This window comes from Homo sapiens, chromosome 20 (genome assembly GCF_000001405.40).
Source record: "Homo sapiens chromosome 20, GRCh38.p14 Primary Assembly".
NCBI classification, from domain to species: Eukaryota; Metazoa; Chordata; class Mammalia; order Primates; family Hominidae; genus Homo; species Homo sapiens.
In genome coordinates this window covers 52006085-52971989 of record NC_000020.11, presented here as the reverse complement: position 1 = coordinate 52971989, position 965905 = coordinate 52006085, and the positions used below count along the sequence as shown (strand labels likewise).

The 965905-nt window shown below is 41.0% G+C and overlaps 1 protein-coding gene, 10 long non-coding RNA genes and 4 pseudogenes across 30 annotated transcripts, besides 17 other annotated features; 9 read left to right on the top strand and 6 right to left on the bottom strand.

Annotated features, from left to right (window-relative positions):
- Positions 14751 to 17428, top strand: LOC124904932 (uncharacterized). The gene is made up of 2 exons (XR_007067655.1): positions 14751 to 14839; positions 15738 to 17428. It is a non-coding gene; the product is annotated as an uncharacterized LOC124904932 (long non-coding RNA).
- A 59135-nt stretch (positions 17429 to 76563) lies between these two features.
- LOC105372668 (uncharacterized) lies at positions 76564 to 131046 on the top strand. 2 transcript variants are annotated; one of them, XR_936864.3, is made up of 4 exons: positions 76564 to 76850; positions 126887 to 127119; positions 128185 to 128359; positions 129861 to 131046. It is a non-coding gene; the product is annotated as an uncharacterized LOC105372668 (long non-coding RNA). The 2 variants fall into 2 exon arrangements; XR_936865.3 differs by lacking the exon at positions 76564 to 76850 and adding an exon at positions 116153 to 117924.
- On the bottom strand, positions 81606 to 81833 carry RPL36P1 (ribosomal protein L36 pseudogene 1; annotated as a pseudogene).
- Positions 131047 to 277834: 146788 nt separating the features above from the next.
- LOC105372666 (uncharacterized) lies at positions 277835 to 761347 on the bottom strand. Of its 4 annotated transcripts, XR_007067652.1 has the most exons (17): positions 761250 to 761347; positions 737058 to 737221; positions 666999 to 667035; positions 631338 to 631500; positions 441042 to 441102; positions 432929 to 433238; positions 421863 to 421959; positions 302662 to 302842; positions 301849 to 301939; positions 297479 to 297605; positions 296680 to 296780; positions 294882 to 294970; positions 290440 to 290585; positions 286777 to 286915; positions 283825 to 284041; positions 281376 to 281468; positions 277835 to 278841 (listed from the first exon to the last, which is right to left on the bottom strand). It is a non-coding gene; the product is annotated as an uncharacterized LOC105372666 (long non-coding RNA). The 4 variants fall into 4 exon arrangements; XR_007067653.1 differs by lacking the exons at positions 432929 to 433238; positions 441042 to 441102; positions 631338 to 631500; ... (1 more) ...; positions 737058 to 737221; positions 761250 to 761347 and adding an exon at positions 431041 to 431199; XR_001754670.2 differs by lacking the exons at positions 277835 to 278841; positions 281376 to 281468; positions 283825 to 284041; ... (1 more) ...; positions 290440 to 290585; positions 666999 to 667035 and adding an exon at positions 290771 to 290802.
- LOC105376985 (uncharacterized) lies at positions 310198 to 311893 on the bottom strand. Its single transcript, XR_001754672.1, has 3 exons — positions 311780 to 311893; positions 310859 to 310956; positions 310198 to 310517 (listed from the first exon to the last, which is right to left on the bottom strand). It is a non-coding gene; the product is annotated as an uncharacterized LOC105376985 (long non-coding RNA).
- On the bottom strand, positions 321564 to 351152 carry LINC01524 (long intergenic non-protein coding RNA 1524). The gene is made up of 3 exons (NR_110038.1): positions 350844 to 351152; positions 349990 to 350128; positions 321564 to 325500 (listed from the first exon to the last, which is right to left on the bottom strand). It is a non-coding gene; the product is annotated as a long intergenic non-protein coding RNA 1524 (long non-coding RNA).
- LOC105372665 (uncharacterized) lies at positions 352822 to 361924 on the top strand. Of its 3 annotated transcripts, XR_936854.3 has the most exons (4): positions 355107 to 355250; positions 357192 to 357275; positions 360205 to 360280; positions 361514 to 361924. It is a non-coding gene; the product is annotated as an uncharacterized LOC105372665 (long non-coding RNA). The 3 variants fall into 3 exon arrangements; XR_936857.3 differs by lacking the exons at positions 355107 to 355250; positions 357192 to 357275 and adding an exon at positions 352822 to 352978; XR_936856.3 differs by lacking the exon at positions 357192 to 357275.
- On the top strand, positions 370114 to 370191 carry TRI-AAT12-1 (tRNA-Ile (anticodon AAT) 12-1; annotated as a pseudogene).
- Positions 419321 to 419885: an enhancer, noted in NCBI's record as "OCT4-NANOG hESC enhancer chr20:51168644-51169208 (GRCh37/hg19 assembly coordinates)". NCBI's record gives its function as "activates a minimal SCP1, AML or CMV promoter by ChIP-STARR-seq in primed H9 embryonic stem cells {active_cell/tissue: H9 hESC(primed)}" and the evidence as "EXISTENCE:reporter gene assay evidence [ECO:0000049][PMID:30033119]".
- MRPS33P4 (mitochondrial ribosomal protein S33 pseudogene 4) lies at positions 460440 to 460691 on the bottom strand (annotated as a pseudogene).
- LOC124904931 (uncharacterized) lies at positions 471399 to 483931 on the top strand. The gene is made up of 2 exons (XR_007067654.1): positions 471399 to 471630; positions 483728 to 483931. It is a non-coding gene; the product is annotated as an uncharacterized LOC124904931 (long non-coding RNA).
- LOC105372667 (uncharacterized) lies at positions 500331 to 502749 on the top strand. The gene is made up of 3 exons (XR_936859.3): positions 500331 to 500415; positions 501429 to 501515; positions 502686 to 502749. It is a non-coding gene; the product is annotated as an uncharacterized LOC105372667 (long non-coding RNA).
- Positions 527422 to 528628, top strand: LOC107985427 (uncharacterized). The gene is made up of 2 exons (XR_001754673.2): positions 527422 to 527739; positions 528416 to 528628. It is a non-coding gene; the product is annotated as an uncharacterized LOC107985427 (long non-coding RNA).
- Positions 761482 to 762016: an enhancer, noted in NCBI's record as "H3K4me1 hESC enhancer chr20:50826513-50827047 (GRCh37/hg19 assembly coordinates)". NCBI's record gives its function as "activates a minimal SCP1, AML or CMV promoter by ChIP-STARR-seq in primed H9 embryonic stem cells {active_cell/tissue: H9 hESC(primed)}" and the evidence as "EXISTENCE:reporter gene assay evidence [ECO:0000049][PMID:30033119]".
- Positions 762201 to 762831: an enhancer, noted in NCBI's record as "OCT4-NANOG hESC enhancer chr20:50825698-50826328 (GRCh37/hg19 assembly coordinates)". NCBI's record gives its function as "activates a minimal SCP1, AML or CMV promoter by ChIP-STARR-seq in primed H9 embryonic stem cells {active_cell/tissue: H9 hESC(primed)}" and the evidence as "EXISTENCE:reporter gene assay evidence [ECO:0000049][PMID:30033119]".
- Positions 768178 to 768371: a silencer, noted in NCBI's record as "fragment chr20:50820158-50820351 (GRCh37/hg19 assembly coordinates)". NCBI's record gives its function as "represses an EF-1alpha promoter that drives an FKBP-Casp9 reporter gene in an ReSE screen in K562 erythroleukemia cells {active_cell/tissue: K562}" and the evidence as "EXISTENCE:reporter gene assay evidence [ECO:0000049][PMID:32094911]".
- Positions 779330 to 779459: an enhancer, noted in NCBI's record as "active region_18118". NCBI's record gives its function as "activates an Ori minimal core promoter by ATAC-STARR-seq in GM12878 lymphoblastoid cells {active_cell/tissue: GM12878}" and the evidence as "EXISTENCE:reporter gene assay evidence [ECO:0000049][PMID:35858748]".
- Positions 779870 to 780139: a silencer, noted in NCBI's record as "silent region_13045". NCBI's record gives its function as "represses an Ori minimal core promoter by ATAC-STARR-seq in GM12878 lymphoblastoid cells {active_cell/tissue: GM12878}" and the evidence as "EXISTENCE:reporter gene assay evidence [ECO:0000049][PMID:35858748]".
- Positions 780211 to 887979, top strand: ZFP64 (ZFP64 zinc finger protein). 13 transcript variants are annotated; one of them, XM_017027945.3, is made up of 9 exons: positions 780211 to 780399; positions 784925 to 785158; positions 805965 to 806126; positions 807233 to 807295; positions 811616 to 811867; positions 873403 to 873552; positions 874555 to 874617; positions 883347 to 883598; positions 886724 to 887979. In XM_017027945.3, exons 1-9 carry the CDS (start codon positions 780354 to 780356, stop codon positions 887431 to 887433), a joined length of 1932 nt encoding a protein of 643 aa, XP_016883434.1. In that variant the 5' UTR covers positions 780211 to 780353; the 3' UTR covers positions 887434 to 887979. The 13 variants fall into 13 exon arrangements, with proteins under 13 accessions (XP_016883434.1, NP_955459.2, XP_047296241.1 ...); NM_199427.3 differs by having other exon boundaries at positions 784919 to 785158; XM_047440285.1 differs by lacking the exon at positions 805965 to 806126.
- Positions 780500 to 780739: a silencer, noted in NCBI's record as "silent region_13044". NCBI's record gives its function as "represses an Ori minimal core promoter by ATAC-STARR-seq in GM12878 lymphoblastoid cells {active_cell/tissue: GM12878}" and the evidence as "EXISTENCE:reporter gene assay evidence [ECO:0000049][PMID:35858748]".
- Positions 780500 to 781356: an enhancer, noted in NCBI's record as "H3K27ac hESC enhancer chr20:50807173-50808029 (GRCh37/hg19 assembly coordinates)". NCBI's record gives its function as "activates a minimal SCP1, AML or CMV promoter by ChIP-STARR-seq in primed H9 embryonic stem cells {active_cell/tissue: H9 hESC(primed)}" and the evidence as "EXISTENCE:reporter gene assay evidence [ECO:0000049][PMID:30033119]".
- Positions 784953 to 785454: an enhancer, noted in NCBI's record as "NANOG-H3K4me1 hESC enhancer chr20:50803075-50803576 (GRCh37/hg19 assembly coordinates)". NCBI's record gives its function as "activates a minimal SCP1, AML or CMV promoter by ChIP-STARR-seq in naive H9 embryonic stem cells {active_cell/tissue: H9 hESC(naive)}" and the evidence as "EXISTENCE:reporter gene assay evidence [ECO:0000049][PMID:30033119]".
- Positions 792046 to 792225: an enhancer, noted in NCBI's record as "active region_18117". NCBI's record gives its function as "activates an Ori minimal core promoter by ATAC-STARR-seq in GM12878 lymphoblastoid cells {active_cell/tissue: GM12878}" and the evidence as "EXISTENCE:reporter gene assay evidence [ECO:0000049][PMID:35858748]".
- Positions 792846 to 792895: a silencer, noted in NCBI's record as "silent region_13043". NCBI's record gives its function as "represses an Ori minimal core promoter by ATAC-STARR-seq in GM12878 lymphoblastoid cells {active_cell/tissue: GM12878}" and the evidence as "EXISTENCE:reporter gene assay evidence [ECO:0000049][PMID:35858748]".
- On the top strand, positions 860794 to 861843 carry ERP29P1 (endoplasmic reticulum lumenal protein 29 pseudogene 1; annotated as a pseudogene).
- Positions 865382 to 866348: an enhancer, noted in NCBI's record as "NANOG-H3K27ac-H3K4me1 hESC enhancer chr20:50722181-50723147 (GRCh37/hg19 assembly coordinates)". NCBI's record gives its function as "activates a minimal SCP1, AML or CMV promoter by ChIP-STARR-seq in naive H9 embryonic stem cells {active_cell/tissue: H9 hESC(naive)}" and the evidence as "EXISTENCE:reporter gene assay evidence [ECO:0000049][PMID:30033119]".
- Positions 866349 to 867317: an enhancer, noted in NCBI's record as "NANOG-H3K27ac-H3K4me1 hESC enhancer chr20:50721212-50722180 (GRCh37/hg19 assembly coordinates)". NCBI's record gives its function as "activates a minimal SCP1, AML or CMV promoter by ChIP-STARR-seq in naive and primed H9 embryonic stem cells {active_cell/tissue: H9 hESC(naive and primed)}" and the evidence as "EXISTENCE:reporter gene assay evidence [ECO:0000049][PMID:30033119]".
- LOC105372664 (uncharacterized) lies at positions 875509 to 895281 on the bottom strand. 2 transcript variants are annotated; one of them, XR_936849.3, is made up of 3 exons: positions 888855 to 895281; positions 888428 to 888519; positions 875509 to 875728 (listed from the first exon to the last, which is right to left on the bottom strand). It is a non-coding gene; the product is annotated as an uncharacterized LOC105372664 (long non-coding RNA). The 2 variants fall into 2 exon arrangements; XR_007067651.1 differs by having other exon boundaries at positions 893260 to 893342.
- Positions 922062 to 922579: an enhancer, noted in NCBI's record as "OCT4-NANOG-H3K27ac hESC enhancer chr20:50665950-50666467 (GRCh37/hg19 assembly coordinates)". NCBI's record gives its function as "activates a minimal SCP1, AML or CMV promoter by ChIP-STARR-seq in naive and primed H9 embryonic stem cells {active_cell/tissue: H9 hESC(naive and primed)}" and the evidence as "EXISTENCE:reporter gene assay evidence [ECO:0000049][PMID:30033119]".
- Positions 922580 to 923098: an enhancer, noted in NCBI's record as "OCT4-NANOG-H3K27ac hESC enhancer chr20:50665431-50665949 (GRCh37/hg19 assembly coordinates)". NCBI's record gives its function as "activates a minimal SCP1, AML or CMV promoter by ChIP-STARR-seq in primed H9 embryonic stem cells {active_cell/tissue: H9 hESC(primed)}" and the evidence as "EXISTENCE:reporter gene assay evidence [ECO:0000049][PMID:30033119]".
- Positions 923099 to 923616: an enhancer, noted in NCBI's record as "OCT4-NANOG-H3K27ac hESC enhancer chr20:50664913-50665430 (GRCh37/hg19 assembly coordinates)". NCBI's record gives its function as "activates a minimal SCP1, AML or CMV promoter by ChIP-STARR-seq in naive and primed H9 embryonic stem cells {active_cell/tissue: H9 hESC(naive and primed)}" and the evidence as "EXISTENCE:reporter gene assay evidence [ECO:0000049][PMID:30033119]".
- Positions 923617 to 924136: an enhancer, noted in NCBI's record as "OCT4-NANOG-H3K27ac hESC enhancer chr20:50664393-50664912 (GRCh37/hg19 assembly coordinates)". NCBI's record gives its function as "activates a minimal SCP1, AML or CMV promoter by ChIP-STARR-seq in naive H9 embryonic stem cells {active_cell/tissue: H9 hESC(naive)}" and the evidence as "EXISTENCE:reporter gene assay evidence [ECO:0000049][PMID:30033119]".

Genomic DNA, 965905 nt, shown 5'->3' with positions numbered 1-965905 from the left:
GCAGGGACCATGCACAATCTTAGGAGAGGGAGAACTTAGGTTTGCTCGGGGCTGGGAAGGGGGAGGGGACCTTATCCAGTGAGGATCTCCATCCTGTAAGTCTTAACCTGCCCCCACCAAAATGTGCTCCCCACGACCCCTTCAATTTAGTGCCCCTGTCCCTCCCACTTTCTCGCTAATCAATGGGTGGTCACAAAAACAAAAATCTCCCTTCTGTCTACTTTAAGGTCTAATCATATACTCCTCTTTTTGTTTCCTTTGAAGAATGTTTATTGAGCATCTACTATGTGCCTATTCTGGAGACACAGAGGCCACAGAGAAAGGGAAGGTGGTGGCCATGTTGGTATTTATATTCTAATGGGGGAGTGCAGACAAGTGCCCCCCAGCTATCCAATCTTTGCTTAAATGTCCCCTTTTCCCAAAGGTCTACCTCACCTAAAATACACACACACACACACACACACACTCCCTGCCCCATTTCTCCATTTTGTTATTCCCCAGTGAGCTGATCAGTGAGTGTCACACAGGTTATAGACAGTTTTCTATTCTGTTGATTGTACAAGTTCCCCTCTTGAATGTAAGCTCCAATGGAAGGAAGGATTTTTGCCTCTTTGTTCTCTTATATCCCCAAGTGCTGGCAAAGCACAAGACATATAATAAGTGCCCAGTAAAATATTTGTTGAATGAATGAAAAGTAAGCAAGCAAATAAACAGGATACTTTGAGTGATTCGCTCCATGAAGACGTTAAGCTGAGTGCTGTAATAGTGTCTAAAAGGGGGTGGGTGGCTCTAGATTCAATGTAGGATATGGCATTTGAGCACAGAGAGATTGAAACAAACATGTGATTATTGAGTTCTGCTATCGGCCAGGCACCTTTTGAGGTGTTGGGGGCAAGTCTGTGAACAAGGTGAACCTAGACCATGCCCTCAAGGAGTGCTCCTTCCAGTGAGAGGGCAAAGCAACTGAGGGCATTTGATGCAGGCTGGGACTAGAGGTGTTTTTTTTTGCTTTATTATTTTTTTTATTTCAATAGCTTTAGGGGTAAAAGTGGTTTTCGGTTACATGGATGAATTGCATAGTGGTGAAGTCTGGGATTTCAGTGCACCCGTCACCCGAGTAGTGTACATCGTACCCAATAGGTAGTTTTTCAGTCCTCACCCCCTTCCCATACTCCTCGCTTCTGAGTTGCCAATGTCCATGATATCTTTCCATATGCCTTTGCATACCCATGCATTAGCTCCCACTTATAACCAAGAACGTGTGGTATTTGGTTTTTGATCCTGAGTTACTTCACCTAGAATAACGGCCTCCAGCTCTATCCAAGTTGCTGTGAAAGACATTATTTTGTTCTTTACTATGGCTGAGTAGTATTCCACGGTGTATATATATGTGTGTATATACACACAAACACACATATATATACACAAATACACATATATAGATATATATACCACATTTTCTTTATACAATAATCAGTTGATGGGCACTTATGTTGATTTCATATCTTTGCAATTGTGCTGCAATGAATATACGCCTGCAGGTGTCTTTTTGACATAATGACTTTTTTTCCTTTGGGTAGATACCCAGTAGTGGGGTTGCTGGATCAAATGGTAGATCTACTTTTAATTCCTTGAGAAATCTCCATACTGTTCTCCATAGAGATTGTACTAATTTACATTCACACCAGCAGTGGGTATAAAAGTTCCCTTTTCCCCACATCCACACCAATATCTGTTGTTTTTTGACTTTTTAATAATGGCCATTCTGGCTAGGGTAAGGTGCTATCTCACTGCAGTTTTAATTTGCATTTACCCTGTGATTATTGATGTTCAGCATTTTTTCATTATGTTTGTTGGCCATTTGTCTGTCTCCTTTTGAGAAATGTCTATTCACGTCATTTGTCCACTTTTTAATGAGATTATTTTTTTTTTTTTCTTGCTGATTTGTTTGAGTTCCTTGTAGATTCTGGATATTAGTCCTTTGTCAGATGCATAGTTTGCAAATATTTTCACCCATTCTGTAGGTTGTCTGTTTGCTCTGATGATTGTTTCTTTTACTGGGTAGAATTTTTTTAGTTTAATTAGGCTCCATTTATTTATTTATTTTTGTTGCATTTGCTTTTGAGGGCTTAGTCAGAAATTCTTTGCCTAAGCCAATGTCCAGAAGAGTTTTTCTTAGGTTTTCTTCTAGAATATTTATGGTGTCAGGTCTTATGTTTAAAGTCTTTAATCCATCTTGAGTTAATTTTTATATATGGTCAGAGACAGGGATAGTTTCATTCTTCTACATGTGGCTATCCAATTTTCCCAGCACCATTTATTGAATAGGGCAGGGGTCCCGAACCCCTGAACCATGGACTAGCACCTGTCCATGGCCTGTAAGGAACTAGGTGGCACAGAAGGAGGTGAGCAGGTAGGGGTAAGCAAGCATTACCATTTGAGCTCTGTCACTTCAGCAGGGGCATTAGACTCTCATGGGAGCTCTAACTCTATTGTAAACTGTGAATGCAAGGGATCTAGGTTGCACACTCCTTATGAGAATCTAATGCCTAATGATCTGAGGTCAAACAGTTTTATCCCAAAACCATCCACCCTGCCCTGGTCCATGGAAAAATTGTCTTCCATGAAACCAGTCCCTGGTGAAAAAAAGGCTGGAGAACACTGGAATAGACCTTTTCCCAACTTATGTTTTTATATGCTTTGCCAAAGATCAGTTGGTTATAAGTATGTGGTGAAGGTGTTCTTAGGAGGAGTGATTACCCTGAACTTGGCGAAAGGAAGGATGGTTACCAGGCGGGGCTTCAAGGGAAGAGGTAAGTCAAAGCTGAGTCTTACATATAACAAACGGGTAGGCAAAAAGGGAACTCTGATACTGAAGCCCTTGTATCAAAAAGACACCGTGTAAGGCTTCTGCTTCCGCATTAAAATCTCCTGAGGCCCTTGTTAAGATGCACGTACCTGGTCCTTGCCCTAGAGCAAGATTTTCTAACCCAGGCCCTATTGACATTGAAGGTCTGATAATTCTTTGTTAGGAGGGGCTGTCCTGTTCAATGTAGGATGTTTAGGAACATCCCAGGCTTCCGTTGTGACAATGCAAACTGTCTCCAGATACTGCCCAATGTCCCCTGGTAGGCAAAATCGTCCTTGGCTTAGCATCACTACCCTAGATCTTCTGAATCAGAAAATTCCGGATGAAGGCTTAGAGATCTGTATTTTGAACATGTAACCCATCCATCCCTACAAGTGAAACTTCTGCTCACACCAGTTAGAGAACATCTGCCCCCAAATTGTTTGTTCTTTTGTAATCAGACATACTCAATGTTGTTAACTATAAAGCCAAGTCAGGCTTAGATATTAATGTAACTTAAGGGTTCAAGGGGTGATGTTGTAATGGTGGCCGTCGCGATGGGGTTTCACCTGTGCCCACTCCTCAATACTCCTCCTCCCACCATGATCACCCCCACCCCACCACCCCAGCAAGGCCTGCCCAGTCTGATCTGGGACACTTCCCACTACAACCCACCCACCTGCTTATGGGGAACTACCAGTTCTGACTAGTTCCATGAATATTTTTCTTAACAGTTCTTTGGGCTGTATGACACTCAACTTTCCCTATCCTACTTGTCAGCCACAAAGTGTTGTTGTGATTGTTTGCAAAGTGCTGTTTAATCATTTTTAACATCCTCACGCACTTCTCCATCTCACATGTGTGGTACAAGTTGTTAACTCACTTGCCCTAAATCACCCGAGAAGCCTCCACCCATGACCAACTCCACCCAGTCCCAGCCTAGTCCTTAGGCAACTGAGGCAGAAAAAGCCCGATTTCATAGTTGGCAATGTCAACAAAAAAGGTATTAATTCTAATTACCCAATACATTTTTACAGAGCACTGTGCAAGGGACCATAGCCTATTGAATAAAACCTCACAGCCTTGCAGCCAAGGAACCACCGTTGTGGGATTAGGGGATACTTGTTTATAGGATCAGGAGGCCTGAACAGAAGAGGAGTGAAGCTGCAGCAACCTCACCATGAAGCCGCCATGCTCTGTGCAAGCCCCATGCCTGCTGGTGTGGTGTTTGTGTTACATTCAGCCAGTTATTTCACAGACATCTACTGCGCCTGTTAGGTCTACCAGGCCTTGCCCCAAGCACAGCAGATTTTGGAATGCATAAGGTAGGATCATCACCTTCAAAAAGCTTTTGGATGTTATAATAACATCCCAAAGACTGGGAACTAAAAAAGAGGGAATTTGGAAGCTGGGTCCAGCCTTGGAGACAATCAGGAAGGAAATGGGCAGGAGAAGATGACTTTGGATGACAGAATTTCCCTGAGGTTCTATCCAATATCCTTCTCAGAATTTTACATCCGCTCTCTCCTTGTTCTCAATAGCTGGTTATATAATGTGGGGGACTTGTAACAATTCTGCAGTACCTACTTTCTGGCTGGCTATTAACACATTGTTGGATCTACATTTCTGAAATGTTCTTTTATTAATTTGTATTTTTTCATACCGTTACTAATAGTTAGCTTAGTTATCCACGAAAATGGTTTTGGCTTACACCAGCGGGATGTATAACACTATGTACCCAGTGCTGTAGACAAGATGTTAAATAATATTGAATCACATAGTAAGAAAGTTATTCCCTTTCAATTCTCTTTCAATCTGATAAAATAACCATTTTGTGCTCGTGTCTCTTTTATACCTAATGCTTGCTAACTTCTATTTTTCAACAAAGATACCACGGATCTTAGGCTCAGAAGCTTGGGAGGGACAAGAGTATCTAGCTAGACTTTTAAAAATGTTTTGTTTTCAAGCATATGAAAAAAGCCTCATCATCACTGATCATTAGAGAAATGCAAATCAAAACCACAATGAGATAACATCACATGCCAGAATGGTGATTATTAAAAAGTCAAGAAACAATAGATGCTGGCAAGGCTGTGAAGAAATAAGAAAGCTTTTACACTGTTGGTGGGAGTGTAAATTAGTTCAACCATTGTGGAAGATAGTGTGGTGGTTCCTGAAGGATCTAGAATCAGAAATACCATTTGACCCAGCAATCCCATTACTGGGTATATTCCCAAAGGATTATAAATCATTCTAAAATAAAGACACATGCACATGTAGGTTTATTGCAGCAATATTTACAATAGCAAAGACTTGGAATTAACCCAAATGCCCATCAATGATAGACTGGATAAAGAAAATGTGGCACATATACACCATGGAATACTATGCAGCCATAAAAAAGAATGAGATCATGTCCTTTTCCAGGACATGGATTAAGCTGGGAGCCATAATTCTCAGCAAACTAACACAGGAACAGAAAACCAAACACTATGTGTTCTCACTCATAAGACTCATAAGTGGGAACTGAACAATGTGAACACATGGACACAAGGAGAGGAACAACACACACCATGGCCTGTTGGGGTGGGGAGCAAGGGGAGGGAGAGCATTAGGACCAATACCTAATGCATGAGGGGCTTAAAAACCTAGATGACGGGTTGATAGGTGCAGCAAACCACCATGGTACGTGTATACCTTTGTAACAAACCTGCACATTCTGCACATGTATCCCGGAACTTAAAGTAAAAGAAAAAAAAGAATTAAAAAAATGTTTTGTTTTTAATGCTTTCGATTTAGAGTTACCTTCTGTTTTTAAAGATCCTGCTCTCCTTGCGTAAGAGCAATCTAATATTTAAACCCATTAAGTGGAATTTTAAAAATAAGTATATTAAAGGAACAATAGAGAGTAAAAAGTGATTCAGGTGGGATGTGGAAATGGCAAAATGTGAAAGAGATGGTGTGGGCATTGCTAGAATTGGAAAATACTGTGCTAAACCATAGACTCTGGCACTTGGGGAAACTTCTTATAAGAGCTGGTGTCTTGGGATGAGGCTATGTTTAAGTCTCCAGGGAACTTCGCTTCCTAGGATCCAGCACTCGAACTTTGGGATGTGTAAGGGCATGAACTGATTGGAATGACTCAACCCTACCTTCCAGAACAGTTGTTCACATGCTGGCTGAACATCAGAATCACCTGGGGATTTTTTGTTTTTCAAGATAAAGAACCCCAGGCCACATCCTAGACTTACTAAATTAGATTCCAGGGTGGTGTCAGAAAAATCTCAAAATCTTAAAGGTCCCAGGTGATTCTGGTAAGGCACTAGGCATAGGAAACTTTTCTGTACAAAAGTTGAATTTTATAACAAGTGAATAGAGTTTGCAGAGTTTCTTGCATGCAAGGAACAGAAAAGGCATTTGTTCTTGGATTCACTCAAGTCTTCTAATCACACTGTAGAAGCCTATCAATCCTCCCCCTCAAAGCACACAACATATCGAATTTGTTGTTAGTTCACCTGTTTTACCACTGATGCAATTAAACAAATATTTGCCAAGCACCTACCTTGTGCAGGGCAGTGCTCTAATTACTGGGCTTTGGGGTAGCCTTGTGATACCTGAGCACAGAGAGAATGTCTCAGTCACCATAGTGCCTCCTGTATAGGTTTCAGGACCTTTACTCTTATTCTTTCCTTCTACAAAGTTCCTCCTCCAGATCTATCTTTCCTCTTCACTCTAAACTCAAATGTACCTTTGTTGCCTACCCTATCTGTCCCACTCTTTCTCTGTATTTTCTTCATGTATTTTTGTGTTTTTCCTGTCTGTCTTCCCAAATTCACATTTATATCCTCAGGTTGAGCACCGTATTGGTGCTTATTAAAAATCTGTGGAAGGATTGAACATGAAGCTGAGGATACATGCAAGGAAGGTCTTTTAAAAATACCTTTGGCGCAATAGGGTTTTCTTTTCTTTTCTTTTGTGTTTAGAGACAAGATCTTGTTTGCTCCCAGGCTGGAGTGCCGTGACTCGATCATAGCTCACTGCAGCCTCAAGCTTCTGGGCTCAATCAATCCTCCCTCCTCAGCATCCCAAGTAGCATGGATATCAGGTTCGAGCCACCACACTCTATTAATTTTATTTTTGCAGACAGGGTCTCTCTGTGTTACCCAGGCTAGTCTCAAACTCCTTGGCTCAAGCAATCCTCCCGCCTCAGCTTCCCAAGGTGCTGGGATTACTGTATGAGTCACTGCTCCAATAGGGTTTTCATTAGATATGGAGATAACATTTTAGCTTATGTGTCTCATTCTCAATTGATGCTGTCTTCCCCTCACCAACTTCCCTCCCTTTTCCCCTTTCCTCTTGTCTATTGCCTCCTTCAGATCCTCTCTTAAATATCACCTCTTCCAAGAAGTCTTCCTGGGTGGATCTTTTGAAATGCATCCTTCTCTGGTCCGTATCTTTTCAAAACAAAGAGTCTCAAGGTAGACTATGATCCCAAATGTATTAGTACACAAGCAGAGAGAACAAATTTATGCTTGCCTATCATAGTGATGGTTACTTTGGAGGGTGGGTCTAAGGAGGCTTCTGAGAGGCTGGGATTGCTCTTAACCAGGGTGCTAGTTACTCCAGTGTGTTCAATAAGAGAACGTTAATTCAGCTGCACACTTAGAATTTGTGCCCTTCTGTATATGCGCATAATGCTTCAAGTATAAAAAGCAGTGCTCTCAAACATATTTCAGCCAGCTGGGGTGATTTAAAAAATTCCAGTGTCCAGGCCTTACCCCAGACCCATTACATCAGTCTGTGGGGGTGGGATTCAGTTGACAGTATTTTTTAAAGCTCCCAGGAGATTCCAATGTGCGGCCAAGTTTGAGAGCCAGTGTACCATACGATGTTGCCCTTGAGGATGTAAGTCATGCCTTCCTCTTATGTCATTTAACTCGTTCAAGATATCCCTCTTCCCAGCAAGTATTTTGTGAAAACTTATAGGTAGCAATCTCTCGTTATTTTCTACTTTCCCAGGAAATCCCCACCATCACGTTGGGGAGAGTAAAACAAGAGGAAGTCCCAGATCATGGAGAGTGACAGGAAGAAAATAAAGCAGGGTGTTGAGAGTGTTGAGATAGAGAGTACGGGGGTGGGGCAGAGCCCACGTTAGGGCTGGGGTCAGGGAAAGGCTCTGGGAGGAGGTGACATTTAAACTGAGATCTGGAAGCACCCAATCAGGATCCCAGCCCTGAAATTGGAAGAGATGTCTGAGCTTCAGGAATAGAAAGATGCAACTGTTAGAACTGAGATCGAGAGAAGCAGCCAGAGAGAGGGAAGCAGAAATGAGGCAGGAGAGATGGACTGGGAATAGACCACTGAGGAGGTCAGTCATCATACCAAGTTTGAACTTTATTCTTCCAGCTATTGATCAATGCAATTCATTTACTTACAACCAACCCAGGAGAAACTATGTCTGATTTAACTGGGTGCAAATTTGCTTTCTAAAAACAGGTGAGGTTGATGACAATAAAATTCGGGAATGCCCAAGCATTGGCAAGCTTGCTTCTAAGAATAAATCCTCCAAGAGTTACTAGGCACTCGTTTTTAGAACTATTTTGATTTGGTTAGGTGTAGAATTTTGCAACAGCAATTAAGCATTATGTATATTTTAAAGGGAATGATTGCTGACTGGGCCGATTGGGGCCATGGGAGCTGTTAGATTTAACATATATCACATTTCTCCCTTGGAGTTGGCTACTTACAGTCAGTGACAGTGTTTGCTGCTCCTGAAGAATCCAAACCAAGTCGCTGGCCCAGTAATCCATTGCTCAACTTCATTAACCACAGGAAGACATTAAATGAATGTAAGGACGGGAGCAGCCTGGAAACCATGTGATAAGCAGCCTTTAAGTTCTGGTATATTTTATGCCATCTCAACTGTGCATCAAGCTCTACTTCCTGGACTCATTAGAACTGTGTGCCCAAAGGTGCCCCTCAACTTTCAGAAGCAAATAGAGAAGGATATAATTCGCTCTGAGAACACCTTTCTGTCTTATCCAGAGCATGTCTTATCTATTATGATTAGGCATTAAGCATCCTATTGTCCTTAAAATTTCATGAGATTCTACCCCTGCTTGCTAGGATTATGTCAAAGCGTCTTGTCTTGAAGGCAACAATACAGCTTGTCTTTTTTCCTTAACCATTACTGGGCACTCCCAGGAGGCTAAGGAACCCATGGGCTTAACATGGTTGAATAGTCTAGGGCTGTTGCAAACTCTCTTTCTAGAAAGATTGCGTCTTGCTTTTGCTTCCCCAAGAAGCAGACTCTGAGATAAAGATTTGTGTGCAAGTAGTCTGTTTGGGAGTTGATTCTAGAAAACTCCAGAAGGGGAGTAGGAAAGTGAGTAAAGAAAGGGAAGGTGGCTGGTACAGGTGTGTTAACAAGCAAGTTATCACTGTGGGCCACTGGAGCTTAATCCTGCTAGGAATGCTGGGAGGTAGTGTAGATTCTGCACTTTCGAGATGTCTCTCCTAAAGGGTGAGAGAGCTGGGGTATTCATCCACCTACTCCTGCCAGCCATTGGGTGAGGGCCACTTCTGGCCTTCCCTGGAGGCAAAAGAGATGGGTGCTGGCAGTTCCTAGTAGAGTTGGTGTGTGAAGAAATGGGCAAGCAGGCAACTTCTGTTGGAGTAGAATACCCTAAACTGTGAGCTTTCTGAGGGGAAGGAACAAGACGGTCCTCTTCCTGCAGCACCTCTACTTTTTGGCATAATGCCAGGCACACAGTAGACCTTCAATAAATATCTACCAAGTGCACCAGTGAGTTCAAAATGTTAGTTCCATGCCTCTTTTGGTTGCTCTCTCCTGTCCAGTCCTATTGTTTATAATCTGTAGTTTGCACTTGCTTACAAGTCTTTTGTATTCCCTGATTTGGTCAATCTTCACTTTCCCCAAAAGTGAGCTCCTTCAGGAGCAGGGGCCTCTTTCCTTTTCCCCATTGTATCTCTAGTAGGGCCGCAGAGCTCTCATTATCATCACAGTTTGAGTTTTTAAACAAAATAAAAGACATGCGGTCTGACATTTATGAGTGTGTTAAGCATAAAATGGGGGCAGAAGGTTTCAAATTAGGATTGTCCCAGAAGTCTTAGGACATATGATCACTGTGTACAGATCAGGTAGACTTCATGACAAAAGGTAAGTTTGGGTTTGGAATCAAAGAAAGCAGCACTTTAAAAAAATTCACCATTTACTAAGACCTCAGGCAAATTGTTTAGCCTCTCTGGGCTTCCGTTTTCCCATCTGTGAAATGGGAATAATTATATCACTGACTATTACCAGTAGAGAGAGACTCACATGAGCAAATATAAAATACTGAGCATTATACTTGATACATAGAAAGTACTCCCCAATTTTTAGTTTTTTCATTATTTTATAAACATTTGTTGATTGTTGTTTACAGAGTGTTTTCAGATATATCAGAGGTCCAATCTAATCTGAGCCGAAGAATAACATTCACTTTGGCTCAATCCCCTACATTTGCAAGGGCGCCAATTTACAAAACCGATCAGGGAAGCTGGTGTCCTCATGCAGGAAGTACAGACAACAGAGTACAAGTTCAAGCCAATGGAGCAGAAAGTTCCTGCTGCAGAGGGTTCCTGCTAGCGTCCTCTTCCCTCCACAGGCCGACCCACTGTCTCCACTCATATTCATTAAGCACCTGCTCCGTGCCAGGTGCATGACTGGGTATTGGGGATGTGGCAGAAAAGAAAGCACCTGCGTGGCTCTTAGGGAACTTAAACATTGAGGGAAAGACAGGCAAATGATGGTCATGATCATAATAGCAACTGGCATTTCCAAAGCACTTGGTACCAAGCGCTGTTCTAAGCACTTTACAATATGAACTCCTTAATCCTTAAAACAGTTTTGTTGTTGTTGTTTGTTTTTTGAGATAGGGCTTCACTCCATCACTCAGGCTGGAGTGCAGTGGTGCAATCCCGGCTCACTGCAACTGCCAGCTCCTGGGTTCAAGCAATTCTCCTGCTTCAGCCTCCCAAGTAGCTGGGACCACAGGTGTGTGCCACCACACCTGGCTAATTTTTTTGTATTTTTTTGTAGAGACAGGGTTTCCCCATATTGGTCAAGCTGGTCTTGAACTCCTGACCTCAAGTGATCCATCCGCCTTGGCCTCTGAAAGGCTGGGATTACAGGTGTGAGCCACCGCACCCAGTCCTTAAACCAGTTTTTGATAAAGTGCTTTTGTTGTCCTCATTTTACATATGAGGAAACTGAGGCACAGGAAGGTTAGGTAACTTACCCAAGGTTATGGCGATAGCAAATTGGGAAGCCTGGATTCAAACCTGGCATGCCTCCAGTTGTTTTATTCTTAACAACCATGCATTACTCCCTCTTGACAGTGTTGCAGCCACAGTGAGTTTTATATCCCCCAAATCCAGGTATTTCTTGCATTGCTTTTCCCTGCTTACATTCAGCAACTGAGAATTTAAGAAGCCTCAGTTCTTAAACATTAGCACCCATATTATCTCCCAGGGCATTAAGACAGATTCATGCACCTCACCTCTAGAGCTCCTGGTTTAGCAAGTCTGGGGTGGGGTCTTAGAAGGTGTATTTCCAACAGGCTCGTAGATGACACAGCAGCTGCGAGTACACAGACCACACTTTTGAGTTGCCACAAGGGTGACTTTGCTCTCCCGGGTACACTTGACAAGTCTGGAGACATTTTTGGTTGTCACGACTCAGGGGTTGCTACTGGCATCTAGTGGGTGGAGACCAGGGATGTTGCCAAACATCCCACAGTGCCCAAGAAAGAGGCCTGCAAAGAAACAATGATCTGGCCCTAAATGCCAACAGTGTCAAGGTGAGAACCTCAATGTAGAGCACAACCTCACAAACCTTCATGTGTATAGGAAACACCTGAGGATGTTGTGGAAAATGTGGGTTCTGATAAAGTAGGACTTGAGTGGTGCCTCAGATGCTGCATTTTTTTTTTTTTGAGACAGAGTCTCACTCTGTTGCCCAGGCTGGAGTGCAGTGGCGCGATCTCAGCTCACTGCAACCTCTGCCTCTCAGGTTCAAGTGATTCTCCTGCCTCAGCCTCCCGAGTAGCTGGGATTGCAGGCGCCCACCACCACACCTGGCTAATTTTTGTATTTTTAGTAGAGACGGGGGTTTCACCGTGTTAGCCAGGATGGTCTCGATCTCCTGACCTCGTGATCCGCCCACCTCAGCCTCCCAAAGTGCTGGGATTACAGGCGTGAGCCACCGCGCCCGGCCAGATGCCGCATTTCTGACAGGCTCTAACAGGGGATGCGAATCCAGGGACCCCACTTTGAGTAGCAAAAGCTAGAAAATATCTGTCATAGGTGGAGGTCTTGAATCAATGCTTAGGGCACCATGGACTTCTAAGAAATAAAACCCACATATCATCTTTCATTAGTTCAGAACAAAAGTAACTCTGAATTTAAATAATCCTCTTTCAACTCTCCCTGTCGTAAGTTTTGCCCTTAGAAAAGTCCTGGAGAAGAGGGGCTTGGACGGACAGAATCCTCCATCCCTCTCCTCCAAGCCGTCAGGGGCCTATTTAAAATGAGGAAGGACAGAGCTTAGTCACAACTGCCTTGCTTCAATCCTGAAACATCAAGTCGAGTCTATTGTTGCCTGGAATCATGGCTTCTTTCCAAGAGCTGCACATTGACAGTGGGGTTTGCATCTGCCTGACATTTAGGTCTGCAAATGCGAGATGAAAAAGTGGCTGTTTTTAAAATGGTTGCTCTCTTGGGAAAGGGGTATGGGAGAAAATGGACTCTCTGCGTCCAGCTCTCCAGAGATGGCACCCCAGCCCCAGTGATAAATGGCAGCATTAACAAGGTTTGGTTGAGAGAGAACCTACAGATTTATGACTTCCTGTGTCCGCCAGCAGATGTCATTATGGCTGACAGAACAGAAGGCCTTTCAAGAGCGAGCTGGGTGGAGCTAAGAAGAGGGGGGAAAAATAAAATAAAAGGCAGTAGCCAAAACGAGTGTTTGCTTAGTGGTGCTATTGTTGATACTGTCATTTTAGGGACACAGCGAAGTTTTATGCTAAACTGAACATATTGTGATATCACGGAGGTCCTGCTTCTAAGATTTAGACAGAAACTCTCAAATGAAAGGCGAAGTTACTGGCTTCACTCAAATAAGAAAGCCTACAGGTTTTTTGTTCCTGGCCTATTTGTAACCTTACAAATTCTCTAGGATAAAATGGACACTTTGCACTGAATAAACATATACTTACCCTGCAATACCATTTTTGATGAGTTTTAAAATATATTCATTTTATAAATTCAGCAGCTTGTTCTGAAATTCCTTTGATGTACATATAATCTCATCCATGTTAATAAATTGCTTTATAGGATGTCACTGGTATTTTAGGTGTCAGAAAATTTTGTGGTATTGAAAAATGGTATAAATTTGGCATTCATCATGGGCCCCAAACCCATATTAACAAATACAACTGCTAACACATACTTAGCAATAATTATAGGTCACATGTTTATATTTCCTCCTTTTAATCTTTACTGAAGATTTACCTTCAGTATGTAAAGAAAGCATTTTTTTTTCCAGTTGACTCTCATCTAATGGACACTGGAATGTGTCCCTTGGTCTCAGTGATCAGTGCCCCAAACTGCAACCAGAAGGAACAGCTCTGGTTACAGATGCGGGACCGTCTTTAGATCTGTCATCAACAAATCATCCCCCTCGTGACTGCATAGCCAATGTGACTTGGCAGGAATTGAGTCATGGAGAACTCCTTGGAGGACTTGCAGAGGACGGCAGTAACAGACTCTTTTCTGCCCCTGGTTTCTCAAAAAAATAAATAAATACAATAAAATAAACCAACAAAAACTCATTTTAAGAAAAAACTTGATTGAGAGCCTTCTATCATTAATCAATAGCCATACAGTTAATATATGTGTTGTGGTGAATATCTGATTTCATAGAGATTTTCAAAATAGCATGGTGGGTAAAAAAATGGCTACCTCTGTCATGCCTTTTGCACACCTCTTCAGAGTGGTCGTGTGGTGATTTACTGACAGACCGGGCTCCAGAATCTCACTCTGAATTCTTTTCCTGGTTCTTCCACTCACGACTTGTATGATTCTGGCCAAGTTAACATAAGCTCTTCAAATCTATTTTCTCACCTGTAAAAGATGGACAATAATGGCACCATTTGCTTAGTGCTTTTTCTAATGAGGGTTGAACACTTGTTTGTGAGGTAGTGAACCAAGTGTCTGGCACAGAGAGGAGCTCAATACATTAGCTACTGTTATAATGATTAATGTTAAAATATATTCCCTCTTTATTATTTCACAGGTAGACACGCAAAGTTATAGACTGATTCATTGGCCACCCAGAAAAGAAATCCAATAATAATAGTAATAACTTTAATTGTAGCTGTCTTATATTGAACACATACTAAGTGCCGGACACTGTCCTGAATACTTGACATGTAAAATCTATTGAATTTAATCCTTACAGCAACTTTACGAGATCAAGTATTATTACTTCCATTTTACATAAGAGGAAACACAGTTTGGATGGTTTAAACCAGTGGTTTTCAAAACTGAGCAAGCATCAGAATCAACTGCAGGGCTTGTTAAAACACAGATTGCTGGCTCGCCTCCCCAGAGGCTCTGAATTTGTAAATCTGGTCTGGGGTCACAAGATGTTCACGTGAACAAGTTCCCAGGTGCTGCTGCTGCTGCTGCTGCTGCTGATCCAGGAACCCCATCTGAGAACCACTGATGTAAGTAACTTGTTCAATGCTACACAATGAGTAAGTGACAGAATGAGTTTTCAAATTAAAAAATTTGAATATGTTGAAAATATTTTTTATTTATTTTTCTTATTTATTTTGAGATGGAGTTTGATCTTGGCTCACTGTAACCTCTGCCTCCTGGGTTCAAGAGATTCTCCTGCCTCAGCCTCCCAAGTGGCTGCAATTACAGGTGCGCACCAACACGGCCGGCTAATTCTTGTATTTTTAGTAGAGACGGCGTTTCACCATGTTGCCCAGGCTGGTTTCAAACTCCTGACCTCAAGTGATCCACCCACCTCGGCCTCCCAAAGTGCTGGGATTACAGGCGTGAGCCACTGTGCCTGACCTGAATACATTTTTTAAAATGTAGTTTTAACAAATACCTATATTTCTTCAAATTTCCTAACATTCAACCTTTCAATTAATTGTTGATTGTTGAATTCACAAAGGGCAATGGTTTGGGTAGCTGCTTGTTTGCATGAAATGCCCTGTTCCATAATGTTCTTCATGGCCCAAAACAGTTTGGGATTTCCTAGAAGGGGAGAATTTTGGGATTTCAGAGCAGCATCAAATCCTTAAATCAACCCTACTTGACCACTCTTGAGGTCAGAAGTCCTACTGGGTTGTAAGAGAACACCAGGGCTGTGACCCACCCCAGCTGGAAAATTCATTAGGAGTTCCAAGGTGGAGCCCAGCTGAGCCAGCCACACCTGGGCACCATCTGTGCCTGAGAGGCCTGGCGTTTCCTTGGTCCCTAGCCAAGAAGGAGTCTCAAAACATAGCCCATCTGGACATCAGAAGTCTCTGGAGATGCCTCCGTTGACTGTCTAAGATCCAGATGCCTCCACTGCCCAGGTGAGCCACTTGCAACCAGTCAGCCCAGGGGACCATTGGTACAAAGTGCTGTCTGGAGTCAGACTGAGATGTGCTTTGACTCATATCAGAGAGTTTGGGAATGTAGGAGAGAGACCTCCAGAAGCCCTTGAAGAGAGATATGAATGGAGACAAAAGATGCAGGCATAGAGCCCGGGTAAAGCCCTTAGTGGATAAAGTAATCCAGCAAAGGTCATTGGTGTCTTCCTTTTCAGTTATAAATGAAAATAACCGGAATTCAAATATACAGCCAGGAAGAAGTGTGACTACTCAAGGACTCGAAGAAAACAGATAAACTGAAGAAAACAGGTGACGCCTTGGACAGAGAAGATGCTGGCTGGTGGAAGACGGGGAATTCCTATTGCTGTGATGGAAGATGGAGGAATGGGGACCACACTGGGTTTACCATCAGGAGCCTGGGTTTCCAGTGCAGTCTCTGTAGAGAGTGGGCCAGATGATTTTTGAGGCCTCTTCCTCTTCTGACATACATAGATGTTACTTATTTATACACTCATTCATTCATTCATTCAGCAAATATTAACTGAGCACATTGTTTGGGGCAGGTATTGTTATAGACACCAGGATAAAATCACAGAGCCCAATCTTTTCTCCCATGGAGCTTACTCTCCAGTGAGAAGAGGAAGATAATATATAAAATAAATTATCTAGTATATTAGGATGTGATAGGAGCCATGGAGAAAATGAAGGGGAGTAGACTTGGGTTGTAATGGCCTATATGGTGGTATGGTTGAGAAATGGCTGACTTCCATTCCCAGTGACAGCATTTATCACCATCAATAACTACCCTTTAGTTACAAAGGAGAGAAAATTAAGTCAAATTGGCCTAAGGACAAAAGGAAAAATTTGGCTGCATATAACCCAGAAGTCCAGCAGTTGATAGTTTTAATGGACACTGCTGTTTTTCCTCCCAGCATTCACGCCATCAATCCTTTCTGATATAACTCAGATTTTCCTGTGGGTATCTAATGCTTTCTCATTTGACTTCTGTACTTCCAGAGAAGGAGACCCCACCCCCAGCTCCAGGGCTTAAGCCAATCAGCGCATTCCCTTCCCTCACTGATCACAGTGATTGGTTCATATGTAAGAAAGGGCCCAATGGAGCAGAATCTCAGAAATGCGGCTTGGGAGCTTTTATTTACTGATCTAGGAGGGAAAAAATTGTTACTGGCAGCTATCTCATAACTATGAGGAGGCCTGGAAATAAAAACCTAGGATCTTGATGGCACCATTGATCCACTGAATAAACACACTCGAGTACATCTATCTTATGACTAGATGTATAAATGAGCCAAAAAACTTAGAACGCTTCAAGTTGGGCTTTCTGTTATTTATAATAGATAAAATATCAAGTTCAGGCACAGTTACATCTAGGTGCTCATCAATGACGTCATAGAGCTCCAGTTTCCTTCTGTGAGGGCTTCACTCTCAGCCTGGCTGCCCCCACAATGATCACCAGCAGCCTCATTCCTGGCAGCACTCGCCAAAGCTCTGCACTCCTCCTCCCTGGGTTACCTTGGTTCATGTGCCCATCTCTGAACGCAGCCCTGAGGTCAGGGGGATAGAATGGTGATGATTCAGGGACAGATGCTCTCTCCCGGGGCCAGGTCTGCCACCTGCTTCATTTGAATTACATCGTTGGAGAAAGTGGGTTGTTCAGATTAAAGAGATGCTACCAGAAAGGTGGTTCATGGATGCTGGAAAATCAGAAATCATAAAAATTCACTATAATACCTCACTTCCGACTTTGGGGTCTTACTTTCCTTATGTGTAAAATAAAAACGTTAAGATAAAGTGATGTTCCCCAATAATTTTGCTATCAAGGATCTCCTCTCTTGCCTTCCTTCGTTGCTCATTGTGGAAACCTAATTAAACTAAACTTGAAAGATTTTTGTCTATAATTCATCCATTCTTCCATGTACCACTCAACACACTGTTATGGATTGTCCACTACCTTCCAGTTTAGTTCTAGCTCTGTGATTACAGCAGTGAAAAAGGTTGGAAGTAATGTGATCCGTTCTGCTAAATGAAATATAATGGGAAGTCTGCTGGTGGTTTTCTTCCTAGGTTAAAATATCAGAGCTTTAGAAGAAAAAAGTTTCCTGTTCATGCCCCTTCTTCTCTGCTTGATATGTTGGTATGAGGATGTGATGCCTGGAGCTGGAACAAAAAATTTGCAACCATGAGGTGGACATGCATGAAGACAAAGAATTAGCATGAGCACTGAGGAGCAGGAGGGACAATCAAAGCCTGGGGCCATGATGGTTTGCACAATCCTTGGCCTTCTGTGTTGAATCTAGACTTATTCATCCAGGCTTTTTATAAGGTGAGATATGGCAAGTCTTCATTTTTTAAGGCTCAGTTAAAAGTATTTTGTTACTTGCTGTCAAAAGCATTCTTGATTGATACAGTTAGATTCAGTAGAAGTCCCCAAGCAACTTATAATCTGAAGATGTCCAGTGAATAGAGAATTGCAAATGTCGCGAGTGTCCTGAAGAGGAAGTACAGGAGCTTATATCATGGGCATCTAAACATTCAAATAAATTATATTTAAAAAGTAATAAATTTTTCTACTACTTTAGAGAATTAGATCAGAGATAGACAGAATTTTTCTTAAAGGACCACGTAGTAAATATTTTGCCATTGCAGGCCATACTGGCCTCTGTTGCAACTACTCAACTCTGCTGGTGTAGTATGAAAGAAGCCATAAGCAATATGTAAATTAATCAACATGACTGTATTCCAATAAAACTTTATTAACAAAATAGGCTTCTGGCTGGATTGGGCCATAAACCATAGTTTGCTGACTCCCGAATTAATTACATGCAACTGAGTATGCAATAAAAACAGACAATCAAGTTTAGCTTGTAATACTTAATAAAATATGGAAATACTTTAAAAATTTTGCTTTGCAAATTTCCCAGTGTCAGGTCTTTAAGCTCACACATTCTGTGAGTCAGTGATTCCTCTTTCATGCCTTCGCCTTCTCCCACAGATGTGGATTGAGAAGTGGGTTGGCTGGGCAGCTACCCAGGGTACCAATCTCTAATGAGCTTAGGAACACTAATGGAAGGAGTTGAGAAATCTATGTTGGTTCTTCTCTAATGAAAACATATACCACTGTAATATGAACCAGGCAAAGATACAAAAACATCACATTTATTAGCCCTGAAATGCTTCTGCTAAGATTTTGTAACTAACATACACTGCATTTACAATCGGCTCAAAGATGGCAGTTGTGGTCAGCAGAAATACCAGAACCATGTAATGAGTGGTGTGCTGTAACCTACAAAGGATGTGATTTATATTGTGAATATTAAACCTTTTAATATAACTCCCAAGAAGCTGCTTGGTTCAGAAAAACTAACAAAAGAATTCCAAAGAGAAACACAAACTGCAGAAATGTTGGAAATATTTTAATTTACTTTTTAAAAAAAGAATATTGACTCATTTTCAACCAATGGAAGTAAAATTGTAATTCTGATTCTGAAAAAAAATTTAAAGAAAATCATATTCCACCCTCAGTAGCTGATATGGTTTGGCTGTGTCCCCACCCAAATCTCATCTTGAATTATAGTTCCCATAATCCCCAAGTGTCATGGGAGGGACCCGGTGGGAAGTAACTAAATTATGGGGGCACTTACCCCCATGCTGCTGTTCTCATGATAGTGAGTAAGTTTTCACAGATCTGATGGTTTTATAAAGGGCTTTTCCCCTTTTTGCTCAGCACTTCTTGCTGCCGCCATATGAAGAATTAGCTGCCCCTTCCGCCATGATTGTAAGTTTCCTGAGGCCTCCAGAGCCATGTTGAACAATGAATCAATTAAGTCTCTTTCCTTTATAAATTACCCAGTCTTGGGTATGTCTTTATTAGCAGTGTGAGAATGGACTAAAACACTAATGGTATGTGGGACAAATGCTTGAAGGGTATTGGATTGAAGAGTCACCAGACTATTAGTCTAGGTGGCTCTGGTTAGATAAAAGCCCAGGAACTCAAGTCCATGTTGAGACTAAGAAGGTAACCACAAATGGAATGCATTGGATCCGAGGCAAGAGGGAAGGGTGAAGACTGAGGCCGACTTGAGATCATATGCCCTGCCCCATCTATTTTTCTCTCTCTCCCTCTCTGTCTCTCTGTCTTTCTCTCTCTTTCACACACACACACACGCATGCACGCACACACACACATACATGCATGCATGCACACACCAGCTCTCTCTTCTACACAAGAAACACACATTCCTTCCACCAGTGTAGTCGAGATGTGCTGGATAATGCTGAAGTCTAACTGTGTATCTTAATGGTTCAGGTTGCTTAATTCTTCCTTTCACTGACAAGATGAATTGTTGTAGAAGATGACACCCCTATCAGCATCTCACGCTCTGGATCTATTAGTATCTCTATCTGTGGAGAAGAGAGAAGAGAGTGATAATTTATACATACATTTGTTTTGTAAAAATTATACTCCTATCCTCTGATTGGTTCCAGTCCCCCAGAATATCACTCCTCTGTGATAGAGAATGTAACTAGAAGGGGAAATGTTAAATCGTTCAAGAATTTCCAATTTTTATATTGCCACTTGTAGCAAACTGTGTCATCCACTAAGCCATGCAGTTTTTCCTATGCCCAAAATGTCACAAAAAGAAAAGTAGATCACAGCAGTTTACACATGCCAAACACATTTGTCAAATAAACAACCCAGAAAGAATTGCAATTGAAATACCATCCCTGTAAAGAAACACAGTATTTAATCTGACTTTAATTGAAATGGTGCATGTTGATACCTTCATTTGTGCAAGATATGAAGCTGATATAAAGGAAAATAATGACAATAATTCCACTTGAGACATTATGAAAGTTGGGACTTCTGAAGCACTTTGATGGGAAAAAAAATGAAACATATACTCATGCCTGTGAAGAAACGTTGTTGCATTTGGTTTATAAAATGCTTCCATGTGGTAATGAATAAGGTAAAATTTCCAGTTTAGTAGAGTGCTAAATTGAGCTGTTATATGCTTCAGGAAGATATGTTTAGCCACTCAATAATTAAGCAAAAAATCCAGAATTGTTTGGTGCAGTGGACTCAAGTGTCCTTTGCTGCCTAACTTCTATTCATCTTCCCCTGTAAGAGAATACCACGTGGAGTTTGCTTTGGGGCAGTTAATTCTGTCCCGTGCTCAGCCATTCTTGTGGTATTGACCCTTTCCCCAGCTCTCAGGACTGGCTAAAGTCAATAATCTCATCTCATCTCACCCTTCTGGCAACCATAATTTGATCCATGATGGGCAGAAACTTAGAAGCAACGAAATCTGTAGAAAAGTTTGTTAAAGCTTCTTGGGGAAAGAGAGGGAACTTGCTCCTCCTTGACAGCCATAGGAGGAGAGCCATTCCTTCTGTGGTCTGTGTGGTGTGAACCTATGAAGACTTGAATGGCTTCTTTGCTACCAAATGGAAGACTTTGGAATTGGCAATGGGAACCTATCTGAGGCCTGAAGAATAGGCTGACTCTGTGGAAAATAGACAGAAAAAAATGGAAGGGAACAAAGCTCGTCCTGATGTCACCAGATCAAGCTGTACCTGAAGCTGGTCCTGCCCTTCACCTTTATAGTGATAGAAGTCCATATGTCCTCTTATTCTTCAAGCTTTCTTGAGTTGGATTTCCTATCCCTTTCAAAGGAAAGATTTGTAACTCATCATTTGGCTTTGGCAAATGGATATATTATTAATAATACTTTTTTGATGAGTTATGCCAGGAAAATTGGGCCATTCTGTGGGTTTCTGCTTTGTTGTTTTGTTTACTATATTGTTTTCAATTGGAATGAATACCTCATTAAGTCATTTTATTACTAGTCCCCTGTTTCATAATTTATAACACAGTTTAAGTACCACCTTCCCTATGAATTCATTATTAGATAAGATTATAAAGACTCTAGTTTTAGATCTGCTGAGCCTGCCCCATGTGGTTAAGAACATGTGTGTTAGGTTAGAAACACATGATTTTGAAGCCTGGGCTCCCTATTTACTAACTAAGTGACTTTGAACAGTTTACCTAAATTCTCTAAGATACTTCTCCCAACCTAGAAAAATACTGTAATAACAGCATCTTATCTCAGATGACTTTTGTGAAGACAAAATATTATAATGCATGTACAACACTCATCACAGCACTGGACACAGAGTAACTGCTCAATAAATGTTGATGCTGTTTATCTTATTGTTATCATACATATCTAAGAACTCATCATATACAAAGAGCCCAATAAATTCAAGCTGCAGTAATTAGCTCAATAAATATTTTCTATATGAATAATTTTAAAAATGATGAGCAGACAGTTGAATGAATATATGAGTAAATTAAAACGTGATTCATTGAAAAAATGAATGAATGAATGGGAGCTAGAAACTGAGAGTGATACCACAAATTGAGGGGCAAGGGTAAGGGATGAGAAGGAGGAGAAAAAGATTGAAAGGCACCCTGTGCTTTATGGGAATGCCCTTCTTGTGATCTGCGTCTCCATCAGGTGGAATGTTCTGCTATGCTGCTCTCTTCATACTCTCATTACTGCAGGTCATCTGACTGGAGCTTGTTGATGGGCAGCTTTATAGAGAGCTATAAAGCAGCACTTACGGCCAAAGTCATCATAGTTTGTTGAATTCTGTGCTTATGGTGCCCACATCATTTTCTCTCCTTTCTCTAGGTCATAGTCATTCAGTACACACATGGAGTTTAGCATAGATGGCTTAATTCCTCATACTGCCTCCCCATAGCCCCTGAAATAAAATTCAAGAGACCTCAAGACCCAAAAGATAAGTAAGAATAAGTAGGATAATGTGGACGTTTATTGAGTACTTATTTTAGTCCAGACCCAAAGAGTTAGCCAGGCCAAGATAGCTAGCTCACCATCTTGAATGAACCATCTCATCCAACCTTCACAACCATATGTGTCAGGTACACTCATTAGCTCAACTTTGCTGATGAGGATATAGATACACAAGGTTATGTTACTTGTTCAATGTCACAGGGCTAGGGAGTGGCACTGACAGGATTTGAACCTAGGCTTCTGTCCCTGGAGATTCTTCTCCAGGGGGCTTTAGCCTTCATCACTCTCTACCTTGCCTTAACCTCTAATGCACTTGAAGTTACAAACACAGCTGTCCATCCACTTCCTTTAGACTCTTCAAAATGAACTCAACAGAGTGAGTTTTCTGAAATAAAATTCTTTAAATATACACACATTAGAGACACTTTGAGATTATTTTAAAAATTCATATTTATAGATTTATTTGATTTTTTTTTACATATTTCCTACTCATATTCCATTGATCCATATTAGCCAGTAGACAGACACTTGGAATCATAGCCCAGGTACAGTGTTGTAGTCCAGGTACTTCAAATACCATTTCAAGGGACCATAGACCATTCTTAGTGTAGGTATCTGGACCACCAACCTTGCTCTCACAGCCAAGCTTGGACAGGATGGCATTAGCTAAAATTCTGTTTTAGACAACCTTTTATGCCTACCTATCCAAGAGCTATGGAATTTGTAGCATCCCAGCCTCCAGATTCACAGAACAGAGTATAGAAGAGGGATTGAGAGCTGAGAAGTCATTGCTTAATAACTATCACACTGGCAACTTACATAACTCTAGGAGTTATATGTTCTCTTAACTCTGAAAATGGGCTGCAATCCACAGGGATGGATCCTTGGTAGCCATGTTTGTATCATGTGACCTTGCTCACTTCCTCAAGTGGATTGAGCAAGAACACTTGCATAAATCACATTCTGTCTCCTGAGGACTGGGACTGATAGTTTGTGTCACTGAACCTGACTCATGTAAATCTGGGGTCACCATATTTCACCATATTCCACCAAACAGACTAAGCACGGAGGAAATCTGTCTATAGTGTGATCAAAGTCTAGAGTAAAGAAAGTAGAGTAGAAATGAAAAGGGAGGTGAGGGAGGGAGAGAAAGTGCCTCAGTGGTTTTCTAGTTTTTGAGTCCAGTCTCTTCCTAAAGGCTGGCTGTATCCCAGTCTTTTGTGTTCCTTGAGACATTCCTACCTTTATAAAACATAACAGCATTTTATATCAGTCAAGTAAGTTGGTTTCTGTTGCTTACATCCAAAAAGCACAGATTAATAAGACAACCCACTTTTTATTTTTTTCTTGTTCAGAGCACGCTCAAATACTTTGTGAGACAAGGTAGCTTACAAGTAACACATAAACATTTTATTGGCCAGAAAGATGGTTGGTCAACTACATTTAAAAAAGACAAGAAATGGGCAGAGCTATTTATTCAATATTTTTAGCAACAAGTGACAATAAAATTTCCAAGTTGTTCCTCAGCTTCTAATTTCTCTATAAGATTTTATAAATATCTAAGATTTAAATAATTTAAAAATAATTAAAAATTTCTAAATAATTCTTTTAAATTACTTTTTAAAATGGGTGGCTTGAAAGGAAAGTATTAACTGTTAGCTTTCAGAAAAATAGCAGTGGAGGTCAATAAAGTTGGAGAAGGATGAAGAAAGTTTGGAATCACCAGAAAAACTGTTTGTAATTCAAGAAGACAAATGACCATTTTGATGGCAGTCAGACACATTTCCAGAAAATAGCTTACCTTGTATTGGATAAAATAATGCTGCCTCCAATTAGAATATAACCCGGTAACTAAAATGAAGAGAAAAAGTGTGAAGTAGAAGGAGTTCTCTGGTTGCCAGGGAGCAACTAAACTCAGTAACTCAAGCGAGTTTAGTAAAACAGTGTTGTGTGTGTGTGTGCACGTGTGCGTGCGTGTGTGTGTGTGCTGCTTGAATCTGAGAGGAGCATGATTAGAGTAAGCTTTGGGCATAGCTGGATCCAGGTGTGCAAAGGACAACACCAGGAATCTGTCTCTTGCCACCTCTTGTCTCCAGTTTTCCATGTATGGGCTTCATGCCTAAGCAGGTTTATTGCACATACAGTTGCCAGATTTAGCTAATAAAAATACAAGATGCCCAGATACATTTGAATTTAGATAAACAATGATTTTTTTTAAGTTTCAGTATATCCCATGCAATATTTGGGACACATAATAAAATTATTCATTCTTTATTTGAAATTCATCTTAATGGGCCATCCTGTATTTGATCTGGCAACCCTATTCACATGAGGTGGCAAAGATGGCTGCCAACACCTCTAGACTTATATTCTATTAATGTGACAGCCTCTGTAAAAAACGGGGTTATTTGTTAAAATTTTAATATATATAAGATTCAACTTTAACACCTGTCTTTTGACTCCTCTCTGTCCAGGTCTCTTTCTGTGCATTCCATGGCCACCATCATTCCGATATTCACTGGAGAAATCAATTAGCACTTATGAGGGCTTCCCTTCTCTCTCTTCTCTGTATACAAAATGAACAGGTAAAAAGGAAATGCTTGTCAAAACAAATCTCTATTTGGTTTTCTCCATCTATGGGACAATCTCTGTAATGTGTCAATCACTTTGTTGCAAAATAGCCCCTCCAAGACACAATCCACATTTTCAGATGACACCCGCCTGTCAGTCACTCACTAATTCAAAGCCAAATTTCATGCCAAGCGAAGACCAGTTTGTCAATCACTTTGCCTGCCACACATCCACCAGAATCACCTGACAGCTACAACGTTCTACTCTCCAATAAAGTAGGTCTAGTTAAGGCTGTTTGTCTCCTCTAATTGAGTTCCTTTTAGGACTGGTAGCTTAGCAACTAATAAGTTATTTTCTGTGACAACTGGCCTAAATTTCATAGCTTTCTTGACCATTGCCACTTGTTAGAAAATTGTTTCCCCTCAAGTGGCTAAACAGCACATGTAAAGATATATTTAATACTGAATTGTTCTATTGTTTCTATTATAAGCACTCTTCCACTGCTTAAAAGTAAACACAGGATATGTTGTTAAATAGACATAATTTTGAATAATTATGAAATGACTTGAAATTTGTTCCAAAGACTCAAATTCTTCATTATAGGTCGCACTAAATGCTGGAAAAGGGGCCAACAGGATTAATTCCCAGCATTTATTAGGCTATAAATTACTTCATAAGTACCTACTGTGAGTGAGTCACCATGAAGTCATGCACAAAGTATTTTATAATACCTGTTCTTGGCCTGAAGAGACTTGGTTGGGGAGATAGCTGGCAACAAACTCTGTGTCTGTTTAGAGAATAAACAGTGCAAAGGTTAAAAAAGGCAATGATAATAATTTTCTAAAAGGATCACAATATAGTCATGATTGGTAGAGGGAACGATGATGGTTAATTTTACATGTCAACTTGACTGGGCTGAGGGATGTCCAGATAGCTGGTAAAACATTATTTCCATATATACCTGTGAGGATATCTCTGGAGGAGATTAACATTAGAATCATTAGACTGAGTAAAGATCACTCTTACCAGTGCAGGTGGGCATCAGCCAATCTGTCAAGAGCCTGAGCAGAATAAAGGAAGAAGAAGGGTGAATTTGCTCTCTCTGCTTGGGCAGGGACATCCATCTTCTACCCTTGGACATTGGTGTTCCTGGTTCTCAAGCCTTTGGACTAGGACTTACATCATTGGCTCTCCTGGTTTTTAGGCCTCAGGCTTGAACGGGAATGAAACCATCAGCTTTCCTGGGCCTCTAGCTTGCAGACAGAAGGTTGCTTTATTTCCTAGCCTCCATAGTCACGCGAGCCAATTTCTCATAATAAATCTCTATCTATCTATCTATCTATCTATCTATCTATCTATCTATCTATCTATCATCTGTCATCTATCTACCCTGTTGGCTCTGTTTCTCTGACAAAGACCTTGTCATTTCTTTGTCATTTGTATTTCTCTTTCCAGTGTTAGAGAAACTCTCATTGCATGTAGAGTAAGTGAGAGATTGTGCCTTTACCTTCCACTGTAAAAAGTTGAAAGACTGGACTTTACCATCCCTCTGGCAGCCACGAAATCAAAACTTGGCTAGTTGGATGTGCCTGCTCTGGACTTTTGAATCTATAGCTGTGAGAACATTTGAACTCACTCACAGTAGTTTCCCCAGTGTCCAGGAGCAGTGGCATCAGCAGCATACAGGACTGTGGTATTATTTTGCACCCAAAATAACTGGGTGATTGATTGTTCCTGCTAAAAGGAGAATGTTGTGATCCTTGTCTCCTGTCTACTCTTGAATTGCCATGGTTCTAACCTGGTTCTCCAATTGCTCATTAATTTGGGGAATCCCTCATATACTTCAAATATATGCAACTGACTGTTGAACAACACAAGTTTGAATTAGGGGGTCCATTTATACACAGATGTTTTTCCATCTTTCCCACTCCTGAGACAGCAAGACCAACCTTCCCTCTTCCTTCTCCTCCTCAGCCTAGTCCATCTGAAGACTATGAGGATAAAGAACTTTATGATGATCTACTTCCGCTTAATGAATAGTAAATATATTTTCTCTTCCTTATGTTTTTATTCATAATGTTTTCTTTTCTCTAATTTACTTTATTGTAAGAATACAGTATATAATACATATAACATAAGAAATATGTCTCAATCAACGGTTTATGCTATCAGTAAGGCTTCCAGTCAACAGTAGGCTATTAGTAGTTAAGTTTGGGGGGGAGTCAAAAATTATATGTGGATTTTCGACTCTGTTGGGGTAGTTGATGCCCCTAACCTCTGCATTGTTCAAGGGCCAACTGTACATATATGTGTGCGTGTGTGTATAGATATATACATAATTTTATATGAGATATATAATTAAATTCTTATATATAAGAACAATGAATGAATATATGTACATATATAATATATGTATGTATAATTTAAGACATTCAGAATCATTTTTTGTTGTACATAACCTATAACTCCTCAAATTTTTAATTGATTTAGAAAATGTGTGTGCGATAAGAAAGGTTCTCTCTTCACTCTGGGCTGCAATAATTTGGGAAGCTTCCATGGAGAATAAAGACTTTAAATACTCTTTGCATAGGCAAAGAACAAGGGAGCAGCTGTTCTGGATAGAATCACTGGTACAGAGAAGCAGAAAAAGTCTAGTACGTTGAGAACAAATTTGAGGCTTAATAAAGAAAAGATCTTGTTTATCTTCCCCATTATTTTATCTTTGTAAAAATAGCACAGTGACTAGCAAAAGATAAGCATTAATTAAAAATGTGCAACTATGCCAGGTGTGGTAGTTCACTCCTGTAATCTTAGCACTTTGGAAGGCTGAGGCAGGAGGATTTCTTGAGCCCAGGAGTTTGAGACTAGCCTGGGAAACATAGGAAGACCCCGTCTCTACCAAAAAAAAATAAATAAATTAGCTGGGTGTTGTGGCATATGCCTCTAGTCCCAACTACCTCAGGAGGCTGAGATGGGAGAATAGCTTTAGCCCAGGAGGTTGAGTCTGCAGTGATCCATGATTATACCACTGCACTCCAGCCTGGGCAAGAGAGCAAGACCCAGTGGTAAACAAACAAACAAACAAACAAACACCAGTGTGTAGAAAAATGAATGAATAAATGAATGACAACAAAAGAGAAAAAATACCCACATGAATCTGGTTAAACTAGAGACTCCTAGTGGGGAGGTAAAAAATGAGTCTCTAACATTAGTTGAGAAATTATGGTGAAGAAGCTAAAAATTGACAGCAATGATTTCTGCCTTTTAATATCAATTTTCATCATATTATAATGTACCATTTATCCTATAATGCATATAATGTTAAATTATAAGACTCCAGAGTTCTACAGAGACAGGGAACACATTGAGTACATCATCAGATGAGTCATGCTTGTGGTATTGCCCAATGGGAAACAATCTCAATCTGGAAATTTCCATACACTAAAAGGAGCTGGCTTCAAAACTCCATTTGGCCGCCTTAGAAGATGCAATTGAGCAGAGAGAGAAAATGTTCAGGGAGAGGAAACCATGATGGAATGGCTAACATAAAGAGACAGAAGCCATTCCTGTACAATAAAGAATTACTGGAAGGCAATTTGCAGAGCATGGCATGGGATGCCTACTTCTTTAGCTCCACAGCTGTTCTAGACTTTAGTTTAGGGCGTGTCCTTTGGGCAATTGCAGTCAGGGAATTCCCTGATATTAGTAAGCAGCCTTTTGATGTTTCAGTGAAGACTGCTCTGGCATGGAAGAATGAATAATGAAGAATTTAAGCCAAAGAACATAGATAATTCCATTAGATACATTTGGATAATGGCTTGACCCATTTCTTAGTGGGGAGGGATTGGAAGCTAAACTCAGAACCAACTCTATGTTGTTTGTGGAGGAGCCAACTTTTAATTTAGCATTTACTGTGCATTATGATTGGTTCTAAGAACTTTGCATGTATCACCTCATTAAATCCTTGCAACAGTTTGCAAATGTAGATGTTGAATGAGAGGTATCAGAGGAGAAAATCTATTGTTTTGGAGAAGGGGAAGGTATTAGGTCTTATCTGGAAAAGTGGAATGTGTGAGGTCACTCAGACCTTATGGAGAGAAAGACAAAACAAGGGACAAAAACTACAATATTTATACTCCAGTGATTACAAAATGGTTTGGGCCAAGCAAAAGGTGTGATGGAAAGGAGGCTGTAGTTCAATTAAAGCTGTGCTCCGTTGCTCTGTTTCCATGGCCATTGACACAGGGCTCTTTCCCTGTGTTAATGACATTACAATAATACTAAGAAGAAAAAAAGACATATACAAATGAAGAAAACAATAAGAAGAGAGAGAGTCACACGTGGGCTAGTTATTTCCTCAGTGGACAAAGGTACACCAGTGTTTGGCAAGGTTTTGTGCAAGAGAAAAAGGAATAATCTCACAAAGAAAATAACTTTACTGACAAAAACTTGGAGCCTGTGTGCTCAAGAAAGCTTCCCATAACAGAACAGTTGTTTTCCTCACTGACCTTGATTTAAGTCAGTGTCAGTAATAAAATCATGGTGTGGCCCATTCTCTTTTGATATCACTAATCAGAACTGAGAAATGGGCAGTGTTGAACACTCGGTGCCCTTGGATAACTTAGCCTGGATTTGGAACCATGGGTGGATTTGACTGTTCAGATTTCTCTCCCTAGTGAGGATGATTGGGATATAGGGAGACTTATAAAATGAGGAACTGAGAGGTTGTTATTATCATTCTCATTTTACCAATGAGGAACCTGAGGTTCAAAAAGGCTAAATGGTCCTTAATAATACATAACTGGTAAGGAGTGGAGCCAAAATTGATCAGTCTGACTCCATAGTTTAAAGTCTTTTCCATTATGATGTATGCAAAAGACTGCTAGTGTTTTCTCCTCTCTCTTATGTCTTTTATTACAACAATGTAACACTCATATTTTAGTGGAGCAGATGGTTGCCCAGCTTGAGACTACATTTCCCAACTTCCCTCATAGCTGGGTTGTGGCCATGTGAGTAAATTATGGTTAATGAGATATGAGCAGAAGTGGCGTGCGATGCTCCCCAGAAGAGCTGGGTGTGACTTCCCGTGCCTCTTTCCCAATTCCTAATGGTTACAGCTGGAGATGATTGACACCACCCTCTTGGACAAGCCAGAGATAGACACCATGTGTTGAGTATGGTTGGAGAGAGAGAGAAATACACTTCTATCATGTAAAACCACTATAATTTTTTTTTAAACAGCATCTTAGGCAATATCCTAACTTACACATGATATAACAGCTCTCCAAGGGTTTTACCATTTCTTTATGAGGAACTACAGGTTCTTATCACAGATTATGTAATACTTTTTAGTTTGATATAAATATACATGCATATATTAAATATAGTAACCTCTAAGTGAAAGAGTTTAGATATTTCTATATAATTTTGACTTTACTCTTGATTAATTCTTTATGTTGTTTTTATGAAGACTTGAATTAAAGAATCATTCAGAGGCCGGGCGCGGTGGCTCACGCCTGTAATCCCAGCACTTTGAGGGGCCCAGGTGAGCAGATCACGAGGTCAGGAGATCGAGACTATCCTGGCTTACACGGTGAAACCCCGTCTCTACTAAAAATAGAAAAATTAGCCGGGCGTGCTAGTGAGTGGCTGCAATCACAGCTACTCAGGAGGCTGAGGCAGGAGAATGGCGTGAACCCCGGAGGTGGAGCTTCCAGTGAGCAGAGATGGCGCCACTGCACTCCAACCTGGACGACAGAGCGAGACTCCGTCTCAAAAAAAAAAAAAAAAAGAAAAAGAAAAAAAAAAGAATCATTCAGAAATATTTACCTCTTTCTGGGTAGACCTAATATACCAGAGTTCAGCAAACTATACCTGCCAACAGGGGTCTAAAAGACCAGGAATCAGCAAACAAATCTGGCCTACAACCTGTTTTTATAAATAAAGTTTTATTGAAACACAACCATGCCTATTTGTTTACATATTGTCCATGGCTGCTTGTATGCTCCAAGGCAGAATTGAGTACTTGAGACAGAGAAGTCCAGGTAAGCAGTGCGTTTACAGAAAGATATTTTCCCATCTGGATGTGATGCACATTTCAACAGTACTTACTATATTCGTTGCTTAAATGCAAAAATCTATCAGGGTTTTTATAAGTGGGTTACCTCTCCTCATTTTTTTTTTAGGTAAAATATCTTTGGGAGGAAATTGTCATTTTTGACCTTGTGAGAATGAACAAAGGGGCAAAAGTGAGGTAAGCTATAACATCAAGTGCGGACAGTCTTCTCTCCCTCCCAGACATGACTCTGGCATTGGGATTTCAGATGGAAAAGCCAAGCGAGTTTTATGTAGCTGCCCTAGTCTTTGCTTCTTGCATCTGTAGCATAAAGAACGTCTTGTTCTTGTTGGGAGGAAAGGCATGATTGAATCAGATTCCGCAGAAGTTTGCAAGCGCCAAGGGTGTCCATGACTCCAAACTGCTTTCCCGATGCGCACAGACTGAAGCATCTGAGGGGACTTGGGTGTGGAATGGATGCTCTTCGCACTCCCAGGGGAGGAGCCCTCTGAAGCCTAAGGCTTCGGTCAGGGAGACCGAAGTGTGGGGGAAGCAGTCCCATTGCCTCAGCACCTGGACTGTGAGTCCATGAAGACCTCGGGGCAGAGGAAGCAAGAGGCAAAATACTGTAAATATTATTCAAATAAAGAAAGCACAAGGTCAGAAAGCAACAGAACGCTGGAAATGTTTTTCTTTTTTTCCCCTTCTTTGAGGCAGTGAAGGCGAAGGGGGTTGTTATTTTATAGGCCCGTGCTGGCAGTTGTGCTCAAGGCGCTACACTCTCTGTGTTTGAAAGGCCAGTTTATGAGGCAGCAAGGGATGATGCCACCGTCTTGGTGGCTACGACAAAGGTCAAGCTCCTGCTCCTGCTGTAAGATCTGTCATAGATCACCTGCAGCCCTGCTCCATGTTCCCTTCACTCGGGCACCCATGCTGATGGAGAAACAAAGGGAAAAAAGAGTCAGCTCTTAAACGATGTTGCCCAAGTGACAATTGTCATTTTTTGCTCATGTTTGATTGGCTGAGGCAAGTCACATGAAGCAAGCCTGATTGGTGTGTATAATCTTCCCCCGGTAAAGGACAATGCATATCTTGTCCACTGCATCCTCTCCACAAACCTGTAGGGTAATAATTATATAAGTCATTGTGTAGGAACAAAACTGGCACTCAGATAGATGTTGCCCATTCTGACACAAATACCAAGTTGGTGACCCGGGATTTGAAATCACATTGTACACCAATTCTCTCCTCACTATTTTTTTTAACTGCACCACCCTATCTTTTCAGTTACCTATGAAAAGTGGAATTAAAATGTTTACATACGTTATCACAAGAATAAAGATTATCTCTCTTCATTAAGCTAAGCTTGAATGGCGTTAGTTCTCTGCATCCCATACCCCAGCCTGTTTTCACGAGGCTTGATAATATACAAAAAGAGTTGACATTTTTGAATAGTAATTCTACATATGCCAGGCACTGGGCTCAGTGTTTTATATGCTTAATAACATATTCACAAAACTTTTCACACACACACACACACACACACACACCCCTTACAAGAAAGATATTGCTACCTCGAGTTTGTAGGTGGAAGCTGCAGCTCAGAGAGGTTACATAGCTTGCCAAATACTGCCTAGCCAATAAGACTGCCACGATGTAAGCCCATCTGCCTGTCTCTAAAGTTTATTCCCTTCTTTCTGCGTATTCTGGCAGAAATACCTGCTGGCTCCCGGTGTAAGGGAAAAGATGGGAAAATATAGAAGAGATTGTGAATGTCTAGAGTGTAACTCTTATTTTTTCTGTCAATTACTCCTGTCATATTTATAAGCACTGATGTGTCCTGCTGTAACATTGTGTGCCATAGCATTAAAAAATGCTAAGTAACCCAAACATAATTAGAAAGGTATATTTCCTGGGAGAGGTGAGTGGCAATACCATAGAAAGTACTCCCAAGCCTAAGATAAGCAAGTTTTGGTTTAAAAATAACTTTAGATGCTCTGTGCTGCTGCTCGTTTCAATTAGGAAACATAATAAAATAAAACTGCACACTCAACTATACGTACTATGTGAAGAATATAATTATATCTAAGTAGATAACCTATATGTAACCTACTTGAATTTATACAAATAGGCATCTAGATTTACCTGCCTGGAAAAGCAGGCTGGCATTTAAATCTCGTTAATCTATCTTTTGCTCAGGTGGTTGTAGCAGTTTTGTAGATAGGGCCATGCTGTCTTCCATGGCCTCAACTGGAAAACGGGCATAATTAAATCTATCACGTGGGTTGTCAGAAAATGTGAATCAGACACACTGCTGATGATTGTGAAGGTACTGCTTGTAAAGAACAAGTGCTGGTCACATCTTTTGATAAAGGTGTAACATGGAGAGGGCAGTTGAAAATGAAAACCCCTTCTCTGGATGTTTGTCCTCCAACCACCTACTCCTCCAAGCCAGAAATCTGATGGCTGTTTTGGAAATTCAGAGTCTCTTAACTGTACCACAGCTCTCCTCCCAGCCTTTACATCTACTGATCCCTGTCTCTTCCAGTCTCTCTTCATTCCTTTCACCCCTGTGTCCTGCTGTATCTTGTAACTATGTCACGTCATTAAAAGATAAAGGCGACAGCCACGGTGTAAGGGTTAAGCCCTTCAAGGTGGCCTTAGAACACAACAGACAAAGGCTGGTAGCTCAAGAGCCCCATAAATCCCTGCTTTTCTTGATTCTTCTCCTTGGTGTCTAGGTTCTTGGCGAGGCACACGACATGCTGACCCTTTCACCTGTTCACCCCCATCTCTCCTCCAGGTATTCTCTTTGGACAGAGTTTCACAGTTGTGGTACTATTGACTTACTGAGCCACATAACTCTCATTATCTTGTTGTGGGGGTTGTCCTGTGCATTGGATGTTTAGAAGCATCCCCAGCCTCTACCCGCTAGATGCCAGTAGCACTTCTCCTCCCAGTTGTGACAGCTAAAAAGCATTTCCAGACATTGCCAAATGTCCCCTAGTGGTGGTGATGGTGGTGGGAAAATTACTTCTGGCTGAAAACCACTGACTTAGTAGCCTCACCCTTGATTGTAAGTCGTGTTTCATTGGCTCCACCGTGACCTGTAAGCTCTCTGCATGTAGGGAACCTGCAGCTTTGCTCCCAGCTCCACCTCAGAAGTGGACACAGTGCCTAGAGTCCAGCAGGCTCTCAGATAGTGGTTGAGTGAGTAAGGGAATGAAGCATCTGGAAATTTCCTCTGGCTTGGAAAGTGAGGTTAACTTTGCTTTGCTGAATGACCTAGAAAAATTCCTTTATGCCCTTACTTTACATGAAATGCGATTCTCACAGTGCACATCCCTCTGATCGGATATGTGAAATCACCCGTTAAAGAATGCCAGCAATTCTGCTGTTAGGACTCTTGGGTTTTCCAGGAGGAAGCCATGAGTCTTGATTTTCTTTCCCCCTAAGGTTTGGCTTAACACTGAGGCGCTGGAGCGAGAGCAGCCGCAGTCCAAAGATTCATATCCCCCCTGTTTCACTGCATATGGCCTTAGAAAAATTATTTTTTGAAAAATGACCTAAAGCTTTCCTAAACTCCTCAGGAATGACACCTGAGGGGAACACCTGAAAGACTTCACATTCATTAGCTAAACCTTCTTGTTAGGTTATGTTCCCTGAAATGCATTTGACAGTTAATGAAGTAGAAAAGATGGCAGTCGAAGAAAAAATAAAATTCTGTCAGATTCTGGCGATAGAACAGGGAGGTTAAAAAAAAAAAAGCAGGAACCTGGGGAGGCATCGATAGATCAGCACCCCACACTGTGAGGATTTTATCGCTGGGCACATTGCCTCGGATCAGAGCCGGCGGCAAAGTTAAATTCATGCATGGCACTCTGCTCAGATCCTAAGACCATACAGAACTCAGGCAACCAAGATAAGGTGCCTGTCAGGGCAAAAGCAGCAGGAATACAGGGCTGACTGGCAGATATGTGAAACAGTGATCAGAGAAGAGAAAGAAAAAGGAAAGACATGTTCAAAAATATTTGGACTGCTTTAGACACCTTTCCCCATTTCAGTTGGATTACAATTTAGTCCAAACCTTGCTTGAATACTCAGAAGGTAAAACCAGCTTGCAGGCAGTCGAGTGAGCAGGCACAGACTTTCTCTGCAAACATTCAGTTTTAAATGACCTCGTGGGATGTGATTCATTTCCCGATCCCTTTTCATCTTCCGTGCCCTCTATTGAGGTTCAGAAAAGGGATCTGCGGGAAGAAGAGTGGCACACTGGTGTACACCTCTGCAGTTGCCAAAATTATTATTTGGTTAATTCAGCTCTGTCCAGTCTTCCTGAAGTTGGGCAAACCTGTTTTCTTCTCTATGATGTATCACTTAGAAACACCAACTGCAAGGATTTCTTATGTTCACAAAAAAGGAAGGAAACAGCTGGTAAATGTTTCACAGATGGCAAAGCTCTTGGCATCTCTCTCAAGAGAGGGCCACCCATGCAGATGGCTCATTATTTTAACATTTGGATTTCCATCTTATTAAAACATCTTTTTTTTCCTCCTGGTTTTATTTAGCATCATAAATTCTCTTACACTTCAGCTAGCGACTAAGCGATTTGAGGACGTGCGCTCTAAGGAACATCCTTTGGCTAAAACATAGATTGGTAACATCATTATTCCCAGCTTTGATCTCAACATGATGGGCTTCAACCTGATTAAAAATTCCAATGGATGGAAAAGCTCTGAATAGTGAATTTATCAAGCAAAAGTCCATGAAGTCCATATAGTAGCTGAATTATTCAGCAGAACGATAAACCGAGTGAAATTGGGGGAAATAGTTTTATTCAATGCATAAAATCTCTATTACTATGCAATATGCATATATAAAAATAGACAAATGCACAGTGGGTGTAGATTTATAAACACACCCTTTCTACATATGTAAAGGGGTTTCTGCACCATGAAATGCAACGACCAAAATTTAAACCAAGCAATGCCAACTCTTGGCAAGGTAGATAGGAAAGGGCCAAGATTTCAAAGGATAGTTCTCTGCCCACTCAGATGTCAACAGGACTGAACCTGCATCTTCTATCCGAATAGCTGTTTCTAGGTGCAGAAACAGGAAGGCTGTTGTGTGGCTGGATGGAAAGAAACAATGAACTCTTGCTGCCCTGACGTTGTTGCAAAAGCAGCCCTCGCCACTCTCCTTTCCAAATATTGCTCCCAAGGATTGGGGAAAGTTGTGGATACCTCAGCATTCCAAACTATTGTGCTGGGGTGTGGGGAATGTTGGAGATGCAAATGCAAGTGACAAAGCAATGTAATAAGAACAAACCAATCTCTTTAATGTGGTGTGAGATGCTGGCCTAAATACAGATCACTCGCTATGTTCTCACAAATAGGCCTCATGGAGCGGGGCCTGTGCACACCACGTTGTAAATGTTTATTAGCAATGGTACTCAATGCACGTTATGGGTCCGTGGAGCCCAGAGCTGGCTCACTTTGGGGGTCAAATGTAAATCCCTGAAATGCTGAGAAAATGTTAATAGTTGCCATCACCAAGAACATATCGGTTGAGAATGTACATAGGTATCATAAATGGAGGCTTTGTTCATCGACTTGAATCACCTCTGGAACATCTAGCCTAAAGCATTAGCTTGTGTAATGCATTCTGTGAGCTGCTGGCTTTTCTATCAGATGGAAAGCAAGACAGGAGTTTCAGAAAGTATAGTTTCACAAACAAGAGGTGGAAAGGGCAATGCTGATTAGACATGTCTAGGAAGCTATGAGTGGTAGAGATATGAAAGAAAAAAATTAAACCAACTTCTCACTAAGAAAATTTCTTCTGGGGGGTCTCATGTTGCTTCACGGGTTTTGGTATCTTAGCATAAATTGTAATCACGAAAGCACAGGTCCTGACAGTCCTCAGATAGTAGACTTTTATGGGTGGAGGATCTTCAAGCTTACCCTCTTTGATCACTCTAAGGTAGTGGTTCTTAAAGGTCCCCAGTCTAGTGGCATCAGCATCACGTGGGCCCCACCCCAGACCTACTGAGTCAGAAACTCTGCGGAAGGGGCCCAGCAATCTGTGTTTTAACAAGCCCTCCAGGTAATTCTGATGCATGCTCAAGTTTGAGAGTCACTGCTCTAAGGAGTAACGGTTTGTCACTCCACCAGTGCCCAAGAATCTTTTTGGTGACAGACATCAAATATGATTCCTGCAAAATCCTGGCAGCAGAATACATTTGTCTATTTAACTGCATGCAAAATGCTTGTCAAGAAGGATTCTGGGGGCTCTTTTTGCAAATGCTTACTCTCTCCTGCATGTGCTCCATCTATCTCTTTGGAGACTGCATATGTCTTCGATCCAAGCTCCAAAGTTGCAAGCCGTCTTAAAAGCACCCCTCACCCCCATCCTTTTCACCTCATATTGGCAAAGACAGAACACTGCACCTAGTTTTCTGTGTCTAGGTGGAAAAGACTGACAGATTTCATTACATTTGTCACAGGGTCTAAAACTCCATGTGGGAGAAAATAAGCCCATTTAGTAAAAACATCTCACTGTACCTTTGAGCCAGAATGGAGAAGCATAAAAAGTATTGTTCCTAAGAAAATTACAAGGCATTTGGTTGTGTTTTCAAAAGCGTGATGACTATTCACCAGACTGGTTTAGGTGGCTACAAAGCCCCCCACAAAACTATATAGGTACTAGAAATACATATGCCTCCAGCGAAATGGCATAAGAATCAAAGGATAAATGAATTTCCTGTGGTGCAGATGAGCTGCTTAAAATCACTCCCATCTGAGCACACCTCCTTTTCCTCATGTGCATTGAAAACCATTTGAATAATGCACGTTATTCAGTTGCATTGTGAGCTCTGAAAGCCATTTAATGAAGGTAGACAGGCTTCCAAGAAGGTGCATTCTTTGACTAATGTAGATACTCCTGGAAAAATCTTTCCCCAACATGGAATGCAAGATTTACTGAGTGAGTGGAAGAAGGAATGCTATTATAAAGTCTTGTTTCACTCAATCAAATCAAATGGAAGCAAACTTGGGTTAAATTTGATCTATTCTAGGTGAAGCTTACCCTATGCAATGTATATACTGAAAGGCTGTAAGTCAATCACATTTTAGCAAATCAAACCAACTTTCTATTGAGTTTTACTGTATTATCAAAGTTGCTTTGTCTCTTTATGATTGATCATCAATTAACAGTGGTTACCAATGCCAATCTTTCTGTTAAATAGTTAACGATCTATATACATTAATGCTTAAATGAATAAAACACACTCCTAAATAAAAATTTTATGAATATTTAAGAACGTTAGGGGCACTTATTTGTACCCCTAAATATAGTGTATACATACATACATATATTATGTATTGTTTTAATAAAGTGGAATAACTGTGTCCAAGAAGATTGACTCTTCATATGTAATTTATTTGGTTAATTGAGCCGAAATTACAGGAAAGGACATTTAGAGCAGGGGATATTTAAAATTTTATTCATCTTGGTACTTTGAATTAAAAGGTAGTATAGAGTCAGGTGCAGCAGTGTGGGCTTTGGAGTCACACCTAAACTCAGACCCGCTTGCCACTTCTTGGCTGTGGACTGGGCCTCCCTGACCCCCAGTTTCCTTCTCAGTAACACGAGTCTAGTAATTATTTCTACCCAACGGGGTTGCAATGAAGAGTAACACACTGCTTATTTTTAGCACAGTGCCAGGTACACAGTGAGCACCCGAATAAATGGCAGCTGGTTCTGTGCTTATTATGAACTGAAGGAGTCACAGGTATCATGTCCATGATAAACGGGGTATATATAAATGCCCATCTGGAAAAACCACCCAAACAGTTTGACACCATTGTGGTATTTTAAAAAAATTGCTTTGGCTATATGTCCAAAGAGAGGCTCAGCAGGGTGAGAACAGTTCTAACTAAGTGAAGCAATATGTGGATATTTTAGTATTTGGGGGGAGTCCCATTTTCAAACCCAACTCTTCAGTTTCTGAAATTATTATTAAATAATAATACAGATGATCATCATAATAATGGCACTAACATTTATATAGCACTCACTATGTGCTGGGAACTGCGGTAGATGCATGTATTAATCCATTTAAATATCACAACAATCCATTGAGAGAGATACTGTCATTATTCCTATTTCCCAGAAATAGAAATGAATATGCAGAGAGATTAAATGGCTTGCCCAATATCTCACAGCCAGGAAATGGTCGAGCAGGGGTTTGAACTGAAACATGGGGAGGATAAATTCTCTTGAAAAGGCAAGCGAGGGAAGGCACTGCAGGAATCATCCGATCTCATCCTCTAATTTTACAGATGGAGAAATTGAGGCCAGTACTTAGAACAGTGCTTATCATTTGTAGTAGATGCTCAATAAATAATATTGGAGTGATGAATGGCATCAACAAATGGGAAAATGACTTATGAGTTACTGGCATAGTCAGGAACTAAAAGTCTGGGTCTTTTACTTTGTGTTTTTTAAATTTTTTTTAAATTTTACTTTAAGTTCTGGGATACAAGTGCAGAACCTGTAGGTTTGTTACATAGGTATACATGTGCCATGGTGGTTTGCTGCACCTATCAACCCGTCATCTAGGTTTTAAGCCCCGCATGCATTAGGTATTTGTCCTCATGCTCTCCCTCCCCTCGCTTTTATTTTTTCATTCCAGCTTTTGCTGTCTGGTGAATAGCAACCATACAGCTGAGACACTCCCCCCAGAATACCTGTTGCCAATAATGAGCTTTATAGTCCTTGTAAAATTATTTGTATTTATCATTTCATATCTGACTGTCTGTATGTTTGCTGATATCTCTATTGCAGAATGTTCATCCCTAGAGAACAAGTATCTCAAAATGACCCTTGGGTAAGTAATCTCATTTCTTTTCTCCTTTAGTCTTTTTTTTCCTTTCTTTCAATTTTTGGTTTTATTTGGTTGGTGTTCACCCTTCAGCGGGTGTTCTCACTTTCCTGAACTAATCCATACAGTTGTGAGTAGACTTCAGTGGTCAAAAAATGCTTCTTGATTAACAAATCTTTATAGAAGGCACTCAGGTCAAATGAATAAAGAAGATAATAGACTCTGAATTAGATGGGAAATTCCAGGTTGCCAGTAACAGAAACACCAGCCTAAAAGATATGAACAATAACTAGCAAAAGGAATACAATCGGCCCTCTGTATCTGAAGGCCCCGCATCCCTGAATTCAACCAACTATGGTTTGAAAACATTTGAAAAAAAGAACAATACAGTAATAAAAAATAATGCAAGTCAATAGCATAACAACTATTTACATAGCATTTACATTGTATTAGGTATTATAAACCATCTAGAGATGGTTTAAACTAGGATATGGGGAGATGTGCATAGGACTTATGGAAATACCATGTGCCATTTTATATCAGGGACTTGAGTGTTTATGGATTTTGCTATCCATGGAGGGGAGAGAAGTTTCCTAAAACTGATTCCCAATAGATACCAAGGGACAACTATATATTCCTCATGTAACGAAAGCTCCAGGGGCCTCAGGACAAGCCTGGTCCAGAGCGCCAGTCTCTTTCTCTGAATTTATCAGCTCTGTCTCCTTTACATCTCTCCTGTCTTAGGTAGACCTTCCCTCACAGTGATGTCAGATGTGTCCATGGGTTCTGGAGCTTTAGGCTTTCTTATTTCCATCCAGCAAGGGTGAAAAGTCTACTTCAAGAAAAATTATCAAAATAAACAAAAATCCCTGGTTTGAATTTTGTTGCCTTTTTTTTTTTTTTTTTTTTTTTTTTGACAGGGTCTCACTCTGTCACCAGGCTGGAGTGCAGTGGCGCGATCTCGGCTCACTGCAACCTCCACCTCCCTGGTTCAAGCGACTCTCCTGCCTCAGCCTCCTGAGTAGCTGGGATTACAGTTGCCCGCCACCATGCCCAGCTAATTTTTGTATTTTTTTTTTTTAAGTAGAGATAGGGTTTCACCATGTTGGCCAGGATGGTCTCGATCACCTGACCTTGTGATCTGCCCACCTTGGCCTCCCAAAGTGCTGTGATTACAGGTATGAGCCACCATGCTCGGCCGAGTTTCGTTGCCTTTTACTAGCCTGATTTGATTCATGGATCTCTCTCTGAACCAGTTCTTATAGAGAGAAAAAATGCACCATTGGCTTAAAATTTAAGTCAGCCATCAGCAAACTTGTCTGTAAAAGACAAGACAGTAAGTCTTTTAGGCTTTATGGGCCATAGGGTCTCCATCACAGCTACTCAACATGGCCATTATAGGCTGAAAGCAGCCAAAGGCAATACAACGATGAATGAGTGTGCCCAGAATTGGCCTGTAGGCCACAGTTTGCCAATTCTGGCTTAAACAGTAAGGCCCTAACACTGGTCCAGGGGCCACACTTGAGAATCTTGTATTCTTTTTTTTTTTGAGACAGAGTCTCACTCTGTCACCAGGCTGGAGTACAGTGGCAAGATCTCAGCTCATTGCTATCTTTGCCTCCCAGGTTCAAGCGATTCTCCTGCCTCAACTTCCTGAGTAGCTGGGACTATAGGTGTGTGCCACCATGTCCAGCTGATTTTTGTATTTTTAGTAGAGATGGGGTTTCACCATGTTGGCCAGGATGGTCTTGATCTCCTGACCTTGTGATACACCCGCCTCAGCCTCCCAAAGTGCTGGGATTACAGGTATGAGCCACCATACCTGGCCAAACCTTGTATTCTTTAAGTACCTCTCTGCCAGTGGCATATCTAGTGTAACCCTAATAAATCTTGAGCCTCGAGACCATCCTGGCCAATATGGTGAAACCCTATCTCTACTAAAAAAAAAAAATACAAAAATTAGCTGGGCATGGTGGCAGGCACCTGTAATCCCAGCTACTTGGGAGGCTGAGTACCTTCACAGAAGTTCATTCAAAGAAACCCAAGCTAGCCATGAAGTAGTGATTTTTAAAATCCAAGTGTTGGTTGGGTGTGGTGGCTCACGCCAATAATCCCAACATTTTGGGAGGCCAAGGCGGACAGATCACCTGAGGTCAGGAGTTCAAGAGCAGCCTGGTCAACATGGTGAAACCCTATCTTTACTAAAAATACAAAAATTAGTGGACATGGTGGCACATGCCTGTAATCCCAGCTGCTTGGGAGGCTGAGGTGAGAGAATCACTTGAACGCAGGAGGCAGAGGCTGCAGTGAGCTGAGATCACACCACTGAACTCCAGCCTGGGTGACAGAGTGAGACTACACCTCAAAAAAGAAAAAAATCCAGTCTTTTTGCAGGTCTCTCAAAACACATGAAGCAATATTCAAGATACAAACCAGGACAACGTTCCCAAAACCTATTTCTCTTCTTTACAATTCTCTTACCTCAAAGTTCCCCATTTAACAAATCCCCTGACTGTAATCATCACTAGCTGTACATCTTTCCTCCATTTCTCTTCAGACTCCTTTCCTTCCCAGGCCTTCAATATGTAATCAACGTAGCTTTTCTCTCTCTCTCTTTCTCTCAGTCCTCCTCCATTTCCTCTAGGCCTGCAGCTTCCTTTGTCTACTCTTTTCTCAATTCTGAATCACAAAATATTTTAAACCTGGCTGTCAAAGATTGCCTAGTATTGAATAGTGGGAGAAGGGAGTAGAAAACACAACACGGATAGGTCAATGTAGCTTGTTTTTGTCAGACTTGCAAAACTGGAACCCATCATGTGTTACAAGTAGTAGTGGTGATTTCTTTGGAAGAATGGGATGGGAAAGAAATGGGAGGTGGAATTGCATTTGAACCTGGAAAATTCCATTTGTTTTCCAAAAACTAAAATAATACCTGAAGGAAACATGACAAAGTGATAGCATTCATACTATTTGAAAAGTGGGTACACATTGGTGTCTTATTTTCTGTACATTTGAAATATTTCACATTTTGAAATCTAAATAATTAAATAAGAACATGGGAGAAAATAATGTCTGTGAAAGTACTTGGTTAACTTAAAATCCACCAAAGCAAACATCCACTAGATCTCAAACATTACCAGCAGCCGCATTACGTGGAAGCTTTACTAAAACACAGATTGCTGGGCGTCACCCCAGAATTTCTCATTCAGTTGGTCTGGAGTGGGGCATAGGGATCTGCATTCCTAACAAGTTCCCAGGTCATGCGGATGCTGCTGGTCCAGGGACCACTCTTTGAAAAATCATTGTGGTAGACAGCAAGCTCCATGTGGTCAAAGACCATACATATTTACTGACTCCCAGCATCTCCCTTGATTCCTGACACTTGTAAACACTCAGTAAACATTTTTGTGTGGATCACAGCCATGGGCTATCATATATGGGGAAAGTGGATACTGCACACAGTTTAAGGTGTTCTTTCAATCCTTTGGGGAGTAGAAAGGGTCCTCTTTCTTATTATTACAACAGGACTAGTGGGTTTGATTGAGAAAAATGGGAGTCCTCAGGAAGTAAGATTAGGGGAAAGTCAAGGATCAGAGATGGCTTCCTTTTTAGGAGTGCAAGGAGACAAAAAGGGACTAAAAAGAGAGCTAATGAGTCTGTTCTAACATTCACTTGGCATCCAGAGAGACCCCCGCAATCCCAGCCGGCAGCTAACTGCTGGCTGCAATATTTATAAGTCTTGCTCTTCTGACTAGGCACGGCCCGCATCTCTGTGCTGCGGCCACCTGGGCTTGCTTTCAATCCTTCCCGGGTGAAAGGCACCCTATTCTCACAGGTCCTCCACACTTGCTGTTTTTTTTTTTTTTTTTTTTTTTTTTGCCTTTGCCTTGTTTGCTCCTTAAACTTCACACCTCTACTCAAAAGTTACTTCCTCCAGAAAGCCTTCTTTTGTCCACCTGAACTAAGTCAGAGACTTCAATCATACATTCATGTTAAACATGCTCATTTTTTCACAGTTCTTCATAGCTTGCAATCATACTTTCTTTTTTGGTAACTACTGTTCACCTCCCAGTTTGACTGGGAGCCCAAGAGAGCTAGGAGCTTATCTGCTTTGCTTGTGTCCCCTACACATAACCTAGTATCTGGCCTATAACTTGTATTTAATAAATATTTGTTGAATGAATTAGTAAGACATGAATATGGGCTCCTGCTATGGTCTGAATGCTTATGTTTCCCTAAAATTCATATGTTGAAACCTAATCTCCAATGTGTTGGTATTAAGAAGTGGAGACTTTTGGGATTTGATTAAGTCATGAGGGTGAAACCCTTATAAATGGGATTAGCGGCCTTATAACAGAGACCTAGCTAGCCCCTTTCACCATGGAGGATGCGGAAAGAAGGTGCCATGGATGAACCAAAAGTTGGGGCCCTTACCAGATACCCAATACACCAGCACCTTGATTTCAGACTTCTCAGCCTCCAGAACTGTGAGCAGTAAGTTTCTATTGCTTACCAGCCACCCACTAAGACAAGTCCCGTCCTCATCCATCCTGCTTTGTCATTACATGATTGAAGTCACCAAGTGCAGGCCCACATGTATGTCTCAATTCCCACAGTCCAGGTTCAATTCCAAAGTATGCTTTTATCATTTGAAGACCCCTCTCCTATTTTAGGTTTCTCTGATGCCTTACCTTTTCTGCCCCCAACTTCAGAGGCTGAGAATGAAAGATTAGACAAGAGTCAGCTTCCCACAGGGAAGGAGAGAAGTGAGCAGTGATAATAACACCAGCAACTTGGAAACAGGCAACTGGCACAAGGCCCTACTCGAATCTCCAGTACAAAGGGAGGAAGGCAGACCCGAGAGTATCAATAAGTCACAGAGGGGAGAACCTATGAATGAAAGAAACTTCTAAAAGTATTATTAAAATGTTGGTTTGGGCCAGGTGCGGTGGCTCACCCCAGCACTTTGGGAGGCCAAGGTGGATGATCACTTGAGGTCAGGAGTTCGAGACCAGCCTGGCCAACATGGTGAAACCCCATCTCTGCTAAAAATACAAAAATTAGCCCGGCTTGGTGGCAGGTGCCTGTAATCTCAGCTACTCGGGAGGCTGAGACAGGAGAATTGCTTGAACCCAGGAGGCAGAGGTTGCAGTGAGCCAAGATCACGCCACTGCACTCCAGCCTGGACGACAGAGTGAGACTCCGTCTCAAAAAATAAATAAATAAATAAAAATAAAGTAAAATGGTTTGCTCAGTTTTCTTTCTGAAGGGCAGTCTAACATCAGCTTGAAGAAGCACTTTTTTAGCACCAGTTAAGCCACAAAGGCTGTTGTGTAGAGCCAGGGGTTGGATGAAGGATTTGGACTGTCTGATCACAGCCTGTCACACCTTTAAGCCTGGTTTGTTTGTTTTTTTAATCATTGCCCAGTTTATGAATCATTGTTTCTACTTGCTTTAGAAATAGTCATTCTCTACTTTTTCATTTTTAGATTGAACTTGTGCTGGCTTTTTATATATCCCTTTGGTGTCTTACCTGCTTAATGAAAGAAATACACAGTGCTTTTAAACAACCATAAACACGTGGAATGGAAAATAAAAACATTTCTATTATTCATCTTTCAGGGATAACCAGTTTTTCCCTTAAATTCTTTTACAATGTCAACACAGACATGAATCTCTTAGTTTATGATTTTTTAAATAACAAATGTTGTAATGCCAAACACATTGTTCTGGAATTAACTCTTTTTATTTGCACACTCTTAATCACCATTCGTGCCAGTTCTTATGGGTAACCTTATTCTGGTAACAGATTTCTATTCTGTGTTATTTCACACAATATTGGATGCTTTTCCTAACAAAGGTATTGACATTGTTTCACTTTAATATGAAATGATGATGAACGTTTTTAAACATATAGCTTTGTTAACCTAACAAACCTATCCACTTTCTCGTCCTCCCTCTGGAAAGAAGCATGTCCGCTGAAGACTAGCCAAAGGAAATCCTTTACTTAATAATTACCACTGGCTCTTGGAAAACAGAAACCCAAGACCCATTCATTTCTTCATTCACTTTTGCGTCGAACATTTAGTATACTCCTAAGAAGTGCCAAGTATCATTCTAAACACTGGTGAAATACACAAAAGAAGGCTCTGCTTTTATGGGTGAATATTTATTAGGGAAACAGAAAATAATAAGTAAACAACAACAACAACAAAAGAGGATTTCAGAAATGGAAAGATTAAACCACCCATGGGAAATTAAGGGAAAGAGTTTTCCTAAAGAAGGAACAGCAAGTTAATGACTTTGGAGGGGTGTGAAGAAATAAACATGGTTCCCTGAAGGCGTGGACAGGTGCACAGGGCTGGAGCCCAGGATTTTGTGGAAATTAGTATGAGGTGGGGCCTAGGAAGGAGCAGAAGGGGCCATATAAGGTAGGACTGTATAGGTCATGGGAAGGACTTGGTATTTTATTAAGAATTATGGGAAGCCACAGGCTGGGTGTGGTGGCTCACGCCTGTAATCCCAGCACTTTGGGAGGCCAAGGTGGGAGGATCACTGGAGGTCAAGAGTTCGAGACCAGCCTGGCCAATATGGTGAAACCCTCTGTCTACTAAAAATACAAAAATGAACTGGGTGTGGTGACACGCACCTGCAGTCCCAGCTACTAGGGAGGCTGAGGCAGAGGAATCGCTTGAACCCAGGAGGCAGAGGTTGCAGTGAGCTGAGATCATGCCACTACACTCCAGCCTGGGTGACAGAGCAAGACTTTGTCTCAAAAAAAAATAAAAAAAGAATTATGAGGAAGCAGAGGAGTGATTAAAATCTAACATGTATTTTAGAAACCATCATCCTTTTGCTGGGTTGAAATTGCCTGGAGTGGAATGGATCGTCAGAGAGCAGGTTACTGCTGGTGTCCAGGAAACAGACAGTCGAGACAGTCTCCATCCAAGAACAGGGAATCCCAACAGCTGCACAAATCCAGGCAGTACAGCTCTGAGTCTCAGAAATGAACACCCGATGTACTCAAAAGATCAGTCGGCTGCAATCCCAGATAGACTAGCATGAGCCAGGTAAAAGAGAACTAGGAGATCAAGACAGACGACATTAAACACCCAAGAACCAACATCACTTCAGTCTGAGGAGCATGGGATCCCCAGGGAGCTGAGTCATTGAAGATCAGAGTATCAGAGAGCTATCACTGTGTAGGATATTGACTTAACCGAGGTCTTTGACCTTCACAGGCCTTTCATCTCCAGGCAGCAAAGACCCTTGAGGTCAGCACCACCCCTTCAACATATCTCTCTGGGCTTGATGAAACAAACCAGAGCTTCACGGTGATCTCTGACCTTTTTGAGGCAGGAAGTCATATTCATAAATTTGAAATATCTATGTTCTGGTCAGAGGGAAGATCATTGCTGGGGTTACCTCTTCAAAAGTCTTTCTGGGTCCACCCCCTTTGTATCCGGCATCTGTACCTCATTGGCTCAAATGACTTGTCATTCCCTCTATGAACCTAGCACCTGGAAATTTGAATGACTGAAGCAAGGAGAGCAGAATTTTAAGAACTGCCATGCCCTGAGGGAAAGTTTATGATTTAGCATTCTGCTTCCAGATAGCCCGCCTCCAGAAATAGTCACACATGTGCACAAGAATATCTGTGCATTGTTGTCCAAGGAATATTTTTGAGCATATTTTCCCAGTCTTGTAAACAACACAATATAAAATTATGGACGTCTGTCTAGCAGTGCCATTGTAGGTGTGTGCACTGGAAAGTTCTAGAAATACACATTTTTTGACAGCAGGAGGAAGAATTTCATACTTTCTATAATTTTGCATTAGGTTGAATCACGTGAAATTGCCACTTTTTGTAAATAGAAAATGACTCAAGATTGGCAATTTCATATGGTTAATTCTAAAAAGACTTAAATTGCGGAGAGGCAGGAGAGCGAGGTTGTTAAAGTAATGGGTTCTGGAGCAAGGCAAAATGACCTCCAGGGCTAACTCTGCTTCTTCCTACCTGTTTAACTTTGGGCAAGTGGTTTCACATCCCTGCCTCAGTTTTATCACTTGAAAGATGGGAATAATAATAGTACTTAGTTCAGAGTGCTGCTGTGTGAATTAAATGAGTAAAAGGGCTTTTAACTGTGCCAATGCAAGCCTTCAATCAGGGTAGCTATTCATTTATCAAAACATCTATTATTACTTTTGAATTTTTTTTTGAAAAAAAAAAAAAAAGAAAAGGATTTGCCTAGAATATGCTTGAAAAGTTCTTTCCTTGTGGTGATGAGAGAAAACTCCAGGTGGATTCCTTCATTATAATGTCCCGTTGTCTAGGAAATGTGCCTTGGACCCTTGGCAGTGCTTGGGGACAGCATGACACTCACAGCCAAGCAGCCTTATTGCTCGTAGTGAAGCCCCATATTTCCTGAATTTCCTCGGTCTTCTCTCGCTCAGCTCTTCCCTTCCCCCCATTACTATTTATTTACATGGCATCTTCCTGCCCTTTTAATTATATCACCAACATATTTGTAAACTCATTCATTTCCCATCCCCTTTCCATTCTCTGTGCACTGCTCTAAATATAACCACAGAAACAAAACAATGCAGTTCCACAAACAAAGGCGCCTCAGCAGGGCAAGCAGAACCCTCCAGTAGGTCTTGAGTCAACTGCTATTTCTCGTCTTCTTCTTTTATAAACCAGCCCCCAGCTCTCACAATAGAAAGGGTGGGAACCCTGATTAAATGGTATGCATTACTTAAGAGGGAATTAAAAGTGATGCAAAGGTTTTCATTAAACCGCATTAGGCAAGGGTACTCAAGAACAAAGTTGCCTGGGTGGTTTCCAGTGTGAATGCCTAGTTTCTGAATCTGCAATGACTCACTTGCTCAAGAAAGAATTGCTTGCCTGGCTAATTGCTTAATCAGCCAGCCACATGCCTTTCCCCCACCTTGCATGGAAAGCAGGACTATGTGTGAAGGATTGAGAATGGGGTGGCGTAGAAAGGTAATTACAGGTATTGAGAAATGAGCATCCAGGGAAAATGGAAATTTATAAAGATGTGTGAAACGCTAAAGTTTTGGCTGATTTTCTCTGGAATCACTGAAAATACTAACAATATTTATTTTACTTACAATGACTGAAAAGGGTAACAATAAAAATATTTACTGAGCACCTAGTAAGTGCCAAGCACTGTCTGAGGCATGAGTATACCATGTTAAAAAAGACAGCCAGAGCCCTGTCCTCATGGTCTTGTGTTTCAGTGGTGGGAGTAGGGAAAAAGCAAGTAAAGGAATAATTGCAATAATTTCAACTTCTGGAAACCCTGTAGGGGAAGTAATGGGGGGGTAGCAAAGGAGGTTAACTTGAGGTCAGAGATGTTCTCTCTGGGAGGTGGCATTTGGGTTGAGACCTGAAGGGTAAGCCACATGGGAGAAGTGGGAAAGAAGTGTCCAGGCAGAGGGTGACAAACGCCAAATTCCTGAGCTGTCAAAGGCTTGTAGCTGAGAAACAGGAAGGGTCAACTAGCTACTGCAGGTTGTTGCATAAATTATTAGAAGCACATCAAGTCTCAGAACCAGAATGGAATTTTTAAGAAAACCAAAACCAAAAAGGAAAAATTACTTACCTCGGATCACCCAACTCATGGGTAGTGAAGCCACAGTGAGAACTCAAACTATCTAAATTACAGGAGAAGGACTTTATCTATTGCAAAATGGAGCGTATTGAATACAAACAGTTTACATCAGCAGCCTGCTTCCAGTGTGTCTGTATAGTTTTTCCACTATGCTAACTTTGGGGTAATTTGGGGTTCAAGATTTGATGCTGGCTCTTACTAACCTCTAACCTTTTAGAGGTTTGAGGTAAGTTTGTCCCTTAACTTTCCTGAAGCTCATCTATAGAGTTTCATGCAGAGTTACATAAGGTGTATACCAGTACCTGGCACACAGCACATATGCAAAATGTAAACTATCATCGCTATTACTATTATTCTTTTGTCAATATTCTCTCTGTTCTATCTTTTTTTTTTTTTTTTTTTTTTTTTTGAGACGGAGTCTTGCTCTGTCGCCCAGACTAGAGTGCAGTGGCACGATCTCGGCTCACTGCAAGCTCTGCCTCCCGGGTTCACGCCATTCTCCTGCCTCAGCCTCCCAAGTAGCTGGGACTACAGGCGAGCACCACCACGCCTGGCTAATTTTTTTTTTTGTATTTTTAGTAGAAACAAGGTTTCACCATGTTAGCCAGGATGGTCTCGATCTTCTGACTTCGTGATCCGCCCGCCTCGGCCTCCCAAAGTGTTGGGATTACAGGCATGAGCCACCACGCCTGGCCCTCTCTGTTCTATCTTAATAGTCTCCATTATAGAAGACTGTATTATACATCATTTTACATTCCATCTCCCAATGTAGAATGGGCTATATAGCATAACAAACGGCTTTATAATCCAAACATTTGCTCATTTATCACAGCAGCAACTATATATCAAGTGCTGCGGGAGAAGTGAGGAAAACAAAAAATTTTACTGTGGCGATAAATCAATTGTGTCATACTTGGTGTCAGCTTCAGGGGATTGAGTCCTGGATCTGTGACTTATTAACTATGTGATACCAGGCAAGTTGCTTAACTTCTCAGAGTCTCAGGATTCACATCTGAACGATGGGGAGAGTAGCCCATATAGCATGGCTTTGACACGGAGTAAATGGCTTGATGCCTCGATCACTGACTCCGGGATTTGGAATATAATAATAGCTCCTAACGGCTAGTTCCAATTGGCCTCACCATTCAAGAAGCAAAAATTTGAGGGGGTAGAAACAAGAGGTGAGCAATTTGAAGAGGTTCATTACAAATTAAACATACTGGGGGTGCTTCTCCAGGAAGCAGAGATCTCATAAAGATTCTGGAGCTGATTCTGAAAGAACGGATAGGAATTTTCTCAAAAGATGGGGAAAGCACTTCAAATAGCAAAAACAGCGTGTGCAAAGGCACGGAAGCTTGAAACAAAACGGCTTATTGGGGAAATGCGAGGTCACCTGGGACGGCTGTTTAGTGCACTGGAGGATGGGAAATGGATATTGAGCAGTAAGGCAGAAAAGGTCGAAATTCCTTCCTAAAGAGTGTGTGCTCATTATGCTTATGGCCCCAGATTGTCCCGTAGAGGCATCTAGATCACAGTCCAAAAAGATTTTCAATCTTAAGCAAACTCCTTTTCTTTTCTTCCCAACAGCTGAGAATGAAACAAAACTGTTGCATCAAAAACTGAATATAGGGACAACCTTGTAGATATAAGATGCTAAATGCCAAAGTGCTACGTGAGATTTGCCATTCATACTCACCTAGGGAGTCCCAGCTTTGGCCAGACTCCCCATCCCCATTAGTAATGTGGTGACATTCAAGGGCATTAAGTAATGCTTGATGCCTGAAATGTTATTTTGAGAAAATCCCATGAAAATAAAACTACAGCCAAAGTAGAAGGCATAATCATGCCTTTGGAAAGTAAACTGGAGGAAGTTTATCCTCAGGTAGAGAAAGGAGAGTTCATCAGGGTTACCACAATTACCCAGGCATGTCAGAATAAAACAGGAGCAAAGAAGCTCCCCTGAATAGTTACCAGATGAGGACTAACATCCTCACCATGACACAGGCAGCCCTTACATTGACATGACCAGGATCCATATACAACACCCTTCTTGAATTTAATGATCTAATTTAAGGCCTGACAAACATACTGTTTTTTCAAGGGGCTAGGAATGGCCCTCCCTTTTCCTCGAGCAAAGTAATTATTCCCCCAACTTGAAGCAATAGTAGTGAAAGCACTTTTTGTTTCTCCAATCCTCTAGTTGAACCCCCAGGCTAAGATTTTTTTTTTTTTTTTTTTGTAAGGCATTGTTCATGCACAGTGACATAGAATTTCATTTGCCGGGTTTCAAGTATTAAGAGCACAACACAAAATCTAAGCAATTTTAGACATGTGTCAATCTCAAATAAAAAAAAGCTTTGTGCTGGCACAGAATGTCAATGCTTGAATTAAAGAGATGGAGAATTTCCCTGAGCGAGAGCTGTACATGCTGACATAATACATTGTTAAGGCTCTGTGTTACGATACAACCAATATGTTTTAATAATTTATTGGTATTTATTTAACACACAATACTGTCATACCAAATCTAAACCAAGAGGTCTAGGTTCCTCATTGATTCATGTGCATGGTTCTTATCAGCATCATTAGATGTTTCCTTAGAAAATTCTTTTGCTTGTGACAAGATTATAGAAGGGTGTCTCAGAAACCTCATGCAGGCTGTATTCTGGTATCACCTTCTGGGGACCCTCAGTGGGATATTGCTGAAAGGATTTAATGTGGTTTTGTATTTTTTCTTCTTTACTTATCAGACTTTATCTCCCGATGAAATCACTGCTCTAAGAGTTAATCTCATTCGAACACTTACTCAAAATCTAACCAGCTAAGAGAATGCCACAGGCTGATGCGGAAGCCTGCTGGATACAGAATCTAGGTTGAATTCTTCTGGACTGCCTTAATCATTAATTCATCAGCTTGAGGATTCATTCATCTTTATTTCACTATTACCTAATGAGGATAATGGAGGCTATCAAAATCTAAAGGCTAATCATTTTTTAAAGTGAGTATTTGATAATTATTAATTAATAATAATGTCAACAATAACCTTAATTTTCCAGGTATTCCCCCTAGAGATTTATATTTTAATTATACTTGCCATGAGGACAAATGAACTCTCCTAGAATTAAGCTTTGGTTTACAATTTTCAAATCACAGGAGCAGGGAGAAGCTATCTTCATGTAAAAATAATCAGACTTCTTCTTTTTGAAGAGCCTCAAATGGCAGTGATGAAGAGAGAATAAATACAGCTGATGAGATTTAGTGTGACATCAGTAATTCTCAAAGGGACTCCACACCATAGAGTTTGCTGGTATGGATGTTCATTGCTTTTATGGAGGTGACAGGCCTGACCTGTCAGCTACTAGTAACACCCAGGACAGACTAGAAATGTCACAAACTACTAACAGTTACTACGCAAGATATCAAAGGATGTGTCTAGAAAGGGGTGGCTCTTCAAAACTGGCTTAAACCTGTTTTAAAGTTCCTGTTTCTTTAATAAACCTATCCTTTTCTCTTATGGATCCTAGAATTTATTTATAAAAATTTTAAAATTTCTAAGTGGCTTAAGATTTTATTTTCGACTGGACTATTTTATTTCAATGTTATAGAAACCCAACTCTAACTAATGTCAGCTTTAAAAAAATGAGGGAGTTATTGGCTCCTGTACCTGAAAAGTTCAGGGATCAAATTAGGCATAGCTGGATCCAGGTGCTCAGATGATGACAGTGGGAACCTGTTTTGTTGTCTCTCAGTTCTCATTTCCTCTGAGTTGGCTTTATTCCCAGGGAGGGTATTTCTCCCCCATCTAGAATCCCCAGAAGCATCAGACTTATCTATTATCAACTTTAAATCCTGTGTAATGAGAACCTCTCTGTTATGGGTTACACTGTGGTTCTCCCCAGATTCCTGAGTCCTGACACCCAATACCCCAGAATGTGTTGTTATTTGAAAATGGAGTCATTGCAGTTGTGAGTGGTTAAGATGCAGTCATACTGGAGTATACTGGAGTATACTGGAGTATGCTGAGTCTATGATCCAACATGACTGATGTCCTTGTAAAAAGGATAAATTTGGACTCAGCCATGTCCGGGGGCCCTGGGAGAAAGCCATGTAAAGATAGAGTTATGCTGCCACAAGCCAATGAACTCCAACTAGCTAGGTGAGTGGCCTGGAATAGAGCCTTCTCCAGTGTCTTCAGGGAAACCATGGCCTGCCAACATCTTGATTTTGGACTTCTGGCCTCCAAAACAGTGAGATAATAATTTTTTGTTAAGTTGCTCTTAACAAAAAGAAGTGTTTGTGGTACTTCTTACAGCAGTCCTAGGAAACCAATAGTACTCTTCTTTCTAGAGGTTCCATACAGGGTCCTGAGATTCACTTTGACTGGTTCAATTTTGACCACACTCATCTCCACAGCCAGATGAATGGTTGCACAGATCCGACTTACATGCCCAATCAGGAGCTGGGAGTGGATTCAGTCCTACCCTATCTTTGTGTGCCAAGAGTGAGCAAAGAATAGCTATCCAAGGAAAGATCAAAGTGCTATCACTGGAGAAAAGGGGGCAGCAAAACCAAAAGGTGTCCACTAATTGAGTGCATCAGAGAAGAGAAAAAATGAGGTGATTTTAGCTTACTGTCCTCTGCCTGAATGATCACCATCTCCTGCTTCATAGGCTGGATAAGCTCCTACTCATCAGTCATGTATATGGGCATCTCCTCTGTGAAGCCTTTTTTGGGTCCCTCTGATAGAATTGAGAATCACCCTGCATAGACCCCCTCCCATAACTTGGTATACTGCAATACTAACAATAATAACCAACCTTTTTATTATGGTAATGATGTGCTAGCCACAACTCTAAGCTGTTCAATTAATTTAATCCTGACAATCACCCGAAGAATTAAACATTATGTTATTCCCATCTTATAGGTGAGGAAATTGAGGCTCAGAAAGGTTTCCTGAAGTTATGTAACTCATAAGTGCTAAGTGCCAGAACTAAAATTTGAATCAAATGGATTTAGCTTTAGGTTCCATGTTCTTTACCAGTTTATCATATTGCATCAAATAGCCATTCATTTTCCTACTTTCTCCTCACACCTACCTCCTTCTATGAGGCCAGTAAATGTGGCACATGCATCACTAGAGAAGTTCACAATGATTTTATTTTTTTTAAACACTTAATCTCAAAAAACTAGTTATAGTAGTTATATTTTTATATTGGTTTATATGAAAGTTTTCTCTTTGTGGCAAGGGGTAACTCCTTTTAATTTTCAGAGGTGCTATATACTTTCTTAAGTAAATTTAAATAAAAGCAGATGATTAAAGCTACAGTGAGAATACTGTAGTACATACAGTATATGAATATGCCAACAATGTTGAAAGTAGTATGGAAATTATTGAAGTTTAAGATCCATGTACTTAGACTGTAAGCTCCTTAAGGAAAGTGTTGCATCTGCTGTGTTCTTAATGCTAGTGCCTAGCACAGTGTCCAGCTTATGGTCAACACTCACTGAACACTTACTGCATCATTTTGTATTGACTTGATTACTGGCAATATAAAATACAGAACCCACACCACCTCAACTGAACACAGTACATTTTGTTATGTGAAATAGCAGGAATATTGATTCTCCCATCATTACTGAAATTCAGCCAAGCATGGTCACAATGGACAGTCATCTGCCAGCTGTTATTTGGATGAAGTAAAATAAAACTTGGGGTCTTAGTTTAATGCCAAGTCACTACACAACTTTATATCCCAGAAACACATTATGCCTATGATGTATGTGTTTTCCAAGAATGAGGAATATTATAGACTCTGTTTATTGTTTGTAATATACTTCTTTAAATGACTAGTTTCTCTTCCCCTCTCAGAATTACTTCAGATGAGATTTTTCAATGAATATGAGTTCATGTACAATAGCAGAAAACCTTTGCCATCTTTAAATGGCTCAAATTTTAGGCTGACAGGACTTAAAAAGCAAAGGGATTATTCTGAAACTTCTCTTACAAATATGTCTCTTTTAGAGCCATATTCAAACCCAATCTGGTAAAGTGTAATGGATAAGCAAGTGAACTTGAGGAAGTTAATTAACTCCCTTGTGCTTCCTTTACTTTTCTGTAAAATGTAGATTATAATAGACTTGTTGAAAGGATGAAATGAGTTAATGTATGTAAAGCACTTAGTTTACTATTGAGTAAGCACTTAGTAATAATAGGTGTTGTTATTTTTACCATTTTTAATGCTGTTGCTTGAAACTCATGTTTTCTTAGGTATATTATGAGATCAAACCCACATATCATAAGATCCTTTTTAATGTCTGGCACTTTAGGGACATCATTTCATTTAATCATGTTTCAGATAAGGTTCCCAAGGAAGCCAACTTTGTAACTGAGATTAGTATGAATATCTATTAGAGAGTGCTCTTGGTTTTAACATCTGTGGGGGAAGGGAAGGAATAGACAGACAGAGAATTGGAGTTGCTTGCAGTAACACTAATGGCCCCAGCTAATCCCATAAAAAGCTTTGAACTGAGATGACCTATTAGGATTGTCTTGAGTTGGGGCAAGAGGGGCTTCCTTTTTTATCCCCTCATCAAATAGCTATGGGATTCAGGGATTTCTGACTTTATCTCTTCCATTTCCAGAGAGAACTCACAGCCATAATACATCAAAACTTTTTTCACCTGGTGAAATTGGACCTTTAGTCCTAACTGGAGGTTCAGGGCAGTGCAACACAGCATCCACTACAGTCCACCCCTTTAGTTCAGATCCTCTTCTTTCTATAAGTTCTATATAGGCAGCTCTAGGTTTCTGAGAGGACTTTTTGTTTTGGAAAAACTTACAGGAAGAAGACAGTATAATGAACTAGTTGCCACTGTAGCTGTTTTTCAGGCGACAACTTGTCCTCATGGTCTTTTGTGTAATCTTAGATTTCCCTCACTCTCAGTAACTCTGCCATTCTGGGTCATTCCACCTTTCATGTTTAAGGGTCTAAGCTTATGATAATCATGACTTTTTCAACCAGGATGGTGACTGCTTTTCTTGCCTGTCATGCATTTGACCACAAGAAACTCTGAGTGTCCAAGTGGCAGTCTTAATTCAAGAGTCTCTTGCTGTGTCCTCTGGTGTGATCACGTATTAGTAGATCAAACACTATATAAGCACTCAGTCAGTGTGTCTGGCTGAGGGTCTGTGGGTAGGAAAGGCAAATTCATAACTGGAATATCTGCTGTGGCGACTCTGGAATTTATGCTTCCCTTAGAGTGGTAAAAAATATATCCTACCAATGTGTTAGTTCCAACTCTATGGTCACTGATAGTGTGTCAAACGCTATATTCTGGAGGAATGCTCCCATATTGATAAACTCTTTCCTACCTAACTGGATTTTCCACTTCCTTGATTAACAACATCCTCAGAGTCTAGTTTCATATGTACTCTCCCAACTCCTGCCAATTTTTTTGGCTAAGTCCTCTGGCATATTTATATAGTCCCTTTCCTCCCTTAGTGGGCCAAGTGCTTCTCTGAGCAGGACAGGGTGTAACTTAATCCTAATTTTTGGTGTGCTGTGGTGGCCAGGAAGGGAGGTAAGGACAGATGCTGGGGGAAGGAGAAGAGAATGAAGCAGGGTTATGCAGACAAAGAAATGAAGCTGCAATACAATCACAACAATGTCCTCAATCTACCCCACAGGGAGATTTTAAGCTGGGATGAACTTTCTTAGTTGTGTAAGATGGTGGGCAAAGAGTCTGCTTTTTTTTTTTTTTTTTTTTTGAGACAGAGTTTTGCTCTTGTTGTCCAGGCTGGAGTGCAATGGAGCTGATCTCAGCTCATCACAACACCCACCTCCTAGGTTCAAACCATTATCCTGCTTCAGCCTCCAGAGTAGCTGGGATTACAGGCATGCACCACCACGCCCAGCTAATTTTGTTTTTCTTTTTTTTGAGACGGAGTCTTGCTCTTTCGCCCAGGCTGGACTGCAGTGGCACTATGTCGGCTCACTGCAAGCTCTGCCTCCCGAGTTCACACCATTCTCCTGCCTCAGCCTCCCGAGTAGTTGGGATTACAGGCATGCACCACCATGCCCAGCTAATTTTGTATTTTTAGTAGAGACAGGGTTTCTCCATGTTTGCCAGGCTGGTCTCAAACTCCCGACCTCAGGTGATCTGCCTGCATAGGCCTCCCAAAGTGTTGGGATTACAGGCATGAGCCACTGCGCCTGACCAAGAGTCTGCTTTTTAATCTCATGTTTCCACATTAAACAGACATTAGTTTCAATTTGCCCTTGCAAAAGGAATGTGACCTTGGGCGAATTGACTTCTTGTGATGGACTGGTAAATGTTTAACAACTGTCAATCTGAAGGTGAAAAAAACTTATTTGTAATGTTTACTAATTTTCATGATGTAAAGAAACCATTGACAAGCCACAGACTGCTGGTCTACCACCTGATTTTGTAAATAAAGTTTCATTGGAAGTTAGCTACACCTATTTGTTCACATGTTATCCATGGTTGCTATAATGGTGGAGTTGAGTAATTGCAACAGATAATATTGCAAAGCCATAAATTTTTACTATCTGGCCCTTTCAGAAAAAAAATGCTGACTTTTTGCATAAATACTCCCACCATGGCTGATTTCTGGCTGCCAACTGAACACAGAATTGGAAACAGATGGCCACAATTGACCCCTACAAGACAATAGGAGCCAGTTGTAGCATAGTACATTGACTGAGGCCATTTCCCAGATTACATTGAGAGCTGAAGCTGTCAGCCAGTGGCACTTCCAGCAGAAATCAGGGTAACATACTGTCTTAGTCCATTTGTGCTGCTAAAACAGAATACCATAATAGACTGAGTAATTTATAATGAGCAGAAATTTATCTCTCACAGTTCTGGAGGCTGAGAAGTCAAAGACCAAGGTTCTAACATCTGGAGAGGGCCTTCTTGCTGTGTTATCCCATGGTGCAAAGGAAACTGAGAGAGAGAGAGAGAGAGAGAGAGAGAGAGAGAGAGGGAGAGGCTGAACTCAGATCAGAAACATGAGACTAAGAGCATTAAGTCCACTTTGTCCTAAGTTATAAAGTTATTAAATAGTGAAGCTAGAATTCAAATGCAGCTCTGTTATGCTCCAAAGACATTGTGTTTCTACTACCTTCTATTCAGCTAGCTGATTTGACGTTAGCATCCAATACCATTCATTCAACTACTATTGAGTGAGTCAGCTATGTGCTAGACATTGTGATACAATAAGAAGTAAGATACAAGGGATCCCTTCCCTTAGCCAATGACAGTGAATTTCTGGTATGCTTACTTATCTGAATGTCTAAATCTGTCATTATCTTAAAGCTTAGCTCAAAGTTCTGGACCACAATAGTTTTCACTAATTTCTTTTCTGATTGAGTCCCTATTGCACTAATGGTCAATATCAATATGATATGGCACTTCCTAGTCTCTTATTGTTTCATATTAAAGTCTGTTTTCCAGCCAGTTCATGGCCTATTGACAATGGTGCTGTTTAAGGGGGCCAATGAATCACATCCATCTCCCACCAAACTCACAACCAATTAAGAAACTGACAATAGATTCAGAGATATGAAGATTGAGGTAAGACAAAGTGAGTAGAAGAATTTGGCCTGGTCCTGAAACAACAGATAATTTATTCAGTTGATAAAATTTCTGAGCATCAGCTATTTGACATGCCTTGTTCTAGCTCTTGAAATTTTAGGGGTGATAACAACACAATTCCTGCCATCATGAAGCTTATGTTCTAAGGTAATCTGGATTCTCAATACCTCCCCAGTCCGTAGCTCAGAACCCACATAGAGTAGGAAAATGGGGCTCTTACCCAATAGTAAACTAAATGTTTTACTTATATTAGTTCATTTTATCCTTTCAACAAATCTATTACAATCTACATTTTACGGGGTCTTCAGGGTCACTCATCCAGCTATCTGAAAGAAAAGACTGCTTCACACTTGTTGAGTACCAATACTGGGGCAAGAGAGTTTCTAGATTGGACTTTTGCTGCCAAGGCCTAGGGCCCCACTCAAGAACAAAAACTACATTAAAACAAAAGAAAGAAGAGAATGTATCCACCATGTGAGCTGGATGGCCTAGAATAAAGAAGGGATTCTAGGCCAGGCTTATGAAGATGCAACACCTCTTTCATCAATTTAGGCATTGTTATCATTGAGGGCATAGAAAGAAGCCTTACTCTAATACTCTTTCAAGGAACAGAAACTCCCTTATGGAGACATGAGGAGGGGGAATAAGTTTTCTATTCTCTATCACATGGCAGAAACAGTGTCTAATATTTAAATCAATTGAATTACCTGGAACTGCCTAGAAACATAGTGGGTATTCACTGAAGTCTTATGGAATTGCTTAATTTAAATAATTACACTTACATTTTGGTAAATTTCAGGGCCAAAGGATCATCGTAAAGGTTGGGCAAGCATCCATCTATTCTGGATCAATCATAAGTCTCAGCCTATTTTTTTGATAATTATAGTATAAATAATATCAATAAATATTTTGAGGTGAATGCTTTGTACTTGGCTGGATAATACCCACTGTGTACCTTGTTAAAATTACATGGTTTCTTTCTGAATAGAAAGCACTCTGTTCATAAAATGTCCTATTATCACGCTTCATGATGAATGAGCTGTGTTTATTTGTTTCTTTCCTGGCTGTCTTTAGGAGATGATCTAAGGTTAATGGTGGAAATGCTACCAAAATAAATGGTTTCATGTAGTCAAATATTTCATCTGAGCACTTTGTTTCAGGAAACTTGAGAAGAAAATAAATGAATGTTTTCGGAGCATTTGAATTCATTCCTTAACTTTAGTGCTGCAAAGTTTTCTGAGATATGTTAAAAAATATATATTTTCCATGTTGCCCATGAAGTCTACGATGCTTCCACTAATATGTCAATTGGAATATTACACATATTTTCTCCTGGAAAATCCTCAAAAGGATGTAGAAGGTGATTTCAGATGCTTGCATAAAAGTGGGCATTTTCCACGTGAAATGATTCCATAGAATCATACTCTTTCATGAGACTGATATTCACCAGTGCTGGCTTAAAACATTTTCCTAAATTGACATCTTGTTCTGAAAATAAACAGATGTAACATTTGCCACCAATCATTACAAGTTAGTGTGCTTTTGAAAAAAAAAGGTATGGTCATATAGGTAATAGAATTTTCCTTTGCTGTCACAGATTCTGACTTAGCTTTATAGGTTTAGTTAACACTTGCTCTAGGCTTACATAGGAGTCTCTCACTTTTGGTCAAAGTTCTCAGATAAATTGCTGCTCCTAAGGGGCATGGCCAGGATGAAGTCATCATTTTTTACTTTTGGGCTTTGGAATTCTTTTAAGAGCCTCCTTTAGGTCCTCTTAAGTACAGATGACTATCAGCTATCTTCTTCCTGCAAGGACTTACACACTCAAAAATATTTGAAAATGCCAAAGTCATCCTTTGTCTTGCAGTCAATATTATTTTGGAGATGAACAGAGATTTAAATTTAAACAGGACTTAAAACTACAGCCTAATAGAGAAAGAGTTTATACTAGAAGACATTTCTTTAAGACCAATATTTTTTAGTTCTTTTCTTTTTTACAGTTAATATAGCCCAACCCTGGCAAGATAAAGAGAATAAATTTACCTTCCAAGTCCTTGGGACTTAAAACAACAGCTCAATAGAGAAGAAGTCTATACTAGAAGACATTTCTTTAAGACCAAGATGTTTTAGTTTTTTTTTTTTAAGTTAATATAACCCAACCCTGGCAAAACAAAAAGCCTGAGTTTACCTTCCAAGTCTTTCTGGTAAACTCCAGCATAAGAAATTATACATCTGACTCTTTTAAACTTAACTTTTTTGTCTTTTTCTAAACTAACAATAGCTTCAAGGAAAGGTGTCCAAAATTGACTCAAAAGGAAAAGAAAGACCCATTACCAATTGAGATGTCATTGGAAAAGTGGGCTATGAGAGGTTCTTACTGGCTCCTTGAAGGGTTATATTCTATTTTGGCTCCTTTATTTATTATTTATTTAAGATAAGAGAAATTGCTTTTCAAAATTACAAAATTAACTTTTGCTCTTTCGAGACCAGAAAAAAAGCAGACCATAAAACAAAAGAATAAGACATCTACAATTCTACCTGCCTGTGTATATTCACTATTAATAAAGGGTATGTGACCCTACAAATTTATTTGTTTATTTAATAAACTATTTATTGAGTTTCTATGGCAGGTGGTTTTTCAGGTACTGGGAATAGAGACATCTGTAACATGCACCTTCCTGGTGCTTACATTCTGGAGAGAAGACAAAGCGTAAACACATAAATAGATTTACATGTAAGATAAAGACAGGAATGGTAAGATGGTCATAAAGGAAAAAAATGGCTCATGGAATGGAAAATGATGGTGGCATGGTGGGCGGGTGATTTTAACCACTAAACGCCTCTCTCAGAAGGGGGCATTTGGAGAGAAACTAAGACAGAAGAAGCAGTTGGGCTTTTTAGAGCTAGGAAATGAGTCCCACCCCACCCCCAATCCCCTACAGAGGAACAGCCCCTGAAAGGCTGAAGGATAGAAATGACATTGGTGCTTCAAGGATCAGCAAGACAGCCAGTGTCGGGGTGGAGTGTAGGGCGAGATGACTGTAAGTGACAGGCAGAGGCCAGCATAGATAGAGCTTCGCAGACCACAGGAAATGGTTTGGATGTATCCTCCTCTGGTTTGTGTTTCTACAGGCTCAGTTTGGTTGTTGTGTGAAGACTTTTTTGCTAGAGGAGCAATCAAGAAAGAGGAGGAAGAGAGAGGGATGCTTCCACGTGGAGGTAAACGCATGATGGCCGTCGTGACACGTGGTCACTCGAGGGGTTGCTGAGGGGATGTGGCTGGCCACATGTCATGATGTTTTGGATGCGGGAAGTCGATGAACACCCCTTTTTCATTTCGTAGATTGTTGGCAATCCAGCAATAGGAATCTCCCCAACCTTCTTCATGGTCAGATGGTATTTAATAAATGATTGTTCTATTGTTTATTTCTCCAATGCCCAAATGAGCATAACTTAGATTGTTTTCAATTAGGATCACTGAAATGAACATTCCTTTTTTCTTTCTTTCTTTTTCTTTCTTTCTTTCTTTTTTTTTTTTTTTTTTTTGAGACAGGGTCTCTCTCTGTTGCCCAGGAAGGAGTGCAATGGTGTGATCATGGCTCTCCTCAGCTCCGTCAGCTCCCAGGCTCACCTCCAGCTCCCAGGCGACCTTCCCACCTCATCCTCCAGAGTAGCTGGGATCACAGGAGCACTCCACCATGCCTGGCTAATTAAGACAAAATTTTTAAGAGATGGAATCTCACTATGTTGCCCAGGCTGGTCTCAAACTTCTGGGCTCAAGCAATTCTCCCTCCTGTCTCCCAAAGTTCTGGGATTACAGGAGTGAGTCACCACACCCAGCTGACAGTCTTGTTCATGTAACTGTATACTTGTCTGATTATTTCCAAAAGGTATTTCTAAAAGTTGAATTGTTGGATCAAAGAGTTATTCGCTTTTAAAATTTGTTACATATCTTCCTTTTCACTCTATTCTTTAATTTAGGGCAATCGTGTGATGCTAGGACTTAGTTTTAGAATTTTTAGCGGCAGATTTGGGCTTGTTCGTTGTCTTAAGCAATGATAAAATGATGAATTTGTGGACAGCATGTAGCGTGGACAACATTTTCTGAGTGATTTTGAAGAGAAGATGATCTTTGGATTAGAAGATTTTATTGCTTAGATTGGGAGGCCAGGATTTTCCCACCAACTAATTTAGGGGCACCCTTGGTTGTCATGTTGCTGTTCACAGCCCTGGAGCAGGGCCAGTTTGTGCACTGGGTCTTTGAGGTAGCATGGTGTCTCCAGACTTAGCATCCGATCATTTTTTTAAAGGACAGGTAGGGTGTTTCTGGAGAAAAAAAAAAGGAGCCAAGTATCCTAAAAAAAAACACCTTTTAAGTGGTTCTCTGGAATAAATGACACAGCTAAGTAGAAATAATTGAAGCTTGCAGAAATGTGTGCATTCTGATCCAAGCACCACCCCTTATTACCTCTGTGTTCTCATCTAGGTTATTTCGCCATGCTAGGCCTCAGTTTCATCATCTATAAAGTGAGAATTTAATTCCTACTGTGTGTGGTTGTTTGAGGAATATATGACATAATTCTTGTAGAAGGTGTTTACTGAGCACTTGCTATGCGCTATGCTGTGCACCTAGCTTGGTGTCTATGGTCTCATTTATTCCTCCCAATAATGCCAAGGTGGGTAGTATTTTTATTTTGTATTTCAGTTGGGAAGAGTGAGGTTTGAGATATTGTGTGAATTGATGAAAGTCACAGAGCTAACAAGTGGCCAATCTGGAATTTGAACACAGGAATTCTGATTGTCTGACTGTAAAGGGCCAACCTATCTCTACACATACTCTGTGCTCCATCTCCATTTTATCCTTCATGGAACCTGGCAGAGGGTAGAGTGGAGACTTATCTTTCATCCAGAACTTGGCAGAAACAGAAAGAACAAATTGCCATTTTCCTTGAATTCACATATCTCTTTCCTACTCAGACGTTCCTGGCTCATGGAATTCAAGTTGAGCATCATCAAGTAGAGTTTATCAAACATCCATGGCAGAGATCCTGAATCTAGTGGGAGCTTTGAGATAATCCTCTGAGATGTTTCCTCTTCTTCAGCCTTCTCACCTTGATGCATGGGAAAGGAACTCTGGGCCTTGCAGAAAAGTCAAGAGGGAACTCCTGGCCTTTCCTCCATCCCATGTGCAAGGGGAGCCGCTTTGCTGTGATTAGGAGAAGTACTCACACACATGGCTCACACACCTTCTGCGTCAGTTTGGACCTTAACAGATGTTTTCTCTTTTATGTGGCCATGTTTTCTGTGTAGAATGCAAACCTGGGCTGGGCCAGGGCCAGACCTCAACGCTTGTCCACCTCTTTCGTGGTTCCTTGAACCCTTGCTCAGGTGGGCAAAGCACATATCAGAACTTGGAACTGACCCTGCCAGTCTTACATCAAAGCTCAGGGACCTCTTCACATATTGTTTAACTGGGGTATGTGTGGCAGAGAGTAAAAGCAGCCTGACGCCCTCCTTTTCATATTGATTAGGTCCCGTTGTGGAGCATGGTCAGCTCTGTCCACTCTCCTTCTTTTTATCATTAAGTTTTTTTTTCTTTTTCTTTTTTTTTTTTTTTTTTTTTTTTGGAGACAGAGCCTCCCTCTGTCACCCAGGCTGAAGTGCAGTGGCATGATCCCAGCTCACTGCAACCTCTGCCTCCCAGGCTCAAGTGATTCTCATGCCTCAGCCTCTCAGCCTCCTGAGCAGCTGGAAGTACAGGTGCACACCACCATGCCCACCTAATTTTTTTTGTAATTTTAATAGAGACAGGTTTCACCATTTTGGCCAGGCTGGTCATGATCTCCTGGCCTCAGGTGATCCACCTGCTTCAGCCTCCCAAAGTGCTGGGATTACAGGTGTGAACCACTTTGACTGGCCTTTTTATCATTAGCTTCTAGTTGGCCAGATGGGTCAGTTTTCTTTAGAAACAAGAGACAGAGACACAAGCCAACAGAGACATTCCAGAAAAGTATCTCTCCCAGGATCGTAGACCAAGATGCTTGATCAGAGATGCTTGATCAGAGATGCTTAGTCTTCGAGATCCAAGAGTGGGAATTAAATGATACTCATAGTATTTACAGGGACGTTTAAAGAATGTTCTGGAGCAGGGTTCAGCAAATGCTGGGCTGTGGGACAAATATGGTCTGCCATTTGTTTTTTTAAATAAAGCTGTATTGGAACACAATCATGCACATTCACTTAGGTATTGTCTATAGCTGCTTTGTCACAACAATGCCAGAGTTGAGTAGTTGCAACAGAGACTGTATGGCCCACAAAGCCCAAAACATTTACTGCTGGGCTCTTTGCAGAAACTTCTCTGACTCCTATTTCAAACATAAGTGTGCAAATGCATTACTTGGGGAGCTTGTTACTAGGTCTGGGGGTGGGGAACTAGAGACTGTGTTTCTGAACAAAACTGCACCTCATGCCAGTGTTGCTGGTCTTTGGACCACATTTCTAGAATCCAGGTTCTAGAGCAGTGCCATTCAGTAGGACTTTCTTTTCTGCAACACTGGATGTGGTCTGCAGCTGCACTGTTCAGTGTGGTAGCCCTGCACCACTTGTGGCTATTGAACACTTGCAAAGAAGCTAGTGCAACAGAGGAATCGAATACTGTATTTAATTTCAATTACATTAAATGTAAATAGTTACAATTGACCAGTGGCTACTGTATGTGACGGCATAGTTTAGAGCATAAATCCTAGATTGGATTGCTTGTTTCTAAGAAAAAAGTCAAACCATGCTGAGGTTTCCCTCCTATAAAAAATAAAATACAGTATGCACATATATGTGTGTGTGTGTATACAGTATATACATGTATATGTATACATATACGTGTATATAGTATATACATACATATGTGTGTGTATATATTATATATGTTTATAGTATTTTTAGTAGAGACAGGGTTTTGCCATGTTGTGAAGTGACAGAGGGAGACTCCATCTCAAAAAAAAAATAGGTATTAGCATTGCAGACAAGTTGGGAGGATATGAAGTCTTGGCTTGCTCACAGGGAGGGGGGCTCAGAGATACTGCAATCTGGCCTGAGTATAATAAACCCCTTTGTTACATTTAAATACCATCATACTATCTTATACACAGAAAAGCCTCAGGATGTTTTATAGTAACAATGCAATGGCATGAAAACCCCAGACAACTCTAAAAAGGCGCTAATTATTATTATTAGTGTTTTACGCTAACAATAAATGTCAAATGGAATCCTGAAAACAAATAACTACCTGTCACCAAGTGAATGAAAGGCAATTTTAGTAAAGTGAATTAAAACCCCAAACATCACCAAGCCCAACCAGCACGCAATGCCAAGGCAGCTTAGCGGATTCCTTGGCAAATGCATTCCTGGAGCAGCAGGCATAGGATGTCCTTGGGGGAAAGTCCTGAAGACTGTGCCTGCTCGTTAACATCCAGAGGACCTGGAGGGGGAGGTGGTCAGAGCTGAAGTGCAAGGGGCAAGTGCATCTTTGGGAAAGGCCCTCCATCACAGCAGATGGCAATTGGAGAACATTAAGGTGGAGCATCTTTATTTATCGGCTGGGCTGCAGCCTGCTCGAGTGTTATCAGTGAAAAATTAAAGTTGGACAGCAGAATGTGGATTTGTTTTCATGACACATTTCCCTTAGATTTTTCAAAGTGCATTCTGGGTGTCTCCCAAAGACTATTTTTTAAAAATAAATTGTACATTTTATTTTTTCAAACTTCATTTATCTTTGATATCTGATTGACATATTCAGGACAGTTCAATCCTTTCTGCTGAAGTGAGCTGTGACAGCTGCTGCTACATAAATCGACATCACAGAGCCCTCCCGAGGAACAGGGGCTGTGTCTTCAGACAGGCCAGGAAGGAGAGCCTGGTGAGTTTCTTTCTAGATGGCTAGGGATGTGGTGGGATCCATCTCTTGGGTCACCAGCTAGATGAGATTTAGAAGCATGCATCCAGCTCTTGCTAATTATTGCAGAATCATCAGAGAAACCAGGAGACTCACAAAAGGGGTGAGAGGCTGAGATTTGCCTCTCTGATTTTTCTACTTTGTTATAACTACTGAGGAAGAAAGGGAACATGAAGTGGCAGATGCTTAACCTCGTTACCATGAGCAACTTAGTTTGTTCTACCTGATTTAGGACTGACCTTTGGAGCATACTCCTTCTCTCTTTCTCTTCCCTTCCCCCTCTCGCTCTCTTCCTCCTTCCCTTTCTTTCTCTTCTGTCCCTCCTCCCTCTCCCAATGTTTGAATTCATAATAGAGTCACACAATTCTAAACTACAAATCATTAAAAATTATTGAGTAAAAAGCCTTCCTGCCACCTTGCCTCTTAGCTTCACCCCTTCTCTCAAATTTCGTATTAATCAGGTATTTTATGCTTACACAAATAAGTACATATATATTTAAGCACATGCACACACACACACCCCTTTTCTCCTTTTCTCCTTTTTTTTACACAAATGGTCATATATTATACACATAGCATAGTTTTCTTTTTGCCTTACTTTTTTGTAAAACCTAAAGTCTTTTATCTTAGAGATCATCCCACATACATTAATAAAGAGCATCGTCTTTTGAAAAAACTGTAATACACCCCAATATGTGGCTGTAGCATAAATTATTCATTCAGTGCCCTGAATCTAGGGGCATTTAGGGAGTTTCCAAAGTTTTGCTCTTACCAACAACCCTGCAGTCAATAACCTTGAATGCATGTCACGCCACACATGTGGGAGGGTCTCTGCAGAATAAATACCTAGAAGTGGACTAGCTGGGGCCAAGGGTAAGTGCATTTGTAAGTTTGATAAATATTGTCAAAGTGTCCTATGTAGAGGTTGTTGAATTTACATTCCCATCATTCATAAGCGAGAAGATCTGTTTTCCCATTCGATTACTCAGGGAGGGTATTATCAAACCATTTGATTTTTGCAATTTGGAAAAGAAAATGCGGTCTCCCAGTAGAATATTAATTCACATCTGTCTTGAGTCAGGTATTAAGCAGCTTGCCATATATGTATTTATGAAGTATATTCTTTTTTTGTCATTTGTCTATGATATGCCTCTATTCTGTTTCTTTTTCAATGATTTCTTGGAAGGTTTTGTATGTTGAGGAAATCAGTTCTTACTATTGTTTAATGAATAACACATACCTTCTTCTCAGTGTTTGATATGGCTTGGCTTTGTGTCCTCACCCAAATCTCATCTTGAATTGTAATTCCTGTAATCCCTATAATCTCCATCTGTCAAGGGAGGGACCAGGTGGAGGTAATTGGATCACGGGGGCAGTTCCCCTATGCTGTTCTCGTGATAGGGCATGAGTTCTCATGAGATCTGATGGTTTTATAAGGGGATCTTTCCCCTTTACTCAGCACTTCTCCTTCCTGCTGCCTTGTGAAGAAGTTACCTTGCTTCCTCTTTGCCTTCCCCATGATTGTAAGTTCCCTGAGTCCTCCCCAGCCATGCTGAACTGTCAATTAAACTGCTTTCCTTTATAAATTATCCAGTGCCAGACAGTTCTTCATAGCAGTATGAAAATGGACTAATACACTGTTAAAAATATGGGTTAGTGTTATGGATATAGGGTAATAATTCTTCAATGTTTAGCCATTCATTTAATTAACTAATTTATTTATTTTGAGACAGAGTATTGCTCTGTCTCCCAGGCTGGAGTGCAGTGGTGCCATCTCAGCTCACTGCAACCTCCGCCTCCCAGGTTCAAGCAATTCTCCTGCCTCAGCCTCCTGAGTAGCTGGGACTACAGGCACACACCATCATGCCTGGCTACTTTTTGTATTTTTAGTAGGGACAGGGTTTCACCATATTGGTCAGGCTGGTCTCGAACTTCTGACCTCAGATGATTTGCCTGCCTCAACCTCCCAAAATGCTGAGATTACAGGCGTGAGCCACCGCGCCCAACCTAACCATTCATTTATTAAAAACACATCACTGAGCACCAACTACCTGCCAGCCACTGCGTTGGGAACTGTGCTGTTCTGGTTGGGGAGACAGACAACTCAGCAGGTAAGAATAGCCATTTGGGGTGAAAGAAATGATGAGAAGTGTGCTGGGCACAGGGGAGTTCAAGAGAGGCAACTCTCCACCCTAGGCATGGAGAATGATCAGGGAAGGATTCCTGCTGGGTGTAATCTAGAAGCTGAAACCTAAAGAACAGCTAAGAGGTGGTCAGCCAAGAAGTGGGGGAGAGCAAATGGGGAGAATGAAAAGATGTTTTAGGTGAAGAAATGGATTGTGTGAAAAATAGAAGAAAAAGATATCTGTGTGTCAAGAAAATGACAAGAATTTAGTAGAATGAAGGGAGAGATAATAGTTGAGAGGGAGTAGGGGTCAGTCTTAATGAGGAACAAAATTGTGGGTAATTTGAGAGTCAAGACAAGTATTTATTCACACCAATGCTGTACAAGTGTTGGGACATTGATGAATGAGATAGACAAGACCTTTCCTTTGTGGAGCTTATATTACAATGGGGGTGGGCATAGACTGTAAACAAATCAATGGATTAAACAAAGAAATAATCTATATTTTTAGTGCTCTGAAAGACATACACTGGGCTGTTTTGGGAAATAGAGGCAAGGTCCCCTGCAGACAGGATGTTTGGGGAAACCATCCCTGGGGACGTAGTGTTCAAGCCGGACAAACTAAATGATCAGACACAGGGATGCAAGGAGCATGGCTGAAGAGCTTGGTCCATCTCTATACCCCCAACTCTGCCCAGTAGAGGTGAGGTGCTCACTGCCCACCTAAGAGATATTCACTTTAATGCTTTTACTTTTTAAAAGAAAGAATGAGCTTAAATTATGCTCAGAGAGAGCTTTATTTAGATACAGCAAGATCTGCCTCAAGTTTATGAAAGAGATTTGTGTATAGTCCCTGACTTACAATGGTTCAACTTTGGATTTTTTGACTTTGGGATGGTGCAAAAGTGATCCACATTCAATAGAAACTGTACTTTGAGCACCCATACAATCATTCAGTTTTTCAGTTTCAGTGCAGTATTCAATAAATTACATGAGATGTTCAACACTTTCTTAGAAAATAGGCTTTGAGTTAGATGATTTTGTCCACATATAAGCTAATGGAAGTAAAACAACACATTTAAGTCAGACTAGACTAAGCTATGATGTTCTATGGGTTAGATGGATTAAATGCATTTTTGATTTACCGTATTTTCAATTTAAGATGGGCTTATCAGGAAGCAGCCTCATCATAAGTCAAAGAGCATCTGTGCATTCCTAGAGAGAACACCACTTTGGGTTTTTCCATGTCCACAAACTGCCCAGTCCAGGGATATATGCAGAACAGCAAATAAGGACGACTATCTTAAATGGTAAGCTGTAATATTCGGTGCATGGCTGTGAACTGATGTCTTCAGGCATTGGACTGAGGATGGGTCATATGCCTTCTAGACTAGAGAGTCTTTTAACCCTAACTCTTGAGGCAAGTTGGCATCTTCAATGAGGCCAGCTACCTCCCATAATGCACCTGCTATAGCTTCCCCATTCTTTTGAGACCTGAAAGTAAATTATTCTAACATATCTTATCTATGAATAAGTAAGTGAAGAGGCACTTGAATCACAGAAGAGAAAAAGATAATGGTACATGGTTTTTCTTATTCCATTTAAGAAGTCTTCTCAAACTATAAATTTTATTTTGATAATATTGGCACCATCTGTTCTGGAACCAAAAATTATTCAAGGATAAGAAAGAATAACAGAATAAATTAAAATTCCAGGACTAAAGATATTTGAACAAATTTTAAGTTAAATTTCCAGAAGTGAAGAGCAAATAGTAACAACAGTTTTTTTGCCATGCACTAGGCTCTTATGGTAAACACTTTTTACTCCTCCCTTTACTTGATCCTGGTGATAATATTGGTTGTCAATAGTATGTATTATTCTTTCCTTTCTGCAGTTGAGGATGTTTTAGCAAAAGACTTTTAACAATGAGTCTAAGGTCCCACAGTTAGTAAGTCACTAACCTGGAATTTGAACCCAGGAGACCTGTTGACTATCACACTCTTAACTGCTGCTATGATGTTCTCCTGGGACAGCTCCTGGTCTCCAGTGAAAGCTAGAAACATTATTGTCACTAGCCCAGGAGTCCACACACTTTTTCTACAAAGGGATCAGATGGTAAATATTTCTTACCTTGTGAGCAATATAGACATTATCTGTCCTAGCTTCTCAACTCTGCTGTTGCAGGGTGAAAGCACCACAGACAATATGTAAAGAAATAGAGTGACTGTGTTTAAGTGAAACTTATTAAAATCTATATAATTGTGTGTATCACAACATATTACTCTTCTTTCGATTTTTTTCAACCATTTTAAAATAAAAACACTATTCTTAGCTTATGGGCCTAACAAAAATTGATGGTGGGTCTGATTGGCCCATGGGCCACAGTTTCCAATGCCTGCCCTCATCTGTAAGTTCCCTGAGCAAAATAACCTGCTTCAACAATAGCAGTTACTGACTAGTGAAGACAGAAAGAGGCAGGGAAGAGGAACAGGGAAAAAAAGAAATGAAGAAGAAAGAAGAAAGAAAGAAAGAAAGAAAGAAAGAAAGAAAGAAAGAAAGAAAGAAAGAAAGAAAGAAAGAAAAAGAAAGACAAAAGAAAGAAAGAAAGAAAAAAGCTAATTGCATCTTTTTAGCTTTGACTTTAGATAATTATTGGTACAACTTAACAAAATAATAATTTAGTAATATGTATACAAATTTCTCATCTTACTAAAAAACACCTTGAGAAATATATCAGAAGAAAGCAAGTACATAAAGGTATATGTGCAAAGATGTTCATGTTTTATTATTTGCAAACAGAAAAAAATTCAGAGTCCTAAACATTCAGTAATAGTGGATTGATTAACTAATATTACCATGGAAGATTAAGCCTCCGTTAAATGATTATGTAAATGTCTACTTTTTGACATAGAAAGAAGCTTGTGATATAAGAAACGAAAATTGCAGAACACAAAACATTAGGTATTATCTGAGCCCATTTTTGCAGGACATATAGTTCTATGTACATATACACGAGGGAAACTGGAAAACTGTGTAACAAGATATTCACATTGGTTACTCCTGGATCTAATGAGTATGAATTTTTATGCATTTTACTATATTTGCAAAAAATTGCATTATTAGAAGGTGTTGCTTTTAAGATCACAAAAATATAGGTTACAAAAATAGAATAAACAAAATTAATTTGGAGGATCTCGGCTTTGTGTCATGTATGAAATATTTCATCCAAAAATATCCAGAAAATACAACTCCCTTCAGATTCTTAGAGTGTCATGCTGCTTTCTTCCATTTTCTCCTGAACTACATATTAAATCTGTGCTTTCTTCTCATTGACGGTTGAATTCATAACCTCCTCCCCTCCTGCTTCGGTAACCTGCCATCTGTCTTCCTTCTGACCTGCTGGGGACTCACAGAAACATTTGTTCTCTCGAAAGCATGGCACTTGGGAACAATGTCGGGGGAGACATGGTATTTTTATTGCTTTTCTTCTGTTTTCCTTTCTCTGGGTCCTCCTTTTTCTCTCAAACTTTGCACCAGTGGGACCCATGCATGTGCTTGCCCCCACACTCTGTCAGCCTCCAGAGTCACATTCTCAACTGGACAGTGACAGCAGCCATCCTGGTTGTGATTTATCTTCACAAGTTGCCAAATCACTCTTGGTAGCATGTCTGTGCTTGGTGAATAATGAGAGAGACCTACCATCCATCTAAGGACAAAACAATGTGAGCAGTTACATTTAAATTTAGCTATTTTTCTCCCTCAGCTTATTTCTTATTTTCTGATTGAAAGGGGCCTATCTAAGGGCCTTTGTGGTAAATACCCAAATAATTGTGTCACATAGACAGAGGATCATTTTTCACCGGAGTCAGCGATCACTGTGGATCAGCCACCATCCTGAAGTTGCCAACACTGCTCAAACTCTGGTCTCTTAATAGCAATTTCCCTGGACCTTCAGAAAAGACTCATCTCAATGGCTTCCTATTAACTACTGAGGAGCAGGTTATTGAACCAGTCATGTGGGCTGAAAATTGCAAGAAGATGCAATCTCTATATAAGATAACATTTGGTATCTGAGTATGTCTCCCTGATAAGCAATAAAAGCAGGATGAAATACATAAATATAATATCCACCTGATGTGATGGCAGTGACGGGTGGGGAGAGGAGGCTTTGAGGACACACAGACCTGAGTTTGAATCCTTGCTTAGCCACTTGCCATCGAGTAATTTGACTTTGGAAAAATAAAGTATTCTCTGCACCTGCTCTCTCATCTATAAGATGGATTATTCACCTATTTGCAGAAGAGGATTGTTATGAAGATGTGGCAGATTATGTTTTCTAAAGATGGCAGTAAAAAGATCTCCTGGCCTATTCTTTTCTAGAACATATCCATTGCCTCCATCCAGAAGAAGAGTTTAATTTTTCTTTCCTTGAATTTGGACAGGCTTTTGACTTACTTATAACCAATGGGATGTAGTGGAGGTTATTCTGTATGCCTTTTGAATATAGAGCATAAAAATCCTACATCTTCTGCCTTGTTAGATGAGGTATTCACATTTGGAATCTGGTGCTACTATGTAAGAAGTTCAAGCACCCTGAGGCTGCCTTGTTAAGAGGAAGCTCAAGCAGCCTCATGGAGAAGCCACATGTGGGTGTTACTGCCAACAGACCCAACTGAGGTTCCTACTAATGGTCAGCATTAACTGTCAGCTACACGAAAGGAGACATTCCAGATAATTCCAGCTGTCAACCATCAAGTCACTTCCAGTATTCTAGTTTTCCTAGCAGAAACCCCAGACATTGTGACTAGCTAACCCTTTGTGCTCTTTTCAGTATCCTCACCCTCACAATCTGAGAATACATGAAAATGGTTGATTTAAGCCACTAATTTTTGGGGTGATCTTTTATTTTATGCAGCAATAGTAACAGGAAAATAATATTAGGAAAGTAAAATTCTTTAAAGCCAGCAGCATATAGAAAGATCTTCAATAAGTGGCAATTCTAATTATTTGCATGATTTTCTTCTCTGAACTAGATTTCAGATATGACAAAGAGGTGGTAAAACAGTAATTCAGGAGCCTCCACCTCTAAAGGATGGAGGGGAAAAGTATCCGTTCAGCTTTTGTTCATTCATCCATGCCTGTAAGTGATATTTATTGGACACGTACATAGGGTATTGTATTATATAAAAATTCAGTGTGCCTACAATGTATATTTGATATATAAAAGCAAACATGGATTGGGGAACTATTAGGTAATATTAACTCCTTGAATTTTTACAGAGGATTTTTTATATCAGCTAAAATATTGATTTGTCATTAAGCAATAATAAATGTATAAAATAATAAAATAAACTGTCATATAAAAATAAGACATTACAAATAAACTGAAGGTGCTTGTGGTACATTCCCCTACCACGCTCCTCCCCAGCTGTGGTACTGTATCAATTTGTTGACTTTTCTTCCAAACAATTTTCTAGTAAATTTTTTCTTAGCACACATCTGTAACAGCCAGAATTTCCTTTGTATTTTTATACATGTGTATGTACCTATAGAAAATACAAATATAGTTTTGTGTTTTCTGAACCTTTTGGTTGTTTAAAAAAAGCTTCATGTGGTACAAGATGTTTGTGCAACTTGTCTTTTTCTCTAAAAAATATGTGTTGAAGATTTGTTTATGTAGGTGATATGTCTTGGCTGGGTCCTCACCCAAATCTTATCTTGAATTGTAGCTCCCATAATTCCCACATGTGGTGGGAAGGACCTAGTGGGAGGTAATTGAATCATGGGAGCAGTTTTCTCCATACTATTCTCGTGGTAGTGAATAAGTTTCACAAGAGCTGATGGTTTTATAAGGGGTCTCCCTTTTGCTTGGTTCTCATTTCTCTCTTGTCTGCTGCCATGTAAGACGTGCCTTTTGCCATCCACCATGATTGTGAGCCCCCCCCCCAGCCACGTGGGACTGTGAGTCCATTAAACTTCTTTTTCTTTACAAATTACCCAGTCTTGGGTATGTCTTTATCAGCAGTGTGAAAACAGACTAATACAGTAGGTACATAGAGGTCTATTTTCTTCTTCTTCACCACCACATCCCGTTTCACTCTTGCACACTTACTTAGCAGTCCCCTTGCTGATGGACATGTAGGTTGCTTCCTGTTGTTCCACTTCCCCCAAAGAATGTGATGTACTTCCTTGCACGTGTCTCTGTGTCCATGTTTGAAGGTTTCTCTAGGGCACAAGCAGAGAACAAATGACGTGGCCCAGATCATGGGTACTTTCATTTTAAAGAGACATCATCATTCTATCCAGTGACATAAAACAGTATCCACTTCTCTGTACTTTGCCATCAATTAAACATGTGGTTAATGAAAACAATAAATGAATGGATGATGAATAAATGAATGATCAACACTCCAGAAAATCTAACACTTAGAATGTACATGACTCCTGGCATGGAATGCAGGTGACCCTTGTCAGAAGCGGGCTTGCCCCTTTTCTCTAATAACCTAGGAGACAGGATGGACATGTAGAATCCTTGCCTTGTGGATAGAAGTATTTCAGAGAGCCAGATGAACATTCAAAAAAAGTAAAAATATTGGTTTTCAGGCTGCTGTCCTGTGGTGCTAAGGACAGGGAGGGGGTTGGGGGAAAAGCATAAGGCAGAAAAACATGACACAGAAACAGAATTGTTTCCTAATAAAAAACCTCTCAAAGTTTTCCACGAGGCCCTGTCAGCAGCTCTTCAAGCAACACGGCTTATTTTAAATTTTATTTAAATCAACAAATTGTACACACTTGAATACGGAAACAGAATACAGGGAAAACACAAGCTGCCCTAACAGAGTAACGTCTAATAAACATTATGCTACTCGGAGATATTTGCTGCTTAATCACCCCATGAAAGGACGCATTCAGCCAAAAGATGTCAGATAACATCTTGCTAAAGGCAATGGTGCCAGTTTTCCTGGCTTCGAAGTTCATGCAGCTAGTTTTTTCCCCCTTCTTCTCCATTTGCTTTAAAAAAATTTTTTTTTCTTTAAAAGTATGAAGCTTTGAGACGCTGTGTCTCTTGGATTACTCAGGAGATAAGGCATTTGTGCTTTGAGTAATGACAGCAATAACTGTTTACTGAATAATTTTTGTGTCAAGACTGACTGTATACTTTGTGGAGCCCCATGCAAATGGGAATGTGGCGCCCACTATTCGACAATTATTGAGAATTTCAAGACGGCAGAGCATTACCCAAAGTACAGGTCCCTTCTCCGTGGAACTGTGCAGATGGCATGTCCATGAAGCTGGCTCCGACTGGGTTAATTCTTCACATCTGTGGCCATCTGAAGAAGATCTTATCTTCCCAGCAGCAAAAGCTTTCCTTCTTTTCCTGCTCCAAGAAAAGGCAAAGTGACTGGGTTGATGGGACTCCACGGGACTAACAATGGTTGGCCCCTGAACTGTTTTCTAAGGATGGAATCAGCGAAAACTGCCTGGCTTTTGTTTTGCTGGCCAGATCATGCAAGCTGTGAATTGAATTACTAGGGAAAGGAGAAAAATAGTTGAGAGGCAGTGTTGGGAATGTTAGGCTGAAGGAAAAACAAAGAGAACTAGAAGACGTCGGGGCCCATAGTGGAACTTTGAGAAATGAACAGATGCGTTTAAAAGGTAATTTTTTAAATGATGTTTTGGTGCATAGTGGGTGATATAAGTCCTCTTCCTCTCTCCCCTCAATATCTTCAGTAAAATCTACTTTCATCACTACAGCAATGAGGAAGAAGGTGATAATATGCTGTGTATATTCTAAATGTGGTTAAAAGGAAAGCTCAAAGGCTACCCATTAGATAATCATCATATTTGGGTTACACACAAATTATTTCTTTTAATTGTCTCAACAAAGCAATGAAAACATCATACAACTTCATGTATCCATTTTCTATTAAGTGGTTGGATTTTTTTAAAATACTGATTTACAGAAACTCATTACATATTAAGAAAACTAGTTCTTTCTTATATGAGTCGCAAAGATTTTTGCCATTTGTTCTTTTGTTTTGTGTAATTTTTCCCATGTAAATTCTTTTTTAAAATAATCATATTAGTTTCTTAAGGTTGTTGTGTTAAACTACCACCAATAGAGTGGCTGAAAACAACAGAAATGTATTATTTTACAGTTCTGAAAGCTAGAAGTCCAAAATCAAGGTGCTGGCAAGGCCATGTTCCTTCCAAAGGCTCTAGGGAAAATCTTTCCTTGCTTCCTCTAGCTTCTGCTGGTTTCTGGCAATCCCTGGCCTTCCTTGGTTTGCGGCAGCATCGCTCCAATCTCTACCTTTGTCTCCACGAGACCTTCTTTCCTGAGTAACTGCATACACAAATTCCCCCCATCTTTTAGGGACACTAGTCATTGGATTAGGATGCATCCCGATCCACCATTATCTCAACTTAACTTGATTATATCTGCCAAAACCCTCTGTCCAAATAGCTCACATTCATAAGTCCTGATGGCTGGGTTTTGAGCATGTCTTTTTTGAGGGACAACAAAGTTTATATAGTCCACAACAATATATAGTTAAATGTATTCATCTTTTCTTTCATGGCTACTTGGTGTAGTGTTGTTTTTGTAGAAGAGCCTTTTTGTCCTGTGATAATGATAAAAGTTCTTCCATTTCATTTTTTAGTAAATAATAGCTCATTTTAATGGTTTACATTTAAAGGCTTGAACATTTGGCATAAGTTTTAGTGTAATGAGCAGGGCAGGATTTCATTTTGTTTTTAATCAGGCAGCTATTCCGATACCTTAACGTCATATATTTAATAATCAGTATTTTCCAAACTGATTTTAAATGTCACTATTGTCACATAATACATTTCCATATTTATTTGTGCCATATTTCTAGACTCGATTCTATTCCATTGATCTGTTTTTTTCTGCTCTAGTACCACCACATTTTAATCATTTTACTTTTAGAATATGTTTCAGAATTTTCCTAACTGTTCCTATCGATATATTTTTAATTGAACTTTAGAATTAGATTTTCTAGTTCAAAAAAGTGATAGCATTTCTCCTGAAATAATATTAAATATATAGATTTACTTATCAAAAAGTGACGTCATGCAATTATTCTTTTTTCCCCAAGTCTTCTAAGTCCCTTAGCAGCGATTTAAAGTCTTCTTAAAAGTCTCTCTCATTGCTTTTTAAGCTTAATATTAGAAGAGATTATCTATCAAGAAAAGATATTGACTTTCATCAAAAGTCTTTCAGCGTTTATGATGACACTGTCATTTTTCTTTTGATCTATTGATATAGGTTTTTAAAATACTAAATTGTTCCTGGATATTTGGAAGTCATGATTTAAATTCTTATTCTCACACTTAATAGCTTTGTTTCCGTGTGAAAATTGCTTCATCTTACTGAGACAATTTCCTGTAAAATGGGAATAATTGTAGAGCTGTCATTTTTGCCTGCTTGGATCATTCTCCTTCATAGTGAAACACCATCCCCATTTGTCTCTGGAGGAGTAAGTCTTCCTCACTCTTGGTTCATGTGGTGTGAGAGGAGTTGACTCTTCCCCAGATCCAGGGGGACAATTAACACAGGGCTGCTGATCAGGGCACCTTACTTCTCCCACCACTGCAACAGTGATTTAAGAATAACACAAGCTGGGCCAGTTACTGGGGATCTTACTGCTTATGCGAAGCTTCTGGGACGTGAATGTAGAGTTTTGATTCATGGAATTGTCAACACTTAGGAAGGGTCTGCCTGAGAATGAAATTGCAGAGGAAATCAAAGCCGAGAACAAGAGAGAAACAGAGAGATTTGATGAAATGCTTTGAAAACTTGGAACCAGCACTCTCTGTTTACTGCCTGAGTATTTAGTCAAACAACAACAACAACAAACACAACAACAAAAATAATAGTAGTTACAATAACTAACTTTTTTGAATGTTTGCTATAGATCAGATACCATTCTGAGTACCTTTCATGCATGAGCCCTTTTAGTCTCCATAATAATACAATGAGGTGAGTGTTATTATTATTATCCCATTTTCAGATGAGAAAACCAAGGCCCAAGGGGTTTTAACAACTTTCTCAATATCACAGGGATGGTAAATGGCAGGGTCAGGACTCATGTCCAGGTCACCTTGCTCTAGCATCTAGGTAGTCTGCTTGTGCCAGTCAAGGAGCTTTCTGTCTACAGGCTACTGGAGAAGGGTTTCTGCCACCAGCAATAATGCAGTTTTAATCATAAAATCATAATACCTACCTTGTAAAGTCGATGAAAGACTTAAATGGTTTGTAGATGTGAATTCACTTAGTGCACTGTCTGCCACATAACAAGTGTACAGATGTTAGATGTTGCTGTCTCAATTGAATCATTGAGTCTTACTGTCCAAACTGCTCAGAGAAGCAGAGAGGAGTAGAGACAGTAGGCTTTTTGGAAGTACTTATATAGTTATTAGTCTTGCCTGAGTTCTGAGAAATGGACTTCATCTGGAATTACAACCTCACTTGCCTAAGGGGCCAAGAAGTTGGTGTAAATCACTATTTCTGAACTTTGGTACTGCTGGCATTTTGCAACCAAAAATTCTTGGCTGCGTGGGCTGTAGTGTGCACTTTAGGATGTTAGCAATATCCTCAGCATCTACCTGCTAGATGTGGGTAGCACCTCCTCACCCATCATGTGATGATCAAAAATGTCAAAAATCAAAAACTGAGACATTGCCAAATGCCCCTTGAAGGACAAAATTATCCTCAGTCGGGAACCACTGGTGTAAATGAATGAAGCCCATGCTTACATTGTGTGAGTCCCGGTGCTTGTGTCATTGTGAAGGATGGCCCTGTCTGTCTAGAGAGGCAGCCACTGCTTGGCTCCACCTGGCTGCTGCAGAAGGGGAAAATAGACCCATTATTGTCAGATCACCCAGATTTTCAAGAGAAATCCAGGGTCTAGTCATATATATATATATATATATATATATAGTCATATATATATTTATCTAGTCATATATATATATTTATGTACCCCATATATATATATGTACCCCATATATAGATATATATTTATGGGGTACATGAAATGTTTTGTTACAGGCATGCAATGCAAAATAAGCACATCATGGGGAATGGGGTATCTATCTCCTCAAGCACTTATCCTTTGAGTTACAAACAATCCAATTATATTCTTTAAGTTATTTTAAAATGTACAATTAAGTTATTATTGACTACAGTCACCCTATTATGCTATCAAATAGTAGGTCTTATTCATTCTTTTATTTCCTTTTGTACCATTAATCATCCCCACCTCCCCCCAACAACCCCCTACTAACCTTCCCAGCTTCTGGTAACCATCCTTCTATCTCTATATTCATGAGTTCAATTGTTTTTGATTTTTAGATCCCACAAATAAGTGAGAAGACGTGACATATGTCTTTCAGTGCCTGGCTTATTTCACTTAACATAATGATCTCTGGTTCCATGCAAATTGTTGCAAATGTCTAGATCTCATTCTTTTTTATGGCTGAATAGTACTCCATTGTATATATTACCACATTTTGTTTTTCCATTCATCTGTCGATGGACATTTAGGTTGCTTTCAAATCTTAGCTATTGTGAACAGTGCTGCAACAAACATGGGAGTGCAGATAGCTCTTTAATGCTCTGATTTCCTTTCTCTTGGATATACACCTAGCGATGGGATTGCTGGATCATATGGTAACTCAATTTTTAGTTTTTAGAGGAACCTCAAAACTGTTCTCCATCGTGGTTGTGCTAATTTACATTCCCACCAACAGTGTACAAGAGCTCTCATTTTTTAGGTTTTTAAACATTGGTCCCCATTTATTTAACTTGATGTAGGCCAAATGAAAGACAAGACCTCTGTGGCCATGTTTGTCCTCCTGGCTGCCCGTGTGCAAGATTTGGCCTGGAGGATTTCCCAAGTTGCTATTCCAGAGGTCTCTGTGATGCTGGACAGGGTTCCCTTTTCTTATGTACCATTGTCCCCAAGAATGCTGCCTTTCAAGACAGTTGGGTATTTAATTCTCTTAATTGGTTAGGTTTGTGTTGCTCCCTTAAACAGAAACATATTTTTAAGTTGTCCGTTGGTAACGTGAATTCTAGAGTGAGTAAAATGAAAAGGATTACTTAGAAGATGCTCTCTCTGCGGAGATTTCAACTGGAGACCTCTATCTTTTTACCTATCTCAATTTCTGGTGTCTGTGGATGTTTTCATCGCTTGTAAATGTTGGAACTTCAAGAACTCCTTTAAGTTAGTTCACCAATGTGGACAATTTATTATAAAGATATAGGGGAATTTCTTGGAACCTATACATGACATGTGTAATCAAACCTCAGAAGGGATCAGAAATGCATTTTTCTTTTTCTGTGAAGCTTTTATTTTGGGCAGACGGCAGGGCAGGGGGCTCAGTCCTCCTTGGCAGCTGCTTTCCTCCTGGCAGTCATGCTCAGCTCCTCCCACTTCCTCTTTGTGGAGATGTGCATCCTCACCCTTTTCTTGATGAACTTGAGGGCCCATTTGTCCTTGGAGACCTGGGCTAACTCCATGGCGTGCCACGCACATGGAGCAAAGCCATTCACCTCTCAGATCATGTCCTGCATGAACTTGGTATGTTTGGTCAGGTGCTGTCTTGTGTCAAGTGACATTATTCTCTTGTTTTCTTAGATGTATCTTTTATTCATTTTTCTTCCTCCAGAGAATAGCATTTTCTCTTTTCTTAAGCACATGGCTGCCCCCTTCCTGGAGTTATATACTGCTCAGGCTTCAATATGAATTTTCTATGAGAGAATGTGATTAAATCAGTTGGAGATAGGCCTCAACCCATGAGTCCATCATGCTATGACAGTATCACAAAGCCACATGATCCACTCTATGGTATGAGGTACTTGCTTTGCTTGTGCTGAATCTCCAAAACCTAGAATCATGCCTGGCATATAGGCACACTTATGGTCTCTTCTCTCTTCATACATCCTCCTTGTGTGACCTCATCCAGGCTCGAGACTTAAAATATCATCTACATTCTGCTGATGCTGAAACTGTCATCCCTTGAGTCAAATTGAACTCCCTTGACATCTTCACCCAGATTAAGGCATCTAACATTTAGGCATTTAGACTAAACTTGTCTAAAACCAAACTCTTTCTCCAAAATATGTGCTCTTCACCTCTAGGGATGAGTCTTTTTTCATCTCAGTAAATGATACCCCCATGCTGCTGCTGCTCAGACCTGCAGCTTTGCAGGCATCTTTGGCACCTGCCCTTCTGTGACTCTCCACTTCCAAGTTATCCTTAAATCCCATTGGCTACAGAACCTGGCCAGTTCTCACTGCATCACAACTATGATTCGGTCAGAGTCACAGTTATCTCTCAGCTGGATTGCATCAATAAATAGTCGGCTAACCAGTTTCACTGCCCCCTGGAATCTGGAATGTTGTTGTAAAAATATTAGTCAGATCATGTCATGCCTTGGCTTTCTTTTTATTTTTTATTTTTTTGAGACAGAGTTTCACTCTTGTTGCCCAGGCTGGAGTACAATGGCGTGATCTCGGCACACTACAACTTCCACCTCCTGGGTTCAAGCTATTCTCCTGCCTCAGCCTCCTGAGTAGCTGAGATTACAGGCACCCACCACCATGCCAAGCTGATTTTTGTATTTTTAGTACAGATGGGGTTTCACCATGTTGGCCAGGCTGGTCTCGAACTCCTGACCTGAGGTGATCCACCCTCCTCGGCATCCCAAAATTGCTGGTATTACAGGCAGGAGCCACCGTGCCCAGCTGGCTTTCAAAACCGTCTAATGGCTTCCAATATCCTTCAGAGTGAGAGCCTAAATATGCTAAGATGCCAGAAGGTCTGCGTCGTCTGCTCTCCTTCCTTCCCCTTTCTGTATTTCTGCTTTTCACTGTCTGTTTATTCACCTTTCTTCTCCAGCCACAGGGGCCTCCTTGCTATTTCTCAGATGAGGATGCTCCATCCCAGGGACTTTGCATCTCCTTCTCCCCATGTCTAGGGAGAACAGATATGGGCATAGTTTCCCTCTGCCTTTTTTCATATTACTTCTTCAGCATCTTGGTGAGGTCTTCCCCAGCTCCCTATATAAAGCAGCATGCCTATCACCCCCGGGACACTCCAGTCCCTTCCCTTTCCTCCCCGCCCTCAGAGTATTTGTCACTATCTTTTGGTTATTGTCAATTTCTCCCACTAAAATACAAGTTTATAAGATCATAGACAGTAACTGTTTTTTTTTAACTTTTATTTTAGGGTAATTTTAGCTTTATTAAATAGTTGCAGAGATAGTACAGAGAATTCCCATGTACCCCTCACCCAGTTTCCCCATTTGTTAACATCGTACATGACGGTAGAATGTTGTATTTGTTACCTTTGATGAATCAACATTGATGCATCACTGTGCATTCAAGTTTATAGTTTATTCAAATGTTCTTAGTTTTTACCTGATTTTTTTTCTGTTCCAGGCTCCCATCCTGGTTCCCACATTACACTGAGTCATCATGTCTCCATAGGCTCCTCCTGGCTGTGACTGTTTCTCAGATTTTTCTTGTTTTTGGTTGCCTTGAGAGTTGTCAGCGGTAATGGTCAGGTATTTCATAAAATATCCCTGAATTGGGTTTGACTGATGTTTTTTGTGATTAGACTGAAGTTATGGGTTTGGGGAAAAAGACCACAGAGGTAAAGTGTCATTTTCATCACATCATATCAAAGGCACATGCCATCAGCATGATTTATCACTGTGATACTGACCTTGAGCACCTGGCTGAAGTTGTGTTTTGTCAGGTTTCTTCACTGTTAAGTTACCATTCTAACCCCCTACCCTTCCTTTATACTGTGGTTTTTGGAGGGAAGTCACTATGCACAACTCATGCTTATGGAGGGGCAGTTATGCTCCACCTAAGTGAAAGCAAAATATCTATATAACTATTTGGAATTCTTCTGCACAGAAGATTGTCTTTTGTGCCCCATTTATTTATTTGTTCAGTCATTTATTTATATCAGTATGTATCATAGATATTGATTTTAGACTTTGTCTATAATCTAATACCACCTAACTTAGTTGCTCACATTGTTTCAGCCTGGCCTCCTGGGAGCTCTTTTGGTTTGCTTCTGTATCCTTCAGCATACTGTTATTATTGTGGGCTTCTTTTTAAAGCATTTTCTTACTTTTTGATAATGCAAGATGCTCCAGGATCATCTTGTATATTCCGGTCCCAGTCCTAGAATCAAACATTTCTCCACAGAGTCCTGGCTCCTTGTACTAGAAAATAGCATTTAGAAACCAAGATCTAGGTGCTAGGTGTGCTCATTGCTACTGAATGTTATTTCATTTAGATTCTATAGTTGACAGAGCAAGGAAATGTATGTGTGTGTATTAATGTGTTTATATACACATATCTATAAATATTTCTATGTGTAACCATCTATTTGTAACCATTTCTATAGTGTAACCAACTATATCAAGCTAAACATGAATTTATATTGACGTCTACAACTCTAATTAATTACTGAATGGATCATTCTCATCTTCTCCTCTTGCTTGTTTGTAACAGTGTCTTTTGTTTTTTTTTTTAGTGTCTATTTTACAGAATAGTGCCCAGACAGAGTAGGTAGTCAATCAATATTTGTTGAATGAATTTGTTGAGTAAATTTGAGAAGGAATGAATCAATGTAGTCTGCCCCTCCCTACTAAGCAGAGAAGACCTTAAAAGAGAGAGTGTGGAAAGTACTTTGACGTGGTGGTGCATGCCTGTAGTCCCAGCTACTCAGGAGACTGAGGCAAGAGAATTGCTTGAACCTGGGAGGCAGAGGTTGCAGTGAGCTAAGATTGCGCCACTGCACTCCAGCCTGGGTGATAGAGGGAGACTCCATCTCAAAATAAATAAATAAATAAAAGGTGCTCTAAGGATCAAAGGAATAAAAAGTATTTGCTTCTCTGTAATAATAGTGTCAGCAGTACTTTTTCAATTTCAGCCCTTATTGCTCTGACTATTGTCAGATGCTACACTGAGAGTATTTAGTAATGTAAAAACATTAATTTTTAAAAAGTTATTTCAGGCCAACTCCAATCTGACTATACAAAAATGAGAAAACTGGCCAATTTCTTCAGTTTTCTCAAAACATGCACCTCAAATTTCCACTCCTAGCCATGATGAAGGACCTAATATCAGATTGGTCTCCTTTCATGAACAACTAGAAAACTGAACAAAATATAGGAAGCAATTTATTTTCAGACATTAAGTGATGTGTAGCACAGGACTGTGATCTTTGAGAGGAAAAAAACAATCGAGATGAGCCACGTGATCACTCTGGACTTCTGCTCGCCATGTTCCGGACTACAGTTTAGGAGGGTCAACCCAAGCAGATTATAATGGTCTTGCTGAATTGAGGAAAAAAGCCTCAATATTTTGGGGAGGAAGAATGGATGGAATTTGTGGGGCAGAATCCTAAAAGAAAAGAGCTCCAGAAATCTGCAGAGCATCTTCTTGAAACTTGAACTAATATTAAGTTAGTTGTGCACTGACTGAAACTACACAAGGGTGAACAAAGAATGATTACCAAATAGAAAATAAATAAGCCAGAGTTCAGTGTTAGGAGATATTTGAGTTCCAACACAACAGAGAGGTGAGATCGAGTTGAATACACAGGGTCTGCACAACGACCCCCCAAAGTGTGTTACAATAGCAGTAGGGCTAAACTAGCCTGAAGGTAGAAAGTAATCAAGGCTAACCAATCCATTTTGGGCTGGGTAATTCTTGTGTGTGTGTAGCCGTTGTGTGCATTGTTTACTAGCATTCCTGACTTCTACCAACTTGATGCAGTAGTACCCTCCATGTAGCGGTGACAACCAAAAGGGCCTCCATATATTGCCAAATGTCCTATGGGGACAGAAGTGAAAAATTACCATCAGTTGAGAAGTACAGATTTAGACCAATCCGAATAAACTTAAAAACAAGCCTCCAAAGAATCAAACTGATATGCAAGCAATTTAACCAACTTCCAAACACTCTTTAAGGAAGACCACAAAATATAGTCACTCAACAATGTAAAATAATGTTCAGCATCAAGTAAAAGTCACTTGGGAAACAAAAAAGGCCAGAATAATATGGAGTCTCAGAAATAACCAAGGTGATGTAATTAGTAGACAAGGACTCTAAAAAAGCTATTATAATTATACTCAAGCATTTAAAAAACATGTATGAGAAAAGAAATTAAATATATTAAAAGTGGAAAACCAAATGGAATTTTGGCGGCTAGAAATATAATACTTGAAATTAAATATATGTAATTTTTCAATACTTAAAATTAAATATATACTACATATATATTACACATAAACAAAAGATTAGATGCTGAAGAAGAAAAGTATGTTGAATTTGGAGACATATCTATAGAAAATATCTAAATTAAATCACAGAGAACCCCCACAACAAAAGATGAGATTCTCAGTGTCATGTGGGACAATAGCAGGTGGTCTAATTTACGTATTATGGGGGTCCCAGGAAATGAAAGAAGAGAAAAGAAAATATATTTGAGAAAAATAATTGCCAAAAACTTTCCAAAATTACTGGAAATTATGAATCCTGACATTTAAATATCCCAATAAACCCAGAGCAAAGTAAACATGAGTAAAGCTACACAAAGTTATATCATAATCAAATTGCTAAAAACCAGTAATGAAAAGGAAATCTTAACAGTATATAGAGGGGAAAAAAAAGACACACAAAATAAACACTACAAAGATAAGCACACTTCTGATTTCTCATCATAAATACAAGCCACAAAACAATGAAGCAACCCCATTTACTGGTGAAAGAAAAAAAGAAAAGGTTAACCTAGAATTCTATAACCAGTGAAAATATTCTTCAAAAATAAAGAGAAAAAAGACACTTCATTCCAATTCAACCTGAGAGAATTTGTCCCCAGCAGACCCTCACCCCAAGAAATTTTTGTTTATTTTTTTCCTAGAAAAACTTTTTCAGGCTGATAGGAAATAATACCAGATGCAATTGAATCTCCAGTGCCAAAATTGAAAGACAGGTAGGTAAATACAAAAGGCATTCTTCTCATTTAAAACATTTCTTTTATATAGTTTCAATTACAAAATAACTGACTTTAAAGCAAATAATAGCATGTATTTTGAGTTTGTTACAAATGTGAAAGTTAAGTGTGTAACAACATTAGTACAGTAGACAGAGTGGAAGAAATGGAAGAATATACTATTTTAAGATTCTTATTTCATGTTAAGTAGTATATTATTATTTGAAGTTTGTGATAATTTAAAGGTACATATTATAAACCTAGAAATACCACTAAAAGGAAAACAAGTATAGGTAATAAGCCAATAGAGGATATATAAAATAGTTTAAAAATCCAATTAATCCAAAGGAGGTAGGAAAAGAGAAAAAAGGAAGGGAAGAAAGGTGGGGCCAATAGAAATATAAAGAGCAAGACGGTAGACTTAAACTCAGATCAATAATTTTATTAAATGTAAATGGTCTAAACACCCTGATACAATTTTAGAGATAAAAAGTAAAACTCTCTGTATCTATCTACAAGATTCGCTCTTAAAATCTGCAGATTCAGATAAGTTAAAAGAAAGGATAAATAAGGATCTGCCATGCAAATGGTAATAAGAAAATTGGAGTGAGTTCATTAATATCATTTGAAGTAGACTTTAAGGATAAAGAAGGGCCATTTTTAATGATAAAATGTTCGGTTCATTAAGAAGGCAAGACAATTCTAAATATGTATGCACCCAATAAGCAGAGTTGCAAAATACATTAAACAAAATTGCCAGAAGCAAAAGGAAAAACAAATCCACAACTAGTGTTGGAGACTTCAATACTTCTCCGTTTCTGTGAAAAGATTAAAAAAATTGAAACCTGTTGCTAGATTTATCAGGAAAAACAGAGAGCAGAACTGAATTACCAGTATTAGGATTTTAAAGAAAGGAATTCCTACAGATCCTTCAGACATTAAGTTGATAATAAGTGACTATGACGAACGACATTGTGACAATCAATTTGACAATTTAGAGTGAGTGGACGAATTCCTTGAAAGCCACAAATTATCTAAGAGACACAAAAAGAAATAGAAAAATCTGAATAACCCTGGTTATTGAAGAACTTGAATTTGTAATTTAAGACTTTATAAAGAGAACTTAAGGCCCAGATTATTTCACTCATAAATTCTATACAATATTTAGGAGATAAATACTACTAGTAGACACAATTAGAAAATAGAGGAGGGAACACATACCAATCCATTTTTTGAGAATATCAATACTATGATGCCAAGAGCAGACTAAGATATAAGACAAAAGAATAACCCCACAGATTAATATCTCATTAATATAAATATAAAAATTCTTAATAATATTTTAAAATGGAATTCATCATTATACATAAAAATGATAAATTATTTTAAAATGGAATCCATCATCATATATAAAAATATCATGACCAAGTAGGGTTTAATTTTAGAAATACAATGTTGGGTTTTTCATTTGAAAATTAATCAATGTAATTTACCATATAAAAGAATAAAGGAAAAAAATACCATCAGCCAAACAGAGGCAGAAAAAGCATTTGGCTAAAATCAATAATCATTTATGATAAAAACTCTCAGCAGAATTGAAATAGAAGAAATTTTCTCAACCTGAAAAGAGGGACCTAAGAAACATCTAAAATTTCCACTATTCATGCTTAATGGTGAAGAACTGAATAGTCTTCTTTTAAGATCAAGCATAGATCAATGATGTTTTATCTCACCATTTATATTCACATTGCCCTGGGGTTCTAGACACTGCAATAAGTCAAGGAAAGGTAATAAAAGCCATACAGACTAGAAAGAAAACATTTTCAACTGTCTTTATTTGTAGATGGTATTATCATGAACATAAAAAATTCTGAGAACTCTGTAAAAAGCTTCAAAAACTAATACATTTATTAAAGTCAAGGCAACAAAGTTAATATAAAAAATCAATTGCATTTTAATATACTATCAACAAACAATTGGTAAATTATATTTAAAAGTATGATTTACAATAGCACCAAAACCCATGATAAATGTAAGAATAAATTTAATATAATATGTTCAGGAACTGTACATTGCAAACCAAAATGCTGAAGAGAGAGAGTAAAAGAGATGTAAATAAATTGAAAGATATGCATGACTGTAGATTAGAAGACTTGATGTTAAGGTATCAGTTCTCCCTAAAATTGTCTATAGATTCAATGCAAACCCATTATACATCCCATCAGTCTTTTGTGGAAATTAACAAGCTGATTTATAATTTAGATGGAAATGCAAAGGATTTAGATAGCCCAAACAATCTTGAAAATAAAAAAACAAACTTGGGTGTCTTATGCTATCTGCTTTCAATACTTACTGTGAGTCTATTGTAATTAAAACAGTGTGACATTAACATAAAGTAGAAATACAGATCAATGGAATAAATAAGAAAGTCCAGAAGTAGGCCCACTCATATATGGTCAATTCATTTTTGACAAAAGTGCCAAGATAATTCAGTGGGGGAAACAATAGTCTTTTTAAAAATTTGTGCTGAAACAACTTGATAGTCACATGGAATATATGATAAATTTTGACCCCTACCTCACACCATAGACAAAATTAGCTTGCAATGGATCATATACTTACATGCAAATAAAAAACAGAATTATATACTACTGCGTCAACACTAGAATGGCTACAATTAAAGTGACTTACAGCATCAAGGGCTGATGGGAATGTAGAATAACTTGAACTTCAAACTTTAATGCTGGGAGCTTAAAATGGTACAACTTTGAAGAACTTTTTGACAATTTCTTATAAAGTTAAATATATACTTAGTATGTGATCTAGCAATTCCACTTTTAAGTATTTACTTAAGAAAACTGTCTTAGAGCTCTTTGAACTCCCTAAAATTATACTTAGAATTCTTTGGTATGTGCATTTTCTTTCAGAGAATAGTCTTTGTTTTCCTCAGATTCTCAAAGTACTCATGACCCCAAAAGAAATATGAAACACTGTGCCAGTTATAGCTGTCCTGCTATGACAATCATTACTCAGACTAACATAAGGGTCCCTAAAAACACTCAAAGTGTCATACATCATCAGCACTGGGAAACCACCAACAAAGAATTGCCCAAATATGAGGAGGATGCTACAACTACATACCACTAATAAAAATTGAAATTGATGAGGGCTTTGTACATACCTTAGAATTGTCAATGATATTTTAACTAACTTGTACTAAAAAATCATCAATATGTTGTAAAATATAGCCACAAGGATATTCATTATTGTGTCTTTTATAATAATGAAAACTGAAATAGCTTTAAAGTTCAACAACAATGAAGTAGTTAAGAAATTATGGTACATCAATGCAATGTCATACCATGCATGGTATCTTTAAAAATGGTGTTGGAAAATATTAATGACATGCAAAATATAACATCCTATCTCAGGAGACAGCAAACTATGGCTATGGGACAAACCCTGCCCATCACTTAGTTTTGTAAATGGTTTTGTTGGAACACAGCTACACCCATTCATTTCTTATTGTCTTTGGCTGGTTTTGTCCTACAGCTGCAGAGTTGAGTGGTTACAACAGAGACCTTATGGCCAGCAAAGCTGAAAATCTGCTCTATCTAGTACTTTACAGAAAAGGCTTGCCAATCTCTGTTCTATATCATTAAGTAATAATATAATATCTCATTTCTGCAAAATACACACACAAAGAGAGAGAGAGAGAGAGAATTCAAAGTAGATATACCAAAATGATAAGCAGTGGTTTATCTTGGGTGATAGAATAACAGGTAATTTTCATTTTTATCCTTTTGCTTTGTAGTATTTTCTGGAACTTATACAATAACTATGACTTTTACCATCACATATAAAACATTTTTAAAAATTTTATAATATCATTTAAAAGTCCCTTTCTATTTAGCCTTCAGCAGTTTCTCCAGGCTTCCAATCTCTTCTTGTGGTTACAGTGACAGCAGAAGAGTCTCCAGTTATTTTGTTGAGTGGCTGTGAAGCCACCAATTGCCCTGTAAGCAGGTTCTATTCAGTATTGTTCCTGGGAGGATATTAGCAACAGGAAAGGAAGAACAGGGCAACAGTGCTTGGAGGAAATTAAGATCTGCAGACGTGACATTTCCTAGAAATCATCCTGTCTTGGTTTCTCCCATAATTATTCACCATTTTGTTTACAAATGGGAAATAGCATACTACTGTTCAGTGTCTTCCAAGAGACTAAAGTTAATTTGAAATAATCCTCCAGCAAAAGCACCAATAAAAGCATCTGGAACACCCTGTTGCCATACCCTCTGGCTACTGACACGACATTATTGATACACAAATCAAAGTTGACTGCTGTGGTAACAATGAGTCCCCTGGCAGCAAGCGCTTTCAACAGAGAAGTTGTTTCTTTCTTAAGACAGGACCAACTTAATACAATATCTCATTGTAACAGGCTTAGTTAAGACATTAAAGGGATCCCAAACTGAAATTTATTTATTTTTCCTTTTTTCCCCCTTTGGATAGAATGGGCCAACAAAAACATAATAATAAATAAATAAAATATGAAGAAATTCAAGCTAAGCTTAAAAATAGACTCATGAGACATAAAGGAGGTTACAAATGTAATGTGATTTGAGGGCTGTCACACGATTTCACCTGTCAGAAACCTGTAACAGGAAACTTACGCCTGCCTGACGTTTTCACCATTAGAGTCATTCTTTTAAGACACAGTATTTCTTAAAAGGCTTCTCTCAGATATAGAATTATAGAACTTCTGGGTGTAAAGGACCCTTGGAGGTCATTAATCCATTTGTGAACTGATATGCAAATCCATTCTTTAGTATCTCTTCTAAAGCGTTGCCCAGCTTTGGTATAAATGTCTGCCACAATAGGGGACTTATTGCCTCAAAAAAAAAGCAACTTATTTCATGTTGAGTGGGCTCTAGTTATATAAAACGTGTCCTCCTGGTAAACTAAAATCTGTTGCCCTATAGTTTTCACTGTTTGATTGTAGTTTATTTCATTCATTCAAACAAGTGTTTATTATGCATCATTTTGGGCATTATCAACATAGTGACATTCCAGGTAAGCAAAGTTCTTGCTCTCATGGAGTTTACCTTCAGTGAGGAAGACAGCCAATACACAACTAAACTCATAAATAAGCAAGATTGCTTCGGATAAGGTGAAATGATCATGACCAGAGAGAGTGGGGTGGGGGTACTTTAGACATAGGGTGTTATGGGTTAAATTGTGCCCCACCCCAACAAAAATATATGTTGAAGCCTAAACCCCAGTACCTGTGAATGTGGCCTTATTTGTATATAAGGACTTTGTAGATGTAATGAAGATAAAATGATGTTATTAGGATAGATCCTAATCAAACATGACCAGTGTCTTTACAAGAAGAGACGGGCTGCGTGTGATGGCTCACGCCTGTAATTCCAACACTTCTGAGGCCTAGGCGGGCCAGTTGCTTGAGATCAGGTTTGAGACCAGCTTGGCCAGCAAGGTGAAACTCTGTCTCTACAAAAGATAATGGGAGGCCGAGGCAGGCAGATCACCTGAGGTCAGGAGTTTGAGAGCAGCTTGGCCAACATGGCAAAACTCCGTCTTTACTGAAAATACAAAAAAGAAAATTGCTGAGCATGGTGGCAGGCGCCTGTAATCCCAGCTACTCAGGAGGCTGAGGCAAGAGAATCACTTGAACCTGGGAGGCGGAGGTTGCAGTGAGCCGAGATTGTGTCACTGCACTCCAGCCTGGGCGACAAAGTGAGACTGTGGCTCAAAAAGGAAAAAAATAGCCAGGTGTGTTGGCAGATGCCTGTGGTCCCAGCTACTCAGGAGGCTGAGGTGAGAGGATCACCTGAGCTTGAGCTTGGAAGGTGGAGGTTGCAGTGAGCCAAGATCATACCACTGCACTCCAGCCTGGGTGACAAAGTGAGATCCTGTCTCAAAGAATGAGAGAGAGAGAGAAGAGACTATGCACAGAGGGAAGATAATATGAAGAGACACAGAGAAAATGCCATGTGGTGATAGAAGCAGAGATTGGAGTGAGTATCTCCAAGCCAAGGAAGGCCCAGGATTGCCGGCAACACTAGAAGCTAAAGGAAAGACATGAAGCAGGAACTCCTCTAGAGTCTTCAGAGGGAGCATGGCCCTGCCAGCACCTTGATTGTGGACTTCTAGACCCCAGAACAGGGAGACAAGAAATGTCTGTTGTCCTAAGCCATCCAGTGTGTGATACTTTGTTACAGCAGGCCTAGAAAACTAATCCAGAGGGTCAGGCATCTCCTGACCTAGAGATGACTCTTTGAGCTGACGCGCCAGCTTTAATCAGAAAGAAGACTATTCCAAGCACAGCAACCCAGAAGAGCCAAAGCCCTGGAGTTGGGATGTGCCTGGAATGTTACAGGGACAGAAAGGAGGCAAAGGAGGAAGACCTTTGGACAAAGAGGGAAGTGGTAGGAAATGAGCCTGGAGAAGTAAGCTGGAGTGAGATAATCTGGCAGCAGAGGCTCCCAATCTGCCCTATGCAACAAAATTCAGATGCCCAGGTCCCATCCCAGGGACTGGCACGTGAGGGTTCCAGCCACGGACATAATCACTCTTGGGGTGATTCTAATATTCAGCCAATTTCAAGAATCCCATATGTAGAATTTTATAGTTCTGATAAGGTAGTTTGGGATTGTATTCTTTAGACAACGGGAAGCCATCGAGTACTTTAGTTTGTTTGGAAGGTCTAACTTCTTTGCAGTCTGATGCCCTTCAAATATTTGAAAGCAGCCCCTGTATGTTGCTCCCATCCCCAGTGCCTCCCTCGCCCCTGTCTGCTCTTCTTCAAGTCAGGTTCTTGTATGCAGTTTGATTTAATAAATATTTATTGCAGACCTAGCAGGAAGCCATGAAAGTAGAGTACCTCAATGTGCTTTAACATGATAGCACACATTTGTCTGTTAATCAGCTAGTTCACTAGTTCCCAACCTTTTTTCTGCCCCAGGAAGCTGACCTCCTATTCCACCCTTCTTCCACGTGAGAGGCAAAGTTGAACACTGTCCCTTCCCATAGAAGAACTTTTGTTCTACTTTCCCACCAGTCAAAAATCATTGAGTTAACTAGTACCTCGAAAAGACCTAAAAGCTCAAGAAATTTTGAGGTGGCAAAGAAGAGAAAAGATTCCAGGATTCATCCAGGAAAATGCCTTTAGCTTGTCTTATGTGCTAGACCTCTTGTGGCAAGTTGTCCTTGTTCTCTAAGCAGGGCAAGGAGGCTCAAGCAGTGATACCATTTCCAGGGTGGTTACTGCTACGGTAAATGGATGTGGCAGTCATTGCAGACAGACTTCCCCATCTTCCTCAGGTTGAGAAGAGAATAGACCAGGTAGTGTCATTCATGCAGTGACGCTGAAATTTCTGCCCAGAGGACCCTTGCTTTTAGCTCTAAGGTATTGTTGGAAACCTCTTCTTAAAGCAAATGCAGAAGACAATATTCTCACTATGTGATTGTTTATGCTTTTTGTTCTCCAGAGATTGGCAAAAACCCCTGATGAACACAGAAGGTTGACAAGTCACCAGGCAACACATACCAAAAGAACAGAGCAACAAATTGCAAAGTTCTGGCTACCTATCTGCCTTTTTACCCATTATTACAGAGACCTCTGTATTCTAATCCTCTCTCATTGCCCAGGTCCATGAAAGAACTCATTTTAGAAGGGGTAATGGTATTGATATTTATTAAAGGAGCCCATACTATCTTTTTTTTGCAAATACCTTCCCCTTTTTTTTTAATTTATTATACTTTAAGTTTTAGGGTACATGTGCACAACATGCAGGTTAGTTACATATGTATACATGTGCCATGTTGGTGTGCTGCACCCATTAACTCGTCATTTAACATTAGGTATATCTCCTAACGCTATCCCTCCCCCCTCCCCCCACCCCATAACAGGCCCCGGTGTGTGATGTTCCCCTTCCTGTGTCCATATGTTCTCATTGTTCAATTCCCACCTATAAGTGAGAACATGTGGTGTTTGGTTTTTTGTCCTTGCAATAGTTTGCTGAGAATGATGGTTTCCAGCTTCACCCATGTCCCTACAAAGGACATGAACTCATCATTTTTTATGGCTGCATAGTATTGTGGAAGTCAATGTGGTGATTCCTCAGGGATCTAGAACTCGAAATACCATTTGACCCAGCCATCCTGTTACTGGGTATATACCCAAAGGATTATAAATCATGCTGCTATAAAGACACATGCACATGTATGTTTATTGCGACACTATTCACAATAGCAAAGACTTGGAACCAACCCAAATGTCCAACAATGATAGACTGGATTAAGAAAATGTGGCACATATACACCAAGGAGCCCATACTATCCTACTAGGGTATTCACTGGTATGGCTCAGCCACCTGTTTATAACCTGGATTGGTTCTGACTGACTGATGCCTGATGTTAAATATTTTGAATATTACTCCTTTATCTCAGGACTCATATGGAACCATAATACAGCCATAACATAGCAGCTCTAAGATGCATCTGTGAAGGATACTTATTATACTATCTCTGTTGTGCTTTCAATAGCAGCTGTCCTGGTTACAACCTTGCTCTGATCCACAAGAGTGGACACTTGGAAATTTCTTTATGCGATGACTTTGGCTCCATCCCTACTCCAACCACACTGATTTGTCAAGGGGTAAGAACTAGTCAGAGTCTCTCCTCCAGGAACTAGGATTAGGCCAAGGAGATAGTCAGTTTCACTGTTTATGCTTTTCCCTGTCACTGTCTGTCTCCATCTCTTATTCTCACTGTTTCTCTCTGTCTCTCTCTCTCTCTCTTTACAATGTAAAAACTTGGGGATCATCAGCAACCCTACTGTATGATTTAAAACTTGGGAAACTGAACAAGGCAACTTGCAGTAAGGAAACAAAAAATCAGAGACTGTTAAGTTACATATAATTTACTTCAAATTCCTTTGAACCAGGTGAAATCACCAATATTTGACCAGTTAAAAATTATGATTAATAAAATTGGCACAAATTCTATTTCTAGCTGTGCTATTTGGAATGTATGAAGTTACTGTCCTTTTCAATTTTCTCTGAGAATTGATTTGTTTTTATTATTGTTCATTTTTCTCACAAAAGTAAACAATTTCTGTGTGTTTCATCAAAGAATTGTGAATCCTTTTGATATGACTGTCTTCAGGGAGATGGAATACCTAAGGCAGGTAGAAACATCTGGGGAAGGGCATTTTTCGCTAAAGGACTGCTCTGTGTTCATTGAGAATTTTTGATCTGAGTATCTAAACCTCAAAAGTGGGCCTAGATGGAGTCTCATCCTCATTTTAAATTATCAATTAGAAGTCCTGGTAAAAGCTAACCCTCAGCAAACACAAGAATCTCTGCCAAGGCAGCCTCTCAGAACCTGTGTACAATAGAGGAGGTAAGACATTAGACGGTGGGTACCACACCAATGGATACGAGATCAAACACTGAGATGGCTGGAGCAACGCTTATTGCTTAAGCCTCAAAATAGCATAGACACATTTTTGGAGGAGATTATATAACCTGTGGGAAAAAAATGGATACTGGCTGACAATCAAAAGAGATTTGGACAATGGCTGGAAGTTGAGGGAGCTTCCAGGCATATTAGGAAGCCATTATTATTATCAAAGAATGTTCTCGTACCTTCATGGTGGTGTGCAGAAGGTATAATGCAACACTCCTTTTTAGAGCCATGTGCAAAAATAATAGCAGAATCATCTCATCACAAAATTGTTCCAGGCGTGACTTGTGAGAGGTTTTGTGACTACATGCTGCTTTGGTGGATTCTTGGTCACCTCACTGTCATTAGAAATACGCTGCTAAAGGAGAGGTCAGCAAACTATGGCCCCTGGGCCAATTCTAGCCCACCACCTTCTTTTTTGCACAGTTCACGAACTAAGAATTTTTTAATATTGATATAGTTTAAAAAATCAAAAGACGTATATTTTTGACATGTGAATATTCTATGAAATTCCAATTTCTGTCCAAATAATTTATCGAAAGAGATGAATATTGACAATGGCTGTGTTGGTGTTAAGACAGAGTTGAGTAGTTGTAACAGAGACCATATGGTCTGCAAAACCTAAGATATTTACTATCTGACTCTTTACCGAAAAAGTGTGCCACCTCCTGTGCTAGACTATCATTCCCTGGGCTTCCAGAAGACTCCTCATGCAAAATGTTGTTGAGGTAACTAAAAGGAGAGAGGTAGGTCTTTGTCAAACTTGAAAAAGGGACTATTCCTGTTTTGTGCCAGCTTGTTAATAAGTATCAAAATTTGGCCTGAGACTTGTTTTTTTTGAAACCTGGTTGTGAATTGTCGAAGCAGACAAATAATTGACCCCTTTCTCTAAACTGTTGGGAGTCAATGATATTGGCCAAAAAGAAACTTGTAGTTGTGTAAAGCCCAATTTGCGTAGGTCATTTTGCTGCAGATGCCCCAAGAGAGGTAGAAATTAGAGCTGGAACAAAAATCTCATTGGCACTTTAGTCCCTGGTTTCAGATTTCTTCTAAGACTCATTTGCTTTACTTCTCTTTGCATGCCCTAAAACACTGAATATCTTTAAAATAAATCCCTCTTGTTTTACTTAAGCCACATCCAGCAGATATTTATCACATGAAACCAAATAGAGTCCTTATTTATATACTCCTCATGATCAGCAGAAGGGGATATAGACAAAGGAGTTGCAGTTATTCATTTTATGGAGCCATAAGATCTTCTTGAATTATTTAGCTAACTGTCCACCAGCAGTCATAGCCTAGTACTTCTCACACTTAACCCAGAAATCTTAGTTATTAAGGTGACGCTTTATAATCTTTGCATTGGCCAACAACACAGCAAAAATATTGATACTTTTTAGGTAAGATAGGGAAGTGTGTAGTGTGTTGATCGGTAATAAGTAACCTGCACCAAAGTTCTTTTTAAGAGAGGACAAGACATCACAAACCTAAGACAGCCCAAGTGCCTAATCTATTATTCATAGATAGTTCCAAAGATTCAGCAGGTGATCAAACAGACATTCCAAAGACATAAATAGGGTCAGTGCAAATACCTTGTAAGAACCAGCGCTTCACTTTTTCTGCTGTGCTTCATTCTTTTTGTAGAATTTGCCTTCCTTACTGGGAGAAGCTATCCCCCAAAGTTGCCATCGCTGTCATTTCCCACCAGTCTCACTGCTAGGTGACAATACCAGCCACTGTTTGAAAGATGTGCAGGGAAGACAGCAAGAGTATGCTCTTTGCAATGACAGATCAATAAACACCTTCATGCAAGATCAATAAACACCTTCATGCAAGCATGTCCCAGTTAGTGGATAAATGGGCCCCTGTTTTAATTATTAAAAAAGAACTGGCAAGAGTCAATAGATAGGCACTTTATAAAACAAAAAGTGTTTCTAATACTAAATTGACTTGGTTGTAACTTTCTTCTGACTTAATCGTCTTCATCATAGCATTTATCAACAAATGAGAACTAAAAGCAGTCTGCTAACCAATAGACATATCAGCTTTTAGGGTCACTGCCATGGAAAGAACATTTGCAAATTTTCCATAAAGATGTCCTTTTGCTATTTTGTACTGACTTCCAACATTGTTCATCTTTTGACGAAGTCCATGGTTCTTCTTGGTAGGAGCACCTATGAGCCCGGGGAATTCTTTTTCCTGCCTTTTCTAGTGGTGAGAGCACATTGGTTTCAAAAGTCTGTGCTACATAGAGCACTCACTTTTCCTGTACTAATACTAATAAATCCAGGAAAGAGTGCTTCATGAAATGGATGGACCTACGCCTGCTTCAGTATAATGGGGCTTTTATGCTGACATGCTCCATTAGGGACCACCACACACAGCTTCCTCAATAAACAAGCTTACTGCTCTAGTAATAGAGTCATTTATGGAGAGAAGTCAGCCAAAAGACCAGAACTTACGAGAGGTTCTCAGAGAGGAATCACACGGAGTTAGGTTAAAAGATAATCCCATAGATTCAAATCGAAAGACCATCTTTCAGCTGAAAACCTGGTTCCTCTGGCTGGGAGCCCTGGTTCCTCTGGTCCAATTACCATACCTTTTCTTTGTGGTCCAGAGAGAACAGCTCATTCGTAATGTCCTAAATAAGGAAAGGAAATTTAGTGGCTCTAAAGCCAATTAAAGCTCTTTCTGAATATTAGAGTTTCTCTTTTGCCAAAACACAAGAATTTCTGATCAAACAAGAACTTTCCCACTTTTAATTAGCCCCTTGTGTTCCAAGAAGAAAAGCAAGGAAAAAAAGTCACCATTACAGGGATTTTAAATTATTTAGCTCTACTGATTATTAAAGGAAGATGTCACAAAGAAATGGGTGTTTCCTTTTCTCTGGTCTCATATCTTCTGTGGTGGGAGTAACTGTGTCTTATCTAGGACTAAACAAATCCAGGAGATTTAGGAAGCATGCTGGCAAGAGGTGGGTACAAGCTGAAAGCAAGAGCTTCTTGTAAGACATGATTGCCTGAGAAAGTCCCCAATGTGCTTGCTTTACAGCCACCCCCCAATGTATCAGGTGGCCTAATAGAACTCAACATATGCTATCATTGCTCTGTGTGTGTGTGTGTGTGTGTGCGCACACACATATATATAGGATGTGGGATGTAAGATATGTACATATGTGGATATAAGATATCTGTGTCTGTCTGTGTGAATATGTGTGTGTGTGTGTGTGTGTGTGTGTGTACATCTCTCTGTGTATTTAGATATCTAAAGGAGGGTTTAAAGGCCTCTTCCTTTGGCAATTTTATCTGTCCCTCTTTTATTAAGATATAACCAACGTATAGTAAACTGAACAGAACTTTAGGTGTATACCATAATGAATTTTTACATATGTTTATGCCTGGGTAACCACTATGCAGATTAAGATATAAAACACTCTTAAGAGCTTAGATTTGAAGACAAATTAGTCATTTCATAAAGTTTCTTTCTTCTGCACCCCCAAAAGAAGAGAGGGTAGTACTATAGCACCAACCAGCCTCCAACCACAGGGGATCTCTGTCCTTATGGATTACAAGGTTGATACTGTTATAAATAGTCCTAAAGAGGTGAAGCATTCCTGGTGAATGAATTCTGGAGGATGTTTCCCCGGCAGCCAATCCCAGCCTCATGATGGGAGGAGGCTCCTCCCACAGGGAGGAGTGGGAAGACACACTTTGTGCCCCTTCCCAGCCTCCTCTGCAGCTAGCCCATGTGACTGCACTTCAACCAATGGAAGCCGTGGGAGTACCAGCTGGGACCTTCTGGGAAAGACCATCCCTCCTGGGAGATGAGTGTGGAAGTTCCACTTCCTTTTAAGACAGGGGCATGTAGATGGGATTCTTGGAGCTGGGGCAGCTATCTATGAGGGAAGATGACGCCAGTAGCCCCAGGACAGCAGCAAGATGGAGGCTGAGTCCTGGAAGACAGGGTTGAATCTCCAAACTAGAGGCCAAAAAGCTTGTGTTGTGAGCAGCCACGTATTAAACATTTTAGGCTTTGTGGGCCGCCCATGGTCTCTATTGCTGCTGTTGCTTTAGCAATCTTTCTTAATTTGGGGGCTGTAGAAAAAAAAAGAGAGACACAGGCTGCAGTGTAGATTTGATCCACTGGCCATGGTTTGCTGAACCCTTCTCTAAACCAACCCAACAACACATATCTGCAGAGTTTTTGTTAAGGATGATGATTTAAAACAAAAACATAAACAACTGTCTTTTAAGCTACTCTAGGTCAAATATTCTGTTACTTGCAACTAAAATATTCCCCAATGATGTTGCAGTATGTCTGCCTTCTCAAATGTGTTTCACATCTTAAGGAAAATGGAATGATATTGAACTAAGTACTTGAGATGCCAAGGGGAAATATGCTACAAGTGTAGTAGGACATTTTCTCAAAATGTAGTGTTTTCTCCTGCCTTGGAGGGACAGGACTGGATGGAGGGACAAATGGCTGTGGAGAGCAAGGACCACGATCTGGAGGTGTAGAGCACTTTAAAATGCTAAGAGGAAAGCAAAAAGATTCTAAAATTTCTTAAAAGCAGGGTCCAACTAGCAGCATTTTCCACCTGAACAGTTTATATGGTTTACTGCCTGCATTTCTCCTTCCTTTCAATGCCATAATTGATGGTTAGTTTTATGTGTCAACTTGGCTAGGCTACAGTACCAGTTATTTGATCAAACGCTAGTGTTGCTGTGGAGGTATTTTGTAATGTGTTCAACATCTACAGTCAGTTGACTGTAAGTAGAAGAGTTTATCTTTGATAATGTGGATGGGCCTCCTCCAAGCAGTGGAAAGTTCCTGAGAACAAAACTGAGGTTTCCCCAAGGAAAGAGAAATTCTGCCCATCACTGTAGCGTGAGCTCCTGCCTGGGAGTGTTCAGCCTGCTGCCTTATGGATTTTGGACTTGCCAGCCTTTGCAATGCTGTATAGTCGATCCTCATTATTCACGGATTCCATATTTCTAATTCTACTTACTAAAAGTTATTTGTCACCCTGAAATCAATACTCAGAGAGCTTTCACAGTCATTTGCAAACGAGCACAGAGAGGCAAAAGATTTGAGTCACTTGATTCACATGTTCCAGGCTGAGACTGAAAAAAAAAAACAAAACAGAACACTGCTCTGCCTTCTTGTTTCAGTTCTCACACTGTTAACAGGAGTCCTTTTTGTGGTCTGTTCAGTGCCATGTTTTTCACATTTTTGTGCTTTTTGTTCATGATTTTGCTGTTTAAAATGGCCCCTAAGGGTAGTGCTAAAAAGTGCTGTCTAGTGCTTAGGTATTGTAAGCACAAGAAGGCTGTGATGTGCCTTGCAGGGGAAATAGGTATGCCAGGTAAGCTTGTTCCGGCATGAGTAATAGTGCTGTTGGTTGTAAGTTCAATGTTAATGAATCAAGAATATATACTGAAGAAGGTGTCTTTGAACATAAACACACATCGTACAAGATCATATATTCATCAGTTGGCAAAAATGTGACCAGAGGCTTATAGGAACCTAATTATGTAATTCCCCTAGGAACAATGTCACTGATTCAGTGTCTGTAGGGTGTGTGTGTGTGTGTGTGTGTGTGTGTGTGTGTATATATATGTCTGATTGATACACCAGCTCACCAAGTGTGAGGTTCTTAAGGGCAGGCCAATCAATTGTTCAATGACTCCTAGTACCCTCAAGATAAAGTCTGACTTGTTACCACAGCCCTCAATATTTGCTGTTCTCTGAGTCCTGCAACCTGTGCAACCTCACCTTTTCTCTCTCTGGCACAGCATTTGGCCTTTAACCAAACTTGACCATGTGCCGTCTCTGAATGCACTGCCTTATTTTCCTTTTCTATGCCTTATGCACCTGCTCTCTGTCTCTACACTGCCAGACCTCTGCCCACCACTCCAGCCTCATTTCACTGACCTGCATCAGCCCTCTCCCGGCATCCCTTAACTTTCAGCTCTGTCTCAGCATCCCTGGCTTCCTACAGCCTTGCCCCCTCAAGGCATATTTGCACATGTCGGGTCCCTCTTCTGGAATGTTCTTTCATGCTCCCTTTGTTAGTTAAAACTTACACCTCTCCCATAACCCAAGCCACATTCCCTTGCTTCCCTCACTATTGCCCATTGCATTGCATACTTCCCTTGTATGGCAATTGTCAAAATTGTAATTTTTATCAGTTTCAGTTACTTAATTAGTGCAGGGTTTCTTAATAATTTTGTTCCATGGCTCCCTATGGCAGTCCAGGAAGGCCAGAATAATGTTATCAAATGCGTAATATAAAATACATAGGATTACAAAGAAACTTAGATTTCAATATAATTGGTTATCAAAATATTTTTTAAAGAGTAGCACAGTAATAACTGTGCTTCTTTATTACCATATTAAATAACAAGATCTAGTGGAAAATCTAATAACTATTGTAATTTTGAAGTGGCGATGAGCACGAATGATATTTTAAGGCATTTTCAGCAATTGTATTGGGATATAAGAATCTAGAATTTATATTGGTGAGCAAAGTCACAGATATTTCTACTTCTACTGGATTTGTTGCCTAAATTCACAATGGGAGGAAATGCTAAATATTACTTAAAGATTTCTAAAAATAGGCCGGACGCGGTGGCTCACACCTGTAATCCCAGCACTTTGGGAGGCTGAGGCGGGCGGATCATGAGGTCAGGAGATTGAGACCATCCTGGCTAACATGATGAAACCCTGTTCCTACTAAAAATATGAAAAAATTAGCCAGGCATGGTGGCAGGTGCCTGTAGTCCCAGCTACTCGGGAGGTCGAGGCAGGAGAATGGTGTGAACCCAGGAGGCGGAACTTGCAGTGAGCCGAGATCGCGCCACTGCACTCGAGCCTGGGCGACAGAGCGAGACTCCTTCTCAAAATAAATAAATAAATTTAAAAAATAAAAATAAAAACATCATTGTTTTTTATCCAAGCTCACAGATTCCCTGTCCCTTGCTGAGTTCCTTGTACTCTAGATTACAGAGTTCACATTTATGTTTGAATTCCCCACTGTATCATAAGCTCCGAAGGGCAGAGCCATGTCTAATTTTGGTTACTATTATATTCCCAATACTTAGGACACAATAAATAATCAGTAAATAGCTGTGGAAGGACAAAATGGAAGGAACAAAGGGACTCCATTGTCTGCTTGGCCAAGTGGATTTTTACCCACGTGCTTTAAAACTTTGAAACTCAGGTCAGGTTTTATCTCCTTAAGATAGTCTTCCATGTTCATCGTCTATCACCCTTCTGGGTTGGCTGTCCCTCCTGTGAACACATTTTGTGAAATACTTCCTTCTGAAATAGTACTTTCTGAAATTATCAATTTAATTATTTGTCTTCTCACTCATATGTTTTTTATTGGAAGACTTTCTAGGGAAAGGGATATGTTTTATTTCTCTGTAACTCTCTGTATTTATCTCTCTATATTAGTGTTTGTTAATACAGGGAGCAGGACACAGTTTTGTGCTTAATGGAATTTTAAAAAATTGAGCTGAGTGTTATTTTCTCCTTTTTCACAGAGGTGCTATCTCTGCTGTGACTCTGATATCACGTGGGACCCCTGGCTCCTCTTTGACCTATTCTTTTTGCCTTTCATTCTCTTCCAGCCCCTTCTTGGTAGGCCTATGGGTCAGTGTTCATGCAATTGCCCATTCGTGGTTTGGCTCTAAGACAAACTCCATCAGCATGAATAATGACATGCATTTCATAAATCTTGAAATGTAGCTCTCTTTTGATCAGTCACGGAGAAACAAGGGACACACATGGCCTTTGGAATGTGAACAGTTTTTAAAAGAATCCAAAAGGCAGCACATCCACATACATTTATCCCATCTAACAACAAAGAGCACAGATTCAGCAGCCCTAAGAGGCTCTCAGCCTGAGTGCCTGGAATAAGAAACATCATGGGAGCCTCTAACCGCTTGTACCTCTTGTCTTTGTTGATTTTGCCAGAGGGATGGACAATGGATGACTGTGACTTTTGTTTCTTCTATATGTTTATGTATTTATTTGACATGTACCTTGTTGGAAGGTGGAGTGGGAGGAAGTGGGAAGTTCTTTGGAATACATATGGAATCAAAGCAGTTGCTTTGAATGAAGGGTTTCCCAATTGAAAACCACTCTTTTGTTACCACATCTGAGTATTAATTATTTAATTTATGACTTACGATTTTATTGTTAAAACAACCTCTTTACGTTATACATTAAAAATATTTTCTAATAGTCATTAAAACAAGAATTTTCATGAACCATCCCAAAGTGTTTTGTATACTGTCAGTACTAGCAAGTTTATGGACTATGGGTCAGGCTCTGTCTATGTTCCCCATTCTTTTAGCTAAGTCTGCTAATAATCTATTTTTAAAAATTACCACAAAATGTTTTATATGTACACTACGAAGTAGGGGTTTGTTTTGTCCATTTTAAACATTTTATGCACGGCATCACATCATTCATATCCATCTGCCCAACGTGCTTTGGGTGCTCAACTTTATGTCTTGGAGATTTAGCTGTATTGATAAATTCAAGCCTTGTTCACTCATTCTAACTGCTGTATGAATATACCACTATTTGCTTATCTATTTTCCTATGGATAAGCATTTAGGTTTTTCTGATCTCTCAGTATTAAAAGCAGAGCACATTCATTTTCACAGAGGTCTCCTTGGTTATACTTATGAGAATCTTACTAATGAATACACCCTAGAGTGGAACTTCTGGCTCCAGCAATGAGTACACACATCTTAAGTGGCATCAGATACATCTCTAACATGCTTGTACCTTTTACATTCCTGGTAGCAATGCAGATTTCCACGTCCTCTGACAATATTTGATATTATAAGACTTCTAAATTTTGTTAATTTTAGGGGTGTGAAATAGTAGACCATTGTCATTTTAAGTGGCATGTCTTTGATTGGCACCCTCTGTGAATTGTAGCTACCCTTAAGTGCTTTAGATGTGTTGAGGGCATTGTCGTGTTCAATCTGTCCAACAGTCTTGTAAGGTAAGTATGACTGCCATATTCCACAAATTTGCTCTCAACCACACAGCTAGAATTCAAACCTTCAAATGCTTCCACTTAACTACCCTGTATTACAGCCACTCCCCCTCTCCGTATCAACATGTAGGCAGCCATATATTGCTAAAGAGTGAAACTTAGTATTTGCAGACATCAATTGCTGCTTACAACTTTCCCTTATTATTCCATCTCATTAGCTAACTTGTAAACCTAAGAATGAGACCTCTCTTACCCCCAGTGCAAGGCACAGGTTTGTATGTGTGGTAGGTTTGTACATATTATGTGTTTTTTAATTAAAAAAGAGAATAATGGTAATAATAAAAACCTTATGGAGTTTCACATGGATTGTAAGGCTGTGTGACTTAAACACACACTCTCTCTTTACGGAATTATGCTCCAAGCATTCTCCTGCAGTCTCCTTTGCATCTTGGGACATTCTTTCTCTTTCTTTTCTTTTCCCACTCCCTGCCTCCCTTTTTCTCCCTCTCTCTCTTTCTCTCTCTCTCTCAATCTCTGTCTCTCTGAGAGAACTCTAGTTTTTTGCTGTTTTACTTTTTGTTCTCTTTTGTTTCACCTTCAGGGATAACTTTGCTTTGTACGTGGCTGGTGAGAGGATGGGAGGAGTGATTTGGGAGTGTTTCTGATAGAGTCAAAGCAATAACTAGATGGAGTTCCTTGGGGGTGGGTGATTTTTGTCAACAGCGTTGACTCATTTTTATTTTAAACTGGACACATCTGCTGAGGGAACTGGAGAGGGGGATGTCTCTTTATCATTCAGAACTACCCACAAGACTGTCTTGCATGGAGCGAGCTGGACTTGATTTAGAACTGTGTCCCAGTTGCCTGAATGAGGTCTAGGGAATCAGACTTTCCATAATACACCCCGGATTAGTCATTCGGTGAGCAGGTGAATATTTGCTTTTGCAATTGTGCCTCACTAAATAATCTCGATAGATATAAAAACAGTGAATTCAGCTGCTTGTGAATAGTATGGATATTTGAGCTTTTGTGCAGTACCAATCCCCAGCAATATTTTTTGTATTAAATACCATGAATCCACTTCACCTGTCAGCACTATTCAAAACACGAACTGCTGTATGAATAGAAAGGGTGTTCTGGGATCTTTCAGATGATTACTGTTGCTAGGAAAACCACTTCCTGATATCTTTGTGCTTGCTGTATGTGTCTCTCTTTGTGTACAGCTTACAGTGACAAGCAAATTCATAGCATGGTGTTGGGGAGAAATTGGGAAAGTTTAGAAATGTTTAAAGAACACTGCTTAAAGTTAAAAAGGGGATGTCATCTAAAATAATAGTTATGCCTGCTTTCATGTGGAGGATTATAGCTATCAGAAGGAGAGCAATGAGGCTGCATTTTTGTTATGGTGGTGCAGACTTCAGGGTCATTCCAGCCATCATTTTCTGGAACCTCAGAACTAGGTTATACTTTTTTGGTGCCTGAGGAAATGACCATTTTTGCTCCTTGTGAATGTCTTGCCAATTATTGTTTCTATAGTGTCAGGTCTGCTTAAAGTTGCAATTCTACAAGACTGATGGGAGGGGCTTGTGTGAACTCTCTTGAGGACATAGTTGGGAATGAAAGCAGAAACAGGTAAGACAGGCTCATGCATTCACTCAGAAGAAGGCATTCTTCCCAACTGTTGCTGCAGAGGTGAGACACGGATCTCTTATCCTGGAAACGTCCTGAAAGGATCAAAAGCCCGTGTGGCCTCAGTACCAGTGACTAGCACAGAGGCTTCCACCACCATCACTTCTGCATGATCTCATGCAAAAGTGATGGTACTAACATCGCAGCAAGCCCAGTGCTGTGCAGGAGCCACACATCATCTCCGTAGAATTTCTGCAACAGTTTTAGTTGCTGAGGAAACTGGGGCCAGTTATTTCACATCTCTGGACCTCTCTGTCCTCATCTGTAAGATGGGGATAATGTGTTTATCTACTTAATAAGGCTGATGTGAGGGCTTAATGGTGTAATGCATGCAAATAATTCATTATAGCACCTGGCACATATTAAGGATTTCAATGAGTGTTTCTTTAAAGACTCAGGAAAGAACTGGCCTGCCCTAACATCCAGATTCCTTCACGTCATCCTCACTTGTTCTTACGTTGTGCAGCTCACTGGTTCCTCACAGTATTATGTGCTAGATGTTGATTTGCCAATGTTTTCTTGAAATAGGTCAAAGAATCTTGCTGGCATGGATTGCTGTTTTGTTTTTGTGTTTGTTTCACCAAAGATGTAATAATAATAGCAATAATGAAAATGATAAAACTAAGACTTCTTTTTTACAAACTTTTATTTTAGGTTCGGGGTACATGTGAGGGTTCATTACTTAGATAAAATTGCATCATGGGGGTTTGGTGTACAGATTATTTCGTCACCAGATATTAAGCCCAATACCCAACAGTTATCTTTTCTGCTCCTCTTCCTTCTGTCACCCTCCAACCTCAAGTAGACTCCAGTGTCTGTTATTTCCTTCTTTGTGTTCATGAGTTCTCATAATTTAGCTCCCACTTAGAAGTGAGAACATGTGGTATTTGGTTTTCTATTCCCGTGTTAGTTTTCTGAGGATAATGGTCTCTAGCTCCATCCATGTTCCTGCAAAAGACACTATCTCATTCTTTTTTATGGCTGTATAGTATTTCATGGTGTATACGTACCACATTTTCTTTTTCCAATCTGCCATTGATGGATGCATTTAAGTTGATTCCATGTCTTTACTATTGTGAATAAGCTAACACTTCTTAATCAATTTATATTAACCAAGCTACTTTCAGATTGATTCTCTCATTTGAACCAACTCCCAGATACCATTGACCAAACAAGAGTAAGAAAGAGGAAACTGGGGCTCAAATAAATGTGAATGACTTGCTTAAAGCCACCAATGAAAATGGGATAGAGGTAGCACCTCCTTCTAGTTTTCTGACTTCCATTCTTTTACTTATTCCACTACATAATATTGTTAGAGAGGTCTCCAACTGGGAAATGGGGACAGACACAAGAATGGTCAAAGATTATTGCAATCATCAAGACCCTTATTCTTGTCTGAGAGTCTATCCTGAGTTTGTCACTAAGATTAATTTCATATCTTGACTCCAGGTAAGGTTTGGGATAAATTATGTCTAAAATTATAACAGGAAACTGGAGTATTAGCAAGAGGCTTCAATTCAGGGGCCTTTTAGTTTACATTTAAATCCCCCAGAGAATGTAGAGCACTCTCTTTCCAGGGCCACTGGGCACAGAGACAGATTGTGACATCATATAGAGTGTATGATTTTAGGATATCAAAAAATGTACTCTTTTTCTAAATATTGCTCCTCAGCCAGCCCCGCTACAGAGCCTGGTATTTCCTCTTTTAAGAAATTGAGAGCAAGTACCTTTTACCTGGGAAGGGGAAACTCATCAAATGCTATCTGCTCTTGGGACCCAATCCTGAGTTACTTTATCAGATTAACCTGATAGTCACCAGAACTCCATTCAAACAGAACACAGGACTGTTATATTTGGGTCAGTAAAGGACAAAGATCTGGTGTCTGGACTGCAGGTGCTGTGGTATCGTTGGAAGCAAAGATGGAAAACAAAGCAGGAGATGAAGGGTTCATAGAGATAAACTTCTTCCTATTTTGCCTGGGGTAAGAGTTGACTCTACTCCTTGCCTCCGAAATAATGGGGTATAAAGCACTTGAGAACAGCCTTGGATGGCACATGGGAGATGCCCTTACTTCATAAATGCTGCATTTGGAGTATTTGCCTGATGATTGCTGGGAAAATCAAGACAAATGTATTCCAAGCTTCTAGTCCTTCCCCACATACACAAATGTACAACCCAGGGCTTCTCATCCAGAGATTCTGCCCGTTGCTGCTGCCATCCTGGCACTGAAGATAAACTCTGCATGGCGCGTGATGGATGTGTCTGTTTGGGGGTGGGGATGGGTACACAGAGGCAGCGGCAGCTCCTGGACAGGGGTGGGGCTGTGATCGATGGGATCCAGTTTATCCCATGGCTTCTGTTGAGCCAGACTGTCTGGGTAAATCCTCCCCAAAAGTCAATCTGCAGTAAAGAGAAGAAGGGGTCCCATCACATTCTGACATGGTTTGTTTGTATTTAAAACTAACATTTTTTGAGGGCTTCCTCTATCCTAGGCACTATGCTAGGCATTTTCTGTACGTTATCTCTGATTTGGAAACTGATTTTTTTCACAAAGTTTATTAAGATTTAAATGCTTTAAGCAAGGGTTCATGGTTTATCATGCTACTCTGCCACATAAAGGTAGATATTTAATTTTTAAAATATTAAAATTACTAAAATAAAACTTTATAATTCTACTCCCTGGAACTTTTCCTGAGGGGATAATTAAACAATTGTAAAGTGATATAAGTACAGGATGAATTTTGCAGCAAAGGTTATAACATAGAAAATTTAAAAAAATCTATATGCTCATCAATTGGGAATGTGTGTATACTTGTATGTATATGCAGTATATGTGTCGGTGTGAGTAGGTGTCTGTGTATGTGTTTATATACACATATGCATATGTGCACACATATAAGCACATATGCATATATATACACACTTGTGTACATATAAATGCATATGTATATATTATATAGGAGGTATATCTAAGATGCTCAAGAGAAATTTTAAATGAAAAGAGTAGGCTTGTTAAAATGTTATTTCCATATCCTTATAGTACACATTAATAAAAAGGCTGAGAAGGATATGTATGAGTTGCTCAAAGTTATTTTTTCCAGAGAGGCTAAGGAAGGGAATTTACGGGTGAAGATGTTATCTTTCTACTTCATTCACTTCTGTATATTTTTAAAAATAATATGCATGTATTGATTTTGTAATCAACTCCCTCAGTAAAGCTCTTTACACTCGAAGGGGAAGGGGATTAAAAGGCATACTGTACACAAGTTGCACTGCCATAATATATCACCCATTTAATTACCACCAATAGTGGTGAAATTAGCCAGTTTCACAGATATCGTCACTTCTGGTCCTTAACTCATTTTACTTTCTTCGTTTGCCTGATTAACTACTTTCATTCAGGGCACTGAGCACATCAAAGTGGTTATTTAAAATATAAAAGAAGTCTTGGAAATAAAAGGGCAAGTAACTCAGGTAAAATTAAGCACTTTATGAGGTCAATATACTTATTTTTGGAGGCTAACAGTCTATAAAGAAGACAGCAGCCCTTGGGTAAATACATAATCCATTTTGATGAAAACAGGTGTCAATAAAGAGCCTCTTCCAAATGGAGATGTGCAGGGTATCATTACCCTTCTTGCAATCTTTCCTTCCTTTAAACATCCAAAGACCTGAATGGCATCAGGGACCAGAAAGCCTCAGAAATGCTTGTATGAGTACTCTGTGCAAAGCCCTCATTGAGCTAGCATGGCATAGTGGGAATATGTGGATTAGGGGGTTTCAGTGCTGAAACTGATCCCAAGTCCACTAAATTCAAATTTTAAAACACAAGGCAAATGCCTTCATCTCTCTCTACACCTCTGTTTCCTTATTTTCAGGATGAGAGCAGTACTCATCATTCTTGCAACTATGAACTACACCATGTTTCACATAATAGTCTGTGAATAGCGTTGAACACTTCAGTTGAATTCATATCAGTTCAATAAACATTTATTAAGTAGTTATGTTGTACTAGGGACCCTACCAGGCCGGGGGGATGGAAAAGTAATAAAAATCCACCTCAGGCCTCAAGACCTTACCACATGGAAAGCAGTTCTTTATTTTCTTTCTTTATTTATGGTTCTTTGTTTTTCTGAGACATTCTACCACATCACAATCAGTTATGAGATTTGTTGCAAATCATGTGTTAATGCAACTAAAGAACTAAATAAATGTGTATATGGTTTTCAAGTTTTCGAGATGTGAGGAGTTTAAAGGTTATGTCTATGGTACTGTCACTCTTCCTTTATCTTTAGCTCTGTCTTTTTCTTTTCTTCAGCTTTATTGAGGCAAATTTACATATAATACAATTAAACTGATATACTTTCTTCAGTGGTAGAAAAAGGCAAGGAGTTAGAGTTATCCCAGGGAAATGATCTAGAACCCAGAGTCTTCCTTACCCGAGCTATACCCTTACTTGTTATAATGCACTTTTATAAATACCGTGTTAAAAATTACCTTCTTTACTCAGCTGCAAATTATCTTTTTCTGTGGGTGTTGGGGGAATGAGCATCAAAATCAGAGTGTGTCATCGCAAATGTACATAATCCATCAGCAGTGTTGGGATAAGAAAAATGAGGATGCAATCCACTTATCTAATGGAGTGCTACACAGACAGAGTTTACGAATATACTTCTCTCTAGGAGTTTTCAAGATGGAGACAAATACGAAGATCTAATTTATTTGGTAGATAAGAGAATTAATTGCTATTATCTACCACAAACACTAACGGGATGGGAGGGAGGGCCAGGGTGGCTGGTGGATTGCAAAGGGCAATTGGCTGCTGTTGCTTTTCCTCTTTGCCTGGGGAGGTCTTCCTGGAAGAGGAGGGGCCTCAGGAACACTGTGACTGATTAAAGAGGGAAGGGCTTGCCAAGTCCCAGGTCATAGGGAATTCCAGGCCTGGGAGGGAGGAGGCTTTAGCCCTCCTGCTTTAATGTGCCCTGTTACAGAGAGACGGAGAGACAGAGAGATGGAAAGATGCACTTAGCGATGACAGCTAGTAAAGCAACGTTTTCTTTCTGTTCCATGAACCATTTTAATCAAACCATGGAGAACTCAGAAACATAAACACATGTGCATCTCCTTCTCTCTCTTTGCTACTTTATCCTTCTCCCTTTCCTGTAAGAGTGACTCATGGTGGACAAATACTCTTTGCCTCAGATCTGTCTAAGGGAGTGAGTCAATGTAAGAAAAATTAAAATGCAGAAAGAGGAGGATAACAATTAAATCAAAGAGCTGGAGCTTCTTTGGGCGTCTGGTGGTAGGTGTGAGCAAGTGGCTACATGCCAGTGCTTAGGGGCTAGTGGGGCCACATGTTACCGTGAGGCGTGACCCCTCTTTAACAACCAGTCGCTCAGCCTTACAAACAGATTTCCTGGCTAGTGTGAAAGTTACCAATAGAAGCCGGATGCAGAGGAATAAAGCCAGCAGTTTAATTCATTCGGGCTCTTGATCATTCTGAGAATAAAATAGGTCTCTATTTTAAGGCACTAGAGAGGATTCCCAAACCAAGTGTGAAAGAAATGTTATTTTCCAATAGAAATTAATTTTTATAGCAAGTTTTTATGCTGTTGGCTGGAAGAAACAATTCTCGTCAATTCATGCTTCTTCAGTCAATTCACAGTTATGTGTCTAAGTTCTGGGGCATTGGTAGAGCAAACTCATGGGGATGGGAAGGAATGTAGTCTAGACCTGTGCAGTCCAAGATGTTAGCCACTAGTTACACGTGGCCATTTAAATACGTCAAAATTCACTAAAATTAAAAATTCAATTCCTTAGTTGCACTAGCCACATTTCAAGTGCCCGATGGCCACATATGGTGAGTGGCTGTGAAGATACAGAATATTTCTACCATTAACAAAAGTTATATCTATCAGAGCTGGTCTACACTATCATCATCTAGCACCTTAAGAATTTCCTGACATGTTTTCATTCTCAGTTTTACAGCTAAGGAACCTGAAACCCAGGGAGCTTACATAACTTGTTGATTGTCATTCAGATTCCAGGTAGCAGAACTGGAGCTCAGACCTCTTTTGGGGGGATCCTAAGCAATACTTTTGCTGCTCCCTTCTGGTCCACATCACAAGTCTGGAGAATCTAAAACAAGCTGGGCAATGAGAAAATCTAACTCTTCATGTGTTATTCCCAATAAATCAGTTATGACATAAACTTTATGCTCTCTTGTTGAGGTTTTCAAATACGTGTCCAGAATTTTGAAACACAAAAATGCGTATTCTCCACATTTTTGCTATTTTGACTCTTCTCTAAGGAACAATGGACTCCTGGTTTAGTTTGAATGAAGATGAAAAGGCAAGTCCAAGAATACAACGCACATCAATTAATATAACCAAATATTATCCAGCCTCAATAGGTTTAGCTGAGGAGGTCTAGGTAGATGAACTTACGATCAGAGACAACCTAATTGCCTCCAATGAATTCAATCCTTCCAATATAGATAATGGGCCATCTCCAAGTCTCAGTGACTTTGTTTATAAAGTTTATGGTCACACAAAGTCCTCCGAAGGTCAGACAGCTCTGCAGAGCAACCCCATGCTATGACTGGGTGATCCAAGTTGCTCCATCCCTGTGACTAGCAGCTGAGCCCCTGGCCCTTATCCTTGGCTGTCAGAGAAAACGTGGACGATTACATGGGGCTCTGCATTCCTCAGTCCAGAAGTGACATATGTTACATCCCTCAAAGAGCCCTAGTCACATCACCAGCCTTACTGCAAACAAACTGGGAAAGGAGAGGAGGCTACAGACTATTGGCTGGGCATTCTCGTTTTTGCCACACTGGTAATTTAAAGTGATTGACAGTAGCAAAAATAGCAATATGTTATTGAGCACTCGACCCTGACTGAACTCTTTGTGTGCAATATCTCATTTAATCTTCACAACAGCCCCGTGTGGCAAGTACTACTATTATCTCTCTCTTAAAGCTTCACACAGTGGAACTTAGATGGGTTAAGAGATATAACTAAGGTCAAACAGAAAACAGAGAGCACAGCCAGTGCTTAAACTCGGGTCTGACATCAAAGCCCACAATCTTAACTTCTGTGCAGTAGTCCCTCCCTCCATCCCTCACTATATGTATTTGAGAAATTTTAGGGAAAGCTAAAGATGTCAGAAGCTTAGGGTTGGTTAAACATTATTGTTTTTTAAAAACTGAAAATAAAGTTGCACTGTAGAATAGTGCTGTTCAATAGAACTTTTTGTAAAGGTGGAGATGTTACTGTGTCTGTGTGGTCCAATCTGATAGCCACTGGCCACATGTGGATAATGAGTACTTGAAATGTGGCCAGTATGACTAGGTACTAATTTTTAAATTTTATTTAATTTTCATTAAATTTAAATGGCCACATGTGGCTAGCGGCTACCATATTGGACAGTGCCATTTTAGAGACTACATAGTAGTGACTGTAACTTTCATCCTGAATTAGTCTGTTCTCACGCTGCTAATAAAGACATATCCGAGACTGGGTAATTTATAAAGAAAAGGTTTAATGGACTCACAGTTCCACATGGCTAGGGAGGTCTTACAATCATGGCAGAAGATGAAGGAGGAGCAAAGGAACATCTTACATGGTGACAGGCAAGAGAGCGTGTGTAAGGGAACTCACCTTTATATAAACCATCAGCTCTCATGAGACTTATTCACTATCACAAGAACAGCATGGGAAAGACCCACTCCCATAATTCAATTACCTCCCACCGGGTCCCTCTCACAACATGTGGAAATTATGGGAGCTAGTCTTCAAGATGAGATTTGGGTGGGGACAGCCAAACCATATCACATCCCCAATTATATTACAGAAAACATAGGCAATGATGTTGACCAACTATACAAAAAAATTAGTGACCATTGGAAACCAACATAGGGTCAAGGAGAATACATTGTATCAAATTAACCCATTCTCTTGTTGGTAAGAGTGACCAGCCTGGTAGAGTAAGAAGCTGTTATGTTTCTAAATTTTCGATGTCCTCATAGCATTGTAAAGATTTTTTTTGTTTGTTTTTTGTTTTTTTGAGAAGAAGTCTCACTCTGTCACCCAGGCTGGAGTGCAATGGCATGATTTCACCTCACTGCAACCTCCGCCTCCTGGGTTCAAGCAATTCTCCTGCTTCAGCCTCCCGAGTAGCTGGAATTATAGGTGCCCACCACCATGCCCGGCTAATTTATATAGTTTTAGTAGAGACGAGGTTTCACCATATTGGCCAGGCTGGTCTCAAACTCCTGACCTCAGGTGATCCACCTGCCTCAGCCTCCAAAAGTGCTGGGATTACAGGCATGAGCCACCGCATCTGGCCAAGATTATAAGATTCTTATCAACAAAATTGAGAAATAAGAACTTTATTATAATACAGGTAATGTGTATTTATCAAGCTTCTTCTAAAGTTAGCACTGTTCTTCCCACCAGCCTCAATGTCTCTCTTAGTAACGTTGCCTCTTGCTTTGTTCTAGATAGACGTGGATCGTTGTAGCAAACCACAAGGACTCAAGGCATGTTTTGCCAAATTTGGAAGTAGCCTAATCTAGCCAATGCAGGTGGATAGTCAGAAGCCACACAGTTTGAAATAGAAAGTTACAATAAGGTCGAGTGTCAAATATCTCAGTATATTCCAACTTGAAAGCTTTCATTCAAACTATGAAGAAAAACAATGAGGAAGGTAAAATAATGAAGTGTTAATATTCAAAGTCAACTCGTGACTATTCAAAGCTCAAAATCTTATTTTTGTGAGAAGTGTTGGTGCACAGCTTGGAAACAACACACACTTTGGGAACAGAGATCTGGGTTTGAATCCCACCTCTACTGTATACTAGATATTTGACCTGATGGATGACACACTACTTTTCTAAACATCAATGTCCTCAACTGTGAAATGGATTTAGAACACTTTTCTCACAGAGTTGTATTTACTAAGCTAATGTCTATATAGCTTTCCCTCTACACATGCTACATAGGAAACATTTTGAACTAATAGCCATTTTTATTGGGATTCATACTATTTCCATGAATCAGTTCATATCATGCATTCTCTCATAAGCCTTTCTTGACTACCTTTAGCTCAACTCCCACAAACTTATCTTATCCAGGGAAGAAGCAACAGCTGAGGAAACAGGATCTCAAAATACAGAAAAGGTCTCAAAATATTAGTATCTGGAAAATTAGTCAAAATCTCTGGGGGAGGCCTTGGAAGTCCATTGGAATCAGAAGTTTTAAAACAATTTATGGGGCAAGAAAGGATTTCTCTCACATTTGCGTTAAAATTATTTCTTTAAAAAGCACTTTGATGTAAACATTTGCAAAATGGTTTTTGAAAAACCTGCTGCTTTTCAGAAATCCAGCTACTGAGTCAATCAAGTGAAAGTGCAGATACTAAATTTACTGACTTGTTATTAGGCACATCTGAGTTCGTGTCCCAGTTCTTCCGCTTATGAGCTGGAAGCTTGGATAATTTGCTTGACAGCTTCATCATTCAGTTTCCTCATCTGTAAAACTTGACTTTAAGAGAAAGAACTATCTCTAATGGGGAAAAAATATATATTTTAAGGACCAGCCGTCAAAGGTGGGCCTCAGGAGGCTTTGCAGATAGGCCATGACCAAAGTCAAAAAGGAGGCAATCTATGCTCCACCCAAGAGAGAAAAGGGAATTGGAGGCTGCCAGGATGATGGAGAAGGGAAGGAATGGAGAACCCCTTTGTATTTATGTTTTTATAAGGCCCTCACAGACTGGGTCTTGATCAGCCTCAGTTAAGTTGTTTCCCTCGCCAAGGCTGATATCATTTTTCCTGACTAGACCTTCACCCAACAGCAGCAGGTGACTGATAGCAAAGTTAGTTTACTAAGTTGGTTAGTAATTGCAAAATACATGTGCTACTTCTTGATTCAGGTGGCCTCACTGGATTATTCTTCAATCATGATTCCACCTTGATGTCAGCGAAGGACCTGGGAAACATACACATCTACAGAACATATTTCAGGTCCTCACCCGTTTCACCTCTTGGCTCGAATGGCTCCTTCTCTGAGAGGCCTTCACCAACCACAAAATAGAGGCCTCCACCTCACACCACTTCCTAGTCCTTTAGTCTGTTTTATCTTTATTCACAGCACTTAGCATTTCCTGATAGTTTATAATATATTTATTTGTTTATCCGTATGACCCTTTGCAATGTACGTTTCATAGGAACAGGGACTTTGTTTAGTTTTCAGTGTACCCAGTGGTGTGCTGGTACATTTAGCAACCAACTCTCTAGAAAAGAGAGAAAAAAAGCCATGACTGGTTTCCATGGTGTAAAGACTCCAACTATGCCCAATTTCAAGCCACGAATATGATGTCACAAAATGCAGGCTTGGAAAGAGATGCAGAAATTCACCCTTGCAAGATGGTGCAAGCCAGCTCTAGAAAACTTCCGGCTTCTAGGACAGTGCCTTCCTTACGGTAAGAACCCAGCAAATATTTATGAATGGCTGAATGTGGAGCAGTTCAGAAGCATGCAGCAGCTGAAAAGTGGATGCCAGCCTCAGGGAAATTGACATCTACCACTCAATGAGTAGAGTTTTATGTATTTTCTTGGTCACTCAGCAATGCTCCTAACCCCAAACTTGCCTGTGCAAGATCTCAAAATCAAACATTGAGTGGGAAGGCTTTAACTGTTTTACTCTGAAAGTTGTGTATGTGTATTTTAAGCAATTCATTTCTTTTGCTGAAAAAGGTAATTTAATTGCACTGAGATAGAACATTTAATTAATAATATTGTAATTTCACTATCTATGTGTAAATGCTCCTTCTTCAAAAATAGAGTGAAGTTCTTTGAGGTCAGAGACCATGATATACTCATTTTAAGAAATCTCTTTTAGCTTAGGCAGAGCACATTGCAGATAAAAGTTTCTCCGTAATATTTATAGATTATTATTTAATACTAATTCATTGCAGGGCTTTTTCTGGCTTATTAAGAATATGGATTTTCAGTGACCAACTCTACTTGCCTGGACAGGGTCAAAACGACTTTAAAATTCTATTTAAGCATCAGTTTCCCTGTTTTTTTCCATTCTACCTATAAGATTGAGATTCAGTAACAAGTCATGTTGTGTATTTTCAGAAGTTTCTTCCGAGGCTTTAAAAAAATTTACTTTTCTTTTTTCGTTTTCGTGGCAGCAGAGTGGAGGGGGAGGGGGTGTCAAGTCCCCTATTTTCCATACTGATTTTTTAAAAGGAAAATGAAGATCTAGTTTAAAGTGCTTTCACCAAACAGGAGCAGAATGAAATGGAGAAACTTAAAGGATCTCTTTCTGTGAATAAAATGACAGATAAAATATCTATTTTGCTCATATATTTTTCATTCACAGACAGTTCATTTCAGTAAATATCTTACCACCTGCACTTGTCTATTTTCCAAGGTTTTTGGGAAATTTCCAATAAGTTCAGTTGGACTCTATAGTTGGTATTTATGAGGCTGTGCTTAAAGGAAAATTGCATCAAGGATATCATCAGCTAAATTTTTTCTGTGTTTTTCTTGAACATGAAGTTGGCAAAAGCTCTCAAAAGCCTTATCAGGTCATAACTCAAAGATACATGTGGCCTCCACAGCTGGGTTAATATTTACAAAGCACTCTCCGCCCCCAGCCTTTTTCTAATGTGTCTGTCCCATGGTTCCTGCCTTTTTGGAGACTGTTAATACCGAAGATTAGAAGAAGCCAAATCTACACCAGCAGAAAATGCCTACTGTGGACTCCCTTCAGAAACATTCCTGCAAAATAGGCTCTGTTGGTCTCTTCGAGTGAGTTGGGAGATTTCTGAATGCCCTAAACCAGTGTTTCTCACCCTCAGCAATGTTACATTTTGGGCTAAATCATTCTTTGTGATGGGGCCATCCTGAGCATTGCAAGATAGTTAACAGCATGCCTGGCCTCCAGGCTCTGGATTCCAGCAGCAACCTCCACACAGTTATGACAACCACAAATGTCTTCAGACACTGCCAAATATTCCCTGGGGGTGAAGGAGCAAAATCACCCCCGTTAATGACCAGTGCCCTGGCTTCTCACCCTGATGCATGTAGTAAGTACATAGTGAAGGATTTTCACAAGGCAACTTTAAGAATTGCCTTATATTTTGGGGGTTCAGAAATACTGATTACGTATCCCTCCCCATCACACACGAAGAGCCAACAGTACCTGTGCATTCTTAAAGTCCACTTTTCCCTGGTGTGAAGTTTTTAATAACAAAGCATGGGGTTAAGATGGCCAGAAACGTTCTTGAACAAAATTACGAAGGAAGTATCATGACCTCAATGTCCCTGCATGATAGAGGAATCCATTATCACTTTAGAATTTTTCTGCAAACCATATTTTCTCTTTAGAGAAATAAGACTAGAAAGCACAATAGCAAGAGTGGGGCCCAAATGATGTGGGTAAAACACTGGATCCTCGGGCCGGGCACAGTGGCTCGCGCCTGTAATCCCAGCACTTTGGGAGGCCGAGGAGGGCAGATAACGAGGTCAGGAGATCGAGACCATCCTGGCTAACATGGTGAAACCCCGTCTCTACTAAAAATAAAAAAATAAAAAAAATTAGCCGGGTGCAGTGGCGGGCACCTGTAGTCCCAGCTGCTCAGGGGGCTGAGGCAGGAGAATGGCGTGAACCCGGGAGGCGGAGCTTGCAGTGAGCTGAGATCATGCCACTGCCCTCCAGCCTGGGCGACAGAGTGAGACTCCATCTCAAAAAATACAAAACAACAACAACAACAACAACAACAAAACCACTGGATCCTCTACTGATTTATTCCTTTGACAAATAGTTCATATACGTCGGCTGACTGAATGAGTGACAGCTATGTGCTGGGTTGTCTGCTAAAGTTGGAAAAATAATAATGAGCAAAAACATTTGGTCCCTGTCAGAGAAGGTACAATCTAATGGGAAGATTTTACACCAATGATCCTGAATCTACAAACAGATTATATGCTTCCAAGGTCCTAAGAGAGTGGCAATCAAGAAACATGACCCATCCCATTTCCTTCTTAGGATGACACAAGCCTTGAAAGATGAATTCAAGTCAAAGGAGAACTGTGGAGGGAGTATTTCAGACAAACGGGTCAGCAGGTACAAAAGCCTATAGGAGAGAGGGGATAAAACGAGTAAGAGAAATGAAAAAATTAGTAAAGGCAGTGGCTCTGGAACACAGGAAACATGGGGTGAGGTTGTGCACAGAAGGCCAAGTTGCTAAAGCTGACTTGCTGTATGCAGGTACCACGAAGCAAGCTGTTCTTTGCCCCATCAATGGATGTGCGTTGAAGGGCTTCAAGCGGTTGCAGTAAAGATCATATGTGAATCTTTCAGAGCTCTGTAATTGCAGTATGGAGGATGATCATGGGGGTGGAGGGGTGTTGGATGACATATAATGGAAAAGAGTAAGTTTTACTGGTTCTTCAGGTGAGACAGGAGGATTGCTTAGACTCAGAGAGTCCAATAAAAGAGAGAGGTAGAAGAATGAGTGTCATTTGGAAGGTAAACCAACAGGAGGTGGTGCGGGATTTGACCAAAGTCTCCAGTTGGCAAAGACTAGTTATTTACACCTGGGGCCCCTTCTGATGGGTTGAAGTCCTTGCTGGACTAGTCTTCATTATGCTTTCTATATTCCTGGAAAGATTGGAGATGAGGTTGTTCAGAGAAATAGATGATTCAGGATACTCTTAGTTTTTTTGATTATGCAATGGGATGGCTGGGGTGGTGTGTGTCCAGAAAGTAAACACTAGCTTGTGCTAGAAAATTGTGAGCTTTATAGTGAACATGGTGAATTTAAGGTATTACAGAAGGAGGAGATCTGGTTTCCAGTTCTGTGAGGGAGGAGCTTGGCAAGGATATGAAGAATTGGCTAGGGAGGCCATTTTGCAAAACTCCCTTTAGTAGAGTAAAATTTGAGCAAGTATTAAGCAGGGGCTGACCACTTTTAGCAAATAATAACAGAATTATAAAACAAACAAAAAATGCTGATTGTCAACCACAGTTTTCCCCTTCACCCCATCTCATGTAGGCCTTTAATATGAGAAAGAATCTTGTGCACAGCTTTCTGCATGAGTCCCTGGTAGGAAAGGACGTTTACAGTGTTAGGAATGTTCTGACCATTTCTGGAAGGGGATCATTCACTTATCATGTTGTGTCTTACCCAGGACATCTGTAGGAGAGATTCTCCTTTTCTTCACCTTGCATCTGCTCAGTATCTTAATCCCAAATTGTGGGAGTGAAACTCTGGCAACCTTTAAGGATATAATTTGCTTCCTATTACATTATTTCTTCCTGTACAAGGGAGACCAAGTGTTTGTCATTTACGAGTGTCATGTCATTACATTCCATATTGCAGTGTAATGATGTGAAATGATTAAATGACAAAATGCCAGCTCACTGCCAAAAATTTAAAGTGGCATACTTTTATTTGTAGATTGGAAAGCTATTATTAATTTTTATATTGACTTTGCCAGATGAAATAATGCAAGGAGACTGGTACATACAGAAACAGGGCAATATTAGGTGAGGTTCTGAGCCCCAATTTCAGCATAAATGGGAAGATTCTGGAGCCTTCCTCAGGCCACACATCCAGAGCTAAATGTATTAGTTTAGAACAGTCTTGTCACCTGATGAATGTGGAGTGACAGGCATCAAAATACAACCTGACTGAAGTTTTTATTGAGAAGAAAAATGGGAATTGAGAACAGGTGGCTAAGAAGCCAAAATGGTCTATACACCCTTTTTCCTCCTCTTTCACCAATTTTTTCCATTAGCACTTATTGGGAGGTTGAATTTTGTTATTTTTTTCTTTTAAGCAAACAATAGCATGCAAATGACCAGCATAAAAATCACATCATAAAATTACCAAAATCATTTACAATTGGCAAAGTTACAATTTCTCCTTCCCCTACCTCAGGCTATAAAATCTCATGTGCAGATCTTTGAAATCAGTTAAAAATTACATTCTCAGACATATGTATTTTTTAAGCTGTTAAAGTTCAAATATGCGTAACCTCAAGCATTTGAGGATTTGTGACAAAACCTCTTCTCATGTGACAGTTCTCACTTTTGCTTATGGCCCCCAATCATAGCAACAAATTCATTGCCCAGTTCCATTAAGAGCTGTCTTATAACCATATTCATGTGACTTTTTTCTGTTGTTTTTGTTTGTTTTCTCTCCTTTGAGCAATTTTTATTCTTTTCTTCGTGGGGATAAGAGAAACACGATATGTCTTGATCTTGTCACTTTTTTTTTTTTTTTTTTTTTTTTTGGGACAGAGTCTCACTCTTGTTGCCCAGGCTGGAGTGCAGTGGTGCAATCTTAGCTCACTGCAACTTCCACCTCCTGTGTTCAAGCGATTCTCCTGCCTCAGCCTCCCAAGTAGCTGGGATTTCAGGGGCCCGCCACCACACCTGGCTAATTTTTGTATTTTTAGTAGAGATGGGGTTTCATCATGTTGACCAGGCTGGTCTCCAACTCCTGACCTGCAGTGATCCACCCGCCTCAGCCTCCCAAAGTGCTGGGATTACAGGCATAAGCCACTGCACCCGGCTAATCTTGTCACTTTTACTGGGTCTCCCATCCAAGAATTACCCTTGCTTTTGGAATTCTCTGCCCTGGAACTCAAAAGCACATTACAGATGGTTTGTATTTTGTTTTATTTTCCTTTTCAACTTTTCCCTTTAATGTAAGCTAACACCTTATAGTCCTAGCTCAATTTTTATTACATACTATTGTTGCTTTTGTTGAGGACATTGTTTTGTCGTAAAGTGCTCTTGGGTGAAAGTTGATTGATTGCATAAACGGGTGTGGAAGAAGAAATCAAGGTACATGGTGTTGTTTTGTTCTTTTTGTTTGTTACGTATGGACGCTTGCATGGCCACTCACCTGTGGCTCAATGAAGGCACCAAATGCTAATAAGTTCGTAGATATAGACAATAGCTCTTTGTTTGCCAAGATGGCCGGTACTCTTGGCTTTTGCTGCCACACCGGAGGCATGTTGCCTTTTGCTTCTGGCACATTGGCAGGGATACAGAGTACATGTTCTTCATGGAAAGGGACTCATAAATGGACAATTGCTCAGGTAACAAAACTGTGAAGAGCTCATTTGGCTTGTTGAAAATGCTTAAAAGTTTCGTGATTAGAAAGACATCACTGTCAGAAAATCTACTCTGGATGAAATGACTTGCCATTTTATTTGAGTTTTCAATGAATCACAGCATCTTTGTTTGGCCCTTGCGTTGTCTTCACCAAAAAGAACAAAGTAGAGAAAAGCTTGTGCCTGCAGTGCTGCAATCAGGAAATGCTGCTCCATTCTAATCCTTTCTTCTATGACTCCTTTTGAGTCTTTGATTTCTACATCTCTTTGGCGCTAGCTCTTGTTTGGCAGGTAGTGAGAACTAAGGGTTCTCTTGGAAGACAATACACTGAAAAGTATTGGAGGATTTTTTTTTCTTTATATATAAATGGCTTTGTCATTCTATCTTAAATCATGAATACATAAACTAGCTGCCAAGAACAGCTCAAATGGCTGCATCAAGGACCCTGAAATAATAGGCTTGCTCCACCCACCTCTGCAAAGGACATTGTATTAAGCCTGTCCTGACCAGCACAGGCAGAGCAGTGAGTTAACCTAAGACCTTTGTCACATTGTTATGGCCAGTGGGTGTTATATGTGTTTTCATAAATAAATGCTGCTCTTCAAGAAGTCTCCACCTTTCCTGAAATCATCTAAAACCTTGGGCATCTCCTTGATGACAATTATTGGTTCATTTTCTCATGCATTCAACCCATGTTTAGGTGCTCATGTAAGTGCTTGAGGTGAATAATAATAGGTCAGACACAGTTCCAGCAGTCATCTAACTTAGATTCTAGTAGGAATGACAGAAAGAAGAAATAAAAAAACAAGAAAATTTCACATGGTGAAATGAAGAAATGAACCAAGGTGCTGTGATTGAGTGCAAGTTAGGGATGGTATAGTCACAGAGAGTGTCCCAGAGGAAGTGACACCTGAGCTGAGAATGTATGCTGGAGTGCCAGTCATGTTACAGTCATGGAAGCACATTTCAAGCGATGGGGATGGCAGGTATAAAGACTGTGTGACAAGAACAAGCTTGGGCAGGAAGCAGTCTGGTGTGAAAAAATGGCGTTAAACTACAGGAAAGATAAGAATTGAATCAGAGGAGTCAACAAGAACCAGCTCATGCAAAGGCTTTCGAACCTAAACTGCATCCCCAAACTTGCCTGGCCTTCCTTTGTTTCTCGTTTGTTTGTTTTGTTTTTGGAGTGAGTCACATATATCACTCCACTTTCAGGACAATAAGAAATACCACTGTGATATAAGCAGTGATGTTCTGGGGCATGAATGGATTGCTTAATGTTGACTGATGTGTAAAATTTACTGTTGCTACACCAAGGGACACATACACTTAGGTATATGTATCTGTCAGCTGCAACAAGGGAGTATAAAGGATGTCCACTGTAGTGTGCAGCAGAGTACAACTTACAGTGATAATAAGTAAGAGAGGCCCCTTCCCCGTTCTGCCTGCCTTGATTGAGGGTGTGCGGCCTGGAGCTGTGGCTAACATCTTATACTCAAACCTGGGAAGAGGAAGGCCATCTCAGAGACTCTAACTTCCATGCCAGATATCCTTGAGTCCATGAGCCATGGTTCATTAGCCACTTACCTCCAGACTTTTTGTTATGTGAGAGGTGAAAATCTGACTTGTTTAAAAATAATGTGATAAGTTAGAGGCTTAGAATAGAGTTAAGCTTGTGAAAAGAAGAGGGTCTACTGAAAATTCGAAAACTTTGTCTCATGAGTTTATAAGAGAACTCAGAGCAGCAAACAGTTCTACCCATGAGTGACACAGTGCCAAGGTGGCAAGGGAAATTGAATAACAGTAACAGAGAGAGGCATGGTGTACTGGAGTGATAATCAAGAGGTAATTATTAACTGTCTATTTTAGCATGGTCTTGAGTTTTTTATTCTTCTCAAGAATGCAATCACTTTTTCAGGAACCGAAAGAATTAAGAAACTTTTTTAAAAAGGTGAGAGACACTGATATATCCAGTAAACAAAGAGGAAAGACCCTTCTCAAGTAGCAAAATTTTCACCTGTGCCTGGCATCACAACACCTGTTATTGATCACCAAGATCCTGCCATTTGGAATCTCAGTCCAGACATGAAGGACAAGTTATTTAGCCTGCCCACTCCTAAATGGCATCAGTGTCTGATCCTGGTTCAGGTTCCCTGGCTACATTATCGGCATGTTCCTTCTAGTTTCCAAATCTTACTCTCTTTCTCTAGTTACCTCTCAGGTTTCAGATTTTTATTAAGTAACATAGAAAGGTTGGCCAAAGATTATGAGTTTCAAATAAGTTTGTGTGTGTAGGGGGTTGTATAAGTAGAAGCTGGCTTTCTTCAAGTTAAATTTTGTGTAGAAACCCACTAGGTAAAAGAGAGGAAAGTGGGAATGTCACAGTTGAAACAGGGGTGGCTCCAGTGCCACAGGCTCCATCTGCCTTGCTCTATGCACCGTTCCTGAAGACAGTGCATTTGGGATGCAGACAAACACCTGATCCAGAGGGCTTTAAATGGAGAAATAAAAATTCTCAGACAACACCCACAAGAGCAATGATGTGGAAACACACCTGGAAATGTGCAGGTGGGGAAGGTATCTGGTTCAACATGGATTAAGTGCTATTTATTAAGAGTCCAGGTCTTTAGTGTTCATTACCCTAACTTTACTCTCATTAGAGAATGGGGATTAAGAGATGGAGTTTGGTGCCAGAAGTCCTGTGTCTAGCTCCACACTTGCCAGGTATGCCACATTTGGCTACAGGACCCTCTTTGAGCATTAGTTCCATATCTGTAAGATGGGGATGATCCTCAAGGATATACAGAGAATTTAAATGATTTGTCCAACGTCATTCATGAGCATGGGCCTTGAGTTGCAAACCCTAAGCCTTCTGACTTATTAAGTCCAGTACTCTTTTTTTCTTGTTAATAAGAATACCTTGCTGGAGATTTACAAATAATTTGGAAAAAAAATGAAGAAAGGAAGAAAAGAAGGGAAAAGTACAGAAGGAAAGAAAGCAAAGAAGGAAAGAAGTGAGGCAGGAAGAAAGGAAGGGAGGGAGGGAGGAAGAAAGGAAGGAAGGGAGGGAAGGAGGAAGAAAGGAAAAGAGGGAGGAAGAAAGGAAGGGAGGGGGGAAGGAAGAAAAAAAGGCAGATTTTGCAACTATACATAACTTAACATTCATGCACCATGTAAAAATAATGTGGACTTTGTTCAAAATTTCTACCACTAGTCATTCACTGAATTAAAGCAGTCATTTCCTTCCTTTTCCTGATAAGATCATTTTTCTGATTTTGACAAACTTTTATGATTAACAACAGGTAGGTACTGAGAAATTGAGCAATTCACAATAGAATGGATATGGCAGCAGCTTCAAAATTTACAAAATAGTTGATTATGATCACATGCTACACCCTCGACTTGCTGATGGGGCAGCGTGGATTCAACCAGGAATGTCCTCCTTCCTGAATGGATGATGATGGGGCAAACACAGCGTTCCAGTCACTAGACATGTACCTCCTATGCAGGTGGGCACACAAGACAGCTGACTAAGGTAATGTTCACAAACTTTTGATGTCAATTAATTAATCATTAATTGTATCAGACAGGAAGGTCTGCAAAGGATATGGCAAAAGATTGATCAGGAATTGATGGGGGGGAGGTGGGGATATAAGGCAGGAAGGTCAAGGTATAGTTAAACCACAGAGGACCATGAGCCAGGAGTCTGGACTGTGTTTAAGGATGGAAGAAAACCTATGTTTTCCCCTTTCCTCTTGAAGAGAGAGATTGGTAGTCTACCCTTCCTCACATCCCTTACCCGATCTCAGCCACTCACATCTGAACTCTTGTCTGACACAAGCTATTAGTATCACCACAATAAATCAACTCATTTTCACCAGTTTTCATACATGGAAGAGCCTTAGTGAAATTGGGGGACCTTGCAATCCCTCCATCATAATGAAAGTAGCCAAGAAGCAGTCACTTAACAAAACACTTATCAAGGGAAGAAGTCAACACCAATGATCTTGCATCTTCTATTTTCATAGCATGGCTCACTTCACTTTTAAAAGTAATTTTAATGAATTATCTCCCAAAATACTAGGATCTTAGATTCCAAAATATATTTTGGAACAGATAGGCCTCCAACAAGTAATTCTTGAAATTATTAATATTTCTATATTCATATACATCTGATAACAGCAGAAGTACCTTTTTTATTGGAAGAAATGTTACATTAAAACTGGAACTCATATTTGACTGACTTCGGAGGGATGACCAAAAATAGAAGTTGGCTTACGTATCCTTCCATTTTTAGGGGAGTGAAGATATGCATTTAGACACTTGATTTTCTTAGCTTAGGGAGCACTGTAGGCTAAACTGCTTTGGCCCTGAGGGACTCTTTGCTATTGGCAGCCCTGGGCAGTGTAAGGTTTTAAAAATTCATTTCTGATATATAGTTGACATGGATTTTTTTAAGTGTTTAAAATTGTACTGGGTCGCTACCTTGGCCCTCAAAGAATTCTGCTCCTATTGGTTCCTGGTTCTTGCTCCTCCTTCTCATATTGCCCTAACTTCACATTGAGTTCCATTTCCAAGTTGGATATTTGTCTTTTTGCAGGGAAGAAATGCATGAGAAATTTGCAAAGAGGGAAAGCCAAGAGCACCTGTAGTGTTCTGGAGGTAGCTGCACACTGACATCCCTTCACACCCAGTGGCCTCTTGTGAAAGAGAAGGCAATGCAATGCCGTCGGAGACAAAGCCCAGCTGAAGAGAGGCAGTGCACTTGCTGATGGGTAATGTACAGGAGGGGGCGTGGTTGGGTAATGCAGTCAGCTGGGTTATACACAACTCTGCGGAGAATGAGGACGAGATGCAAGCCAAGGTTGTGTTTTCCATTTGCAACTTAATGTTGCTGCTGACATCCTTACAAAGGGAAGGATAATGAGCAGACTACATCTCCTCTCCCAACCCAGCCTTCTGAGCCCTAAATGAAGCAGGTAGGGCCAGCTATCCCCTAGAAACTAAAACGCTGCACACTGTTATGAAAAGGCACTTCAGGTTTCAGAAAGAATGTGTTCCTACGCTAGCAAATTTGCAATTAGGGTAATGATGGGAAAATAATGTGCCTTTTGCTCAAACAAAAAGTATCATGAAGGGTCTAGTGAAAAACTTGTTGGATGAGGAGCTCATAAAAGGTTGAGTTTCTCTTTCTGGCTTTGCAACTTAATAGCTGTGTGACCTTAAGCAAATCACTTGGCTCTTCTGAGTCTCTCTTACCGACGTGTAAAAGGGCAATTATGATTGTTGTTCTGCCTGCATTGCAGGGTTCTTATGAGGATCAAGTAAGTTTATACATAGGAAACTCATGTGAGTCAAAAAGCATTATACTAACACAAGATATTATCACCAGGCTGTACTTCATTTGTTTTTCACTGTTAAATTTGTAATTCCTCCAAAAGAACGAGAACAACGGCCTAAGAGCATGCATTTCCCTTGCAAAGGAAAGATGGGGGAACATTCATCCGCTAAGGCTTCTGTTCTATCACCTTCATCGTAAAACCACCCACCTCAATAGCAGGGCAATGATTTAGGTAACAGCTCAGTTTTAGAGGCCAATGAGTGTGAAAGCTGCTTAGCAAATGGGGATGCCATCACCCCTGAAGTGGTTGGCAGTTGGAGGCTTCGTGAACATCAAGCGCAAATCACTTAGGTACATGAGACATTTATGATATGGGGCAGTAAATAATGACCAGAGATTGCTAGTAAAATATAGGTGAGACCCTTACTAATTTCCATACACAGAAGAGAAATTCTCTGTGAGGATAGGAATGTAAGATGCAGAATTATGAAGAGTTAGTGTGTGTATGGATATACACATATACAGTCAGCCCTCTACATGCCTGGGATCTGCATCTGTGGATCCAACCAACCCCAAATAGAAAATATTCTAAAAAGAATTGTGTCTGTACTGAACATGAATCGACTTTTTAAAAACTGTCATTATTCCCTACACAATACATTATAACAACTATTTACACAGCATTTACATTGTATTTGTATTATAAGTAATGTGGGGATGATTTAAGGTATACGGGAGGATGTGCAGAGGTTATATGCAAATACTACACCATTTTATATTAAGGGCTTGAACATCCTCAGATTCTGATTTCTGAGGGAAGTCCTGGAACCAATCTTCCACAGATACCTAGGGATCTGTATATTGCATATTTGCAGATTGTATATATATATCTCTCTAACATATTACGTGTTTTGTTTTGTTTTTACATTTGCCAGATACTAAATGAAAAGCAGGCAGAAATCAGCAATGCATCCAGCTTCTGTTGAGGGAGATTCAGTGGAATGATTTTTATATTTTCATGAAGAAATTACAGTTGAATATTAAAACCTGGTATTTCAGTTTATCTGGTCTGACTCCCATCTAACTAACCAACATAGCCATGGATTTTGTAAAACTCACTTAGCAAATCATCTTAATTGGTACCAAAAAAGTGATGGCTATGGAAATATTGGCATTTCTATGTGCATAACTGATGTTTTTATGAGGATAAGAGGGAGAGAAGAATCACATTTCAAAGAAGCTTCTACTGAAATAAACTAACCAGAAGAACTAATTGTGGCATACTTAACAGCTTTGAGCTTTATGTGTACACTACCTATGTTTCCTGTTCAGCAAGTGAATGTCCCCAGGCCGGTAGGGGCAATGTGAAGATGAATCTTATATCTCCAATTTCTCGAAGAACATTTATTCATCTTCCTGGAATTCACTCATTGCCAGTTCTTTTAGAAATACTGACACAGTTAATAGTGTCTAATGTCGTGGATGACTGCCTTCCACCGATGTCGTGACTTCCCACCCAAGAACCAATGACTTCTTTCTCTGTGATTCAGCTCTCCACTGACCCTCATGGGCAAGAGTGGGGTTTCAGCAATTATTCTTTCAACCTCTATTGATTAATCACACGATATAAGCCAGACACAGTTCTGGGCAGCAGGATACAATAGTGAACAAGACAACCCCAAATCCCTGCTCTTGTGGAACTGACATTTTCTCATGGGGTGTGGGGGTTGGGGAAGAATGAGAGATGTTAAATGCAAAACCAAAATAAAAGAAATTTTAAGATCATGTGATAGGGAGTGGCTGGCTGGTCAGGGATAGCCTCTCCAGGACTGGGACATTCATGGGAGTTGACATGTGAATTATGAGAAGAAGCCGACAATGCCAAGATCACATGGCAACACGTTTCATGCAAAAGAAACAGCCAGCATGAAGCCTGTGAGCTGGGAACAAGACCGGCTCAGGTCAAGGGACAGACAAAAAGGCCAACAAGGCTGAAAAAGAATAAGGAAGAGGAGAGGGGTGTGAGGTTCAGCAGGAAAGATCTGAAGGACTGGGTCAGACAGGGTTCTTCAGGACATGGAAAAGAATTTGAATTTTTTAAATAAATGCAATGAGAAGACACTGGAGAATTTTAATCATGAGGGTAACATAGTCTGTTTTGCATTTGAAAACTAACATTGTGACTGTTAGGCAGCAAATGAAGTTGCCCTCCCCCAGTCCATCCCTGGCCGTGGTTGATCGAAACATAAGTGACCATCTTACCCGGTGTGTTTTTTGTCACTATGGAATTTGCATTTAGGAACAAAGGGTCTGTGTTTATTCAAGTGGTCTCTTCATGGGGCCGATACTGTAACATACATAGCTGGGGGTCTGAGGCAGCCACGTTGTGCCAAGGGCACTGAGGAGAAAATGGCGGCCTGCTGGATTCTTCTTTCTTCTGAGGCTCAGGTGACTGCTTGTCCTCATATCACTCCACCAGACTGTCAGGAGCTAAGCGGAGCTCGAGAGAGCTGAGCTGCCAGGTGTCAGGGTAGCTGATTAAGACAACAAGCCAAGATGAACAGTGAAGGCTTTAATCATTTACTGCAATAGTATGCACAAGAGACTAAACCAGAGAAAGTGCCGACTCCCCATCATTCCATTTTCCCCAGCGCACCAGCCCTCATTGAGGGTCTGGATCAGCACTGAAGCCAAGGGATTGTCTCACAGCTGAGGGACCCCTGAACAAGAGACTCCCGCCATCAAATGGATCTGGAGCTGGCGGGGGGTGGGGAGAAGGAAGGGCTATGAGTGTGAAAGTACTGAGCACTGAGTCAGAGTGGAGAAAAACATCTCCAAGCCTCCCCGCTTCTTCTCCTTGATAAGGTGACCCCTGCAGAGGTGTCTAAGATAAGCCTCTGCAGAAAGCCTGTGATAAAGAGGCCTCCAAAGAGAGGCACCTGGGCCAGGAATGTGGATGTGCATAAGAGCAAGGCTGGCTGGGGGGACTCAGTGCTTGACTGCAACTCCCCTCAGAGACTCAATGTGTCGGCTGTGCCCCAAGTCTGCAGTGGGGAGGGCAGTTTCTCCCCACGAGGTCTGACAGGTAAAGCCTGGTATTAATAATTGCTTATGGCCAGATGTGAAAGTTCACACATAGGTTTAGGGCTACGAACTGGTACTCCAAACAGACTATGCTAGGTGCTTACTATAAACCCATCTACAGTAGAGCTTGAGTAACTTCTGCTGCTTGAAACTGGCACTCTAACTAATGAAATTTAAAATGAACCCCAAAATGAGTTAGAGTCAAATAATGACAGGATGTGGGAAATGATCACAACATAGGTATAGACTCCAGAAAAATGGGCACCACTACCCATAAGAAGACGCCCAGAGATATCTTGCAGACTATTTAAATTGAGAGCAAGAGTTTGAGCCTGTACAGTATTTCTGGCAATCCAAAGAGGCAAACCCAGGGGCAGGAGCTAGAGAACTTGAAATATAACCAGAGTGGCCTATCTCTGAGCTTACCTGTTGGCTTACTCTTTGCCAGAAATTTCTGTTGTGCAACAAGAATGATAACAGTTGGGAAGAGAAGAAAGGTGCAAGAGAAGCCCTTGACTATCTCACCAAACCCATCCCCTCCCTCTGCTTCCTCCTTCACTCTGCTTTGGCCCCACTGGTCTGCTCCCTGTTGCCCGACAAGTTCACACCCCAGGTCCCTTGTATATGCTGTTCCCTTTGCCTGAATTGCTCTTCCCTTCAGCCCTTGCTAGACTCCTTCATTCAAGCCTCGGCTGAAACGTCACCATTTTCAAGAGTGACCTGGCCATTCCATCCCAAATGGCAGTTCTATCACTTTTTATCCCCTAACAGTGGTTTCTATTTTTCTTTATAATACTTATCACAACCTGATATTATGATTGATTGCTTTGTTAGTTCTTGTGTCTTCCTGTGCCCACACTAGAATGTAAGCTCCACGAAGTTGAGAGCTGTTTAGTTCATAAATCACTGCATCCTCAGAGCCTAGAATAGCACCCAGGAGTTATTAGTTACTCCATAAATATTAATTATATGAATGGATGAAGGAAGAAATGAAAGAAGGAAGAAAGAAGGAAGAAGGGAAGGCAAGGGAGGGGAAGGGAGGGGAGGAGAGGGAAGGCAAGGGAAGGGAAGGGGACAGGAGGGGAGGGGAGGGGAAGGGGAGGAGAGGGAAGGGAAGGGAAGGGGGAGGAAGGAAGGAAGGAAAGAAGGAAGGAAGGGAGAAAGAAAAAGATGAGAAAGGGGAAATAAAATATCTTAGATTCTAATTAGAGGAGCAAAAATGAATTATAAAAGCCAAACATGTAAAATAGAAAAATCTCTGAGTGTTTTACATTTAAAGTTAATCTTAGTTTGTTTTATTCATTCGTTTATTCCTCTAATAAATATTGTCTGAACATCACATTCTAGGGTTATCAGAGAAGGCTGGATCTTAAAGGTGAAGACCATAAAGAAAGGACAGTGAGATCAAAAAGAAAAGATCTGTGTAGAAACAGTAAAAAAAAAAAACCTCACACATCAGTGTGTCTGAGCAAAGCCAGGTTGAGAAATATTCTTGCTTAACTATCAAACCTAACAATATATTTTTCAGATGTGAGAGATGGAGTAAGAGAAAACCATACCACAATGGCTGCTGCCAGGCAGGAGTACGTCTTGGGCTGCTACTGTGGCTTCATCACGTCCCCATCCTGTGCTTAGAGGAGACCTCATGGTTACAAGGTGGCCTCCCTCACTTCTAGGAGGACATGATATCTAAAATATTTCACAAATGGTACAGATCTGGAGGCCCCTGCTCTTCCAGGAGTTTTTCCCTTTAGAATCACAGGGAGATCCAGGGGGCTTGGGCAAGGCACTAAGACAAAGAGGGACACTTGGGGAATTCAGGAAAGTTGCTATTTACCAACTGATGGGAAAGTCTTTCAGCATTTTCACAACTGCACCACCGTATCTGTGGTAGCAGCTGAATATCCGTCCCATTTCTAGAATTCAGGTGGAAGGAGGAGGGAAGAAGAAGGGTGTGGGTTTCTCTTTTAGCAGGGCATTGCATTTATTTCCTAAGAACATTCTCCCAAGAAACTAATACCCAAATCTCACTGGGCCAAAGTAGGCCACGCGACAACTACTAACTGCAAAGGGGCATGCATCTGTGTTTTCCAAGCCTCTGCAATCCAGAGAGGCAAGGAAAAGGGAGTTGTGACTGGCTTTTGGAAAGCCACTTCCCAGTTTCTGCTACACCTTATCATTATGGTTTGGGAAGGGCACGATTAAAGGCCAGCTCATCTATCCTAGAGGTGGGCAAATTGAGAACGAGGATCTCAGAAAGCAAAAAGCCCAACTTAAAGTAATGCATTATATTTTGAACACTGAATGTTTGACAATACATTTCACGGCTCATTTCCTGCTACTTGTGAATGCTAGTAAACACTCAGAGAGCGAATTCACATTTTTCATGTCAAATATCCTTATGGTTCTCCCCTCCCCCAGCTTGTCAACAGTTAAACAGGCCCCTGTGAGGACAGTCTGTTCACACTATAATCTTCTGCGACACTAAACCTTAATCTGTCTTAAAAATTTCTATTGTTTTTCACTAAAAGGTTATTCCAGAAATATTTTATAGAGCACATTCATTTTCTTGGCTGAGAATGAATTGCAAAATCAGAGACACTCTAACCAATACTGAATCTCCCTTCCCAGTCCAAATTTAAGAATTTCATGCGGATTACTCATTGCCATCTATCTAGCTAATTCAATGTCATTATTTTTCTCTGGTCCAGGCAGAATTTACCCTTCCCTGAAATGAGCTTATCCCATAAGATATTAGTGGAAGGAGAACAATGTTGGTGAAGTTAGAGTCCCTGAAGTCCACACATCCACTCTCAAGCCTGGAATTAAGGATCTGTCAAAGTCTTCCATTAGAAGAGAAATTTTTTTTTTTTTTTGAGACGGAGTCTCGCTCTGTTGCCCAGGCTGGAGTGCAGTGGCATGACCTTGGCTCACTGCAACCTCTGCCTCCCGAGTAGCTGGGACTACAGGCACCCGCCATCATGCCCTGCTAATTTTTGTATGTTTAGTAGAGTCAGAGTTTCACCATGTTGGCTAGGCTGCCCACCTCAGCTTCCCAAAATGGTGGGAGTACAGGCATGAGCTACCGCACCCAGCCTGTTTTTTTTTTTTTTTTAAATGATTGCAACTTGCAAATTAATAAAACAGAGAATCAGGAAAGAGTTTGACTTAGCAACTAGTGACCTTCCCTAAATACTTGGTTTTGCCTTTGATTTCATTCCCGCACTCCAACCTTACCCTGTTCTTAGCCTAAATCTCACTTACTATACAGATTACAATTTATCTGCCACTTCCTTTCATAGGCTTTCTCTGTCCCAAAGACTGAGTAAGGAACTTTGTCTGAACCTCCTCATCGTCTACTCTCATTTCTAACATCCTAGCAAGTCTACATCATGGTGCATATGCAGCACTGTCCAATGGAAATGGATGCAAGCCATATGTGTAATTTAAGAGTCTCTAGTAGCCATTTAAAAAAAGTAAAAATAAACAAGTAAAACTAATTTTAACATATTTTCTTTAATGGAATATGTCCAAAGTAATATCATTTTGATATCTAATCAATATGAAAAATACTAATGGCATATTTTACATCCCTTCAGTAGTTCCAGTGAATGCTTTATATTTACATATCCCTCAATTCATTTCCTTCTTCCCTTCCTTCCTTCCTTCTTCCCTTCCCTTCCCTTTCCCTTTCTTCCTTCCTTCCTTGCCTCCCTCCCTCCCCCTCCCTCCCTCCCTCCCTCCTTTCTTTCTTTCTTTCTTTCTTTCTTTCTTTCTTTCTTTCTTTCTTTCTTTCTTTCTTTCTTTCTTTCTTTCTTTCCTTCCTTCGGACAAAGTTTCATTCTTGTTGCCCAGGCTGGAGTGCAGTGGCACAATCTCGGCTCACTGAAACCTCCGCCTACCAGGTTCAAGTGATTCTCCTGCCTCAGCCTCCTGAGTAGCTGGGATTACAGGTGCCTGCCACCAACACCTGGCTAATTTTTTTGTGTTTTTAGTAGAGATGGGATTTCACCATGTTGGCCAGGCTGATCTCGAACTCCTGACCTCAGGTGATCCACCCGCTATGGACTCCCAAAGTGCTAGGATTACAGGTGTGAGCCACCTCGCCAGGCCTCATAGCTCTCGGTCCAAACCAGCCACATTTCAAGTGCTGGACAGCCACATGAGGCCATAGCTATGACACGTTTCTACACTATTTGGTTGTGCCTATGGGTTTCTTCCCCACTGCACTTAAGAGCAGGGATTATATTTATCTTTCACCACTATACCCCTAGCACCCAGCATATAGTGGAAGCTTAATAAATGTTTGATGAAAAAATAATTGAACAATCCCATCTCTGCCACTATTTAACCATGTGACTTTGGGTTAGTTGATTTCTCTGGAGCGCCCACCTTATTAAAAAAGAAGGTGTCATATTCCATGATTGCCAAGGTCCTCATAAATGTAAACATTCTAGGTCACTTATTTCAGTTCCCCCCTCCCTTTTGCACTCTCAGTTAAAGCATCTAAGAAGATGCCCTTGATTTTCATTAACGGTGCTGCAAGGCCAGGGTAAAAGAGAAAGACACACAAATTTACCATGCTCCACCTTGCCATATTTTCCCAATTGGTCTTTGGATCTCAGAGATATTAGGATTGTGACACCATTCCATTTTTAAATAGAGTTTATTGTTTTTGTTAGATATAAAAACATCTTCAGTATAGAAATTTGGACAATACAGCAGAATAGTCAGAAAATATTATTTATATAGCTACTACAACAGAGATAAATACAGCTAACATTTTTGTGTCTAACTTTCTGGTGTTCTTTCCTCTGTATTTACCAACAGCAGTATGTTCATAAATAGGCATTTGATGCTTCTTTTAGAAAAATGAGGGTCATAGTAGATGCTTTTTTTCACATCTTTTTTTTCATCTAACAATGTTTTGGGAACATACACCTCAGTCATAAAATGTTAGTTGAAAGCATAATTTGGCTGGGCGCAATATAGAGCTTTATACAAATACATGGAGGTGCCACGTTAAGGAGATGAAAGAATAAACCAAGTGGATACCTGTGGAGACAGTTTTCCAGATGGGGGGGAACAGCAAGTGCAAAGGCTTGGTGCTGGGAACAAACCCAGTGTGCTGGTGTGGCTCACGCAGGATAAGCAAGGCAGAAAGAGGAGGAAAGTGAGTTCAGAACAGCAACGGGAGGCCTGACAGTGCGGCGATTGTGGCCACTTACATAACTAGAGAACCTTCCTCTGAGAGATAAGAGGAGCTCCTATGGGGGTTTCAGCACCACGCTTGGTGAGGAGGTGGGTGCTACTGGCATCTAGTGGGTAGAGGCCAAGGATGCTGCTCAACGTCCTACAATGCCTAGGACAGTCTCTCACAACAAAGAATTATGTGTACCCAAATGTCAGTAATGCCAGAGTTGAGAAACCTTGCTCTATAGGAAAATGAGCAGCAAGCAGAAGACCAGTTAAGAAGTTGCCAAAAACAAACAAACAAACAAAATGTAGACTTGAGAAGGTGTTTTGGACTCAGTTGGGAGCGGTGGAGGGGAGAATCAGTAGTCAGATTCTGCACAGAGTTGAAGATGGAGAGTTTCATGGTTTGCTGATGGATTGGACATGGAGCGGGGGGCAAAGAATAGAATCAGTTGACTTTGAGGTTTGGGGTCTGAGCAGTGTAAAGGGTGAAATTGTTAATTAACCAAGGTAGAGCAGAGTTTAAAGGAAGTTCAGTGAAGAAGATTAGGAGTCTGGATGTCAGGGGTTTTAGAACTGGATTTGAGAGAGCTGAAGACTGGTTGACATTAAAAAGTAAAGAAGAAGGAACAGCAAGAATGACTTCAGGTATGTGGCCTGGGCAGCCGGTTAAGCTGGTTAAATAGCAGAGTCCAACCGAGACAGGAAGAGAGTCCAGTTTGTAACTGGAAGACAGCAGGTTTGACTTTGGACATACTGAGTTGGACTGCACCCAAAGGTAATGGTCACAGCTATTCTATCTCCTCCCCTGTCTCTGAGCATCAGCTAAGCTCATGAAGGAAAACTACCTTGTAAAGTTAAAGTCTCTTATATACAGAGTTAAAGTCTCTTATATACAGATGTTGTTTTCAAAGTCACATCACTTAATAGGGCTTTAAGTTTCTCTATCCAATTTCCTGGAAGACCATAATGTATGTCCTGACACATTCTGCCCTTCAAGAGTCTGATGAGAGTTGACTCTTTGCCCTCAGGGAAAATGCATATTTATTTAGGATGCTTGAAAATTAAGTTTATAGCAATTGAGTTTCCCTCTATTTGGCCTCGGAGCACATTAACGTTCTTTGAATTACACTGTTAAGAACATTTTAAGGGTTATTTTTACATCCGTGAAAGGCTTTCAAAGCTACAGAGCACATAGGATATATCATTCTCAAGGAAGACAGCTCTAGGTGATTCTGGAATAATTTTCTTATAAGTGGTAGATAGGGATTATTATTAATTTTTGTTAAGGGACATATTGATAACCCTGTACTAACAAGTCTCCGTATTCCTTATTCCATTTTCTTCCCACAGAATCCCATGAAGTATGTTCTGTTATTGTCCTGATTTTGCAGACAAATAAAGTGAGGCTTAGAGAAAGCAAGTAGTGCACTCAAGGACCAGTGAGGAGAAGAAATCACAAGATGGATAAAAGATGGATTGTGAAGGGATCTTAAAGACCATTCAGCCTGGGCCTGGTGGCTCACACCTGTAATCCCAGTACTCTGGGAGGCTGATGCTGGCAGATCACTTGAGCCCAGGAATTTGAGACCAGCCAGGGCAATGTAGTGAAATCCTGTTTCTACAAAAATTAGCCAGGCATGGTGATACGACAGTCTCAGCTACTTGGGAGACTGAGGTGGGAGGATTGATTGAGCCAGGGATGTCGAGGCTGCGGTGAGCAGTGATTGCAGCACTGCACTCCAGCCTCGGTGACAGAACAAGACCCTGTCTCAAAAACAAAAACAAACACCAAAAAATCATTCATTTGTTACACCCTGTACTTTACAAATAAGTCAGCTGAAGCCCCCGTGAGGCTAAGTGACTTAGCCAAGGTTATGTGGCTAGCAAGCAGAAAACACAGCCATGAGCAAGCATTAGAGGCAAAAGATAGATTTTTGCATCCACAAACAACTCAACAACAAAGGACACAGATAGAAGAAAGGGAAAGTCAGTCAAGTATTGAGGTTGGAGAGACTGATTCTAGATAAGTAAATCATATAAGGCCTGTGTTTGATGGCCTAGACTTTATCCTTTACTGAGCTGTTTCCCAGACCATATTCTGCAAACACTAGTTCCCTAGGAATTTACTAAGTATTCCATGAAAGTATTCAGTAGTCATGGAAGTTTGGAAAATGCAGGGAATCCCAGGCTGTGAAGTATGCTATGGACATTGTAACTCTCCAAGAGGGAGGTAGAATACACAGCAGTTCTTGAAATTTATTTGACCAGCGAATCCATGTCCCCGCATAGCTTATGTGAAAGTAGCATTCCTGAGACCACCTGCTTATAAAAAGCTGCTGTGCGGGACAGTTTCAAATGGAGATTAAAATGGGCAATGAGAAATGATGAGAGTCACTTCAAAAAAATACAATTTAGCATAAAAATCTGATTGTGTCAGCATTTCCCTCTTTTTTTTTTCTTTTTATTGCTGTACTGTTTCACACTTACTATTTGCAGTAGGTGTCTGGCGAGAGGTTGTGTGAAGTGATGGGGAAAAAGCAGAAAGGACTTACACAGTTTCAGAAATTCCTGGAAGGCTCCTTTGGAGTCTAATGTTTCTTTGTGTGTTTGCTTGCTTGTTTTCCCCACATAAAGAGATACCACATATGGATTTGAACTCCATTCTGCAATCCACCCACCTAGACCTAGACCCGCATTCTACATGAATTGCAAGACTGATCCTGTTGCTATGCAGGATCCTGGTGTGTGGGAGGATGTAAGGAGCCCATGTGTGGACCCACAGTGAAAGGAAGCATGTACATTTTATTTTATTTATGTATTTTTTTATTTTTATTTTTATTTATTTTTTTTTGAGACAGAGTCTCGCTCTGTCCCCAGGCTGGAATGCAGCGTTGTGGTCTCAGCTCACTGCAAGCTCTGCCTCCCGGGTTCACACCATTCTCCTGCCTCAGCCTCCTGAATAGCTGGGACTACAGGCATCCGCTACCACGCCCGGCTAATTTTTTGTATTTTTAGTAGAGACGGGGTTTCACCGTGTTAGCCAGGATGGTCTCGATCTCCTGACCTCATGATCCGCCCGCCTCGGCCTCCCAAAGTGCTAGGATTACAGGCGTGAGCCACCTCGCCCAGCCTTTAATAGTAATTTCTTGATAGACTTGTGGTGAAATTAAATGAGATACTTCAAGGAAAGTTCTGAGTGAGCATTCAGTAAATGTTAACTATTATTCTTAGCATTTTAATCATCATTTTGATACTTACTAAAAGAATTGAGAGAGACCAGGAGAGTTTCAAGAGGCAGTAGCTAAGGCTAACTGCCATTTTTGCCAAAATCTGACTATCATCCTAACACTCAAACGTCAAAGGCAATTTAAAAATGAAACTTGAGAAAGAGGCCAGGTGTGGTGGCTCACACCTGTAATCCCAGCAGTTTGGGAGACCAATGCAGGAGGATCACTTGAGCCCAAGAGTTCAAGACCAGCCTGGGCAACATGGCAAAACCCCATCTTTACAAAAAATACAAAAATTAGCCAGATATGGTGGCACATGCCTGTAGTCCCAGCTTGATTGGGAGGCTGAGGCAGCGGAAGGATCAACTGAGCCCAGGATATTGAGGCTGCAGTGAGCTGTGATCACACCACTGCACTCCAGTCTGGGCAACAGAGAGAGAAAAAAAGAGAGAAAGAGAAAGAAATTATTTCAAAACAATTTCTGTAAAATATGGATATGAATGAATATGGGAAGACTTACTTAAAGAATACTGTTGATACTTTTTGCAATTTATTTTTAAACTAGCATGAAGTACCTAGCTAAGCAAAAAAGGACTCTCAAAGTCAGATATTTGAATAGCGCCTGTGGCAAAGCGGCAATACACATGATATACAGTTGCTTTGTAGTCATGGGCTCTTTAATTCAGCAGACTGATGTGTTGCTCACATAATGGATGTGCGGAGTAGAATGAGTGCCAGACAGGATTATATCCCCCCCTCAAAGCAATGCATTTGAAGTGCAGATGAATACAAACCATTTAGGAAATAATTGGTCTGACCCAGTAGCAGAAGTGGCCATTTTGGCAGCAGGGAGAAAGGTGTTACTCAGGTGACAGGAGGCAATGAGGCTAAGATGTAGAATGCAAGATTTCTCGGGTTTTAAACCTGTCAGCATAAGAAATAAAGGAAAATTGCAAACACAGTTCCAACCTTTCTGATGCCAGTCTTTCAGACTTTGTTAAAAAAAAAAGGATTAAAAAAAATCTCTCTCTCTCTCTTTTTCTCTTTTATTACTTCTATATCAGGCGTTAGCAAAATTTGGCCCATGGGGCCAAACCAGCCCACTACCTGATTTTATAAGTAAAGTCTGTTTTTAAATATAGCTATGCTCATTCATTTACACATTGTTCATGGCTGCTTTTGTGCTACCGTGGCAGAGTTGAGTAGTTGTACAGAGACCTTATGAGCCACAAAGCTTAAAATATTTTTTATCTGGTCCTTCACAGAAAATATTTGTTGACTCTTGATCTACAGCTGTAGTTCAATCAAGGCCACTCCCATCTCTTTGCTTAAAATCCTTAAATGACATGCTGTTGTTCCCCTAAGTTTGAATTTTAAATGTGGTTTAAAAGATCTACAAGCTGGCCTCTCTCTACCATGCTGACTTCACCTCTCCACTATCTGCTCCACACCTTTACTCCAGATACACAAAAGGACATTTAGTTCCTCCGAGGATTCACACTCAGTCTTGTCCCTAGGTCTTTGCATGTACTGCTCCCTCTACCTAGAACATGCTTCCCCAGCTTTCCTTCCTCTCTTTACCAAGATTGTTTTGCATTTTTCTCATTGCCATTAAGCTCTTAAATTGCTCTATGCGCTCTGTTTCTTCAGGTGTAAGTTCTACTTCTCTTTGTTTTAGGGTTTTCACATTCCTCAAATGATGATTAGTGATTGTTCTCCATTTTTGTACTTGAGATTATCCATTTGCTTGTGCTACCTATTGAAGTAGGACCTGGAGTTGTGGCTTTAATTTTGATGAGAGCTGGGGAGCAGAGGCAATTCTGTACCTGCTCTGCTGAGTACTCCCCACCACTCTGAGTGAAACTCTGTGTCCTCTGCTCTAACCTGCAGGCAGATGCTTTCCAGCTATTGCCTGGTCTAAGAGGGAGAGTTGCAGGGGTCAGTCATCTTGACCTGGTCCTCCAATGAATTACCTTGTCATTTCACCATCGATTCTCTCTTTTTCTTTTTCCACCTCTGAGCATGAAACACCCTTGATGGAAATCCAGTTGTAAGAACAAACTATTTCTTACCTTCATGTGAGATGTAGGTAATATTTCATGTTCCTGTCTTTAAAAAATCATATTTTCTACCTTTCTGAGGACTTAATGCAGAAGAATTTAGCCTGTAGCATGCACTCCACCTGTCAACTTGAAAGAGAAGATATTGCTGATTATGTCTTTTATGCAAAACTGTAACCTCCACAATGGTGTGGATCACCACATCTGTCTTTTTCACAGTTGGGTAATTGCTACCTATGGCAAAATCTAAAACATGTCAAGTGCTCAATAAATATGCATTGAATGAAACAACAAATGGAGAGTGGTGGATTACTGGTAACTCATGTTTGCTACCAGGTGAACCAACATCCCCAAAGCACAATTTAGCCTAGACTCCAGTTTTAAAAAATGAAAACAGAGCAAAGAATCTTAGCCAAAATATCTTTATACTTTTTATTCTCATTTTTGTCCATCATTATTGTAACAGGAAGAAGCTCTCTGCTTCTTAGCAAGTGTTCTAGTACATAGTGTGCAATCAAAAGATGAGCTTTAGTCAAAATCATGAGAGATGTAAAGGTACAATTATGTCTCCGTTTTGGTCATTTCCCACAAATATGTAGTGGCATGGATTTCCTCATGTTGATCCCATTTCAGTCAGGGAAACGCCATCTCAGTTCTCTCCAAGATGTACAGTGAAGTCCCAATCAAGCATATTAATATCACAATGCCAATTTTTCCCCTATTATCCACTCCACTCATTACAACTTGTTTATCTTGTATTCATCCTCAGGGGACTCAGTTTTCAGCTAAATAACCTTTTAAACAGTTCTTGTGTTTTCCTAAATTTCGTATCATTGTTACAACATTGGATGATATTTAGATATAAATCTATGAATGTGATTACCTTAGGTGTATATTTATATACAAAGAAAATGCATGATCAACCATATAACAAGAGCATCAAGATTTTGAAGTGTGGTTTCACATTTAACAAGTATATTTAAGTATATTTAACTGATTCAGAGAAAACTTATGAAAACAAAGAACAAATTATTTAGGGATGACTAGTATCAATGTCATGTGGATGTCGAAAAAATTTGAAAATAGTTTTGAAAGAACTGAAGCCCAGGAAATACACTAATCAAGCTGTCATAATAAAACAAGTTCACCATTTAATGCCATATACTTCTCAATAGTTAAGTTTCTGAGAAACTTCCAGAGTCCATGCTTTATCCCAAATATAAGACTCTGTGCCATTCAATAGGCAGAGAAAATTCAGAGGAACAGTGTTTGCTCCTGTGCAGATGACATATTTGTTCCCACAACCACTTGATTGACCCAAAGCCAGTGTCTTTTCCCAAATGCCAGGCTAAGGTATAAATCACTGGGCTGCAAAAAGTCATTAAGTTGTATCAGCTAACTTCAGGTATATTTAAAACCCACCAACATGATTATGCATTTTCTTTTGAAAGAATTATGAGCATAGAGATACGGCACTATGCATATGACTTTTCAGTATGTGTTGAAGCACCACCATCTTTAGTGACATGACTTGGTGAAGGCACTTTATCCCTTGACAATGAGTGGAAGCTCATTCTGATGAACCACGCCCTCTTATACGAGCATGCTCATGTCTAATAAAGCCAAATACTTTTTTAAAAACACTCATCTTAACTTCCAGCTTCAGTGCTGATATCTAAATAACTTGAGAATTATCAACTCTACCCATACAACAAAAAACCTGGACAAACTAAAAATCAACAATTTTTTTTGGACCCATTGGAGCACCGATGTCACAGGCCAAACCACCACCGTGAAATCTGGAAAGACAGGCAATTGCAGTCAGAGCTGAGATTGGCTTACCCAGAGGCCAAAGCGGCAAGGGCCAAGTACTGGCAGGAGCAGTTAAATGCTAGTTTTTAGGAGTTGCTGGAGGCTGAGTGTGGACTAGTAAGAGGGTAAGAACTCCTGTGGACTCCGTCTTAGGAGAGAGCCCCCACACCATCATGGGTTTCATCTTTAAGAACCAGAACCACATCAGGTTCTCATGGTGAAGGTCTGACATAGATTTCCTTCTGGCTCTCCCTAGAGGGAGAGAATAGCAATCACTATGAAGTAAGCCCTACATGCTCTCCATTAAAACAACAACAACAACAACAACAGCTTACTCTCCAGGAAAAAGGGCTTTGCCAAGCTCTATTCCAGCTAGAAGAGGGGAAGTTCTCCCACTGTACTTCCCCCAAGCCCAATGGCCACAATTAGAACCATTTGAACACAAAATAAATAAAGTGGTATTGGATTACAACACAAAGGATAAAATAAATATATAAATAAGTCCATACTGATAAAAACAAATAATTGGATGTGTAACACACACACACAACACACACACACACACACACACGCATGCGCAGAATAATTGACTAATATTCCATGCAGAATACTTCTAGATAATTTATATAGATATTCAACCATCAAGGAGGAGGAGCCTCCTGCTTTGGCATGGGCTACACAGAGTGACTTCTTTCCAACGCATACAGCATGAAAAAGGGATGACAGGGAAGAGTAACTTTATAGTTGAGAAACCTGACAAACACAACCTTGACCAAGTGCACAAGGTTGATATCAATGGTGATGAGTCACAAACTATTGACTCTAGATAAAAGCATGTACCCCTGATATGTTCTGATGAAATTGGCACTTCATCTCTGTGATATTCCACCCCCAAACATACAACCCCAGTGTCATGATGAGAAAAACATTTTTAAAAATCCCAATTGCAGAATAGGCAGCAAAATATTTGACTAGTATTTCTCAAAACTCTCAAGATCATCAAAAACAAAGAAAGTCTGAGAAACTGTGAGAAATGGCCTGCTATGGTTTGAATGTTTGTACCCCTCCAGAATTCTTATTGAAACTTAATCACCAAGGTGATGGCATTAAGGGGTGGGGCATTTTAAGAAGTGATTAAATAATGAGGACTCTGCCCTCGTGAATGGGATTAATGCCCTTATCAAAGTGTGAGAAGGAAGTAGCTGGGCCCTTTTGCCTTTTATTGCCTTCTGCCATGTGAGGATGCAGCAAGGAGGCACCATCTTGGTTGCAGAGATATTTCATCAGACATTGAATCTGCCATTGCCTTGATTTTGGACTTCCCAGCCTCTAGAATGATAAGAAATAAATTCCTATTATTTATAAATTACACAGTCTCCTGGTTTTGTTTATTTGTCTGTTTGTTGTTTGTTTTTTATAACAGCACAACTGACTGGGACACTGTGACAGCCAAGAGGAACCTAAAGAGACATAATGACTATGTGTATTGCAGTATCCTGGGTTCTGGAACAGAAGAAGGATATTAGGTAAAAACAAAGGAACTCTGAATAGACCATTGACTCTAGTTAAAAATAATATATCAATATTGGTTCATTGGTTGTGCTAAATGTATTATACTCAGATGATAATAATAGGAGAAACTGGGTATGGGGTGAATGGGAAGGAACACTTTGTACTATAATGGCTTCAGTTTTCTATAAATCCAAAATTTGTTTATAAAATGAAGAGTTTATATAAAAATGGAAAAAATAAAAACAAAACTTAGTTCACCTTAGAATCAGCAGCCAATATCAAATAAGAGAAATTATCTGGCATTCATGTGCAGTTGGGTCTTTCAGAATATCCACCTTCATTCCTCCTTTTCTGATTCTTTCTGAAGACCTCAACTCCTGAACCTAGTTCCGTCTCTTGCTCGTACAAGGGAATACGTACTGAGCATATGATGTCAGATTTTGCTTCATGTATGTTTTTGATATATGGTCTGATATTTTCTTCTACCTCTCCATCAGAATTTAGCATTAATAAAGATATTTAAAATGATTACTAGCATAATAAGGTCCAGACTGTCAGACTTACCAAGGCTGCAAGTTCAAGAACTCTTCTCCCATGCAGGATTTCTCAGTAGAAGCTGGATTGGTGAGCATAGACATTACAGGGCTGACTCTACCAATCCTCTTAGGCATAATAGAGAAATTGTTGCAGGGGAGGAGGAGGAGGAGGAAAGACACTAGTTTCCTGTAAAACAAAGCTAGTAGTTTTCTATGATAGCATTCTGTGGTCATTTATTTTTGAGAAATTCTAGACCAGCTTAAAAACAAAAACCGAAACATGCTTCTTGAGGGTAGAACTGCTCAGTTCTCATGTGCTAATCTAAATGAATATCCCATACAGAGATATGGAAAGTAATAATTCCTCAACTTATTTAATTATGGACTTTTTTGGTGGTGATGGTAGTGATGGTGATGGCATGCCTATTACCACTGTGAGGCTTAATAAAAGAGAATTTCAAAAACACTATCTTAGAGGCATAAAAGACCCCGCGTACTGATTACAGTATTGTCAACAAATGTTTAAACATAAGTTATGTGTAAGACAACCTGTTTCTCACAAGCTTACACATGTGGACTCTCCTACTTTGTTCCAGTTCCTTCTATGAAGGGCTGGCAGTCTAAGGGTCAGGTCAGGCAAAGCGAAAGTGAAAATTACTTAGTTTATTTTCTTCATCACCGAAGTCAGCTGGAGGTACAAGAGGTGAAGTTAAACGCACAAAACACCTTCCTTTCCATTGTGTTATACAATTTTTCCTGTTGCTTTCTTGAACTTTGTTTGCCCAATGTGGAGCTAGTCTCCTCCAGTGGGTTGTGGCCCTTCTACTTATTATTCGCTTCATTTGCAAGTAGATATTCTAATTTGTATGTTTCTATTACTGAAGGGCCCCAGTGCCAGTGAAACCAGGAGTGGTTAAGTGCAATTCCACCTAGACTGAGACCTCTCCTCACTTTCTTAGTCAGAGGCCAGTGGTATGTGCGGCTCATGTCTTCCGCAGTCATAATGTGGCAAACATTCTGTGATATCAGTCTTCTTTTTTTTTTTTTTTTTGGAGATGGAGTTTCACTCTTGTCGCCCAGACTGGAGTGCAATGATGCGATCTTGGCTCACTGCAACCTCCGCCTCGCGGGCTCAAGTGATTCTCCTGCCTCAGCCTCCCAAGTAGCTGGGATTACAGGCATGCACTACTATCCCCGGCTAATTTTTGTATTATTGGTAGAGATGGGATTTCACCATATTGGCCAGGCTGTTCTCGAACTCCTGACCTCAGGTGATCTGCCGGCTTTGGCCTCCCAAAGTGCTGGGATTACAGATGTGAGCCACTGCACCTGGCCCAGTCTTCCTGTTTGGTTTATTTCTCACCCATTTCTTACCCCCAGTCAAGGTCTTTTCAAAGCTTCCATTTTACCTACATTTACTAATTTAACTCAATTTACATGTCTAAATGAATATTGGAAACTGTCTACCAAATGATTCCCTTTCATCAATACTGCATTCACAACACAATCTAGTTGGAGAGAGGATAGAAATATTTCTGTATATAAATACCATAGAAAAACCTAATGCAGAATCTAGAAATAAACTAGTAAATTACTATTTTATTGGAGTGCCTTTTTGTTATATTCTTTAAAACAAATTGGAGTTGAATCTCATTCTTTAGGACAATAACTATTAGTTTCCCCATTGTATGTGGGGGAAATTAGTCTACAAGAAGTCTACAGACTTGGCAATGTGACCAAGCTGTATAAGACATAGGTCATGGACACCTAAAGCAGCTTCGTCTCTATAAATGCTCATGTTTGCTTTGTTGGGGGATTCCAATAGACAGCATGCTTGGTAAAACATGGTCTTTCAAATTGGGTGGGGTCAATTAGTACCTGACAATGTCTAAAAAGGAATTCATAAATATGTAAACATTAACAACATAGCCATTATATTACTACATGATTTTCAATATCATTAAAGTATGTTGCTGCTTCTTAAGGTTGATTTATAAGTGACATGCAGATGACTAGTGCAAAATCCTGGTGCTTCCCTGTTTTACTAAAATACACTGAGAGGACTTCTGATGTTGGTTCTGTATGCACAGCAGATTGTGTGCTCCACCTCCACCTAAGGTTTTGGTCTGTGGCATGCTGTGGAATTACTCATAAGGCAGCATATTATGGAGTTGTGATTTCATTCAAATCGGTAAGATGTGGTAATGAAATCATTCCTTATAACATGTTTCAGGTCTATTAAACAAGCACATTGAGGAATTCCTGTTTTATCTGAAGTAAGCCTGTCACCATAACCTAATTGCAATGTCTATGCACCTGGAAGAACGTAGCATTCTTGGGATGATTTTAGGAATGAATTATTTAAGTTTCCTATTTCCACTTAATATTCTTCACAGATTAGTGCATTACACTTATCCCTTTATGATTTGCAAATTTGTCTAATTATGGTTCCTGGTACCTCCAAGCACAACATTCTTAAATGTGTTCATTCCAATCTATGGGAAGGATTGCTGAGCCAGGGCATCCGTAGGTAAGAAAAACTTTGTAGGGCCAATCTACTAATAAAACCTGGCATGATGCTTGCTGCAAAGATGCTGCCTGTCAAAGGCTTAATCAGGGAGAATAATCTTGCCCACTCTTGCATCCAGGAAAGTCACTGTTTATGACTTCAGGGATCAATGTCTTGTTAATTTAAGAGAGAAGCTGGGAGTGAACCCTTCTAGAAAAGCACATAAAGGGCTGGGGTGGAGGAAGCTTATTTAGGGTGCTTTTTACCCATTCCATATCAGTGAAGTTTAAAAGAATTACAAGAAATCTTCTAGCTTGTCATTTTTTGGGGGAGCTGGTTGATGATCTTCGGCCTCTGCATACCATCTACACATTGCCCTGATCAGTTAAAACTGTAATTTGCATTGGGATTTAGGTCAGTCGTAGAGAAGCTACTGCATAGATCCTCACTACTTAAAGTGTGGCTCCCTGATGGGTAGTATTAGCATCACCTGGGACCTTGTTAGAAAAGCAGACTCTTAACCCCCACCCCAGACCTATGGAATCAGAGTCCACGTTTTAACAAGCTCTCTGGGATAGTCATATGCACAGTCAAATTTGAGAAGCACTGATTTAGGGCATGCATCTCAAAAGTGGGGTGCATTTACCCCAAGGAGTGTCCAAGAAGATTCACCAGGGACCATAAGTCACAAAAATTTATTTACTTTCATATACTTGTATTATTTCTATCTTGTGAATTTTAATAACATATATAATATTGTAATATTGTACATGAACAAAACTTATCAACAAACACATATTGGTTGTGCATGCTAAAAAGTTTCCTAACAACAAAATATTTGCCTTGCACTAGTCTTCCTCCAAGTATGGGCTGCAAACTACCTTTATCAGGATTAAATGGAGAAGGCTGATTAACCATGTAGATCTCTGGGATCCAACCTGACCCAGTGAAACAATCTCTGGGAGTTGGCATTGGAAATCTGCATTCTGAACAAGTTTCAAGGGCAGTTTGAGAAAGACTGGGTTAGACCGCCTTCTGCCTGCTTTGTCTGAAGTGTGATAGTAGATGTTTGCTTGCTCCCCAACCCAACATCACTGTATCTTCTGTCTTACATTTGGCCCAACACCCAACCATGAAGATTTTCATTATATAGGTTGAGAATCCCTAATCCAAATCCAAAAATCCAAAATCCAAAGTCTGAAATGCTCCAAAATCTGCAATTTTTTGAGCCCCAACCTAAGGTAGTGACACATTTTCTTTCTGATGGTTCAGTATACACCAACTTTGTTTCATGCACAAAACTATGTAAAATACTGTATAAAATTAGTTTCAGGCTATATGTATAGGATGTTTATGAAAAATAAATGAATTTTGTGTTCACACTTGCCTACCATCCCTAAGATATCTCATTATGTATATGCAAATATTCCAAAATCCAAAAAATATCCAAAATGTGAAACACTTCTGGTCCCAAGGGATACTCAACCTATATTATTTTATGGCATTTACATCATTTGTATATCATTATATCATTTCATTATGTCATTTAATAAAAATATCACTATGATGATTTTGGAATATTTTTCAGGTTCTATAGATCTGTATCATGAACAAAGGAAACAGTAGCCTTCCCACATACCCTCCTTTCCTAGAGTCAGTTGATATCTGGGCTTGTGAACTCTCCTGCCAGCCTCCAAGACAGGGAGTTAATAGCCAAAACCAAATGGAGCTCAGAAACCCATAGTGGTCAGGAGGTGATTCATACAGGTATCATTTCTTAACATTCCTCTGCAATATAGGAAGAAACCAGGTATAGATTCTACAGAGGTCTTAAATTGGAAGGCAATTCAACCCATTTCTGACTTTCAGAGAGGCCCAAGTAACAATGTTGGCCAAGGTTAGGCATCCCTTTGCATGCTCTTGATTTTCCTATTTGTTTCCCACATGGTTCAAAAAGCATGTAGACAGTGGCCGGACACGGTGGCAACAGAGCGAGATGCCATCTCAAAAAAAAAAAAAGCATGTAGACAGTAAGCCAACTTTTCACATGTTTGCTTTGCTGGGGAGGAGGGGTTCCAACAGACAGCATGCTTGCTAAGACAGCATCTTTCAGGCTGGGCAGGGGCAATTAACACATGATAATATTTTTAAAGGAACTCATAATTATCTAAATATTAACAACATAGCCACTACATTTCTTTTTCTTTTCTTTCTTTCTTTTTTATTTTTCTTTTTACATGGAGTTTCACTGTTGTTGCCCAGGCTGGAGTGCAATGACGCAATCTCGGCTCACTGCAACCTCTGCTTCCCAAGTTCAAGCGATTCTCCTGCCTCAGCTTCCCAAGTAGCTGGGATTACAGGCACCCGCCGCCACGCCCACATAACCACTATATTTCTACATGATTTTCAATACCTTAAAGTATGTTGCTGCTTTTTAAATTGATTTATAAGTGACACTGTGTACAGTGGGGCATAGAGACAAATAAGATAGAGTCAATGTGCAGAACAGCTTGAAGTCCAATGTAAAAAAGTCACATGATCAATTAAATACAGAATAAAGTGCAAAATGAAAAACAATGGAATCCTGGGAAAAATCTCTGGAAATGTCCAATAAGAGAGCCATTCCATCTCCCTCGACAAGGTAGCAGGAGAGGTAAAGGAAGGCTACACAGCAAGGTTTCTCACCTGCTAGACCAAGCTTGAAGAATGAGTGAGATTTTACCAGGTAGAGAAAGGAGGGCAGATGCAGAGAACAAATTTATTATTTCTAGACCCCATTCCTGCTGTTTCTTCTGTCTTCCATTTTATATAGTTTTTATATAGTGCAATGTGGGATGGGCTCATTCTATCACCATCATCATCATCATCATCAACATCAACATCATTATCAACAATATTATTGGTTCCTTAGTATGTGCCTTGCACATGTGCTTTCATGTGTGTTTTTTAATTTAATTCTCAAAACCGCCCTGGGATCATGTTCTACCATTATTCCTGCCTTTCAAATGGGGAAGTAGAGGAACAGAAGCATAAGTAACTTGCCCAAGGTCACCCAGCTAGTGAGACGTGTGATAGGATTTAGACGCAGGTAATCAGACTCATGATGTCTGTCAAGATAACTTGTTCCTGGTTGGTCACTGGCCCCATTAACAAGACATACATCCATTAGTAGAGTCAAGGGTCATAGCCATGGCTTCAGTCACTGAATTAACTTTCCAGGTGAAGCTAAGTCCACAAGCTGTTGTCCCTGGTGACCAAACTAAAGCTCTCTTCAGAAATCCATCATGTGCCATATTATTTTTATTCCTGAACTAGGTGATTTGTTGCAATGCTGCCAATTGTCTGGCAATCACCTGCCACTTCTGGAAATAAACCCCACTATCGTTTAGAGAGCAATAAAGGGGAGCCCTTGATGTATGGGAGTTGGCAGGAAGATGTGGATCCCACCACCCTCTAAATCCAGTCTAGGCTAAGTTAAACACTGTTGACCTATCTGGGCTGCAGATTTGGTCCCCATCCAATGCACTCTTTGGATTGTGGATCGGTGTCTCTGAGACTGTGAATATGGTCCTTTTCCCCAGCACTAAATTTCTCCTAAAATTTACTTTCCAAAACATTATTTTTCATGTTAAACAACCTCAAAATGCATTTTTCATGTTTATTGCCAGTGCATAAAATTACAATGCTGTGAACATTTTTAGCAGCATAACAATATCATGATCCATAATTTAAAAGGTGACTTTAGTATGGCAATAAATTTCATGAGACACTGAAACCTCTGCAGAAAGTAGACAAATTAGGGGCCAGCCATTCAACCAACATTTGAGAGGATGTGGTTAATTACTATGTTTCCACCATTAGAGAGAACTGTGGGAACAACTGTTGTCTGCTCCACGGTAGAAGAGTGGTAGGAGAAATAATGGGAGACGGGGTTTGCAAACTGTCCTTTAGGAAGACGTTGATGACGTTTAGTCCATGTAGGGGGAGTGATGAAATCCAGGTAAGAGGAATATGACTTCACAGATTTCCCCCAATTAAAAAAAAGAAAAAAGGAAAAAAATCAGCAGACGCACCCACACCAAGGCTGTGTTGAGTCTACTAGAAGGTGAATGCTGTGTGTCGGGAGTGAGGCTATTAGCTCTCACTGGCTGAGTTTCACAGTTTGAAATTAATTTTTTTTTTTGTATTTTCGCCCTCCTGAGGTCCTGACCAATTGCCACTTTGTCGGTGAGCTTTTTTAATTTTCAAGGAAGGTAGGTAGTGTGTGAAACAAATCAATTGCTTCTTCAGAAACCATATCTGCATGGCTTCTCACTTTAGCTTCTGCCAAGCTGGCGGCAACCTCAATTTTTTTCTCCAAAAGGTACGAGGCCCAATTAGGAAGCCAAGTGAATATGGAAACAGTTACATCAGGCACAGAAACTGCACAAGGATCACTTTCTTGGCAGAAGGTGATGGCTGATGGAAGTGGGGTGAGATTCTGGACAACGTGCACGTGCCTTCAAGTGGATATGGGGGTTGCTGGTTCTCTCTGTGTGCTCACACGAAGGACCTGGTGACAGCAGGAAGATAATTACCAAGTGAAAAGCTCTAATGAAGCCATGGAAATTAGCACACCCCCAACAAGTTACAGGGCCGAAAGCACGAGCACGCACACACGCCCACGTGTGCACGCACAAGTCCCAAATGATGTGTTTAACATGACTCGCCCACCCTGGCATCGTTACTCTATTTAGGCTAATGATGCCGGGGACAATCAGAGCTATCACTGCTCTGAAAATGATCGGTACCATATAGAAAAGCCCCCTGGGGAAATTTGGCCTGTTAAGGCTTTTCAGGTCTGATGGATTTTTTTAATCTATCCGCCAGACTGCTTTGAAAGCTAAATAGATGCCCATCAACAGGCTGTCTGTCAATGATCAACAACTTCACATATTTTGCTTGTGTTGACATGTTAGTTTCAATCTAATGGGTTGTTTGCCAGATGGCTGCTGTCCTCATTAGGGACTCTGAGGACATCAAGTAAGTATTCTTTGGGCTGGTTTATGGACAAAACAGGATGGCCCTTTGTTTCTAACTATTTTCTAAAGTATTTTTGTTCTAACTATTTTAAAAGGTCTGAATTAACTGATGGATGGGCTTTAAGGAAGGTGTGTCTATGGCTGTCATGAACATGTATGTATGAACATATATAGTGGGCATTGGCAACACAATTCCTTCCTGTTTACTTAACTGAGAATAGAGGTTGTGCTACATCAGGACAAAAATATACATTTAGGAAAAGTGAACTTTGGTTAGGAAATGACTTAAGTGATAGCAACTGAAAGTTTGAACTCATTAAACATACCAGATCAAGTATTCTTTAACATCTTGACTTCTGAGGATTATCACATTTCTCTCTGTAGCATGACTCAAAAGCTTAATATGTTGTCCTGTCCCAGGGCAGGGTTATTAAGTTCTCTATGCTTTCCTAGCTGTATTCTTTCCTTAGTCAATCTCATTTAGCCCTATGGTTTAAACATCTTCTATGGCCAGTGACTTCCAAATTGTATCCAAGCTCTTATTTTTTTTCACAGGATCCTACTCCTGTGTCCAGCTACATATTCGATTTCTCATATGCATCTCAAATTAACAACATCTTGAAAAGAACTTTCTAAATATTTTTTGCCAAAATATCCCTCATCTGCTCACTTTTCTTCATTTCCACTCCCACAAACCAAAGCTCCTTACTTGGATTATTGCAATTGCCTTCCTAATTGGTCTGTTTACTTCTACTCTTGTTAGTAGACAATCCTCTTTTCACAGCAGCAAAGGGTGTCTTTAAAAGATATTCAACACAACACGTTAAATTTCCTACATAAAACCCACCAATGGCTTCATAATACATAGAGAATGTCTCCCAACTCCTTACCATGTAACTATGTAGGACCGGGCTACACCTACCTTTCAGTTTCTACCTCCTACTATTCCCCTGTCCAGATTACGCTCCAGAGATGTCCTACAGCATACTCGGCTTGTTCTTTCTAAGGGCTCTTGAATTCATTTTACCTCAGCCTGGAATGTTCTGTCCCTAATATTCTATTTTTTTCTTGTCCCTTAAGTTTCATCCCAGAAATTCCTAACTACTCTTTCCAGAATATTCCACCCCAGCCACTCCATCATGTCACCCAGTATTGATCTTTTCCCTTCACTTGCCACTATTGGCAATTGACTTGTTCATATATTGTCTTTCTGGTTTATGGCTTTCCAACCTAAAATCTAAGTTCCATGGACCCTGTGTTGCTCACTACTCTATCTGTGACACTTGGAACAGTAACTAGAAAATATAAATGCTTAATAAATATTTATTTGTTAAACAAATTGTTATGGATTGGGCGTTTTCTCCTTCACCCACCCAAATTTATTGGTTGAACTCTTAACCTTTATTGTGATGGTATTAGGAGTGGGACTTTGGAAGGTAGCTAGGTTATGAAGGTAGAACCCCATAAATTAGATTAGTGTCCTTATAAAAGACACAAGGGCTTGTTCTCACTCGGCTCACCACTATGTGGGGATACAATGGGAAGATGGCCATCTACAAATCAGGAACAGTGCCCTCACTGGACACCAGATCTCCTAGTGCCTTGATCTTGGACTCCCCAGCCTCTAAAACTGTGAGAAATAAATGCGTGTTGTTTAAGCCGCCCAGTCTATTTTAATTTTCTATAGAAGCCTAAGCTGCTTAGGACACAAAAGGATGTTTCAGTATAATAAAATTTAGCACAGAATTACATATATTCTTTTTCATTTTATAGAGTTTTGGGTCTTAATTTCTCAACTATATTAAAAACTCCTTAAAAGGAGGAACTCTGATAATCCCTCAGCACCATCATTGCAAGTACCAATAAACGATCATTGATAAATTTACATATAAACAAAGCTTTCTTTTTAGAATATTCTTTCTATTGGACAGCCATATTCCCTAGCTCTCTTCAGTTATATTCAACAAAAGGCAAAACAAAATAAAAATGAACCCTTTGTTTACGGAGGGAGTGGATGCATACTTCAAATTAAACCAAGGGATTAGTAGCAAAAGAAATAAAAACCAGGAAATTCAGGGAAAAACAATACAAATCGTGCAGTAGACATCAAAAATCTAGTTATGAAAATCATTTAAAAACCCCTGCAGTCAGTGTTTCTATTAATTAATTTATTCACTTATTTAGTAAATATACATAGAGCTCCAACTACATGATGGATTGTTGCTGTAGAACAGTAAACTTGAGACACTGTTTGCAACCTTTGAGGATGATTGACTAATGGAAGAGACAGACAATTGTTCAGATAATTGCAATACAGGGTAAATGGTAGTAAGAAATGAATAGTCACAGGAGTTGGAGAGACCCAGACAAAATTCTGACTTGGCCTAGAGGGTCCAGAGAGCATCCCAGAAGTGGTTGGCCACCTTGTGTTAATGCTGCGTTCATCACATTCTTAATGCACGTTAAGAATCACCTAGGAAACTTGTTAAAATGCAAATTCACAATCCCTTGCCTAGGATCCTGATGCAGGTGGTTTATAAATCACATTTTACAAAACTGTGCTTGGTAGGTAAGATGAGGTTCTTTGGAGTCAGACACTTCTGCTTGTGAGCCTCAGCACTGCTCTCATACATTTGCTATATGGTGAAGTTTCTTTCCCTCGCTGACCTCAGCTCCCTTGCTTGTACAAAGGGGATAATAATACCAACCTCATGTAGTTGTGGTGAAGACATAGATAATGATGGTGAGACATAAACACTACACCTGGCACATAGAAATACCCTGTAAACATAGCAAGGGTTATTGTCATCAATGTTATCATCAACCTAACAAAGCAAAGGGAAGTGTCTTAAGCAGAAGAAACAAAATATCCCAGCCGTGATATATAGTATAACAATGCAGTCTAGACCAAGGGTCAATAAATTTAACCTACTGCCTGTTTTGACTCTGGAGCCAGGCCACTAGGGCTTGAATCCCAGCTCTGACACTTGCTAGCCGTGAAAACTTGGGTAAGTGACTTCACCTTTATGTGCCTCAGTTTCTTCTAAGAAATAGAGATAATATGAGTACCTTCCTCATGGAGTTGTTGTGAAGACTTTAATAGATACAAAGTCTTTAGACGAGGGCCTGGCATAGAGTAAACATTCCATAAATATTAGATATTCTTATTATTAATATAGGATAGGTCTTTATTTGTTTACTGAATCTTAATGGTTTATGAAAACCAGCTGGAATGGGGTATCTATGGCTATGGCTTGAGGCCAAGAAGATGAAGGAAAAACAGATTTGCTCTAGATGAAGCAGAGTTCATCGACAACTCAATTTTATACCTAAGTTCATTTTTATATCTAAGACTCAAATCACTTAAAACTTTCTGTGCCCTTCTGAGCTTTTATTACTTCATATGGATGCATAGAAAAACAACCAGACTCTTCACAAAGGTCTAGCAACAAACAAGCAATCAACCACAAATATGACCAAATTCTATTTATGTGAAGATTCCGTTTGTGTGGTTTTCCTTTTTCACACATACAATTTTATTTTGTTGGCCTGGCCACCTCACTGTCTGTTGCCTCAGCTGTGATGGCATTCTCTTAATAAATACGGTGTAAACTCATTTTTCTACTTTGGTTTTTTTCAGTCCTCTCTTCTCTTGCAAATCTGTATCCTACCTCAGACAGCTCTATTGGAAGGTGTTGCAGACACACTTGCTATGTAAGTGGTGATTAATACAGACTGAAGTTAGACAGACCTGAATTTGAATTCCTACTCCGTTCCTTACTTGCAAGTTAACTAACTTCTATTAGCCTCAGTTTATCCACCATTAGAATGGGGATTATAATGACCCCCACTTCATAGGCTTGACAAGAGGAATAAGTGAGATAACACATATAAAGCATCTGCCACATAAGATATGACACATATCTTATGACACAAATTGCCCAATAACTATTGCTATTTTTATTAAGAAAATCTGACATGTAGAAATTTTGGCTTGGTATTTTTGAGTAACACTGCTATGAAATGCTTCATTCCAATTATTCTGCAAGTGAATAGATTCTGCCCTTCTAGAAACACCATATTTTTTCCTCAAGAACATTTAGGCACTTTCTGACTGTTATTAAATTAAAATGTTTATCCCTCAGGAGAGAAAACAATCAACTCCCACACCAATTCTATTTATGAAACAAAATGCTTTGGTTTTTCCCTGACTCAAATCCTCTTTTATGTACAATCTCTTTGAAATAGAAGGGTATTTAGAATGATACGCTGTGTGTGTGTGTGTGTGTGTGTGTGTGTGTGCGTGTGTATGCATGTTTATGTGTTTGTTTCTGGGCAAAACTGATATTTGGGGTTTGTCATGAGAGAAAACCTTCATCTGCTCCCAAATAGGAGCTAAGACCATGGTGGGGCTTCTTGGTAGCAGGGGAGCTTCTGAGCCCTTGTGGTGTAGGTGCTACAGCACTATGTGTGCTCTGTGAGTGGGGTTTGGTGGAAGTCTCAACAGCAGAGACAGATAGGACCAAAATTTGCAAAAACGTTTGCTCTCTTTCTTGGGGAAGATAAGACACAGTCAGACATCAACCAGTCTTTTAAAATTCAGATGAACACACACATTTCTATTAATTTGCATCCATGTCTCTGTGCATCTTCATTCTTATTTCATATTTTAAGTCGTCAGTCAAAAGGAGGCCATTGCTAGGGAGTACCAAGTGCCTTTCTGCATTTCTGTTTAAGTAACCCACATTTTATAGTTCAGCTTAACGGAAACACCATTTACTTGGAATCAGGAATCTTGAGCTTGATCTGATTTCTCCTTCAATGCTGACATCAGAGGTTACCTTCTCTGGGAATGTTCTCACGCCTAACCTCACAAACAACCCCCATCATTGGTAGCTCACTTTTCAATACGACTGCATAATACGGTGTAGCTATTGCATTAACAGTCTTCTACAGTCTTGTTATTGTCTAATTGTTTCTCCCTCTTTGGCCAAAGTGACTCAGTCTTTTGTCTATGAATTCCCAGGGTCCAGCCTAGTTCAGTGCTCTGTGCTCAGGAAAAGCCTGGTGAATGACTGGGGCATGAGGGTCAGAGAAAGGAGACAAGAGATCACCACGCAGAGTCTACGAGTACTGTCCAGATAGGTCAACCAACTCATCCTAGTGTGCCTATGACAATAAAAGTCCCAGACACACGGGGATGGTTGGTTACCCCATTTCTACGTGAGGAATCTTGTCCAAGTTGTCTCATCCCTTCGTGTCATACATCTTTGTATGCCTTCTTCTTTGCCAGGGGAATCATTGTCAGAATCTTCTTCAGCATCATCACTCTTCTTTCATCACAGATACTACCTCAGTGAATAGAGGTGATATCTGTGGATTGTGTCTGCCCAGTCCTCCATTTTACCCTTTTGGTAACAGCACCCCAGCTCTCCTCTAGGGGGCCTTTCCTTCTCCAGTGTTAGTCCAAGTGGTTGGCTCCACCCTGGACTTCAAGCTTGGGCACATAACCCAGGCCAGGCCAGTCAGAGAAATCTCTTTGGCTGTGTTGGTTAGTTTAGAGATGATCGTGTGACCCAAGCCAGGCCAATGAGACACACTTGAGGCCCTAGGTAGAAATGTGGAGGAAGATGTGCTCTTGTGTCACCAGGAGTTGTAGCAGATAGGCCGTGAGTCATGGTGTGGAGGACAGCCAATAAGAGAGTGGCCTGCTTCAGTGCAAAGTCAACCCAGAGGGAAGCAGCACTGAGAGATGGAGAGAAACACATCCTGACAATGTCACCGAGCTGTGGGGCCAAGCTCTGCCAGACTGGCCCTGGCCGTTTTTGTGAAATAAGTATATTTTTGTGCTTTGGTTTGTTTGATGTACAGCCAAATGTAGAGTCCCAACATAGTAAATTTACATCAATACAGGATGCTCAAGAGCAGATTTTGTATATTTTACTTCCAATCTTCCTTAAATCTCCAATATTAAAAAAAAAAATCCCTTTTCTACCCATGACTGTACTGCTTTGCATTTTTATACCTAACAGTTAAATGTAGTCTGTCTAAATGGTGGATAAGTAAAGTATGAACAACAGAAAGAGGAGTTCCCAACTCATTGGTGTCTGCTCCCTGCCCCTTCCCACTGAACACACTCTTGCTAGACACTATCACACAGCCCACTTATTTGATTAGGATCAAATAAGGTAATACATGTAATAAGAAGGTAGTACATGTGCCTAACTTGTATTGTGATCAATAAATTTTAGTTATCCTTACAATCATATAATTGATATTATTGATTTATATATTTTACAATAGATAGGCTCTTGGTGTTGTCAGATTCAAATGTGGCTTTGAAGATTTTTGATGTGCAGGAATGTGTATGTTTTTGAAGGCACCAACTGGTGTCTTCACTTTAGCGTGACTTTCTTGTTCCCTAATTTGATAAAGTGATGAAGCCTGTTTCTTTATAAAACAGGCTATAAGAAAAGTGACATCTCTAGAGGAACTGTAAAAGCCAGTTTGGAGTAAAGATACATTCAAGAAGCACATGGGTTTTGATGGAAGTCATTGTAGGAGAAAGGGAAGAACTTGAACAAGTATTTCCAACTTTGTGAATCAGTGTTAAGAGACCTCGTCTCTACAAAAAAATTTTTTTTTAGTTACCAGCGTGGGCAGCCTTGTCTCAAAAAACAAAACAAACAAACAAAAAAAGGAATCGCAGTTAATACTTGATTGTGTATCATCAATCAGCTTTTAAAAGGTCATGATGTAGTATATTTAGGAAAAGCAAGATCACCAATAAAAACAGGAAATGAAAAAAGAAAAAGCTAAGTGTGAAAAAAATCCTTCCCAACACCACTTTCTGAGTTTTCACATATTTATTGCCAATACTTAGCTCAATTGCAGATTTTCCCAAATTCCTTCTCACAGGCTTTTCAAGCCAAAACAAACCTTGTGCTAATTCAATTTCAGATGCCAAAATGTCAGGAGCAGAGTAGTGGATGAGGACGAGATTGATGGGATTCCAGGGTCCATGGGTGTCTTGTGTGAATTCAACATAGGACTTCTCCAGGCTCAGTCAGGAAATGAACAAGCTCTGCAAAGTCGGAAAGTACTTAGGGAATAAAGAACTGATTCCATAGTGTTGCAGTTCCTTCCCTCCCTCATCTCTCTTTGTCTGCATTTCCTTTTAACATGCCAGTGGTCAAAGTGAATAATGATATATTTTTGTTGTTGTTTAAGAGAAGCCCTTGAAAGCCATTCTGAGACTGGGGTCCAGAAATCTAATCTTTGTTTGATTCTATGTTTAGTGGGGATTCAAATCCCAACTTAATTTAATCTTTTGACTTATCCTGCAGGTACTGCCTGATTATATTCCATTGCCACCAGTAATAGGATTTCAGGGACAGAATCTTGCTATTAGCACTTTGAGAAACAAAAGTGGAACACAAACGGTCTCTGGCATTAGTCAATGAAATCCACCGTAAATGAATGACTGCTTTCCCCAACGTTTTCCCTACTGCCTCATTTTAATAAGCTATAGTGAGGATACATATAAAAAGTTGCAGATTCCAATGATCTCCAGAAAACCTTGAATTTCAACCAAATTGTGGAAATTGAGAGATATGCCCGCAGCCACCATAACAGACAGGTCCTGGTACAGATTTGTTAGTAATTTCAATGATTCATTTATATAGCCATTCTTCTTAGAGTTTTATAATAGTTGGTGATTTTTAATCAACATAGAAATCATGTATAGCCTAAATGAAAAGGGAAAAATGTCCATCTCTTTGAGTAGGCTGTTTGGGTTTCATTCCTGGCTCCACCTCTTGCTAGATGGGTAACTTTACATGAGTAAAAGTTTTACTTGAGTAAAACCTCTCTGTGGCTGTTTTCTCATCCGTGAAAAGGGGATAGCAATACTATCTGTCTCCTATGATTTTTGAAGGATTAAATAAAATAATACATGGAAAGCCTTTGGGAAATCCATTAGCACATAGTCAGTTTACATAAAATATTACTATGACACTATGAAGAAAACAAAAGAAAATGCAGAAAAGTGAAAGAAAGAAAATAAAATGACACTCCCTGCCAAAGAGCCATGATCTCCGATTTTGTATGTTCTTCCTCTGTTGAGACTTTATTTTTCTTTCTTTCTTTCTTTTTTTTAATTTTTTTTATTATACTTTAAGTTATAGGGTACATATGCACAACATGCAGGTTTGTTACATATGTATACATGTACCATGTTGGTGTGCTGCACCCATTAACTCGTCATTTACATTAGGTGTATCTCCTAATGCTATCCCTCCCTCCTTCCCTCACCCCACAACAGTCCCCAGTGTGTGATGTTCCCCTTCCTGTGTCCATATGAGTGAGAACATGCGGTGTTTGGTTTTTTGTCCTTGCGATAGTTTGCTGAGAATGATGATTCTTTAGATTCCTTCACTATGGAAAAAGTGGAGCATATGCTATAGGAAAGAAAAGTAGAATGTAAAATCCAGTTGATGAGCAAACATCTGAAAAGATTCTTAAGTTCAATAGTGATTATTAAAACAAAAAGCTATTAGATTTTCACCTAACATTTGGACTGAGGTAAAAACTATTTTAATACTCTGTGTCATTAAGGGATGATAAAATGATGTACATAAACATTAGGGGTCTTCACTGCAAGCAGCAGTGACATATTTGGGCTGATTTCAGCAAGAAAGGTAATTTATTATAATGTTATTGGGTCACTCACAGCATTCCTGGAAAAGCTGGAGAATTAAGTCCAGGACTAGCAGCCATGCACATGGCCTCAGGTGACATGCAAAATTGATCCAGCACTAGGTGCCACTGCATGGCTTGCTGATACCCCTTGGTGCGGACCTTGGCTGCTGCCTGAGCCCTCTGGCCAGTGCTCCTCCAGGAACTTGATCTGGAGCTCAGAACCCCACAGCTGCCAAGGAGATGGCTCTGCAGGTCCCTGCTTCCTCATTACGACTCCCATTCCAATTCTGGGCTGGCCTGGGCCCCTGTAATTGGAAGATCCCGGATGACAGTTCAGCTTCAAGGCTGCAGGGAGAAGTGAGCATAGGCAGCTTCAGCAGCTACTCGGGGAGGCAGCCTCGACCTTGAATCTAAAGGGATTCCTTATACATAGGTAGAGGCTTATGGTATATAGAAAAAAAAAATGACCAGAGCATATATGCACTACTGAAAGACATCATCTTATATGACCTGTGAGAGTATAAAGTGGTTTATTCTTTATCTGAAAGCAGTTTCACGATATGCTTCAAGAAGCTTAAAATCATTCATATCCTTTGACTTTATAATAATCTCACATCTGATAGTTTATCCAAAGGAATTTATCAGAGAAGCTAATCCATTTGTACAAAGATATTAAACAAAGCTTTACATATTGATCAAAAAATTGACAATTATCTAAATATTTTTACAATTAAGGGATGCTTCAACAATGTTAGATCTATTGTTTTCAACATTATTAGAACTATATTGTTAAGGAGAAAGTGGGAACTGTGAAAACTATCATTTATAATGTAATTGTGAGTGAGATGCTGTTTTAAAGGATTTGCATGAATGGTCTCACGAAATCATCACAACATTCCATAAACCATGGAAGGTAAGTGCCATTTCCAAAGGGAATTTAAGTAAATTGACTTAAGAGAAAGAGGAGGAGGAAGAGGGGTATTGAGAGTCTCTGGATGACAGCCCAGAATGTTTTTAGGTAGGTACATCTCTCTGTTGTATTTTAGAATCTTCCCGAAGTATACCTTTGTTTTAGCAACAGAAAGAGTGTTGCCATTTGCTGCAGTGACACGCTGACATTTCTGAGCTCCCTTTGGAGCTGGACTTTTCTTCCCATATGCTGAACAGAGACGGCTTATTTTAATCCTTAGCCTCACTCCTCATTCATCACCCTCTGTGAAAATTTATGATTGTTTGCTTTTTTAAAATGAAATGTTCACTTTAGGATAGTTTTAGATTTACAGAAAAATTGCAAAGTCAGTACAGAGACTCTCAATACACCTCATACTCAGTTTCCATAGTTATTAACATTTTACATTAGTAGGGTGCGTTTTCACAGTTAATGAACCAGTATTAAAACACCATTATCAACTAAAGTCTATACTTTATTCAGCTTCCCTTGGTCTTTCCCTAACATCCTCTTCCTGTCCCAGGATCCCACCCAAGTTACCATATTATCTTTAGTCATTGTGTCTCCTTAGCTTCCTCTTGGATGGGATGGTTTCTCAGATTTCCCTTATTTTTTATAACCTTGACTGTTTTGAGGAGTATTTTGTCAGGTATTTTGTAGAATGTTCCTCAATTGGGATTTGGCTAATGTTTTTCTCTTTATCAGACTGACATTATGAATTTTGGGGGAGAAGACTGAAGAGGTAAAGAGTGCCATTTTCAACACATCACATCCAGGGCAGACACTGTCAATATAACCTATCACTGTTAGTATTTACCCTCATCACCTGGCTGAGGTAGTCCTTGTCAGGTGTTTCCACTATAGGGTCACTCTTTTTTCTCATCTTTTCTACTGTACTCTGGAAGGAAGTTACTATGAACACTCCATACTTAAGGGGTGGGAAAATTTGCTCCACTTTCTGGAGGGTGGTGTGTCTACATAAATTATTTTGAGTTCTTCTTCATGGAATATTTGTCTACTCTCCCATATGTATGTGTTTATTCAATCATGTACTTATATCATTCGTGACTCACAGGTATTTATTTTATACTTTGAACCACTACTACTTATTGAATTTTGTTGCTCATTTTCTTTGCCTTTGAACATCAATGAAGACAGTTAATAAAACCATATCCAACCCTAACCCTGAGGCACCTGAAGCCAGTGAAGAGTCAACACCCAACAAATGTTTGCTGAGTACCTACTGTGCATACCACAACGAGATGGTGCTCTTTTGCAGGTAAGAAATGCAATCGGCATTCAATCTTTTTGTTTCTTATCTTTTGTCCATGACCAAGCATTTGATGACATCATGGAACCAGGTTGCCCAAGGATTTTCTTCCACAACTCTTCATATAAAGCATTCCCTGGTGGCGAGGTCAATAACACACATTCGTTCACTGGTTTGTTAGTGAGATCCAAAGTTTCTCCTCTAGTCTATTGTCCAGTGATTCAGGTCAGCTCCCTTTTTCATTCCTTAGCATGTTCATTTCTTATTTTCACATACTCCTCAGTGTCTATTCTTTCAGCATTGACCTTGTTCACCCAAATACCATGTAATTGGAAAGAAGAATCTAATGCATGGACTCCTTCATCTTCCATGTCCTTCATTTGCAACTTACATATATGTATTTCCACCACTACTCTCTTTCATTCGTCCTCCTGTAATCCAAAGCCAGCTTCCCCATCTCCGTTCTTGATACTCTTCCCATGATCCTAGAGACTAACTTCATTTAATTGTTCAGTTTCTCTTGTATGTTGACTCTTCTGTCATTTTCAACCCACAAACACATCCACATCACCACACCACCCTCACTGTTCTTACCAATAGCTAACATTTTCCAAAGACTTAACTATGTTTCAGGTGTTGTAATAAGCACTTCATACATATTTCATTTAATCCTCACATCAACCTTACAATGTAGGTGTTATCATTATCCCTATTTTTTTAAACAGAAAACAGGCTGCAAGACAGAAGGGAATTGATCAAGATCATGCTGCTAAAAACTGTTCAAACCAGGATGAACATTACAGCAACATGCTGCACAAAGTCTCAGATTTTCCCACTGACTTGAAGGACTGTTTTCCCTGCTTCTTGTTCACTTTGTTCTGAGCAAAATATGAAACACATTTGTTTCACTTAACTCTTCACCTCACCAGCCACAAACATACTAATCCATGCCTCGCCTTCAAAAAGTCAGTGTTCAAGTAAAATATTAAATAACCATGTTAAATCTTCAATTCCCTGCAGAGGGATGGTCAGGGAGCCAACAAAGTGAGCAAACACACCTTACAAACAAAACTGTGGATTGTCCACAGTCCCTAAACTGGATTATCTACAGTCCCTAAGCAGGAAGTTTTAAGCCAAGCTAGCTGGGAGCAAACAATACACTTAGTGCATGCATAACGGCATATATCTTAACAAATGTCTCAGGGTTAAAAGTATAAAAGGTCAGAGGAGGAGAGAAATATATCCTAGGCCCCCATATGACTGCAAAATTAAGAAAACAGGGCTTTGATTCTGGCCTCATGTGCTTTGGATTTCTCTTCTCTCTCTCTCTCTCTTTTAATGGACAAAAGAAGCCTTCTAACCAGCAAGGTAAATAGTTCATGGGTTATTTATTTTATCTCTATTCCTGGTTAAATTGAGTTCAAAATAATTAGATAACCCCAGAAAAGCTGTGACTGGTACTGCTAATTCCACCTAATGATTTTCCCTCGCAGTTGCCCAGTGAAAGGGGTTATCTGTTAAAACAAGCTTTAAACTATTAATAGAGTGAAATTACAGCTTCAGCAGCTAACCCCAGGTAAAGTGGTTCTGGTAAGGTATGAAGACTCAAGGTTGGGGCCCAGTTATGCACTTCCCCCAAGCGACCTTTCTTTCTCACTTCTAGTTGACTGTTTCATACCAGACGTAACAGTTAACTTGCTCTCGACACCTTACAGTATTTGTGGCCTTAATTGAGGGACCTAAACAAACAAATAAATCACCCTGGCCCATAAAAATGACAGAATTCATATGGTAGCATTCTTCATTCTCTCCAATTTGTTTTCCTGAAATCCCTGCAGCGATTTATTTGCTGAATATGCAAGATTTTCCCCCTTATGAAAATTACAAATTGTTGTCAAGGTTAACGAGTTAATATTCTCATTCAATATTTATTTTATGGGAAGACGGAGGAAGCACGAATGTTCCTGTACTTCTTTCCACTGCAAAGTCTGGTTTCTTAATCAAAATGACAAGGACACTGTCCTTTGGATGATACTCTGAATCATCAGGACTAAAAAATGAGCTTTATTAATCAACAGACCCTGATTAATTATTATAAAGTGCGGCTCCTACATTTCTGTACATTTTAATAATTCCTGCAGAAGGCTAACAATGTCCCCAGAGATGTGGAGGCTTTGGGGTTTGAATTTTTCTGAGCAATGTCACAATAAATCGTCAAGAGTAGCACTGTTCTTTCTCACTTCACTTCAAACCAGCAAGCCAGGGACAGTCTTCTCTTTCTTATTTCCCATCTATAATTTATCATTTGCATACAAAGTAAGGAGCCAAGAATCAGCGGTTTCATCAGTTTTCAAAATACCAAGGGACAATGACGGGGGATTTATCGCAGACCACGTGATCTAATTCACATAATCAGAATATTTCTGGGGAAAACAGCCTGACATGATTTCTGGATAAGAATGACCACGTCAAAGACTGATAGGAGGAAGGCCACAGTGTGAGAAACTCCTGTGAGCTGCAATATCCTGATCTCTTTTCCCAGACACACACAGCCCAAGTACCCACCCACAGTGGGACATTATCCAGTCTTCTCGGGCTGTCAGGGATACACGAATTTTCAAGCCCCCTGAACAACATCTTTAGTACATCACCTAGCAACTGATAGGGTAACAGAAACGTACTCTCTCTTGACTGGGGTTGTGGTCACAGAGTGCATATACAGTGATCAAAGTCATGGGATTATACCCTTAAAATCTGTGCATTTCACTGTATGTGAATTTGACCTCAATTTACATATATATATATTTTTAAATTTTATAGCAGGTAAGAAGATAATTCAAATAGCAAAGTATACATGCCTATAATGCAATAATAATGTAAAAATAATAAACATATAGATGCATGTATAAAAATAATAAAGTTATACATGCATATATAAAAATAATACAGATGTGCATGCACATATATATATACACATACACCTGCACACATATATCTGTATATCTATATTTATTATTTATACACATATCTATATTTGTATATAAATATACACAAGTAAATATAGATATACAGATATATGTGTGCGGGTGTATGTGTATATATGTGTATATGTAACGTCTATGACCAGCCGGCTGCTGCTTCTCATTCTCAGAATGGCTCTAAAGTGCACATGGAAGCAAATTTGCTTAAAAAAGGGACAGCAAATTTCCTGCCTGAGGATCTCTTGGAGCTTAAATAGTCCTAACCCTGTGAGTTTTACAAGGTGACTACGAAGCTAGCAGATCCTCATGGCCTATAACTTTTGGTGCATTAGGACAGGGGTTCTCTATTCCCTACATTAAATGATGATGAGGCAGCTCCAAGATCTGCAGGCTCCCAGAAGACCATCTTACTCCAGGAATTTCTAGCCATGGTGTATATACTCGTTGGCATGTCATGGTCTGTTATGAAGTCAGTTGCAAGCTAATCATTGCCAACAGTAAGGTACTAGAATTTATAATAAACTAAAATATAACAATGAATTAGAATTGATGCAAGCTTATATCTACCCAAATATGAATTAAGCCACCACATTCATGGCAGAGTCATGACCATATCCATGTGGTAAGTTTATGGGAATCTCTGTTTTTAACACCTAACATATGTGGAAGGAAAGGGTATCCTTGAATAGGGTCCAGGTAGATGGGCCTGAGACTCTTTTATGGATTTTACTTCAAACAAAAACATCTTGGGGAAAGTGGAAAGTTTCCTGGGCCACCAAGAGCAGATATGGCAGATAGAGATGAAAAAAGCCATCTGTGATCAGAACAAGGAGGATGCAGGTGAAATCTGCATGGGTGACAGCCTAGGGCCAGATTAAAGAAAGGACAAGACAGTGAATGCAGCATGAATCCATGACCCCAGACTCCACCTCACACCCACCTCTGCTTCCTATCCAAGCTCCTTGAACTTAAAGCCAACCCTGAGAAAGAGGGGAGTACCATGAACTGAAATATTTTATTTCTGTCATTTAACATCATAGAGATTTGCATCAGCTATGAATTTGGTTCAGAAGTATACAATAGAAAATTGAGACAACAATTACTTAATAGGATAAAAACTATTTCTCCCTCAAGTAAGCAAAGCCTGTTGATAGGCATTCTGGGGCTGCTATGATAGTGTCAACATCACTAGAAACTCAGGATTTTTTCTTTCCGTTCTTCCATTCTTAACACGAGGCTTCCAATTTCAAGATCTCTCTGTGAGTCTAACAACATGGCTGCTAGAGCACCAACCAGAAAAAAAAGGTAGAGGAAGTATGAAAAAAACAAAGAACAGTTAGATGTCCCACTTTAAACACCCATATACCAACTCATTTTCATCTCATTGGCCAAAATGTGTTACATGGCTAATGCTGACTTCAAGGGTGGCTATGAAATGTTGCCTGGCTCATTGTGATCCACAAAAAAAAAAAAAAAAAATGAAATATTTATCACACACAAAAAAAGGAAGAGTGTGTATTAGAAAATCAATCAATAGTGTATGCCACAAGACTTACAATAGAAATTAACTTAGATAACATCAGAGATGTTATGAGTCTTGTAGAAAACCGTGTGTATGGTCTCAGATCTGCATCAGCCTCATCTTTGATAATGACCTTCCTTGAGTAGGAGAGAAAAGGATGCAGTCACAGAGCACACAGATATTGGGATAACCCACAGCCCTTATTCTCCATGGTGGAGTTCCAGTAAGAAACTATTACAATGTCATTTGTAGTTATGTTGGCATGAATCAATTTCAAGCTTTACTTCTCAACAAAATTCTTTTGAGAGTTCATCAAAGTCTAAGTCACCACTGAAAGTTGTATAGGTGACTCAGTCGCCCAAACTGAAGGTCACCATGGAAAAAAAATATCCAGAACACCTGGCTTGCCCATCCCTAAAAAATACAAAAGAGGAAGCAATGTGATTCTATTCCACAATACTTTTGGGAGGCAGCCCCTCTGACTTTCTTGAGTGTTTCTTGGGTATTTCTATTAAACATACAGTTGAGTCCTTATAAAATATATGTCAGGTTTCTTCATGGGACCCAAATGCTGTGAGGTCAGGACACATGCAGGTGCCCACATCAGAGTTTTGTGTCTTTTCCTGTATATATCAATGGTGCTCTCACTTTTCCCGTTAAAGTTGGGTAGTAGCATCTCAGGGCTCTGGAACCCTGGGCTTCCCCACCATGCCTGCATTTTACCCTGTAGAAGTACAAGTCCTAATCACAGATAACAAGTAAATGAGATTATGATGTTAGCTTTCTCCAGAGATAACAGCAGTCCAGATCATAAAACTACCATATGGCAGATTTGGCAGTCTTTACCGAGCGCCATGGATTAATTATCACATAGACAGACTCCGGTCCCCATTTGCAAGTGCCTCGGGCCTCCTGTGGCAGGAATTGGCAACCCAGTGAAGGCAAAAGCCTGTATTATGTTTGGCAGGGACACGATGTGACCTTACTGTGGCCAGTTCTGTCATCTCTTAACATTTCGCTCATGATTAAGTTTATCATTTCAAATAAACACAAAATGTCAGGTCTCTGGGTCTACTTAACATGGAGAGCCAAAATAGACTTCTTTGATTTAAAAGGGTCCAGGCCAAGGGAACGATCTGATTAGCTCTCCCATCTGACTTTTATTAGAGCTATCGGATAATATAGTGAGAGTAAAATCCTTGTTCTGATTGGCTGGTTGCCACAAACCAAACCCTCAGGGCATTCGCCATGATCCCTTTGACATCTCCAGGTTACTAACTCAAAGCAGTGATTACTGGCTTGATCCTCCTGGAGTTCTGCCTTTCAGCCTGGCACCTACTAGCCCTGAGTCAATTCCTTTCCCATTGATCCTGGTTCTCCATTGGTTGAGGATGCCTGCATATCCCTGATTTTCCTTCTGTTCCAACTGCCACTGCTAAGAACTGGTCAGAGTGCTTTTCAAATATTCCCCATCTGGGGCTTGAGTCAATATTCCATTTTCAGCAGATGCCTGGCTATCCTTTGACTTTGGACACACGATGTTGGAACGGTTTACTTCTCAATGATTTCTTCACTCAACTGGAAACCACCAAGTAGAAGGGGTGAGGGAGAAATGCTTCTGTAACGGCTTGGTTCTAAAGGTGTCACTGTAGAAGAGGTGCTACTAGTTTGATTTGCATTTAAAGTTCAGGACACTTCCTTCAATGTTGCCTTAAGCCTTGTCTCTGGTTTGTTTTATGATTACACCATGCACAATTGCATGAGTCAATGTCACATAACTACAGACTCCAGGCAATGGTAGTTTTTAATCTAGAGCAGAAGTCAAAGTTTCAGGTTGCTCCAAGCTCATTTATTTATTCATTCATTCAACAAACATGAAAATGCCTGGTCTGGTCCCTGTCTATTCATCAATTCATCATGCAGATCACCCTCTCTCTTTCTTTGTCCCCCAGCCCAATGGATCTTCTCTAGTGATTTGAATAAGCTAAATTTCTTCCTTCCTCAGAATCTTCTGCCGTGTTCCCTAATTAAATGCTCCCCATTTCAACTCCATTTGACTATCGCTTACCTACTTAACTTTTACTTACTTCTCATCTCTGCTCAAGTGTCCCTTCCTCAGAAAATAAATAGGAACCCCCATGATATGTCTTCACAACCAGAAGGAGGAATATATGATAAAGAACAATGATCACAATTACATTTAATACATTAATTTTATTATGATTTATTGAATACTCACCTTCCTGGTTAGCTTGCAAGCTCCATCGAAATTACGACTATATTGATCAGTGCCCACCCTCAATGCCTAGTCCGGTGTCTTACACACAGTGGTGCTCAACAAATATTTGTTTATTGATAAATTGAGTGTTTAAGTTGTGTCACCAAGAGGGTTGCTCCTGAGATGATGAAAGAAATGCTCCCAGAGGAGCTCCCAGGTAAGGTGTGAAGGGTAAACAAAGGATGACAATGCAGTGGAATCAAGGTTAAATTACAGATCTTGCAGTGGGAGAAAACTGTAGATATTGAAATCTATAGGTTTCCAATGCTTTTTACCACATTTCTATAACCCCCATGAGGGGAAGTTAGATACAGAGTAGGACAAAAAATTTTTACAATTTATTGAACATGTAGAACAATTAATACCCTGAAAGCCAAAGTGCCTTTGATTTTCAAGAGCCAAGCTTTGTTGAGAGAGAAAAAAAAAGAGTTTTTGTGTTTGGTTGGTTGGTTGTCTCAATTTCAAGTATTAATGCTAGAGCTTGGAGGACTGGGGTACACCATGGATCATAAATAAACCAAAAAATAGGAGCACATATGTGAAGATGTGGTAGACTCATTCTCACCTGAAAATAAAATTAAAAATATGAGAACAGGTGAAAGAAGAGTTTTGAAACAGACTAAAGCCTTTTGTGGGTGTCCAAGAGGAAGTTCTTCTTTCCCTTTCTCTCTTCATGGGCGCAACCTTTGGTGGAAGATGTTGGGAATGAAATAAATGACCAGATAGGTCTAGGAAAGTCCTAGGCCAAGGAGAGTTGTAACTCACTTCTTCCTGTGTAGCCCATTCGGCCTGAAAGTCTCATAGAAAGGCCTGTTCTCCCTAAGCACAGTGCTGCATCAAAACAGCACCAGAGAAACGTGGCCCCCATACAGTCCATTAGCAGGGGCTGAGGGACATCTCTAGATACAGAGTCCTCATTGAGTCCTGATTGTGTCAAGGTGGTGTGAGGAAACCAGCCAACAGTTCCTGAGCTCCCAAGGAACAGTGGATATAGGCTCAGCTGCAGAGAACAGACAACAAATTCAGTGATACCAGATGTGACTAGGAAATTCTGGAATATGATTCCCAAACACCAGATGGAGTAACTTAGCTGCAGTGGAGGCCAGTGGAGCACGAAGATGGCATGAGCCCTGGAGATTTCTCTCCTAATGCCTGGATGGCTTTCCCATTATACCTCAATGCTCTGCAAATTATAGAACCAAGGAAGTGAGGGGTGTGTGAAGCAGGTTCACTAATAACCAGTCCCAAAGGAGGACCTCCACCGCATGGAGGACAGCAGAGATATCATCACTATACCATCCACCAGGAATCAGGATCCAAACCCTTCTGCCTATAGCATCCTGGGCTGCAGTGTTACCAATGCCTGGGTCTGATGAGACAGGGCACACACACATGAAACAAGTTACATGAAACAGGATTGTTATTCACAGATAGGCAGCAAGGGACAAAAGGAGCATAGGATCAATTGTGAACCAGTCCCCTAAGGCTCAACAAGGCTGGCCTGGGAGAATGGAGTCTTGACTACCCATGCCACATTTGCACTGCAGGTGAGAGACCCCAAAAGACAGCTTGCCCTGGGTTATATGCCTCAGGGGCCAAGAGACTCACTGGGAAAAGCTTTGAAGAACATTCTGCTTCGAAAGGAAGGAGAAACAAAACCCAGGCTGTCCCAGGCAGTTCCTCTCTAACTCAAGATCTTACATTCCCTAGGAGGGACAAGAACAAGCTCTACTTCAGGAAGTTTCTCTCTGTCTCAAGATATTGCATTCCCTGTACATTCTATAGTTATTCTTGAGAACTACAAGCAAGAAAAATGAGAGAACTGGGTCAAAGCAAAGCCACCTGCAGAACTGTCCTGAAGGAGCATGGATAGAGAACTTTGTATATTACTGAGCTGTAATCTGGAAGTGACTAAGGTGATGAGATTAAGAATTTTCAGCCATTAGTGGAAATAAGTGATCTTGGGTAAACATTTTATTTTAGTCATAAGAAAATGAATCTGCATTTCTGCAGTGCAGAGTCTGAGACTGTAAACATTTGAACCTGTTACAGTACAGTTGCCATGAGAACTAGGGAAAGGAGTAACTAGCTTTGTGTATGGGTGTGTGGAAAGAACATATTTGAGTTGAGTCATGGCACGTAAGTAAGAGAGGACCAAGTGAAGGTGGTGGGAAGTGAATTGTAGGTGGAAGGAACAGCCAATGTTCAGAAAAAGAGGAGTGAAAGAGCACTGCCTAATCAACAAAAGGAAAGATCCAAGTAGCAGGAGCATAAGGCTATCCAAAAACATGAAGCTGGAAAATTAGGGCAAATCTAAGCCACGGAGAATGGATTCAATCCTGTAGGCATTGAGGATGGACAATTCTAAGATGGGCAAGAAATTTTCAGAGTTTTGAGAGTTTTACCCATGAAGCAACATGGTAGAGGGTCTCAATCCATCCAAACATCACAATAATCTAGGGGGCTTTTGAAAAACATAATACTCAAAGCCCCTCTTCAGAGATTTTGATTCAATTGGCCTGTGGCAAGGCCTGGGCACTGATTTTATTAAAACCTTCCCAAGTGATTGATAATGTGGCCATAGATGAGAACCAATGGAACAGAAACAGGGAGAGCAGCAGGGAAGGTGTTACAGGAGATAACGAGGGCCTGAAGTTCATGATGATTGTATGTCTGTGTCAAAGGTGACACCAGAGTCAAGGGTGAGGGGCTTCCAAGAGGGCGTCCACGCATCCCTGGTTTGGTGTTCTTAATGGTCTTTCTCTCCCTATATTGAAAGTCAAATATACACTTTGTAAAACTTCTGTGAGTTAGCTGTAATCAGTCAGCACAGCTACCAGTCCAGCTTCTGCACCTGTACCTGCCATTTAAAATTTTTTTTTCTACCTTCCAGATATTGTATTGTCTCCATACCTGGATTCTTCCAGTTAGACTTTCCAGATTGACTTCTTTATACTTTAAGGACTACCATTCCATAAATCTCTAATCTCTTTTAAGCTCAAATGCACCTCCTTCCCACTCTTCATAGAGGAGGTCCTGACTGACCCTTCCTTCACTTTACCTTATGGCTTGTTTGCTTTTATGTGTGTGTGTTTTTTAAGAGATTGGGTCTCACTAGGTTGCCCAGGCTGGTCTTGAACTCCTGAGCTCAAGCGGCCCTCCCTCCTTGGCTTCCGAAAGTGTTTTGATTACAGGCATAAGCCACCACACTCAACCCTTGTTTGCTTTTTATATTGTCTGTCTTACTCAAGAGGTAACAAACTCCATGAAGACAGGAACAATGGCTGTTTGATTCACCATACTCACAACCTATTAAAATGCCTAGAACATTGTTGGTGCTCACTAAATACTTTTTAAAATAAATGAGTGAAGTATTCTAAGTTTCACAAGACCAATCCAAAGGTATTTCCTCAGGATGTCCTCACCTGGAACCTAACTTATTTATTCATGCATCTGTTTCATTATTTTTTTTCTTCCTTCCTTTTGTCTTTTCTTCTTTTGGTCTTTCATTTTTTCTCTTCTTTCCTCCCTCTCTTTATCTTTTCCTTTCTTTCTTCCCTCTTTGTTTCATCTTTCTTCCCTTCCTTCAGCAAATATTTATTAAGCTCCTATATAAACCAGGCAATATGTTATGAAATGGAGCTGGTGGTGAGAATACAAGTATGAATAAGATACTGTCAACCTTCACATAGTAGGTCACCTGTTAGAGGGGATAGCTGTGTAATCAAGCAATTACAGCACAACACAATAAAGAGAACATCCAATGAAACCTTTGACAGCCTAAAGGACAGAGCATCACCTGTTAGCAGGGAGCAGTTTACTAAAGGTATCATAGAGAGGGTTATAATTGAGTTGGATTCCAAACCAGGGTTTCTGAACCTCAGCACTATTGATGTTTTGAACTGGATAATTCTTTGTTGGGAGAGGAGATGTCATGTGCATCATTGGGTGTTTAGCTTTTACACTCTATGTGCCAGTAGCACCATCTCTGCCAATCAGCTGTGGCAACCAAAAATGTCTCCAGACATAGCCAAAGCTTCCTGGGAGACAAAATCATCCCCATTGAGTGCCACAAGTCTAAATAGTAACAGCTTAAGCTGTGGGGTAGAGGAGAAAAACATACTCCCTGCTAATGTTAGGGAGTGAGTACATGCATAGCAGTGTCAACACACATAGGGTGTTTCACAGTTCTCAATTCCTCTTGACACACACCGAGGAGAGAACCAGGCATGCCTTAATGATGTAATAAGGGGCATCTGGAATGGGGGGGAACCTGAACAGCTTCCCTCAAGGATGGGTTGGCTTTATCTCCCAAACTTTAAATGCAATGGTCTTAACCAAGCAATTCTTCTTGTAAGAATTTGAACCAAAAATACTTGCCCATGTGCACAAAGCTGTGTATACCTAAAGGTAGTCATTGCAATACTATTTAAAATAGGGAAAGAAAAATGTCTAAATGTCCATTTTAAGAGGCTCATTTGGTAAATGGTGAAATATTATACAGAGTCTAAAAGTAGTAACATTCATTGCTATTCCCTAATATTGAATCATCCTCAAGGTATAATTACATCCCAGCTTCATCCCTTTAAAAACTTGTGTCTTTGAGCAATTTATTTAACCTATCTCTCTGTTTTCTTACATGTAAGACAGGGATAAAGATATATCTATCTCATGGGGTTGTCAGGAGGATTAAATGAGGTAGTATATAAAGAACTTAAAGTAATACGTAACATATATTAAACATGTTATTTATTCATTATTGTTATCTATATTTAGAAAAACAACTTCTGGCTCAATAGGCATAGTGTCATCCCATTTGTGTTTAAAAAAATACACAAAACTTATTTTACTTACATATTTGTAATACCTTTCTTGTAAGACACAAGAAACTCTCAGTAGGAGATATGTCAGGGAGTTGGAATAGAGTCTGTGCACTGGCGGGGAAGTGGCCATTCTATCATTTTATTCCCTCTTGTATATTCTTTAATTTAAAACAAATAATGTGCTTGTATTATTTGCAAAATTACAAAAATGATAATGTTCAAAACACGTTTATTTGCTAAATCACTCTGAGGTTGATTTACATAAGAGGATTTCGAGAAATAAAATACTTAATGAAAAACTGTGGCTTGATATAATGTGAAGGTCATTATGATGCAGAGACAGGTTTGGAAATTCCCAAATTCAATCACAGCAACCATGGCCCTGTTTCCCATTCAGATTGCCACCAGTAAGGTGAAAAAAGTTTCCAATTCTTCAGAAACCCATGTTAAAAAAGGAAATATCATAATTTAAAAGACAAATAATAATAATCAAATTATTTAAAATTTTTTAATATTTATAAAATTTTAATTATAAAATACAATTTTATTTTACTACTTGTATTGAAAACAGTTGATTTAATTACTTTTTAATTTATTTAATTAATAAAACATTTGTAAAAATAAAACTATTATTTGTCACCATGATTTATGAGTATGGTAATCTTGGCAGGTTTTATAACTTCTTCAGCCTCTTTTTCTTCATTTGTAAATTCAGTGTATTAATAGTCCTTACATCAGGATAGCAATGAGCATTAAGTAAGATAATGCATACAAAGTACTTTGCACAGTGCCCAAGCATGTTGTAAGGGCTCAAAAGTACATAGTGATAATAATCATTTTATCATCATCATATTCTTTATAAGAATATTCTATTAACTACACTTAGGATTATTTTCCCCTACTATGACCATGCAGTGGAGGAACTGGCTCAAGGGAAAGCCTCTAGAAATTTGAACTTCTTTCTTACAGACACCATTCTCTACACCCATAGATAAACTTTTCTAGATAATTGGCAATGGAAATGACTGATTTTAAAAAGAAAACTGTAGTCCCCCCACTTATTTACGGCTTTGTTTTTGGTGGTTTCGGTTACCTACAGTCAACTGAGGTTTAAATAGAAATAAACAATTCATATGTTGAAACTGCACACTCTTTTGAGTAGCGTGATGAAATCTCACTCTGTCCTGCTCTCTCCCTCCTGGGACGTGAATGATCCCTACGTCCAGTGTGTCCACACTGTAGATACTACGCGCCCGTTAGTCACTTAATACGTGTCTTGATTATCAGATCGACAGATCAAGAGAAGAAAAAGGGTGAGTACAGTAAAATAAGAAATTTAGAAAGAGAGGGAGGGAGAAATCACATTCACATAACTTTTATTACAGTATAGTGTTATAATCGTTCTATTTTATTACAAGTTAGTATTGTTAATTTCTTACCATGCCTAATTTATAAATTAAACTTTATCATAGGTATGTATGTATAAGGAAAAACAGAATATATAGAGCTCAATAAGATCTGTGGTTTCAAGCATCCATTAGGGGTTCTGGAATGTATCCCCTTTGGATGAGGAGGGACTACTGTAGTCAAAAAAAAAAATCTTATATGTTGGGGGTATTTTGAAACCAGGAACCCTGGCAAAAAATATACCTATATAAAATTGCACCTCTACCTCCCAACAAAAACCAAACCAAAACTTATAATATTTCCTTTCTCTGCTTATTGAAAAAAAAGTCTATTGTCCCTGTATTTTGATGAGGTGATATCATCAAGAAGCCATCATTCAATGCCAATTTATGAGAATCAGCAATGCAAAGTAGAAAATTAAGTCATGGTGGGGATGCAGGACAGGGATATAATTAACACTGACGGGTGCTTGGATTTTTTAAAACCAACATCAGGAAAACCATATAAAACTACTGTGTAATGTAAAACATTCTCCCGAGCCAGCAGGGAAGTGGACTGTACGACCCACAGGGTCTCCGTTCCAACTCTAATTGCTATTATTCTCCGGGATGTGATATCTTAATCAGAAACAATAGCTTGTCTAATTGACTAAGGTTGGGGGGAGGCCTGCTACCTCTCGCAGATATCTGAACAGTGAGCACAGTAAATGAGTAATGCAGAGAAATTAAGAAAGGACAATTCAGACAGTGAGATCAATTAGATTGTGAAACAGTCATACAAGCGGAGGCCTGGAAGCTTCTTCACTTCAAGTATTTAAGATTAGAAAAGTGACATAGAGAACATCATCTGTGGAATTATCTTTTATTTGCAAGATTGGATGATCTATATTTTTTCAAATATAGTATCGAATAATTGCTCATATTTGTAACATGTCTTTCAGTCAAAGAGCTTAAAGAATATTCACATACATTATCTCCATGTCTCTGGTCACTGTCGCACACAGAGTTTATTGTAATCTCAAATTTTCAAATGTGCAATCTCAGAAAAAAAGAGATGTTATCTATAATCTACCAAGTATATTATAGCACATAATCTAAAATAGGATATAGAAAGGATTTTCCATGAGAAATAATAATGCTGGGAGGAAAACCCCTAATATCTTCAAACATATTTTAGGAATATTCTACACGAAGAATGTAGCAGGGTTGATTTTATTCAGGTCTTTTGCTGGTGTATACCCAGATGAAAGAGAGAAAATCTCTTCTCCGAAAGTCATTTTGTTAGAGAGTGTTTGTCTATAGAGTTTGAACATATTTTTTCAATAAGTTTGACTGCAAAGAATGAAGTTTGAAAGCAAAGAATACTGGACTGAATGTCTAGAGAACTGCTACTTCCTAGTTAGCCATTTGCTTTTCTGGACAGGTCACTAAATGTCCCTGGAGTGACATTTCCCTCTGTTTCCACTGCCAAGGACTCCCTTTCCCTTCCCCTTTGTCTCTCCTCCCAAGAGATCCATGCCTATCTGTCACACTCCATTTACTACATGATGGACCTCATGCCCCTCACCTCTTATTTTATTGCTATTTCTATTTGCTCATCAACTGCTAATCAGAACTTTCTGATTAGGAGAGAACCACTATTATTACACTCAAGCGAACCAACACTTGATTTGTTGATTTACCCTGGGTAAAACGCCCATTAGTGGACTGTAATGTTAAAATCAGCCCATGCATCTCTATTCCTTCCTATAAGGGCTTCTTACAGGTCCAGAGCCCAAGTTGGAGGCTGGTAGATGAGGTTCCTCAAATTCCAAAAAGCAGAGAAGACATGGGTAAGGATGAGGTGTCTCTGAGAGCCATCATCCTCTTTCAAGAGCTCAGAGCTAGGCCCTTCCACCACAGGGGCTGTATGAGTGCCAGGTCCAAGGCTGAGAGACCATCCAGCTTTTTGAAACTGGAAATATCAGTTTCTACATGAAATCTCATGATGTTTTAATGCTAGTCACCACTGTATCTCATCAAGTCTAAGATATCATTGCTTAAGATGCATCTTTATTTCTGAGAAGTTAAAATATAGACAGAAAAAGTATTTTTATGCAATCAATGAAGTATAGTAAGTTGATTTCTTTTTAAAATATTTTGATTTCTAATTTTTAAATTAAAAATTCTTTACAAAATTTAAATTTACACATGAAAGGATCGTAAGACTGAGTATGACCTATAGACCACAAGTTTTAAAAAATTTTCTTGCTGAGTCTATATTTTCTTTCACATTCCTTCTAGCTAGAGCTAGGCTATTTTATTCACTCAACAACATTGAGATGACAATTTACAGAGAGCTTTTTAAACATAACCTTCCAAGGGAAAACCAGTATGTGAAACAGATGAACTGAAAACTTTATAAGTGCCAGCATAACAGCAAACACATCCCACTTTTTAATTATATAGAACTAAGTAAGAGTAGGTTAAAGTTAGATTCGTTGACATATGATTATACTTCATATAAAATCAATTAGAGATTTGACTATTGTTGAGACTAATTTTATATTTTGAAATCATGACTTGAATTTTCAGAGCTCAAACATTTTCACAAAGCTTCTAGCACCCAAGCCTTTCTCAACTCATGTTGCCTTGAAGATGAAATGGCCTGGGCAAAGCACTAACCTGTTTCATGCTTCTCAGAAAGACCTACTATGTGCCAAGGGACTGTGCCAGATAATGTATGTATTATCTCATTTCATTCTCTCACAACACTCTGAGGTAGGTATTATGTAGCTTTATTTACTAAGAAGTAAACTCAGTCTGAGAGAGTCTCAGAGAAGTTGAACAACTTGTTCAGAGACATCTGGTGACTTTGGGTTTGTTCCATTTCCTCCTGTACTGTCTGCATGCTCTCTGTGTCCTGAGAGGGTAAGCAGTACAAACTCCCACAAAGATTATGTTCCTTTTTCTGAAGCTTCTGGTTGGGTTTGACCAACGGGGAATTCTGCCAGGAAATTAGAAGGAAGAAGGACTGTGTGATCTCAGCATGTTTTTCCCCCTTGATCCCACCCCAAGGGGTCATAACAAGCCAACTGGGACCCTCTTGTGACAGGGCAGCCCTCTCCACACAGCCCTTTGTCTCCTAAGTCCGGTCATCTCTCCTTCCCCTTGCCCCTTCAGTTGTAAAGGTAGTGAAAGAGCCCCTCTGTTACCACCCCTCAGGTGCTCCATTATTCCTGGCATATTCCCTAGATCCTGTCCACAGCTTTGTAGAGAGTCCCTTTATTCAACTCTCTTCAAAAATAAGCATTCTGTGGGTGCCAGGCCCAGAGAGCATCAGGGACCAGGGATTCAAATCCAGGTTTCAATGACCCAGAATCAAAAATACTTTTCACGCAACAATAGCGCTTCCCAAATATCTCCTTAGAAAAACTCTGAGCATGTAGTGTTACAGGAGTCTGTTTTAAAAGAGAAGGGGGAAACATTAAAAAAATAAACAATTGTTTCCTGTGGTATAACATCTTCCTCATTAATATCAAATACCATATATTTGAGAATCGTCTAGTACCTCTGCACTATTCAAAAGAACAATTGCTGTGTAAATCCAAGGTATTAATAGTATATCACTTTTGCCTGGCCATAAAATCCCCAGTAACACAAGGCTGCTATAGGATAAAATCATTTCAGCAGGAGGAAATCTTAAGGAAACAGATTCTACTACAAAGGAATTCACTCTGTATAAAAAGTATAGGTTTATGGAATTCAAAAAGGTGTTGGAGGATTTACTAATGCAAAAAGGAAGACAAGATTATCTGTACATAAAAAACGGAATGTTTTGTTTCCTGTAGCTTTGTCAATTGCCTCATTAATTACACAGGTGGTCACCTGGAATTGCTTTGAGTATACCTCAATATTTGGTTCCAAGATACATTATAAAATACAAAATATTTTAATGCCAGTAATATTCTTTTATTCTTTGTGTTCACATAGTGTCTATTTATATATTAAGTAGCTCACCAGGGAATTCTGGGTTTCAGTTCATTTTTCTGTAAAGGTAATAATAATAAAATAATAAGAAGAAAAAAACCAAGCACTTTTAATGAATACTTACTATCCAGGCCCATTCTAAGCCATTTATATGCATTTCTTCAATGTACATATCTTACTTAATGTAATATTTATAATAAGATATTGCTATACTAGTATACTTTTATTATTCTCAAGTTACAGGTGAGAGAACTGAGACCAAGTGTGTTTGTTTATCTTGGCCAAGGTCAGGCAGCTAAAAGATAATAGAACTGAGACTTGAATCTTACTGCAAAGCCAGTGCTCTCAACTTCTATCCAGAAGCACAAAATCAGATGCAAACTGAAACCAAATAGGTACACAGAATGAATGGATCCAGCTGGGGGCAATAAAGGGAGGGTTATAAAACCGGAAAGCGGATGCCCCATATAAAGGGATAGTCCCTGTTTGGCTCCAACTGATCAATCATTTCTAAAAAGAATGGGCACATCGCAGAGCCATGTCTTTGGTTTTCAAAGAGAGGCAGAAATCCTGCATTTTTACATACGAATTTCCTGATTTTTAAGTGCAAGCTATAAGTCCATCAAAACAGTTCTGGTTTTCAAGCCAACCTTGTAAGACCACAGGGCTATGGCCTGTGCTCTTCTCTAAGTCCTCTTGGTAAATCACAGAAGTGGCTCAGCCCGTTTGTAAAAGCCACTGAAGATCTTCCCATCTACTTCAGAGACTGACAACATGATACAAGCCCTCAAGTGAGTTACAGCGAAGGTGACCAACCCATCTTCAACTGCCTGGAACTTTCCTGATTTCAAAATGGTAAGTTTCATGCTCTGGGGATCTGCAGTCCCAGGCAAAGTGGGACAACTGGTCACCTCGTTATAGCAGGGAATTGACTTCTGGCATCTGTAAAGCTCTGGAAGGTCAACCAACCAGACCTTCAGAATGTGTCCTTTCAGGGGAATTTTGCCATCCTTAGAGGTGCTAATTTGCTAAAGCTTCTGTGTCTCCGCTTCAAAAATTAAACTGCCTCAGATGCCAGGGTGTAACGTTCCCTAGGACAGCCCCCAAAAGCAAGTTTCCTGGAAACTCTCTGCGATGGGGAGAGAGAGGCACCGGAGGAGGAGCGGACGTCCTGGAGAAAGCTGCTGGTGGTGATTCGTCAGAGAATCCTAATTCGAATCCAAATGGGAGCTCGCCATTATCGGGGGCTCACACAGCTCCAGGTAAACAGCTAATGAGCAGGCTGCCAGTTCCATTTTTATCAAGAGCCCTCCGAGACTCAACCGTGCCATTTCATAAAATATGCAGATGATAGTGCGGGAACAGAGCAAAGGCTTTGAAAATGATTCACACAACCTAAAAATGATGTTGAAAAGGGAGGAATTAAATATTCACAAAGTGAGAGAAATTAAGGCATATTAACTGTTCGAATGTGGAAATGAAATGACTAGCATGCATAGAGTTGATGAGAACTGCATGATTACAGATCTGTCAAAAGTTTCTAATTCTGACACTGCGCGATGTGGAGGTGCTTGTTGGCTGGTAAGGGCAAAAAATTAGGTATGGGACAAGCCACACGATGCTGACAGATCAGAGTCAAAGGGAGGGAGGCACAGCAGTGATTAACATTAGGCTCCGTTCTGTGCTGAGGGTGAACTCGGTGATCACAAAATGAATACTAATTATGAGCACAAAACAGACCTTACGGGGACTGGACGCTTGGAGCTGAATGTGGCTATTAAGTTCGTAATGAGGAAGGCAAGAGAAAGCCTAGAAGCTGCAGAGGCTAAATTCGGTGAGGTCATCCTACCCTCCACATTTAGGGAATGGAAAGCCAAATTGTGGCCCATCCAAACTAGAATTAGCAGTAATTATTATATAATATGTAATGATGGGATTTAAATGGCTAACACATTTTCTCTGCTGAGACCATTTAGACATGATTCACACAAATGATTAAATTAATAGATCTTCCTCTTTTCAGACTGCCAGGCAGCTTAAACTAGATTTTTCAACAGAGACTGATCCTAGTGAGATCGTATGAATAGAGAGATTTACGGAAATTGCAGAAGGAATTGGTTCAGTGTATAAGAGCACACTAGGGTTTAGAGAAATTTACAAATTTACCTTGAGGATGAGGACTCAGCTCTTGGTCCTTGCTTTAAAAAAAAAATCCATCTATGTTTTAAAAAACGGTTTTAGAAGGTGAATATATGAAATCAAACTCCTCAAAAATAAAGACACACAACATTGAAGCTTAAACAAATATTCCTAGAGATAGAGTTGCTTTCCTTACATCTGGGAGGCAGGTACGTTTTAAAGAAAACAATTGATACATGTAAAAATACATTTAAATATTAATGGGGAAATAATTCAGAGAAATTTAAAATTTGGTAAAAATGAAAAAAATTTGAAAGATGATAGTACAGATATTTGTGATTGCAATACAGCATCCAAAATATTCAGAAGTATATTAATAAATGGATAAGTAAATTGCAAACACAAAGAAAAGCCTGAAGTTATCTTTGATAAAACATTTCTCTACTAACGTTTCTCTTCTGCTTAAACCCCATCATTGTTGTTGGATTGGAGATTGTTCATTTTTTTTTTCCTTCCGCAGAAGTATAAAGCAGTTATTAGGGACATAAGGAACTGCCAGAGATCCACTGTGTGTTCTGAGTGGAGAGTTTTCTAGTCCCATCAGCTGCACAGCATATGAGCAAATTAACAGGCACTTGGGGAGGAAGCCCACAGTACGAGGCTCAGGCATGTAATAATTAACATAGCCTTGGTACCTCTGTGGCATCTTGGGATGAAAATATTAATCATTCACAGCTGTGATCGTCTCAAAATCTCCTATTTTATGGCTTTGACACATCCATGAATAATGCCATTTGCTATAATGTGCAGCATATCAGAAAGAATATTTTTACACTATGGCTGCTTCTCTAGAATACGTTGTAAAACTGATGAAAACGCTTGGTTCCCTGCGGCATCTAGAGAGAAAAAGAACACAAACAATCCTACTTCTATACTGCACTTTAGTAAGCACCTACTATGTGCCAGAATTTCCATGGACTCTTTATTCAAGCCTTACAGTGACGCTATGAGGGCAGTGCTGTTATCTCTATTCTGTAAATGAAGAAATGGGGGCAAATTCAGAGGTAAAGGTCAAGCTGCAAAATAACTACAGACAATACCCCATAAATACATACACCTACTATGTACCCACAAAAATTAAAAAGAAAAAAAAGAAAGAAAGGCAGGATATGAACCTCAGCCTCCTTTGCTCCAGAGCCCATACTTTTTCCAGAGCGTGAGCTTCAAGGGAAACTCTAAATATAACTGTGACATTGGTTTCCTCAGTGCCCTCTTCCTGCTTGGTCTCGGGGGCATCACCTTGGCAATTAATTCACAGGATCCATTCAGAATATTTTTGTCATCTGCTTCGTCACTTTCATCAGCCCTCTTCTGCACTTTTCCTACCCTTGACTTGGGCATTCAGCTCAGGTTCATGCCCTTCCCAATTCGTTCTCCATGCTGCAGTCAGAGTGAGAGTTCCCCAATGTAAATCAAGTTGGGAAACTCCTCTACCTAAAATCTTCACATATTTTTTCCCATTGCACTTAGGATAAAGGTAGACAATATATTGCCTACAAAGTCCCAGGTGATCGTGAACACCATCTTTCCCCAGCTTCATCTTCCGTATCCCACTTTCTAGATCTTTTCCTAATATCCATCAAAGCTGTGTTCCTCCAAGTTGCCAAGCCCATCCCATGTCCAGCCCTTCTACATGCTGAGATGCCTCTGCCTGTAACACTGCTTTTCCCTACTATATCACCACCACCCACACACCTTGGCAAGCTCCTTCTCATTCTTTGGGTCTTTCCTTCAATTTTACCTTCTCAGAGTTGACAGCCTTAACTCCCTAATCTAATTGGAGCTTTCTACATACTCTCATAACACTATAGATGTTCTCCTGGCAACTGTCACAATTATAAGCAAATTACTGTTTGTATGAGTGTTTGTACCATAACACCTGGCTGCCACAGTAGATTTTAATCTCCATGATGGCAGAGACTGAATTCTCAGTGTCAGGCACACAGTAGGTACTCAGTAAATATGTATTGAAAGGAAGGGATGAAGGAAAGACTGCATGAAGCATCTTCGTTTTGGGCAGAATCCAATCCTAGTACTTTCTTCATTGTTTAACTCAACACGGAAGACTTTCCTCATAAACGTTCCCACCACTTGGCAATGACCCGGGATGATTGCGTCATGAAGAGGGAAGGGCTGAGTGTATGCCCTGGAGAATCATTTGAGTGCAGGAGCATAGACTCCCCTAGGCAACAGGAAGAGTCCTCCTCCCCCTAGGCTCCCAAATCTTCTGCCACACCTGACCTCCTGCTATAATTGCTTGTTTGTGTGGCCAATTCCCTCATCGGGACCCCCAGGGAAAGGACTTACCTGGTTGGTATTTGCAAGCCTCCAGCTTCCATCCGTCACAGGACACAAGCCATTGGGTCCTCAGTAAATGACTCTGAAAAATGTTTTTATTAATTAGTGACCCAATGAGTAATTGAATGACTAGAGAAATCAGTAAATTAATAAACTAGTAATAAAGTAAGCAAAAGTAAGTGTGAAAACAATTACTCACACAAGTTTTTCCTAAAATGTAGCTCCCATCCCATTGATGGTATATGCCTAAGATAATTTAACTTTTAAATTTTGGTCTCTAAGGAATGAAGAACTAGATGTTGGAAAAAATTAAACTCACATATTAAATCCTTTTTATCCTTGATATGATTACTTACAGCAACTTGAGTTAGATAAAATAATAAGCAAATACTGTACTATTACAGAGGGTACTTGAATGTGGCAAAAATCATGAAATTGGTATGTCAGTGAGTGAGGCTTGGGAACATATGGTTCTAAAATAAATGAGGGAAACACCCTAAGATTTCATGAGCATCTGCTGTATTCCAGACACTGTTTTAAGCACTTGACCAGTTTTAACTCATGGCATCATTACAATAGCCATGTGAATAAAAACCATCCCATTTTACAGATATGGAGAGGTGAAACCTTTGTCCAAGGGTGTGTCACAAATAAGTGTTTGAGCCAGGATGCAAATCCAGAAGCCCACTTTCTTAACCACAGTGCTTTAAGGCAGTGAGTGCAAAGCAGAGTGAAGGAGCCAGGGTGTGAGTGAGCTGGTGAAGGAGAGAGCCAAGAAGCCAACAAAGGGCAGAGGCAGCCTCCCATGCAAGTGCCTGGCCTACACCTGACTCAGAACTGGGAAGGATGCTGGGAATGACCCTCGTCTTTGGCCTGCTTCTTGTATGTCTTGACCCAGAGTAGTGCAGTGGCCATCTGGACCCCCACTTGGAGGGAGATGTCTTCCTATGAATCTGTTTGCTGTTCATGACGAGGGAAAATACCCCGTTTTTCTCCACTACAGTTGAGGTGGGAAGCATCTCTCTGAGCCCACTTTTAAGACGAAAATAAGTGAATATGAGCTGAGCCCATTTAATTTTAGACAACTCAACTTGCTGTGGACTGTTCAGAGCACCTACCTAGGAGGTGATATGGTTTGGCAGTGTCCCCACCGGAATCTCATCTTGAATTGTAACTCCCGTAGTTCCCACGTGGTGTTGTTCTCATGGTGGTGAATAGGTCTCATGAGATCTGATGGTTTTATAAGGGGAAACCCCTTTCACTTGGCTTTCATTCTCTCTTGTCTGCCACCATGTAAGACGTGCCTTTTGCCTTCCATCATGATTGTGAGGCCTCCCCAGCCACATAGAATTTTGAGTCTATTAAACCTTTTTTCTTTATAAATTACCCAGCCTCGGGTATGTCTTTATCAGCAGCATGAAAACAGACTAATATGGGAGGAGATGGGAGCAAAGTGTTTGGCACAGCAGCCATTATGACCTAGGGGAATAAGAGAAGAGGGTGATCCCATATTAACTTAGAAAAGATGCGTGAGTCTCTTCTCACTTTTGGATTCTCTTAGAGTTTCCCTCCCTTTTCCATGCAACAGGCTCATGCTGCATATGACTGTTCAAGAATCAGTCAACCCTCTCTCTCATTCCAAATCTTTGTCTTTTTCTCATAATTCGTCATCCACTTGTGATGCTCCCCCTATGCAAATCCTAAGCCTGAATTCTGATTGGCGCCCCCTTGAGGTGGGCAGTCAGGTAACTTACTTTCTCTGAGCCTCCCTTTTGTCCATGTATCAAATGGGAATACTAACAGCCCCACCTCCTTGGGCTGGCATGAAGAGTAAGTGGAATAAGTGCATTAAAGCCTGACAAGCCCTGTGGCTGGCACCTGCAAGCACTCCTATTGGTGGCTTCTATTCAGTAGTAGATTTGATCTTAATCCAAATGCTTAGGGTGCAAAAAAGACACATTTACTTTTCTGTCTCCAAACTTAATTTCATTGTCATTTTTTAAATCAGGTGGCATAAAATTAATTTGGAGTCTCCCAAACTCCCTTTACTTGAGGTTGAGTCTTACATTCTAGAGATTGGGATTCTGGTCACTGGTCATCATTGCTTTCTGTACCAGTATCCAGTGATATGGCCTCATTTAGTCTTGATCGTGAAAGTTAAAGCTGCTCTCTCCTCACCACAAAATGCAAATCCCTATCAGTAATCCTGCCACTTTCTGATTCTCCGTGTTTGAATGGAATTAACTTTCTGATTCTCTTCACTTTGCAACATGGTAGGGGAATTTCCCTTGCAGCTGCTTTAAAACTATCAGCTCACCATCCTGCATCAGTAAGATTTGGATGCAGAGAATATTTAATGTACTGGGGCACCTAATCATTGCTGGAAGGCCTGAAAAATCACCTCTAGGAGTGAGTGGAAAAGTATGGCAGAAATGGCCCACTAGGAAACTCTGAGCTCTGCAAACATCAGAAATATGGTGAATCAGGAAGCTGCCACTGCGACACTATGGCCTCAAGAACACTTCCTGATTCAGGATTAAGAAGCTGCTTCTACAGTGAGCGACCCCAGAGCCACTTTGTGCCTGCAACATTTGTAACTGTCAAAAAGAAAGATGCTGTGTACTCTGCCTTTCACACCACAAACCAGAGTCTGGATACTGGGATCGCTTTTAACATGACCATGGGAACCCCAATTTTCCATGACTACTTTCCAGAAGAAAACACAGAAGCAGCAGGGGTGTGACTTCAGGCTCCCTCCTGTCTTCTATTTTTAGAAAAATGCAAAATGGGACAAGATGAAGAAGGATGGAGAACTTCCAGACAACTACCAAGTAATTCTCTCCCCATCTCTTCCAACTCAATTTCCTGACACCCAGGAAAGATGACCCTATGGTGGTCAATGCAGAAAGACTCATATGGATGGGTTAGCAAGTTCTCCCTTGATGTTGAGCAGCATTATTGGGGATAAGGTACCTGACACCTTCAGTATAGTCCAGAGCCTTTGTAGACTCTGCATAGAGTCTACATATTTGCATAAAAATGTCGTTATACAAGTCCTTTCTGGTGATTTATTCTTGTAGTGCTCTCTTCCCAATCACCCTGCTGGTGTTATTACCTCCCATTTTACACGTAAGAGAACAGAGGCCAATACAGATGAAGTGTTCAGTGTCACAGAGCTGCAGGGCAAGATTCAGCTTTTGTTGATTCTAAACCTTATTCAGTTTGGATTCTCCTTTAAAAAAGGAATCAAAATTATGGATACAAAATTAGATAAGAAAGTGAATATTTATTTGAAATGAGAAAATAAATCAAGACAAATCACAAATTTTAAAAAGCTAACAAACCACAAACATCACACAATCTAGAAAACTAACTTCATATTTTATTAACTGCCTGACATTCTAAAATATTTTTCTGACATTTTTTGTTTTATACTCTTTGATCACCTCTTCGTGACAAAGATTTTATAAAATATTTTTCTATAGAGAAAATAAAAAAAAAATTCTAGTCTTTTCCCCTAGCATGGTTGATCAAAACCTTTTCTATTATTGATAGTTTACAAATATTTATGTGAACTCTATAACACATTATTGGTAATGTCATAAACATTTTTAGAATTGTCAAATTTGGGAAAGCCTCTATCAAATTTCTTTCATACATGAGCTGCAGAATTTCAGGGAAGTTTCAAGCTTTTTTGTGTAGTGACTAATCTTAAACACGCTTTGAATTAAGGATCCCCAGTTACCAGTTTGTCACTTATACACTTACTTAATGGTGTATTATGAGTTTTATGTTATCTTCATCTATGTTAGTATTCTGTGTCAAATCAGCAAGAAATTTAAACAGTGGAATTATGATAATTTTTTAAATTTCCATCAAAAAAGAAAAATAATATGTGGTACATTTATAATTGTGCATTCTGCATTAATGAGTATACTCTAGAGAGGAGAGAACTTCCAATTTAGCTAAGTGTTGATGAGAATCAAATCCTCCACTTACAAGGGCACACATATCTGATCTTTAGAAGAATTGTCAGCAGGCTAGCTTTCTGCTCCTTTTATGCCAAACTCTTTTTCTACTCTACTTCCCATTGACAGTACAGACACCTTAGGATGTGTTTATATTGCTGTACTTCCACTGGCCCTGCACCTGCCCACTGCAGCATTGGCTTCATAGGCCTAGTGGGTGCATGAGAGTTCCTAGAAGTCATTCCTATACCAGGATACTAGCATTACCTTAACCATAAATGAAAGTGATGGACCACCACATGTATATATCCTGCTGCTCCCCATATAAACCTACCCTCAACTCACCTTTCCAGGAACTGGATCTTAAAATGCCAGTGGCCATTCTAATGCCATCTAATTCAAAGAGAAGTATTGTGGAGGGGAAGTAAGAGTGGGAAAATGTAGCATCTTAACCAGAATGGCCACTGGCATTTTAAGATCCAGTTCCTGGAAAGGTGAGTTGAGGATAGGTTTATGTGGGGAGCAGCAGGTTAAGCATAAAACATTATGCTTTACAGCTTTTAGAGATACATATAACCATGACAACACATTGGTAGCACCCTCCCAGGGCCTGAAATGGGAGAGTCTCGGAAGTTTAAGCTTGCTTGGCCTCAAGGTTTATCAGCACAACTGGAAACCAGATCTGGAAGTTCTGACTATCGCAGCGCCTCTTCCCACTATGCCTGAAGACATCCCCATTCCGAGAAGCATCTGCATAGTCTGGGGACATCTTCTTTCTCAATATTAGCCACAATTAATAATCAGAAGCAGAGACACAGCCACTTAACATATATCAACCACTCTTCTGGGAGTGAGCTGTCATCCTCCAGTTCGCTTTTCCCGAGATAGGGAAATTGATAGGTCACTAGTGTCTGTGAATAGCACTCAAAAGGTATCATATTTATTTTAGCTGCAGCTTCAAATCAGTGGCTATCTGCATTATGAAGAACATCATTCTGTAAAACACATTTGGTCTTCATTTTTCAAATGCTCCTGAAGGAAACATATGGTAATCTGTTTAACTCTGTATTCCATAGAGATACCTAAACTCCATCCACTAAACACTCATGCTATTTTTATTATAAAATTCATGTCCTTTTTCTACCTTACATATTCCCCCTTTCTGCTTATATGCTTAAAAATACCCGAGGCCACAAGCCTACCCTGCTTACCATCAAATTCATGAGTCAGGCCCAATGGTCATTAAATATAACAGAAATATTATTCACTAGGGGGTTGACAAGTACACATTGGTGAAGCCCATATTCTTCTGAATTTCAGACTTGAACTATTTTGAAGTTACTTGTTTTGTATCAAGACTCAAACTAACACACAGCCTTGATTTGATCTTCTGAATTATTTGTCTCCTCCTAGAAGCTAACCTCTGCAAGTTTCTTTTGACTGTCCAGTTTTGAGGCTCTGTCTTAGAATCTGATTAGTTTTCCAGATCTGAATTCGCTTCTCCTTGTTTCTATTCTCCCATCAATAGTGTCATTTAAAATACGGATTCTACTTTGTAAATACTCCTAAACTGACTGCCCTTCCCTTTTCCCAATGAGAGCTCCATGTGGAATGTGACAATGAGAACTCCAGGTCTCCATTCTAATGATACAATTATTATTGATGTTTAAACCATAAACCAGAGTTGGCATTTAATTGGAAGTTGCTTTCCAATGCAAGGAAGGAAGCATAGTTCCTAAAATTTGGTTTGTGGGATAAGTGGAGTTCCTCTTAAAATCATTACAGTTCTTTCTCCCAAAGCAGGCATAAACATGAAATATTAACCTATCTTTTGCTACACATAGCAGTATTTCCAAAAGATGGTCTATGACCAGATGATTCTCTATGGTCACATATATTTAGAAAACGTATCATTTTAAATCCTCCTCTTTAGTTTTCATAATGCTCATTAGCATACTTAAGGATCTAGGGGTCCTTCACTAAGTAAACAAACAAAATCTTTTTGCTTTTTTAAGTTTCCCAACTGCACTTGATCGTGGAATATTTTTTTCCTCTAACAGCCAGTGAAACTCATACTCCCAAACCACACTTTGGATAATGTTGCCATAACAAATTTTAATTTTTCATTTCTAATTTTTCAGTAACATAGTATGCTTTTAATCAGTAGATTTTGTGAAACAGAGAAACATCTTAATATGTTTAAAACTGTTTGATTAAACCTTTTTTTAAGATTGAGAAAAACAATCGAAGAAATGCTTGCGTAAAATAATGTAGAAATTTTATGTAAACCTCAGAATAAGAATCAGAGTTCAGAGTTTGAGTTCTGAAGACCTTGAGTTGCCTTTCTGCAGCATCCTCAGAGCATAATTAATGGGATTAGGCAACTGACTAACCATTTATTTACTCATTCGTTAGTCACTAGTTTATTCTTTGATTTATTGAGCAACTGCTATGTGCCAAGCACTTTTCTAGGCTCTAAAGATACCATAGATGACTTGCCCATAGGGGTTGTAGCCTTTTGAAAAAATAAACATTAAATAAATAATAGCACAAACACATATTTAATTTTAATTGCTGTCAGTTCTCTAGAGGAGAGGAAATTGGTGGAGTAATGACATGTAACAGGAGAAAATTGCCCAGTTTCGGGGAGGAGGATGTTGTTCCCTGAGGAAGTAACAATTAGACTGACATGGACAGAATGAATTGAAACAGATCAGGTTAAGGCAGGAAGAAAGAAGATGTTAGTCCCCCAAATAGAATATGCAGGAAGGAATTTTATTGGTTGGAGGAAATGGAGGGAGTCCCTGAGGCTTGAATCCGGAAAGAAAAAGAGAGAGGAGTGGGATGAAGCTAGAGGGGTGGACAGGGGCCAGACTGGCTAAGACCTGGCAAACCAGGAACATACATGTGCATGTGTTAATTCCAAGATCAGCGGGAAGCATCACTGATCCAATCTCCTACTTTCAAGGTCATATGAAAAAGAGTTCTTGATTTAGAGAACAAAGTGGATTCTATCCTGATCCACTTAAGCATCATTTAATGATAAAAGGTTGCATGCAAATAAAGGACGAGAATTAGGCAACGCAAAATAAGAGGCTTCAGTTATACAAAGTGAACAGAGCCGGTTTCAAATCCAAGAATTCCACAGCTATGAGATGAGAATGTGCTGCTGTGTAACTGGAGGTGGTATCCCACATGAAAGCAACCAAAAGACCTGTCACCTAACCGGGTGGTCCCAAATCCACTTTACTTATTATCTCTCTTTGATACATCTCAGATAAATTGGTTTTAATCACAGTTCATGAACAAAGACAGAAGGTGGGATTTCCCTCTCTTCAGCATAACAATTTTCTCAGAACAAGCCATCTTTATAAATAATTCCATATTATCCCAGTCATACTGTCTGGATATCCGGGACTTATTTAATGGAATGGTTAGCTTTAAATATTTCTGGAAGAAGGCTTTTAAAATTTAGAGTGTATGTCTTCATGACAAAAGGTTAGGGTGTGTGATCAAATATTATGTCTTTGGATTTAAAATATCAGAGTTGATGTGTGACTGGGAGAGGGTAAACCTCCCAGAATTTAGTAGATAATTCTTGGGAGGGAAATGCCTGCTTGACATTATTTATGATGGATAATAGCAGTAATATAATTGCCTTAATTCTCCAAGCTATTCCTTTTGTCTTCTTTATCTCTGCAATATGGCATTTCCAAGATTCTAGGCACCCACCAACATAATTAACATAATTTTTTCTCTTTCCTATGTCTTAATAGCCAGGTAGTCTTTAAGTCTTTTTGGATCTATCTCTCACATCTGCTTCCTGCCCCTTCTCAGGCCCAAGAAACCCAGATCAGTTTTCATTACCTCTTTTTAGAGTGGTAATTGTTTTGAAGGTCTCATAAAGGGATATTAGGTAAAGTGGATTTGGGGCCACAACTACTATCTTAGAGTAGTAAAAAGACCGTGAGCTCAAATTCAGGTTCAAATCTCAGAGAAGTCACTGCACTTCCTTAAGCCTTGTTTTCTCCATCTAGAAAATGGAGATAGAGCCAGGTTATGACTGCTGGCAACAGTGGCTACCAGAATGGATCCTGGAGCCCAATCTGCCTAGGTTCTATTCATTGGTCTCCCATGCGACTTTGGAAAAATCACGTAACCCCTATACACCTTAGTTTTCTCATGTAGAAAATGAGAATAAAAATGGTAGCTGCCTAAGGGGTTTGTTGTGAGAACACAGTGAGATGATATGTTCAAACATTTAGAGTGGTGTCTAGTGCCAAGTAAGCACTCAGTCATTATTAGATGATGCATATTCAGATTACACATGACCATGTTAGGGCTCGTCCAGATGGCACTTTAGGACTGGCACTTTCTCCTAAAGCCATGTGTCACTCACAAAGTCATAATCTGGCGCCTGTCTGCCATACATGCTGACACAAATGCACCAGTCCCTGTTCCACCTGGAAACCCCGGAATCATCCCCTTCTTTTGCATTTCCCTTCCCGCATCTCAAGGCAGCCTCACATTCACCCATCTCCTTGCTTAATAGCTCTGTAGGCCAGGGATGATGTCTTGTTTCACATTCATGTAATTGGCAATAAATACTTCTTGGCAATAAATATTTGATGCATTTGTTGCATGGCCCCATAAAGCTGTATTCTCAATGGATTCATTCCACACTGGAAGGTCGCCATTACAGTCCTGCAGAGTGTTGGGCTGGTCTCCCTGCTGCAGAAAGCAGCCCCATGCAGAAGGATGTCAACCCCCTCCAGATAGCTTGAAGACTAGCATACACAATTTCACCCTAGGCTTTTGTAGGTTCAGAATTTTAATTTCCCAAAATCAATCCAAAGGTGGAAATTTCACATTTTGAAAATTGACTGGTTTTGCTAGGTTATCTCTCTGATACACTAGGACAATGTCACCTTTTCAGGATAGTCAGGTTTTTGGTTTTTGGTTAAGGGATTTTAACTTTTTAACTTTTTTGGTGGGGGGCTATAGTAGAGACAGCATATTATAGTGTTTAAGAGCAAGAATTAGACTTTATGGGTTCTAATCCCAGACTTACTAGTAACCTTATGCAAGTTATTTATGAGTTCTTTTCTTATCTATAAAATGAATGATAATATTGACTCTTCATAAAATTGTTAATACTCAAAAATGGTTAGAACATTGCCTGGTGCATAATACTTTTCAATTCCTGTTAGATACTAGACTTAGTAGTTCCTTCAGTGATAGTTTTTAGTATCAAGTATAAAACTTGATCCTCTCCAGGACCAGTTAGGTCTCACTATTGAGAATGTTCTTGTAAGTTTCCTTTATAGCCTGCAAGTGTGACGGTTGTGGGTGATGGTGGGTTGGGGGGAATCCTGCTATGTGCCAAGGTTCCAAGAGGTGTAAAGACAAACAGGGTCTCTGCTTTTATTTAAAAAGAAAGATTGAACAAATATGTGAACACGTAGCTCATAATGCAGGATGTACATTACGGGACAATTTTTGATCCATTTTTCATAGGTGGTGAGGGAGGAGCTCTTCAAGAAGGTGACAGTTAAACTGAGATATGAATATAACAAAGGAATTATCATGCAGAAAGCCAGGGGATAGAATACCAGACAGATGGTTTGGAAAATATAATTAGTCAAGCATGTATCTGAATAAAGTCTGCCTCACTAATCTAGACCAGCGATCAGGAAGCTCCAACTCATGGGACATATCTAGCTAGTGACTTGTTTCTTATGAATAAAGTTTTATTAGAACACAGCCACACTCATTGGCTTACATATTACCTATGTCTGCTTTTGTGCTACAGTGGCAGAGCGGAGGAGTTGTTACTATGAGACTCTATGGTACACAAGTCTAAAATACTTACTATCTAGCCCTTTACAGAAAAAGCTTGTTGACCTGTGGTCTAAACCATAAGACCCACAAGGGTGAGGACCACATTTGTCTGCCTTTCTCATTGCTGTTTCCTTCAACCTGTGTTTGACAGTAGACTCCAGAAATAACTGGAGAAGCAGCCACTGTAAGGTATTAGGTGTTGGTGACAACTTTTTAAAATCTCTTCAAAGATGAATTCAGAACACATAGTTGTCCTTTGAGAGGACACCATTGGTTCCCACATACACCGAGAAGCAGAAATACAAAGTGTTGGCCCAGGTAGTAGCTACACATTGTAATCCACCATATGAATGCCCTGCAAGGTACTTAGATTAAGATTGTTTCCACCCTGAAAAGCAGCAGTGGTTCTGTAAGATGTCACCCAATTTGGCAAGGAGCGATGTACAAGGAAATCACCCCCTTTGCCAGCTTTGCAGGAAACCTCAGCATGTGTGATATGCTAATGCAAAGCAGCATTTCTTTAGCTTGGCACATACCACAGCTTCTCCATGATGGCACCATGAACATTTGGGGTCAGAGAAGTCTTCGTTGTGGGGACTGCCTTGTGCATTGTATGATTGATGGTTAGCAGCATCTCTGGTCACTACACAATAGACACCAGAGCACGTACTTCTCCAACCAAAACATATCTGACAAATGTAAGGGGCAGGGGACATGAGGATGAGCAAAATCACCCTCAGTAAAGAAGTACTGACGTAAACTGAAAATCTCCTCTTCCTTCTTTCTTTTCTTTTTTCTTTTTTTGAAGATAGTCTTGCTCTGTTGCCCAGGCTGCAGTGCAATGGTGCCATCACGGCTTGCTGCAGCCTCGAGCTCCTGGGCTCAAGTGATTCTTCCACCTCAGGCTGCCAAGTAGTTGGGACATAGGCATACGCCACCATGCTCAGCTAATTTTATTATTATTATTATTATTATTATTATTATTATTATTATTATTATGTGTAGAGACGGGGGGTCTCCCTATGTTGCCCAGGCTGGTCTTAAACTCCTGGGATCAAGTGATCCTTCTTCCACAGCCTCCCAAAGTGCTGGGATTACAGGCATGAGCCACCACCTCCTCTTCTTTCTATGGTAACTTTTAGGTGTTGGAAGGAGTTGCTCTCACAAATGAATGTGTAGCAATCTGTGATTTTAGTAGCCAACTTTTCAATTCAAATCACCCTGTGTATGTTTGCATCCATTGGGATATGGGTGCCAATCAAAGATGAGAGTATTATAATTCCTAGTAACATTATAGAGAGTAATTTTTTCTACTATGAGACAAGCTTTTTAAAGTTGTGAAATTTAATTTGAGGTTGAGAGTTCTGTGCCCTCTTTGGAGTTGAGGAGTTCTTGTTGTGATTTTTTTTTAACATTTTCAGGCACAAATGCAGTCTGAGTGCTATAATTCCCACATCATTCATAGATCAGATGTGATAAGAAACTTCTGAATTCTCTCTCTGCTCTTCATGATGGCTGAACTAAATCTGCCTTTTTGCCTATAGCTGGTACACAGCAAGATGCAGTACAAGAATCAGGTGCACACATGGGTGCCCTTCTTTGCCAAGAGGATCCAGGAGGGGAGAACAAAAAGGGAGAAATAGAAGAAGAGAATGCAGCAGGCAGGTGCATTCAGTCTTCTCAATGAAAAAGGGAACAGCAGGAATATGTCCTCTTGGGAATGAAAATTCAGAACAATGCCATCTTGGTCTAACTGGATCTTGAGACTAAACATTCATGGTTACTTTGCTTTATACTCCCAATATTATTATAATTTTTGATATAGTATATTTTATTGTTATATGTGAAATAAATTTCACAAAATTACAAAAATTTTAGTCTAGGTTGCAAACGAGACACCTACAAATATATATATATGTGTGTGCATACATATATAAAAAATATGTACACACGTGTGTATATATATAAAATATATATATAAAATACACACACGTGTGTATATATATTATATGTACACACATACATAAGTATATATGCACATACTTACATGCATACGCATATGGGTACATACATATATACATCTATAATAGATATGTATACATATATATTAGGTTCACATTTTGGTTTTAGCTTTGAATTGTGAATATTTAAAAATAGAGAAATTGGCTGGGTATGGTGGCTCATCTCTGTGATACCAGCACTTTGAGAAGCTAAGCCAGGAGGATCACTTGAGCCCAGGAGTTTGAGTCCAGCATGGGCAACATGGTGAGACCCTGTCTCCTAAAAAATTAAAGTAAAAACAGGCCAGGTGCGGTGCCTCATGCCTGTAATTCCAGCACTTCGGGAGGCCGAGGCAGGTGGATCATGAGGTCAGGAGTTCGAGACCAGCCTGGCCAAGATGGTGAAACCCCGTCTCTACTAAAAATACAAAAATTAGCTGGGCATGGTGGCAGGTGCCTGTAGTCCCAGCTACTCGGGAGGCTGAGGCAGGAGAATCACTTGAACCCAGAAGGCGGAGGTTGGAGTGAGCCAAGATCATGCCACTGCACTCCAGCCTGGGCAACGAGAGTGAAACTTCATCTTAAAAAAAAAAAAAATCAAAGTAAAAACAAAATAGTCTGGCATGGTGGTGAGTGCCTGTGGTCCCAGCTACTCAGGAAGCTAAGGTAGGAGGATTGCCTGAGACTGGGAGGTTAAGGCTACGGTGAGCTGTGATTTTGCCAGAGTGACAGCTAGGGTGGCAGAGCGAGACCCTGTGTCAAAAAAAAATAAATAAATACATACAAATTAAAAAATAAAAATAGAGAAATCTTTCATGGAAAAATTTGGATCTCTGTCTTCTCTTCAAAATCCAAAAGTTATGACACCTCCATCATGCGTGCCTTCTTAAATGATGACAGTCCAGTCGAGACAAGCAGCAGGGCATGTACTTAGAGTTTCCCACACTCCCCACCATTCCCCAATACCTTATCCTTGCCCATTTCACACATTTAGGTCAGCTGCCTGGGATGCGTTGCCATCTCTACTTGCAGCCTCTTGTATAGATTAATTTGATCTTTATCTTTGGCCTCTTTCTGGAGCCAAATCAAATCCTTGTAACTTTCAAATAATCTTGCCCCAAATGCATTGCTTCCATAAATGTTTGTCTGATAGATCTTACCAAGATTTCTTTCTCCCACAGTTTTCTCCACTCAAATATATCATACTTCATTTATGACAGCATTTCCCAAAATGTGCACTATGGAATAAATATATAATGTAGAAAATATAAGAATTCTATGATTGAGCAAATTAAGAATATTCCATAGTACACAAAGTTAAAAATGTCTTTTCAGTAGTAATTCCCAGAGCCTATAAAAATGCAAATGTGCTTTGTGACTCTCAAAGAATATGTGAGCATTTCTTAGTTTTCCATGGAACTTCAGAAGATTCATTCTGTCACGAGGCAAGATTTGCTTGCCTTTTAAAAAATGTATATTTGTAGTCTCCAATATTTTTGATAATTGTTTTCAACCATAGATATGTTGCAGAAAAGAGAGGCATAGACAATCATAGGGTCATCAACTTTTCATTTTGCAAAGATCATTAAAAAGCAAAATGTAACTACCATCCATAATAAATACCTTTACATAGAAAAGTCACTTAACAAAATAGAAAAAAAATAACATCTAGATAAAAGACCATCATTTAAACTAAATGTGTTTGCCTTGTAAAATGTGTGCTGTGTTTCCTTTATTTCAATGAATATTTGTATTAACAAAAACTTTGTCACAGACTGTCACCTGTATACAAAACTGAATTGGGGAAACATTGGTCTACATTGCATTAAATCTGGCAATGATGCACACTCAAAAACCACTGTAAAAAGAGTTCACACATGAGAGGAGAGACCACTGGTTTTCAAGGAAGGATTTTCTGTGAGGCTGTGGAAGTAAAGCTGAAGCAATGGGAAGAGAAGACAAAAATAAGATGAAACCAGGCTTTCCTTCTCAGTGTTTGCAGGTTTCTTTCCACCAAACGTGGTCTTACCTTGGAGTCACACTGGGGAGGTTTTGAAACCTTGCCTGAGCTGTAGGGACTGCCCATCATAGACTGACATTGTTGGGGACAGAGTGATGATCAAGATACAAAGTGAATGGCTTTAACAGTTTGGATTAGAACAGAGAGAAACAGAAGTGGTACTTTGAGAGTTAAGCCAATGCAGTCTAAGACCTTGAACATATGTTATTTATTTAAACCATTGTAAGATGGAAAAGGATGATGATACTTATGGTAGATTTTAAGGAGCTAGAAATGCAAGACATAAATATGTTCCAATTATCCATCGTATATATAGATCTTGCCTTCTGACTGGTGGGATGATATTTCTTGCTGAGCAAATTCCTTGAGTTATACTGGATAGGAATTCATGAAAGTCCTAATGTATTTTATAAAGATTTTTTTTTTGTTTTTGCCATTTGACCATTACCACTTGAGGAGGGTGATAAAATATAGAGCCTTCAAATGATCCATTTTTATTTTAAGAAGGATTTTTACTTATTTCTTGTTGTTTTACATATTGGTGTCCTCTTGAAAGATTAATAAATCTTTGAGGGCAAGAACTAAAAGTAGACATTTTAGGATCCTCACTGCCTGGTGCCCAGGAAGTCCTTGCTAAATACTTTTATGAATAAATGAATGTAAAAATAGTGAATGAAGAACAGAAGACAGCATGTTTATTTTTTTCCATTTTTCACTTTTTATGTTAAACTTTGTATTTTGAGATCATTGTAGACTCACATGCAGTTGTCAAACAATAACACAGAGCGATCCTTGACCCAGTGTCTCCTGGTGGTAGCATGTGGCCAAACTATAGGGCGATGCCACTACCAGGACAATGCCATTGATACAAACACAGAACATTTCCAACATCACAAGGATCCTTCATGCTGCCCTTTCATCATCACTTCCCTCCTGTCCCAAGTATAATAGAAGTCCAGGCTCCCTACTCAGCCTCTGATGACAGCAGAAAGGGGGGCTCTGGGATCCCTAACTAATGCTAGGTGGGGGTGGTTCTAGATTTCCCTTAGGCCGCGCCTGACACCTCCCTGGCTAGAAGGGATAGAAGCACCTTGTTATTGCTCCCTCATGGCCTGCACGGACACTCCAGGGGAGGGGATGGACTTGTTACTTTGGGACAATGGTGAAGTTTGAATGCTCCCCTGGCCTCTCTGACACCAGCCAAGTGGAGGCACTGGGGTGCCTCACTGCAAGTCTCATGAATGGGGAAATCTTGGCTTTCCAGTTGACCTTGGCTTGCATGATTAGGTTCGGGCCATATATTTTTTTTTCTATGTTGTTTGGCTAAAGTAGAATGTGTTTATTATTGAAAAGTTTTCTGTCTTACTAGGCTGCCCCTTTCCGGGCCCCTTGGTTAGAAATAACAGGTTTTTGTTACGGCTTTTTTTTTAACCTGTTGGTGTGTGGCTTCTTCAGCTCCAAGTCTGGCATGTATGCAGCACAGAGAAAACCCAGAGAACTCACCACCATGTAATTCTTTGAGTCTCAATAACCCTAGCCAATCTATCCTCTTCTCTCCACCTTTTAGTTTGAGAGATATATACATATACATATATATATATTACATATACATACATATATGTAAAACACATGCCCATATACATATACAATACATACACATGCATATATATAATACATACACATATGTAATACGTACACATACATATCTAATACATACACATGAATATATAATACATGCACATATAATATGTGCATATACATATGAAATACATAAATATGCATATATAATACATGCACATACATATATAATACATGCACATGCATATATAATACATGCACATACATATATAATACATGCACATGCATATATAATACATACACATACATGTTTAATACACATGCACATATAATACATACACACATGTGTATAATGCATGCACATATATAATATATACACATACATATATAATACACATATAATACATACACATACATAATACATACACATATGTATAAAAACATACACGTGCACATATATAATACATGCACATGCATATATATGTAATACACATATGTAATACATAAATATACATATATATAATACATACACATACACATATAAAATATGTGCACATACATATGTGTACATATTTATAATGTCCAGATTTTTAATAGTTAGTGGGAGAAATAGGAAAAATTATGTATACTCGATCTTTCTGGAAATGGAAATCCTCACTTTACATTTAAAAGGGGGAAGTTAAAAAGATCCCCTGAGTATAATACATTTCAATGTTCTCCTTGAAGAGTGTGTGTTTTTTATCTAAATGGACACCTACTCAAATATTATTTTAGTGTTCACCCATCTAAAAGCAGTACCAATCGAAATGTAACTGGAGAGTAGTAGGCACCCCATAGTCAATTTAATATATAATAGACCTTCTATTTCAAAAACAAATTCTCACTCATCCTGGCTTTCTTACTTGCATGCATAAAATGTAGATATTTACATTTTGATGTATTACTTTTCTGATATCGACTACCCCCTCATAAAGGCAAATGGTTTACTTTGAATTAACTTTTCTGAACATAAAAGAAACAAAAGGTCAAAAATCTGTAGTTAGAGGCATGCATCTTGATTTTACTTCCACTCTTTTTAGCTAAGGTTAACAGAAACAAACACGCCACAGAAAGTATTTTCTCTAATTTTTCCCATAAAAACACGTTTTTCCTTTTTTTAAAGGAAGTTCACAAATGTAAGAAATCACTGAAGCCCTTTCAAAATAGGGAAAGAAATTTCAAATCACAGATCCATTTCTGATATGTTCTCATTTAGGAAATCCTGTCATGTTAATGCATGGGGGTTTGAGCACATGTGATGCTGAAACTTGCCAGACTTTGGAGAAGGTTTCAAGAATAACAATGACGATGGGAAGACGCCTTATTCCTAAGATATTTCGACCTTCCCCACTTGCATGCATGCCAGGCCCTTGACTTAACTTGACCTTTCCTTCTGCCGTTGTGTGGGGCAGGCCTACTGGCAGTCTCAGAGGAAAACACACAATCCGAGATCTAAGAATCAGAAGTAATTAAGGAAGAGAAACTGACAGTACAGGCTTAGAACGTGGTGGAGATAAAGTGAGGCCCTAGGGTTATGACAGGAAATTTGGAGCTGAAAACCAAAAATGACTTTTAATTATAAAAATTCCAATTTGAAACCTCAATGACTGTAAACCTAGCTAACAGAGTCACTAGATTAACTAGGAGCAGCAGATTTCTTCCTGCCTTAAATACACACACATCTATATATACACACATTCATATACTCTATCCTTTAAAATTTCCAAGACACATCCTGGGTCAACAGGCATTCACAATTCATTAGTCTTCTCCTTATGGCTTATCACCTTCTCACCGTTAAATAAGAATACCCTTAGTGATGTGAGTCGTAGCCTTCATACAAGATCACATTATCTTCCACAAACTGTCTTTACTAAGGTTGGAAGGAAAAGCCTGTGCTTTTTGAAAAACAATTCAAACGAGTGGAATCAAATTGACAACTCCTTTCCAGGGAGCTTTCTCCAACTCTCCATCACTACATCTGGGGGAGACGTCCTACTGTGTGCCACCAGCATCCCTTGAACACATCTCTGTCACAGAATTTATCACTTCAGCTGCTTGATCAGGGCTAGCGTGAATGTCTTAGTTGATTTGATCTGATTTCCCCAATACCTGGCAAAGTGACTGACATATGGTGAGCGGGTCACAGTTGAGCGAATGAATGAGTCTTCTACCAACTGACCAACAAATAAACTAAAATAAAAACAACAGGGAACTCTAAGAGACAATACCCTGCTGCCATGTGACCAATGTGAAGCGTAGTAGACAAAGTAGGATTGTCATATTTTTCAAGACAGACGTGTACTGCAGCACCATTTATACCAAAAAGTTTGAAACAACCTATGCCCTCAACATGAGACTAGAGAAATTAATTGTAGGATATTTAGCTGTTTAAAAGGAATGAGCAAGATGAATATCAACAGGAGGGACCTTAGAAACACGGTTGAAGGGAAAAAGCAAATTGCAGAATGGTTGTGCATCATAATATTTTTATATAAAAGTAAAAAGAACAGGAAGCAACTCTACACATTTTGTGTAAAAATAACAAAACAACGATATACATTTTCTCAGGGAATAGAACATAGATGCAATTTAATTATTTGAATTAAATCACAGGCTATATTTCAAACCTCATAACTGGTTTCCTTAGGGGAAGGAAGGAGAACTAAAGTGAGGATGGTATCAAAGGGGCCTTTACTACTATTCATATTGTTCATTTCTTTTTAGAAGGAACGTACTTTAGTTACATCTATAACTTGCAATTTTCCTACACACTTAAAGCTGGTACGTTCCCAGACTTGAAACCTTTGCAAATAGTGACCCCAGTGCTCTAGAATATCTTATGAGGATTTGTGGGATTTTTTCCCCCTTTCTCCTTCTCTATCAAAAGCTGAGAAAAACATTTGTGAAGGATATTGTTTAGGCCAATCCTCCTCCTTTTGGAACGATCTCCTTGTTTGTCAACTGCCAGCTTTGACATTCTCTCTCACTTCCCACGGTCTGGCAGCCTAGCAGGGATCTGGAGCCAATTTGATTCTCCCCCTCTGAAGAAACAGCCTAGCAGTCTGTACTGTGTTTGGAGAGAACTAGTAAAATGTGCCTTTTTTTCCCTCTTTATTCCAAATGCCCCAGCGTGCATGTTAAGACGGGGGAAATCTGCCTCATGGCAGAAATGTGCTGTCAGCATCTTCCATAGTAATTAATTTTCTGATATGTCTGGGTGTTTGATGGAAGACTTGATAGTACAACAAAAAGCTTCCACACTCTACCCATGATTTCCAAAAGTTTGCAATTGAAAACAGACAATATGGGCGCAAATGTTTCATAATAATGACAAATGTTGATTGAGTACCATAGATCGCAACAACTCTCTGAACTAAGTCCCACTGCTAGCATACCCATTTTAAAGATGAGAAAACTGAGGTTAGGTGAGTTGCAGGAGGTCACATCCCTAACTTTTGGCAGAGGCACACTTCAAACTCTGGCCATCCGGCTCCAGGTTTCCATTCTGCCTCATGTCAGAATCTCTCCTATCCAGTTCTTAGCATACAGAAAACCCTCACTAAATACTTCTTGAATAAACTAATGAATATTTTACATCTAATAGACCCTTGATTAAACGACATTGTGCAAAACCAAGGGCATGGCTAACCTCTTTAGGAATGTTGACAATGAATGGCAGGACTTCTGGTAGAAATTTGAGTCAGAAACACATGGATACTCTCTTTGACTTCTACACTGACAAACCTGGGTAGTTTCTCAGTCTCAGGCAGGATTCTAAGACGCCCCCAAGACCCTCTCCCTCTGGCGTTCAACAGCGTGTGTAGTCTCCTCCTGTATAGTGTGGACGAAACCTGTGAATATGATGGGATGTCACTCTTATAATTGGGTTACTAATCAGTTGACTTGAAGTTATTCAAAAGAAAAATGATCTGGGTGGGCCTCTGACCTAATCAGAGAAGCCTTTAAAAGAAGATGGACCGGCTGGGCAAGGTGGCTCAGGCCTGTAATCCCAGCACTTTGGGAGGCCGAGGCGGGTGGATCACTTGAGGTCAGGAGTTGGAGATTAGACTGGCCAACTTGGTGAAACCCCGTCTCTACTAAAAAATACAAAAATTGGCCTGGTGTGGTGGTGCACGCCTATAATCCCAGCTACTCAGGAGGCTGAGGCAGGAGAATCGCTTGAACCCAGGAGGTAGAGGTTGCAGTGAGCAGAGATTGCACCACTGCTCCAGCCTGGGTGACAGAGCAAGAATCCGTCGCAAAAAAAAAAAAAAAAAAAAAAAAAAGGAGATGGAACATCAGAGGGATGAGCTCCTGCTGGCCTAGGGGAGAAAGCACACTGATGTGCTATGAGCTGCTTCTAGGGCCACATGACTAGAAACTGTATGTGACCTCTAGAAGGTAACAACAGTCTCTGGCTGACAGCTAGCATAAAAAAGGGTGTCAATCATACATCCACAAGCAAATGAACTATGTCAAACACCAGCGAGAGGCCAAGTATGGTGGCTTACACCTGTAATCCCAGCACTTTGGGAGGGCAAGGCAGGAGGATAGCTTGAGACCAGGTGTTCAAGAACAGCCTGGGAAACAGAGCAAGACCTGTCTCTACCAAAAAAAAAAAAAAAAAAAAAATGTAGCCAGGTGTGGTGGCAAATGCCTGTAGTCCTAGTTACTCAGGAGGCTGAGGTGGGGGGCATTGCTTGAGCCCAGGAGTCCAAGACTGCAATGAGCTGTGATCAAGCCACTGCACTCCAGCCAGGTGACAAAGTGAGACCCTGTCTCTAAAATAAGTAAATAACCAATGAGTGTGGAAGCAGACCAGAGATTCAGATGAGAATCATAGCCTCCACCAATACTTGTTTTCAGCCTCGGGAGGCCCCAAGCAGAGGACTAGCTAATCCATACCCTGACTCCTGACTCATGGGAATTGTGAGATAATGTTTGTGTTTTTTTAAGCTACTAAGCATGTGTTAGCTTTTATATAGCAATAGTAAACTAACCTAGATAGTGACACATCATATAGGGACATAACAATAAAATAAAATAATATAGGTGAATCATCTAGCACATGTGTTTTGGCAGTAAATTTTTTGGCCTCCTTCCTTCCTTTGAGATGTGAGGCTGCCACTTACTGCTCTGAGGGTGAATGTGATGGCTGGAGCCCCAACAACCATCTTGGCCAATGAGGACAAGAGCCACATTAGAGATGATGAGTGGAAAGTTGGAGGGAGCCTGGAGCCTTTGACCATCACAGAACAACCACACCAGCTAGGACTTATGTATGAAGCAATGGCTCTCATGATGAAGCTACACTTCTGGAGTTGCCCTGTTACTTCAGCCCAAATTAATTCTAACTAAATCAGTTATGTAAATTGGCACATAATTCAGCTTACTGACTCACCATCAAGCTCTCACCAACCAAAAAATTGACAATGGTGACTTTATGTCCAGAAGCAGGGTACTTTGGACTTTCTGGAACACAGAAACCCAAGTTATATGTATGTGTGTGTATGTATGTATACACACACATATATATGTATATATGTATAACTTGGTACATATATGTATATGTACATACATGTATAACTTGGGTTATACGTACATACTTGTATAACTTGGGTTATACATACATACTTGTATAACTTGGGTTATACATACATACTTGTATAACTTGGGTTATACATACATATATAAATATATATGTATTATGTATATACATACATATATAACTTCAGTTATACATACATACCTGTATAACTTGGATTATACATACATACATATAGATATATATGTACAAATATATGTATATATAAATATACATATATTTGTATATATGTATATATTTGTATGTATACATGTATATATAATACATGCATACATATGTAAATATATATAATATATATGTAGGGTTACTTCATTTTTGGTCAAGAATTCGGAAGAAGAGAGGTGAGATTTTGTCTTTGATTGTAGGAGGTAGGAGTAAATACTGAGATAGAGAGAGAAAGAGAACAAGGCCTCCAACCTATTTAAGACCCATTCTTCATCAGCTCCATCAGAGTAAGAAGAGGACCATCAGCAGAGGAGAATTTGATTCTCTCATGGACCCCATTTCAATGCTTAAACCGCAGGCCTCTCTTTTTCTGGAGAGAATTCCTATTTTATTAAAACTGCTGATTGTAACCCCACTTATATATGAATATTGCTCACACACACAGAAAAGGAGCTAATGAGATCAAACACAACACTAATATTAAATTACCATAACTCATTTACCCTGCCTGCACATGACTTTCTCCCCCCTCCCTTCACAAGAGCTTGTACATGCACACAAAATCTATAAACTCTTCCTGGGAATACAAAAGCATCCTCTATGATGTTGATAAGAAACAGGACAGTCACTCTCTCCTGACATATTTGTTCTTTAAAAACAAATCAATGGCACAGGCATTTGGCACCTGAATGCAGAACAACGGCTTGATGGGGCAAAGATTGTCTTCATTAAGGACATTAATATTCATAGGGAGTAGAAAATCTGACACAAGAGAGGACTCACTAACCTTTTCTCGTATTAGATTTTTACTTCTTAACACAATTACAGTCCGGCAATGACTTAATTAATGCTGCTTTTCGTCAGCCGCCTTTAAAGAGCTGTCAATTTGGTCCTGCAGAGGCTGTCAACGAAACAGAAAGACAGTCATCTCGGTGAAAAAGACACAGGAAGAAATTCAAACACTTAATAATATTCAAAGTGCTAAGCAAAGTCACATATCAACTGGGATTAAGGAGAATTTTTGTCTTTCTCTTCCATCTTGTTTAAGTGAGTCCTGCTGATGGCACGATTAGGACTTGACTATTGCTTGGGTTTCGAAGATGTAGAGAAACATAGAGTGAAAGATCTGGGGTGGAAGGAAAGGACCTCCCTATCATAAAAATGTGGCATGTCAACTACCTGGATGTTCTGCTTTTCCACAGTCATGGGGTGTGGAATTGGAAAAGACTTGAGAAAGCACATTGTCCAAGCACCTCTCTTTATAGATGAGGAAGTCGGTCAGTCCCCTGTGTCTTTGACCCAGATGTTGCAAATTTAATCTCTGCGGGCCAAAATTTCATCTGCAAATATTTTTTTCTTTTCTTAGCCTGCACAGTGTTAAAAGCGATTAAAATAAAGGATTTGCCAAGATGTAAAATTTCAAGATGCAAGTTTTCTTTAAGACTTAGAGTGTTTAGCAACTCTAAATAGACCTTTCTTCACAGTCATGACAGGCAGAACCTCAGAGCTGGTGACTCTCTTCAGTTTTAACACGATTTCTCTTGCACACACCTGGTTGCTTCACTCCTTTCTTTCACCACTTAGGGTTTCAAGGTCCATGCAATTGTCTCTCTTGCTTTGGGAAACTTAACTTCACCTCTCTTCAAAGACAACCTCAGGATTATCAGTTTGAAAAAAAATTGTACTTTTTCTGATAATATTTCCGTCTGGCTATTTCTTGGCTAAACAGCCTATTCTTGTCACATGGCTGGAATACTCCTCCCAGCTCTTAGCCTACATCAGAGTCTCCCAACTGTGGCACTATCGATATTTGGGCCTGGGTCATTTCTGTGGTGGAAGCTGTCCTCTATATTGTAGGATGTTTAACAGCATCCCTGGGCTGTACTCACTAGATGCCAGAGGCACCTCCCTTACCTTTCAGTGTGACAACGCAAAGTGTCTCCAGACATTGCCAAGGGTCCTGTAGTGGGTAAAATCACCCTCAGCTGAGAACCGCTGATCTAACTATCTCTTCACTATCTTCAACTTCAATGTCCCATCCTCAGTGAGGCCTGCCCTGATTACTCTAACCATTCTTCCCTTATGCCCTGCTGTGGCGCCCTGTGCATTTCATACACTGTGTGGTGCAGGGTTTGTTTTATTTGTTTTTCTACTCAGTATCTAGATTAAAAGCAGCATGGGAGTAGAGGCAACTATACATTTTATTTGAATAAATAGCATTTGAATAAATGCTTCAGCCTCTAACAATCCACTATAAGGGCAACTCTCAATTATGCCTCATCAGAAATGAGTTTCTTGGATCCAGTCTCATGAACAAATGGCTTTGGGGAAGAAAGGCACAAGGCCACTATTCCTTCCTGTTATGCTATCAGTGATGGGTCACATGGACTTGAAAAACACTCTTTCTTATGACTAAGCAGCTCTGATTTCAGTACTCAACGGTTTCAGAGATTAAGTCCCATTTGTCACACTCTGGACCTTGACTTTTGGTTTGGAAAATATGAATAGTCACATAAAAAAAGTGACAGCATGGGGATGCCTTTATTTTTCCTGCCTGAGAAGCTACTAGCAGTGACTCTGCCTATGAAGACACAGAGGAATATTTGTGGACTTTCTTCACCCTGGGAGGCTGCTAAACATCCTACAGTGTACAAGACAGCCCTCACCACAGAGAATTACCCAGACCCAAACGCCAGTAGTGCCACAGTTGAGAGGCCCCGATGTACGCTAAGAGCTGGGAGGAGTATTCCAGCCATGTGGCAAGGGTACACTGTTTTAGCCAAGAAATAACCAGAGGAAAATATCCTCAGAAACATCATAGTTTGTTCAAACTAATAATCCTGGGGTTGTGCACAGGCGATGGCATCTGGAAAGGTCTGGGATTGTGTTTGAGGAAGCTAGAGAGGCAACCACATGAGCTAGAGGGGGCTAGGTGGTAAACGAACTGCCGGGAGGAGCACTGTTTAGCCACACAAAAGAAGTCCAACAGGTACTCATTTGCCTCAAGAAGATATTGCAGGAGTTTGATCTGTAGTGGCCATCAGAGTTGGGCATTGCTCAAGAGATGGTCAATTTACATAGGGCACAGGGAGCCTGATGCAAAGAAATGGTTCCTGACTTATTTCCTTTTGAGGCTCATTATTATTAGACCATCTCTGACTGAGGTATTCCCATGTAAGTTCTCTTGACAGGCCCCAAAGAGCATTTCAGTAGGTGATCCAGAGTCAACATCAGTCCCTAAAGATCTGTTGGAGAGACCTGTCTAGGACATATCCCATGTGACTAGGGCTGGAGAGACTTTAGATCCTGCCATTCCAACACAGAATGGCATACTTTCCAGAAATTGTTGAGCACACAAGTAAAACCTAGTGGGGCTTAAACTATTGGATTTTACGTTTAAGCTACCACTCTGGTGGGAGCTAGGATTTAAGCAGCAAAAGGCATCCTTGATGGGGTGGGCAAAGCAGCAGAGGCTGCATGCGACCCGTTCTCAACAGTGACACTGGGTGGAAGCACCAGAAACAGCAGCAGCTGGGACCTGCAGTCAGTTTCCAGACCTCTCAACCCACCAATTCTCCCTCTGACCAGCTTTTGAAGCAAAGGTGACTCTACAAAATGAATGCAACCCCTGAGATTCAGGACCAATCCATGTGGGCATGAGAGCTGGGCATGAGGTCAGGGAAAAATGGCAAGAGAAATATATTAACATTTCCGCTTATGAGTGTTTATGGGAGCTCGAGTAATTAAGTGGAACTAATAAAAGAGGTGTGGCTGTTTTTATTCCTCAAGTTGTAGAATCACATTATACTAATCATGCCTTTCAGAGTTTGCAAATCAACCTGGTATTGATGTCAAAGAAAACAGAATCTGTTACAGGACTACCAATAAGGATAACCTAAATGTTAAAATCTCAAAACTTAATGTGAGATTTATTGCATTTGTTGTTAGTCTTTTTATCTATCTATTAACCCATTGATTGATGGAAGCACATTCATTCAGGCTGGCAAGTTTTAAGATACAGAAGCAAAGAACTAATCATACCTTCCTTCTGTACCTTCAGCCCTTAGTTACATGGGATTAAATATGTAGGCTTTAGCATGACACAGGTCCGGGTTCAAGCCCTGGCTCCGCCACTTATTAGCTGTGCAGCCTTAAACAAGTTACTTAACTTCCCCAAGCTTCAGTTTCTTCAAATGTAAAATTGTGATAATGATTTCATGACAAAGTTAGCATTTACAATATGGAGAATTTATTGTAAGCCAAGATACGTGGTTTCTTTTTCGGCATTGTTTTATATAATCTTTTCAAAATCTCTGTGAGGTGCAGACACTATTTTTTTACAAGCAAAAACCAAAGTTTAGAGATGTTAACAGATTTAACAGATTTTTGAGGCTGATGCAGCTAGTAAGTTGTAATGTCAGGATGCAAACTTAGGCTGCCTTAGAGCTTGTGCTCCAACCATTACGCTATGCTGTTTCTGTCATAGGGCCTTGTGATTATTAAACAAGATCAGGTATGTATAAGCACTTAGCACAGAATATAGCACATTGAAAGCGACCAATAAATGCTCTCTCTTATAATTTACACCCATTAGTATCCTACTCCTGAATATCACCTCCTCCTTACCCCTTTCAACTTATAGTGAAATCACTTTGTTCACTTATTTCACCTTGTCCTAATTCCACACATTTCTGTCTGATGTCAAAGTCTTCCTTCTAAGAACTTTTGTTCACCAAATTATTCCTGTCATTGCTTGAGCTCTTGTCTTCTTGCCCATTTACATGTATGCAGTAAGTGAAAATTTTCATACAATTCTAGCAAAAATGTCAAAGTGTCTAAATTGAAATTTGGGACCCATAATAGCATCCTTGCCCCTGATAAGACTTCCCTAAGTTGTAAGTGAGCTTTTCAGTATAACTGCATGTATTGAACTGAGTCTGCAAATAGATTGAGAGCTATAGTTGACTGTCAGTGGAAGTTGATTTGGCCTAGAAATCTCTCCAGGGGTTCAAGTCATATTTTATCATTATCAGATTCTGTAGATGAAACAATTTGCCTTTAAAATTATCATTGCAAGAAAGATGTCCTGATTTTCCCAATGCAGTACCACCTAATCCTTAGCAAGCCTGGGACATTGATATGGTGGGGTGGTGGAGTGGGCATGGAGGGCACTGATATTCTTCATTCTGCCAAACTTGGACTCAAGGAAATGTCACCCACAGGTGGTCCAGCAGATGCTCAGAGGGTGAAGCACATTTATCATTGAATGAACCTACTTATCTCTGAGGACTTTATGTCTTTCGGGAGTCACACCTGTCATGGGGAAGACTGAGAACACCTTTCAAAGAAAACCTAATTTACTTAAAGAAAAGTGTGTGTGCCCCTTCAACAATCGTTTTGTGTACCATTCCATGGACAGGATGATGGAACAGACAATTTCAAGCCAAGGCACTTTTCTAAGACACCTGTCTGCAGATAACTGATCATGAAATACAAGTGTCTCCAACGCCCAGGAAGAGGGATTACGGCTGCATCCACCGTGATAGGCTGGGGCAGAGATGGATGCTTGCACACCTGTTTTAAGTAAATCCTTCCCTTCTTAAGGAAATGAAGAAAGGTTGTCAAATATAACAAAGAGTCATCTTCATCCTGGACTCCACTTGCCTTCCCCATCATGGAGTCTGAATCATGTGACAGGGAAATGGAAAAGACCATTCTCATCCTATAAAATGGGTTCAAAGCAATGTGGGGAGAGAATTCATGATAAATAATGATAAGCAATCTACTTGTTTGGGAATCAGAATGCAGATATAACAGAATACACTTAAAATGCAGATCATACTACTATTTTCATAATCATCAACATTTGTTTGTGTTGATGTATATTTACATAAAGTCAATTGTAATAATAGACAAATTTATTGAATGTTTACTGTGTGCCAGGTAAAATTCCAGATTATTTACATAGCCTATTGTATTAGTCCATTCTCATGCTGCTATGAAGAAATACCAGAGACTGGGTAATTTATAAAGAAAAGAGGTTTAATTGACTCATAGTTCCACAGGGCTGGGGAGGCCTCAGGAAACTTATAATTGTGGTGGAAGGCACCTCTTCACAGGGTGGCAGGAGAGAGAATGAGTGCCAGCAGGAGAAATGCCAGACGCTTATAAAACCATCAGCTCTCATGAGAACTCACTCACTATCACGAGAACAGCATGGGGGAAACCACTCCCATGATTCAATTACCTCCCACTGGGTCCCACCCATGACACATGGGGATTATAGGAACTACAATTCAAGATGAGATATGGGTGGGGACATAGCCAAACCATATCACTTATCTAATTTATTCCTGACAACAATTCGATGTGGAAGTAATCACTATTTGCATTCTATGGGTGGGGAAACTGAGGCTTGTTGAGGATAAGTTCCTTGCACAATATGACAGAACTAGTAAGGAAAGGAGAATTTAAGTGAAGCTGGTTCTCTTTCACTTTGACATTATATTCTTAATATTCGGCAATATAATCTCATCTCACACAAACAATGTGTGTACAAATTTGTGTTTTTGTGCACACTCCCAGATTCTCATGTATGTTTGTAGATTGCATTCTGGGATGTCTCAGATAACGCATGAATGCAGAAATAGTGGGATTGAATAATTGTGCACAGCAATAATCTTCAGGGTGGCTGTCAACAAGCCTTAATTTAGAAATAAAAAAGTGAAACAAAACATGCAAATATGGTAGTAGCAGGATGCTGCATTTACCCCTTGTCTCTTTAATAAACAACTTGGAACGCTGAAACAGAGAAGGATTTAGTGTTTGGGTGTGTGGAATCTCATCTAAATGCCTAACACAACTTCTATATCAAAGGCACTCTGTGACAGGAGGTATTGCATTTAGCTGCACCCATTTTGGATACTTTTCAGAAGCAGTTATCAGAGGAAGAGATAAAAATAAAATTTTCAGTATAAACTTGTGCTAACTCTTACATTCACTTTTAATGAACAGGTCGTCTGTGGCTCTAAGTATGTCTGCAGTTTTCTTTAGACCTCATTTCTTCCCTTCGACTGTAATGAGAGGGGAAGAGAAAAGTGGAGAGCCACTACAAGTCTTGCAATAGTTCATAAATATCTCTTTAAATATGAAACTATCTAAACCCTCAGTGGCCATTACTTATTTATTAAGCTCCCTCTCCAAACTTCTCCCCATATCATGACCACTCTCTGAACTCACACGATGGTCTTTCAATATGTCAAACATTGAACCATTCTCTCTCAGATCCTCTCATTCTCTCTTACCCCTCTGCAATCACCTTTGCATTGGCCCAACTTCTCTTCTATGTTAAAATTCAGTGCAATGTGCAATATGCCATTGATTCTGTCATGTCCAATGCCCTGGGATCAGGGATGAAAGTTGGAAATCATCCTTAGAACATGCATTTGTTCTCCAACCAAAATTTTTATTCAAAAGGTAGAACCACAACCGTGTCACTTTGCATCTATCTAACAATGCAATTATTTTTATAAAAAAGAAGGCAAAATGTATAGGGTTCGTTAAAAACATTTTTAAAACACAGAAAACAATGGAGAAGAAAAAAAATTTAAAGCATGACAAATAGTGTCACCCCAAAATAACAATTTTAAATATTTTGGTGTGTTCCTAAATGGCCTTTGTGTGTGCACTTTTTGCACGGCTTTTAGATTGTACTATATGTAATATTGTGAATCCTGCTCTTAGTAGAATATAAGGTTCTCACATGCCAGTAAGAATGTCTTCTAGTCATCATGAAAGAAGCACAAAGGGAATGCAGTTCCTAAAACCCACAAACAAAATAGCATAAAAAGAGGGGGTAAAATTTTACTCCAAATATTTAGTTTTGAAATGCCAACTTGCTTAAAAGTCAAATAGCATTCTTCTTAGCCTGCAATACAGTATATCTGGTGTATTCTGGATGGTCTGTGTAGCAGAGTGTTGTCTTGCTTATTCACATTTATTCTACTAATTAATTGCCTTTATTAATATTTTACCTGATTCTAAATTCCATGAGACAAGGTACTGTATTTGTCTGATTTTCTCTGTAAATCCAGTTCCTAGCACAATGCCAGGCACATAGTAGAAACTTAGGAAGTGTATGTTGAATGAGCAAGTGATTTATCTCAGTTTTCTGTCTAATCCTCAGGTGAAAATTAAATGCCAATCAAATGGCATTGAGATTAGACGCAGAGAAAAGGAAAACAAGGACACTTCATTTTGGTAGTGAACATAACAAGAGGTAAAGAGACTCCTATCTAACGCAGCATTGTTGTTTTTTTAATTCTTCTGCCTGTTTAGAAAAATAAATAATTACAAATCCTTTTGTGAATTTTAATATGTTTAATCTCTGAAAGATTGGACCCAGCCAGGGAGCCCTTATAAACGTGTTAAGCTTTCTTAAATGCCTTTTGGGCAATGCTAAGACTTCTTCATGTTGGGTTGATGGTAATTAATACCATCCCAATAGTACACCTGAGTACTTTATTATTCCAAAAGGCAAAGACAGGAAGCAGTCTTATGAAAATAGCAAGCAGAATTAGGTGACATCATTACATATTGGGTACTTCATTGAATTCTGTGAGATGTTTTATAAGCCTCAGTGTATGAGAAAATTGTATGCATAAGTCTCCAGATGTAGATAGAATCATGGCTCTTTCCCAGGCTTATTTACCAATTGTACTTATTTCTCCTTTAGAAATAGGGATAAAAATAGTGTCTACCTCATAGAGTTATCATGGTAGTGATTAAATAAATGAATACCTTCAAGCATTGCCTGGCACAGAGTACGTACCCCAAACTGTCCATACTTCTGCCCCTTAATGGATAGTTTCCATACATATACATATACATATACATATACATATACATATACACACATATACATATATATACACATATACATATATATACACATATACATATATATACACATATATATCTTATTTCTCATTAGAAATGTTAAAATATTTTTTACTGTAGAAATTTTAAGAAAAAACAGAAAAGAGTGAAATAAATCACATTTTACTCTCCATCCAGAGACAAGCATTACTATTACAAATAAACATCTTTTTATTTCAGTAGTGCTGCTGGTTTTTAAGTGTTCACAAGTCCTTTAACATTCTTCAGTTAAAAGGTAGAGACTGATATGGTTTAGATCTGTGTCTCTACCCAATCTCATCTTGAAATGTAATCCCCATGTTGGAGGTGGGGCCTGGTGGGAGATGACTGGATCATAGGGATGGATTTCTCATGAATGGTTTAGCACCATTCCCTTGGTGCTGTTCTCATGACAGTGAGTGAATGAGTTATCACGAGACCTGCTTGTTTTAAAAGTGTGTAGCACCTCCCTCCATTCTCTCTTCCTCCTGCTCCAGCCATGTAAGATGTGCCTGCTTCCCCTTCACCTTCTGCCATCATTGTAAGTTTCCTGAGGCCTCCCCGGAAGCTGAGCAGAAGTCACTATGCTTCCCGTACAGCCTGCATAAACTGTGAGCCAATTAAACCTCTTTGCTTTACAAATTACCCAGTCTCAAGTATTACTTGGTAGCAGTGCGACAACAAATACAGAACCTAATTCTAATTGACTTGAATGGGGGCCTGGCTTAGTGATTTGATTCTAATGAATAAGTTGAGGAAGTGATGTTGTGTGACTTCTGAGGCTCAGTCATAAAAGGCATCACTTCTTCTGCCTTACTCATCTGGATTGTGCATTCTAAGAGAAGCAGGCCACCATACTGTGGGGGCATCAAGCAGCTTGAGGACAGGCCTGTGTGAGAAGGAACTTAGGCCTAAGCCTGTCTCAAACAACCAGAACCTTTCCAGCCATGCAAGTGAGTCATCTTGGAAGAAGAGCTTTCCAAGATGCAGCCCTGGCTCAGATCTTGACTATAACTTTATGTGAACTTGGGCTGGATTCTCTCAGCTAAGCTGCTTGCAAGTTCTTGGCCCAGAGAAACCACAAGATGATAAATGTTTGAATTTTTTAAGCCACTAAGTTTTGGGGTAATTTGTTACACAGCACTAAATAACTAAAACAATGACTTTACTTAGTCATGTATTATTGCTAGAATTTCTGTTAGGTTTTTTTTCTTTCAACTATATTCATTCTTTTTTCATAAACTTCCATTATAAAACATATATGTGGCTCCATCACTTTGGATATTTTACCATAGTGTGTTAAAGTCTCTTTTAGATTGTTTTATTAACTGTAGTTATTTAGGAAACAAATTCTGTCACTTTTTATAGGCTTTCTCTCTCATGGTTGTTTACTTCCTTGTGGGAATTGTAATTTCTGACTCTAAACTCACTTGGCAGTGAGTTCAGGGAATTCCTTTGATTAGGAACACCTCCTTGAGGGCTGATTTACATGTTCCTCTGCTGGAACCTAATGGCTTCTTCCAGTTCAGACCAGTTCTAGGTTAATTTGTGGTTTCCATGTTTCACATTCAATAAATAGTGTGACCAAGGACCCTACATCCATGCATGATGTGATGCAGGGTTGGGATTTTGAGTTCTCATTTTGGATTCTTTCACAGGGCAACTAATAAATAAGCTTCTTTAAAGCTTCTTTACCATGGCCCTGGAAGGCAGGAGAGTTTTTTGAGCTCTCCTTTCACTGATTGCTGGTTTCTGACTTTATGGAGGAAGCTTATTTCCAGCTCCCACCCACCATACAAACTTGAGGCTTTATTCTTCCATTCCCACAGAGACATTAACCTCCAGCATTGAATAAACACTTTGTTTGAGACTTCTAAGGATTTCCCCTTCAAGCTTAGCTATGTATTTAAATATATAATTTTCCAGGATTTCTATGTTGAAACAGGACCAGGAAATTTCATACATCAGCTGAATTTGCCCTATTAACCAGGAGTCCTCCAGAATCAGAATCTTCCCTACGTGTAACATTTTTGTGTAATTATATTCATGGTGGCTGTGCAATGTTTTATTTTGTTTTTTAATTTAATATTGTAATAAAATTATTAAAATTTCCAAAGATTATTAAAACTCTTCTAATAATGGTTGTAAAATATCCCATCAAATGAATATACACTGATTTACTTAATAATATTCCCTGTTTTTTGGATGTTGAGTTTTTCACTATTGATTAATAAGAACTCATTTTGTCTTTTGTATTCTTCAGAAAAGAAGGAGATATCTCAGTATTTTTTTTTAAGAACTGAGGGTGGGAAGAGATGAAATAGTTTGTTCATGGCCATACGGTCAGACAGAGACAGAAGGATGCATTCAGGTAGTTTGACTCCAAAGTGAGCACTCTTCCTAGGTACATTTTGGTATCACACTCTCTTAAGTAATAAGGGGAATGGAGAACTTTTCATTACAACTGCATTCTCTAGCAACCCAGGTCTGCTTACGGAAAGCACCAGGAGATGGCATCTCTCAGCACAGGTTTTGCTCATAGTGCTGGCAGGCAGAACCAGCCAGTCAATACGGATCTCCCAGAACTTGGGTTATTTATACTGATTGTTCCTAAAATGAAAACCAATATGGAGAACTGTATCTGGGAAGCTCTGTAGTTTGAGCTTCAGAATATTTCTAAAGACTCAAGGGCCCTGAACATACAAACACTTCTATTGTGTGCAATAAACATGAAATTTTATTGTGTGTTCTTTTAACAAACTCTTTCCAAAACTTCACCATAATTTCTTATTCTCTCTGGTGATGATCAGAGTACAACTAAAAAGTCTCCTCCCTTTTTTAGCTTTGTATTTGACAATATTATGCTCACTGAGATAACGGCATTAAAATCTATTCATTCAATACAGTTTATTTAGTCCAAATATAAACTATTTCCAAACATATGTGCTTACTTACAGAACCTCTCTACAAGGGCTATTTTTCCACAAATACTGTTTAACCCTATTATTTGTTGCTCCATAACCATTACTACCTATAACATAGCATTCTTCCTCTTTTTTAATACAAAGATACCAAAAATCATGTCAGATCCTTTTTAATATCACCCTGGATGCCCTGGGGGATAAGAGTCAGTGTCTTATATCATGAATAGTGGTTTACTATTCAATTCCGACTACAATAATCTACCTTATTGTCCAAGATATTTGTGGCAACACCATGTGGCCTTTTTTCTTCTTTTGATAAAATGGATGCCTTAGCCTAGTCCTGGACATCTCATAACATGCCAAATTCCTCTCCAAAGCACAGCTTAGAAACTGGCACACAACGTGCATTGGGTCTCAGAACACAGTGAGCACGGGAGCTCTATTTTCATTGAGAACAGCTGCTCATTTGCTGTGGCGAAGAGGCCTCAGGGTTAGAAGGGACCGAACTGCTCAGCCTTTAATGTTTTTGCAAAATTATCTTGTTGACAAGTGCAGCATTATAAATTTGAATCCATTAGCTAAAAGGATCCATAAATATTTGAATAATGGCCTTTTTAGATTTTCTCCAGTCTATCAAACTTGTCACATGTCCACTTCTTACATTTTTTTCTACTGCTGAAAAGAAAAGAACTGAACTAAATCTTATGGGTGGTTTCTAGACATGGGTATTTTGTCCTTGCTTTCAAAATGGAAATGCTTTGCTGAACAGAAGTTGATTAACCAAACCACACCAGTGTGTATTTGGCAGTAACGGCAGAAGGTGTACTATCCACTAACATTTTCCTTCCCAGTCTACGCAGTGGCATCTGGCCAGCAGGGCTCCGTTTCCTGGCCTTCCATGCAGGAACATCCCAGTGATGAGCTCTGGCCAATAAAACTTGAGCAGATATGACCTAAGTCACATGCAAGGAGAGGTTTTATGGAACCCATATGTCTGCTCTGCTGTCTCTTTTTCTCATTTTCTTGCTAGAAATGGAGAACTCTGGGGAAGTGAATGATGGAGCCATAAACTAGAAGTAACTTGGAATTTTGAAACACCTCCTGAAGTCAAGCGAGCCACATGCGAACCATGAACACCAACATTGATCGGTTGCATGCTTGAAAATGCGCTTCTACTGTGTTAAGCCTTGGAAATTTGAAACTGGTTTCAGCAGCTAGCCATAACCCAACAAATACATTGACCCATTACAAGTTAAAATGGTAGCAGAACTTGTTTTTTAGATTCTAGAATTTCAGGTTTATTTGTTTTCTGTTTGTTTTTCAGAAGAGATCAACTAAATTTTGAAGCGGTGACCCTTGAATGTTTCTAGAAGGTGAGATGCGACTTGGCTCTGTGTTGTTTGTATTACATGAGGAGTCTATCAAAGAGTGTCTGGACATCTTGGTGACCAGCATAAGTAGTATTTAATATGTCTTTCTACCACCTGCTTATCTTATTTCTAAAGAATGTGCTACAGCGCTCAACCAACAACTACAAATAACAGCACTCTGAACTCCTGGCTGAGGGTTCAGCCTCAAACTGTCCCTTTGGTGATACCCATGGAAGGTCATCGTATACATTCATCCACGTTTCTAGGCTTTTTTTTTTTTTTTTTTTTTTTTTTTTTGAGATGGAGTCTCGCTGTGTCGCCCAGGCAGGAGTGCAGTCGCACAATCTCGGCTCCCTGCAAGCTCCGCCTCCCGGGTTCATGCCATTCTCCTGCCTCAGCCTCCCAAGCAGTTGGGACTATAGGTGCTCGCCACCATGCCCAGCTAATTTTTTGTATTTTTAGTAGAGATAGGGTTTCACCGTGTTAGCCAGGATGGTCACGATCTCCTGACCTCGTGATCACCCCACCTCAGCCTCCCAAAGTGCTGGGATTACAGGCATGAGCCACCGTGCCTGGCCGCTAGGCTTTCTTAAGGCTATCAATAGATGAAACAGTTCACAATAGAACTTCACCCTTCAGCCCCTCTCAGACCACAACCATCTTCAGGGAATAACACTCTAGTGTTCTCTCTGCCTATGAAATTATTTTAATGGCTAACATTCACTGAGCTTTCCCTATGTGCCAAGTACTGTGCTAGATGTTCTATAAACGTGATTCCTGCTAATCTTTATAACAACCCTATAGGATTTACATAATTATCTCCAGGAAACTGAGACTTAGAACAGTTAACCAAGTTGCCAAAAGTTACACAGCCGCTAAGTGGTGGAGCATGAATTTAAACTTGGATCTGCCTTGTTCCGAAGCCATGTGCTGTGGGAATATCACCGAGGACATTATGAATATCCACATGAAAAATTTATTTTATAACCCAGGATTTCTCAGCCTTGGATTGTTGACATTTGGGGCCAGATAATTCTTTGTTGTGAAGATGCTTGTAGGATGTGTAGCAGCATCCCAGGCCCCTACTCATTAGATGCGAGCAGCACCTCCCCTCTCAGGGTTTTGACCACTAAAAATGCCTCAAGGCATTGCGAAATATTCCAGGGGAGGGGGTAATACTGCCCGCAGTTGAGAACCACCATTAATACCTCAATGTTAGGAGTAAACTTTCTTCCCCTAAGGAACTGATGTAGTCCTTGCTTTCTGATAAAGAAAATGATGTAAGTGATCATGTCTCCATTTTTGCTATGGCCACCAAGAAGCTCGAAGGCAAATTCAAGTTTCAACTATAGCCAAAAGGTATTCCCAATGTCCTGGGCAATTTTCATTGGTCGTTTTCTAATTCTTTATTTTCTCTGTCTTTTTGCCTCTCTTCCTTATTTCTCTACTTATGTTTTCCATTATAGATGTCTTCCTCTAAAGTCATTTGAAATGCTTCACAGAAGATAGCAAGGTACAGATATGAAAACATTTTTATACTGATTTTGAAATTGACTTGCTTAATTATTTGATCAAAGCTGAATCTTTCTAAGAATAATAAATATTTCTGTTTTTTTAAAAAAATCTTTTCAATAATTCTGTCTGATATTAAGCAAAATCAAAGTTGGATTAAAAAACTGAACTTTATTGAAATTTTCTGGCTCCCAGAATCTTATTTTAAAATGGGTTCAGGGGTATTAGAATACTAGAAAGAATAAAAAGGAAACCTAGAAGAGCTTTGGAAATAAGTACATTTTTTCAAGTTTTTCCATCACAAGTGTTGAAAAATATCATTCTATTAAAATATTTTTATTATTAAGATTCTATGGAGAAGACTGATGATAAAGTGGATACCTTTCTAAGATGCTTTTCTAAGATTTTGCTACTACTCATGCCCTGAATTGATGCACAGGGATCAGTTCAGCCAGTTGAGAGGCTCCACTTTTAGAAACCTACCACATGTTTTCACAAATGAATTTTCCAGTCTGTCAATTACTGAGGAGATAAAAATTGGGTCCAGAACAAAGGGTGACTCAGAGGCTCATTTGGAAATTTGGGATTTCTGGTTCTGCTTTGACAGATTTGGAAGAAGAGGCAAAACATTTCCTGTAAATACCATCGCTGGGATGAATTCTCACTCTCCTGTCCCTCCATCAAACAGAAATCTATATTGTGCCTTGAGTTGAGCTCCAGAGAAATTATCAATATTCACACATCTGGCACAAATCTGTTGGAAGAAAAAAAAACCATCATGCCATCTGTATTTCTTCAATCGTTTTATAGCACAGCTCCAGTCTCTGGCCATCATTTTGTCACTCGGTCTTGTAAATATAAAGTTATATTACTTTTTGGCTTGTTTGAGGACACCGTTCATCATAAGGGGAGGATGAAGAGATGATGTCACTGCCGGGAAAAAAAAAAACAAAACACAACAACTTCGCCTTTCTCAATCCCCCACCTTCCCCAGAGTGTGGAGGAGCCAAATTTCATCTAGTTTGGCACAGTTGTAGGAATTAACATGACTGAAATGTATGCCAGATTTCAAAACAATTTCTAACAGTTTCTGTGAGACCGTGTAAGCAACTGAAAATTGACATGTTGTGTTGTGCCCGAGTCAGCCAACTGCTGTCACTGCATAATTAGATTTTCCTGCATGAGAGGAAAAAGTGTTCCCTTAAAAAATTATGAAATAAAGCAGAAGCTAATATAAAATACAAGTGGGCCCGTTATTCACATAGAGGTAGCCTTCCGCCAAAGAATGACTTTGGACACACACACACGTGCACGCACACACACTCACACACACACAACTCCAGGAGAGGCTGATGGCCCTGGATTTCTGCGCTTTACATGCAAGAAATGCTCTTTGCAAAGGGAAGAGGATTTACGGCACAGGCCAGATGGAAGTAGGCCCACTTGGCTGCCCAAGGAATGGCTGAAACCCAGAAGCAAGAACAGATTTGGAGCTAATGAATGTGCGGTTCCTTCCTTCTGATATGGAATAATAGATGTGGCAGAGTATGCCAGGTGCCCCCAATACTTATTCTCCCCTTGTCCAACAGTAACAGTAGTTTTTGTTTGGCACAAAGGAGCCCAGCTAAAGGCTATATTCCCCAGGCTCCCCTGCACCTCGATATAACCATATAACTAAGTTCTGGCGAATGAGGTGTGAGAGGAAGTGGAAGTTTCCAGATTCCATGTCGTGTCCTTAACAGGAAAGGAGGGGTTCCCTCCGCTTTCTCCCCTCCCGTCTTCCTGAGGGTGGGAGCGCAGGCATCTTTGTCCAGGAGGATGAGATCTATACCATGTGGACAAGAGCTGCACCCTAGAGGCAGCAAAGTAGTAAGACAGAAAGCTCAATGTCCCTGGTAGTTTTAAGTCACCTTACCGACCTTGGATGATGTTCTGCACTGTTCCATCAGAGAAACGCCATTTACTGCTCATTTAAACCATTGTATTTTCATATAGCAGCAGCCTTTTCTGCATCCTAACTAATACTGCTCTCTTGGAAATGACCTTCAGAGTTCATCAGAGCTAGACCCTTGCAGACAGGAGTGTTTACACCCAAGGACATATGTATCTTTGTTTTCTAGTCATGTCTTTCAAGGTAAAGACCTTTCTTCAAATAACTGTATATGTTCAAAAGGCAAAATACGACTCAAAGTATCATTCATGTGTGATAAGGTGATTACAATTACTGTTACCATTTTACAAATGAAGAAACTAGTTTACAGAAATGAAAAAAAAACTTACCCCAAATTACATATTACATGGCTAAAAATTTTAGTTTTTTTTCATATCATGCTCAGGTGAAATGAGTTTGTAACATATGGACAGGCATTCAAAAAATATTGGCTATTTAACTGAATTAATGACTACATTCTTAAAATAAAGCAGTAGAGGTAAGACTAGAACTCAGGTCTACTGACTTTAAAGACAGTAATTTTTAACTCTGCACTCTCTTTGCTCCCTGACTATGTCTTAAATTAGGATACTTTGAGTTAAGTTTGTGAATAAAAGTTTCAGTGCATCTGTAAAAAGAAAATAATTAATTTAAACATTTTCAATTTGTTTAAATCTTATATCAAGTGTTTCGTTCCTCTGCGCCCTGTAGCCAATAACAGAAATCTTTAACTTAAACTGGCTTAATTATTAATGGGGCCTTGTTGACTGATGTCACTGAATCCCCAGAATATGATTCGTGCCATCCCTCAGCACAGCTCCTCTCCAAGTTGGCTCCCCTCCCAGGTTCATATGATATCAGCATGGCTGTCAGCCCCTCCAGGCCTACATCCCATCCTGTTTCATTCCAACAGAAAGGAGCCCTTCCTCCTTGGTCTGATTGCTTTATAAGCCTGTTTGTCAACTAAAAATATGTCCTAGGGCAGCAGTCCCCAATCTTTTTGGCACCAAAGACTGGTTTTTGTGGAAGACAGTTTTTTCCGCGGACTGAAGGTCGGGGGTTGGTTTTGGGATGATTCAAGTGCATTACATTTATTGTGCACTTTATTTCTATTATTACGTTGTAATATTTAATGAAATAATTATAAAACTCACCAAAATGTAGAATCAGTGGGACCCCTGAGCTTGTTTCCCTAAAACTAGATGGTCCTGTCTGGGGGTGATGGGAGACAGTGACAGATGACATCAGGCATTAGATTCTTATAAGGAGCATGCAACCTAGTTCCCTTGCATGCATGGTTCACAACAGGGTTCGCACTCCTATGATAATCTAATGCTGCTGCTGATCTGACAAGAGGCAGAGCTTAAGTGGTAACGCGAGCAGTGGGGAGCAGCTGTAAATACAGATGAAGCTTCACTCACTCACCCGCTGCTCACCTCCTGCTGTGAGACTCTGTTCCTAACAGGCCATGGACCAGTACCGGTCTGTGGCCCGAGGGCTGGGGAACCCTGTCCTAGAGTGTTCAGAGCTCTGATTGGTCAGGTCACTAGCTCTAAGAATGTAAGATATGTGGTTCCCAAGAGGTCAAACAGAGTGCTGTTCCCAAAACAATAGGAAAAAGATATTGGATAAGCAACAATAACAAATGCCCGCTGCAACACTCTTTATACATTCAAAGCTGCCCCATCATAGGAATCACTTATGTTTTGGTATGCCCTCCCCCAACTTTGGCCTAAACTATCATTATCTGGAGTCCTTGGCTGATTTCTAATCCTAGACACATACTCATAAACATGTATATAATGATCTATACACAATCAGTACACACATTCAGGTACACACACACTGCTCATTCCTCTGCCCAGTGCTGTTCTCATTTCCCTAAATATCACTCATCTTCTGGATGCAGCACTCTCCAGGGGCAATCCCACACCACAGTCCTGGGTTCCAACCACCAGTTGGTCTGTAAAAAATTGGTTGTGTAATCTTGAGCAAGTAACTTAACCTTTGTAAGCCTTGATATCCTCATCTGATAATGGGATCACAATCATCCCCATCTCATTGAGAGGATGAAACAAAGAATGCACATAATACTCTAAGCCCAAGGCCTAAACTCACAGTGTCTGCTAGCCGGTACAGGTGGTAGGTCATTGAGCCCCCTCTCCAATCCTCCTTCCTCTAGAGAGCCCTAATTTCTGCCGACAATCTGGCCTTAACAGTCCTTCTTTGAACTTCCATAACACTTAGAATTGATGCAATGTTTATTGGCTCTGAGGCATAAACTATCTGCATTAATTATTTGTCTTCCCAATAGATCAACCTCTGTACCAGAGGTTGGCCCCATTCCCACACTGCGATTTTAACCTCTTTTTGAAGGCTGGGCTTCATAGTAGATCCAGAGTAGGCTAGACCAGGGTCCAACACCCAGCTTTGCCATTCACTAATGAGATCATGAGCAAATTATTTAACTTATATAAACTTCAGTTTTCTCCTCTGTAAAATACAGTTGATGTCAAAAATAAAGAAGACAATGTATATAAAGTGCTTTAGTATGGTTCCAGACACATAGTAAGTACTTTAAATGACAGCCATTATTTTATATTCCATGTATTTTTAACCTGCTTCCATACTTCAATTTCCTACCTTAATCATCCTGAGAAATGGCCATAGAATGAGTTTAATTGAGCTAAAGTCCCACCTCTTCTGTGCATGATTGAATCCATCTCCTGACATGTTTTGCAAACATCATTTGTCTACGTGGTCACATCAGAGCAGATTTTTGACTAAGGAAATTTCACCAGCCAAGTTCAGAGCCAGAATAATGACAGGGAACTGAGAAGAACTGAGTTTCTATTATGAATTGAAAATGCACTGGAGACTACTTTTATTGTCTCATTGGGTCTTCCAATAATCCTGAATAATGAACCACCCATAATATGTAGTGGCTTAAAACAATAATAGTGTAACATTTTCACAATTCAGTGAGTTGGCTGCATAGTTTCTCTGGTGGTTTTATTTGGGCTCATTCATACAACTGCATTCAACTAGATGAGCAGGTGTGTGCTGTAATGTTCAAAGTGGCCTCACTCATAAGCCCGGAAGTTGCTGCTGCCTATTAGTTAGATCACCTTGATTCTACTGCAAGCCATCTCTCACATGAGCCAAACCATCTTCCTTGCAGCAACGGAATCTTTATGCAGAGTTCCAACAGGCAGGTTCCAACAGGGCAAGCACCAATGGGCTAGTGATTGTCAAGCCTCAGCTTGCATAGTTTATTCCAACAGAGAGTAATGTTCCACTGGTCAAAGTAAGTCACATAATCAAGCCTAAGGCTAATCTTGATAGGCACTTAGCCTCTACCTATGATTGAAGGGTGTAGCAAAGAATCTTTGGCCGTTTTTAATCTATTACAGAGAGTTTAAACAAGGTAGTATGTGGCAACCAAGTGACAAGAGTTTAGGATCAAATTCAGGTTTGAATGTTCCTGTATTTCTTTCACTACACTGATATATAGCATCAGAATAGACCAAGGATGGTAATTTGCACAATTACTTAGATTTGGGTTTTATTTCTTGTAACACATATTAGAGTCCCTACCATGTAATAGATATCATTCCTACCTCTGGGGTTGGAGCAGTGTACAAGACAACTAGAGACCCCGCCTTTCAAAGGATAAGAACATGTCATAATGTAAGATTAATGAGATGACAGTAACCAAAGAAGGGGAAGACTTTAGACTGATCGGTCAGGAAAGGCTTCTCTGGGGAAGCCTGAAACAAGAGTGGAGAAATGAAGGCAGCCACGGGAGAACTGTTTTTAAGCCAAGTGTCTAGCAATTGCAAAATCCCCAAGGCAAGAAAGCGTGGTGTCCGAGGGACACAAATAAACCAGCATGACTAGAAGACAGAGGGCAAGAGTTCCGAAAAGTAGAAAGAGACTAGAGCTTATGGGATCTTGCAGGCACAGAAAGGTGCTTGGATGTTATTCTAATTGAAATGTGAAGCAATGGGAGCATCCTGAGCAGGGGATTAATCTAGTTTACATTTGACCTGGGTAACACTTGATAATGCACGATAGCTCTAGTTGCTAGGTAGTATGTAGATTATGGGGCAGGAGAGGAGAAGCCGAACTCAGTTGGAAGGTTAAGTGCTGACCAGGGCAGTGGGCATAGAGAGAAGAGGATATTTTGTGGCACACTTTAGCATGAAGGTTTATGAGACTTCGTGATGGATTTCTTATGAGATGCTGGCCAGTAAGGATAGAATACCAGAAATAGAGTTAGGAATGTCAGCAAATGCCACAAATCATCAACAAAGGGTGAGCCTACCTAATTATAAAACTAAATGTCTTTGTTTTACCTTGTTTTCAAATAACATGAATAAGCGTCTTTTTAGATTCTTTTCAAATTCATACAGGTGCAATAGATGGAAAGGAAAAAATACTTTAGTGATGTGCAAAGGGAGAAACAGGAATTCAGAAATGCATACTTCCTGGTTTCTGAGAATGCTTTATATCCCAATCATCTTCTCTGATTAGAATGTGAGCATTCACCTGTAAACTAAAAGGCAGTCAAATCTAATCATGGGAAAAGAAGAGATAAACATCACCTGGGTTGCATCCCATTGTCCATACAGACATTTAGTCAATGATACATCCCAATACAGTGCAATAATCATGGCAAAAGTAATATTTATCAATAAAACTGAAGCACATTAGCCTCTCCCTGATATACTTCCCAATCCCCTTGGCTCCTCCAACCTCTACTCAGCCCTTTTCTAATTCACAAAATCTAAAATTGTCCTTGGCACATACATAAGTGGAGCAAACATCCAACTTTTACATCTACCTGTTAGCTTCAAAATACCTAAATCAACCCGTGTGATTCAGGAGGCAACTACACCGTGTCAAGGCAAAAGACCTAGATCCCTGTCTTGTTTAATCAATTACATCCTGAGACTTAGTTCTCTGTTGTCTGCATATTTTTCCTGCATAAATCTTCCCCAAACAATAAATCATCTTTCTGTCTTACCGATCATGTATGGGCTCATTACTTCACACATCATAATTATAATCAACGAACAAAACTCAAGAAAAAAATCTGAACAATGGAATGATACTTTTTTTCTTAACATCAGCGCAACTTTATATGATCAAAGCTTATAATAAGATAGATGGGTGCTTTGGATAATTTCAATGTAGGTCTTTTTACATTTTGCAGAAATCCTTAACAGGTCCAACTATCTAAGGAAAAAATAGCTCCTTTTGCCTTTAAGACTTCTAACTCTGATTTTTTTAAGTGCACAGATAACTTTAATACCTAAATTGAAAAATGAGAAGAATATCCGCAGGGAAAAAGGAGCTCATTGCTCCCTCCCTGAAGTTCATCAAATGTTGTCACATATTTCTCTAACATTTTTGACTTGGTTAAGTGCAAATTTAGGTGAACACACTCTTTTCCCAGGGTTCATGGCAACAGGAATATAATATGTATTTTCCGATTAATGAGTGCAGCTCTACAGTCTGAGTGATCTTAGGCAAAAGGAACGTCCTAGAGGCCGAGGGCAGAACCAAATGACCTCTCATTTCCATTATTTCATGACTTGGTTGTCACTAACTTTTTGAACACTCTCTTCAAACTCCTTCTTCGGTATATTTGTGGGATATAAAACCCCAAAATCCCCATTCTCAGAATTTAAATAATAAACAAGAGTACACATTAATTTCTCCCATAACTATGGAAAAAAACTTATGTTATTAATAGGTGAAAGGTTAAAAAAAAAGCTCACCTTTAGTCTCACCAATCAAGTTATTATATCACTTGGGAAATCAGTGAATTATAATTCATGCGATTAATGAACTACTGCCATACATAAAAGTCCAAATCTTTTTTTAATGCATGATTTTTTTTGCAGCAATGTATAATTCATTGATAATAGACAAGATTCTCTTGCCCATCTCACTTTTTATTTCATGGTTATTATTGATGCTGTTTCATATGGCTTGTGGTTATCAAGGACAAATTGGAATTGACTCCTAGGTCATGAGGAACCCAGTCTTGACTGGGAAGCTTATAAAACACTGACCCCACACAATAAGGCTGCCTCTGAGAAGATTGTATCCGCAAACCATGAACATCTCATTTTATGTTATAAATTATTTCTCTGAAGCTTTGTCACCTATTAGCTATGTGGCCGTGAGTGTAAAGCTTAACCACTCTGTGCCTCAGTTTTTCCATCTCTTGAATTTGGGGCTTTTAGTCAGGATTCAATGAGTTAACACTTGTAAAATGCTTAGGATGATATTTGGTAAGTGTTAGAGTATTTGTAGTGCTGTGGCTATTGTTATTATATTTCTTCATTTAGTAAACTTATATTTGTTCTTCCTGATTTAACTGTTTAAGCTCTTCTCTGAGAAGTCTTCTTGACCTTCGTAGGCAAAGTTATTCATCTCTTCTTCTCTAGTTCCATATTTCTTTGATTCCTAAGAAATGTGATTATAATGTTGGTTCTTACATCTGTCTCCCACACGAATCTCTGTCTGCCACTTTAATTGGTGTCTTTCCAGAGCAGAAACAGTGTCTTCGGTGTTTCCACCCCGGGTACCAGCGTATCTCCTTGCACATGTGAATGAAAAAATGAATCTGCTCCTGGTAAGTGTATTGGTAAGTAATTTAGGCTAGTTCTAGAAATAAATATAAACATAATAAATTATTTTGCTTAGTCTTCATGTTTTTAAAAGGTTCATTTGAATTAAATATCACCATTTTGCAAGAATAAAAGAATGAATCTAGTCAATGATCAATGACTGCTATGCCAGAAAAAATAGATACAACTGGACAGCATGTACCTCCTCATGGAGAAACCAACACTATCTTTAACATAGTCCTTCCTCTCCAGAAAAGAAGTGGTCCTGAATTAGATTAAGCCCTATTGATTAACTTACAGAAAATACAGGGGACAGAGGAACATGTCATCAGACATGATGATGATGAAATTAGTAAAATCCAGACTGTGACAAACTCTGCAGGGAAAACTGCAAAATAAATGATCAAACAAATTTCAGGTGAAAAAAAGAAAAAGAGAAAACTGTAAATTGAAAGGGACTTAAGAGACATGTCACCCAACTGCAATATGTGAATTGTACTTGGATCCTGATTTCAACAGGATCTGAATACTAAAATTCTAAAATAAATCAAATATTGCCTGAAGATTTGATAGTATTTTTGTTTGGTCTACATAGGGCTTAAAACGTCTTTGAATAAGTTGCCAATATTCAGAACTCATAAGATTTCATGTAAAAATCTATATTTCGGGCTTTCCTAAAAAGAAAAAAAATAGAAGATCTGGCAACACTGGGCCCATGTTTCTATAAAGTCATTAGAAACTGAAGTTCTGAAGCAGGAGAGAGATTTGCTGAAGGTAACATTTTAAGGAATAGCATAGAGACTGCACGTAAGGGAAAAAGTGCTAAAATCAGAAATGCTTTCAAAATCTGGTCTGATAATGAGGTCCTGGCCAACTTAGCGGCAGACAGAGTCAAAAGAAAGGAGGAACCACCCATGTACAGAAGTGTCAACAGGACTTGGGGACAGAATGGACTTGAGAAGTGAAGGGAGGACTGAAATATAATTGGCTCTAGGTCATATAAGCTGCAAGACTAGAAGAATGAGGATTTGGGAGAAGAACCTTTGCCACACTGGGATTCTTAGAAACCAGGAAGGAGGTTGAATTTGTATTGACATCTTCTGGGATATGGTGACGCAAGAGGTCAATATAGAAAATTACTTAAACTAAATAACAGTGTCATTTCCACATTGACATCTTGTAGACACCAAGAAATATAGAAACAAGATTTACGTAAGAGGCAGGAAATGTAGATATTAGAGAACTGGTAAGCCCTCTGATGACTGCTTCAAAAGATACAAGGCCAAAAGATAATCAGCCCTCCACTCAAGAATGGTAGTAAGATCAGAGAAAGGAATATGTATGAATAGTGGATGCACATGGCCAGTGCGCATCTGAAGAAGGCAAAGCAAAGGAATGTTTGCATGCTCCAGAGAAATTTCTTGAAGGAATCAGCTCCTCTTGAACCATCTCATGAAGGAACAGTAGACACAGCACAAGAATGTGGGATCAATATGACAAAGTTTGCACTGACTCAACCAATATTTAATGAGTGTCTACTAGGTGAACAACACATACAACATACTTCTCCACTTGCTGTATTTTTCCTCATAGCACTTATCAGTGGCAGATATCATATTCTGTATTATACATGCACTTACTTGCCTGATTCTCACCTGTCTCCCCCAGTAGAATGCAAGCTCCATGAGCACCAGGACTTCCTCTCTTAATCAGAGTATCCCCAAGGCTTAGAACAGTTCCTGAAACATAACTGAGTTCTCAAGTAATATTATTTGGAAGTGTCCATCCTCATGGAGTTCACAGTCAAGGTCAGAGTCAGAAAATTGAGCTGGCGACTACATAGAGTGTGAGCAGAGTGGAAAGTTCACGAGATTGGGAAAGCACTCAGGCTTCCCCGAAGCATCACTGGAAGAAAAGATGTGGTCAAATCAGGCCAACAGCCTACCTCATGGAAAAAGAAACCCAGAGAGTTCAATGCATATTTATTAAATAGCTGGTACTGAAAGACATACAGCCCAAAGCTAGAGGGATGACAAAAATCACACCAGTTATTGGCTTCTATATCCAGCTGAAACAGACCTTATACAAATTAAAAATTCTGGGTGTGATTTTCTCACCAAATTGGTTGGTTTCTGGTAGCACTTAAATGTGGGTGGGGAGACACAAGCTGGAGATGAGTGTGTCCGTGCCATTTCATGAGACACACAAAATCAGCTCAACTTTGGTGGAATTAATTTAACGCATTAGATGAGAGGGGTGTGCGTGTGTGTGTGTGTTGTGTGTGTGTTCCATTAGATGGCATTTTCAGCCTTGTGAGGGAAATCAGGGAACACTCATCATGCACTACCCAGGGGGCTAGGAGACCAATGCTTCCCCTCTCACATCGGCTAGCCAGTCTGAATATCAGGGTAAACACCACCTCCCATCTTATCGAAATGCTTCCGTTGCAAAGCAGCAAGAATTTGTCAGATACAGATGGTGATGCTGACTTCTCAATAGGGGAAAAAAAGGACCTAAATTAGACTTCTATAAAAAGAATATTGCATATTTATTTCCACAATAACACCCAGGAAAAACGTTAGTCAAGAAGCAAGCAATTGGGTGAATAAATAAGCTTGTCTTTGTTCTCATCAATTAAGTTATTACATCAGTTGGAAAACCAGTGAATTATAATACAGATGTTTAATGAAACACTGCTGAGCCTATAAGTCAAACTCCTATTTTGTGGTGTGATTTTGGCTGCATAGTTTTGTGTGTGTTAAACCGTATTTATTAGCTGATACCCATTATTATTTTGAGCAAGGTATAATTCAGTTGTCAGGCTCCATCGCAGGCAAGGAGATTTAATCAGTAAGAGGCGCTTTGCTACTGAGTATAAAACAATGTGGGTTTCATGAAGCAATCACGGCAGTGTGAAAAAATGGGATTAATTAGTATTGTACAAGAACAAGCAGCATGCTCATTAAAACCTTGTGAGGTGGCTCTTGATAAACTACCACTTGATAGGACCGCATTAATGTGACAAGGCAAAGACTTCATTTCCAAATCCTTTCTGATTGTATCTTGCTTTTAAGTTACCTGAAATGACCTGCGTTGGTGTTTGGAATACAGAGATCAAAATGACTGCCAGGGATCCCCGAGCCACCTGGACCCAGGAAGCCAAGCATAGATGGGGAAGCTTCAAAGACAACATTTTTTGAACTCACAGTCAAACATGAATCAATAACTGCAAATGAGGCAGCGCCGGGGGTGGTGGATTTGCATTTGCACTCGGCAGGTTGGGCAGAAACTAATTTGACAATTGGCACCCACCTTAACGAAGGCCACATACGAATCCTCTGTCTGTTTGTTTATCTAGAGCTGGTGATGGTTGGAAATGTACATGGCCCGAGGAAGCGATCAGGGGCTCCAGAGAGGTATGGGGGAACTCGGAGGGAACCAGGAAGCAGGAACTCAGAGGGCTGGCCCTTCACATACCTCTCTCTTAGTGCTGGTGATAATTACAGTCATGTGTTGTTTAATGATGAGGGTAGGTTCTGAGATGCATCGTTAGGCGATTTTATTGTTGTGTGAATATCACAGAGTGCACTGACATAAACCTAGATGGCATAGCCTGCTGCACACCTAGGCTATATGGGCTAGCCTCCTGCTCCTAGGCTACAAACTTGTGTAGTAGTGCATGACTGTACTGAGTACTGCAGGCAAATGTAACACAAGGGTTAGTAGTTGTGTATCTAAACATACCTAAATGCAGAAATATTGTATATGCAATCCCTGGTTAACCAAAAAGTCGTTATGCAGCTTATGACAGTATTCGGATTTCCAAAATGCCTCTCTCGCTTCCTGAAATGTAGAGTCATTAATTATTTTGTTTTGTTTCCACAGTAAAAGCATCTGCACGTGAAAAAAGCCCTGTGAGAACAATCTGCTTTGGGTAAGGAATATTTTTGATGTGCTTTGGACTCATTTTCCTCTTTGTTCATCCAGTTTTACTCTCTTTCAGACGTGGAACAGTATGGGTTGAATGTTCATGCTACAGTCATTTGGGGAGGGGTTGTGCTCTCAATTTAATGTCTGTGGAAATGCATTCTGAACAGTTCACCAAATCTATACGTTCCTCAAAGGATCTTCTCTTACCTGTATCCCTCCAGCTTCTCCCTTTCTTGGCGGCTTTAGTTAACACACCATGTAAGGCAATTGTACATAGCACAACTATTTGTTGAGGGTATTTCTAGGAATAGAAAATGCTGCTCAGAAACCTCAAAATCCCTGCACCCACCACCCCCCCGACAACCATTTTACTAAAAGAAATTAAGCTTGTTACATCTCACCAGTATATTAAATTAATGCTTTCTACCATGAAGCTCAAGTCCTCAGCTCACAATTATAGGTTGTTTGCAATTGAACTTGGGTAATTCTACTGCAATCTGCAGATTCAAGGCACTGGGCAGAAGTCAGGCTACCTGAGCAGGCTAGATGGGATTAAATACACTGCTTTAGCAAGTGATGTGTTGCAATATTATTAATTTAAACCCTAACGTCTCATTGTTGTGATTCGAGCTGCATGATGTAATGCAATATGACAGCCATTGAATTAATAGAAAATGGAATTCATCTCTCAAAATTTCACACAAAGTAAAGGCACAGAGACAGACAAAAATAAAGGGAGAAAGACAGACAGATAAATACCTTTAATAGGTTCTCTGTATTCAATTGAGTCTGTCTCTATCTGGTAGCATTTGAAGTATTTCATAGCATCAGCCCTTTTGCAGACAGACCCTTGCCATCTTATTTATTCCTCTGTAATGCAAAGAAGCGAAAATGTTCCTATTTTGTTTCTTTTATTTTAGCCAGTGAATTGCATAGAGGTAATATGCTGTAAGTGGAGGTTCAGGCATTACCATTTATGCATGACACAGTAATAGGAAATTTTCTGCCCCTCTTAGCTTGATAAGAACCTTCTGCAAAGACCCTACAACTCCTTCAGGTAGTAGCCACCTACTTGATTTATAATCTTGCAGTGGCGGAAGAGGTTAGCTGGGTAATTTAAATCACTAGATTTCACTAATGAACTAAGGCCAGGGAGAAAGCACTTTACGTTGTAAAGGCTCCATTTCACCTTCCTTATGCCCCACATACTTTATCTCCAAATTTTTACATTATTTATATAAAAAGGGAAATGGCTCTCTCATGGGAAAATGAGTGAGCAAAGCATCTCCGCTGATAGGGTATCTTCTACAATTCACTGCAAATCAGCTACCCTCTCCCAGGGCAATAAAAATAGAGTCACCAGATTTAGTGACTAAAAATAAAGGATGCCCAGTTAAATTTGAATATCAGAAAAACAGTAAATAATGCAATACTGGAGATATTTATATTAAAAGTTATTTGTTGCTTATGTAAAATTCAAATTTAACTGGGCTTCTTGCTTTTTATCTGGAGCCCTAAACTAAAAGGGTGGAAAGGAGCCCTACTTAACCCAGTGAGGACATTACATGACATCTCAGCAGCAAGTGCTCTGCAAAGCTTGGGAAAATTAACTGTCCAAAGAAGCCTTCTGGCATCTCTGCCTCTCAGTGGAGCATTTTTATTCAGCAGATTACTAAAGGATTCACTAAGCTTTGCAATAAACTACTGTTCACTTTTTTCCCCACATGGATAAGCAAGTTTTTGTTGTTGTTGTTGTTGTTTGGTTGGTTGGGTTTTTTTGAGATGGAGTCTCACTCTGTTGCCCAGGCTGGAGTGCAGCGGTGCTATCTCAGATCACTGCAACATCTGCCTCCCAGGTTCAAGCAATTCTCCTGCCTCAGCCTCCTGAGCAGCTGGGACTACAGGTTGCACCACCATGCCCAGCTAATTTTTGTATTTTTTAGTAGAGACAGGGTTTCACCATATTGGTCTGGCTGGTCTCGAATGCCTGACCTCATGATCCACCCGCCTGGGGCTCCCAAAGTGCTGGGATTACAGGCTTGAGCCATCTCACCTGGCTGAGACTTTTATACTGTTATATTTTGTATAAAGAAAATATACAGTGGCTTTCAAACCTGAGAAATCCTAGAGCCTTCCACCATTACCACCCAAACATCAAATATCTCTACCTACCTCCGTAGACTGCAGTTTCAAAAACATCAAGCTAATATGTACCCAAAAGAACTGAAACAGATATGCAAACAAATCCATGCAGGTGCATGTCTATAGAAGCACCATTCACAATAACCTAAAGGTTTGTAGAAGCAACCCAAAGGGCCATCCACTGATGAATGGATAAATGAATTGTGGTCTGGTCTATACCTACAGTGAAATACTATTCAGCCATAAAAAGAATGAAGTACTGATCTATGCTGCAATGTGGATGAGCCTAGAAAACTATGCTAAGTGGAAAAAGCCAGACATGAAAGGTCACATATTCTATGATTCGTTTTATATGAAACATACAGAATAGGTAAATCCATAGAAACATACAGCAGCTTAGGGGATTTCAGGAGCCTGGAAAGGTAGGGGGTGAGGAGTGGATGGGAGAGTGACTGCTAATGGATACAGGTGGTGTCCTTTTGTGGAGATGAAAATGTTTTGGAACTAAATAGAGGTGGTGGCTGCACGGCATTGTGCTAAATTTGCTAAATGCCACTGAATTGCTCACTTCAAAATGGTGAATTTTATGTCACATGAATGTCATCTCAATAAAAAGAATAAATAAATAAATAAGTCATCTATCTTAAGGAGAATTGAGATTTGCTAGTCTGCTTTTGGACTCATTTTGAATTCTTTACCAGCTGCTAAAAGACCTTCTCATTTTCCATAAAGCTTATCAACTAAAATCATTTCCATGTAAGGTATTAACTAATACGAATTGAGCACATATTAAAGAGTCACAGGTAGCTTTGCAGACCCTTCATGCAAATTATTAATAGAAAATGGTGCCCCCCTTGAGGCCACTTGATGAGCTGAGGCATTGAGGGCCATGTATAGTTTTTTGTTGTATATTCTTCTTTGCCTTTTTAAAGAATAACCTTCTAAAAATGTAAAAAAAACACTCTTCACTCATAGGCCACACAGAAAACATTCCACAGGGTCGAATTGGCTCACAGATAGCAATTTGCCAGCCTCTGCTCTGTATCTTGATTAGGTGCTGGTTGCATGGATATATATATATTTGTCAAAACTCACTGATCAATACACTTAAGACCTATGCTTTTTACTATATGTAGTCTCAATAAAATATAGAACAGTTCTTGACAGTTGAGTTAATGCTCAAATGAATGTTAATGTTATTTTAGCTTCATATAATGACATACTTTATTTTTAATTATAACAAAGTATTATTATTCTGCATTATAAAACAAATTCAAGCTATATATGTGTGTGTGTATATATATATATATATATAGAGAGAGAGAGAGAGAGAGATTGAGAGAGAGAGAGTCTCACTCTGTCACCCGCACCCAGGCTGGAGAGCAGTGTCATGATCTCAGCTTACTGCGACCTCTGCCTCCTAAGCAACTAGGACCACGGGTGCGCGCCACCAAGCCCAGCTAATTTTCTGTATTTTGGGTAGAGATGAGTTTCACCATGTTGCCCAGGCTGGTCTCAAACTCCTGAGCTCAAGCTATCCACACACCTCGGCCTCCCAAAGTGCTGGGATTACAGGTCTGAGTTACTGTACCCAGCTTCTAGCAATATCTTTTAAGATCTCCATTGTGATTCCCTCAACATCCTACTACTACCTGAACACATACTTCTGTTCCCTTCTCACAAAGAGAATTTGACTTATTGGGGAAGTGTCTTAAACCTGGGAGCACTCCAACCCACAGAAAATATTCTCAGACCTCAAGGGGTCCTTGAACCCTAGTCAGAGAATCAAGCATCTGTGATGGACCAATCTGTTCCTTCTACCTGGTGCCTGAGTAAGAACTAGCCATAAGACCACAAGGCCACCTTGCCTTTGATTAGCATGCTGCGCGTCTCCTTTCCCAGTTAGAGCTCTCACTAGTGTCAACATTGACAGGAAGAGGTTTTTGAAGAACGAGAATGTATTGCATTTAAGATCTACCCAGATAACCATTTGAAACATTTCCAAAGGCTAAGACACTATTTTTGAGAATATTTTCTGTGCATTAATATTTCCTTATGTACATATTGGCATCACTTTTCACACATGCTAAAGAATATTCCCTATGGAACTAGCAATTCAAAACTGTTGAGCAAAACCACATTAGATAGTGTCATGAAGAAAACTCCATGTGGAGTGAAAAAGTTCTCATCTGTTTCCAACAATGGAAGCCCTCGTATTGGTGGCAATAGGAAATGTGAAAGTATTTTGCTAATTGAAGCTTATGAGAACACTGAGGCATGGCTGCCACAAACGAAATGATTGAACTTTTTCTTAAAGTTCCCTCAGAACCTTGAAGTTGAGAGATTGCTGGGGGCATACCGTTCCTAGCTAGGGCTTCTGATACTTATGTTTCTTTCTTCTTTTTCGCTTTCTTTCTTTTTTCTTTCTCTCTCTCCCTTTTTCTCTTTCTTTTTCTTTTTCTTTCTTTCCTCTCTCTCTCTCTTTCTTTCTTTCCTCTCTCTCTCTCTTTCTTTCTTTCTTTTCTCCCTGTCTTTCTTATATATGCCATATAATTGGGATGGGGAACAAACTGCTTAATTAACAGAATAAATATAATTATATTGAACCTTTTTTATCACTTGTCATGTCTACATGTCTATGGTTGCCACATGCTATATGGAAAGCGGGGAAAGAATGAAGAGGTGCTGTCTGCTGTCCTTGGGGAGCCCACAGTCCTGTTGGGCAGCTAAGATGACATCCTCACACCCTCATTACAACAGGTATAATGCCTGGCCTTGAGCCTTAGGTACCCTGATGCATTTAATCATCATGATACCCATGGAAAATACATAGTATTTTTACATGCATTTCTCATATGCAACAACTGAGGCTTGTCAAGTAACCTGGCCAAGATTTGATCCCAACAATAAAAAACAGTTAGTAATGGAGCCAGCATTAACACACAGTTCCACCCAACTCTAAATTCTATGTTCTCAACCGTATCTCCTTACTGAGTTGTCGAACGTAAACTGAAAACATAAGTAGCTATGGGCCACATAGTGGCTAAAATTCCAGAAAAGCATCCAAGAAGACTAAGGACTAGAATGGAAACACAACAAATTAAGTAAGACTTTAGCTGCACCCAAAAACAGGAGTAATGTCTGAGTATGCAAAGCTAGGAGAGAATGGTATTTTATAAGGAGATCCCAACTTATCTGGGATGGATTCCTGGAACTGTCGATAAAAGAAATTAAATTCTCACAAGGGGACTTCAGTCCAATTAAAACAGCTTCAATTCATTTGCTGTCAAGCATTATCTTTTTACAGATACCTTGATTTGTTAAAATTGATCAGGACATGAATATTTCAAAAAATCACTCTTCTTCACGGTTGGAACAGTGAGAAGTCATAGAATTTTGGGCAACTACTCACATTAGAGTACATCAGGGAGCACTGCAATTTTGCCTGGTAAATGTAGATGGGTATCATGTCTCAAATACAAGTTGATGCATAGTTTATGTGCATAGAGGTTGATGAAGAGAGAAAGGGACCATAGGAATGAAGAATTGCTAAATAATTCCAAACCACTATCCAGTCTAGAAACATCTAAACTGTGTCGTTTCTCTCTTCTACAGCAGGTAATAGAGACTGAGTAACTTTCCTAAACTGTCAAAAGGGATATAGTTGGCAAACTAGCTAAGTGCCTGGGAAATGCCCTGAGGGCCCCACAGCTGGGAGGACCATTCTGTTGCCTCCCTTGGCCAGAGGGATTCTGGAGAGAAAGAGGAGGAGCTCTCATGGTAGCTTCTTGTGGTCTCTGTTACTATAGCAACCTTCTCCTTTGTTTCCCTGGATCTAGAGCTGCCGCCTCAATCAGCGACTGGCATTCAGGTGAGGCAGCCGTGTGATGGCATTAGGAAAATGAGGAAGTGGAAAAACAAGCCTGCTTGAGCAAACAGACACACACACACACACACACACACACACACATCCTGGCACTCAGAATTCATTGTTGGGATGAGTTTCCAGACCTCTTGCCATTTTCTCTTTAAGTCTCAGTATCGCAGGTTTGCAATTGCTGTTGAATAATATGCTTGGGGAATTTTTGCTTTATTCTGGCTGTCATGTGGATGGTTACCTTTTACATGCTGTTTCACTGCCTGCAATGCTTTGCTTTTCCTTACCCTATGGAGAGGTCATAGCCTCTAATAGGCTTTCCCTGACCACCACCTCCACCCTCTGCTCATATTCTCTCTTTCAGCATCCTGTCTGGTCCTTCCTATCAGTGAACACAATTTATGACTATTTTTTTGACTGTCTTGTGTTCATCAGCTTTTGCTTCAACTTCCCAACTAGATTCCAAGCCCCATGAGGGCAGGAACACCTACCATTTTTGGACAGTGATATCAAATGAAATATGTCATGCAAATGGCAAATGAATATGCATGCAATAAATAAATAATATGATAATTTTGAAAACATAAGCTAGGGAGCTGGGATACTGAGTGCTATTCCAGTTGCTTAGTCTCTCTCAATTCTCTTAAATGAATAAAATGAGAATGCATATCATTCTCATACGTATGCAAAAAACAACAGTATCAAACAAACAAAAAACGAATTTAAAAACCTAAACAGAAGCTAGTGTAAAAAGATCTGTTAATTCCACAGCAGTGGCATACTAGAAGGTAAATCTAGAGATAAACTTCATGGAAAGGCAAAGTATCCTTCCTTCCTATCTCTAAAAATAGTACTTGGAAGGGGGAGCCATGAGCTATCAGACTCTTGATAATTTGTCGGTGTTTATACTAATGACAAAAGCAAAATTAGTTTGAAGAGCTGAAGGGAGATCTACCTTTTCTGAAAATCTGAAAATTATCTCCAATAAGATTTTCTGCCTTATTGACTAATGCAATCAAGGGTCTACATTGTTCCTTCTTTGCAACATTTCAGGCTTAATGGTCTCAAATAGGTATGATTGGCCAAGCCTAAGTTTTGAGCTTATGTTACAAGCCTAGCTGCAAGGGAGCCAGGAAAATGAATATCTGGTCTTCAGGGCTTAGATGTGGTATATGGGCTCTACCTTTCACCAACACACATATTATGACATTATGGGAAATTCATTAAGTCTACAAAAGAAATTGAGATTATGGTCAACCAAAATTCAGTACAAATGTCCACTATATATCTGGAAATGCAATAGGCTATGCAAGAACTGATGAGTCTCTTGACTCAAAACTGTTTAAGGGGAAGTTGGGTGATCTGAGGCGTTGTAGGCAAACATTTTTCTATAAAAGCCCAATAATAAATATTTTATGTTTTGTGGTTTCTGTCACAACTACTCAGCTCTGCCATTCTAACATGCCAACAGACATAGAAAATGCATAAACAGGCTGGGTGTGGTGGCTCACACCTGTAATCCCAGCACTTTGGGAGGCCAAGGCAGGTGGATCACGAGGTCAGGAGTTCGAGACCTGCCTAACACGGTGAAACCCCATCTCTACTAAAAATACAAAAATTAGCCAAGCATGGCAGCATGAACCTGTAATCATAGCTACTCAGGAGGCTGAGGCAGGAGAATCGCTTGAATCCAGGAGGCAGAGGTTGCAGTGAGCCGAGATTGTGCCATTGCACTCCAGCCTGGGTGACAGAGCGAGACTCCATCTCAAAAAAAAGAAAAGAAGAACAAACGAAAGAAAACGCATAAAAAGATGAGTGTAGTTATGTTCTAATAAAACTATTTACAAGCACAGGCAGCAGGCTGGATTTCATCTGCAGGTGTAGTTTGCTGACCATGGTTTAGAGTATGTGTTCTGGGATGTGGCTGCCTGGGCCTGACCTTAGTCATGCTCACCACTAGCTATGTGATCTGAGGCAATTGCAATTAAATCTTCTCAGTGTTCTCATCTGTATTGTGTTGCTCTTAATAGTACCCACTTCAGAGTTATTGTGAAAATTACATAATATCTGTACAATTAATGAAACTGAGCCTGATACGTAAAAAGCACTCAAAAAAGTTCACGATATTCTGCTATTCTATAGGGAATTTAAGCATCATATAGGAGCACTGTACACATATTTACTTTGTCTCCTCATTATCCCTTCTTTGGAGGCAGCCCTCCTCTACTCAACAGATAGGTCCTGCAAAATTTATATGGAGGGTGAGGTGGGCCACATCATCTCTTTGATTCAAAGATGGGTGACCCCAGTCACATCAAATAGAGCTTCCTTCCTCTCTGGCCACAATGAATATCTTTTGGTCAGCACATGACCCAAGCTGAGTTATCCCTGAGACATTTCTTTTTTGAGACAGGGTCTCACTCTGTCACCCAGGCTGGAGTACAGTGGCATGATCTCTGCTCACTGCAACCTCTGCCTCCTGGGCCCAAGTGATCCTACCACCTCAGCCTCCTGAGTAGCTGGGACTACAGGTATGCACCACCAGGCCTGGCTAATTTTTTAATATTTTTTTGTAGAGACGGAGATTCACCATGTTGCCCAGGCTGGTCTTGAACTCTGGAGCTCAAGCAATCTGCCTGCTTCAGCCTCTCAAAGTGCTGGGATTACAGGCATGTACCACCATGCCTGGCCCCCCCACAGAGACGTTTGTCTGTCAAAAAACACTTTAATAAATATAATATGAAAGGTCCAAGATGAGGAATCAGTAAAAATACTATAAATATAAAATAAATGTCATAGTGAGAGATGGCAACGTGCTAGCAGCCCTCGCTTGCTCTCGGCGCCTCCTCAGCCTTGGCATCTGCTCTGGCCGTGCTCAAGGAGCCCTTCAGTCTGCCACTGCGCTGTGGGGGCCCCTCCCTGGAGCTGGCCAAGGCTGGAGCCGGCTCCCTCTGCTCCTGGGGAGGTGTGGAGGAAGAGGCGCTGGCAGGAGACCGGGCTGTGCACTGCGCTCGCGGGCCAGCATGGGTTCCTGGTAGGCACAGGCTCAGCGGGCCGGGATGAACTCTCTCTAGGCTGCTGGAGTGCCTGGGCTAGGTGCCACAAAGTCCCCTGTGAGTGCCACTGAGAGGTGAAACCGGCTGGGCTTCTGAGGATGTGGACTTGGAGATCTTTTGTGTCTAGCTAAAGGATTGTAAACGCACCAATCAGCACTCTGTGTCTAGCTTAAGGTTTGTAAACGCACCAATCAGCACTCTGTCAAAACAGACCAATCAGCTCTCTGTAAAATGGACAAATCAGCTCTCTGTAAAATGGGCCAATCAGCAGGATGTGGGTGGGGCCACATAAGGGAATAAAAGTAGGCCACCCGAACTAACATCTGTAACCCGCTAAGATTTCTTTGCGGTCTGTGGAAGCAGTGTTCTTTCGGTCTTTGCAATAAATGTTGCTGCTGCGGACTGAGTGCGCGTGGCTCTTATGAGCTGTAACACTTGCTGGGAAGGTCTGCAGTTTCACTCCTTAAGCCAGTGGCCAGTGATACCACGAGCCCACTGGGAGAGACAAACTCCTGACAGGAGGAAACAAGAACTCTGGTTGCGCCACCTTTATGAACTGTAACAGTCTCCACGAAGGTCTGCAGCTTCACTCTTGGAGCCGGTGAGACCACGAGCTCACTGGGAGGGACGAACTCCAGACAAGAGGAATGAACAACTCTGGACGCGCCACCTTTATGAACTGTAACACTCACCACGAAGGTCTGCAGCTTCACTCCTGAAGCCAGCAAGAACTACGAACTCACCAGAAGGAAAAAACTCCGGACACATCTGAAGAAAAAAAACTCTAGGCACACCATTTTTAAGAACTGTAACACTCACTGCCAGTGTCCGCGGCTTCATTTTTGAAGTCAGTGAGACCAAGAACCCACCAATTCCGGACCCAATAGAACCTGTAAAGCTGTGGTTCTCCAGCAAGCATACCTGGGATTTTTTGTTTCAAGAATGTACTTGGTCTACTGCAAACAAATCTAATCAGCATTTCAAGAGAAAGGGGTCCTGGTGTATCTCTCTAATGATAAAGCAGTTTTGTAGAGATACTAGGTTGCTGTTGGCAATTGATCTACAACTTACATTTTATTTGGATCCCCAAAAGAATAAGATTACAGGGAATTCATTGAACTGCAACTTAAAAGGTCTTTCTTACAGTAAAGAAAATTTATACCATAGAGTTATAGGACAGAGGTATATAGAGCTATGTGTGTAATGTAACAGATTAAAGTTGAGAATTATCAGAAATACATAGCCATATTAATCAAGATTCATTTGGTTGCAAGTGACAGAAAACCCAAATAAAATACTTCAATTTAAAAGGGGACCATTGACTGGCTCATACAGTTGAGAAGTCTAGGGGTAGGATCACCTTCAGGTAAGACTGCATCTGGAAGGTCGATATTATCCAGGCTGTCTGATTTCCTCTATTTTCAGTCCTGCTCAGCTTTTACCTTTGCTTGGATGTATTTTTCAATGTGATGGGAGAGATGACCCCACATACCCCACCCTCTGGGATCCACTGTTAAAGCTCACCAACTCCAGTGGAAAGATTTCTTCTCTTCAGTGTCTGTTAATCCTAGGGAAGACCCCAGAAAGATGAACTGTTAGTAGTTCATGCCAGACTAACAAGGTGACAAAAAAGATAATGGGTCCTATTAAGAGAGGCCCATTTGAAGTCGCAGTTCATAAAATGGAAGATCTTGATTAAAATCCTCACCAGAATACCTGGTATGAGGAAACAGAGGTCAACTCCTTCCACCCCAACTCTGCGAAGGAGTGATAGGGAGATAAAAGCTAACACATAACCACCACAAGTCATGCATAGGCTCCCAACCCTGCAAAGGGGTGACAGGGAGATAAAAGCTAACGTGTAACCACCACAATCATGCATAGGCTGAGTGCCACTGAAGACTTATCTTCATTCTTCGTTCTCTATGACCTGCCAGTGACTCCCAGATGGATTCAATACTTACCAACAATAGAGAAATCTTATTACTGCTCAAGTGCAAATCGATGTGTATGGCACTGGCCTGGAGGGCTGTCAAGGAGAGCTCAGGTCTGTAAGAGCCTTCCTCAGTTAGAAATGAGTCTTAGTGGACAGAAAAATCAGAGCATTTCAGATCACTGGGGCTTTGTATTATAGAACTTTTCTCTTCTAGTGAATGTAGTCGTCTTGGTGGTAAACTGAGTCCAAGAAAAGGGAGGTATCTGAGTAAATCTTCTGTGATTTTTGATAGAAGCTAATTCCTGAAGCCAGCGAGACCAGGAGCCCACCACTAACTGTTGAGAGCAGCTAGTTTAGGAATCCGGTAAACTTGCTGTGCTGTAAAACATGCCAAATATTGGTTTCTAAATCCGCTTCCAAATGGAAATAATACCATTAGTGCAAATAGCTGCCTTTCCATGAAGACTTTCGGCCAAAAAGTTTCAAAAACAAAATTTTACAAATTAATTGTTGGAATGATACCCCCTTCAAATCACCGTCACCCACCATCACCACCACACGTATACTGGAAGCCCAACTGGGAAAGCACACGATAAGAGTTCCAAATGCACCATGATTGGGAATAAAAGAATATCTGAAACTCTGGGAAGAATTTTAATACCTCAAAGTGTCAGGAAACAGGCCCACTCCATCAGATTGGCTCCATCAGGCCCCACAGTTGAAAGTGTGGACTGGCTAACGGGTTATGAAGACAATGAACGAAGCTATATAAAGTGACTACTTCCTTTGGGATTCATAACATTCTATAGTGCAGAGCAGCCTTTTATTGCACTGTGGATTAGAGATTCAGATGATAGAAAACTCAGTTCCAGGGCCCCTAATATTTGCGTTATATTTATCAAACAGGGGTATATTGTGAAGTGAAGGTTTTAAATCAGATTCAATCTAGCCTGAGTGAAATCTGGACTAGGGGTTTGAGCCAAACTGTAAGGAAAACCCCCAATTAACTCCAGGTTCTTTGACTCCAACATTTTTGCTTTACAAATAAACCAAAGATCTTTGTTTAAAAAATTATTCTCCAAAGTTTCCAAAGAAACTATAGATTTGCTTTGCAATTCGAAACAGTAGAATACAATAGCACAACCACCATTTCGGGGAGACTTTTTGGTTCATCTGTTTAGCCCATGTTTATGGAAGACCAAATATGCCTTTATGTATTTAGCATATAGTGGTAGTTGACATCCATAATCTGCAGTGGTAGGTTACTCAATAAATTACATTGCTGGCCTCATTCATCTCCAAATCTAATGGAGAAAGATGCATAAAAATCTGGAAAGTAAATACATGCACACAAAAATTTAGGGCACTACACTATCGTTCTCTTAAAGCAGGGGTTGGCAAACCATGTCCCCACAGCCTGTATATTTGCAAAAAGTTTTATTAGTTCACAGCCACTCTTGCTTGTTTACATAATGTCCGTGGCTACTTTTACGATACAGTGGACAGTTGAGCAATTGCGACAGAAACCATGTGGCCCACAAAATCTAAAACATTTGCTATCTAACCTTTTACAGAGAAAGTTTGTTGACCTCTGTAAAGAAACTAAAAGGTCAACGTGTTGAAGTGACTGCAGCGGGGAGTTGAGTAGAAGGTCTGGGAAGAGCTCACTAAGGCGGTGGGTGGCATTTGAGTTGAGACCTGTGCGATAAGGAGCCAGCCATGGGAAACCAAGTGCTTTGGACAAACAGAATGATATGATGATTTTGGTGGTTTGGTTTGTTTGTTTCTAGTAAAGCATTGCCTTAAAGGTGATGAACAAGTTGCCAGGCTGTCATATACATTAGGCAAGACTCAAGTGGTAAAATAAACACACACTCAACCTTCAGCTTGTTTCCTGTGTGAGGTGATAAAAGCATTTTCTAGTCATCTCTGTGTTCTCATTGAAAAAAGGGAGGGAGTTCCCCATAGTTCAATAAGCAACTCTACAAAAAAGGGATGCCTCGGCCCACCCCTAGAGGACAGCATTAATTTTTATGGTCAAGGGTTAGAGCAAAATTCTACTTTCTTTAGGAAATTTTTCTCCTTGCTTTGCCTGGGATGAACTCACTCTCGTCTTCAATTCTAACTCTTTCTCTTATCTTCATGCCTTTGTGCTGTTATAACACACCTGCTTGAACCTTGCTGGGGATATCTTTTCCCAGAAAAGGTATTCCAATATCATTTGGGGAGAAGCAGAAAAACCGAGACCAGGAAATCCAAATGAACAAGATAAGTCCAGACTCTTGCCCGTTTATTTGCACCCTAAGTGGCCTGTGTTGCTGGAGAAGGTGGACGCAGTACTGGCCAGAGACTGCTGTTCTTCTTCTATAATGCTCCATGTCTCCAGCTGGTGCACCTATCAGGAAAGGCTAAAAAACCCACCTCGCCTTTTGTGCAGTATCTCACACCAATGGCCCTTTAACTCTCAATTCTAAAACCACATTTGAAACTATTTCAGGTGGAAAGCCACACTTAGCAAGCATGTCTTTGCCTCTATGAAAAACCTCATGCTCCAATTTCAGATATTTTCACCATACTTGTGGTGGTCTTAATGGATAAATTAAATCTACTTCTCTCCTGATTGCCTTGCTGGCCCTCTTTGTAACTTCACTTTGTATTCCTTTCTGTTCAATACTTTTCAGAGTACTGAGAGTTTAAAGAGGTACAATAAATCCCAGATCAGTTTTTAATGACCACGGTAAGCCTGCTTGTAATATGTCAGTAAGCTGAACCTAAAAGCCAATGGGGAATAGGCCATTTCTGCCTTAGTAATTGCCTCCACAGAAAGATTTATAATGTCATTATCTGAATCTATAAGAAATAACTCATGGAGCTGAAATACCCTAAAAAAATATTACAATTCTCTTAAAATCTAGTCATTCATAAATGCTAAATCATAAAACTTTTTTCAAGATGTTTTATGTTAAAAGTAAAACCCAGTAAAAATATAAATGCTCATTTCTTAATGAGATTCCTCATTCTTTATGTATCTGTTTGTGGTTTTGCAGTTTTCTGGGATACATTTATAAACCTAACACCGGGCTGCCAGAATCTGCAACTACTACAGGAAGCTACGGAATCTGAAAAGGCATTTCTTCTTGCCTTTTTATCTCTGTGTGATACCAGGAAGTGAGGAGGAAGAGGGCTAGTTAGTATAGCAATAAAATTAATTTCAGCAATAAAAGTCACCCTTTTCCTTAATTTCTCCATGTAACACGTGCACACACACACACACACACACACACACACACACTTCCTGCCAAAGGCCCTACAGAGCTGTTTTAAGGTATTTCTGCAGCTTCCCTTCTCCCTTAACATTCCCAAATAAAAAAAGCAAAAGAAAAGGGGGAAAAAAAGATCAGTGACTTCTTTCAAATAGCGGAAAACATCCTCCCCAATTTGTCCAGAATTTAATAAAGTCTTGATATTGCCCTATCTTCTCACCTCCCTATAAAATAGAGCAACATTTATACTAATTTCTGCAGTTCTAAAATGTTGTTGGGGGTAGAGAATGTATTACAGTTTTTAAATGACACTCAAGATGTTTTTCATAATTTGGGAAGTCATATTTTCTCCCTTTAAATACGGTAACTTGCTGCAAGCTTGAACATTAAATAGGGTTCTTTTCAAAATTGCCCCCTTCCTTCATGCTCAAGGTTGGAAATTTTCTCTACATTTTCAATGTCTAGGATTGCAGCTAAGCCTTGTGGGGGATGAGGTGTCAACAGAGGGTTCTTTGAAAGCATTTGGGAAAGAAGGCAAACCTGTGTCTGTGTTCACCGTTTCTGTTGACACCTCACTGAGCCGGCCATCATCACTACATTCCTTGATTACTTTCCACTTTGACATGTCTATAAATGTTGACTTTCAAGTATCTTAAGGTATCTTTAGTCAACATATCCAAAACTGAACTAACCTTCCTTTTGGGAGCCTGCTTCCCTCCGTGAATAATACCACCTGCCCATCTGTTTCCTAAAAACCAGAAAGCTGGGGAGAAAGGCAAAAAAACACATTTTCTCCCTTTCTCCCACCACGTGCATCCAAAGAATCACCAAGAAAAATCCTACCTGCAAATGTCTTCCATGTATAAATATTTTTTCTGTCCCTACCCTATCTTAGTAATTTCTCACCCAGACTTGCAACTATCCCCCAACTGATTTCCATATGTATGTGTATATATACACATATACACTTCTTTAAATGTATATATATAGTGTGTTTGTTTCCACACTAGCAGTTCTGTCCTGTTTTATTTTAATCTATATAATTTCATATTTTTATATAAAATATATTTATATAAATATATAATTATATATAATATGATTATATATAATTATATATAAAAATTATATATTATATATAATTATATATAAAAATTATATATTATATATAATTATATACAAAAATTATATATTATATATAATTATATATAAAAATTATATATAACATAACATATATAAATTATAACATATATAATATAAAATTATATATAATATTATATATAAAAATATATAATTATATATAATTATGTTATATGTTATTTCCATATAAAGATAAATAATACATACATAATTTCTATATATAATATATCAATACATAGATATTTATAAGATATATATCTATATATGATATATAAGGAGAAGTGATATGTAAATAATTTCTCTCTATATATCATATATATGTTAGTGTGGAAGCAAAAAATGAAAAACTATATAAATAAAATAGTTTTAACAGTGATAAGAGCTATGAAGAAAATATACCAGAATCATATGACAGCAATCCAAGGAGGTGGAATGAGCTTAGACATGAATGCAGACATCAATGGATCATTGAAAAATGCAGAGGAAGAGTGATCCAAGTCAGAGGCCAAGCAAGTAGAGGGCTCCTTTGATAGAAACAGGAATCCCGTAATCAAGAAAGAAGACAGTGGAGCTGGGACATTGTGATTTGGGTGCAAAGATGCCTAAAATGAGGCTGAGACTGGATTGCAAAGGTTAATTTATGTGTCAACTTGACTGGGCTAAGGGATACCCATATAGCTGGTAAAACATTTCTGAGAATGGCTATGAAGGTGTTCCCAGAAGAGATTAACATTTGAATCTGTAGACTTAGTAAACAAAAATCAACCTCCCCAGTGTGGGCCGGCATCGTCCAATACATTGCGGGCCTGAATATAACAAAAAGGTAAAGAAAGGGCTGATTTTTCTCTTCCTGAGTTGGGACATCCGACTTCTCCTGCCCTCAGACATCAGAGCTCCTGGTTCTTGGGCCTGTGGACTCTGGGACTTACACCATCAGCTCCTCTGGTTCTCAAGCCTTGAACTTGCACTGAATTACACCACCAGCTTTCCTGGTTCTCCAGCTTGCAGATAGCAGATGGTGAGACTTCTCATCTTCTATAATTGTGTGAAGCAATTCTCAAGACAAATAAATCCATTTATATCTATACTTATACCTATACCTATATTTATCTATATCAATACCTATATTTATACCTACACCTATACCAATATCAATATACTATTGGTTCTATTTCCTTGGGGAATCCTGACTAATACAATATGTAAGCTGCACTGTGAGATGCAGGTTGTATTTAGGTGCCATAGAAAATCATCTGATGGTTTTAAGTGAGGGACCAACATGATCAGATTTTTTGTTTTAGAAGAATTGGTCTGCCTGACTTGGGGAGAGTACATTAGATGGGGACCATGAATGAAGGACAAGATCAGTTAGGAAGCTGTTTTAATTTGCATGCGTGCTTCTTCAGTGACTACCCATTGCCTGTGAAACAAGTTCAGGTTCCATCACACGACGTTTAAAGTTCTCTAAATCCTGGCCCCTGCTACACCATTAGGCTTACCTCCTAATACTCCATGATGGTCTCTCCACTACAGCTTGCCAACACAGCATCTTCAGCCCATTGTAAATGATTTCCCTCCAGCCTTTAACATATAGAGTTCTCACTTTTTCCAATTTCCCTGAGAATATATTCCCTCTTTCAAATTCCATCTGTTATGTGAAGACTTCTGAACAAACCAAGTCATAACAAACTTTATTCTTCCTAAACAATGGGTTGCACTTAAAAAAAAAAAGCAGATATATCTCCTGCCACCTCTTGGATGATTGCTTCATATTATCATTTACCTTTTGTTTAGTTATTTCATTTTCCATGTGTATACATATGTCCCATTTTCCCAACCACAATGTAAAACCCCTAAGGGCAAAGACCTTCCTTATGTTTCTGTGGATCTCCCGCAGTCCCTGGTACCATGCCATACCCACAACCTGGCACTGGGTATATGCTGATCTGCTGTGGAGGCAGCACTAAAACCCCTTCTCAGAACCGAGATAACCATCAAGTAATCTAATGACTAGGTAAGTAAAGCAGTTGAAATTTGGAGAGAGATTTTTGAAGTACTCTTTTTTTAATAGTTTCTTTCCTGAAAGCTTTCTTTCTATAAAAACCTCCATGCTTTGAGTAGAACTGGATAGGAAATGTAAAATTAAACTCGATGCACTGTTGAACATTAGCTCTATAATTCTAATCTGGATTGAGATTGAAGATTTAGAACTGAACCCCTCTGAAGGAGCAGTGCAGAGAAGCTTACTTAGGACAAGGTTGCATGCTCGAAGTGGCCCTGGATACATCCGCCATTCGTGCAATGTGAGGTTTAAAGGTAGACTAGATTATAGAATTGAGGCCAGAGAGAGGCAAGTTCAGGTGAAAAGAGAAAGATAACAACATAGTCTGGTGCGCTGTATGTGAGACCATCTACCTGTTACAACCATACATTTGGTTTGGGGAGAAGTGGACTCTGGTTTCACATTTCTTTGCAAGTGTCTCCATTTTTGTGGGCAGGGAATTCTATTGACAGGTTAAGATTTTCATTGAGTGAATCTCAGCAAAGGTATGTCTATTCTCTAAGCGCAGTTTTCTGTGTTCATCATGGGAAAGTCCATGAAAGGACCATGGGAACTCACACAGAGGAAGGGCAAGAGCTCTCTAGTCCCTTGCAAATAGAATGTGGAACTGGCGGCTATTGGAAAAATAACATTATTATCTAAGACTCTTTCTAAGAGGAAAAAAGAGGCCATTCAGGACAGATGGATGGATGGACTTACAAATTGCTTCCCTGGGATTTAGAAAGAAGCTAGAGGCCCCTGTAACATCTTCTAAATCTAAATATTTAGAAGTCTCTATTACTTGTGCAAGTTCTAGAACAGGATCCTTCAACCTTGGAACCATTGACATTTTGGGGCCAGGTGATTCTTGGTTGTGGGGCACTGTCCTATACATCATAGGATGTTTACTAGCATCCTTGAGTAGCCAATAGATCCCTGTAGCACTTACCTGACCCAGTTACAATCTAAAAAGTCTTCAGATATTGTTAAGGGTCCCCTGGGGTGGGGTAGGAAGAGGAGGTCAAAAATGACCTCCAGTTAAAAACCACTGGACTACAGTCAGGTGGATCTGAGTTTAATTTTCAGATACTCCATTTTCTCATCTGTAAAATGGAAATAAATATCAGCCACCTCAAGGAGTTTTGGGAACTCTTTAATAGATAAGGCATGTAAACCATAAGCACAGTCCTGGCATGAAGTAAGAACTCAATAAATGTTAGCCATCACTATTATTGTTATTATTATTTACTGACCATGGCCGGGGCAGATCATTCTACACTCTGAATATTAGTTTTAACTCTTTAAACAATTTAAAGAAAGTCATTTTTCTCCATGTGACATTATTTCTTATCCTTGCTAATGAGGAACAATGTATCTCTCACTGTATAATTTGTTGCAGATAAGCAGAAAGCACCTGAATTCTCTTTAGCTCATACTACAAATAACTTGGATGTGAGGGGAATCTTCTGATATTTGCCTCCTTTTTAAAAAAGAGAGGGAATTATCATTTTTTCTCATCTTTAAGTCATTTTTCAAATGAAACAGTAGACGAATGTCAGCTACACCAATTATCTAATTGTGAAACTGATCTTCACTTAAAGCGTCCGTGTTTTTGACATAAATAGCCATGAAGTGGTAAGTTTTCAGCATGATTGTTAGACTGATTGCTGAGTGCCAGATACCAGAGGCTAAAGGAGGAATGAGTTCAAGAGATCTATCGTACAGCATTGTGACTATAGTTAATGATGATCTATTGTTTTCTTGAAAAATGCTAACAGAGTGGATATTAAGTGTTCTCACCACAAAATGATAACTATATGAAGAAATGCATCTGCCATTAGCTAGATTTGGCCATTCCACAATGTATGTATACTTCAAAACTTTATGCTCTACATGATAAATACATATATTTTATATGTCAATTAAAGAATAAATACATAAATTTGAAAAATAAAGTGGTTTTAGCCTTGAAAATTACATTAGCATTTTTCGGCCAGGCATGGTGTCTCACGCCTGTAATCCAGCACTTTGGGAGGCCGAGGGGGGCCGATCATGAGGTCAGGAGATCAAGACCATCCTGGTTAACATGGTGAAACCCCGTTTCTACTAAAAAATACAAAAAAAATTAACTGGGCATGGTGGCGGGCGCCTGTAGTCCCAGCTACTCGGGAGGATGAGGCAGAAGAATGGCGTGAACCCGGGAGGCAGAGCTTGCAGTGAGCTGAGTTTGCGCCACTGCACTCCAGCCTGGGCGACACAGCGAGCCTCCGTCTCAAAAAAAAAAAGAAAAGAAAAGAAAAGAAAAAGAAAATTACATTAGCATTTTTCAGTTGAAGGAAAATCACTTTAAGTCAGTTAAGTAAATCATGTCTTCAGTGTTGGCCCAAGGTAGTCACTGACCTGTATGTTAGAATCGGTAGTCTTGTGACAGATCAGAAAAGGGTAGGGAAAGAAAAATCAATCATGTTTTAATTCTTCCATGGTTGATTTTGTTTTGTTTTGTTTTTAAATTGAGGACGAGATATAAATAAAAGAGAATGAATGGGTCTCTTACTTGTGAACAACCATTTTCTCTTGTATGTGAACTCTGCAGCTAAGCTTGCCAATAAATGGTAAATGTGTGAAGCTGAAAAGAGCACTTTCATGTAAAACAATTAGATGTGTGGAAATCCCAAAATGAACACCAAAAAATGCATCAAGGTTAAGGGTTGGCAAACTTTTTCTGCAAAGGGCCAGATAATATGTATTTTAGGCATGTGAGCTGTATAGTCTCTGTTGCAACAATTAGCTCTGCTGTTGCAGCACAAAAGCAGCCAAAACAGTAAGTTAAGAAGTAAGCATGACTGTGTTCCAATAAAACTGTATTTACAAAAAGAGCACCCAAAGGCCCACCTTACTGACCCCTGATTGAGATAACGCCCCAATAAAAGGCTTATCCTCAACATCACTGGTCTTTGTTATGTGTGTCTGTCCTTTCAATGTGTCTAAGACCCTTTCTGGGCAAATACTCTTAGGAAAATGATAAATACATAGAGGCCTTTTCGTGTTCTTACAACTCAACAGAGTGATCTCAAAGCATGCTCATTTTAACAAAATTATTCCAATGTCTTTGCAGACTAAATAAGCCTGGTATAAAACCGCACATTTAATTTAATTTTTCACCTCCAAAAATAAAAAGCAGTAGTATTAAGAAATTCCATCACTCAACGCTGAGAGGAAGCTCCTTCAAGTCTTCGTTGCTGTAGTAATTACTGGCAAAGAACCCCTGATGAGAGATCCTTGAAAAATGGAAAACGTACCCTAAGAACTAATAAAAACCCAGTCAATTGCTGTTAGATATCTCCAAATACGATGCAGGGAGGGGCAAGGAGAATTACAGGGTTGCAGCATGCACTCCTCTCAAAATAAAAGTCAGAGAGAAAGAGATCAAGAGGGTGATTACAGGCAAGAGGACTTGGAAATACAGAGGGGGATTTGAAATTTTTCCTGGGACATGGTTTGGAATGTAGTTCATAGTCCTATTATATAAAGGTTAACTCTACCGATCCGGACAGCAGGAAGACAAAAAATGAGAAAAAAAAATGCTCTAATCTTAGAATCAACAGTGCACATTGAAATAGCTTACAAATTAAAATTTTGCAAGGAAGGAAGGAAGAAAATATGAAAGCAGGCAGTTTGATCTGCTGGGGAGAATGACATCTTCCTTATTTACTGCTATGTCTCTAAGGTCTAGCACAATGCATGGCACATTATAGGTGCCCAGTAAATATTAGTCAAAGAAGGGAAGAAAGGAAGGGACAAGTAGCCAAGCAGCGCATGAAATCATATAATAAAGAATTCTATCCCATTAGTATGGAAGAATACTGGGAACTAGAGATGACTTTTCATGTAAGAAGTAGTAATTATGTGCTAGGCTAAATTAGTCCTCATATAGGAGACCTTGAAAGAAACTCTTTCTGTGGTAGAAGATGGTGCCCATGAGTCATGATCGGGGGCTGAAGCCTTCTGCCTCTGAAGAGAAAACCTCTGGGTGGCATCCTGGCCCAACTGACCATCGGAGAAGAGGGGAGATTCTCAAAAGCACCTCTGGGTGAATTTGTGAGTTTCCACATATAACAACCTTTATTCTGACTGGAGATAATAAAACTCCGAGACTATCAGTGTTCTCCAGAGAGTGGCTGTGACGGAGCTGTTATAGCTCACCAAACACCCATGTGAGCCCCACATTTCCCGGCCTCCTTTGCAGCTAGGTTGGGGCCATGTGACTGGAGAATTATCCAGGAAAGGATGTAACCTGGGCCAATGTCTGGCACTTAAAAATAAACCATTCCACCCTCTAATGTGTTTTGTCTTTGCCACAGCCCCCATTCCACCGTCTAATGTGTTTTGTCTTTGCCACAGCACCCGCAAAGGGTATGTGTTCCAGATGCGAAACTAAAAAGCGCTCAAATCTTGAGTCAATCTTGAGCCATGCAAGAGACTCGCTAACCCCCAATCAGCTGTGACATGAGTGAGGAATACACCTTTTTGTTGTTACACCATTGTATTTTCAGGGTTTATTTGTCACATCAGCATAGGCCAGTTTTGCCCTGACATATCTAATCATCCCACTCTTGCTATAACAATTAAAATAGTTGCAGATGCAAGTGATAGAAAGCCCAACTCAAACTGGCTTAAAAAAAAAGAAAAGAATCCAAGCAGACCTGGATCCAGAGTTTAAACAATGTCAGTTGGAATCACATTCTCTTCATCTCTTGGCTCTGCTTTGTGTTGGCTGCACTTTTAGGGTGCGCTGGGGACCTTCAGAAGCCTAGGCTCTGCCCAGGTAGTGACAAAATAGCTGTAGTACCCCCAGATCCTATCTTCCCATGAGAAAATCCAGAGGGGTTAAGAGTCTATTTTCTGTTTGCACCCACAAAGACCCCAGGATTTATTATGATTGGGCCAGCTCAGCTCACCCTGAACTCGAGCCCATCTTTGTGGCTAAAGGAAAACAGTGCCATGGTCAGCTTAGGCCTGGATCGTATGCTCTGTCCCTAGAGCTGAGGGAGAATCCTTATCCAGGATACACGGACTGAGACCGGGAAAGGAGAGAGTCTTCAGAAGGAAACGTGCCTGTTGCTGGAAGGAAAACAAAGGTGAGCTGGGGAGGTAAAGATGTTTTCTCTAATGACATACAATGGGAGCAGTCACTACTGTTGTATTCAGTTAGTGCCCAGAAGTGTCATTTATCTCTCTAAATTTGAGGAGTGAGGAGTTCCAATGATTAAATAATGTTCTTATTTCTAAGGTGCAATATGATTTACAACAGTGATATTAATTTATACTTCAACTCTCTTGTTTATCCAAACACATCAGTTAATCCTCACAATCCGGGAAACTAATAAACCCTATTCATTTATTTTGAGACAGCAAAGATGAGTTGAAAAACCCAGGCTGTGATGCAGAGAGAGTTTTCTTCATCTTAGTTCAATGTTTACCCATCTCCATCTTTGTGGCACTTTATCTACCCTCTTAGAATCACAGCTTCTTCTCTTTTGAAAGGGATAAAGATGCTTATTTTGCAAGGTTGCTATGAGAATTAAAGAATAATGTATGAAAAGAGCCCAACACAGTGACCAATACAGACAGAGGAGGCATTCAGTAAGAATTCTTCATTTTTTAGTATTATAATGATTCTATTTAGGTGGTGTCTGGTACATCATAAACTCTCAATAAATAATTGGCTATTATTATTGCAAGTAATATGAATGCTTGAAGAAGAGATAAAATAACTAGTGAATGAAAAGAAGAACATAGAAGGAAGACAGTCAAAGAAGGAGGAAAAGAAGGGAGTGGATTTCATTCATTTAATATATGTTATTGAAGGATTATTGTGTGCCAGTCATCATGAAGGGTACACATTGATAAAACAGATTTATCCCCTTTTCTTCTGAAGTTTACAACCTAGTGAGAAAGAGAGGTGATAAGCAATTATATGTAAAAATAAAAGTACATGTATCATGATAAATATCAAGGAAACTAAAGGAATGCAGTATTAGGTAACAACTAGTATAACTAAAAATAGGATAGTCAAGAAAATCTCTCTAAAGAGGTGACAATTAAGTCAATATTTAAAGGTTAAATTGTAGCAGTGATTATTACTAATACTAATATTATTATTTACTAAATCCAGGATAAAATTACAAGGACATCATTAAAACATATTTATAAAATTCAACTACAATAATAATTATTTTGCATAAAAATTAAACTCAGTAAAATGTATGCATTTGATATGTATTTACTGAGTACTCAACCAACTGTTGGCTTTGCATCTTTCAAAGAACATGAAAAATGTTTGATCCAACCAGGATGAAACAATTCTTACAAATGTCCACAGAAGGAGTATATATGCAAACAGTGCAAATCTCTTTTTATTTCTATCACACACCTTCTAATTTACTTCAGTCAAACTTCTTTGTCAACATTAAAATCATTACTGCCTATCAATAAATGATCATAGAATGGTGTCTTTATTTATTTTGTGTATTTTCTAATTCCCAACACTAGAATATAAGCTCTCAAAGGGCAATGCCATTTTCTGCATGTTTCCCCACTGTATCCTCAATGCTTAGAAGAGCACTTGACACATGCTAGGCACTCAATACATTGCTGTCGAATGAATGAATTAATGCAAGGCTAAATGTGTTTGCATTTCACCAAGTATATTTGCATTACAGACTTGTAATTTCACACTGGGTTTAGTCAATGTTTTTTAACACACTGACACTTATAATCAAGACTCAGGGTTTTGCTTACGCTAACAAATGCTGATTCTCCCTAATATAGAGCACTGCTTTTCCCAGCTCTGAATATTAGCTTCTCATTCAATCTTTATGACATATATTTCTGAATAAAGAAATGAAGTCCCATGTGTAGTAGTGTGTATTGTAAAATTGATCACTATCCTTTTATTTCATTAGGGGCTGGATACAGGATAAGAAGCCTTCTGGGAGATAAAGAAGCATGACAAGACCATGCAAATAATTATGAATGGAACCATACACTAACAAAGTGAATGGGTCTCCACATCGTTAAAGCCCCTGAAAGGGTCAAAAAAATGAGGAGGTCAAAAGTAGACAGCATCGTCAATACACTTGGCCAAGGGGTTTTTGCAATGGAAAATACCTTTGAAGGACTAATAGTTGAATTGGCATGTTTAAGTCATTTTGGCAACCAGAACTGCAACCCTGTCTCCTGAATAAGATACTGCTGCTCTCGCAGAACAAAAGAACCGTTAACAACACCAACTAACCCGTGTAATTCTCATTTATACATTTTTATTACCTTCCATATACTCTATGTGATACATTACCCATTCCATTAATTGTTAACATACACGCAAGTCAAGATCTTTTATTATGCGAGGTCATCAGTCAGTGATAACAGAGATATTGATGAATTAGTCTCCTCATCAGAAGTTGAGCAACATTTCCATTCAAGATGATACATGGACCTTTAAAACATACTCAATAATATTGAGTCTCAGTCTTCTGTTGCTTTTTTCTGAATGTGCATTTAGACCTTTACACATCTATTTAGTCATCCATTCATTAAACATTCAGCATTAATTTTCTACTCATAGCACCAGAACCGTGTTTGTCTTATTCACCATTGTACCCTTACTGCAAGGACCTAGAACATAGTAGGATCTCAATAAATTCTTAGGATTCAAAATAAATGAATGAGGATGTGGTAGGAAGAATTCTAACATGGCCCCCATGACATTCATCTCCTGATGTTACTCTGTTAATAATGTTACCTTACATGGAAAAGGGGTCTTGAAGATGTAACTAAGGCTAATAATTAGTCAACCTTAAGACAGGGAGATTATGTGGATTAATTTTGTGTATTAATCAATTTTACATAAAAATTTTAAAGTCAGAGAGATAAGCATGTAAACATCTCTAGATAAGAGCCCAGCTCAGCTGATGTCTTGATTTCAATCTTGTGAGACCTTAAGTGCAGAACCCAGTCGAGCCCACCTGGACTTCTGACTTACAGAGCAGTGATATAGCAAGTGTGTGTTCTTTTGCTAATAAATTTGTGACAATTTGTTACCCAGCAAGCCTAGGTAGCTAATACAGGGGGATTTGGGGAGGATGGTAGTAACGGTGACAGTGTAATATTTTAATCTTGCCTTACATTAAAAACAAACATAGCAACTAAATAGAAAAAAACAAAACTCATGGACAACATCGAATTAAAAAAAAGGCAGGTAACAAAGCATATCTACAAACCTCATATTTCAAGCCGGAGGGTAGGGATGAGAGCCCCAAGTCCCCACGGGTCAAACTCTGCCCAGAGGAAGCAGAGGTTAGAAATGGAGTGCCCAGATTTGAGAATAGGAGAAACCTTAAATAGCCAATAGGAACTTACTGGGAAACAGTGGACCAGCTGAGGTGGCAGGCAAAGATGGGGCTGCCATGACCACTCTAAAAGCTGGTGAGTGTAAGAGGCCAGTGTGAGTCCTGAAAGGGGCAGGAGCTGTCCAGGCCACAGGAGCCCTCAGTGACAACAGCCAAAGCCCCCTGCCAGGACCAGGCTCCATACTGAGAAGAAGCTCCTGGAAAGAGAATCCAAATTAAAGGTAGTAAATAAAAGTATAGAGTCGGGGGAGTTTGGAATAACAGCCAGAGAAATCTTAGAAATTAAGCCACCATTTGTGAATACTATATGAAAACAGATGAGGAAGCTCTATGTGATTAGAAAAAGAGATATACCTAATGTAAATGATGAGTTAATGGGTGCAGCACACTGACATGGCCCATGTATACATATGTAACAAACCTGCACGTTGTGCACATGCACCCTAGAACTTAAAGTATAATAAAAAAAAATTGCCCTGAACCACATTTCCTTTAAAAGTTCAGGACAACTAATTTCACATAGAAATGACAACAGAAAAGTATTGAGGTCAGATCCCTCGCAACATTACAAGACAAAAAAGAGAAGTAAAAACCAATAACATGCTTATAGAGATGAAAGCACGCCAGAAAGCTATGCCCACAAACAGATCAAAACTGTAGCATACTACATTATACAATAAAATTATACAAGATCTGAAAACACAACACAAATCAGAATTCGATTGCTTAGAAATGAGGTGAAAGAACATAAGAAATATTTAGAAATAAAAAAATCATTTAAAAAATGAAATCTAAGCTAGGAAAAACTACAAGATTAAAAATGTGATAAATACAAGAGAGAATTAACACAATATACAATGCCTGAACATAATGAAAATTTTTTAAATAAAAAATTTAAAAATTAAAAAGAAGCAAGAAAATAAAAAATTCAAGAGAAAGTGGAAATATTGAAGACAGGCAGAGAAGATTCAAAAATAGATGGTAAAATAAAAAACAATGCAAGGGAACAGAACAAATACTGAGATACATAATTTAAGAAACTTTCCTGAAATTGAAAAAATATATTTGAAACTGCATATGGAAAGAGCACACCAGGTACCTGAGAATAGTAACCTGGAAAGACAGTCTCCAAGAAATAAAATCTACGGGACTTTAAAGCTAATGAAATCTATCAGACTTTAAAGCAAAAGGAATATTAAATGGACATTTAGATAAAAAGAAAATATTATTTATTTAAAAATATTGGCATCAAACTTTCTGAAAGCAACACCGTATGCCAGTAGAAAATGGAGTACCATACTTATTCAAGGGAACAAATTGTGAGTTGAGGATTTTATAACTAGCAAAACTGACTTCCAATTATACAGGGCACAAAGCACAATCAGCATGCAAGAACTCAGGGCAAAAATGAGAACACCTATAAACCTCAAATTTCAAGTGAGAGGGTGGGGACAAGAGGCACAGGTCCTGGGTGGATAAGACTGTACAAAAGATGCAAAGCAAAAATATTTGCATTGCTATAATCTGAAGGTTTGTGTCCCTCCAAACAAAATTCATATATTAATATATATACATATATATATACACACACATATATATGTGTGTGTATATATATATATATACGTGTGTGTGTGTGTGTGTGTGTGTGTAACTTTTATTTTAGGTTCAGGGGTACATGTGCAAGTTTGTTATATAGGTAAATTACATGTTGTGGGGGTTTGGTGTACAGATTTTTTCATCACCCAGTAATAGCATAGCACCTGATGAGTAGTTTTTCTATCCCCTCCCTCCTCCCACTCTCCACCTTCAAGTAGGCCCCAGTGTCCATTGTTTCCTTCTTTGTGTCCATATGTACTTAATATTTAGCTCCCTCTTATAAGTGAGAACATGCAGTATTTGGTTTTCTGTTCCTGTGTCAGTCTGCTTAGGATAATACCCTCCAGCACCATCCATGTTGCTGCAGAGGACATGATCTTGTTCTTCTTTATGGCTGCGTAGTATTCTATTTGAAATACCATCTTAAAAGAGGGAAAGGAAGGCTTCCTCCAGATCTGGGACAGAAAAATATAGAAGATGAGTTTAGAACATCTTGTCATATCAAACAGCGAAAGACCTATCAGACTTCAGGGTCATCTCAGAAAGACTCAGGAGCCATATTGAAAAGGCTCTCAGTAGCAAAAGTGGGATAACTTGAGCTTTGATTAGGCTAATAAATGCTATGGACTGAAATTCCTTACATACTTTATTATGTTATATGAGGCAAATAATAATAACAACAATAGAGAATCAATGCAGTATCTCAAAAACTGATAAAGAAAAATAATGAAGCCTTCACCTGTTTTTCCTATATGAACTTCGAGGAACTCAAATGAAAGATGAGGCAACGTATTTCTTTCTAAAAGTATTGCAAGTTATATATAAAAAAGAATTGATTCAATCAGAATGTCAACATTCTGAAAATCATAATAAATGATCACATCTAGGCATCATCCCTTGGCAACTGTGGCATCTCAGAAAGAAAGATGAACAGAAATTCTATGCCTACTACTGAGTGAACACACAGTCAAGTCTTGCCAGAGGGACTGAACCCAAGTCTGATTAAGTCTCTGGGTTCAGTTGTCAATTTGCAGGAGATAACAGCAAACAGAAGAGCTTGCTAAGCTGCACCAAGAGGATGCAACCGCAAAATCTAGACAGTGGAAACTGTAGGTTCAATGGCCTGTGCCTTCCACGAATAAACTGCAAGGAAAATAAAGGGCTAGAAGGAGAACCTGTAGATTAAATGAGATTTAAAAGACATACAAAGAAAAGGCAAGACTAAACTATAGTGTTTAGGAATGAACACTTGAATAATAAAACTATTTTAAAACTCAAGGAAATTACCACTGTGAAAGTCAACAACAGGGGGTCAGCAAACTTTTTCTGTAGTAAATATTTTTTAAGCCTTTGAGGGCCAGGCAGTCTCTGTTACAGCCACTCAACTCTGCCATTGCAGTGTGAAAGCAGTCACAGACAAGTTAAGGAATGTCTGGGTGTCGCTGTGTGCCAATAAAACTTTATTTGTAAAAACAGCTGTCAAGCCAATTCCTAGTCAAGATCATGGTTACTTTGGGGAAAGGAATTGAACTGGGGTTGGGATGGAATACACAAAGGTGTTTCTTTGCCAGCAAAGCTCTCTTTTTTGAGCTGGGTGGCTGTTTTGGATATTCAGCTTATATTGTCCATTAAGCTATATAATTCTGTCATGTGACTTTCAGTATCTGTACTTTATTTTAAAATAAAAAGGTAAATTCAAGTGATTTGTGTAGGGGCAGAATAAAGATCTGCTATTCAGTGTTCTTATGAAGGATAAAAATTGCCTTCCCTACATGTAATGCTTTTTCTTCACAGAAGCTGTGTGAGTTATATAAATGGCGGCAAATGAGAGAGCCTGGGCTGTGGAGACACCAGAAGGATTTGATTCCCAGCTTCTCTAAATTACCAGCTGCATGGCACATTTAGGTGTTGACTTGACTGGGCCAAGTTATCCAGATATTTGGTCAATCAATCTAAATGTCACTATGAAGGCATTTTCTAGAACAGATAAACATTTGAATCAGTGGGCTTTGAGTAAAGCAGATGAACTTCTATAATGTACATGGGCCTCATCCAATCTGTTGAAGGCCTTAAGAGAAATAAGACTGAGGTTCTCTGAGGAACAGGGAAATCTGCCCCCAGACGCCCTTCAGACTCCAGTCGCAACATCAGTTCTTCCCTGGGAACTCCAGCCGGCCAGCCTGCCCTGCAAAGTTTGGACTTGCCAGCCCCACAATTGCATGGCCCAATTCCCTAAAATAAATCTCTCTCCCTCTCTCCCTCCACTACACATTATATTGGTTCTGTTTCTCTGGAACTTTCTTTCTCTTTCTCTATTATATATAAATATATAGATATATAGGTAGATAGATGATAGACATATATAGAGATATATGTATATACACACATATATGGATATAGATATACTCTCAGATAGATAGATTCTCTTTTCTCTATATATGTGTGTGTGTAGATAGATAGATAGGTGGATGGATGGATAGATAGATAGATAGATAGATAGATAGATAGATAGAACATTATATTGGTTCTGTTTCTCTGGAAAACCCTTACTAATATGCTAATTGCATAACCTTGGAAGAAGTTACCTACTCTGTGCCCCCAGGGACCCTTCAGATACCCCTCAGACTCCAGTGGCAACATCAAAATTCTTCCCTGGGACTCCAGCTGGTCAGCCTGCCCTGCAAAGTTTGGACTTGCCAGTCCCACAATTACATGGCCCAATTCCTTAAAATGCATCTCTTCCTGTCTCCCTCCCCTACACATTATCATTATATTTCTTCTGTTTTTCTAGAACTTTATCTCTCCATATATGCGCACACACACAAACACACACACACACGCGCGTGCACACACACACGGATATGGATATAGATGATATATATAGATTCTCTCTCTCTCTCTCCATATATTGCACTCTATTGGTTCTGTTGCCCCAGAAAACCCTACTAACACACTAATTGTTAACCTTGGAACAAGTTACTTGCTATCTCTGTGCTCCAGGTGCTTCATTGGTAAAGTGAGGCAATAATTGTAGAAATTATGAAAAGGTAATGTCCCAATATATTGGGAATGGCTTCCTGAGTAGAAGACACAGGCTTCCCGGAGAAGGCTGCCTAGCTTTTCCCCCTTGTTCTGACATGGTAAGAGCAGCAGCTACCTTGTGGCCTTAAAGACAAGAACTTCATGCTAAGGATTGTGACTGAGCAAAAGCGAAGAAGCCAGAGTCCCTGGGTGTGATCACTAAGCCATCTCACCTGGTCATGAGAGAAAACTGCTAAATGGAGCCAGAAAATTGCTGTGGTTCAACCTAGCAAATTTCACCCTGACCTTCACCTTTAGAGTCAAGCATAAGATTATAGACAGAATAATGAGCTAAAATTCTTTACTCGGAGCAGGACATAGAAAGTGCTCAGTAACTATTGTTATTATCATTATCGACCATTATCATTGTGTGCCATCCTTCCATGCTGATCTACCACGGCACAACGTGGCTGCAACACCAACCCCAAATCATGAGATCCTCAGCCTCAGATCCAGAGGAAGAAAATCCTGTTTCTCCCTCAGGCAGCCAATAAAACTTCTCGTCTTGGCTCTCAATGGCCGTGGAACTGCTGATCTAACGGGCCAGTGAGAGTCTAGGCCTTGGTGCTGAAGGCTGGGTTCAGGTTACCCAAGTCAGCGAATAAAACTACAAGATGCCCACTTATATGTGAATTTCAGATAAATGATGAATTGTGGGGTTTTTGTTTTTTTGAGATAGGGTCTCTTTCTGTTGCATAGGCTGGAGTGCAGTGGTGTGATCACCACTCACTGCAGCTTTGACCTCCTGGGCTCAAGTGTTCCTCCCACCTCAGCCTCTCAGCCCCGTAGCTGGGCCCACAGGTGCAAACCAAGATGCCCAGCTATTTTTTTTTCTGTAGAGACAGGGTTTCACTATGTTGCCCAGGTTGGTCTCAAATTTCTGAGCTCAAGTAATCCTCCTGCTTCAGCCTCTCAAAGTGCTGAGATTACAAGCATGAGCCACCACACCCAGCTGAATTATTTCTGATGTAATATGTCCCATGCAATATTTGGGATATAGTTGTACTATAAAAGTACCCCGTCTCTATTAAAAATACAAAAAAAATTATCCAGGCGTGGTAGTGCGCACCTGTAATCCCAGCTACTCAGGAGACTGAGGCAGGGGAATTGCTTGAACCAGGGAGGTGGAGTTCCAGTGAGCCTAGATCATGCCACTGCACTCCAGCCTGGGTGACAGAGCGAGACTCTGTCAAAAAAAAAAAAAGTATTGTTTATCTGATATTCAAATTTAACTGGGCATTCTATATTTTATGTGGCAACCCTATTTGGGGCCCATTAAAACCAAATTACCTTAGCTGAGAGGGTGGTGGGAGCTATGATTCATTAACCGAAATTTTGAGGCTGTCTTATCAAAATCAGGTGAATGAAATGCTTGGAGCAGGGAAAATACACACACACACACACACACACACACACACACACACACACGTACATAGACCTCTTCTCCAAACATCTCATTTTCCAAAACAAAACAATTCATAGACACTGCAAACTGAATATCTATGACAAATAGACATGAAGAGATGGTAGAGATCTAAAAAATGCAAAATTTAAAGTATGAAAAAACACCTACTTGTACATAAGGTAATTGTAATCCAAACTCACTGATGTTTATGACAGACAAAAAATTTCTATTTTTTTTCCCTCCAGTCATTCAATTGCTGGATGAAACCCCCAATAAGACATAAAGGAAATCACAGCAGAGTATAAAGACTCAGAAAGAATATAATTATATGATAGGTGTGTGTGTGTGCTGTAAGCTTGCACATATCTATCTCTTTCTTGAAAAAAGATTGCCTAAAGAAAATCTCTGATTTCATTGAAAACAATAATTATGTCAGTTATACCAAGAAAAGGATTATAATACTCAGAATTTGGAAGACTTGGTAGCTCACAGTCTAGTATTCTGCATATTTGTTGCAAACTAGAACATGCTGAAATGATACATGCTACTATGTGTCTCTGTGTGTATACAGATATACATATACACATATATGCATTTTTTTTTCATTTCTCCCTGGTCTTAGCCTGTGATCTACTTAGATATGGTAAAAAATCCACTGTGGAGGCATGATAGGAATTAACAACATTATGTGAATTTCGGTGGTCTTAAATTAGACAGCTCTTAGAATGCCAGGATCCAAGTCCTTTGATTTTATAGAACTGACAACTTCTTCACAGCACTTTCGTCAGGCAGACTCTACAACAATTAAATAAGAACAAAAGGCTTCTAGTACTGACATTACTGCAAATATATATATATATATATATATGTAGAGATATATATATATGTAGATATATATATATATATGATGAACAGTTAATTTTCTCCCTTTACAAATTCCACTAATAGTCTGAGCTGTAGCCTCAATTCTCTCATCCTTTGTACAAATTCAAACCTTGTGATAATGGAGGAGTTGGATTTATCTCTTTTTTTTTAAGTGATTTTCCCAAATGGACAAAGGAGTTTGACATATGAAAACAGAAGATTGTTTCGTTTTCAACAGAAACTAATAAGAAATCTGTTTTTTAAAGTCAACAGCATTGAATAAGAAACACTGCATTTATTCATTCATTTTTTCTTTTCTTTTTTTTTTTTTAATTTTTTGAGACGGAGTCTTGCTCTGTCACCCAGGCTGGAGTGCAGTAGCGCAACCTCGGCTGACAATAACCTCCACCTCCCAGGTTCAAGAGATTCTCCTACCTCAGCCTCCAGAGTAGCTGGGATTACAGGTGGGCACCACCATGCCTGGCTAACTTTTGTATTTTTAGTATAGATGAGGTTTCACCATGTTGGCCAGGCTGGTCTCGAATTCCTGACTTCAGGTGATCCGCCCACCTCGGCCTCCCAAAGTGCTGGGATAACAGGTGTGAGCCACTGCACCCGGCCTCATTCAGTTTTTCATTCATTCATCCAGGCACTAAAAATACACAGCAGGGAATGAGGCACATTGTCTACCCTCCTGGGAAGAGACTGTTTCACTCTGGAGCAACGGGATTGCTTTGTTGCAAGAGCCCACGAAGTGCTTCATGCGTTTGCGTCTCTTGTCCACTGGGAGAATGCAAAGAAGAATAAGAATCATTGGGATGAGCTGGAGATATTTTATACACCTGTTGTCCAAAGGGTGGTAAATGTATCCCTCTAGGAGACAACACTATTTTAGGTGGTATACAGATGTATACTTTCAAATTTTTATTATTTATTTATTTGTATCAATGCAGACCTTATATGTGGATTTTTCATTACTAATTACTATTTTCTTTTAACATGGATTCTTAAGTTGTTTAAAATAGAGTCTGTGAAAAATAATTAGTCAAAAAATAATATAGGTGGTTCATGGACCAGCAATATTTACTGGAAGTGACTCAAGTGGCAAACACTATTTTATGTCCTTTCAGGTACCCCAAGAAGACTCTTGCCTACCTGAATTCCTCCTGGCTTGTTGCTTTGGGGCTGAGATTTCTTTCATCACAGAATTCTTTGGCAGATGTTGCAGAATAAGATATAAGAGCAAATAGCCTTGGGGAAAAAAGTACATTGGTTCACGGTAATACAAAAGCGTAAGTCAACGACATGGGTCTTTCTGACATTTTGTTAGGGGACACCCATAGAGATGGGAAAAGTGTCTGTGAAGGGGTCAAAGGGTGAGGAGAGGTGGGGTGGGGGAAGGCTGTATAAAGCTTCATGGATTTGGGTGCATCGAGCCAGATATGTATCAGCACTGATTGCCAGGGTCCTCAAATCACATAGTGATGTTTAGAGCAGCAAAAAGAAACAAGGACATTCTCGGTTCTCTGTGGAGGACAAAGTGCTTAATGCATTTCATTCAGTCTTCCAAAGAAATAAAACCATGGGGTGGTATTGTCCCAATCCACATTGTACATTTGAGGACATAAATGCTCAGAGGTGTGAAGTAACTTGCCCAAAGCTATTATTCGGCCAAGCCAAACTGGGACCCAAATCTAAGTCCTCTAGTTACTCGTCCATTCTGTCCTCTTTTCTATTTATGTTCCGTTTTCCAGAAATACAGCAAGGAAAAGTATGAAAATAGAAACAGAATGTACCTCCTTCTAATTCCTTTCCTAGTGATCACTGCTGTTACCCTTTTAGTGTTATTTTTGTCAGGAGTTTTACCAGGCTAGCAAAATAAAGCTTGACAGACAAGTGGACAACCCAATTTCAGGACATCTTCTTTGTGTTTTCTTTTTCCTTTTTTCTTTTTAAACATAACTACATTTATATTCAGGATATCTTTCTACGCTCATACTTCAGTTGCACCTCATTTGGAGGTTGTAGCAACAGAATATTTCACTCTATGGGTGTGCCATTACACACAGAGCCAGTCCCATTGAAGGACATTTAGGCGTTTTCAGATTTTTTTCCATCCAAGCAATAATGCAATGACCTTCCTCATACATATCTCTCTCCACATTTACATAAGGGTTTAGGTAGAATTCATTTCAGTCCATGGATTTGCTAGATTGGAGTATACGAACACTTTTAATTTTTAGTTTTGATGCATATTGGCAAATTACAATAAAACCAGCATGAATTGCATGAACCAGCAACAACTCAAAAAGATATTTTTAAATGAAACAAAATACAGCAAATCAAATGCAAACAGGAAAAAATAATAGCAAGTAGCACTTATCCAACACTCCATAGTTTGCAAAATACTTCCAATACTTTCCAATGAATCTTTTCACTTGATCTTATTGTTGAAGGAATTCTTCCTGAACCCCAGCTCCCCAAGTGAGGTACGAGGCCACAGTGTTGAAATTTCTGTTGAATATCAGTCCTCTATCCCCTGCCCTGCCTATGGCAAAACTCTTATGTTTAACGACATGGTTATTTGTATCCTTCGGGGAAAATTATGAGGCCTCACATATACAGAAGAGCAGGCAGCTCTGACTGGCAACATTGTGTGTGTGTGTGTGTGTGTTTGTGTGTGTGGGTGTGTGGGTGTACGTGCACATGCGTGTTCCATATTCAGCACTTTAAAGGATCATGTATTTGAACTCCAATTGCTTTACCAAAAGCCAAGTTGTATTACAAAAATATGACAAAATTTGTATTATCGGCATCAATTACTCGGGAATGATAAATCATCAAACTGAAGCAATGTAGATAATTAGGCTGTTTATATTTGTGTGTATGGTGGTTTTTGTTTTTATTTATTCTTCTCCTTTTTTTCTATCCCCACTCTTCCCCCAGTCAGTCCATCCCTACCTTCTTTAAAGGAATTGGATACATACGATTTAATTTAGGGGCTACTGGATCTCTTTGCTATTCTAGAACAGTCCACAGATCAGCAGCATTGACATCCACCTGGAAGCTTGTTAGAAATGCGGAACCCCAGGCCCCATCCCCAGACCCACTAAATCAGAATCTGCATTTTAACAGGATCCCAGGTGATTCATGTGCGCATTAAAGTTTGAGAAGCCCTGCTGAAAACCTTTCCTCCATTCACCCAAGATAGAAAATTGATTTTTAAAATATAATAATAACAAAATAAAGAACCAAACCCCAGCTAGGACCTGTGCTAACCTGCGTTGACAAAGGCAGCGAAAAACGAAGGAAGGGAAAGAGAGAAGAACAAAAGGGCTAATTATTTCCTCATCGGAACACGTAGACCTTATTTCAAAGAACGCTGTGAAAATATTCTTTTCCTATTCCTGTTTTAAGCGCCCATGTTTTATATTTCTTAGGAAAAGGGGCTAAAAGCTAGAGCACCATATATTTTGTATAGGTAGGGTTTTAATACGCTTCAGAAACCCCAGTGCCTAATGAAAGCCTTTTAAGTAAATCTCACGAAGCTCTAATCTCGAAGAGCTTCCCATGTTCTTCTCTGCTGTTCTTAATTTTTAATAAGAACAATTCCACGCAGCTCGAAAGCACGGCTCAATTAAGAAATATTCCTACCAGGCATCTTTGAAATCTTACAGCATTCTCTTCCTTCTGTTTCCTGATGACCCTCAATTTGGTTGTGTCGAGAGGTTTGTGGAGAGGAGGGGAAAAACGAAGCTTATTTTTTAATTGCAAGTTCAATTTCACACTCTTCTTTATGAGATGGCAAGACCAGTTTTCAAAGATAGAAAGGGAACTCATGTAACTGCTGCCAGAAGGCTACAGTGGAATATCTTAGTATCCTATTTTGAAATTTCAAGTGGCATCTTTGATCTGATTCCTTAGGCATTAGATATCCTTGAAGTTATAGTGAGGTCATGAGAAATAATTTTGAAAGAAACAATTGTGTCTAAATCATAGAACCCCAACCACAAGTATTTTAAAGTAATCTAAACTTAACTCCCTAATAATGTTGTATGGTTTATAACAGGAGAATTATTAGTTCTTCCTAGTAAAATTTACTTTGCATTAATGTGTCCTTTCTAAAGAACAGTTTCTAGAGATTTAAATCTAGCCACAAATTTTCACTAGCTACTCCTATTTTTCAGCTGAGAATTCATGTTGACACCTATATCTGCATATCTAATATATCAAAACACATACACGCTTGCATATGTATGTGTGTATATGACAACCACCACCAATGGTGTTGCCCATGTTGGTTAATTTCGAAAGCAGAAAAATATAATTGCAAATGTACAAAATTATGCATTCTTGTGTGTGTGTGTGTGTTTTTTGTTTTTTTTTTTTTGAGACAGAGTCTCGCTCTGTCACCCAGGCTGGAGTGCAATGGCACGATCTCGGCTCACTGCAACCTCTGCCTCCCGGGTTCACGCCATTCTCCTGCTTCAGCCTCCTGAGTAGCTGGGACTACAGCTGCCCGCCACCACGCCCAGCTAATTTTTTTGTATTTTTTAGTAGAGACGGGGTTTCACCGTGTTAGCCAGGATGATCTCGATCTGACCTCGTGATCCACCCACCTCGGCCTCCCAAAGTGCTGGAATTACAGGTGTTAGCCACCGCACTCAGCTGCATTCATTATTTTTATTTGCAACCCACTCACTGCCTAAAATGTGAGGTAGTTCACTAAATTAAGCATAATACAAATGAGACAATTATATATAGAATCATGACAGAGAGAGAAAGAACAGCAAATAAGACATTATTATACATCAGAGCTACAGCAACACTGACCATTGAATGTAACTTTGCCTTTCCTAGTTGTCGAGACAAAAAGGAAAACCTATTGAACTACGTCTCTCCCTGTATCATAGGAGAAAATGTACAAATACACCAAAAGTAAAACTTTCATGGCCACGAAGAGATTTTCGCCTGAAGATCATATGGATCTAAGGATCAAGTTTATTTAATGCACAAAAAAGCTTTTCCATCTGAAAGGGAGATTCACAAATTCTAAAGGTGGGGCTCATATTTTGCTCAAGAAGGACACTGGATTTGTTCAAACGCTTGGATGAACAAGGAGTGTCCCAAGTTCTCAGTCTCCAGATCATGTAACCTGCAAGGGATGAATTAGAAACAAGTTTTTCCAAATCATAAAATTATTTTCTGCATGCGATGAGAATAATTTTCATGGAATGAGATCTAAGGGATCCCATTTTAGGGATCTCAAGAAACCTAACAGCCAATGTCTTCAAATATGGCTGTACAAAAGACAAAATACAGCAATATTGGTTTCTATTTGAACAATCTTGATGATAATAACTTAGAAAGGGGATTTCAACAGGTAGATGAGATAATGCTGCCCAAAGTAACAGAGTTCACTATAAGGATGGAAGTCAGAGATCTTGTTGGCTCAAAACGTTCAATGTCCCTCCCAACCATCAGACATCCCTAGCAAATTCATCAAGGTTATATCTCAGATTAGCCCAACTGCTAATATTCCATTTGACTTCTCTGGAGATTCAGTATCTTTAGAAACCAAATGTCTTAAACTAAAAATTAACATCCTACCATACAAATTTAGGAGCTTGCAAGTTTATTTAACTCAGTCATAAAGGATGTTTTTTAAAATAAATTTATTAGGATATAATGTACGCAACATAAAAATTTATTCATTTCAATGATATTTAGTAAATTTAAGAAGTTGTGCAACTATCACAATAATCCATTATAGAATATTTCATCACTCCAAAAAGATCATGCAGTTAATTTTTTCACCCTCAAATCTAGGCACTAATCTATTTTCTGTTTTTATGAATTTGGTTTTTTGCCATTTTATATAAATGGAATTATACAGAACGTGGTCTTTTGTGTCTGGCTCCTTTCACTTAGCATGATGTTTTGGATATTTATTCATGTTGGAGTATGTATCAGGACTTCAGTCCTTTTTATTGATAAATACTTTTCCATTGTGTGGGTATATCACATTTTATCTATCCATGCATCATTTCATAGACATTTGGGTTATTTCTAATTTTAGCCACAAAAACAGCTTTCCCATCTGAAGGGGAGATTCACAGATTCTAAAGGTGGGGCTCATATTTTGCTCAAAAAGGACACTGGATTTGTTCAAATGCTTGGATGAACAAGGAGCATCCCAAGTTCTCAGTCTCCAGATGATGTAACCTGCAAGGGATGAATTAGAAACAAGTTTTGAGAAATCATAAAACAGGTTTGTGCATGCCCCTGCTTTTTATCCTTCCTCCCCTTAGTGATTTTTTTTTTTTTTTTTTTTTTTTTGAGACAGCATCTCGCTCTGTTGCCAGGCTAGAGTGCAGTGGCACAATCTCGGCTCACTGCAACCTCTGCCTCCCTGGTTCAAGCGATTCTCCTGCCTCAGCCTCCCTAGTAGCTGGGCCTACACATGCGTGCCACAGCACTTAGCTAATTTTTTGTATTTTTAGTAGAGATGGGGTTTCATCATGTTGGCCAGGATGGTCTCGATCTCTTGACCTCATGATCTGCCTGCCTTAGCCTCCCAAAGTGCTGGGATTACAGGCGTGAGCCACTGTACCCGGCTGTGAATTTTTAATAATTACAAATCTAACACTTCTTGAAGGCTTATAATATTTGAGGCTTACAGCAAGTTTACACTATTATCCAATTTAATTTTCACACTAACCCTATGAAGTATTATTTTAATAAATAAGGTATCAAGCCTTTTGGCAATTAATTATTCAAGATCATCCATCTAGGAATAGGTAATAGGGGAACTCAAAAGCTCATTATCTCACCTATAATCGTAGCACTTTCGGAGACTGAGGCAGGAGGACTGCTTGAGGTCAGGAGTTCAAGACTAGCCTGGGCAACATAGTGAGACCCCCATCTCCACATAAAATTTTAAAAATTAAAAAAAAATTAGCCAGGTGTGGTGGTGCATGCCAGTGGTCACAGCTACTCAAGAGGCTGAGGCAGGAGGGTGGCTTGAGCCCAGGTGTTTGAGGCTGCAGTGAGATATGATCCCACCACCGCACTCCCACCTGGGTGACAGAGGGCCTGTCTCAAACAAACAAAAACTTCATAATCTTACCCCAGAACCTTAATAGCCACTGTCTCATACTGCCTCTTGACATCGTAATGCAGATCTCAGCTTCTCAGGAAAGTCCCTTCCTGATCTCTTGAGTAGCTTAGAGACTCCCAGTAAGTGTTGTTTAGACCTTTGTGCTTCTTCATGACACTCACTGCACTGGTAATTTCATATCCACATTTCCTTTCAGCCTGTCAGTTTTACAAGGACAGAGAACCGAACTTAGCTCCGTTTTCTTCTTGTTATACCCTACTCCCTGTCCCATCTTGGACTTATCTTAAGCCTTCAACAAACATGCATTAAATACATGGGTAACTTTTTAAAACTTTTATTTTAGGTTCATGGGTACACGTGCAGGTTTGTTATATAGGTAAATTTGTGTCATGGTGGTTTGTTGTGAAGATTCTTTTGTCATCCAGGTACTAAACCTAGTACCCAATCGTTACTTTTTCTGCTCTTCTCTCTCCTCCCATCCTCCATCCTCAAGTAAGCCCCAGTGTGAGTTGTTCCCCTCTTTGTGTCCGTGCATTCTCATCATTTAACTCCCACTTACAAATGAGGATATGCAATATTTGGTTTTCTGTTTCTGCATTAGTTTGCTAAGGATAATGGCCTCCAGCTCCATCCATGTTCCTGCAAAGGATGTGATTGCATTCTTTTTATGGCTGTATCGTATTCCACGGTGTGTGTGTACCACATTTTCTTTATCCAGTCTATCACTGATGGGCATTTAGGTTGATTCCATGTCTTTGCTATTGTGAATAGAACTATAATGAACATATGTGTGCATGTGTCTTTATAGTAGGAGGATTTATATTCCTTTGGGTATATATCCAGTAATGAGATGGCTCAGCCCAATGGTAGTTCTGTTTTTAGCTCTTTAAGGAATAGCCACACTGCTTTCCACAGTAGTTGAACTAATTTGCACTCCCACCAACAGTGCATAAGCATTCCCTTTTCTCCACAGTCTTGCCAGCATCTGATATTTTTTGACTTTTTAATCATAGCCACTCTGACTGTCATTGTGGTTTTGACTTGCATTTCTCCAATGATCACTGATATTGAGCTTTTTTTCATATGCTTGTTGGCCACATGTATGTCTTCTTCATATGAGTAATTTTGAAAATTAAGACAACTTCCTAGAGTTTATGCCAGGATAAGTTTGTTAGCTGCCAAGCACTTCCAAAAAGTGGCACAATATTTCCACTTTTGTTAGAACATTTAGTGTTGGCATTTAAATATTGGAGCACAGTTGCCAAATACAAAAAATTTAATTTCAGCTTATCTGATGATAAGCAGAGCCTTTGGAAATGAACTAACCAATGGGGTTGTTTTCTTCAGTGGGTTTGAGACAGTAAATTCATGTCATAAACCCAAGAGAAGATGCTGTCCTTTCTGGTTATTAGTTATGAATGTTTTTGTCTGCATGTCACAGAAACCTGTGTAATAGTGGCCATTTTTTTATAGGCTGAAAACCTTGGCATCCGGTAGTCCAGGCCAGTGCAGTGGCTGACAAGGTCATCAGAGGCCCAGATTCCTTCTAGCCTTTGCCTCTTCCATCAGCATGTTGGGTACCATGATGGTAAATGGCTCCTGTAACAACTTATAATGACTGAGACCAAAGTAGGATGAAACCAGAGGAGGATGGAATAGTCATGACAGCAAAAATTTTCCAAGGGTCATTGTATCTATCATTCATTCATTTAACACATACTTATTGAGAAACTACTATGTGCCAAGCACTAATCTAAGCTCCAGGGATAGGGCAGGGAAAAAAGCAACATCTCTCTGCTCTTCTGGAGGTTATGTTCTAGGCAGCCCTCAAGCAGCTCCCATACTCTGAGTGTTTATTAAGGTCTAGGCCAGGATTTCCCACTTTGTATTATTGACACTCGGGACCAGATTGTTCTTGGTTGTAGGGTCTGTCCTGTACATTGTAGAATGCTTAGCACCATCCCTGGCCTCCACTCACTAGGTGCCAGAAGCACCTGCTCCACTCCCACCCTAGCTGTGACAACCACAAGTGTCTCCAGACATTGCCAAATGTCTCCTGGGAGGCAGACTTGTCTCAGTTGAGAAGCACTGGTCAAGCATTTTTCTAAGTGTGTCACATGCGTTAGCTCATCTAACCTTTGCAACAACTCTGTGAGGTAAGTATTATTAACCCCATTTCAGAGATTTAAGAAAAGGAAAAAACAAAACAAAACAAAACAAAACCTTAGCTATTGAGACACTAAATAAATTCTCCAAGGTTGCAAAGCTGGAAGCAAAGCCCACTTCTTCTCCAGTCCACCTGCTGCATAGCCTCTTACTGGGCAGGGGAACATCATGGCCACACTTAGCTGCCTGGAATTCAGGGTTGGTGACAGCATGACTGGCTGATCCTAATCCCAATCCATGCCTTCATATGTCAAATACATAAAATGCATGTTTCTGGCTTAGAAGAGTGCCTAAAACATAGGAAAAAATACTCAAGTGATAGCTACTATGGTCATTTTATTTTATTTTATTATCATCATATTTTTTTTTTTTTGAGATGGAGTTTTGATCTTGTTGCCCAGGCTGGAGTGCCAAAGAGTGATCTTGGCTCACCACAACCTCTGCCTCCCAGGTTCAAGCAATTCTCCTGCCTTAGCCTCCTGAGTAGCTGGGATTACAGGTATGCACCACCACGCTCAGCTAATTTTGTATTTTTAGTAGAGACAGGGTTTCTCCATGTTGGTCAGACTGGTCTCAAACTCCTGACCTCAGGTGATCCACCCACCTCGGCCTCCCAAAGTGCTGGGATTACAGGCGTGAGCCACCGCACCCAGCCTACTATAGTCTTTATTATTACCTGGATCTGAGCACATTGCCACCCAAAACAAAAATGAGGTTTATTTGCAAGAGAGAAGCTTGGGCTGGATGTCATGACAAAAATGACAAATAATAGTACATTATATAATAGCATATAACAGTGTCAGCAACATCCTGTTTCCTAATGCTGGGGGATCAATTTCGCATAATAGCTCTACTAAGATATTGAAATATAAGTAAAATAGGAAGGAAAGTAAGACACAGTCCTCTCTTATATCATTTGAAACTGAAATTCATCCATCATAAGAACTTAACTGCTTACTGTGAGTTTAGAAGAGATAATATGTTACAGGATTTAAGAAGCATTAAAACCCTGTGTTTTGTTCAGAGATGATTCCATTTTATTCATCTATTGTTTCTGTCCATTAAGTCAAAAATGGATGAGAGAATTATGAAGCAGAGAGGAACAAATACCATCCATAACCACTCCCGCACAAAAGGAAGGACCCATAACTGAAAACCATGCCCAAGCCAGCTTGTTATCCATAAAGACATATAAGGATTTCTTCACTCATTTAACAAATATATATACAGATATATGAAAATCAAAAAAAATTTTGAGATTGTACTCTGAGTTAGAAACAGTTCAAAATACTGAGGATACAGCAGTAAGAAAATCAGACAAAATTCCTTCTTCTTCCAGAGTTTTCATTCTAGTACTGAGAGGCAGAAAATGAACAGATAAGGACAATACAGAGACCATATTTGCACTCAGGACAGTAAGACTCCATGACACTTTCCCCTCCTTTCTTAAAGGGCTTTGTTCTATGGAAACAAAGGCTTAGATGAGATTGGTGAAGGCTCACAAAATGTTTCAGGTAAGATTCAACCAAAGAATGTTGATGAACCCTTTACTTTACAGATAAGAAAATTGAGTCCTAGAGAAAGGAAGCATCTTGGTCAGCGTCACACTGTGTATTAATCAGGAGTCTTTCTGATGCCAAAACAAACAAACAAAAATACTCATTCAAACTCAATCCCCCAAAAAGGGTAAATTTGGGTCTTATAACTGGCATGTCTGATGGGTAAATCTTGTCTCCAGGTAAGGTTTGATCCAGGACTTCAGATCCCATTGCTGGAACACAGACTCTTTTGCATCTCTTAGTACTGCTTTCCTCTCTGCTTCATGCTCATTGAGGTTCACTCGGCAAACTTACAAAATGACTGCCGGCAGTTCCAGGCTTACATGCTACTAGGCAGTAAAACCTAGTCTCCAAGAGCTCAGCTCTGCAGCCAGATCGACAAGTTCAAATCCCAGATCCACCACTTGCAAGCTGTGTGGCTTCAGGCATATCTCTAACCTCTCTGTGCCTCAGTTTCCCCATCTGTGAAATGATGACAATAAAAGTACATACAAAACAGGATTGTTGTAAGGATTAAAGAGATAATTCATGTAAAAGCATGTTCTTAAAGCAGTGCCTGGTAGAGAGTAAACACTCAGTAAGTGTTAGATATCATTATTGCCAGTTTTCCAATTCCAAGGGAAAGGGCTCGCTTTTTCCAATAACTCAGGCTGGGCAAGAAAGGTAATCCATCCTGCCTGGGTAATGTGCTCATTCCTCAGCCAATCACTGGAGCTGGGGTGATAGAATACCCTGATCGGCCAACTTGGGCCTGGTTCCTACTGGAGCCATGGGTACAGGAAGGTGCAGTCTGGTTTGAATCCCATGAGCTGAATGTGGGGAGAGAATAAATCTTCAAAACAAAACAGGCTGATGCCAGAAGGAGAACAAATGGATGTTGGGCTGACAAAGGAGACAGCTGTCTATTCCAGAGAAGCTTTGAGGCATGTAAGGAGCTGGGGAGTGGAAAGAGAGAGGGGGAGATATGCTAAAAAACAAAGATGAAAATTACTAGTAGAGACACAGTGGGCAAAAAGGATGGAAGAGAATAGGGGAGCCACTGATCCATCACTGCATGTCAACTCAAGCAAGGACACCCTGAGAAATGAAATTGAGTCTAACTCTGTCATCCTTTTTTAGGCTAACATTTCTGGTGTGGGGACAGGGATGTTGACTTTGTTGTTAAATTGATTCTGAGATCTTGCTATTTCTTTGCCCATTTTCAGAGACCTCATATTACACCACAGATTTCTAGTGTCTCTTCTGACTAATCAAGACTTTGGGGCAAGGCATGGTGGCTCACACCTGTAATGCCAGCACTTCGGAAGTTGAGGTGGGCAGATTGCTTGAAGTCAGGAGTTCAAGACCAGCCTGGCCAACTTGGTGAAACCCCATGTCTACTAAAAATACAAAACTTAGCTGGGCGTGGTGGCGTGTACCTGTATTCCCAGCTACTCAGGAGGCTGAGGCACAAGAATTGCTTGAGCCTGGGACGCAAATGTTGCAGTAAGCCACTATCAAGCCTGGGTGACAGAGCAAGACTATGTCCCAAAAACAAAAACAAAAAAAAAAAAAACAAAAAAAGACATTGAGCACTCTGGGGACTGAATTCCCACATGGCAATGTATGAAGGTGAGTTGCTTTTTTGGACAAAGCTGCTACATTCTAGTTCCTTGACATGAAAAATGTGGCCCATGCACCAGCACAAGCATCATCTGGGAGCTTGTTAGAAAGGCAGAATCCCAAGCCCCATACCAGAACCTCTGAATGAGAATGAACAATATTCCCAGGGGATTCGAATGCATACTCAAATGCAAGACGCCCTGTGCCAGTTCATCACAGCCCCCACATGGGTCATGCCGACTTATCTCATTGAGGGTCAGGACCAGAACTAGGATATGGCAAGAGAATTATGGAGGGCATAAAATTCATGGAGGCCCTCATTCCCAGTGTCTTCCAAGTGGCTCCTTGTTAGGGTTGTGGAAATACAGAATGAAAATTTGGACAATCCTGAGAGCACACAGCTTCCTTTTTTTTTTTTTTTTTTTTGATGGAGTCTTGCTCTATCACCAGGCTGGAGTGTGCAGTGGCATGATCTCGGCTCACTGCAATCTCCACCTCCCGGGTTCAAGCAATTCTCCTGCCTCAGCCTCCTGAGTAGCTGGGACTATATTAGCACCACCACACCCAGCTAATTTTTGTATTTTTAGTAGAGACGTGGTTTCACCATGTTGGCCAGGATGGTCTCGATCTCTTGACCTCGTGATCCACCCGCCTCGGCCTCCCAAAGTGCTGGATTGCAGGTGCGAGCCACCCTGCCTGGCCGCGCACAGCTTCTTAAATGCTGTACCCTAGATGCAGCTCTTGCCTGACTCTAGTCCTGGTCCTGCTGAAGATGTTCAATTTACTGTCAATGTCCCATTTATATAGTATTAGGACTAGACAGGAGCACAGAAAAATCTAGTACAACTCCTTACTTTTGCAATTGGAAATGTAAACAAAAAAGAGAGTACAACTGGCCCAGAGTTGAGCTTCTGATTAGTAGCAGAACAAAGAAGAAAATTCAGTCTCCTATTGCTGGGGCCCAGGAAGCTTTCCCCACAAAATCACACCTGCCTCTCTTCCAACTTGACCGTAGGTCTTGGATAAGTTTATACTAAAGGGGTTGAGGTCTTGCAAGTAGATTAAGGATCATGGAAGGCAAGATTTTCTAATTCCTTTATTAACAAATCATTACAAATGATCACCTATTGATAAATAACTTGGTTGCCTAGGCAACGTGGATATACTTAAAGGAACTTGAAAGTACATTTTCTTTTACTTGATGAGAAAATCAATTTTTAAAATAATCAAAAGCAAAGATTTCTTAGATGTAACACCAAAAGCACAATCTATAAAGGAGAGAAAAGATAAATTGGACTTGATCAAAATTAAGAACGTTAGAGGAATGAAAAGACAAGTCATTGATAGGGATAAGATATTCAAAACTTAATTAGGCTGGGTGCAGGGGCTCACACCTGTAATCCCAGCACTGTGGGAGGCCGAAGCAGGTGGATTTCTTGACCCCAGGAGTTCAAAACCAGCTTGGACAACATGGTGAAATCCCATCCCTACAAAAAAAAAATTACAAAAATTAGCCAGGCATGGTGGTGTGTGTCTGTAGTCCCAGCTACTTGGGAGGCTGAGGCAGGAGAATCTCTTGAGCCTGGGAGGCAGAGATTGCAGTGAGCCAAGATCGCACCGTTGCACTACAGCCTGGACAATGGGAGTAAAACCCTGTCTCAATAAGGAGAAGGAGAGGGAGAAGGAGGAGGAGAAGGAGAAGGAGAAGGAGAAGAAAAAGGAGAAGGGGAAGGGGAAGGAGAAGGGGAAAGGGAAGGAGAAGGAGAGGAGAGGAAGAGGAAGAAGAAGAGGAAGGAAGAGGAAAAAAGAAGAAGAAGAAGAAGAAGAAGAAGAGAAGAAGAAGAAGAGAAGAAGAAGAAGGAGAAGAAGAAGAAGAGAAGAAGTAAAGAAGAGAAGAAGATGAAAAAGAAGAAGAAGGGGAGGAGGAGAAGAAGTAAAGAAGAGAAGAAGACGAAGAAGAAGAAGAAGAAGAAGAAGGGGAGGAGGAGGAGGAGGAGGAGGAGGAGGAAAAGGAGAAGAAGAAAAACAGTTACCCAAAAAGGGCAAAAGACTTGAACAGATATTTTACCACAGAAGACATATGAATGGCAAATAAGTCCATGAAAAATTGCCACATCGCTAACCATTAGGGTTTCTTAAACATAACAAAGTGTATATTTACTGCCTCAAGGACTTAGCATTAGCTGTTCCTTCTACCCGGAATGCTCTTCCCGATATACTAAAAAAGCTTGTTCTTCATATTTGTACGTCTGCATTCAAATATCACCCTCTCCACTTAATCCCTGCTTCCAGTGCCCCCTTCTCTCCTTCCCATCTTGATTTTGCTGGCTCACACTTATGACCTGACATGCTATATATCTCGCTCATTTACTTAGTTATCTGCTTGCGCCCTCCAAAATGTAAGCCCTCTTAGGGTAGGGAATTTTTAAATATTTTACTCACTGCAGTATTCCCAGCACCTGGAATAATGCTTAGCACATATTACAAGCTTAATAATATTTGCTGAATACGTGAATCCACTTAAGTCTTTGCTCTTCATGTGTTCATGGCACCTTACAGTAGCATTTTTGTGGTTATACTGCAGATATTTATCATTAGATTCAACAGTGGGAAAAAGAGCACTTTTCAAAATGCTTTTCTTTTTGAGTTATCAGTTCATATAACAGAATTGCTTGAAAACCAAAATTTAGTATGAGATAATGGATGTTATAGCACTTTATAAGCAGCAAAGCACCGCATTATTCTTAATAATCAGACTTATGAATACCCACAGGCTAATTTCCTGAGCCTGAGATAACTTAATTCTGAGAAAGTCACTTTGAACTGTCTACACCTCAGTTTCTCCACCCGTCAAATAAACAGTTGAAAAACCAATGACATCTAGCATCTTTTGGGAAGTTTAGTGTGGGGGCATAAGAATCTAGACTGTTATCAGAAAAACCTGGGCTCAAATCTTGGCTCTGCTCACACAACCCACAGGTCTTGGGCAGTAACTTAATCTCTTTAAGTCCTCAGTTTCTGCATCTGTAAAACGGGGGGGGGGGAATGTCCCTGCCTCTTTGAAATGCTTTAAGAGAAAAGTGAGATAACACCTGCAAACTCCCAAGCACATAGTACGTACTCTGAAAATGTTAATCTCTCCTTTCTTGAGTTTCTAATCCATTTGTAACTCATCATCAGTTTCATCTGATATTTTAGTTCCTTCTACCTTGTAGAGAGATTTGATGTTAGTTTTGATTCTAACATTTATAAATCTTCAAAGTGAAAGAATTAAAGCTGCTAGTCAGTAAAACTTAATTACTAAATGTTCCCAAGTAGAAGTTTCCCCCCAAAATTGAGTTCCACCCACCCATCTGGGCCTGGAGAGTCAGTAAGGGTAGCCACGTTACACATTGCTCTATTTTGAATGCCACAGTGAACAGCACAGGCTTAACTGCAATTAAATAGTCCCTGCTGACCACTGAATATACAGTACATCATGTCAGGAGAGGCAAAACTGTCAGATTAGTGGAAATTCATTTTGGGATTGCTGGGTAATTTTGAGAGCTGACAGCCAAAGAAAAATCCATGATCCCTTGTGTGTGGCAGCATAGATATAGATCACCCTTGAACAGGAGTTGTTTGGGAACTCAGAACGCAGAAGTGCTCCAGATTTGAAAGCTCACTTCTAGAGCAAAGTTGGGAAAGAAAATGTGAGTGACCAGATCATTGTTTTAAATTCTAAAAACTGGAAAGACATCTCTGTAGTATCAACCCTGGCTAGCAAGCAGGAGGTATGCTCATAAAGCTGGAATATGCTTTTGTAGTCAGTCACTTCTGAGCTAAGGATTGGGAGCTACTCACCGAGATAACAGCTGGACATTAGTTCAGGATGCTGAGAGGATCTTATGGTTTTGGACTCCTTTTGTCTGAATGGACATGTTTAAAATTGTTTTCTGGGGGTTGCTTGATCCTAGATGAGGGTCTTCAATCTCTCCACTCCAACCAGCAGCCAGTGCTTTCTATATGAACCTGCTTTCTCTATGAAAATGCTTTATAGAAAGCATTTCTATGAAAACTTCTTGATGGGAGGAAAAAAAACATTGCACTAAGTTGATCTGCTACGGAGGGCTCAAAAGCAATAACTAACATGAATTAAGCTGCTCAATGTGTACAGAAACTGTGCTTAGTGCTTTCCCTGTATTATCTCTTAGACTCTACTTGGATCTTATGAGGTTGGCATCCCTGTACCCATTACATGGATGAAGAAGCCTAGAGAGGTACAGCAATATGACTGAAGTCATACTGCTATGACAAGAAGTGACTAGGGTTTGATTCTAATCATCTCGGTCTACAGTAGCAGTTCTCAACCAGGAGATTTTGCCCCACAGAGGGCATTAGGCAATGTCTGGAGACATTTTTGGTTGTTGAAACTGCTACCAGTATCTAGTGAATAGAGGCCAGAGATGCTGCTAAACACCCTACAGTACCCTCCACAACGAGGAATTAGCCAGCCCTAAACATCAGCAGTACTGTAGCAGAGCAATGCTGCTCCAGGACTGTGATTCTGAAGTGCAGTCCCTGGACCAGGAGCATCAGCATCAGCTGGGGTCTTGTTAGAAATGCAAAATTTAGGCTGGGCACAGTGGCTCACGTCTGTAATCCCAGCGCTTTGGGAGGCTGAGGAGGGTGAATCACCTGAGGTCAGTAGTTCAAGACCAGCCTTGCCAACATGGCAAAACCCCGTCTCTACTAAAAGTACAAAAATTAGCTGGGCATGGTGGTGGACACCTGTAATCCCAGCTACTCGGGAGGCTGAGGCAGGAAAATGGCTTGAACCCAGGAGGCGGAGGTTGCAGTGAGCCAAGATCACACCACTAGACTCCAGCCTGGGCGACAGAGCGAGACTCAGTCTCAAAAAACAAAAAAAAGAAATGCAAAATATAGGACTTCACCCCAGACCCTCAGAGGGCATGGGGCCGGTAACCTGTGGTTTAACAATTCTCCAGGTGATCCTGATGCAGGCCAAAATTGGAGAACCACTGGTCTAGGGCCATCGGAACATGTGACTGATCTCTGCTGCCCACCCTAAATGTTCACAAATCCTCTAAGGCTGATATGGTTTGGCTGTGTCCCCACCCAAATCTCATCTTGAATTGTAGCTCCCATAATTCCCACGTGTTGTGGGAGGGACATGGTGGGAGATAATTGAATCATTGGGGAGGTTCCCCCATACTGTTCTCATGGTAGTGAATAAGTCTCATGAGATCTGATGGTTTTATAAGGGGAAACCCCTTTTGCTTGGCTTTCATTCTCTTGCCTGCTGCCATGTAAGATGTGCCTTTTGCCTTCCACCATGATTGCGAGGCCTCCCCAGCCACGTGGAACTGTGGGTCCATTAAACTTCCTTTTCATTATAATTTACCTTGTCTTGGGTATGTCTTTATCAGCAGTGTAAAAAAGGACTAATACAAAGACTAGAACAAAATTAGTATCAGGGCCTTTGGCTTGTAGAATTCTACCCCTGTCCGAATTCTAGACTATCAGACAGCTTTTATCATTTCTGAAGCTACAAAAGGATGTCATTGGCTTGTCCAGGTCCTCCCCTGGGATGTCCAGGAACCAGACAATGTGATGGTGAATTGTTCAGGAAGACTTAGAGTCCCCACCAATGTTTCTCAGAACATTGAGGTACTGTTATCTGCAATGGCACAAATGAATATATATTGACCACCCTGCCCCCCGCCTCCAGTTTATGTCAGATTCTGGGAGAGATACATGTACAGATGTCATCTCAATTACTACCATTAATAAGGATAATGATAATTACTGTTTCTGGAGGACTTTCCATGGGCTAGGCATGCCTGCTAAACATTTGACCTGCATGATCTCATTCTTCATCACTACCTTGTGAGTTGGGTTTCATTATCATGTCCATTTTAGAGATGAAGAAACTGAGGGTTATGTCTGTATGTTACAGACCTTCCATCTGATGCCGTAATGCTCTAACTGGCTGCCAAATTAAACAAGTTAACTTTGTGGGGAGTGGAAAAAGGGCACCAGGCTGGGGTTCATGAAAGTTTTGCCACTAAAGTCAATTTCTCCCCTTATAAAACAGAAGGTTTAAACTAACGCAGACCTAATTTTCTTCCACTTCTAACTGGCTATAATTATAGTGTGTAATAATGTTTCCATTTTATTTGGATCAGCACAATAAACACTATCGCTATTTGCATTGATGTTTACATTGATTTCATTACATTTCACTGATATTGCACTTTTAAGTTTTCCAAGTATTTTCCCATCCATAGTTTCATTTCAATTCCCAACTGTTCTGCGAGGTGCAAAGGGAAGATGTGTTGACTTCCTTTTATCTCTGAATACTGGAATGATCCTTGCTACATGCCTGGCAAGTGCTGAGTGCTTTATAATCCTTGTCTCTTGTGACCCTATGAGACAAGCATTATTATCCCTACTTTTCAGATGAGAAAACCAAGACTCAGGGAGAAGTCAAGGCCCAAGGGCACACACCGTAAGCGCTGAACCTGCATTCAAACTGATGACACCCAACTGACTCCCAAACCCCAAGCTCTTGGCCCCAGTATGCACAGGTCTTCTGAGAAACTGAGGTGCAGAAAGAGCTAGAACTTCCCTAATCACATTTATTGAACTGAAGCCTAGAATAATCGCCTCCTCTCCTGTGGTCCCGCTACTAGAACACAACTGGACTCGACCCTCTCCTTTTGGGGAGTGGGAGTGGGGCGGGCATAGAATCAATGCATGGTTCATCCTCACTGTGACTGAAATGAAGCTTACCTTCCCCCACTGCACTCTGCCATGGAGGGTGGGGTGGGGGCTGCTCTGCCTAGTGCCTGCTCCTTTAAACAGATGCACCAGCCTCTTGGGAGATGAAGCTCGTTGGTTCTGTCACTCGTGAGTAATGCACCATAGCTCCCTAGTGGGGAAAATGCCAGATTATACAATAGCATGCTTTGGTGTGCAACTGTCTTTAGAATAACAAATCTCCTCTTCTGCTTGTGAGCATTACGCTTTAATAAAAACAAAAATAGTGGCCACAAATCCCAGCTCTAGCTAAAGGGCATTTCTTCTAAATTCATGTTACACCCCTCACCGTACCCCACCCCCAACACACACCTTTCATCACTCACAGGGAGTGGGCTTTATTTACCTTTGTCTTTTGGTGGGAGCAGACAGAGGGAAAAGAGTTTCTCAGCCTCAGCACTGTTCACTACTGACCTCTTCAGTGGAATAATTCTTTGTTGGAGTGTTGGGGTGAGGAAGGGGGGCTGTCTTGTGCATTGCAGGATGGTTGGCAGCATCCCTGACCTCCACCCACAATCCACCACCCACAAATCTGGGCAGTGCCCCCATTCCAGTTGTGACAATAAAAATATCTCCACATATTGCCAAATGTCCCTTGGGGTCTGCATACTCTTGCATGGAAAGTGTTCGGTCCCAACAGTGGACAACGTAAATTAGATCTCAGCAGCATGGTCCTAGCTGCAGGTTGCCCATTCCTCCCCCACGGCCCTTTAGGGGAAAATGAGAGTGTTGCAAATACCATGCACAGCCGGGCCTGGAAGGCCGGGGGCGAGGGTGCTATGCAGAAAGCAGGCTTTCGGATGGAGACGCAGCCTGAGCTCCTGCCCGCCTGCTCTCAGCTGCACTGGCACCACCTTCACACGTTCCAAACTTAGAGGTGAGAGCTCACAAGTGAGAGAGGCGCAGGAACCCAGCAGAGCCACAGGTTGGAAATAGCACACTCTGGGAACGCAGAGGGGATGGGTTTCCTTCCTGCCTGCATTCGAGCAGCGCAGTATGATAGAAATACATTTAGGCATTCTTGTTGCAAATAGGCACGGAATTAATGTTGGCCTCCAAGTACTTCCTCTATTTCTGAGACTTGGTATGCCTCCCAAAGGGTATTGTTTGCCCCCACAGAGTTTTTGAAATTTGGAATCGTTGCCAGCATTGGAATAGTGCTTTGTAAAAATGCAGATGTCAGATGTGAGGCTCCTTAAGAAAAATCGGAAGTTCTGGATGGATGTTATTGGGTAATTGGCCTGCAAGCTCACACGGCAACCCCAGGCAGGGACTGGGCGGTGGCACCCCTGTAGATGAGGCAGGTGCTCTGGTGTTCCCCAGGGACCCACTCAGCCACTTCACCAGTTTACACTGCCTGCCTGGACTCCCTAGATACTTGAGTTGAATGCCCCTCCTCTATGTTTTTAAAATGTGTTGTATTAAGCAATGTTAGACACATTCAAAAATACATTTAACACATGTGTAAGTTGGAAAGCACACTAACAAAACTAGCATCCAGGAACCTACCATCTAACTTTAAAACTGTCACTTTATCTTGAATATCCTGTTATTTTCTCCTTCTCTCCCACTCAGGTATACGTTATTCTGAATTTTGTGTTTATCATTCTCATGTCTTTTTTTGTATTTAGTTTTATTCCATATGTATGCATCCTGAAATAATATGCTACTTGGTTTTGTTTGTTTGAGGTTGATAAAAATGGTATCATAGTGTATGTAGTCTTAGGTGATTTTTTTTTTCACTCAACTGTATGCTTCTGAGATGTAGCCACATGGTTGCATATAGCTGTGGCTCTTTCATCTTCACTGCTGTATAATATTCCAACATCCCAGAATTTCACCTGGCTCCCTCCTTCTCAGCTCCCTTCTTCTCAAGGATAAGCTTTCTAATGACACTGTCTCAAAAAGCTTTGGAAGCCATCAATTCAAACAAGATGCTTTCTCATTCTTTTCTCTTTAAGCATTCAGTTTGGTTTTTTTTCCAAAACGCTTGCCACAATTTGCAATTACTTGTTCTTTGTTTTTGTTTTTGTTTTGAGACAGGGTCTCACTTTGTTGCCCAGGCTGGAGTGCAGTGGCGTGAACAAGGCTCACTGTAGCCTCAACCTTCCGGGCTCAAGTGATCTTCCTTCCCCAACCTCCCATGTAGCTGGGACCACAGGCATGTGCCACCATGCCCAGCTAATTGTTTGAATTTTTTTTTTTTTTTAATTTTAGAGACAGGGTCTCACTATCTTGCCCAGGCTGGCCTGGAACTCCTGAGCTCAAGTGATCCTCCCAGCTCAGCCTCCCAAAGTGTGGAGATTACAGATGTGAGCAACCATGCCCCACCTGCAACTGCTTTTTCAGTTTGCTCACATATTTGTTCATTACTATTTTTCAGCAGACTGTATGTTCCCTGCAGGGAGGATCTGCCTACTGTCTTTGCTGTTACCCCAGCACTCAGGCAGAACTCAACAATGTTCTTCATGCACAACAATGAATATAGGAAACAATGAATATGTTTTTCTGAAAATTTGATAACTATTTATGGGCAAGGAAATGAGACTGTAGCCCCTGAAGAATGCTAATTGGCCTTTTAAACTGAAGGTAGAAATCTAATATGCTTTATTCACAGTGCTTGAGTCTGAAGTGCTTGGTAAATATTTGTAAGGGTTGTTAAGTGAGGTGATATGTGCAAACTCTGGGTCATGGCTTCTCAAGCACCTTGCCCACTCGTCTGCACTTACTTCTTCCCCCTAGCTGAAATGTGGGGATGGTAGTAAACCATTCTGAGTCAGACAAACAAGGAAGTTGTCAAAAAATGGAGAAGCAACAAGTAAGAAGGTGCTGGATGACTGATACTATGGTACTGCCATACTATAGCAGCCCTAGGCTTAGAGAGAGAAAGGGCTTCTCTTTTGGTTAAGCCAAACTCATCCTGGGTCCCTATGACAGCAGTCAACCTCTGTGCTAATGAATACGGTCTGTTGGTAGAACCCTGCTGGGAGTAGAGGGAATTAGTTGCCCCTAAGAAGATGTACTCGACCACTAAGCAATCCTCTGACATTACCCTCCTATCTACTGCCCCTATAAAGGTGGTGAGTGGGCCCCCAGGATCCAGGTACCCTCCCCCAAGCACCACTCCCTTCCCTTTCTCCAAGCTACCTCACTCTCTGATATGTCTTTCCTGATCAACAGCCCTTTAAAATTCCCTCTCTCTTTCTTTCACCATTTGGTTCCATCTCAAAAACACTGGTTACTGGACTTTGTTCTTGGAGTATTAGATGATCAGAGAGGGAGACAGCAACAACAACAACAACAAAAAAGCTTGGATGGGAGTCAGATAACCCAGTTCCAAAGCCAAAGCCAAAATTTCCAGATTTTACACAGAATCTTGTTCTGAATCTGCCCCAAGACACAGAATAGACGGTCAAGACCCAAGAGAATGTAACATTTCCCAAATAGCTATGGCCTGAAAATGTTTAAGGCAGGCCTAATCAGGTGTCCTCCTTAACCAAAATGAATTCTTCATAAACCACCTGTAGCTATGATAAAGTGACTTCCTGGAGAACCTGCCAAAACAAACCATTTGTGAAACGTACACCAAGGAAACTAAAGGAAGTGACTTTCTGCAAGGGATCATTATTTATATACCAGGAAAATGTTGAGGAACATTTGCCAAAAACAATAGTTTCAGAAGCGTTGGTCGGCTGCCGATCCATCTGACAATAATTAGCTAGCAAGAGCCACTGTCTGTCTCTTCAGGCCACGTCAGGTTGGATATCATCAAGCCAGACCATCTGAAAATAAAAGAAGGCATATTTTTCATTCCCTGGTATTATTGTCCGTCTTTAATGGCATCAGCTTATGGGTAAACAAGATCTAAACAACAAATGGCAACCTTTTTTTGAGTTCTTCCTAAATGCCAGGTAATAAAGTATTCTATCTCATTAAAATATTATTTAAAAAACTATGATGTACATACCATCCCCATTTCCATCTGAGGACAATCAAGGCCTGGAAAAGCAAAAGAATTTCCTGAAGTCCACCTTTCTAGCAAGGTGTAAATTTAGGATTAAAAACCAGTTCCATCTTCGTTCTTAGCAGGTGTGACAGTATTTCTTAAATTCCATCCATTTGTGTACTGCATCAAAAATGTTTGCCATATCTATGCAATAACTGTTATAAAGACATGAAATGCTTTACTTTCAATAGCTTTCCCTTCCTTTTTGGTTTCCTAGATTTATTTAAAAGGGAAATATTTTACAAAAACCATAAATGTAAAGCACAAGTGTCATTTGCCTTACATAGATGACCAACTTGAATATGTCACAATATAAACATTAAAATGCTATAAAATTCTATCTGGACTTGTTGCCTGTTGAAGGGTCTGAGCCTGAAGTCTCCTCTTCCTTTGTCAAAAAGGGAGATTAACAAGTGATAGTGTGGTGTTAAAGACTACGTTAGCACCAGCTGAGACTTTCTCCCCAACCAGACAGAAGGACTTAAAGAAAATCCAATGGGCAAATCTTTCCTACTAGGAGTGTCACTGTTATTTAATCATGAGTCAATGTACCCCCAAATCATTTTGTTGTGTTTTGTCTTGCTTTTATGAAATACCGTATTATGCTCTGCTGTCATTCAAAAGATGTGTATTGGAAACACAGATTTACCCGTTTGTATATATTTTCTTTCCTTTTAGTTTAATTGACACATAATAATTGTACATATTTATAGGGTACATAGTGATGTTTCAGTACATATAATGGACAGTAGAGATTTTTAAGATTCCACATCAATAATGTACATACCACATTAAGTTTGATCATCTTGAAACCCATCACTAATTCCTGCTCATGGATTAAAAATCTAAGAAAAGCAATAAAAGTAAAAATTTACCTACTCTTTCTCAAGATAGATTTATCCATTAATTCATTGATTCATTCATTTCAGAAATGCTCATTGAGAGCCCCAAGTGCTGAGAATAAAATGGCAAACAATACAGACATTGTTCTGCCCTCACATAGCTTATCAAATGAAATCATGTTGTGATTGTAGCTAAACTAGGTGGCAACACTCGTTGAATAGCAATAGCACAACTGAATAAAGCCTTCCTGCCCCTTAAGTAGAACATGGAACTGAGAAGTTAGACTGGCAGATAGATATGGAGAAGGAAGGATCATTATCTGGCCTCTCTCAGTCAGTTTTCTGAAGTGACAGCACTAAGCAACTGTTCTTGGTTTATTGATGGAGAGGAGCCAGCCTCCTGGATGTGTTGTCCAGCATCTGAGTTTCCACCATTTCTTTCACTTACTGCATTTCTTTCTCAAGTAGAGGAGTCCCAGTACCCTCTCTTATCACAAAAGAAGCAGTTATAATCAGCCAATCCATACCTGGAATCAAAAAGACCTCGCCTCAAGTCTTGGCTTCATCACTCTCTACCTGTATGGCCTGGATGTGTGACTTTCCTAAGTTCCTTCATCTATAGAATAGGATCATAATACAACCTGTCTTTGGAGTTACTGTGAGGACTGGGTGAGACAATGCACAGAACTGTGATCACCTAATAGCCAGCGATAGCATCCCTACAAGATCTTGTTGCAGACTGAAACCCCACCCATGCAGAAATGAATGTATTAAGACCCTAAGCTTCTATAGGCATAAAATATGAAAGGGCTTCAGAAAAAAAAAGCACTGGGATCCTCACTTTGGGGGCTTCTAACTCCCCTGTTCCTGAGGGAGACTCACAGTCACCACTGAGCATGTTCCAAGGAGCCTTGATGTGTAGGAATGTGTGGAGCTACCTGTATTGCTGCCAGGCCCCACTTGTCATTCACTAAACCAGTAGTTCTCAACTAGGGGTTATTTTGGCCTCAGGGGATATTTGACAATATCTGAAGACAGTTTTGTTTGTCACAACTGGAGACGCTACTGGCATCTCATGTGTAGAGACCAGGGATGCTGTTCAACAACTTACAATGCCCAGGATGGCCCCCACCATGGAGAATTGTCAGGTCCAAAATGCTAACAGTGCTCATGTTGTGGAATAAGGAGAACTTTACCAAACCAGTGCCTGGTGAGGAAATAAATCTCTAGAATGTCCAGGTCGGGATATCTGTGTCCTAATGGAACCAGCTGATACTAATGGGGATAACGAGGACATTTCTAAGGTAAAGAAGAGTCAGGCATGGGAATGTTTGGTGAGAGGGAAGAAGTAAGGGTTGGAGGAGGATTTCTGCTTAGTTGAATGTCTACTCCATGAATCTAAAGACAACAGAAAAAGGTGCAGCCAGAGGATTGCTGGCAATGGGTCATTGTTTTTTTGTTTGTTTGTTTGTTTGTTTTAGTGGAGTTTTACCTAAGGACCTAAAAAGGGAGGAGGGGGGAATTCAATAAAATCAGAAATGTTATGAGCAACTCTGAAGCGTGATCCAGCAAAATTTCATGCCCTTTAAGAACCTTGGAGGGCAAGGAGTTTGTGGACCAAATGTGGCTTGTGCCAATTTTTCTTTTTAACCTTTGAGTATGAGCCAATGCAACACAATGAGAAAAGTACAAGAGTAGAAGTTGGTACCAAGGTAGACAGGCAGCCCAGACTCAATTTTACTCCAACACCCATCCATCTAAAATTTGTCTCCAAGGTCACAGATAAAATGCAATTTGTTTCATAATAAGCCCCAGGAGTTTACATTAAAGACATGATTACCCAGAGGCAATGAGAGCTGTCTACAGTTTCTTCTGTTTCAAGAATATTTCTAACCTAAAGAAAGACAGGATAGCTCTGAAGTTTCACTGTAAATTTCAGCCTGTGATTTATACAAAATATAGAAATTTTGCATATTTGCAAATTTGCAAACCCTTTCTCTCCGACCCTCTGATCTTCTTTGGTGCCCCTAATAGCAAAGCCCAGCAGGAAGCTGGAGGCGGCCAGAGGCAGTTTGACTCAACTCCATCCAGGTGAATGGAAACATGATAAGGAACCTAGGCTGCAAAGCAAGTACTGCCGGCACCACTCAGCTGGAGAAGCCCCTTCATCTGGCTAAGCCTCAGTGTCTTCATCTGTAAGATGGAGATGCTAAAAGCATCCCCCTCATGGTGCTGATGGGAGGCCTGGGTCAGATAAGACGTGCAAAGTACCTGGTAAGGACACTGCTAATAGTAGCTATAATAATGGCTCGAGTATGCAATGCCCCAGCTTGGTTTTGAAACAGTCATTGATCCCAGCAATGAAACCACTGTAGAATAAAGGCTGTCAGCTTACAGCTTGGCCTAATGCTGATGTGACAGATAGTTGGGCTTTTGATGGAGCCTTATGCTCCATAGTTGAGCAACTCTAATTGGGGGAATGAGGTCCAATCCACGATCAATCACAGATATGCAAAATTTCTATTTCCTGTATAATTCACAAGCCAAAATTTCCAGTGAAACTTTGGTGCTGCCCTGTCTTTCTTTAGGATAGAAATATTCTTAAAACAAAAGAAATTGTAGACAGCTCTCATTGCCTTCTGGGTAATCATGTCTTTAAAGTAAACTCCTGGGACTTATTATGAAACAAGTTGCATTTTACTCGTGCCCTTGGAGAGGAGTTTTAGATGGATGGGTGTTGGAGTGAAAGCTTCTAGAAGCCGATCTTATTTCAAAGGAAAAGAATGTGCTTTCAATTTTTGATGGTATACAGTGGATTATTTTTATACCCATTCCTGAGTCTTTCATTGGAATACATACTAGCTATCTGCTGCCATAACAGTGAGGGAATTTTCCACTCTAACAACTGTGATCCTGTTTTATCTTTATGATGTGCAGAGGAAATGAGTGTTTGGCTGAAATTAGCAACTTTTATCCCATCTTCTCCTGGGAGCCCAAGATTCAACAACAGCATTTAGTCAACATTTATTGGACTCCTTCTATGTGTATGATACTGTGCCAGCATCTAGGGTTGTGATATTCTAGAAGACATAGTTATAACTGGGTGAACTCGAGGAAGGGGCAAGGACTAGAGTTGGAAGTGATTGTCAGAATCAGTGAGGCTCTCAGCATGATGGAATGCACATGTACACTGGGTAGTGGAAGGAACATTTAATACAGGGACACCTTACCTAGAGGGAGGCAGGCTTTAAGGAGAGCAGCAAGGTACAGAGCTGGACATCTGGAATAGTGAAAGCAGGAACCATTCACCAGCCCAGGCCTGAAGGACAAGAAGAAAAAGTGCCACCAGAGCCCAAGAGGTGACTGCAGGAAGAGGGACACCTGAGGAGACCTAGAGCCTTAGTTAGAGGGACACAATCAGCCGTGGGAATGTGGCGGGGAGGGAAGTAGGAGACGCATACATCAAACCCTTTCCCTCCCACCCTCTGACCTTCTTTTGTGTCCCTAGTGGCCAAGCCCAATAGGAAGCTGGAGGGCAAAATGTCTGTCAAGGCAGACCCCACGGTCAGGCTCCCAGCGCACTGTGGGAGTAAGTGACTGGTAAGTGTATCTAGAGAGACATGAAAGAGATCTGACGCGTGGCCCAGGAGGATGGCATTCTTTATCTGTGATGTTTGGATTTCATGCAAGGAAAATGCATTAAAATGAAGGAGAAGAAGGAGAAAGAGAAAGAGGAAAAGAAAGAAGCCAGAAAAGGCATAATAGGGAAGAAAGACAGATAAACAAGCAATTACATGCAGAGGAAGTGCGTTCCTGCAGCAAGCACTGGTTGCTATGGGAACGCCAAAGAGAAGTCCCTCCTTCAGGGTTGGGGAGTCAGGTGAGGCTTCCTGAAGAAGAAGCAACCATCTGAGTTGAAACCCGAAAGGCCAGCAGGAATCCGCCAGGTGAGAGGGCCAGGAATGACATTTACAAAGGCCCTGATGTGAACCGAGACATGACTGGTTCTTAGAGGTCAAAGGTAAGTTTGGGGAGAGGCAAGAAGGAAGATCAGCGAAGGAAGCAGAAAGAGGACCAGAAAGAACCTCATATGTGACAACAAAGAGCTCAGATTTCATTCTATAGAAAATGAGGAGACATAAAGTGACAAGAATAAACTGATACTTTTCATGTTTTCCTCCAACTTGACTCTCAGAAAGTACATTTGATGCTGTTACCCATTAGCAAACACATACCAGTTTGTCCCTGTACTTGACCAAAAAAAAAAAAAAGAAAAAAGAAAGTGTGTGGGGGAGATTGGTTTGTCTTTTGAATCCATGGCAAAGATCCAAATGGCAAAAAAAAAAAAAAAAAAAAGAAAGAAAAGTAAAAACTAAAAACACAGGTGGTTCCTTTGGTTGGGTGAATGTTTCCCTGACAAAGGAAAGTGCTGATGTACCTCTCTACTAACCACTGCATGCCTGAATAGAGATACCAGCATTTCAAAAGGCAACCTGACACACCTTTGGCATTTAAGAAATAGAAGTCTTAAGCTTCAGCACCATGAGCCGAGCCCAGATTAATGACCTTTCAGACTATAGGCTCAAGGAATTAGAAATAGGTCAGCCCTGCAAAGAATTTTAAGAAATCACTGAACCACTGCAAATCAGACAGCTTCTCATTGGTTCCACCCACTCCTAAGAAAGTGACCCTCCCCACTTCCTGATTGCCTCTATTTCATCAGCTCCCTTCATTTTGGGTGTTGGGGGAACAAATATAGACAAAATATTGCAAAATATTGCAAAAATATTGCGAAGTATTGCAAAAATATGACCTTTGGTGCAAAACAAAGGAAATATAAAAACAGACGTATGCCAATTCCTCATTGGGTTCCTCTTTCATAGGCCACCGGTTCGTGGAGGAGGGGTGATTTTCATACCTGAGTGTCCTTTGCATATTTGCCTTTTGCTGTAAGACATGGGTATGCAATAAATAAATTCTGCAATATGATCTGACTGACAAAATTCCCAGGTCATGGCTTGTTTTTACCTTTATCTTGATGAAATTTGTTCTGAAATTGTGAGTTTGGACATGGAGACTATCTTCTCATACCCTGGCACCGGAAAACCACTGGTGGGATCTCCAAAATCCTAACACATGAACATTATTCACTGGATTAGTCCCTGTGTCTCTCAGGATAACGAGGTTCTACTGATTTGACCTTACTTTCTCTGGTTTCCCAAATTTTGCTTTGGAGATATAAGCATCAGCACTCACCTGATGTCAGTTGCTAATAAACCAGATTTTCTCAAACTGAATCCTGTTTCCTGGATCTCATTGTTCTGCCTGCCCACATTCAGGTTTACATTTCTGCAAGGGCTATTTTAGAAGAACCATGGCTTTGCCACAAAGGTTCTATCCAGAATAGTTACTACTTTCTGGGGCAAATGGCTCCTACTCCACTATCCCATCTCACCATGGTGAGAGATGGTCATAGCACTCCTGCCCGCTTCCTGACCACATGAGTGGGCACAATCTGGGCCAATGGTCCTACCATTTCCCCTGGCCACAGTGATGGGTCCAGGGATAGCTCTGGGTCTGAAGTCAAGGCCAGTCAAACAGGGTAAGACTCTCACAGTGACTGTCAGACTGGGCTAAGGCCCTAGATCCATTTATGTATGAAACCAGCCTGCTCTATCCTTCCCATGGCTTGGTTAAATAAGGCAGTTAGTGTCCCTCTTTGGCTTCAGAAAAAAATAGTTTGATTTCTCTATAACCTGACAAAGTCCTGCTCTTCATGCTTTTAAGAAAAAGTTCTCAGTTCTTTCCACATATTAAATTTACTCACTCATAGAATAGTGACGGAATATCTCAGGTCCCTGGTACAGCTGTGAGGAGTGAACATAGTATCTCATCTCCTAATGTCTCTCCAACTGGTCACAACCACAGATGTGCACAAAGGCTTGGTTTTGTTGCTGGAAGGAGAGGAAAGACAAGATAGCAGAAGGAGTGTCAAGGCATCAGCGCCTCCATCCCTATAGACTAGATTCGATGATCTCTGGCTAGAGGACTAACGACTAGAAGCTGCAGGACTCATTTTCACAAGAAAGTATGTGAGGCCATGAGCTGCAGGCTCCTGCCTTCATGCCCAAGGGGCATAAGCTGTGACAGATTCAGACAGGCTGTGGTATTTCCCATCTCTGCAGAGAACCCATAGCCAATTCCCCAGGCATGCAACTGAAAGAGCACTTCACATGGAACCCCACACTTGATCAATGCTTTGCTGTTGCAGACTTTAAATAACATTTAAAGTTATTTAAATAAATTTTAAAGAAAAGGCCCCACATTTTTATTTTGCACTGGATCCTACAAATTATGTAGCCAGTCTTGATAGAACCAGCACTTGTTGGTGTCCCAGAGGTTGTGAGGTAATAGTTTATATATGAAGAGCATCATTAGGAAGGTGATGGCAAAACTCCTTCAACTGGTTTTGTAGCCAGTGGAAACCAGAGAGTGGTTGGAATAGAGTAGAACGTGGAGGATGGCGGCTGATGGACTTGACTGTGGCTCCATGAGAGAGTTATTTTTTGGAAGTTCCTAGAAAGTACCAGGGAGACTTGCTTGGGTTGAGTCGGGGGAATGGACTCTGATCCTACAATCAAGTTGGTGGGGGACTCAGAGCATTTAAATGGGGAAATAATATAAACACAACTCAAATATACAGAAAAAAAGTCATTAGGGGCAGTCTGGAATCAAGACTGCCTGGGGTCTCATTTCTGCTATTTCATAACTGTGCGACCTTGGTCAAATTACCTAACTTCTCCATACTTCATTTCCCTCATCTATAAAATAAAACTAACATTTGTACCTATCTCATCACATTTTATTAAAAATTATGTTAGATAATACATGCAAAGCAAAGAGCACAGTGTCTGGCACACACAAAGTAAATCTTTAATAAAAGTTAACTGTTATTAAAATTATACATACTTTGGGAACAAGTAATTCTAGGTGTGTGAATAATTAGCCAATAAAAGTGTTAAGGATTATATGCCTTTTACTATGAGCTAAGCAATGTTCTAAATCAGTGACACTCAAGACTTTTAGGGCTTAAGATGCCTTCACACTCTTAGAAATCATTGAGCTTCCCAGAGAGTTTTTGTTTATATGGCTTATCGCAATCAATATTTGCCATGGTAGAAATTAAAACTGTGAAAGTTTTAATATATTTATTTATAAATTCATGCTAAAAAATAATAAATTAATAATAAATGACTGAATCCATTACATGTTAATATAAACAACATATGCTTATAAAAGGATAACTATAGTTTCCAAAACAAAAAATATTTAGTAAGAAGTATATTTTTAATGCCTAGTTGTAGAAAAGAGCTACATTCTCATATCTTTCCCTGTGTTGTCTGTAATAATATGTTGTTCTGGTTAAGGCAAGCGTATGAGGAAAATCCAGTCCCGCACATGTGTGTACTTAGAATAGTACTATAAAAAGCTTTTCAGATAAGTAGGGATTTTCTTCTTTGATACTACACCAAAACTCAACAAGTAATAATTTTTTAAAGGTTACTACAATGTGGAATGTGAAATCATATTCAATAGACTTTTCATACTCTGCTACATTAAAATCCATTTGGTCTATCTTGCAATTTGAATAGACCTTTAATGCATGCATGATTTTGTAACATCACACATTGGTCATTTGGAAAATATTGACTTAGCAAGTTATGAAGATATTCCAGATACTGACATATTTCATATCACCACCATTCTTATCAGAAAGGAATTTAAGCATGGGGAAGCTGTCAAGCTCACAGTGGTGAGTTTAACTTTTACAAAATTCTCATTTTTGCTTGAAAAGAAGAATTTTATAATTGGCAACAAATACCACTTGCTGTTTTCCTTGCAGTGATACTTATTTTGCTCATTTTCAAAAAAAAAAAAAATCTGCCAGATTCTGAGGTCTGAATTACCATAATTTGTCAGTCATTCTTCCAAATAAAGATGTTTTATGAAAACCATGTCTACTTCAGCTCCCAACTCAATCATACAAGTGTTTTCCTAGAAACAACCATCATGCCTTATATAGCAGAAGTGCTTTATATACACTTCCCTTTTTATCACACAGAACATTAAAAATATCAAGATTTAATAAACTTAAGAAATGTTACTACTTCATCAAGTCTGCTCTTAAGTTTCATTTTTTTCCCCCGCAAGTATGCTGTGGTGCAGAATACCAAGACTTCTAGCATAGTTGGTGCCACCACTTAGTACCACTTGTGGTACTAAGGCACCACAGTCTACCCAGCATTGATCTTGCACCATTATTCCAAAAGTCAACTCATGAAAAGGCAAATTACTTATTAATATTTTTATGAACATACTTTTGATTTTGTGGATCCTAGGTCTCTGAGACTCTTAGAAATCATCAGAATAACTCTATAACATGGGTGTTATTATCCCCATTTTCTAGATAAGAAAATTGAAGCAAAATGGGCTTACTTAAGATCATACAGCCACCAAGAAGGACCAGGATTTACCTGGAGCGTGTGCTCCTAACCATTATGATGAAATAAAGGCGTGGTTGTTATCTGCATATTTTACAACCACAGTTTTTTGAGACATTTGCTATGGTGATGAGAAAAAAGAAAAAGGACCTAAAAGCAAGACAGACAAAGGAATAAAGAGAAAGATCAAAAAGAGGAAATTATCTCTGATGAAAGATTACCATTTATCCATGAGATTAAAATACCTCCCTGGACACAGTCAGAACACAGCACACTTAAAATCTCATTGATTTACAATGCAATTTAGATTTTTTTTTTGAAACCAGGTAATATAAGAACAAGTATAAACTAAAAGCCTTGGATGACAAACTTGGGTCAGCATCAGAGTTCAAGGAGAAGGTGGTGACGACTGAGCCAGGTTCTCAAAGAGCAGTACATTCCTTTCTCTTTAAAGGCAATTTATCAGGATTTATCCAAGCCTGTAAGAACAATCCCTTAAGACCATCCAATTTCCTTTCTTTCTAATTCCATACTTAGCAGAGCAACCTTCTGATAATTAATTTGGTTCCTCAGGTAAGTCAATACCAGGAAAGAGACTGACAGAGTTACTGTGCCAGCTACATCACCTGCTGTAAATGAATAAATTGGTTTGTGGATTTATCAATCTACCTCCAAGAGTTCAGTTTGCAAACACCACTTTTCCTAGGGTGCCCTGTCATTTGACTTGCAGACCTGCAATGCTAGGTGACCAAAGTGAGAAGGGCTCTTTTAAGACTTTCATAATCCTGGCCATTCTTGTCATAGGAGGTACCACCTTGTATTATGTCAAGAATATTAAAATGCACTCACTCCCTGGGCTGCCATGTTGACAAGCCCACTTTTGAGTGGAGCTCCCTGGAATTGTACAATATGTGACCCCGCTTCCATTGCATATTAACTGAAATGTATTTTGTGAAAAACAAGTGGAAAGACTGTTTATTAAGCTACTTATTTAGTTACGAGTTACTCATTTGCCCAAAAGTTCCCAGCAATCATTACGTATAGCGGAGAATGCTGCCCTGACCACCCTATTTAAAAGTACAACTCACACCTGCCCACACCACCATGGACCCTACTTACTTCTCCTCCCCTGCCTTATTTTCTTTATGGAACTTGTGAACATAGGATGCTGATGCAGGACAGGCAACCCCGGATTGGAGATTAGCCCATGAGGGTTCTTGGCTTCACCCAGGAAACAATTCAAGGGTGAGCCAGTGGTAGGGTAGAAGAAAACAGCTTTATTGAAGTGGCAGTGTTATAGCTCAGGCAGTATTACATCTCTGTGACTGCTCCTACAGAGTTGGGCTACCCCATGGGCAGTGTGCTGAGAGTAGCAGCTCAGGGCAGTTTTGCAGCCATATTTACACTTACTTTTAATGACTTGGAGATTAAGGGCCAGTTGATGCAGAAATTTCCAGAGGAAGGGTGGTAACTTTGGGATCCTTGGGTCGTTGCCATGGAAAGGGGTGGTAACTCCGGGTGTTGCCATGGCAGTGGTAAACCTGACATGGCAGACGGGTGAGGTGTCTTATGGAAAGCTGCTTCCGTCAGGTCCCTGTTTTAGCTAGTCTTCAATTTGGTCTGGTGTCATCGGAGCCCAGCCTCCAGAGTCAAGTCCCACCTCCCTCCTCAATACCATAGATCTAATTTATCTTACCATAGATCTAATTTATCTTGTTTATTGTCATTCCATTTTCACCATGAGGGCTGGTATTTTTGTGTTTTATCCACTACAGAAACCTCAGCACCTAGAACAGAATGGAACCTAGTAGATATCTAGCAAATATTGGTTGAATTAATAAATGCATTAATTTCAAGTGAATTTTTTATATGTTAAAATTATTATTATTATTATTTTTTTAGTTTTTAGATCTCAAATATTTTAGAGGTCCTTAAAATCTATATAGACTGTAGGTACTCTGCCTTGGGGTGGGGCTCCTCCCCCAGCTCCCACCTTGTAGGCACAGAGTACTCAATACTCCTTATTGGGGACAGCAGACTCGGCTGTTCTCCTCTCACACCACCTTGAATCCTTCTTACAGTCTCCTGTGGGTCCTATCCCCACTTCCCCCCCTTCTTTGGGCACTTTCCTATACTTGTGATTCTTTTTAAGGAGCTGCCGCAGGCTATGAGGGCTGCTCTGCTTACAGGGAAGATAACCAGAAGTGCCTGGGAGTTTATGCCTCTCCCAGTGGCTCTTAGGCAAGGACCAATTGTAGGGGGAGTATGAAACCCCACTTCTTTTTCTGCCAGTTGAGAAAAAAATCTGGGGGGAGATTTACACTCCTGAGCTCCCCATAGGATCAGGCTGAGGCTGAGATTTGCCTGAAGTCACATCTTGCCTGGCTGGCTCCTTTCCCTTCCCTGGGCTGCTTCTCCCATCACCCTACACAATTCTTCTGGGGGAACATTCTCAGTAAATCCTTGCCCATGAATTCTCATCTCAGGTTCTACCACTGGAGAATCTGACCTGGCACCCCCACAGCAGCCTCACGCAACGTGTGCTTAATTTCCTTAGGATGAAGTTCACTGTGGCTGCTGCTGCTGCTGCTGCCCGCATGCCCAAGAATCCAGGTAGGACCAGGTACCTCTGTCATGTTCTTCATGGAACGAATGGCCTTCTGGGTGCACAGCCAGCCCCAGACAAATACCTGAGAGGAGGGAGAAATGACGGGATGAAACAAGTTTTAAAAATGACCACATGATGCTCAGAAGCACAAAGGTTGGAAAATAGTGCCATAATATTGAGAAATGGGTTCAAGCTCAACTCACCTACAGATTTATTATGCGACCCTAGACAAGCCTCCATTTGATCAACTCCAGCTATTTTGCCCCTGAAGTTCAAGTCTGTGTTGAGCTTTTGATTCTCCCAAAGAAAATTATACCACTGCAATAGCTCTTGTTTCCAGCCTGCTTGTTTGAATTAAAGCTTTGCAGCATTTTAGTTTATGGTATCTCTGGGGAGGAGTGAATATGTCAGTGTAATTAACTCATCTGATGAGAGAGGTCTTGTTTATTTCCCCTACAAAATAACAGGTGGTGGTTGAGCTCCGATACATTATGGTGATATGAAACACATTTAGAATAAATCACATTAAATAAATAGGGAAACAAAATGATTTCGAGGTCTATTTTTTATTGTTTTAAATTAAGTTTTGAAAGTGAACAGCTGCATACCAAAAAGCCACACAACTGCTACTCACCTCCAATCTGCTTCTTTGAGAAAGGGTTAATGGCATTTTTAGGTTCAACCGATTAGGACTACTAGAAACTTGAGTATTCTCAAATTATTATCCAATCACTGGCTTTCTGAGCACCCTCTTTTTGCGTGGGATGTGGCAGTCTAATCAACTTGAGTGATCAGTTAAAATAACCATATGCATTTCATTACACAAAATCCACAATGACATGCATTTCAGAAACATGTAAGAGTAACACCATGTGCTGGGCATTAAGTAAATAAAAACAAATATGGAAGAGTCTTTCCTATGAGAGGTTCACAGTCTAAAGAAATATCGTAAATAAAAAGGCATTTCCAGGTATTAAAATTGTAAAGAATATTATTCCTTACTCCAAAAACTTTTTTTTTTTTGATATGGAGTCTCACTCTGTCGCCCAGGCTGGAGTGCAGTGGCATGATCTTGGCTTGCTGCAACCTCTGCCTCCTGGGTTCAAGTGATTCTCCTGCTTCAGCCTCCCAAGTGGCTGGGTCTACAGGCAGGCACCACCACCCCTGGCTAATTTTTGTAATTTTTGTAGAGAGGGGGTTTCACCATGTTGGCCGGGCTGGTCTGGAACTCCTGACATCAAGTGATCTGCCCACCTCGGCCTCCCAAAATGCTGGGATTATGGGTGTGAGCCACCGTGTCCAGCCAACCTGCAAAAACTTAATGTAACTTCAGAAATTGATTTTTCTTTTTTACAATTAAATGAATCAAGATCCTAGAAAGCAAGAACAAAAAATAAATTCAGCAAACCAGAAATGATGAAGAATTCCTGATGTGGTTCAAGGTGAGAATATTTGATTGGAGCTGTAGAGATATTAGGCAGAGAAAACCTGTGAGAAGGAGAATATGATGTAAGGGAAGTGGAAGAAGGATGGGAAAGGGGGAATGAGAAGGTGGAGGGGAGGCACCAAGGAGATGAGGAGGAGTAGAGGGGAAAAGAATGCAGAAAGGAAAGAAGGAAGGGAAAGAAGGTAAAAGTGAGGGGAAAGAAGAAGGTGGTGAAGGAAGGAGGAGAGAAAGGGGGAGTGGAAAAGAAAAAGGAAAAGAGGTAAGTGCTTGGAAAGATTGAATGGGTGGGAAAAGGAAGCAAAATGGCGGGGAAAAAGGAGAAAGGGTGGAGAACGTGAGAAAGCCGAGCAAAGCTGGATCAGATGGATGAGGACAACGTCATGACTTTTGGCGCATAATAACATTCCAGCCTCAGGGTCTACAATCAGAAGGAGCAAAAAGGGCCCTTATGAAACTGAATAAAGACCCTCAAAGATACTAGGTCTGGAACCTGTAAATATTACCTCAGGTGGAAAAAAAGGTCTTTGCAGATATGATTTAGTTAAGGATCTTGGGATGAGGAGATGATCTTGGCTCACGGTGATGCAAAAAAATAATTTTAAAGGCATAGAATATAGACCCAAAATTTCCACTATTTCTCAAGAACGAGTTCTAGAAGGAAAGAAGAAAATTATATAACAAATAATCATAATAAAAGAACATTTTCTAGAGCTGAAGAATAAAAAGTATCTTTAAATTGAATGGGGCCTTTGAACATTCAGCAACAGAAAAACTGATGGCAATAAAAGACCCATCCCTATAAACATTATGATAAAATGTTGGAACAAAAACTAAAGATAAAAACCTGAAAATATAAAAGCTAAAGTCATTTCCCTTTAAAGGCTAAAGTTCTGATTGTCATTAGCTATCATTGTGGGCTAGACAACATTGTAAGATAGAAGATAATGGATCTGATCAAACAGGCGCTTGACTATTTGCTAACACGTAAGAAATCAGAAACCTTACCATCCACAGAGTCTCTTTGAGTTCCTTGAAGATATGCCACAGGAAAATTACCAAAGAATCTATGGTAGAAGAAAATGACATACAAGAAAGGGTAGAAAACAAGAAACCAGTAAAACATAAGGTCAAATTGTGCAATCAAAAAAAAAATAGGTTGAATACATAGAAACAGAGAGTAGAACAGTGTTTACGGGAGCAGGGAGGAGAAGGAAATGAGACCTGATGAGTCAAAGTGTACAAACTTGCAAGTAGGTGGGAGCAATAAGTCTAGATATCTAATGTACAGCATGAGGACTATAGTTAATAATATTGTATACTAAAAATTGTCTAAGAGAGTAGATTTTAGGTGCTCTGACCACAAAAACGAGGCAAATAAGGAAGGGGATGGATACGTTAATCTACTTACCCATAGTAATCATTTCACTGTGTAATGTATATCAAAACATCATGTTGTACTCCTCAAATATATACAACAAAAATAAATAAGTGAAAATGTATAAAAACTTTACAAAGGAAAAAAAAGAAATAGAACTTTAAAAGATGGCAGAATTAATACAACCTCTTCATTCACACTTTGATAGGCTGGATAGAAGCATAGCCAAGCCAAATGCTTCTAAAGTGTGAATAGTTTTAATGTGATTCTGGAATTGAAATTTTGAAAGGTCACTGTATCATAGATAAGGAAGCGAGACTGGAGAAGAGTGAAACATACTAAGGTTTCTTTCCTGCTCAGAGGATACTGACTGACTCAGGATACACTGGATAGATACTTTTCTGTGTATGTGATTTAAAGTGTACATATAAGCGTCAAAACATAGACATAAAATATAAAACTGTGAAACTACTATATGAAACTACTATATAAACACAAAAATAAGTAAATCCAATCCACTAATAACAGTCAAGTTAAAAAATATATACCTAGTAAAGGAAAGATATCAATGCAATGGTATATAGATGTTCAATTAATAAATATAAATGAGTTAAATTTAGTTATAAAATGGTAGATAATTATTAAATGATAAACATTTTAATAGTACAAAATAATATTCAGTATGAGTAAGAAACAGGGCAATATGGGCAAACATAGGACCAAAAGAAGCATTTTTAAGATGGCAGAGATTTTGTTCAAGTTAAAATGCTGATGAGAGGAAATTGATAAAGGGGAATGAGATGAGGAGGAGATGATTTATACATTGATATCTCTGAAAGGTAGGATAGACTGGATCTAGAGCCAGATGGAGGGATTCACCTCAAAGAAAAAAAAAGAAGCTTCCAGGTTTTTCAGATTTTTCTATACGTCATTTACAAGCTGTCATTGAGAGTCAATAACCAAGGTTTCTCTATTATCACCATGATGGGAGGATTCTTTATAAAAACACATTCTCTCATTAAAATATTGTGAATATTTATTATTATGGAGTTAAAAAACAAAGATTATAAAGAAGATTTTTAAAACTTCCTAAAACACCATCTTCCAACTTCTTTCCACTTTTATTTTAGTTAAGAAATAAACAAGTTTTCATTGTTCTTTTTTATGACCAGTGTTGCCAAATACTACCTGGTTTTTTTTTTTTTTGCATTCTTTATGTATGATCTTTCCATTGAACAACTAGAAATACAGCTTTTGTGATGGAAAAGGAGCCATAATTTAATTTTAATTAATCTTAATTATGCTTGATTATTAAAAAGCATTTGTATGAAAAAGTACATTTCCAGTTTAGCCCACATGGTCTTCCCCAGTTTCTACAGACAATTCCCTGCTAACATGGTTCTCTTTCCAAGGAGCCCGACTACTTCTGGAATGGAGATGAGGGTGGGCTCAAAGAGGTACAAGGCTAGAGGCAAGTCCTCACACCCTGGAAGTCTCATAAATGAACAGCAATGGTAGATAGTGATTGAGAATATGGACCCTGGAGCCAAACCTTCTGGTTTTAAATCCAAGCTCTGCCATTTATGAGATCTGTGGTCTTAAATGACATAATTTTCTTCTCTATGCCTCAGTATTCTCATCTGCAAGATGAGGTGGGTGTGTAAAAATACCCTGTACATCATGGGGGTGTCTAGAGAATTTAGTGTATTGATGAATATTAAATGCTTGGTTACAAGAGTGTCTAACACAGACAGTAAGCATTATTTAAACATTAGCTTGCATCATAAAATTATTTCCTAACTGTTGGGTTTCCCTGACAGTACCCGGTCTTAATGAGTCTTTCTCATGTGTGAAATTTCATGTTTATACTAGCAAAGTTCTGAGTTTGTACTCTATGCTAAGTCCTGTACTAAGTGCTTTTATGAGCAGGGTCTTTATTTGATCATTCATGTAAGAACTATTAATATTTATTCAGTCCCTTCTTTGTATAAAGAAACATTATGTCCAGAAATATTACAGTGAAGAAAATTAGGGATTATCTCTAGTCCACTTACAATAGTCAAATAATTCCTCATTTCATTCTCACAACGGTCCCATCAGGAAGATACCATTTTACAAATGAAGAATTTGAGTATCACAAGGGCCCAAGGACCCAGGCCAGTTAATAGCTGAGTCTGGCTCCAGAGCTCACCCTCTTCATCATTTTGTTATACTGTTGGTGGTGACGGGCTCTCTGGGCTGGTTGCGGATGGCAGAGAATCACATTTGTCTCATGCCTGGTTGGTAGAGGGCCTTTCAGCTGCCTCCCTAAATGCCCTGTCCGCAGGATCACCTGGACCCTTATTGCCTATGGTATTGACCTGACTCTTCTTAGGAAACGGCCTGATTAACCAGAAGCCCATGTCAATGGCCAAATCCTCAGCAAGGGTTTGATCATATTCTCTCCTCAATCCTTCAGCATGGGAGAACCCCAACAACTGGACTATTTAGGAAATGCATCTCATGCATTTTTCTTTTGATTCCTCATGCCTTTTGAGAACCTCTTTCAACTGTTAGTCTACTTCCTGGTTGGGCTAACCTTCACCTGCTATATCCTGTTGTGGTCACTTCTGGTACCCAGATACCTGTCCCAGTACTCCAGAAAACAGGTTGAAGCTGGACACTCTCTGGAAAACCCAGCAACAAGAAAAGACCAGAAGCCTTAGGGCTGATACCAACAAAACACTTCCCTCTGTCATTTTCATTGAGGACACGGTATACTCAGTCTGCAGGTGGCATGCCCCCAAATTCTGCAGGATTTGAAGTTTTGAATAATCCCAGGCCTTGGTTGAATCCTGCCTCTACCATGTTCCCGCTCTGTGACCCTGGACCAGTTCCTTAGAGTTTCTTACCCTGCTTTTGTGTGTGTCGTTTATAAACTTGAGATCGGTGCAACAGTTCCCAACCCATATGGTTATCATGAACAACGAGATGTACTAAGTTAAACATTAAAAACATTAATACAGTGCTTAACAAAGAATATGTCCAATAAACATTATCATAATAAGAATATCTTTATAATTATTATTTATTTTGGCCATTTTGATCTGGGATCATGCAAAGTATGGTCTCAATGGTACTTTCATTCCTGGAAAAGCTATCCCTCCTTACACACACACAGAAAGTCTTTTTAACTCATAGTATAGCTAAAATGTAGTCACTTTTAAACAAAACAGAAAAATAAATATATTGAATAAAACATGACTTCTCATTTATTCTGAATGTTGATGTTTGAAGGAAAACATATAATTGAGGATGAAGAGAGAGAGGAAGAGAGAGATGAGATAGCAATTTTATAGAGCCTTGCTACTCAGTATGGTCCACAGATCAGCCTCATTAACATCACCAGGAGCTCCTAAGAAAAGCAGAAGTCCAGGTTCACCCTAGTCCTACTGAATCAGAATCTGCATCTCAAATGATCCCAGCTAATGCCTACCCACTTTAAGGTGTACATTTAGCAGCACTATCCAGGGCTGAAAGCTGGTGGTGCTGGCTCTTCATGAAGTCAATTTTTACTTTGGAAAGTCTAGGTGACCTTTTTCTAGATGTATGTTTCATTAGCACAACTTTTATACTTACCAGTAATAACTAAAGCATTTTTGAAAGTTCAAAAATTAAAATGGAGACAGTATTGGTGAGGAGAAAGAGAGGGACAGAGACAGAGACAAATAGATCAAGACAGATTTTCCTAAATGACTGCAGCACAAGTCTCAGAGGCTACGGTGCCTGGGCTCTGGTTGCCAAGCAGACTAGCTGTAGCACTGAGATTGGACAACATTGGTTTCAGTTCAGATCCTGGGTTTGTTCTAAATCCTACTGCGGCCATGAAAAGATGATCCAAAGAAGAAGTTTCCTTATAAACCAGTGGTGCTCCAAGCTTGACTCAAGTGGATACTTGCACTGGATTTTGAAGAAAAGAAGGACCAGGAAAGAAGGAAGGAACACAGAATTTGAAGTCAGGGTCTTGAGTTCAATTCTACTAACACCATCGACTCACTGGTGGGAAGTGTAGCACAGAACCAAGAGCCTAAGGGTCAGTTCAGGCCAGGATTCAATACTCAGTCCTCCAGGGGCCAGTGTCAGAACATGGGTATGTTAGATAACCACCCTGCTGTGGTCTGAATGTTTGTGACTCTCAACATTCATCTGTTGAAATGCTAACCTCCAGGGTGATGGTATTAGAAGGTGGGGTCTTTCAGGAGGTGATTTGGTCATGAGGGCAGAACCCTCAAAAATGGGATTCATGTCCTTATTAACAGGCCCAAGAGAGCTCATTTTCCCCTTCTGCCATGTGAGGACAAAGAAAGAAGGTGCCATCTGTGAACCAGATCCAGAGTCTGTTGATGGCTTGATCGTGGACTTTCCAGCCTCTAGAACTGTGAGAAACAAATTTCTATTGTTTATAAGCTACCTGGTCTATGGTATTTTGTTATAGCAGAAGGAAAAAGTATTTTGTTACTTTTCCTAAGTAAGATTCTTTACTGTCTGTTATAGCAAGCTTCAACTATACAGAGTCCCATATCGTTGTTCTCACTGAAAGTAGGTAAAAGAAGCATCATAAGTACAGAAAGTGCAAAGGTATCTTTGTGAATAAGGAGTTACAAACTAGACAACTTGAACTGGGTCCGGTTCAAAGGCCTATTTTGTTGCTCTAAACGTGAAAAAAAATTAAATATCAGAGTGTCCATAATAATCCAGATTTCTGGCTTCTTTTAAGGCAATTTGTTAATACTGAAACCACATTTAGGCAGGATAACAAGCAAATGGCACTGATCTTGGCTTATCCCTGTAGAGTTCAGTGAGACAGTACCCTCCAGTCCCTGTTTTCTTACATATGCCCGATTCACCCAGTTACATTGGCTGATGAATCTTGAGAAGTATTTCAATTTGCAACCCCTACCATAAATGAAAGACCTCTGTTAACCAATTTGGGGTGAGCTGGAGTGAGGTTCCTCCCACCACTGACCCAGTCTGGAACCCAGACTCAAGGGACCAACGTCCTCAGTTCATAATGAGCATGTTATATAATCACAATGCAGAAGAGTTATCATTTCATTTAAAAGTAGTGACTGCTGGAATTACATTTCCCATGTAAAACAACACAATTCCCAGTTGATCAGCAAATAAATAAGAGAAAACAGCTTTGTAATTATTTCGACAGTGGTCGGGCTCAAAGACACCCATCAAATCCCATTTCATGAGAGAGAGGGCTAAGCAGAATTGAGCAAACATTTTACCTGAGTCTAGTCCAACACATCCTGCTCCAAAGATGACTCCTATAATGAAAATCTGTCGTTCGCAAATGACTCATCATCTGAAAACTGTGCTGAAGATGCTGGAAATGCGGGTGATGCATGCAAAAATGAAATTAATCAATATGAAAATGAAGATCAGCAGTCTATCACAGCTGAGCTGTTTGATAATAATGAACCGGGGAAACAGACAGGGCTCAAGAAACTCATGAAAGTGTAGGAAATGTCAACAGGAATTATGAATTAGTAACTATTGCTAAAAATAAAGAAACAAGAGTAAGTGGACAAAAGAACCATATTGTGTTGGGAAATAGCCCCATGCATTTCTACCTCCCTTGTCTAAGCCACCAATGTTGCTCCTATGTATTATGACACTGGACTCCTCACTTGCCTGACCCACATCATGTTATCTTCACAGCAGCCAAAATAATCCTGTTGGAATGCAACTCACGTCAAGGCACCCTTCTACTAAGAATAGTCCACTGGCCTCTATGTCACTTGCCATTAAAGTCAACATCGCTGCAATGACCGATGAGACCTGCATCACCGGGATCCCACTTCCTCCCATTGCCCCTTCACTTACTCCAGGCGCACCAACCAGAAACACAATGTTCCCAAGACACCAGCCATGGATCCTTCTTGGAGCACTAACAGGTGCTCTTCCAAGAACTTGGAAGTTGCCTCTCTTAGTCAACCTCAGAACTTGTTCCCTCACTTCTTTACAATCTTCCCTTAAAAGACCTGTCTCAGCCCAGCCCTCCCTAGCCAACCTATCTAAAGTTACAACCCTCTTATCCTAGCCAGAGAAATTCCCTACTCGCCACCCTCCTTCATTTTGTTCTTTAACATATTATTATCTCAAATACACATATTTTAGCCAAACATCTGGTTTATTGTCTGCCTCACCTGTTAGACTACAAGCTCCAGGAGATCTGAAAGTTTTGCTTATTTTGTTCTCTGTTGCATCTGCAGTACACAGATATGTACCTGGAATGCAGTAGATGCTTAATAAATATTTGTCAAATACATAACTATCATTCAGAATGTACAGGAAAAGAATGATGATAACAACGTGTAAAAGAGATTTGTTAAATTTGCCAGAAATACGTCCAGGTAACAGCCCCCATCCCCTCCCGAGGATTTGTAAAGGTGGTGAGACAACACCAATCTTCTCCCAAGTGAACAGATAAAATGAAGGTTCTGGGACCACTAGAGGTGAACACTCTGCCTGCATTGGTGGTATTCTGGCCCTTTTTTCTCCTCTGGGGTAGTTATATGGTGAATCCCAGCCTGAAATCACCAGTCAGTCTCTTCCTCTCCCACTTCTTTATCAAGAATCAAAATGGACTGATTTGCAATTCAACAAACATTTATTTACTGAATTGAATTTGCAAGTACATTAAGGCTTCAATGTGACATAAAGGGAAAATTGTTAAGTTAGTCTTACAATGAGTTTTACTTCCACTTATTTATGAAGATTAATGATAAATATTTGGCATCAATCTGATTGCTTTTTATTTGCACTTGTCTTCTATAGGAACCATTGATGGTAATTCGGCAATATTTGATGCCTATCTGCAAAACTACAGCAAAGGGTATGAATTAGGAAATGATGCATTTGCAAGATGGCCATTCTCAAAATTTATTATCAGCATCTGAGTGGGTCCTCCTCCTCTATCTAGAAAACTGATCCTCTTATAAGGTACTTCACTTCTTCAAGATGATAGACCAATGGACCACAGAGGAGAGGCCACGTTCAGTAATATCCATACACCTAAGCTGGTATATATTTTACATGGAGTCTTGCTCTATTGCCCAGACTGGAGTGCAGTGGCGTGATCTCCGCTCACTGCAACCTCTGCCTCCTGGGTTCAAGCGATTCTCCTTCCTCAGCCTCCTGAGTAGCTGAAATTACAGGCACACGCCACCACACCCAGCTAAGTTTTGTATTTTTAGTAGAGACTGGGTTTCACCATGTTGGCCAGGCTGGTCTCAAACTCCTGATCTCAAGTGATCCACCTGCCTCGGCCTTTCAAAGTGCTAGGATTACAGGAGTGAGTCACCACACCCAGCCAGTAAGTATATTTTTCATTATCCTTTCTCCTTCCTTCAACTTAGAGGAGATATCTTAAAGGTCCAAGAAGCCCCAATGACAAATAATCATGTTTGTGTCTGAGTGCATTCTGTTTGTTTCCACAATATTCTAGAGAAGTGTTTCTCAACCTCAGCACTGTTGACTATTGGAGATGAAAATTTCTTTGTTGTGAGAGGCTGTCCTGGACATTGCAGGATGGTTAGCAGCATCTTCGGCCTCTACCCACTAGATGCCAGCAGTACCCTCCTCCCAATCAAAACATGTCTCCAGACATTGCCAAATGTTTTCTGGAGGGCAAAATTGTCCTCAGTTGAGACTACTGTTGTAGAATGAGTCTTTCCATAAATTGAATTATGTTTTCAGCACCCAGTTGAAAATAGTACATAATTAGGCCCTATAAATGTATCACCATGGTATGTTTCATAGTCATCCCCTCCTCTCTTCATGTATTATCTCACCATACTTCAGGGTCTTGAGAGTGTCCTAATCAGGGAGCAATTTGGTTGTTCAAAAAAAAAAAGTAGAAATACACTTAATTTAACCAAGTAAGGAATTATATATCCTAAGTGTGCACAAGAACTTCTCAGACCAGAGAAGACAGAGCGAAGACTTATAGGACTTATAAAGTAGACAAGTAGTCAACTCTTTCTTCTCTCTCCCTCCTCCTTTCTTTCACTCCTCTCTCATCATTTGTCCTTCACATAATAGCAAGAGTGAACCATTTAAAATATAAATCTGGGCTAGGCACTGTGGCTCATGCCTGCAATCCCAGCACATTGGGAGGCCGAGGAGAGCAGATCACTTGAGGCCAGGAGTTCGAGACCAGCCTGGTCATCATGGTGAAATCCCATCTCTACTAAAAAATACAAAAATTAGCTGGGCGTGGTGGCATGCACCTGTAATCTCAGCTACTCAGGAGGCTGAGGCAGAAGAATCGCTTGAACCTGGGAGGCGGAGGATGCAGCGAGCCAAGATTGCCCCACTGCACTCCAGCTGGGTGCACTCCAGCACTGCACTCCAGTCCCCTTGAGACTCTGTCACAAGAAAAACAAACAAACAAACAAAAATCACATCTATATAAATCTGGTCATGTTATTCCATGGTTTTCCATCATGCTTTAAATAAAATCACCATGATGACAGTGACCTGATCTGGCCACTGCTTATGTCTCAGACCTTATAACTCTCTCCCTCCCTCTCACTTCTATAGCCACATAAGCTTTCTTGCCCCACTATATATGCTCACATCTCATGGATCTTGCACCTGCATCCTCTGCCTGCAACGTCTTTTCCCCAGATAGTCCTGTGGCTTACTCTCTCATTTTATTCAAATTCCTACTCAAGTAGTACCTTCTAATAGATATCTTCTGCAGCTATTCTATCTAAAGTAGCAAGGTCCCCTGCCCCCAATTTCTACCTATTCTCTATCTCCTTATTCTCTTACCCTTTCTTCATTGCCTTTGACTCTGTAACATAATTTCAGATGGCGTTATTTATTTATTTTCTTCCTCTCACCTCAATTAAGCACATTCTGGGAAGTTAGGCCATGCTACTCTCATAATTTCAAAGCCTAAAACAGACGATGGCATTTTAGTAGGTTTTCAGTCAATATCTGTCAAGTGAATGAATACATATCTCATTCTTTATCCTTTGAAGAGGGGCTCATATGTTCAACACACTTACAGGTAACCCATCATAGATAGTCCAAAACAGCAGCCTTAAACCTTGAGTCTATGAAGTGAAGTTTGAGCTTCACTCCAGTTAATTAATCCAGTCTTGGCATCATTCTAAATTTGGAGGAAGAAACTGTCTTTTATAGTCAGTCTTGGCTGGGTGTCCATTCCTTGTTCAAGCAGCTGACATCAGAGATCAGGCTTCAAGGCTAATGCTCTTAAGCCATAAATAGGGCAGATTCGCTAAGAAAAAGGAATACAATGGGCTAAGATGCTCGAATCTTAGGTATTGGGTATTTTAACCTCATCCTCCCCTCCACTGTCAATATTCTAAGACTTTCCTGACTGCTAATTTTCAGGGAGCCAGGAAATAAAATCCCTTCACAGAGTGAAAACGCAAGAGTTACATTGTCAAGAAAAAATGGCTAAGGTAACACATAGGCCAGAAATCATGGCAAGTAGATGCTAACCCAAGCCTATAATTTGCTCATAACTAAGAGTTTTAATCTTGAGATCAAAGTAAAATGCCATGATCAAAGTCAAAGGAATGCGACTGAGGAGAAGAATGTAAAGTAATCTCAAAGACCACGAAGGCAAGAAGAAAGTATGCCCCAATTAGAAATCAGATGCAGTGCAGGTTGCAGTGTGGTTGGCTATACACATGGGAATGGCCACTGGGGGAGAGGAGGGAACATTGACACTGAAAGATTTAAGACAGGCAGGAAGAAATAAGCATGTGGGCTTCTATGGCTGGAATATGTCCCTCCACCAGGCACAGTGGCTCATGCCTGTAATCCCAGCACTTTGGGAGGCCAAGGTGGGCGGATCACTTGAGATCAGGAGTCCGGGACCAGCCTGGCCAACATGGTGAAACCCCGTCTCTACTAAAAAAGTACAAAAACTAGCTAGCATGGTGGCGTGTGCCTGTCGTCCCAGCTACTCAGGAGGCTGAGGCACAAGAATTGCTTGAACCCCGGAGGCAGAGGTTGCAGTGAGCTGAGATCACGTCACTGCACTCCATCCTGGGTGACAGAGGAAAACTCCATCTAAAAAATAAAAATAAAAAGAATATGTCCCTTAAAGTCCCTGTCTTGGAAATTTAATTCCTAATGTGAAAGTTTTGAGAGGTGGGGAGGTTTTAAGAGCGGATTAGGTCATGAGGGCTCTTCCTTCATGAAGGGATTAATGTTACTTTCATAGGAGTGGGTTTAGAATCACAAGAGTGAGCTCGTTATAAAAGGAAGTTTGACTCCCTTGTGCTCCCTCAAATGCTCTCTCTCGCCCTTGTGGATACTTTCCACCATGTTATGACGCTGCAAGAAGGCTCTCCTCATCAGATGCCAGCACCATGCTGTTGCACTTCAAAACCTCAACGACCATGAGCCACATCAATTTCTGTTCATTATAAATTATCTGGCTTGTGGTATTCTGTTATAGTAGCACAAAACAGACTAAGACATGGATTGAGCATGAGGAAATAGGTAAGAAATTGAATTCTTACCTATTATTTGATAAGAAAGTCTTTCACAAGAGGGTAGACAGAGCAGTACCCCTTAGAAGCAGATCAACTAGGATTGAGCTCTGATTGCTGGAAAGAATGTCTACATACTGCAATTATAGGCCTTTCTGGTTTGAGAAGATGCGTGCTCTGTCCCGAACAAAAGGCTGAGCTCAGCAGCAGGCAGTGATTGTAGTTGGGCGCTAGGCCCAGGAGATTTCTCATGGTCCTAATAACCAGCTTCCATCATGAGCCAATCCATCATGTACACTATTTCTATGTTAATGTTGTTCAAATGACATTAACAGCATGTCACTTCTTTGTTCAGAAGCCATCAGTGACTCATTGATGCCTAGTGGATGAAGTACAAATGTCTCAATCCTGCACTTACAACTTTCCATGATTTACACTGAAGAATTCATTGTACAAGAACCAAAGAATGCAGGACTGGGCATTTGTGTCCTCCAAAAAGAGATATGCTGAATTTCTAACCCCCAAAACCTTAGAATGTGACCCTATTTGGAAATAGGGTCCTCACAAATTCAACTAAGTTAAGATGAGGTTATTAGAATGGGTTCTAATCCAATACTACTGGTGTCCTCATACAAAGGGGGAAATTTGGACACAGCACAGAGATAAGATTATATGAAGACACACAGAGAGAAGATGGCTATGTGACAGTGGAGGCAAAGAGGGGAGTGATGCATCTACCAAGCCAAGGAATACCAAGAGTTGCTTGCCTTGGCATCAGAAGCTAGAAGACTCAAGGAAGGATTCTCTCCTAGAGCTGTCAGAGAGAACATGATGCTGCTGACACTTTTGACTTCGTACTTCTAGCTTCCAGAACTATGATAGAATTCATTGTTGTTGTTTTAAGCCATCTGGTTTATAATATTTTGTTAAAGCAGCCCTAGAAAACTAACATATTGAAAAAGGGGCATACCAGGATCTTCTATTTAATGTCACATGGGAAAAGTGACCAATATCTCAGTTTGCCTGGGTTTTCTCAGGGATTTTCAGTGATAAAACTGGGAAAGTTCCAAGTACACTGCGACAAGATGGTCACCTGGTGTGGCAGCCTCCTCCCTTAGTAGGCAGAGTTCCAGGGAGGAAGTAAAGCAGCTTTCACAAAGTTCCTCTTTCGAGGGTAAAGTTAGGGAAAACTGTTAGATAGGATATGGCAGCCTTAACCAATGCACAGGGACAAGGAAAGGTCAAGAGACTCTAAATATAAATTTAACATGAAGGTCCTAGAAATTATGATTGGTGAACTAGTCCCCACAGGAGCTAAATCAGGAGAGAGATAAAGCAAAGGGTAATTTCATCTCGGGGAGATGATGAGAAATAAAAATAGTCCATATTTGGCACTCCTGGAGTAGATTCACCAAATGTTCCCCAGCACTGGTATTTTTTAAAATCTGTATTTGTTTATAGAATAGGCAGAAAGATACCTTTTTAATATGAATTTATTTCTTGTTAGGGTCACGCACTTTCAAATATTTACTAGCCACTTGTATTTCCTCTTATGTGAATGGAGTATTTGCCCATGTTTCTCCCACAGGTTTTAGTTTTGAAAAATTGGTTCACATGAGTTCTTCAATAGTCAATATATTTACAATGCATGTGCCACATATGTTGCACCTATCTATCCATGTTTATAGTATGCTTTTTAATGCGGTCTATGTTGCTTTCAAAGTATAGAAAATTTATTTAAATTGTTGATGTTTCCTTTGTGATTTTTAACCATTTTTTAAAAATTTTGCTCTTAGGCAGTCCTTACCCACAATTTAAACTTGTTTTTAATTTTTGATAAGTAATGGTAATATTTTATCCTTGGAAAGAGAGGAGCATAAGGTTAAAACAGTCATCATTCCATTTTATTTTAAAAAGTCATGTCATCTTTACTTACTATACTAAATGGCTCTTGTTCTTCCTTCCTATGGCTGGCACAGCATAAGCCAGTGCCTGGACTAGGGTGAGGGGAATAAGGTGCCAAGGGCACCAAATGGAAGGATTAAATAGTAATTAACTAATTAGTATGTTTGAAAACATAAATACAACACTAAAAATCCAAAGAGTGACAGAGGGTAACAGGGGAAGCAATGTTAGAAAAATAAGTAGGAGAGTAAGAAGAGAATGAAACAACTTTAAAAATTGGTATCAGAAATAAAACAGAGAGGAAATTTCATTGAGGTGAGGTTGTGAGGATGAGTTGAAAATTATTATTTCCTTGTTAATGAATGCAGTAGATACTGGAGAACCATATTAATTATTGCTCATTTTTATGTTATTTTGTACTTATAGAACTTACCTGTTTAAGCCCTATTTCACAGTTTTGCTATGTGATATCTTTGGCTAGAAGAAGCGAAAGAATGGTGTCTTGAAAAAGTAAAAGTCAAGATTCTTAATGGAATACAGTCCATATTCTATTCCTTCCTTATCCACTTGAAGAATTATCATTCTCAGGTCTCCGATAGACTGCAACTGCTCTCTTTCCTTCTGCACCTAGCATCCCAAATGTCAACATGGACTTGAGGGAGCTGGCTGTGAGCTTGCCTTCCACTCTCTGCACTACTGGGGTACCATAGAAAGGCAGTTGGTCTTTGTCCTGGCTCCTGACACATATTTCTTAAGTTCCTTGTAATTTCCTGCATAATAAGGGTGACAGGAGCATCTTTTGCTCAAATGAGGTGACTCTTGGTGGGTCCCTAGATAGCTTCAGGATGGGGAATAGTTGCCAGAAAGACCAAGCCTTGATTAAAAGCATGGAACTTTTAGCTCCCAACCTCCCCCTCCAGGGAGGGGAAAGGGGCTAGAGATTGAGTCAATCATCAATGGCCAACGATTTAATCAATCATGTCTACATAACGAGACCTGCATTACAAACTCAAAATGACCAGGTTCAGAGAGCGTTCCAGTTCACAACCACATCCGTGTGCCAGGAGGGTGGGGCACCTCAACTCCATGAAGAGAGATGCTGCACTCGGGATTCATCTAAACTTTGCCCTATGTACCACTTTATCTGGCTGCTCATCTTTATCCTTTATAATAAACCAGCAGAAGTAAGTTAAGTGGTTTCCTGACTTCTGTGAGCCATCCTAGCAAACTGTCAAAACTGAGGAGAGAGTTGTGGGAACCCCCAGTCTATACAGCTGGTTGGTCAGAAGTATAGGTGACCTGGGATTTGCAATTGGCGTCTGAGCCCTTTAACTTGTTGAATCTGTTGCTAATTCCAGGTAGATGGTGTCAGAGATCAACTGAATTACTGGACACCTAGCTGGTGTTCAGAGAATTGGATAATTCGTTGATGTGAAAAGAAACCTCTGATTTGGTGTCAGAAGCATTGTTAAGTAAAAACAGTTCAACTGTATAACTTCCCCTTTCTAGGGAATTCCCTTGCATCATTTCTGCCTTTGATAGCAGAGCTTAGTGGCTCTTTTGATCTCATCATTCAGAAGTACAAAGTTCACCTTTTAAAGGAGAAGTAATTACATAAAATATTGCATTTTTTAATTATATATATAACTTCTCTGAAGTAAGATTTAACATGTATAGGGCAATATTAATCGATTTAATGTGGCTCATCTTTTGTTTTAAATTAAATTCCCCTAAAAATAATTTTTATGTATAAATTCCTGATAAGTTGTGTTTTCTTTTTATGTACTCCCAACATTTATCAAAGACTACATAATTCCCACTGACAGATGGTGTTTTTACTTTAAGTTGCACTTTCCTAAAATGTGATTTCAACATATAGGAAAAACCAAATCATTCCATATATTTTTTTCTATACACATAACCTTGATATGTATGGAATCTGGGTACTTGGAATTTAGGTTAACAAGATGGATGTGGCCTTTTACATCAGGAAGTTTAGTATGGAGAGTGTGTTAGGGAATGACTTCCCTCTTCTGGCCTAGAAGTTCTGCCTCTCTTTACTACAGCACTTAGTTGGTGGATGGGAATGGTCCACAGGCTCTTAGAAAATTTGTTGGTGTGCAGCAAACAAGCTCACCTCTATTGGTTCCTGGCAGGAAGGAGAGATGCAGCAGCAACTCTGCAATTGTGAGCAATAATTTCCAAGAGAGATGTAAGACTGTGCTAATATTGTCAACACCTTGTTGATTAACTTTCTCTGGAAGAGCATGTATAGCAACTAATCAATAACAAGTCCAAGTCTTCTCTTCTCCTACTACTCACTCTTTGGTTGATGGAGGTTAAAAAAAAACTTATGTTTATGTAATTTTTAACAACTACCAGAACAAATCCTGAGTCAATGTTTGACAATCTAAATCCCTTTAAAGTCCTCCTAGGGATTGCAAGTTGTTTATTGATCAAATCCTCGTGTTTAGAAAATGAATTCCTCTATGAAATTGGGGGAAGAAATTCCAGTCATATGAATGAGTTGGTCTTTTCTTCCAAGGCCAATAGTGAAATAATTTATAGAGAAGAATTGTAAGTGAATTAGCAATTGAGACACTGGGACTTATCTTCAGAGGAGAAAATCTAAATATTTGTCCGATTGAAAATAGTCACACTTCTGTCTGTTAAAGAAAAAAGTAAACAAGAGACACAGTATTTAAGTCCTAAGAAGAGTGGCTAGAAAATGAGGATTTAAAATTTTATCCAAGAAAAATGAAATAAGCACATTTTTACCCATTTCTCCTTTAAACTAGTTACATCTGTTGAAATTACACATTTATAGATATTAACAATTTGGATAGTTGAGCAATTCTTTATTGCATTTTGTTCCTTAACTATTACTTTTAGGCAGGAGTGATACTAAAATAATCAGCAACCTACATAGCACTCACATGGCACTAACCAATCAGAACAGACATTCCCGTGTGCAGGCTTTTTTCTTTAATCTTTACTCTTTATTCTTCATTCTATAGCTGCTTGATCAATAAGGAGTCTTAGTGTAGGACCTTAGGTGACCAGGATGAGGTAGGGGATCTTCAGAGGAAACTAGAGAAGGAGCAACATATAAACTAGTACGGCAATACCAATCATCCTTGCTGAATATCAACTCTTAAGTCCAAAGTCAAACTCCATTATAAAAGACATCACAATACCATCCCAGTTTTGTTGTTGTTGTTGTTGTTTTGTTTGGTTTTGTTTTTGCTGGGATACTATTTGTGTTATTAGCATAATACAAATTATACATTCTTGAGTTAAAGCTGAAAGAAAAAACCTGAGGTGTAGTCCTCAGGTTAAATATCAGCGAGGAAATGCAAGGTTCTTAACAAAATAGAAAGTTTTAATGTTATGTGCTTTTCATTCTAACCTCTTCTTTTTTCATGCTCCTAAATGTTTTGGTATGTTGCATTTAGTTTGGATGGTATATTAATCAGGGTACACCAGAGGGAAAAAAAGACCAATGAGATGGGGGGAGAGAGAAATAAGATTTTTTTTTTTAATTTGCTCATGCAATTGTGGGGGCTGGCAAGTCCAAAATCTGTAGGGCAGACAGGCAGACTGGAAATTCAAGTACGAGTTGATGTTGCAGTCTAGTGTCTGAATCTGCAGGTAGGCCAGCAGGTAGAAAACTCAGGCAGGGTTTCCATGTTCCAGTCTTGAGACATAATGGTGTCTTCGTTTGGAAACCTCAGTCTTTGCTCTTCAAGCCTTCAACGAATAGAATAGGTACCACCCATATTATGAAGAAAGCAATCTGCTTTACTTAAAGGCAATTGCTTTGAATGCTAATCACATTCACAAATATCTTCACAGTAACATCTAGACCACTGTTTGACCAAATAACTGGGCATCATAGCCTTGCCAAATTGACACATAAAATTAGCCATCACAGATAAGTATTTCTGAAACTTAATAATAGGAAGGATGATGGAACTGCTAAGGTATGGCAAAATAAAAAACCCATGACTAATTCAATACCTTTAAATATGTACTTTATGCTGGGCCCAGTGCCAAGTGCCTCTCTCTTCTACACCTTACAATAGCTTGAAGGGGTAAATATTGTTATTATTCCACTTTGTACATGACCAAACAATGGTTAGGAGAGATTGCATCACTTTGCTGTATTAATTTCCTATTGTCACTATAACAAATTAGCACACATGTTGTGGCTTTAAAACAACACAAATTCATAATCTTACAGTTCTGGAGGTCAACAGTCAAAACTGGGTCACATTGGGCTAAAATCAAGGTGTCAGCAGGGCTGTGTTCCTTCTGGAGGCTCTAGGTCTAGAGGAGAGTCCATTTTCTTACTTTTTCCAGCATTTAAAAGCTTCTTATATTCTTTGGCTTGTCATCTCTTCTTCTATTTTCAAAGTCAACATGCTAGCAGTTTCTAACCTCTCTGATTCTGACCTCCTTTTTGGGATGACATTTGTTCCACTCAGATGATTCAGGATAATCTCCCACCTCAAGGTTCTTAACATAATCGTATCTGCAAAGTCCCTTTTGCCAGGTAAGGCAACATATTCACAGGTTTCAAGGATTAAGACACTAGCATCCTCAGGGAGCCATTACTCTGCCTGTCACACTTGCTTAGTCTCACACAGCTGATAGTAGTGAAGTCAGGATTCAAACCCAGTCCCATCTAACCCCGGAGTCAACGATCTTGACCATGGTGGCTTTTCACCTCCCATAAATACCATGCAAAAGTAATTTAAGTCATTAGAGTGACTATGTATTTGAGCATGAGCATGAGCAGCGATCATCAAAAGCATTTGTCATAGAGAAGCAAGCAGATTCACAAAGCACTGCTTAGTAAATTATCCACAGGCACATGAAAAAGCTTTGTTACAAAGAATGCTTAAACATCTGGAATTTTACTTCCACGACCAACTGAAAAAGCGAATTATTCAGGCTTCCAACACTAAAATGATGCTTCTCTGATCACATAGATTAGCTACAAAGCCAAATTTGGAGAAGACTGAATTTTTAAAGAGTATCTTGGAAGAAGAAAGAAAGGAGACAAACAAGGACGCTTTAATGCCAAAATTAGGGCTACTGTCCTCACACAGAACACCCCAAAATCTCAAGGATCAGTTTGCAGACTTGACCAGCTCCAAGAAGCCACATGGATAAAATAGGGTTGGGAGGATTTGGAAAATAAAGCTTGGAATCCACCAGCTTGTGACAGAAGGAAGAAGGATGTATTTACTTGGATAAAGAGAGTTCAAAACAAAACTCCGAAAAAATTACAAATAAAATCGCCCAAGGAAAATGAAAAATAATAAGACAAACAATCCCGTGTGAACACACTGCCTATTCTCCTTTAACGGTCTTTTTGCTAATTCCTCAGTTCACCATGTTGCAAGACAACATTTTAAAAATGACCATGGAAACAGCCTGTTCGAAGGGCTGGCAGCAGAGCACAGTGGGCAAGGATGCCCTGTTTACAACGCAGGTGCACACACACACACACACACACACACACAAACTTAAGTTGATTTTTCAATAACTTGATTTCTACTTCCATTTTCTCTGCCCTGGGAGATATTTGGCTGTTGATTTAGAGATGCGATCAGCTCTGAAATACTACTTTTCTCCTTATTTTTATGAGAAGGAAGATTAAACAACAAGAAAAGAAATTTCCATCTGCCTTCTATAACACTTCCCTAGGAAAAACTGATTGCCTTATAATAGGCAGCAGTGGTTCTCAATTGGTGCTATTTGTGCCCCAGTGGGCATTTGGCAATGTCTGGAGACATTTTTGGTTGTCAGAACAGGAGGTGGGGAGGCAGGTACTATTGGCTTCTAGTGGTAGAGGGTATGCTGCCAAGCATCCTACAATGCACAGGACAGCCCCTATGACAAAGAATTATTCAGCACAGAATGGCAATAATAATAAAGGTTGAGAAAGCCTGACCCATAGCCTAGTGGATAAGAACAGGGCTCTGGAAGTAGATAGCCTGTATTCAAATCCTGGCTTCACTACAGACTAGCTGAACACTTTAATGTTTCCATACCTCCACTTCCTTATCTCTAAAAGAGACAGCAAATGCACCCACTTTAGAGGGTTCTTGTGGGCATCAAATAAGTTAGTCAAGGTAAATGCTTAGAGTACAGCCTGACAAATAATATGCATATCACAAACGATGCACATATTCTTAAATATATCTTCGTAGACTACTAACTTCACAGGCTCAAAATTGCTTACCTGTTTAGCTTCCTCAACTCCCTCACTGAAGTGTGAGCATCCTAAGGACAACACTGGATCTTAATTGTTTGCTTCACCTCAGCACCAAGCACAGAGGTTAAGGAGACTTAGAAGAAATGAGATGCCAAAGATCCAATCCACTGTTGGTAGCCATTGTCATTGGCCATCGCCCACATCCACTCAGCCCTGGGCACTCTGGGCCCCATGGCTTCATGTTCTCTATGACCGAAGGCTTTCTCTGACCTGAAGTGCCAGGGAATCAATACCGCCAGTAAGCAGCCCTCAATCAGTAACAGATGGAATTGGTGGATTAATATCCCAGTTCCCCCGGCCCTCACGAGCATCACTGTGAGGTACATGTTCCCCACTGTCTCAGGCTTCCCTAGCAGGTGTAAGCTCCAATTGCCCAGAACAGTGCCTTGCTTGATAACATGCCCTTTCCTGATTGCCTTCCCATCCTTGTCTCATTTTCCCCCTCTTCCGCCACTGTTTTGTGGATTTACCTCCCATGTAAGCGACTGTACTCTGACCCTGGTCTTCGAGGTGGCACCTGGAGGAACTACAACTAACACAGCACTCTAGGAGTAGGATGGGCCAATTTCTCCAGGAAGATGATCTCCCTGACTAAATATTCCTGCACATTTGTGGGAGATAAGAAATCACAGTACTTGGACTCAGGCTCCACTCCTGTCCATTTCTCATCTCTTGGGAAGCAAGTCCCTTTCCACAAGATGGCAGGTGCTGAAATGGGAAGTAGAAGGGAAAAAAAATCCATTTTCAGAGTGATGAACTAAATAATTTGCCTCCAGGTCTGAGATGGGTATTAAATGAAACTTGAAGTAATCTTCCCAGCAGAGCTTGGGGGCACCTGTGACTTTTAAATGGAGCTACTCTGTTTCTAGGGAAATACATACTTCTAAAAATTACGCTTGAGGATAAAAGCTTCCAACAATAAATCTCCCGGAGGCGCACTCCTCTAGGGACAAATATACTGGGAAATCTTCAAAGAGGGTGCTCGGTTTATCACTTCGTGTCTCTTTCCCACTGCAGAAGGAAATCCCTCTGTTTCCACTGAGAAATCAAGTCCACTGGGACCTCTTCGAAGGATCGAGAGTTCTTCAGCTCCTCCCATCCCCACCCCTTAAAGACCACAGATCATTTCATTCTGAAAATAATCCTTTGGGGGTTGAAAGCAGACAGCATATTAACAATCGATGCTGTTCCTCTTGACCTGAAGAAAAAAAAGAAAATCAAGCATACAAATAACAAAAAGTACTCATTCCTGCTGTGAAATAAAAATATAATCTCACATCTGTTCCTTTATCTTTCACGGAAAACCGGGTGATACTATTACTAAGAATTTGTTGAGCACTTACTATGTGTCTTAGTCTGTTTTCTATTGCCTATAACAGAATACATGAAACTGAGTAATTTTAAAGAAATTTATTTTTCACAGTTATGGAGGCTGAGAAGTCCAAGGTCAGCGGAGTGCAGCTAGTGACAGTCTTCTTGCTGATGGGGACTACAGAGTCCTGAAATGGCCCAGGGCACAGCATGGGAAGGGGGCTAAATGTGTTAGCTCAGGTCTCTCTTGCTCTTCTTATAAAACCACCAATCCCACTCCTATGTTAATTAATTATCCATTAATCTATGAATGGATTAATTCATTCATAAAGTCAGAGCCCTCATGACGCAATCACCTCTTAAAGGACCTACCTCTCAGTACTGCCACATTGGAGATTAAGTTCCAAGAACAGTTTCAGAGGTGACAAACATTCAAACTATAGCATTATATATAAGGCATTTAAATTTATCTCACTTAAAAATTCCACAAGATAAATAACAGTATGTCCATTTTACAGATGGAGAGTCTGAGAGGCAAAGCTTTAAAAAATTGATGAAGTTTATGCGATTAGCTCATAAATAGCAAAGCTGGGATTTTTTTTAACCCAGGAGAGCCTGACTTTAGAATTCTACACTCAGTGATTACCTTACATGAAACTTAAGTCAATTTAACTAATAAACATCATCTGAGGAAAGCTGATTAACTATTCCACTAGATATCAGGCAAGAAAACAGGGAGCGTATAAAAACTGACAGTCGTCAGAAGGAAAAGCCCAATGAATGGGGAATAATTGCTGCTGATGGCCAGTGAAGTCTTTCATCTAAGATTCCATAATCATCGTAAACTTTATTTCTCATATGTATATGAAACATGCGTATAACTACAACGCAGTTGTTGAAGAATCTAATTTGCAGGAAAATGAAATTAAATATAGGAGTAATAGAATTAATAGAAAAATGAGACTTGGAGATGAATCTACCCTCACTAAAGAAAATGAGGAAAAGAGACCCATGTTCTACTGCACCAAGACCAACACTGTGACTGAAAAACCTCTCAGTTTCCTGCAAAGTGAATGTGCTGAATTCTCTTCAAATTCCCCACCTGCCTCACACTCAGAGCTGTGTGTCAGACTGCCCTAGCCCAATTCTGAGCTCCAACACTCACTAGCTATAGGGGCTTGAGAAGTTCCCTCATCTTTTGTGAGCCTCTGCTTCTCACTAAAATGCAGCCAGGGCTAATAACTTCATCAAAGGATTGTTGTGAAGATGAAATGAGCAATGCATGCAAAGGCATGACTCCATGACCAGCAAGTAATAAGTACTCAGTAATTATTCCTGGGTCTCCTTCTGCCCTCACCTGAATCCTGAGAGTGCCAGGCAGTGCACACAGACACCACTGGCCCCAAGCTCTATCCAGTGGCCTTTGAGCTTGGCTTCCTTTGCAGACCAGAGTAAAGAAGGGAAACGGTTAGGTGAACTAGCCTCTGCATTGAGCTCCTGGCGGGGGGACTCTCACATTGGTGATTCAACCATTTATAGGACTCCAAGTTCAGGGGAGGGCCCTCTTTCATTCCCAGCCCCCTGGGATGAGATCTTACGGGGATGAGCCTAGAAGAAAATCCAGCTGTAAGTGCATGGATTCTCATGGCGCTTTAGGATGCACTGAACAGAAAGAAAATGCTTATAACCAGGGGGCGATACATAAACAGGTGGGTGTTAGGAAGACTGATGAGTGGCCCAGAACATGAACTCTTTCTTCAGAGGTTCATAAAAATAGCCCTTATTGACTGAAATTACTTTAAAGAAATTATTCCTAGTCCTCATCATAAATGAATAAAATTGTTCCTTTATCTCCAGTTTACAGGTTGGATTGATCTCAAAGTTCAAGTATCTTACCATAAAGCCCTAGTTGGGAAGAGGCTGATTTGGAATACAGACTCAGACATCCTGATTCTGCACCCTGTAATCTTTTCTCTCTCCCTTCTGTGTCCCTCTTGAGTGATTAGTGTTTCTACAGATACCTAGAAACAGTGGGTTGTAGACAGAGAGATGAGCTGCTCAGCTCAGACCTCCCTTCAGGAAAGGCCTTACCATCTAGCTGAGGGGTGTGGGTCAGCAGACTGTACCCCCTCCCCACTCCTTGCCATCTGTTCTTGAATGCAGGGGCTGCCACAGCTGCAAAGGGCCAGCTGCACCCAGGTCATGCTTTCAGAGCAGCCCCCATAGTGATACAGCAAGGTGGGGGCATAAAGGCCCAGTCATTTCTGTCCAAGGCAGGATGCTCTGATAGGCAATACCAGCCCCAGAGCTCCCCAAAGGGTTGGCAGGGGCTTTATCAGAGTTGCATGTCAGTTCAACGTCTGCCTGTGCCCGATCTTGCTTTCTCCCCTTCTTTTTATAGGTGTTAATCCCAATAAATACCTGAAACTCCCAATTCTGCCTCCAAAGAACCCAACCTGCAGTACAAAATGAAGTACAGAGTGTGGTCTACAGAGCCACTCTGATCCTAAAATCACAATCATTCCCATTCAGAGGGCCCAGGGAACTCAGGTCTTTTAAGCCGCAGAAAGATAGGCTCAGGTAGGGAAAAACAGACGTTGTGTTTTGGAGTCAAAAGACCTCTGTTGGACCCTTAGCTCATCCACTGTCTATCTCTGTGTTAAGCAATCCAGGTGACCTCACTCAACCTTATAGGAAAATTAGAACTAATATTACTTCATGGGATCAATCGAGAAAATGCAAATAAAAATCACAGCGCATTTTATAATGCTTATCACTGTCATCCTGACATATCCCCCTCATTCCATTATAGATGAATGGGCATAGTTATTTGTGGCATGGGAGAAATGCTTCTCTCTTTCCCAAACTCAATTCCCCTCTCACTAAAGGAGAGTAAATTCCATTCTTTTCCAAAACTCTCCAAAATCAGCAGGCCCAGCAGCAAGAAAGCGAGGAACATTGTTATTCTTGAACAGCAGAGCTGTAGCATATAATTAAATCATTAAGAGGCAAATTAACTCCTCTAGCAATACTCTTCTAAGTATTTGTGGGCAAACCCATTAGCATTGTGCCAGTAAACTCTGAAATTTCTTTGCATGCAGACTGAGTAACTACAGCCTCAAAGGAAAGGGGTGGGGTGGGTAGTGCAGTGCACGGTGATTTGACCTACCATGGAGATATACGGGAGTGTTAGGGTGGGGAATAGACAGGATGCTAATGATGTGTTGTGACTATATTTCATAAACCCTTGAAAATATAGCTGCCAGATTTCTTCTACATAGAGCCAACAATAAATCTATTTGTTTCCCAGGAAAACCATTCAAGAGTTTTTGGTTTCCCATTCACTTAGTCTTCATCAACTGCCCCCAGTTTTGCTGAATTCACTCAGCTTGGATTATTTGGTTCTGGAGAGGACATAGCTAGGCAGGGTTACTGAGTCAGTAGAATGGGCATCTTCCAGTGGGACACTTTGGAGCTGTTTATTTAGCAGGGTTTTCAGAATAATGAATATAAAGTGGGCTTTGACTCTGTAGCCAAATATATATTTATGCTATTGACTCAAATTCAAGGTGACCAATCTGGTTGGCTGTCTGTGGCCTTCAATTCTTCAAGGCTTGAGTGTTTTAGTCAATATGTTGATCATTTATATGATGACCCTGCTTAAACCATTTAATAAAATGTAAACAACATGAAAGTGTATTGGAAGTCAACATAGCTCATTATTGTTGCTTATACACTCATCGAAATCCTGAGCAGGGCATCTGACCTGATTGGAGGTTTCCTCCAGAGTCATACAATAATTTCAGCTGTGAAAAAAAAATTTTATGGCATGTAAGATTAGCCCACACTAATGCAAGGTCAAAAATAATAGAATCAATAGGCAAACTCAATACTGTTAACATTTTGAGAAAATTACTACCAGAAAACAATGTCAACAACAGATTGAAATGGGTCTCCAAAGTCGTCCCATTGATTTCCTTTAACTTTGGTGACAATCTAACTCTTTCTTTTATGCAATATGGAATGTTTTAGCCTTCTTTTCCCCCAGCTCTGCTTTAAACACAGAATATTTCTGTTGTACTCTTTTTGACTGATGTCAAACATTACGTGTGTCAGAAAAACGTATATGGTTGTCCATATCTAAGACAACTGAATATGAAAATTTATTCCATCATGTGGAGCCTTTCATGGGTCTTTAATTTAGGGCTCAGTTGATAAATTCAAGAGTTATTTTAATTATAGCAAGGCATCCAAATGCAAATGTAAACAGTGTCATTAATAAATGATCAACTAAGTAAAAACCAAATAATGGAAACACACGGACTTGAACATAGTTTTATATCAACTATATTGCAAGCATTGTCATCACCCTTGATGTTTGAAGGAGAGTTTACAGTTTGGCAGATCCAGGTTCTTTAGTACTGAGAAATCAGACAGTAGCCATGCATTAGCAATGGAGTTAGCAACCCCAACCCCACCCAAGACTTTTCTGCCCTAGTCTTCCCATTTTAGTCAAAGGCTCTATCACCCCCAACTCCAACCACTGATTTATTCAAACCAAAACCTTAGGAATTATCATTTCTCTCTTTCCCTCTTTCTCATAGCCAATCCATTAGCAAGCTGTGGCAATTTTAACTCCAAATTATATTCTGAATCCATTTACTGAACTCCGTCTCTGGTTATGCACTGCAGTAGCCTCTTTCCTGGTCTTCTTCTTCCTATTTTATATTGAATAGGGCATAACGATCACTTACAAACACAAATCAAGTCCTTAAAACTCTTTCATGGTGCCATTGCCCGTAGTATAAAACCCAGACCTCCATATCATTACCTACCAGGCCCTATATAACCTGGTCCTCGTCCACCTCTCCTTCCTCATCCTTGGTCACTCCATTCCTAACTTCCTGAGCTCCAGCCCCACTGTTCTTTCATGGCTCAGAACATGCGAAACTCAATAATATTTCAAGGCCTTTGCCTGGGCTGTTTCTTCTTCCTGGCACATTTTTCTCCCAACCTTATTCATCACTGGTTTCTTCTCTTTGGGTAGGTCTCAGTTCTCCTGGAAGAACCTCTGACATGTCATCAAAGGGTGCCCTTAACCTCACCCTCATACCTCTTAGTTACTGTCATGTCATCAAAGGGTGCCCTTAACCTCACTCTCATACTTCTTAGTTACTTTTATCATCTTCATCATTTCTAATTAATATGAGATTCCTTAAAGAACTAAAAGTAGAACTACCATTTTTTTAAATTATAGTTTAAGTTTTAGGGTACATGTGCACAACGTGCAGGTTAGTTACATATGTATACATGTGCCATGTTGGTGTGCTGCACCCATTAACTCATCATTTAACATTAGGTATATCTCCTAATGCTATCCCTCCCCCCTTCCGCCACCCCACAACAGGCCCCGGTGTGTGATGTTACCCTTCCTGTGTCCATGTGTTCTCATTGTAGAACTACCATTTGATCCAGCAATCCCACTAGTGGGTATCTACCCAGGGGAAAAGAAGTCATTACACGAAAAAGATACTTGCACATGCATGTTTATAGCAGCACAATTCACAATTGCAAAAACGTGGAACCAACTCAAATGCCCATCAATCAATGAGTGGATAAAGAAACTGTGGTATATATATATATGATGGAATACTACTCAGCCATAAAAAGGAATTAATTAATGGCATTCACGGAGACCTGGATGAGATTGGAGACTGTTAATCTAAGTGAAGTAACTCAGGAATGGAAAACCAAACATCATATGTTCTCACTCATAAGTGGGAGCTAAGCTATAAGGATGCAAAGGCAAAGACAATGGACTTTGGAACTCAGGGGGAAAGGGTGGGAAGGAGGTGAGGGATAAAAGACCACAAATTGGGTGCAGCATACACTGCTCAGGAGATGGGCGCACCAAAATCTCACAAATCACCACTAAAGGACTTATTCATATAACCAAACACCACCTGTTCCCCAATAACCTATGGAAATAAAAAAATTAATAACAAATAAATAGAATCATAAAATATGGGGTCTTTTGTGACTAACTTTTTTCACTTAGCACAATGTTTTCAGGTATCACCCACGTTATAACACATATCAATACTTCATTTAAAAAAAAAGGTTAATATTTATAACTGACTCCAATGTATAAAAGAAAAAGGAGGGGGAGAGCTGAATCATATTCTCTAACATATACCCCTTTGTTCTCAAGCTTGATTCACACAGACAACCAAACTCTATTCATTTATCCATTAAGGGCATTAGTACTCATCTTGCTAAATTTTCTTTGGAGTAATTTTTCAACCTTTCAGAGTTTCTCCCTAATTTCAGGGTTCTTGTCCCCTTCCCATAATGCACCTGGGCATCAGGGAAAGGTCAGTTCCTCATGGTGCCAGGAAGGCATTTCTGGCCTGTGAGCTCCCCTTTCATGACGGCTCCTTCTGTTCATGGTCTTCCGGCATTGCCCTTCACACTTACTGCAATTACTGTTGCAGAGGGTGGCCTCCCTGCTCAATGGGCATTCCAGGCTGGTGTCCACCAAGATGCAGTTGAGACCCACCAGTCCTTTGGGCTCTGTGTTGGCCTCTAGTGTTAATGACCCTGGATCTCACCATTGCTTCCGGGCATGAAGTCCCAGTCCCCTAAACTTCCTCTACCTGAACCCAGTCTTCTTCCAGGCAAAGAGTTCACACAACATTTCCATATCCCCATGAATACAAATGGCTGCTTGTTTCCCACCATGTTGGGGTATGTGCAGTCCTGTGATGCTGCCCAGGCCAGCCTGTGTTACTATCCTTTTTCCTGCCTCAGCCTCCCGAGTAGCTGGGACTACGGGCACATGCCACCACACCCGGCTAATTTTTTGTGTTTTTAGTAGAGACAGGGTTTCACTGTGTTAGCCAGGATGGTCTCAATCTCCTGACCTCGTGATCCACCCACCTCAGCCTCCCAAAGTGCTGGGATTACAGGCGTGAGCCACCGCGCCTGGCCGAGCAGTAATTTTTAAAAGTCTAAATACTATCAGTAGGCAAGGATGTAACAGAGGAAAATTCTTATGTAACACAGGAAAATTCTGATATACTGCTGGCAGGAGTATAAATTGGTAGAACTACTTTGGAGGTCAGCTTAGCACTATCTGGTAAAGCTGATGTGTATATCCACAACCATGTAATAAACCCATGCAACAAACCTGCACATGTACCCCTGCAAATGAATCTAAAATAAAAGTTAAAGGTTATATTTTTTTAAAAAATAGAAGCTGCCAGAGTTGCCCAGATGTGAACCATGTGGGCAGAGAAATGAACACACACAGAATATATTTGGAGATGGAGTCTACAGGACTGGCTTCTAAATGGCATACAGGGAATAAGGAGGGAAAGAGGCATATCAAGGGCGAATCCAAGATATATGCAAATTGTTTCACATGAGGAACAGAACAGCTCTCCAGCTATGGAGAGCTGATATTCTTAGAATCTCAGTTAATAATACTAAACATCGTTGGTAACAAGGACTGTAGACACACAATAGAATTTAATCGCTGGTACAACAGTCTCACAATGGGAAATTACAATGCCCTGAATTTAATAGGTTTCATTTTTCAAAGTGAATATTTCGCTTTTACAATCTCTCACTGCCAGCGATGCTCTTGGATTAGAACTGATTGGAGAGTTTTCTTTTATCTAGAAACAAGACCCTTGGCTATTCATACAGACTGATTAGCTTTGTCCAATGGAAACGAAGGCCACTTGCCTTCCTCTTCCTCCTTTATGTTCCAATGTTTTTGATTACCTCAGACAGGCCTTCAATTTTTTTTTTTCCATTTTAGCACAGCAGTGACAGTATAAGGAAAAATAAAAGGTGTCAGAAGACCTGAGTTCCAGTCCACCAACCCCAGCACTTGGATGGGTCACGCATCATCTGATCCCCAGGTTCCTCAACCGAGTTAATAATTACATTCTGCACATATTTATTGAGTAGCTAGTGCTTCAGGCTCTGTTACGTATTAGGGATATGGTGATAAAATCGTCCTCGCCCCTGACCTCAAAGAGTTTACAGGATTCCCCATCCCCACCCACAAACAAAATGTTTTGTAAAATTAATGGGACAGACAAATGTACACTTATTAGAATTTCTGTAATTTATTTAGTCTTTTAAATGGCTCCACCTACCTTCTAATATGATCAATTATGATTCAAATGCCTGTTTTGCACATTCTGAAGAAATGATCACATACAGTTGTGGAGGTCTATAATCCCCCATCTGGAATTTTCAGGCCAAATATATTTCAAAATTCAAGTTTTACTTAGATTTTAGGTTAATAGGTTCAGATATATTAAATCATAATCTCAAAGGAAACTGAGGCTGATCCCCGTAATCAAGCCCAATATTTCTGCAGTGCAACCTAGCCTCAAATGTCACTATACACACACACACACACACACACACACACATACATATATATAGTCCTTATTCATCTTGCTGTGTGGGGATATCCCTTAGTTCAATTTTGGCCATCAAGTGAATCATAAAACAAATTTAAAATAGCCAACTTTGGTCTTCAGGTGGTTTTTTTTTTTGGATTTCAGAATTGCATGTAAGAAATTACAAGCCTACAGCTCATAATTTTGAAATAAGCAGGACATGGGTTGAGCCTTAAAAACCAAATTTATCAAAGATATTCATTACAATTGCATTTGCTATAATGGTATTTGACCTATAGATGACCCAGCTTTATAAATAAACTTAAAGCACCTCCAGGTCCATTAATATTTCATTGATCCATAAAATACTTTCAAGTACTTATATTTATCTGCCTCATAGAAAGACCGTATCTGATGTAGAAACCACATGCACAAAGAAAAGCAGCCTCGCTCTGGTGTCCTGGATCATAATTCACATGAACATTAGGAGTCAGCTCTAATATAATTTTTAAGGCCCCAGGAGGGACTAATGAAAGTTGGCATGACAGAATTGGACCATGCCATATGGTGGGTCAGCTTTTCCCATGCTCAAGATAGCAACATTAGAGTGATCTCTTTAAAATGCACATTGGAGCCAATGTCTTCCGCTTAAAACCCTCCAGTGGCTTCCCACAGCACCTGGAAGAAAGGCCAAATTCCTTAACTTGGTATGGCACCATATGACCTCATCTTTCTCCATCTCTCCTGATGTTCCAACCACCTGGCCTTCTAATTTACAAAGTTCCCACCCACCTCAACACCTTTGCCCAGCTATTCCTCCTGCCTAAAAAGACTTGAACTGGCCCCATTCTTATTCCTAATGGCTTCTCTCCATCACTGAGGTTTCAGCTTAAAGGTCACCCACACAAAAAGATCCCTGACCACAATTTTATCTGAGGAAGGCACCCGGCACAGCCTTCATCAGGTTTTCTGCAGGAAAGCAGAGGCAGGACAGGTGAACAGCTTAGAGCTGTCTAGTTTAAATAATTCTAGTGGGCTCTGGGACTTAAAGCTGTTCCTAGTTGTCTGGTACCTGGCCCCAGGTTGATTTAGGGTAGGGGACATATTGGGCTGGTGTGTGAGAGTAAGCTACAGGAGAGGGCTCAGAGTATGAAATATGGATCACAGAATAAATGGAAACAACTTTGGTCATTAGTTTGGCCTTGTAATTAATGGATGTCAAATAGACAAATTCAGAAGCTATGGAAACACAGACCGGTGGCACACAACACTAAACCAAATATAAGACTGTTTTAAATAAGATAGAAGTTTATTTCTTTCATGCATAAAAGAAGTCCAAAAGTAACAAATCTAAGGCCAACATGGTCGCCCAATGGTGTCATCAGGGAACATATGTCCTTGTCTTTCCACTTCCCCAACCCAGCACAAGAGTCCCTTCTCAAGATCACTTTGTGCTCATTTCCCATTGCTGTTGTAACAAATGATCACTAATTTGGTGGCTTAAAGCGACATACATTTAGTATTGTACCATTCTGAAGGTCACAATCCAAAATGAGTCTTACAGTGCTAAGAAAAAGATGTCTAGGAGGACTGTGGTCCTTCTCAGGGCTCTAGGAGAAAATCAGTTCCTCGCCTTTTCCAGCTCCTATGGGCTGCCCACATTCCTTGACTCATGGCCTGTCCCTCCATCTTCAAAGCACATCACTCCAACCTCTGCTTCCAAAGTCTTTGACCCACTTGCTTCCTTCATCTAAGAACCTTTCTGATGACAGTGGGCCCACCTGGATAATCACCCCTCGCAAGATCCTTAACTTAATCACATCTGTAATGTTCCTTTTGCCATCTAAAGTAAGGTACTCACAGGTTTTGAGAATCAGGACATGCATATCTTTGGGGGGCCATTATTCTGTCACCATGCACCGAATTCTCCAGGGTGGCAGCTAGAGCTCCAGGCATCAAATACACATTCCAGGCAGCAGAAAGAGAAAGGAGTGGAAAGTGTCACTATCTCCACCTGCTTTAAGGAGCCTTCTCTGAAGTCCTCATAGCACTGTCTCTTATGTCTCTTTAGCTAGATTTAGTCATAATGCATATGTTCCAAAGAAATGCAAGAGAAGCAAGGAAATGCAGACTTTCATGCCAAGGGGTTATGTGCCCAGCTCAAAATGAAGGCTCGCTACTAAGGAAGAGGTGGAAATAAATATATGGAAGCCCCTAGCAGTCAATACTACAATCTCCAACAGCAATATAGCTGTCATGATTGCAGAAACCTTCTCTCTCTTCTGGCTGTTCTCTCTCACAGAGCTTGGACAGCCATCTGGGACCCAGCTGGTCCAGCCATAGACTGTGGAAATGTGACATGAAGCCATTCCTGCTGGAAAATCTGAGTCCTTTGAGGGCAGGGCCTTGTCTTTCATGCTCACTTATTATTCTCAGTGCCTAAAACAGTGCCTGGTGCCCAACGGGCTTGCAGTAGCTGTTGATTGTGGAATGAGTCTAATCTCTTTCATGTCTAGTATACAGGTTCTCAACTGGAGGTAATTGTGACTCCCAGGGGACATTTGCCAATGTGTGGAGACATTTTTGGTTGTCACACTGAGATGAGAGGGTGACTGGCATCTAGTGGGTAGAAGCCAGTGGTGCTGCTAAACACCCCATAATGCCCAGAACTGCCCTCAACAACAGATGATTACCTAGCCTCAAATGTCAATACTGCCAAGACTGAGAAACTCGGCTCTATGATAGGGTGTCAAAATTCTTAGACCCCAAAATTCTAAATTTGTTTTAAAATGCCCACCATGAACTGCCTGCTAGGACTCCGGGTGGAAATAGCCCCATTGCCCTCATGACAGAGCCCCATTGCCCTCCTGTTAAAATGTAAATTCCATGGGTGAAGGGTAAAGTGCCTTATGACTCCACCTACACTTGCCCATCCTGTGTCATGCCTTGGGGAACCTCCACAGCCATTCTTGCTGGAGAAACAGCCCCCTCCCTGCAGGTCACCAAACACGTTTCCATATCCACAAGCACCTTCGCTCAAGACACTCCTTTCTCCTTTTTCACCTGTTTAATTTTTGTATATCGTCCAAGTACTAGTGCAAGAGCCATTTTCCTTTGGAAAACTTTTTCTGAAGTCTTTTTCATCTTCCCATCAGGGTGAGTCATCTTCTTGCCCAAACTCCCATAATACCTTCATCATGGCAGATCACTTCTTATTGATGTGTTAATTTCCCAGGGCTACTATGGCAAAGTACCACAGACTGGGTGGCTTAAAACCACAAAAACGGTGGGGCATGGTAGCTCACGCCTGTAATCCCAGCACTTTGGGAGACCAAGGCGGGTGCATCACCTGAGGTTGGGAGTTTGAGACCAGCCTGGCCAACATAGTGAAACCCCATCTCTACTAAAAATACAAAAATTAGCCAGGTGTGGTAGCGGGCGCCTGTAATCCCAGCTACTCGGGAGGCTGAGGCAGGAGAATCACTTGAACCCAGGAGGCAGAGGTTGCAGTGAGCCGAGATAATGCCATTGTACTCCAGCCTGGGCAACAAGAGTGAAACTCTGTCTCAAAAAAGAAAAAACCACAGGAAACATTGCCTCACAGCTCTAGAGGCTAAAAGCCCCAAATCGAGTTGTCATGCAGGTAATGCCTCCTCCGAAGGCTCTAGGGGAGGATCCTTCCTTACCCATTCTAGTAGCTCCAGGGGTTCCTTGGCTTGTGGCAACATAACTCCAGTCTCTGCCTCTACTTCACATGGTCATCTTATCCCTGGGTCTCTCTTCTTATAAGGACACCAGTCATGTGGCATTAAGGGCCTACCTTAATTAGTTACCTCATCTTCACTAATTATATCTACAACAATCCTACTTCCAAATAAATTTACATTCTAAGTTATTGGGTGTTAGGACTTCAACACATCTTTTTGAGGGACAAAATTCAACCCGTAACAACTAGTATAATGATAAATAAATGTATTGGTCTTTGAAAAGAATATGAGAAAAATTCAACCAAGTAGGTTTAAGTTAAAGAGGAGAATGTTTTGGACATGCCAAGGAGGTAAATGTAGCTTCAGGCATAGTGGGATCCAGGAGCTCAAATACCAATCAAAGGGCTTGATATCTGTCAGTCTCTAAATTCCACTTTGCACTGTGCTCAGCTTCATGTTCAGCAAGATTTCTCTATGTGGTAACTCCCAGAAATTGTGGGTTTACATTACTCTTACACTTAGAATCCCTATCAAGTGCAACTACAGCAGATAAGAACTTTTCTTCTGGTTTTTGCCAAATATATAATTGAATATTACAGCAATACTTGGGGTCAGGTAGCTAGCTGAACCTATTGCTGTGCTAACTGGCTCAGCCTGGTCCCATGTCCACACCTGGGGTTGGGAGTAGATATAGGGTCAGCCCTTTCTACAACTCAAAGCCCAAGAACAAGGAAGAATGATACCAAGGAAAATCAGAAAGAGGAGTGGATATATGGCTGGAAAATCAGCAAATACTTAGCACAGATAGTTTTTTGTCCCCTTTTTTCCCAGGAGATGCCAAGCAAGCTAATGTCAAAAGTGACATCCATCTCGACTGATTCTGTGAGAAACACCACCAGACAGAGTATTTGGCACATAGTAATCGGTCAATAAATGTTTCTCAAATTGAACTGAGATTTTCTTTTATCTGGTGTCTTTCTGGCCCTCTCTGGGCATCTCTTCCTTTCTTTTGATCTAAGTGTCATGCATTTCTCCTCAAGTGCATCCCTCTTTTCTCATAAGTGAAAGTTGTAAACTATTCTAAACATAACTTGTCTTTTATTCTTCTCTCACAAAAGTATAATCTTACCATTGGTGGACAAAGACTTACTATGTAAAGCTACATGACTGTTATGATTGTGATGACAATGTGTTTGAATGCCACCTTTCTCCCCAGGTTCCCACCAAAGTCCTCAGATGTGTGATTTATAAGAAAGAATATTATGCACAGAAAAATCCCAACCATTCATTTTCTGCCATTCTCATGTCACCCAGTGAACAGATGTTGGTCAAAGAATAAGTCAACAGCAATTGGGTTCACCAGCTATCGCCAACGGATCATAAAAGAGTTCATGATTTTAATCAAAGTTTGTCATCCATCCAGAACTGAATAAATGAATTTCCACCAAAAGGAAGTTTAAGCTTCTGAAAGTTACCTAGCCCAAGAGCAACACAGTGAACTGTGGGTTCAGAAAGAAAATAAAAATCAATCATGACAATTATTTTACTAAATTATCTTGAACTGCAGTGTATCACAAAGGCTCAGGTAAATGTTGACTGTCACACCAACAAGCAGTGCTGTTCCCATCACTGACCTTTTTCTTGTTAAAATGCATGTCAATATGCAAAATAGAAGTGTTCCATATGAGAACTGAATGCACGATCCATTTCGAGAATTTCCCGAAATAATCTGCAGGAAATGGAATTCAAGGGACAATTCGGTTTATCTAAAGACATGTACAAACAACCTTTAAAAATTGTCTTGTCTGAAGATTCGCTCCTTCAGTTTGTCAGCTCCTGTTTCAATGGATTCAGATCTGAGCTTGCTTCAAAATAAGATGCAGTGGAGTGGGATGTCCTGATGGCAAAACTTCCTGAAATATCTCATTTACACACAGGTCACTTCTCTACCAACTTCCATCATCTAGAATATAACTGAAAACCCAGTGAAAAGCAAGAGAAATGGTCCTTTGAACAGCCCATATAGATGTAGTCAAACTCAAGCACTTTGCTAATTAGAGAGCTACAGTCAGAACCTATGGACTCCAAACTCTTCTTAAAAATCTAACGATCTCGGTGTAACAGTGAAGGGCCTATCAGAAATCAGATGGCTCATTTAGACTGGGATAATTCAAGGGCAGTTCAGTAAAGGCACTATTTACAAAGGGTTTGGTGTCGGAAATTTGAAGAAGCTGTTACCATCCTGGGGTCTGAAGGAAAAGAGGAGGGCATTGTTCCCAGAATCAGGAACGAGGAAGAGCTCTGTGAAAAAAGGCTACCTGAAGAGGAATGATGACCACAGAGGAAACGACCAGCCAAGGCAACCCCAGAAAAAGTGAGTCTAGGAAACAAATATCCCAGCCTCCTCTCTTCCCTCTTATTTCTTGCCAGCTTGCCTAGCTGAAAGGCAGTGAGTTAGGGAGCCAGTTGATGAAGCCCCTAAAGTTCAGCTTTGCAGCCAGAGAGCAGGGTACGACAGGGTGGCAAATGGCCCTGCCAGGGCAAATAGAGCATGACGTATACGCTTAGTTGATCACTGTGGGTTTTTCAGCCCACAGTACATGTGGGGAAACTAGAAGCAACTGGTGCTAAATGCAGTACATGGTCATGCCCAGAAGGGAACATCTAACAACGACAAAGAAGAAATCAATTTTTCCTGCAGATACTGATATTCTAATATGTGAACAGGAATTTTTGAAAATTTCATTCAAAGCTACAGATTCTCTCCCCAAATGAATTCAAATAGAAATCATACAGAATGGGACCATTTAGGACTGGGCCCCAATTCTCCATGGTGCCAGAGGACATCCCTGTAGTACTGATACCTTAGTAATTTAATAGCAAGTAGTCCAGAAAAGCTTTTAAAAATCCATAAACTTATCTTAAGCAGGTAGAGACATTTACGAATTTTTTATAGGGCTTTTGTCCCATAGTAGTTAAGATTTATTTGCTAATTTATGAAACACACAGTAATAATTACTAACATGTTGTTGAGCTCTTACTATGTACTAGGCACTTTACACACAAAGGTCATCTCATCCTCACCCCAGCCTTATGAGCAAGCATGATTATTTCATTCCTATTTTACACATGGCAGTTAAGTAAGTTGCCCAGGGTCCCACAGCTGGTAAGACACAGCGCCAGGTTTAAACCCAGGCAGTCTGGCTCCAGAGTCTGTCCTCCTAACTAGACACACAGCCTCTCTAGCTCACATTTACAGCACCTGCTAGGTGTAAGCACAATGCAAAGGAGATGAGAAAAAAAGAAAGAGAGAGAGAGAAGGAAAGAAAGAAAGAAAGAAAGAAAGAAAGAAAGAAAGAAAGAAAGAAAGAAAGAAAGAAAGGAAGGAAGGAAGGAAGGAAGGAAGGAAGGAAGGAAGGAAGGAAGAAAGAAAGGAAGAAAGAAAGAAAGAAAGACACCCATGGCACCTCAATGAGTCTATAGTGCAGAAAAAGTATATTAATAATAAGAAAATGGTATATTATTTTTCTATTGTCATGTAACAAATTACCACCAATTCAGCAGCTTAACATAATGAGCTCTTCCCATTCATGAGCTCTCAGTTCAGTTGATCAGAAGCCCAAGCGTGGCATGACTGGATTCTCTTCTCAGGATCTAACAAGACTGAAATCAAGGTGTTGGTTAAGCAGCATTCATATCTGGAGGGTCTGGGGAAGGATCCATTTCCAAGCTCATACAAGTTATCAACAGAATTCAGTTCCTTACAGTTGTAGGACTGAAGTCCCCATTTTCTTGCTGGCTCACAACTCATAGAGGCCACCCACACTCCTTGCCATGTGACCCCCTCCATCTTCACAGCCAGCATTGGAGAATCTCCCTCATGCCAAACCCCACTCATTCTTTGACTCTCTCTACAGGAAGAGCGTGAGCTCCTGCAAGGACTCACCTGATTAGGTCAGGCCCACCCAGAATAAACCCCTTATCCTAATGTCAACTAATTATGCATCATGATTACGATGATAAAATCCCTTTTTCCATGGGCATGGTATCTTGTCATAGTCACAGGTTCCTCCCACACTTAAGGGAAGGGGATTACACAAGGGTGAGGGTCAGTGAAAGTCATCTTAGAATTCTGTCACCAACACCTGGCAATGGTGACATGAGGCATTGATGTAAGATGGTCAAAAAGCAGTGTGGAGCTGGCCAAAATGACCTTCTAATAAATTATATATATAACATATTATAGTGATATGTAATTATAATTACATATTACATATAATATGACATTTATATTACAGTATATAAATAATATTCATATAGTTTATATAATATATAAAAATTTATATTTTATATGTATATATTATATATAATATATACTTATATATTGTATTAGTCCATTCCCATGCTGCTATAAGGACATACCCAAGACTGGGTAATTTATAAAGAAAAAGAGGTTTAATGGACTCCGTCTCACGTGGTTGGGGAGGCCTCGCAATCATGGCAAAAGGCGAAGGAGGCACAAAGTCACATCTTACATGGTGGCAGGCAAGACAGCCTGTGCAGAGGAACTGCCCTTTATAAAACCATGAGATCTCATGAGGCTTATTCAATATCACTAGAACAGCATGGGAAAAACCCACCCCCATGATTCAATTACTCCCCACTGGGTCCCTCCCACTACACACGGGGATTATGGGAGCTACAATTCAAGATGAGATTTGGGTGGGGACACAGCCAAACCATATCATATGTATAGAAACTTGAGTTGCAAGTTTTCCATAGTGGTTAAAATTTATTTGTCATAACTTATATATAAGTTTTATATATATTATATATAATGTAAATATCTATTATATATATCTATATAACATATAGAGATATATATTAGAGAGACAGAAAGTCATTAATTAACCTTGCAAACCTGGAGTCAGACTATGGGAATCCTCCTTGGGCTCAGACTCTATTGTTCAAATTGTTTAATTCCTCCAAACCTTGGAGAAGCTTCCTGCTCTGATGTCCAATAAGTGACAGTATATTTCTCATAAGGTTGCTGTGAGGAGTAACAATTAAATCCACGTGGCTTCCTAGCACAGCACCTGGCAAGTAGGCGCTGGGTACTCTTAGCTATTAGAATTAATATTAGCATTGCTGTTAATATCTTTATTGCTATTCATACTTGAGTGAAATAAGCCTAGACTGAGTTCACAGCACAGCTGAGAAAATTTCCATTGCTTGTGTGGTTTAACATGGATTCTGGGAGCAATAACCCTGGTCACTGATGCATCAACTCCGGAATAAATGCCAGTGGCCGCTGGCAAGAAAGGAACAAGAGCATCCCATATTCCAGCTCCATTTACAAGATGGCTTATTGCTTTTATAGATCCTTCAGACAATGGCACAAAGGCTTCCAGAGAGAAAAGCCTGAGATACTCTAATACGTATATGGACAGGAATATTTGTAAGATTCTTCAAAGCATATGGTCTCCAACCAAAGCAGACAAGCAACTGGAAACAGAAAAAGTTCTCCTTCTCTATCTATTTAAGCTGTAACAAGCTTCTCTTTTGCATTCACTTTAATTTAAACAATGTTGTATGTCAGGCTACTTCCTGCAAGTTGCAACTCATTTCAGCTCCTTTTGCATCATCACTCAAGAGAAGGCACTCACGGAGACAACTTGTGGGGGTTGTTTCATTATTGGGGACTGTGTCCTTTCCAGAAGCATCATCCTCTTTAACTGGTGAGGAGTGTTTTCTGATTTTTTTCTAGAGCAGTGTCCTCCAAAGTGGAAAATAAGCTAAAAAAGATATTAGACCTTCTATTTATACTTACTTCAAACTAAAAATAAGAAAGAAATTAAACTGTGTTATATTTTAATAAGCAGCTTGACACTTGCCTCACTCCCTCTGCGTCGGTTACATATGGTATTGCAGAAATTCTGAGAGAAGGTGGGAATTCTACAACTCAGAGGAATTGGGGATGGGGGAGGCAATGGCATTCTTTTTTTTTTAAATTATACTTTAAGTTCTGGGATACATGTGCAGAACACGCAGGTTGTTACATAGGTATACATGTGCCATGGTGGTTTGCTGCACCCATCAACTCATCATCTACATTACGTATTTCTCCTAATGCTATACTCCCCAAGCCCCCCACCGCCCCCGCAACAGGCCCTGGTGTGTGATGTTCCCCTCCTGTGTCCATGTGTTCTCATTGTTCAGCTCCCACTTATGAGTGAGAATGTGCAGTGTTTGGTTTTCTGTTCATGTGTTAGTTTGCTGAGAATGATGGTTTCTGGCTTCATCCATGTCCTTGCAAAGGACATGAACTCATCCTTTTTTATGGCTGCATAGTATTCCATGGTGTATATGTGCCACATTTTCTTTATCCAGTCTATCATTGATGGACATTTGGTTTGGTTCCAAGTCTTTGCTGTTGTGAATAGTGCTGCAATAAACATATATATGCATGTGTCTTTATAGTAGAATGCAAATCAATAAATGTAATCCAAACAGAACCAATGACAGAAACCACATGATCATCTCAATAGATGCAGAAAAGGCCTTCAATAAAATTCAACACCCCTTCATGCTAAAAATGCTCAATAAACTAGGTATTGATAGAACATATCTCAAAATAATGAGAGTTATTTATGACAAACCCATAGCCAATATCATACTGAATGGGCAAAAGCTGGAAGCATTCCCTGTGAAAACCAGTACAAGACAAGGATGCCCTCTCTCACCACTCCAATTCAACATAGTATTGGAAGTTCTGGCCAGAGCAATCAGGCAAGAGAAAGAAATAAAGGGTATTCAAATACGAAGAGAGGAAGTCAAATTGTCTCTGCAGATGACAATGGTGTTCTTACTGCCTCTAGCCTACAGCCTATTGAGGTTTCTTGCAATTTACACATGCCTAGTAATGTGGATTCATAGACAGCATTATCACCTCTTAACTATAGCAGCCCTCACAAAAAGGACTAGTGGCTTAAAGATTCCTACAAAGTAATGTGAATTGAAGGAAATTTTAACAATGCAAGCATCTGCATGCAAGGAGAAAATGGCTCTAACTTCTTCCACCATTAACAGGAGCTTTTTATCAGTTATATTGTGATGTAAAAAAAAAATGATGATGAGCAACTCGGAGTTGTCAAAACAAACAAACAAAAAAGGAAGTTATCCAGCAGATTATGTAACATATAGATTTACATTTAAAACCATGATCTGATATTTTCTGTACTAGAATATAGGCTCCAGAACAGCAGGGATCTTGTGTTTTTTCATGCTTTTTACTCATATTCTTAGCTTGGCACATAGCAGGCATTCCATAAATATCTATTAATAAATAACTTAATCGGTAATGATGAGGTTTACATTTTTCAGAGATAGCCTCAGTCATCTCTCCCATTCCATAGGCTGGCTTACAATGTGATCTTGCTATTCCCTCATCAAGAAGTATAGTCTAGGCCTGGTGCGGTGGCTCATGCCTGTAATCCCAGCACTTTGGGAGGCTGAGGTGGGCAGATCATGAGGTCCGGAGATCGAGACCATCCTGGCCAACATGGTGAAACTCCGTCTGTATTAAAAATACAAAAATTAGCTGGGCGTGGTGGCAGGTGCCTGTAGTCCCAGGTACTTGAGAGGCTGAGGCAGGAGAATTTCTTGAACCTGGGAGTCAGAGGTTGCAGTGAGCCGAGATCGCACCACTGCACTCCAGCCTGGCGACAGAGTGAGACTCCGTCTTAAAAAAAAAAAAAAAAAAAAGTATAGTCTAATTCCCAGCCCTTGAGCCAAGGCAGGCTTATGACAGCTTTGATGGATACATTATGACAGAGGGAATGCTACGTGACTTCCAAGGCTGTCAGGAAAAGCCATACAGCTTCCCTCTCTGGTTTCTCCTGAGATGCTTATTCTGGAGGGAGCAAGAGCTGCTATTCAAGAAGTCCAGCTACACTGAGACCATCGTGGTGAAAGGGTCACATGAATGCTCTGACCAACAGCCCCAGTTAAGGTCCCAAAGCTGCCAGCCATGGCAATGGCACAACTTGGACATCCTTCAAATGACTACAGCCTCAGCTTCACCCAATATCAGACTGTACTACACGAGGACCTCCAGGTGAGAACCAGTCAGCTGAGCCCTTTCCTAATTCCTGACCCAGAAATCATGAGCAAAACAAACTTGTGAGTTTAAATCACTAAATTTGGGGATCATTTGTTACATGTTACTAGATAATTAAACAATAAACCTCCTCCCAAATACATGTTATGGCTCAATATTTTTTATTTTTTATTTATTTTATTTTATTATTATTATTATTTTGAGACAGAGTCTCACTCTGTTGTCAGGCTGGAGTGCAGTGGCGCGATCTCAGGTCACTGTAACCTCCACCTCCCAGGTTCAAGTGATTCTCCTGCCTCAGCATCCGAGTAGCTGGGATTACAGGCGCATGCCACCATGCCCAGATAATTTTTGTATTTTTAGTACAGACGGGGTTTCACCACGTTGCTAGGATGGTCTTGATCTCTTGACCTCGTGATCCACCCACCTCAGCCTCCCAAAGTGCTGGGATTACAGGTGTGAGCCATCACGCCTGGCCTACTTTTTATTTTTTTGAGATGGAGTTTTGCTCTGTCTCCCAGGCTGGAGTGCAATGGCTCGATCTTGGCTCACTGCAACCTCCTCCTCCCAGGTTCAAGCAATTCTCATGCCTCAGCTTCCAAGCAGCTGGGATTACAGGCAGCCACTACCAACCCTGGCTAATTTTTTGTATTTTCAGTAGAGACAGGGTTTCACCATGTTGACCAGGCTGTTCTCAAACTCCCGACCTCAGGTGATCCGCCTGCCTCAGCCTCCCAAAGTGCTGGGATTACAGGTGTGAGCCACAGCGCCCAGCCATGGCTTAAGATATTTTTTAATAATACTATGAAGCCATTGCAAGTCATGAAACATGTAAAACTAATAAGCATGAGGTTCATTTCTAATAGTAATTTTATTTAGTGAGAGCAATGATATTTTGGTACTATTCACAAATAGAATAATTAGATTACAAGTAATTTCAGTTTTATCTTATCAATTTGTAATAGACCTAATGTTTGTGTCCACCCAAAATCCACATATTGAAATTCTAATCTGCAAAGTAATAATAGGTTGGTGCAAAAGTAATTGCGGCTTTTGCCATTACTTTTAATGGTAATGCCAATGGCACAACTAGGACATCCTTCAGATGACTGCAGCCTCAGCTACAGCCAATTCGTTTTAATGGCAAAACCACAATTACTTTTGCACCAAACTAATATTAGGAGGTGGGGCCTTTAGTGGGTAATTGGGTCATGAGAGTGGAATCCTCATGAATCCTATTCCCTCATCAAGAATTGTAGTCTGGCCAGGCATGGTGGCTCACGCCTGCAATCCCAGCACTTTGGGAGGCTGAGGTGGGCAGATCACCTGAGGTCAGGAATTCAAGACCAGCCTGACCAACATGATGAAACTCTGTCTCTACTAAAAATACAAAAAGTAGCCAGGCGTAGTGGCAGGCATCTGTAATCCCAGCTATTTGGGAGGCTGAGGTAGGAGAAACACTTGAACCTGGGAGGCGGAGGTTGCAGTGAGCCGAGATCATGCCACTGCACTCCAGCCTGGGCAACAAGAGCAAAATTCTGTCTCAAAAAAAAAAAAGTTTAGTCTAATTCCCCAGCCCTTAGGGCAAGGCAGGCTTGTAACTGCTTTGATGGACAGATCCTATTCATGAGGATTCCACTCTCATGACCCAATTACCCACTAAAGGCCCCTTTTGTCATGTCAGGATACAATAGAAAGTCAGTAACCTGCAGCCTGGAAAAGGACCCTCATCAGAACCTAACAATGCTGGCACCCTGATTTCCGACTGCCAGCCTCCAGAACCATGAAAAATAAATGTTTGTCGTTTAAACCATCCAGTCTATGGTATTTTTGTTACAATGGCTCAAACTGAGTCACCATTTAAAATTATAACTGCTTATGTATGCTTTCTAGTGGACATAAGATATCAATACTTCAGTGCAAGTATATAATTTATAAATAAGTAAACAAATATTGGGAACGCATGTTTAAAATATTTCAAACTGAAATGTAAGATTAAATTGCTAGCTTAGTAAATGAAGAAAATAAATCAAACCTCTCCCAGCATCCTGCACAACATTTCAGGAGGTTCTTGGACTTTTGTCATAGAGACCTGGCCTCACTTTAATGAATCCCATCTTGGGTATCCAGCAGGCAATGTGCACAGTGCTTGTGTGCCGTCTATGCTGCAGTTGACAGACCTCTCGGATTCATCCCTGTTCTGCTTCTCACTCCCTCTGCACATTTAGGCAAATTACTCTAACCTTCCCCTCCACCCTTTTTCTTGAGACAAGATGGAGTACAGTGGTGTGATCACAGCTCATTGCAGGCTCAACTTCCCAAGCTCCAGTGATTCTCCCACCTCAGCCTCACAAGTAGCTGAGACTACAGGTGTGCGCCATTGCACTCAGCTAATTTATTTTATCTTATTGTTGTTATTATTATTATTATTATTATTATTATTATTATTAGAGACAGGGGTCTCACTAGGTTTCCCAGGGTGGCCCCGAATTCCTGGGCTTAAGTGATCTTCCCACCTCAGCCCCCCAAAGTGCTGGGATTAGAGGTGTGAGCCACCACACCTATCCTCTAACTTTTTTCTGAGCCTCAGTTTCCTAATCTGTAAAAGCCGACTTATAAAACTAGATAGCTCGTAGGGTTATCGTGAATATCAAAGGAAAAACTTTCAGTAAAAAAACCTATTCAGCACTGTAAGTGCGTAGCAGACTCAGCACAGGTAGTCAACACTCAATAAACATCAGCTGCATCTTCATCCTCATTATTACGAGGGGCAACCTCCGAAAGAACACATGAAAGACAGGAAAGGCATGCACAATGGGGCCATAGAACAGATGTGATGGTCCTAAGGACTCGAATGGGGAAGATGCTAACTCTTATAAAGAGAAAAAAGAATAAAAATCATGAAACTACCACAGTACCAAGTGCAAAAAAATTCTGGGATAGCAGTGATTTGGAGAAATACATTGGTGAGAATATGAAGTTCTGTAAACTTTCTGGAAAGTAATCATCTGTGTTCATTTAAATAGAAGTATACATACCCTTTGACCCAGCAATCCTACCTTTGGAAATATATACAAAAGCAATAGTGTACAAGAATATGTTAAAAAAAAATGATGTGTGTATGTGTGTTTATGTATATAGGCATACATATATACATGCATATACATGCATGCATTTGTGTCTGGTTATAACACCATAGAAAAATGACTAGAAGGATATGCACTAAGCTGTTAAAATTAGTTACTTTAAGAAAGGTGAAGATGGAGAGGAATAGAGCAAAAAAAATTTCTTATGCACTAAATTGCTACCCTTGCTATAAATCACTGGTATTTATATATATTTTTTTTTAATAAAGAAACTAGAGAACTTGAACTTTCACTGTGTTATCTTAGATAAAGCCACAATAAATCACACCCTTCCTTCTCCTGAAGAGGAGTTTCTGGTCTTTAAAAGATGAAGTTCCAAATGGTGGATCCTCGTACCTTTGACCACTGGGGATGGATGGTGTAAGTGTGGGAGAAAAGGAGATGGGAGAGAGAGGAAAATCATTCAAAAAGTCAAAATCTTGGAATTTTGCATTTCACAGTCATGTAAAATAAACCAAACAGGCAAAAAGCAATGATGAGAACTTTTCTCACATAAAATATCTCCTATTATATTCCCCAAATTACAAACATATTTGAGATTTGCCAAGTACATATATTCTAGCACATAAAAAAAGAAAATACACCATTTAGATAGACTCAGGATATTTTTTAAGTACCTACCAACTGTCAGTCACCCTCCAGTTGCTTTCAAATATCAATTTCATCTCCAGAACATTCCAGTGGTTGAGTCAGCAAGCATTCCTAGTCATTGGCACTTTAGTTTGAAATACCATCATGAGCCACTCCAGTTTCTGAGGGAGATTGTTCTGGAGTACAGGGGAATTTATCCTAAAGGAAATGTTTTATTTGGGATTCTTTTGGCAGCAGATGTCAACATCTAATTTAATCTGATTTTAGCAAAAAAAGGGACTTTATTGTCTTACTTATCATGGAATTGTTTGCAATAAGCCTACCTCCCAGGACCAGATCCAGCCATTTCAAGATTTCATCAGAATTCTTTCTCTAATTTTCATCTCTGCTTACCTCAATGCTGGCTTTATTATCTGGGTGACTCTCCCTTCACAGTAACAGAGCATCCAACATGCATTCTATGCACTTTGTAGCCCTAGTGAGAAGATGTCTTCTTGTTCCCCATAAAGTCCATTGAAGTACATTGTCACATCTGGAACCAAGGAGGAAGAGTCAAATCTATTCAAACTCTTTGGACTGGGATGAGGGAGGCATGGTTCCTCAAAAGGAAATTCGAGATGTTACTATCAGAAGGTCTGGACTTGGGGTAAGCAAAGAAACATATGTCTGTTTCAGGGAATAACAAGAAGAAGTGGTTTGGGCCATGGTGTCCTGCAGACTCCCAGGGACCCTTCTGTAGCACAAAGCCTGCCATGTGGTGAGTATGGCTATGAGTGAGAAATCAGGGAGCCCCAGAAGGTCACACGAGGGTAATGGGAACAGCTGGCCTGCTGATTCAAAGTCTAGGTTTGGAATCCCCTGATGAATCCTACACTCTTTAGAGTTTGAGAAGCTTGGGTTCTGAGCTCTGTTAAAACAAACAAACAAACAAAAAAAAGGATACCCCTGCTATACCTGCCCACAAACCTATAGACTTGAGGACATAAAGGTAGGGCTTATGAACATGGGCTCTGACAACAAACCAGGGCCGTCTCCCTCCTATCCTACCTGCCACCCCTTAGCTTGTGATGTGTGGAAGTGATTTAACTTTCCTGCGTTTCATTTTCTCATCAGGAAAATGCAGCTGATTGCCAACTACATGGACTTCTGGCCAGCATTAGTGTTTTCTTCAAGAGTTGCATAGGGGAGCAGCTAAGAGGGTGGGGAACGGAACCCCATGTTTAGGAGGAGTTTGCTCTCCTGCTTACCAGTGAGGTGAACTTGCTCTGAAATTGTTTCCTCACCTGGGAAGAAGTAAAGTTAATGATAGCACCTGCCTTCTACAATTTTCTGTAGGATTAACATCACAGGTGTTCTGCACTGTGCCGGCAGATAGCAAGCACTCAACATATGGCAGGTGCTCGGGCTCTCACTCAGATGCAGCTCAAGGCTTTGTGTCTGTCTTAGCTGAGCTGTAACTTAGAACAGTGTCTGGCACATAATTGATGTCCAACAGATATTTGTCACAGAAAATGCTGAATGCTTGTCATAAATTCAGTACCACCTCAACTCAGCCTTCTCTTCTACAACTTCTCCTACTTCCCAAATTTTCTGATTCAGATTTTATATTCAATGCATAGTTATCAAGAACCTATTTTGTTGCAGGCACTCATCTACACTCTGGGAACGGAGCTGTGAATAAGACATGCAAAGAAGTTACTCCTGGGAGTTCATATTCTCCTTGAGAGAGGGAGGGGAGTTGTATATCCAGTGGGATAAGGTCTAAGAAAGAAACAAAGGGCATTGATGACAAGAAGTTGAGGGGTGGGAAGTCAAAAATGTGTGATCTGGGAAGCTTCCGGACAAGATGGCTTTTGAGCTCACTCCCAAAAGATAAAAGGAGCCAGCCATGAAAAGGGCTAGTAGAAGAGAATTCAAGGTGGAAGTCCTGAGGTGGCATTATGGATTGAATTGTGTCCCCGAAAAGATATGTTGAAGTGATAACTGCTAGTACCTGCAAATATGGCCCTATTTGGAAATAGAGCCTTGGCAAATATAGTCGAGTTCTACTCAATTTAGGTGGGCCCTAATCCAGTGACTGATGTCTTCATAAGAAGAGGAGAAGGGATGTAGAAACACACAGGGAGGCAGAGATGGGGACAAAGCACCCACAAGCCAAGGAATGCCAGGAATTGCCAACGTCAGGAACTCAGAGAAGGAAATGGAATAGACTCCCCTAGAGCCTTCAGAGGGGATACGGCCATGCAGACACCTTGACTTCAGACTCCAAGCCTCCAGAACTATGAGAGAATACATTTCTGTTGTTTTTCACCACCTGGTTTGTGGGTCTTTGTTATGGCAACTCCAGGAAACTAATGCAAGTGGAAATAAGCTTGGCATGTTCAAGGGACAGAAAGGAAGATTGTTGACAGTGGACTGTGGGGGAGAGAGTCAAGAAATAAGGGCAGAGAGTTAGGAAGAGGCAGACTCAGCAGGACCTGGTGGGCCATGGTGTAAACACCACCTGCTGCTCAGCCTGCAAGGGAAGTCAGGGGAGGAGCTGTCAGCGGGGGCAGGACATGATCTACGTTTTTCAGAATCACTTCGGCACCTATACTATGGGGGCACATAGCAAAACAGAGGGACAGTTTAGCCTGGAGATAGTCATTGCTAAGGGCATGGGGTGGCTTTTATTACCCTGGCAGTAGCATCCTTTAAATACTGGAAGAAAGGACCATTGACTGAGTTGAGTCTGGAAGCACCTTTCAACCCGGGAGTTGCTCAAGGAAGAAGGGTGGATGCTCATTTTTTGTGTGTGTGCCTCCAGATCTTTCCACCTCAAACCATAATCTGCCATCTTTCTCCCATTCTAAATTCACTAATAATGTTCCAGAAGTGAGGCACATATTTTCTGTGAAAGAGGATAGGTGCATACATCTGCACATAGGCATTTGCACATGGCTGTAAATGAATGGCTCATAGTTAAGGAAGAAGCAAGTATCAGTTCCTGCTATGTACGGTCAGCCTGTGTTTTCTCTTTCTTTCTCTAAGCATGAAAATGCTGCATTTTGTATTTTTCCCTCACTGTGATCGTTCTGTTTTTGTGACTGTGTATTAGTTACCCTGGCAACGTGGTAGACTTGAATTTGATTGGTCAGGTTGTCAGGTTCATTGTGAGAGCCAGGGGCCCATTTTTGAACGCTAGACCTGTGCATGTTTACCGCAGCTACACAGACAGGCTTGGTCAGGAAAACCTGATTGAGCAGAACTTCTGCATCTCCTCTGTCTGCCAGAGGGACCCTTCCAGCACCTGCTGTGTGAATGTCCCTTGCATTGCTTTTGAAAAGATGCAAGAGCTCATCTATATCTTTGAAATGTCTGTCAGAAAATGTGCTTAGCATTGGTATGTTCAGACCATGGTGCAGAATATATTTATTTGTAATGAGAAATTAATTTTCCAAGAAGCTTAGAGAGAATGGTCTAATTGCTGGACCATGGGATTAGAACCTGTTACACAGATTTAATTCAGACTTGCTGTGCAATCTCAAGTAAGTCACAAACTCAGCCAAATGCTTCGTTTTCTGTAAATCAATTCCATTCATAAAGAAAGAGCCTCATCTTAAGAATGAGGTTCTAAGAGCACTGAAGATTTAAACTGGGATAGTTGTAGTCTCATTCTTCCAACAATATTGAATCATTTATTTAATCAATTTATCAGATACCTTGTTTACTGATTAAAGTCTGGTTCTATTCATTTACCAATTACCTAGGAAAAAAACAAACTCCCATCTATGGCTGAAAATCTTTATTAGCCAATGAATAAATAAATCCAAAAAAGAGTAAAGTTAGATACAGACCAATGCCTAAAAAAGTTAATAACTGTGTTTTTCTTATTTGCACAAATTCCTAAGTAGCCATACCTGGCTCACTTCTTGCAATCCTTTTGTTTTTAAAGAAAGCATATCATCGATGCCTGGATCTATCACACTCTCTGTATTTGAACATGTTATATCTAACTGTGCTATATAACCAGCATAGTCTTAATATAGATGTAAAAGTCATTGGCAAGCAGTCATTTTTCACCTTGGTTAAGTGTTACAGTATGTTCAGCTCCAGTAAAGCTAACATTTAGGCTGTCCAATTCAAAGAAGAAGAAGAAAAAAAGTCTGAAGGGAAAAGAGACAAGAAGCACATTCCAAATATCCTTCCAAAAAAGGCGATTGCACAGTAATAATTAATTCCTCTGCTAAAGTTACTAGGAAAAAACGTGAACCATCTAAAACTCAGACCGCCCCCAATCCCCCCACTCAGGAAAAAAAATGCCTGGTCAATTGTGCACAGGGCGACAAGAGAATCAGAGCATAATAGGAAACTAACTCCTTCGTGGTTGAGCCGATAAACCAAATAATACTAGCTTTTGAACATCACATGCTTTCTAAAATACCTGGTGTGGTTGGACTTTGTTAGTGAAACTTGTTTGCAAGACTATCAGCAGTGCATTCAGATTAAGCGTTGTTTCTAAATCTGCTAATTTGCTTGCACATGCCACAATGAAATAGCCTTAGATTTGTGTAAGGAGTGTTAATTTGTTAAATACACCACAATTTTTAAAAATCTTTTTTTTTAGTCCGTCTTCATTGTCTAACACATCGGGAATCCCCCAAAATGGAAGTGGTAAGACTCTTGACCCTTGAGAGGCCTGCTTGCTCTCAGATTTCTGTGCAAGGAAGGTTCTTATGGAAATAACCCTCTTTTTTTTTTTTTTCTTGAGACGGAGTCTCACTCTGTCGCCCAGGCTGGAGTGCAGTGGCGTGATCTCAGCTCACTGCAAGCTCCGCCTCCTGGGTTCACGCCATTCTCCTGCCTCAGCCTCCCAAGTAGCTAGGACTACAGGCTCCTGCCACCACACCCGGCTAATTTTTTTGTATTTTTAGTAGAGATGGGGTTTCACCGTGTTAGCCACAATGGTCTCAATCTCCTGACCTCGTGATCCACCCGCCTCGGCCTTCCAAAGTGTGGGGATTACAGGCGTGAGCCCCCACGCCTGGCCCTGGAAATAACCTTCTTTTGACCAGAAGGCACTTGGTAAGAGGCTTCCTTGGTGAGTCCTGGCTTGGGGCTGCTTCTTCCTGCTGGTCTTGTGCCCTACTTGCTTGGAAGCCCCCCTCCCCGGCCTCTCCCTTCCTAGAACTCCGAGCCACAGACAAGTGCCCAGAACATTACCCTGAGATTTTCAAAGAAGACAGAGAAGAATAGGAAAATGAAAAAACGCAAATGTAAGTCTGTGGGGATGGAATTAATTAAAAGGAAAAAATAATACGAAGGCCAAGGAGGGGAGAGAGGGTGAGAAACAACAAAAACTCATTTACAGCCAACAGAGATCATCTGAGGGAAAACAAAGAATGGAACCCAAATGAAAGATTCCTGTGCAAGTCTAGGGAGAAGACTTGGGGATGTGCAGGGAGAGAAAAGGACGCAGTGATTAATAAAACAGAGGGGAAAATGAAAATGCAACACAAAGCCCTCGGGTTCTACATACAAGCCAAGGTACATATGCCAATAAAAGCAGGGAAATGGGGAACAAAGGATGTCATAGCAACCTCAAGGAGCCCTGTTGTGCTACCGACTGCAGAGCTCATGGACATCCATCAGGAAGCCTCCAATACCCAAACCAGGTACTCAAGAGGGGAGGGCTGTGGCCCCCAGCCAGGGAGATCTGAGCCCCTGCAAGACACTCTTGTCTCACTTTCTTCCTTTCTCCCTCCCAAAAAAATCCAAACCAGTTCTGCGCCAAGCCTCTCCCTTCTTTTTCCAGCAGCTGTTTTTCTGAAATGCAGGAAAACAAACCTGGACCAAGCATCCTGATGCTTTCACACCCCCCAAATTATGCTTCCCAAGTTGTTTCAACCCTGAGTAATGTGGTAGCATTCCCTTGTGCTCTCAAAAAACTCCCGGCTCCTTTAAAACAAAGACAATGATAATCACAAAAGAAAAACGCATAAATGTGTTTTGCTTGCTGTTGCAAAATCAGGCATCCCACCGTTCTAATTCATTTGGGGATGTGGACATCCAATGGGATATATAGCTCATTTGCCTGTGCCTAATTCAAAGAGAAATGCTCATTTCCTTCCACCTCTATCTTCTACTTAAATTATAGGTCTCTTCTTTATTAATAGACCATCACTTCTTTCTACTTTCTTGTGGTTTGAGTGGGGGAAATACTGTGACATTTGGAACAAAACAGGAAAGATGAATGTTTCACCATCAAGACTTGGAACGCAGTGGAAAATAAAAGAGAACTTTTACAGGAACCTAATGGAGATATTGACATGTGTGTCTGGAAATCTAAACTTAGTAAAGTGTAAGGCAAGAACAGGCTTTCTCACTTTATTTCTGTATCTGGAAAGTTTCAGCGGCTGGTACCATATGAATATTTATTAATTCATTGTGAATCAGAACCTGCGATTATTACTCAAACTATCTTTTTACCTTGCAAGCTTCAACTCAGAAGAATAAAAACACATCTGCTTTTGCTCTTCCCATATTTTATTCAATGTTTTAACAGCTTTGCTGTAAATATCTCATCCATTACGATTTAGTTGTGACTATATCTGCTTCACGTCTCCTGTTTTATTACTGTCATCACAATGAAACAACACACTGTTAATTCTGTTAACTAACAAGTTCATTGTTCGAGCTAGTAAGCTATCTCTCGTTTGTTGGGTCCACATGTTAAAAGAGAATTGGTTATAAATCAAAGAAGGGCCTGAGTGGGGCGTGTTCCCTTTGTTCAGATGAGTGGTCTTTATTTGAGATTGTCATTTAATATGCTGTCATGGAAGAAATGACTAAATCTGAAGATAGGGCCAAATCCAATTGTATTAGATGAAGAGGCTGCACAACCCTCCAAGAATTCAGCTCTAAAATATGCAAGTGGACATAGAGCTTCAGATTCTCTGCATGAAACCTGTACTTCCTTTATAGCTCCCATTCAATTTAGACCTTGTAAACCTATCTTCTAGATCTTTCCAGAGGAAACTTGCTAATATTTTTCACTCTCAGTGTGAAAACTGAGTCAGTCAGTGTGGTCTGATGGTTAAGAATGTGGGCTTTCAAATTCAGCATCCTGGTTTGCTTTCCACTCTGCCATTTCGGAGTTGTATGGACTTGAATGATTTAGTTAGCATCCTGATCTGTAAAATGGGACAGCAACAATACCTGCCATGTTAGGTAGTTGTGACAATTAAATGAGAAAATGTCTATAAACTTCTGTATCAGTCAGGACGCAGTATAGGAAATCAGAATCATTCCAGATATTTCAACCATATAATCGGTTATTCAGGTGTTAGGTGTGTACCAGTTACCTATTACCATGATAATGTTGAAAAACACTTGCCTGAACACCACGCACACACATACAGTGGCTAAAAACAACGAGCATGTATTTAAATCACAGATCTGCAGGTCAGAGATTTGGGCTGGGCTGGGCTAGGTAGTTCTTCTTGTGATGCTAGGTTCACTCTATGCCTCACTGGCTGTTGGCTGCTACACCTGAGCCAGATGTGTAATTCTCCATCAGGATAGCCTGGTTTTGTTTTGTTTTGTTTTTTTGACAGAGACAGAGGAGCAAAAGGACCTCTCCTTGTGTGATGCTGGCTAACATCCCACTGGCCAAAACAGGTTACATGTTAGGTGCAAAGGTTGGTATAGATAGAATGCCCACTTTTATGAAATAAACACGAAAAAAGAATGAGTTCTGAGGGCATTTGAAATGGGTACCATAGATCTTGGTCTATATTGGAAAGGGAAGAGAAGGGGAGGGGAGGGGAGGGGAGGGAAGGGGAGGGGAGGGAAGGGGAGGGGAGGGGAGGGGAGGGAAGGGAAGGGAAGGGAAGGGAAGAAAGGAAGAAACCTCATTTTAAGAAGGTCATTTGAGTCTACTAATTTCAAAACACAAATGAGCCGAATTTATTAGGAACAAATTCTGGTTCATTAGAACTAGTTTTTCTACGATACATTCCTTAAGGAAAACATACCTCAGTTGTGATTCTAAATCTGTCTCCTGAGAAATCTTGGATGCCTGCTGATCATTTTGAATTCCTTGCCACCCTCAACTTTCTGGCTGCATGTAAGAAATCATTTTAAATGAATTGAATAAAATTCACAAGTGTTATATGCCAGCAAATGATGAACTCACAGGAAATATGACTCAAATCCACTTTTTTCATTTTGTTTTTTTTTTCTCATAATAAATAGAAATGAACAAATGTGGCTTTAATGACATCTTGGAGTGAGAGCTTTTATTGATATATTATCAGTTGGAAATGTGTAACACTTTGGTAAATAAACTCCATTCTGCATATTTATAACCAGATTGAAAAAGGTGTATTTGTTATTTTGTGTGACATTTTCTAATGACAGTGAAGTTTTATATATGAAGATATACACATACCATCATAAAAATGAACAATATTTCAGCTTACAAAATGTTTCTTTGATTGAAGATGTTTTTGTACTTACTTAGTTTCCAATTACTTTTTTAACTTGTGCTCACACACTTAAAAATACCTTCTCCCCCTTCCTGTAAAGCTGTAAACAGATGCTCCAAATTGTGTCAGTTGAGACAAAATTTGGAACATCTGTTTTAGGGTGACAAGTCCTTCTTTGGACAGCTGAAGTTTTGATCATCAGCTAATTACAGTTTGTATCAGGTCAAAGTCTGGGTTACAAAAAAAAATGGAAACTGGCTTAAGAAAAAAAGGGAATCCAGTGATTCACATCCACTGGCTTCAGACACAGTGTGATGAAGGTATTTAAATGATGCCCTAGAACCTGGTATCTCCCTCTCTCTCAGCTATGCTTTCTGATTTGTGTTAGCTTTCTTTTAAGACAGGTTACCTCCACAAAGTCGCAAGATGACAACAGCTATAGAACAACTTCTTTGCTTCATAGATGGCAGAAAATAGTCTCTCTCTCTCTCTCTCTCTCCACGCCCGCCACCTCCTCTCTTGCTTTCTTTTTTCCTTCCCTCCCCTCTCCTTCTACCAGTTGAAAAGTCGAGGATCAGCCTACTTACCATTGGCTCAATTGCTCACATGCACATACCTGGACAAACTTTTGTAACTAGGAGTGTATCAGTTATCTATTGCTATGTAACAAATTACACTCCCCTCCTTCTTCTGCCAAACTTAGCAGCTTAAAATAACATGCACTTATTACCTCACAGTTTCTATGGGCCAGAGATCCAAATATGGCTTCACTAGGTCCTCCAGCTCAGAGTCTTTTGTAAGCTCCAATTGTGGTGTCAACCAGGACTCCAGTCATTTCAAGGTTCACCAGGATCCTCTCCCAAACCCACTCAGTGGTTACTGGCAGGATTCAATTCACTGTGGGCTGTTGGACTGAGAGCCTCAGGTCCTCAATGGCTGTTCGGCAGAGACCATGCTCAGCTTTTTGCCATGTGGCCTCTCTGTAGGGCAGTTCACAACAAGGCAGCTGGCTTCATGAGAGCAAGCAAACAAGAGAGATGAAAGTCACAGTCTCTAATAACCTAATCCTGGAAGGGATATCCCATCATTTCTGCCATATTTTAGTCATTATTAGTGTATTATTCCATTTTCATGCTGCTGATAAAGACATACCTGAGACCAAGCAATTTACAAAAGAAAGAGGTTTAATTGGACTTACAGTTCCATGTGGCTGGGGAAGCCTCAAAATCAAGGCAGAAGGCAAGGAAGAGCAATCCACGTCTTCCATGGATGGCAGCAGGCAAAGAGAGAGAGCTTGGGCAGGGGAATTTCTCTTTTAAAAATCATCAGATCTCATGAGACTTATTCACTATCATGAGAATAACATGGGAAAGACTTGCCCCATGATTCAATTACCTCCCACCAGGTCCCTCCCACAATATGTGGGAATTCAAGATGAGAATTGGGTGGGGACACAGCAAAACCATATCAATTAGCAAGTGATAAGTCCATCCACACTCAAAAAGCAGGGATTACACAACAGCATGAATACCAGGAGGTGGGGACCCCATGGGAGCTATTTCCAAAGCTGCTTACTACCATGGATAATGACATATGCTGGTTGGTTTAACCGAATCTCAGCCCACCACTAGAGCTGGGGGATAATCAACCACAACATTTTCTAAACTATGAGTGAAGGTGACCATCACAAATGGGAATTTGCATATGGTTAGAAAGTTTGCATGTGGTTTGAATATGGTTAAGCGGACGACATTTATGAGCATTACTCACAACAGACCAATGATATTTTATCATCATAAGTGTTGAGAATAATACATTAAGTCGCGTTCCTGATTTTGACACTGTTTCATGCATCACAAAGACAACATATTCAGAGACAGTAAGTTAAAACTACAGAAATGATGGTTGCATGATAAAACTGACCTTAACATACTTGAATGTAGATTTAAACAGAACAGACTCATGTCCCACTGACTCCATATTTTCTTCCGAGTGTCTGATGTTGAGATTTCTGAACATTTCAGACCTAAAACACTATTTTTCAGAACTTGAAAATAATAAGTGTTTATTTTCATTTGTGGGGAGGAGAAAGGAAAAAGAGTATTTCAAGCAACTGACTGCAGTCATTTTTCTATTCTAGGGGTAGTTGCCTAATCCATATCCATGTGGATAGCTCTTTACTTAGGAAACCTTGATGGCTTATTTGGATGACAAAGGTGAGTTCAGAGACTGATGTTGCAAAGATAGTTTAATGGGTCTGTATAAGAAAGAAGGAGATGGGCACCATGGCTCATTTCTGTAATCTCAGCATTTTGGGAGGCTGAGACAGGAGGGCTGCTTGAGCCCAGGAATTCAAGAGCAGCCTGGGCAACATAGGGGGACCCCCACCTCTACAAAAAAAAAAAGAAAAATTAGCCAGGTGTAGTGTTGTGCACCTGTAGTCCCAGCTACCCAGGAAGCTGAGTCAGGTGGAGCCCTTGAGCCTGGGAGGTTGAGGCTGCAATGAGCAGCGATCCCACCACTGCACTGCAGCCTGGGAGACAGAGTGAGACACTGTCTCAAAAAAGAAAGAAAAGAGAAGAGAAGCAAAGAAAAAAGTAAGAGGGAAAGAAAAAGAAGAGAGAAAGAAGGAAAGAGAGAGAAGGGAAGAGAAATAGAGGAATAAAGGGAGGGAGGGAGGGAAGAAGGAAAGAAGGAAGGAAGGAAGGAAAGAAGGAAGGAGGGAGGTAGGAAAGGAAAGAAGGAGGACGAGGAAGGAAGGAAGGAAGGGAGGAAGGAAGGAAAGAAGGAGGGAAAGGAAGGAAGGAAGGGAGGAAGGAAGGAAAGAAGGAGGGCAAGGAAGGAAGGAAGATGGAAGGAAGGAAAGAAGGAAGGGAGGGAGGGAAGGAGGGAAGGATGGAGGAGGATGAGGAAGGAAGGAAGGGAGGAAGGAAGGAAAGAAGGAAGGAGAGGAAGGAAGGATGGAAGGAAGAAAGATGGAAGGAAGGAAGGAAGACAAGGAAGGAAGGAGAGGAAGGAAGGAAAGAGAGGAAGGAAGGGTGGAAGGAAGAAGGAAGGAAGGAGAGGAAGGAAGGGTGGAAGGAAGAAGGAAGGAAGGAGAGGAAGGAAAGATGGAAGAAAGAAAGATGGAAGGAAGGGAGGGAGGAAGGAAGGAAGGAAGATGAGGAAGGAAGGAAGGAAAAGAAGGAAGTTTTCAGATTCTCAACATGGAGGGAGAAAAAGAACCCTTAGATTGAATGAGGGCCCAGAGAATACTATTACAGTTGAGCTTTAAAAGAAAAGGTAATCCCAGAATGCTGAATTTAGGGACCCCTGACATTGGAATTAAATGGCAGTGACCAATTCTGTCTATTACCTGTTTAATAACCATTCTCTTTTATCTCATATATAATAAACATGACTTTATTTTCAGAGTATAAAAACATTCAATGAAATATTTCCTTTCAAAGGTTCCCTTTTGGCGATACATAGCCATGCGAGACAACATAGCCATGAAACAAACCAAGTCCACCAGTGGCTTCCTAGGAACACATTTGCTTTCCTGATAAAAGAGGACAGATGCAGTTGCAGAAGTACCTGTGCCTCTTTTTCTTTTTCTTCTTCTTTTTCTTTTTTAATCTCTTAAATGCAGATATAAGAACTGGTACTGAAGCAGCCATCTTGTGACCATAAGGAAGAAGCCAAGAACATCAGAACCAGTGGCCTAGCCATTGCACAGTCATCTAAACACACCTCTGGACTTGTTATTATGTAAAAAAAAATAAACACCTGCTCTTGTTATTTGCAATTCAACATAATCGTAACTTACATAATATTTATCAAATTGATACAAATAAGAAATAAATTACTTGGGAATAAAATTTCCAGTAGTTTGTCAAGCATCTCCAATCTTCTGATTTCTTTATTTCCCATTGCATTTTTCCCCAATAAATATTCATCTTCAATACTCAAGAGTCTTCGTTATGTCAGAGGGAAGTTGCTCTGAAGCTAAAATCACAATAGAAAAATATATCCAGAGGTATAGGCCTGTATCCCCCAGCAGTTTCTTTCTTTGGTTATGTCATCTATTGTCAGGGCATATCAACAAAACACAACGAATGGTCGGATGTGGCTGTCCTTGGTCATGATCTCTTTCATTCTTGAATACCTACTCATCACTTACAGTTCTGCCTCAGTTTACTGTGCAGAAGCCACCTGTCATGTAACATCCAAATCTGGTCATTTAGGACTTAACTTCCCTCCATCTCTTCATACTGAGATGTAGTGATGGGAGATTTCCATTTCTTCTTTCAAATGTTGTTTATACACACATTTCAGGCATAAACTTTGTGGGAAACAAAAATGAATGAGGAATCAAGTTGCTCTCAACAGCGTCTTGTAGACATAAACTTTCATGAAAAAAAAAAAAAAAAGAAAACCTCAAAGGTCTTGTAGAAGAGGTAAGTCATCCACCCAACCACCTAAAATATAAAATGAAAAAGTAGCAACGGCCATACCGGAGGCAGAAATTAAGGCGATGGGCATTTATAAGGGAAAAAGTAGTATTTCTGCAGTATGAGAGAGAAGATCACATTTTAAATGGACCTTTAGAGAGGGGAACAATTAAATGGGTGAAGTCAGGGTGGGAGGAGCTAATGAATGGCTAATGAATGGAGAGAGCATTGCAGAGGCTGTAGGGGGCCAGCAAAGGTGGTGGAGCAGAGCAATGGTCATCTGCATGTAAGCTTCCAGAGTAATTTTAGAAAGAAAACTTTTTAAAATTTATAGTTGCTACTGTCCAGTGTGAAGATCAAACAAGATGCAAAACCACGAAACACCACACCTTTTGTAGATACTAAACTTCTCACTATGCAATGGTTCAGGGAAGAACCCACCTTTTGAAAAGGTGGAATAGAATAGCTTGAACCGAAGCACTTTTTAATGCTCCACGAACTCAGCACAGTTCATTATTACGGAAGTATTTCCCACACATCCATATACCAGTTTGTTGAGACATCTTAAATTCCTTTGAAAAAAAATGTGGACTATAAATCAAAATATAACACAGCAAATAAACTATGGTTCTTTTGTCTTTAAAAACCATTTGCTAATCACATTTAGTGAAAATCAAACTCTACTGCTCACAGAGGATGTGATTGCTGTCTCTCTAAAGGGGTGGTAGCTACACAGGTCCAGCTTCTTGCTGACATATGGAAACACCTGGTGTCAACAGATCTCCTGGTTTTTTTTCAAGGAAAATAGGAAATTCAGATTTGTATGTAAACTGTGCTAACTATGGGCTCCATTAATATATATATGTATATATAAACAAATATGCTGGCCAGGCCAAATTTGTCTGCAGGCTAGATTTATTCGATACATTGGCTGAGACTTTGGACCTAATGGCTGTACTTCTGAAATTGACCCTATGAAAAGAATGCAAAATAGCAAAGGAAAAACCGTAAACAAGTGAAAACCTGTAACAACTCAGTTTAATTCACTTAAAAAGTTAAATAAGCTATTATGTATCCACTCAATGGATTATTACGCAGATGAATTAATAAAACCTATATATTAACATCAAAAAATATATAAAAGAAAATAGCAAAACTATGAAGATAGTAAAAAGATCAGTGGTTACCAGTGGTTACTCAGTGAGACAGAGATTAATAAATTCAAAGACACAGAGGATTATTAGGGCAGTATGATTCTATGTGACATGATAATGGTGGATACACGTTATGATACATTTGTTAGAAGCCCATAGAATGTACGTCACTAAGAGTAAACCCTAAAGTAAACTATGGACTTTGGGTGATGATGTGCCAATGTAGGTTCATTGACTGTAACAAATGTATCACTCTGGTGCATGATGTTGCTGGTAGGGGAGTCTGTGCTTATGTGGGGATATGAGGTATAATGGGAGCTCTCTGTACTTACCACTCAATTTTGCTGTGAACTTAAAACTCCTCTAAAAAGTAAAGTCTGTTTTTAAAAAGGGAACAAAATTCTTTAAGCAGCATGATCACAAGTATGTAAAACCAACAGATGTAAAATTATACCAATCAAAATGACTATTGGAAAGATATACATTTTTATACTCACAAGTGCTTTTGGGATGGGGTTATATGTAATTTTTTTCTCTTGCTCTATTTTCCAAGTGTTCTTCAATGAGAAAATTATATCACTGTCCTCACTTTGCAGAGTAGTGTGGGACCATAAAAACGACTGTGCAGGCTACAACTGTGCAAAAACATCTGATTATTAATAATCAGTGGTAAAAATTGCAGTTGTTCTGTGACCTTTAAAAATGGTTGTCAAAACATTAAAAAGTCACTTATTCTCACTTATAAGTAGGGAAATATAAAAATAGTAAAACTAATACTTTAGTACACTACAATTTTAAAAATTAGAAACATTGAAAATTGAAGTTTTTTTCTTTATTAAAAACTTATCAAGAGTTGTTCGAACATTGTAGAACTTATGAGACAAAGCAAGCATCTTCTCCACACCTTCGTGAATCGTTATACTTAATTCTAACTTTAAATCAGTTTCCAAACCTTGAGTGTAAATCTTTCAATGTTGTCAGTTATCTCTGAGAATCCCTTTAATGTGCAGTTTTTGCCAGCATCCTTTCCTCTGGGACATCTTCATCCTTTTCGTCACAACCACTTTCCTTACTTATTTTGATAAGCTCGCTTCCTTGAAGTTCCTCCAGCTGCATGGTAGAGCCTCCAACCACAGCAGCATCAATATTCCTACGATCAGCTATTTCTTCAATAACTCCATTTAGGTTCAATGCAAGTTTCACTTCCAGCACTACCACTTTTTGTTTCTTTAATGCACTTTTATCTTTGTTGCTAATCCTATCTTAGGATTACTAACTTTTTTTAAATTTTTTTGTTTTTTGTTTTTTTGTTTTGTTTTGTTTTGTTTTTGAGACAGAGTCTTACTCTGTTGCCAGGCTGGAGTGCAGTGGCTCAATCTCCGCTCACTGCAACCTCCACCTCCCGAGTTCAAGCAATTCTCCTGCCTCAGCCTCCTGAGTAGCTGGGACTACAGGCATGTGCCACCACCATGCCCAGCTAATTTTTGTATTTTTAGTAGAGACGGGGTTTCACCATGTTGGCCAGGATGGTCTCAATCTCTTGACCTTGTGATCCGCCCACCTCAGCCTCCCAAAGTGCTGGGATTACAGGCATAAGCCATGCGCCCGACCAGTATTACTCACTTTTATAAAATGTCACATGGTTTAATCACTGGGAGACAAGGAGACGACACAACTTCATGCTTTGCTGTCTGTGTATGAACTGAGTACAGATGCGTACTGACCAGTCATTGCCTTCGAAGAAGTGACATGATCAGTCACAGATCATGATGTGCATGTGTTATTTACTTAGTGATTTATGAACTGAAGAGCTAGCAGGGAAATTTGTGCTTCATGCAATTACAGGTAATATATCAAGGTAACTAAAAATTGACCCACATTGTTGGGGAACTGGAGTTATTTAATTAAAACACAGTAACTGAAATTTGTGCCTACTGGAAGCAAGGACCTCTGGTATTTCAATATTGGAAAAATATTGGAAAAATAAACTTCATCATAAAATTTCCTCGTTTCTTTTATTGGTCATGGGCAGTCTCAAAGACTAAAGATACACTTCTGAAGAAGACATGCTGCTGGCTGAGTTCAGTTGATGTATGGCCCTGGAGACCTCATGGAACATTTCATAATGCTGTTTTGTTCTGACTCCCTGTGAATAGGTACATCTGGAGACATATATATTTATGGAAAATGCTAAATATTCTTTCTTCCCTACCTTATGTCTAAGTAGGTCATGTTAGCAATATTTTGAGTAGTCATTACATTGTAGCCCATGTATTTCCAAGAACATATTGAATGTAGCTGTAGGACGCCCATGGGTGGTGACAGTGAATGCCTCCTACTTCAAAGTCCCTTAAATATGATTGTTCTCTGGGAAACCACAGCATCATGTATAAAAGCAGAAAAATGCAAAGTCAACTTAGAAATAAAAAGTTAAAAGTCATCTGATGTCCTTGGTAGATGCAAAATGGATAAAATTTAATAATTTTAAATGATTTTTTACAATAATGGGGAATTAGCAACATAGCACTGGAAAGAAGAAATTTTAGTAGGAAAAGCCCCAATAACAAACATCATTTTAAGTGGTGATCTTAGTGTGTTCAGGCTGCTACAACGAACTATCATAGATTGGGTGACTGATAAACTACAAATGTTTATTTCTCACAGTTCTGGAGGCTGGGAAGTCCCAGATCAAGGTTCAGACAGATTTGGTGCCTGGTGAGGACTTGCATCTCTTTTGGAGATGATCATCTTCTCACATGTCCTCACATGGTGAAACGGGAAAGGAAGCTCTGGATTTTTTTTTTCTTTTTAGATGGAGTCTCCTCTGTTACCCCAAGCTGAAGTGCAGTGGTGCAACTTCAGCTCACTGCAGCCTCCACCTCCCGGGTTCAAGCAATTCTCCCACCTCAGCCTCTCTAGTAGCTGCGACCACAGGCACACACCACCACAAGTGGCTAATTTTTTTTTTTTTTTTTGGTAGAAATGGGGCTTCACCCTGTTAGCCAGGCTGGTCTCAAACTGCTGGGCTCAAGTGATCTGCCCACCTCAGCCTCCCAAAGTACTGGGATTACAGGCATGAGCCACCATGCCCAGCCTGGATCTCTTTTTTAAAGGCACTGTTCTCATTCAGGAAAGCTCTGCTCTCATGACCTAATCACCTACCAAGTCTCCACCTCCTAATACCATCACCTTGGGGGTTAGGATTTCAACATAGGAACTTTGGAGAGACATAAATATTCAGTTTGTAGCAATTGTGAAAATTTAGAAGATTTGCTGTCAAAGCTAACAATAAAACAAGCATGCACATCACTGTTACTTTACAACACTGTTCTGAAGGTCCCAGCCAATACATCAAAAAAAGAAAAGCTAATTAGAGGGCTAAGGATTTGAAAGGAAATAGATATATCATCATTTGCAGCTGAAAAGATTATCAATAAGGAAAATAGAGTCAACAAATGACTGCAACCAAAGGGAATGTTTACCAAAGTTGATACACATAAGATGGGTGTTAAAAAAATGTCCTAGATGCTAGATGTAATCAATTACGATATGTAAAGAAGCATCAATGTGATTCCTAAACCATCAAAGCTGGAGGTAACCAGATTGAAGGTATTAACACAGATAAGCAAATACGTAAATTTGTAGGGGACTAGGTGAGCCACGAATTCAGGGACAGTGAGAATCACAGAGGAAAATATCAGCAACACCCAGGCAAAGAGTCCTGTGACATGGATAGGTCAATACTGTGAAACCGTTAGTACCTGAAGCCATTATATTTCCTAATCTTATATAAATAGATCACCTAAGGTCACCCCATTTCTTAAGATTTTTATTAAATTTGCTTTGTGCCCTTTAACAGTCCTTGGAAATTCAAGGTTGCCAAATGATTTATCAAGTTTAATCAAGGATGGTCCATAGTCTGGTCAGAATTTTTGAGCCCACCTTTGCAGAAAGGCAGCCTAATCCAGGGCACAAAACTTCTCCTTTCCTGAAAGTCAAGAGCAAGCTGTTCATGGATTCCCAGTGTATTTCTGGTTGCAAATCTTTCTGAGATAATTTGACTGTTTGAACCACATCCCCCTTCCCAGAAAAAAAAAAAAATGCACATTGATGGAAATACTGCATTTATTTCCAGGGGGCTCAAAGACCTCCGGAATCCTATCCAAGAGACCTCAGTTAGAGGATCCTCGCTCTGCAGTATATGGCACATCTGTTTCTAGATGTATCAGTGCTCATCACAGCAGTTCAAAATAAAGAAGCCCTTCCCATTTGGCTGCCTGGGATTGGATCTCAGCTTAGTCCTTAATCAGCTGTGTGACCTTAGTTACATAATTTAACTTATTTGGGCCACAGTTTTATCATTTGCAAGGGGGATCATAATAGTTCCTACCTTATAGGGTAATCATGAGGATCAAATAAGGCAAAGAAGGGAAAACTGTTGGCACGGTGCCTGCTACATGACAAATGCCAAATACATTTGAGTTATTATTGTTTTATTATTAACTATCCTTATGCTTGCATTGTGTCTTAGTTCTATTTTAGCTTTTTAAGATAAATACACTTTCTAATCTATACCAGAGTTTTTCAACCTTAGCATTATTGGCATTTGAATATTCCTTTGTTGTGGGGCTGTACTGGGCTTTGGAGTATTGTTCCGCAGCATCCCTGGTCTCTCCCCACCAGAAGACAGAAGGACCCCCACCAGTTGTGACAACTATAAATGTCTCTTAGTGGGCAAAATCACCCCTCCCTGACTGAGAATCAGTGTTCTACACTGATCATATGGATGTTTTGGGAGATTTTTATGGCAGAGAGAAAAGTAATCATAATATTTAAAATATTAGCATTGCCGATGAAAGCTCCTTGAGGCCAAGAATGTTTACTCAACACGGAGAATGAAGGGCTCAGAGTGAGGAAGAGAAAGTGATCAGGAGTGCAGATGGAGAATCGCAAGGCTCAGGACACATATAAAGGTGATAGATGTGCAACACAGGGGTTGTGAAGGATACAGAGGGAAAAAGACATTTTGGCAGTGGAAGAAATAAATGGGAAACTCAGCGCGGGGAAATGACTTAGCCTACAGAATACATCACATGAGTAACACCTGGGAAGGGTCAACAGAGGTTGAATACGAAAAACAGGGAGAGGAAATGAGGGGAATGGTTCTGTGATTCCATGTGAGGTCAACACCGCTGATTCGGGGTAAGACTGCCGAAGAGAACGATTTGATGCGGAATTAAAGGGTAGAGCCAGGGGATAAGAAAGAGAGGCTTAGAAACCTTGGATTCAGATCAAGGCTGAGGTTAGGCTGAAACCAGAGTATCAACCTTTTAAGAGACTCACACAGTATACTCATTCCTGCAACAAATAAAATTGATACCCGATGTGTATTTAGTCGATATACTACAGTAAATTTGTTTTACATTCTGAGTAAATAGGCTTGTTGGGGCAGGCTTATAAAACACACACACACACACACACACACACACACACACACACACACACACACAGAGACAGAGACAGACAGAGAGAGAGAGAGAGAGAGAGAGAGAGAGAGAGAGAGAGAGAGAGAGAGACTCAGAGAAGTTAAAAAAGGCAGCCCTGGTCATAAAGTGCATGGTATGCAGATGAGACACATGACCTTCCCCTGAGCACTTTTGAACACTTCCCATATGTCTGGTTAAATTACTCACCGGTCTTATCTCACTTCATCTCACAAAATCTTCTGGGGTAGTAACGGTAACGATCCCCATTTTACAGATGAGAAAACCAAGGGTTTGAGAGGTTACATGCTTGCCCCAAGGCTGCACAGCTACAGAGTGAGGACTTAAAACCCAGTGGTCAGTCTTGAAGACTTGCTCTCTTGGATCCTCTGCTGCCTTCTCTCGAGGCTTCCCCTGCCTGGGAGGGTTGGAGTGCTGAATTCACCTCATCTCAGTGTGCTCAAGCCAGGACGAAACAGACTAAAAACTCTTGAGTAATGTGGCTCTCCTCTGCCTTGCATTTATTTTTATTGCATAAATATAACCACTTTGCAACTGAATGGTGCCTTAGCATGTTAGTTGTATCACTGAAGGTGACAGAAGGTGGAAAGAGAGGGGGTATAATCTAAGTGAGGGAGAAGTGTTGTGATTTTCTGCATCATCAGTTTACCTCGAAATGATTTAAACCAAACTATAAAAGAATATGTATTGAATAACTACTTTGTGCTGCATTATATGCTAGGTATTCCCACGTAAATTATTTTACTTACGCCGACATTTAAAAAAAAATCTTCCAAAATTGGCCTCATTATCCTCATTGTTCAAAGAGAAAACCAAGGAGAGGGAGCTGATACTCAAACCAAGCTAGATCTGACCCCAAATCTAAGGATTTTTTTTATCAGACCGAAACAAACATGTTAAAACCAAGGATCCTGTGTTCTGACATCTTTTCCTTCTCTCCAAAATTTTTGCCATGTGTGACCAATTAGCAAGCACAGTTGGCTAGAACATGGTGCTAATAAGGCCACGGTCAGGGGTTCAATTCCCTTATGGGCTGAAACTTGATACTTCCTTCCTACAGACACAGACCATCTAGACCACATCTGGGCCCCTCCCAAGAGCATCATATTGGTCATAAGTGCAGTTGAGAAAGTCTTGCTAAATCACAGTAACTCCATCTGCACTATTGGAACAATTCAAACATATGCCATACTGATGGTGTGACTATAGGCATAAATAAAAAACAACATTGTTATTAGTTAAATAAATTAGTAATTTTTTGCACTCCAGCCTGGGCAACAGAGCGAGACTCCATCTCAAAAAAATAAATAAATAAATTAGTAATTTTTGCTGACATTGTAAATTTTAAGTGTATTCTTTGTGGCCCAATAGAGCCATGACTTTATTTTTAAAAGCTCATGCATGTAGAGATACTAAAATTTCAAGATGTTGAATGACATGTGCAATAATACCTCAATTACTGAAACTCATCGGAAATGAGTTATTTTGTATATGCAAGTTATGTTCAGATAATGGAAGTGTCTGCTTAGCACCAAGGCATGTCCACATTAGAAATTTTGATGAAAATATTTCTAAATAAAATTCACATTATTACACCTCTCAAATAGGAGAAATGAAACATAATTTACCTTAGATATTTGTTATTCTGTTATTTACCAAAAAACACAATTTTAACAAACTAATTTTTTGCAAAAATTGGGAAATAAAGATATGGGCAAAGATATACAACACAGGAAATCAATGTTAACATCAAACAAGATAGAATTTAGAATTAAATAAAAGAATAAGGAGGAATATAATGTAATAGTAAAAGACATATTTTCCAAAGAAGACACTATAATCATAAACCTACCTGCACCAAATAATATAACATCATCATTGAACTGCAACTATTTTGGACTTCTTGATATTCCTTAAATAAGCCAAAATAGTTCCAGACTCAGGGCCTTTGTGGCTACAGTCTCCTCTGCCTGAAACTCACTTCCTCTAAGTTTGCTTTCTCATCTTATTTGGTTCTCCACCCAAACATCACTTCCCCAACCCCACTCACCGTAATGAAGACTGAACATTCTATCTGATTTGTCACCTATGATCCTAAAATTTGGAATTGTTCAATAACTGACTCTCTATATGCAGGAGATCTTATTGATATGGGAGACATTAAAGATACCCAGGGCCCTGAATCCACCTACCCTAAATTTTATTAGGTTCTCAAGTAGTGATTACCAGCATCAGAATTCTCTAAGCAAATGTACTCTTTATTCAAGAGTTTAGACCCAAAACCCCATAGGAAGATAAGTCCACAGCTTCTCTCAATCCCTTTCCTCAATAGCCAATCCTAATCTAGACCATTAATTTCTTACCATCGCAAGAGTGAGAAGAATCACAGAGAAATACATGCAATGAAAAAGATACGAATTCTTTCTGTATTTGTCGCCCGTGGCTGCTGTAACAATTTCCCACACACTTCGTGTCTTAAACTGAAATAAATTTATTCTCCCATAGTTCTGGAGGAAAAGGCTGACCTGAAGGTGTTGGCAGGGTCACACTCCCTCCAGAGGTCTCAAGTAAGCATATATTCCCTACCTGCTGCAGTTCCAGAGTTTGTGACCAGATAACAAATCTCTGCCTCCATCTTCACATTGCCTTCTCGTGTGTGTGTGTGTGTGTGTGTGTGTGTGTGTGTGTGAAATTCCCTCTATCACTCTCTCATAAAGACACTTGCGATGGCATTTAGGGCACACCTGGGTAATCCAGGGTTATCTCCCCATCTCATGATTCTTAATCACATCTGCAAAGACTCTTTTTCCAAATAAGATAACATCTATGGGTCCCATATATTAGGATCTGGTATCTTTGGGTCAACCTCCTTAGTCTTCTCAGGCAGCCATAAAAAAAAATAACCATCACTGTGAAGGTTACACAACAGAAATGTATTTTCTGAAGGCTGGAAAGCTGAAGATCAAGGCTCCAAAAGAAGTCTGTTTCGGGTGAGGGTTCCCTTCCAGATGGTCACCTTCTTGCTCTGTCTTCACAGGGTAGAGAGAGAGAGAGAGAGGGATCTTTGGTGTCTCTATCTCTGTCCCCAGGCTGGAGTGCAGTGGCGTGATCTCGACTCACTGCAAGCTCCGCCTCCCGGGTTCACGCCATTCTCCTGCCTCAGTCTCCCGAGTAGCTGGGACTACAGGCGCCCGCCACCACACCCGGCTAATTTTTTTTGTATTTTTAGTAGAGATGGGGTTTCACTGTGTTAGCCAGGATGGTCTCGATCTCCTGACTTCGTGATCTGCCCACCTCGGCCTCCCAAAGTACTGGGATTACAGGCGTGAGCCACCGCGCCCGGCCTCTATCTCTTCTTACATTGGCACCAGCCCTATCAGATTAGAGACCCACACTTACAACCTTTTTTAAACTTTATTATCTCCTGGATGAGGCAGGGGGAGTTTATGATAAGACTGACTTTGGACATACTGAGTTTGGAGATGTCTCTGAGGTATCCCAGAGCTGATGTCAAGGTGATTTAATATGAGTCTAACACTCAAAGGAGCTTGCAGGAAAGGTCTACTCTGGTGATCAAAGTGTGTGAGTCATCCAGAGGATACCCGTCTGCAGCTCCTGGAGCTTATACAATTTGGAACCTCTAATTAAGCACAATAACACAAGAATATAAAATTCAGTACAGAAGTGTACATGTATTTAGAGTTAAAATAAAATCTTAACAAATTGCAAGTACTAAAAACTGAAAATACCACTAGCATCACAAGATTCAAAAAAAAAAACACAACAGTTTGTATTAGTTAACTGCCTGATATAACTCCATAATAGATCTCTTTTCCACATTTTACGTCAGCTAAAATTTGATAATCTTTTCTTATGATACTTTTTGTATATTTTTCATAAGAAATAGTAAAGAAATTCAGACCTTCCTCTAACATGGTTAATTAAAATTGGTTTCATATTATTGATAATTGGTATACGTAGAACATGTAACTTCATAGACAGATGTACTTGCCTTCCCACTGCTGCCACAGGTTCATGCCCTACGATTCAGGAATTCTGGCACATTTTCTTCGGCTTATTTTTTAAAAAACAGAAAAATATGTGGTGCTTTCATAATTGTATACACTGTATTATCAACTGTATTTCAGACAGGAAAGAAATCTTTTTTTTTTACTTTTAAGTTCAGGGGTACATGTGCAGCTTTGTTATGTAGGTAAACTCATGTCACAGGGGTTTATTGTACAGATGATTTCATTACTCAGGCATTACGCCTCGTACCCATTAGTTATTTTTCCCGATCCTCTCCCTCCTCCCACTCTTCACGCTCTGGTAGGCCCCGGTGTCTGCTGTTCCCTTGCATGTGTCCATGTGTTCTCACAGGAAAGAAATTCTATTTTGCCATGGCATCAATGGGAAATCCATCCGTCACTTCAGTTTACACATTTGGTGAATGGAAAAACTTCCCGCAAACTAGCTTCTGGCTCCATATAGTTTATTTATTATTTATTTATTTATTTATTTTGAAACTGAGTCTCCCTCTGTTGCCCAGGCTGGAGTGCAGTGGCATGATCTCAGCTCACTGCAACCTCCCCCTTCTGGGTTCAAGCGATTCACCTGCACCAGCCTCCCGAGTAGCTTGGATTACAGGTGCCCACCACCACGCCCAGCTAATTTTTGTATGTAGAGATAGGGTTTCACCATATTGGCCAGGCTGGTCTCGAACTCCTGACCTCAGGTGATCCACCCACCTCAGTCTTCCCAAAGTGCTGGGATTACAGGTGTGAGCCACTGTGCCCAGCCTGGCTCCCTATATTTTTAACTTTGTGTCTCCTCCACTACCCACTTACATTGAGTGTTAAGTGCCTAGAAAACACACGTAGCCCTACAGAGCCTCTGGCCTTCACCTTTGTATCACCATCCGCTGGGAGAGATGGCAAAGTGAGCATTAAGAATATTCTGGAAGTCATTCCTACACCAGTAAAGTGAGCAGTAACTTTACTGTACGCAAAGTCACCTAAAACCCCATATGTGTGTTCCACATGAGACAAACCAAATAAATTCTAGGGCATCCCCTTAGACATGTCCAAAAGCTTCCTGTAGCCACCTACATTTGCAAATTGGGCAAAATCATATGGCCCCTCCCAGAGCTTTAGAAGGGCTGATGCCAGTGGGTGAGACCCTAATGTTTTATGAGTGTCACAGGAAATTCATCTCCCATTTTGGGTGTGTATTAGATACCTCTAAAGCAGGCTTTCTCTTTCGGCGCTATTGACATTTGGATTTGGGGTGGGATAATTCTTTGCATGAAGGACTGTCTTGTGTACTGTAGGATGTTTAGCAACATCCCTGGCCTCCACCCACTGGATGCCACCAGTACCCCACCCCCACCTCAGCCAAAGGTCTTCAGACATTGCCAGATATCCCCTGAGGACAACACCACCGCTGTTGAAAACCACTGCTCTAGAAACACAGTTCAGAGAGAGAACAACACATTTACTTAGTGAAGGTTTATCGAATGCCTACTATGTTTAAAGCCCTAAGGAAGGTCACTTTGCAAAAGGTCACAGTGCTGTTGGGAAAGCACACAATAAATACTAAATTTCGGTATAATGCAGTAGGTACCATAACAAAGCTATCCAAGACACTGTGGGAATCCAAGACACACCTCTTTCCTACTTCACAGGGCTATTGGGGGGATCAAAACGATGGAGACTGTAAAGCGTGAGATGACTGCATCTAGTCCACAAAGGTATTTCTTTATGTTGGCTCGTATAAGCTGACATGAGAAAACTGCAAGGAATACTCCAATTAGCCACAACAGTCACTATTTGCAAATGCTGGCCAAGAACGACTGAGAAAGTGTGTTAATCATGACAAGGTGGAAAATCCATCTCCTTTTCTCTTTATTCTGACAGCTATTTCCTTCTACCATAGTAGTCACACTTATATTTGAAATTCACAAATACACAGATTGACTCATTCCTAGGAAAGATGGACAATTTCATTCATAGAAGATTGGCCACAGGGGTTTATTCCAGCTAAATGGAACAGAGAAGAAAGAGGTTAAATCAGTGAGAATTTAGCTTGTGAATGGCACTGTATATAATTGGAAAAATAAAAAATAAAAATAAAAAACTACCCACCTAATTTGACACAAATCATTCCTCCAGAACTCTTGAGATAACCCTGGTATTTTTCTTACCCTATTGTGTTTTCCCCACAATCAATTATTAAACCTATTGACAACAAGATAAAAGAATTCAAGGGTATATTGAAAATCAGGGCCTATTTCATACAGGGTGCTGTCTCAAATATCAAATGTATTTGTTCACGGAAAGCCTTGGAACGGACAATGTGTTCCCTTTGCTGAGCTGTTTGCATTTCTGTAAAATTAGTAATTGGAGAGGGAATGCCACTAATTCCCATTTCTCCATTTGAAAGCTACTGCAGGGTCCTTTATCAAACTGAGCACTATGTAACTGCGCTCGGCAGAAATGAGTTAACCCATGAGTTCTCCTTCGATTGCATTTAATCACAGGAGCTCCTTAGAAGCATTTTCCTTTAATCCTTTTTCTTTATCAGCACTCTTTATTTTGCTGATCTTACCTTAATTTGGCCACTCAGAACTTCTTCTAGAGAGTACTTTGTGGCCCTCACGTGGATTAACTAATCAATTATTACAATAATTTCCACTTATATAGTGCTTGATCATTAAAAACCCATTTTGAAATAGGCGAGGGGTGGCTTAACATTGTGGTGTTAAAGCAGTGATTCCTCAAAATTTATTAGAAATATAAAGTATGCTAGGGTGCTGAACCCATGATTCCAGGCCGTTACTGTTGAGAGTAAGGTTAAATTTATTTAAATTTTTAAAAATCAGAAAAATAATAATGCAGGTATCTCATGGATATGCAAAAATCATTGAAGAGGGTGTGGAATAAGTGATAGTTCAGAGATCCTAGCTAAGAGGATGGGCTTTGGGGCTGAGACAGCCTAGACTGAGATATGTCTCTCTCACCTACCAGGGCTCATGTTATCTTTGACAAGTTACTGATCTTTAAACCACAGGTTATCATCTTTGAGTGGGGTTAATCCCACTTACAGTGTTGTAGTGAGATTAAGCCAGATCATCCATTTACAGTCAGTCCAACCTTATGCCTGATATATAAACATGCAGGACATTTCAGGATAAGGAAAAGAAGTGATTACTTTGCCATACACTATCACTGTGCACATGCACACATACACACACAGTCATGCACGCTTCATGCATAAACAAACTAAACAAAGAGGCCAACTTTATAAAATGTGGTTATTTTACTCATCAATTGACTAGTTATTAATTGGGAGAAAACTTGAGTCAATTCAGTCAAAAGAGATCCATATCATTAATTAGTTGGTTAGTTAACTGATGAGTTGTTTATGTAACTGGCTAATTAGTTACTTGGTGTAAGGCTTGTTTCTGTGAGTTCTCTGGTTCAGGATCTAAAAACTTCAACATGATTGATGTTTGGGGCCAGCTAACTCTCTGTCGTGGGCCTTCCCTGAGCACTGTAGGATGCTTAGCAGCAACGCTGACCTCAACCCACTAGTGCCAGTAGCACCCTCCTTCCCTAGTTTTGATGACCAAAAATGTGTCCAGACATTGCCATGTGTCCTCTGGGTTGAGAATCACTGCTTGGGTCCAACATGCTAAACATTTAGATTAACAGTCATATAATTTTCTCCCATCTGCTATTTATTTTTAATCTCGTTTTGCTCCAAGCCTGAACTTCATGACCAAACTGAGGATGAAATTTTGAGCCTGGCTAATAATTTTTTTAAAATAGAATTGCCAGTTGTTCCTCATTATAATTGTTATTTTAAAATTACTACCTCAATTTCAAAATATTTGGCCTGGGAGGGGTCCCAATTGGGCTGAAAATTGAAAAATTATAAATTAGTCTCTGCCATCAAATCTCTTATGCTTTAGTTTGGGAAATGATACATAAAACTGAAAAATTTTAAACGGGGGGTGATCAGTGGAGAATTAATTCTCCAGAATTCTGCATGTCTGTGTGAAGGAGGTTGTAGTGAATTCTAGCAGTGTCTACAAAAACATTCATAGTAGAAACTAGCCCACACCAGTTTAGGGTGCGCACGTAGTCAGGGGTAGGGTTTCCAGGGTTTAAAGAGTGTTAGGCCGGGGACAGAGTGGAAAACAGAGCAGCAGGATGGTGAGGGTAATGGGAGGTTCAGGGTGAGAGATAGCGACGTTTTAGGGAAAATGACTTTTAGGAATCTTTGGGTATGGCACACCGTGTCATTTTGGCTGCTAGATTAGCTCCCTCGGGGAAATCTGCAGTAAGGATTTTCATAATCCCTCATGGTTTGTAGTCACATTTATGCTCTGTTTTGTTTTGACTTAATCTGTGGATAGTGATCAGGGCTGCAGGACCTCCCTGTTATATCGAGGTTACAGCAGAATCTAGAATTCTAAGATCCGTAACAGTGGAAACCTGTAGTGGATTTACCACGAAGCTAATGAAGCTTATGTTTCAGAACCCCTCACTTGCAAGACCTCCTCCCTGGCCCTGAATCTAACTGTGTGTATGTAATTTAATGTTCTTTTCCTAAAGAGGACCCCCCAAATAAAGGTTTAAGTCGCCTTGAAGTTTGGCTTTTCCCTTAGTGAATACCAAGTCTCTTCAGTTCTCCTCTGTACCCTCAGAATCTCCCACAGTGCCTGGAATATAACAGACACACAATTATGTTTGCTGAGTGACTGGGTGACCAAATTAATGAACAAACAAAGGCAATAGTGATTTAAACACTTCAGGAAAGCATGGGAGGCCATAATGAACTAGAGGCCATGATTTATTACCTACTGATTTAGATAGACAGTAAAAGCCATTGAAGTTCGAAAGAGAGAGTGATCATTCCAGGTGTGATGAAATGGAAAGACATTTACAAGCCAATGGTAGACTCATCGAATTTAATGACAACACGATGAGCCACAGCAGCTGGCAAAATCGCTGACTCAGAGCTTGGATTCTGAGCTTGAACTCCAACTCCATTGCTTACCAGATGGAAACCACCCAGCTACTCTCTCCAAAATGAGGGCAGACATGGCACCGTCAGCACAGGACACTGCTGAGGATTAGAGAGATGCCACCTGCAGAGCATGCAATGTGGAGCCAAGCACATTGTAGGTACCAGTAAACGGTTAGCTAATATTATTACTGACTGGTATCCCTGTGCCACACACTGTGCTAAATGCTTTCCAAGCCTTAGAAAGAAAAGTGTCCATAAGTAATGGAGAAAAGTCAACATTTATTGAGCATCACTGTAATTCATCAGTGTTCAAGGTACTTCACTATGTTCCCCATTTAATAGTCACTGCAACTCAGTAAGTTTGGTGTTGTTATTATTTCAGTTTTCTAAGTGTAAACTCGAAATGAGAGAGTTACATGCAAAGATATTAAGTGAGTGAGCAGAGATGGATCACAGACTATCGGATGTCAACACCAATATTTCTATTGATTGGCTTGCTTTGATTCCATCTTGTTGGCTAAGAGCTCAGGTTTGGGGGTAGGTGTAAGAGTTCAAATCTTGAGTCAGCCCTTCTTTGACCTCTGCAATGTATTTGAGTTGCAGTTGCAGTATCTGCAGAACAACGAAGACAACAGTACTTATAGGGCCACAGAGAGAATTAAATTAGATGACACACGTGAACTACTTGACTCAGTGTCTATTACATGATACATGTTCAGTGCATCTTCAGGTTACTATTGGCCAAAATTACAAACAAGTAGAAAGTTCTATATTGACTCACCTCACCTTCAAACCCCAACTTAATGAGTGTGATGTCTTCAAGGAGTGCCCTATGAAAAATTTATATATTTCAAATTCAAATTATGCCCACCCAATTAACTGAAAATGTCTGCTTCCATCACACATTAGCATGATTTACTGAGAACATTCTCATGGAGAAATTGGGAAAAGTAAGAGAAGTGAATCTCAGGAGAGAAATGAATCTCACGGAGGTTGGAGGGAGATGCAATTCCTGTGCCACAGAGTCACGTGACCTTAGATCTTTGAGGAGAAAATTGTGGTTTTGGCATAGGCGGTTCAGGATCATGTAGAGGACAGAAAGCTCCCTGGAATAGCAACAGTGACCTCTAAGATGGCAGCCAAATCTTTAGTTTTAAAAGTTATTAATCTTTACATGAAATTCCTTGTCAGTGGCAGGAGGAATATTAGTATTATTTAATTTCATTCAAATTACACTACAAAAAAAAATTAAAGTGAATAATTATGAAAGTGAGGTCAACTCAATTTTCTATAATAATGTTTTTTTGTTCCCAGGCTCATTATTGCTAATTCCTTTCATAATCTTTGCCATCTAACCTCATTTGTTTCATTTATAAGTGGCAAGAAACGCACATCACAAAACAGCAATGAAATCAAGACAGCAGCATGTCACTTTGGTGATCTCTGGAGAAAGTAATTATTGTCTCTAGTTAACCTTTTAGGGAAAAACTTGTCTGCATATTCCCAATGTAGGTATTATATTTGTCAAAGTAAAATTTTCCTTTTTTGATTTTTTTTAGTCATGCAGCCTAGCTGGAGAGGGTAGAGGCTTCCCTAAACCTGAGGCTTTATTCTGATGTTCTGAATACTTATAAACTAAATGAAAAAGCACTCAAGTAGGTTTTAAATGGGCTTTTAGTGGAACACAAAACACATACACACACTCGTTTTTAAACTTTCAAAATCATCTTGCTTATGCAGCTTCAAAAAAAAAAAGGATTTTTCATGTTCATTACCAAGGCCCTCATATTTGAGATCCTCAGAATTTAATTTGATGCCATGCCTGCACTTTAAACCTGTACTGTTTGGGTTTATGAAGATTCTCGAAAATGTAACTAACAAAGGCATGCCCTGCTTTAAAAGCATTGTATCTTAGACACAGCAATTTTACTTCCAGAAACTTACCACAAAGCAGGATGGGTGAACTTTTGGATGATCGACAACCCTGCCCTTCAGGTGCTTAAATACTTTGATTATCACCTTTTTGCTGATCACTAAAGAAACACTCAAGAACACTCAAAGAAACACTCAAGAACATTCAAACATCGCTCTGTTCCCTGAGACCCTTCAAATAGGTACGTATTAATTTAGCAAATACACAAATACATAGTGGCTCATGCCTGTAATCCCAGCACTTTGGGAGGCTGAGGCAGAAGAATTGCTTGAGCCTGGGAGTCCCAGACCAGCCTGCACAACATAACGAGACCTTGTCTCTACAAAAAATATAAAAAATCAGCCAGGTATAGTGGGGTATACCTGTAGTCCTAGCTACTTGGGAGGCTGATGTGGGAGGATCACCTGAGCCCAGGAGGTTGAGGCTGCAGTGACCTATGATTGCACCATTGCACTCCAGCCTGGGGAACAGAGTGAGACCCTGTCTCAAAAAACAAACAAACAAAAACAGCAACAACAAAATAAATTTAAAAAAATACACAAACCAAGAAGGGTATGATTCACAATTGTAGTAAGTGCTTTCAAGGCCATGGACGGGATGAAGGAACAGAGATCAATGGAGGACTCCAGAGGACAGTCAGCTCCCCGCACATATTCCCTTGTCACACCCATGGCGCCCAAGTGGCACCCTGCTGGGCAGTTCCCTTGCGCTTCGAGAGCTTCCTACCCCTAGCACCTGCATCTCTCTGCCATAGAGCCTTCTGTAATGCAGCGAGATTCACGCTCAATCTGTACGAGCAGAGGCTGGAAGTGCCAAATAATGAGCCCCTCCAGGAGTGCCCCTCCACATGCAGAGGACGGGAATTGGTGGAAAACCATCACGGCTTCCCAGCCCCTTATAGCACAACTCGGAGGAGGTTTCACACTGTCTCCCAGAAACTCCCTGCAGAATTGAGTTCCAGTTGTCTGCAGTGATCAATTTCTCATCAATATCACCTTGACTTAACTCTCCTTCCTTCTCTATTCCTCTGATTCCCGGGATCACCTTCTAAATAAACTACTCAAGTCTGCCTCTGGGAAACGATGTGAGAAAGTCCAATTTAACCTGGTTCATAAATGAAGAGAAGGAGCCCACCCTTGAGCATCTGGGGAGAAGTATTTCATGGAAGAGGAAGTAATGTCAGGGCCAAAGGCCTTGAGGTGGGAAGCAGCTGTCGTTACACTGCGGAGTTGGAAAGGAGACCAACGTGGTGGAAGCCCAGGGTTCCAGGAAAGCCAGGAAGGCACTGGAGGCCTGAGACCAAGGTGGGACCAGATCGCGGGAACCTGGTAGGCCATGGTATGGACTTAAGGTTGTGTTCTAAATGTACCTCCACCTTACAAATGAAGAAACTGAAGAAGAGAGAGGCTATAAAACAATGGCAGGTGGCTAGCGGGTATGAGTGAGAATCTAAAAATGGTGTGTATTAGTCAGGGTTCTCTAAAAGGACAGGACTAATAGGACAGCTGTACATATAAAAGGGAGCATGTTAGGGAATATTGACTCACACAATCACAAGGTCAAGTCCCACAATAGGCTGCCTGCAAGCAGAGGAGCCAGGAAGCCAGTCCAAGTCCCAAAACCTCCAAAGTAGTGAAGCTGACAGTACAGCCTTCAATCTGTGGCCAAAGGCCTGAGAGTGCCTGGCAAACCACTGGTGTAGATCTGAGAGTCCAAAAGCTGAAGAACTTGGAGTCTGATGTCGAGGGCAGGAAGCATCCAGCATAAGAGGAAGATGGAGGTCAGAAGCCTCAGCCAGTCTAGTCCTTCCATGTTCCTCTGCCTGCTTTTATCCTAGCCATGCTGGCAGCTGATTAGATGGTGCCCACCCAGATTGAGGGTGGGTCTGCCTCTCCCAGTCCACTGACTCAAATGTTAATCTCCTTTGGCAACACCTTCACAGACACACCCAGGAACAATACTTTGCATCCTTCAACCCAATTAAGCTGACACTCAATATTAATCATCGCACAGGGCAATGTGAATACTGATCCCACCTTTTTAGTCACTCTTCTATTAAACCAGATCTAAAATAGCTTAAACCTGTATTTCCCCTCCTGATTTACACCAGGCTGGCTACTCATTCCCTTTTCACACCTTCCTGCCAAAGGTCTTGTTTCTGTCCTACTACCAATATGACAGATAATGAACTCCGTTCCTTACATCAGCTGGAAGAGCTGAGCACCGGCATTCCTAGCCAATCTCTGGCACATCCTTTTGCAAACATCAAGATATATGGCCTTCGTAAATTTTCTGAGACATATTAATGTTCACCTCCATAATGCCTTAATTGTACAGAAACCATTAGACAATAATGTTAAGGTGACAAAGGGACCCATGCAAATGGTAAAGAAAGAGAGCAAGATGCCTAAATTAAAAGGGGTGAAGGGTCCAGGACAGTCTTTCATGGGGGAAAAGATTCATGGAGATTTGCTGTCTTAACAAGAATGGACTACCTCATAAATTTTCTCAATATGATGCCAGTAAGTCAAGGGGAACTTTTGTAAAGTAGGAATTTACAAAAGGTTAAATTAAAATGAAGACTGAACAATTATTTTTGTCCTCCTGCCTAGCAGGGCTTCTGCTAATGTTTGTGTACAGAAGTAGTAACGGCGGGATACTTCAAAGCCTTTTCAGGGAAAATCATATCGTTGGTGAGAAAGGATTTGATTTTGTAAAAAGCTTACATTGTAAGTGATATTGAAAATAAAAAGACAAGATTGCATGAGCTAAGTGCTTTATTTTTATTAGTGTTCGTGGGGTTCCATGGATCCTCATTGTGCCCGTAATTGGGGTTTTAAAAATGGGAATAAAGGAGAATATATTTTCCTTTGTCTGTGAAGATGGCATTCCTGACCCACAAGTGCAGGGCCACACACTTTGAATTTTGTTTCTGGGGAAGAAGACATATTTGCTTCAAGGGCTCCTGATTCTCTTGGCAAGGCCAGAGCATTTGATCAGGGACCACTTTGAGAGCAACATATTGAGTTTGCCCTCATGTTTTCCTTGATCCAGTCCCCTTGGGTACTTTGTTAACTTCACAGAGAGAAAGAAGTAGAATAAAGTGGGAAAAAATAACAATTTCCAGCTGATTAAAATGGAAGCATCATATGAATAGAGGGCATACATCCTACGATTTCTTATCCTCAATGCCTGGCCCTGGACCTGTCATTTATAGGAAGTACATTTGTTACAAATAACCCAAAAGCCCAATGTAACTCAAAATATAGAAATAATTTTCTTATACAACTAGAAATCTAGAGGTAGGGTCATGTCTAGAGTCATTAATTTCCTCAGCAACATTATCCAAGAGCCCATGCTATTTCCACATTTATCTCATGTAGAGTAGGTCTACAAGTTAGCTCCCTTTGAGGACCCCTAACTGTATTTTTTTTAAGAGCAAGAATAGCCTTCCTAGAAGCTTTCTGGTGACTTCATATTTCATTGCCTCAAATTCTACTTACGTTTATGCCTTAAACAAATCAACAGCAACGGAAATGGCACTGAGAGGATTGGCTTAGATAGTCAAGACTTGCCCTTGGGTTTGGAAATGGAGCAGCCTTCTCTCAAACACAGCCACTTCAAGGGGGGATAGTTGAACAAAGTCAATGGTTCTGATAAAAAAAAAAAAAAAAGATAAAAAAAGGAATGGAAGGTGGGAGTAGATATTGGCAATCAACAACCTCCACTAAAATAACAAATTTTGGTAAATGTTTATTGAAGAAAACACTGAATGAAACAAACGAGTCTGTCTGGTGTCATTCATTATTTTCTTCCTCGGGGATGTTGATTTTGGTTTGTTTCTAGTGAGTGTCTGTTGTTTTTTGCCTTTCCAGCATTTATTCCTCCTTCTTCTCATAATAACATTCCTATTTCTCCTTAAAAACCCCAAAGACTCCATCATCAATCCATGTGGATTGATTGGTGCTAAACTCCTCCCAGATACATGAGACACATATTCAAAATCTGACCCATTAGTATCTCCCATTCCTCTTGCCACAGCAACTGATTCACCTGAAAGATTAATCTAATGAGAGTTAATTCAGAGGAGCTATGGGAAAGGTTGATATCTCTTCCCAATAGAATTAGAAGGTGTTTGGAGCTACAATACTGTAATCTTGGACAGTTTTTGTTTATACTGGGGAGAAAGGGAGAGCATGAAAATGAATCCAACATTGAGAAAGGAAAAACCAGGAAATGGAGCGAGACTAAATCTTGAAGATACTGTTTAGACTCTAGGTCCAAGCATGCCTGAATGAGCGAAGAATGTGCTTAATTCTGAACTTTTTTTTTCGAGACAGAGTCTCACTCTGTCACCCAGGCTGGAGTGCAGTAGCATGATTTTGGCTCACTGCAACCTCTGCCACCTGGGTTCAAGCAATTCTCCTGTCTCAGCCTCCTGAGTAGCTGGGATTACAGGCACCTGCCACCAAGCTGGGCTAATTTTTGTATTTTTAGCAGAGACGGGGGTTTCACCATCTTGGCCAGGCTGGTCTTGAACTCCTGACCTCATGATCACCTGCCTTGGCCTCCCAAAGTGCTGGGATTATAGGTTTGAGCTACTGTGCCCAGCCCAATTCTGAACCTTTAGACAAATAATTCAGTATATTCTTTGTTTTCCCTTAAGTCAGTTTAAATTGAGTTTCTATCACTTGCAACCAAAAGAGTCCTACCTAATTCATATTTTTTATCCCTACTGTGCTGTGAGTTTTCTAAAAATTGAGGGTCTGACATATTCATCTCACCATTTCCGTAGCCCCCAGTACCTAGCAAATTTTTTTCCACCTTTTTGTCATATGAGAATTTTTTAATATAAAAAATAGTAAGACTTTCTCACAATAGTGCTTATGCTTTTGAGTATCTGTTGAGTGAGAAAATGTATCACAGAGAGCTACTCTGAAACCAGGGGTACTTTTGTTCAATGAATTTCTATTTTATGACTCACAAAGGCCTCCACCTACATTTTAAAACAGTCATATATAATGTGCAAACACATTACCTATTTAGCCTAAACAAATTTTGATTTGCATGTTGATTTGTGGTTTCTGAATTTAATAACTGCACAAGGAGAGCCACAGACCACAGTCTGGAACACCAGAAGAAAGTGAGTGGTAAATGAATATTTGTAGAATGCTATAGAATAAATGAATCAATGGCTGACCCCTTGAAATACACTTTTCAAATGACTAGCTCATGTGAGAAGCATTATCCAAAGAGGATGTCAAAAGCTCAAGGTCCATAGATGATTGTTCTAGGAAATTTTGAAGTTGAATAATTGTAGGTAGGGTGGGTACTCTCAACTTCATCATAATTCCTACCAGTTTCTGGTGTCTCCAGTGGCATAAAGCACCCATTTAAATCTCCTGCCATCCTTGTAGGCATTTGGATTTGTGAGTCCCTGGTGTGGAAGATGTTTGTAGTTGCCTACTTATTATCCATTTTCACCTTCTCATCTAACTTAAAAGAGCAATGTGGGGTCCAGGAACAGTGGCTCATGCCTGTAATCCCAGCATTTTGGGAGGCTGAGGCAGGAGGATCACTTGAGCTCAGGAGTTTGAGACCAGCCTGGGCAACATAGTGAGACCTCGTCTCTACAAAACACCAAAAAATTAGCTGAGTGTGGTGGTGCATGCCTGTGGTCCCAGCTACTCTGGAGGCTGAGGTGAGAGGGTTCCTTGAGTCCAAGAGTTTGAGGCTACAGTGAGCCATGATCATGCCACTGTGCTTCAGCCTGGGCAACAGAGAAAGACCCGGTCTCAAAACAATAACAAAAACAAAAACAAAAACAAAACAATGAACAATGAACAAGAGAACAATGTGGAAATCCAAAAACATCAGTTCCCCAGGCTCCAGTATAGCTAGTTTCAGCCATGTGATATAGTTTTGCCCAACGAAATGTAATTGGAAATCTGCTGGGTGGGGATTTCTGGGAAGCCCTAAAAAAGTATTTTTTTATAAAAATGAGCCAAATCAGCTGACACATAACTTCTGCTCACTGTCCTTTCCCTATCTGCCTCCCTGGAATGTAGGCACAGTGTCTAGAGGTGGAGCCACCATGTTGCCAAAAGCCTGAAGACGGAAGCCATACACCAAGGATGGTGAAAAGAACCCAGGGTCCTTGATGGAATCAGGAAACCTTTGTACTATGCCTGGAATACACAACTCCAGGTTTCTTGTGATAAGAGAAACATATAAGCCCTAACTTGTGTTGCCAGGTTTCTGTTACCAAATTCTGCCATTGCAGCAATTGCAGCATGAAAGCATTCATACACAATACATCATGGATGGGTGTGGCTGTGTGCCAATAAAACTTTATTTACAAAAGCACAGTGGGCTGGATTTGGCCTGAGGGCCATAGTTTGCTGATCTGTGTTCTACATATTCTCATGGTGATAGCTGTAGAATTGTTGCTTATACTTCTTTTTTAGTTCTTCCAAATTACCTTACGCAGTGCTACTGGTCTGTAAGAAACTACTGGAGACGAGAAAAAGCAGAACCCCTCCGTGTGCTTTCCACTTCATAAAGGCACTAGGATGGGCATAGATAGAAGAAAATAAGGCTTATACCCTAAAAGATGTAAAATGATTCATGGCTCAATCATTCTGTCAAGGATATTGAATATGTCTTCTCAAGGATCCCTTTTGAGAAGGAAGGGAATAAGGGGATAATACAGGATTTTGGTTAAGAGCTAGAGGTTGCAGGACTGGCAGACTATCACTCAGGAGAATGTTAAGACTTGTTCATGGGAAGTTAATATAAGTAATAAGACCACAGGTGCTGAGGACAGGGCCTCTGTAAAATACCACTAAGGTGGTGTTTGACAATTCCTACCATTTGTTTTGAGAAAAATGCGCCTGATAACAGGTATTCCAGAGTAGCAAGATCTCCCACAGAGACATCAAGATAAGGGTGGAGCACATTCACTTTGTAAAAATTGCCCATCCACTCCCTCTTTTCTGTGTTATTCTTCAGAGTTTACTTACAGTGGATGTTCCCTCTCTTCCCCCTCCACTCTATGCCCCTTCCACTGCATAACACCTATGAAATCTGTACCCAAGTCACTTCCCTGATTGGTCCTAGCACCGTGGCACAGTGCTTGGCTCAACTTTGCTCCTATCAGAGTGAAGCTCAGGACCTTTGCTCAGAGAAGTGACTCTTTCTCCCTTCCTGGATGTGAATATGAAATATACAGTCTAGTTCCTAAGGCATCCTTGAAGGAACCCAGTCTCAGGATAAAGCCATCCTAGGAAGGAGGGCAGAACAAAGGTCATCTCAAAGAAATGAAACTGGAGTTCTGAATTAGCTCTGTTTGAAAACTGTTCACCTCTATTTTTTTAACTCTATAAGTCAGTAAATTCCCTTTCTGATTAAACCAAAGGTCAGCAAACTACAGCCTGTGGGTAAAATTCAGCCCACTGTATTTTTTATGGCCCTCAAGCTAACGGTGGTTTTTATAGGTGAATGTTCGCAATTGATTTGATGATAGAGAATACTAACTGAGCTTCAATTAAGAAAAATTATTTATCTCTCTCAAAATAAGAATTTTTTTTTTAGAGATGAGCTCTCATTATGTTGCTTGGGATGGAATGCAATGGCTATTCATAGGTGCAATTATAGCACACTACAGCCTCTAACTCCTGGCCTCAGTCAATCCTCCTGCCTCAGCCTCCTGAGTAGCTGGGATTACAGGACCTTGCCACTGTGCCTGGTTTTCTCAAAATTAAGAATTCTATTTTTTTTCTCGTTAGTAGACCTGTATTACAAAAACTTGAACTCGATTATTATATTTTGAATTTTGTCATTGAAAAATGTATGAAAATTTGTCTTCTTTCTTGTTGCATAAGTGCCCACTTAATATTCTCTATTTTCCCTCTTGGCTCTTGAGGCTTAAAATATGTATTCTCTGTCCCTTTACTGAAACAGTTTGTGCACAGCTATGTTAAGCTATTATATTTCACTTACCTGCAGTATGCCAATAAAATTGTGGTAAGTAGTACACTATTGTTGTAAGGGAAGAAATGAAAGTGACCACTTTTGCTTAAGTTTCTGCCACATGAAAACTCAACCATACTCATTGAATCAACTGCCTGAAAGGGCCTCCCCTCCAGCCATCACCACCCACTCCAGCTTTCCCTGTCCTTCAACAAGTAAATACTGTCCTCTTAGATGTGGTTTTTCTGTCCTTTGAATCTTTGATGGTATGCTTCCCTGTCATATCCTATAATCCTATTACAAAACAATAAAAATTTGGCCTGGAGTGGTGGCTCATGCCTGTAATCCCAGTACTTTGGGAGGCTGAGGCAGGCAGATCACCTGAGCTCAGGAGTTGGAGACAAGCCTGGGCAACATAACAAAACCCCATCTCTACCAAAAATACAAAAAAAATTTAGCCGGGTACGGTGGTGTGAGCCTGTAGTCCCAGCTACTTGGAAGGCTGAGGTGAGAGGATCGCTTGAGCCCAGGAGGTCAAGGCTGCAGTGAGCTGAGATTGTTCCACTGCACTCCAGCCTGGGTGACAGAGGAAGATCCTGTCTCAAAAACAAACAAACAAACAAACAAAAAAAAACATGGAATGATTTATGCCCTATAAAACAATTATTTTATGGTTCTTAGAGTTTTTACTTCTTTTCTATATCTAAGCGTATCCAGTAATAGTGAGGCATTTATGACTTATATTTTTGTTGAAATTAAATGGAACTAATATATTATTTTTTTCTCAGAAGATAGCACTTTTTTTTTTCTTCAAAGTACGAAGAGTCAGATGGTGTAGGTGACAATCTGAACAGTGTTGATTCTCCCTTTTCTGTAAAAAAACCCCAACATCTTCCCTCAATAATGACTGCCATCCAGTTTTACTCCTTGCGACTGGGTGCAGCCAACCAGAACACCAGCTTCCTGGGTGGTCTTTATGGCCCAAATCTGGCCATTTATACCTCACTGAGCACAGTGATTGGTTCAAAGGTAAGCACCTGATGCAGTCAGAGCCAATCAGATCCAATCTCAGGATTACCTGGAGTTTCCTGGAGGGAGATGCTTTCTTTTCCATTTGACTTGAATCGGGGATCATGTGAGCTGCTGGAAAGATAGTCTGCCTGAGAAGAACTCAACACAGAGGAAATCAGAGCAGAGAGGTGGAAAGAGAGAAATCAAGCACTGGTAACATCGTTTAAAGAAACAGATTCAATCATGCCTGAAGCTAGAGCTATTAGACTGGACTGTTCAATTACATGAACCAGTAAATTCTTTTTCTGCTGGAGCCAGCTTAAGCTGGGGTTTCTGTCACTTACAGTGGAAATATACAACCACTATGTGATGCTGTGGCTGTCTTAAGTTGGGTTCTCCCAAAAACAAGCCCTAAGACAAAGATCTGAGTGCAAGTCATTTATTTGGGAGCTGCTCCCAGGAAGTGCTGGTAGGGGGACAAGGAATTAAGACAGGGAGGGAAGGACACCCGAAAGGGTGCCTGATCAAGCATGCGGACACTGAGAACAGCTGAGGAGCTGAGAGACACAGGCTAGAGCACACGCCTCAGAAGTATTATTCTCCTTCTTTGCTCCAGGAGCAAGGAAGCTGGGGTATTTAACCTCCAATTCACATTCATCATTGGTCCAGAGACTGTTTCTAGGGGCCTTAATGGCTCAGCATTTCTAGCCTGCCCCTGGCATGAGAAGGCACACAGAAGGACAGATACATGGGGAGAGAATTCAGACGCATGTACTGCAAGGCAGACTGGGAAGTAAGCAAGGCACTCATGGAATCAAGCAATTGACTGAATATTTCTGAGCTTCACTTGCTTCACTTGTAAAATGGGGGGACATTCACATCTGTGATGCTTATTTTACAGAATCATTGCAAGAATCAACTGAGAATGAGTGTGTAAAAGGACTTCTATAATATGCAAAGTGCTTCTATAATATACAAGGATGCAGTATTATTATTGTATTGTGTTATTTTCTTTTACTTATCTAATGCAAAGAAGAAAGAATAGGCTCAGATGACATATACAAAGCCTAACTCGTATACATACAATGTGTCCTTTATGCATTAAAGATCCCCAGCAAAGTGGCCCAGGAGTCACAGAGACCCCCAACTTCTTGCTGTCACCACTTGGATTTCACACCTGTAGTGGCCATATGTTGTTCTGTCCTGTCGGGCATCGGTTGCTCCTCCTAGGACAGTACCTTGATTTCCCTTTGGAAACCACCCTCTTCCACTGCCATCCCTGTGAGCAAGGTGGGTTGACCCCAACTCCTGCCTCTGGAGGTGAAAGTATGACTCAAACCTGGCCAATGAGCAAGAGGCTGAGGCTGACAGGGACATGAGAGTAAAGCCACCACACGCTCTGTCCAGCACCTCATGAGCCAGCTCTCACCTTGGACATCTACTTCTCTGTCCCTATGTCCATAGTCATATCAGGTTAAGAAATAATGCTGGATTGAGGACAGAAGACCTGACACCAAGTCAATAAGTTGACCCTGATTCGCTGGGTCTTTAACTTCCTTTGGCCTCATTTTCCTCCAGGGTAGAAGCTAAATGGGTTGAACCAGAGCCAGTACTTCATGTCACCCACTGTTGCTGGGTCAGATACTCCAAGAGAGCCAGCATCTGGACACCTGCCTTGAGAGGCACAGGGGCCAGGCAGTGTTAGCAGAGATGCAATGTCCAGAGAGAAGACAAGCACGTTAAGCAAAAGATGCTTGTCTACATCCAACAAGCAGAGTATGAAAAGGGAAAAAGAGAAATGTTCCAGTGGAGAAACCTGCAAACACCACCTCAACCAAGAGATCAAGGCTAACATCCCAGTGATGTCACGTGGACATCATGTGGCCCAAGAGGATATGATGAGAAGGCACTTCACCTCTGCCGTTTTCCTCCCTAAAACCCAAAATCTCACTCTAATTGCACAAAAGAAGATAACCCCAAACTGGAGTGACGTTCTGCAAAATATCCAATTGGCACTCTTCAAAATTGCCAGGGTCATGAAAAAACAAGGAAAGACTGAAACTTATCACAGACCAGGGGAGATTAAAGAGACATGGTTATATGAAAAGTGGTATCTGGGCTAATTCCTGGAACAGAAGTGAGACATTAAAGAAAAACTGGAGAAACCCAAATACAGCCTGAAGTTTAGTTGACAGTAATGTACCAATGTTGGTTTCTTAATTTCGACAAATGTATCCTGTTAATGTGAGAAGAAAGCCTTACAGGAACTGGGTGAGGGTTATAGAAACTGTACCATTTTTGCAACTTTTCTGTAAATCTAAAATTATTTTTTAATAACAGTTTATTTTTTGAAAATTATCCCTTTTATTTTTAGCATTTCTTCCATAAAGCAATCTGAGCAAATGGAGCCAGATGAGAGGCACAAGCAGCTCATGGTAGGTTGGGTTCCTGAGAAACAGACTGAGACAGAGATGAGTATCTTGGGAAACAGCTATGGACTGACTAGTGTCCCCACCAAAACTTCCGTGTTTAAACCCTAATCACCAATATGGCAGTATTTGGAGACAGAGCCTTTAAGAAGGCAGTTAAGGTTAAATGACCTTAACTATGAGGCTGAGGCCCTGAGCCAATAACACTGGTGTCCTTGTAAGAAAAGGAAGAAACACAGAGCTCCCTCTCTCTTCTCCCCTGCATATAGGAAACCCATGTGTGACGGTTAATGTTGAGTGTCAACTCGATTGGATCGAAGGATGCAAAGTATTGTTCCTGGGTGTGTCTGTGAGAGTCTTGCCAAAGGAGATTAACATTTGAGTCAGTGGACTGGGAGAGGCAGATCCATCCTCAATCTGGGTGGGCACCATCTAATCAGCTGCCAGCACAGCTGGGAAAAAGCAGGCAGAGGAAAGCGGAAGGACAAGACTGGCCAAGTCTTCTGGCCACTGTCTTTCTCCCATGCTGGATGCTTCCTGCCCTCGAACATCGTACTTAAAGTTCTTCAGCTGTGGGACTCTTGGATGTTACACCAGTGGTGTAGGCCACAGAATGAAGGCTGCACTGTCAGCCTCCCTACTTTTGAGGCTTTGAGACTTGGACTGGCTTCGTTGCTCCTCATCTTGCAGATGGTCTATTATGGGACTTCACCTTGTGATCGTGTGAGTTAATAGTCCATAATAAATTCACTTTCATATACATGTCTATCCTATTAGTCTTGTCCCTCTAGAGAACCTTGACTACTACACCATGTAAGGACACAGCTGGAAGGCAGCCATCTGCAAACCAGGAAGGGAGTCCCCACCAAAAACCATGCTTACTGGCACCTTGATCTTGGACTTCTAGCCTCCAGCATTATCAGAAAATAAATTTCTGTTTTTTAAGCCACCCAGCCTGTGGCATTTTATTATAGCAGCTCAAGAAGACTAAGAGAGGAACCACGCCAGTGGAAGGGAAGTGAGGGAGTGAGAATGAGCAGAGGGAGAAGCTGAGCTATGATGCCGTGACAGTGCAAGCCTCAGCCAACTCTGCAGGGAGTTCTGAAGCTGGGGTGACCTTCAGAGCTATCCGGAATTGGGGTTAGAGGATCAATTGGTCAATGGATGCAGACCGTCCCAGGAAATAGGTGGAGTGTCTCTCTTCAGCTGCAGGACCCCTGAAAGTGGGATGACCACGGAGGAACATCTGCCTGCATCACTCTCAGCAAGTCCTTTGTCCAGAAGGGGATCTGGGAGGTGCCCTATAGCATCCGCCACACAACCTGTGGCCCACTCCACTCCAAGGGTTTAAGAGAGTGAGAGAAGTAAGTACATAGATCATAACTTGGTCCCCAGCTTAACATTTCTGTAGCCACAAGCCTGCCTGTCCATAACTGAAGGGAATGTTCACCGTGAACAAATGATTAAAATTTTAAACCAGATAGGATTTTAGCAGCTAAAAGGGAACGAAAAGTTATGCAATCTGTCCAAGACATCATGAAGGGATGTGCTACCCAAAGGGGAGAGAAGATTCACCTGAACATACGCAGGAGCAGTAATCAAAGAAAAACGGAATAACCTCATGGATGAACACCCCTAAGGGGAAATTTGGTTTGCTAAGCCAGCCACAGGAGTCTCATGTACAGTTGACCTTTGAACAACATTGATTTAAACTGTGTAGGTCCACTACATACAGATTTTTTTCAACCAAACAAGCAAAACCTGCTTCTACGGAGGGTCAACTTTTCCTATAAACAGGTTCCACACAGTGGACAGCAGGATTTGAGTATGTCTGGGAACCCCGTGTATACAGAGGGTTGACTGTACTAGGATTCTACAATAAAATGCTCTTAGAATAAATTTCAAAATCCTCCTTCTACAAAGCCCTGTATTATCTGGTCCCCTCACCAGCTGCTGCTTCATCTCAACACCAAATTTATTCCAACCTCAGTCAGGGCCTTTGCAGGTGCCAATCCCTCTACTTGGGATTCCTTTCCCCTCTCTCTTCACCCAACCAATTCCTGCTCACCCTTTGGGTCTTAGCTTGAAAGCCACTTGCTTGGGGAGACCTTCTTGATGTCTCAGAAGCCCCATTGCATATACTGCTCTGTGTCTCAACACACTCTATGTCTGCACCATGCCCCAGTGATTACAGGTTTATTTTTTGGAACTCTTTGTGTAGTGCGGGCGTTCTCCCCACCTCTATCATTTAACTATTGCCATAAACATGCTATGCAATGGCAAAACTCAGCGACTTAGAATGACAAGGATATATATTCTCTCTTAGGGTTCTGTGGGTTGGCTGGGGCAGCTATAATGCTGCAGGTCCTTGGAGCAGCTGGGGTGTGGGCAGCACATATGTGAATTCCAGGCTCAGGGTAAAGGGCATAAACACCCGGAGGAAGCACTCCTCACTGCCATGGCACAGGGCAAGCTCAACTGCTCAGGCACTTGGCAAAATCTAGCTTGCAGCATCTGCTAACACCTCATTGGCCAAAAGCAAGTCACACAGTCAACCCCACAGCCAAGGAAAGGGGAAGTACGGTCTATATACAAGAAAATGAAAGTCAGGGGGCTCAGGGCAGGGATGTCCAAAGAGGAGTGAAGAGCTGAGACCTGTAATTCAATGCACCACCTTCATCCCATTTAAACTCTCAAAAAACAAGGACCCTATTTGTTTTTTTTTTAATTGTTTTATCTACACAGCCAAGCGCAAGATAGTCACATAACAGGTGCTTTATAAGGATGTGCGAAACATTCTGAATATCAAAGAATATAGTTCAGATGAACTTTTGTAACCCAATCCATTTTGAAGTCAGCAACTGCTTGTAATGTGAGGACGCATGAAATATATCTCAAAAGAAAGGTAATGGCACGTGTGCTAGACTCTAAATCAGCCATCAACGAGCTACTATCATAGTATCTTCAATGGATTATACAAACGATGGCTTTGAAGAATGTCTTTGCCTTGCCAGAATTATGATTTGTTATTCATCTTGTGGATTTTTAAACAGAACCTTGTACTTAGTATTCAAATTAATGACTCCAATGTATTTGCCTGGATTTAAAAAAAAGAACCATTTTGCACAATACACATAATAGTTACATTTCTGTGATAAACTTACTTGGTAAAAGCTTTCTCGATTCTATCATTTAGACAAGTAGATTTCAGTAAATCAAATTTGAAAGCCACAATGGTAGAAGGAGCGAGAGGCTTGCAAGCGTGGTTATGAGGCGAGCCTTCAGTTCAATGAGGACGGTGGCAGGAAAAGCGAGGAAGGAAAAGCCTAAATGAATATAAAGGAGGCTAAGAATGTTTCAGGATAAGCCTCCAATCAGAATCTCATTCTGTATTTCCTGATCTGATTCACTAAAAGCTCATTCAGCCTGAGAACAATTTGATAGAAAGAGCAAGAACTCTGAGGACAGTCTAGGTTTAAATTCTGAATCCATCATTTCCTAACTGTGCAACCCAGGAAAAACTGACTTACATTTCCTATGTCTCAATTTCATCACCTGCAAAATGGGATAGTAAGTCTTGGTCATGAACTTCATAAAGTTGTGAAGATTTTTTAAATCACACATGTCATTCATCCCAAATGCCTGTCCATAGGCCCATGCTAGTCTCTAAAAATGTTTTCATATGTCCATTATAGAATGAGAAAAATGCAGTGTTACAGGTTGAATTATGTTTCCCAAAAGATATGTTGAAGTTCTAGCCACTGATATTGATGAATGTGGTCTTATTTGAAAATAAGGCCTTTGCAGATGTAGTCAAGATGATGTCATGGGCAGGTTGGGGAGATGGGGGAAGATCTAATCTAACATGATGGTGTCCTTGTAAGAGGAGGGAAATGCTACCTGAAAACCAAGACACACAGGGAGAACAGTGTGTGAAGACGGAGGCAAATTGGAGTGATGTGGCTGCAAGCCAAGGAATGCCAGAGGTAAAGCATCACCACCAGGAGCTGGGAAGAGGCAAGAAAAGATTCCATCCAGAATTTCAGTGGGCACGTGGCTCTACACCTTGATTTTGGACTTCTGACCTCCAGAACTGTGAGACAATAAAATGCTATTGCTTTAAGTCAACCCATTTGTGGTCCTTTATGATGAAAAACCTAAGAAACTAATACATATGGTAACAGTGAATTTTTAATTAAACAAAATGTATTTGATTTAAAAGAATGGTCCTTTTTAAATTTTTCTTTTATGTTCTTATTCTCATGTAACAAGAAGTGTGAAGACAGCGGGACAGGGCAGGAAGCAGGTGGCTACCTCTGCCTCCCACTCACTATCCTTGGTGTACATCCTTGTCCTCAAGGCTCCTCCTGTAAGCTCCGAGTTACATACATGGAGGAAAGAGTGGGGAAAGACAGAGCACAAAAGGCACATGTAGCTGCTCCTTTCTTTAAATCAACTTTATTAATTATAGAGTAGTTTAGATTTACAGAAAAATTGTAAGATATCTTAGAAAATTCCCATGTACCCTCCATCCAGTATTTCCTCTTACTAACATCTTAGTGTGCCACGTTACATTTAATGAAATAATATTAATACATTGTTACAAACTAAAATCTATAATTTACTTAGACTTCCTTATTTTTTTACCTAATGTCCTTTTTGTGTTCTAGGGTTCCATTGATGAGACCACATTAAATCTAGGAGTCACGTCTCCTTAGGATCTTCTTGACTGTGACAGTTTCTCAGTCTTTCCTTATTTTGGAAAATCTTGTTCATTTTGAGGACTGGTCAGCTATTTTGTAGGATGCTCCTCTATTGGTTCTTTTTTGAGATAAAATGTATGTAATAGAAAATTACCATTTTAAAGTGTATAATTTAGGGGCATTCAACATATTCACATATCGCATATTTTGTTTATCCATTTATATGTCGATGGACATCTGGGTTGTTTACACCATTTGGCAATTGTGGATAATGCTGCTATGAATATTTGTGTACAAGTATTTGTTTGAGTGTCTGTTTTCAGTTTTGTGGTATACACCAAGGAGTCGAATTGCTGAGTCTTGTGGTAATTCTATGTTCAAGGTTTTGGGGAGCTGCAAAACTGTTTCATATAGTGACTGTGCCATTTGACATACTTTTTTTAAATTAGTAGACTTTATTTTTTTCAGGACAGTTTTAGGTTTACAGAAAAATTGATCCAAAAGCACAGGGAAGTCCCACCTTCCTCCCACCAGATGCTCAGTTTCCCCTATTAGTTATTTCTATTGCAGTAGAGTGATACTTTTGCTACATGCCCTTTTAAGTGGGATATTTTCCTCACTATTTTTGATGGTAAAAAACTTTTAAATGGGCTGGGTGTGGTGGCTCACACCTGTAATCCCAGTGCTTTGGGAGGCCTAGGCGGGCAGATCGCCTGAGCTCAGGAGTTCAAGACAAGCCGGGCAACATGGTGAAACCCCGTCTTTACTAAAGTACAAAAAATTAGCCAGACATGGGGGAACATGCCTATAGTCCCAGCTACTCAGGAGGCTGAGGCACAAGAATCGCTTGAGCCCAGGAGGCGGAGGTTGCAGTGAGCCAAAATCACGCCACTGCACTCCAGCCTGGGCAACAGAGTGAGACTCCATCTCAAAAATAAATAAATAAATAAATAAGCTGCATGCCCTTTTAAGTGAGAATGGAATAGCAGTGATATTGGATGATGGGAGTGTGTGACTGTGTGTGTGTGTGTCTGTGTGCACATATATGTGTGTCTAAGGAACTTACATGGCAACCCAAGTCAATACCTTGTTTTTGTTCTAATAGTGTATGAAATAATAAAAAATTAAAAATCAAGGGTAACTATGTGAGGTGATAGATGTGTTAACTAGCTTGATTGTAGCCAGTGTCTCACAATATATATGTATATAAAAACATGTTGAACACCTTGATTTATACAATTTGTATTCATCAATTAATATGGTTAGGCTTTGTGTCCCCACTCAAATCTCATGTTGAATTGTAATCCCCATAATCTCCAGGTGTTGAGGGAAAAACCTGGTGGGAGGTGACGGGATCATGGAGGCGGTTTCCCCTCCGTGCTGTTCTCATGATAGTGAGTGAGTTCTCACAAGATCTGATGGTTTTATACGTGTTTGGCAAGTTCCTCCTTCACTCATTCTCTCTCTCCTGCTGCCATGTGAAGAAGGTCCTTGCTTCCCCTTCACTGTCTGCCATGTTTCCTGAGGCCTCCCCAGCTGTGTGGAACTGTGAATCAATTCAACGTCTTTTCTTATAAGTTACCCAGTTTCGGGTATTTCTTTATAGCAGTGTGAAAGCAGACTAATAAACCAATTATACCTCAATAAAACTGAAAAAAATACATGAATAAAAATCAGGGAATCAAGGACAGAGATAAAACATCTAGACTTGAAGCCTTATATACAGTACCCGTAAGTGCTGATGCTGGGTTCTGTGGGACCAGGCATGGTTAGAAAAGAGAAGTCAGCATCTTTATCTACTAAGGTTCCCTGGACTTTGGGATGCACTGGAGACACATGCCTTCCAGCCTCTTCCCTGTTCCAGCTAGAAGTTATCAGCATGTGCTAGCACTAATGACGTATCTCCAGAATTCCTCAATTCCAGTGACTTTTCCTGCACAGGACATGTGCTGAAGTAGAAGACAAAATGGAACTTTGAGATGTATCTGGCTTAAGTTTGATAAAAGTAAGGGAAAGTCAATCAAGGCTTATCTTTCTCATGGGGAATAGAGAAAGCCCCATATTTTAAAATGTGCTGCCTCCACCTCACTGATGTGTTCAGAGGACTTAAGAAATGAAAAAAGAGAAGCGGGATGACCTCTTAGAATCTGCTCCCAGTTTTTTTTGTTTTTTTTTTGTTTTTTTTTTTGAGATGGAGTCTCCCTCTGTCACCCAGTCTGGAGTGCAGTGGCATGATCTCGGCTCACTGCAACCTCTGCCTCCTGGGTTCAAGCAATTCGCCTGCCTCAGCCTCCTGAGTAGCTGGGATTACAGGTGTGTGCCACCATGCCCAGATCATTTTTTTATTTTTAGTAGAGACAGGGTTTCACTATGTTGGTCAGGCTGCTCTCAAACTCCTGACCTCACGATCTGCCCACCTCAGCCTCCCAAAGTGCTGGGATTACAGACATAAGCCACTGTGCCTGGCCTGTTTGCACTTTTTATAGAGGATTGAAAGTGCTTAATACCAGTACAACTGCATTATCATTTTTTTTTAGCACAACTCTTGGCATTAACGTTTTTCTAACATGAATCCTTTAGTGTCAGAGTTTCATTTGGACATTTCCCCTGCTTTTTAAAGTTCAAGAACCAGAATGATGGCCCAACTAACTCTTCTTAACAGTGCTCCTGGAAGAATAAACTTTTGTGTTCATATAACCACTTTTCACAAAGCAGCCTGTCTTCATCTGTTTCACACTACTTTAACAGAATAACAGAGACTGGGTTACTTATAAGAAAATAAACTTATTTTTTTATTTCTCACAGCTCTTAAGGCTGGAAAGTCCAATACTGAGGCAACAGCCTCTGGCAAGGGCCTGCTTGCTGAGTCATCCCTTGGCAGAAGGCAAGAGGGTGAGAGGGGGATGGCAGGGAGTAGGGGAGCACTGAATTCGCTTTTTTATAATGAACCAACTTTGAAGATAAATAACCTATTCCCATGACAATGACATTAATCCATTCATGAGGGCAGAACCCTCCTGTCCTAATCACCTCCTAATAGGCCCCACCTCCCAACCCTATTGCCCTGGAGATTAAGTTTCTAACACATGCTTTCGTGAGGACACATTCAAATCCTAACACAGCCCTAGTCCTTCAACAACTTAATCCAGACAAGCCATTAAATGGTGAAAACAGAAAGGCATATTTAAATATCATCTGGTTGGATTTATATTCTCTTAAAAAGACCCTTCACTATAACTCAAATTATTTCCTTATTAATTCTTTAATTTTGATTACTATTTCTGATTTAGTATAATCCCCATCAAAACTCAACAACTAGTTAGTCATTTTAGAAATATCTTTTGGCCTGGCACGGTGGCTCACACGTGTAAATCCCAGCACTTTTGGAGGCCCAGGCGGGAGGATCACCTGTCAGGAGTTCGAGACCAGCTTGGCCAACATGGTGAAACCCTGTCTCTACTATAAATACAAAAGTTAGCCGGGCGTGGTGGTGGCGTGCCTGTAATCCCAGCTACTAGGGAGGCTGAGGCAGGAGAATCACTTGAACCCAGGAGGCAGAGGTTGCAGTGAGCAAGATCATGCCACTGCACTCCAGCCTGGGCAACAGAGTGAGACTCTGTCTCAAAAATAAACAAACAAACAAATAAATACATAAATAAATAAAAATTTTTTAAAAGTAGAAATATCTTTAAACTGTTTTTGTTTTACTTTGTTTGTAAAGCCTAAATTTTCAAGCAGGTTGAGTTCCTTTTTCAGATAAATGCAGTGGACATCTAAGAAGCCAGAACTACAAAAATTCACCTTCTCACTTTCATTTTATTATCCTCCCCTCAAGTTTTTATTTCCTTCTACCACATAATATCACAGTTTTAAAATGCTGCACATAACAGAATTACCCAGGATAGGACATTCCTCCCTTTTTTATTCAAATGTTCTACCTGTCAATTTTCTCTTTTTCTTCCTTTCTGTTGAAACACATATGCATCCCTTCTGAGGAGCAGATACATAGAGGCAAATAATCACTCATGTACACCCACATATAGAGGACACACATCAGATGAGGTATTTTTTTGTTTGTTTGATAGGGGCCTTTTTGTTCTGCTATTCCTGACTCTTTTAAAAGTATGCTAAACAACCTTTTAGTTACCTTGAAATCCACTGCTATGGATGTTTAACTGAGTGTAGAAGAGAGAAAATTAAAATAATCAATGAATGTAGTTTGCTGCCTGGTCAAGGTCATCAGCATTTAATTTACTTGTTCCCTCAAGCGATTGGTGTTAGCTTCACTCTTTCCACTACTCGTTAGCTATAATGCAATTATCTTCATACCCATTTCTACTGGAGTCTGGGATGGCTAAGCCATAGAAGGACTTTTACCTGTTCATTTCATTAAAAAAGAAGAAGAAGAAGAAGTAGTTTGACTCTTCATTGATCATATTTTCTTAAACAACAAATATCTAATTTTTCAAATGCTTCTCTAATTCCATTAAACCTGGTTCCAAATGGCAGGAATGGAAAACGTAGAAGCTGAAGGTGCTCCATCTCTATCCCTAGGCAAGCATCATGCCCGTGCAGCCTGACATGGCAGGTTCCAGCTATAAGCCTCTGGGAGCCCTTGCAAGAGGGATTTTGCAGGCTGCCAGAGACCATTAGCCCCTCACATGAGGCAGACTGGATATGCTGGGGCCTTAGTATTGTTGGCAGCAGGCTTTCACCAGCAACCGGTGGGATTGGGTACATAAATACACTAGCTTCCTGGACTCTCTGTTGGAATAACTCCATAGAACTCTGTTCTTCACTCTTTCCATGAGTCGCCCAGTGGGGGTGAGCCCCAGTTTTCCACAGTCATGACTTACTAGATAATTCACTCTTTATTTGTTTCTACCTTTTCCTGTCTCACATCTTGACTCTCCTACCAGTGCTTCCTGGGCTCACCTTCTACACACACCCCTGGCATTCACATCCTTGCCTCAGTAGTCACAGTGTCCTCAGTCTGAATCCGAAGGACAGCTTTAGATTCTAGTAAAAGGACTAGTTTTGATAAGGAGAAAAATCTGTTTATTCTCCTCAATGTGTCAGAGTTGCTAGAATTTCAAAGGTGATTGTGACAACTATTATAAATAACATCACAGTTCACCCAATGATACCCAAGTAATATAAAGATTTTTTTAACATCCTCCTAAGCCTCTAATTTTCAATTAGAAAATTCAAGCCCCGGATGACTTAGGTTTAAAATATTTTTATTCTTAGGTGATACAGAAACTACTTTTAAATCTGAGTTTTTTTCTAGGTTTGGTTGTTTAATGTTATACTATTTACATATAATTATATTACATTAGGTTACATTAATTATATTACATAACTAATTACATTATATTAATTACATTAAACATATAATGCTTAATGTTACAATGTTAATACTTATTCAGTGTTAAATAAACATTTAACAAGTATTGCCTGTACACTAAGTGTAGTGCCAGTCTTCTAGGAATCCCAACAAGAAATTCTTCTCTGCCTGGCCCAACAAAAAGAGTTGTAGGTTTCAGCCTAACATGCCCAGGGAAGGCCATTTTAAAATGGGTTCTCTGTGACTTTGCAAATATAACTAAGAGTTTATATGTCTATCGACCCATTTTTCAGGTACAGTAACAGAACTGAGTTTATCAAGACATCAGTTTTATGTTTGATCTTAGATTTCATTTTACTATAAAAAACACATGGTCTTAAATTTTATTTTACTATAAAGAACATTATTGGGAAAAATAGAAAAATTTGAATGAAGTCTTTATATTAGATAGTAACATTATATTAATTTTAATTTTCTAGTTATGATACTTGTGTTTTCATTATGTAAGAAAATTTGAGAATTTGTTTTTAGTAAATAAACATTGTATTTAGGGATAAAGGGACATCCTGTCTGCAACTTACTCTTAAATGGTTCTGAAAAATCATCACTTATATCTGATGCAAACACATATCTATCTGTATGTATATTTCTCTTCCTAGACATATAGACATAGATGCAGACTATATGTTTATGATATAGAGAAAGAGCCAGAGGTAGAGAGAGAGATAGAGGTAGAGACAGAGACAGAGATACAGATAGAGATAGATTAAAGAGAAAGAGGCCAGGCCTGGTGGCTCATGCCTGTAATCTCAGCACTTTGGGAAGTCGAGGCGGGAAGATCACTTGAGACCAGGAGTTTGAGACCAGCCTGGGCAACACAGTGATACCTTGTCTACAAAAAATTTAAAAATTAGCCCTGTGTGATGGTGTGCGCCCATGGTCTCAGCTACTAGGACTGAGTGGGGAGGACTGCTTGAGCCCAGGAGGTCCAGGTTGCAGTGAGTCATCATCATGTCACTGCACTCCAGCCTGGGAAACAGAGCAAGAGCCTGTCTTGAAAGGAAAAAGGAAAGGAGGGAAGGGAAGGGGAAATGGAAGGGGAAGGGGAAGGAAAGGAGAAAGGAAAGAAGAAAGGAAAGAAAGAGATAAAGTGGGAGTCTGAGGCAGGCAGATCACTTGAGGTCAGGAGTTTGAGACCAGCCTGGCCAATATGGTGAAATCCTGTCTCTACTAAAAATACAAAAATTAGCCAACTGTGGTGGCATGTGCCTGTAATCCTAGCTACTTGGTAGGCTGAGGCAAGAGAATTGCTTGAACCTGGGAGATGGAGGTTGCAGTAAGCTGAGATCTTGTCACTGCACTCCAGCCTGGGCAACAGAGTGAGACTCCGTCTCAAAAAAAAAGAAAAAAAAAAAGACAAAAGAAAAGGAAGGAAGGAAGGAAGGAAGGAAGGAAGGAAGGAAGGAAGGAAGGAGGGAGGGAGGGAGGAAGGGGAAAAAAGCAAATATTCTAAACATTTAACATCTGAGCAATCTGGGTAAATATTATTTCTGCATTTTTGCAACTTTTCTCTAAGTCAGAAATTATGTCAAAATAGTATCTGTAAAAAGACACACAATCTTACCTTGGTCCCTTTTTAGCTAACAGAACTGTGTGAACCACACATAACTGATTGTATATTCTGGATGCTTTTCATAAAATAAACGATCCCTTCTAGGGGTCATGTCCATTTAAGCTTCTTTAACTAACCAAAGAAAACTACCTATACTTTGGTTGGAAAAGAATCCCTTTATCTCAGAGTCTCTGCATCTACGCAACCTTTAAAAAGGTTTAAAAAGGTCTCTTCCCATTAAAAAAAAAAAGTATTTAATCATTCTGCAGCTAGAACTTTATCCCTGCCTAATGTGAGTACTGTTTGTTTCTGACACACTTCATTTGGATTCTCATGTGAGCAACTTGTCTTTTTCCATTCTGGGGGAGATGGCATGGGGCACCCTGACTGTCTCTCTACTCCAGGTAATTGTGGAGTATGCGGCCATGGAGTTTCACAATGATTTGGAGCGCTTCTTCTGCAAATGTATTATGGTAATGACCTTTCAATACTTCCATTGGCTATCTCGATTAAGCTTTTCATAATGGAACACTTCCACTGTTTCACATACCTACAGTCTATTGAAAAATGACCTGAAGTATCATTAACTCTTTAGACATTTCTGTTAGTAAAAACAACATATTTCCCCTTCACCTCAGTTGACCCCCATTTCTCAATTCTTACCACTTGTCATTCTGGACTAGTCGTGGAATATGTCCTGCTGATTTCTTGCACAAAACACAAGACACCAGGGACATGCAGTGTTTTGGGAGGCGTTCTCTTCCTTTCTAGCTGTGACAGATTATAATTTCTAAAAAGGGTCACAATAGTATTTCCTGTCCTACATGCTCTTCCAGAACTTCTCACTCCCCCGTTAAGATGTGGAGTCGCTTGAACCTGGATGGGGCTTTTTGTCTGCATCAAATAATAGAATACAGCATAAGTAATGCTATGTGCCTTCTAAAGCTAAGTCATACACGGCAACATGGCTTTCAGCTAGTTTAGAACATTTGCCCCTGGAATCCAACCATCATGTTGTAAGGAAGCCCAGGCCACGTAAAGAGGAGCCAAAGCCCCCTGGACTCCTAGCTGATTGCCAACATCAATTCACCAGCCATGGGAGTGAGCATAGAGGATTTAGATCCTCCAGCCCTAAGTCAATCCCCACAACCAATGCTATGTGGAGTGGATTCAAGTCTTCTCCACGGAGCCCTATTCAAATTACAGACTTGTGCACAGGATAAATGTTTGTCACTGTTTTGAGTCATTAAGTCTTTAAGTGGTTTGTTATGCAGAAATAGATGACAAGGACACTATCACAGGACATGCCAAGAAACCTAAGCCTTAACATGCTGTTCATAGCTGTTATCCTTTTCTCTCATGTTTTAAGACGTGGGCAGTGCCTCTGTGGATGCATTTCTTACTATCCATGTGGACCATCAGTAGAAAGAAAAGCAGACATGTATTTTATAGATTTTGTTGTTGCAGCAGGTTTCATATGTGTTTAGAAATAATATCTAGCCACAGAGTGACTGGAGGATTGAGTGCTTCCAGGCACAGCTGAAATCTATTAATAATTTTTAAAAAACAGCTAATTATGTCGTATATCTTCTGTTTGCCCCTCCAGATCCCTCCCATTCTTCTCCAAGAGGTGTGGAAGGCTAACCTGTAAAGACTATAACAAAGGGCTTTCCTCTGGCTTCTGGAAGAACAGCCTTATCAGGAATATGGAGAAAAGAGAGTGAGTCAGGGGATAAAGATCTTTTGAAGAAAGGTGTGGAGGTAGGTGGTAGCATGCTAGTGTAAGTTTAACAACTGGTTCTCGAGGAAAAAAAAAAGGATGTATATATACACATAGATGTTTGCTACAAATTTTACTGATATAAAGGATATGTTGCACACAATTTGCAAATAATAATAAGATATTCAGTATTTATTATAAATTCCATAGAGTTAATTGATTCTCACATAATACTTTCATTGATTTCCTTCTCAGCCCTTGTCCCCACAGTCAACCTATGGTTACAATTGATAAATGAGTATAGCGGAGACATGATTATTGGCTAACATTTTTGTCTACAGTAAAGAGTAAAATTAAAGTGAAAATACAAAAATATGGAAATTATACTTACTCACTGATGATATGAGCTGCTTTATTGCTGAATCATGTCATAGCTTTCAAATACTCAAAGAATATGACCTCAGTTCTTTTGCTCTTCACAACAGCTATAGACATGAAACGTATTCAAGTTTAATCTGCATTATTAACAGGACTTCTGTCATTTTCTCAAGCCTAGACAATCAGCAAAACAATAAATAAAGCCTTGACTTGTATCGTTTGCCAATGTCTGTGGTGTAAATATTCCCACCATGAACTATTTCAAGCTACTAACATGATGTCACTGAACGTGGAAGTGGGAAATGATTCACCATAGTACATGATTATATAGTATTGTCATACTATGTAACAGAGATGCAATAGATGCAAATAACGTAAAGTGTAGGTAACAGTAAAATGCAAAATAATTAGGAATTACTTAGTTTTGAGACTTTATTATCTTTGCTGCTAATCAAATTTATTTAATTGAAAGTTCATATAATTTTTTTTTAATAATGACCATTCTTAATAACTGGTTTGTAAAGTTCCTGAGATTTCAATAATGGGCTCTCACAAACCAGTATAGGCCAGCTAGCTCCACCTCATTCTGGAGATAGAAAATGACATGATACTGATTTGCAGTGAGAACAAGCAATGACTCTCATGCCTAGCTGCATGTTAGAATCACCTGGAAAAAATTCCAACGCCTAGGACACACCCCAGGCCAATTAAATCAGGATCTCCGGGAGTAGGGTTTGGGCATCATTATCTTTTTATGTTCTGCCAAATGATTCCAATATGCAGCCAAGGTTGAGAACCACTGGGATAGAGGGAGAGGATGACTAGCCTGCTCCTGGAGAGATGAGATGAAAGTCACCTGGGCTGGGAGTGCCCAGTGACTCAATGGAGCTCAGAGGAGGTTGGAACAGTATCTGGAACTCAGTTGTAGGCAGGGCCACCTGGAAGAGGCAGTTAGCCCTGAGAGAGTTCAAAGCACCATCCCTTGCTCACAGCAGGAAGCCTTGTGCCAGGTGAGCCCTTGTCTCCTTTCCCTGGCTATTCGCTTCTCAGGCAGGTAGGGGCTGTCCCTTGCCAGCCACCTCACCCTTGTACTGTCCTGCAGAAGAGTCTCCCACACATGTCCAAAGAATTTTCTGATCCCCATCAGGACTGCTCCTAAATGGCTAGTCCTCTTTTTTGACAGCTCAGGACACTCATAAGCCTCTCAAAAGAGAAAAGGTGACAGTGTGGAAGTCTTATAGTCCTATAGTCCCATAGTGGTTGTGATTCCACAAAATGCCTACGTTGAAATCTTAATCCCCAAGGTGATGATACTAGGATGTGGGGCCTTTGGAAGGTATTAGGCCATGAAGATGGAGCCCTCATGAACGGGATTAATGCCCTTGTCAAAGAGACCCCAGAGAGCTCATTTCACCATGTGAGGACACACAGCAAGATGGCTGTCTATGAGCCAAAAAGTGGGTCCTCATCAGACACCGAATATGCTGCAGCCTTGATCATGGACTTCCCAGTCTCAAGAACTGACACATAAATTTCTGTTGTTGATAAGCCATCCAATCTATAGCATTATGGGTAGAGCAGCCCCAGTGGACTAAGACAGGAAGGAAGGGTCCTATTGTCAGCACTTGGTACTGCACAGTGGTGAAACTTCCCCGTTAATGATTTCAAGTACTTCAAATCCTCACCACCACCCAAGATGTGCAACTGTTATTCACCTTCATCTACAGGTTCAGAGAGGTTGACCAATGTGCTCAAAGTCACACAGCTAGAAAAAGGCAGAGCTGGGCATAGGCCGCAGGCCAGTGTAGCAGAAGCACACCGAACAGTTCCAGACGCCTTCTCTCACAGAGGCCCCAGGCAACCTTCATTTCAGTTCCAGACTCTCAGCATATTTGCCATGAAATGTTGATCCTTATCCTTCCGTCTGCTTTGGGTGAAGACAACAGGCTGTGGCTAAGAGAAAGAAAGCCTATCCCTGGGGCCATTAACAGCCATTTTTAAACACTCTTTAATAAAGACTATTTCTCAATCTGGATAATCATGTAGACAGCATGAATTTGTTTCTTGCTTTGGCAGTCAGTGCAGCACTGGCTTTGGAACCAAATGGACCTGGGTTCAAATCCTGATGCTGCTACCCACAAGTCACTGGACTGCTTTGAAACCTCATTAATCCTTGTGGTTCTTGTTGGTTAGTCTGTGAAAGGTGATAACAGTAATTGCTTCATATGGTTGTTATGTATTCACAGAAAATGTATTTACAATGTCATGTGCCTTACCCATAGTAGTTTCTTAAAAGTGCTTATTCTTATGTACATGGTGTCCTAACTTTTAGATATTCTCATTGTTTGTTTGTGTAAACAAAAGATCCTGGTTTGCTGAAAAATGTGTGCGTATATTTGGGGATTTTGTTGTTGTTGTTGTTGATGATGAAATCTCACTCTGTAACCCAGGCTGGAGTGCAACGGCACAATCTCGGCTCACTGCAACCTCTGCCTCCTGGGTTCAAGTGATTCTCCTGCCTCAGCCTCCCGAGTAGCTGGGATTACAGGCATGTGCCACCACGCCCAGCTAATTTTTGTATTTTTAGTAGAGACAGGGTTTCGCCGTGTTGGCCAGGCTGGTCTCGAACTCCTGACCTCAGGTGATCTGCCAGCCATGGCCTCCCAAAGTGCTCGGATTACAGGCATGAGCCTGTAAGCACACAAAGACTTGTCCTCCTGGAGGACACTACGTTAAGCGCCTGGCCTGGGATTTATGCTAAATGAGAATATACTCAAAAAAAGCAGGACAATTGCTAGTAGAAATGTAAAAGGGTACAGACACTTTGGAAAACAGTTTGAAAGGGAGTTTGAAAATTGTTTTACAGTTAAATGCAGAAATGACCAATGAAAAAATGCTCAGCGTCACTAATCATCAGAGAAATGCAAATCAAAACCACAATAAGATATCATCTCACCCCAGCTATGATAGCTATTATCGGAAAAACAAAAAATAACAAACGCTAGCAAGGATTCAGAGAAAAGGCAATTCTTATACACTGTTGGTGGGAATGTAAACTAGTACAACCACTATGGAGAACAGTAGGGAGATACCTCAAAAAAACTACAAATAAGACTACCATATGATCGAGCAATCGCACTACTGGGCATTTATCAAAAGGCAGGAAAATCATTATATTGAAAAGACATTGGCATTCCCACAATAGTCAAGATATAGAATCAACCTAAGTATTCAACAACAGATGAATGGATAAAGAATATGTGGTATATATACACAATGGAATACTATTCATTCATAAAAAATAATGAAATCTTATCACTTGAGGCAACATGAATGGAACTGGAGGACATTATGTTAAGTGAAATAAGCCAGAAAGTTAAACACCGCATGTTTTTATTCATGTGTGGAAGCTAAAAACAGTTGATCTCATAGAAGTAAAAAGTAGAATGGATGATACTAGAAGCTGGGAAGAGTAGGCGGATGAGGAGGTAGGGAGAGAATTGTTAAAGATTACAAAATTACAGCTAGATAGGAGGAATAACTTCTACAATTCTTTAACACTGTAGGATGTCTATATTTAACAATGCTATATAGTTTCAAATAGCTAGAAGGAGGATATTGAATGTCCTCAATATAAAGAAGTGATAAATGTTTATAATAGATACGCTAATTACCCTGATCTGATCACGATACATTATATGTATTGCAACATCACTATGCATCCCATAAATAGGTACAATTTTAAAACTGTTAATTTTTAAAATTTTTTTTAAAGTTCTTAAATAAATTTTTAAATAAATAAATAAAGTTAAATATAAATTACCATACAATCCAGTAATTCCATTCCTAGGTATATATCCTAGAGAACTGAAAATTTATATCCACACAAAGACCAATTCATGCATATGTATAGCAACATTATTTATAATAGCCAAAAACTGGGAACAATACAAATGTCCATCAATAGATGAATGAGCAAACTAAATATATATGTCCACACAGTGGAATACTACTCGGCAATCAAAAGGAAAAAGTACTGATACATGGTAGGACATAGATGAATCTCAAAAACACTACATTAAGTGAAAAAAACTAGAGGCAAATGATTACGTATTATATGATTCCATCTATATGAAACGTATGGAAAGGGCAAACCTTTAGAGACAGAAAGTAGATTACTGGTTGCCTAGAGTTGAAAGTAGGAACACAGAGTAACTGCAAATGGGTCTGAGAGAACTTTTTTGGTATGATGGAATGGCTCACAAATTGAATTGTGGTGATAACTGCACATCTCTATAAATTTACTAAAAATCATTTAATTTTACATGTAAACAGGTGAATTTTATGGTATGTAAATTACATCTCAATAAAGCTATGCAAAATTAAAAAGAAAAGCCAGGTATAGGATTACTTAAAAATAATTACATTTTTAACTGCTTGGTCAAATAACTCAAGGCCTCTGTCACTTCTGCCTCATTTCCAGAAGAGACATCTAACATTTAACCTGCTTTAAGATAGAATCTAGAATAAATAATAACAACAAAGTCTATTGTGTATGGGTACTCCTAGTATATTGTACTCTGTGATACACAATTGATATTCTTTGTCCATGTAATCCTAACATCTGATCTGCAAAATCTTATATAATATTATCTCCCACAAATTTATAGATGAGAAAGTTGAGGCTCTTATAAGTCAAAAAAAAAGTGTCCAAGGTTACTGAGCAAACAAATGCCAAAGCTGGGGTTTTTCTAGCAAGAGTTAAACCATCCTTTTATTCTCTCTTGTAAGGAAACTTTCATACCCATTCTGCACATATCTGCAGCCTCTTTTAATCCAAAATGAAGACTTGTACATCATCTCACAACATATCAGCAAATAGGAAAGATACAAGCATACTCATTTAATTGACAGAATTTAATCTATATTATAAAAGTGAACATATATAATAACTTGCATTGATTTAAGAGACAATCAAAAAGCTTCTTGTAGGTTGAATCTTTGTGAGTTATTTCTTTAAAAGCCCATTTACCTAACTTTGACATTCTAATAAAAAGATAAGATTATGATTCTTGAGAACTATATAGATGATAAACACAGAATAGCTAAAAGACAGAGAAAATGCAATAAATAAAATACCACATTGCAAAAAAACAGAATAATCATTATGTCTAACCATACATAAATAATGGTATATCAATAAAATCAAATATAATGTAACCTTTAAAAAATCATGTTTCAAAGATTGACATCAGCAAGGTGGCTGACTAGAGAGGCCTAGTGTTCATCCCCCAAGAAAGGACAATGGCAATGAATGGCTAAGATTTTCTGGAGTGCTGAAGAGAGAGTACTGGAGTGCAGTGGGGGAGTGGAGACACATCTGTAGTGACTGGAAGTCCAGGAGGGCAGCATGGAGGAATCTGGCCTCTGCAGCCTCATTTTCCCCACTTGGATCAGATCTGCCCAGATTCAGAAGGGATTTCCCCTTGCAGAAAAAAGGTAAGCAGAAGATCCCCACCAGCCCCTATCACCACCACAAACACCTACAGTTCTTACTGCAGAGGAATCTCACAGTCCTGAGTCTGGCTTGGAGAGCTGCTGGGAATTCATGCAGCTGCATTGCCCCAGAGTAGGAGCACAATGTGTATGCACTTCCACACTTCCCACCCCCACCCCACCCCCATGAACCAAACTGCTGCAGCATGGTGCCATCTTGAGACCAGAGCTGCCTCTGGAGTGCACACTGCTCTGGGGTCCAGTAGCCTCTCCAGCAGTGGGGATCCATCTTCATTCCACCAATGCTACAATGGTTGCTGGACACCACAACTCCAGCCACATGGAGCATGGGCCCAAGATTGGCTGTGAGTCTGGTCCTCCACATCAGGGAAACCAACCTTCTGCTGTTATACTACCAGCCAGAGAAACAGCCTGGCCATTCCACCCAGGGAAAACCCACTCTTGAGCCAGCCAAACTGCTGTGTGCCCTCTCCTGAGCAGGAGAGTTCCCTCAGCCACCAAGCAACTAACATGCCCCTAAGCCAGTCAAGAAGCTATGTGCCCCCATCTTGGGCCTGAGAAACAGCCCTGTTGGCTGCCCCTGACAGGCATAACCCCATGTCAGCCATGCAACTGTGCGCCTATATCCTGAGCTGCAAAAGCATCCCTGTGAGCTTCCCCAAAAAGACACTCCCCAGGCTGGTCAGGTAGCCTTGCACCTGCATCCCAGACCTGAGAAACAACCCTGGGAAGGAAGACACACTGACAGGCAAGCCAAGCAGCCTTGCAACTGTGTCCAGAGCCTGAGAAAAAGCCCTATGGTCTGCCCCTAGCAGGCATGCTCCCACATTGGCCAAGCAACTGTGCATCCATGCCCATAGCCAGAGTAACAGTCCCATGACTGCAACCCTAGCAAGGCAGGTCCTAGGTTGAGCACTCACACGCCCCTGACCTGAGAAACAGCCCAGCAATCCCACCCCCAGCAAAGCCATACAATCACACTACATATTTCCTCAGCATATGTCACTGAGACACTCACAAACATCACTAGCATGGATTACAGCTGAAGAAACTACATGGAGACTGCACTACTGCATTCACATAAAACCAAAGCCAACAAACCCCACCAAACTGACCCTCCAAGACACATCATTATGAATCAAACTTTCTCTTCAAACTCTACACCATAAAATTGAAAGAGGTGACTTTTCCCCTGGATACATGGAAATTAACATGACATATCAAACATAAAAAATGCAAGGAAATGACACCTGCAAAGGAACACAATAATTCTCCAGTAACAGACCCCAATCATAATGAAATATGTGAAATGCCAGAAAAAGAATGCAAAATAATAATCAAGAAAACTCAGTAAGGTATAAGAATACAGACAATTCAGTGACATTAGGAAACAACTCATGATATGAATGAGAAATTCAGTGGAGATTGCTATCATGAAAAAAGAGCCAAACAGAAACCCTAGAGCTAAGAATTCAATGAATGAAATTAAAAATATAATCAAGAGTTTCAGTAAAAGACTAGATCAAGCAGAGGAGTAAATTTCTGAACTTGAAGAAAGGTCTTTTGAAATAACACAGGCAGACACAAGAAAAAAAATTAAGACAGCCTACAGGATTTATGGGACATCATTAAGTAACAAATATCACATTATGGGTGTTCCAGGAGAAGAGAAGAGACAGAGTATAGAAAACATATTTTATGAAATAATAGCTAACATTTTTCCAAGTATTAGGAGAGAGATAGATATCCAGGCCCAGGAAGCTCAAAGATCCCCAAATAGAATCAACCTAAAAAGGTCTACCCTGAGCCATATTACAGTCAAATTGTCAAAAGTCAAAGACAAAAAGAGAATTCTAAAAACAACAATGGAAAAGCATCAGGTCACGTATAAAGGAATCCCTATTAGACTAATAATGCATTTCTCTACAGAAACCTTACAGGCCAGGAGAAAACAGGATGATATATTCAAAGTACTAGGGGAAAAATATTGCTAGCCAAGAATATTATAATCAGCAAAGCTATCCTTCAGAAATGAAAGAGAAATAAAATCTTTCACAGACAAGCAAAAACTAAGGGGATTCTTCACCACCATACCAGCCACACAAGAAATGCTCAACAGAGTCTTACATTAAAAAGTGAAAAGATGCTAACCACCATGAAAACATGCAAAACTATAAAACTCACTGGGAGAACCAGTACACAAAAGACAAAGAGGAAAAAAATTAAACATTATCACGATAAAAAACCACCCAATCACAAAAATTAACAATAAGAGAGGAAGTAAGTAATGAAGGATATACAAAACAACTAAAAAACAATCAGTAAAATAACAAGAGTATGCCCTCATCTATCAATAATAATCTTGAATGTAAACAGATTACATTCCCCATTTAAAAGATAAAGACTGACTGAATGGATAAAAGACATGACCCAACTATATGCTGCCTAGAAGAAACTCACCTCACATGTAAAGACACACATAGACTGAAAATAAAGGAATGGAAAAATATATTCCACCCAAATGGAAACCAAAAGTAAGCAGAGGTAGCTATACTTATATCAGACAAAACAGACTCATGTCAAAAACTGTAAAAAGAAACAAAGAAGTCTATTAAATAATAATAAAGGGATCAATTCAGCAAGAGAATATAACAATTATAAATATATATGCACCCAACACTGGAGCACCCAGATATATAAAGCAAATATTATTAGATCTAAAGGGAGAAATAGATCCCAATACAATAATATTTGGTGACTACAACACTCCATTCTTCAGGATTGACCATATGTTAGGATACAAAACAAGTCTCAAAGAAAAATTAAAAACTTAAAATCATATCAAATATTTTATCTGATTACAATGTAATAAAACTAGGAACTAATAACAAGATGAAAATTCAAAATTATATGAATACATGGAAATTAAACAACATGCTCCTGAATGACCAATGGGTGAAGGATGCAATAAAGAATGAAATTTAAAAATTATTTGAAATAAATAAAAATAGAACACAGTATCCCCAAACCTATGAGATACAGCAAAAGCAGTATTAAGAGGCAAATTTATAGCAAAAAATGCCTACATAAAAAATTAGAACTATTTCAAATAAACCACTTGATGCATCTCAAGGAACTAAAAATGCAAGAACAAACCTAACCTAAAATTAGCAGAATAAAAAAATAATAAATATCAAAACAAAAATAAACAAAACTGAAACTAAAAAACTTACAAAAGATTAACAAAACAAGAAGTCAGTTTTTTAAAAAGATAAATAAAATAAACAATTTGCTAGACTATGAAAAAAGGGAATACCAAAATAAAATCAAAAGCAAAAAAAGATGTCACAACAGATACAACAGAAATATAAAGGATCCCTAGAGACTACTATGTACAACTATACACTAACATATTTGAAAACTTAGAGGAAATAGATAAATTCCTGGACACATACAACCTAGCAAGATTGAACCAAGAAGAAATAGAAAACCTGAACACACCAATAACAAGTAACGAGATTGAACCAGTAATAATAAGTCTTCCAACAAAAAAGTCCAGGACCAGATGGCTTAACCACTGAATTCTACTGAAACTTTAAAGAAGAATTAACACCAGTTCTCAAACTATTCTATAAAATGAAGCAGAAGAAACTCTTCCTAACTCATCCTACAAGGCCAGCATAAACCTGATATCAAAACCAGACAAGAACACAAACTTAAAAATGCAAACTACAGTCCAATATTCCTGATAAACATAGATGAACAAGCCCTCAAAAAAATACTAGCAAACCTAATCTAACAGTACATCAAAAAGGTATCACACCATGATCAAGTGGGATTTATCCTAGGAAGCAAGGATGGTTCAACATATACAAGTCAATAAACATTGTACATCACATCAGTAGAAAAAAGAACTAAAACCGTATGATCCTCTCAATAGATGAAGAAAAATCTTTTGATAAAATTCAAACATCCCTTAATGATAAAAATGTTTAATAAATTAGGTATAAATGGATACATGAAAAACCTATAGCTAATATGTTTCTGAATAGGGAAATGCCGAAAGCTTCTTTTTTAAGAACTACAACAAGACAAGATGCCCACTCTCGCCAGTCTTTCAACATAGCATGGAAGTTATAACCAGGGCAACTCGGCAAGTGAAAAAAAGAAAAGACATCCAAATTAGGAAAAAAGAAACCAAATTATTCTTGTTTGAAGATATGATCTTATATTTGAAAAAACTAAAAACTCCACCAAAAAAACTACTAGAACTGATAAACAAATTCAGTAAAGTTGCAGTATATAAAATTATTGTACAAAATGTAGATGATGGGTTGATCGGTGCAGCAAACCACCATGGCATGTGTATACCTATGTAACAAACCTGCATGTTCTGCACATGTATCCCAGAACTTAAAGTATAATAAAAAAAATCAGTAGCATTTCTATACACAAACAACTAGCTGAAAAAGAAATCAAGAAAGTAACCCCATTTAAAATAGCTACTAAAAAATTAAATACCTAGGAAATTAAATACCAATGAGGTAAAAGACCTCTACAATGAAAACTGTAAAATATTGATGAAAGAAATTATAGATGATACAAATGGAAGAATATTCCATGCTCATTTATCAAAAGAGTTAATATTGTTAAAATGACCCAAAGCAATCTATAGATTCAATGTAATCTCTATCAAAATACCAATGATATTCTTCACTGAAATAGAAAAAAAAATCTAAAATTTGGATGTAACCACAGAATATCCTGAATATCCAAAGGAATCCTGAGCAAAAAGAACAAAGCTGGAGGTATCACACTACCAGACCTAAAGATATATTACAAAATAGCATGGTACTGACATAAAAATAGATCCATAGGCTAATGGGACAGAACAGAGAACCCAGAAATTAATCCACATATCTACAGCCAACTGATTTTTTACAAAAGTACCGAAACACTCATTTGGGGGAAAGGACAGTCTCTTCAATAAGTGGTGCTGGGAAAACCAGAGATCCATGTGCAAAAGAATAAAACTAGACCCCCATCTCTCACTCTATACAAAAATGGACTCAAAATGGATCAACGTCCTAAATATAAAGTTCAAAACAATAAAACTACTGAAAGAAAACAACAGGGGAAACACTTCAAGACATTGGTCAGAAAAAATATTTTATGAATTAAGACCTCAAAAGCACAGAGAGCAAAAGCAAAAATAAACAAAAGGGATTATATCAAGCTAAAAAGCTTCCAAAAGAAGAGAAAACAACATAGTGAAAAAACAACTTCTAAAATAGGAGAAAATATTTGCAAACTTCTCATCTCACAGCGAATTAATGTCCAGAATTTACAAGGGATCCAAACATCTCAACAGCAAAAAAAAAAAACAAACAATCCAATTTAAAAATGAGCAAATGATCCGAACAGACATTTCTCAAAAGAAAATACACAGATGACCAACAAATGTATTTTAAAATGCTCAACATCATTAATTATCAGGGAAATGCAAACGAAAACCACAATGAGGTATTATCTCACCCCTGGTAGGATAGCTATTATCAAAAAGAGAAAAAAAATAACAAATACTGGCAAAGATTCAGAGTAAAAAAGAACTCCTATACACTGCTGGTGGGAATGTAAACTAGTACAGCCATTATGGAAAACAGTATGGAGCTTCCTCAAAAATCACAAATAGAACTACCATATGATTCCACTACTGGGAATCTATCCAAAGGAAAGAAAATCATTAAATCAAAGAGATAGCTGCACTCCAATGTTTATGGCAGCACTGCTCAAAATAGCCAAGATAGGGAATCAACCTGTGTCTAACAACAGATGAATGGATAAAGAAAATGTGGTATATATGCACAATGGAATACTATTCATTCATAAAAAAGAATGAAATCCTGTCATTTGCAGCAACATGGATAGAACTGGAGGACATTATGTTAAGTGAAATAAGCCAGAAACGGAAAGTTAAACACCACATGTTCTCATTCATGTATGGAAGCTAAAAAAGGAAATTGATCTCATAGAAGTAAAAAGTAGAACAGAAGATACAAGAGGCTGTGAAGGGTAGGGGGATGAGGGAATAGGGAGGGAATTGTTAAATGATACAAAAGTATAGCTAGATGGGAGGAATACATTCTAGTGTTCTATAGCACTACAGGATGACTATAGGTAACAATAATATATTATAGTTTCAAATAGCTGGAAGGAGGATATTGAACATCCCCAATGCAAAGAAGTGATAAATGTTTAAGATGATGGATATGCCAATTACCCAGATCTGATCACTATCCATTACACATAACGAAACATCACTATGTGCCCTATGAATATGTATAATCACTATGTGCCCTATGAATATGTATAATTATTCCTTGTCAATTAAAAAATAAAATTTTAAAAATCAAAAAGAACGTGAACATTTGAAGTAAAAAAAAAATCATGTTTCCCAGAATACTTAATGGCATAAAAAATAATTTAAGATATAATGTAGTGAGAAAAGCAGGATATGAAATTCCATAAAGAATATAATACCAAAATTGTAAATAATACTACAGTTTATGCACATATACACACACACACACACATATATATACTCAAATAGGCCAGGTGTGGTGGCTCACGCCTGTAATCCCAACACTTTGGGAGGCCAAGGTGGGTGGATCCCTTGAGGTCAGGAGTTCGAGACCAGCCTGGTCAACATAGTGAAACCCCATCTCTATTAAAAATACAAAATTAGCCAGGTGTGGTGGCACACACCTGTAATCCCAGCTACTCAGGAGGCTGAGGCAGGAGAATCACTTGAACTGGGGAGGTGGAGGTTGCAGTGAGCCGAGATTGTGCCATTGCACTCCAGCCTGGGCAAAAAGAGCGAAACTCTGTCTCAAAATATATATATATAATATATATAATAATATATTATTATATATAATATATATAATATATTATATAATATATTATATATATAATATATATAATAATATATATTGTATATATATAATATATTATATAATATATTATATATATAAAAATATATATATATAATTATATAATATATTATATATAATTATGTTATTATATTATATATATTATAATATATAACATAATTATATATATTATAATATATATTATATTTATAACATATATTATATATTATAATATATTATATTTATATATTATATATTATAATATATTATATTTATATATTATATAATTATGTTATATATTTTATTATATATATTATATATAAAAACTGTCTCAAAATATATAAATATGCATATATACATTGTGTGTGTGTACAAACATGTGTATGTGACTAAAAAATGCATCAAAAATAACAGTATTAATGGTTACTTCTGTGTAATGCAATAATATGTGATTTTTACTTTCCACCTTACACTTTTCTGTATTCGGCAAATAAATATGATTCACTCTTAAGATTAAAATTAGAAAAAACTATATACATAACTATGTTTAAAGAAAAACATAATCATTAGAAAAAATGAATTTTATTTTTACAGACACACTTGCTCTAAATAAACTCTTACCTAATTATGGTACTGATAGGTGCATGTGTAACATAAAACATGAAGGACTGAAGTCTAGTTTCTCAAATGAATTTTTTCTTTGTTCCATTTGGAACCAATTTGAGAGGCACTCCCAGGGTGCCATCTGTCCTTTCCCAGTCATATCCTCACCGCCAGCCTTGGACAACTTTGTTCAGATGAAATGGGGACCTTTTTTGTGTCCATTCCTTGACGGCTTTGAAAATTATTTAGCTTCTATCATGATGGATACTCTCTGCGTAAAATGACAGATGGGCAGCCTCAGAAAATGGACGACATGAAATTTGAAAAATGATATGACTGCTGGTGGACAGACATTTTTTTAAAAGAAAACTTGACATGAGTTTGAAATATAGCATGGAGGCCTGTTCTATCATTTTTCTCCCTCTGAAGAAATCAGTAGCTGTCCTTTATCCATATGCTCTTCAGGAAAGAAAACCTATACTCGAGTTAAAATGGATTCTTTTCCCCTCCTTAAAAAGTACGTGAGGTAAACTGTAGGAGTGAATTTGCTCATTTACTCACTCAACAATTTATTGAGTGCCTACTATATGGAGGCCATTGGTTAGTGGCTGGGGATATCAAGACGTATTAAACATAGTCCCTGCCTCCAGGGATCCCATAGCCCAGTGAAGAGAAATGAGTAAATAGATGAGTACCATCCGATGCAGTATGATCAAAGAGAGAAGTGCATCAGGAGTGTTACGGGCCCTGGAGGAATGGGATGACACTAGGTCTTGCGCAGGGAAGAAGGGTGTTAGAAGAGTCTTCCCCTGAGAAGGTGATGCCTGAGATGAGTCCTTTGCAATGCTCATATATTTCTCTTATTGTCTTGGCTAAATCTTGATGAATTACGAATCATCTGCCTGTTGACACAGAGGCAAACCTTTTCCTATGAACCATTTTACTTAGTCACACAATTCCAGACCACGTCTCAGCTGCGGGTTGGCATGTGCCCAGAGAATTCCAGTTCCTTTAACAGATTAACTTTTAAATGTTTTACCCACCTCAGCAAAGCAAGGATTTTCCCCAAAAAGTGAGCTAATGTCTCTCCTTTTTCCCTTCTGTTCTTCCCCACAATTATATAATACAACCCGACGTCATCGAGGTATTTATTTTCTTGGTAGGAGGCACAGGTATGTGCTTGTGTTACCGGAGGTATTCGAGTTTATTGTAAGAATACAAAGGTAAGGAAGGAAATAGAAGTTGCCTCACACCCCTGATCAAAGGAGATGCAACTTATCCAACAGGAGCCCTGTGGATGCTGTAATGGCTCTGGGACCTGTGTCTCCAAAGCCGGCATGCTCTGTGCTCTCCCGTGCTCCTGGCTTTGTGATGACTCAGTTACTCTCAGCCTCTACTGAATTACTGCACTTTTTACCCTTCTTGCGGCTAATTTCAGGCTTTCACTGCCTCATTGCACCTGCTCTTTCTCTTCTCTCTGCATTCATATATTAGCATAATTTAAGCTCAGAGCACCTTCTCTCAAGAAAGGAAGAAGGAAGGCCAAATAGAACTCTCCAGCGATCATCCCGCCTCTCCCCAGAGGAAAACCAAATTGAACAACTATCCACATAAGAAAACACCTTCATAAGGACTGAAACTCATCTGAGTAATCGCAGTGCCCAATTTTAATATCATATCAAGGAAAGAGGCACTGAAGATGGTAGGAGAGACAGTTTTGAATTGCCTACACCACCCCACCTGTCTCCCCCCACAGTGGCCACATGGCATTGAGAGAGAATGTGTGTGCTGGAGGAGGCAGAGTGCAGTGATGATGGGGTTTTGCATTGGAACTCAGTGTAGCCCTGTCACAGCGGAAAGCAACACTTGACAGAAACTCACCCAACATAGATGAAGGCGGCATTTAGATGAGTCCTAGCCAGAGGCAAACTGTTCATCCCAGGGTCAGAACTTAAATTCTGGCTAGCCTCACCACCACGAGCTAAAGTGCTCTGGGTCCTAAATAAACTTGAAAGGCAGTCTAAGCTACAAAGGTTGCAATTCCTGGGCAACTCCTGGTGCTGTCCTGGGCTTGGAGCCAGTGGACTTGGCGTACACATGACCTAGTAATTTTACTCCCAGAGGATATTTGACAACATCTGAAGACATTTTTGATTTTCAAGACCAGGGGAATGCTATTGGCATCTAGTAAGTAGAGGCCAGGGATGCTGTTAAATATTGTACAATTCCCAGGACAGTCCCCACAACAAAAAAGTATTCTAGGCCAGGCGTGGTGGCTCACGCCTATAATCCCAGCACTTCGGGAGGCTGAGGCGGGTGGATCACGAGGTCAGGAGATCGAGACCATCCTGGCTAACAAAGTGAAACCCCATCTCTACTAAAAATACAAAACATTAGCCGGGCGTGGTGGTGGGCGCCTGTAGTCCCAGCTACTCAGGAGGCTGAGGCAGGAGAATGGCGTGAAACCGGGAGGCGGAGCTTGCAGTGAGCGGAGATCGCCCCACTGCACTCCAGCCTGGGCGACAGAGCGAGACTCCGTCTCAAAAAAAAAAAAAAAAAAAAAAAGTATTCTACCCTAAATGTTAATAGTGCCCAAACTGAGAACCCCTGCTCTATTATAAAGGGCTTGATACTATTTGTGCTTCAGTCTGCTCTGCCAGGATGTGAAATTTTAGAGAGTTGGGGTCATTTCTTACTTATCCCTCCACCCCATCCCACAATTACAGAGCAGGCCCTAATACACATTTGCACAGGAGAATCATTAAACATTATTAAATAAAGAGATTCCTGATGCCTTCACTGGAGGATGCCACATAGAGTTGCCCACGAAGAAGGAGCTCAACTGCAGATCAGCTCCTGGCCTCCCCGCATCCGCCCTTGTGGCTTTTGAATCAGAGCTTGCCTTGAAAGCACTGTTTGTTACTCTGACCATGTCACCCTGATATGAACCATCCCTCCTCTGATTGACAGTCACACAGGCTTCCTCTTGAACCTGTTTTAGCCACACTGGAGTTATCACAGTCCATCTCTCTCAGGTCCCTGCCACCACCACAAAATGAATTTCATCAACTCTACAGAAACTAGATGACCAAATATTCCAAACTATACCCTCTAAATTTGGTGAATACCCATCTAGCTTTTATTGTTTAATGCTGTAACCAGCAAATAGAAAATTCAGTTTATTTCCACAGATTAAGTGATTTTGTAAAGACGCAGGAAACCATTGGAAATGAAGAAATTAAAGATGGGGAAGAAAGGATACAGAAAGGGAAGAAAAAGGGACATGCAAGGAAGAAGCATGCGGGAGGAACAACACAGACTCCTTCAGTCTTGATCTCAGGGATTTTCGAGCTTCAGGGTTACCAGGGCAATCCTGAGTGGTCTTGGGACACATTTGGGTCTCACTGTTAAATAGATCTTACTATAGCTCTGATACTTACCTCATGGAGGACCATATGAGGGAACACAAACTGCTTTGAAGGTTGCTAACATGTAATGAATGCTGAGAGAATACTTACTAGGTCTGTTGTTCTGACTTTGGTCTAAGAACACCAAGGGACTTGTTCTTGACATTTTTTTCATAATCACAAATAGGAAACCTTCATCTTGAGATGCCTGCAAAAAGTTTGATTTATTTATTTATTATTTTTTGGGTGGATTGAACCTTTTTTTATTTTTCATTTTTAATTTCTGTGGGTACATAGTAGGTGTATATATTTATGGGTTACATGAGATGTTTTGATATGGGCATGCAATGTGTAATCACATCAGGGTAAATGGGATTTCCATCACCTCAAGCATTTATCCTTTGTGTTGCAAACAATTCAATTATACTTTTTGCTATTTTTAAATGTACAGTTAAATTATTACTGACTATAGTTACCCTCTTGTGCTATCAAATACTAGGTTTTATTCATTCTATTTTTTTATACCCACTAACCATCCCCACCTCCCCCACCCCGGCCTCCTACTATACTTCCCATCCCCTGGTAACCATCCTTCTACTTTCTATCTCCATGACTTAAATTGTTTTGATTTTTAGATTCCACAAGTAAGTGAGAACAAGTGACATGTATCTTTCCGTACCTGGCTTATTTCACTTAACATAATGACCTCCAGTCACCCATGTCCTTGCAAATGATGGGATCTCATTCTTTTTGATGGCTGAATAGTACTCCATTTTGTACATGAATAAAAATAATTTTCTTTTATTATTATTATTATACTTTAAGTTCTAGGGTACATGTGCACAACATGCAGGTTTGTTACATATGTATACATATGCCATGTTGGTGTGCTGCACCCATTAACTCGTCATTTACATTAGGTATATCTCCTAGGGCTATCCTTCCCCCCTCCCCCTCCCCCCACCCTACGACAGGCCCTGGTGTGTGATATTCCCCTTCCTGTGTCCAACTGTTCTCATTGTTCATTTCCCACCTATGAGTGAGAACATGTGGTGTTTGGTTTTCTGTCCTTGCGATAGTTTGCTCAGAATGATGGTTTCCAGCTTCATCCATGTCCCTACAAAGGACATGAACTCGTCCTTTTTTACAGCTGCATAGTATTCCATGGTGTGTATGTGCCACATTTTCTTAATCCAGTCTACCATTGATGGACATTTGGGTTGGTTCCAAGTCTTTGCTATTGTGAATAGTGCCGCAATAAACATATGTGTGCATGTGTCTTTATAGCAGCATGATTTATAATCCTTTGGGTATATACCCAGTAATGGGATGGCTGGGTCAAATGGTATTTCTAGTTCTAGATCCTTGAGGAATTGCCACACTGTCTTCCACGATGGTTGAACTAGTTTACAGTCCCACTAACAGTGTAAAAGTGTTCCTATTTCTCCACATCCTCTCCAGCACCTGTTGTTTCCTGACTTTTTAGTGATCGCCATTCTAACTGGTATGAGATGGTAATTCATTGTGGTTTTTATCTGCATTTCTCTGATGGCCAGTGATGATGAGCATTTTTTCATGTGTTTTTTGGCTGCATAAATGTCTTCTTTTGAGAAGTGTCTGTTCATATCCTTCACCCACTTGTTGATGGGGTTGTTTGATTTTTTCTTGTAAATTTGTTTAAGTTCTTTGTAGATTCTGGATATTAGCCCTTTGTCAGATGGGTAGATTGCAAAAATGTTCTCCCATTCTGTAGATTGCTTGTTCACTCTGATGGTAGTTTCTTTTGCTGTGCAGAAGCTCTTTAGTTTAATTAGATCCCATTTGTCAATTTTGGCTTTTGTTGCCATTGCTTTTGGTGTTTCAGACATGAAGTCCTTGCCCATGCCTACATCCTGAATGGTATTGCCTAGGATTTTTCTAGGGTTTTTATGGTTTTAGGTCTAACATTTAAGTCTCTAATCCGTCTTGAATTAATTTTTGTATAAGGTGTAAAGAAGGGATCCAGTTTCAGCTTTCTACATATGGCTAGCCAGTTTTCCCAGCACCATTTATTAAATAGGGAATCCTTTCCCCATTTCTTGCTTTTGTCAGGTTTGTCAAAGATCAGATGGTTGTAGACGTGTGGTATTATTTCTGAGGGCTCTGTTCTGTTCCATTGGTCTACATCTCTGTTTTGGTACCAGTACCATGCTGTTTTGGTACCAGTACCATGCTGTTTTGGTTACTGTAGCCTTGTAGTATAGTTTGAAGTCAGGTAGCGTGATGCCTCCAGCTTTGTTCTTTTGGCTTAGGATTGTCTTGGCAATGCGGGCTCTTTTTTGGTTCCACATGAACTTTAAAGTAGTTTTTTTCCAATTCTGTGAAGAAAGTCATTGGTAGCTTGATGGGGATGGCACTGAATCTATAAATTACCTTGGGCAGTATGGTCATTTTCACGATATTGATTCTTCCTATCCACGAGCATGGAATGTTCTTCCATTTGTTTGTGTCCTCTTTTATTTCACTGAGCAGTGATTTGTAGTTCCCCTTGAAGAGGTCCTTCACATCCCTTGTAAGTTGGATTTCTAGGTATTTTATTCTCTTTGAAGTGATTGTGAATGGGAGTTCACTCATGATTTGGCTCTCTGTTTGTCTGTTATTGGTGTATAGGAATGCTTGTGATTTTTGTACATTGATTTTGTATCCTGAGACTTTGCTGAAGTTGCTTATCAGCTTAAGGAAATTTTGGGCTGAGACGATGGGGTTTTCTGAATATACAATCATGTCTTCTGCAAACAGGGACAATTTGACTTCTTCTTTTCCTAATTGAATACCCTTTATTTCTTTCTCCTGCCTGATTGCCCTGGCCAGAATTTCCAACACTATGTTGAATAGGAATGGTGAGGGAGGGCATCCCTGTCTTGTGCCAGTTTTCAAAGGGAATGCTTCCAGTTTTTGCCCATTCAGTATGATACTGGCTGTGGGTTTGTCATAAATAGCTCTTATTATTTTGAGATACGTCCCATCAATACCTAATTTATTGAGAGTTTTTAGCATGAAGGGCTGTTGAATTTTGTCAAAGGCCTCTTCTGCATCTATCAAGATAATCATGTGGTTTTTGTCTTTGGTTCTGTTTATATGCTGGATTACATTTATTGATTTGCGTATGTTGAACCAGCCTTGCATCCCAGGGATGAACCCCACTTGATCATGGTGGATAAGCTTTTTGATGTGCTGCTGGATTCGGTTTGCCAGAATTTTATTGAGGATTTTTGCATCGATGCTCATCAGGGATATTGGTCTAAAATTCTCTTTTTTTGTTGTGTCTCTGCCAGGCTGTGGTATCAGGATGATGCTGGCCTCATAAAATGAGTTAGGGAGGATTCCCTATTTTTCTATTGATTGGAATCGTTTCAGAAGGAATAGCACCAGCTCCTCTTTCTACCTCTGGTAAAATGCAGCTGTGAATCTGTCTGGTCCTGGACTTTTTTTGGTTGGTAGGCTATTAATTATTGCCTCAATTTCAGAGCCTGTTATTGGTCTATTCAGGGATTCAACTTCTTCCTGGTTTAGTCTTGGGAGGGTGTATGTGTCCAGGAATTTATCCATTTCCTCTAGATTTTCTAGTTTATTTGCATAGAGGTGTTCATAGTATTCTCTGATGGTAGTTTGTATTTCTGTGGGATTGGTGGTGATAGCCCCTTTATCATTTTTATTGCGTCTATTTGATTCTTCTCTCTTTTCTTCTTTATTAGTCTTGCTAGCAGTCTATCAATTTTGTTGATCTTTTCAAAAAACCAGCTCCTGGATTCACTGATTTTTTGAAGGGTTTTTTGTGTCTCTATCTCCTTCAGTTCTGCTCTGATCTTAGTTATTTCTTGCCTTCGGCTAGCTTTTGAGTGTGCTTGCTCTTGCTTCTCTAGTTCTTTTAATTGTGTTGTTAGGATGTCAATTTTAGATCTTTCCTGCTTTCTCTTGTGAGCATTTAGTGCTATAAATTTCCCCCTACACACTGCTTTAAATGTGTCCCAGAGATTCTGGTATGTTGTGTCTTTGTTCTTATTGGTTTCAAAGAACATCTTTATCTCTGCCTTCATTTCATTATGTACCCAGTAGTCATTCAGGAGCAGGTGGTTCAGTTTCCATGTAGTTGAGCAGTTTTGAGTGAGTTTCTTAATCCTGAGTTCTAATTTGATTGCACTGTGGTCTGAGGGACAGTTTGCTATAATTTCTGTTCTTTTACATTTGCTGAGGAGTGCTTTACTTCCAACTACGTGGTCAATTTTGGAATAAGTGTGATGTGGTACTGAGAAGAATGTACATTCTGTTGATTTGGGGTGGAGAGTTCTGTAGATGTCTATTAGGTCCGCTTGGTGCAGAGCTGAGTTCAGTTCCTGGATATCCTTGTTAACTTTCTGTCTCGTTGATTGGTCTAATGTTGACAGTGGCGTGTTAAAGTCTCCCATTATTATTGTGTGGGAGTCTAAGTCTATTTGTAGGTCTCTAAGGACTTGCTTTATGAATCTGGGTGCTCCTGTATTGGGTGCATATATATTTAGGATAGTTAGCTCTTCTTGTTGAATTGATCCCTTTACCATTATGTAATGGCCTTCTTTGTCTCTTCTGATTTTTGTTGGTTTAAAGTCTGTTTTGTCAAAGACCAGGATTGCAACTCCTGCTTTTTTTTTGTTTTCCATTTTCTTGGTAGATCTTCCTCCATCCCTTTATTTTGAGCCTATGTGTGTCTCTGCATGTGAGATAGGTCTCCTGAATACAGCACACTGATAGGTCTTGGCTCTTTATCCAATTTGCCAGTCTGTCTTTTAATTGGAGCATTTAACCCATTTACATTTAAGGTTAATACTTTCATGTGTGAATCTGATCCTGTCATTATGATGTTAGTTGGTTATTTTGCTCATTAGTTGATGCAGTTTCTGCCTAGCATCAATGGTCTTTACAATTTGGCATGTTTTTGCAGTGGCTGGTACCAGTTCTTCCTTTCCATGTTTAGTGCTTCCTTCAGGAGCTCTTGTAAGGCAGGCCTGGTGGTGACAAAATCTCTCAGCATTTGCTTGTCTGTAAAGGATTTTATTTCTCCTTCACTTATGAAGCTTAGTTTGGTTGGATATGAAATTCTGGGTTGAAAATTCTTCTCTTTAAGAATGTTGAGGCCAGTCATGGTGGCTCATGCCTGTAATCCCAGCACTTTGGGAGTCCAAGGTGGACAGATTATGAGGTCAGGAGATCGAGACCATCCTGGCTAGCATGGTGAAATCCTGTCTCTACTAAAAATACAAAAAAATAGCCGGGCGTGGGGGCAGGCACCTGTAGTCCCAGCTACTCAGGAGGCTGAGGCAGGAGAATGGTGTGAACATGGGAGGCAGAGCTTGTGGTGAGCCAAGATCACGCCACTGCACTCCAGCCTGGGCAATAGAGCGAGACTCCGTCTCAAAAAAAAAACAAAAAAAAAAAACAGAATGTTGAATATTGGCCCCCACTCTCTTCTGGCTTGTAGAGTTTCTGCCAAGAGATCCGCTGTTAGTCTGATGGGCTTCCCTTTGTGGGTAACCCGACCTTTCTCTCTGGCTGCCCTTAACACTTTTTCCTTCATTTCAACTTTGGTGAATCTGACAATTATGTGTCTTTGAGTTGCTCTTCTTGAGGAGTATCTTTGTGGCATTCTCTGTATTTCCTGAATTTGAATGTTGGCCTGCCTTGCTAGATTGGGGAAGTTCTCCTGGATAATATCCTGCAGAGTGTTTTCCAACTTGGTTCCATTCTCCCCATCACTTTCAGGTACGCCAATCAGACGTAGATTTGGTCTTTTCACATAGTCTCATATTTCTTGGAGGCTTTGTTCATTTCTTTTTACTCTTTTTTCTCTAAACTTCTCTTCTCGCTTCATTTCATTCATTTGATCTTCAATCACTGATATCCTTTCTTCCAGTTGATCGAATTGGTTACTGAAGCTTGTGCATGCATCACATAGTTCTCATGCCATGGTTTTCAGCTCCATCAGGTCATTTAAGGTCTTCTCTACGCTGTTTATTCTAGTTAGCCATTCGTCTAATCTTTTTTTCAAGGTTTTTAGCTTCTTTGCAATGTGTTCGAACATCCTCCTTTAGCTTGGAGAAGTTTGTTATTACCGATCATCTGAAGCCTTCTTCTCTCAACTCGTCAAAGTCATTCTCTGTCCAGCTTTGTTCCGTTGCTGGCAAGGAGCTGCATTCCTTTGGAGGAGAAGAGGCGCTCTGATTTTTAGAATTTTCAGCTTTTCTGCTCTGGTTTCTCCCCATCTTTGTGGTTTTATCTACCTTTGGTCTTTGATGATGGTGACATACAGATGGGGTTTTGGTGTGGATGTTCTTTCGGTTTGTTAGTTTTCCTTCTAACAGTCATGCCCCTCAGCTGCAGGTCTGTTGGAGTTTGCTGGAGATCCACTCAGACACTGTTTGCCTGGGTATCATCAGCGGAGGCTGCAGAACAGCAAATATTGCAGAACAGCAAATGTTGCTGCCTGATCATTCCTCTGGAAGCTTGGTCTCAGAGGGGCACCCGGCCATATGAGGGGTCAGTCAGCCCCTACTGGGAGGTGTCTCCCAGTTAGGCTACTCGGGGGTCAGGGACCCACTTGAGGAGGCAGTCTGTCCATTCTCAGATCTCAAACTCCATGCTGGGAGAACCACTACTTTCTTCAAAGCTGTCACACAGGGATGTTTAAGTCTGCAGAAGTTTCTGCTGCCTTTTGTTCAGCTATGCCCTGCCCCCAGGGGTGGAGTCTACAGAGGCAGGCAGGCCTCTTTGAGCTGCAGTAGGCTCCACCCAGCTCGAGCTTCCCTGCTGCTTTGTTTACCTACTCAAGCCTCAGCAATGGCAGGTGCCCCTCCCCCAGCCTTGCTGCCGCCTTGCAGTTAGATCTCAGACTGCCATGCTAGCAGTGAGCGAGGCTCCATGGGGGTAGGACCCTCCAAGCCAGGTGCAGGATATAATCTCCTGGTGTGCCATTTGCTACGACTGTTGGAAAAGTGCAGTATAAGGGTGGGAGTGACCTGATTTTCCAGGTCTGTCATGGCTTCCCTTGCCTAGGAAAGGGAATTCCTCAACCCCTTGTGCTTCCCAGGTAAGGCGATGCCTTGCCCTGCTTTGGCTCACACTCCGTGGGCTGCACACACTGTCCTGCAGCCACTGTCTGGCAAGCCTCAGTGAGATGAACCCGGTACCATAGTTGGAAATGCAGAAATCACCCATCTTCTGCCTCGCTCATGCTGGGAGCTGTAGACTAGAGCTGTTCCTATTCGGCCATCTTGGAACCCCACTCATTTATTGAAGACAGACTCTTGCTCTGTCACCCAGGCTGGAGTGCAGTGGCACGATCTTGGCTCACTGCAACCTCTGCCTCCCAGGTTCAAGCAATTATCCTGCCTCAGCCTCCCGAGTAGCTGGGATTACAGGCATGCCCAACCATGCCCTGTTAATTTTTGTGCAAAAAGTTTTAAATCCTCCTGGTGGTTCTCAGCCAAAGTGAATCGGGTCCCCCAAAGGTTACATTCAGAACTGGGGGAGGTGTACTTTTACTTGTCACAGTGACTGGGAGGCATCAACTGGCATGTAATGTCAGGGGTCTAGGGACAACCAACATCTTGCCTCGGATGGGATGCAATAAAGAACTGGCCTGCTCCATGTGCCAACTGTGTTCCCCAACATGAGAAACCTGGAGCCAAATGTCCCTGGGAATCCATCTGGAATATTCCATATGCTTTTGGAGTTGCCAGCCTCCTAAATGGTGTCAAATCAAGTGTTAGCTGTTGAGTGTACCAGGCTTCTTTGTGGGTGGCAATGTAGTTAGTTAGGAGTGCCAGGGTAAAACGAAATTTGCAGGGAGAGGAATGGGATTGGAAGTGAGTACATACAATTAAAAATAGCCTCACATTTTTATAGGACCCTGATCTGATTTCTCCCTGGTATAACAGCACGCACTATGAATTAGGATTGCAAAGGCTGGCCCGAGCTTGGAGGCATTCCTATTTTCCCAGTGCATTTTCGGCTTGGTGTAGTATCATTTAGAAATAAAAGCAAAAAGATTTATGTCTCATTGCATTTTGTAAAGACAAAAAATAGTTCCCAGCATGAAGAGGCAAAGGGATGCCAAATTTCAGTCTCAAATGAAATTTTGTTCCTTGCTAAAATTTGCTGAAAATGGCCATTTATATTGGAAACTATAATTTACACTTCATACGGATGTGACAGAGGAAACCTAGAAAGATTTTTGGAAAAGACAGGAGATGAGGGGGCAAAAAAAAAAAAGAGAGAGAAATACACTGATTCCATTTTTCCTCCTGGTTCCTTTTTTCTTCTCTTTTTCTTTTTTAACCAAGATGCTCACATATTTCTTTCAATGAATTTATTGGATCATAGAAACTGTTGTCCTAACTTGTCTTATGATCCATTTCCCCTTTTTATACACCCCATGGCCAGTCTCCAATGCCCAATCCAATGCAATGCACTGTCTTAATCCTAGGAGCCAAGGTTTTGTGAGGGCTACTATAATTCAGTCAACAGCTATGTATCACATTAACATCCACTTTGTTCCTACAATGTGAATGCTCTTGGTACAACATATTTCACAGAAACAGATGATGCATGGCTGTCCTTTTAGCCCTCACGATCCAGTTTAGACGTGGAGATATAACCTGCAATCCCATCTAAACCCACCCCACAAATATGTCCCATGCTGTTGTGCTGGGCCCTGTGACGAATGCTAGGAATGTGGCTATGGACGTGATAGTTGTGTTCCTGTCCCCATGGAGCTTACAATCTAGATAGGGAAACAGATCATCAATACATAAACAAATCACTCCTCAGTATATATGGGCAGATCTAGGAAGGAAAGAGTTGCAGTAGTAGAGAACTGAAGAAAGAGGGAGAAACTTCAGGCAGGAACAATGATAAGCAAATTGACTCCGTAAAGACAAGAATGGGTACAGGAAAGTTAAGGGCTGCAAGTTCCAGGCAGAGAGCAAAGTTTATGGTGTGAAGTTTCTAAGTTAGAAAATAATTCACCTGGTTCGGGGGAGGCCAGTGAGGCGGAGACAACAGCACGACAAAATGTCATGAGGGAGGCAGGAGTCAGAGAAAGCACAAAAGGAAGCGAACCACAGGGATAAATGAGGGCTGTCAATGGCAGTCCCAGCTCGTGCTTATAAGTGCTTCTGCTCCTGCATAGAGCCCAAAGGACAGGTGGCTGGGAGCATTTGCAGAGCCTGATCTCTAGCAGTGCAGGAAAGAGATGGCAGTGGCTTACAGTACCCACCTTCTGGAAGGTAAAGTGAAATGCAGATGGGTGTAAGATGCCTCTTAGAGGTGGCACAGGCAGGACTTGCTAGTTAGAAAGAGAAGGAATCAAAGGTGACTCTCAGGCTTCTGGCTCAAAGATGTGCTAGCACAGCTGAGATTCCAAAGGACAAGGTCAGAAGTGAGCTGGATGAATCAAGAAAGACAACTTTGCAGATAACTTGTGGTCTAGAGGGCATGGTGAGGTAACAAAGGCAGGCAGTGCTGCCAGGGTAGCAGGGTGTGCCAGAAGGCTCTGTGAACTGGGAGGGGAAGGAGAGCAAAAAAGGCCTGAAGGTGACAAGAGCTCCTCAGTCATGAAAACTGTCTGCCAAATGCTAAACCCACATTTCAATCCACTCAACCCCTTATGTGCACACAGCACGAGCTGCAGCATCTAGACCAACAACAGTTAAAAGCACGAGCTCTTAAGACACAGTAAGACTGTGGACTGTACTGAGTACTGGCCATGCTGAACTTCTCCCTGCCTCGGTTTCCTCATCTATACAACGGTGATAATCCTAGTTTTTGCCATAGAGGGCAGTAACAAGGATTCTATGTCATAATGTATGAAATAAACTTAACCCAGTGACTGGCACATAGAGTTCAGCAAACTTTAGTAACTTATTTTTAACTATCATTATTATGATTATTATTACAAATACTGCACCTTTCAAATGGCCAGATCTATTTTTCTATAGCTGGTACCTGTCAGGGTTTATTCTGAAGAACCTTGAGTAGCAGGGACTCACTAATGTTTTATGATATTTTACCTCACTTTATGGTAGTCATTTATGACAAGACCAGGATGACATAAACTGCCATAAACCAAAGCAGTGCAATCACACAAATGACCATAAATCAAGGGGGCGCAACTGAAAAGGGTCATAAAGGGAAGGAAATGGAGGGAAACAGAGGAGAGGCAGAGAGTGAAGTTGGGAGCCCGCAGCACAAACTTCCAGAGAGTGGAATTTCAATTGAGGAGCAAACTCAAAAAAAAAATAGATGGATGTCTTCAAGGGTTGTTTAAATTTCATGTACACATTTCCAGACAAATATGGTGCAATTTCATGGTTTCAAAGAGAAATACCTTATTTCATGTCCTACTGTGTTATGCATTTTTTATTGGAAATGCTATTTCTAATCCTATCAGTATATTTGGGATCTATATTGGACTTCAGAGATGTTTAGAATTCACAAGAGTAGGAAATACTTTAGCAGTTCAGGAACTATTGATGTCCCTGGATTCTTCTGGCGCCCCGCTGGCTAAAAGGGATTTCTTAACCAGCAGAACTTTTTTCTTTGCCCTTCTTTTCTTTCTTTAATATTTCTTTTATATTATTTTTTCTGGAGCTTACTATAATGAACAGAGACTAAGAGAGGGTATATAGATTCAATGCGCTAGGAATAATTCTGTTCAGGTATATGCAGATGAACAGGAGTGATGGATGGAAAACACAAGTAACAATGTTTCCAAGACCCTTGTTGAGCAGATTTTGCTCAGCTTTTAGACAAAGTCACAAAAACAAACTAGGACGACAAATTTGGACCTAGTTCTGATTATAACTTTCTTAGTTGTTTTAAGATGATTCAAGTAAGAAATAGAAACTAGATGGGAAAAAGACACCAACATATATAACATTTTATCCTCCATTTTTCTTGCTGAGAGAATATTTGTGGCTAAATATTACTCCCAGCCAAAGTGGTATATTTGAAAATATATGCAATAGACCTAGTTCAAGGGACTTTAAAATCAAATACTCTTTTAGACAGGTTAAGGATCTGCCTGGCTAAAAGAGCACTTCCATTTATACACCCCAATGGTGAACAGTCCTTTTATAACAAACACTCTCCTTCCAAACATGTACCTTTTATTCAAGTTAGACTTCATATGCTTGGAGTTTTCACAAAGCAGAGCCCATCTGTTTTTCAAATTACATCGACCTTCTTGAGCGTGATCTGTCCCATGCACCAGTGTAGTCCTAACACAAGATGCCAGGATGTTCCCAGGAACACACTTCTACCAGCATACAGGCTGGCAGCACGAGGCAACGAGGATTGGGAAGTCAAAGCTGCAGGACAGTGAATTTGGTGCCTCCCTCACAGATGTTTTCAAAACCTGGTGAAAGCTGAGGCCACTCTGCCATTAGCGTCTCACCTCTACATTTTCAGATCCTCCTTTAACGAAAAAAAAAGTTTTGGGTTACATTTTTTTAATTTTGTTTTTATCATTTTCTGGCACTCTTACATTTTTTTTTATCCAAGACAGGATCTCACTGTGTCACCCAGGCTGCAGTACAGTGACATGTTTGTAGCTCACTGCAGCCCCAAACTCCTGGGCTCAAATGATCCTCCTGCCTCAGCCTCCCAGGAAGCTGAGGCCATAGGTGCACACCACCACACCCAGCTAATTTGTTAAACGTTCTGTAGAGATTTTGTAGAGACACGATCTCACTGTGTTGCCCAGACTGGTCTTGAACTGTCTGCAATTGATCCTCCCACCTCAGCCTCCCAAAGTGCTGGGATTACAGGCATGAGCTACTGTGCCCATTTTTTATTCTAATTCTCCCACAGAACTTCCAGATATTAAGGGTCTTGATTTTTTTGGTTGTTTTCTTTTATTTTTATATATATCTTGGATACTTAATTACTCAATATGGTCTCCCTCCTACTTGGCTAGAAATGGCAACTTTTGGCCCACAGATAGCAGTATATCTTAAGGAAATATTTGGACAGCTATGCAAAATTGATTTATAATTATAAAGAAAAAACTGGAAACTCCCTGAATGTCCACTGAAAGAGAATTTTAATTGCATTACAATACATTCATTCAATACAATACTATGCTGAAGCTGTAAAAGACATGAAAGAGTATTGATATTTGTATGGAAAAGTATATACTCACACACACCTATCTTAAAAATCTGGAAGGATTTATGCCAAACTGTAATCAACGACTCTCTCTGAAGAGGTGAAATTTCTGAGAAAATTTTCATTTTCTGCTTCTTACATTTCTTTATTGGGTGAACTCACATAATGGGCACAGAGCATATGGGTATTAAGGTAAAGATACTTTTATTTTGAGAATATTGAGTAAGGTTCCATTTTTGTTGCACAAACAAGTGTGGGCATACATTATTTTATTTTCCAAGACAGAGTCTCACTCTGTCGCCCAGACTGGGGTGCAGTGACATGATCTTGGCTCACTGCAACCTCCACCTCCCGGATTCAAGTGATTCTCCTGCCTCAGCCTCCCGAACAGCTGAGACTAGAGGCATGTGCCACCACGCTCAGCAAATTTTTTATTTTTTATATTTTTTTTAGTAGAAATGGGGTTTCACCACATTGGCCAGGCTGATCTTGAACTCGTGATCCCATGATCCACCTGCCTCGGCCTCCCAAAGTGCTGGGATTACAGGCGTGAGCCACAGTGCCCGGCCTGGGCATACAATATTAATAGCAGTTATCTGTGAGAAGTGAGAATGTGAGAGAGTATTCTTTTCTTCACTACTTTTTCTGTTTTCCAGGTTTCCCACAATGAATACATATTACTTTTGTAATATGAGAAAGTTAATATTTTTTAGAAATGCCCCCCTTAAAATGAAATATAATAAAATGCAAGACAGAAGGAAAGGCCAACTTCCCTACTTATGTCTCCTCAATCCTGGAAACCACAGAGCCAGAAGCTCAGCATATCTGTTTTCCACAACATACCACAATCTAAACAACTGTGAGAAAAAGGGGAAGAGTGAGCCTGTGCCTGTACAATGCATTTGGAGCTGCAGATGAACAGTCCTCCGGTTGCAGGTGCACTTGGGAGTGTTTCTCAGGCCGCCTTCCCTGCAAACATCCTCCCGCCTTGGTCTCTGGCAGCCATGTCTGTGGTGTGTGACTCGACTTCACAGATGGCAGCACGTGGCACCAATAACAAACAGCTAGCACAGGAGGGCGGGGTCCACTGACTCAACAGCAACCCATCTGATTCTCCCTCAAGAATGTCGTCTTAAGAGTCAGATGGCACTGAGCTCAAGAACTACACGGTCACATCAAGTCAAGGCTGGAGGGGATGTTTTCTGCCAAGTATACACTTGATAGAAGAATCAAAAAAATGCTGATCTTCAGAAAGAAGAAAAATACTGCAGCAGACACATATTAAAAGGAGAAGTCCAAAAACAACATGGCCCTAGAGAACACTAAAGAGTGGGTTTATACCTAACAGAATAGCAGTTTCTGGCCCCAAATACCATGAGGAATTACCATTTCCAATGATGGCTTCCTATCACTTTTCAATACAATACCTTTCACTTGCATGGGCTTTGGAGAGCTTCTTCTCCTGGCAACTCCCACTAAACTGCCAGTTTCACGGCGTCTTGTCAGTCTTGGACATTGTGTCCCCAGATCCTAGAACAGTGCCTTGGATATTGCAAGTACTCAATATGTATTTACTGAATCAACTGATGAGCCAAGGGACTAGATGAAAATAGTCCAGAAGCTCCTAAATAGGTCAGATCCTTGGGCAGAAAGATAAGGGATTTTATTATTAAAAATCCACCAGATGACATGACAGGAATGGCCAGAACTTCTTAGACTAGAGTGTGTGTGATTGGAATGCAGAGCATTCTTGAAAATTTTAAATAGACTTTGAAATCTTCATAACTGACATCACTCATCCCTAAATCACATCCTTGCATTTGGGTGGCTGATGACGACATTGAATTTTGAATGAAAATTTGAATGAAATTGCTCTGCTCAGTGCAGAAAGTCAAAGGGAGCCCTTGAATTGAGTGTGTGATACACAAACACATAAGCAGTCCAGAAGCCCATGTATAAGCAACAAAACTGAGTTACTCTTTTTTTCAATGAAGTAGGCTACATTACCCAAGAAGCAGAGCCACAGATGATTTCCTGAAGGAGCAGGAAAACAGAATGTGCTCAAAGAGTATTGCAATTTAACCCACTCCAACAGATAAAACATCATATTAAAAAAAATCTAAACTTATCTTTCTTTCTACATCCCGGTAGGTATGTTTGAGATGATCCAATTTTATATTGAACAACCTTAATTGAGAGGAAACAAAGTTATGAGTCTGGGGCAGAACTGCCTTGCAAGGCAAAAAAGACAGAAATAAAGGCTCAATAGTAGCATGCAATATTATAGAGATGGTTTTACATCTGTTTTGCATAATGTTCTTTTGGTCCTTTCTTCCCCATCAATGAAGATTTTTTTCTTTTTTTTTTTTGGTCCTTCAAAATAAATTCTAGAGAAGGAACAGCAGGTATGGAGAAAAATAATAACAAGCGCTATATGCTATACTGTTTCTTGGCTCAACTAGTAACGATCATTTTCTAAGGTGAAAGGGCCTTAGGAAACTTTAAAAAATGTTAGCAGTGGTACAGCTTTAAGGGTGACAAAGTTGTTTACTAATCATAGTCTTTAAATTTGCTTAATTATTGGAGCATTAATTTTCTGGGTTCATTTCAGAAGGGACCACCCTTGGAGGAAGTCGGGGGGAAACATATTGTCTACTTAGAAAGGCAACTTTCATAATTTGGTTGTATTTCCCCATTGGTTAACCTTTTAAAGGAAGGGAAAGATTATAGATTAAAACACTCTACACTAGCAGACCTTAAGGTGAGTCATTCTATTTTGTTTTGTATTTAGATGAGAAATTGTAGTTCATGTTTACACCTTTTTTTTTTTTAGTGCATATTGCTCATTATCTTAAGGGAGAGACCAAGAATGTTACAATGATTATTAGTGAGGCTGGTGATGAGATTACCGAACCATCTGGAGTTGGCTTTTCTTGTGCGATATATAATTATAGGGGTCTATTTACAGTCTTATTTATTTATTTGTTTTGCTTTTTAATGATTCACATTTTAATTTTTGTTCTCTCCCCACGAAGGGTCTGATTTCTCCATCTTGAGCGTGCATTATTATTTGGAGTGCTACTTTATTCCCTGGAATGCTAGAATTAAAGAACATTTTTCAAAACTAACTAAATAAAGAGCCAACCTCAGTACCGTAATGTCAGAGATCTGGATAAAGCATACCACAAAAGGAAAGCACGGAGCCATAATTCAACTAACACATTTCCCACTTGTATGGCAATCCTGGGGCATATTATGTTGTAAAACATCTTATTCTCCTTCTAATTTCTTAAATTGTTCCAGATGCTCTTTAGCCATAAAGAAATGTAATGATAATTTTTTTTAAAGCTGCATCATCTGTTTCCATAACTGACTTCCCTGCAATGTGCCAGTTAGTTTAGGAAGTTCGAATCAGAAACAAGTTTATATATATGGTTCATTTGCACATAAATAGGGAAAGATCAGAGTTGAACAGCACAGTAGTAGAGAGACAATAACCAATCTCACTTTAACAGAGAACCATCTAAGTGCTCTGTGACATAATATCCTCATCTTCAAAATAATGATAATACTGCCTACCTGATGGATTTTTGTAAAGATTAAATTAGCTCATGCACATAATTTTAGAATCCAGTAATTGGCACAAAAGTATTTAGCAAAAGTAAACTATTATTTCCCAAAATCTTTTAATCATCCCTTTTATGGATATAAGACAGCTAGAGGTGATTCATAGAGAATTTTTTAATGTTTAATGTGTATCAATTATGATGACCATGGCTATGAATAGTAGATATTATTTGGGAACAGTAATTTTCAACCAATAAAAAGTTTAAAATAAAAATTACTTTAAAACAGGGCATGGCAAACGATAGCCTACAAGTGAATTCTGGCCCATTGCCTGTTTCTATATGGTCTGCCAATCAAGAATAGTTTTTACATATGAGTATTTTCAGTTTGGTGATAGTGAGCACTAAAAAGAAAATAATCCCTTTTTTATTAATAAACCTTTATTACAAAAATTACACTCTCATTAAATTTTGAATTTCATCAGTAAAAAATTGGACAAAATTTGTTTTCCCTGTTGTTATATAAATACCAACATAATACCCTTGATTTTGCCTCTTGGGCTGTAAAGCCTAAAATATTAACTCTCTGGCCCTTTACTTTCTTTCATAGAGTAAGAAGTCCAGAGGCAGAGCAACTCTCTACAGTCGTTTAAGGGAATAGGTCTGTGATTCATCAACATCAAGATTCTTTCCACGTGTCCATTCTGCCATCATTAATGTACTAGCATCACCTGCAAGCTAGCTCTTTTCCTGGTGGGAAGATGAGCTACTGCAGCTACAGAATGCAGAAAAGTCCTCTCTGGTGTCTCCTTAAGGAGAAAACTTTTCCCAGAAATCCCTGGGCAGATCTTTCCTTACTTCTCATTGGCCAGAGCTGGATCATATGACCTCTCCTGAGCCAATCACTGGAAAGGAAAACAAGATTCTGATACCTGTCTTAGTAAGTTCTATTTACTTGAGGTGGGAATGGGGTCAGCTTTCCTTGAAGCACAAGATTGCATGGAGGATGGGTGGGTAACCTCATACATTGGGGTTCTGTTAGAAGAGGAAGGGGGAAAATGGACATTGGATAGGCAAGCTATAGGATGTTCATTTCTTTAAATGTGCATTAGAAACAAACCTTTTAAAAAAACTTAGCCTTAAGCAACAAGAGCTATGAAAACATGGGTTCGTGTGCTAATTTTAGTTTGTTTTCTAATACACATTTAAAGAAATGAACATGCATGTTTTCATAGCTCTTGTTGCTTTGGTTAAGGCTAAGTTTTAAGTCTACTGAAATACACCATTAAATATGAGTTACTATACTCTTAAATCACACAATAACTAAACTTTGAGCAGTTAGGCATGTTGACCATTGTTTATGTTATACTCTTTGCTCAGAAATTCCAATTTATTCTTCAAAGCCCAAATCAAATGTCCCTTCTCTGATCTCTCATTCTTTTTATGCCCAAAAAGGATTGGTTTCTTCCACAGCACTTTCTTTTTTATATACCTCTTCTAACAAGGGCCAGGTTGTGATATTTACATATCCACTCCTGATGGGGAACACCCTGTTTGTCATTCAGCCATTTATGAAACACTTGGTTGAGCAGCATTTATACGGCTTACGGAGAATACATCTACGTCATTTCTAGCCCTGACAACTAAGGCGTGATGCATAGGAGGTACTCGTGGTATGTTTGCCAGTAACTATCCATGCAAACTTAGCAAAGGGGAAAAACACATTTTGAACAACTGGCACTTTAGCAATTTCTTATTTAATTCAAAACAAAACCAGTCAATCTCATAAAATCTCTGAGGATTGCAGACAAAAATGTCCCTGGAATAGGACTGGATTAACACACAGATAATTGGAGGTAAGCCCTTTTGCCTCCAACCACCAGCTCATTACTAATTTACCCCACTTTAAGAGTATGAGTCAACTTCCTTCTTTTAAGAGAATCCAAGGAAAGCTAAAGACGTACTCCTCTCACTGTGTAAACATAATTTTATTTCTAATTAATTTCAATAAAATTTTAAAAATTAAAATTTGATGACTTTCCTATCTTATTTGGAACACTTCAATGACACCTCATTTCTTTCAGGATAAGGGCAGAAACGGGCCTTCACAGATCTAGTAATTTGACTCGAAACTTTTTTCTTTTTTTTTTTTTATTACACTTTAAGTTCTAGGGTACATGTGCACAACGTGCAGATTTGTTACATAGGTATGCATGTGCCATGTTGGTTTGCTGTACCCATCAACTTGTCATTTACATTAGGTATTTCTCCTAATGCTATCCCTCCCCCAACCCCCTACCCCCTGACAGGCCCCGGTGTGTGATGTTCCCCGCCCTTTGTCCGTTGTTCAACTCCCACCTACTAGTGAGAACATGTGGTGTTTGGTTTTCTGTCCTTGTGATAGTTTGCTTAGAATGATGGTTTCCAGCTTCATCCATGTCCCTGCAAAGGACATGAACTCATCTTTTTTATGGCTACATAGTATTCCATGGTGTATATGTGCCACATTTTCTTAGTCCAGTCTGTCATTGATGGACATTTGGGTTGGTTTCAAGCCTTTGCTATTGTGAATACTGCCGTAATAAACATACATGTGCATGTGTCTTTATAGTAGCATGATTTATAATCCTTTGGGTATATACCCAGTAATGGGATCTGTGACCTGAAACTTTCTTTGCATCTTGCTTCTCACTGTCCTCCCCACTCTCTCTTCTGCAGCCACACTGGTTGCTTGCTGTATTTCAAACATGAAGCTGCTCCTTCCCCAGGACCTTTGCACATGCTTTCCCTCTGCTCCAGATACTCTCCTATTAATCTCTAAGGTCTCAGGTTAAGTGTGACTTTCCCTGGGAAGGCTTCCTAGTCTCCCCAAGCTAGATGAGGCTCCCATATCACATATTCTTATGGCTCTATACTTTTTTCTTCAAGAGAGTAACCAAGTTTTAATGAAATTGATCCTTTGTGTAAGCATGTGTTTGATTTCTGCTTTCCTCATAAGAAAGTAAGTTCTGTGAGGTTAGGGAACTATGCGTTGTTAACTGCTGAATCTGCAGTGCCTAGGACAGGGCCTGGCACATAGTAGGTCTTCAATAAAGATTGGTTGAATAAACCAATAAATGAGCCTGTCCAAGAGCAGTAAGGTCACTGCCTGGACCCATCAGTATTCCCCCAGGACAACACAGAATTCCAAAGCCATTTTCTTTTGACAACAACAACTCATTTCTGCATTCACTCAACAAGTATTTATTGAGCACCTGCTGTGTGCCAGGATCTTAGTCAGTGGGGGTAGAACCATAAACTAAATGACCAAGTTTCTGGTCCCCTGGAGCTTACATCGTAGTGGGGAGACAGAAATGAACCTATAAGTAAATAAATGCCAAACAAAATATCCGGTAACAACACACACTATGGAGGAAGCACCAGGATTTTATTTGAAAATTATTTTTTGTGTGTGTCATGGTAGTATCCTTTTCCAAAAATTGACTTTCTTTGTTATGAAAATAACAGCCACCATAAATTTACCAAGTATCTGGGCTTAGCTCACCTCAGAATGACTCTTCACTTCAGCCAATAAGAGGGACTCTGTTTACATGAAGATCTCTTTCCTGAGTGGAAAATAGACAACAAATAAAATATTTCAGGGTTAATTTAACTTTCCAAATTACATATTCATCTGAAGCACCATCCACTGCCAGGCAATAACTCACTATGCTGCCAGATTTTAAGTACTGTAGCGACAGCTTGGTGTTAAACTCCTCACATCTTAAAAGATGGCTACCCTGGGGTTTATATCAAGCCTACATAATCATATATTGAAGCTTGGCTTATTTATTTCCATGTTTCTGAAGTACTATTAATCATTTTTCTAAGATGGTTGATGTGTTACATAATTAATAAAACATAAGAGCTTAGGAAAAAAGCCCACAGAGAGAGATTTGGACATACACTGAGAAATGGTGTCACTTTTTGGTACCAATGGAACTCCCAGCTTTCCAAAGATCAAGTCTTAACTGTAGGAATATGAAAACATATTTTCTTTTTCCTTTCAGCTTTCTCCTTCCTTTCTGTGTTTGGCGAACTTAGACGCTGGTCAATGCTAATGTTTTACAGAGAAAGAAAGTGTGTGGAGGGAGGGGTGAGAAGCGGTAAATAAAATCATTAATTCATTTTCTCACCTTTTTGCCTCTGGTGATTGCTGTCCCTGTGGGTGATAGCTTGTCTGTGGTTTTGACCCAATTCTTAACACCTTTCTTATGATACTCTGCCAATTAATCTAATGGTTCATTAATTGCAAACATCTGAAATCATTACACCGTGATTGGGCACAGGCGCATCAAACCTTGCGAAGCTGTAACTGCTTAACCAGCAAATGGGCTCACTGCAAAGGAATGTCGATGTTTATAGTAGATGTAACCCAAACTCGGGTGTTCATTGACACATTGTTCCATTTGTATACAACCACCCTGGCATCTATCTGTTCAAGAGAGCATGATTTATCCAGTGCTATATCCTGCAACTGACAGGCCAAAGATTAGCGCTTAACCCAGATGAAAGTGGAAGCTGTGTGTATTCCTAAAACAAATATTTAGTGTCTGCCAAGCTCTGCTTAATATTAATTCACGATAGAGAGCAGTTAATTTAAGCTTAGTTCATGCCAAAATCTATTTGGGTTTTGTAAATCATTTTTCAGGATTACAGTGTAGAAAATCAGACAAAAAAGAGATTTCCCTAAAATTACAAAACTGCAGATCCGGTCAGGGCTTTCAGAAAATATCTAGTCCAAAGTTCTAAACAGGCAGCCCACAAATGTGAAGTCTTCCAGGAGACAGGATTTTCTTGAATAGCACAGTTTTTTAATAATTGTTTTTAATTGTTTTCAACATCTGAATTTCTGACTTTTCTTACAGATCTAGCAATACGGGGTCCAGGGTCCAGCAAGGCAACAGTCAGCTGGAACTGAGGAGAGGATGTCCCTATGGAAAGAAAGAATACATGCTCTCCATTTGGCCATAGCTCCTACCTCTCCCTAGTATTTACTCGTGCCCACTTAGACCTGCCCACTGCTCATCTGACAGATGAGGAAACTGATGTCTGGAAAGGAGGAAGGGCTATTCAAGGACATGTGTTCCGCTAGAGTGAGAGCTGGGATAAGAACCCAAATCTCCTGACTCTACCATATTTATTTATTTATTTAGCATCACTCAATGCCATTTCATATTGATATGCATATGGTTTTAGGAGGAAAAATTTTAATCCAGTGTTTAGGGGGTTTTCAAAGGGCATAGGGCATGCCTGGGTCATTAGTATTATGATCGATCACTCTTCATTACAGCACATGTACGTTATTGCTTCTATAAGAACTAAATAAGAGTGATTTTACAAAACTATAAAAATGCATTAAGACCTTCCCATCTATATGCACCTCTAATTTGCACGGGCAGTGACTTTCTGCTTTCGTTTATTGATATCCTTACCTAACCCCTGTAAATCATTAAGTACAGCTACCACTTACTGGACACCTCCTATGTTCCAAGCTTACCCATACACCTTTCTCCTAAGTACCCAAAGCAGTCCTCAAAGATCAGTTTATTGTTCTCATGTTACAGATGAAGAATTTAAGCCTCAGGAGGACTAAGCAACTAGCCCAGGGTTACACAGCTAGTTAATGACAGCTTGAATTTGAACCTGGATATGTTGGCTTCAAGTCCTTGGTCCTGCTACTGTATGCCATGCTGGCTGGCTTCTGCCGAGTTAAGCTTTTGCCCTATTGACATAATTAAAAATATTGTTTGTATATCATACATGGCTCAATGTAAGGAGGCAAAGAAATATAAGAGAGACATGCAGTTGAGAATGGGTTAAATTTTCTGATAGCATCGGTTTTAAAAATGAATTCTTTGCGTTTTTAAAATGTGTGTGGAAGCATATTTCTCAGTGTGCAACAAAAACATTTAGGCTCCCCTGTCATTTTGGTGAATTTTGTTTGCATGTTCTCTTCATGGAATACTGATGTTAATTTTTGGTTAAGTTTAATGGTACGAAGTATAAAGCAATTTGATAGAATAAGTAACCTTTCATTAAAGTTCAATACAGTACTTAAGGAAAATGGGACTGTGTGCATTAATTGATAGTTGACAGCTATTATTTCCATGAAAACCTTTTATAGTAAAATTTCTATTTGATAGATTGGAATTTATAAAATTTGCATTTCACTAAGCTGGATTCAACTGGAAGTACTGGGGATGTTTTTCTTCTTCAAACAATATTCCATCTTTACATTTTTATTAAACATTTATTAATGGATAGAATCTTAATTTAAAGAGTATGGCACAGATTTTATTTAATAACTCAGGCTTAGTAGTGCATGAACGTAAGCGTTTGCCCTGTATTTGACTTTGATAAAACATGACTATTTATGAATATATTTATCCATGGAGACTTAATTAGTACAGTTGGGTTTGGGGCAAATTGCTTAATAAAAGAATTTCATTTCATTTTATCTGTTTTTATTTTTAACTCACAATAAATCACATAAATATCACTGGGAATTTTTCTTCCAGTTGGCAGGTTAGAAGAAAGTGATATTATTTCAGATTTGTCATATTTGACTGACATTACAAAAATGTGAAATGGAATTCAAATTCTAATTCTATTCAGACTCTGCTTCATCCTACCCCTTTACAAATACTTCTTTACGAAATGCTTGAGTGACCGCTAAGATTTCATCTGGCATCTATAACCAAGATTTTAACAAATGAGCTGATGTTAACATGAAAGCTATTTTCTCCCATCAATTCTAATCAAAATATTAGCAAGATTCTCCATGGTTTTTTATAAACCACTCATGTAGAAGTTGTTCTTGCCATTTAAGAGATGGAAAGTTTAGGACCAAGAATGGTGAAGTTACTTGAAATTAAACTAATTTAAGAATGTATCAAGGTCTGAATCCAGGGACTGAGGTCTTTTTCCAAATGTAGCCACCAGATTAAAAGCCTTCCTGTCATGCTGCTCCCTCTACCTGGAAAGTTTCCTCTTCTTCCAGGTAGACCTGGCTCCATCACACTTTTTAGGATTCAGGTGATACCCTTACACACAACACCACAAGTCCTCCTCTCTATCTAAATGATGTCTCCTGTCACGCCTGCATCTTTTCATTCTTGCAGAGCATGTATCACAGGTTATGGTTGTCTAGCTATCTGAGTACTTTTTGATCATGTATCTCTCCAATTAGACTTTCCATCTCCATGAAGGCAAGGATCTTATCTAATTTGCTTACTCTGCTGCACAGTTAGTGTGTGGCATAAAGTATGAATAGGTTCTCAGTACATTGTTGAACGAATGAGTGAATGGAGACTTAAAACTCAGAGCTCAAAATGAACTTCTGCCACCACAAGTAAATCTGCTGTGAGACCAAAGACTCCTAGTTTGTATGATAAGGCACAGCTTATTCCTGTCTTCCAAAAATTGAAAGAGAGAAATTTTAGCCAGGGAGTTAACATGGTCCACTTTATGATGTGATACAAATAAAAAACTTGGTGTCTCTTTTCAGAAGTCTTATTCATTTTCCTGAGAGCCACTGATGTGATAACAGCCATGGATCCAAACCCATGGAGCCTAAAGGAGGCTGTTTTTAATCACTTCAGTGAAGAAATTTTGTTTATTGTCGCCCTCAGTGGCACTGCTACCCGAAAAGTAACTCAACAGGAATTACCGTGAAACTTAGGAGACATCGTGAAAGATATAGTAGTAGCTTATAATAATGTCATTTATTCCACAGGACAACTCAGTACTATATGGTGTCGATGTGGGAAAGCTTCCTAAGGAAGTGAGCAACTGCTATGTGTTCAGATTTAAGGGCAAAGTCACTGAAGAGCAATTCAGTTCCATGAGCTATAAATTCCTATCTTTTCAGGGAGTTTCTCTCTTCTTCTACTCCCTTTGAGTAAAATAGTTATCGGGTTCTTTTGATATTTTTCTGAAGTCAGGATTACTAATATAAGGAGATAGCATCTCACTTTATGAGCTGGAATAACAAGAACTTACTAAGACGGACCAAAAAAGAAATCTACTTTGAGTTCATGCAGTTCTTACAGATGCAACCTTGTCATTAGGCCACGGGCCAACAAACGTTGTCTGAAAAGGGCCAGATAGTAAATATTTTAGGCTCTGCAGGCTGTAGTCTCTGCCACTACCACTCAACTCTGCTCTTGCAGCATTAAAGCAACTATAGACGATGCATAAATGAATGCACATAACTGTTCTAATAAAGCTTTATTTACAAAAACAAGTGGCTAGCCCATAAGCCAGACAATGCATAAATGAATGCACATAAGTGTTTTAATGAAGCTTTATTTACAAAAACAAGTGGCTAGCCCACAAGCCAGAGTTTGCCAATGGCTGATCTAGGCTAAATTTTGGATAAAGCCCAATTTTCTAGTAGGAGCTTACAGGAGCTCATATCTGAGACTTGAACTCCCCCCAGAAATTCTCCCTTCCACTGCTTCAACCCAACTGATGGATGCCTAAAATCACCCCTTAAGGGTTTTAACTATTTTTGTCAATATATGTTAATAGGTATACATCTATGAAGGAAAAAAGCATTGTGTAGTCAAATATATTTTGGATGCTGGATCAACAACTTTAAGCATATTTATTTACTGAAGAATTTTTAGCGCCTTTAATATGTTAATATATCTTGAAAATACGGGAAGATTAAACATAAGCATTTCCTAAATGTATTTGACTCCGAAATCCTTTTGTGAGGGCATTTTGCAGGACTGTTTTCCACCAAACACACCTTTGGAAATCCTATTTTCGTATAAGGATGTCACTAGGAAGGAGTAATAAATGATGATAGCTATCAGGTATTGAGTGCTTACCACATATGATTCCATATACCTGATGTCATTTAATCCTTGCAACCACCCTATGAATTATGTCCCCTTTATAATTAGGAATATTGAAATGTAAACAGATAAAGAAATTTACTTTTGGTTATATAACTGGTAAGTGGCAGAGTCAGCTTTCAAATGTATGTGTCTGTAACTTCAAAACTCAAGCTCGTAGATTCTATTAAATCTTAGAGTCATTCACATTTTAGTCTGAAATAAGGATTTCCTAAAACCAGATAATTTTACACTAAGAAGCGTAATTAGAGATATAATACAATCCACTTACATGGAAATGAATACATTCCTCAAAAAGGAAAACCAAACCTCAGAAAGAGATCAGGACTGACCCAAGGACACTTAGTCCTCAAGCTGTAGGATCAAAGAATCAAAGAATATTACATTAATTTAGTATAATTCCCTTTCCAAAGAAGGCTTTGCTGAGATGTGCTCAATGGAGGAACAAAAAAGGTCATATCAGTCAGGACCATTTCAGTTATAAAAGGCAGAAAACCCTACTCATACTGACTTAAGCAAAGGAGAATTTAGTGACTCATGTAACTAAAAAGTACAGATGAATCTTGCTTCAGGGATCCGTTAATTCAGGAGTTAAACTATTTCACCCAGACCTAACTCTTTCTTTCTCTGTGCTCTCAGCCATGATTTCTTCCTCAAATTTCATGTAACGGTAAGATAACTATCAGCAGCCACATGGTAATATCCTCACAGGTTCAAATGCAGCAGGAAAATAAACTTCTTTCAACTCTTCTTTCAAAAATTGGGACAAATGTCCTGGGTCATTACTGAACAAAACTGTGGTCAGAGGAATAATAGACACCTAGGGTTCAAACCATGAGATAATCTTCTACATTGCCAATCGCAACCTAGCTAAGAAGCCAAAATCAGTTGAATAAAAAAAGAGAAAAGAAGTTTAAACTTCTCCGAGAATAATATCAAGGGTAAGTTGGGTGTATTAATACCTACCTTGAAGAATTGTTGTAAGGATTACACAAAAAGCAAAGTATGCCACCTGACATATGGTAGGTTCTCAATCAGTATTAGTTTTTTTTTATTCTTTACCTCCCATCAGAGCTTGAATACTAATAGAATTCTCTTGCTATCCAACTGCATTCCCACCAAAATGTTCCCAAGATGCTGCCCCTGATGTCTCTAGGGATTAGGGGATCTGACACAGATACAGACATTTTATACAACAAGAAAATCACAACAATGGGTTTGAATTGGCAACAAAATTATTCTCAAAATTACAGAATTTTCTTTCTTCATAGGACACTTTCTACACAATGGTGAAGCCTTCTGTAGTGTCAAGGTTACAACAGCTTATAAGAGACCAGAAACCAGACACTGAAGTGAAAGATCAAGCAAACTTCTACAAAAAGCTAACAGAATTACTCAGGAAGTGAAGGGAGAAGGGATGGATCCTGGAGGTGTGAGAACTCAGAACTGCCATTCTTCTACCTTTCTCCTACTTTTCTTTAATAGAATTTTTTTCTATTATTCTGTTCTAAAGAACTCAACCAAATTATTGAGTGATCCAATTAAAACCACAGCATCACTTAGCAACTGTTAGTACTTAACACTTGTCTGGCTGATACTTCTAAATGTGACTGAGGGATTACATCATGTTGATTGTTATTATCATTACTCTTTACCACCAGTGGGACAGGAACATCCACTTCCTGAAGCAAGAAAACACTTTCTGTACTTAAAAAAGTTCTCCAAAACCTACAAAATAAATTTTTTTGAAAATAGCAAGAGAAAAACACGTTACATAGAGGAACAAAGATGAGGTCAACTACTAATTTCCCATCAGAAACAATGGAGGTCAGAAGACATTGTAATGACATGTTGAAAGTACTGAAGGGTTGAGGGGATTGGCGGGGGGGAATCTGTTAACCAAGAATTTTATACCAGAAAAACTAGCTCCCCACTCCTTAGATGTAGGCTCTGCATAGTGACTTATTTCCAAAGAGTATGATACAGGGACAAAAGAAGACATTTACAGTGGAAAAACCTGACAAACACTACCTCAGCTAGGTGAGCAGGGTCAACATCATGTGGATAAATCATGATTTAAGTCATAAATTATGTTGATATCATATACCTTTGACATAATGTGAAAAGAATACTTTATCACTGTCATCTTCTTCCCAGTAACCATAACCCCAGTCTTATGAGAAAAACATCAGACAACTCCTAATATAGGGGCATCCTACAAAATACCTGACCAGTACTCCTCAAAACTTTTAGGTCATCAGGCCAGGCATGGTGGCTCACGCCTGTAATCCCAGCACTTTGGGAGGCCAAGGCAGGTGAATCATTTGAGGCCAGGAGTGCTAGACCAGCCTGGCCAACATGGTGAAACCCTGTATCTACTAAAAATACAAAAATTACCTGGGCATGGTGGCAGGTGCCTATAATCCCAGCTACTCAGGAGGCTGAGGCACGAGAATCACTTGAACCTAGGAGGCGGAGGTTGCAGTGATCTGAGAACACATCAGTGCACTCTAGCCTGGACAACAGAATGAGACTCTGTCTAATAAATAAATAAATAAAAACACAAAACTTTCAGGTCATCAAAATAGGAAAGTCTGAGAAACTGGTGCAGCCAAGAGGAGTCTGGTGGACCTAGTGACTCCTAGGCTAGCACATGATGTAATATACCATCCTGGACAGAATATTGGAACAGAAAAAAAGGGCATTAGGTAAAAACTAATGTTCTTAATAAACTGCAGACTTTAGTTAATAATAATATATCAATATTCATTTATTAATGGTAACAATTATATCATACTAATGTACAATGTTAATAAAGAGAGGAAACTAGCTACAGGGTATATGAGAACTCTGTATTATCATCTCAATTCTATAAATCTAAAACCATTCTAAAAAAGATAGAGTCTATTTTGTTAAAGTCTCAATAAATTTAAAAGAACTGAAATCATGCAAAGTATGTCCTCTGATCACAGTAGAGTTAAATTACAAATTAATAGTAACAGTACAACATGTCAAAATTTGTGAGATTCTGCTAAAACGGAACTTAGAGGGGAATTTACAGCCATCATGCTTACCTTCAAAAAGAAGAAAGGTCTAAGATCAATTATCTAAAATTTCATCATAAGAAGTGAGAACAAGAAGAAAGAAATCAAACCCTAAGAAAGTAAATAACAAAGTATGAAAGAAAACTACTTGAAAATTATACAGCTTACAAAGGACTTCTATCCAGAATATATAAACAATGCTTTGACAATAAGGCAAACAAACCAACAAAAAAATAGGTGAAACATTTTAAGAGACCCTTTGCAAAAGTGAATATATATGTATACATATGCATACCTTGTTTTATCATGCTTTATTTTATTGTACTTTGCAGATACTGCAATTTTACAAATTGAAGGTTTGTGGCAACCCTGCATCCTTGGAGCAAATCTGTTAGCACCATTTTTCCAACAGTATGTGCTCACTTTGTGTCTCTGTGTCACATTTTGGTAATGCTTGCAATATTTCAAACTTTTTATCATTATTATTTCTATTAAGATGATCTGCAATCAGTGATCTTGATGTTACTATTGTAATTGTTTTGGGTTTCCACAAACCATGTCCATATAAGGATGCAAACTTAATAAATAAATGTTGTGTGTTCTAACTAGCTCACCAACAGGCCATTCCCCCATCTTTCTCCCTCTCTTCGGGCCTCCCTACTTCTTGAGACACAACATGACATTAAGCCAATTAATCACCCACAATGGTCTCTAAGTGTTCAAGTGAAAGTAAGAGTTACATGTCTCTCACTTTAAATCAAAAGCTAGAAATGATGATGCTTAGTGAGGAAGGCAAGTCGAAAGCCAAGATAGGCTGAAAGCTAGACCTCTTGTGCAAAACAGCCAAACTGTGAATACAAAGGAAAAGTTCTTGAAGGAAATTAAAAGTGCTACTCCAATGAGTCCACAAATAATAAAAAAGCAGCACAGCCTTATTGATGATATGAAGAAAGTTTTAGTTCTTTGAACAGAAGATCAGATTAGCCACCACGTTCCTTTAAGCTGCAGCCTAATCCAAATCAAGACCCTTTAACTCTCTTCAAGTCTAGGAAGGCCTAGAGAGGTGAAGCTGCAGAAGAAAAGTTGGAAGCCAGTAAAGGCTGGTTGATGAGGTTTAAAGAAAGAAATTGTCTCTATAACATACAAGTGCAAGATGAAGCAGCAAATGCTGATGTAGAAACTGCAACTGGTTATCCAGAAAATATTGCTAAGTTAATTGATGAAGGTACTTATATATAAAACAACAGATTTTCGATGAGAACAAAACAGCCTCAAAGTGAAAGAAGATGCCATAGAGGACTCTCATAGCTAGAGAGGAGAACTCAATGCCTGACTTCAAAGCTTCAAAAGCACAGGCTGGCTCTTTTGTTAGCAGTAATCCAGCTGGTGACTTGAAGTTAAAGCCAATGCTCATTTACCATTGTGAAAATCATGGAGTCCTTAAGAATTATGCTAAATCTACTCTGTCTATGATCTATAAGTGGACAAAGCCTGAATGGCAAGCCCATCTGCTTACAACATGGTTTACTGAATATTTTAAGCCCACTATTGAGACCTACTGCCAAGGAAAAAAATATTCTTTTCAAAATATTACTGCTCATTGACAATGTATCTGATCACCCAAGAGCCCTAATGAAGATGTACAAGGAAAGTAATGTTGTTTTCATGGCTGCTAACACAACATCCATTCTGTAGCTCATGGATTAATTTTGACTTTCAAGTCTTATTATTTAAGAAATATATTTTGGAAGGCTATGGTTGCTATAGTGATTTCTCTGAAGAACCTGGACAAAGTAAATTGAATAGCTGAAAATTAGAAAAGTTTATTTCAACCTTCATGGATGACTTTTAGGGGTTCAAGACCTCAGTGGGAGAAATAATTGCAGATGTGGTAACAAGAGCAAGAGAATTAGATTAGAACTGGAGCCTGAAGATGGGACTGAATTGCTGCAATCCCATGGTCAAACTTGAATGGATGAAGAGTTGCTCCTTATGGATGAACAAAAAAAGTGGTTTCTTGAAATGGAATCTGCTCCTGGTGAAAATGCTGTGAATTGTTGAAATGGCAAAAAAAGAATTTAGAATTTTACATAAACTTAGTTTATAAAGCAGCAGCATAGCCTGAGAGGATCAAGTCCAATTTTGAAAGAAGTTCTACTGTGGATAAAATGCTATAAAATGCTATCAAACAGCATTGCATGCTACAGAGAATCCTGTCATGAAAGGAAGAGTCAATTGATGCAGCAAAATTCACTGTTGTCCAATTAGTCAATAGTCATCAACATCAAGGCAAGACTCTTCATTGGCAAAAAGGTTACTACTCACTGAAGGCTCATATGATCACTAGCATTTTTAGCAATAAAGTATTTTAATTAAGTTGTGTACATTCCTTTTTTAGACATAATGCTATTGCACACTTACTTGACTATAGTATGGTGTAAACATAACCTTTATATGCACTAAGAAACCAAAAAATTTGTGTGACTTGCTTTATTGCAATATCCACTTTATTGAAGTGGACTGGAACTAAACTAACAATATCTCCAAAGTATGCCTGTGTACAAATGGCCAACAAACACATTAACAATTTTAATATAATTGGAGATAAGCGAAATGCAAATTAAAAAAACAAGAGATACTCCTATGAAGCCAGCAAATAGGTAAAATTTTAAAATAGCCAAAAATAGCAAGTGTTGGTGAGGACGGAGAGCACCTGGAGACCTCATACACAGCTAGCATAAATTTAAAATAATACAGTCACTTTGGGAAACATATTGGCAGTTTCTTAAAAAGTTAAAAATATATACACTTATAATCAAGTAATTCCATTCTAAGGGGAAATGAAAATATATGGCTATATTATTTATTACAGCCAAAAAATTAAAACACTCAAATACACATCAACTGGTGAATAGATTTAAAAAAGATGGTAGTCTCTATCAAATGTAATATCACTCAGTAATAAAAAGCAATGAACTATTCATTGATTTATGCACCTTTTTTGGAAAAAATACCTTGGCTCAGAGAATTCAAATTAAAATAAATGTTGACAGAAAGATAAGAAATATTATTGAAAATAAGCACTTACTGCAGCCACTTTTGCTTTCAAGAGCTGTAACACAATTCATCCTAAGAAATGTTCAAGTCCTCTTTTTTTAACCTTGGAAACCACCTGATAGAGTTCTTTGAATGTGAAAACTGAGGTCTTTAGGTCACAGTAGGGAAGTCAAGAGTAAAACACCGGAAGGGCTAAATACTTTTACATAAAGGGAAAAGAGGAATTTGATGACTCTTTGATGGCAACTCTAGAGGCTATGAGATGAAGAGTCTGAAGAAGAAAAGAAACAATATGATTTAAAGGGAAGGGAAATGGAAAAGGAAGCACAGGAACATACTAGGAATTTACAGAGTAGGAGTTCAGAGACAGTACAGACAGTAGGAACTTCTACGTGGTAGGAAAGGATTTTTAGAAAACACACAATAACCAGCAAACATACGAAAAAATTCTCAACATCACTACTCATCTGAGAAATGCAAATTAAAGCCACAATGAGATACCATCTCAGTCCAGTCTAAATGGCTATCGTTAAAAAGTCCACAAACAACAGATGCTGGTGAGGCTGCACAGAAAAGGAAATGCTTGTACACTGCTGATGGGAATGTAAATTAGTTCAGCCACTGTGGAAAGTACTTTGGAGATTTTTGAAAGAACTGAAAACAGTACTGCCATTCAACCCATTACTGGGTTTGTATAGTCCCAAAGGACTATAAATTGTTCCACCATAAAGACACATGCATTTGTATGTTCATTGCAGCACTATTAACAATAGCAAAGACATGAACTCAACCTAAATACTCATCAATAGTAGACTGGCTAAAGCAAATGTGGTACATATACACCATGGAATACTATGCAGCCATTAAAAAGAAACAAATCATGTCCTTTGCAGCAACATGGATGCAGCTGGAGGTCATTATTAAGCAAATTAACTTGGGAATAGAAAACTAAACACCACATGTTCTCACCTATAAGTGGGAGCTAAACTAGGGTACTCATGGATATAAAGATGGTAACAATAGACACTGGGAATTACTAGAGGGCAGAGGGATAATGGGTTGAAAAACTAACTGTTGAAAAACTATGCTCACTAACTGGGTAATGGAATCAATGGTACTCCAAACCTCACCATCATGTAATGTAGCCATGTAACAAACCTGTACATGTACCCTCTGAATCTAAAATGAAAACCGAAATTCTAAAAAAAATGTGTAGGATCAGTGATGATATATTGAAGTGCTTTCATTCACTAAGTATTAATTGAGCTCCTACTATGTGTCATGTTCTATTCTAGGCACCAAGGACAGAATAGCCAGTTAATAAAACATCAAATTACCCCAAGGATACTCTCAACAATGTAAGGTTATTTTCTGCCCTGAGTTATCACTGCTATCATTGCTCTTCACTCCATCCCAAACAGGCAACAAACTTCTACTACAAACAGCAGCATTATTTTAATAGTTCATTTGGGAAATAAAGGACAATAGATGTTGTCTAATATGAGTTAAAACAAGACCAGCAACATTGGATGACGGTCACAGGAAGGAAGAGTAATGGCTCAAAACAGATGATCTCAGACAAGCAAACTGTAGCAAAGGCTGATTCAGAAAGCCTCAGAGATACCAAGGAGATCTTCGTTGACCTCCCACAATATGAGGTGTGGCAATATGGTGACATTTGGGGCTATACACCAATGTTACAGTTCCCCTCCTTTCAGGAAAATGGTGAAATCGTGCATTCCCACCTCCTCCAAGTTCAGCATGGTCAGAAGATGTGCTTCAGCCAATGTAATGTGAGCAAAAGTAAGACATGTTACTTCCATGGTGAAAACTATAGAGGAAAATGAATAAACTGCCATGTTCTTTTGTTGCCTTGCCATAGCAACAAACCACCATCCAGGGAATAAAGACTCTGTTCACCAGCTTTCCTCAATGAGGATATTTAAAGAGCCCACCAGCTAACTTGAAATAGACATAGAGCATGAGCAAGAAATCAACCTTTGCTGTTTATAAGTCAGGACAACATGGCGGTCATTTGGTACCACAGCACAAGCTAGCTTATCTCAGCTGATACAGATAGATTCAGCTAGTCTCTGTGGATATTGTAGGAAAGCTGAAGGACCCAGGGATATCTGACATTTTTAAAGAGCTTTTTAAATAACAGAGTACTCTGAAGGAACCAGGAAGACAATGTGCTTTCAGGTGCCAGATTGGAATAGATGGGAAGATAAAAGCAGTAAATTCACCCCTAAGGATTCTGGAAGGTAAGGCAAGCATCATGACAGGTCTACTTGTCTTTTTCTGACAGGAAGAAGTATACACCTTTGTGCAGAGACAATACTTTTTATCCCCCTAGAACTAAATTCAAGCTGGATTTGTCCTCTGGGGATTTGTTTAAAGGCTGAGGAACAGAGTGAACAACATCTTCGCCACAAAATCACAGACACACTATAAAACTGGACAGTCCTTTCAGTGACCCTGTCCAGAAGGAAAAGGCATAACTTAAAATAGTGCAGCAGTGAAGGTATTTTTCTGTGAAAACTTGAGACAACATGGACCTACCATGCTTCTTTCAGATGACCTAGGTCAGAGTTCCCAGACACTCATTTGTAAAACATTTTCACATTTTCCCATGGCCACTTGCTCTCTGTTCGTTAGTTACTCACTATTTTTATTAAATTGATTGCCATGTATGGGCATCATTCAATTTATTTTAAAAGAAAAAAATGATTTGAGTAGTATGAATTGAAAAACAGTGCCATCCACCATAATAGATATAAATGTAAGATACCTATCATCATAAATACACATGAAAATAAGACAAGGTTATTCCATTTTATCTAGATATTGTAGCCTGCCAAAGTTTATATGCCTGAGGTGTGCCTGTTGTTCAAAGGAGGACTACAAAATGATAGCACCAACCTGACTCATTCTCCTTCACTAACAGATGAAAGAGAATGATAAAGTAATTTTCATACTAAAAAATTCAATGTGCTACCACTCAAATAATCTCAAGTGCTCTCTGTGGTATGTGTCCTACATTTGGGAAATAAGGATTAGAGTGGGCATGGATGTAAATTCATCTCTCAGGTCACTGACAATAGGGAGAATGATGGACCGACAAACCCAAAGGCTGCACTCTGAAATCCATCATAGTGTTCTCCAAGAGGCCACACTGCCCATAGGCAAGCTGCTCCCACCAGTGCCGAGGGCAACAGGACATGAAAGCAGGCCCACTCCTCAAAGGCATGGGGCTTCCCTGCCTGGCAACTGTGGTTCATCAACTTTGACAAACCTTCTCAGAGCAGCAGTGCAGTCTAAGAGGCTTCCACTTGACCTTCCTTCCGTCTTTCCTTCCTTTTCTTCCTTTCTCCTTCCCTTCCTCCTTCCCTCCCTCCCTCCTTCCCTTCCCTTCCTTCCACCCTCCCTCCTTCCATTCCCTTTCCTTCCTTCCTCCCTCCCTCCCTCTCTCCTTCCCTCCCTCCCTCCTTCCCTTCCTTCCTCCCTCCTTCCCTCCCTCCCTGCGTCCCTCCCTCATTCCCTTCCCTTCCCTTTCCTTTTCCTTCCTTCCTTCCTTCCTCCCTTCCCTCCTTTCTCCCTTCCTTCCTTCCCTACTTTACAAGGATCAAAATTACTCCACAGTCTGATGGCTCACCCAGCTTCTCTCTCAGATTCCTCTCCATTTTCCTTTGTAAGCATTTCCCCCAGTCCTCTTTGTGTGTGCCTAGCCCTGCTTTCACATCTGCCCCTCAGAGAACCAGACTCACATATTGACATTACCTAATGCATCTTGTGGAGACCAAATGAACAGGCAGGAAGAAGTCCCACTAAATTGTTTTGTCCAAATATCAGATGTCTCAAATAAGCATTAGATAGAGTAAATCTCAGTCTAATCTTCCCCAAAGCTTACATAGTGCAGATAGTCTATATTGCTGATTAAAATAAAAGCCACAGGATCTGTGTACTAGGATTAAGAATGGCAAAGCTAACGTTTTGTGGTTGAATTTTAAGAGCTGCATTTATTTCCTTCCCCCAAATATTAGGCAGATATCTACTTATCTTTAAAACCCCAACTCAAGCATTACCTGCTCTGAGAACTCTTCCCTGATCTGATCAGCCAGCATTGGTCCTGTCTCTGTGTCCCCACAATATCCCATTAGCATATGCCTTCCAGAAAGCACTTACCACATTGCATTGTAATGAGAGTAGAGTCATATCTTATGAGACCAGGTTGAAAAGTCAGAGCCTGGAGCAAACATTATGTAGGGGAAAAATATATTTTAAAATCTCTTTAGAAAGTCCCATGGTGCAGATGGACAGACTGTTTCTCAATGAGTCAATCACAACTAGTTTTTCTTCTTGTGTTGGAAAAATCACTATGCCATTAGTTAAGCACATTATAAAGTAGTTGGTTTGTATTTCAGGACCACATTGCATGAAAAATACAACGATGTTGGATGTTTAAATGCGAGGATGACACTCAACCACTCAACACGAGAAGATGTCCTATGAGAGGCACAGGCAACCTGAGGTTCACTGAGAAAATTCTAGCTTCCTTTCGCCTCTCACACTCCAGCTGGGGTCTGCATTTATTGAACAGAATGGCAGTGTTGGCCACTTAAATAACTCTTTCTCTCACTTTTTAAAACCTTGCATATAGTTAAATTCTCAAAAGTTAAACTCAGTATTTACTGTAACTTCTGTCTCCTTCAGTAGAGTCTACTTGACTGAAAGCTTCTAACACTTCACAGTGTCTGTACACAGCTAGTATTAAAAACATGAGTGAAGCTGGGCACAGTGGCTCATGCCTGTAATCCCAGCACTTTGGGAGGCCAACGTGGGCGGATCACTTGAGGCCAGGAGTTGGAGACCAGCCTGGCCAACATGGTGAAACCCCGTCTCTACCAAAAATACAAAAATTGGCTGAACATTGTGGCACACAACTATAATCCCAGCTACTCAGGAGGCTGAGGCAGAAGAATCACTTGAACATGGGAGGCGGAGACTGCAGTGAGTCGAGGTTGTGCCATGGCACTCAAGCCTGGATGACAAGCGAGACTCTGTCTCAAAAAAAAAAAAAAAAAAATATATATATATATATATACACACACACACACACACACACACACACATATGTATATGTATATATGGGTGTGTATACATATGTATATATGTATATATATATATATGAGTGAAGAAGTGAGGGAGAAAGAGAGGGAAAGAGAAATAGAAGCAAAAAAAATGGACACCAAACAAATTCATTCCTGGAAACTGTCTGGGGTTGAATTTCCTCAGGAGCAGACCCCAAGACAAGGATTTGAATGAAAGGTGATCCCAGGAATCATATTGAAAGGAGTAAGGAAGGGAGACAGGGGACAAAGGATGGAACACTTCCCTACAGGGCACATAGATAGGAGCAAGTGACTGCTGTTGGCAGCTGGGATTGAATCCTACAGAGGACTCTGGGGGCAGTACAGAACACAACTCCAAAGCCTCCTATATACGGGAAAGTAAGCTGAAATATTTATCCGCCAACCCCACTCACACGCAAAGGCCAACATTCTTATGGCAAGAGAAAGCCCTGCTGCTGAGAGTCACAGCTTTCCAGTAAGAAGCCATAGGCATGTTATCAGAAGTGTGAGATTGGGGGAATGTGGGTAGAACACAGACATCCATTGCCACAGAAGGAAGGATAGAGAATCGGAACATACTGGGATTCTGATTGTTTTCTTTGTAAAATAATTTTTTTAATGATTACATTTAACAGTGAGCATAAACTGTCACCTAAGTCTTCTTCATGAGCCACCTCTTATAATCTTTGGTTTTAAAGCCATTTTTGAAATTTAAAAAATATATTTGTAACATACTAATTTCACCCATATTTTAGATACATAAATATACATACTAAATAAAAAAATCTATATAATGCTTAATATATGATGTCTATATAATGTTTTACATATTTCCAGCAACTAGTTGCACAGTATTGTTGACCTTTAGCATCATATTTACAGTTAAATGTTTATACTAACCAGAATTTTTTATTAAAGCAAATTAAAATTTTGCAGTCTTGAAAAGAATGCTCCCTCCTTATCCACTAAAAAGTTATCATGATGAAATATTTGTTAAACTAAAGGTAAAAATTAAAGATCACAAGATCATGAGGAAGCAGGCTTTACTTTAAATTTTCACATACATGCCAACACTTCACTGTTATAAATAGAGAAGCTAGCAGAGAAGTTATATAACTCTGATTCAATGCCCTGGATTTGGGCAGCCTATTCTGAAATTGTAAAAACCAAAACGGAGATTCTTTTTCTACAACCAATGGAAAATGAATGTAGACATTTATGACTATGTTACATTTTTGCCCATGAGTATTTCTAGCCTGTTCATTGTCCCAAGCCCCAAATAAATATTTTGCCTACAAGATATTATGTAGATTGTTCATTGGAATACTAATTCCTCTCATTAAAATCCGAGTTGATGAGGGTCCAATGTGTCGCAAGGTTCAAAAAGGTACACTTTCCTTTAAGCAAAGGCTATGCGTAAATCCCAGATCTCTTTATTCGGCTGCTGGGAAGGGAATGGTGAGCTCACTGTCTCTGATCTATGCCCCGACCTTCGGCAGCCCTCTGTGACTCATTCCTTCATTCTCTGCCCTTGAGCTTCAGACCCCTGCCCTGAACTCTCACCGCCGCCATATGGACCCCTCCTTAAATAAATAATACCCATTTTTTTAAAATCCCAGAAGCTTTTGTTACTGTAAGGAATCTTATGGTGCTTTTCGTGGTAAAGCGTAGAATTGCCTCTATTGTGACGACTCTACAGAAACAGGATAGACTTGACCCAAAATGTGGTTCAGATGTCAAGACTCATGACACCACACAGAGACAAAGAGGGTGCGTACAAGCTTTGTGACTCACATAATAAGGCTTTCTGGAGAGAGCAGAGCAGACTTTCAAGCACATCCAAAATTTCTTGACAGAGCAGGGAAAGGACACTGACTTGGGGCTTTGATGGTGGTTAAGGGGTGGGCCCACATTAGGGTTCCCGTGATGCCTGGTTTAAACTTCCCACCGGCACCAAAGGAAGGATTGTCCGGGATTTCTTAACAGTTTCCCCAGATGTGGAACAGACAGGGAGGAAGGATGAATGAGGCCTAAAACCTGTCCATAAACATCAAACAACGGAGTCTGACTCTTTTTTAATGTATGCATTTTATTAGATAATTAGGTTAACTTCAGATTTGGCCTTCAAAACCAAGGCCAAAATAATTGTGCAGAATTAAAATATATTCAAGAATCCAGTCACAATTTAACTAGATCAGGCTTCAAAATGGAGATGATTTTGTTCCTTCAAATAACCTTCAGTTAGGAAGATCACATTCCTCCAATATGTGGAAAGGCAATAAATACTCTTTCTTCTCTCAGTCACTGAGGAATGCATTTTTTTTCTTTGTGTTCATTTATTTATTTATTTACAGACAGAGTCTTGCTCTATCACCCAGGCTGGACTGCAGTGGCTCCATCATGGCTTACTGCAGCCTCAACTTCCTGGGCTCAAGTGATCCTCCTACCTCAGCCTCCCAAGTAGCTTGGACTACAGGTGCATACCACCATGCCAACTATTTTTAATTTTCATGGAAACAGGTCTTGCCATGTTGCCCTGACTAGTCTGGAACTACTGGGCTCAAGCAATCCTTCCACCTTGGCCTCCCAAAGTGCTGGGATTCCAGGCATGAGCCACTCCTTCAGCCAACATTTTCTCCCTTAATGAGCCTAAAGTATTAGCAGGCATAGGGAAGGTCCTCTGAACAGCAGGGCACTTCCAAGGTGAGCCATGGAGATATGGGCAAGGCAGCAACTACTTACCTTGTCACTTGTAGGAGTTCTTTTGAGAAATCTCTATTCAGATCTTTTTTGCTGTTTTTCTTCCCTTCTCCTTTCCTTGGTTTCCCTTTTCCATGACACTTCTTTAGACCCCTTTACTCATCCTTAAAATCCTAATGCTCATCTCTGTAGAAACCAAGAAAAAACGACATCCCCAGGAGCACGAAATAAGTGCTGTGATTTGGATGCCAGTCACATGTCTCCTTCCTCTTGGCCAAAGGCTGTTCACTAAATAATCACCAGTTTCATGGATTTGGAATCAATAGGCCTGGCAACTTCACCAGACTGCTGTCCCCTCAACAAAGTCATGTGCAAGGAATATTCTGGAAATGGAGAAATGTCTCTTTTATCTTTGTTTTTAAATGTTTTATTTCCTTAGGTTTTGGGGGAACAGGTGATATTTGGTTAAATGAGTAAGTTCTTGAGTGGTGATTTGTGAGATTTTGGTGCACCCATCTCCTGAACAGTATACACTGAACTCAATTTGTATTCTTTTATCCCTCACCCCCTTCCCACCCTTTCCACCTGAGTCCCCAAAGTCCACTGTGTCATTCTTATGTCTTTGCATCATCATAGCTTAGCTCCCACTTATGAGTGAGAAGATAAGATGTCTGGTTTCCCATTCCTGAGTTACTTCACTTAGAATAATAGTCTCCAATTCTATCCAGGTTGCTGTGAATGCTATTCATTCATTCCTTTTTATGGCTCAGTAGCATTGCATCATATATATATATGTAATCACAGTTTCTTTATCCACTCGTTGATTGATGGGCATTTGTGTTGTTGATTCCAGGAAGTGGAGGCATGTCTTGAGCAGTATCCTTAGGATTTTTGGGGACCCTCATATGCTTTCCTACAGAATCTTTCCATTTTATCTGGACCTGATCTTCCTCACCCATGTGTCCCTGTCTCACTTCTAGAGTCAGACTCTTTATTACAGCTTCCCCATTACAGTCAAAATTCATATATTGACATAATAATCATCGTAGGTAATAAAACTTATGGTTATTACGGTATCTGCTACACACCAGATATGGCACCAACTATTTACATGCATCGTTTCATTGAATTCTCACCACAATCCTGAGAGCATCTTTGTTTGGGTTCTCCCCAAAGGAGAAACTTGAAGGATTTGAAAAGAAGCTCTTTATTTGGGAATGTAGGGCAGGAACATAGTGAAGGATTGGGAAATTGACTCAGGATGGGAGGAAAGCCAATAGAGGGTGTGTAACAAGCTAGTTACCCCTGGGGATGTCTGGAACTCACTCCAACGGAAGACCTTCTGGGAGACTGAGTGGAACATAGAATCATTCCCTGGGGGTGTGGGGGTGGTGAGGAGGCTGGGACGTTTATCTACCAGCTCCTCTTATCATTTGCAGATCACTCCTGGGGGTATCACCCCCAGCACTGCCAACTTGCCCACGTGCAGGTTGAGCTGCCTCTTACAGTCAGAGAAAGCCTTCAAGGAGGGAGACATTGGTGCTTGAAGTAAGAAGCTATTAGCAGGTATAGGGAATGTCCTCTGATCAGCAGGGCACTTCCAAGGTGAGCCACGGAGATACGGGCAAGGCGACTACCTGCCTGCAGACAGCAGCTCCTATTGTTCCCATTTTATGGATAAGAACATGAAAGCTCAGAGAGAGTAAATAATGTTTTCAGTGATCACACATGTAATAATTAAAGAGCTAGAACTAAAACACAGGTCACTTGACTCCTGAGTTGCATTCTCTTTTTTTTTTTAATTTTTAACTTTTGTGGGTACATAGTAGGTGTATATACTTATGGAGTGCATGAGATATTTTGATACAGGCATAGAATGCATGACAATCACATCAGGGTAAATGGGGTATTCATAACCTCAAGCATTTATTGTTTCTGTATGTTACAAATAATCCCACTACACTCTTTTAAAGTGTACAATAAATTATTATTAACTGTAGTCCCCCTGCTGTGCTATCAAATACTAGATTTTACTCATTCTAACTATATTTTTTGACTCATTAACTACCTCCCACCCTTCCCAGTCTGTGGTAACCATTTCTATTCCCTATCTCATTAGTTCAATTCCTTGAACTTTTTTATCTCCCACAAATAAGTGAAAACATGCTAAGTCTGTCTTTCTATACCTGGCTTATTTCACTTAACATAATGACATCTAGTTCCATCTATGTTGTTGCAATTGACAGGATTTCATTTTTTTATGGATGAATAGTATTCCATTGTGTACCACAATTTTCTTTATCCATTCATCTGCTGATGGACACTTGGGTTGCTTCCAAAGCTTAGCTATTGTGAATAGTGTTGCAATAAACATGAGAGTGCAGATATGTATCTCTTCAATATACTGATTTCTTTTCTTTTGGGTATAAACCCAGCAGTGGAATTGCAGAATCATGTGGTAGTTCTATTTTTAGTTTTTTGAGGAACCTCCATACTGTTCTCCATAGTGGTTGTACTAATTTACATTCCCACCAACTGTGTGTGAGGGTTCCCTCTCCTCTGCATCCTTGCCAGCGTTTGTTATTGCCTGTCTTTTGGATAAAAGCCATTTTTACTGGGGTGAGATGATATCTCATTGTGGTTTTAATTTTCATTTCTCTGATGATCAAGGATATTGAGCACCTTTTCATATACCTGTTTATCCTTTGTATGACTTCTTTTGAGAAATCTCTATTCAGACCTTTTACTCATTTTTAAATCAGGTCGTTGGATTTTTTCCAACAGAGTTGTTTGAGCTATTTATGTATTCTGGTTATTAATCCCTCGTCAGATGGGTAGTTTGCAAATATTTTCTTCCATTCTGTGGGTTGCCTTTTCACTTTGTTGATGATTTCCTTTGCTGTGCAGAAGCTTTTTAACTTGATGTTATCCCATTTGTCTATTTTTGCTTTGGTTGTCTGTGCTTGTGGGGTATTACTCAAGAAATCTTTGCCCAGTCCAACATCCTGGAGAGTTTCCTCAATGTTTTCTTTAAGTAGTTTCATAGTTTGAGGTTTTAGATTTAAGTCTTTAATTCATTTTATTTGGTTTTTGTATATGGCAAGAGATAGGGGTATAGTTTCATTCTGCTGCATATGGATATCCAGTTTTCACAGCACCACTTATTGAAGAGACTGTCCTCACCCCAGTGTATATTCTTGGCACCTCTGTCAAAAATGAGTTCACTGAAGACGCATGGATTTATTTCTGGGTTTTCTATTCTGTTCTATTGGTCTATGTGTCTTTATGTCAGTACCATGCTGCTTTTGTTACTATAGCTCCATAGGATAACTGGAAGTCAGGTAATGTGATTACTTCAGTTTTGTTCTTTTTTTCTCAGGATATATTTGACTATTATGGGTCTTTTGTAGTTCTCAATAAATTTTAGGATTTTTTTTTCTATTTCTGTGAAGAAAGTCATTGGTATTTTGATAGAGATTGCATTTAATCTGTAGATTGCTTTGGGTAGTGTGGACATTTTAACAATATTGATTCTGCCAATCTATGAAAACATGAAGTATATTTCCATTTTTTTGTTATCCTCTTTCTTTCATCAATGTTTTATACTTTTTATTATTGAGATCTTTCACTTTTTTTGTTTTCTTCCTATGTATTTTATTTTATTTGTGGCTATTGTAAATGAGATTGCTTTCTCAATTTCTTTTTCACATTGCTTGCTGTTGGCATATAGAAATACTACTGATTTTGTATGTTGATTTTGTATCCTGCAACTTTACTGATTTGTTTATCCACTCTAATAGTTTTTTGGTGGCGTCTTTAGGTTTTTCCAAATATAAGATTATATCATCTGCAAGCAAGGATTATTTAACTTCTTATTTTCAAATTTGATGCCTTTTATTTCTTTCTCTTATCTGATTGCCCTAGCTAGGACTTCCAGTACTTTGCTGAATAATTATAATAAAATTGGGCATCCTTGTTGTGTTCCAGATCTTAGATGAAAAGCTTTCAGTTTTTCCCCATTCAGTATGATATTATTATGTTGAGGTACGTTCCTCGTATACCCAGTTTTTTGAGGGTTTTTATCATAAAGAGATGTTGGATTTTATCAAATGCTTTTTTAGCATCGATTGAAATGATCATGTGGTGTTTGCCCTTCATCCTGTTGATAGAGTGAATCAAATTAATTGAATTGTATATATTGAGCCATCCTTGCATCCCTGGATTAATCCCACTTGGTCATAACAAATGATTTTTTTTTTTTTGATGTGGTGTTGAATTCTGTTTGCTAGTATTTTATTGTGGGTTTTTGCATCAATCCTCATCAGGGATACTGGACTGTAGTTTTCTTTTTCTGATGTCTTTTGTTTTTGGCAGGAAGATAATACTGGCCTTGTAGAATGAGTTTGGAAGTATTCTCTCCTCCTCTATTTTTTGAAATCTTTGAGTAGAATTGGTATTAGTTCTTTAAAAGTTTAGTAAAATTCAACAGTGAAGCCATCAGGTCCTGGGCTTATCTTTGCTAAGAGACTTCTTATCATGCCTTCGATCTCATTACTTGTTATTGCTCTGTTCAGATTTTGAATTTCTTTACGTTTTAATCTTCATAGGTTGTATGTGTCTAAGAATCTATCCATTTCTTCTAGGTTTTCCAATTTATTGGCATATAGTTGCTCATAGGAGCCTCTAATAATACTTCGAATTTCTGTGTTATCAGTTGTAATTTCTCCTTTTTCACCTCTGATTTTATTTATTTCAGTCTCCTCTCTTTTTTCTTAGGCAAACAGTGTGTCAATTTTGTTTATCTTTTCAAAAAAAATCAACCACTGCTTTCACTGATCTTTTGTATTTTTTGGTTTCTTTAATTTCTGCTCCAATGTTTATTATTTATTTTCTTCTATTAATTTTAAGTTTGGTTAGCTCTAGCTTCTGTATTTCTTTGAGATGTATCATTAAGTTGTTTATTTGAAGTTTTCCTGCTTTTTAGATGTAGGCACTTATTGTTATAAACTTTCCCCTTAGTGCTGCTTTTGCTGTATCCTATAAATTTTGATGTGTTGTGTTTCTATTTTCATTTATTTCAAGAAATTTTTAAATTTCCTTCTTAATTTTTTCATTGTCCCACTGGTCATTCGGGAGCATATTATTTAATTTCCATGTTTTTGTATAGTTTCCAAAGTTCCTCTTGTTGTTGATTTCTAGTTTTATTCCATTGTGGTCAAACAAGACACTTGATAGGATTTCAATTTTTGAATGTTTTAAGACTTGTTTTGGGGCTTAATGTATAGTCGATCCTTGAGAATGATCCATGTGCTGAGGAGAAGAATTGTGTTCTGCAGGTGTTAAGGGAAATGTACTGTGAATATCTATTAAGTCCATTTGGTCTCTAGTGCAGATTAAGTCCAATGTTTCTTTGTTGATTTTCTGTCTGGATGATCTGTTCAATGCTGAAAGTGGGGTGTAAGTCTCTAGATATTATTGTGTTGGAGTCTAGCTCTCGCTTTAGCTCTAATAATAATATAATATTTGCTTCATGTATATCTGGGAGCTTTACTGTTGGGTGCATATATATTTATAATTGTTGTATCCTCCTGCTGAATTTACTCTTTTATGTAATGACCTTTTTTGTCTCTTTTTATAGGTTTTTCTCTTGAACTCTATCTTGTCCAATATAAGTATAGCTACTCCTCCTCTTTTCTAGTTTTCATTTGCATGGGATAACTTTTTTCCATCCCTTTATTTTCAGTCTATGTGTGTCTTTATAGGTGAACTGTGTTTCTTGTAGGCAACAGATCACTGGGTCTAATTTTTTTCATCCATTCAGCCATTCTATGTCTTTTGATTGAAGAATTTAGTCTAGTTACATTCAATGTTATTACTTATAGGTAAGAACTTACTCTGCCATTTTCTTATTTGCTTTCTGGATGTTTTGTGGTCTTCTCTTCCATCTTTTCTTCTTTTCTGTCTTCATTTTAGTGAAGGTAATTTTCTCCGGTGACATGCTTTAATTTATTGCTTTTTATTTTTGTGTATCTGTTGTATATTCTTTGATTTGAGGTTACCATGAGGCTTGTAAATATCTTATAACCCATTACTTTTAACTCATGACAACTTAATACTGACTGCAAAACAAACAAACAAAAAGAAAACTAATAAAAACTCTACACTTTAATTTCAACTCCTGCTTTTTAACTTTTTGTGGTTTCTATTTACATCTTATTAAACTGCCTATGTCTTGAAAGGTTGTTGTAGTTATTATTTGTGATAGTTTCATCTTTTAGTCTTTCTACTCAAAATATGAGTAGTTTACACACCACAATTACAGTGTTCTAATATTCGTTGTTGTTCTGTGTATTTACTATTACCAACGAGTTTTGTGCCTCCAGATAATTTCTTATTGATCATGAATGTCATTTTCTTTCTGGCTGAAAAACTCCCTTCGGCATTTCTTGTAGGACAGGTCTGGTGTTCATGAAATCCCTCAGTTTTTGTTTGTCTGGGAAAGTCTTTATTTCTTCTTCATGTTTGAAGGATATTTTCACCAGATATACTATTCTAAAGTTTTTTTTTTCCTTCAGCATTTTAAATATGTCATGCCACTGTCTCTTAGCCCATAGGTTTCCGCTGAAAATTCTGTTGCCAGAACCATTGGAGCTCCTTCATATGTAATTTGTTTCTTTTCCCTTGCTGCTTTTAGGATCCTTTCTTTATCCTTGCCCTTTGGGAGTTTGATTATTAAATGTCTTGAGGTAGTCTTCTTTGGGTTAAACCTGCTTGGTATTTCATAACTTTCTTGTACTTGAATATTGATATCTTTCTCTAGACTGGAGAAGTTCTCTGTTATTATCCCATGAATAAATTTTCTACTCTGATCTCTTTCTTTATCTCCTCTTTAATGTCAATAACTCTTATATTTGCCCTTTTGAGGCTATTTTCTAGATCTTATGGGCATGCTTTATTCTTTTCTATTCTTTTTCTTTTGTCTCCTCTATGTATTTGCAAATAGCTTGTCTTCAAGCTCACTAATTCTTTCTTTTGTTTGATCAGTTCTGCTGCTGGAAATTTCGATGCATTCTTCAGTATGTCAGTTGCATTTCCCCGCTCCAGAATTTCTGCTTGATTCTTCTTAGTTATTTCAATTTCTTTGTTAAATTTATATGATAGGATTCTGAATTCATTCACTGTGTTATCTTGGGTTTCATTGAGCTTTTTTAAAACAGCTATTTTGAATTGTCTGAAAAGGTCACATATTCTGCTCCCCAGATTGGTCACTGGTACCTTATTTAGCTCCTTTGGTAAGGTCATGTTTTCCTAGATGGTCGTGATGCCTGAAATAGGGGTCTCAGGACTCTGATTAGTGTCCTACTCTACTGTGACTGAGCTGGTATACAAGTTGCCAAGACATAGTCCTCTTTACTTTCCCCTCTCCTCTCCTAAATCAGAGGGAAGGAGTCTCCTGGAGCCATGAGCTGTGCTGCCTGGGGTTGGGTGAAGGGTGATTAAGCACTCTGTTGGCCACCCCCACTGGTGTCTCAGTAGGCCACATGCACCTCAAGTACACTGGCTCCAGGACAAGCACAACACCAGGACCTGCCCAGGAATTTCAGTCCTTGTGGCCTAGAATGCCTTTCAAGTTCATTTAGTATGCTGGAGGATTTTGCTGTGGTCATGGAGATTGCCTGAACTTTGGTCTAATCACTAGGATGGGCAATTTCTCTGTGACTAGGGCTGGTCTAAATGCTCCTTCAGTGGACACTGGCCGAGTTCTGCCCCATATTGCTTTCCACTGTGACAAGGCAGCACTGAGTTCCAATGCAAAGTCCCACAGTCACCACACTCTTCTTCCCCCAAGTGCACAGATGCTCTCTCCACACCCCAGGGCAGCTGCCGCGGGATGTAGGAGGAGTGGTGTAGGTGATTCAAGACTGTCTTTCCCACCCTTTTTGGTGCCTCTTTCCTTAACATGGTGTTAAAACCAGGTACTGTGATTGCTCACCTAATGTTTGGTTCTTATGAAGGTGTGTGGATAGTTGTTTAATTTGGTGTTCCTTTGGGCAGATGATTGCCGGAAGCTTCTATTTGGCTATCTTTCTTTGTCTCTTATGCCTTCTCCTGAGTCACATCTTTAAGCAAGGCATATTAATGTAAGAGGATTTTTCCCCTTTTAGAGAGTGAAATTGAAACTAGTGGAATGGTAAGAATATGGGCTTTTAAGTCAAACTCTTTCAAATTCAAACACTACCCCTTATTAGCTTGGTAAGCTTGGGCAATTTTATTAACCTCTCTGTGTCTGTTTCATCATCTATACAACGGATATAATAGAAGCATCTACATCCATCTCACAGTTATTAAAATGAGTTTATGTAGTGGCTTAGAATTGGCTTTTCTATGCCACAGTGTAAATGCCCAGTAAGTACTGTTCATTTTTGTTTAGAGTTGTGATGAGTATCAATTCAGGAGATATCTTGATATCTGGTTTTTATTCTAAACCACTAGTTTTAGAAAATAATTATCCTGACCTGGTTTCCTTTTTGGAAACCATTTTATATGTTTATATAGTTTTAAAATTATATACTGGATTTCTTCCCTTCTCTATGCCACTTTCTCAATCTTTCGCTATGTTTCCTGCCCTAACCTCCCAAATAAATAGTTTTCTTTGAAATCCCTCAAGTTCTTCTTTTGGGATTAATCCAAAAAAATCTAAAATATAAAAATATATTTAAAAGATGTCTATCTACAAAGGCACCATATTAAACTAGGCATAAGAAGGTTACTCCAGTTGTGTTCAGCTTCTGCTTTATTAAGTTTAGTTCTAATCCCTCTGCAGATGGGATTTGCAAGACTTATCTTTCTAAATGGCAAACGTTATGCAAGCAACAGCAAGACCCTACCCCAGCACAGTTCTCCACTCCAGGCTCTGATATAAGCAACACACTGGGTTAGAGGAAAACATATTTAAAAAAAAAAAAAAATCAAACAAAACCCAGGTTTTCTGGCTACTAAGTGTCTGGGGATCCCTGGCCTCTTTAACTGGACTCAGCAGCCAAGAAAAAGCTTGTCTGGGAGGTGATCTGCTGACCAAGAGTTCCGACTGCATTGTTTCTGGACCATTCTCCATCCCTGCCCCCTCCCTTTCCTATGCTTAGGAATAATAATAATAGTCAATACCTCCTGGGAACAGATCACTATTCTAAGCACTTTACGTATATTCACGTACGTAACCATTACGACAACCTCAGGAAGTAGTCAGTTATTATTATCCTTATGCTATATTTGCAAAAACCAAGAAACACCAGAAATTGGGACAACTTACTTCTTTCAAGTACAGTTTGGTTGGCCACTTGTGTCACAGGTAGTCATTCAAAACAAACAAACAAAAAACCCTTATATTTCAAAAAGCAGGCTTTGGGCAGGCAAATTGGAGATGTTTCCTAAATATTCCCCCATCCACCCACTCACCCACAAAAACTCACTGCAACCCCAATTCAGAGTCACTTAACCAAACACAACCCCAAACAAAGCTTTCGAAGAGCTTCTGCCAACCCCATGGAGATATCTTTGGATATTCAAGCAAAGAAAAGGAGAGAAAGGTAGAATATGCGAGAAAAAGGAAATGCTTTGTCGAACCAGCTAAAGCAGTCGCTCCACAAACTGCTTATCAGGTGGTTTTCTTTTTAATCAAGAAAATCTTCGGAGATGTCAGCCTAACAATAAAATATATCTGCTTTCATTGGTAGGCTATTCCCATCTTCCTTTAACACCGAGTAACACCCTCACTTTCTCGCTTTTCATTGTTTTTTTAACAGATTCTGAATTTTTTAACAGATTCTGAAATAAGTCAGTCTAAGATGAGTGTTATCATACCACCCTGGATAACATTCTATAAGCTGAGCCTGCATTTGTTCTGCATCTTGAGGAATAGAGGTATACCCTGGAGGAATGCACTGGATGCTATGGTTAATTAAGTAATTTACTCAATCAAGTTTAACAGTGGTTTTAACTTTAATGAGATCATTACATTTTAATATGGAAATAACAGCCGTGTATCCTTAACAATCCCCACAGTCCGCGAACCCACCTCCCTCTTCCGCCCACTTTGCACCAGGGCTGATGTTGATTTGTGAACCTGAGCACCTAAGGGTAACATCCAGAACTTGTAATACACATGTCTAGGGCCCATTATGGATACACACATGTGAACCGCTGTTCTGGCTTTTGGTGTCCCCTGCTATATACTCGAAACCCACGCAGGGCTTGTCGCTCATGGTAAGAGCCAAAGTCTTAATAATGGCAGAGTACTTTCTAGATAAAGGGAAATAGAAACTTTCGACACTGAAAATTGGTGTAAGGAAGGCACAAAGAGAGAAACAAAAGAAAATAGCCACATGGGCAAAGTGGCTTTCAACTGTCCTAGGGAGACGTACCCTTAGGCTACCAGCCTCAACTTGGGTTGCATTTAATTGGGATCCCGCAAAGGCCAGCAAATCATTAATGTAATGGCCTTCCAAGCTCTTATTGAGAACTTTTATTATCCCAGATACAGTACTTTGGAGATTAACTAGGAAAAGTTTTACAAGACGGTGAAGGTAATGAATCATGAATTCTGTAAGGGTAAACCCAACACTCTGAAACCAAGTACAGCTGTCTTATATTTGCTCTGTGTGCATTTTGCTACCCATAATTTTGTCATCAATTTTCATCTTTTGTTTAAACATATTTGTCTTTTGGACAAGATAGGTCATATTTCATAGGTTTGATGAATTTTCTCCTTGGTCCAGTTTTACAGAATTTGCACTTAATTAATTGCCCAACCTTTAATTCGACAGACTGTTTTTAATGGCTATGTAGTTTCAAAAGCATATACACAGTGGAATTTCGAAAAAGTAATTGTTTTTGTGTCACTTCCAAAGAAAGTCGCAATTATTAAAATGTGTAAATAATTTGTCAAATGCGCAATGGGCAATAATTAGGAAGATATCAAATAAACCTTTAATGGATATTTTTAATTTGTTGTTCAGCAGGAATATTTAAATAATGCAACAAAATATGTCATTTTTCTCCTCAGGACTATAGAAGCCAAATTCCAATGTGAAAATGCACCTTTCAATTGCACAGACTAGGTCATAATGGAGGTGACAGTCATAAAAGATTTTCTAGCTCTCAGCAGAGCTGTAAACCGGGACCCCTCATCCAGGCAGACAGCACAGAATCTGAAAATCTGCCTATCAAAAGCATCATTCAAGCCACAAGGCTCTTCTGTTCCTGGTAAAAGGCAGGCAGGAAAAGAGGAGACAAAGGTCAGTTGTTGTCATTTCTTTATAAATGTGACGGTGCTGGCAGTTTGCAAGGGATTGCCATGTTTCCCTGGCAACTTTGTGTGTGTGCAGATGCGTTTAGTACATTTTTTTCCCCTTGTTATTTTCAGACCGTCTTTTTGTACTGTGGACTATTTCAAATGTATTCTCCCAGTTACATGGGCCTTTTTATTAAGAGGATTAAGAGGCTGACATTTTTTGGAAGGGAGGTCAGCTGAGTTTAGGGTGGTAAAAATCAGAGTTCAGTCTTCAGTCAGATTACACATCAAAAGCAGGTGGGGAAGAGCTGGGGTAGAGAAAACATATTAGACCAAAGGAAAATTGAACGTACTCAGTTTTTAGAAATTGGAACCTGAGATACCATGAATTCCTGAGACCGTACCTTGTCATCTCTTTTAAAGAAATGTTAAGCAAATTTTCCGAGCAGACTCCACCTGCCCTCTTAGATTTGGTGATTGTCTGAGAACCTGGAGTTAGTATTTAATTTGGGTTCATCTGTTCCTCCTTCTTGTTTATTGGCAGCAGGGAAGGGACACTTGGAAATAGCTCTTGCCAAGCTCTGCTCCTCATTAGTTCATCCATAGCATTTAATGGGCCCCTATGAATTACCAGGCATTGTGCCGGACACAGGGTGGGGTCAGTGAACACTTTCTGTAAGGGGCACAGTACTAAATATTTTAGCTTTTTGGGACCATATCATGTTGGGAAACTACTCAACTATCTATGTATGTTGTGCAAAAACAGCCATAGACAATGCATAACCACATAACTCTGGTGGTGTTCCAATAAAGTTTGCCTATGAGCACTGAAAATTGAATTTTGTAATTTTCATGTGTCATGAAATATTGCTTGTTTTCAACCATTTAAAAATGTAGACTGGGTGCAGTGGCTCACCCTTATTATCCCAGCACTTTGGGAAGTCAAGGCAGAAGGATTGCTTGAGGCCAGAAATTTGAGACCAGCCTGGGCAACATAACAAGACCCCACTTCTACAAAAAAAAAAAGAAAAATTAGCCAAGCATGATGGTGCATGCCTGTTGTCCCAGCTACTTCGAAGGCTGAGGCAGGAGCATTGCTTCAGCCTGGGAAGTTGAGACTGCAGTAAGCCGTCATCACACCACTGCACTCCAGCCTGGGCAATAGGGCAAGAACTTGTCTCAGAAATAAATTTAAAAATAAAATAAATAAAAAATAAAAATGTGAAGAGCAGTCTTAGCTTGCAGATACAGCCCATGGGCCATGGTTTGCTGACCCTGGGTATAGATGCACAGGTTGTCCTCTCAAGGGTCTGACACTGTGGAGGGGATGGACAGTAAGGATGTAAAAGAACACATAAACAAGAAGGAAATAAAATGAAGCAACAAGCTAAGGAATGACTGAGGATGGCGGCCGCTGTAGATAGAGTTGTCAGGAGGAATCTCTCTGGGACCTGAATGACAAAGGGAAGCAGCGTGTTGTTCACCTGGGCATCTCTGAGTGGACTGCTAATTCTAGAAGTTGGCTACACTTTCACTAATTATTAATTCCTCAATGTACACTGCAAACGCCAGAAAACAGCAATGGATTCACTCAACGCTGTTATCAAAATTGTAGATGATAAGCATATGCCAGTAAGAATCATCATACCTATTAATATTGACAGATTTCCAGGTGCCGTGTGGAACATCTAACCCCCAGCAACTAGGAGATAGGAGTTTTAAATATGCAGCACAGTTTTTCAAAGCAGTTTTTAATTTTCTTTAAATTGGAAGTAGTACCATGACCTGAAGTCATTTTTACTCTCGTTTCAATATTCCGTCTAAATAATGGTGCACTGTCAAATTACAACCTTGAATTGACAGGGCCTCTTTTATTTACATCCTATTGAACTGCAGTAACTTTTTCACAGCTGCCAAAGTATTTTTTTCAAGCAAAACAAAAGTATTTCCATGAAAGTTCTCTTGGGGAAAACACAGAAGCAGAAAGAGACTCACTGCTTAATTTGTCTTTTTATTTTATCTTATTTTATTTTATTTTATTTTAGACAGGGTCTCACTCTGTTGCCCAGGCTGGAGTGCCGTGGCACAATCACAGCTCACTGCAGCCTCAACCTCCCTGGGCTCAGGTGATCCTTCCAAGTCAGTCTCCCGAGTAGCTGGGACTACAGACATGTACCACCATGCCTGGATAATTCTTCTATTTTTTTGTAGAGATGGGGTTTCTGCATGTTGCCCAGGTTGGTCTCAAACTTCTGGGTTCAAGTGATTCTTCTGCCTCGGCCTCCCAAAGTGTTGGGATTACAGGCATGAGCCACCGCGCCTGACCCTAATTTGTCTTTTAATGGGAACACCATTCCTGCTCTTCTCAAGCATTGCTGGCTAATATCAACCTCAATGCCAAAGGATTGCATAGCACTTTTTTTTTCTCAAATAGTTTTAGAGTGGGGCTTCCCATAGTTCCAAAACAGGAAGCTGATTCAGAATTGCTACTAGGAGGTACTATAAAGTTGAATTCAAGATTTCTAACTTGGAATAATCTCTAATAGTGTTAGGGGTTAAAGGGTTACTTTATTGGTTAGTTGGTTGCTTTTAAATTAGCAACTACTGATATTTCTGTCAAAAGGCTTTGCTTCTCTTACATAGGACTTATTTCTACCCGTGTCTTTTCCAAAATCAACCTCACACGTGTGAACACACACACACACACACACACACACACACACCTCTGCATCCTCCAGATTCTCTTAAGGATCAATCTCTGTGAGCTCTTTCGAGATCCCACTGCAAATTTTCCTCCTTTTCAAAGTATTTCCACTATTTTTAGAGGAAACTACAGGAATTCTAAGGAAGACCTGCATCCTCAACTTGGCGCCTCAGTAACAGTATGACTTGAAGCCATTGTTTCATATCTCTGCCTGTAAAATGGGCTGGTAAACACTGGCCCCACCAAATCACATAGCTCTTGTTAAAATCAATGACATGACATATGCAAAGATGATGAGAGAACAGAAAATGCTTCTAGATATTATCATTATTATCACCTACTGTGATATCACCAACACCTGGGTCTTCAGTCTAAACGAGACCATGTTAGTTTGTGCTTGTTGACATGTTGCCTGTAACCAAGTTCAAATTTGCCTATAAACTCCCTGGGAATAAGATTGGGCTCATCATTTTTTTCATATATTTTGTGCAGTGTTGTGCTCACAGGAGATCCCAAAATGTGTTCCTTCACTGGGAGGCTAATAATCGCCAAAGACCTTTCTCAGTGGCAAACACTGTGATGTCTACACAGAATGCTTGCCGTCACTAAAACAGGGCGGCCTTCCCCAGACTTCTGCTTCGAGACAGAGTTCCACTGAGTGCATTCCTCAGAACTCAAGACCCAGAGATATTTTCCAAAAATAAGCGTCTTGTGGTCACACAGTTAGAGAGTATGCCTTATTGTACCCTTCTTAGAAAGTTATCAGGTCTGCCACCACACCCGGCCTGTCATCCCAGCACTTTGAGAGGCTGTGGGTGGATCACAAGGTCAGGAGATCGAGACCATCCTGGCTAACATGGTGAAACCCCGTCTCTACTAAAAATATAAAAAATCAGCTGGGTGTGGTGGCGGGTGCCTGTAGTCCCAGCTACTCGGGAGGCTGAGGCAGGAGAATGGCATGAACCAGGGAGGCGGAGGTTGCAGTGAGTCGAGATTGCGCCACCGCACTCCAGCCTGGGTGACAGAGTGAGACTCCATCTCAAAAAAAAAAAAAAGAAAGAAAGAAAGTTATCAGGTCTGGTGGTATGTTAAAGAGTCACAGAATTTCTGCTAAGAGGTAGGCACCTTTTATTTACTCTGAAGGGTCACTAACCTACTTGAAGAGAGATGCTTTCTCTCCATTAGCACCCATTTGAATCCCTGCTAAACAGATGTCCCTTCGCAGTCACTTTGGGAAATGTCCCAGAAGAGTGTTGCAAGTACAAGTCATAAAAATCAGCTTCGTGGGCTAAAGCAGGGATTAGCAAGCTGCAGTCCATCGAGCAAATCTGGCTACTGCATGGTGTTGTGTGGCCTGCAAGCTGAGAATGGTTTTTCCACTTTCCAATGGTTTAATAATAACAAAAGAAGAATTATATTTTGTGACACAAGAAAATTATATGAAATTTAAACCTCAGTGTCTGTAAGTCAAGTCCTTCTGAAACACAGCCATGCCCATTGTTTTGTGTTTTGTCTGTGGCTACAACAGCAGAGTAGAGTAGCTGCAACAAGAACTCCATGGCCCTCAAAGCTGAAAATATCTACTATGGCTCTTTATAGAAAAAGTTTGCTCACCCTGGTTAAAGCATCACTTTTTTTTTTTCTAAGTGACAGAGTCTTGGTCTCTTGCCCAGGGCTCAAGTGATCCTCCTGCCTCAGCCTCCCATGTAGCTGGGACCACAGGCACGCACCACCTTGCCCAGCTATTTTTTTTTTCTAGAGACAGGGGTCTCACTTTGTTGTCCAGGCTGGTCTCGAACTCCTGGGCTCAAGTGATCCACCTCAGCCGCCCAGAATGCTGGAATTACAGGCATGAGCCACCTTGCCTGACCTAAAGCATCACTTTTAACAAATGAAATAGAAAAGGATAGAAAATGCCAAAGTGTATCACACATGTGGGAAGGATAATTGATGTTTCATGGAGCACTGGCTTCAGCAAAATGTCTATATATTATGCATGCACGTGCACCCTGGGTCACAATATAAAATGTATTCCTTACTGTGAATCACAGTCCAATTTTTTTAATGTTTCTAAAATCATATTAGAACCTGCCTATGACTTATGTTTATAAGCCAACAAGGTCTACCTAGGTAGCTAGAATGGCAAGCAAGAGAGAAAGAACAGAAAAAGAACTGATCGATGAATCCAGGTACTCTACCTGCCATGTCCACATAAAGCATTTCACTGAAGGTTCTTTTCAAATGAGGAAGAGATGAAAATGGTCCAAAAAGTAGTATCAGTGATGTACAGAATATGCATCCTTATCAAAGACTACTCTGAACCAATGTAAAACATTACTGTTCATTTAACCACAAAGAGGGCTCCATTCCTAAAATAACTTTCCATCCACCCATCCAACATATGGTCATCAAGTCTGGAAAGACCTGAAGTGAGGAGATGTAGGTGGCCTGGGGGAAACTAGCCCAGTAATAATTATAACAACTCAATCATAATGATTATAATAACTAAAATAATATGTATTCAATACCTATTAGTAGGGATTGTACTAAGCACATTTATTTCATTGAGTCCTGAAAACAACCCTATGATGGGGGGATTATCATTATCCCTATTTTCCAGTTAAAAGACTGGAGGCATAAAGAGGCTAAATTACTTGCCCAAGGTCACCCAAGGAGTAAGAAGACAAGCTGGGATTTGAACTTAGACAGCAGATCTCCAAACCTACCCTTTTAACTATTTCATGACATTTTCTGGGCATTCATATATCTCATCAATTCATGTCTGCTGGAAAAAAAGAAAAACACTGAACCCGTTAAGTGATAAAGCCATAGAAAATAGGTTTCATTATGGAAATTGTCCTATGGAGAGAATGCTACAACCAAAGTAATAAACAACACCCAATAATACATGTACAACTTGATGTGGCTGGAAATGTAACTACACCAGTATTGAATTATCCCCAAATTTGAATTATAGAGGCGTAACTCAAATTACCCCCCTTGCCTGGTACCTAGCCCGAAAGACATATTTTTTTAATAAACATTTTGTGCTGCCTTGCCTCCTCATGCTGCACGCTGCCGTGTAAAAGCCACAGCCTTCCTAACGTGATTCATCAGAAAAATCAAGGGGGAAAAGAGTCGTGATCTGATATACTGAGCACTCTTAAATTACACAGCAGCCACTTCCCATATAGTGCAGGAGAAGACAGAAATGCGATGACTAAGTACGTCTCAGCCTGTCACGTCCGTGAACCAGGGAGTGGGGTAGTTCACTGAATCATGTTCTGGTAGCTCTGCATATCCATCGAGACACGAGGTAGCCAAGCCGGCTTGCCCGAGATGAAAGTCTGAGTAATTCAGAGGAGGCTGTAATTCTTTATAAAAAATACACTAAGTAGTTTTGTTGACTCCTACATGACATTTCCAAGGTGGCTGGGAAACCAGACCATTTGTTACACAGAATCTAGATCAATACAGTGTGTGGAAGAAGATGAGCAATGTTAAAAAAAAAATTTATTTAATTGAACAGGGGCTGAATAATTCCACACCTTACACATCTCCAATTTTATGTTTTAAATTTGAGATTGAGAAGGATACAGCAATACAGCAATACAGCAATACGGCAAAACACCAGAATCCTATTTCTCTTCTTAGATATGATTTTAAAAAGAGAACGCTTTTGTCTCATTTGAAAAACCAAAATATACTAAGAAAACAGTTGATTGCTTTTATCCTTTTCTTAAATTTTTTTTTAAAGTGACTGTCCTCACCGTCACTCTGACAGGAGTCTGAAAAATTAACACATCACTAAGACCATGTGAGATTTAACTTTTGATACACAACAAAGCGGGTTACTGCTGTGCTGGCTATTCTTAACCCACCTTGTGAGTGTACTTTTTTTATTGCTTTATACAGCATATCTGATTCCCTCTAAAGCACCAACTAAAAAATCTATCCAGCTGTCATTTGCTGCCTGGTAACATCTATCATCACTCAGCCTGGCAAGTCTAGTCTATGAGGCAGAGGGGAGAGGAGACAGGAGGCAGAGTCAAGGACTGTCACGTGGGATGGGAAAAAAAACTTGTCACAATTATTTATGACTCCTGCTCAGGCACATAATAGGATACATAAGCCTCTGTTTCGGTTTCAAGCACCTTCGCAAGGCTGCTCCCTTGTCGAAGCTGGGCGCAGGCAGCTCTACTTTACACACACAATTTCCTGAACAATGCCGGGCACTTGTGAAGTGACAGTGACAAATTTGGGAGTTGGTGGCTGTAGCTCTATGGGCTGTTAGGAGCAGGCGGGTGTCAGTAATCAGGAGAACTACCACGTGAAGCCCCAATGCCTCCACTCCCCAATTCCTTTCTCATGAAAGACTTCCTTCCTCTCCTTGCTTTCAACTGCCAGGACGCCTGTTTGGGGAATAGGAAATGGTGCATTCCAGCTTGTATTTTATTAGTCTAAGCCATATTTATCCTACTCAAGGAGGAGGAGGCTTCTGTGCTCATTTGTTTCTTCCCCTACCCGTCCCCAAACACACAGAGCAAGAAAACAGTTCCAAGCTTTCATCTGTAAGCATCCTCTGCGTTCACGCCCACTAAATATCCATGTTGCTGAACAATTGGTTCAATTAATTGTCTGCCTCTGGATGTATTCGCAAAAGCAAGTGCTGGATTAGAGGGTAATTTTTATCCAGTTCTGGAATCTCAGTCCTGCCACGAAGCCCTTGGCTTCAGTAGCCTCATAAGGGTCTAACTTTTGGCTCTTTGGAGAAACCTAAAGGAAACTCCATCAACATTCTCTATACCCGACAGACCATGGCAAACAGAAAGGCTGAGCCTGCAACGTTTAAGATAATTAAACACAAGATGAAGGTCCGGCCCAATAAGTGACTCTTGCACACGTTGTGACTCTAGCATGGCCCAACATTAACCGAGGTGCCCACAGAGTCCTCAGGCACCCTGGCATTACCTGCTCAGACTCTGCTGAAGAGAAATGGCAAAGACCTTAATTAAAGATAAGAGGAGCACGATGGCCTGTACATACTCTGGAAGCCAAATCAGAAATTAATGTAAGGAAGAAGAAAATCTGTGAATAAAAGCACCCAGAAACATCAGTATTATTCCAATTATCTGTTTAGAATTTAGTAAGCTGAAAAATCAGCCACCTTCATTTAGAAATATCACAGGAGGCCATAAGAAAATGTCCTTGTTTCACTGAATTAGTCCCAACCTATCATACATAGTGCATGAGAATGAAAATTTGATGATGTAATTACTACCAAATAATACCATATTGTGGGTGGAATTCTGCATACTACTGTCTTAAGACTAGAAGGGTATCTGTGTGAATTCAAGAAATGAAGCCCATAGGGATCATCCAGGAATCACGATCTGCCCAGGAATCATTTCTCTTGTGTCACATCCTCTCCTCTCTGCTGTCATCGCTCCTTCCCTATCTCCATCTTCTGGGGAATTGCAAAGTTGAATTCCACGGGCAGCCTTGTGCCTGCCTGTGTCTTGTCTACAAAGTGACCTGCTTTCACATGTTGAATTTAAATGTCTTTAGGGTGAATATGGATTCTCTAGATCACTAAAGACTTCATCATTGTCTCTTCTTTTTTTTAACTGTTATACTCTGCCTTTTCTTTTTCTAATTTTTATTTATTTATATATTTATTTACTTATTTATTATACCTTAAGTTCTGGGATACATGTGCAGAACATGCAGGTTTGTTACATAGGTATACACACATGCCATGGTGGTTTGCTGCACCCATCAACGTGTCATCCACATTAAGTATTTCTCCTAATGCTATCCCTACCCCAGCCCCCCACCCGCCGACAGGCCCCAGTGTGTGATGTTCCCCTCCCTGTGTCCATGTGTTCTCATTGTTCAACCCCCACTTATGAGTGAGAACATGTGGTGTTTGGTTTTCTGTATCTGTGTTAGTTTGCTGAGAATGATGGTTTCCAGCTTCATCCATGTCCCTGCAAAGGACATGAACTCATCCTTTTTATGGCTGCATAGTATTCCATGTTGTATATGTGCCACATTTCTTTATCCAGTCTATCATTGATGGGCATTTGGGTTGGTTCCAAGTCTTTGCTATTGTGAACAGTTCTGCAATAAACATACATGTGCATGTGTCTTTATAGTAGAATGATTTATAATCCTTTGGGTATATGCCCAGTAGTGGGATTGCTGGGTCAAATGGTATTTCTGGTTCTAGATCCTTGAGGAATCACCACACTGTCTTCCACAATGGTTGAACTAATTTACACTCCCACCAACAATATAAAAGCATTCCTATTTCTCCACATCCTTCCCAACATCTGTTGTTTCCTGACTTTTTAATTGTTTCCTGACTTTTTAATTTCCATTCTAACTGGCATGAGATGGTGTTTCACTGTGGTTTGCATCAATATTCTCTTTCTTATATTCAGCCCTCCCCCAAATGTATGTTACCCATTTAGCCTCTGAAGACAATTCATTTTGCAACAACTCTTACCTTTCTTTTCCTTTTTGATTATCTTCCTATGGCCCTTTCATGTATAGTATGAGGAAGTAGCCTTTGTCCACCACGTTCACGTGCACACACACACGCGCTTCACATTTCCAAACAGAAGAGGGACCACCTCTCCCGTACCTGCGCCAAAGTACTGTAACCTGAGCACCACCCGACCTCTGATGCCTCCAGGTTTCTCTATGCAAGAAGAATGACTTGCCTATCTGAGAAGCTGGTGATAGACCGGATGTCTATCACTTCTAGCACTCCCAGACATAGAGTCACTGACTTGGAATTCCTAACAAGCTTCCTGCTGGATGGTTCACATGACCAGCTCAACTTACAGTGCGATAAATACTATTATGTTGCAAACCACTCAGAATCATCCAGCTTCCACCCCGTGACTTTTAGAAACTCACTTATTCAACAGATATTTACTGTTGGGCCAGGGGTGGTAATAGAGTGGCAAGCAAGAACAACATAGTTTCTGCTCTCATGAAGTTTTCTGTAGGATGACACTTAAGTCACAGTAATGAAGTGTGCATCACAAAGCAAATACAAGGTGTGACAGTAAAAGCATCTGACACAGGAACCCGACTCAGTCTAGGTGATTTAATAAGTGACAGCTCAGCATGGTCCTTGAGAATAAGTGGGGGTTCTTCAGGTTGATGACTTGAGTGAGTTGCATAGCTTCACTGCTGTGAAGATTAAATGAGCTAATGTTGGTGGAAAGCACTATGAAAACTACTAAAGGGTTAGTTGGTAATGTGGCAAAATAGAGAAAGGTGACTGTCCACCCTCAATGTCACTAGACATACATACAGTTCAAGAGCTTTGGACTCAGATAAAGATGGGTTCAAATCCTGACCCTGACACTCACTCTCAACAGAGGTTAGGCCAGCTGGGCGGGGTGGCTCATGCCTGTAATCCTAGCACTTTGGGAGGCCGAGGCGAGTGGATCACCTGAGGTCAGGAGATCAAGACCAGCCTGGCCAACATGGTGAAACCCCGTCTCTACTAAAAATATTAAAAAAAAAAAAAAAACTTAGCCAGGCGTGGTGGTGGGAGCCTGTAATCCCAGCTACTCAGGAGGCTGAGGCAGGAGAATTGCTTGAACCCAGGAGACGGAGGTTGCAGTGAGCCAACACGGTGTCACTGCACTCCAGCCTCGGTGACAGAGCGAGACTCCGTCTCAAGAAGAAAAAGAAAACAGGGATTAGGCCATTACTTGTTTTCAGTCTCAGTGTCTTCACCTTTAAAAAGCAAGGTAATAATACCTGACTAATCAAATTATGCATATAAAACTCCCTGGTCCTACTGTCCCTGTCATATATGTAGAAGTGGTCAGTGAATTTAAGTTTGCTTTTTATTGTTACATCTGGAACCCCCAAAAAATGGCAAAAGAGGGATAAAAATATAATTAAGAATCATTACCTGGGAACCACCCAGACTTACAATGTATGGTGGATAATGAATGCCTCGTATTGCAGCAGCCAACTATGGCTCAGTAAACACTTCCATAACCATGGGCTTCTGGGTCTGCAAAAACCTGGTTAAGCAAGAAGGGTAGGTGCCTCTATCTTCATCTAATAAATGTGAAACCATGAACCAAAAAGCAAGTGGCCTATTCAAGAGTTTCCAAATGCTAGAGAGATGTGGAATTTGGGTATTCTGAATCCTAATGCTTTGCTTTTCAATCGCAACATACTCAACTCTCCAAGGTAATGATGGCCCCAGGGTCTGCCAACCCCCTTTGGGAAGGAATTGGATTACCTTATTCAGAGCCTGGGTCAGCAAATTCTGGCCCAAGGACCAAATCCAGCCCTCTTCTTCTCATTATAATTAAAGTTTTATTGGCACACAGTCACGCCCATTTAATATATTATCTGTGCCTGCTTTTGCACTGCAACACCAAAGTTGAGTAGTCATGACAGAGACCTTATGGGCAGCAAAGCTGAAAATATTTATTATCTGGCCCTTTACAGAGAAGTTTGCCAAGCCTGATCTATACCATTAGTAATATAATAACTCCAACACATGTTGCCAAACTCAGGGTGCAATAGGATGCTCAAGCTGAACCACCAATGCCAGAGCTAGTAAGAACAGATTTGTGCCTAAGGCAAGGTGTTCTGATAGTTTTCAGCACTGCTATTATTTAAAAGAGTTTTATAATTGTTTTTTATATTATTAAGAAATCCTTCTTAATTTCTTAAGAATTAAGATATTAAGAAATTATCCTTAATATAGAGCTACATTGTTTTAAAGTCTTACTCTATAAAGATATATATTGAATAACTTACAGTGAAATCATACACTGTCTGGGATTTTTTTTTGAGATGGAGTTTCACTCTTGTCACCCAGGCTGGAGTACAATGGTGTGATCTTGGCTCACGGCAACCTCTGCCTCCTCCCGGGTTCAAGCGATTCTCCTGCCTCAGCCTCCCAAGTAGCTGAGATTACAGGCACCCGCCACCACGCCCAGCTAATTTTTGTACTTTTAGTGGAGACGGGGTTCACCATGTTGGCCACGCTGGTCTCGAACTCCTGACCTCAGGCAATCCGCCCACCTCGGTCTCCCAAAGTGCTTGGGATTACAGGCGTGAGCCACTGCACCCAGCCTGTCTGGGATATTCTTTAAAATATACCAGGAAAAACAAGATGGGGAGTGGGCGGATTAGTGAGTCAAAGATGAAATAAAAGTGGCAACATGTTGAGGCTAGATGATGAGGTACAAGGGGAATTGTTATACTTTTCTTTTTACTTTAGTATGTGTTTGATAATTTCCATAATAAAAAGTTATACTTAAATAGGTTATTTTTAAAGTATTTTGTCAACTCTTTTTTAAAAATCTCATCTGACTGTAACAATGCATATTTTGTATTGTTGCAGAAAAACGTTTATGATCTGAAGATATGGCCCAAATCACCAACCACGCAATTTGTTTTCTGAGGAAAGGAAAGACCTGGTGCAACTTTATACAAAGAGCCCATCATTCATCCTTGATCAGGGATATTTTCTCCTCCCAGCCACTAATCTGCTCTCTGCTCTTACATTTGTACATTTTTAGAACGATATTAAACATCTGAAGAGTCATTCAGGGAGCTAAAGTTCACTGTGGTTTGAAGTCTTATAACTACAAAATAATGTTGTTCTAACTGATCTTTCACATCAATGCAGACAAAAGCACTTTGGTATATATGTTTAAGGCTTAACCCTATCAAAGTCAGGAGGTTCTGATTAGAGTATATTAGGCTTGACACGCTCAAATGGAATTAAATCAAAGATGGAGTTGCAGTTTCTATGTTTTAAGTATCATAACCTATACTTGTATATAATAATATTATAAAATAATGTTATTTTAATTTTGTTGATTAATAGAAAGAATATTGTCTTATGATTGGAATTTTCCTCCTCTTTGTCAGCATGGAAAACCTTACAATAATAAATACTAGTCTGAGGAAGCTGAATGAGGTTGAAGTCTTCAAATCATTATCATTTTCATCATCATCATTCTGGTCAGCTTCACCATCTTCATCATTTTCATCATCTTTATCACCATCATTTATTATTATTATCTTCATTATCATTTTCGTCATCAGTATCAATATTCTCCTTCATTGTCATCATCTCCTCTATCATATATAGATTTAGTAATTTTCCAGTTAGACACAATGTCATCTGTTGCTCACAACAGCTCCATGAGGTAGAAAAATTGAAGTTGCCTCATATGTGAATTCAACCATGTGAACAGGGCAAAAAAATTTAAAAAGAGCAAGAAATGAATATAGTGACTTAATGGTATATCTAATGCAGTTATGTGCCACTTAATGATGGGGATATATTCTAAGAAATGCATCGTTAGGTGATGGCATTGTGTGGACATTATAGGATGACTTACACAAACCTGGATGGCATAGCCTACTACACACCTTAACTATATGGTATAGCCTATGGCTTTCTAGACTACAGACCTATATAGCATGTCACTATACTCAATACCTTAGGCACTATAACACAATGGTAAGTATTTGTGTATCTAAACATAGGAAAAGTACAGTAAAACTACAATTTTATAATCTTATAGAACTGTCATTACGTATGTGGTCCCACACTCACCAAAGCGTCATTATGTTGCACATGACTATATACTATAAAATTATATTTTGCATATGTACTATTTTATAGAGTGCATATTATAGATACATTATTATACATTTACAAATACTTGCACTGTATAATTGTATACATAAAACCATGAGTACACTATTTTACAGTGACATAAGCATTCTTCAATGATAATATTAACTATCTCTAATTTACACTTTATTAGTTAATTTAAAATCTAACCTCTGGGCCAGGTGGCTTACGCCTGTAATTCCAGCACTCTGGGAGGAGGAGGTGGGTGGATCACTTGAGGCCAGGAGTTCGAGACCAGCCTGGCCAAAATGGTGAAACCCTGTCTCTACTAAAATACAAAAAAAAAAAAGAAAAAAGAAAAAAAAAATTTATCCAGGCATGGTGATATGTGGCCAGCAACTCGGGAGGCTGAGGCACAAGAATTGCTTGAACCCCAGAGGTGGAGGTTGCAATGAGCTGAGATCACGCCACTGCACTTTAGCCTGGGTGACGGAGTGAGACCCTGTCTCAAAACAAACAAACAGAAAAAGATTTTACACATCTTGGTGAAAGAAGGGCACTGTGTATGTTCTTTTTGCCTGATAGTCTTAAATTTAAGCAGGTATTAACCAGAACCTACACACACTTTATAATTCCCCTTTCTCTCCCTTCTTCCCTATGACCCTCCCTTTCTTCTTCCTTCTTTGCTTCCTTCAATTTTTCCTTCTTTCCTTCTCTTCCTTTCTTCCTCTCTTCCTTCTTGCCTTCCCTCCTTCTACCATATAGCTTTTGAATAGCAAGTTAAAAAAAGGAAACAGATACATAAACAAGATAATTCCAGACAATGATCAATGCTCTGAAGGAAATTAGGCAGAATGATCTGATAGAATATGCTTGGGCAGAAAAAGGTTGAAATTATTTTGGACAGTGACTTTACTTCAAACAGGAAAGCGGTGTAAGGAGGTGAGAGTGTGCCCTGTAGTGCAAGAGGCCCTTCCTGTTCCACTCAACCCCCACCAAAGTAATTTCGGGAGAAAAAAGGAATCTTGTATTTGGTTAGTTGCATTATCTATTGTTACATCTTCTTATAAGGCAGGCATGTCATATGACATTGACTGATGGCTGGCATGAAGTCTAAGAACCATATACAGATAGATACCCATGCTCCTTACCCATGCTAAGTAGTTAAACTTCAAGAGATTCATCTTTCCTTCAGGTTAAAGTTGAATGGCTGCACTGGCAGAGGGCTACGGAACTGCTATTCTTGATGTAGTTAGAGAAAATGAATGTGATTCGTTGTAGACAGTATCTTTTAAAGGGTAATATTTTGCCTGAAATATGAAGAGTGAGAAAGAGCTGACTCTGCGAAGAGCTGAGGGAAACACATTCTGGTCAGAGGGAAAAACTACTGCAGAGGCTTGGTGAGGAAGCGCTACTGTGTTAGGAAGACAGAAATCAATGTTTACGTAACATATTCACAGGTTCTGGGGACTGGACATGGACATATTTGGCAGGAGCCATTATTCTGTCTACAATTTTATTCTTCATCAAATGGTCAATTTATGCATTTATTTATGATTTCATTGTCTATATTTAAGGTATACCACATGAAGTTTTGATATGCTTATCTTGATATACATATCCAAAGTGAAGTGATTACTACAGTCAAGCAAACTAACATACCCATCATCTTATATAGTTATCTTTCTGTTTTGTTTGTGTGTGTGTGTGGTAAGAGTACCTAAAATCTACTCTCTTGGAAAATTATCGATATGCAATACAACATAACTAATGATGGTCCTCACATTATATATTAAATCTACAGCTTACCCTATATAAATGCAATTTTGTACTTTTTGATCTCATTCCCACCCCCATTCCCCACACCCGACCCTGATAACCACCATTTTATTCTGTTTCTACATGTTCACTTTAAAAAATAAATAAATAAATAATTATAAATCAATTTTCCTTGTTACTTTTTTTGTGTTTTTCATCAATTTTAATCCTCTGAATGTTATGAGGCAAGAAACAAGTCACTATACAACAAAATCACCTCTTAGATATATGTTAGTAAAGTTAATATGTAAGATGAAAGTTGCTTATAATAAAACTTCAATTTTTTTTTTAGTTACACCTCCTGAGAATTTCTCAAATATCCCAAAGATTTCCGTCCTTTATCAGCTTTTAACAAGTAAGTGCAGAACAGCCAGTTCTACCTCCTGCATTGAAATCAATTACTGTTTCATTATCTGAGCCACAGACAGGCATCTTTAACCAATGTAATGCAGGATTGCTCATACCAAGAGAAAAATAGAGCCTCTCCCTTAATCCTCAAATAAACAGGAGATTCCTGTCTTCCATCTCACATTCTGGGTGTGTGCTCATCTGGTCGTGTATTGGTGGAATGTGTCACATTATTTAAATTATCCCTACTCTTACACTCTGTCTTTTGTTCTGAGCACATATTTGAGATGCATCACCCATGAAAAACCATTATTCCTATTTTAGTTTGGCTGTTTCTACCCTTAGCCTCACCGCAATTACTGTCCTTGGAAGACAGTATACTGGAATTGTTGTCAGGGTAGCTTTGCTCTCAAATAGGTTTGGGATCACTTCACAATTAGTCCATTTATGTATGTGTCTATGAGATATTTAGCTCTTTAAGTCCCACTTTCTTTATCTCTACAATAGGTGTCATAAAACAGTGGAGTCACAGCTTACTCGGAGGTCAGATTTTTTTTTTTTTTTTTGAGACACAGGCTCGCTCTGTCACCCAGGCTGGAGTGTAGTGGCACCATCTCAGCTCACTGCAAACTCTACCTACTGGGTTCAAGTGATTCTCCTGCCTCAGCCTCTCCAGAGTAGCTGTGACTACAGGTGTGCACAATGCCCAGCTAATTTTTGTATTTTTAGTGGAGACCGGGTTTCGCCATGTTGGCCAGGCTGGTCTCAAACTCCTGGCCTCAAGTGATCCAGCCACCTCTGCCTCCCAAAGTGCTGGGATTACAGGCATGAGCCACCAGGCCCAGCCTAAAATCTTTTTTTTTTTTTTTTTTTTTTTTTTGCTTTTAAGTATGGGTCTCTTGCATTATCTTACATACATTTAAAAAATAGCTCTTCCTCCTGGAATCTCTATCCACTATTCCAATCGATTTCCAACTTTTTAAAGCCATAGATTCCTGTCTTCACAAAAAACCTTGTGCAGGAGTCCAATAAATAAAACAGATTCCCTGGAGCTGTTTTGGATGAAGCTTGGGCTGGAGGGCTGGGGAGCAGAGCTGGCCTGGGTCCTGGACATCCAACCCCACAGCAGCCCCTGCCATCCTGAACCCTGAAGCTCCCTGAGCTGCTTCCTGCATTTTGAGGGAACCATTTAGAAAACATCAAAATACTGAAATTTAGAATTTTACTCTCAAAATACAAAGGAGCTTTAATTAAAAATGCTGTATCAGCAGTTTCACATTAAGCTTCCACTTTACTTCAAATGGTTATGTTTGATTATGAGCGCACTCAATTGGGTGGCTATGTTATGCTTTTTTATAATTAGATAACAGAAGGTCTGAACACCAACAATATCCATCTTAGACATTGGTTTTGTGCAATCTTTCTAGACAGCCCTCTGGTACTACTGAAGCAGTGACTTTTTAAAACTTTTATGCAAATTGCATGTAAAATAATCCATGATATACTTTAGCATTAGTTGTTCTCAATTTGAGGAAATGCTGATTTAAAACATAATTTAACAAATTATTCAGTCAAGCATAATAAGGACAAAATTCTTTCTCCCATAAAATTTTCAAAGACATTTGGACAAGGACAGCAATAGTAGTGAAATTTGCTGAAAAACCTCTAACTCACATACTTTTTTTATCCTCCAAATATACTATTATGAAGTATAAATGGCCAAGCATACAGACCGTCCATTAAAAAGAATCTATCTAATGCAATCTTTAACAAACTTTTCAGGAGCTACAATTATGTCCTCAAAGCCCACAGCATGAATTTTTTAAAACAAATTTGATGCCATTATAAAGTCATGGATTGACAGTTCTGGAGACTGAAATCTTCCATTTAACCACTAACCGGGTGTGGCACAGACAGAGGCAATGAAAACCCTGTCCACTTTCCTACCACTTCTCCTCAAACTTACAGTGGAGACACTTTTAGGAAATAATGGAACACTGTGATTTAGGCTTGTGTTTAATCCAGGGCCATTTCACAGGCCATCTTCACTAAGACATAAATTCTTATCCACATGAAAGAAAGCCCATTTATTTCTCTCTCTCAGGACACAGGACAGCTTTCTAACACTGATGCCCTTTTGTTCACCATGCCAGATCAAAACCAAGTGCTCAGAAACTGATATTGTTTGGCTGTGTCCCCACCCAAATCTCATCTTGAATTCCCACGTGTTGTGGGCAGGACCTGGTGGGAGGTAACTAAATCATGGGGGCAGGTCTTTCCTGTGCTGTTCTCGTGACAGTGAGTAAGTCTCATGAAATCCAATCGTTGTAAAAAGGTGAGTTTCCCTTCACAAGCTCTCTTCTCTTGTCTGTGCCTTGTGAGACATGCCTTTCACCCTCTGCCATGATTGCGAGGCCTTCACAGCCATGTGGAACTGTGAGTCCATTAAAAGTCTTTCTTTTGTAAATTGCCCAGTCTCAGGTATGTCTTTATCAGCAGTGTTAAAATGGACAAATACAGAGACCCATGTCAATTCAGTGGCCTCTCACCAAAAAAAAAGAAGACAAAACAGATGAGGACACAATGCATTCACATCCATTGCATCATCTCCTGAGAAAGACAATGCTAGAATGATATTGGAACTTTGGGCCTTCTAACAAAAACACTTGTGTATAATTCCAAAGACTTTAGATGACTAAGTCATGGGAATCACAGTCAAACCTGCCAACAGTGAGAGTTGAACCCTCTACTCGACGGCTTCTTGGTCTTGGCATTTGGGGCTAGATAATTCTTTGCCGCGGGGGCTGTCATGTGCACTATAGGATGTTTAGCAGCATCCCTGGCCTCTACCCACTAGATGCCAGTAACACCCACCCATTGGAACAACCAAAAGTCTGCAGACATTGTCTTATGTCATACGTCCCCTGGGGGCCAAATTGCCCGCAGTTGAATCTCTACTCTCTAACACCCTAGTTCCAGTTCTCTCTCTTAGACCCCAAGATAGCCACAGTTGCACAAATTTCTTTTTCCCTTTATAGCTTTCTCTTCTTCTATCCCAGGCCTAGAAGGATAATTCTAAACACATCATTTTACAGACATGTTATTATATAGATAGCTGGGCTGCACAGAACTTGGCAAAGAGCCATGGACTGTGTGCTGTCTTCTGCCCTTTATCGAGAGTATCTTCCTGTTTTACAGTTGGTTGAATTATGCTCCAGCTCCCAGGCAGAGTGGCTGGCTGGAGAAGATCTGATGAGAACCACATTGTTTGGTTCATGGAATGTGATTTACACCCCCCAGATACTGAATTTTAATTTGTTATATACGTCTATTAAACTCTGCCTTCCTCCTCCCCTTTCTTAGAATGAAAAACAGATTATTTAGTGCACAATCTAAAAATCTGCCGGTTATTAAATTTTCCTTTTCGTTTAGTTTTGAAGCTTTTATGCCTCTGAAACTTATTTACATACTGTATATATTAAATAAAGTGTAATCCATAGTACTCACAGGATTCAAGAAATGATGAAGTACTGTTCCCATGGTCTCAAAGCAGAGTCTATCTGACTCCTCAAAAGAGGAAGAGATTTTTAGCCTTGGTCTACAACTCAAGAACATACTTCCACTGAAGCAGCAACTTACGCCAATATTAGGGAAATACATAAGATGCAACAAGTAGAGATGGTTGTATACACTCTGAGTGCTATGTTGACACCTAATATAATAAAATATAGTCTGGCTGGGCGCGGTGGCTCAAGCCTATAATCCCAGCACTTTGGGAGGCCAAGGCGGGTAGATCACTTGAGGCCAGGAGTTTGAGACCAGTCTGGCCAATATGGTGAAATCCCCTCTCTACTAAAAATACAAAAATTAGCCAGGCAGGAAGCGGAGGTTGCAGTGAGCTGATACCACGCCACTGCACTCCAGCCTGGGCAACAGAGTGAGGCTCTGACTGAAAAATAAATAATAAAATAAAATAAAATAGTCCTATGAGGTGCTAAGAAAAAATACAAGTATGTGTATATTGTTGTATATATTATATATTGTATATTTTATATTCCATTTCACAATATGCTTAAGAAGCCAAATCAAAGACAGAAAAAAAGCCATAATGTTCTATTTTAAGGCATTTATGCTTGTAAGAATTCAGTTCACCTTTCACATTGGTTAAAAATAAGATGCATTCATTTGTGAAATCATTCATAAAAATACATAATTGCTTTAATAAATCCAGTTTCCATATATTCAGTACCTACTATTACAGGAGGCATGTGACCAAAAAAAAATTTTAATTTAATGCTCAAAACAGCTTGGAAGTGTAGGTCTAATTAATTCCACCTTGCAGATGAGAAAAAACGTTCAGAGAGGTTAAGTAATTGTTCCAAGGTTACATGGCAAGCAAGCAGCAGAACTGGAATTTGAATCCAATTGGGATGACTCTATGTTGTTCATCCTGGAGCCACCTCATTATTTTACCTTCTCTGATCAGTTCTCTAAGGCCTGAAGTTGTTTGAAATTAAGTCAGTATTTTGGGGGAAAACCAAAGTAAATTGCAACCTTTGGAGCTTATTCAAATTCTATCTAAGCAGACTCTTCAGTATTTTTATTATTTTTAAACATTTTTTAGAAAGGCCCTACTTTCAGACTCATGGAGATTAACAGTTAAACATCTCTTTGGTTTGCAAAACAGCAAAACATTCCTGGTAATCCTGTCCCTCTTCTGCCTTCTGGTCACTCACTCACCTTTCCATGGCTCTCTCTTGTCCACCATCTGAGTCCAAAATCTATACTATTCCACCCTCATATTTCACTGTCCCACACTCAAATTCCACACCCCAGCCTCTGAGTGACTTGCAGTCCCCTAGCATCTGGGGCCTCTTTTAGTATATACTATGCTTATGCATTCATTGTTGAACATTTTTATCAGGAACCTACACTGTTGTACCTCCAGCTCCCAGGCAGACCGGCTGGCTGGAGGAGATCTGATGAGAACCACATTGTTTGGTTCACAGAATGTGATTTACACACCCCTACTGTTGTAGGTATGGGAAAGGCAATGGCGTATAAGACTAAGTGGCTGCCCTCATGAAACTTCCAGTCTAATATGGAAGAGACAGACAATGAATAAATCATGAACTGAAATATTTAGAATGTTGGGTTGTGATAAAGGCTTTGGTTGAAAAATAAAGCTGGGAAAGGGATTAGTCAGTGCTAAACTGGAGGAAGCTCCCATAAGTTTAAAAACCGTGGCCAGAGAAAGCCACACTGACAAGGTGGCTTTTCAGCAATAACTACAAAGAAGTGAGAAGGTGGCATGGATACCATCACAAGGAGATCCACATGGCTGGCACAGAGTAGGCAATGGAGAAAGTGGTAGACAATTTGGTGAGGATTGGGGGAGGGGCTATGATGTAGGAGCTTCTAATTATTATGACAGCCTCGAGGAAGACATTGACATTTACTTTAAGTGGTAAAATGGGTCTCTATTTTCTGTGCCTTTGTAACTTGAAGGCTCTGTCCTAACATAGTGATTCTGTCCATTTTTGCTGCTATGACAAAATACCTAAAAATGGGTAATAAATAAACAACAGAAATTTATTTCTCACAGTTCTGGAGGCTGGAAAGTCCCAGATCAAGACTCCAGCAGTTTCAGTGTCTGCTGAGGGCCCAGTCTCTGCTTCCAAGATGGCACCTTGCATGCTGCTTCCTCCAGAGGAGACGAACACCATGTCCTCACAGGCAGAAGGGATGCAAGGCAACAAACTCACTCCCACAAGCCCTTTGATAAAGGCCATAATCCCATCTATAAGTAATTCTGCCCTTACGACTTAATCACCTCTTAAAGGCCCTACTTCTTAATATTGTCACATTGGCAAGTAAGTTTCAACATATTAATGTTGCAGGACACTTCAGACCATAGTACATAGGATCTGAGCTATAGTACATGCTCTACGCATTTTTTCTTTTTTTTTTTTCACGGAGTCTCGCTCTGTTGCCAGGCTGGAGTGCAGTGGCGCAATCTCGGCTCACTGGAACCTCCATCTCCTGGGTTCAAGCGATTCTCCTACCTCAGCCTCCCAAGTAGCTGGGACTATAGGCGAGTGCCACCACGCACAGCTAATTTTTTGTATTTTTAGTAGAGACGGGATTTCACCGTGTTAGCCAGGATGGTCTCGATCTCCTGACATCTTGATCTGCCCACCTCAGCCTCCCAAAGTGCTGGGATTACAGGCGTCAGCCACCGCGCCCAGCTGCTCTATGCTTTTTATGCAAAGATTGAAAACTGTGTCTAAAGAGCCAAGAAGCTTCTGGAAATATGGAAGGGGACTGGAGAGGGAGGTCTTGTCTAAATGAGGCGCTAGCAACAGTTGCCAGATGGAATATGGTCCCCAGACCCAAACATCACACAGCTCTGGGTCAGCTGTGGCTTCTGGTCACCCAGCATATGGCCTCTGTTGCCACTCAGTATCTGTCTCTTGAATGAATCAAGAAGATAAAACACTGCAATGTCTCATTTTTAGAAATACTGTGAACAGTAAGAGTGTTCTATGCAGCAGTAAGAACTTCAGTATCAATCTTCATCAAACCTTTCATCTCACTGATGGATTAAAAGTTTGAGTGTATCCTTTCTAATGTATGATCAACCTGTGTTTTTTAAAATGATGCTTCCAAAATTCTGTTTCCCAGAAATTACTGTATCTGCCTAGGGTTAATAAGACACTTCTTGCCACTGTCATTCTTTTCAGCCTTCTTCTACAAGACCTGCTAATTTCACCAAGCAGGAGTAAACCTATGCATTACATCTATTTAATTGTCCCTAGAAAATATTGCTCTCTTTAAATGCAGATGTAAACAAAAACAAAAAAAGAAACTTTGTTTAAAAATGACCCAGAGTTAAGTACAAAAGCGGGGAAGATTTTCTGTTGGCTTTAACGGGGGAAATGCTGAATATGCAGTGAATTTTTTTATATTAATAATAATAGGAAACGGTAGATAGTGGCACCTCAGCACAATTCTAATTTAATGAGAAACAATAAAATAGTTTTCCAAAGGGACCTATTTAGGTCCAAGAAAGGGGAATGTTAAAGTTTCAAGATTTATTCTACTTTCGTTAAGGTATGCTGGTACACATTTTCTGAGGCTATATTCTACCCACTGATTAGATCTCTCTCTTTATAATTTTCTTACTTGTAAGGGAATTAGACTGGTATTTTCCAGGCTAAATAACTTTTAGACAAAATATTTAAACTGAATCAATTCATTCCCAGCACGAGGAAGGCTGATCAAAATCCTGTATCATTTAGACAGCCAGATGAGGCAAATTTTTAATATATTTAGATATCATTAAGTGCAAAACCATGGGAATCAACTATTAAGAAGTGCTTGTTAAGAAAAGAAGTGGATATACATAAAACTTCTGACAAAGTGCCATCTTTGATTTAAGCCTCCTTTTCTGGTGTTTTTCAAATTATGTGGACTACTTAACCAATATATATTATTCACTGCAATGTTCAAACAGTCTCCTATGTGAGGTGAGACTATGACGGTGAGGATGGCAATGATGATGTTGACGACAATGAAATAAATGATGGTGGTAGCTGACCCTAATTGAGCCCTATCTACATGCTAGACACTGTACTAAGACCATTATATTCCTTGCTTGACTTCCTCTTAACATTCATTATGTGCTAATCTGTGTTAAATGTGTAAAGTGGCTTCCCAACATTTTGCAAGTTACCTTACACTCTCATTTCACAGATGAAGAAACTAATGCTATGAGGTTGAGCAACCAGGAGTCACCTAACTGGACGGTCCCTAGGGAGAGGTGCTCGCAAGACTGGCAGAAATTGGGCGGGCTCTACTCCTAAGGAATACTGAAGTCTCTGTCACAGGTACAGCTCTTATAACCCCACAACATCACTAGAGAAGTTAAGATTCTTGAAAGGCGAAAAAATATAAAATACATTTATTAAGCATTTACTCTCTGATAGGCATTATGCTAAATCTTTTATTCTTATTATCCTTTCTAGTCCTCATCATAAATGCATAAGGAGACAGCATTGATCCCCATGCTTTACAGATGGGGGAAACAGAGGCATGAGAGTTATTTGTCCATGAGCATATGCCTATAAATGGTGGGGGCTGGGCTTGACCTGGGAAGTTGAAACTCAGAGCTCATGTTCTGGCAAAGTGCTATGTTTGATTTAAGCCTCCTTTTCTGGTGTTTTTACGTAATAGCCACTATTATGTTCTGGCTGTTTATGAACAAACTGAGCCTGAACTAAGCCCTTTGCCCAAGCTTAGAGTTGAAAGAACAGGACTGAGCTCTTCAAAGGACCACGTGGGCCAGGGCAACAGGCTGCAAAGAGAGTGACTATAGCCCAAAAGACTGGCAGACACTCAGAAAAGCCTACACCTTTTTTGCTCTCCTAGAGAGAGCGAGGAATCTATTTTTAAAAAAAATAAGAGTGAGATTTCCCACCAAATCCAAGAAATGGCCTTGGGAGAGATTAGATTTGATTTCGAAGGAAAAAGGAATGAGAGATAGTGAGTGAAGTCATGTTGCAAACCCATGCTGTTTACACTCAGATGCCTGGGACAGTCCCTGCCTTCCAGGAACAGAAATTCTAATGTGGATGCTGAGAGATGGGAAAACACAGAGTGCCATGAGAGGTGGGCCCCGACAGCAGCCAGCATTCCACAGCGGAACAAAATGCAATGCCCAGTCCCTCGTTGGGCTGAAGTCGAGGCCTCCTCTAGCTCTCCCCAGCGTGAAAGGTCTGCTCTTCAGCCAGTAAGGAGCCACTGAGGTTTCTGGGTCAAGGCATAACAGGGACCAAGCTGTCCTTTAAAGAGTTCAATTTAAAGCTGTTCATGAGACAGCATAGAATAGGAGATACTGAAAGTGCAGAGGCCCCTTAGGAAGGTAGCATGAAAACCTTAGAGATACTGAACATAAATAGTGGCAGCAGGAAAAGAGTCAAAACCAAAAACCAAGTTGAGAAGACATAGGATGAAAGTTTCCAAAGCTGCGCATTTCCTGCGAACGCTTTTAGGATTGGGGGTAGAAGCTATGGAGCGTTTGCAGAAACTGGCGTGGATGTGGGCTCCACTAATAATTAAGCCATGGGCTTTAGTGGGGCAACTGCTCAACCTCACTGAACATCAGTTTCTGTATCTGTAAAATAAAAGGTACAATATTCTCACTTCACAGTCTGTTGCAATGTTTAAGTATATAAAGCACTGAGCATACTGCACAAATATGTAGTAAAATGCAACAAATGCTACCTCCTAATACCATCAAACTTTTGTTTCTGTCAATACAAATAATAATAATATTCCTACATTACTATTTTAAAGGATCCCTACTTACTAGTTGATGATGGTAGGAGGGGAGAGAAAGAAATCAACAATAGCAACAAGGAAAACCCCATAACGAATCTTTCTTTCATACCCTTGCACTTGAAATGCCCTATATGAAGGTGTCACGTGGTGGTCTGCTTTGGTGGCTGAATGGAAGTCCCTGATCAGACAAAATGAATAAATGAACAAATGCACTACAACTGAAGACTGAAACACAGCTTATAATCTGGCCAACTCTCATCCCTGGGGGATAAGCATCCACCTGATCTCTCTGTAACCTGAACTATGTTTCAAAAGCTGGAGATAGTGATTTCTTTTACCCACATCTTCAGCAACATGTTAAGAGTCCACTGCAAGCCCTACACTGTGATGTCTTCGCTCTGTGATTCCCGATGATATTGATACATCACCCACCTTCCCAAGACTGATCTCCAAGTTAGTCCAGTGCAGAAACAACAACGAACATCCTGGCTTATGGTGTTCCAGGCATCATGCTAATCAGTTCATATACAGCTTTGAGAGAATGAAATTCAAACTCAAAACCTAGACCATAACATCAGCAAAGTCAGCTATTTCTGCTTCTCTGTCTTCTGCTACAGAACAACCCTATGCTGACTTCCTTCCATGAAAATGTAGAAACAGCCTCCTGCTAAATAGGTATAGTATACTGCTCACCTGCTTAAACCTCTTACAATTTCCCATTCCATTTACAATGGAATCTAAATTTTTTAAAATGGCCTTCCAGGACCTATATGAGTTACCCCAACTTATCTCTTTATTTTCTTATACATCAACACCTTCTTTTCCCCTGGAGAACAAAACTTGTTTTACTTCAGGACCTTTGTATTTGTAACATATCCCTTCTGCCTGGAAAGCTCTTCCCCTGAATCTTCCATCTCATACTAACTTTTTTTTTTTTTTGAGATAGAGTCTCAATCTGTTGCCCAGGCTGGAATGCAGTGGCGCGATCTCGGCTCACTATAAGCTCCACCTCCTGGGTTCACGCCGTTCTCCTGCCTCAGCCTCCCAAGTAGCTGGGACTACAGGTGCCTGCCACCAGGCCCAGCTAATTTTTTTTGTATTTTTAGTAGAGACAGGGCTTCACCGTGTTAGCCAGGATGGTCTCAATCTCCTGACCTCGTGATCTGCCCGCCTCGGCCTCCCAAAGTGCTGGGATTACAGGTGTGAGCCACCACGCCCGGTCATCTCATGACTAACTTCTTATTCATATCTCAGCTCATAGGTCGATTTTGTCAGAGTCCTTAACCTGACAGTCCTTTCTGAAAGTAATGTAACACCTCCCAGAGGTGTGCAGGAGCTGGCTTATACTGTGTGCATCTCTTCCCAACTCGTAGTCACGCTGGTCGCTTGAAATCAGCCATGGTGGGAGTATTTACGCCAAAGAAATTGGTAAACACAAAAAAAACCAAGGCTTTTTTCCCCCAGAGAACCAGGTATTGAACATTTACCAACACACCACCACCCACTTCTACTCCCCACCTTTCACTGTCTTAACATTCGGCTTTTTTCACTTTTTTAGCACCTATCATTCTGAAATCATCTTTTCTATATGTTGTTTACTTTTTTATTAACTCTGTCTTCCTGTTGGGATGTAATTTACAGATAGCAAAGACATCCAAACTGTTCATTGCTATATTCCTAACACTCAGAAGCATGTGTATAAGAACTTTAAACATTCTTACTGTAAGAAGGAATTAATTCAATTCGCTTTCCCTATATTATTTGCCCCACTCTATTTAAGATTCTGAATTTCCTAATGGAGGTCTTTCATGGTTAAGATATTTTCAGCCTAGAATTTTCTAGTAGTTATAGCTTCAAGCACTATCAACACGGACAGTGTATGTACGCCTTACCAGTCACCAATTAAGAATTGGAATGATGATTTAAAACATCATTTACTAGTTTTCCTACTCCATAATATCTGTTTGAAAATTGTGAAGAGCTCACCCTTGTCTCTTTTCATTCCAGAGTTCTATGTAGAAAAATGTCTCCCTTCTGAAGGGCACTTACTATAAAATCCCTTTGTTAGAATAACAGGACCATCTGGCCCCATCCATCTTGCTGCAATTTGATCCTGGGTTAATTGCACCCTGTCACTGGCCATGATTGACACTGTCTATGTTTTCTCTCTTCACTAAGACTAGTTCATTATGGAGGCAGCTTTTAGAAGACTCAGATTCTTGAAGACTTTTCTGCAGCTGCTCGGATGGAACCAGAGACTTTTGTTAGGCTTTTCCTGGTGGCCCACGGGATCAGGATACCACCGAAAGTAAGACATGAGAGGGGAAGTTGGCCACAACAGGAAAGAAGAGATCAATCCTTTGAAAGGTTGAAAGGCTGACAAGCAGAGGAGAAGAGCAATTAAACAATCACTCTGATTGATTACCCAAGCATGCTGGATGATATTGATTAGAAGCACCTCTTAACAAAAGTATGGCATGCCTGTGTCTGTAGATATGGGGTCCCAAACACAAGTGCCTATAGGAACTAAACAGATAAAATATATAGGGAGGCAAATAGAGTACAAAATAATACAGATAGGGAATGATGTGGCAAATTGAAGACCCCATGCTGCCCTTTAAAAGGGGCAACACACATCAAGCTACACCCAATATTTGCCAAGAAGGAATCTGGAACCAGCAATGTCAGATTCTAATGGATGTTGTTGGTTGCCTCCCAAAATCCAGTCAGTGTAACCCCCTTCTTTTGTCAATGTAACCCCCTTCTCCTACATAAGTTGGAAAGTTGGTCCTACTTTTATTCTATTCTCTACATTGCCAATTAGAAGAAATCTACTCCGCTCGTCAGTGTTCAGTATAAGAATGGGCGTGTAACCCATTTTGCCATTGAGACATGAAGGAAGTCCACCTGGATGTCAGGACTTCCAAAGGAAAAAACAGGAAAACATCATTTTTCTTCCCTGGACAACACTGTGTCTTCTTGAGATACTGAAAACTGCTGCCACCATCTTGCTAAGAGACAAACACGGATGAGGACAGAGTCCAGGGCACCTGAAGAAGGGGCAGCAGATCCCTGTGACACCACACCTGGAACCAACCTCTGGCCTTCGTGTTACAGAAGAACATCATTTTTCTTATCATTTAAGATGGTCTGAATAAGGTTTTACTTGTTACTTGCCAACAAAAGTACCCCAAGCAATATACCAACCTCCTAACTTGCCAAGTGAAGTGGGAATTCCATTTTTAAAATTGTGGTCACTAATTTTTAATATTATAGAGAAAAGTCCCCTCTACAGAAAAGGTGGACTTACTAAAACAAACAAACGGCCAGGCACGGTGGCTTGCACCTGTAATCCCAGCACTTTGGGAGGCCAAGGGTGGCAGATCAGGAGTTCGAGACCAGCCTGGCCAACATGGTAAAACCCCATCTCTACTAAAAATACAAAATTAGCTGGGTGTGGTGGTGCATGCCTGTAATCCCAGCTACTCAGGAGGCTGAGGCAGGAGAATCGCTTGAACCAGGTAGGTGGAGGATGCAGTGAGCCAAGATCATGCCACTGCACTCCAGTCTGGGTGACAAGAGCAAAACTCTGTCTCAAACAAACAAACAAACACACTTCAGTGGGGTGGGGGCAGAGGGAACTTTTTTTTTTTTAACTCATGGTCCAGCTTGTCACCTTAACTCCCAGTTTGCAGTGGAATCTATCCCAAATTGTATATCTCAGACAGGTTTTAAGTTCCTGGAACTTGAAACCTCACTTGAAACATGTTGCCTCACCATTAATCAAGAGGACACTTCTCCCTGCCTGCCTTTCAAAGCTTCACTTTCTGCATAATTTAGGTTTGCGTATCAATATCCAAATGCACCAAGGTGTGGCGCTCAGCGAGAGAGATGTGGGGCTGTTGGAGAGAAGACCTTCAAGAATCGAGGAGGTTTGTTAATTCAGTTTTTTTGCAAGAAAAAGGTCATGAAAATGAGAAAATACTTACCTTATTAAAGTCCAGCAAAGCCAATAAACTTGAATTACTATGTATATTAACATGGTTATTTCTGCAAATATGATCCATTCCTGTCTTCTCAGCTTTGCTCATGACTTGACCCCTCTCACAAAATATCCTCTCTTGTCCTCTCTGCCCATCCATACTTTACCTAGATTTTACTTAAGGCCTAATTCAAAGCCTGCGTCTTCCAAGAAGCTGCTTCTGACTGGGAATTCTCAAACTGTTTCTTTATGTGTGGTTGACACATCAACTGTGCAGAGCCTTCTGGAGCCATCTGTCTGTTGAATAGTAGTCTTCTGACTTCAGGATCAGAGCCCGAGCAAGGGAATCTTCAACTGATAATTGATATGCTCCAGGGAACCTTCTGCACATTACAGTTGGGAGACATTGTTCCAATGTCTCACAATTTTATCATTATAATGGAGTTTTGAATCATTACCTGGGTTTATTTTTAAATCATTCTTTCCAAGAAGGTCATATCATCTCGACTAAATTATGAGCTCCTGGAAAGGAAGGACCTTATTTGCTACTTTCATGTTCTTATTTCTCCTCTCTAGGCTGTAGTTTCCTCATCAGCAAAATGCAGATGTATAGTTCCTGCTTAAGGGGTTGTTTTAATGAGGCAATGAGACAATTAAAATATATTTAACCCTAACTATGTACCAAGACACAGTTCCAAGGCTTAGACACATTTTTCACTTAATCTTCAAAACAACTCAGTGGAAAAAGTGAGATCATCTCCTTCTTGCTAAAGAAGAGGCTGATCTCCCTTGAACTCCTTGGCTCTAGTGATCCTCTGGCCTGCTTTAGCCTCCTGAGTGGCTGGGACTGCAGGCACTCACCACCACACCCAGTGGCTAATTTTTTATTTTTATAGACAGGGTCTTGCTATGTTGCCCAAGCTGGTCTTGAACTCCTAACCTCAAGCAATATTTCTGTTTCAGCCTCCCAAAGTGCTGGGATTATGAGCATAAGCCATGGTGCCAGGCTCCCCAGGGAAGTTAGGAAGTCTGGAGACGTTCACACAGCTGGTAAGGGTAGAATAGACTTTGAAGCCACATTCTTCTAAGTCCATGTTTTACTCCTATCCAGATATCTATGCAATTATAAATTACTGGTGATCAATACACATCCCTGGACATAGTTGCCAAAAACCCAAAATACACTAGTGCCCAGAAGAAAGGCAGGTTAAAATGTCCTGCCCTAGACCTTGGAGCTGGAGAAAAATCACTCCACTTTTCTTAAAACAAGAATTATCAATTACGTGTTGGAATCAGATCTTATCCTGAGAGTACAGACCTGAGGCCCCCACCTCAAAGGACACTGGGCCCTCAGAGAAGAAAATCGAGGAGAGCAGCAGCTGTCGGAAGCCCCATCAGAAGGGAAGCAACCGCGAGCCTCGTAGCAACGGGCTGGGCTGTAGAAGCAGTTGACACATGCACTCACCCATGGCTGCGTTCTCCGCCTGTGCTGCCTGTAACAATCATCTGGGAAGGTATCTTTAAACGAAATCCCTGAGCCTCAGCCCCAGAGATTTGGATTTCATGATTCTGGGGCCTTCTGAGAATAGGAAAGATTCAAAGCTGCCCAGGTGATTCTGACATGCACCCAGCCTGAGAAACATCAGACCACAGGCAGCCCTGACCTCTTCGTAGCCTGCCCTGCAGACCTTCAGCCTGTTCCTTTTTTCATCACGAACAGGCCTCTAGGTTGGTGCCTGGCATATAGTAGGCATTGCAGAAATATTATTGAAAAAGATGATAAGTGAATGCTGAAACATGCTCAAGTGACTCATTTAGTCTATTTCCTATCCCCTCGCTACCACTTCACTTGCTCGTTATCGTCAATGGTTTCCTTGTCTCACTCTAGAACATCCAAACAGTCAGGAAAACTGCAACTCCATTATCTAACCTGGTCCAAAACAGTGTCAACTTATAAAACCATTAATAGAGTCTAGGGTTCTCTAACTTAACCCCCAGGAGACAGTTCTCCATGGATCTCTCACGTTTCTTTATGTCCTGTGAGCAGAGGCCCTGACAGCTTTTGTTGCGGGGTTGGAAGATAGAGAGAGTGTTTCTCTCTAGAGCAGAGGGCAGATTTGTTTCCTGGTCAACAAAAGAAAGATAATGTCTCCCTCTAGGGCAAAGGTGGGACAGGCTCGCTTGAAGCCCTGTATTAAAGATTGGGTTACTTAATTTCAGGATTCCTCTGCTATGACACAAACCAACGGTGTGCGGCATCTACCTCAGCCATTCCTCTTGGCCCCAAGGGGCCAATGCAAACACGAGGAGGCTCCCGCTGCAAGCCGTGATGTGTGGAATGAAGTCCTTTGTCTCTAACCCAGAAGTCTCACATCTTCTGCCAGCGTTTAAAGAACCATGACAGGTAACTTGATAGCCTGCAAGTAGGGTAAAAATATTAGATCCTTCCCAGTTCTTGGCAAGCTCCTATACCACTCCCCAAACTGAATCCCCATGCCTTTCCTTATTTTTGTGGAATAGAGCCTTATCACTAAGCACACTGGTTGAAGCTGCCAGTTCACAGGTTGTTCTTCCTCAAGATACTAAAAGTTACTCAAGAATAGGGACCGGCCAGGCACAGTGGCTCATGCCTGTAATCCCAGCACTTTGGGAGGCCAAGGCAGGGGGGTTCAACTGAGGTCAGGAGTTTGAGACCAGCCTGGGCAACATGGTAAAACCCCATTTCTACTAAAAATACAAAAATTAATCGGGCATCATGGCACACCTGTAATCCCAGCTACTTGGGAGGCTGAGGCAGGAGAATCACTTGAACCCGGGAAGCGGAGGTTGCAGTGAGCCGAGACTGTGCCACTGCAATCCAGCCTGGGTGACAGAGTGAGACTCTGTCTCAAAAAAAAAAAGGGACTAAGTGATATTTATTAATAGATCCGATGCTAGTAAAAACAAAGCCCTTAGTGCCCAATCTGCACATCCTCTCCTCCCATCCCTCTCCGGCTCACCTTGTCTCTGTTGCTCTACTCTGCAGCCACACTGGCCTCCCAGCCTCAGGGCTTTGCCCTTCCTGTTCCCTCAGTACGACGAATGCTCTTCCATCCAATTTTCCCATGACTCCTTCCTGTGTTTCATCTGAGTCTCTGCTTCTGTGATATTGTGATCTATAATAATACATATGTACGTGTGTGTGTATATATATATATATGTATTTAGTCTTTGTCCAGTTTTATGACACAGAGCTCCTAAAACTCTTGGAATCTCCAGAATGAAAAGAGTGTCTTTTGTATGCTAATGAGAAGACTGGGGGCTGGTGGCCCCTAGACAGCCTCAGGGTGGGGGCTGGTCAACAGAAAGACCAAGGCAGGCTTACAGGGTTGGCACTTTCAGCCCCACCTCTCAGCCTCCAAGGAGAGGAGAGGAGCTGAAGGTTGAGTTGATCACCAATGGCCAATGATGTAATCAGTCATGCCTATGTAAGGAAGCCTCCTTACAAACACTGAAGACACATGCACAGGTATGTTTATCGCAGCACTATTTACAAAGCAAAGACTTGGAACCAACCCAAATGCCCATCAGTGATTGACTGGATAAACAAAATGTGGGACATATACACCATGGAGTACTATGCAGCCAAACAAAAGAATGAGATCATGTCCTTTGCAGAGACATGGATGAAGCTGGATGCCATCATTCTCAGCAAACTAACACAGGAACAGAAAATTAAACTGTTCTCACTCGTTAAGTGGGAGTTGAACAATGAGAACACATGGCCACAGGGAGGGGACACACTGGGGCCTCTCGGGGGATGGGGGCAAGGGGAGGCAGAGCATTAGGACAAATACCTAATGCATGCAGGGCTTAAAACCTAGATGACAGGCTGGTAAGTGCAGCAAACCACCATGGCACACGTATACCTATGTAACAAACCTACACATTCTGCACATGTATCCTGGAACTTAAAGTAAAATTAAAACAAACAAACAAACAAAAAAAGAACAGGACGGGGTTCAGATTGCTGCCAGACAGCTGAACCTTTACCTGGAGCACCTAGAGAGGGCACGGAAGCTCAGCATTCCTTCCCACATGGTTTGCCCTGTGCATCTCTTCATTGCCCATCTGCACTCGTTGTAATATCCTTTATACTAAATGGCCACATGTAAGTACGTAAGTAAAGTGTTTCCCAGAGTTTGTGAGTTGCTTTAGCAAATTAATCAAACCTGAAAAGAGAGTCATGGTAACCCCTGATTTATAGCTGATTGGTCAGAAGTATAGGTGACAACTTACTACTTGTGATTGGCATCTGAAGGGGGAGGGTCAGTCTTGTGGAACTGAGCCCTCAACCCGTGGGGTCTGATGCTATTTCCAGGTAGATAGTGTCAGAATTGAACTAAATTATAGGATTCCCAACTGAAGAATTGCCTGTTGTATAGAGGAAAAAACCCACACATCTGACGTTGAAGGGGCTGTGTTAAGTGGTATGTGACACTAAGAAAACACTTTGGTTCTTTCCAGTGTCTTACAGCTTCCCACCATAATTTAAACTCCACAAGGGGCTTCATCTGTTTTGTTCACTCTTGTATCCTCAATGCTAAGCACCATTCTAAGAACAGTGCCTAACACAAAATGGGCGCTCAATAAATATGTATTGAATTGGCAAATAAATTAAAGAATAAAAGCACCTAGCCCTGTGCCTTGCAAAAGTAGCTGCCATGAATGTAACCATGGTAAATATATAAATTTTAGCCAGCAACATCCAGTCCATAAAATGCCACATTTCTTTATTTCTTGAGATTAAGTTTAATCAGCTCTGGGCCCCTTCTGCTGGACCAGTAGGAAACTCAATCTCAGTCTTGGAGGGGACTCTCTAACCCTCTCTAGCATCATGCATAAACCCCAGGAGGTGAATGCAGCTTAGAATATTCAGAAAAAGGATCTTTGGTTTTCAGACGATAACCATCACTGCTGATAAATGCTGTGTCCCCCAAAACATACACACCACTGCTACAGAATACTGTCAGTGGAGTCCCACACAGACATCCCCTCTAAAGTTCAGCCACTTCCTGGGGCACTAGCAAAGAGGGATCAGACCCATTTTATCAGCAAAAAAAAATGCAAAAGCCAATTTTCTTTGCCAGCTATAAGGTCGCTCTCCATCCTCCCTCTATTCTGTCTGCTCCCACCTCCACCTCCCAAAAATGCTCCTCTCCATCCCTCCAGCACAATACCCTTCAAACGACTTTAGATTTTCCAAATTTTAAGCTTGGAAAATCTTGCCTTTGGCCCTACAACACACAAGCTGCTGTAAAATGCTAAATGAGGCATTTAAACAGACTTGTTGAAATTCAACCAGGCAAATTCAAAGTCTCGGTTTCCTTCTTTGCATGGCAGGGGAAATACATCAGGGAGAACAAAATACACAGTGATACCCAATAAATTACCTGCCACTTTAGAATTAGTCTTTGTGTGTGTGTGTGTCTCAGCATTCCACACAGCGCCTGGTCCGTAGGTGTGAATAAATGTTGATAGAATTCGTGACACTCGTGTCCATGAAACAATGGACACATTAGAGACCATTTAGTAAATTTGTTTTAGGTGAATTTATTCACAATTCATGCAAATAAATTGAATTTACCTAAAACAAATTTACCAAATGGTCTTTAAAGTGGACATCTCCCTAGAGATGGTTTGCACTTCTAGGTCCTCTCTCCACCCTTCTTCACTGTTGCAGGGCTCCATGAGGATGACTTCTGCCTTCTGGTGGGGTTTGCTGCCTGGGATACACTAGCAGAGTATCTCAGGGAGGGAGGAGAGGAACATCAAGGTATGAATTCTCTCCACTCTTGGTCAGTTGTAATGGTGTCACCAACTACTGACTGTGTTCCTTGTTTCAAGGAGTGTTTGTGATGGACTGAATGTTTGTGTCTTCTCAAATTTATTTGTTGAAATTCTTACCCCCAATGTGATAATGTTAGGAGGGTGGGGCCTTGGAGAGGGGATTAGGTCATGAGGGTGGAGCCCTCATCAATGAGATTAGTGCCCTCGTGAGAAGAGGCCAGAGGATGCAGACACAGGAGGTCAGTAGTCTGCAACCTGGAAGAGGGCCCTCACCAGAATCTGGCAATGCTGGAACTTTGTTCTTAGACTTCCAGCCCCCAGAACTGGGAAGAATGAATTTCTGTTGTTCAGAAGAAACCCAGGCCATGGCGCTTTGTTATAGCAGCCCAAGACAACTTTCATTCAGGGAAGCAGGACCACTAATGTGGGTGAGTGTGTGTGAACGCATACCTATAGGTATGGCTTTGTGCAGGGATTTGACCAAAAGCACTCATGGGCGGAGGTGACATTAGGCAGTGTCCCATGCTCCAGGCTCATGGGGCAGACGGTCAGGGAGGGAAGCTGGATGTAAAGTCAGGGAAAGCAGAGACAAGCTGGTGCCTACAAGGAGGAGCTGCAGCCCACGGGATGGATGGAAACCCGTGTCAACTCTTGTTGCCTCTGACCATGTCCATGAGGGTGGCCTGCAGTGACCGGACCCTTCATCACTGACATGAACATACACCCAGTCTAAGAGTCAGGAAAGCTGAAAGGAGACGCCAGGGGAAGAGGAAACAGCAACAGAGCAGGCCGAGGAGGGGAATCAGCAGATAGGGACCATGTGTGAGCCACAAAAGGGCTGCAGCTTCACGCCCATTCCTCCAAATCCCACACAAGAGTTTCTCTGTACCCTTCCCCAGCCACACCACTGAGAAGAGGATTCCAGGAAGTATGGTTCAGCCTGACCACATGGACACCTGCAAAGCCAGCACCTCCCTCAAGGAAAGCTCCCAGCTCCCAGCTCCTAGCTCCCAGCCCTGCCAGAGCACTTCCTCTCCTCCCAGTCAGCTCACAGGCTTGCAGGACCTCCCTCAGTCAGTCAGCTCCTCTCCCTTTCCTCCTTCTAGTCAAGGAATGAATGCCAGCGTCCTCTTGTCACCAGCCCCAGAGCACTGCATGGTCCCTGGTGGTCTCCCAGCACACTGCCCACACCGTTTTTGTATACCCTCCTCAAATTACCCAGGTGGGCTGCGCCATCTATTTCCGGCTGGGATCCTGATGAAGGGTACACCTACCCTTGGTGCATAGGAACAAACAGAATGTGAATTGGTGAGTTTATTTATGGCTTTTCCCTGCTGGAAATATATTTGTTTAAAACTATTAACTGAACAACTATAATTTGAGCACCTATCTGTGCCAAATAAACATGCTAGGGATGCAGAGGTGAACAAAAGGCACAAACTCTCTACTCTAGTGGATCTTGCAGTCTAGAAGAGATTGATAATAAACATATCTGCTTCCTTCAGCAAAATGTTATAGACACATAAACTTGTGATAGTCATTAAATTTCTAGAATCTTCTGAGGAAGCATTAATGGTGACTTATAAAATATAGTTATTATAATCCTGCATCTCCAAAGATATAGTTTATGTTGTCTCTCTTTTAAGAATATACCCCTGAATAAAAGAAAAAGGATCTTATAATGAACACATGCCAAGTGACTGGTAGTGTACTAGGCTTTCTATAGATAATAAGATATCTCATTTAATTCTCACACAATGCCACAAGATTAGTGAATAGAAAATATTATCACCACTAAGTAAATGGGGAAACTGAGGCTGGGAGAGGTAATATGACCAGCCTAAGGTCACACAACTGATAAGGGAAGAAGGTAGGATTTTTATTTTGGGTTTTGGCTCCATATGTGTAAAGAATTGTGCTAAATGTTTTATTTAAAAAAAATTACAACAAGCCTAATAAAGTAGGCTTTATGACTGTTCCTCCTCTTAAACAAGAAGTAATTTCAGTGTAGAGAAGACACAAAAATATTAAACAGAGGAGTCAGGAACCGAACCCAACTCAGCCTGATCCTTCTTCCTACACCGCAGGCAGAACCCATAAAACACAATTGGCAAGGCATTTGTTAAGGCTGCGTTTCAATCCTGAATATCTTTCTCCATAAATACAGAGAGAGATCTACATATCTATAGAGATATAGCCCCACATATTCATTATATTCTATTCAACACATAATACAGATATTCCATCTAATGCTTCAAGCTGTTCTACTCCTAGCATTGAATTATTTGCCTCTCCCATCCTCCAATAACCAAGTTTGGGGAGAAAAGCTAGCTGCCACATAAGTCTTGATGAGAATAAAGTCTCTTTATTACTATTATTATTCCCCTAATGGTCTGTGCAGTATCGTACGTAACTTTTTAGTCCTTCATAAAATCCCGTTGATAAACATTTGACAACTTGTTACAATTTTAAAACTTTCATTGCCAGATCTGTGCCGGCACCACTGGAATCTAACAATGTGATATGAAGGCAGTCACGGTAGCTTTCTGTGATGCTATAAAGAATTTTGCAGCCTCTCTCAGCACCTAATTTATGACATGTGCACTGATGAACGATCAAGATTCACTATTTGCCATTATAAGAAACAGGGCTACCAATTCATAATTTTCAGGAAAGCTGGTTTTAACAGCCCTATTAGTTTTACAATTCCGACTTTTGTAAGCTTCGATTTGTTATGTTTAAGTTATTTGCTCTGAGGAATTTGAGTGCTCTTACTGGGGTCTTAAGGTCTATTTTTCCAAACAGAGTTTGCAGAGAAAGACGATGGCAGTGCTGGAAGTTCAATTAAGATAAACTATGAAAGGCAAAGGAAAAAGCTGTGGATGTCCAGTCCAGTCGAAAATACACAGAGTCTTTTCACCCCTTTCTGTTTTATTAAAATACATATATAATAAAGCAGATGATTTGTATTATCGTCTATAGGCTACACTACAGTTTTCAGACTTTTACTAAACCAGATCCTAGTGATCCCTTTGTCTATTGAGGGATGGTTGAAATGTCAAAATGAGTAAGACATCTATAGCGAAAAGGCACATTTAGTTCTGTGCCATATCTTTCCAAATGCACAGGCTTAAACATAGATTATGATACATGCCTGAAAGTTATTAATATATACATAGTCTTTTCATATTCATTCATTCATGAAACAAATAACTTTTAAGCACAACCACAACCTTCAGACCGAATTCAAGCTCTCAGCCCTTTTTTGTACGGCTCATAAGTTAAGAAGGGTTTTTACATTTTTTAAACCAAAAGAACAATATCCCCTGACATGTGAAAATTATATGAAATTCAAATTTATGGTGTTCATAAATAAAGTTTTATTGGAATTCGGCTGTGCGCGTTTGTTTATGTATTGTCCGTGGCTGTTTCACGCAACAGTGTCAGAGCTCAGTAGGGTGGACAGAACCGTATGGCCCATAAAGACTACAATATTTACCATCTGGTCCTGATCTATTATATGCCAGGTACTGGAGATGGAAGAAATAAGAAAACAATGGAAAACAAAACAGAACAAGCTCTGGCCTCATTCAGGGCAGCAGTAAATATATCAAATGATTATAAGTACTGTGGAGAAAAGTAACTCAGGGGGAGAGGGAGGGACTACTATTTCATAGTGAGTGGCTGCGAAGTCCTGCTCAATACATGTGCAGAGCACTCATGGAAGTGGGAGAAGAAGCCCTGTGGGTAGCTGGGAGTACGGCAAACGAGGAAGAAAGCAAGTGCGAAGGCCCTGGGGAGACAAGTGTGGCTAAGCAGGAGGGAGAAGGAGATGGAGGGAGACGACGTTGGCAGGGTCATTGGTAGCCAAAGCACATGGACTGTGGGAGGTTTGAGCATTCGCTCCGGGGGACATGGAAGCCATCCAAGAGTTTGAGAAGTGAAAGGATGTGAACTGCAAACAGACTGTGTCAGAGCAAAAAGGCTGAAAGCAGGAGACTGTTAAGATGCCACTGCAATAATTCAAGTGTCTTGAACAAGGCTGGTAGCAGTGAAGGATGCATGAGTGTGGTCTACAGAAAAGGAAAAAGAAAGCTATCAAAATAGGTACTATTTATGACCGAGAAGAATGACAATTGCCTCAGTAACCATCTCACTTGTTTCACTAAGTAAAATATATACTTTTTGTTTCATGAAGTAGCACTGTCCAAATGCAGGGAGGCTAATGTGGTAATAGCATCAAAATTTAAAAAAGCATCCAATTCTTCTTCTGGGAATTTACCCTAAGGTTACCACTAAAGATGCATGCAATATTATTCACCCCACTATGTAGAACATCGAAAACTTGGAAACAGCCTCAATGTCCATCCACAGGGGATGGAGTCAGAGCATACTATGTGCCCATCAATGAGAAGACAGGAAGGAGAAAATGGAAGGATCTAGATTCTGGAAGTTTCTCTGAAGTAGAAGACCAGGTGAAATGAGCATAAGAGAAGGAGGGTTCTGGAAGGATCAGAGGTTGCTTATAAAAGATGCCTCTGAGCTTCCAAAAATGGGGTTGTCTTGATGTTGAATAGGTCCAGAGCCAGTTCTTAGGAATTACATGGAGGAGAAGCAATCCTCAGAAACTGGGAACTCAAAGCAGCTGAAGGGAATTGTAACAGGTCTCTCAACCCTATACAATCTAACAGCCTCTTTTATAATATAACACCCTTTTAGTCACCCTGAAATGAAATAATACAAATTTTCTACCTCTAAAATACAGGTAGAATATTACAAATTTTTGTATGAATAATATAATTTTTTTTAAAAAACTCACCATGAAGCTCCAATTCTAGTACAAAGAGGATAATATATATATATAATTTGTAATAATTAATATGTATTTAATATGTCTTGGGTACAACTATATGAGAAGACCTAATGGAATATTCTCTGTGCATACTCATGTAAAATCCCCTGAACTCAATAGCCTCAATACAGAAAAATAAGGTGTGTTGAACAGGTGACTCAAATACCACGGTAGCATTGCCATCGGGGACATGAATTTTTTTCAATGATGAGAAAGCCCTTGGTGAATTTCCAGACAAAATATAATACAATTCTCCTTCAATTTATGGGGAGTGTATTAAAGTTACACAAAGAATACTTTGTGCTACATATAAAATAGAATTTGGGTTCTAGGTCCAAATAATTATAATAAGGTTTTTTTAACTAGCTGACTTTCCAACAGGATGCTAGGAAGAAATGCCAGGATGTGAAACAATCCTTTGTTACGTTATATTCCCTGTATCCCATGGCAGGATAGTGAGTAGCCCTGGCCCTCACTCACTAATTCAACATAGATGTCAAAATCTCTGAGAGTGTTGTCTGACCTGGAGGAAGAAAGAATATTGTGATCCAGGAGCCAAAGTCTTCAACAAATGAGGAAGGTGATCAGAAAGAAGGTAGATAACCACAGAAAAAGGATTAGTGGTGTGCTGGGAAATGTTAAGTAATTCGCTCTGATTTGTAGCACTGGCCAATTTTCATGGTGTAAATACTCCCACCATGGCCAATTTCAAGCTACCAACATGATGTAATTGGATGCAGAACACAAAAAAGAAGTGCTCAACTAGCTCTCCAAAGCCAGCACAAGCCATCTCCAGCAAACCACAGGGATGGGTAGAGATGGGTATAGGCAAAAGGCATGGACCTCATGAATAGAAATTTTACATGAAGGTACAGAAGAAATAATCTGAAACATGCATCAGTGATGAAGATATCACCAATGGTTTTTCTGCATTAATTCATTTAAGATTATGAACTCCAGCTCCATCCATGTTGCTGCAAAAGACATGATTCATTCTTTTTTAAGGCTGCATAGTATTCCATGGTGTATATGTATTACATTTTCTTTATCCAATCCACCACTGATGGGCACCTAGGTGGATTCCATGTCTTTGCTATTGTGAATAGTATCACGACGAACATACAAGTGCATGTGTCTTTTTGGTAGAACGATTTATTTTCCTTTGGGTATATACCCAGTAATGGGATGGCTGGATCAAACGGTAGCTCCATGTGGGTAAGAATTTAGCAGAGTTTGTTTACCAGGAAACAGAATTCTGAAAGAAGAAGAAAAAAAAGGGGATATGTCCTGGAGAGAAGGTAGCAAAGAGAGGCTAGGTAAGGAAATCTCCAGATTTCTGGGTGTGACCGAGGTGAGAGAGAGCCTTTCCCCACTCTAAACCAAATCTGATAGCCATTGAGGAGGCAGTACTTTAGCGAATTCATTTTGCACACAGTCATCAAATTATTATAATTTAGCTTCAGCAACTACAGTAGCTGCTCAAAAAAGACTACAGTAGAGCTCTGTGAAATATTTTGCACATACAGCAAATGCGGCAGATTTTGCCACTTCATTGACTTTCTAAAACTGAAAGATCTCCCCCTTTGTCTCGCATAGTTTCACTAATTGCATCATTAGCAGAAGGCCATTTGACCAACATGGAGGAGATAAAAACTACTTTTTCTACATCTTAAGAGGAAACTCAAGTTAAAATAGAAAAATGATCATGCCTGTGTGGTACAGAACCCATAGAAGATAAGACAGTTAAGTGATTACAGAGATGTCATCTTAAAAAAATCAAAAGAATTGACTTATTTCATGTACAATTGGTATAACTGTTTGATCAACCTCAGTTTCTCAATCTTCATAACATGGACAGTCTTTGATGAAGACAGAGAAGCAGGATAAATGCAAAATCTTGGCACAAGAAGAAAGGGTCTCAAGGTAAAAGGATGGAAATGAGAGAGCAAATAAAGACAAAGTCCTCGAGAGTGGATAACATAGAAGTGCAAACCTGTGTTCTCTACCAGAGGTGGATGGCCTCTGGTGACAGGATCTGCTGAGAGTCAATGGTGATGGGTGGGTGTTGGGTCTGAGCACAGTAACAAATGTTAATGTCTTTGAAAACGGCACATGCTATCAACTAATGCACCATAAGACTGCTAGATCTTCAGTCTACCACTGTATTAGTCCATTTTCATGATCTATGAAGAAATACCCAAGACTGGGTAATTAATAAAGAAAAAGAGGTTTAATAGACTCATGGTTCCACATAGCTGGGGAGGCCTCACAATCATGGTGGAAGGCGAAGGTGGAGCAAAGGCACGTCTTACCTGGTGGCAGGCAAGAGAGCTGTGCAGGGGAACTGCCCTTCATAAAAGCAGCAGATCTCGTGAGTCTTATTCACTATCATGAGAATAGCACAGGAAAAACCCACCCCCATGATTCAATGACCTCCTACCAGGTCCCTCCCATGACACGTGGGGATTATGGGAATTACAATTCAAGATGAGATTTGGGTGGGGACATAGCCAAATCATATCAACCACACTATGGGGAAAAAAGAGTAAACTATGTGGCAAAAAAAAAAAAAAAAAAAAAAAAACTTGTCTGGAAGACAGTATACCTATGTTATAATTAAAAGTACCTATTAATTTATCCTAAGGTTACTGTTAAAGATGTGTTCAGTATTATTCAGCACACTATGCAGAACATCAAAAACTTGTGAATGTCTATCCATAGGGAAAGAGTTCATAGCACACTATTCAACCACATAAGAAGACAGAAAAGGAGAAAGTGGAATGGTCAAACAATGAGCTGGCTGAATTCTGTTCCAGTCAGTGCTATTAGTGTCACCTGATGTTTGGAAATATGACTCAACCAATGCCAGTCAACTTTATGAGCAAGTTACAATGGGGATTCAGCTATAAAGAGTCATGGCCAGCCACATAGCAAGAAGGCACTTGAAGTGGAACTTTAGCAGTTTGTATGTTCAGAACACATCGACTTTGGTGTCAGATCTGGGCTTGAATTCCGGCATCCCATAACACCTCGCAGTGTGATATGTGAATTCACTAGACAAGTGAATTAAGCTCTCTTAGCCTCATTTTTCTCATCTGTAAAATGGGGATAAAATAGCAAAGACATTGTAGGACTGATATAAGGATTAAATCAGACAATGCATTGAAGTGGTTAACACAGTGACAACTATTAAGTCTGCAATAAATGTTAGCTGCTAACAACAATTATGATATGAACAAGATTGTCATAAATGTTTATGCCATGCATGAATCAAATATGAAACAACAGCCATGAAGGACAGGAAGTGGATTAATAAACCAGGGGCCTATAAATAATTCTGTTCACTTATTTGGTTCAGGTAAACTTTATCTGTGCCTGAAGTAAATTTGTTCCAAAAATGTAAAATGAGTGCTTACTATGTCCCAGTCAGTGACCTCAGTGCTGAGGATACAGCGGCAAATTAAACAGACTAAAATCCTTGCTGTCCAGCACCTTATATTCCACTGGGGAGAGACCACAATAAATAAATGAAGGGTGAACTTCCTGTCTCTTCTTGAGCTCTGACATCCATCTTCTCATGCCCGCAGGGACTGGAGCTCCTGTTTCTCAGGTCTTCAGACTCCCAGACTTACATCAGTACCCCCATCCCACACCTTGTCAGTCCTATAGCCTCAGACTGAGAGTTACAGCATTGAAGCCCGGGTTTCTCAGGCCTTTGAACTCACAGTGAATTACACCACTGGCTTTCCTGGGTCTCCAGCTTGCAGACAGCAGATCACAGGACTTCTTGGCCTCGTAAGCAAGTGAGCCAACTCCCAAAATAAAACTCCTCATATTCATATATATATATATATATATATATATATATATATATATATATATATATATATATATATCTGATTGGTTCTGTTTTTATACAGACCTTAACTAATACAGCTGGAACTTTCTAGAAATGCCAACTCGGGCTTCCCTCCAGTCCTAATAGATCAGGATCAACTCGAGCTTCCCTCCAGTTCTAATGGATCAGCAACTCCGGGGATTGGAACTTTCTAGAAATGCCAACTCGGGCTTCCCTCCAGTCCTAATGGATCAGAAACTCCAGGGATTGGAACTTTCTAGAAATGCCAACTCGGGCTTCCCTCCAGTCCTAATGGATCAGAAACTCCGGGGTTGGAACTTTCTAGAAATACCAACTCAGGCTTCCCTCCAGCTCTAACGGGTCAGAAACTCAGGGGCCTGGAACTTTCTAGAAATGCCAACTCGTGCTTCCTTCCAGTCCTAATGGATCAGAAGAAACTCGGGGGCTGGAACTTTCTAGAAATGCCAACTCAGGCTTCCCTCCAGCTCTAATGAATCAGAAACTCCAGGGGGCTGGAACTTTCTAGAAATGCCAACTTGGGCTTCCCTCCAGTCCTAATGGATCAGAAAATCAGGGAGGTTGGAACTTTCTAGAAATGCCAACTTGGGCTTCCCTCCAGTCCTAATGGGTCAGAAACTCAGGGGGTGGGCCCCACCAATCTGGAGTCTAACAAGCCCTCCAGGTGAATCTCACACAAGTAAGTTTGAGAATCACTGAGAATTTACATTTCTAACAAGTTTCCAGGTGCTGCTGATGACACAGGTATAGAGACCATACACTTAGAAGTATAGTCTATATATGATGTATACGATATATACTACATGTAGAAGTATATGATATAAAACAAAGAAAACAAACATAAAACAAGGAAAACAAAGAAAAGAATAGATATGCTGGGCATCATAAGAAGTATATGATATATATATACTTCTATATATAGTATATATCATATACACCATATATAGACTATATTTCTATAATAGTGTTGTAGTATATATAGTAGTATATCATATACTTCTATATATGATATAGATAATAAAGTATACTTCTATATATAATACTATATATTATATACTTCTATATAATATTAGTTTTAGTATACATAGAAGTAGGCATGTGGGTAAATTCTGCCAGAGGTGGATATATCATACATATATCAAATATATTATACATATAGTATGTATAATATATCGATATTATTATATACAGAAGTATATAACATAGTAATGAGTTCACATGAGATCTGGTTGTTAAAAAGAGCCTGTGGCCTCCCTCTTCTCTCTTTTGCTCCCTCTCTCACCATGTGACATGCCAGCTCCCATCTGCCTTTCACCATGAGTAAAAGCTTCCTGAGACCTCACAAGAAGCAGATGCAGGATCCAAGCGTCTTGTACAGTCTGCAGAATTGTGAGCCAAATCAACATCTTTTCTTTAAAAATTACCCAGCTTTGGGTATTCCTTTATTGCAATGCAAAATGAACTAACACAGGTACATTATTATTCAGAGTGCTTTTTTATAATAAATGGCAAGAACATAAGTCCAAGCAAGCCTAACTAAAAAGAAAAAAGAAAAAGAAGTAGATTGGCTTATTTATCTGGGGAAGCCTGGTTTCAGGTACAACAGAATCCAAGTGCTCTAACTGTGTCATCAGGAATCCCTTTCTCTCAGTCTCTCCTCTACTTTCCTCTGTGTTACATTCACTTTTCCATTAGGAGGCAAAAAAACCAGGAGCAACTCCAGGATTACATTCATCCTGTGAAGGAACCCCAGAAGGAAGAGCAATCTCTTCACCGCTAGTCATAGCAAGAACCCAGGACCCAGTCTCTTTGTTCCAGCTTGGGTTGCATGGGCAACTGGAAACCTATCTCAGTTGCCACGGAGATGTGGTGCATTGAGGTGCCAAGTCTGGTTCACGTGCCCACCTGGGAGCTGGAGGTGGGAAGAGCTCTGTATCAAACACCTATTCTGAGAGAGTATAGAGTAATTGAGTTTCTAGCAGAACACATGGCCACAAAAAATCCAGATTTCCCAGTCTTGCTTGCAGTTGGGTGGGACTGCATGACTAAAAGATGTGTGAATAAAAGTGATCATGTACAACTTGTATATTTTGCCCTTAAAAGGAAGAGAGTTCTGACCTCTTTCTCCCTTCCCGCTGGCTGGAATGCAAACCACAATGGCAGCAATCCCGGGTCATGAAGGCAAAGGCAACATCATAGGGATAGAAAGAAATGAGATAGCAGCATCCAGGATTCCTAACAGAGTTTCAGAGCAGAGCTGCCAAATCAGTTGGACCTTTATTTCTGTGAGACTAAAATAAAATTATATTGTTTTTAAGTCACCGTTTTGGGGGTTTGTGCACAGCATACCATAATCCTAGCTTATACAGAGTTTGAGCTTTATTATCACAAGGGAGATGGGAAAAAAGAGCCAATGATGATGATTATCATCACCACACAATGGAATTGGGGTTTTTTGTTGTTGTTTGTTTGTTTTAGTTTTTTTGTTTGTTTGTTTTTTGAGGCAGAATCTCGCTCTGTCCCCAGGCTGGAGTGCAGTGGTGCGATCTCAGCTCACTGCAACCTCCGACTCCCAGGTTCAAGCAATTCTCCTGCCTCAGCCTCCCGAGTAGCTGGGATTACAGGCATGCACCACCACACCCAGCTAATTTTTATATTTTTAGAAGAGACAGGGTTTCACCATGTTGGCCAGGCTGGTCTTGAACTCCTGACCTCAAATGATTCATCCACCTCAGCCTCCCAAAGTGTTGGGATTACAGGTGTGAGCCACCGCACTTAGCCACAATGGAATTATTCCTATGAGACTTTAACACTCACTGGTGTGGGTTTTCTGTTGTTTTTTTTTTTAGAAACTTCACAGTTCTGCTAGAACTCTGTTCTACCTAAGATCTATTGCACTGATTTGTTCAAACAAAGCTTTGAGCCTTTACATTTACAAATGTAACCCAACCTTGCTTAATCTTGGCATTGTGTCTTCACTACTGAACTCCGTGGTGGCATTTGTTGAGCCCTTCTGAGATCTGAAAGATGTCACCAGATCATTGAGTTAAACGGAGCTGACGTAGCTGGAGCAGAACCCAAGATCCCGCAAGGATAGAGACGGGGCAAATTACAAATCTTATCATCATATCATCTCCCGAAAGATCCCATTTAAAGGCAAGAATCAAAGTTCTTGCTGCTCTGACAAGAAGGAAAAATGCACACAGACCACAAACAAATGTATCCTGTCTAGTGTGTAAGGAGACAAAGATGGTTCTCACACACAGAAGAGGAAAATAATATCTCTATTATCTTTAGTATGGATAAAACTGCCCTTTCTCTAACATTTTATCATCCCAGTTTGTTTCTTCACACAAGCAAAAGAAGAATCTATTTTTATAACATGATTTAATATTATAAACTTTTAATTATATATTATGTAAAATATCATTATAATAGGAACGATAACAACTAACCTTAATTAAGTGCCCAATATGTGCCTTAAATCTATTTTTCTCACTATAGTCTCAAATCACTTTATCAGGTGGGTATAATTGATAGTATGTTATGGATAAGGAGACTGACCCAGTGTATTAGTCCGTTTTCACACTGCTGTAAAGATATACCCAAGACTGAGTAATGTATAAAGGAAAGAGGTTTAATTGACTCACAGTTCCACAGGGCTGGGGAGGCCTCAGGGAACTTACAATCAAGGCAGAAAGAGAAGCAGGCGCATCTTACATGGCAGCAGGCAAGAGAGAGAGTGAGCAAGAGCAGGGAAAACTGCCTCATAAACCCATCAGATCTCATGAGAACTCACTCACTATCACAAGAACAGCATGGGGGAACCTCCCCGTGATCTAATCACCTCCCTCCCTCAACACGTGGGGATTACAGGTCCCCCCACTCCACACATGGGGATTACAATTGGAGATGAAATTTGGGTGGGGACACAGAGCCAAACCATATCACCCAGGAAGAAGATAAATAACTGGCCAAAGTCACTCAGCCAGGGAGTGGCAGGTCCAGAAATGAAAGGTAGGCAGTCAAATTCTAGAGCCTGCCTCCTAAAACATGATTCTATTTGACTGTTAACCACTTGTGGTGGACACCAAGATGGGCCACCTAGATCTACCTTCAAAGAACTTGTTGCCCAGCTACGGGAGCAGGGTCAGCAGACAGGCAGGTTGATCTCCTTCAGGGTCTGAACATGGAAAAAGACACTGCCCCAAGGTCATCTGAGCCTTGGGTTTTGTATAATAATACATTCAATAAATAATTTTTTTTTTTACTATATTCCAAGCACCTTCCTAGGAAAGAACACAGTAGACAGCGTCCCTGCCCTCAGGGTTCTCAAGGCATTTACTGGAGTAAGGTCAGTGGTTCTTAATCTTGATTGTTCATGAGACTCACCCAAGAATTGATTTGTGTTTTTATTCATTTATTTTAACCATACTCAGGTCCCACTGCAATTCAGTTGAATAAGAAAGAAGGAGAAGCTGTGAACTGTAGGTCTAAGGACTTCTCAAACTTTTTCACGTACATGGAGTCACCCTGGGCTCTTATCAAAATGTAGATTCTGATTCAGTAGGTCTGGGGAGCTGCTGCTGCTGCTGGTTCCAAACTACGCTGGATTAAAAAGAGGCAAAGAAGCAGAAGATAAGCACAGGTAAGGAGGTGTAGAGCCGCCCACACATGACATTCAATTATTTGATGTTTTTGCATAACAGACACAGACTCTATACAGGAGGAGGTTATCAGATTTAGAGAAACTTCTCAACTGGGCAAGGTGGCTCAAGCCTATAACTCCAACGCTCCAAGAGGCTTGACTGGTGGATTGCTTGAGTCCAGGAGTTTGAGACCAGCCTGGGAAACATAGCCAGACCCCATTGCTACAAAAAATAAAAACTTAGCTGGGTGTGGTGGTGCACACCTGTAGTCCTAGCTACTTGAGAGGCTAAGGCAAGAGGATCACTTGAGCCTGAGAGGTTGAGACTGCAATGAGTAGTGATCACGCCAATGCAAACCAGCCAGGGTTAGCAAGGCCTTGTCTCAAAAAAGAAAAAAAGAAAAGAAACTACTCAATACTCTATCACTGTTGTTTCTTAAAGGATAAAAACAGGCATACACACACACAAAAGAACAATATAGAACACAAAGTCATTTCTCCTTATACATTTAAATGTTTAAATAAAGCTTTGTATTACTTTTTGCATTTAGATGTTAATAATAAAGACTGTGTGAGCACGCGTGTGTGGCAATTCTGATGTATCAAGACTTTTCTTCTAGTCTAAACACAGTCATCTTCACAAGTAACTTTGACAATACACTTTCATTTTGCCAGGGTTGCCTGGGATGAAGTTTGCTCAGCCATTAAAAGGTGGGAAAGTCTCCTGCTGCTGTGTATATGAGAGAAAGCCACTGTTAACGTCATGTGTCAGCTACCCATCAATTGAGGCAGAGGAAGCAATTGGTTCATCAATGGGTTGGTAAGAAGCCCTCCAAACCTTAATTATCTGAGTGCCCCTCAGTTTCACTGGGCTTGTCACTGACTCCTTACAAGCTCAGAGGCAGACGAAAAGACAAACAGCACATCACCAACTGGTTAATTAGCAGTGAACACAAAGCAACCCAAATTACAAGCTCGAGAAAAGATGCCACAGATTTCCTTTTCATACACTGGATTCAAACATCACGGGCAAGGGGAAATGGCGAGTTTTTCATGTTCCAAAAGTATCTCAACTGCCCCCTGGGCTCTGCTTCAGAAATCAGGAAGCCAAATAATTCTTTTCTTCCCCAAAGAATTACAGAGGACCTACTGCATCCTGATCCCAAGGCTACGAAGGGGAATACAATGTGGCTGACTGAGTCATTCTTTCATGTATTCCTTCAACAAAGATATATTGTGGTCTCCTAATTCCTACTACATCCAAGTGCTAAGCTAGACACCAGGCACATGGTTATAAAAAATAAAGTCATGTGGCCAGGCACAGTGGTTCATGCCTGCAATCCCAGCACTTTGGGAGGCCGAGGCGGGTGGATCATCTGAGGTCAGAAGTTCGAGACCAGCCTGGCCAACATGTTGAAACCTCGTCTGTACTAAAAATACAAAAATTAGCTGGGCATGGTGGTGCATGCCTGTAATCCCAGCTATTCGGGTGGCTAAGGCAAAAGAATCGCTTAACTCTGGGAGGCAGAGGTTGCAGTGAGCCAAGATTGTGCCATTGCACTCTGGCCTGGGCGACAGCATGAGATTCTATTTCAAAAATAAATAAATAAATATTAAAAAAATAAAAATAAAGGCAGGTTTTTGACACATGCTACAGCATGGATGAATCTTGAGGAGATTATGCTAAGTGAAATAAGCCAGACACTGAAAGACAAATAGTGTATGATTCCACCTATACAAGACATCTAGCATAGTCAAATTTGGAGAGACAGAGAATTGAATGATGGTTGTCAGCCAGTGGGGGGGGAGGGGAAGGCAAAATTACTGTTTAGTGATTATGGAGTTTTCATTTGGGAAGATGAAAAGTCTGAAGATATAGTGATGATAACAGCATAAAAACGTGAATATACTTAATGCCACTGAAGCATACACTCAAAAAGTATTAAAGTGGTACATTTTATGTTCTGGATATTTTGCCGCACTTTAAAACAATTTTTTTAAAGACAGAAAACAAAGGCATGATTCCTGTCCTCAGAGAAATTACATTCTAGTGGGAAGGTAGTCATGAAATAAACTGAGAAATCAGCACATAACTAACACTGCATGGTACAATTGCTATAAAGAAAGGAAGGTCCCTCTCATTAGAATCAATGTTGCTAATCTATCTAAATACAAAAATAACCACCATATTATTTGCTTTATTTCATTTACAAATGGGTCCCTTTACATATTGACCTCTTGATTATGTTGAAGGTGTATAGATAAATCGTTCACTACCTAACTAAGAGGCCTACAGGCAGAGAATTTTCAAGATAAAGTGTTATGGGGTAGTGCCAATTGAAGATCAATCAGAAATTACAGTAAGCATCTTGGTAATTACAACAAAAGCTAATGGAAAAAATGATTTAACTCATAAAAGTTTACTATATACCCAGTCTTATACACACATATACCTATAAAATGATGTAATGAAAAAAATCCATATGAGGCTGCATGGTTTGCATATTTAATAGACACAGTTATTGCTTGTGAGCATAATATTCCATATTTACTTGTCTAATATTCCCTCTCCTGCTGATTATTTGAGCATTGCTGTTTTTCAAAAAGTTAAAACAGTATGTCACTTCAATCTCACTGCTATTGCGCAAAGGATTTAAACTTTTGTGCCTTTGTTTAAAAAAAAATTCTTAGCTAAAGCTTCTCATTAAAATGTAGAGAACACAAGCATCCTCAAATTTAACCTGGAACTTGCATTGAAAAAAAAAAAAAAACCTACACAAAGCCTTTGGATTGAACACTGTGCTTTTATCCTCTGACAATGTGGCAAACTTTCAGCATTTCCGGGAATATTTTCCAACTCCTTTAAGCACCTGAAGGGTTTCTTGCATGTCGGATTGGTTGGCAAGGAAGATGTGAGTAAAGAGAAAATAGCAGAAGAAGGAAAAAAGAGAAATGATATCCTTTAGATTCACCTACCAAATAATCGCATCCTTTCACCAGTGACTTTATCAGGTTGAGGGCAAAGACAATACTGCCAGGATAATTAACAATTCTGGTTTTAAAAAGCCGAAGTTGATTACCTAAAGGGCAGGCTGCTCTTTAAATTAAAGATGATATCTGAGGCATTTACAGCAATGTATTTATAGCCACAGGTATTATACATAAATATATAGGTCAAGAGTCTACTCCCAATTGTCTAACAGGGCCATCCAGGTGAAATAATTGAGTGGAGTGAGCTGGGTAGGGACGGGTGTGAGCTAGCCGGCATGCTCTTAATGAAGTGGGCAGATGTTACTCAACCAGATGCGGCCCCATATTGACAGAGCTTCCACATTTCAGAGGAAGGCAGAAATATTGATTTTCATGTAAAATCTCATGGTTTGTAAATACTGGCCCATAGAGAATTAATTTTTTTAATACATATAACTTTATAATTGCTGTGTAAGCCAAACAAAATATATCTGCAGGTCGAATTTCCTGGGCACCACTAATGTTGACCTATGTCCTAGTTGACCCCAGTTCCTAAACATTGTGGTGGGAGAAGATTCAGGAATCCTCTGCTGAGCATCAGATTTCATAACCCTGGCCTTGGATGCCCTCGATGAAGTCAAAGAACAACCCTCCAGGCGGGAGAAGTGTGGGCTTCCGCAACTTGGCTTGGAAATATTCCAGAGAGCTCTACCTCCACACCTCAGGCATGAGAGGCAGAAACTCTCAGGGCTTCACCTAAGCATTCCTCCTTCTTCTCCTTCTCCTCCACCCCCTAACACCCCTCCACCACCCAAACAGTATGCAAGGTTCAGGAAGATGGAAGAGAACTAAAAACAAAATCTCCAGAGTTATCTTTGGCAAAAGAAATAAAGGTATTCCCTCTAGCTAGTTCTTGTCCCAGTTTCAGATAAAAAGATTCTTTTTTTTTTTTTTTTTTTTTTTACCAAAGAACTACCTAATGATGGAGGGTGAGGGAAAGATATTTGCCACCCTACAAATAGGTTCTCTTTTTTTTTTTAACTTTTATTTTAGGTTCAGGGTTACATTTGCAGGTTTGTTATATAGCTTAACTCGTGTCACTGAGGTTTGATGTACAGATTATTTCTTCACCCAGGCACTAAGCCTAGTACCCAATAGTTATGGAGGTTGAGAGGAGGAAGCAAAACAAAACAAAAACAAAAGTTTTCCTTTGATAAGCCCAAATCTTCCCAACTCTATTACTAGATTCTCAAACTGACAGGTTTCAGGGAGAATCTGCCCTTCAAACAGTTTTATTTGACTAGCACAGGTAGTTTTGTTTTATTTGGCTTCTAACTTGTTTTTTCTTTTTTGAGATGGGGTCTCACTCTGTTACCCAGGCTGCAGTGCAGTGGCATGATCTTTGACCACTGTAACCTCTGCCTCCCGAGTTCCAGTGATCCTCCTGCCTCAGCCTCCCAAGTAGCTGGAATTATAAGCATGTGCCACCATACCTGGCTAATTTTTTTATTTTTAGTAGAGACAGGGTTTCACCTTGTTGGCCAGGCTGGTCTCGAACTCCTGGCCTCACGTGATCCACTATCCTCAGCTTCCCAAAGTGCTGGGATTACAAGCATGAGCCACCGTGCCCAGGCCTAAAATATCTTTAATTCTACCATGTGGGGGTATGTACTCTGGCTTGGCTAAATGGGCCACCACCCCCATTTGTCTCAAACCCTGTGGAGGCACTATGTGTGTTATCTGCCTGGCTTCTGAATTTGCTAAGGCAACTGAATTTGCTAACTCTCCACTTTCTTGTCTTTTCTCCATTCCTCTATTTATTCCTTTTAAAAGAAACCAGCCTCTAAATGAATTCTACAAGCTAGGTACAATGCATCTGAACCAATCACACGAAACTAGAACTACTGTGTGTAGGACTGCAGTAGGCACTGATGATGTAATAGTGAATAAAGACACAGGCCAGCTATGAGTGGGCTCAAGGTCATCATGGGAGAAATAAATTACCAAAGAGATAGGCTTACTGCCAAGTAGAAGCTGCTCCAGTATAGAGATGCTTGAGTGCTGGGAGACATGGGAAGAACTAGTTCTCACTGGATTTGGGGGGCTGAGGCCTCTCATCTTCTTTGGAGGCTGTTGCATGGTCATTCTGGATCTACTTATTTGTTTTTAACTGATTGAGATGACAACCAGGCTTGAATGAAGGAAATGTCATGCCATTTGAGGGGGGTGTGTAGTTCCTCCCTTATCATGGTTGGACTCAGCCATGTGCTTTGGCCAACGGAATGTAAGCTGATATGTACAGGCAGAAGTCGGCAGAGGGGGAAGCACTGGGGCAGAGTTGAGCTGAGTCATAACCATCCTGTATTTTTGGTTTCGTGAAAATGAATGTTTGTTATTGTAAGCCACTGAAATTCGAGGGTCGTTTGTTATGCAGCAAAGCTAATTAATGCACTAGCACAGTGTACTGACAACCATTGTTTTGTTAAGGAAGAAAAATGTTGACAATTTTCTGTTCAAATAACATCTGCACATCAGCGACCCACTTAGCAAAAATAAGAGGTATAGTTGCCAATATAAATTGAAAAAGGGACACATTGGGAAAGCCAATACTGAGCTCCTTATTTTTCCCCTGAAAATAGCGCACCTCCACTGATTTTGCCATTCGGTAAATGGTAACTCCGTCCTGCTTGTGGTTCAGGCCATAAACACTACGTCATCCTTGACTTTTCTTTCTCTCACACCTCACACCCAAATCGACAAGCGAATTCTGTTGACTCGACTGTTGAAATATATCATATATCTGGCCCCTTCTCACCAACTTCACTGCCAGGACTCTGACACCAGCCACCATGATGTCTGCCTGAATCACCGAATCACCACTGGCCTCCCAACTTCCTGCTTCCACTCTTCCCCAACAGTCTACCTTTTAACCAGCATCCAGAATAATGGTAATAAAACCAAACTTACAATATGGCCCTCTTTTCTTCCATTGACTCTCATCTCACTCAGAGTAAAAGCCGAAGACCTCGCCACAGCCCACCCAGTCTCATATTCTCTCCCTTGTTCACCTGAATCCAGCTAACTGATATCCTTGCTGTTTCTCCATCACGCCATACTTATGCCCACTTTGAAAGTTTTCATTTGCTACTTGTTATATCTGGACTGCTCTGCAAGGGAAACCTGTTGGCTTGTTTTCATTTCCTTCATTTCTTGGCTCAAATATCTCCTTATCAATGATATCTTTTCTGAAATTCTTGTGCAAAAGAGCAGCCCCATCCCCACTATCTCCCCTCCTGCCTTCTTTTCCCTCATTTGTCTCTCTCCATAGTACTTCTCACGACCTGATAAACTATACAGTTAGTTCTTTCCTGGTTCCTTCTACTGGAAGTAAGCCTCATGAGAATATAAATTTTATTTTGCCCACTACCTTATCCTCACCTCCTACCAAGGGCCAGGCACATTATAGGTACTCAAAATATATTTAACGGACAAATATTGGAATCAGGCAAATCTACATTTGAATTCTAGCTCTGACATTTATTGGCTGTGTGACCTTGGACAAACCACAACACCTCTCCGAACTTCTATTTAATCATCTGCTAAATGTGAAAACAATCACCTCCCTTCAAGGCTTCTTCAAGGTATAGAGGTAATGTCTTTTCAGGGCTCACACTGATACGGGGTAGATGTTATTAGAGACACTGCTTATTTCCCAACTCTCTGACATCCTTGTTCATCCTGCTCCACCAGCCCACGTTGGTCTGCCCACACCAAGCTCGCTTCCACCTGGCCTTTGCACTCACTGCTCCATCTGCCTGGAATACTCATCCCCAGATCTCTGTATCATGGGTTTCTTCTCATCACTCAAATTCCCGCTATGATGAGACCTCCTTACAGATGACATCCCAGCCATGCTGCCTCAACTCTCCATCAGTCACACCCCAACACATCATCAGTTTCTTTCCTCCATAGACTTATCACCTTATTAGTCATTTGCTTGCTTGCCCTCTGCATAGCTACCCTAACTAGAAGACAAACTCCAGAAGGAGCAAGCTCATATGTCATGTTCACCAACACTTCTGCAATACCTGGCACACAATACCCACTAAGCAAAGATAAGAGGTATAGATGACAATATAAATAGAGAAAAGGGATAAAATGGGAGGGCCAATACTGAGCTCCTCAAGTAAATATCTCTTGAATAAACAAAAAACTTAATGGAGAAAATGTACGCAGCAAATAATGTATATGCATAATAATCTGTTTTATGATTATCACAGTGAAATCCTAGTACCATATGGGTTGAGAATCAGGTGATGTTGTGGGAAGAGGGAACAGCAGAATGGCAACAAAATGTTGGAGGACTCTGCCTCCAAGGGATCTGGAAAGCATTTTATTTAAAAAAATAAAATAAAATAAAGTAAGAGTGTAAAGTATTTACTAAAATAGAAAATCATCAGTCGCACCCAGATGACACCAAAGACCTAAGAAAGCGAGGAATCTTTGGCCAGAATCACCATTCTAGTATTTACAAACAGCAGACTGCACTGCAAAGAGGAAGCAAAGAAACCTTGCTTAATTCACGTTAGAGCAGAAATATTTAAATACAGAGAGTCAGGAAATAATTATGACTAGATAACTCAGGCCCAGGTCATCTTCATTTCAATCCTAAATGGAGACAGTTTTGCCCTTTGGGCACAGAGACTGAAAGGCCTCCTCCCCTTTGGAATTCAAAACAGAAATGAAAAACATCACTCTAAAAAAGGTCAAGATTCAGGTTTCAGAGATTTGCCAGTGCAACTGGGAACCAGACATCAAAAAAAAATTAAAATACTACTTTCATTTCTGGAACCACTTGACACATCTGTAAGTGTCTAAATGTAGCCTGTATCATGGACTAACCCACTGATGAGATCGTAAAAGTTTTGTGAGCGGATACAGCCAAACTCTATCTCCCAGGATTCAAGGAAATCCTTTTGTTTTCTAAAGTCATTTCAAAGATGCTATTTATCATCCGTTGGGAGAATGAATATTGAAGCATCAGTGTTTTGCTTTCGGTCAGCTGTACAAGTCTACAAAGAGGATGCTAATCAAACTGGTGAGTACCTTGTCTTCACACTTGTTCAAATTAAAGACAGATATTGAGGTGAATTTCCCATCTAGAACAAGCAATGAAAATTCATTTCTTTCTACTCCTTTAGTGTTTCCTGTAATTCATGCTGATCATAGTGTATAGGCAGCAAGAAATGCCTGTAAAAAGGGCTTTTAAACTCTTAGTTGTTTGCAGAATATTAGTAACACTATAAAAAGTTTATGTTAATTAATGCTGCCTTTTAATAGATTTCCTGGAAGTTTGTAACTGTGTACTATAAAGGCTTTCAAGATAATGTATTATACAGTGGTTATCATAAACTCCAAAGCAGTTCAAATATTCCTTTTATGTCTCAATAACTTTCCCCCAAAAGTTACAGTATTTAAAAGATTCAAATGCAGAATAAAAAGAAAAAAATTTTTCCACCGGGGATATTTTAAACTTTTATATCTCTCATCATGCTCAATCTAATTTCTCGGCAACACTGTACTTATGCTTGCTTGTAAGCAAAAAGCCATCTGTACATCCTATCGGTGATACTGGGATAGACTGTCCTCTATAAAGTACAGGGCAGGTTTTACAGAGGGTAGCCAGTACAGACAACTCACAACTTTCATATGCCTCTGGACCAAGTCTCTCTATAGATGAACATCACTTATCATTGTTTATTTCTCTAAATTAGGCAAAAAGAAGCATTTACAGTTCAAAGAAGCCCCGTTTTTCATATTCAGCAGACGGATTAAAGGGAGAGTTTGACTGTGAGAGTTTCAAGAGAGATCGCATCCAAATTCAACTTCAACATTTGGTTTTAGGATGTTAAACTTAAACCCCAAAATGCAAGATCTCTGGGGATTTTTTTGGCAAAATAAATGCTTGGTTTCTCTTCTGTCCTAAAGGTTTTGGACATCCCATTCCAATATAAATCACCATTTCACAGGAAGGTAAACAATAAAGATTTTCTTGTAACTTTAAAGAAGGAAAATAACAAGTATCACCAAAAATAGAATTTTTAGAAAATGCAAATGACTTAAATTGTGACTACAAGTGAAAAAACTTAAAGAACAGAAAGCTGAAATTATACAGATTAGGTTCAATTTCAGTCTTTTGATATGGCCAGTAAATCACAAACATGGCTGCCCAGCTGTACTCTAAAAAATACACAATAGTAATACACGCACAAATATCTCACCTTTCTCCTGCCAAATTATACATACAGTATTATGGGTGCTTTGCGGCTCTCAACTAAGGTCTTGGAAGCTATGTATCTCTTACTTTTCTCCATTCCCTAAGTCCCAGTTATAAAACATTTGTCATTTGGGTTCCGTATCCGACAGCATCTGCATTATATTATGTTTAATCTCAACTCCAGGAAAAAAAATAACGTTTCCTGAACTTCTGAGCACTTATTATGATTTTTCCTTCAGAATTCTAAGCCCTCACAGTGACCTTAATTGAAGACTTTACTAGAATCCCCAAATGATCAAACTACAAGTTTATGTATATGTGTAGTATGTGTGTGTACACATTCACTTTGCCAGTTAACAGAGACCAAACGTGAATAATTCAAGGTTGCAAATATTTAGGAAAGTTAACAGCTGCCAAAACTCAAGTAACTTACCTGAGAATTACAATCATCAGTAATAGGGTAACCAACCATCCCAATTCACCGAGGACCAAAGGATTTCCGGGATGTGAGCTTTTAAGTGCTGCAGCCAATACAGTCTTGGTCAAACTGGTATGGTTAGTCACTCTGAAAGCTGCACAATGAAATTAGCAACAGAGATGTTTTAAAAGGAGAAAAACTCCAAGTTGCCTTAGCATCTATAATCCTACAAGGAAAAAAATACATATGCTTTGCTATTATTAATCCTGTATTGTGATCATCCTGAAATGCTTATTTGCACCACAAACTTTCTTAGACATTCAGTTCTCTCTCCCTCCCTTTCTTTCTCTCTCCCTCCCCTCTTTCTCTTTCTGCATTTCTTTCAAAGTCCAATTTTACAAATACCATTTTGAATCCATACCTCAGAGACTTCACTTCCATGTTTGCCAATAAGAATCTTCTGGTCCCCAAGTGCCACCCCCATCCCCCAATAATGTAAATACAATTAGTTGATTGAAAGCACATTTCATGTTTTGTTTCTCTCCTAAGTGTCTTGGTTATGAGGCCCACACTGTGTGAGGCATTCATGCCTGGTCCTCAAGGAAGAGCCAAGAGATGGAAGGGAAATACAGCCTGAGGAAAAAGTCTATAAAGATTTCTCGCTTTCCTAATCCCTTCTCTCTAATGTTTCTTTGTAAATTTGTCAGATGGGAATGAAATTGCCTCATAACTCTCCAGACGTGAAGAGCATCTCTGAAGAAAATTACGTACTTGTCAAAGCAAGGGGGAATTTATGTTGGTGTTCCTGAGATGTGATTTTATTCCGTCTATTTCCTTTGTGCACATCAGAGCAACAAGAGAGACAAAAAACAACGAGTTTATGGATATTTTTTTCACTCTGGTGCATTTTTTGCTTCTATTTTTCCCTTTTGTTTTCTTATTCCCCCCTCCTTTCATCTATGTTTATTGCCAGTGACAGTAAACTTCCATACAACAATGCTGTGATGATAGTAGCAATGATTTCTACCAGGATAAGGCAGTTCAAACAAGCACAAAGATGATTTCCCCATGGACAGTTCCAGAAGGTGTGGGTTACATTTTTGAGTCCTACCCAAAACTGGCCAGGGACGATTTGGATACAAAAGTCTTGTTAATGTTCCTTCCAAGCAGTGGCATGCTTCCTGAAATTAAATTCTTTTCCCTAGATTGCACATTATGGCTTGCACTTCCTGCATTTTGTTTTCTGAATTTAGAAGCTGCAGAATCTTGTTTGCTTGGTAGGTTCACTGTAAATGATACAGTAAAAGTAGCAGAAAATTTGGAGACAGCCACACCTGGGTTCAAATCCCAGCTCTTTGCCTACCTGGCTGGGGAAGATGTGCAACTTTTCTAAGCTTTTCTTATTGGTTCAACAGGACTGCCCACTTCATGTCACTATTTTAAGGGTGAGATGAGAGAGCTTCCAAAATGAAAAGCTATGTAGCTCTGCAGTTAGGAGCTGGGATTCTTGAATCACCAAGGAGTTTCAAGGTCACCTGGCTGTCCCCTCTCCTCTATTCCAAGCCAAGTGATCTTGGCAAATTAATCAACCTTCTGTTGCCTCAATTTCCTAATCTGTAAAGTGGGGACGGTAATAACACTGCTTCATAGAGTTCTTATGAGGATCCCATGAGTCAATGAAGCACTTGGGAATCTGCTTAGCATTTTATGGCTGTTTGCTATTTCATTATAACATATGCCAAGCATCTGGCACAAAGAATCCATTCAATAAATATTTTCCTTGTCCTCCTTTCCATAAGCTCTTTTTCCTTGAAAGCCTGTTATACTCCCTGTGTTTCTGCGACATCCTACACAAGGCCCATCTCGCCACAGGTGTTCCAAAATGAAGAATTAATTAATGTCCAGATGCCTTGTTATTGATGATATTCTATATATTTGGTTCATTTCCCTTGTGCTTTGCAGTACTTTTTAAATATTGAAGAAAATGAGGAAAACATTTTTCTTTTAATGTTCAAGTTCATCAAAAAAATGGTTCATTGAAAATTTTAAATAAAATGCATTAGGGAAAGGAGAAGACAAAACAAACACACACACATACATACACATACACACACACACACACACACACACACACACACAGCCTACTCTCAAACAAGCCAAGATTCTACAAGGCCACCATAAGTGCTATTTTGAATCTTTCTGGGAGCTGATTCTCACTAAATGAAAAATAAGACAAATATTGATGGGTGGGTCTAGAAGGATTGGTAAGATTTTTCCAGGGGGGTTCCTTGAGGAAGCATTAATTGGGAATCAGGACAACTGTACTAACTTCATCTATGTAAGTCATGGCTAAGGAGCCCCAGAGCTGAGATGATGAGCTTTGAGAACTTCCCCAGAATGACCCCACCTCGTGGGAGAGCAGTAATGTGCCTTCTCCTCCACCTCCGAAGAAGCTCTGTCTATGGCACATCTGAAATTCAACTGGAACGCAGAGGTTAAAAACAACCCAAGAGAAAGTTCTCACTGCATCCCAGACCTTACACCTGGAGAATCTTACAAATCAGTTATCATCATTGCACATGCTTTAATTAAGCTGACATGAATAAACTTCAGAAATTTCAGGATGCAGTAAGCATGGTTAAGTGCCATAGGGAATAGTTCTAGGCCTTCTAAATGCCAGCATAAGGGGAAAGTGGGTCTTCCAAAGATTGGGATACAAAAACAATTTTGTTTTTCTTCCGTGAGAGGGATGTTCAACCATTAAAGTAATTATAAGGCTCAGGGAAGACCTACCTTCCCTCCAAGACTATTTCCTCAGTCGTTCTGATCAGAACATATATTGTTTATTACTCCCTCGTTTACCAGCCCCCAAATATCATTACAATGTCTGTGCCGTGATATATGTATGGTTGTTACCCTTTTAATGGATAAAAAAAGATTTAAGTACTTCATTCTGTTGCATTTTGACAGCTGTTAGCCATCATTTTTCCATTCACCTGCATTTAGCAATCCCATAAAGGAAGGCAATCTTGGAAGGAACAAGAGCCGGGCACTGCAAGGTGATAATTCTGTATCACTCTGGCCTATAAATACCTGCCAAGCTTTGTGCTGAGTCAGCAGTCTGTGACGGAGCGGCAGCAGTGCCCTTTTATCTGTGTGAGTGTCTCACAGCAATTGGACCACCAGCCCCTGCAGTGAAAATCCATAGTATTGATCAGGCCATTTCTCCACTGTAATTCTTTTGTAGGAAATCCCTGATGACAAATTTTATCTGCACCACTTTTTGATTGCTGGTTTGATGTAAAGGATCTCTAAAGGCAGAGTTAAGCGCTGGGCCGTTCCACGTTATCAAGCGGCCGTTTTATTTACTGAAACTACAATTGTGGTCACATGCACACACAAAAAAAACGAAGAGAGACAGAGGGTACCAGGAGAAAAAAAAAATAGAACCAAATAATATTTCAAAGGGAACAGAAGGCAAAAGGGGGATAAGAAAATATTGCATCAGCTACTTTATTGGTTATCAAAGGCTGGTCCACATTTATAATTGCATAAAGAGGGGAAATGGTGTTTGGAAAATAATGCTGAGATGATGTAGGGTTGTATATTGAAATTTAGTTGGGTCTATTTTTCTCTCCACACTGCCCCTAGATTTCTCACCTCCCAGACTTGCTAAACTTCCTTAGTCTATGGCCCCAACATGTTAGGAGAATCTCTTTATCTGATGGTGTTAATCAGAGATTAGGATCAGGTGCGAATCTGAAGCCCAGGTGAACTTCTGTAGAATATCCAAACCTTCAACAAAAGAAAGGAAAGTTTACATAAGAAACTGTATCCTTACAAAACTGCTGGCCTTGCTGTTTCTGGGCACAAATGCAAAACGAAAAGAAAAGAAAATGTCCCTCCCTGGAGTCCACAGACTGATTCTTCCCCAGCTACAGACCCAAGGCAAGTTCTTTGAACCCCCAGGTGCTCAGAGTGCTGAGGAAAAGCTCCTCACTTAGCGTGCTGAGGTGAGCCACACATTCCTGCCTGCTGTAGCTGGGTTTCTCAGCTTCAGCCCTGGGAATATTTGGGGTCGGAAAATCCTTTGTTGCAGTAACTGTCTTGTGCACTGTAGGATGTTTAGCAGCATGCCGGCGTCTACCACTAGATGCCAATAGCACTCCCATCCCCCAGTTGTGACAACCAAAACTGTCCCCAGACATTGCCACGTGTCCCCTAGAGAGAGGGGCAAAATCACCCCACCGTGAGAAGCAGCACTTGTCAGGGCTGGGGAGTGGAAATGAGTAGAGAGAGAGAGAGGTGTTCACAAAGCAAGAGATACCTTGAGCCTTCCCATTCGGTTACACACAAACAGGAGTGAAACAAATCATCATTTGCACCATAAACCAAAGAACAGCTAAGCGAATGTCTCCATTTCAAGAGTTGCAAACTGGATTCTCTTAGCCCAAATTCTGCCTACAGAAAAGTTTTATTTGGCCAACAACTTTGGGAATGGGATTTGAGGACTTTTGGTGAGACCTCCAGTCTGCAGCTCTGGGGACACACCGCCACCCCAGTAACTTAAAACTGACTCACACAATTAAGTTACTGCAGCCCTTAAAACCTACATATGCCTAGTGTTCCATTATTGGAACGCTAAGCTTGTGGGAGTTATTTATATCTTACTGCTCAAGATCATCGCCAAGGTCTGATTTTTCACACACAAAAAAATTTGCAACCTCCGGCATAAATGGATTAAGGCGTGTGTGGCCTACTCCATTCTCTTGGTGATATTTCTAGTACAGTGGTTCTCAAGTGGGAGTGAGTCTGCCTCCCAGTAAACATCTAACAATGTGTGGAGATGATTTTGGTTGACACAACTATGGCAAGGAGATGAGGGCTGAGGGGATTCGCTACTGGCATCTGGTAGGTGGAGGTCAGGGATGCTGTTGAACACCCTACAATGCACAGGACGGTCCCCACTACAAAGAAGTACTCCATAGTGCCGAAGTGGAGAGATGCTGCTTGAGCTGATCCTGATCTGCCTGCTAAGATCTGTGTTTCCATCTGATAGAAGCCAGAAAGATAATCTTCAGTCTATACACAGAGCAACCATGCTAATGGTATCTACCTCTCACTTTGATCAAGCAGGGACATGGGTGGCTCTTAAAAGCACCTGCCCTGCTTGGCTGGGTCCCTCAACGTGAGGTAGGAAAACATCACCATCCTTCATGCCCTGGCCCTAAGAGATGCTACTTCAACGGGAATGTTCTCAGACCTGGTTCCCTATCTGAAAGCAGCAGCGAGAGAACGTAGAAAGCTCCGCCTTCTTCTAACTTCACGTCCACGCATGAGCATTTGCTCAAGGAACTCACTCAATGGTGCTGAGATGGTGTTAGGTGATTGGATTCCTTCCCCCAGTTTTATCATGGAAAGGCCGCCAGACTTGAGGGAAGTTTATTAAATAGCTTAAAACTGCACTGCAGTGATGACACACAGTGCTACTTATGGAAGATGACCTCTGCTGGGATTTTTATATGTGATCCCAAGGTCCTCCATACTGATGTCTACAGAGGTTAAGTGGAAGTCACAGGCCAATGAAGCTGTAAAGTATAGGCGGAGAGGGAGGGTTGGAAGAGTTAGAGAAATAAAGGATGCTTGGTGACATTTGAGTTTCAGATAAACAAATGATTTTTAGCATATGTCTCATAATTTCAGAAAAACAATAAATCAGTCTTTTAGTATAAGTATATCCCAAATATTGCATGGGATATACTTATGCTAAAAAAAAATTGTCTGACATTCAAATTTATCCAGATGTCATATCTTTTCTACTTGCTAACTCTGGCAACCCTAGTTCAGGGTAAACTGGAGATAACTTCCATCTTCTGGTTTGCAGATTTGACTAAATGTTACCACTACGGAAGACATAGCTAGCCCCAGGTTTGCCAGGTCTTCTGATTTTCATAAGGGGAAAAAAAATCAGATTTTTTCATGAAATCTAGCGATTTTAGAATGTTGGCAACTAATTTTTTTAAAAAAAAATCTAACAATGCCAGATGGAGTAAAGCAAGCAGGTCTGCAGGCTGCCTTCAGCTCGGGGGCAGGCTCACAGTGCAGCAGTAGAACAGGGAACATTTACTGAGTCTTTATACAAGCCAGACGCTGTTCTAAGGGACTCACTAAGTCCTCTCATCCACTGGGAGGGATAAATGATTATCATCATCTCCATGCAGTACATCAGGAAAGTGAGGTCCAGAGAGTGGAATTATTTTGACAAAGGTCCCACAGTTCGTAAGTGGCATAGTTGGGGTTTAAAACCAAGCAGTCTTTGCCAGAGTCTGTTTTTGGGCCCATCACACTGAACCTTTTCAGAAGAAAGCTTCCCATAGGGCACAATAATTATAATAAATTATAATAAAGGTAGTTCTGAGTTTCTCCTTCCAGACACCAATTATGTCCTCCCCACGGCCTGAATGGAGTCAGTAACAGCACTGTGCATGGCCAGCTCGGAGCCTAAGGCTAAAGGAAAAACTCAGTAATACTGACCCTGCCTTTATCTAAGACGTTGATATTTTCTTCTTCATGGATTTAGAGATTTTAATATTAATTTAATGTTTTAATGTTATACTATTATATGCTAATAACGAAGATTTTTTTTGGTGCCCCCTTAAATTTTTCGTCCAAAGTGAGTGATTCACTTATGTCACCTGCCTCTCTCAAAGAATAGCATTTCCATGTTTCTGGATAGCTTTTCAGATTATGGAAGTTTCATGAGGGAAAGTTTTTTCATACTCAAAGGTATCCATTGCCTCTTTATTCAAAACAGTGAGAACACTAGCAATAACCGCAATGTTCAGCAGAGAGGAGTTGGTTAAGTGAATTACAATATACCTATATGAAGAAATAGTATACCATTAAGAGGATACTTACAAAGAGGTTTTAAAATGATACTTAAATAATAAAGTGAAAAAAGCAAGATAATAAAATTATATTTGCAACATGATCTAAAAAATGCTTTAACAAATAGAAGAAAAAAATGAAAACACTGGAGGAAAACACCGCAAAAGGTGGCAGCTTTTTCGTCTGAGGGACAGTATGGGTGATTGTTTTTTCTCTTTTTTTTTTTTTTTTTTTTTTTTTGAGATGGAGTCTTGCTCTTGTCACCCAGGCTGGAGTGCAGTGTCGTGGTCTCGGCTCACTGCAACCTCCGCCTCCCAGGTTCAAGAGATTCTCTTCCTCAACCTCCCGAGTAGCTGGGATTACAGGCACCCACCACCATGCCTGGCAAATTTTTGTAATTTTAGTAGAGACGCAGGTCTCACCATGTTGACCAGGCTGGTCTCAAACTCTTGACCTCGAGATCCACCCTCCTTGGCCTCCCAAAGTGCTGGGATTACAGGCGTGAGCCACTGCACCCGGCCGATAGTTTTTTCTTTCTTCTTAAAGATAGACTAGTATCCTAAAAAAGCTGAATATGAGTTTTGGAATCAGGCAAGGCTGTGTTTAAAATCTTACTACGGTATCCACTTTGGGCAAGCTGCTTAATTTCTACCTGCTTAAAACTAGGTACCTCAGAGATTTGTTAGGAGTCCTTAAAATTAGGTGACTGGGTGAGTGCCTCTGTGTGTGTGTGTGTGTGTGTGTGTGTGTGTTATGTAGATGGACACACACATGCTCATATTTAATAATTTGCACATTTCTGAGTAAAAGTGATGCTCAATAAGTGATGCTCAAACATACATTTTCATTAGTTGCCAAATTTTGATGAAAAACCTATATAAGTATTAGAGTCAGAAGAAAATAAACCACAGAAAAGACTTTGAAAGTCCCTAACAAAAAGCAAATCCCCTTGGTAGAGTTAGCTATCACTGGGCACTTCCCAGGATGCATATCCCATGGGGAATGGACACATTTGAGATGTCTGCGGAGATGGATGAAGAGAAGGATGCAAGGATGGGAGGATTCCGGGACCTGGGGAGTCTCGAGCAGACTCAGCTCCTCAGCTGCAAGCAGGCACCAGTCTTCCTCTCCTTACAAGAGATGTTACCTTCTCCTGTTTCAGGAACCGGAAGGTGTTTCCTCGTCTCACTCCCCTCCAATCTAGGTGGCACTCCCTTTCTACTGAACTAGCTTCATAATCCACAATAGAATTCACCTGCTCATCTCACTCCAGCTCTTCCCTCAACAGCAGGCCCCTGAGCCACTGGAGGAAGGAAAGAAGAGGAAGCATTTTCAAATAAAAAGTGAGGATGGAAAATGAGAAATCACCCAGAAAATGCCATTTTCCATTATTCGGTAGCTCTGCTACCTCCACTCCCAATTATGACTAAGGCATCTCCAGATTTGGAGTCAGAAATTACGGGCTGTGGGCCAAATCCAGCCCACTGCCTATTTTTGTAAATAAAGTTTTATTGCAACACAGCCACTACCATGGTTTGATTGACTGCCTCCAACTGCTCTCTTTCTACACAGACAGGGTTGAGTAGCTGCAATGGAGATTAGCCAACCCTCAGAGCCAAAAATATTTACTATCTGGCCCTTTACTGAAAATGTTAGCTGACCCCTGAACTAAACCAATGAATAAATGAACAAAGCTTAGTTGAAACATTTGTATTATGTGGTGGTTAAGCAATAAACTGAATAGGTCAAGAAATCTATTTCCCGTTTCTCATTTCTTCTGAGGCAGATGATCTAACAAACAGCCCAGAGCAGGTGGTATTTTGTGGACAAAATACAAGGCCATATGTTGAGCCAATCATAATGGGAGTAAATGTGTCACTGACAACAGGGGAGAAGAGTAAGACTGTGTTAACTTTTAGCCTTGCCCGTATTCCATTCAGAAAGCTAATCATGTTTCAATTGAGAATCCTATGTTTTCCTAGAATGACCAATATATGAAAAATGTTGACTGAGCCTGGGCTCCCCTAATTGAAATCCACATTGGTTTATGTGATTAAACACACTGTCATTTCTTGTCTATACTAACAATTATGCCAACAGGAAGCCTCAGTTCAAAGACTAACACTAATAATCAATAGAGTCAACAGATTAGGGCAAGAATCAGCAAAAGTTTCTGTAAAGTGCCAGAGTGTAAATATTTTTGGCTTTGCAGGCCACACAGTCCATTTTGCAACTATTCAACATAGCACTAAAGCACCCACAAAAGCAATAAGTGAGTGTGACTGTGTTCCAATAAAACTTTATTTATAAACAGAGGTGGCAGGCCAGATTTGGCCCATGGTTCATAATGTACCAACCCTAGAATGCAGAGGGTTGCAAACTCAGTTTGCTACAAGGGCCAGGAAGTAATATGAGTTAATGAAGTGAGTTTTGTATATTGCAATACTCCATTGTCAGCACTATATTTCAAACACTGCATCCAAATGAACTACTTTAATTTTCACAGTGGTTGGCTAAAACCAAGTAGCTTCCCCCTTCTTTCTGGACCTTGAATTTGCCTTATACAGCTAGAAGGAGAGGCTGTGATGCACTGCAGAGTACAGGCCCTCTCTCAGAAGGTGGCTTTTAATCACTTGCCTGATTAATTAAAAAAAGAATCTAGATTTTCTGCTTTATATGTAAAATGCTGGCAATACATTCCTTTTTTTTTTTTTTAATTTGGAGAGGATAAAAAAAACCATATGTGTGATTCAGGATTTCTCAATCTTGGAAATTCTGACATTTTGGGCTGGATTATTCTTTGTTCTGGAGTCAGGCGCTGATCCTCCCATAAGTTGTGACGAGATATTTTCAAATGTCCCCTAGGAGGCAAAGTCACCTCCTGTTGAGAAACACAGCTAGAGTTGTTGGAAACTTTGATAATTATTCATCTCTGCTTGGTCTACATCTCTCAGTATTTGCCTACACACATCCCTTATTTTTAAAATATATTTTGCTTGGCTTTTCCTTCATTCCCTTTTTGAAGAGAAAGAAAATAAGAAAAGATTGGAAAGAACAACCAAAAAAAAAAAAGCAACATTGAGAGACATTAAGAAGATGTGAAAAAACACAGAAGTGGGCCAAATGACAATGGAAAATGAAGATTCAGGGGGAAAATGAGAAATCAGGTGTTAAACACACTAATCTCAACATATAAGACCCAGTGATCAGAAGGAGAAAACCATCCTAGAGAGTGAAATTGATTTTTTTCTTTAAAATAATTCCAAGACCCTCATGTTTAACTTGGACACACATTCTTCATGTAGTGATTCACAACTAATGAAATCAGGAACAACCAGTATTCAGATACTGCCTTTATGAGGTTTCAGACAAATGCTATAGATCATTCTCCATTCATTCTTCTTTATATCAATCACAAATTCATTTCTGCATTCAAAATGTTTTTACTTTGCTTGGGAGCATTCATAATATTTGTGTGATATCAGTGCTGCTCTTATATTGCAATACTCTATTTCAACATGGTATTTCAAACTCTGCATCCAGATGAACTACTTTAATTTTCACAATGGTTGGCTAAAACCAAGTAACTCTCCCCCTCTTTCTGGACCCTGAATATGGTTTATAAACCAAAGCTTTTCAGTTATCACCATGAAAATTAAATTCTGTCAAGATGTAATTTATAGTCTTCTTTGTTGGTGTCAGAAGAAGAAATCCTAATGGGCAAATGTGTGCATTCTAATGGAGGAGGGAAGTATTTTTATATAAGTGAGGTGTGTTTAATTCCTGGTAATTTATTCCCACCTCATGGTGGGAATCTTCTGCATTCAGACTAGAGATTGGTGTATCTTACCCCAGCCAGGTGTATTGCAGAGGAGCTGAAGGACAAAAATGTCAAAGTTTCAGCTTTTGAGTTTCAAAGCCAAGATCCAAGAAAAATTTTTAAAATGTATAACAAGGCCAGATGCAGTAACTCACGCCATAATCCCAGCATTTTGGGAGGCGGAGGTGGGAGGATTGCTTGAGGCCAGGAGTTTGGGACCAGCCTAGGCAACATAGCAAGATTCCATCTCTACAAAAATAAAATAAGATAAATAATATGGTTTGGCTATGTGTCCCCACCCCAATCTCTTCTCAAATTGTAATCCCCACCTGTTGAGGGAGGGAGGTGACTGGATCATGAGGGCGGTTCCCCCATGCTGTTCTCATGATAGTGAGTGAGTTCTCAAGAGATCTGATGGCTTTATAAGGTGCTTTCCCCGACTCTTGCTCAGCACTTCTCCTTGCTGCCGCCATGTGAAGAAGGACGTGTTTGCTTCCCCTTCCGCCATGATTGCAAGTTTCCTGAGGCCTCCCCAGCCACGCTGAACTGTGAGTCAATTAAACCTCTTTCCTTTATAAATTACGCAGTCTCAGGCATTTCTTTATAGCAGTGTGAAAACAGACTAATACAACAAATAAGCTGGGCATGGTGGTATGTGCCTGTAATCCGAGCTACTTGGGAGGCTGAGGCAGGAAGATTGCTTGAGCCCAAAATTTTGAGGTTTTATATATATATATATATATATATATATATATATATATATATATATGAACATATGATAAGGTAGAGCAAGATTTTTTCCCATCCAATAAGAGACTGGGAGAGGAAGAGGCAAAGCAAATAGATTTAGATGCTGGTGGAACTGTAGGTCCCTGGAATGTCAGGAATGGGTCGCTGAATGTTAGGCCCCCCATCTACACAGACATATTCACAGGACTTATACACATACATATGCTGAATAGCCCCCAAACAGAGGGGAGTGATAGAAACCCCAGAGAATTTCAAAGAATACAAAAGGAAAGGATGCTGGAGCTTGCTCCCTGGGTGGAACTCAAAGAGGTGGTGAGGTTTGTGGACACATTCTTAGTTATAGAACTGGGCCTGGGGAAGTTCCCAACACATAGGCTTGTCCAGACCAGTGTGCCCAGAGTGGCCTTTTTCTCTGTTTCTCTGTGTGGCCGGAAATAATGCAACACGCACGAGAGCAGGTAGATGAACTGGGTCGAGACATACAGAATGCAGGAACCATACATGTGAACTGTGCAGCCAGAGACCCAGTGGCAATATTCAGGACCGCCCTCCACTGGAAGCCAGTATACACGATGGACATTCAAGTCACTGCTGTTCCTGTCCCTACAGCAGTCCTACCTATACCCCCTTAGAACATGCATGCCTCTCCATGGTGTTATGAGCTGAACCGTGTTCCCCCAAAATTCACATGTTGAAACCCTAGCCCCGAGTATCTCAGAAAGTGACTATATTTAGAGATAGGGTCTTTTAAAAATGATTACATTAAAATGAAATTCTTAGAGTGGGCCCTAATCCAATTTGACTATTAGACTTATTAGAAAAAGAAATTATTTGGGAGTTTTTTGGAAATTTCTTCTTTTTTCTTAAATTTTATTTTATTTTAGGTTCAGGGACACGTGTGTAGATGTGTTACATAGGTAATTTGCATGTCACGGGTGTTTGGTGTACATATTGTTTCCTCACCCAGTTTTTTGATCCCCTCCCTCCTCCCATCCTCCACCCTCAAGTAGGCCCCAGTGTCTGTTGTTCCCTTCTTTGTGCCCGTATGTACTCCGTGTTTAGCTCCCTCTTATAAGTGAGAACATGTGGTGTTTTGTTTTCTGTTCCTGTGTTAGTGTGCTTAGGATGACAGCCTCCAGCTCTACCCATGTTGCTGCAAAGGACATGATCTCATTCCTTTTTATAGCTGCATAGTATTCCATGGTGTGTATGTGTATGTATATGTGTGTATATATATATATATATATATATGTATATATATAATCACATTTTCTTTATCCAGTCTACCATTGATGGGTATTTACGTTGAGTTCATGTCTTTGCTATGGTGAATAGTGCTGCAATAAACATACACATGTGTGTGTCTTTACGGCAGAACAAGTTATATTCCTTTAGGTATATACCCAGTAATGAGATTGCTAAGTCGAATGATAATTCTACTTTGAGTTTTTTGAAAAACTGCCAAAATGCTTTCCACAGTGGCTAAACTAATTTCCACTTTCACCAGCAGTGTATAAGCATTCTCTTTTCTCCACAACCTCACCAGTATCTGTTATTTTTTGACATTTTAATAATAGCCATTCAGACTAGTGTGAGATATCATCTCATTATGGTTTTGAATTGCATTTCCCTTATGATTAGTGATGTTGAGCAGTTAAGAAAAAGAAATATGGAGATACAGAGAGAAACCAGGCTGTGGTACATGCACAGACAAAAGACCATATGAGGACACAGGGAAAAGGCAGCCATCTGCCAGCCAAGGAGAGAGGCCTCAGAGGAAATCAAGCTGGTAACACCCTGATCTTGGACTTCTAGCCTCCATAACTACGAGAAAATAAATTTCTGTTGTTTAAACCCTCTGTCTCTGGCATTTGATTATGGCAGCCCTAGCAAACTAATACATTAGGAGAAAGAATTTGAAGCAGGGAAGAAAGACCCTTAGTTAACTGAGAAAAGTTGGTGTATCAGTCAGGATAAGCTAGGCTATGGTGTGGTAACAAACAGTCCCAAACTTTAATGGCTGGAAATGAAGGCTTATTCTTGTTCATGAAAAGCCAACTCTAGGCCCAGAAAACTCTCTGGGGAATCTGTGATTCATGTGGCAGCACAGCATCTGAGGCTACTTCAATTTTGAGGTATTTGTCTGTCAATATGTCCTTCCACAACCGAAGGTAAAGGAAGAGAGAACACGGACAATTGCATACAAACTCTTCAATGCTTCCACCCAGAAGTGACTCATTTCTGCTCACATTGCATTGGGGGAAACTGTCATATTGTCATACCTAACTTCAAGGAGGTAAGGAAGTGCCATCTTCTCATGCACCCAGAGGAAGAGAAGAACAGGAGTTATTGATGAAAATTTACATAAAGATAACATAAACATATTGATCTAGATTATCTGGAATTAACTGGAAATTAAATAACTAACTTCTGGCAGGTCATGGTGGCTCATGCCTGTATTCCCAGCTCTTTGGGATGCCAAGGAAGGAGGATCACTTGAGCCCAGAAGTTTGAGAACAGCCTGAGCATCATAGTGAGACCCATCTCTACAAAAAAAATTAAAAATTAGCCAGGCATGGTAGCATGCATCTGTAGTCTCAGCTACTTGGGAGGCTAAGGTGGAAGAATGCTTGAGCCCAGGAGGTTGACACTACAGTGAGCTGTGATTGTGCCACTGCACTCCAGCCTGGGTGACAGAGCAAGACTTTGTCTTAAAAACAAACAAACAAATAATTTCCCACCTCCTAATAGAATAGGGGCTCAGAAGATAAAACACATTTGGTTAAAGAAAAATAAAGTTACATTGCTTTATGTGATTTTGAGATTCCTAACACAAATCTAAGGTCAGGACACTTAGATTTCCAGAATTGTAGCATTTCCATCATGTACCAGTTATCTATTACCATAATAATTCTATATCACAAACAACCACAGAACTCAGTGGTTTAAAGCAATGTCCATTTGTTTTAGTTTACAAGTCTGTAGATTGGCTTAGTATGTCCTCTGGACTAAGGCCCAACTTCTATCAGGCAGAGCTGACCTATGCACCTTGGTCAACTAGCAGGCTGGCTGGAGGTGGCTGGTCTACGATGTCCTGTGTAGGAAGGACTCAGCTCTCTTTCATACCCATTCTCATCTTCTAGCAAGTTGGTCCAGGCTCATTCTCAGGACTGTACAAGGTTCTGAAAAATTGAGCGCAAGAGAGACAGAAACAGAAACAAAGAGCAAGAGAACTGAGTAGCTTCGAAACAGCACCCCATCACTTCTGCCACATTCTATTGGCCAAAGCAAGATGCAAGAGCAGTAAATATTCAAGAATGTTCAATATTCGAGAATATTCAAGAATTCAAATTTCAAATATTCAAGAATATCCAAGATCTCTACCTCCTAACAGGAGTAGCTTGCAAAAGGTATAGATACAAAGAGGGATGGAGAATTGGGGCCATTTTTATATCAATCTAGCACACATATAGAAGGAGACTTAACTCAAAGGCCCAATAGTTCTTAAACTTGAGCATACATCAGAATCACTGAGACTGCTTGTTAAGAAACAAACTGCTCAGGCCAGGTGCGGTGGCTCATACCTGTAATCAAGAAACAAATCACGGAGAGACATTCCCAGAGTTTATGACTCAGTAGGTCTGGGGCCCAGGAATTTGCATTTTTTATTTTGTTCCCTGCTGATACCAATGCTGCTGGCCAAAAGCTGACAGTTGGAGAACCACTACAATAGCCTCTCTTGCAAATTAGAAAAATGGGAGACGTAAAAGAATCACCTGTATATACCATGCTTAAGCCAATGCCAGAAGTAGCCCCCACATTTCCAGCCTGGGCTTTCTTTCCACAACACCTCAATCCACTCTACGAGTCATTGCCTTTTCTTTGTTCGCCTCTGCCTTGAATATTGCCATTATTTTTATTATCATCATTAGCAACGATTAAAAAGATTGAGGCATGACAAGGTGTAACATTCTGTCAAAGGCATATTAAAAGCTCTGCCTGAGAGGCCTAGTCTCAATCACAGCCAGACATGTAGTACTCTGCCTGGGCAACCCCCACGATATCACTCTTAAATTAAGCAGTCCCTGTCAACTAAGCCATTAATCTACTCAAGAGGTTAGATGTGTCCCTATGAGTCACATGTGAGCTCAGTGTTCCCAGGTGAGAATGCAGTAGCTCCACCTACATTTTCCCCATCTAAACAGACGGTTTTCATTATGTCTTTTGTCAGTCACCACAAGGGACAGTCTCTGTAGAAGTAATATGACATTTCCCTATGTAACCATGCTGTATATCAGATTCTCCTAATTATTCCCTCTACCAATATGCCTTGTTCTTGGACCACAATGTCTGCATGGAGTCCTCCTCACTGAGTTGTTTTAATGTCACGTGCTTGGATTTTCTTGAACAATGCTACCAAGTACTATCCCATGAAAATCACCATTCTGTTTGATGTTTAATTCAGCTATTCCCCTTGCCCCTGTGTGAGGTGCTGCTCAAAATTCAGGTTTATAAAATATTCTTCGTCAAAAGGATTAGAAATACTTTGGATTTTCTTTGAGAAAATGAGAATTATGGAACCAGTTGTTCCATTCATCCCCTTTTCTCTTGGCTAGCAGGAAGCTCAGAGAAAACTATGAAGCTTGATAGTAGTCAAGCTTGGTGATATACTTACTGGATTATTTTGTTATTCATTTTTTATTTTGTACTTTAATTTCTACCTTCCCTGACCCCAAATTTCCATTTTTATTGTTTTACATTTCTTGCTGCTTTTGTGTGTGTGTACTACCTCATTTCCCTTTAGGAAAAAGTAGGTTACAAATAGTATAAACACATTATCCATATTCCCAAGTCAAAGAAAACATTGATTAGCTATTAGCCAACAAGCTTAAACCCTCAATTAAGTGTCTTGGTATGTGGGGAAGGGAGGAGGAGAATGAGAGGAAATAAGAGACATTTTCACTGGAGGGAAATAAAAAATGAATCTTAAGAAAGCTCATTTTTATTTCACAGGACCAAGAAAATTTAGAAAAGCAAGAAGTCAGAGCTGGAAGTAACTCCACGTGACTTTGAAACCCCTTCTCTGCACCAACACAGGACAAAGAATTCACCTGCGATGCTCCAGAAACTCCAGAATGTGGCCTGGCAGGCTCTGCCCCAGCCAGGGCTCAGCGGTTTCCACCTTCCACAGCACTCAGAAAACAAAATATTCCAGTTAAAATGCACTGTACAGTGTTATATTACCCTGATGCAAGATTTATGAAGTGTTTATGCGGTTAATTGAGAACAGACGCAGACAAAAAAGTAAAAAATACCTTTAGTCTTACTTTATTTTAATGAAATCCAGATAAGAGGGAGAGTTTTTGTTTTGTTTTGTTTTGTTTGGTCAATTTGTCTTTAGATAATTTCACATGAAAAAGCAAATATTTTAGGCATCGGATACTCTTCTGATGGTTCCCCTTTATATGAAAAGAGTGACCACATATCCAGAAGGTCCAATAGCCCATGATTTTGGATCATTTAAAAATACTGATATTCTTCTTGGACCATTTAGTATGTGATCCTTTCAGACATATTTCTTTCTAAACCTCACTCTGTCATTTCCCCCAAAGACGGACAGATGATGACAGCCAAGGAGTGATGTAACCAGTGTGGAGCATCTCTCAAGGCGATGGAAACAACGTGAACACTGCAAGCGTGAGGAAACAGGAGACGCCATCATTTCATCAGGGAAAGTAAGCACAAACCTGCAGGAGGCGTCCTCGTGGAAACTTCTTCCTTGTCGTGTTACAATTTCTGTTGACTCATCCCAGCTCAGGGGATGCAGAGCCGCAGGAGTACACAAAATGATAAGGTTTTCCTTTCAATTTAAAAGTCATGTTTGAAGCATTTCATTAAGAAATTGTAGAGAAAAACTCATCTCTCATTAAACATGATAGGAAAGGCTTCAGACATACTTTTTCCATTCATCTTCTCATTATGGGAAATGCTGCTGCCTGTGTCACTCAGGTATAAACTAAAAGGTCAGTTCTTTAGCAAGGAGGCTTTGTAATCTGTTAGAAAACACGGTGACAACACCCCCAGTGCATCCTCCTGATTGTCGCTTCAGTTGGCCCATGACTTCTCTCTCCCTGCTCCATACAATGCAGTTGCATTTTTGAGGAAAAAAGTTTCTCTTTTTTCTCACTGTTTAGATTCTCCTAAGCTTAATATTTTTAAAACGTTAGCTCCATCTCACCCCTAATCCAAGAGATCCTCATCTACGTCCCAGAGTACAGGTTGATGATGATTCCCAGTATCATCTCCAAGCACATCACCTCCAGAAACTTTTCTCAAATGTTCCTTTGACCCCTCCCTACAGGCCATCAAGGCCCACTGCTCCTGCCTCTGGATGTTTTAACCCCCAACTTGTCTATAACACTCACTTTCTATGACAGTATATTATGGGCATATGCATGTGCAGACGAGTAAAGGTGGATGCAGGTAGGCACAGGTGAGTGAAGGTGAGCGCAGGTAGGCACAGGTGAGTGAAGGTGGGCGCAGGTAGGCACAGGTGACTGAAGGTGGGTGCAGGTAGGTACAGGTGAGTGAAGGTGGGTGCAGGTAGGCACAGGTGACTGAAGGTGGGTGCAGGTAGGTACAGGTGAGTGAAGGTGGGTGCAGGTAGGTTCAGGTGAGTGAAGGTAGGCGCAGGTAGGTGCAGGTGAGTGCAGGTAGGCACAGGTGAGTGAAGGTGGGCGCAGGTAGGCACAGGTGAGTGAAGGTGGGTGCAGGTAGGCACAGGTGAGTGAAGGTGGGTGCAGGTAGGTACAGGTGAGTGAAGGTGGGTGCAGGTAGGTTCAGGTGAGTGAAAGTAGGCACAGGTAGGCGCAGGTGAGTGAAGGTAAGTGCAGGTAGGCACAGGTGAGTGAAGGTGGGCGCAGGTAGGCACAGGTGAGTGAAGGTGGGCACAGGTAGGCACAGGTGAGTGAAGGTCGGTGCAGGTAGGTACAGGTGAGTGAAGGTGGGCACAGGTAGGCACAGGTGAGTGAAGGTGGGTGCGGGTAGGCACAGGTGAGTGAAGGTGGGTGCAGGTAGGTAAAAGTGAGTGAAGGTGGGCGCAGGTAGGCACAGGTGAGTGAAGGTGGGCGCAGGTAGGCACAGGTGAGTGAAGGTGGGTGCGGGTAGGTACAGGTGAGTGAAGGTAGGTGCAGGTAGGCACAGGTGAGTGAAGGTGGGTGCAGGTAGGTATAGGTGAGTGAAGGTGGGTGCAGGTAGGTATAGGTGAGTGAAGGTGGGCACAGGTAGGTACAGGTGAGTGAAGGTAGGTGCAGGTAGGCACAGGTGAGTGAAGGTGGGTGCAGGTAGGTGCAGGTGAGTGAAGGTGGGTGCAGTAGGTACTGGTGAGCAAGGGTGGACACAGGTAGGTACTGGTGAATGAGGGTGGGTGCAGGTAGGTTCAGGTGAGTGAAGGTGGGTGCAGGTAGGTACTGGTGAGCAAGGGTGGACACGGGTAGGTACTGGTGAGTGAAGGTGGGTGCAGGTAGGTACAGGTGAGTGAAGGTGGGTGCAGGTAGGTACTGGTGAGCAGGGGTGGATGCAGGTACATACTGGTGAGTGAAGGTGGGTGCAGGTAGGTTCAGGTGAGTGAAGGTGGGTGCAGGTAGATACTGGTGAGTGAGGGGGGGTGCAGGTAGGTTCAGGTGAGTGAGGGTGGGTGCAGGTAGGTACTGGTGAGTGAGGGTGGGTGCAGGTAGGTGCAGGTGAGTGAAGGTGGGTGCAAGTAGGTGCAGGTGAGTGAGGTAGGTGCAGGTGGTAGAGAAGGGTCCTGCCTCAGAATGCCTATCCATTCATTCCATAAATGACCACTTCTTGAGTGCTATTTGTTAAAACTTTCCCAAGACCCCAGGACACTGCTAAATAATCTATACAGGAAGTCTGATCTTGGAAAGCTTACAAACTATCCGAAGGGGTAGGCATTAAATCAAGTGCTCAATTTATTAGCTATTTGCAGTGGTTAAAAGTGCCTCAAGGAAGAAAAACAAAATTCTTGAAAATGTTTCAAAACCAAACCTGACCAAATCTCAGGACAAGGGTCAAGGGAGGCTCTCTGAGGACATATCAGAGGAGTGGGTGTTGGATGGTCAAGGAAAAGAAAAGAATGTCAGAACAGCATGTACACGGCCCCGAAGCAGCATGGAGATGGGTTCTTTTCTGCAAAACTTTCAAAACCAGCACTGCTGAACCAATAAGAAAGTGAGTCTGGTAGAGGCTACACAGAGGTTCTAAATCCATGCAACCTACGTGTTCATCCATCAACGAGTAAGTGGATAAAGAAAATACCGTCCATATACACAATGGAGTACTATTCAGCCATAAAAAAGAATGAGATCCAGTCATCTGCAACAACATGGATGGAACTGAAGATCACTAAGTTACATAAACCAGGCACAGAAAGACAAACATCACATGTTCTCACTTATCTGTGGGATCCAAAAGTCAATACAATTGAACTCATGGACATATAGAGTAGAAGGATGGTTACCAGAGGCTGGGAAGGGAGGTAGGGAGCTGTGGGGGAGGTGGAGATGGTTAATGGGCACAAAAAATAGTTAGAAAGAATTAATAAGATGTACTATTTGATAGCACAACAGACTACAGTCAATAATAACTGTACATTTTAAAATAAATAGTATAATCGGATTGTTTGCAACTCAATGGATAAATGCTTGGGAGGATGGATAGATACCGCATTCTCCATGACATGTTTATTTCACATTGCATGCCTGTATCCAAACATCTCATGTACCCTATAAATATATACAACTCTATGTGCCCACAAAAATTAAAAATTAACAATAAAGAATTTTTTTAAATCCATGCAAGACTTTATTTGAAGAGCAATTGGAAGTCACAGAAAGCTGTGACTACTGATGTGATGTGATTACTAATGTGAAAATTAAATGCAGGATTTTAAAAACACATTTCTAAAATATTAAGAATTGCCTTTTTGACGTCATCTCCCCAACCACACTCACTAAGCTCAGTTACACTGGCCCCTCGCCGTTCCTTGAACAAGGCAAGCAAGCTTCAACCCCAGGGTCTTTGCATTTGCTTTGCCTTCCCACCCCCCACCTCCAGCAGACCACATTGTTTCATTCACCCAGTCATTTCATTCAGATTTCTGCTCAAATGTCCCCTCTTCCAGTAAGTCTTCTCTGAAGAATTGATCTAAAGAAACATCCACTGCCACTTTCTATCCTGTATCTTGGTCTATGTTTCTCCAGAGTCCTCATCCCTTCCTGCTACTATAATACATATTCATTTGTTCATCCATCTTTTTTACTAGACTCCGAGCCCCACAAAGATGGATTCCTTGACTGTCTTGTCGGCTGCTGGTGACTATCTTGTCCGCTTGTCTATGTGCCTGGCCCCTAGTGGGCACTCAGTGACCAAGTGCTCACAGATGAATTCACAGTGAACGGGCCAAAGAGGGGGCAGGGCTGGATTCAGGGCACCCAGTCAGGACGTAATCTGTAGTCCTTGAGTCAAAAAGGATTTGATAAAGAAAAAAGATTCATACAGAAAACTTTAATCATATTTTATTCTATGCCAAGCACTGAGCTGGGATCTAGAGATAAATGAAAAACATACAGATAAGATTTTTGTTACAAGACAGTTTGCAAGTTAGGAATTTATATTACTAGGTAATATAATATGATCGATTATATTTTAAAAACTTTTATGGGAAGTGATGGCTTCCATTAATTGACAACTTTCTCAGTACCAGACACTGGGCTCATTAACACACACATTCACCTCTTTAACTTCAAACAGGTATCATCTTTATCTCACAGAAGAGGAAACAGAGGCCTAGAGGTGAAATTTGCTGACTTAAGTCATACAGCTAATGAGTGACGGAAGGAGAATCTGGAGCTTATATGGCTCCAGGATCCATGCTGTTAGCCACGGCTTCCCCCTGCCTCCCCTATAACAGCCTCAGGGTAGGTCTGTAACTTGCCTCTCTGTATGTCCCCCATAGCAAAAGCCCTGAAAAACAGGGGTCCACCGATGTAGCTGGTCTATGAATTGGTGGTGGCAGGTCTACAAATCTATGTAGTCATCATAAACCCTTTTAAAGTAAGTTTCAATGCCCAAAACATAACATGAGTCTACATTTTCTCTTTCCACTAGTAAGAACGAGAATAGCCAGCATTAATCAGACACTATCTTGGCACTGTGCTAAGGGTTTCGCATGAATCATCTCATTTAATTTTCCCAACAATCCCCAATCACAAAGTGTAAGAACTATTATGATATCAGAAAGCAATTTTTTTTCAGATTCAAGGGACTGCACTTCCATTTAAACTGGTTTACTTAAAATAAATAAATAAATAAATAAATGCTTTTAAAAGTTACTTTTAAGGGCATGGAAATTATTATCTCACAAAAATGACAAGTCCCAGTGTACACGGGGCTTTGGCAGGGATGAAGGGGGAGCCTCAGACAATAGTGTGAGATCTCTTTCAGTCCCTCTCGTAGTTCTGTTTTCATCAATATCACCTTCCCTCTCAGCCACATTCTAGCCATATGGTGTACCCAGCAGTTCTTGGGTTATACATAGTCCAACCACTGTAGGCTCAGCAGGAAGGTAGCCACTTTTCTCTTTCCAATATCGTGATGAAAGTTCCAAAGTTGTGTTCCACTGGCCTAGATTTGGGGTCATCTACACATACCCCTGAACCAGTCACTGAGACAGGGAGAAATGGGATACTCAATTGGTCAGGCCTGGGTGGATGTGATATGGGCACATCACAATGACCAGGAAGAAGCTGATGATCTGATTGACCAGGCTGCAGGCCCCTGGAGCAAGGATGAAATCAGTCCCAGCCACATTACATAAAGAGGAAGAAAGGGCAGCTCAAAGACAGAAGACTAGAGGAAATGCCTTCACCCTTTAAAGATCTGATTATCACTTCTTCTCACATTCTGTTGCCCAGCTCCAGCTCAAAAGAGGCTGAAAAATGCAGTCTTCAGCTGGGCCACCATGTTTCCAAATACAATTACGGGCCTTATTAGTAAAGGATCAAGGGAATGATGGATGTTGAGGACAACTACATATCTCTATCTCAGGCAGCCCAACGGGTAGTGGACAGCATAGTCATAAGACTGGACACTGAGGAAGAACAAGGATAATGCTTTATACTCAAGGACTGATGCTTAGGGATGCCTCTTACATTGTAGGTGCCTAACTCAAACCATGAGGGCTGCTATAACAAAATACCTTAAACTGGGTGATTTATAAACAACAGAAATTTATTGCTCACATTTCTGGAGGCTGGGAAGATCAAGGTGCCAGAAGACTCAGTGTCTGCCAAGGACTGGCTCTCTCTCCTTCAAAGATGGTACCTTCTAGCTATATCCTCACATAGTAGAAGGGTAGACTGAGGAGGCTCCTTCAAGCCTCTTTTACAAGGGCACTAATCCCATTCATGAGGCCTCCACCCTCATAACCCAACCACCTACTAAAGTCCCTACCTCTCAATACTATCACATTGGGTAAATAGGTTCCAACATATAAATTTTGGGGGACACATATATTCAGACCATAACAGCATCCCACAGTGTAAGGGGAAGAAACAAATAATGAATTTTCACATTTATTTAAGAAAGAAACTTATCTTTCCCCAAAAATGGGGGAAAGATACTGTTACTGTAATATAATACCAGAGACTAGGTAGTTTGTAAAGAAAAGAGGTTTACTTGGCTCATGGTTCTGGAGGCTGGGAAGTTCAAGGACATGGCAGCAGCTTCTGGTGAGAGCCTCATACTACATCATAACGTGGTGGAAAAGCAGAAGAGCAAGTGAGTGCTTGTGAAAAATATTGCAAAAGTGAGCCAACCTCACTTTTACAACAACCCACTTTTGAAAACTAACTCACTCGTTAAATAATGGCATTAATCTCAAGATTTAATCTTGAGATTAACTTCTCTAGAAATCACTCCTTTGATAATGGCATTAATCCATATTTGAGAGGTGTGCCCTCATTACTCAATCACCTTTTAAATGCCCCACCTCTTACTATTGTTGCATTAACAAATAAGTTTCTAACATATGACCTTTGGGGGACCCATTCAAACCATAGCACCTATATAATGTCTTTCCCCTTAAAGTTTAGCATGTCAGTCATTAACTGGTAGGACTATCACACTTCTATTCCTTGTTGCCTATGTCAAGGACTCCTAAGTAATGGCAAAAAAAAAATCTTACAAGACAGTGAGAAAATGTCCATATTAAACATAAGCTAATACATAATGGTTAAAAAAAGTCTAAATCTAGAGACCAATAATACGGATTTTAATCCTAACTTAGCCATTTATAAGCAGTATGATCTTGGGCAATCTTCTGGTTTTGTTGTTTATGAACACTGGTTTAGTCAATTATAGGAAGGGTGAAATTAATAAATTAGCCATCACCTCACATGGTTGTCATTAAGGTTAAATTTGAAAGCACATGTAAAATATTTGGCATAATATCTTGCATATATATCTACTGAGCTCTTTATCTGTGTAATTATTGTCATTAACAACAATAATAGTAATCAGCAGGGTGCTACTAAAAACGCCAAATATAACAAGAGCAGCACAACTAACATTTTTGAACACAGTACAGGCCAGGAACAATTCAAAGGGCTTTAGGAGAAATCATCTCATTTAAACCACACATTTAATTCAATCTTTATAAAGTGGGTTTTATTATTTCTCCATTTTGTAAATAAGAAAACTGAGACACAGAGAGGTGTGGCAGACAGACTCTAGGATGGCCTCAATGATACCTGCTTCCTGGTATTCACAGCATTGTGTGATTCCCCCTCATACAGTAACTCGCTTCTACCAATAGAATATGACAGCACTAAAGAGACATGACTGACTGTTGCGATTTGATTTAAAAAGCTGTAACTTCCATTTGCTGACTGACTCTCTCCCTTGCTGACTTTTATAAAACAAGCTACCATGTTGCAGGGGTTCACCTAGCAAGAAACTGAAGGTGGCTTCTGGACAGCAACCAGCCAGACAGTGAAGAAATGAGGCCTTAGTGTCACAAGTCTTGAGGAACTGACTCCTGCCAAAAGCCATGGGACTGAGCTTGGAAGGGGGCCTTCCCAGCTGAGCCTTCAGAAGAGACCCCATCTCTGGCTAACACCTTGACTGCAGTCTCAGGAAAGACCATGAAGCAGACAACCCAACTAAGAGGCGCCCAGATCCCTGACCCATAATAAATATGAGATAATAAATATGTGTTATTTTAAGCTGCTACATTTCGGGGGTAATCTGTTACACAGTAATAGATAACCAACACAAAGAGCTGCAATACTTACCTAAGAATAAAAGAAAAAGCACTGACTTGCAAGTCAAGAGGCCCACTAGACAAACCCTTCAACAGTGGGAGTGAACTTGCAGCATCTAGATTCCGGCACAAAGCAAAGCATGCTAGATAAGTGTTTTCAGGGAAAAGGAACAGCATCAGAAAAGGCCCCAAATAAAAGAACAAGGCTTAGTCTACTTAAGCACTTTTTTTTTTTTTTTTTGAGACTGAGTCTTGCTCTGTTGCCAGGCTGGAGTACAGTGGCGCGATCTTGGCTCACTGCAACCTCCACCTTCCGGGTTCAAGCAATTCTCCTGCCTCAGCCTCCCAAGGAGCTGGGACTACAGGTGCATGCCACCATGCCCAGCTAATTTTTTTGTATTTTTAGTAGAGACAGGGTTTCACCATGTTGGCCAGGACGGTCCCAGTCTCTTGACCTCATGATCTGCCCACCTCGGCCTCCCAAAGTGCTGGGATTAAAGGTGTGAGCCACCACGCCCAGACCACTTCTCATATTTTAATGTGCACATGCATGACCTGGGATGATTGTTAAGACGGTGATTCTGATTCAACAGGTCTGGTGTGGAGCCTAAGAGTGTGCATTTCTAACAGGCTCCCAGGGAATATCAATGCAGCTGATCCAAGAACCACACTTTGAATAGCACAAGTATAAACCATAAGGACATTTATTGCTTACTCAACAAAAAACTGGAATTTTTTGTTGGGTGGTCCAGAGTTGGTCAAGCCCTTTGGCCATAGTCTGACATTTGGAACGACATAGGACATGTTTACATATGTACAATATGAAATAATATAATGTTGTATAATATAGTGTAATACAATGTATATACTCATATGTAAGTATATAGTAACATAGCTAATTATTCTCTATATGTGTATACACAAATTTTAACAACTGGCACTGCATGGTCCTTGGTCAAGCAAAGCAGGTAAAAGCTGTGAATGGTATGGCCATAATGGTGTACACTAAAAGTATAACACATTTACATATATGTGTATATTACATGCATATATGTATAAGTATACACATAAACATATGCATAACTAGCTTGAGCTGGCACTGATCCCCTTTAGAGGGTATAGGTCATAGCTCGTCTTGCCTTCCTCTGGCCTCCCTCCCTCAGGAGTTCGCAACCAGCATGGTCCATTTGGAAACCATGCTTCTATAAGGTTTCTTGGCTATATTGCTCTTTCACAGTCTATGCATGGGACAGAAAAGTTCCAGCTACTTTAGTCTGACTTTGGTTGATGACTATACTTTGTACCTCCCACAAAAAGGACCCATTTCTTGTGGACTTATTTCCACCCCTTTATGTCTACCTGGGAGTACAGTCAGACACAGCACTCAGCATCCCAGATCCAAATACTCTGTTGTTTTGTACAAGGTTGAGACCCTACCATTTCTCGGTTCATCCCTGATGTCACCTAATACACTGTTGACCTTCCGGGCCACCACCACGCAGTGGTCCAAGGTCTTTGAGAGCAACCTATGCACACAGAGTAACTACTGACGGATAGAAGCATTGCTCCTTCTCTTCCCCCCAGTCTCTCTAACATTGATAGCAGTTGCCCAAAGACATAACCTCCAGGGGCCTGGTTGTCTTGCTTTACCTTGGTGTCTTTACGATACTAGGCCTGGATGTCAAAACTCCCAAATACCCTGGGTTCCATTTTCATTGCACTGAAATAGCTCTTTACTGTGACCTGCAAACACACAGATGATTGAGATGAAGCAGCTCTAGTTAAAATGCTTATAAATTACAAGTGAGGTTAAGCCGGGTTCTACAGGTAAGTGACAGATATGGATACAAGTTAGATGTTTGGGGATGCCTCTAGGTCCTCGTGTGTCATTTATAAAGAGTTGAGTTTTCCAAACTTACTGCCTAAGAAGGGTCATCTGGAGTGCTTGTTAAAAATATGTATTCCCAGGACCCTCCTTCAGAGAGTCTGATGCAGAGATTGGAGCAGACAGCCTGGGAGCTCCTGCTGTTATAAACTTGCCTCAGGTTTCTGATCATCAGGTAAGTCTGGGAAACATCCATATGGGACTATGGATCCCAGAAGTGGCTGAGCCCCAGAATTGCCTGGGATGCCTTTTAAGCATCCGATCATCTGGTCCATTTGGAAGCCGTCTTTTGGGCTATGTTTCTCAAAATTGTATGTGCACAGGAATCACCTGGGGATCCTGGAAAAAAATGCAGATTCTGATTCAGCAGGTCTGGGGTGCAGCCTGAGATTCTGCATTTTTAACAAGCTCCCAGGTAATACTGCTGTTGAGAGTCAGCCAGGACCGACTACATAATTTGTGAGGCTCAGTGTAGACTAAAAAATGCTGGCCCCTTTATTCAAAAAGCAATTTTTAGAAATGTTTCTTTGTGGTCTCTCTCTCCATCTGCCTTGGTGTTTTCTAATTTGCTTTGTAATGTTGTTCTTTCTTGGACACAGGGATGCTCATGAGATAAGTTCACTGGAGTGAGGCCCCATCAAGACAGAGGGCAGCAGCCGTCACTGGACAGTGTCAGGAAGTGGGGAGCCAAGAAGCCATCCAGGGAGTGGACAGGGAGCAGAAGGCAGGAACTAACGTGAGCTGAGGCTCCAAGTTCCGGGCACAAGTAATGTCCCTTTGGATGTCACTTACAAAACACAAATAAACATAGAATTACAAATCTCAAGGTGGCAACCACAGAGCATTAAACCTCAAGCATGCAGCCACTTCCAAGTGCAGGACTCTGCGCTGGTTGCAAGCCCACAAAAGCTGACCACATTTTGAGTGGCAAGGATTTGGCGGACTCAAGTACCCATTCATTGAAAAATAGTGACCCCAACCCATTAGTATCCATAAAGATAGAGTGTTCTCTCTTTTGGTTACAAACACAACTAGGGATGGGAGAAATTGTTTTAAAACTGTCTTCCATAAAGGAGTCCTTACAGACACACAAACGAAATTTAAAAGCAAGGACAATTTTTGGCCTGGCACAGTGGCTCACGCCTGCAATCCCAACACTTTGGGAGGCCGACGTGGGTGGATCGCGAGATCAGGAGATCGAGACCATCCTGGCTAACACAGTAAAACCCCATCTCTACTAAAAATACAAAAAAAATTAGCCAGGCGTGGTGGCGGGCGCCTGTAGTCCCAGCTACTCAGGAGGCTGAGGCAGGAGAATGGCGTGAACCCGGAAGGCGGAGCTTACAGTGTGCCAAGATCGCGCCACTGCACTCCAGCCTGGGTGACAGAGCGAGACTTTGTCTCAAAAAAAAAAAAAAAATCAAGGACAATTTTCATATAAAGAATAGCACTATGTACACTAAGACTAAAGGAGACAGTATAGAATGGTGCCTCAGTGTACTAGCTCTGGGACCAGATAGGCTGAGTTGAAGCTCTGTGGATCTTGGGCAAATTATTTAACCTCCTTATCCCTCAACTTTTCACCTATAAAAGCCAATGATGAAGCTATCAACTACCACCTAAGATCCTTGTTAGGATTAATAAATTAATACCCATAAGGAACTGAGGACAAGTACTAAATATGAGCTTTTAAAGATAGAGGTGGTAGAGCAAGATTGGCTGATTGGGCCAACAACCCATCACCTGTTTTGTAAGCAAAGTTTTATAGGAACACTCATTTGCTGTGGTTTAGATGTGGTGTGATCTCCACCAAAACTCATGATGACATTTGATGCCCAATGCAGCAGTGCTGGGAGGTGGGAAGTAGTGAGAGGTGTTGGGGTTATGTCCATGGAGCTCACATGAATAGACTAATGCCCTCCCACAGGGGTGAGTGAGTTCTCGCTCTCACAGGAATGGACTAGTTTCTCCAAGAGCGGGTTGTTAAAAAGAGCCTGGCTTGGCCGAGTGCGGTGGCTCATGCCTGTAATCCCAGCACTGTGGGAGGCTGAGACCGGTGGATCACAAGGTCAGGAGATCAAGACCATCCTGGCTAACATGGTGAAACCCGGTCTCTACTAAAAATACAAAAAAATTAGCTGGGCATGGTGGCAGGTGCCTGTAGTCCCAGCTACTTGGGAGGCTGAGGCAGGAGAATGGCGTGAACCCGGGAGGCGGAGCTTACAGTGAGCCAAGATTGCGCCACTGCACTCTAGCCTGGGCGACAGAGCAAGACTCCGTCTCAAAAAAAAAAAAAAAAAAAAAAAGAGCCTTGCTCTGTCTCTAGTTTCTTCTCTTACCGTGTAATCTCTTTGCACACACCTGCTCCCCTTCCTCTTTCCACCATGAGTGGAAGCAGTAAGAGTCTTCATCAGATGCAGTTGCCCAATCTTGAAGCTTCCAGTCACCAGAATTGTGTGCCAAATAAACCTCTTTTCTTTATAAATTACCCAGCTTCAGATATTCTATTATAGCAACACTAAACCACTTGTGTGCATATTATCTACGGCTGTTTTGTGCTACAGTGGCAGAGCTGAACAGATGCAAGCCTAAAACAGATACTCTCTGGCCCTATACAGAAAAATGTTGTGACTCCTATGATAGAGTATAAAATCATGGATTTCAAAATCCAGTTTTCAGGAGTTGAAGGTTTCACATAGGCGACTTAACCTTCAATTTTTTAAAACTAGGTCTAAGCCCTCTTAAAATTGTGAAGAGCAAATATGTACTCTCAAATATGTTGTAAATCATCCTGTAACGCCACTGAGGTCACTATCATTCTAATTTGAACAGTCAGACTAAGAGGATTTTGTGCAGACTTTGGAATAAACCCTTCAAATAACGTTGGGAATATATTTAAAGTACCTGTAAAAGCATCATGGTTTATGAAGCCTGTAACTCTGCCCTGATCTTTCTCAAATGTTCTGGGCTGCACATGTCCACTCCCATAAATTCATGCAAGCAAATGCACAGGCACAAAACATGCAAGACATCAGCACCTAAATGGCAGGTGAAGAACAGATGTATCTGCTCAGAGTGGGCACAAGAGAACAAATAACAGGATGTTCAGAGAGAATATTGTTACCAGTTGAGTTATGGCTAACATATTTGTCCATTTTCTTAGTCCATTTTCTGTTGCTATAACAGAATACTACAGAGTGGGTGATTTATAAAGAATAGAAGTCTATATGGCTTATGTTTCTGGAGGCTGGGAAGTGTAAGAGCACATCACTGGCATCTAGTGAGGCCCTTCTTACTGTGTCATAACATGGTGGAGGGCATCACACAGCAAGAGGGCAAGAGTATGTCAACTCAGGTCTCTCTTCCTCTTCTTATAAAGCTACTAGTCCTCTCAATGGGGCCCCACCCTGATAACCTCATCTAATCCTGATTACCATCCAAAGGCCCTGCCTCCAAATACTATCAACATAAATTTGGGGATTAGGTTTCCAACGCATGAACTTCTGGGAGACAGATTCAAACCATAGCAGTGCTCATTACACCAACAACAACTCAATGAGATAAACATTATTTTTATTTATTTATTTATTTATTTATTTATTTATTTATTTATTTTGGAGACGAGGGTCTCGCTCTGTCGCCCAGGCTGGAGTGCAGTGGTGCAATCTCGGCTCACTGCAACCTCCACCACCCAGGTTCAAGTGATTCTCCTGTCTCAGCCTCCTGAGTAACGGGGATTACAGGCGCATACCATAACGCCCGGCTAGTTTTTTGTATTTTAGTAGAGACGGGGTTTCACCATGTTGCCCAGGCCGGTCTCGAACTGCTGAGCTCAGGCAATCTGCCCACCTCAGCCTCCCAAAGTGCTAGGATTACAGGCGTGAGCCACCGTGCCTGGCCAACATTATTATAATCTCCATTTTACATGAAAGAAAACCAAGGTTTAAAGAGGTTATGTAACTTGCCCAATGTCTCACAGCTGTTAAGTGGTAAAGCCAGGGTTTGAACAGGCAGTCTAGCACCAAAGCAATCCTCTAACTCAAGTGTCAACAACAAATGTTTTTTTAAATGGTCGCCAGATAGTATTTTCACCTTTGCAGGCCACACAGTCTCTGTTACAAATATTCAATTCTGCTGTTGTAGGGAAAAGCAGTCATAGATGATATCTAAATAAATGAGTGTGGATGTGTTCTAATAAAACTTTACTGACAAAAACAGGTGGCTGGCTGGATTTGGCCCACTGGCTGTGGTTTGCCTACTTGTGCTCTAACCACTAATGTAGACTGTTTCTAATAATGTCTATCAGGTGACTGAAATATGTCTGAGCACACAATAGGAGTGGAATAAATAATCATTAATATTATTGACTACCATTATGAAAATAAGAACAATTGCATGCCTTTGATTGCACTAAACAGTCAACTCAAGCTGTCTTTATTTTTTTTTTTTTTATAGCTACATTCATTTCTGAGCTGAAAGGCTTCTTCATGTAATTTCATCTTGCCGCCATCCAAGAGGGGGATGCTACAACACAATCCTCCTCTCCGATGGGATTTTAGTCAATCACATCTACAATACAGCTTGACCTCTGCTTTCAACTGGGGCAGGCGTGGACGCTGGGGATGGCTCCTGGGTCACAGCACAGCAAGCTGCTGCCATGCTCAAGGCAGTAATCAGCTCACGGATTTCAGCCCAACTCCTGGGGGCTGGAGATGCCAAAATGTGCCCCAAACTACCTGTCAGCAATTAGGAGCCCAGGAAACAGGGACTAGGCTTGCCTGATGGGAAGACATTTAAAGCATCAGAAAGGCTGACAATCCTCACGTAAGGGTGGGCCTGGTGTGGGGGTGGCAAAAGGGCGACTCATAAACCACCAAATGACAGAGTCCAAATTGCTCCATAATGATGATGCGATGCATCCCTTGACACCAGGGATGAAGTCGGACCACATGTAACAGAAGCCAACAGAAATTGAGAAAAGCTCGGTGTCAGATGAAAAGCAGTGATCAGTCTCGACAGGATCTGTTCTACTCCATTTTACCCGGTGCACGTTCTGGAAGCAAACACCCGCCAGCAGTGTATTCTTTTTCCCCCAAAGTTCAACGGGTGAGATGTGAACACAGGCAGTAAAAAGCCCTGAATGTCTGTGGCTTGTAGGGGTCGTAATTCTTTCTCACAAAGTTACCTTTCCTGTTTCTATGAATTACTCTTACATTCTTGTAAGAGATATGGTTTGAGGTATTTATGGTGCATTCAATTCAGCTATCATTGATTTATTGAACGAAACCAGCTCGGGGATATGATGGAAAGGCCCCAATTCCAAAAACTCTTACATCTCCGCACGAAGAGCATTTTCTGCCCTGTTGGCCTCCTGCAGATGACCAGCCGAGATAAACAGAGGGCACCCACTCTCTGTTGCAATGTGCATGGTGATGTGAAGGAATCAATCAGACAAAAGCAGATTATTACAGTGTCTGCGAGAGATCAAACAGTGCTGGCATTCGCACCCACACACGCCTGATTTACAGGCGAGCTGATAAAGTGCTGCAGCTCACTGTCAGGAGAACATGACAACTCCTTGAGCTTGTGGATAAATTATTGCTGAAGCCCATGATAACATTTCTCCACCTAGCAACCAAACATAACAGGATGTGGCTTTTAGTACGAGGAGCCAAATGATACAAAGACAAGACGCCCAGGAGCTCTCAGAGCTCTGAAGGCACATTCTAAGATGCAATTGTGAAATCGCAGCCTCGTGAAAACACATGTGAAATCTATTTTGTAATTAATAACCATGCAGAGGATACCCAGACCTTTCCTATCCATGCAGATGCAAAGAAGAATGTGCCCTCTTTTATGATGAATATTGCTGGAGCCAAAAGTTATCTCCCTCTGAGCTCTGTGCCTGGGACTGTGCTGCTTTATGTGAATCCAAGTGGGGCCCCAAAGTGTGGAACCTGTCCTGTATACCTGCTGATAAGTGCAGTCAACTTGGAGTCAGCTGGGCCCATAGAATAAAACAACATTGAATCCCACAGTGAGAAAAATTGCCCCCTTTCTGGTTCTTTATTGACTTTCCCAATAACATCAAGGAGGGCTGCAGTGTGGCACTAGTATGTCTCAAACACCCTCTAAAAGTGAAAAATGTATTTTTTAAACAAAGAAAGGGAGACTGTGTCTAGCTAGAATTTGTAAAAACCAACATTGTTTAGCTTTCACAATTTTCATTCAAGTCACCATCTTTTCCATGTGACATTGTTTTCCAACTAATGGAGGTGATATCCAGTGTCTGTTTAAAACAAATTTACTTGAGACATGAACCGTATGAGGGCAGGAACTTTTGCCCTATTTGTAAACTGCTAGACCCTCGAAACCTCAACAGTTTCTAGAAAATAGACTGTCAATAAATATTTATCTAATGAAATTTATTAAACGAAAATATCAAGTAAGTGATAGTAGAAATGGTGCCAACGTAGCAGGATTTGTGATGAGCGCACAAGATGAGATAGAAACATAGCAAAATACGTGAAAGTGGTACTCAAACAATTAGTGTTGACGAATGGGACAAATGCTCCTTTGATGTTCTTTGTAAGCCTATGAGGCAGGAACTATTATTTACTTTTCAGGTAAGGAAAATGATACTCAAAGATATTAGGTAACTCATTCAGAACCACAAGCCTCTATGTGGCCGAATATGAATTCAGCCTGAGCACCTAGTCTTAGAGGTAAGCTCTGAGGTGCTCCATTCAACTTCTTCCCTCTCACCTAAAGAACTACATTGTGAAGTATCTGCTATTGCCCCCTCTTCACATGAAAGAAAACTGACTTTAATGAACCTGCCCAACATCATGCGGTGATCACGGGCTGGGATTCAAACCCAGGACTGCTTGGCTGACGGCTTCCACTAGGCTATTCTGTCCTCAAAGAAACTTGCCCCAAATGATCATACAAGCAGCTAGAAATTAGATTTTAACTGGTATCTAATTAAAACTCTGGGTCACACCTACCTTGAGTGCTCTAAATGTGTTCCAGAGAACAGAAACATCATTTGATCAATAAAACAGAAAATTAGCTCAGCACCTAAATGCATTTGAGACACTGCTTATAATTGCCAAGAACAGTGGCCAAAGGTAAAAGCAACTTCAGTCATGCTTGTTTTACAAACACACAAATAGCCACTGGTACAAAAGGGAAAACTTAGTCCTTTCCTTACCTTTTATCTGCAGGTACCAAGATAAGCAGCTATTATTGGTAATGAGGAAGGAACCATGCTACAGCTCCTTGGGAGGGGAAAAACGAGCAAAGGAACTAAGAATCCCATTAAAGTATAATCTTCAATTTTAAAAAAGCATGACTCTCCTACAAATATACAATGAATACATGTCAAAAATTTTATTTAATTCATTAATTAATGAAGAAACAAACATAATGGTAAGGTTGGTTAAAAGGAGAAATTGAGGAATGAGGATTTATATCGTAAGTTGGCCAAAAGGATGCAGAAATAAATGTGCTAACAGAGTCAAAACTGGGTAATGTTGTATAGGGTCACTAAACTATCACCAAGAGGAGTTATTTTTCTCCAAGACAGAAAACATAGTTAACATACAACTTAAAGTATCTGGTTCTAACCAAATAGCAAATTGCAGCTAAACACAGGTGCATTCTTCTATATAATCAATCTTGGGTGAATTTTTTCAACACTCACACTGAAAGGACATGGACTCATTCTCAGCTTTATTTGCAAGTTTTGGATAATTTTTTAAATCATTTCATCAAGTTTTCACTATTATTTCTGCTGTCTTTGTGTGTATAGGAATGTAGTGCCCCACTAAAATTCTGATTCAATAGATTTGCAATGGGGCCTCAGAAAGTGTATTTTAAGAAGCTCCCAATGTGATTCTATTGCTGATAGTCTATAATCATATTAAGAAATAACCAGTTAAGGCCAGGCGCAGTGGCTCATGCCTGTAATCCCAGCACTTTGGGAGGCCGAGGAGGGTGGATGACGAGGTCAAGAGATTGAGACCATCCTAGCCAACACAGTGAAACCCCATCTCTACTAAAAATACAAAAAAATTGGCCAGGCATGGTGACATGTGCCTGTAGTCCCAGCTACTCAGGAGGCTGAGGCAGGAGAATTGCTTGAACCCAGGAGGCAGAGGTTGCAGTAAGCTGAGATCGTGCCACTGCACTCCAGCCTGGGAGACAGAGCAAGATTCCATCTCAAAAAAAAAAAAAGAAAAAAGAAAGAAAGGAAGAACCAGTTAAAGTGATTTAAATTATAACTTTTGGCAAGTGACTCAATGAAAGATGCTTTCATTTGCAAGAAATGAAAACTTAGACAAACTGGTTTCAAGAAGGAAAAAACTTTAACATCATAAAGATAAGAGGTAATGGGGGCTCTGGGGTAGTAGATTCAGTAGCTTAGGGATGTCTATATTAGCGAGGTAGACTCCGCCCTCCCTCTACATCTTCCTGGAGCTATTGGCAAGATGGCTGTAGCAACTGCATGTGTCACTTCCTGGCCCAATATATAGGGAAAGAAGGGAGACTTCCTCTTACTGTGCAGTCTCTCTTCGCAACACTTTCCCAGAAAACCCCAATCCCAGTAGATCTCCCTCCACAACTCATTAGCCAGGATTTACCAAGTGGTCATTCCCCCAAGCCAGTCACTGGCAAGGGGAATCTGAATGGGAATTCTTGACACCAATCAGGGTGTACTGAAAAACTGGAGTGGGGTTGGCTTCCCTTGAGGCAACTGAGCTAATGTGGAAGGCATGGACATCTGAACAAAATTAGCATTGTTTTAGAAGGGAAGTAGAGGTGGGTGTGGGGAGGAAATTAGTCCAGTAACTGACAGAGTCCAGAATTAGTGTATTTTTAAAAAAAAAAAGTTACAAGCATGATCTTAAAATTAGGTTGCATCTCAGATGTGTGGACAACAGCAAAGACATGGAATCAACCTAAATGCCCATCAGTGGTAGACTGGATAAAGACAACGTAGTACATATACATCATGGAATACTACATAGCCATAAAAAGAACAAGATCATGTCCTTTGCAACAACATAGATGGTGCTGGAGGCCATCATCCTAAGCGAACTAATGCAGGAACAGAAAACCAAATCCTGCATGTTCACACTTACAAGTCAGAGCTAAACACTGAGTACACGTGTACACACAGAAGGGAACAACAGACACTAGGGCCTACTTGAAGGTGGAGGGTGGGAGGAGGGAGAGGATCAAATAACTACCTATTGGGTACTATGCTATTACCTGGGTGATGAAATAATCTGTACACCAAACTTCCATGACATGCAATGTACCTATATGACAAACCTGCACATGTACCCTTGAATCTAAAAGTTAAAAAAAAAAAAAAGAAGAAGAAGACGTGTGGGCAATTACCGTGATGCAATAGAAACCTCCAAGAAAACTGCCAGGCAAGCTAACCCAGAGGTCACAGAATACAATGGTTCACAGGCCAAAGTAAGATGCTCGAATCACAGTTTAATAATTCAATTCAGAGCATATATCAAGAAACAAGGAGAAAACAACAAAAATAACCCAATTTAAAAATGGATCGAGGACATGAATAGACAATTCTCCAAAGATACAGAAATGGCCAATAAGCATAGGAAAACATGTTCCACATCATTAATCATAAGAGGAACGCAAATCAAAATCACCTTGAGACATCACCTCACATCCATTAGGATGGTCACTGTCAAAAGAACAGAACATAAGTGTTGGCGATGTTGCAGAGAAACTGAAACCCTTGTGCATTGTGAGTGGAAATGGAAAATGGTGTAGTCATCATGGAGAACAGTAAAGAGGTTCCTCAAAAAATTAAAAACAGAATTACCATATGATCCAGTAATCCCACTTCTGGTGATATACTCAAAAGAATTCAAAACAGGATCTTGAAAAGATATTTGTACACCCATGTTCACTGCAGCAGTATTCACAATAGCCAAGAAATGGAAGCAACCCAAATGTCCATCAATAGATGAATAAAGAAAATGTGCTATATACATACAATGGAATATTATGCAACCTTAAATATGAAGGAAATCCAGTCACATGCTGCAACATGGATGAAACTCAAGGACATTATTCTAAATGAAATCCCAGTCACAAAAGGACAAATGCTACATGATTCCACTGATATGAAATATTTAAAGCAGTCAAAATCATAGAACCAGAAAGTAGAAAAGTAGTTGCCAAGGGCTAGGGGAGGGGAAGGGGAAGTAGTGGTTAATGTGTATAGAGTTTCAGTTTTGCAAAATGAAAAGCTCTAAAAATCCATTGCATAACAATGTTAATACATTTAACACTATCGAGTATAGATAAAATTACATAATGTCTGAGATTTGCTGCAAAATAAGCCAATGTTTTGCAATTCAGATCAACAAACAGTACTTGAGCTTATGCTAAGTAGAATTTTGCAAACTGAGAATCATGACTCATTAGTAGGTAAACTGATTTGGTGAACTGTGACCAGAACATTTTTAATGACAAATAGAATAGAAAATATGAGTGCATGACATCCTGTCATGGCAAATTTTATTCCATGAAACTTTTGTTTTGTGTGTGTGTGTGTGTGTGTGTGTGTGTGTGTGTGTTGAACACATATAATACATCATGATGTAAAATTGTTTCTTACTGTGGGTTGCAGTTAATAAAGACTGAAGATCACAATTGAAAGCAAAGTCCTAATCACTGATGGGCACATCAGAGACAAGAAAAAATAAGACATAGTTCACGTTTTCTAGAAGAGACAGACATGAATAGATATACAGTATGGAATTCTAAGAGCTCTGCTAACTGAGAGCCAAGAACTGTGAGAAGACAATGGAGCTATTGACTAACTTTAGCCTGGGCTTCACAGGAAAGATAATACATGAAATGAGTGTTGAAAGATGAAAAGGATGAAAAAGAGTGAAAAAGCTATCTCTCAGAGGTGGAATAAAGTAGCACAGAGGTCTAAACACATACATGGTATATTTGGGCAAAAGAAAGCAATTTAGTGAGGCTAGGAGCCTATCGATTTGGGGTCTGTAAGCTCAATGTGGTAACCAAGGATGGGAAGAAGTTGATGATACTGAGGAAATGCCCTTAATTTGAGAGGTTACAAATACGTCATTTCTCCTTTGATGATCTCCACCGTTGATAATCTCTTCACCATCTTATTTGCCTAATCTACAATTGCACATCAAAGTCAAAGAATTTCCACTTTGAATCCTCTGATACAGCAATTTCACCCCTGGGATGCATACAAGGAATCATACTGAATGGGCACAATTACTTAACTATAAACGTTCATTTACAACATTACACTAAATGGCAAAATACTGAAAAGAACCAAATGTTTAATGACAGATATTGGGTAAATAAAATTATGGCCCATCTATAATACACATTCAATTTTAAAATTTGATAAAAAAGAATATTTTAACCTGGAAACATGTTCACAATATATTGCTAAGTTAAAGATACAGCATGCTAAAAAAGATGTACAAACAATTCCTGTTTCACAGAAGAAAATAAAAATAATCCTAAAAAAAGACTCTCTATACTTCCAAATGATTTATTTGTATGATGGAATTATAGGAGATTTTTACTTTTGTCCTTGTTCTTTTCTCTCAATTCCATGAATAAAATTTTCTTCCATATACAAAAAGACTTAAAACATTTTTAAAACAGCAAAATCATTACAAAATAGAAAGTAACCTAGAAGTATGTTCTCTATTATTAATCAGAAAAGGCAAGTGAAAAATAGTATTACATTATGGTATTTTTCAAGAGCTAGAGATTAGGTCGATTATTTTTCTTCTTTTTACTAATCAAAATTTTGTATATTTTCCACAGAAAATATATTCTTTTATTATTTTATTATTTTAAAAATAATTGCTTCTTTAATTCTAACAAGGAATCTTTGTCTCCTTAGAGCTTTAGGGAAGGGAGTTGTTATGGTCTATACCCCAAAATCAATCACTTGTGTTTAAATCAGCTTATGTGGATATTGTCTTACAAATTCAAACACATTCTGAGACTAATTTAAGACTTACAAAAACACTGATTAAAAAAAAAGCTAACACTGAATTTAAAAATAAAGCAAGAAGACTTTTTTAGAGTCTATTATTAAATCTTCAACCTAATGATCATGATTTTCCTCATTTTATTTTTAAAATCCATCACTCAAGATTGTTCATTGCATAAAAGGAGAAAAAAAGTGTGCAAAATGGTAGAATGATCAAATCATTCTAACTAGGATATGAGTTTCTTTTAAGACTGGGTCCAATGATAGAATTCTCAAAGATAAAAGCTCACTGGCATAGCTCTCAGAAAACACAAGGCATACACGTTACTTTTTCTACCAGTGACCGATGTGGTGCTCAATATTTCAGTACTGCAGTATTTTTCAGCACAAATTTGGGTAATTACATAATCGAGCTTCCTTAGCCCTTCTACTGCCTCTTCAGCTGTTACCTTTCCCCTGGCTTCTTATTTTTTTCCTAAAAACAGACACAAGTATCTCCTAGAGCAGAGCTTCTCAACTTTGCCTGAACATTGCAGTCACTTTTAAAATTCCTGATGCCCAGGCTGCACTCCAGACCAATGTAATCACGATCCGTGGGAATGGGATGCAGACCGGAATGTTATGAAAAACCCTTGGGCTATTCCAATGTACAACCTGGTTTGAGAATCACTGTCTTCACTGATCCTATTTCTTCCTTTGGTTTCTATCTGAAATTTCTCTTCCTTTCTTCAACTGCACATCTTGGCTTTCAGTTTCCATTTTCTCACCATTCATTCTCACACCTGTGATGAGCTGATTGTGTCCTACGTACGTTGGGTTACACTGTAAAAACTAAAGTTGACTGCTTAAGCAGTGTTATCACTTAGGACTTCTTTGGTTGCAAATAACAGAAACTCAACCCAACTGGCTTCAATATAATGGGAATTTATTGCTTCATATTACTGCAAAGTCCAGAAGTAGGAACTTCAGGCATGATTTGATCAAGACATAAATAATGGTACCAAGTGCCGATACCTCTCTCTCTACCTTTAGATGGAGAGAGAATGAGCTTAGAATGAGCTGCAAAAGGAAAGGTCTGCCGTGGGGCTCCACTCTGAGGCAAGGTCTCTTCTCGTGACTACAAGATGACTACAGCCGCGCATGTCCTCACAAGTGCATAGCTGAGGGAATAACAAAGTCCCTTTCCCAGAAGTATCCAGATAGGCTTTATCACACCATAATTCATTGTCTCTGATCAGGACCAGATGCCCATGTTTACAGCAATTGTGGCCAGAGGAGTGTGATGATCTGAGAGACCTGAACCAAGTTGCATGCATGTGGCAACGTGTTGAAACTCCATCTCTACAAAAAAAAACTTTTTTTAATTAGCCAGGAATGATGGTGCATGCCTGTGGTCCCAGTTACTCAAGAGGCTGAGGCAGGAGGATTGCTTGAGCTCAGGAGGTTAAGGCTGCAGTGAGTTATGAACACACCACTGCACTCCAGCCTGGGTGACAGAGCAAGACCCTGTCCCCTCCACCAAAAAAAGAAAAAAAGAAAATAAAAGCAATGTGAACTGAAGGTGGTTCCCCAAAGAAAAATCAAAGTATAGTTACAATAATTAAGGGGAGACAATGAGTGGATGTTGGTTTGAAAATATTACAGAAAGACATGCTGATAGGGTATGATGCTTCTGAAGAGAACTAAAAAAGTAGGATTGCTCAGGAAAAACCAGCATACAGAGCTTTAGAGGAAAGACTTCAATGAAAGACACATAAGTGTTTAATAGAGGCAGACTGCTTTGAGAAACAGGGAAAAGTTAGACCAGATATAGTTAAAAGCTGATTGCAAATAGCAACTAAAACATTGCTCCTAATTATTATTATTAATTTTTTTTTTTTTGAGATGGAGTCTCACTCTGTCACCCAGGCTGGAGTGCAGTGGTGCAATTTCGGCTCACTGCAACCTCCGCCTCCTGGGTCCAAGTGATTCTCCTGCCTCAGCCTCCCAAGCAGCTGTGATTACAGGTGCACACCACCACACTTGGCTAATTTTTGTATTTTTTAGTAGAGATGGGGGTTTCACCATGTTGGCTAGGCTGGTCTCGAACTCCTGACCTCAAATGATCTGCCCGCTTCAGCCTCCTAAAATGCTGGGATTACAGGTGTGAGCCACCACACCCAGCCTGTTTGTAATTCATAGTGAAGAAGTATTCTTGGGTACTTGAATACTAGCCCATAAAGTATTTATCAGCTTAGAATGAGCTGCAAAAGGAAAGGTCAAAACATGAGAAACTCCATAACAAACCTGGCAATATGCCTGGGGGGTAATATTATCCTTGCTTTTCAGACTTAGAAATTATTTCTGTTTTTTATCATGGCCATATTTGGTGCTACATGGATTTTCTAGTACTATTTTAAAATTAACTTCTTCAGTTTTATCATAAAAGTAAACAGTTGTGTAAAACTCTTTGAGTTTGGAAGGTTAAAGCTTGAAATGTTTAGTTTTCCATCATCAATTTGGCAATGCTTGTTTTCTGGAGAGAAAAATCAGGCTCACAGACACTCATGGTGGCAGGCTTCTATACAGAAGCTAAAGCATTCCTTAGAAGAGTTCCTAAGCCCTCTGATCATGTCTGCAACTTGAAAGTCACAACAATCCCCATGGTTTTCACTGTCACCTCCATTTGCATAATTTGTGCATCTACATTCTAGCCTTTCTGTTTTTCCTCAAGTTAATTTCAACAAAGATGAGATCCTTCTATGTAGAAGGAATCAGACATCCACTGGAGACAGGCTCCAGCATTTAAAGAGCTCATGTTTCAACAGGGAGACAGACAAACAGAACATCCCATTATGTACAAGGGAAAAGCACAGACCATTCTAGATTCATTCATTCACCCCACAAATATTTATTGAGCACCTGTTAGAAACCAGGTACTATCCTAGGGACTGGGGATGCAACAGTGAGTAAGACTCATCAGTCCCTATCCTCATGGAGCCTACTGAAGAGAAGCAGACATTTTTTTAAAAAAGCAAACAAATAAGTAAGATAATTTTGGATAGTAATAAGTAAGTAGTAAGAAAGAAAGAAGCTGCTTGGCATAGTCTAGACCAACTTGAGAGGATGATACACTTCTTTACATACAATGCTCAGGAAAGATGTAATAGTCAGAATTGCCAGGTTATCCTGTGGTAACAAACAACCCCCTGGTATGAGAGGCTGAAAACAGCAAAGGTTGGTCTTTCCTTCACGCTACATGCCCATCCGAAGTTGTTAGGGAAACTCTACTCATTGTAGTCACTCCAGACTATCGCAGTTTTGTACTCTGCAAATTATTTTATCTGGAACTACATTTCTTAGAGCTTTTTTGTGTGTGTAGTTGCAGATTACAGCTGGCCACAGGGAAACATGTGAAATCTAGACAGCAGATGTGAGGAACCCACTGAGTGTTCTTATTCAGCATTTTTAGGGTCCTGAACCAGATGCACCTGCAGCGCCACGGCACTGGAGACCAGCTCCTTCTGCAGGTCACCAGCATCACTGAGCGTGGAGGTGGTGAGAGACAGACATGGATTCCAGGCCATCCTCAGAGCATCCAATTATCTCTGTTCTTCCCCACTTTACATCCAGCTTTTCTTCATGCACCTACAACAAACTTCAGGCCCAAACCCGTTCACAGAGGCAACCATCTTCCAGAGATGTCTTGACCAACTTCCACAACTGTGTAAGCTCTAATCCCTCTAATAAATCCCTTACTCCACATGACTCAACTGGTTCTACTTCCCAGATCAAACTCTTAACTGATACAGCGACCCAGGCTGGCACAGTAGCTATTACAGGACCTCACAGTATTGTCCTGAGGCAGAAGCAAAAAAACTCTGGAGGGTCTCACACAAGCAGTTAAATGCTCTAACCTGAAACTAATACATGTCACTTGCACTCAGCACGCATTGGCCAGAAGCAGACATCCAGCCCCACCCGGACACAAGGGAGCCAGCAAGGTCTACCCCATCGTATGCCCAGACAATGCAGAAAAGAAGCATGGTGAGCGGCACTGACAACCCCCATAAAAAGCCTCTCCAATAAGAGAAGGTTTGAGTGAAGGATGTGCAGAGACCAGGCATTTGCGAGGCTAACAGGGAAGCATTCCAGTCAGAGGGAAAAGCAAGTACAAAGACCCTGGCACAGAGATGAACTTGGCCTCTTTTGGGAGCAGAAAGAAAGCCAGTGAGGCTAGAACAGAGTGGAAGAGGCTGATGGTGACTCGGGATCTTCAAGGTGAAACTGGAAGTTGCTGAAGGATTTCAGAGCAAGGAAGTAATACCATGTGATTGGAAGTTTAAGAAGATGATTCTAGCTGTAGTGCACAGACAAGGCAGGAGGGCCCAACAACATCAAAGCTGAGGAAAACACAGGAAGCTCTTACTGTGATCTGGCTAACACAGGAGGGCAGCTTGAAGATGAGCTGTAGCCATGGAGATAGATCCAGAGGATGTTTCACTCCCCGAAAAAATCCAAGGGCTGTGACTCTCCATCTCCTTCCCAAATCCCCTCTCAAATTCCTTTCTTCTTCTTTTTTTTAATTTCCATAGGTTTTGGGGGAACAGGTGGTGTTTGGTTACATGAGTAAGTTCTTTAGTGGTGATTTGTGGGATTATAGTGCACCCATCACCTGAGCAGTGTACGCTGAACCTAATTTGTAGCCTTTTATCCCTCACCCCCTCCTGCCCTTTTCCCCGAGTCCCCAAAGTCCATTGTATCATTCTTATGCCTCTGCATCCTCATAGCTTAGCTTCCACTTATGAGTGAGAACACACGATGTTTGGTTTTCCATTCCTGAGTTACTTCGCCTAGAATAATAGTCTCCAATCCCATCCAGGTTGCTGTGAATGCCATTAATTCCCTTTTATGGCTGAGTAGTACTCCATCATGTATATATACCACAGTTTTTTTACCCACTCGTTGTTTGATAGGCATTTGGGCTGGTTCCATATTTTTGCAATTGCAAATTGTGCTGCTATAAACATGCACATGCAAGTATCTTTTTCATATAACGATTTCTTTTCCTCTGGGTAGAGACCCAGGAGTGGGATTGCTGGATCAAATGGTAGGTCTACTTTTAGTTCTTTAAAGAATCTCCACACTGTTTTCCATAGTGGTTGTACTAGTTTACATTCCCACCAGCAGTGTAGAAGTGTTCCCTTTTTACCACATCCATGCCAACATCTTTTTTTTTTTATTTTTTATTATGGCCATTCTTGGGGGGATAAGATGGTATTACGTTGTGGTTTTGATCAAATTCCTTTCTTCTGTTAATGGAGACATCCACTGGCCACATCACAGGTCAGAGCCCTCAAATCACCTTCGACTGCTTAGTTTTGATGGTCAACACTGGTATGTCTCCATACTCCATACTCCATACCACTCCATACTCCATACTGCTGCTTTTATCATTCCTGTGCACGCTTCCCCCAGCTTATAGGTGCTTCTGCTGCTAGGCTGTCACCTGCTACTCTCTCTCTGTAAGACTGCTCTCTGACTACAGAAAGCTGGAAGCCCTGGAAGTTCGTACCTCACATGGAAGCCCTTGGCCAGTGACTGGCTGGTGCAGGGGTAGGAAAGCCCAGCTCCCTTGGCTCAAGCTGGGATCGACTTGGAGGTATCACTTCCATTTGAGAGTTTCTCTGCAGGATTAGGCTTAAGCTACTCTCTGGGAACTTTGCCTAAAATCATACCTTTGCTTGGCCTCCTCCCCCTCCCTGTCTGCTTCACTCACTTGTTGTTGTGTTGTTGTTGTTGTTGTTGTTGTTGTTATTGTTTAGAGAAAGAGTCTCACTCTGTTGCCTAGGCTGGAGTGCAATAGCACCATCATCGCTCACTGCAGCTTTGAATTCCTGGACTGAAGCAATCCTTCAGCCTCAGCCTACAGGTGTGTGCCACCGTTTCCAGCTAACTTTTTAAATTTTTTGTAGAGGCAGTGTCTCGCTACGTTGCCCAAACTGGTCTTGAACTCCTGGGCTCAAGCAATCCTTCCACCTCAGCCTCCCAAAGTGCCAGGATTACAGGAATGAACCACCACACCTGGCTGACATTTTACTGGTTTCTCCTGGAGTCACATCCCTAATAAGTTACCTGTACATGAACCCTTGTCTCAGAGTTCTGCCTTGACAGAGCTGGAACCAATGCATGTCCCGTATATAATCACAAGGTTCTCTAAGTCTCTGTTTTCTAATTCCAGCACTCTAGGTTACATACGTATGTTTTATTTTATAGTTTGCTGCAACAGAATTCTAACTCGGTTTACTTTTATTTAATTCATTTATTCAGCAAATAGTATTGTCTGTCTACTATATTCTAAGATCTTGATTTAAATTCATTTTCCATTAATTTGTCCTGAAACACCATTTTCATGAGGTCACCTCAGTGATCGAAACCTTTTAGTGTCTCTCAGTCACCTAAAGAAGTTTTTCTTTAGGCCTGAGGAGTTTCTCTTATTAAAGGGGTTAAAAGATATATATATGTGTGTGTGTGTGCATATATGTATATGTGTGTGTGTATATGTGTGAATATATACATGTGTATATACACACACACACACACACACACACGTATATTTTATGGACCCTCAATGTAATGTTAAAAATTCATTATAATTTAATTTCAATATGTATAAATATAAAACTAGTCATAAACTCTTTATTCTGACAGCTTTGATATAACTACAAATCTAGAATAAATTTTTAAATTATATTCAAGCACAACTAGAGAACCAATAAAATTTAAATTCCCAACATTAATTTAATGTGACATGATGTTATTTTGCTGGAACAAAATCACTGATATTTGGCTTAATAGAGGAAGAATATAGTCTCAAGTTTGTTTGAATACTCAATCTGGTTCTGTATTTCAGTTTTAATAATGCTAATGTAAGGAACAGCCATTCTCACAAGCATGCTGTATAAGATTGTATTAATCACTGCATTTTTTTTCTAATTCAGGATCATCAGAACCAAAAGTCTGTCTGGGAATAATCCTTGCATGCCAGTTGTATTGAGGCATCCATTGATAACACTGCACAACTATTTTGTTCACGTAAAGATAAGGCTGGCATTGTGTTATACAAATCTTTACCAAATGAATATTTGGAAGGCTTTTAGGCTAGGTTCCCTCAAAAGCAAACCTGAGACAAATACTTGGATAGAGGGTTTTATCTGGGAAATAATGTTCATACTGCTAAGCAATGTGAGGAAGCAATATCAAGAAAGAAAGGCCAATGCAGCATGCATTAATAAGCAGGTGACAGCTCCAGGCCACTGGGACTGAGTGCTCCTGAGAACTTTGGAAGACAATGTGAGCATGCCTCAGAATTCACCCACCCAAGAGGCGAGGAAGCTGGGGTATTTTTTCTCCAACTCCCATTTGTCATTGGTGGATGGATGCTCCCAAAATTAACACATCTGGCCTGCCCCAAACACATGCCTACCAAGAGAAAGCCCCTAGGTGAAGAATCAGAGGGGCTTGCAGGTGGATGCAGCGCCACATACAAGAATAGTTAGTGCCAGTAGGGTGGGGTGGAGGGGACACGAACAGTATCTGTCCCAGAAGCAGATTATTTCTTTATTGGGCACTAACAGCTACCCTTTCCGACACTGCAGGGCTTCAAGTCAGGAGATCCACTCACATGGATGGACATTCACTGTACAGAGGAGGTCTAGTATATCCAGCCTAATGGATGATATGAGCAGGTTCAGTTTGCACATGTTTTCTCTGTGTAAACAATGGTGAGATCTTTATGCATTCATCTGCTGGGATATCATTCAGCCTTCACTTGGTAAGACCACCACAGGATAGTGCACAGTTACAGGGTTGATCTCCATAGTATGCTCATAATGTTTTCTAATTTTCATCAAAAATTTTAAAGCAAAGTTTCATAGAGAACTTAGGAATCCTGACAATAAGTGCTAGGACCCCCAAGATGTTAGGAAGGGCAGTCCACTGACCTCAGAGTAACACTGACCTACTGAATGAGGGTCTAGAGAGCCTGAAATTCAAAGCTGAAGTCTACCTTCGAGCTCCTTCATAAACTTTTTAAAGCCAAACTGATCCACTAACAATATATTGATCGCATATTTTCCTTACTATATGCAGGATTCACACCTTTATGACTGTCTGGTTTTCATTTTAACCTATCTAAGTCCTACACAGAGGCCAGGCCTTTCTAGGTTACTGTAGTTCATGACAAACTCACAATTCCTAACACTCATTTGCCAATTAATCACATGCTGCATCATAATATCCTTGTTTTTATGTTGCTATTTGACATTTCATATGTTTATATGCTTATCTCCAACTAGGCTGCGATGTCTACAATGAGAATAAGCCAAGAAGGCTTGATGGAAGAATGTGATTTTGCAATCACAGCCACCTGCTCTTGGACATGAACTCAGCTGTGTACTAGCTGTGACCTTGAGTTTCCATGTTGCCATTATTATTATTATTTTTTTTTTGACATGGAGTCTCATTCTATTGCCCAGGCTGGAGTGCAGTGGCACGATCTCGGCTCACTGCAAGCTCCTAGGTTCACACCATTCTCCTGCCTCAGCCTCCCGAGTAGCTGCGACTACAGGCACCTGCCACCACGCCCAGCTAATTTTTTGTATTTTTGAGTAGAGACGGGGTTTCACCATGTTAGCCAGGATGGTCTCGATCTCCTAACCTCATGATCCACCTGCCTCGGCCTCCCAGAGTGTTGGGATTACAGGCATGAGCCACCATGCCCGGCCCATGTTGCCATTATTTAAGAGTGACACCTTACCTTTTTCACAGTGTTGTTGTGTGGATAAATAGCTGAAAGCATGTTACTGAGTGCCTATAACAGGGCAGGTGCCCACCAACTAGGAGTTCCCTTTCTTACTTTGTAAACCTTTATTTTCATTGAATGCTTTTCTTGCCAATAACATTGAGAAATTCCCAGTATCATCCTGAAGGTCTGGCCCTTGTGATGAGTTAAGAGATTTTTAGTTCCACTATGACATGCTAATAATCTAAACAGCCTGAAAACTCATTTTTATAAGACACTATTCTGGGGAGGGAACATCTGGATCTCTTTCATCTTTCTTGTAAAAATTATCCTGTCTGTGCCCATAGAAAGATAAAGAACTGCTAAGGAGATTCTCATGGCCATGGTTACATTTTGTTTATAAGAAACTTTTTAATTTGACTGAAAGAGATGTTCAGCTAAGACATTTTTTGCTGGTGCTCACTCTATCCTAGATGCATGCTACAGACAGAATGACCATGTAGCCCAGGACTGAGCAAACTGTCAGTCTCCTCTTCATAGGAAGGAAGAATTAAGGAAGTCGGGAGCCTGAGGCAGGAGAATGGCATGAACCCAGGAGGCAGAGCTTGCAGTGAGCTGAGATGGTGCCACTACACTCCAGCCTGGGTGACAGAGTGAGCCTCCGTCAAAAAAAAAAAAAAAAAAAAAGAAAGGAAGAAAGTCGGTTTCATGACCATGAAAACTAAGAGCAATTGTTAAGAATTCTAAGAAGCTGACTTAGTAATTGTGTTAGTCCATTCTTGCACTAATATGAAGAAATACCTGGCCAGGCACAGTGGCTCAAGCCTATAATCGCAGCACTTTGGGAGGCCGAGGCGGGTGGATCACCTGAGGTCAGGAGTTCAAGACCAGCCTGGCCAACATGGTGAAACCCCATCTCTACTAAAAATGCAAAAATTAGCCAGGTGTGGTGGTAGGCACCTGTAATCCCAGCTACTCGGGAGGCTGATGTGGAAGAATTGCTTGAACTCAGGAGGTGGAGGCTGCAGTGAGCCAAGATCACACCACTGCACTCCAACCTAGGCAACAGAGCGAGATCCCGTCTCAAAAAAAAAAAAAAAAAAAAAAAGCAAAGGAAAGAAATACCTGAGGCTAGGTAATTTGTAAATAAAAGTGGTTTTATCAGCTCATGGTTCTACAGGTTGTACAGGAAACATAGTGCCAGCATCTGTTCACCTTCTGGTGAGGGCCTCAGGAAGCTTACAATCATGGCAGAAGGTGACTGGGAGCCAATGTATCACATGGTGAGACCTGGAACAAGAGAGACACATGGGAGGCCCCAGACTCTTTTCAGACTCATTGAAACCACCAGGTCTCACATGAACTAACTGAGCGAGAACTCACTTATCACCAAGGGGATGGCATTAAACCATTCATGAGGGACCCACCCCCATGATCCAATCACTTCCCACCAGGTCCCACCTCCAACACTGGGAATCACATTTCAACATGAGATTTGGAGGGAACAAACATCCAAATCAGCAATAATTCATGATTTGTTTGATTTTTGTCTAAGGCAGACTGTTGAATTTTGTCACAAAAGACAGTTTCATCTTGGCCTGATTTCTACAAGGCCAAGACTTAAGGTTCTACCTGTGGTATCCCAGACAATACACCCACCCTTCCACCCATTGAGGTGCATTGAAAGAGAACATTTAAAACTCATTTGTGTTCCTTAAAGGATCAATTATAAAACTGCAATTAATAACAGTCACCTTTTAAAAGGAAGATTCTCCTTTCACAAATGAATTTTTAGATCTACAACGCATAATACTGTCTCCTGCTTTTTTTAAGATGAAAGTCAAAAGCAGCAGGAGGTGTCTACAGTTCAGTGAGTATTTACTTCATTTGAATTGCAGAGGCGGGGAAATTCCTTTTCAATGGGATGAGCCTTTGAAGCTCGGGTTATTAGGACTTACAGGTGAATTGCTCGTATGATCAGCAGTAGAAGTTTATTCATAAGGCACTAAGTACAAAGCATCATGTTAACCTTACCCCTTCATCTCGGGCCAGATGAGTTTTTGTTTTCAAATAATGGCATAGATCCCTAGGGTTCCTTCTATTTCCTCCCAATATTCTCTCAAAACCTTACAAAGAGTGCCAGGAGCATGCACTTTGAAAATCTGTGCTCTTAAACAGCAGTTACCCTTTATCCCTAGTTTTACTTTCCACAGTTTCAGTTATCTGTGATCAACCTTGATCCAAAAATATTAAATGGAAAATTCCAGAAATAAATAATTCATCAATTTTAAGTTGTATGTCATGCTCAATGGCATGATGAAATCTCTGACCTTCCCATTCTGTTCAACCTGTGATGTGAACCATCCCTTTGTCCAGTGTATTCCACCCTTTAGTCACTTCGTAGCCATCTCAGTTATCAGATCAAAAACCGTAGATTCTCTAGGCTTCAGTACTACCTGTGGTCTCACACATCCACTTGGGGTCTTGGAATGTATCCTCTTTGGATAAGGAAGGACTGCTGTACTGTCAATTTAGTTAACAAAATTTGTCCTGATGGAGCTAGTTCCATCCTGTGGCAGGACTTTTTTCTTCCTTTTATTTTTAAACACTACCTGTGCATTGGTTAGGACATGTTTGGCTTCAAGTATCAAAAAGCTCAAATAACATATGGGTCCACCTTTTTCGAGTAACAAGAAATCCAGAGATAAGCAATTCTGAGCTGCTTTAGCTGCATATGTGAATCGGCAAAGATCAAGGTTCTTCTACACCCCAGTTTTTCATTAGTAGAGTGAATGTTTTATTCTTATGATCACAATATGGCTGCTGAACCTCTGAGCATAGTGTTTTGTCTTCTAGGAAAAGAAAGAAAACAACGGGAAAGGCAAGGGGCCAAAATGATGTGCCATCCAAGTCTAAATATTTTCTTCAAAATTTTTCTTAGAAGCCCTTCTGCTTACAGCTCATTAGATAAAACTGGGTTAATTGGCCATCCCTAGCTGCAAGGAAGTATTAGATTTGAGTATTTTAGTTGAGTATATTTCCTCCCCAAAGACAATTAGAATTTTCTTAGTATATAAGAAGGAAACATGGGTAATGTCCAGGCAACCATCAGTGTCTGTCATAGCAGGATCTAGGAATGAGAGTCACATCTTAATGGAAAAATCACTTGCATTAAAAATACTAAAACCTCTTTTTCTTGAGATACGTCTACTTTCAACAGGAACATAAGCAGAGTTAGCCAAAGCATCAAAACAGGAATGCTAACTTGGTTGAAATCAATGAGCCTTGAACATCACTGAAATAATGAGCTTTGGATTGCATTGCCTTTCCTAGAGTCATAAATATGTTTCTGAAAATGTTTAATTTAAATTTAATAGGTATTTTCCATCATAAGATGAGTTCATTCCTAAAACCACTTGCTTTAAAAGCAAGATTCTCTGTGTTAAATCTTAGCAGCCCCACTGTCTCCCATTTTAAAATTAGAACTCTATTCTTAAAAGAATTTTGACCACCAGAAATCAGGTCTAAGAAAGCAGCAAACTCAAAAATTATACCTTTATTCCCCTGTTTTCCCATCTAGATTATTAAATCCATTAGGGAAGGAATAACGTTTACTTCATCCACTACTGTATTCTAGGTACTCACCACAAGGTCTGAAGTGTAAAACATAGTCAATTAACATTTTACAAATAAATTTATGTACTTAAAATAAAAATTATTACTTTCCAAAAAACCTTCTTATTGGAGCTCAAAATAAATCTAAAATATGACTGTAAACCAGAAAAACATCATAATCTTACTCATCTTAATCTGAAAAGTGTTAGATAAAATTCAAGATAAATCTCTGATTTAATAATAACAAAACACTCTTAACAAGCTTGAGATAAAAGTCAACTTCTAAAACATAAGAATATCTATATCGAATCAACAGACGAGACCACACTTTTAAAACTCTAACAGCAGTTCCATTAAAACCAGAAGCAGGACCCCCAAAAAAGGATCTCTTCTTAACAATATTATTAAACATTTTTTTCTGAAATGTGGCTACTAAAGTTAGATTAGAAAATAATGATAAGCATAATTATTTGAAAGTAGAAGATGAAAGTATTGGCAGATTATATGACTATCCTCTAGAAAATTCAAAAGGATCAATTTAAAAAGTTAGAAATGAAAGTTTAGTAAATTGACTGGATACAGAATAAATGTTGAGAATATGCCAGCGACGATCAGTTAGAAAATATCTGTGTTATAATATTGATGAGAAATGCTGGCTAGAAAATATTTGTGATATAATATTGATGAGCAATGCTGGCTTTAACACACACATGCACACACAATTATATTAATATTGAAATAGAAATGTATAGAGAGATACAGAAATAGATGTAAGTAAATTACTTAACCTCATTAGTGTTAGCCAAACAACATTATATTAAGAAATCCTTCACACCTGTAATCCCAGCACTTTGGGAGGCTGAGGTGGGAGGATTATGAGGTCAGGAGATCAAGACCATCCTGGCTAACATGGTGAAACCCCGTCTGTACTAAAAATACAAAAAATTAGCCGGGCATGGAGGCGTGCACCTGTAGTCACAGCTACTCAGGAGGCTGAGGCAAGAGAATCACTTGAACTCGGGAGGCGGAGGTTGCAGTGAACTGAGATCACACCACTGCACTCCAGCCTGGGTGACAGAGCGAGACTCTGTCTCAAAAAAAAAAAAAAAAATGAAATCCTGGTTGCCATTTACCTGTGAGCTTTCTATAGAGCAGCCCAGGTAAGAAAAGTTTCATCAAAACAATCAACACCGGGCATAGGTACATATACAACTGAAACCTTCAACCATGGATCCATATTTGAAAACTCATTTCTTCTGGCCACAGTATCTTCATAAGTACATAGATCTCTCCTGGTGCACCTTTAGCTCCACATTCTACCTTAGTTTCAACCTCTTACAGAATGATCACCTGCTTTTTCAAGTTGTCTTTCAAAAGTGGGTTTTGTAAATGGTACATATCTCGTATTGTAAGGGAAGTCACCCTAAATCCACCCTCCATATTTGGTTTAAATTAATCCAGGCCAAGAGGTAGAAAGGTAATTCTATTTCCATTGATATATCAAAGCTTGAGACATTTATAATGGGATTAGAGATTTATAAAAATTTTGTGCTTTCATTATATTTTCCAATTTTCTACAATGAATAGACATTACTTTTAGAATTTTTAAAGATCTTAATCCATCCCTTTCCCTCAGCCTCCATGTAGTATCTCTCAGCAAGCCTCGCCAGGATATGCCTCAAGTTTCAAACTTCAAAATACATCTCAAATCCTGCCAGCACTTCTCTCTATGGCTGCCATCTGGTCCAACACATGGTCATCTCCTTCCAGAAGCTGTAATAAACTCCTGATCCATCTCACCACTCCCTCTCCTGCTGCTATCAGTTCTCCAATCCAATATAGGTCAAGATGGTGCCTCTCTATAAGCTGAGAAACAGCAAATATTGTGAGTGAGCAGGCAAACCATAGGCAGAGGTAAGGGCTATGGAGTCAAGAGATGGACCATGATCCCCACAAAAGAAACAGAAGAGTGGTCCAGGCCCATTCAGTTCCAACACCAAACCATATTCATTCTCCTAATAAATTCCTCCTTCCTGGCTTAATCTGAGTAGGTCTCTGAGCCCAGTTAAAACAGACTAAAAGAATAAGCAAATAAGCAAAGACTGGACATTTTTTTAAATAGAAAACTGATAAGTGAGCGCAAAGACTAATTCAAGGTAACAGTTTATGGGGTACAATGAGGCAACAATTAAGTCCATGTGAAATTATAAATCATCCAATAAATGGGTCTGGAGGAGTTGGGAAGAAGAGACAATTTCAAGTTAGATCCATGCAACAGAACAAAGTTGAATTTTTTTACTTATAATTTAATTAATGTTTATTTTTAGATATACAATTGTACAACGTAGTTAAACATGTTTAATTATATATATGTCAAAAATACCATAAGTAAAAATAAAAGGCAAGTGGCCAGGTATTACCTGATATTGCAATATATGTGATAAAAGTTATGATCTTATCAAAAAAGATATTCTTATTAATCATTAATAAGAAAAAGAATGCCTCCCTTTGAAAAATGAGCAAAGAACATAAGCAGACGCTTTATAATAGAAAAAAATATGTGGCCAATAAAAATGGAAAAAAAAGTTCAACTTTATACTCAATAATTGTGAAGTAAAAGAATGTGAATAAAATTGGCAAATATGAAGATAAAAGATGATATTTATTATGGGTGAGGGTGTCACTATGAGACAGGCACTCATGCTCTGCTGATGGAAGTATAAATTGGAACCAGAATTATCACTGTTCTTAAAACATATTAAAATATTAATATCCACTCCTAGAAACTTGTGTGTGTCCAACACAAGCAAGGATTATTTCCAAAAACGTTTATTGCAGTATTACTTATAACAGTGAGGACCTGGCAACAACCAACAAAATTAGCAAATGAGAACATTTAAAATATCCTAAGTCTATTTTATGACATTGGAGAATTATCATGGCTATTGATTTTAAAAACAGCTCATGAAGTAATAAATTTAGTATGATGCCAATTTCATTAAATGTTATGCATTTCTATGGAGATAGAAAAAACCTGTAATAGAGATAAAATAAAATGTTAACAATGGCTATATGGTGATATTATGGGTAAATATTCTTGTAGTCTTTCTAATTTTTTTCTATTTTTTTAATATTTCACAAAACTAATGCATGCATGCTCATGGCAATCTGGAAGATACACTATAAACACACACACTTGTATGTATGTAGGTAGGTTTGCATTTTCCTAAAAGCAAATAGAAAGAATTATCAGGAGTGGGTTCATGTTGAATCAAATAATGTCAAGCAGCTTAAAAGAAAAGTTTTGTTACAGCTCTCTTCCATACCCCTGCTACCCTCTTATTTTAAAATAAATTTTGTCCCAATTATTCTAATTATATGAAGTTATTTTAGGACTCTGTATGCATACTTGTATTAGTCTGTTCTTGCACTGCTATAAAGAAACACCTGAAACTGGATAATTTATAAGGAAAAGAGGTTTAATTGGCTCACAGTTTTGTAGGCTATGTATAGGAAGCATGGCTGGGGAGGTCTCAGGAAACTTACAATCATGGCAGAAGACAAAGGGGAATCAGGCACATCTTACATGGCCAGAGCAGAAGGAAGAGAGAGTAGGGGAAGGTGCCACACGCTTTCAACAAGCAGATCTCGTGAGAACTCACTGTCATGGTAACAGCAAGGGGGAAATCCACCCCCATGATCCAATCACCTTTCACCAGGCCCCTCCTCCAACACTGGGGATGGCAAGTCAACATGAGCTTTGGGAGGGGATACAACTCCAAACCATATCAATACTCCTGTGTGCAATGCCTGACACGTGGTGAGTCCTCAATAAATACTGGTTGGAAGAATGAATAAATGCTACAGCACAGATGAGGACGAGGGTCTTCTAAACCCTTTGATGGTAATTTCTGGACACAAGTTTGAATCCATCTAAATAGACTATTGGTCCTGCTGTTTAGCTACTTTTAGAAATGCCTCAATATTAACTACTTTGAAAAGAAAAATCATTATTTGTAGCAGATGCTCTCTAAACTTTAATTGGTTTAACACCTATAATCCCATGCAGCAAGTTAATTTACTTAGCTACTTGGGGGCACATTTTGCAATTAATATTTTCCCGTGAGTTCACTGTGATGCTCATTGCTTAAACCCAAATGATTCACAAAAGCATCATTGAGATTTTTTACAACTGCTGCACTGGGTGACAGTAACACCTGTGGTGAAAATTTTTCAAGATAAATTACCTGGGCCCAGCTCTATAATATGGGAATTTCAGGAGTTAATTGATCAATCATTTATTTGTAGAGATGGTGCCAGAAATTATGATGAGGGGGGTTCTGTCTTTGCTTATAGATTCTAAGGCCCATATTTATAAAATAGTGAGATAGTCAGACAGAATAAGCTCTGAAAATACATAAACATGATGCAAAATGTATCCCTGCTTACCTAGCAAAACATATGAATCCAGTCGTCACAAAACATACAAAACTTTCACAGCAGAATCTCCTCAGAAGATGTACTCACTGTCTAATTATCTATGACCCAGCTCTCATCCCAAGCCTATTGAGAGATATTCATTATATAAACCTTACAATAGCAGATATAAATGTAATTTTCTTTATTTTCTTATATTGAACTTAACCAAGAGCAATAAGAGAAAAACCTAATCTAGTTGTTTGTGGTAACCAGCTGCCATGATGGCCTCAGTGATCTTTGCCTTCTTGTATTCCTAGCTTAGGTAGTCCCCTCTCATACTGAATAGGGCTGACCTGTGTGACCTAGAACAGTGTTCCCAACCTTTTTGGCACCAGGGACCAGTTTTACGGAAGACAATTTTTCCACGGACCAGGGGATGGAGGAGGTGATGATTTCAGGATGATGCAAGCACATTACATTTATTGTGCACTTTATTTCTATTATTATTACATTGTAACATATAATAAAATAATTATACAACTCACCATATTGTGGAATCAGTGGGAGCCCTGTGCTTGTTTTCCTCCAACTAGATAGTCCCATCTGAGGGTGATGGGAGACAGTGACAGATCATCAGGCATTAGATTCTCATGAGGAGCACGCAACCTAGATCCCTAACATGTGCCGTTCACGTGAGTGATGGGGAGTGGCTGTAAGTACAGATGAAGCTTCTCTCTCTCATCCACTACTCACCTCCTGCTCTGCAGCCCAGTTCCCAACAGGCCACGGGGCCAGTATCAGTCTGTGGCCCAGGGGTTGGGGACCCCTGACCTAGAAGATATTGTTGAAATGAAGGTGTGTGACTTCTGAGACTAGGTCCTAAGATGCTTGCAATTTCTGCTTTGTCTGTCCTGGAAGCCAGGTACCATGTTATGTGGACACTCAAGTAGCATATGGCTTGATGGGGGGAGTTGGGGAGTCCACATTCAAGGAACTGAGAGATTGCACCACAGCCACATGAGTGAGCCATCATGGAAGCAGGTCCTCTGTCCCCACGTCCCTGTCACACTGGCAGATGACTACAGCCCTGGCCAGCATTTTTACTACAACCTCATGAGAATCACTAAGCCAGAACCATTCCACTGAGCCACTACTCAATTCCTGATTCTCAGAAACTGAGTGATAATAAATATTTTTTGTTTCAAGCTGCTAACTTTGGAAGTAATTTGTAAATAACCAACAGATTCCTTCTAAGAAAACGCATTTAAATTAGTGACTAATCTGCCATTTTAGTGTTGAACCTCGGTTACTTCCGAATTCTCTACTTTTTCTCCTTTCTCTCTAGGGGAGAGGAGGAATCTAAGTTCCAGGGACTTTATTTACTCTCCTACTATTGAGAAAGGGTCTCCTGGCCATTCATTTCTGTATCAATTAGGATGCTTTGGGCTGTAAATAACAGAATGGCAGAATCAAAATCATTCACACAAAATGCATTTTTATCTCATAACAGTAAGTTTCGACGTAAGTACTTCCAAAGCCAGGTAATTCAGTGGCTCAACCACCTCAGGGCTTTTGTTGGTTTCTATTCTCTTGGTTTCTCCTTTATGGTTCCTTTTCCTGTGGATCATCTGTTATTATCCTTTAACTGTTTTTCTTTTTAGATTTTTGGTCATTTTCTTATCAAATTCTAGGAGGTCTTTGTATAGTAAAAGGTTAACTTCTTGTCTGTGACATAAGTTGCACTATTACCCAGTTTATCATTTGACATTTTGCTTTGCTTTTGGTATTTTTGATCACACATATTTTTAATAATATGCTTGAATTTATTGGGGTTGTTTTACGGTTTCTAGATTTTGAGTCACATGGAAAATGTCAGCTCTCAGGCCAAGGTTACCCAGAAATGATCTCTTGGTTTCTTCTAGTGCTTTTATGGCCTTATTTTTTTAACATTGAAAAGTTAATTCAGTTTTTTGTTTTGTTTTGTTTTGTTGTGTGTGTGTGTGTGTGTGTGTGTGTGTGTGTGTGTTTGTGTGTTTGAGACAGAGTCTCGCTCTGTCCCCAGGCTGGAGTGCAGTGGCGCGATCTCACCTCACTGTGACTTCTGCCTCCCACGATCAAGCAATTCTCCCTGCCTCAGCTTCTCGAGTAGCTGGGATTACAGGTGCCCACCATCACACCCGGCTAACTTTTGTATTTTTTAGTACAGACGGTGTTTCACCATGTTGGTCAGGCTGGTCTCGAACTCCTGACCTCAGGTTATCCGCCTGCCTTGGCCTCCCAAAGTGCTGGGATTACAGGCATGAGCCACCGCACCTGGCCATTAATTCAATTTTGATTCATTCCTTCACTCATTCGTTCATTCCTTTGTAATTTCATTACCCAATCATTTGTAATTTCATTATTCATTCATTCATTTGTAATTTCTCTTGGTATACAGATTTGAGGTATGGAGGCCACTAAATTTTTCCTTCAGAGCCTCCACACAGCTTATGGCGCAGTTCACACTTCCCAGCATTTTGACATCACACACCACTAGCTCATAATCACCACCCCATTTTCTCTGTGGCAACCTGAGAGGCTAAATGCGGAAGAGTAGTTACAGACAGCCTCCAAACCCACTAGGACAATTCGATGAAACTGCATCATATGCTTCAGAACAGGAGCCAGCATACCGTGGCAGGTGAAGCCAGATCCGGCCTGCCACTTGTTTTATGAATAAAGTTCTATTGGAACACAGCCGCACCGACTCATTTATGTATTGTCTGTGGCTTCTTTTGTACTGCAATGGTAAAATTAAACAGTTGCAACAGAAACATACAGGTTTCAAAGCCTCAAACATTCAGTATTTATATTCAGAAAGTTTCCCAACTCTTGCTTAGAGTTTACAGAACACTTGAGCTTACATTAACTGTAAAAGCCACAGCAGCCTCATGAGAAGGTATCCTCCCCGTTTCACCTGTAAAGAATACGAGACTGGGCCGGGCACAGTGGCTCCCAACACTTTGGGAGGCCGAGGCAGGTGGATCACCTCAGGTCAGGAGTTTGAGACCAGCCTGAGCAACATGGTGAAACCCCTGTCTCTACTAAAAATACAAAAAATAAAAAAATTAGCTGGGCATGGTGGTGGATACCTGTAATCCCAGCTACTCAGGGAGCTGAGGCAAGAGAATTACTTGAACCTGGGAGGCAGAGGTTGCAGTGAGCCAAGATCATGCCATTGCACTCCAGCCTGGGCAACAAAGTGAGACTCCATCTCAAAAAAAAAAAAAAAAAAAAAGAAGAAGAAGAAGAAGAAGAAGAAGAAGAAGAAGAATATGAGACTCGCAGAAATTAAGTAGGTCATGAGGGGGCAGACCCAGGAAACAACCCAAGTCCTATCACTTAAATTCCACAAACGCTTCTTCTATCATTTATTCTGTACAGGTAATTAATGGTTTTCAAAGTCTTTTCACACACCTTAATTCTCTTGACATTTCTAATAATCCCATGAATAAAGTCAACTGAGTTACAGAGAGGGTAAGTAAAGTCTCTAAATGCTCACAGCTTTTAAGTGGTAGAGCTGGCATCAGAAACCAGGTCTCCAGCAAAAATATGTTTTAAATCTCCTGTTCTTTCTACATCTCATTGCCAGTATCTTAATGCAAATTCTAGTCCAGTCCAGCTCAGAATGCTCTCAGCACCTCAGCTATTCTCTAGTTAAAGTTAATATAGAGATCTTTTTTTTTAATTCTGACTATTTGTCAAAAGAAAACAAAATTAAGCTGAGAAAAGGAAGGAAATAGTAGGAGGGAAAGGGAGAGCCTGAAAGCAGAATTTTAAATATGATTAGAGGAAATATATATACCTTCTCTTCAAAGCAAGTAAGAAGGAAGGATTGGAAAAGTGGCACTGAATTTCTTCTGTCCTGGGACGCCCACCAGCACAGATGTAAAATCCTTCCCCAGCTACTTCCAGCCAAATTAAGAAAGAGTGCTGCGCCGTTGTTTGCTAACTTTCTCAAGGCAATGTTTGTCTTTTGCAAGAACCAGGAGGGTTCACACTGGGACCAGAAAGAGGGATATTAAGCGCATTTTTTAAAGCTATCTTTTTAATAAACTGTATCCATAATATCTAAGCAATTCACACTATTCCCCCACAGACTCTATGTTTCCACCCCACTGGCCCAATGGCTCAATAAAGTCACATCTTTCTGTTATTAATAAGGCAGTTCACCTCAGGTACTTCTTTAATTTCCTGTGTTTTTTTTCTCCAACGCAAAGTTAATTTACTTTATCCCTTATCCCAAGAATGATAACAGGGTTTCTATAAAAGTGAACATTCATGATCAAAGGGAAGCTTGTATTATAAACAAATTATTACAACTGGGCTCCCTTTGAAATATTTTAACTTAATTAAGCTCAAACACTTTTGGCAAAGGTTTAAAAACTTGGGAGTAATTGAAGAGCCATTTCAGTTTGGCTGGATTTTTCTTTTAACGTTGGAGTAGAGGGAGGGTAGTTTACATGGTTATAGCCTACAATGTTGCGCTGATATTGTTCTGTAGTTGCTACCTTTTTAAAACAAAAGATATTAAACAAAATTGAATTTGGGGATGATGGAATTGTTACATAGCTTGATGACAGTGGTAGTCTATATGACTGTGTACATTTGTCAAAACACATAGAACTGTACACTTTTAAAAGAGTTGAATTTTACTGTGTGTAAATCATACCTCTATAAAGCTGACTTTAAAAATTTGAATTTGGACTACTCAGCTGAGTTGAAAATATTCTCAAGACAGTTTTTGCAGTATTGTCTATAGTGGCCAAAACAAAGAAAAAAATAACTGGAATAATGAGAAAGAAAAAAATAACTAAAAAAAAAAAAAAAAAAAAAGCTGATCAGTAAGGAATTTGACTGATTTTTTAAATGACTAAAATCTATATCTATATTGACCTGGAAGACTCTGTAAAATACTATTAAATGGGGTGGGGGGGCCGTGGGGGAAAGCAAGTTGCAGAATAATGTGTTGGTAAGTGATAATACCAAAAACCAAAGAAGTGGTACAATCTCATTTAATAAATCAACAGAAAAAAATCTTGGTAAGATTAAAAGTAACTAATATTTATTGACTACTACAATGTACCATGCATGATTTTAAGCAATTAACAAGTATTGCCCTATGAAGTAGGTACTACAGAGCCATCTGAGTCTTGGGGCCAGATATGTTTTGTAAGTCAGATGCTTTGAATTTTAGAAAGTAATATAGTGCTGTATTAGTTACCTATTGCTGTAAAACAAAATGCCCAAAACTTAGCAGCTTAAAATAACGACAAAAAAAATGTATTATCTCACAGTTCCTAAGGGTCAGGAATCCGGGCAAGGCTTAGCAGCTTAGCTAGGTGGCTCCATCTCAAGAGTTCTTGACCTTGGTTACAGTCAGGATGCCACCCAGGGCTGTGGTCTCATCTGAAGGCTTGACTGGGGCTGGGAGCATCTGCTTTCAATCTCACTGAGCTGTAGCTCACCTTAATTCTTCACCACTTGAACTTTTCTACAGAGTTACCTCAGAATATGGCAGCCGACTTCCCCCAGGGCAAGCAATTCAAGAGAGGATGACAGAAGGCATCCAAGATGAAAATTACATCCCATCTAATCTAATCTTCAAAGTGCCATTCCATCACTTCTGCCATATTCTGTTCATTGGGAGAAAGCCAACAAGTCCAGCCCACATTCACAGGGAGAGTTATGTACAAGGGCATAAATACCAGGAAGAGGGGATCATCGGGGGTCATCTTGGAGGCTGCTTACCCCAGAAGCACTTACCATGGATTATCTAATCCTGCCGAGTGGGGTCTGGGATGGCAAAAACATTACTATTTCTGCATTAAAAGATCTGAACATTCTCACTAGCTGCCATAAATAATGACTATAAATAGCCTTATGTCAGTTTAGGCAGGTTCTGCTTCCAAATGAGTTATAAAAAAACTTTTGATTTTCAGAGATTTTTAGGTTTCAAAAGTATGAAAAAAGATTGGAGATCTGTATTATTATCCCTCACTCTACAGATAACAGGTGCCAGGGCACAGGGAGGTTAAATGTGTGTATATATGCTGTGTGTCTTTGTATGGGCACAGGCAACAATAGAGACCCACATACATCAAGCTCTTAACACTGGTGTTCCCATATCATTAGAAGTGGAAGGATAGAGGTTTCTATACATGTCTTCATGAAATATTACAAAATCATGCAGTAGTCCTCTTTGTAATTTTTAAATTAATAAAATACATTAATATTGAAGGGTTAAGAGGTATTTCTGCCATAAGACAAGCAGTTTACATTTATGTTACAAGAGCCAAAGACTGCACACAGAGTAATGTTCGCTTCTAACATGCAGGATTGTTTGAACCTTGCATATCATAAAATGGAAGAAAAGAGTAAGAATAACAAAAAAAAATAAGAGAAACAAAAGTGTGGTAAATTAGAGGCATTTCCTCAGCTTACATATGGTTGGGAGTAGTCAAGACAGGACAGAAATGAGCCTGCTGTTTTATAAAACACCAAAGAATGTGTTGGGGTGTAGTGGAGGAAGAATTCTGATTTGATATGATTTTCGTGTGAGTTAATGAAAAACACTGCATCATTTAAAGGTTGGCCAGCCTTAATTAGAACACAAATAGTGGTTAAACTGAAACTTTATTTCTGCCTTTTAAGCTATTCTCTCTCTTCTGGTTTGCACTGATTCTTAATCGGAATTTTGAATATGTATTAAATATTATAGGAAGGAGGGAGTTAGTCCTTTATTTCAGATTTTACTTTTTTATGATCTGTTTAAACAGATAAAAACTGACTTTAATAACTGCAAGCGATATTAGCTACAGTGAATGGCCCTACTTCTGATTCTGTATATGTTTAACAAATTAAGCATTTCGCCTTTATGATTAAAGGTAAAGTGCTTAGCCAGGCACGCGGAGAAATTCATACAATCTCCTTTAAGGGACACTGATAAGCCAAATGTCATTGGCTTCTATTGTAATACTGGAACTTTAATGTAACACCTCAATTCCAAATACATTCCCTTCAGATGGTGAAGTGGCTTTGAGACTGTGACATGGCAGACATCTTTTTTCAAAGCACATTTTCTTTTCAGGGCCCGGATAGAAAAGGAAATTTGCAGGAATGCCAACAGGGCAGCCAAGGCTGTCTTGTCATGCCTCAGCCTGCCACGAGGTGGCGATAAGCCCCAATGGCAATTACATATTTTTTATTAATAAGCCAAATGGGCATTCTCTTAAATTTGTGATATGACTATTGTAGGCCTCAAGGAACTCATTCATTCTACCACCCAAGAACCACCTTTTTCCCCAAGAGAAAAGTATGCCTGAGTGGATTTGCTTTAGCAATGTATTTTTAAGGTATAATGAAGGATGATACTAATAATAAGAGCCAACAGTTTATGCACTTGAGATGGTATGGTGTGGGTGTAAAGATCAACCACCCAACTAGGTTCAACTCCCAACTCTGCTACTTAATGGCTGTGGTGTCTTGGGCAAATTATTTGTCCTCTCTGTGTCTTAGTTTCCTCATGTATAAAACATACAATAACAGAACCTAACTCAGAAGGTTGATGGAAGGCAGTAAAGTCCTTGGAATACCGCATGGCACATAGCAAACATTTCTTAAGAGGTAACTATCATCCCTATGTGCACCCTGAGAATGGATCCTTTTCTAGCTATTACAGTGAATCCTGCCAACAACCCTGAGAGTAAGGACCAGCATTAGACCCATTTAACAGATGAGGAAACCAAAGCTAAATAAGTGAAATGAATTACCCAGGGTCCGAGTCTATGGTAGAGCTAAGACGTGAAATCATATCTACCCAACTCTAAATCATGTTCTTAACCACTATAATATATCATACAGGCCCAATATTACAAGCAATAAAAATCAAGAACTGCAGAATTCAAACTGAGAGAATAGCAATCGCACTCCTCTCCTCCCTCCAATAAAATGGGTCTTCGTCTCTCAAACATAATTCTATTTCCCTTCCTTTACATGGTTTAGCTCCCCTAAATTAAATTTTTGCCCTAACATGTATTCCTGAAACCCACAGGAGGTTATCTATAACCTACAATAACCTAAATCTTTAAAAATTTCTGAGATACAGTTTTGAGATGAATTTAAGAATCTCCCATTAAAACAAGGTTAGATTATTTAAAAGCCAAGAAAAGACGATTCCACAATTCTGCACAAGATAAAAATAGAATTCCAAGTCCTCTACCCAAAAAAACTGCACCGCCTTCCAACGGCTGGGGTTTTTTTCCTCCTGTCAGTCCTTGAAATGACCTTGGTTTAATTACCTGCATCTCAATGAGTGAATCTACATAGAAAGTGAAGGTTAATTAATGAAGGATCGTTTCTTTCTCTAAGCCCACCAGGCAGTGGCTGACAGCAAGTCTTGTCCACGCAGTATCATCCTATATCTCATTAGAAATGGTCAGATTGATGTACTCGCTTTGGACCAAGGGAAAGAAAGAAAATAGTTTACTAATGATGGCCACTTGCAGTGAGCAGTCACAAAGCTTCCCACCTGGCACCTCTAACCTTGAATGACACTGCCCCTGAATTCATAGACTCCAAAATGTTAGTCCCAGGTAGAAATGCAGAATCAATTCTAATGAGGTTCAGACACTTGTATAGCAGCTGCAGTATAGTCACACAACTCCTATATTATTATTCTCTTAACATCCCTTGTGTTTATATTATTTTTAAAAAATATATTTGTTCTAGAACAGTTGTTCTAGAACAGTTTGTCAATCTCAGCATTGATGATATTTGAGCCCGATAGTTCTCTGTTGTTGGGGGCACCCAGTGCACCGTAGGATGTGTAGCAGCATCCCTAGCCTCTACCCACTGGTTGCAACGGCCAGAGATTTCTCCAGACATTGCCAGATGTCCCCCAAAAGGCATAATTGATCCACATGGGAACCATTGGTCTAGGAAGAAATGAAATTTTTACAGTTTGTTTTAGGTTTTCATGTTGAAATAATTTCAGACTTAGAGGGAAAAAAGTTGCAAAACTAGTATACCTGTACACTCTTCACCCAGATTCCAGATTCCCAAAATGCTTCCATTTCACATAACTATAGTCCAATTATTAAAAAGCAGGAAATTAACATAAATATAATACTGTTCAGTAATTTACAGATCTTACTCAAATATAACCAAATGCCCATCAATGTCATTTCTGGTCTAAGACTCAATCCAGGATCCAAACCAAGACCCAACCCAGGACCCAAACCAAGACTCAACCAGGGATCCAAACCAAGACCCAACCAAGGATCCACACTAAGACCCAACCCAGGATCCACACCAAGATCCAACCCAGGACCCAAACCAAGACCCAACCCAGGACCCAGGACAAGACCCAACCCAGGACCCAAGACAAGACCCAACCCAGGACCCAAACCCACACCAAGACCCAACCCAGGATCCAAACCAAGACCCAACCCAGGATCAAAACCAACACCCAACCCAGGATCCACACCAAGACCCCACCCAGGACCCAAACCAAGACCCAACCCAGGACCTAAACCAAGACCCAACCCAGGATCAAAACCAACACCCAACCCAGGATCCACACCAAGACCCCACCCAGGACCCAAACCAAGACCCAACCCAGGACCTAAACCAAGACCCAACCCAGGACCCAAACCAAGACCCAACCCAGGACCCAAACCAAGACCCAACCCAGGATCAAAACCAACACCCAACCCAGGATCCACACCAAGACCCCACCCAGGACCCAAACCAAGACTCAACCCAGGACCTAAACCAAGACCCAACCCAGGACCTAAACCAAGACCCAACCCAGGACCTAAACCAAGACCCAACCCAGGATTCAAAGCACATCCACGCCAGGATTGTGTGCAGTTGTCATGCCTCCTTAGTCTCCTCCAATCTGTGACAGGTTCTCAGTCTTCCTTTGTCTCTCAGGACCTCAACATGATCAAAGAGCACTGACCAGCTACTTTGTAAAATATCTCTCGGTTTACATTTGTCTGATGTTTACTCATGATTAGCCTGAAGTCAACAATTTTTGACAGTGGTGCTGCGCCTTCTCAGTGCCTCATATCAGGGGTGTTTAATGTACTATTAACTTTGGTCTCTTGATGAAAGCAGTGTCAGCCTCTTCTCCACTGTAAAGGTATTATTTCTTCCTTTGTACTAAATAGTGCCTTCTGGGGAGATTCTTTTAGTCTATGAGACTATGCAAATATCCTGTTTCTCACCTTAATTTTACCCACTAATTTTAGCATTCACTGATGATTCTTGCCTGCAATAATAATTACTGTGGTGTTGGCCAAATGGTGACTTTCTATTTCTGTCATTCAGAATTTATAATTGGAATTCCACTGTAAGGAATAGCTGGTTTTTCTCTCCCCATCTTAAAGTTATTTTTAAAGGAAGTTGTATCTCACTACCATAAATGAAAAACCAGAATTAAAATAATTTTATGATAAATAATAACAGTAAAAAATGAATTCAATGAAAAAAAATTCCAATTTCTAACTGGCTATTATAGCCTTTAAATCTCCCTATCTGAAGTCTCATTTCTCTTTGTTAAAAAGAGAAAAAGCATTAGAAAAGCATTTAAGAAAACCTACTAGAATAAAACTGAACTTCTCCTTGACATATAATCAGAAGGACTGGAAGACATTTAGAAATGGAATCACTATGCAATTCAACAATATTTGGTGTTGGACCTAAATATCACCTAGAGTCTTCTCAATTTACTCCAGTGGTGTGTGACCTGACTTTCGGGAAAACTAGCTAGCTTCTGCCATTTCCAGATGAAGTAACTGAGGTCCACAGAAGGTAAGTTACCTGTTTGATAGTCATTGATAGAGGGTTTTTGCTGCAAGGAACAGTAGTAACTCAAAGAAGCCTAAGAGACAAGTGCTGGGGGTGAAGTGGGTTGGTAGGTGGAGATTTGTTATCAGCATGGTAGTGTGTCTCAGAAAACCCAATGGTAAGATTGCAGCCAGACGAGGGAGGAACTCGAATCTGGAAAAGAACTGTGACCAGGGCCTCTGCCTGTCATTTCTGCTTTTCTCTGTGCATCTGTTTTATTTTTCTTTCCCTGTATCCCTCTCTCCCTTCTGTATCTCACTCTCCCTTCTATATCTCATAGCTATCTAAGCTTCTCAGTTCACATAGCAAAATATGGCAACCACAGGACAACCAAGTCACCACACCACACTCGGAATTCTCATTAGGTCTCCCTGGGTCCCAAAGCTAAACTCCTGAAAAGGAGAATCGGATTGGCCCAACTTAGGCCAGGAGAACACCCTTGGTCCAATCAGCTATATGAAGGAGCAGCATCACTTAATTCAAACATCCCTCAACAGGAACAGCAAAGCAAGTTTGTGTATCCAAAGGGCAGGAAAACTGGTTTCTCAATCACCAGTCCAGTTTCTTAAAATATTTTCCCAGCATCAGTCATTGGTATATCAGCCACCCACATACCACCTGTCCTAATTTGTCTTTATACTTTTTTCTTTGACCTGAATCAAATAAAAGCATTAAGTCAGGAAACTTATGATAGTGTGACCATAAATAGGAGAATCCAATTTTTTTTCTAATACTCATTAAAATACATACATATTACTAAAACCAAGAATGCACATCCTGGTATTGGATAAAAGCTCCAATGTTATGCATCCCCTGCTTCTGTGAATGCTCGGCACTCTATCCTTTGGAGTCTCTGTCCTCTGTTTATTACGTCCCCTGGAGCCAAAACATTCTATGTTCAAATCATTCCATTTTCAATCCATCCTGGCCTTATTCTTCCTAAAATTAAATTTTTCTGACTTGGAGAGTTGCACATCGTTGAAAAATTGACTTTTGATGTTTCTTTGAGCTCTTCACACCATTTTTTTTTTTTTAAATAAACCCTGCCCCGTTTTTTACTTGTTTTTACTGGTGTTGCCTCCAAGCCCTAAGGCAGCGGGAGGGGGGGTTCTTAAGGGTGGATTTGGTACATGTTTTCAGCTTCAGTTTTAAAGGTCCATGCAGATAATTACCTAATACGTACTTTGGAAGGTCCAAAGTTCTGAGGATAAATGAGGAGACCTTGAGCTTGCCCTCAAGGAGGAGCCCTCAGGATCTTGAGCAGGGACAGAAACCAAAGTAGATGGCCACAGAGAGCACGATGAGTGCTCCGTGGAGGTCCAACTGCCCCACTCCCCACCAGGGAGTGAAAGCAAAGGGGCACTTAGTCCATCCGAGAAATCTGGGCAGGCTTCATGGAGGACAGGGCACCCAAGCTGAGACTGAAGGAATTGCGGAAGGCTGGAAAAACCAAGATGAGGAGAGAGCACCCTAAAGAGGAAAGATCTGTCTGAGTGAAATAAAACAGGAAAGAACCGTGCAGCCAAGGGAGCAGCTGGTGCTGCCAGAGGATCGACTCAAGGGCGAAGTGAAGTGGGGTGAGGCTGGAGATGTCTCCAGGCTCAGCTTGAAAGCTATACTGGAAGAGGTATCTTTAAATTTAAATTAAAAAAAAAAATCAACACGGCACCTAGAGAGAGGCCAGGAGAGGAGACCCGGGAATAAAGAACGGGAGGAGGATTCTCAAAACCTGTGCTCAGAAACACTGGTCCTCATGATGTTCACTGATGTCACCAAATATGTTTGGGAAACACTAGACTAGATTTTTTTTCTTTTTCTTTTTTTCTTTCTTTCTTTTTTTTTTTTTTTTTTTTTTGTGAGACGGAGTTTCGCTCTTGTTGCCCAAGCTGGAGTGCAATCGTGCAATCTTGGCTCACTGCAACCTCTACCTCCTCCCAGGTTCAAGCGATTCTCCCGCCTCAGCCTCCCGAGTAGCTGAGATTACAGACGCCTGCCACCATGCCTGGCTAATTTTTGTATTTTTAGTAGAGACAGCGTTTCACCATGTTAGCCAGGCTGGTCTCAAACTCCTGATCTCAGGTGATCCGCCTGCCTCTGCCTCCCAAAGTGCTGGGATTACAGGCGTGAGCCACTGCGCCTGGCCGACTAGATTTTTTTCTAATGCGACGAATGCAAGACTTCTCAGAGCCCAAGACATGGACACACCCTGTGAATGTCTAAGTGTGGGTAAAGCTTTTCCCAGACTCTCAAGCCCTCACTGCTCAGAGTGCACTCAGAGGCAGCTGCAATGGGCTCACCTGGGAGAGAGTCGGTAAGAAATGCAGAATCTCCATTTTCATCAGATCCCCAGGGGATTCCTGTGAATACGAACGTGAAGGGAGCAGGCACTGGCCTCCATCATGTTAAAATGCAGATTCAAATGTCATTGGTCTGGGATGAGGCCTGAGAATCTGCATTTCTAACTTTGCATAACAAGATTCTAAGCCATAAACACTTTGGTTTAAAGACAATCTCTGGTGACGAATGTTCTGCAAGAAGAGTCAACCCTCTTGGAAAAGTGGAAGACATCACCCAACTATCAGCAATCTATTCCCTGACCATTTTGCATTTGGAAACAAAGAGAATTACAAGGAATCCATGTTAGTCTCTGCTGAAAAGATGTTGTAGTTTAGTTGGAAAACTAATACTTAATGACGAGAAATAACTCATGAACAATAAAATTACATATTATAATTTTTTTTTCAGCAAGTCTTTATTGAGCTTCTACTACGGGCTATCTCTATTTGATGGCTGGGAGACAGCATTGAAATAAATGATCAAAGCCCAGCCTGCACTATTTTTACATTCTAGAAAGGGCCTGGGGGGCATTGTATAAATAAACAAGTAAATACACAGGCGTTACGGAGAAAGAGAGAGCAATGTGAAGGAGACAGGACATGTTTGCCCCATAGGTAGGCAGGTCTGGGCAGGCCTCAGTGTCAAGGTGACATTTGAGCAGAGACTTAGAGCCATGGGCAGAAGGAAAGATGTGGCTCTCTGAAGGGAAACCATTTAAGTCAGAGGAAACAGCAAACACAAATGTCTTAAAGCTGCAGCAGAGCTGGAATGTTCACAGAAGGTTCACATAAACCCTAAGAGGTTTCCATAGCTGGGACAGAGTGTGTGAGGGGAAGAGGGATAGGACACGGGATGGTAGGAGCAGTTGGGGGCATGGGATGCAAACCACGTAGGCCCTTATCGGCCACTGGAGGACTCTGACTTTTCCATGGCTTGACAAACAGAAGGCACTGGGGAGTTTTGAGCAGAGAAGTGACTTCATTTCAAAAGGCTTCCTTTGGATGCTACACAGAAGTCGAGTGCAAGGGCCAGTGACAGAAACGGAATGCCCGTTTCAACCACTACAAACAAACCAGGTAAGCAATCAAGGCAGGGTGGCTTCCGGTGGTGTCAGTGGAGATGGTAAAAAGCGACTGGAGTCTGGATATATTTTGAAGGTGGCACCAACAATATTTCAGAAGATTAGATACGGGGCATGAGAGAAGGCACAAAGTCAAAGCTATATGTAAGGTCTGTGACATGGGCAGTAAAATGGATGGAGTTTGCAGTTTCTGAAATGGGAAAAGACTTTGGGAGCTGTGAGGTAGGAGGCTGGAAATTAAGGGCTCTGTTTTGGACACATTAAGTTTGCAGTGTTAATGAGATGCATCCACGTGGAGATGTGGAGAGGGCAGTTGGAGAAACAGGCTGAGGTTCAGGAGAAGGATCCAGGGCTGGATATATTGAGTACTATAGACTCAACGTGTTAGTTCATTACGTGGATAGAGTAGGAATTCACTAAATGGGCGTGAATGTCATGGCTCAGGCCAGCAGAAATATTTGCTTAACATTGGGAAAGAACTGGGCCTTCACACCCTCTAATGGTGGGTCAATAACATTTCCACATGAGAAGAAAAGCACTTTTTTTTCTTGTTCCAAGTGATCTGTAAAATAAGTTAGGATGGTTTCACTTAGGTTGTTTTCTATCTCCAAGATAACATTAATAAACAAATTTGAAATCACACAAGTATGAACATAAATTATTTACAGTGTGCTCGAAGAGCTCAGAAGGGCTTTGTAAGGTAAATAATTTATAAACTCATAGAAAGAGTTTCTTTTTTCACTAATTAAGGGTGAAAATTTTACCAATAAATCATGAGAGGTTTCGGGAAGTACGTGGAATGGAGATCAATTCAGTACAACAAACATTTACTGAAAACCTCCTATGTGCCAAGCCCTTGGCTGAACGGGGTGATTGAGGAGCTGTATGAGGGGTTTCTGCTTTCAAGGAGCTGCCTGTGCAGTGGGAGACTGGCATCCTTGGGGTTAAGTGCACACACCGCTATAGACATTGGTGCAGCTCAACAATGAATTCAGAGGCTCTGCTTGGCAGGTACGTGGTAGGATGGTAACCCCTGCCTACCCTAAGGGAAGGCATGGCCATGTGGTTTGCGTTAGACAATGAAATGTAGACAAAAGTTACAGGTGTTCCTTCCAGGTGGAAGCTTTAAGAGGCACTGAGTGATTTACCATATTCTGGTCCTCTGTTGCAGTGATGAGGGTCACTGTTGAAGTGCTGCTTCTTTCAACTTAGGTACATGGGTGACTGCTATCAGCAGAGTGTTTCCCCCACTCCACCTAGATAGCCTGCTGCATTTATGGCACAAGCAAGAAATAAGCTTTAGTGTGTTAAGGCACTGATACTTGGGGTTGTTAGTTACTGCTGCTTCCTAGCCCATCCTGAAGGATACCCATCCTATGTTGATAAAGGGCATGTCCTTTGTGAATTTCCACCTTCCAGATGCCCCATGGATCCTCCATTCTTTGAGTCTTTAGTTATCTATCTCTGTTTTAAAATCTAATGTCTTCCCTGACTGGGCTGGGTTTTCCAAATATTTTATCTACATTCATTTATAGAAACAAAGTCATAGACGCAAGACATCATTTGAATACTTTCTTCCACTCCTCAATTTATTTAAAAGCTCTATTTTCTAACTAAAAACCACCTTTTTTAAATCTCCACTTGTCCTTCAACTTTCATCACCTGTAGGTTTTTCTTGTTCATATCATATTTGTCAACACAAGCAAATTTGTAGTTGTTTTGTTATTGTTGTTGTTACTTTCACAAGAATTTCCAGGTGTATCAGAGGAATAAGGTCAAGGATCATGTAAAATCTGGATTCGAGTTGACAAAGGGGCTCCCCTTCTGCATCCTGACCTCATTTTAATATATTAAAATTAAACCTTAGCTAAAGTCATAAATGACTCTTCCCTAAGGGCATTCAAGGGCCAAAGCTTAGTGAAACTATGAAGGAATGTACTGTTTTAATGTGTCTTGTTGCCTGCCATCTTTCTAGTGCTTAGAAAATGCCTAAATAAATATTGTAGACTCTAAGTAAATATTGTAGAAGGAAAGAAGAAAGAAAGGGAGGGAGCGTGGAAGGGAGGGACTAGAATGCAGCCCGGTGCATGCAAAGACAGAGGTAAGCATTAGTCAAGAGTGTGCTATGAATACCCAGAGCAGGTTCAGGGGTTGCAGAGGCTGAGGCACAATGTATGATGGCTTCTTAGAGAACACATAAAAAGAAAAGCCAAAAGATACTTTTCCTAACAGTCCTGAGAAAGTTCCACCATTATTAATTTCAGACCATAAGAATTTCTATACAGGTCAGCAGTTGTTCTAATGGTTTGGCAAATCTACTCCGGATCAAGGGCAAATGCTACCTATAGCAAAGGTATGGGGTGTTGGGGTGTTTCCTTAAGAGCAACGAAGTGCCATTTCAACTGTTCTGCTAGGTTGCCTTGGGAAAGGTCAAGGCAAAGAGGAAAAATGCTTATAGCTGTGGAGGGGTCAAGATGTGGGGCGGGTGGAGTTCATGGAGGGCTTGAGCCTGCCTCCCCCACATAAAATCCATTATTCTTCCTCAAAAGTCACCACAAATAAGCAGTAGTAAAGCATCTGTTTTCATTAATTGACATTTTCTCGATCTAAAGAAAATATGATGAAAAGCAACCTTTCCAAATAGCTGTTTACATTGATCTGCAATGCAACCTAAATTCTTCGTTCTACCAATGTAAATTCAGCTTTGAAACAAATGCCATCACCCCACCAGGTTGCTCTCTCTCGGTATCTCTTGTTCTGAGTTTTGGAGCAGACCCTGATTTATAGTGGAACACTCATTTCCAGCATCAGCACCAATCAACACAGTGGTCACATCCTCAGAGCCCCTCCTCCAACCCCAACCCTGACAAGGGAGCTGGTATTGTTATATCCTGTGTTTCACTGCAGGCCTGGAGATAGTAGAAGTCCACTCTGTCTTTATTAAGATTAGTATTTGACTGCAAGGATAGAAAACCCAAAATAACAGTGGGTGATGTTTCCTAAGTCTGGCACTGGGAGGCCCAAGTTGACATGGTGGACAGAGGGGCAGGGTTCCAGGCTCCCTCTGCCTTGTTGCTTCCCCATGTACAGCTCCCATCCCTATGATCACCTCATGGTCCAAAATTACTGCTGGAGTACCAGACATTATAACGACATTCCAGCCATCAGGAAGGAAGAGCCAGAGACATAAAAGCACCCACCACCTCCTTTTGAATATATTTCCCGGAAGCTGTCACTTCCTCTTAAGACTAACTGAATGAGAACTTAGATCCATGGTCTCACTTATGAACAGGAGAGATGGGAAAAATTGCTTTGTTTGGGGCTGCCATGTGCCACTTAACAAGCAAAGGTCAATCACGGGGAATACGCAGGGAATAGCACTGGGGGATAATTGGCACTTCCACCCACTTCAATATGGTTTATGCCAAATTTTAATTTGTCTTACCCTGCTTCTTCTTAAGTGCTAAGAAAAATAATGAGATATATAAAGTTTTCTGAAACCATGAAACCGAACTCATTTACCTTTATAATTTTCTATTAATCTACCACCAGAATTCATTTTGCATTTAATTCCAGCCTCTAACACTTTAATACCATGTCTTTAGTCTTTACACATTAGTGGTCACACTCATGTCAGACTTTTTCATCTCCTTTATGTTCATTTATTTTAACTTTTAGTAGTCTTCTGGCCAATCCTTTATCCTTTTTATTACAAGAGCATGAAATTTTATAATCCCCTAGAGCTTTGTTAGTCAGCTGCTACAAGGTTCTTAACCTTCACTAATTTATTCCCTCATTTTTGACTTTCAGATCTGAAGCATGCCTTAATATTTTGTTTTTGAATATGAAAGTAACTTTTATTAAGTAGGTTTATTGCATTAATAGATTTTTATTTCAGTTTTTACAGTTATATGTAAGTTCCCTGCTAGTTATGCTGCAGATCATTTTAATAACAATTTATAATGCTATGTAATATAATTTGTATTTTAATACAATAAAAATGTACATAATATAATAAGGCAAGAGTAATTTTATAAAACTTTACCTGGAAATCATTTCAAGTAAGCACGTATTTTTTGAACTCCCAAACAAACCATTTTGTTGATATTTATTATAATAGAAACTCCCTAAACAATAATAGCTTCTCTTTTTAAGGAAAAAAAATATAAAGACAGTGCCTCTTAAAATACCACACATGTTTTGATTTTTTATTTGCCTCATCCTTTCTCCTCACTGTTTTGATTTCTCAAAGGCAGAGAGGGAATTGTATTTCCTTCATCATACAATTACATGAATGATCAATACCCAACTGTGAAAATTCCTAATTCAGGTTACAACAGCAAGAACAATCATGTCGGCATTAACTGAGATATATATGTGACAATAAAATAATACTAATAATTATAAAACACTCTCATGAAAATCTGGCAAGGAAATATAGAAAGACTGATAAAAATGCAAATGTTAGGCATATATTTGCACACCAAGGGAAGGAAAAACCGAGGCATGAACTTGAGGACTTTAAAACCTCTGGGCTTGAAAGTAAGAATGATAACAAGGAAAAAACTGGTCATCAGAGAATTGGACTCTGACAGTATTTCTCTTCAGGCAAGAACCTAAGTACCTATATCAGTTAGCATGTGTTGCATAACAAACCTCCCTCAAAACTCAGTGGTTTAAAACATTAACTTCTATTTAGTTCATGTGTCTGAAAACTGGCAATTGGGGTTGGGAGATGCTGCTGATCATGGCCAGGGTTGTCTGATCTTGGCTGAGACTCACTAGTGAGTTTGTGATTGGTTTCTGGATTAGCTGGGAAGCTGGGTGGCTGTTGGCTTGGGTGCCTCAGCTCTCTTCTACACGGTCCCTCATCCTCCAGCAGGCTAGTTCTGGCTCATTCAAATGGTGGCAGAGATCCAACAGCTGCACGAGGACAAGCCTGGCATGTCCTACATGCATGAGTGTGTCTCAAGCTTCTGCTCCAGTGATGTTTGCTAATGTCTCATTGTCCAAAGTTGGTTGTTCCCAACTCAGATGCAAGGATGGGGAAATAGACTCCACTTCTTTAAAGAAAGAGTGAACGATTGTGGGCATTTTATAATCTACCATATCACCCCCAGGATATTCATGATATTTTCTATTAAATCCTGAATTCCCATGGTCCATCTGAATATTTCATTCACTCAATTCATGAGTGTTTATTTTGTGCCAAGCCCTATTTTAGAAGTAGTGAATAAATGAAAACTCTGGCCTCATGAAGCTTGCATTCTAGTGTGGTCCCCTATTTCCCAAATTGATATTCTTTCTGCCCCAAGCCAATGTCTCTGCCTCCTAAATCTGTGGACAGACCTCTGATATCCCTTCCTTTTTCTTCAGACAATACATTCTTCTTTTCTCTTTTAGGAACCTCCCCTTCTAGCTCCTGGGGGACTGTCAAACATGAAATGTCCCTTGCTGGTCACACATCTGATCATGACATCCAATCTGGCCAATCAGAATACCTCACCCTGGACATAGGGAATGCTCCAGTGTTGGACAAATGAGCCAGGCAGGACCAAGCAAAGACATTCTTGGGAACTAATACAAGGCTGTTTAAGAAAATTTGGGATCTCTACCTACAGAAACAATGTAAGCTAGCAATGCCAATAACCTTAGACACTCCAAGAAAATAAATCAACTGGAGGAAGTGAGAATAAAACAATAAAGAGAAACAAAAGTTTTGGTGATGTCATTTGAACTCCTGGGAACGGCCATGTCTGGAGCTACATCCACTGTTGCTCTTGTTATACAAGTCAATTACTTATCGAATTTGAATTGGATTTTTGTCATCCACAACCAAATAAGTTGTGAGTAATATAATCTTCCAGCACTGAACACTGCTGTTCCAACCTCCTAAAGCCAGCGAGAGCCCCTGGAAACCCTGTGTGCTATATGCAGAATATCACGAAATACATGATACATAATTTTACCATACATACAAAGAGCAACCCATTCGGCAGAAAATAACTACATGACACATGTACCATGTAGCAACCATAAATGCACCTTTTTAAAAAAATTATCAAACTAAATAAGGTCTGTCATTTCCAATTTTTTATTAATAATCATTTGATTCTTGTTTATCCACCGGTCACCTATAGCTGGTACTCACAGACAGGCTCAAGAAAAATGTATGGGGAGGAAAATAAAATGAACAAAATTCTATCTGGTGGGTTATTTTTTCCTATAAAGTCAAAAGAGATTAGCTTCTGCCCAGGTCATAGAAAATCCCAGTGATCCTTTGGACCACAGACTGAGAACCTTTTTCTAAGGTAACATTAGAGATTACATTAAATTAATCAATCTGATATTACAAATGGAAAATTCTACTCTTCTCTAGCTACCTTCCCAAGGAAGACCTAGGAATTCAAATGCCACCCTTTAGGAAGTATATTCCCCAAATTATCACCCAATCCAGGCTTTCCCAAATGTGTCTTATAAATTATTACTTACACACACACACACACACACACACACACACACACACACACAGAGTTCTGGGTTCAAGTTATGCAAAATCTCTTCATCTTCTCGAAGAGAAACTGCACCCATCAGTACAGTAAAGGCTCTGAGGAGGGGTCTCTTTAACTTCATTTGAACCAGCATTTCCTTAACTTATTAGATCACAGAACACCCTTTTAAAAAATCATGTCACGCCTGTTAATATTTATGAACCCTGTTGTTCATGAAGTACATACGAATCTATCGTCTACAATAGGGGTCTGCAAACTGTTCTCTGGTAAAGGGCCAGAGAATAAGGTTTAGGCTTTGTGGGCTGTGCAGTCTTTGTCACAACTAATCAACTTCGCCATTGTAGTGAGAAGGCGGCTGTAGAGTGCATGTAAACAAATGAGCATGGCTGTGTTCCAATAAAACTTTATTGATAAGAACAGATGGAGGACTAGATTTGGCCTTGTGGCATAGTTTGCTGGCCTCTGTCTATACCAACAGGGGATTTCAAGCCTAGGACAGAAGAGTAGAGAAGACAAGGGACTTAGAGTCAGTCGTCTATGTTGGAGGCCCAACTCCATGCGCAAGGCTCCAGAGCCTCAAGCAAGTTACTAAAATTCTCAAAGCCTCCGTCCCATAGCTGTGAAATGAGGATTGCATGTACAATTTTACACCAACTGAACTTACATGTCTACATGACTTCTCTGAGTGAAGGGTGTGAGTGTGTGTGTAAGAGAGAGAGAGAGAATATGTATAATTCAAGAAAGGGTTCAATTCAACACATGGGCCATCATAGGTCAAAACAAAGTGGAATAGTGAAAAGATTCATAAACGAAACTAATGCAGCAAACATAGCACTCAGATCCAAGGATGATAGGTAACAAAAGCATTTTAGCCTCATGAGAATTTTCGCAATTTAAGGAGAGCATTCAGGGCTTCCACAGTGTGTGGAGTGAGGTTTGAGCCAATCTTACGGAGCTCCCAAGGGCCACAGAAAACTAGCTAACATCGTGTTTCCATAAACCTATCAGGAACTATGCTTAGATTTATATGGCATCTACGGAGAAAAAAGAGAGATGCCTTCCAACTCACTTACAAACACATGTTTTCACTATTTAATTTTCAGCCAGAGCCTCTGATTACCAAGTAGACCAGAAAGATTCTATTTTCCTTTTATCAGTGGAATAAAATGGACATCAAGCCAAGAACAGAGTTAAGCTATTAACTGCACTGTGGCTCTAAGTTGGGTTTTTTTAATGCCAATATTTGCTTTCATAAACTTTTCTTTACTCTCATCCTGGCAAAACTATCTTTTTATTTTGCCACACTAACTGTGTTCATGTTTTCCATTTTTACTATATTATGTAGATAGATCTTCTCTTCCACTCATTCTATTTTTTGCATGCAGAAATGATGGAAGGAAAGAGATAAGGAAACACTCAAATCCCTCTAGAGTTCCCCTTTTGCTCCATAGGGACCTAACATTTAACATGATTAATTTTTTTTTTTTTTAAAGAAGAAGAAGAAGAAATGAACATTTCTTTGTCAGGGAGAAGCTTTTAGTCATCCTGACACCAGGCTTTCACGCAGCAAAAATATTACTAATACTATTTTCTCTCTGAAGTGCATTTGTTATCAATATGCACTTAAACTGGTGATCAAGTCTTGCTAGGAGAGACACCTGCTCTGCATTTTCTATCTGTTTAATACCTTAGGGATACATCACTTAATAATTTAGTGCTAAACCATTTAGCATTTTATCCCATCATCCCTTATATTACACACAGGATTTCAGTAATGTCTGATAAAATTATGTGTTAGCTGCCTTATGTGTGTGTAAAACTTAATAAGTCTTCTTTCCCCCCTCAAGTTTAATAACTGATTTTCTTACATTTATGGATGTGAAATTTTATTGCTCATGGATATAGTTTGAACCTAAATCTTCATATCTTATAAATTAATTTTTAGTTTCCTTTTTGACCTTATGAATTTCAATCAGACGTTGACCTCTTGTTGCTCATGAATCTGACTGATTTAATGCCTTATAACAATAATAGTGGAGAAAAGCATTATCATAAGAGCCCACAGGGTTTGCAGAAACCCATAACTAGATCTCGAAGGCCTTGAGCAATAATAATTCTTGACCTAAGACCATTCTCTAAAGCCAGCATTCTTTACTGTACTGGGATAGCCCATCCTTGTTACAGACTAACCAGGGTAAGCAATGGGAAAGTCCCCGAAGGAGATTGCTTAAAACTGTTTCAAAGACACAACATTGAATGTAAACCAGTAATGGGAAAGACGCAAAAAAGCTAATTTTATCTCAATTGTATTGTGAATGAAAAGAAAAGAGAAATAATATACTAGAGCTGTCTTTTGGGGGGGGGCAGGGAAGCATTTTAAGTATGTTAGCTGGAGAAAAAAATGAAAAATTAATATTAATTGCCTTTACAGACTGTATTGTTACTCCTCTTTCTTGTATTGTGACTGCTGAGTCTATGGTATAAATGGAAGAGTTGAAGGATTGTTCCTTTGTTTCCTGGCTGTGCTAATTTAATTTAATTGGTTTACTGAATAACTGGGTGTTGATGTTCATTGTTCCTTATTAAGAAAGACTCTTAAACCAAAAGCAAAAGCAGCTCCTTTTAACTTGTTCTTTCTTTTTTTGTGAACACAAGAGTCCAACTTTTTACTGCACAGCAATCAACATTTCTCAAAAGATAAACAGCTAAAACCTGGGCTTACCCAAGGGCTTTCCCTCCATGATTCATTCTCTCAAAAAATCTAAAAAAAATCCCTAAATTTCTACAATATCAGGCTGGCATTGAAATGCTTGACTAAAACTGAAATTACCTGGGGGAGAGAATAATTTTTTTCTGCTGAGAACTGAAGTTGATGTTCTATTTAACACAGTTGCTTTGTAGGTAAGTGCTTAAAAAGAAAAGGAAAGCAGGCCTTCAAAAATCCTCCTCTGAATGAATCCCACTTCAAGTCCCATGTAGAGTTCAACTATTGAGAGTCCAAAGTACCTAAAACACAATACTCATATCCCATTTCAACCAACCATAATGCAAGAGATTCAGAACCATAGCCATTGGTTCTGTTCCCCAATATTTCAATTTCGCGTCCTTCCAAACATCTGATAGGATTAATACTTCCCTGCCACCTGGAAACTAAGTGTGCCCATGTGACTGCTTTGACCAATGAAATCTGAGCAAATGCATTTAAAAGGCAGCACACAAGGTACAGCTTCCTCTTCTCCAGCCTGTACGAGTGAGGAAGCACCCACTGATTGGGAGGCGTAATGCAGAGTCACGAAATGCTGCCTTGAATACACCCATGTAACAAACCTGCACATGTACCCCCAACTCTAAAATAAAAGTTGGAATTTCAAAAAAAAAAAAGAAAGTCATGCAAACCATGGCAGACTTTATATGAGCAAGAACTAAATGTTGTTTTAGGCCAATGAGATCTTAGGGCTATTTTTTTACCACAACATAAAGAAAACTCATGTGTCTGATTCATCTACCTTTTTTAGCTTTATTTTTGGGAGATTTCCTGTGGATGAGGAAATTAAGGAATGAAATATGTAAAACTGAAGCAGAGTAGAGCCCCTGATCCCAAAAAGCAATCCTATCAATGAGAAATCATTACATCTTAAAGATGTAACCTGGGGCCGGACGCGGCAGCTCACACCTGTAATCCCAGCACTTTGGGAGGCCAAGGCAGGTGGATAACTTGAGGTCAGGAGTTCAAAACCAGCCTGGCCAACATGGCGAGACCCCATCTCTACTAAAAATACAAAAAAGCTAGCCAGGGGTGGTAGTGGGTGCCTGTAATCCCATCCCAGCTACTCAGGAGGCTGAGGCAGGAGAATCACTTGAACCCAGGAGGTGGAGGTTGCAGTAAGCGGAGATTGCGCCACTACACTCTAGCCTGGGCAACAGAGCAAGACTCCATCTCAAAAAAAAAAAAAAAAAAAAAAAAGATGTAACCTGGGTGTCACATCTTTAAGCTAATGCATTGCCACAAAAGAATCCTACTGTAGTAAAATACAAAGATAAATACACTTATTGATGAGCAGTCATTAATACATCAGAATGTCAGAACGTATTAGTAAATCTTGTATAAAAAGAGTAAGTGTCCTAAGATATAAAGGGCAAAAGAAAGTATATTGTCTTTCAGTTCAGAAGTCAAGAAAACATATTTCTAAGAAAGCAATAAGCCATCAAAAGAAAAATGAGTAGGAATGGCAAATGCAAGGTGAAGGAAATCATCATTTTATAAACCTAATTTTTGAGTTGTTTGACCAGTAATTTTTTTAGATTTTTTTGTGGTGAATGCAGACTTAGAGTTACAATATGCCCACTAGAAGAGCTAAGAGCAGTCAATCATTCATTTATTCCTTGGACAAATATTTATTAAACAACCACTGAGAGAAGCAAACTGTTCGGGAGGTTGGTGGCATGGCAGTTCGCCAATATTTGGCAAATCAGGCAGACAAAGTCTCTGTATTCAGTGAGATTACAGTTTATCAGGCAAACCAAAACACAAATAGATTACAGAAATGATTTGTCCTATGAAAGTACATAGAAAGGAGAACCTGAATTAATAGGCATAAGTAATAGCCTTTAACCCGAGGCCTGATGGATGAGTGATAGTGTTCTATGTGGATCAGCCAGGTTTCTTCAGATTGTAAGTTATAAGAAGCCAACTTGAAATTGTCTAAGCATTAAAAGGGAATGTATTGGCTCAAAACTGGGAAGACTTGAAAAAAAAAAAGTAAAACATTTAGATGTCCAAAACATTACGAAGTCCAAAACATTATGATGGACTTACACAAATGAGTGCATGCTGATTGATTCCATTTATGTGACGTTCTAGAAGAAACTAAACTAATCTATGGTTGAAAAAAAATTCAGGGCTGGGCATGGTGTCTCATGCCTGTAATCCCAGCACTTTAGGAGGCCAAGGCAGGTGGATCACTTGAGCCCAGGAGTTCGAGACCAGCCTGGGCAACATGGTAAAACCCCGTATCTATTTTTAAAAAATACAAAAACTAGCCAGGCATGGTGGCATGTGCCTGTAGTCCCAGCTACCCAGGAAGCTGAGATGGGAGGATTCCTTGAGCCCAGGAGTTCAAGGTTGCAGTGAGCCATGATCATGCCACTACACTCCACCCTCAGCAACAGAGAAAGACACTATCTCAAAAAAAAAAAAAAAAACAGAATAGTGAGTGGTGTCTCTAGGTAGAAATGAGGGCAAGAATTGATTGGGGAGGGGCAAGAGGAGACATTTGGAGCTGATGGCAATGTCCTCCATGTCTCCATAGTGGTTTGTGTTGAAAACTTGTCAAAAGTTCAGCCAGTGGTACACTTAAGATTTGTGCATTTTACTGTATGTAAAGTTTGCTCCTCAAAACCATAAACAAATATCGAATTATAGTTCATAAGATCTATGCTGAACTGCTTAGGAGTGAAGATTACCAATGACTGCAGCTTCCTTGGAAATGCATACCAAAAAATAGGATGGATTGATTGATGGATAACAGAGGAGTGAATGGACAGGTAGTGGAAAAGGTATGTGATAACGCAAGTATAACAAAAGTTAATGGTAGAATCTAGATAATGGAAATTAACGTTTTCTAATTTCTCTGTAAAGTTGACTTTTTTTCATCATAAAATCTTTGTAAAGGCTATGATTTGTCCAGCTTAGGTCACATGTCCCAACCCCTTAACGAATTACCAGGGTTAATGGGATGAGTGACTATGAATTGACAGGAACTGAGGGCAGGAAGGCAGAGAACTGCCACTGAAAGCCCGACAGAATCATGTGGGGAATGGAGAGGTAGTGCACACGTGGAGGACGGATTGATGTTACCAGAGGAAAAAGAGAAGAGACGCTGGGCCCACAAAAGCAACGGTCAACCTCTATATCAGGTGAAGGCATGGGATGGAGTCAATAAAGTGCTCCAGGTGGAGGAAACTATGCCTGAAAGTTCAAAAGCAACTTAGAATGGTGCATTTGAGGAACGGTACCATAGAATGACAATGTAGAAGAGGCAAACCTGGAGATCATGAAGAGTTAAGGTATTTGCTTTATGTACCATGGGATTTGTAGATTCATGATCTATGATCATGGATCCACGCAGGAATTTTAAGCAGAAGAGTGACATGAAGCCTTACGTAAAAGAGTACATTATTATTTCATTTATGGGAAGTTCTTGAGCAGACAAAACTCATCTATGATGGAAAAAAAAGTCAGAAACATCTTTGCCTCTGGAAAAGTGGGGGTGGCATTGACTAGGAAAGACCTGCAGAAAAATTTTCTGGGATGATGGCAGTGTTCTGTAACTTGATAGAGGCTTGGGTTACCCAGATGTACTCATTTGTCAAAACTTATCAAATATACATTTAAAATGTGTGCATCTCATTTGCTGAATTTTACAGCAAAAGTAAAATCGTAAAGAAATTGTAAACTTTAATAATATGAAGATTGAAGTATTTAGGCAGCAGTATACTGGCTACAATTTAATGTGAGTCAAAAACATAAGATGGATAAATGGATGGCTGGATAGATATATGATATAAACAATTATAGTGTATTAATGGTGGAATCTAAGGGTGAGTATACAGGTTTTCATGGAAAATTGTTTTAACTTTGCTTTGTGTTTGAAAATATTTTTTAAATGTTGAGATTTTAAAAAAAAAATAATTTAAAAAGTGATTCTAGAACTAATGTGGTCATGTAAGTTTAATTTTCATCTCTACTATGATTGGACTTGAATATAGCCTTGCAACATACTGAATTTTGCTCAGGACACTACCTTCAGGAGTCCATCAGCCCAAGTGAAGCACAAAACGAACTCCTAGTTAAACAGAGGAAGCTTCGGAGCCAGCTAGCCCTGGCCTTATTCAATCATCAATCAATTTTGGAGCAATATGTATTGTGCCAAGCATTGTGCTAAAAGTGTCAAGAATACACTGAGGAGCAAAAGATAAAAAGATCTTACTGCTACAGAATTCATAGTCTTGTGGGAGAGAGAGACAGACTTTAATCAAATGAGCAAACAAATACATTTATAATTACAATCCATTAACATGCACTGCGAAGAAACATATAGGATGCTATATCAGTTCTCCTATGAGAAGCAGATGCCACGAATGAAATTAGACATGCAAGAGATTTATTGACGGAAATTCCTGGGAAAGACTAAGGGAGAGGAGGCAAGAACAGGCATGGAGAGACTTCAGAATGCAATGCAGGTCTAACAATGACAAAGGAGGACAGAAAGAGGATTTGGTAGGAAGAACCGCAAACAACATTGTCACTCTGACAAAGTCTTGGCAAGGTTGACAGGAATTCCTTGAGCAAAGATTGCCCATAAAGCCATCCTGCACTGGGCAAAAATAACCCTGCTCTAGTGTCCTCACCATGTTTGGTCATTGCCAAGGGCAGCCTGGGAAAAGCATAGGTTCACTGTTGTGTGAATGCAGCAACGAATCTGAAGGTTCAGTTAGCTACACTCTTCACAGCAGTTTTCTTTAAGGGAGATCTAAGGGCACATCTCCATGACCATTACCATGACTATAAAGGCAGTGTAATGGAGTAGTGGGAGTATGGACTTCAGAATCAAGCAGATTCCTCACCGAAAAGTGAGGTCTTCTTGAGCAAGTAACATCTGTGAAGTTGAGCTAATAGTGCACACCTCCTGAGACTGTTGTAAAATGTAACTGAACTGATACATTTAGAGTGTTTGTAAAGCTGGCTGCACATATTAAGTGCTCAATAAATATTAGCTATTATTATTATTGTGGAGCCATGAGAGTAAATGAACCTGATATAATCTAGGAGGTAGAATACTGACTTTTGATCTGAGGACACAAGTCTAGAAACTGGGCTGTGCAAAGACTCTTAGGCAAGAGGTAGCATGCGATGTTTGAGAAAATGAGAAAAAGAAATTTTGTGACATTCAAAAAGGAGACTTTAAGCAGCACCAAAGCAAACTAAAGAAAAATGAGAAGGCGTCGGCAGGTTTTAAAGGAAGGTATGGCAATATTTAGACTTGCAGTTTTAAAACATCCCTCTGCCTGCAGGATGGAGAATGAATTTGAGAAGGCTTCCTAGAGCCCAGCTAGAATCCATGGCAGACGGGACAAGATGGTAGTGGCTTGGAAATAGAAAGAAGTTGATGGAATCAAGAAATATTTAGGAGATTTAGTATCTACTCCAACCTTACTGACTTAGTAGCCACATGACCCAAGGATAGGGCAAGTTTCTCAATCATTCTGAAACTCAGTTTCTTTATCTGTAGCATGAAAATTTTTATACACAATTTACAGACAAGCTGTGAGGATTCAATAGACAATCTAAGTAAAATAATGTACCAGAGGTGACCTTGGCAATATTTGTTCTTTTCACATCTCATCCCTACTTTCATCCTCATGGATAGAGTTCATTCCCTGCTTCTTTCTTCAATCTGTCTGATATTTACATATTGTCACTGTCACACTCACGCAGCTGTGACCTTTTATGGAGGACTTAGGGGGCTCACCTGTGTCTTTCCATCACACAGTGAGGTCCCTAAAGGCAATGACTAAGATTTGCTTTGCCCTTGCATCTATTTGAGGGTCTGGCACCTAGTTAGCCATTAACAAGTATTTGCCAAAATGAATTAAACTAATTTGAGATTGTCTGTAATGGATTTCCTCCAAACACCTGCATGCATCAGAAATGGAGATGGGTGAGGTCAAATATCCTTACCAACAACGCCACAAATCCGTTCTTCAGTTGATCGCCATCTGCAACCATTCCACAAATGACTGAAACCACAATAGGGGTTTATGACATGATGTCAACATCCATTCCTGAGCCTTCCCAGACATGTGCACCTTCATGTAGCAGCAAAACACTCTTCCAGGAAGGTAAAAGGAAATGAAAGACTTTTTTCAGATATTCTGGTTGTGGAGAGATCCTTTTAAATACATTCATGATCAATACAACTGTTCTGTAGAAGATACTGATTACAGAGTGATGGGGACAAGCACAAGGGTTATGCATTTCTAGAGGGAGCCTGTAACAGTTCACAAAACCTTTTCCAATTGCTGAGCACACAAACACATGAAAATGGCTTCACATCAGCTATTCTCAATGCTGGGATGGCTCAGCCATCCTAATTTGGCAATCAGGGAAATGGCTCTAGATCTCAATTCAAAGGGCTACTTATTCAGCACCCTAGGAAAGGTTGAAAAAATGAAGGAGCTGTTTGTGGCCATGTCTCAGCAAAAGATAAAGAATAGAAATGCATTATTCCTTCAAAAGAATCTCTCCATTCTTGCTTGTGTAGCCAATTGACATTGCAAATGGCAGACGTCAATCACAGACTTCCATTGCTGCCTAAAGCCCAGCCAGTAGGGGACTGCACAACCCCAACCTGCTAACAAATGGAACAGCAATTGAATCATCTGATTTGACTGCCTAATTAATAATAGATAGTTTTGAGTTTCTGCCTTTCAATTCTAGAGGAACTATAGAACTCACCCAAATACATCGTTTGGAACTTCAAATGTCAAAGGCTATACATTCACACTACTCATTCACATGTTTGTATGAATGTATGGTCCTGTGAATTATGAAAGCATCAGTCTGTGGATTTATTTGTTGTCTGAATTCTGGTGATATAATGTTAAACAATGAATGATGTGCAGGCAATGGCTAGAAGAATGTACAGTAAGGTGGGACACTGACAGTTTCCAAAACCCATCATTTGTAGTTCATCTTCACAATTTTTGTCATATTTACGTACTATCTGTTCTGTCACTTACTTAATATTTTTGTTTAAATCAACTATGAATTATTCCTTTTTAAAAATTTAGCCTTGTCCTGAGCAACAATACACATGAAGTTCTGGATGGGCAGCACTAGCTATATTATTTTTCAACACACATTAAAATAAACACATAGTTGTGAAACTTTTTTAAAATGTTCATCTTCCATGTAAAATGCTGTTCTTAACCTGGAGTACACAAATCACTAAGGGGTCTGAGGATAGAATCCATAGGGTTCATAAACATGGAAGGAAAAAGTTTACAGCTTTATTTTCAGAAAACCGTAATAGAAATCTAACACTTTCTTCAATTATGAATGTAGATCATAAACCACAGTACCTCCGACTGTCACCAACAGAAATCATAGATATTTCCATTTTATTATAAAGACACTTGCATGTGTATGTTCACTGCAGCCCTATTCACAATAGCAAAAACACAGAATCAACCCAAATGACCATCAATGATAGACTGGATAAAGAAAATGTGGTACATATACACCATGGAATACTATGCAGCCATAAAAAGGAATGAGATCATGTCCTTTGCAGGGGCATGGATGGAGCTGGAAGCCATTATCCTTAGAAAACTAATGCAGGAACAGAAAACCAAATACCACATGTTCTCACTTATAAGTGGGAGCTAAATAATGAGAACACATGGATACATGAGAGGAACAACACACACTGGGGCCTGTCGGAGGGTGGAGTGTGGGAAGAGGAAGAGGATCAGGAAAAACAACTAATGGGTACTAGGCTTAATACCTAGGTGATAAAATAATTTGCACAACAAACCCCCATGACACACGTTTATCTAGTAACAAACCTACACGTGTACCCCTGAACTTAAAATGAAAGTTAAAAAAATAAGAAATCATAGATATTTCTTACATTTTAGGAAGGTAATTCCTAAAAACCAGAAGAAAAGTGAGGTAAGCTCTATGATTTCCCAGCTTACTACCTTGAGAGAAGTTCCAGGCTTTGGTATAGGAAAAGGCAATTGAAATCAAGGCTGACAGACTCTCAGATGAAAAGATAGAGCTGCAAGTTTTGAGGACAGCAAAGAAGCTTAATTTTGCAGGACAGCCTGAAGAAATTCCCACCCAAAAGGAGTAGACGAAACAGTATCTAGTACTCACACAAAGGCTGGGAAAAGGGCCTCTTCCAACCAGTCAGACTGGAAAAAAAAAAAAACAACAACAACTCATAATTCACGAGACTAAGATGCGCCTGGCCTCAATCGTGGGAAATAATTAGCCCTAGACTAAATTCTGCTCTGGTGTTGCTTAACAAACCTTAAAAGCAAGAGTTAGAAGAATCAAGTAGTTTTCATGTAAAGAAACTGAGTCCCAGAATAAAGCTCAAAGACGTTTTGTAGAAATACAAAAACATTCAGACCACAAAAAGGTAAAATTCATAACGTCTGGCATCCAAGCAAAAATTGCCAGATGTATAAAGAAGCAAGAATGGGCTGGGCACGGTGGCTCATGCCTGTAATCTCAACACTTTGGGAGGCTGAGGTGGGTGGATCACCTGAGGTCAGGAGTTCAAGACCAGCCTGGCCAACATGGCAAAACTCCATCTTTACTAAAAATACAAAAATTACCCAGGCATGGTGGTGCATGCCTGTAGTCCCAGCTATTCAGAAGGCTGAGGCAGGAGAATTGCTTAAACCTGGGAGGCAGAGGTTATAGTGAGCTGAGACTGTGCCACTGCACTCCAGCCTGGGGGACATGAGACTCCGTCTCAAAACAAATAACATAACATAACATAACATAACATACAATACAATACAATACAGTACAGTACAGTACAATACAATACAATACAATACAATAGCAAGAATGTAAGATTCAAAATTGGAAGGAAAGTCAATCAATTGAAATGATCCAGAACTGACATAGATGTTGGAATTTGCTGACAAAAGCACTGAAACACAGATTTCATAACTGTATTCCATATATCCAAAAAGTTTAATAGAAATGTGAAAGATATTTTTTAAAAGCAGAGAAAATTTAATATAAAAGATAAACACAATACCTGACATGAAAAATACACTGAATAGGATTATTGGCAGATTAGACATTGCATAAGAAAACATTAGTGAATATAAAGTAACAGGAATATTAACTATGCTAAATATTCCTTTAAAAATAAACAGAACATCAGTAAGCTGTGGGAAACTTCAAGAGTCCTAAATAGATATGCAATTGGAGTCCCTAAAAGCAAAGGCAGTAAAGGTAAAAAAAAATTATAATATTTAAAAAAAGAATGGCAGATAATTTTCCAAATTTTATGAAAATTATAAACACACACATCCAAGAAGCTCAATGAACCCCAAGCATCAGAAACATGAAGAAAATGAGACCAAAGCATATCATAATCAAATTACTTAAAACCAATGTAAAGATAATATCTTAAATGTAGAATAGAAAAAAGATATGTTTACACAGTGTATATACACACAATGTGTGTATATAAAAATAAGATAATATAAAATTACACAATGTGTGTATATATAAAATATACACAATGTATATAAATTGTGTATGTATATTTTATATATGTATGTATGTAAATATAAAAATACACAATGTGTGTATATAAAAATAAGAATAGTCGTAATTTCTTATCAAAAACAGTGCAAGTAAGAAGACAGTAAAACAGCACCTTTAAAGAAATGAGAAAAAAAGGTTTGTCAACCTAGAATTTTATACCCAGTGAAAATACATTTCAAAAATGAAGGCAAAATTAACACTTAAGATTTTATAATCAGCAGAACCACACTAAGAAAAATGTTAAAGGATTTTTTCAGGCCAGGGAAAATGATACCAGATGAAAACTGGAATCTACACAGAAGAATGCAAAGCGCTAGAAATGGTAACTATTGGAAAACATATAATAAATTTTTCTTATTATTTAATTTCTTCAAAAGATAAATTACTGAATGACAAAAACAATAACAATGTAGTGTGGGGTTTATAATATGCGTAAAAGTCAAATGTATGACAAAAATTATTTCTCTCAAAAGGGGAGAAATGGAAGTTTACAATTATCAGGTTCTTATACTGTATATGAAGTAGTGTAATATAACTTGAAGGAAGACTGTGATAAGTTAAAGATCTATACTATGTACCCAAAGTAATCAGTAAAATAGCAAAAGAGTTATAGCTAATAAGCTAATGAAGGAGATAAAATAGAACCATAAAAAATTTTAACTAATCTAAAAAAGACAATAAATGCAACAAAGAATAAATGGAGCAAATAGAAATCAAGTCACAAAATAATAAATTTAAACATGATCATGTCAATATTCACATTAAATGTAAATGGTTTAAGACAAAGATTGAAAGATTTCATTTAAAAAAGACCATCTTAATTCTGCCTACAAGACACCCACTGTAAATACAAAGACACAAATAGGTTAAAAAAAAAAGATAAGTAAACATATACAGTGCTAATGCTAATCAAAAGAAACCTGGAGTGGCTATATTCACCAAAATGTAGAATGTCTGCTCTTAGAAAGATGATGTTAAAAGCATGGAAAGATATGCCACAGACTGGGAGAAAGTATTGGCAAATCATGGATCTGCTAAAGGTCTTGTATTCAGAAGATGTAGAGAACTCTCAAAACTCAATAATAAAAAAGCAAATTAACCCAAAAAGATTTGAACAAACACTTCACGAAAAAATATATGGATAGCAAGTAAGCACATGAAAAGATGTTCAGTGTCATTAGTCATCAAGAAAATTCAAATGAAAATCACAGTGAGATACCAATACACACGTTCTGACAGAATCACTAGAAGTAAAAAGACTGACATACCAAGTGTTGGTGAGGATGTGGAGCAACTGGTAATCTCATACAATGCTGTTGAAAATGTAAACTTGCACAACCACTTTGGAAAACAGCAGTTTCTTTAAAAATTAGACATAAATCTACTATGTGATCCAGCTATTCTACTCCTCAGCATTCACCCAAAAGAAATGAAAGCACATGTTCATGCAACGACTTGTACATGAATGCTCATAATGGCTTCATTTGTGATCGCCCAAAACTCAAAACAACCCACATGTCCATCAACAGGAGAATGGATGAACAAATTGTAATATATTCATACCATGGAGTGCCACTAAACAAGAAAAAGGAATGAACTACTGAGATGTAACAATGTGGATAAACCTCAAAATAATTATGACTAGAGAAAAAAGTCAGAGCAAAAAAAACCAGTACATAGTACATACTATATGAATTCATTTGTTAAAACTACTACACTAGGAGGCTGAGACAGGCAGATTACTTGAGGTCAGAAGTTCGAGACCAGCCTGGCCAACATGGTGAAAACCTGTCTCTACTAAAAATACAGATATTAGCCAGTTGTGGGGGTGCATGCCTGTAATCCCAGCTACTTGGGAGGCTGAGGAAGGAGAATTGCTTGAACCCGGGAGGCAGAGCTTGCAGTGAGCCGAGATTGCCACTGCACTCCAGCCTGGGTGGCAGAGTGAGACCCTGTCTCAAAAAAAAAAAAAAAAACTGCTGGAAAAAAATAAATGAATGTATCCTAACATCAAGCAGATCAGTATTTGCCTGGTCTTGAGAAGGGCAGGGAGAGAAAGAAGGAGTGGGTTACAAAGGGGCAGAGAGGAAACTTTTGGGGTTGATGGATTTGTTCATTACTTCAACGGTAGCGATTGTTTCCCAGGTGTGTACATATGTCAAAATTTGTCAAATTGTACACCTTAAATATGTGTGGTTTATACTGTGTTAATTATATCTCAATAAAGCTGCTTAAAAAGCAAGAGGAAGAGGAGAGAGTGAAGGGAAAGGGCCAAGGGAGGAGAAGCAGCAGCTAATGCAACAGCAGAAGCAACAGCAGCTGCCCCCAAACAAACATCCCCTCAGGTTCCCTTAGCAGAAATAAGTCACATGGCTTTGCCCTATTTACAAGGGAGGCTGAAAAGTAAATGTCCAGGGAGCTCACCCTTATTGTAGAAAGTGGGCTCTGGCATCAAGGGAGAAAGGAATAAACCGGGAAAATGGATTTTCAATCAGTAGCCAACAGTGTCTGCTACTTAAACACTGGGCAATAGATGCTCCTTTAGCTCTGCTTTAACAAAAACTGTTTTACTAAAAGTAACTAATTTCCTCATAAGAGGCATTTTGGATTGTTATATTTGTTTGCCTCTGGAAAACTTATAAAAGCAAAAGTGGATATACATGGTCTAACGACAAGAGAAAAAGTCAAATCCTGAATTCCGGTCTCTCAGAAATAGGATCCAGACTGAGCTTCCCCTCTGTTCACTGCCAGCTTTGCAAGATGTCCACTATGTGGGTATGGCCAGCAGAGGCCTGGTGAAGTAAGGAATATCCTTGGACAGAAGTCAAGATCTTAAGGAGAAAAGCTTGCCATTCTAAGCGTAGCTTGGTTAGTGAGGGCAGGGGAAATTCCAAATACATAATGATACTGACATTCCCAGTTGCTCCAAAGTCAAACCCCTACACGCTCATGTCTGGAGTCAAGAGAAAGCTATAAGGAAAAAAAAAAAGAGCTGTTTGGCTAAGAACTCATTTAGATTTGATCACAAGCAAAATAGACTGGTACCAACAGAGACATACAGGAAAGAGGGGTATGGAGTGGCTTACTCTCCCAATTTGTAGTTGAGTATTAACAAATCACCAGCATTTCAGGATGGAAGTGCATGCAAAACAGGGCCCAGTGAGAGGTGGTGGTCCCCAAGAAAAGCAGTGATGAAACCAGGGCAGGGGAAGGAGGACAAAATGGCCAAGAGACTGACAACCACATCTGTTCATGAGCAGATGAAAAACACCCAACCAGGGAACATGGAGGGCTATGCACCGGTTGACTGTGGGAGGGAGCTGGGTTCTGCAATTACAGGGAATGCAGTCTATTAGCCACGCTCTTCTGGTTGAATATAATAGAAACACAACTCAAAATGTCTTAGCAGAAAATAAAAACAACAAAAAAGGAAATGTCCTGACTCATGTCATCAAGTTTAAGGGTTACAACTTTCAGGCGCTGCTGGTGCTCAAACAACACCGTCAAGCAGCTCTGCTGGTGATCCCTGGTCTTGGCTGCATTCTCTAAGTTAGCACTGAACGTGAGCATTTATATTTTCAAAGCTATCAAACGAACCCAGCACAATTAAAAAGAGCACTCTTGGCTGGGTAATTCCAAAATCCGTAATAGAATTGAGTGTTACTGGGTTGAGGGACGTCATGTGTCTGTTTCTGAAGTAACCCCTGTGGCCAAGAGGGTAGAACTGACTAATTGGCTAGACCTGGATTATGCACCCATCCCTGGAGTCAGGCACAGGAGGTCAGCCCCATCATTTAGACACAGACAGAAAGTGGGGAAAAAGGGGTTCCCAGAGGAAAGCCGAGCTGCTGATATCAGAAGAAGGGAAAACAGATGCTGGCCAGGCAGCAACAACAGATTTCCTCTCTGGAGTAAGAGCCAGTTTAACCCAACAGGAGTTCAAGCTCATTCCCCCACACAGGACTGGTCGTCAGGCTAACAATGGCTGGCAGTCTGCCCTCCACAGCCTCTCAACTCTCCTTTCCTTTGTTTCTCTGCACAACTTCACACCATGCGTTCAGGGTCTCTCATGCTGACTCTGGCCTACAGCCTCATATCAAGGAAATACATCAGGTAAAAGCATTTGCTCTATGATGTTAATAGTAATATGTAAACTCATCCCAGGGTGTCTTGCACAACATGGAGGCATCTCCAATGTCCATTCCAACTTCACCTGTGATGCACAGTCTGAGGAGTTTCGGGATGACCTCAGCTACTAATATAAAGGTTAAATTAGGGGGAGAACACTTCCCCAAAAGGAAACTGTGGCATTTTTAGAAAGGGGATATGGGCACAGAGTTGTCCAGAAATAATGAATCTTACTCTATATTCAAAGCTATTAATAACGTGGTGGCTCACGCCTGTAATCCCAGCACTTTGGGAGGCCAAGGCAGATGGATCACTAGAGCCCCGGAGTTCAAGACCAGCCTGGGTAACATGGTGAAACTCATCTCTACAAAAAATATAAAAATTAGCCAGGTATGGTGTTGCACGCCTGTAGTCTCAGCTACTTGAGAGGCTGAGGCAGGAGGATTGTTTGAGCCCAGAAGGTCAAGTCTGCAGTGAGCCATCATCGCACTACTGCACTCCAGCCTGGGTGACAGAGCAAGACCTTGTCTCAAAAAAATTAAAAAATGAACAAACAAAAAACTATTAACAGTGTTAATAGTAATAAAGGATGACTTCTTATTTCTACATTTTACTTTTAATTTTTTTTAATTTTTCAAAAACATGCATTCATTCCAATATTATATAAAAGGAAAAACATAGTACATTTTAGATAACATTATCCTCTTTCAGCACTGATTGTTTTCATCAGTAAGATTGTATTCTAAGCAAAAATTTTCAAGTTCAGAGGAAATGATACCACTGGCTTGACATCCTGGAATTTGACCATCTATTCCAAAGTTATTTGAATGCCTCTGGCAATAATATCTTGCAAAAAAAAAGATTCTATGACATTTCTTTTTTCTAAACCACATCAGATTTTTGCAGAAGATGGGACACAAATTATGAATAAATCAATCAATATTTGTTTCTCCTGTTCTTCTGAGAGCCTGTCCTGGTTCTATTTTCTAGGGTTCATTGGAAATAAGTTCTTTAGGGGAAATCTCATGGTGTCTGGGATCTTTTTTTATTTCTTCATTTCCTTTCTTGTTAAGCCATATTACTCATAATGGCAGAGTGCTAGCTGACTATATAAATTTGCCCCTTTCTGTTTATCCTGTAGTTGCCTGTCAAAGCAAATAAGCCTGTTTTGCATTAGAGCTTGGAAATTAAATTGTGGGAGAGTAAGTCCCTCTAGTTAAGGTAAACCAGAGTGGTGTGAGTTCATACCCAAAGGAACAAGAAGCAGAACATCTGTATCTGTGGCAATTAGGCGACCTCGGAGTAGGAAGTGAAAATTTTTCCAAAGCACATTTATATACCCAGTGTAGCCAATCAGTTTTCTAAATATAAAAGCATCTGTTTTTAACCATCTTACCTTATCAAGACTGTGGCTGTAAAAGTTAATTCTCACTGATGCCATTCTCATAACTAAGAAGAAAATCTCACTTCCTACTTACTTCCTCTACCACTGTGTCATAACTTTAAATGGAATCCAAATCACTAAGAGTTTCTCTCTTAAAATATAGAAGCACAGAAAAAAGTGCTTCTGATTATGGCTCTATGTTCTTAACCCTGAACACCACTTCCATATTTTCTGGAACACTTTACATTTATCACGAGTTAATAGTAGTAAATATTATTGAGTGCTTGCTATGAACTTTCAATTGCTAGGCCCTTGATATACATTACCTTTTTTAATCCATACAACTCTAAGCGGTTAGCATTTTATGCTTATCTTACAAACACCAAAATTGAGTTTCAGTTAAGTAACTTTTCAAGTGGAATTCATCCATTTTTTTAAATATACATTAAAATAAATATATAACTCTGAAAATAAAAAAGCACTTCATCCATGTACTGTGTGAAACTTATCTCTTACTACTTGTTGTATATGTACCTCAGATTTTGAAAATTTTAAGGGAAAAGATTTTTTTGATCTACTGAATGCCTTGATGTGCCCACTCCTGCATGTGTGCATTCCAAACGGTTAATTGCATTTGAGCTACACAAATGGAATTATTAAGTTGTATTACTAAGACCAAACGCAAGCAATGGGCAGTGCTCAAACTTGGACCCAGGTCTCTCTGAGGAAGATATGGAAGCCAGCATTAATCCATAGGCTGGAACTCAGGTGTATACATTACAATCCCAGCTCCACCACTCACTAGCTGTGTGACCTTAGACAAATTAGTGAAATTCACCTTTGATTTCTTATAGCAGTAGATCCTACCTTGTATTGGCACCATTCCTCTAAAGATTAAATGAGGTAAAGCACATAGAGGCAGGGTCTGGTGCATGGCTGGTTCTTATGGTAGTCAGCCTCCAAGATGGCCCAGGTGATTCTAGCCTCCCAGTAATCATATTCTTGTATACACCCCTCTCCCACTAAATAGGACTGAACTGTGTAGAAAACTGTGGAGGTGACAGTGGTGTGATTTCTGAGACCAGTTCATAAAACACTTTTTAGCTTATGCCATGGTCTCTTAGCTCACTCTGGAGGAAGCCATCCATCATGCCATGAAGATACTCAGGCAGACTTCTGAAAAGGCCCATGTGGAGAAGAACTGAGGCCTCCTGCCAAGAGCCAGCACCAGCATGCTGGCCCCCTTCTTGGAAGAGTGAGCCTTCTTGGAACTGGATCCCCCAATCCACCATAATCGACCCTTCAGATGACAGTGACCCCAGTTGACACTTGCACAGCAATCTCATGAGAGACCTCAAACCTGAACTACCAGCTAAGCCACTTCTGAATCCTAGACTCACATAAACTGTGAGGTAATAAATGTTTACTGTTGTTTTAAGCCATGAAGGTTTGAAATGATTTGTTACGCAACAACAGACAACTAATGCAGTGCTCCAACAAACAGCATGTTCTTTACCAAAAAGCATCTTTCCACAAAGCAAAGACCTTTACAATAAACTTTAAGCTTTCTAGAACAGAGTAGGAGATGCAAATAATGGGATTTTTTTTTTTTTTTTTTTTTTAGGTTTGGGGGTTTTGAGTGGTACTATTCAGGTGACCACATGCCTGCACACAGGATCATATCCATTGAGAAGTTCCAAATTCCATTACTAACACCACCAGTTTGGACACCCACCCTAATACAACTACAAATCAGCAAACTAGTTTGCATTTTCAATATCCATCTGCAGATCCCAAATATGCCATCTTTCCCCCATGATTTCCACCATTCACTGCCTTGTTTCTTTTCTTCTGATTTCTCCCAGAAGCCCAAAGCAATGAAAGAAAAGCATGCAAAGCAGTATTTGCAGTGAAGAATCTGGTTTTTCCTATATGTTGTATCTTCCCCATTGGCAGCACGCAGCAACGGGCACAGAGGGAACAAGAACAGGATTAATAGTTTTGTATTAACAAGACTCACAGTAGTAGCAGTGTTAGCAGTCACATCAAAATAAATCACTATCTCATCAACCCATCCAAACACCCCAGTTTCTGTTGCCCTGTACAAAACGCGTCATCTACTGTTCCAGGAAAAGTTTTGGAACTGCAGAGAAGTCCTTAGCTTTTTCCCCAGGTTCTAGTGATAAGTGGATCTACTTCTCTCCTACCCTGTCTTAAATTGGGGAAACATATACGAGTAAATGATAGAACTTCTAGATACTCTCTCCTAGATACTCTCTCTGCAGTCTACGCTATTGATGGGAATGTAGCTGGATACAACCATCTTAGAGATGATTTAGTGACATAATGATATTGTATTAACCACTCATTTCACACTGACTTTGAACTCAAGCATTTGTCAGATGCAATCCCACTGTAGCATCAGGGATCATGAGAGCAATACCAGGGACACAAAAATGATGGGGCTGAGCAATAAGTGCCAACTTAGAAAAACAGGTCGCCATATTCTATTTTAAAGGACAGTGTGTCAAACTTAAAGCAAATACATGTTGAGCACCTACTGTATGCCAGGCTCTGTGCTCAGTTGCATTTGCATACATTATTATCCTTGCAATCCTCAGAGCAAACAAATCTATTGGCACGCGTTATACTTATGCAGAACAGCATAAACTAAGGGTTGGAAAACCCTTTCGCCCAGGAACCAAATCTAGCCTGCTTCCTGTGTTTTAAATAAGTTATATTGTAATGCAGCCACATCCACATGTTACACATTGTCTATGGATGCATTTGCACTACAACAGCAGAGTTGAGTTTGCAACAGAGACAGTATGGCCCATGCTATGAACTAAATTTTGTTCACCAAAAATTCTTATGTTGAAGCCCTAACCCCCACCCCAAATATGACCATATCTGCAGACAGGGTCTTTAGGCGAATTAAGATTTAATGAGGTCATAAGGGTGAGGCCTTAATCCAATAGGACCATGGCCTTATATTTTTAAAAAAGAAAATGATCGATCTCTCTCTCTCTTTCTCTCTCCACCCGCCCACCCCCTCAACATCACCCCTGCCAGGAGAATACATAGCAAGAAGGCTGCTGTCTGCAAGCCCAGAAGAGAGCCCTCACCAAAACTCCACCATAATGGTCCCCTGATCTCAGACTTCCAGACTCCAAAACTGTGAGAAAAGGAATCTCTGTTGCTTAAGCCACCCAGTCTATGGTATTCTATTATGGCAGCCCTAGCTGATTAATATAGCCCACAAAACCTACAATATTTACCATTGAGTCCTTTACTGAACAAATTTGCAGAGCCTTGGAAGCTTTTCAAGCAAGCCAGAAGCCCTTGAGAATTCTCCACTCACTCTCTACTCACCATTGGGAAACCTATAGATCTCTTAACATAGGGTGGTTTGATTTGAAAATGCCTAAATATATAACTACTCATTTTCCTTTTACTTTTTTCTTTAGTCCATGGCAGTTCCAAAAAATATGGTGAGCATAACAGGGATCTTGAATGGAACATTGAACTTCTGGTTCCCAAGCCCACCATCCCGTCTCAGCCAGTTACTTCATCTTTCCAGCTCTCAAGCAAAAATCCCTGGTGTCTTCCTTGACCCCATGTTCTCTCTCAACCTACCCTCACCCCTCCAATCCATCTGCAATCAAATCTCCCTCCAAAGTAGATTTGTAATTTAACCTCTTCTCACACAGCTGCTGCTACCTCCCATTCCATCCCCAACAGAGCTCCCTGATGCTACTCTTGACCCTTTTGGTCCATTCTTTACAGGGAACTGGTGTTTTCTGTTCAGCCATAAGTCAGATCATGCCACTCCTCTTCTCAAAGCCTCCCATGGGCCCCACAGCACACTCAGTAAAAAGTAAAGTCCTACACCACCTGCCCCATCCACTCCTCCCTGACTGCATCTCCAGCTAATCTCCCTCATGCTCCATCAGCTGACCTCTAACTGTTCCTCAAACACACAAGGCACCTTCCTTCTACCAAGAATTCTGGTCCCTCAGCTATCCACATGGGTCTCTTCATTCTGCCTTCACATCTCTGTCACCTTCCTGATGAGTTCTTCCATGACAACGCTATTTATAATTGCAGTCTCCCCAGCAGCACAGCGACCACCTGGAACTGCTAACTAAGTGAACTGGAGCAAGTCATCCCCTCACTCAGACTCTGACCCATAATACAAGAGGGAAAACAACTATATCAGAGGATTACTTCGAGGAACAAACAAGATAATGCAAGTATACTTATTCTATGAACTATAAATCTCTAAGCCAGGGGTCAGCAAATGTCTTCTGCAAAGGGCCAGATAGTAAATATTTTAGGTCTTATGAGTCGTAGGGTCTCTTTTACAACTAAATTCAGCCACTGTCACCACTGCAGCATGGAAGAAGCCATAGACAATACTTCATGAACGGACATGGCTGTGTGCCAATAAAACTTTATCAAGTGGTGGGCCAGATTTCGCCACGGGCTATATGTAGCATACAGATCCCTGCTCTAAATCATTACTTACTGTTATTATTGGTAATGATAAAAATATACATGAAGATCTTAAATGCCCAGGAATACAAAACGTACTCTGTATCAGTTGTGTGTGTGTGTGTGTGTGTGTGTGTGTGTGTGTGTGTGTGTGTATTTATAGTGTGTGTGTGTATATATATAGTTTGTTTTCTCCTGGTCGAACATAAACTCCAGGGGGAGCAGGTATCTTATTTCCTGTGTGCCTTGCATACTGTTCCAACTTTAGCACCAAAAACAGCACATAACACATAGCTGCCCTTCAGGAAATATTTCTGAAGGAATGAATGAATCCTGTATTTTATCAATGATTTTAATAGATCTTCTGGTGTATTTTTGACTACATGTAATGGTTGCCTTGCATGCTGATTTTGCAGCAGTAGCTCTCAACCAAGAGACATTCAGTCATGTCTGGAGACATGCTTGTCACAACTGGGAAGGGGTGGTGATAATGGCATCTAGTGGGTAAAGACCAGGAGTTCTCTAAACACCCTACAATGCACAGGAAAGCCCACCAAAACCAAGAATTCTCCAGCCCCAAATATCAACCATGCTGAGGTTGAGAGACCCTGCTTTGGAGCCTAATGTCCCATGAAATCCTACTCCACTGTGTGTACCAACATTTAAATGCACATACTCCATATCCATTAGAATCTGAAATTAATAAGGCATCTTCCCCCTCACATAAATAGAAGCCGTCATTAGGAAGTCCAGCATGCTAAACAGCTCATAGAATGTTCCATAATGTCTCTTGCTTAGACAGCTGAGGACCTGTCACCTCACAATCACAAGGTGGCTGCGCCCCCTTCAGTATCACATCCCCGTTCTGGGCAAGAAAAAGCTGAGGGTGAAGTGCATAAAGAATATGTCCCAGATGAGTGTGACTGCCACTGCCTCCTACCCCACCTGGAGCCTTCCTGGAAGCTATAGCCAATTACTTCACTTTTATTGGTCAAAACTATGTCTCTAACATCAAAGAAGGCTGGGAAGTATAATTTTTAAAACTAGGCATGTTGACACAGCCAACAAATTGTTGTTGTGTCAGTAAGGAGGAAAGAACACTGGACATTGTATGAGTATCTGGCATTGCTACCACATCCTTCAGTTTAGAATTATCACATCTAAGAATTTTTCACAGCACACAAAGACATGAATAGTATGAGAATGTTCATCCCAAAATGATTAATATAGAAAACTGGAAACCATCTAAATACATGTAGCTGGTGCTGATGGTGTCCCACCAAGATCTCTTTAATGAATTGGCATTCCTCCCCTTAAATAGCAGTGAGGGTTGGCTGCTAAGAGCTCAAGCCACAGCATCATCTCAAGAGGACAAGAGGATTGCCAGGATTCTTCCTCTGTCCTCTCCTGCTTCATCCACTCCCTTGATAAATCACGTTTATAAAAATGCCCATCTCAGGCAATGGTTCCAGGAAACCAGTACTTAAGACAACATACATCAATAGAAGACTGACCATTTAGATTAAAATATAAGCACAAAATAATGAATGCCAGTTAGAATTAAGCAAAGCTATTTACAACAATATTGACAAGATGTCTGAGATATTTCACTGAATGCAAGATAAAAAAGCAAGTTAAAGAACATTATGTATAATATCGCTTGATTTGTATTTAAAAAACACTATACTTCAACCTGCTTAAGTATGTGTATTTCAAAAATTTCTATAAAAATGCAAAAGAAAGTGTTAGCATTTGTTTCTTCTGGTTACTTTTCCATCTTCTATTATTCTGTATTGTTTGAATTAAGAAAAAGATATTTTTATTTTGTGACTTAAAGTTTTACTTAAATCATCTCCATTATTCAATAAGGTGAGATGTTCAGATTTTTGGTTAACATAGTATTTGCTTCCAAAAGATTTCAATGTTTAAAAAATTAAATAGAAAGCTTAGGTTCCGGCCGGGCGTGTAGGTTCACACCTGGAATCCCAGCACTTTGAGAGGCCAAGGCGGGCGGATCACGAGGTTAGCAGTTCGAGATCAGCCTGGCCAATATGGTGAAACCCCATCTCTACTAAAAATACAAAAAATTAGCCGGGCGTGGTGGCATGCGCCTGTAGTCCCAGCTACCAGGAGATTGAGGCAGAACTGCTTGAACCCGGGAGGCGGAGGGTGCAGTGAGCTGAGATCACACCACTCACTCGGGCCTGGGTGACACAGCAAGACTCCATCTCAAAAAAAGAAAAAAAAGAAAGAAAGAAAGCGTAGGTTCCAGTCCAGTTCTGCCATTTACTGAGTCAGCTTAGGCAGGTTATTCCACCTCTCAGATGCTAACTTACAAAATAAGGGTTAAAACAAATATATTAACCTACAGTGTTATATGAGGAATAAATCAAGTAATGCATACGTAGGCATTCTGTGACCTATAAATCCTCAAATGATACTTACCATTGTTATCAATAATGATACAGAAAATATATCAAGACTTTAAATGTCCACAGATACAAATTAAATAGTATTACATAGTAGGCCGCAGACATGGTTCTGTGATGCAAATAAGAAAAACTGACTGCACTCGGAATCATTTAGGAAGGCTAGAGAACAAGGCACGGACAGAGAGCTGCACAAAAGATGGCTTTCCATCCCTAACCACAGGAAAAGCACATTACAGCCTAGTCTGGTGGGGATGTGCTGTGTCCCCCATGGAGAGCACTGGAAGCTGCAGCTTGTCCGGCCAGCACCCCCAACCCTGCAGCCTGCAGGCCCTGGAGAGAGGCTGCTCCTGTAAACGATCCCTGCTGCAGTTGGCACTGCTGCCCCCAAAGACCTCAGTGCAGCTGCAGCATCGCGAAAACACAACCTCTCCCACTACTTCTTAACCAGCACTGGCTACTCGGTCTTGAATTAAAGAATGGGACTCTAGGTGGGCGCGGTGGCTCACGCCTGTAATCCCAGCACTTTAGGAGGCCGAGGCGGGCAGATCACGAGGTCAGTAGAAACCCTGTCTCTACTAAAAATACAAAAAATTAGCCGGGTGTGGTGCCGGGGGCCTGTAGTCCCAGCTACTAGGGGAGGCTGAGGCAGGAGAATGGCGTGAACCTGGGAGGCGGAGCTTGCAGTGAGCCGAGATCGCGCCACTGCACTCCAGCCTAGGCGACAGAGTTAAAAAAAAAAAAAAAAAAAAAAAAAGAATCTGACTCTATATTAAGAGGCAGGAAAATTTCTTCCAACTATTAGAAGGGGATTTAGACACCAGAAACAGCAACAACGAAAGATAAATATTACCTGTTTTATGCAGGCATAGAAGTCCTTGTACGTAGACAAAATCCAAGTCACTTTACTTATACATTCACAAATATATTTTTATAAATTGGATTCTCAGAGAAGCTGACTTGAGACAGAAATGAACATGCAGGACTTGACTAGAAAGTGCTCTCAGCATCTGCACCTATGAAGGGAGGGAAAGAGAGGATTGGAGAGAGGCAGAGCTTGGGTTGCAAGGCAGCCTCAATGAAGGATTTGTGACACTGTTATAACCAGAGGGCTGCCACATCCTGGCCATCACAGCCACAGGAAAAATCGGGAAGTTGGAGATATAAACAAAGAAGGGACAAAGGGCTTTTCCTCAACTGGCTCTTTCCTTTCCCAGGTCGTAGATTTTTTTCCCAGAAGTCCCTGGAACAGTGGGACTCACATCTCACTGGCCAGAACTGGTCACATGGCTGTCCCTAGCTGAAAGGGAGACTGGGAAAGTGAGTTTCTGGGAAAGAAGAGAGAAGCGGCCATATTTGGATTACATGAACTGGCAAAATGACAGACAAAACATGTAAGTGCCCATCCTCACTTTGCTTACAACCCTGTGAACCTCTCAGTTCACTTGCTGGGTACCAGCCATAGGGCTAAGACTTTTTACACTAAGCACCCGTCTGAGTCTTACAATGACCCCATTGTGTGGCTTTTATTATCAGGCCCATTTGACAGATGAGGAAACTGAAGTTCAGAGAAGTTATTGGTCCACAGGTCCAAAGTCACAGAATTAGTAAGCAGCAGAGATTCAATTGAAACCCAAGTCTGCATAACCCCAGGGTCTGTATTCATAGCTACTTCCCAGTAATGCTTCCCAGCAGGTAGCTATCTAATTATGGTGGCTGTGAGGAAGGAATGAGATCATCTTTGTAAGGAACTTAATATAGTACCTGGTACTGAATATACAGGAACAACGAGGAGAAAGTACCTGACAGACTTTAATGAGATTTCAGCCAGTAAACTCTCAGCTACCCAAATGTGGCTATTTGCTGAAAACTTCTAGTACTAGAAAAACTTCTGTACTAGAAATGTGGGAAAGGGACATTCAAGGGATCTGAGAGATGAGGAAGATTTCCTGGAAGTCTGGCACCTGAGTTGGACCTTGCATGGCAAAGAAAAGCAGACAGAAAGCCTTGCTTCTTCTCTGAACCTGCTGTGGATACAAAGAAAACTAAAGTGAAATTAAAATGTTTGACCAAAATTATCCAGTGCCTCACCACTCCATGAGTGCTCCACAAGTCAGTACCATGAGCACCCTCCCAGAGCTTATTAGGAATGCAGAATCTCAGGTCCTGTTCCAGACTTACTAAATCAGAGTTTCTTTTCAACAAGGTCCCCAGGTGATCTGGATGCATTTAAAAGCTTAAGGAGCACTGTTCCAGAGGGCTCACTGAGAGCACAGGCTGAGGATAAGCAGAACACCAACTTTGAGACTAACCCAGTCTGTAATGGAACTGGACATCATAAGCCAGTCACTGTGCTTTAGATAGATTCTCTTATTTAGTCACCGTGGGCTGTCAGCAACTTTATGGCTTACCACTACTATTATTGGCAGATGAAAAACCTCATCTGATTTAGTAACTTGACCAATTTCACATAACTAATAACTTGGCAGAAACACAACTTGATTCTAGAAGTATCATTCTTTTCCACTACAAAACATCCCCTAATTATGGCGGCTGTAAGGAAAGAATGAGATCATCTGTGTAAAGAACTTAATACAGTGCCTGGTACTTAACATACGTGAACAATGAGGAGAAATCATCTGACTTTAATGAGATTTGAGCCAGTAAACTCTCAATTACCTAAATGTGGCTATCTCTTGAAAACTTCTAATGCCAGCTTCTACCAACAAGCAGAACACATTTCAACAACTTTCTTCTTCCATCAGCCCATGTTTTACCAAATGAAAATAATTCTTATTACTAGCCTAAACAAAATATAATTAGAAAGGTGAATCTGTAGCCCTGAGTCAAAAATGGGCCAAAGAAGTTTTACATAAACGATTTTGGGTTTTCCACTGTTTCGAATTATCCATGTCACTGCTTCCCTTATTGGCACTCATAACCGAGTGTTAACTATATTACATGCAATTAAATTCAAAATATTTGTGCAGCAATTATATGGATTCATCAAACCTAATGGTGCAGTCACGATGTCGTGTGTACTCATCAGCAGTACTCAAAAAAATTGGCATATAGAAATATATTCCCACTAGCTGATAAATATAAAACAAATATTGTGTCTAGTGCCATCATATTAGCTGGTATCTATCAATAGTAAACAAATTAGGAGATTCTAACAATATTGATCCTACCATCAGTACTTTTTTGCATTCTTCATTAGAGAGCTGATATATCCAGAAGGCATTTGTTCAGCAATCAATCACTAAGCCATACTTGTGTTTACTCTATTTTTTATTCACTTATTTATTTTCTGTCTTCTTTTGAGATCCTCTCAGCTTCTCATTTTCGGTTACCCAGTATATGAACCCCTTGTAGCAGACACTGGTGATGCCCACCCCTGATTCTCGTGGCCCACCTCCACATTTTCCAGGAATCAACGTGGACATTCTCCACCCACACTGACGCTTCCCACCTCCAGCTTTCATGACTCTTTCTCTAACCAGGGGCTCCTCTGGTGCCGAGCTTGCTCGGCCGGGGATGTAAGGCCTCTATGAACAAACCTCAACCAATGAAGAATGAGAGTTGGAGGATACATATTCTAGCTTTCCCACTAAAAAGCCAGTGGGTCAGTTCTGAAGTGAGTCCTACATGATGCTTCAGAGGCTCCTCAGTGGAATGGAGCCCCGGATGCCCACAACGGAAAGCCACTCACTAATGCATCTTTCATTGACTTTCCTTCCTTTTGTGTCTCATTTTGCCCACTCCTCCATTCAGTGCTTTCTGGGATCATCTTCCAACACGCTCCCTATACCCAAAGCCTTGACACATGATCTGCTTTTGGGAGAAACCCAACCAACCAACCAACACAGCCCCCTGTTAAGGACCTGACCCCTTTAAGTAATGCAGTGGGGTCAGAGAAAAACTGTCACTGTAGAGGTTTTATTCTCACTTTCCTGGACTCCCTTGTGGTTAGAACACATAACATATGATATAGGAGTTAAGAAAGAATTACTTAAGCAGTTAGTAAGGGTATGAGAGTCCTCCATAAGGCTTTTCTTTTTTCAATGAAAAGCAGCCCTAAATCATTTTCTTTTTTTCTTTTTTCTTTTTTTTTTTGAGATGGAATTTTGCTCGTCACCCAGGCTGGAGTGCAATGGCACGATCTTGGCTCACTGAAGCCTCTGCCTCCTGGGTTCAAGCGATTCTCCTACCTCAGCCTGCTGAGTAGCTGGGATTACAGGCGTCCACCACCACCCGGCTAATTTTTTTGTATTTTTAGTAGAGACGGGGTTTCACCATGTCGGTCAGGCTGGTCTCAAACTCCCGACCTCAGATGATCCACTCGCCTTGACCTCCCAAAGTGCTGGGATTACAGGCATGAGCCGCTGCACGTGGCCCCACAAATAATGACTTCTAACAAAGAGCAGCCCATAAAGTTGAGCTGCAGACACAGACAAGAAAGCTGGGAGCTTGCACGGGTGAATGCCGGCAGGAACCAAGGACTAGACATTTTCAAGATGGTGGCTCCATCTTCCCTTCTCTGCCAGCCACATGTACTGTAAGGAGCGGACAAGATGGTGTGGATCAACTGGAAAGCCCATTTGCATAATAAGATAGGGTGGAACGACCAGCCTTCCCCACGTGCTATGTAAACCTCATACCTGATGGAACCAATCTATGAGCTCTATGTAAATCAGACACCACCTCCCCAAACTGGACTATAAAATTCGGCACATTTGCCACCAGCCGGTCCTTTCTGCTGGGAGATCCCTTTGTCTATAGAGGAAGCTGTTCCTCTTTCTCTTCTCTTCTACATATTAAAACTCCGCTCCTGAACTCCTTGTGTGTGTCAATGTCCTAAATTTTCCTGGCACATGACCACGAACCCCAGAGTATATACCCCAGACAACGGAGCCACTTCAATAGGCTCCAACAATCAAGCGAATCTTGGAGAGTTTACAACACAAAAAAGCAGAGCTTGTGCACAACCTACTGTGGCAAAGGTACCGGCAGTGGGGCCAGAACTACATCCAGTTTGTACAAATGGTGGTGTCAGTGATGGTAGCTGGAGTTGCTGTTTCCAGTGAGGCCGGTATCCCTGGCCCAGGCAGCAGCATTAGGACCCAGCAATGATGACAGCAGTGTCTTCATGACACCAGTTCCTTCTACAGATCAGTTTTGACCCTTTTCCTGGTTTCTCTGATTCCCTGGCCCTTTTGTAGATCCTCTAATTAATTCCTTCTCTGTTTAAATAAGCCAGAGTTCATTTTCTATGGCTTGAAACTAAAAGGGCCAACTTATATAATGTGTTACAGTCTCCTTATATATCTAAATAACAGGGATATTGATTATGAGACTGTCTGTCAGAGGCACATGTTGAAGACAACCTAAATATCCATCAGTAGGAGTCTGATCAGTGATGAACTATCAAGTCAACAGCTAAGAACAATATAGCTCTGAATGTGAATATGTGCAATTATTCCAAGATTAAGTTTTTAAAAAGCAAAACCATATAAATGGTTTGCTACTGTTTCTGTTTTAAACATATACACATGTAGATATATATGTGTATACATGTATATGAATTATAGTTAGATATATATATACACACACACACACACACATATATAAAAGAGTACCATATGCTTGCACAAGCAATAAATGTCTCCAGAAGGGTCTGGTAACAGGGTTCCCCCGGAGAGGAGAACAAGTATCCTAAAAATCAGATGTGAGACCAAGTCTTATATTTCCCTATATATTCATTTAAATCTTTTCAGTTTATACTTATGAACATGTCATCTATTCAAAAATAAATAAAATTTAGATGTAAATGTGTAAAAGAACTTTGAAATTTGAAGGAAAAAAAAAAGAACAGTGATACGGTTTGGCTGTGTCCCCACCCAAATCTCATCTTGAATTCCCACATGTTGTGGGAGGGACCCAGTGGGAGGTAATTGAATCATGGGGGCAAGTCTTTCCCATGCTGTTCTCCTGATAGTGAATAAGTCTCATGAGATCTGATGGTTTTAAAAAAAAGGAGTTCCCCTGCACAAGCTCTCTCTCTCTGTTTGCCTGTCACCATCCATGTAAGACGTGACTTACTCCTCCTTGCCTTCCGCCATGATTGAGAGGCCACTCCAGCCATGTGGAACTGTAAGTCCATTAAACTTCTTTCTTTTGTAAATTGCACAGTTTCAAGTATGTCTTTATCAGCAACATGAAAATGGACTGATACAAACGGATTCCCAGACCCTGACACACTCAGTCTATGGTGAGATCAAGACTGTATTTTCAGCAAATAGCACAACTGGCTCTGATGCCAAGGCATGCTTTGGAAACCTGGTATAGATTCTCATAGATCAGGCATGTTTTGTGCATTGTGCTGCTCCCATATTGTCCTGATCTCTGCACTGAGCCCAAATTAATATTGTATTTTTAAAGTCAATATTTAAAAAAAGAGAGAGAGAGTTCATCCTGGGAAGAGACACACTCACTGGCATCCTAAGATTTCACCAGATGTGCAAAGGGAAGCATCAATATATTGACACCAGCAGTTTCCTAGACTGGTACTAACTGCCCAAAGGGCAAAGTTTCTTATTTTTACCACCTTTCCTGTGTTTCCTGGAATATTAATTGGAGACAATCATATATGCTCATGATGTGTTTTTTATTTCTACATCAGCTCACACACAGGCACACACGCGCACACACACTACTTTTAGTTCTCATAACCCAGTGTTTTCCACTGGAGTATATTTTGGCCATGAGGACAAAGATCACTCTTGGAAAGTTGAAAGGTCGCTATTCTCATTGAATATTAGTGTGGCTCCTTTCTCAGCTCAAATGCCCTCTGCACTATCCCAACTTTTGTCTCTTTCTTACTTTTTTACTTTATTTCTCTGGGCTTCATGCCAAAGATGTAAAGAGGTGACCCACCTTATCAATCTATTAAAATCTTTTAAAACCTCTGCCATTTCAAACCAGTTGATTTTTATGTGGCATCTCCCATAAAAAATCATCTCAAAATACTTTGTTGAGAAGAAAGCAAAGTTATGATAAAATGGTTTAAGCATTTTAAAATTTCTTGGAGGTGAGGATCAAGAGTTAAGCACATTTCAATAATTTCCTGTAAGTTCACAGCTCTTAATGTAAGAGTTTTATTACTTAGCAATTCCTGTTTTAGAGAACCGTGACTGTCAAAAACTTACACCTAGGACCAGATTATTCAGAGTGTGAGAAAAGTATAAGAACTGGATTCAGGAAGCACAACTGCTTCTGCTCTAGACCTGCAACCCACTGCGTTAAGCCAGGGTCCTGTTCAGCTCCCCGCCGCGCATTTCTGTCCTGTTCATTCGTCTCTGGTCCTCTCAGGGGCATTTAACTCTGTCGATAGTTCCTCTCTTATCTCTTCCCTGCTCTGGCCTCTGTGGCTCCAACCTCTACAACTTCTCCTCCTAACATTCTGGTCATTTCTTTCACCTCATTTTTTCTAGAATCTTCCACCTGTCCCTCAGATGTCCCTCAGGCTTGGTTTTGAGGAATTTGTGGAGATCTAACTTGACACCAATGCTGTCCCTGATTCTCTGCACTCTCCTTCTTGCTCCTGCATCTTCTTTCCCCCAGTGAAGCCTTCCACTCTGCTGACGAGCATACTCTTAGTGAACTACTCTTTTTTTGTTCTCAAAACATTCATCGCTCAGCATCCCTTCTCCCTTATTTTGGTATTTTCTCCCAAGATCTCTTTTGGAAAAAAAAGCCTCCCTCTTCTGTGATCTATGTGTTTTAAGTGAGGTTTACCCCAGGTCCAGGTTACAGAGGTGGGCACAGGATTCTGGTTGGTCCAACCAGAGCTTTGCATTCCCGTGGACATCGTGATTGGTTCAAGGATGAGCATGTGGTCCAAGCTAAGCCAATATATGTAAATTTTGGAATTTTCCACTGGAGTTGCTAAGCTGGTAAAACATCAGTCTAGAGCAGACATCAAGCAAGCTTTTTCTGTAAATGGCATAAGTGAAAATATTTGAGTCTTTCTGGGTTGTAAGCTCTGTATTGCAACTACTCCATTCATGAAAGTAGCCATAGACAATATGTAGCAAATGGGCATGGCTGTGCTCCAGTAAAACTTTATTCTCAGGAACAGGCAGCCTGCATTTGGCCTTAAAATCATAGTTTTCTTATTCCTTGTCTAGAGTTTCTGGTAACAGTCTTTACCATCTCATGAGAAGAACCTATCTGAGAGTGATAGTCTGAATAATGGCCCTCCAAAAGATATGCACATCCCAATCACTGAAACCTGTAAATATTACCTTATATGGTACAAAGGAACTTTGTGGATATGATTAAGTATCTTGGCTGAGATGGAGAGACAGAGAGAAATTTGACACATACAGAGAAGGAGAAAGCAATGCATATAGAAAAGGAGAAGGCAGAGATTGGAGTGAGTGGCCACAAGCCAAGAAATGCTGCCAACCACCAGAAGCTGGAAGAGGCGAGGAATTAAATTTCCCCCAGAGCCTCCTGAGGGAGCGCAGCCCAGCCAACACCTTGATTTTGGCCCAGTGATACTAATTTCAGATATCCCACCTCCAAAACTGTGAGCAAATAAATTTCCATGGCTTTAAACCACAAAGTTTATGGTATTTTGTTACAGCATCATAGGAAAACAGTACAATCAGCAAAAACTTAAAATCTGATTTTTACTTAAAGTAGTTTAAATTGGGTTTATGTCATTTTCAACCAAGTGATTCTTATTCAATATTCAAATCTTCCTTATGAGAACATCCTTTCTTCATGTCAGCTTCTGGTCAAGCTGCTCTTTCTTTACACAGCCAGATTTTTTGAAAGAACAGATTACAATAAGCCCATAGCTCCTTATCTGAAATTCTAAGAACCAGGTATCTTTTGAATTCAGGTTTTAAAAAGATCTGAAGTTATGGTAGACTGCATCTGTTATATAAAATATTCACTGCCCTCCCTAGGTTGGCCCTCCCTGCAGGAGGAATATACGTCTTCATTCTATTGAGCTCCAATGGTCATGTGACTTGGCTTGCCATGTGAAGGGTTAGCAATAGTGACATGTGCCACTTCCAAGAAGCTCTGAGAGCCAGCATGTGTTTGCATCACATTCTCACTTCCCTCTGGCATAATATTGGCAATATCCCAGGTAATGGAGGCTCCACCAGCCTGGGTCCTTAATAAAAATGTCAGGAAGCAAAGTCCCAAGTGACCCACAATGGGCATGTAACATTGCATAAGCCCCTGCTATTTGGGGCTTGTTTGTTACTGCAACATAAGCTACCCTATCCGGATCTATACGTGAGCATCTACTGCATATTATGTAATACCCCAGGATGCCCAAGACACCACCCTAAAACAAATCACATTAGTACTTTCAAGAGCATGTAAATACCTGCATGAAAGGGGGTGGATTAAAAAATGTAAATAGCCTCATATTAGTTCAGAGATTTGGGGGGTTTACGAGTTTGGGATTTCAGGCTCTATTTGCTCTATCATGTCTTCACCCACTCATCTACCATTTCCAGTTGTCTTTCATCCCTATCACTCTACTGCACCTACTCTCTCACAACCACTGAGTTTCTTACTCCCAATTCCTTCACTTTGTTTTAACTCTAAACCTCCCTAAGCCCAAACCAGTAGAGCCACTAACATTCGATGCTACCATTCACTACTTCTTCAAAACCTTTCCCTCCTCTGACTTCAATGACCCCATGCAACCCATATTGTCTGTCTTTTCCATCCCTTTTCCATCTAATTACCTAACTGATTTCTCTTTTCTCCTCATTACCCAAGCATTGCTACAGAGTTGATTGTCAATTCTTACCTATCCTCTTCTTTTCCTATTGCTTTACCCCAGGCAATCGTTTCATCCCCCAAGGCTTCAACTCTCACTTCTACATGGATGGCTTCCAAATAAATATTTCCAGACCATATCAACAGCTCCAGACATAACCTTTTTCCTGAGTTTTACGTCATGCATGGATAAGGGTAATATTCTTCCTACCCTAGCATATAAGTAAACAAACAAGTATCTCTTGAGCGTCAGGTGGCTACCGATATACCATTTCAGTAATACTCATTAGAGGGGCAAATCTCTTAGGATACTAAGTTTAAATCATAGAGGAAATGATTTGAAATAACACATTCAATATTATGGGTTTATATTTGAAAACCTCTTTAGGTGAGATTTGGTTTGGTTTTGCTTCCTGATACAAATCGCAAAAAATAAAGCTTAATAACATCTTCCTACATTGGTCTTAGTTTGGGATCCCCCTGAAGTATACTTTGAGACAAGGATTAGAGAGCAAGTAGTTCATTTTGTACGTAATCCCCAAAAATACAACCAGGGGAATGGAGAAGTGAGACCCAGGATGGAAGGCAGCCAATATAAGGTTTGTTATTAATGCTGTTTCCATTTTGGGTACTTGGAGATCAATTCTTCTCAGAAGCTCTGGCATTCAGTGCAAAACATGCCTCAGAGTTATCCCACCCAAGGGATCAAGGAGAAGAGTTATTTATATGCCAAAGACTCCCATTGGTCATTGATTAATGGCTAATCCCAGGGATATTAATTTCCCAGTATTTCTGGCTTGCTTTGCAGGTGATAAAGCAGGCTCTGGCTGCAAGAGAAAGTCATTTGGCAAAACAATGCAAACCTTGGAGGTTGAATTTGGGCCAGCATGCAATGAATTGGTGATGGCTCAGGATAGAGGCAGGACATTGGGAACACCTACTGCAGCTCGTAAGACTTAATGGACATTGCCATGCTTTCTTGCCTGCCCTAAATATGAACCTTCTTTCATATGCTCAGGTAAATTCCTGGTTATGAGTCTTGATGGGAGGTCATGGCCATTTATAACTATGGAGACAAAAATCCAGCTGCTCACATCAAAAGTTACCCTTGCAACTAGGATGCAGGCATGTGACCCATCTTCAGCCAATCAAAATCATCCAGGCCATATTTAAATAGGGAACTATTGGTATTCCATAGCAGGAGTCTGTTCTGGTGAGGTTGTCTAGGTTGCTGTAAGTAGTCAACAAATGTCTGCTGTTATTATGATTAAAGGAATATTTCCAAATATTTTCTTAAAATATGGGACCTTTCCCTTTGACAAAAAAAAAAAAATCCTATGCCCTAAAAAATGTTATTTGATCTTCAAGAAGAAATAAAGTATCATTGTGGAAAATAAACCAAAGCAATGGAATAAAGCACTGCACTGTTGGTAAACATGCCCAGCCCAATCTCCCCACATGTGCTGATGTGCCCACCTTGGACACCTTCCCCTCACTGAAAAACAGAAGTGTTTGAAAATTTATTACACTGACTACAACATCTAGCTGAGATTCACCTTGTTCTAGATCCTGCTCAGTGCTGGGAGTAACAAGATGAAAGACAAATTGCCCACCCTTAAGAAGAAGAAGATTAGGTAGGGAGAGACACTGGTAGAGTAAAAATTACTAATGCATAACCACAAAGATATTTTAAGAGGGCAATGAGAATGCCAAGGTAGGTGCCTAAAAGAGACAAGGTCACCCAATGCTAGTTGCTTAACCTGTATTTTGAAGTTCAAGTAGGATTTTTCAGAAAGAGAGAGAGTACAGAAACATATACCAAAGAAAGGAAATGGCATGGGCAAAGGCAAGGAGATTTAAGATTCTGTGAGAACTTTGGGTAGAACCAGGGCAGAAAACTCCAGTTAGCCACTGCATGCATTCCATGCTAGACAAATCCTATCAAGGCTTCCATTTTCCAGAAATAGAGGAAGAAAAGGAAGGAAAAAACCATTGAATGAACAAACAAAGGAAAAAAGGAAGGATTGATTTTTCAGAGAATAAAATCAAGGCTGTTGCTTGCTGTCCTCTTTTGAACAAACATTATTAAATACAGGCATACCTCAAATATATAGCAGGTTTCATTTCAGACCATTGCGATAAGGTGCATATTGCCATAATGCAAATCACATTAATTGTTTGGTTTTCCAGTGCATATATAAAATTTATGTTTACACTATACTGTAGTCTGAGTGTGCAATAGCATTAGGTCTGAAAAAGGAATGTACATACTTTAATTTTAAAATACTTCAATCCTAAAAAACGCTAGTGATCATCTGAGCCTTCAGTGAGTCATAATCTTTTTGCTGATGGAGGGTCTTGCCTTGATATTGATGGCTGTTGACTGATTAGGGTGATAGTTGCTGAAGGCTGGGGTGGCTGCGGCATTTTTACTTTACTATTCTTAAAATAAGACAACAATGAAGTGTGCCTCATCAACTGACTCTTCCTTTCATGAAAGATTTCTCTATAGCATGCAATGCTATCTGACAGTATTTTACCCACAGTAGAATTTCTTTCATTATTGGAATCAATCCTCTCAAACCCTCCTGCTGCTTTCTCACTAAGTTTATGTAATATTTAAAACCTTTTTTGTCATTTCATCAATGTTCATGGCATCTTCACCAGGAATAGATTCCATCTCAAGAAACCACTTTCTTTGCTCCGCCATAAGGAGCAAGTCCTATCTGTTCAAGTTTTCTCATGAGATTGCAGCAATTCAGTCACATCTTCAGGCTCCACTAATTCTGTTTGGTTTGCCACTTCCACCATGTCTGACGTAATTTCCTCCACTGAAGTCTTACACTCCTCTAAGTCATCCCTAAGGGTTGGAATCAACGTCTTCCTAACTCCTGTTACTGTTGATATTTTGACCTCCTCCCATAAATCATGAATGTTCTTCATGGCATCTAGAATGGTGAATGCTTTCCAGAAGGTTTTCTATGTACTTTGCCTCAATCCATCAAAGGAATGACTATCTATAGAGCTATAGCCTTATAAAATGTACTTCTGAAATAATAAGACTTAAATGTCAAAATTACTCCTTTACCCAGGGGCTACAGAACGGCTGTTCGGTCAGCTGGCATGAAAACAGCATTCATCTCCTTGTACATCTCCATCAGAAGTCTTGGATGACCAGTTGCATTGTCAATAAGCAGTAACATTTTGAAAGGAATCTTTTTTTTTCTGAGCAGTAGTTCCCAACAGTGGGCTTAAAATAATCAGTAAACCATCCGGTAAACAGAGATGCTGTCACCCAGGCTTTACCGCTACATTTCTAGAGCACAGGCAGAGTAGGCTTACATCATTCTTAAGGGCCTTACAATTTTCACAATGGTAAAGGAGGACTGGCTTCAAATTTAAGTAACCAACTGCATTAGCTGCTAACAAGAGAGTCAGCCTGCCTTCAGAAGCTTTGAAGCAAGGCATTGACTTGTCTCTAGCTACAAAAGTCCTAAATGGCATCTTCTTCCACCTTAACACTGTTTTGTCTACATTAAATATCCATTATTTAGTGTAGCCTCCTTCATCAATGATTTTAGCTAGATCTGGATAAGTTGCTGCAGCTTCATCAGCACCTGCTGCTTCACCTTGCATTTTTATGTTATGGAGATGGCTTCTTTCTTTAAACTTCATGAACCAACCTCTACTAGCTTCCAACTTTTCTTCTGCCCTTTCCTCACTTCTCTCAGCTTTCATGGAATTGAAGAGAGTTGAGCCTTGCTCTGGATTAGGCAGATTAGGCTTTACTTAAGGGAATGTTGTGGTTGGTTTGATCTTCTATCTAGACCACTAAAACTTTCTCTATATCAGCGGTGAGGCTCTCTAGCTTCTTATCATTTGTGTGTTCACTGGAGTCATACTTTTGATTTTCTTCAAGAAGTTTTCCTTTGCATTCACAACTTGGCTAACTGTTTGGCACAAGAGGCATGGCTTTCCGCCTGTCTCGGCTATCGACATGCCTCCCTCACTAAGCGTCATCATGTCTAGCTTTTGATTTAGTGAGAAACCTGTGACTCTTTCTTTCACTTAAACATTTAAGAGGCCATTGTAGGGTTATTAACTGGCTTAATTTCAATACTGTTGTGTCTCTGGGAATAGGGAGGCCCAAGGAAAGGGAAAGAGGTGGGAGAAAGGCTGGCGAGTGGAACAGTCAGAACACACACAACACTTATCCATTACATTTGCCATCTTATATGGGTACAGCTTGTGATGCACCAAAACAATTATAGTTGTAACATCAAAGATCACTGATCACAGATCACAGTAACAAATAAAGAAAAAGCTTGAATTATTCCAAGAATTGCCAAAATATGACACAGAGATATGAACAAATGTTATTAGAAAAAATGCCAATAGACCTGCATGATGCAGCATTGCCACAAACCTTCATTTGTAAAAAATGTGATATCTACAAAGTGCAATAAAGCCAAGTACCATAAAATGAGGTAGGCCTGTGCTAAAAACTGTCGCTACATGTGCAGCACGTAATGTTTAAGTGTTAGTTATTATTAAAGGGATTAGGTAACAATTTATGTATTATAGATGTGTAGTCCATGTATCGTATTTGCAACATTGCTGGTCCCATTACTTTAAAATACATACATACAACTGTCTTTGAAAGTTTTACTTTTATCCAACTTCATGGAAAAATTTTATTTTGGTCTTCACATATGTCACCAATACAAGAAATGCTAATTATTCATTTCTCTTTTTAATTTAAATCAAATCAACATGCCTTATTGAATACTGGTTATAGTACACCACTTAGTATTGAGAAACTAAATTTATTCTTGTCTCTTTGCAATTACTACTATATTTTTGTCATGAAATACATTTGGGAGACAAAAGAAGGAATTTTATCCAATTTCTTATCATGTAGGTAAATAATAAATAATTTTTAACTCTGAAAGGCACAATATTGGTCAGCAAACAGAGCACACATATGACTTTGTTTTTTAATACATTCTGTTTGGAGTCTACTTTAGGATCTAAAATTCAGATGGGATACTAGTTTTAAAATCAAATAAAAGATTAATGCTTATTTACCTATAGCCCTTCTTCTGCAACTTTAACAAAATCATTCTTCTCCTTCCAGGTCTGTAAGACAATTTATCTGGATGAGACTCTAATTCAAACTCCTACATAATTTTGGATTTTTTTTTTTTTTTGGCAAGTGGAAAACCCAGATGTTAAGGGACTAAGAGGTGTATTTGGAAGATGTGAAATGGATGATTCAGATGTCAAACACACATCTATATTATTTCTACTCTATGGACACAATGCTAGAAACCCTTTGAAATATAAGATTATCTGGGCTTACTATAGTGTAAAGAGATGAAATGATAAAATGTGGGGCTTATTGGGCCTAGAAATCTCTAAAATCAATGGTGACTTTAAGAAGGGGATCCTTTTGCATGGTTTTACATTGACTTTCATCTTCCTAGAAGGCGGCTTCATGATACTTTCTAAATTGAAGGTGCACTGGTTGGCCAGGTACAAGATGCAAACATAGTGAAGTGGCAACTTACACAGGAGTTGAGCTCTAAAGGCGGCACATGAAGTGCAATTTACAAATGGCCAAAATTATCTTTTTAGAGTGTCATGTCAACTACTCACAACCCATCTCCCAGTAAACCCATCACAGACCATTTTTCCTACAATATTGAAACAGATGGTTGCTTTTCAAGTTCACATTATAGCTTACTTACATTTAAGGACCATGTTAGAAGACCAATATACCTCTTTCAGTGTTAGAACCGCAGCAGATAGGGGGAACTGCTCAGTCTTTGGGTGAAATGCAGGAACAAAGACCAACTGAAGAAACAGCAAATTCTCATTTCCCATCCTACATTCCCTCTGGAGCACAGAGTTAAATAGACTGGGGAGTGTATTCACTAGCTTTATTAAATTGTTTCTCTTGTTCTCCTTTGCTTTATATATGCTTAATTGATAGACATTAAAAGTACATGTGATGGACTCGACTAGTCCCTATCTAAGACAACTATGTGATTAAAAGCATACCAAATGCACTAGCAGCATGAGTGCATTTAAGGCCACATTCAACTGCTACACTCTGGCAAGGCGATGCCAGTGGTTCATTTCCAGCATGTGTTCTGGCAGCCTGGGTTTCTCTCCTGACTGGCTGGTGCTTGTGGTTTAACAGTTTTAATATCCCTCATTGGACACAATTTCCTAAATCCAAGGATACAAAAAAAAAAGTACATTAACAGAGTTTTTAGGAAAAGTCTAGATGTTTCAGCCTAACCAGGATGCAAACTTTTGAAACCTAAGGGAGTCAAGATTTCCAAGAACAAAAAGTTTTCTCCTGTCTCTCCATGCCATCAAGATGTGGTCAAGTGGGCTCATTTTTTCCAGTTCTCCCACCTGCCCTCCCTACTCCCCAGAAAAAACAGCTTCTATGGGTACCTCCTGCCGATCATGTGGGCCTCGTGGCATAGCCTGATGTGATGGTGGGAGGGGAGATACCTGTCATATGCCTCTAATGGGCTCCTCTGTCAAGAAACTCAGCACAGACACCCCCATTTAAGGCAGCAGGTCGCCCTCCTCTTGCATGGAAAACTCAAGTCTCCCTCTTGGCAGCCACACAAAGGCAGCTCAAGAGGAAAAAGTAAGAGAGAAGGGAACTCAAAAGGTTAAAAAAAAAGGCTGGAGTAACATGAGAGAATAGATAGAAAGAGGTAGAATACAGGAAAAACTTCCCAGTTACCTCCCAACCAGTCACATCAAATTTGGCAGGAAAACAATGGGTCATCCCAATGGCTTTGCCAATGAAGAGCACATTTCACCCATTCATCCCTAGGTTCTGAGAGCCAGATCAGTCCCTCTTTCTCCGTGGTCATGCAGAGGTTTTGCAGTTTCCTGAATGTCACATACCTGTGCCAGGAGAGCGAGGTACACGATTTGGTCTCCAACTTCAACCTGAGCGTGGGGGAGGAGGTAGGAGAGTGTCCTTTATCATATTCAATAGGCTTCTGGTAGAACAGCAATCTTGTTTACTTGTTCTTGCTAATAAGAAATTATTAGCTGGCTTCCAGAGAGAGGGTACACGTGTAGTGCCTCAGCATCTGTCGTGCTGTCTGCATCCCACGGCTGTATTTATTGAGAATCTAGGAACCAGTACCAGGAGTACAGAATATATGCAAACTCCAGGTAAGTTCTCTCCCCTAACCACCAATATCAATCCGTGTGCTCTTCTCTTTGCTAACCAGATAGGCTGTGGGCAGCCTGCAGTGAGGACTTCCTGACCCCATCCCAAGTCACAGTCCCATGAAGCCATACCTGTGTGTTCATGATACCGCCACACCATGGAGTGACATGCATAAATCAATGATAGGCTGAGAGAGTGGCAGAAAGGGAAAAAAACATGGCATGCTGGTAATTTTGCTCCCAGTTCTCCTCTGTGAAGCACGTGCCCCAGAACAGGTGCGAAGGGTGAGGCATAAATCTGTGCTTCCCTCCGTACTCCTCCGTCTTCACATCCCTCCCACAGGGTGAGCATCTCACCTTGCAGAGCATAGATTTTGTGTTAAAAGATGCAAATTTTTCATACAGCACAGCCCCTAAATGCAAGCCAACTCTTTCATCTGGAGTTCCACCAAAGAAGCTATGAACCACACTAACACTGGAGGAAAACCTGCTTCACGTGGACTTACTAAGAGCTGTTGCATTTTTATGTTATGGTTTGGGGACTTGGTGAGGGCGTTGTTTGATTCCATGAGAATGTTCCCCTCAGTGATGACTTTAGAACCCAACTCCTACACGAGTCTTCCTATGGGTTGATGAGAAACTAAAGCATGACCCAAGGCAACTTCCACGAGGAATGTTTACAAAGCTGCGACCCAGGACCAGTCCTGTAAAGTCCCTATCTGTATCACAATTAAAGGAACATGTTGGGCCAGGCACGGTGGCTCAAGCCTATAATCCTAGCAGTTTGGGAGGCTGAGGTGGGTAGATCACTTGAGCCCAGGAGTTTGAGATCAGTCTGGGCAACATGGCAAAATCCCGTTTCTACAAAAAAAAAAAAAAAAAAAAAAAAAAACTCAGGTAGGCATGGTGGCATGAGCCTGTAGTCCCCAGCTACTTGGTATGCTGAGGTGGGAGGCTCACCTGAGCCCAGAGGTCAAGGCTGCAGGAAGCTGTGATTGTGCCACTGCACTTCAGCCTAGGCGACAGAGTAAGAACCTGTATCATATACAAAAACAAAAAATAGAGTGGGAGGGACTGTTTCACACAAGCAAATAAGTGATTTCAGAATTTCTCCAATTCTTTATTTGGACCTGTTTTTTTTCCTCTCTCCACCACTGCCTCACATAGGTCAGTGTCTTACCTCAAAGCGTCCTGAAATGCTCAATCTACCCAAACACCTCTTCTTACCTGCCTCCTCTTTTCTTCTCTTTATTCACCACTGCAAAGATCTGAGGGACACAGATCCTCTTTGAATGGCAGAAAAAGGGAAGAGATAGCCACAGGCCAAGCCAGAGTCTTTCTAGCAGGCAAGAAATGTGGGAAGGGTGAGGAGCATTCTATCATTCTTATTTCTACCTTGTCACCCATTTGGGAGCTCTTGAAAATCACAGTTTTTTTTAGGCTCTGAGGACTTCAGCTATGATGGGATGTCAGGTGGTCGAGGCGCCTATCTGGTGCCTTTTCAAGCTGCACTATAGAAGCAACTAAGCTCCATATGGTCAGGTGGTTAAGTCCAAGTTCTTTATTTTGTCAGTTGCAGCCCACGGGAGGATACCCCAGTGGGTATCATTCAATCTCAGTCTTCTCTCTCCCTAGGCTTTCTAGTACATTTTGCTCCTGCAAAATCCACCTCCTTGCTATGCCTCCAAACCACTCATGCTTTCCAGCTACCACTCCTTAGCCTGTGCTGTTCCCTCCACACTGATGTTATGTCCCTCGTCCCCACATGTTCAAGATCCTTCCAGTCTCCAATACCCCATTCAAATGCCACATCCTTCATGAACCCATTGCTAACCCCCCAGTTCCTCCACTTACTCAATGGCACTTACCACTGTCTAACTTGTGTTCTTTGGAGACCCATTTTATTATAGTTCAATGAATATGACTAAACCCCAACACAGATCGAGACAACTAATGGTCAATTATTAAGTGAAAAAATAAATATTAGGTGAGAAAACAAAATATGCGTATGTCAAAGACAACCAGGGAATTTTCTTAAGCCATCACTGTAACCATGATTCTAAATCAGGGATTGCAAATGTGTAGCATGTGTGCCATCCTGCATAACTCCAAAATCCATGGCAGACATTACCAATCAACCATGCCTCTCTCTCTCTCTCTGTGTGAACTCCAGCATAACCATGCCTCTAAATCAGGGATTGCAAATATGTAGCATGTGTACTGTCCTGCGTAGCTCCCACACTCATGGCAGACATTACCAATCAATCATGACTTCCTGCCTCCCCAGTCCCTGGCACAATCCAGAAGCCCTCCAACACAGAGCTCTTGGCAGACACTACTAAGCAATTTGGATTACCATGAGATGAAACCCATTGCTTTGCCAGCTTTCCTCCAGTCAGAATTGCTTACTCCTGTTATTTTATATAACTTATTCTAGTCTTCCCTTATTCCTGCTGGCTTCCAGACTTAACGTTTATCCTGGCCTCAACATTTGAACCTAGCACTAGGCATTGCTTCCCATACAACAAGCTCTGCTAGGCACTGACCACAGCTGGGGCCTTTCACTCACCCAAACTGCCTTGGGTAAACTGGCCACTAAGTTCAACCCATGTATAGGACCCCTGCCCTTCCTTTGACACTGTTCCTAGCCCAATTAAAGAAACTCCCATTACGTGCCCATCCAAGAAGCAAGAAACAGACACTTAGGTCAGGATGGTCAAATACATATTGTATAAACGGCCTCTACCCCTTTGCAAGCCCATGGCAAACACTGCTGGTTGACTAACGTCATCTCTTACATGAATGCAGAGGCATCCTCAGAAGTTTTCTTAGCATTAAGACCCCAGACAACCATTAAAAACCAATCTAATTTGCATTTGAGACAAAATTTGCCAGTCATTCTACATAAACCAATGGAAACTCTAGTTCCAAAATCATATAGCCCAGTAGAGTGAATTAGGTTGCAAAGAACCCTCTTGATCCCTGGGAGATTCTTAGGATAAACATAGAATCCAAATGAACCACAGGAGGGTCACAGAAAAGAAGACTAAGGACCCAGCAGAGACCGCTGCCTGATGTACCAAGCACCAACACTGTGGCAGCCTGGAAATGTGGTCCTGATTCAGAGGTCCTGGGTACTGCAAACCTTCTCAAATCCACTTCCTGCTTTACACTGAGGAAATCTTACAAAAATAAAAATTACAATCTGTCACATTACATTACCTCAAAGCATGATGTAACATCATAATTTTTTAAAGCATATGTTTTAATTTATGATGTTGTGTGATGCCACAAAAAGCTTGATTTTCCCTTGAGTACCAATAAATTTTGACAGTGATGGTTTATCCCAAAACTTTGGCAGACTGAAACACAAGGAAGGTTGGCCAAAGATAGGTAGTTAGCCACCACTGAAGAAATGCTTATGAGTCAGTCACCAGGACATCAACCTGTCCTTGTCCTTCAAAAGCTCAAACTCTATAGTCCTGTGCTGTCCAATATGGTAGTCACCATGGCCAGTGAGGATCTGACAGGTGACTAGTCCAAAAATCTAGAAACACTGCAAGTACAGAATATACATCAGATTTGAAAGGCTTAGTACATAAAATATATAATATTTTGTTAATATTTTTTTTTTGAGATGGAGTCTCATTCTGTCACCCAGGATGGAGTGCAGTGGTGCAATCTTAGCTCATTGCAACCTCCCAGGTTCAAGCAACTCTGCTGCCTCAGCCTCCTGAGTAGCTGGGATTACAGGTGCACACCACCATGCACAGCTAATTGTTCTGTGTATTTTTAGTAGAGACCGAGTTTCACCATGTTGGCCAGGCTGGTCTCAAACTCCTGACCTCAGGTAACCCACCCGCCTTGGCCTTCCAAAGTGCTGGGATTACAGGCATGAGCCACCACACCCGGCCTTCAGTATTTCTTTATAGCAATGCAAGAATGGACTAATACAAGGTGGAAGATGACACTAGAAGGGGGAATGAGCATATTTTGATCTTATATGGCAGTAGTCAGCAAACTAGGACCGGTGGGCCACATCTGCCTGGTTTTATAAGTAAAGTTTTATTGGAACAGAGCCACACCCATTCGTTTATGCCTTGTTCATGGCTGCTTTCAAACAACAGGGCTGAGGTGTAGCAACAGAGATGTTGTGGTCAAGAAGTTCAGAGATTGGCAGATTAATTCCCATAGTGTCAACCAAACCAAGTCCTAAATGCCTAGCATGGTGTCCTTCATCTTAAAGACAGAAAAGTGGGAGTTTATGGGGATTTTTGGAGAGGATGGTTTTTTTTTTTTTGACAGAGTCTTGCTCTGTCGCCCAGGCTGGAGTGCAGTGGTACGATCCCATCTCACTACAACCTCCACCTTCGGGGTTCAAGTGATTCTCCTGCCTCGGCCTCCCGAGTAGCTGGGATTACAGGCATGCACCAAAATGCCCAGCTAATTTTTGTATTTTTAGTAGAGACAGGGTTTCACCATGTTGGTAGGCTGGTCTCGAACTCCTAAACTCAAGTGATCCACCTGCCTTGGCCTCCCAAAGTGCTGGGATTACAGGCGTGAGCCACTGCGACTGGCCCCCACTTTTGTCATGTTCTATATGAGGGCAGAGAGGGCAAATGCATCCTGCTGCCTGTTTTTGTGTGGCCCAGGAGCTAAGCATGACGTTTACATTTTTTAATTTTTTTTTCAATCTTCCAAAAAGAGTAGTATTTTATTACACAAAAATATGTGAAAGTTAAATTTCACCATCAATAAATAAAGTTTAATTGGACCACGACCATGCTTATCTATTTATATATTATCCATGGCCGCTTTCAAATTATAACGGCAGAGATGAGTAGTTGCAAGACAGACTTCATGGCCTCCAAAGCAGAACATAGTTACTCTCTGGCCCTTTACAGGAAAAAGTTGCCACCCTCTGGGTTGGGCCTTATAAAGTATAGTGTGGACCTGGGTATTTGCTCGAAGTGAGAAGAGGAGCCAAGAGGGTTTTGTGCAGATGTGGCATGACCAGACACATGGCTTAAAGGGAGTACTAATAATAAATAGCAGGAAGATGTGCTTGACACGTGGACACTCCTGGGTCAGCCCATACATCCACAGTCTTCTTAAAGACAAAGTTCCTGTGTGATTAACCTCCAAGCCTAGGCAGACCCTTCTTCCTGAGAGGCCCTCAGTGAAGGTTTGTTGAATGGCTGACTGAATGAATGGGAAGCTAGCCCCTGCCTTTATCCACCAAACATCATGAGCTGGGACACATAGTGTGGGTTTTCTGAGGTCAGAAATACTCTGCCTGTGTGCCCATGAGAAAGTTGCTCTGCCTCTCCACGTAGATGTTTCCTAGGGTGCAGTTTTTGTCCTATATGCCTGCTACCTGCATTGGCCTAGGAACTTCGTCTTATCCGTATTAAAGTTGGCTCTCTATCACCTGATACAAACAAGAGGCTGCTTCCTTTGCTACATCAGGCTCGGACTGTGGCATAAAAAAAAAAAAAAGTAAAGTAGCTCAGAATACGAGCAGTCACGACTGCCTCAGTACAGCTGCCCCGATGATGTTCCTACAGCAATGCCAGGGACACGCCTCTGTCCTTTATCCTGCCAGCAGCCTTTCTGACTGCACAGGGCCCCTGCCACATGACCCCTAAGTATTTTTTTAACATCACCCTGAACAAGCCCTCGCTGTTCAGTCCTTTTCCCTTCTCCTGGCTCCTCAAAAACAGAGGCTTCAGTGTTTCCTCCTGCCAGGATTCCACAGACACCTCCTTGCTGGCCCTTGGCTTCTGCACTTAGATCCCTTACTGACCCCATGCAGACCAACCCATGCTGGAGTGTGGCTCCTGAACTCAAAACTCTCTCAGGTCTCTCACTGCACTCAGGCTAAAAACCAAGTCCTCATGAGGCTCCTACAGCCATGGTTCTCAACTGGCTGTGACTGTACTCCCCAGAGGACATTTGGCATTGTCTGGAGACATTTTGGTTGTCATCACTTGGGGGCAGGAGGAGCGGTGCTACTCACATCTAGCAGGTATAGCCGTAATGATGTTAAACATCTTTCAACGCACGACAAAGCCCCTCCAACAAAGAATGGTCTGGCCCCAAAAGTCAACAGTGTCAAGGTTGGGAAACCCTGCCCCACGGGGCCCCAGGGACGTTCCCCTTCTCACCCACAGTTTGTCTGACCTCATTGCCTTTGGCTGATCTTCTCTCTCACCCCACTCTAGCCACACTGGTTTCCCAGCTAATTCTTGAATATGGCAGGCACATGCTGCTTCAGGAACTTTGCACCTGCCACTTCCTGTGCCTGGAAGACCCTTTCCCCAGGTATTTGCATGGCCCTTCTGTCACCTTCTTTAAATCTCTTTTCAGAAGTCCCCTGATCACTAAGGCACCCTTGGCCACCCAGTTTGAAGTGGTATCCTGCCCAGAACTCTCTCTCCCCTTTCCTGCTTTATTTTCTATTTTCTTCACAGCATGCATTGCCATCTCACATACTACCTATTTGATTTTTCATTTTATTGTTGCCTATCCCTGAGTTAGAACTATTTCTCTTTTGGTTTTCTGTTTTTTAATTCCCAGTACCTAGAACAGTGGCTGATACACAGTAGCCATGTAATAAATTGGGGCTGAATGAATGAATGCAGTCACATAGTGATTTGTTCAAAGAATCAGTAAGTGATTAATATTAAAAAAATTTTAAGATGGAAGAGTATTTTGATGAATTCTTTTTGCATAAAAATAAAGACAACTCATGCCCACTAATTACAGTCTGGGACAAATAAATAAAAGAACACGGATTTTAAATCCTAACGGTCAGATTGGATTACTGAAAATGTTATATCATTTACATTTACACCTTGGTTTCCCAATCTTTTTACCCCAATGACCCATTTTTAAGTGACCCCAATATTCTCAAAAGTTTGTATCTACTAAAATATATTTCTAAAATAATTATTTATATTCTCACTTTTAAAATTAATTATAATAGCAGCTCTGCACACTGGATCTTCTGATTAGCAGTAACTGAGTACTATTTCCTCAATGAGTTGTAAGTCCCAAGAAAAAAAAGTGAAGAAATGTAATATTCCAATTAATTTGGAGTAGCCATACTACAGAAATCTAGAGTTTCAATTCAGGAGTTTGGAAAATTAAAATTGTCTTAGGGTTCACATTTTTAATTGCAAGAAACCTGAAAGTCTGAATACTTCAGGCTGGGAATGACCGATTTACTCCCAACCTTCCCATTTTACAGATGAGAAAAGTGAATCTAAGCTCTCTTATCTCCTAATGTCATAGAATAACTGCCTTGAAGTCAGGTAGACTAGACTTCAGAGTCAGACCTCAGTTGTTCTTACCTGTGTGTTTATTAGCCGGGGTCCTCTCTATATCACAGGTATTCCTTTGGTTGCCAGTGACAGAAATACCAACTCAAACAGGCTTACCCACAAAAGATAATTGGCCTATGTAAACGCAAGGCCTTAGGTAGATGGGCTCTGGGTTCAACCAATGCCATCTAGGAGTTCAACCAATGTCATCAGGACTTAGTCTTTCCCCAGCTCTGAGTTCTGCTTCCTCCTGAGTTAGCTCCATTCTCATTCAGGTTCATGCCTCATGGTGACAAAATGGCTGCCAGAAGCTCCAGATAAACATCCTTACAGCTCCTGTCCAGCAGAGAGAACATTATGCTCCCACTGGCTCCAGTTAACGTCCCAGAATTCTCACTACTTGGGTCTGCACATTCATCCCACGGTCCTTCTTTGAAGCTGGGGGTATGCTCTCCTCTGATTAGCCAGGCCTGTGTCACATGTCTATCCTTAGCCCTGCCCACCTTCTCCCTCCACCTTTTCCCTCTCATCTGCCCACCCTCCCTTCCCAAATCAAATAAGCAAACTCTTCTCTTTGTCTCATGCAGAAAACTTTTGCTCTTTCCTGTAACCCTCTTTTCTCAACAACTTTAAGATTTCTGGGGTCTCACATTCTGCCCCAAGTACATCTAAAACTTTGTATTTCCCCAAATAAAGACAATTTTCATGCCTTTAAAAATTCCTAGTGCCACCTCTCAGAAAAGTTTTTTCTCGTTCCTACATTATTAAATTCCTGATCACTTTAACCTAAACAGCAAAAAGAAAGTATCTTTTTATATTTGCATAGGCAAATAATCAAAACAATTATATTTTGCCTAATGTTTTAAAATGTTTCCATTATGTAGACTAAACTTCAGAATATGAGAAAAGCTACACGAGACACTAGGGAAAAACTCATACAATTAAAATTCTGCTTTCTCAGATTTTAAAAAAAAGGGGGGCAAGGAATAAGGTAAGCCTTTGGACACATAAACCCTTGATTCTGCACCACTGGAGATTCTGAAACATTGAAAATAATAATGGCAACAGTGGTGATTATGATAATAATAATAAAGTATCTAGTATTTATTAAGCACTTACTATATACCAAGAACTCTGAAGAGCTATTTAATACATTATTACATTTGTTGCCCTAATTTAATTGAAATTAAAGAGTACGATTATCCCCATTTCACAGATGCAAAAGCTATAGTTGAGAGAAGTGAAGTGGCTTGCCCCAAATCCTGGAGCTAGTAAATAATGGAGCTGAGACTCAAACCTCCTTCATTCCAACTTCAGACTCCAAGATTTGCAATCCTCACCCACGCTGCCTTTATTTTACCTGTCTGATCCTGATAGTTTATCACATCCACCCTTTTCTAGATATTTCTATGAAACCATATCACCTTCCAGTTCTTGCAAAGACTGGCCCTGTGCCTGGGCCTTTGAAAAATTAATTGAGTTTCCAAGATCATTTTACACCTGCTCACTTCGGTTCACTGAGGAAAAAAAAATTCATATCCACATGAAGCAATTGCATGTCCTCAACCTGCTTTCACTGCCTACATGTCTGCTTCTGGGCACAGAGATGTTCCTTTCAATGCGAATAAATACACGACTCTGCCTTACAAACACAGTGGATGCAATTCTCACTCTTTTCTCCTACCAGCAAGTCATCTGTGGAATATTGGAGAACAGGAAATTTTCATAACTGTGGACGCTTTTGATCCTAGAATTGGTAGGGAATAAGAATGTATTATGCAAAGCCAAAAACCATAGAGTAAGCTTTCTTAACCTTGCCACTATTGAGATTGCTGGCCCCATAGTTCTGTACCGGGGCACGGGGGCAGGCTGTCCTGTGCATTGCAGGATCTATAGCAGAATCCCTGGCTTCTACCCACTAGATGCCAGTAGCACTCCCACTCAGTCGTGACAACCAAAAATGTCTCCACACATCATCAAATGTCCCCCTGGGGACAAAATCACCCCTGGTTGAGAACCAGAGCCATAGAGCTTCAAAATATCCAACCAAAGTCTGCTATTTGCAAAAGACCCCATTTTGATCCCAATCTCTCTGTTTCCCGAGAGAATGATTTTACATTAGCATATCAGCATTTCCATGCTGAACCTGCAGCAGAAAGAAAGAAAGAGAGAGAGAGACAGAGAGAGAGAGAGAGAGAGAGAGAGAGAGAAAGAAAGAAAGAAAGAAAGAAAGAAAGAAAGAAAGAAAGAAAGAAAGAAAGAAAAAGAAAGAAAGAAAGGGAGTTCTCATTGTTCAATTCCCACCTATGAGTGAGAACTTGCGGTGTTTGGTAAATGACAAGTTAATGGGTGCAGCACACGAACATGGTACATGTATACATATGTAACAAACCTGCACGTTGTGCACATGTACCCTAGAACTTAAAGTATAATAAAATATATATAAAAAGAAAGAGAGAAAGAGATAAAGAAAGAAAAAGAAAGAGAGAGAGAAAGAAAAAAGAGAAAGAAGGAAGGAAGGAAGGAAGGAAAGAGAAAGAAAGAAAGAAAAAGAAAGAGAGAAAGAAAGAAAGAAAGAAAGAAAGAAAGAAAGAAAGAAAGAAAGAAAGAAAGAAAGAAAAGAAAAGAAAAGAAAGAAAGAGAAAAAGAGAAAGAGAAAGAGAAAGTCAGGCATCTAGTGGCCCTGCAACTAGGGAATGGCACAGAGTCCAGCAATGCCCAGCCCCAAATTCCCAGCAGCACAGAAGGGTCCTCCCCACCTGCTGGAACCTGTGAGGGGCCACTCTGCCATTTCACCTCAACAGCTCCTCTTGCCCAGTGGGTTCAAATTCACCTGGGTCCCACAATTTTCATGCTTTGATGCAGGAAGCACACGAAAAACGATCCTGAATATCACAGACATTCTGGCTTTTCATCTTCAGAGTCCAAGAAACTGAAAACAAAAACTAAATTTTCTGTAGCTTTCTAAAATCTATTTTCACGTTTTCTTCCTGGCTACCTGATGGCTTGCATCGGGATTTCTCAGCCTGGGCACTATTGATATTTGAGGCCGAATAATTCTTTGTTGTGGGGCTGTATTTTTTATTATGGGATGTTTAGTAGCGTGCCTCGTTTTTACTCAATTGATGCTACAGGCCCCCCACCACCTCCACCCCCGCCCGCAGTTGTAACAATCAAAAATGTCTTTAAAGGTCCCCTGGGAGCAAAACTGTTCCTGGTTGAGGACCACAGGATTACACAGATTTCTCTTTCCCAACTATTCTGTTTGGTTTTCCCAGATATTCCATTGTTGACTTTACCCAGCCTCCAACGCAGGATCCCAGGAGCCATTTAATTTTTAAATCCTTGGTCAACCATTAATACATATATGTTGTATCTATAGCTGTACTCTATTAATAAATCCTTCCATTTCCTTTTGGAAGAGAGGAAATGATTTTCTGCAGGTTATCACAAAATATCGGCTTGCAGGACGTACCAGGAAGCCAAGGAGGCTCCTTTCTGGAGAGTTCGGCCACTCTCCCCAGCACCAGAGCGTGTGCTGCACTACCTAACCTTTGCAGCTGCACAACGATGATCCGTCATTTCAGAAAAATAGGGAAAGAGCCTCGAATCCTTACTGCCCTCTAGAGAAATTCCGGCAGAAGAGCTCAATCTGTCGCAGTCAGCAGAAAAACAACGCTGCCAGAGGCAACTGCGGCTGGCAGTTGTAAAGCAAACAATTTATTTGCTGAATTTTTTGAAAGACGAGTCTAGCAGACCCTTCCTTTACAATCTCACACCTGAACAAGAAGCCGATGTGGGCTGGCACGTTGACGCAATCATAATTTTGCCAATTCCAGGTCTACCGCCAACGCGATGATTTTATGCCCACTGATGAATCAAATTCTGATATTCTACAAAGTAACTGTAGATCATGTTTTAAATGCAAATTCTCAAGTTTATACAAATGTCTTCTCTAGCCTTTGTTTACTGGCCTACCAACGGTGATATAAACAAAGATTTCTTTTTCTTGCTCCTCAGAAAAAACAGGACTGAAAAAATATTCACTAATTCTTCATGTTTGTATTAGGTTTTGGTGGGTGAGGACTTTTGGACACATTTTGGAGTTTAGAGTGACTTTTTTTTAATCTTCTGGGGGTGGGGCATGGTGGCTCATGCCTGTATTCCCAGCACTTTGGGAGGCCAAGGCAGAAAGATCACTTGAGCTCAGGAGTTCAAGACCAGCCTGGGCAACGTAGTGAAACCTCATCTCTACAAAAAATGTAAAAATTAGCCAGGCGTGGTGGCCCATGTTTGTAGTCGTAGCTACTCAGGAGGCTGAGGCAGGAGGATCCCCCTTGAGCCCAGGAGGTTGCAGTGAGCTATGATTGTACTGCTACACTCCAGCCTGGCAACAGTATGAGATCCTATCTAAAAACAACAACAACAAAAAAAAATTTAACTAACTTTGGTTGCTGTTGTTTTGATAAAGACTTTCCTGTTACTTAATGGCCATCTATATTCCAAGGAGAGCTTCGTCACTGAGATTAAAGTGAGCTTTCCCTACCAAAGTCCTGAAAAAGTTGTGCCAGGTCTAACTCACGTTTCTAGCACAGCTGAACATCAAAAGAAGTAAGTTTGAAAAGTATATGCTTGAAGACATACACTAGATAGAAAATCTTGCAGGTTTAATCAGAACTTTCAAATCATTGTTTTCATTATGACAGGCAACAGCAAAAAATGCTGAATGTTTATGCCTAATGGGTTTGCCCTTTGCCAGACAAATCCTTTTAGCTATGGCAGGAAACATAATTTTTATGGGCTCTTGGAGAGAGTGCACACTGCCCTCTAATGGTGACATGTGCTCACAATTTTATGGGGTCCCTTGATCAGGTTTCAGGAGGCTCTAAGTAGAATGTTATTACCAAAGGTAGACCATAATCCTGTAGATTGATGGCAGCCAATGGTTATTTTTACTATTTCCATTTTTTCCACCCTCTTGACAAGGAAATAAGATATTTGGTCCTTTCCTTTGTTATCAATAGCTGTGAGAATAATTTTGCTAAGATGGAAATATGTCAGAGTAATACTTAGAATATTTGAACTCCATCAGGCACAAAATAATATGCACACACATACCACAGGTATAAACCCTCAATGAAATAATGGTTTACTGCAGAATAAAAGACATTTCTCTATGGATATGAACTATCAATAAATAAGCTACTAAGGTATCAGAAACTTTCAGATTCAAAATTAACAAAAATAAATAAATAAAATAACATGGGAGGGTGGGAGGATTTGGGGGTTTAAGGGATGCTTTAGCTAAAATCTATACAGATATTCTTTAAATGAATGAGACAGAAAATAGAATAAATTTTCCCCCAAGCCTTTTTGAAAGTCAAGATACAGATACTGGTTCATTTTGACCTCTTTCAAAATATATGAATTTATCATATTTAATTATTTTCATCTACCAAATGACAAATGCCTCCTAACTTTGCTAATTGCCCACAGCTAAGAAAGGGAAACAGGGGAGAATAAAAGCCAGCACATTCACTGTCACAGCAAAGCTCCTGGAACTGTATCCAAACAGGAGCTGTTGATCTGTGGAAATGTAAATGTCATTTCTAAATATAGCATTGGGAAGCCAGAGAATCAGCATTTCTATGGATGAAACACCTTTTTGGGAAGTAACACGTGCAAGCCAATGCTTCCCTATGACACATGAGAGAGACAGGAATCTTCCCGCCCAGCCCTGCATCTGCAGGGGCTTAGAAATGCCACGTGCGTGCACAGAACCCTGCTCATTCTCCCCGACTTCCTTAACCTGCTCCTGCACCAGACCGTGAATCAAAGCAAATCATCTCCTGTGCCTCTCCCTCCTTGTCTTAAAAAATAAAAAGCAGAATTTCATTCTGACGTGCATGAATTCCTTACGAGTTAGAGATGCTCTCAACCTCACAAATGAAACCTGAAGATAAAGCCATATGCTGGGCCTCACCAGTGAGTCTGTAACGGGGTGTGGGGATGACTACACAACCCTACACAACCATCAGCTACGAGGACCCAACCACTGGCCCTGGCCCTGACCATCATCTCAGCCTTGACCTCCGCTATTCTTTCCTCCCTCTACCACTCTGGAATGCTTTTAGGTTCTTGAATATGCCATCCTCTTTCCCTCCTGGGTCCTTTGTGCTGTTCTCTTTGCCTAAAATCTTCTCCTACACACTTTGCATTTTCTCTCATCTTTTTCACCTCGTATTATTTGTCACTTTCTAGCAGAAGCATTTGTGACATCCTTAACTATAAAAGGTCTCCAGGCCCCTTGGCTTTAGTCTGTTTCAGCCAGATTGAGTGTGCAACTTGTGCTCAGAAGGACCCCGGACTTCTTTAATGTTTGGCTATAGCCATTTAAAATTCTTAAGTTTTTTTTGAACGAGGGTTCATGCATTCTCATTTTTCACTGGGCCCCACATAGCCAGCCCTGATCACAGACCTTGGCTTTCCTCATAAAACAAAATTCTTAATTGTTGATTTGTCCATTTATTGGCAGTTGGGAGTGGATGGGGGGAGGCAGAGGGCTGGTCTATTTTCTCCATTAGGGCAGAAATCATGTCTGTCTTGTTTATTGTCTAATCCAGAGCTGTCCAGTAGAATTTTCTGTGATGATGGAAATGTTCTGTATCTTTGCAGTCCAATATGTTAGCTACTAGCCATCTGTAGCTACTGAACACTTGAAATGTACCTAATGCAAAGGAGGAACAATTTTTTTATTTTATTTCATTTTAATTAATGGAAATTAAAAGTTAAATAGCCTCATATGGCTGGTGGCTACCATATTGGACAGGTCTCACCCTAAGGCCTAGCCCAGCAACTGGTAAATGCACAGAGGATATTATGTTCTTTTTAAAAGCTCCATGGCAGTAATATGGCACTTTGACATGCATCAGAATTTCAAAAATTTAGGTATCCCTGTTCCCACCCTTTAAAACTCTGATATAAAAAATTTGCAAAAGGTCCAGGCCCCTGATATACCTCAAAGACTCAGGAGGAATCTCAATTGCTCAAATATGAGTATGTTCTATGGAAGAAGCTTCTTGGCATCAATTATTCAAATCTTTTTAACACTTCCAAGTCAAATAATAGCAATACAAAAATCACCCTTATGAGAATTTTGCTACCCAAAAAATGTTCCAGCCACAACTAATGGCTTATTTCAAGCAATACCTAACCCAATAAAATTCCAATGGAGAAAATACATTTTGATCACCCCTTTGGTTTTATTGTAATAAACTCTGACCTATTACTTAGACTTTGAGAGGTCAAGAGTGATAGATGGCTCTTTTGTCAAGACTCAGAAGTATTGATTAAATGTATTTATAACACCTGGCATTAGGTAAATGGCAGGACTTTATTAAGGAGATGTATAGAGCTCAATTAGGACAGTGAGAAAATAGGAATGTCTTTGTCCCTAAATATGGAGTGTATTTTTTAGTGACTTGATATAATCTTATTCTTTCTTCTCACACACAGACAGACAAAAATGTAAAAGGCTGTTAGTGTCCCAGCCCCCCTTGATGTACCTTTGTCTTTAACCATTATTGTAATTCGACCCTCTAACAAGAGCACTTTTTCCTCCACTGAGCTATCAAAGACACCTTCCTAATCAACATCACACACAGTAGCATAATAGATGGCACCAGAATGAACACAAGGATGAGCCGTAATTCACTCTGGGGCTCTGCTGATGTCATAAACTGCACGACCAGCTTTATGGAGAAAGGCTGAGCCCAGAAAGTGAATTCCGATCTCAGCTCACTCTGGGAGCCATCTGTTAAGGAAACAGATTTAAATGCCGACCTTTTCATCTCTGTCGTTTACAGAGATTTCAAACTTTTGCTGTAAAATTTAAACTTTCCAGCCATGAACAGATTAAAATTCCTTTCTGGAGGCACTTTTGGTTGTGTATTCCCTCTTTTAACGGACAAATAGATTAGTGGTCTTTCCACCCTATGCTATCAATCTGTTTAAAAAGAGACAAATGCGCTCTGCTCTAGTTAATGTTGTGGCTATGCATATCCGTTCCCAATGCCCTAACCCACCTCCCACTCCAAAGCCTGAAAAGACCAGTTATTCCCTTCCCAACCTCTTCCGCAGCAAGTGCTGGCCCATAGGGCCCAGTTCTAGTCAACGAGACATAAAGGAGTCACTTCTGAGAGTTTTCTCCTTGTTTCAGGGAAAGACGCATGTGAGGAAAGACCCTTTTTACTTGCTGCTCCTCCACTCTTAGGCCCACCCAGCTCTTCCAACTTTTCATGCACAAGTGAAGGTGCATTATCCAAAGCGGCAGCAGCCATCTTGAACCATGAAAAGACCTGAATAAAGCCTAAATGTCCACTGCTGAGGCAGAAAAACTGGAAGGATAGAAAAGTCTGGGTGCTTGACAGCCTTGCTGAGCTGCTGAGTTAACCATCTCTAGTACTACCTACCTCCAAGCTTCTTATTAAGTAAATATTTTACATTGAGGTTCTTCAGAAGCAGAGCCTGAGACGGGCATTTGGTGCAATTCATTTATAAGGGAGGTGATCCCAGACAGCACCCAGGAACAAGAAGGAAACCCATACAGAGTATGTTAATGAGGAAGTAACCCCTGTGGGCAACCAAGGCCCAGAACTGCTGGGGATATGCTTCAGTATTGCCCCACTGAGGGGCAAGAGAACTGGGATATGTACCTACCAACGTACATCTGTTATTTGTTGAGGACTGCTACTGAGAGTGCTAACTACCTAGAATTTCCCACCCAACCCAACAAGCATGCTCAAACAGCGAACAAAATCCATGAAGCAGAGAACCCCAGGTGCTTTGAGTAATAAGCCGGTGACCTGCAGGAGAACACTGTGTGTGGGGCCTCGGTGATCAGAGGGTATTGAAATTAGGCAAGACTCCAACAGCTTCTTTCAAAGTAACTATCTGTCAATAGTCTGTTATTTGTAGCAGAAATTGTTCCTAACTGGCATTACTGTGGAATTGTTCCTCTAAGTCATTCATACCCCTCACATTTATCTACAACTCCATGCCATGAAACAACACAAATGCTCATTCATTTAGCATTGGCTATGCATCCAACATCAGCAATGCAGTGGTGAACCCAATGAATGTGGTCCTTGCCTGTGTATGGCTTACCCTCTAATGGGGAAGATGGATACAGAACAAACACTCTCACACATCAAGTGATAACACAAGGCAAAGCAAAAGAATAATGAGGCCAGGTGCTGTGGCTCATGCCTGTAATCCCAGCACTTTGAGAGGCAGAGGTGGGTGGATCACCTGATTTCAAGAGTTCGAGACCATCCTGCCCAATATGGCAAAACCCCGTCTTTACTAAAAATACAAAAATTAGCCAGGCGTTGTGGCGCACACCTGTATCCCAGCTACTTGGGAGGCTGAGGCATGAGAATCACTAGAACCCAGGAGGCAGAGTTTGCAATGAGCCGAGATTGTGCCACTGCACTCCAGCCTGGGTGACCGAATGAGACTGGGCGAAGAAGAAAAAAGAAGAAAGAAGAAAGAAGAAGGGGAAGGGGAAGGAGAAGGAGAAGCAGCAGAAGCAGAAGCAGAAAAAGCAGAAGGGTGGGGGAGGGGAAGGGAGAGGCAGAGGGAGAAGAATAATGAAAGATTGCCACCAGTTTAGAATGTGAAGTCGGGGAAGGGCTTGTGAGTCAGGGACTGGAAGAATGAGTGGGAGACAGCCAGGAGGAAAAAGAGAATCTTTTCCACTAATCTTTACCACTAATCTTTGCAAAAATGGGGAAGAAGTGCCGTGGGATAGGACATGATAAAGGCCCCAAAAAGAAGGTCATTCGAATAACATCTTGTATGGAAAAAGAAAATAAAAATTGGCCCTACTCCAAACCTCATCACTAGGTTGGTTCGACTGAAAAGTAAGTTGAGTCATCATAGGAGCCATCATTTTCTCTAGAAGCAAACAAGTCAAGGCTAAACTAAACTAAATTCTGATCTTTTACTTCTCTGGACTAGAAGACAACTGTTTGAGGACTTTATTCTTTAGAAATAAAAATGATTATTCATAAAAAATTTTCTGGTGGGAAAAAAATCACCATTTCTGTACCACCACACATGGGCATTTCTATGCATCCACAGGTCAAGAAAGTCTGATTCTAGAACTCAGTGTCTGGAAATACCAGGTTCACAAACGTGCCCAGTGCCCTTGGGTGAGGCCTCCTTCTCTTTGGCCCTCATCCTTCCAATAGCTCTGAAGGCTTTTATGCAACTCCACCAAAAACCCAAGGGACTACAGTACACAATTTGAAAAATCTTAATATAAAAGATTTTTTTTTATTTCCTAATAGTAAGTCAAGACATATTTAAAGACATTGCTGATCATCTAAGTCAGGAGTCAGCAAACCATAGCTCTCTGGCCAAATTCGCCCCACCACCTATTTTTCTAAATAAAGTTTTATTAGAACATAGCCACATCCATTCATTTACCCGCTGCCCTTGGCTTCCTTCATGTGGCAGAGTTAAGTAATCATGACAGAGACTTGCAGGGCTTACAAAGCTTAACATATTAACTCTGGCTCTTACAGAAAGAGTGAGCCAACCCCTGACCTAAGTCATTGTTTGCAAAAAGAAGCATAAGACATGAATTCGGGCCAGGCACAGTGGCTCACGCCTATAATCCCACCACTCTGGGAGACCAAGGTGGGCAGATTACTTGAGGTCAGGAGTTTGACACCAGCCTGGCCAACATGGTGAAACCCCATCTCTACCAAAAAATATAAATATATATAAAACTTAGTCTGGTGTGGTGGCAGGTACCTGTAATCCCAGCTATTCGGGAGGCAGAGGCAGGAGAATCGCTTGAAGCGGAGGTTGCAGTGAGCCGAGATTGCACCACTGAACTCCAGCCTGGGTGACAGAGCGAGACTCCGTATCAAAAAAAAAAAAAAAAAAAAAAAGAACATGAATTCAAACCCCAACCCTAGCTTGTAACCAAGCCACAGGGTTGTAATGAAAGCTTGAAATAGTAAGAAGAACAAAAGGAAACCACAGCCTCTGAGAAGTGAAGGTAAGAAAGAGATATGGCTTGGAGCAGAGCATTTCCTCAGAACACCGGAACACACTGAGTCGGCCTGCAGCTGACTTGCCTCACCCCCGATCTGAGACACAGCACCAGGGGCCTCACCTGGCCTCCAGTGGGATCTGTCCCTCACTAGGCTCTTGGTAAGCTCTTCCATCCCGCACTTCCTGGCCTTCGGTGTTGTCTTTAACAGCATGGGCTTTGAGAGTCTTCCCTGAGCTTCGAACCTGGGAAGTTTCCCTCATCTACACTCTTGTACTGCTTCCCTTTTCCTCCAACTCCACTGGTCACTCTGCATTATATCTGGTGATTACTTGCCTGATAGCTCTGCAAGATTATAAGCTCCATGTGGTCAGGGCTACACCTGTCTGGTTCGCTGTTGCACTATTCCTGATTCTAAAACAGTTCCCAGCACATGGTAACACATAAATGGTCATTGAGTGTATTCCTTTGTATGAAAGTTTGGGGATGAAATAATGGAGAGGAATAATGTGATATAAATGTAACAAGGAGAATTACACATGGGCTGCCTTGGTATTGGTCCCTCACCCTATTCCCTTAAAGTATGCATGAGAGAGGGCCAGAAAGAGAGGCTAGCCTGTGCAAAGGCCCTGAGGCAGGAAGGAGCATGGGGCATTGGAGGAAAGGAAAATAGACCAGAATGGCTGGAGCAAGAAAGCCAAAGCAGAAGGCTACAGGAGAAAGTCAAGGCCACATCACACGGGACCTGGTATACCACGTTAAGGATTTTCAGTCTTATCCTTCTTCCATGGAAAGTTTTAACTAGGGTAGTGGATGATTCAGTTTGCACCACCAGCAGCAGAAGTTGTGAATTTACAGGCAGTAGATATGTGCACAACAGAATGCCTGACATTGCGTTAGATATTATGGATGTGTTCTTAATGAATCATTGTCCTTGCCCTAGGGATATTTTATGTAAGGAAAATACAATTACAGTTTGATAAGGGCTTCAGCAGAGTTAAGCTTAGGGGACCACAGAGCAAGTGCTTAAAAGGAGCCTCTACATTTTGCTTACATGCATGAAAGGAGGGGGTTCCTGTAAGAAACCTCTAGTATTTCTCCTTACCTGGGGGCAGAGAGTCATTCAACCCAACAGAAGTATTCTGTAGACAAAACAGATCATAATTATTAAGCCTCTGAAAACATGTGAGGTTGTACAAATAAACTGTTAATTTTTAAAAACCACAATACTAATTCTAATATATACCCAGGGATGGTAAATTTTCTCTGTGAAGGGCAAAACAGTAAATACTTTTCGATGTCACGAACCAAACAGTATCTATTGGAACTAATGAACTGCTGTTGTAGCATGATGTTTTCTATAGACGGCATGTGAGTGAATCGACACAGCCACGTTCCAATAAAACTTTATTTACAGCAGTAAGTGATGGGCCAAATTTGGCTCCTGGGCTGTAGTTTGCTGTTCTCTGATCTATTCTATATTATAATTATAAGCATATACGGGTGTGATCTTTATGAACATGGACGAATGGGAACAGAAGAATGGAAGCTCTCATCTCTTTGGGGATTGGGATTATCAGTTGGGTGGCTCTCTGCTATTTTTGTCTATTGATTTATTCTTCTGGGAATGCCACCCTGATTGGGTAGGAGGGAGTAGAGAACTACTTGTCCATCATCTTTAACTCACTGAGTCCAAGAAATTAACCCACCCTTAGATCCAAAGTAGGGCACATACCCGAGACCTGACCGCCCCCTGCCCCCACCACCCTGGTCATTCCACTGTCTTGGCCATGGTAATCTGTTCAGACAGGAGCATGAGCACAAGCAGACCAATATGAAACTCACTTCCTTGTTTTGCTTTGATTTTAATATTAAGAGAGAGAGAACCTCAGGCTGCTGAGTTTACTGAAATCAAAGCATAGGAGGCTAAAAGTTTCTCATGGCCATTTTGCACCCCCAGGCATTGGTCCTGCTGAAGAATGATGCCCACACATTGGGAAACAGATCTAAGAAATGAAGAAATGATTATTCTACTTGAGCATTGTTTGAGTCTCAGATGAAGTGATATCTAAAAGTAATTCTGTTCCTGGATTTTTCTGTGACTCAAGCTCGTGTGTTTTTTCTCCATCTGAGCTTGTTCCAATTCAGTTTTTGTCACTTTCAACCAAAAATTTTAAATGAGATCATTGTTATGGGTTTTTTTTTCTTATTTTAAAAAGTCTTTCAATATCTGTATAATATCACTTTAGCAACAAATAAAATTGAGAGAAGATGGATGAAAAGGTAACATATTTTATGTATTCATTTCTGAAGCAAAACTCATGTTCCATTTTGGCAGTGGGTGGCGGGGGGGCGTTCTTTGTCATTGGACTGACTGAGCCACTTGCAGTTCTGAAATTTGACTGAACAAATCTAAGTACTCTCTCCAAAAATGGACTGGGGGCCTATTTTGAAGCAAATATATAAAGACAGGGCTATAGCAGAGATCACAAATGATGACAATAGAAAATAATTCAGAAAAGACCATCTGACTCTGCAAAAATGCAGTGACATATGTAGGACAGCTGAGAGTCTCCAGGAGAGGATGAAAGCAACCGTGACCATCACGTGGCCACAACCTCCCTGAAAAACAGACTTCGGAAGGAAGCACAAATCTGACAGTGTTCCTGCCGTGCTTAAACCTCAGCCCCAATTCCCAGCTGCCTTCTTAAGCCCAGACTCCCATCGTGGCTATGATTGTCACAGAAGACAAACTTGAGTGTGCAAGAAATAAAATCTTTTAAAATTCTTCTGTAACTCCACTTAAACTGTTTTTATGTCAAGCCCTCCATCTACCTAATGGCAGAAAATTTAGTCACTTCCAGGTAAGTGCCATCATTCTGAGTTAAACACACAACCAATTTAGGATTCTGCACACACACACATACACACAGTCACAAACTCCTTCCTTCTTTTTTGGTAAGCGTCCAAGGACCAAGACATTTTGGAAAATAATCATGTTAGAAAGCAGAGTCTGGCCTGTCACTATACTTTGCTCTCTAGTAGCATCTGGTGGCATTTTCTGGTCTTGGGTGCTGTTGGTGTTTATCTCCCAGCATGTTCTGAGAAGCCCGTGTTACTCACTGTGTCTCTAGTTATCAAGTCTACCAAGGCCAACATGTGGCCTCCACATCAGGTCCCAGTGAGGCGTTCTACAGCCAACCACCCAACCACATTCCAGCCAGGGAGTAGCAAGTGGCCTCTCTACACAAAGAGGCCCCCAAACAGTTGCAAAGAACACTTCCACTTAAACCACTCTGGCCAGAAATTAGGCACATAGTCACACCCAGACACACAAAAAATGCTGGGGTTTGTCATGTTATTCTCATGTGCCTGGATAACCTTTGTGGGTCCAATTACTAAGAAAGAAGGGTTATATTAGCAGAAAACTTGCACTTTCTATCCAGATATTTCATATGTACCTCAAAATTGTCCAAGGCATAAATGTTACTGGAAAGGGGTCCCTATCCAGACCCCAAGAGAGGGTTCTTGGATCTCATGCAAGAAAGAATTCAAGGTGAATCCATACAGTAAAGTGAAAGCAAGTTTATTAAGAAAGTCAAGGAATAAAGATATGGCTATGCCATTGGCAAAGCAGCCCTGAGGGCTGCTGGTTGCCCAGTTTTATGGTTATTTCTTGATGATATGCTAAACAAGGGGTGGATTATTCATGCCTCCCCTTTTTAGACCATACAGGGTAACTTCCTGATGTTGGCATGGCATTTGTAAACTATCGTGGCGCTGGTGGGAGTGTAGCAGTGACGAGGACCAGAGGTCATTCTCATCGCCATCTTGGTTTTGGTGGGTTTTGGCCAGCTTCTTTGCTGTAAACTGTTTTATCAGCAAGGTCTTTATGACCTGTATCTTGTGCCAACCTCCTATCTTATCCTGTGACTTAGAATGTCTAACCTTCAGGGAATGCAGCCCAGTAGGGCTCAGTATTATTTTACCCAGCCCCGATTCAAAATGAAGACGCTCTGGTTTAAATGCCTCTGACATAAAGATAATCATAGAGATGCAATAAGTCAGAATACTGAAAACAAAGAACAAAAGAACAAGGGCAGATGACAAAATTAAAAGAACAAAGGTAACACTTACAATTTAAAAGTAAAGGTTTTACGATTCTCCATGGCCAAACGTTGAAACAGAAAAGAGAAAATAAAGAGTCAATAGCTGGGGAGTGAGAGAGGTGGATCCCAGCCAACAGTAGAGTAAAATTGAGGCCACCTCAAAATGTGAACAGACTCTTCAGTCACTTTCTTGATCTTTAATGGAAATAAACTGAGTGTGAAGCAGAGAAGGTGAGAAAAACACGGCTTATAAATGGAAATACACCAAACAAAGTGGAAACTTCGTATCAAGCCCACAGACAAGTCTCTGAACAAAGGGAAACTCTTTAGGGTCAAAAAATAAAAACAACTAGAAAAATGTGACCAAAGGGAAAGGTAAGCTTTGGGAAGAAACTAACAACAGTGCTCCCACCTAAAGCGGACACAAAGACTAGTAAAACTTGAGTGTTTGGTTTAGCAAAATAGAAAATCAGGTTTTATCCTGGAGTTTGATGCCTTGCACATTCATCCATCCTCTGGTTTTATACAGTTCTAATTCTCAGAAAGAGAGAGAAGAACCTGCCTGCCTTAAACTACACGCAAATTAAGGTGAGACTTTGGCTCCATTTTTTATTATATATAGCTATCATCTGCTCTAGAATGAGCTGGATTTCTTCCACTGAGTTCATATCTCCTTCTGTCTTTTTAAAAATGCATTTTAAAGCTTCATGTTTCTTTCTGGAAAATCTACCATAATGTAACAACAGATTTTAAAGCTTAAATGTATATTAATCATGATGCCAACAACCACAATCTAATATAGTCCTTACCTTTTACTGACAATGTGAATTTTAATTAAGTGTATAATGCATAATTAAGACCCGAAGTGCAGAATATATTTTTGGTCCTGTTTACTGTGTGTAAGAAACTCTAACATGGAATGAAGTTAGCCTCCCTCCTGCAAAAGACTCAAAATTTTACAAATTAAATGAATGGTGGCTACAATTGGGTTTTCAAAGACATTTTGACTACTCATTCAAGATGGTTGACAGAAATTGGAAACAAGCTTTATGTTCATCTGTAGAGTAGGGGAATGATTAAATAAATGATGGTACATCTACGCTACAGAAAATAACAAAGTAGCATTATAGGAACAGATATGGAAAAATCTCCAAGGTACATTATGTACATCATTTATATAGCATGACTTCATTTAACTAAAAATATTATGTGTGCATGTGTGCATATGCATACATATGTGTGTATAGGTATGTATTTTTGTAATTACATATATATGTGCATACCCAGACATGTGCAAAAACATGAGAAAAGGTATGAAATTGAAGACATAAAATTTGAACATTGATTAGCTCTGAAGCAAGTGTTGGCAAACTTTTAACATAAAAGGACAGATAGTTAATTTTTTCAATTTTGTGGGCCACTCTCTGGCATAACCATTCAACTCTGCCCTTATAGCCCAAAAGCAAAACTAAGTGCATGATCGTGGCTGGGTCCCAATAAAATTTATTTACAAAAACAGGTGTGGATGTTGGGGGAAGAGATTTGGTCTGTGGCCCATATTTGCCAGCCCCCTCCTCTGGCGAAATGAGTATTATTTGGGCAGTGAAGGTGCTAGCAGGGAGTCAACAAAGCAATGAAAAGGGAATTCTACTGTTTATTCTATATTTTTAAAAATTAATTAAAAGACTACCATATATTAAAATTGACTAAAGTTTTTTATTTGAAAATTCTTTATTTCAGATTATGATTACTTCACATTATTTAAGTTTATATTTAATTAATTATAGCCTATCACTGGAATTTATTTAAATATTGGAATATAACTTATGGCTTTTTTTTTATTTTACTTTAAGTTCTGGGATACATGTGCAGAATGTGCAGGTTTGTTATATAGGTACACATGTGCCATGGTGGTTTGCTGCACCCATCAACCCGTCATCTAGGTTTTAAGCCCCACATACATTAGGTATTTGTCCTAATGCTTTCCCTCCCCTTGCCCCCCACCCCCTGACAGCCCCTGGTGTGTGACGTTCCCCTCCCTGTGTCCATGTGTTCTCACTGTTCAACTACCACCTATGAGTGAGAATATGCAGTGTTTGGTTTTCCGTTCCTGTGTTTAAAAATTACAAAAATAAAGACAGAAACTACTTTGCGTCCTCTCTCATGCTTTATCCTGATAAAGTGTGTGTATGTATTTATTTATTTTAGAGACAGGGTCTCACTATGTTGCCCAGGCTGAAGTGCAGTGGCTATTCACAGGTGCAATCATTGTGCCCTGCAGCCTCAAACTACTGGGCTCAAGGGATCCTCCTGCCTCAGCCTCCAGAGTAGCTGGGACTATAGATGCTTGCTACCATGCCCAGCTCTAAAGTACATATTTTATCCCCATTTCAGAGATGAAGCAATCTACCAGATGGATTCAAGCAAGCAGATTCTGGGGCCCAGCTCTCTGGCTTTGGATCCAGGCCTGACACTTCCTAACTTTTAGACCCTGGGCAACTCACTTTACCTCTATCAGTCTCAGGTTCCTCATCCATAAAATGTGAATTAAAATAACACTTTACTTGTAGTGGTGTGAGGAGACTTAAATGAGCTAATACATATACAACACAAAACCCAGACTCCTACGCATAGTGTGCTGCTATAACTGTCAACTATTTTCATTACACTGCCAAACTAAATACAATGTCTTTATTTTTAAAAATAAAGGGAAAAAAGTGCTTATTTTTGCTATAAGTGACTTAACTTACTCTGGACTGTAAGTTCTGAGTCATCATCATGTGTATGAAAGGCAACTAACTGTGCCCACCACCCATTCCCAATTTCTTTCTTTTTTAAATTTTTTTTATTTTTATTTTTTGAGACAGTCTCATTCTGTCACCCAGGCTAGAGTGTAGTGGCGCAATCTCGGCTCACTGCAACCTCTGCCTCCCAGGTGCAAGCAATTCTCTGCCTCAGCCTCCCGAGTAGCTAGGATTACAGGCGCCCGCCACCACGTCCAGCTGATTTTTGTTATTTTTAGTAGAGATGGGGTTTCACCATCTTGTCCAGGCTGGTCTTGAACTCCTGACCTCGTGATCCACCCACCTCACCTCCCAAAGTGCTGGGATTACAGGCGTGAGCCACCGCACCTGACAATTTCTTCCTTTTAATGGTAGAAGTCTGTGGATTGTAGCTGGGCACATGGCCATGGAGCTGAAGAGTACATTTCTCAGCCCCCCTTTTAGCTAAATGTGGCCATGTGACTCATGTGTCTAGCCAAGAGAGTATGAACAGAAATAAAGAGTAGAACTTAAAAACAAGCTGTGCACCCCTTTCTCATGCTGGAATACAAGGTGCTGCTTATGAAGCCAGCTCCACTGGGTCAAGGGCAACGCTCTAGGAGATGGCAGAACCGCAAGAGAGAAGAAACCAGGTCATAGTTGATATCACGCAACAACCCTGACCACCTATCACTCTGGTCTTCAGATGAGAGACAATATACTTGGATTAAGACATGTTAAAATTGGGGCTAATAGCTACAGAGCAAACATAATAATAAAACTGCATTCATTAGAGAAAATCTAGCTGATGGCACAAATTGACCTAAAAATATAAAAATGGCTCAAACACAATTGCCATGTATTTCTTGCTGATACAACAATACTAAGTGGTTCCAGATTGGTATGCCTGTGGTAAGGGGAGAAAGAATCTTGGCTCCATACTGCTACTCAGGGCCAGCAGGATAAGTGCTGCCATCTTCAAGAAGTGGCTTCCAGCTTACTATGGTCATGTCCCTGCAAGAGGAAGAGCTATGAAAGAACACATACAGGAGATTTGTATGGGCCAGGCAGGGAAATGGTCCTTATTAGTCCTACTCATGTTCTATTGGTTAGAACCATCCTATGGCCACACCTAACTGGAAGAGAAGCTAGGAAACCCAGAACAGCTATTGCACAGGTTGAAGTTATCCATCTCTGACACAAGCATTGTGCAAGCCCTCCAGGGCAAAGATTTTTGTCTTTTTTTTTTTTCCACGCTGTGCCCCCAGTATCTAGAACAGAGATCAGCAAACTTTTTCCTGTAAAAACCCAGATAGTGGCCAGGCGCGGTGGCTCAGGCCTATAATCCCAGCACTTTGGGAGGCTGAGGCGGGTGGATCACGAGGTCAGGAGATGGAGACCATCCTGGCTAACACGGTGAAACCCCGTCTCTACTAACAATACAAAAAAAATTTAGCCAGGCGTGGTGGCGGGCGCCTGTAGTCCCAGCTACTCAGGAGGCTAAGGCAGGAGAATGGCGCAAACCTGGGAGGCGGAGCTTGCAGTGAGCTGAGATCACGCCACTGCACTCCAGCCTGGGTGACAGCGAGACTCCGTCTCAAAAAAAAAAAAAAAAAAAAAAAAACCCAGATAGTAAATATTTAGGCTTAGTGGGCCACACATTCTCTGTTGCAACTACTCAGCCCAGCCGTAGTAGCATGAAGCCAGCCGTAGACAATATGTAAACAAATGAGCATGGCTGGGTTCCAATAAAATTTTATTTACCTAAGCAGATGGAGAGCCAGATTTGACCAGCAGGACCTCATTGGCTGATTTAGAACAGTGCCCGACACAATGGTTGGTGCCCAATAAATGCTGGCTAAATGGGTGATAGGGAATGAATAATACAACTCTACAAGTTTGACCTAAGAAATAAATAAAATATTACAAGAAAAAATTTAGCAAAGTGCCTAATGCATAGGAATTGCTCAATAAATACTATTGATTCATTATTTGGAGATATAAAATAGGAATAAAATATATTTCTCAAGGAGCAATCAATGTAGTAGAGAAGACAGGTATTTCTAGGAAAGCAATTAAAATAGTATTTACATGGAATAATAGAAGTACATACAGTGGTCTGATATAGTATAGGGTGGTTAATTCTGGGGAGGAGAGAGTGGGCCTAGGAGAAAATCACAGAGGAGATGAAGCCTGCAAGGGGGGTAGAATTAGAAGGCATTCTAAGAAATGAAGACTTTTTTTTTTACATATCTGAGCCAGAAACTCATTAAAGGCAAGCTGATGGCAGATGCCAGAGTCTGTGTAGGAGATGTTCTGTCTGCCTGTAACAGTCTTCCCCTCCCACACTTCCATCCTTTCCTTCACACTCACCCTCGAAGTAAGTATCAGCTCAAACATCACCTCCTTGGGAAACTTCCTGACCATCTTTTCCTGCCCTGTGTCCCCCAGACCAGGTCAGCCTCCACTATTGCATGCTCTCTAATGTCTGTTTCTTGTAAATTTATACTCAGCTGACTCTGTGTGTGTGTGTGTGTGTGTGTGTGTGTGTGTGTGTGTGTGTGTACAATGTCTACCTCCCATAAGGACAAACAGCTGGACTGAGTTGCTCACCACTTGGTACGTAACTGACATAGAGAGCAGTCAATCATTATGTGTTGAATGAAAGAAGAAATTTTGCATTGTGTTCTCTGATGGCGCCTTAAATGTGGATAATTGGAGCCTCTAATTGAGGTTAGATTGATCTATGCTTCAGAAGCTAGATGAGCTGGTGGTGATGTTGACATGATTTGGTAAAATCTTAGAGGCTTAAAGAACAGCAAAAAGCAATGGCTAAAACAGTAAGCTTGTACTATAATATATGTGCAACTTTTCTGCAAATCTAAAATTATTCCCAAACTGAAAGTTCATTTTGTATAAATGGCAAGCCCTAGAGCTGACCATTGGGGCTGCAATCTCGGCCCTGCCATGTATTTATTCAACGTCACTGGGTGTTCACTCATGTCAACCTCTTCATCCATCACCTGTGGATGGCAATAATAAAGGCTCTGGCTACACAGGAGAGTAAGGGAATTCACACAGAAGTGCTTGCCCATGGTGAGTTCTCAGTAACTGTTAGCTACTCCTGTTATCATTTCCCTTTTTACCACCAGAGAGCTAAAGAAGAGGGTCATTCCCCATTCCCACAGAGGTGAGCCATGGGGCTAATGCAGGTGAGGGAGGCACAGGGTGAAAGAGATTGAGTTCTGAGTAATCATCATCATACTGCATTCTCTAGATGTTGCTATAACTTCATTTCCTTGAGACGATTTGCAGATGTGCACATACCACGGAGGGGAAATAGAGCCACCCCGGATAAAATTAGGTCAATATTGATCGAGAAAGCCAAACGACGTTCAGACACACTGCTATGTACACCCATTAAGCTGTGATGTAATTGACATTTCAAAATTAAGACCACGGGCATAGAGATGAGAACATGACTCACAGATATTTCATATACACTTGTTTATTGACTCTGTGTGTTATATATATACACACACAAACCATGCATTAGTCACTTGATAATTCAAGATTAGGTGCACATAAGCCAACAGTATCATTTCTATTTAAATAAAATGAGTGTGTGTATGCCAGTGTTTTGTAATAAAAGCTTACCTGAGTCAAATGTTTTACTATGTTATAGGCTTTGGACTAAGTATTCTATATATACAAAGTCTGTTTAAAATAAAAACTTATAGGCTGACATGTAAAGAAACTGATGAGAGGTAAAGCAAAGCACCCAAACAGCATAGCTGGAAGAGGCAGAGCTAGGACTCTAACACTTGGAAACAGTACAACAACATCTAACACTAGATACTGTTGGTGTTGGTGATATTACCAGCTAGTATATAGAATACACTACAAATACCCAATGAATATAATAGTAAAAAAATTTTAAAGTTAAGTGTTCAGGTACTGGAACTGGAATAATTCTAAAGAATAAAATTTAGTCCCATTTGCTACGATGAACATAACCTTTGAGATGAATACTAGCCCACCAGATCCAAGCCCAGATGATGTGCATCATCTTGTCCGAAAAAAAAAAAGTATCTCTAGTGTTTTAGAAACTGTGAATTGCTGAACACAGCTTATAAAAATACCACAGAAAGAAAATAGGTTCAATAAAAGGCTAAATTCTAATTAAAATAAATAGAAACACAACTAATAGCAGAAGGCAAGAGAAAAACATTGGGGAAAAATAAAAGCTGTGTGACTTAATCTTTTTATCATCACATGGAAACAAATAAACCATGATAAGTGAATTTTTCTTTTCCCTCCTCCTCTCTTTAGTTGATATTGCTCAAGAAAAAAAAATCTGTCCTTTTCCTAATTTGAAATAGTGTATCTGGGATAGTTCAAGAAAAATAACAAAACACTACTCTTGACAAAGCATAGATTTGCATTAATATTTTCTTCCAATATTTTCTTGACATTGAAACTCAAAGATGGATGATTTGGAGGTTCTTAAGGCTTTTGCTGGATGGAAACACTCAAAGCTCTCTCTGCTAAGGAAGAGAAGTCGGTAGCCCAGGGACATCCGCATGTCACTGTCAGGGCCATGCCCTGATCACCTGAGTGCTTGATGCTGGACTGCAACATCAGCAGCATCTGCATCTTTTTGCCTAAGGGATTTCTGTGGTCTCTGGAGACCAGTTTGCCATAGGCACGGTAGTCCAGAAGTACCAAGAATTAATGGTCCTCTAGGAGCTACCCTCAACAACTGACAATGTTGGTGTATAAATACCCCAACTCCCTCCCTCCCCAGAAAGAAAAACTCTGAGGCATTTTTCTCCACTGGCTTCCAGAGTTTTCCAGGAGACATTAAGCTCCAGTCTTCCATGGCGTTAGCTGTCTTGATGACTCAACTTTCCTTCCCTGGCTCACTTCCCCACCTTCTTCTGGGTATTTCCTGGTACAACCTCCCAAATAAACAACTTGTACTCAAATCTTTATCTCAAGTTCTGCTTCTGGGGAGAACCCTAAATAACAAAGAATCTATCCAAGTATTGAGGGGGAAGAAACTCTCAAGGACCTAGTTTTGTTCAGCTTCCTGATAGGGCAGGGGAGGTCAGAGAGGGAGGATGGGGTGATGCAAGGAGATTAGAAGGAGAAAATAAAGTTTATTTCTCACCCCATATCCTCTTTTCCAAACTCTCCCATGGGAATAGTTTCCACAAAAAGAAGCTGGATGAATAGTGATTCTGTAGTTTACATACACATAGGAGACTCCACAAGGAATTGCATTTCCTCCTGCAAAGTCCTCATTTAAGGCATTTATTCAATAAATATACATCTACAGAGAGGCAAAATAATTACATGGGCAGGGCTATGGCTTTTGGAACCAGACTGGTATGTTGCCACTGAGCTTGAGTCTCTGGCTCTCCTGATATTCTTTGAGCAAGCCAGTACTCTTGTAATAAATCATCCTTTTGTCTAAATTACCAGAGTTCATTTCTGTTGCTTACACCCAACAACCTTCACTGATAAGATGTCCCCTTCTGTTACTAGACTCTAGTACCTCATAGGGCAGTGTCTCTGCCTTAATCACCTGTATGACCAAGGACTGGATTTTAACCAAGGTCAGAGTACTAGAACTTTTGAGAATGTGTCTGTGCATGTGTGTGTGTACGTGTGTGTGTGAATATGCACATGTGTTAAGGGAGAGAGAAAACGGAGTATAGTTTGAAACAAACATTTCAAGTTTATTTCAAAGTTTCATAATACAACTTTGTATTTGTAGAATAAAAGGTAATGTTTCATCACACAAAATAGAGCAAAACAGCTCTGCAAAAGCTTCCTGGTTCTTGAGACTCCTGGGATGGTACAGGGCAAATGCAAGGCTGAGTAGAAGTTAAGAGTGCTGTATCTAGCATCAGATAGATGTGGGTTCAAATCTAAGCCCATTGTTTACTAGCCAGTGTATGCCAAGAAATGCACTCCTTGCGTTCTCGCCTTTCTCACTGGCAAAAGGCAAAACTCACTGTTCCCATCTGACAGGGTTATTGTGAGGATTAGAAGAGAAATGGCATACCTGCATTCAATAAATGTGGATGGATAGTGACGAAGGTGATGATGGCACCAGTGTGTCTGATCTGTGCATGGCAAAGCCTGCAGGGAGCCTGTTTGCCTGTAGGTCTGAAGAGGACCCTGGGAGATAACGCAACCTAAGGGAAGGGGCATCCAAACACACTTAGAATGGCCAGGCGTGGTGGCTCATGCCTGTAATCCCAGCACTTTGAGAGGCCAAGGTGGGTGGACTGCTTGAGGCCAGGAGTTCGAGACCAATCTGGCCAACATGACAAAACCCCGTCTTTACTAGAAATACAAAAATTAGCTGGGTGTGGTGGCACGTATCTGTAATAATCCCAGCTACTCGGGAGGCTGAGGCACAAGAATGACTTGAACCTGGGAGGTGGAGGTTGCAGTGAGCTGAGATCCCACCATTGCACTCCAGCCTGGGCAAAAGAGCAAGTACTCTGTCTCAAAAAAAAAAAAAAAAAGCAAATAAAAACAAACAAACACACTGAGAATGACCTTAGCTGCCTAAGAGAAAGGGAGATTCTGAATATAACATGGGGTGGGGCTCCTGGATGTGCCTTCTGGCCAACACCCCACTGGACTCTTGCCCCCAAGTCTAATGGACAACTGGGAAAATGCAAGTAAAAACTGGAGATACCATAGCCCCAGGGACTCTTTTAAGATATGGGGTACCAGCAGACTGCCTGGGGGCCTCTCTATCAGAGGGTATTATCATGAGAGCCCCTTACACATCCACAGAATACAATTGCCTTGGCATCTTGAGGCTGCAAGTTCTCAGTATTCCCTTACAAAAGTTGGATTCGCCCAGTCGGAAGGGCTGTGCCCTGTGTCTGCCCATTGGGTCCCATGGTGCCCTCTGAATGCTTTGCAGGTCAATGGTATTAGCCAGAGGGAGGCCCCTGACAGGAGCAGAATTTCATGTAAGCCCGTGTGGGAGAGCCTCAGGGCCCAGACCAGGGTGAGGTCAATGGAGAACTCACTTTGGAGCAGAAGTTAAGAGGCCACCAAGGAACACAGTAATCAAGATAAGTCATATTTTAATGCCATATTGTTAAAAAATTGAAATGACCAAAAAATATGTCAAACAAAATGTCATACACACAGACACACATATATACACACACATACACTCGCTCAATGCATATATATATGATATATATATATATATACACATACATATATGATGCTGTATATAAAGACAGGATCAGTCACAGCACTGTGCCGAGCCATATTAGAGCCCGATGCATACGGAAACATCACCAACACTGATCCTTTCTTTATCTGAAATTTTAATATTTTCTTCATCATGGATTTTTGGCATTCATTTTTATTTTTTAATTAAATCATAGATATTATAATTGTTTTGACTACTGAGTTTTTTGGCGCCCAATTCGTACCCAAGGTGAGCGCCTCCCTTGCCTCACCCTGGAAGCTGCCCAGAAATATTAACCTGGGGAAGGAGAGAAGCAGTTCACAGTGGAGGGCCGAGCAGATGCGACCAAGAGGCAGAAATCTGTGGATTATTCCTGTGGCTGCGACCTGCCCATTTGTGCCCACCAGTACAGATGGACCACATTTATAATGGAAACCATTTCAGAATGATTGGTATTTTGGAATAGAATTGATAAGTTACTTTGCAAGTTAGATTTGCTGTTTGGTGTTCCAGGGTATGGTTCTCTTTCCTGCCCTGTCCTGCCCACCCCCCACTATCTCCTCCTACCGGGTGCGCGCACACACACACACACACACGCACACACACACACAGGAAGTTTGTCAGCAGCTAATCTGAGCCCATCTACTGCTCTTTTGTCAGTAATGGCATATCTCCGTGTGGGGACACTGTGCTGCATACGAAATAGGGCCTGTCCGCCTCGCCGTGCACACTCGCTCTTCGGGAGGCTGAGGCTGGTGCTGACAGACAAAGGCTAATTGGCAGGATCCAGCAGTCAGTTTCTGATGACACAGGAGAAATAATAAAAGACAGGGACGGGAACAAAGAAAGTTTAGAGGGAATAATAAAGGAAATATCTATACCATGAGCATTTGCAGACGAGAAGAGAGGGCAATTTGAAATTGAGGGTGGGGGGGAATGTGGTCTCCGTAAACAAGAAAGAATAAGAAACAAAGACGTCGAAATGCTTTCCTTGATAGATCGTGTTTAAATAGATCAATAAGCAGACAGATACATAAATGGACAGAAACACAGATGAAATAGATAATTTGGCATTTTATTCTCAGAGCCTACCATTTGGGGGAATTCAGTGACAGACACACACTCGCATACACAAGTTAAATTTAGTAATACACAGGGAGTTCAAATTAGAAAGTCAAATAGTCCAGCAAATGATGTAACTTAAGGAAATGGCTACAATATCTGTTTATATCCCCATGTATGCCCTAGAGTGTTCAGGAATTTTTATCTTCTCATTTGTTACTTCGCCCATTATTAAATTCTATAAAATGAAGGGGGGAAAAATATCTAGAAGGGAAAGGGGGAAAAACTGAATACAAATAACTGCATTCCTCGTAGAGGTCACACGTTGTCTTTAGGGAAACTAAGCAGTTGATCACATTCTTACAGGAAAACTAATTTAGGGCTTCTGTTTAAATTAATATAATTAAAAATTCCTCTTTTAAAATGCATACATTTTACATTTTTGTCAGGCTTGGTTTTATTGTATTAAACTGTGTGTGTGTTCTCACGGAGAGAGCATGTGCTTCTTTAGCAGGAAAATGATCAATTTTTGGCTGCTTTTGTTTCAGAGAATTTTACTGTCTAAGGAAATGACCTAGTTTACGGTTTCTCTGCATTCAGGGCATGTTATGCTACTGTGCACACAGAGACAAAAAAATAGCGACAATGGAAAATATCCTTTGGATTATTTTTTTCAGCCCAGTTTGATGTATGGAAAGTACTCCAGAGTTCTTACACCAAAATCTAACTTAGTTCAACATCTATTTTTGCCTGTCTACTGTGGACAGGCCATAGTTCACACCCTAGAGGAAGTTATGAGATAAAGCAGAGATTACAAACTGGTGACCTGGGGGCCAAGTTGGCCTACAGGCATGTTTTATTTTATATTGTATATTTTATATTGTAGCACAGACACTCACATTGCAGCATTCTAGAGTGTATTGAATTTATTTTTTATTTAGTTGCCAACATCTACAAATTAGGAGATTTCATTAAAAAGTTCAGGTTTCTAGCTTCTTAAAAATCCATGACAACATCAGATCTTCATTCTCATACGACAATTGGCCTAAGTAGTGGCCGCCCCCTAAGACAGGGCAAGCTCACTCTGGTTCTCCCCAGTCCCCACCACTTCCTATTGTTCTCTTGCATAGACCTAAGTCTCACTTACCATTTATCATTCTGCTTACACTATTGTCTTCCTTAGAGTAGATTTAAGAAACCTACATAATATTCTCTGTACCCATATATCTATTAAAAGTGGAAAAATTAAAGACAAACCAAGCAATCCGTGTGTTTTAAGAAAACATTTTCTCAATTTCAGCTTACTTGATTCACTTATCTAATAGGTCCCTATAAAAATAACAGCTAATATTTATGCAACCATCACTATGTGTCAGGCAATTTTCTAAGCATGTTATATACTTAAATTCATTTTAGCCATACAACCACTTTATGTGGTTGGTATTATTATGATCCAGTCTCACAGATAAGAAAACTGAGGCTCAAAGAGGTTAAGTGACATGTTCATGATCCATTGCTAGCATGTGGTAGGACCGTGTAGGCACTGAAATATTTTCTGCTTGATATAAAGTGTGTATGACACAGCATGTGATAAAAATAGCTAGCATGCATTACCTGCCTAGTATATTCCAGGCACTAGAACAGGCTCAGAAAATATAAATCGATATAAAGAGAAACTTTCACTGGGTTACAAAAAGGCTACAAAAAAGATGCTTCAAAAGTTGGAAAGAGGAAACTATTACGTCAAGTGCTCAGAGGAAGCTTAGATATTTTCATCCAGGAAGTGGAAGTTGAAATTGACCTTGAAGGTTGAAGCTGAGAAGGAATAAAATACACAGAGATGTAGCTTGGAATGCAAGGGTCTTTAGTTGGAGAGAGTGGGAAAAATGAAAGATTATAAATGGGAAAATACAGAACACATCCCAGGAAGAACGAGGACAAAAGACAAATAGATATGGATCATGTTTCTTCATGTTTCTTGAAGTGCCAGCAATGATGATGCATTCTAAGGGAGATAGGGATGGACAAATCTTGGACACTGCCCTAAAATAGTTTATATTGTGGTAAAGAAGAATAAAATATTTGTATGCATTTATGATTCAAGGGGGAAAGTGAAAAGTGGCCTAGCTAAGACACCCTGTTATCCCACTGCCTGATGAACACCTCAGGCCCTGCAACCCCAACTTGCAGAAATATGAACCCATCATCTTCCACCACACCTGCTCTTCCCAGTTCAATGAAGGATGCCATTTTCCTAGGACCATGACTCAGATAATTGGGTATTATTCTTCTCTTCTCCCCTTTCTCCATCCCCAAGATTCTAGTCAACAGGCCCTGCCAATCCCACTTCTTAAAGGTCTCTGAAATATCAAACTGAGCTCAGTGGCACATGCTTGTAATCCCAGCTACTTGAGAGGCTGATGGGAGAGGATCACTTGAGCCCTGGAGCTCAAGACCAGCCTGGACAACATAGTGAGACCCCATCTCATTTAAAAAATAATAATAAAGTCTCTGAAATCCATCTCTTCTCTTCTTGCCTTCTGCCACCACCTTGGTCCAGGCTGCCATTTTTTCTTGACTAGGCTATTTCAACAGCCTTCTCACTGGAATGCCATCCTTTCTACCATCTTGCCTTTTTCCCTAAGCTTCCTGTATGTATTTTAATTTACCTGTGGCACATTGTTCCCTGCTGGAGTCCACTTGAATAGTCATATTATGAATGAGGGCAAAGTGGCAAGTTGTCAATGTAAAAATCTATTTAACATGAAGATAACAATGTGCTGCTAATTATCTCTATAGTTAGCATTATAATGGTTAAGAACATGAGTTCTTGGAGTCTAACAGGATGGAGTTCAAAGCCCAGCACAGCCCACCTACTAATGGTATGCAATCTTGGGCAGATGAACCTCTCAGATTTGCTTTTTGTAAAATGGGGTTAATAATAATATCAAACTTCCAGATAGTTGTAAAGATTGAATTAAATAATCATTATGCTGAGAGCTTGGCACATAGTAAGTGCTCGAGAACTGTATTGTTTTCTCATAAAGGCTATTATTATTCGGTAGTAAAGAATGGTGATGGTTTAATAAACCAGGTCAGTGCGTCACTGCTCCATGCCAGCATATAATCAAGAATTCCAGCATATCTGGAAGTCCTCAGGGCCTTGGAAACTGTGAAGCTAAGCAGTGTGGTTTGCCTCAATTAAGAGCAGAGAAATGGTTTCTTCTCTGTGTTGTGATTTTAAGTAATATCAATGTTTCCTAAAACTTATTAGTGTAGGTCTAGGTGAAACAAAAATAAGATACCACACTGGGAAATTAATTTTAAACAAATTACATGTAAAATGCAAGGATTTGTAATATTGTTTCTAAGGCAGTCTAATCTTCATATCATATATTTTGCTTTATGAAGCTCCCAGTTTTAATCATATTGTTTTTTATTTATTATTCCATATAATAATTGGCTTATTTGTAATATTAATATGCATGAATTTTTTTAGCCTGCTTCTTCAGGAAAGCATTCAGCCTGATGTTTATAATATGTTGATTTTAATATGCAATAGATGTGTTTATATGCAGATTAAATTGGATTGCATTTATACTAAACAAGAAAACCAAAATGTAGAGAGGTGCTGAGACCTGAGTAACTCTCATGAAAGTATAAGAACCCATGACAATTTTCAGCTCATTCCCTCCTAATAGCATAGCAGTAGATCAAACCTTAGCCTGTCTCCGTCAATATGATGCTGTACATATTTTTAGAAAAATGGAGAGGTATTTGACTCTAGAACGCTCCTATAGCAGTGGTTCTCAATGGGGAAGAGAAGGGGATTTGGGCTCCCAGTGGACATTAGGCAATGTCTGAAGATATTTTTGATTGTCATAACTAATGAGGTGGGTGGGAGAGGATGTTACCAGCATTGAATTGGTTGTTAAACACCCTACCATGCCCAGAACAGCTTTCAAACCAAAGAATTCTCCATCCCAAAGTGTCCATAGTTCTGAGGTGGAAAAACTCTGTCCTAGATGAGGAAAGGTGTTTTTTAAAAAGTAACTGAAAGCCTTTAAGCTCTATAAGTTGGGGCTGCAGGTTTTCAAACATTTTCTACAACTCAATCTTCACTAAATAAAAGTAAAAACAGGTATTCGCTGTTTAAAAGCAAATAATATATATTCAACACATATTTACTGAGTTTCCATTGTATGTCAGAGACTATTCTAGGCAAAGTCTTCCAGGGGTGACATCAATGGATAGACAGATGATAGACAGATAGATAGATAGATAGATAGATAGATAGATAGATAGATAGGCAGACAATAAGTAGACATGATATAATGTAGTGGGTAAGTGCTATAGAGAAACATAAAGTAAGTTCAGGAGATGGGAATTTTCAGAAGTTCTTTCTGAAATTATGACATTTGAGCAAACCTAATTGATGTGGAGAAGGGACCCATGCAGATACCTGGGAACAGTGCACCTGGCAGAGAGAACGTCAAATGCACACATTGTGAACTGGAAACGTGCTTGGTGTGATCAAGGAGGAGCAAAGAGACCACCATGAACAAGAGGGAGCATGAAGGAAACAAGGTTAGGCAGAGAGAGGGGCTGGGTCGTGCAGGGCCCTGTAAGCCCTGATAAGGACTTTGGATGTTATGTTAAGTGTGACATCTTTACAGGTGTATATATTTATTGGGATTTTTCTGATTCCAAAGTAATACACGCTCACTGTTTTTAAAAAATAGTAAATATTGCAGATATAATACTTGAAAACACACCAAACACCAATATTAACAATTTGCCGTATATTCCTCCAGTTTTTCCATGCATATACTAAGACCACCATATGTACTATTAAATCATTCGTCCATTCACTTATTACAAATAAATGTGCACATATACAATGCTTTTTGGCAACTTTCTTTTCTCCCAATTATTTCTTTAGCCCAAATGGTTTGGTTTTGTTTTTCTTTATTCAACTTCTCCAGTGACTGGCTTGGAGGGGAGGGGGATGAGGACATTTAAATGCGTGTTATTTAACTCTTTCTTCTCCTTCCCATATCTAGCAGAAAAGTAATCGTGAGAAAAAGTAGACAGGAAAATCAGACCAACTTATAACACAAGTGTTGGAATTAGGCAGAGCTCTATATTTTTAAAGAGCTTATTTTATTTCCTTCACTAATGCATTGTAATTTTTCTCTGTGGATATCTTACACATCTTTTGTTAGTTTTTCCCCCAGGTGTAGGTTTGTTTTTGTTTTTGAGAAGGTTGTTTTTGTATTTTGAGACAGGGTCTCGCTCTGTCGTCCAGGCTGGAGTGGAGTGGCACAATCTCGCTCACTGCAACCTCCGCCTCCTGGGTTCAAGTGATTCTCGTGCCTCAGCTTCCCAAGTAGCTGGGATTACAGGCATACGCCACCATGCTACACCTTTCTAGAACATACCACTTCTCCGTCTAAAACCTTCCAAAGGCTCCCCTTGGATGCTGGACAAAGGCCAAGCCCTTCTCCATTACAGACCCTCCCAACCATGCCTGCTAAAGCTGCAGCCACTGGGTACCTGCAGACACTTTCTTTTAGGTGCCCTATTTCTTCCATGAAGAACATCCTTTTTCTTTACTTTGCCTCAGAGACAGACTAATGCTTCAGTACCAGGTAAAATAACCCCTCTTAGAAAAACCTTCCATAGCCCTTTACTCAAGGTCTGTGGCAGGAATCGATCTTGAACTATTATTCTGCATTACTTCAGTTCAGTTTACTCACCTGCAGTTCTCTTACTGGCATTCCAAGGAACGTTTTCTCCCAAACCGAACCAAAGTCTCAGAGAAGCCACAGGACTATGAGACAAAAAGATTTGGAAACTGCCAGAGAGAATTAACTACCAATGGGCTTTTGTGTGCAGAACCACAGAGCAGAAGGAAAGAGATCTTGTACCAGTACGTTCCTGTGTACATACTGCAATCCAACAATCCTAGATGTCTGTAAACTCTCTGAACATAGCATGGGGGACTTGGATGTCTCAAGTCGGAAAAGAGATGTCAAGAGAAATCTTTGGCCTTTGAGCAAGACATAATAGAAGAAAAATAGAAAGTTTCCTTAAGTGAGGTTTCCAACAAGAGGGGAATCTCCAAAGGACCCATGACAATGCCCAGAGGAGAGAAAAGTCAGCCTAAACATCCCCCAGGTCCAGAGACTGTGCAGCCATTCCACAAAGGTAGCAGTAAAGTGTAGACTTTCTGGCTTCCCAGCCTCTCCTCTATCCCCTTTCTCTGAACACTGAAAGGTCAGAAACCCCTTTTAGCAAGCTTGTAGACTCAGAGTGAGGAAAGAAAGAAGGTGACTATTTACTGGATGTAGGCTTCCCTGGAGAGCACATCTATGGGAAGGAGAAGATTTAATTTTAAGTCAAGTTCAGAGGTTGGCTTATTATATGGTGCAAAACATTCTAATTTCTGAACTAAGACTGTGTTTAGTAGCTTAAAGTGACTGCAGAAATTTCTATTAAAATGAGTGATCAAAAAAGTCATGCAGGGGCAGGAAAAAAGCCTTCCCAGTTTAATAAAGTTTTAAGTGATAGTGGAAGACAAAATGAAATTGCTTTATGTTTACACCCCATTATTTCTACTTGTTTAATGTTCTATATACAGAAAACTGCTACTTAACATAATGCCTAACATATGTTAAATTCTCAGTAAATGTCCCTGAAAGAATGAAAAAATGCTGGAAAATTACCATTTGAAGATAAAAGAGTGAGAACAAGAGGACAAAATCCCATAGGTAATTTCTAGCACACTTACATTTAAAATGACGTGAAAATTATCATTCTGTTTATTCCTAGAGACTTGAAAATTCTTCTCTGGTACCCATTCCTATGTATTAAATCAGTGAACAAATGAATTTGCCTACCCCCAGAGTCTCAGAAGCTCAAGTTTTGAGCTGATTAGTCTACCAAAACATAAACCTCCAGAAAATAGGGACCTTGTATATATAAATACCCCCAAATGGCCAAACCGTTTGTTAAAATGTTTACCCAAATTGTATCCAGACCCATCATTGAGAATTTCCTCTATCTCTTCTTTAGGATTTTGTCTATAGAAAATAGAGGGAAAAAAGAGATATTTTAGGCAGAGAAAAATAACTATATGTGCTGAGAGATGTGGAAACAAGGAGATATTCAGGACCCGTTGGTGGGTTTGATTCAGCTGGAAGCTAGGCTGTATGGGGAGGAAGAGGTATACATGGCAAGAGGTGAGGTCAAAATAATAGACTGAAGCTATTCCAAGCAGTTTGGAATCCATTCCGCCAGGAAAGTACCTTAGGATGAATAGCCTACCCTATGGGAAATGGGCGTTTTGTCCTGGCATTTTCCCCACCTCCTCCTCACTTTTAATTAAGTGGAAAGATCTGCATATGGTAACTAAGGACAGAACACAAACTGTCCCCCAGTCTTTTTTAGCTAATTTTTTACAAAATCCTGTGATTTATAAATGTGCTTTTAAAAAAAAGTGAGAGAGAGGCAGTTTGCAAACAAAACCAAAGTATATTGGAGAAAATATGTAGGAAAAGGGGTTTCCCTATGTATTAGTCCATTTTCACACTGCTATAAAGAAATACCCAAGACTGGGTAATTTATAAACGAAAGAGGTTTAATTGACCCACAGTTCCTCATGGCTGGGGAGGCCACAGGAAACTTACAATCATGGCGGAAGGGGAAGCAGGCACGTCGCACATTGCGACAGGCAAGAAGTGAAGTGCAAGCACAGGAAAACTGCCACCTTTAAAACCATCAGATATCATGAGACTCACTAACTATCATGAGAACAGCATGGGGAAAACATCCTCATAATCTAGTCACCTCCCACCAGGTTCCTCCCTTGACACATGGGGATTACAAATGAAGATGAGATTTAGGTGGGGACACAGAGTCAAACCATATCACACAAGAATACAAGGAGAATCCTCCCAGGCTGGAGGAGAAGGCTTTAAGCAAAAGATTGAAGGAAGAGATCTATGGGCACAGAGAGGTAGGAGAGGTAGTAGACCCAGACTTCAATTCTCTGTCGGCTCTAGAAAGGCAACAAGCACCAGAAAAGGAATGACCATAGGGCAAGTCGAGGAAGGTGGGGCCATAAACAACTTCCCCCAAATCCCTTCATCCCAAACATGGCAGGGAGGTAGCAGAAAGCTGCTGTGCTTGTAGGTAAAATGGGGCAATGAACATTCCTGCAGGAAATCTATGTGGCCAAAGCCAGCAGATCAAGGGAGCCACCTCTTTTGCCTGGGCATAATGCAATGCCCCAAACACATGAAAAACCCAGGAAAGGCTGGGGCTTATAGTTGCCAACAACTGAAGCTAATTCTGATTAATTCCAGCAGGAAGAGCATTTATCAAGTGATTCTTTGTCACTCACAAAGCCCCCAGGAACTCCAAAGAGCCAGGTTTGGAGGTTTTGCAGTCAGAATACTGCACAAGATCGAGGTATAATACTGGTGCCATGACAATGCCCCCATGAACAGAGCTGGGCACAGATGCAGGAGTTTGGACCATATGTAGTGATGCCAACAGTGCTGGACACTAGACACTGGTGCCCAAACAACTTCTGCCCCTGCCACCACCATTGCTACTACCAGTCACCAGAATGCACTCCGTGCAATCCCTGTATTCTCCTATCTCAAGCTTTTAATGGCCATTTGGGACTTCCAGGGAGATCAGGAAAGCACATAACTGGGGTTTTCCTCTTCAGATGTGAGATGAGCTCAGCCTTACAAAGACAAGGTTTCCTCAGACATGGGAAGCAATTCAGATGCACTAACAAATGTCCACCTCATGAAGCAATTTCCAGAAAGAACTGAGCTGAATTCTTCTGCCAGCCCAGAACGATGGAAGCTCCAAGTTAGCGCTTAGATAGAGATATAGAAAATAAAATCTGATTGCACATCTTAGTTTACAGACTAAAATTTGTACTCACTTTTGTTTTTGTGTTTGTTATAATCAAACTGCTCAGCAGAGGGGTAAAGAACCCAGACTCTCTCGATTCCTGGTTCCACCACTTACTAGCTGGGTGACTTCTTGCTATTTAGTACCCTCTGCAATAATTCCCTGCACAAAAAAAAAGGGGGGTGGGGAATAATGATAGTAGCTACCTCATCACATTATTCTGAGGATGAATAAGCTCTACGGCAGATTGAATAAGGGCTCTAATTCTTCTCCATCACTGTATCTGCACTCTTTGGCATGTCTCATTGCAGTTTCACTCACTGTAGAGGCAGAACCTCAGCCGGCCACAATGGCTCATGCCTGTAATCCCAGCACTTGGCCCGTAATCCCAGCACTTGGCCCAGAAGCCAAGTTGGAAATATCGCTTAAGGCCAGAAGTTTGAGACCAGCCTGGGCAACGTAGCAGTTTCCACAAAAATTAAAAAATTAGCCGGGTGTGGTGGCATGCATCTGTAGTCTCAGCTATTTGGAAAGCTGAGGCGGGAGGATTGCTTGAGCCCAGGAGTTCGAGGCTGCAGTGAGCTATGACGGTGCCACTGCATTCTAGCATGGGTAACAGAGCAAGACCCTGTCTCAAAAAAAAAAAAAAAAAAAGAGAGGGAAGAAAAAAGAAATAGAGCTTCTTATATCACCTTGTGTCTTACTGGACAAAAGAATGTAATGAAAGTGATCGTGTGACAGTTCTGAGCCTAGGCTTCCAAGAAGCCTTGTATGGTCCTGCTTGGCCTACTACCACTGTCCTGAGACCATGCCCAGACTGACCTGCCAAAGGACACGAGCCAGGTGGAGCTGAGTCGAGTCACCCCATCACCCAGTGGCCCCTGCTGACAGCCTGCTGACCCCCAGATATGTGAGCAACCCAGACAAGCTCAGCAGGGCCGCTTAGATGACCAACCCTGAGCAAAATCAAGAAATGTCTATGTTGCATGTCACTGAGCTTTTGTAGCTGTTATTTTATGCAGCAATAGCTAAATGTTACAGAACTGTATTAAAGTTTTTAAATACAAACAAAAAAAACTAAGCACATCATAAGAATCCTATAAATGCTAACAAGCATACAAAAAAGAAGGTATCATATAAAACACTAGCAGCTATGTAATTTAACATGGCAAGCATAGAAAATTATCAATGAGATTTGTCACTCAAGGGCACTGTCCAGATAGATATTCTTAATATCAGGTAGAAAAGGCCGACTTTCTCCCTAAAACACAGATCTGAGTGAAGGTAAAAAAATAAAAATCTTGCACACCCTAGCTGTCTAGATTTGATATCTAGTAGAAGCGTATTTGGCCTTGCTGACTCAACAACTAAGTTACATGTGATAAAATAGACCACTGCAGGTCAAAGTCCTATTTAAGCCCTAGATCAATGGTTTAACTCTTATGTCAGGACAGGTAGACACTGCTATGTGATGGAAATGTTGTTTGGAAAAAAATTATTTTTAGTGGTAAAAACTGAGACAGCCACATCTGTTTTCACTGGTTTAATGTCCAACCAACTGTTCCTCAAAAGGTAAAGTCTGGATGTGTGCAAGTGTATTGTGGGGCATGTCGATTATTTTTATTCTCTATTATTGCATGTTTCTTCTAGCCCCGGTTCTCTCTCTTACAATTTTAAGTTTTTTAAAAATTCACTTTGGTAATCACAAAATAGTTCTACTTTGTAAATCTACTGAGATGATCAAAAAATCTGTTTCCTATACTTCCACAGTAGGTGGTATATAATGAATTCAAAACTTCAGTAAATAGAGCTCCATGGGCCTACTTTTTTCTCCTGACTCCTATGATTATCATAATTTGATTTTATAGTTTTCTGTCCTAAGCTACCAGCTAGGGAGTAATCTTTACTGAGTCATGAACTTTCCCATCATTAACTGTCTGCACCTATTTTGAACATATCAGAAGTGTCCAAAAACTACATTTTATCTGCCTTGAATAAAGTCGAGTTGAGACACTGGGGAGCACACATATAATAAAGTTTCCTCTGTGCTTTTACAAAATCCTTGTGGTTTCCAGCTCCAGCATTATCTGTGACTCCCTTTCCAGGAGCAGAGAGATTGCATAACACGTCTTCCATAGAGACCAGGACATATGTTTACAAGGAAAGAAATCTGAGTAATTTCCCACTGGTCCAAAGGGAATATTAAACTCTTCTGTCATTCTGTACTATATTATTTATGGTCCCTTTTTTGTTGGGTTTTTTTTTTTTTCATTTGTGAGTTCAACTCCATGTCCTGATAGAAGGTGATAAAATGCTCAATATGTTAAAAAATTTTATCACTAAATCAGGAGCAAAACTATAAATTTTGGCCTTTGAAATCAAAGTGACTGGTAAGGATCACTTTGCTCCTGAAATATTACAGTAGTGATCAATTTGCTGTAAAACTAAGCAGTTTAGCTCAGCAATCTATAGTTGGAAAGCAAGTTGTTCAAGAGGAAAGTTTATGCCCAGCCCAAGAGATAAATTAAATTTTATGGGGAAAATATGCATTATTACATCCTTATCTGTTTAACATATTATTGTTTTCCACATCAGTATAATAAATATCTTTAATCACATATTTTATCTCACATACATATAGTGATGTAGTAATTTTATTCTTCCTGTATTGGTCCAAACATATTCAATTAATAATAGAATAGAGAAGAGCCTTCAGATCTTTAAAAAAGAAAAATTCTGATTTGCTTAGCAAATATACATGCCCCATGAAATGGGGTTGGCTGGCAATAGAAGAATAATTCAAATAATATTTCCTAAAGGGTAAGTATCAACTGATCTAATTTATCCTTTTTCCCAAATTTAAACTCCCCTTCTTACACAGCAGCTTTCCACTAGAAAGGCTTTGGCTTAACTTGATTCCATTCATAAGGGGTAATTTCACTTTGAAGATTTTGCCTCAAAGTATCTATTGGTTGTAAAAAATCAAACATAGAAGATACAAATTCAGGGCTTGTGCATATATAAGTAATCAATCATAAGAGCTAACATTAATTGAATCTCAGCACTTGTCAGGCTGATTTACATCATTCTGTGTAATTTCCACAAAAATCCTATGGGCTAGGAATGTTGCTATTTCTATTTCATAGATAAAGAAACTGGGCTTCAAGAAACTAGCTAAGCAATGACTGGAGGATAAGAAGGGAACCATGTAGGAATCCATTGTTACAAACCCCTTTAAGAGAGGATGGCAGCTTGAAGTAAGATGGGGGCAAGGTATCAATGGAGGTAAAGACCAGCGGATGAAATCCAGAAATATTTGAAGGAAGAAATCAACAGGGCTAGATGGTTAGGTGGCTGTTGCCATTTCCAGAGAAATGCATTTTCAAATGTTTGCCAGAACCATTCGATGCATTTGTAAGAATAATATAAGGCAGAAAAACCAAAGCATGTTTCTACATTGTTTCTTCATCCCATCTATTTTGCCTGCAAATGAGTATACAAAGACTTTATTGCTCACAACACAACATGCAGTATGAGCTTCATGTTTATTTCTATTCCCCTTGTGCCCTCAAGTCTCATGGCAGCAACGGAGAGATGCTGCATGTTGTACAGTGAGTAATAAAGTCTTTTGTTTCTGACCCACAAGTCTCATGTCTGCTGCCAGCATCTACAAAATTGTAGTGGGAAGGAGCTGGGCGTGGTGGTTTATGCCTATAATCCCAGTACTTTGGGAGGCTAAGGTGAGCAGATCACCTTAGGCCACCTCCTCACCTTGAGGCCAGGAGTTTGAGACCAGCCTGGCCAATATGACAAAACCTTATCTCAACTAAAAATACAAAAAAAAGTTAGCCGGACATGGTAGTGGGCCCTTGTAGTCCCATCTGCTTGGGCAGGTGGGGAGGGGGCACTGAGACAGGAGAATCGCTTGAACCCGTGAGGCGGAGGTTGCAGTGAGCCAAGATCACGTCACTACATTCCAGCCTGAGAGACAGAGCGAGACTCCATCTCAAAAAAAAAAAAAAAAAAAAAATGTAGTGGGGTAACTGTTAGCTTGCAAGCAAGGTAAAAATCTCAGACCCTCCACGCTTCTTGACAACAGCATTGTCCATTGTCTAGTGATCTTTTAAATTATTTTTTAAATCTTATTATTATTAAATTAACTAATACTTCTTCTTCCTCTCCAAAAAATCTAAAACAGCCTATTAATTTATATTGTTCAAATTCCACCATTTTGGATTTCTACTTTTTTTCCTCATTTTTCAGCTGGTATAATTACACAGCAAACCAATATTATCATAACCCAGAAATATGAATTGCCACATCTATTTACATTTGCAGGCCAGGCGTGGTGGCTCATGCCTGTAATCCCAGCACTTTGGGAGGCCAAAGTGGGTGGATCACTTGAGAGCCACCAGCCTGGCTAACATTGTAAAACCCCATCTCTACTAAAAATACAAAAATTAGCCGGGTGTGGTGGTGGATGCCTGTAATCCCAGCTACTCAGGAGGGTGAGGCAGGAGAATCGCTTGAACCTGGGAGGCGGAGGTTGCAGCGAGCTGAGATTGCACCACCGCACTCCAGCCTCGGCAACAAAGCGAGACTCCATCTCAAAAAAATAATAATAATAAAAATATTTACATTTATAAATGTCTTAACAACATTCTAAATAAGTTGCTCCATATAAACAAACTAGCATAAGCACTCCAGTCATCAACAAATATTAACTGAGAACCTACTGTGTGCCTTTTACTGCACATGTGGTAGTGAAAAAGAAAGATACAATCCCTGCCCTCTGAGAGGTAAGCCTGTAAACAGGAATACAAATAATTGAGCAAGCAATTACAACACAAGATTATCATGTTAAATGGTAGCTGCCATCAAGGGGAAGGTAACCTGTGAGCTGATATTTCATGTCACTCGTACATAAAAGTTGACCAGAAAAGGGTGAAAAGGGTTATGGACTCAGAGTCTGAAAATAGTTTATGCCGAGTCCTACAGGTGAGCAACACCTCGATGCATTTATAAAGTATGAGTCGAAAGAGGAGAGAGATGAGGGGGAAAACAGGCAAGAAACAGGCAACACAGGTTTTTTTAACATGTTATAAGGATTCAGGTTCAGATTTTACCCTGCAGGCAAAAAGAATGCAATACAGGGTCTTATGCAAAGAAGTGTACTTTAGAAAATAAAATATTTACATTTTAGAAAATAGAAATCATACTGGCTGCTGAATTGAGAACCCATCAGAGGAAAAGACTGGCATGGACTCTCAACCACAACACTATTGATATTTTGGGCAGGATAATTCCTCCCTGAGCGGGAGGATGATCCAGTACATTGTAGGGTTTCATCAGCATTCCTAACCTGTACCCATGGATGGATGCCCTTTGCATACTCTTGATTATGGTACAAAACAATATATCCTGGGGAGCAAAACTGGCTCCCACTGAGAAGCACTGGAGGAAAGAAAGCCAGGTTGGGGAGCCGTAAACCTGAGAGAGATAAAGGCAGACTTAACTGCAGAAATGGAGGAAAGGAGATGGATTTGAGAAAAATGGAGAAACAGCCTTGAAGTTTCTTACTGGTCTGTTTGCACGTCCCTGAGAAGGGTCTGCTGGAATGACCCACCACTCAACTGTGTACAGAAACGACTTTTACCGCATACTTCTGCCTCTTATTCTGAGCAAAACCTACTATTGTGCTTGTCTGTCTCAACCCTGCTACGTCGTATACATTCATACATATGTATGCATACGTTAAGTTTTTGCAAGCATAATTTAGACTTTTCAAAACAGTGACACAGTAACAAAGAAAAATTGAGACATGCATGCATTTTGAATATTGATTCCAGTTTCTCACATACTACCCCTGACATTTTTCATGCTGCTTTGTTTTTATTCATTTGTTTTCTCTGCTTTTCCATGTCTTGCCCAACTTTAAAGAAATCTGCAACTAACAGGCAATTAGGCCCACCCATTACCTATAGAATGCAAACACTCTCCCATGCCAACGCCCCAGAAAAATCTGCTGGTTACTGAATAAGGGATTTTATAGGCTCGGGAACAACTGAGATAACAATATTTTCATAAAATTTATTTTAGTAGAAATGGCTATTATATTTGCAAGAGGTGAACTCTGTGCTAGGAACTTTGCAAATATTACCTCGTATATTCAATCTTCACAAGAACTATACAGGAGCAGTGATTTATCCCCATTTTACATCTGCAAAATCTGAGACTCACAGAGGTTAGTAAAGGGACCACTAATCAGTTACAAAGCTGGAAGAGAAAAGCAGTGGAGCAGGGCTGAGCAAACTGTTTCTGCAAAAGGCCAGATAGGAAATATTTTTGGCTTTGCAGGCCATTTGATCTCTGTCTCAGCTACTCAATTCTGCAGCTGCAGCACAAAGACAGCCATTGAAGTATGTAAACAAATGGACATGGCTATCTTCCCATTAAACTTTATTTATGGATGCTGACATTTTAATTTCATATATTTTCACATGAATATCATTCTTCTTTTGATTTTTTTGACCATTTGAAACTATACAAACTATTTCTAACTCACAGGCAGACAGAAACAGGCAGCAAACCAAACTTTGCCCTCTGGCCGTAGTTTGCAAAGGTTCTGGTGGAGTGCGGATAAGACCATGGACCCTAGCAGCTGACTCCCTGGGGTTGAATTCCTGCTCTCCCACATCATAAATTTATAAACTTGGTGAGTTGCTTAGCCAACGTCTCTGTGCTTCAGCATCTCAGGGTGGCTTCCCTAGAAACAGACCCTGAGATAGGTTTTGAGGGCAAGTAATTGATTTGGAACGTGATGTCAAGAAGCTCTGGTAGAGAGTATGACAAAGGAGGCAGGGAGGCCACGACCAGTCATGTTAATGATCAGGTTCCTACTGGAGGCAAGTGAAGACTTGTTAGGGTCCCCTGAAAGACTGCATGGGCCATGTGCCAGTATCAGCCTGCCTAGCAAGAAAGCTGGGGTACTGATCATCTGACTCTGGTCTATCACTGGTTGAGGGCTCCTCCTGGAGCATTAACGCACCCCAAGCTTGTCCGTCACCCGTCTGTGAACACAGCATTCCATGGAGCAGAGTCCCAGGGGACCTACAATGCAAAGTCTTTGGTGTATCAGGAAGCCGTGAAGCTTAGGCATGGAATGGGGAAATGAAGGTCAGCACTGTTTCTTCACCTACAAAAATAGGCATAATCACAACAGCTACCAGTTGGGCACAGTGGCTCACGCCTGTCATCCTATCACTTTGGGAGACCGAAGCAAGAGGAACGCTTGAGGCCAGGAGTTCGAGACCAGCCTGGGCAACATAGCAGGACTCCATCTCTACAAAAAAGAAGTTAGCCAGATGCAGTGGCACATGCCTGTAGTTTTAGCTACTTGGGAGGCTGAGGCAGTACGATCCCTTGAGCCCAGGAGATTGAGGCTGCAGTGAGCTGTGATCACACCACTGCACTCCAGCATGAGAGACAGAGCAAGACCCTGTCTCAAAAAAAAAAAAAATAGATAAAAAATAATGGCTACCTCTGTGTACGTGGAAAGATAGGAGGAAAGAACCTGTAAAGTGCTTTAGAGCTGGGATCAGGTGAGGAGGGCAAGCCACTCGCCCTGAGCACAGAATTTCACAAGATGCAAAAAAAACTTAGTAATCAACATAAATCATATTTTCATGTGATTTTTTTTTATTTATTTTTGTTTGTTTGTTTTTCTGAGACACAGTTTCACTCTTGTTGCCCAGGCTGGGGTGCAATGGCACGATCTCGGCTCACTGCAAACTCCACCTCTCAGGTTCAAGCAATTCTCATGTCTCAGCCTCCTGAGTAGCTGGGATTACAGGCTCCCGCCACCATGCCCCCGCCAATTTTTGTATTTTTAGTAGAGACGGGGTTCACAATGTTGACCAGGCTGGTCTCTAACTCCTGACCTCAGGCGATCCACCCACCTCAGGCTCCCAAAGTGCTGGGATTACAGGCGGGAGCCACTGTGCAGGCCTGTGATATTTTTTAAAATCAAAATGAGGGCTGGGTATGGTGGCTCATGCCTGTAATCCCAGCACTTTGGGAGGCCGAGGCAGGCGGATCACTTGAGATCAGGAGTTCAAGACCAGCCTGGCTAACATAGTGAAACCCCGTCTCTACCCAAAATACAAAAATTAGCCAGATGTGGTGGCGGACACCGATAATCCCAGCTACTGGGGAGGCCGAGACAGGAGAAACGCTTTAACCTGGGAGGTAGAGGTTGCCGTGAGCAGAGATCATGCTGCCGCACTCCAGCCTGGGCAACAGAGCAAGACTCCATCTCAAAAGTAAAGTAAAGAAAAAAGTAAAGTAAAGTGTAAAGTAAAGTAAAAAGTAAAGTAAAAAAGTAAAAAGTAAAGTAAACTAAAATAAAAATAAAATAAAATAAAATAAAATGAATACCAAAAAATCCATTATAAACAAAGATCAAAATTTTAAATAAAAACAGGATCAGTTACAGTGCTGTACAGATCCATCTTAGCACCTGAAGCAAAGGAGGAATGGTGCATCCCTACAAGGATATAAGTTTATGATGCCCTTCGCAGTCATTTTTCAGAATCAGGTTTTTCAGACCATTATGTTGTACACCTTAATTATATACAGTAAAAATAAATAGATAAAGAAATGAAAATATCATGGATGATTTTGTTCCCCTTAAAGCCAAAAGAGTGACATTATAATAGATTCTATTTGAAGTAAAAAAATATTAACTTAATGTGAGTTTTAACATACCTACTTTTCAGTTTTTCAGTATTGTTTTCAATTTCTTTAATGTTCTGGGAAAACACTGACCAATAAAAAATATACACAAGCATACACAGAGAAGGATAAACATTTTGCCTTTTGCCTCCAATTCTTTGTTTTTTAAATAAAATTTCAACTTTTATTTTAGATTCCGGGGGTAGGTATACAGGTTTATTACTTGGTTATATTGCATGATGCTAAGGTTTCAGGTGCGAACAATCCCACCACTCAGGTAGTGAGCATAGTACCCAATAGATAGGTTTTTTTTTTTTTTTGAAATGGAGTCTCGCTCTGTCGCCCAGGCTGGAGTGCAGTGGCACCATCTCTGCTCACTGCAAGCTCCACCTCCCAGGTTCACACCATTCTCCTGCCTCAGCCTCCCGAGTAGCTGGGACTATAGGCGCCCGCCACCATGCCTGGCTAATTTTTTTTTTTTTTTAGTAGAGACAGGGTTTCACCGTGTTAGCCAGGATGGTCTCAATCTCCTGACGTTGTGATCCGCCCGCCTCGGCCTCCCAAAGTGCTGGGATTACAGGCATGAGCCATCACACCCAGCCCCCAATAGGTAGGTTTTAGGGGTTTTTTGGTAGTTGATTTTTTTTTTTTTTTTTGAGACAGGATCTTGTTCTGTTGTCCAGGATAAAGTGTAGTGCTGTGATCCCAGCTCACTGTACCCTTGACCTCCCAGACTCAAGCCATCCTCCCACCTCAGCCTCTCTTGTCACTGAGATGACAGGTGTGCACTACCATACCCACCTGCCTTTTTTTTTTTTTAAGTAGAGACATGGTTTCACTATGTTGCCCAGACTGGTCTCAAAGCAATCAGCCCTCCTCAGCCTCCCAAAGTGCTGAGATTACAGGCATGAGCCCAGCACCCATCCCCTAGTAGGTAGTTTTTCAGCCCTTCCTCTCCTCTCCTCCCCCACAGTAACAGAACAGTGTCTACTGTTCCCATCTTTATGTCCATGAGTACTCAATGCTTAGCTCCCACCTGTAAGTGAGAACATGTGGTATTTGGTTTTCTGTTCTTGCATTAACTTGCTTAGGATATAATTTGTCCCCAGTTCTGAGAAGGCTCCTGTCTACTTAAAATTTTGGTATTTTGTTCATGATGAATTTTTGTGTTCATTTTAGTTTTTTAAATATTGCATGAAAACATGATTTATCTTGATTTTTCAGGTTTTTGTTGTTACCCTTCCCCTAAATTTTGTACCTGAAACAAGCGCTCCACTGGCCCTGCCCAAGTCCTGGCCCTAGATGGCTCATGCATGGCACAGCGACCAAGTGCTTAATAAACGATAGACAGCTCTGCTGCTCCTCTTCAAACCCAGATTGTCCGGCACTGCTCTGAGTATTCCTTCACAACTCCTGCCCTGCTCCCTGGGTCCATCAGAATAACCACATATTCACATCTTAACAGTCACCATATTAAATTGTCTTTTTTTTCTATCACGGCATGTGGGGAAAAATGCAGTCTTTTATTGAATATTTTTGAGGCATATGTGTTGATAACTACTCACATAACCTATTATGTAGGGGGAAAAGTTAGCAAAGCCAAGGCAATTATGGCTGGATAATTTGAAGGGCCCACTTTTTCTTGACAGCAAATTAATTGATGTTATAATGGGTATGCCACCCTGCCATCCATCAACATTTATTGAGTTCTGACAACGTGCTAGGTTACATGTGAAACAGAGCACGCATACACACACACACACACACACACACACACACACACACACACCCCAAAATCTCAACTTATTCCTTACCAAGCGTGATCCATTGATGATATAATTTGTAATGGATTTTTTTAATGTAAAAGGGAAATAATATTGCCGGTATGCCCTGTTTTCTGTTAGCCTCTTTTATTGAGTTCTGACAATGTGCTAGGTTACATGTGTAACAGAACACACACGCGCACACACCATACCCTAGAATCTCAACTTATTCCTTTCCATTAATGATATGATTTGTAATGGATTTTTGTAATGTAAAAGGGAAATAATATTGCCTGTATCCCTTGCTTCCTCTTGTCCTACGCCCATATTTACCTTAGCACAATGGCTCTGGTTGGCTTTGAGGATGAGTTGTCATCAACTTCTAAATGGAATAAAAAGAATTTTGTTTGTGGGAAGAAGTGGATTTGTGTGAAAGACGCATTTTAATGACTCTTGTTTATTAATGACCCAAGCTTTCTAGAACCACATTCAAGAATTAAAGCTGTTATCAGCTCCGCTGATTCAGTCTCGCAGCATTTCACTACATAAGCAGTGAAAAGAATCAGCAATTGCTGTCTAACCAACTAACCTCAGTGTGCTCTTTGGGCCTGTTAGCAGGGAGATGCTAAGGTCTGAAAAAGTAAATAAATAATAGTTTTGTTGAGAATGATCCTGGGGGAAAAAAAAGCCTATGAGTCAAAAGAAAAAAAAATCACCGAGTAATTAAGAAAGAAACTCCATTTCCAATTGCCAAATAAAACATTAAAGAATTGCAGGAAGCAAAACCAAACCAAAAAACAGCTATTTAATTTTTAGAGTTGCTGTTAGAAATTACAATGAAAGAACACTCTGGGGTAATGTATGACTTTGTCCCCAACAACACAGTACAGTTTATTTATTTATTTACTTATTTAGATGTATATTTGCTTTTGGCAACAACCTCCAGTATCAGCTCAAGACCTACAGCAGTGAAATTTCATCCTTAATCCCACATTTCCTTCATTCCAGCAGTTCTGGTTACAACCCAATGTTATTTTAACAGTTTTTCTTTAATTTAACAATATTTAATTTGCATTCGCTCAAGTGACATACAATAGATCATGCTATTACCATGATTTATACCAGATGAACTGGCATAAATTCAACATTATAAATTATGCCTGTAAATGAAACTATTATTTTACAGGAATTACTGTAGCAGAAAGGCTAAGGCCCCTCCAGTCAACCTTAGTCAAACCCACTCTTTAGAGTTTTATATTTTATGCCCGCAATAAATGCTTTTGTGAAAGCTCATAACCCACAAAAAAAGTCATTTGAAGTACATTAATTACGATAATACTATCCAAAAAGCTGCAAGGGCCTATTTTTGTGACATCATTCTCTGATTTCTTGCTGCCTTAAATTATCCCTTTGATGGCTGCGGAGATTAACAGTCATACTTTTGTCATTAAATATAAGGCATTTTAAAGCTTAATCCACCTAAGTTCTAATTGATATTGCTTTCGGTTGGCAGATAGCGACCTGATTTATAATTCAAATATGCAGCCTTATATGCATCTCTTCAGTATAATGAAAAAGCAAAGTTCCTCTCATCTCTCTCAGCAATGTTAACATCAAGGAAAAGTCACTTTCTTTTTTTCCTTTTACATCCAAAGCCTAATTGAAAACTGTTCATTGAATTTCAACGTGATAGAAAAGTCTTTTTATCTCTCAATTTGTCCATTAGCGATTATAATTGAAGTATCTGCTACACAGCTGAATTGATATTGTTCTTGTTTAAATTCTGAATTTCTCTAAATCTTTCAGAAGACATCAAAAAATATATGTCTATATATGCGCGCACACACACACACCCATATGTGGCTTAGACTGTATCAGCTAACAATATTGCTTAAACGGAGGATTAGTCTAACTCTCCACGTGGATAAAGCCACACAAAGAAGGAAGTCATCTAATTCTGCTGGAGAGCGTGTTGCATGATAATTTTACCAGCATGACCATAAGGTTTGCTAATTGCCACATCTGTTTAACAGCTGTCAGATGTTCCCCACATGCTGCCATCGATATTACAACAGAGTACATTACCGGGAGTTTTATTGTTTTCAACTCTTATTTATTTGTCATAGACATTACTACAGCTAATGACATCTATTTATGTTATACCACTAATTATTTTGTTTTTGTTTTTTTTAAACCTCTGTTTAATCCAGTTTTGCAGTTTGGATTGCACCTTTCTCTCCTGCCCCCACCTCTTAACCCCTGGCTTTGTGTCCCTGCCATGACAACGCCTTCGTGTAGATGACAATAATTACTTTTCATCTATAGTCATAAATATTTTAATAGATTTGTAGAATTTTTTTAAAAAAGAAGTTTTCAAAATGTCTTCATTCCTTAATGACACTGATGAATTCTTCCACTAAATCTCTAAGATGAGCCCATGTTACTAATGATAAATGCACAAATATATCACTGTTTAGGCTGTTTTTGTGGGGGCAGTTAGTCTTGCTGATTTTTTGTAATTACTTTTATATTGCACCTGGTTCCTCACTACGTTGCATTTTTTAAGCATAACAAACTTTGACATCTATTAAGTAGAAAGGAGAGACTGACAAACTGCAGACTGAGCGAAATACGCATGGCCTGATTTAAAATGAATTGATAGGTGTCACTGATCTCTATTATATATAGAATGTGTGAAATCCATATGATGTATTATTTATCCATAGTAGATGCCTTTTGTTTCATTAATAAACGTGTACATCAGAGATATACAGTACTGAGGGTTAGTTTGAGGCAGTACAAAACGACATGATATTTGCCTGCCATTGCTCAATTATTTTCCTCATTTTTTTCTGCATCTTTGCATGAATTATTAAGACCTGTGCTGTTTATTTAAAAATCTAATTTTAGTGCATGTGTCCAGCTGAATTCTGTTTTCTCCTCTAATGAAAGGAAAATGATGTGAGAATTTCCTATCTTAGCCTCAAATTTTAGATTTGCAATGCACAATGCAAGCTGTAAAGGTCACTCTGCTTTTGAACCACATAGCATAGACATTTGATGAGCCTAAAAATCCATTCTGGTTACTCATCACATCATGGCAACAAATTGAAGTAGAGCTGCTTGGTTAAGTCAAGCATAATTTGCATGTGCTTACAGAGAAATAGATTAAAGGAAGAAAGATCCAATGTGAGTAATTCTACAGGAACTATCTTATCCAAAACGAAGGTAGCTGATTGGACATAACTTCTGGAAGTAACAGTGAGTGACGATCCTTCAAATCATGATGTTCTAACACTGTCTATCTTAGTTATCATACTCAGACATCTCTCATTTTTATATCTAAGAATGCATATTCATTTGTAATTAAATTATGCTGTAACCTGCACAGAATTCTTTGAAAAGGCTTACTGGGCCAGGCGCAGCGGCTCACGCCTGTAATCCCAGCACTTTAGGAAGCCGAGGTGGGTAGATCACGAGGTCAGGAGTTCAAGACTACCCTGGCCAAGATGGTGAAACCCTGTCTCTACTAAAAATACAAAAATTAGCCAGGCGTGGTGGTGGGCGCCTGTAATCCCACCTGCTCAGAAGGCTGACACAGAGAAGTGCTTGAACCCAGGAGGTGAAGGTTGCAGTGAGCCGAGATCATGCCACTGCTCTCCAGCCTGGGCAACAGAGTGAGACTCTGTCTCAAAAAAAAAAAAAGAAAGAAAGAAGGAAGGAAGGAAGGAAGGAAGGAAGGAAGGAAAGAAAGAAAGAAAAGGCTTATTGACATATTGAACAGAGACTATCTTATTTACAGAATTTGCTGAGCTTTTCTAAACAGAGACTGAAGGATAATATTTTGTTACAGATTAAAAGTGATTTAGGCAATATATAGACTATAGACATTTTGTTAGGGAATTTTCTTTTTGGAGAACAGGGCTTTGCTCTTTCACCTAGGCTGGCACAATCATAGCTTGCTGCAGACTCAAACTCCTGGGCTCAAGGATCCTCCTGCCTCAGCCTTCTGAGTGGCTAGAACTACAGGCACACACCACCATGCCTGGCTGGGTTTTTGCTTTTATTTTTTAGAAATGGGGTCTCTCACTATGTTGCCCAGGCTGGTCTCAAACTCCTGGCCTCAAGCGACCCTCTCACCTCAACCTTCCAAAGTGCTGGGACTACAGGAGTGAGCCACCACACCTAGTTTGGGGATTTTCTTAGATATTTTTGTTTTGTTAAATGACTGCCACAAAGACAGGCCTGTAACCAAGATTTTCTTTTTTTTTTTTTTTTTTTTGCTTGTTTACTCAAGATCTGGAAAGGGAAAAATGATTAGCTTTTAATGTTCACATTTCTTTGAGAGACTGGTTACTTCCATTGGAGTCTGATAACAAGTCTCAGGTGGCGTAAATCAGGCAGTGTCTAGAAGCACACAGTTTTGCAACAGACAAATTTAAATTAACTAGGGAAATGGTGGAAAATGCAACACGGTAAAATGAAAAAGTTCACAGCACATGTCTAAAACACCTTTTTCAGAACCAGGCACTTTTCTTCCTATCTGGTGGGAGTACAAATGAATTCACACTTTTTGGAGGACGATTTGACAATAGCTTTCATACTGTATAACATCAGCCCATTTGACTCCAATATTCTATTTATAGGAATATATACACTATAGATATTCTTGCATATGAGTACAAAACTAAATGTTCAAAATTGATTTTACAAAGTTGTTTGTATAAAAAAAAACTGAAAACACTTCAAGGTCTATCAATGGGAGAATATTTGAACAAATCATGCTTGATCCATTGTTTGTAACAGCAGAACACTGGAAACAATCTAAATGATCATTACTAGAAGAGTAGATAAATGATGCATTCATATGGTGAAATGGCACAACCATTAAAAATAAAGATCCATAGTACTAACATGAAAAGATACACTAGGTGGTAAGTGGGAAAAAAAGTATCTTACAGATCACTGTGTATGATATGGCCAGTGATGCTGGTGGGTAGGCAGTGTGCATGTGTTGAATGTTTAAAGTTTTATATATCCACTAGAATGTAAATCCCCATGAGGGAAGGGATTTAGCCTGTCTTGTTCACCAACATATTGCCAGTCCCTACATCAATGCCTAGCACATTATAGGGACTCAAAAGCCATTTGTTGAATAAATAAATGATTGTACACTAGTGCAAGCATAATTTAAAAGATATGGAAAGATGCACACCAAATTCATAGGAGAAAAAGCACAAGATTAAAGGAGAGAGAGACTGGGGAGGATTATGCTGATCCTCTGCACAGTTGGAAATTTTACTATGAGATTTTTCAAAAGGCTTTATGTAAAAAAAATTGAAAGGCTTGCAAAATATAATAAAACCACAAAATACAAAGCTATAATGTGGCTTTCATTTGCAATTTTTTTAATCTAGAATACAGTTCCTCCTATCTTGCCCCATTTTCCACTTCTGTCAGCTCCCACAAGAAAGGAAAGAAATGGAGTGAGGATGACAGGTAGCAGTTAACCAGGAAAAGATGCTCTCCTAAAGCCAGTGTTATTGCACATTTGGGGGTTGACCTTAGCACTCGTGAATTCTGACCTTGTGAAATACTCAACAGGAAAAGACTCAAAGAAAGTCATCAAGAACAGCTCAATCAAGATGTCCGAGCAGTATGATACAGCAGTGAAGAGAGACGGGGAACGGATGGACACATTAAAAATGAATAGGAAGGATATTAAAGGACTTCCGGTTAAAAATGGTGGCTTGAATTCACCCGTTCATCTTCTCTCCTTCTCCAAACCCCACTGAAATGACAGTAAAGGAACTAAAGAGGTATAAATTCACAAGGACAAAGAGAGTGGGAGAATAATGACAGGAGAGAAATGTCAGCCAAATTTTGAAAGACAGAAAGTGGATGTATGAGTGTTAAGCGATTGAGGTTTCAATGTTTTCCCATCTGCTGAGGACTGGGTGGTGGGAAGAGAACAGGAAGCCAGTTTAAGCCCCAGGACCCTAGAGAGCTACAAGAACCGGAGGCTCCAGTTATTTCTGAAGTCAGGGATGAAGAACAGGAGTGAAATCAGAGATTCTAAGGAGCTTCTCCCCCACCTTCCTCCTACAGAGAGGAGACAATAGACCTGAGTTGAAAGGCTGGACTGGAGGACACTAGAAAATGAAAAGTGCAACTGACAAAGACACTCAAACCCTCCTTTCTCTGGTTTCTGGGAGTCCTGGTTACCTGGTTCATACTCACCTCCCTCTTAACTGGGAAATCCACTGTTTCCTAAAAAAAAAAAAAAAACAAAAACCTGGCCTACCCAAAAGAAAAATAAAATCTACAGACACTGATATATTGGACTCCCTCCGTGAAGCAGGCAAGTCACCACCTAGGGCTCCCACAAAGAGGTCAACCAGTCAACAAGATCAATCCAGACATAAATCACTGAGTCTGCTTTTCAGTGCCTCACTTCAAAATTCAAATGGGCATCCAAGCAACACCATGTACATGTATCTATAGATTTTAATACATATACATATGTATTTCAGACAGGGTCTCACTCTGTCACCCAGGCTGGAGTGCAGTGGCACAATCACAGTTCACCGTAACCTCTGCCCACTGGATTCAAGTGATCCTCCCACCTCAGCCTCCCAAGTAGCTGGGACTACAGGTGAGCGCCATCACACCCACCTAATTTTTTTTTTTTTTTTTTTTTGTAGAGACCGGGTTTCGTCCTGTTGCCCAGGCTGGTCTTGAACTCCTGAGCTCAAGTAATCTGCCCACCTCAGCCTTCCAAAGTGCTGGGATTACAGGCATGAGCCACCATGCCCAGCCAACATCACCATGTTTTTTACCAAAACCTCTTAACATTAAATTCAGAGATGAAAAACAGTAGGAAAAAGCAACTTGGAAGAAACAAAGATATTACAAAAAAAATAAAAAATGCTAAACATCTTCAGAGAGATAGAACATTCATGAATAAAATGTCTAAGAAGGAACATTCAAAGGACAACAAATCACTTTTTGAAAGTTCAAAAGACAGTTTGGAAGATGATGGTGAGAACTTTTCCAGAAAGTAGAACAGAGGAAAAAGAGATGAATAATGGAAGACTAAAATATTAAAAGAAAAAGTAAAGATACAACACCCAAATAATAATTTTAGAAAATAACAGTAACAAAAATTAAAAATAAAAAAGGAAAGTAACATAGAAATTTTCCAAGAAAATGTTCCCAAACCTAAGAAAACTAGCTTCAAGAATCCAACAATTACCCAGCTCAGTGAGTGAGGAAAGTCCCATATTTATTTCTATCATCATGAAATTTCAAATTTTAAAAACTTTCCAGAGGGTTAAATGTTTTTAAAAGGTTTATAGTAGCATCATCACACATCATAACAGTTATGCTGGAAATTGAAGACAATAAATACATTTCTTCAAAATACTAATGCAAAAGTACTTCTTTCCAACCAAGAATTCCATAGCTAGTTAAAATTATTGCTCAGTTGTGAAATATAGAATAAATATACTTCCAAATTGGCAACATCTCAAAAACTGACTCTCTGATCCCCTTTCTCCAGAAAAAGGGAAGCTTTTTTATTTTTTTCTTTTTCTCTGGAGAGAGTCCATGTCTGGCTGGGAGTGAAAGCACCATAGGGAAAAAGGGAGAGAGGGGGTAAGAGTTTAGAAAGATTGAATCCTAGTATTATCGTTTGAGCCCTGGACACAGAAGTTAAAGTGTGGGCACAATATCTGCACTGAAGTCTCTGGTTCACCATCAATTGCAACCTCTGGTAGTGAAAGTGCATCTCCCATTCTGCCTCTTTCATGAATTTTCTTGAGTTAATATCCCTCCTTTCTGACCACCAGTTATTTTCATGTATGATATTAATCTAAGGTCTCACTTCTTTGCAATGTAGATTTTAAGTTTCTCTCCTATGTATAAGCCTGTCCTTCCCAATGGGTTAAAGCCACTCTCGGATCCGAGCAGCAAGAGCTCTCCTGAATTCACCTCTTTCCCTCACACCCAATTGGCCACCGCGTTGATTCCTTTCTACCTCCTTGCTCTTCCCACCTTCTCTTACCTGAATTCTGACTAATTTCCTTGTTTTTGGTGTCCCTTCTCTAGAATCAATTCCCTACACAACTGCTGGAGAGATTATTCTAAAATACCAGTGTGATAGTGATCCTTTTCCCTGCTTGAAACGCTTTGTTCACTCCAAGCCAGAAGGATAAAATCCAACATCCTTAAAACTTTATGCAAGATTCAGCCCTGGACTACCTCCCACCTACATTCATCTGAAGCCACTTAGAGCTATTTCACTCCCCTATGACTCTGAAAATGCTCAGCCTGGCATCCTCCACCCTTTCCCACCTGTATGGTGTAGCTGTGTCGCCACCCAAATCTCATCTTGAATTGTAGCTCCCAAAATTCCCATGTTGTGGGAGGGTCCCAGTGGGAGGTAACTGAGTCATGGGGGCAGGTCTTTTCCATGCAGTTCTCATGATAGTGAAGAAGTCTCATGAGATCTGATGGTTTTATAAGGGGAAGTTTCCCTGCCCAAGTTCTCCCTTTGCCTGCTGCCATCCACGTAAGACATGACTTGCTCTTCCTTGCCTTCTGCCATGATTGTGAGGCCCCCAAGACATGTAGAACTGTGAGTCCATTAAACCTCTTTCCTGTATAAATTACCCAGTCTTGGGTATGTCTTTATTAGCAGCATGAAAACAGACTAATACACCACCTGTTGTGAACAGTCTGACAAATTCCCACTCATCCTTCTAGATCCAGCACAAATAAGTCCTGCTTTGTGAAACATTCCCTAGAAGTCACCCCTTTTCCATATATGTTGCCTACTCCCTCCTTTATACCATGTGTCCTCTATGATGGCACCTACCATGTGTCCTACAAGCTCTTGGTACATATTGGCTTCCCATACTAGAGAATGAGTTCAGTTATGTGTTCCAAAATTGAGGTGGCATCTGTCCTTGGTAGGTAATAAATGTTTGGTGAAGGGTCAATGAATTCTCTCTTCTAGAACATAATTCTTAGCACTTTTATGAGAATAAACACTCAAGAGGTCTTTCACAAAATAAATGGAAGCTTCACTACATTCTGTAGCAGGTATCTGTTGGTTTTATCTGCCCCACATCAATTACCGAATATTCCAGTGCTGGTACTAGAATGATGATTTTCTTGAAGGAACTACCTCTCCCTTGGTCTCAGCCAGTGCAATGCTGGAGCCAACTCACACAGCTCATTGTGGAAACATGAGCTGATTTCAAACTCTTCACATAATTTCAAATGACTTAGAAACCAGGAACTTCCTAAGTCATTTGATATTATGTGGAGAGTTTGAAATCAGCCATTGTGGCAGAATTTACAGAGGGAAATTGGCAAATGCTAAAATGTTTCCTACCTCCATACTCAGAGTCAGTTGTTCAAGATTTACTAGCTCATTCATGACCCTAGCCTATGTGGTTTGATGGAGAATGACTCCACCTCCAGTCCATCCAGGGTAGGCACTTAGCTCACACCTGGCCAATCAGTGCAGTTCAAGCCTCCCAAGGCCACAATGGTTGGTTCATGGATGAGCATATTAATGAGCATATTATTTCTGCCCAACCAATGGGAGTCTCTCCCAGGACTGTTGCTAAAACTACTGAAGAGAAACACTCCTGGCCCTGAAATGGCTGTCTCTAAGGATGGCAGATAATCCCAGAACTGCTGGGGCTGTCAGGGGGATAAAACCCAGCAGAGAACGCAAAAAATACAGAGAAGAGAGAGAAAGAAGAAGAGAAGCAAGACCAAGACCAGGCCTCGCATCATCATTGGAGCCCTGGATTCAGCAATGACTCAGGCTGGTTCTCATTCCTAGACAGTCCAACTTTCTGAGGCAATAAAGGAACTTTTTTTTGGCTTAAGTCAGAAAAATTTGGGTTTTTTGTCACTAGCAATTGAACATAACCTGCCTGATTTACAGCCTATCCCAGTTTATGTGTATATTCTTATAACGTGGAAGGCACCTCTTCTGGTGGTTACCTTGCTTAAAGCAATGACCCTTCCCTTGAACTGCCCCCTCCACCACCATCATGGACTGGGGCCCTCAGCAGCTGTCTACACTCCATGATCAGCCCCTCCTGGCCACAGCTGAATCTCTTCCTGCCCAGTGTTTGCAAGTTTCAAAGGGACATACTGGAATTAAGTTACACTGTTGAGAACTCTTTGAGAGGAAAGGGATACAACCCTCGCTAAGTCCCTAGGTCCCTTGTGACTGCACTGCTCAAGGCTGCTTCCTTCGTTTTATAAGAAATCTCCATCGGTACCTTATTTGGCTGAAGCTACTCAGCTCTGCTTTCTATTCTCTGCACTAAAAGAATCATAACTCAGCCTTTCTCAAAGGGTAGCACGTGAGCCCATGGGATGCAAGACAGTTTTAGGTAATACGGAGATTTTTTTATTCTAATAATTGTGTAGGTATTTTAATGCATATTCAGAAAAATTTTACTAACACATCTAAAGGAATACTGTGGATATCGTTGCTTAGGACGAAGCTCAAACAGGTATTTTTTAATCTGTCCATTTCAAGAAAAATATTTAACAACAAAAAATCAGTCAAGGGTTCTTGACTGCAGCAACAGAAACTAACTCCGGTGAACTTAGCAGAAATGCAATGTATTAGCAGGAAATCAGGAAGTCCCCCAAATTCAGAGGAAGTTTAGAGAACAGGGCTGGGAAAATGAACAGCAATGTAGGGGAGCCGTGTCACAGGAACCACTTCAAGGACATTCTCATTAGGATAGCTCCCAAGTACCAGGGCCGCTGCTGCTACTGGACTTCACTGCCATTGGGCTTACAATACTGTCCCCAGTGCCTTTGCCACAAACACTTTCTAAATAAAGTACCTCTATGTAGCTCAAGGTGCAAGGGCAGTTCATGATGGGAGCCAAGACAAGTTGCCATGCCTGCACTACAGTGGGTACAGAGAGGCAGTCCTTACCATGGGGTCTCAAACTTGGCTGCCCACTGGGGTCCCCTGGTGTATGAGTCAGGGTTCTCTAGAGAGAGCTAATAGGATAGATGTATATATAAAGCGGAGTTTATTAAGGAAATTGACTCACACAATCACAAGGTGAGGTCCCATAGTAGGCCATCTGCAAGCTGAAGAGGAAGGAAGCCAGTCCGAGTCCCAAAGCTGAAGAACTTGGAGTCTGATGTTCAAGGGCAGGAAGCATCCAGCATGGGAGAAAGATGTAAGCTGGGAGGCAAAGCCAGTCTAGTCTTTTCACATTCTTCTGCCTGCTTTTATTCTGGCTGCACTGGCAGCTGATTAGGTTGTGCCCACCCAAATTGAGAGTGGGTCTACATTTCCTAGTAGTCCACTGACTCAAATGTTAATCTCCTTTGGCAACACCCTCACAGACACACCCAGGAACAATACTTTGCATCCTTCAATCCAATCAAGTTGACACTCAATATAAACCATCATACCTGGGGAGCTTTAAAACACATTACTACCTGGTCCTACCCCAGAACTGCAGATTGTATTGGTCTGGAAAACATACACTGTGGGCATCAGGGGCAGTTAAAGCCCTCCTGGGCATTCTATTATGCAGTCAAGGTTGAGAACCAGAGGACTAGACCCTCTGGCTTCCACAGTAGACAATTTTACCCATCAGAGAGAACTTGGCCTTATTTGAACTTTTTTTCCTGCATCCCCCAATTGATTTCTTTGCTCTCTTCCTTATATGTCTAGTGCTAATGCTGTTTTCAGCTCTTTTCAATTATGTGATTTCCTTATCTTTATACTATTGAGAATACCTCACAAGATTTCTTCAACAGCAACTAAATTTATCTGCCTGTCATTTTGTTTTCATTATCCATGATAGCAATCTCTTGCATGGCTTATGAGAACATATCAAGTGATTGGTTTTAAACAAACAAACAAAAATCCACCAAGTCAACATTTGTCGCAGGATGTAGAGGGTGCTTGTTGCTTTGGTGGCTTGCACATGATCTGCATCCAATTCGGGTGTTCACTCCAGCCCACAGAGACTTTTCTCCTGAGTCTGTGCATGTTTGTTCTTATCTACTGTTCTCTCCTTATCACAAATAATGGTGTGCTGTTTCCTGGAGTGTGATGCTGTGGCCCAAGTTTCCCTCTAATGAAAGCAATAATTCTGAAAGCTTGCTGAAGGAATAAAGATGCATGGTAATTGTCAAAAGTTCTTCATCTTGAATGTGAATAGGCATTTGCTCATCGTGATTGACAGTTGATGGCTTTTAGCTGTAGAATGTCTGTAAAAATAACAAGAATTTTAACAACCTATCTTCTGCCTTGCTTTTGGATGAGCTTATCAACAATGGAGACCTGGATCCATGGAACTTACAAAGGTATCAAATGCAATTTTTTTCTTATTGTGATAAGGAAGTACACATGACATGAAATCTACCCATTTAACAAACTTTTAAGTGTACATTACAGTATTGTCAGCCATAAGCACAATGTTTTGCAACAGGTCTCTAGAACTTTTCCACCTTAACTGAAACTTTATTCCCATTGAACAGCAGCTCCCCATTCCCCACACCCATTCCACACTCACCCACCCCCTAGCCTCTAGCAACTGCTATTGACTCTCTGCTTCTATGAGTTTTATTATTTTTGATACCTCATATAAGTGGAATCATGCAGTATTTGTCTTTCTGTGTCTGACTCTATTAGTCTATTCTCACATTGCTATAAAGAAATACTTGAGCCTGGGTAATTTATCCAGAAAAGAGGTTTAATTGGCTCACAGTTCCACAGGCTGTATGGGAAGCATGGTGTTGGCATCTGCTCATCTTCTGGGGAGGCCTCAGGAAGCTTCCAATCATGGCAGAAGACAAAAGGGAAGCAGGTGTCTTACATGGCAAGAGCAGGAGGAAGAAAGAGAATGAGAGGGGAGGTGCTACACACTTTTTTTTTTTTTTTTTTTTTTTTGAGATGGAGTTTCACTCTTGTTGCCCAGGCTAAAGTGCAATGACGCGATCTGGGCTCACTGTAACCTCTGCCTCCCGAGTAGCTGGTTCAAGCGATTCTCCTACCTCAGCCTCCCAAGTAGCTGGGATTACAGGCATGCGCCACCACGCCCGGCTAATTTTTTGTATTTTTAATACCGACGGGGTTTCTCCATGTTGGTCAGGCTGGTCTCGAACTCCCAACCTCAGATGATCTGTCTGCCTCGGCCTCCCCAAGTGCTGGGATTACAGGCGTAAGCCACCGTGCCCGGCCAGTGCTACACACTCTTAACCAGATCTTACAAGAACTCACTCACTATCACAGCAAGGGGATAGTGCAAAACCATTCATGAGAAATCCACACCCATGATCCAATCACCTCCCACCAGACCCCACCTCCAACGCTGGGGATTACAATGCAACATGAGATTTGGATGGGGACACAGATCCATAATTAGTCCATATCACTGACTTATTTCACCCAGGTTTTATTCATGTCATATATGAAAGCATTTCCATCTTCTTTAAGGCTCATTTATATTCCATCGTAGGTAGAGACCACATTTTCTTTATTCATTCATCTGTCAATGACATTTAGGTTGTTGCCACATCTTGGCTATTGTGAATAATGCTGAATGAATATAGGCGTGCAAATATTTCTTCAAGATTCTGATTTCAAATTTTTTGTATAAATACCCAAAAGTGGGATTGCTGGATCATATGGTGGTTCTATTTTTAATTTTTTGAAGAACCTCTATGCTGTTTTTCATAATGGCTGCACCATTTTACATCCCCACAAACAGCACAAAGGGTTCCAGTTTCTCCAAAACCTTGCCAACACTCATTATGTTTTGTTTTGTTGTAACTGTCATCCTAAAAAGTCTGAAGTAATATGTCATTGTTTATACTATTTATTTTATGTATTTATTTATTTTTGTTTTTGAGACAGTCTCAAAACAGAAGCTCTGTTGCCCAGGCTGGAGTACAGTGGCACAATCATGGCTCACTGCAGCCTCCATCTCCCTGGCTCAAGTGATCCTCTCACCTCAGTCTCCCAAGTAGCTGGGACTACAAGTGCATGCCACCACACCCAGCTAAGTGTTTTTATTTTTTGTAGAGGTCTTGCTATGTTGCTCAGCTGGTCTCAAACTCCTGGGCTCCAGCAATCATCCCACCTCTGACTCCCAAAGTGCTGAGATTATAGTTGTAAGCGACCATGCCCGGCCTCAATGGGGTTTTGATTTGCATTTCCCTGATCATTACCAATGCCATTTTTAACCACAGCAGTGAATTCCAGTGATCAGCCATTTAGCCACCTGTGTATAACATTCGTGTGTTTCCACTTCCAGCCTGCCACCACCTGCCATAGAGTCATAGTCTGAGGATGCAGTTAGCTGGCCTTCTCTTTGCTTCCTCTAACCCAGGGTTCCTTTATCTCCACATTACTGACAGTTTGAGCCAAGTAACTTTGCATCATGGGAACTTCCCTGTGCTTAGAGGATGTTTAGCAGCAGCCCCGGCCTCTACCCACAGACACAGTAGCACACGCATCCATTGTGACAATCAAAAATGTCTCCAGACATTGCATTCCTTGGGGAAGAACTGCCTTAGGTTGAAAACCACTATTCTAGTCCTTGCTACATATTAGACTTACCTGGGGAGCTCAAATGCCCAGACCCCATCCCAGACCAATGGCGTCATGATCTCTGTGCATGAATCCCAGGCTCCAGTATCATGGACGTGGCCAGGGATGCTCAAGTGCATCCAGAGCTGAGACTCCCCCACCATCCTAAAGCAGCGAGCCCAACACTGCTGTGGCGTGCCCTCAAATCCTTCTCGAATATTTTCTAATGGGGCCCTCCACCTAGCAGCAACATGAGGAACTACCACACAGAAACAATATTTGCTCTTATGTCAAGTGCCGTCTTGTAGAGTTTGCAATTTAATGAGGTCCTGAGAGTGTGAGGAAAATAAGATACTTTTTATACGTGAGTACACATGGAAAATTACCTAAAAAGGAGACCTAAAAGGAATAAAAGAAAATAAGTTCTGATCTGCAAAAGAAGGGTGAGGAAAATTAATGGACAGATTGGAACCTGGGAACACTTTGGGGTGAATGTGCCTAAGTCCTCTTAGAGGCCAGAGGGGACTCGGACACTTAGAGTCTTTTTTTTAAGTTCCTGGTATATTTTTAAATGTAATGGGTTACAAAAATTATAGTATATCCTTAGCATTTTTTTTTTTTGAGACGGTGTCTCACTCTATTGCCCAGGCTGGAGTGCAGTGGTGCAATCTCGGCTTACCGCAACCTCCAACTCAAGCGATTCTGATGCCTCTGCCTCCCAAGTAGCCTGGATTACAGGCACCCGCCACCATGCCCAACAAATTTTTGTATTTTAGGTAGAGACAGGGTTTCACCATGTTGGCCAGTCTGGTCTCGAACTCCTGACCTCAAAAGATCCACCCACCTCGGCCTCCCAAAGTGCTGAGATTACAGGCATGAGCCACCAAGCCCAGCCTAGCATTTATTTTTAAATAATATCTGCATTATAATGTGCATACCATAAAATTCAACATTTCAAAATATACAATACAATGATTTTTAGTATATTCACAGAGTTGTGCAACCATCACCATTATCTAATTTCACAACATTTTTATCAACCCCAAAAGCAACCCCATATCCAATTGCAGTCACTCCCTATTCCCTGCTGCCTCCTGCCACCTGGCAACCACTAGTCCACTTTGTGTCTATAGATCTGCCTATTCTAGACATTCCACGTAAATGGAACCGTGCAATAGGTCACCATTTGTGTCCAGATACTGAGAAAACATCTTTAAAAAAAAAAACAAAGCAAAACAAAAGGGAAAGCAAAGTTTTCCTCCCAAGAAGCAATGAAACATAGTGTCTAAGAGTTGGACTTTCCCATCAGACAAAATGCAGAGCAAATATTAATTCCCCTGGCTACCTTCTAGCTGCTTGATCTTGGGCAGACACCACTGATCGATGACCCAGCAGACTTCTCCACACACTTCTCCCCTGCCCGGCTCTCACCACAGAGACTGGAAAGGCCAAATGGGCATTGTCCAGCCCTCCAGTTTTGGCAAGGAGCAATAACGGGAAGTCTCAGATGGTTGCTAGGAAAGGTATTTCTTTCAGCGATTAGAAAGAAATGCACTAGAAGAACACATCCTGCCACTTGTCCCCAACCCCTTTCTTCCTTTGAAAAACGTGTGAAGGCAGGAAGCTCGGGTACATGGCTGCCACACTGTGACCATGAGGCAAAGGCCAAGAGGATCGCAGAGATTCCAGCCCAGATTCTGATACTGATGAGCCACTGAACCCGTTCTAGTAACTGCCTTTCCATGGACTGGTACACATGAAAGATAAGCCCTGGTATGCCTAAGCTGCTATTACATGGGTTTTGTTACTTGAAGCATAAAGTATCCCTAACTAAGACGAAGTTATTAAATTTCTACTCACTAGTTCAAGCTTTGGTGGGTATAGCTCCCTCACCTTTGAACCAAGAATCTCTTACCATCTGCTAAACATAGAGCAGATTTTGCTTTTGGGGACTGTTTCTTTCCTTTGGGCACAAGCTCATGGCAGTGGTATTTATTCTCCCTTAGGCAAGATGTGGGCCTGTTAGCCATCCTACACCAATCAGAAACCCCTCCTTCAAATTTGGATATTAAAGTAAAAAGTTATTGCAGTTCATTCCTTTCAGGAGTCTATTCCTATATTCATCCACGCATGAATTCATTCATTTATTCACTCATTCCAAAAATATATTTATCGAGCATTTAATATATGCCAGTGTGAGGACGTGAAATTGAAAAAACAAAGAAATTCAAGGAACATTTATCCTAGGCAAGGGTGTCAAACAATAAACACATCAGAGTCTTATATAACATCAGCTGGTGATGAGGGTTATGAAAAAATTAAGTAGGGTAAAACGAACAGATTTCAACAGGAACGAGGAAGTGGGGCTTCTGTCTCAGAGGCTGGTCAGAGAAGCCTCTCTAAGGAAACTATATTTGAGCAAAGAAGCTCTGGCAAGAATGTTCTAGAGAGACGGAAGAGCAAGTGCAAAGGCCCTGAGGCAGCAATAGCATGCTGAGCATACTTGAGGACCATCAAGGAGGAAGTCACTGTGGCTGGGGCAGAAGGATGGCAGGGAAAGACAGTTGATGAGAAAGATGGAGACGTGACAGGAGCCAGATCAAGTCAGATCAAGTCATTTACTCAAGGATGATAAACCCTTGAAGGAAGCAGCATCATCTGGCACAGGCTTTGACACAATCCCTCTGGCTGCTGAGTGGAGTGGAGACTGTCCAGGGGAAGGAGGAGGAAGGAAAACCAGTGAGGAGGCAATTGTGATGTTTTAGCCAAGAAATGATGCTGCCTAGAACCAGGGTTATAATTGTGGGGGTTATATCCAGATTCTGGGTATATTTAGAAGGTGGAGCTGACCAAATTTACGGAAGGAATGGATGAGGAGTGTGAGGGAAACAGAAGATTCAATGATGATTCCAACACATTGTCCTGAGGAACTGGGTGCATACTGGTGCATGCAGGCTGCTGGGTGCCCGTAGCAGCCTCATCACTTTCCTCCCCATCTGTGTACTGAATGGAAAGGACACCAACACAGAGGAGGGCAGAGCCACAGGAGGAAGGGGCTGCTGGATCCCTGAGTGACTGTGTGGAACCGAGCTCCCTGGGGATCTGCATCGCAGCACAGCAGGAGCTGAGATGTGAGGTGGGCCTCACAGATGCACTTGTTGTGTGCATGGGCATGGACAGCATCCTACAGAGATCATGAAGCCTCAAAAATGTCCTCATCAGGGCCACGATGAGACCAACAGTGGGCCTCAGGAAGGGCCGAGGCAGAGAACCACAGGGAGGAGTGGGTTTCTGGTAGTCACAGTGACAACAGAAATCAAGATGTGGCCATTCCTGTGCTGTTGCTTTGCAGGACTCTGGGGCTGCCTCTCAGAAAGTTTGACCCCTCAGCCTTCTCCTGATTCAAAATTCCCAATATCCTTCCAGGACTTTCTCTTTGGCTTAACTTAACCAGAGTTAATTTCTGCCATTTGCAACCAAAGCCCCTTAATTAATAAAAATTGGTTAAACTGGCTTTTATGTGTGAGCACAGGATTCTAAATACCATTCTAAGTGTGGGGGAAAAACATGTATTCTGAGAATCAACTAGCAAATTCACAAATGAACTTTTGGACGCCACCCATTTCTCCGTTGGAGGCTGACGACTCCTTGCATGGCGTCGCTCCTCAGAGAGACAGCTTCTGCCAGTACAAGGTGGGGAAGTGTCAAATACGATTAAAACTTGATTGCTAATTCAAATGCTATTGTGCTTGATATGCTTGTCATGTAAAAGTGCACAATGTAGCTTAATAAAATTGATAGAACTCCCTTTGAAGATATTTTTGTCACAGAGGCACTCAATAAAACTGTTTCCATTAGGCTCTTCTGCCTCTTCCATATTTTGTTAGTGACACGTTTTCATGAAGTAGTCCAGGGCCCAGCAAGGCATGTTTCGCAAAGAATGTTTGGGGAAGAGGAGGAGTGTTTAGACTTTCCTTTTTATTTTGCTGTAATTAGTCAGACCTCTACCAGCTGCCTAATGATGCAGTTCACGCAGGTCACTAGGAGACCAAAGCAAAGCTGTTTTGCATCAGAGTCATGTGTGATCAAATAAATAACCAACAGAGGTTACTGTAACTAACTCAAAACTAGCTAATTATAAGTACGGAGTCCAAAAGTTAATCTGTTCAAGAAAATGTTTCTTTTCTTCCTGCCTAAGTCCAACAAGTGTTTACAGCACGGGATCCAGGAGAAGTACAGATTCACATTCACTAACAAGATGGTAGAGTTTGACTCCCTGTCTTTGGAAACAGCCAGCATGGAACAGAAGTGGGAATGTGATTTCTCAGTAGTCATACAGACGAGCCCTGGAATGATGCCGGCCTGAGTTCAAAGCTGGGTGATCCTGGGCAAATTACATACCCCTGGAGATCAAATCTCAAGTCTGTAAAACAGGGAAATACTACAACTACTACTACCTCAACTACTACTACTACTATTTAACAGTAGTACTGCTAATGAATCGCAATACTAATTTGATTGTAATTGACGGAAAATCCAATTCAAACTGATTTTGAAAAGAAAAAGGAGATTAATTGACTCAAATATTTGAAAGTATTGAAGAAAGAGCTGGCTGCTAGCACAGCCCGATTTGGGAGCTCCGAACTCTCACCACTACCTGAGATCTCTTAGCACAGCCCTCACCACATCAGCTTCACCCTCAGGCTGACCAGCTCCCTACCGTGGCCAGCTGCTCTTGGCTTCCCTGCTTTCTAATGAGAAATAGAACTCCTCTCCCCAGCCATCCAAACTTAGGCCCAAATTGTATCATGTCCCCATCCCTAAACTCTCCCCATTCAGTGGTGCTCTGATTGTCCATGCACGGTGGAGCCATGGATGACATCAGGGCTTCTCAAACCACAGGGATGGATTGCAAGGAAGAGAGAGTTCCCCAGAGGGAAATGATGTCTGTTACCTGGACAAGGGAGGATGCACACTGGGCAGAAAAAATGTCCACCACCAATACCTGCTTTATTAGAACTGTTGGAAGGTTCCATAAGACAATATTGGCCTAACACTTGTGTCAGTTAAGAACTCTTTTGATGTTGGGGTTAAAAGGTTTTGCAACTAGATAGAGGTAGTGGCTGCACAATGTTATGAACATACTAAAGGTCACTCAGTTGTTCTTTTTAAGATGGTTAATTTTATAATCTGTGAATTTCACCTCCATATTTTAAAAAGAATGCTTTTCATTGCAAATAACAGAAAACTCTAAGCCAGGGGCTTAAAAAGTAGAGAATGTATTTGTCTTATGCAACAGGAAGTCTGGAAGTTGACAGGCCAGGGCTGGTTAATGAGGCCACCTAGGACCCTGACCTTCCTTCTTTTGGCTCCACCCCGCTCAGCATGAGGCATTGATCCCCCTGGTCACAAGATGGCTGCGTCTCCTCCAGGCCTCACATCTAGATTCCAGATATGAAGGATGAGAAAGGCCAAGGGACAGTGGAGGTGGGGAGAGAAGGAAAGGACTGCATATGTATCAGGAAAGCAGAAGTTTTCATAGAAAGCCCAGCTTCAGCCTTACTGATTAGAACTGCACCAGATGGCCACCCCTAGTTGCAAGACAGATGGGGGAGCAAGCTTGTTATCTGGACACACTGCATGCTTGAAAAAAGTTGGAGTTCCACTAGTAAGAAAGAAGAGAGATATTGGATGAACAGCAACCATTGTCTACTATGTGCCTGGGACAAGGTAGGACTTCAATAAAGGGCAGTGGAAGTAGAAGTAGCAGATTTCGATACTGAAAGTCTGAAAACAAAAGATACAGTCCTCCTGGTTATTACCTCCAAAAGCTCACTGATTTTTCAGGTGTGAGTTTAAATCGGTTTATTTTTAGTCTTAAATGCAAGCTGACTGAGCAGGGGGAAAATGAAAAGGTAAGTGAAAAAGACCAGTAATCCTCTTCTGCCAATCATTTGCCTTTTTCTTTTTCTTCCTTTTCTTTTCGTGTGTGCGTGTGTGTGTGTGTGTGTGTTTAATTTTCTTTTGAATGTAGCTGAACTGCATCTGAAACAGTCCCCTATCATAGCAAAATCTGGGAGGCAGGTTTACCCAAATTTACTGTCTTCAGGTACCCCCAAAAAACAATTATTTGTAAATGCCTTTGTTTTTCAATCGTGATACCTACCTGTAACTCACATGTTTACATAGCAAATGAATGTACTGAGTATGACTTCTCACTCAAGGAACAATGAAAACATGAGAAGTCGTTTTAATAAAGAGAATTTGCACCGCCAGGCGTGGTGGCTCACGCCTGTAATCCCAGCACTTTGGGAGGCCAAGGCGGGCGGATCACAAGGTCAGGAGATCGAGACCATCCTGGCTAACATGGTGAAACCCTGTCTCTACTAAAAATACAAAAAATTAGCTGGGCGCAGTGGCGGGTGCCTGTAGTCCCAGCTACTCAAGAGGCTGAGGCAGGAGAATGGCATGAACCTGGAAGGCGGAGCTTGCAGTGAGCCGAGATGGTGCCACTGCACTCCAGCCTGGGTGACAGAGCAAGACTCCATCTCAAAAAAATAATAATAAAATTAAATTAAATTAAAATAAAGAGAATTTGTAAAGGGAATCTGAGTGAAGGCATAGGAGGAACTTGATTTATATCCAGACATTGAAAGGACATCAAAGAAAGCATGAAAAAGAATCCCAGTAATTATTTTCATCATGGAACCTGTATCTATTGATTTTCAGTGTTCAGCTGGTTGTAAAAAATACCAGCTGCATAATGAAATGTCATTTACATAGAGTATGAATTGCATGCAACATGAACAGAAACTTAGTTTTCTAATGGAAACATATTTCTGGGTTTTTTTCTCATGAGAGATATTATCCTTTATTTTTAAAAGTCATTTGACTTTTAAAGAGATATTGAAAATCCCTCTCATAGTCCCAGCCCATGGGGGAAGCCTACTTCTCACACATCCATCTCAGGCTTATTTTTATATCTTTTTATGCAAACATCCATACGTGTCTTCAAACAAAAATGGAATCACATGATAATGCTAAGGGCAGGAACACTTATTCTCTAGTCCTCATGTTTCCCTATGGAGGGACCACGATCATGGTAAGACTCCTGTCCTCACCCCACAAAAGAGTGAGTTAATTGATTGATAGGTGTATTAGTCCATTTTTACACTGCTATAAAGAACTAACTGAAAGTGGGTAATTAATGAAGAAAAGAGGTTTGACTCCCAGTTCTACATCCCTAACAGGAAGCATGGCAAGGAAGCCTCAGGAAACTTACAATCATGGCAGAAGGCGAAGGGGAAGCAAGCACATCTTAGCATTTTGGAGCAGGAGAGAGAGACTGAAGGGGGAAGTGCCACACATTTTTAAACCATCAGATTTCATGAGAACACAGTTACTATCATGAGACCAGCAAAGGGAAAATCAGCCCCCATGATCCAATCACCTCCCACCAGGCCCCTCCCCTGACACGTGGGGATTACAATTTGACATGAGATTTGGGTGGGGACATAGAGTCAAACCATATCAATGGGTGATAGCCATTTGTCCACATATCTCAACTAGGTAAGCTAACACACTAAAAGGCTATTTGCAATTTGCTCCCTTTCTTCTCTGCCCCAGAACCAAGCAATCTTTGAGGCAACAATCTTCCACAAGCGTAACTTTTGCCTGGGTGGGCTATAATGAACCCATGTGGATACTCTCGTAAGCTACATCCTCCGATAAAACTTTTATCCGTAATGAAGATGATGTTTTTATCACCATCTCTCTGACTTTTGCGGTTCTCTCTCAATTGATTCAAAACTTAAACAAGAAAGAAGAATATTACTTTATTAGGCCCCACTCAAGCCCCAATGTACACACATCCATTATTAACAGACTTTCATATGACAATATTTTGTGGACACATTTCCACAGTGATAAAGATTAGCTTACCTATTGGCCGGGCTAAATACGTGTATTAGTCTGCCTTCATGCTACTGATAAAGACATACCCAAGACTGGGCAATTTATAAAGAAAAAGAGGTTTAATAGACTCACTGTTACACATGGCTGGGAAGCCCTTACAATCATGGCAGAAGGCAAAAGGCACATCTTCCATGGTGACAGACAAGAGAGAATGAGAGCCATGTGAAAGGGGAAACTTCTTATAAAACCATCAGATCTCGTGAGACTTATCCACTACCACAGGAACAGTATGGGGGAACCACCTCCATGATTCAATTATCTCCCACCAGGTCCCTTCCACAACTCATGGGAATTATGGGAGCTACAATTCAAGATGGGATTTGGGTGGGGACAGCCAAAACATATCAATACCTAACTACATTGTGCATTAATACATACATCCTGCATGGTATAAGAATTTATTTGGTCAATCCCCTATTGATAGGCAGTTGAGTGCTTTCAGTTTTTCACTGAAATAAACAACAGTGCAATGAGAATCTTGGCACATACATCTTAATGTACTTATCCAATTATTTCCCTAGGTTAATTCCTACAAGTGAAATTGCTGGATCGAAGCACATGGACAAGAAGTATCTGTGGCACTTATTGCAGAAAGTTTGCATTGGTGGAACCTCGAGTGTCTGCTTTCCCACATCCTTACCAGCACTGAGAATTTTCTTTTTCATGTTTTCCACCTCTCTGAAATAAAATTAATACCTGATTTTGTTTGCAATTTCATTTTTACTGAGGCTGCATAATTTTTCATATACTTATTTTTCTATGAATTGCCTGAGGATATTAAATTTTGTTACCATAGCCAATGCCCATAGAGGCATTTGTTCAGTGTCAACTTACATCAAAAGTGCCTCTCCCAGCCTCTTCTCTCACCACTCTGCTCATGCACCCATCCTAAAGTCAAGAATCAGAGTTGTAAGCAACAGAAACCACCTCTGGCTACTTTGAGTGGAAATGGAATTTAATAAAGGATATTTTGTGATCAGACAATCCCCATGAGAAACAGAGAACCAGCTCAGCCAGGAAACAAATCCAAAAGCTCCTGAAGAACTACCTCATGAAACACCAAGGAGCCCCTCTAGACTCAGATCCGGGGGCTTGCACCACCTGCATCACCGTGTGGCTCTGAACACCACCACGAAAGCCCCTGGAGCTGCTGGATCCAGGACCTGGGTGGAGCTCCCACAGCACTCCCCAGCATGGGTCCCACATGGTGCCTGCTTCAGCTCACCAGCAAGAAGCTCAGGGTCTGGGGTGGGGTGTCTGGCTGTAGCTGCGCCCTAGCTGCAAGAGAGGCTGGGAAGGTGAGCCTCTGCCTGCTACAATGGATGACAAAGACATCTGGGACATTTTCCAAGCCTAGGAAAAATGCACACACACACACACAAAACAGAGGTTTGAACAACCAGAAGAAATAGCAAATGTACAATTCTTAAGGACCAGATCCATGTCTATGACACCTTTAGATGTTCAGAAGCTTCCATCTGTTCTATCCAAGTCAGGAAATCTGGAGTTCCTCCTCATCTACCCCTAATACATCAATTATCTCCCTTTTATAAATGCTGATTCCTCTCTCTAAAATGGTCTCTCTTCTGACTGTCAAAATGTTGGTCCAAACTACACTCCATTAAAAATTAAACTTAAAATATATTGTAGAATCTGAAGCTTCAAACTGTATCCCATGAGAAAAAAAACAACCTGTTTTCTGCTTCTTGCTACATTTCGAAGGAGACATTTGACTCATTCTTATGTGGAGGATGACTTTCCCCAGGATGGAAGACAAACATTCTCAAACAGACATGGTCCCTGTCCTCCTGGTACCTACAATACTAAAAAGGAAAAAAAAAAAAAAAAAAAAAAAAAGTTTGGAGCTTCCTGTAAGCGAAGCCCTGAAGGTTCCAGGAGGTTTGGGCACCTGGAAAGGGCATGGAAGCTGAGTGCCCCTTCCCACATTCCTTGCCCTATCCATCTCTTCATCTGGTGTTCATCGATATCCTTTGTAATGTCCTTAATAGTAAACCGGAAAACATGTACACCTAACAGCATGGTAAGGAAGCCCCAGAAGGATGTTTCTAAAGACCATGAGGGAGTCTGAAACCTGAAATCACGCCAAGGACTCTCTGCTTCCCTTTCACTTGGGGTGTCTACCTGATGCTGCCACAACCAATTGAAACATAACATTAATAACAAAATTAGTTTTTTTGTAACTTTAAAAAAAAGTGCTTAATGAATGAACAGGAACTTCTTCCTTAATCCAGAATTCTTCCAGCCATTCCTTTCCATTTTTTTCTGCACTGCAGCGATGGAGGCCTGTGATGAAAAATCACCTAATGGTGTTGATTGATAACTTGACAAGTGTAGACAGATATAAACATGTTTTGATACAGGCATTCAATTTGCTTGACTTTCTCTTTGCCGCACTGGATGGTGTCTCCCAGAAATGGTGATTGGGCATCTATGTGTCTCAAAGACCAAACTATCTCTGCCCTTGAAGAAGGAGGATCTACTTTTATAACATTAGCAATCAGAGCTCCATTTGAATGGGCAATCAGGCCCTTTCCAGAGAGCTCTGGGTGGTGTTGGGGAGGGCTTCTGTACCCATTCTTGTCAGCAGGATGGGACCCCCAGGAGGTATTTCCAAAGCTGGGATGTGTGGACCCTGTGTATTATAAAAATTTTATTTTTATAACTTTTTTTAATATTATAAAATATGCATTGGAAAAATCCAAATATTATAATATTTGTAATATTATAAAATATGCACTGGAAAAGAAATACACCACAAGAAGAGTAGTGGTTGTCTTGGTGAGGTTAAATTAATAAGATTTTTACATTGTTTTTATTTCTTTAATCTTCTACTATACCACTGCCCCCTCTCTCCCTTCATCTTCACTAGTGGAGGATCTGCCCAGCTTTCAAGACACATCTGCTCTCTCTCTTTCCTTCCTCCCCATTTATTTGTTCTCTCTCTCATTCTCCTCTCTCATTCTCTTCTCTTTCCTATTCATTTTCAAATCAATATCTCTTCCCCCTCCTCTCTCATTTACTTTGTCTCTCTCCCATCCATCCTCATTTTTCCTACCCAGCTTAGCAACTCACAAGACCTCTGGCCAGCTCCACTGTCTCTGGCTTGCATGGCCTGGGATTAGATTTAATTGTGTATTCATCTCATCTCTGCTGGTGCTGCTGCCCTCTTTGTGGGCACAGACTCTATTTAACTCATTTTTAATTTCAAGCCATGAGTAACATAGCAGCTTACACAGGTTAGGTACTCAACAAATGTTCACAGATTTGAATTCTCATGTTGTCTTTAACCAAGGAAGGTTTACCTTATCAGATTAATGGTCTCCAATGCCACTTCTAAGAAATTGAATCTGCTTGAACCTAGCAATATCCTTGAAACTAGGGCTTGAGGTTTTCCATGAAATCCACACGTGGCACCACGGAAGTTGTCCCACCTCCTCACAGGCATCAGGTGAGTCCTCATGAAAATTTCCGTAACTGTCTCCCAGGTCATAACTTTAGTAAGTTATTCCTGGTTTTAAGAAATGAGAAAGCTGGGCGCGGTGGCTCACGCCTGTAATCCCAGCACTTTGGGAAGCTGAGGTGGGCGGATCATCTGAGGTTGGAAGTTCGAGACCAGCCTGACCAACATGGAGAAACCCCATCTCTACTAAAAATACGAAATTAGCTGAGTGTGGTGGCGTGTGCCTGTAATCCCAGCTACTGGGGAGGCTGAGACAGGAGAATTGCTTGAACCCAGGAGGCAGAGGTTGCAGTGAGCCAAGATTGTGCCATGGCACTCTAGTCTGGGCAACAACAGCAAAGCTCCATCCCAAAAAAAAAAGAAAAAAAGGAAAGAAAGAAATGAGAAAATATGGTTCTGAGGATAGAAATGCTGACCAAAAATGTAAACCTGCCCTGTGATCAAGAGACTCCGCTAGAGATTCTACAGACACACCCACAGGTGTGTAAACATGGATGTCTCTTGCAGAGCTGTTAAAAATATCCAACAAGTGGGCCTGGCACAGTGGCTCACGCCTGTAATCCCAGCACTTTGGTAGGCCAAGGCGGGTGGATGGCTTGAGCTCAGGAGTTCAAGACCAGCCTGGCCAACATGGCGAATCCCTATCTCTACAAAAAATATAAAAATTAGATAGGCATGGTGGCACACACCTGTTGTCCCAGCTACATGGGAGACTGAGGCAAGAGAATCATTTGCTTCCTAGAGGTGGAGGCTGCAGTGACCTGAGATCGTGGCACTGCACTCCAGCCCGGGCAAGAGAGTAAGACTCTGTCTCAAAAAAAATATGTGTGTGTGTGTGTGTGTGTGTGTGTGTGTATGTGTATGTATATATGTGTGTATATATGTATATATATGTGTGTGTATATATATATATATATATATATATATAGAGAGAGAGAGAGAGAGAGAGAGAGAGAGAGAGAGAGAGAGACAGAACAAGTGGCTCCACCTTCAATCCCTCAATCCCTGGTTAAATAAATGAAAGAACATCCATACAGACTATAGAATATTCTTCAATAGTTACAAAGAATGAGCTAGACCTACAGGTAGTGAAATGAAGAGACGGCCAACACACAATTGTTCACTAAGGAAAGCAATATATCAATATATAGACTATGATTCCATCAGAAAAAAATAATAAAAACTAGAGGTTTCCTTTTCAACTACACATGTGCACAGGAAATGTCTTAAGATACACATTTAAATCTGAACAGTGACTATTCTGGGGAAGGAAGAGGATTTGCAGGAAAGAATGAAGAGGAACTATCATTTTTGACTCTATGTTAAGAATTATATTATGAAATGCTTACGGTTTGAATTTTTATAAAAACATGTTTCTGTAATATAGGTGTAATTATAAAAATTAAAAAAGAATGGGAATTTCAGGACAAAGTTAGAGAATTCCCAAATATGTTAATGAAGTCTTTTGTACAAGAACATGAAATAAATGTATATTGATAAAATGCAGACATGTATTAGGTTTAAATAACTTTGACATGTCTGCGTTATATCAATATCATAATTACAGCCTTAACCTAAAACTGTTTAAGAAAAATGTAATGCAGTGAAATAACATAAATTGAGAAAATCCTGTTATTTTTTCTGAAAATTAGAGGGAAAGTCACAATTTGTTTTTAAAGGTAGTGTAGACCAGTGTGGTTTTAAGAATACCAACATCTGCCAGGCACGGTGGCTCACAACTGTAATCCCAGCACTTTGGGAGGCCAAGGCAGGCAGATCACCGGAGGTCAAGAGTTCAAGATCAGCCTGGTCCAACATGGTGAAACTCCATCTGTACTAAAAAATACAAAAATTAGCCAGGCGTGGTGGCAGGTGCCTGTAATCCCAGTTACTCAGGAGGCTGAGGCAGGAGAATCGCTTGAACCCTTGGAGGTTGCAGTGAGCCGAGATCATGCCACTGCACTCCAGCCAGGGCAACAAGAGTGAAACTCTATCTCAAAAATAAATAAATAAATAAATAAATACTATCATCTCATACAGCATAGTTTGAGAAACCAGAGGGAAAAGAGAAAGGTAATGAGTCTAGAAAAACTAGAATCAAAGAAATGTAGGCCATGACTATTGTGGAGACAATATGAGCTTAAGAGACCGAAATCCTGAAAAACAAACTGAAAGACTCTCCTGTAAATTGTTTTAGATAACAAAAGCCACCCTGGAAAAAGTGACAGGATCACCCACCCAGAGCCACACTCCCTCTCTTTGTCTTTTCACATAAGATCTAAACAGACAATATTAATATTTACAATAAATTTTCTTCATGAGGTAACATATAAAGAGAAACAACAGTCAAAAGACCTCTGGGATTACAATAATTTAAACTTATGTCTTTTGCTTCTATTGTACCATAATACCGCTGGGACTGTATACATATTGAAAGATTCAGGGTCATGTATACTTCTTAAAGTGAAGTTTCACACATATAAGCTGAAAATAAAACAATGTCTGGGAGGAAATTTCATAACATGCTCAACAAGAATCATATCAGAATTCATCATCTTATAGCCTTTTTTATTTTTATAAAAAGAAAAAGAACGTTAAATACACAACTAAATAGCGCCCTCTAGTGGAATATATTGTTTATACAAAATACTCAGAATTTGACCTATTTCCAGAAAATATTGCATCTCACATTTGGTATGGATAAAACAGACTATGCTTAGAATGTATTGCTTTAAATCACAACTTTCTTTGTTAAGGTCATTATTTTTTTAAGTGTTTATTCTTTTCAGCTATTAAATGCAATTTTGGTCAGTCTTTAAAATATCGTTTTCATCTCAAATCACATCAAAACTGGAACCACAATCACTTTTCTTATTAAAATACCACCCTTTGTTTAGAAATCCTTGAATGCAAGCATGACCCCAAATGATTGTAAGATGGGAACACATCTACCCCCTCTTAAATACTTCTTAAATATTTATCTTTTTTGGGCTTCGGCAAAAATCTGCTGATGTCATCTTGTGGCCTGATGCAGATGACAATAACAACCAAATTAAAATCCCTCTCTAGGCAGAATGGAGAGATTCTGAGAAAGCCTGCTGCAGCATAATCTCAAAAAAGCACCCAGGACTGGCGATCTTTACATAACCATTCATCATAGTTGGTCTCTGTTTATACCACCTGAGTGAAGTTCGGGAAAAGATTTTTACTTTTTATTTTATTTTATATTTTTTGAAATGAAGTCTCACTCTGTCACCCAGGCTGGAGTGCAGTGGCACGATCTCGGCTCACTGCAACCTCCATCTCCCAGTTTCAAGCCTCAGCCTCCAGAGCAGCTGGGATTACAGGTGTATGCCACCATGCCTGGCTAATTTTTGTATTTTTAGTAGAGACAGGGTTTCACCATGTTGACCAGGCTGGTCTCAAACTCCCGACCTCAAATGATCCGCTCGCCTCAGCCTCCCAAAGTGCTGGGATTAAAGGCATGAACCACTGCGCCTGACATGGAAAAGATTTCTAAACTTAGCATGTGGAGAAGGTTCAACATATGATCAGAAAAGTCAGCAACAGGAAGTATCACAAAACAAGGTTCTCAAACAAACACAGAAACATTGGACTTTTTGAACAAGGAGAGCATTTAGAGTTACCCAATATCTCACCATCATAATTTTCATCATATTAACATCCCATGTGTCCGTTTACTGACTTAATGTTTGTCTTTAACCAGCTGGACTTTAAATAAAGGAGGGCTAAGATCATATTTCATATATAGACACTAGCAATAAAAATAAATAAAATATTTTAAAACAGTATTATTACATGCCAGATACTATAGTTTGGATTGAAGACTGCTTTCTTCTGTTAAAAGAGGAAGATTAAAAGAGAAGAGAGGAGTCTGGGTTAAAAGAGCACCCGATGGAGACTTTCTTGTCAATATATATGGAGGGCTGACTGAGACATGAGAACACTTCCTCCCTGTGATTCCCTGCTATTTAAAGCGAGTGTCCATGTGGCACCAAAATCATCTCCCATATTGGCAGGTCTCTGTCTCACACTTTAGGAAGCATTAATCAAACTCCCACTTCTCATATGATTCATGGAAAAAATATAACTCAAGAAGGGAAAGTGCGTGCCCACAGTCCCTATAACAGACATGGTGCCTGGCTCACAGCCCCTAAAAGGACTTTCCATTTTACTAGGCAGGTGCAAAAGTAATGGTAAAAATCGCAATTACGTTTGCACCAACCTAATAGTATTCACTAGGGTAGTTCCCTCTGCCAGCGTCCCTTCTCTTTGCTGAAGGAGTTTCCCTGGTGGCAGGAACCCACTCTGCTCATGCACTCAGGGCAAGCCAAAAGTCTGGGAGAATTAACATCCCCAGGAACAGCTCTCAACCAATGACTAACAGGACTGGGGTGTAAATACCCCAGCTCCCTCTCCCACTTGGTGGGAGAGGTGGGAGGGGCATGCTTTCCACATTCACTTGGGATTAAACTCCAGTTACCCACAGTGGTAACTTGCTTAATAGTGCACCCTTTCTTGGCTCACTACTAGTCTAACATCCCTACTCCTTTATGGGTGTTTCCTGGGATTACCACCCAATAAACTAGTTGTACTCAAATTTGTGTCTCCTCTACCTCTGAGGAATCCCAAATTAAAACAAGTAGCAAATTAGCAGTACAGTTCTTTTTTTTTTATTTTTTTTTTCCAGAGATAAGACCTAGCTCTGTTGCCTAGGCTGGAGTGAAGTGACCATTATAGCTCACTGCAGCCTCAAACTCCTGGATTCAAGCTATCCTCCTACCTCAGCCTCTCCAGTTGCTGAGACTACAGGTGCACATCACGACACCCCTGGCTGATTTTATTTTTAGTAGAGATGAGGTCTCACTATGTTACCCCAGCTGGTCTCAAACCCCTGTCCTCAAGCGATCCTCCCACCTGGGCCTCCCAAAGTGCTGGGATTGCAGGTATGAGCTGGCCAAGAGTCAGTTCTTAAACCCAGTTTTTCCACCTCCAAGTCTAGGATTATTTTTTTCTCTCTTTGCCAAGGTGTTTGGACTAACCAAGCCATCTCTAAAAAGATGGTGGCTTAAAATTATGATTATGCCAACTATAGGGTGACCAACCATTCTGGTTTGCCCAGGACTATGGGTTCCCAGGGAGTGGGACTTTCAGTGCCAATACCAGGAAAGTCCTGAGGAAACTAGGAACAGTGCCAATCACCATAACCAGCTACTTCTTTTCCCTCGGGGTAGAGGACCCCAGTTTCCAGTTCAGAGACCCTGGACCTCCCATATTTAATAAATAGGCTCAATCCATAAAACATCACTTCAATAGTTAAGCATTTGGGATTCACCCAAAGTGCAGTACTCAGCATTCAGGTAGCAGACACAATGGTTCCACTCTCTGCTAGTGATGTGTTTGTTTTAGCGTATATTAGGAAAAAATTTAGCACAAAAAATCTTTGATTTTGTAGACATCCTTGTGAAACAAGATGCCAAGATTGGAATTAAGCTTGATTTTTTTAGTTAATTTAATGAAAAACAAAATAATAGTACGCATTTATATATCGATGGCAAAAAAATCTTTGACTGAAAACTTGGAGAAATTTGACTACAGATAATACTAAAATCCTTTCTAACTTGTTACATAAATTAAATTTGATTATTTAATCTGATAAGCAGATATCCAACTGATTATGTCCTTAAGTGACCATTCCTCTTAACCTATTGAAGACAAAAATTACCATCTGTCAGCCAGCATGGTGCTGTGTGTCTGTAATTCCAGCTACTCAGAAGGCTGAGGCAGAAAGGTCGCTTAAGGCTAGGAGTTCAAGTCTAGCCTGGGCTGTAGCAGGCTACAGCAAGGTGTAGCAAGATCTTATCACTTAAAAAAAAATTACTATTTGTCAAGATTACAGACAAATGAATCCAGTGGTCTTTACCAGGTGGCACATAACAAAAATACATTTCAATTACTCTGTTTAAGGGGCCCTTGCTATATGAGGCTGGAAAAATTAAATCACAGATAAACTGCTGGGTGCCCATCACTAGACTAAGCTTGTTTTTTCAGAAAATATGTCCCAAGCACACAACCCTTGTGCCAAACATTCCGCCTGGTCTTTTATCCAACCATGAGAACAGCAAACACAACCCCTGCCTCGGGGAGTTTACAACCAAGAAGGCAATAGACATTAACTGAGCAATTACATAAATAAATATGCAATTATTATAATCAAATAAAAAAATCTTTAGCATGCTATGTTCATTTATGAAGGAAAATGTACCTTTATTTTCTATAACTGATCTTAATCTTGCTCTTTGACCCCTGGGTCAATGGGGTGGGCAGATGGGATGGGTAGAAATAGAAATTTAAATTTGCCAATTAAGGCATCTCAGTCTCTTCTTGTTTACATACAGTATCTTTTGGCTTAAAATAGAACCTTTCAAGTAACTTTTTATCTTTTGACTAATTTTCTCCCCAACCTACTTTCTGAGATTACTTTCCTCTCTGTAAAGAAGTTTGGTTCTTTCAAAAATTGCCAGGCATGGTGGTGCATGCCTATAATCCCAGCTCCTCAGGAGGCTGAGGCAGAAAGATCCCTTGAGCCCAGGAGTTCAAGACCAGCCTGGGAAACATAGTGATACCCTATCCTGTTTTTAAAAAAAAATCAATAACCTGTGAAGGGACCCTGGTGATCACTTCCTATGGTCCTTCCTTTCTTGTTACTGGGGTTGCCCCTGCTCCTCTCTGCTCCCCATTTCTGCCCCAGGCTCATGGTCCTGGCCCTCTGCATGCCCATCACCTACAGTCTCAGAAACAGAGGCCACACCCTACATACAGCAGGATTACGAATTTAAACTCTACCACTCAAGTAACAAGTAGAGCTTCTTTGTTCTCCATAACTGGCATCTTCTCCCTCTAGAGCCTCCTCCCCTGTATGGTAACCATGAACCACGTGTGACTATTTCCATTTACACTGTAATCAATTAAAATTAAAGAAAATTAGAAATTCAGTGTCTCATTGCATGAGCCCTATTTCAAGTGTTCAGTAAAACTGACCCATGTGGCTAGTGGCTACCACATTGAACAGGGCAGATATAGACCATGATCATCCTCACAGAAAGTTCAACTGGACAGCGCAGGTCTGGAGCCCAGAGGAAGTAAAAACAAACTTGCCCATTAAGGCATTTCAGTCTCTTCTGGAGACTTCAAAAGATTTCAAAGAATCTTTTGAGCAAACTTTTTTTAGGTTTCTCTTCACTCCTCTTCCAACAGAGGGTGCCTGCATTGAAGTCTCCCAGGAATTCACAAAAGTAGTATGACATCCAAGGGCTGGATGGCCACAACCCTAGAACTAGGGGAACTGAGGTCAGAGTTTCTCCAGATCCCCTGGAACAAGGAAGCCTCCGGATGACAATGTTATGCCCGTTTTCTAAGTGAGAATAGTGTTGCCAAGAACTTAAACTATTTGTCCAGTCATGAAGCCCAGAAGGAGTGGAGTCAGGATTCAAACCAGGTCTCCTCCTGTGAGACCTCAGCTCTCCCCATCCCATCCCATTGCCTCCTTACTGCTCCACAGTGCAATACATCTCCTTGCTCAAAGGCATGACCCACCGAAGTTTTGGTGGACCACTGCAAAAATCTTCACTGGGGAACCCAAGGGGTGGATGGTCAGCATCCTCATCAAACCCAACTAGAGCTGTTGTTCTGAGGGCTCTTCAACCAATTTTCTAGTGTTAAGGAACTTTATTTTTTTTATTTATTTACTTTTTATTTATTTTTTTTTTTTTGAGACAGAGTCTTGCTCTGTCGCCCAGGCTGGAGTGCAGTGGCGCGATCTCGGCTCACTGCAAGCTCCACCTCCTGGGTTCACGCCATTCTTCTGCCTCAGCCTCCTGAGTAGCTGGGACTATAGGTGCCCGCCACCATGTCTGGCTAATTTTTTGTATTTTTTAGTAGAGACGGGGTTTCACCATGTTAGCCAGGATGGTCTCGATCTCCTGACCTTGTGATCCGCCTGCCTCGGCCTCCCAAAGAGCTGGTATTACAGGTGAGCCACTGTGCCCAGCTGGAACTTTAAGTGTATTATAACGCCTAAACAATGTCCAGGAATCTTGAATTCTATCTTGTCACTCCTGACATGGGAATTACATGTATCGAGTACATATTGCATGCCAAGCACTGTGCCAAGGATGTTCCAAGGTCATTCTCTTACATGATTCTCACAACAGGTTTTTTTTTTTAGGTAGTTACTATCATTATCCCCATTCATTAATGAGGGAATAAAGCTCAGAGAGCTTCCGCCATTGGCTAAGATGCAATGGTATTTAAGCCATGCTCTGCCACTAATGGAAATGGAAAAGTAATGAAAGAAAATAAAGAAATGAAAGAAAATCAAGATTATCTTTGCCCTCTGAAGCAGAGGTCAATACTGTGGGAACAAATCCTGACTCTGTCCCTTACTCACTGTGTACTTTTGAGCAACTTCTTCAGCCTCTCTGAACAGTTTTCTATCTATAAAACAGGGATGGTGATACCGCCTTCCCACTCCAATCTGGCTAGTGAGAATCGCATATGAGACCATATGCTGTATCAGTTACAGTTCTTTGATGGCAAGCAACAGAAATTGGTTTAGCCAGCAAAAGGAAAAAAAGGGATTCACTAGAAGGGTATTTGGAGACTTCCACAATTTATGGGAAGGCTGTAAAGTCAAGTAGGAACAAGGATCAGGAATCAAGGAACTGACAGAGAATGTTCGTCAGGGTCTGTGTCCGGTTATTTTTTGCATGGTTATAAAGAAACACCTGAGGCTGGTTAATTTATAAAGAAAAGAGGTTGAATTGGCTCATGGTTCTGCAGGTTGTGCCGGCATGGCTCTGGCATCTGCTTCTGGTGAGGGTGTCAGGCACTGTAAAATCATGGCAGAAGGCAAAGTGGGAGCAGGCATATCATGTGGCAAGAGCAAGAGACAGAGACAGAGATGGCGGAAGTCCCAGAGTTTTAAACAACCAGATCTCACATGAGCTAACTGAGCAAGGACTCCGTGATCACCAGCAGGATGGCGCTAAACCACTCATGAGAAATCCACCCTCACGATCCAATACCTCCCACCAGGCCCCACCTCCAACAATGGGAATCATATTTCAACATGAAATTTGGAGGGGACAAACATGCACAACATATCAGGGTCCACTGCTCTTGGGCCATTTTTCCATCTCTGAGTCACTAGGCTCATGATTGGAAGTCCTGGGTGAAAGCTGACTTGCTCAATCAGACTCTCACTTGCTCACTTTGAAATGCACTGTAATATTAAGAAGAAGGTTCTGGAAGGGACTCCTTTGGCCTTATAGTGGAAAGACAGAACACTTTGACCATGCCCATGAGAAAAAGATAATTTCTGAACAAGAAATCAGGATACTGTTAGAATTGGGGTAGTGGGATTGGAATGCAGCATGCAGTGGGGGAGACAAATGTTGACTACACTATTAAAGGTCATGCAAACATAAAGTAGTGGTAATATGTTCATAAAAAGCAACTTTATGCAGTGTGCCTTATATTGTCTTTAGCAGAGTTCAAACAGTGAGAAACAGCATAGCAAGGGATTAAGGTGACAATCTGCAATTGAGCTGCCCGGGTTGAAATACCAGTCAGCTACTTACTAGCTGAGTTTCCTTAGCACACACTTAGCCTCTCTCAAGTCTCAGTTTTCACACCTGTGAAATAGCGAGGATGATGATAATAGCAGTTCATACCTCCCGGGGCACCATGAGGATTAAATGAGCTAAGTTACATGAAGGATTCAGAACACTGCAAGGCACATAGAAAGTACCAGTACCCTCCTTGGATGCGGGAAGTGGGAGTCCTGCTCTAGGCCCCAGGTGTAAGTGGCCTAAGTCCCCTCCCAGGGAGGGCAGGGTCTGCAGTAGTGACAGGTGGGATGCTCAAGGCCTACCTCATGGACCCCCCCTTGCCCCCAGGGTTTCCCCTCCAGGTTGCTCTCCAGCCCACTATCCCACATGTGTCCACTAGCTGCCCAGAGGAGCCCTGAATCTCACGCACGGGTCATCTGGGGAGATCCCAATTCCAGGAGACCAGCAGATAGCTCCCTGCCAGCTGGCACAGCATTTCTTTCATGTGATTGCACAAGATTGACAAGTAGAATGGGGCTAACACACCAATTTTGATGATTCTCACTCAAGCGCGGCACAAGACAACATCAGATTTCTGGACTACTATTAAACTAAACACTGTGGGCCCATGCCAGGCTCTCACCCACCCATGTGCCCCTCACCATGCTACCTCTGGTCTACAGCATCTTAGGATAGTGGGGGTGGCAACTGACATTCTATACATTGTGTCTCCTAATGCAGTCACCCGACAACCTCTACTAGCTTCATACCACACATTAGGCAATCCTCTTGGGTGCCCACACCTATCTCCTGAAGGGCTTTTTCAAGACCATTCATCCCCACACCAATGGGCCTTTCCAATTGGTGAGCTCACCTACCTCTGATTGACATGGTGATGTTGACCTGCATTCTCTCTTAAGCCTTGCATGAATGAGGACACTCTTCTTGGACACTCTTCTCATGCATTCCTAATTCCTCACTGGTAGTGGTATGTGGAAGGCAGAGGTGAGGTCAACATACTAAGAGTTCTTGCAGCTACCACCTAAAGATTCCAAAAGAAGATATACTCAGAAGATAGGCTTTCTACGTTTACACTCTAAAGTTCCAAACAGTAAATTTAACAAGACCAGAAAACAAACTACCATTCACATCTCCCTGCAGATGCTGAGTGAGACTTCCATTTGTGGTCACCATCATGGACACACAGTCATGACCTTTGAGAGAGTCATCAGAAGCCAGGGTTCATGGCCAGTCCAATGAATGAGGCAGCCATCAGAACTGATGATGTAAATGGCACTGGGGATTGCAAAGGCAAGAAGGCCTACATTGTCTCAATGCAAACAGGTTCCAAAGAGCATGGCATTATGAATAAAAACAGTGTGGCTCCCTCATTCTCCTGGTGGAAGACATGAAATTAGCCTGAATCAGCACATTAGATAATGAAGAATGGAAGCAATGGCTACTGGACCTTAACAGGACACAATGGAGCCTGGACACTAGAATCTTCCCATGTGCCAGTTGGACAATAAACAAATGTGTGACTACCTCTTCTCTTCTCCTTTGATGACTAGCATACCTCATACAAGCCCATGAGTTTTATGATATATTTTTTTAGTCCGGGTATGGTGGCTCATGCCTGTAACCCCAGCACTTTGGGAGGCCAAGGTGGGCAGATCACTTGAGGTCAGGAGTTCAAGACCACCCTGGCCAACATAGCGAAACCCCATCTCTACTAAAAATACTAAAATTAGCCAGGCATGGTGGTGGGTGCCTATGATCCCAGCTACTCAGGAGGCTGAGGCAGGAGAATCACTTGAACCCAGGAGGCAGAGGTTGCAGTGAGCAGTGATTGCACACCATTGCACTCCAGCCTGAGTGACAGAGGGAGACTCTATATCAAAAAATATATATTTTTTTTAATCAAATTGTTTATATGGACAAAAGCCCTTCAACAAAAGTGTTTATCCACAACCCACACACCCCAGAGATGCCCTGGTGAGCACATATACATGTTTACTAATTTCCCAAGAAGTTTAATATCAGGAATATGCACTTGGAAGGATGATAGTTTAATGATGTCAAAATTAGCTTAGTGATTCAGCAATCCCACTTCTGGGTATAATCCAAAGGAAAGGAAATCAGTCTGTCAAAGAGACATCTGCACTCCCATGTTCATTGCAGCACTGTTCATAATAGCTAAGATGTGAAATCAACCTACGTGTCCATCACCAGACGAATGAATAAAGAAGATGTGATACATCAATTTGCAATTGTGAAGACATGGAACCAACCTAAGTACCCACCAACCAACGAGTGGATAAAGAAAGTGTGGCACATATACACAAAGGAATACTATTCAGCCTTGAATTAAAAGGAAATCCTGTCATTTCCAACAACATGGATGAACCTAAAGAACGTTGTGTTAAATGAAATAAGCAAAGCACAAAAAGAGAAACATGGCATGATCCCACTTCTACGTAGAATCTAAAAACGTTGAACTGAGAAGCAGAGAGGAGAATGGTGGGTACCAGAGGCTAGTGAGTAAGAGGATTAGGGAGCTATAGGTCAATGAATAAAAAATTTCTGGCCAGGCACGGTGGCTCACGCCTGTAATCCCAGCACTTTGGGAGGCCGAGGCAGACAGATGACGAGGTCAGGAGATCGCGACCATCCTGGCTAACATGGTGAAGCACTGTCTCTACTAAAAATACAAAAAAAATTAACCGTTCATGGTGTCAATTTAAAAAAAATTTTAAACACCCCCAAAATTTGCAGAGTGACTTTATAAAAGACATCTCCATTTTCTTGATTCATAATTGTACCTTCTCCTTTCACACGCCCTGCTAAACATCAATGATTCCCAAACACCGCTGATTATCAAAAGTGTTTGGAATATTTTTGGGATTGGGTTTGGTTTTGTTGAATGAAGCTTACTGGCTGTACCCCAAACCTATGGAGCCATGTTCTCCTGGGGGCTGACCCTGGAATCCACGTTGTTAAGAGGTCCCCAGGAAGCTCTGATGACGAGCCAGGTTAGGGCAGCTGTGCTCTACACATTTACGGAAAGAAGAGCATTAAGTCCCTAAAGGGCTTTTTCAACTCTTGGTTTCTAGAATGATGGCAGTTAAATATATTTAACTGCAAGCCTACGCTTTAAGTTTCCATTTATACTAAATCTAAAATCTTCCCAAAGTATCAACCATATACAGCCATCCCTGGGTATTCATGGGGGATTGGTTCAAGAAATGCCCCAAAAAATCCACAAATGCTCAAGTCACTTAAATGAAATGGCATAGTATTTGTATATAACCTATGCACATCCTCCTGTAATTCTAAATCATCTCTAGATCACTTGTAATACCTAATATAATGTAAATACTAAGTAAATAGTTGTTACACTGAATTTTTTAAATATGTATTTTTATGGTTGTATATTTTCTTTTTTCCCCTAATATTTTCAAACCAAAGTTGGTTGAATCCCTAGATACAGAACTCATAAATACAGAGAGCCAATTGTATAGCAAATCAATCAATCAATAAGTGTATTTGAGCACCACTAAATCTATGGGATTCATGACTCACATATGAAATTACTGATGACATAAGAACATAATAAAACTATTACACCTCTTTAAGGTACAAATAGCAAATCATGTAAATGTAAGACACGGCCGTTTAGTTAAGAAAGGAGATGTTCCTGTTTAAGTTCAAAACATAATTAATTATGGTCCGAAGACATAAATTTTACCATCAGCTTCTATAAAATGTTACTATTGAAACTAGGTCACTATGCAAGAAGTATAGGTAGTTCCTCAAGAGGAAATACTTCAAAGATTAATATAAATAATAATGTTTTAAAGTTTCAAAAATATATCCAAGAATTCAAAAGCTGTGTATACATAATACTTGACTTTCTTTAAAAAAAAAAAAATTCATTCCAGGGGGAAGAAAAAAGTCTTCTCTTGAGCATATATATAAAGGTTAAGAAATATTAGTAGATTATTTATATATGTTGGTTTCCATTTTCTATCATAAAATTTAAAAAGTCAAGACAAATTAAAAATTGTCACACTTCATATCAATTATATATTGAAATATGCCTGAAAGAAAAGATTTGAAAGTAAGCAAACAATAAAATTAATACAGCAGGCCTCCTATTTCTGTGAATTTGTTGAAGCAGGAAGGGAAGATAAGGAGAAGAAGAAAAAGAGAAGGAGGAGGAGAAGGGAGGCAGGAAGAGGAAGCTGCCAAATTTATAATGCTGAAAGAACAACTTTACAAGCTCCAAAGTTCACATTTGGTTATGTTGTAAACATCAAAACCAAACTGTAGTAAGTCACCTCACAGAGTTATTTTGTCAATGATTGACTGACAATCTTTGAACAATCCCTTAGAAGACCAATCACATTTCAAAATGATTCATCATGGCATGAGGCAAACCTGTAAGGTGGACTTAGCCTTTTAAATTACATGATATGTTACTATCAATATAAGCATATCCATTATATGTCTCTAAATTTTGCCTATAGGCTAGAAAATAATAGGTAGCAAAAGCTTTTAAGAAACATACATTTGTATAATTTCCATTGTCTTTTCTCATTATCTATTGATACTGTATCTCCTGCTCTAATACAGGGGTTGTTTTGATGACACAAATTACACCAAAACTCACTATCTTCCCCGAATCTTAGTTATCAAATCCCAGAATAAAAAGTCCCTCTCAATGAGTGTTAAAGCTTCTCTCTCCCTTTTGTTAATTTTCTTAAAAAACAATAGGCCCTAACAAGAGGAAAACACGTCCTCTCCATTCCATAGTTATTTGCAAATATTGTGTCAGTGAAAAAAAGCCAGACAGTGCTGTTTTTTAAGTCCAGATCAATAAACATCACCCAGTGTAAAAACCATACCACCTTATCTGTAATGCTTGGACTCAAGGAGCTAGCAAAAGATTTGTAGGGTAAAATCTCCACAAAGGATACTACTCTGGGTGAGATTTGGTATATATGTGTTAATAAATTTTTTGTCAACTGGCCTTTAGGATTACTCTTCTGTCTGAATTTTGGTTTTGTTTTCTCTCTGTTCCTCCCCCATGGGGTTGAACCTAGAAATAGCATCGCTCTTGAGCTCGTTAGTTTGACAAACTGGCCTAAGTGTGCAGCAGCAATGGGTACCTCCAACACAGCAGCATTTATGAGTCTCCGGGGGATTCTGAGAAACACCAGGAAGTGTTTAGGTACTGAATCACAGCCAAGTATTCTGAATCTTTACTTTTTTTTTTCTATGAGGATGTCAGCATTAAAATATAGAACATGCTTTTCCCACTTGGCTTCTATTATTTGTAAAGCATTCAAGAGTTTCTAGGCTAGAACTACCTCCATCCCCAGGCAGGAGGGCAGGCAAAAACTCCAAGGAGCCTTAACAGTTCCTCTGCTGGTCTTCTTTTACACTTTTGACCCAACAACATAATAAAAATGACTAAATGCTAAACCTGAGTGCTGTGCTTGTAAATCCATCATATTTTTTATCATATTTATCCACGCAGTGTTCTCACCTTTGCTGCTTCAGATAATGCATGTTGAAATACATTTCAAAAGATAACTAGTTAGTTTTCAGATATGACACATCTATCATCCAAATAACCAGGCAATTATGACATAGTAAACCTTACGAATAAATGATTTGTTTTAAAGGTGGTTTAGATTACACTTAAAAATTAAAGTTCACATCAAAGGCAGGAAAAACAAGAAACAGTGTTTGTAAATAAGAATTTAAAACTGAAATTTGGGCAGGGATAGTATTTTTGCTCAGCTAATTTTGGTTTTTAATTACACACATTTGTTATTTATGCTACAATACCTCAGACAACTACTGGGGAAAAAGAGGGATTGCAAGTTTATTGTCTCAAATCTTAACTTTATCTATCTTAGTTTATGGACTACACCAGCATTTTTAAATAAATCAGCCCAACAATTCCACATTGTGATATATATCCACATACAAATAAGCAAAAAAATCGGTGCAAATATGTTGAATGTATCATATTATATTAACAAACTGCAGACAACTGTCCATCATTAGGGAATGGCTAATAAATTTGAATCAGAATCATAAAACCAGGATATAGAATACTTTGCAGCCATTTTTGAAAAATTGGTAAGGGCCAGGCTCCATGGCTCACACCTATAATCTCAGCACTTTGGGAGGCCAAGGAAAGACGATTACTTGAGGCCAGGAGTTTGAGACCAGCCTGGGCAACATAGTGAGACTCTATCTGTACAAAAAATAAAGAATATTAGCCAGGTATGGTAGCACACTCCTACAGTCCTAGCTACTCAGGAGGCTGAGGTGGGAGGATTGCTTGAGCCCAGGAGTTTGAAGTTTCAGTGAACAATGATCACACCACTGCACTCCAGCCTGGGCAACAAAGCAAGACTCTGTCTCTAAAAAAAGAAAGAAAAAATCATAGACCTGCATATACTGATGTGGAAGTTTATCCACAACATATTTTTTAAGAAAAAAAATTGTTTTTAATCTTTGTGGGTACATATTAGGTGTATATATTTATGGAGTACATGAGATGTTTTGATATAGACATGCAATGTGATACCCATGACATACTGTTGAATGAAAATGTATTCAGCATTTAGTATGTTAAGATGTCAGGCAAAAATAAGTACTCACAGATATATTTGAGCATTGTTGGCATTCTTATAACAAGAATATATTCATTTATTCACTACATTACTTTTTTTTTAAGACAAGGTCTTACTCTGTTGCCCAGGCTGGAGTGGAACCCAATGGAGGCTCACTGTAACCTCGACCTCCTGGACTCAAGCGATCCTCCCATCTCAGCCTCCCAAGTAACTGGGACCACAGGTGTGCACCATGTTGGGCTAATTTTTGTATTACTTATAGCAGCAGTCCATAACCTTTTTGGTACCAGGGACCGGTTTTATAGAAGGCAATTTTTCCATGGACAGGGCAGTGAGGGTGGGAGGGGTGGTGGAGAGGCTTTCAGGATGAAACTTCCACCTCAGATCATCAGGTATTAGATTCTCACAAGGGGTGCACAACCTAGATCCTTTCCATGCATAGCTCACAATAGGGTTCGTGCTCCTGCGAGAACTATGAGATCTAATGCTGTCGCTGACCTGAGAGGAGGTGGAGCTCAGGCGAATTGCTCGCTTGCCCGCTGCTCACCTCCTGCTGTGTGGCCTGGGTTTTTAACGGGCCATGGACTGGGACCCTTGGCTTATGTAATATAAATATAATAAATATAAATATATGGACCGGGTTTGTTTTATTGAGACATAAGGGCTATAGTTAATTATTAACTATAGTTGTACAATATAACACAACATTATATTGTGTTATATTCAGGATTTTTGCTAATTAAATAGATTTCAGCTGCTCTTGCCACACACAAAAAGAATAATGTGTAACTATGTAAGATAATGAATATGGTAATTTACTCACTATCGTAACCATTTTACTATCTATGTGGATCCCACTCATAACATCATAATGTATACCTTAAATATGTACAATAAAATTTATTTTTTTAAAAAAAGCATGCCAGGCACAGTGGCTCACACCTGCAATCCCAGCACTTTGGGAGGCCAAGGCGGGCGGATCATGAGGTCAGGAGATCAAGACCATCCTGGCCAACATGGTGAAACCCTGTCTCTACTAAAAATACAAAAATTAGCCGGGCATGGTGGCACGTGCCTGTAATCCCAGCTACTTGGGAGGCTGAGACAGGAGAATCACTTGAACCAAAGAGTTGGAGGTTACAGTGAGTCGAGATTGTGCCACTGCACTCCAGCCTGGTGACAGAGCAAGACTCTGTCTAAAAAGAAAAAAAAAAAAGCAATAATGAGGAAAGGTGAAATTGATCTTTCCTTACCACATTGAAGGACTAAGCTCTGTGCATGAGGAAGATGCCCCTCTTAGAGGGAGCAAAGGCAGGGTTAGGACTAGTCTGCATAGTCTTTGAAACCAGAAAAACTGTCATTTCAAAGAAACCTCAAAAGAGGTTGTATTAATCCGTTTTCACACTGCTAATGAAGACATATCTCTGACTGGGCAATTTACAAAAGAAAGAGGTTTCACTGAACTTACATTTCCACGTGGCTGGGGAGCCTCATAATTGTGGTGGGAGGCAAGGAGGAGCAAGTCATGACTTATGTGGATGGCAGCAGGCAAAAAGATTTTGTGCAGGGGAACTCCTCTTTTTAAAACCATCGGATCTCATTCACTATCATGAGAACAGCGCAGCAAAGACCTGCCCCCATAATTCAATCACCTCCCACCGAGTTCCTCCCATGACATGTGGGAATTTGGGAGTTACAATTCAAGATGAGATTTGGGTGGGGACACAGCCAAACCATATCAGAGGTCTTCATTCATTTCCAATTAAATCTTTCTATACAGATGAAAACTTTTGTGATGAAAGTGTGGTATTCTGTAACATTAAAATATTTCCCTTGTTTGAGTAATTCCCCTTCTATGCATCAGCCCAACAGATGCCCTCGTACCTGAGTGTAAAGGTAGACATTCCAGAATGACTGCTCGTGCACAATCTATAACAGGAAAGCACTGGAGACAGGAAAATGCCAATCAGTAAGGGGCCGGCCACGTCCTTGTGCTATGTTCTGGCCATGAAATGCACAGCAGCTGGATGGGCGCGCTGGCTCACGCCTGTAATCCCAGAACTTTGGGAGGCCGAGGCGGGCGGATCACAAGATTGGGAGCTCGAGACCAGCCTGGCCAATATGGTGAAACCCCGTCTCTACTAAAAATACAAAAAAAATTAGCCAGGCATGGTGGCACGCACCTGAAATCCCAGCTACTCAGGAGGCTGAGGCAGGAGAATCACTTAAACCCAGGAGACAGAGGTTGTAGTGAGCCGAGATCGCACCACTGCACTCCAGCCTGGGCGACAGAGCGAGATTCCATCTCAAAAAAAAAAAAAGAAAGAAAGAAATAAAGATATGCACAGCAGCCAAAATTATAATAAATGAGAACCTGCTGCTACACCCACAGAGTTCACCTTAAGCACTCACACTAGTCCCAAATCCCACATTCTAGAAAAGAGAAATGAGGGTGGAAGAGAAAGAAGAAGGAGAGAGAAGGTGGAAGAGAGAGATCAGCACTCAGAGGCAGCCTGGAAGAGAGGGAAGTGGATTGCCCAGAACATTCCTGGAAACTGGAGGTTAGCTGGCCCCTGCAAATATAGGCAGGCTGTGTGCTAACAGGATTAGGGAGGGATCCCGAGAACATGCCTGGGTCTACGGGTTTGGCAAACAGCCACATTTAACAGCTCTAATAGTCTTGTGCCTCCTCGAACTTTGCTGAAATCACACTGAAAGTTGTACCCTGTAATTTCTTACTATACTACAACAGAGAAGAGCCTGCCAGAGCCCCCACCCAAACCCACTTATGTCCACAGTGCTTGTCACTGAATCCACCTCCAATTAAAGAATGCTATAGAAATACTACACATGAAAATTTATGTATGTAAAAGTTATAAACAAAGCACAATTCAAAGAAAAAACTAGAAAGAGGCAGACAGCTCATCTCCTCCTGCCATCTGAGATGATGGCAGAAGGACACCATCAAAAATGTTCAGCCAAAATGGAGAAGGATTCTCTGAGGATGCATATATAATATTTAAAGAATGAAAAGAAGCAGGTGCACTTTCTATTTTTAGCTAGATATATAGCCTGGCAAACCAAATTAGAAGATGGTGCAGTCCTATTCACAACAAAAAGAAAACCTACCCCACAACGTTTTTATAAACAAAAAATTCTGATGATATTTCCATTGATATTTTCTAGCCATTGGCTTGTCATATGAGATAGAGGATGGAATTTCCCTAAAAGTCATTGGCCAACAAGTAACAAATTCTGCCAAAAAGGAAACCCCCAAAGAATACATTTCAGAGGAAAAGTAACCTCACTTTAGATGTTGAGCTTCAGCTCTGACAATATGCTTAATATTTTCTGCACACTTTCCCCAAATTAATAATTATACATATTAGAAAGGAAGCAGACAAATTACAATTCTGACATAATTAATTTGACATTTATTCATTGCTGTAAAAGTATTATTGTTGCATAGTCATACTTTAATGTGCACATGTCAATAAGGCTGGCCAAAGATGGGGATTTTAAATAGTTTCCAAAAGGAACACAATTAATTTTGGTGATTGTTGCATAAACATTGCATTAAGTGTCAAAGTAACACATTGAAGGAATTCAAATGGCTTCATAAAATCGAAGGGAAGGAGAGTCATAATTACACATATCAGAAAATGATTAACTATTCTTTTAACAGAATTCCTTTGCTGAAGATTAATGAACATTGGTTTTTGCCAGAAAGTTCCGTAATGTACATCACTGCTGAGAAGGCAGATAAATATCATTCTGTTTTAATAGTTATGTGTTTATTTTAATGTCTCTTAGAAATAAATATTTCTAGCATATGAAGCCTGAGGTGCCACTAATATTATTGCTTATGATGAACTTTGTTTTAAAAACAAATACATATAAATAAAACATCACTAAGTCTTTGTACAGCATTACACAGATCATAACAGGCACTGTCAGTATACTGCCATATCCCTTTGCATCTCTTTCCCGTTTTCCTGCATGTAGACTCCCAGTATGCTTCTCTGCCCAGCAGCCAAGCACCTGTGGCTTACTGCCCAACTTAAGCTGCTGAAGCCAGTTTTGCCTGGGATCAGGGAGAGCTAGAAATGCCTTAACCAATGTCCTTATCTAGTGATTTATGTGTGCAAGAATATAAACCAGCACCATCCAATAGAAATATAGTGCCATCCCAGGAGAATTGCTTGAACCCGGGAGTCAGAGGTTGCAGTGAGCCGAGATCATGCCACTGCATTCCAGCCTGGGCGACAAGAGCGAAACTCCCTCTCAAAAAAAAAAAAAAGAAAAGAAAGAAAGAAAGATAGTGCCATCTACCAGTGTAATTGTAAATTTTCTAGAGGCTAGATTTTTTTTACAAAAAAGCAAAAATAAACAGGTAAAATAAATTTGATTATATATGTTATTAAGCCATGAGAGTCCAAATATTATCATTTCAACATGTAACCAATATTTAAAAATTGCTAGTGAGATAGTTTACTTTTTTGTACTAAGTCTTCAAAATCAAGTGCATACTTCATACTTACAACATACTGACTTTGGACTGGCTACATTTCAAGGGCTCAATGGCCACATGTGGCTAGGGGTTGCTATCTCGAACAGCACAGTTCTAGACAGCTGCTATGGACTGAGTGAGCCCCCCCTAAATTCATACGTTGAAGCCTTAACCCCCTGTGATGGTATTTGATGGGTGGTGAGATTGGGAGGAAACTGGGTCATGATGGTAAAACCCTCATGAATGGGATTAGTGCCCCTATAAGAAGAGGCATGATAAAGATGATCTCTCTCTCCACCATGTGAGAATAAAGGAAAACGGTCTTCACCAGTAACCAAATGTGCCAGCGCAATGAACTTGGGTATTCCAGCCTCCAGAACTGTGACAAATAAATTTCTGCTATTTAAGCCCCCCAGTCAGTGGGATTTTTTCTGTTTTTTTTTTTTTTTTTTACAGCAACCTGAACTAACTAAGACATCAGCTGAGTATGCCCTACACCGTCCACAGAGCTCCCAGGGGGATTCAACAAAAGTTACCCTCCATGGGACTTTGCCGGATACTCCATCCTTCCTCGGCTTCTTTCCCTGTCACAAATCCCCACTCCCCACTGGCTTACCTGGGATTATGTCCTCCTAAATCACTCTCACACACACAATCTTTGTCTTAGGCTCTGCTTCTAAGGAACTCAACCCAAAACATGGGTATAGAAAAGAAATGTGAAAGTAATAAGCAAGTAATTTGTAGGTAATAATTATTTCCATAATCATTTATCAATACCTGTGGATCCCAGATTGCCTTAAAAATTATCTGTGCCTAGTGCAGTGGTTCATGTCTGTAATCCCAGCATTTGGGGAGGCTGAGGTGGATGGATTGCTTGAGCCCAGGAGTTTGAGGCGAGCCCAGGAGTTTGAGGCCAGCTCGGACAACATGGTGATACCCTGTATCTGCAAAAAATACAAAAATTAGCCAGGCATAGTGACATGTGCCTGTAGTCCCAGCTGCTCAGGAGGCTAAGGTGGGAGGGTCAATTAAGCCTGGGAGATCAAGACTGTAGTGAGCTGTGACTGCACCACTGCACTCCAGCCTGGGCAACAGAGTGAGATCCTGTCTCCAAAAAAAAAAAAAAAAAAAAAAAAAATGACCTCAGAATTTAGTGGTTTCATTGGCATCGGACTCAAATCTTTCATCATGTGTATCTTTGAATTTCACCTATAATTAGAATTACTTACTCGGGCTCTGTCCCTAAACCAGCTATTGGCCTTGGAGAAGTTACTTTCCTTGGCCTTGTTTTTTTATAAATAAAGTGACAGCCTTGCTTCTCTATGCACTCCATGACCCACAGCATCAGCATCTGTTGGGAGCTTGTTAGAAATGCAGGACCCCACAGCTACTAAATCAGAATCTACACTTGAACATGATCCCCAAATGATTTATATATTCAGTACAGTTTGGAAAGCACTGGTCTCCAGCACTTTCTCAACATCTCTTTGAACTGGCCAGATTTTTAGATTGACTGAAAAAAAATCTACGGGAAGAATGTCGAAGAATTTGCAGACTTGCTTTTTAACTACTACATTTTAGTGTCCTTTAAACTCCGCTATTTACTAATTATATAACTACAACAAGTTACTCAACCTTTTTGTGCCTCAATTTTTCATCTGTAACATGGAAATAATAGAAGTAACTACATCATAGGTTTGAGAATTAAATAAGGGAAATATAGAAAGCCCTTAGAACAACCCCGAAAACATTATTTTGTTGAATATATGAATCCCAGTGCATGAAAACGGTTTCTGCAGTGAGAGCTCTTAAATATTCTATATTTATATATTAATATTAATATTTATTATTATGGATGTTTATATTTAATATTAATGTGGACATGTAATATAAAATCCATATCCCTAATGTCGCTACTTCAATCATAAGCAAAATCATTTATCACCTTGGTAGATTTGCTCACCCCAAAATCACCCAAGGAGACTATGTATGGTAACATCTGCTGGGTTTATTGAATCAGGGCATGTTTATTAATATCTATAAGTCAAAAGTCTACTTTTAAATCAGCATGCCAGAGAGGAAGTGGGCAAGGGGTGGGGGGTGTATGAGGATTCTCCCATGCTGTTCTCATGACAGTGAGTAAGTTCTCATGAGAGCTGATGGTTTTACAAGTGTTCGGCAAGTTCTCCCTTTGCTCACACTCTTTCCTGCTGCCTTGTGAATGAGGTACTTGCTTCTCCTTCAGCCATGATTGTAAGTTTCCTGAGGCCTCTGCAGCCATGTGGAACTGTGAGTCAATTAAACCTCTTTCCTTTACAAACCACCCAGTCTCGGGTAGTTTTTTTTTTTTTTTTTTTTTGAGATGGAGTCTTGCTCTGTCACCCAGGCTGGAGTACAGTGGTGGTTCACTGCAACCTCCACCTCCTGGGCTCAAGCAATTCTCCTGCCTCAGCGTCCCAAGTAGCTGGGATTACAGGCACATGCCACCACATCCAGCTAATTTTTTTGTATTTTTAATAGAGACGGGTTTTTGCCATGTTGGCCAGGCTGGTCTCGAACTTCTGACCTCAGGTGATCTGCCTACCTCGGCCTCCCAAAGTGCTGGGATTACAGGCATGAGCCACTGCACCCAGCCTTCAGATAGTATTTTTATAGCAGTGTGAGAACAGACTAATATAGTAAATTGGTACTGGGAGTGGGGCACTGCCATACAGATACCCAAAAATGTGGAAGTGACTTTGGAACTGGGTAACAGGCAGAGGGTACAACAGTTTGGAGGGCTCAGAAGAAGACAGAAAGATGTGGGAAAGTTTGGGATTTCCTAGAGGCTTGTTGAATGGTTTTGACCAAAATGCTGTTAGTGACATGGACAAGGAAGTCCAGGCTGAGGTGGTCTCAGATGGAGATGAGGAAGTTGTTAGGAACTGGAGTAAAGGTCACTCTTGCTATGCTTTAGCAAAGAGACTGGTGGCATTTTGCCCCTGCCCTAGAGATCTGTGGAACTTTGAACTTGAGAGAAATGATCTGAGATTGGAACTTATGTTTAAAATGGAAGCAGAGCATAAAAGTTTGGAAAATTTGCCTGATGACGCAATAGAAAAGAAAAACCCATTTTCTGGAGAGAAATTCAAGCTGGCTGCAGAAATTTGCAAAAATAACAAGGAGCCAAATGTTACTCGCCAATACAATGGAGAAAATGTCTTCAAGGCATGTCAGAGGTCTTCATGGCAGACCCTCCCATCACAGGCCTAATGTCTAGGAGGAAAAAATGGTTTCGTGGGCCGGGCCCAGGGCCTTGCTGCTTTGAGCAGTCTCAGGACTTGGTGCCCTGCATCCCAGCTATGGCTAAAAGGGCCAATGTACAGCTCAGGCCATTGCTTCAGAGGGTGCAAACCCCAAGCCTTGGTGGCCTCCACATGGTGTTGGGCCTGTGGGTGCACAGAAGTCAAGAATTAAGGTTTGGGAACCTCTTAGATTTCAGAGGATGTATGGAAATGCCTGGATGTCCAGGCAGAAGTTTGCTGCAGGGGTGGAGCCCTCATGGAGAACCTCTGCTAGGGCAGTGAGGAAGGGAAATGTGGGGTTGGAGCCCCCACACAGAGTCCCCACTGGGGTACTGCCTAGTGGAGCTGTGAGAAGAGGGTCACTGTCCTACAGACCCTAGAATAGCAGATCCACTGACAGCTTGCATCATGCACCTGGAAAAGTCACAGAAACTCAATGTCAGCCCATGAAAGCAGCTGGGAGGGAGACTGTACTCTGCAAAGCCACAGAGGCGGAGCTGCCCAAGACCATGGGAGCTTTAAGATTTAATGACTTCCCTGCCAGATTTCAGACTTGCATGTGGCCTGTAGCCCCTTTGTTTTGGCCAATTTCTCCCCTTTGGAATGGGAGCATTTATCCAATGCCTGTACTCCCATTGTTCCTGCAAGCAACTAAACTTCCTTTTGATTTTGAAGGCTCCAAGGTGAAAGGGACTTGCCTTGTCTCAGATGAGACTTTGGACTTGGGGGACTTTGGATGAGACTTTGGGGGACTGTTGGGAAGGCATGATTATGTTTTGAAATGTGAGGACATGAGATTTGGGAGGAGCCAGGGCAAAACGACATGAGTTGGCTGTGTCCCCACTCAAATCTCATCTTGAATTGTAATCCCCATCATCCCCATACGTCAAGGGAGGAAGGCGGTGGTAGGTGATTGGATCATTGGAGCAGTTTCCCCCATGCTGTTCTCGTGACAGTGAGTGAGTTTTCACAAGACCTGATGGTTTTATAAGTGTTTGGCAAGTTCTTGCTTAGCTCACACTCCTTCCTGCCACTTTATGAAGAAGGTACTTGCTTCTCCTTCTGCCGTGATTGTAAGTTTCCTGAGGCCTCCCTAGCCATGGGGAACTGTGAGTCAATTAAACCTCTTTCCTTTATAAATTACCCAGTCTCAGGTAGTAGTTTTATAACAGTGTGAAAATGGACTAATACAATACCCAAATGATAGAATCAGATCTAAGTAAGCCTCCCTGAGACATGGAGAAGAATGTAGTTTCCAAAGCAAAAACCTTTGGCTGCACACAAAAATCGTCTGGCCTAAACTGTCACCCTCATTCTCCCCAAATCATCTCCCACACGCTATCCCAGAACTGTTTCATTGTGCCTGGTCAGGATCACTTTGGGTGTGTATTTAAAAGGCAGAATCCTTGGCCCCACTCTGACCTTCTCAATCAAACTTCAAGAGGAGCTCTGAGGCAGGAGAATCACTTGACTGAGGCAGGAGAATTGTTTGAACCCGGGAGATAGAGGTTGCAGTGAGCCAAGATCGTGCCATTGCACTCCAGCCTGGGTGACAGAGCGAGACTCCGTGTCAAAAACCAACAAAAAGAAAAAAAAAAACGATAATCAAAAGTAAGAGGAGCTGGCGAGGAGCCCTGATGCAGGTGGCTTGTGGGCTGCTCTGGAGAGACTCAAAAGCACACTGTGCCTTTCTAGTTCACAGTCTGGGGAAAGGTCTTTCCTATCGCCACTGGGTGGGGCTATTTGTTTTTGCTGTGATGATTAAATGAGTCAATGTATACAAAACACTTATAACAGTGGTGCGGGCCAGGTGCAGTGGCTCATGCCTATAATCCCAGCACTTTGGGAGGCCAAGGCGGGCAGATCACCTGAAGTCAGGAGTTAAAGACCAGCATGGCCAACATGGCAATACCTCGTCTCTACTAAAAATACAAAAATTAGCTGGGCATGGTGGCAGGCACCTGTAATCCCAGCTACTTGGGAGGCTGAGGCAAGAGAATCACTCGAAGCCGGGAGGCAGAGGTTGCAGTGAGCTGAGACTGTGCCACTGCACTCCAGCCTGGGTGACAGACTGAGACTCCACCTCAAAAAAATAAAAAAATAAAAACAGTGGTGCAATTACTTCACTGTTGCATATCATCATCATCATCGTCATCGCTGTTGTCATCATCACTGTTAATCTCCATCATCACTGTCATCCAATATAGATAACATTCTCATTCTATTCCCATTAAAAGAGTATGCACATACACAGAGTTGTAGAAACTAGTAGGGTTTCCCGTATGTCCTGGTTTGCCCAGGACTCAAGAGGTTTCCTGGACATGGAACTTTTCATTTTAAAACCAGATCAACTGGGCCGCCCTCCCAAGTTTTGTATATTTAATTTTTGGCCTCAGAGCTAAGGATGCACTCCTGCATCAAGTCTGACATTGTAGAGAAGGATAGAGTTGCCATTATGAGAGAGGGCTGGAGGCACAGCCCCTGGGCTTGAATTTTCATTCAAAGTTATTCAGACTCTCTAAAGTGCATATAACAATACCTAAAACTCACTGTGTCTTCACCTTGAGCCAGGCTCTCAGATAAACACTTCCATTATGTTATCTTTTTAATTGCCACTTTAAACTGGGAAGAGAGGTAGCATCATTTTCCCCATTTGACAGTGGTTTGGAGAAGTTGGGCAACTTGCCTAAAGTTCCCCAGCAAGTCAGTGACAAGTCATGAAGAAGAGGGATTGAACACACTCTGAACTTTGAAGTCCAACTTGCCAGTTCCATATTCAAAGAAATTATTTCAGAGTCTGTCACTTAATAAAACCTCAGGATAAAACTCTAATAATTATCAGCTTCCATTTGTGTAAACATTTAACACAGCTAGGTGAAACAATTCTGTGGGTTGTTTTAGCACAGTCAACTTTAAAGTATACTTATAACCCAGAAATTTGTCTTTAATATTCATGAAGAGCAAAAATAACCACATTTAAATTCACAGTCGTTTTTTAATGATATCAGCAAGATGGCAGATTAGGAAGCCCTAAACTTTATTCCCTACAAGGTACTGACTCAACAACAATGCACAGTCAACAATACCTTTATGAGAAATCTAGAAACCAATCCAGATGTCACAGTACCCCAGAGAAGCTCAAAGCCAAGAATGCCACACTGAAACAAGTAAGAACAGCCACTTCATGTCACCTGTGGTTACCCTTTCCCCAAGCTGGCACAGCTCCATACAACTGGGAGGAAAAGCCCAATTCTGACTTCTCCCTTGAGAGGAAAAAAAGAGTGGAACATAATCCAACATCCTGGCTTTTGGAGGGGATGCCACAGGGACTGGTTTCTGTCTCACCTGATTCAGAGTACTGATGGGGAATCAGCATACTTGGATTCTCTGAGTGCCACTGAAAACAAAGGAGGGCTCAATGGCTTTTTGTAGCAATAGAGAACCTGCAGTATCACAGGCAGACACCAGACTGAGCAAGACAAAGTATTGAAACAGAAACCCACAGACCTCTCTAACTGGTAAACTGCATTCACATGCCTAGAAAAGACACATCCCAGAAAAGTTTGTGAGGCAGCTGGGTTGATCGGTCAAGGTCTTTCACTACATGTGGCCAATTCATAAAGAGTGGGAGTGGTGGCTTTTTTTCAAGTGCACAAATCACAAAGAAAAATAACAAGGCACATGAAGAAACAAGGTAATGTGGTCTAATCATTGAAACAAAAGAAATATCCAGAAACCAACTCTAAAAAAAAAAAAAGCATTGATCTGTGAATGACTTGATAATTAATTCAAAATAATTGTCTTAAAAAGACTCAGTGCACAACACGAGAACTAGACAACTAAATGAAATCAAGAAAATGACACCTCAACAACATAAGAATATCCACAAGGACAGAAAAAGCATTTTTAAAAAGAACCAAACAATTCTGGAGCAGCATAATATAATAACTGAATCTGAAAATTCACTAGAGGGGTCAACGGCAGATTTGACCAAGCAGGAGAAAGAACCAGCAAACTCAAGAAGCTCATTTTAAATTATCAAGTCAGAAGAACAAAACAAAAAAGAATGAAGAAAAGTGAAGAAAGCCTAAGTAACTTATGAGACACCATTAGGTGGACCAATATTGGTATTGCAGGAGTCTCAGAAGGAGAATAGAAACAGAAAGGGGCATTCACAGAGCTTATCTGAAAAAATAATGGCTAAAACCTTCCAAATCTGAGGAAGGAAATGGGTATCCAAATTCCAGAAGCTCAGAAGATTCCAACTAGGATGAACCCAAAAGGCCTACTCTGAGATGTATCATGATGAAGACGTCAAAAGTTAGAGATAAGAAGAGACCCTCGAAAGAAGCAAGAGAAAAATAATTAGTCATGTACAAAGGAGCTTCTATAAGATTATCAATGGATTTCTCAGCAGAAACACTGTAGGCCAAGACAGAGTAGGGTAGTATTTCCAAAGTGCTGAAAGGAAAAAAACTGTCAATCAAGAATACTATATCCAGGGCCAGGAGCGGTGGTTCATGCCTGTAATCCCAGCACTTTGGGAGGCTGAGTTGGGCAGATCACTTGAGGTCAGGAGTTTGAGATCAGCCTGATGGTGAAACCCCATCTCTACCAAAAATACAAAAATTAGCCAGGTGTGGTGGCACACACCTGTAATCCCAGCTACTCAGGAAGCTGAGGTAGGAGAATCACTTGATCATGCAAGGCGGAGGCTGCCGTGAGCCAAGATCGTGCCAATGCACTCTAGCCTGAGCAAGAAAGCCAGACTCCATCTCAAAAAAAAAGAATACTGTATCCAGGTAAACTGTTATTCAAAGGTGAGGGAGAAATTAAGATATTCCCAGATAAATAAAAGCTGACAGAGTTCATCACCAGTAACCTACCTTGTAAGAATTGCTAAAGGGAGTTTTTCAAGCTGAAATGGAAGAATGGCTAGACAGCAACACAAAAGCACATGAAAATATAAAACTCACTGGTAAAGGTAAATATATAGACAATTACAGAATCATGTAATCCTGTAATGGTGGTATGTGAGTCAGTTTTAATTGTGGTATAGAATTTAGAAGATAAAACCATTAAAAAACTATAACTATAAAACTATGCTAATGGATACAAATTATAAAAAGATTTATTTGTGAAATTGAGAATATAAACTGAGGGGGACATAAAGTAGAGTTTGTATATGCAATTAAAGTTAAGGCTGGGAGCAGTGGCTCATGCCTGTAATCCCAGCACTTTGGGAGGCCAAGGTGGGTGGATCACTTGAGGTCAGGAGTTCAAGACCAGCCTGACCAACATGGTGAAACCCTGTCTTCACTAAAAATACAAAAATTAGCCAGCTGTGGTTGTGGGCGCCCATAGTCCCAGCTACTTGGGAGGCCGAGGCAGGAGAATGGCTTGAACCCAGGAGGCAGAGGTTGCAGCCAGCTGAGATTGCACCACTGCACTCCAGCCTGGGTGACAGAGCAAGATTCCATCTCGGAAAAAAAAAAAAAAAAAAAAAAAAAACACTATCACATGGGGGAAAAAAATTTAGTGGATCGACACAACACAAATTTATGATCTTACAGCCCTGGAGGTCAGAGGTCCAAAATCAGTCTCACTGGGCTGGTGTTAGCAGGGCTGGTTCATTCTAGAGGTGTTAGAACCAGTTCAGAGGAGAATCCAGGAACAGACACCTCCACAGATCAGGAATAGTGAAACGAATGTGCAAATAAGTATGTGTGTGTGTGTGTGTGTATTTCTGTTACTGTAACAAATTATCACAAATTTAATAGCTTAAAGCACTAAGTAGCTCGTTACCTTACAGTTCCAGAGGTCAGAAGTCCTAAAACCAAGGTGTTCACTGGGTGGCATTCCTTCTGGAGGCTCTGGGGGGAATCGTTCTGGAGGCTCTGGGGGAATCGGTTTCATTGGCTTTTCCAGGTTCTAGGGGCTGCCTGCACTCCTTGGTTCATGGCCCCCTTCCTCAGCAGTGCGGCATCCTCAAGTTTCTCTCTCCCCAGCCCCTCTGCTTCTGCCTTGTCCTCTTATCTCCTTCTTCAATTAGGACACTCCTGCCTCCCTTTTTTACTTATAAGGGCCTTTGTGATTACATTGGACCCATCTAGATGGTCCAGGACACTCTCCCCATTTCAAGAACCTCCTTTTTATCACATCTGCAAAGTTCCTTTTGCCCTGTAAGGTAACATATTCACAGGTTCCCAGAATTAGGAGGTGGACCTCTTGGCCAGAGGGGATTATTCCAACGAAGGGAGATGGGAAATAGGAAACCAATTCACCTCAACCACAGTGCCAGAGAGGAAGGTGTGTATATATCTCCACTAACTTATTTCCTTCCTTCCCTGACCTGCGGATCTCACCTCCTCCATAGAGCTCAGCTATGGGGCGGCGGGGGGAGGGGTTCAATTATACACTTTTCCAAGTTTAAAGCCTTTTAAGGCCAGGCGCAGTGGCTTATACCTGTAATCCCAACACTTTGGGGGGCTGAGGCGGATCACCTGAGGTCAGGAGTTCAAGACCAGCCTAGCCAACATGGTGAAACCCCGTCTCTACGAAAAATACAAAAGCTAACCGGGCATGGTGGTGCATGCCTGTAATCCCAGCTACTCAGGAGGCTGAGGCAGGGGAATCATTTGAACCCTGGAGGTGGAGGTTGCAGTGAGCTAAGATCATGCCACTGCACTCCAGCCTGGGCAACAGAGTGAGACTCAGCCTCATTAAAAAAAAAAAAGTCTTTTAAAATTGTAGTATCTTTAAATGTTTTTTATTTTATTTTTTAATTTAGAATACAGATAACATGATCTTTAGGTGTAAAGTTCATGCGGAGACAATCTGCCTAGAACAAAGCCCACAGAAAGGAAAGCAGAGCTGGGAAAAAGCTAGACGCTGAATGCATTGATGATCTGTTCCTTTTTACCCAATACCACTAAACATCAGAAACAGTCTTTTGTTAAGGTATAAACTCACTAGGTTAAAGGAAATGGGAGAAGCAGCAAAAGCAATGAAATGGTGAAATCTGGCATGGCAAGAAATGTATGTTTCAAAGGAAAACTACCCACTGACAGTAAGACACCCTCCACACAATCCCATTCTGATTTTATGGGAGCTTTTACAACTCTGTAAGCTGTAGATCTACTAGCAATGCAAAATAATTCTTGTCTGTAGACTTGCAAATGGATTCTGTCCAGTGAAAGGGATAGAATTCTCCGCCTATCTCCTGCTCCCACACCCATTCGTGGAAAAATCAGTTTGCCTTCTATGGTAGATAGAATAATGCTCCCACCCGCTGCACATCATATCCACAGAAACCGTGAGTATGTTACCTAACATGGCAAAAAGGACTTTGCAAATGTGAAGAAGTTAATGATCTTGAGATGGAGAAATCATCCTGGGTTATCTGGGTAGGTCCACTGTAGTCAGAGGGGTCTCTAGAAGGGAGAAGCTGGTGTGTCAGAGTCAGAGTTGATGTGACAATGGAAACAGTGGTCAGAGAGATTTGCAGACGCGATGCTGTTGGCTTTGAAGATGGAAGGGGCCACAAGCCAGGGAATGCAGGCGGCCTCCAGAAGCTGGAAAAGGCAAGGAAATGGATTCTTCTCTAGAGCCTCCAGAAGGAAGGCAGTCTTTGGTTTTAGGATTTTTTTTACCACCAGAACTGTAAGCTAATAAGCCATAGGAAAGGAAAATAAATCTCGATCTTAGCCAAAAGGCTGAGAAGCAATGGAAAATAAATCTTGGGACTCCAAAATCACTAAGACAAGGGAAAAGTCAAGCTGGGAATTATGTCAGGCAAACCTGCCTCCCATTTTATTCCTAAATAGGATAGTTACAAAGATAAAAAGCTATATACCTCCCTCACAATTTGCCCACAAGGAAATTCCTTGTGGACAAAGGACAGACAGAACTCAGTCATCCCTCTCAGGCTCACCAGAGACAAATGCATATATGATTGCTTCTTCTGCCTTATGTTTGTGTAAAAATGCAGATTTAATGAGCCAGACTAAATTGTGTATTTAGTGGAAGGCTGATCAAGGACTCAAAAGAATGCAACCTTTTGTCTCTTTTCTACTTATGACCTGGAAGCCCCCACCTCTAGCTGACCCACCTTACCAGACAGAACCAATGTAATCTTTCACATATTGATTGATGTTTCACATCTCGCTAAAATGTACAAAAGCAAGCTGTACCCCAACCCCCTTGGGTGCATGACGTCAGGACCTCCTGAAGCTGTGTCACAGGTGTGTCCTTAACCTTCAAAAAATAAACTTTCTAATTTGACTGAGACTTGTCTCAGATATTTGGGGTTCACAGCCACTTAGTATTTTAAGCCACTAAATTTGAAGCAATTTGTAACAGCAGCAGTAGGAAACTGATACTCCTCTGTTTGCAAATTCATTTCAAATTTCTGATCAGTGAATTTCAAATTTCTGATCTGCTCTTTGCGTTCTCCTTTGAGCTGGTTCTAACACCTCACCAGCTTCCTCATTCATGAGTTCAATAAAATCTTTCATGTGTGTTCATTTTTTTTCCTGAGAGTTACAATTTTACCTTTTTTTAAAAAACTAGCTTTTAACACTGGAAAGTAGATGAACAAGTGATAACTGGATTAGCAGACTCAGGAAAACTGAATCCCAAGCTGTCAGTGGGAAAAAGGCAAAAGAAAAACAAAAAAAAAAAAAGAAAAAGAGAAAGAACCCAAGTGTCCTGCAGGGCCTTGAAACATTCAGGAATGAGTAGCACCAGATATCTCTGCAGGTTGGAGGCATAAGTGGGGCAAAAAATAGAAAGAGTGTTTGAAAATCAAAGAAAGAGTTAGATCCCAGGTTTCCTCTCCCATGCCACGGGCATCTGACAGCCTCTGTCCTGTTCAGATGACTGCACTTTATTCTTTTGAGAGGATAAAAGAGAGAGTCTCTGGACAGGGAGCTTCAGGTACAGGGACTAAGCAGGGGGTACGGGGGGAAGCTTATATACGGATTGCTGAGACCTCTGCAACCTTCCTTCCCTAGCATGTCCCAAAAGCACTGGCAGGAGGGATTGTATCCTCTAGGCAGGAGAGTGATCCGGTCTGCTCTGAGAAATGCACCCAGTGCAGAAAAAGGAAAACGAAATACACTGATATTTTGGAGCAGGTAGGACACACCCCAGCCAGGTCACCCTGCACTGATACTTAAGCTTGACAAGCCACCCACCCCTACCCTGCGTTCTCAGAATTATCAATCAGCTCTTCAGCACCTCCTTCTAAAATAAGATCAGACTCCTAGCACTCTGGGAGGCCGAGGTGGGCAGACCACCTGAGGTCAGGAGTTCGAGACCAGCCTGGCCAACACAGTGAAACCCGTCTCTACTAAAAATGCAAACATTAGTCAGGCATGGTGGGTGCCTGTAATTCCATCTACTCGGGAGGCTGAGGCAGGAACCTCCCTGAAACCCGGGAGGCAGACGTTGCAGTGAGCTGAGATGGCACCACTGCACTCCAGCCTGGGCAACAGTGAGACTACATCTCAAAAAATAATAACTAAATAAATAAGATCAGACAGCCAAGGAGCACAAGACCTTCGAGCAAACCTGAGAGCCAAAGGCCAAAACAACCAAACAGAAAAAAGACAGGCCACATGGGTGAAACCAAAACTGGGAGAAGGAAAAAGGTTCCTCCCTCAAAACATTAACATCCTCAGAGAGGTAAGAGAAAATACCACACTCACGAAATAAGAATAAGATGCCAATTTGTTTTCATTCAAATGGTAGAAAAGGTTCTGAGAAATTAAAAATATGACAGCAGAAATGAAAAATTTAATAGAAAGCTTGAAAAATAAAGTTAAGGAAATATTCCAGAAAGTTGAGCAGAAAGACCAAGACATGCAAAACGGGGAGAAAAGATAAATTTAAAAATGACAGGACTAGTGCAAGAGTTCCTATTCCAAACACCAGGAGTTCCAGACAGAGAACAAAAAAACCAGAAGGGCAGAAAAAATGTTAATAAATTGTCCCAGAACCCGCAGAGAACAGGATTTATTAGATGGTAGGCGTGAGTATCACATGCAATATGTGGAAATAGATCCAACCAATAAATACTATCATCAAGTTTTAGATTACTAAGGAGCAAGGAAAGTAGCTATAAGCTGGTGAAAATAATGAAGTTTCCATTGAGAGATGTAACAATCAGAATAGCATCAGAGTTATATCACCAGCAACATGAGAAACTCAAGGACAACAGGGTAATACCTTCGAATTTCTTTTTTTTTTTTTTTTTTTTTTTTTGAGACCAAGTTTCACTCAGTTGTCCAGGCTGGAGTGCAACGGTGTAATCTCGGCTCACTGCCACCTCCTCCTCCCAGGCTCAAGCGATCCACTCACCTCAGCCTCCTGAGTAGCTGGGATTAAAGGTGCGCCCCACCACACCGGCTAATCTTTTAATTTTTTTGTAGAAACGGGTTTCACTATGTTGCCCAGGCTGGTCTTGAATTCCTGGGCACAAGAGATCCTCCCACCTCGGCCTCCCAAACTGCTGGGATTACAGGTACAAGCCACCGTGCCCGGCCCTACCTTCAAATTTCTAAGGGTCAATTACAGTCAGTTCTCATTACTTGTGAGTTCAATATATGCAAATTTGCTTACCTGAAAGATTCTCCCCCCGGCCTGAAAGCTTAAGGGAATGAATAACTCCTGCCTCCTCAGACCCAGTCGCCTGGCGCAAGACGACTTGCGCCAGCACTGTGCGTCATCAAGACAGCAGAAGCGGAAGAGAGCTGGCCGGAAGACACGTACCCGCCGAAGACCAAGAGAGAGGCCGTCTGGGTAAGCGTAGCAGTTACGTCAGACACGTCCTGTTAACAGGAGACTATAAAACCCCTGCCCCGTCCCCGTTTCGGGCTGACGCCATTTTAGGCCTCAGCCCGCCGGCGCTCGGGCGCTTATTAAAACAGCGTGTTGCTCCACACCGCCTTGTGTTGTCTGTTGGCGTGCGCTCGGGGTTCGAACCAATACAAGTGCCTTGCATTACCCACTAAAACTAGTTTGCAATCTCAAAATCAATGCTCCCGGTGCTTTCATGGACATGCACAGAGCAAGAAAAAATTTGACTTGCCCAATGCACACAGTCCCAGCTGAGGTTGAAGGAGGCAGCACTCTGCATTCTTGGACCACATCCCGTACTGCAAGCAAGGGTCCTCTTTACAGTCTATTTAATGCTGTGCTGCATCTTCTTTTGCATTTTCGTGCCTTTTGTTGGTGAGTTCACTGTTTGAAACACCCCCCAAGCTTAGAAAGGAAGTGTGGTCTAGTGTTCCTAAGTGCAAGAAGGCTGCAATGTGCCTCAGAGAATATCAGTGGGTTAGATGAGCTTCCTTCAGGCATGCATTACAGTGCTGTTGGCTGTGAGTTTAATGATAATGGATCACACTATACATTAAATAAGGTGTCTTTAGAAACACACATAAAATAAAGTTATGTATTGATTGGCTGATGCAGATGTTGTACCTGGGGTTCACAAGAACCTAACCTTATACTTCCCCTAGGAGCAATGGTTCAGTATTCACAAATTCAGTGTTCGTGATGACTTTATAGAATGTAAGAATCAACTGTACCTTTATAATGCATAATTCTTTGTTTTATTTTTAAACTTATACGCAATGACTTTTCAGTGTACAGTTCTACAATTTTTAACATATATAGATTTGTTTAACTGTTATAGGAGTTATTAAGAAATTATTTTAGGCAGATAGAGAGGAAAAGGGGTCTTTGGGAAGTTTTCGTTTCTTTTAAAGCAGCTCCAAAAACGTTTCTGATAGCAGGAAAGCCCCATCTCTTAGAGCCAGGTTGGCAACCTTTGATATGCAAATGCAGGCCATTAGAAACCGGGTCCGCCCAAACATGGCAATTCCCACAGTTATCCTCTTGCCCTTGCCCTACATGTGCCTGGCAACTTGGCCACCCCCACATATCCCAACATGTATAGAACATCATGACGACCTTCATTTGCATATTAAAAGACTAGGGTGGGAGGGCCAGTTTTTTCGTGGGCCACATAATGACATGCCTGGTCAAACCAATCCCCTGAGCCCTATGCAAATCAGACTCCATCTCCTCCAGCCTCCTCCTATAACTGGCTGGTATCTGCCACACTTGGGATCTCCTCTCTTGGCTTTGGAGCCCCCCTCCCTCTGTCTCTGTACAGGGGAGCTTCCTCCTTCTTTCTTCTCCCTTTTTTCTTGCCTGTTAAACTCTCCGTTCCTTAAAACCACTTCACGTGTGTCTGTGTCGTTTTATCCAATTCGCGTGAGACAAGAGCCCTGGTGTTCCTGCACTCATCAGAGCCGTATCATAACCACCACCAAGATCAGAATACAGAACATTTCCATCACCCCAAAAAACTCCTGTGGTCCATTTGTAGTGAGACCCTCCCTTCACCCTTAAACCCTGACAACTACTGATCTCTTCTCCATCACCATTGTTTTGTCTTTTAGAGAACCTCATATAAATGGAATCACACAGTATGTAACCTTTTGAAACTGGCTCTTCTTATCAATGTAATGTCTTCGAGATTCATCCAAGTTTTTACATGTATCAATAGTTTGCTTCTTTTCACCACTGAGTAATATTCTAACTAGCAAAGAATTTTAAAAGCAAATTATCAATAAAGTATGAAAATATACGTGTTAAATCTTAAAATGTACCTCACTTGTACATTGTCACAGAAGTCTAATACACCAAAAAAAAGGTAAAAAACTGAAAAAGTGAACACATAAAGTCTATAAAACCAGAGGATCTCTCATTAGGAAGAAATGTAAGAAATTCCAGGATAACCATGAAGAAAATATCCTAAGACAACCACTGCTCAGCTGCCCCAATCCAGATTGAAGAATCCTCTTCAGAAAGACCAAATTGATAGAGATTGTAATGTGTTTGAGTACATTGAGAGGAAATTTACACAACCAGTGGTGAATAATTCAGATGATTTAGTGCATAGAAAAGTAACCAAACAAACAGAAAATAATTTTTTTTAACTCTAATGAAAACAAAAAGTTGTGCAGAAAAGGAAAAGTAATCAGAATGTACTATGGCTCAGCTGTGACTACTATTTACATAATGTAAACATTGAATATTTGTCTAAACATAATTACACCATAATTCCTTTGAGGCCTGGGAAATAGGGATGAGAAGATCTTTTTCATAACAAGCCTGGTAGAGTATTTAACTCTTTAAACTATGTGCCTTTATAATGTAGATAAAAGTTGAAACTAGGCTGGGCGCAGTGGCTCACGCCTGTAATCCCAGCACTTTGGGAGGCCGAGGTGGGTGGATCACTCGAGGTCAGGAGTTCGAGACCAGCCTGGCCAACATGGTGAAACCCCGTCCCTATTAAAAATACAAAAATTAGCCAGCTGCGGCGGTGGGCGCTTGTAATCCCAGCTACTCGGGAGGCTAAGACAGGAAAATGGCTTGAACCCAGGAGACAGAGGTTGCAGTGAACCAAGATCGCAACACTGGACTCCAGCCTGGGTGACAGAGCAAGACTATCTCAAAAAGAAAAAAGTTTTAATTTCACATGATGAAGCAAAAACAATTTTTTTTTTTCTAAATCATGGCTAAGAAAGAGAGAGAGCCATCCCTGATGATGTATTCCCAGAAGCCATCTCTGAAGCTAAAGTCATGTTCCCTCCTTTGTTTAAAGCCAGTTCAAATTTGGGTTTTTTCCATTAGCAACCAGATGCATCCTGACAAATACAATAGGTATGGACCTTCCATGCCAAAAAGCAGTACCAGTCTTCAATTAGGTCCTCCACTGAACAGTGCTGACAGTGCTTGATGCATGCAATGTGGTCAAAAGGTGTTCCACCAGCCAGACATCTGCCTTAGTGGCCAGTTGCAAGGCTTGCTGCTGTGTACAGTGCCTAAGGGGCAATGGAACTGCTGGGGGGATTTGTGTTCCAAATGCCAAGGAACATGAGGTCCAAGCTAACACGGCATTGGTTGGAGGTCTGGCCAGAACTCCCGCTGAGTTCATTACCAGGTAGTTGTTCTGATTTATGTCTTTATATAACCTAGTTACTTCTGTACTTTCTCATCTGTGCCCTTTTAGTGAATCCAAGCTAGCAGCAGGGAATTGATCTAACCAGGCTTGTGTGTTCTGCCAGTGGGCACTTTACACTATTGTGAAATAGCTAGTATTCCATCTATAAAAATTTCACTGGACTCGCAAGCCATCTGCATTATCACAAGAAATCCCAAATACCAACATTTGTCAAAGAAAGAAAAGAAGATGCTTGCTTGTAAAGCCTTTAAATAAAATGTTAGCATTGGGAGTTTCTGAAAATATGTTTCAAAAATTAGTTTTGGCGAGGTGCAAAGACTCATGCCTGTAATCCCAGCACTTTGAGAGGCCAGGATGAGAGGATCACTTCAGTCCAGAAGTTTGAGTCCAGCCTGGGCAAGATACTACCTCTATTAAAAAAAAAAAATTAAAAATTAGCCAGGCATGGTGGCATACATCTGTAATCCCAGCTACTTAGAAGGCCAAGGTGGGAGGATTGCTTGAGCCCAAGGATTCAAAGCTACAGTAAGCAATGGTGGCACTACTGTACTCTAGCCTGGGTAACACATCAAGAACCTGTCTCGGCCGGGCATGGTGGCTCACACCTGTAATCCTTACACTTTGGGAGGCTGAGACAGGTGGATGATCTGAGGTCAGGAGTTCGAGACCAGCCTGGCCAACATGATGAAACCCCATCTCTACTAAAAATACAAAAAATTAGCCAGATGTGGTGGTGGGTGCCTGTAATCCCAGCTACTCGGGAGGCTGAGGCAGGAGAATTGCTTGAACCCAGGAAGTGGAGGTTGCAGTGAGCCAAGATTGCACCACTGTACTCCAGCCTGGGCAACAAGAGTGAAACTCCATCTCAAAAAAAAAAAAAAAAAAAAAGAACCTGTCTCAAAAAAATAAAAAAAATAAAAAGTTTTATATTTTTATGTAGCTTCTTTGTACTAATAAAGCTTTTCGTAGATAATGCCCATCAAATATGTGGCCAGGTCATCATTAAAAAGGCCTGAACAGAAATTGCATGTAGTTGCTTTAAGCATAAAATCTGACACAGGAAAGTTCTATCCATGAAAGCAAATTCAAGTTTCTCATGTAAAATTAAAAAAAAAAATGTTTTTGTAAAAATGCATTACTTCTTTCTAAAACTTCCTATTTTATTTTTTGTATTTTTTATATTTTAAGAAAACAACATACAGAAGTATGATTAATTTCTGTGAACAATGTCCATATCAAAGTCCCAAATTTTCTGCCATTTACCCCAGTGTGCTATACAATTGTTATCATTTTAATTATGTGTCCCAGTGGGAATAAGTTTGGGGAGAACTGTCTTAAATTCTAAGGCCATTTATTACAATATTTAATGAAAAATCAGAAGGTAGGTGGTCCTAGAGTGAATTCAGTGGCTCAGCACTGTCAGCAAGAACCCAGTTTCTTTTCATCCTTCTACTCCACCGACCTCAGCGTCCCAGCTTCCTCCCAAGTCCTGCGGAGGATGTCTACCACATGGCTGCTGCCGCCTTGGAAACCAGGTCTACCATGGCAATGACCAGACCAGAAAGGATGGAGGTGGGGAGGAGGGCAGGCAAGGGCTTTCTTCTCACATGCCTCTTTCTTTCCAGGAAGGAAAATCATTCTCAAAAGCCATCAGGAGATTTCCTCTATGTCTTATTGAGCAGAACTTGGCCCACTGGGAGCCCAATCACTGGCCAAAGGAAATGAGATTGTCATGTATAGTTTACACTGAGGCTGGGCACAGCCCCAGCCAAAAACTAGTCCTGACCAATGTAACCAGTCTAAGAGCTCCAATAAACCCAGTCCTCTCCAGCTACTGGAAGGACTGATGGCATATGCATCTTGAGGCATACCCAAGAAAAGTTTCAGGTAAGATGCTTGCTGCCAAAGGTGTCTTAACTGAAACAGACCAACAGATCAACCAATACAATACACTGTGGTAAGTACAGACCAACAAATCAACCAATACGATACACTGTGGTGAGTGCTGGAATGTAGCCACACTTAGGGATCTAGGGAGGGGATCCCAAATCAGTCTAGGCGATCCTCAAAGAGGTTCCATATAAGGCAGTTCTTCAGCTCAAATGGAAGCAGTAGACATGATCCCAGGAAATCAAATGGGAAACAGAATTTCAGATGAGAAATAGCACAAACTACATGGTACAGAAGCTGGGAGGAGCTTCAAAATAATTCAGTACAATAGGAGATAATGGCTATGTCTGGGTGACATGATCACATTTGTGACCCCTGTGATGGGAGATTGTGATTAATATTATGTGAAATAGTGGGAAACTATTTCCCCCAAAGGAAATCATAGAACAAAAATCCTGTTATCAGAAGTAGGAAGGGGATGCCAGACTGACGAAATAAAAAAAAACAAAAAAAAAGTCCACGAGAGGCTGGATGTGGTGGCTCACACCTGTAATCCCAGCACTTTGGGAGGCCAAGGCAGATGGATCACTTGAGCTCAGGAGTTCAAGACCAGCCTGGCCAACATGGTAAAACCCAGTCTGTACTAAAAATACAAAAATTAGCTAGGCATGGTAGCGGATGCCTGTAATTCCAGCTACCTGGGAGGCTGAAGCATGAGAATCACTTGAACTCAGGAGGCAGAGGTTGCAGTGAGCCAAAATCACAACACTGCACTCCAGCCTGGGCAACAGAGCAAGACTCTGTCTAAAAAAAAGAAAGGAGAGAGAGAGAGAGAGAGAGAGAGAGAGAGAGAGAGAGAGAGAGAGAAAAGTCCACTAGAGTCAGCTAAATAACAATTCTCTGAATTAAAACCTAGCTCCACCGATCTCTATATGTGCAAAAGTAGAAAACCCTTTCTGTGGCAGAGACAATTATCTATCAAAATTTGCCACACCTTTAGCGTAGTTTTGTAGCTGAGAAGCTGCTTCCCATCCAGAGGCTACATTTCCCAGCCCTGCCCACCTGCTTCCATGATGGACCATGTGACTGGATTCTGCCAATGGCACTTAAGCAGGAAATAGATGTGTGGCAGACAAAGCCTGTAGGAAGTGAGTGGCCTTCTCCAAGCCAAGCCCCAAGGGATGACAGAGCCATAAGACAGAAGGGGTCCGGGCCTTTGATGGAGAACCTCCTACTGACGGTAACATCTCTCTCAGACTGTTGAGAATGAGAAATACGTTTCTATGATTTTGAGCCTTTCTACTTCGGGGACTATTGATTTTTAGTAGCCAGTGTGGCCCTTACTAAAATCCTTCTTAGGACATCTTAATGAAAATCAAACACAATTGTATCAAATACTTATCTGAAAGTATTTGATATCTGATACTATTTGTATCAGATACGTTGTATCAGAAAGTATCAGATAAGGCCAGGGGCAGTGGCTCATGCCTGTAATTCCAACGCTTTGGAAGGCCGAGGTGGGCGGATCAGGAGGTCAGGAGATCAAGACCAGCCTGGCCAACATGGTGAAACCCCATCTCTACTAAAAATACAAAAATTAACCGGGCATGGTGGCGGGCGCCTATAATCCCAGCTACTCGGGAGGCTGAGGCAGGAGAATGGCTTGAACCCATGAGGCGGAGGTTGCAGCGAGCCGAGATCGCACCATTGCACTCCAGCCTGGGCAACAAGAGCAAAAAACTCCATCTCAAAAAAAGAAAGTATCAGATACTTTCTGAATAGGCTAAGCGTTTGCATGAATAATGAGCATTTAAAACTAATCATCATTTCAAGATTTTTTCCAACCCTAAACCCTAAAAGAATCCAATGTTTTCATTGGAGCGTGCTGGGTGAAGGGTATATGAGAAAACTAAACTATATTTGCAACTTCTTGTGAGTCTTAAAACTATTTCAAAATGAAAAGATATTTTTTAAAAGTACTCAAACATTTTTAAACAAAATTTTAAAAATTTCTATCAATAGCTTTGGACTCCTGTAAGAAGGAAAGGGCCTCTGTTTCCCCTCTGTAAAATGAGAATTAGATTAGTGGTTTTCAAACCACAGTATCAGGAGGTGTTTCAACAGTTCAGCAAAGGTCTGATTTGAATTTCATCTTTAACCTGTAATTAAAACCATTTGAAAGGTCCGGGCCTTTGAAGGAGAACCTCCTACTGACGGTAACACCTAGCTCAGACTGTTGAGAATGAGAAATACGTTTCTGTGACTTTGAGCCTTTCTATTTAGGGGACTATTGATTCTTGGTAGCCAGTGTGACCCTTACTAAAATCCTTCTTAGGACATTTTAATGAAAATCAAACACAATTGTATCAATACAATTGTAAACTCATACCCACAAGTGTTACATTCTAACTTCTAACACATGGGGGCTCCCAACAAGTTCACTTAAACTTTCAGATGTGCTCTTTGGCATTCAAACTTTGTAACAAAGTGTCCCCTTTGCCATATCTGCATGGTACTTGCACCTCTTCTGAGTCAATAATTACAAATTGTTAGTAATTTGTTGGAGGTGGGTGTTAAGTATGTGATTTTGTTTATTTAAATTCAGATATGCAAATTAACCCTATGGAAAACCATATTTTACCCATCAGATTGATAAAAAAAATCAGAGGCTGGATAGCACTTTGTGTGAGTGAGGCTGTAGGAAACAGGTGCTCTCATAAGATCTTGGTAGGAGTTCTACGCAGTACAACCCCATTGAAAGTGTCAAAATGTTAAATGCACCTTTGACCTAGCAATTCTATTTTAGCAAGTTAGTCTACAGATAGACTCTTTCATGTACAGATACAAATATAGATATTCATTACAGCTGTGTTTATAGTAATCAAAAACTAGAAACAAAGTGTCCATTAATGAGTTGCTTAAATTTTAGTATATGTGTACATGTACTATATATACATATATGTATATATTACATGTATAATATACGTATATATGTATACATATATACGTATATTTTCACATGTACAGTGAAAAACTGAATTTTTCCTAAAGCAATGAGGCAAATCTGGATGCACTGATAAGCAATATTTTTCAAGATACATTGTTGTGCAAAAAAGCAGGGTATAGAATGCTATTTGCATTAGAGTATAATTTGTTTGTTTTTTTTAAAAACTAGGGGCGATGAATATGTGTATGTCTTTTTGTATATATGTCAGAAAGTTCTGAAGAACAACCAAGAAACTGGTAACAATGTTGCTTTCTGAAAGAAATTAGGGGCCGGGCGCGGTGGCTCACGCCTGTAATCCCAGCACTTTGGGAGGAGGAGGCGGGCAGATCACGAGGTCAGGAGATCAAGACCATCCTGGCTAACACGGTGAAACTCCGTCTCTATTAAAAATACAAAAAAAAATTAGCCGGGCGTGGTGGTGAGCGCCTGTAGCCCCAGCTACTTGGGAGGCTGAAGCAGGAGAATGGCGTGAACCCGGGAGGCAGAGCTTGCAGTGAGCTGAGATCATGCCACCACACTCCAGCCTGGGCGACAGAGCGAGACTCCGTCTCAAAAAAAAAAAAGAAAAGAAAAAGAAAGAAATTAGGGGGCTGGGGAAGGTTGAAGAGACATCCACTTTTCACTATATACCCTTTCGTGCTGTTTGAGAATTTCTGCGTTGATGCATTAACTATATGAAAGAACAACAAAAAAATCAGGCCTGTGCATGCTTGCTTGTGTGAAATTATCCAAGCAAGTATATTATTAAAACACAGGTGTGCACACTCAGTTATGTGCCAGGCAAGACTCAAAGCCAGCTCTCATCAAAATGATTGATTGTGTAACTACCACTTAATGCCCAGCAGGTTTAGTCTGGATCATATCTCATTACAGAGAGTTTAGCACTTAAGTTAAATTTCAAGGGTTTCTTCATTGTCTTTTATGTTTACATAAAGGATTGCAGGCAGTTGCTAAATATTGTTAGTGAATCAATTTTTGGAAGAGAAATTTCCCTTAGTCCCCTTCCAATATTTGGGATCAGGATTCAGTGACAGTGACATCAGGAGGAGCTCGCTGGAGTCACCTGAGGCATCTCTCCATGCTGTGCATGTCTGGACCAGAGGCCCCAAGATTCTGTCCCAGGCCCCCTAGATGGTGCCCAAGCATATGTGTCCTCAACAAGTTCCCTTAAAATCTGAGGCACACTCCAGGTAAGAATCACCCGTGGTGTGTCCAGAAAAGCAAGAACAAAAGTATAATCCTTGCAAACTTTAATACAGCTATGTCAGTCAGGGACCAACCAGAGAAAGAGAAGCAAATCTAACAATTTCAGTAAATGTAACACAGGGAATTTGATATCCAAGTGATGCAAGAGCTGAGAAACCAAATGGGAATGGTTAGGCAACCCAGAGATTAGCAACACCTGGAAGCCACTGCCTTTTCTCTCCAGGGAAGGTGGCAGGGAGAGAGACAAAGGGAGGAGGTGGTGTTTTCAGGGACCACAGTCACCCGGCAGAAGGTGAGGCCACAGTGGGCCCATCCTATAGGATCTAGGGCCATGGAGGAGACACAGCCACTGCCACCAAGATAGACGGGGAAGAGGAGAAATACTCTGCCTTCTCCCTTCCACCCCTCAGCCAAACCCTACAGGAAGCTAGAAGCCCCCAGAACCCTGGATACAAGAAACAAGGGTCAGCGTCCCTGACAAATAGCAGAATCAAGGGAAGAATCACAGAGCAACAGCCTCTGGACCAGACCACCAGCCTTCGATAAATTTATCATTGAAACCTTAGCCACAATTTTCTGTAGTACTTTCTAAGTGGAGAGGTTGTCGACATAAGTACTTTTGAAAATGCCAAGCCCCAGGATACCCATTGTTGTTAGCCCTTGTCTAGAAAAATAAAGGAGGTTTAAAAATACCAGTTATCATAAAGTCTAAATGGAATCTATAATTTGCTGTATTCTGTTATTAGGTCACATTTTTCTCCGTGTGTTTACTAAAAAGGAAAAAAATGTTTTCCTGTAATAGTTAAATGTTTGCTTTAATAGTTATATTCTGAAGCCATCTTGACAAAAGGCACATTCATTCATTCGTCAACATATCCGTCCAACCTTTTCTAAATACCATGCATTGTTATAGGTGCTGGTACACAAAGAAGAAAATAAAATTTCCTGCCTTGAGAATTGACATTTTACTAACTATGAATGATTACTATAGGAAACTATGTATGTTAAAATACTGTTGAAAAAATTTTGGTCACTTGAAATTAAAAACTACAGACGATTCCTAATGTAAAATAGTACAGTTGATGATTGTTCAACTTTACAATGGGTGTGAAAGTGATACCCATTCAGTAGAAACCCATACTTTCCATTTTGATTTTTTATATTTTCCTGGGATAGCGATATTCAGTGTGATACTCTCTCATGCTGCTGGGCAGCACCAGTGAGCCATTCTGTTTTTCACTTTCAGTACAGTATCAAATAAATTACCTGAGGCATCCAACCCTTTGTTATAAAATAGGCTTTTTTATTTTATGTATGTATGGATGTATGTATGTATTTATTTTTGAGGTGGAGTCTCACTCTGTCGCTCAGGCTGGAGTGCAGTGGCACGATCTCGGCTCACTGCAACCTCTGCCTTCCGGGTTCAAGTGATTCTTGTGCCTCAGCCTCCTGAGTAGCTAGGACTACAGGTGTGTGCCACCACGCTCAGCTAATCTTTCATATTTTTAGTAGAGATGGGGTTTCACCATGCTGGCCAGGATGGTCTCAAACTCCTGACCTCAGGTGATCCACCTGCTTCAGCCTCCCAAAATACTGAGATTATAGGCATGAGCCACCACACTTGGCCAAAATAGGCTTTTGTAGATGATTTTGCCCAACCACAGGCGAATGTAAGTGTTCTGGGCATGTTTAATTTAGGCTAGACTAAGATAGGGCATTTGGTAGGTTAGGTCTATTAAATGAATTTTCAACTTACAACATTTCCAGCTTACAATGAGTTTATCAGGATGTAGCAAATCATACATATGCTGAACAGCATCTGTATATTGTTAGGAGAAGGATATATTTGCTCGAAAACTTACAGTAATTAATTCAGTTAATATGTCCTCATTATTCTTGTTATCAACATTACCAGACCCCCCCCTCCAAAAAAACCTGCGTGTTCTCTTAATACTTTAAGAAAGTATCTGAATATCTCTTGCCAGAAATAATTTAAGCAAGTGAATAATTCTAATAGATTGATTTTAAAATACTGTGAAAATCTGTTCTACAGTTTCTGTTACTTGCCATCAGTGATTCTTATTTATTTATTTATTTATTTATTTATTTAAATTTAGAGACAGGGTCTTGCTCTGTCATCCAGGCTGGAGTGCAGTGGTGCCATCACAGCTCACTGCAGCCTCAACCTTCTGGGCTAAAGGAATCCTCCCATCTCAGCCTCTTGTGTAGCAGGGACTACAGGTGCATGCCACCACGCCCAGCTAATTTTGATATTTTTTGTAGAGACAGGGTCTTGCCATGTTGCACAGGCTCGTCTTGAACTCCTCGCCTGCTTCTCGAAGTGCTGGGATTACAGGCATGAACCACCATGCCTGACCAAAGATTCTTAACTAACGTACTTTTATTGGTCTTTTGCCTGAAGAAAATTTATTTAGGCTTTATGAGACTCAGTTTCTGCATCTATGAAATAGTGATAATAGTGTCTACCTCTTGACTGTTGTTCTGACAGTCAAGAATAATAAATTACATCAGGCATCCAACACTTTGTTATAAAATAGGTATCCAACACTTTGTTATAAAATAGGCTTTTTTATTTTTTTATTTTATTTATTTGGACATAGTGGAGGTAATGTAAGTAACTTAGTGAAGCCTTTTAGTTAACAGAAACATTGAAACCATGGAGACGGAGAAGTTCTTTTTTTCTATCAGAAACATGTTACAAATTTTGGTTAAATTCAACATGGCTCACAGAGGCAACGAATGATGGAAACTGATTCTCAGCCTTGTTATCAAGAATAACAGGGAGGAGTGGGGACTGGGGTAAATCAGAGAGGCTGGGCTTCATCCACAGGAGCTTCTCCGGCCCAGCCAAGGGTTACCATTTGACAGTCCAGGCCCAGATTTGCCAGATCCTTCCATTTTTGCAAAAAGCTATAAATCCCAATTCTTATGAGAAATACATCAACTTTTAAGCACTGGTAACAAATTCAAGTTTATTTTAGTTGCCAGATTTAGAACATGGAGTAGGATTACCAGTATGTCTGCACCCTGCAAGACATTTGCCATTTCTATATTATATTTTATCTATTAAATGAGAAGTGGTCAAAAACTTGAGAACAGAAGAAATCGTGAGCTTTCTAGTCAAACAAAGGCTGTTAACTTTTCAAGAACTGTGATTCTTACTGAGAAATAGATCTGGATAGAATCCACATTGAAATAAATAATCTGAAAAAAGGAAGAAAAAGCCCTTCCACATGGTGTTGAAACAAGTTATTCTGGCAGCTCTTCAGGATGGCTGGCATAGAGAAATAATGTGTTCGCACGGGCCAATTAAAAAAGCTACTATGGTGTATTACTTATGATATCTAAAAAATCATTAACAGCAGGGCTGTGGCTGACGCCTGTAATCTCAGTACTTTGGGAGGCCGAGGTGGGCAGATCACAAGGTCAGGAGTTCGAGACCAGCCTGGCCAACATGGTGAAACCCCATCTTTGCTAAAAATATAAAAAATTAGCGGAGCGTGGTGGCACATGCCTGTAGTCCCAGCTACTTGGGAGGCTGAGGCAGGAGAATTGTTTGAACCTGGGAGGCAGAGGTTTCAGTGAGCTAAGATCACGCCGCTGCACTGTAGCCTGGGTGACAGCGTAAGACTCCGTCTCAAAAAAAAAAAAAAATCATTAACAAACATCCAGTAACATAGCAAATAAATTATGATGCAACCCTATAATGAAATATTATGTGACCATTAAAAAATGGTAGGGAGCAGAGGTTTGCAAGCACCAAGTGCTGATTGAACAACCCAAAAAGTCTGTCAAGCATACAGATACCCAGGCCTCATCCCAATCCTTCTGAAGGAGAGGGGTTAGGATATTTAATAATTTCTCGGGTGATTCTAATGCAACCCACCAAATCAAGATCAAAAGCCAATTGTGGAATAGTTTGCATAGCATTGTGTTAGAATAAGATTTGATTCAGGTGCATGTGAAAGAAACATTCCCCCACCCCAAATAACAATAGCTGAAAAAAGTGCATTTCTCATATATGATGTCTGGAAATAGGCAATCCAGTTGGAAGTTCCACAAAGAAGTTAGGGGCCTGGGCTCCTTCCAGCTCTCTATTCTGCCATACCTAGAGTATCGCCTCATTCTCATAGTCCAAAATGGCAGCTGGAGCTCCAGCCATCATATCCTCATCCCAAGCAAGGAAAAGAGGAAGAGCTAAAGAAGAAGGGACAAACAGCATATGCCAACTGCTATTTTAGGATATTTCCCAGAAGCTGCATCACATTTCATTTACGTTGTCAGAATTTAGTCATATAGCCATGCGTAGCTACAAAGGAAGCTGGGAAAAGTCTCTTTTCAGGAGGCCATGTGCTGAGCTATAAATTAGGAATTGTATTATTAAAAAAATTTGAGGCCAGGCATGGTGGCTCACACCTGTAATCCCAGCACTTTAGGAGGCCGAGGCGGGCGGATCACAAGGTCAGGTGTTCGAGACCAGCCTGGCCAACATAACAAACCCTGTCTCTAATAGAAATACAAACATTGGCTGAGAGTGGTGGCTCACGCCTGTAATCTCAGCACTTTGGGAGGCTGAGGCAGGCGGATCACTTGAGGTCAGGAGTTCAAGACCAGCCTAGGCAACATGGTGAAACCCCAACTCTACTAAAAACAAAAAACAGGCTGGTGGCAGGCACCTGTAATCCTAGCTGAGGCAGAAGAATCTCATGAACCCAGGAGGTAGAGGTTGCAGTGAGCTGAGATTGAACCACTGCACTCCAGCCTGGGTGACAGAGTGAGACTTCATCTCAAGAAAAAAAAGAAAGAAGTATAATATTAATGTTATGAGTACATATTGGTTTGAACCATATAAAATTACCATTTTTAAGTAAAAAATAAATATATCAGCAATTCATATGGTTCATTCTATTACATTTCTACAGAAAAAAAGCCTATAAAGATATAGACATGTAGTACATAAAGATATAAGTATATATCTCTGGTTGGTGAGATCTCAGATAGCCATGTATATTTCATGTGGAGGTGAAAAACATGTAAGCTGTAATTACATTTTTATAAAATATATGAATATGATTTATATGTGTGTGTATGCACACATACAACACACACACAAAAATTCATCAATCAAAATGTTATTTCTGCATAGTGAATTATAAGTGGGTTTTATTTTCTTATGTTTTCCTGTATTTTTTTTTCAAATTCTAACCAACAATTTCTAATACTTTTGCAATAAGAAAAACAAGTATAGGGCAAGTGCAGTGGTTCACACCTGTAATTCCAGCACTTTGGGAGGCCAAGGTAGGCAGATCCCTTGAGGCCAGGAGTTTGAGACCAGCCTGGCCAACATGATGAAACCCCGTCTCTACCAAAAATACAAAGAAATTAGCTGGGCGTGGTGGCACACACCGGTAATCCCAGCTACTCAGGAGGCTGAGGTGGGAGGATCGCTTGAACCTGGGAAGTGGAGGTTGCAGTGAGCCAAGATCGCACCACTGCACTCCAGCCTGGGTGACAGAGCGAGACTCTGTCTCTAAATAAATAAATAAGAGTGTGTTGATCTTGATGGAGCTTATGTTGAAAAATAACATTTTTTAAAAGTATAGAAAGAAAAATAAGAAATGAAAATAGGACATTTTCAGACCAGAAAAAGACTGTTGCAGTGGTCAAGATGTGTAATAGAGAAGGTTGGCTGGACATAGTAGCAAAAGGTTAAAATGGAGCTCATGGAAACATGCATGAAATCATTTCACAATAAAAAATGAACTGAGGATGCCTGTGTGCCAGGCTCTGTTCTAGGCCCCAGAGGATACAGGTAAATAAAATAGGCCAGGTCTATGCCCTCCTGGAGCTTACATGGTAGGGAGACAGATAATAACCAAAAATAATTAAAAGATAATAATAGCTAGGATTTATGCCGAGTTATATGAGTCAGGCACTATTCTAAGCACTTTACAGATATTGATTGGTTCCTCCTACAAAACAGCTTAATGAACTAGGTGCTACTATTATCTCCAAGCTACAGAAAACCGGGACACAGAGCAGTTGAATTTCCTATTCAAGGTTAAGCAACTAATCCTAGTTCAGCAACTCCAGGATTTGCATGGCAGTGGCATAGCCTAACTCCAGGGCCTACACACTTAACCACCAAACCAGTAAGGCCCAGACTTACATCATGATAAGAATTACCTGGGGCACTTTTGAGATATTTGCAGATTACCAAGTCTTACCCCAGAAAATTCTGATGCAGTAAGCATAGCTTGGAACCCAAGAACTCATTCTTTAGTGAGCCTTCCAGATGATGCTTCTCTTCAGGCAAATGTGAGATATATTGCTCTCAACAAAAGGAATCGTGACAATAAAAGTTAGAATGGTGACCTCTGCAAGATTGGATAGTAGGAATAGTATTATTTTATTTATTTATAGTTTTTTGAGACAGTCTCGCTCCATCACCCAGGCTGGAGTGCAGTGGCTCCATCTCAGCTCATTGCAACCTCCGCCTCCTGGGTTCAAACAATTTTCCTGCTTCAGCCTCTGGAGTATCTGGGATTACAGGTGTGCGCCACCAAGCCTGGCTAATTTTTGTACTGAAGAAAATGGGGTTTCACTATATTGGCCAGGCTGGTCTAGAACTCCTGACCTCAGGTGATCCGCCCACCTCGGCCTCCCAAAGTGCTGGGATTACAGACATGAACCACCTTGCCTGGCCAGAATAGTATTATTGGCTGGGAAGGTGCATGAGGGAGCCGACCAGGGCTGGAAATGTGTGTCTTGGAAGGGGACTTCCCAGGTGTGCACATATGTAAACATTCATCAAGCAATAAAAAATAAATATTGCCGTAAGCTGCGGTGCTCTGCTGGGTCATGTTAGCTAGACAGGTATCATGAAGGTGATGTCGCAGAGTCGCAGGGAGAGTGAATACTTTAGGTAAGACATAGGAAAGGTCTCTCTGGGAAGGCGACATTTCATTTGATGCTGGATGACCTAAAATAGCCAGTCCTGCAAAGACCAGGAAAGCAATCCAGGCAGAGGGAGGAGCAACAACAGCAAGGAGCCTGGTGGAGCTGCCTGGGCAATGCAGGGTGAGAGTGGTGTGATCTGCAGTGGGACTGGCAGGCCACAGCCAGTTACATCTAGCTCATTCCTGCCCCAGGGTTTTTGCTCCCACCAGTTCCTCAGGCTGGAATTGCTCCCCCCTCATCCTCACATGGCTGCATCCTCCCCGGCTCCTTGTTCAGATATTACCTGCTCGGAAAGGCCTGCTATGACCAGTTCTACAGCCACTATTACAGCCCCATTTTATGGTCTTTGGAGCCCTTATCACTAGCAAAATGTTGAGAACACATGGACACAGGAGGGGAACATCACACACCAGGGCCTGTCAGGGGGTGGGGGGCAACGGGAGGGAGAGCATTAGGACAAATGCCTAATGCATGTGGGGCTTAAAACCTAGGTGATGGGTTGATAGGTGCAGCAAACCACCATGGCACATGTATACTTATGTAACAAACCTGCACGTTCTGCACATGTATCCCAGAACTTAAGGTTAAAAAAAAAAAAGGAAGTTTTATATATATTTTTTATATATATAAATATATAATATATAATATATAATATTTTATATATAATATATATTGTATATATTTATATATAATATATATATACATAAATATAAATATATATTAAATATATTAAATATTATATATTAAATATATATATATTTACAGTACTGATTTGATTATTTCATGTTGACTGCCTCCCTGGTCTACCTCCAGCAGCTAGCCCAGTGCCTGGCACTTCACAAACACTTGAGAATAAACAGCTGCTGCAGGCAGAAACCAAGCCTTAGAGGCAGCAGCAGGGAAAATCCCATTCATTATACAAGCCATATTTACTAAGCCTACTATGTGTCAGGCACCAGCCAAGTCACTGGACTACATCAGTGAAGCAAAGAGATTTTTTTAATCCCCATTTTTACAGGGACTTACTGAAAATAAGGGGGAGGAGAACACAGATAATATACAACTAAATTATATCTAAGCAGATATACTCGAGATACATAATATGTTCCATCTAACACCTTTTAAGGACAAAGCAGGCCAGGCATGGTGGCTTACACCTGTAACCCCAGCACTTTGGGAGGCTGATGGAGGATCGCTTGAGGCCAGGAATTCGAGACCAGCCTGGGCAACATCTCTACAAAAATAAAAATTAAAAAGTGAGCCAGGGTGGTGGCCCACGCCTGTAGGGGGGATTGCTTGAGCCCAGGAGTTGGAGGCTGCAATGAGCTAGGATCCGACCACTCTTCCAGCCTGAGAGACAGAGAAAGACCCCCTCTCTAAAAAAAGAAAGGGAGAAAGAGAGAGAGGCAGAGAGAGAGAAAGAAAGAAAAGAAAAGAAAAGAAAAGAAAAGAAAAGAAAAGAAAAGAAAAGAAAAGAAAAGAAAAGAAAAAGAAAAAGAAAAAAACAGGAAGGAGACAGGGAGTGGTTGGGGGAGGAGGAGGGGGCTGCAATATTAGAATGATTAGATTAGGCCAAGCATGGCCTCCCTGAGTGTGAATTTGAATGCTGACCTTCAGAAGCAGGACAGACTCTATGGGCAAATCCCTCGAGGCTGGGAGAGGTCTGAGGCTTGGGAGGGTCGGCAGAGAGACAATAGGGCTGACGCAGGAGCCCGGGGGAGACAGTAGTAGTAAGACATGAGGGACAGAGCAGAGAGGTCACTGTCCTCAGAGTGTGGACGCCGACCAACACTAGGGGCATCACCTGGGAACTTAGAAATGCTCGTTCTCACGCCTCGCCCCAGACCTACTGAAGCAGAAACGCTAGGGTGGGCCCAACAGCGTGTGTTCTAACAAGCCTTTCAGGCGACTGCGATGCACGATAAAGTTGGCAGCTCCTGGAGCAGGGGTCCCTCCGCGCTACGACCCCACCTCTTCGCGGTCCTCTCAGTCTCCCTAGCGGGGCAAGGGACCCGCCCAGCGCTTTGCTGATTTGCCCAGCGCTCACGCCCAACCTGGGTTTCTCCGGAGCTCGCCGCGCCCCGCGCACCCACCCCGCAACGGCAGCCGCACGTGGGTCTCCCCGCAAACCACCCAGGCGTCCCGGGAGCAGCGCTGCTGCACGGCCGCGCTGGGGGCCCAACGCCTGGGGTTGCAGGTGCAAAAGGCGCCCCGAGCCGGGGAGGCCAATCGCGTCCGCGGAGAACGCAGAGTGCGGGCAGGGGCGCATCCCTCGCCACCCGCGGTCGCCCAGCACGCCGGGACGCGCGTGGCCATCCAGCTCCCCGGGGGCGTTGGGGGGCTCCGCGGGCCTGGGCCTCGGGATTCGCCCGCCGCTTCCCCGGGGAGCCGCTGCTGCAAAGCCAGGTTGGGGCGCCGGGCCCGGCCAGCGCCCTCTAGGCAGCGGAAGTGCAGCTTGCTTTACATCCGTCCTCCCCGCCTCGCAGAGTTGGGAGAAGGCAGGGTGGGGGGTGTGGAAAAATAAAAGGAAAAGTCCTTGCACCATGTAGATCAGCGTCCCCCACTTTGGCATCCCGGCCGGCCGGGGACCTCCCAGTCTGCGGCCATGAACGCGAGCAGCGAGGGCGAGAGCTTCGCGGGCTCGGTGCAAAGTAAGTGCTTTTCCGGGAGCAGTGCGCGCTCCGGGGCCCAGTGCGCGCTCCGGGGCCCGGGCCCAAGCACGTCTGCGACGCAGCCAGCAGGCCCGGGGCCCCGAAATCGGGGTGACGGCTCGGAGCCGCGTCTCGGGGACCGCGGCGGGCGCGCTGTGCAGGGGGCGCCGGAGTGGGCTTGGGGTGGGGGCGCACCCGACCTGGCGCAAGACCGGGGGCGCTCTCCAGCCTTGCGAGACCCCTTGGAAGGGAACAGTGGGGGAGGGCACGCCGTTCAGACAATCGCCACCCCCTAAGGGCATTCCCGCCCCATCAGGCGGAGTTTGGGGCGGGCAGGAGAAAGGGAGGAATCTAGGGTAAACGGGGCAACACTGATGGGAAAACTTCTGCCTCAGTGGCTCAAAATTAGAGCCTGGAGATTGGGGGAATCACCAGGTCTCACGAGGTCCTGCCGGCTCATTGCAAAGCCTTTTCCTCATTAAGGGTGGAGATCTGAATGGAAAACGGGGCCGTGGTCGCTTTATTTGGGTTTGGGGTTCAGTTTTTATTTAACCGAGGAGGACATCAGCGTTTTTCAAGTCCCTGGTTTCTCCCGGTGCATTGTTTCCCAAAGTGTGGTCCAGAGACTGAGTGCAACCAGCCACCTGGGAGCGAGAGCGTGTATTTTAAAACAGCTTTCTGGGCCCCACCCATTCAATCTCGGGGGTGGGGCTGGGGATCCGCTGTCCTTCGTAGCTGCCTGGGCAACTCTGAAGCACATGAAGTTTGAGAACCCATCTACCAGGGGTTTGCAGAAAATCTGGCACATAGTAAGCTCCCAGCTTGTTAGCTGCTACTGTTAACAGTTTGGGAGACACTGGGTCCCAAACTTGGCGGTGTATTCCTTGCATTACTGTGAAAAGCACAGATTTTCCTAAACACCATCCTCCCCACCCCACCCTGTTATGACTCAGTATCTCCTAGGTGGGGCTCAGATATGTCCATGTTTAAATAGTGTACCTCAGTAAGAACCCAGCAGGTAACATGCTGGGGGACTGGCGGGGAGGGGGGACTGTGCTGGTACGAGCACCATCCCATTTAATTCTCATAACAAGCCCGTGTTTTTTCTTGGAGAAATTAAAAACAAACAAAAACCATGGATTAGAAACCTCTCCTCCCATTTTTCAGATGAGAAAACCCACGCTTAAAGTCACTGTTGTTAAGCGACAGTGTCAAGATTCTAACGAAGGTCTATGTCGTTACTTTTGCACTTTCCACATACCAGTGACATTATCTGTTATGAAAATCCTTTCATTCTGGGTGTCAGTCCTATTCCATCATTAAGGAATCGTCAGCAATGCAAGCTACTTCATGTCTCACTTCCTTGTTTCCTTGTTAGTTCCATGGGTATCTCAGTATCTGCCAGAGAAGAAAAGGTTTCCTTCCTTCCATCCATTGATTGCAAAGTGCTTAAGTGTATCCCTGCAAGATGGCTTATCACAGTGCTCAGCCCAGTCTCCTTAGCAAGTCAACCAAACTGTATTTCTGAACAGAGATTTCTTGTCTTAGCTAGACCTGGGGAAAATTGGACATAATGTAAATATCTTACAAATTTTCAGAAAATTATGAGGCATAATTTTATCTAACCATATATGCACAAAGGTAGTCTTGTATCATTTAACTTGGGAAAAATTGGAAATTATGTAAATACCTTATTGTTGCTGAGAAGATTATGACGCATGGACACCATGGAATAATGTATTGCCATTAAATAATCATATATATATGAAGAGATTTTAATGATATAGCACAATGTTTATGCAATGTTTAGGAAAAAGGGCCAGGCACGGTGGCTCACGCCTGTAATCCTAGCACTTTGGGAGGCTGAGGCGGGCGGATCACATGAGGTCGGGAGTTCAAGACCAGCCTGACCAACATGAAGAAACCCCATTTCTACTAAAAATTCAAAATTAGCCTGGCGTGGTGGTGGCGCTTGTAATCCCAGATACTCCGGAGGCTGAGGCAGGAGAATCGCTTGAACCTAGGAGGCGGAGGTTGCAGTGAGCTGAGATCGTGCCCTTGCACTCCAGCCTGGGCAACAAGAGCAAAACTCCATCTCAAAAAAAAAAAGGAAAAAAATTAGGAAAAGGATTAGTTTTACAATACTATGATCTGAATATTTACAATATTATGATCTTATGCAATTTTTTTTTTTTTTGAGATGAAGTCTCGCTGTCACCAGGCTGGAAGTTCAGTGGCATGATCTTGGCTCACTGCAACCTCCACGTCCCAGGTTCAAGCAATTCTCCTGCCTCAGCCTTCTGAGTAGCTGGGATTACTGGCACGTGCCACCACACCCAGCTAATTTTTGTATTTTTAGTAGAGACGGGGTTTCACCATGTTCGCCAGGATAGTCTTGATCTCTTGTTGTGATCCACCCATCTCGGCTTCCCAAAGTGCTGGGTTACAGGCGTGAGCCATCTTACGCAACTTTTAAGTGTAAAGAAAATGAATGGAAAAAAATATTTTATAATATTCATGGTAGGCAGAGATGGAAATATTGAGTGATTTTCCCCTTCTTTATAAGTTTCTTCTAAATTTTCTTATAAACACGAGTTATCTTTTTTTTTTTATGTGAGACGGAGTCTCGCTCTGTCGCCCAGGCTGGAGTGCAGTGGCACAATCTCAGCTCACTGCAACCTGCGCCTTCCGGGTTCAAGCAATTCTCTTGCCTCAGCCTCTCTAGTAGCTGGGATTACAGGTGTGTGCCACCACGCCGGGCTAATTTTTTTTGTTTATTTTTAGTAGAGATGGGGTTTCACCATGTTAGCCAGGATGGTCTCGCTCTCCTGACCTCATGATCTACCCGCTATGTCTTTATTGAACAAGTATTTATATAGTAGCTTCTAATACAGTGCCAAATACTACACTAAGTGCTTTCCAGGTATTAATATAGTATTAATTCTTGATATGATTAGTATCAAGAAATAATGTCGGCCGGGTGCGGTGGCTCACTCCTGTAATCCCAGGGAGGGATTTGGGAGGCTGAGGCGGGCAGATCACGAGGTCAGGAGATCGAGACCATCCTGGCTAACAGGTGAGACCTCATCTCTACTAAAAATACAAAAAATTAGTCGAGCGTAGTGGCGGGTGCCTGTAGTCCCAGCTACTTGGGAGGCTGGGGCAGGAGAATGGCGTGAACCCGGGAGGCAGAGCTTGCAGTGAGCCGAGATCGCACCACTGCACTCCAACCTGGGTGACAGAGCAAGACTCTGTCTCAAAAAAAAAAAAAAAAAAAAAAAAGAAAGAAAAAGAAATAATGTCCCTGCCAGTTAGGAATGAATTTTGGCTACAAGTAGCAGAAACCCAAATTATACTGGCCTAATGAAATCTGGAATTGATTGATTGCAGTGTTGAATCAGGGAAATCAGTGAAGTAAAGGGCAGAGCCCATAGGGATCTTGGCATTTTTCTCATAGTTACAAGATGGCTGCAGAAGCCCCACCATCACATTTGCATCCAAAGCCAGAAGAAAAGGGGCACATTGCTAGCCACATCTGCTCCCTTTTCATCACAAATGCCAAACTTTTCCCAGAAACTCCTCCAGCTGTGTGCTGGAGAAGTTCACAAGTATGTAGAGGACCAAGATTATTTAGACTATTGGTTCTCATAGTATGTGTTTTGGGTGAGTATGTTTGGAAATGTGCGGGAGGATCAGTTTTCACAATTACCTTTTAGTTGGGATAGGAGGTGGCTGCTGGTTCTGCAAAGTGCAGGACATCCCTTTTATCTTTGATAAAAGAACTTTCTTGCAAACAATGCCACTAGTGCCCCATGGGTAACAATGCAGCGTGAACCATCACATGGATGGTTGCTATACATTATTTCCAATTTTCCCCAAGTTAAATAATACAAGACTACCTTTGTGCATATGTGGTTGGATAAAATTATGCATCATAATTTTCTGAAAAAAAAAATTATTTTTTTTTTGAGACAGAGTTTCACTCTTGTCCCCCAGGCTGGAGTGCAATGGTGTGATCTCAGCTCACTGCAACCTCTGCCTGCTGGGTTCAAGTGATTCTCCTGCCTCAGCCTCCTGAGTAGCTAGGATTATAGGCACACACCACCATGCCCAGCTAATTTTTGTATTTTTAGTAGAGACGGGATTTCACCATGTTGGCCAGGCTGGTCTCGAACTCCTGACCTCAGGTGATCCGCCCGCCTCAGCCTCCCAAAGTGCCAGGATTACAGGCATGAGCCACCGCGCCTGGCCAATTTTCTGAAGATTTCTAAGATATTTACATTATGTCCAATTTTCCCCAAGTTTAACTAAGGCAAGAAATCTCTGTGTGGAAATATGATACCTTGCTGCTAGGGCACAATTAGGATGCAGTTCGCAGGAAGAGGAAGGTGGAGTGGATACTGGGCCACTACCCAGCCATGTCTGCCACCATGCCTTTTCTTCCTACCATGAATCTGGTCTGCATTACAATTCAAAGCTGTTTGGAATTAATCCGTTACTTTCCCTTTGTCCCATGGAGTTCCAGGTGGCACAACGGTGCTGGTGGAGCTGACTCCCGACATCCATATCTGCGGCATCTGCAAGCAGCAGTTTAACAACCTGGATGCCTTTGTAGCTCACAAGCAAAGTGGCTGCCAGCTGACAGGCACATCCGCAGCAGCCCCCAGCACGGTCCAGTTTGTATCGGAGGAAACAGTGCCTGCCACCCAGACTCAGACCACCACCAGAACCATCACCTCGGAGACCCAGACAATCACAGGTACAGCTGGAGCATGGGGGAGTCGGCCAGAATTGGCCTGGCTGTGTCTCAAACACGTCCATGGAACTTGTTAAAAATATAGATTCCCAGAGCCCACCCCCTAGGGTTGCTGATTCATTATTTTTAACAAGCTCCACCAGGAAGCCAGCTGCCCAGCCAGGTTTGGGAGCTGCTAGGTTAAAACATTAACTGTTAGCAGTTATAAATGTTGTCACGTTACAAAAAAAACAGACAAAAAAGAGATTTCTGAAACAAAAATCTATATACTATAGGAAAAAAAAAAGGCTGGCAGAAAATACGTTGCAATAAAAAAAAAAGTGGTTGTTTTGGGTGGTGGAAGTATGGGTACAATCCTTGAGTTTGCATTACTTGTGTAAAGGGCCAAAAAGCATGTTGTTGTTAAAAAAAAAAAATCTATAAACTGGCATTGGTATCTCCTCCCCCTTGTGCTGCTGATCAGGAAAACATCCCTGTTCTCTGTTGTGTACACTCATTCCACCAAAAATAAATTACAGATGGGTCAAAAATTTAAATGTGCATAAGAAAACCATAAAAGTTCTGGAGGAAATGTACCCACAAACACCTACACACACAGTTATACCCCTGTCTTAAGGGGCAGGAAGATAACTTTAAAATTATGAAGTAGCCCATTTATGGGATAGTACTGGATCCTGTAGGGAAACAGAGAATGTATTCCTTAGCTAAAGGCATTTGATTCTAAAAAATATATTAATATGCCTACCAAAGGAGGCAGGTTGTGGACCACCCCCTCCAAGAAAAAGAATCATATATGTGATTGCAAATGAAGTTTTACTTTTTCCGAAGTAAAATGCAAAATCTAAAGACAATCAACTTGGGGAAAAATTTGTGGCATATATGATTAAGGCCTAAATCCCTCTTATACAAAGAACTGCTAAAACCAGTAAAAGGAGATAAAAAGTGCAAAGTGGAGCCTGGACACGGTGGCTCATGCCTGTAATCCCAGCACTTTGGGAGGCTAAGGCGGGTGGATCACCTGAGGTCAGGAGTTCTACACCAGCCTGGTCAACATGGTAAAACCCTGTCTCTACTAAAAATACAAAAATTAGCCGGGCGTGGTGGCAGGCGCCTGTAATCCCAGCTACTCGGGGGACCAAGGCAGGAGAATCGCTTGAACCCAGGAGGCAGAGGTTGCATTGAGCCGAGATCGTGCCATCGCACTCCAGCCTTGGGGACAAGAGCCAGACTTCGTCTCAAAAAAAAAAAAAAAAAAGTGCAAAGTGGAAAGGTCAGTGGATGATTTACAGGGGAGGTTTGGTCACCTTAGTAATTACAAAAATGTAAATCAAAACAAGGCTTGAGGAAGGACACTGATTTCATTTTCTGGGGATATAAATTCTTATAACCAGGGCAATTTTGTGATAGCTTTCAAATCTTAAATTTAAAATTTCTTAGTTTTAAAATATACATAAAGACATTTATCCAATAAGTCTACAGCTAGGTATTCATTCTATAAAACTTCATGAACAGGCCAGGCACGGTGGCTCATGCCTGTAATCCCAGCACTTTCGGAGGCCGAGGCGGGTGGATCACCTGAAGTGAGGAGTTCATGACCAGCCTTGCCAATATGGCAAAACACCTTCTCTATGAAAAATACGAAAACTAGCCCAGCGTGGTGTCACGTGCCTGTAATCCCAGCTACTCGGAAGGCTAAGGCAGGAGAATTGCTTGGACCTGGGAGGCAGAGGTTGCAGTGAGCTGAGATCGTGCCACTGCACTCCAGCCTGGGCAACAGAGTGAGACTCTGTCTCAAAAAAATAAAAATAAAAAACTTCATAAACAAATGTACAAGGATATTCATTTACAGCATGTACTATAGAGAAAGTGGAGCCTTTGTATGTATACGTCAAGAGAGAGTTAGGTATGGCCAGGTGCAGTGGCTCACACCTGTAATCCCAGCCCTTTGTGAGGGCAAGGCTGGAGGATCACTTGAGGCCAGGAGTTCAAGACCAGCCTCGTCAACATAGCAAGACCCCACCTCTACATTAAATTTTAAAAATTAGCCAGGCGTGATAGCACACACTTGTAGTCCTAGCTGCTCAGGAGGCTAAGGCAGGAGGCTCGCCTGAGCCCAGGAGTTTGAGGCTGCAGTGAGCTATGATCGTACCACTGCACTCCAGCCTGGGTGACAAATGAGACCCTGTTTCTTAAATAAAATAAAAAAGAGGGATTTAAACAAATAAATATCAAAGATTCCAACAATGGAATATGACTTAGCTTTGGAAAGGAGGAAAGTTGGATCTGTGTGTAGTCACAGAAAGATTCTCAAGGTAAGTATAAAAAAAATACATATGCCTACATATTATATGGTCTTATATTCCAGGGAAGTTTCTAGAACAGGGATGGGGCGGTAATGTAAATGAGAGAAGTTATCTTTGGGGGAGGTGTTAGAGAGTGGTGGGGACTGTGGTGAAGTAGAGAAATCACACATGCCTCATCCAAAAGTGCAGCTGTTCTTTGGATCCAGCCAGTTAGATATTTCAGTTTTTCAGAGAAGCTGAAAATGTGAAATTTTCCAAATATAAAACTTTGTTGCCAAACAATACATCTCTGAGCCTGACTGAGTCCATAAGTTTCTTCTAGCTTATTCTCAGAGAATGTTTACCCAATAGTCTGGAGCTGAAGAGTGAGGAGCATCAGACGTCAGGGCCAGGCGCAGTGGCTCACACCTGTAGTCCCAGCACTTTGGGAGACCGAGGCGGATCACTTGAGGTCAGGATTTCAAGACCAGCCTGGCCAACATGGTGAAACTCATCTCTAGTAAAAATACAAAAATTGGCCAGGCATGGTGTCACTCGCCTATAGTCCGTGCTACTTTGGAGGCCAAGGCACGAGAATCTCTTAAACCCAGGAGGCAGAGGCTGCAGTGAGAGTGCCACTGCACTCCCCACTGGGCAACAGAGTGAGTGAGATTCCATTTCAAAAAATAAAAAGGAAACCAACTTTCCCCTTATGAGGTATCTACTAGGGTGATGTTTGAATTTTTTTGGCAATAAGCAAAGTTTTGTGGGTTTTTTTCTTAATGCATCCAAAATAATGTTTCTACTGAGTTTTTTAAACAGTAGACATTTTGAAATACAATAAAACTGATCCCCTCACAAACCTTAACAAAAGTATGTTGAGATCTTCCCACTGTCTCCTGAGTTTATCTTCATTCCCATCTTAAAGGAAGTCACCAAGAAAAGGTGAAAACCAGAAAACCCTTAAAAGTGGGCCTGGTAGGACCTAATTATTTTGCACCAGGACCAAGCAAAGTTGCCTTTGGGGAAGGGACATGGCCAAGGTCCCATCGGAACTTCAGGACAGTCCTGGGACATGTGTTTTGCCCCTTATCGTAGTGGTCTTCTTCATGAGGACAGTGTTTCCTTTCTTGTCCTCGAAAACCAAAATCCCAGAACCTCTCACAGTGGATGGGAGCCATATAAAAATGGATGCCCTGCGTGTGGGAGGCTTCCAGGCCCACACTTTTTACTTGGGGCCATTGCTTCTTTCTGGGCTCTGAGCCTTCGTGGATGCTTTTTCCTTTGCCTGAAATACCTTTCCCACCTTGGCCTGGCTGATGCCAACTCAACCTCAAGGCCTTAAGTTTCATGACAATCTTCACAAAAAAGGGTCTGCATTCTTCCTGGGGACAATCCCCTTCTCTCCCCTCTATATTGCAGCAGCCATGATGAACTCCTTTCTGTTTCTGGAATGAGCCACATTTCCTCCAGGCTCAGACCTTGCCTGCATTGTTCCTTCTGCCTGGAACTGCCTTAATTCTTATGTCAGAGCTGGACTTAAAGGCATTTTCTCAAAGACCCCTTCCCTGCACGTCTCACTCTTTTCCCAGATCAGGTCATGTCCCATATTTAAATGATTAATAGAGGAATGACTTTAAGGTGTATCTCCATCACTGACCTGTAAGCCCCTCTCCTGTTCACCACTGGATCCCAGCACCAAGGCACTTATTATTTCTTGGGTGTGAACACTGCTCACATCTCATATGCATCAGTAAAGCTGACCTCACAACCAAATAGCGGCTCCCTTTTTTGTCCTCCTAGTTTTTTTGCTTGTTTCTTTGTTTTGTTTTTTGAGACAGAGTCTTGCTCTGTTGCTCAGGCTGGAGTTCAGTAGTGCAGTCATGGCTCACTGCAGCCTTGATCTTCTGTGCTCAAGCAATCCTCCCACCTCAGCCTCCCAAGTAGCTGGGACTACAGGCCTGCGCCACCATATCCAGCCAATTTTTAAATTATTTATAGAGATAGGGTTTTGCTATGTTGCACAGGCTGGTCTTGAACTCCTGGGCTGAAATGATCCTCCCATCTTGGGCTCCCAAAGTGCTGGGATTACAGGCATGAGCCACTGCACCCAGCACTTCTATTTCTTTGTTCAAAGAAGTTCACCCTCCTCTTAGCATTTACACGGCCCTGCGACCATTGGATCTTGCCATGCCGGAGTTTTGTTGACTGTCCTGAATGCTCAGGCCAGTCCTGGAGTCCTGTTTGTGCCTGGCACACAGAGCCCTCCCCTGCACAGTGCTGAAGGGAGCCACAAGCTCAGAGATAGACTGCTGGACTCGCATCCCAATCCACCACCTAACAGCCCTAGGCTGTGAGCAAATCATTTACTCTCCCTCTCACTAAACAGTCCCCATCTGTAAAAAGAGGTTATAATACCTAATCATCATTGCGTTATTGTGAGAATTCTGCGATAATCCACATAAAGGGCCTGAGATGGAGAAATTGGGTTCAATGAGCGATCGCTTTTATTAATGTAGAGTCTAATAAACAGGTGGCGAAAGGATGGTGAGATCTGCAGCTTGCGTTGTCTCCGTCTGACTCAGCTGCTCCTCCTGATGGTTCCTGCCTCTGTGCCAACTAAACAAGCAGAATTCTGCTTTCTTTTCTTTTTTACACTTATTAGATTGGTTTTCTGGGTGCAATTCCTCCTATTGTGCTTCAAGTTTCCATTGACTGGCAGTTCCCAGACCTGCCTATGGACCAAGATCCCCTGGGAGCTTGTTAAGGATACCGGTGCCCGGGCTCCACCTCCTGAATCTGAATGTCTGGAGCCGAGGCTCAGGTATCTGTATTTTTAACAAGCTCCTGGGGGATTCCGGATCTCAGCCAGGTTGGAGAATTATTCACTGCTCAAGACCACAGTCCAACCCCCCAAATGGTGGATTTCTGCAGATATCCTCATCTGGACATTTTCCAGACTTGTTTGTCCTTGCTTAAGCCAAACCGTTTCTCGCTCTTCTCCTATGTCTCCTCTGCCTGATAATACTTGGGTTTAAAGTAAAATTTATTATCTGCCTACTAGCTTTGAAAGCTGCCCGTTGTCTGGCATGTGACTTAAGGACTTTCATATGGGAGCTGTAAAATTACATGTGGATGCTCATGGAAATATATCCCATGTGCATTTTCTAAGTTCATGGCTTCAAATCACCGGGCTTTGGAGTCAGGTCCCTGAGTTTGAATCTTGGCTGCGTAAGGCCTCAGGAACCCCATGACCATGGCAAATTACATTACATTCATTTCAAAGTGAGGATAAAAATAAACAGAGAGGGGGCTGGGTGTGGTGGCTCGTGCCTGTAATCCCAACACTTTGGGAGGCTGAAGTGGGTGGATCACAAGGTCAGGAGTTCGAGACCAGCCTGGCCAATGTGGTGAAACCCCCATCTCTACTAAAAATACAAAAATTAGCCGGGCATGGTGGCAGGTGCCTGTAATCCCAGGTACTCGGGAGGCTGAGGCAGGAGAATCGCTTGAACCTGGGAGGTGGAGGTTGCAGTGAGCAGAGACTGCAGTGAGTGGAGATCGTGCCATTGCATTCCAGCCTGGGCGACAGAGCGAGAGTCCATCTCAAAAATAAATAAAAATAAAAAAATAAACAGGGGACAGGGTTTGGTAATGAAGAGTCTGGGGTCCTGAGACAGACTGCTTGGGTTCATATCCTGGCTGTACCACTTGCTGACCATGTGACCTTGGGCAGGTTACTTACACTGTGTTTCCATTTCCACAATAGTAAAATGAAAGTGATGATAGAACTCATCTCTGATGGTTCCAGCCAGGCTTCAGTGGGCTCCTACATGGAAGCCATTTCGAGCTGTCACTGTTAGCTCTCATTACATAATCAGGGGGCTGTGAAAGTAAACAAAACAGCCCATGGATTGTTAGCACAGAGCTCATAGCAAGCCCTCAGTCAATATTCATTGAATTGATCACTTGACCAAGATTGATTTTTTTTTTTTTTTTTTTTTTGCCATTTCTGGTTAATTCCTACTCTTTAAGTCCCAGGTTAAAAGTCACCTCCACCTAGAAGCCAGCTCTGATTTCCCCTTCTCCCTACTCCCACAATTAGGTTTCTGTTTTCTCCGCTAGCATGTATCACAATTGTAACTAATTAGTCTTTAATTAGAGAAGTGAATTCCAATGCAATTCCAAGGGCAGTGAACTAGAGAAGTGAATTAAATTAAGAAGTCAATTAGAGAAGTGAATTCCAATGCGATTCCAAGGGTGGCGTTTGCAGCAGCACATATTACGATAGAGAGGGAGAGGGCCTGTGGCCAACTAGCAGAGAAAGAGGAAAGCAGCCCCTGACAGCCAGCAGCCATGATTAGCTGGGTCTTGGTGTTGCTAGGAACTGGGCTGGCCCACAGGTAGGCCATGCTGTTCTACTGTTGAACATACACAGTTGTTCACAGTTTCATAAAACACCAACATCAGACAAGGCCACTCTGACCGTGGTGGGCAAGACAAAAACAATACCACATCTGTCATCATGTGTGAGCCCAGACAAAATGGGAACACTGTCCAAGCCACAAAATACCAGACATCCTCCTCCCCTCTGTTAATCTGAGTGACATTACTTCTTTGCCTATTAAAGTTTGAGTCTTGCTCTGTCTAGCCTTCTTTCCCTCTTGATAATATTTTTTAAAATAACAAATCATAGAATTAGCCCCACTTGCTGGTGCCTCTGATGGAGGTTTTCTTGAACTCCTCCAAAAGCATCTAACATGAGCCCAAACCTAAAATAAAATAAGTTATTTCTGGCACCCTCTGAGGTTTTCCTTATTGCAATGAGTAATAAACTTATTCAGTGACAGGGGTGTCCCTATTGGTCTTTGGCCAGAGGACAATGACATGGGGAAGGCCCTGCCCGCCTGATTGATTTTGAAAGCCTTAAAAAAGAATCTGAAGTTTCAGTTTGGCCTGTGAGCTCCAAATTAGTTGCTCAATTTCTAGTTTACTAGACTGTAAATCTCCCTGCATGCAGAGACCTAATCAGTCTTATTTTCCCACCACCCAACACACCAGGTCTGGCACATCATAGGCACTCAATAAAACAGCTATTGAACGAGGGCAGGAAAGGGTGGCTGTGAGGATTAAATGTGTTTATATGCCTGAAGCACATGGTGTGTATGGCATGTGCCCCATCATGAGGGCTTAGTGATGGTGGCTGTGTTAGTCCGTTTTCATGCTCCTGATGAAGACATACCAGAGACTGAACAGTTTACAAAAGAAAGAGGTTTATTGGACTCACAGTTCCACATGGCTGGGGAGGTCTCACAGTCATGGCAGAAGGTGAAAGGCACATCTTGAATAGCAGCAGACAAGAGATAAGAGCTTGTGCAGGGACACCCCCCTTTTTAAAACCATCAGCTCTCATAAGACTCATTCTCTATCACAAGGAACAGTGCAGGAAAGACCCACCCCCATAATTCAGTCACCTCCCACCAGGTTCCTCCCATGATACATGGGAATTGTGGGAGTTACAATTCAAGATGAGATTTGGGTGGGGACACAGCCAAACCATATCAGTCACTTTAGGGTTGTTGTGTGGCAAATGATGGAACTCAGATAATGGAGATGCTTGCCCTTGGAGAATTCCAAGCCCCTCGGGGAGGGGAGGAGGATTTAGTTGTAAGACATTCAAGCCCAGCTGTTTGTGACAAGTGTAGTCTTAAAGGTGTGAAGAATTCACAGAGACTGTTGGTTCCAACTGGGAAAGTCAGGGGGGAGAACTGTGAATGAAAGCAAATGTATAACCGGCTTTGAAAGACCCATTGGCTTTTGGGAGAAAGACGGTGGGAAAGGGGGCATTTCCTAATGGTGGTTTGGAGGGGGTGGGGGAAGCTCAGGGCAAGATTTGAAAACAGTGGCTAGAGATGGCACAGGGGAACGTGGTGGGAGTCATGCTTCAGCTCTGTCCTTTATTCTGAAGGAGCTGGGGATCCATTGAAAGTTCTTGAACACATGAGTGATTTAGTAAGACAAACTATGTGGTGATTGCCAGAAGGATCTGGAAACAATAATAGCAAATTCTTACACAGTGCTCATTCTATGCCATGCACTTTTCTAAGTACTCTATATAAAGTAGTTTTTTGTAACCAAAAGTTAGGTAATAATAATTATTATCCCCATTTGACCAGTAATGAAACTGAGGCACAGAGGGGTTAAATAACTTGTCCAGATGACAGAAAGTGGCAGAACCGGGTCTCAAACCCAGGCTGTCTGGTTGCAAAACCTGTGCTCTTAATCAGTACTGCCACTTAGTAAATTCCTCATTGCGATGTTTCTCAAACTTGCTTGTGCATAAGAACCATCTGAAGCTTCCGTGAAAAATGCAGATATCCAGACCCTTCCTGGGGATAATATATTAGGGGGTCTGAGCAAGGTCCGGGGAATCTGAACCAGCCAGGGAGTGGTTGGGTCAGGTCAGATGCTTTCGGTTGCTCTTTTTTTTCTTTTTTCTTTCTTTCTTTTTTTTTTTTTTTGAGACAGAGGCTTGCTCTGGCGCCCAGGCTGGAGTGCAGTGGTGCAATCTCGGCTCACTGCAACCTCTGCCTCCTAGGTTCAAGTGATTCTCCTGCCTCAGCCTCCTCAGTAGCTGGGATTACAGGCACCCACTGCCACACCCAGCTAATTTTTGTATTTTTTAGTAGTGACGGGGTTTCACCATGTTGGTCAGGCTGGTCTCCAACTCCTGACCTCGTGATCTGCCCGCCTCAGCCTCCCAAAGTGTTGGGATTACAGGCGTCAGCAACCACGCCCGGCCTCTGTTGCTCTTAACAACAGCAAACTAAAAGTGTGCACAACAGTTAAAGACACATATTATCTCTCATAGCCAGAACAGGCAAGGTCAGTTCGGCAGCTCAAAGGTGCGGAGTTCTTTCCGTCTTCCTCCTGTTCTCGGTGGTGGGCTTTTATCCTTTGCCCTCGCGTCCTCCGCATGGCCGCATGGTGGCGGCTAATGCCTTGGGCATCAGATCTCTCAGGCACACCCACAAGCAGGGAAAGGAGCAAATTAAATGTATCAGGGAGGAAATGCTCCCTGATGAACTCCCAAAACTCCAGATCCTGCTGGCCAAAACTGGGACACATGGCTTTGCCCAGTTGCACTGTAGTGGAGGCAGTTAGGCTGCCAAGGGACAAGGAGAAGGGGCCTACCAGTGGAACCCAATCCCAAGTCCCCTCCGCAGGGCCACGTTCCTACCACTGCCTCGTTAAAGGGACTAGAGTGGCAGTTCTCAAATGCTGCTGTGCAAAAAATTACCTGGAAAATGTGTTTAAAATACAGCTATAAAGATATCTAAACTTTACCCCAAATCTCTGCATCAGAATCTGTGATGCATGATCAAATTTGAGAACCATTCAACCAGAAGGGGTTGAAGGGATGGAAACCCACTGGCACTAGAGTCTAGTTCACAATAGGTGCTCAACAGATCTGAGGAATGAATGAACGGCCCACTGAGGGAGGGAGGGTAGGGTGGGATGTGGGAGGAAGCTCTGTTCCATCCATGGTTTATTTTTCCTGTTTGGTGAAGTCCCAGTATAGGGCAAGTTAATTTTCCGTTATATAGGACTGTTCGTTTGCTTAGAACAGACCCCCTACTTTGGCTATAATTCAAGCCAGAGGGGAGACTTTGTTTAGAAGGATATAGGCATAAGGGAGAATTATAGGCAGGCACGCAGCTGGATCTCAAAAAGAGATTGAACCGGCCGGGCGCGGTGGCTCACGCCTGTAATCCCAGCACTTTGGGAGGCCGAGGCGGGTGGATCATGAGGTCAGGAGATAGAGACCATCCTGGCTAACAAGGTGAAACCCCGTCTCTACTAAAAATACAAAAAATTAGCCGGGCGCGGTGGCGGGCGCCTGTAGTCCCAGCTACTCGGGAGGCTGAGGCAGGAGAATGGCGTGAACCCGGGAAGCGGAGCTTGCAGTGAGCCGAGATTGCGCCACTGCAGTCCGCAGTCCGGCCTGGGCGACAGAGCGAGACTCCGTCTCAAAAAAAAAAAAAAAGAGAGATTGAACCAGAAGCTAGAAATATTTTAGGGTTTTCCAGACTGTACAGCTCAAAGGGCTTGTTGGAAATGCTGGGAAGGCAGAGTCTCGGCCCCACCCAGAACTGCTGATCAGAATCCACATTTTAGAGAGATTGTGGTTGGATAAGCACTGCTGCCCTGTGACCATTCCCAAAGTTTATGTCTTCTTTGTTCAGAAGGAAAGTCCACACCAAACCTGAGCGTCTTAGTCTCAGTTTGGGTTTTTTTAAGAGATTGGGCGGGTGGGGGGAAGGTCTCACTACGTCGCCCAGGTTGGACTCGGACTCTTGGGCTCCAGAGATGCTCCCACCTCAGTCTGGGTCATAGTTGGGACTTTAACGGCAGCCGCCAATACGCCTGGCTGCAGGATTCAATTTCAGAGCAAGAGACTCGATTGGCCCAGTTGCTGTCAGGTGTCTTCCACTGCACCAATCAGCAAAGGCAGAGCTGGGGCGTGGTCAGGGCTTCCAACAGGGCAGCGCCACTCACCCCTGGGGAGGGACATTTGGGCCGGTCTAACGCCCACTGTGGACGGTAAAGGCCGTTTGGGAACAGCGTAAGTGAAAGGGGTGGATTTTCTCTTTTCTCTCAGAAAATGAATTATTTTGGGGGCGGGGGCGGCAGCGGGGGTGCGGGGGGAAGGGAACGGAGTCTCACTCTGCCACCCAGGCTGGAGTGTAGTGCGATCTCGGCTCACTGCAACCTCTGCCTCCTGGGTTCAAGCGATTCTCCTGCCTCAGCCTCCCACGTGCCTGGGATTCCAGGCGCCCACCACCACGTCCGGCTAATTTTTGTATTGTAGCAGAGACAGGGTTTCACCATGTTGGCCAGGCTGGTCTCAAACTCCTGGCCTCAAGGGATCCGACCGCCTCGGGCTCCCACAGTGCTGGGATTACAGGCGTGAGCCGCCATGCCCGGCCTCAGACAGTGAATTCTGAGTTTACAGTTGGGATACTTGCCTGGAGATCAAGAACCCTAAATGAGAATCCTAAGCATGAACGACACTGCAAAAAACAACATACACAAAAAAATCAAGAGACCTGAATATATGATAATATCCTGCTGGGCGCGGTGGCGCTTGCCTGGACTCCCAGCACTTTGGGAGGCCAAGGAGGGAGGATCGCTTGAGTCTGGGAGTTCAAGACCAGGCTGGCCAACATGGCGAAACCCCGTCTCTACAAAAAATACAAAAATTAGCTGGGCGTGGTGGCGCATACCTGTTATCCCAGCTACTCAGGAAGCTTAGGCAGGAGAATCACTTGAACCTGGGAGGCAGATATTGCAGTGAGCCGAGATGGTGCCACTGCCCTCCAGCCTGGGAGATAGAGCCAGACCCTGTCTCAAAAACAAAACAAAACAAAACAAAAGATAGTATCCTTAATCTGCAAAAAGCATTTACAAATCAAGAAAAAAATTAAAATTCCAATAGAAAAAATGAGCTAATAGAATAAACAGGAAGTTCACCAAATAAGGCATGTCATTGGAAAAATAAATGTTGAAAGGGAGTTTAATCTCACTAATTACATGTAAAGGAAATGCAAGTTAAACTCAAGTGATCTCATTTTGTCCTCTCAAGTCGTCTCTGTGACAGCCAAGGTTAAGGGGAAAATGCAAATAATTTCAGTTTTCTGAAAGGATGTTATAATTATATAATCACCAAGTAATAAAACATCTGTACCATTTTAACCCAAGTCTTCAATTTCAAGGAATGTACCCAAAGAAATGAGGGATAAATTTAAACTTCTGGACAGGTTTTACTCATAAAAGTCAATTCCTAGATGTCTCCTCCATGTCCAAGAAAGGGAAATGGTTAAACTATTCAGCAACCAAAATGATGAAATATTATGTGGCCATTAGAGGTTGTGTTTTCGATGAATGACAACATGATAAGATGTTTTAACATGGCAAAAGTGTTTCATTAAAAATATATATTAAATGATTTAAGCCATGATCCTAGTTTTATACTTTTAAAATATACTTTTTTTTTTTTTTTTTTTTTTGAGATGGAGCCTCACTCTGTTGCCCAGGCTGGAGCGCAATGACGCGATCTTGGCCCACTGCAACCTCCGCCTCCCGGGTTCAAGCAATTCTGCCTCAGCCTCCCGAGTAGCTGGGATTACAGGTACCCACCACCACACCCAGCTAATTTTTGTATTTTTAGTAGAGACAAAGTTTTGCCATGTTGGCCAGGCTGGTCTCGAACTCCCGACCTCAGGTGATCCGCCTGCCTCAGCCACCAAAAGTGTTGGGATTACAGGCGTGAGCCACCGCTCCCGGCCCTAAAATATATTTTCTATATATAAAAGAGGTTAGCCCTTTAGCTGATCATTAATTAAACAAATGTTCTTTGAGCTCCTCCCCTTCACCTGGTTCTGTGGTGGGTGCAGGGGGAACAGTAATGGAAAGAAACAAGGGTCTGTCCTCACTTAACTCCTCCAACCAAATAGAAGAGAGAATAGTCATTTAATAATTTCTCAAATAAGTATTTAATCACAGTAGCGATAGGAGCTTTGTATAAAAAGTAAGGATGTAGGCTGGGCACCGGTGGCTCACATCTGTAATCCCAGCACTTTTGGAGATCAAGGCAGGGAGATTACTTGAGGTCGGGAGTTCAAGATGAGCCTGACCAACATGGTGAAACCCCCATCTCTGCTAAAAATACAAAAATTAGCCAGGCATGGTGGCGCACACCTTTAGTCCCAGCCACTCAGGAGGCTGAGGCAGGAGAATCACTTGAACCTGGGTAGCGGAGGTTGCTGTGAGCCAAGACTGCACCACTGCACTTCAGCCTGGCAACAGAGCCAGACTCCGTCTCAAAAAAAAAGAAAAAAAAAAAAGCAAGGATGTATATTGCCATGTTTTGACAGCATTGGGAAGTTTTTTGTTTTGTTTTTCTAGAGACGGTCTTGCTCTGTCACCCAGGCTGAAGTGCAGTGGTGCAATCATAGCTCACTGCAGCCTGGAACTCCTGAGCTTAAGCCATCCTTCCACCTCAGCCCCACAATTAGCTGAAACTACAGGCACACAGCATCACACCCAGCTATTTTTTGTATGGTTTTGTGGAGACGGCGTCTCCCTGTGTTGCTCAGGCTGGTCTCAAACTCCTGGTCTCAAGTGATCATCCTGCCTCAGCCTCCCAAATTGCTGGGATTACAGGCATGAGCCACTACACTTAGCCTAGTTTTTTCTTCTCTCAACTTTTCTGTGTAGAGAAGAAAATCCTAAAATTCATGTTAACTTTTATTTTGCAAAAATAAACATTGTCATTTAAAAAGAGAAAAGGATTTGTTAAATGGAATTTTTAAGTTGAAGAAGGGAAGGGGGAAGCAAATTAGATAGGGAGATATCAAAGCTGTCTTGAGATGTCTGAAAGGCAATTTGGTAGAAAAGGAGCTATGGTTGGTTCATGTGAGCCCTAAGACTCCACAGAGACAAACTTCAGAGAAATAGATGTGGATTATCTATTTCATGAAATTCATATAACAGTCATACATTTTAAACAACATCATGATCAAATAACTGAATATGCCCCTGCTACAAACCAGAACTAAATACAATAAGCAATTCTCAGATGCACACCTGAACATGCAGGAAAGAAGGGAAATCCCCTGGAGCCAGAAAACAAACCTGAAAGCTGCAGCAGGTGTGTGAGGCTGTGAGCTTCTTGGGGTATCGGGGACAGGGTCTGATCTCACTAAACAGGAGGCTTGATTTTAATGGCCACACCAGGGTAGAGGCTGAAGCCCTGAGCTCTTGCAAAAAGTTAGACATAAGACCCCCACATAAAGAGGTGGCCCGTGCTGCATTCTCGGTGAAAAGAGGGACTAGAGAATATTCTTGGGGCGTGGGCAAGTCACGCCTCTACTGGAAGCACTTCCCCCCAAGGTTATGAGTCATCCCGCCTCAGCAGATGTGGGGCGTTTCACCTTCTTCTAGGGTGCTCTGAGATTCCCCAAGGCCCATGCCACTCATTATGCCAAACCTGAATACAGATAAATAATAACCTATTATGCATAGTTACCGTAATGTCCACTGAGAATTCTCAAGAACTTGCAGTGTGCCCGACTTGCAGTATGCCTTATCCTTCCCTTGAATCTTTACTAGAACAACAAGATCTAAGCTCTGAGATCACTGCAATATCCCCATTTTACCGACAAAAGAACTGAAGAGCAGAGAAGTGACTTGGTCAAGGCCCTATAGCTAGTGAGAGGAGACAGAGGTTGGCCCAGGGTCAATCTGACTGTACACACACACACACACAAACACACACACACACACCAACACACACACACACACCCCTGGCAATGAGTGGTGACTGCAGCATCAAATCACATGCACACACCCAGGTTGGTCCAAGGTCCACTACACACACACACATACACTCACCTGGGGATGAGTGGCTACTCTGGCATCAAATTGCATACAAACACCCAGTTGGTCGGGCGCGGTGGCTCACGCCTGTAATCCCAACACTTTGGGAGGCCGAGGCGGGCACATCACCTGAGGCAGGAGTGTGAGACCAGCCTGGCCAACATGGTGCAATTCTATCTCTACTAAAAATACAAAAACTAGCTGGGCACTGTGGCAGGCACCTGTAGTCCCAGCTACTCAGGAGGTTGAGGCGGGAGAATCGCTTGAACCCAGGAGGCAGAGATTGCAATGAGCCGAGATCACGCCATTGCACTCCAGCCTGGGTGACAGAGCGAGACTGCATCTCAAAAAAAAAAAAATTGGGGAGGCCGAGGCAGGCAGATCACCTTAGGTCAGAAGTTTGAGAACAGCCTGGCCAACATGGTGAAACTCTGTCTCTACTAAAAATACAAAAATTAGCCAGGTGTGGTGGTGTGTGCCTGTAATCCCAGCCACTAGGGAGGCTGAAGCAGGAGAATCACTTGAACCCGGGAGGCGGAGGTTGCAGTGAGCCAAGATGGCGCCGTTGCACTCCAGCCTGGGCAACAGAGCGAGACTCCATCTAAAAAAAAAATGAAATAAAACACCCAAATTGGTCCAAGGTCAGTCTGACCATGCATGCTCACACATACGCACACACAGACACATACACATACACATACGCATACACATACGCATACGCATACACAGACACATACACATACACATACACATATGCACACACACCCCCTGGGGATGAGTGGCGACTCCGGCATCAAATCACATGCAAACAACCAAAGGGGATGAGGAGGCCTCTGGTTGCCAGCAGTCCCTCAGTGATTACCATAAGCCTTTCCCTGGGGTGTCTCTGCAGGTCCTGCTGTTCACAGCAGATTCTAGAAAGGCCACGTGTGTGGGAAGGGATACCCTTGATAAATCCAGCTAGGAGGCGCCAGCAAGCCGACCATCTGGATGAGAGTCTTCAGCACCCAATGCCCCTTTGTTGCTATTGAATTCTGGACACCTGCAACAGAATACTATTAATATAATAATTATATGCTTCCATGTTTTATATTCAAATGTTACCTTCTCACTGAGGCCTTCCTGGACCTACTTAAAATTGCATGCCCACCAGCATTTCCTGGTTCCCTTCCCTGCTTTATTTTTCTCTGTAATATTTACACCACTTGATTTGCACACTATATATTTAAATACTTATTGCATGCACCACTCCTAACTAGAGTGTCAGCTCCATGAGGGCAGGGATTTTTGTCTCTGAGTCACTGCTCTGTTTCTAGTGCTTAGAACAGTTCCTGGCACACAGTCAGTACAGTACCTAATAAATATTTGCTGAATAAATTAGTGAATAAAGTCAACAGCAACAGCAGCTTTACATGCCTGGTTTCTGATCCTCACAGCAGCCCTAGGAGATAGGAATGGAAATTGTCCACATTCTCCAGGTAAAGAAACTGAGGACCAAGGAGGTAAGACACAGCCTAAGCTCTGGAGCAAACCCTTTCTGGTCTATAGCCATCTACTTTGGGATGACTCGCAGGTTACATGGGATTAGCCCTGCCCCAAAATGATCCCTGCACCTGGGTGCCTGAATCCCTTTGCTGTTGGGTTTTGTTTTTTTTTCCTTGAGATGGAGTCTCCCTCTGTCACCCAGACTGGAGTGTAGTGGCATGATCTCAGCTCACTGCAACCTCTGTCTCCTGGGTCCAAGCGATTCTCCTGCCTCAGCCTCCTGAGTAGCTGGGACTACAGGTGCGCACCACCACGCCTGGCTAATTTTTGTGTTTTTAGTAGAGACAGGGTCTCACCATGTTGGCCAGGCTGGTCTCAAACTCCTGACCTCAAATGATCCGCCCACCTCAGGCTCCCAAAGTGCTGGGATTACAGGCATGAGCCACCACGCCCGGCCCTTTGCTGTGTTTAACCTGCCCACTCATGATGCTTCCTGCTGCCTCTCCAAGACACCAAAGCACAGGCAACAAAAGTGAAAACAGACAAATGGGACTATATTAATTTTTTTTTTTTGAGACGGAATTTTGCTCTTGTTGCCCAGGCTGGAGTGCAATGGCATGATCTGGACTCACCGTAACCTCTGCCTCCCAGGTTCAAGCGATTCTCCTGCCTCAGCCTCCCAAGTAGCTGGGATTACAGGCATATGCCACCATGCCCAGCTAATTTTGTATTTTTAGTCGATATGGGGTTTCTTCATGTTAGTCAGGCTGGTCTCAAACTCCCGACCTCGGGTGATCCGCCTGCCTCGGGCTCCCAAAGTGCTGGTGTTACAGGTGTGAGCCACTGCACCCAGCTGGGACTACGTTAAATTTTAAAACTTGTGTGCATCAAAGGAAACAGCAGAAATGAAAATACAGCCTATGGAATGAGAAAATATTTGCAAATTATACATCTGAGAAGGGGTTGATATCCAAAATACTCCTGTGTTTCCCTCTGCTGTGACTTGCCCAGGCTTATGGTAGAGGACAGTTAAGAGATGGAGCCCAGCCAATCTCTGGAGAGAGCAGAAAGTGGCAGGAGGGTGAAGGGCCTACCACCTACCTTTCAAGAGAGTGCTGAGGAGCCCGCGAGCTGACTTGTAGGGAGGACCTGGCCACCCATACTCACCCCACTGTGAACACCTTCCAGCACAGGGGGTCACTTGTGCAGGAAGTTGTAGAGCAGAAGGTTGGGAGGCCATGGAGTATGACCATAGCCCAGCACCCTGGTTTTAGCACCAAAATTCTTGAGAAACTCCACTACAAGGCAAACAGGGATGGTTGATCATCCTAGCTCATGAGCATTTCAGTTGAGAGTTTGATGCACAAGTGCCAGAGTCTGGTTCTATTGAACTGTAATATATCCCTGTTGACATTTATTGAGATTCAACCATGGCCACATCCTGTGCTACTGAATTCTCTTGTTAAACTTTGCAACACCCTTATGAAGTGGGCATGGTGATTGTCCCCATTTATAGTGAGAAAACAAGTTCAATGAAGTTACATAACTGGCCTGAGGTCACATCCATAGTGAATGATCAAACCTGAACTTATATCAGTCTGAAGACACATTTTAACATATCTGAAACAACGATGCATTTTAGAATTAGTGAGATTTCTGTCAACCAGCAGGCAGTCCAAAAACATTACCTTGCTGTGCATGTGAACAAACTTGATTTCAGTGGGTCACATTTTTCTTACCTCAGCTGCATTGTGTGCAATTTTGGAACTGTATGTATTGAGTTTAATTGCTGTTTAAAATGTCTTCCAAGATATTGCATGATGAAGCAAGTTGAAGATGAAAAGTAATTGCTTACCCAGAAATGCCTGAAAACCGTAACGGGGTAAATCTGATATTAATGAAGCAAATCTTCAGTGTTGGAGGAGTGACTGCAGTTGCACGTTCTTGCAAAGCAACAACCGAGAGAGGTGGAATTCCTCATATAGACAGAGCTGGGTTAAGTTCTACTGCCAAGATAGGTGGAAAAGGATGGTCTCTGCTAATGGTTCTTAAACTTGAGCATGTATCAGGATCACCTGGAGGGCTTGTTAGAGCACAGATTGTTGGGTGCACCCCCAGAGTGTCTGATTCAGTAGGTCTGAGATGGGGCCCAAAAAATTTGCTTTGGTAACAAGTTCCCAGGCAGCTCCAATGCTGCTGTCTGGGGACCATGCTTTGAGAACCAAGCAGAGCGAGAGAAACCAGGAGAAATAGCCAGATCCCACAGAGCAAATGAAAACATTTCAACAAGAGACAGGTGCAGCTGATTCATGCATCAGAGATACTTGGCATGATAACAGGAAACATCAGTTTGTCTGAATCTTTCAGCTGACTTTAAACCAAAGCCCTTGACTTCCCTACACATATTTCCATTGAGAAAAATGGAAACTGTGGCTTTACTCAAATACCAAATGCTGACAGCACCAAGGTATCATTTGAGGTGTATCAGAGTGATATGATCACTACTGAAGGTGCCAAAGAGATGGAGATCAGGAACTTGGGTTTCCTGCCAAATGTCCAAAGAAGTCAGGAAAAGCCCATTCGATAAATATAAAATAAAATACCTAAAAAAAGAAAGAGTTGTCATAATGTGTTTAATTGGCAGCATTTTAATCATATATGAAATTATGACACATTTTACAATCTAAAACATCTTAGATTCAAAGAAATATAGTGTTTAAGAGAAAACAAACTAGCACCTGGAGCCTGTGGCATGGATATTAGTGCTTTGGACAAAGCTAAAATAAACAGTGATGTTAGGCCTGTGTTGACTTAAATAATCTGTAAATAAAATGTCAAAAATGTCAAAGGTGGTGTCTGAGTGACTGAAGTTTGGGAAACAGAATATTACAGCGGCTCTCAAAATCATCATTAGGGCCTCTTAGCCTGACAGGTTCATCCAATGAACAAGCCTCCATTGGTCATATTTACTTCTTATTTGAAACCCAATCTTCATATGACAAAGTACATTCTAAGAAAGAACCAGAAAAAGAAAGAGGAGGAGAGGAAGGAAAGAAGGGAGGGAGGGAAGGGGAAGAGGAGAAGGAGGGAGGGGAAGGGAAGAGGGAGGGAGGGAGGAAGGGAGGGAGAGAAGAAGGGAGGGAGGAAGGGAGGGAGGAAACATGCCTAAGTCCCAGACTATAAATGTAGTTAACAAAGTAGTCACTTAATTTTTTACAACAAAAAAATTTGAGACTGCCTATCTTATCTTTTACAATTTTATTTATTATTTACTTATTTTTATTTATTTTTTATTTTTTTTGAGACAGAGTTTTGCTCTTGTCGCCCAGGCTGGAGTGTAACAGCACGATCTTGGCTCACTGCAACCCCCGCCTCCCAGGTTCAAGCAATTCTCTTGCCTCAGCCTCCAGAGTAGCTGAGATTTCAGGTGCCCGCCACCATGCCCAGCTAATTTTTGTATTTTTAGTAGAGATGGGGTTTCACCATGTTGACCAGGCTAGTCTCGAACTCCTGACCGCAGGTGATCCACCTGCCTCAGCCTCCCAAACTGCTAGGATTACAGCTGTGAGCCACAGCGCCCAGCCTACAATTATATTTTATATTTAGTCTGTGTTTTGCTATTTTTTTTTTCTTTTTGCTTCAGAACCTCAGTAAGAGTACAAGGAATTTTTTGAGGGGGGGAAATACTTATGCTGAGAAGAATGTTAATTAGACTAATTTTGCCCCAAATCCCTTCTATCGTTCCTTTTTGGTGTTTCATTAGGATTTTGTCATATAGCTTATGAAAGCACTTAATGCATTTGGCTGCAGTTAACAGAAATCTTACCTGGCATAAATTATAGGGACATAAATTATAGGGACATTTCTTGTTTATTTAAGAAGTCTAGGGCAGGCATGGTAGTTAACAATGTGGGAGGCAGAGACAGGTAGATCACTTGAGCTCAGGAGTTTGAGACCAGCCCGCGCAGCATGGCGAGACCCCAGTCTTTACAAAAAATACAAAAATTAGCCGGGCATGGTGGTGCATGCCTATAGTCCCAGCTGCTTGTGAGGCTAAGGTGGGAGGATTGCTCCAGCCTGGAAGGTCAAGGCTGCAGTGAGCTGTGATCATGCCACTGCACTCCAGCCTGGGTGACAAAATGAAACCCTATCTCAGAAAAAAAAAAAAGAAAAAAGTATAGATTTGGGTGGCTTCAGAGCTCTGACTCAGCATCTGATTTCCATGTTTACCCTTATGGTTACAGAATGGCTGCCACAGATCCAGGCATCACATCATCACTCCAGCATATACAAAGACAGGAAGTAGGGCAGCCAGGGCAGCAAGATGAGCTTTTCTCAACTGCTTCTTTTACCATCTGCCCTGCCCACCCTGCCCCCCCATGCTATTTTAAATCAGGGAGGAAAGTCTTTTGCAGAAGTCTCCCAGCGGATGCTCTCTAGTGTCTCATTAGCTAGAACTGGGTCACATGATCACTGTGAAGCCGCAAGGGAGGCTGGGAAAGCAAACTAGTACATGCATTCTCTCTACAAAGGAAAGTAGGCAGACACCATAGCTAGCGGGCATTTATATTAAGAAAATTAATAATCACCATATCTTTTAGTTTCAGCTCCAGAATTTGTTTTTGAACATGGCTATCAAACTTACCTGCCCACGGAAAGTAATGAAAACCAGACAGCCACTGTCATCTCTCTCCCTGCCAAGTCACGCACCAAAAAGCCCACAACACCACCTGCTCAGAAAAGGCTTAACTGTTGCTATCCAGGTAAAGGCAGCATTATGTCCTACTTGTGTAGAGGGTGTGATATTTAACCAGGCTCCAGGGCTCCTCCTCATGAGTTCCTGACAACTGCTCATGGATGTGTTCCAAACTACCTGGCATAAAAATCAGAGCCCCCTGGCATTTACATCAGCACATACAACCTATCTCCCACTGTCTGTGGTCATTCTGCCTCTGGGTTCTAAGACTTTTCTAGCCATAGGCCTTTGAAGTGGAACTCGTGAAAATTTCAGGTTGCTATAAATTTTTTTCCTATGCTATAGCTTAGGAAGATATCCAGTAAGAATTTTCTTTCCTTACTTTGGTTTTAATTTATTCAGAAATAATTTCAGATGTACAGAAAAGTTGCAAAAATTGTACCAAAAAAATCCCTGTATGCCCTTCATCTAGATTCCCCAAATGTTACCATTTTATTATATTTGCTTTGTCATTCTTTGTATATATACAAATATATATACAAGTATAGTTTTCCCCAAACCATTTGAAAGTTGCTGACAATGTGATGCCCCTTTATTCCTAAATACTTCAGTGTGTATTTCCTAAAAACCAGAATATTCTTTTAAATAACCACAGGACAATCATCAAGATCAGAAAATTAACATTTATAGGAACTATTATCTAACCTACTGACCTTAGTCAGATTTCGTCATCAAGTGTCCCACCGATGTCCTTTCTACCAATATCAAAAGAATGACATTTTTCCCCTCTGATCCAGGCTCCAACCAGTGATCACTAATTGCATTTAGATTTTATGTCTTTCATTTCCTCTAATCAAGAACAGTTAAGCATTTATCTTTCATAAGCTTGACATTTTTGAAAAGTATAGGCCAGTGATTTTTGTCAAAAGGGCCTCAGTTTGGGTTTATTTGATGTTTCCTTATGATCAGATTCAGGTTATGCAGTTTTGGCAGGAACCACAAAATGACGGTGTGTTTTTCCCGGTCATCACATATGAAGGCACATGAGATCTCTTTTTCCCATTACCGTGGTGTTAACTCTTGTCACTTGGTTAAGGATGTTTCTACCAGTTTTCTCCATGCTAAAAGTTACTAAGTTTTCCTTTGTAATTAATCTTTCCTTTTTTTTTTTAGGTTGCCAATTCAAGACTGCTTATGGCATGAAGGACATGGAGCGGCATTTAAAAATTCACACGGGTAAGTAGCATTTCTTTAGCGCATATGCCCTCAACACCTGCTCTGTGCTAGGAGATGGGGATCCACATAGGTCAGACGAATGATACCACTCCAAACGTCACTGGCTGTTATGGGAATACAAGTCCAGATTTTAAAAAATAAGGTGCCATTTGTACACATGACTTTGGCAGAAAAATCTTTAACATAATAAAATCCAGCTCTGGAGAGGATGTGAGCAAACTTAGCTAAGTGGGAATGTGAACTGTTACAGCCATTTTGAAAATGATTCTGCCAAAATTAATTAAAATTTGAACGCACATATTCTCATTTTGAGGAGATGACCCTACGAGTTCATATGTGTGTGTGTAATGATTAGTAAAGAGAGGAATAAGGGGAGAGAAAAGAAACTGTCTCTTTTTTTGTCTTTTTCTTTTATATTTTGAGACAGGGTCTCACTCTGTCGCCCAGGCTGGAGTGCGGTGGCACTCGACCCGCCCACCTCAGCCTCCAGAATACCTGGGACTACAGGCAGACGCCACCACACCTGGCTAATGTTGTGTATTTTTTGTAGAGAGTGGGGTCTCACCATGTTGCCCAGGCTGGTCTCGAATGCCTGGACTCAAGCGATCCACCCACCTTGCCTTCCCAAAGTGCTAGGTTTACAGGTGTGAGCCACTGCACCTGGCCAAAACTTTCATTTTATGTATCTTTATGTTATATCACTGAATACAGTGAGTGTGTGTTATTTTTGTAATTTAGAAAGGAGAATTTAATAAATACTTGTTTTAAAAGAAGAGAGAAAGATCAATGCATGGGAAAAGAAAAAAGTGATGATTTCTGGTGATTTTATTTTTCTTTAATATATTATTTTTATGTTTCCCAGATTTTCTGCATGGAAAAGGAATTGCCTTCAGACTTTTTTTTAACAAGTGTTATATGCTTGTATTCAAATAGTACAGATTTAAATTTTAAAAGTATAAATGTGTATAAGATGCAGGGAGTTTTGGCTTTGGCTTCGCTAATTGCCCAAAGCCTGCTATTTAGCCTCAGCCTTTGGAAGATGAGTAACCAACAGTTATTTCTTACATTCCTTGGCCATAACCAATAAGTGCCTTATTGCACTGGGGTCACCATCATATCTAATCAGCCTCACAGTGTCATGCTATCTGGATTTGTTCTAATTATCCAAATATTAAGTTTCAAGTATTGATTGGTAAGCGTTCTAGTGTAATAAGCAATTAAACTCTCCATGTGGGTTTCATATATTGAAGTTTCATCCATCAAGCCATAGCATATTTATTATTGAAAGAATAAAGTACTATAATTTTTGTTTTGTTTTGGTTTTTGTTTTTTTGAGACGGAGTTTCGCTCTTGTTGCCCAGGCTGGAGTGCAATGGTTCAATCTTGGCTCACCGCAACTTCTGCCTCCCAGGTTCAAGCGATTCTCCTGCCTCAGCCTCCTGAGTAGCTGGGATTACAGGCATGCACCAACACACCCGGCTAATTTTTGTATTTTTAGTAGAGACGAGGTTTCTCCATGTTGGTCAGGCTAGTCTCGAACTCCCGACGTTGGGTGATCCACCCACCTTGGCCTCCCAAAGTGCTGGGATTACAAGCGTGGGCTACCGCATCTGGCTGAGTACTATAATTATTAATGATGATAGAGAAAGCGTTGTAAAAGTACAAGTGAGGGCCACAGCTTTGTCTATTTCTGCAAATCCGCAGAAAATATCTTCTACAGTTAGCCTACCTTGTGTTTGGAGGATAGTTTCTGCGGTCTCTGTCTACATTTTCAAGTTTAAATGTATCCTCACCTTAGTTACCTTCAGAGAGTGGGGGTATGCTTAATTACCCCTGGAGTTGGGGTTTGGGGGAACCACAGCAACAGGGCTCTTTACCAGCAGAGCTGGCCAAAAACCACTGAGCTCTGCCAACATCCAGCATTTGCCCAGTGTTGCAAATACACAGTGTAGTGACCGCAGGAACTACTGAGCCACTGACAATGCTGGTAAATTATTGTTCCTGGATTTTTAAATTTGATGACTAAAATTTTTGTTTGTTTGTGTTTTTGTTTTTGTTTTGTTTTTTTGAGACAGAGTCTCGCTCTGTCACCCAGGCTGGAGTGCAGTGGCGCGATCTTGGTTCACTGCAAGCTCTGCCTCCCGGGTTCATATCATTCTCCTGCCTCATTCTCCCGAGTAGCTGGGACTACAGGCGCCTGCCACCACGCCCGGCTAGTTTTTCTGTATTTTTGGTAGAGACAGGATTTCACTGTGTTAGCCACGATGGTCTTGATCTCCTGACCTCATGATCCGCCCGCCTCGGCCTCCCAAAGTGCTGGGATTACAGATGTGAGCTACCGCGCCCAGCCTACTAAAATGTTTAATAATAAAAATGCTAATTTTTTTTTTTCCTTTTGAGATGGAGTCTCACTCTGTCACCCAGGCTGTAGCGCAGTGGCACAATCTCAGCACACTGCAACCTCCGCCTTCCGAGTTCAAGTGATTCTCCTGCCTCAGCCTCCCGAGTAGCAGGGATTACAGGTGCCCACCACGATGCCCAGCTAATTTTTGTATTTTTAGTTCAGACAGGGTTTCACCATGTTGGCCAGGCTGGTCTCGAACTCCTGACCTCAAGTGATCTGCCTGCCTCGGCCTCCCAAAGTGCTGGAATTACAGGTGACAGCCACTGTGCCCAGCCAAAATGCTGATCTTTAATAAACTTTTAGATGTATTCTTAAATCCCAAATATTTATTTATGACGACAGTGATCAGCTTTGGCTATTTTAGCACTTGGCTAGTTACGATTTGGTGAAAATACATATTTGATATATAAAGTAAAAAAAAGAAAATCCTGATTCACAGCCACCTCCTTCCATGACCAAAAGTCAGCTCTCCTAATAGACCTCTATGTCTCATTCTGAAATATTTGCATGCCTAGACCAGGTCTAAAAACACACACATTTAATTTTTCCATGTCTTACTAAGTTAATATGATACACGCTATCAGTGCAACTTGCTTCTTTTCATTTACTATTGCACATCATTTCACATCAGTATGTCATATCGACTTACTCTTTTTCATGGCCAAGTAAGGAATGGGTTCAGTAATTTATGCACATCCATACAGTGAAATATTTCAGCCTTAACAACCGCGTTGTGGGTATGTAATGATATGAAACAGGTGATCGAAATTACCGTACATGCAAGAAAGTAGTCAATAGGGAGGCAGTGCAGTATTTGGCAAAAAAAAAAAAAAAAAAAAAGAAAGCAATCACAAGACGGTCCTGGGTTCTAATTCCAGCTGTTGCAAGGATTAACTAAAGTAATTCAAAGGCACAGTGCCATTCAAAAAGGAAGTATTTAAATTGATGTTAGCCAGGAATTTTTATGTACCAAAAACATACACACACAGAGATTGGAAAAATATACATCAAAAAGTTAGCAGTAGTTCACAGATGTCAAGTTGACATAGCATTAGTGAGGTTCAGATTAAGCTGCTGTAAGAATGAAACTGAAACACCAGCTCAAACAAGATAGGGATTTGTATCTGTCCCGTGTAACTGTCCGGAGGTGAGCAGGCAGGCTAGGACAGGTGGGCAGCTCTGTCCTAGGGACCAGCCAGGCACTTAAGTTCCTCCCACCTCATTCTATTACATGACTCCACCATCTGCAGGTATGCCACCCTCAGCTGCTCACTCACCTGCCCTCACCTGCTCACTCACCTGCGCTCACCGACTCACTCACCTGCCCTCACCTGCTGCCTTATCCCCATGCCTTGGCTAGAAGCAGGAAAAGAGAAAATGTAAAAGGCAAGCCGTTTCCTCTTGTGAAAGAGACACACTTTACTTTCTCTGCCATCGCTTTGATAGGAACTTAGTCACAGATCACAGCTAGCTGCAGGCGAGGCTGAGAAGTGTAATCTTTCCCTGGTGAGCCATGAACTCTGCTGAAACTTAGGTATTCTAAATTTTACGGTGCATCTCTGTTGTGAAAAGGAAAAAGGAGAGAGTGAATACAAGGGAAAATTAACAAAACTGTTACTATTTTACGTACCTATACTTTAAAATTTTAATTGCCTTCTATTTTTAATTTATAAAAAATTTATAAGAAATTCATATTCATCATTTTAAAAATTCAAGTAATACCAATAAGGAACATGGAAGAAACTTCCCCTCTCCCAAGATGTTAGCTCTTTGCCAATCATCCACCCAGTGTTTTAGGGTTTTTGGAATATTCTTCGGTGGTTGTATATGACTTTTTTCGTAAGGCAGTGGGAAATAAGCCTTTTCCTTTTTTAATCTTGTTTCCTGCTGCCATCTGTGTGTGTATGTGTTTGAAGGAGACAAACCCCATAAGTGTGAAGTCTGTGGCAAGTGCTTTAGCCGGAAAGACAAGCTGAAAACTCACATGCGGTGCCACACGGGCGTGAAGCCCTACAAGTGTAAGACGTGTGACTACGCCGCTGCCGACAGCAGCAGCCTCAACAAGCACCTGAGGATCCACTCGGACGAGCGGCCCTTCAAATGCCAGATCTGCCCCTACGCCAGCCGCAACTCCAGCCAGCTCACTGTCCACCTGCGATCCCACACGGGTGAGTCCTGCCTGTTATTTGCTCTCTACGCTCCTCACTTTCTATGGCATAAATCATAAGCACCTTAAAGCATTCAGCCACAATGTAAGAAATCGAGTTGGAACCTTTGCTCATCCCGTTGTTTGCAGTTTTGTTTTTTTTTGTTGTTGTTGTTTTGTCTCGCTCTGTTGCCCTGGCTGGAGTGCAGTGGCGCTATCTCAGCTCACTGCAACCTCCACCTCCCAGGCTCAAGCAATTCTTGTGCCTCAGCCTCCCAAGAAGCATGTTGCACCACGTCCAGCTAATTTTTTGTATTTTTAGTAGAGATGGGGTTTTGCCATATTGGTCAGGCTGGTCTTGAACTATTGACCTCAAGTGGTCTGTCCACCTCAGCCTCCCAAAGTGCTGGGATTACAGGTATGTTGTACCACACCCAGCTAACTTTTTCTAATTTTAGTAGAGGTGGGGTTTTGCCATATTGGTCAGGCTGGTCTTGAACTCCTGACCTCAAGTGGTCTGCCCACCTCAGCCTCCCAAAGTGCTGGGATTACAGGCGTGAGCCACCGTGCCTGGCCCATTTGCAGTTTTGCTTTTCAGCTGCCTTGAAGAGCCTTTCTCAGTAAAATAGGGGAAAATCATGAAGTTTATAACTTTATACATATGTATATCTCTTTCTATAACTTTGTAACTTATTCAGTTGTAAAGTGTGTAATTGAGGAGATGCATGAAATGAAATACACGTATAAGCCATGTATCTTTGATAAATTCTGCATTATGGTTAGGCATTCCAATCATTTTTGAAGCATACTCTAGTTCAGCATGGAACAGCTTGACCAAAAAACATACAGCAAAATTAGCAGAGTAGGTAACTCAATAAATTACATACTTTTTTCTTTCGGTGTATCAGTTAGATAATGATTCAGTCATGCTGCAGTAACAACCATGAAATCTCAGTGTTGTATAATAAACATTTGTTGCTAACATACTTTAGGTCAGCAGGAAGTTGACTGGACAACTCTGTTGATCTTGGCTTGGCTTAACCACATGTGTGGGGAAGGCTGGGTGCCTTTCAGATTTCCCTGGGGATCTGCTGGCCATGGGCTGGCTGGCTGTCCACTGGCCTTGGCTGAGGCAATCTGGTTCTGTTCTGTGCATCTCTCATCTTCCTCCTGGGACCATGGACTAACCCAGGCTTGTCCTTCTCATGAGGATGGCAGAGGTGCAAGCAAGCAAGCCCCAGTGTAAGCCCATTTCAACTCTTTGCTTCTATAAGTTGTCAAGCATCACATTGGCTAAAGCAAGTCACATGTTTCATCCTGGTGTCAAGGGCGGGACTGAGCTCACTGACAGTGAGAGGTCATCACAGTGTTACATGGCAAAGGTCGGGGATGCAGGGAAGGTGAAGAATTGGGACTTTTTCTTTCTTTCTTTCTTTTTTGAGATGGAGTCTCACTCTGTTGCCCAGGCTGGAGTGCAGTGGCGTGATCTCAGCTCACTGCAACCTCTGCCTCCTGGGTTCAAGTGATTCTCCTGCCTCAGCCTCCTGAGTAGCTGGGATTACAGGCTCACACTGCCATGCCTGGCTAATTTTTTGTATTTTAGTAGAGATGGGATTTCACCATGTTGCCCAGCCTGGTCTCGAACTCCTGAGCTCAGGCAATCCACCCGCCTCAACCTCCCAAAGTGCTAGGATTACAGGTGTTAGCCACCGCGCTGGGCTGAATTGGGACCATTTTTGCAAACAACCACAGTCCGCCTTTATCCCCACCGTCATTCACATCTCTCTGACAGGCAAAATGCATTAACAAGTCTCATCCAATCATAGGATCAGCCTTAAAGACCACAATTGCGTGATCTCCCTTGGGTCTGGATATGGTTTCTCTTCATCTAGAGACGGTTGAAATAAAAGACAAGTTGTCTGTCATGATACACCCAATATACAGTGTAAAACAAAAAGCCAAAATAATTACCATAATTCTACCATTTGAAAGTAGTGTAAGACACATGCACACATATGTTTATTGCAGCAGTATTCACAATAGCAAAGACTTGGAACCAACCCAAATGCCCATCAATGATAGACTGGATAAAGAAAATGTGGCACATATACACTGTGGAATACTGTGCAGCCATAAAAAAGGTTGAGTTCATGTCCTTTGCAGGGACATGGATGAAGCTGGAAACCATCATTCTTAGCAAACTAACACAGGAACAGAAAACCAAACACTACATGTTCTCACTCATAAGTGGGAGTTGAACAATGAGAACATGTGGACACAGGGAGGGGAACATCACACACTGGGGCCTGTCAAGGGGTGGGAGGCTAGGGGAGGGATAGCATTAGGAGAAATACCTAATGTAGATGACGGGTTGATGGGTCAGCAAACCACCATGGCACGTGTGTACCTGTGTAACAAACCTGCACGTTCTGCACATGTATCCCAGAACTTAAAGTATAATTTTAAAAAAGAAAGAAAGTAGTATAGAAGAACGGGAGGCATTTGTCAGTCCCTGGTCCATAGCATTTCTGAAATTCTTCTGGGCACAGGTTCCCCCTACTCAGGGGTTAGGGAATGTTTCTTGGTTAGGCCTTGGCTCAGCTCTTTGGTTCTTAACCCTGCCCATTGGAACATCCTTTCCATCACTTTCCTAAGCTACTTCTGAAAAAGATTGCAAAATGTACCTTTGAGAAACTTTCTCAGCTTGCTTCCTGTCTACCAAAAGCTGGAGGTCTTTTACCTTTTGTTTTAGTAAGGCTGGTGACAGTTTTGCTGGTAGAGCTGTCTTTAAAAACTGTGTGAGTTTCCTATGTATCCATATGCCAAAAGCCATACCCACAGTTCTTTTGGAATCTTGCCTCTTTTTCTAAACTCAATTATAGGCACTTTTGGCATTTAACCTTCTGTGGGTTTTAGGAGTCCTTTGTCCAGCTGAGAGAACATACTTGGCACCAACTTAATTCTCACCATTCTTAATTCTCTTTTGGAGATTTTAATAAAGAGTCTTACATTCAGACCCCTTATTTCACATTTGGTCTTCACTCTGAGACTAGTTTCTTAGATATGGTCTTTGTCCCAGGCTTTTGTCTTACTTGGGAAAGCTGGCTGGAGAAGCTGGCTGGAGATGAGAAACTATATCCAGTAATCTTTGACTTTCTATATTCCCTCTAAATTCTGCTTACAAAATGTCCAGTTCTTTTTTTGAGTTTGTCTCTTTCTTGTAGTCTTTTATCATATGCAGCTTATAAAACACTTTCACTGTTCTGCCTAGAATTTATCTCTTTATTCAAGTCCAAAACTCATGATGTACATTTTCTGTCTTCTAAGCTACCACGAGTGACAGTCTTACCAAATGTTTGCCATTAAGTAGTGTGCATTGCCATTTTTCCAGCCTCCACATGCAACCGAATCTCAAAACCAATACTCTGTATTATGGTTTTCTGTTACAGCGTCACCCTTTTTCTAGATACCAATATCTGTATCCATTGTCTGTTGTCACAGTGATGCAGCGTAATAGCCCACAAAACCTCAATAGATGCAATATGCTTTTTCTGGTTCCCATGCGGGGATCAGCTGGGCAAACCAGCTGACCTTGGCTGGGCTCTCTTATTAGTCTGAGGATCTGCTGGTTATGGGCTGGCTGTCCACTGGCCTTGGCTGAGGAAATCAGCTCTGCTCCACATGTCTCTTGGCCTTCTGAGACCAGCAGGTTAGGCCAGGATTGACCGCATGGTCATGACCGAGGTGTAAGCAAGCAAGCAAGCCCCAGTGCACAAGCCCATTTCAAGCCATTCCTTGTTTCAAGTTACTAAACATACCATTGGCCAAACCCAACGACATGGTTGAGGCTTTTGTCATGGATCACGGGAGAACATGCCTAACTACATACATGGCAGAGGCCGTGCTAAAGGAGGGGTGGGAGGTGGGAAGATTTGGGAACATTTTTATAATCTACAGCAAGTTCAGACATTGGCATAATCGACGCCCAACTGATTTGCTTCAGAAATTTCCCCCAGCCTAAGTTAGAGAAGCTGAAAAATTCATTTATGAAAATGGTTCATTTTGATTGATAAGGATGAAGTTACTATTTATAGCAGCATCTTTAAAATTGGTCTAGAAAAGGTGTGTTTTTCAAAAATTTCAGTGTGTGCCATTTATGCATGGTCTTCGTGGAATGTTCATTTTCCCTTTTATAAATCTGTGGCACTGGTAAAACTGTAAATTAATAGGATTTTGTTTTTACCCTTTCGGCAATTGGATAGACTACATCAACACTTGTTTTAGTAGCAACCCAAACTCAAGGAGGACCTGTCAGCTTAAATATATGTCGCTCATTCATCCAACATTCTTTAAACCTCGCTATGTGCCAGACACAGTGGGAATCAGGTAGTAGGCAAGAATGAACATAGTCATTAGCTTTGAAGACCTTAGTGTCCAGTGGGACTATTTGACCAGGATACTTCATTAAAGAAATGTTTATGGTTAAATTAAAAAAAAAAAGACAAAGGAATTTAAAACCTTTGCTTTCATGCCAAAAAACGTTGTTAAGCTCTGCAACTTAGCTGCGAGATTTGGTTTTCTGGATTTTCTGGGTCTCACCTCTGCAGATTGCTTAAAAAAAGTGAAAAAAGACTGTCACTATAATTTTGACAGGGATATAACTGGAAAACCTAGTAAAACATTCTGGAGCAAGGATTCTGACTTTGAGTCTACAGACGTCTGCCCCTGAGAAATCCATGAGTAGATTTGGGAAGGAGGTCCTTGAATGGGGGTGGGGAAAACAAAGACGTCTTCATTTTCACTAGCCTGTATTAAAATTTGACACGTCCTTCAATTATGAAAACAGGCAACCAATCTGATAACAGTGCATGTAAAGTTGTCGCCAGCGGAAATCAAAAATCTCTTCATAATGATTGCTGCAGATGGAGCAAATATCTTTTACACTCTTCTTTATTTAGAAATGACTGTAGTTACTAGAGCTGCCGCTAGGTCTGATTCTTGAATTCATTAATGAAACACACACATTGGCATATCACAATTTTTTCTCTGTAATAACTATTTTAATATAATTAGTTTCTTTTATATTCCTATTGGTTTTTATTTTAGTTTATTTGGTACATTTAAAACATTATCTAAGAAGGGTTCCATGGACTTCACTAAACTGCCAAAAAGGGGTAATGGCATAAAAAAGGTTAAGAACAACATTCTCAGGCAGCAAACGGCCCTTTTTCTGAAAAGGGCCAGATAGTAAATATTTTAGGTTTTGTGGGCCATGCAGTATCTATCACAAATACTCACCCCTACCATTATGGCAGGCAAGTAACCATATGTAAACAAATATGCATGGTTGTGTTTCAGTAAAACTTTATTTATAGAAACAGGCTGTGGGCAGGATCTAGCCCATAGGCTGTAGCTTACTCTTCCTTGTTCTAGAGTTTAGTATGCATGATCTTGGTGGTATTCAGTCATACAAAGCATTTTTTTCAAGTTTAGGTTTAGGCCTCTCAGTGTTCTAGAAGCTTGTTCAATTGCCTCCTGCCATCTTTGTTTGCATTCATTAAGCAGCTCATGGTGAAGTAGCAGATCCTATGTCAAAAAGCTGGAACACCATCCCAGTCTTGTGGGTTTATGACCTAAGAAAGCAAACATCAGTTATATGCACAGATAATTACCTAGCATCTAAAGATACCAGTTGTGGAGTCAGCCTGGATTGGAATCCAAGCCCTTCTTTGTACTACGGGGCGACCAAGAACAAGTTATGTAGTCTGTCTGGGTCTCAGCCTTCTCCTCTGTGTAACTGTGTTAAAAAACAATATTAATAATAGCACCCACCACAGGGCAATCTTCCCAGCATCAAGCGAGACCATGCTTGTGGAGTGCTCAGCATAGCGCCTGCCATCCCGGAAGCCATCGAAGAATATTAGCTGCTATTTTGCTTACTTAAACAATGTTGAGATGAGGGGTCGCCAATTTGCTTGAATTGTCATTGCCTCAGATAATTTGGACTTGGCATTCATTGAGGAAGTAAATTTGGAATATGGTATCCAATCAGATGTTTGCAATTTCACTTGCCTTGCTCATCTTTCAGCGAATATGAATTTTTTTTAAAAAAAATCAAGCAGCTGGATTTTGTAACTTCACAAGTAAAGAACGCAGCTGGCAATATGGGATAAATAAATTTTGTGCAAGAAACACATCTTTATTAATAAAGATCTGCATGAAATATAAGCTGGGTGTTTCAGTCATTGTAAAACCATACTCCAATGAGTGCAGCACGGAGCTGACCCATTCGAAAATATATTGTTGAATCTGTTACAACATGTAACTCAATCAAAATCAACGGGTTGTGCAAAAGTCTTCAACTGTGAACCATTAACTAGCAGAGTGGGCAAATTAACTGTATGAAAGATAGTTTGAGTGTTTTAAAGAATATAACAAGTATACTTGTAAATCTTATTTTATCTGGGACAATTAAATTGCTCTTTTCGATCTCCCATTTTTCTTCTGGGTTTGATACCGGTGGTGGTGGTTTGGGTTCCGGGGAAAGATAAAGACGCCCTGCCCCTCTTCCCCCACTGCCAGGGGCTGCTAGAAGCTGCAGTTAGGAGGTCTGCACCCACCCACCTTGTATAAGCGATTTTCTGGTGTGTGCTTCGGGGGGATCCGCTGTGGTTGTTGCCTGCCTGTTCTTATCGAAACTCACCTTGTGTTGACAGGGGACGCCCCCTTCCAGTGCTGGCTCTGTAGCGCCAAGTTCAAAATCAGCTCGGACTTGAAAAGGCACATGCGGGTGCACTCGGGGGAGAAGCCTTTCAAGTGCGAGTTCTGCAATGTCCGCTGCACCATGAAGGGGAACCTCAAGTCGCACATCCGTATCAAGCACAGCGGGAATAACTTCAAGTGTCCTCATTGCGACTTCCTGGGTGACAGCAAAGCCACCCTCCGGAAGCACAGCCGCGTGCACCAGTCGGAGCATCCTGAGAAGTGCTCGGAATGCAGCTACTCCTGCTCCAGCAAGGCCGCCCTGCGCATCCACGAGCGTATCCACTGCACCGACCGCCCTTTCAAGTGCAACTACTGCAGCTTCGACACCAAACAGCCCAGCAACCTGAGCAAGCACATGAAGAAGTTCCATGGGGACATGGTTAAGACTGAGGCTCTAGAGAGGAAGGACACCGGCAGGCAGAGCAGCCGGCAGGTGGCCAAGCTGGATGCCAAGAAGAGTTTCCACTGCGATATATGCGATGCCTCCTTCATGCGGGAGGACTCGCTCCGCAGCCACAAGAGACAGCACAGTGAGTACAGTGAGAGTAAGAACTCGGACGTGACCGTTCTCCAGTTTCAGATCGACCCCAGCAAGCAGCCCGCCACGCCCCTCACTGTGGGACACCTCCAGGTGCCCCTCCAGCCCAGCCAAGTGCCCCAGTTCAGCGAGGGAAGAGTCAAAATCATCGTTGGGCATCAGGTGCCCCAGGCGAACACCATCGTCCAGGCTGCCGCCGCTGCAGTGAACATCGTCCCGCCTGCCTTGGTGGCCCAGAACCCAGAGGAACTCCCAGGGAACAGCCGGCTGCAGATCCTGCGCCAGGTCAGTCTGATCGCCCCCCCTCAGTCCTCGCGGTGTCCGAGCGAGGCGGGCGCAATGACCCAGCCGGCTGTCCTGCTGACCACCCACGAGCAGACGGACGGAGCCACTCTGCACCAGACTCTCATCCCCACGGCCTCAGGTGGCCCCCAGGAAGGCTCTGGCAATCAAACTTTCATTACCAGTTCGGGTATTACTTGCACTGACTTTGAAGGCCTAAACGCCTTGATTCAGGAGGGGACAGCAGAAGTGACAGTGGTGAGCGATGGAGGCCAGAACATCGCAGTGGCCACCACAGCGCCACCGGTCTTCTCCTCCTCTTCCCAGCAAGAACTACCCAAGCAGACCTACTCCATCATTCAAGGGGCAGCCCATCCAGCTTTGCTCTGTCCCGCCGACTCCATTCCAGATTAGTGCTTAAAAAAACAAAAGGAGTGGGGGAAAGGAATTGAGAAAAAGAAATCTTAAGTAGAATTCTCTAAAAGGTTTGCTCTTAATGTTTTCTTTGTTTTGTTTTGTTTTTGAGACGGAGTCTCGCTCTGTTTCCCAGGCTGGAGTGCAGTGGCGCTATCTTGGCTCACTGCAACGTCCGCCTCCCAGGTTCAAGCGATTCTCATGCCTCAGCCCTCCGAGTAGCTGGGACCACAGGTGTACGACATCATGACTGGCTAATTTTTGTATATTTAGTAGAGACGGGGTTTCATCATGTTGAACTCCTGACCTCAAGTGATCTGCCCACCTCAGCCTCCCAAAGTGCTGGGATTACAGGTGTGAGCCACCATGCCTGGCCGTGGTTTGCTCTTAATGTTTTTAAGGATGGTTGTGAATCCCCCTGGCCCCATAATAAATTGTAATTTTATACTGCTTACTATAATTTTTTTAACACTGTAACAACTTTGAGACCACCTCTGAATCGTCGCATTATAACTGTTGTAGAATCTTAAATGTTACCAAGATGATTCCAATGAGGGGTTGGAATTAAATGCATTAAGTAGTGAATTCATGTGTTTGTTTCCAACTTGATTTTCCAACTCTAATAAAGGTTTCTGTCCATCTTATTACATTTGTGTAGTAAATGGTACTTCCCAGCCTCTCTTTTGCCCCATTCTGGAATACTCCCCAGAGTTTGGGGGTGTTCATGTTTTATACATGTAAGTCTGTTGGCATGAAGGACCATTTTCTACATAATATGACATGGATACTTGACCCAAAAAAAAATGTTTAGTGCTAATGAGCAGAAAATGAATGGTTCCATAATAAATTGATATCTGATTAAAATATACTGAATGTTAATGATTCTTTAGAGCCAAGGTGGGATTTGGGAATGATGGGGCGTGAGTCATTAATCAAAAACAAACTGAAGCAGCAAAGGTTTTTAGTCCTTTCATAAACGTCACACAATCATCTTACCTCCTCCACAGTCACATTAAATAGATGTGGTACCTAAAGTGATAAAGTGATCCATCCCACTGTTGTTTTCATTTTGAAACTTCAGACTGACAATCCTGGCATTTCTGTTTAGACACAAAAATGATCAAAGTTCCTACTAACAAGACAGAATTTTCTAGAATACCATTTTTGAGATGTTAATATCTGTGCAGAATCCAGATGAGTGGACTGAGAGAGTACCTAGATTTTTTCCAAAGCATAGGTTGTATTGAGAAGAGGAAAATTCAGATTGTGTTGTTTTACATTGAAATGCTGTTTGATCAGTAGGTGGTGCCAGAGAGCAAGCTAGAATCATCCATATTTGTACCTTAAGCCATTCTGTAAGGTTGTAATAGCACTCATTTCTGCTGTCAGCAAGGATTGGTGAGGAGGGGAGGTTACTCTTGGGACAGAAGCATATTTAGAATATTATGAGAATACTTAGATACATTTCTACCACTTTTATTCTTCTTTCTTTGATCTGTAATAGTTGGACACAATTTTGATGACTTGCTATATTTGCCATAATTTCTTTATTTTCCTATCATCAATGATAATAGTGAGTTATTAACTATGTTTTTGGTAAGAAACAGAAAAGGCTTGCAGTGTACAATGTTAGTGATTTAAATAATTTTGTCACTTTAAACTTATTGCTTACAGCCCTTTAGAAAAACTGTTCTGCTTTTGAATTTCAGCTGGGAAACTTCCATTGTCATGGTCCTATTTCCTATGTCTTTCTCTTTTCCCACTTTTTTCAACCATAAAGGATTTTTTCCTGATTATAATGTGTATTCAAGATAGAAAATATGAAAAACAGAATATTACTAGGAAAAAAATAGAAGTTACTAATAATCTTACTGTCCAGATATAAACTATACAGATTGTAACCATTTTGATGGACTTCCTATCAGTCTTTTTTTTTTTTTTGAGGTGGAGTCTCACTCTGTTGCCCAGGCTGGAGTGCAGTGGCGCAATCTCAGCTCACTACAAGCTCCGCCTCCCGGGTTCACACCATTCTCCTGCCTCAGCCTCCTGAGTAGCTGGGACTCTAGGCACCCGCAACCAAGTCCGGCTAATTTTTTGTATTTTTAGTAGAGACAGGGTTTCACCGTAGCCAGGATGGTCTCGATCTCCTGACCTTGTGATCCACCCACCTCGGTCTCCCAAAGTGCTGGGATTACAGGTGTGAGCCACCGTACCTGGCCCCTATCAATCTTTTTTTATGCTTACGTATATATGTTTTCTACTCCAGTTATGAAGTTGTAGTTTAATTAAGCATAATATTTTTTATATTCTATATTTCCTTTTGTATCCTTAGATCTCTACCTACCAGCTGCCTTCCATATATAATACATACACATACATACATACATACACATGCATGCATAGAGATGTACACACATGCATATTTGATTTGTTGGTTGTTTTGTCTTTTTACAAACAAAACAGTAAAACTTACTCTTTGGAATAAATTATACACAGAATTGTACAAACACCAAGCCAACAACTTCCAGCCCCTCCGTATTCTCACCCCACCCAAGGTAAGTAATGTTAGGTGCTCTGTGTTCTTACCAATATACGTAGACTCAAAAGATAACATAGAAAAGGTTTTTCCTAGTTCTATAGTAATTGTATCATACTCTGTACATTTCTCTGCAACTTGCTTTGATTATTCCATTTATTGACAGTCCTGTGGGTCAACAAAACTAGACCTAGTTTTTTTAAATAAGTGTTAGAGACATGCCAGGCTTTAGTCCGTCATCTTGCTATTATGATTCTTCAGGTTGTTTGGGGAATATTTTTGCCATTACGACTGCCCCAGTAAACTCTCATATTCAGCTTTTTTTTTTTTTTTTTCTGTAAGTAGATTCAAAAGTGTAAGTTTCACGGAGTTTCCATAGTTTGTACTTGCATAAATACGGATTAATTTTCACAATGATAGTCTCATCCCTGATGTGAGCTCAACTACCTTTGGAAGTTTTATCACTCTGCTGCGTGAAAATGGTTATCTGGCCTTTGTGCACTCCCCTAGCTGGTGCTGTGGTCTGCGTTTTCTGAGACGTCTCTGCATAGGGCTGGTTGACCATGTGTGCTTCTCTCTTCTATGAACTTAGAACTCTTACTCCCTCCTTTTGGTTGTTGGGAAGTTGGGGACATTAACCCGACATCAGTCACACATTGCTGAGTTTCTTCCCCTCCTGTCATTGTCTTTTGACTTTACCTGTGGGGCTGTCACCATATAAAAATGACTGTCTTTTTCTGTAGTTAGATTCTTCTGTCGCTTCATTTGTGGCACGTGTGTTTTCTAAGAACGTCCATCCTTCCCCTGAGATTAAACTGGTTTTCCCTTTAGTGTTTTTACTGCTTGCTTATTTGTTTTTCAATGGCTCCTTGCTGCAGCCAGAATTCTTTTTTTTTTTTTTTTCTTGTTTTGAGACAGAGTCTGGCTGTCGCCCAGCCTGGAGTGCCGTGGCGCGATCTCAGCTCACTACCTGCTCTGCCTCCCAGGCTCAGGTGATTCTCCTGCCTCAGCCTCCCACGTAGCTGGGATCACAGGCGTGTGCCACCACACCTGGCTAATTTTTGTATTTTTAGTAGAGACGAGATTTCGCCATGTTGGCCATGCTCGTCTTAAACTCCTGGCCTCCAGTGATCTGCCCACCTCGGCCTTTCAGAGTGCTGGGATTACAGCTCATGCCAAGAACTCATATTTATATGTTATGATGAACAGGTTTGACTGTCCACTTATGCCAGGACCATTTGTTAAATATTATTTTCCTGAAAACTGAAATCCTAATTTAAGCCATCGTGTAGATAAAGTTCACAAATATACTTCCAGAACTTCTTTATTCTGGAAGATTATAGATCTGAGATTCCCAAAGAAGATCTGGCTGGCCAACATGACATATTTGATTATACTAGCATTAAGGTAAGCTTAATCTTTTAGACTTACAAAGCTTCCCCCAGCTATTATTTTCCAAAATGTTCTTAGCAATTCTTAGATATTTATTCTTCCAAAGGAACTGTTATTTTATCCAGTACCTAAACCACCCCCACCAAAAAAGAAAACCTTTTGGAGATTTTTATTGAAATTGCATCAGTATTTTATATGAACTTATCAAAAGCACAACTATGAAAATATTAAGTCTTCCACCCAATTTTGGCTCACTGCAGCCTCCACCTCCTGGGTTCAAGAGATTCTCCCACTTCAGCCTCTTGAGTAGCTGGGATTACAGGCGCCTGCCACCATGCCTGGCTAATTTTTTTGTGTGTATCTTTAGTAGAGATGGGGTTTCGCCATGTGGACCAGGCTGGTCTTGCACTCCTGGCCTCAAGTGATCCGCCTGCCTCGGCCTCCCAAAGTGCTGGGATTACAGGTGTGAGCCACGGTGCCCGGTCCTGTGTTTTCTTATTATTCCATAATTTTATCATAATTGTGAATAGGAATTTTTGCATTTGTTGCAAACATCAAGAAAAGCCAAAATAGGGTATATTTGTCTATATTAAAGAAAAATTCTCAGTAATGAATGGTATTTATTAGAAATTCTTGGTCTCTGATAAATATGATTTATAATTATCTGATATAGTCTTTTATTTTCAGATTGTTTCATCTCTTCCTTTAGAATATTTTTACTACTTATTTTGTTTTCTTGTCCTGTTGCTTTAGCCAGAACCTCCAAACAATGCTGATACAGCTGGCATCCTTGCTGTGTCCCTAATTCTAACTTCAGAATTTTCCAATGTAATATACACCACTCCTTTGGATAATGGTTTTTATGGTACTTAGGTCATTTTCTTCCACTCCAGTTTTCACTTAGAGTGAAATTGCTTGAACCCAGGAGGTGGAGGCTGCAGTGAGCCAAAATTGCGCCACTGCACTCCAGCCTGGGTGACAGAGTGCAACTCCATCTCAAAAAAAAAGAAACACAGACCTTATATAATGAAAATAGACTACATAATTTGACTGAATAATGTTTACAATGGAGTTAAATAAGGGTTTTTGAGTGGAAGACTTAATATTTTCATAGTCATTCTTTTGATAAGTTCATATAAAATACTGATGCAGTTTTACTTATCAGGGTAGCTTGCTGAATTTTATCAAATATCTTCTTAAAATTGTTAGCCGTAAGTATTTGGGTTTTGCACTTAAATATGTTGACACAGTGAATTTGTGTAGCATATAGCCTGGTATGTTAAGTCACCTTGCATTCCTGGAAGAAATCCTCTTGGTCATGTTGAATTATTCTTCCAAAACACTGCTGGATTTCGTTTTCTAATATCTTATCTGGAAGTTTTGCAACTCTAGTTCATGTGCTACATAAGAGCATTTTGGTCAACAACAGACTGCATGTTACAATGGTGATCTCATAAGAATAATGGAGCTGAAACATTTCTTTTTTTTATTATACTTTAAGTTTTAGGGTACATGTGCACAATGTGCAGGTTAGTTACATATGTATACACGTGCCATGCTGGTGTGCTGCGCCCATTAACTCGTCATTTAGCATTAGGTATATCTCCTAATGCTATCCCTCTCCCCTCCCCCCACCCCACAACAGTCCCCAGAGTGTGATGTTCCCCTTCCTGTGTCCATGTGTTCTCATTGTTCAATTCCCACCTATGAGTGAGAACATGCGGTGTTTGGTTTTTTGTCCTTGCGATAGTTTACTGAGAATGATGATTTCCAATTTCATCCATGTCCCTACAAAGGACATGAACTCATCATTTTTTATGGCTGCATAGTATTCCATGGTGTATATGTGCCACATTTTCTTAATCCAGTCTATCATTGTTGGACATTTGGATTGGTTCCAAGTCTTTGCTATTATGAATAGTGCCGCAATAAACATATGTGTGCATGTGTCTTTATAGCAGCATGATTTATAGCCCTTTGGGTATATACCCAGCATGGGATGGCTGGGTCAAATGGTATTTCTAGTTCTAGATCTCTGAGGAGCTGAAACATTTCTATTGCCTACTGATATCTTGATGATCCTGACCCTGCATAGGCTGAGGCTAATGCGCATGTTTGTGTCTTAGTTTGTTTTTTTTTTAAGTTGAAAAAGTAAAAGAAAAAAATAAAATAGAAAAGGCTTATAGAATAAGGATATAAAGAAAGAATATTTTTGTACAGTTGTACAATGCTTGTGTTTTAAGCTGAGTGTTATTACAAAAGATTTTGATAAGTCAAAATATAATTAATACATGTATAAAGTAAAACAGTTACAATAAGCTATACTTAATTTACTACTGAAGAAAGACTTTTTTAATAAATTTAGAGTAGTCTAAGTGTACAGTGTTTATAAGGTCTGCAGTAGTACACAGTCATGACCTAGGCCTTCACATTCACTCACCACTCACCCACTGACTCACCCAGAGCAACTTCCAGTCCTGCAAGCTCCATTCATGATAAGTGTCCTAAACAGGTGCACCATATTTTTATCTTTTATACCATACTTTTACTGTACTTTTGTTTTGTTTTGTTTTGTTTTTGAGAAAGGGTATTACTCTATCACCCAGGTTGGAGTGCAGTGGCACAATCACAGCTCACTGCAGCCTCTACCTCCCCAGGCTCAGGTGATCCTCCCACCTCAGCCTCCCAAGTAGCTGGGACCACAGGCATGTACCACCACATATTTTTTGTAGAGATGGGGTGTTGCCATTCTGCCCAGGCTGGTCTCAAACTCCTGGGCTCAAGTGATCCACCCACCTAAGCCTCCCAAAGTGCTGGGATTACAGGCATGAGCCACCACGCCTGGGCTACAGTACCTTTTCTATGTTTAGTTATATTTAGATAGACAAGTACTTACCATTGTGTTACCATTACCTATAGTACTCAGCACATTCACGTGCTGTATGGATTTCTAGCCTAAGAGCCATAGGCTACGCCCTATTTCTCAGAATGGATCCCTGTTGATAAGTGGCAACGACTGTATACACATACATGCAGCTGGTCTCTAGTTTTCTTTTTTAGTGCTATCTCTGATTTTTGCTTGTTTCTTATGCAACTCTAAAAATAAATTGGAGCTTGTGCAACTCTAAAAATAAGCTGGAGCTCTTTTCTTCTTTTTCGGTGACCTGAAATAGTTTGACTATCTCAGAAATTATCTGTTCTGTTATCTTGGCTGATACTCTTTTTCACTGTAACATTCTTAACAAATTTCCCAATTATTTTCTGTAATTACTGATCTGTTCAGGTTGTATACCTTATCTGGATCAATTTTAGTAGTTTATATTTAGCAAAAGAAAAAACATCATTTACTCTGCTCTAAATTTTCAATTACGTGGCCCTATGATTCCATTTAACTTTCTTTTTAAAATATTTTAATATCTTTAGCATTTGGGGGTCCACCACCTTTCTTGTTACTACTGGTTTTGGGGTTTCTTTTTTTATTGTTGTATTTTTAGTCTTCTACTTAGTATGCTAAGGGTTTACTTATTTAGTCATTTGTATTAAAGTAAAAGTAGCACTTTTGCTTTTATTTATTTCTCTACCCCTCCTCCATTTCATTCATTTCAGCTTTCAGCATTTTTTTTTTTTTTTTTTTTTTTTGAGACGGAGTCTCGCTCTGTCACCAGGCTGGAGTGCAGTGGCGCGATCTCGGCTCACTGCAACCTCCACCTCTCGAATTCAAGCGATTCTCCTGCCTCAGCCTCCCGAATAGCTGGGACTACAGGTGCACGCTACCACACCCAGCTAATTTTTTTGTATATTTTGTAGAGACGGGGTTTCACCATGTTGACCAGGATAGTCTTGATCTCTTGACCTCGTGATCTGCCCGCCTTGGCCTCCCAAAGTGCTGGGATTGTAGGTGTGAGCCACCATGCCTGGCCTCAGCTTTTATTTTAATACTTCTTTCCCCTGCTTTTCTTTCATTTTATTTTGTTATTCTAATTTCATGTATTAAGTTCACTTAGTCTTTAGTAATAAAAACATTTAAAGCTATATATTTTCCATTATGCCTTCACCTGTGTTAAAAGATAATTTTTTAAGTTAAAATCATGACTGTCCTACAAATATAAGATTAACACGTCAAGTATTTAATTCATTAATTAAAGGGGGAATCAGCAAACTATCACAACAGGCTCAAAGGAGGATTAACAAATGCATGATTACATAGGCAATCAGGAATGCTGAAATAAATTCACCAACAGATCCAAAACTGGTCAGTATCTCCAGAGTAGTAATTAGCTGTGTTCCATCAAACGAAATCTGTTTGCAGTCCTGTGGATGAGTTATTTGCAACACTATCTATTTCTGTAACTTGCAAAGTTATAAAATGGCCAGGCATGGTGGTTCACGCCTATAATCTCAGCACTTTGGGAGGCCAAGGCAAAAGGATCACATGAGCCCAAGGATTCCAGACCAGCTTGAGCAGCATAGGGGAGACCCTGTCTCTACAAATACTATTAATAATAAAAAAAAAAATTGGCCGGGTGTGGTGGTGTGCACCTGTAGCCCCAACTACTCTAGAGGCTGAGATTAGAGGATCACTTGAGCTGGGGAGGTTGAGGCTGCAGTGAGCTGTGATCATGTGCCACCGCACTCTAGCCTTGGTGACAGAGTGAGACTGTGTCTAAAAAAAAAAAAACTAAGTCGTAAAATAGCTCAAAAACAACAATAAAGAGCACTAACCTCTATAGAAGCAGATAATCCAGAACTGGGAACTGACAGGATATCCTGTAATCTTTATTGCCTACAAAATCATTCAAAACTTGTCCTTATATCCATCCCTATAAACTTTTATATGACATGCCCTTCTTTCCATAAACTTCTAGACTTTGTTATTTCAGTTTTAGGGATGGTTAGTTGGTTGCTTTAAAGGGGATAGGGCCAGAATCCAGGGGTTATATAAAGGTATGTTTCCTATTTTTCAAGTACAGGCATGTTTCGGAGATATTGTGAGTTTGGTTCCAGACCACCACAATAAAGCAAATATCACAATAAAGTGAGTCACACGTATTTTTAAATTTCCCAGTGCATATAAAAGTTATGTTTATACCATACTATAGTCTATTCAGGGCACAATAGCATTATGACTTTAAAAAGTACATACTTTAATTTAAAAATACTATGTTGCTAAAAAAATGCTGACAATCATATGAGCCTTCAGCAAGTTGCAGTCATTTTGCTGATAAAGGGTCTTCCTCAATGCTGATGGCTGCTGACTTATCAGGGTTGTGGTTGCTGAAGGTTGGGGTAGCTGTAGTAATTTCTTAAAATAAGACAACAACAAAGTTTGCCACATCAATGGACTCTTCCTCTTTTTTGCTTTTTTTTTTTTTTTTTTTGAGATGGAGTCTCACTCTGTCGCCCAGGGTGGAGTGCAATGGCATGATCTCAACTCACTACAACCTCCGCCTCCTGGGTTCAAGCAATTCTCCTGCCTCAGCCTCCTGAGTAGCTGGGATTACAGGTGCACCCCACCACACCCAGCTAATTTTTATATTTTTAGTAGAGACAGGGTTTCACCATGTTGGTCAGGCTGGTCTCAAACTCCTAACCTTGTGATCAGCCCGCCTCAGCCTCCCAAAGTGCTGGGATTACAGGCATGCGCCACCGCACTTGGCCTCTTTTTTGCCTTTTTTGGTATAAATTTAAGGGATACAAGTGCATGCAGTTTTGTTACATGGATATATTGCATAGAGGTGAAATCTGGGCTTTTAATGTAACTATCACCCAAATAATGTACATTTTACCCATTAAGCAATTTGTGTGTGTGTGTGTGTGTGTGTGTGTGTGTGTGTGTGTGTCTGTGTGTGTGTGATGAAGTCTCACTCTGTCGCCTAGGCTGGAGTGCAGTGGCGTAATCTCGGCTCACTGCAACCTCCGCCGCCCGAGTTCAAGCAATTCTCCTGCTTCAGTCTTCCATGTGGCTGGGATCACAGGCACATGCCACCATGCCCAGCTAATTTTTGTATTTTTAGTAGAGATGGGGGTTTCACCATCTTGGCCAGACTGGTCTCGAACTCCTGACCTCAGGTCATCCGCAAACCTTGGCCTCCCAAAGTGCTGGGATCACAGGTGTGAGCCACCGCGCCAGGCCCATTAAGCAATTTCTTATCCCTTACCTCCCTCCCATCCTTCTGAGTCTGTAATGTCTACTATTCCACACTGTATGCCCATGTATAAATATTATTGAGCTCCCACTTATAAGTGAGACCATGCGGTGTTTGACTCTCTGTTTCTGAGTTATTTCATGTAAAATAATAGCCTCCAGTTTCATCTGTGTTGCTGCAAAAGACATAATTAAATCTTTTCATGAAAGATTTCTCTGCAGCATCCAATGCTGTTGGACATCATTCTACTCACAGTAAGACTGCTTTCAAAATTGGATTCAATCCTCTCAAAACCTGACACTGCCTAATCAACTAAGGCTATGTAATATTTTAAGTTGTTTGTTGTCATTTTCACAATGTTCAGAACATCTTTACCAGGAGTCGATTCTATCTCAAGGAACCACTTCCTTTGCTCAGCCATAAGAAGAAATTCCTCATCCATTCAAGTTCTCTCATAAGATTGCAGCAATTCAGCCACATCTTCAGGTTCCACTTCTAATTCTAGTTCTCTTGCAATCTCTACCATCTCTGCAGTTACTTCCTCCACTGAGGTCTTGAACCCCCTCAAGTTCATTTATGATGGTTGGAATCAACTTCTTACAAACTCCTGCTAAGGTTGATATTTTGACCTCCCCCCAAGAATCATGAATGATCTTCATGGCATTTAGAATGGTGAATCCCTCACCTTGATGTTCTGGTGAAAAAAATAAATGAATATTGAATCCTTTTTAGAAGGTTTCCAATTTACTTTGCCCAGATGCATCAGAGGAATCACTATCACCGCTATAGTCTTACAAAATGTATTACTTCAATAATAAGACTTCAAGGTCAAAATTACCCCCTCATCCATGGGCTACAGAATGGAGGTTATGTTAGCAGGCATGAAAACAACATTCGTCTCCTTGTACATCTCCATCAGAGCTCTTGGGTGACCAGATGTATTGTCAATAAGCAGTAATATTGTGGAAGGAACCTATTTTCTGAGCAGTAGGTCTCAACATGGGGCTTTAAATATTCAGTAAACCATGCCGTAAACAGAGGTGCTGTCATCCAGCCTTCATGGTTCCATTTTTAGAGCCTAGACAGTAGATTTAGCCTCATTCTTAAGGGCCTTAGGATTTTTGGAATGGTAAATGAGCACTGGCTTCAACTTCAAGTTACCAGCTACATTAGCCCCTAACAAGAAAGTCAGCCTATCCTTTGAAGCTTTGAAGCCAGACATTGACTTCTCCCCTCTAGCTATGAACATCCTAGATGGTATCTTCTTCCAGTAGGAGACGGTTTTATCTACTATTTTTATAAACAAAAATCTATTGTTTAGTGTAGCCTCCTTCATCAACGATCTTAGCTGGATCTTCTGGGTAACTTGCTGCAGCTTCTACATCAGCACCTGCTGCTTCACTTTGCACTTTTACGATGTGGAGATGGCTTCTTTCTTTAAACCTCCTGAACCAACTTCTGCTAGCTTCCAATTTTCTTCTGCAGCTTCCTCACTTCTCTCAGTCTCCATAGAATTGAAGGAGTTAGGTCCTTGCTCTGGATTAGGCTTTGGCTGAAGACAATGTCGTGGCTGGTTTGATCTATTCAGACCACTCAAACGTTCTTCACATCAGCAATAAGGCTGTTTCACTTTCTTATCATTCATTTGTTCACTGGAATAGCACTTTTAATTTCTTTGCAGAACTTTTCCTTTGCATTCACAACTTGGCTAACTGGTGCAAAAGGCCCAGCTTTCAGCCTGTCTTGGCTTTCAACATGCCTTCCTCACCGAGCTTAACCTTGTCTAGCTTTTGATTTAAAGTGAGAGACGTGGGACTCTTTCTTTCACTTGAACACTTAGAGGCCATTGTAGGGTTATTAATTGGCCTAATTTCAACATTGTTGGGTCTCAGGGAATAGGGAAGCTCAAATAGAGGGAGAGAGATGGGGAACGGCTGTTCTGTGGAGCAGTCAGAACACACACTACATTTATCAGTTAATTTCGTCGTCTTATATGGACATGGTTCATGGCAGCCTGGAGCAATTACAACAGTAATACCAAAGATCACCAATCACAGATCACCATAACAGATATAATAATAATAAAAAGCTTGAAATGTGAGAATTACCAGAATATGACACAGAGACCCCAAGTGAGCCCCCACTGTTGGAAAAATGGTGCCCGTAAGACTTGTTTGATGCGGGGTTGCCACAAACTTCAATTTGTAAAAAAAAAAAAAAAAACAACTCAGCGCCCGCAAAGCACAATAAAACTAAGGACAATCAAACAAGGTGTGCCTGTATTACAATTTGTGAAACTATATTTTGGCTTTTGGTTTCTGATGTTACTGGGTTTTGGTCTGAAAATGTGACCCGTAAAATAAATGTTTTTCTCTCTCATTATGCCATTTTCTTTATTTTGTTTTGTTTTTTCAACTTTTATTTTAGGTTTAGGGGGTACATGTGCAGGTTTTTTACCTGGGTAAATTGCATGTCACTGGGGTTTGGGGTATGAATGGTTTGGTCACCCAGGTAGTGACCATAGTACCCAATAAGTTTTTCAACCCTCACCCTCCTCCCACCCTCCATCTTCAAGTAGAACCCAGTGTCTGTTGTTCCCATCTTTGTGTCCACGGGTACTCAATGTTTAGCTCCCACTTATAAGTGAGAACATGTGGTGTTCGGTTTTCTGTTCCTGCATTAATTCACTTAGGATAATGACCTCCAGCTGCATCTATGTTGCTGCAAAGTCCATGATTTCATGTTGTTATGGTTGTGAAGTATTCCATGCTGTACGTACCACATTTCCTTTATCCAGCCCACCATTGATGGGCATCTAGGTTGATTCCATGTTGCTATCGTGAATAGTGCTGCGATGAACGTATGCGTGCATGTGTCTTTGGTAGAATGATTTGTATTAATGGGATTGCTGAGTCGAGTGGTAGTTCTAAGTTCTTTGAGAAATCTCCAAACTGCTTTCCACAGTGGCCGAACTAAGTTACATTCCCACAAGCAGTGTACAAATGTTTCCTTTTCTCCTCGACCTTGTGAATATCTTTAGTTTTCTGACTTTTTCATGGTAGCCACTCTGACTAGTGTGAGATGCTATCTCACTGTGGTTTTGATTTATATTTCTCTCATGATTAGGATGTTGAGCATTTTTTCATATGCTTGTTGGCTGCTTGTATGTCTTCTTATAATTTAATAGTTTTCTGTATGGCCATTTACATGACCAATTTTTGTACGTATTTGGTGACTATTAGAGAAGAATACACAGTCTCTGTAGAGTTTAAATTTTTATGAATTATTCAATTCTTCTAATCCTTTCTTAGTTTGTATCTATTTGGTAAACTCTGAAAGAAATATTTAAAAAATCTCTCTCGAGGATTGCATTTTTAAAACTAAGCTTTCCTTATATTACCAGGGTGCTTTTTTTTTTATTATATTTTGCCATATGTTGTTTGATGCATATAAAGTTTGTAGCTGTTCTACGTTCTTTGTCATTTTTTCCTTTTTTTCTCATGTACCTGTTCCTTCTATGTAATAATAGCTTTTGGCCTTAAATCATGCTTTATCTCATAATAACATTCTAAGTCTTATTTTGTATTTTTTTTTCATTTGCCTGGTTCATATCTGCCCATTCTGTTATTCAGTATCTTTCTTTATCAGCCTCTCCTTGTCTTTGATAGGACAATTCAAATCATTTGTATTTATTACAGTAATATATATGTGCTATTATTCACTTCCATCTTATTTAATATTTGCTATTTATTAAAGTTTGTGGTTTTCTCCTTTTTCCTTTTTAACTTTATTTCCTATCTCTAGAAAGTTATATATTCATCTCCATCCTGCTGACAGTTACATTCCAATTTTTTGTGTGTTGTTTTTTTGAGATAGGGTCTCTGTCTCCCAGGCTAAAGTGCAGTGGAGTGATCTTGGCTCACTGCAGCCTTTACCTCCCCAGCCCAAGTGATCCTCCCACCTCAGCCTCCCAAGTAGTTGGGACTCCAGATGTGTGCCTCCATGCCTGGCTTGCTTATTTATTTATTTATTTATTTATTTATTTATTTATTTATTTTTGTAAAGATGGGGTTTTTCCGTGTTTCCCAGGCTGGTCTCGAACTCCTGGGCTCAAGCAATCTGCTCGCTTTTGCCTCCCAGAGTGCTGGGATTAGAGGCATGAGCCAGTGCACCGGGCCTGCTTTCCAATATTTAACAATGATTGTTAAATATATATTTGCCTACTGCTGTGTAAAAAGTAAACATTAACCGTGCCTCAATCTTCCATTAAGAAATTCTTCCCTGATGAGAGGAAGCTTTTGGACTTCATCTTCTACAGCCGCCATCCTCAAATTCTGAGTTTTGCTGAGATGACTTATAAGTTTATTTCTAGGCCTTTGTTAAGTTTTGCCCTATGGTATGTCTCTTACATTCAAATTCCCAATTGACCATCTCCATTTAGATTTAACCAAAAATTACTGCATTCATTGTTCACCATAGTTTCTTACACCCTTCAGCTTCCCTATGTTGCGCTTTTACTCTGATTTCATTTTCATTTGGTTGGAGTACTTCCTGGAGCATATTCCTCAGAAGGGCACATAGGTGGGACTTCTTTTGTCCTGGCAGATGAATTATACCCTTGGACATAAGATCTTTTTTTCTTCAGTAGTCGTTAAACTCTGTTCTGGTGGAGATGAAAAGTTGGATCCCAATCTGATCCACTTCTTAGATGCCCTAGGTCCTGTAGCCCAGCAAAGTTGAGACAAAATGATGGTGTTACCAGGAAAAAAAGCAAGGCAGTGGCTCATTCTAGCCAGTCAGGTGGAGAGAACCCATCTCTGAAACTTCTCAGATAGAGAGCAGGGCTTCAAAATAGGAAATATTATTAATCTTAAAAATTATTATTTATTTCATCATACTTCTCAGCAACAAAATTATGGCTATATAAATTGAAATTCACATCTTTTATTTTCTATGATCACAGGGCTCCAAGCTTTAGACATTTCTTCAATATCAAATTACCATTAGGGCCAGGCACGGTGGCTCACACCTGTAATCCCAGCATTTTGGGAGGCCAAGGTGGGTGGATCACCTGAGGTCAGGAGTTTGAGACCAGCCTGGCCAACATGGCAAAACCCCATCTCTGCTAAAAATACAAAAATTAGCTGGGTGTGGTGGTGGATGCCTGTAGTCCCGGCTATTCAGGAGGCTGAGGCAGGAGAATCACTTGCCCGGGAGGCAGAGGTTGCAGTGAGCCGAGATCACGCCACTATACTCCAGCCTGGGAGACAGAGTGAGACTCCATCTCAAAAAAACAAGATAATTAGGAACTTTTGACCAAAGCAACATATATATATTATATAATTTGAAAAACAGTTATTAAATATAAGCAAGGTACTGGTGTTTTTCTATTTTAATGAGGTAGATAGGCCTGGTTTTTAGTTAGCTTATATATTCTTTATGATTATGAATTTTTAAAAAACCATTTTTCAGCAGTTGCTAGAATGAGATACAGTTTATTTTCAGTTATGTGTCAAATTCTTTTTTATTGATGTAAACTCTGAGTTTTATTCACATAAATAAGAATATAGAAATACAAGTTGTATTGTTATAGCAATATTTCTCAATTATTTTAATTTTTTCTGAATTCTATGCCAGAAAATCACATATTGATCAGTTGTCATTAATTGGGTCAATTTTATTAAAAACAAAGAACTGAAAACAACCTGGGGTTTCTTTCCCAATTATGGAATCACTTGCCTTCTCAACATTGATGCTGTGATATCTCAGATTTTATGGCTCCATGCATTGGTTCAGTATGGTTTATTAATAATGGGTCACTTTCTCTGCGCGTTCTTAGGTGATCAGTTTTAGGAAAAGGTATGCCTAGAAGTTAAGGATCTGAGAATTGATGTCCTTAATCATGCCTGTTTGTTGTTGTTGTTGTTGTTGTTCTTTTTTTTGGTTTTTTCTTTTTTTTTTTTTTTTTTTTTTTTGAGAGAGTCTCCCTCCATCGCCTAGGCTGGAGTGCAGTGGTGTGATTTCGGCTCACTGCAACCTCCACCTCCCTGATTCAAGCAATTCTCCTGCCTCAGTCTCCTGAGTAGCTGGGACTACAGGTACACACCACTATGCCCAGCTAATTTTTGTATTTTTAGTCAAGGCAGGGTTTCACCATGTTGGCCAGGCTGGTCTCGAACTCCTGACCTCAAATGATCCACCCACCTCGGCCTCCCAAAGTGCTGGCATTACAGGCGTGAGCCACCGAACCCAGCCAATCATGCCTGTATATACTGAAAATCTTGGCAGGGCGCAGTGGCTCATGCCTGTAATTCCAGCACTCTGGGAGGCTGAGGCAGGAGGATCACTTAAGCCCAGTAGTTTGAGACCAGCCTGGGCAACATGTCGAAACCCTGCCTCTACAAAAATTACCAAAAAATTAGCTGGGCTTGATGACACATGCCTGTAGTACTGGCTTCTTGGGAGGCTGAGGTGGGAAGATCACTTGAGCCCAGGACGTCAATGCTGCAGTGAGCCGTAAGCCATGATCACACCACTGCACTCCAGACTGAGCAACAGAGCGAGACCCTGTCTCAAAGAAAAGAAAAGCATCTTTGTGTATTTCCATAGTACAAAACTCCCAATTTGCAGACCTTTTGCCATAGAGCAGGAATCAGCAGTGTTTTTTCTGTAAAGCTCCAGATAGTAAATGTTTTCAGCTTTGTGGGCCATATCTTCTCTGTTCCAACTATTCAGCCCCACTGGGGTAGCAGGGAAATAGCCACAGTCAATATTCAGGGCAGTGGGCGTGGCTGTGCTTCGATAAAATTCCATTCATAGGCATTGAGATTTCAGTTTCATAAAATTTTCACCTCACAAAATTTAATTTTCTTTTGATTTTTGTTAACCAGTTAAAAATGTGAAAACCAGACCAGTCACAGTGGCTCACACCTGTAATCCCAGCACTATGGGAGGCCGAAGCAGACAGATCACTTGAGGTCAGGAGTTCGAGACCAGCCTGGGCAACATGGTGAAACCCTGTCTCTAGCAAACACACAAAAAAGTAGCCAGGTGCAGTGGCGTGCACCTTTGGTCCCAGTTACTTGGGAGGCTGAGGTGGGAGGATCGCTTGAGCCCAGGAGGCAGAGGTTGCAGTGAGCCGAGATTGTGCCACTGCCCTCCAACCTGGGTGACAGAGTGAGACCCCATTTCAAAAAAATATAAAAATAACAATAAAAATGTGAAAACCATTCCTAGCTCACAGACCATACAAAAAAAAGTGGTCCGTAAGTTCAAATTAGATTGAATTTGTATTTTATGGCTTCTCTTTATGTTGGAATGGAGAATTCTGTTTAAAAATTAGACCTTCTGTAGGATTTTTTACTGTTGTTATTGTTGTTGTTGTTATCGGCATGTGATTAAACAAACATATGAAACCCCTTCCTGGAACGTTCCAAGTCACTGTGTTTCCTATCGTGGGAATGGCCTATAAACTCTTGAAAAGCCATAAGGCAGTTTGTGAACCTTGATGCCACCCTTCCTGAAAGCATCGCAAAGAAGCAGCTTTAGGCTGAAAAGTTGTCAGTCCCCCAGCAGCTCTGGCTTAAGTCACAATGACACTTGATTAAATAAACAGGGTGCTTGCCACCAAACTGAGATATCTTAATAACCCCCTGCTTATATAAATCAGTGACTCTGCTGTAAAACACCTGCAAATTTGAGTTCATGTTTTCAGTGGCTTACTGTGGAAGGCTTGGCTTCCAGAAACAGAACAGGCAAGCTTCTCTCCTGAGTAGATGAGAAATTTAGCAGAGAGGCAGCCTGGATAAAATCTGACTTTAAATCAGGAGTAGATCTAGCTTTTATGGGGCCTGAAGTGTATTTTTTTTAAAAAATGTAAAATTACAAATACAGGGACTTAAAAAGGGCCTTGGGGAGCGGAGGGATCCTCAATTTCAGCATTCTCACAGTAAATCTGCCTTAGCATTTAGTTCTCAGTGGGGTGAGTGTGTGATTTCCTGCAATAGGGAAAAGTCCTCCTTTTTTTTTTTTTTTTTTTTTTTTGAGACAGGATCTCACTCTGTTGCCCAGGCTGGAATGCAATGGCATGATCATGGCTCACTGCAACCTCCACCTCCCGGGCTCAGGTGATCCTCCCACCTCAGCCTCCTGAGTAGCTGGGTTCACAGGCATGCACCACCATGCCCAGCTAATTTTTGTATTTTTTGTAGAGACAGGGTCTTACAATGTTGCCCAGGCTGGTCTCAAACTCCTAGACTCAAGTGATCTACCCCGGCCTGCCAGAGTGCTGGAATTACAGGCATGAGTCACCAGCCCAGACAAAAAGCCCTTCTTGAAGAAGGCAGAAACCACTACCCAAGGCACAGTGGACCAAAGGGGAATCCCTGAAGTGGGCCCATCAGGAAGCCAGGTCGTATGTTCTTTGGTTAATTCCTAGGTATTTAATTTTGTGTGTGGCTATTGTAAATGATATTACTTTTTAAATTTTCTTTTTCAGATTGTTCACTGTTGGCGTATAGAAATGCTACTGATTTTTGTATGTTGATTTTGTATCCTACAACTTTACTGAAATTGTTTATCAGTTCTAATAGTATTTTTCTGTGTGGAGTCCTTAGGTTTTTCCAAATATAAGATCATATCATCTGCAAACAAGGATAATTTGATTTCTTCCTTTCCAATTTGGATGCCCTTTATATCTTTCTCTTGTCCAATTGCTCTAGCTAGGACTTCCAGTGCTATGTTGAATAACAGTGGTGAAAGTGGGCATCTTTGTCATGTTCCAGGTCTTAGAGGAAAATCTTTCAGTTTTTCCCTATTAGTTATGATACTAGCTGTGGGTCTGTCGTATATGGCTATTATTATGTTGAGGTATGTTCCTTTGACACCCCGTTTTTTGAGGGTTTTTATCATGAAGGGATGCTGAATTTTATCAAATGCTCTTTCAGCATCATTTCAAATGATCAAATGATTTTTATCCTTCATTCTGTTTATATGATGTATTACATTGAGTGATTTGTATATATTGAGTCATCCTTGCATTCCAGAGATAAATCCCACTTGGTCATGATGATCTTTCTAATGTATTGTTGAATTTGGTTTGCTAGTATTTTGTTGAGGATTTTTGCATCAATATTCTTCAGAGATATTGACCTGTAGTTTTCTTTTTTTTGATGTGTTTTTGTCTGGTTTTGGTATCAGGGTAACACTGCCCTTGTAGAATGAGTCTGGAAATATTCCCTCCTGCTCTCTTTTTTGGAAAAGTTTAAGTAGGATTGGTATTAGTTCTTCTTTCAATGTTTAGCAGAATTCAGCAGTGAAGCCATCGAGTCCCAGGCGTTTCTTTACTGGGAAACGTTTTATTGTGGTTTTGATCTCGTTACTTGTTAATGATCTGTTCAGGTTTTGGATTTCTTCATGATTCAATCTTGGTAGGCTGTTTGTGTCTAGGAATTTGTCCATTTCATCTAGATTTTCCAATTTATTGACATGCAGTTGCTCATAGTAGCCACTAATGATCCTTTGAATTTCTGCAGAATCAGCTGTAATACCTCCTTTTTTCATTTCCGATTTTATTTATTTGTATCTTCCCTTTTTTTTCTTAGTCTGGGTAAAGGTTTGTAAATTTTGTTTAACTTTTAAAAAAACAGCTTTTTTTCATTGACCTTTTGTATTATGTTTTCATTTCAATTTCATCTATTTCTGCTCTGATCTTTCTTATTTCTTCTACTAATTTTGGGTTTGGTTTGTTTTTGCTTTTCTAGTTCTTTAAGATCCATCATTAGATTGTTTATTTGAAGTTTTTTCTCCTTTTTATGTAAACTCTTATAGTTATAAACTTTCCTTTTAATGCTGCTTTTGCTGTATTCCACAGATTTGGGTATGTTGTATTTCCATTATCATTTGTCTCAGAAATTTTAAATTTTCTTCTTAATTTCTTCATTGACCCATTGGTCATTCAGGAGCATGTTGTTTAATTTCCAGGTATTTGTATAGTTTCCAAAATTCCTCTTGTTATTAATTTCTAGTTTTGTCCCATTGTGGTCAGAGAAGATGATTGATATTACATCAGTTTTTTTTCAACATTTTAAGACTTGTTTTGTGACCTAACATATGGTCTATACTTGAGAATGATCCATGTGCTGAGGAAAAGAATGTGTATTCTGCAGCCATAGGATGAAATGTTCTGTAAATATCTACTAGATCCATTTAGTCTATAGTGCAGATTAAGTCCGATGTTTCTTTGTTGATTTTCTGTCGGGAAGATCTGGCAAATGCTGAAAGTGGGGTGTTGAAGTCTCCAGCTATTATTGTATTAGGGCCTAACTCTCTCTTTAGCTGTAATAATGTTTCTTTTATATATCTGGGTGCTCCAGAGTTGGATGCATATATATTTAAAACTGCGATATCTTTTTGCTGAATTCACCCCTTTATAAACATTATATATAGTGACCTGCTTTTCTTATAGTTTTTGTCTTGAAATGTATTTTGTCTGATTTAAGTATAGCTACCCCTGCTCTTTTTTGGTTTCCATTGGCATAGAATATCTTTTTCATCCCTTTATTTTTAGCCTATGTGTGTTTAGGGGAAGTGTGTTTCTTGTAGGCAGCAGATCAGTGGGTCTTGTTTTTTAATCTATTCAACCATTCCATGTCTTTTGATTGGAGACTTTAGTTCATTTACATTCAATGTTATATTATTGTTAAGTAAGGACTTGCTCCTGCCATTTTATTTGTTTTCTGCTTGTTTTGTGGCCTGCTTTTCTTTCTTCTTTTCTTGCTTTCTTTCTTTTCTTTCTTCTCTCTCTTTTCCTTTTTCTTTTTCTTCCTTCCTTCCCGTCCTTCCTTCTTTTCCTTTCTTCTTTTTCTTCTTTCCTTTCCTTCCCTCCTCCCTTTCTTTTCTTTCCTTCCCTCCTTTCCTTCCTTCCTGTTTTCCTTTCTTCCTGTCTTCCTCCCTTCCTTTAATGAAGATGAGAATCTGTATTTTATTTTATTATTATTCTTATTTTTGAGACAGAGTCTTGCTCTGTCGCCCAGGCTGGAGTGCAGTGGCCCAATCTTGGCTCACTGCAAGCTCTGCCTCCCAGGTTCACGCCATACTCCTGCTTCAGCCTCCTGAGTAGCTGGGACTACAGGCGCCCGCCACAATGCCTGGCTAATTTTTTGTATTTTTAGTAGAGATGGTGTTTCACCAGGATGGTCTCAATCTCCTGAGCTCGTGATCTACCCGCCTCAGCCTCCCAAAGTGCTGAGATTACAGGCATGAGCCACCACACTGGGCCGAGAATCTGTATTTTAAATTTGGCACCCTGGAGAGTGTTCTGATCTGAGTAATGTGGAAAATACTAAGATAAACAACTAGGGGCTAGAGATTGCAAGAGCCTGCCTGGTGTCACATGGCCATCAGCCCTAAGAAGTTTGATAAATGTTTCCTGAACACCTACTATAGGCTAGATGTTGTTCTGGAAACATGTGAAGTTTCCATGAGCAAAAAGGAAATGATCGTGACCTTATGGAATCTGCCTTCTCATAAGAGAAAACAGATAAATAATAAGCAGAATGGACGGGGTGCAGTGGCTCATATCTGTAATCCCAGCACTTTGGGAGGCCGAGGCAGGAGCATCGCTTGAGGCTAGGAGTTCAAGACCAGAGTGGACAACATAAGGAGACCCCCTCTCTACAAAAAATAAAAAGATTAGTCGGGTATGGTGGAACATTCCTGTAGTCTCAGCTACTTTGGAGGCTGAGGTGGGAGGATCACTTGAGCCTGGGCACTTGAGGCTGCAGTGAGCCATGATTGTGCCACTGCACTCCAGCCTAGGTGATAGAGCAAGATCCTGCCAAAAACAAACAAACAAACAAAACACAATTGTAGGCACCATATACAGTGTCTTAGAAGCTGGTAAGTGCCATGGCAGGGTGGAGGGACTGAGTATGATGAGGGAGAGGAGCCTGCGGGTCAGAGTAGTTCTCCCTAAGAAGTTGAGATTGGAACAAAGACTGGAATGAGGGAGTGAGGGAGCCATGTGGATCTCGAGAGGAACAGAGTTCCAGGCAAAGGGAATGCAAAAACCTTAAAGCAGGAACGTGGCCAGGGAAGAGTGAGCAAGGGAAAGAGGAGCAGGCAGCAGGAGTTTTTTGTGTGTCTGACATGTTTTATTATAATAATAAACAATAATGACGATTGCACTCATTCAGCAAAGATGAATTGCCCCGGGGCATACCATGGTGGTGACACAGGGCAGGCAGGATCCCTGCCCCCTGGGAGATTACAGTCTAGTTAGGCAGACAGGCGAGTTGTCACAACACATATGTGCTTTAATGGGATACAGAGGCACCATGAGGAACAGAAGCAGGCACCATGAGGAGCATCTGGGAACAGGCCTTCCCAGATTTAGGTCCAAGAGGCTGAAATGGGCCAGGGCCGGGGTGACCAGCACCTGAGCTGAGTCAAAATGCTACATAGGAGTTACACAATTGAAGACAAAGAACGGAGGAGTGAGGGAAATGAGCATTCTAAGGTGCACTGGACGTTAGGGCAGTCTGGAAAGACAGAGGGTATTTGTAATTGGAACATTTTTGCTAGAAGGAAAAAGGCAAATAAAAAAGGCTGGAGCGGCTGGGTACGGTGGCTCACACCTGTAATCCTAGCATTTTGGGAGGCCCAGGCAGGCAGACTGCCTGAGCTCAGGAGTTAAGAGACCAGCCTGGGCAACATAGCAAAACCCCATCTCTACTAAAAATACAAAAAAATTCCACCCTGGCTAACACGGTGAAACCCCATCTCTACTAAAAATACAAAAAAAAAAAGAAAAAAAGAAAAAAAATTCACCGGGCGTGGTGGTGGGCGCCTGTAGTCCCAGCTACTTGGGAAGCTGAGGCGGGAGAACGGCGTGAACCCGGGAGGCGGAGCTTGCAGTGAGCCGAGATCGCGCCACTGCTCTCCAGCCTGGGCAACAGAGCGAGACTCCATCTCAAGAAAAAAAAAAAAAAAATTAGCCAGGAGTGGTGGTGCGCGCCTGTAATCCCAACTACTCGGGAGGCTGAGGCAGGAAAATGGCTTGAACCTGGGAGGCGGAGGTAGCAGTGAGCCCAGATCGTGCCACTGCACTCCAGCCTGGGTGACAGAATGAGACTCCGTCTCAGAAAAAGAAAGAAAATTTAAAAAAAGGTCGGAGCTCCTTGTGGAGTGTTAGCTTCTGGAAATTTTGTTCATTTCTGGAAAAGAAATGCCACAGTTATACCATGTATATAAGACGATCGTGTAGTTTATCATCCAAGCTGGGGCACTTTTGAAAGTGGTAAAGACTGTGGGAGACCAGGTGGAAATCAGCCCTTGTTACTGACGGAAGACCAAGCTCAGAAGCTTTAGTAAAATGGTGACTAATGCTGCCCTCCAGTGGTGGAGTGCAGCAACTCAACACAAGGCAGTATAGAATTTCACCTCCCTCAGGTCAGTTTTCCAAGAATAACAAGTTAGGTGCCACAAAGCAGATCAGTTTGCTTTTTCCACCTAGCAGTTTAGGTATACATTTATTAATACTGTAAATGTGTCCATCTTTATCAATCTGTTCTCATCCCAGCTGTATGATTTTATTCCTGTTTTCAGGTTAGTTGCTATGGTAGGCTAGATAATGGTCTCAAATTCTGTCCTTTCTCCAGCTACAGAATATTTACCCACCTTGTCCATTGACATTATGGTGGGTGGGGCACCACCATAATGGGGCAAAGCCATTTGACTTGCTTTGGCCAATGGAATATCAGTGGACCTGATGGGAACAGGGGTATTATTATTATTATTTATAGAGAGAGTCTTGCTATGTTGCCCAGGCTGGTCTCAAACTCTTGGCCTCAAACAATCCTCCTGCCTTGGCCTCCCAAAGTGCTGTGATTAGAGGCGTGAGCCACCACATCTAGTCCAGGAACAGGGGCTTTCAATGTGGCTGTAGAATTTGACACAACCTCTTGCTCTGGAGTGATCTGCCTTAGAACAGATTCTGAGTAACTGATGGCCTAAACAGAAATGAACAGACACATGGAACACACCTCAATCCAAACCACAGCCCAGAGCCAAGCTCCACAGAGCCACAGTGAACCCACAGACCCGGGAAAAAAATAAATAAACATTTGTGTGGAAAACCACTGAGATTTTGAGGTCGTTGTATAGCAAAAACTGTCTTACACAGTAGTAGACTACCAGTGAATATCCTCAACTTATTATTTCCTACTGAGTTGCTGTAGACAGTGTTCAATATCTGGATAAGTGAAAATCACGTTTTCACTACAATACTGCTTTAAAGTCACTCTCAACACAAGTATGGTGAAAAAAAGGATTTGTCTTTGTAAAATTTCTTCCCATCCTGTCTTCTTGTCTTGCTTCCTGTATTAATCCATTTTCATACTGCTGTAAAGAATTGTGTGAGACTGAGTAATTTATAATGGAAAAAGGTTTAATCAACTCACAGTTCAGCATGGCTGGGGAGGCCTCAGGAAAGTTACAGTCATGGCAGAAGGCAAAGGGGAAGCAAGGCACCTTCTTCACAAAGAGGCAGGAAAGAGAAGTGCCGAGTGAAAGGGGAAGAGCCCCTGATAAAACCGTCAGCTCTTGTGAGAACTCACTATCATGAGAACAGCAGCCGCCCCCATGATCCAATTACCTTTACCTGGTCTCTCCCTTGACACGTGGGGATTATGGGAATCATAATTCAAGATGAGATTTGGGTGGGAACACAAAGCCTAACCATATCACTTCCTTTAAAAAAAAAAATCTTCCCTTTAAAAGAAAAAATTTCTAACCGTATCACTTCCTTTAAAAAAAAAATTCTGGGCCAGGCGTGGTGGCTCACAACTGTAATCCCAGCACTTTGGGAGGCCGAGGCCGGCGGATCATGAGGTCAGGAGATTGAGACCAGCCTGGCCAACATGGTGAAACCCCGTCTCTACTAAAAATACAAAAATTAGCTGGGTGTGGTGGCGCACGCCTGTAGTCCCAGCTACTCAGAAGGCTGAGGCAGGAGAATTGCTTGAACCTGGGAAGTGGAGGTTGCAGTGAGCTGAGATCACACCACTGCACTCCAGCCTAGTGACAGAGCAAGACTGTCTTAAAAAAAAAAAAAATTCTGACAAAGCCTAACCATATCACTTCCTTTAAAAAAAAAAAAAAAATTCTTTCCACTGACGGAAAACCTACCCATAAGAGTCCCCACCCAATTTGCCCACCACCTGTTTGCCTCCATATGGGTGTCTTTCATTAAAGGCACCATTTTCCCTATTGGCTCTAAGACTCAGCACCTCACAGGAGACGGTGCATAAAAGGCATAAGATGTTGGAGATGCCTAAGCTTTTATGAGACTTTACATAAAATCCTAAAGAGAATTCTATTCATTTTGTGCCAAATCTAAGTTACCATGTATCTCCAGAAGGAGAGTCAGACTTCAGATTAATTTGAAAGATTGATATGTTGAATGCTCAATGAGAATTTAAATTTTTCTCAGTATTAAAATTTCTTGTACCCAACCAACAGTCATCTTTATAGGGCATCTTTCAACCTAGTCTGGTGTAGAAAGCATAGACGCACCCAGATTACCTTTAAGCAGGCAGGTGCTGTCATTCAAAGACCTTTTAAGCCTGAGTTGTAGTTTTAAACAGGCCCATGAAGAACTAGAATGATTGACAGTAGAGGGTAATGGTTAAGCAAAGGGTTCTGAAGTCAGAAAGAACTGGGTTGAAATTCCAGCTCCACATCTTCCCAGGTGTCTGACCCAGATGCGTGAAATAACTTCCCGAATTTCAGTTTCTTCTTCTCTATAATGGGGATAGTAAAAGTACCTACCTTATAATGTTGTAGGGAAGAATTAAATAAAACAATACGTGTTGTGGGCCGGGCACGCTGGTTCATGCCTGAAATCCCAGCACTTTGGGAGGCCGAGGCAGGCGCATCACCTGAGGTCAAGAGTTCGAGACCAGCCTGGCCAACATGGTAAAACGCCATCTCTACTAAAAATACAAAAATTAGACAGGTGTGGCAGGTGTCTGTAATCCCAGCTACTCAGAACGCTAACACAGGAGAATCACTTGAACACAGGAGAATCACTTGAACCCAGGGCGCGGAGGTTGCAGTGAGCCAAGATGGCACTACTGCACTCCAGCCTGGGTGACACAGTGAGACTCTGTCTCAAAAAAAAAAACAAAAAACCATGTTAAGTTGTTAAGTACCTCGCACACAGTAGGCAGTCAATTAGTGTAGCCATATTCAGTGGCAGCTCTAATAATTTGCTTTCCCAGTGTATCTTGTGTTAAGCCATCAGTGGCTGATAGTTATCATTAGGGCTGCTCAGGTCCAACCTCTCCCTGTGCAGAGACACCAGTTATTATGTTCATCTCAGTGGAAGATAGTGACCCACCGCACATGGTACAGGCTGGCAGGCACCAGCTACTCCTCCCATGCCCTAGGAGCTGGACAACCACGTAACGTAGGCTTGGCCAGCCAGCTGCTGCCACCCAAGACCAAGGAAGCACACAAAACTATGGGAAGAGATTAATATTTGTTCACAGTAGCAGCATTTCAGCAGAGCTTTAACTAGTGTATGATGGCTGCTGCAGGGTTTCTGGGCAGTGGGGTGCAGCTTAGGGTTTCCCAGTGCATCAGTTCCAGTATGCCACCTGCAGCATCATAGGCAGTCTTGGAAGAGTGCCTTGGTCATGGTTATGGCTGTCAGGCCTGCCTCACTTTCTGCCCATCACCTGAGCCTGGCTCTCCACTCCTCCCATCAATGATCTCAGCTCCTTCACATGCTGCTGTAAATTCCCACCCTGGTTTCATTGATCAATGTCAGTTTCTGGTGTGTGTAATCAACAAACTGTAGTTAGTACATTCCCAGAGAGAGAAGCTCTGGTTGCATCTGTTGTCACCAAAAGTGAGGAGTCCAGTTGGGCAGAATTTGTGGCCATACCAAAGTAGAATTCATTGCTGTGAGCTCAGCCCTTGCCCTTGTAAAGGACACTAGCTTAGATGGTTTCACATGAACAATGCAAACAAAGCTTGGTGCTTTTATGCTGAAAGATGCCCCAGCACACCACAAATGCCTTCGTTCCCTCTGACAGCTGCATGTGCTTCAGGACTGGCCTTTGATTTCATCATAGTGGTGAGACTTTGTTAAGCAAAAATGTTTAGGCCGGGCATGGTGGCTCATACCTGTAATCCCAGCACTTTGGGAGGCAAAGGCAGGAGGATCGCCTGAGCCCAGAAGTTCAAGACCAGCCTGGGCAACATGGAAAAACCCTGTCTCTAAAAAAAAAAGAAAATACAAAAATTAGCCAGATGTACCTGTAGTTCCAGCTACTTGGGAGGCTGAGGCAGGAGCAACCGAGCCTGGGAGGTCAAGGCTGCAGTGAGCAGTGATTGCACCACTGTACTCCAGGCTGGGTGATGGAGCAAGACCCTGTTTCAAAAAAAAAAAATAATAAAGTAAAAAATGTTTACTTTTTTACAATATTTTTGTAAAAAGTGTCAAACATACAGCAAAGCTGAATTTTTTAGTGAACACTCAATACCACAAAATTTTATCATTCACATGTTACTATTTTTCTTTATCATATGTCTGTCTATTACAGTAAATTTTTCATTGAAAAGTAATACATGCACAGGGTAAAAAAAATTCAAAGATTTCAATGTGATATGCAGTGAAAAATTATTCTCCTTTTCTCACTGAATTTCCAACTTCGCTCCCCAGAAGCAATCACTTGTAGTGGTTTCTTTTGTGTGTTTTCAGAAAACTTCTATCCAGACACATGCTTATTTTTTTGTTTCAGTTTTTTTCTTCATCCTTTTTAATGGGCTCTTACTCTAGTGGCCAATAGTCTGACTTTTTTTTTTTTTTTTTTACATTTAACAATGTATCTTTCAATCAGAATTCATTTAAGAAAAGTTTACTAGCCCAGCACTTTGGGAGGCCGAGGCAGGCGGATCGCAAGGTCAGGAGATCCAGACCATCCTGGCTAACACAGTGAAACCCCATCTCTACTAAAAATACAAAAAAATTAGTCAGGCATGGTGGCGGGTGCCTGTAGTCCCAGCTAGTCGGGAGGCTGAGGCACGAGAATGGCGTGAACCCAGGAGGTGGAGCTTGCAGTGAGCTGAGATAAGGCCACTGCACTTGAGCCTGGGTGACAGAGCGACACTCTGCCCCCTCCCCCCCCCAAAAAAGAAAAGTTTACTAAGCACTTCTTACTTCTACTTCTCTGTAACAGACATACCACCCTCTAGGGGCTGGAGATTCAGAAGTCACTCATGTCAACTCATGCAAAACCCATTCATTCTTAAAGCAACTTTGAAACCAGGACTCCAATGTTTATGAGGCCCAGGTAGTAACAAAACAGTATGAAGGTATTTGTGATCAAATAATATATGCTATATTTACACTATACTGGAGTCTATTAAGTGTGTAATAGCATTATGTCTTAAAAAACAGTGTACATGCCTTAATTTTAAAATATTTTATTGCTAAAGAATGCTAGTGATCATCTTAGCCTTCAGTGGGTCATAATCCTTTTGCTGGTGGAGGGTCTTGCCTGGAGGTCGATGGCTGCTGACTGATCAGAGTGGTTGCTGAATGTTGGGGTGGCTGTGCCAATTTCTTAAAATAAGACAACAATGAAGTTTTTCTGCATCAATTAACACTTCCTGTCACAAAAGATTTCTCCGTAGCATGCAATGCTGTTTGATAGCATTTTAACTGCAATAGAACTTCTTTCAAAATTGGAGTCAGTCTGCTGGGCGCAGCAGCTCATGCCTGTAATCCAGCAGTTTGGGAGGCTGAGATGGATCACCTGAGGTCAGGAGTTCAAGACTGGGTAACATGGCGAACATGTTCGCCTGGCTAACATGGCGAAACCCCATCCCTACTACAATTACAAAAATTAGTCGGGCATGGTGGCGCATGCCTGTAATCCTAGCTACTCGGGAGGCTGAGGCAGGAGAATCACCTGAACCCAGGAGGTGGAGGTTGCAGTGAGCCAAGATCGCACCACCACTGCACTCCAACCTGGGTGACAGAGTGAGACTCTGTCTGAAAAAAAAAAGAGTCAATCCCCTCAAACCCTGCTGCTACTTTATCAACTAAGTTTATGCAATATTCTAAACCCTTTGTTGTCATTTCAACAACATTCACAGCATCTTCACCATGAGTAGATTTCATCTCAAGAAGCCACTTTTTTTGCTCAGCTGTAAGTAGCAACTCCTCATCTGTTGAGGTTTTATCATGAGATTGCAGTAGTTCAGGCTCCACTTCTGATTCCAGTTCTCTTGCTATCTCTACCACATCTGCAGCTACTTCTGACATTTAAATCTTGAACCCCTCAAAGTCATCGATGACATTTGGAATCAACTTCTTACAAACTCCTGTTCATGTCGATGGCCTCCTCCCATGAATCATGAATGTTCTTTATGGCATCTGGAATGGTGAATCCTCTCCAGAAGGTTGTTAATATACTTTGCCCAAATTCATCAAAGGAATCACTGTCTATGGCAGCTACAGTCTTATAAAATGTATTTCTTTTTTTTTTTTTTTTTTTGAGACGGAGTCTCACTGTCTCCCAGGCTGGAGTGCAGTGGAGCCATCTCGGCTCACTGCAAGCTCCACCTCCCGGGTTCACGCCATTCTCCTGCCTCAGCCTCCGGAGTAGCTGGGACTACAGGCGCCGGCCACCACACCCGGCTAATTTTTTGTATTTTTAGTAGAGACGGGGTTTCACTGTGTTAGCCAGAATGGTCTCGATCTCCTGACCTCGTGATCCACCCGCCTCGGCCTCCCAAAGTGCTAGGATTACAGGCGTGAGTAAAATGTATTTCTTAAATAATAAGACTTGAAAATTAAAATTACTCCTTGGTCCATGTACTGTAGAATGGAGGTTGTGTCAGCAGGCATGAAAACAACATTCATCTCCTTGTACATCTACATCAGAGCTCTTGGGTGACTAGGTGCATTGTCAATGAGCAGTAATCTTTTGAAAGAAATTTTGTTTTCTGAGCAGTAGGTTTCAACAGTGGGCTTTAAATATTCAGTAAACCATGCTGTAAACAGAGGTGCTGTCATCCAGCCTTCATGGTTCCATTTCTAGAGCACAGGTGGAGTAGATGTAGCATCATTCTTAAGGGCCTTAGGATTTTTGGAATGGTAAATGAGCACTGGCTTCAACTTCAAGTCACCAGCTACATTAGCCCCTAACAAGAAAATCAGCCTGTCCTTTGAAACTTTGAAGCCAGACATTGACTTCTCCTCTCTAGCTATGAATGTCCTAAATGGCATCTTCCTCCAGTAGGGGCTGTTTCATCTGCATTGGAAATCTGTTGCTCAGTGTAGCCTCCTTCATCAGTGATCTTAGCTGCATCTTCTGGAGAACTTGCTGCAGCTTCTCCATCAGCACCTACCTGCTGCTTCACCTTGCACTTTTGTGTTATGAAGACAGTGCCTTTCCTTAAACCTCAAGAGCCAACCTCTTACCTTCCAACTTTTCTCTTTTCCTCTGCAGCTTCCTCACCTCTCTCAGCCTTCATAGACTTAAGTAGAGGTAGGGCCCTGCTCTGAATTAGGCTTTGGCGTAGAAGCATGTTGTAGCTGGTTTGACCCTCCGTCCAGATGACTAAAAGTTTCACCATATCAAAAATCCGGCTGGTTCACTTTTTTATCACTCATGTGTTCACTGGAGTAGCACTTTTAACTTCCCCCAAGAACTTTTCCTTTGCATCCTTGACTTGGCTGTTGGACTCAAAAGGCCCAGCTTTCAGCCTGCCTTGGCTTTTGACATGCCTTTCTCACTAAGCTTAATCATTGCCAGCTTGTGATTTAAAGTGAGAGATGCACCACCCTCCCTTTCACATGAACACTTATAGGTCACTGTGGGGTTATTAATTGGCCTAATTTCAATGTTGTGTCTCAGGGAATAGAAAGGCTCGAAGAAAAGGAGAGAGAAGGGACTGGCTGGTCAGTGGAGCAGTCAGAACACACACAACACTTGTCAATTAAGTTCCCGTCTTACATGGGCACAGTTCATGGCACCCTAAAACAGTTACGAGGGTAGCATCAAATATCACTGATCATGGACTGGGTGAGGTGGCTCATGCCTGCAATCCCAGCACTTTAGGAGGCCAAGGCGGGCAGATCACCTGACGTCAGGAGTTTGAGACCAGCCTGGCCAACATGGCGAAACCCCATCTGTACTAAAAATACAAGAATTATCTGGGCATGGTGGCACATGCCTGTAATCCCAGCTACTAGGGAGGCTGAGGCTGGAGAATCTCTTGAACCTGGAAGATGGAGGTTGCAGTGAGCCGAGATCACGCCACTGCACTCCAGCCTGGGTGACAGAGCAAGACTCCGTCTCAAAAAAAAAAAAAAAAAAAAAAAAAAAGATCACTGATCACATTAACAGATATAATAAATGATAAAGTTTGAAATATTACAAGAATTATCTCAGCATGACACAGAAACACAAAGTGAGCACATGCCATTGGAAAAATGAAGCCGATACACTTGCTGGATGCAGGGTTGACACAAACCTTCAACTTGTAAAAAAAGAAAAAAACACACAGTGTCTGTGACGTGCGATAAAGTGGCGTATACGCACATGGTGAGCCATCTATCGATGCCCTCTTTCCATCCTCATAGTCATTACCACGACGAGGATCATCATTCTCCTTCATTGGCTCTCAGGCACCTTCCCAAACCAGGCCTGAGATTTGCCTCTGGATGTGTCTGAGGTTTAACAGGGGAAAGAGGGTGTCCCAGACACCCTCTAACTGCTATAACAAAGTGCCGTAGACTGGGTAGCTTACACACAACAAAAATTTATTTCTTGCAGTTCTAGAGGCTGGAAAGTCCAAGATCAAGGCACTGGCAGATTCGGTGTCTGGCAAGGACCCCACTTTCTCATAAATGGCACCTTCTAGCTGTGTCCACACATGGTGGAAGGGGAAGGCAGCTCTCTGATGCCTCTTTTATAAGGGCACTAATTCCTTCCAGGAGAGTTCCAGCTCCATGATCCAAACACCTGCCCAAAGCCGTGTTCTTAATACCATCATGTGGGGGTTAGGATTTCAACATATGAATTGTGGGGAGGCACAAACATTCACAGGGGAAAGGAAAAATAGGAAATTATTTAATCATATTCTTTTTGCCATATGAAACCCTTCACACCTCCTCCCCACCCAACTCCTTCACCTTATCTCCTGTACTCCCTGCACCTCTAGTCAGACTAAGGTTTCTCAAAAGTGCCGTCTCTTTGCCTCCTGGTCTTTGTAGTGAGTGGGGAGGGGTTGTTTTTTGTTTGGTTGTTTTTTTGTTTGTTTTGAGACAGAGTCTTTCTCTGTCACTGCAACCTCCGCCTCCCAGGTTCAAGCAAGTCTCCTGCTTCAGCCTCCAGAGTAGCTGGGACTACAGGTGCACGCCACCATGCCTGACTAATTTTTTTGTGTTTATATGTGTGTGTGTGTGTGTGTGTGTTGTGTGTGTATATATATATATGTATATATATATATATATATATTTTTTTTTTTTTTAGATGAAGTCTCACTCTGTTTCCCAGGCTAGAGTGAAGTGACAGTCTTGGCTGACTGCAACCTCCGCCTCCTGGGTTCAAGCGATTCTCCTGCCTCAGCCTCCTGAGTAGTTGAGTAGCTGGGATTACAGCTGTGCACCACCACGCCCGGCTAATTTTTGTATTTTTAGTAGAGTCGGGGTTTCGACATGTTGGCCTGCTGATCTTGAACTCCTGACCTCAGGTGATCCACCCACCTCAGCCTCCCAAAGTGCTGGGATTACAGGCGTGAACCACCGAACCCAGCTTCCCTCCTGGTCTTTGTACAAGCTGTCCCCCTACCTGAAACCCACTTCAACTCACTTCTTTTTTGCTTTTATTTATTTTACTTTATTTTTGAGACAGGGTCTTGCTCTGTCACCCAGGCTGGAATGCAATGGCATGATCATAGTTCATTGCAGCCTCCAGCTCCCAGGCTCAAGCAATCCTCCTGCCCTCGACCTTTTTTGATAGCTGCCACCACAGGCACACACCACCACACCCAGCTAATTACTGTATTTTTTGTAGAGACGGGGTTTCACTATGTTGCCCCAGCCAGCCTCTAACTCCTGGCCGGAAGCAGTCCATTCACTTTGGCCTCCCAATGTGTTGGCATTACAGGCGCGAGCCACTGCACCCAACCTACTTCACTTCTTTACCTGCCCAAGATCTCATCCTACATAGCCAGGGCTACAAATCCACCTCTCTGAGGAAGCTTTACCTGCCCACTCTGTGAGAACCTTTATCACATATTTATCACACTGTACTATAGCTGTTTACTTATTTATCCTCCTGATTGCTCTGCAACTTCTTTAAAGACTTGCTTTCATATTCCCAAAGGTTAGCAAAGCCTTGCCCCCAGTGGCAACCCAATTAATGTTTGTTAAACAAATGAATAGCTTCAGGACATGCCCTAGTAGAAAATGTCAGGCAGGCCGACTGTGGCATAAGATAAGGAGACACTAGTGGAACCTGAAAACAGCAATTGGTGTGATTTCACTCCTGCCACAAAGGATGGGGAATTCATTCTTCTCAGGAGTAGGCAAGACACTGACCACTCCAGGCCTGCCACACCCTGCCCTGGAGTCTGGAAGCTTAGCATTCTTATTCTTGAAGAACATCTGCTATAGCTCAGGAGCTTTCAAACCAGTAGGGGCCAGCAGGTGAATTAGAGGCTGTTTGTTTTCTCTATAAATAAAGACTTGGATCCATGTTGTTGCCCAAACAGAATCCTCCTCCACCAAATTTCATTTCCAGTTTTAAGCCATGAAGGGGTGGGTGGGGTGTGGGAGCAGAGGGGAAAGAGGAGGAAGAAGCTAAGATTTGTAGAGGGGTTATTTCCCTTTTCAACTGAGTTTGTGCACTAGTAACTTAACTAGTTTCTTTTTCATTTAAAAAATAATATAGTCCAGGCATGGTGCCTCACGCCTGTAATCCCAGCATTTTGGGAGATCTGGGCAGGAGGATTGCTTGAGCCCTGGAGTTCAAGACCAGCCTGGGCAATGTAGTGAGACCTTGTCTCTCCCAAACCAAAAAAAAAATATGCTGGGTGCTGTGGTGTGCACTTGTAGTTCCAGCTACGCAGGAAGCTGAGGCAGGAGGATGGCTTAAGGCTGGGGGGTTGAGACTGCAGTGAGCTGTGATCGCATCACTGTACTCCAGCCTGAGTGACAGAACAAGCAGAGGGAGACTCCATCTCAAAAAGAATAATAATCATAAAATGTAATTTATGATAATGGTATAGCTTGGCATTTCTAGGCAAGTTGAATGCAAACCTATTCTATGGCCCAGCTGGTCCACACCCATGCTGCACTTCTCAAACTTACTGTTCATAGAAGAAGTCACATGGGAATCTTCTTTTTTGTGTTTTGTTTTGTTTTCTTTTGAGACAGAGTTTCGCTCTGTCGCCCAGGCTAGAGTGCAATGGCGCGATCTCAGCTCACCACAACCTCCACCTCCTGGGTTCAAGTGATTCTCCTGCCTCAGCCTCCCGAGTAGCTGGGATTACAGGTGCCCACCACCATGCCTAGCTGATTTTTTAGTTTTTAGTAGAGACAAGGTTTCACCATGTTGGGCAGGCAGATCGCAAAGTCCTGACCTCAGGTGATCTTCCCGCCTTGGCCTCCCAAAGTGCTGGGACTACAGGTGTGAGCCACCATGCCCAGCTCACCTGGGGATCTTTTTAAAATGCAGATTCTGATGCCAGTGTGTCTCAAAGGTAACATGAATATGGATCACCTGGGGACCTTATTAAAAGCCCATTCTGATTTCAGCAGATCATTTTAAACTATAGAAGAATCACCTGAGGATCTTGTTAAATACAGGTTCTGGACATACAGAAACTTTCACATGTGAATCAGGAAAGCAGTGCAAGCAAGAATGCTAACAGCTACAACATTCATAATTTGTGTGTGTGTGTGTGCGTGTGTGTGTGAGACAGAGTCTTGCTCTGTCACCAGGCTGGAGTGCAATGGCACGATCTCGGCTCACTGCAACCTCTCAGCCTCCCAGGTTCAAGAGATTCTTCTGCCTCAGCCTCCTGAGTAGCTGGGACTACCAGCCTGCACCACCATGCCCAGCTAATTTTTGTATTTTTAGTAGAGGCAGGGTTTCACCATGTTGGCCAGGAAGGTCTCGATCTCTTGACCTCAGGTGATCTGCCTGCTTCAGCCTCCCAAAGTGCTGAGATTACAGGCGTGAGCCAGTGCGCCCAGCCTCGTGTTAAAATGTATATAGAGATGATGTTATACAAATTATGTTATACATATTATGCATAATGCAAATTATGCTGTTGGGCATATGTGTATATATGTGTATGTGTATATATGTGTATGTACACATATGCCTAACAGCATAATTTGTACACTTTGTCTTTTGGATGTTTCACTTAATATATCATAAAAAATATTCCATATGAATGTACATAGAAATGCATTATTTTTTATAGTTTAATAGAATTCTATTGTATGAAAGTATATCATTATTTATTTTAGTTAATTCTTAACTATAAAGTAGTATATGAATACATTCCTTATTTTCTTTAAAAAAAAAAAAAAAGAAAGAAATATGGCCAGGCGCAGTGGCTCACGCCTGTAATCCCAACACTTTGGGAGGCCGAGGCAAGCGGATCACCTGAGGTCAGGAGTTCGAGACCAGCCTGGCCAACATGGGGAAACCCCGTCTCTACTAAAAATACAAAAATAAGCCGTGCGTGGTGATGCATGCCTGTAATCCCAGCTACTCGGGAGGCTGAGGCAGGAGAATCGCTGGAACCTGGGAGGTGGAAGTTACAGTAAGCCAAGATCCCACCACTGCACTCCAGCCTGGGTGACAGAGCGAGACTCCATCTCAAAAAAAAAAAAGAAATATTGACGTGGTGCTGTGGCTCATGCCTATAATCCCAGCACTTTGGGAGGATGAGGCGGGCAGATCACCTGAGGTCGGGAGTTCGAGACCAGACTGACCAACATGGAGAAACCCTGTCTCTACTAAAAATACAATATTAGCCAGGCATGGTGGCGCATGCCTGTAATCCCAGCTACTTGGGAGGCTGAAGCAGGAGAATCGCTTAAATCCGGGAGATGGAGGCTGCCGTGAGCCAAGATCGCACCAATGCATTCCAGCCTGGGCAGCAAGAGCAAAACTCCATCTAAAAAAGAGAAAGAAAGAAATATTACTATGCATAATGTTCACACACACAGAGAGAGAGAGAGAGAGAGAAATTTAGGTTCTCCAATCTTCCTTCCTCCAAACTTCTCCCCTTTTCTTGCTTAAGATGTAGCCAGTACAGGCTGGGTGCTATGTCTCACACCTGTAATCCCAGCACTTTGGGAGGCCAAGGTCAGCGCATCACTTGAGCCCAGAAATTCAAGACCGGCCTGGCCAACATGGTGAAACCCCGTCTCTACTAAAAATACAAAAATTACCCAGGTGTGATAGCATGTGCCTATAGTCCCAGCTACTCGGGAGGCTGAAGCTTAAGGATCACTGGAGCCTGGGAAGTCAAGGTTTCAGTGGGCCATGATCATGCCACGGCACTCCAGCCTGGGTGACAGAGTGAGACCCTGTCTCCAAAAAAAAAAAAAAAAAAAGCTGTAGCGAGCATGTATTCTTCCAGTACTTTTTTCACTGGATTTATGTGAATATATATTTCACCATTGAAAATATGTATATATTTGAATATGTGTTTAGATCTATATATCTATGTGGGCCTTGCTTTTTTTTCTTTAATGCAATATATCTTAGAGCTCTAAGCATGCTAGTATTCATAAATCCAGCCTGGTGTTTCTTTTTTTTTTTTTTTTTTGAGACTCACTCTGTTACCCAGGCTGGAGTACAGTGGCGTGATCTTGGCTCACTGCAAGCTCTGCCTCCCGGGTTCATGCCATTCTCCTGCCTCAGCCTCCCAGTACCTGGGACTACAGGCGCCCACCACCATACCTGGCTAATTTTTTTTGTTTTTGTATTTTTGGTAGAGACAGTGTTTCACAGTGTTAGCCAGGATGGTCTTGATCTCCTGACCTCGTGATCTGCCTGCCTCGGCCTCCCAAAGTGCTGGGATTACAGGCATGAGCCACCGTGCCCGGCCTGGCCTGGTATTTCATGATCTGGCTAAACCTCAGTTTAATGTAGCCACTTGCCTATTGTTGGACATTGAGGATGTTTCTTCATTTTTTTTTGCTACAACAATGACTTGCAACAAACATTCTTGGACATTCTCCCTTGTGCGCCTGTGCAAATGTTTCTCTGGAGGAGAAAAGATGGAAAGCAGAATTGATAGATTGGCAGGACATATTTAAAAACGTATTGCCAAATTGCCCTCAAAAGTGGCTATAAACATTCATGCTCTCACTAGCAATGCATTAGAAAACCAATTTCCCTGTACTCTTCCTAACAGTAGATGTTCTGAGTGTTTTAAATTTTTATTGATCTGATAGGTGAAAAGAACAGTGGGAACAGGCTTTACTAGCCATTCCCTTATAATTAGTAAGATGGAACATCCCTTCCATGTTTGTTGCCCTGAATCTGCATTTAACAAGGTCCCCGGGTGATTCCTCTGTACATCAAAGTTTGAGAAGCACTGAAATCAGAATCTGACTTTTAACAAGGTCCCCAGGTGATCTGTATACATGTTACATTTTGAGACACACTGGCATCAGAATCTGCATTTTAACAAGATCCCCAGGTGACTTCTCTGCACAGTGAGTTTGACAAATACAGCATAGGCATGGAATAGCTGGCTCACGCTCAGCATGTGTGTGTGTTTAATCTTTTCTATCGGGACAGGTGAAAATCAGTGTTTCCGTTTACTTGAACTAACATTTCTTTAATCATAAGTGACCTTGAATATTTTTTTTCAAATTTTTACATATCATGTTTTTCTTATCTGGGAGCTACCTAGTCCCTGAATCTCCTTAGTTTGCTTCAAACATACCAAAGTTGGTCGCTTAAAAGAGTCTTTGCTGTTGCTCCTCCCTCCCCTGGGGACGCTGTCTCCCTGGTTCTTTCCATGGCTGGCTATTACATTTGTGTTTTAGCTCAAAGGTCACTTCTAGCCAAAATCAGGTACCCACCACTACCACCCAGTCACTCCCGATCACACTACCACAGTATTTTGATCACAGCACCTATTGCCCTCTAAAGTGACCTTGTACATTTTCTGGTTACTTCTCTGAATCCCTTCTGGATCTTGCCTGTCTTTATCACTCTATCTCCAGCCTAGAGCAGAGGCAGGCAATAAAGTGGGCTCAAAGAATTGTTATCAGATGAACTAATGGTGGCTCGTGCCTATAATCCCAGCACTTTGGGAGGCCGAGGCAGGTGGATCATCTGAGTTCAGGAGTTCGAGACCAGCCTGGCCAACATGGTAAAACCCTGTCTCTCCTAAAAATGAAAGAAAAAAAAAAAAAAAGCCAGGTATGGTGGCGGGTGCCTTGTAATCTCAGCTACTTGGGAGGCTGGGGCAGGAAAATCGATTGAACGCAGGAGACAAAGGATGCAGTGAGCCGAGATCGCGCCACTGCACCCTAGCCAGGGCACCAGAGCGAGACTTGGTCTCAAAAAAAAAAAAAAAAAAAAAAAGAATTCCTGGCAAGGGTACAAGGGTAATGATCAATAAATAAGATTTGTTCCTGTCTAGTTTTCTTTCTTTCTTTCTTTCTTTCTTTTTTGAGGCGGAGTCTTGCTCTGTCATCCAGGCTGGAGTACAGTGGCGCATTCGCGGCTCACTGCAAGCTCCGCCTCCCGGGTTCACGTCATTCTCCTGCCTCAGCCTCCCGAGTAGCTGGGACTACAGGCACCCGCCACCACGCCTGGCTAATTTTTTGTATTTTTAGTAGAGATGGGGTTTCACCGTGTTAACCGGGATGGTCTGGATCTCTTGACCTCGTGATCTGCCTGCCTCAGACTCCCAAAGTGCTGGGATTACAGGCGTGAGCCACAGCGCCCTGCCTCCTGTCTAGTTTTATACCTCTTTGGGGAATCATTTGTGCCTGGATAAACATTTATTTGTTCATTCTGGTATTCATAGTAGAGAATGGTAGTATTAATGATACAAGTTTAATGAAGATGCTTAGGAAGGAGAACCCAGCCAGGCACGGTGGCTCATGCCTGTAATCCCAGTACTTTGGGAGGCCGAGGTGGGAGGATCACTTGAGCCCAGGAGTTCAAGACCAGCCTGGGCAACATGGTGAAACATCTTCTCTACAAAAAAATACAAAAATTAGCCTGGGTGTGGTGGCATGTGCCTGTAGTCCCAGCCACTCGGGAGGCTAAGATGGGAGGATCTCTTGAGACCTGGAAGTTGAGACTGCGGTGAGCCAACATCACGCCACTGCACTCCAGCCTGGGTAACAGAGAAAGATTCTGTCCCAACAAAGAAAAAAAAAAAGGAAGGAGAACACAACCAGGGTGCCCACATCCCCAGAGGCCCAGGACAATCAGAAACAACATTGTATTGATACTTTGTTTTTGTATCTTTCTCTTTAAAAAGAAGAGTAAGCTTTCCCCATTTAATATATGGATTGAAACTATGAAAGCATGGGAATTCTGCAACTCAGAAGGGTTGAGTAAGGTCACACATGCTTGTTTGCTTCAAATATATTTCCATGTAAAACAGTAACTTTGCCTAGTTAAGTGGAATAACCAATTACAGATGAGTGCTACTTTCATAGATAACTATAACTCTTACTCCATTATCATAAATAACTGTTAATACTTAGAGTAGTATCTATGTACTAGATGTTGTTCTGTACCTGTTTACATATATAAATTCACTAATCCTCAAGCCACCCTTGGCATTGCCATTTTATTAATGAGAAAAATGGGACACAGAACACTTTTCTTGAGATCACACAGGTGGGATGTGAACAGAGCCAGGAGCTGGGATTCTTGTTTTTTTTTTGTTTTTTTTTTTTTTTTTTGGAGATAGAGTCTCGCTCTGTTGCCCAGGCTGGAGTGCAGTGGCACGATTTTGGCTCACTGAAACCTCTGCCTCCTGGGTTCAAGCGATTCTCGTGCCTCAGCCTCCTGAGTAGCTGAATTACAGGTGCCCACCACCAATCCCAGCTAATTTTTTGTATTTTTAGTGGAGATGGGGTTTCACCACGTTGTCCAGGCTGGTCTCAAACTTCTGACCTCAGGTGATCCACCCGCCTCAGCCTCCCAAAGTGCTGGGATTACAGGTGTAAGCCACTGTGCCCAGCCAGAGCCAGGATTCTAACTCAGGTTGGCTCCAAACTGTGCTTTTAGTTACTACATTATCCTGCCTCTGGCATCTTTATAATGTTTGTAAAGAGAGGTAGAGTGACCAGGAGAATCTGTTGTATAATTCAGAAGTATGCTGTTTATCTCTTGGCAAAATACTTAAGAGTTGCGAGAATTACAGATATTCTCTATTTTTCTTCTACAAAGCGACAATGTTTGAAAATTTATTAACTTTCTGTGTGAACAAAGGGGATTATCTAACAACTATTAAAAAAAAAAATCGGATTCTGGGCAAGGTGGCTCACGCCTGTAATCCTAGCACTTTGGGAGGCCGAAGCAGGCAGATCACCTGAGGTTGGGAGTTCAAGACCAGCCTGACCAACATGGAGAAACCCGTCTCTACTAAAAATACAAAATTAGCTGGGCGTGGTGGTGCATACTTATAATCCCAGCTACTTGGGAGGCTGAGGCAGGAGAATCACTTGAACCCGGGAGCTGGAGGTTGCGATGAGCCGAGATCGCGCCATTGCACTCCAGCCTGGGCAACGAGCAAAACTCAGAGCGAAACTCCGTCTCAAAAAAAAAAAAAAAAAAAAAAAAAATTGACCGCTGACTTGGGGCGTTCTCCACTACGGCTTCCCCACCTCCCCGTCGCGGAACCCGGCGATGTGGCTGCCGCCGTGCCCCGCTCCGCGTCTCTCTCCCTGCCGCTTCCCCTTCTCCTGGGCTTCCTGCTCCTCTCCGCTCCGCATGGCAGCAGCGGCCTGCACACCAAGCGCGCCCTTCCCCTGGATACGGTCACTTTCTACAAGGTCATTCCCAAAAGCAGGTTCGTCTTGGTGAAGTTCAACACCCAGTACCGCTACGGTGAGAAGCAGGATGAGTTCAGGCGTCTTGCTGAAAACTCGGCTTCCAGCGATGATCTCTTGGTGGCAGAGGTGGGGATCTCAGATTATGGTGACAAGCTGAACATGGAGCTGAGTGAGAAATACAAGCTGCTCAAAGAGAGCTACCCAGTCTTCTACCTCTCCCGGGAGGGGGACTTTGAGAACCCAGTCCCATGTACTGGGGCAGTTAAGGTTGGAGCCATCCAGCGCTGGCTGAAGGGGCAAGGGGTCTAGCTAGCTATGCCAGGTGGCCTGGTGGCCAGCTGCATAGGACACCCTGGCCAGGAGTTCATCAGGGCCTCTGGCGTGGAGGCCCGCTAGGCCCTCTGGAAGCAGCGGCAGGACCACCTCTCAAGTGTGAAGGAGACTGAGAAGAACTGGGCCGAGCAATACCTGAAGATCACAGGGAAGATCTTAGACTAGGCAGAGGACTTCCCAGCATAGAGATGACATGGATCTCCAGGCTGATTGAGAACAAGTTGAGTGACGGGAAGAAGGAGGAGCTCCAGAAGAGCTTAAACATCCTAACTGCCTTCCAGAAGAAGGGGGCTGAGAACGAGGAGTTGTAAAAAGGCTCTCTATGGTTTTCCAGGGTTTGGTAGGGGTGGGGAGGGGAGAGTTAACCTGCTGGCTGTGAGTCCTTTGTGAAATATAAGGGGTTGGTGGGAAAAGTGGTACTAACTTACAATTCTGAGCTCTGAGTATGCCTGGACGTTGATGCCGATGTAGCCATGCTTGGGATGTCTCTAGCTGGTGTGGGGATAGCTGGAGCACTTCTCAGGTGGCTGGTGAAATGACCCCTCAGAAGGAATTGGTGCTATAGAGAAGACTGAGGAGTGTACGGCCCAGGTCTTTGACAGGTGTAATTTGGATTCAATTAAAGTTTCAGTGTTTTGGTTAAGTGGAAAAGAAAAAATCAGGACAAAGGCAATATATGAAGAATGAAGAAGTAACTAGTTTTCAACAGAAACATCCCATGCAGAAAGTACTTTTCAATGCATGTTTGGCCATGATTCCCTTGTTATGTGATATTGTTGCTGAAAACAATGAAAAGTTGTCACCTATAAGAACCTCAGTCTACGTGTTTAAAATTAGCAACAAATTTTTTTCTTTTTTTTTTTTTTTTTTTTTTGAGGTGGAATTTCGCTGTGTCACCCAGGCTGGAGTACAGTGGCACGATCTCAGCTCACTGCAACCTCCGCCTCCTGGGTTCAAGCAGTTCTCCAGCCTCAGCCTCCCATGTAGCTAGGATTACAGGCATGTGCCACCACACCCAGCTAATTTTTATTTATTTTTAGTAGAGATGGGGTTTCAACATGTTGGCGAAGCTGGTCTCGAACTCCTGACCTCAGGTGATCCACCTGCCTTGGCCTCCCAAATTCTGGGGTTACAGGCATGAGCCACCGCACTCAGCCAGCAACAGATTTTTGTAGCCTGTTTAAACATCTTCTGGCCAGGCACGGTGGCTCACACCTGTAATCCCAGCACTTTGGGAGGCCGAGGCGGGCAGATCACGAGGTCAGGAGATCAAGACCATCCTCGCTAATATGGTGAAACCCCGTCTCTACTAAAAATACAAAAATTAGCCAGGCATGGTGGTGGGTGCCTGTAGTCCTAGCTACTCGGGAGGCTGAGGCAGGAGAATTGCATGAACCCGGGAGGCGGAGCTTGCAGTGAGCCAAGATCGTGAGCCAAGATCATGCCACTGCACTCCAGCCTGGGCGACAAAGTGAGACTCCGTCTCAAAGAAAAAAAAAAATCTTCTAAAAAAAAGAGCTTCCCTGGGCTTGAAATCCATTTGTTCCAGGTACAATATAGTAATGTGTCTTCTTCACTTTAATTTGCAGAAGCTCCTGATTATGAGGGAAGATTAAAATTTTCTAGCTGGATTTCAACAGAATAGTCAACCTGTGTAATAGGCAAATGGGATTGAAAGAGGAGAATCATGACTGATTACGCATGGCCAATGATACTTTGCTTTCATTTATATCTGTAGACCCTGTAAGTTTGTGTGTGTGTGTGTGTGTGTGTGTGTGTGTGTGTGTGTGTGTTTCAGATTTTCAATTTTGAGCCTTGAAATAAAGCCATTAAAACCAAACATGATGGCCGGGCGCAGTGGCTCACACCTGTAATCCCAGCACTTTGGAAGGCTGAGGCAGGTGGATTGCTTGAGGCCAGGGTTCGAGACCAGCCTGGCCGACATGGTGAAAACCCATCTCTACTAAAAATAAAAAAAAATTGTCGGGCATGGTGGTGGCTGTCTGTAATCCCAGCTACTCAGGAAGCTAAGAAAGGAGAATTGCTTGAACCCAGGAGGTGGAGGTTGCAGTGAGCTGAGATTGTGCCATTGCACTCCAGCCTGGGCAACAAGAGTGAAACTTCGTCTCAAAAGAAAAAAAAAAAAAGGTAATAAACTTAATTTAGGACTAGAACTCTGATTGGATGTTTTGCAAAAGAGTAAAAACAATTTTTTTCAAAAATAAGACTAATCAGTTGTCATTATATTTGTGGAACACATTTATCATTTTCACTTTGTTTTTGGCTACTATTATACCTACATGGAAAATGCAAGAAAAGACTATACCGAGATCCCATTTTATATCAATATAGTTGGCAAAAATCAAGACATTTTATAATCCTGAGTGTGAGAAAGAATGGGCTTCACATTTTGGGTTTTGTTTGTTTGTTTTCAAGACAGGTTCTTACTCTGTTGCCCAGGCTGGAGTGCAGTGGCGCAACCATGACTCACTGCCTCAGCTTCCAAGGGTCAGCTTCCTCCTGCCTCAGTTTCCAGAGTAGCTGGGAGCATAGGTGTGTGTCATCCGCCCAGCTAATTTTTGTATATTTTTTGTAGAAACAGAGTTTTGCCATGTCGCCCAGGCTGGTCTCAAACTCCTGAGCTCAAGTGATCCACCAACCTCAGCTTCCCAAAGTGCCAGAACTACAGGCATGAGCCACTGAGACTGACCTACGTTATTTCTTATACCTTGCTAGGGAAGTGTAAGTTAATACAATCACTTTGGCATTATCTCTTATACCACCCCCAGGTACACACTCACTCACGAGAAACTCTGACACTTTTTAGAAAGATCATAGCAGCACTGTTCACAATGGCAGAGACCTGGCAAAGGCCCAATTGCCCATCAACAGGAGAGTAGGTGAAGAAACTGGCATTTTCACACAGTGGAATATTTACAGAGCAGTCGAAATCAATAAACAATGACAGCAATTTGGATGATCTTAGCAAAATAATATTAAGTGAAAAAAAGTTATTCTTGGAAGATTACATACCCTTTTTATATTCTTTAAATATTAAAATTGTTTTTTTAAGGAATACATGTAGGTACAATAAAACTTGCTAAAGAGACAAAGCAAATGAATGAGATCTGTAGGAGTCAGGCTGTTGATTCTTAAGTTGTAGGGCAGAGGAGGGGAGGGGACATCAGGAGGCCATATAAAGAGAGATGTAGGTTGTGGTTAAGGTCCTACTTTGGGGCAGTAGGTTCCCTAGTACTTATTATATCATAATAAACAGAGGTGCAAGCAAGCAGCCTAAAAAATGTAGGCAAGTGTAGGCTAACAATAGGCCAGTAATAATGCCTCATGTACCAATAATTGATTGTGTACACCTGAGGTGAAATAACAACAAAGCAAATGCAAACACATGTACACACCTCAAGCAGTATAAGAGGGTCTCAGATGTCTCCCATCCCCCCATGCACCCCTCTTTCAACTTCCCCAGAGGCAACCACTGTTTATCCAGTCTCCTCAAAAGGAGATATGATAAACGTGTGTGTATATATACATATATATTTTTTGTTTGTTTGAGATGGAGTCTCACTCTGTCGCCCAGGCTGGAGTGCAGTGGCGCGATCTCGGCTCCACCTCCCGGGTTCAAGTGATTCTCCTGCCTCAGCTTCCCCAGGAGCTGGGATTACAGGCGTCCGCCACCATGCCCGGCTAATTTTTTGTATTTTTAGTAGAGACAAGGTTCCATCATGTTGGCCAGGCTGGTCTAGAACTCCTAACCTCATGTGATCCGCCCACCTCGGCCTCCCAAAGTGCTGGGATTACAGGAGTGAGCTACCGCACCCGGCCACGTGTATATATTTTCAAATGTCTTTACAGATCCGTGTAACTACACATACATCCCAAAGAAGACTTGAAGCGTTGTGTTTTTTAAAAAGTTTAAGTCTCGGAAATTTAACCTGACATGACTTCACCGGGCATTACACAAATATTCCCAAGTCGATTCACAACCTGAAAATCAAGGGGAAGTTTGAGGAAAACAGGTCAGCTTTTGAGAAATGGAAACAATTAAGCAAAAATGCCGTTCTCGCAGGCCCCGCCGTGGGGTTCGCCAACGGTAACCTCACAGAAGGCTCGTTACAGATGCTGCTAACCCCACAGGACCACCCCGTAAAACTCATACGCGGCGCTGTTAAAAATACAGATTCTCAGGCCCCGCCCCAAAAACTCGGAGATGAGCCTGGCTGGGTCTTTTTGAAACAAGGGCCCCCACGTGATTCTCAGGTTCGGGCAAGCTTGGGGCACAACCCAGTCTTAAGTAACTCCCTAATTTGAAGAAAGTAAACACCTGGGGGATGTAGGTGGCTTTCTTGCTTCCCATTGGATGTCAATTACGCGGCGCAAGGAGGGGTCTCCCTCGGGTCTCATCGAGGTCCCAGCCAGTCTGAGCATGAACGCTAATTAGCTCAACCCCCCGAGGACCACGCCTCCGTCACCTGCTGGGCGGGGCCGGCGCCGGGTTGGCCCCAAAAGCACTCCTGTGTGGTCCAAGAGCCGGTGCGCCCGAGTCACGGGGCGGGAGCGGGCGCGTGCTATATAAAAACACACATTTCTGGCCTCGGCCACCTGAATCCAGAACTTTCGGAATCTGCATTTCTCCCTGCAGTTGGAGACACTCCTCATTTAAAATTTAAATTTGGGTATGCAGCAGGGTTGAGAACCAGGAGTGGAGGTCGTGCTTCTCAGCTTGGATGCACATCAGAATGACCTGTGTGTGTGATGGGGGTGGTGAGGGAGGGAGACGGCTTTTTTAAAAAAACATCCCAGTGCCCAGGTCCCAGCCCAGACCAATTAAGTCCGAATCTAAAAGCGCAGCCTGTGCAGCGCAGCAGCCACAGCGCCACCTGGGAGCTCGTTAGAAATACAGGAGCTCAGGCCCCACCCCAGACCCACTGAGTCAGAATCTGCATTTTAACGAGATCCCCAGTGACTCGTGCGCACATTAAAGTTGGAGGAGAGCTGCGCTTCTGAAATTTTAATGGGCAAACGAATCACCTGGGGATCTCGTTAAAATGCAGACACGGTTTCTCAAACTTTAATGTGCATGCGAATCACCTGGGGATCTTGTTAAAATGCAGATTCTGATTCAGCGGGTCTGGGGTAGAGCCCGAGAGTCTGCATTTCTAACGAGCTCCCAGGTGGCGCGGGCTGCCCGGGAGCGGACCGCAAGTCCGCGGGACTCCTGGGGTCTTGGCTCCAGGCCAATCAGCCGTCAGGACTCTTGATAAATCGCCCTGCTCGGCTGATGAGCAGAATTGCCGGGACATGCGCGTTCCGGCCGAAGGGGGGTAATTTCCGAACTCCGGGAATTCGTTGTGTGAAGTAGGCCACTCCTAGGGACGCGCGGGGAGCCCGGTCCTCGCGCCATGTCGCGGCGCAAGCAGGCCAAGCCCCAGCACCTCAACTCCGAGGAGCCGCGGCCTGCGCGCCGGGAGTGTGCGGAGGTGGCCCCGCAGGTGGCGGGGGAGCCGGGTGAGTAGCGCCGCTGGAGCCCCGCCCGGGGGCTGGGGGCCGGTGCTCAGAGGTTCTCCGGACCCGCGCGGGTACGAGGACCGGGCAGGGGACCTGAAAGGGCGGGCGAAGCGTCCGGCGCAGAGTCCTGGGACTCGGACCTGGGCGTCCCCGCCCCCCGCCTTTGTAAATTACACTCTCCTGGAGTCCACCGTCCCCTTCCCCGCCTGGATTCCTCTAGCCACTCCTCTCAAGAGCTAGTCAACGAGTTTGCCTCCCAAACACGCTGGAAGGATGCTCAGAGGACCCCTCAGAGGCTGTTTTCGGGATGCGCGGGCACCCGAGTCTCCGGCCTCCTTGGCACTGGGCTTCGGCTGCGCGCCTGGAAGGTGGCTTCTTGCCTTGGGGTTACGTTTCAAATGCGTTGTCCAGGGAAGGCCTCACCGAGGAGCGGACGTTCGAGCGAAGACCCGAAGGATGGGAGGGAGCGAGCTGTGCAGGTACCCGGGGGAAGAGCATTCCAGGCCGAGGGAACAGAAGCGCAGGGACCCAGGGCGTCAGCGCTGCTGTAGCCCGAGAGGTCACCGGAGGCCCGAGAGGTGATGGGGGCAGACGGTGGGGGGCGGGGGACGGCCGTGAGCCTTGGTAAGAGCTCTGCATTTTATCTGAGCGAAGTGGGAGCCGTGGTGGGGATAGAGCAGTGATGCTGTCGCACTTAACAGGCGGCCCCCACACCCCCTCCTCGGCTGCCACGTGGACACAGGATGTAGCAAGGAGATCGTCGGCTACCTTAAGCCCCCCGGGCAGCATTTCTCGTCCCGGGATCCTCCGCTTCAGAAGAGCCTGCGGGAGGGGACCTTTTCTCGCTCGCCAAATTCTTCCTGCAAGTTAGGGATCCCCCCATCCCCCGCCTCCACTGGAATCTCAGGGGTGGGGTTGGGGAATCTGCATTTCTAAGGCGCTTCCCTTTTTGCTTATCTTGTGCTTAGATTAAGAGATTGTAGGTTCCTACTTTCTCTTAGGCTGCCAGCTCCCCGTGGTTAGCTGATACCTTTCCTTTAAGGGGCTGAGGAAAGGAGTTGTAACTGGACTTCCTCTTCTCCCCCGCTCTTTCCGGGCGCGGAAAGGAGGATGGGTCCCCTCTCCGGGGCGGCTCACCCCTCCAGAGCCGCGGGCTCTCCAGCTTCCGCATCAACTTCCACCACAGTCGGTCTGGTGGGTTTTGACCACAACTTCCCGAGGTGGTGGTGGAGGGGAGTAGTTTAATGAAGCCTCCACTAAACGAATAGCTTATATGTTAAAATAAAGCTTGCTCGAGTGGAGCTACCATAACCAGGATAGTACAACCACCCTCGTGCCCGAGGCCTGGGATGGAGATAGGCAGGTGAGACTTACAGGATCCCGTCCCCTGGGTCGAGGGGCGGGGCTCTTGCTGATCTCTGCGCCTCGGGGAAGTTGGGGAGGTACTGGGGATGCTGAGTCTTTTGGGGGAGGTGTTTATAGAAGAGAATTGCTGAGTAACCCCAGGCTGGAGTTGAAAGTCTGTGCACTGAGCTACTTTGGATTCCTGCAGCCAGCGCTGCGAGGCGCCTTCTGGAGCCGCACCCAGTGTTTCGGGCATGGGGAGGGTGTCGTGCGTCCTGGAGTACTGAGGTGACTTCTGTGGGAGCAGGACGCAAACTCTGCCGGCCCAGTAGTGTGCCTCAACCCCAGCCACCACTTCGGAGAAAAAACCGTCTTCCAACTGACGTTTTATCCTAGTACCTTTGGTCTGCGACACTGGCAAGGGGGTACATTTTTTACGAAGGTTGGGCCACTCTTAATTTGCAAGTGTCTTTGCAACTCAAGTAGCTTTTGGAGGAAAATAAAATGGAAAGTAATTAGTGGACTTCCTGTCACCACCAGTAAAATGACGAAGGGGCTGGAGGAACCTTACTGAGGGAACATCATCCGTTTCCCCAGGAGTTAAAACCCTCGCCATGCTAACCTGGTTTCTAATAGTCAAATGCGGCCCACCCCCACTTCCAGAGGCAGAGGGTCTCCCCCAGCTGCACCTTTCCCAGGAGAGTGGGCTTCAGGCCTTCTTTGGTTTCCTGGGTGTCTAAACGTAAAAGAAATCGGAGGCCCCTCACACCTCCCCATCAGAGGCTCTATCTGGGTCATCCTTTAACCCACCTCTCTCTCACTTTTCTAGTTTGCGTTGAAAACATGCATCTTTCTCCCCCTGAGAATCTGGTAGAATCTTACGTGTGTATATCAGTGAATAACACTAATAGCATTTATACAGTATTGACTAATACATGAGGTTCTCTTACATATACTAAAGAACTTCATCTAAGCTAATGAGACGGCCATAATACCCATTTCACAGATGTGGAAACTGAGGAACGGGGAAGTTGAGTAGCTTATCCAGTGGGACACAGCTAATGGTAAAACTGGAATTGAAACTTATCAGCTGGTTTCCCAGTCTGTTCCCCAAACCACTGTGTTATACAGTGCCTCACTTAGATTTGTTTTCAGTCTTGCTTGACTTCTGTGGAATTAAAACCCTCAAGAGTTTAATGGTTTTCTCTTCTAGTATGTGAGTTGCTATGTAATGAGGCTTTGTTTGTGTCTGTCCCTGAGGGACATAGGATGGGTTGCAGATCTGGCAAGTGTGGGTTCCAATGAGCTGAAAACTTCCAGTCCTGCAACCTTGAGCATCTGAGCCAGTTTCTTGCTCACAGAGCAAGAGACTCAAAAGTATGGTTCCCAGACCAGCATCGGCATCAACTGGGAACTTGTTAGAAGTGAAAAATCGCAGGCTCCACCCCATACCTACTCAATCAGGAACTCCAAATGGGAGCCCCTGCCACCTGTGTTTTAAGTAGCCTTCTAGGCAATTCTGATACACGCTGACGTCTGAGAACCACTGGCTGTGAGCTGTGCTTCTCAAATTGTAATGTGCTGTGCTCAGGAATCACCTGGGGATCTGGCTAAAGTACAGATTGGTTCTGTAAGTCTGGAGTAGGGCCTGAGACTGCTGCCTTTTTTTTTTTTTTTTTTGGAGATGGAGTTACTCTCACCAGGCTGGAGTGCAGTGGCACGATCTGGGCTCACTGCAACCTCTGCCCCACAGGTTCAAGCGATTCTCCTGCCTCAGTCTCCTGAGTAGCTGGGATTACAGGCACATGCCACCACACCTGGCTAATTTTTTTTTTTTTTTTTTTTTTGGTATTTTTAGTAGAGACAGGTTTCACTGTGTTAGCCAGGATGGGACGCCTGCCTCAGCCTCCCAAAATGCTAGGATTACAGGCATGAGCCACGGCACCCGGCTGAGACTCTGCATTTTTAACAAGCTCTCAGGTGATGCTGGTGCTCTAGGGACCACCCTTTGAGTAGCAAGGACTTACAAGTAATACAGCAGAATCATCTGGCAAGTGCTTCAAAAATGCAAGGCCCTGAGGTCAGGTGTGGTGGCTCATGCCTGTAATCCCAGCACTTTTGAGTGGTTAAGGTGGGCAGATTGCTCGAGCTCAGGAGTTTGAGACCAGCATGGGCAACATGGCAAAACCCTGTCTCTATAAAAACAAAACTACAAAAAATACAAAACTACAAAAAAATACAAAAATACAAAAACTAGGCATGTGGTGGTGCATGCCTGTGGTCCCAGCTATTCGGGAGGCTGAGGTAGGAGGATGGCTTGAGCCTGGAAGGCGGAGTTTGCAGTGAGCCATGTTGGTGCCACTGCACTCCAGCCTGGGTGACAGCGAGACCTTGTCTCAAAAAAAAATCGCAAGTCCCTGGAATCGCAAGTCCTTACTTGATCCACACTACCACCCCTCCTCCTGCCCCTAAGTTTTCAGTGAGTATAGGGTAAGGCCTGGGAAACTACACTGAACCCATGATCTAGGTGATTGTGACACAGATAGTATCAGGATTACACTTGGAAGAAACATTGGGAGTAGGACTACTGCAGACTTTCTCAACCCCAGCCCTATTGACCTTTGGGGCTGCATCGTTTCCTTGTGGGGGCTGTCCTATGCCCTATAGGATGTCTAGCAGCATCCCTGGCCTTCACCCACTAGATGCCATTCTCAAACATGCATGCAAACAGAATCATGACAATTGAAAATGTTCCCAGGCATTGCTGAGTGTCCTTTGGTGGTAGAATGGCCCCCAGTTGAGAGCCACTGGACTAGATCACTTGTTAAGGGGCTTCGAGCACAACTGCTAGGATGTGAAATCTGTAGTCCTCACTTGCGACATCTGAAGCCACGCAATTGTATTTACTCAGATGACACTGTACTGAGAACTTATATATTTTTTCATCTTGTTTAACTCTGCAACTCTGAGGCATGTAATCTCCTTTTGCAAACGAGTAAACTGAAGCTCAGAAAGGTTAAGTAGCTTGCCAATAGTTGCACAGCACATAGCTGAGCAAACCCTCTGCCTAAAACTGAAGCCCTCACCACTGTGCTCTACAGCCTCTCATGCTAAGATTCCTTCACCCGCACAAACTTCTCAATAAAAGTGATAATCCACCTTTTGTAATAACCTTAGGACAGAGAAAGTCCCAGACCTTGGCCTATAATTCATAAGCTAGTCAATCTTCTAAGACTTTAGATGGCTGTACACAGTGGCTCGTGGCTATAGTCCCAGCACTTTGGGAGGCTGAGATGGGCGGATCACTTGAGGTCAGGAGTTCAAGACCAACTTGGCCAACATGGTGAAACCCTGTCTCTACTAAAAATACAAAAATTAGGCAGGCGTGGTGGCGCACGTCTGTAATCCCAGCTACCTGGGAGTCTGAGGCAGGAGAATCGCTTGAACCCAGGAGGCAGAGGTTGCAGTGAGCTGAGATGGTACCACTGCACTCCAGTCTGGGCGACAGAGTGAGACTCTGTTTCAAAAAAAAAAACTTTGGGAGGCCGAGGTGGGTGGATCACAAGGTCAGGAGATCGAGACCATCCTGGCTAACACAGTGGAACCCCATCTCTACTGAAAATACAAAAAATTAGCCGGGCATGGTGGTGGGTGCCTGTAGTCCCCGTTGGGAGACTGAAGCAGGAGAATGGCGTGAACCCGGGAGGCGGAATTTGCAGTGAGCCAAGATCACACCACTGCAATCCAGCCTGGGTGACAGAGCGAGACTCCGTCTCAAAAAAAGAAAAAACTTCAGACCTTGATGGGACCTTTTTTCCTTTTAGATTTAAGTCTATTTTGAGATATTTCAGAATCTTCTAGTACTTAATCTTTGCTGTAGGAATCTTAAAACCTACATATTAGATTGAAACATGAAATTATTTGACCGTTTTGGCTAACAAAAATAGCGATTTCACCTAGTTCAACCTTCCTAAAAATAGACTATAGTGAATTCTCATCCATTGATCCACTTCAACCATTAATTGCATGTGGTCAATCTCATTTCTCCTTATGCCAGCTCTCTCCCTGCCCTGGATTATTTTTGAAGACAAATTCACATATCATACAACTTGTAAATGTTTCAACATTCATCCTTAGACTATGGGGAATGCTCTTTAAACTCTAATTCCATTTTCACACCAAAGTATAAAACCCCTGTAGCAAACTTGCAGTGAGTGAGCACACTTCTTACCATCTCAGCTTTTCCAGCATATTCTAATCAGGAGCCAAGTAAAGTCCCGATATTGTCGACCACCTCAAGTCTCTCAGTCTTTGCTTTTTCTCCTCTTCCATCTTTCTTCTTTCAAGTTATTTGTTGAAACAACTGTTTTATCCTGGAGATCAGTGATGTGTGGTCTGTGACCTTTTGCTGAACTGAGGCAAAACAAATCAGAAATCCAGAGTAAGCATCTTAAAAAAAAAAAAAAAAGTTTGACATTGCCATGGCATCCAGCTTTTTGCTGTATCTAATGATTGGGCTCTTTTTATCTTATTCCACCTCTCCCCTAATTCTTGTTTATCATATTTTACAGAAATATCAGCCTGGGATGGATTAGAAATTGTTAGAAAAAACTAGGTCTTCATGCCATTTAAGAAGTACTCATATGTTTTTTAGTTTAGATTTTGCCAGTTTCCCTGTTATGTGACAGTGTCCTGTCCCCTGTACTTCTTGGAAACCGTAGTAAGGGGAAGAGGACTTTTGCAAGACAGAGCATACATGGCTTGCTTTTTTTTTTTTTTTTTGGTAAAGACAGAGTCTTGCTCTGTTGCCCAGGCTGGAGTGCAGTGGCATGATCTCGGCTCACTGCAACCTCTGCCTCCCAGGTTCCAGCGATTCTCCTGCCTCAGCCTCCCGAGTAGCTGGGACTACAGGCACATACCACCATGCCTGGCTGATTCTTGTATTTTTAGTAGAGACAGGGTTTCACCATATTGGCCAGGCTGGTCTCGAACTCCTGAACTCGTGCTCCACCAACCTCAGCCTCCCAAAGTGCTGGGATTACAGGCATGAGCCACCCCGCCTGGTCACATGGCTTTCATTTTTTTTAAATTTTTTCTGGAAAGGTGAAGGGAGGTGAAATAAGCCCAAACCTACTGTATTCTAAGACTTAGCATGGTGGTTATAAATGAGAAACTAAGCAAAACTATGCCTCAATTTCAGCTTCAGAACTTGATGATGATGTTCCAAAAGCAAACTGCCTCTCCACTGAAAGCACTGACACTCCGAAGGCCCCTGTCATCACTCTTCCCTCAGAGGCAAGGGAACAAATGGCCACCCTTGGAGAGAGGACGTTCAACTGTTGCTACCCAGGTAAGAGTAAAACCCTGCGTGCTGAGCCGCTTCTGAGCCAAGCACTGATCTGCAAGCCCTACGTGAATCTCTGAGCTGCCTGCTCATGTTACTCTTGTTTGCTGACAACATGCCAGTATCTACATCAGCACACAACAGCCTTCCCTGGGGGGCCTAAGAGGCCTGTAGCATCCAGAGCTCAGCGTGGGACTCACCAGAACATTGGATTCATAGTAGCTTCCACCCTGAGGTTATACATATATGGACTCTTTTTTTTTTTTTTTTTGGAGACAGTTTCACTCTTGTTGCCCAGGCTGGAGTGCAATGGTGTGATCTCGGCTCACTGCAACCTCCGCCTCTCAGGTTCTAGCAATTCTCCTGCCTCAGCATCCCAAGACAAGGTCTTGCTCTGTTAAGGCTGGAGTATAGTGGTGTGATCATAACTCACTGCAGCCTCCAACTCACTGGGTGCATGTGATCTTCCCTCATCCGCCCCCTGAGTAGTTGGGACTACAGGCATGCACCACCATGTCTGGCTAATTTTTTTTTTTAAATAGGGGGCGGGGGTCTCTACGTTACCCAGGCTGGTCTCAAACTTCTGGCCTCCAGTGATCCTCCCACCTTGGTCTCCCAAGCTCGGGGATGGCAGGTGTGGGCCACCACACTCAACTGAGGTTCTTCTAAGAATTGTATTCTTCAGGCCAGGCATGGTGGCTCACACCTGTAATCCCAGCACTTTGGGAAGCCGGGGCGGGCAGATCACCTGAGTTCAGGAGTTTGAGACCAGACCAGCCTGGCCAACATGGTGAAACCCCATCTCTATCAAAAATACAAAAATTAGCCAGGCGTGGTGGCAGGCGCCTGTAATCCCAGCTACTCAGGAGGCTGAAACAGGGTAATCTCTTGAACCCGGGAGGCGGAGGTTGCAGTGAGCCGAGATGGAGCCACTGCACTCCAGCCTGGGCGACAGAGCAAAACTCTGTCTCCAAAAAAAAAAAAAAAAAATCTATTTTTCTTTTCTAGGTTGCCACTTCAAAACTGTCCATGGCATGAAAGACTTGGACCGCCATCTCAGAATCCACACGGGTAGGTATCCATTCTGTTCAACAGCTCAGTAAGAAAGATGGGACGTGAATGTGAATTAAGCGCTAGGGACACAGTAATGAACAGGACAGTCTCTGCCTCATCTGCCTCATGAAACTCAGTCTAGTGGGGTGGGCTTGGGAGAAGGAGCAAAAGGGCTGTGACATGAAGATGAAGTGATTCCCAGGATGAGCTACACAGAGCCTGTGGCTATAGTCATCTTAGAGCAATAAGGTGGCTTCTTAAAGGTGCTTTTTTTTTTAGGGCAGCCAGCTGCTGAGAAGAGAAATAAGACCTGCTGAAGCAAAGGAGTGCCATAATCTATGCCAGGATTACAAACTGCAGCCCATGGGCAACTCAGCCTGTTGGCATGCTCCTTCATTTACCTATTGCTTGCAGCTTTCTGGCCTTACAAGAGGTAGTTGTTACAGGGACTGTAGGGTGCACAAAGCCTAAAATACTATCTTTTTGTTTTGTTTTTTTCTCTGAGACAGAGTCCTGCTCTGTCACCCAGGCTAGAATGCAGTGGTGCAATCTCAGTTCATTGCGACCCCTGCCTCCCAGGTTCAAGTGATTCTCCTGCCCCAGCCTCCTGAATAGCTAGGATTACAGGCGCCTGCCACCTTGCCCAGCTAATTTTTCTATTTTTAGTAGAGACGGGGTTTTGCCATGTTGGCCAGGCTGGTCTCGAACTCCTGACCTCAGGTGATCCACCTGCCTTGGCCCCCTAAAGTGCTGGAATTACAGGCATGAGCCACCATGCCCATCCTGCCTAAAATACTACTTAGCCCTTTACAAAACACTTTGCCAACCCTTAATCTGTGGTACAAATCCTATACTTGCATGTTTGAGCGAGAATATTGGTTTGTTCTTTCAGAAACCAGTCTCAGTGGCTTAAACGTAATCCAGTTTATTTCTTGAGTACATCTTCAGAGGCATAGAGTCCACAGCTGGTCCAATGGCTCTGCCATCCTGAACACTTGGCTTAGCCTCTGGGTCTGAGGCAGCTGCTGTAGTTCTCTGCATCGCTTAGCCAGCAGGCAATGGAAGCAGGCCAGGGAGCCCATGGCATGCCTCCCTTGGGCTGTGACCCAGAAGCAGCGGCCCTTGTGACCTAGGGGAACATGAGCGGGACTTAGTCATGGCCACACCGAGTACCAAGGGGGCCTGAGGGATGGTTTTAAGCGGGGCAACACATGGCCAGATGAGCCTCTGGAGCCCCTTCACTGAGAGGACAGAGATTTCTGGACAAAGATGGTGGTCTCTGTCCAGAAAGATGGGCACTGTGCTATAATAGAGGGCCACTTTTGCCTGGGGACAGTGGATCATGACAAGCATGTTAGCAAGGAAATGTTTGATCTTCACCTTGGAAGACAGGCTACCAGGATGACGATGTCAGTGAAAGCATGCAGATTCAGGAGCCCTTTGAGGAAAGACGAGGCAGCTCAGTTTGAGGAATCTCAGAGTGGGTGACTTTATCCTGAAAATAACTTGAGTGCTTGTTCTCAACTGGGGCTAGGCTACTGCCATTCAGTGGGTGGAGGCCAAAAATCTTAAAATTCACAACACAACCTTCACAAGAATGAAAGGCCTGGAACATCCACAGTGCTGGGTTCGACCCCAAGAGATGTACAGGGGCTGGATTACTGTTTTCTTGAGGTACCGCAGAGCATGCTGGGGATCCAGGACATAAAAGATAAGGCCTTGTTCTTGAGTCAGGTAAGCAGACGCGCCTCCCTAGTGTAAGCAAACTTAGGCCACTTCTCTGGGCCCCAGGTGACTGCTTTAGTTCTCTGAATTTAACTAATGGAAAGTAGGAGAAAAGGCATGGAGGCCTCATGGTATTCCTCCCTTGGGGCACGACCCAGAAGTAGCATCCTTTGTCACTACTGGGACTCAAGTAATGGTGGTTTAAAGCCAAAGTATTTCTGCACCATGATGTTCCAGGTGTGAGTGATCAGGCTGGTGTGGCACTGGCCCGGTGGTCTCAGGGACCCAGGCTGTTGCTTTGCGTTGTCATCCCAAGGGTGCAGCTCTCATTAGCCTGCTCCACAATGGCCTCCTGCCACCTTAAAGCCACACCACTCGAGCTCATCTGTTTGGCCAGAACTGAATCCCATGGCCACCCCCAGCTGTGGAAATGAAGGCTGGGAAAAGGAAGTTTCTCCTGTGCGGTTGTGTGCCCAGCTGCAAAGAAGGTTCTGTTACCAAGAGGAGAGGGGAAAGGTCAGCGTGTGTCTCTGACCCAGTTGTAAGTGGGAGGCAGGGATTCTAACCTGTGGTTCTTTTGGATTGCTTAAGTAAATTAACATATGCAAATAAGCTTTCTCTTTCTGACTTCGTATTTGACCTTGTGTGCCTTGGCTTTGGTGCTTCAGTTCAAATTGAAGAGTAGCAGTCAACTCAAACCATCTGTCTTATTCCCCGTCATGGGCATGCTTTGGGCATGCCTCAAGGTCACCATCATTGTAGGGTTAGAACCCCTGGGATTTTGGTTGAGATCACTTATCACTTTCAAGTTAAAACCAAGCTCAGAAAGCTAGGAATACTGAGGTGTGTGTTTAACTGGGAATAGTGGTTGTATTTCAAATGTATTGCATTTTCCTTTTTATTATTTATTTATTTATTTATTTATTTTGAGACAGGGTCTTCTCTTGCTCTGTCACCCAGGCTGGAATGCAGTAGTGCAATCAGGTTCAAGTGATCCTCATGCCTCTGCTTCTTGAATAGCTGGGGCTGCAGGCATGCCCCATTTCGCCCAGCTAATTTTATTTTATTTTGTAGTGACGAGGTCTCACTATTGTCAAGGCTAGTCTCAAACTCCTGGCCTCAAGTGATCTTCCTGCCTCGGCCTTCCAAAGTGCTGGGATTACAGGCGTGAGCCACCCTTCCCCCCCAGCCCTATATTGCTAGTTTAAGATGGTCCTGTGGCATTTATTTAGCTTCGTAAAGGAGACTGATTTATGTTTGTATTTTTATCCCACTTTGTATTTCTTCATTTGGCATTGGTATCAGGTAGCTGTTATAAAGTGAACTGAAGCAAAATCTTTCTCTATGCTCTGAAACAGTTGACTACAGAAACGACTTTCCTTGAAAGTTTGGTAGAACGTGCACACAATCCCCTCTCTGCTCCAATCCTTAGGAGCATAGAAGGAGGATGGATTAGGCTGAGATAGCACTGTCAACCTCAGTGACAACTGAAGACTGCTCCATATATGCCACTATCCCCCACAGTCACCCCAGCTGCATTCCTTGTGGTCTTCTCTCCGGGACCCAGTTGGTAGATCTGCCTCTGTCCGGAACAGCCAGATGAAGGCGTTCTTGACCTTTGTTGTGCTATGCACTCCTGGCAATTTGGATGGACTCTTCTCAAAAAGATGTCTTTAAATCTAATAAGATATATCACATTTAAAAAAATCATATTGTGATATAATCATCAATGTTAAATGTGCAATTTTCATACTTTAAGCCCTTGCTACCCAAACTGGTACAAAGACCAGAAGTGTCCACATCAGCTGGGAGCTTGGTAGATCAAAATGCAGGAACCCAAGCTGCACCGTAGACCTACTGAATCAGAATCTGCATCTTAATGAGATGCTCCCAAGCCCGGGTGGTTAATATGCACAGTAGTCCCAGAGAAGCCCTGCATTTAATGTCAGGAGCTAGTGGCTAGCATATTAACTACCCTAATTGCAAAAGTGAGCATAAGTGATAACTTGGAGAACTACAATGAGTGTAATGTGGTACGACCACATTTCATGTCCATTGACGAGGGTCTCCAGCACTGTTACTAGTGTGGTTTATTGCCTACATCCATAATTGAAGGCAATGCTAAACAGTAGTTAAGGTAGGGAAGATAAAAATGCAATCATTTCCCATATAAGATCTTAGACCCCTGAAATTTTATACACAGACCCCAGATAAAAATCTCCTGATGGCTGGGCGCAGTGGCTCACGCCTGTAATCCCAGCACTTTCAGAGGCTGAGGCAGGCAGATCACCTGAGGTCAGGAGTTCAAGACCAGCCTGGCCAACATGGTGAAACCCATCTCTACTAAAAATACAAATATTAGCCACGCGTGGTGGTGGCTGCCTGTAATCCCAGCTACTTAGGAGGCTGAGGCAGGAGAATCGCTTGAACCTGGGAGGCACAGGTTGCAGTGAACCAAAATCGTGCCACTGCACTCCAGCCTTGGGGACAGAGTGAGGCTCTGTCTATTAAAAAAAAAAAAATTTTTTTTTTAATCTCCTGATTTGGAACAGTGTATCTTGAGCAAGAGAAACAAGTGTGAGGAACCACACAGTGGCCCTTGACAACAATTCTTGTCACTTTCTGTCATATTTCATTAGCCGGAGTACGTCATGTCCAAACCAGAGGCTATTGGGACAGGGAAGCATAATTCTCCCCATAAGTTACAGCAAATACTTGCGAACAATAAACAATTTACCTTAGAGAGTAGATCTTTAGCATAATTTGTCATTGTTATCGATCTGTTTTGTTTCAGTTTTTTTGTTTTGTTTTTGAGAGACAGTCTTCCTCTTACCCAGGCTGGAGTACAGTGGTGCACTCTTGGCTTACTGCAACTTATGTCTCCCTGGTTCAAGTGATTCTCGTGCCTCAGCCTCCTGAGTAGCTGGGATTATAGCTGTGCACCACCATGCCTGGCTAATTTTTGTATTTTTACAGTGGAGATGCTGTTTCACCTTGGCCAGGCAGGTCTCAAACTCCTGACCTCAAGTCAAGGCGGATCCGCCTGCCTTGGCCTCCCAAAGTGTTGGGATTGCAGGTGTGAGCCACTGCACCCGGCCTGTTTTCGATCTTTTAATCCAGACTTCGCAGTTTTACATCTTCCTGGACCATCACCCATCTTATTGAGTCTTCTAAATTTATTGGGGTATAAAGTTCTACTTAATAGTCACGATTGACTTTGTGTATCTGTAGTCCCCTTCTGCTTTTCCAAAGTCTATTGGAATGGTTTTCAACTAGGTATGATTTCACCCCCCAAGGGAACAATGTCTGGAGACATCTTCGATTGTTACAACTGGAGAAGAAAGGGTTCTACTGGCATCTGGTGGGTGGAGGCCAGGGATGCCGATAAACATCTTACAATGCAGAGGAAAGCACCAAACAGCAGAGAATTTCTAATAGTGTTGAGATTAAGAACCCTGATCTGTTGGTATCCTCTCTTTTTGAGCTAAGCCTTCCTTCTTAAGCACCATTTTTACTTTTATTGATCAAGTGCTATACGTAGCCTCAATTCTTTCTTTTGGTTTCTTGAATTGCATACTGTGCACTTGATTTCAGCATTTTGTTAGAAGTGAACTTAAATCTACAAACTACTTTAAAGCCATTATAGACTATAGGTTTTTTGTTTGGTTTTGTTTTGAGACGGAGTTTCGCTCTTGTTGCCCAGGCTGGAATGCAATGGTGCAATCTTGGCTCACCGCAACCTCCACCTCCTGGGTTCAAGCGATTCTCCTGCCTCAGCTTCCCAAGTAGCTGGGATTACAGGCATGTGCCACCACGTCTAGCTAATTTTTTTGTATTTTTAGTAGAGACGGGGTTTCTCCATGTTGGTCAGGTTGGTCTCGAACTCCCAAGCTCAGGTGATCTGCCTGCCTTGGCTTCCCAAAGTGCTGGGATTACAGACGTGAGCCACCGCGCCCAGCCACGGCCATAGGTTTTGAAATAGGAAACTTATCTGTTTCTGGAGTTTGTAATCTAATTTTGACAAAAACTGTCCTAAAAGACATTCTAAAACTTCCAAGATGACATTTTTGAAAAACCATTTGTGAAGCCATGTTACACTCATAAAAGTTTGACTTTTATCTACATACTGAACTCTCTCATCCATATGAAATTTTTAATGGATTTCACCATGATTTCTATTTTGCCTGATGCTAAAATTGATATTCCTACTTTTTTTAAGCATTTTTCTAGAATTTCTATTGTGTTCCTATCACTTTGATTTAGGTATCTTCAGAGCATTTAGTGGCTTTTTTTCTTAATTTAACTTAAATATATTTTTAACTTTTATTAAAGTAGAGATGAGCTCTCCCTGTGTTGCCCAGGCTGGTCTCAACCTTCCGGCCTCAAGCAATCCTCCTGCCTTGGCCTCCCAGTGTGCTGGGATTACTGGCGTGAGCCACAGCACCTGACCTATAATTTAAATCTTTAAGAGGGAAATGTAATACGTTTTTGTTTATAATATTTACTTTGACATCTAGTTATCTGATATTTGATGTGATTTTTATTTTGTGCTGTTTGGTTTTTTCGTTTCATAGAGACAAGTTCTTGTTCTGCCACCTAGGCTAGAGTGCAGTGGTATGATCAGAGCTCACCTTCTGGGCTCATGTGATCCTCCCACCTGAGCCTCCCAAGTAGCTGGGACTACAAGGGTATACCACCACACGTAGCAAATCCTTTTTTTTTTTTTTTTTTTTTTTTTGGTAGAGTCAGGGTCTCACTGTGTTGCCCAGGCTGGTCTAGAACTTCTGGACTTAAGTGATCCTCTCAAAAGTGTTGGGATTACAGATGTGAGCCATTGTGCCCAACCAAGTCTGTCTCAAAAAAAAAAAAAAAAAAATCTTGCTCTGTCACCCAGGTTGGAGTGCAGTGGCACGATCTCGGCTCACTGCAACCTCCTCCTCCTGGGTTCAAGCCATTCTCCTGCCTCAGCCTCCCCAGTAGTTGGGATTACAGGTGTGCATCACCAAGCCCAGCTAATTTTTGTATTTTTAGTAGAGACAGGATTTCACCATGTTGGCCAGGCTGGTCTCGAACTCCTGACTTCATGATCTGCCCACCTTGGCCCCCCAAAGTGCTGGGATTACAGGTGTGAGCCACCATGCCCAGTCGCCCCAACCAAGTCTTTTGATGGTTGTTTTTCTCTTGTCTGAAAGCTATACTTTTTCCATTGTAGTATTTTCTCATATTGCCATCTTACCTTCACCATCACCCTTATTTTTTTTTCTGGTGTACAGTGTTTAAGTGTGATACCAAGTCATATATCAACTATCTTCTCCTCTCACTGAATGCTAATTCAAGTATAAGATTCTATTAAAACAGTTTCTCTAGAAAGTTGAAGATCCTGTTCCTGTCTTGCTAGCATCCACTGTTCTGAGGAGCTTTATGCTGATGTGAGCATTTTGCTGGTGGTTTTCTTTCTGGAAGCTTCCAGATCTCACCCTTCTTAGGGTTCTGAAATTGGACCACCCTGCTTCTAAATAAGATGCATGGCTGTCTTTAGTGTTGGGAAATAATTCTTCTCAGTTCTATCCTGGACCATCTAGAACGAGCTTTCGTGTCTTACCTTTTGGCGTCTTTTCCCCCTTGTCCTTTTGGGAGATTCTTTAGCTGTATCTTCCATTTCTAAGATTTTTCTTAATAGGTGGCTTTTTCTTTTTGTTTTGTTTTTATAAGAGCAGTTTTAGGTTCACAGCAAAAGTGAACCTAAAGACAAGAAGATACAGATATTTCCCACATGCTCCCTGCTCCTGCGCATGCACAGCCTTCCCCATTACCAACATTACATTTGAATAGTGCATTTTTACCATAGATGAACCTGCACTGACACAACATTCTCAACCAAAGACCATAGTTTACAGTAAGGTTCATTTTTTTTTTTTTTTTTTTGAGACAGTGTCTTGCTCTGTCACCCAGGCTAGAGTGCAGTGGCACGATCTGTGCTCACAACCTCAACCTCCTGGGCTCAGGTGATCTTCCCACCTCTGCCTCCCAAGTAGCTGGAACTACAGGCATGCACCACCACATCCAGCTAATATTTTGTATTTTTTGTGTAAAGACAGGGTTTTGCCATGTTGCCCAGTCTGGTCTCAAACTCCTGGGGTCAAGCGATCCACCCACCTCAGCCCCCCAAAGCACTGGAATTACAGGTGTGAGCCACCGCACCTGGCCAAGGTTCACTCTTGATGTTGTACATTCTGCGGTTGTGGACAAATGTATGATGACCTACATCCACCAATAGCTGTCATTCGACACCCTTTTTGCTGGTCAACTTATTAGAACTTTTATTTTGATTTCCATAGTTTTCATTTCTCTAATTTCATTTCCTCCCTTTGCTTTAGTAACTAAGTTCTTGACTTGGGCGTGTCTTTCTGGTTCTGGCTTTCCCCAAGCATTTGTTTATTGGGTAAACTAATTTTATTTGGATATGATCAGCCTGGAAGGGTTGGGCTAGGGGGTAGTGATGAAACATGGCTGGATGGAAGTGTTCTGGGTATGTGGTCTTCTGCTGTCCCTGGCATCTCTAACTTACCAGGCCCTTGTATTCTTTTTCTGACCTCAGCACCCTTTGACCAACAGCCTAGGGGGAGATGCCGTGCTGCTTGCTGTTTGGAAGAAGTGAGAGGAAGGGGTCCACCTGACCATTCTCCATGTGGTTCATGAAGCTGCCCAAGATCCCTACAGCTGCCACTTCTTATCCTGAGTACTTCTATAACCACTGCCATTTTTCCCAAACAGGGTTTGGCCTGTAATTTTCTCCATCAATCAGATTTTTATGTCATCTTTCCCTTAGGATTTCTGAACTATCAATGAATGATACACATTCTTGTTTCCCAATATGCTGATGTAGACTTCAGTATCTTTCTCTCTCAGTATTTGGACAGGAGGAGGCGGCACACCCATATGCCCAGGCTATCATCTTGGTCAAATCTTTGTAGCCATCTTGACCAAAAAACCTTTAACTTTGACTCCTTATGTGTTTGAAGGAGACAAACCGCACAAGTGTGAGTTCTGTGACAAGTGCTTCAGCCGGAAGGACAACCTGACCATGCACATGCGGTGCCACACCAGTGTGAAGCCACACAAGTGTCACCTGTGTGACTACGCTGCCGTGGACAGCAGTAGCCTCAAGAAGCACCTGCGGATCCACTCTGATGAGCGGCCGTACAAATGCCAGCTCTGCCCCTATGCCAGCCGCAACTCCAGCCAGCTCACCGTCCACCTGCGATCTCACACGGGTGAGTCCCTGACCAGGAAACCTCAATCCCTTACTTTTTCTCTAATTTCTTAACCTTCATTTACTTAACAACACAAGCAACTTAAATGACTTGGTGTGGTAGAAGTACAAGAATTTGGAACTTCTGTGATAATTGTGAGATTTGTCATTTTTCTGTTGCCGGAACAACAACTTTTGGTAAAATATGACTGACAGCTGGGTTTTATATCTTGACTATATAGAATCCAGCTGGGAGTAGATACCCACTATAACTGCCAAGAAGCCAATGATGTATCTCAAGTCAGACCTATAAACTAGATGTTTCAGTAAATGTATACACTGATTGCATGGCTAAATTTGGAATGTAGCAGGATCCATTAAGTATAATTAAAAATCACAAACTTTTAATCTTAGGAACTTCCTTTATGGGACCCTACTGAAATGATAGGACCAACTCATCGTGGCATGGAAAAATGGGGTTTGAGATATTCATAAAGATGCTCATAAGTTGAAAATTTTCAATGAATTCCTGGAAAATGGTGAGCAGACAGGAACATAGTGATGTTTAAAACTGAGTATAGAAAGCTGTGTCCCAGCAGACAAATGGGAGGCAGCTGTACAGTTGGAAGCCAAAGTTTCCAGCCAATATCCAAGGGCCCTGAGGGCTCTGGGCTTGGAACAAGCATGTAGACAGCCAGGGCCACAAAGCTTGGGGGACTAGCCAAGGCCTGGCAAAACTGCCCAACCAACCCAGTAGCAGGTGAAACCTCTGGCATCCATGTCTAATCATTAAACCAGTCTACTTTCCCAAATATAGTCCACCAAGGATCATGAGTCATCTATAGGAAATGAATGGAATAAAATGAGCCAAGTCAATAACTAATCCTGGAAGTAAGAGTACTTGGGTAATTTTCACATTCTAATTGGTGTCTACCCACTGGCAGAAATGTTGCATCCAAATAGAGACCTATGAAGAGATAATGAGAACAAAGAAGTATGAAATAAAACTAGGATTGCTAGCTATAAAATTAATGTCCCAGAGATTACGGGAAAAAAATTGGGTGAGTGAACTGAGAATAAGAGCCAGTCCTGAAGTCTGGTTTCTGACCAGGTCTAGGAAGAAAAGAAAATGGAAGTGAGAAGAAAATAGAGTGAAAATAGAAAATCAAATGAGAAATGAAGTCCACAATTCTAAGGGGCCAGGAGAGTAAAAGTGCTCACAGGATTCCAATCAGGATGGAAGGGAGTGGACAGGGGACATCTATATCTAGAAATATGTCTGGGTAGTATTGGCTTCTAGGAGACAATGGAACAGTGCCCTCAAGAGTTGGGAAATGATTTTGAACTTAGAATTCTATACCCAGCCAAACTATCTCAAGTATGAGAGCAAAATAGAATGATGTGCAAGGACTCAAGATTTTACTCCCAGCCACCATGCTAGTGGGAGTTACTAGAAGATAAACTCTAGCAAAGGAAGGGAGGAAACATCTGGCATGATATATTTGATATGTGAATACCTGAATATGGCTAACTGGGATTGCAGCAAAGAGAAATATCAGGCTGATACTTGTATAGAAAGTCAAGAGAAACTAAATCAGAAGTTTTAAAAATCCATTTTAAAAATTCCTTGTGAAAGGGCCGGGCGCGGTGGCTCAAGCCTGTAATCCCAGCACTTTGGGAGGCTGAGGCAGGCAGATCACGAGGTCAGGAGATCGAAACCATCCTGGCTAACACGGTGAAACCCCGTCTCTACTAAAAATACAAAAAAATTAGCTGGGCGTGGTGGCGGGCACCTGTAGTCCCAGCTACTCGGGAGGCTGAGGCAGGAGAATGGCATGAACCTGGGAGGCGGAGCTTGCAGTGAGCTGAGATTGCGTCACTGCACTCCAGCCTGGGCGACAGAGTGAGACTCTGTATCAAAAAAAAAAAAAAAAATTCCTTGTGAAAGTTACAAAATTATGAGAGTGGATGACTTCTGAAATTGAGATTCCTTCTTTCAAGAAACACAGTCTAATCAAGAAGCAAGTTAAAATGTGCCCCCAAATGAGCAACACGTAAGAAAAGAAAACAAAATTATATTGATGGGTGGTTACGCCATCCACTGGCCTGAGTGTGACAGCAGACTTATAAGGAAGTGATTGTAATCCTGGTGCAGTGTTTGGCTCCGATGAATATCACATTCCCAGTCACCATTTAAATTATTTATAGTTGGCTTCTGAACTTGAAATCTGAAAATGATTAAAGTATAAGAATTCACCAGACAGAATGGAAATATTTTTTTACTTAAAGGTGAAAAGAAAGCTACTTCTAACAAGTGAGGAGTTAAGTGTGGAGAAGAGGAGTGAATCCTCAAAAAATCTCAGAAGCTGATGGACTAAAATGTGAGGCTACTACTCAGCTTAAAAGTGTAAAAGTCACAACCACCAGAATGCAGGGGAGAGGTTAGGGAAAGGATGGGTGTGTAGGATAAGATGCTTATCTTTGTGTATATTCAACTGACGTTTAAAGCAGCAACCTCAAAAACAACTAGAAACCCTTAGCAATGTCTCCAGGGAATGGGACTCTAAAGACCATGGCTCTTTATTATTTGTCCCCTGCTGCCATAATTATGCATTAATATTATAAATAAAATTTAGCCTGTAGTTATAAAAGTAAGAAACTTTAACTTGAAATACAAGCTCAATAACTGATGTCATATAGATTAAACACTATAGTAAGCGTCTTCACAGGTCTTAGCTTGATTTGAAGCAGTTGTTTGTAATTTAAATCTCACCTCTTCTTCCACATTCAATTCTGGGATGTCAAGTTAAATGGGAGTTTAGATTTGAAACTGAAGGGGTCATCAAGAGTATGGACTTGAGTGCCATAGTGCCTGGGTTCCAAATCCCTGCTGTTTGACCTGAGCCAAGTAACTTGACCTCTCTGAGCCTCAGTTGTCCCATCTGTAAAGTGGGGGTAATAGTACCCACTCATAGGATTGTTGTGAGGATTGCATTAATATGCACAACAAGTGTTGTCATTAGGAGGTTGGGTTTAGAGTTCACAAAACCCAACCATCTCATGGCGGCCAAGTGTGCTAAGGCAGGTTGGGGTGGGAGGGTCTGTTTTGCCTGCCTGTTCTAATGGAAACACACCTTCCATTGCTAGGGGATACCCCCTTCCAGTGCTGGCTCTGTAGCGCCAAGTTCAAAATCAGCTCGGACTTGAAAAGGCACATGATCGTGCACTCGGGGGAGAAGCCTTTCAAGTGCGAGTTCTGCGACGTCCGCTGCACCATGAAGGCGAATCTCAAATCGCACATCCGCATCAAGCACACCTTCAAATGTCTGCACTGTGCCTTCCAGGGCCGGGACCGGGCTGACCTCCTGGAGCACAGCCGGCTGCACCAGGCCGACCACCCGGAGAAGTGTCCAGAGTGCAGCTACTCCTGCTCCAGCGCGGCCGCCCTGCGCGTGCACAGCAGAGTCCACTGTAAGGACCGTCCCTTCAAGTGTGACTTCTGCAGCTTCGACACGAAGCGGCCCAGCAGCCTGGCCAAGCACGTCGACAAGGTGCACAGGGACGAGGCCAAGACGGAGAACCGGGCCCCTCTGGGCAAGGAAGGGCTCAGAGAGGGCAGCTCCCAGCACGTGGCCAAGATCGTGACGCAGAGGGCCTTCCGCTGTGAGACCTGCGGCGCCTCCTTCGTCAGGGATGACTCTCTGAGATGCCACAAGAAGCAGCACAGTGATCAGAGTGAGAACAAGAACTCAGACTTGGTCACCTTCCCACCGGAAAGCGGTGCCTCGGGACAGCTCAGCACCCTGGTCTCCGTGGGGCAGCTCGAGGCTCCCCTAGAGCCCAGCCAAGACCTCTAGCTCAGCCGAAGAGGGTGGTCAGCTGTCGGAACTTCTGACCAGTGCTGTTGCCCAGCCCTCCAGAGGTGAGGCCACTGAGAGACAGGCTTTGGGCACCACTTCTGGGGCTGGCCGCTCCAACTTCACAGGCCTTCAGAGGCGATGGCTGGGCGACAGTGACGAAAGCAAAGCAAAGCAGGGCTGTGGAGACACTCCTCGCATTTGTCTCTTCCCTCCAAGGATTATCTGAGCAAGTCGACTTGTTCATTCAAAGGCGGGGTCTGCCAAGCCCTGCTCTATCCAATGGGGATAGCTTCTACGTAACGGATTCCAATTTTAAAACTGATCCATCTCTGATGGAATTATTAAACTTAGACGATATAGAAAACTAAAACTAATCTCTAGAGTGGAAAGGGTTAAAGTGAGGAAGGTGTACGTGAAGGGTCTGGGGTTGCTGGAAAACTTCTATTTCATAACCTGGGTGATCGTTCTAAGAGTGTTTGCCTTATATGTTTGTGTGGTTTCTTTTACCTGTTGTCTTACAATAAAAAAGGCAGACTCATGGTAGCATGATGTAAGGAACACTCAATTTTGCAGCCCTCCACAGACAGTTACGGTAGAAGGTTCTCCATCCCCAGCCCGCGCCCCATTCAGTAACTTAATTATAAACGCACATTGGATTTCTCAATGAGTTCCTACTGTAGTAAAACGAAATGCAGTTTGATCTGGAGGTGGCGCCAAAGATCAAGCTAACTAGCCCAGCCTGTGCTTGTCTGTTGTGGAATTCAAAATTCTGTTTAATTCTATTTGGAGAGAAAAGTCCAGGGGCCCAGTGGGCCCTGAGCTTGGTGCTGGGTGCTGGGATATGTGATACGTGGGACAGCCTCACACCAGCATCTGTTTCATCACGGAAAGCATTTAGTGTTTGCTGAACCCACAAACTACTGAAAATCCAACCTCTTCTCATAGATGGACCCTTAGGAGGTTATGAAATCTCAGTGGATATAATACTTACCCAAAGTTGCTTGGTTTCTACTTTTGGCATCTTTCCTTCAAATACTCTTTTTAAATATAAAGTCTTGTGTGCCCTCATCAAGCTGAACATCTCTGGAATTGAAACAGATTAAGTAGATCCATTGTTCCTGGTAAACTAAGAAAAAAGGATGTAAGATTTTATAGGTTGTGTAGAAGGGACTATTTCACTTGTGAAATAGAGGTACCTAGTTTATTTTGTGAATGGTGGTAGTTTGGGCAAATCTGACTCCGTTTAAGTTTTACATCAGGTAGGTGATGGTGTACTGCTGAATCTCTATTGTAAGAAGAAAAGATTAAAATGATGACAGAGACCCAGGATAGAATTAGTCTCTTTGGAGATGATCGTTTTGATCAGAAAAGTGTTTGGTTACTGAATGCTGGTGCTATTGTACAGTTGCTATTGTTACCTTTCTGCTGTTTGTCGTGAATCTGATCTGCGTTTCTGTTCTAGAAGGTTGTTGACCTTTCAAGTGGGAACCCATAGATTGAAATCACATAAACGTTCCTTGTACTTCTTGTTATAGCTCTTTAGACAAAGAGGAAAGATATCAGCCTTTTTAGAAGGCATTTTTTGTTAACAGCTGTATGGACTTTAAGGATTTTATATCCAAGCTGGTATCACCCAGCAAACTTGGATTCCCAATAGAGCAGAGGTGAGTAAAAAGCTGTGAACCCAATATTTACTTCAGGCAGTGGGTGGGGCCATAAAGTTTTTTGCAACTACTCAGCTCTGTGGTTTTAGTGCAAAAGCAACCATAGATTGCAAGAAAAAACAAGTGTGTCTGTGTTCCAATAAAACTTTACAAAAACAGGTGGCAGGCTAGATTTGGCCCATGGTCTTAGAATGTAGCAAGCCCTCCTGCAGAGTACTTTGCTCTGAACTGGCAAGTGTGACTTGTAAAACACACTAAAAGATACCAAATTTTCTGGCAGAGACACAAATGGGATTTGCACAAAGCTGAGAGTGTAGTTCAAGAGAATAAGGCTGAATGAGTATTAAAAAGAATTTGGGTAACTTAAAAGAATTTTTGAGACTGGTAAGAATTCCAAGATTCAGAGAAAAGTAGGCTAAGAGGGAAGTCTAGGACCAGGAAACTTGTAGGAGTAGGGGTAGTCTTACCTTACCATTTCTAGGAAATTAGAAGATGGCAGTGGATGGGGTTAAATCATTCGGAATTGGGGGCTGAACTGGCTAAACCTGCTAGAATGAGACTTAAAATGTACAGGTAATAACCAAATAAAACAGCCTTAATAGAAAGGAGCAGCTGACATGGCACAGACCAGAATGGCAATTCTTACACCAGCCTTGATTTGCAGAGCCCTCTGGATCTGGAAGAGGAAACTGAGAATGTTTGCAGTTTGACTTCACCTGAGCCCCAGGGATCCGCAAACTTTTTCAGTTAAGGGCCAGATAGTAAATGTTTTGAGCTTTGCTGGTCCTACTTGTTATCAGCTCTGTTGCCACTGCTGTTGTAGCACAGAGGTTCCAACTCGGCCACTGTAATGCAGCTACAGAGAATAGGGAAGGAAATAAGTTTAGCTGTGGGCCAATAAAACTTTATTTATAAAAAGGACATGATTTGGAAGGCCAGTCTGTTAACCCCTAAGTACAAGCAACAGGGTGATTGGCCTTGGATAAAAGGCAAGGGGGAAATGTTAACATGAAATTGAGCCAGCATCAGTAATGAGTGTCTATGGTCCCAGCTACTTGGGAGACTGAGCTAGGAAGAACTATTTGAGCCCAAGAGTTCAAGTCGAGCCTGGGTAGCAATGCGACTCCATCTTTAGAAAAATTTCGTGGGGCCACTTTAAGGAAGGTGTTGCTCCATGCCACAGACAGATGAGTTTCCGGTTAGGTATTGGGGAAAACTGGATCCTTTTGATCTTTACTCAGATCAGCTTGTAAAATCTCCACTGAAGAACAGAAATCAAGGCGATCTCCCGCCCCTCTGCTTAAGGTTTCTTGCTGCCTTCTAGACACTACAGAACACAAATAGCTTGTTTGTCTCCCTGTATTTAACCTCTTCTAAGAAAGCAGATGAGCCTCAATTCGAGTTGCCATCATGACTGAGCCAGGCACTGCACTAAGAACTTTACCTGTCTGCAGGTGTTTTTCTCCCAGGTGCTACCCAGAGCTGGGATAGGGTGAGGCACTTGCCTGGGACATGAGACTTAAGGGAGTGCCGAGAACTCAGTCGCCAAAAAATATTTTAATGCAGATTGGCAAACGGTGGCCCCACAGGTCATCTGCTTTGTTTTTGTAGTTCTGTGGAAAGTTGGCCTGGGATTAGGGCAAGTCAGGGCTGTGCAAGCAGAGTTGGATCCCGTGTTTAGAGTTCTGACATCCTGTTCATTGTAGGTTTCTTTTGCATTCATTTTGGTTTTTAAAAAGTTGCGTTATGGTATTTACCTTGATCAGCTGAGATTTGGGATACCACCTTAAATGTGTGCCTGAGGCCATGGCCTCTCCCACCCCACCTAGCCCCTGTCCCTCTTTAAATGCAGAAACTAAAGGATAAGGGGAAGAAACTTCCTAAAACAATATGACCCAGTAATAAATTGGGGCAGGGTGGTGACATCCTAGAAGCTGTCTCTTGTTTCCTTGAGATGGAGTTTCACGCTTGTCGCCCAGGCTGGAGTCCAATGGCGCGATCTCAGCTCACTGCAACCTCTGCCTCCTGGGTTCAAGCAATTCTCCTGCCTCAGCCTCCCAAGTAGCTGGAATTACATACGCCTGCCATCATGACCTGCTAATTTTTTGTATTTTTAGTAGAGACAGGGTTTCACTATGTTGGCCAGGCTGGTCTCGAACTCCTGACCTCGTGATCCACCTGCCTCGGCCTCCCAAAGTGCTGGGATTATAGGCGTGAGCCACCATGCCTGGCCAAAAGCTGCCTCTTTTAAATATTTAACAGACAAAGACTGTATATATTCGGTGTCTATAATGTGTTGATTGGAAATACCTAAGCATCGTGTAATGACTACCACAGATTAACACAGCTGCCACCACTCATGCTGTGCCTTACAACCCAAAATTTGTTCATGTCATGACAAAGATTGTGCCCTTTGATCAACATCTCCCCGTTTCCCCCAACTCCTGGCAACCATCCTTCTACTCTGAGAAGCCACCTTTTTTTTAGTTATAAGCGAATGCAGCTGAAGATGGGAAATCCCTGCCTCGTTCAGCTAGGGGGATGTCATCTGAGTCTATTTTACTCTTCTGTAAAATGGGTCATGTCAGGCATTTGGCCTAATGATGCAATCTACTGACTTAAGAGAAGTTGGCTTCCCTCTGTCTCCCCCACCCCCTGAGCCCTGCTTGCTTTTTTTCTTTTGTAGGGGGAGGAGGAATAACCAAGATCTAGGTACTGTGGCCTTATGATCAGCAGGGATCATGATTTCTATCTTCCCATGCCCCCTGCCACACACATCTTCAACACATAGTCTCAGATGACACCTTAAGCGCCAACTAGGACAGAAGGTCATGTCCTTAACACCGCTGGGAAGTCGCACATAAGCTGCTGCTTGCCTCCCCACCTAGTCACACACCATAGCTCTACAAAGGACACGGGGAAGCAGGTTCCTCTGGAGTGGGCTGTGCCGGTGAAAACCTGGAAGGGGAGATGCTGAACTCATGAGCATCCTCTGCTGTCTGCACAGTAAGGCAGCCTCATAGGGGTGGGAGGCATTAATAGCTTTTTCCATGGGGCACGTGATACGGGTCCTAAAGACCCTGAGATGTTACATTTGCAAGTATTTGTCTTATCTGGGCTTTATGGGGACAGTTTTGCCTGCTGCTTGTGGATGTTGGGCCATGACAGTCTTCCAAGGCATCCTAAGGCTCTACTCCAGTAGCTCTCCACCGTGCCTGCCTGCTGCGGTCCCCTGGGGGCCTCTTTGGTGTTTGAAATATCTCAGGGGAGGTACAAGGGCATCTCTACTTTCTAAAGTTCTGCAGGTGATTGTAGTGTGGAACCAGGGTGGGAAGAGCCATGTGAGTTGGAGACAGACCGTCTTCATAGGCTGTGCTGTCACAAAGGGCCCCATAGTCAGGAGGCCCCCTGTTTGGTTGCATGTTCTGTCATCGACTTTAAATTCTTAATTTTTTTAATAGCAATTTTGAAAATATTTTGCATCGGGCTTTGCAAATTGTAACAGCCAGTTTTCTGAAGAAAAGGGCATACCTCAGCCTGTCTGCATCACTGGAAAGCTGTGGGAAGGGCCTTCGACCATTGAAATCAAGACTCCTGGATAGGGGGGACCAGGTCTCTGGATGGGAGGGACAAGCACTGGCGCCCACTAACATTCACTAGTATCCCCTCCATTATTTTGATGGTTCCTCACAATGGAAGGCATTTGCCTTCATCTTTGCAAGGGAAAATTGATCTTCAGAGATGTTAACTTGCTCAGCATCATGCAGCTGATACAGGGGAGTCAAACCTGCTGTGCTGAACTCTGGCACCTGCAGTCTTTCTCCACTAGCTTCCTTTTTTTTTTTTTTTTTTTTTTTTTTTTGAGGTGGAGTCTTGCTCTGTCACCCAGGCTGGAGTGCAGCAGTACTCACTGCAGCCTCTGCCCCCCAGGTTCAAGCAATTATCCCACCTCAGCCTCCCGAGTAGCTGGGATTATAGGCACATGTCACCATGCCTGGCTAGTTTTTGTATTTTCAGTAGAGACGGTTTCACCATGTTGCCCAGGCTGGTCTTGAACTCCTGACCTCAAGTGATCCTCCCACTTCGGCCTCCCAAAGTGCTGGGATTAGAGGTGTGAGCCACCACACCCAGCCTTCCACTAGCTTCCTTAACCTCTCACCTTAGTCTAGGGTGTCTCCCACTGGCAGAGGTGGACAGCTCAGGAACAGAATCATGAGTTCTAAGTGTTGAGATAGAACAAAGTCTTCTTTGCAAGAATAGTGAGGTCTATAGTAGGGTGGGAAAAAATTTCAAATGTGAGCATCATTAGGTTGGAAAAACGTCCCTGGGCTGCGTGTGTGCTAGGGCAAGTATTGCAGGAATGACCAATGTTGCATTCCCCCAACATAGGCAGGTTACGAAATTATAAATGTTGCTTAAATGCTTATCTTTGGTAACCAAACATGGATTTATGTGAGTTTAAGTGGCCACCTGAGCTTGAGAAGCTGCTGTCAGGAGACATTCACAATTGCATCTCGTTTGCTCCCCACATGCTGCTTCAGATGCTGCTTTTTTTTTTTTTTTGTAGAGATGGGTTCTTGCTTTGTTGCCCAGGCTGGTCTCAACTCCTGGCCTCAAGCTATCCTCCCCACTTGGCCTCCCTAAGTGCTTTTTACAGCTGTGAGCCACTGCACCTGGCCCACTTCTATTTTAATAGAGATAAAAGTGAAGGCATGAGAGACAGAAGCCTGTCTGAGGTCAAGCAACTTGTCAGGATTAGAACCTGCGTCTTAGGTCTCTGAGGTGGATCCCCTTTCAATACCCCTTGCTTAGGAGGACCTGCTTTAAGACACAGTGCATTCTGAGTCATGGACCCCTTTGGCAATTCGATGAAATCTGTGAATCTGCTCAGTGATGTTTAAAAGAATAAAATACATAGGTTTGCAAAAGGAAACTGCCATTAAAATAATAGTTATCAAAATATTTTTAAATTGTTAAGTGTGTTTTTATTAACACTAAATACAAGATCTATCAGCAGATCTAGTAACTACTTTTATTTTGAAGTAGCAATCTACAATGGCCATGATGTTATACGAAAATATCCAATTTATTTTGTTGACTAAAGCACAGGTTGTCTAATGCTACTGTGATTTGGTGCCTACCTCCAAAATTGGCAGAAATACTGGATTTCGTTCAGAGGCTAGTGAAACTAAAGATTCATTTTCTGGCCAGGTGCAGTGGCTCGTGCCTGTAACCTAAGTACTTTGGGAGGCCAAGGTGGGCAGATCACGGAAGGCCAGGAGTTTGAGACCATCCTAGGCAACAGAGTGAGACCCTGTCTCTACACAAAATTTTTAAAAATAAAAGATTTTCACACCTAAGTTCCTGGACTTGCAAAATTCCATACACTGTCCCCCTCACCTCACATTAGATCTCTGATGTTAAGGCTGGGCATGGTGACTCACACCTATAACCCCAGTACTTTAGGAGGCCGAGGAGGGCAGATCATTTGAGGCCAGGAGTTCGAGACCAGCCTGGCCAACATGGTGAAACCCTGTCTCTCCTAGACATACAAAAATTAGCCAGGCATAGTGGCATGTGCCTATAATCCCTGCTACTCAGGAGGCTGAGGCACGAGAATTGCTTGAACCAAGGACTTGGAGGTTGCAGTGAGCTGAGATCCCACCACTGCACTCCAGCCTGGGTGACAGAGCAAGGCTCTGTCTCAAAAAAAAAAAAAAAAGTCTGATATTAAAGGAGTTTCTGGGGTCCAGTTTTCTTAGTAAAATTTTGACTTGGCGGGGCGCGGTGGCTGATGCCTGTAATCCCAGCACTTTGGGAGGCGGAGGCAGGCGGATCACGAGGTCAGGAGATCGAGACCATCCTGGCTAACACGATGAAACCCTGTCTCTACTAAAAATACAAAAAATTAGCCTGGTGTAGTGGCGGCCACCTGTAGTCCCAGGTACTCGGGAGGCTGAGGCAGGAGAATGGCGTGAACCCGGGAGGCGGAGCTTGCAGTGAGCCAAGATCCTGCCACTGCACTCCAGCCTGGGTGAGAGAGCGAGACTCTGTCTCCAAAAAAAAAAAAAAAAATGACTTGCGATTGCTTCCGTCTTAACCAGAACAAGTAGAACCAGCATTTGAATACTTATTCCCCCCACATTAAAAAAAAAAAAAAAAAAAAAAAACCTTTGGCCCGGGTACAGTGGCTCATGCCTATAATCCCAGCACTTTGGGAAGCCAAGGTGAGAGGATCCCTTGAGCTCAGGAGTTCGAGACCAGCCTGGGTAGCATAGTGGGACCTCATCTTTATAAAAAAATAAAAACCCTTGTATTTGAGAAGGATTCTCCAAACAGGGCTCTTCGTAATACCTCTCTATTAGTCTTTTCCCCCATAAACTGCTCTTCAGATGGCTCAATCTTCATGTGTTAGTTTGAGGGACTTAGGCCTACAGAAAACAAATGTACATTTGTCAATTCCAAAATTCTAAAGGCATTGCACTCACATGCTCTTTCTCATGCTGTGCAGTATGTATTTCTTGAAAGATCGCCAAAGACTGATTTCACCCTAATGCTAAGGGCAGGATTTTTATCCCATAGCTGAGAGGGGCAACACATGAATAACAGTTAATTCTAGTACCCAGCCCAGTGTCATCTGCACTTGTTAGCTTTAAGCATCCTTTTGATAAACTATCTCTTTAAGAGAAATTGATTCTCTGTGTATAGTTCTTTTAAAAGGCATAGACGTGGCCAGGAGCGGTGGCTCATGCCTGTAATCCCAGTGCTTTGGAAGGCCAAGATGTGAGGATTGCTTGAGGCCAGGAGTTTGAGACCAGCCTGGGCAACATAGGGAGACCCCGTCCCTACAAAAAACATTAAAAATTAGCCAGGTACAATGGCATGCATCTGTAGTCCCAGCCACACGGGAGGCTGAGGCAGGAGGATCGCTTGAGCCCAGCAGATGCTGCTATGATCTATGGTCACGCCACTGTACTATAGCCTGGGTGACAGAATGAATGAATACATAGACAACCCTGGATTTTGAGAAAAAACAAATATTGACTGTACTTCAGTTATCCATTTGTTCCTGGTTGCAAGAAAACAGTTTTTATATCAATGTTTAAGAGAATTAATGGTGCAGATGTCACATAGAATTTTTATTCTTTGAAAGAATAATTTTTATTCCAGATACTCATTTCTTTACTAATCCTAGCCCAGTCTCTAGCCCAGAGCCATAATTGCACCACTGCACACCAGGTTGGGCAACAGAGAAAAACCCTTTTCCAAAAAGAAAAAAAATTCAAAAACTGCTTTTAGCTCATGGTGGTAGATTACGTAAAACAGGTGGATTACCACTGGAGAAACTGGGCGAAGCATACAAGGGCTTTTTCTGTATTACTTCTTACAACTGCACATGAATCTACAATTATCTCAATAAAAATTTCAATTTAACTTGCAGGTTATTGGCTAGAGTTGACCCATAGGCGTTAATTTCCTAACTCCTGCTCTAGCTGGTCAGAGCAGCTTATGAGATATGGTATTGAATTTTAAACTATTGCTTTAAAAAATTTTTTTATTAATATTTGTGATTATAGGATACACATGATATTTTGTTACATGCATAGAATGTGTCATGATCTAGTCAATGTATTTGGGGTGTCTATCGCCTCGAGTATTCATTTTTTTTTTGAGACAGCCTCACTGTTGCCCAGGCTGGAGTGCAGTGGCGCGATCTCAGCTCACTGCAACCTTCACCTCCCAGTTCAAGCAATTCTCCTGCCTCAGCCTCCTGAGTAGCTGAGATTACAGGCGCCCGCCACCAAGCCCAGCTAATTTTTGTATTTTTAGTAGAGATGGGGTTTTGCCGTGTTAGCCAGGCTGGTCTCAAACTCCAGACCTCAGGTGATCAACCTGCCTCGGCCTCCCAAAGTGCTGGAATTACAGGCGTGAGCCACTGCGCCTGGCCAAGTATTTATCATTTCTATGTGTTGGGGACATTTTAAGTCCTCTCTTTTAGCTGCTTTGAAATATACAATACAGGCTGGGCACGGTGGCTCAGGCCTGTAATCCCAGCACTTTGGAAGTCCAAGGCGGGCGAATCACGAGGTCAGGAGTTCGAGACCAGCCTGGCCAACGTGGTAAAACCCCATCTCTACTAAAAATACAAAAATTAGCCGGGCGTGGTGGCAGGTGCCTGTAATCCCAGCTACTCGGGAGGCTGAGGCAGGAGAATCGCTTGAACCCGGGAGGCGGAGGTTGCAGTGAGCCGAGATTGTGTCACTGCACTCCAGCCTGGGTGAAAGAGTGAAACTCCGTCTCAAAAAAAAAAAAAAAAAAAAGAGAAAAAAGGCCATGAAATATACAATACATTGTAGTAACTATAGTCACCCTACTCTGCTATTAAACATTGGAACTTATTCCTTCTAACTGTATGTTTGTATCCATTGGCCAACCTCTGTTCACCACCCCCTACCCCAACACCCACACACCCTTCCCAGCCTCTGGTATCTATCAATCTACTCTCCATGAGATCAACTTTTTTTAGTTCCCACATAGAAGTGAAAATATGCATATTTGTCTTTCTGTGCCTGGATTACTTCACTTAACATAATGACCTCCAGCTCCACCCATGTTGCTGCAAATGACAGGATTTTATTCTTTTTTATGGCCAAATAGTATTCCATCTATATATGTACCACATTTTCCTTATCCACTCGTCTGTTGATGGACACTTAGGTTGATTTTACCTTCGCATTGTGAATAGTGCTGCAATAAACATGAGAATTAAACTGCTCTTATTTCTCAGATTGTTTTTGACATGAACACAATGTTTGAATGTGATTTTTTTTCTGATATATGCTGTTCCCAAATATTCCTTTATATTAAGCTCAGACACAAAGGCCTTTGCCGTCTAGCTGTGGGTATATTTAGAGACTGTAGTGTTTCTCAAGAATATATATAAATGATATGAAGTAAATTTACATATGTCAAATGTTCATTCCACTACAAAACTAAACACATCTTTTCTAAATAGGAAAGCCATTTATTTATTTTTTGATATGGCATCTCTGTCACCCAGGCTAGAGTACAGTGGCACAATCTTGGCTCACTGCAACCTTCACCTCCCAGGTTCAAGTGATTCTCCTGCCTCAGCCTCCCAAGTAGCTGGGACTACAGGCACACGCCACCACGCCCGGCTAATTTTTGTATTTTTAGTAGAGACAGGATTTCACCACGTTGGCCAGGCTGGTCTTGAACTCCTAACCTCAAGAGATCCCCCCGCCTCAGCCTCCCAAAGTGGTGGGATTACAGGTGTGAGCCACCAGGCCTGGCCAGGAAAGCCATTTATAAAAACTCCTACATCCTTAAAACATCTTGTCTTTTAAAATATTGTGCATTTTTTTTTTTTGTCAAGCAATACCTGGGGATGTATAGGAAAACATCTCTTTTCACTGTCCCTTATTTTACCTCCCAAAAAGCAGTCATCATTAATAGTGTCTTGTGTATTTGTAAAAGTCTGTGGGGTTTTCTTGAGGTAGAGTCTCACTCCATCACCCAGGCTGGAGTGCAGTAGTGCAATCTTAGCTCACTGCAACCTCCACCTCCTGGGTTCAAGGAATTCTCGTGCCTCGGCCTCCAGAGTAGCTAGGATTACAGGCACATGCCATCATGCCTGGTTAATTTTTGTATTTTTGGTAGAGAGGGGGTTTCACCATGTTGGCCAGGCCGGTCTTGAACTCCTGACCTCCAGTGAGCTGCCCACCATGGCCTTCCAAATTGCTGGGATTACAGACGTGAGCCACCATGACCAGCCAAAAGTTTTGATTTAAAATTTGTCATCGTGGCTGTTTTTGTGTTAGCTGCCAAATTAACAATTACAGTAGCTACCAGTGCCAGGTGTTGCTGTGAGTTTCACAAACACCTTGGCATCATCCAGCAACTTTCCAACATAAGTGATGCTGACCCACATTACGGATGAGGCTCCCGAAGGGCGGAGTCATCAGACATCAGCAGGTAGTGCTCCCAGGGCATTTCTTTGCGATGCCTCCCTCTAACCACACTACCTCATTCCTACACACCAAGCAGCAATGACCCTTCTCATCGCCACCTTGTGAATGACATCTCTCTGCTCTCTTTTTTCTTCACTGCTTCCATCAACACGTGTGCCTCACCTGAGAAGGATGTGCAATACAAGACTCCTGCAAGGGTCACTGCCCGTCACCTTGGAGACACATTCCCGCCTGTCATAATGCATTGCCGGTGACCATCTCATTAAAGCTGCATGGTTGGCTGGCATGGTGGCTCATGCTTGTAATCTCAGCCCCTTGGGAGGCCAAGGCAGGAGGATCACTTGAGCCCAGGAGTTTGACACCAGCCTGGGCAACAGAGTGAGACCTCAGCTCTACAGAAAAATAAAAAATGAGCTGGGCATGGTGGTGTACACCTGTAGTCCCAGGTGCTTGGGAGGTTGAGGTGGGAGGATCACTTGAAGCCAGGGGTTGGAGGCTGCAGTGAGTTATTATAGGACCATTGCACCCTAGCCTGGGCAACACAGACCCTGTCTTCAAAAAAAAAAAAAAAACCAACAACACAGGTTTGAACTATGTGGGTCCAGTTATATGTGGATATTCTTCCTCTTCTGCCACCCCTGAGACAGCAAGACCAACCCCTTCTCTTTCTCCTCGTCCTCAGCCTACTCAATGTGAAGATGACGAGAATGAAGACTTGCATGATGATCCACTCCCACTTAATTTTCTCAGTAACATTTCCTTTTCCTTAGCTTGCACTATTGTGGGAATACAGTATACAATACATACACAAAATATGTGCCATTGGTGCCCCTAATCCCTGCATTGTTCGAGGGTCAGTGCACTAAGGATGGACTGATGATCTGCTCTTTTCTTTAAAATTATTAAAGATTTAAGGATTGTTCTTGGGTAAGCCAAGACTAAAAGAGCACACATCTCCCTGACCTTTTTCCTCCTCCTCTTCCTCCTCTAGCAATAAAACTTACTTTTATTTATTTTTTTTTTTTGAGATGGAGTTTCACTCTTGTTGCCCAGGCTGGAGTACAATGGAGCGATCTGGGCTCACTGCAACTTCCGCCTCCTGGGTTCAAGCGATTCTTCTGCCTCAGCCTCCCAAGTAGCTGGACTTAAAGGCACCCACCACCATGCCTGGCTAATTTTTGTATTTTTTGTAGAGACAGGGTTTCACCATTTTGGCCAAGCTGGTCTCGAACTCCTGACCTCAGGTGATCCACCCGCCTCAGCCTCCCAAAGTGCTGGGATTACAGGCGTGAGCCACGGTGCCTGGCCAAAACTTGCATTTTTATATCCAGTGGGCATGGTTGACTATTAAAATAATTCCACATTTGTTTTTTTTGACTATTTGCTGCAAATCAATAGTCCTTCATCCGGAAAACAGAGACTGTAGTGGAGTGAAGAAAACACATACCCTGACAGAGGTCACCCCAGCTGTGCAAAGCAACATCTATTGCTTGTTGGCCAAGAATGCTGGATGGTGTATTAGTCAGCTATTGCTAAGATAACGCCCCATAACAAACCACCCCCAAAAGCCCAGGGCCTTACAGCAAGTGCTTATTTTTCTGGCTCATGCTTGAACAGGGCAGCTCTGTTCTAGGCTTCTGGGTAACTGGGCATGGCTTCACATTTTAGATTGGATTCAGTTCTATTCCCTGGATCACTACATTCTCCCTGGGTCAACAATGACTGTGATTTTCTCATGGCAGATCATGGGAGTAAAAGAGGGCAAGCAAACTCACAAAACAGGGTAAAGCCCCTCTTTGCATCATGTCTACTAATGTTCCATCGCCTAGAGCAAGTCCAGCCATCAGAGGGTGGGGAAATATACTTTGTGTGCAATGGGAGACCTCTGCAAATTTATATCACAAAGAATCCTGTCCCAGGGAAGTAAAAACTGGCACCAATAGTCTTATCCAGGGATCAGCAAACTACAGTCCAGGGGCTAAGTCTGTCCTGCCACCCATTTTTGTAAGTAGTTTTATTTGAATCTCAGTCTACATGGAGATCATTGTAGATTCACATGCAGTTGTGAGGAATAATAAATATCTCTTCTACATTTTGCCCAGATTTCCCCACTAGTAATCCACCACTTTTTTGGGGGTTTTTGTTTTGTTTTTTGAGACGGAGTTTCACTCCGGTTGCCCAGGCTGGAGTGCAATGGCTCAATCTCGGCTCACCGCAACCTCCACCTCCTGGGTTCGAGCAATTCTCCTGCCTCAGCCTCCCAAGTAGCTGGGATTACAGGCGCCCGCCACCACGCCCGTCTAATTTTGTATTTTTAGTAGAGACAGGGGTTCTCCAAGTTGGTCAGGCTGGTCTCGAACTCCCAACCTCAGGTGATCCGCCCGCCTCAGCTTCCCAAAGTGCTGGGATTACAGGCGTGAGCCACCGCGCCCGGCCCAATGCCCGGCTAATTTTTGTATTTTTAGTAGAGATGGGGTTTCATCATCTTGGCCAGGCTGGTCTTGAACTCCTGACCTCGTGATCCACCCACCTCAGCCTCCCAAAGTGCTGGGATTACAGACGTGAGCCACCGCGCCCGGCCTGGACATTTTTAACTTGGTTTTCTGCCACTCTCTGGAAAGTACTTGGGTGACAAACTGCAAAGAGCTTTTTATAATGCAATTTGTGAATTGCATGTCATCTCTCCTTTCTAGATGTGTGTCTGGAAGAACAAATTGCCTTCCTGGGCTTCTTTGTTATTCCTCCAGGATTCTAATTTTAGGATAAACAGGAGTTTATTCGGTTAGTGCAACAGTCATTTCAGCAGCTCACCTTGTTACTGCAAAAAAACCCATTTCCATCATAGAGTGGGTCTATTCCCAGATTCCATCTATAGTTTACCTCCCACTCTTATGCTTTTGTTTAATAAAATATTACCAAAAAATTTACCACTCCTTTTCTTTTTTGAGACAGAGTCTCACTCTGCCACCCTGGCTGGAGGGCAGTGACACAATCTTAGCTCACTGCAACATACGCCTCCCGGGTTCAAGCGCCTCCTCTGCTTCAGCCTCCCAAGTATCTGGGATTACAAGTGTGCAGCACCATGCCCAGCTCATTTTTGTTTTTTGTTTTTCGTTTTTGGTAGAGACGGGGTTTCACCATGTTGGCCAGGCTGGCCTTGACCTCCTGCCCTCAAATGATCAACCCACCTCAGCCTCTCAAAGTGCTGGGATTATAGGCATGAGCCACCATGCCTGGCCACCACTCCTCTTAAGAAGTATTAATATTGTATTGGGAGACAATACAGTAATGTATTATTGGTATTTTCATAACAAAAGAAAATATTATAAGACAGTCACTCATTTTCATTATATGCATTAAATTCATTTATTATACAGAAATTTTGGAAAATACAAAATAATACGGGAAAGTAGAATTACCTGTATAATCTAGTCCCAAATCTATAGGCCACTACTGCTAACATTTTGCTCTATTAGTCTTTTGCTCTGCCTATTATGTTTTTACATCATTGTATGGTGTATATTAACGTATGTACAACGTGAGCATTTTATTTTCCCTTCTTTGAAAACTAATATGGCATTTCTTCCTATTATTATATATGACTTAAAAACATGTTACTTGACCATGAATCTCTTGGTAGACGTTTGGTTTTCTTCTCATTTTTTTAAAGAGATGGGTCTTGCTCCATAGCCCAGGCTGGAGTGCAGTGGGTATTCTCCGGTGCAATCATAGCTCACTGCAGCCTCGAACTCCTGGGCTCAAGCGATTCTCCCGCCTCAGCCTTCTCCATAGCCAGGACTGTGTGCACCACCTCACTCTGCATTTTTGTAATTAAAAATAATCCTGCATTTATCATCTCAATGCTTTGAGCTCTTTCCATATATAGGGTTATTTTCTTCAGATAGATTCCCAGAAATTGAATTACTGGGTTAAAGGTTAGAGCATTTTTAAGGCTTTTGCTAAATGTTGCCAGATTGTTTTCCAAAAAGACTATACCGGTTCACCCTCATCAGCAATGGTGAAAGGCTGAAATGGTGACTGTCCCCTTTTCCAAACTGCGTATTATTTTATTAAGTACTGTACTAATTTAGATAAGCTGATTATTGTTATAGCATTAATAACTCTTAATGGCATTAGTAAAGAATTTTTGAAAATCCATATGAGATCATATTTTTGCATTGTTTAGGTGATATATAGTATATTAAATAAAAGTATACCAAAAATATCAAGGATCATGAGTGTTCTAATGACCAGGTGTCAATATACAAATATAAAATCTACCAACCCCTTAATCAGACAACGTTAAGTGCTATAAGCATAAAATCATTTGAAGTTTCACCATTTTCCTACATAACCATTGCAGTCACCAGCAAAAAGAGGAATTATTTAAAATCTTTTTGTGCCCCAAATGTTGGGAATTTATCCCATAGGCCTTGTTTGCTGAAGCAATATTCAATATCAATTGTGTATAAATCACGGGACTCGGCAAGGGCTGTAATTCTAATTGGACAGTGATGTTCACGACGGCCAAAAGCTGCCAGCACAATTGGTTTTTGGTGATGACTCTGCTTGAAAATTGCCCAGCAGGGAACCATTTCCAATTGATTATCTTTCATTGCTAATAGCCTCAAAGACTGTTTCTATTCCTATATTTAAATGTAAATCTTGATCGCCGGACAAAGCAGTGATCAAGGAAAGCCAATGGGGTGGGTGCCACAGTAAAATAAATGGACAGCTTTGCCGGATTTTCAGTAACTCTGAGGGCAACCTGAAAATTGGAAACGAGCAGCCATTGACAAAGCTCCTTATGTCAGAAAATGAATGGGAGCCGCTTTGGGGAGGGGCGAGGGAGCTGGAGGAAATCCTCCCCCAGAGATCCCTTAAAACTTGACTATTTAAAACGACGGAAGGAGAAATGCACAGCCAGTAGTATCTTTTTTTGAGACGGAGTTTCGCTCTTGTTGCCCAGGCTGGAGTGCAATGGCGCAATCTTGGCTCACTGCAACCTCCGCCTCCCAGGTTCAAGCCATTCTCCTGCCTCAGCCTCCCAAGTAGCTGGGATTACAGGCACCTGCTGCCACACCAGACTAATTTTGTATTTTTAGTAGAGACGGGGTTTCTCCATGTTGGTCAGGCTAGTCTTGAACTCCCGACCTCAGGTGATCTGCCCACCTCGGCCTCCCAAAGTGCTGGGATTACAGGTGTGAGCCACCATGCCAGGCCCAGGCAGTATCTATTAAATGCTACTCATTGTGCCCTCATTTTCTGTAACCTCGTTTACTTATTTGGGAAAAGATCCAGTACTGCTGCAAGGTAGTTTAAGAATAGCTGAAAAAGTGTGATATGAATAATCCAATAAGGGCATTAGAGGGTATAAAGATTACATGTAGCTTGTCAATTTCATTTTTTCAAATAGCAAATCCTGGCACCCAACATTACTGTTTTTATATCTGTAGAATGGGATTCTTTACAATCTAGCTAAAAAGCTGACACTAAGAACAAAACCTTCAGTACTGTGATCTTACCACCAAATGCCTGGAATGATGCCATAGTTAACAAGAAGAAGGTATTGTTCATAATATTTTTAAATAGAAAATAGAAAAGTTGGTGCCTTAAGTTCAGAAATATTTATTGAGCACATGTTATGTGCCTGGTCTTGTGCAGGACAACTGAGAAATGCAAGAAAGGTAATCATCAGCACATAATTGTATTCCTTTTTTCTTTTCTTCTTTTTGAGACAGAGTCTCACTCTGTCACCCAGGGCTGGAGTGCGGTGGCACAATCTCAGCTCACTGCGACCTCCGCTTCCCATATTCAAGTGATTCTACTGCCTCAGCCTCCTGAGTGGCTGGGATTACAGGTGCACACCACCATGCCCAGCTAACTTTTGTAATGTTAGTAGAGATGGGGTTTCACCATATTTGCTAGGTTAGTCTTGAACTCCTGACCTCAAGTAATCTGCCCGTCTCGGCCTCCCAAAGGCCTGGGATTACAGGCGTGAGCCACCATGCCCAGCCCTTTTTGTTCCTTTGTTTTTTGAGACCAGGTCTCATTCTGTTGCCCAGGCTGGAGTACAGTGGTGCAATCACAGCTCACTGCAGCTTCAACTTCCCAGGCTCAGGTGATACTCGCCTCAGCCTCCCAAGTAGCTGGGACCACAGGTGCATGCCACCACACCTGGCTAATTTTTTTTTTTTCTTTGAGACGGAGTCTCACTCTGTCACCCAGGTTGGAGTGCAGTGGCACGATCTCGGCTCACTGCAAGCTCCGCCTCCCGGGTTCACGCCATTCTCCTGCCTCAGCCTCCCCAGTAGCTGGGACTACAGGCGCCCACCACCACGCCCGGCTAATTTTTTGTATTTTTAGTAGAGACTGGGTTTCACCGTGTTAGCCAGGATGGTCTCGATCTCCTGACCTCGTGATCTGCCTGCCTCAGCCTCCCAAAGTACTGGGATTACAGGCATGAGCCACCGCGCCTGGCCACACCTGGCTAATTTTTTAAATTACTTGTAGAAATGGGGTTCTCCCGCCTGGCACGGTGGAGGCAACAGGCACTCCAGCCTGGGCAACAGAGTGAGACTCCCATCTCAAAGAAAAAAAAAAGACACCAAAAGGAAAGTAAAAAGATAAGCAGGATACGGGGAAAAATATTTTTCACCTGTATTAAATAAATGATTAACATCCAGCATGCAGAATGCACAAAGAACTCCTTCAAATCAATCAGAAAAAGTTGATCCTATGGGGAGAATGTGGACAAAAGCTGTGGACAGACATTGGTTAAAGAGGACAGACGTGGTTAGTGCCACATACAAAGAGCTGGACTTAACCTGGTGGAGAAATAGACTTAAGAACAAGCGAGATTGTTTCCCATCCTAAGACTGGCAGACGTTTTACAGTTGGTGATATCACGTGTTGGCAGGGGTAGCTAAAACATAAACATGGGATTTGAGCATCCAGTCCCCAAAATATACAAACTTGCCATGTTGCTCTTGCAAGCAAACACACTGACTGGGACAAAATTGTAAAGACTCCCTAAATGGTCCTGCCCTTGGTTAGTTGCAGAGAATGGAAGACAGAACAGGCCCTGCAGCTGTAGTTAGAAGTATAGACTCACATCTCAGACCAGCTCTGCTGCTCACTGGCTGAGAGACGTGGGCAAGTTACTCCCAAATGCCTCCGCTACTGTTCCCTCACGGTAAGATCGTAAGCAGGTCCATCAATTTCTTGGAAGCTCAGCATCCTCAGCTAAGTGGTGGTCACAGGGTTGTTGGGAGGATTAAGTGAGATGAGGCATTTTTGGCACCTGGTCCAAATCCTGGCACATAATAGGTGCTCAGTTAATAATGGATCATTGTATTTGATCCTCCAAAAATTTTTGACCTGTCAAAATAGACTCTGGTACAGACACAAAATAAATACTGGCTAATTCTAATGTTTGGTCTCAAATATTCAGAAAATATTCTAATTTCAGATAATGAAATCAAGATATAAATTAATAAAGCTGGTCTCCTCTCCTCACCGTCACATGCAGCCCTTCCAGAAATTTATGAATGAGATGATGCCCAGTAATACAATTCATGCTTAACATATAAAACAGATTTTACTGTATGCAAACAGATGGAAATGCACAGATTATACAATTGATCTTAAGTGTTAGGGCTTTTTTATTTTTTCTTCTTTTGCTAGAAATGAGAGGTCTCTCCTTGTTGCCCAGGCTGGTCTCAAACTCCTGGCCTCAAGCAGTCTTTCTGCATTTCCGCCTTGGCTTCTCAAAGTGTTGGGATTACAGGCATGAGCCACCACAGCTGGCCCAGAATTGCTACATGTGTCTATTTCTTCTTATCTTGCTTGATGACAATGCAACAAAGCAGTAAATATTTTTCCTTCTCCCTCCTCCCCAGCACACCTATTGACCAGCAATTCTGTTACTGGTGTCTCCAACTGAAATCTTTTCTCCCCCCTTGAGCTTTTAACTTTTTACTTTGAAATAATTTTAGATGTAGAAAAAAGTTGCAAAAATAGTACAGAGTTCCCAGAAAAACCTTTCACCCAGCTTCCCCAAGTGGCAACATCTTATATAATCACAGTACAGTGATCAAAATCAAGAAAGTAGCCTTGCTACAATGTGAAGCTACAGACCATATTCAAATTTTGCCAATTGTTCCACTAAGGTTCCTTTTCTAACTCAAGATCTAGTTCAGAATCTCGAACTCAAAGTCTTCCTTCATCTTTCATGACCTTGATACTTTTGAAGAGTACTGACCAGTTGTTCGAGAATATTCCGCAGTTTGGGATTCTCTGATGTTTTCCCACGATTAGATCACAATTATGCCTTTTTTTTGGAAATGGCACACTTGGCCTTTTTTTTGTTTTTGTTTTTGTTTTTTTTTGTTTTTTGTTTTGAGACAGAGTCTCGCTCTGTCACCCAGGCTGCGGTGCAGTGGCGCGATCTCGGCTCACTGCAAGCTCTGCCTCCTAGGTTCACGCCATTCTCCTGCCTCAGCCTCCCGAGTAGCTGGGACTACAGGCGCCCGCCACCACACCTGGCTAATTTTTTTTGTATTTTTAGTAGAGATGGGTTTCACCGTGTTAGCCAGGATGGTCTCGATCTCCTGACCTCGTGATCCGCCCACCTGGGCCTCCCAAAGAGCTGGGATTACAGGCATGAGCCACCGCGCCCAGCAACACTTGGCCTTTTTAGTGTATCATATCAGGAGTTACCTGAAGTCAGTGTGTTACATTATTACTGCTGATGTTACCTTGGTGAAGGTAGTGTCTGTAGGATTTCTCCAGTGTAAAGTGATAGTTCTTTTCCCCTTTGTCTTTGATAAGTATCTTGTGGGGAGATTCTTCGAGATGGCAAATGTCCCATTTGTCATCATTCTTTTCCCCAATACAAACCATCCTCCATGATTCTTGCCTGCAAGAGTTATTCCTCTGGTGTTTGCCAAATGGTGATTTTCAAATTCTATCATTCCTTTCACACTTATTAATTAGAATTCTTCTGTAGGGAAGTGCTGTTCTTTCTCCCCTATTTATTGATTTATTCAGTTATGGACTTAACTAGTTTATTATTCTCATTGCTTATTTGGTTGCTTAAATTGTTTTAGATTTGTTCTTTCAGAGGTCCTCCAAGTTGGCTCCTGGGTCCTTTCAACATGTCCCATCATTTTTTAAGCACATTCTTACTTCCTGGCATCACAAGATGTTCCAGGTTCATCTTGTATATTTCCTACCCCAGCCCTGGAGTCAGCCATTTCTCAAAGCCCCAGTTTCTTTAATTGGAGAATAGTATTTAGAAATCATGATGTGGGCACTAGGTGTACCCATTGGTACTGGGTGTCTCTAGACTATATCTTCTGAATCTCCCTCTCTCCATCCCCACCACTGCCCTCCTGGTACATGTAATTGTCATGTTTCACTGGAATAATTGCCTCTTTATTACCTCCCTACTTCAAATCTTACCTTCTTCCAATTTACCCTCCAAGTAGTCACAAAAAAAATTCTTAAAACATTATCTGGACCATATCATTCCTTCGCATGAAAACCTTCGTTGGGTGTCAGGGTTAGCCTGCCACATCCTCGCATGGAGTTGGCAAACCTTTTTATTATATTATTATATTTTAGAGATGGGGTCTTGCTATGTTGCCCAGGCTGGTCTTGAACTCCTGGGCTCAAGCAATCTTCCTGCCTTGGCCTCCCAAAGTGCTGGAATTACAGACATGAGCCACCATGCCCAGCCTGCAAAACTTTTTTGTAAAAAGTTTGGTATCTATTTTAGGCTCTGTGGGCCACTCTGCTGTTGTAGCAAAAAAGCAGCCATAGACAATATGCAAACAAATGGGTATGGTTGTGTGCCAATAAAACTTTATTCATAAAAACAAGCAGAGGGCCAGAATTCTCAAGCCATAGATTACCGTAATTTACCAACCCAGCCCTAGTGGGTAGTTTTCATAAGCTTGCCAGAAGCCCCTTCAAACCTTTAGGAAGCTCTCACTGAGCAGCAACCACAGTTAATCCTCATGACGTTCCCCAGGAAGTTGTCTGACACCCCTCGTTAGCCTGCAGCTGCCTCCAGCTAGCCTCTCTTCTGACTGCCAGGTTTCCCAGGCATACCTCCCCCAACAATCTCTAACCCAGAACTCAGGGAAGGAGAGCCTTATCATGCTGCCCTCTCCTCTCTTTGTTCACTGCACACTCGTCACTATCTTCTTCTCTCCCAGTTCTTCAACCTGCTCAAGACTTTTCTGCCTCAGGACCTTTGCACACACTGCTCCATTTGCTTGGAATCTTCTTTCCACGCTTGTTCCAAAACTAGCTCTTTGTCTTGTTTTTTCTTCTTCTTCTTTAATTTTTTATTTTTAAAATAGAGACAAGGTTTTGCCATGTTGCCCAGGCTAGCCTCAAGCTCCTGGGCTCAAGCAATCCACCCACCTCCACTTCCCAAAGTGCCGAGATTATAGGGATGAGCCACAGCCTTTTTCATCTCTTAGAGCCCAAATTAAACAATACTTTTATAGGGAGGCCTTCCCTGACTCCTTTATTTAAAATAGCCTGCCTCGGTGTGGTGGCTCACAGTTGTAATTCCAGCACTTTGCTGAGGTGGGAGGATCGCCTGAGCCTGGGAGGCAGAGGTTGCAGTGAGCTGAGATTGTGCCACTGCACTCCAGCCTGGCCAACAGAGCAAATCCCTGTCTTTAAAAAAAACAAAAACAAAACAAACAAACAAAAAAACGCAATAAAATAGGCTCCCCTTTTATTAGAATCTGTCTTTGCTTCAAAACCTTTTTGTTCCCCATCACATCTCCAGGATTTAGAAAAGTGCCTAGCACCCAGAGGTGCTCAAATATGTGTTAAATGAGTGTAACAGGCCAGGCGCAGTGGCTCACGCCTGTAATCCCAGAACTTTGGGAGTCCGAGGCAGGTGGATCACCTCAGGTCAGCAGTTTGAGACCAGCCTGGCCAACATGGTGAAACCCTGTCTCTACTAAAAATACAAAAATTAGCTGGGAGTGGTGGCAGGTGCCTGTAATTCCAGCTACCTGGGAGACTGCAGCATGACAGTCAGTTGAACCCAGGAGGCAGATGTTGCGTTGAGCCAAAATCGTGCCACTGCACTCCAGCCTGGGTAACAGAGCAAGACTCTGTCTCAAAACAAAAACAAAAACAAAAATCACGCTTTAAAAAAAGTTAAAAATTAAATAAATAAATAAATAAATAAATGAGTGTAACACTTAGCACAATTGGTTAGCAGTTCACTTGCCTATTTCCTGTACTATTGATAGGATAGGGGTCAGGACTCTTTCATTTACTGCCTATACCTAGCTCCTAAATCTGTCTGAAATGCAGGAGGTATCAGTAAATGTTTGTTGAATGTATAAGTGAATGAAACTCGCATATTTTTTAAAAACTCCATTATGGATAGTAGGTAGCAGATGGTTGTGGGAATGGGGTGAAATTACACAGCAAAATGTTCTTTTTATTAAGGGTCTAGATTTCTCCTGTTTCCAGGTGGCAACCCCTCTAAGGAGGGGGATCTGGATTTGGAAGTTCCCGTCTGAGTTTAGGGCCAGCGCTCCCTGTCAGTTCTTTGCCTCACCTTAAGATGTCACTAAATGACTTGGGCCATGGCTTCCACTGGCTGTCAGGGAAAAGCTGGGAGGTCAGGACAGGAAGGGAGGAAATGACCCGGTGTTATGAACAAATCTCCCACTTCCTCCAGCGCCTGGCAGACAAGGTGACAAGGCGCTGATGTCCCCCACCCAGCTTTACAAGCTGTTCATTAGCACACCTGATATTCCAGAGCCATGGAACTTTCTGTTTCCTTCTACAACCAGAACCTTGACAAATCAGACCAAGCTGGATAAATCATATCACATCATGATTGACTTCCTGTTGTGGGTCCAGCACTGTCTCTAGGGCTCTAGGATAGACTCAACAGAAACGTTCCGTAATATTTCTGCTCTCCAGAAGTAGTTGGGGGGCTAAGACATACAGGAAAGAAAAAATTTAAAATAGTACAAGATTCTACAGGCAACGTGGTATTCTGGATTGGGTCCCGGAGAAGAAAAATGGACATTCGTGAAAAAATTGGCAAAGTACAAATAAAACCTCTAGTTTAGTTGATAGTGTTGTATCAATGTTAATTTCTTAGTTTCGATGAATATATCATGGTTACCTAAGATGCTAACATCAGGAGAAGCTGGGTGAAGCATATGCAGGAACTCTCTGTACTATCTTTGCAATATTTCCATAAATTTAAAGTAATCCAAAATTGGCTAGGCACAGTGGCTCATGCCTGTAATCCCAGCACTTTGGGAGGCCGAGGCAGGAGGATCACTTGAAGTCAGGAGTTCGAAACCAGCCTGGCCAACATGGTGAAACCCCGTCTCTACTAAAAATACAAAAATTAGCCAGGCGTGATGGTGCACACCTGTATTCCCAGCTACTCGGGAGGCTGAATCACTTGAACACTGGAGGCAGAGGTTGCAGTGAGCCAAGATCGCGCCACCGCACTGCAGCCTGGGAGACAGAGGGAGACTCCGTCTCAAAATAATAAATAAATAAATAATAAATAAATGTCCAAAATTAAAAGCTTTAAAAGTATTCAAGACAGTGTTGGCTTGGATGGTCTGCATGTATATTGTAGTAGTCCAGAGATACTGGATGAATCCCTGGACTCAGACCTGAAACTGAGTCCCTCTCCCCGCCAGCTACCAGCTGTGTGACTTAGGGCAAGTGACTTAACCTTGCAGAACCTCAGTTTTCTTTTTCTTTATTTTCTGTCTTATTTTTAATTTTTAATTTTTTTCTTTTTTAGAGGCAGGATCTTGCTCTGCTGCATAGACTGGAGTGCAGTGATGCAATCACCACTCACTGCAACCTCACTCCTGGTCTCAAGCAATCCTCCTGCCTCAGCCTCCTGAGTAGCTAGGACTACAGGTGCATGTCACCACACCCAACTAAATTTTTATATTTTGTAGAGATGGGGTCTCACTATGTTGCCCAGGCTGGTCTCAAACTCCTGGCCTCAAGTGATTCTCCTACCTCGCCCTCCCAGAGTGTTACAGGCATCAGTCACTGTGCCCAGCCCCTCAGTTTTCTTAGTTTTAAAAAACACCAAGCTCATGAAGTTACTGTGAAGTCTCCAGGAGATAATATATAAATGCTCCTGGTCCAGTGCCTGCACAGGGTAAATTCTCAATACCTGCTGGTTTTTTCCTTCTCTGTCATTTCAGGAAAAGTAGCAATCAGTTGGGCTTCAGGATTCAGAAAAGAAATAACAAGATGAGATTTGTAGTCAGTCATTGGAGTTGGCTAAGGTTGAAGTTAGAGAAGTGGAAGCTGGACAAGAATCCCGCACAAAGGTGACCCAAGAGGATCACTCTGTCAGTTTCAATTTTAGGAAACATACTTCTTAAGCTATTGGAAGGAGGCATTTTTATATTATAACTAGTCTTGAAAAATTGTGGATTTTTTTCTAAGATAATCTCAGAGATGAGCAAAATAATATTTGTGAAGGTTATTCATGATAGCACTGATTGTAAAGGCAAAAGATTGAAAACCACTTAAATGTTTCTAAATAGGGAGGAGCCTGGCTAAATTCACTCCATGGAATTCATTGAAAACATTAAAAGCTGTATATTAAAAAATATAAAGCAGCTGGGTGTGGTTGCTCATGCCTGTAATCCCAGCATTTTGGGAGGGTGAGGTTGGAAGATCGCTAGAGCTCAGGAGTTTGAGACCAGCCTGGACAACATAGCAAGACCTTGTCATTACAAAAAATTTAAAAACTAGCTGGGCATGATGATGCATATCTATAGTCCTGGCTACTTGGGAGGCCAAGATGAGAATATTGCTTGAGCCCAGAAGATTGAGGCCACAGTGAGCCATGATTGTGCCACTGCACTCCAGCCTGGATGACAGAGAAAGACCCTGGCTCTAAAAAAAAAAATACACACACACACACACTTATATATATAAACAAGTCTATGTATATATACACACACACATAAACACAGACTTGCTTTATAGATATATGACATGGCCATAGCTAAAGCTATATAGACAGAAAAAAAATGCAGAATGGAACACACAGTATGTTACCATTTGCAGATCAAAAAAGTATGAATGAGTGTTTATTCATATGTTCATCAATATCTCTGGAAAGATACACAAGAACCTGATGACAGTATTTCCTACTTGGTTGACACCAAAACCAGAGACCATTCAAGTCACATCCATCTTGTTAAACATCTTGTTAAAATGTTATTGCCGGTAAAATGTTACATTTCTTTTGTTTAGAAATTGTTAACCAGAATTTGTGACATACTTATTTTTTAAACATGTGTTTAAACTTTTTATTATGGGAAATGTCAAACATAAACAATGGAGTGAGAACCATAATGATCCTCCCTGCCCCAGGAACCAGCTTCAGTTATCAACGTTCCATCATTCAGATTGTGTGGGACATTCACATTGTTTTCATTAATTACATAAAAATAATAATTGTAAGAGTAGTTTAATTCTGATCAAATGAAGTTAAATTTTTTAAATTTCTCTATAAATTGTCTTGCTGAGAGCCAGGCGTGGTGGCTCACGTGTGTAATCCCAGCACTTTGGGAGGCAGAGGCAGGTTGCTCATGAGGTCAGGAGTTCGAGACCAGCCTGGCCAGCATGGTGAAACCCTGTCTCTACTAAAAACACACACATAAAAAATTAGCCAGGCATGGTGGCACGTGCTTGTATTCCCAGCTACTCAGGAGGCTGAGGCAGGAGAATCGCTTGAGCCCAGGAGGCGGAGGTTGCAGTGAGCTGAGATCGTGCCACTGCATTCCAGCCTGGGCAACAGAGCGAGACTCTGTCTCAAAAAATAAATAAATAAATAAATTGTCTTGCTGAGAAGTCCGATAGAATGATCAATTAACAATTTCAAAGACCCCCAAATTATTATGTTCACATAAAATCCCACAGGGGAAGTGGAGTTGAAGTACAAGATGAAGGGGAAAAAAATGATGTAAAACTTCAACTGTTAGAAAAACAGCTTGTTCATGCGTAGTTTAAATGGATGACGATGAATACAAATTTAAGAATTATTTACAAATATTTATAATACCCCAGAATCCTCTAAAGATATCTAAAGATATGAAAACATTATAGATATCAAGTTTAGAACATGGAAGGAATTATATATCTTTTTAAAAATTATTGGCAGGGCGCAATGGCTCACGCCTGTAATCCCAGCACTTTGGGATGCTGAGGCAGGAGGATCACAAGGTCAGGAGTTTGAGACCAGCCTGGCCAATATGGTGAAAATCCCATCTCTACTAAAAATACAAAAATTAGCCAGGCGTGGTGGCATGCACTTGTAGTCCTGGCTACTCGGGAGGCTGAGGCAGAAGAATTGCTTGAACCTGGGAGGTGGAAGTTGCGGTGAGCCGAGATTGTGCCACTGCATTCCAGCCTGGGCAACAGAGCAAGACTCCACCTCAAAAAAAAAAAAAAAATTTAAGCCAGGCATGGTGGTGTGTGCCTGTAGTCCCAGCCATTTGGGAGGCTGAGGCAGGAAGGATCCTTTGAGCCCAGGAGTTTGAAGCTGCAGTGCACTGTGATGGTGTCTCTGAATAGCCACTGCACTCCTGCCTGGGCAGCATAGTGAGATCCAATCTCAAAAAAAAAATTTATTTTAGAGGGTATATATGAGGAAGATAGTTTGAAGATCACTGCTTTAGAAGACCCCATGTTTATGTCCAAGTCCTAGGAAGCTACTGTGTTGTTTAGACAGAAGGTCACGTCAGCCTAGAGCTCAGGAAAGACAAACTGCCTTGAGCCTGAGACTGAGTTCTGATCAATGTATCTCTTCTCCACTAACCATCATGAGCAAGTTGGATTATTCCTGGAATGCAAGGTTGGTTTAATCCTGGAAAACCAACCAATTTAATTCATCCATCCAGACCCAAAGTCACAGATATTTGAGTGCCTTTGACCATTATATACATACAGGAAAAATAAACACCTCCAGCCACCATCCCTTCCTTTACTCCCTTAGCAACCTGTTGAAAGCTACCCATTTTCTTTTGTAGACTTTGTATTTTTTTGTACATGGGTAGTGGGGGTGAGACACATGGACACCCAGTTAGAATTCCTGTAGATTCCTGGGCCTCAGCCCAGAACTACTGAGTCATACTTTCTGGGAATCTTCATTTTAAATATCTACCTCTCCCCTCTCCAAGGTGACTCATAGATGTCCTGAAGCTTATAAAATGCCATTCTAACTCACTTGCACTCTCAGCACTGTTCTGAAAATAAGGCCTCTACTTTTTATTTTCAAACAGAACCTTCCCTTATCCCTCCCTTGGCTTTTCTCCTTCCTTACTCTTCTTTCTCTGACCCCCTTTGAAGGTTCCACTTCCTTCTCCTCCCCCAAATACATATGCCTCTAAATGTATAGGCTCTGCTAGGTGCTCTCTTCAGATATCAACTGTGTACCTCACTGCAGATGTCTCATCTAGCCCACAGTCTGCCTTTAGGCTTGGGCAAGAGGGGCCCCTGCCCTGGACTTCTCATTTTAGTGGCTTTGAATATAAACTACACAAATTCTCATTGCTAATTCCAATCACTCTCCAGTGAAGAATAGGCAGCATTTATTGAGTACTTACTGAGGAATGGGTACTAGACTTTGACTTTGATTCACTCATTTACTGCCCGCAGCAGCCCTTTGAGGTAGGTAATCATCACCACCTTATATAAATGATGAAGCAGGAAGGAGCTCAGAGGGAAAAGCAACTTTTTCCAGCTGGTGAGTACAAAAACTGGGTTGTTTTTGTTTTGTTTTAGACAGAGTCTCACTTTGTAGCCCAGACTGGAGTGCAATGGCATGATCTCGGCTCACTGCCACCTCCGCCTCCTGGGTTCAAGCAATTCTTGTGCTTCAGCCTCCCAAGAAGCTGGGATTACAGGTGCGCACCACCCCACCCAGGTAATTTTTGTATTTTTAGTAGAGATGGGGTTTCACCATGTTGGCCAGACTAGTCTCGAACTCCTGACCTCAAGTGATCCACCCACCTTGGCCTCCCAAAGTGCTGGGATCATAGGTGTGAGCCACCATGCCCAGGCAAAAACTGGGTTTTGAACTTGGGAAAGTCTGACCTCTTAACCACTACACCAGACATCTCACTTGTGCTCCAAAATGCTGGAAACATAACTTGCTGCCTTCCTCTCTTCTGGTGCCTTCGCTACTCCCATACCAGATATCTTCTGTTGTCCCTTCCAGAACTGCAGGATAAACCATGTCCTGAGGCTTCACATCTTCTAGAAACACTCTCCTTGGATCTCTAACTTTGTTCTTCTATTAGAGACTGGGAAAATCTCACTAGAAAATTTTCTCTACTCTGCTCTTACTGAAAATAAGGTGCAGTAGAATGAAGATCTCTGAAAAATTATCCTAACTTAGTTGCAGAGCCCATAACAGACTGACATTTTCAGGTATGGAAACTTCTCTGCCTTTTTTTTTTTTTTTTAAATGGGGGTCTCACTCTGTCACCCAGGTTGGAGTGCAATGGTGCAGTCACAGCTCACTGCAGCCTCAACCTCTTGGGCTCAGGTGATCCTCCTATGTCAGCCTCCCAAGTAGCTGGGAATATAGGTGTGCACCACCCATGCCCGGCTATTTTTTTTTTTTTTTTTGGTATGTTTTTGTAGAGAAGAGGTCTTACCATGTTGGCCAGGCTGGTCTCGAACTCCTGAGCCCAAGTGATTAGCCCACCTCAGCCTCCCAAAGTGCTGGGATTACAGGTGTGAGCCACCGTGCCCAACCATTTCTTTACATATAAACAGGAGATTGCTTGGTCCATGTTTTGCTAAGTCAAAGTGGCAGCACACATATAACCCTTGTGTACACATTGCTATACACTTAACTTTCACTTTCTTTTCTAAAATGAGGAATTTGGCCGGGCACAGTGGCTCACGCCTGTAATCCCACCACTTTTGGAGGCCAAGGTGAGCAGATCACTTGAGGTCAGGAGTTCGAGACCAGCCTGGCCAACATGGCAAAACCTCATCTCTACTAGAAATACAAAAATATTACCCAGGCATGGTGGTGAGCACCTGTAATCCCAGCATCTTGGGAGGCTGAGGCAGGGGAATCACTTGAACTCAGGAGGCAGAGGTTGCACTGAGCCAAGATCATGCCACTGCACTCCAGCCTGGTTAACATAGCATGGCTCCATCTCAAAAAAAAATAAGGAATTATTGACCATAAACACTTCAAAAGTATGCACAAATATAGCATAATGCAGTAGACCAGAGGGCTGATCATGGTGGCTTTGGGAACAAATCCAGCCCAGAGATGTGATCCCCACCCAAATGTGCTTTTCAGTTTTTTAAATTTTAATTATTCATCAATATTCACTTTTCACATGAAAATTTAAACTGTGGCATTCTCTTGAGAAATCAAACATTTCAACAAGGCCTGGTCCACTTTCCTACCAGTCAGTCACTGGTAAGGGCAGAATGTTGACAGTGCTCTATAGACGAGCACAGGCTCCCCAGGTCACCACAGCCTCTGCCACATCCGTCACCTCTGTGGTCCTGCCTGCTGTGTCAGCACTGCCTTCATCTCCCACTTGAGCTGTGTGTTTATGTCATCCAACCTGCAGTCTACCTTTAGACTTGGGCAAAAGGAGCCCCTGCCCTGTTTTACCGGCTCTCGATATAAAATACACACACAAAATATTCATTAAAAATCATGGGTAAGCCAGGCATGGTGGCTCACGCCTGTGATCTCAGAACTGTGGGAGGCCAAGGCAGAAGGATCACTCAAGCCCAGATGTTCAAGACCAGCCTGGGCAACATGGGGAAACCCTGTCTCCACTAAAAATACAAACATTAGCCGGGCATGGTGGTACATGCCTGTAGTCCCGGCTACTTGGGAGGCTGAGATGGGAGGATCACCTAAGCTCAGGGAAGTCAAGGCTGCAGTGAGCTGAGATTGCGCCACTGCACTCCAGCCTGGATGATAGAGTGAGACCCTGTCTCAAACAAACCCCCCCAAAAAAACAAAACACGGGTAAATCAGCCCCTCAGTGTCTGCTACTTAGCACTGGCATTGTGCCATCCATAGCACTAAACACCCACCATTGACACTAACACTGCTCAGGCCCCAGGGAAGCCGTTCTCTGCATCTTTTGTCCTATATCTGTAAATTGAAAGGCACTGTTCCACAGTGCAGGGAGGATTTGATCAGGGAAAACACCGTGGAAAGAGAAAAGACAACTGAGTTAACCCTCCCATCTTTCTCTCCCGTAGCTGGATACTTGCAGAGCCAAGTGTCCCCAGCAACACCTGAGCATCCTCGTTCTTGCTTCTCAGTGTCCCGTCATTATTCCAAAGGTGCTTACAAAAAGCACAGTATTTGTACTAGTTGCAAACGGCAGCTGAAGAACATTTTGCAGAATAAATAATTCAGATTGCCCTTTTTTTAAATTTTTTTAATTTTTTTTGAGATGGAGTCTCATTCTGTCGCCCACCCTGGAGTGCACTGGCACAATCTCGGCTCACTGCAACCTCCACCCGCTGGTTTCAAACGATTCTCCTGCCTCAGCCTCCTGAGGTACCTGGGATTACAGGCGCGCACCGCCATGCCCAGCTAATTTTATATTTTTAGCAGAGACGGCGTCTGGCCATGTTGGTCCAGGCTGGTCTTGAATGCCTGACCTCAAGTGATCCACCCGCCTCGGCCTCCCAAAGTGCTGGGATTACAGATGTGAGCCACTGCACCCAACCCCAGATTATTCTTGAATCTGCTTATACATTGGCCTTGATGTAACTAACATGCCTACAGATTCTTCACATTGGCAACTATAGATGGACACTGAATTCCGGAATTGAAGCTAGTTTTATTTTTATAAGAAATATTTAGTGGGATTTAGCCAAAACTTTAAAAAATATATTTACATTTTCTTTAATTTTGATATGAAGGCTTAATATCAATTATCGTGTATTTTACTTTCCCATCTTAAATATTTTGAATATTTTAGAAGAAAAATATTTGTAAACATTTATGAGTTTTTTGGTTTACTTTTTAAAATTTTTTATACTTTATAATTGCATTTCAGGCCGGGCGCGGTGGCTCACGCCTGTAATCCCAGACTTTGGGAGGCCGAGGCGGGCGGATCATGAGGTCAGGAGATCGAGACCATCCTGGCTAACACGGTGAAACCCCATCTCTACTAAAAACACAAAACATTAGCCGGGCATGGTGGCAGGCGCCTGTAGTCCCAGTTACTCGGGAGGCTGAGGCAGGAGAATGGCGTGAACCTGGAAGGTGGAGCTTGCAGTGAACCGAGATCGCGCCACTGCACTCCAGCCTGGGCGACAGAGCGAGACATCGTCTCAAAAAGTAAATAAATATAATTGCATTTCATTTTTTTCACCTTTTAGATGATTATTGTCAATAGCAAAGGCCAGCAAATGACAGCCTAAGGGCTGAATTTAACCCATGAACTAAGAATGGTATATATACAGTATACAAATATATATTTATTAGGTATTTTTGTATATTCATATATTTATATATGTAATATTTTAAAATTTCTTTAAAATATTTATATATTACATATACAAATTGCACATATTTATATATGTAACATATAAATATTTTAAATAATTTTTTATAAATATATAAATATAAAGTATTTTATAAATATTAAATATACAATATTTTACAAGTATTTTAATAAATATTTTATAAATTTTTTTTGAGACAGGGTGTTGCTATGTTGCCTAGATGGAATGCAGTGGCATGATCACAGCTCACTGCAGCCTCGACCTCCTGGACTCAAGCAATCCTCCTCCTCCTGCCCCAGCCTCCCAAATAGCTGGGACCACAGGCATGTGCCACCACGCCCAGCTAATTTTTTTATTTTTTATAGAAACGAGGTCTTGCTCTGTTGCCCAGGCTGGTCTCAAACTCGTGGGCTCAAGTGATTCTCCTGCCTTAGCCTTCTGAAATGCTATGATTACAGGCACGAGCCACCGTGCCTGGCCTATTTTTTTAATATTTTTAAAGATTTGTAAAACAAAGAAGCATGTATGGACCACAAAGCCTAGTACTACCTGGCTCTTTACCAAAAAAAAAAAAAAAAAAATTGCCACATCCAGGTCAGTAGAACATAAATTATGTAAAAACTTGATCACTACACATTTAGTGATTTTGCTGAAATCAACACAAAAAAAAGAAATGTTATGGAATAAATATATAATAATTTATTAATTATGTTTGTTACTCATACTAATAATATCAGAGGCCCAGCAATACAACACCCAGACATATGCAATAATAATTAAATTCCCTCATCTTTGATAGTTTTCTGACTTTTAATCATATGTAAACCATAGCTTGACAGATATGTTTTGCTTCTGTCATTATGAATGTATACTTGTCAAAGTAGGAGGATAAAATGTTTTATTTAAGATTGATTTTTTTATTTTTACACATTCCAGCATATGATATGTGGGCTATGGCCCACAAACATGGTTGAAAAATCTGCCCGTCTGTCTTGCTCTGCCTCTTAAGCGAGTTTCAGTCCTTGTCTCACCCCAGAAACTTTGAGAAGTAAATGTCAGATCCCAGTATCTATCGCCCTGTGTTGGCAATGGGCTGAATTATCACTCTTTTGCTTCTTTTTTTGGGGGCGGTGGGGGACAGAGTTTTGTTCTTGTTGCCCATGCTGGAGTGCAATGGCGCGATCTTGGCTCACCGCAACCTCTACCTCCTGGGTTCAAGCGATTCTCCTGCCTCAGCCTCCCGAGTAGCTGGGATTACAGGCATGCGCCACCACGCCCGGCTATTTTTGTATTTTTTTAGTAGAGACGAGGTTTCACCATGTTGGTCAGGCAGGTCTGGAACTCCCGACCTCAGGTGATCCGCCCACCTCAGCCTCCCAAAGTTCTGGGATTACAGGCTTGAGCCACCGCGCCCGGCCACACTTTTGCTTCCGTGTGGACTTTTTGTTCAAATCAGTTCTGAATTGAACATTCATAACCAGAGGAGCCTCTGTACTTTATGTTAATACTCTAGACACATAATAACTCATAAATACATACATCAGCTAAGGTGCTTTATTAGGCAAAGTTTTTAGCCCAGAAAACAAAGTCATTCTGGTCAAATCCCATTTTTCTTTTTGGTAATCACCATCACCTGTGGCAAATGCTTCAGGCCAATGTTTCCATTCAGTCTCAGACCTCCATCTTTTTTATTGATAATATTTCCACCCAGGAAAGAAGCACATCTTCCAATTACTTGCACAAAGGCAAAGAGTGAAAAGCCATGGATATTCCTAAAGAAGAAAGTCTCAATCTCCTTACAAATAGAGGCAAAGTAAAAAAGGAAGAAGAGGAGAAAGAGGAGGAGGAAGGAGGAGGAAGGGGAGAAGCAGAAGGAGAAGAGGAAGAAGGGAAAAAAGTATAAGGAGGAAGAGAAGGAAAAGAAGATAAAGGAGAAGGAAGATAAGAAGAAGAATTGGAGGAGGAAGATTTATTTATTTTTGAGACGGAGTCTCACACTGTCGTCCAGGCTGGAGTGCAGTGGCATGATCTCCACTCACTGCAACCTCTGCCTCCTGGGTTCAAGCGATTCTCCTGCCTCAGCTTCCCAGGTAGCTGGGATTAGAGGCATGCGCCACCATGCCCAGCTAATTTTTTGTATTTTTCCTAGAGACGGGGTTTCACCATGTTGGCCAGGCTGGTCTCGAACTCCTGACCTCGTGATCCGCCTGCCTCAGCCTCCCAAAGTGCTGGGATTATAGGCGTGAGCCACCATGCCCAGCCAGGAGGAGGAAGATTAAAAGAGGAGGCCGGGCATGGTGGCTCACGCCTGTAATCCCAGTACTATGGGAGGCTGAGGTGGGTGGATCACTTGAGGTCAGGAGTTCGAGACTGGCCTGGCCAACATGGTGAAACCCTGTCTCTACTAAAAATACAAAAATTACCCCAGCATGGTGGCACTCGCCTGTAATCCCAGCTACTTGGGAGGCTGAGTCAGGAGAATCGCTTGAACCCGGGAGGCTGAGGTTGGAAGGAGCCAAGATCACACCACTGCACTCCAGCCTGGGCAAGAGAATAAGACTTCGTCTCAAAAAAAAGAAAAAAAAAAAAAGAGGGAAGAGGAATTAGAAGAAGAAGAAAAGGAGGGAAAAGGAGGAGGGGAAGAGGGGAGAAGAAAAAGGAGTGGTAGTGGGAGGAGCTGAGAAAGGAGCAGAGGAGGGTGGGTGAAGGAGTAGGAGAAGGGCTCTGACCCCTACTGAGTTCTTATCAGTCTCCTCGACCTTAATTGCCTCCCTCCCTTTTGGCTTTTACCAGTTACACCAGTTACTGCGCTTTCTTTCATGGTGAAAAGAAGGACCAGAGTTGCTGTCACCACCTCCTTTTCAGAGTGAGCCTTCTAAGAGCTGAGGCCGAGTGAGCCTTCTAAGAGCTGAGGCCTTTGGCTCTCTCTCCTGTAGCACACTGGCCAGGCCCTGGAGCTCAGGCTGTCGCTGATCACACCCAGCTCTTGAGAGCAAACTGACCACCCTCTCCAAGGGACCCACCTGGAAACTTCTGCGATCCATTCTATTCGTTCAGACTGTAGGCTGAGAGTCCCTTTAAACTGCACTGGGCTGCTATCTCTTAGCATGTATGATTTGAGTGTTCCTTTAAGTGCTCTACAAAAGCCAGAAAGCAGGCAGGGGAAATCCTAGGTCTAAGAAATTAGGAAAGCTTTCTATTTTTGTTGGGTAAGTTTGATTCTGCAAATCATTTTATAAAAATACACTGAGAAAGTAGTCTAGCACACTTGCTACATTTTTAACATTCCTAAAGTTGCCCACAGTACTTAAAAAAAAAAAAAACGGTTTGTGTCACTTTCAATTGGGGCTAAAAGATCTTTTTGTTTGTTTTCTTGTCTTTAAAAATACTGATACCTGCATCTAATTTCTTGCCAAAAAATACGAATAAAAATACTGATTCAATAAGGAGGGCTGGGGTCTTTTTTCCAGATTAGATTTTAATTTTAAACTCAGGTCCACTATTCTGACGCGCCAGGACAAATAACTGTATGTGAGCCTATAAATTAACTTCCCTTAATTCCATCACTGATGAATTTTCATGTCGATAAGCCCCCCAAAAAGGAGGGAGGAGGGTCCCCTGTAACCAAACATAAGTCAGTTTACAAAGGAGTTCGGGGGACTTGGGGACACTGACTCCTCTTCAGAATTGCCTAAAGAGACTGGCCATTGACAATTTAAATCTTCAGTGCTTTATCTCTTTGTTTGAGTCTTGGAATGCCATTGATACCTTCTTTGTATTTATAATTGTTTTAATTAGCTACCCAGCGGGGGCCTCTCTCCCAGCTTGGATTATGGGCTGCACAGCGGGACAGGACAACCCAGTTAAAATAAAGCACAGACATTATGGCTCGCTTAATTTCTTTTATCTGTGTCCATTTTTTTTTCTCTTATTCCCCCTCATTTTCATCCTCTTTTTTCTTTTTTTCTTTTTTCTCCCCCTTGTTGTCTGTGGAAGGCAGGGGCAAAAAGCCTTGACACCTTGAATGGCTTAGCTTTTGAAGAATCAAAGTATGGAAAAAACTCAACCATGGATATTTATCAGCAGTTCACATCTCAGCGGAAAAAAGAAATATCGCCGATGTGCTTGTCCACTGCGTTTGATAACATTTCATAAGCCTCAAACGCGATCATATCTTGAGCGATTATGCTGACATGTACGTCGGTTGCCTGACTTTTGTGGGTGGAGTGAGGGGAAAGTTTGCAAAAAAGCTTCTCTCCGCGGCCCCTGTGTTATTTGTTCTTACTGACCACATCCTTCTTTTGTGGGTGGAAATCTGGAGGATCAATTATGATGCAGATCTGATACTATTTCCATTTGTGGGAGCGGTGTGGCCCGGGCGTTTGGACTTTGGGAAATTCTTGCATTGTTAAAATGGGTTTTCCCCCCACTTTGAACTCAGTGATGCTACTGGTGTGATCACACACACAAAAAAACTGCCTGGCCAGAGCTTTTTCTAAGAACATACAGAAATGCAGGGCTTGTTTGTAGCTTCAAAGAATAGCCAGGATTTCTCTTTTTTTGTGAATCTCTAACTACCTGTCTGGAAGCTAAAGCAGGGCGGGGGTTTGGGTGAAAACAGTCATTATTTTAAAAAGTAATCCTCCTACACTATGATGCAAATAATGGAGTTTTAATTTTTTTCTAATAATACCCCCAAAGAACTTATTTGCATTTGAAAAGAAATGATAGTTCAAATTATCAGTATAGGAAAAGCTTTGAACTGTCTTCTATAATTCAGTGCACTTATAAGTATTAAATGTTATAGAGCCCAAATTTATTCTGGAAATTTTCAACAGTAAGCATTGAATCTATCCCCCATCAAACAACCTGACAAAGGGCAGAGGAGATTATTTTGAGTTTGTATGTAAATATTCAGGGCGAGGTGGCTCATTCCTGTAAACCCAGCACTTTGGGAGGTTGAGGCGGGCGCATCACTTGAGGTCAGGAATTCAAGACCAGCCTGGGCAACATGGCAAAACCTCGTCTCCACCAAAAATTAGCTGGGCATGGTGGCGTGCACCTGGAATCCCAGCTATTGGGAGGCTGAGGTGGGAGGATCACTTGAGCCTGAGAGGTCGACGCTGCAGTGAGCCATGATTGCACCACTGCATTCTAGCCTGGGCGACAAAGTGAAACCCTGTCTCAAATAAATAAGCAAACAAACAGAATCTGGGGGCCTTTAAAACCAAGTATGGTTATAATTAAAATTTTCTCATTATCTGGATTATTTTTGGCTTTGTAACCAATCAGAGACCCAGACATTTACTTGCTGTATAAACCAGCCACATATCAAAGAGACTGTGAATTAAGACCCATAGCAATTTGTTTAGTGTGTTATAAAGCTTTGAAATTCAACGACAAGATGTAGAAGAGGCAGGAAACCCAGTATGAGCCAGAGGCCTAGGGTTGGGAAAATCTTCAGGAGCCAAGTGTCCTTGAGGGACACTAAATGACTATACGATAAAATAGCAAAGCCCATCGTGCCCAGAGCCCTGTGCAATGTACATGTTTGTGAAGATAATCCAGCTTGGGGGCTGTGCAACATCATGAATGACTAAGTGTCTCTTAATTGTATACTTTAAGATGGTTGATTTTGTTAAGTGAATTTGACCTCAATACAAAAAATAAAATGAGACAATCTTTTAAAAAATGTACATATATAATTAAGATTTGGAAATTACTTTAAAGATGTTTGCGATTTTTTTAAATTTTTTTTTTCCATTTTCACATGCATTTTCTTACTTATTCGTCAAAGGATAGGAACTCTTTGGGATCAATATTTTGAATACTCATCTCATTTTCTAGCCTAGTCACCCTCCAGTGAGGAGTAAAGCCATGTGGAGGCTTCGTGCTTTTCTCTAGGAGTACTTGCTACATCAAATATAGCAACTAACAAAGGGCAGTCCAGTTTTCTTTTTTTTTTTTTTTTTGTTCTTTGTTTTTTGTTTTTTTGAGATGGAGCCTTGCTTTGTGGCCCAGGCTGAGCGCAGTGGCATGATCGCAGCCTACTGCCACCTCTGCCTCCCACATTCAAGTGATTCTCCTACCTCAGCCTCTCGAGTAGCTGGGGTTAAAGGCATGCACCACCACGCCCAGCTAATTTTTGTATTTTTTTAGGAGAGACAGGGTTTCACCATGTTGGCCAGGCTTGAACTCCCAACCTCAGGTGATCTGCCCACCTCGGCCTCCCAAAGTGCTGGAATTACAGGCTTGAGCCAATATGGCAGGCTCTTCTTAGCACATTTTTAAGTGTACAATACAGTATTGTTGACTCTGGGTACAATGTACAACAGATCTCTAGAAATTATTCATCTTGCTCAATTGGAAACTTTATACCCATTGATTAATAACTCACGATTTCCCCCTCTCTCAGCCCCCGGCAACCACTATTCCACACTTTGATTCTACAAATTTGACTATTTTGGATATCTCATATAAGTAGAATCATGCAGTATTTGTCTTTCTGTGATTAGCTTATTTCACTTAACATAACGTCCTCAAGTTTCATCTCTGGCCGGGTGTGGTGGCTCACACCTGTAATCCTAGCACTTTGGGAGGCCGAGGTGGGAGGATTGCTTGAGTCCGGGAGTTTGAGACCAGCCTGGGCAATATGGTGAGACCCTGTCTCTACTAAAAATACAAAAAATTAGCTGGGCATGGTGACACGTGCCTGTAAGTCTCAGCTACTCAGGAGGCTGAGGTGGGAGGATTGCTCAAGCCTGGGAGGTAGAGGTTGCAGTGAGCCAAGATTGCACCACTGTACTCCAGCCTGGGTGACAGAGCAAGACACTGTCTCAAACAAATAAATAAATTAAAATAAAAACTTTTCAGCTCTGCCGCTGCAGATTGCAGTATTTCCTTCTTTTTTATGGCTGAATAATATTATATGTATATATCACATTTTAAAATCCATTCATCTGTCATCTGATAAAGGCAGAAAATTCTTTTAAATATAGCAGATGGGGCTGGGCATAGTGGTTCATGCCTATAATCCCAGCACTTTGGGAGGCCGAGGTGGGCAGATCACTTGAGGTCAGGAGTTCAAGACCAGCCTGGCCAACATGGCAAAATCCCATCTCTTCTAAAAATACAAAAATTAGCCAGACGTGTTGGCATGTGACTGTAATCCCAGATACTCGGGAGGCTGAGGCAGAAGAATTGCTTGAACCCAGGAGGTGGAGGTTGCAGTGAGCCGAGGTTGCGCCACTGCACTCCAGGCTGGGCGACAGAGCAAGACTCCGTCTAAAAAAAACAAACAAAAAATAGCAGATGGTTTAAAGTTTCAGCATTTTTTTTGGATGAAGTTTTGCTCTTGTTGCCCAGGCTGGAGTGCAATGGCGCGATCTTGGCTCACTGCAACCTCCGCCTCCCGGGTTTAAGCGATTCTCCTGCCTCAGCCTCCCGAGTAGCTGGGATTACAGGCACCCACCACCATGGCCGGCTAATTTTTTGTATTTTTAGCAGAGATGGGGGTTTCACCATGTTGGTGCAGGCTGGTCTTGAACTCCTGACCTTGGGTGATCTGCCCACCTCTGCCTCCCAAAGTGCTGGGATTACAGGCATGAGCCACCATGCCCAGCTAAAGTTTCAGCAATTTTAAGGATAACTCTGTGTAAAGATTAAAAGCAAACAAGAATATTTTATGTCACTTATTTGGGAAATCCTCATTCCCCTCACAGGTGTTCTTGGGAGTCTCTGTGTATCTGTTTAGGTATATGCATATATACACTGAGAATCCCCACATGTTTAAAATCATATGTTAGCATCTGCATTGAAGGTAAAAGAAAATTTGGAGAAATCCGTCATTATCCCTGGCAAGTGCGAACTATAGTCTTGCCTTTCTGTGGAACATATTTTGAAACACTTGATTTGTTTGTTTTGCCTTCTTCATCTTTATATCCCAGACCTTGAAGTATACCAGGCACAAAGTTCGCCCTCTATAGCTATTTTCTGGATTATTGTATATGGTAAATTTGTCCATCAGAAAAGCAATAAAAGAATTTTTCATTTACTTACATACATAAAGGAAGCTCTGTTAAACCACGGCCCTTACTGGCATCAAGAAATTCCCCTGTGACAATGTACTGGTCAAATTTCTTTCTTTTTTTTTTTTTTTTTTTTTTTTGAGACAGAGTCTTGCCCTGTTGCCCAGGCTGGAGCGCCACCATGCCCGGCTAATATTTCTTTTTTTTTTTTTTTATTTTGAGACAGTGTCTCTCTGTCGCCCAGGCTGGAGTGCAGTGGCACAATCCCGGCTCACTGCAACCTCCACCTCCCGGGTTCAAGCGATTCTCCTGCCTCAGCCTCCTGAGTAGCTGGGACTACATGCGTGTACCACTATGCCCAGCTAATTTTTGTATTTTTAGTAGAGGTGGGGTTTTACCATATTGACCAGGCTGGTCTCAAACTCCTGACCTCGTGATCCACCCGCCTCAACCTCCCAAAGTGTTGGGATTACAGGTGTGAGCCACTACGCCCAGTCAAATCTTTTTATTTTTGGTAGAGACAGTGTTTCACCATGTTGGCCAGGATGGTCTCGAACTCCTGACCTCAAGTGATCCGCCCGCTTCAGCCTCCCAAAGTGCTGGGATTACAGGTGTGAGCCACCATGCCTGGCAACTTTCTTTTATCTTAAGCTCAAACTGAAACAATAAAATGCACATTTTCTGCAGCATGTACTGGGGGCCCCTGAGCTCTAGAAGGGAGAAGCTGTACAGTTCTTGTGTTGGCTAAATGTTATTAGCAGAGGGCCACGTCGTGGGTTCATGTTGCCTTACCAGCATCAGATGATTTTCGGCAGCTCATAAAGTCTCTCTGTGACATCATTCGCATCTGTGGCAACTTAAGCCTCATTTTCTTTGAAAATGGAATTTGAGATTATGAAGGGTTTAGACTCTCTAAACTAATTAGCAGTGACCAGTAACTCGAGGAGGCCAACGTGCCCTCCTAAGGCACTCAGTTTACCCAGGAGTCTCCCCAAGTCAGTCTGGCCATTTCTGGCCACTTTACCAACTCGAGGGAGGGAGGAAAGGAGGTGTACACTTTTTTAAAATGGAGAACTAATTAAGTATAGTTCCCTGGAGATTTTTAAAATATGATATGAGCTTGCAAACAAATGTAGCATCCAGCATTAGAGAAATGGATTTTTAAGGCCAGGCATGGTGGCTCACATCTGTAATCCCATCTCTTTGGGAGGACTAGGCAGGCAGATCACTTAAGGTCAGGAGTTCGAGACCTGGCCAACATGATGAAACCGCGTCTCTACAAAAAAATACAAAAATTAGCCGGGTGTGGTGGCACATGCCTGTAATTCCTGTTACTTGGGTGGCTGAGGCACGAGAATCACTTGAACCTGGGAGGCCAAGGTTGCAGTGAGCTGAGATGGCGCCACTGCACTCCAGCCTAGGCAACAGAGTGAGACTCTGTCTCAAAACAAACAAAAAAAAAGAAATGGATTTTTAAAGGAAACAACTCTGCTTTGCAGAAGGAAGTTTGATGATATAAAGCAATTGGTTATAGCCACACTTCAAAAAAGAAGACAAGTGGATTTTCTTGCACAATTGTAATATATGAAATGTATATTTATAACACAAATATATAACATAGAATATAAATTTTTATATGGAACAATTCCAAAGATATATTAAATGAAGAAGGCAAGATATAGAATGATGTGTATACTGTAACAAAAAGCATACATGTAGGTAGTAGATAGATACATATTTGCTTACCTTTGCATAGAATATCTCTGGAAAAATACATAAGAAACTTCCAACAGCCTGTGTCAGTAACACCATCCTCCCAAGCCTAACTGGAGCTTGAGGCAAAAAGAAACAAACAGTAATATTGATTTGGGGGGTTTTGGGGAGTTTGGTTTCGGTTTTGAGACAGGGTCTTACTCTGTAACACAGGCTGGAGTGTGGTGGTGTGATCTTGGCTCACTGCAGCCTCGACCTCCCGGGCTCAAGTGATCCTCCCACCTCAGCCTCTTGAGTAGTTGGGACTACAGGTGTGCACCGCCACATCTGGCTATTTTGCTTGTATTTTTTATAGAAACAGGGTCTCGCTTAGTTGCCCAGGCAGGTCTGGAACTCCTGAGCTCAAGCAATCCTCTTGCGTCACCCTCCCAAATTGCTGGGATTACTGGCATGAGCCACCATACCTGACTGATCTTGTTTTTATTTAAGTATGTCATTTTATTTTAGAGACAGAGTCTCGCTTTGTTGCCCAAGCTGAAGTGCAGTGACACCATCTTAGCTCACTGCAACCTTGAACTCCTGGCCTCAAGCCATCCTCCCACCTCAGCCTCCCAAGTATCTGAGACTACAGATGCATGCCACCATGCCCAGCTAATTTATTATTATTAGTTTATTTTATGTGGAGACAGGGTCTTGCAATGTTGCCCAGGCTGGTCTCAAACTCCTGGGCTCAAGTGATCCTCCTGCCTCGACCTCCCTAAGTGTTGGGATTATCGACTTCAGCCACTTTGCCTGGCCTTTATTTAAAATGTTGATACTTTGTTCACCATCATTTTTTCATTAACTTTTTTCATTTCCATTAGTTTTGCATGTTTAAAATGTTGCATGGAAATAACAGTTATCCAGATGACTGAGTTTTTGGCGCCACCTTAAACAGCACGCTCAGGGTAAGTGAGGAATCACTGTTCAGGCTGCCCTTTCAGACTGATTTTATTTTCACCACATGCAAGTGTGGCCTGTTCAAATGTAGAAAAAAAATCAGTGCATGTAGCCACAACTGATATTTGGAACCCTTTGCACTTGTGGTCCTTCATCTTTGGGGGGTTATAGATCCTACTGAGAATCTGATGAAAGCTGCAGCCCTTTGCACGTACAAACTACATTCTGCATTTAATTTCCAGAGACTTCACAGACCCTCTTCAACTCCATCCAAGACTTTCAAAGAATCGTACTCCAATTAGCGAGATTACTACAAAGCCAAACTTCCTCTTTAAACTTGTGTTGATTTCCCCTACACCCTCCCTACCAAAGAAGGACTAAATATCTTCTTCTTTTCCATGCTTTGTAAAGCTATTTCTTAAATGATGGGATGTATGTTGCCTATTGTGGAGACCAAGGATATGTTTCTTGCCCTCCAAATGATCTTGGAGAACAGAAAAATGATTGTTTTTGTGGTTATTGGGGAGTCCTCCTGGGATCTGAATAATTCCCCCCCAAAAAATTATGTGTCATGGGCTAGGCGCCAGCCTGAAAAGGAGTTGTCGGTCTGAATTTATGTTACATTGAATTGCAAGAAAAGAGTCCCTGCCAATATCATCCAGCAAAGCACTAGACCTCGGTTTCTCAACCTTGGCACCACTGGCATGTTGTGGAGAATTATTTGTTGTAGGGGCATTCTGTGTTTAGAATGTAGAGTGTGTGTGTGTGTGTGTGTGTGTGTGTGTCTGTGTGTGTTTTGTTTTGTTTTTGAGACGGAGTTTCGCTCTTGTTGCCCAGGCTGGAGTACAATGGCGCAATCTCGGCTCACTGCAACCTCCGGCTCCCAGGTTCAAGTGATTCTCCTGCCTCAGCCTCCCGAGTAGCTGGGATTACAGACATGGCCGGCTAATTTTTTGTGTTTTTAGTAGAAAGAGGGTTTCTCCATGTTGGTCAGGCTGGTCTCGAACTCCCAACCTCAGGTGATCCGCCTGCCTCGGCATCCCAAAGTGCTGAGATTACAAGCGTGAGCCACCACGCCCAGCTAAATGTAGAGTGTTTAGCAGTATTTTTAGCCTCTACCCCTCAGTCGCGCCCCCCCAGTTACGAGAACCCAAAATGTCTCCAGACAGTGCCAACTGTCCCCTGGAGGACAGACTCGCCCCCACTTAGAACCGCTGGGCTAGACCATGCAAGTTACCTCAAGCTTGATGACTGTTTTCCAAGTTTTCTTTCCAACTTTTGGGTGAGATGTGTGTGCATTTTCTATAATAATGATTGACACACTGAACAAACAATGGGCTCTCTTTTACTGGGGCAATGGGTTAAGTACAGATGTGTGGAAAGGTTAATCCTCAAGTTCTGTCCTTCTTACAATAAATACTGTTGTTATTTATGAATTTGCAGCCCTGGAAAAATTCATAAGGACCTTCCTTTTGTTAACTGGACTCTCCTTCCTCCTAAAATAGCCCCTTCTGCCTCCCCCGCCCAACTCCAGGAAGTTAAAACACAACTTTTACCTGTTACAAATGACTAACTAAAGTAATCCCCAGTTTTTATGACCCCCCAACTTTACTTCCGAATGAGTGTTTTTACCCAGCCCTGTAAAGTATTACTTTCTGCTCGAGCGTAATTAGAATCCCAGTTGTGCGTTCAAGAATGCCACTCCCTGTAAGAAATTAATTGTCTCTTGGAGCTTGAAAGTATTCTCCCTAACAGAGTTTAATGGAGCGTGCAGATCCAAGAGACATTCATAATCACTGTCCCCTCCGGAAATATGACACTGTGGGATGGATCATTCACTTCCACTGTTTTAGGATTTAATGGAGGGTAAAGTTTTTAAATTTACTTATTGGGAGCTTACTATTTCTAAGAAAGAAAGGATGCCTTAAAGTTTCAACAGCCAGACAGGAGTCTCTTATTATTTCTTTTTATTTTAAATTTTAGTTGCGTTTAAAGACTTTTTTGGTGAGTCTTCTTATAGAAACCTATTTATCATCATATTAATTTTAAATAATATGAATTTTTCCCACCCTTAATTACTAAATACACATGCAGAACAACAACAAAAATTAAATTACAGAAAAGGCCCAAAGAAGCAAAACAGATTTTTGTGAATACCAGCATGCAAGGAAACTATGGAAACACGGTGTGAACCCGTCTGTTATACACCATTATGACGGTGAAAACTAAGAGCAACCCTCAATTGATCCTGGGACATACATAGAAAACATTAGATTCCCTAAGTGAATTCCATTAGGAAGCCCTAATTCCCTAACATGATTTAAAGTCTGAGTGAAATTCTAAACCAGTCATTCTTAATTCCATTGGGCCAGGACACCTTTGATAATCCTATGTTATTTCAGTGTTTGCAATTTTCATTTGATGTGTTTTTGTGTTTTTGTGGTTTGTGTGTGTGTGTGATTTATTTATTTAAAAGAGGCAATCTATTCACACGATTCAACACTCAAAAGGTACAAAGAGCTGTGCCTTGAAACATTTTCCGCCTACCCGTTCCTACCCAGATGGAGCCACCATTATTCGTTTCTTGTATACTTTTCTGGAGATGTTTATACGTTTACAAGCAAATAATGTTATACTCTTTTTTTTTTTTTTTTGAGATGGAGTTTCACTCTGTCACCCAGGCTGGAGTGCAGTGGTATGATCTTGGCTCACTGCAACCTCCGCCTCCTGGGTTCAGGCGATTCTTCTGCCTCAGCCTCTCCAGTAGCTGAGATTACAGGCGTGTGCCACCACGCCCAGATAAAGTTTTTTTTGTTTTTTTTTTTGTTTTTTTAGTAGAGACGGAGTTTCACCATGTTAGCCAGGCTGGTCTTGAACTCCCAACCCCAAATGATCCGCCCGCCTCAGTCTTCCAAAGTGCTGGGATTACAGGCGTGAGCCATGGCACCTGGCCATACTCTCTTTTTATTGTTACAGAGGAAGCACATTCACTAAACACACTGATCTGCATTCGCTTTTTTCACTACATATTCAACTTGTAGATTGATCCGTATCACCAGTGTAGAGAAAGCTACCAACTACTTTTTTTTTTTTTTTTTTTTTTTTTTTTCTGAGATGGAGTTTTACTCTTGTTGCCCAGGCTGGAGTGCAATGGCACGATCTCGGCTCACTGCAACCTCCACCTCCCGGGTTCAAGTGATTCTCCTCCATCAGCCTCCCTAGTAGCTGTGATTACAGGCATGTGCCACACGCCTGGCTAATTTTGTATTTTTAGTAGAGACGGGATTTCTCCATGTTGGTCAGGCTGGTCTCGAACTCCCGACCTCAGGTGATCTGCCCACCTCAGCCTCCCAAAGTGCTGGGAATACAGGCATGAGCCACCGCGCCCGGCCATGTTACCAACTATATTTTAAAAAACAGCTGTATAGTATTTCAATATGTGGCTGTACTTCTGTCTCACTGATTGCTGTTGTTTTTTTTTTTTTTTGAGACAGAGTCTCGCTCTGTCACCCAGGCTGGAGTGCAGTGGCGCAATCTCAGCTCACCGCAGCCTCTGCCTCCTGGGTGCAAGTGATTCTCGTGCATCAGCCTCCCAGGTAGCTGGGATTACAGGTGAAAATGACCACACCTAGCTAATTTTTGTATGTTTAGTAGAGACGGGGTTTCACCATGTTAGCCAGGCTGGTGTTGAACTCCTGGCCTCAAGCGATCCGGACCCCCTCAGCCTCCCAAAGTGCTGGGATTACAGGTGTGAGCCACTATGCTCAGCTGTGTTCTACTCTTTTTTCTATAACAATAATGCCTTGGCCTGTTTTCTCAATGTCAATTAAGATAATTTCGCATTTTCTTATCTGATACAAGTCTGACCTGTACATTCTCATTGGAATAGTGTCCACACATGATCTTGCTCTTACATTTTTCTAAATCCGAACGTGGCTGTTATCAGTTGGAATCCTCATCAGGCTTCTTTACAATGTCTTCTAGCACAGTGTTCCCATTCATTTACATATGGAAATAATTTTTTTGTTTGTTTGTTTAGATAGGGTCTCACTCTGTTGTCCAGGCTGGAGCACAGTGGTGCAATCATGGCTCACTGTAGCCTCAACCTCCTGGGCTCAAGTAATCCTCCCACTTCAACCTCTGAGTAGCTGGGACTACAGCCACATGCCACCACACCTGGGTAATTTTTGTATTTTTTGTAGAGATCGGGTTTCTCCATGTTGCCCAGGCTGGTCTCGAGCTCCTGGGCTCAAACAATTCACCCACCTCAGCCTCGCAAAGTGCTGGGATTCCAGGCATGAGCCACCATGCCCACCCTGGAAATAAATATATATATATATTTTTTTTGAGATGGAGTCTCGCTCTGTCACCCAGGCTGGAGTGCAGTGGCACCATCTCGGCTCACTGCAACCTCTGCCTCCCGGGTTCAAGCAATTCTCCTGCCTCAGCCTCCTGAGTAGGTGGGACTACAGGTGCGTGCCACCACGCCCTGCTAATTTTTTTTGTATTTTTAGTAGAGACGGGTTTCACCGTATTAGCCAGGATGGTCACGATCTCCTGACTTCGTGATCCGCCCGCCTTGGCCTCCCAAAGTGCTGGGATTACAGGCATGAGCCACCGCGCCTGGCCCAATATTAATATTTTTATCCAGAAAATGAAAAGTAATTCCTCTGGGAAGCCTCCACTGCCCGCCCTATGTTCTCCCAAACCTGGGTCAGGACTCTTCAAATAAGCTCTGTTGTGTTGAGAACTTCTCTTTCCTGGCACTCATCGACAAGGCAGTTAAATCATTTTACCTGGCGCATGGTGGCTCAGGCTTGTAATCCCAGCACATTGGGCTGAGGCAGGTAGGTCACTTGAGGCCAGGAGTTCGAGAACAGCCTGGCCAACATGGTGAAACCCCATCTCTACTAAAAATATAAAAATCATTTTTCTTATATTTTACTATATTACATGGCTTGGTATGTGTTCTAGAACACAGGAAATGGTCCGTGTATATTTGCTAGATTAAAAAGAAAGTGATGGAGAGAAAAAAGTCCTACCTAGAACCTTGTTTTTGGAAAAAGTATTAACTAACACATCGAGGTTTTATTTGGGGTTTGGATGGACACCCTCTAGGATCACCTGAAAGCATTAACTCCCATAGTTTGCAGTTTATTTTTTAATTTTTAATTTTATTTTATTGTAAGTTTTGGGATACAAGTGCAGGACATGTTTATTTATTTAAATCCTCAAGGGGGAAAACGTGAAAATTGAGGCCTTCTTGAAGAGAACAAGTTGGATTGGCAAGAGGGAATGGTTGCTTTCTGACAAGGAGAGGTGGAGGTTGTTCTTTTAACAGATTGTGCAATAGCTCCTGCTCTAGGGAGACCCCATGCCTGCCTGCCAGTGGCTCACCTTCAAGAGAGAGTCAGACCCAGAGACAGGTCTTTGCAGAGCTGTGTGTTAGGTGTCAGCAGAGAGTGGGCAGAGGGCCAAGGAGTGCTGGGCAAAATGACAAGGATCAGGCCAGGCATGGTGGCTCACACCTGTAACCCCAGCACTTTGAGGGGCCAAGGCGAGAGAATGGCTTGAGCCCAGGAGTTCAATACCAGGCTGGGCAACATAGTGAGACCCCCATCTCTAAAAAAATAAGTAAATAAAAATAACTGATCACAGTGGCATGTGCCTGTAGTCCCAGCTACTTGGGAGGCTGAGATGGGAGAATTACTTGAGCCAAGGAAGTTGAGGCTGCAGTAAGCTGTGATCATGCCACTGCACTCCAGCTTGGGCAACAGAGCAAGACCCTGTCTCAAAAAAACAAAAATAAAAAAGGCAAAGGCCAGCGTGTTATCCAAACGTGTCAGTTTCTGGTGACAAATGGAGCCACGGGGTGGAGCAAGGGTTGGGGAGTGACAATCTCATCGGAGCAAGCTTGACACGTGAGCTCAATGCAGCATTAAAGCCTTGGCCATAGATGGGAGGACATTCAAATGTGTCATCCTTGGGTCAAGTCAGTCCCCAGATCTGTCAAAACACCCCTGGCCCCAGGCCAGCCTTTGTAGAAGGAATTGTTTTCCTGAACCACCGCCATGTTTCATTTCCTCACTGTCTGTGTGCACAATCTCTCCAGTTTAGATTATTCCAGATAGTTTTATAAAGCCTTTTTCTTTTTTTTTTTTTTGGAGTTGGAGTCCCACTCTGTCGCCCAGGCTGGAATGTAGTGGCACGATCTCTGCTCACTGCAACCTCCACCTCCCAGGTTCAAGCAATTCTCCTGCCTCAGCCTCCATAGAAGCTGGGATTACAGGCACACGCCACCATGCCTGGCTAATTTTGTATTTTTAGTAGAGACGGGGTTTCTCCATGTTGGTCAGGCTGGTCTTGAACTCCTGACCTCAGGTGATCCGCCCACCTCAGCCTCCCAAAGTGCTGGGATTACAGGCGCGACCCACCGCCCACGGCCTGCCTTTTTCTGTAAGGTACAAAAGGAGTACGTGAACATTGCAAAAAACTTATAAAATACATATATAAGGAAAGAAAAAAATTAACCACTACCCCACCACCCAGAGATAACCACTGACTGTTAAGATCTTGGTGTTATTGAGGTCAGGAGTTCAAGACCAGCCTGGCCAACATGGCAAAACCCCATCTCCACTAAAAAATACAAAAAATTAGCTGGGTGTGGTGGCGGGTGCCTGTAATCTCAGATACTCGGGAGGCTAAGGCAGGAGAATTGCTTGAATCTGGGAGGCAGAGGTTGCAGTGAGCCAAGATCGTGCCACTGCACTCAGCCCGGACAACAGAGCGAGACTCTATCTCAGAAGAAAAAGGGAAATAATCATGATCTTGTAGGACTGTCATAAGGATCACATAAGCTAACACATGTAAACAGCTGATGCATGGTCTGGCATATGTTAGCTTTAGCTATGATTTTGCCAGATTGTTTTTTAATTATGTGCAACAATTAATCGTTAAAATAGCCGGCTATTTCAGTTGCTTTCTATTTTTCGCTGGTTTACATAAAAGTGCAGTGAGCTTATATAGGTAAAATTTTGTGGCCGGGCCCGGTGGCTAACACCTGTAATTCCAGCACTTTTGGAGGCTGAGGCGGGTGGATCATGAGGTCAGGAGTTCAAGACCAGCCCAGCCAAGATGGTGAAACCCTATCTCTACTAAAAATACAAAAAAAAATTAGCCAGGCTTGGTGGCGGATGCCTGTAATCTCAGCTACTCGGGAGGCTGAGGCAGAGAATTGCTTGAACCCAGGAGGTGGAGGTTGCAGTGAGCAGAGATTGTGCCACTGCACTCCAGCCCGGGCAACAGAGCAAGACTCTGTCTCAAAAAAAAAAAAAAAAAACTTTCTGCATATCCTCAATTATTCTCTTAGGGAAAAATATTCGTGATGATTGGTCATAAGCTTCTCTCCCCAATCAAGCTGTTTCTCTTATTATATAATGATTTCTTCTGCTTTGTTTTTCTATCACCAAATGTCTCATATCTCATAGATCGTACGAACAGCCCTCAAGCAATAGTTGTTGAATGAATAAATATATAAATAATGAGAAGCATACTTTATTTTCCTAGTATAAGCTTGTGTTAGTCCGTTTTCACGCTGCTAATAAAGACATACCCGAGACTGGGCAATTTACTAAAGAAAGAGGTTTAATGACTTAGACTTCCACATGGCTGGGGAGGCCTCACAATCATGGCAGACGGCAAGCAGGAGCAAGTCATATCTTACGTGGATGGTGGCAGGCAAAGAGATTGGTCAGGAAAACTCCCCTCATTATACCATCAGGTCTCATGAGACTCACTGTCACAAGAACAGCATGGGAAAGACCTGCCCCCATGATTCAAGTACCTCCCACCGGGTCCCTCCCACAACGCGTGGGAATTCAAGATGAAATTTGGGTGGGGACACAGCCAAACCATAGCAAAGCTGACGTATTAATATGCTCTGCCGTCAGTGTTTCATAAATGGCACATGGTGGGAACCTATGGGAGAGGCTGCCCTTTACCTTAGTTAGCCATTCTTTTCTTCCCTATAAACAGAAACCCTTACTGTTAACAGGATTCTTTGCTGTCCAGAATAAAGACTACATTTCCCAGCTTCCCTTACAACTAGGTATGGTCATGTGACTGTTCTGAAAAATGAGATGTAAATGCATGTGTCACAGGCGACTTCCCAATAACAGCCTTAGGGAAGGAGTGGGGTCTATCTGCTGCCCCTCCTCTTTACTGCTAGGTAAATGTTGACGTGCTCTCCGGAGCTCATGCTTCCATATTGAACCACAGTGAAAACTACAAGTTGAGAATAGTAGAACAGATAGAACGAGCCCCAGTTCCTGATAATCATGAAATCACCATATTGGCTCTGTACTGCCTATAGATATGCAAGAAAAATAAACTTCTCTCTGTGTTTAAACCACTGTTACTTTAAGTTTTCTATCTTTCCTAGCCAGACCTAATCCTAACTGATTTGGGGCTCAATAACTTTTTGTTGACTGATGGAATGGATAGTGTATGCATAGATTCTATAGGTTTGCATTTTGCAAAGCATTTTCTCAAGCATTAATTTGTTTAATTTGGTAAAAGTAAAAAACTACTTTCCCAATCCTATAACTTCTAAAACCTACTAGCCTCTGATATTTTCTGTAATGTGATATGTCATGTAGGATGCATTTGTGCACAAAGGTAACACAATATGGCTTGGACAAAGACGTTTAATTGTCTCAGAAAACAAAAATCTTGCATCTCCAAAAGATTCAACAGTGTCATCCAGGACAGGGGCACGTCCTATCCTCCACATGACCTTCCTCAGCACTTCACTGATGTCTTACTTCATTGTCCCAGGACAGCTGCCACTGCAACCAATATCATATTCTCTCTCTCTCTTTTTTTTTTTTTGAGACAGAGTCTCTCTCTGTCACCCAGGCTGGAGTGGAGTGGTACAATCTCAGCTCACTGCAACCTCCACCTCCCGGGTTCAAGCAATTCTGCTGCCTCAACCTCCCGAGTAGCTGGAATTACAGGCGTGCACCACCACACCGGGCTTGTTTTTGTATTTTTAGTAGAGACAAGGTTTCACCATGTTGGCCAGGCTGGTCTCAAACTCCTGACCTCAAGTGATCCGCCTGCCTCAGCGTCCCAAAGTGCTGGGATTACAGGTGTGAGCCACCATGCCTGGCCTACAACAAAGTCTTATGCAAAAAGAGCTACAAAGCCTTCACAGGTATGGTGTCTTTTACCAGAATGAAACAGTCCCTCTCCTTAAGGCATAACAAACAACATCTTCCGAAGCCACGCCAAGAAGTGTGTTCAGATCATGTCTTCATTCTTCTGAATTTCAAGTGAAAGAGCTGCCTTCTTGGAACTTTGTAGAAATCTAAGATGTGTACTAGAGCTGCTCAAAGACCTGCCATTTACTTACTGTACTTGTGTTATCAAAGACTCCATAAAATCAAGTGATTTCCTCTGCTTTTGTCCAGGCCGCCAAAGAACGTGGCGCTTAGTCACTTCAGATTCCCTTCTGTCTGTGATCCCCTCTGAGAAATAAAGCCATAAATATGCTGAGTTCTGTTGACATTCACACCGGAAATAGCACAGAGCTCCAAGTATTGTGGTCTCCTTTCCGATTTTATTGCTAAACAGCAAGAAAAACAGCAGAGGGGCTTTCCTGGCGAGTCAGAGAAATGCAACGTGGTTTTTTGTGTGTTTTTTTTTCTCCGCAAGACAGAGGAAACTATCTCTTCACACCATTGCCAAAGCCAAGAGACTTCGAATGAACAGATAGAGCCCAGAGCAGAACAAACACCATTTGATAAAATGCTTAGAGCACGTCTCCCCACACGGGCAGGGACTATGAGCGTCTGAAAAGCAGAGGTCCGGCCTCCCCTCCTCCCCAACTCAAGGTTGAAAATATCAACAACATTCCTGTCCACTGTAATCAAATACTTACGCAAAAAGCTATGGAATGCACAATAATTTGTCAGGCATCCTTTTAGCAGAGTCCACTAGAGCAAACTCTGGTAGGCTTCCTTGACCCTCAGAGACTGTGCCCTTTAACCTTATTTGGGTCTCTTTTATGGGGGCCTTCACTCTGACCAGATGGCTAAACTATCAAAGGGTTTTATGAGTAAAAACTGCTTTCCCAACTCGTAAGTTGTATATTTCTTTCCATGTTAATGTGAACTATCAACCCAGAGGCTTTAAATTGAAAACACAAGAGGTGTCCTGCAGCTGGGGCTCCCCCCGCCATCCCAGCATTGTGTGTGACCACAAGGGTGATGGGTGTTTGCAGAGAAAACAGCTGACACCCAGATGAGGACAATTTCAGCTAAATATTTAAAATGGCCATCAAGAAAGGAATGATTGATTGATTTTTTTTTTTTTTTTTTTTTTTGGTTCAGGCCATGATCTTTTATCAAGCTGCAGGCAAACATGCTTCCTACATAAATCCAAACTGTATCTTTCTTTTCTTCCATCCCATCCTGTGCATCCACTTTTCAGGGAGGCTGGGTGGCAAATTAAACATAATTAGATCAAATTCTGTGGAATCCAAAGTAGAAAAGGATGCTGTCTCTCAATGTTGAATTTCAAGTTAAATAGTCCTGAGACCTTGAATTGGCTGTATGTGTACACTTATAGTTTGTTTTGTATAATTCTTGAAAATTTTCATAAGAAATGATCAGGATGAGTTGATGCAACGAATATTTATGAGTGAAAACCAGGAGGCTGACACTGTTCTAACACTTAGCAGGCTGCGTGAACAAGAGAGCAGACACTTCATTGAGAAAGTGCTTATGTTCTAGTGGAGAGACGAACAACAAAGAACCCCAAAATGGCAGGTGGTAATAAGCAATGGGACAGGACAGTGGGACAGGGGCTAAGTGCATAGATTCTGCATGGTTAGGAAAGACCCCACTGGGGAGGTGATGACAAAGTAAAGATCTGAATGAGAAGAAGGAGAACAACTCAGGAAGATGTGGCTAGCGCTCCCATTAGACATGTAACGTGCAGCCGGGCGCGGTGGCTCATGCCTGTAATCCCAACATTTTGGGAGGCAGAGGCAGGTGGATTGCTTGAATCCAGGGATTTGAGACCAGCATGGGCAACATAGTGAGACCCTGTCTCTACAAAAAAATACAAAAATTAGCCAGGTGTGGTGGTGCACACCTGTAGTCCCAGCTACTCAGGAGGCTGAGCCCAGGAGATAGAGGTTGCAGTGAGCTACGCTTGCCCCAAATGTACTGTACCAGCCTGGGTGGCAGAGTGAGACTCTGTCTCAAAAAAAAAAAAAAAAAAGAAGTAATGTGAGCCATGTCTGTAATGCTAAAATTTTCTAGTAGCCAGATTTTAAAAAGTAAAAGGAAATGTATGGAAATAATTTAATATATTTTATATTTTTAGTTTATTTCTATTATAATTTATTATATATATTTTTATTTTGTTACTTATTTAATAATACTAGATATATATTTCTGAGACAGTGTCTTGTTCTGTCACCCAGGCTGGAGTGCAGTGGCACATTCATATCTCATTTCCACCTCGAACTCCTGGGCCCAAGCAGTCCTCTTGCCTCAGCCTCCTGAGTAGCTAGGACTATAGGCATGAGCCACTGTGCCTGGCCTATTTTATTATATTTAGATCCATATGTACTATTATATTTTCTAGTAGCTATATTTTAAAAGGGTAAAAAGAAATGGGTGAGCCGTATGCAGTGGTGTGAGCCTGTAGTCTCAGAGTTTCTCAGGAGGATGAGGTAGGAGGATGGCTTGAGCCTAGGAGTTTGAATCTACCCTGGGCAACATAATGAGACCCAGTCTTATAATAATATGAAGAAGAAAAGAAGAAGGAGGAGGAGGAAAAGGAGGAGGAGGGGGAGGAGGGGGAGACGGAGGAGGAAGAAAGAAGAAATGGGTAGAAACAATTTTAATATATTTTATTTTTATTTTTATTTTTTATTTTTTCTTCTTTTTTTTGAGACAGAGTTTCAGTCTTGTCACCCAGGCTGGCATGCAATGGCATGGTCTCGGCTCACTGCAACCTCTGCCTCCCAGGTTCAAGCGATTCTCCTGCCTCAGCCTCCCACGTAGCTGGGATTACAGGCATGCACCACCATGCCCAGCTAATTTTTGTATTTTCAGTAGATAGGGTTTCACCATGTTGGCCAGGATGGTCTCAAACTCCTGACATCAGGTGATCCACCTGCCTCAGCCTCCCAAAGTGCTGGGATTACAGGCATAAGCCACCGTGCCTGGCCAATTTTAATACATTTTGTTTGATTTTAATAATATATTTATTTGCATTGTCATCATTTTTATTTATTTTAAATTTTTAATTTTGCTTATTTGTTTATTTAATAATACATTTTATTATATTCAACTCATATGTAGTGTTAAATTTTCTCATAGCCAGTTTTAAAAGATTTTTAAAAAGAACACAGAAAAAACAGGTACAACAAGCCAGGCATGGTGGCACACACCTATAGTCCCAGCTACTCGGGACATTGATGTGAGAACACAAGTTGAGCCCAGGAGTTTGAGGCCAGCCTATGAAATGCAGTGAGACCCTGTCTCTAAATAAATAAATAAAAAGGAAAAAACCAAGTAAAATAATTTTAATAATATCTTTTATTTTTATTTAATCTATTTTTTTCCAAAATATTGTCATTTCAAAATGATTTTCAAAAATGTTTTTTAAAAAGTAGATGAAAGGCCAGGCGCGGTGGCTCAAGCCTGTAATCCCAGCACTTTGGGAGGCCGAGGTGGGCGGATCACGAGGTCAGGAGATCAAGACCATCCTGGCTAACACGGTGAAACCCCATCTCTACTAAAAATACAAAAAATTAGCCGGGTTCGGTGGCGGGCGCCTGTAGTCCCAGCTACTCGGGAGGCTGAGACAGGAGAATGGCGTGAACCCGAGAGGCGGAGCTTGCAGTGAGCCGAGATCCCGCCACTGCACTCCAGCCTGGGTGAAAGAGCGAGACTCCGTCTCAAAAAAAAAAAAAAGTAAATGAAATATTTTACATTCTTCTTTTCATACCAAGTCTTCACAATCGTGTGTATTTTACACCAACAACACACCTCAATCTAGACTGTAAATTCTCACTAGAAGTACTTGATCTGAATTCAGGTTTCATACAGTTGACAGTCACAAAGGTAGATTCCTATATCCCAGTTGTACTAAAGATACTTAAAAGTTTTCTAATAACTGAGTGAAGTTGTTAGATGTTTTCTAATTACTGAGTGAAGTTATTAGATGTTTTCTAACTACTGAGTGAATTTATCAGTTTTGAAGTTTTAATGCAGATTAAGTAAAATGAAAAATCCAGTTCTGGCAGGGCAAGGTGGTTCAGGCCTGTAATCCCAGAACTTTGGGAGGCCGAGGCAGGTGGATTATCTGAGATCAGGAGTTCAAGACCAGCCTGGCCAACATGGGGAAACCCCATCTCTACTAAAAATACAAAAATTAGCCGAGCGTGGTGGCATGTGCCGGTAATCCCAGCTACTCAAGGAGGCTGAGGCAGGAGAATCGCTTGAACCCGGGAGGCGGAGGTTGCAATGAGCCAAGATAGTGCCACTGCATTCTGGGGGAGAGAGCGAGACTCTGCCTCAAAAAAAAATAAAAAATAAAAATCCAGTTCCTCCCATGCACCAGTCACATCTCAAGTGTGGAGTCACCACCTGGGCCATGTGGCGACCTGATGGACAGCAGAAGTCTGGGGAAGGACATCAGAGGCCCAAGAACAACTAGAGCAAGCTCTGGAAGCTGGGAAGAGCTTGGCATATGCCAGGAGCAAAGGGTGGCCAGGAGCTGCAGGGCACCCAGACAGGGAGGAGCGGCAGGGATGGGCTGCCAACACCTTGCATCTCCTTGGATCCACAGGCTGGGTGAAGAGCTCGGATTGACCATACTTGTTAGTCCCCAGTTGGTAAGAGGGATGCAAGACCAGGATAAATTTCTCTGTGATAGCTTGGAGAGTACCGTATCAAGAGGAAAGTAACATGTCCATGACGTAGAACCTAGGAACACACCCTCAGGAATGTCCCAAGGTCATAAGGAAGCTCACGGCATGGCTGGAATGGCAAAATATTGCCAACAGCCTAAATATCCACCAGGCAGGGGAAGGGTAATAGACTGTGATCTGTTCCCAAAAGGATCATCACTGCAATTGAAAAGAATCATATGTGTCAACACGTCATATCTTTTTTTGTTTTGTATTTTGTTTTTTGTGTTTTTTTTGAGGCAGAGTCTTGCTCTGTTGCCCAGGTTGAAGTGCAGTGGTGCAGTCTCAGCTCACTGCAACATCCACCTCTTGGGTTCAAGCGATTCTTCTGCCTCAGCCTCCAGAGTAGCTGGGATTACAAGCACCCACCAGCACGCCTGGCTAATTTTTGTATTTTTAGAGAGGCAGGATTTCACCATGTTGGCCAGGCTGGTCTTAAACTCCTGACCTCAGGTATTTGCCAGCCTCGGCCTCCCAAAGTTCTGGGATTACAGGCATGAGCCACTGCACCCGGCCTATTTCCTTCTTTTTTAAGGCTGAATAATATTTTATTGTATGTATATACCACATTTTTTAAATCCATTCATCTGTCATCTGGTAAAGGCAGATAATTATTTTAAATATAGCAGATGGGGCTGAGCGCAGTGGCTCCTGGCCAACATGTTACATCTTAAAAACAAAAGGATGAATAAAAGAAGAAACTATGTATATAAATTAAGAATACCTTATAGCATTTAAAGATACAGGTAAATACATATACACACATAGACATGGACACATACATTTATTACTAAACTGATTAACATGGGCTGGAAGGAAACATCAGTTTCATGATAGCCATAGCTCCTGGGGAGGCATTGAGGTCCAGTGGGCTCAACTTTATCAGTACTGTCTTATTTTTAATTAAAATAGTATCAGCCAGGCGTGGTGGCTCACACCTGTAATCCCAGCACTTTGGGAGGTCAAGGCAGATGGATCACAAGGTCAGGAGTTCAAGACCACCCTGGTCAATATGGTGAAACCCCATCTCTACTAAAAATACAAAAATTAGCCGGGCATGGTGGTGGGCACCTGTAATCCCAGCTACTCTGGAGGCTGAGGCAGGAGAATTGCTTGAACCCGAAAGGTGGAGGTTGCGGTGAGCCAAGATCATGCCGTTGCACTTCAGCCTGGGTGACAGAGTGAGACTCCGTCTCAAAAAGATAAATAAATAAAATTTAAAAAAATAGTATATAAGATGCTACAACACAATGGTTATATTTAGTAATCTTAAGTAGTGAAGCTGTAAGTGTTTGTTATACTTTATTCTGTACTTTTCAGTTGCTTTAAATATTCTCCAAATTTAAATAAAAACAAACCTATGATAAAAGAAGAGAAAAGAAACCTCTTTCACTTCCAGCCCTCTATATTGTCTGTGCCTGTGTCTCCTGTAACCTTCCAGTGCTGTCCAGGGCTTACAATTAGAGAGTACAGATCTATTACATACAGTGTTTACTTATAACATTTTCTGGGGGGAGAAAAGTTTCTGGCCTCGTCCAGCAATGTCTAAGTCAGACAAGCAAGATAATTTTTAACTCTTTCCTCACTAGCATCAAGCCACGTATTTTTCTTTTCTTTTCCTGTGGCTTCAGGATTTTGAGCCCTACATGCTCCTCTACCTCTCAACATTTGGACCACTAAAGGCTAAATATGTTCCATGTTGAATGGAAAAAATAAGTAACGAATAATTTAAAAGTTGGCCACACAGTTCTCCATTGCTTCAAAGAAAATAAGTGTCTCAGCCGGGCACGGTGGCTCACGCCTGTAATCCCAGCACTTTCGGAGGCCGAGGCGGGCAAATCACAAGGTCAGGAAATCGAGACCATCCTGGCTAACACGGTGAGACCCCGTCTCAACTAAAAATACAAAAAATTAGCCGGGTGTGGTGGCGGGCGCCTATAGTCCCAGCTACTTGGGAGGCTGAGGCAGGAGAATGGCATGAACCCAGGAGGCGGAGCTTGCAGTGAGCTGAGATCATGCCACTGCACTCCAGCCTGGGCGACAGAGTGAGACTCCATCTCAAAAAAAAAAAAAAGGTCTCTTGTTTGTTTTCTGAAGCTCTAACTGCTTCTACAGGCTGTCTCTAAATCCATCACTAGCTGCACAGCCTTTGTTGTTCAACCTCCCCAAGCCTTAGTTTGCTCATCTGCCGTATCGGGATAATAATAATCGGACCTAGCCAGGCGCAGTGGCTTAGGCCTGTAGTCCCAGCACTTTGGGAGGCAAAGGCAGGTGGATCACCTGAAGTCGGGAGTTCAAGACTAGCCTGACCAACATGGAGAAACCCCATCTCTACTAAAAATACAAAATTAGCCGGGCGTGGTGGCACATACCTGTAATCCCAGCTACTGGAGAGGCTGAGACAGAAGAATCACTTGAACCTGGGAGGCAGAGTTTGCCAGGAGGCAGAGTTTGCCATGAGCCGAAATCACACCATTGCACTCCAGCCTGGGCAACAAAAGCAAAACTCCGTCTCAAAAAAATAAATAAATAATCAGACCTTCTTCACAACACCAATAGGAGATGTAAAGGTCTTAGTACAGTTTTTATTAAATACATTTGTATTATTTTTCTGGTATCTTGATCTCTTTTTGTCACTCGATATGACAGGGTAATTTTTTTTTTTTTTTTTTTTGAGACAAAGTCTCACTCTGTTGCCCAGGCTGGAGTGCAGTGGCACGACCACAGCTCACTGCAGCCTTGACCTCCCAGACTCAAGTGATCCTCCCACCTCAGCCTCCCAAGTAGCTGAGACTACAGGCACACACCACCACACCCAGCTAATTTTTAAATTTTTTGGTAGAAATGAGATCTCACTATGTTGTCCAGGCTGGTCTTGAACTCCTAGGCTCAAGCAATCTTTCAGCCTTGGCCTCTCAAAGTGCTGGTATCACAGGTGTGAACCACTGCACCTGGCCCTGGGTGACTATTTTGGATAGTGGCTTAGAACATAGGCTTTGTGGTCAGACAGGTGGGTTGTAAACCTAGCTCACCCACTTTTTAAGTGAACTTGGGTAGCTTACTAGCCATACAGGGGTTGAGAAAACTAAATGAGATAGTCCTTTAAAGATGCCAGCAGGAGACCTGGCATGTATGTGATCAATGCTACAGGGATGCCAGCTGATGCAAGGAGGACATGGTGCCGATTCATGTTGGACAGCAGCAGCATTTACAACAGAGAAAACTCTAGTATTTCCATGATGTTTGTCTACGCATACATATAGCACATAAGCCAACTTAGCCTTTTTGCAAATTCATTTAACAGTTTCTTATAGAAATATGTTATTCTGAGCCACATCAATATAAACCATCACACATTCTTTTTTAAAATATGCTGTACATTTAGAAGTATGGCTTGGCCTCCAATTTGAAGCTTGTCACTTTCTTTAGTGCCTCTAGTTATCACTGTGAGCCCATCAGCCTTGCTTATCCAACAAGTTTATGAATAGCAAATGTTGATGGCTTCATTGAGTTGTGACTATAAATGCAAGGAAAATGAGAACAAGGGTGAAGAGGTGGCTTCTTTATAACAGCTGTAATTTATCCAGGGTTTTGTGCTGGCCTTTGATTTGGGGGCTGACTCTGAATCTAGTGTTCCCCCGGATTGCATTAGGAGCAGCCCTTAGGGGTCAGATGGAATTCCAAGGTCCTGGAATTAGTTAGAAGAATGAGAATGCACATGTGTGAAGGGGCAGGGCAAGGGGCCTTTACAAAACTCATCCTTCAAGACCCAAACAACAGCTTTCTGCCCAGGTGACCTTGAGAGAGGACAGGGCCAACTTCTGGGACATGCAACCCTTGCAGTTACACAGGGCCCCGAGCTCAGACAGGTTCTAGCTTGGCTTAATGCTCTGCTGTGGCCATCTTGAAATTCTTAATAACATTTTTAACAAGAGGCCCTATGTTTTCATTTGCACCATGCCCTGCAAATTCTGTGGCTGATCCTGGGACCCTTGAGGACACTGAGGCTTTTGCTCACCCCTGGGCACAGTCGTGACTGTTATAATGAATGACAAGTATTTTGTACATCCGGGGAATAATACTGATCCCAAGTAACATGTATGAGCCAAGTACTTTACCCAGATGACCTTATTTAATCCGTCCATGGACCCATTTTAGAGGTGATGAAACTGAGACATGAAGATAATAATAACAGTTCACATTTATCAAGCATATGCATAATCTTACTTTTCACAACAATCCTTTACAGTGGCTCACGCCTGTAATCCCAGCACTTTGGGAGGCCGAGGCGGGTGGATCACGAGGTCAGGAGTTTGAGACCAGCATAGCCAACATGGTGAAACCCAGTCTCTACTAAAAATACAAAAATTAGCTGGGTGTGGAGGTGCACGCCTGTAATCCCAGCTACTCGGGAGGCTGAGGCAGGAGAATAGCTTGAACCCGGGAGGTGGAGGTTGCAGTGAGCCAAGATCACGCCATTGCACTCCAAGCCTGGGCGACAGGGCGAGACTCTGTCTCAAAAAAAAAAAAAAAGAAAAGCCTGTGAGCTTAGTACTATTGCTTGGCCACATTTTAATTCCTACAAATGCAAGCTATTAGGTTAAAAAAAAAAAAAGTAATCCAAAGAAAGCAGAAGGAAGAAGGTAATAGAGGTAATTTTTAAAATTATATAGCAAACAGTTTCACAGAAAAAACTAGCTAATCCAAAGCTGGTTCTTTGGAAAGACTAATAATCTACTAGTCTACTAAGTGCTAATAAAAAAGAACAAATGCATAAAAATATTAGGGATAAAAAGAGAGCATAACTGCAGATGCAGAAGAGAGTAATAACTGAAATTTAATACTGTAAAAAATTCATGCCAAAAAAAGTTGAACACTGCAAAATTAACAACTTCCTAGAGAAACATTATTTACCAAAACTGAACCAAGAGACTCCAGAATCCTAAATAGACCTGTGTTGAGAAAATTAAATTAGTAGCTAACATATATGCATACATGTGTACATGCATACATACATGCGTAAACATGCCCACACACACCAGACGTAAGCAGGTTTACACTTCTACCAAACATTCAAGAAACGTGAAAATAAGCCGGGTGCGGTGGCTCATGCCTGTAATCCCAGCACTTTGGGAGGCTGAGGCGGGTGGATCACGAGGTCAGGAGATCGAGACCATCCTGGCTGACACGGCGAGACCCCGTGTCTACTAAAAATACAAAACATTTGCCGGGCGTGGTGGCAGGTGCCTGTAGTCCCAGCTACTCAGGAGGCTGAGGCAGGAGAATGGCATGAACACAGGAGGCGGAGCTTGCATTGAGGCGAGATTGCACCACTGAACTCCAGCCTAGGCGACAGAACAAGACTCTGCCTCAAAAAAAAAAAAAAAAAAAAAGAAAAGAAAAGAAAAGAAAGAAAAAGAAACAGGAAAATAGGCCAGGTGCAGTGGCTCACACCTGTAATCCCAGTACTTTGGGAGGCCAAGGCAGGCAGATCACCTGAGATCAGGAGTTAGATACCAGCCTGGCCAACATGGTAAAACTTTGTCTCTACCAAAAATACAAAAATTAGCCAGGTGTGGTGGCAGTGCGCCTCTAATCCCAGCTACTCGGGAGGCTAGGGCCGGAGAATCACTTGAACCTGGGAAACAGACGTTGCAGTGAGCTGAGATCGTGCCACTGCACTCCAACCTGAGCAATAGAGCAATACTTCATCTCAAAAAAAAGAAAAAAGAAAGAAAAAAACAGGAAAATAGCGGCCACTTATTGCTGCCTGATACAGACAGCTAACATTTATTGGGCACTTACTGTTCAGTAAGCATTATGCTAAAAGCTGTCTGTGTATAATCTCATATAAGGTAGGTACTATTATCTTCATTTTACAGATAAAGAAACTGAGGCCAAGAAATTTTTTTTTTTTTTTTTTTTTTTTTTTTTTGAGACAAGAGACTCACTTTGTCACCTAGGCTGGAGTGCGGTGGCGCGATCTCAGCCCACTGCAAGCTCCACCTCCTGGGTTCACGCCATTCTCCTGCTTCAGCCTCCCGAGTAGCTGGGACTACAGGCCTGGGACTACAGGTGCCCGCCACCATGCCTGGCCAGGATGGTCTCAATCTCCTGACCTCGTGATCCGCCCACCTCGGCCTCCCAAAGTGCTGGGATTACAGGCGTGAGCCACCGCGCCCGGCTGAGGCCAAGAAATTTTAAGCATTTTGCCCAGAGTCCTACAAATGATAAATGGTAGATCTGGGATTTGAACTAAGTTCTCTGTCAACTCCACAACCAGCATTCATTACCATTACATTCAACTGCCAATCAGAACTGAATATGGGAGATCTTGTAGTTTGGGTTAAGCAGAGAAAAGAGCAGGGCCTTCGTGGTCTCTGGTTTTCTTGGTCTATTTCAACCCCTGGGATATTCACTAATCACCTAGTTGAGGTTTCAGCACCCATAGAGCTCACATTCCAGTGTTCTTGAATTAGATGCTCTTATTTGATTATCCTCCTAAGAGATAGCGGCTATTGTCATGTGAAGGCCATTGTCCTTTGGAATCTGAAGGTAATCAAGTTTGGAGGCATGACCTGACTGATGGGTATTTCAGCCACAAGTTTAAGAACAAAAAGACAGATGCATAAGAATTATGCGATGTTCATAGTTTCCACATGGAATCCCATTATGAAAAAGGCCATTTTCCATTTTTAAGAAACATACATCTATGGAGAGTCTCCTAGGGTTGGTTGTGTGCTATCGTGATTAATTCCCATATTATTCATGAGGCCATAGGGCTCAGGGAGGTAAGGGAAGGTGTCCAGAGTCATACAGCTAAGGAGTCTGGAGCCAGCCAATCGACTCCCAAATCCAGTGGTCCCATGTTCATTACAGTGGCATTGGATGCCATGGAATTCCAGTCCAGAGAAGGAAGAGTTGGTTTTGTGGAGTTTGTTGTGCTGGTACTTCTCCTCCATACAGGACAGATCTAGATTTTGTGGAACCTGAAACTTTACAATTGGAGGGGGTAGGGACCTCTAAAACAAACCCTATAAAAACACCTTGTGTTTGCAAATTTTACAGACACATGTCACCATGTGACGACATTGCTAAGGCCCCTGCTGGGGCTATGAAAGAGGCCCTGAAACTTAAGCCTCACAAGCCTAACAAAGCCATTGTGGCCTCTATTTATACCGTGTTTTCTAATTTGTGTTTTGGGGATAATAATAACAGACATGGTGGACTAGAAAAAAAAAAGGGATATGGAAGCACTCAACTATATTATTATTATTATTTTGCATTTTTGTTTTGTTTTGTTTTGAGATGGAGTCTCGCTCCATCAGCCAGGCTGGAGTTCAGTGGCGTAATCTCGGCTCACTGCAACCTCTGCCTGCCGGGTTCAAGTGATTCTCCTGCCCCAGCCTCCCAAGTAGCTGGCACTACAGGCACCTGCCGCCATGCCTGGATGATTTTTGTATTTTTAGTAGAGACGGGGTTTCATCATGTTGGCCAGGCTGGTCTCGAACTCCTGACCTCAAGCAATCCACCTGCCTTGGCCTTTCAAAGTGTTGGAATTACAAATGTGAGCCACCGCACCTGGCCTCAACTGTATTATTTATTCAGTGTTTTCAATAGGCCAGACTTCTGCTGAGTCTTTTTTTTTTTAATTTAAACCTAAGTCCTGTTAGAAGTAACTTTTTTTTGAGATGGAATTTCACTCTTGTTGCCCAGGCTGGAGTACCACGGCATGATCTTGGCTCACCAAAACCTCCGCCTCCCGGGTTCAAGCGATTCTCCTGCCTCAGCCTCCTGAGTAGCTGGGATTACAGGCATGCACCACCATGCCAGCTAATTTTGTATTTTTAGTAGAGGCAGGGTTTCTCAATGTTGGTCAGGCTGATCTCGAACTCCCGATCTCAGATGATCTGCCCGCCTTGGCCTCCCAAAGTGCTGGGATTATAGGCGTAAGCCACCGTACCTGGCCCAGAAGTAACTTTTTTTTAAGTTTAAATCTGTTAAATCTTATGTCTCTGAAGTAAGTATGATTATTATGCCCATTCTACAGATGGAGGGACTAAGGCTCAGAGAATCTGAGTGACTGGCTCTGGGTCACATAGGTGGCAACCGTATAATTGAGACTCAAACCAGTTGTTCTGATTTCTGGACTTCATTCTACCTCTTTGTTTCAGCCAGGATATTCATCCCAACTTAGAACTTTTGTGGTGCTGCTCACCCTCTGCTCTGATACCCACCATGGCTCACTAGTGCCTGTATACATCATGACATTGGATCAGCCAATGATATAGAAAGCGGTATTTCCCAAAATAGCCACACATTTTAAAAACCAATTTGGGAAATTATTTCACAAACAGATTTTATGGCCTCGATGCATGAAAACCTGAGAGTACATTTGCAGATTTTAATTTCAGTAAATATTTGGCATAAGCATTGATGAAACGAGACTTATATAGTTTACAGCCAAAGGTGCACTTTTTTTTTTTTTTTTTTTTTTTTTTTTTTGAGACAGAGTCTTACTCTGTCACCCAGGCTGGAGTGCAGTGGCACGATCTGGGCTCACTGCAACCTCCACTTCCTGGGTTCAAGCAATTCTCCTGCTTTAGCCTCCCGAGTAGGTGGGACTACAGGCGCACACCACCATGCCCGGCTACTTTTTGTATTTTTAGTAGAGACGGAGTTTCATCATGTTGGTCAGGCCCATCTTGGCCTTCCAAAGTGCTGGGATTACACGCGTGAGCCACCGCGTCCAACCAAGGTGCACTTTTTATCATGAAACAAGTTGGGTTTTACAGAAAACTTGCAAAGACAGTACAGCGTGTTCCCATATACCCCTCCTCGCTTTCCCCTCACTGGGGATACATATGTCACTGTTAAGAAACTAACCTGGGTATGTTATTATTAACTAAACTACAGACCTTTATTTCAATTTCATAAAAGGTACATTTTTTTTTTTTGAGACAGCATTTTGCTCTTGTAGCCCAAGCTAGAGCGCAGCGGTGCGATCTCAGCTCACTGCAACCTCCACCTCCTGGGTTCAAGCCTCAGCCTCCTGAGTAACTGGGCTTACAGGTGCCTGCCACCACGCCTAGCTATTATTTTTGTATTTTTAGTAGAGATGGGGTTTCAACATGTTGGCCAGGATGGTCTTGAATTCCTAACCTTGGGTGATCCACCTGCCTTGGCCTCCCACAGTAGTGGGATTACAGGTGTGAGCACCGCCCCCGGCCCAAAAGGTGCATTTTTAAAGGACTTTCATAGCTAACTTTTGTTGTACACCTATTGTGTGCCACGCATTGTGCTTAACACTTTATATCCCATTTAATTCATGTAGCCACCTGGTGTAACAGCTACTTTCCCCATTTTACAGACGGGAACTCTGAAGTCCAGAGTTCACTATGCAGCAGCTAATAAGATGGGGTTTGAATCCAGGCAGCCTGACTCCAGAGTCCCTGCCTCAGATCATCACATTAGGGCATTCCTTGTATTTTCTATCCTTCAAGCTACCCAGAAAACTCAACCCAAGCCCAGGGACATATTCACTCATTCATTCATTCATTCATTCATTCATTCATTCACTCAACAAATATTTTATTCCCTCCTCAATTTCTTCAGACTCCATCACCACCACCACTGATCTGCCCACTTCAATGAACTCAAATGGCTTGAAACATAAGGGTCACAACTCCAGTGATCTCAGGGGGCCCTGGCATGGGTCAGAAATGTGTGCAGTGGGCCAGGCAGGAACTCTGGTGACGACGAAGGCCATTCTCTCTCCAGGGGCTGTGTCTGTGTGTCTTGCCAGTCAGCCTCTCGCTGTTGCCCCCGTGATCCAGACAATGGTCCCCATGCAGAAATGCAGGCCCCAAACCACCCAATTTTTCCATTTTTTAAAGAAAAGCCAGAAGTTTTCATTTTATATGAATTTTACCAACCTTCTAAACTCTTTGTAAGTGAAAACCTATCTGTGGGGCCAGGCGCTATGGCTCATACCTGTAATCCCAGCACTTTGGGAGGCCAAGGCAGGTGGATCACCTGAGGTTAAGAGTTTGAGACCAGCCTGGCCAACATGGTGAAGCCCCGTCTCTACTAAAAATACAAATATTAGCCAGGTGTGGCTGTGGGCGCCTGTAATCCCAGGTACTTGGGAGGCTGAGTCAGGAGAATTGCTTGAACCTGGGAGGCGGAGGTTGCAGTGAGCCAAGATCACGCCACTGCACTCCAGCCTGAGTGACAGAGGGAGACTCCACCTCAAAAAAAAAAAAAATCCATCTGTGAGTCAAAGAGGGGCCATAGACCAGTTTATAATCCCTCTCATGACTTGATTCCCTCATCATTCAAATGCAGATAAGAAAAGTTACCATGAGATGTAATTGAGTTCATGTTTGTAAAGCATTCAGAACCGGGCCTGACACAAGGTAGCAGCTGCTCTCATTCTTGTAGATTTTTAAATAATAGTAATAAATTAATTCAAGGGAGAGACCTATTCAGTCTGAGTCATCAATGGCCTTTCCCTCCCTCCACAAACCCCAAAGTGTTGACTTACTGAATCTTTCAGTTTTCGTCTGTGTTTAGTCTTGTTGACACAGCCTCAGTGCTTGCACTGGAGTACACCGGGGCCTCACTCCCCAGTCATGTGGTTGGAGTCATCGAAGTCCCTCACTCACATTACAAAACACAAAAAGGAGAAACTTCACTATCCCCAGTGAGGTCCCTATGTGCATGCTGAGGCTCACCTTACAGAGGCATTATATGCTCTACCGGGTGTGGTCCTCCCGCCGATAATGCCACCTGCAACAGCCACATCATGCGTTAAAATAGGAGATACCTATTTTATTTTATTTTATTTTATTTTATTTTATTTTATTTATTTTTTGAGATGGAGTCCCACCCTGTCGCCCAGGCTGGAGTGCAGTGGCACAATCTCCGCTCACTGCAACCTCCACCTCCCCGGTTCAAGCGATTCTCCTGCCTCAGCCTCCCAAGTAGCTGGGATTACAGACATGCACCACCACACCGGCTAATTTTTTGTATTTTTAGTAAAGATGGGGTTTCATCATGTTGGCCAGGCTGGTCTCGAACACCTGACCTCAAGTGATCCGCCTGCCTTGGCCTCCCAAAGTGCTGGGATTGCAGGCGTGAGCCACCACGCCCAGCTGGAGATACATATTTTAATGTATTACACTCTTTCATCAAAAGACGTAATGCAAGAGAACTGACCTTTGGTGGAGACAGATGATCTGCCCACTATTTTCTATTTCTAGCACTGGAAATCAAAAATAAGGTTTTGCTCAGAAAAGTCTGGACGCTTCTATCTCTGAATGAGTTCCGTGTAAGGTGAGAGAAGCTCTCCCCATGATACTGTTATCCTTGGATGGCAAAGTACACCCTGCACTTGGCACTGAGACAGTGCCTGCATTCAAAACACGTGGAGAACATAATTTGAAGACTCAGGTATGGCCAGCAGTGCCAGAGGGGTAGAAATAAGTCTAAGGCTGGCGAATGAATCATTGCTCAGCTGTACCTTGGGTTGCCTGGTCTGCAGCCCCAGGGTGGACTGGAAGGCTTCCTTCATTGGATGGGAAATCTCCCGGTGCTGGGACTGGACCCACAGTTGTGGCAGAGTTGAAGGGGCAGGTGGCCCTTGTGGGCCCTGGGTGTGGATCTTGGACTCTCCCAGCTCAATTTTTGGAGAATCATCACATTTCACCTGCAGGATTATCTGGATACAAGGAGAGAAATCAAGTCAATGGCCAAAGCCATCTCCCTTCTGCATGTTGCCGTAAACATGTTATGTGACACACTCAAGTTTGCATTTTCTTTGAATTTCTGAAATTAGCCACACAAGTAGTTCAGCTGTTTCCTGCAGCTTCATCAGGGTCCGTGTGCCTAATTCAATAAGAATTGGAATTTTAAAAATAGACAAATAGCAATTATACCACTTATTCAAACCAAGCAGCCAAAGCATGTTTTTTTCCTGACCCAAGGTGGTCCTTTAGAAATATTTCCAACAGATTGTAGGAGTGTGTGTGTGTGTGTGTGTGTGTGTGTGTGTGTGTGTAGTATCAGTGTGTGAGGTTTTTGTTAAAAATTTTTAAACACAAAGGATAGGTTAGCAATCTAAATCTAAATTAACTTCTTGAACTGTGCACACATTTAAAGCTTTTTATTAAATTTTCTTTCTTTGTGTGTGTTTTTAACTAACTGATAAAAAAGATCAGTCACGGGCATGTCAGTAAGACAGAGTAATGTGGTACCTTAATATTTGTCATCATTGCCTAACACACCCTTAGAAAACGAACAGCAAAGAATGCAGCTTTTCATGCGTTATCAGCCATCCCAAACATCTGGTTTTCCCCAAAATAAATCACTCCAAGTAAATGAGGTCTTGGTGATGATTTCATATAATTCTCGCTAAACAGGAACAACGAAAACACCCATTAAGGAATACAATAGATTAAACATGGTGTATAATCAACTAATAGCTTAACTTTTATGTTATTTGCCATTCATTCCACTTTGGATTAAGAAAGATTTTATTTTACAAGAGAATTCAGTCAAGGGGCTGTATTTGATAGGCGTTCAGTGGAATTATAACAAGGAAAAGCATTCTCAAAGTCTAACGAAAACCAAACCAGCTTAAGACGCATTTAAGACAATGCACCAACGAGCAGTTCTGCCTATTTAACTGATAAAAATATGAGTAATACATTTATTTATTTGTCTATATAACTTTCCTTTTTTAAAGCAGGGTCAAAGAGTCTTATGTTACAAAACTTAAAAGGCGCAAGGATATGCAGGGAAAAGTCCTCCTTCAGGCCCCATTTTCCTGTTCCCTCCTCAGAAGAGATCAATGGAGCCAGGTTGCTGGGGAGCCCTTTAATGCAGTGAACTTATTCAAAGAATGCGCAACAGGATATACAATGCCATATTTAAATGCTCCCCAAAGTCTCTTATTATATGTCATTTACGTTTTTCCCTTCTAGGTTTTTTGATTTCTAATACTCGAAATGGTAATTTTAGCAGAACCTAAATCACCTATAGTAGCCAACAAAAGCTGAATCCTGAAAAATGTAATGTGTTACTTGTGCTTCTTCTGCCTTGCCTTCAAGGTTTAAATTTGGATAAAGGCCGGGTATGGTGGCTCACAACTGTAATCCCAGCACTTTGGGAGGCCAAAGCAGGAGGATCATTTGAGGCCAGGCGTTTGAGTTGCTCACTGGGCAACACAGTGGAACCCTGTCTCTACAAAAAAAAATTTACTTTTTTGAGACAGAGTCTTGCTCTGTCGCCCAGGCTGGAGTGCAGTGGCGTGGTCTCAGCTCACTGCAATCTCTGCCTCCGGCGCTCAAGCGATCCTCCTGCCTCAGCCCCCAGAGTAGCTGGGATTACAGGCAGGTGCCACTGCGCCCAGCTAATTTTTGTATTTTTAGTAGAGACAGGGTTTCGCCATACTGGCCAGGCTAGTCTTTAACTCCTGACCTCAGGTGACCCACTCGCCTCGACCTCCCAAAGTGCTGGGATTACAGGTGTGAGCCACCACACCTGGACCCCCAAATTTTTTAAATTAGCTGGGCGTGGTGGTGCACACCTGTAGTCCCAGCTACTCAGGAGGCTGAAGTGGGAGGATCAGTTGAACCCAGGAAGTTGAAGCTGCAGTGAGCCACGACTGCACCACTGCACTGAAGTCTGGGCAACAGAGCGAGACCCTGGCTCTAAAAGAATAAATTTTTTTTTTTTTTTTTGAGACAGAGTCTCGCTTTGTCGCCCAGGCTGGAGTGCAGTGGCGCGATCTCGGTTCACTGCAAGCTCCGCCTCCTGGGTTCACGCCATTCTCCTGCCTCAGCCTGGGACTATAGGTGCCCACCACCACACCCAGATAATTTTTTTTTATTTTTAGTAGAGACGGGGTTTCACCGTGTTAGCCAGGATGGTCTCGATCTCCTGACCTCGTGATCCACCCACCTCGGCCTCCCAAAGTGCTGGGATTACAGGCATAAGCCACCGCACCTGGCCAAGAATAAAAATTTTAAAAAATAAATAAATTTGGATGAAGTGTTCAAAGCCACTGGAGTCTGCGTGATGCCTGTCTAGGAGCCCTGCGTGGGTGTCCTATAGGAGATAGGGCTTAGCTATACTTTTTGAGACCCTGAGATTCAGCAGTTCTTGTGCCAAATTCCTCACTATCTGGGATGTTCCACGTCAACACTATGCAACAGTGTGTTGTACCACAACTTGTGTTCATTGGATCGTATCACTCCCATGGCCCCTCCAATAAATTCCATCCTCCTTAGAGTGTCCACAAGGACCTGCACCCTCCGATCTGGCCTCTCTCTCTGCCTCCCTCCCTCTGTCAGCCACACTGGCCTTCTTGCTATCCTTGAACATGCCAAGCTGGTTCCCACAGCAGGGGCTTTGTATGTGCTAATCCCCCATCCTAGAATGCGCTTCCCCCACGTTTTTTGCATAATCTCATCATTCAGCTTTCAGCTCAGAATTCACCTCCTCAGAGAGCCTTCCCTGACCATCCTGCTAAACCCTCACATGCACCCACTCAAGTCATTTTCTACCCACGTTCCCAGTTTACTTCTTCATAATATGCATTGCTCTTCATCATATGTACTGGTTCATTAATTCGCAGGCTACCTGTCACATCTCCCACTAGACAGTGCACTCTGTGTGAGTATGTCTGTCCAGTTCACTAAACCATTCCAGGCAACCAACTACACAGAAGTTACTCAAGAAATAGTGGTTGAGCGATTGAAACATTTTGACCCTCTTGCTTTGACAAAAATATAAAAATTATACTTGGTGGGTTGGGATAGCTTTATTTGGTTTCCCAGTGGGAAGGTAGTGGGGAAAGAGAAGGGATCCAATAATAATTATGCAATCTTCCATGCATCAAAAATTGCATCAAAAAGTTACAAACTCATAGATGCCATCTTTAGTTCTGCCTGCCGCTTGTCACCTTTGTGGCCTTAGGCACTTTGTCAGCGCCTCAATTTCTTCATCTACAGAAAGGCAGTATGACTGCATGCCATGTTTTTCTGAAGATAAAAGATGGTCCCACTAGGTCTTCTTAGTGCTAGTCACTCTTTGAGAGGATTTGGTGTATTCATTTGTTTTCTTATTAATTAATCTATTTGCCCCTAAAATGTCAGCTCTGACAAGGGGAGGACATAGATCTGTCCAGTTTACCCAATGCTTAGATTTAGCATTTCTGGAGTAGTAGTATCTACCTCCTAGGGTAATTTTGACAAGAAATGAGATAATACATGCCAAGTGCTTTGAATGATATGTGAAATACACGTTAGTGATAATTATGTTTATTAGAATTATGCGAACTTGGGTTTCTGATGCTTTCTATTAGGAGGAAATTAAAAACATCTGTGTCTGACTGTTTTACTTCTCTAATCCTGTTTTTTTGGCAGGGATGCACGGCGTCAGGAATTTAATAATGGACAAGTATCACTTAAAAGCAGCAGAATTTATATATATTCGAAAAAGAAAAATTGGCTTGGGGAAATTTTGAAGATTGTGTCAGATAAAAATCATGTTAAATGATTTCTGTTTTTCACTAGAAAACTCAAAACATATTGGTTAAGAATGATCTTATTCCAGTTTCATCTTCTCTTCAATATGTTTAATAAAGGGGGTAAAATAATGCAAAATGTTATTAACAGGAGAGGGCAGAAGTTAGGTGAATGGGGCTCCTTGCTTTAGGAAAATTTATTTTCATTCAACTTCGATGGTCAATTTTAGGAATCTAAGATTTAAGGCTGGAGGTGAGAGAATTGCCATTTTCAGCATTTGTTCAAACATGTTGATGTTCAGTATCATATTGGAATTCTGTCTAACAATTCCAATTTTGTTCCAGAGGGAACAAGAGTGGTTCATTTGGGTACACCTGCCAAGATGTGTACAGCTGGCTAGATTTTGTACAATGCATCAACAAATTGGTGTATTAACACTTTTTGACAATAGCTCCTGAAATGCATTACCATGATCTTCAGGAGGCAAAAATTATGAAGCACACATATATTGACTCCAGGAAGAATTTCTGAATTAAGCCTAAAACATATGTATGGATGTACTTGCATAGAAATAAAGGTCTGTTATTTGTATATAGCAACCTGATAGCAACTGATCCCTCTTAAGGGGATGGGGACTGAATTTAGGGATGGTGATCAAAGACTTTTAGCTTTATTTCTGAAGCATGCATGTTTTTACAGAACAAATTGGATTTATGCATTCGTTGTATAATTAAAATTTGATTGAAAATTGTAAAACAATCATTTTAAATGTATGAAAACTAATAAGAGCAGCAGTCACCACTAAAAAACAACATGCAACCAACCACATTGATTTAATTAATTAACATTACTACATTTATATTTATTGTACAACAAAATGCAGTAACCTTCCTTTTTCCTCGGGTGAATAGTTATGATAGTATAGCATTGAAATTTGAATATATGACAATGTGTTAATTCCCACAAGGATTTGAAACCGTATTCATGCATCACTTTTTCTGGATCACCCTCTCCCCATCCAAAAATAAATAAATAAATAAACAAAATGAGGTCCACAGTTTCGACAAGACCAAGGAGGTGTCCTTGCAGTCAAAATGAATAGGCAAAGCTGCTTAGTCCTGTAACTGCTACTTCATCCCGGACTCACAGCACTCCCGGTTTGACATTTGATTCCCTGAAAAACATCTTATCAGATCAACAATGATTGCCGTCCAAAAAAGAAAAATCCCCTGCCTTTCCTCCATAGGAGGGATGTCAGTCACTGTGCAGAGATTCTAAAGCTCCGAGGCCATGACCAGCAGAGGAGTCATGGCGCGTCTGAAGGGATAAGGGCAGATAAAGTGTATCAAAGGGGGCCTTGACACATGGGATGCTACGCAGGCCTTCTCCAGAGCTTCTCTGGCCTAACTGACAGGGGATTAATCCACGGGAGGGCGATAAACAACGGCTCAAGTGGGATTGAGGCCCAACACCTGGATACGAGGTTGGATCCAGTCTGGGAGGCTCACCATGCTGCGAAGGAACACAATCTCTCCCAACACACTTCTTAACCGCCCCTTCTGCTGCTTGCAGGGCCTCTAGCTTGACACTCTTCCCCTTGAATAACAAGTTTGAAAAATAGGTTGGGATTTTGTTTGTTTGTTTGTGTTCTGTGCTTGTGAGCCAGAGAAACTGAAGAGTTTAGAAATTCAACAGTTGCCTGCTGAGAGTTCTTATAGAAAAGGGTTTCATTTGACAACCAAATGCAGTGGGGCAGATCTTGCTTGGATCCTGATTCCATCAAATCCAGGGTAAAGCAGGCATTTTTGAGATGCTGAGGACCTTTGGGTAGTAGATGATATCAAGGAAACATTGTTTGTTTTGTTGGACAAGATAATGGCATTGTGTGGGAGTTTTCTTTAATAAACTTTAAAAACATTGATGAATACTAAGTGTATAGGGTAAAATGACACGAAGTCAAGGATGCTTTTTTTTTTTTTTTTTTTTTTTGAGACGGAGTTTCACTCTTGTTCCCCAGACTGGAGTGCAGTGGTGCAATCTCGGGTCACTGCAACCTCCGCCTTCCGGGTTCAAGTGATTCTCCTACCTCAGTCTCCCGAGTAGCTGGGGTTACAGGCATCTGCCACCAGGCCTGGCTAAATTTTTTGTATTTTTAGTAGAGACAGGGTTTCACCATGTTGGCCAGGCTGGTCTTGAACTCCTGACCTCAGGTGATCCACCCGCCTCAGCCTCCCAAAGTGCTGGGATTACAGGCATGAGCCACCACACCCAGCCCAATGATGCATTTTTAAAAAACTTTTTAAATTATATGATACACTTTTTAAAAACTTTTAAAATAATAATTGAGCACATTTATGCGGTACATAGTGATGTTGTGATACATATAATGTATAGTGATCAGATCAGGGTAGTTAGTCATGTCCATCATCTTTGTATCATTCTTTGCACTGGGAATATTCAGTATCTTCCTTCTAACTATTTGAAACCATATAACATGTTTTGATTAACTATAGTCATCCTACAGTGTGATATGCTTTAAAATATAAAGGTGGGGTAAGGAGAGGAGACTCTCTGAAGTAAGTGTTGCAAAATCTTAATTACTGAATCTGGATAATGGCCTATGAGGGTCCGTAGTACTATTCACTCTACTTTTAGGTGTGTTCGAATATTTTTGCCAAAACAATTATAATAATTGTAATAATAAGCTTTTTTAAATGTTCCAAAGAGGCCAGGTGCGTGGCTCACACCTGTAATCCCAGCACTCTGAGAAGCTGAGGCAAGTGGATCCCTTGAGCTCAGGAGTTCAAGACCAGCCTGGACAACGTGGCGAAACCCCATCTCTACAAAAACTACAAAAATTAGCCGGGTGTGGTGGTGTACACCTGTAGTCTCAAAAAAAAGAAAAGTTCCAGAAAGTGTCAGTGTTGGTGTGAAAATTCAGAGTTCTACATCAGTTGGTTCTGTGACCTGGCCATGCTTTGTAAGTGCACTAAATCATGAACACATTCTCTTTTTTTTGAGACAAGTTCTCGGTTTGTCGCCCAGGCTGGAGTGGAGTGATGCAATCACAGCTCATTGCAGCCTCAAACTTCCAGGCTCAAGCAATCCTTCCACCTCAGCCTTCTGAGTAGCTGGGACTACAGGTACACGCCACTATGCTTGGCTAATTTTTATTTTCTGTAGAGACAGGATCTCGCTATGTTGCCCGGGCTGGTATCAAACTCCTAGGTTCAAGTGATCCACCTGCCTAGGCCTCCCAAAGTGCTGGGATTACAGGTGTGAGCAACCACGCCCGGCCATGAACACAATCTTATCTGCATGGATGAGGCAGAGACGCCCTTCAGAAAGTGGTGGCCGGCACCGTCAGTGGCAAGCAGAAGCTGAGTAAACTGAGATGATGGTTTTCTTTTTTGGGTTGCACTGTCTCGTTAGCAACACCGCTGCCCCTGACTGAGTGCTTGCTCTCCACAGACGATCTCATTTAGTCCTTATGTGAGATCTATTTCATTGCCCCTCTTTTACAGATGAGGAAAGTGTGGTTCAGAGAGGTTAAGTAAATTTCTTAAGGCCACCCAGCTAATAAGTCATAGATCCAGAATTTGAACTTAAGGAAATCAAATTTTAGATCCTATGCACTGCTTGATAACCCCCTCCCCTTTTTTTTTCCTTTTCTTTTTGAGATGGAGTCTCACTCTGTTGCCCAGGCTGGAGTGCAGTGACATAATCTTGGCTCACTGCAACCTCCACCTCCTAGGTTCAAGCAATTCTCCTGCCTCAGCCTCCTGAGCAGCTGGGATTACAGACACCCGCCACCACACCTGGCTAATTTTTGTATTTTAGTAGAGATGGGATTTCACCATGTTGGCCAGGCTGGTCTTGAACTCCTGACCTCAGGCTATCCACCCATCTCGGCTTCCCAAAGTGCTGGGATTGCAGGCATGAGCCACTGTGTCCGGTCACCTTTTTTTTCAGATGAAGTCTTGCTCTGTCACCCAGGCTGGAGTGCAGTGGCGCGATCTCAGCTCACTGCAACCTCCACCTCCCAGGTTCAAGTGATTCTCATGCCTCAGCCTCCCATGTAGCTGGGACTACAGGCAGGCAACGCCATGCTCAGCTAATTTTTATATTTTTAGTAGAGATGGGGTTTCACCATGTTGTCCAGGCTGGTCTTCAACTCCTGACTCAAGTGATCGACCTGCCTCGGCCTCCCAAAGTGCTGGGATTACAGGCGTGAGTCACGGCGCCCAGCCTGATACCTGTTTTTTGTTTGTTTGTTTGTTTGTTTGTTTGTTTTTGTTTTTGAGACGGAGTCTCGCTCTGTCGCCCAGGCTGGAGTGCAGTGGTGCGATCTCGGCTCACTGCAAGCTCCGCCTCCCGGGTTCAGGCCATTCTCCTGCCTCAACCTCCCAAGTAGCTGGGACTACAGGCGCCCGCCACCAAGTCTGGCTAATTTTTTTGTACTTTTAGTAGAGACGGGGTTTCACCGTGTTAGCCAGGATGATCTCGATCTCTGACCTCAGGTGATCCACCTGCCTCAGCCTCCCAAAGTGCTGGGATTACAGGCATGAGCCACCGTGCCCGGCCCAGCCTGATACCTGTTTTTAACAAAGGAGAGGAGAAAAGAGGAGACAAGGACGATCCGCACAAGCCTTGCTTGCCTGCCCTTACTTGGCATCAGAATCCTTGTTAGTTATTTTGCTCCAAATGACCCATTTGGATTTTTTTCAAAACTCACTCAGTGAAATCTTGCTCACAGATTCTGTTCTTTATCTAAAATTTTGGAATTTCGCTCATCTTGGACTTTTGTTGGGCACTGAGCAATTGTATGTATTACTGGTTAAATATCACAAATCCAAAATGCTCCAAAGGCTGAAGCTTTCTTGAACACCCACATGACACTCAAAGGAAATGCTCACTGGAGATTTCAGATTTCAGGTTTTCAAATTCAAGTATAATGGAAATATTCCAAAATCTGAAAATATTCCAAAACCGAAGTACTTCTGGCTCCAAGCATTTCAGATCAGGAAATGTTGAACCTCATTTAATCCATAACAACTCAGGTGAACATTCCTTCCATTTGACAGATTAGACATAAAAGGTGAGTAATTTGTCCAAAGCCGCATAGCTAAAAAGTGGCAGAGCAAAACATTGCAATGAAATATTATTTATCTTGATTACTGAGTTTTTTTTACAGCCCCTTAAATTTTCTGCCTCCCTCTAGTCCCAGCCCTGCCTGTCTGGTGGCTAATGAGATGTTTTAAAAGGTCCTAAAAAGTAAATAAATTAAATAGCTGGGTTGGGGGTTTTGCCCTCCCTACTATGCATTTCTCCCCAGCAAAAACCATGTCTCTTTTATCTTTTTGTCCCCAGTTGTTCACACACAGAAATGTATCAAGCCAAAGCAAAATCTCTGATTATCAGCATGTTTCACCCTGTTCAGAAATTTTAACAAATAATGCTCATAGTCAAAAGATGACAATGATGGATGAAGACCAAAAGATAGGTCATTGATTATGTAGCTGTTTCAACTTATTAGGAAAGAAAGACCAGCATTTAAACAATAAAAGCCCTAGAAAATAATACTCATAAACAGGACTTAGAAATAAGAAAGGGTGGCCTGGCACAGTGGCTCATGTCTATAATCCCAGCACTTTGGGAGGCCAAGGCAGGTGGATCACCTGAGGTCAGGAGTTTGATACCAGCCTGGCCAACATGGTGAAAACCCCATCTTTACTAAAAATACAAAAATTAGCCGGGCATGGTGATGCATGCCTATAATCCCAGCTACCTGGAAGACTGAGACAGGAGAATTGCTTGAACCCGGGAGGCGAAGGTTGCAGTGAGCCGAGATTGTGCCACTGCACTCCAGACTAAGCAACAAAGCGAGACTCCACCTCAAAAGAAAGAAAGAAAGAAAGAAAGAGGAAAGGGAGCACATGTAGACATTTTGCCTGATGATTTGCAGTTATTGCAGCTAGATATAGAAAAATACTGATTTACAGTTTTGAAGGAAGGACTGACAGAGACAAAGAAAAGCACATTACTC

What these genes read in the sequence shown, in the direction of transcription:
- ZFP64 (NM_018197.3), top strand. Translation starts at nt 780,354, where the DNA reads ATGAACGCGAGCAGCGAGGGCGAGAGCTTCGCGGGCTCGGTGCAAA. An exon ending in CTTCGCGGGCTCGGTGCAAA is followed by an intron (nt 780,400 to 784,918) that starts GTAAGTGCTTTT and finishes TGTCCCATGGAG; the next exon opens with TTCCAGGTGGCACAACGGTG. An exon ending in GCTTAACTGTTGCTATCCAG is followed by an intron (nt 806,127 to 807,232) that starts GTAAAGGCAGCA and finishes TTTTTTTTTTAG; the next exon opens with GTTGCCAATTCAAGACTGCT.